The sequence below is a fragment of the Ostrinia nubilalis genome, chromosome 21 (assembly GCF_963855985.1).
Source record: "Ostrinia nubilalis chromosome 21, ilOstNubi1.1, whole genome shotgun sequence".
NCBI lineage: Eukaryota > Metazoa > Arthropoda > Insecta > Lepidoptera > Crambidae > Ostrinia > Ostrinia nubilalis.
In genome coordinates, this window is record NC_087108.1 from 8,335,367 (window position 1) to 9,488,799 (window position 1,153,433).

Consider the following 1,153,433-nt stretch of genomic DNA (forward strand, 5'->3'; position numbering starts at 1 on the left):
TTGCATTACTTACCATAAACACATTCAATTATTACAATGTAATTATTGGTAGGCACTATCCTGCACTCCTTTTGTGTACACCAAGCTTTATTATTGTGGCGCTTATTTTTGACAGAATCATTAATTCTTTAGTTGGCCACTGTTTTTACTGCTAATACATACTCATATTTCTATTTGTATGCTCTTTACCGCACTCGCTATATACAATCTACAGCAGATCACACATACATTTTTGATACAAAATAGTACTTATTATAACTGCATAACATGCTGCAGCTTGACATACTTACTGTCTTTACTTCACAGACTGTTATTTTGGGCAATCATTTATCGTTGAAGATGAAGTATTTTGCTATCGAAGGTTGGTTTTTAAATGGATGTTAAAAATGACTGTTTACTTTTAATGAAATTAAGTTAACAATGCCATTATTCACTTTTGGATTATTACTGAGGAGGTAAGCAAAGCAAGCGTTACCTCCCAGAACAAAGGACATTGTCAGAAACCGCCTTAGATTCCTGGGCACAGCAGTAAAGTATCAAAATTAATCTCTTACTTTTTGAATACTTAAATATTAATTAGATTGTAACGGACACTTGAGGATTAAAAAATGAAATAATAAAAGTATTTTATATGTATTCCATAATACTATGACGACATCCGGACATTTTAGGGCGTGGCCTGCTCCATATCCTATGAAGTTCCATAATTTGTGTCGATAAAATCTATGTAAAATCGGCACAAGGCAATGCCGTACTTCATTGTTAGGAATCCATGTAATAGTGATGTTGACTGCGGTCATCATAGACAATAAGATACCGATCTTGTAAATAAAATAAATCGTCCAAATTGCTACAGTATGACTAGATTTTAATTAAAAGTTAAAAATATATTGCACGATACTACAAGAAGTTATCTAATGTGTCCAACTGGTCGAAGGTCATGAATAAAATAAAAAGAATTGTGATCATAACACTGATATAGACAATGACAACAATATGGGATCATCTTTAATATATCTGTTACAGTTTCAAAATTCGATGAAAAATCCAATGCCGCTTAAAGTGAGAGAAATGTCTAAAGTTCTAATAGAATTGAAAGTTTTATTCGCTCAAAATGCTTATAACAATAATTGGTAATACATTTCAAATATTAAGTACCTTTATAATGTATCGATAGAACCAAAATGATATCCTCTCAGCTTGGAAAGGGAAAACCCAGGATTGGGGGAGCGCTCCAGGCAATTTTTAGAACATTTCATAGGTGGTAGTAAATAATATTTATTTTATTATTAAAATTGAATATTTTGATATTGATAAAATTGAATATATCTTTCGATTCAAATACCGAATATTTTTCAATCGATAAATAATTATCGAGAATTGTTAATAATATTCAATTAAAAGTTGTTCAATCCCTAGTCATGCATAGACTAAGACGGTAACCATGGAGATGGTTAGTTTGGTAAGTCACGTGTTAAATGTCAAGAGTGGAAAGTAAACATAGGATTCATGTTATTTATTTACGTGCAAAATGTAAGTAAGTAAATCATAAAAGTGGAACGCCGAGCTATTTCCAAAACCCGTCCAATATTATAATACAATTTGGCTGCGACAACTACAATACAGAACATCTCCCAAATCGATGTGCATAAAATAATATAATACAATACTAGTAAGTAAGAGGTTATGATAACAATATTGCTATCAATAAGTTTATAGAATTGGTCCGCCAGGAATAATTGTTCTTACATAAAGATTTGTGTCATTTAGAACCTAGAAAGTATTATTTCGGCACTGTTGATCTAACGGCGAACAATGTATGGAGAACGAACATTGTCCTTTGCATATGCGATAAAACAATACATTGTTGTAGGATGATTTAAACTGACTGATACTTTCATCTGTGATTAATATGTTTACAAGCTTTTTATTTATGACTGCTGACAGGTATTGAGCTGATAACGTACTAGTATTTTTGATAAAAAGAAACATAGGTAGTTTGTAACAAGTAAAGTTTTGGATTGATTGATTCATTTTGAAAATATACCTCATCAAAAGAAATTACTTTATTTCCGAATTTGGTATGTATTATACATATTGTACAAAGTTTCCATTAGTCCATATCGATCGAAAAAAGCTCTACCAAAAATGTAGTAGGCATTGTCTTACTAAATCTTAGGACTGAGAACAACTAAGTACCTAGCTGTCATATCAAAATTAATTTATTATCCTTTCAAAAATGCGGGGCCCAGCAAAAAGTTTAGTGTCCGCGTAACATAATCGTTCTTAATGACTGCCCAAAGAGGCGTAATGAATGGCTGTATCAGTACAGCGGACGTGTGTATTTGTCAGCCTTCGGAGGACCAGTGGCGCCGGTTGTCGGAGTGAAATGAGCTCATTTCTCCTAGGTAACTGACCATGCACCTAATGTTGGCTGAAGGTTCTGCTCACTTTTGTTTGATTAATTTAAAATGAAAGGTAGGTGCACTACTTACTGCATATGAAGTGAATGTAAAATATGTAGTACGTCCTGAGTTATTAGCACAGTAAAGTACAAATTATACTTATTGTTATTTATATGACCAACTGCGAAAAAAAAATGAAACATACAATAGTTCGTAGTTCGTGATAGACGGAACATTGCCACTGAAGAAAGGAATCATCATTCTGGCAACCAAAGAGTTGTGTAAAGTTCAAAATTATAGAATGTCCAACTCTATAACGGAGGGTGTCATACATAGAGGCATTATAATGTATGTACGCAATGTCTTCAGCAGTTAACATTACAAAAAATAGCATTAACTTATGTCATTAACTTTACAAACAATGTAAGTAACTAGAATAGCTCCAGTTTTATATAGTTTATACTAGTAAAACAGTAAGAAAAATACTTAGATAACAATCTTTCAGTATATACGACGTAGATAGAAATACTCGTATAATAAAGATATGACAACCTAATGTTACTATTTAGTTTAGTTACAAGGACTCTGCGATCGTAGGCTAAAATAGTATCACGCAGAGAGTGCGTGCTCGAATTAATTGTGAGTCCAATACTGTTTGTTTATTTCTTTGAAACCGAATGAAATAAAATGTCAGCAGTAGTGTACGACTCTACATAACGCATTTTCCAAAGAAAACATTAAATAGAAATACTTCACACGTTATTTAAGGTCCATCAATTACTCGTAGTTAGGTAGAGCCTACGTTGATAAAAACAAAACATACGAAGGCTACAAAACTAAGGTTATCTATAATAATACAAACTACTAGTAAGAAGTATTATTAAGTTTAATAAATTATTTAGGAAACGTGTTAGATAGGAGGCTAGGAGCATGTGTACCCTAGTTCTTTTTGAATCGTCGTGACAGCGCGTTATTCTCAAATTAATGATATGAATTAAATAATTTTATAGGAAATAAATTCATTCAATTCCGTATTGCACTATACACACCTAATTAATTTAATATTGTTTGTGTCTGAAAATAAGCTCGGTGAATAGACGCATGAAATCGATTGTCACGTTCTTTGTGAGTATAAATAATCGATTTATTTGGTGGTTTAGTTGAGTTGAAGTTAATAAGGGTTCTAGGTTACATAGACCTTAATTGCGCTTGAAATAATTACTCTTTGATAAACTACAGCCTGTTTCCCATTTTGATACTTAAGTATGTAGATTAAATAGGTAAATTAAACATCTATATGACAACCAATGAATAATCAATACATTAGTCCGATAGTTAATTACAACACTTGCAGATTAAGTAATAATTAGAATTATGCCGTTTCGTCATTTTCGCACTTGTTCTGCTGTGTTATCAAGGTATTTTTGTTCATAAATATTCAAATAATGCACAGCTAATCCTTATTGATTGTGCGGTAATGCGACCGGTGGGACTGAGTCAAAAACGAGAACAATATATCGTTATTCGTAATAGTATATTAACAGGTTATATTAAAGTGTTCCTAAAAGCGAAAAAACTGCTCCGGTTAGTAACCTTTGTCATAATCATTGTACTACATCTCGAAGTTACAGTCTGGGTTATCACTTGGTGAAGTACATTGCTGTTTTGCAATTTGTTTATGAGTTATGGTTGAGTGCTAAGCATGCAGTGTATAGGGAGTGCGGCGAGAATGGTGGCGTTGGTAAATGGACCCGAGGCAAGTGGTCGGGCACGACCTTGCGTACATTTTCCACTTGCATAGCTCGCTTCCGTTTCAAAGAGACACTTTTATTTTTATTTGAGACTCGTAAGGAATCTGGTAGGAATCGATCATTAAAGCACGCGAGAACGGAGTCAAAAGCTCATTAAAATAATGTTTCGGTATTATTAAATAGACCATTAATACAAATAGCTGACGATTAATAAAATAATATGAATTTCGCATAATCTCCCAAAATTAGGATTGCAAATAGTGTACATGTAAAGTTTTGCTTGTTTCCTTTAATTAAACAATTATTTGCTGTGGTTAGCTATTATTAAATTCAATCTAGTATTTCGATAAGAACATGTAAAGTAACATTATGTATTTTATTTTGATTCGTTTTTATTAAGTATTTCGTGTAATATGTTTGAAAAAGAATGCTAAGAATACGAATAAAAAGTATAACTAGCAATATAACTAGTCTATAATTATAAATACCTATTTTTAAAAACTTGATCGAAATCAGAAGAAGAAATGGAAAAAGTAGAGTTACGGTTGAAGTGTAAGGTGTAACACCAAGGTGTCTAGATTATTTTTCAATTTATATGACAGACATATCACGGATACTCGACACACGAGGCACAAAAGGCTAGAAAGCATAAAATTAATACCCAAAATGCTTTTATTGAATTAAAATTACAACAGATGGTGAATAAATGCATTGTTCAGAGTCACAGAAAACTATAATTTCTGTCATTCAATACATTACCGGGGGTGTTCCTACTGACTTATTTTACGTGCTGAAGGCGTTATGGCGAATAATATGGAAATGAGTATCGAATGCTGATAATGTCAGGGACGCCGTACTTCACGCCTTCTGTAGGTATGGGCGCGAGTGACATGCGTGCGATCTATATCTCTGCGGTTAACCTTAGGCCAGGACCACACGATTGGAAAATTAATTCGAATTATAATTGCTTTTATAAGAATAGGCTAGTTTCCTAAAAAAATTTTTTTAGTCCGTCATGTTTAATATCAAAAAATATTGGACACATATATTTTTATTTGTCAATCTAACAAATAATTACATAGTTATGGTGCATTGAAGTTCCGCACGACGTCACAACGTGCGGCACTTTTATGCACGCATTGACGTCAAGGGCATCTTCTTCTGAACTTTGGCGCGCTTTATCTCTTTCAATTTTCATTAGTTTGAAAAAGTGAAAAATACGTGTAGAGTATTTTTTGATAAGTTAACTGACGGACTAATTAAAACTCTTGCTTTTTGACCCAGGAAACATCCCTATTATAGCCCAGTACCAGCGAGGTACGAACCAGCGTTCTTCGGCTCTCTAGTCGGCCAGTCCGACGACACCTTCACTGTTTGGCTATTGTCGCTTCAAAGTTTAGGTGTAGTCGACAGCTCGAGGAAACGTTCTAGAAAGTAGGGGAAATCCTAACATAGGATCTTGGACCTACGACCTGGTGAAGGTGCCTGGATGCAGGCACTGTAGTATCGGTCATTATGGAAATTCTTATTTAGGAAGAACGTCCAGGGTGCTTGGGGAAGAATTCATTAAGTTAGCTAGACGTAGTAAGTGAAAAGTTGCATGCGATGTAAGCATGTGTGCCCTACTTGACGTGCGAAGGATCCAGGAAAAATAAAAATCTTCTTCAGTCTTTAATACATTTTGCCTCGAACTATAAACGCTTTTTATAAATATTTGACATGCTTGGAGTTAAGTAGGGAAAATTAAATGTCTCGATCGACGCCGGAAGGTCGCGAAGCTCGTAAGCTCGTTACATCTTTAACTTTGACACTGACAGCACAACATTGTTGCAAATTATACATATCGTGATTCGAGGAATTTATGAATAATGCATGGCTACACAATCGAGTACTTATAGTAGTCTATAACATAATATTGTAGAGCTATGGAAACTCATGAATTATAATCGATATCAATACTTAGTGCTCATAGTTGAATGGTCTAAATGCTGAAATTAAACTTTACAAAAATCTCAATTTATGCTTCAGTCAAATTAATTTGGGAATCTTCGTTTTCTGATAAGCACCTATCATAACGGCGTAACTTAGGCTGGGTTGCACCATCTTACTTTAACTTTGACAAACGTCAAAAATCTGTCAAACTCCATACAAAAAACACCGGTTATCGTCATAGTTACAGTCAAAGTTAGGTGGTGCAGTGCAACTCAGCTTTTAGACAATCATCAGCTATACGAAGCTATATTTCCCTGACAGACCGTTGTAATAATATTCTGCAAGTAACCCTTGAATGTACGGCTTGCCTAAGCAAGCAGGCTGCCTAAGTAAAGCAAGCCATGCGTAAACTTCATATCGTATGACGGCCCATATTGGTCTCATTTTAACAAGATCGCAGTGTATTCGTAAATCATTCAAGGTCTAACTAACCTGGTTATCTATCTTGGTATGCAATAAAATGCTTTTAAATTGTCTTCCATTACTTCTCATGGTCTACGATCATCACTCATAAAAAGGAAAAGTGGTGCATTAACCATAAATGGGTTTAAAAGGACATGACTACATAACCATTTACATAATAAGCCTTTTCATTTTAATTTATTTATTATATCTCTCTATATTTATGAAAGTGGCATTAAGGCTGAGTTGCAACATCTAACTTTAACCAGAACTATGTACGAGTAAAACAATAACTGATGTTTTTTGTATGGAGTTTGACAGACTTGACGTTCGTGAAAATTAAAATAAGATGGTGTAACCCAGCCTAAGAGTTACACTATAGATTATTATGGTTAAAAGAGAAAGTCACTTTATAATATTAACAAAGAAAGTCAAATTGTTCATAATTAAAGAGGTACGATACCACAAAGAGGCACCCTGTACACGTCATACTTATAATTAGCCTCCTATTAAAGTAATTAAATTGCATCAGTGCAATTTTATGCTTTTAGAATTAGAGCACTCTTAATGATATTAATTCTTGTCTAGTTACTTAATAAGTACTTGATGCACTTCGCTCGCTGCATAATCAAAACAAATGAACACTTAACATAGACATATTTATTTACGAGGAGCATTAGAGCTATGGAAATTACTTCTGACGGTAAAAGGAGAAGCATGAAATTGTGTCGATGAGATCACCCTTTCATTCATTGCATACGCAGATCTATGTTGGAATCACTCGAAACTGCAAGTAACGAAGGACCCTTTCTTAAGATATCTCATAAAGAAGGGTTAGTCACAGTTAGTCAGCATTTCAGCAATGCTGACTCAGTTCAGTATTATCGTGATTTTGTGTTCTTTTCAGAGGTTCAAAAAACCTTGATGTTTTACTAGAAAAGGTACTCGGTTAGTTTAGATTTGTATGTCAAGGATAAAATTATTGTATAGTACATAAGTGTAACTATTTCAAAAATATATTTTACGCTAGTATGTACCTAGTATCTACTGTGCATTCTATCAAAGAGCTTTCAGCTTCAGTTCAGTTACAGTATCAGATAGAGCAAGATCCGGCCAGTTTATAGCCATAGCTGCTGTCCATTATTTGCAAGTATTTCGAGTTTTCTTTATAACTTGAACAAATCACACATGTGAAACTAAGTCTTTCGACTTTGACTTTGAGAATATTTAGAAGAATTATCTAGTTAAATATTATTTCCGAATGACTTGCAGTAGGTAGTAGACATATTTCGTGTGGTCTCCACATAGTAGGTCCCCGCGCAGACCAGCGTGACTGGCGCAAGGTCGCCGGGTCAACTGTCACCGGTGACACACGGGAATGTAAATTGGCGGATCACGCGTCCATGCTAATCGGGATGTCGAGAACCAAGTTATGCGGAAACTGAAATTAGCTGCTAAGCTTTGTCTCTAATTTTTGCTAAGTGCTCAAATCTCCTTTAGTATAAATGCTATAAGTTTCGGTGATGTCATATCGGCTGTTTATACCTAATGTTTATACCTAGTCCAATTGCTATGTACGTTTATAACGGTCGCAACGTTGCTAAAGTCGAATCACTATAAACTGTTTTATCAAGTCAATTCTTGTTAACTTTTAACACGAGTGCCGTAAAGGTTTGATTTAACTTTTGGTTTAGATATTTTGGTATTCACTTAGCGTATGACAAAGTAATAAACATTTAGTCAAACCCAATAGTAGTAAAAGCATGCCCACGCGTGGGCAGCGACCGCTCGCAAGGCCGCAGCTCCCAGCTGCCTGCTTAGCAAACCGAACTGGTCTTGCAGCTTTGTGCATGAATATAATTACTTTATTGGGCATTGTCATTCACTTTCATATAAATTTTGATTGCAATGACAGAATAACGTTTTAGGAAGTTTATGACCACAAGCATTGCAGCTTGTCTGTTGGAGTAATTTGTTTTTAATAATCCGTGCACAAGCAGTGATATTTTATTTAATTATAATAATTTTATTGGGAGTGGCATCGATAACAAATTATTTTTTTAACATAGACTTAGATAACCTTATCTCGAATGCTTAATGGACTGGGACTAAATTAGGCAACCATCATCAATCATCAGGACGCGAATTGAATTGGATGATTTATTAATGCAATTTTTAAAAGTTATTCAGTTTCAGGGCAAGAATAAAGCGTTTTCAAAAGAAGCTGTGTCGTGTAATCATTATTGTTTATTGGTATCAAGATCAACTACCCTATGGTAATGGAACTATTCCCTCCTCTCGTTCCCACCGCTGCAACTCCTGTGTAGCAAGGATCTACAGCTTGACAGCCAATAAAAACCCAACCAGTGAAGGTCAAGTTTGTCTCGGAGGAAAGTTAAACTGTCATTGGACCTGCGACGAAATTAATCAGAAGAACACAACCCGTAACGATGTAACATTGCATTAGGTGCTACGTTCTAGAAGACACGTGAGCAATCGCGTGCGAGGCCGGTGCAGCTCAGATGGGACGGAAGTTGCGCGGGCGCACAGCAATTACACGTTTATATGTCTAGGCTTTGAAGTAAGCGTTAATGCATCGCTTCCTTTCCTTCTTCTATGAATACTTAGTTCCAGTAAGTGATAGAACAATAATTGCTGGTTGTTGCTTCTCATTAAAATAGTTTCGCGATACAAGCATTAGCTTAGTGCAAAGTATTTTAATTTTTGACTCGTTGTGCCGCCTGAAACACACTTCTTACAATCAGCCTCTTGTTTTGTCTTTGAACGAAAAGTGATGTTACAAGAACACCGAGTCAGGAGTCATCATCATTTTCTGAAGATAAGAAAAAAAAAACGCTTATACACCGCCCAGTATGATTTGAATCCTACTATGCTAAAGTCTAGAGATTAAGAGAGTATTAGCTTAGTTTTGCAATATTACCTAGTATATCTGATTAGCAGGCACGCTAATAGTATGATATATCTTCTTATCAGCTGGATCATTCAGTATGCTGTGTGCAGGTAAACATAGTTAGTGCATGATTTATGGGCGCATAATGTTGGCCTAAGCGTCGCCAGACGGGAAGTTGACCGACAAGTGCGGGAACTAGAATCCGTTGGGCCTGGACACACTACAAACTGTCTCAAAATCTTATATTATAGGTCTATAAACTATGAAATAGCAGTATAATTGTAGTGATTTCTGTTTTTTGAACAACTTAAAAAACACTCTAAACGGAAAGAGAAGTTCTTGGCCTGTACCTCACTTAGTGACCCTGATGGAAAATGATCATCAGGCTGAAGGTTGAAGCGAGCTTCACCCGTAATCCTCAACCACACAGATAGGTACCGGCTATCTTCCCTCCAACTTCCGAAACACAACAAATTGTTGTTAATATTGTTTGTCATGGCAAACTTAGGTAAGGCGTACCTACTTAGAACCAGCCCTATCACCAACCAAACTAAGCAGATACTTACTATGTAATGCCAAAAATCGTTGAATCGATACTTAGTTGCTAATTGGAGCTGGAAGATAAACGAGTAATTAAATTAGAAGTGTGTTTAGGCCCTATTAGTCTATTGACTGAAATCGGGTTTGGCGTTCGATAAGCGATTTCGTAGTGTGAATAATATTTTTGCATAAAATCTGTGGTGCGCAAGCGACGCGTGGGTGGGACCGTCTGCAAGGCTAACCGATTACATCAAAACATAATCCAGAGAGAAAAGCTAGTAATGTTTTATAATAAGCAAGTCATTGAGTCTCCACGGTAGGAGCAAGCCCTTTGTAATCAAGAAGAAAATCTACGAGTATAACTAAATATAGGTTAAAGATCTAACTTTAACTGTAACTTCTTCTTCTTCTTCATTTATTGATGGCGATGGTAACTGTAACTTCTACGCAACCTTAGAAGTATTGAGGGTAGTCATTTTAGATACAATGTGCTAATAAAATTATTGTGATTTAATGAAATCTGTATACCTACATAATGAAATCGGAGCAATTTAAGTACTTTTTTCCTGGCTGAAGCACATTTTTTCTACGTGTTTTCTTCTATAAGCAAGAGCTGGCTGTTTTCGTTGTATTGTGACTCAATCAAACGCCACTGGGAAGTGGCGGGATCGACCTAATGGGCACCTCGCCTTTAGCGACGGATTTGTGGTGCCTTGATTTTTATTGGTCTGAACTGGTCTGAAAGTAAACAGTATTTATGATATATATTCTAATAAAGATTGCATCACGAGATATTTTATAACCACTTTAGCACTGAATTAAAAACAAGTAGTCCTTTGGTCCTTTGTTTCAAGTTTTAAGTTGTGGAATGTTGCAGCTGCACGAAACTCTTGTAAATATTGAGATCATGATTTTGTGACTCTGAACATACCTACCTACTCTATAAAAAAAGGCTGAACAACCACATTGAGCGGATATAAAAATGGATTAATGTAGATCATGTCGCCAGTTGGCGTCCAAACGACAGATAACTTTTGAAAACAGTGGATATTAACTATAACTGTACACACTAACAAAACCGAAAGCCTTCTATCAACGCCTAGATGTATGACAGATTGACAGGTGATACCTACTTCTTAGTATTTTCCGCTGCTTTAAAGAATTACCCCTCGTTAGATGCGAATAGGTGGACGCAAACAGGCAACATTACCTTAATACGCAACTTGAACTTGATCGCCGCAAAGAATTATTGTGGAATGTCAATCGCCTTCTAAAAAGAGGCGAAAGGATATGCATTGAATTACATCGTGCGTCCGCGCACATATAAAACGCCCTTTTTAAATGTTTTGAGTAAAATAATAAGCATTTGACTTCAATATTTAATAATGTCTTACATTTACAGTATACTTATTTATATGTTACATACTTACAACTTAAAATATTGATAGATGTAGGTAGGAACCCACCGATAAGTGGAGTCTCGTTTTCGTAACTTTGTTTAGAATACATTAAAAAGCTATCTCGAAGCTTTTAATCGCGTTATTAAACATCCTGTGTGTTTAATAATGCCTATTAAAAACTGGTGGGTTCTTTGAAGTGGACAGAGGCAAATAATATTTTGGTCCAGTAACTTCCTCGATTAAAGTTGTGTAATTCAAAGAATCATAGCATTAATTTTGTGTAGTTACTTTAAAATAATTTTGATCTGTTCGGAAATAAAATTCATATCAATATTAGAGGTCGAATTTGATTATACACAATGGGCAAATCAAATTGCTGTAAATCCATAATTTAATCGCTGCTACTGGTCTAATAAAAAATGACTTGCCTTAGTTTTATCTATACCGAATGATTTATGACTAATAGAAAAATACAGCTACTTTGTTAGTTTACGCGCATTCCTGTACGATGTTAAGTTTTATTACTTGCTACTGTGCAACCTCTAACGAACATTGTCCACACCCAAGTGTGGATACTGAAAATAGATCTTACCACTGCACATAACAGAATGACACTTCGCGAGATTGATTGCTGATAAGACACCTAATTAAAAGTTTTATTTGCAAGTCTAGTATTTTTAAATTAGTTAATTATTGCTTTAAAGGCTATAGCGTATGTTAGTTCAATAAATATAAAGTGACAAGACTGTTGTGAAAAAGGAGACAGCTGTTTAGAGAGAAATTAATAATGTTTCGTTCATTGTTTGTAATTGAATTGTGGTATAAGTATTAGCCTAGGCGCAGACCATTGACTTTTAATTGGCCGATAGTTGGGGTCGGGCTGTTAATATCAGTATGGAGATGTATGAAAGTGCGCACGTTACACCGATTGTTTCTTCATACTAATTAGAATCGGGCCCAAGTATCGGCCGACTAAAAGTCGGTGGTCTGCGCCTAGGCTTAGCGTATTTAATGTATACTTACACTTACGGAATAATAATTCTAGGTCGATATTTAGGTAACGTCTCAACATAAAATGTAAATACTTAGTCTAACTAGGGTGACTCGTACATAGCCGGGGGCAATCTTTAGTCAAATTATAAGTCTGAATCTGGATTCAAATTACTCCATATTTACGATATCTTATCTTAATAAAACACGTTCAAATAAATACGTAGTTAAGTGGCTCCAATCCATTAATTGGCGCTATTATTAACAAAGAATTTCAACTGGCAATTGCTATCTCTTCCGTGTAACAAAAAGGCCATTTGATATGTATTCAATCATGTAAAAAAATAATGAACAAATTGAGTAGGAAGAGTGTTCATTAATCATGTTTTTAAATTTTTAAAGACATTGTGTTTTTTTCGTGTTTGATCTAGAAAATAGTTATTTCACCAGTTATCTGCAAGCATAGGCACGAATTGACGAATCTCTCCAATTGAACTTTATTTAAAAACTACGAGCGTTTTTTGCGCTGCTGATCACTGGCCTACTTGTAAATTAGTCCAGTCAATAAAGCATTGTAGATGGAAAACTGAAGAACACAATTTCTGACCTCGGGACTTTATTTAGCCTAGTTAGGTGGTGAACATAGCAAAAGTCCCCGCCCTTAGCCCTTGAGCCGGCGGGGAGAGGGGGGTTTAAAGGTGCCACTTTTCGGTTTTTCGCTTAATCCTCGGAAACTATGCGTCCTAGTGACATGACTACTTTGAACCAAAAAAAGCATATTCAATTTGCTACAGGTGAGATAGACAAGTTTTTCTATAAATTGTATAGTTTTCGCGGCATCTGCTCTAGAAGGTCTGTAATATTGGAAATTTTATTTTTGTCTTACATGTTCCCATCAGGAGAAAATCGACTAAATCAACATTGAGCAATCATTCTAGATATGCGGGAGCATGTTAAGCCTAGTTCCTGCGAGGGGACTACACCGTGCGTATATTTAGACGAATCACTTTGAGCCACTTTTGACTCCTCATCACTCAAAAACTACTGTGCATTAACACTTCAAATTTGGCTCATGTGTTGAGACTTGCAAGATATACATCAATTTCAAATTTCATAAATCGATGGCTCCTACGTATACTGGCGTAAGTGAAAAAAGTAAATTTTACAGGAGAGCCATTTTAGTGGCCAGAACCATATTTTTGGGTCATATCTTCTGACCTACTAAAACGAATTTAATGAAATTTCACATTTAGCCTTAACATGTAATGCTTTTGCTACTGCTGTTATCAATTTTTATATTTTTCTTATATATTTTGAGATTTTACGCATTGCCCTTTTACGTCGGCATATTTCTATAATTTCATGTATATTGTTCAACGTAAAAAGACTTAAATGACAACGTAAATATAATATTTTAAGCGATTACTCTCTTTATTTATGCATGTAATTATTTTAATTGTTATCATGTGCTATATCAATAATAAATCAGTTAGAAAAAGTCGTTTAATGTACCGTTTTACGTTTTAACGCAAATACGCCCATATACTGTGCTCGAGATTTAGTTAGGTCTTTTAACATAATGTGTCATATTTTAAAAAAACATAAATAACATGAAAAAATCGAATTGCCTAAGGCGGGAATTCAACCCACGATGCCTTAGGCAGTTCGATTTTTTCAAGTTATTTATAATTTTCAAATTAGTTTGAGATGCGACTCTTAACGCTAAAAATTAAATAACTATATCATGTGTCATAATTTATAAATAAAACAATTTGCTAAATATTTTCATGGCTTTATTTAAGATTTGGATTATAATAAATATATGTTTATGTAAGCAACTACTCGTATAGATTGACAAATCGTATGATTGGGCTTTATACGTGGCGTAGTTTTGCACATACGCCTATTTGCCTAAAATTTTATTTTGTATCTAATGGAAAAAAAATTTTTTTTCTTACTGATGTTATAGATTAGAGCAAAGTGAAATCATTGCTTAAATAATTGGAAAAAGGCGTAAGCGGCAGTTTCGCCCTTATACGTAGGAGCCATCGAAATATGCCTCAAACGGTTCTTTAGATATTGACGTCCAAAAATCTACATGTCTGACCTATAGACCAAATTCTAACCACTTCCAGATGACCTCGAAGGTTCAAATTTGGCATCCAGAAAGGTAGTTATGTAAATACAAAGGAACAAATAAAAAACCAGTAAATTTTAACATTTCACATGTGATAGATAGATTTTAGTGCTCTAAATATCGATTTTTGAACGTCAATACCTAAAAAACCGTTTGAGGCATATTTATGAAATTTGAAATTGATATATATCTTGCAAGTCTCAACACATGAGCCAAATTTGAAGTGTTAATGCACAGTAGTTTTTGAGTGATGAGGAGTCAAAAGTGGCTCAAAGTGATTCGTCTAAATATACGCACGGTGTAGTCCCCTCGCAGGAACTAGGCTTAACATACTCCCGCATGTCTAGAATGATTGCTTAATGTTGATTTAGTCGATTTTCTCCTGATGGGAACATGTAAGACAAAAATAAAATTTCCAATATTACAGACCTTCTAGAGCAGATGCCGCGAAAACTATACAATTTATAGAAAAACTTGTCTATCTCACCTGTAGCAAATTGAATATGCTTTTTTTGGTTCAAAGTAGTCATGTCACTAGGACGCATAGTTTCCGAGGATTAAGCGAAAAACCGAAAAGTGGCACCTTTAAACCCCCCTCTCCCCGCCGGCTCAAGGGCTAAGGGCGGGGACTTTTGCTATGTTCACCACCTAACTAGGCTAAATAAAGTCCCGAGGTCAGAAATTGTGTTCCACGGATTTCTCTCTACACCGTCGTTAAGGCATTAATTGATTGGACTAAATGTAAATATTGGGACGTGTAAAAGAACTTTTCAATTGTATTACATGGCATAACATGACTTTTACGGCTTTAAATTAAGGTTCAAAGTCATCCAGGGAGTCGTTTTGAGACAGTTCCGATGTGCTGGCGGTCGTACGGACAACAGCACATTAAGCTTAACACTGTGGCATCTTATGTAATTGTGATAGGGGCTATTTTGCAACGAAAAAGTAAAGGTTGATGTGCTGTCGTCCGTTCATTAATTTACACAGTACCAACTTAAGTCATGTCATCCTTATCCGAATAATATTTTCGCTCACTTTCGATAATTTTTACCAAGACCACCTTGAACTGTTTTTTACACAATGTTTAAATTATCATAATAATAGTTATAACAATTAAGTAATTACCCTGTTTAACTTGATTGTAGGGAGGAACATGATGTAAAAGTGATATAGTGACGTGAAATAATTACGTTTATATAATTTTGGCAGTTTAAAATAATTGATAGCCGTCTGGTTTGCCCTGGTGGTTTGTTATCGAGTGACTTTTTTATTGCGATTGCGGGTTCGATGCTTGCCGGGACATGAACGTTTCAGGTAGTTTTTCATCAAAGGAATTGACTAAGTACCTATTCGTCAAAGTCTAAAGTAACATCATATTTGTAATTTTGTAACTTACTGACTACTGTTTTGTAAAGAAACTACCTACTCTATACTGGGACCGTGACTTTTATGCAATATTTTTTTAAATAAATATGTAGTAGGATCATCTTCTTGCTCTTGTAGGCTCCTTTTTTCCTCAAATCTTAAATGTTTACTGCAAATTATATTGCCAACCTCATAAACACTCAAACCTTATTTAGTGTAAATTAATAATGCACATCAAAATGCTCATTAAACCGAAATCGGTCCATTTACATTCAAGATGTGACCTTCCGCCGAACCCCGCTTTGACGTTGGTTGCCGATAATTATATTTCGGTTTCCTTTATTCATTGGTATGTTGAAACACAACATCCTTCCTTTGCCCATAATTTGCACGCCTTTTATTATTTTAGACTAGATTTTCAGCGCGGTTACGCTTGCGTGTATGAAAAAAATAGTCCACTGAAAAACGATAAGTATTCAATTTATGATCCTTTACAATAAATTGATTCATTATTATTTGAGTCTCATTTATTTATACTTCAATGCCAAAATTTTAACATTAGGAGAACTTAATGCCATGAGGCATTTTTAAATATTGTTCTCGTATCTATCGCCTCTAATTATGAAACAACTACTGAAGCTAAGCACGGATTTAAGCTTTTGATTGACCGAGCTTAAATATTTAGACCAATCACTGCTGAACTTTGATGAAACTTCTTAAATGTTATAAAATTACATAATCTAGAATCTTTCTTCGTTCCAGTAAGTCGCAGGCAAGAGCTTAACTAAAAGGATTGATCTAAAAGCTACCTAAAGTATGAAAAGCTCGCTTTACGTCGTTTCAGTACAATTCTGGAGAAAGAATTATAAAACAAACAGACAATGGTGTATGAATGATTGCTTACTACATACTTGTACGTATAAACTACCAAATAATTATTGCGTCTTCAAATATTAGTCCAACATTTGATGGAAACAAATTACTCACAAGCATGCAATTAAATGCTGATTAAATTATGTCGTATGTAATAACATGTATTACAGATCATCGGATTTGTTCTGCGGATGGCAGTGCCGGCGGCGGCCCAGTAGCGAAGGTTAATAGTTTTACTAGCGTACGGAAGATATAGTACCCCAATAAATAAAAGTAGTAGTAATTATGGTTGTTTTAGCCACACGAGGCCGCGCCATTTAATTGATATTACTGAGTACTGTCATTATCTTTTGATTCATTGATACATTTCAATACGCAGTCATTTAGAGCAGCTATTAAAATAAAAAATAAAATTAAAATTCATAAAATTCATTTATTTTTGCAAATAGGCTTTAAAAAAGCGCTTTTACACGTCCCAATATTAACCCTACCACTGCTTCGGGACAATAAATGGGCCAGTGCTGAGAAGAAGCAGCGCAAGAAACTCAGTCACTATTGTCAGCCTCCTTTTCAAGGTTTTACAGTCTTTAAAATATCCAAATTATAGTTATAAGTATTAATGCGAGCTAGGTAGTTAAACATTCCAAACATTTTTATCCTTTATATAATCATCAACTTTATAGTAGCCCTTTTTCATTAAGGTGCTTTTGATATGTGCTTTAAATTTATGAATGGGCAATTCTACAACAGTTTGTGGTAATTTATTGAAAAGTTTAATACATTTCCCCATAAATGAATTACCAATTGATGTATTAGACCAGTTTTTATTAAGTAATTTTAATTTTAAAGTGGTTTGTTTTGTGGTGATACCTACATGAGTGGGTTGCATTTGCATTGGCCTTCTATAAATATGAAAAAGTACTGCAGTATCTGTCTGATGCTGAGTAATAATATGAGATAAAGTAAGTCCTGTGTTTCATAAAGAATGGATTATTCGGTATTAACTCGAGAGAGATCTTAATTTGCAAGATGTCGTAAAATACTGAGCTCCGGCGTGTATGCAAAGATTACCATACTTATTCATATCTATCCTTTAAGTGAAATAATTCTTAAAGAGTGTAATTTATATTAATAATCTTAAATTGTACTTTGCTATACTATAAATAAAGGTGGAATTTCGAGTCCCGTGCAGTTTTATTATTGCCCAAATAAGGTGCTGTCAGGGTTCTGTGCTTGCGCACGATTTCGGCCACAATGTACTACTGTGGTACTACATAATTGTAATTATGCACATTATGGAGATAACTTATCGTACCTACCTACTGAAAAAAAGTAATCTTTTAGAATATGCTGCAGTTTTCCTGAAAATTTTATTGCGTGTCTTTACGACTTTCATATCAACTTATGATAACTATAACAATGTATTCGAATTAATAGAACTGCTTTTCGAAAAGCAATACCTTACTTACATGGTATTCTAAAATCAATACAAACAGTGCAATCATAGACTGGACTTTTACAATATGATCGTGAAATTATGTTTTATCCAAAAGTAGAGCTCAAGAATCTTAAACCTGTCTAGAGATAGTTATTAAGTTAGTTATAAACTAATAACAATTTGGGTAAAAGAATGCAATCACGTGTTTTTGAATGGTCTAGTTGTTTTTTATCGTTTCCTGCCTACAAGTAGCGCAGTGTAAACATTTCTCAGTCGCTGTTAAAAGTTTAGTAAGTCTTTGTTAACTCATAGATATGTGTTGAAATTCATGTTAGGTTTGTAAGAAAATTGTATTCAAATTGTTCTCGCTTGAATTAGTGGTTAGTAGCCAATAGTTTTACCAATTGTTACCATTTTATAAATGTTACGAGTACCTATAAGTAGTCACTTAAGTTAGTAATAAGGTTCCAAAGTAAACTAAGGTTTATGTAAATTTTCATGAAAGTAAGCACTAAAGCACAAAAAATGTGTCAAGGATCTATTTCAACATCTCGCACACACAACCAAACTTCTGTGTTGTCATGTTTAGATCGTGACCGCCAATAAAACCCAACCAGTAGAATCTAAGAAGATAAACAAACACGCATTGGTGGTGTTCAGCTTAAAATGTTTAATTTTCCCTAAACGCATACGAATTTGCATAAATTGCGCAAATAAGTATTTGTCTAGAATTCAACAATTCATCTCTGGGCGCACAATGAAGCTAGTCCCCAAAAACCTTTTAAATTCCCTACATCAGCGAGCTGTCAGGTGGGCTAATGATTCGAAATGCTTACCGAACCTTATCTTATCATGAAATCGGCCTGGCACCGTGTCGGGTTTCATTCACAGGCATAATAATAAGTTAATAACATAGATTTACTGCTACTAATCCGATTTAAAGCTATTTATGCGATTGGCTGGCCCGACTCACGACTATGGTCTATTTGGGTGAATATCCCAAACACGTTTTTTACGCGGCGGAGCTGAGAATCGATGGGAGAAATGTAACTAGAGCGATGATTTTTTTTCTGTATATAGTTTATACAGCGTTTTACACGATAGCAAAATCTTCAGGACAAAAGGTAGTTATTTTATGTACTAAAAAAATTTTCAAAGACCCAAAATCTAATAGCGGTGGCGCGTCCTAACTCTATTTCTACTCATAAATTGTGTTATTCCTTCTTTCTCGGGGATTCTAGTAATTTAAAAATAGTATAGCCATAAAATACATTAAATAAGACTTCCAAATGATATGAAGGAAATGTGATATTTCATATTTTAAGTGTTTTAAATAGCCTTTCAAAACTGTCCCACGAAAAAAAGCAATTACAGTGGCTCAATTTCGACACTCTCTTACTTCTCCAAAGAAGCTTTGAGAGACGTAGAGTTCTTCTTCCCTGCATCACTCAACTGTGTCCTCCTGATCGGGCTATAAAGACTTGCGACTTGTGGTATTGTTTTTCCAGCAGACCCGTAAATATTTGTATCAGCGGCACAGGAATACAAAATTTTTCAATTTCGCTGGCAAGTGTATGAGTGAAAGCTACTTACTTAGATGCTAAACGATTCTTTAACATGATTAAAGTTTGATGTTTTGTTGTATCTGCATAGAGAAATTATTGATCAGAATTATAGTTTTCTTTATAATTTGAATTTTGTAACAGTTTTTCAATTCCGGTGGCGCAATTTCGGTGGCTCCGGTGGCGAATCTATTGCCGGAATTGGTCTTATTGGCTCTGGAGCATTGTACCTAGGTCTACTAAGGTCTCAGTCATAACTACAATATCGTCAGTGAATCGAAGTTGTGTGATGTACTCGCCGTATCTTGATACTGAGTTCGGTCTAGCTCAGAAGCTTGAAAACCTCTAAGTGGGAGGTAGTGAAGACTTTAAGAGATTATGGTGTCTCCAACTCTGAACCTTCGCAGCAATCAGATAAGTTTCGAGTTCTGATCTTGGGGGAGGGCTGATATGATGAAGTTTTCATACAAATACTTAAGAAGTTGCATGTATCGACAGTCAATTTGACGCCATTAAAGAGACTGTAGCACAGCCCAGGTCTTGACCGAATCGAAGAAGGTACAAAAAGGCCAATAATAATGACTGATTATAGTCCTCAGTCTTCTGCATAATTTGAAGCAGCATTAAATATGTACGTAGTATTACGAACGTTTTTTCGAAAATGAGGTTTTCTGGGAGACTGGATGTTGGATAGCGAGAGTGTCATGTTTCAGGAAAAAGCTGCCTCTCCTGACTCTGAACCATCGCCAACGTCCATTCCATTCCAGTCTCTAGCACCACCACCATGTCTTATTTTTTGGTTTATCGACCAATAAACATGGTGGTATTTAAGAGAACTTTAGTACTAGCATTCCATCTGATTTCATAAGCTCAGTTGTGATTTCATTATCTCCTGGTACATACCTTGTTGTTTTTAATAGGGCCGGAATAATCTCGATCTTCAGCCTAATTACTAGTAGTGCTTCTTAATCTCTCCTAGCAGCTTAGGCATTTACCAAAATGGTTCTGCTATCCTCGTTATTCATGTTGGTATATTCAATTTGGTCCTCGCAAATACATACTTTCGATTTATTACAAAAAATCGTCTCTATAATACACTTTGTATCAGCGTGAGGACTTGGATAGCTATTTATACATCGATACTTAGCAGAATCTTAAAAACAGATGTGAATAGTCCTGAAACAGCTAAAATTTCCCTAGTCTCGTAGGTTGCAATCTATTCTGCCACTCGAGATGAAAATTCGTGGGGCTTTGGAGCTGGATTGGCACTGGTCGTGGCTTAGGCTTCATCAGTCGACAGCTTTTGAGCATCTTTTATTCGGCATTCTTCTATTTCGGTGATGACTTCTTCTTCTTCCTCGGTCCCTCACTGATGAGGATCGCAACCGCAGATAGTGTTCCTTCATAGACTGCGGTCATAAGCTGTGTGGTGATCGGAGAATGCAAATGTGATTAAATTGCCTGTTCGTCTAAAAATGATTACTACATTTTGATTTTTGCAGTACTATTAGGGTGCAGCTCAGTACGCTTTTACAGTTCTGGCATCTTTTGCTAGGCCTTCTCTCTCTATGAGGCTGGCTGGATTTAGTCCTCCGTTTCTTAATTGTACTACTTTTATCTAGCTCATTGTCGCTAGGTTTGCATAGTTTTCCGTTAAATTACCCTGTCACAAATATGTAATGTGTTAGTTCAGTAGCTGGTATAGATCTAGAAATATCTTCATACTTAATCTCCAGTTCGCATGGTCTTTAGCGAATAATTAGTTGCGTAATTCTGAGTATAGGATAGGTATGATACCATCATGAAAACTTGGCTAGCCTGGACCAATATTTTTACTTATGGAAGATAAACCTAACACCAACCTGGGGCAGTTGGTCGCCCTCCCGGGACTAGAGTTGGTTTCTGGGTTTGAGGGTCATGTATGATGTCTTTGTGATGACTCTAGAATAACGGGGCTGTTGGCGGCTAGAGCCAGAAAGTTTTGGATTTGTTCTCTATGGAGGGATTTTGCCGTTATCACCATGCTTAGCAGGCTGGTTGGTAGTTCCAGTATGGTAGTATAATACCCGGAAAGATGCTGCAGCCCACCCTCCAGTATTTTGATTCCTTAGTCGGCTATTACGACTCACGTGGGAAGATTTGATGCTTTTTTAGGGTCACAACACAGGCCTGAATATTGTTTTTAATTATAAACATCTTTACTGGATAATAATACTTAATTGATTACAAATAAATAAGTAATTTGAGACAATCATCCGTAACCTTCCGAAGTCCGCTGTATAAATAAATTTCGGTGGATTGGTTCTTAATTCCGGTGGCTCAAATACAATTTCGGTGGCTCTTGATAATTTCAAATTGACATATCTCGAGAAGTATTAATAATATTTTGATCTCTACCATATCATTGAATAATACAAGTTATTTACTATTATTTCTGCCACAAAAAAGTTTTGGAAAGTGGAAATTAAAATTCGCCACCGGAATTAGGCAAAAAACGAGTTTGTTGATATTCACCCATTTAAATAACAATGGCCGAAAGAAATGTTGATTTTTGATCGCTGATCGAGATTGTTTTAATTCGCAGGTGATAATGTGGGTTAGCAGTCGACTGCAGACCGCAAACATTGATATTAACATGCAAAATTACATTATCACCTAGTAATATTTACTTGACGGCCTCTTTGACCCGGTGATTCGCATGCCGGGTTAGATATCTGAAAAATAACAATAAAATTTTAAAAATCTGGAAGAATATATTGCTGGTAAGCAGTTCTGTAATACCATAAATGGGTTTTGTCTTTACAGGATGAACGACTGACCCTATAAAGCCAGCATATCATTGGAATCATAAACAAATTACTATTGTAGGATTTGTGTCAAAATACTGTACTACTAATGCGAAACAATAGATTATGCCTGGTAATTATCAAGTTTAGTGTGTCATTAAGTTAATAAACAATGTCTAATAGGCTATGCCGCCCGCTGGGCTAGCACAATAATAGTCCGGGAGCTGGTGACCCCTTTTGGGGAAGGACTTGGTAAATGCTCAATAACATTCTTAAAATGGAATCCATCTTTTATATCTAGACCTTATCTACTTATATGACATATAATTAGTTTCGAAATCCTTATTTACCTTATTTACACTAAGTACTTACTTATTTGAATTAAGTCACTTCAGCGTTTCGTTTTTTGCTTTTGGTTGGTGCCTATGATTGATTTAGGTACTTGTAAATATCAATTTCCTGCGTCAGACACCAATCAAAAGCTAGCTGCAATACATAAACTATTCTATGGACTCAATACACGAGTACACATTATATGCAATGCATAGTTTTAAATACCTCTGACATTTCTACCGCCAGCTCCCCAACTACAGTTACAAGCGCTATTAACAAAACTATTAATTTTACGAACATTGCTTAATTACTGGCACCTGAGTTCGGGACCTGAATGGAGTATAAATTCCGATCTATCACTTTGATTGATGTAGAGCAAGATATCACGATAATTTGGTTATTAAATAGTAAAGGGAATACAGTTTTTTGTGTACCTACTTAACGGACCATGAAAGAACGAATCACAGACCATGTAGGATTTTATTTTTCTTTATTCAGAAGACCACAGCTCTTTATAATAATAATACAAACAGGTATTTTTGTCATAATATCTTGATATCAAACTGAACACGAGTGAAATCCAACATTGGGATTACAAAGAGAAAATGACGTTGATTCAAAATACCATCTAAATTATAGTTTTAGTTTTAGTAATTAACTATCAGATAAACCAATAAAAACGTTTTGCAATTTATTTTTACAAGGACTACCACAATCAAAATTTTGTTTATTTCATCGGATGGGCGGTGTTCTAGCTCGTGACGACACGACTTGGGCGGGAGTCGAACGCGCTACGAGACAACAGGGTAGACGGTCGTGCAAACCTCAAGGTTCTAAAAATGTAAGATATTAAATTACCTACTACTTTTCTCCGTTGCTCTGCTCGCCTGCGGGTCATTTGGAAAGTCAGTCACAAGTCCTTCGGGAATTGTTGGTGACTGAGTTTGTTCTGGCGTTTCTTCTCAGCACTTGCCTTTATGTTTGTCTCGAAGCGCTGTTACTTAGGGCCCGAAAGATAAGGAGACATGTAAAGTGTCCCTTGAGGGCTAACTTCTCTTTATTTATTAATATTTTCGACGTTCATAAGTGCCAGAATATTGTTTAAAATTGAATAAAATATTTCATATCAACTCGAGCGTAGTCGCGGGCATGGGTTTATGGTCTAATTCTATGCCGGAAATGGCAATATCACGCGCAAACTATAAACAAAAAAGTTATTGTACAATCCGAAAGAACACACGTGCATACCAACAACTTTTGTAACGGCATGTCAAGGTCAGTCCGGTAAGGTTTCTCGATAATTTGTCAGCTACGGTTCACTTGGCCACGTTTCGTTTGTTTTCTTTCCGCTCATTACACCCGAATGAGATGTGATTAGATCATTAGATGTTACAATAAGTAACTACTTATTTTTAAAATGACTTGAAAAAGTCGAACTGCCTAAGGTGGGGAATCGAACCTAACAACGGATCGAGAGGCGACTCGACTTCACGCCAAAAAAAAATTAATAACTACTTAAGTATCTGCTTATTCGTAATATTAAAAAAAAGTCTATAGACTATTGGCAAAAAGCAGAAAGCTTAAGAATATTTTTTTATGGTTGTTAATGCGGATTTACTGAGATTATTGGCTGTACCTACCTAATTATATCTTACTAACTACATGGATTTACTAACAACTGTACCATGAAATTGATAATATCTTAGTAAAAGAGGCAAGAAAGCAATGATTTGTAGGTATTACCACAGCTATTACCTCGTTTATTACTAACTGGAGGTATTCTGTTAATAACGATTGGCATGCACAGAAAAGTCATTTTTTACTGCAATTAAGTCAAAACCATTCAAAATAATGCTCTACATCGATGATTTAAGGAGCATTATGATTTTTACGATATTTGTATTAAGTAAAAGTTGATCGTAGCTATTCATAAGTACATTGCCTTCGAAAATGTTGCACCGTGTAGGTATTTCATTGTACATACTTTCAAACTATTAATGCGTGCTGTTGCTAGGAACAAAAATGAAGTGGAAGGAGTGGTGGCCATTTTAGTAGGTACTATATTATACTTAGTATGTATTAACTAGGATAGAACTGTGACCATGGGCACACAAAGCAACATTGACCTGCACCAATGTTGCATTCTTGACAAACGGCTTTTTGTTCTGCTTATCTTATATCTGCATTGATTTATACGATCAAGGAAGACCAGTTCTAAGAGTATCGTATTGAATGCAAGTTTTTAAGTGGGTATTCCATCGTAAAATTATTTAATAGGAATAAAGTTGTAATTTTCAAGTTACAACAGCTGTCCCGTTTTTGATTGTAAAACTGAAACACAAACTGAAATATAAGATTTTAAACTTTCGCGTTCCATTTCAATTAAAATAGTAAGACACGTCTTAACGTGAGTACTTACATAATGTAACGCATTAATTAACGTCGCGTTAAGACCCGTGTCTTACTATTTTAATACAAACTGAAATGTCTTCAAAGAATAAATGTTTCTATGCAAGATAACTGGACTAATTTCACAGCACTTTGAGAAAAAAATCATAGCTTTTCACTTGTTTTACAGGTGGTTTTCGTATTTTCAGTTCTTTCCTCTCGCTTATGCGTCGAGAGATGAGCGAAGAAGACGGGTAGTTCAAAATTACGGCATTCAGTAACAGAGTAACCTGTTACGTAGAGCGCCCACTTTATAAGTTTATTAATTTCCTTTGCTAAAGTTGCGTAAAAAAGCTTTTACTGGTTCACGGATGTGGTACTTATGATTACAAATTGCGGATATGCGGCCGAAGTCCTTGACACTCGTTGTGGGCTGTATGTCGTATAATAGATGTCAGTGCTTGGGGTCTATTCTACAAGAATCTTGATTATGATTTTCAGAGGACTTATTACAAAAAGCTTGGCTTTGATTGCAGTACTTATTATGTTGTATCTACGAGTATCGGTAATTCGGTATTCAGTTCCTTAATTGCGTTCGGAAAGTTAAGTAATAAAACCATAATTATATTCAAATTAAGTTTATTTTATACAAGTTATGATAGTACATAATTACATTTAATGGCAAGAATAAAAAAAATGGAAAGATACACATCACAAAAATTTTAGTAATAACTAATTCATTCACAATTTACAAGGTTTCGCATTCACAAATAAATAAGGCACCATTTATAAAACGATGTAAAATTATTTAAGTAAGAATTAACTAGATAGTACGACCTATTTATGTAAAATTAAGTATCTAAGTATTACACATCTAAATTACGTATACGACTTGTCATATAAAACTAAAATAGCAAAATACTTAGGTACAAGCACTACTTAGTCAAAACATGTGATTATGATCATGAGACAGGTAATTGCCTGGGCGCTTAGTTTAAATTCAAATGTTCATAGCCTGACTGCAAGAAACTGGCGTTTAATATCTATTTACGTTTAGATAGACATGTTACTACTGCGCACTATAATAATAACAAAAATATGAGTAATGTTAAACCACTAGCTACCTAACTTATGACTATTGATGGCTGACTATACCAAGATAGAAATTAATATTTTACAATAATAACATTTTACCATCATAAATAGTTAATTATTCAATAATTAGAAGGATATAATACAATGTAATAATAAAAAAAATATGTACAAAATAATAAAATTGTGACAATTTTAAATTATTTGTTCGGTGGAAAATCTAAAGTAGTGTACGAAGGTCTAGTTCTAGGCACCGGAGGCCTCCGAGGCCGAGGGTGTGTTTTACCTCCTTCAGCTGCCTTGCTCATACTAGGTTCCCCCTCTTCAGGAAGGTATGGGGCCCTAGGGCTTAACACCAATGCTTTGTATGAGGAGTGCGAGTCCGCTATGCTTCTTCCATCACCCTCGTCTCTCCGTGAAAGTTCAGAAAAAGGAGACACAGATCGCTTCTCTATGCCACTAGGTCCGGGAGTCTCGTCTTTCGGTTTCAATTCGTAAGCGTTCTCCTCCTTCCTCTTTGGTTCTGCGTCTTTCTTGAACTTTGTTTGTCGTTCAATTATTTCTGCAGTTGTCAAATCTGACCCTTGAACGTCAGTTTCCAAAGGCGGAGCAGATAGCCAAGGTCTTGAAGCGTTGTTGCCGCACCACCGTTCTTCTGTTTCACTGGTCTCCCCCAAAAGTCCTAGTTTCTCCAAATTTTGCAGGAGAAGATTCTCACTCGAGCTAGCCGCTCTCATTTCTGTCTTTGATTCTTCTGCTAAAAGTAGTTCAGCTAATGGTGGAGCGAGGCCTAAGCCGATATTTCTTTCGTGGTATACCTCTGATATGGTAGGGGTTAGTTCGCCACTCATGTGTCGTACTTGGGCCATGGAGTCGCGACTGCTGGTGCCCATTTTCGGTCGAGGTACGCGTTTAGATGTTGAGGGTTGGGCTAACGCTTGGTCGGTTTTTTCTTCTTCTGTCCTCCGTGGTTGCGCTGACGCTAAGTCGTAGAAAGCGTCTAAATACCTCGCGTGGGAGTGTTCTGGCCGCCTGCGTAATACGGTGTCATGTCCAGAGCTTTCCCAATCCGAGTCGTCAGATGGTGGTCTTCGGGTGTAAAGTGTCCTAATTTTAGTTTGATGGGCTAGAGCTAAGGACACGTCTCTAGGTGGCGCAGTGGAAGGTTGAGGGGCGGCTGGTGGGGAGGGTGTGAAAGCCGCGTCGCTTTCTCCCCTGTACCTTGGTGGAGGTGGAGCCGGGGGCGGGGCAGTCCTACCGTCAGGTTCTCCACGACCAACTTCCGTGGATGACGTTGATCCTCGTACGTACATTGTGAAGGCCCCACCGCAAGAGCCCAGTGGGAGCGGCGGAGGAGGAACTGATGAGACGCTTTCTTCTGAAAAAGAAACAACAATTGGAGATCTGATCTGATCAAGTTAGCTGGAATATGGACGTTCGTTAATCTTCCTATGGTTTTTAGACTTACGTCTGTGCTGCCTTGGTGGTGGTTCACCGTCTGAATGTGGTTCTAAGTCTCCATCGTCGATAGATGCCAGTGATTCCACGCTTGAGCTCGACTCTAAGCTGAGACTGCGTGGGGCTTCTTGCGTGTCTAAAATTAACAGAAGTTATAGTTAGGTACTTGTTACTTGAATGAAGTTATATAATACGTTGATGTTCAGATACGTACCAAATAAAGCTAGAAGAGCCTGTAGCACAAATTGTATGTGTCGTCGATTGGCTGCTTTCCCAGTACGTAGTGTCACCTCATCTTGGCCCACTTCAGCCAGATCGAATCCAAGAGATGCCAGCAGTTCGTGGCATCCATTTACGCGCCATAACCTAAAACAATATTGATGTTATTCACAAAAATATCTACATAAAACGTAAGTTTGATATTGTGAGCAATATGTACCTGACGTTTACAGCAACCTCAATGGTGTCTGTATCAGAGTTCTTTACGGAGAACTGGGAGATAACGGAACGGATAACCCCAATGATGTCATCGGCTACATCTCCATTCGAAATCAACTTCGACAGGGCTTGAAGTGTGGTTGGTGTCAACCCTGAAAGAAGAAATATTGTAAGAAAACATGATAAGGAAGATAAGATTGTGAAAAATCTGCATGATAGGTATTTGTCTTGGACTATCTTACCAAGTAGAGCCTGAAGACTAGCTGAGCACTGAGTAAGTCTCTCTTCTGGATCACTCTGAGGGAAGAACACGCTTGATGGAATACCATTAGCTGCTGGTTCGAATCTAAAAGGAAAAAACAAGTATTAAATCTTTTTTGCCCTACTTATCAGCCAGAAAGATTTGTCTTTGGTACAAAAAAAAGTAATTTACCTAAATCCAACGCTCATGAGAAGTTCTCTCCAGCCAGTTGCATTGCCAGCTTTGTTTTCTATGCTCTTCTGCGTCGTGTACATAGCGTTCTTCTGGCCACGTACTATCCTCTGGAGTGATTTTTCAACCAAGTGCAGGCATACTCGTAATGCATCCCTGTAACAAATACCGCATGAGTTAAGGATTTGTGTGCCAAAGACAATATTGCTTAAATTAACTATTATTTTGAATTAAAATAATAGTCTTTTCCTATAGAGTAGAATACGCTCATTCCCTCTCTTCTACTGGGTGTCGACGTAAGAGACGGCTCAGGGAGAAATATGTGAATATCAGGCCTCCCCAGGAAAACCAGTGCACCCAGTTGCGCGAAGTGCTTCGAGTGCCACCCGGTCTGGATCGCGTCTGGTTGTGACGTCACCGCGGTGACAGGACCACCCTCACACTTTTCATGTCGTAAGACACGGCTCAGGGAACATCATGCTTCTCCAGGAAAGCCTGTGTACCTAGTTGTGCGAAGTGCTTCGTGTGCCGTCCGCTGCAGCTGTGATGTTACGGACACGAGCACAGTCAGCATCTCCCCGGCACTTGTCGGGCGCGGCCAGCAGCTCGCAGAGCGCCTGCCCCATGAGCGCGAGGCCCGACCAGTGCGCCGGGTGCGCGAATTGCTTCGTGTGCCGCCCGCTGCAGCTGTGACGTCACCGGGCGCGACTTCTGCAGGAGTAGTGAAGTAGTGTCTCACCGGCACTTGTCGGGTGCGGCCAGCAGCTCGCACAGCGCCTGCCCCATGAGCGCCACCTTGTTGCTGAGGCGCACGTTGCCGCCCAGCAGCACGAGCCCCGACCAGTGCGCCGGATGCGCGAAGTGCTTCAAGTACCGCCCTGTGACGTCACGGGCGCGACCGCTGCAGGAGTAGTGTCTCACCGGCACTTGTCGGGCGCGGCCAGCAGCTCGCACAGCGCCTGCCCCATGAGCGCCACCTTGTTGCTGAGGCGCACGTTGCCACCCAGCAGCACGAGCCCCGACCAGTGCGCCGGGTGCGCGAAGTGCTTCGTGTGCCGCACCGTCTGCATCGCGTCGCCTAAGGCCCTGGGGATCAAACATTATAGAATAGAATAGAATAGAATAGAATAGAATAGAATAGAATAGAATAGAATAGAATAGAATATAATTTATTTATTGCTTTTATATTATAATACACTTTATGTACACGGGACTATTCCCACCTTTCGTTCCCAACGCTGCAACTCCTGTGTAGCCAGAAACTACAGCTTGACCGCCAATAAAAATCCAACCAGTGAAGGTCAAGTTTGTCCCGGGGGAAAGTTGAACTGTCATTGGACCCGCAACGAAATTAATCAGAGTGTATAACACTTTATGTACAGCAATAATCACAATTTTATCCAGATCTACTGAACATCTAATGATTTCTAGATTAATTTCTAGTTGGAAGCGTTCTGGATCCGGCGATTTTCTGCAATATTTTTAAGGTTCTCTGTCCACCTAATGGGTAGACATCACACGCTGCACAAACTACAGCGTAAATATTGATAAGTTTCAAAAAACGAACTAATATTTGACTTACTTCGCTACCCTGCTTCCTTGCAGCAACGCTGAATAGAGTGCCCTGTACAGTATCTTCGTGGCAGTGTCCTGAGGAGCAGGCCATAAGGTCAGCAGGATAGCCTGGGCTCCTGCGGTAAGCAGCGCCCGGCAGAGGCGGGATATGCCCTCTCCTGCTAAGTTCACGTCCTCGTTCTCTTCGGTGGTGGATCCTTGGAGGGCGGCGCTTGATGGAGCGCATGATATTACGACCTGGAGAACAGAGAAAATGATAAAAGTGGTCAGGAGGTCGATGATGGAAAGGAATGCCAAACATAAAATAATACAATGCTATACAAGTTGGAATGGAAATGGAATGGAAATCCTTGGGGGAGGCCTTTGTCCAGCAGTGGACGTCTTTCGGCTGAAACGAACGATACAAGTCGTTGCAATAACACTTTAAAGTAGGTACCTACTTTGAGATACTTCACAGGATAAAAAGACCGTTTTCATTGTTTGAACTTACCAATCGGGCAGTAATCTTCAGGTTCATGATCTCATTTGCGGTGAGCATAAACTCTGAAGCAGGTGGCAACTCTTCATTACTTTGGGGCATTTCAGCATCTATAAAAATATTCAAATTAATATTTTTGAAGGTGTGATACTTGTGATTATTGTATGTTGTGGACTTTAGTATTATACTTACTTTCTTCTTCATTTTCGGTTGAAACATCAGCTGTTCCGCTTCCAACACTGGTGTTCAAAAGCCGCTTGGCTTGAGAGTCCACCTGTAAATCGCGATATTATTAGATGATTTTTTTAAACATTTTCTTAACAAGATTTGCTATGGTAGTGGTTCTTACCACTTCTCCTGGGCTAAGAACGATGGCGGGCGTCTTCCAGCAGATGTGAGTGGCGAAGTGGATGCATTCCGCTTGAGTTAGCTGAGCGAGGACAGCTTCTTTTGACGCCTGAAAAATTAAATCGCTATTAGATATAATTCTTCCCGACAGTCAAGGTGTTGAGGCGAAACGATATAATTAATATTACGGGCCTTCAAATATTAAATCCCAAATGAAAAGATGTTCTCCATTTATGTTACGCTGCCTACCATGAGCCAGCGCATGATTGCTTCGAGCGCGCTGCTGCCGGCCGCTGCTGATAAGTGTAGTAGGACTCTAACCGTACCTGATAGTCCGTCAGAGGAGTGACTCGCAACATATCAGCGACCAGCTCGGCTTCCTTTAACTGTGCGTGCGCGCTGGCCCATCTCGAGCCGCCGACGCGCGCGCCGCCCACCACGAGGCAGCGCATGCCTGCTTCGGGCGCGCTGCTGCCGGCCGCTGCGGCTGCTGCGCTGCTGCCAGAGGCTGTCGCTGCTGTATAAGTATACTAGGGTTGTAACCGTACCTGGTAGTCCGTCAGAGGAGTGACCCGCAACATATCAGCGACCAGCTCGGCCTCCTTGAGCTGTGCGTGCGCGCTGGCCCATCTTGAGCCGCCGACGCGCGCGCCGCCCACCACGAGGCAGCGCATGCCCGCTTCGGGCGCGCTGCTGCCGGCCGCTGCGGCTGCTGCGCTGCTGCCGGCTGCTGTTGCGGCTGTAAAAGTATAGTGGGATTAAAATAGGATAATTACAACTACTTCAGTACATAATTTGAGAACGTCATGTATTTTTATGATGATGTAGGATAGTGGAAATCATTGGGAGAGGCATATGTTCAGCAGTGGACGTCCTATGGCTGAAATGATGATGTAGAACCACTGTTCTACCTCACTAGGTATGTATAAAAATATCTACACAAATGTTTGTTATGCGGCGATCGAACTTTCCTTGAAGCTGTTGAAGTCATCCATCAGTCATTCAATATGTCAATTTTATTTAATTATATTTTTTTAAAGATTATTAGCAATTTGTTTGCACAAATTACTAATAGTCCCGTTAGCCCCTCGTGTAAAGCTAAATAAGCTTGTGTTAAGAGTGGGCTCACTACAATAGTCGAGCGGGTGGTGGGATTCGAACGCGTTCCTCGGATCTCGAGTCGGCCAGTCCGACCCTTTCACCGTTCGGCTATCGTGGCACTGTCGGTTACTGTGACACGTACCGTGGTCGTGGTGCGGGCGCTGGCGGTGGCGCGCCCGCTGGTGGCGCAGCGCGGGCGCGGCCAGCAGCGCGTGCCGCTCGCACAGCGGCTCGCCGTCCGCTGGTCGCAGCGCGCCCCAGGGGCAAGCGAATGGCACGCCTTCCACCACCACCACTATCGCTACACACGTACCGTGGTCGTGGTGCGGGCGCTGGCGGTGGCGCGCCCGCTGGTGGCGCAGCGCGGGCGCGGCCAGCAGCGCGTGCCGCTCGCACAGCGGCTCGCCGTCCGCTGGTCGCAGCGCGCCCCAGGGGCAAGCGAATGGCACGCCTTCCACCACCACCACTATCGCTACACACGTACCGTGGTCGTGGTGCGGGCGCTGGTGGTGGCGCGCCCGCTGGTCTCAGCGCACCCCATGGGCAAGTGTAGAGCACGCCTTCCACCACCACTGTTACTGCACACGTACCGTGGTCGTGGTGCGGGCGCTGGCGGTGGCGCGCGCGCTGGTGGCGCAGCGCGGGCGCGGCCAGCAGCGCGTGCCGCTCGCACAGCGGCTCGCCGTCCGCTGGTCGCAGCGCGCCCCAGGGGCAAGCGAATGGCACGCCTTCCACCACCACCACTATCGCTACACACGTACCGTGGTCGTGGTGCGGGCGCTGGTGGTGGCGCGCCCGCTGGTCTCAGCGCACCCCATGGGCAAGTGTAGAGCACGCCTTCCACCACCACTGTTACTGCACACGTACCGTGGTCGTGGTGCGGGCGCTGGCGGTGGCGCGCGCGCTGGTGGCGCAGCGCGGGCGCGGCCAGCAGCGCGTACCGCTCGCACAGCGGCTCGCCGTCCGCTGGTCGCAGCGCGCCCCACGGGCAAGCGTAGAGGACGCCTTCCACCACGACTACGAGCTCACGCCGCCCGCCGCAACCGCGGCGACCGTGGGTAGCTGTAACAAATAAGCATAACATTTTCACCAAGTTCGTTTCTAGTTGTAGGTACATACTCGTTTTCACAAACACATTTACTCGTTTTCGCAAACGTACAAAATATGTAAGTAGGTAACAAAATTACTAGAAGGCTTCGTCACACTACCGTTTCTTGTCAAAGGTTTTTGAAGAGCAAGCGCTGCGTTTTATGTGATGATGCGCGATTATAACGGCACGCTAGCGCTGCCTAGGTTTAACTCTAGCGTAGCGTCATCATGTATGATCTGACATCTGAAAAGATAACTTATTTAGCGACTAGCATTTGCAAGGTAGGTCATGCATAGTTGTATTGTCGCTAGAGAAACTTAGTGAGGAGGACGAATGTGCATATTCTGATATCACTCAAACGGACCAGCTTAACGTGCTTAAGCATTAGTGATAGTGATGTGACGACAGATTGTATCTATTTATAATTTAATTAAACAACCCAGCTCAAACGTTTTTTTTTGCATTGTTTTTGCAATATTTACCGTGGTTGTTGTTGCAGGAGGCCGGCAGTAGATCTTCGAAGGGCGCCAGCAGCATCTGGTACAGGCCGGCGAGGCACGGCGGGCCCTGCCACGACGCCGCCTTCTTGCGCGGGCCGTGCACGCTGGACCTGAGCCAAGGAACACAATGGTAATGTAATAGAGTAGTAGACACCCTGGCCAATTGATATTCTTTTTTGAGCTGGCAAAACGCAACATCCCATAATATGGTCATTGGGACCATGAAATCTATTCAATTCAAAACTACTAAAAACTAACTAAGTCTGAGTCCGCACTACGGTTTTTTCCCGCAAGCGGTATACCGCTACACAGCCCGAAACGTATACGCGCGAAAAAGTTGCAGTGCGGACACTTGCATTAGTTTTACTTGTTAACTACTTGGTTATAAAATCACGCGGTTAAAAACCGCAGACGTTTAGCTGTAGTGTGGACTCGGCCTAAATCATTTTTGGGTGAGAAAGAAGTTTTGTCTTGGAATTATCTCTATCACCATCTCTTATTCAGCAGGGCGCACTGGTTGATTTTTTGAAGAAACTATCTTTTGTTTTTTAAATTCAAATTTCGAATTTTTTCTTTCTTTTTAAACCAATTTAGTAAACAAAATTAAATGAAATGTTTATCTTACCTCGTGGATCCTTGTAAGCTGGCCACTGAGCCAGCGACAGAACCACCGACGGAACCCACGCTGAATAGCGAGCTGAGTGAGTAGTTTGAAGAGTTTAGGAGGTGGTTGCGGGTAACCTAAAAACAAAAAAGATATAAATAATTTGAACTATTCCTTATCCTTGAATTATTAAACTAAATATGCATGATTTGGGGGTTGACTACAATAGTCCAGTGCCGGAGGGGTTTGAATGCGATCTTGAGTCGGCCACCTTCAGCGTTCGGCTATTGTCGCTTAAACCTTTAACCGTTGTAACCTTTCTATGTCAACTATGGTTATTTATTTATTTATTTATTTATTTATTTAATTAAAATGCAAGTGAGCTTACAGATTTATATCCAAAGCGCTCACATTGCCAATTTGAAATTTACTTTTTGAAAGTTATACAAAGTAGGCATAGAGAATATCAGAAAACTACTACATTTAGGGAAAAATGTGGTTACCATTCTGGTGAGTCCCGTAGGCCGCTCATCTGGTTCCCACTGGTCGTCTTCGCCGCGCCGTTCTGCGGTGCTCTTCAGCCAAGACGACCATTCGCTGATGAAGCGCTCCAGTTTGCCCACATCTGGTTAGGGACAAGTCAAGTCAAGTTAGTATTTTGTTCTAATCTTTCACGGGTTATTACAAAAGTTCCGTACAGAAGACAAACTTACTGTTAGTATTTTGAAGGTCATCAGGATTGATTTCAGGGAGACTGTTGTTGCTTTCTTCAGATTCTTCCAGAAGAGATACTTGGTGGAAGCGAAGGATACCTGGAAACACACATTAAGAATTATAAGAAACTTGGACAGTCGGCTCCAGCAAAAGTTGGCAATTTTGTAAATAAAACAGAGTAATAGAGATTGAACAGTAGCAGCGATCTTGAGATCGATGATTGCTAATATCGAGACTGTTTACCTTCAGATCATAAGTAGAAGTCAGAGTGTTGCTGTGTCAGCCTTATTTATTTCAGTCAGTCTTATTTATTTGCAATATTGCCAACACAATATTGGCACAGTAATCCTCCAATAATATAGGCATAGGAGGATTTGCAAAAAATTATGGTCTTCTTAGTAAATCAATTTGTTAATTGGCAGTAAAGATACCTTTATGCGGCTGAAGCAGCCAAGCATAGAGCCGGCCAGCAGCGAGACTGTAGTACAGAACCGGCGCCTTCTGCTTGTTCACCACCTCGAACACTTGCTCCACTGTCGACGGGCACCACGGCTCCGGGCGCTCTTTGCCTTGCTCTTCTGTGGCATTTCTACTGCAAGTGAAATAAAATATGGTAGGTATAGCTTCGACCATTGTTACCATTATTACTGAGAATACCAACTAAATAACTAAAGCATCTGCAATCTGCATAGTTTGGAATGGAAGGCATGTAAAAAGTTGGACCCGGCTAATTTATGAGTCAAGTCTAGTCAGGTGCCGTAGGGTGGTTCGATGTATTATTGCAGTACGCTCATTAGCTTGATTTCTTCACTTATGCCTGTGTTACCTTTGAGAAGTATGCAGTTCCAAATTGGTCTGGTTCACAGTGCCAGCAGGCTTTTCAGTGGCAGCGTCTAGTGCGCGGCAGCGACCTCGTTCGGCCACTACCAGTGCTTCAGGGTGCCGACCAAGCTCTGAAACAGTGACAACTTATGTTAATGGATTGAACATGTAATACATCACAATTTTATTGTGAACAATAAAATTAGTACAGGTCCCAATATTAAACCCTGGGGTACTCCAAATTTTTTTTTGGAATTGCTTACGAATACATGTTAAGTATTGTTGAAAAATAAGTCCTTTAGAAACTTGATTTTATACATCGGATATACATTAAATGAAAAATTCAATAAGGAGTGGTTTCTTTCACAAGACTGGACAGAAGTAATTTGATTATGCACTCACCAACTAGCACTCTCTGTAGTGCGTGGTGAGTAGACGTGTACAGTGCTGCTGTATTCCTGTCCCGGTGTTTGTCAGCCACAGTGTCGAGTGCTGTCAAGGCTGCTTGTAACTGTTCCTTCGCTTCTTCGAGTTCCCCTGACGCCCATAGCGCGAAGCCGAGGCGGTGGCGAACCCTTGCCTATGGGATAAAGAATGAGAATTAGTGAGTTATAAACAATCATATTTTTACATCATAGGATGATAATCATCTTTATCATCAGTTTCTAAGAAGACTGAAGGTCATAGGTTTCCCCCATCAAATGTCATAGCGAGTGACTCAAGGCTGTAAGCATCAAGTAGCTTCTCGCTATCCTGACTAATTTTGATCGCCTCATCGGTCCACTAGTTCCCAACTAGGGCCACCCACGCTGGGTTTTTGTCAGTGTCAGTATCTTATACAGTTCGTTATTGCTATAAGAAATATCTTCCATTAATGTGTTTCTGCAATTCTTGTATCGTCTTTCATTCAAATTAGCAATTCGAGAAGTTTTGTCAGTGACATCAATACTTTTGGGAATACTCATTGCAGCTTATTGTTTTTTTTTAAGTATTTTACCTCTTGGTCCACATCGGCCAGCCCCTCCGTGGCAGCGAGTGCCTGTCGCAGGTAAGACACAGCGCTGCCACAGGCTCCCATCGCTAGGTGCGCTCCACCGAGTTCTGCTAGGGCTTGTGCTCGGCCACGAGTGTCACCTAGAAAGAGATAATATTTGGAATTTCAACAGGCTGTAAGGGCCGTAACCTGAACTAGACATAACTCTCTTCTTATTTCGGTACTTATGTCGGACGTTTGTGGCAATGACTTCCAGTACACGACCGTACACGATAGAAAAATAAAAATGACCGGGCTTTGTTATCGCCTAGTTTGTGTTTATGATCTTACCAGAAGCAGTAGCGTGTCTTAGTCGAGACTCGTGCCAGCGCGCGGCTTCGGCGTGCGCGCCCATCGACGCGTGCGCAGCGCCCAGACCACCACAGGCCCGTGCCTGTAATGAACAATTGAGAGACAAATTAAGTAACATAAAGAAATCGAATAGGAATAAATGTGTGGTAAGGTAATTCTCGAGATGTCAGTCATCACCCATAAGCAACTTCAGAAGCCATATTTTACAAATTTAGATCGGATTCTCCCACAAATCTCCATTCAGTCCATAATCTCCAATTATTAGGTAAAGAGGCGAGTCCATGGGGATTAGTGGAGTAACCGTTTACTTTCGTCGGAAGCAGAAAATGGCATTACATTACATCTAATACAAAAGTTGGTAGGGAAATTCGCTTTTAGTGCACATCATTCGCAGGATAAAGGAAATCAATTAACTTTTGTGGTTACCTGTAGATGCGTAAGTCCTAATCGGTGCGCCAGTTCCAGCTCCGCTCGGTGGTGCCTGACAGCGGCGGCGTGCTCGCCCAACGCGTGTTGCGCCACGCCCAGGGAGTGGCACGCTTCTGCTTCCATGATTTGGTTGTTTAGTTCCCTGGAAGATAATAAGCAATTATTTTGCAATTTTCATATTATTGATCATTGTTATAGGGTGGATGGAACAGAATATGTTATTTATTTGGCACACATATTTCTTATGGTACAAGAAAAAGTGTACCAAAAGGTTCTCCAATATAGTAATAGTCGTAGCTGTTGCCACGATGCTGATGCAGAAGATGGTCTTTCGGGAACTGGTTGTGGCAAAACAAATCTTAAAACAAATGGAAGTGAAGATTTCTTTATTCAGATATTAATTTTCTCTGGTGGTTTCTCTCAGGTGCTAGATCTTTTTACTTACTTAGCAATGTTCTTCTGGTGATCCAAACAGAAGACAGCTTGCTCCAAATTGTTCAGGGCGATGTGCAAAGCGCCGAGTTCACCATACGCCTGTGCTTTAGCTTCGGGCACACCGAGCTCGTGTGATACCACCAAACGTTTTTCCAGGCAGACTAGTGCTTGCTGTAGATTTCCTATTGACCTGTAGCAGTAATTTAATATCATAATTTTGCGAAGAAGATTATTATTTTAGTATTTTTAAATTGTTTATTTTTGCCATGTAGTAGCATCTACTAAAGACTTACTTGTGACTAAGACCTAGTCCTCTATACGCTCTTTCTTGCTCTCTCTTATTATCGAGCTTCAATGCGGCAGCTAGATGCTGTTCATGGTACTTGACTGCTTCATCAGGATCTCCCAGGGCGTCGTAACAGTCTCCAAGAGACCCTAAGGCTCTTGCTTTGTCCAGTTGACACGTTGGGGTGTTCACTCTTTCTAATATCGCCAGTTGCTGGAAAAAAAAACATTAACATGATTTTCATGCCTTTCAACGGACATGCTAACGACTTGCGACTATGTGATTATTATGTACCTGTTCTAAATATCCAATAGCGTCCTCATAGTGTCCCATATTGAGTTTGGCAATACCTAAATTGCCATACGCTTGAGCTTCTAACGCGCAGTCTTGAAGTTCTTGCGCCCTTTCTAGTTGCTCCTAAAACAGAAAATATGAAATGATTGTGCGTCTTGTTATTATTGTCACTTTTCTTTCGATACAGATCTGAAAAATGCAAAGGAATTCAATTTTTATAGAATGGAAGATCCAACATACCCGATAACAACGGGCTGCATGTGAATAGTGGCCCAAGGCCATGTGGACAGCGCCAAGGTGGGAATGCGCTCGTGCCTCTCCCGCGGCATCGCCTGCTTCTTGGCGTAGTGTTAATTCCTGTAAATACATTATTTTTATTGTTATTTATTCTTTATTCTGTGTCCAAGTTGTTCTTTTCTTTATAAATATACAATGGGTTAACCTACCTGTGTATGATGCCCAAGAGCAGCATCCAATCTTCTTTGCAGTCGTCTTGCTAAGCCTAGGGCACCACAGGCAGCAGCTTCTAAGGAACGATCCCTAGCCTGCAATAAAACGAGTATGCAATTTATTTACCGAAACGCTTACACTTAGAAGTATCTATATTTTTTTAAATAATTCTTAGTACCTGTCTAGCGAATCCTAGTTGTCTCTGGTACATCTTAACAGCTTCTTCAACATCACCCATTTTGATCAAAACATCTCCAATATTTCCCAGAGCCCTGAATTTGCCCTGCAAGTGCTGCGTCATATGGGCTATCGCTAGGAAATACTTCTGGCATTCTAAAGCCGTGTCCAGGTTACCGAGTGCTAAGTGGGCAAGTCCGAGGTTGCAGTACGCTCGTCCCATGTTCATTTTGTCTTGAAGATCTTTGGCTAATGATAAATCTTGGTCATAATATCTGTAAAAAAAAATTTTTTGGTTTTTCTATGTGTTTTACCTCTTGGTCCTCTTGGTGATGATGATTCAGAACCTAGAATCAATTTAAAGTGATTGGAGCAACTACAAGAATGTTAATTCATAATGATTTTCTCACCTAACAGCTTCCCTGTAGTTGCCCAGGCAGTAGTGCGCATAGCCTAAAAAGTGGCAAGCCTTAGCTTCAGCAGTGACGTCACCTAGCTCTTGGGAGAGCATGAGATGTTGCTCATAATAAGGAACAGCTTGTGCGAATTCCCCTCGGGATGAGAGACAATTGCCTAAATTCAAGAGTGCACACGCTTCGCCTGCTGCATCTTTTAATTCTCGTGCAATCCCTGAAAGCCGAAAAATGTTAAGTTTTAATTTGATTTAACCAAAGACTGAGGCAACTCTCAGTCATCATCAAGAATAATTCGACATTCATTACCTAAATGAGCTCTATAATGAAACAACGCCATATCATGAGCTCCCAACGCCTGGTAAGCAACAGCCAGGTTTCCATGTGTGGAGGCTTCTGAGCTCCTATCGTGGACTTCTTTGGAGATTGTCAGCTCTTGCTTGTGGTACTTGATGGCTTGTTCGTAAAACCCCGCTGCAGAGTATGCGTTGCCAATGTTGCCGTATGCCCTGCCCATGCCGGCTTTATCCTAGAAAAAAAATGATTTTGAGTAACTGTGCTATAATTTCATTTTTTTTTTCAAGAAAATTATGTTTATAAGCGCATTTAATAATGTTACCTGCAGTTGTCTCGCTATTGAAAGATGTGCTTGATGTAATTTCAGTGCAGCATCATGTTCCCCCAATAATTGGTACACAATTCCTAAATTGGAACAAGCCCGGCCTTCGCCCACCTGAAACCCAATAGAAATAATATGACGTTCTACAATCTTTACAAAGTAAACTCGTCATACCAGTAAGTCCTGTTAGGTTATAAATAATTTACAACCCGTACCTTATCTCGGGCTGCTAACGCAACATCTAGTTGTCGCTCATGCCATTTCTTTGCTTGAGCATAATCGCCTGCGCATCTGGAAAATGGATTGCGTTTCCTTGTCATCAGTTCAATTACAAAGTACCTACGAAGCTCATCTCGACTAAGAACTTTAATTAGTTGAATAAATAATGCAATCTGTGGAAATGTTACCTGGCTGCATGTCCTAGGCCAGCGTACGCTCGGGCTTCTATAGCTCTATCGCCAAGGTTTTGAGCTATCCTTAGCACGTTTTCGTGGTATGCAATTGCTTGGGAGAAATTTCGTCTATAATGATATGAAGAACCTAAGTTGGAGTACGCTCTGGCTTCCTCGACCTGACGGGAAAAGGAATTCATGTTATAGTGTTTTCTTTAAGGTTAATAGGGATGTTTCCTGGGTCAAAAAGCAAGAGTTTTAATTAGTCCGTCAGTTAACTTATCAAAAAATACTCTACACGTATTTTTCACTTTTTCAAACTAATGAAAATTTAAAGAGATAAAGTGCGCCAAAGTTCATAAGAAGAGGCCCGTGACGTCAATGCGTGCATAAAAGTGCCGCACGTTGTGACATCGTGCGGAACTTCAACGCACCATAACTATGTAATTATTTGTTAGATTGACAAATAAAAATATACGTGTCCAATATTTTTGATATTAAACATGACGGACTAAAAAAATTTTTTTAGGAAACTAGCCTATTTGAAATATTTTGCCTTACAATTAAAGTCTGGTAACTTGTGATTTACCTGATCACCAAGTCTTCTGGCTAGCCTCAAATGCTGCGTGTGACAGTCGACGGCCGAGTCAAACTCTCCCATAGCGAGGTACACTGCCCCAACGTTCCCGATCTCCCTGGCCTCTTGCAGTCGGTCACCCATCTGCTTGACCAACTGAACACATTGCTTGTGACTGGCGAGTGCGTTAGGATAGTCGCCGATGGCTGTGTACACATGCCCTAATGATGTCAGGGCTGCGGCAGCTGCTTGAGTGTCCTGAAAAGATAAAGATCTCTTAAATGTTGTAACATATAAACCTTTATGATGATGGCGCTACCACGCTTCTTACTATCCATTTGCAACAATAATATGGGCTGTGCACCTAGTCTTCGTTTAAATTTTTCTCAACAACTACATAGTTTGACTATGATGTAAGACAGCCAGTTCATCATGGTGAAGCTCGGGTCCACGTATTAAGGTATCTTGATCGAAATTGTAAAAATAATGTTAGATACAATAAGAACATTTCTGAAGAGGAATGTCTACGTATTATAAGCAAACGTTGGAGATCTATACTCCCTTTCCCTGTATTTTCTGCCAGATATTTACGAGTATATGAATAATTAATATCCTCATGGAGGCACCCACCTTATAATTACTTCCGTGAATAGTCTCCTCGTTTACCGTGTTAGTGGATGGGGTCAAACATAATTAGAAAGATAGTACACGACAGAAAATCTGTTTGAAACTCTATAGCTAGTCTAAAGACTAAAGTATTAATCCAAGAAGTTAATAAAATGAAAGGCAAATGAGAAGCACTCGGTTAATTTGTGTTTCGCGGAGCGTTTACCACATTCTCGTGGTGCACCGTGACCTACAGATTAACTTCGTGACCTCAGCTCTAACTAAAACGTAGAAAAAACTAGGCCCTAATGTAAAGAAATAAGGTTGACTATCAAATAAAACAGTATCTCAAATTGTGGAAGCTCACCGCTTACTGCGGGACCAAAATTATTACGTCTAACTAAGTACTGGTTGTTAATGTTAGAGAAATTAGTCCGTGGAAATTGTGAAAGAGAGTTTGATGATTTCCATAATTAGCCGGTTAATGTCAACTTCGTGCAGAAACAGTTGGATTAGGGAAATTAACATCTTGTAATAAGACACAGATTAGATATAACAGTAAAATAATAAGTATTTAATAGGTAAATAAATTATAGAGACTGACGTAGGCGATCTTGAAATTTATTTACCAATTTATTTAGTCTAATAGGATTTAGGAGAAGGATTATTTATCTTTTACATGAACAGAAAGCGTTAATATTAAATTCAAGAGCTAACTGCAATTATAGAATTATCCCGTGCAATAAATCCTGTGAAGTGATAATTCTATAGTAAAAATGCAACATAATAGTTTAAAATATTATACTAACTGCAATTACCCATCCGAAAGCAAATGGATAGCAAGACACTCTACAAGTATAATTTACTAACTATAAACGTACAATCCAATAATAAGCAACAAACGCGAGTTGGTAAACCGGCTAATAATTCAAAAGCTGTTTATCTAACACACGACAGTGTGTGCTAGAATGGAAATGGCAAACAAATGCCGCTATGAACGAGAGCAGTAAACAGTATCAAATGACGCCACATTTCTAGTAGAATGCATACGACAAACAAAGCAAATAAAGGCATAGAATCCCGCGTCCTTTTCACCGAGGAAGTTGGGGACAAAAGGAAAAAATGCCCGAAGACAGCCCGCCTTTGTCTCGCGTAGGGATGGGAACGTTTTGACGATAGCGCGATTAGATAACGTTTTCTTATGATCGAAAAACTTAGTTCTAAAGTGAAAGTTGTGTTCTCAGAAGAAAATGCGGAAAATTTTCCTCGTTATAGATAACTTTTTAGCATATTTTATTGGAGATTATAGTAGGTATCTTTGAGTAGGTGTTACTATTACGTTCTACTTTTAATAATCTTTAATGTTCCGGTGTCTAAGCGCAATGGAACTGATAACTTATAAGCCAAAATCTTTTACAAATGTACGAGTACATTATATTAGTGCCAATCTTCACGATCCAGATAACAAACTTTGAAAGCTCTGAGCTTATTGAAAACTCGAATCGATGTCGACAAGTTCGATTCCCGCCCCGCACGGGCCGCGAAGTCGGACGAGCCGCAACAATCTAGCTAATTAAGTATGTGCAACATTATGCGATAGCGCGCTGATTTACGTACTGCCTCGATCCCCTTCTGTCGTCTTTCTAATGCCAGCCGTGGATGCACCCTAAAATACTTCAATCTTGGCCAACAAGTTACCGACATTTGAAGCTTCAAGTCGCTTTAACTTTAAATAAGGGTTCCTTGTCAGGACTACGGAACCATCGGATTGAGGCTTACATTTGGAATATTACTAAACTTGATATTAATTTCTTCAAAATAATGAAGGATAATAAAGTGATGTTTCTTTTGATAATAAAACAAGATGTAGATAAAATAATCGTAAATTTTACGGATTTCCTTAAAAGAGAGTAAGTAGGTAGTTACTATACGGATAATAATGGAAAATTTAGTCTTGGTGAAGTATGTAATTACTCCATGAAACAGGACTCAGGTCAGTCAGATTGAAGTTAGTTGGAAAGAAAATGGTCTACTTTAGATAAGGCCTTTATGCATTTCGATAAACCTATGGTCGGATACTTTCCGGACGAGTGAACGCCAACGAGCTGGCCGCGTGGTGGGAAAACCGCCTTTATAAATAATACTCGAATGAGACGTACGTTTATCAACCTTTATTATGTTCGCTTGTGAGCCTTGTTTCTCCAGATTATTATTCGTATACAATACGACGCTCATGTACGGCCATTATGCAGCACTAGTATTCAGGTTGCGCGGACCGCAATTTTGTTTCTTTTAACGATCATTCATTCCAATTTACTGTGGTGGAGCTGAGAAATTCTCTGTATTAATAAAATAATTCAAGTTTACCCGATGCTAATAAAGCTTAATAATAACCTCTGTCCACAAAACAAAGATAAAGCAAGCGGACGGGTGATAATCTGAAATGATGATCGACGTGACTATCGTATGTGTTAAATATAGAATCGTTTTTTCTCAAGTCAGATATTAAGTTTTATACCTTCCATTGCAAATACTGGTAACGGGCCCCGGCTGCTTGAAGCATAAATAAAATAAAAGTATAGACTAAGTTGATTTTTAGAGTTATCAATATACGATCGGTATTTATGTTAAAAACGAAATAACGATTGGCGAACATGAGAGCCGCTTAAAACTCCATGATGACTTTGAATTTGTTGGGAATTTGCAATTCATGAATATTCATTTTGGCCGAGCTCCCCGATCAGTCGTAATGCTCAGAATATAATCGCCGAGAGCATTCTTAACTTCGTGAATTAAGAACATTTATTGTATTTTCATGATTCCTAAAATCATATTTATTGAGCGTTCATTTATATTATGTTCTCATAAATTAGGAATCGAACATTTACGAGTTAACGTTACGTTTTTAATTTCGAATGTTAATAAGGTCTAAATTATATTTAATTCCCTTTAGTATCATGAGCGAATTTAAATAAGGTAGGTCATCCCTTTCGCCTATTAATCAACTTATTAAATTAACGTAAAATGTAGAAACAACATTTAATTAATAAACATTCCAAGATGGCGCCAACATAGGCTTAAGAATGCATAGATAACTAAAGTGCATTCAGCAAAGAGTTCGTAATACAGTGTGAGTCACGTTAAAGTGTACATATGAAGATATATGTAACTAGACCTATTTTTATCGATAAAAAAGAGGTCAAAATTTTTTTGAGATTTTTTTTTTAATTTTTATAGAATTTTTTTCTTCCAATGATCATAGCAAACGATCATAGCAAATGTTGTGATAGGGATAAAGACATGCGATTTTTAGTTTTACAAAAGTAATACGATAGAAAATAATAAAAAGTAATAAAAACCACCTATTATAGGGGAATTTTTTGGAGAAATTTATCAAATAACCAAAAAAATACGAATTTTTAAGCAGATTTTTTTCAAAAAGTATCATTTTTTATTATTTGTTGGCATTTTTTGTGTATTTTATGTATTGTTTTAGTATTGCCTGTTATTTAGCATTATTACTGTTTTTATTTTATCAGGATATACCGCTTAGTTTAAAAGTTATTACGTTTTCTTTACAATAAGTAATTGGAAGAAAAAAAATTCTATAAAAAATTTAAAAAAAATCTCAAAAAATTTTTGACCTATTTTTTGTCGATAAAAATAGGTCTAGTTTCATCTATTTTCATATGTACACTTTAACGTGACTCACACTGTATATGCGTAAGAACTGGTAGGGCAAAAAGCGCAGATCATAACAGGCCACGTGCGTGCCTAATCAGTAAGGGCCCGCGTAACAGCCCGCATCCTTCTCTCATAGACAAGTACGCACATCAAGCTAGACATAGCGTCTTATCTCTTTGTAATACGGGCTATTTTGCAATATGTATAGTATGATGTGCTGTCGTATGTATGAAAAGTGTTTGAGATATAAAAAGACGTGTCGAATGGTTAATTGTAATAGAAGAAATAAACACTATCTACCTAGATTATACAAAAACCCTTCACATTCTACTACTGAGCGAGTTGTATGCAGATGCACTTATGTAAGCATCGGTAGACTGGTTAACCTTTTTATTTTTATGCTAATACTACAAGTATTGCATTTCTTACAAGATACTATCTTACTAAGTACTCGCATTACCTAGATTTTTCAGGTTTTCCAAATTAGCTCTACCTCTAGGTACTTCAAGCTATATTTTGCCGTAATAAAACTATCTTTAGCAACTAAATTACGTTTTTTCTTTACTCTAGCTAGATTACATGTTACATTTATTATGGTAGGTTAAATAGACTGCAAAATGTTGACTCCAACTTGTGGAGTACTCAGAACTAAAGGACGCGGGCAATTTACAGCATGTTTTAAATACGATACTAAAAAGGCAACGAATGTCGTAAATGCGATAAACAAATAGCTCTTTTTTCTTAAACTCACGAGACGAGAAAAACCACTTTCATTTATGTGGGAAGGTAAGTCCTGTATTACATAATCTTTCGTCGATTTTCTTCTAGAAATACGTACAAGTTCCTATACAGAAGCGCTAAAACTGTTTAACTCTACGTACCGTGATGTTAAAATTTTTTTGAGATACAGGCTTAGGTATAGTAAGTACGATATTATTAGATTGATCGAAACAATGACTCTCTAGATTCTCTATCTTGGAAGAAATGGATCAAAATAAAAAAAAGACCACAAGGTAAAATATAATGTGATGATGATGATTTAACTCAGGCGATAATTTGAACCAATGTTCAATGGTACAGAAAATAACATGTTACATCATATTAAAACTCTATCTAAATTTATCTAGAGAAACAAAAAAAAAAAAACACTTGGCAACCGCAAGAACCGCCCATAAAAAGTGTACCATCTAAAATAGGCATCGTTTTAATTATTATCAGCTCGCGAGATAGTATGAATATAAATTGATAAATTCTCCGCAAATACGTTATGTCATACGCACTTCAATTATTCTTAATAAGGATGTATTGGCATATCATGAGAAGTCATAACTTGTTAGGCTCTATACAGACGATGCAACTTTAGTTAGACCATGTTAAACTAAGGCAAAGTGTTGTACTCGTACATATTTTTAAGAATATCAAGGAAAATGTAGAGTCGACAGATCTGTGTTTGTCAAATGAAGAGGATCAAGATACGAATGCGAAAAGTGAATTTAGCTGGCGAGTAGATCATTAGAAAAACTTTGCTTATACGTCATCGTCAATAATAACCAAAAGAAGGATTACATTCTGAATAAGAAACAACAACAAGTTGAATTTTGGACGTGTGCAACCCCTGAAAAGGGTCTCCACAAAATGTATGTAGTTAATAAAGAATATGAACCAACAAAAGAGCTAGTTCTGTTAAAGGCCTACCACGTTTGTTCAATTTCTTCAATACCACTAACATTAAAAATGTCAAGTGTTGCCAATTGTCAAGCCTCGGAGATCAAAATCGCTACGTCTGAACAGGGCTTTAGTGGTCTGTGAGACCCCGCACCTGCCTGGCATGGGCGGGCGCGGCGAACGGGTTATCCCGGCATCCGCTAATGAAGGCTGGCTAGACCCGCATGTTACTGTCGAATTATTCGCGCACTACGCTCCGGCGAAGGGTTGAAACATTACATACATCACTCAATGCTTTTTATTTCGCAACGAAGGAGTTAAGACGACAGCGCGACCTCGTTGTGAGCTTTCGCAATAGTAATGAAGCTTGCAAGAAATAGCTTCTTTTCAAATTAAACAAACAATCGCATCGCTTTGGAGGCGACATTTGAACGGGTTCATACAATTTCTAAACTACTGCTCCTATAAATATAACACTTTACTGTAAATATTTTAGAGCTACGTACCCGTTCTCGCTTTGTGAAAATGCGCAACAATTATGTCGTGACTTGCTAGCAATTTAACTGATGATGTATGAGCAGATATGTATGGATGACATAATACAAAAAGTAGCATAAAACAGATCACATCCGGAGTCTAGCGTTAATTAATTAGGCATTAGAAATGAGTTGTGTGCGGTTGCGGGGTCACTGGTCGTGGTCGCTATGCTTCACTGTACATGGTTATTAGTTTTAGGGGCCCGTCATTCTAGGGGTTAAAAAACCCTATTAAAGGTAAAGTTGTTGTAAAACAACATTTATTACATCCAACGTAAGGAGAGAAGAGAGAAGAAGGATCTTAATGTTTCGTCCGTAGATTATTAGGTCAAGCGTCAAGGTATGAATATCAATAAATTATTAGGTAGGATTTATAATGCGGGCGGACTGTCGATTAAAAATTCGTTGAGTCATTTGAAGTCGTACAAAGTTTTTGGCAAACGAACTCAAATCTGATTCTGAAGTCGGTGCTTTTTGCAGCAGAACCTTTCCCCTGCTTCGGCTGCCAGCTGTCCGTTTTTTCAACATCCGCGGGGTTGGTCGGGTTACTGGGAAACTAATTCCCGTCGTCGCGAACATTTCGCGGTTATTTTAAATCGAGCGAACTTTTTGTCGGCCGCCGGTCGCGTGGAACGTAAAGTTAATATTTTTTACGACTATTTGTTCGGATTGTTTCTCGGGTGCCGCCTCGTGATTGCGCGCTGTAATGAAACTGGACGATTTGTCGTGTCGGAATGTACTGCATATAAGACTATACATTTTTGTTTCAAATCAGCTCTTATTCCCACTACATAAGAGTCTGCAGTGCTTAGCTTGATGTCCTGTCGTCTGACTCTTGCGACTGAGATTAGTTCAGAAAATATTATACATAGACACAGTAGTCAGTACTGATCTTCAGAAATTTTAAGTACCTACGCAGCTACGTTCATATTTCATACGAGAAAAGTTTCAAGAATCATAGAGGTACTAAAAACTTAGAAGTACCTACCTAACTATAGTTTATTTTTATTACTACTTGTTAAAAGCTATCCAAACTAATCGGAAGCTGTAATAAAAAGCTGTAAGAGCCGATAAGTGTAGGAACAGTCGTTGACACGTCAGGGTATAATTTTTGTTGCATAATAGCACGTATTACAGCTAAATAAAAAGCTTAACTTTAGCTTGATGTGCCAGGGTAGCTTTTAAAGTAATAAACGACAAGCAATAGCGAAACAGGTGTAATTGAGTGGAACTAAGCCTGTATCAGTAATCCAATATGAGTGGGAAATTGCTATGTAAAGAAACTAAATGGTATAAACGCCAGGATTCAACCGTAAGGATTTTTATGATAAATAGGTAATTTAAAAACACTCCACAAGTGCCTGAGTTAATACTAATCAAACTGGTTTATAAATACAAAGTGCAACATTAAAAATCCAGATTCCAGTCTCATATTCAATTTAAATAATTCTTTTGCATTCGCTTCGTGGGTGGCTTATGATTTGTTAATGAAATTCATTCGAATTTCTATACTTCAAAGGTTTATAAGGAATACTTATCTAACATCTTTATATTTTAAACGTAGATGAGCTTTTATATCCTCTTAATGACTGTTATATGAATGTGATACAAATAACGAAACCATGCTGAAAGTAGGTACCAGTTTGCTTATCAGCTGTAATTAATTTTACGATTGTGTATGGCAGGGTATTTATAATTGTATAAAAAATCTCAGCTTAGCTACAAGACTAATTGGTCTGGGAGAAAATGGGAGGATCACTTGACACAGCGCAGGAGTTGAAGTTGGTGCGTTTACCGCGAATTAGCATTAGTGTGCGCGCGCCGGCGCCGATCAAAGGCCCCAATAAAAAGGGAACTTTACTATTTGTAATGTTTCTTTTAAAGCGTAATACAGATGCCCTGGCCTCCCGATAAAGCAGGCTGCTGAATGACCAGCTTATGGCGGTAAGCGCATTTAGCTTTTAATCGTGAGCATTCAATAATTCTGCTTTACGTCACTTTACTTTCTTTTAGATTCCTTTTTAGGCGCATTCCTAATGGATATATCTGTTGATGCGAATTCGCCTTTGTAGGGTGGAGTTTATGTGCGATCGGTTGAAAGATGTTTATTATGTAGAGTCAGGATTAAATAATGAAGATGGATAAGTAGTTTATTCTGTTTTAACCACAGTTTTAACTAAGTATCTGGTCTAATAAGATGCACGACATACTTAATTAACAAATTATGTAATCTTAGCTGTAACTATTATGATCAATATTGGTGACCACCGTTGAGATTACGTCGCCAATATTTATGCGACAAATATCTATTTCGCGTTCTTCAACAATCAAATCATCCAATATACAGTAAACTTAACAGATTATCCGGTTTAGTTGATACTTCTTCTTATTGGTCTCGCAAATCTCCACCTTGCTTAGTTATAAGTTATCGCAAATTTATATCCATTCAAGCCCCTGTACACAGATCGTGCTTCCTTCCGCTTTTTTCTGTTAGTTTTGAGTCCCTGATTCTTGCTCCGACAGTACATCTTAATTTAGACGTAAACAAGGATGACCACAATGCTGATATTAAATTTAGACAGATATTAGATGAGAACTGGCATGATTGGCATCATCTTTACTGCGATGCATCTAAACACTCACCAACGGGTCACGTTGGAGTTGGCGTATTCCATCAACAATACCGAATTTTACAACAAGTTAAACTTCCTCCTGAGTCGTCTGTTTTTACAGGGGAATGTTTTGGAATATTTAAATCCTTAGAGTATGCGCTTCTTATGAAATTAGACAAAACTATTATTTTTTCCGATTCTAAAAGTGCTTTGCAAGCATTATTAAAATTTCCGTTTAAGAGTAATACCAGTTATCCTGTTATCATGGAATGCAGACAATTATTATATAAATGTCATTTAAACGGTTATTCAATACATTTTGCGTGGATTCCTAGTCATAGTAACATTACAGGAAACGATAAAGCCGATAAACTAGCCAATGAAGCGATTGAATGTGGAGATATTTATCCTTATACTAATTATTGCCATGATTTAACAGCAGCCCTTCCCAAAACTTATCTCAGGTCTGCCTGGGAGGAGAATTGGGAAGTGACTAGTCAATCTAAGGGGAAGCATTATAAGCTTATTCAACCATCTATTCCTTTTAAGCCATGGTTTGCTAAAATGAATCTTTCAAAAAGGGTTACTACTACTTTGACAAGAATGAGACTTGGACATTTGTGCACTCCAGCACACTTGGCCAAAATTCATGTTATAGACAGTGATATGTGTTCCTGTGGGTCTGATGTGGGAGATATGAACCACATATTTTTTAATTGTTGCCTTTATGACCGTTCCTCTTTTATTAACTCACTTTTATCCATCCATGTTCCTTTCCCTACCTCTATCACTTGCCTCTTAAATTCTAATGATTGTAATATCTATAATATTCTAGCTGCATATATTACTCATAATAATATTAAGTTGTAAATAGTGTATATATTTTATTTTTTAATATGTAAATACTTGCTTTTGTTATCCTTATCTGCTATAAACAATGATCCTATCAAATAATCCTTTTGTTCCGTTTCCTTCCGTAATTTTTAATAATTCGTTTCCCTACCTTTTAACCTAATCCCACCCTGTCCAAACCCAATGTCCGCAAAACCAAACGCAAAACATACGCAAACGCAAAACTCAAGATCAAGAACCCTGTCGTGGCTAAACGCAATCCGCGAGAGCCAGAAAGAAGAAAAAAAAAAAAAAATATTGGTGATTTTGACATATTAGTCATTGAATATAGTATTCTAAAAAATTACTCGTGTATGTCTGAAAAAAAAATATTCCATGAATCATAGACTGTGCTTTGCAGCTTTGTGACAACCCCACGACCATTTACTACGTTTAAAAGCGAATCACCGTTTTATGCCCCTCTAAAACTTATTGTGGGGTCCTTTGTGACTATTAGGTTTGGTATGTGATAGTTACGATGTCTCTGCAAAACTTAAAAATACATATGACACGGAGTTTAATAAAAATATACTTTTTAAACTTATTTTTTAAAACAAAATCGTTGTAAAATCTACGCAGCGAATTGAGTGATTTTTCTTTTTAGATGCTGTTTAAAACCATGTTGAATATTAAAGAGGCACACGGAAATCTTTATCTGGTAATAAAATACGATACCTTTCATATAAACACTGTATCAACGCGTTTTTATTTCGCCTTCTCTCGAACGCATTAGTAAAAGAGAAACTAAAATATTGTTTTACTACCATTCTCCATGTAAATATTTCCATTGTAATATTATATTCTAGCTCAGTTTCGCACGAGGATTTGCTTTATATGGCATATATTATGTTTACCCGATAATTTACGGCGTTCCCAGGGCATCTGGACATGATTGAATGTGCCTCCATTTCTATGGCAAAGAAACAAAACGAGAGTAGAGGACGCTTACGAAAATAAACCGTCCAAGTTGAAAAAACCAAACACTCACAGTTGTTAAAAACTTGACGATTTAATTCTGCAGTTGAAGACGAAATTTCGACGAAATTGATGCAATAACTTTGTTGTTGCTTTATTGTGAGAAGCGGAAATTGTTATTTTTAATTACATTATTTCGTTCTTATAACATAATTTGCAGTGTTTTTGTGATGAAGTTCTTGTACCTACGTAGTTGGCATTTTAAAATTGGCGCAGAAAGTTCCTCAGTTAGGTAATGTTGTCGGTATGCAAAAAATGTTAATTAGGATTCAATTAATGTGCATAAGCTAATTACTGATGCTAGCTGCAGTCATTATTCGCTGAAAGTAGTTTTTATTATGATTTACTTTCTTGGCTAACAGCATAATTTTTCCGTGCTCAAAGCGTGTGTAACTAAGGAACTTTAGTTGATATCACGTTAATGACTCCGAACTTTCATTTCAGTAGCTACGTGCATCGCTTGCTCTGTAGCCAAGTTACTTGGCAACTGTTAAATCTTCCCGCATAATCGCCTTTAAAGTGCATTTACTGACTTTGTATTTGTAAGTACGACCCTTAGCTGAATAATATGCTACCATCTACAGGCCACAAGGTCGCCAAGTAACTTGGCCAGGTCGCCAAGTAAGTACATTCTAGCCTTATATGTCAAGTTAATTTAAATAAATGCATTACTTACTTTGCACTTCATGGCCAACACGAGTTGGTATCTGTGGGCGGTCAAGGCATCCTTGTAGGACCCTTGGCTGAAGTACGCAGCGCCAAGGTTGCCATGCGCGCGGCACTCGCCCGCCGTGTCGCCAAGGGACTTGGCGACGGCCAAGTCTTGCTGCATGTAGTTTATTGCAGCGTCCAGCTGGCTGAGCGCCCAGTGAGCGGATGATAGAGCGCTGAAGACCGAACCCCTGGGGACAAACAGGTTTTCTTTAATCATATTTGAAATCGAAAATCATAACCATAATGTAAGTATCTGATATTTCTGTATAACTATGTCTGTGTATTTAAAAACAATAATATTGTCAATTAATGTACACGAACTTTATATGCACGTATAGTTGTTGCATTTCACAAAGGCGAGTGAACTTTACATTTGGATAAGCACATATTTTAATTAACCATAGAAAAAAGCAATGTAAGAAACGCAGTCACTACTTGTTTTCTTCTTTTACTTCAAATATAATCGCTTAATGAAGCAATGATGAGGAAAATGCATCCGTATTACCACACACACACCAGCGTAGTACCTACATGTTATGCTTCCTTCTATACCGGCAAATAGTCCTAATGAATTCACAAAACAAAAAACAAGCACCGGGTACTTTTCCAACTCTCTCCGACTATTAAAAAGTCGTTTATATGCAACCTTCCCTACGTTTCATGTTTCCGACCTTTGTCGCGGCTACAAGTAAATAGTCGGTGTGAAATCGATTAAAATGATACGGGATAAATATTTTAATTCGTGCGGACGCTAATGAATCACTCGGACCGATGTAATTTGACATCCCACTTTACACCTCTGCTTCGGAATCCAAGATGGTCGATATTCTGATACACAAGGCACAAGATAAATAATTTGGGATTTATTTTACGAGCGCGCCCGAAATGTGCGTTGAAGAATAATGCGGAATATTTACCATAAATATTTTTAATATGATCTCTTTCAGATGAGTTGTGATAACTTGGACTTCTTAAATTATACATATTACGTTAGTCTTTATACGTAAGTGTATTTAATTAACAGTATTTATGGTCAAGTAAAAAATACTAAATACTCATTCTTTTATTGCATCCAATATGTACAGTTATTCAACAATTTAGGTAATATTTAAGATCGATACGTTATTTAATTTACGCATTTCTGTTCTGTCCAGGCCCGTAAAAAGCAACTACACCTGGAAGAGGCTTTTAAAAGTTATTGCATTCATAAAGCACATCCTCAATTCATTAGAAAGTACTTACTTCCAGATAATAAATCGTCCGTCACACAATCTAATCTGCGATGATCGCTGACATTCCGTTAATCGTTAAAATTCCGACTCGGAATAGGCCGGTATCGATACAGATTCGATCCATCAAAGCGAGATAACATCGCGGCGAGGTGTGGGTTTCGACGCGCGGCCCTCGCCTGACGCTGTAAAGGGCTGACACCTTTTTTCATCCGTGGAAACGTACGCGAAGGAAGCAAGTTGGTTTGTAGCAAAAACATTGTGCAATTAGTATTGTGGTGTGTAGCAGAGGAATAAATCTAGGTACTTGTTGACTAATAAAAAAGGTAAACCTATTTTAAAAACCTGCTGAGTTTTCCAGTATTAAATCTGTGTCTAATCTGTAAAGTGTACATTTAGTAGAGGAAGAAAATTGTTTTGTATGATTATGAAACTGTACCTACTTAAAATAGACATTTTGCTCTGTAATCTTTTACATAAAGTTTTTCAGCTCTCGTTCGACGTAATTATTACGACTAGTTAACAATGCAAGATTAGTTATTAACTAATTAATAAAATGTTGTTGCATCTAATAATAAACACATAATAATCAAGTAGTTAAAATCATGATAATTAAGTTTTTAAAATATGTATTCTAATTAAGCAAATAAAGCGCCAACCCTGCAACTCTCGAGTTGACAATTTTGGTATCGTGAGTTAGTAATGTGTTCGCGATGTTGCCCGATGAGGCTTATTTGATCAATGTCCGAGGGATTTAATGCACTCTTATAAGCTTATAAACGTCGCTTTTAAGATTAACCATACGTGTAGTGTGAATGGTCCTGTAAGAATTGCAACGTTAATCCAACTTGAATTGGTATTTGTCATGTGTAACTTACAATGTAAGTTTAAGTAGCGAATTTTATTATGAAGGCAAATATCTTTTGTTAATCCTTATTTCCGTGCTTAATGTTTTATAATACTTATCTGAAAGTATTAACTGTCTGTCTGTCACATTTTCAAGTTTAAACCATTGAACCAATTCAGATGAAAGAGAAAAACACAGGATGGTTTTTACCTTGGTTTTTGAACTTTTTGAAAGGTTGACAAGCGCTATAATGTCTAGTGGGGCGCAGGCAAAGTCTATGGAAAATATATTTCCTACTTGCAGATTAAAACGAATGTACAGCACACCAAGCTAGAAATCTCTAAATAATTTAGCCGCAAGATATACGCATGTGTTAAAATGAAATTCCCCAACGCAAATCTAATTCCAGGGCTTGTTATTCTATGTTTATTTCTTTGCTTTTCAGCTGTATCTCCTGCAATTTCGCAGCGTCTGCGTTAGACGAACGAGGCTTCCGCCAGGGCCCGGCAGGTGCTAAATAAGACCTTATCAAATGCCTAGCGAGCTGCTACAAATTGTTTCTACACGGCTGTAGCTGGACGAGAGCAGCCAAGTCATTTTTTGAAGTTGGGCGGACGAGAACACCGAAAATGGGACTGGGAAATTCCCTGAAAATATATTTTCATAAGAAAAAACTGATCCACTAAGAGAAAAATAAGGTTAAAAAAAGTTGGGCAAAGAATTTATACAAGCCAAGCAAGCAAGTGTGACTAATGCAAAAACATACTATAGATACTTCGACTGCAAAATTAGATGCGAGTAGGAAGCCGAACTGGCAGATGGATCTCCTGATAGTAAGTGTAGGATTCCTTTCGAAAATTTCCAACAAACCTGAACAAAATGGATTGCCCCACAGAAAAAGCTCTAAAACTGGACAAACCGCTGCTAATGTCTCCAGACAGTTGATTATCTCGTCAAAATAAACACATTAATTATGTATAAAATGGGCTGCTTGTTCTCCCCGTGCTATAGCCCTCTCGCCGCCTCGCTACACAGTACACACACGCACCCGAACAGTATCCTCGAACTTTATGCGCCTGCTGCAAGCCCCGTTAATGATCACATTCTTCAGGCCCTCTTTCTGTACTTTACATTTTTAAAACTACTAACCGACGATTTATATATCGATACCAAAAGATTTTATCGAGATGTTTTAGGATGAGAGTAAAGCGGCAGGAAATTGCGGCAGTTGGAGTTTGGAAGAAGGGAATAATTAAACGAAATCGGGGCTTAATGTCAAATAATTTGGCTCGGGAATCGCATTTACATTTCGATTGTTGGAGCTGGATACGATTATTGAATTTAAAACCAGTTAGCAACATAAAAATATTGTATCAATTCCGGAAGATCACTTAAAACACTATAATAATCCAATTCAATATCTTTATATTGGATCGTTTTAAGTGCTCCATATGGCTTATTTCATGGTCTGATAGCGTGGTGGGGCGGCGTATAGCCGTGAGCGCAAGGAGTCCCGGACTCGATTTCCGCTCGTGTTGATTTAGAAAATGATCTTGTCAGCATTGTCTCAGGTTAGTGCTGAAAGACGCTCCCGGCAAAAATCTGTTGCATATTGTGATTAAAAGATGTATGTACTGTAGGTAAAAAGTAAATATTTTTTAAACACAGCGAACTGAAAGAAGACCGTAGACGGCTGTTCTCGATTGAGTGGTAAGATCTAGAATTTCTAGTATTCTTAGGAGGAAACTTACTTCTAGAATCCCTAGGACAATTTGTGATTTCTAACAGATATTACATTTCTTATCTTTGTGTTCATTGTCCATAATGTAAGTTAATGTATTCGTGTTCGAATTACAGTTCCTGTAATAGATCGAAATAAAATGTAATGTTAGATCGGAGTAACTGTAATACCTAAATTAAGCTATAAAGGAAAACAAGAGGTACCGTTCAAAGTAATTTAATTTGTGCAACAGCTACCTACCCAAGGCGCAGCCTACTTGTTACATGTTAATGGGGAATTGGTATTAAACCGTATTCCGACTCACGAGCACAGATAGACTGCGCCTGGCACAGGTGGGCTATAATTTACCAAACGATTCCATCGGTAAAATTCTGAAATGTCAATTAGGGTACATTGGTGCTCTTATTAAACCCGCGGAGTATATCCCGGCGGAATTTATGAAGTCTTTATTTCCTCGACACTCGAACATTATAAATCAAAACGTCGAAATTCCGACAAAGATAACCGTTTCTTAAGTACGCACAACTTCTCAACCGGTCGGAATCCAGACCTTATTGCGATTTTAATAAAGATGTTACAGGATAGGAGTGCACGAGAGTAAATTATCCACTGTCAACTCGTTATATACGGCGGACGATTAAAAATAATAATGTTACGGCATTAATGAACGTGAAGATTCGCAGCGGAGTCATTTGTCTTCTTCTTATTAAGGCTGGGCTGAGCTTTATTGAAGGTGTGAAATTGTTGCTAAGGGATTTACTCCCATGAGCGGGGCCAAACGCCGATTTATGGCCTTTGAATTTTGCGATTAAACATCACAATAAAATGCAAGAAGATTGAGACGTGTCTGAGAGCAATCGCATTCGCACTTAGGTGCAGAAAAATTAATTGATCTGTAATTTAGTCGTAAAAATGAAAGAAACAAGAAGCTCACCAATATTATAATCGAGATAAGATTAATCGAATAAGCTCCAAATCAATCGATGCGATTGCTATCGATCCCTTTGCACTTCCAATTGGCTGGCAATTAGCGCAAGAAGAAAAATTTGTGTCTGGAATTTATCCGTTAAATGATCTACGGCACTAATCGGTTATATTAATTGGTAAAAGTGGTGTTTTCTCTCCTTTGGCGGCGCTTTATAGCTAATTTCTACCTAGGGCAGTACGAGCTGTGGAGAGGTTCGCCCTTCGAGCGGGCTTAACTTATAATTAGTGAGCCTGATATGGCGAAGTGCAGTCGGGAGAAGTGATATCTTTAATAAGTGCACGCCTGACCTAATTGTTAATGGATGTGTTTACAAACCACTGATCGTTGACACTTTTAAGTCAATAAAGAGGTCTTTGTCACCTTCATGCGAAAAGCTTTGCGCGAAGCTTAAGAGCGGAAGACGTGTTTTGTACAATATAAAAACTGAAAGCTCATGCACTGAAAAAATACTGATTGTTCCTAATCACTCTCTGCACTTAGTTCAAACGTAAGTATGGTCGTGTAGTTAGAGTGCGCTTATATGAGTAGTAAGATGCAAGCGTCAGTACAGGAAGATATCAAGTAAATAGAAGCCGAATACTGTAAGTATAAAGTTTAAAGTTTACGTCTAGGACTCAGGTCAACTTAGCTTGAGTCTGTGCTTTGTTTAAGGATTCTTACCTCAACTTCAAGGAGCACGAGCCAATCCTCAGTGCTGCTTCCAGGACCGTGACAGCGGCTTGGTACTGGCCGGCTGCTAGCAACTCTTGGCCCACCACCTGCACAAAAAGTTGATTTAGTAGGTATCTAGTAGATTATACGAGTAGTAAGTAACGTACATACCTACGAGACGGTTCATTTCGACACTTTTTAAAGTACCTACTGATTAACTTGATTCTATGTAATCATAACAGCAGCTTGTTGACACCTAAGCACCCATACTTAATGGAGATTAAGGCTAATCTTAGATTAAATAAAGTCATGTTATTCTTATTTAGAGCATCAAAAATCGTGCAGCTGTAGATTGCATGCCATCTGTTGAATCTCAGTAAAACTTGAGTCACAATACGTAGAGTGATTGGCATTTGGCACTCAACGTGAGTCACCTAATATTAGCAATTACCGAACCTTGGATTTAATGTCATTCCACTCCTTAATAATAAACTAATGTACAAAAATTGGAATTTGAGTATCATAACAGCAAAAAGCACGTCGAATTTTTAAGAGGCGATTAAAGTACGCCATTACGAATATAGCAGTAAAACATCGCAAACGACTCGAACTTATCTTGGTATGAAGAAATTACTGAGCTTTGGGAACACCCATGGAGCTTGTAATGTATTGTTTTAACAGAGTAACAAACTGGCTGTATGAAATTAAACCCTGTAGGTACGGTATCCTTCTTGAATAAATTAGATGATACATACCCCACGAAAAGCAATCAATTCGTTACAATGTAAAGTTTGAGTTATTGTGCCATGGATTCGACATGCGTTGGATTGAACAACCCGTGTGCTGTATGCAGACACAAAAAATATTTTTCAAAAGACAAAGAAGGGAGAGTTAACACCCACCAATTACGAGTAACATTATTTTTAAATCTAACTTAATGTATAATTTTACTACTCAATTAAGTGCTCAATCTTGGTTGCGGTGGATGACCTACGGCTTATAAAGTTTTAAGAAGTCTTCTTAGTTGGTTCGCAAAAATGTTTGCCTCAATAACCATTGTTACATTTGATTGATTGTCAAGCCTTTACAATTCCGTTTAACTCTTCAACACAAAGATCGATTGAGTATTTTTATCTGTACGGTTTACGGCTTATCCGTTTAATTTTAATAGCTGCCATTTTGTATGGTACGACGCCATTCCATGGTACGACTGCCGATCAACTGTCGCGCAGATTGTATGTAAATTCACGGGGGCCGTATTTATGGGGCCTGATCACTGGCCCATTGTTCGCGGTTAAATGCGCCGAAAAATGTTCAGATGTCGCCAGCCGGAGCGGAATGTATGCAAATGCAGCCTGTGTCGCCCGATGCCGGGTAGCGATGCACCGGATCGAGTCGGTAATTCGATTCGGACGAGTGAGAATCGAGGTGTCTGTAATTGATGCTGTTAATGACTCGAGCGATGATACGTTAATGTTTGATATGCGACTCCTTCTGGACCTATGTCAAACAGGTGGTATGACTTTTTCATAAGATTAGAACTATCTATGAGCGTGTAGTAGCGTAGCACGTAGAATTGTAGAGACTTCAAGTAGATTGCCTGAATAATCCTATAACCATAGATAACATAATACTATCGAGGCAGGACCTTTGTAGGTAGGCCTAAATGGTACAGTATCGTATAAATATCTACCTTGACGACATGCTTAAACTCGACTAATTCCCAAACCGACTCCGTATTCGATTTACTAACGAGTTCGACTCCATTAGCTCGGCACATCTCTACCTCGGTCTTGGATTGTTATTTTTGTTGGCCACCGCCTTCAGCCGGTCGTCCAGATTGACAGAGACATCTAATCTAGCGTAGACAGGACTCGTCTATTTGCTTATGCTAAGCACGACATGAAGGGCCATGGATGAAATCCGAGCCTAAATAAGCTTACCGTGGGACTGACTTAAGATATTTTGTGCCACTTAAATCGCATTGAGCGAGGAATATAGACTGATCCTAGTACATAATAAAGCTACCAGACATGTAGTTACCTATACAGAAGAAATAGCTGTAATATTATAGATTTAACAGTCACAAAATTTTAATGGTCCAAAATATACATACTAAGGCGACTCCGGACGTTTTTTGCAAGTGCAGTTGTCCTGTCTTTCATGTTGATGTTGACGCATGCAAAAACTGACCAAGTATTTAAGGACGCGTTAGGGTTCAACAAAAAATGAAACCATAAAAAAAGTATTATTTTTTAAATTACTTAGATTTCTAATTGTTCCTACTCAACTTGATTTCTGGGCTTTGTTTCAAACCGTGGACAAGATAATAATATTTGGAAATTAGCTTTAAAGTTTTATGTGACTCAATAACGTTTTTAAAAGTAAAAGTCTGAATACAAATAATAAAATCACAAAGACAGGCAAAGTTAATGAAGAGGTTATGAATGACCGCGAACAAAACCAGCAAAGGTAAAAACAGAATCCGAACTCGTGAGTGACAATCGGTATATTTCCCGTCGTACGTTAATGGTTGTCATTATTTTGGGAGCGTATGCCTTGTCCGTATCAGATGTCTTAAAACAGGACGCTCTGGACAGCATAAATAAGTTTAAATCCGATGCATCGACAGGGCTCACTGTTCACACAATATTTTATACCTGTTTACTGCCTATTTATGCTGCCTTTTTCGGTAAAATAACGACGGTTTGTTTTAAACAGTCGAATTGCTGGATAAAGTAACTCATTCTATTGATTCAGATGCGTGTAAGTATGTATAAATGCAAATTCCTGTTAAAACGGCCGGGAAATATGGGCAGATTGTAAGCAGGTGAGGGTATTTTACGTACTGATAATGGAGTATTTTATAAGATGCATTCCCCATTGACCAACGTAAGTTATTTGTCTAGTTATTCGTAATATTGTCGGAGGTTTCTTAGAATGTGAAGTAACAATGTCATGATCCTTGGATTGCAGTGAAAAAAGATTGAGAAACTACCAATAAGAACTTGAGACACATACGAGGATAAGCGGTAAACGAAATTGTAAAGCTAACTTTTCATAGAATCGTCGTTGTTCTTTGTGGATAGTGTCCGTTTCTCTATTTACAAAGTAAACTATGACTAAAAATGTTTTAGGTTCATTAAATAAATAATAATAAATAAATTTATTTCAACAACAAAGTGTGACTTACAGAATAGTCGTATACTTGTAAAGTAAGTAGGTAGTTATACAAAAAAGAAACTATAAATCTAAAATGCAATTTAAGTAATCTAAGTAATTAAAAATAATAAATACAGTCCTTTAAGATTAAAAACTATGATGGAATACATTAATAATATGTGGGTATACGGCTAAAATCCTTTACCTCCCGTACTAGTTAAAACTGTGTTACGGCAAGGTAGTGATTCTCGCTCCATACAGATAAGAACCATATTAGCGAGCGTGCGTGTTGACTCGGCCGAGAAACCGGTCGCTGCGTTGAGCATGATGACGTGAACTAGCGAAATACAGTATACGCGCGGAATACAGATAAATTTTATTTCGCTATTTAGATCATAATCTGTATGGCTAGAATGTATATAGTTCTGTTACTTGACATCAGACTTTTATTTAAAGATATGAATTAGTATGTAGATGTAGAAACATTTTTTTTTTTTATAAGTAAACAAATAACAATTATGTAAATCTAAAATACTGAGATCATGCCTTTTAAAAAGAGAAACATTAATTCAATATATTCAACCAGTGTATAATTATTTATTTAAAACATTAAAAATAAAGATAAATAAATTTAATAGATTAAAAAATATAAATATATGATAAAGTTCGAATTGTGTGTACGTATATTGTATTAATAGGAAAGATAATATAACATGCTTTGTAAATATAAATATAAAGTATAATTATAAATTCGGTAATGTTTAAACAACAATAGATAATATATTTTCAGTGTCATCGTAGTCCATTTTAAGAAGGAACTCTTCTACTGCCTTTCCACACAGGTATTTCGTTTTGTCATTCAGTGTAACTTCTTTGCCTAGACGATTGTATAGAAATGGCCCAAGATAGTGTGAAAAACATCGGGTAAAATTTGTATTACAAATGGGAACATTGTAAAGGACAATGGGCAAAATGGTACCCGGCTCCAATAGATATGTGTCTAGTATCGTTTGAAAGGTCTTACCAAGATGAACAACTTTTACTATGACCACCAGCCTCAGATCTGGTTGTGTACGAAGATACACATACTTTTTTGCAGAATGGTACCCAGCTCCAATAGTTATGTTTGTAGTGTTATTTGAAAGGTCTTACCAAGACGAACAACATTTACTATGGCCACCAACCTCAGATCTGGTTGCGTTCGAAGATAAAGATACTTTTTGTATAACCTAAGTATCATACAGTATGGAAGACAGACGCGCTCGGGGCAGGGCACCGACGAGATGGTCGGACGCGGTGAGGAAGACGGTGGGCGGGAGTTTGCATCGTGCGGTCCACACAGCTTATGACCGCAGTATGTGGAGGAACACTATCTGTGGTCGCGATCACCATCAGTGAGGGACCGAGGAAGAAGAAGAAGTATCATACGTGTCCATCGTATGGTCTTAGGTTATGCGAGGCAGGAAGGGTTTACTGCTCCAGCATCCTTCCTTAACTCTATAATTATTGATGGGGATAATTGTGAAATAAATATTTTTATTTAAAAAAGTACCTACTACCCCCTTATTAATAAAAAGTTACACCTAGGAAGAACCTTGGATTAAAATGACATTCCCATACCAAATGACAATTCAAGCCAGAGTTCAACTAGGGTGTAACTTTTATTAATAAAGGGGTTAAAGTTTTATTACTTCGTAAGGGTTTTATTATAAGTTGCTAAAGCGAATAAACCCACAAGACCCAATAAGTCCACCCACAAGATGGACCGACGACCTCATAAAGGTAGCGGGAAGGCGCTGGATGCAGGCCGCCACCAACCGGCCATTGTGGAAATCATTGGGGGAGGCCTATGTTCAACTGGACGTCCTATGGCTAAAATGATCATGATGATGATGATGAAAGCGAATAAAGGGCTAATAGCTTGGGTAGTTCATCGTACGTATAATCCTTTCCTTTTCAATGCTTCTTTTAGTTATATTAATAGATTGTATTCATAATACATACTCGTATACATGGATGATTGTGTTATACTTTCATTTTAATACTTAGTGGAATTATTGCTTTCAAAACGTGAATTAGAACTGGCCCCATAGCAGACATTTTCCTACATCTAAAGGCCTTTTAAAATATATATTGGTTATGGCTATTGGAGCGGGTACCACTTTCCATACATTTGTGCCCATCATCCTTTTGTGCGGTCTTCGTCGAGATATGTCAGTCGTGGTTGGAGTAGAGTGCTGTCTTGTGACAATATATTTTATAAAAATTTGCCTGACAGTTAGAACCAGCAACTCCCGATATAGATCTTTTGTGGGGTATCTAAATGGTTTGAAATTAGCCACTTTCAAAATAGAGCGCTGGGCACGCTCCAAATTTATTAAAATTGTTTTTTTGGCTCCTCCCCAAGCAGAAATACCATATGAAATTATAGACTGACATAAAGTAGTATAAACAAGTTTATTTGTTTTATCATCATTGAGATATCGTATCCTCTTGAAAATTGGCATGAGTCTACGTATACGGGTCTTAAGAGTATCAATGTGATGCTTCCAATTGAGGTTTTTGTCGATGATTATGCCAAGATACTTGATACTATCCGTGGCTGATAGAGTATAGCAGTCGCATGGAACGTCATGGCTTGAACATGTGTGAGCTTTTAGTGTGAAATCTGGACCTGGTTGTCTATTTTTATATATGGAAAATGTTACATACTTTGTTTTATTCAAATTGAGCGTGAGCAGGTTGTTTCTAAGCCAATCCATGACCACGCGCATACCATTCTCAGCTGAGAGGCGTGCATCCTCCCAAGATGAACCAGTGAATACGATAACAGTATCATCGGCAAAAGTTAAAATTTTGGCATTGGGTATATCAGTGTTACAGAGGCTGTTGATATATGTTAAAAATAATGTAGGTCCAAGGACGGAACCCTGGGGAACTCCAAAACTAACAGAGCGCTCTTCACTAAGTTCCTCACCCAATTCTACAACCTGAGATCTGTCACGCAGATAGTCTGTAAAAAGTTCTAGCGGCACACCTCGAACTCCCAAAGCCTCCAACTTACGTAATAACAGAGAGAGACATTCAGAGAACATAGTGATCCACAAACTCAACAAGCTCTGCCTAACCATTGCTCTATGTTTTCTAAAATCTGTAATGATTCTAGTAACTTACTGAGATTAGCACGAACGGTGATTGATCCAGCTTCATAGCCTCCAACTGCCTGAAGGTGGGCTCCAGGGTGGTCCGTAATGGAGACTTCAGCGAGGCTTCCACTAAGGCAGCCAGCAGTTGCCGGGATGAAGGCTCCACTCCTAGCCCGGAGCTGAACGCGGCTAGCGCCTCGCCGTGCCGCCCGAGACATTGTAGCGCTACACCTGGGGTGAGAGTTTGGATTTAGAGTAGAGTTTGCTAGACCTGTAGAGCTGGGATGTGCGCCACGATAATATGATGTTATCGAGATATAAACACATACAGGTGTGGTCTAAAATCGATATACATAAAACCACGATAAAATATTAACGTGGCGCACATGCTAGCTTGGATGGGGTACTGAAAAAAATGTTTCGTTACTGCTTACACAAATGAGTGACTAGCGAACTGAGTGTTAACCTACGAGTATAACCAAGCCAGATTTAGCTCACTACAAAAAAGTTTGTTTAATTAACACAAAATTTTGTTCCTTATAACCATAGTACCTAGTTAGTATAGTAACCTCCTGTTCGCTAGTCACTCATTTGTGTAAGCAGTAACCAAACATTTTTTTTTCAGTTTGTAAAAATTAATTCGCTACACCTGGTGTAAGAATAGGAATATAAAAACGAGTTCGCTACACCTGGGGTGATGCTCGTGACACTGAGCCTGAGCTTAACGTGGTCAGTGTCTCATTTGGTGTGGATATTTTAATTTAAAAACGAATTTGTTCAGCTGTTAATAGTTTACTTCTTTTCTTACTTTGTAAGGATTAAAAACTATTAAAAATAAGGACCTACCGGATCGAGAAACTAATAAAACCTAATGCTGATAAAGAGACTTGTTTACTTAACTGTACCGAATCATTATTTCTATTGGAGATTACGCGATATACCGATATTATCTCGGAGAGATTGTGCCTATTTAAACAGGCCCTAACTCACTTTGACGGGAACAGAAGCTGCATTCATACAAGTTTCATATTTCAATCTTTCTTTCATTAATCTTACCATATTTCCTAGTAAAATTACTATTTGTTAACATTCAAGATGAATGGCATCGATTACAAAGCTCTATCAAAATCATGGGTTCAGATCTCAGGTTGTCCTGTGAAACCTTAGAAGATTAAATGGATAGTAGAGAAATGTCTAATTTGAGCCTACGCTCGGTTTGAGGTTGCGTTTAAACCAGAACAGTGTTGTGGAGTGCAGATACAAGTGGGACAAGATATTATCGAAGTACGGAATGAGGTTGTTTAGCAAAGTTGTATTAGAAAGGTAGCATCTAGGAACACATCGTTTCCGTAACGAAGCTCGCCATTAGACGCTTATCTGAACAGAGAAAACTACTGAAACTGAAAATACGTTCGTTTTTCTTAGAAAATTTTCATGTATTAAAACAAGGACAGGTTTCATGTTGTTATTGGCAATTTATTCTAATTTACAATTAAGAGAGATCTTAGCATCTTTCGGCTGAAATTTAGAACGTCCCATAATACCGGGACACGTGGTAATAACACTAGTGCTGTATTCAACTTCTCCATCATCTGGTCCCTAACGATATTTATTAAACGTGAATTTAGACCTACACCAAATTACAAATTAGTGCACTGCACCAGCGTTCTATATTAAAAATTGGGACGCCCCACAGCATCGGGACACTTAGTAAACACAAGCTGGATTCCACCGGACGCATTTGTCTCCGTCTCGCGGCTAGCGGCCGTTCTCATACGTTACCGTAGTACCTGAATAGAAATGCGTAGGAATCAACATTGTTGATGTTTTTGCATTATTACGCGAAATTAATTAATCTTTTCTTATGTAACGGGCAGTTTAACGTGTTTTAAAATGACTCTTATTGCACTGTGTTTAGATTCATAAGCAGCTGTAAAATTAAACCAGGAGAGCGTTTAATATTATAACAGCTACGCTTCTACGGTAGAGAAGTTCTACCGGCATTATAATAACATTAAGTAATTTGCAATTTCCACCTGGAAAGTGCAAATACTGAAGTTTTTCGCAGTTTTTATTGTTTTGGTAGTATTTTTTTTATTCACATACTTAATTTCATCTCAAACGTCATGTCTATCCAGAAAAGACGCTTTTTGGCAAAAAGATGGTTTAAATTAAGCCTTTTCAATGTTGTATTCTTTTACTTTCAAGTTTTGTGTGGCGTGCAATAAAGAGTATCAATTTAATTTTCTGCTAATATTTACTGTAAAGACACCTAAAACCCGATATTAAGTAGTAACATACAAAGAGAAAGCTGAAGAGTTCTATTGATTCAATTAAAATAATTTCAATGGTAGCCCTATTATTATTTATTTAATAATTTCATTAAGCTCTCTGCCCACAGCCGCCAGTCACAAATAGTCTTGCCAATCATAATTATAACGCCAAGTATTACTTAAGTGAAAGTTAACTTTCATAAATACAATGGAAGAAACATGTGTACAGTTAAATGGGTAATATTAGAGCACTACTAGAGCTTATAGCTATAGTTGTAGAGATCAGAATCGTATGTTAATTTGTGGTCTAATTAATCACATTAGAATTGTTAATTGTGTGTATTGTACGTCGTCCATTTACAAAATGATTAGACAGGCGTAATGACAGTCTTCAGATGCTATATTTCAGTATTTTTTGTTGTTACAACCCACACAAAGTTTTTAGTTATTGTATTAATTAGGTAGTAATGTATCAATGTCATTCATTGTTATTTATTTACTTAGGTACACTGACTTTTAAAACTAGCGCTTTACTATCGATCAAGTTACGCTATAACACTTACCTATTAATAAATTTTCCATAGTTTTTTTAGTCTTAAAACCGCGAGTAATATCAAAATCTTAATATCAAAAATGTTCTTTAGAATAGATCCGAGTGTATTGGATATTTCACAGGTTGATGATGAGTGAGGTACAAGATTAAATAAGCAATCAATATTTGGCTTCTGCCTGCACAATGGTCCGACGATCTCAAGGTGACAGCTGCAGTGGATGAAAAAAGTGAGATCAAGCTTTGTGGCGTTCCTTGGAGGAGAGGCTTTAAGTCTAGCAGTGGACTGACATAGGCGCTTGTTTATTTTAAAGGCTAAAATGATGATGATGATGGACCAATAATAACAATAAATAAATAATAATATAAATAAATATCCTTGGATATTTTTACACTACGCTTTTAGTCCCAAACTAAGCAAAGCTTGTACTATGGGTACTAGACAACAGATATAAACATACTTGAATACTTTTTTTTGTAAATACATACATAGTAACACAAAGAGCCATCACAGAAATTAAAATTCATCATTTAAATTTCTGCCCGGCTGGGAATCGAACCCGGCGACCTCTCGGCATAGTAGTCCGTTCCGAACCACTACACCAAATGGCCGACAATAACAATACCTTAAAAAAAACTCATTAAAATCATTTATTTCTGTAAATAGGCTTTAAAAAGCACTTTTACCTTGTCTGTAGTACGCCTTTGGCCAGTTAGGGCACAGCTCCCTCGCCCGTGTTGCGTCTTGCAGCGCCGCCGCGAACTGCCCTTGTTTCAACCTTGCAGCCGACCTGCACGTCAAAAATAAATGGTTAAATAAGTAAAATGTTTTGCATGTCGCTGTCATCCTAATTTACGGTCTACAAGTGGCTTAAAAAGGTTTGCCTTGATACTAAATTAAATTAAAAGACGAGTTTCTAACGATAGGTAGATGATATTTTTCTCGTATAATTTATTTTCATCAAATAAAACGAGTGGAACTCAAAATCAAAGGAACATCTGATATTCATTGGATTATGGTCATCATGGTGTTATTAGCCCAACGCTGTATCCGCATATTCGTTCCATACAGTATACGATTGTTGCTGAGAGGATTTTTTTAAGGTTCAATGAAGACTTTGAATCGATACGACTTTTTAAAAAGCAGAAGGACAGTTTAATGTTTTCGTCGACTGCGGCGGTGGCGAAATCCCCGGCCAGGCGGCGTTGGATTCGCGCACCTGCTCCACGAAGAGTGCCCGCGACGCCGCGCCCAGAGACACCGAGCCTGTTGGCTCCGCTCTAGTTAAAATATGATAGTTCTATTCTCCCGTCTTACCGGTTGCTGTACAGTATATGGTTGGCGGGGTCCAAGGTGAGCGCATCGGTGTACAGAGCGACGGCGGTGGCGAAGTCCCCGGCCTGGCAGGCGGCGTTGGAGGCGCGCACCTTGTCCACGAAGAGAGCCCGTGACGCCGCCCTGAGCGACGCCAAACCTATTGGCTCCACTCTGGTCTGAGAATGATAGTTCTATTCTCCCATCTTACCGGTTGCTGTACAGTATATGGTTGGCAGGATCCAAGGTGAGCGCATCGGTGTACAGAGCGACGGCGTAACGAAGTCCCCGGCCTGACAAGCGGAGTTGAAAGCGCGCACCTTCTCCACGAAGAGAGCCCGCGACGCCGCTCCTAGCAACGCCAAGCCTATTGGCTCCACTGTGGTTAAGGTAAAATAGTTCTATTCTCCCGTCTCACCGGTTGCTGTACAGTATATGGTTGGCGGGATCCAAGGTAAGGGCATCGGTGTATAACGCGACGGCGGTGGCGAAGTCCCCGGCCAGGCAGGCGGCGTTGGATTCGCGCACCTTCTCCACGAAGAGAGCCCGCGACGCCGCTTCTAGCGACGCCGAGCCAGTCGGCTCCACTCTGGTTAAGGTAAAATATTTCTATTCTTCCGTCTTACCGGTTGCTATACAGTATATGGTTGGCGGGATCCAAGGTGAGCGCATCGGTGTACAGAGCGACGGCGGTGGCGAAGTCCCCGGCCTGGCAGGCGGCGTTGGAGGCGCGCACCTTCTCCACGAAGAGAGCCCGCGACGCCGCCCCGAGAGACGCCGAGCCTGTTGGCTCCACCTGAAATGGTAATGTTTGTTTAGAGAGGACAATGAGGACATACATAATGTAGCTTAAAGTCTTGATTTACTCCTACGCTGGCATCGTTCAAGTTCGTCAGGCAGGAGTACTATACACTACGTACACACGCACCACTATAGTCTGGTGTGATGTCAAATCTCTAAACACTTTTCTTAATAGAGTTAAACTTTCGGCTACATTTCAACCTACGTTTATGGCATACGTCTGCCGAGCGTATGAATAAACATTAACCTACGTTATATGATTGTGTATGCGAAAATCAAGCCTAAATTGTAACTCCGTTTAATAAAAATGCTTTAAATATTTGTGTAAGAAGTACCTACTCATTTATTGCCGACAAACTGCTAAGCAGTTTGGCAATGACTAATAATGTAATTACTAAGATAACACAATAAATCAATAAAAAAATACAATTTTGGTCGATTAAAACCTCATCCAAATTAGGGACTACCGCACAAAATGAGTTTTTCCCGCATTGTGTGCACCTCCTGGGCATTACACCCAGACCCTCCACGTCTCTCCTCAACTCTCTAATCACAGGAACACGTACCTGAGTCACGTACACTTGCCCAGAGTCGTTCAATTTAAGACCGGACAGGGTTGAGATTGCCTTACGTTTATTAGTTTTAATCTAGACTGAACATTAATTAAAAATTAAGCCTTAATCAAAAAAGCCCTTGCTCGTGTGATTCAAATTTTCACACAATGAAACATCCACGAAATTCTGGAAGCAATAAAATTTTGTTACTTGCATCGCACACTTGCAATGCGAGCGATTGTAATTTAAAACGTTAACCCTTGATTTGTTTCAACATTAATTTTTACAGCCGCAGCGTAATGGCGCTTTTTCGCGTTTCCCGCTTTCTCAGAGTTTATGGTTTCGTATAATTAAAAAAAGTTTCGAATGTTTTTTAAATTGTCTGTCAAAACTCAATATAACTTTTTTCGAAATTTAAAAGATGCAACCTCTTTCGACCAAAAGATTTTGATTTGAAAACTTTTTTCTGTTTTAATGAATTTATAAACCTCATTTTATGTTCCCTGAGGATTTAGTTAGTTTAGTACCCCCGCGAGTTAAGCAGCACTTTAAGATTTGTTTTTCTTTTTTCTGACCTTTCTCCGCAAGTGAATTGAAAAGTGTCGTAAGTAATGCCAATGCATCGGTCGGCCCACCCGACTGCCATAACTAACACACTCGTATCGTAATAAGAGATGCTATTATTAAAAGCAACAAAGACATAAAGGAGGCGACGATAACCCCCGACAGCTAACGACGTTAAATAATAAAAAAGACAAATTACAACCTGCTACTGGCTGAATTCCATAACCCTTTCCAAATAAAAAACGAAAAGCCGTAACTTTTTCTAAATAAAATGGTAGTTTCTGGAATTTCTTTGTGACAATGAAACTTTTTGTCGGTAGCCCAGCAGGCACAGTAGCGCTCGAGAGTTATTTACATTATGATGTTAATTAGGAACAGTTTAATTTTCATCGATCAGCTATAAAAATTTTCTTGAAAGCTGAAAACTCTGATTAAAATGATGATAGGCTTTAAAATATAATTTTGTAATGGATTTCGTGGCGATATTTTGGAAAAATGTAATTACGGCATTTACGCTACATAAAGTTTAAGGTCAAAAACTTATGAGTTTTTACGTCATTATGGGTTTGTTTTTGTGTTACCAAGAACTTCATATTGGTGATTTAGTATCCACGTGGAACTCAGTGGTAGGTATTAACACTACCCACTGTGATAGGAACTGAAAAAGCCAAGTAGGAAATACACTGTGGAAGCATTTAAAGTTCTAGCTGCCTGATGATACACTATAGGTGCAAGGAAGTTTGGAGTCTTACATCTTACTACGAGTCTTACTACGAGATATTAACGATTGACTTGCAGACATAGGTACATAAGTATAAATGATCAACAGATAAATTGAGTGAGATTTTCTACATGGACATTGTCTGATATATTTTCACCACTTTTGAACTTAACCATTGCCATCTAACGGAAAAGAATACTGAAAATTCAAAGTCCTATATTCTCCAAATAATGATATATTCCAAATCCGAAGTGGCGGCGTGAGACGTTCACCACCTGCGCTTATCTAGCCGAGCGCATCCGAAGCGAGAGTATTTTTTTCTCACGGACCGCATTCCCTGGCCGTACCGAGAAACAAACGACGACTCAACGTTTCCCTTTCATCGTGTACAATGACGGCGATCCTTCAACACACCCAGAAGAATCTAAACACCGCGCGCAATGTACCACTCCGAAAACAATAAATCCAAACAACTGACACCTCTGCCCAACTCAGTAAGTTCTCGTGGGCACGTCCTTTTACCTATGCCCCGATGGCCAGGTTACTTTGTAAACGAATATTGTTGAAACAAAGTCTTAAAAGGCTATTCGTTTATTTACAACCGCCATATTTGTACAGTATGTTTGTTTGGAGTTCTGTTTAAGTATACGGATGAAATGGCTTAGATAAACCGAGATTTTATAATTGGATATGAACAAAGGGTTACCTGTCAAGACTAATACAGGTTCGTTTGTTTTAACTTTCAAATACAGAAGGAAACTCACAAAAGAACTTTAATGACTAATATTATGTGAAAAAAAGCTCCAGTTATTCTGGCTAAAGTGATTTCAAATAATGATGACTCTACCAACTTTGTCATCCCAGAATATTAAAAACTTCATTGATTTTAAAACACTAGGTACATTATTAGAAGCCCATAAAAAGAACGGTCTTTTAATCTAATCTTTGTATCCTTTTATTATGGGACATAAAAGTTTTAGGGCTGTCAAGTTATTTATATTTTATATTTTTGTAATAAAACTTGTTTTGAAATGTGATATGATATTAATTGTGTGACTCTAGATATTATAATTTATGGGGATTTAACAGCATAAACAATATAAACTTTCCTTCAAGCTTTAAGATTCGCAAAAATTACCTTATTACAATATAACAACCCTAATCAAAAACGCCTCTCGTTCCTTTTGCTATAGTCGACCGAAAACAAGCACTTAGAAATAATATGAGGTGTAGCTATAAAAATTATCGCAGCACATCCCTGGAGTTTATCGTTAAATCAGGTTTTCGCAAAAAGTTGGTACCCCTGCATATTATAATCATCGATTGTTTCGGCCATCTTGAAAAATGACGGGCGTAATCGGCCGTTATGCGCTTTATTAAAATTTCGTTTAAGCAGGCGCCTGATAACCGCGCGCCCGACATATTGGGTAATTATTTTTTCTTTAAACGGCCTTTCATTTATCTTGAAATGTTACTTTTTAAAAAGAAATGCGCGCGGACCGCCCAGCCGCGCTACGGTGCGCCCGCGCACTTGCAGCCAACGTCATATCGGAGAATTTTAATTTTGCTGTTACATGTAGTTAATTAAATGATGCGTGCAGTATGTGGCTTGCTCCATCATTAATTACTCCGTAGCATTCCACTTTGCGGTAGATAAATGGTATTCTGTGATATTGAACTGCTTCTTTTGTTTTCTTCTACAATATCTAGTAAGCCTACAAAGTTTCAACATTATTTTATTTTGTTAAAGTTTTGTAAGAAAAAGAAAAACTGGATATTCAGTCAAAACAAAACAATATTATGCTTCATTTATTTATCCCTCTCACTTCTTTTTTAACAGGACTAGAGGCTAAACATACCAACACGTAAAGATAAAAAGGTTTAAAATTAAAAAAAGCTACGTAGCTGGCACCGAATACTAATATTGTTTAGAACCCTTTGATATCCAATTGAGATTAAAATGTGTTCTATGAAATCTATTGAAATGCATATCGTGGAGTGTTTTATCGCTTTGCCTTTATGATCATGCCCTTTCCGTTATGCGTGGTCACTTGTCCTCGCGTGTTTTCGAAAAACATTAAACCACGATTTATGTTATGACTGTAGTTTATTTTTATGTTAACGAAAACAATGACCTATCAAGCGTTTGTGTCGTTTGCCTTTGAATACCTTAATGTTATGTCAAAGCAATCAGGGAACGAAATAGATATTCATTGCTTGCCACATCACACATCTCCAAGATTTACAGACCACGTTTTAAATACTCATAAAAAACGAAACAAAATACCGTTCAAGATTTATAATAAAAGTCAATTCAAAAGCACGATACCGAGCGAGAGCTCCTTTTCAACATTCAATGAAGCCGTGGTTACGCATTAAGCGATGAACGAGATGAATTAAGAAATAAAGTGTTTTGAACTTGATCCAATCTGCGATATTTACTGGGCCTTAAAGGCAGAGCCCGCCCCCCTTCCACCGGCTAAAGATGCCCGGGTGGGTACGAGGATGTTGCGGGATAGGAAATTGCTCAAGGCGCTATTTCAGTGCTCAACAAAAAGACAAAAATCAAAAACACGTGAATGCTCATTAAGCCCCGAACCCGCGCAGGTAGAGATCCAAGGGTTAAGTAAAAAAATGGCGTCGTCGGCTGTCTTTTGTCTATTTTTTCCCGCCTATTTTCGTATTGTGAGCCTCTCAGATAATTACCAGATTCACCCGCCGAAATAAAACAATTAACGTGTGTGTGTGCCGAGACAAATCACACAATAATTTAGGACCGGATTTTAGTAATTTTTGATGGTTTAGTATAAATTTGTTTTTTACACACGCGCACGGATTTTATGGGAATCGATCTCGGACGTGCGTTCCGGTCGTAAACAAATTTGATTTGGACGTTAGTGAATTAATTTGAAAATAATGACGGGGTGAGTGTTTCATTGTTTGCTTAAAAAGAGGAGGTGGTATTTTTAAGGACACGTTCTCGCAGCTCGAGGCGACAGTTCATTATGCATCAAAAAATCTTCGCATGCATTCGACTTCCGCGCATCTGTTCGGAGTGCCCCGGAGGCGCGGGTCCCATCACGACTCCCATACTTATTTGTGTAACCCGGCGGAGTTGGGAGGAGGGTTGTATTTGAGGCTGGGCTGGAGTGAGCCAGCGCGGTATATTTGGCCGGGTTATTGTTGCGAAATCGCACACGAAAGCGGTGGAATCCTTGCATTCCTCGACAATTACCATTTCGTGAGTGACCCCTCACTCCCGTCCGGACTGGTCCCGCCGGCCGACACCTGACCTTTGACACCGCCCGTATTTAGTAGAATAAATTGATAAATCGGAAAACAAATAGTGAGGTTTAGGAATGTGTATTTGTTGACAAAATTTGGTAGAGTTTAATGTTCTGGATTATTTTTTTTTCCATAATATCGATATATGATTATATCGCTATGAATGCCAAAAGTACAGAACTACTTATTACTTGTACGCAACTTAGTCAAAAGATTTCACTACAATTTGGATCTTTTTCAACCCATATCAGAATTCATCATTTATCTTCTTTAATCTTAACTAAAGATACCCAATTGACATCTTCCTTCCCAAGACCCAGCACCTACAGTTAACTTTACGCCTATGTCAGAAAGAGCCCTAACCAGCTCATATAACTCCTAATTAACAAAGCCGTGTACTACCGCCTCAGTCTGCAACAAATCGTAATTACGATTCGTGTAGAATCTTTCACAATACGTGATAAGATCCCGCGACTGATACAGGCCTTAATGACATAGAAACATCTACACTGAGCTAGATTACTCCGCTGCAGATACGAGGATAGAGCTGGCATTAAAAATACAGGGTGGCTCGTAACTCTTGAAGATACATCTGAAATGAAATGCCCAAGAGCTAAATACATAATTCATGTTAGTTTGGCGTTTTAGATAGCGTTTGGAGAAGTTTAAAACCTTTGTGTTCGGGAGAAGTAAATGATACGAAGTACTCTTTTAAAACATGACATTTATGTACTTGTTAAACAATGAAATTGTGATTATAAAGAATTAGGTGGACGCGTGCGGTCGGGTGCCGGAGCGGCGGCGAATAGGCCGAAGCGACGGGCGGCGCGGCGCGTGCGGCGGTCGATGCTCCGCCTCCCGCGCCCCGCTCCCGCTGGATGACAGCGCGCCGTGTGCGCGCACATACTGCCCCCCCTTGAAAGCTAGCTTTCAAGATTTTCAGGAGAGGCATCATGAAGCAGACAGATGCGGTTGAGTGCGCGCCTGACGACTCCTCTTGAGGTGGCGATGTCAGCAACGCGAGGCACTCCATCTGAGCCTGGATGTAGCGTTGTGACTCGTCCCAGGCGCCACAATAGTGGGGGAAGGTTGTCCTCCTTCAGTATTACGAGGTCTCCCTGCTGTAGGTCCTTGCAACGTACTCTCCACTTTGAACGTTGCTGTAGTTCGGTGATGTACTCAGTTTGCCAACGCTGCCAAAAGTGCTGTCTGACTTGCTCAATTCGTCGAAATCGGTCCAGCCTTGTCGTGCTGACGTCTCGCAGGTCCGGAGCCGGAAGCGACATCAGTGGCCTGCCAAGGAGAAAGTGCCCTGGTGTGAGCGCTGCGTAGTCATTGGGAGATGAGGAGAGAGGGGAAATGGGACGACTGTTGAGGATGGCCTCGATTTGACAAAATAATGACGATAACTCTTCAAATGTCATATGTGTGTTCCCTAATATGCGCTTTATATGAAATTTTGCGGATTTAATGCCACTCTCTACATAGCCGTTAAAATTAGGAGCGTAAGCCGGTGAAAATTTAAATTGAATATCATGATCAGATGCAAATTCTTGTAAAGAGACTGCATGGTGCTTAAAAAAGTCATTAATTTCCTTGGCAGCTGCGACAAAGTTCCTGCCATTGTCACAATAAATCTCTCTAGGCTTACCCCTACGTGAAATGAAGCGGCGTAGAGACAATATAAAAGATTCTTTAGATAGTTCACTAACAGCTTCTAAGTGTACACATTTAAATCTGAGACAAATAAAAAGACACAAATAGCATTTTGTAATTTTACACCCACGTCCCCGCCGATCAGTTATGAGGAAAGGCCCAGCAAAATCAACAGATACAGAAGAAAATGGGAAATCAGTGGTTACCCGTGGGGAGGGTAAGTTGCCCATAATGTTAGTCATCGTCTTACCATAGTGACGAGTGCAAGTGACACATCTGCGAGCCGTGCGTCGCGCCAGGTCCCTACCACCAATGGGCCAAAACTGCTCGCGAACCGATGCCAACATAAGCTGTGGTCCCGCATGTAAGAGACGTAAGTGTTCATGTGTGAAGATTAATTTTGTAAGTGGATGTTTTGCGCACAAAAGTATAGGATGTCGTTTAGAGAAATCGTATGTAGATTTACCTAGCCTGCCCCCTACTCTCAGGATTCCCTGAGAGTCAATAAATGGTGCAAGTGAAGTCATATGTGATTTAGGACTTAATTTCTTATCATGATGCAATATATCTAACTCTTTAGCAAATGACTTCTGCTGTGAAAGTTTTACTAAAATGGTTAATGAATTTTCAAGCTCATTTACACTCAATGGTCCTGTTATGTTTTGCCTTTTACATCTAACGTTAATGAAACGATTTACATACGCAACAATACGTTTCAGTTTATTGAAGTTTGAGTATTTTTCAAAATCTATAATGGAATCAGATGAAGTGACGGAGTCTAATGTGTGAAGTGATGAGATCTGCTTGAGTTCAGGCACGTTCTTTATTTTTATGTCTTTGTTAAGAGTGGGCCAGCTCTCCTCTGGCTGCAACAAAAATGTGGGCCCGTGCCACCATAATTTTTCCGATTGAACGTGTTGCGGGTCTGTGCCTCGTGATGCGAGATCAGCTGGGTTCTGAGCTGTGGGGACATAACGCCATGAAGAGCTGTCAGTAAGCTCTTGAATAATTGCAACTCGATTTGCGACGTAAGTTTTTAGTTTGGATGGACAAGTGTTTATCCACGCTAGGGCTACACTTGAATCACTCCAATAAATACAGCGAGCTATGGGCTTTCGAAAGGCTGAGTTTACCGTTGCAGCGAGGCGAGTTCCCAGCATCGCTGCTGACAGCTCCAAGCGGGGTATGGTGGTGGACTTCGTGGGGGCGACACGTGACTTGGCACAAAGGAGATTTATGGTTTGTTCACCAAATAAAGAGATGGACTTGATGTAGATACAAGCGCCGTAAGCTGCTTGAGAAGCATCACTGAAACTGTGAAGTTCAATGTATGAAGTTTTATCATGAAAAATATTCCTAGGCACTATGAGATGTTTCAAACATTTTAAATTATCTATGAAGTGTGCCCAAGCACGTTGAATGTCAATGGGAACGGGCTCGTCCCAATCTAATTTATGTGCCCAAAGCTTTTGCAACAAGATTTTGGGCTTTACTGTACACAGAGTTAAAAGACCTAACGGATCGAAAATTTTAAAAGTTGCGGATAGAATTGAGCGTTTAGTTACAATGTCCGAGGCGCTATTATCATCTATATCAAAATGAAGTGTGTCTTGACTTGGATTCCATACTAAACCCAATGTATGAAGTGATTGACTCAAAGTTAAGTTACTATTGTCTATGTTCTGCGTTTCAGTTTCAATTATTGCTTGTGAATTAGATCTGTACTTTCTAAGATTGAAGCCACCTGCCATTAGGGATTTTGATACGGAGTTTTTTATAATTAATAAATCACTCTCTGTATCAGTCCCAGTAAGTAAGTCGTCACAGTAAAAATCATTTTCAATTATGGTTTTGATGTTGTTGTCGGCCGTCTCTTCGCCAAGTTGCCACAAACATCTGGCTGCAAGGAAGCTGGCACTGGAGAATCCATATGTTACTGTGTTTAATCTGAGAGTTTTAATAGGCAGGGACTCGTTTTCCCGCCAGAGAATTAACTGTAGATCACGATCTAATTCATTCATTACAACTTGCCTATATTGTTTTTCTATATCACCTGACAAGACAAATTGATAATGACGAAAGCGCAGTAAGATGTTGAACAAAGAGTCCTGAATGTTTGGGCCTACCATTTGTAGGTCGTTTATTGAAAAGCCGGAAGATGTGCGAGCCGATGCATCAAAGACAACACGCAATTTTGTCGACTCGCTGCTATCTTTAAACACGGCATGGTGTGGTAAAAAGTAGGAGACGTGAGGCTTCTCGACTATAGCCTCAGAAAGATGACCTAATTCGAGATATTCTTGTATGAAGGCAGAATACATTTGTTTCAAATTATGATTCTGATTAAGACGTTTTTCTAGACTAAGAAATCGCTTCTTTGCTGGGAAGTATGAATCGCCAAGGCAATCCGGAGTGTCTATAAGTGGCAACCTAACACAGAACCTACCATTATTTAATCGGAATGTGTTTTCAGTGAAATGCCTTTCACTATCTGATAAAAAAGGTTTTGCTTTAATGTGAGTTGGAAAGTCTTCATACTCCCAGAACTTAGTTAGTTGCGATTCTAATTCATTTTCATTAATAACAAAATTACAAGAAGTAATTTCAGTGGGTTTTGATCTCTGGTTACAGATGGGGCCCGCTATCAACCAGCCCAACTGTGAATTATGTAAGAAGGGTAAGTTATCCCCTAGAGGGCGCTGTTCTGAACCTATGAGTTCCCAAAAGACATCAGCCCCCAAAAGGACATCTATAGACGATGGCTTGTGAAAGGAAGGATCTGCTAATTCAATATATGATGGTACATTAAGATGATCAATTAAGATGCGTTTTTTAGGAAGTTTTTCAGTTATATGAGGAAGTACTAAGAAGTCAAGATTGCGAACGAATGTACCCTGCCTAGATCGTATGACCGCAGAGCAGCGTTCTGGAACGATATTAACGGATGTATCCCCAATGCCAAGTACATTAGTAGTATTAGATGATTGAGAAGTCAGTTGAAGACGTGATTTTAATCTATTTGTTATAAAAGAAGACTGACTTCCACTATCCAAAAGTGCGCGAACTGTTTCTACCTTGTTGCTTTGCGGATTAAAAATTTCAATTAAGGCAGTCGACAATAATATCTCTGAAGATAAAAGAGCTGACATGACGCTAGAAGAAGTGGAGGCTAGTTGCTCACAATTCTCAGTAACTGAGGACTCTTTATTTGACGAAGATTGTATAGAGGTATTTACTAATGGTGTGCCTTTCACATGATTAGTCCCTGAATGCGTGGGGTTTGTTGTGGTGTGTTTGTGTAAAATTGTATTGTGTCGTCTCTTACATACGCGACAACCTCCCAGTCGGCAGTGCGCCGCATCGTGATCAGGACGCAAACAGTTGTAGCAGAGCTTGTGTTTTGCAGTTTGGGCCCATTTCTCATCGGTTGACAGACTGTTGAAAACCTTGCAGTCGAATATGCGATGTTTACCCTGGCACACGACGCACGGCCGCTGACCATCCTTGTTAGCTGAAATTACGAAAGATTTGGTATTACTTTCACACTTAACCTGAGGTTTCGAATTTCTATCTCTCTTGGCTCTAAATAATGTTTCTAAAACATCTGCACGACTCTTTAGAAAGGCCTTGAAATCATTTAATGTAGGCAATGCCTTGAGATTGTTTCGATATTCTTCCCATTTTATACTCGAAATTTGATCTAACTTTGTTGTTACTAGATGAATGATGATCGTGTCCCACTGGTCGGTGGGTTGACCGAGCGTTTTTAATGCTCGTAAATTTTTGGTGACATGATCACTGAGATATCTCAATGATTTATCAGACTCTCGCTGTAAAGGTTCAATATTAAATAAACTGTTAAGATGGTTAGTAATTAATTGGCGTTCATTGTTATATCGCTCGCACAAGAGTTCCCAAGCTTGAGCATAGTTTTGATCTGACACCTCTAAGTTTGAAATTACGCGCGCGGCCTCACCTTCAAGATAGGAGCAAAGATAATGAAATTTATGAATGGGCTGAATACTCTCATTTTTATGAATAAGAGATTCATAAGTGTCACGAAACTCAAACCACTTAAAATAGGCTCCATCAAATTTATGAATTTGAATCATAGGCAATTTAAAACTCATTGAATTCTTACAATTGTGATTGTGAGTACAAGTTTGAGAACCCTGAGCAGCATCATGAAAACTTTCCTTAGGCTTCGAGGCTTCAATTAAATCTTGAGCTGTGGCAATGACAAGATGAAGACTTTCTTCTATACTGTCCCTCTCAGCAAGTTCATTCACGAGATCGGCACCATTCAGAACTTCTATACGAGATTGCATGATCTCAAACTTGTCTAAAATTCCCATAAATTTATCCAACTTCAGAGTTAACTCATTGACTTGAATTGAAGCTAATTGAAGTTTATCTAATGTTTTCAAACTATTGTGAAACTTGGTGATTTGACCTTTAATGGAACTGCGTTTAACCTTAAGTTCTGATAGTTCGTCTAAAGATGAAATAGGTCGCGGAGAAGCGGGCCGCGGAGAAAGTGTCGATTTAGAATCTGGATTCGACATTTTAAATTAAATTACTTGAACTTTGCACAAAATAATAGTCAATGAATTAACAAAATGAAAGATGTAAGAAGTCGGTCAAATGTTGAGGAAGTTAAATTGCAAATAATAAATTGCGAACGGCTTACGCTCCTTATTTTTCCTAATGATGCGGCCAGCTGCCAGCGACGCGCGGCAGCGGGTCCGGTTTGCAGGAACGGCACGCGAGACCGCGGCGTCCCGCAGGCCTGGGCGCGCTCGGTGCACGCGGCAGCCGCGTGGCGCGTGGCGCGTATGCGCTCGGGCCTGGGCGCAATCCCAAGGCCACTTTCACTGGAATTGTATGAAGAAAAATGTTTGCAGTGTGAACGTAAGCAAGCGGTGCAATAGATATGAAGAAGATTGATCGTGCAGACTGAAATTATAATTAATTTGATAGGAAAATGTAATGCAAATGCTTAATCGAAGGCAAAAATATGTACTGTGAATGACTTAGTTTGAGTGGCAGAAAGAAGTAGGCAAGAATTGAGGGCTTTGAATAAATATGCCTTGAAATTAAGAAGGTAATTAGCGCAAATTTTAGGTAAAATATTTAAGAAGTTGGGGGAATATGTAGTAAATGATGCTGTAATGCTGTAAAAAAGATGCAAATTATTAACACAATGATGTAGCTATCTGTAAGAAGGCGCTGCAATGAAAACACGTGGCAGTGTTAACCAGCAAAGAAGTCAGATAGCGGTTACGATGGTACAAAATAGAGGGATGCAATATTAACGATGGTGCAAAATGTACGATGATGCAAAATATTTTAATATCTTTACGACGTAAAAGACGATGTATGAATAAATTTACGATGGTTCAACAGGTACGAAGAATTTTCAAAGAAAAAACACTAAAATGAAGAGCTATTGCCTTTACGTTATCAAATCAAGAAGGAAAAAGAAGGAAATGATAAGGTAAGCTCACGGCACTCCCCTTGGAAAGCTGAAGCACGCTGCGCAGTGACCTTTGACCTCAATGGTGGCGGCGTGGCAACCGGTGTCTTCGTCTTGAGCGCCAGATTCTCGTAAATTCTCGATGCAGATGCGATAGATGATGCTTGCCCGATGAATTTCGCTGCGGCGTGGCGAGATGAAACTTCTTCAGGCGTGGCGTGATGTTCCGAGACCGCGTGGCGTGGACGTGACTCGACCGGTTTTGCGAAAGAGAGATGACACGCGCCCACCCGGGGGCGCCAAAATGTTCGGGAGAAGTAAATGATACGAAGTACTCTTTTAAAACATGACATTTATGTACTTGTTAAACAATGAAATTGTGATTATAAAGAATTAGGTGGACGCGTGCGGTCGGGTGCCGGAGCGGCGGCGAATAGGCCGAAGCGACGGGCGGCGCGGCGCGTGCGGCGGTCGATGCTCCGCCTCCCGCGCCCCGCTCCCGCTGGATGACAGCGCGCCGTGTGCGCGCACACTTTGTTTATAACAGGTTATTTAGTAGGGGTTTAATATAATGATAAATAATACACTTGTTCACACCAATTCTTTTTGATTTATATCTAGATATCCAGTAGTTAAAGTAGTAATTAATATAATTAAAAAATGAAAAATCAAGTTTCAGTAGAGCAGTGTACTAATAAGCTTCGTCCACGTCTATATTTGGGAGGGTATGTTAAGCTGACATTTCATTAGACTATTAGACGATTATAGAAGCTAAGAAGCTTTTAAATCTTGATTACTACGTCGTGTTTGTGGCCTTGAATATGAAAACAAATTGAATAAAATGTGTAAAGTTCATGCATAGATTAGAATTTGCTGCTCATATCTGACGGGCCACCCTGTGTAATAGGTGTGTGGCGATCGACTTCCGCGTAGCGATCCTAGATACTTTGCAACATGTATAATCCAGGCACCACTAACAAACCCGCGGGAAAAGTTGATCTGCAACATTCTCAATTAATTACTAACAAAAAATAAGCCCAAATTAAGCTTGTATAGCGACTCGATACCGGATCATACCAATTAATTAGTCTTGAAATGATTCAAGTATGTTTCAAGTAGGTGATAAAAATTCATAGTCAATTTTGTAGAGTCTATGCAAATATTATTGAGGGTTTTTGTTCTAAGGAAACTGATATTATGTAGGCATATTTCTAGAACACCTTTGGAATTCTGTAACGATCAGTAGTTTTAAATAAGCTGTCGAAATCGTTTATGTATATTTATTCTGGTGATAATAATATTATTTATGGCAAAGTTTGCAAACTACAGTAAAGAAATTAATGTAGTGTGCTTTAGTGGCTCAAATAAAACATGGATGTCACAGGAATGTCTATTTGTATAATGTTGCTTCCATTATATTTCATTTTGAAGTTGTGGTTTAGGTAGACGGATTATCCGTTAAAGAACTGACCACCCAAGCAACACACAATCTACCTGGGTTGTCCGCTAGGAATATTCTTTCCTTTTGACAACCCAAGGCGCGCTTTTACAAAAACATTAAGGCTTGGTATTTCTGCTAAAGTAGGTATTTCGCGCTGTCAAAATCTGCGCGCGCAATACTTCGCCGAAGACAGCGCGCCAAAGAGCTCTCGCGGCTACACAGTATAGAAATACGCAGTTTAGAAATACGCAGTTGGTTAGGTTAGGTTGACTTCCTTCCGTTCAAGCGTCACACTCACAGCACTTTCTAATACAAATCATATCCAAGTGATACAAATTAAAACAACTTTCAAAATTTTTGGGAATATATTTTAGAATCGAATAAATATAGAATATAACTGCCAAAGTAAACACGGTTCAAAGAGGCGTGGCGTCACCCGACCTTCCGGAAGTTCCGCGCCGGCTAAAAGAATTTCAAGATTACGTCACCCGACCTATCGGTAGATCCTCGGGAGCTTGAGCGATTGGAAAAACATTTTATGATCAGTTACTCGTAGTAGCGATTATTTAGAGCTTGGATAATAAATTATAGTTGTTGCAATTCACAAAGCTTTGCATGTAGTTAATTACATTAATCAGTACACGCATCAATTTTGTTCAGTCTTTTTGTTTATTAATAAATAAAAATATCATACTAAAATTGCATACATATTTGTTTGTATTGGTCTGGGTGTTTTCTTTCCATAATTTATGTATAACGTATGTACGGGGCTCTGTATCGAAAGTCACTATGAGCAATGAGCATCACACACGGTTACCTGGAGTGCATTACCGCAGCAAAATTTTTATAAATGTTGTGCTTTAGAGAGTCGAGAGTATAGCAGATAATTAGTCCATCGTGAGCAGAAATTCGTCCACTAATAGCAAAATTCGTTCAAATTATAGTTTTAAAGTTATTAGGAAAACACAGATTTTGCTGGGGTAACGTTTCAAACATTACCCTGGCAAAATTTTTTTTTTTAAAGTCGTTCTATCCCGGAACCAAATACATGGATAGATAGCTCTTGTTGCGTAGTAATTTGTCCACGAATAGCAAAATTTGTTCGTGTTCCGGTTCTCAAGTTATTTAGAATTTTGCTGGGGTAATGTTTTGTGATGTCCCAGATCTCGTAAATGGCTCGACGCAGAAATTTGAAAAAAATACCAATGATAGACCTTGATATGTCCAAATTAGTTCAAACATTAGTCATTGATTTGAATGATAAACACCAGGATTTCAGAAAATCAGATAAAACGGATTTGTGAGTAAACCAGTACTCTTACAATCGAATAAAAAGGTGTAACATGTACCCTTGGTACACCTTTATAACCACAGTATGTTTTTGGCTAAAAGATTCTTCTATCTTGCAGTTTAGACTTTTATTACAGACCTCAGACAGTATTTTTAGAAAACTTTTACGCATGGTGGAGGAAGGGACGCTCTAGAGACTCAAGTCTAGAAGGACTCACATGAACTCCAAGTTTTAAATCCGTTGACATCTGCTGCATCTGCCATCTTTTTGGCTAGAAGATTCTTCTATCTTGCAGCTTAGACCTTTAGCTATAGACCTTAGACAGTATTTTTGAAACATCTTACGCATGGTAGAGGAAGGGACGCTCTAGAGCAGTGGTTCTTAACCGGTGGTCCGCGGACCACTGGTGGTCCCTGGAGGCATTCCAAGTGGTCCACGATGTGCACTTGCACACCTTGGTCAAAACCACTTTTAACTGATTTTTGCAGTCAAACTGGTTTTGACCGATTATGAGGTGGTCCCTGACAAGACAGAACTTTGGTAAAATGGTCCCTCATGACTTAAAGGTTAAGAACCACTGCTCTAGAGACTCAAAACTACAAGGATACACATGAACTCCAGTTTTAAATCCGTTGATATCTGCTGCATCTGCCATGTTTTTGGCTATAAGATTCTTCTATCTTACGGCTTAGACCTTTAGCTACAGACCTTAGACAGTATTTTTGTGAAAATTCTTACGCATGGTGAAGGAAGGGACGCTCTAGACACTCAAGTCTACAAGGAGTCACATCAACTCCAGTTTTAAATCCGTTGACATCTGCTGCATCTGCCATCTTTTTGGTTAGAAGATTCTTCCATCTTGCAGCGTAGACCTTTAGCTACAGACCTTAGACAGTATTTTTGTGAAAATTCTTACGCATGGTGGAGGAAGGGACGCTCTCTAGACACTCAAGTCTACAAGGAGTCACATGAACTCCAGTTTTAAATCCGTTGACATCTGCTGCATCTGCCATCTTTTTGGCTAGAAGATTCTTCTATCTTGCAGCTAAGACCTTTAGCTACAGACCTTAGACAGTATTTTTTATTATTTATTTGTGTCAGTGTGCTCTTCTAAAGAGTGTAAGACGATTGTATGTAGGTACTATTAAAATGTAATTTTAACTCATTGGTTTTGTCTCATATTTGAGGAATGTACTATGTATCATGAGTAGAGTCTTCGTTTAAAAGGATGCGAACGATTTAAATTTCAATAGGTAGACAAAATTGATAATTCTTAATTATCAAAAATTTAAGCTTTCTCCAGTAACACTGATATTATTATACTGTGACTCATCAAAGACATCATTGTCAAAAATATTGACAAATCGCGAACTGTCACGGCCAAAAAACTGACACGCGTCCGTCCTCCGTAAGCGCCACCGCGCGACCACGGGGTGGAAACGCGATAGAGTTTGACAGCTCCATAGAGAGTGAATTTTTTTGACAGTTCCGAGAGGAAGTGACTTTTTTTATAGTTGTCTTCTGTATGCGACAGTGGTCTTTTGCATGTTAGAAACCTTAGAAACCTTTTCGAATTACAACTTCAACTTTTATTCATAAATTATTTTATTGAATCTATGTGATTTCTATAAATTAAATGGTTATTTAAAAGTATAATAATTCAAAGTCGTAATTTTCACTTTAATCACTTTAGTTCCGTCTCAAGTCTACAACTGTGACATTATTAAAAAAAATAAACGTCAAAAATTTTTCATAGAAAAAACGTGTTTTTCTACGATTTTTAATTGTATCTAATTTAAATCATAAGTCATTATTAATAAGAACTACATGTGCATGGATTGCCTGTTGGATTGATGTTTGTTTACGAATAAAATTCTCTCAAGTAAGTTAATAAGTAAGTTATTTCACTCGAGATAGGTTATTACTTGCAGCAACATCATGTTTTAAGTATTGAACCACACAAAGGATTAAATCTTCATTACAAAATCATTCATAACTCCATTTAAATCAATGGAAACCAAATATGGATAGTTTCATGGAGTAACAACATACTTTGGATTTTGGACATAAAATACAATACAAGTAGGTACATTGCAGGCATAGATTGCAGGATACAGTGAATGATACGTGTTTTATACAATGAATCTAAGTACCTATTTGTTTCAGGTTAATATCGAACTTCGAACTTATAAAGTGTTAAGCAGCAATTACAATAAAAGTGCTTGCTGTGGAATCACTGGTGCTGCTCATTATTGTCAACTGTTACTTAAAAAGGTCCAGATGAACCAACATATTCAATGAAGTTTAAAAGAGACCTATTTAAACAATAAAACAAGACCAAAAATGCTTAATTACAAATGATGAACTCATTTCATTTGCAGGTTATGCCATGCATTAAATTAGGAAGATTTGTGTTGGATGAATTACCCAGATAACAATTAAAACAACTTCTATTTATAAGAACATTCGGTAAGTACCTATAAAATTGAAAAGACCCTCAAAATCATTCTTACCCGTATCTTCTGACGCTTTTCATCTAGGATCAAATAGAAAGACCTAAAAGTTAATTATTTGATTACAGATTGGTGGAATCCAGATTCTGTGAATATATATTAAGTAATTGATTGACAAGTACACATTTCACAAGGTAAATTAATTTTCATTTAACAAAGTAGTATGAATCTAGTAGAGATGAGACGTATTTACTAGAACAGATCCACACACTAGGTATTTTACAGTACTAAGTGGCACCTATTCCAATTTTTAAAATACTTGATCCACCTAGTATTTTTTAAATTACACGATTTCCGACCCTACCATCAAAGTAATAGAGGTTATTATTGCATAATCCGTAGTCGTGTATTACGCGCACCGCGTATTTCTCGCTAAGTATTTTTTAATTTACACGATTTCCGACCCTACCATCAAAGTAATAGAGGTTATTATTGCATAATCCGTAGTCGTGTATTACGCGCACCGCGTATTTCTCGCTAAGCTTATGTGCGAACGTAGATATTCACTCCGTCTCTGTCTGACAAACAAATTTGAGCGCAGGCAGGTGTGAGATAGGAATAGGTGTTTGATGTATTACGTAATTTAAACTCTATTTGTACACAGGTAAGGTTTTGAATATTTTAATTTTTGTTCTCTCTCATCCAGCTCACTCCTTGTTGACTAGCCGGTAAAAAACCAGTTTTTATTCTTCCGACAGGTTTGTTTTGGTTTGTTGTCACGCGTCCGTGATAATTGCATAAATAAAAAATAGAAAAAATTATGTAAATATTTTTATGAAATTGATATCTTTTAAATACGCCAACTTTTAAGTTGACAGTCCTAAGCCTGTTGAAGTATGAAGGGAGGATATCAATCAATCAACAACCAGCAAAAACATTATTATTCAATTTCAAATTGCATTATTAATACTACGAGTGGATCTTTTCAAAGAAAATTGTATTTTAAAGTCATAATACGTGGATTAGTCCGCACTAGTCGCGTCAAGTATGATAAATTACTACGTACTAAGTGGAACAGGTATTTGGATCACGTATTAATAAATACTTGGAATAGGTGCACCTAGTATCAAATTTACCTAGTATAACCCATCTCTAGAATCTAGAAACAAAACAGACAGTAGGCATGGTAGATAGATAGATCGATCACTTGTTTATATTATTATGCTGTACTCTTTATAATATTAGTGTAGAATGTAGATGTAGAAGATTACAGACTTACGGTGACTTTTTGCTCTAAATTTACAAATATTTCATATATTTTACAGGTGGTGAGAAACATGTAGATCTGGCCTGCTTACAGTGGAGTGGACAGAACCAACGTGAGAGTGAACGTGTGAATTTATGGTGAACATTAAACTATTTTACTATAAGTCTTAACGCAACATATTTTATATGAGTTACATACAAATGTCAATCCGTGAGTACATAATGTAAAAACTAAAACAATGTACTGTTATCACAACAGTAACTGTAATCTTTTAAAATCCAGTAGTTTTATTGCTTATTGATTTTCGTAAACAAAATATTTCATGTTATATTTCATCAATAAAGTTTTATTTTATACTTCAATAGTTTTATTTTTAAACACATTACATGAAACGGAACGGATCATAAAAAAAGTATGACGGCCGAATACTGAAACACTACTCAAATCTTTCACTCAGCTGACGGGCTCCTAAATTTAAGTATCCTTCAATTTTAAATGGTATTCTCAAACGCTACTCAAAGGATTTGAAGCCGTGATCAGCTAAGCAGCTCTCAAATGTTTATATAATGGCAACATTTACCAAAAAAAGTATGTTTTCATTTACACAAATGATGACTTTACGTTTTTTATCCATTACACGCAGCATCGTTTGGTTATGTATTGTCTTTTATGGAAATATACTCAATCAACTTAACATAGAACAATTTATTTTTAGTTTCTATTATATCTAAATCTCGTTTTATTATATAAAAAAATTAATGCTTGCATTTTTATTTAATTAAAATAAATAATTTTAAAGGTGATACTTTTTATTGTTGAAATCTATTAAGTGGCGATCGTGGACCGAAACGTAACCACAATTGACATTTATCATTGTTGACAGAGCATCAAATTGACAAGACAAATCAACAACTCTTGGAAATGCTGCTATAGCTTAAATCCATTTGCGATGTCCCCATATTCCTCAGAAATAGGCATGTTTATGTAATGGTGCGTCCAGACTGGGCGAATTTGCTCGCGCGGCACGCTGGTCACTACACGATGCACAGTTGGCTGTTCGATGTGGAAGATATCACCTAGTACACGTTCATAACTTCCCGTTGCGTAGAACCGTAGGGTTATAATAAGTATTTGGTCCACTGGTTGCACAGATCACCCCTGACTGGTTGTATGGCGTTTGGTGAGGGGTTTCAAAGAGCTTCCAAATTATGAATCCAGAAACAACACCGTTTCTTTTGAGACGCGGAACCTCGCTCGGAATTGCATGTCATTATAATAATATTTTTCAATAGCGTTCAGCTTTATTGCGTTCCTGCGATTAGATCTAGGTATCTCCTCGAGGCTCGAAAGAAATGATAACGATGACACAGACATTATTTACCACTATTTAGGTCGATTTAGGTATAAGAATAGGATTTAAGATACCGCGCAAGCACTCTCAAATTTAACGGCTGCTCAAGACGATTTGACAGTTGTTTGAGTAATGCTTAGCGTTAAATGGCGTTTCAGTATGCGAAAATTCATTTGAGTGGCGTTTGAGTGCAACTTAATTTGAGAGGTGCTTATAAATTGAGAACTGCTCAGATATTGTTTTGAGTATGCGAAATGTAAGTTTAGGAGCTGCTTAACTATTTGAGAAGCCGTCAAATATTTAAATGGCGTTTCAGTATTCGGCCGTGAGAGGTATATATTTAATCTGTGGGCGGCAGACGCCATATTGTTTACAGCGCCACCTACTGGACAATCTAGCTCGGTACCAGTTTGTTTATCGTTCAACAAATACTAGGGCCGTTTCCTATCTGTCTTTAGACATACTCTCTAATCTGTGCGCGCGACTGATTGAGATTGTCCAAGCCGTCATGGACGATTTTGTCCACATTTTTTAACATAGTAACTAAATAAGACGCAATATAAAAATTTCATCCGTTAAAAGCCCTCAAGTTATTTCTGAACTTTAGTTTAGTAAAAGATTTAGAATCTCAAATCCCTTATTTTAAAAATAAAACCATAAATAGAAAACGAATAGAGGTAACTTTGGGAATTTATTCTATCGAGTCAACTTCATCAAATCGTGTTTCCATCCGTTAATAGCCCTAGAAAATATCCTCAACTATGCCCAATAAAAATCTTAGCCTTTAATTTTACTGTTTAGTACCTCAAAAATAAAAAATGAAAACCTCATTTTCGCCATTTTCTCTGCTACCCGGCCTTGTGCTTTAATTTTCAGTCTGAAATTATTCTAGCAACTACGGAATCCTGCACAAGAATGGCACAGCCTCTCATGACCGGTTTTTCCGTCCATAATGTACTACCAAACCCGCATTAACGTCACTGGCACCAAGTTAGCATATGAATAAATCTGATACCCGCAATTGCAATTGGTAATTGGATAGCTAGCGTGCTTTCTTAAACAGGCAACTCCAATGGCCGGCAATATAATAAAACCTATTAGAGCTAATTATAAATAATGCTGCAAAGAAATACGTTCTCTTTGTGTAGGAATAGCAGAATCTCTGTAATTCAACTCGAGGAGTTACTGCTCTATGGGTCTATTTAAGGGGCATGTCTTGCAAATTCTTCCTACCTTTTTATGCACTATTTTATTCCTTGTCTCAAAATTTTGACCAATGTCCAAAATTAGGTCCAACTCACATTCAAGATTAGTCACAAATATTTAGAAAAAAAAAGTGAGTTAAAAATATAGCGCACAAATCATAAAACCTGTCAAATGCTACCAAACGATTATTTTTGGAAGTGTTATTCCTCGTTCCAGATTCTATCATCATCATCATTTCAGCCATAGGACGTCCACTGCTGAACATAGGCCTTCCCCAATGCTTTCCATGTTGATTGATTGGTAGCGGCTCCAGAAGCATCTGGAGCCGCAATATAGCAATATTCCATCTTTATTTATTTGGAAAAAGGAGTTTCAAAAAACAGACTCGTTATTTAAGCTCTGTAGGACGTTTCAAAGTTCTACAAAGTATGGTCTTAACGAAATGGCCTCAGATAAGTATACGTAGTTGTCAGACGAGAAGACCTACGCATAGGAATACCCCATTGTTCTGTATTAGGTACTAAATATTTAAATACCTTCCCACTGTATTCACAAATGCCTAATAATAAAGTTAAGGATACATATTTGAATTCAGACCGGTATATTGTTGGACACAAAGGTTCCTATCAACAAGACGGTTTCAATTTGTTTCGCTCTGTCTCGTTCAATTACCCTCTAATGTTAACGTGTGTGAAAGAGGTGCAAGGGAATTCAGGAAAATTACAATTCTAACAAAACCTGAAAATTGGCTTTCGGTAGGGAATTTTTGCTAGTCCATAAAGAAAAAAAAACATTTAAAACATGATTTTTCTCTTGAAAATTCATGAAAATTAACTTAGGTGGGGCCATGAGACTTGTGCTCTCTCACACAGCCTCTTGGTTGCACGAGGACTAATCTGATATGGCATATTTCTTATGCAATTTTTTATGTGATAGGTGGCAGACGAGCTCCTATAATTAATTTGTTCTTGTATCTCGTGAGTAAACATTGTCAAAGTTATGATATTATGAAACTCTACATACTATAAATTCTTCTCGTAAAGAGCATTCTCATAGTAGATCGCGTGTGCGCAAATGGATTACTGGCGAGCACCTGGTCATCTAAGTATGCTGTATCTTTAATATCCCGAAGAAAATTACTTTCACAGCGTAGTTTTTGTTCCGGCACGCGTACAGTGAGTGGAATGCGCTCGTGACGATCGATTTCGCGCGCAATCGGGCGGCCATGTTGTTTTTACTGTCAAGTAATGACGTCTAGCTGCGATCCGTGTCTATGGTGCATTGTCGGGATGACAGGAATGTGCGTTGATAAAGAAATAAATTAGGATGGTATGTACAAGTTCAGACCACCTATACTCATATATGAGTGTTAAATTCTTGAAAAGAAACTTTGTATAGTCAAACGGATTTGGTTGAAGTTAAGCGTATAAATAGGCAATAACGTACATTCATCAAACCATAAAGAATAAATCCCAAAACACAGATCAAACGGATAGGGACACTTCGCTATTGACCGTCAATAATCACATTAAACTTTCATTAATTACCATATCGATAGCAATCAGAATTCTTGGATCGTCTCACTAAATATTTTAATTATAATTAAACCCATGTGCGCTCAACTAATAATTACCTCTGTAAAGTACCGACTAAAAGGCTGCATAGGCGCTCCTATTCCGACTAATTTGCCGTATAATGATTGCGGTCGCGGCGAATTTGTTCTTCCATTTCATTTTACTCGGGCTGTTATTACGGCGAACATTATCGCGGATTAAGGATCGTTTTTTATTTTTCAAGCCCTTGTGAACCGGGCATGGGCGTGGTGGACAACCTGTGTTTTATAGCTGGACAGACTTCCCGCTGCAGCCGCCACAGATATTCGATTCGCGACTGTCGTTGGCGACTCCTTCATTAAATCTGTGGAAAGATTTATCGCTATGCAAATAGTATTTGTATAGGGTAAGTGCTTTGGTCCTGGCTTCGGGTTACACACAGTTGGCATATTGGGGAAATAATCGGTGTTTAGTGAATCTAAACTTCTTACAGAGATGTCTATTGTTATCAAAAGGGATACTTAGTACACAAATATTTATGAGAAGCTAGAAGGCGCTTTCCTTGGTGGAATGATTAAATTATTTTATACTAGCTTTTGCTCGTGGCTTCACCCGCGTGTTTAGTGTCACAGATCGACATAAATTATAGCCTATATGTTAATCTGGGTTACAAACAATAAAACCGTAAAGTTTCAACAAAATCCGTTCAGCAGTTTTTGCGTGAAAGAGTAACAAACGTCCAGACATCCAAACTTTCGCATTTATAATATTAGTAGGATATTAGTAGAATTAGTAGGATCATGTAAAAATGTGTTTCCTGAAAAGGGTAACGCATGTTAATGATCTCAGTCTGAGCTAACACAGATGATACATTTGTTTATTGGCTGATATGTGCTCCAGTTACACAATTCACAATAGTTAAGTAACATAAATTGTAACATTCTGTCTCAAATAGCGTATCAGTGGCGTGTACATGACCCTCGCTTGCGCAGTTCTTGTTGTGAATTCCCCGAAAAAGGTTGTGAACTGTATCTTGCAGTCTCGATGCAGATTCATTTAGGTCTGTGGACGTGTAATTATTATATTGGGACACAGGCAATTTCTCAAAGAATCATAATACGTATGTTCCAATGCGAGATACGGTAAAAACAATTATGTAGTTTCGCATTCGTATCTTACAATTATATGAAAACAAGAAATATGAGATCAATTAATACCTTATTTGGCTCTTATGATATTGGTGTCTACTGCTGAATAAAACTGTATTTAAATTATGAGTTACCTACCAGCATAAACTTATTTTTGTTAAAGTAACTTAAATATTAACTTAGTATTAACCTAAGATTGAAAGAATTGGGAACCAGGCACATAAGATGGTAGGTAACACAATTTTTAATGGTCGAAACTTATCAACATTTCATCTCCAGTGCATTTTTTTCTAGCGTTTCCATTCAAGTAACTACTGCAGCGAAAACATGAAGAGCTCATCCTGTGGTGGGATCAAGCCTCAAAGCAAACAAAAGTGAAAGGTAGGAAATTGCAATCTTCCGAGTGAGCGCGTAATGGGCATAAAGTTATTATAACCGCGATGCGAGATTACTGGGACAAGGAAAGACATTACAAGCTGTAGGCAGGCCTTTGTTACATTGCCGCTATGGATGGTTCAGGTCTTGAATGTGGTTGTGGGTTCGATTCCTAAGAGGGGCAAACCTAGTTGCATAACACTGTTGTATCGACTCATTATTATACTATGGTTGTATTTAAGCTGTACATAGCTGCTTTGTAGCAAAATATTATCGTGTGCCGGAAGGAAGGCTAAAGCCTAAACACTTTACCCACTTAGTTGAACTCTGGCTTAAAATGACATTTTAATCCAAGGTTCATCCTAGGTGTAAATTTCTATTAATAAGGGGGAATAATACTCGTATAGAATAAAAAAACGAAGAAGAAACTTTTAGTTTTTTAATTAATGAATGACTCTGCGTTAAACAGAGTTCACTTTTTGCCGCTTTTTACTGCAACATGTCACTGTCTACTAGACAGTGTCTAGAGATTGTAGAGACGGCTAGGTATTGCATTGGTAAAATAGTTAACTTTCCAACATAGACGAGCTACTTTTAGATAAAATTATTATGTGAATTCTGAAATAAGTAAGTTCACTCAAATAAAATTAATCTGTGTTTATATTATAACCTGCTTTATAAAATAGTATCTAATTTTACATAATCTAAAATATTCCGAAGAAATACTTTCTTTCTAAATCCCATGATAATAGATACATTATGATTGGCTCAGAATTAACATAACGTATCCGGTGTCTTTACAGCCAGTGAGTTATCCTCGGCTGTTTTATGCCCGTCATTGAATTAATGGAAATTGCCATTTTTATTGCAAGTTTCTGGTGAATTGAACTATTCAGATAACTCAGCCTCGCTGAGGTTAAGCCGTAATTATTGTTATAGTCGCCGTGATTAAATTTTATTAGATCACATATACATTTGTCAATGGCTACGATGGTATCCAAAATCAATTTGTTTATTTCGTGAGAACTTCACAGGTTCGTAAATTCCGTGAAATTTTTGTTTATACCCCTAATATGATTTTATTAAAATAATTTATTGCGTTGAATAAAATGTGACACTTTTTATGATGTTTCGCGGCATTCGTACAAAAATGTTAAATGCCCTTGATTTTAGATAACAAAAGATTTTACGCAGTTTCATTTTAATTCAAAGTTTTCGTAGTTTATCGTATCAGGTTTTTTTCCACGATCCAATAACATTCGATAGGAAATCAAAAACAGAACAATTCGTAGCGATACGATGGAAGTGTAGGTAAGCAAACGTGTCGTAGCTTTTATGTGAAACTGAAAATATTGAATTTGAAATTCTCAGATTAATAATTTATTTAATTGTCCTAGCCTTTTTGATGAAATTATGAGTTTAGATGAGGATATTGTGGATGTGAAGCGCGTTTCATATGTGTTTAACTTTTCAAATAAGTAGGAGGTACTTTTCTATTCAGCAGATGTTTATCTAAATCAAGTGTAAATCTCCAATTTCCTCTGTTACAAGAAACGTAATTTTATCCTGAAATGTAACCTGTTAAGTCCCTGCGGTGGGAAGGGTGGGCTGTGAGCTTAATTACTTATTAGACGCGCAGGAATGCGCATGCGCGTCCGATGTTATCCACAAATTAGCCGGCCAAATTAACCCGATGTGCTAGGGTTGGCGGCCAGATTACGGATTTTTTCGGATACGTATCCGACTTGGACAGACACTATACTCTTTTAAATAAATAAATAAATAAAGTCCTTTATTGCTTCTACAACTTAAGTACTTAGCTAGTTACATAATTTTGATTGATTGACATAGTATAGGAAAGCTGTTGGAGGTGGCTCAGCTAATGCTGCCTGAGAATACTCAGTGATTTTCAGCCACTCCCATTTCTCTATAGGTCTTATGCGATAATTGGGTAATGAGGGCTAATAGTAAGTACATTTACAAGTGGCAACTTTTAATGCACTTTTTTATTTGATTGAAACAATTAAAACTCCTCACACTCTTTGGAAAAGTCATCATCTTCAGCTCAACCCGATCTTTTCTGATTTACCTACCATAGGAAATTGGAAGATTTGACGTACACTTCTCACGCGGGCCAGATGGGTTGGGGAGGCCTGCTGTTCGCATTTGGCCATTGGTCACCTTTTACGACCACTACGGGAATAATGGGAGTGAGCCTTGGACGAATCAAAGATCACTCTTTAGTAGAGGCTCACGCGTATTCTACTCTTCTAGAAATACATAAACGTATGGTAATAATTATTTGATTTTGGGTTTTTAAGTCTAGTTTTCAACAGAGGTCTAGAACCCTAGGCCTAGCTGTGTGTGATCGACTGTAGCTTAAGATCTATAGTTATGTAAGAAATACAGGACCTACGTTTGATGATAAGTTTACATAAATTTATCTCTATTTTAATATCATAAAGAGTGCTCGTAATTGAAGGGGTGAGTGGACAAAGGTCTTAACTAACAAAATGACTTATGAGTGTTTGAAAATGTTAATCTGCTCATACCACATTTGAATCCTGAAATGTATGAATGCTTGTCAGATAACACCTTTGTTAAGGTTTGACACGTAACAAAATTGCGTGTTTTGAGCTCATTAGTCGATTTTATCATCACTTAAAACCTATGTTCGTGCAAAAAAGTCGATTCTTCAGTTTTGTCAGATAAGTAACACCTTTGTCCACTCACTCCTTCAATATGACTGATGGAATTCCTGGGAGAGGCAATCGATGACTTCCTTTGCATTAATATTATTTTGAAAGATATAATCATCACGTCTTGAATTATTTCTACGCCTTTGATTCATCTTGACACCAGTTACAATAAAACTCAGGTAAGTAGCATCGGAAAAAAGTTTTAAAAATTTATAAAAAATCGTATAATTATAAATTCATGAATCCGGCTAGTTAGATCCAAAGATTAACTTATTTACATACTAAATTCTTTATAGGACGTGGTAGTGTCAATATGCCTTTAGTGGCTGTGGTTCACGTGGTCTTCTATTGGAATTTATGCGATGTATTTAATAACACTATTAGATTTGTATCTTTATACCAAAAATAAACTATGTAAAGACTAACTAGTTTATCCGAAAGTGATAATAAAGATAATGTATCAGATTGTTAGATAATAATCTCATCAGTTTCATCTAAACTTTATCAAATTAACTTTGATAAATTATGGTGCTAAAAGTATGAAACTAGAGTTAATGGAATGTCAATATTCAAGCTTCGTTATTTAGGCATTTTAGTTCAATTAATAACAGCATTGTTGTGTTCCGGCAGTTAGAGGTAAGATAGCCAGTTCCTCCGTGGTTGAGGATTCCGGGTGAAGCTCGCATCCACCTTCGGCCTGATCGTCACTTACCATCAGATGAGATACAGGCCAAGAGCTTCCTCGTAGTGGATAAAAAAATTTAGTAGTATTAAGTAAGTAATTTTAGAAACATCATGTTAAACGTTTTATTTAAAAAAATGGATCGTAGGGCCGAAGGTTGGGATGGTGCACCTGATTCCTTACAAGGAAGGAACTAGTTTACGTTTTAATTTGAATCGTGCGTACGCGCAACTTTGTATTCGACAGAGCTGACGGCTGGTGCTTGCAATCAAAATAAAATATAATGTAATTTAATTTTAATAAGATAATAAACTTTATTTCATTTAAAATTTACAGATACACCCACACGCAAAATGCCATAGTTACCTAATTACTACTACATAAATTATGTAGAGACAGGCAGTTTCTTGAATCAAATGGCGTTATATAATATTTTCAAAGATACTGATCTATAGAAATGCATTGCGGAAGACTAAAATTAAATAAGAATAAGCATAATCACTCGTAATGATAAGTGCAGAACTGCAGATGTAAAGGATGGTACATATTTTTACATTTCTTCCTTCATTAAGACAGATAATTATAAAAAATGGCTGGTTATAATATTGGTATTCATTTTGAAACATATCTCAGAACTGCCTGTAATATAAATGGAGAGTGCCGTTATTTCATAAATGGTAAATGTAATAAATTTCCACTACCTTCCCCAGGGATTTCGATATCGACCGATCCTGTGCTACACGCATCCAGGTACTCCCCTTGACCATCATCAGATCGAGAGTCCACCTCATGGGAGGCCTGTTCAAACTACCTCTTCTTGTCTGTGGTCGCCACCCGAAACTATTCTGCTCCAACTGCCATCAGCTCTACGAGCTATGTCGCCCTTTGCTAATTAAGTTTGGCAATTCTACGGGCTATGTCGGTTATTTTGGTTTCCCTGTGGATCTCCTCATTTCTGATTCGATCACGCAGGGAAACACATTATATTTTGGTAAAGATCAACGTGGAAAGCATTGGGGGAGGCCTATGTTCAGCAGTGGACGTCCTGAAAGATATTTTATTTTATACACTTTGTGATAAGAATTCCATATCTCACTAAAGGCAATAAGCATTCTTTTTTAATTTGGATTTTGAAGCAGATAAAACTCCATTTACAATTTAATCTAACGGATTGCTGCATCAAGTAGTATTTCCGTACAAAATCGCGGGCGGTCGCTAGTGGTGATGAAATAAATTCTTACGGGTACGTTTATACTCGTAAACGTGTTCGCGAGTGCAGATGCTCACTGCATCAAGCGAGAACGGTTTCACAGCCAGTTTGATACATGCCACAGTAAATAAGCAAGCAAGCAAACAGTATACCAACTCTGTGTTAGGACAAAAAAGAAAGAAGATTTTTTAAGCACTTCGATAACTCTTTTATAATGCGAACAGCTAGGGACTGGATTCTGCTGCCTGCTGCTGTCTTTCCTGAACACTATTCGGGATTTTTCAAGGCGAGAGTGAATAGGCACTACAGGACAATTATTGTACCACCCTAGATTGCATCTCACTTAACACCAGATGCGATTGCGGTCAAATACTTGCCTCGTTGTGCATAAAAAATGTTTCGATTAAAAGGAGAATAAAAAGGATTGCTATTCAAGAATGAATTTGAAGGAAAGTGTGTATATTCTATGAAGTATTTGACACATATGGGCGCCTTCTTGTTCGTGTTAGCATTAGGGTATAAACTGAATAATGTCTTTTTATATTTGATGAACAAGTAAGTAGATTACATTTACGTGTCCCTAACACTACACACTTGAGCACAGTTCAAACAAATAGCTAATATTTTTTATTTATTTATGATGTAAATTAAATAAGATATACTGTGCCCTTTTTGACATTTTCAAATTTTTCTTTTTCAAGAAAGCTATCATAAAGTTCATTTTCTCTTTGTATATTAACATTAAGTTACTCTCATATTTGTACTGTGGCCGCACATCCAGTTTGATACACTCAACCCTTGGATTGCAATGGAAAACTCACGTCAGACTTTCACGCACGATTGCGTGGCGCATGCGCGTGTTACTTCACAAGTGATCTTACGAGCACGCACTGCATTAGAACTGTTACTGTTTTCATGATATGTTATACTGAAATAGTAGGTACAGTAAAATATTATAAGATTTCGATATGTGAGCGCTGCCCTTTTTGGCTTCTTATATTTCGTTATAAATGTCTATCTTAATGCTTGACTTCTTAATAATAGAAACTGCGTAATTACCATAGGAAGAAGACATTACTCTATCAACTAAATAATTTATTTAGAAATGAACTTAATGCAATAAGGCATTATGTGCCAATAAACCTTCGGGGTAAAGAGCAAAAAAATCGAAATTTATTGACTAAAAAGAGTCCACTCACGCAGATTCATGTGGCACTAAAGTTGTAAGTTAAATAGACTATTAAAGTAATAATTAACCTCTACATAGTTTTATTTTGCTATTACACCACTTATAAATTAACCACTATCTCATTTTGAGTTCTATCTTCTACGTTGTAAGGTCAAATGTTAATCGGATTCATTACAACAAAGTAAATAAGTTGCCTTTAAGACATTAAATTAGATAACTACCGCCGTATTTTATCTGCGTGTGCCTCATTTGCGGTAAAATATTGAATGGAGAATGACGAAGTTGCAACTCTTAAATATTTACATGGTTATTACTAAGTCTGGACTCTGAGAGCTTAATAAAATTCTATGAAATATATTATCCGTAATAATAACTAATGCGACAAAAATCGTGGTTAATTGAAATTCATAAAGAATGGTTCCATTTAAATATGGGGTCTGGGAGAGAGCTTCTTTGTCATAATTTGGCAAGAATACAAAGACTTTTACGATAATTGAGGTTTAAGCGCTAGAGCTAGTTTATCGTATTTTAACAAACCGTTTAAACAATAATTGTTTGTAAAAAGCACATACACTGTTTATTTCAACAACTCTTTCCTTTTTCACTTTTCACTTATAAACTCTTTCTGATACAAACAATGTAACTATGAGGGCCAGCAAATTTGTTTAAGTATTGTTTCTAAAGTTATGGTATGACCGGGAATCGATCCCGGAGCCTTTGTCGGCGGCTTACCGCAGAGCGATCGACCGCAAAGCGCGAGTTTCTGTTATTAAAGCCGTCATTGTGGGTTTCTTTTAACGCCTAAACATTCGATTGCCTGCACTGAGATTCGAAAACATTTAGGCTGAAATGTACATTAGGTTAAAAAAAATGTAACAAAAAAGTTACATTGAGGAGTGTTTTGTTTTATTTTTTTGACATTGATGTCAAAATCGTAAAAAAAACTCTCGCTTATTAAATGCCGGATAGATGCTGATATTTTTGTGAACATAAGATTTGAGTTTTTTTTTTACATTGGTCACCAATGTATTTATTTCAGCAATTTCTGCTTTTTGCCTCGCTAGTTACTTTGGATATCCATGTTGACGTCTTTTTTTAGAGTTATTAAAAAAAAGAACATCGTTATATTCTGTTTTCAATATCGTTACTCAACTACAAGCAGGCCAGTTGTTAAACACTCATCGGGATAAATTAACATGGACAATCTTAATTCATACAAAGATTACCATAATCGTGTAGTACTAGCTCAAACGCGTCGCTTGGTGTCAGACTCACGGGCATGACACGACGTGGCATCGTGTAGCTTGCCACGATGTGACGTCGTGGCTTCTTTATGACGAAGGAATGATTATGGTACAGATTGAATCGAGCGTGTTCATGTAAAAATCTTTACTAACTGAATTACACTATTTGGGTGAGAATAAAACCTTCCAATAATGGCAAATAAGAAACGTTTTCATAATTCCGTAAAACTTGTAGAAATGACTATGGATACTTTTATGAACACGTTCTTAATAGTTTAAATGTAAGTCTGTAACCGAAACTTAGTTACACACTCGACACATAATCATTATTATGCAGTAGTTTCACTGAAAAAGTCATTCTTCTTCCGCATACAGTAAGGTCGGACTTGGTAGGTTGGGTATGTCAACGTGGTAACACAACACAGCCACAGTAAAGTTTAGCAAGAATGCAATAGATGTTTTACTTTTTGCAAGCTATTAATGAGTTTCACATGAGCCAAGCTGACTTGCAAGTACGCACTAAATCTCACAGCTGCTTAGCGGCAGCCGTTAAAAGCAATGATCTTAACGCAGAGCTTTTAACTGATAACCGCGTTTTAAAGCGAAGATTGGAAAATTCTGGAATTCCACACGTCTCGATAACGCCCCAAGTACCACCATTTATTTTTATGTTCCTAATAAAATAGAAAGTGTTTGAAAACACGTGGAATCAACATGAGTTATGTCTTGTTTTAGTAAAACGAACATGTTTGTTGAAACTGAGTGTTTTTGAGCTTGCTAAATTAATTTTAATTAGTTTTCTCCTATCAAATATGTTAATTATGGTGGACGGAAGGAAAGCGGTTACTACTTGTTGTTGGATAATACTAGTTTTGCGTTTGCTATCATTTTAACAAGAATGCGGACGTTAATTTGTTAGCCGTGTCGGGAATGTTTACGGCGACAAATTGCTATCTATAAATTTGTGGTGGAGTGTACTCTTTAGAACACAGCCTCCGCTGCCCCGAGCCTTGAATCTGCAGGCATACAGCTCCTATAGTGCTTATAGTGCTAGAATATTTAAAATTGACTACTTATTTGCGAACTCAGTTTGTAGTATGAGTTATTGCCTTAATCCAGTTGGTAATAGAAGTGTAACTCTTTGCAGTCCAGTTGTGATCAGGTTTTACATGATATTTCCCTTAAAGCATGCTAATCAATGGTATGACTCGTAGTGTAATATTTTACAAACTCAAGCCTAGAGCGTAAATAAAGGTTCAGTATCTATCTAAAAAACAAAACCAACGTTGGTTTGAGATAATAAGACCAAATATTTTTTTCTTTGTGCTTAATTGAAACCAACCAAAATAGAGTAGATGAAGCATTTCAGTTTTCAGGAAAATGGGTGACTCGCCATGCATGGTGTGGTTGCAACCCCTAATGAAATTAAACATACCTTCATCTTTTGAAACTTATGCACATAAAGTAATAAAGTAACGGGCGATTTCCGATATCAGTTATTAGCTATCATATTCTGTGCGATTGAATGCACTTGCGTGCCAAAGTAACGGCATATCTACAACTAACGATAGACGAGATAGTTCAACTATTTTCAATGCTCAAGTGCTAAAGTTTCGTATGGGTATGATAAATTCTTGGCTAATATCTTGACGATGACGCGAATAAGATTCCACGATAAATACATTTTAAATGTGCATGTTAGATAGTAGGTATGAGTACAGTCATGTAGTGTAATATACCTAATACCTAACGTAAAATATAACGATGGCGTGTGGTAACTTGGACTGTGGACCAAGCGGACAGTGGACCAAATCGCCAGAAGATTCCCACTAGAAAAGACTAAAGTATTTAGTATAATGTGTTCAAATTCAAAAATATTTTATTCAATTTAGACCACAAGTGGCTGTTAGTAGGTATATCACGGTTACCTAGCCTGTAAATGAATGTTCCTTCTTTTGAAACTCTCCCATTAGCCTAAGCGCAGACCACCAACTTTTAGTTGGCCGATAGTTGGGCCCGAATCTATTTTGTATGAAGAATCGGCCGATACCAAATCGGTGTAATGTGCGCGCTTCCATTTCCATACTGAAACTGCCCGACTAAACAATCGGCCAACTAAAAATCGGTGGTCTGCACCTAGGCTAAAGTAACAAGAATACGTTCTTACATTTTAGCATTCGTCACGAAGTCCTTAAAGGACACATAAGGAAGTGCCACCTCTCCCAGTGGATGCGACAAATTATTATGATGTGTGCTGCACAATCGGCACTAAACCCGGCACATCGACTAACGACCGGCTGAATGCTGGGCTAGTCATTATTTCGCTACGAACATTCTCATGTTGTTTACGCATGACATTTTGTACTTACTTTTTCAGGGACGAATAAGTATGTTGTCGCTGTGTAAAATTCTACGTATTTTTGTGATTACAGTGCCTTTCCATCGCTACAAAAAAGAGGGAAAGAAGAAGACCCTCACCTCAAGCCACCTAGAGGATACTTTAATGTCCAAAAGGACATTAAAGTATTGGGACTCCACGAACAAGACGTTCAAGATAGAATCAAACGGTGATGATTGGGAAAGCCCGCGTAACAGGATAAGGCAAGGCTGAAGAAGGAGATATTGTACATATTTATTTATTAGTAACACAAATGGATACATTAGTACAGCATAATATGCCATATAATATTTTATACTTGTATAAAGCAAATGCAGCCAGCATCTTCGCCTCTTTGGCTTAAGGATACGTCATAATTTCCAAGTACCAGTTTCCTACATGTATTTTTTGGAACTTTTCCATTGCGGTAAAAGCTTTGTAACCTCCTCAATCTAACCAAATGTAAAATACCTGAGGCTGCACTAAATTAAGGAAAAGCCACGTCATATTGTTTGAACCGGGTCTTTCGATAATAAAATGAAATTAAAAAATATTCACCGAAGTACACCGATATTCATGGCCCCGAAAAAGGTAAGGAACAACGTCGTTCTTTTTCGGAGTATCGGCAGCGTGTTCGCCGGAGGTGTACATCTAAATCCGAAGTCAATCGCGATTCGAATCCGGGACCCGTTGCTTTTGGCAAACCGTCGCCGTAAGAAAAGTATTAAAATGCCATATTCATTTCGTGATTAACGAAAAGACGTACACTTTAGCTAGAGTTAAGCTCAAATCAAGTCCGAAAAAGCTAAAAAGGGCAAGAGTTAGAATAGGACAACTTTCATGCTTATCTTTGATGTCTTGAAAGTCAACTACCTAAGAGACAATAACCTAATTTAGACCTAATCCAATTCTAACTCTAAAAGTGATCCCTCTTTCGTTCATGACGAGCCCTTTATGCCACAAATAAGGTAATTATTTATAGTTATGACCGAATTTCATCCTTACATTGCCTATGCCTTAAGTTGACCTTAAGTGATGCAGTGACCGCGCGCTCTCCGCCCTCTATCTCGAAAACGGTTCACAGTATAAAAAAAAATTTTAAACAAAATTTGTAGAGAATTTAGTATTCTACAATATTGATAATAAATACAAATAGCAAAAAACCCATAGGAAATGAGATATTTCTAAAAAAAACCGACACCGATTTTTGTGACCGTTGACCTTGAAATTTAATAGTTGCTTACACCCTACCATATGTAGGTTTTGAGACAACTTTTAGGGTGTCAATATACACGTATTTACAGACTTACAGCTGGGTATCTCGAATTCCGAGGTGAACTTACTATAATGACTGGACTAATCTTCACATAATGGCCCAAACAGGAACTTTAGTGAGAGTTATTAATCGCATAGCAAAGCCACGATCATTACCATAATTTCAGCCACGGCTGCACAGGACGTCCACTGTTGAATATTTGTATTTACTCTGTTGTAGACCTCCTCCAAACCTAGAATAACTTAAGAGGAGACATTCTTAGTAGCTGGCGACAGACTGTCGTCCCTCCATGTTCACTCCGTTACCCGACACAGCGAGGGTAGTTATTACTACCGCCTATTACGCGCACGCAATCTGCGGACGTGGCGCCCTCTTTATTATAACCGTAGTTAGCAAGTTTGAGGTTTGCAGTGGTTAAGATTGCATTAATGATAGAAGATGATGTTGTAAACTTATCGAAAGAGTTGACAGGGCCTTTCAGTCTACTAATTATAATAAATCTCTTTGAAAATGTGTTGCGAGGTTGCGACAATCGATGATAGGCAAAAGTTTCCGCTCGCTGACGCGTTTACTATTAATATTTTAGGAATGATAGAATAATTTTCTTGGAATACTACTAACTAAGGAAAAACATCTGATGTTTTTCTACAGCTATGTACTCCAAGGGAGCATCTGGTTTTAAAAACCCATTAGCAATTACAACTCTTGTCATACTTTAAGTGGCTGCGACTCTGTCACCACTGCACATTGTTTATTGCGCATCAGCCCCGTCCAGCCTACGCTCAGTAATAAGAAAGGAAGGGCCCTCGTCATGTGTTAAAATACGACATATTACGATGCGTGTCCCGAACAATCGGCACTAAAGCGACTAACGACGCGCAGAATCGGCCACTCGTTACTACCCGCGAGTGGTATTATAGCATTCGCACGACTTTATTACGTGCGCGCAATTTGGCGAACGCAGCACTGTGGCAGCACCCTCTGGTGAGAGGACCAGCATGCTCGCACGTACCACTTGAACCGCACAATGCTTACGATTATCATTCTATGTCCAGCTGTCGCTGAGACCCGTATATTTCCTTACTGTAATCGTAATTTATTACGACATTATAACGCGACTCCAACTTCTATTCATACACAGCTTGTACTACATGCATAATTGCATAATATCCAAGTTTACTATCCCATGTATTATTTTATATTACTTATAAAACATCAGCTTGAGTTAGGCAAGCCTTTTCTGTAGGTATCTACAATGTGTATAGCATATATTTCATAATAAACACGTCTTAATAAACGTGTATGTAAGGAAAAGCTTCTTATTTGTGGGGACGCAGGTGCAGTTTAGTTTTGGAATTAAATTTAATGTGTTTAAGATATTTAGAGCCGTTTTGATCTCGGGGTTAACGTGAATATGGACAATAAATCTATTGCACGCAACAATGGTGGGACACTATAGTGCCGTTAATCGACCATAAAGTCGTGTGAAGGCGACATACTCCCCGGGATAATTAGTGTCGCTGGGATCGTACCTAGAGGCAAATGAGAATTTAAAATGGTAAGTTCATTTAGATTTGCATGATTTAGCTGTAGAATTTGTAATTCACATTAGACGTCGGCGCGTTTCGCTACCATACGGCAGTGACAGTACATGCGGGCTTAAGCGATTCATTATGAAAAAGATAATTTAATAACACAGGGTGTGCAAGAAAATAGCAGCTCTGGAAAGTACCTAATTTCGTTGTTGTAAAGACTGGTTCGCTTAATTGTGAGCACACCCTTTATAATTCTAGGTACTTTTTTCAGATTTTAATAGATTTAATAACTTTATTTTAGAATTAAATTTAGTACCCAATTAGTACTATCCCACAGCTAGGGAAAGGACTGTCTAGACGTAATGAATATGTATATTATGACATTTTTAAATTTCTCACGATGACTTTGCTAATGATGATTTTATTTTAATCTGATTAGAATTAGATGGGATTCCCAGAGACGTCCCTAATGCAAAATTAGCAGCCTGCATGTACGAAATCCTGTTGATCCCAACTTATAACTGATCCAAGATAACTAAATGCCGCCCATCCCACCAACTGATTTTAATATAGGTGTAGTTTTAAATCATAACTTAAATTGCGAAAATTCTGATTCGTAAAACAAAGTAAAATCATCCCGAGTGACGTAGAGATATTCTAAATAATGACATTAAAATATAATTTATACATGTTTTCTTATTGCCATTAAAATTTATTATCACTTGAAATCTATTTAATTCTCATCATCAGCCTTTATGTAAATACCTAATCAAAAGTAGTTATTAAACATATCCCGTTACTTTGGTATACAGGGTGGCCAAAACAGTGAGGTCTAAAAGAAAAATTTAGATTCCTTACATCATGGTGTACCTAAATCACCCCCATGTGTATAATACGATTGTGCTTAGTTTAGGAGATAGAGTTAATTTTGTGATATTTTAAAATTTTATGACCTAGTAGGCTTTAAACATTTTTATCTTTTTTTTGGGTTGACTTTTTTCAAATTTCTTTTTTTCGACAGATTTGTTATTAATTGCAGATGTTTGAAAAAAATAATCATCTTCCTATCTTTGATTCAAGATACGAAAGTTTTGCTAGTAACATTAAAATTATGCTTTTATCAGAATACTATCAAATTTTCAACTTAAAAGTTTAAGTAAAAAAAAGAACTTCCATAGTTCCAAAACCATTTTAAAAACTGCGCTGTTTCCTGAACTTTCATAATAATACAAAAAAACATGTACTTAATGGGCCATTATTTCCAGTAATCGGTCCACTAAAGTGGTAAGTCGGTGATTCCGTTACATGTTTTTGACTTTCTTAGAGTGAATTAATATTGGGAATCCTCTAAGTTTACATTACGTAGAACAGATTTAGAGCTGTAACTGGACAGAACATGTTTTTATTCTCAACGAGGAAGCTCTTGCCCTTCATCACACCTGGTGGAAACTGATGATTAGGCTGAAGGTGGAAGGGAACTTCAACAACAAAGGAACTATGGCTTCTTACCTCCAAATTCCGGAACGCATTGTTATTTTAAGTAAGTTTTAATGAACATAAACCAAATATCCCTCCTTCTTCTTCTCACTGTAGTAGGTATTTCAAGGGTAATAGTAAAATGTAACAACAACTGCCTCTGTCTTCAAGTGGTAAGAGGTAAGCTTCAGAGGTCCCGGGTTTGATTCCCAGTGGAGGTGAAATTTTCTGCTCTTTTTGGTTGGTGGTAGGGTTTGATCTAAGTCTTCCTGGCTAGCAACTCTATTTTCTTAAGTCTGTCACTATAACAATAATGTTAATAGCATTACTGTATTCCGGCGTTTGGAGGTAGGAAGCCATAGTTCCTCTGTAGTTGAAGTTCCCTTCCACCTTCAGCCTAATCATCAGTTTCCACCAGGTGTGATGAAGGGCAAGAGCTTCCTCGTTGAGAATAAAAACATGTTCTGTCCAGTTACTGCTCTAAATCTGTTCTACGTAATGTAAACTTAGAGGATTCCCAATATTAATTCACTCTAAGAAAGTCAAAAACATGTAACGGCATCTCCGACTTACCACTTTAGTGGACCGATTACAGGAAATAGTGGCCCATTAAGTACATGCTTTTTTGCATTATTATGAATGTTCAGGAAACGGCGCAGTTTTTAAAATGGTTTTGGACCTACGGAAGTTCTTTTTTTTACTTAAACTTTTAAGTTGAAAATTTGATAGTGTTCTGATAAAAGCATAATTTTGATGTTTCTAGCAAAACTTTTGTATCTTGAATCAAAGATAGGAAGGTGATTATTTTTTTCAAACATCTGCAATTAATAACAAATCTGTCGAAAAAAAGAAATCTGAGAAAAGTCACCCCCAAAAAAAAGATAAAAATGTTTAAAGCCTACTAGGTCACAAAATTTTAAAATATCACAAAATTAACTCTATCTCCTAAACTAAGCAAAATCTTATTATACACATGGGGGTGATTTAGGTACACCTTGATGTAAGGAATCTAAATTTTTCTTTTAGACCTCACTGTTTTGGCCACCCTGTATAGTCCAGTCAATGAATGCCTTAACGACGGTGTAGAGAGAAATCCATGGAACACAATTTCTGACCTCGGGAATTTATTTAGCCTAGTTAGGTGGTGAACATAGCAAAAGTCCCCGCCCTTAGCCCTTGAGCCGGCGGGGAGAGGGGGGTTTAAAGGTACCACTTTTCGGTTTTTCGCTTAATCCTCGGAAACTATGCGTCCTAGTGACATGACTACTATGAACCAAAAAAAGCTTATTCAATTTGCTACAGGTGAGACAGTCAAGTTTTTCTATATCTTGTATAGTTTTTGCGGCATCTGCTCTAGAAGGTCTGTAAAATTGGAAATTTTATTGTTGTCTTACATGTTCCTTTCAGGAGAAAATCGACTAAATCAACATTGAGCAAACACTATAGACATGCGGAAGCATGTTAAGCCTAGTTCCATGGAGGGGACTGCACCGTGCGTATATTTAGACGAACCAATTAGAGCCACTTTTGACTCCTCGTCATTCAAAAACTACTGTGCATTAACACTTCAAATTTGGCTCATGTATTGAGACTTGCAAGATGTACATCAGCTTCAAATTTCATAAATATACCTCAAACGGTTATTTAGGTATTGACGTTCAAAAATCGATATTTAGAGCACTACTATCTATCTATCACATGTGAAATGTTAAAATTTACTGGTTTTTTATTTGTTCCTTTGTATTTACATAACTACCTTTCTGGATGCCAAATTTGAACCTTCGAGGTCATCTGGAAGTGGTTAGAATTTGGTCTATAGGTCAGACCATGTAGATTTTTGGACGTCAATATCTAAAGAACCGTTTGAGGCAGATTTATGAAATTTGAAACTGATGTATATCTTGTAAGTCTCAACACATGAGCCAAATTTGAAGTGTTAATGCACAGTAGTTTTTGAGTGATAAGGACTCAAAAGTGGCTCAAAGTGATTCGTCTAAATATACGCACGGTGTAGTCCCCTCGCTGGAACTAGGCTTAACATGCTCCCGCATGTCTAGAATGATTGCTCATTGTTGATTTAGTCGATTTTCTCCTGATGGGAACATGTAAGACAAAAATAAAATTTCCAATATTACAGACTTTCTAGAGCAGATGCCGCGAAAACTATACAATTTATAGAAAAACTTGTCTATCTTATCTGTAGCAGATTGAATATGCTTTTTTTGGTTCATAGTGGTCATGTCAGTAGGACGCATAGTTTCCGAGGATTAAGCGAAAAACCGAAAAGTGGCACCTTTAAACCCCCCTCTCCCCGCCGGCTCAAGGGCTAAGGGCGGGGACTTTTGCTATGTTCACCTCCTAACTAGTCTAAATAAAGTCCTGAAGTCAGAAATTGTGTTCTACAGTTTTCCATCTATAATGCTTTATTGACTGGACTAATAGTTTTGAATTCAATTGTTATACACTGGAAAAAATCTATGAGAAGTCGCGATCACAAGTAGTACCAAAATATAATTTCATTTAATCAATTGTTATTAATGTTAAGACCTTATTAACGAAAACCATTTCCACGTGAAGTCGCAAGCGCAGCTAGCATCAAAATATAACATAAGTAATACATTTTTAATCGCAAGCGAGTCCGTAATATTAAGTAGCGAGCTGCGCGGGCGGCGGACACTGGCCTAGTTATGAGCACCCTTAGGCACTTGAATTTACAGAAAACTGGTTAACTTACAAGATTTAAAATTAATGAAAGTGGCTATTACATAAACTCTTAACACTTAATGCGTCAGGTGACTCACGTGTTAAGTTGATTTCCAGGTATTTTTAGTACGTATGAGTATAAAACAGTATGTAGGTACTTACTAGTAACTCGCCTTTTATTTAATTACTGTTATAAAATTTTACAAGCGTGTTCTAGGGATGCCCTTTGTCATAAAGTACGAGCTTTTTAGTGTAGGTTATACCGTTATATGATAATTGTATGAAAAAGCGCCGTTCAAAGTTCATAAATTAGTGCCCAGCAAGGAAATGTAGGTGATATTGTTTCTACTTCTTTTTGCTCGCAAGCTACTAATGATAGAGTTCGCGAGGTTGACATTATACGTGATGAAAAAAACATTCGCAAAATGACAATATACCTACCTAATCTCTAAAAACTGGTTTATTTTTAAATGAATACCTACTCGTTTTTTAATTGCTCACAAATCGATTATTATTTTTAATTGAACTCAAAATTAATTGGAAACTGACGTCATTTAAAAATTTGCGTTCAAAATCTACGATGAAGCGTTCTGTTAGTTCATAATATTGACCTACTTCAATTTATAGATGGTGTCCAAAGATTTAAAGATATACCTACCTACATGTCTCTAAGTAATAAGATGTTGGTATACTACTACTCGTACACTATTTTTTTAAAGGATTTGAAAATCCTTAATCAGGTTTTTGCGCCTAATGTACTTCTTATCATTGAAATGTGTATCTTATACTTATGGCATTCAGTTCTTACGTTTGCTTGATGAGGATCCCTAATTGAGGAGTGGCCTGCATAAATCCGCGGCAAGCCTAACGCCCGTATTCATAAACGATGATTGCTTAAGTGAAGCAGCAAATCGAACATACAGCGCGGCAGCGTTTAATAGAGCTCTGTGATTGGTTCGCGTGTTCGTCCACGCGTACTTTGAAACCTCATAGTAATGTTTGTGAATACGGGCCTAATTGTATTAGCAAATCTAAACCTTTGTTAGCGGTGTCGCGTTGTTTACTATGTAATTCCTAGCCCAATTTGTTATTCTTAGGGCACTTGTCGTCGCCCGCGCACCTTTGATGTGCGCGCGAGTCGTGACTCGGCGCTGTCATCGCCGTTTATATGAACATACATTTGAGGGATCAGGGTTGCCACACTTTTTTCACGTAACTTCTCTCCATATTTGTATATTTATTGACCTGCCATAAAGTGCAAAATTATAAAAGATCTCCATATGCATGTTAAGTTTTTAAAGACACAAAGATTAATAAATCATTTAGAGATTACCTACAGAACTTTGCGGAGTGCACGCCACGTTAGTGCTAAAATCTGGGTGTAGTACCTATCTCTCAAGGTTTTGGTCAGCTATAAAGTAAGGTTTGGTAACTGTTGTGCATTGTAGTAGTGTAGTTTTAAATGTAATCCATGAATTACATACGGACAGTAAGTAAAGAAAGAGACTAACATAAAACTGTTTTGAGTTGACTCGAGCGGAAATCGAACTTAAGAGGACTTTAAGATTGATTAAGCGGCAACCCTACCGTTAAGTAACGTCGCGTCTCGCCACCGCACACACGGGCCCGTTTGTATATTTATGTATGAATATGGCCCTTAGACTTTACGGAATCCTAAATTACAAGGGCTAAGATTTCCCGGACCGCATGTGTTGCCAAGTATTTTTCATAGCATCTCAGCAACACGGTAACGAGTTTGCACAGCATTTTTAATGGATTCCGCGTTTACCGAGAAGAATTGTGGAATAAGGATAGAGGATAAAGCCTAAAGCTATCATAAGAAAAATCTCAGAAAACAAAATTTACAACTTGATCTGATCATGATCTGTCCTGTTTTGTATACGTAATAAAATAAATAAAATAAAATAAAATCAAGAAACACCTGGAGCAAAACATAAAAACTCTATCAGATCATTAAGTAATTTATTTATCTATAGTAATTTAAAAAATAAGGAAATATTATCAAACTCTTACCACATTCATCATTTCAGTCACAGGAAGTCAACTGTTGAACCAATAATTTCCAGATTTTGGAAGCGTCTAATAATAATATCAACATGAAAATTCTCGCTAGTGTAAAACAGTGGTATAAACGCATAATTTTGAACTCACTGTTATTATTTACATCCATTGAGGACATGTCAACGCAGCACCTTAAGTCCGCGGCAAGACTAACAAGTTAATCTCATTATTGTGATGTATCACCCGCCAGACCGCCGACAATTAACAGCCCCCTGTATCTCCAGGCCTTTATTAATAGATGTTAATTACTGATAGCAGGTATTTGAGAGATTGGTTTTGTTGGAATAATACATAATGTGGTCATCCACAGCGTTAAAGCCTCATGGCTTTGATGCAATAAGAGGCGAGAAAAACCTTTTAGGAATACTACGATGATCTTCATTTCATAAAGCTAGCTAGGTAAGGTAGGTTACTTTTGAAGAATCAGAAGATTTTCTAAGACCCGTTTTCTTTGTGGTCCGGTATACCTATTTATATTTAAAAACGATACTACTTTATCTGTCATATAAGGCCCAAGTTGTTGAAATACATTCATAGGTAATCATAGTTTATTCACATACAAGTACATTTGAATATTTTTGTTTAGGTTCTGGCTGTGTTCTATTTCATGATTGGCTGATAAATTCATATTTTATTTGGAATCAGGCTTTGACTTTCGTCTGAAACTTGAAATACTCGTAGTACCTACATACATTTCATGTTTTTCCTATGACTCTACAACCTGTTTACATAATAAAATATACTAAGCGGTACCAGCATTTACAGCTACAGTATCATTCGACGCCGGAAAACTCATGCGCACGTCCACACGCGTTTATCATCCGATTGACGGGTCACGGCAATTTGAAGCTAATTACCATGACGCAAAGAGTCACAGTCGCAGTCGGCGGAGTAATAACTTGCATTTTAAGGTGAGTACAGAATTTAGCATTTGTATGTAATGTAACGTTCTTACGAAGGGTATGATACAGGTAGAAGCTCAGTTTCCAAAGCATTTCATGACGTTCCTGCAAATACTCGGCGATCTGTTCGGCGTAATGCTCACAGAGAATGTGCAATTACCCGTAACACTTCGTACCTTTCGTTCACTCTTTGGGTGACTATAGACTAGAGCATTTCTATGTAATGCAACGTTCTTACGAAAGGTACGAATAGGTAACAGCTTAGTTTCCAAACCATTTTCATGTAATGTAACTTTCCAGCTAAAGCTCGGCGCTCTGTTCGGCTTAATGCTCGCAGCGAGTGTGAATTTACTCGTAACACTTCGAACTTTTCGTTCACTCTTGGTTGAAATGTGCATCGCCCGCACTCGAGCAAATGCTGGATAAAATGTTACACCTAAACGTTCGTTGGTTAGTACAATTATGTTCTAACAAAACGGCGACAACATCGAGCATGCTCCACATTTGGTTCGTGAAAGGATGATACACTAGAAAATATCATAAAGCTAGTCATTCTGTTACAAGTAAATACTCTAGTCTATACTCACCTTTACAGGAATAATTTGCATTGGATAAAACCGAGGAACTCGAATCAGTAAAATGTGGATGCAGAAGGTATTCTATGCGTTCCCATAATTTACTTAGCGCCATTGAAAGCTTGGGTTCCCATAAAATAAGGGGAAGAGAATAGCTGTATTAATTTAACTATCAATAAAGATTACTATTTGCATAGGAAAAAGAGAAACAAAGCTTAAATTGATTAATCGTGGGAAATGCGTGGCGAAATTAAGTACTTAAAAGCCTTGTTTGCTTTTAAAGGTTGCGTGTATTTACATAGCTTTACATAAATATGAATCTTATGCGTAATGTATATTATATTCTTAGTTAGGTACTTAATTTACTGACTTATGGTTTTATATTTTTCAAAATATTCTTGATAAATATATTGACCGGAAGTGAATGATTTTCCGAAACTTCCGGCCAATTCAACACAACTTATCCAACCGTGTGCCAAAAATTTTTGACATTAAGTAATTTAGTAGGTATAGTACATCGTTGTAATCGCAAAATCATTAATTAAAGTAGGATGTCTGTACAGCCCTAAATAAAATAAAAAACTTGCAAATACATCAATACGAGTGAAGTGGCCACCGAAGGAACATTAGCAGGAAACGGATGTTCTAATGGACATTCGACTGGCAACTGGATTCGCTGATTTCTTATCGCGACTTTATGATAAAATAAAATTTTATCTGTGGAATATTTAAAACTTAATTAGAGGACAATTGGAGTGATTAATTTTGTTTTTTGTCCACTTCATAAATGCGAATAAATATTGAACTTGTCGCGGGAAACGCGGGAAGAGGCCATTTTTATGGGCTGTTTTATGTAGGTTATTAAAAGAAATCCAATTAAATGTTATATATTGGCCATTCGTTTAAATTGACAGTAATGGATTGTTAATCAATGTATTTATTGAATTGTTTATCCAGACTATTCAAAACTAGAACAAAAAATCGTTTAACACAGAATTGAGTCATGTTTTACGACGAGTTTTTATTTCTTTAGGGTTTTTTATTCATGTGAAATGTTTACCGTTTTATTGACTACATTAATTCATTGATACAAATAAAGATCTTGTCCTTAAGTACATGGTCACCCTACCAGCCACTTGTTCAGGAGATGATTTTACTGCATCTCGGCCTCAATGCTTCCATAACTTTTTTATAGCGCAGTTTTTGCAATAATTATAAAAGCATAGTCCTGCCTTTATCCGTTTATGATTACTTGGTGACATCTCACTAATTGTTTTTTTAAAGTAAACGAGATATAAAAGAGCCTGTCCGTCGGAGGATATCATGAAATTAACTTCAGTACAATTTTCAATTTATTGAAACGAATGACTGCATAATGAAAGAATTAATGAAATATGATTGTTTATTTAAATCAATTTTATATTTTTGTAAAATAAATTACATAAAACGACTTTTGTTTACATATTTAACAGCTACGCATAATTAGAAGTATGTTTCTACCTCTGTTAAATAAACAATTTGAGTTGGTGTTTTGTTTAAAAAAGCTAATCTTTTCTTTAAGTAATCATAGAGCTTTTACTGTCATAATCTTTCCAAGGCTAAATAAATGCTATATTTATCAAAGACTACTTTTTATTTCATTCTTTCATTTAATAACGGACGTAAAACTATTTCACGGCTGCAAATAAATTCATTCTCATCAATCAACATTTAATTTATATCGAACTCTAATTTTAAATAAGAAGGAAAAAATATTTAATACTCCATCTGACTAGGGAAGAGTAAAATCTATACTTATAATAAATCTGTAGAGAGGTCAATTCTGTACATGAAATATATTTTCAAAATAACTATCAGGGGGTGATTAGTGATCGATACTGATGCCAAAAATGCAATCAGTAAAATTTTTGTCTGTCTGTCTGTCTGTCTGTCTGTCTGTCTGTCTGTCTGTCTGTATGTTCCATATAGAAACAAAAACCACTTGACGGATTTTAACGAAACTTGGTACAATTATTCTTCATACTCCTGGGCAGGTTATAGGATACTTAGGAATTCCCACGGGAACGGGAATTAGCGGGAAAATCCTTTTGTACGAAAAATCTAAACCGCTTAAGTTAGACGCTTGAAATTTGGCATGCAGGTACCTTAGTAAACTTAAAGCTTAGTTACAACAGGATATTGCAAAATTCCTATGGGAACGGGAGTTAGTGGGAAAAAACATTTGTATGAAAAAATCTTAACCGCGTAAGATAGACTCTTGAAATTTGGCATGCAGGTACCTCAGTAAACTTAAAGCTTAGTTGCAACAGGATATTGCAAAATTCCCTCGGGAACGGGAGTTAGCGGGAAAAAACATTTGTATGAAAAAATCTAAACCGCGTAAGATAGACTCTTGAAATTTGGCATGCGGGTACCTTAGTAAACTTAAAGCTTAGTTACAACAGGATATTGCAAAATTCTCACGGGAACGGGAGTTAGCGGGAAAAAACATTTGTATGAAAAAATCTGAACCGCGTAAGATAGATGAAGGGGGGGTAAAACGAGATCCACGCGCACGAAGTCGCGGGCGGCCGCTAGTCTATAATACAGTAACACCAATGTGACTAATGCCCGTATTCACAAACATTACTATGAGCTCTCACAGTGCGCGTGGACGCACAGGGTGACACACGAAACAATCACAGAGCTCTAATCAATGCTGTGCGTTCGATTTGCTGCTTCACTTAAGCAAGCATCGTTTGTGAATACGGATGGGACGCAGTACGCGTGCGTGTGGCCAAACACGATGTGTTTGACAACGGTTTTGGTGTTCATACTTCATATCTCTAACTGTAGGGGTTCTCTGTGGGACATAATGTATTGCGATGATATGTACGAGCCTTTAGCCTGAGTGTTTATCAAATGCAACGAAATCTTTTTACAAATCAAGTACAGTCAGTGTCAAATAGTTCGTAACACCAGGCCTGTTCATCTCCGCGAGTTTACATCGAAAACAAAACACGCACGATGGCCCACCTACAGGATACTATTCCACAAGGCCTCACATACGAGCGAACATTGACTCACGCACACGTATTCTTGTGTATGATGGAAGAAAATAAAGAAAATGGTGTACTAAATACTGTGCAGTATTTAACTGCCTAAATAATAATAAAAACACAGAATGTACTTGTTTAAGTTGCCTCAAGACACTAAAAGGTAAATAAGTAGTTAATATTATTCATGATAATTCATGCTAAATCATGCATTTCCTCCGCCATTTTCCGCAGTTTGGCACCTCACGTCACATCATTTTACCGAAGTCAGCCCTATAGCTTCGGCGCAGTGCCGATCACTGACGTTTGTCAACAAAATGGTGCTTGACTCTTGAGACAGGCTAAATTACACCATATTGTTAATGACATTGAGCATAAATTTTTTTAAATACCTTCGCGAAGTAAAACTTCTGTACGTAGTACCAGGCCTGTTCATCTCCGCGAGTTTACATCGAAAACAAAACACGCACGATGGCCCACCTACAGGATACTATTCGACAAGGCCTCACATACGAGCGAACATTGACTCACGCACGCGTATTCTTGTGTATGATGGAAGAAAATAAAGAAAATTGTGCAGTATTTAAATACTGTGCAGTATTTAACTGCCTAAATAATAATAAAAACACAGAATGTACTTTTTTAAGTTGCCTCAAGGCACTGAGAGTTAAATAAGTAGTTAATATTATTCATGTTAATTCATGCTAAATCATGTATTTCCTCCGCCATTTTCGGCAGTTTGGCACCTCACGTCACATCATTTTACCGAAGTCAGCCCTATAGCTTCGGCGCAGTGCCGATCACTGACGTTTGTCAACAAAATGGTGCTTGACTCTTGAGACAGGCTAAATTACACCATATTGTTAATGACATTGAGCATACATTTTTTTAAATACCTTCGCGAAGTAAAACTTCTGTACTACGTACTTATTATTATTCTGTGGTAGTACTTATTATTATTCTGTGGTAACACCCAAAGTGGCCAAAAAGTTGACAACAAAACCTTATTCCGATTGTAAATAAAGAAAGAAAGAAAGAAAAGTATTTATTCGATGCAAGTACAAAATAAAGATAGTATGTTGCGAACTTTTGACTACTTTGGGTGTCACGAACTGTGATTATAAAGTCATGAACTAAACGGTATGAACTAAATTGAACGGAATACCATCCGAGCGGATCTCCGGGCAAAACTAGTTTCGTAAATTATTTTGGATTGGTAATCGTGGGAGGTTGATTGGCATACCGCGTAGGTACTCAATACTCATACTTACCTAGGTCAATAATAAACTACGAACTAGAGGAAAACTTTTTTGTTTCAAGGCAGGAAGGGCCTTGTCTACGGAAACGCTACTCCGTCATAAGCTACTTAACATAATTTCACAGTCTAAAGTTGTGTATTGTCTGACGCCGTATTGTTTAGGCGCAGCACAACTGCAAGTCACGCGCAGGCGATCACACGTCGGTGCACTGCGCCCGCGCACCGTGGTAACATAAAAATGGTCAGAAAGGCCACCGCAATACTGAACCATTTTACGCCTTAAAAGTATTTTAGGTATTTTCTTTAAGTCTTCGTGGCATTTTAAGGTAATTAATGAATATATCGCCTACAATGTTACATAGAGTTATCCTCCTATTTTTAAATCAATATTCAATCTTTTTTTTATCCCAGAAAAATTCACATTAGACAAAATATGTCACATTTCTTAGCTAAAACGCTTTTAAGAGATTTTTGTGGCCATCATTTTCTGAAATTAATTGACCAAATGGTTTAGCTATCAAGACTAGTTATTATATAGGATCTTTCAGTGTCTTTTCATCAACTAATTTATTGATAAAAAAAGCTTTTAAAGCTTTAGCAGTAATTTCATACCACGCTCCGACATATTATTAAATTATTATTATAATATACCTAGATCGAACCTTCTACATGTTTTTGTTGTATGCCACAGCAGTAGATGTTAATGCACGATTGGTGCTGATGATGAAATCTTATTGAAAGAATACGAGTACTTGATCCCTTGCTGTATTCTATTAAAGAAGAATGAACGATATTGTTCTATAAATTGTTTTCTTATCTCTACTGGGCTTATGTTAAGACTTACCCAAACGTAACTACTCATATTTTCTGCAAGAATAGGTAGGGGACTGAAAGAAATAATGTCATGTGGAAGACGAGGTTAATATAAAGATTAATTTGATTTGATCAAATTAATGTTTCTAGAAGCATTTTAAATGTTTAGAAAATTCGTTTTTAAAACTAAAAACATACCTCTGAGAAGTCTCTCTGCGACATTTTGATTATTTTATCTTCTTCTTAAACGAACCTGAAAAGAGAAATTAACAAAATTAACACGTTTAATTTTAGTACTAACAAATTCGTGAATGTAATTAATCATTAGTCAAAATCAATGTAACTACATAGCTACCAAGCCGTCTTGATTGGTCCAATCATTAATCTCCATGTTTGCATACGAATTACTTTCAAATTAAAACGTACAGAACGACCTTGAATTAAATAACTCACATTCGCTAGCCTTGTCACAACAAAACCATTAGGCATTATTAGGTTAGATGAACTAAACTTTTCATCAGTGTTCGCTAGTTAACAGTCTGCGACTTCTTATGTAGTTTTTGTAATAGAGGTGAAGTACAAACAAAATTATATGTATAATGTTATGTGTTATTGTATAAGAAAAACAAATGACAAATAAAATACGTAAAGTTTGGTCACAAAAGCTTCAGCTTTGTAAGCTTCAAAAAGCTTACTAAAGTTTATGAAAATCTTAAGTTGAGTGTACATTTAATTGAGAATCATAGTAGGAATCCACTGAACAAATGAATTATTACGTTCAGGTGCTAAAAAGGGCTGAAACATTTTACAGCGGCGACTACAATGTGTCGTCGGTTTAATTTCCATTCGCTTCTTATGTTACAATGTATTAGTCAAAGAACGCTATTCCTAGAATATTATTGCTATGATTACAGCGACAATAAAAGTGGCAAGTAAAGCTCTCGCAATGTACTGCGAGTTTATGATAGTCGCCCAACCCTAGAAACATCCAGGGTGGCAATAGCTGGATACCACTAAATAATTGATATGCTTTAAGTGCTGTCAAAACGCTACATTACCATTGATTCTGATTCGGAGTTGATATCTACTTATTATTAAGAAAATAACTGTGTAAATGATTTAGAAGCATAAGCTTGAAAGTACAAAGTATTGGATATATTTTTAATTCTATTTTTAGACTGTAAACAACTTTTTGATTAACCAATGTTATTTTCGGGCATGATCAAACTGATGCTGAATACCTACCTCCCATCTTATAATTATTTTACCTTTATAATTTCGATAAGAACCCAAACTGTGATAAAAAAGAGAGATCACCTTCAAGAAATAAATTGATGTAAAACAAAAAATGCGTGTATAATTGCCCATAATGCTGGACTATGTTTTGGAAAAGTTTTTTGTCTGTATTCGTGTACTGAACAAAAACGTATGCCCCCTGGCCATTCTTATACAGTAGCCAGGTGCTTCGAAAATTCAAATTCTAACTCCGTATCCAGTACGCATCATTATATTCACGTCAGGTGGCGTGTGCTGAGCAATCAAAAGCAATTTGTGTTTCACAAAACAACTCCTGCGTATCTAAAACGACCCTTATGTTATAGCAATAACGTACGACAACATCCACGAATTAGTGTCGTCGATTGTACAAGATTGTATTGTGACCTCATACTTTGAGGTAGGTGCTTATTAAATTCTTATTATGATATATTTTTGTCATTTGTATCTAAAATTATAATGAGACACCTGGATGCTTGTGGCTGGAAGCAACTGTGGACAGGTGGCTGTAACTTTAATGTTACTACAATTACAAATACCATGCTCTACATCTTACGCAACACTCGGTAAATAAATCTTGGAGCAACTATAGCACTTAAATTATCGTCAAAACTTTATAAAAAGAACTAAAACCTGAAAAAAACCTTCGCAAAAAAAGAGTGAACAATATCACAGTAAATACTCTGCGGGTTCTTTAATTGATTTAAATAAAAGCTTAGCTTTTAAGCTTAATAAGTCTTGCGTTACAGACGATTATAAAGCGGAAAGATTTTATGATTCTTATACAGTGTGTCCGGGCATGTAGTGATCAAACTTTATGGGCCAAATCTAGGGACAATTTTATCGATAAAAATACTTCAAATTTGGGCTTGACCCATTTTTCGCAAAATTACAAGGATTTAAGTTTTTAATTTTTAGTTTTCACCTCTTCCTTCAAAAACAAGTGAAAGCGTGGGTAGCTTAACATTAATAAGCAAATATTTTATATCATGCGATAGCCAATAAAATTATCTATTAGCAAAAGTAGAAAACAGATACAAGTTTCATACATTTTAAGGGAGTAAGAATGGATTTAATTAGAAAAAAACATGACTTTTTTCACTTCTTTTTCAGTTCTTTTCCAACACAAGAAAAACCGGGTCGTTAAGGTATGTTTTATTTGCATTGTATTATTAGTATTTGAGCTATTCTACAAAACTAACGTAAATTTATTAGTCTACGTCTATTAGTTTCGACGTAATTGTTGAACAAAGATACCCCTTCCCAGCGGTTTCCATAGTAATCGGAATAGGTTGTGTGATTCTTTCAGGCAGTGCATTTTCGCATGTCGCGTGCGCTATGGAAACCGCTGGGATGGGGTATCTTTGTTCAACAATTACGTCGAAACTAATAAACGTAGACTAATAAATTTACATTCGTTTTGTAGAATAGCTCAAATATTAATAATACAATGCAAATAAAACATACCTTAACGACCTGGTTTTTCTTGTGTTGGAAAATAACTGAAAAAGAAGTGAAAAAAGTCATGTTTTTTTCTAATTAAATCCATTCTTACTCCCTAAAAATGTATGAAACTTGTATCTGTTTTCTACTTCTGCTAATAGATAATTTTATTGGCTATCGCATGATATAAAATTTTTGCTTATTAGTGTTAAGCTACCCACGCTTTCACTTGTTTTTGAAGGAAGAAGTGAAAACTAAACATTAAAAACTTAAATCCTCGTAATTTTGCGAGAAATGGGTCAAGCCCCAAATTTGAAGTATTTTCATCGATAAAATTGTCCATAGATTACGCCCTTAAAGTTTGATCACTACAAACCCGGACACACTGTATATTTAGATGCTGCATAAAAGTCGTTTTAAACCATAATCATTGCGTAACGATAAATAACAGTAGAGACAATTTATTCTCTATTTCCGATAGAACGGTAGTTAGCAGTGAGAAATTAAACATTGAAATAAGAATTTCTGGATTTTGATGAAGAAAAACCGGATAGCAATCACCAACACAGCAGTGACATTACCTTTAATGATGTGTGACTTATATTACAGCCTTCAAAGAATATTAAAAGAGGATGTTTCAATAAAAACTAAATTATACCCTCTAGGTACAAGATTCACGTTTTTCTACTGTAATAAATACTAATGTTAAGAGAAAATACTTGGACTTTATGTAAGTATTACTCGTGCGCTTCTATTTTGGACGTATCAATTACGTTTAATATGTGTAAATTATTACGAATTGGACGATGTATACATAATATATTACTTGATAATGCTAGACTTGTTATTTTGTGCAAAAATAGTATGATCTTGAGTGAAATTGTAATTACTGTGCGCACGAACGCCTGGTTGATAAAAACAATACTATTTTAAAAAAGAATTGACGCGTTGATGTCTTTTGTTAGCGAGGCAGATCTGCGCTCGCGCATTCAATGAACTATCAGTCAAAATCTACTCTTACAGAGCTTATTGTGAGTATTCTTTAATAGAAATCATTAACAATTCAGCCATGACTTTCGTTATTGAATAGGCAATTTGTTATTTGATATTGCAGAGTTGATATACAGGTCCATTTTCATCTAAAGCAAGTGCTTGATTGATATAGGTATAAATGCGGACTTTAAGCTTGAATCCACATAGTTACATCTACAAGCGCAAAGCTCTTATAGTACATTCACATAACCAACGCAGCCCATCAAAACAACTTTCTAGTCCGCGATCCAACGACTGTTATTCTCGACTCCTGAAATCGGAGTCTTTCCAATTAACCAGTTCAAATATAAATCGAGTTAAAAACCGAACGTCGGATTTATTTGAACTCGTAAAAACCGCATAAAGCATAAGGATAAGAAAGCATTTCTCTGGCGTACGCGCATGAGATCTCACGCACACAGAAAAGGTTTTATGTTCTTCAGTTCGGGTGGGAGCCCGGTGTAACTTACCATCGCTGCCTTTGATTTAGACCAATTATAAAACCATTTCTTGCTTCGGACCACGGTTATTACGTACACAGGCGGACAAACAAAAAATATCAATCGTACACCACTTTACATGCACATTTTGGAGGTTCTACTTTTGCATCACTGTCGCTGCTTCTATAAAGCACTATTATTTCACTGTTTTGGTTCACTGTGTGTTGTTTTTGAGGGATTTTAGTTGTTTGTTGTATGTAATCGTTTGGTTTGTGTGATGTCGCGTCGCGTTTCGTTCGCGACTTGCGCTTGCGCAGCTCCGAGCCGACTGACCGGCGGGCGCGGTGCTGCCAGTTTAGGCAACCTCTTATTCCCATGAAGCCTTATCGAGCCTCCAGAGCGAGCGCTTGGTAGAAAATACTGAGAGAACTTTGGTATTTTGTGATAATTTTGAGCAGGCATTTGTGGCATTAAGTCTAGGCTGTCGTATTACAAGAACAGAGTAACATTTTCTATATTTTATTTAGTTAAAACATAAACATTGTACCTAGTCCATTTCACATTTACAAAAAGTTTTATATTAGTTGAATATTGTAGAGTTTGCAATAAGTTTATTATTTAATTGGTTTCCATTGATAACGCAATATATACTTCTTACTTGGTTAATAAAATGAATGTTATTTACTTACATAGAACTTAGGTAGTAAGTAATGCTAATTTATTTCAATATGTATGTATGAGTAGGGGGAAATATGTTAAACAAAACTGAAACATTTCTTTCTAATTAGTAGGAGATTATTCTTTCTCATTAAATAGGTGTAGAAAGATGATAAGATAACTTAATTTATAACTAATAGCTACAGCACCGTTTTCAGTACCTACCTAGACCGAAAGATCTTTTGCAAGTACGAAATTGAAGTAACAATAAACTTCCAGAACTCTACAATCTACTAAAGTCTTCCAACAGCCTTAAAACTGGCAACACCATACTATATCCGCCATTTACGTTCAGTAGAGACAGAAGATATGATTTCGTCTCGCTCGCGCCGGAATGTGACCCGCTATCACGTTGAAGGCCGTACGGAGCTTACGGGCCCTCAATGAAGAGCTTAAAGCACTTTGGAAGCTGCATCGATACCTATTGAGCTTTCTAAGTGCTAAAAGAGCGCCTTTGGCGTGGTTGTTTTGCGAAAGCTATTAAAAGCTAATGTATATTTTACTTCCTAAGCTTTATTGCTGTAAAAATGTAGTTACGTAGTTAGTATTATGCAAACTATTTTTGCTTTACGGAATCTATCACCACATATGTATTTCTTTACTTGTTATCAAAGTAAAGTAGAGTAAAGTAAGCCTTTTCGCCGCAAAGGCCTTACCTACTCCTGTAAGTGTTTCTAATTCAAAAAGTTCTTAAGTTTTATTTTATTTTTTGTCTTTTTTTTTAGAATTATGGTTACCTTCACTCAGGTCCTAATATTTTATCACAAGGGCAATGTGCAGATTAGTGGAAATCTGCTCTACCTGTTACACTATCTACCTGTTCGGCGCTTTCATAAATTATTTGGACGAGCTTTTAGTTATGGGTTAAGAACGGTTTCACCTGTGTGCATCATACTGCATATTAATAATGAATCTGCTTGTGAAAAATTAAAAATAGCTTAGGATTTTAGTAAAAAATAACAAATTCATGCAATTTAATTCTCAGGTGTTAACGCCATCTACTGGAAAAGTAAAGGTTTAATTAAAGTAATTCTTAATGCTTAAAAAAGCAGTAATATAATGCCATCTAGCGGTAATATTATGCACTAAAAATGTTTTTTTTTAATTTCTAAATCATGACAGTGCTCAAGGCATTTAATTTTATAATTTAAAAAAGTTAAGTTTTTTAGAATAATTAATAAAGGTTTCATAAAAGATTTCTCGAAACGAAACGTGGTTGCCTAGCAACTGTCAGTTTGACGTATGTTTGTTGCTTTTCGCAAGTCAGTTTCACGCGACCGCGACGTTATTTCCAATTTAAATGCGTGACCGCGGCCCATAAAACTTATTTAGGAAATGAACTGAGCAAGACGTAATGTGTCTGACCTCGTATGTTTCAATTACCATTACCGACACCCACGGTTGGAGCGTTGGATAACCCGAGCAGTCTGTTTAGCAACGAGGAAGTCTAGGTGTATTGATCTCACAAGTGAGTCACTAAACTTTTGTTGAGTTTCTTGACCATCTTGTGTGTCACCTTTCGCAGGAAAGGTATTGTTCATTACTGTTCCAAAGTGCTTTGTTAAGTTAAGAACTTGGTATCTCTAACTGCAGTTGGTACCCAACTTTGAATCAGTATGTAGCATTCCTTAGTTTTACCAATTTAATATCAAACAGTGATTTTGTTAGATATTGCATAATGCATACTTCAATTTCAGTCTAAATGTTTCACAAAGTGTAAGTTTCTTATGGAAATTTATATTTTCAGAAAATGTCAAGACCAGTGGTTCGGCCACAGTGGCAGTTAGCTGCGTTGGCAGCTCAACGCCGTGATAACGAGCTCAGAAAGGCAGAGGAACTAAAAAAGGTGATTATTGTTTAATTAATGTAAATTAAAAAAAATATATCATCTGTAAGTGCATAAATAGTCGACAAGTGTTTGGGTTTTGACAGTGGTCATTTGTTTTATTTAACCTCTCCTATGCTTTGTCTCATATCTGTGCAACCTCTGTCAACTGCTTTGTCTCAGATCTAAGACAGACTACTTTGGTCATTTTGAAACATCATTTGAAAACCGTAGCAGTTGGGGGTGCAGTTTTGCGCGGCTCAATAGCACGCCAAAGGTTAATAGCAGGAGGAAGAATTAATACCATTTTTCATTCACACCTGGAATACCAGTTATAGTGTCTTCTTTTACCGATAATGTTAATTTACAGATTGCAAACTACTTTGAGGCCAATACAAACAAGTCTCGGCACCATGAGCAGTGGACGACAGAAGGGTACTATGAGAAAGCAAACAAAGAGGCAGTGGAACTGAGTGAAAGGAAAATACGAGCTGCGTAAGTTGATGACGTTTATTTTTTATTGATACCCTGTTGGGAGAAAAAAGTAGAGATGAAACGGATATCCGGTAACTATCCGGTAGGTCGGATATCCGGCCTAAATTTACTATCCGGCCGGATACCGGATAGTAACTCACTATCCGGCCGGATACCGGATATTAAAAAACTACGACAATTTCTTATAATAAAATGAAATCTGGGGGCACGGCAGTGCCCCCACCAAGTCGAGCAAAAAAGCGGCACGGCCGTACCATCCTTTTCTCGAAGCAATTCAGGCCATTTTCGACCGCCTGTAACTTCGTTGTGGATAAAACTAGAAGGCTGAATTTTCATTAGCTATGCAGGCATTGTAAAGACACGGTAAATTTAAAATTTCATTCAATTTGAACCAGTAGTTTAAGAATTATAACGGGTCAAAGTTGGTTAATTTTGTCACTCACTGACTCACTGACTCACTGACTCACTGACTCACCGATCATCAAAATTCTAAGGCACTTCTAGCAGACCTAGAAGCTTCAAATTTGGAATATAAGTAGTGTTTTGTGTATGAATCAAGGAAAAACTAAAATATTTGGGGGCACGGTAGTGCAACCGCCAAGTCGAGTGAAATTTTTCAATTTCGGTCCAGTTTTCTAGATACATAACTGCTGTCTACAAAATACAAAAAGAAATGAGATCCCATCAAAAACAATACTTGTCAAAAAAACCAAGTCTCGCAACTCAGTTGTTCTACGGTAAAAAGTTGTGAGATCCATGTAATACCAAGTCCAGGCCAGGAAATCTTTAAACGTTTTACATAAATATATTGACTTGGCCATCGCATGAAAACACGTGTAAATTAAATTATTTAGTGCGATGGCCAAGTCAATAATTTATGTAAAACGTTAAAGATTTCCTGGCCTGGACTTGGTATTACATGGATCTCACAACTTTTTACCGTAGAACAACTGAGTTGCGAGACTTGGTTTTTTTGACAAGTTAATACTAAATAAATAAATATCTGTTAATGTCGAAATATAGCCAATTAAATTAGGCGATCTTTTTTTCACTGATGGTCTGATGACATGATGCAGTTCAGTCAGATTACGCAGCAAGTAAACTAATTTAAATTTTCCCTATTCAACCACACACTCACGATGGCAACCGAAATCGCTCGAATTGATCTGCCCCCTAGACAAGTAGCAAAATCTGACATTCTATTCGGACGGATACCGATTTGATTTTCGAAAAGTGTGACTTGTCTACTAGACCCACTGATCGCGTTCGAAGCACCTGGCGGCGCTAAACTCGTCATGACATACAACGAGACAATGGGCCAACTATCCGGCCGCCGGATATCCGGCTATCCGGCCTAGCAGCTCGCCGGATATCCGGTATCCGGTATCCGGCCAAACCACTATCCGTTTCATCTCTAGAAAAAAGGAAACATTAATATTTTTTTTCTTATGCAGTCAATTAGAAGAACGTCGCAAAAAACTGGAGCTGATGTTGTTTCAAGAAAACATGCAGTATCAGCAAGAGTTGAAGACACTGGGTGCACAACCTAAATACTATAAAAATGGGTAAGTAAATAAGACATTCATAATTAATTATTTTCTTGTTAAACATGTTTATTTAACATATATTTTTATGGATTTGAAAAATTCAATAAGTAATGAAAGAAACATTTTGCCAGATTAACAAACATTTTAATGTGAGTATTTCGATACACTTAACGTTAGCATAACAGAAAACTAATACATAGGTTTTTGTTTTTCTGAAATCAGATTAAAAATGGCAATGCATTAGCTACAGTAAGCTTATAAAGATTATGCAACACATTCTATCATCAACTTCTATAACATTTCCAGTTCCTACCTCAACAAAGTACCCACCTCCACACTGCAAGAGATCAACCAAGGCATCATGGCGAAGGAAGAGCAGCTCAGAAGACACGAGGCTGAGCTGAGACTGCACCACGCGTGGCGATTGAGGCAACCGGAGCTGAGAGCTGCCAGCTCATACATCGCTGCTGGGAAGTGCAAGTCTGCATGGTGAGGTTTCACTGAATACTTACAGTTCCTACCTCAACAAAGTGCCCACCTCTACACTGCAAGAGATCAACCAAGGCATCATGGCGAAGGAAGAACAGCTCAGAAGACACGAGGCTGAGCTGAGACTGCACCACGCGTGGCGGCTGAGGCAACCGGAGCTGAGAGCTGCCAGCTCATATATCGCTGCTGGGAAGTGCAAGTCGGCATGGTGAGATTTCACTAAATATTTCCAGCTCCTACCTCAACAAAGTGCCCACATCTACTCTCCAAGAGATCAACCAAGGCATCATTGCTAAAGAAGAGAAGCTCAGAAGGCACGAGGCTGAGCTGAGACTGCACCACGTGTGGCGATTGAGGCAACCGGAGCTGAGAGCTGCCAGTTCATACATCGCTGCTGGGAAGTGCAAGTCTGCATGGTGAGGTTTCACTAAATATTTCCAGTTCCTACCTCAACAAAGTGCCCACCTCCACTCTCCAAGAGATCAACCAAGGCATCATGGCGAAGGAAGAGCAGCTCAGAAGACACGAGGCTGAGCTGAGACTGCACCACGCGTGGCGGCTGCGGCAACCGGAGCTGAGGGCTGCCAGTTCATACATCGCTGCTGGGAAGTGCAAGTCTGCATGGTGAGGTTTCACTAAATACTTCCAGCTCCTACTTCAACAAAGTGCCCACCTCCATACTGCAAGAGATCAACCAAGGCATCATGGCGAAGGAAGAGCAGCTCAGAAGACACGAGGCTGAGCTGAGACTGCACCACGCGTGGCGACTGAGGCAACCGGAGCTGAGGGCTGCCAGTTCATACATCGCTGCTGGAAAGTGCAAGTCTGCATGGTGAGATTTCATTAAATATTTTCAGTTCCTACCTCAGCAAATTACCAACCTCCACGCTTCAAGAGATCAACCAAGGCATCATGGCCAAGGAAGAGCAGCTCAGAAGACACGAGGCTGAGCTGAGACTGCACCACGCGTGGCGGCTGAGGCAACCGGAGCTGAGAGCTGCCAGTTCATACATCGCTGCCGGGAAGTGCAAGTCTGCATGGTAGGATTTAAAGAGCGATTTACTTATCTTTATTTTTTGTGCTATTTTTATGTACTTTTCTAAGATTGTATATCTTTTTTTATGTAAAACTCCATCAGAGAAATATTTAATGTTGTAAAATTGGCCAAAGCTACAAATTGCGTACTGAACTGCTACTAAAAGACATCAAAGAAGACATGGCATAAAAACTATTTATGCTGAAAAAAATTAAGTGAAAAGAATTAAAAATCATGTACCACCACTAATTTCTGGTAGAACCGAATGTTGACTCGAAGAGAATGCCATAAATGGCATTAAGTCCGACTTATAATAATAATAGAGTTTTAAAGAAAATAGGTATTATTTTGTTCTTAAATCTCAGTAGGTATAATGTTTGTAAGCAGTGCAATGCCTGCTCTAATTTAGTAAGGTCGGCGTTTGCAAGATTAACGAGCGCCCACGCTCACCTCGACGCCCACACGGTACCGTGGTCACTATAACTGTTCCGTGAACTTATAAAAAGGACACATCCTTTGTTATTAGGATTTTTGTATTAAAAGAGATGTATCTCACATAAATTTGATGAAACTTAAAAAAGTCGGTTGGCCCGGGTGGGAATTGAACTCAGGAACTTGCGCTTACTCCTTTTAATTACCATCTGAATTAATTGATTTTTTATAAGTTTATAAAATCTTTGTTTATGTTTTATTAACTTAAATCTGCAAAAAAAAATGTATTTTTACATGTAGCCAAATCTATCTTATCATTCAGTCCAGAAGACATAAGTATTATTCCAATTACAGTAATTATATTTCTTTTTGTTTGCAGGTTGGAGCAAATCGTAGAAAAAGAAATGGAAAAGAAAAAAGAAGAGGAAGAAAACATAAAGATTTTGCAAGAGAGAGACGAGGCGTTGCGCCGCCAGATACAGATAGAAGAAGAGAGGCTGAGGGACAAGGAGCGACAGATGAGGGTAAGGGAATGGGTTTATTAAAGGAATAAGGAAGTAGAAAACGCATGAGTCAAAACATATATCAAAGAATAAGATGATTATTGATGATTGTGGCGACATCTACGATACGCCACTACAAACGTGTACCAACAGATGGCGCTGTTACGACTGCACTATGGCACACTCCGCCGCTCATACAAACCTGCATCGCGGTGACGGAGTTTTCTACCCTGCCAAATACATATAGACAAACCAAGATGGTGTAAATCGGACCTTGGTCCCCGAGCACAACACCCGCTCGGAAGGAAGCACTAACACCTAGCTTCCTTATTGTGGTTGAGCATCATATCCCACAATGATGATGAACTAAAACTATGTTAAGAATATAAATTGATATAAATTGTGCGTGATCACGTCGGGATGTAATTTCGTAACATAGCTGGTGTCGTAGATGAACTATCAGGCACCTTCGCGCATCGATATAAAATAGGTAGTCCATACAAATACAAGCATTTTAATTTACATTAGTAAAATATGCAGACCGCTACCAACCGTGCGATATGTTCACTGGGGGAGGCCTATGTTCAGCATTGGACGTCTTGTGGCGGAAATGGAAATCGTTGGGGGAGGCCTATTTTCAGCAGTGGACGTCCTATGGCTGAAAGATGTTGATGAGTAAAATATCTCCTTGGTAATTTTGTTTTTAGTCATCTTAGTTGGTGTTCGAAATTTTCGGCATATTTGATCCTTAGTAAACGATGTAGATGAAGGTGGACAGACGACCTCACAAAAAGGTAGTAGGAAGGCGCCAACCGGTTCTTATACAAATCATGCCCTATGTTCAGTAATGACGAAGTAGTTTATAGAAATACATTTTATATTTTCCAGGAGCTTCGCGAAGGTCTCGAAGGGCAAATAGCTGAGTTTTCAGAAAAAGAGTCGATCGTTAATAAACTAAGAAAAGCAGAAGAGAGAGAGAAGATGATACTAGACGAGCTCCAGTTCATATCGAGTGAAAGAGAAAAAGAACACGCGAGACTGGTGGCGGAAAGGGACGCAAATATCGTGAATATGGGCTTGCACAAGTATAAGTTGAAGAGGAAGGTGATCTCTGTGCTGAAGGAGATAGAGTTGGATTTGGATATGCTGGCGAAGATAAGAAGAGCTGTTGTAAAGGTACTCTTTAGAATGATCTGGGCCTTATTACAAAATTGATATTTCCTTACTAAATGTCAATTTAAACTAGAGTTTAACTTTTTAGGGTTCCGTAGCCAAATGGCAAAAAACGGAACCCTTATAGATTCGTCATGTCTGTCTGTCCGTCCGTCCGTCCGTCTGTCTGTCCGTCCGTATGTCACAGCCATTTTTTTCCGAAACTGTAAGAGCTATACTGTTGAAACTTGGTAAGTAGATGTATTCTGTGAACCGCATTAAGATTTTGATGCAAAAATAAAAAAATAAAAAATATTGGGGGCTCCCCATACTTAAAACTGAAACTCAAAAATTTTTTTTTCATCAAACTCATACGTGTGGTGTATCTATGGATAGGTCTTCAAAAACGATATCGAGGTTTCTAAAATATTTTTTTTTCTAAACCGAATAGTTTGCGTGACAGACGCTTCCAAAGTGGAAAAAAGTTGGTCCCCCCCCCTCTAACTTCTAAAATAAGAAAATGAAAAATCTAAAAAAAACATAATGATGTACATTACTATAAAAACTACCAACGAAAATTGTTTTGAATGAGATCTAGTAAGTAGTTTTTTTTAATACCTCGTAAATCGTAAACCGCTTATTACCGCGTAATCTTTCATACAAATAACTTAAATTAAAAAAATAATAATTTTAATTTTATAAATCAATGGTACGGAACCCTTTGTGCGTGAGTCCGACACGCACTTGGCCGGTTTTTGTAATAAGGCCCAAGGTGGTCTAACAGTCATAATTTTATGATTTCATAACTAAAAGGAGACTCACATTTATGTTGTTGTTTTTTTTTATAAAATTTGCTGTCTTTTTCAGGATCTAGAAAAAGAACAAGAAAAATCGGCCAGCTACAAAAGAGTTCTCGACACAGCCCTACGCGAGCTAGAAGAGTACAAGGATAAGGAGAGACAAAGACAGAGGAACATCGAAGCTATGTACGACGGCGAAGCGAGGCAGATAAACGAAAAACAAGATAAGGTAAATTTTATTTGTATTCATTCTTCAGTTGTTGTGTGGTATAGAAACGGATGTCGAAATGTCTTTCACTACATTACCCATACCAGTTTAGGCTCTATTTATGATTGGTTGATCATTTGAACCTAGACATAACCTATCATCAACATGTACAGATAACTAATAAAAAGTGGGATCAATGTTGTATAACTTCAGAGGGCTATCGTTTTAGCGGTCACCAGTTAGCGCCACTGTAGAGTAAGGTCCTGTCACTTGCTAGTAGCGAAGACAGTGGCACCAACTGGTGAGCGCGAAAGTGGTAGGAGGACTATCGTATTTGCACTCATCAAGATGGCGCCACTGTAGAGTAAGGTCCTGTCAATCGCCAGGGGTGCCAACTGTTAAGTATAAAAACGATAGCTCTCATTGCTGGTAGCGGTGACGTCACATCGACGCTCTGATACGGACTAGGCGAATGCGGGGAGGTGTGCGGAGTGCGAGGGAGAGTTGCATTACAGCGAGGTGCGCAGTTAACTCGATCGGGTTGTAATAGTATTTAACTGCTGCATGAACTACAGTAGAAATTCGTAATGCTTTAACATTACAAGTTATTTATCATTATGGAAATGTTTTCTTAATAACCAGAAGTTAAATATGATATGTAATATGTGTTTACAGCTATGGACCAAAGAAAGAGAAGCTCGCTCGATGCTCATGAAGGAGGTGATATCGACTCTGAGAAGACAGCTGGAAGAGAAGATAGAAGCGAACCGACAGCAGCAGAAGGAGAACGTTCTGGAACGAGAGAAAATTCTCGAAGATATGGACGGCTTCCACCAGGAAGTGAGGTCTAGGGAAAGGGAGACTCAGGTTGGTATACCTTGTACTTGTAGTTCAATGATTTTCATAAATAGTAAACAATTTGTCAACATATTTCAATAACTTATCAATGGTCAAATCGAAACCAATTGATTATGTTCTACCAACCCTTACCCATGTGACATGCAATAAATAATTTGAATTTGAGGTCTAGGCTAGACAAAGCGAGAAACGTGACAGTTGTAATTTCCGTGAAGCGATTTCATAATAACTGCCACGTTTGTAACTGGGTCTTGAACCTCGCAAATCGCGAGCAAAAGCTGTTCGTTCGTTTCAGCCAAATGACATCCACTGCTGGACAAAGGCTTACCATAAGGTTTGCCACAATGAACGGTCCTGCGCTGCCCGCATTCAGGTTCTTTCCGCGACCTTTATCAGATCGTTGGTCCACCTAGTAGGCCTGCCCAAGCTACGTCTTCCAGCCCGTGGTCGCCACTCGAGAAAAGCTGTACGTATCTAAATAATTATATCTTTATTTCAGCTGAAGAACGCAACATACTCCACCATGGCATCTCTCCAGTCCCAGCTCAACAGCCTCCGAGTGCAGCAGCAGCAGGCCGCGGCGGCTAGCGACCGTGAGGCGGCGCGCAGGGAGGCGTGCGCGCGCGAGCGGCGCCTGCGACACGAGATAGCGCGCGCGCAGCGCACGCACAGCGCCGAGGCTTGGACGTAGCGGGCGCATAGCTGGACTAGAATGAGTGTATAGACGTGAGAATTCAGACTCTTAGCTACTATAGGCTGTATTACTATACGGTCATGGTTATGGTCATGGTCATGGTCATGGTCATGGTCATGGTCATGGTTATGGTCTTGGTCATGGTTATGGTCATGGTCATGGTCATGCTCACTTTGGCACCCTATCAAGTTGGCCACCTTTGTCAATTGGTCTACTAAGTATAACCAGGCCTCCGTCACTCGCCTATGCCGGCCGAGATAATTACCTACAGCGCGCGACAACTTCAAGTTGCAAATCAGTCCGGGCCGCCACGCGCCTGTTTGCACACGCGTATCTATACACGCTCGGTCGATCATAGTCGCAATCAAGGTTTATTGTTCCAACAGCACTGTTATTCTTCTTTTATTGAAAAATTGTAATATTTAGGAATAATAATTAACTGTAGTGATTTAAATAATAAAAAAAAACTACACTTTTTAAATAATAAATTATTTTGAAATACTTATGACAAAAAACTATAGCAAAAAAATTATTTTAGCTAATAAAAACATTAACTTTACTTCACCGTGTCTATTTTCCGACACTACACCTTTTAAAACTGTTTGTTTAATTTCGAATTATCGCAACACTGAAGTTTATTAATAGGTACTTTAGAGATGGTACGATTATACAAACTCCACTAGATTAAAGTTTTCTAATCGTAAATACAATAAATGCTTCTTAAAATTAAGTTTTTATTTATTTTACTTTGCTCATACAACCCTGACGCTTGAGCGGTGACGTAGATCAATTCTAAACACAAAAAAAATGCGCTCTTGTGAGCGTAGTAGTAAGGTGCGATTTCGAATGCACCATGTGCGTTGGATATTTTGCATTATTATTATTACCGTTAAAATGTCGGCATCTGATCCTACACAAAGGAGTGCAATTTCTGTTGCTACTATTATGTATTCTGTGGTATAACTCGAAACTGCCTAACCCGCATCACATCGAAAACGATACTCCTTTGAGAGAGAGACTGACAACGGAAACTCAAGACCGTATTAAGAAAAGACTCCTTAGTAAGTCTATCATACTTCACCATGGCGTCGCTCGTATAAGAAAAGAACGAGTAAATTCAAGAAACTCTCTAGCCCGCAGAACATCGCAAACGATACTCCTTTGAGAAAGAGAATGACCATGGATACTGAAGCCCGGATCAAGAAAAGACGCCCTAGTAAATCTGCCATTCATCATAGCGTCGCTCCAGTCTGCGCTCGGCAGCCTGCGCTAAATCTCGTATCAAGAAAAGACGACCTAGTGAATATGATACTCCACCATGGCGTCTCTCCAATCCCAGCTTAACAGCCTCCGAGTGCAGCAGCAGCAGGCTGCGGCGGCTAGCGAGCGTGAGGCGGCGCGCAGGGAGGCGTGCGCGCGCGAGCGGCGCCTGCGACACGAGATAGCGCGCGCGCAGCGCACGCACAGCGCCGAGGCTTGGACGTAGCGGGTAGTTGGATTCAGACTCTTAGCTACTATAGACCGGGATAATGTAGGTACACCGTATTACTATTAGGACATGGTTATGGTTATGGTCATGGTCATGGTCATGGTCAAGGTTATGGTCATGGTATCTTTGATACCTTAGCAAGTTGGCCACCTTTGTCAATTGGTCTACTATAGGCAAAACTGTATGTTTTTCAATATAGGATGATTTTACAATGAACTTTTTGATCTTAGATAAATTGTATGTATTTTTACATTCTGTGAATAAGAGAAGAACGAGTAGAATGTATCTAAACGCAAGAATTCGGTCTAGAAACAAAAAGCTCTTTATTGTTAATAACCATGGCCTGGTATTACAGACTGATAATTAAATTTGTAATTTTGGTAATTTTGAAATAATCTGTCAGAATGAAGTAATTCGTAAATTAAGGTTTAGTTATGGATTTTACGATTTACAATGATTGGGCTAGAATTGAGACGGGTATATAAACTGTGTTTATAGACATGCATGGTCGAACGCCATGCAAAATTTTGGGTTAGTAGTAGTTTCGCACATTCGTGCGAAGGAAAATCGTGCGAACTACTACTAACCCAAAAAAAAATTTATCCAGATATATCTCGTTCACATTCCACCTTTTCAAATAGGAAAAAATTGTACAACGTGCTAACATAGTTCAACAAAAAACATACATAAATGACATTTTGCAATGCTGGTATGAGATGCATGAACAAAATCGAATGAATGAATTATTTCCCTAAAATACTCGTAATTGCCTTTTGTTAAGCCAATATGGAATTAAATTATTTTAGATATAGGTGCCTTAAAAATAACTAATTGTCATCTAAGTAATATGAATTCCAAATATTTACAATGTTAAGGATGTATTATTCTATTTAAATAAAATAAATTTTGTAAGAAAATTAATACTAAGTAATAAAAAGTGTGTATTTTTTTGTATGGAACCATGTGTGCCGATTGTGTGTGATGAACAATAAAATAATTATTTTGTGATACCAAAAGTTTTGCGTTTATTTAATTAGGTAGAATAAAAGTTAAGAGTTTTATCCATATATTTATTTATTAATTTTTTTATCAACATGAGATACAGCAACAAACAATAAGAAATTAAACAAAAGGACTCTGCTCCCACAAGAAAGATAACCACAGTATACCAAAATAAAGAAAAACAAACGAATTACGGATTACTGTCATCTAGCGGAAGTGAGTAACATCAAATATTTGGTTTTGTGGTGCTTTTCTTGTCTTGCACACCTCGACAATAGATGGCGTACTCATACTTTGTATAATCGAGAGATTCGTCTTACTGTCGATAGGTGGCAGCATAATATTACCTTTTGCAATTTTGTGCAGTTGCAGCGGGCAAACCAACTGGTTTATTAGTTTGATAAAAAATATAATTTTCAATGATCTCTTGAGTTTTTAATTAACTAAAGGTTATAAATCTAAAATTAGTCAAATACACTCGACATCAAATAAATCGCACCTCCCGCGACAAGCATTTTCAAACGTATGCATCCCCACTTCCCACCAATATTGGCACCATTTAAAAGCCTAGTTCTAACCTTCATTTCATTAAAGGAAAGGTTTTTACCCCAAAAATGTGTCTTTAGAAGGATCCAGAGTCACTTCTTCAAAAAATAGGTAGTTACGCTAAAGCCAACTTTTATGGCTATAAAACTGTTAAGTTGGGATTAATCGCTATCCATCTGTTAAAGAGGACACGTGAGATCATTATTTGGTTTTATAACCATAAAAATTGGTCTAATTGATCCCATAGGTGGGCCCAAAGTGAGGTATTTTTTCAAGTCACATTTATGGTATATGTTAATCATTTATTAAGAAATTAAATGTGTTTTTCTTTAAGGATATTTATTGGGCTTTCAAATAACACCAATATTGTTGGGGCACCATGATTGTGTCAGAAGAAAATCGTTAAAGTTCGCGTCGCGGAAGGTGCGGTTTATTTGATGTTGAGTATATTTAAAAAATCTCTTCGTTTAATTTAATACGGCAAAAAAATTAAAACTTTTATTTTTCTTGAATTTTCAATTTACAATGAAGGTATTTTTAAATAATATTTTGTATAGCTGGTGTTTTTATAAGACAAGAATGATTTAATGATCATATTGTGTAGCAACTAGGAATAGGTAGGGTAGACCGGGGACAATGGTACCATTTTTTGGAAATTGTTCAATATTGAGAAATCTAATGAAATATAACTTATTCTGTTATGATGCTGTAAAAACTAGACTCTTAAGCTACATATTTAAGCATGCAGAGTTGAACTATTCTTTCGAATACTTAATGAAAAACGAATTTGAACTGTACGATGTCTCATGTTACAATTGACCCCTACAACGGGTCAATTGTACCAATAATATATGAGGCAATAAAAGTAGTTATGTTTATCTAATCATTACCTTTATTGGTATTCTGTACTCTTAATCTCCTACAATCATCAGTCCTTATTCATTGAGATCGAAAATATTTAGGAACAAGTATGAAAAATCAACACTTAAGTTTAAAAACAAAACAATAACTTTTCTTCCATAGAAACGAAAAAACTAACTGTTTCTACATAATGTGCCATCTATTTGGCTCGGATATTGCTTCTGAAACAACAATAAGCATAATAACAATGATAGAAATATCGAAACTGAAAAATCTATTTTTGTATGAGGGTACAATTGACCCCTGGTACAATTGACCCTGATTATTTATACCTACTACTGCTTCGACCTTTTAAGATTTTTTCATAAGCCTGTTCATTAAGGAATAGATCCGTTGATCCGCGATCCGTACTTTTGACTCTACGCCCGAAGCATCTAAAACAAAACGTTCAAATACTTACTGAATTAAGCTAAAATGTACATATTCAGAAGGGTTTTAGAAATTTATTTAAAAATATTTTAAGTAGGCATTTAGGTACTTATATCACCTTTTTATCGACATCTACTTACTTATTTAATAAAACACATTATGTATGTATTTAATTAATGCTTAATGCATGCAACTATGAATGAGCCTAGACTACCCCGTGAACGTGACCACGTGAATGTTTTATAATAACTTATTTTATTATGTATAGGTACTTTAAAACCAATTTAAAATATTATGTAGTAAGTATAAAATAAGGTTCCGGGGGCTAATTGTACCACGGGGTTGATTGTACCGCTACAATTGACCCCATTGAGACTGGTACAATTGTTCCAAGTAGGTAGTCAAGAGAACTTCACCTAAAATTCAGTCATTTTCACAGTGAATGCCAATAATTCGCTGTCGATATAAAGTTTAGAGCCTGGATAAACTATTGACAACAATACCTTGGTAACAAATAGCATATTAGACAACTTATGGGCTCATATATTTGACGTAAAAACTTACTGAGGCTGGGCAAAAAACAAAAATCCTTCCTGTACACCTTGGTTTCTCAGCGCAAGCGCCGCCGACTGGTGAGCGGATGGAAACACAAAAAGCGCATATTTTGACGCTATGCACACAAACTAACTTCGCTTGTATGAAGAAATATCGCCGATGGTACTATTGACCCGTGGTACTATTGTACCCGGTCTACCCTACCTACTCGTAGTTACCGACCTAGCTACTTATTGACTGACTCTATCATGCATGATGGTAGTTATATTGATAGCTCTAGAAGAGTATTCAACGCTAATTTGTTTTAGTTCGTTTCAGCCGAATGACGTCCACTGACATCCACTGCTGGACAAAGGCCTCCCCTATGGATTTCCACAACGACCGGTAATTGGTTTTAAAAGTTAGAAAATTCAAGTTCAAGAAAAGTCTCATTTTTGTAATCAAACTCACGTATCTGACTTATGAAATAAAAATCTGACTTAAGAATAAGATCACAGTTTAGTTTTTCTTAGTAGGTACGTGTAGTTATTTCGTATGACTACTTAAACTTCAATCACACCAACGCGTGCATGCAGAGTAAGTATAAAAAATACTTGGGACTTTTTTCAAGACCATGTAAGATAAGTTTCGAACCTTGGACCAGGTATAAGACTAGGCAACGCAGTCGTGTAGGAAGGTGCAAGGAAGAGGCGCAGCCACAGTATATAGCACAGAGTCGATCAAGAGAGTGCAAGGAAGAGGTGCAGCAACCGTAGTTAAGGACCGGCTGGGACGAACAAGGATAGGCAAATCTAACTCGTGAGGCTCGACAGGGATACGCTTGTTAAGGCGGCCCTTTTCAAGGTTTGGGAGTCTGTGGGTGACGAGCCATTGGACGTAGAGAGGGACATTGATTATGCGTATGTTTTCTACTTTGTCAAAGATAAGCACGAGAACTGTTTGTCCAAAATAATATGAATTTCGTCTTATTCAATGCAGGATTAAATGCCCTTCAACCGTCATGGAAATCAGTTTTCGATACTGCAAGTCCTTTACATGGTATAACCGTAAAACCGCAAAAAATCTTCTTTCGGGGGGCCCCACCACTTAAGCACAACTCCGTCGGTGTCGAAAACCTAGGATAGTCTTAATGAGCAACAAATGAACCCATTAAAACAATAAAACCTTTTGTAGGAATTATATCCGATTTGATTAATTTTCATGTCTTAGGTAACTATTCTACTGGCCTACTAGTTTTGGGAGCAATGTCGTGATAACGTATGTAACAACTTTTTGAGTTACTTTCATGCCTTTGTTGCAATCCCCTCCTATCTATGGTACCTATATCTAAAACTTGATTGTTCTTGTTCTTGATTGTAGTTCTTGATAGAATTGAATCTATACATAGAGCTCTTCAGAAATAGACGTTTATGTTAGCTGAAATATTGATTAACGTTAAGTAATTACTAGATACTAAACCTTTTTTGTAAGTTGCGAGCTAAAACACCACCATCTTTCTTTAACTTTGACAAACGTCAAAAATCTGTCAAACTCCATACAAAAAACACCGGTTATTGTTAAGGTTACGGTCAAAGTTAAGTGGTGAAACTCAGCCTTAGTTGGAAAAAGTTAGCTAATTTTGCACGTATTAACTGGTTGTTAAATATTGGTGAAAACTAGCACGCTAACGATGCCCGAGTGGCCTGGGCAGGTGTAATTACACTGATTATTATGCAAAAACAATAATTTACGAGACAACCGTAACAAAAAACAAATCGATCGATTATTATCTAGGGTTGTAGCTTATTCAATATGCTAATGGTCTTTGGGCAACTCCGCCTCTTTGTGAATCTTTTAAAATGCAGCGTTTCTAAAAAAAGCATTTTTCAAAAAGGTTTGGTCTTATTTTGATTTAATTCTGAAAATACGAGTCGCAAGTCTTTTCAATTACTGATTTTCAGTTTATCAATGTTACCTACAGAAGTCCGAAAAAATATTGAGAAATTTTAACTTGTGTCCGGGAAAAGTATAAGAATCGAACGAACGAACATTAAACATCTTCCTGAAAAAAGCTCATCAAAAGAAGGCGTTATTGTCAGATTCTACATTTTGTTGAAAATACCTGCCTTATGCATAAAAAAATGAAGTAAGTAGTTTAGTAGAATAAAGTTTTTTGTCCACAACGAGTAATCTCTCGGCCTTCATCTCACCTGATGGAAAGCAATGATCAGGCCGAAAATGGATGCGAGCTTTACCCGGCATCCTAAGTCAGAGGAACTGGCTATCTTACCTCTAACTAGAACGCAACAAAGGTGTTAACCTCCGTGTTAACTAACATTGTTGTCGCTGGCGACAGACTTAGATATATTTTTTGGTCTTTCCCTATTATAATAATATGTATTTACAGAACTCACCTAATGGCTGAAATCAAGTATTAAATAGTCAATCTGCATACTAGGTAGGTAGATATTTTTAGAAAGGCTTTCGTAGCTTGTTCATTTCGTAGACGTCTTATTTTAATAAATTTTGTTTAGCTACAATGTAAATCTGTGTGGTCTGTGATCTGTTAATGCTAACAGATATTAGATTGGCCCAGTCCAATGTTGACGAAATATTATGTCTACCTGTAAATAGTTTGTGGTTACCTCAAGACTTAAGTACTACCTGACACCACAGACAGGCTTGTTTGTAGATTATAGGTATACGGCTGTTTAATAAAATGACATTATAATAGGTATTTGATTAATTTATGTAGAGTCATTGCAGTTCAATATTGCACGCTTACTTAGTAGGTAAGGCAGTCAATCAGTCTGAATGGCGAATGGTTTATGTACCTACCAAATAAACAATTTTTTTTTCTTTCTTTCTAACGATTACGTGAACCACCGAGTTTGAATCCCATTGGGGATAAGTGTCAGTGAAATTCAGCTACTTTTATTAACCATCGCGAACATGAGTGTAGAGACGAATGGTGGTGACCTTTTTGAACACCATTGTGGTCTATTGGAATGATAGTGAAAAGTTATAGGTTATAAGCTGAGAGCTAAGAATTTCATTATTAACCTGAAAAAGAAAAACATGGTTCTGTGCTTCGCACGTTAAGAATTGAACCAAGTCGGATGACTACGGCGGTTTCTTAAGGTTGACCCTTGAGTTGCCACAACCAACATGTCATGGTAGAAGAAGTCTACTCTATGACTTCTACCTACAGTCATTATTGCAAAAACTAAGAAATAGCTATCTTTGATGTAATGGTGGTTACAGACCAAGAGCTAAGCTGCTAAGGCCCGATTCGACCAAATTTTTATCCGAGAATAACTCCTGGTATAACTGACACATTGACAGTTTCAATATGAGAAATATGTCAAAACTGACGAATACGATTTATTCTGAGAATAATAATTACTCTTGTTTAGTTAAATCCACCCCATTGAAGTAATATTACTACGTAGTACATTATAACTCAATGATCCACCCTAAGATAGTTTGGCATAGCTGACGCAGTTTTCCATAGTGTTTGCATAGTTTTCAGTCTGAAAAACTTATGGAAAACTTCGTCAGTTATGCGAGCTACGAGTAAATTACCTCAGCTTAGTTTTCGGTCATCAAAGCTGTTGTTCCTTGTGAACGAGGCGTATCATCGTTTTTAATTAATGATTTCAAGTTCTTAGTTGATGTTTGTGTTCAAAAGTTCTCATGCGTTGGTCACCGTTTTAGCCCGGGGCAAATATTTGTTTGGTATGTTAACACAGCAATCAATTTTATGCAGACTCGACGAATGTTTTTTATTATTTGGCTGTGTCGAAACAAAGGTCGCTAAATGAGGTAGGTGTCCTTATATAGCGACCATTATTATAATAAGGTCGGTACCCGCGACTTCGTACGCGTGAAAATGGTTTGAGTAATTTTCCAGTTTTTTTAACATTTTTCATTGATACTCCGCTCATATTTGGCCTTCCTCGATAAATGGACTATCTAACACAACAATATTTTTTTCAGCCAAACTTAGTTCCTGAATTGAGTGTCTTCAACGAAACATACAAACTCCTCAGCTTTTTTAGATTTGCACTTTCCTGAAAATACTTTTTTTAGTACTTATTACCCATGAATTAAATTCCTGTCTACTACCTAAACTATTTGAATACAAATATTAATTTAATCATAAATCACAAATATTTATTTGTAGAGATAATAACAGAGAATTCGTCGAAATTGTTGGATTTTGTTCTAATTAGTGTAAAATCTTTTCTTTCGAGACTCTACAATTTTGGAGATCTTTTATCCTGTGAAAAGAAAAACATTTCCTTTTTGCAAGTTAATGTTGAAGTTTTAATTAATGATTAAATAAATATTTGTATTCAATAAGTTTTTGCCAATGCCACATTCCATGTTGCCCGGTTGGTAGCGGCCTGCGTCCAGCGCCTTGCTGGACGTCCACGCTGCGTTTTCAGGTACGCAACCACCACTCCAGAACCTTGCTGCCGCATCGACCGTCAGTTTTGCGTACTAATGTGCCCTGCCCATTGCCACTTCAGCTTGCTAATCCGTTGGGCTATGTCAGCGACTTTAGTTCGTTTACGGATCTCATTTCTGATTCGTTAGGTTCGTCGTCTGTAATAAGTTTATGGAAGTATAATTAGATTTGAATATCTCGTACCTACGTCTCACTCGATTAGCATTCTAATCTTTAGTCTTGTTATGAGAAGTAGGTATTCGTAGTGCCTCTAATGGATGTGCGATTAGGTATATTATTTCATGATCATCATTTATGATAAAGATATAATATTGCTATTTACTCGTGCATAGAGTTTGTATATAATATTATTATAACTTAGCAACACTTAATTCGTCTTTGATGACTCTACATTTTCATGATCTGTCTATCGTGAGTTTTTGTGCTATTCCAAGAATTTCAGGCCTATTATGATACTACCTAAATAGGTAATTTAGGTAAATACGAATAGAAAAAAAGATAACATTTCAGTTTATATGGGATTAGTTTAACTTTTGGAAACCGAAATATTTATTAGGAAAAAAAACTATCATAATTCCATTTAAGTATTAGGCATTACCAAAACCAGTAGTTATCGTATAATAAGTAAGCAAACAAATGAAATTTGAGTTTCGTGTTGAATAAAACTTCTCTAGAAATTAATCATTAACGTATGACATATAAAATAACAACGTTGTGTGAAGATAAGCACGCCGAGATGATAAAACCGTTCCTGAGTTACTCATAAAAGTAATTATCTACCCACAAACGCAAGCAAATTCTAGCTCGGCAGTAGTACCGGAATTATCACGGCAATAAAGAAAACGAAAAGCCAAGAATAACGTACGTCTCGAAGGCGGGCAAGTGTCTACATAAACATAGCCTGCACACGCCCCCAGTCAAAACAGCCTCGCCGAGCCAAACCATAAAATAAGACACCCGGCCAAGCTAGAGACGCAACCGAAAAATCCAGGCTCTATAATTATGTTCAGCTACCACCCGATCTACCGGCAAGCCAATTTAAATTTACTGCGAACACCGCACGTGTCCCACAAAATGAAATCCCACTACCGCACAGAAACACGCACGAAAAAAGACGCAGAAAAAACAAGCGCTGGCGCCACCCCTCGGTCGCTAGTGGCTGCTCGGTAGAGCCACGCCCGATCGAGAGCGCTACCCTTTCCGTCTCGCTTGCGTTCTCGCTCTACATATATCTGCGTCTCTGTCATTCGCGTGGTGGCGTTTGAAAACTGCAGCTTTTTAGGCAGTACGCGTTTAGTCGTCGCGCGTGTAGGTGCGTTGTGCGGCGCGCGAGCCCGCGGTGTGTCTAGTGCAGTGCCGTGTAGAGGTGCCGAAGTGGCGGGTTTCCTTGCCTCAGGACGGGGGGCCCATGCCCCCTTCCACCAACACCACATTGGTAAAAGTTAGTGTCCTGTGATATCTGAGAGGACCATTTTCTGTCTATGGTTGCGTGGAACTGTGTATGTGCTTGACGATGCGGACATATGGAGGTTATTTATTGTTTTTGTTTATTGTTTTATGTGTATTTATGTATTCGAAAGCTATGTATATTGATCAAAAGATTTGGTTGACCAGTTGGGTTTATTTACCATTATAACTTTGTATGCCAACTGAAATCTCTATAAATTTTTCCATTCTATTCCTTTCCTTTGAAATTCTATAAAAGTTTTCAAGTGTATAACTATAATAACAATAGATACTAGGTAAACGATACAAGCAGGCACCTTAGCTCTACTAAAATATACTTATAACAGAATAACCATCAAAACATCAACTCTACATAACATTCAATGGTAATTTTCCCTGTAAAAAGTTACAGATTCTGGGTAGTTATCATTAATCACAACATGATTTCAGTAGATCTTCGCCTGGATAGTAATTTGAAAATAGGCCTAAAGTTATAATTAAGATTTTGTATAAAGACGGCGTTATATGAAAACCTCATGCATTTTCTAAAAAGTTATTTCATAATGCATAGAAAAATAGTACCATATACCACAACAACTAAGACATCGAGTTCTCCCTTGGCTTAATCTTTACAAGTATTATTACTAAAATAGTAAACGAAACAAACAGTATCTATCTACACACAAATAACGATTTAATGGTATAAGTTATGAAAGATACATGAGCTTAGTACCAACTTCAGAAATACATAAATACGAATATATCCATCCCTAATAAATAGGGCCCAAACTGTGATAAAAATAATTAAATAATCTATTACACAAACCAAATTTATCGATAGCTAAATTGCATTATTGTAAAGTTAATCTAGCCAGAAAGTAAGTACTGTAAAAAAGACCACCATAAAAGTAGAAAGCAAGGTGGTAAACCACAACAATAAAGAAAGAAGTAAGGTATTATAAAACAACAATACCTGTGACAAAAACCAGTGGGTCATACGTATTTTTTCTGAATTTTTCGTCTCTTTAATCTCAAAAAAAGTTGGGTGTTTGTTTTTTTTGTCTTTAATTCAATGGTTTGCGAAACAATGAATAACAAAAGAAAAAATGATTGGGCGCGTGCTTAAATTGGACGTGAAACATTAATCTATACAAATCAAATGAAATCATTTATTACAATTATTTCAATAATAATTACCTACAACTTGAATTAATTCGATGAGAGGAAAATAAAACAATAATTATCAGGTTAGTATGAGGTACTAACTATCATAAAAATACCTACTTAATTCTGAAAATCTTTTAAAATGTTTAACTTTCATTTCATTTCCTGAAATGTAGATACAAGCAAGAAGTACTTTTTATTTTAAAATTGTACAACTAACATAGCTAGTCAGTCTATGTGATTTATAAAGAAAGTGTAAGCACACAAAACACTATCACATAACACGAGTTAGGTTTACTTTGTGACTCTACCTATTAATTCATTTGAATATTTTTTTCCTACCGAAGATAATGTCATGTAGGCTCTTACGATATGTAAATTACCATTGATGCGACAGTTTTAACTATCAGAGGTGATAAAAAATCGGACAATGTTATAAAATAACACCTGTTTGTGATGGTCTAATAAGTAGAGCCTGCTTATTAGCGGGCCCGGATCCTAGGACGTGCGTGTAAATCGTTTTAGTGGTTTCACGTAAATTGAATGACAAAAGACTGTAGTTTTTGCGTTAAAATGTAATTTAATCACCGTAGTCAGACCGCACTATTTGAAACATGTGGGAAAATTGAAAATTAGTTTGTATTTTATTTGTATTCAAATGCATTTTACTAATGATACGATTTTATGTTAAAAATCAATAAAATAGCTTCAATTTTGACTCAAACAATCATTACTACTAAGTAAAAACTAAAGGTGTTAAAAAAAATTAACAATAATTGAAACATTGAACAAAAAAAGCTGAAACATTTTAAAATAATTAAATTAAAAGCCACTTATTAAGAATTCCATCAGTTTATATTTTTCCAGATTTTCATGACTATGTGCGTTTTTATTTCTATTATTGATGTAGAACTTTACTGTGCGGCGTCATATGGTTCTAAAGACTGAGACTACCTTTTTAAATTTTCTTCAATTGAATGTAGGTAATAACATTATAAATAATTTTATGACTTATATTGATGACATTATTATAACTTCTCAACACTTAAATACTCATGTGACAAATGTAAACATGAAATGGGATTGCCGAAGAACAACTTACTCTAATCCTGCTTAAGTCCGGCGAACGGATTATAGGTATTATAATATTAAGTGCAGCAACCACTACAAGGTGGCATTTAATCTCTTTTACGAAACACCTTTTTGATGATTAGACGTTTACAGTTATAAATATTTTTCCACTTCGTTGAATTTTGACAGTAGGCTTTTTTAAACATTGCCTTAGCATAGATACCTATTTCTACCTCTGCTTTTAGTAGTTTTAACGTTGAATGGTGATAGATGAAGGCACTCTATTGATAAAGTTTACCTGCTAGGTACAGATTTTTTAACCCGACTATTACGGAAATGCTAAAAGACCCTTATTTTAGCAATATTTTGCACCAACAAAGTTAGAAATTTAATTAATTTTGAAATGAAAATTTATTGACAAAAATATGAAACACAGGATATAATAGTGTTAATTGTACTTTGGAAATAAATTATTTGTTTAAAATATTAATAATTGTTGTACTTATCTTTGTGTAAACGTGAAATAGTATTTTTTTCTGTTGATAAACGTGCAATTTTTCTGAGTAATCTTTCAAATGTTTCAAACATTATTTATTGAATAAAATGGTTTGACTATCCACGTTCAATGTGAGTTATAACACTTAGATATAATTAATCACTTAGTTTACCGTCAATTTGTTACACTGTGACACAATTGAATTATCCTTGCGAATAAAATTAATGGCTATTGATATTAGTTCAGTGTGTCTTGGAAGCAATGAACTTGATGCGACGTGTCGTTTGCACACAATGTCTGATTTGCACCTAAATTGATGTTTACTTGAATTAAACCATATTTTAACAATCAACAGCTTTAACAGTTTACCCGGTCACCTTAAATTTTATAATGTTTTGCGAGGATTTTTTAGAGAATTGTCTGGTGTATGAATTTCTCGATGGGGTTTTGATTTTGATTTAAATCAATTTACTTATTTCAATTAGAAGCAAGATGTATAATTAAAAGATAAAGGAAACAGCAACTTAAATATCATTATTAGATAATGTAATATCAGATCATCTTTAGGTTCATGGTATAAAACAAATTCGCTCCCGTTGTCTGTTCGCTTAGATCTTTTAAACAACGCAACGGATTATGAAGAGATAGAGTGATTCAAGAGGAAGGTTTAATGTATATTACATTATACCCGTACGAAGCCGGGGCGGGTCGCTAGTGAGCTATAAATTAAGGCTGGGCTTAAATTGACGTGACAAATAAAAATAGTGACAATCAACGGCCATATTTAAAATTCCGCAAGAGCTGACTCAGTCTAAAAGAGATACCACTGTCAGCTCATTATTTTTATTTAAAAAATCCACAGCCCTAAACAGCGTGACAGCGGGCAACTTTTAAAAATCATACGCACCACTGCATGCCAACCGCAGTAAATCGTCGTCACAGCCCGATTTCTGAACGCAGGCTGAAATGGCGCGCGACCAATCGGACATTCAGATTTGAATATGGAATATTAAACTTAACCGCCGCGGCGACCTTCATAAATTTAGCCAATAAATGTCATAAGCTCAAAACGCGCGCGTCCAAAAAATGCATTCGGATTATTAGAAGGGTTTCAGTTGACATACGGTGTTTTTTTGAAAGCGCTTGTGAGGTGTCAAAATTTTTCGGCGAGCGTAAAATTGATGGATAAATAAATCTGACAATTAAAAATGTTATTGAGCGTTGCGTTTCTTCTGTGCATATTTTTTGGTCGATTTTTGAAGTTTATCTGTGCCATATGCGTCTGACCTTAAAATAAATATGTCAAGTCTTGTGATAACCATAGCTTTTGGACCACAAGTACGATAAATTAGTAGGGCTTTTATGTTTAGTTTTAATTTGATCATTTTGTCTTTACATAGATAAACATTTTGGAAAACGCTACGTTTATTTCACACACTCGTTACGCGTTGCCCGGTAATAACATATGCTAATAAAACTTTATTCAACCTTAGCTTTATCGATCGTAAAACTCAATCCCATTATGTTTTCTAGCTGTTCGTTGCTACCAGCTTTATGACGGACTGAAGTATTGTAGAGAACTAAGGCTTAGTTTGCAAGATTCATTCAAGTCTGAATCCTGAGTCTATTATTACCGAATACTCATTATTGTAGCTAATAACAGTTACATATATTTTAGTCTTTAAAGATGTATAAATAGAGCTGAGACTCGAGTGGTGCGTGGTTTTCTCAGTGCATTCTAGGCGCGGCCTAGACTTTACGATTGCGCATGAGCATGTAGGCAGTTTTGAACCTGTAACCTGAACTTGGTTTCAATATGGCGGACATCAAAACGTTAGTAAATAAATAACAGTTTATTAATATTTTGTTCTTTATAGGTGGAAGTAACGTTGGTGTATAACTTTGTTAAAGGATCTCATTCAACCTCTTTGAATATCTATGAATGTCTACTTTATGACATATAAATGTAAATCTCACTTCTTTAGACGCTTTACACTACGTGTGTGGACCGTACCTATGTTCGTTTCAGCCAAATGACGTCCACTGCTGGACAAAGGCCTCCTCCAAGGTTTTCCACAATGCACGGTCCTGCGCTGCCCGCATCCAGGCTCTTCCCGCGACCTTTACGAGATCGTCAGTCCACCTAGTAGGAGGCAGATTTTTACATTCAGCTGCCTTTTCAAATTACCTGTAGAGCACTAGGCCCCTTAAAAGTTTTTATGAGGTTCATGGTCGCATTTTTCCAATCAACCAGGGAAATCATTTTACAGTACAGAGTACCATAGGTAGGCTCCCAACACAAGGAACTCAAAAATATTCCTGTTTTTTTTTGGGCCTTCATTTGCGCCAGCTCGACCAGGTTTGATCTATTGTGGCAGCCCTTGTCTTTAGAGTTCACTGCTTAGTCCAAAGTTAGGGTAAGGCGATTATTACACTGCACCGCGCTCCGTCGCGTAGCGCGCCATCCGCAGTACAATGCTCCTCCACACGGTGATGCAGAACTGGGGGCGTTCGATGTCGACTGCGTAAAAGAGACATTAAATGTATGACTGATTGTACAGTGCCCCTAGCGGAAACTTTCAAGAACTAAAACCTTCGTATATTTTTTTTATGCGCTCGCTAGTAACGACGTTTGACTACTATAACGATAACCAGTGCTTTCTGTATAGAGTTTGACAGATTTTTGATGTTTGTCAAAGTTAAAGTAAGATGGTGCAGCCCAGCCTAAGCCCTCTAGGCCTGCTTATAGAAAACACGCGCGCGTTATCTGTCCCCCCACAGACAGCGGCGGAATGCGGTGCAGTTGGATAATCGCCTTAGGTTAGGATGTTTTTCATCCAAAAAGTCCTCAACCAATCCCTTCTTCACCAGGACGTGGCGAGGCAGGCGGCGCTATGGCGTGCGCCGGCTGCGAGAAGCCGATCCTGGACAAGTTCCTCCTCCACGTGCTGGAGCGCGCGTGGCACGCGGCGTGCGTCCGCTGCGCCGACTGCCGCGCGCCGCTGGCCGACAAGTGCTATTCTAGGGACAACAAATTGTTCTGTAGGAACGACTTCTTTAGGTAAGTGCTCACCTTGTTGCTTAGTGTAAGCCGATCCTGGACAGTTCCTTCTCCACGTGCTGGAGCGCGCGTGGCACGCGGCGTGCGTCCGCTGCGCCGACTGCCGCGCGCCGCTGGCCGACAAGTGCTATTCTAGGGACAACAAATTGTTCTGTAGGAACGACTTCTTTAGGTAAGTGCTCACCTTGTTGCTTAGTGTAAGCCGATCCTGGACAGTTCCTTCTCCACGTGCTGGAGCGCGCGTGGCACGCGGCGTGCGTCCGCTGCGCCGACTGCCGCGCGCCGCTGGCCGACAAGTGCTATTCTAGGGACAACAAATTGTTCTGTAGGAACGACTTCTTTAGGTAAGTGAGCGCATCTTGTTACTAAGTCTAAGCTGATCCTGGAGAAGTTCCTTCTCCACGTGCTGGAGCGCGCGTGGCACGCGGCGTGCGTCCGCTGCGCCGACTGACGCGCGCCACTGGCGGACAAATGCTATTCTAGGGACAACAAATTGTTCTATTGGAACGACTTCTTTAGGTAAGTGAGCTCTCTTTGTTGCTTAGTGTAAGCCGATCCTGGACAGTCCCTTCTCCACGTGCTGGAGCGCGCGTAGCACGCGGCGTGCGTCCGCTGCGCCGACTGCCGCGCGCCGCTGGCCGACAAGTGCTATTCTAGGGACAACAAATTGTTCTGTAGGAACGACTTCTTTAGGTAAGTGAGCTCACCTTGTTGCTTAGTGTAAGCCGATCCTGGACAAGTTCCTTCTCCACGTGCTAGAAGCTAAACTAACTTTGTATAGCTCTTGGTTTGCAACCCGCATGTTACTTAGAGTAGGGCGTAGTATATGTTTAAGATAGCTCTAAGGAACAAATAAATCAACAATCGACCATCCCAATGAACGCCATCGAGCCTAATATATCTCCCGCTTTAAGCAAGGTTCTCATAGGATACCAGACAATCGATATAACACACTTACATATTATGTACTATGTATATCGTACAGAGAAACAAATGAAGGATATATTTGGAGCATAAAGTTTTCTGGTCCGTTTAATACAGGGAGAGAAGTAAGCTGCAGAGGTGCACATAATAACACCTATCTTCGCTCTACTTATCGCAGCCAGTAAAGCACACAATATTTAAGTTCTTCGTTTCACACACTACCTTGATGATGAAATTTATGTTAAAGTCTATCTCTGGGTACTCGCTCAAAGATGTTGCTTGAGGCTACAAAATGATTCTGTAAACATTTTTATAAACTCTACATTTTTATACCTAAACTTATAACTCGTCTACTTATAACGCCTGTATTCACAAACATTACAATGAGGTCTCAAAGTGCGTATGGACACACAGGGTGACACACGAATCAATCACAGAGCTCCATTCAACGCTGTGCGTTCGATTTGCTGCTTCACTAAAGCAAACATCGTTTGTGAATACGGGTGTAACTCTCTTGAGCCACACAGCCTTCGGATGTCATGTGCTCATAGAGAATGACAATTTCATTGGATAAAACGGTTTTTTGCATGATCTTGTTAGTATTGGTTATGTAAACAAATCATAGGTTTTCAAACTGAATTAAAACTGATAGCTCGCTATTTTTCACACGTTGTTTTTCTCTTCCTCTTCATCTATTGTTATAAACTGCGATATACTCATTATGTGCCGGGTATTTGTTTTACGTGGCAATTGTTACTTTACTGTTTAGAACATAAAATACATTGTTTGTTGTCGCCGTAAAAGCTAGACGTCAGGGCGTTTGAAAGCTCATGAATTTTAAGCTCGCGATTCCTTGCACTCGTTATTTGCAAATAAACAAAATATTATTTGCAGGTTTAATCCTTTAATATTATTGTGAGACGCCATTGGCTTGAGAAAATTGCTTTCCCTGTTCTAGAAACCAGGAAGCTTTTTGTCGTCTTGTAGTCCTACAAATATTGTCTTTGAAACACATATTAATGACAAGATTTTGAAACTTTTGTCACGTACTTCCTAATCAGTATAATACAACACGATTATTATACTCATCAAGAAGATGAACGGACTTTGAGGCAATTAAGGTTTTGGAAATTCACAAAATCAAAGTTGCAAATTGCCTAGAATTCTAAGTGCATTGTAAAGTGACAGAAATAAATATTGGAAAAAAGGGACGGACATACTGCTAACTTATTGAATTTTAATCTTTTATTTTAGAAGATAATAATAGGTATAATAAGTGTAGGTCACATTGAAAAAATTAACTGCCGGAACTTACAAAAAAGGGCCACCACAAAGAAAGTTTAGATACCCTCAATTACCCACAATTTTCTCTATGGGCAACATCAAAAAGGCCATAATAATATTGTTAAATTATATGGCGCCAAAATTTTTATAAAAAATAAACAATTTTCTGTCGCAGGGCAGGCTTTAGCGGAAAACGGTTCACTTACGACTTCCGCAGGCTTAATGGTTCAATTTAGTTTACTTTTGGGGATCTATCACTTTTTTGTATAAATATTTACCGTTGGAACTCAAAAACAGCTGTTGCTAAGTGCTCATCCTGTTGGCACTACTGATACAGCGGATATGAGCAATGTACTAAGTTCTTTAAAAGTCATTGCATGAAAAGGGTTGGTTTCCAAAATCCAGAGACTGTTAGCTATGACGAACGTTACGAATGAAAAGTATCTAATCCAAATTCGCGTGTAAGGGTTATGGTAGAGACGCAGGTAGTGTTGCTATAAGTCCGAGAAATGCGGGATTTTCTCAGAATAGGGCATCTTTCTAGTGTCCAATAGTTAAATATACTATAATTTTGTACTTATGTACTGTGTTGTTTAAAATTATATGGCCTCTTATCATAATTACCAAGAAAGAGACAAATCGCTGTCATTTTTACAACTGAACAAATAAACGGCTGGTAAAAAAATATCAGAATTTTCGATGGTTTTTTTTACAACGCAATGTTTAAATAATTTTAAATACTGTTTCTTTTCATTTGCTTTTATAAAAATAACTACAATTCGATATCGGAAAGGAAAAAACGAAGCTAACCTTTAAAAGTTCCGGCAGAAATTCGATGAGTAGAGCGAGTGACATTTCGTGAGTGACGTCATTTCCGCTTGTCGTCGGCCGCCATTATGGCGTTAGTTTACGTTCCTAATTCAAATTGTTTTGATGAGTTTGTTTTTGTTGTTTATGAGTGTATATTTCCTACCAGTGTTTAGCAGTTAAGTGAAATTGAAAGGGAGTGAATTAAGATCTGATTTAACCAATAGATGGCTAAATTGAACGGTCAATTTCAGTAGTGGGTACCAAATAAATACTAAATTTTTATTAACAAACGTTGGCATAAACTCACTTATTTTTTATAGAATTAATTGGAAAACTTTGGCCAGTTACAATATGAACTTTTTACGAATAAAAGAATATTAACAATTTGTAAATACAAATATATTGCTAAATAAATTATCACTCTCTTTTGGAAAACTGAAAGAAAGATATAGGCATGCTCCAGCTTGCACAATGAAGAATTAGCATCAAGTTGTAAGTTATAAACTGTAGTTATAAAGGTCTGGGGTGTAATAAAATAAACAAACACTATTAATTGACTTTTCAAATCCGTTATGGAAGCCATGCCATCAATCAAGATTGAATGTCAAGTCGTCAACAATAATTCTTTCTATTAATTTATTTACTTTATTAATTAATGTTTATGTAAACAGGCTGTGTCTTAGGCAGTAGCTACACCTGTGTTTTAATGTAAGGTATATCTGATGACCTTAAAATTTACTAATGGCAATTATTTTCACGTTATTTTACTCGTGAAATAAGAATAAATTTTTGTTTAGTTATTTAAAACAACTCTATGCTAAATATCAAAATTAGTGTATAATATGTGTCACCCACTTTGGTGGGTACATAATTGAAAAACAAACTGCAAGTTATATTTCCTTATTTTTATTTCAGGAAAATTGCCTAAAAACCTTACATTGTTATTTTCAATATTATACTTCATTCTGTAAACTGTTTTAAGGAAATAATTAATAATCTATCAGTGCCTAACTCTTTAAGTAATTTGAGGAAAACTGCAACTTACCTTTTTTCCTCATTTTCATTTCCGGAAAATTTCCTCAACACACCTTCAATTTATTTTTTGATTGACTCTATCTTATAAACTGTTTTAGTGAAATAATTAATAACCCATCAGTGCCTAACTCTTACGTCAGCAGTTCGTCATAACTCAACGTATTGTCTTTAAGCAATTTGAGGAGCGGACCTGCCCTCAGGCTGGCGACCTCACTGCGCACATAAACCTTCCAGCCGACAGGGGAATAATTAAAAATACTTCAGTTTATTTTACAATAAACAGAGATAAGGAAATAAAATGGAAATTTTAAATGCGGGAGAAATTAGAAAATTGAAGGTGAAATTATTTTTATAAAGGACCTTCTTCTATGTACTGTCGACAGCACATAGAACTATGTATAGTCAGCCCCAATAAAACTTTGTAATTTTTCTAACATAAACTGTTTAGTTTATTTAAAAAAAAGTCGAATAACATCAAAACCGAGCTGTCTGTGCAACTAATCATTTGAGGAAACACATCTTTCATAGCAAAATGAAACTCTGTTTGAATCAATGTTTATCATAATATCATTTATTTATACTTACATTTACATTTTATTGGAGTGAACTAAAGGTTACTTTTTTGTTACAAAATACCTTTACTTAAGATGCCCTAGCTAGAGTTTAGCTTGATGTACTGTCTGTACCACCAAAACAACAAAGGCTCATTTTCATTTGTGCTCAAATGGAACTGAAAACGAATTGGAATAACGTTAAAAGATATCGAAAAATGAAGACAAAACAATAAATAACAGGTGGATGTCAAACGTGTGCGATTTATGCGAGTGTTTCATTGCATTTTAGAATAATTTCAAACTCTCGGTTTGCTTTGCCGACATGTTATTCTAACTAAATCCCATAAATCTCCTTTCACGCGTATTTTTTTATTTACTTTAATGTAGTAAGTTCACAAAAGAGACGTCGAGGTTTTGTGTAAGGCCTGCTATATTATTTTGATAAATAAGTACCTATTAAAGATGATACAAGTTAAAATAAACAAAAAAGTTCTTTAAACGCTTAATACTGACTGCTGTCTTGTGGTTACAGAAGACGATGTCTTCAATAATACCAACATAAGAGGAAAATAGAGTGAAAAAAAAACCTCACTTCATTCATCAATCAACATTCGCACATTTTACAAAAAATATAACTTTGTATTTGCGAAGAAAAAATCTATCGCACAATAATAAAATAAAATTAGCAATATTATACTCTCTAGATTTTTCCCATTTCCGGTGAATTTGAATTTCAATAGAACGAAATTGGCGCCAACAATCAGAAATCCAAGATGGCGAGTTGCCAGTGTCGTAGCCAAACCGAGTCATGTTTTATGCATGCGGCCTACATCGTTTATGCAAATTGTGGCTGTAATAATTCAATGCGATGATAAAATAATAAAAAACAGAAGATAAAGTACGTTGAAGGTTCTCAACAGAAATACTCAACTTACAACTTATAAACCCCACTTTTACACTTTAGATTTTTTGTCCAATGTCATTTTAACATTCTAATTAATATTATTTTGTGTTAAATTAAATTTTAACTAATTAATTTATTATTTACTAACTCAATAATGCTTAAAACTTAGCACTGTAGTTAACATTACAAAATGATCAAGTTAAGTCATTCTTCTCCGACATTATTTTGACGTTCTTGTGCCAAATATTTATATCAAGATATTTAAAGCTTTTTTTATTTCTATTTCAATAAGACAAGGAATCAATATAGGGAACATACCATTGCACCATTAGGTACTAACTTTGGATTGCCTATGCAAATAGAGCTTTACAGCCAGTTGCCAAAACGCTATCGATAATGATCAGAGAACACCTCTACAAAGGGGCTATCAATGTTGAGAACCACTGGCCTAGACCAAACCGCAGTACGTGGTACGTGCAAGTAACAAGGTATGTGTGTATTGCGGCGAGGAACAAATTGGAAACTATTCTGCACTATATCTATTGGGGCAATTTCACAACTTGTACTCTGGTCGGAGAACAAGCTGCGAAATTCTTTGAGGTTAGTTTGGATGCAGGTAATTCGTGTACAGTTTAATACTTTTACGTGTTGAAATGTAGGTGGTCTGCTATTATAAAGGTGCTTTAATAGTAGAGTATTTAATAGTAAGTAGATGCTACACTTTCGATAATTTTTTACATGATCATAGGGAAAAAGTCAGTGGGGCGTAGCGCGTAGCGTGCTTTAGTTAGACGGGCCCTGTATCAAAATTTGTTGGGGGGCTTATCTAAAAAAAGTCATTGCAAAACTACAGATCTTCCCTAGGCAGCTCTTGCTTACTCTGACTAATCTGAAAAAGTCCGGCCCTGGGGCTGTAAGCCGGGGCCCTGTATCATATCATAGATACGCCCTTGTAAAAATGTTGATGAGTACCTACCTATTTAGACATTTAAGGCAGATTCTTCTCCTAGCCACAGGTTACTAATAAGTAATAAGTAGTTCTAGGTTTCGTGTATCGTTATGCCAAAATTAATGAACATTGGTTCAGCAGCTAAAATCATAATACAGACGAAATTAGTAAATTCGCTAAATTAAATGCCTCGTTACTTTCCGTTATATGTTGAATTCAGCGACATAAAAATATTCAAAACAACATTAATCAGAAGAGAAAAACATTTAGACAGTTTAATATGATGTAGGTAGGCTAAGGCAAGTGATTCAGAAGCTTTAGTATAAACTAAGCTTTCACCCACATAAAATATAAATTAAACTTCAATTATTAATAATGTGATATTAAAGTGTTATTCAACAGATGTCCTCACAGCAAGCAGGTGCTACAATTTATTTATTATTAACTTATCAAATTGATATTTCTTCGGACCATCAGCAACTCCCGTGTATGGGCAAACTAATATTGTTATAGAATTTAATTACCCATTAATTACGAGTATCCCCTTTGTTGGTTGACAACTTTAGTGGGCTGTGAATAAGAGTGTAATTACTTTATTTCGCATTAAGTTTTATTGTGCATAATGTTAGCAGTTTAGACCTACTTTTACATAATTATCAATGTATATCTGTGGGATTTCACCTTGGGAAATCTACTACGAGAGTAAACTCAGTGTTGTTTACTCTATTTTAATTCTGTTTGATCCAATAAATTTTGTATCCAAAGTCCTTTTCCAAAGGCATTCAAACTGATGTGCATGTTGGAAAATTCTTGGAGTAGGTGGTTCAATTTGATTTTGATTTCGAGGAGAATCTGTCTGATACCAGGATTCAACTGTTACCACATAAATATTGATAAAGATCACTTTCAAACTGTCGCATCAGCGTGTGTTCTTCATCATCACCTTTTAGAAGTTTCGGGCTTTAGATGGTACTAGGTACCCAAGGTACCATTAAAATTACCATGGTAATGGTAAATTAAAATTACCATGTTAATTTTATTTAATCATAGATAACTATCATCATTATCCTCTTATCATTCTTTCTTCCATCTATTTCGAGACTAATAAACTTTAATACTAAGAAGTGGGGTTCTAACCCATGTCAAAGTCCTAGTTTTTGTAGTCAAAATAGCTCCGTATATGTAGCTATATTCATGGCGGCGTAACAAACAAGTTAAGCTGTAGCTGTACACCTTCTTGATTTAAGAGCCAATCTTGTCTTCATCAGTGCTTTGACTAGTGAAACTGCGGTCGGTAGGTAGCGATTAACCGGGTGATCAATATCGATAGAAATCGTTTCCATTGCCGGCCACGGGTGGCGCGGTGATTGACACTGACCTACAAACACGGCGATCGATCGTTAACGTTTAAAGTTGCCGAAATGTTCAAGAATCTGAATTCGGGAGATTAACATTAATATTGGACGCTACTGGTAGGTACTGGTATTAAATTTAGGGGCCCGTGATTGTTGGACACTTTATCGGTAGTAGATGACGGAATTTCCTTTCAAAGTTCAACATTCAAAGGATATTATTATAATACAAAATACTGTATCATAGGAAAACTCGACCTATTTCTTGAAAGGTTATACTAGAGTTCATTAGCAACAAATTAAGTCCAACCAGGGACCAAACCTGGATGGCTACCAAGTTGTAATGGTAATGTTTTAGAAATTTTCCAAAAACTATCACCTACTTACTTGTTCTGCGTAGATAGATAATTAAACAGTTATGAGATTTAACTATTTGAACAAGGTGAGGTTCTTGTGCATTTTGGCTAACTTAAAAGTAAAAAAATAGCTCTACGCATTTCTCTGTTTAAAATCAGCTCACGCTTGGCATTTACTCGGCTCAAACGCGTGTAATCAACTTTTTCGGGACATTTACACCGATCATTTGCATAAGATTCTCATGTCGTTCCGTTCTCATCATCCGAACATTGGTCAATTAGACCAACGTGAGCCAACGTTAATGCCAACATTGGCCGAACCGCTTGATGTGATTTTTAATCTGTGCACTGTTGAAAGTGATGAATGTTAATTATGATGAATGTCTCGGTGATAAATGGATGCGCACTGCTGTATGTCGATGCTAGACGGTTAGATGTATGTGTTTTTTATTTATGAGCATCAAAAACGCTGTTAGATTTTGTTTTGTTTTTGGTAGTGAATAAACACTCGTCTCGTTACACTACTTATATTTTTGTAAAAAAAATATGCGAATGAAACGAATAAGTATCACGGAACCACGTGATTCTAGAGTGATAAACTGCTTTTATTACCGTTTACCTACTGTAAATAATTTAGGTACAAACTTCGTTTGATGACAGTAAAATAGTGACACTACATTGGGTTTTAAAATAAATTAGGCTGGGTTGCACCGTCTTATTTTAACTTTGACAAACGTCAAAAATCTGTCAATCTCAAAAAAAAAAACACCGGTTATCGTTATAGTTACGGTCAAAGTTAAGTGGTGCAACTCAGCCTTATTGTGGCAAACCCGGGGTAAACATTTTCTTAATGAAATAATTTACAGCATTTTATACCCTGTTGTTCTCCTCACATCTCTTGTAAAATCTGAGTAGACATATTACATTCTAAAATGATTTCTCTCCACAGGCGATACGGCACAAAATGCAGCGGTTGCGGGCACGGCATATCTCCCTCCGACCTGGTCCGCAAAGCGCGGGAGAAGGTGTTCCACCTCAACTGCTTCACCTGTCTGGTCTGCAGGAAGCAGCTGTCGACCGGCGAAGAACTGTACGTGCTAGACGACAACAAGTTTATCTGCAAGGAGGATTATCTGGCGGGGAAGGCGCCAACGCATTGTGAGTTCTTTTTTTTAATGTTTTTTCCACCTCGACTTAGTGCTTTTGTTTTTCACATCAAATTCGAATTTCGAAAAGACTGACTGCTTTTGTTTTTCGTACATATCAAATTACAATTGCGGATTTTTTTCTTGGCAGTTGCCAGTATTTTTAAATTCACAAGAAATATAAAAAGTTTTAAAAGAAAAGCACCGCCAAATAGGTTGATTAATAAAATATCTAAGGTAAACTTTTCTTGTAAGTTAATAATACAATAATATTGTAAGTTATTGTTTATGTCCGGATTACAAACTTATTAAATTGTAAGAGTACATATTTTGAAAAATAACTCAAAAAGTCGTTACGAAATTACGTTCGTAGCTTTAATTTTCTCGTAGTTACTACGAAAATGCATATTGAATTTAGCACTCCATTCAATCATAATATGGACCTATGTATATTGGTTGTAAAACCATAAAAATTGGTTAACAAACCAATGAGATACGGTCACCGCCACAAAAGAGTCATTGATTCCAAGTAATTCAGTTACAAAATGAATTATAACAAAATTACAAATTAGAAAGGAAACAGATAGGAACATGTAACTAACAACAGGTCAATGTCGCCCAACCAGCAACTAGATTACATCGAAATTACCCATTCTTGTCCGCAAACATTATTTACGTAAGTTCAATCAAAGATCGATACACAATATACCGCATCACGTATACAATGCAATGTTGCTATATGAAAAAATAAATTAGGTCTTTTATTGCCCTCACCTCGCCCGCACCCAATCGAAAGCGAATAATTACTTCTCTAAAACACGACCACGTCTCCTTCAATTTCCGAACGTGACATGTGAGAATTGCATTCAGTTTAAAACGCGTTTTTTATTGTTTAAGAACGTATCGCGGCAACAATAAAACTTTTGAGCACCCATTTTGAAATCCGATTTTTCGATCAATACGAACCGTAACAGAATCCGAGTGAAAAAAAAGAAGAATAAGGCAAAGGCGTTGGACAAAAAGCCAACCGCATTACACATTAGCCACGTCTCCACGCGGTAGTGGCATAGACAACTTTTTTATTTCTTCTCGTGGCTTTGTAAACGGCAGTGCCTCGTGATATAAAAAAAGCGAGTGATTGTGAGATGGAGTCGTGAGTGATAGGAGTTCTTTTCAAAGCAGTAGTACAAATATTTTGATTAGGGGTTAGATATTACACCCCCTTATTATGATTTTTGAGAAAGGTTAGAGTGGGCGTAGCCCTTTCTCTTAATTTACTATGTAAAAACTTTTCAAACATTAGTATTAGGAGTCCTAATGTGTTTTTAACGTCATACCTGTGTTTGAAATTAGAATCGGGTCAGCACTAGCTGTTTTAACTATTTTTTAAAATAGAGCGCACAGATTTACAATATATTCCAAAGAGAATGTAATATTTTATTCATAGACAAACAGTTATAAAATATTTAACCCTGCAGTGTCCGCCGTACAAAAAAGACCAACGTCCAGACAAAAACAAGTATGAGCAAAACCAGACCATTGTAACTTTATGTCAATAAGTATTGAGTTCCGGTATATCTAGTTTTAGTGACTTGTACCATGTTAATGTATTCAGTTTGTGCTACTGTATCTTTTACGGCTTTGAATATCATTAAATAGATAAACAGCTTAACACAAGTTAACTGTGTACTCGCATTTGTATGGGAATGTTATGGAGACGTATATGGCGTGTCAGACACCTGGAGTAGACATACAAATAACTTAATGCATGTTTGAACTATATAAAACTAACTTAATTATAGCTTGATTAACAGTTAATATGTAAGTTGTAATGAATGGGACAACCTTTGCCTGGTGACATTTTTAGCTTACTTTGTAATATTTTTAAATTCAAATTGTGTTCACAGTATTTGTGGTTCGCTGGTTTGATGATTCGAAAATGTATCTGTGAGCATTAAGGTGATCTATTTAATCACGTAGTTCGTAAAATAAATTACAAATAAAATGTTAATATCGAGTAATAATATTCACTAATGAGAGCGATAAACCTGTTGAGAGAATTTGAAGTACAGTTCTGACATACTCGTACTTATGAACGATCAGGTTTATTTATGTTGTAGATATCATAATTATAGGTATCGTTAGCAATTATAATAATTTTATATCGATGATTTTATGTCAAATAAGCAAGCAATTGCGGTTTTATATCTTTCTGAGCATAAAACAGGCATTTTTTTTATCACAAACATCAAACTAAAAAAAAAACTTTAACCCTATTGCAAACCCATTCAAAAATACGACTCAAATTAAAACTGGGCACATAATATCAGATGTTTTTCAAATGCAAAAAAAACAACACCGCGGGTTGTGCAACATGTGCTCGCCCGCGGCGCCGCTCGTGTTTGCTCGTCGTAATTGTGTTTAGGCATTGTTAGTGTGGAATAACTTGGCCAAATAAACTTGCGGGGCTCAATCGACCGGAGTGTAGTGATCTTGTTTTGGAAATGAAATTCGTCTTGCATTGCGTAAGAGGAGTGTTAAATGTTAAATAGGATAAAATTATCTTATAATAGGACTAAAGGTGCCAAATTTTAACGAAAAAAAAGAATGCCCCAAACAGAAAATCATTTTTTTGTGCATTACGCTCACATATTTTTAAAGATAGACTCAGATTGAAATTACAATTTTAGCTACGTTTATTACAAAGTACTACGCTAAAAGCTACAAAAGCTTCATCATAATTTCATTGTCTGTGCCAAATTGTATTCGTTTCGCACAAACTCCCCACCCCACCAGTTGCCTAAAACACTAAATTTTTCCTAATCGGAAATTTCAAAAGCGATATATCTTTCACCCCCAAAAGCTCAGTGAGCGAAATGATACAGATATGGCAAACAAGGTATTGTTTCCACTAGCTGAGCTAAACCCCACGCACGGGTAGATTAGACCCGCCCGAACTCGGAGGGTTAAGAAGCTTACGCGGTTAATGCGGGATTGTGCAACTATTGCGTTCTACATATATTTTTTATGCTAAGTATCCTTTGATCCATCAAAGGCATCTGAACTTGCATAGTAAAAGAAAGCACAATGTTTTTTCCTTTTTTTTTCTACATTAAGGAACTATTAAATTCTTCATTAGTTATTACTAAATCTGTGATAAATCATAGGTTCTGAGATATCTACAGCAAAACTTATCAAATAATGCGCTGAAAAGTATTCTTCATTTAAAATGCTCATTATTTAAAAACAAAACTGAAACGATTCTCTTACTTTCAGTGCACCCCAAACGAAACAAACTTAGCAGAATTTACGGTTACTCTCCCAATATTTTGCGCCGTCAAATAAGAAATATTTTCCAGATACATTTCCTCCCCTTGCCGATAAGGTCCCGTTTCTGAGGTGGGGTGTTGTACCCCGGTCTCTGAGACCCCGGTCTGCGAGACCCCGGGCGATAAGGCTTATCAATCAAACGCACGCGGCACGCGCGGGGTTGACGCGATGAATTCGCGTTTATTCCTGCATTGAGAGGGTTATCGGCTGTTCGTGTCCGGTCATCTATTTTTATCTGACTGCAAAAAGGAGGCTTTTGTTTTGCCGATGGTTAATAGTATGGACTGTTAGTAGTCTCTAGTAAGGCTAACTGCAACTGCTGCTTTAAAATTGATTGATACACTTAATTACTAGTTTATGAGTAAACCTAGCTCTACATTTTCTTTGGTACACATTAACTAGATTTTATTTTGATACAGTGATTTGTACATGATGTACTGAGCTCTGTTTTCTACTGTAGTATTCGCATTTTTTCCTGTTTTAGGAAATAAAAAAATACGAAATCAGGGTCAAATTCATTGATGAAGTTCTATTTGACCCAAGTCCAAAACACGAATATTGTCTCTCAGTGTGCTTTCAGACGACCTTTATAATATTTTCCAAAGCCCTATTTATTGTGGCATTACGGGCCCCCTCCGCAAACACCGCTGTACCAACGCTGCAGGCTGTAGATACGCGATCTGTTGTTGTTGGGCCACGCTCTATCGCCCGCGAGATATGCCGCCCTGGTACTTTAAATAATTTGTAATTATTGAAAAACAAAAACAAAAAAGGAAATTTGTTTATTTAAAAATCTCAAAAATAACGTATTGAAGATGAGTTATCACGTTATGACGAATGGAAGCAGAGCATCAATGAAAAAAGTTGCGAAAACGGGAAAATCATTGAAGCAGTTTTCACGCATACGAAGAAAATATCTGTACGTACATCCTCTTTGCTTACCATTTTTCCTTCCTATAGCACGATATAGTTTGAAGTTTTCAAACATTTTGAAATAATGTTTTTACGTTTTCAATGCAAGTAATTTATTCAAATTCAAAAACTAAGCATAGTTAAAAGTTTATAAGTACATCTGTCCTTGGAAAACTTTGCGAACTCTACCATACGATGAGAATTTCAGGTCAATGAACTTTACAGATATGGGTTTTCTTGTTCATTAAAACCAACAAAATGAATGTCGGAATCACCATTTCATTATCAAGTTTGTCAACTTCACAGACAAAAATGTTTTATTACGAATTCAGTAAAAGTATAGAACTTTGAACTAACACGAGTGCCGACTGTAAAAACTGAACGGGGAAATTCAGACGTAAACAAAACTTGTTCTCGCATTGTAAATTGAACTTTACTGCGTGAACTCAAGAGTGGTATGTGAGTGGGAGAAAGTTGTAGGTATATAGAGTCACGTAGTACGAACGGCGTGGAATGGAGGAGACGGATAGAATTCCATTTCGTGCCCTCCCCGCGGTAGCCGGGTGGGGGGTGGGGGGAGGGCAGAACCCATTACGCAAGATTCTGCATCCGACGGGACGGGACGAAATGACGGAGTGATCGGCTGATATTAAAGACAGAGACACGAATATTGTTTAAACAGCGCGTCGAAAAAGGTCGAAGGTTCGCAAACGACTTGCCTTTCTCGTTTACGCAAATGAAGGGCAGACTTTAACTGAAAAATCTACAATAAAATTTTGTCAATGGCTGTTTTGCTATGCAATTTGTCAATCGTGTACCTACAGAATATTGAGTAACAAGTGCCACTGACGTGATTAAAGTTAACAACCAAAAGGTCAAGACGCGTCATCTCGCACGAACATGCGTGTTCAAATACGCTTGAGCTCGAATCGTTCGTAACTAATTGTAAAATGAAATACCGCACAATATTTATCTGTCTAACGTAACAGTTGCAAAAGCAAAAAACCGCGGCCCATCGCTCCGAGCAACGCACCTAACCCTCGAGTGCGCGCGGATTTACGCGAAATTTAATATCACTTGTTCGTTCTCGCTAGTTATAGCTTCTCACCTCGCCGAGCCACTGCAATTCCGTCCTATGTCTGTCCATTAATTTTTATTTATCGTTAAAAACGATCGATAGGTAGCGTGCTCGTAAAATGGCCGCAGTAAACGTTTATGTTTGAGTTTTATGATGTTTTAATGTAGCCTTTTTGAAAGCTCGCGAGTCCCGAGTTTCTATTTTATATGGACTCGTGGAATAGAATTATAGGTAGTAAAACATGCCGAGATGCACCATAACGGTTTTAGCTGTTCATTCGATATTATCGGCGCGAAAATTGCGTTTCGAGAAATCGTGCCTAAGGATTTAATGGTGTTGGTGACAATCAGACGTCTCAAAAGGACATTACAGTTTTTGTCGTGTCCCCAAGAAGTTATTTTCATATCTGTTTTCAGAATTAGTATTTGTATAAATAAATTAGATAACAGGTCAAACAGATGATGTAACGAATATCCGGCATGAAAGCGAAGATAAACCTATTTGTCCATATTATTATAATTTCTTAGGAGGGAACAGCAACTGGCTCAATTTGCATTAATTCGGACCGTATAATAGCGGAAGAGTAATTTCAGACGGACGCGAACAGCTGTAAATACGAGTAAAATTCCACCGATCACGTACCAACAAATAAAGACAATAAAAAACTAATCGGTCAACGATTTACAGCGTCAGGAGCGTACCCCGAGGGCAAATTATCGATAATCGACCGACTAACCAAATAGCCGGTGTCGATACAAGTTATCGACAGTAATCGTCATAATCGCTAGTGCCGCGCGATTGTTGCCGGTCGCCATTATGGGACGTGCGCGGCGTTTTAAAACGCAGCCATAATGATTGACCCATCATTTCGGGCGTTCGTCTAATGGTTTGTATCGCCTTCGATAGGCCACAGGGTTCCCGCTAAACTGGAGGTCTCGAAAACTTTTTGTACACGCTTATTATTGAAATTATTATTTATTAACTGTAATTGTCGTTGACGTTTCGAGGGTTAAGTTCGGCGTTTAGCGTAATTTGGTCGGTTTGCCTTTCCGAGGGCTTATTGGTAATTATTAGTTGTCAAACCGCCAACGTAATTCTTTTTATGACTATCAGGATAATGTTTCCTGTCGGCACTCTATGTGAACAAGAAGACAGAGGAAAATGACAAGACCGTTGAATTATTTTCACAATTATTTCGATGTTGTATGATAAGCAGCGCGCGTCTAGATTGTTTTTTAAATGGCCACACGGAATTTTCCCGCGCTGTCAAGATGTGCAAGGTTATCAAAATCGTTTTATGACTAAATAATCATTAACTGTGATTACAAGACCTTTTATAACACTGCATTGTTTTTGTTGTTTTTATTTGTAAGATTGTTGAGGCTGATGGAAAAGTTTATGCCAGAAAGTCAATAAAGGTTGTTTATTTTTGGTTATGTTACATCATTTCCTTTAATTGTTAATGGTTAGTCAATTTATTCTCAAAATAACTTCAAGGTTATAACGGGCTTTTCTAATAGTAAAGAAAGATGAAGAAGTCGCAAGTCTAAATTTAATCAGCATTACTAAAATTAATAGAAATATGGACGAAAAAATAAAAACCATAGACAACAAAGTATTTTATCGAGTTCAAAATGTCAACAAACGCGCGATTGTGTTTTTTTATTTTTCTTTTTGCGCGTGCATATTGTGCGCGGGTAAATGGCGTGAAATTGTCGGTGGCCAGTGTTTGCGGAACGTTTCTGCTTCGCATACGATATGACCAGTTATAGGCTGCCACAGAGTTAGTGGACCTCATTTCAAGCTGTGTTTACACGATAACCTGTGCACTCAATTAAAAGCTGCGTGATGTGAATTCTTTTGCCTTATGACTCAAAAGATTCAAACCTATTAGTACTTTTTTAAGAAAAAAATTCAACATTCCAAATAGAACATTTAAAATGGCTAGGTAGGCGGGAAACCGGTAACCTTCGATTGATGTTACGCGAGTTGTGTAACGTTTCTTTTATTTTTATTGGAAACCGTACACTGTAATTGACGACCTTCAAAGGTCTTGGTATAAAAACGACTTTCTACTAGATACCGAGCCAATAAGTTAATCAGCAGTTAAAATAAAAAATTCTTGCGGCTTTGATCAGCCGTTTTTTGATTTTGTCGAAGTTTGGTAAATCCCTATTTATTGACAGCTCATTAGTGATATTGCCTTGTTATGAGGCAGAAACAAATGTTTGTTCATAACTGCAGGGCGATAACACTGTCACCAAGTAATTTCTCGTTTTTTCATCGTATTTCTTTGGTATTATGTTTAAATGTCACGCATACAAGCATTATACACGCAACGTAGAGACTATTGGAACTTTAATAAATCTTATAAAATTATAATTAATAAACATTACAATCTGGCTGCGTTTCTATTTCTAAAATCGTTTAGTTGACCATTCATAAACATTGATGATTTCTTTACAGCAGCAGGTCTATTTTTTTAAGTCATATCAAAACTATCAGTAATGAAAATAAATTGAATAAAGGTTTAAAATATTTTTAGTTAAGTACAGTTTACTGTTTGCTAATGTTGCAGATAATCCTTGTGAGATCCCGAGTATAGCCAGTTTATTTATGAATACTCAATGCTTAAGCTTCGGCCAAACCAACGCGTGCAGATCGCGTCCGGATTGGCGATGGTGATGGCGATCAGTATCTTCTCAGCACTTGCCAAATGTTGGTCTCGAAGCGCTGGTAGGGTAAAAAGATTATGAGACATGTAGAGGCCCTTAAGAGCAAAATACTTGACGATTTGTAAGTAATATTTATTAGTCTATACCTACAAATAAATAAATTTTGACTTTGACTTTGCGCGTGATAGATCGCGCCGTGACAAATGACGGACGCATTGATGTGAACTCATTGCTACAAATTCATAAACGACATCTGATCGCCATCGCGCACGCATGAAATAAACATCCGATCATTTCTATTAAAAAAATGCATTTTCCTTTGAATATCAAAATGACACCTCTTATTGGATGCAGGCTGCACGCGTTAGTTTGGCTGGACCTTTGTTGATTCAAACTAGTTTTTCGCCTTTGTCTGTGCAGTCGCTCGTTTCTATTCACAATTTAAATTCCTTGTAAAATACATAAAATAAGGACTACTAGATACTAGCCTCGGCAATACCAGTAACATAATTGTAGAGTGATTTGTGTCAATCACTTTGCTAATGAAAATTACAATAAATATGAGGAAAAGTTTAATCTTTGAGATTGTTCTTTAATCAACAAATTAGCGGTACGATGTTATATAACATAATTGTCTTTGGAGTTTGCTTAGATATTGTTAATTTAATTTACATAATGTTCTTTTATGAGTACCTATCCCACTATCCTACGCGTAATAATATTATGAATGCGAAAGTTTGTGTAGTGTATTATCGTTACTCTTTCATCCAAAAACTACTGAACAGATTTTAATGAAACTTTACAGTATTATGGCTATAATTTATATTTGAAATTTCACACGGGCGAAGCCGTGGGCAAAAGCTAGTATCTCTAAAGTTACCATACGTAGTTTCTAACAATAACTGATAACTGTAGGATATGTAACGACACGATATCGTAATTCTGTTGCATTAAGCTAGATTTGTGATCTATTTATTGCAGGGTTCGAGGATATATATCAAGGGATATATATCAAGATATATATCGGATATATATCCGATATATATCAAGCCGGTTTTGATGATATATATCAACTTTTAAAATTTGTTACTATATTTGTACTTTTTGACATAAGATTTTTATTTTTTTAGTTGATTTTGCCGTATTTCAAAGATATTTTATGTTTTTGCTTTATTTGTCTGATTTTAAGTTTTAAAAACATTAAAAAAATGTTCATGTAACACATATGCAATAGTACTCATGAATAATACAATAAAATAATACTATGGCTTTCATACAAAATTGATATATATCAAAGTTGATATATATCGGATATATATCATAAATATCCGATATTTTGATATTTATAATAAATATCGGATATTTTCGAACCCTGATTTATTGCTTTTCTTAGCAAAAAACTTAAGCCTGGGCACCCTAAACAATATTCAATATAGCGTCAAACTTACGACTGCCAAAGAAAATAGCCGCCATACAAATCATGGTAACCTAGTTAACAGCTTCTCAAAATAATCAATAGTCAATGTATTTACAAGACGCTATATTTATACAACAAAAAGGCGGCAGGGAAGTCGGAGGAAATAATGTTGCCTTATCTTCCCTCTCAAGTCGTGTACAGACGACAGCACATCAGACTTTACATTTTCGTTGCAAAATAGACTGTATTACATTGAGATAAGAACCCAGACTGTTTCAGTAGATGTGGTTGGACTCCCGGGTCAAAGGTCGTTACGAGATGACATTTCATTTGAAAAAAGAACTGAAATGGAAACTGCGGTTCGTTTTTCCGATTGGCTGCCCTGTTCCTACGTTTTTGTGCGGTTGTCGTTATTGTTAAAATAAAAAGTGACGATCGATTGATGAGGAAAGTGTGGGAAAAGTTCTTTGTTTTTTAGTAGAGAGCATTTTCTAAGCATTTTTTTAGGTTTCCGTTGATTTAATAATGGATATTTAACCCACTTTGAAATAAATTGTATATCATCAGCATTAAGAAAGGTTTTCATAGAGCTTTCATTTAGAACTAACCTCAACACCGAGTCCCTTAATAAAAGAAACGAATAATTTAAAGTTACATAAATTAAACTCATGCTCACATTTATTTTTAAAATAAATTTAAAGCAAACATAAAGTCTCAAGGAAAACAATACGCTTGATTCAAAGGCATAAATTTCCAACCTTCCCTAAATCACCTTTAACCCTAAACCGCTGCATAAAAAGCTTTCATTAATCCTGGGCCGATTAGACCGGGCCAAGCCGGCGCAGCAAAGGCCTGGCCCGTCGGGGGGGCCATAGTTAATTGGGCCCCCTGCGCCAGTCGCGTTAAAGGACCAATGCGCGTTATTTATTGATCAATCGTTCATTATTACTTGTTTTTGTGATAAGTGGCCATTTCAATACACCTCGCGATGAAGGGTTAGGTTTTACGGTTGAGTGTCGTGCGCAGGCGACGTTTGATGGTACCGTTTGTGATCGAAATGAGAAAGGAATCACACAAAGTTACCTAAGTACCTACATTGAATTTCTTCATTTGTTCGTTTGTTTCAGTCAAATGACGTTCTTTACTGAAACTGAAAAATGTTTGAATTTTGTATAGAGTCAAATTCTGAAATTATGTGCAGAACTCGATTCAAAATCAAGTTTAGATTCAAGTGATTTATGGAAATCCCGGCAATCAGAGGCTTGAGATTTGAATGTTATTTCAGAATATCTGTTTCAAAACACTTCTGGTTAATTTAATAATACGGTCTGCTACCTACTCAATAAACACTTTTGATAATGTTACAGAAACTAGGTTTATTCAAATTATAAAAATATACCTATCTGATTCTGAAATGCATAAATGTTTAATTTGAACTTTAAAGTCATTTGGTAGCTTTTATTTGATGCAATCAATCCTTAGCTTCAGTAAACATTATGAGCGTCGCAATCACGCAGTTATAAAAGAGCCCATTCAAAACATTTCAATGACAAAAAACTACTGAAAAAAGGCAATTTCTCAGAAACGTAACAACGTTGAATGACACTCGACACCGTTTCAATGCACGTCAAAACGCGCCATTCATACAAAACATATGCGCACAAACCGACCGTGGCATTACTCAACCTTAACACTTTAATAGCCTGAATCGGGAATCGAACCCGCAACGCCTCATTTCATTCCGCTTCCTCACTACGCACTAAAACTTCATACACCTTATTCTCTAAGCTTTAAAGCTCAAAATCGTTTTTTCAAATTGCGAACATAATTGGCTCGTTCGAAATTCAAACAACGTATGAATAACAGTGTAAACAAACGAGTTTTAATCTTAAAATGTAAACATTAGAGTCAAATTTACAATGATGAATATTCGGATGCAAAATAATAGTCTCGTGTACACTCAGTAACATGAGTCCGAATGATTCGGTGATTGACGACCGAGAATGGAAACAATCGATTTTAACCGATTCATAGTTATCAGTCGAATGGTTTGCTCAACCATAAAAATAACAGGTGGAACTTAGTACTTTGAAGCAAAACTAACGACTCAAAATAATAGAGAAGTACGTAGTTGATAAAAGAGGACAATATTATAAAACTGTCTGAGACTAAATCAAAGATTGTGAGACATCTGAAACAAATTAAGTACTGAAGGTGTTACAAAACTTACAAACTTCATTTTTTGCCCATTAAAGATTTCCGCATTAACTATTTAATTTAAACTTAGGTTAGAGCACCTATACCAAAATATGCTGTGGAAAGCATAATCAGAAGAAAAAAGCAGATATTATCTTATGTGCAATGTTCTGCATAGATTTAAAATGACGGGATATTGGATATCCATAAAACCAGCTACCACCCTAAACCATAATTTTATCGATTTCTAAACTTTACTACCGCACTAAATCATGCTACTTCTGCGAAACGTCATCTCGAACTATACTCTTGTTTCTATTCTTTTTTTTAAACAGAACAACCGTTCAAACTGCTCCATCATCACCTTTCTCACATCGTGATCTTGAAATCTCATCCAACTTTTTGTGCTACATGTAAATAAATAGAAACAACAATAAAACGCCGCGGCAATATTAATAATGCGAAATAAAAACAAAAAAGTCTTTATTCAAAAATCGAACGGCGGGAACGAAACATCCATAGACAATAATGGAAAGGAACAAAGAAGTAAAAAAGCGGGAAGAAACCTGTCGACGCCATGTTGTGTGGCAGTCGGCCTTCACGCCTCGGCCGCCGAAGATTATCTTTCGAAAAAAGAACCGAACGGGTGACGCTGCAGTCGATCGCCTGAGATCTTATACGCATTGTTGTTCCGTGGGATTATAGTCCTATACTGCTACTGGTTAAGGATTAAAATTGTTTGAAATGGTGAGTGGAGTGATGGTAGTCTCCGCGAGGCGGGTGAAAGAGCCTCGTCACTGTGCGCCTGCGCCGTCGCTGATGACCTGTCAATTTCGTCGTGTACGTCGGCTGGCCGCTGAGAAAAAAGTGACATTAGAGTGGCCATCTATTATTTTGACTTTATGTGAGGAGATCGAGTCGAGATTGATCGTGTTTGGCTCGGCCCTTTTAATTACAGCGCATTCAGTTGAATAGCTTTGTGTGTTGTGTCTACTGTTCAGTAGGTAGATCACGTTGATGTTTTATGTATGCCACTTATGTATGATGTAGAGCTCTTATGTTTTTCAAGTAGGCTCAAATTGATAAGCACTTTTTGTATGTTTCTATGTCCTTGACTAGTAGTCTAATTCATTAACGTTTTCTTTAATATTCACAAACGTGAGCGGTTTTGTTTTTCAGACGTTTCATGACTCTTGTTTACTCTTGATGCATTTTATTACGCAATCGTTTAAGCTATAAAGATATGAAACTAAGTGTGTGTCTTTATGAGCAACATCATTGTGCTTAAATTATATGAGTACGACTGATTTGTTACCTAAAGACAGAATTTTCAGACCTAGCTGCTTTTCGGCTCGCGTTTTCCCAGGCTAGCGTTCTTTCGCCGCGCGTTTTTTCCCCGCTCGAGGACGCGCGTCTTGATTCGCGCCGGTGCATCGCATGCGCGCGCCGTTTCTTGCGCCGTCTCATTGTGCGATTTTGTATGCTCACCCGTCATTAGCGTCAAGTACGTTATTATGTGACAACTTGTTCTCGGTTCATTCGTTTTGTTTATTTGCAAATTGTTCAGTTTTTGCGCGGATTAGTTGCAGTCAATTTGCAGCACGGAATGCAGTGTTGTTTAAGCCGAAGTTACATCTTGGATTTTGTAAATTTCGTATCTAGCTTTACAAAATGACGCTGTTTGTAGAGTCCTTGAAGAATCAAAGGCTTTAAGTTCGCAGGAGAATGCAACTTTTTAGCGTTATTTATTTTGTATGGAATTACTTTTGTCTTCAAGCTGGCCCTACTAGAGTTGGTTTCGTTTCAAGAATATACACCTATTTACCCCTCTTACACATAGCTAATGTACTAATCCAAGAAATTGCACCGCGTCCGAAAATGCCGGTCAGATTGCGGCAATCATCCTCAATCCACACAGCAATACATAGGCAATGGAAATAAATAAATATGGCCACCGCACACGCACGGCGCAATCTGCGCGGGTCACGATCCGCGGTCACGCCGCGCACTCCCACTATTATAGGGCTGGTGCATGACCGTAATAGAGCTTTGATTTTTTTAGGAATAGAAATCTTTTTTTGCCAGGATTTTGGGCGCATATTCTCAAACAATATTTGAATTCGATTCAAAGTCGTATTAAGTGCATTCAAGGTTGTGGTTGATTGAATTTGAACATGTTGGTTCAGTCACAGGCTTCTTTCCATCTCTTCTTGAGTAGATATTTGCTAGTGTCGTTTCACAACACGGTTCTTGACGATCTACAGTTCTTTAAAAGCTTATATTTTTGTTGACTTATGAAAGTATACCACTACTTTCATAAGGCAGGTAATGTGGGCATTTTCACAATTTTAAATTTTCTAAAATAAAACAGTTATTATGTAAATAAAAACCTTTACTGTACAGTGTACACGTTTCTTAAAAAGCATCACACTGTTAGATAAATAAGAAAAAGACGTAGAGAAAATAACTAAACAAATAATTTTAGTTTGTAGAGACAGTTTTACATGTAACCTATAAAAATCGCTATCTAGAATCAGACGTCTTTTTTACTTAACTCTACCAGTCCTACAAAATATTTATAAGAAACAAAATATTAAGTGCTTAGTAGCAGCCCTACCGTAAGAGCCATTGCATTGATGCTATGTGTACCGACGTGCATTAATGTTACTACACTGCCTGCTTTTATGGCACATCTGAAATCTTAGTTTTAAAACGAACGGAATGTATTTTTAAATTATTTAGGTTTCATTTTTTTCCACGTATCTAATTGTTTCTTAAAATACGTCTTCAATATTTGGATACAAATTTTATAACACAAGTAGAGGAAACTCTCCTTTTCATTTTGTGTTGGTTAAACGGGAGAAAAATAAACTCTCCTCTCCATAATCCAACTTCAACTCATAAATACCTATCCAAAATCTAAAAATAGACTGCAATTGAAAACCAACTAGTGAAGGTAGAGTAGTAGAGAGTAAAGATATAGGTAGGTAGTGCATAACATTACGAATAATATTTGTTGGGTACTACTTGTTTGTACCCCATAGCCCATAGTAACTACCTATAAGGAAAAAAAAGATTATTGACTAGAAAATTTTGAATATAAATGGAGATTTTCTTGTATTTACCCGACTGCGCCAGAAGGAGGGTTGTGGTTTTTTTTAATGAGTTCATTGAATTGTATTCTTTAATTTAATTCATTTTTTATCTGTACAAAGCCCTACATGCAATTTAATTCTTTCTTCAGGTTAAACATAAACAATTTCAAAGAGTCCGTCATAAAAAGCGTTCCCATGCATTTTTACACGACTATAAAGTACGGAGATAAAATTAGTACTGTCCTGTGACTGTGTCTGTGACCACTAAAGAAAACTAAACGTCTCTAAAGTCGGCCATCTTGTCGTAAATTTTATTCATTACATGATATGACGACGTAAACCGCCTATTTAAAATTGTTTGTTGTAGAAAACTGTGCGGTTAACAATATTTAGTGCAGGATGGTTTAGCATTTCTGGGTGGATGACACTTATGGCACAATAGATATAGTGAAAGATGGAGGAGGTGGAGTGAAGCAGTAGGTTCGTTGTTTGAATGACATTCAGTCACTCGAGTGACTTGTGATTTTTACCTCAGGGTAGTGCTTGAAAACAAAAATATGATAGTGATTACGATACTTTCTTTAGAATCTCTTAACAATATTAGGCAAAATTAAAAACTGTAAGAAATAGTAATGGATCATTACATTAGGTTACGTTAGTTTCACAGCGAGTTTCGTTGATTACAACGTATTTCTGAATGATCTTCACGTAATTGGCATAACAATAGATTCCTATTGTTGATTTTTCCTTTCGTTGTCGATTGACCAGTTATTGTAGCCCAAGGAAGGCGCCTGAAAACCTATTTTTATTAAATATTTCATCTTGGAGAGAACCTACTGGGTTATGGTCTTACAGTTGACACACACTGAATAATGAATTTGAAATATTTCATACAGCACGTAGAAATATCCTATTCTAATACTGCAAAGGTCATTTTGCAACAATTTATAGCAAGATATTTATTCAATTTTCCGCATTGTGCAAGGTTGGATTTTTTCCTGGCGGCTTGGTGACTGGAATTGAACCGCCACCGGTGCAGACTGAGAAGATGGTGAATTGTCTGCACGTGAAAAAGAGGTTGTCCGGCTTGCAGAAATTTATATAAGTTACCGTTCCTTGTGTGAAATTAGAAAATGTAAATAAAACAGCTCCCTCTCAATTGACACAATTTATTTTTATCTCGTATGCTCGTATATAGTTAACAATTACGATATTATAATAACTACTGTAATAGTGCCAATCTCAAGGGATTCAGGGTCGCTAATTAGGTTCGGTTTGGTGAATATTATTGCCACTACAAACTTCTTAAAACTCAGCCTAAATATTAAAAGACTCTACTAGTTAAGATAACTGCGCGAGGTCAGGTCGGAAAGACTCCTACTTGAAGGATGGAAAAGTGGGTACCTTGGAAGCCATGCGGCTACAAGCCGTTACCCCGAACGTTCCTCTCTTCTTCCGGGGTCCAACGGGTCCCACACACTTTCAGGCTACAAGCAGCGTCCTCCACGGCCTCAAGCGCACAGTGCCAGATGAAGCTCTTCCATCTCCTCGACAGGTAAGCGTTCAAACTCTTGCAGAGACAGAGGTCTGATGACAAGGAGGAAATGCGAAGAGATCAGCAGCTTAGAAAGGACAAATATTTCATACGAAATGAAGAGAAATTAAAATGTATGAAATATCATCAAAATATTATGTTTTAATTATAAAATGTAAAATATGAAATTTGAAATTATGAAATATGAAATTGTTTAAACTACAAAATATTGTAAAATCTGAAATTATGAAATCTGAAATTTGAAATCCCGCATCTGAAACGAAAAATACGAGCGTCAGGATCACATGTGGAACGTGGCATTAGGTTATGAAAAAAACCAGCAATGGGAAACAAACACCTACGAAGACCGTTCGCCAATCTGAGCCTCACTCACAGTCTTCAGCATCCCAGCCCTCGTCCAACATAACGTTTAGGAAACCTCTGAAAGAAACGATCACATGAAATAGGTACCACGTACTGGAATACGAAAACCATCAATCACGAAAAAATAAATAAATTCTCCGACGGGAACTTACCTCATGTGTGTTTATTGTAAATTATATCAAGAAATTATCGTGGATGCATTCTGCAGCACACGATTTGCAACACGGGGGACTACATCCCCGAAAATAATAAAATTGCGGTTGCGCACGATCGACCAAAATTCCAAAGTGATTTGACAGCTCAACTGACAGCCTGCGAGTCATCGACATCGCAAGACGTTTCGTTTCGCCGCTTAGGTAAAAAGCAAATACTAATAAAAACCATGATGAAAACAATCTCCTGAACACTGAAAATATTCTATTAAAAAATAGAATAATCAAAACAAAAACATTAGGAAATGTTTCAATAAAATATATTTGAATTGATTGAGCAAAAAGCGCCATCTATTGCAAATTAATTCCAAATCACGCCAATAGATGTCGCTAGTGGTATCCTAAATCCAAATATCGAGTAAGAAAAACAATTTGTGAAAAACAGCCAAAACTGCAACGCTACAATTGTTAACAATTTGTATTTGAAGTTCGTTTCCCGAGAATTACAAGGAAGAAGACAATAGCAATTACCTATTATTCAATTCCACACCAACAACACCGTAGAGTTTAGAATAACGGAAAATATTTTTTTCATATTTTGAATGCCAATTTCAAGAGTTACGGTCAGATTCTGAAAATTATGTTGAAAATCAAATCACTCTATAGTTTTTCACTTTCATCCCTCTGATTGGCTAAATTTTAATATTTCGACCATTCAAAGAATTGAATTTAATGTTGATGCAGATTCGTCCCTAAGTAGTATTTGATAAGGGCCTTGGAAATGAATGATTTTCTTCGTCGTTGGCCACAGATTTAAATATTATAGAGTCATTAATTTTTTAAGAGCATCGCGGCCTCAGTAACAAAATGTCACATTTGATAAATTTATCGATAGTTTTATTGAACTTTAAACATATTTATGATTTCAAAACTAGTTTTAACCAGCATTTTATGAGATTTAAAAGAACACAGCATCGTTCAACGGGCATAATATTCAAGTTGTCATTGCCAGAGCTAATAGATACTTAAGTACTGTACGTTTTAAACCAGTGTATTCTTGCTGTCTTTAACTATCACTTCGTGTTAAAAAGAGATCGCTTATAATAGTGTGGGTGAAGAAGTATCTTTGGTCGCGATAAAATCCTTAAACAATAGGGCATTCGAAGAACAACTAAAGGCCTAAAGTTACTACATTTTCTTGTATCTCGTTTAAGTGCCTACTGAATATTCCTCAAGCGTTTAAAGGGAGACCAAAAGGAGTTAGGATGTATACTTAGAGGCAAAAGAGTGCATAGTATGCGGTATTACATGAGTCATTAGCAGTGCCCACGTGGCTAACTGCCTTTTATTTTATGATTCCTGTACTTATCGAGGAAAATGTTTGACAAAGTAGAAACCAAAAGCTCTGGTAGACACACTAATCATAATTTAAAATTTCATATTAAGTATCAAAATATTTCTCCACATGTACGCAAAATATAGCTTTAAAAATGCTTGTTTTAGAAACACCAACACAGAAGACCAAAATGTTCCTATCATGATCATTACAAAAACAAGCACCATCAATATCCCAATCACCAATACATCATAAACAATGCCAATATCCGTCCACGGCTGCTAACAAATTCAATAACAGTGGAAATGATGTACTACCAAAGGTCATGGCGTCATTAGGGGGGGCCATCAAGCTTCCTCACCTCCATAACAGAGGAGGCCCATAAATAACTGTGGCAGCACTCGAAAAAGCAATATGTCAGCGTCCGACGCCACCATTAGCTTGATAAAACTGATTCTAGGAGCGCGTGCGCATGGGATGTGCCTTCGACGGCTAATTCAGTTTTCATTTTTTAATATTTTTCAATTTGGATTTTAAAAAAATGAAACACTTTTTGAAATACATATTTCAAATACTTTGGGTAGACAAACACCTAGAGGTAGTATTCGTGGTCCTTACCTTACCTTAACTTAGTCTCTCATCCCCGTTTTCACCATCAATCCCTATTTTTAAGTGACCCCTATGAAAACAAAATGCCTGTTGTTTGTTACCATAGGGATTACTTAAAAATTAGGGATTAATGGTGAAAACGGGCATCAGTCTCTCATAGGGAGAATTCGTGGGTAATAAATAAAATAAGCATATCAGCAATAGCAATCAATGATAAAAATTTAATAACTATCATATTACATATTAATTGGAGTAAATAAACATGAAATTAAATTTCGAATTAATGATCACTACTTTTGCAAAATTAATAATGTCTGCCAAATAATTTAAACTAAACCCTGTGGATAACTCCCACTCATTGGTATAAAGGAGGCTCTACATTTAACAATTAAATTCTCTAGAACCTGATTGTTTTTCTTATAATACAGAAGGTTAACAACCACCCATGCTACACTGTGAATAATAGGTGTTAACCTATTTTTATACGGAATGAATTCTCTGACCCCGTAACGAGCTACGAATAAATTTTCAATTTCTCATTTTACGGTTGGTCTATGGGCAAATGAGTTGTTATTTATATGTGTAATAAATTACCTGGACTATACATTTTCCTTCTCTTGGATTTGAACTTCAGCTTAGTCAGGATTGAAAACTAGATGTGGAGAATTGACAATGTGATTGGTAGAGTCTCACAGCTAATTTGTACAAAATCTTTCTAACGAGTTTTCGTATTAAATTATACTACACCTCACATCAATTTTTACCGGCGCCTATGTATGGAAAAACGGTAAAAAAACTCATTAGTCATCCATACGACCGCCGCGTCGGCTGCGAATCACAACTGAGCAAAAACCCGACTCATGCTCTCGTAAGCATTTTAATTGTGCTCTGGCAACCCTCCCACCGCTACCTGGGGAAGTCACGACTGCTTTGTCGCCGACGGGTCAGGTCAACCAGCCTCCCCTGACCCCTGAAACCCATTGCCTCTTCTCAAACCCACAAAACGTAAGCCTAAGTCGAAGCTCTCACTAAACTGGCCGCCAAGATGAGAATTTCGGTAGGTGTGCCTATTCGTCCCGAGGATAGGTGTGTTGCATTTGACAGGGTTATTTCGAGGGTAATGAGATTGAGGGTTGCTCGTAATTTGTTTTACGTATAGTTCAATTATAGTTGTCTGTCATAGGGCTCTGACAAGACAAATAAGAAATTGATGAAAGAAATGAAATCATTACAAATGTTTGGATTTTGGGAACTCTACATTTATAAAAGTTATGGAAAATATTCAGAAATTGTACGTCAAGCTTTACATTCAATGTTGAAGATTAAAAGTACAAAATGAAAAAAGTAGATTTATAATAGTGACCAGATAAGGCTGGTATTATTTGAGATAACATCTCAACTGTTTTAATTACTCTATCAAGAAAATCAGATGAAAGCACAACAGCTCTACCATTGAAAAATGAATACCGAAATTTCTCACAGACCTGGGATGGGATGCCCTTTGAAAATGACATTTCAAAAACTGTTGTCTATGGATTTTACATATAGCGACGTTTCGCACGCACGCTCCCTGCGCAACGTCGATAAAAGAGGGCGTGACAATCGCGTGGACGGACCAATCGCGTGCCTCCGTGTGCGTGCCCGCCGACTGAAGCCGCACGTGTGTGCGAGCGAGACGCGCCGGTATATAGACGTAACTGTGAGCCGGTAGCCGGCACCACAAAAGAGTTCCCATATCTTTTATGTTCTTAGATTCTTATCTCGCGGATTCTTATTTTACATTCGAGATGGTGGTCTCGAATTGACGGTCGGCCCCATAAACACGCTATAACAAACTTTAATGTGCCCGTAATACGAAATAATCTGTGATTTTATAGCGCTAATAGGTTGTTATAGATTCCGAGATAGCACACACAATTTTTGGGTGAAAATTTTATTCATGAACGACGTTGATTGAATTGTTAATAGCTCCTAATTGTTGATTAACATGGCTTAACATTATTCAAATGATGGAAGTGCGTTTGTTGAGAATGCTTGAGAATTTTATATCGACTTATTACAGACAACTTTATCGTTAATCTCGTATTTCATGAATATACTTTACTTGTTTATACATAACCCACAATTTCAAATAATTGAGATGTTTTTGGGAAACGTAGAGTTGGACAGTAAAACTTTTTCATTTGGTCGATATTTTTGGGACTTTATGTAAATATTCCATAGCACAATCATTTTGTTTAATGCAGTTTTCATTTGGGGGTTTGTATTTTAAAAGTCACATTATGCGGTGAAATTAATAGGCAGCAAAAACTAGCTCTACCATGAAGTGTGCACTAACATTAAACGAAAAATTGTAGGTTTTCATACCCGAATAGTCCAGTCATTATAGTAAGTTCACCTCGGAATTCGAGATACCCAGCTGTAAGTCTGTAAATACGTGTATATTGACACCCTAAAAGTTGTCTCAAAACCTACATATGGTAGGGTGTAAGCAACTATAAAATTTCAAGGTCAACGGTCACAAAAATCGGTTTTTTGCGCTTTTTTTAGAAATATCTCATTTCCTGTGGGTTTTTTGCTATTTGTATTTATTATCAATATTGTAGAATACTAAATTCTCTACAAATTTTGTTTAAAAACTTTTTTTATACGGTGAACCGTTTTCGAGATAGAGGGCGGAGAGCGCGCGGTCACTGCATCACTTCAGGTCTACTTAAGCGGTTTAGATTTTTCATACAAAAGGATTTTCCCGCTAATTCCTGTGGGAATTTCGGGAATTCCTTGTTGTAACTAAGCTTTGAGTTTACTAAGGTACCTACATGCCAAATTTCAAGCGTCTAACTTCCGTTAAGCGTTTAGATTTTTCATACAAAAGGATTTTCCCGCTAATTCCTGTTCCCGTGGGAATTTCTAAGTATACTATAACCTGCCCAGGTGTATGAAGAATAATTGTACCAAGTTTCGTTAAAATCCGTCGAGTAGTTTTTGTTTCTATAAGGATCATACAGACGGACAGAATTCTATACATGAAATATATTTTCAAAATAACTATCAGGGGGTGATTAGTGATCGATACTGATGCCAAAAATGCAATCAGTAAAATTTTTGTCTGTCTGTCTGTCCGTCTGTATGTTCCTTATAGAAACAAAAACTACTCGACGGATTTTAACGAAACTTGGTACAATTATTCTTCATACACCTGGGCAGGTTATAGTTTACTTAGGAATTCCCACGGGAACAGGAATTAGCGGGAAAATCCTTTTGTATGAAAAATCTAAACGCTTAACGGAAGTTAGACGCTTGAAATTTGGCATGTAGGTACCTTAGTAAACTTAAAGCTTATTTACAACAAGTAATTACCGAAATTCCCACGGGAATTAGCGGGAAAATCCTTTTGTATGAAAAACCTAAACCGCTTAAGTTGACCTGAAGTGATGCAGTGACCGCGCGCTCTCCGCCCTCTATCTCGAAAACGGTTCACCGTATAAAAAAATTTTTTAAACAAAATTTGTAGAGAATTTAGTATTCTACAATATTGATAATAAATACAAATAGCAAAAAACCCATAGGAAATGAGATATTTCCAAAAAAAGCGCAAAAAACCGATTTTTGTGACCTTTGACCTTAAAATTTAATAGTTGCTTACACCCTACCATATGTAGGTTTTGAGACAACTTTTAGGGTGTCAATATACAAGTATTTACAGACTTACAGCTGGGTATCTCTAATTCCGAGATTCTTACCTAATTTAAGCTTAAATGACTGGACTAGAAGCCCTTATCCCGTTGCCACAACACTACGCACAACGATACCTACCAACGATACATCGTTCCAATTTCGAATAAAGAAGCCGCAAAATTTTGAATTTCCCCACATCAAAGAGAATGTGTTCCACGTTTGAAATTCGACGACAATAAAGGCTGGTTTTCCAGCCAGAATTCGATTAGGGCCGTTTGTCCCGGACAAAGAAGGTCGTTTATTTGGGGGGCGGTTTTAAAATTGATTTTAGAATTGGGGCGTGTGCTACGACGGGTGACAAGTAGGGATCTTCTGTTGAACTGGAATTGAATGCTATCAATGCACGCTTGAGCGCCTTCGAATTACTGAAATAGATGTCAATGTAGTCTTGAACAGCGATAAACAAAACACGAATGTAGAGCTTTATTCAGTGTTGCTACCCAAAATAAATAACACAGTAACGTAATAATATACCTATTCGTATCTCAACGACATTTTTTAACCAATTTAAACAAGGTATGAATAATTTAGAACCGTAGATCTACAAGGTAGATAGATAGACTTTATATAAAAGTAGCAGGAAGACGCTAGATGCAGGCCGCTACCAACCGTGCTGGAAATCATTGGGGGAGGACTATGTTGTTCGGCAGTGGACGTCGTGTGGCTGAAATAATGATGATGATGATGATGAAACATTATAGGTTGTTAGAAACTCTAACACAAATGTCAAAAGTCAGTTAAACTCCATACAAAAATACCAGTACCAGTTATGGTTATAGTTACTGTTAAAGAAACTTAGGCTAAGGTAAAAATCAATATAAAGCTTGTAAAAAAAACAGGTTCTGAAATTCATCATTAGATAGGTTTCTCGAGTTAAAAAATAATCTGAAACGTTCTCTTAGACAGCAAAGTTTGGACACTAGTAGGAAGTATTAAAAATTCAAAACCCAATAACACTTGAGCAAAGTGCATAAATGCAACATGTAATACAAGTGTGCACTTATCAAGGCAGAGGGCGCGAGCAGTCCACTCCGATCGCTTTAGCTCAAGTGTTTGTGTTCATTTGTTCGACAACTTTACTTTTAAGTATGAGAAATTAGTTCCGGAATATTTTTACACCTACTTCTATATTTATAGGGTTTGAAAATATGTAGATATTAATGACACGTGATGTTGCTTGTAAAACCTCTGTAAATCTAAAATCTTTTCTATTGTTTTTATATCATATGTAGTCAAGTTTTTGAGAAGACGATTTTGGATGTAAGATGGCTGTATATGGAATCTATCAAGGATGCTATTCATTATGAGAAAATCTTTTAAGGCTTCTTAGGAGATAGGTCACAGTCCGAATCCATTGAATTCAGAAGAAATAATTAAAAAATTACTAGTAGTAGTAAGGAAGTAGGAAGGAAGTTTCCTGTTCAATGAATCGAACGTGGGTCACATCTGAAGTAACATCTATGTACGAGTAGTTATAATAATAGAAGATGCAGTATATCTGCTGGTCTACACAATAAAAAACAATCATCTTATGCACTTCTTCTGCCAACCACTTTTATATCAAAAGACTCTCCCTCTCAGTCGCTTTGCTTCGAGTGTTTGTTCGTGGAATATTGGAGAGTGTGGGGTGAAATTGTGGGAAGTGAAATTTATCGTTGATCACATAAAATGACTAGGGTCAAATCTTCAAGTATTAGTAGGTAGAGGTGAGCGGCTATAAGTAGTTTTAAATTTGTTCACACTGCCTTATGTGGGTATATCCGATCCGTGGAATCCGTAGGAGAATTAGAGTGACTGACATAGCCCGCAGAATCGCTAAAATCAAGTGGCAGTGGGCGGGGCACATTGCTCGAAGAGCTGATGGCCGCTGGGGCAAGAAAGTTCTTGAGTGGCGACCACGAGCCGGAAGACGTAGCGTGGGCAGGCCTCCCACTAGGTGGACCGACGATCTGGTGAAGGTCGCGGGAGGTTCCTGGATGCGAGCGGCGCAGGACCGGTCTTTGTGGAAATCCTTGGGGGAGGCCTTTGTCCACAAGTGGACGTCTTTCGGCTGAAACAAACGAACGAACGAACGATGTGGATATAAATAGGTACTGTTTTGCATGTAGCAAAATCTATAGTCCGTTATACAGTCGACATTAAATACTGTTCACCTGAAAATTCAAGTGATGCATGCCACTGGTTTAAGCTAACTGTAGGTAAAGAAATTCCTCGAACATCAGGGTACATCGACATTACAAAAACAGAAACAATACACCGTCGTGCTCTAGAACCCCACAAAAAAGTTCTACACCATAACTTCCAAAATTACTTTAATAATTACCTCCAAATAAAGCCGCCGACTTGACTTATATTAATCGCAGCGACTTTTCCGGCAGCCGTGACTTGCGTTTCGTCGAGTGCAAGTCATTTTGAGGGAAAAAGTGTAGGGTCTTTTGATCAAAATACGTAGTACGAGATACCTTTTTGTAGCCTCGAAGGAAAATAAGAAGTCGTCAATATAAACCTTTTTTGTAATATGAAAGATTAGTAGATGTATAAAACAGAAAACGAATAGGTACAATTTAAAAAAACATATAAAACTTTGCATGAAAAAAATAAAAGCAAAACTGATATAAAGCTCTCTATACACTCGATACGCATCTCAATTACTGAATGTTTACGTTCGTGTAGTCACAGACGATCGTCCCGACAGATGTTGTGTTCATGCCCTAATAGACCCGCGGGCGCACAACGACGTTTTAACGAAGATTGGATATCAAAATAAAGTCGTAACGAAAGTGCAGACGTGTTTATTTTTCTATGTAATCGATTGATTTTTCTTATGCACTGAGTTTCTGCAAATATATTGGATGTTTTTTTTTGCATACTGTTAAGGTATTAGCTACGATTACTTTTCTTTATGTAAATTGTCCTATATTAAATAAATGTTGATAAAGTAACTCCTCAAGGCTAAATTTCATGTATCTTTAATGATATGGATAAGTAGGAAGGTAATTAATTAGAGTTGACAGAAAAACAGCAGAGAGCTTTAAGTTCAAAGTTTCAATTTTTAACTTCATTTGACATAATGTGACAATTACTATTCTTTTCTGTAGAGTCTTTCAATAGAGTACCTAAATACCGTAGTCCTATCAACCCTCTTAGTTTTTCCTTGTGCACAAAGTATCAATATTAACAATATCCACTTATTTCCAAACAACCACAATCGTTTTTCCATTATAAGTGGATGGTTCGTATCACTGGCACAACAACACGTCCTCCGGTCACAGCTCCCTCTGTTTGCGGAGCAAACTGTATGACCCTAGAGCAGGGATGGCGAACCTTTGTGGATCAACGAGTCAGTTTAAAAAAATAGAAGAATTCATTAATAGTAAAATAATAAAAGCAGGTACTTAATACTAGCCAATCAAAACACTTTATTTACTACAAAAAAAACTTTCGTTCATAATTTTTAATTCAACTGCCTCTGTCTCAGACATAGAGGTCCCGGGTTTGATACTCAGTGCAAAATATTCTGCTCAGTTTGGTTAGTGGTAGAACTCATTGGATTTCTGTCTAGCTGCTACCACTGTTTTACATAAGTTTGTCGCCATAACAGCATTAATGATTTTTAGCAGTTGGAGAAAATAGCCAAGTGGTGGAGAAAATAGTCTGTGGTTAAGGATGCTGGTTGAAGCCCGAATCCTAAAAAAATGTAAACCTGGGTCAAAACTCTGTCAAACTTCATACAAAAATATCGGTTATAGTTATAGGTACGTTTAAAGTTAAGGTGTTGCAACTGAGCCTAAGTATTTCGTAGTGAACTTTGAGATCAGTAGCGTATCCAAAATATTGTGGCAACACATATCATTGGTTCACCATCCCTGCCCTAGAGATTGTGATCAGATGTACGGTGTGCTTAAAAATTCATTACACGGTGCGGTGGTAACGCACGCAGATGGTACGGTGACGAGCGACTTTGTTTGGTTTTGTGCAAATAAATAAATATTAAAGTATCGTTGTTACTGACAGATCACCAGAAATATTTATGTTTACTTTTCTTACATTTTGTCCTTTACATACTTCACTATTCAGAAAACTATCTTTATCTAAGTAGGTATCATCAAAACCCTCAAACGATGTTATAGCGCCAATAGCCCCTAAATATCTTAATTCTTGGGTTGATTAGATCCACCTAACTAGATGTTCTCTTACCTAAATTTAGGTACATCTCAGATCCGAGAACTAACCCAAATACATCTGATATCTGAAGAATGAGGAAGTTATAATGATGGTATTAAATGACTTTTCTGGTAAAAAAAATTAACAAAAGCTTTCGAGATTTCGTGGAAAAGAAATAAACGAAGATGAGTATGGTTTCCCTGAAGTTTTCAAAACTCAAATATAAATCCTCAACACAATGGAAGAAAAAAATATTAGCTTTTAAATCTTTTGAATACGTTTGTAGCAACACCTCAAAGCACCGAGGACCAGGCCCAAGGTCCCTCTCCCTCCCTCAAAGTAATTGTTTTTGCGGCTAATTCCTCCTCAGGAGGGTCGGGAATTGCATTTTTATTTGGTTAAACCATCCGTGGGGTCGCGCGATTGCTTTTTGATAAGTCAATTTCGGTCTTTTTAAAGGGTTATTAAAGTTCCGATCACATTTGTTACTTTTTAAAGTAGTTTTTAATTTGATAGTATGGAAAAATTATACTGGCGGAATATGACGCGAATGTTAACTTCTTTGTACTTGGAAAAGATGTGATGATGATTTGGTTGACTTAAGTCTTTTCAATAGCTAACGAACTTTAAAAGTTCGTATGTATCTTAGCTACAAAAATTAATGAAACCTCTACAGTGCATAACTAGGTTCCTAAGGTAGAAAAACAGTGCATGATTCTGCTCTGTTACCTACGTTACATGTCACCCCTCCCACACTACTACCACAAGAACTTACTCAGTAACCACTACTTATACCTTAGCAACAATTATCATCATCATCATCATCATCTCAGCCATAGGACGTCCACTGCTGAACATAGGCCTCCCCCAATGCGCAATGTTTTCCATGTTACCCGGTTGGTAGCGGCCTGCATCCAGCGCTTTCCTGCTAACTTTATGATATCGTCGGAAGGTGTTAGCAACAAACACACAATAAAATAGTGCCTAACTAGGATCCATCAGTCTGTAGTGGAGCGGTGCGGGAGTGTGTTTTTATTACGTTAAAACGAGAGTTAAGATACGGTTCAAACATATACATGCCTTGAAAGCTCTCTTACGTTACGTGTACCTTATCTTTACTACTACAGGGACTTTTAGCAACAAACACTAAAACATAATTTCTTCCACAGCGGACTCCCTCCTCGGCTCAGGGTCGGACGAAGAAGAAGAAGACGAGTCCCGCGCAGCGAACAACTCGAGTAGTCCTGCGCACGCGCCGCACCCAGCGCTACACTCGGACATCACGCATAATGGCGACGCCAAGCCGCATGAGGACTCGGAGGACCAGGTTGGTAGATTATAGTTTTGTATGAGTCATCATCATCATTTGAGCCACTGATGAAACATAGGCCTCCGTGAAATGATTTGGAGGTTGGTAGATTTTGTACGAATCATCATCATCGTTATTTCAGCTAAAGACGTCCATTACTGCACATGGTCTATGATTTCCAGATTGGCCGGTTAGTTGCGACCTTTTACGAATGGACAAATGAAATTAGAAAGGTTTACCATGCACCACCACATTTATTTGACGATTTAGAATGATTATAAGGTCCAAAAGTAAAAAAAAAAACACTTTGAATTAAGACGTTCCTTCGACAACCATTTTCTTTCAAGTAAAGAAGATCCTTTGATTCTTGATGTGCTAATAAAAAGTCCTACTAAAGAATTATGAAGTTTGTAATAGTTTTTTTTTTTTTTCAAAATATGTAATGTATTATTTCATAAGAACCATAAAATTCTTTTTGTAAATTTAAATTTAAATTCAGCATTATTTTCATTTAAGAACAAAAACAAAATAATTTGCAAAGGTCTCCGAGTTTTTTTTTATTGAATGAATGCCATTTCTATTCCCAAAACCACTCTGAAACTACAATCCCAATCCCCCGGAACCGATGCCCGACCACATTGTCGCATTCAGTTGTTTTTCTTCCCCTCCCAGGGCTCGTTGGACGGAGACCCAGAGACCCGAGACTCGCAGGCCGAGAACAAGTCCCCTGATGATGGCAATGGAGGCTCCAAGCGGCGGGGACCGAGGACTACCATCAAGGCGAAGCAGCTGGAGATCCTGAAGTCGGCGTTCAGTCAGACGCCGAAGCCGACGAGGCATATACGCGAGCAGCTGGCCAAGGAAACTGGTCTGCCGATGAGGGTGATACAGGTTAGTGCCTTTTTACATTGTACAGTTGACAGCGCAACAGCCAGCCAGAAAATTACAAATTTTCCAATGCTACCAACCACGGTACTACAGGTACCACTATATTTTGAACTTCACTGTTTATTTTGAACAAAATATAGTAGGAAATTCCGTAATTTTGAGGTCGGGTGATTCTGTCTGCAATGTCTTGGGAAATTGTTAGTATGTGATCGAAAATTAAAACAATACCAAAACACATAACCATATCTCTTTTTGTTCCGTCACAGTATTTTAAGTTGTCTTCTAAACCGTAAAGTTAGTTGAGCTAAATTAACTTTCAGCATGAGATAAGCAAACTTTTTGAAGGAAATATCATTATTCTGTTGTTATTGATAGGGCTGTGTTTACTTATTATATTGAAATAAAGGTCACTGAAATTCCATAATTCACCCTCACAATAATGTGTCTGGAGTTATTATTGTTGTCGCTTTTCTTTCTATATTTAGACTATTGTAATTGTACTTATGATCCAATATTTGGTTCATTGAAGTTATGAATTTAGTAAGGCTTTCCCAATAACAGCAACAAATAGAAAATTCTAGACTAATTCCACGGTACTCAAATAGAGTCAATTTACTAAATTCAACATCTCGCTCACAGTTATTTCAATATTGATAGATATTTTCATGAAATGCCTATTTCTAACTAGGTCTTCTACACCAAATCGGAATTAGTCATCGAGATATTGCGTCAAGAACATTTTTATGTTTTTCTTACTCTGCCTTTTTTAATACGGGCTGAGTCTAGTCTAGAAAGATGCAATCACTTTCGCAGTGGCGTTTCGAAAGCAGTAACCTATAACATGATTTTGCGTAGTCTAGTGGTTAAAAAGTATGGTTCTCTTGAAATTATGGATTCGTAACGTCGGGGGGTTCTACCGGACGTTATTTCTAATTATTCCAGGATCTGTTTCTATTTTACTACGTATCGGCACTTTTGCGATGGAAAAATATGACATTGAGAGGGGCACAAAGAGGAAACGTTTTGTGTTTTTAGACATTGCAGGCTTGAATCAACTTATTATCAAAGATCATGATGACCATGTCAAATGTCGACCCATTCGCAATATTTGTTCAAAAGTTTAGCACAACAGTTTGCTTACCATGAGTTTACGTTAGGTGTGCTCGCTAGCGAGTACGTCAAAAAAATCTATGAAAATTTTATTTCTTGAAAGAAGAAGAATATGTCATACATTTAATGTAATTTTTTACGCAGTCGCTAGCGAGCACACCTAACGTAAGCTCATGGTAAGCACACAGTGTTTTTAATGCATGGAGCATTATACAAATGTTTGACTTTACTAATGTATCAAAAGCATGATCTTTGAATTAAAACAAGATAATACTTTCGATTGGCAGTTGTTAGTTTAAACTAGACTGAACTGGAAAGCGTGACTAGAGCCGAGACGACAGATTCCTAGAAACTCTGTAATCATTGCAAATACTTTTACTGAATTTGTGAAAAACCTGAAACTATTTTTCAGGCGCGCGTGAGTTGGCAATAATGTCGTAGGTAGTTTTTTTAGTAAGTTGGTATTATTGGTATTCGTTTTTCAAAAGAATTAAATCCAAATATGAAATTATGACCATCTTCCTGAATATTTTAAATTAATTACATTTCAATCGGAGTGATTTGGTTAGGTATATTTTATTCCTAAAACCAGCTCTCGGCTAATTGTAAAATAATTAGTACTGACTGGCAATAATAAATAATGGTTCAATCGGGTTTCAAACTTAATGGAGCGGTATTTTAATAAATCCTATATTTATCCATAAATACATACGAGAATCAATCCATGCCGTAAGTGGTATTATTGAGAGCCCACCATTAAAACTTAAACGGCGTAACACTGAAATCGTTACAAAAATTATACGTCCGCGTTCTCCACCACGCTCATAATTTTACCATAAAATTGATTTGAACAAAACCTCTATTCATCACACGCATAACCTTCGGTAACCGTTACAAATGGCGCATACTCCATCATGGCGGCGTTCGCAAATTGAATATTGCGCGCGCCGGTGAGCGGTGCCAACGTGACAAATATTCTAATTAAGGGATGTGACGTCTCTAACTGAACTGCTGACTGGTTTCGATATAGAGTAGAGTAAAAGTATTCGATTTGCTATAAAAGGAACATTGCCGTAAGTTTTTAGGATAAGTTCTCGCTATGTTAGTCGATGAAAAAGTGAAGTCAGATGTTTTAACAAGCAGATGTCGATTTTTTTACTACAAAAAATTTTAGTTGTAGGGAGGTATAATTAGCCAAGGTGACTGATCAGTTCCCGAAATCCTAACCCAATCTAACACATGGAATTACGTGATTCTCCACAGAGCCTCGCAACAGATGTCAGTCGGCCGTCCGTCGGTCCGTCACGCTTTTTGCGTTCCTTCCTTTGTTTCAGTTTTTATTGCACCCGGTTTCCGAACAAAAAATACCGCGTTTTTACCGCCACCTAGAGGAATATTTGTAAACGTAAGTTTCGTCACTGCTCCAAAGTGTGGTAATGGATTAATTAAAAATTTGACAGTCGAAAGAAAAAAGGTCAACATAGTTGTAAATGGGCTGTGGCGAATGACCAGAAACGAACGGTTTGTTTGGTTTTCATCCGCTAATTTTAATTGATCCATGAGGTGTTTGTTTTAGTAAAAACCAACAAGACGTTTTTTGGTGCGCAATTAAGTGTTCAAGGAAAAAAGAAGTCGAGATTATCTGCAAAATGCTTTTTTGTTTTAAGTGCAAATAACGCTTGCAAGAATTAGTGCGTGAAAACTTTCATAGTGACTAAGATCCACTTGTAAACCAAACAAATAGAAATGTTCGACATCTTCCACTAATTAACCACTTGAAAGGTCATTAATTAAATCAATGCAAGCGTCGCAGTGTTCTGTAACAATATTTTTCCCGTTGAAAAACAATGTCAAGTATGTTAAGTGGGTTCATAAACAACATTTTTTGTCATACTCCGGGAGATCGCGCGTGTCAAATGCCCAAGTGTTTGCCACCACATGTGGGTAACTGTAAAATGGGTTTTTGTTCAAATAATCCGGATTTGACTAGTTAACACCGGTTTGTGTGAACTTCTAGCCGACTGAAGAGGCCGCCAGTCGGTTCCTTTGAATTCATGAAGCGAATTTTTGAGCTTATGAATATTAATTGCCTAATCTGTTAACCGAAATGTCAGTTTCAGTAGGTGTAGCTAATTGGCATATTTTTGCACAGTACTCAACCAAAAATAACTTTTCAACCCATAAATTAGAGTAGTCTCATTGCAACTCAAAAATAAGGAAACGTTTTCACGTGCACGTTTGTCTCTACTATTTTCTACAATCTATAAATACTGATTGTTAATTAAAATCTATTACAAGAGTGTCAACCCGAGAACGCGAGGAAGTCATCGTAAATACCAAACGTCTCGATGTCACTGCACCTTAACGCCTTCGCCCAACCGAGAAACGAGAAAAGAAAAAATCGGGAACATTTTAATAAGTTCATATATCGCGCGTTATGTCCCCGTGACGCCTCGACGCCTTGTCACAGCTATATTGGCTCATATTTTATTTTGACAGTTTGAGTAGTAAGTTATTGTAACTGCGGTTAATAGTGAAGATGTTTCTGAACGAAGTCGAAGTTTATTTTTAACAGAAGTGCCAACATGAAAAAGAGAAAAAACCGGAAGGATTTTTGTTATTTATTTTGGCTTTGAATATCGCTAATATCATTTTATACATTGGCTCGTATTTTTGATTCACTTATGGTGAGAATTTAGAACTGTTAATTTTAATGGTAGAGTTCCTTAAGAGAAAAAATAAACACTGAAAAGTTAACCTTTTTTAATTTTATGTAGGTAACCTGACACGAACAGCAATTATTTGCCTCTTTGCAGAAACATTTATCACGAGTCATGATACGCTTACGTTAAATGCTAAAAATGCAAATTTTTGTACATTACTCAACCACCCACACTTAGGTATGCCGATAAAAAAGTATAATTATCTTGAAATTAATGTATTTTCCTCCAAAAAAATAGGCCTTAAAATAAAATTATAATAAATTAGGATACCTACATAAAAGCGATTTTACCCTTAAAATGCATGTAGAGTTCTAGAAAAATAAGTTTTTTAAATAAAATGAAAGCAGATGAGACTATCAGACCCTAAAAATTAACAGCAGAAAGCCACGAGCATTCGTGTCACTAACTGATGGGGATCATGATCATATTTTATACATGTAACAAAACGCAGAATAAGGTCGTGTTTCGTTTGTTCGTTCGTTTTTCGTATTGTTCTTTTTGACACTCTTTTTTTCAATCCTATACGTATTGGTACTTTTCTTCTATCGTGTCTATGTCACGGTACTGGAGTCAAACTATTGCCAATTTCTAGACGAACTATAAAGATCTACTATTTTTTAAATAGCAAAATTGCTGAACTTTACCTATTCATGTAACATTTAAGACGTGTTTTGCTGATGGCGTGTCAATAATTTACCACCATAATTTGCGTGACCACACTAACACTCAATATCACCATAACTCGATCAATTTGTCCACGTCACTCATTGTTCCCACTTAAGGGTTCATTCCCGTATAAATTATAGTAAACGATTATTTACCATCGCACAGTGTCATCAGTGTGTAGTTACGTTTTATAAATCACCTTATTACTCAAAAAATATTCAAGCGAGCGTCCCGAATTAGCATTTATAATTTCAGTACACGCACATTAATCATTATTAATTAATCAGGAAAACTATCTACACTTCAGTTTTTATCTTGGCTCTGAGTTAAATATCGTTTGTTACGTTTTCTGCTTCATTTATTACTTCGGTAGTGCTATTGACATTCCTTCGTTAAATTTATTTGTTATGGAAATGATTCAACAAAACATCAACTACCTGATAATGTATTCGAAAAGAACACAATTTCAAATTATTAGCATCAAATAGTAAACGTTTAGTCGGTTGTATTTATAATAGCGTTTAATATTTCTAAACACACCTTCAAATAGCTTATAATCTGGCATTACCATATTCCCACAATATCGTTATCATATTTATTTTAATCTTGTAATTCGTAGGCTTAGCCAAGGCGTACAGTTTAAACAGTCTCCCGCTGCCAAAACTTCAACGTTCCATTTCACGTATTACGAATTAACAAATACTTAGATGGAAAGTAATTCCCACACGGAAGCCCCCGTCGTCAGTTGATTGATAGCGCAGCGATAAAAACTGTTTGTCAGCGCGGTGCGAACATGCTATTATGTCACCGGCCGCTAGTCTCTGATTAATGTCTGTCATGTACGCCAGCCTTAATGCGCTCTTGTCTCTGGTCATTACGGTGGCACGTTGGCTGTGGTCAGTGAGGGGTGCGCTTAACATGACCATAGATTTTTTTTTGTTATGTTGGCTCTACTTTTACCGCTCAAATCACGTTCTTTAAAAAAAGTTTGGTTTCTTTTGAATTTCAAAAATAATGTTCGCTCCAGATTAAAGTTTAGTCTAGAATGAGAAAATGATCAATGAATTAAATAAAATAGACGTCTTCTCTAGAGAACTAAGTTTCGTTCGTGAAATGTGGTTCCGATGCTGACATTTTTATTGTTAACGTATTTCATGCATAAAGTGAAAATCATCTTAGCTTATACCCAAGTTCTGTTACAGCGCTAATTGATCATCAGTAATATAATTTATCTGCATTCGCCTAACGAACGTCTAGTAGAGCTCACGCAACCCGCCCGGCACCTAAATCATATTAGACTTTTTTATGCTTTATTAGCGGTTTCAACATAAACTCGGTCTGTCAATTAAGGCCCGCCTAAAATCTAAGGGATACTCAACTTGAATGAGCCATACGGTCGGTCGCACGACTATATCTCATCCGTTAATGTTCCGCGGCGACTTTGAAGTGGCCCAAATACTATACCTTCAACGAAATACGGCCTTAAAGGTAAAGCGACTATCGGGCAGGTTTACGACAAATTGTTCGGCGTTTAATTCGGTGTTCGGTGCGGCATTGTTTTGAGAAAGAGTTTTGTCACTTCAGTGAGTCTTCCCGCGACTTTGCGTCTTAGCATGGTCCACGGGCCAAGTTTCAAATATTTTTTCTTCCGGCAACTGGGCCCACTCTAAGATTCTAGAGTAGATTTTTATTGATTTCGGTATGTAACTTATTAGTGAAACATTAAAAGTAGGACTGCCTGCCGGAAGAAAAAATATTTAAAAATTCAAATCGGTGACTTGGCCCGTGGACCAAGCTAAAAGTGAGCCAAGTCGCTGGAATATACATATGTACTTCGGTGATGGTTGTTTTGAGTGTGGGTATCTACGTGGGTACTTTGGTAAAACCCTTTAACAAATATGTACAAAAATCAACATTTATAACTAGGTCTCTATGCTAATTTTAGAGCATCATTCTTTATGAAATTCAAAAAGAAAAAAATCTTTTTCTGCAGAACGTAGTTTGAGCGGAAAAAGTAGAGCCAACATAACAAAAAATATTTATCTATGGTCATGTTTAACGCACCCCTCACTGACCACAGCCAACGTACTACTTACTATAATAACTCTAGGACTCTTTTAAAAGTAGTGAATATGAGTAACTAGATCTCTTTGAAACTAATGTTACCAAAAAAAACTACTTTATTGCTTTTCAACGTAAGTAGGCAGGTTGTAATTAAAATACGTTTTTGGGTTGTATCTAAAAACAGAATCAGTCGAAGCGTCGTTTTTATTTAAAAATAATTTAAAAAATACATCATTTATCAGTCAGTCAACGCGAAGAAGTCATGCGATAAATAAAAATATATGTGACTTCAGTCCGACTGTTAATTTAAAAACTTGATAGGACTTTCAATTTTGATCATTGCATGCTCAAGTATTATTGAATATTTATTATCATAAACTAATAATAATCTTACCATTTCCATAGTAATTTATGTATTCAACTATATGTTAACTCTACATAGAGGCTTGGTACGAGCCACTATTGTTCAGTAATGCATGTTAATTATTTTATTTTAGTTCTTAGTACCCATTTCCATCGTAATTTATTAATTCAAACCCACGTCAATTTGTTAGTAAAGGTGTGAATTAATGACATTTCATTGCATTAAAAAATAAATGTTTTATTTATATACAACGAGAACATTCGTGTAAATCGGTTGAATAGTTTAGAATTTAGATTTGTATAATGCTACATGCATTATTATAATCAGTTATAAGACTTTCGATTTAATTAGTTAGAATGCAGAGACTTAGGCTGAGTTGCACCACCTAACTTTGACCGTAACTTTAACCATAACCGGTGTTTTTTTTTATGGAGTTTGACAGATTTCTGACATTTGTCAATGTTAAAGTAAGATGGTGCAACCCAGACTAAGATTGCTGGAGAGGCTAAAATATTTTGCCGAGATTTTTGCATTTAACTGAAGCCCAGTGTGTAGTGTTACGACACTAGACAAGAGTCAACTTTATTGTTTCGGTAGAGTAGAGCATTGAATGTGACTACCACTCTTTCTTAAATGTCGTAAAAGGCTACCTAAGCAAAAACAACCTTCCAACTAGAATAAAATATGTACGAGAGAGTCTAAGCTAAATACTTGTATTCTGTCGGCCTCGGGCAAATTTTCATGGTATTGACTCCTGAACTTTCTGAAGTGGTGAAATGAATGACCTAATGAAGTAAAAGTTTTTGTTCTTGAGGATATTGACAAAAATGGCAAGCCTAAATTTTTTCGTGCACCATACCTAACCACAGATTATACAGGGGGCTCCAATGAGGTTGGGTTGGTAGAGCTTTAACAATACAAAATTGTTTTCTGTGATAAAAGCCTTATATTTTTAAATATTTTAGGATTTGGATACGTTTAAAACAAATAATAATCACCAAAATGCAATAAGCTGAATTATGAACCTAAACCCGGTGCAATAAGACCCAATTTTCGAGCACTATCTTAAAATATGTTTTCACGGCAGATTCTGTTCATATGAGTAATGAGGGCACTTATGTCCCGCGCTTCTCTTTCGGCGCACAATGGGTCCTCCTGAACTCCGATAATAATCAGCATTGTGCTGTAATAATGCATTATTTAACCAAGTTACTGCGATGCAAGCGAGTTCGACGAAATCACCTAAGCGCCCATAAAAAGGCTCCCTCAAAAATTGCAGTCGTTCCCACCGTGTCATTGCTCGTGAAATGTATTCGGAGCGCGGATCAGGCCCATCGAAACCGAACTTTATCTAAAAACACTGACATTATTGCAATAAATTCGTAATTTTAATCGTGATTATTAAAACAACGGCTCCGTGCACGCATGAACGAATAATAAAATAGACGTTTTACAGCGCGTTTCGTGTCAATTCTCGTAAAAATGTCGGCCGTGCGCCGCGTAGCGGGATTTGCATGAAGAGATGACGTTTAATGTTCTTATTGTGCCGTAAACCCCATGAAATGCCGTGCCTTCGTCTTGCGGCGGCGTTATGCTCGATTGCGCCAGAAAATAACCTGTCTACCTTCACTTTTTTACGGAATTAAACTTAAACGCAGTCACTTTTTTTCAACAACTACCTACTATATGATGAGACATTATTTTTATTTTTAACCAACCGTATATTTTATTAGCGAATTATTATTTATGAACGACCACCATGCGAAAACAAGATGGAGATAATTTGTTAAGTACCTGAATAAGTTTATGTGAATATATTTTTTATAGGAAAGTAAATTGAAAATGCATTTTATAGCTCTACACTCCACACCTTTTAAATGCTTCGGACGTTGCTATAAGTAATAACTAATAATATAATATTTCGCGTGCCGTCATCGGCTGATCGCTTTAATTCCTTCATGATGAACTTCTGCACAAAGCGTTTTCTTCACACAAAATTATGGGTTATTATTACACATTTTCGCCACACCTCCTTTAATCAAATGTATTTTTGCCTTTTTTACGCTGCAACAAGCCGTGGATAGTTTTTACCGTAAAACAGAGACGTATGATTTATGAAGGAGACAGAAGCACCTTGCGTTAGAAGCAGGTGCGGCGTTACAAAGCTCGTCGAAAGCAATAAATTATTAATTATGACAAAAAGCCGCGTCATATTATTCTCGTGTACGTTCGCGAAAATTATCAGTGAAAAAACTGGAGAGCGGCGCCAAAAATCTTTTGTCTACGGGACGTCCCGCGGGCACACTGTGCGGCGGGACAAAGCGGGCAAAGTTGCCGCCGCGGCGCGCACACTGGGACAAAGAGCTCCCCGCGCGGACAAAAAATGACATCATTTATTTTATTGCCCCGGGTGAGAATAAGGTACATTAATATTGCGTAGGGCTTAATGTTTCGATCGCCCTGGGCTGGCCATCAGTCAATTTGGCTGCTGTCTTATAAATCCTACCTGTCCTGGTCATTCGATTGGAAAAGTTTCTATTGATGCTCTCTTGGATTATTGTTTTGGATTGATGTACCTGTTTGAGAATACGACAAAGCTTAGCCATTATAAACGTACTATGTTCTGCGTTCGTTTGTTTAGTTTATCTAATAACAAAACTTTTTTAAATGATTACCTGGCACTTCATCAAATTTTGTTAAGTTTGTTCCAAAGAAATTATGCGCTATGGTGGTGGAGCATGCGCACAATAATTAAAACTAATGGGGCACCTGTCAACGCTTTGCTTGTGTGAGTAAATATTTTAGCGTGTCGTTATGATCGCGGAATGAAAATTAAATTTAAATGTTTTTAAAAATAATTTCAGTTTTTGTCCCGAGAATGGTGGGACTGGAGCACTGGGCATAGTGATGTTAAAGTGGACTTAAGAAATATGGAAAGTGTAGGTACTTATTGGGACTCTTCATAGAACTATTCAAAATTCAGATAAATGACACTAAAATCGTAAAATGATAAATCATAATTTGTAATTTAACTGAGAACAAAAACGGATATCTTAATCAAGGCGTCAAATAATTTATTTATGAGTTATTTAAATGAATTTAAATTCACTCTATTGCATAGTTTACGTATATATCAGGCCTTTAATAATTCGGTATCAAAACATTGATCGTTCATAAATCGATCAATGATTAATTACTATCGACGATTTTCATAAAAATCAAATGTACATCTCAATTCGGCGCAAATTATAGGGTTGTCACTATTTGAAATTATTTAGTGAAAATATTTTAGAGAGCACATTAAGCTGAACATTGGCATCTTTCTGGAGTTGTAATAGGTCCTATTTTTAACCAAAAATGCATATGAATGCTAGCGTATACTCGTATGTAAATTCGTAGACAGTTATTGGACAAAATACTTTTTTTTTTTTTTTTTTTTATCCACAACGAGGAAGCTCTTGGCCTGTATCTCACCTGATGGTAAGTGACGATCAGGCCGAAGGTGGAAGCGAGCTTCACCCGGAATCCTCAACCACGGAGGAACTGGCTATCTTACCTCTAACTGCGGGAACACAACAATGCTGTTAACATTGTTGTTATGGCGACAGACTTAGGTAAGATGGTGGTAGCTAGCCAGGCGGACTTAGAATAAGCCCTACCACCAACCAAACCGAACAGAAAAATCTGCCCCCACTGGGAATCGAACCCGGTTTCAATACTACATTGAAACTGTCATTTTAATATTATTGTTCTTCTGTTAAGGAAAATGATAATCGCGTCTCTCCTTCAAACTGAATACCTATTTTATTTTCCTCATGGCCGCAAGTGATATCTTAGTAAATGTGACATTTCTGCTAATTTTAAATTTGTCACATTACGATTTACACAAATGAAATATTTTTCATCGTCCAGAATTTTCAGAACATACGATTTCATATTTTAAAGTCATTTAATTAAAATCCAATTCGTATAAATCTGTCAATTTAATCAAAGCCTTTTTGGCGACCCTAGCAGAAAGTTGCGCATACGCATGCAATCCATCATGGCTGCCCACGAGTCTGTGATTTATAGCCACGCCACCAGTTTCCTAGAGTAGCTGGTATTACGGCAAATTAATTACAATCGTGGTCTTACTCTGCGAATATATTCAGTTCAGACTCTTTCCGACTCTGTCTCTCGCTTTAGGATACTGGTACGAGTGAAAGAGACAAAACTATTCGAGCCTTATTTAAAACACTTTATTGACTTCTGTGACCCGAATCTGTTCCGATTGAAACCTGTATAAACAAAGTGTTGAATTTATCATTTATGGATCTAAATAAATCAATCTGCTTATTTGGATTAATTTTCATTACTGAAACATTATTTCAAACATGTCCGAATGCTAAGTTTCTTTTGACAGATTTCATTAAAATTTGCGACAAAATTGTGATAGAGCGTCGGAAACGTCAGAAAAGTAGGTTAATGTTTGTTTGATTGAATTTTATTTACTTTACCTTTTTTATTTGCATTTTTATTTACTTAAGTAGTAGGTTTTTTTTCATGTTTAAACTGCCTAGATTGTGGCATTATGATTTATTCAGTTTCTTGTGATTTATTTAGCGATTTCGTTATGTTATACCATAGATGGTCAGCAGGAACTTCTCCTATCCATTTGTCTTGAGACTAATCCATCAATTTAAAATGGCAAAATAGACTTTGCCAGTTTTTTTCGGCGTTACAGATTTTTGAGCAAAGGTCATCAACCTTTTGATGTTTCCCCGACATCTTTGTAAAGTTGAGCACGTAATAGTTGCGGTTCACGCTCCACGGGCCTAGTGACGTGACAATATCGATAGTAATGCGCTCGATTGATTGTCGATGTTGGTTTTTGCGGTGAGAAAATTGTTTTATTTCACTTTTTTATTCGTTTGTGGGAGCAGCGAATTGAAACCTTTTTGTTAGACGGTCTTAATTGTCAGGTCTGTCGGCAACACTGCATTTACATTGTAACTTAATTTTAAAAGTGCACGGCAAAATAAAGGGTTTAAAGGTAACTCAAAGTGACGTAATGGATAACATCTTGTAATAAGTGAAGTGTGTTCACTTCACTTATTAAGCACAAGCTAAGCTGTAAGTAACTTATCTAATAACACCAGCAGACTGTAGAAGCACGACCCTCTCTTATTTACCAGATGAGAAAGAGTAATGTGTGCTAGCCAAATCTTCCATTTACCAACCGATGTAAGAGAGAGTCTTCAAGATTATGCGAACCAAAGTACTTATCTCCAAAATAAGAACCTAAAATCGGAAACACCCATCTTATTGTAACACAGAAAAAGCCGCAGGAAGTATCGCACACGTTGCTTCCCAAACTTTTTGCGTTCGCCATCTTGTCAATTGTCCAACCTCCGTGTAGGAAGCCGATGAGGTCGGGACGAACGCGGAAGAGGGCCGGCCTCGCCGTCGACCGTGACGTTGACTGTTGACACCGTGCTAAATCACTTTCACAACGATTACTGGCCAGCAAAAAACGTTTAGGTACTACTCTTTAGAACGATTTTAAAAGTTGGATCATCGATTGTGCGAATGCTGGCCGAAAATAACTTTACAATTATTTAAAAAGAAGTTGGAATACGCCATCTTCGTCTTGCGTGGAAACTAGCCAAAGAGTTAGCTAGAAAAAGTTACCTAAAGAATAATAATGTAACTTGAAATATGTTTTCAGGAGTAGGAAAATGCCTACTTACAGTCTCTTAATAAGCTATGCTAACATTTGTTTTCAAGCTAGAAATAAAAAGGGTCAATTTAAATGTTGTTTCTCATAATTTGTTTTTGTATGTCTAGGTATTCCTCCTAAGTAACTATGTATCTTAATGTGAAAATCTTTAGTTCACTTTGTCATTGGTTAGCGTGCAAAACTTGTAGGTAAGCATTTTAATGGCTTTTTTGCTTGCTCTACCAGCGCTCCTGATTACGAGTGACCTCGGAATAACGATGCAATAGGTTCGTACCTATTTCAGCACGTCATTAAAAATTGAAGTGCATGCACTAAAACCAGTCGAGATAAATCCGCCATATTGAAAAGCGTGACCAATGGCCGTAGCGAGCGCTATCAGCTCACTGATAACGTTCGATTTTCGAACGCAACGCACCGATTGGCTGCCAGCACGGGTACTGGCATAAAACACCGTTATCACAAATTAAAAGCAGAATTCTTGTTAGTAGAATAAATGGGTCATGTTTTATGCACCTTTGTCCTGTTTTATACTTATTTTTATTGCATTTGTAAACCGTTGTTGTTACACAATCGTAGAACCTTAAATACATTTCTTATTAACTAGTACTATTATAATTTCCACGTTGAGCAAAGGATTTCAGCGAATCACTGAAAAATGAAAATAGACCACCAACCCACTCTGGTACTTACAAATTATAACTTTACACTCAACGTTAATGTTATTTATTCTAATGTTAAATCAAAAATAATTACACAATCACACAATTTATAGAAATAGACAAAAAACATCGTCGTGCGTTGAACATCTAATTACCAAACTAAAATAAGACGAGTCACAAATTGGAATCACCGAAACAGACTGCACGGTAAATTTAGCGCAGAACACATCGAGAACAGACTGATTAACTTTTTTAAATTTAGACAAATCTGCCGAGGCAGACGGGTTGGCGGGAAAGATGGACAGATATGAAGATTTATTTCAGAATTAAAACTTTTTTAGAAAATATTTTTTCTCTTTATGGCTGGTGTCACCACAGTGTCACCTTTGATGGTGGTGCCAAGTGCCAAGCCAGTACCAAGCTACTATATTATTTTGATAAAATAGGGATAGGGACTAGATTATGAAGATAGCTAATATAATTGCTTTATATTAAGGACTAGCTGACCCGGCGAACTCTGTTCCGCCTTAAGGCAATAAATAAGCAAATCTTTCCTTATTTGATCACCGTTTAGACCTACCCTGGACTACGACAAATATTTTAACACCAAAATCAGCTCAATCGGCCCAGCCGTTCTCGAGTTTTAATCAGACTAACGAACATCAATTCATTTTTATTTATATAGATAGATAGATAGATTGTTAACAATCTTAATTAGGTAAGTGTAATCCAATAGTTAAACACATCATTACTTAAATTCGCATCCATTATCATAAAAATGACAATTAAACTGCCAAAGTATTGTAAAATAGAGTTATCATGGAATCCTTAATGGCTCTAACCACGATTTTTGTTCGATAGAAAACATAAATTTTGCGCTTTTATAACCGTGAAAACGGCTAAGTGGGTTAATTCTTTACTTGAAATTTTTGCTTTTTGGGGCATGCCGTGCCACGCGTTTCATGTCACTCTTAACGAGGCAGCAAAATTTTTTTTGAGAAAATACAAGAAAAACAATAATTTTTAGTAACACAGTGGAACAGAGCGTGGTTAATGCTGATTAGTGTCATTATTATTTTTATGATACTTATGGTCACTTTTACGAGAAAAAGCACCATTCTGATCCTTATTCTATTAAGTTAATAGCTCTTTAACTGGGGAGAGTTTAACAAAAATAATATAAATAATAACTGCTGTACATTTTTTTAGTGTCATGTAGCTATTGCAATTTTGGAATATAAAATGTGCTGTAGGTAATACGTATAAGAAAATCCAAAGAAGTTTCAGTAATCAAGTAAAAAACCAAAAATGGTCTTGTACAATTTCGCGAGGCACAATTTACCAACGCCACGCCAATCGGCGGTAGATGGGGCATACGCGCGCGCCGTGTGGCCGCGTCCTCAGCGACGCCATCTTGCGATTTGTTCCTTTTTCAAAACTCCCAATCCCAACGTCTGCGCTCCTTTTTCTCCTGTCACACTTCCGACATTTGCCAAGAGAAAGAAAATTCTTTTTGTTGCCTGCCAGGAAGAAAACAGCTCGTCATTACACATTCTTGACATGCAACCTCGTTGTAACATTAAGCCTAGGCGCAAACCACCGACTTTTAGTTGGCCAATAGTTAGGTTGGGCTGTTAATCAGTTTGGATATGTATAAAAGTGCGCACATTACACCGATTTGGTATCGGTCAATTCTTCATACAAATTAGAATCGGGCCCAACTATTGGCCAACTAAAAGTTGGTGGTTGGTGGTCTGCCCCTAGGCTAACCCTGGGTTTCACTATCACTTTGACTATAATAAACGTCAAAAGTCTGTCAAACTTCATACAAAAACACAGGTTATTGTTATAGTCATGGTTAAAGTAAGTCAGTGTAACTCAGCCTAAGTAATATCATTACATTGATGACATGCTAAATCAATGGCATTACATAGGTTCTTATACGACAACACATCAAGCTTAACTGTAGTGTCATAGTTGTGATGAAATTTTGCAACAAAACATGTAGTCCGATGTGCTGTTGACTGTAAATTTATCAAAAATTACGGTAATACAATTATTGTTTGTAAAAGCCCATTAATTCTCAGCAAACGGCGAGGGTCCAGAATTCGCGGTTTCGTCCCATATGGTGCATGACACAATAAACTTTATGGTTCGGGAACGGATAAAAAAGGTACAACTGTTGTGAACCGTTCGTTACGTAGGTATATTGTGGAGGTCACCGCGGGGAGTCGAACCCCCGTCGTGCCTCTCTCAACGCTGGGCCAAATTACTAGTGCACCTTTATTCTGATTGTTGCGCTGTTCTAGGTATTTAGGGTTTTTGGAAGCGCTTTAAAGCTAATTTGGGAGTAGGCTATAAGTTATTTTTGCACTAATGTAAAAGACACTTTGATTAAAATACAGATATCTTTAACGCTGTACACGTTGCTTGCAGTACGTTCTACCTACTAAAGTTTAATCGGATCTGATGTAAAAGAAACTAGAGTGGTAATTTTTAATTGTTTTACTCCATCTTATCCAGGCAATTTAATTTCCCTGACGCATTCCGGATGACTCTAGTTATCCTTCAATAACCAAATTTATGACAATTGTAGAACTCTAAAGATCCAAAGGTTAACTTCGTTATGCAGCTTTTGAATCCAATATTCCTCTTTTTTCCGATAAATTATCTTTCTATATGTATCAGATACCGTAAAATGAGCGGTTGCGCTGTTCCAAACGAGCTTCATCGACGTAATAGACACTAATTTGTATTTAACCGAGCTATGTAAATGCAAATCTTGCTGAATTCTCGATTCTGTTATGTATATTGCTAATAATGCGCTAGTGCCCTCGAAGGTCGCATAGGAATGGCGGTTGATTTGAGGCACTCGCTATAGCGAACTCATAATGTGCGCACATTAGCTCTAGGGGGCGCCTGTGGAGCAGGTAGTCGATCGGCCATCATTTATACGAACCACAGACAATGTCCATAGACAACTCTTGTATCAATCATCCTTTATTCTAGCGTGCGATTCTCCCCGACAGAAAAAGCGTAACCTCATGTTATTACAACGCTAAATAGCTTTCATAACACAAAAACTACTCGTCAGACGTCGTAAAGCTTTTCATGATTATTAATAACACTCCGACTAATAACCGTAATAAGACAATGCTATACAGGCGCCAGCCGTTAAATATCTGTCTCTTTTAACTAAGCTCAAATCAAAATAATGGTGGGAAACGGATATGCGAGCGGGCAAATAAACGCTCGTAACTCGTTATGCCGGTCGTATAAGGCTCAGTTGACATAAACGTGGCTGGCTAGGTGTAATCCGCGATGTTTTCAGTAATCGTAAAATGAAAATTTGAAATATGACTCGTCGATGTATGTGTTGGTTTAGCGGGTAGTTACGATGGTGTTTTACGATTGTGTGAGGCGTCGGCGTTCCGGTAAGAGAATGGCCCTCGCCGCGGTATGAAATATAGTGTTTAACACCAGCCCGCTTGTAGCAGGGCGCCCCGCGGCGCGAGGCCCGCGGCGTCGTCAGTCGTCACCCTAACCTTGTACGATAATGTTTATAAATAGCACTTGATATGAGAAACACTTGCTTTCATGTTAAATACAATACTTTACATTTATAACGGACGGTAATGTATACGAAGTGTCAAGCGTCAAGCGATAAAGAAAGTAAAGAGTAAAGACTTCCATCGTTCGCTACTTCACAGTCCAAAAACGGTCGTGTTTGGTAAAATAGCATAAACAGCATGACATCACTAAGTTCAACGATCAGCCATTAATATTCAGTAGCAAAAAAGGTTTGAGCACGAGTCAATTATGACCTAACAAGGCGATATTTACCAAAAATTGACTGACATCGGGCACCCATTAAGTAATAAAAACGGTTTTTGGCCATAACGTGGTGGCTATTGATTGCCCAAGGCTGAATTCTGAACTACCGATACTATGCAATAATTGTTTTTGAATGTCAGAATGTCAAAGTTGGCGATAGTGGCTTGTTTTTTGCTGACCTTTTTTGTGCGCGATACAGTTTGTCTTTTGTTTAGCTTTGAATGTAGTGAACGAATTAAACAAAAGACTGTCGATAGCGATCACTGCCTGTCAATAGTAGTCAATAATAGACGTTAAAAAACTCTACACCTTTTTTAAAGCACTTCGATGCATGTAAGTTCCAAAACAAGAATACCAAAATGAAATAGATGGGTCTTATAATACGTTGATTTATCAGCTCCCTACATCAATCTGAAAATTGCTCTCGAATCAAAGCACATTATTCTTACAACACCGAGGCAATCTGCGCAGCCCTTTCGGAATTAATTACAAAACACAACGAGAACAGGACACAGGACCTTTCAATCAAAATCGGCAGTTAATCACTCGGCGAGAATTAGATCCAGTTTCGAGCAGCCCGTAAATGCGTTCTCTGTGCAAATGCGTGCGTGGGCGCTGCCGCGGCGCGTTCAAAGCGGGCTTTGCGGGGTGACCACGATGCACTAGATTTTGAACTGTAAGAATAATAAAATGGGGCAGACTATTGACTGACGATGGCAGATCTGAACTTGAATCTTAATATTAAACAACAGCATTAAGAAAAGATACAAACAAATAAGGAATAAACGCACTCGGCAAGTGATATAGCTCACCAGCCAGTTAGCCAATTGACTGTTATATCGGACTAAATTCTGGTCTCTAATAAATGGAGAAATCTCGGATATTTTAGTTACTAAATCAATAGAGTTGTGACAATACTCTATCCCTAATGGCCTGTATGTAAAATAACATCAAAAGTAGGACATAAGATATCATGTACCATATTGCTTCCATAAGTGCCTTCATTCAAACTTTGACAAAATTAAATGTCTACGGATCAATGGCATCAGAAAACCAGTTAGTTTTAAGTCTAAAGTCTCTATTGTTCCAAAATAGTTTTATTATGGTCCTAAATTATGGTGACCCTTCTCCCCGCGTGTACCCCGTGGCGGTACTTATTTGTGCGTACTCATCTTGTTCTTGCAATAATATGCTACTCTACAATTGAATTAAAACTTGCTGAAAACTAGTACTACCTATCTGCCTACTTACTTACTAAAAAGCACTGTGAAATGGAGTTGGTGTATTAAGGTAAAAACCTTTCAAAACACGATAAAAGAGACGCCATTGATTCTTCCGTCATCAGTTGTTAGTACCCCACTAAGCGGGTTGTGTGTTCAAATTCCAGTTAATTAAATTTTTCCAAAAGTAATCCAAACACGAATTCAACCATAATTTAAAACAAACGAGTTATAACAAATTTAATATAATTACACTGAACATATCAATGTTTGAAGGACCTCTACATTCAGTTTCATTCGCCACTAATTACTTATTACTGTTAAATCAGGCATCAAGCGTAAACTTACCGAAAACCTGAAAAAAGTTCTTAAAAACTTAACGCCATTAAGTTCACGCAAAAGAAATTATTTAGCAACAATTATTATTAGTTAAGTCATCATTAAATAGAGTCGTGATTAAACTAGTTGGTTTAATGTAATGTGTGGCGTGACTGACGGACAAATTGAATCGAAAGGAGGATGCGCACACTTGGATGACAACGCCCTTGAAAAGTAATCACTTTCAAAGTTGCAAGACCTACGTAATTTTAGGATTTAAATAATAGACACATGAGTGCCCGGAGTGCCCGAGCAACTGCACGCAGGAAGATTATTGAATGCTGCTGACAACGCCACTCTTGTAGCGGGGTTTTGGGCTGACACTGTGTAGGTTTGTTGTCGACACGATAAGAAGACGAAGAATAGATACATCACGATCAGGTAATTTTTGGTCTTCATTGGAGAATTCAGCGGAGGCTGAAGTATAAACCTCTCTTGTTTGCTATGTGGCTATACTAAGAATTTGGCTTACAATCCCCACTATATGGCCAGATGGGTTGGGGAGGCCTGACGCTCGCATATTTGACCCTTATTCGCTTCTTACAACATCCACGGGAAGAGTGAGGTGTGATCCTATTCCACTCTACCGTATAAGAACAAAATAAAGTCTGACAAATTCGAAAACGAAGGGTAATTCATAATTTTGGAACTGCACAATTTAGACTGGTCGCTTGATATCGTAGTACCTATTGTTTAATTTTCATCTACCTATTTACATAAGTTAGGTAAAGGAATATTTCCTTCAAACTTACTCAAGTTTTTAAATTATTAGTAATTATTAAAGCAATGGTTACAACAATTACTAGGCCTAGGTCGACATAGGTGGGTCATTGTCAATGTTGAAATCGTGGCAATCAAACACGTCATGTCATGTGCGTCAAAAGTCCGATAATGGGTGAAGCACACGAAACTATGGGGAGTTAGGGCTGGCGACGCATCTTTAATTAAAATGTTTGAAAAATTAACCAAAACCGCCTTGAACTTTTAATATAGGTAACATGAATCTTATTTTGAAGGATGTTTTTTATATTATTATTATTTTTATAATTACAATTAAGTTTTCAAAAACTTAGGCAACATATTACTTACTCGTATAATGTGAATGTAAATTATAAGTGAATACAGCTTTTACTCCCAGGATTGTGCGTCAAAAGTTTAATTGTTCCATTGAGAATTTGAGAAGTAAAAACAAATAATTCAGTCCCTTTTCTTCATCTTCTAATCTCTACAACATTTATTTATCCCTTTTGCTCATTAATTTTACACAAATATCAAGCAAAATTGCAAGAAAATCTCTCAAAAATCTATTTAATAACCCTCCTTCTGACGCAATTGGGAAATACCTACTTACACTTGTACATAATTATAATAAGATGACATTGCACGTAAATTACAAAAGCCTCCCAATTCACGCATCAAAACGTTTGAAGAGAACAAACAGGTGCGCGCGCGCAGCCCTCGCGCGATTAGTCGCGGCCGGCACGCGACGAATAATCGCTAAACGAGCGATAGTGATGCAAATCGAATCCATCGATATCGTACCGATCACCGATGTCTACGACTATTTGCTGAGCTTTAGCGTTGGTTGTTGCCTTGTTATGATTTAAAACGATACTTGGTTTGAGTCTTACATCAAATTTGAATGAGTCTTAGCTTTGATAGGAGTTATTGTGGTATACAGTAGTCGCAACGAAATGAGACCTAGGAATAGTTCACCTCTGAAAACGCATATTATTATTATGAAATGATCGAAATTGACGACTAGTCGATGACTATAGTCGGTATTTGAAGCCAGATTAGTTGACTAGTGAGCTAATCGCCAAAGTTAGTACATCTCTAGTAATAATCTGGCACTAATATCAAGTTATTGTCTCAACGTACACTTTCATAACCAACTGCTAATAGAATGCGACGGAACCAATGAATAAATGAATATTTATACAACTTTATTTACTTTTAATAAATGAGAAACACAATCGCGTTTTTGTCACCGCAATTTTCCTGCACACTCTGAAATTGATTTTCAAACCACTGGACTCAATAATAAAGTACCAAGCAAAAGTAGAGTTAATTCAATCAAGTTTTCCTAGAATTCTGCTTGTTTTTTAATTGTATTGTTTATTCTGACTATTATTTCTTGTCTGTACATTGACTTGGTGAAACCTTCGTTTGTTTTTAATTAGTTTGTGCCTATAGTTCTTATGGGATAGCTAATGCAATTCCGTAAAAATGGAAAAGACTGGCTTTTATTAATACCTGCGCTCAGGCCCTTAATTTAGTAGCAATAGGTGCGATTTTAATCCGAAGTGCTTTTGGTTCAATTTTTTAGGTCTATCTAATAAGCTTTCAGTTAGAAGAGGCATTTTATTGCAGTTTATCTTTTAATTACCATAATTTCTATTGAGCTTGGTTATAGCTTTAGGTACAATGATGAATATTGTAATAAAATGGGCCATCTTAATTAAGATTTTACAGCATGTCCTTCTTACAAGGTTCTGTCGTACACTATTAAAAGTACAAAAGAATAACTTTTCAGGAAAGTATTCTTTCAAATACAAACAATACGTTCTTACTTTATTTGCGACCGCAACGCCGCGGTTTTTGGCTATAAACATCATCGGTACAGCACCGACAAACGCGCAAACCGACAATGTACTAATGTATTTGCATTTTTGCTTTACTGCGACTGGAATGACATTTCTTTTTTTGGTATGTGGTGGCGGCGGCTGAGTTATGACAGTTGGTTTTGTAATGGTAATTTTCTTTCGGGCTTTGCCTTAGTTCTCAGCGAATAACTTTCGATATTTGACATAATGTTAATGGAGTAAGAGTATATTGACGCCGGAGGTGTCATCCGCTCGAATTTCGGTTAAAAGTAATGACATGTTTGAAAATTTTCTTGTAGATTGTGAAATTGTAGGTTGCCTGTCAATTTCTTCGTAGAATAATGTTGACTTTTTGTCATTTTTACTTAAAAAATCAGGCAATAGGTCATTCCTATTCTCTTAACTATGACAATTGGAAAATCGGTTGTAAGAGCACTACAATTACAAGATATCCTTGTAACTTGAGTTTTCAGCATAAACTTTACTTTAAACCACCAAAAAAAGCACTGATTTCCACTTACGTCTATCCATTATACTAAACCACCTTCTCTTTCCAGGTCTGGTTCCAAAACAAGCGTTCGAAAGAGCGCCGCCTGAAGCAGCTCACCTCAATGGGCAGGGGTCCATTCTTCGGGTCTTCCCGCAAGATGCGGGGGTTCCCCATGAACCTCTCCCCAGGAGGGTTAGAGGAGGGCCCCCCGGGGTTTCCGTACTTCGCGACGGCAGATGGCAAGTTCGAGTTTGGGTATGGCCCGCCGTTCCACCATGATGCGCCGTTCTTCCATCCACCGCCGGCAATGCCGTTCAACCAGCCAGGTTGGTAGACTTCTTATACTTTAGAGTAAAGAGGAAAGGGACATATTTCGTACGTTAATTAGTATTTGAAGTAACACAATCGACATAATTATGTAATACTTTAGTAGAACACTTTTCATAAACTAAATGTCTGAGGTTAATCGCTCCTTTTTCCCCATGAAATGGGCTGCATTGCATTTGCATTTATAATACATACTCCGTATCTATTTAAGCACTGAGCTAAACACTGGTTTAAAGCAGTTATCCTGCAAACGAAAGTCATGGGTTCAAGTCCCAATTAAGGCACTCGGTGATAAGTCTCAAATCATGTCACTGAAAATTTTTTGGACGTGTATGAACCAAATAATAACTGGAGCAGGTCGTTTCGCAGGCGGAATGGAGTCGCTGCCAGGCGGCGAGTTCCCCGAACAGTTCCCTCCGCCGGAGCACCTGGTCCTCCCGCGGCCATCCTCCCCCGAGTTCACCTTCGGAGACGCCCCGCCCCCCCTCCACCCCGAGGGTCTGGTCTGGTAGCTGAAGCCGGAGCCGCGGGACTTCCACGACTGAGGCGGCTCGACGGGCTACAAAGTGGACTATAATAGTGAGGTGTTCTTTTCAGTTGAGTGATTGGACAGCGAACCTTTGTGATAGTGTTTTGTTTAATCGCGATTTTTAGGCTGCGTCTCCACTAAGGTGAGTCTACGACGAGCCGAGCACGAGTGGAGCACGAGCTGAGTCTGAATTCGTGTAGTGTGGACCGACTTTCGAGCCTCGAACGAGCGCGCTTCGAGCATTTGGCTCGAATATTGTCGGTTTTTTGACGTACGTGGCTTTCTGATGGGTCTTGCATCGCGCTCTACTACTATCGAAGAGAGTGATTGTAATAGACTCGTTGTACTATGAGCCACACTTTCAGCTACCCAATTCGGGTCATGTCGTCTATCGCAAAGAATCGCCATTATTGATGAGAGCGAGAGAAAAAATGTAAATGGGCAGCTGGAACTGTGGCCCATTGTACGTCCACAGCTCTGTACGAGCTCGTGCTCGTATCGCTAGCATAGACCTACCTCTAGGTTGCTTTCGCGAATGGAGCACCGTGCGCGTAGTGTGAACTCTTCAATAGTATTAGACAATTCAATTTTTAGTTCCAATGGAAACGCAGCCTTAGTAGATATGAAAAACTTTCGTGCCGTCACGAATGATTGTGGATTTTCCTTTTGTCAAGAAATACTACTGTAAATCGTAGGTTTTAGTTTTTCGCTTGTATTATTATAAGTTTCTTCTCTGGTGCTAATAATTTTAATCTTTCTTTTCTTATTTCGAAAGTCTTGACAGAAATTTGATGTTTCAACTTCAGTTATGAAAACTTGTGTATTTTTCAACCTTTAGCAATATCGGATCTTTAATAACTTGTATTATCTTCAGTTTTTTATTTATTCTTAGGAAATGTGAATATGAAGTGTCTCTGTGAATAGTAATACTAAATGTAAATATGATAGAGTTTTATAATAACTATCCATAATTTATTAAGTTAAAATATTTATTTACAATGGGTTTACATAAAGTATAATAATTTTGGTTCCTATTTTAAGATAGATTCAGCAATTACAACGCATTTTATTTTGTATATTTATTATTAATTTGTGGCGACGCCACTACAAACTAGTGACCAACAGATGGCGCTGTCACTACTTCACTATGGCACACTCCGCCGCTCATACAAACCTGCATCGCGGTGACGGAGTTTTATATCCTGCCAAGTATATATAGGCAAACCAAGATGGTGTAAATTGGACCTTGGTCCCCGAGCATAACACCCGCTCGGAAGGAAGCACTAACATCTAGCTTCCTTATTGTGGATGAACATCATATCCCACATTGGTGACCCCGACGTGATTGGAACGTGACCTTCCATCACCACCATCTTTGGCATCAGCCTCCGCCATCCTCACCATCTCCGCCACTCCGTCATCAGCTCCAGTCTTCAACAAGCCAGCATCCAGCCTTCAGGGACCATCGCAGATCGCAACCGACCTTCCTGGTTCCTCGGCAGCAAGCAACCGTCACTTCACTGGTCACGAGTACAGCTCTGGCCCAGCTCCACGCCCGACCATCGAAGACGCCGCCGCTCACTATCCCGACTCACCGTGGATAGAGCACCGCAACCTGCTCGTCTCGACTCACCGCAGACTTGAGCACACTGGCACTTGTAAGCTCATCACGCACAGACTGCTGAGCTCATCCTGACGTCATCCACCTCCGGTACTTCCGGGGGGAGTGGTGTGGCGACGCCACTACAAACTAGTGACCAACAGATGGCGCTGTCACTACTTCACTATGGCACACTCCGCCGCTCATACAAACCTGCATCGCGGTGACGGAGTTTTATATCCTGCCAAGTATATATAGGCAAACCAAGATGGTGTAAATTGGACCTTGGTCCCCGAGCATAACACCCGCTCGGAAGGAAGCACTAACATCTAGCTTCCTTATTGTGGATGAACATCATATCCCACAAATTTTTAATTAATACTGTTAATTAAGTACAATGGAGTAGATAGATATAGCGTGCACTTAAAGGCAGGCATTATGTAAATAATAAGATGTATATAAAATTACTATGATCCTGTATATGTGTACTTATAAGTACTTTATGTAAGTAATGGTATATTAAGTATTCATGAAATTATCACTGTTCCATTTTGTATGACAACATTAAGGACAAAGGGTAAATGTAATTTCCATCTTTTTACATGTTTTTGTCACTTATTTCACGAATGACCTTTGTAAATAATCCCTTATTTCGAGGCAGTAGGGTACATGCAACCGTTGTCGTCCCTGGGTATCGTTTCACTCAAAAAATATTTATTTTTCATTGTTATCAATAAAATACTCCAACTAAATAAAAAATGACTTGTTCTAACTTATTTAAGATGTGTTTTAATTGTTTTTTTAACAACGTTTTTAATAAAAAAAAAATTTATCTGTGGTCACATGTACCCTTATCATTACGCCTCACGTTTTGAACATAACGCGCGAAAAGTCATTATCTTTTGAGTCGCGGAACAATTCGCTTCACTGAAAATGTAATTTAATGTACTACATATGGGCAACATTGAAACACCCTATCTGTGGGTAAACCGCGAGTAACTGTAAAACTTAATTGAAAATACAAAGTCAACGAGTAAGTACTGTACATTTTAAATTTTCTTCCTGACTTTTTGAGTAAACCTCTCAGTACTGCACAATACTCACACATTATTGAATATTCTTTTCATTTACTACTTGGTGTTAATTTATTTTGTGTTGTATATTTATTTTTTGTTTTAAATTATATCTATGGAAAATTTTATTAATTGTTTCTGCGTTTCAAAAGATACATTGACAATTTAAATAAAACAGGATTACCTAATATAAGTATGTACTTTAGATTAAGTGTTAATATCGGTACATACTGTTGTCATCTGTATTTTAGTATATAAAAGTATAATGGAATTGTCTGTAAGAATAAAATCTATTCGGAAATATTTTTTGGGATTTTATTTTGTAACTGCCGTGCTGCATACATTTGACCTTATCCTTAACAGTTCACATTTTTATTACTATGAAGCATAATACACGTTAAATACAGTATAGCTGGGATTAATAATGTCTCCTATAGTTTGATAGCTAATGATGATAATTATGTATGCAGATAATTTATAAAATATGAATTAAGCCTCTTAAAATATTTTCAAAATCTATTAGTTTATCGACAAAAAAGTCACAGGAATTCACTTGTTGTAGTAGGTATGTAATTTTGCTCAAACTCTTACATTGAGCGTAGACTAATTAATATCTTCTGAACTGAAGTAGTTTTAATATCATTAGAATTTAATTACAAAAAGACGATTTTCTCACTAAAAAAACTCGAGTTTACATCTTGACCAAACTGAAAGCTTCAATAAATACCAATAGTCGTACCTTAATAAAATTCAAACATTTACCTATCGTGTCTTCTCCTAATAAACATTACCACTTCCCACACAAATAAACGAAACGATTAGTCCACCACTAAAGTAAAAGTTAATCAACAGAGCATTGTTACTTACCACATTCCACATTTCACCCCACGACTGAGGGTTGCCATGTGCCACTTCCCACGCGGTATCCCTCATAATTGGAGAGCGTGATGTTTACCCACCTCTGTATAAATGTTGGGTTTGCAATTGAGGAGGTTACCTTATTGTAATTTCGAAAAGAAACATTCGTGTTTTAGCTGTATGTGTACGGGTGTACTTACCTACGAGTATGTTCTTCTTCTTCCTAGCAGTGGCGTAGTTAGGTAATCAAGGGCCCTGGGGCAAATAAAAAAATGGGGCCCCAGTGCAATCTAAACTGGTTAGGTTTTATCAAGTTTATTGTCATTAAGCTTACTTACCTACTCCTGATACAGCTTTCGAAATTATTTTGAAAATGGGAGAATATTTCAAAGTTCAGTTCAATTGAGATTTTTTGGTAAGGATTCGGGGGCCCAAAGGCACTGCCCAGCCTTGCCCCTTAGTAGCTACGTCCCTGCTTCCTAGTCGATACACTCTTGCCATCAATATGAATCACGATGAGTGATGATCTTTGTAATGCGAGGTATGTTAGTAACACTAGGTTAACTTATTTAGTTACGAACGAGTAAAAACGGTTTTTTGGCAAAATAATAGCGGCGTAAGTAAGAAAATGTATAATTTCAGTCAATGATAGTTTAACACTGGACGTTACTTGAAAGCTTTCCAAAGAAGCTTTTTCTGTTTTAGCAACCAATCACAGCCAACTATCTTCGAGAAATCGTCAGTCCATCACCCGAAGCAGCTGGACTATTGTGGAGATCCCAGATTGAGTTTAACACAAGGGGTTTTTCATTTTCATTTCCGAACCTTATTAATCGTGGCTCGAATCACGAAAAGGCGTAACTAACAAAATTGCGATTATTTTTTAAAAATATGCATTTTATAACATCACAAAAGATCGTGACAAAGAATTCAGTATCAAATTGACAGTTAAAAAGGGCCGAAATACACATTTTCCATACTTCAAATTTTCTTTAAAAATGTCGCTCCTGGAAAATTTATTAAAATCAGTTACGTCTTTTCATGATTCGATCCAGGTAAGATGACACCTAAAAATCAAGCTTCGTGCTTTTTGGAGGGAATATCACAAGGCCTATAAAACCCTACTAGAGAGAAAGACATTTCAATCAAGGTGTGGTGGTAGATACTAGACATTAATAGTGTTTAATAGTGACATTAACCCGATAATCATTAACTTGTAACTGAAATTAATGCGCAATTAACATTAAAATTTATATTTCACCATAGTATACACGATAGTTCATTCACTTAACTAATTAAATTGAGTAGAGAAATAATGTATTCCCCATAGAATAAAAAGATATGTCCATTTGAACATCTGCTTATGTCCTTCTCCTCAAGATTTCAACGAAAAATCTATCTATATAAATAAAAATGAATTGTTGTTCGTTAGTCTGATTAAAACTCGAGAACGGCTGGGCCGATTGAGCTGATTTTGGTTTTAAAATGTTTGTCATAGTCCAGGTAGGTCTAAACGGCGAGCAAATAAGGAAAAATTGCGATGGCTTATTTATTGCCTTTAAGGCGGAACAGAGTTCGCCGGGTCAGCTAGTATTAAATATAAATTGGTATAGCAGTTAAAGGAGAAGAAAAACTCCCGCAAAAGTAATTTCTAAATACACCTAAGATCCGTCCTATCATTAGATCTTTTAAACTGCACATCGAACTTTTTATCAGTAGATGTACGATTCAAGAGAAAGGTTTAGATAAAGGTATGATACATACCTACCTAACTCCCGTGTGAAGTCGGCGCAGGTCGCTAGTAAATATAATTCACAAAACGAAATTGCAAACAGTAATAAATTCTGAAACTGAAAAGCAATTGATGCGAAATGAATTTTCCACCAGCTCAGACCCACACTGCGTTAACGCCACGTAATTGGAAGCGTGACGTCGGACCACGTGACCGGCCTGTCTGTGTGATGAATTTACTGGTATGAAGCTTTATTTAGTTATTAAATTATACAGGACGTAAGGGACATACTGGAAAGATTAAACTTTGAGTTCAGTGGAATTTTTTTCCAGGGAAAATTCATGACGTTTCTACATTTTTTCATCAAAAACCTGTCTCCATTGCAGGTGCGAGGCCGTCTAATTTACCAGAGGCAAATGGAGAAAACGAATTTTCATTTTCCGGGAAAATTCCAAATGATATTTACTTAGTAGAAGAGGAAAAATGACTGAGTTAACTGTTTTTAAGTTTTCTCTGACATAGTTAAAGAGTGAAATGAATTCATAATTTTCATCAATCACGCTGACCTAAAAGGTCCTGTAACTGAATACAAGAACCTTATTATGTAATGACACTCAAACATGAATCATATAGGCTCAAGTAGATTTACTCCTTTTGCTCAAAGCTTTAATTTTATTATTTTTATTGTAGAATTCTCTTACACCGACAGCCCTATACAATAGAAACGCAGTTGCCGAGTGTGACCAATGCTGATTGATTGGGTATCGCCACTATCGAGTACTACACAAATGTAGACGGCACATCAAGCTAAATATTATGGATCTTATTGTAGCTGTAATAGATGCGATTTTGCGACAAAAATGTGGTGGTGTAGGTAAAGACCTTACTACCTTCAAACTCAAACTTGTGTACTACTGTCTATTTTGGTACCTATTCTTGGAGATGAGAATCGAAGCAACGCGGAAACTCTTAGGCTGGGTTGCGCCATCTTACCTTAACTTTGACAAACGTCAAAAATCTGTCAAACTCCATACAAAAAACACAGGTTTTCGTTATAGTTACTGTCAAAATTAGGTGGTACAACCCAGCCTTAATGTGCCAAGATTTGCATTATTAGGCTGTAGTGATATGTCATCTTTCAATTGTTAGATACTTAGAAACAAGCCTTAATATGCTTGCTTAGATCCTTGCCTAGAAAATATATTTAAAAGTCAAAGTCATTTCTTTATTTGTTTAGACTAATAAATAGTTCTTACAAATCGTCATTTTGCTCTTAAGGAGCCTCTACATATCTCATAATCTTTTTACCCTACCAGCGCTTCGAGACCAACATTTGGCAAGTGCTGAGAAGAAGCGCCGCAACAAACTCAGTCACCACTGTCTGCCGGTTAATATAAATAAATAGAAAGAATTAATATAAATAAATAAAGGTGAATGTACCTACTCGTAGTAAATAACCTAACCAATTTTATATTTTCAGTAAATAACCTAACCAATTTTATATTTTCAGTAAACAGTTGACTGGGAAAAAGTGATAAGGCATTTAGTTTTTAAACTCCTTTTCGAAACGTATCGTAATTTCGTCTAACCGTACATTCTATATGAGCATGGCAGACATTAAAAGAGCTAATTACATGCAATTATCTTATACGCAGATGCGAATACAATCAAATAAATCGTATTGTCATCAATAATTAGTTTCGTTTTCCAGCTAACATTCCCCCATTTCAGTGTTAACAGAATTTCTAATAATAAATTTAATGTTTGACAGATGTAGACACGCAATCGTAGGAGAAACGCTGATATTTACTTAGATAAAGCAATCGAAGTATTTTACATTCGTGAAAACATGTTATTACGTTTTGAAACCAAATGTATTGTAGGAGACAATCGTTAAGACATCCAGCTACCACAAAATTATTAATCGTCAATTTGTCTTTCGACAACACGCAAAAAGAAAATATTTTTGGGATAATGCGTCGTGGAAAACCATCAAACAAATATTTACAATGCCTAAGGTAAAAATGCTGAAATTAATTATGATTTTAAACTCTATCTAATAAGACCTAGGTTCAAATAATAGACCTTCAGACTAGAGACTCTCACTAGTATCTACTTTACATGGATTATACTTGTATATTTTTTATTTAAATCCGTTCAGCTTCAGCTTTTTATGCTAGACTAAACAGAAACTTTCGCGTACAGAAGATGATTCTACACGATAAAAACTTCATTTCTTTCAATATATCCGTTCTGTCTTTCATAACCTTTTAAAAAACAGATAACTACTGCCAGACAGACATGTAAACTGAAATTGAAAAAACTATAATTAAATCTGTATAACAAAAAAAGTAAAATAATGGTTTGAAAAATGTTTGAATGTTATTATTTTGCTCCGTAATCTGTGGATTCATCCAATGTAGCTTTTTACAAGCTTTTTTCAGCTTCATCTGAGCTTAATCCCGGTGTCTGTCTGTCCACTTAGCTTAACTTTTTGACTTCGAGTTATTGCATGCTTATTATGTACTAGGGATGTTATGGATATCCGAAATCGAAACATTCGGATATCCGAAATAAAAAAATATCCGAAACCGTAACCGTAAGCGATTCAAAAGTTTCGGATAGTTTCGGATGTAGGCAGTTTAAATTTTTTTTTGTATAGCATTATATGTAAAGGCATAACAGCCTGATTTACCTTTATAATTTACCATCTAACATCATTTTCTATTTTTTTTATTACTTTTTATTCGATGTAAAATGTGCGGCCATGAATGAACCGTGTTGGACAACTATTGCAAATTGCATTCTAAAGCACAGATATCCGTAACCGTAACCGAAACTTTCGAATATCCGGAATAAAAAAATATCTGTAACCGTAACCGAAACCGGTATAAATTCCTATATCCGTAACCGTATCCATAAACGAAACTACATATCCATAACATCCCTATTATGTACCCATTTTTGCATGACAGTAGCTAGAAAAGCCAGTAAAGAAAATATTTCTTTTGAAAGCTCTCGTCCACTGGTAAAGCCCTTTTTATAGAAATTTATAGGTGTAACATTAAATACAAGGATGGCACACAGGCACATCAAAGTAAAGATTGTGGCACTATAGTAAGCTATTATTTTACAAGAAAATTGTAAGTACAGTTGTAGTGTACTTGTATGTAGATACCTACTTCTCACAAAGACAGTAATGAATATTGCTATAGGCACAGCTAGATGATTTCTGCCTTTATGCAATTAAATCAGTTGCGATAGATGCTAAATAAAATTCTAAGTCCAACAATAATTTCCTGAAACCGAAACTTGTCAATACTCAAGTAACTACAAGTACCTACAGTTCCGAAGAGATACTTACTTACTACTTTAGACTAAAATAACTCTTAACTTCATTAACACCAATTAAACATACAACCAATAAAAATTAACGACACAACAGTACAAATAAACTGTACCAAGTATCAAATGCTCGAATATTCCTCATTTTGTCCATTAATTAGTACAATTGTTATTGGGCCGGGGAAAGTAACGTATATAGAACACGCAACACCACCTCATGAACCGTTTATGGCATCTGATAATATTTGATGGCATTGCGTAATGATATTGTGAATTAATATTTGTGACGTCATTTTCTTTTTGACGTTTGTCTTTCGCTTCGACGGACGATTTTATCAAGCTAAATATTGCCGCATTTTATGATATTTCTGTCATTTACTATAAGTTTATTAACTATATTAAGAATTTATCGGTAGTAACTTTAAAATCAAGACTAACATTTTATAGTTTAGGTTTAGTAAAAGGTTATTGTAAAATCAAGGTTCTATATTTTAGTACTGACTGAGGTAATGATTGTTGTTAGACGAATAATGTCTGGTCTAGTGTATTATTATATTTATAGCTTAATGATTGAAGTATTGCCCAGTATATTTTTATAGGTATTCAAGTCACCTTGTCAATTATTTTTTATGACCAAACTTTACAAAATGAGACAACTTGAGTCTAGCAGACTAGATACTTTTTATCGGCCGATAGTTTGGTCGGTTTCTAATCTGTATGAAGAACGACTGAAAAAAGTAGGTAGCCTGCGGGAGTCTTAATACTTGGTTCAATTTTATTTATTTGGGAGGTGTTATCATCTCTATAGAAGTTGTGAGTGGGAACACGTGCGTGGCTTGACATTTGCGTGCGCGCGCCCCATTGGTCAACGTGCGTGTGATCTGTAAGCGATGCACCCTGTCCCGGGTTCGACACCCGGTAGGGCCAATTGGGGATGATATTTTTATAACAATTTATTTGCCCCAAATCAATTGATGGTGAAGCAGGAAGTTATAATCTTACACTGAACAAAGCAGTATTAGTAGCAAAGTAATTATTACAGCAACGCTTTGTATTTCAGCAATTTATTTGTCAGTAAAAGTAGCTAACAAATAACTAAAATACCTACTACAAAAAATCTATTACTGGTAGGTACTTAGGTAGGCGTACCTAACGATGACTGACTTTGACATTACTTAAACTCAAGGATAGGTATGTACCTAGATCTTATTAATACGATTTATATTATTAATATAATTTGAACATCAAACCTTTTCTTGCTGAAATTGAACAACATTTTTCAGCAGCGAACCACAAATTTTTCAGCAGCGAATCTACTTATTTATTGAATTGACAAAAGAAGTAATGAAAAATAATATTATTTTATATCTTTTACGTCATTTTTACTTACGTGAGTGAATGGAACTACAAAAATTACATCAGCACTATTTCCTTCATAGATTTGTTTTTGTGGTTTTATATAAATTGTAAAATCTAGATTGTTCAACTTTAGCTGAAGTAATATTTCTAGACTGGTGAAAGTAGATTGCCTTGCCTACCTATTGGTTCCTGCCTAAACTGATAGCTAAAAGTGTTAACTACTGAAATATTAAAAAGTGCAATGGAATAAAATGGTTGAATAAAAAATTCAGATGCTGCTGGAGTACTGTCATTTTATGGTGAACGTGCTTTCTTTCACTTTCATCACTTTTTCCCGCCATTTTTAATTTTCAAATAGAAATGGATGGTCGGTAAAATCAGGGACAGGGGGCAGATTTTCGCGTTTTAAGGTTCGGTACTGGCTGAAATAGCCGATTTATAAGTTAAAATATGGTGTTACTTTGTTATATCAGTTAAAAATATGGATTTTCTCCCAAGTTTTGTGTATAGCTTTTTATACAAATAAACTTTAACACGGATAAGGATTGCAATATTTCATACTTCACACACATAGTTTCACCTGTCAAGAATTAAAAAAGTTCGGATAGATTAAAAATTACCATAAAAAATTCAAAAAGTTCCCGCCCCGAAAAATGCCACAGAGTAAAATTAATTATTGTTTTTTCTTGGACCCTTCAGGTCAGGACGTAGCAGAAATTATTTGGTGTTTAGCCGCCAGGGGGCGTGGTAACGTGTGATTAATATATTTCTTAGGAAAAACATTTTAATGACCGCTGGCCACTGATTTTTGTTTTGTGGATCGGCAGGAATGTGAATTGACTTCTTTAAGCTTAAGGTAAGTTTAAAGGATTAGGTAAGTAGCCGACACACACCATTAACCAATAATTCCAAATTAAATGTCCCTGAAAATCGAGCTACTTAGTTATAACTTCCAGTAAAATTATATACATATTTTGAAATTAACATTTAAAATCTGTGCGAGAGACACGTTTTGATAGCGATCTTCACGCGACTGTTTTGATCTTCGTATGAGTAGTACAATATAAGTATCATTTTCCTGATAGATTTTGCCTGCTAACTTTCTGCTTACTTTTTTCAAAACCAAAGTTAGCTAAAAAACTGAAGTATTTTCGTTTTGATTGATCAAATTTGGAAGTGCTGGTTGTCCATTCAAAACCCCAATTTTCCCTGCAATTATCTGTTATTACAATCTCGATGACGAATAAACATGTTTATTACAACTGTTATTTTGAGATACGGTTGTGAAGCGTTTTTTTTGCGGATCCGTCCGCCACGCCCACGGCTCTGGGAACAAAAATTAACAAAATTTGCATTCTCTACAATCTGTCATTGTCTGGTATATTACGAAGGTATTATACCTTCTGAGATGGTACGTGATTAGTGGATTAGGTTTCGTTTGTTTTTCTATCAATGATTGTGTCTTTTGCGTCTCGCATTCTTAGGGTTTTTCGGAACAACTTCACATATTTTTATTGAGTTTAAAGATAAAACAAATATGTTCTACTATTTTTTCATGAGGAATTGAGCAGCTTCTATAGATTAACGAGTTTTTTTTTTTTCACTAAAAGTCGAGTAGGTATACAATAATTAGTCTCCTGAAGATCCTGAATTTTTGGCAGCGATTGAAAACCAATTCAAATTCAAATAGTTTATTCAGTACATAGGCCCTTTCGAGGCCACATACACGTCCCAAATAATAGCTTGCCCTACCACCACTTCGGGACAACACATGGGCTGGTGCTGAGAATGGATTCGAAAGCATGGTGGAAACTGTTTGATTTCCTACCAACCAGTTTCTTAAACTCTGTTCAGTCAGTAGTACCTATACACTTTAGTTTAGTTCACTGTAGGTCCTTTAACCTGCCAGTTATTACATTAGACAATAATTATGTTGTAACGGCCGCTTTCTCACGGTGCACCTAAACCTTACAAAAAACCTTTTCCCTCATCTCGTTATCTCAATCTATTATCGAAAATATAGTTCGAATCGTTCCTAACAACCGTTTTACTAAAATCGAAGCGCATTTCACCTATAGTTGTCCTATTATTCCGGCGTAATAACTATAACTGGTCCTCGGAGGTCATAAATTTTAGTCATCCGTCAGTCGGATGAGCCGGCACCGTTAGCGGGCGCGCGTTTCCATTTGGACGCTTCCAATTTCAAATATTATTTTTCGGTAGTTCTCTGTGGTTAGTTTTCTTACGTTCCAAATTCAAATCTTCTCTAAAAATGTATGTGGCCAATAAGGAACTGCGGCTGTATGTCTCACGCCCTTGCCTTTGCAAGTGAAATAAAATAAAACATAGTACGGCAACTTTTGTTATGATGCTGCTACAAATTACAATTTTCTAAAATTACGTTGAATAAGAAAATGTTGCCAGTATCACATACATTTTAACATTTCACAAAGACGCCTTCAACAAGTGTTTTTGTGAATATGAATTCCTATAATAATGGCAAAATATTTTCAAAATCTAATGGAAACGTGCACTGAACGACGCAAAAAATCTTAATATTCATATTGCCACTTTGCCTGCGGCTTCGCGAAATTATAACAAAATAAAAACTAAACCTGACTCCGATTTATAATGAAAAAGGGATAAATATTCGTGAGGCCATTTTATGTTGACCCCTGTTCATTTATTGTTATCAAAGTGTTAAGTGTCAAGTAAGAATGGTTTTATGTGGAAAACAATGCTTTGGAGCGTCGTCTCAGGAATATTCGGGCTGCCATTAACATACGGACGGACAACCCGTAAACAAGATATGTAAATGATACCGCCTTTGTACTTACAAACATTTATGTTACTCTATATTAGTTTTAGTACGTATCAGACTTGAATTATTTGTGGAAGTTGTCGTCTTTCTGCTTTTATATGGAACAGTGTTTATGACGTTAATTTTTCACAGGTTTTAGGCTAAAACAATTTAATGACGTAAGAAAAGGTCAAAATTAAACCAACTTTATTGATATACTACTTTTCATTTTTCAGAGAAAAATAGTTTTCATAGCTTTCCTTCATACAAGCTGTACTTGTTACTGGCCATGCTTGTGTAAGCCACGGAGAAGAAAAAAATAAAACAAAAGCAGTTCTTCATTCAAAAATTAACCCAATATTTTTTCGTTCCCAACATGAAATCCGGCCAGCATCTTAACTCCACCTTCCATTTCCAAATGGTTATTTTTTACGTTCCATTTTCAAAATTCATAAAGGGCTGTAAGGTAGCGATGGCTAGCGGTGGTGGGCGGCCGGCTCCCATATAATATCAGAGCGTATTTTGCTTTAGGCTCATGTTTACGCCTTTGTAAAGCAACGGACTGGGTTTTAAAGAACCAATCTTTTGTTAGAATTTTGTACACGCCTTATTAATGTTTTATTTTTAACTAGCTGACCCGGCGAACTTTGTTCCGCCTTAATGGCAATAAATAAGCAGACTTTTTTTTAATTTCGAACGGGATAAAAAGTATCCTATGTCCTTCTCCTGGCTCTAAACTACCTCCCTGACAATTTTCAGCTAAATCGGTTCAGCCGTTCTTGAGTTATAAGTGGAGTAACTAACACGACTTTCTTTTATATATAGATAGATTTCAGTTACGAACGTTTTCGGAAGAAATAGGTTTGATACTTATGGAAGTGTTATTTTAATAAGCGATAGAGGCTTAATACTTAAACTGTCAACTGATGCCCGCATGGATGACCACGCCTCAACACAAGCATGCTTTGTTTGATATGCTGTCGTCTGTACATAGAGTCGACAATTCAGCAACTTCATTCTGCTTTAACACCGCGTTTCAATCATCAGCATCCTCACTGATTACTAATTGAACAAAGGTAAAGAAGAAGATTTAGTATACACTCCCCACGCTGGCCAGACGTTGATGAGGCCCGATTTTCGCGTATTTCTCCCTTAGATTTTTCAATGAAAGGGGAAGGTTTCCAAAAATAATTTCGGCGCAAGCGCATCTCGACTCACGACAGATGCTTGGGCGGCGCGAGTGCCCGCGGGCTAGCGAGAGCAGCGGGCGCGCTCCAACCCTTTAATGCTAGGTTATTATTAAAATTAACGCTGGTAGAACATCGTTATGTTTAATTTTCGTTAGTTTTAAGTTTACTTAGGCCGAGTTGCAGCATCTTACTTTAACATTGACAAATGTCAAAAATCTGTCAAATTCCATAGAAAAATACCGGTGGTTGTTTATGTTACGGTTAAAGTAAGTTGGTGCAGCTCAACCTTAGTATTTGATTTTTATTTATTTATTTATTAGGACAACCAACAAGACAAACACGCATACATGGAATTACTAAGATGGAACATGGAACTACTAACTAAAATATATTTTGACAATTTTGACTTAAAAAATCTAATAAAGTAAGCAGGTATATTGTACTTCTGTGATGTGACAGACCCAAATCCACGTTGGCGAAGCCGTAGGCAAGTTTTTGGTGTATTTACTTAATTTATTAAAAATAAACTGTATGAGGTATATGTATGATGGCATTCAATCTTTGCTTCATTCACTAGATAAGTGGATACATTCACTATAATTTTTATACTTTAAGCACACCTAAAAAGATATAATTTTCACTACTAGATTGTCATTCATCTTCCATTAATCGATGGTACTGGGTCCAGCTGCAAATTGTTTTCTCAAATCACAGTGCTCGTTGTCATTGATGTAGTTAGTGCCCATCAATGGCTACTGTATAAGAGCCTTGTGGACCCCGCGGGCTTTGTAATTATAACCAACCATACTCTGTTATTTTGTAACATAACATTATTGTGTATGATATGATAATAACAATTCAGTATTGTCAAACAATTATGAATAAAAGAACGTAAAAAAAGTCTAGATGACGTGAGTTACTTTTAGGTGGACGCATTCTTTCGCAATAAGTTAACGTCAAAATGCGAACTGTAAAATTAAAATATTTTTATGATTTTTATTTTTTTTATTTTTATGTGATAGGAGGCAAACGACTTAATATAGTGCATTATTTAATTCGTTCGTTCGTTTCAGCCTAATGACGTTAACTGCTGGACAAAAGCCTCCTCCAAAGATTTTCACATCGACCGGTCCTGCGCTGCCTGTATCCAGGTTCTTCCAGCAACATTCACCAGATCGCCAGTTCATCTACCAGCCCACGGTACATCTTCTGGCCCGTGGTCGCAAGTCGTCACTCGAGAAACTTTTCTGCCTCAACGGCCAGCATCTCTATGAGCTATGTGCCCCGCCCACTGCCACTTGATACTTTATTATTATTTCATACTGTATTATAAACGAGTAATCACACACAATATAAAATACAACCCAAAGAAAGTCACGCTAAGCAAAATCTAGAATAAACCTTACAAATAAACAAGTCAGTGCTCAACAAGCTAAATTACTACAACTTTATACCGCGCGTCAACGGCCGTACGTTACGATCGTCGGTCCATACTTCATCGGGCACTTCGTTAAATTCTGAAAAGAATATCGGTCATTACACAAGGCCTGCAGCGAGGCTACCTGATAAACGCCGTCCGCCCGCGGGTACTGAGGCCACACCTCCTGTAGGTGTATAGTTAATTTTGTCTTTAGCATAATTGTTTTAAGGTATTCAGTGCAGATAGTATATGAAACAGTTTTTTAGAAATGAGAAAAATCTGTCAATGTTCTATTTTACAAAATGCAATATTGCTACTACTATGCTACGCAATATTGCGCAATTGGCAGTGAAGGGTTAATATTCCTTATGATTATTTTAAATGTGGTGTTTTTTTGCATGAAGATACCAGACTTTGTAAGCCACCATACCAAACCACTGTCACACGAATAGCAGTGGTAGCTGGAATCTCTAGATTCTCCAAGCAAGAAAAATAAAGATAAATATCCGAAGACGATAATTTATCATTTTAAGTTGTTTCACGATATGTACAACTTCATAAACTTTAATATCTTCGAATATTTGGGAATCAAACCGCAGGACCGCGTACAAGTCGTTCGTAGAGTAGGTACGAAAGCATTTAAATTACTTTAACACGTTAAAGTAAGTAGGAAGGGTGATATAACTTGAGATAGAAAGTGACTCTACATCAACAATACATGTCAAAAGCATTTGAATTCTATCAAATACCTACCTACCATGTTAAGTGTGAAGAACTTCTTATATAAAACTTAATTAGTTTCTTTTAGCCTTTCAAAAAGCTTTAGAATAGAACCAGAAGCACTCAAACCTCAAACTTTCCATTCCATACACGACAAAGCATATAATACATAGACTACTATTTACTTGCGCCAACCTATATGGTTTCTTTTGGTTTTTTTCACTTGTCTATGCCTTTCTTTCCCACAGTCTCCGCCTAGAAAAAAATGCTTGATCATCATAGTGCCACAGTTCACTAAAGTAGAATCAGTAAATGAAGTCTAAAAGGGCGATTGCAATGAAGCAACTTTCAGGAGCCCTAATTTGAATAATAAAAATGGCTCATTCTAAGCAACATACATAGCTATAGTTGCTATTTTTATAATTTATTTTATGTATAATTTAGTTAATAGAGCATTTAATAAACATAATAATGTACCTAGGTAAGTTGAGTGAAGGCAAATTTTACTGTAAGTTTACTCTAAGAATTTGTGTTATTTTCATCTTTATTATAATTATTTTTCACTACACACGGGTATTAGAACTTTAGGAATAGTAATAGTAACAGTAAAATAACGCTTATTAGATCTAACACATAGATGTAACTTCAGTAGTCATAGTCCGCACGATAGAGACCTGTTTAATACAAAATAAACTACTGTTCAACTGCACTGTGATCCACGTTCTGAGCTTTCTTTTATACTTTTTTGCGTGAAATGAAATTTAATCACAGTTTAATCTACTACTCCAATAGGCGGAGAGGTTTTAATGTATTTGTTAATAGCAGCCTTTGTTATGTATTAGGACTTCTGTCTGCGCCACAGAAAATAAATGACTCGTTCACTTCTAAGAATTGAATAAATTTCATTAAGACTCTTTTATTTTTTTTATATTATTTTGGTTTAATAATACCTAGTATAAGATTTTAAACTTAAATGTCGCGTTAAGACCCGTGTCTTTCTATTTTACCTAGCTAGACTTACGCCCGTATTCACAAACATCACTATGAGGTCTCACAATGCGCGTGGACGCTCAGGGTGACACACGACCCAATCACAGAGCTCTATTCAAGGCATGCGTTCGATTTGCTGTTTCACTTATGCAAGCATCAAACGATGCACACTTAATGCAAGCATCAAACGATTCACAAACGTGAATACGGGCGTAAGTGTAGTCATATTTTCTAGACTAGTATACTGAAATGGACGCCTGAAACTCGTTTCAATCACAAATAGACTAAGTCATGATTGGTTTAAATTCAAAAGGACCAAATCGAGACCAAAAATTGTTTGATTTAAATAATATTATTCGATCTAGATTCAAAACACAAGATTTCTAAGTGCAAGTCAATAATTAAGTTCGGGACTATTCTCACCACTGAAACTCCCGTGTAGCCAGGATCTACAACTTGACCGTCAATAAAAACCCAACCAGTGAAGATCAAGTTTGTCCCGGGGAAAGTTAAAGTCATTGGACCCGCAACGAAATAAGTTATAAAACTCATAGGATTAAACGCGTCCAAACTAAAATATATAAAGTTCTCTCACAGAAATAAATAAAGCAAGACCAGACGGCCATAAATACATTTAAATTCATACAACCTGTATAAAAGGAGCGTATAGTCTATGGATCGTGTATGGGCGGCGCACGCGCTATTCTAATTACGAGGTAGCGGCTCCTTGCTCCTTCCTCGGATCTTGTCTATGGACGGTAGTGTCAGTAAGCAGTATGCTCTTCTGACTCGAGTGCAGTTGTTATTTTTAATTTTTATTAGTCGATTTATTTGGAGATTTTTATTGACTAAAAATTTTCCCACGTACTCGCAGGTTTAGGAGGAAATTAACAGACCTTCTCGAGGTTAAAACAATCTATGATAAGGAATAGAGAAAACATTTGTGAATGAGATTGATAGTTGAAAACCCAACTTAGTTGAAAAGAACTTATTATACGAGTATGACATACGAGTAAGTTTATGAACTTACTTATTATGTTTTATGAAACACATTATCTTTTTCACAAAAGTGTCCGAATTTCTTGCGCTAGTTTAGCTCTGGCCTACATTTCTAACTCAAAGTAGAGGTAAGCTCAATAAAATAGTTATGCAGCGACCTGTAAAAATAGTAAAAACTTAGGCTGGGTTGTACTTACCACCTTACTTTAACTTTATCATACGTCAAAAATCTATCAAACTTCATACAAAAAACGCCTGTTAATGTTATAGTTATAGTTAAAGTTAGATGGTGAAACTCAGCCTTAAAGTACTTGCATATTAGAATTTTAAAAATTTTTCGAGATTTCGTACTTACTGCGCACATCACTAGTCAGTGCCAGCGTTCAAGCGACGCGATGGCGTGAACTCTATGAATTATCTACAATAATCTACGTAAGATTGAAAGCCGACTATAAAATATAAAATTACTATGCCTTTATGGCCCACTAGATGTAGGAGATAGCTAGAACACTCACGTTACTAATATTGGCACCTCTGGTAGATTACTGCGAACCGTTTAAAAGTATTATGGCTAATTTTACGGAATAAACTTAAATATTAAATAAGAATTAAAGTTGGTTACTTTTTTGAGGGGAATTTCTTCTTTGGTTATTATGATAATGTACTGTACTTTTATATACCATAGAGTCCATTATAGCTTGAGTCTAGAAAGTTGAATATTTGCTTAGTTTTCTCATAGCGGTTTAGCAGGCAGGCTAATTAGTTACTTCAGGAAAACACTTGAACATTACTAATAAATCTTTTCTATTTAAGTACCTACTTATTTGCTAAAATAATTTGAACCCAAGATTTGACTGAAAAGCTCTAAAAAATTAGAACTCAAAATCACTTTATGATATCTATGAGTAATTTCAGGGCAATATTTTTTCTGATTTAAGGAAAATAACTCTAAAAAACTGCATAATTGGTCCCTTATCATTATTAAACAAAACTTGAGATAAATTATAAGATCCTGGAATCAAAGGACATCATCCACGTTTCATATATTTTTGGTCCAAAATCAAAAGTGCCGGCCAACAAAAAAAAGTGCTGTATTCTGACAGAATACGTCTGCCTTAGCATTTGTTACTATGGCACCAAAGCCATAGCACCACTGTGCGTCGAGTATTTGAAATCTAAAATTCATCGACGATTCATACATTTTTTGTTCAAAATCAAAAATGTCGGCCAATAAAAAAAAGTGCTGTATTCTGACAGAATACGTCCGCCTTAGCATTTGTTACTATGACACCAAAGCTGTAGCACCACTGTGCGTCGTAGTATTTGAGATCAAAGTCAGTCGTTTCATATATTTTTAGAACTCAAATACTACGATGCACAGTGGTGCTACAGCTTTGGTGCCATATTAATAAATGCTAAGGCGGACGTATTCTATCAGAATACAGCACTTTTATTTTTTGGCCGGCACTTTTGATTTTGGACCAAAATGGATGATGTCCATAAGCTTTGTCAGCCGTTGCTAATAAAATGAATACTTTTTTAATACTTTTTTTTCAGGCATATTAAAATACGTTTCTAGAGTCAATATTTTATTCATTTTAATTATTTTCTATTGTTATTTTCTTGATTATATCCGCATCCGTGTAGTTATTACCAACATGTTAAAATAATATACTGTGCGGTAGTATATTATTCCGACAACTAAGGCGATTTGCTATTGCATTTTCATACAAATGCTCAAAAAAAAACAATTCACTTTAGTGTTGAAACCCTTATTAGTATTGAAATAACTGTAATCTTGGTTGTAGTAGCATTTTTAATTTGACTATTATATTATAAGAGACTAGATTTCGGGTGTATGACACACCCCATCTAGTTCGCAAAATCAAGTAAAACATACTATTATGTTTAGAGCTGATAAACATTTTACAGCAAATTGAAAACTAATTCGCTGTTCAGGAAGTTTTGAAGAAAGAAAACATATTTATTTGAAGTGTTTTCAAAAAGTTATATCCTGGCTTTATGGGTATCCAACCGAGGTATCTGAAAAAAAAAAACATGGAACACAAGGGCTTTTGCTATAAAAGGCCTTTTGTTACATTTTCAGGGTTCGACCTGAATTCGCACTTTTCTTAGATGTTTGAGAAGCACAGGCACTGCGATGGTTGCCATTCAGGTTTTACTCCTCGGCCGTGGTAATCTACCCGCAAGGGTCAGCCGGTTTCCTAGATGATATCAGCTGAAAAGCATTAGATGTGTTGATTAAATAAAATAAAAACTATTTTAGCATTATTTTGCTTTATTACTGGTGAGTGAATAATAAAGAATTAGGTGATTTGCTTGGACTTGTCTTTTGACTAGGTAAACACAGGTTTTCTGAAGCTTACATAAACTTTTGAAAGCTTTTTACGTTACTGTATTTGTGATGGGGTAAATGAGCTTATGAGTCATATTTTTATCATTGCCATCGCCTATTGACATTGGCAGCACTATTTGAAAGCTTACATAGATGCGCTTATCTACACATAGGTACGATTCCGAAAATGTTCACAATGAGATTTAGGGTACAAAGACAAGTTCAAGTGACAAATTATAATGACAATGAAAACTGATGATGAGATTATGATAAAGTTGAGAACCACTGGCTAACAGTCCACACAGGTTTATAACGCACCAGCTCGGGTGGTGCCAATCTGAGCAGCAGCGGGGGCCAGTCCAGGTTATAATTATGAGGGGCGGAGCGCTTCCTGGCCGCCTAACGTATGGATTTGGCTTTTTTCTTCAGTATTAAATAGCTTTCTTGATACGGCCATTAGTGGAAGTAAATCTTGGAGATATGTGGTCGAATAAATCGGGGGGCGGTGTGTGAAGAAATGGTGGGTACTTCCTTTGTGGAAGCATAATGTTTGAACTGGAACAAAATCAAAACAAGCAATTTCACGTTTCAAACTGATATTTTTTCATTTTTACCCGTCTCAAAATCCTGAGTTACTAAACAATATTTTCTGAAACTTGCTTGAATATAGAAAATTAAAACAACTAGAAACACGATTATTAAAAGAATGAAGTCGGTTAAAAAGAGAAACAAATATGAAATGAAACACAAATATTTCCCAATTTTCCTTTAGAAAGAGAAACCAGCACTAATAATACCTCTTTTAAAAACTTAGGATGGGTTGCACCATCTTACTTTAGCTTTGACAAAAGTAAACAATCTGTCAAACTCCATACAAAAAACATCGGTTATAGTTATAGTTACGGTCAAAGTTAGGTGGTGCAACTCAGCCTTAAAGAATACTGCATTGTCATGACTCTTTTACGTAAAACCAAGATAGATCAACAACTTCAAACATGTTTAATTTAGCCACCAAAACAAAAACCTTCACACGACCTATCCGTAATTAAAATTGAAAAAAAAAGGCATCCATGAATGAATATTCCTGAGATAGGGCCTCATGTTTATTAAAATCTTAGTAGGGATCTCAGGTGCAATGATTTATGTGTTGGCTCCTCGCGCCGCCTCCATTCATTTTTTTTCTTGGCTCTCCTTTTTTGAACTCACTTGGGAACTAAGGCTTTTGTTTGTCCATTTTCAGATAGGCTTGATTAGTTTTTAGTTCGGATTAATCGATGTTTTCGGGTCGTGTTTGGGCGGAGATGCATCCGTGATTTGTGGAAGCAAAGGGTGCGGAGGCGGTGACTTTGGAAAGAAAGAAAGTTTAAGTACTTATGAGACACAGGTGGCACAAGTAAAATACAAGAAAAAAACTTGTAACGGTCTCGTCTTGTCCATTATAACAAGACCAGCATTTTATCATGACGTATAATAGTAGGTAATGTGGGCCGTGATGTATTAATTCTAGCAAAGACGGTAATTAGAAAGAATAAGAAAGTTTATTGTACCATAGGACATAGGACACACCATCGGCTTAAGTAAACCAAAGGAAAAAAGATAAAGCAATAGCGATGCCATCGTAATAAGGGCCTCACACAGCATACTATGGCGAACAATAATGTAAGATACTCGTATAGAGCGACTACTACTATTGCATACTTTCTGTAGGCACATAAACTAAGTAATATCACAATGGCATGTGGTCAAAAAGTCAAAAATAATAAATAATAATAATAAATATCCTTGAACATTTACACTGCGCTTCTAGTCCCAAACTAAGCAAAGCTTGTACTATGGGTACTAGACAACGGTAAATAAATTCACATCCCTCATTTTTTTAGGCCATCATAACGTCTGACACTTACTTTGATGAAAACATGAGTTTTCGTCCACTCACCCTCTAATTTTACTTCACCGGGGATTTTCAACTTCACTTTTGGTGATACCTACCTATGTATTTACTTATTCAATTCTCAGTGCCTCTACTTGACTTAACTTTATCGAATCGGTTCAGCGGCAAAACACAAACAAAGCGACTTTCGCATCTATCTTTTATACCTTTTACGCACAAAATTGCCTTTATTTTGCGCTCACAATATACAATTCCCACAAATATACATAACAATGACCCCTGACATGTCTGAGCGGCCTGCGGTCCACCACGACCGTCTCTGTCGGCCGGTCCAAGATTCATACCCCATAAACGTCACTTTTTAACGGCCGAAATAAGCTTTGCCGCTGAGAATAAAATACTCTAGGAACGGGATTTTTAATGTATATTGTCGTTGGGCAATAATTATGTAAATATTTGATAACTTGTGTTATAAGTTACCAATAGACAACAGATTGGAATCGCCAGAAATCGAACCCGGAACTACTGCGCCAATAATGGCATACGCCATATTGAGTTGTCAGTTGACAAATAATTTATTACTAGACATGTTTTTTTATTTCTTTAATTTACTTAATTAAAAGTAGGTATTAGGATGTATTACAACAAACACTTTTATGTGAATTAAAGTAGAGAACATTTGATATGTGTAGAGACGTACGACGTGGAGTACGTATGAGTAATAATGAGTATTCTTTGAACGTAACAGTTAAGAGTACATTGTAGTCACATTTAGTGCACTTAAGTCCAATTTTGCCACAAAAATAACGTAAATATTGGAGTATGGCGTAAAGCGTAGGCTTTATTCCTCTACCTACGGGCATGAAAAGAATCCTTGAAAACGAAAACGAACTATTTATTAAGAAGATAAAATATCAAATAAAATGATTAAAGCAGCGTGTAAAACAGCCGGAACGGATATTCTTAATGTTTTCACTCGTTGTATCTCGGAGGGCGTGTTTCCGAGTATATGGCGTCGCGGATTTATTAAAATTATACCAAAGGGAGGTGACAAACCGCCCGAAGATCCTAAATCGTACCGACCTATTACATTACTTCCCTCATTAGGTAAACTGTTAGAGCGATTAGTAGTGCCGCGTTTGCTACCGGGTGGTCCAATTTTTCACGAGCAGCAGTTTGGCTTCACCGCCGGGAAGTCTACTGCAGATGCAGTAATATCTGTTAGACAAAAAGTGACGTCCTCGGTGGCAAAGTACGTTGTAGGAATATTCCTCGATATTTCAGGTGCCTTCGACAATACTTGGTGGCCGATCCTGCTCTTAAAACTGAAAGTTCGTGGATGCTATAGTAATATATATTCACTACTGCACTCGTACTTTTGTAACGGTACGACTAAATTAAAACTCGGCCATCATGCTGAATCAAAGGTGCTCACGCGCGGCTGTCCCCAAGGATCGGTCCTAGGGCCCTACCTTTGGAATTTGGGTTTCGATGATTTTCTAGCATTACCATTACCCGAAGGCTGTTCGTTAACCGGGTACGCTGATGACGGTCTCCTTTTAATAGAGGCTGACACTAGATCAAAGCTTGAAAATCTAGCCGATACATGCTTGAATTTAATATCTCAATGGGGAGACAGGAATCGTTTGCAGTTTGCCCCTCACAAAACTTATCAGCTTCTATTAAAAGGTAATCTTAAAGTTTTGCCTCGCATTAAATTCAATGAAATAACTGTTAAAAAACGAGAATCTGTTTGCTATCTCGGACTAATTTTAGAGAAAAACTTTAGTTTTGTCGAGCACATTAAACAGATCGGTGAAAAAGCTAAAAAGAACTTTTATGCCTTAAGTCACATTTCAACCTCGACGTGGGGTCTAACGTTTAAAATCCTCCGAGTAATATATTCGGCCACTTATTTAAGCTCCATTTGCTATGGTGCACCAGTTTGGGCTGACAGAGCTACTATAGGAGCCGCTCGACGGAAACTACTCCAAAGTCAACGCCTTGCATTGATTTTTCTTTGCAAAGCTTACAGAACTGTGAGCACGGAGGCTCTGCCAGTCCTGGCTGGTGTACTGCCGGTCGACTTAGAGGTACAAAAGCGTGCGGCTATGTACTTCGCATCAAGGGAAAATATAACCTCCGATTTCTTAAATAGCTGCGATCGTTCTAAAATAAGTCGATTATTTGATTCCCGAGAAGTCGTTGAAGAAGATTTACTTAATGAATGGCAAAAAGATGGGATACGTCAGTCAAAGGACGTCACTTATATAAATTCTTCCCGAATGTACGCGAACGTCTAACTAGGCGATGGTTAGAAATCGACCATTGCTCGTCGCAGTTCCTCACGGGACATGGCAACTTTAAACATAAACTTCACGAATTCAAACTAGTTCCGTCTCCTTTTTGCGAGTGTTCCACTGATGATGTCAGTCATGAGCAGTCTGCCCATCATATCTTGTGGGAGTGTGATCTTTGGAAACATGAACGTGATATAATGCTTAATTCAATACAACATACATCTGTTTCCGCCATTTATTACACCGATCTTGTCGCGACAAGGAAAAATTTCCGTGCTTTTAAGCGATTTTGTGAAAAATATTATTGGCAGGTAGTTGCTTATTGCTCATAAGATAGGCCCCCTTAATTTAATTTATTGTCCGTGGTGCATAATCTTTTTCTTAAAGGTTTTAAACCTTTGTTTGTCACCTGTCATCCGCTTTGCAATGGAGGGAAGTCGAACCTTAATTTCGAACTCCTCCTATGTTCTTCTGATTAATTTCGTTGCGGGTCCAATGACAGTTTAACTTTCCCCAGGGACAAACTTGACCTTCATTGGTTGGGTTTTTGTGGCGGTCAAGCTGTAGATCCTGGCTACACAGGAGTTGCAGTGGTGGGAACGAGAGGTGGGAATAGTCCCGTTTTTTATCACTAGTCTTTTAAACCGCTGGCGTAACCCGGTGCTTATTTTAAAATTCACCCAAAACGGTGCTGTCATCTGTCATGTCCTGACGTCAGGCGCAGGCGCCCGCCGCCGATCACCGCCAATTTCGAAATTGGAACACTTACCCGCACCTATTTCCGAACTAACCTGAACTCTATTGTCTTTTATTATAAAATTCCAAATTTAAAAACGATTATTTTTTCTTTTCACAACCAAAACGTCGTATTGTAACAAAAACTCTTTAATCAATTTTGAGTCGTGAGCCAGATAGAAATACGGTGGATTTTATATTTTTTGCAGAATCTATTGTTTCGGTCTGGCTACTATAATGACATAATGGGTCGATCCGATGCAATTACTCGGCACACGATCGATTATTGTGATCAATACGGGGGTTAGCCGACGGTTCGCTGCCAATTTTACATCTTTTTTCATATAATTTGTTACAAACAATGCGGTCGAGATGCGATTATCGATAACTCTATTCCGCAGATGTCGGTGTTTGGTGGAATTGTTTTAGTTTATCGATTCGATCTTTCAAATTTTATTAATTTTTAACAGAAACCGATCGCCAGATAGAGCTACTTAGCTTCAAATTTAATAACAAAGCCAGGTGGTAGACCTTCCTTATTTTAGATGCGTCAAGTAAAAAGCACACGCCTTAATCGAAAATAAAAGTTGCAATTTGCTTAAATAAATATCGTGTGGTACAACTCATTACAAATTGACATGTCTTATCGATCAATCTACATCGAGCGCATCACTCAATCGAGCGGCGCAGGCGCAGTCGCCGACATGGATCGACAATTTCGTAAATTGTGGCCGATTAGCGGGCGATTACGACCATTACGATCGGACACCCGGGCCTGCCGATTATAATAATCGGTCACCACGGAACCGGTCAAATAATCACTTGACGGCTGGTTTGGTTTACGCGTATGACCTAATTCTAAGAAAGGTTGGCGAGGAAAATCCTAAATGCTTGATTAATATTAAAGCTTATGAGATTTAAGCTCACGATAAGTTGCGGTGGCGGTGCGACGCCGGAGCGGTGTTGCTGCGTTGTCTTACATAGAAATAGCTGGAGTGGACACATGCGCGTTATGGCGATATGTTTGCGGTCCGGCGCCGCAACGCATCGTGTGCTTTGGCTCTAAAGCTCCTTCAATGTACAGCCTGTGTCCAATCATGTAAGCAAAGACTTCTATGTACCAGCTATTTAGCGCTGAATTAAGATATTGCCCGCTAACGGGCAAAATTAATATCCTTAATAACTTTAGTCACTCATGGAGGCGATTGCTAGAGTGAAAAAAGTGATGTGTCACGAGGATCGCGAAAATTACTGTCGACAAACTTTGCAAGTTCCAGAAATCCGATTCAGAAATAAAATCAAGTGCCTTGAATGAGTCACGAACCCACGATATTGATGAGTCACTTGAAAATTCTGCCAAAACAGCTCAGTCGTTAGTGCAGTCTATCGCCGGTCAAGCGAACGGTTTAAAATCATGATTATGATAGATTTTTATTCAAAAATCTCAAAAAAGTTCTATTAGAATTTACATTCATCATTTTGCAGTTACAGGACATCTACTTAACATATTTTCAGATTAAACCACCTTAATCAATCTGAAAACTATACCTACTTTTTGTAACGGCGCGAGTCTTCCTTCGAAGTCTACAAAAAGCGCTATCGTAGATCTATAGATAAAAAGTTAACACGTCCGTGCGTGATTACGCACTATTATGTATGAACAATTTGAGAGACCGACGGCTGGTCACCCTGTTATTAGAACTAAACGATGCTTTATAAATGGGCAGTTCTATTTGATGGGTATTATTTTGGTCTATTCCACTTTGATCACCTGGATATGATCACCCAGGGGATCATAGTGGACTCCAGGCGACAATTTGGTGTCATTTGATCACCCATGTAAGATCACCTAGGTTACCAAAATAGACTTCTTATCCATGGGTGATCAAAGGACACATTAAATTTTGTAAAGAAAACAAAACATTTCCCAAGTAAGAGATACAAATTCTTATGATTTAGTAGGCACTTTTTGTAAAAAAAACTAAGAAGAGTGTGTCAGAATACTATAGATTTCAGGCCGTTAACTACCGTGTTTTCGATTGCTATCTGCGCAAAAGAGACATGAAATGAATCGTGGTGAAGCCTGCTAATGGGGTCGTAGTAAATAATTTCAAGAGAAGTGAGAAACAAAAATATTATACAATCTTTAGTTCCCTAGAAATTAAAGTGTTACTGGTCGTATGTCTACCGTCTTATTTTCTTACCACAGTCACATCCTATCAATTTAACCGTTCAACAGACGTCGCGGGTACATCAGACCCGTACGAGACGCTTTGTCGTGGCCACTGCGACTCCAAAGACACGTAGCCTATCCTAATTTAAACAGGGCTGTTTACGTCCCGGGGGCTCGCAGATACTAACGGGGTGGCACTGATAGAGTTTGGGTAGTTAGCTTTTTTGTCACGATGATTGTCATTCGGTGCTGTTTTTTATTTGATTTTATTATGTTTGATAAAATTGACGTATAAAAGGTTGTTTTTTAATTTACAAGACGACTCTTGGTTAAAAATATAATGAAGACGTAGGTTTTTAAATGAACTTAAAGTACTTATATTAAATAACCAATACTATTTCTTTAGCATTTAGAAGTCAGACTTCGGAATGCTTTTCGAGCTTTTAAGCTTCATCGGAACACTTCATAGTAATAAACTTAAATATGTTGTATGATTAGAATGCTATATACTACACCGCCTTCGTCAGTTGTAGCTTACAAATTAATTAAAAAGCTAATATTGCTATCACAGTCTATATTGAATACAATAGATTTTGCTATCAGTCCATATTGAATACAATACATTTTACACAATCATGTCATACCATTTGTCATCAAAAAATAAATAACGCATCTCAAAGTTTTCCCGGGTCTAAAAGACCCGCTAGCACTCGGTCCACGCCTCGAACTCATTTCAGGGTTGAGCGGGCACCCGCCTCGCCCCTACGGCGGTTGATACGATGGGCCACGAATCTGTCGCCTACGCTAAATACGCACGTGGGGGGTTAACATCGCAAAAAACATGCAAGATGCACGATAAAACATTGTTGCTTATCAGTTTTTAACGCGTTATCATTTTGACATTAAATATTGATACGAGTGTGTCAACGCATCATTTAATTTTGTAGATTGATGCAATGTTTGTGCTCGTGCGTGTACATAAGTCAACGAGTCCCATTTATTTTTAATACTAGCTGTGCCCGCGACTTCGTACGCGTGAAAACCCGTTTTCGCAACATTTTTCATTGTTGCTCTGCTCCTATTGATCGTAGCGTGATGTTGTATAGCCTATAGCCTTCCTCGATAAATTGACTACCTAACACTGAAATAATTTTTCAAATCGGACCAGTAGTTCCGGAGATTAGCGCGTTCAAGTAAACAAACAAACAAACTCTTCAGCTTTATATTAGTATAGATTTTTTAATCCAACTATTACGACTATTACCTTAAAGAATCGCCAAAGAAATGATAGAGTTGTAGGTATTTTTTTATTTTTTTATAAAATACTTTCATGATTTTAGTATTTGTCGGGCGGAATTTTCTATCTCTTCTCATTGGAAAACTTTCACCATCTTTTGTTAAATAAATACATGATATCTGACGATTAAAAAACTGGTAGTAAATCTACATTACTACTCAGAAAATTCATAATTCGGTTTTAGAAATAATAAAGACCATATAAGCCGCCTTTGATCAGGTTTGTACGAACTCTATGTAAAGCCTCAGTCCCTTCTCTGAAATTAGGTGTCGATGTAGATGCATTATAGTTATAGTACCTACATGTAGATAAGTATAAAATACGATACTCGGAAAAAATAACCACAAGTCTACAATGCTCTGCAAACGTATCAGCACCAATCTTGTACACTGACCTTTACTTCATTTTGCTAAAATGTTTTGGTTTGGTTTCATGTTATTGTTTCATAGTCATAGAATCAAATGAGTCTAAATAAATAAATAAACTTTTCAGTCACTCATTTTCAAAAATTTTCAAGAATATACACTCCTAAGACAACGTTTACCTTTGCTTCCAAATCCACTCGTCGCTAATCTCTTTATAGAAAAACTCACTGGTCTCAATTAAATGTAATAAAAATTATATTACAATACAACAAAAATCTCCAGTGATGCAATTTAATATTTAAAAAAATGACAAACAAGGTTAAAGTCGAAATAAATGCAACTTACTACTACAATGCAAATGGTCAAAGTTAACATTAATTGAACTAGCACAATGGTCAAAGTAGGTCAATAAGTACATTTAAAGACGTAGACCAAGATGATGAAGAAATATTATTGTGCACCTTATTCTACATTTATTTATTGAAACATAAATGATGAAGAAATATTTTTGTGCGCCTTACTCTAAATTTTGTGGCGGCCATCTTTCATAATACCTTCCTTCAGCAAACTGACCAGCACTGGAGCATTGATGTTTCTTTGTTACACCGCCGGACAATGGTTGCGGTCGCGAGAGCGCTCCGGCAGATTGAAGTGTGATTTTTATTATTACGATGTATTCACGCTGGTTGTGATTGAGATGGCTTGAATAAGACGGCGTATAAGGTTTACCGTCTTGTACTCGTATAGATATTGAAGAAATGTAGGTATTATGAAAAACTACAAAAGAAGTTAGCATTTGGATTAATTTATGTAGGCCGAGTTTTCCTTAAACCCATTTACTTAAAAGATGCGTTTGAAAATGGGTGCGCTTTGAGGAAAATAGTTCAGTAGATTAAGTTTAAATATTTATTTTTCATGTATATGAAAACATCAGTATCGTCATCATTTCAACTAAAGGACGTCCACTGCTGGAAAGAGCCCACATGGATTTCCAGGTGCTCGCATCCAGGTACTTCCCGTAACCTTCACTAGATCGTTAGTTCACCGAGTAGGAGGCTAGCCTACACTACGTCTGGTACTTGAAAGTGACTAACATTTCACAATTCGTATGTCAAACATTTCAAATTACTACGAAAACTGTAGTCCCGTAGTACTAAACAGGGAAAAATAATAACGAACAAAAGCACCAGTGAAAACAAGTTATAAAATGTAATATCTATACAAAACACCCTTTAAAAATACTCAAAAACTAACCCTCCAAAACTGTGTATTAAGGGTACTCAATTTCGCAACGTTTTGGACAAATTTGAACCGCGGGGCGCTATCACGCCTCCAGTTGAGCGGCACAATGGACCCCCGCCGCGGTGCACATGGCAGCGACAGGGTTAACGCGCATAGTATAGGGGAAAGAAGAATATTTTCTTACTACTACTATAATCTTTAGAGATGCGTATGTATGCGACTACTAGATGTAGCAAATTTCACAGTATATTTGTGGTCAGTAGGTCAGCTTATATCATTCATAATATTGTGGATATTCCTCCCACAAAATAGACCGCTATTCTTACCAGAGCGATACATAATACATAAATAGTAGTGAGAAAGAACTACGGTGGGCAAGCTGAAGAGAAGAGAAACGGTTGAGAAGAGAAGAGGAATGGTTTTTGACAAGAGGGAGTGTAATTTGATTGGAAAGTAGACCGCTTGCAACAGTTCGGAAGTCTATGAAAGGCAGATTAGAACACATCATGAATGATGATCAAGCAAACCGATTCTTCCGAATGAAAATAAGTACATAGATACAAGAAAATTCGAAGCGTGTGGTAGGTATGCACAGTCTAGAAATCTAGATCTATAGGTTAAGGAGATAAGATGGTAGTTTTGCTAGTTGTAGTAGCGCGTTTTTACATGAGTTTACACTATTACTGCTATTACGAAGATGCTCTACTATTCCCTTACACTGTGGTCAAAACTTGAAACTCATTTCGAGTTCACAACTCCGCGGCAATCGGATGTCACAGAAAGAAATTGCTTCACACCGCGCAAGAGAATGCTTAGTGAAATCAGGAGAGTTTTCTTGTAAGGGTTAAAGTACTGAAACTATGTAGAGTCCCTTTGTACAGACGATTGCATGTCAAGTTACATAGTGAGGCATCGTATATTGTTGTAATAGGGGTGATTTTGCTACAAAAATATAAAGTGTGATTTGCTGTCGTCTGTAGGTTACTAATTTTTTTTAGTCGACTATCTTCTCATCTATACTGTAATAGGTTTTTTCATTAAAACTTACAACCGTGCATTTGCAACCTTCTTTTACCTAGGTTTACTGTAATTTCAGAGCCATAGAAAGCCCGGATATAGGTTCCCTAAAAATATGAGTACAAAAGAAAATCTCTAATATAGAAATGTGAATGTGAAATGTGAAAACTCGAAGTGCTTGGCGTTTGCGACCACTAAATATTAGTTCTTCTGAAAGCAATGTGCTTATGACGTCGACAAAGTTTACTCTTCAGCCTTACGAGGATAAAGCGAAGTACCTATATACCTACCTTTACCAAAGAACAACGGTGAAATAAGATATTGAAAGTTAATTAAGCCGTGTAGCAAAACTTAGTAGTTCTCTCACCCTGAAAAGGTGGCCAGTTAATCATTTAATAATTCAGTATTTAACTTCGCCATAATCGAATGTTTATCTGGATGTAACATCTGAATGGTATTGTGTACACAATTTAGCCATTTACTGTAACCAATGTTATTACGGTGAATAATCGAAACGATCGAAAAACCAATGGGCCCTGACCATGCAGGTTGTATAATATCGCTAGAGCTGTCGAATGTGGGTCTCTTGCGCCGAATGTGAGCCTCGCTGGCCGAAAGTTTTCGGCCGAAACTTAATCAAAGGACAATGGTATTTATTGTTAAAACAGACTAATTTTCTTTTAAATAAATAATGCAAACAACATTTTAATTCATGCCAAAATGTTCCGTATGTCCAGTTATCTGACCACTGCTACATAATAATCTGGCTACATGCACCAGAAGAAAGGCCTAGTTATTATGACAAACAATGGAATGAGTTAGATTGATGATTAATGGATTAAGTAATGATGAATATAACCAAGTAACTCGTCATGTTTTTAGTAAGAGCAAGCAGATTTGATTAATTAACGAAAGGTTTCTCATTGTGAAGGTACTACTATTTGGCACTTGGTTCACATCACAATATTATAGAGTTTTAAAAACCACAATTTCATAAATAAGTTCATTGCGCCGAACTTTATGACCCAAAGCCGAACTTTACTGCCGAATCTCAACTTTGAAACATCCCTAATAATAACATAATTTGATCGATTATCATCGGACCGGAAGTCTGAGGAAGCGCAGTGGGCGGCGCGGGCGCATCGTAGCGAAATAGCGGTTCACGCAATTATTTTTTTCACAAAATTGATAGAATATTTTTATGGCCTCTAATAAGTATTAATGTAGTTTTACACACTCGCGTTTAGAACCGTTTTGTTGATGGTAAAACGTGAAATTTGTATGCGGTGTGAACATTTTTATATTATTTTATTAAGTGCTCGGGAACGATATTTGCTTATTTTAAACGCGTTGTAAAACCGCAAGCTTGGTAATGAAAATAATGTTAATTAGTGAATAGAAATACCAAAAGATGTGTGGGATTATTGTGCAAACTTTATTGGAAATAATGGATGTTATTCTATTTACAGAGCTTTTAATTATTTGTACGTTTATTTACCTCCAGTTTTCATTCCAAACTAACTTCTTCTTCTTCTCAGTCACTACAGTCCGTGATCGTTGTCGTCATGTTTTCTTTTTGTTTTGTATAATAATAATAATCTACCATTTTATTCTCTTTTCCTTGAAAAATTCTTATTAATAAAAAAACATTATGTCTAAAAATAATGCGCCCCAAACACCACGCAATTACATCCAAAGGTCGTGTACTAGCCCATAAGTTCCATAACTTACGCACGTGGTAACACCACAGTCACATTTTAGTAACACACAACACGACAGTGTTGTTACGCAATCGATAAATTAGATAGGGTATCGATGTAGAGTTCATACTTACTATGATTACAGAACTTTCCTACCTTATTAAAATTCTTACCTATTGTTACAAAAAATAATTAAAGCCATGACTCAGAAAGCGACATTACAGTTACTGCCTTTGATCATGCTCTAATAGAGTTCCTTATGTGAGTTCTCTCTTACGTAACTACACTGGAGCGTAAAGAAAAAGGGTCGGTTAGAAAATCTTCAATATCTTCCAAAATACCTGACATAACCTATAGCTAAAGCCCTAGCTTAAGATTTATGTGTAAAATAAATAAAATGTGTAATTTCTGCTAGGTTAGGTAGGTACTTTTGAAGAAATAGAAGATTTTGTAACCGATTCTCTTATTCCTTGCGATCCAGTATATTTCAAGTGAATAGCAGAATAGTTTCAGCTATTCTCTTTGAGTAGTTATTTTTCATAAAATATCGATAGACAAATATGTATTTATTTCGCCATCCCTTCCATAACACGTGATGCTGTCACATTTCATGCGCCATCTGTCCACCGGTGCGGAAGACTGCGCGCGATGGTGGAGAAATGGCGGGTATCAACAGATCGGGGAAACGATCCGCTTTCGGCAGTTTGTTGTTTTATTGGAAAAGTTGTAAAAAAAATATAGGCTTATTAACTTGCAGTAGTTTTTGATCGACTTAATTTTGATAGATTTAGGCTGAGTTGCACCATTTTACTTTAACTTTAACAAACGTTAAAAATCTGTCAAATCCCATACAAAAAACACCTGTTACGGTCAAAGTTAGGTTAGGTGCTACATCGTACTGTTGTCAAAACGTGTGTTCTTAGGTTGAAGTATTTTTTTTCAGACAAGACTGTCGCTTAAAATATTTGAGTTTGCAATCATTTTCATGAAAACGAAGGAATATCATGTGTCGTACTCACATAGGTAATCATTGGGGATTTATTCCTCAGAGATACTTTTTCCCAGGTTGAGACACTTTTAATAAAATTGGACTCAATATTTTAACTTTTTGGACGAAACCGCTGACAGTAGTTTATGTACTTGCATAATGTGTGCAACAAGTTTAAACTACATTCAATTAAATCTCTTAATTACATTTTACTAAATTTGGTTTATTTATTACGGATCTAACTCTACTTCTACCTCATCACCCATTACAAATTCCTTCAGTAGCGTTAAAATACTTCAATCAATTCCTACCGATTGGTTTTAACATAAGTCCCACTGTCTGTATCACCTCTATCGAATTTGATTACGAAAATTATTTCACGTATCATAAAACTCTAATTCCAACGGGCCGGTAGCCCGTATTAGAAACCAGGCTTTTCCCACCGACTATCTGAGAAACTGCATTTTGTGCTATCCATAACCAATTTCGTCCGATTTTTAATCAAGCTACTGCGAGGCGGGCAATATCACAAATTATAGTGTTCGCAGATTACGCTCGCTGGGAACTGGACGTGACGGATACGGGCCTAAGGTGCGGGCACATCGATGTATGTCGACGAAAGTTGACCATAAACAAAGACTTAGAAGACGATGATGAGGAGTGAGGACTCACCATAGACAAACGTTTTGAAGACGGTGTTGTGGAGTGAGGACACGATCTATGACTTGAGGAGTTCCTCAACGAGCTTTTAACGGAGCTTTATATCAACTGATGATGATGAAATAAAGCAGTGAACACAGAAAAGACTAACGCAGTTTTTCTTACAAATCTTAAAGCTATATACCTAGTTAATCTTAATTAATCTTATATCCCAGAAAACTAAAATCCACGACAGAATTCCAAAAACACCCATGATCGGCTTTCAAGAACCTCCAGGTCAAGAGTCCATCTCTCCTTATCCATTTATTTATTTATGAATAGAACTACCGTATTACTTTATCAAGAAATCTTTTGTAACTGCATCCGTCCACTCATGTACACCTCCCTTTACGGGTAGTCGGTACCACGGCGCGTCGCGATTCTCTCAAGCGCCTTCAGTAAGCGCTGCAGCGCTGCGCTGAATACCAAAACATTAAATAAAGTAATCCTCCATCATTTATTGATTTTAATAATACTCCGCTTAATGGCATCGCGTACTGACAATTTTCGGGCTTGAAATTAAGTTATCTCGAAAATTTTAGTTGGTAGAGTATTGATGGCCTCAGATAGGTTCAGACGCTACTCTAACTAATTTTTCACTGTTTGGATCAATTTGAAATGAAAATTCTGTTGTTGTTCTGTTTTGTGTAGTGATAAGATTTGCAGTGGCGCGGACGGGACGAACAAGAAGTGGAAAATGATGTAAATTATAATTTTGAGTTAGAAACTTAAAAGTTGTAAACTTTTGACAATGTTAACAAAAAGAAAACAACACATTGCTCGGGCACCTGACAAATTAATTTACCTACGACTTCTATTTCTTGATCGCCTCGCATCATTCTGTTAGTTACCTACTAGTTAAATAAAAAACAGTAGGTAAATGTTAACTACTCTTTCGAATCTAAATTGATAACGAATTCTACATCATCTGGTACTTGATAATGGATGGATCTATTTCGGCGCTGAATTTATTCAATCAGTGCCACCAATTAGTCGCGTGACTTCTTATCACCGATTCCTAAAAAGGCATTATCCATTGACATTCCAAGTGATGTCCGTAAAACAATTAGAACACGTGCAGGGAGTGGAGTTTACATACGAATAATTTAATAGTGCGGCCATAATCGCGGAGGGGAACAGAAAGTCAAGCCGGCGGTGATTTGTTTTGGAGTCAAGTTGTTTGTGGGGATGGTAAGGTTTTAAGCAACAATTTATTTAAATAGTTACAGAAATTGTTTATTTAACAAAGGATGATGGGCACAAATGTATGGAAAGTGGTACCCGCTCCAATAGCCATAACCAATATATATTTCAAAAGGCCTTTAGATGTAGGAAAATATCTGCTATGGGGCCAGTTCTAATTCACGTTTTGAAAGCAGTAATTCCACTAAGTATTATAAGAAAGTATAACACAATCATCCATGTATACGAGTATGTACTATGACTACAATCTATTAATATAACTAAAAGAAGCATTGAAAAGGAAAGGATTATACCTACGACGAACTACGCAAGCTATTAGCCCTTGATTCTCTTTCATCATCATCATCATGATCATTTTAGCCATAGCACGTCCAGTTGAACATAGGCCTCCCCCAGTGATTTCCACAATGGCCGGTAGGTTGCAGCCTGCATCCAGCGTATTCCCGTTACCTTTATGAGGTCGTCGGTTCATCTTGTGGGTGGACTTATTGGGTCTTGTGGGTTTATTCACTTTAGCAACCAATAATAAAATCCTTAAGAAGTAATAAAATTCTAACCCCTTTATTAACAAAATTAAGTTACACCCTAGTTGAACTCTTGCTTAAATTGTCATTTGGTATGGAAATGTCATTTTAATCCATGGTTCATCCTAAGTGTAACTTTTTATAAATAAGGGCTAGTAGTTCTTCAAATACAAATATTTATTTCACAATTATCCCTATAAATAATTATAGAGTTAAGGAAGAATGCTGGAGCAGTAAACCCTTCATGCCTCGCATAACCTAAGTACCATACCATGGACACGTGTGATACTTCTACTATACAAAAAGTATGTTTATCTTCGAACGCAACCAGATCTGAGGCTGGTGGCCATAGTAAATGTTGTTCGTCTTGGTAAGACCTTTCAAATGACACTACAAACATAACTATTGGAGCCGGGTACCATTCTGCAAAAAATTACGTTTAACTTCGAACACAACCAGATCTGAGGCTGGTGGTCATAGTAAAAGTTGTTCGTCTTGGTAAGACCTTTCAAATGACACTAGAAGCATATCTATTGGAACCGGGTACCATTTTGCCCATTGTCCTTTGACTTTAACAAACGCCAAAATTCTGTCAAAGTCCATACAAACAACACCGGTTATCGTAAGTTACTGTTAAAGTTAGGTGGTGCAGCTCAGCCTAAGAAACATTTATTAAAAAAAAAAACAGACAGCTGTGTGTTCGCAAGAAATCTTATTTTTAAGGTTTTTCCTTATAGGGTTTTCATGCGGTTTTCACTAATATTATGTATTGTGAAAACATTGAAAATTCCCGGTTTTTTAAAGAGAAACGCGTGCTATAAAATATTTCTCTGGCAGTGGTGGAAGTTGCGAACAAGCTAGTTCAAAATAAAATACACATTGTACCTTAATGCAAATTGTGCAAAAAGATTGCCCCAATCAGCATTTAGCAATTCGAGAAAAAGTTTGCTACGATGTTTTCAGCTGGATACAGGGGCTTGCTTTGATTACAGTTAGGAAAATCCTGTAAAATGGTTAACTTTAGCAAATCTTCAATAAAAGATTTTTCATTTATAAATATCAATTCATCAATAAAAAGTTTAACGCCATTAATGACGATGACGTATATTAAAATTCGTGTATTCCCACAATTTGTCACGACTCAAAAGTGCTAAACATAATTTAATATTTGTAAAACACACATCATTCATTTACTTGACCCCGGTCATCACGCGTATCATGAACGCTAACAAAAACTACAATAAAAAACAATTCGCCAAACTTTTGTTCAACCTTTTGGCGGAAAAGAAAAAAAAGTGTAATTTTGGCGCGCAACACGTCAAATATGATGTAGGATGACATTCGTGATCTGTGGATATGTCCGCGAGACGTCTCATTTTATTCTGTGGCTTGTCGTAAAAATATCGGTGGTTCGTCATTTTGTGACTGTTCGGAATAAAAAAGCGAATCTAGTATCCTTAAAAAGAGTTATCCGACAGTAAAAAAGAATTCTTGGTAACCTTACTAACTGCAAAAATACCTTTATTCTAGCATTTATTTATTGAAAGACACTATTGCCCACAATGTACAAACGGCGAACTTAATCATCCATTTCTAAAAATGGTCTCTGATATAATTTTAACAGCTATCTCTACCAATTTTAGAGTAGGTCATAATAAAGTATTTACATATTGTAAGAACAAAATTAATCAAAAATAAGTTAAATAGGATAGGGCATAAAAGTTTTCTTAACTTTTATAAACATAAGCCGATGATTTCTATGTTAAGTAGGTAGGTACTTATGGAGTGTTGGTACGATATTGGTATGTTTGGTAAAATTACTCGAACAACACATTTTAATAATGATTTAGATCTCACAACTTTCCTCGCAAGCGAAACCGCGGGCAGTCACTTGTAGAAATAAATAGCAAACTAAAAAGGCATTGCACATTCCCGTGGACACGACACTTCCCAATATCCAAGATTTCTACAAATTCAATTTAAATAACTCATGTGAACCTGTACGTAATTGGAGGAAACTCAATAGAAATCATAATCACGTTCAACCTTATTTGTCAATATCGACAAACATGATGCTATTAGAGCATTAAATTTTCTACTTCACTTGATCATTTGAGTATGCGATACAACTTACTAAGGTGCATACACATTTGTCTCACTCTATTTTGTTCAAACACGTCAAAAACGGAGAGGTAAATAGTCACAGCGTATTTTGTATCGCTTATGTTTATGTGGATCTACTCATAATCATCAACAGCCCTTTACAATCCACTGCTGGACTATGAGCCTGAGTTGAAGGGTTTTGCCATAATCCCCACGCTTGGCAGGCGGGTTGGAGATCACAGTTTAAAAGATTGATGTTTTTCAGAGAGCGCTGCTGCCCGTTCTGTGGATCTATTACATTTCATCAATAAATATGTAGTAAGAAAGAATACGGGACTTATTCCACTGTAACACCTGTAATGTTTAGTCCAGTACCAAGGTCTACACTGTAGACTCTACTTACAGCGGTTAGCTAATGAAACCCAACCAGTGATATTAATATTAGCCTATAGCTTTTGATCTTACTTACCATCAGGCATCAGGGAGGTATAAAATAAGAACATGAATATTATCTAAGTAAGTAAATAATACTTTATTAGTCATCTGTCGGTAGAGCATTAAAATTTATTGATCTTGACACACGACGTTGAGCGATAATGACGATATTAGTCTAACGTCGAGCAAATGTGTAAGCTCCTTTACTGACTTAGCAATGTTTGCCTAAGCGATACAGCCCCGCTGTGTGTGTGAGTACATTAGTGTTGACTTTCACACATTAACGCAGTATTAGCAAATATCCGATTATTTTTTATTTGTTCAGTGCATTATACCAGTTCGATTTTCACGCGATTAAAATATTTATATTTTTAATCATTTAGGGTCATTAGGAACATTTTAATCTTCACATTACCTAGTCATATTCATTGATATTCTTAGGCTGGGTTGCACCATCTTACTTTAACTTTAACAAACGTCAAAAATCGGTCAAACTCCCTACAAAATTAACTTTAACAAACGTCAAAAATCTGCCAAACTCCATACAAAAAACACCGGCAACTCAGCCTTCTTCATTTATTCACTTCACAATATTAGGCGGTGTTTCCACCAGAGAAGCGATAAATTAAATTAAGCGATTTTATTGGTTTTTTAAAAACATCCCTCGCTACGCATCCTTTCACATCTCTGGTGGAAACGCAGCCTTAGTCTGACGTTCAGTACAAATTCATTTAATATCTAATTAATTTAAGATGCCGAAAATACGGAAAGGGCGTAAAGTACAACAATAACTCTACATAATGTTGTCTAACGTGGCACATACAGAAACCATTACCTACCAAAGTTAACCGGTCCTAACATACTTTCATCATCTTTTAACCAGCAGTCTCCAACAATCTTTCCTTTATATCTAGCTTTAGTTTGCTTCCCTTTTTCTAATATTATAAAGTAACTTAATAGTAAAAAGAGCTTATTCCCTTATCAAACAGTTCTCATTACCATCAAGCTCCCCTACCGATTGATCCGCCACGTGATCGGCGCCCGCGCAACGCAAGACGGATCGCAGTTGAGTGCTAAACAAAGTCGGATTTATAAATATTTCTTTTTAGTGAACAGAATTTAAGGCTGAGTTGCACCACCTTATTTTAACCGTAACAATCATATCCGGTGCTTTTTGTATGGAGTTTGACAGATTTTTGACGTTCGTCAAAATTAAAGTAAGATGGTGCAATTCAACCTAGGACTCCAATGCGTGTTGCAAACCTAGAGCTTAGCTTACGTTGGTAGTTTAGCTTAGGTCGCATAGCTGACGCAATTTCCTATAGTTGTGTGCAAGCTGCAAACTACTACTTTTAGTATAATCTATACTAATATTATAAATGCGAAAGTAACTCTGTCTGTCTGTCTGTCTCGCTTTCACGCCTAAACCACTAAACCGATCTTGATGCAATTTGGCATAGAGATAGTTTGAGTCCCAGGAAAGGACATAGGATAGTTTTTATCCCGGTTTTTGAAACAGGGACGCGCGCGATAAAGTTTTTCTGTGACAGACAAAATTCCACGCGGGCGAAGCCGCGGGCGGAAAGCTAGTAGCTCATAAGTGGGTATTGAGTACTATCAACTAACTACCCAGGACCACTGGACCATTCTGGGGTGGGCACGGCCCATGCCCCCTTTATATGCGCATTTATAACATGATCCGTTGGAAAATGCAGCTTTCACTCCCAGAGTAAACCGGTCCTAATGTCCTAACATGCCCTCTTCTTTTTAATGACAGCAGACTCAAAAAATTCACTTTTCTTTTCTAACATTAATGATAAAAAGAGCTTATTTCCTTATCAAACCGTTCTCCCCTCGATTGATCCCGCACCACGTGACCGGCGCCCGCGCAACGCAAGACGGATCGCATTTTGAGTGCTAAATAATGTGCTTTTTGTAATCCCATTTGTAAACAGGATTTTGAGTTGTGTGTGAATGTTCACGCTGTTTTTTAAGCTGGAGGGATCTTTGTGTGAAGTTTATTTGTGGGTATTTTTGATTCTTTGGTAATAATTTGTGGAGATACCTATTTGTCGTAAATATACTTATTGAATGGGGATATTATACGACACTAACAATCACAAGAAAAATTAAAGTTTGTGGCTGTGTAAAAAATACGATGTTTATGGCGTTGTGGCCTTATTTTTAGGAAATTAAGATTTCTTTAGGAGTTATTTATACCTATTTTATAGGTTTTTAATGGTCTCTAAATATTAATGAAATTTTCACAACCGAATTATAAGTAGTCAATAGTATCTACCTGCACTCCATTTGTGCTGCACTCGTACCGGCTAAAAATGTCGGAGCACTTAAAACTGAAAAAAAGGAACAAAAAGTGTCTTTAACATGCATAATAATAATAATAATAATAATAAATCTTTATTTCATTACCAGAAGTTTGCTTATAATTAATAGTGATCGATGCCTCCTTTTAAGCTTAAAGAAGCCTGTGCCAGGAGACATCGCTCTTCCTTGGAATATTATATGTGCGTAAATACAGTTCAATAGGTACTTATACAAAAATAAAAGTAAGCACTAATACTACATAATATCAACTAGGTATACTAAGTATCATTTCTGTAGTAACAAAGTAAGGGGGATGGCGCGCGCGGAGTGAGTGAGTGTATGTGTGAGTGTGTGTGTGTGTGTGTGTGTGTGTGTGTGTGTGTGTGTGTGTGTGTGTGTGTGTGTGTGTGTGTGAGTGTGTGAGTGAGTGAGTGTTAGTGTGAATGTGTACATGTGTGTTTTATTTTTATTTATTATTTTATTAGTTTAGTTTAGCTTAAGATTGTCTCAATGTCGTCATAAGATTTTGGCTTCAGCCATTTCATTAAAAGTTTCTTGCACTCGAAGTAATTTTTGTCATAAATATTAATCTCCTTATTAAGTAAATTATAGAGATACACAGAACGCCTATCATATTGCTTTTTTGCAAAGAAGGTTTTAAATCTAGGAGCATGTGCAACAATATCTTTCCTCCTCCTATTGGTGAAGTCAGGGTTATAGGGCATGGATTTGTGCTTTCTCAAAACTGTGTGAAGCACATACAACTTCCTAACTGAAAGAAGGCCACTAATTTGATAAAGAATTTGTGTTGGAAATCTAATCTTTTTAAAATACATAACCTTAATTAGGCTACGTTGGGCCCGTTCTACATCAATGAAGCGGGTTTTAGCTGCACCACCCCATATTGGTACACAATATGTTAAGACAGACTGAACCAACGAAATATAGATCTCTGTGAAAAGATCTCTGTTTGAGCTCATTAGATCAACAGCCGTTCCAGGCACCACAAATCTCAAGGTCTTAAATATCCATGTCAGTTTCCTGACTCTTGAGATGACATGTTCTAGATGCGGATACCAAGACAGTCGCTGATCCACATAAACACCTAAGTATTTCGTCTGCTCGACCCTTTGAATTTTCGGGCAGCTGCAGTTCAGTCTATCAGCATCAACAGCATTGCAGTTGTGAATTTTTATGCTTAGATCGTCAGAAGGCTGTTTATTGCTGTAGATGCTATAACAGATATAGTTGGTTTTTGCGGTGTTTAATGTCAATAGATTATTACGTAACCACCTACTTATTAGTTCAAGTCCACTCTCAGCATTAGACTTAACAGCGTCCCAGGAATCAGCACTAAAAACCACGGCAGTGTCATCGGCGTATGAGAAGATATTGGCATGTTTTATGTTCATAGAGTTCATACAGCCTAGTGCGTATAGTTACATACGGATTTATTGTATAGGTATATTAAAAACAAAAGACTGACGACTCTGGCAGCACTTTCAGTAATCGCCTTAATCGTGTGACCTCGGCTTCAATAACCGCAGTCGTTTTAAATCGGTTTTCGCAAATTATCCCGTGAGATGTGCAGCGTCCCGCCGAAACGACGCGCCCCCAGTCATTAAGTTGTACCAGCCCAGCGCGCTAACTTGCACTTATGTGGCACAGAGTAGCATAAGCGCACGCGACTTTAAAATTGTAAGGAACAAAGTACGGAATAAGCGGACGCGATTATAAAATTGCTTACTGCAAGGAACAAGGTAAGGAACTGGAAATCTAGCAACGATAACCGAATTGATGAATGTTTTCTTCCCTTCCAAGTGAAGCGAGATTCCAGAATGATAGTAACGAAAAAAATCTTTGGGACTGACAAATGAACTTAACTTTGAGTATGCATCACTTTCGTTTGAATTCCTTAAATTCCTCGAATAAAATAGCAATAAAATACTCATAAGTACATTCTCTGAAATAGATTTTTTAAACTCTTTCTTATTAACTTTTAAAATATAAACGCTACAAGTTCCTACCTAGTCATATTAAAATGTACGGCTTGACATTAATTTATTTTTCTTTAAGAGACTAAATTCACTTCTAAGTTAAGCAAAATCAGCGTTCAAACTAATCTAACTAACTTCAAATAAGTAGTGCAAATCTTCAAAATTACAGACTCTACATTACTCGTATCTATAACTTCAAAATGTTGCGCAGAAATAAAAATTAGTTTTAGCTACTATTCAACTTTATTTTTCTAACTCTATCAATATTTTTTTTTAGATATTAAATTCAAGTTTAGTGACTTAACTTATAACTTGTACCAGCGGCTCACCCCTCCACTCGCCCGGTGTTGTTTCGTTGCGTGAAATTTAAATTTTTGCTATTCATTGCGGACTGGTGGCGTTTTTCTGACACCCAGCGCGGGTTCGCTTCTCCGTGGGGTCGGCGGACGGTCGCGGACAAAAGTGCTAACAATAACTAGTTGGACTAGTTTGGAAATTGAATAGTTTTGGATTTTTAGGGTGTATGGGATTGTTATTTTTTAATAGAACTTTGAAGTTGATACAAGGTAGAGTCTAGTAGCAGCTTTTAGGTTTCTGCTAAGCTTATCTTTAAGTTTAGAAAATTAAACCATCTTTGACCTGGTCATTAAAGATTTTCCATATAAAGATATAAATATACGATCTAAGGCAGTTTATTATTAAAGTTCCAGATTTCATTAGGTATTACAAAAGGGTGTTTTTACTTCAAAACTACTTTATCAATCAAACGATTCGTCGTAGTCGTAGACTTAAGATTCAAGCAGATATCGTCATAGGAACAGTTCTAAAATATATTCACCAATTCATCCACGGGACGTCCACTGCTGAATATATACTCAACATCAAATAAACCGCACCTTCCGCGACGCGAACTTTATAGATTTTTTTCTGACACAATCATGGTGCCCCAACAATATTGGTATTATTTGAAAGCCCAATAAATATCCTTAAAGAAAAACACATTTAATTTCTTAATAAACGATTAACATATACCATAAATGTGACTTGAAAAAAGACCTCACTTTGGGCTCACCTCTGGGATCAATTAGACCATTTTTTATGGTTATAAAACCAAATAATGATCTCACGTGTCCTCTTCAACATATGGATAGCGACTAATCCCAACTTAACAGTTTTATAGCCATAAAAGTTGGCTCAGGCGTAACTACCTATTTTTTGAAGAAGTGACTCTGTATCCTTCTAAAGACACATTTTTGAGGTAAAAACCTTTCCAATAATGAAATGAAGTTTAGAACTAGGCTTTTAAATGGTGCCAATATTGGTGGGAAGTGGGGATGCATACGTTTGAAAGTGCTTGTCGTGGAAGGTGCGATTTATTTGATGTCGAGTGTAGTATAGGCCTCCCCTAATGGTTTCCAGATTGGCCAGTAGCGGCCTGCAACCTGCAAACATGAAATTAAAATAAGATTACACTAAGATGATTTGGTGTGACGTCATGTTTATTTTCACCCGTATTTTTATATAAACTTTTTCACCCGCCAGTCTTCAAGCAGTGCACATGCCCCGGATTCTTGGCGATCCCCGTGTAATTGAGTCCTAGCCCGGGGCAGGGGTAGACAACCCTCAGCTAATAATAATTATTTGCTCTGCGACTCCGCAAACTACTTGTGACCCTGTATTGTTGGGTGTATTCAGTTCCGTGTACTTTGAATAAATATCATTTAGTTTTGTAGTGTTAATTGTCATTAGTACGAGATAAGTTGTACCTATGAAGATAATTTGTATATTTGTTAAGCATTAATTATGTCATGAAGTGTCATTAAAAAGCTATGAATAGTTTAGACTCTACATAAAAACATATTTTTAAATTGACTTGTGTTTTGGGTTGCTGAAACTTATTCTTATGGTGAATCCATTGTTGATGTAGGTAACTAAAGGAATACTTAGATAAAGTATGTCTGTAACTGTCAGTTATAACAAAATACAAAAAAAAACTGGAGAGACTGTCGTAGACAGTTTTATGTCTAGAACCTAAGCAATACTTATATTTAAGGAACCCCGGAGAAAATAAGTTAATTATGTTAAAAAGTAGAAATGGATGTCCATAAACTTACAGCCACTTGCGTAATTAATAGATATGTACAATGTAACCTGATAACGGACGCCGAGCGATCGGCGCTCCCGACCTAAAATATTTAATCCTTAATTCGAGAGCACAATGTAAACACGCGGACCAAATTTAATATAAATCAGTATTGCCAGAATTCGTGCGTATCATTTCCACCCCTACATAAGACCTGATAGGTGCTACTCAAGTAGGACACAACATTACCATACCTATTTTACCTATTAAATGCTAATTTTCATTACCTATAACTACTAGGTACTTTCATTATTTCACTTCGTCCACTCATAAAAGCTCATCTACTTATTTTTGCAAGTAGGCTTTTAAAAAGCACTTTTACACGTCCCAGTATTATTAATCCTACCACTGCTTCGGGACAATAAATGGGCCAGTTCTGATGAGAAGCAGTGCAAGAAACTCAGTCACTATTGTCAGCCTCTTTTTCAAGGGTTTACAGTCTTATTATACTATTATCCTTATGCCTCTAGGTAACAATATAATTACCATCATTTTATCCACAATAAATTATTGTTAATTAATGCCAATAATTGGTGCAATTACTTCGACTACTGTTCGTGTAAGCACAGAATAATGTATTGTAACAGCTGATGTCAGACTTCTTAGCCCTTAGACGGCGGTCTATTCCACTTTGATCATCTGGCTTTGATCACTCAGGTGATCAAAGTGGACTCCAAGCGACAATTTGGTGTCTTTTGATATCACCCATGGATCAAAGTGGACTCCTGTTAAATTATTATTTTAATTTCCTTCGATCACCTATGAATAAATCACACCTCTAAGTACACACACGTCCAATTGTTGTTCTTACAGTTACATATTTTGTTTTGTAACATTTTTGATATTTTCTAAAATCCTCAACAAACAAATTGGACATATATGAGACAATTCAGAGGTGTAATTTATTTAAAGGTGATCAAGGGAAACTAAAATAATAATTTCACTGGAGTCTACTTTGATCACCCAGGTAATCTTATCCATGGGTGATCCAAGCCAAGTGAACAAAGTGGAATAGACCTAGACGGCTTTATATCCTGTAATGAGCACTTACTATAATTAATTGGCTTTGTCGTTGTGCCCGTAAGCACGTAATTATTTAAAATCCACGTGAATACCACGCAAAGATTAGCACAGCTAATAAGTGTTGTATGTGTACGAGAAAGGCCATTGTATAATGTACATGCCTTTTTTACGCAAAATAGAGTCATTATGTATTAGAAAAAATATTGTAAGTTTGTATCTTTTCGCTACTTTTGTTTATTACGATCAGTCAACATGCAAGAAGCCTGTTATTCAAAATCAAAGCATTCCTGTTAAAATTACAAACACTTTATTTAAAGTGAACTGTTAATAGCGGACTCTACAATACAAGTCAAAGATATTGTGAGAAATATTTTAAAAAAATATGTTGAAAACTGTCCGCAATTTTATTTGGATTATTTCGGATATTAAAAATGCACTCTTTTTATTTTAATCTGTGATAAGTTGTAAATTTTGGAAAAAGACTTTTTTTAAAATTGTGGAATGAAATTATCAGAGTTTATAAGGAAAGACGATGAAATACCCAGAAAATACTGTATAACTCCTCTTTCCGTTTTTATCCAACAAACTAACTTCTAAGCAGGTGGATTTCCCGAATACCATGTCGATAATCGATTAGAAAAAGCCAATCGCGATCAAAATTACTGATATAAATAATTCCAATCTCCATTTTCGTCGAAGCTCATAATAAGCACCAAAAAATTGATCGTGGACCTGGATTCATATTAGCATTGCCACAAAAAGCCTTTCTGGCTAAACTAATCAAAGAGCAGTTAACCAATTTTGGGTATGAAGCAAAGAAACTATCCCATAGAAAGGCCACGCGACCGTTTTAGACACGCCTCTGCTTGACATCATAAAATGAGTATAAACTGCATCAATAGAGAAAATCCGCCGAGGTATTTTGACCCCTAATATGATGTTGCTTTGGGTTATATTAGAGTGTAGAATTTGATTCAAATTAGGGACCCAGTAAGAGAAATTTATAAGCATAAAAATAGATAAACAAGATTTGTGTGGGTGTGCAAAATTGGCCAAATGTATTGGCGGGGCGTGGACGACGCGTGCGCCTAGTTAGAGAAGTTTTCCCGTGACTACTGCAATTATGGTGTCCTATGACTAATATGGGATGTGGGATAATGTTATGGCTGTCGGTCTGAATTTGAAAAGTTAATTTGAAACAAATTGGCAGTGGCGAAAAGTTTGATAATTGTAGGGGTACTTTATTGTGATGGTTCATAAGTAAGAATAATGCTACACTTTATCACCAAAATAATTAATTATGTTGACTAAGATGTTGTATAGTATATACATTTCAGAAGGATAATAAATAATTTAAACTCATTTTAAGGAATCAATCTAAGAATATAGAAGCTTTTTGACGTACTTTACCTACCTTATTCCTCGAAATTCAACCATTTTCAAGAGCTGAATTTATTATGAATGTACCTACAGATTTTTATGACTACATCACTGCGTTTGCCAAAAAACTGCCCAATTGTGTAATTTTGCAACTTTATCGTACTCCCGAACTCTATTAATGAGAGCGATTTCGACCTAATAACTAAGGCCCGATTCGACCAAACTTTTATCCGAGAATAACTCCTGGTATAACTGACACATTGACAGTTTCGGTATGGGAAATATGACAAAACTGACGATTTATTCTGAGATTAATAAAACTCTTGTTTGATCGAATCCACCCTTAAAAGGTAAAAATAAGCGATACCTACAACAAGGATATCCATCTAACTAAATATCACAATAGCTACGTTCTATTTAAATGTATCTTATTGTAGGGACACAAGTCACGTTATCAACACAAGGAACATCGATCCCGTTATACGCTTTCAATACAACACTTTTTTACTAACATCCTACCTACATGCCAACGCACGCCGACTTTCCAAACCAACCGGTCACAATGCGGCGCTTTACGAACTAATTACGAACAGAAAAACTACAAAAAACCTCCAGAAATTAGTTCCCGATGACAGTCAAAAAATATATGTATATTTTTTTCGGGATCAACGTAAAAAATGGAGGTCCCAAGCGCCAGGGCCGACGCGCGGTCCTTTTTGACGCAGCGGGGCGCAACCCTCGACTACGATAGTAAATTTTGTCCGTGGCATATTTATTCATATCGCTCGACCTCGAGATTATTTTCTACTAGAGTTTTATGTTAATCGCAGTTTCTAAACGACTAATGAATTACCCGTGGTCAGAGTTAAAAGTGACAATTGTGTGTCCCGTTCGATGTAGAGACCTTTTTTCGATGTCGGAATGATGTTAACAGGATTGTGGAGTGTCGGGTCGGGGTGACGTTTATTTCTTTTTAATTTGTGATTAGATCGCTAAAGTGTCGTTCTCGTGTCGGGTTTTTTGTCACAAATGAATTCCCACTGAACTATTTTTCCTGTGGCGAGAACTGAGACACCGCTTCCGAATGCCGATGATTTTTCTGTGAAAACATCTTAATTTTTAATACATTATGTTATTTTAATCCGCTGGGAATTATGGTTACAATTTAAAGAAAAAACTATTTATTTATTGCAATTTGTTCTTGGAAAAATATTACACCTGAAAACGCTTTGGAAATAATATTTGATTTAATTTACCTTGTTTAATATGTAATGTATAGGTATGGCTATTTTAAACGCATATAATGTTATGTAGGTACCTATGTACTTATGTTTTCAGTAGCATAAGCAACTTTTGCGCAGCTTTACTATCGGATTTCCAATACATGTTGTACATATCGATTACTGTTTTCCAAAAACCCACGTCGATCGGGTCACAGCGACGGCCATCATTCACCAAAAAGTAATGTTGGGCGGAGGTCGCCCGACGCGCGGGCGCAATCAATCATCGGTGATGGATGCTCCTGCACTCGATAATTACCCATAATGAGGCCCTCTTTGTTGTACGACTATTAGTTCCTAAATTCTCATTATCCTGAGACATCTATGCCGAATACTGCATTTTTCGTATCCTCGACTATACCTGTCACTTTCGCACACGACGCGCGACGTGAGAGAAAGAAAAAGATACAGACAAGGTGACGCCGTCTTACAGAGTAGAGCCTCAGGTCCTGCTGACTTTGACAAGCATAGCGAACTGGCTGCATCATTTGTCAGGAAAAGAACACACGGCGCGATTTCGGCCACGAAATCAGTTAGGATTCGTTTTTTGAATTCGAATGTTTCGAATTTCTGAATACCTACTATTTTTATTTAAGGCGATTAGAGTCCTCAATCCGCGCCAAATGGGCATTTTGTAAAGCCTACTCCTCTTTTACTGCTGGATAGAAATAGTTTTATGTGCTGCATTATACTCGTAAATAGAGACAATATAGTTACCTTGTGAATTCTAATAATCTTAATAAATGAGTAACATTTTAAAGCTGCATTTTAATTAAATCTACCCCTTACTTTCAGGATGATGTTAAAAAGTATAAAATAATTCTTTTAGAATGTAGGATATTAGGATTTAAGTTAATTTCGTATTAACCAGGACATAAAATCTATACAGCTTATTCCCCCCAAAAATTCTACAAAGGATTAAAATTTCTGACTGTTTTATGCGTTTTTAAAACGGACAAATTATGACTTTCTTTAAGTTCTCCGCTTCTACATAAACGAACATTAAAATCCTAAATGATGACTCAAAAGTCGCGGATAGCTTACAAATGAAGAAATACGTTTCAAACGGACACAAATAATCGCTAATTAACTATACAAAGCTAAAATCCTTTGGGAAAAATCTCTTGTTTTGATGTTGGGTGCCCTACCACTGGTTCTTGAACCAGTTCTGAGGGAAGACGATCTAGTGGTAGTTTCACTCGACAAAATTTGAACCAGACCCTTACTAAATCAAGATCTTAAACCGAAAAGGGATGCTAGAGTAAGAGATTTCGTATCGAGAAGCACTTATTTATTTATTTATTTAGTTACTTATTTTATTTTGAATTTTGTATCATACCTACCTAATCCATTGTAAGTACTCGCACTTATTATTTCCAGAAACATTTGAAAAGGGACCTACTGGGAACTTAAAGAGCGAAGATTAAATCTTTCTGTAGTTCTTGTGTGTACACATGTACACATGCATATAACGATAGTGTAATGTCTATCAAAACTTTTGAAAAACGTACAGTAGCGAGCCACCACACATGTAAAGCTCACTCGCCTTAGTGAATTGCAAAAACTATACTTTAAAATTCAGGTAAATTTTTTGTCAGTTATAGGCTCTACAATCTACAAACTACTCACAATCTCTTCGTTCTCGAACTCCTAGTAAGAGCCAGCCAGCCCAAACATTGCCATACAAAAAAACACCATAAACTCCATAATTTATTCCCTCCGTGGACGTTTTAACGCGTGTAATACTTATAGCAGATCCCGGCTTTGCTCGCGCCGCTTCCTAGCCATTAAACTGGTCTAGATAGTAAAAGTCGTTGTAAACTAACTGCGTGGCCCGGTTTTGAACGAAATCGGTTTTTGAAGAGCGGCGTATTTAATGTCTTACCCAACGGTGAGATTTTGTTTTGCGGCATCTTATACCATAAGTAGTAGCTAATGATTTGATTTGATAGTTATTTTATTTAACTGGTGCATCGGGTATGTACCCGTTAAGTAAAATTGTGACATAATTTTTATTCTGAATATTAAGTAGATACGTAGAAAAATAGAAATCTTCATTTAGACATCGAGATTAGAGAAGCAATGAATGAATTAATTAATGAAATAGTTGTTGTTTTTATTTTAAGTAATTATATATACTATACATGTTAGGTTTTATTGTCAACTCTACATGCGACAACAGTTTCTGAATGATTAACTGGGAACGAAAACATAGGGATAACTAAACTTTAGGCTTAAAGACCACAAACTTACTATAATAATATTCATCCTGGCCATATTGTATAGGTAGGCTATAGATTCAGTTGTTTATGACCCTATAAATACATATCGTAAACTAGAGGTTAAAGTTTGCTGTAAATTCTAATCAAGAGATATTGATTATGCGGTCATATTATTATGTTGATAAAGTTTTGCATCATAAACTGTAGTAGATGAAATTATGCAACAAAAATTTTGTACGCTAATATGCTTTATACTTTATTAAGAGCCCAATGACTCCGAATCTAAGTATCATCATCATCATCTCAGCCATAGGACGTCCACTGCTAAACATAAGCCTCCCCCAATGCTTTCCATGCTGTCCGGTTGGTAGCGTCCAGCGCCTTCCTGCTACCTTTATGATGTCGTCGGTCCACATTTTGGGTGGACCAAGTATAAAATGCTTGTAAATTTGTCCCCAGCGAGAATGGAACCTGCAACCCAACAGCTGATGTGTTCGCGAACCACCAGGTCAGGCTGTCAGTAAAGAATGCAATTTTTTACTGCACACTTTGACAAGATATAATTTAGTGTTCTCTTTCAGAACCTATTTATTACTTCTAATTTTTTATGTATTCATTATTCCTTAATATTGACGCGTCAATTAGTCCCTTAAAGGTGTCAGTACAGCATGTACATTGTCATTAATATAATTACCCCTCTATTAAATTGTCAAAGTAGTACACGGTAAATGATGTCTTATGTGTAAAGGACATTGTCAGAAACCGCCTAAAAAACCGCCCAAAAACATTAACCCATCATAATTATTTTCTATTTTTTTTAATACATTAAGCACCCTTTCATTCTAATGGACACTTAAGCATTGAAAAATTAAATAAATAAGTCTTTTAACGTTTATTCTATAATACTATTACAACTTCCGGACGTTTTGGTGCGTGGCATGGTCTAAAACCTATCAAGTTCCATAATTTTTGCCGATAAAATCTGTACGAGGCATTACCGTACTTTATTGCTGGGAGTCCATGTATAGTGATGTTCCTGCGGCCATCATAGACAATAAAATATCGATTTTGAAAATAAAATAAATCGATTAAACTGCTTTGAAGACTAGATTTGCGTTAAAAGCTAAAAAGATATTGACAGTTTGACACTATTACAAGAAGATATCTAAAGTGTCCAACTGGTCGAAGGTCGTAAATAAAATAAAAATAATTAGGACCATAAACTGATATTCATGGTATCATAACTGTAAAAGTGTCAGAATCCGATGTTGAATCCAATGCCAGTTTTTTTTTTTTTTTTTTTTTTTTTTTTTTTTTGGCTCGCACGGCTTGTGCATTTGCCACGACAAAGGTAGGGAAACGAAATGTAGGAAATATCGGAATTTCGGAAATTAAAAAGGAATATAATATTGTAAGTTTGTGCATAAAAGGGTATTAATACAAGTGGGAAAAGGGACACGGAGGGTTAACAATGAGGACATAAAAAAGGAGCGATCATACTTCGGACAGGAAAACAGGATGTGATTAATATCACCTACTTCAGAGCCACAATCGCATAAATTACTATCAATGATTTTAAGTCTGGCTAAATGTGCTGGCGTGAAGTGTGAGAAACATATATATTTTTTTTTATGTGACAGGAGGCAAATGAGCAGACGGATCACCTGATATCAACCTAGTATAGTTGCCAGTCTCTCATAATCTATGCCAATGAGGGTTTTCGCGATTGAAAAATCCGCCAGATGGCAATACGTAGACGTGAGGTCCAAATGCTGCATGATTGGTTATTTTTGACATGACATTGACAGATATCCACCAATCATGCAGCATTTGGACCTCGCGTCTACGTATTGCCATCTCGCGGATTTTTCAATCGCGAAAACCCTCATTCATAGCACATGTATAATAATAGACCAAATGAACTTTTATAGATTGTGAAAGAGAAGATAAAGATTTTATTATTTTATTAAAATCTTGCCACGAGGTAGTTTTTCAGTAGAAACCAGGATTGGATAATCGCTACAGGCAAGTATCAGAACATTTTATAAATATTTTTAATCGATTATATCCATGTGAATCGTTTTAATAAATTGTCATTTTACTTTTTCAATTAAAACTTTTTCAATCCCTAGTCTTGTCAAACTGTCATAATGTCAACAAATTATAAATGTCACGTCAGTTGACTCAATTTCAGTCTTCTGTGCGTTTATTGTATTTTTATTTCAATGAAATAGTGCTAAAGGGTTAGTACTAAAACTGAAAGCCTTTTTTCAGAAAGAAAACCAATGTGGTGCCCTTATTATTCATGCTGTTTGAAAGTTACAAGTCAGTGATACAGAGTTGCCGACATTATAACTCCGTAGTGATACCATACCAAAGAAGAAGTTTTCCTAAACACTTGTGTTGTTTTTATATGTGATCGAATAAAAAGGATTAATTCTACTGCTCAAATGGAATAACTTATCCCAAGAGACCGAATATAAAAAAAACCTCTCCATAGAAATTATCACCATCACGAGGATGTGAATTTTTTTGAGAATTTGATATTGGTCCTGTAAGAAAAGTAGTTGTATTTCAGTAGTAGAATCAACCCTTCTTGTTTCATCAGCAAGAGTAACTATAAAAACGCCCTGTAGGTAGGTATTATTAAGCTGAAGAGTTTGTTTAGTGTCAAAGACTGTCACACAGTGTAACTTAAATTGGCATATTATGATAATGAACATAAAAACTTAAATAAATATTTATGTTAATATTTTTTCTATTTATTTATTTTCCCAAAGCTTCACAGTGACAGCTGAAACAGCAATACTGTTAACAAAACAGTAAAACTAAACTTGGAACAAACTGTTACAAATATGAGGGGTTTAATATTTTACAAATTAAAATAAAACCGCATGTTGCTTTACTTTCTCGTATAGGTAATAAATGTAATTAATGGCTAGATTATTAATGTTACTTTGTTACCCTCAATAGTGAGGAAATCTTATAAAATGGTAACCCTGATTTTTATTGTCATTCAAGTGCTCTTTCTTCGCATAGGCTTCTGTGATTTGGCCAAGGGCCACACACATTGCGATAACATTATGCGACATTGATTTGACAGCAGCAGAGTGAAGTCTTGCGACTATGCAAAATGATACCCTGTAATCGTAGCGCATACAGACATAGACGGGGCGGGGCACATAGCTCGTAGAGCTGATGGCCGCTGGGGCAGGAAAGTTCTTGAGTGGCGACCACGAGCCGAAAGACGTAGCGTGGGCAGGCCTCCCACTAGGTGGACCGACGATCTGGTGAAGGTCGCGGGAGGTGCCTGTATGCGAGCGGTGCAGGATCGGTCTTCGTGGAAATCCTTGGGGGAGGCCTTTGTCCAGCAGTGGATGTCTTTTCGGCTGAAACGAACGAACGAACGATACGTATTACCACTATTTACCAGACATTACTATTTATTGCATACTCGCCGGATTACACGTAGGAGCACGCGCGTAACAGCTTCGGCCTTGCATTATTATAAGATCTTGTTCCGCCCTTTTACGAACTTCCTCCGTGAGGATATCCCCGCCGAATTCTATGATGAACCTATCAAAAGTCATATTCTGCAATGTCAACCCACCACAAGGTGGACCGACGACCTGATAAAGGTAGCGGGAAGGCGCTGGATGCAGGCCGCTACCAACCGTGCGATGTGGAAGTCATTGGGGGAGGCCTATGTTCAGTAGTGGACGTCCTGTGGCTGAAATGATGATGATGATGAAGAAATGAATGAAAATGACAAATCTTCGAACGTGTATAATACCGTGCCAAAGTAATCATATAATTTTGGCACCTTAATAACTATTGCCGTTTTTGTTGTAAAGATCATGCAGCGCTACTTGCGGATATTATTGGAAAGAAAACTATGTGGGCTCTAGATCTGAAGCCGCTTTAACGAACACGAAGTGCTCATACAATGCGGCGTATTTTCTTCCAGTCTTTAGTCAGGACTTTAGTCGAATTAAAACCCCGGTTGAACGTGATATAGCCGCACTAGAATACGATGCTTTTTTGCATAATCGCAAGACTTCGTTCCGGTGTCGACCGAATGTTATCATGATGTATGTGGCCCAGGGGTTACCGTAGCCGCTAAGGTTTGAAACTTCTTGCTTAAAATATTGTAGTCTTTGGCATAGACTACGATGGTAGTCATGGAGATAGGAGTTTGTTATCTCGTGTCAGATGTAAATGGTGAAAAGAAAACTCATGATTCGTGGTATTTTTATGTAATATGTAGGTATTTTATAAAAGTGGAACCCCGAGTGATCTCCAAAACCCATTCTATTATTATATACGATTCGGCTTCGATATCTATAATACAATAGGAGTTTATTTCATGTGTCAGATGACAAGGGTGGAAACAACCTACGATTCATGATGTTTATTTACGTGCAATATGTGGGCATATTGTAAAAGTGGAATGCCGAGTTGTATTTCTAAAACTTGTTCTATTATTTTATACTATTTGGCTGCGACTCGGCGTGACGACAGTACAAAACATTTTTCGCGAATCGGTGATCATACATTCACACAATACATTAGACGCCATGTTGTCATAAACGACATATTATAAAATCGCTGTGATTTAATATTCTTAATCATTAATTTTATGGCAAGTGTCCATCAGGAATCATTGTTCTTACACACAGAATCGTATTATTTCGCTTTCGGGTAGTAATATGTCAAAATTGTTGGTTCTTTAGGCGAACAATGTATGGAGAACGAACATTGTCCTTTATTAATAATAGTACAATAAACCTCTTCACCTATCGCATTGACAGGGCTCGGGCAGTGGTTCTCAAACTAGAGAAACAGGGAACTAAAAATTTCTATCACTTACTAACTCAATTATGTTTAACTCATAGTAGTTTTGGGTATTTTATTAGACTGTTTGTCCCTTATGAGTAGCTAAATTGTTACAAAACTTTCTTTATAAGAGAAAGTAAAAAAAAATCAAAATCGGTTCACCTGTTCGGGAGCTATGATGCCACAAACAGACACATACACAGACACGTCAAACTTATACCTACATTTACACATCGTCGTTTTTTCATCAGGGTTTTTCATCGATGAAACATCTATTCACACTGTAATGGTTAGCGAAACGGCCAAGTCACATTTTTGATTAGGTGAGTATGGCGTTGAGTCTGTCAAGTTAGGGCTTGTAGAATTAAGACTATAATAAGAAATGTTCTACATGAGAGTTGATAACTTATTCACAGTGCGACTTATAAAATCTAGTTTGGATAACTTACATGGTAAAATACTCGTACATTAATTCTCTTTTTTTTTAGGGATAGCTAGCCTAATCTTGATAGATAGGTCTACTTTTAACACTCAATTAAAACATTTTCATTGGAATTTAAACCAAGGCGCTACCTCGTAAAAGTTTTCGGCCGACTGAATGCCTCGCACACAGAGGGATAGAAATATGATTTCTCAGTGCGAGGAAAGGGACAGGAATAGCGCGCGCGGCGCGGAATAAAATAACGTAAGCGACAAAAATCGGAAATCATGTATTTATTGAAAAACCAAACACTATTTAAAGAAAATAACTCGACCAGTACTTAGAATATGTTGTTACTTTACCAATATACAAAATTTGGTATTGAAATATTAGCCTATCTGCTTATAAAACGAAAAACCGAGTAATAGAAGGGTCATCTTTGGATTTTTTTTCTATCGAGAAAATTGTTTCCATTCATGTTTCGGCTTCGACCAGACACTAGATTTATTAGTCAACTATGACATATTTCAAAATAAGAACATAGGTAGTAAGAAAAGTACGATTAAAACTAATTCTGCGCTTCTTTAAAACGCCCAATATTCGCAAGGCATCACCTTAATACAGCAGAATAAACGAAGCCAAGAACTAAACAAAAGAAAATAAGAATCAAAAGGGTATCTTACATCGCCTAGAAGTTTGAGAAACAATGTCTTAGAGCATGAATAATTCTAAGTGCTTGCTAATTGGCAGTAATCGAGCTGCCCCGGGCGACCCTTGGGTACAATAGCATTAAATATTTATGCCTTAATGGCGGCGTGTTTGATAATATTACTTAAATAAACGGACTTTTCAAAAGACGAGGCTTCAAGCTAACAAGTACTAAATTATACTGATGACCGGCGAACAACGCGAACTGAATTTAAATAGTTACTGAGTGTGGAAGACAATGATGTGCAAAAAAGGCAAATGCCATGCACTTTTTAAACACATTAATTTATTAATCATTTTTCAAATGAAAAAATGGACTTTAAATTGTTTTTAAACTTTAGATTAATTCATAAAGCTGTTTAATGTTAACCTTTGACAATAGTGTTCATGAGTGATATTAAAAACTAGGATTTTTAAAAGTGGTGAGATTTGTAATATTCATAAGAAGTAGGCAATAGGTTTCATACATCAGACCGATTTTTTTTCATGTAAAAAACTCCCGGTAGTTAGTTAGTTACTAATAAACAGCTTATTGTGTACATAAACAGGAATGCTCCTTAAACTTAAACGTCAATGATATTAATCTATACAATTTTGTGACAAAAATTATCATCGTTGAAGTGACAATACCTCCCTCCTAATATTATTTTCAAAAATCGATTTTTTTGGAAAAAAATTAAGACCATCGCATTATAAAAGTTGATTTCTTAAAAAAAAAATTAAGTATTGTCACTTCAACGACGTTATGCCACAGTGTAAAACCTAATGTGCTAGTGTCGTAATATTATGTAAGCATTATTGCTATTAATTTGACACAAATAAGTTACTATTGTGAAGGCAAATTAATACTTATTTAACCTCCAGAGTCATTGTCATCGAATTATAGAATATTTATATTGTAAAATTCTAGACTTTATCGTTAAACCTAAACGAAATGTACATTTACGGTTCGCCTAATTTATAGTTTTGTTTATAACCTATTATTAAAATAATTCCACATAGCAAATTTATGAAGTAATAAAAAGTTTAATTTATCGTCCATAAAAAAGTGTATCCGTTTATTGAAATAAAAACGAAAAATTATTATTGATTATTGATTCACTAAATTCAAAATTTAATGTGTGGTACCTAGATGACGGAACTATCGCTGGCGATATTTCATCCGTTCTCTCAGACTTCCACACCATCATTGATAAATTCAAAAGTATCGGACTTGATCTCAATTATTCAAAATGCGAGCTATTTATCCCAGAATCAAAATTTTCACATGTTCAGTTACAAGACATTATTACAAAATTTTCGGCTTTAGCTCCCAATATCAAAATTCTCAATAATACGTCACTCCGTCTTCTAGGTTCCCCTATTTTTGACGAGGCTATTCCGATTTTTATTAATGAACAAATTTCCAAATTTCAGCAGTCCTCCGAAAATATGCTAAAGATAAACCCTCACATGGCTTTGTATTTAATCCGTTTTTGCGCATACGCCCCAAAATTTATATATTTTTTACGTAGTACCCATTTTTGGCTTTTTCCAGGACTACTGTCAACCATTGATAGTTCGCTCAGGGAGACACTCTCCAAAATTCTAAATTGTGCATTTAGCGATAACGCCTGGAAACAGGCCTCTCTCCCTGTGCGTTTCGGAGGACTAGGCACACGTCAGATATCGCATATTGCCCTTCCAGCTTTTCTGTCTTCTGCGTATGGTACAGCCGAACTCTTTAATAAATTACTAGCCCCTTCTTTAGGGGTAGTGGAGTTGGCTCACCTCGCAGAGGCCAGAAACGCTTGGACCAGGGCATGCCCGGGAGCCGATCCACCTACCTCTCTATCGTCTCAGAGGCAGTGGGACGAGCCGCTCTGTTTGCGTTTTCAGAGTGATCTATTGGCTTCCTCCGAAAATGCTGCAGAGCGTGCTCGCCTACTAGCGGTCTTTCAGACAGAGTCCGGTTATTGGCTACATGCTCTTCCTTCGGCCAATATCGGGACTCTGCTTGACAGGAGTACACTGTCCCTTGCCATTTCCCTTAGACTTGGCGTCAAGACAAACCATCCCCATCGCTGTCGTTGCGGTACTCGCGTCGGTGAGTTAGGACACCATGGCCTCTCATGCCAAATGAGCGCTGGTCGAGTCTCCCGACACGCCTGCATCAATGACGTCATCCGCAGAGCTCTTGTCGCCGTCAATGTGCCAGCAGTTTTAGAGCCTAACGGCATATTCCGTGACGACGGCAAGAGACCTGACGGCATGACGCTCATTCCCTGGAAGCAGGGACGTCCTCTTGTGTGGGACGCAACATGCGCGGATACGCTTGCTCCGTCTCATACAGGAGGTACCTCCCTTGCCGCAGGCGCGGCGGCGGCCTCGGCTGAGTGCTCCAAGCGGCGCAAATATGCAGCTCTCAATGAGAGTTATATATTTGTGCCGTTTGGGGTTGAGACTATGGGACCATGGGGTCCAAGCGCTCGTTCCTTTTATAAGGAACTGGCAAAGAGGCTCACCGAGGTGACCGGTGATCAAAAGGCTGGCAGCTATTTTGGTCAGAGAATTAGCCTGGCCATTCAACGTGGCAATGCTGCCAGCCTTTTGGGCACCATTCCTGACTGCGGCGCTGGGGGTGAAGTATTTTTTATTTTGTAAATAGTTTTTATAATTAGTAATTTTTAAAGGACAATGTTCGTTCTCCATACATTGTTCGCCTAAAGAACCAACAATTTTGACATATTACTACCCGAAAGCGAAATAATACGATTCTGTGTGTAAGAACAATGATTCCTGATGGACACTTGCCATAAAATTAATGATTAAGAATATTAAATCACAGCGATTTTATAATATGTCGTTTATGACAACATGGCGTCTAATGTATTGTGTGAATGTATGAACACCGATTCGCGAAAAATGTTTTGTATTGTCGTCACGCCGAGTCGCAGCCAAATAGTATAAAATAATAGAACAAGTTTTAGAAATACAACTCGGCATTCCACTTTTACAATATGCCCACATATTGCACGTAAATAAACAACATGAATCGTAGGTTGTTTCCACCCTTGTCATCTGACACATGAAATAAACTCCTATTGTATTATAGATATCGAAGCCGAATCGTATATAATAATAGAATGGGTTTTGGAGATCACTCGGGGTTCCACTTTTATAAAATACCTACATATTACATAAAAATACCACGAATCATGAGTTTTCTTTTCACCATTTACATCTGACACGAGATAACAAACTCCTATCTCCATGACTACCATCGTAGTCTATGCCAAAGACTACAATATTTTAAGCAAGAAGTTTCAAACCTTAGCGGCTACGGTAACCCCTGGGCCACATACATCATGATAACATTCGGTCGACACCGGAACGAAGTCTTGCGATTATGCAAAAAAGCATCGTATTCTAGTGCGGCTATATCACGTTCAACCGGGGTTTTAATTCGACTAAAGTCCTGACTAAAGACTGGAAGAAAATACGCCGCATTGTATGAGCACTTCGTGTTCGTTAAAGCGGCTTCAGATCTAGAGCCCACATAGTTTTCTTTCCAATAATATCCGCAAGTAGCGCTGCATGATCTTTACAACAAAAACGGCAATAGTTATTAAGGTGCCAAAATTATATGATTACTTTGGCACGGTATTATACACGTGCGAAGATTTGTCATTTTCATTCATTTCTTCATCATCATCATCATTTCAGCCACAGGACGTCCACTACTGAACATAGGCCTCCCCCAATGACTTCCACATCGCACGGTTGGTAGCGGCCTGCATCCAGCGCCTTCCCGCTACCTTTATCAGGTCGTCGGTCCACCTTGTGGTGGGTTGACATTGCAGAATATGACTTTTGATAGGTTCATCATAGAATTCGGCGGGGATATCCTCACGGAGGAAGTTCGTAAAAGGGCGGAACAAGATCTTATAATAATGCAAGGCCGAAGCTGTTACGCGCGTGCTCCTACGTGTAATCCGGCGAGTATGCAATAAATAGTAATGTCTGGTAAATAGTGGTAATACGTATCGTTCGTTCGTTCGTTTCAGCCGAAAAGACGTCCACTGCTGGACAAAGGCCTCCCCCAAGGATTTCCACGAAGACCGATCCTGCACCGCTCGCATACAGGCACCTCCCGCGACCTTCACCAGATCGTCGGTCCACCTAGTGGGAGGCCTGCCCACGCTACGTCTTTCGGCTCGTGGTCGCCACTCAAGAACTTTCCTGCCCCAGCGGCCATCAGCTCTACGAGCTATGTGCCCCGCCCAGTCTATGTCTGTATGCGCTACGATTACAGGGTATCATTTTGCATAGTCGCAAGACTTCACTCCGCTGCTGTCAAATCAATGTCGCATAATGTTATCGCAATGTGTGTGGCCCTTGGCCAAATCACAGAAGCCTATGCGAAGAAAGAGCACTTGAATGACAATAAAAATCAGGGTTACCATTTTATAAGATTTCCTCACTATTGAGGGTAACAAAGTAACATTAATAATCTAGCCATTAATTACATTTATTACCTATACGAGAAAGTAAAGCAACATGCGGTTTTATTTTAATTTGTAAAATATTAAACCCCTCATATTTGTAACAGTTTGTTCCAAGTTTAGTTTTACTGTTTTGTTAACAGTATTGCTGTTTCAGCTGTCACTGTGAAGCTTTGGGAAAATAAATAAATAGAAAAAATATTAACATAAATATTTATTTAAGTTTTTATGTTCATTATCATAATATGCCAATTTAAGTTACACTGTGTGACAGTCTTTGACACTAAACAAACTCTTCAGCTTAATAATACCTACCTACAGGGCGTTTTTATAGTTACTCTTGCTGATGAAACAAGAAGGGTTGATTCTACTACTGAAATACAACTACTTTTCTTACAAATAAGATATAAAGAAAATCTAAGTATATCTTACAGGACCAATATCAAATTCGGGATAAAGAAAATCTAAGTATATCTTACAGGACCAATATCAAATTCTCAAAAAAATTCACATCCTCGTGATGGTGATAATTTCTATGGAGAGGTTTTTTTTATATTCGGTCTCTTGGGATAAGTTATTCCATTTGAGCAGTAGAATTAATCCTTTTTATTCGATCACATATAAAAACAACACAAGTGTTTAGGAAAACTTCTTCTTTGGTATGGTATCACTACGGAGTTATAATGTCGGCAACTCTGTATCACTGACTTGTAACTTTCAAACAGCATGAATAATAAGGGCACCACATTGGTTTTCTTTCTGAAAAAAGGCTTTCAGTTTTAGTACTAACCCTTTAGCACTATTTCATTGAAATAAAAATACAATAAACGCACAGAAGACTGAAATTGAGTCAACTGACGTGACATTTATAATTTGTTGACATTATGACAGTTTGACAAGACTAGGGATTGAAAAAGTTTTAATTGAAAAAGTAAAATGACAATTTATTAAAACGATTCACATGGATATAATCGATTAAAAATATTTATAAAATGTTCTGATACTTGCCTGTAGCGATTATCCAATCCTGGTTTCTACTGAAAAACTACCTCGTGGCAAGATTTTAATAAAATAATAAAATCTTTATCTTCTCTTTCACAATCTATAAAAGTTCATTTGGTCTATTATTATACATGTGCTATGAATGAGGGTTTTCGCGATTGAAAAATCCGCGAGATGGCAATACGTAGACGCGAGGTCCAAATGCTGCATGATTGGTGGATATCTGTCAATGTCATGTCAAAAATAACCAATCATGCAGCATTTGGACCTCACGTCTACGTATTGCCATCTGGCGGATTTTTCAATCGCGAAAACCCTCATTGGCATAGATTATGAGAGACTGGCAACTATACTAGGTTGATATCAGGTGATCCGTCTGCTCATTTGCCTCCTGTCACATAAAAAAAAAATATATATGTTTCTCACACTTCAACTGGCATTGGATTCAACATCGGATTCTGACACTTTTACAGTTATGATACCATGAATATCAGTTTATGGTCCTAATTATTTTTATTTTATTTACGACCTTCGACCAGTTGGACACTTTAGATATCTTCTTGTAATAGTGTCAAACTGTCAATATCTTTTTAGCTTTTAACGCAAATCTAGTCTTCAAAGCAGTTTAATCGATTTATTTTATTTTCAAAATCGATATTTTATTGTCTATGATGGCCGCAGGAACATCACTATACATGGACTCCCAGCAATAAAGTACGGTAATGCCTCGTACAGATTTTATCGGCAAAAATTATGGAACTTGATAGGTTTTAGACCATGCCACGCACCAAAACGTCCGGAAGTTGTAATAGTATTATAGAATAAACGTTAAAAGACTTATTTATTTAATTTTTCAATGCTTAAGTGTCCATTAGAATGAAAGGGTGCTTAATGTATTAAAAAAAATAGAAAATAATTATGATGGGTTAATGTTTTTGGGCGGTTTTTTAGGCGGTTTCTGACAATGTCCTTTAGTTTTTAAGTCATTTTAAGTTAATGTAAGTATTATTATAAAATTTATTCTAGAAAGTCAATAAAAAGAAAAATTTTGTGTAACATAGATAGTGTAGACTTCGAAATAATTTACTACAAAAAATTGACAATTACCTACAATTAAATTGATTGATTAAAAATTATGCCTTTGCCTGTAATTTAAAAAAAGTAAATATGTAAATAGATTAGTAAATCTAAGGCACAATCAACCTTGCTAACTTGTATCAAGGTCGAAAACAGAATATCCAAATCCTGCATCACAATCCTCTACAGTAGTATGTTCTTCTCTACCTTAAAATCATCTGCTTCATTTTTCATATTCCTTTTTTTCCTTTTCTCCATTTTTAACAATTTTTCGGCCTGTCGGAGCTCCTCCTGGTGTTTTTTGTAATGTTTCTCGGGGTTCCAGTATTCGTCCTCGTCTGCCTCCCCTATGGGCATCCAGTGGTGTCCCTGGTACAAGTAGGACCTGCCTCCCCTGCCGCGGTAGCCGATGCAGGCCGCTGCGTCCTGGATCTTGGCTTTAGGGGGAATCTCGGTCCGTCTGACCAAGACGTATACTGTCTCTCTCTGAAAGGTCAACGTTTACTATTATACTGACGACTACGACTGAGGGCGTCCGATAAAAATCAGTGTAGTGACACGCGTGTGTCTCGATTTAATACTGATTTTACTATTTTTGTCTCGAAAATAAGTAGGTAAGTTAAAATTGATCTTTATTAGGTACTGTTTATTGCCCTTCTATTTTTATGTGTTAATTAAAGCTAGCTATTTCTATTATTTTCTATTAGAAAACCTTCGAAAATTCCTTATGAATTACGGGTAGGTTAGGTTAGGTAACATACAGGTAACTAATTTTGGACGATTGCGAAAAAAGACTATAACGTGTATTATGAGTATAATTCATTATCTTTTAAAATAACTTACCTTGCAATACATTAGGCCGATGTATTTATTATTGCTGGTCTGTTTGATTCGTATTTCTAAAGGTTCTACCTTGGTCTCTTTTTCCACTCCTGAAAATACAAGAGAAATTAAAAAGTTCAAATTGTTATTTATGAAAATAGTTGTAGCTTTTGGATCCATTGTGGACATGGGAAATACCTAAAGCATAGGGAAGTAACAGGGGTCCGTGGCCGAGTCCCCCAGTATTCGACGCACCCGTGGTTGAAGCCCCCGATTTAAATAAATTTAATATCATATTTTTTTCGGCTTTTGCACTAAGTACAGTCAACGAAAACCATGCATGTTTGACGCTATTTTAAATGATGTATTTATTTTTTTGTTAAAAATACTTAAAACTTTTATAATTAAAACTTTTATTTGTAGTTAGTTAAATGTAGAGAGAGTAGAGTTATTTTAAAGACTGATTGTTACAATTCTTTAGGTAAAACGATTTACATGTTATTATAGGTAAATAAAACCTATGATAAAATATGATAGGTTAAAATAAAACCTATTATATTTTTAGGTATCACTATGGTAAAATAATATTAAACATTTATTTGTACGATCAGTATAAATATTTATTCGTTTATAAATATTTTTGTGACTGACTGTACATTTGATTAAAAATTGCTTCTATCTGACCGGGGGCGTCGACCACGGGTGTGTCGAACACAGGGGGACTCCGCCACGGACCCAGTAACAGATAACGAAAAGAATAGGAAAATCATCATCATCAGAATCTCAGACTCTCAGATTGCTGAATATGGCCTCCCCCAATGGTCTCCAGTTTGACTTGTTGGAAGTGGATAGCAACAAATCCTTAGCAAAAGCATAGAACCAGTACTGTCCCTCGTCTCCTTTTTCCATCATCAGTAGAGACTCGGGACTGTCACGTGCTAGTCACTCATCAGCTCTCGCAAGGTCTCTTCTTTACATAAACAAGTAGCTCTTGCCGGTACGAAACTGATAGTAACATAGGAGGTACTTACCTCTAGCGAAAGGATAGAGCCAGTACTGTCCCCTGTTGCCATTCTCCACCAGCAGTAGAGACTCGCGCGTTCCCTGGTCCTCCATGACTACGAACCGCGCCGTTCAGTTCACAGGGACTGTCACGTGCTGGTCGCTCAGCAACTCTTGCAGGATCTCTCCGATATCATAAGCAACTGCTTCTGCCAGTAAGAAGAGAATAGTAACTTACCCCTGGCAAAAGGATAGAGCCAGTACTGTCCCCTGTCGCCATTCTCCACCAGCAGTAGAGACTCGCGCGTCCCCTGGTCTTCCATGACCACGAATCGCGCTGTCCAATTCACAGGGACTGTCACGTGCTGGTCACTCAGCAACTCTCGGAGGAAGGCTCTCTCCTATTGTAAATTAACAACACGACATCTCATCGTAAAAATGTCCCGGTAATATAACAAGAAAGCATGTCATGACTGTGATTCAAAAACTTGAACAATTATAATGATTTTTCTAATTAAATTATTATTTAAACTACACATAAAAGGTATATGTATAGGACCGTCAGCAAAGGATAGTTAATAAAAAAAACATAACATCTCAAAAAATACCAACGTCCCCAAATTCGACAGTAAAAATAACGGTGCCCAGAAAATCGTTATTTCAAAGTTTGTATGACACCAAAAATGTAAAGTTTTTTTTTTAATTTATTTAGGTAGGTAGTTACTTTGTGGTGTACCTACTTAACAACACATCAAATTGTTAAGGTTGATGTCCTGTTGACTTTTAGTGCATAATGTAAATTCATTCTAATGTATATTCCAATACTGGTCGCTTACTACAACAAAACATAGTACAAGATGGCACACGCTACTAGAATGAAAATAAATAACTAAAAAATCACACTTACTCTTGGTTTTGGGTACACGAACTTAAACTCTATTTTCCCCTCATGGGGGGCCCAGTAGTAGAAAGCCATCCACACATCTCCGAGCACCGAATACGGATTGAACCTCGCACTTTGGCCAAATTCTTCACACGTCATTGGTTTCTCTATCGACGCAGCAGGATGCATCACTCCTTCAATGAAACTCCTTGGCATGAACATTATTATGAGAACAATTATTATGTTGGCACGACCGAGCATGATGGCGCGTTCTTTAAAAGTTTGAATTTGGAATTTATTGTTTCTCAGTGGCTTATCTTTTTTTTCTGGTTTGCACAGATCTAACCAGTGCACAAGTAATAGCTTACTAAAAAAAGGTTTATTAATAATATTAAATGTAATATATCGAAACGAAAATATGAAAGAAGTCTGAAATAATGTCAAAATCTATAAAGTTTCACTGTCCAACTTTCTCGATTCCACTTTCGATCTAACTAAAACCTAATTACCAGAGCTGTTCTTATAATTGATTTGGGGGATGTTTGCGAATTATCTTTCATATTGTTGTCGTTTCTGAAAGGATGTGGGCCCAATAGTTTGTAATCTGAGGCAATTAATCAATGGAATGTGTTTGCTTACTTAATGAATCTGGAAAATAAGAAGGCGCAAATATGAGCAAACAATTTATGTAATAGACTTTATTAGTTAGTATCACGGCTTTAGTTAATATGGCAAAACAAACATGGCCGGCTAACATTGACAATTTTTTTCCATTCCTAGGAGTTAATAATGTAAATACACTTATCTTCGATTACTTCTCAGTGTTGTTGTATTGGCTTACAAAATTAGGGAAAAATTATAGCTTTGTAAAATTATAGATTGGTATGTATTCAATTTGTGTTAAAGAAACTCTTTAAATTAGTCAAATAGTTAAGTAATTTTGTTAAAAAAATTGAACTAGAATTAACGTTGCATTGAAAGCAGGTACATAATAATGTTTATTTGATATGTACGAGTAAGTAAGATCTATTGTGATCAACTAAGTTATGTGACATAGTGAATATACCACAAAAATCAATCTAATAACCAAAGTACCTATTATAGTTGTTGCAATTCACCAAGGCGAGTGAGCTTTACATGTGTGGTGTCCCGCTACTGTTCGTTTTTCAAAAGTTTTGATAGACATTACACACAAGTAAAGCTCACTCGCCTTCGCTTCGTGAGTTGCAAGAAATATACCTAGAGATCTCACTCTCGTTCGATTTCGAAGCCCGTGTCCAAAACTTTGATATATTTCGTTTCCTCCTCCTCATGTCGCTGTTCTATCTCACCCTTCTTCTTTATATCCTCCAGCTCCAAGTCCCTCGATACCGGGAAGCCGGTACCCTTGAAGTTGATGATAGTAGCCTCCTCCGTCTTCTCCTCATCAGTCAAAGGCCCAGAGTTGGTAGTGGCCATGATGACAGCGTAATACTCGTCGCAGAACATCATGGCTAGGTACGGATCTTCGATTTTGATTCGCATCGTGATGACCGGGAATTTGGTGTTGTTGTCAACTGAAATTAAAATTTGAAATTTGAAGATTGGTGATCAAGGTCGCGGGAAGTACCTGGATGTGGGCAGCGAATGACCGGTCATTGTTCGTTGCTTCTCCCTCTGGACCACATTGAACGGAGAGCAGCTCGAATCGTTGACTGCCAGGACATTTCGGATCGGCTTGACCCCTTGGCGCTGCGTAGAGATGTATCCTCACTGTGCATATTCTATCGCATGTATCACGGGGAGTGCTCCGAAGAATTATCCGGACTTATTCCTGCCGCCACTTTTCGCCACCGATCTACCCGACAGCACTTCCACCCCCATCACTTAGATGGTTGGCAGTCCACAACAGTACGTTTCTCTAGAAACTTCCTGCCCCGTACAACCAAACTGTGGAATGGACTGTCGTCTGCGGTGTTTCCGGACGGATACGACCTGCAAGCTTTCAAGAGGAGAGCGTATCTTTACCTTAAAGGCCGGCAACGCACCTGTAACGCCCCTGGGTCTGCGGGTGTCTATGGGCGACGGTAATCACTTACCATCAGGTGATCCGTCTGCTCGTTTGCCTCCTGTCACATAAAAAAAAAAGAAAATTGTGGAAATTCTTGGGGAGGCCTTTGTCCAGCAGTGGACGTCATTTGGTTATAACGAACGAAGCAACAAAGTATTCACTACAGATAATGGGATTTTAACCGCCGCTGTGGTCTAGTGGTAAGCCTACCTGCTTCAGACGCAGAGGTCTCGGGTTCGATTCCAGGTGGGGGAAGATTTTTCTGTTCGGTTTGGTTGGTGGTAGGGCTTGTTCCAAGTCTGCCTGGCTAGCTACCACCATCTTACCTAAGTCTGTCGCCATAACAACAATGTTAATAGCATTGTTGTGTTCCGGCAGTTAGAGGTAAGATAGCCAGTTCCTCCGTGGTTGAGGATTCCGGGTGAAGCTCGCTTCCATCTTCGGCCTGATCGTCACTTACCATCAGGTGAGATCTCAGATCATAGAAGGGAAGGTGAGATACAGGCCAAGAGCTTCCTCGTTGTGGATAAAAAAAACTTGCCACTGTTGGGCTATCGTGGCTTCAAATTGGGCCGTATCTTTTGTATATTTCTTACTTTTTCTTTTCTTCTGTGGTGTACAATAAAGTGTGTTCCATCTATCTATCTAGGTACTTACATTTAAAATTTGACGGAATTTTCAGCCTTGGGATTCCGTGGAACAGACCATTCCTGTCTGCAGCTATGAGCAGCAGCTCCATATCCTCCTTAAGCAGGAGCTTCGGGTTTTCCCAGTATACAGTCTTATTTATGTGGGGTCCGTAAGTCTGTCTGTACTCTCGAACCGTCTGGAATATCCGACATCTTTTTAATAGTCTTCCAAAAAGTATGTAAGGTAAAGCTAATATTAAGTTATGAAAGAAAATGCAAGAAATATTATTAACCTTGTAGAAATGCAGCCAGGACTTTAATAAATATCTGAACAAAGCACGACTTTATCAATCTGACCCAAATTGGTAATAGGAGGAGGTTACACAACGATATGGTTATTGGTTTCGGTGTCTATCTAGCCAATGATGATGATTATTATATTATGAAAGTATACAGAAGGTATTTTACTCACCTTTTTTGTAGGAAAGGAGAATCGATGAACAACTGAAACCACAAAGTGTCTAGTCGTCCAAACATAGAACGGAATCCAATCGAGGTCCACAATATCTTTCGGGTGAAATTTACGAGTCTTTCTCTCAAACTGGTCACACGTCGTCCAGTGGTCATATATCGGTGCTGTGTGAGGGTCCTTCAACAAACTGTAGGTGTGCGCGGAAAAATAGTTCCTTTTACGTACATCATTAGATTGAATTTCCTGGTCTGGTCCGTTCGCAGAATTCTCGTCAAAACGATCTGGCTTTGGAGTCCTTGCTGCTAGAGCTACAGCCGGCCTCGGAGTATTGAAGTTCCTCTCCAGGATGACTTCGAAGTTAAACCACTGCGGTCTGTCGTCGGTTTTATTGGGTGACGTAGTCACGCCTTCCCTAGCAATTTCTTCGGCTTGGTTAAGGTTGAAGCGCAAATATTTGTCTCGAGGGTTGGCGAATTCTATTGGATTATTATTAATTCTGATAATATTTTGCTTTGGTAATTTTTTTAGGTACTTATCTTGCTCATCTCGCGTTGGTATGAAAAGGTCCAGCTCTAACAGGTCTACTGGCTGCTTCAAGCCTGGCACTACATCTCCTATTCCATCTTTGAATATGTGGCCGAAAGGGACAGGCGACGGAAACGGCGCTGGGAACACGTCCAAATTGTCGATGACAGCGTCATCGGAAACCTTGGACTTCTTTTTACCCTCAGTGTAAACAAGGAAGAGCAAAGCAACTTGCAGTCGCATTTTACACAAAGAACGGTAGCGTTGTTATCACTTTGGTTTATATGTATGTAACAAGTGCATCGACAGTAGGGGTTCTAAACATTTTGTAAGACATATTTTTACGTTGATTGATCTTTCTCTTTACAATTTGAAAGGACAAAACCTTGTTGCACTACTGTAACGTTTGTACGAGTATAATTGATGGGTGGTAAGGCTAGTAATGCTAGTATGTTTTATGGTTTAATGGTGGAACGTCAATGAGATATGGTAAAAGCATCATACAATTTAAAAACCGAACTCATATTTTATAAAATATAAATTATGTAAATATAAATTTGTTTTTTTTTTGTTGATGATAAGAAATAAAAAGATCAATGGTTCTAAAATATTCAGGAAATGTTGGCAACCACTTGTCATACGATACGTGTAGTAACAGTTTTTCCGCTATAGCCTATTGTACCGACACCGAGAAGTTTTCTTGAAATGGGAATACTACAATACACATCTACTTAAAACATTGTTGATTATGCGAGAACTTTGTTGTAGAACATCAAAATGTTTATTAACTAATTAAAAAATGTTTTATACATAGCTATATGATTTGGAACCGGTTCTGCTCGCGATCCAGTTCAATCTGGATGTCATCTTCTGCATCGTCTATGTCTTCAAGAGGTGGAAGCGGCGCGGGATCCTCGAAGGACTTGCTCTTCATGAGGTATGAACGCCCGAATGGATTCCAGAAGCCCATCTTTTTTGCTGCTGCCTCCATCTAAGAAGATGAAATAAGGACAATAATCCTATTACAACTTTTTGACAATTAATAATATGCAATGATCAAAACTAACGGGAAACTTTCCAGGGAAACAACCCTATTATTTTGAACCAAATTACTGGACTACAAGTTTTGGTGGGAAAAAGAAGTTCAAATGTGAGGAAACGCAATTTGTTTTCTGCACTTGTCACACGTCATGGTAAAAATTGGTTATTTAATATTATGTTGTACCTCACTGTTCTCCCCTATTTTCTCTATCTAAAGTTGGACATTCACAGTCGGTTAATCTGACCTACATCCAAAAACTGACCATGTTTGTGAAATCTGAAATTGAAAACTGACCGTAAATGTCCAGCTTTTTATTTGTTTTTTCTTTATGCTAGTTTTTCTAAATCATACCCATTCATTAAGCAACAGTAATGACAGAACTTACGTCTTGTGGTTTCAGTTGGTTCAGCGACCTAATAGGAGCCAAGGCGTAGGCCTGCTTGTGCTTGCAGTTCATCATGCCCAGGAAACCGTCCACCATCTTCAGAGCGAAGAGCAGGTATGGCGCAGAGCGATCTGTAATTAATACAAATCGTTTATTGTTCTGTTTAACCAAATACTAGACCAGGGTTTCCCAATTTTTTTTTGCCAAGGAACCCTAATTGATTATACTTTTCCTAGCGGAACCCCCGTACTGCTCCGCCCGCACGCCCTGCCCCTCCCTTGTGCGTAAACAAGTCGGAGCGAGCGAACAACGTCGGTCACGAAACGTGGGATAATATTTTTTACGGAACCCTTGCGGCCTTTCCACGGAACCCCAGGGTTCCGCGGACCACCATTCGGGAACCGCTGTACTAGACCCTTCCATCGGAAATAAAGTAGCATTTGAGACAGAGTCAATTTCGCGATACCTTCTCGGAGCGAAGTAGCAACTACGGACTAAAAAGAGGTAGATGGTGAAGAATTTCTTTTTGTTGAATCCAACACTATTATTGTTGCAATTTGCTAAGAGTCGCAGTCTATTTTACAATCCAAGCAGGAAATTTTGAATATTTTGGAATTACTTCTTTTATTTAAATCTTACGACCTTAGGAAATGCGGTCTCTTCACAGTATACTTATTGCAATTATAGTAGAGAACCTTCTTATCTCGGACACATCTATAGATAATATTGTCATCTATTTAAATTATTATCTAAGCACGGTCTTGCCTACTTCACACAAAGCCTAACATTGTCTGATATAACGATACTTGTTTAAAATTCAAAGAATATCAACACTTACATCTGAAAGCCAAAGAAGGTATGAATCTGAACTTCCCCGGGGTCTCTGTCCTGATGAAGAGGCCACTGAGGTCTATGGAAGTCTCCACGAACAACTCAGACTCCGTCCAGTTAACACGAGGTTCAATCACGTCATTCAACTCTACCCGAAAACGGTCTACAAGCTACAAAGAAAAGTTTTAAGTAGAACATAGAACGAAATCAGCTTCTTCTAATTGATATTTTTACATACTTTTTCATCTGTCGAAACCATCAAACTAAAGACTAATAATTAAGGGACTTTGGGTAATTCACAGATTGCACATTTGACGTTAAATTTTATAGACTTTTAGCTGACTTAAATATTTTGTATATAGAGCTGCTTCATTCTATAAATGTTTAGCTTAATGTAGCTAAGCAACATTGCTGTAATCAAGTGGCAGTGGGCGGGCACATAGCTCGCAGAGCTGATGGCCGCTGGGACAGAAAAGTTCTCGAGTGGCGACCACGAGCCGGAAAAAGTAGTGTGGGCAGGCCTCCTACTAGGTGGACCAACTATCTGGTGAAGGTCGCGGGAGGTGCCTGGATACGGGCGGTGCAGGACCGGTCTTTGTGGATATACTTGGGGGAGGCCTTTGTCCAGCAGTAGACGTCATTCGGCTGAAGCGAACGAACGAATCTTGTAAAAAATAGAATAATGTAGACTTACCGGATTACTAATGTTTGGCCAAAAAACGTTTCCCAAATTATCACATCGCAAACAACGTTTCGCAAATTTTCATTTGGCAAATCCTCATTTGGCAAAGCAACTTATTGCAAACTTTTAATTCGCAAATGTTTTTTTTGGCATATTATTGTTTAGCAAATTATTGTTTGGCAAAGTATGGTTTGCCAAATGTTTCATTAGGCAAAAATATTTCACGATAAACTATTTACAAAATAATTTGATTGGTGCATAGAATGGTATACAAATTAGCTTGTGGTTATTATTTTATTTAGTGGGTAGTTAATATAAAATTTGTTCTACATTAATTTCCTTATTTCATTATTTGTATCGAAATTTCCAAATGATTCATTAACAATAGAGGTGATTCTAGCGCTCGGCGGCCGCTGCCGCGGCACGCTTCGCTCGCCTTCGCGCATTAAGGGTCACTGTTCTAACCTAACCTAACCTACTATTTTCTTCAATACCTACTTTTTGCAACCATACTATTTTCTGCAATGTTTTACATAAAATTATTGTGAAAACCATGATCATGTGCCTTATGCTTTGATTTGTGGGTAGGTAACGGTGGGTAAGTATGTGAAGTGTCAATTTGACCAAACAAATTATTTGGGATATAATATTTGGCAACATAAAACATTTGCTATATAAACATTTGCCAAGTAAAATTTGGCCAAATGATAATTTGACCAAATGAATTAGTTGCGAAAAGTACAGTTGCTAAAAGTTCATTTGGGAAATGAAACTTTGGCGATAAGTTGTTTGCGAAGTGAAATTTGGCGAAAAGTAATTTGGCCAAACGGAAGGATACCAGACTTACCACTTTGCTCGGAATACTGAACCGTATATGGTAACTTCTCTCAAAGTGCATGCTCCAGAAGTAGAATATAATCCAGTCGACATCAACTACGCTTATTTGGTCATAGGTAGCATTTTGAAGGAAGGTGTCACAAGTTGTCCAATTTTCCGTGCTGATATTTTGCTTATGGAGATCGTTTACCATGCCTTCAGATTCTTTTAGAGAGATAATTGACATCAGAATCACTATCAGCATCATTTCTGAATACCTACTGAGAAATTGTTAAAAGATGATCAGCAAGTTTTATCTTTTTCTTAGCTATCATTTACATTTGAGTCTATTTTATTACAAGAGTTCTACACTGTCTTTATTAACACTAAGAAACGTTGACGAAACAGTTTTATTTATAAAGAAATCAACTCTATTTATAAAGAAGTCAAGTTCGTATCGCTTGTTTGTATAATTTAAAAATTAAATGTTTATTTTCAAGTTCCCGTGTCAACAAATACCAATGCAAGAGTCATCGCTGAATTGATGACGATAAAGATAGAGGTGGTATCTTATTTTTGTAAGAAACGTAAGTTTTCAAGAACTTGACCATTGTTGTTAATCCAATGATTTCACATCATGATGACACGGTTAATAAATGCTTTCTGGCACATTGAAGTAATATTACTACGTAGTACATTATAACTCAATGTTCTGGCTACTTTTATGCGTCTCCTAAGTTGCATGAGTTTTAAGGATTCACAAAAAACATAATTAAAAAAAAAGAAAACCATCCTCCGCTCATATCACATTTATTTCACCAAAAACCGTTCGTCCTTGTTCTTATCGCTGACGCAGGATGGGAAGCCGTCTCCAAGATCTAGATGCGCAGTGGCAGCCAGGATCTCAGAACGGTACGGCGGATGGTCAGAACGCGCTGACAGCGATGACACTCCCATTTGACAGTCCATCATGATCAGGAACTTGCCGTTGCGGACGAGTTTGAGCTGGAATTTGAGGAGCGGCACTGCTGACCTGGTGGGTGATATGTCTGGAAGAGAAGGTAATATGAATTTAAAGGTAACTTACATCTTAGGTATTACGCAAAGGCTTTACCTACAACATCTTTATACTTCAAATAAGGATTGGAATTGGGAATTGGAAGAAGAACATAATTTTGGCAAAGCGTTAATCAATCCATGCGCTCCGTGGTAGAGTCTAAGGCATGACACCACTAATTTATAGTATCAAGAGTCCTGGCACGCTCACCCCATGGTCGGATTCTAGGCGTTAACTCAATTTCGTCTATAATTCGTACTGTCGTTTCAAAGCTAAAGGATTTTCACTGCTGGATAAAGGCCTTCCCCAAAGGTTTCTACCGAGCGATCCTGCGTGACGGCATCCAGGTGCTTCCTGTGACATTCACTAGGTCGTCGATCTATCACGGCTTTATCGCAGTAAGTAGTGCGTGGGCTCCCAGCAGGGCCCTACTCTGAAAACATCTAGATCTCGTGGCAATCCGGATCCATGGTAAGCCTTCAACATACTACTTACATGTTGAAGGCTTGAAAAACTCACACTATTATGGCCTTTATTGAGTATTACTTACTGCCATCTCGTATGACATTAGGCACAGCTGTGAAGCTTCCAGCAGGGCCCTGCTCCGCAAACATCAGGATCTCATGGCGCGCTCGCCCCATGGTGGCGTGCAAGGTCGCGGCGTCCCATGCTGGCTGCTGCTCCAAGTACTCGTACATGTCGTTCCAGATGCGCTGGATGATCTGGGAAAGAAGAAGATTTAGTAGTCTTCTGTATTTGATCTTCTAAGTTAAATTGACAGTTACAAACGAGTGTGTGCTTGGCGCTCAAAATTAGGCCCGGTTTCCACCAAAGCGGAGAAGAGAGGAGACGAGAGATGTGTGGTGAATCTGGCAGGTTATTTCTACCAAAGCGGAGAGGAAAGGAGACGAAAGAAGAGGAGATGTGAGCTGTGGGTAGCGGAGAGGTGAGCTTTCGGGTATGCGAGGCGTGTAAAGAAGACAGTGGTTACAGCATAAAAGACAAAACAAAAGAACGATGAATTCGCCCCGACACTACGAATAATCACAATTAGCCTAGGCGCAGACCACCGACTTTTAGTTGGCCGATAGTTGGATCCGATTTTAATTTGTATGAAGAATCAGCCGATACCAAATCGGTGTAATTTGCGCACCTAAATGATGTCCATCCTGATTAACAGCCTGACCCAAATATCGGCCGACAAAAAGTCTGTAGTCTGCGGCTAGGCTAAATGTATAAATACCCTTGGAGTAGCATTCTTGAAGACCATATCCAGGCACTTATTCTCCAGCTTCATGTTCCACGTATAGTAGATCCGCCAGGGTTTGCCCACGACCATTTCTGTCTCGAAATATGGATCGACGGCGAACTTCTTGCACATTTCGTTATGTCGGAGGATTGTCTCTGGTTTTAGACCATAAACAATAGATATAGAAAAGACCAATAAGGTCAGGAATAAATGATGATTCTCTATGACCGCCATTTTGCATCTGGACTGTGGGAACGATGTTACACCATTTTAAAGGCAGACAATGTGAACAGTTTACGTTGAAACCAATGTTTTGGATTCGTACATTAAATTTTCTCAGACAGAGTCGTACGGTTGAATGTTCTGTTAGACAATGTTTGGATTAGAATGTAAATGTTTTGATATTCTCATTACAAATTACATCATTTGACTGATCATATTAAGATCTACTTAATGTAGAGTTGGTTCACCGTAGTTTTTGCAGTGAGCCAATTTAAGTAGGTAAATAAATTATACTTATCCCGCTTAATAATTACGTATTAAATTTCATTCCGGTACAAGTTATAAATAGGAGGTTAATATTAGATATTATCTATAATTAAGCAATTTTGAGTCAACGCGAATAGTGAGAAAATAAACAGCATTACGGCACCATTATTGGTTTTCCACACTATTACACCTGCTTATAGTAGATGTTTAAAAATGATTTTGAAATTAATACATTACTATTCTGAGCTAACTAACACTAAAGTTGAGTGGGACTAGAAAAATACATTAAAATGCTTTTGTTCCTCTTTTTACAGACAACAAACATGGGCTAAACATTATAGGTAAGGTAACAAGAGCTATTTTGTAACAGAAATGTACCTCTACTTACTTAGGGTGGGTTGCACCAAAATAGCGGTTAAAGGTAAAGTTTAATGTGCAGTCAATAAGTACTATTTGTTACATTGCAGATAAGTTTTACTCATATAAATGTTAGTAACAACGTTCTGACGTAGCAGGTAAGTACAATTTTATATTATGCTATCAAAAATTTACGACTGTTTTTCTTCACTAAATAAATATCTAGGCTAGCCCCACCCTTATATTGCCTACCACACCTTTATTAACATTTACGTAGAAATTAATGTTGACAGAATGAAGCTTCAATTGTTTTTTCATTAGCCGTAATCGTCGTGCGATTACTGCTGAAGGACTTCGCTAGCGTCCCTTTATTTGCCAGTTCATGTGTTTTGCATTTTTGCTATATCGACATGAATGTTTGCAATAAAATTTCATTGGAGATTACTGCTGAATCGTTCGAAATTACTCGTACTTTCAGCATTACGAGCATAGTACTAAAAAGAGTATAGCTGACCTATTTTATGTATGTTGATTGTGATGATTATTGTTGTTGGGAATTAATTTTTTTTTTTTTTTTACAACCTAAATTTAATTTTATTTACAAAAAACAGAATTTTTTTTTAAAACTAAGGCAAACTTAACTCTAAACAAAATAAAAATATAAACTTATTTTACTCAAAAATAAAAGTGTGTCCGTGAGGCAAAGAGGCGAGAATGCTGGCTGCATTTCCTCGCTGAATGGCAATACTAAGCCTTTGTGCAAGGAAAGAGCCAGCATTTAGATTTTCCGAAATTTTAATTAATTTAGGGGAAATGGTCCGAAACAGTAATTTAGCATTCGGTCCCCAAGGTCCGAAGGTCTCGACACCAAAAGGCGCAAATATGTAGTCATTAGAAAGTGACTCATATTTGCGCCGTTTGGCTAACTCAGCCGACTCTGCTGCAGCCCCAGCTTTAGCAACTGATTCCCTGAGGTGGGAAGGGGCTAAAGTATCGACACATGTAGCGTCCCAAACTAAAGCCCGTCCCCGTTCCCAGGGAACCAGAGTGAGACCATCAGGTCTCTTGCCATCATCACGGACCAATCCACGTGGTTCTAACGTGGAAGGAACGTTGATGCTGGCAAGGGCTCTCCTGATGGCGTCGTTGAGAGCAGCGTGTCGGGCGAGACGACCAGCACTTTGCTGGCAACATAGACCGTGGTGACCGAATTGGTCCACCTCTTTGCCACAGGGACACGTGTGGGGTACACAGATTGGTTAAATTAATAAATTCGACCGCTAAGAGTGAGGACATGTTTAAAAGATAAAGGGGAAAACTATACCCAGCAATGGGAGTATGAGACATAAGTATTGAAAATATTAACCTCCTGAAAAGTAACTAAATCAAGGACTTTTTCCTATCCGGATTCTGCTCTTAAATTCAACAAGAGAAATACCCAATATTACCAAGTTATATCGGTGGATAAGTATCGTAGACCAATATTTGCAAGTAGGTACATAATTTCATAATATCTAGACAAGTGAATAAGAATAAGAAAGTCTTTATTCAGCACAATATGGTAGACACAGCAAGAGTAGATATAATTAACTAACAATAAGTATATTTCCACAATTTCTTGCGATTCAATAATCAGCCCCCAACAGTGGCATGCAGTCGCACCGGCCGCGGCCCATTTGTTGTGCCGTGGGCGTAGTCGAGCCGCCACCGATGCGTATCTTCGAATGGCAGAATCGGTGGGCGGAATATTATTACCAGCCGTTATGCGCAGTGACAGAATCGGCCCCGCCGTAATGGCTGCGCCGCCCAGCGGTGGCGGTGGAAATTAAAAAAGTAATCATCAAAAAATGCTTTCGAAGTTAGAACTCTTTTGTTTTATAATGTTTCGTTTTTTTTGTTTTGTGCCAGGTTGGCTGGGACGGGGCGTAATTTGTTTTCATTTAGGACTCTTTTCAGGAAGGTTCTGATAAACAATGTTATTGTTCCCATATCAGACTGTTAACTACTTCTTTACGGAACAAAACGTATTTTTGTCAATGGAGTGGTTTTCTTAGTACCTACCTACCAACTGTTTTAAAAATTCCTTACAACATGAAATCTGAAGAAAGACTGGGCTCAATGCATTCTCAGACCTAAACTCGACAAATCAGCATTCGCGAAATACTCCAACTATCATGTTTTTCCACATTCCCTACAGGTGCTTTCCAGGCTCAAATTAAATGCACCTTTTGTTTAATTTACAGCGATTATTATTTGTATGAAAATTTACAATGCATCGCTGTACCTACTTATAGCAATCACAATACAGCGCTAGAAGCGAGTTTCTTTCGAACCTGCAGTATTGTTTCGTTAATTAATCACTATACTCAGACATTACATCCTGCATCTTAATATCCAAGCAGCTACCAGTGTCCGTCTGTCCGTAAGTCGAACTCAGTAAGTCGCCTCTCGATTCATTTATAACGAGGAGCACTAATTTATATCCATTCTTTGCGAGGGCCCTCGATGCCGTCACAGCTCGATCGGCCTTCGACCGGTTTAGGGTTGGTATTTAAGATTTTTCATTATAATTATTAACACAGTGATAATTATACTCACATTTTCTTCACCTACAAATGACTCTAGGTACTGCTCAAATACCTAAACAAAAACCAACATCGAAATAGAGAACAGATACATTTTTACAGATTTTTATTAATATTAATTATTGTCTCATTAGCAGCTCTACTTAATTGTTTCTCCATGTTAATACTTACTGTAGGATTACTCAACTTATTTAATTAGGTATTTTCTCTCGTACTCAGTACTTAGTACTGGTGGAATCATCATGATGTATGGTTGTCCCTTACTCGTAAGTAGGTACTATATTAATGAAAGAGTTGGAAAGATCTGAAAATACGGACATCGTTGTAAAGACCCGCAATGACGTCATAGATAAGCATCTCAAACTGAGCGTGACCTTTTTGGCACATTTTCTAGCCTTTGCAAATGTCTTGATAGTGCTCGTGCTTTTGTGCCAAATGGAGGACATTCCTTTGTACATCGAGCAAAGTACATTATGTTACATAGATACAAACTAAGTATACATTTTTGCTACGAAATCGTGTTCATTACTATGTAACAAGGAGACTACCGTTACATTAATAGTACCTACAGTTCGTAGACTAGTTACCCTCTGTTTAGCAGACGACATCGCAGCGACGCATTGCTCTCTGTATTTACATGAAAAATCTTCAGACGAATTGTTGCTACTACGAATGGTATTTCATAGAGAAACATTGAAACCGATCTGAGGTGGAATTGTGCAAAGCAATCGTAATCATTTGACAGTTCATAACGTACGCTACAGTCAGTTAAACAAAGCGTTTCACAGAATAATCGTACGTTATGAACAGTCAAATGATTACGATTGCTTTACACAATTCCACCTCTTGTGAAGGTCACAGGAAGTACCTGGACAAGGGCAGCACAGGACCGGTCTTTGTGAAAATCTTTAGATGAGGTTTTTGTCCATCAATGGACGAGGTTTTTGACGATCATTTGCTAAAATGGAAATACGAAATACAACATCGAAAGTAGTTTTGAATGACAAGTCTTTTGCGGCTGCGTGTAAAATCATATTAAATTAAATAATTAATTGGCAACCCTCAGACGCGTCTGCGCGTGGCAGCCTGCTATCGCTCTGCTCACCTGATTGAGGGTAATACTCAGAGATCCTGGCCGGTGGTGAATGCACTTGTAATCTATATCATACCAATATTACATATATTATAAAAGGTAATGTTTGTGAGTCTATTTGTGCGAAGTAGTGTCTGGAACTACAGAAGCAATTTTGAAAATTCTTTCAGCAGTAAAACGCTACATTATTCTTAAATGAGACAGGCTAACTTCCTGGGCTTCTTAATTAACTTGGTTCCTGTAGGAGCTTTGGGTGACAGTTTTATATTAATACCAAGTAGAAGATGTGCTGTTGGTTGTAATAAAACTACATATCTAATTTAGTTCTAGTCCTTTTATACCTGAAGTGTTGTGCAATAAAGTTGAATGAATAAATAAATATGTGCATTGATTTGAATCAATAGCTCTCTATTTATACCCAACTGACATAGATACCTGCGTAACCAAGATTGAAATGGAGGAGGACAGTCCTCAATAATATGTCTGACATGACATGTCTGCATTTGATAGTTACGCTGTACTATCACTCCCATTTGCCAGATGACATTGAATATAATTAAATGAAAACGACCTATATTAATATTATCGTTGTAGATTTTAGAGTAAGTCACTACTTAAGGATGTTAATAAATAACTATGGAAGAGAGGTTACTTCCTAATACAGAATTTCCATACTTAGGTAAATGGAATGCTACGAGTACCAAAATAATAATATGAAGTAATGTAAACCTAGTATATTTATTTAATTAAGGATTTTCATTTACATTTTTTTTTTCACGTGTGGTACATGTTACGTTTACAATTTTTTGAAGATGTTTATAGTACAGATAATATACAGTTTCTGAAATTCATATCGTTCACCTCTTTTGAATCGTCAATACTCAGTTTAATAATTCCAAATTAATCTACCAAGATTTGCGACTATCTAAATCTCTCTAATTCTGAATCAGAATGTGCCCGATATGGGCCAAAACATTATCCAATCCATTTTCCCAAACTAAATCTGACCCACATTAATACATACCGAAAATCAAGCGCCGTACATCCCTTAAATGATTAACAAACTAGCTCAATGGACTTATCCACTAATAACTTAACAGAAAGTTGTCTAACCGACCAAGTTAACGTTAACACTCTCACTACTTTTCCTTTCGCTGGCAAATAAGTTGGGGAAAACATTTTGGAACCCTCCTATAATCCTCTACCTGAGATATACCGTACCTACTTACCCCGCACAGCCACTATCATATATACCTACTATCTTTGCCTTACTATCATTATCCACAAGACCAAAAAAGCTCCAGGCAAATCTAAACTTGAACTCAAAGAGTTACAGTTCAAATTTGAAAAATGTAGAGATGTACTTATAACGTTGTGTCGCGATTGGTCGTCCCCCCACCACTGGCCCTCGCGCCCTGCTTCATGCATTTAAATTGCTTCATTACAGCGCTAGACATTGCCCCGTAGGGTTGACAACGAATGTTTTCTACTTTCGCAAGTTTGTGATTGTTCGAGCTAGTTTCGACTTTTGTATTGCGAATTTGGAATTTTGCTGCGACCGGGGTTATCTCTAGTGGTTTTGATAGTACGTAGATATTTCTTTAAAAAATATTCTAGGAATGCTATCAGAGAATTTTGGATGAAAATATTAGATCGCTCGTGTAATGCCTTTCAAAACAACATAATGGACACTCTCGATATACATATCTCTATACAATTGTAGAGGTATGAAAAAGAATGAATTTTACATCTCTATTATGTACCTACATCTACAATGAATCTCTATGTAATTGATAATACTCATTATTTGGATAGCTATGATAATTGCCATACGAAAGCTTTTTAAAGACGTCTTATGGATGATACAGTAAGTATCAGCCCACGCAAAAAAATTAAATGGCTTGGCTTTATCCTGAATTTTCCATCCGCTTGAGAAAAAACTAAGGCTAAGTCCCTTTACTTTAACCGTAACTATAACCATAACCCGTGTTGTTTTATAGAGTTGGACTGACTATTGAAGTTTGTTTACTTAAGTTTATGTAGTGGTGCAACTCAGCCTTATTGTACCTACTCATTATTGAAAAATGTACATCACATGGATTGAAAATGAAAACGTTTCGAAAACAATTATTTGTTTGCCCAATTTGGCCACAAATGGAATGCTCGTGGAGCCTAATTAATCCCAATAAAGTTTTCAATTAACCGAACTTCACCTTGACGTAGACGGCTTTTAATTTTGTTAACAATTAATTAATTTTGAAGGCCCTTTTTGTTTGTAAATGGCAAGTTTGATTTTCCCATTTTGCCCAAAATGTAAATAATTTTATTGGTAATTGTTTCCTTATTTTTCCAGGGCACGTGTAAGAGAGGTAATTATTTTTGCTAAAATTATCCAGGGGTTAATATTAATCAATTCATTAAAATATATAACGTTTATGAAGCAATATTGCTTCCAAATTGTTTTAAAAAATCACACATTGTTCACGAATCCCTAATAATTAGACAATATTATTATGAGAAGTGTGATTATTTAATTGAAACCAATAAATTGACATATACCTAGTTCCTTTATTACCTGTCAAAATAAGAAATCGAAAAAATCTTTTTGCAGCCTTATAACGTCATTCAACTCTGTAATCATTGATTTGAAAACTAAATAAACCATTCTTGAGATTTACGAAGTTATGTTATCAACATCTCGTTCTTTGAACTTTTTGACCAATTCCAAACTTGAATCAATCTTTTTTTATTCAATAATGGCTTTTTGCGGTTTACACATAGCCAGTGTCAAGTATAAAGAATCCATCTTGAGAACAGTTTTTTTCTACTCTTGAGAGTAGATGCAATGATGCATACTCAGCATCGTTGTTAGGTTGGCAGCCCTGCGGGGGGATGGGAGGCGCTATCTGCGATCATTAGCGCGGTGCAAGTAGCCCGATGAGCCGCGACTTTCCCGGTTACCACCTAAAATCTTACGCAGAAGTGAAATTTTACACTTTTCTAAACTATATTATGCAAAATAACTAGCTGTGCCGGCCTGGCTACACAGGAGTTGCAGCGGTGGAACTAGAGGTGGGAATATTCCCGAAGCTGTACCGGCGACTTCGTACGGATGAAAAACCCTTATCACATAGGCGTATGAACAAATCCTATTCTCAGACCTACTGAATACCATAAGAATCGTTTAAGACGTTTCCTAAAGAATTTTGTAATAAACGCTGACACGAGAATTTCATATTTAAGATATATTAAGTAAATTATAAATAAATAAATAAACACTTAACAATGTAGACTTTTCCAGCTACTACATAAAGTCCTGCGCAAGAAAATTTTTACTGTTTAACTCATAAATGGTATCACAATGATGATGGAACAAAACCTTACAATAAAACAGGTACTTATACTGGTATAGGTAAGTAATATATTTTTCCCAATTAAAATGGGAAACCTACATGATTAACGTCTCCATTAAACCGTAATAAAACATCACTTTACGTAAACCATATTTGAGTTCCCCGCACTTTGAGAGTTGCCTAATTAAAACGCGAAATAGCCAATTAATAACTCATCAGTGTGACCGCCAGACGAATCCGTTTTTAATTATTCAGTAATGAATCATGCTGATGACAATCGATAAATTCGACGTAAGTCTGGGGCGGGCTTTCATTTGGTTTTGTGTTTGAGGACAGTAAAAATAATGTAGATTTTGGTTTTGAACAAATAAAGTAAATTGTTTAAATTCTCATATACTTAGTAATGCTTATTACTCTAAACTTAAGTTGCAATATCCATAAACGGGACTTTATGTTCAATCATGTACGATTAATGATTATGTACTAATTTTAGTCATCATAAATGAATTAAGTAGGTAATTTCATATCCTTAAACTTTGCAAAATTGTAGCCTCTGTCCTCCAAATCGGAATACTTAAAAAACCTCCTTTATCAAGTTCAAAGCAAATAATAAATTCAGACACTATAGCCTGACCAGCCCCCCTAGACAAAACGCACTTTTTGATCGAATCGAAAATCGAATCCGTCAAAACTCCATACAAAAAAGGGGCTTTTCGACCACTTTGCGACTGGTTTGCGATTATAATTTGCACTTTGTCTAGACCCACAGGAACATAAAAACCCTGGCGTAGAGGCGCGTCAATTGCATTTGATAGTGCAATACTGAGTACAGTCGTACCTGTGTTAAATTAATAGGCTAACTTTATGTATCAGGATTCAGGATTACGGGCTAATTTGATATTTTCATAAATTAACCAAAAAAGATGACATAGGTAACCTGGTTTAAATTAATTAAATGAAACCATCAATCGAGCTAGTAGGATTTATTTTATTATTCATCAATAATCAAATTCAGAACTTGAATATTCAACTGCAATGTCTGCTCATGAACACTTCAAACTCGGTACTTCTTTCCCAATTCCATAAAATTTAATACTTACAAAGTGACAAAAAACTTTAAAATAGGTAGTTAAAACAAACCACAGTTAATTTTCATAGTGGACTGTACTATACGATAAACATGTCAGTCAATTTGACAACCTTTGTCGGAAACATTATTCAATGAAAATATTGTCCGAACCCTTAGTATTTCTCTTCGACAAATACTTTAACACATTGTGAACCACTTTTCTTTCACGACTTTAAAAAGTTTTTAGCAATTTAATTCACAAAATCAATTGCACACATTTAAAATAAAGTTTGTTTACACTTTGACAGTTTAATTCTTGACATGCAAGGTGACATGTCAATGAAGTTTTCAGTTACTGTTGCCAGTAAAAGAAATTAGTACCATTAGTTTTCCGCAACATGGCGAGGGTTTTTATGTTCCTGGTCGGGCTATACCTACTTTTGTAATTTAATGGCTACTTAAAAAATCTAGATGTAGGTAGTAGGTACAAATTGTAATTTTTACATAAAAACAAAATCTAACGTTACCATGATATTTCATATCATTTTTAGCATGTCTACACTTCCTCTTATCATTTTCTAACGAAGAACAAAATCTTCGTTTATCTCTTAAAAAGATGGAATACAAAACAATTGCTCACCACAGGAGAGCCAGGTGTGAAAGAGAAGGGTCAGTTCCAAGAGCCTTGAAGATTGCGTCGGCTAAGGGATTAGGAGACCAGTCAGACAGAACTTCAGTACCCTTCGACAGATCACAATGGACACTGCTTGTGTGGTCTGCTAATGAATGGACATGAATGTTAAAACTACACAAAGGTACCTTTTTCATGGTAAAAGAAAGGACTCTACATTTTTTGCAGTCATTAGTAGGTACCTTTCACGTAAGTACTTATCTATGATTTTGATCGTTAGTCAAATCGTCTTTAAACGCGACAAAACTTACTAGGTAGGTTACATAGCTTGTTTCAATATATCTACTAAGTTTGGCACAAATTATATACTTAGTGCAATATCTATCACAAAACATATAAAGCAGACCCAACTTTGAATGCCAGCCAAATAATAAAATTATAACACAATACTAAATTCACATTATCATATTACAAATCTGCTCCTTTCTTACATACTGTCAGTCATCCATACATCCGATATATCCCGCCCATCCCATTTGACTACAAATTAACAAATTATCAAACTACAATAACTCCTGAACAGCTGTGTTGAAACGTCAAAATTTGCCAAACCCCGCCACAATAGGCCTATCAATGACTACTTATATTTTTTTTTGGGCTGTACTGTGACTGCTTATAAACCGAGGATCGGGCAAAGGTGTCACATTACTCTGCCTATTGTAACCTCGGAGGTCTGTTTACAAACAAAATAAGGGCTTGTCATAATCTTTTTTCGGATGCGTCGTCACTATTTTTCGGTCTGGCAACTTTGGGCGGATTGTTTTTTTTTGGGCGGCTTAGCGAAAACGCGCAAAGGTATGTATTTCAACGCCTTTATGTTGGTTTATCCGCAGATCGCATAAAGGTGTTTCACGGAAAGGGAAGGTAAATGTCATCTTTTTTGTATTGGGCAAGGGCTGATCTAAGAACAATTCGTGGTATCTTTTCGACGTTGACATTTTTGAAGGGGATCTACGTAAGCTCCCAGAGTTTTACTTTCAATAGTGCTTTTGAAATTGTGTTTTTATGAATATTGTTTACTTAACCAGTCAAAAGAGCCGACACTGATGCGCGTTGTTCTCTCAGTGGAAGTTATGTCGACCTCTAATGAGAATATTAGCACATAGTGTAGGTTTAAGTCAATTTGAACAGAATCTAGCTTATTTAGGTTCTAGTTATACAATTGGTTTCATACATTTATTCTTAATGCATCAATTACATGAAATGTTTACACTTATTTTGTTTTTCATTTATTTAAGCTTTCATTTAAATTCTTATCTTTACTCAAAGGAAAATAAGACCCATAACATCAAAAGGAAAAACTCACCAAAATTCTCACCTACCTCAATCAGTTGAGCAGAAACTTTGCAAAACAAACAATACCTTACAACAATTACATTACGCGAAACCTCAAGCGTCAAATGCGCTGATCTTTGCCTTTTTGCCGACGTGACAAACACAAAAACAACCCTATTCCCTTCGCTTCAGGTTCAAAATAAACGCTTGCTCTTAAAGAAAAAACTTTTTAAAAGGATCTCTGCCAATGTACTTGAAAAATGTCTGCATTTCATAAGCTCTCTTAAAGCTTACACAACACAGTTCAAATCCCAATACCTTAAATTTTACAAATAGCAAACGTGGCCAACATTGGTCCCAACACGCTGTGAAAAGCATACTGCCCCATAATTCCTTCGCTTAAAGACTGTATTCTCAGCTCAACTGCCTCACTGGCCGCAAATCCAAAATGGCCGCTAGTTAGAAGCGGCGAAGCGTGAACGCTTGCTCGTCGGAGGGGCCCGTGGGTTTATTTTTTCTGTAATCCTAACCCGGATTAGTGCGAAGCCAGTTTGATTGGCAGCCGTCGGCCGTCGGATGCAAGATTTTGCCCACGGCCTGGGGGATGCTGTTTTTGAAGCGTACGTGTTGCACGAAGAGATTGCAATCTATTTTCAAAGAACACATTGGGAGATGCGTCTTAGACATTGATATGCCGATGCTAGTTCGTAAGGGGGGGACTTTTTTGATGTTTTAAGGGCCGTAATATAGGACCTCTATTTCAAACTAGAGATTAACTAACGATGGAATTGGTACATTAACCTAAGTAAAATGCTACGAACATCGTGATTTGCTCAGAAGTACAGTCGACTTCATTATCGTTGCAAAATAGCTCATGTGCTATCTTACGCTGCTTCTCAGCACTGGCCCATTTATTGCCCCGAAGCAGTGGTAGGATTTTATACTGGGACATGTTAAAGAGCTTTTTAAAAGCCTGTTTGCAAAATAAATGAATTTGAATTTGTCCCTTTACAAACTGTATCAGCAAAACCGCGTTAATTCATCGCCAATTCCTAAGCATTGCATTGCTAGGTATATCTGCATGATGGGATTCCATAACGGGATTAAGTCTCCAATCACGGGGTTACGGACGGAGATCGAGGCTGCGAGGTGGCAATCGAATTACCGCACAGTTAAAACTGGAAATTACTGAAAACTCGGTTAGGACATAAGGTGCAAAAATAACACTGAGTTTCTCATATTACTTCTTACAAGCAACTTAATTGATGCATGGGTCTTTTTTTATCGTACATATTTGAAATCACACGACATTGGTGTCCGACTCTAGTGACGCATTTGTCTACACTAATATTATAAAGAGGAAAACTTTGTTTGTTTGTTTGTTTGTTTGTTTGTAATGAATAGGCTCATAAACTACTGGACCGTTTTTAAAAAATCTTTCACCATTCGAAAGCTACATTATCCACGAGTAACATAGGCTAAATTTTATTTTGGAAAAAATAGGGTTCCGTAAAATATGTAGATAATGTAGTCCACGCGCGCGAAGCCGCGGGCGGAAAGCTAGTACTCAATAAAATGTAGAGTCAATTCTGAAACCATTAGACCACATGGCTCAAGGTCAAGTTAAGGAAACAAAATGTCACAGTACAAATTCTGATTCTAACGGGATCTCTTCTAAAAGTTGAATGGTAAGTGACAATTAGCAATTTGCAATTAAAACATTACCCATTACTTCAGTTTCTAATCCTATTTACGTGACAATGGCCCTAGAACTTAAAGCTTAGTTATTACTACCAAATGAAATCTGTAAAAATACTAAGGAAAACTCTTCTTTTTTTACGAAAAATCCTGACAATTTATCGCGATTCCAGAGTTGAAGCTATATTAGTCCAGTTTGAGAACCCAAGAGCAGTATTAACAGCACTAGCCTGATCCACATGTCAAGTATTCGCGACCTTGCCTTAGCTTACGAGTTAGTCACGGCGCTCTCACGCGCACCCGTCTGGTAGCCTCGTCGGCGGGATTAAGCTCCTACGCACCAGGGCTGTCTCTCATCTCCCTAATTAATAGCCCCTAATATATCCTCAATGGATAGAGAAAAATGGCAAAAGATGGAGGAGGCTTTTACCCAAAAGGGATCCGTATAAATAACTTGAAATTGTAAAAATATAAATAAAAACATATTGTATGTAACTTGAAATATGGATAAATAAAAAGCTTTATTATTATTATAATATATCCTCACATCATTGGCGAAATATAGAATGGGAAAGGATTATGCAGTGAAGCAAGCGTACTTGGGACGACCAAGCGGTCGTCGACCGGTTGGTCATCCCAAATAGCACTGGGAAGACGAAGTCGCTGTGCGATCTCCACTCTAACTACTAACTAGCGAATAGTGGCGCAGAATAGACTGAAGAGGAGATTTTTATTTCCAAGACTCACTTTGGGTCATCTTCGTTTTTAACCAGTGCTTTGGCCTTCCGTATCCCGCAGAAAAACTGCCCCGGTCCGCTCGCCTTCATCCTTGCCGCCAGTAGGCCTAGTGCCACCAGAACTAGCAACACTTGGCTCCTCAAGACTTAGTGACCACCTCGATTTACTTCAAAATATCCCACTCAAATGTACATCAACTGTAAACCCTTCCCTTATATACCGCATCACTTCATTAATATTCAAATGTTGGCCTAAAATCCAGTGACGTCATTAAATGTCTACCATGATCATATGTGAATTTCTCACCTGAATAAATAATTCATGTTAACGAGGACATTAACATCTTCCTACTCATTTACTAAAATAACTCAGCCAACGCTTAAAATCGGTATAAAAAGGACAGGTTGTTACATTTTACCACATTACACATCAGCTCTCCAAGCCATATAACAACTTTATAACAAAATGAAGACCCAAATCTTCTTCGTTCTCGTCGTCGCCTGCTTCGTCTACGTGGCAGCGGACCCTCAGTTCTTCTGCGGAAGAAAGCTGGCGAATGCCCTGGCTGTTATGTGCCCGTACCAAGACTACCAGGGGACAAGCAAGAGGTCTGGCAACACTCTTGAAGACTACGAGGGATTCGGCCTGTCCTGGTTGCTGAACCAAGCGTCGAAGGCCGAGGCTCTGACCACGAAGGCCAAGAGAGGAGGAATTGTATCCGAGTGCTGCGAGAAGCCTTGCTCTATTGATGAGCTGCTCACATATTGCTAATCGCCTGGAGTTAAGGGATTTTGTATGGTATTTTAATAAATGATAGCAAATTATTTGTACAATTACTTAATTTCAACCCTCATAGTATTTAGTCAGTTGAAGATTTTACCAAGTTTTTTTGAGTTTGATTTTTAATGAGCTCATGGATGTCGCAAACGGGATTAGGGAATACGAACTTCGACTTCCCAATTTCATCTTTATTTGATAGATGATAAATCATTATTCTAATAGATAGAAGAGTAGATCTTCCAATAGGAATAGTTGTCAAAAGCTTAGGCTTTATGATTTTCTATAAGTGACACTGATTGGGCCAAAGTTTGTAAGAAATGCTTGACACTTTGTGTCACCCAGCTATGTGGTCAAACAGATACTTCGATAGAGTCTATAACTCTAGAGTACTCACTACAAAAATGGGATTGTTATTTATTTCAATATCAATATAAATGAAGCTTTTTCTGTAATAAATTCTGCACAACCCTGCCGCTAACTGTGGCTGTCTGACAGTGACAATTCATTCAGACTACCTGCGCGCGCGCCTAATCCGCGTGACACATGAAACGAGTACAGAGATCTGTTTTATTTGCCTTCAACTCAATGTTACCTTTCTTGCCTATTACATTTATACAACTCAGAGATAGTACTTACTTATAGAGAGAGAGTACTTACACAAATGAAATTTCGTGCGGAAAATGTCCATAACATAGGAATATAATAATTTAATTCTTGTGTCTCCCCCAATACTCTCATGTTGATCGATTGGTAGCGACATGCGTCCAGCGCTTCCCTGCTACCTTTATGATGTCGTCGGTCCACCTTGTGGGTGGACGTCCTCCTCCCCCAATGCTTTCCATGTTGATCGATTGGTAGCGACCTGCGTTCAGCGCTTCCCTGCTACCTTTATGATGTCGTCGGTCCATCTTGTGGGTGGACGTCCCGGTAACTAAATAAGATATGAATTGTGTCAAATAAATTAACAGTGGTAAAATCATAGTCTCTCTTTTTTGGTGAGCTTTTAAATGAAACATAAACATACCTTCAATTGGCCAGCGCTGCAGCGCATGGCGCCCAACTATGTATTATGTGCTACAGGGTCATTTCAATCGCCAGTGGTGCCAACTATTAAGTATAAAAAAGATAGCCCTAACGAAAATAAATAAAACAGATGACTTCTACACGCTTTACTCTATGACGCGTATACCGAAGCTGGCCCATTTGAAACATTTATTGGTATGTATTGATCTGTGAGTGGATCAGTTAAACAAATCCCCGCCCGATGTCTGCCACAATACGTGTCGGATTGTGCTTCTTTCTCACGGCGATAACATATTGATGTATTGACTGCTTGCAATTAGGAACCTCTTTTGTTTAATTTGTGAAAAAGGCTTTATAATAATACTTAGTACCTAAAGGTTTTATTGACCACAAAATGGGTAACATATCCTTTTTTTTATGTGACAGGAGGTAAACGAGCAGACGGATCACCTGATGGTAAGTGATTACCATCGCCCATAGACACCAGCAGACCCAGGAGCGTTACAAGTGCGTTGCCGGCCTTTAAGGTGAAGATACGCTCTCTTCTTGAAAGCTTGCAGGTGGTATCCATCCGGAAACACCGCAGACGACAGTCCATTCCACAGTACGGGGCAGCATTTCATGCAGACTCTGTAGTATTCTAGTCATAGATTATGTTCTGGATTGGTCTAAATCGAGTTTTGAACTTCCTTCTGCGTGTAAGCAACTAAATTGCAGTCTTGGTGTATAGTTAAATTCTGTTCAGGCTTGGTATAGCTATACTGAAAAAAAATGCTGTAGGTAGAGCTCAGATCTTCTATGTATTAAATTGACGTACTTTTAGAAACTGTAAAAACGAGACTAGATTTTGTAGGGCACAAGCCGATGACGTCATTATTTGCCAACGCAATTGACAAACGTTTTCCAATTAAAAATCTTAATACAGTTGATTTAAAAGTTTTCAAGACCAGAACGAACTGTGTTTTTATGAAAATTGTTCTTTGGAGTTATTGGTGAATGGTGTCAAAGACTTAATTTTGTACCTTTATAAACTTAAAATAAAGTTTGTTAAAGCAAAGGTTTCCATCCACTTTCCACCCCATTCACGATCCCTGGAGTCAAGCTACCTCAACAATGGGCTAAACCATGAATGAACCATGAAAGACCGGAAGTTTAACAATGGCGTTTCGTATAAAAATACAAAATTAGTGCAGTGATCAAAACTCTGGTGAGCAGATTAGAGCATGCTCGAAATGGACAATGATGCTGGTGGAAATATACGCACTGGGCGGGAGAAACGCTGCGTTTAACTAGCGTTTCCTTTCTATGATTGAAAAGTGATAACATCCTCACCCAATTAGCTATAGTAAAATAAGTGTAGCTCATAAGTCGTCGTCGTCGTCGTTTCAGCCAAATGACGTCCACTGCTGGACAAAGGCCTCCCCCAAGGTTTTCCATAATGAACGGTCCTGCGCTGCCCGCATCCAGGCTCTTCAGCTCATAAGTAATTTATTAATTAAAACTCACAAATGAAAACTCACACGAGTTTTGCAATTTAATTCACTTAATTGATATGGCATACTTACATAACCTGTACCAGATTACATGCTAGTAAAAGTACAATAACTGACGTGCAGTTATAGGCTTAGGCCATAGGGCGTTAACTGTAGTAGTATTGAAGTAATCCTTCCACATATCTTCAAACTTGTAGGAAAATATTCAAACCAGTCAAAAAACGCAGCTATTACTCCGCACAGTGCGTCCTAAAGATGCCAATCTGCATCGGACGCATCATATCGGCTTATATGTTCCGTCGTCACATAATCGCGTTTTTGTATTTAAATTCAGCCCATTTGAATACAATGTCCTGCTACCGAGATCGATCTGATGATGGGATAGGCAAGCCTTTAGCGTCAAATCATTTGCCTTGGGATTCCATACCTTATTGCTTAAAAATTAGGTCAGAAATCACATGGCAAGTAGGCCCTTAGGAAATGCAAAAAAGCAACTTTTCACACCATTGACGCTGGTGATTGTTCTCTTAAGTCAACAATGAGCTTGGGAAATAAAAATAGTGCATCGTTTGATGTGACAGGACCAAAGGTTTTTGGATTATGACGGATTGGGCATATTCCCGAAATATGTCATTTATCATAATTTTTAACATAGTTGGTAAAAAATGTAACCTCAATATTATGGAGGATGCAGTCTGCAATTCAGTAGGTTGTTAAATCTGACGTAGAGTACCGATTCGATTTGTTTTATTACTACCTTTGACAACGTAAATACTGTTATCTGTATTTTGGACAGCTTTCTTTCTTCCTTGACCCGGCTGGGAATCGAACCCAGGAGCCGGACTCTTTAACCACTAATCCACGGGGCGTCTCAGTTCCAACGGTAGCCTTTCGAAGCGAGCGGCTACCGTCTGTGACGCCGCGACAGAGCTACAAATAGATGTTGTATGCAAATGTATGAAATTCTAGGGAACGTCACTCGAATGCAGCGACACTGTCGCGGCGTTAGTGACGCGGTGTTGATGGCACTAGACCTAAGCTAAAGACGCTGCGTCTATGACGCTTAGTTCGAAAGGCTACCTTAATATTGAAAGACAAGCAAAGAAAGATCATCGCAATACTAGTTTAATGTCACGAATCCGTCTTGGAAATGAGACAGGACTAGTTCAGGGAAAAAGTAATTTGCAAACGGCAGCGACGTAGCATTAAAAATCAATTGCACTGTTTTTGCGGACCACACAAGAGGCTATCGCACATCTAGGTCTAAACTGACACAACTTAAAATTATACAATTTCTAGAACTGATGACGTTGCTATTTTCGATATTTAAGTCTTAATTGCACAAACACTATATGAAAAGACTGTACTTTCATTCCGTTCATGATAAAAGAAAACGTGAGCACCTACTTACATTGCTGTAAGAATCAGATCCCTAATTAGAATTTCATTAGAAATAAGCATTTTGTGTAAATACAGCAACTGAATTAAGTGCACATGTGCACCAAAAACATAGAGAATTTGTTGTAGTTGTTTGTTGAAATGTTATTTGATTGAAAGTTGTATTTTCTGAGTTGTCCCAATATCTAACTAGGTGTGCGGTGCAGGCAAGTTCTGTCTAGATAGTCGCAGACGCAGGGTGACGTTGATGGGTGTGCATACGAGGGGCTTGCAACAGTCGCAAGATTGACTTGACGTTTGTGAGAAAAAAGAAATCAGACTGAATTATGATGAAGGTCTAACTTTGAGTGCAAACAGTGACCTTTATTAAAACCTTTGAAACTTAGTGATAACTTCCAATTATCTAATTAAATTCTTCTGTGGTCTTATAATAAGTGTACCTACCTAAATAATTATAAACTTCCACACGATTAAATTAACGACAACTGTGGAAATTCTTGGGGGAAGGACTTTGTCCAGGTCCAGCTGTGGACGTCCATTTTTGGCTGAAACGATGACGAATTAGGTATAAAATATTAGAACAAACGAATTATAGTGTTACTATAATTCTAATAAGTTTTTTATTCTTTTTCTTAAATAAACAAACTATCAAAGAAATTTTATTTACCTACTTATCTTTTGTTTATTGTGACTCTTTTCATCTATTTTACTTTATAAACAAACCCTCAAGCGCCACATGCTGTTCGCTAGCGTAAAAAAGTATCAAGACTGTTTATCAACACAAAATTTACTTAATAATTCCGATGTCATTCACCCCGTCCTCAAAAAATGGGACAAAAACTATCGAAATACACTTAAAGCGACCACACCAGGGTGTTCCGAACGCAAAAAAATAATTTGAATTTTGAATTCAGTAGCGCAGGTGCTGGCTGACATTTTACTTTTTTCGAATCGAGGTGTCACAGATCTTTATCGGGCGACGGATTTAACGATCTCGTAACTCGCGTCCGTGTCAACTTATGGTTTTTTGTTTTGTCCTTTTTTCACGTCAAAGCCGTCACGTCGAATTACGTAAATCCCTTTAGCCTGGGAACTGATCCTTGGGTCTTGAGTTTGAGACGTGGTCTTTCGAGAATAATAATAATTTTGTTTTCGTTTTGTCCTCCTACCGTTCACTTTGAAGTAGTACAGGGTGAAGGACACTGGCGAAAACGTAAAACAGTTAATTCTTATTTCGAATAATGATAAGTATTTCTGCATGGGAATTATGTCAAAATGACACTTTTATTCTACAGATAAGATATAGGTATAGATGACTCACGCTGAACTGTCCCACCAAACTCAATGGCAGGGGGGCGCTACCATCGTTCAACTATACGGTTTCCATAGACATTGACGGTGGCGCCCCACTGTCAATGTCATCGACAGGACAGTCCAGTATTTTGGAACTATACGACGATTGAACGAACGTTTTTTATTTGACAGTTTTTATTTGGAACAATTTTAGTGCAGCCAACAGCACAACAATTCAGACTTTACAATTTTAATTGATTTGAACACATTTCTGTACGGAATGAGACTTTCTGTGACAGACCTAATTAAATTAACGCGAGCAAAAGAAGAAATAAAATGATAAAACTTTTTCCATATCTCTATTCTACCAAAACCGCTAGCCAAAACCATAGTGATGGATGCCGTTACCCGTAGTTATAGTGAAACTTTTATACATATTCATGTAGTACATGAGTACTTCTCAAAAAAAATGTACATTTTGAAAAAAAAAAGTGTGCTTTGAAACAGTTCAAAAGTTTTATATTTATAAATCATCACACAAAAAAAACACACACAATTTTGAAGGATGAATATTAATCTTTAAGATAACGAAGAATTATAGCTATAATCCTACTTATTACCAAATATTTAGATATTTTAAAAATAGTCCTTTTTTACCTTTCATACAAAAACCTGTTTGCCACCCTAGCTTTTTCATGTGTTTTTGTTTCATAAAATGCGATACGTAACTAAATTATTGTAAATTTCTTTGTATTATCGTTCTACAGTAATCGCAGTTTCTGTATCAAATTGATTTTCTATGGGGTGATATAATAATTAGCAATTTAAAGCAAAAAAACAAAATGAGTCGCTCTCATTTACTATTTCGTTATTTACTCTTTAGTTACGATTATTTCTACTTTCCCATGGTTTCTGAACAGTTCCATATTTTATTTTACACGGACAACAATAGCTGCACTCTGAATGGCTGTTGGCCTGACGTCTCCGCCATACATCTATCGCGAAAATCAGTGAAATCGTGTGTGTTTTGTGGGATTACTTTTTCGTAATAGGAAGTAAAATCAGCGATTTTATATAGAACGGTAAGTCTTCATTTAACCATTTTTTGTAATACGTGTGGTACGAACATTTAGTAAGCTTTTATATTTGCTGTAACAGCTTTTATCAAAAAAATACTTGTTTCTGATCTCATTTTGTCTAATATTTCGTTACGTTTTTTACGAATTTCGTTACGTTACGAAAAAGTACAACATAATGCTGAGTGTATACTGTTATTACCTGACTAAGCATAGTAATATTCACTACTTAATTTATTTCAAAAAATATAGAGCGTCAATTACAAAAGGATTGGATACTATCTGCTTTACAGAAGTGCCACCGGCAAAAAATAATCAAATCATTTAGATTACGTTTTTATGTTATTACTTCTTTTGTTTTTTTAGGAATGCCGCCAAAAACCAATGCCGAAAGGCAAAAAGCTTACAGAGAACGACTCAAAATGGATAAACATGATGGAACAAAAATAATTTTATTAAAATAGTATGAATGATTACTCCCTTATTTTATTTCTAACCCCTTAATATTACCCCGTATTTGGGTGCATACTTACAAATATTTCGAATTGAATAAATGAAGAGCATTCACAATATTTCGCCAATGTATAACAAGCCTTATGGCCTTACTATTTCGTTACTACCGTTTCGTTACGTACATTTTTTTTGAGAAATACTCACATACTTAATTTCGTAATCTTTCCATCTTCCCATTAACTACTTTAACCCTTCACAACCAAGACAATAATTATAAACTCTAAACATGTCCAAATCGATTCGCGATGACACAATTTGTCACGAGGGGGCGCTGTATTAAATGCGCCTTTTGTCAACTGACACTTGTAGGGTTCCGCGGGTAGATGTTAAATTGCTTGTTTACGTGGACAAATGTTCGAGCTGCCCGTCTGCCGTGATTAATTTATGCATTATAGAATTTGACTATGGGATTTATACGGCACGTCGAGATATACAATGTGGCATTTTTACTAGTTGTAATAGGGGTCATTTTGTAAGAAAAATGTGTGGGTCGATATGCTATTAAATGTCCATAGATCATTTAATTTTCGTGAATAGTGTCTCTATATAATACACCATTTATTTTGCTGTCAACTCGTACCATGTTTTGTGGGATTTTTTTTATCTAAGATGCTAAATATTAAAAATACATACTAGCTTTCCGCCCGCGGCTTCGCCCGCGTGGAATTTTGTCTATCACAGAAAAACTTTATCGCGCGCGTCCCTGTTTCAAAAACCGGGATAAAAACTATTCGATGTCCTTTCCCGGGACTCAAACTATCTCTCTGCCAAATTTCATCAAAATCGGTTCAGTGGTTTAGGCATGAAAGCGAGACAGACAGAGTTACTTTCGCATTTATAATATTAGTATAGATGATTGCTCAGATAAAGATCAACTTTAATTAATAATTTAAGTATCTTACACATTTTCACTAGGCCGATTTAAGTAGGTAATCATTAGACCCACTCTTGACTTACTTAAAACAGGTAAGAAGTACCTACTTAATGCTAAGACAAGCATTCGGATTCATTTGCTCTACATAAATCGCTTCTTAAAGGTATTTAAATAACCTAGTCATTTTCATTTACAAATAATGTATTTTTTTACCAAAACTAAAAAGTTCACAATGCTTTGCGTTACTCACATCTTTCCATTGCTCGACAGATTTCAAAGCAAACAAATAACACTATAAAAGTGTAAGTGGAAATTTATGACATAACGCAATTCATTGGGGTCCAAACGGCCCCCGCCCCAGCCGCGACCGGGCGCATCTGGGCATCAAACGCGCGTTTATAAAGTCGCCAGTGCAACTGGTGCCCGCGAGAGGGGTCCCGATATCTTTAAAGCGCACAAAAAGATAGATAGGTCTACAATTTCAAGAGATTCATCTCAGTAATTATCCATTTTACTTGGCTTATTTTGCAATAGAGAAAGAGAAATGTTTTTTTCAATTCAAAGCATTTTTCGATTGTTTTTTCTCGCATTAAATGAAGAGAACATGAAATTATTGGCCAGTGATAATTTAGAAATAAAAACAATACCGTATTGTAATTCCACTAGTACTATAATTTACATGGAAATTGCTTTGACATAAAAAATTGCCAATTTCAATTTTAAAAGGGAGCTAACCCTTCGAACTCGCGTTGTCGGTCTAAAAGACCGGACCCATCAAAGCTGTTGGTGTTAAAAAGACACCCCCATTGTGGCACAATGTATGGCTTCTTAACCCTAAGCTAAACACAATTTGGAAGCCCGAATTGTATTTATAATGGTTTTTTGTTGTCAATTGTATTGTTGTCACTTTTTGTACGTTTGGTATCAAATTGGCCCCTGATTGATCCTATTTCAATTCAAGGTTTCACTTGAAAGGAGGCTTTTGATGGATTCATATTTCAAGCGAAAATTGTACTAAAAAAGAAATTGGTATCTATCTACATAGTTATCGAATCTTTTACTCGTCGTCTCGTCGAAAGTTTTCATAATGCCTATTTATTAAAAAATACTAAGATGCGATGATGAAAATCTCGTCAAAAAAATGTCGAAGCGATATGAAATGATTTGAAAATAAGATTTTTCTTTGTCGTATTGAAAGTTTGTCGCTTGATATTTCAACAGCTACGAAAAAATCGTTTACCTTCGCTAGAATTATTTTGAGATTCAAGTAGATGCATAGATGTTTTTAGCAGCTGAAAAAAACAAACGGAACATGTAAAAAAATAAGCAAAGAAAAATGCAAAAATGGCAGCTCTACATTCCACTATCAAACTTTTTCGCGCGCAAAGGAATCCATTCAGGCTAATCTATTTACAATTACCACACATGGGTGCCAACATAACGCGCGTAATCCACAGATTCAAAACGTATCGATATCGCAACAGTTGTTCGACGCATTCGGACCTAACCGCCCTCCAGGGTGTGATCAGATGGAAGACCCGCCGTATGGCGGTTGTGGCGAGTTTGCGATTAATTTCAACAGTCTGTCAGATGGATTGTTTTCGAGAGCTCTCGTTGTAATTTATCTTCGTTTTCGGTATGAATTGTTTTTTTTTGCGAGCGAAATGCTGGAGGCTGTTATTGAATAAACGTTTTCTTATGATAACTAATTTGGGATTCAGAACCATTCGATTGTATTATGTCAGTCTTATATTATTCTATTGTAGTATCGTAGTTACGTTAATTGAGTTACGCAAGTATGGTAAAATTTTTGGGCTGCGTGCGAAATGTTATGGATTGAAATTACAATGCTTAGGGGAGTGTTTCATGAAATCTTCGTGTTTTTACTAAGTTTTAAACACTCGTAGCACAAATTAACGAATTATCACACTATTTAGCAGTTGTGTTGAAGCTATCTATTGTCTAGATATTGTCAATCATTTCAATCGCAACAAACAAAACTTTATACAATAGAGCAAACCGCTATGGTTTTCTAAATTTAAAATTTCGCACCCGATACACCCTCGCGATTGGTTGATAGATAACGCCTGTGGAGGGCGCTATTGTTGCAGAATCTGGCAGTATCGCGATAACGGCGGAAGGGTGCGGACGTCTGCAGCGCGCATAGATAAGCGGTAATGCGCGCGTCGAATGCCGAGAGGGTTTAAATTGACTTTACGATGCTGTAAATTGAGAAAGAGCCGTTCAAATTTGAATAATCCCGTCTATTTTCATTGAACAATCTCAATAGTCGATGTCCTTTTCAACCGACTTCAAAAAAGGAGGAGGTTCTCAATTCGACCCGTATGTTTTTTTTTTTTTTTTTTTTTTTTTTCTATGTTTGTTACGCGATAACTCCGCCAATTATGAACCGATTTGAACAAATCTTTTTTCGGCGTATAGGTAATACCTCAAGGGTGGTCCCATTTAAATTTAATAATAAAAAAAACAACCCCCAAGGGTGGAAAATTGGGGATGAACTTTTTTATACGCAATATCTCCGCCGATTATAAACCAATTTGAACGATTATTTTTTTGTTGAATAGGTATTATCAAAAGGGTGGTTTCATGCGAATTTGAAGAAAATATTTCACCCCCAAGGGTGGAAAATTGGGGATGAACTTTTTTATACGCAATATCTCCGCCGATTATGAACCAATTTTTTTTGGTCTCAGTGTACTGCCTACCTTCAGTGGTAACATCAAGGTAATAATTAGTTAACTAAAAAGCAAGAAATAAGTAAAATTTTATAAAAAAAAATAAAACCGACTCCAAAAAACCTACACTAAAACGTAGAAAAATAATTACTAATTACCTACTTATTTATTAGGACGAATTATTAATATTTATGTAGGTATACCATGATTGATACTTTTGGAGTCGGTGCAGGCAAACTTTACATGTTTCATAATCTTGGCACCGACTCCAGAAGTATCAATCATGGTATACCTACATAAATATTAATAATTCGTCCTAATAAATAAGTAGGTAATTAGTAATTATTTTTCTACGTTTTAGTGTAGGTTTTTTGGAGTCGGTTTTATTTTTTTTTATAAAATTTTATTATGCCCTGAGCTTTTTCATTATGCAACGCAAACAAAGTTACGAATATTTTATAAAATCCCTACTAATTTATAAATGCGTAACTTTTTCTTTTACGCCACAAGTTAGGCTTTCACGCCTAAACCACTTTTAGATGAAATTTGTTAATAAGATATTATGAGATATTATGAGTCCCGAGAAAGAACATAGGATAGTACATATTTATTCCAGTTTTTGCTAACGGACGGGCACGATAAAGTTTTTCTGTGACAAAAAAAATCTCGCGGACGAATTCGCGGGCAAAAGTTAAAAAAAAACAAGAATCTTCAATCGTAAAAACAAGAATCTGAAGAAGAAGTTTAACCCACTTAAGCTCTACATTAGTCATCTCGATTATCACAATAAATAAAACATAGTCACTTGCGACTCACTGTAAAACACAAAATAATACACAGCATAAACGTCTATCAAACGCTATTCTATTTTAGTTTGACGTTAAAATGAAGCGTTAATTTACCAACCTCGACCGTCAAGTGAAACTTGATTAACGTAGTGGACACTGGAAACTAATAACATTTTTCAAATGAAAAAACAAGCGCCACAGAGCGCAGCTCATTTACATCCTCTGTCTACTGTCAATCACGAGTATGTAACCGAATTGATTGATTGATTGATCGATCATCGTTCATTCTCGTTCATTCACCGGCTCTAAGCTTGTGACCTTATCGATTTGGTTACAGAAACGATTGGTTTGGGAACGTTTCTTGTTTAGAATAACGCTACCGTTGAGGGTTTAACTCATCTTCAAAGGAAGTTGCTGGAAGCTAAAATTATGTCAACTGACAATGTTCTTCTATCAACATCTTCGTAAATTCTAGAAGTTGCCATAATCTATCTCAATTTTTTTTAATGTTATTGATAGTGTGGGATATGCACCCACAAGGTGGACCGACGACCTTATGTGTAGACAGCAGCAGGCAGGCAGCAGTGGACGTCCTGTGGCTGAAATGATACCTAATGATGATGATGATGATGATGATAACTTTGATACTGTCGTTATCAATACAATCTATCTAGGTAGACTGGACCAAGTTGACTGTAGTCCTAATGATACCAATATACCATCTGGAAGTGAACAATAGAATACGTATACAAATTACCAAATAAATGTAAATTAGCTAGTGGCTCAGTAATAACCGCCTCTGTGGTCTAGTGGTAAGACCACCTGCTTCAGACGCAGAGGTCCCGGGTTCGATTCCCAGTGGGAGCAGATTTCTGTTCGGTTTGGTTGTTGGTAGGGCTTGTTCTAAGTCCGCATGGCTAGCTACCATCATCTTACCTATGTCTGTCGCCATAACAACAATGTTAACAGCATTGTTGTGTTCCGGTAGTTAGAGGTAAGATAGCCAGTTCCTCCGTGGTTGAGGATTCCGGGTGAAGCTCGCTTCCACCTTCGGCCTGATCATCACTTACCATCAGGTGAGATACAGGCCAAGAGCTTCCTCGTTGTGGATAAAAAAAAAAAAAAAAAACTACACATGCACCCGAAGCTACGTCTAAACAATAACACTTACTTGTAATGGGCATCATCAAACTCCCCATAAACGCAAACTAATCACATTTTTCTCCAAACTGCATTGGTAGCACACACGCATTTACAACTCATTACGTTGGTAATATTGTAGGTAATGCCAACCTAACTAAGGAGCAGGGGTGCCACCCTAAACCATTAATCTAGGACATTAAAAACCGGGCATTAGCAAAGGAATTGCCCTAAAATGCCTCAAACATGTGTCGGCCGGCGACCTGTCATCGGGGCTGCTCGAACAATGGCAGAAATTATATTTTTTGTAGCTCTACACGACAGACGCGCGCCGCGGGGCGCCGCCACGCCCCCCCTTGTTGCCGATTTGTTTTGTACACTCGCTATTCATTTATAGATGAGATTTTGCAGACTGGCAACCTCTTTGAGTTCTCTTTTTTTGAATATGGAACCTGGATGATGTTTAAAAAGTAGTTTTTTTTTGTGTGTGTGTGTGTAGGTACAATTGACAACCAGTGTGTACTGTTTTCAGGATCGATACTTAAAATCAGTCAAGAAAAACTTATGAAAAATCTAGCACACCATTCCATTGGTGGCTAAATGTGACATTCATTAGTTCACTATGATCACCTTAAATAACACTAAAATAAAAACATGAGTAGGTAAGTAGGTACTGTTATTTTGTCTTAGAGTTGCTGTGACAGTGTTGAATAAATTCAATCAAAAAGTCATCAGTATCAAAATATTTTCAAAATTTTCAACAATAAAAAAGTGTACCTACTCTCTCCATTAATTTACCGAACTACTCTTTGTTTGGTTTAACCCTTCTGTACTGCCTATTTGCTCTTTGCCCCGGTTCTAACTAGGCGTAGAATGCGCAGGGCTGCAGTTCAAGGGTTCATAATTAGCCGCTTTGCCCTGATGGTACGCGGTCATTTAGCGTTAGTAATAACAGTGTGGTTAAAATGGGTGCTAATTTGTGTTCGAATATTTACTTTTAGTTTTTATTAAAAGCACGACCACAGTACGCGGTAGAGAGAAGTTTGGCTGCCTTTAAGTTATTTGAGTTCAATTTTGTATATAAGATACAACTACATAGACTAAATAACTCGTAACGCGGACATCATTTGGCTGAAAGGAACGAAATAATCAATGACTCAAGAAAGTTGCATCATTATGTTAATTTGATAGAGTTTTAAAATATTCGATTATGCGAGTATAATAATTGGTAGAGTCATGATGACTTCTATAACACTTTCTGCCTGATCGTCTCTTACCATCAGGTAAGATACAGGCCAAAAGCTTCCTCTTTGTGGATAAAAAAAAGTAAAGACTATAGGGCCAAGCAAACTACCTACTAAAAGATGCCACCAAGATAATAATATGTTTGTAAAAGCACGTTTCACAAAAATATAGAGTTTAGCCGACTTCAGCCAATAGATCATTCTGCTAACAACTGCTATAAGTTTGAACAACGAAATCAGCTCAAAAAAATAAATTACTTGTGTGTTGTATAGATAATACACGAGAGATTATCTCGAAAATATTTACACATGTGTACAAAATCATACAACGCGATTATCCATTCTGGCCATCAATAACGGGGCACCATATGGGACTTTCGCTGACACAGGCTTACAGCAGGACCCTTGAGGGATGTACTGGTTAAATTAAATGGCTTTTTCTCCATCGGTGGTTGAGCATTGGTTGTTGCGGTAAATGCAATGTTTTAAAATGTTTTAGTCAGAATCCAGACTCTACAACAACTGCTCAATCAACAAATGCATAAACTTAAAATATAATTTGTACAAATCTTTTTCGGTTTTTTTTTGTGTTATGAACCTTAACTATAACGATCAGGGATGTTATGGATATCCGTTACCGTAACCGTTATTAACGATAGCCGATGTTTTGCATGGAGTTTGACAGATTTTTGACGTTTGATAAAGTTAAAAGTAAGATGGTGCAACCCGGCCTTAGTGTTATTTATTGTCCATTACGTTGAATAGACTCAGTAAGTAAGAGTGAACTGGAATTATCAATAGTATCTACTAAACCTATCTATCCTTAAAACTGTTTCAAAAAACTGCTCTACAATTTTATTTCAACACATCAAATAATGTTAGAAACACAAACTTCACCATATGCATTTTTAAACCATTCATTTACCCAGCAGGACACTCGCGAACTAAAGTGCCAAACTGCACCCTCGAGCATACCCCGGGGCCCAAACACTGTCGAGTACACTCGAGTAGAAAAGTGACGTCTGCCGATTAATTTTTATAATGCTCTTCAACGTAAGCACTTTGAAACGGTTTTGTATGGATTAAAGTACAAGTGGGTTAACTCGATTACTTGAGAAGTGTGTAACAGTTGTGCTGAGAAGTTTTGGATCAGAGCTTTTGTAGAAAAGCATCCCGTATTGACTTTTTTCTAAAGTAATAGAGAATCGAATACGTTTTAGCAAGCACCCTTGCTAGAAGAACACATACCCGTAGGTATTATTTATTTAATTATAAAGAATTTAATTAAGGCGAAAACTATGTATTTCAGTCAATTTTCGATGACGCCGCGACGACGTAATGAGGGCTATCGTTTTTATACTTAGCAGTTGGCACCCCTGGCGTTTGACAGGACCTTACTCTACAGTGGCGCCATCTTGATGAGTGCAAATGCGATAGTCCTCCTACCACTTTAGCGCTCACAAGTTGGCGCCACTGTCTTCGCTAATAGCAAGTGACAGGACCTTACTCTACAGTGGCGCTAACTGGTGAGCGCTAAAACGATAGCCCTCATTGTCCATTGTCTACCCGTGGTTTCGCCCTTCTGGCGCTATTTTTATATCAACTGTTTCTGATTATTTCTTAGGAATGACCTGCTATGTAAGTGCCCACCGTAAAGTTAGAGGTGTAAAACTAAAAATAAATCACAAATCGATCAGTCCTCTGTCGAATTCGAAATCCTCATAATCCCAACATTACAGACTCGTCGCGCCCGCGACCCCGTGTCAATATTTAACCTATCATATCAGAATTTGCTATTCAAATCCTCAGCAAATATCTGCCCTAGCAGATCTACCGTAGGGAGGACCTGAACTCCGAATCGATACTTTTTGCATAATAAATCAGCTTGTATAAAAATGTAAACAAGAAGTTTGTAAAACAAAATTGGGAAAATTTTTCAGTTCGTACATGTAGGTACTTATAAATACTTACATTCAAAAGTAAGATGTTTTGATCTGATTTGACCAGCTGAAGAATCGAATCTAGTTAAGGCCAAAGTAGGTAACTATATAATAATAACTATGCCACACTATCTAAAGTTTTGGTCAAAATACAGGTAAGTACGTATAAGTCTCGTGCTTGTGCATTATTTTGTGTGGGTAGGTAATAAATAAGTATGCAAGTGGGTATATGTTAACTATTTAAGTAGACAACCAGTAAGACTTATTTGATTAATTCTTTTAATCAAAAGCTTCAACCAAAATATGCAAACATATTCGTATAAAATCACTTTTAAACCATTTCATAAAATTTTAATGCAAACCAAACGTACATCCAAGCTGAAATTAAAAGCAAGGCAAGCAGAACGTGACACAATATCATACAGGTACAGTCGGTTACAAAAACATTTTGAATTTTAAAATATACTCAACATCAAATAAACCGCACCTTCCGCGACGCGAACTTTAACGATGTTCTTCTGACACAATCATGGTGCCCCAACAATATTGGTGTTATTTGAAAGCCCAATAAATATCCTTAAAGAAAAACACATTTAATTTCTTAATAAATGATTAACATATACCATAAATGTGACTTGAAAAAATACCTCACTTTGGGCCCACCTATGGGATCAATGAGACCAATTTTTATGGTTATAAAACCAAATAATGATCTCATGTGTCCTCTTTAACAGATGGATAGCGATTAATCCCAACTTAACAGTTTTATAGCCATAAAACTTGGCTCTAGCGTAACTACCTATTTTTTTGAAGAAGTGACTCTGTATCCTTCTAAAGACACATTTTTGGGGTAAAAACCTTTCCTTTAATGAAATGAAGGTTAGAACTAGGCTTTTAAATGGTGCCAATATTGGTGGGAAGTGGGGATGCATACGTTTGAAAATGCTTGTCGCGGGAGGTGCGATTTATTTGATGTCGAGTGTATTTTGATTAGTTCAATATTTTCTTTTTCATCATTTTCTTTAATATTGATAGATCCTACAACTATGTGCACAATAAATCCTACTATTACTTAACTTCTTTCCTTCCCCAACTGCATGCCATTCTCTCGCATGCAGTTGTACATTTGTACAAGTTTGAAAATAATGACTATTATGGAATGGAAAACTGAATGCTGTTTTATAGTAGCTATTACTTAACCTTATTATTCGCTTCTAATTATACTAGAAAATTATATTTATTTGACTTACGTACCTTTAGTGTATCCTCCGTTCTTTTCAACAAGGGTAAAACGGCGGGCATCGACGTTTAAAAAGGGGTCCTATGTGTTTCTGCAACTGACTATACTGCTTCGTACTAGTGGGCGCAAACGGACCGCCCCAATCATACTTAGATTATACTAATATCGTTTTCGCAAGTACCTACCCGTTGGAAACAAGTACTAAGAGAAATGGAGGTGGCATTATCTGTTCTTTAATAATAATCCGTCAATAAGTAGGTAATTAATTTTGGAACAGTGACAAAACATGCATTATTTCCACCGAAACACGTTAATTATCTGCAGTGTACGAATGGATGTTTAACAATCATTCTCAAAACTGAGGTAAATCAAGCTATCTTTACGTCGACGCGTGCTGGCTAAATTAGCTACATGAATGTGGCCATACAAAATAATTATTATTGATCCTTCGAGACGGATTTAGCCCAGATTCGCCAATCAATGCTTGGTGACATCATTACAGAAAAAATGAAAGGCATTTTTACTTACCAATTGTTGGTCTCCTCTACATCTTCCAAGCTCCAGGGCTCCAGGGATCGCCCTCCATGAATACGTGATCAGGTGGCGACCGTCACTCGGCGCTCCGGCGCGGCGGCGCGGGAAATACCATCATTTATATGCGAGGGTCAACTGTTTAATATTTGCGAAAATCTACCCACAATCATCGGAGAGCTTTGTTTTAATATAAATAAGTAGGGAGTACTTTGGATCTAGTTAAAAAAATCTTTCCTAATTCATCTTGTTATCATCGGAAAATAATGTTGTGTTCATTAATTTATCATAGCACTTAAAGAAAACAAAAGCATTAGCTAAATACAAATATGAATTCACAAATTCAGTCAACAAAACCTTATTATAATAACCTAATACTCTCGATTTGCATAAACTGATTATTGTACAAAAGCAAATTGGTACTTCCAACAAAACCCGCAATAACTAGCAAATCACTTTTACTTAATCCCCGACTTTATTACAACAATTCGACCACCCCCGGGAGAGGACAAAGCTAATAATTAGATGGCAACGTTTTTGGCAGATTTCACCAAAAACCACGCTTGCACAAAGGAAACTCGATACTGATGTCAAAAAATCACTATAATTTCGTCATCCGCCACGCCCCGGACCAGAAAACTCAATCAGGGCGTTGGGGCTTATATTTCTGTTTCCGATACGTTATACTATAGCATTTGAGTACAGATTATCCAATCAGTTAAGATAAAGGACACGGTTTTTTAAAGATCGCCATTTTGGTTATGTCTTTACCGCCAAAAGTTGACAGTTGGAGTTTGAGGTGTGGGTTTTGGCGGGAAAGTTGAGTTTGGGTTGGCATAGAGTATGCGAATAGCTTTTTTTTTAGAAATAGTCTCGGCATCGGGTTGTCGTGTGCAGGCGAGTCGCGTGGCGGGCGCGTGGTCGAGATTAGGACGGCATTCACGTCGCGAGCACAAAGCGTGGGGTTCGCGGGCGAAACGTCAATTGTGTGCGGATTGGGGGAGGAAATTCGCTAAGTTTGGTTGGATTTAAAATATAAATGCGAACACTAGAACTTCTATTTGCATATCCCACGAGCATTGTCGTTTTAAAGTAATTGAAGAAATTAATTTGTACGACACCGATATCAAATCAGGTTTTTATTAAATAAAAGTAAGTTACACCAAATAGTTTAAAATTGACGTAACTAAAGCAGTAATTTGTGTTGGACCAAACATAAAGTACTTTTAGCTGGTAAAAGGCACGTTTTGTCATTGAAGCCACCGTGAACGTAGAGTCACCTGATTCCGTAAAATTTTAGTTTCACGGCGATCGGTCTCAGTCAAATCTCAATCGATTAAAACCTACCGAAAATCTTATACCTATCAAACGGTCAATTCATTTAACCTGTCGTCTAGAGCTAGCCTTAAGTCATCGCTATGAAGGAAAAAAGCTAGCGGGCGCGGATTAGATATCGTAAGTGCCTCAATAAGTAGAAAGAATGCCTGAATTATTATATTATTTTAACATAATCTTTACTACAATTTATTGTTACTTATTTTCCGCAAATAAAATTTTGATTTGATTTGAAAATTTTCAACACCTGCTACCTACCTACATATTTATAAATGGAAGGCGTAGGAATATTGAAAATTTTGTGGCCTTTGTTTTAAATTAGTAACACATTTAAAAAGTTGTCGAATAAATAATTAAAGAGCACCCGTCGCACGCGGGTGTAAACAGAAGCGACATAGTTGGGGCAAACACGGCGGGTAAATAAATCAGGGACATCGCGCCGCGGCGATGTCCCCGGAGACAGGGCACAGAGGGACGAAGATGTGGATGTGGTAACTTGCAGAAGGCTCCATAACTCCATATAAGATGGGCTTATTTTCTAGGCTTTATATCCTATCTACATTTAGGTCTAGCATCTAGTTCTAGGCCCTAGATTCTATGGTATGCCACTCCTTCAGATGGGGTGAGCCCTGAAGACAACCTGCCCATCTTTTAAAACTTACCTACTCTTGTGAAAAAATTTGCGTGTTCGTTGTTCTTATACGGCGATACTACCTTTAGTGCACCCTACTTAAAATGTCACTACCGTGTTTGGCATAAGCTTTACTTCGACACTTGAACAAAACAAGTGCCTAAGTACTATTAACTACTATAGTAATAATGGCAGCTATAAAATTGTCTAGAAATTGTATCATGATTGTTTTTGTTAGGTATTTCACTGATATTGCCGCATACGATTTGACGATGCATTTATGGCTTCATGGTCCAAGGTCTCTCGGGGACAACGCATATTGCACTCATTTCATTATGTACATACGATTACAACGATCTGGGGACACTTCGTATGTGTACAGATGTCCCCATATTTGAGTTTTGGAGTGCGGTGACAATTGTTCAAAATCTGACCCTAAACAGGGTACTGTCGCCTGGAGGAAGATTAAGGTAGATTAGATTTTTCCATGATAACAACTACATGTACCTACCAATCAGTTGCTGTGGTAAACAGTTTGATACTTTACAGGTACTCCGCAGTACTCCTTAAGTCCAGTTGGAATTTGGTTTGTCACAACACAATAGAAGCACGAGTTTCACGACCACAAAAATACTATTTCAGTGTATTTTTTTTAAACAAACTTATTTATTATCCTCCATTGTTTTTCGCGGCAAAATTATTATGCCAAGATACATAAATAGGTTCAACCTGAAAACGTAATAAAAATAACTATTTTTTCTGATGACCTTATCGAGCAATCAAGTACCTAGTTAATAGGAATATAGGATGCATTGTCTTGTCCTCTATTTTGACAGAGGCAATCACCACGCCTGCCCCCTAAGCAACTTATGATGATGATGAACCGCCCCTGGTGGCGTATTCCCTAGCGACGGAGCCCTAGGGCGATTAATTTTGTCACGACCGCTGATTTATTGCGTTAAGAAGCGATATGGAATGCTAACTCGGTTACCCTTCCGAAATTAAGAGACACGTCTGTTAGAGCAAGTTGACAAGGTTAACTTATTGCTGAAGAGGCGAGATGTAATTTAAAAGATGCTGTCATTTGGTTTACCTAAGTCATTTTGGGACAATTCCTTCACTTGCTCCTGAAAAGTAGAATTGTTTCACTGATAAAAGTTGGCAGTTCATTGGATTCTGTGACCAAAACGCCACTGCAAAATCGCCAAATTCTTTTATTTGGTAAACATTATTTTTTTTTCGGTTTATTATGGATTAAAAACACAGATAGACGAAATGGGACAAATTCGGGATTATATTTTTTATCGGTTATTGGATTTTTTTTAGGTACATTCTCTCATGAACTTTCTGAGATCTATGGGATCACATCTTACTCTCCTTTTTGACGATGCAGCTATGGGCACCAGATAAAAACCCTGAAGCTATCCTATCAAGCTACTTTAGAATGTCATCCGACACCGTAAATCTTAAAGGTTGGATCCGACGTCACGGGAGCACCCTTTCTGGGCGGTTATGATAAGAATAATGTATTATTTACAGTGGGCCGCGAGGGCGAGGGCTTCGTTACCCGGTTCACTGGGCCATAATAACTTCGGGGAATACCCGGCCCGCAACTACTGACGCCCGGGTGTGATGTGCGTACGGGAGATTCGGGTGCGCTAATTAGTATCTGCTTTTTTTTCTCTGATGCATTAATTAATTATTATTTAACAAGTTTAGTTTGATAGAGTTAAAATTGTGCAAAAGTAACCCATGGGTTTCCTAGTATCATCAATGCAGCAATTATATTTTTCAAGTTTTAAGGTGTGTTTATGTCACTATCCACACATCCATTGCCACTCCCACTGAGTGTAAGCATAATGGTGAACTCGACAAGTGGAAGTGCGAATCGTTGTCATCATCATCATTTCAGTCTATTTGGACGTCCAATGCTGAACATAGGCCTCCATAAATAATTACTAGGTACTCGGTATCTGGAAGGCATATGAAGGAAAGCGGTCGTCGGTCCACCTTGTGGGTGGACGTCCACTGCGCTTTCCGGTACGAGGCCTCCACTCGAAACTGTGCAACTAAACTCTACATACTCATTACTGTAACTCTGTGACTATGGAAGTTCAATATCACTCTTGACTAGAAGGTTAAGTTAATTTCAGTAAGAATTATAATAGTTTTCTTGTTGCCAAAGGGTGCACGTCAATTCCGCAAGCGTTTTGTAATATCGTAAGCTTGTCGCTCCATGTACCCGAGACACACGCGCCGATTACAACTCGCTCGCCTCCGCTCCGTCATTCGCACAGTTCCAAGTTTTATTGCTATTAGTATGGTTTCTTTGATATGATCAGAGGTTACGTGGTCGTCCTTAGTTTAACTTTGGTCCTACCTTCTGAGGTCTGTGGTCTGCGAGTTGCTTCACATCAGCGATCAGGTAGAGACAATAATATGAATTCAATATTGAGTGGTTTACTCTCTACTACTTAAATGGTCACCTACTGAATGTAATGTTGAATGTTGTTAAATAAAACCACCATAGCTGGGCATTAACTCGTTAATCCGTTAATCGTTAATTAACGAAGTTAACATTTCTATTAACGGATTAACTTTTAAGTTAACTTTAAAAAATGTTAACGGACTCGTTAACTTCCGTTAAATTATCCTAAGTCCGTTAATCGTTAATCCAATACCTACTATTTACCAAAAAGATACAGCAGGCACGCTGAAAAACACTAGAAAAACGCGTTCTGACAAGTACTTTCGGGCTTCCAGAACTTCCAGAACCCAAAACAACAGTTTTTGTAACCAGAAAGAAACGATATAAAAAATGCTATTTTTTTTATTTATTTACAAGCTTATACAGGGTGGAATTTTTTAATGCCACCTGGAGGGAAAGTACTCTTAATACTGCAGATAGAAAATTTTACTGAAAGAAAACATTCCTTCATTTTTGAAAAGATTTCCTTTTATTTAATTTATCAAGTTTGTTAGACAGATTTCATCCTTATACTTGACCCTAACGATCGATGAAATAAAAATACAGGGTGTAATTTTTAACAGATTTTAGTTGGTTCGATTCCCGGGTGTGGCAAATATTTTTTGGAAACGTTTATTCCCGATGTCCCCCACTATTTGTCCACCGCTGGTGGACATCGAGAAAAAAAGTTGCATTGTCCACCAGTGGGGGACAGCGCTACTGAAATCTTCCCGTTGGGCTCTATGTGGGATAAATCTTGCAACTGAATCTCCTCAATCGATTGAGCTGCAATTTGGTATACTTATGTAAGTACGATGAAAATGCAATGTTGTGGTACCATTGAGTCTATTGATGGATTCAGGAGGCGGCCATAGGAACTCCTAAATGAAACGGCGGAATCGCATCGAATTTGGGTTTGTTGGATTTGTCTTTTCGAGCACATTGGTGCTAAATTGTATTGTAATTGAACCAAGGCTCTGAGATTGAGATACTATAGACTAAGAGCTGGTGAACGCCAGACCAACGTCATTTTATAAAAACTGAAAGTTTGTCAGCGTATGCTCCCAATATAGGTTAGTAGAATGTTGGCGGATTATGAAGTTTGGGTCATCGTGGCTTTGGCAGCTATCCTAAAAAAACTGTCTGGCAAGGAGTTGGAACTGTCAAAACTGTCTGACTAAAAAGTGGAAAAAATTCCATGCGCGATACAAGTTTTCTAAATTATTTGAACCTTGCATACAATAATTTTTTCGTTTTATTAAAATGTGTTAACGGATTAACGATTAACGTTAACTTGCGTTAAATCTTGCTAAATGTAACGTTTTAACGTTTAACGAAGTTAATTTTTTTATTAACGGTTTAACGATTAACGAAGTTAACTATTTGATTAACGGTGCCCAGCTATGAAAACCACCCTGACTTTTTGAGTCTTACCACGATTTTAAACTGTACATTTTGGTTTGGCAAATTATGAGATCCAACTTTACTTGATTGTAATCTATAGGTAGAGTAAGAGAATTATTATTGACTGTGACATTTTGCTAAGAGATACTGCGGCAAAATCGTTTAACCTACCTCTATAGTAGAGACCGGGTCAATTAATGCTATTTTCCAAATATTTATTTAACCATGTGTAGCATTAGGTTCTACGAAATATCCACGAAACTTGCCTACTCCTAGCAAATTGGCCGCGCCAGCAAATTGTAGCGGTAAGGCTGCGTGCACACCGCAGCGTCGCGTGCACGCCACTCACCTAGGGGGTACAGTCAGCAACAACATCCATGCACAGATTTATAAAAACATCTTAGACGTCTAAAAAATATTTTTTTAGTAAAAATATGTACCAGAAAAGATTAGACCAGACCGAACACTTGACTATCAGTGTCTAATATCCGACTTTAAAAAAGGAGAAGGTTCTCAATTAGTCCGATGTTTTAGATCGCAATGAGCAAAAATAAAACCATTAGCACATTCCCTTGAAAATACTTGAAATCAACATCATGAGGGTCATTTTTATATTTTTTATTAATTGTGGAAGGCTTCCACATTCCACCCACCTAAACATAGCATGAACCACTTCGTAGACAACACATCAGTTGGTTGTCATAAACCGTTCATCAAAGTGCATTTTACATACCTCTCAAATTCCATGTTGCGGGACAACTTTGTACTCAAACAGCTAAAAGTGGTCCCAAACCACTTTTGCGAGCGACAGTGCAACTAGCAGCTGCCGCCCGCCACCGCTGTCAGACGGCCGTCAGTTGTCAACGCGTGAATCAGCGGTTAGCGGCCGCGCTCGCGTGCGCCTGCTATCTACCCTCGACTCCTGCGATCTTAAAGGTTACTGCTAATAAGCCTAATCGCGAGCTTTCCTTGTTTTCTTTTGTAAGACGAATAGTTCGAAGGTGGAAATTCTTTTCAGGTTTTTCTGAAAAACAAACATGTTTTTCCTAAAACAAATGTGGTACGAAAAAATCTGCTAAAATATATTTGGTAGCCTAGGTAAGTACTTTTCTGTCTACCTACAATATTTTAACCTAATTTATTTTCATAGCTTTCGTACAAGTAATGCCTTACAGATAGATACAGTGGTTACAACTTTTATGTTTAAACAAAATAGAAGTCTCCATTACAGAAATGCTTGCGTTCCCCAAAAGAGGGGAATTATTTTTAACATAAAAAATAATGATTCCATTCCCTCCAAATTACATTTCAAGAGTCAAGTGTGGAGCAAGGAGTTTGCTTTCGGTTCATTTGAATTGAAGTCACAGCCTCCTGCGAAGAAAAAACACAAAAGTACTATTTGACAAATCCCCTCGAGGCGACGCAAACAGAAAAGGTCGTCTCTTTCACGCTTGAGCAGTTTACTATACTCTATCCCGTTTCTTTGAGGATCTTTAGGTTCTTTTTCGTAGACTACGCCGGGGCACGTTTATTTTTCATTTCTTGGGAGCGAAGAAAATAATTTTCTGTGAGCTTTGAACCGGCGGCGAGGGAAAAATGGGAAATTTGGAAAATGTAATTGGATTCTGGACTAATCTCGACGCCTCTCGTCGTATCTTACGGGGGGAGTGCGTGTTGAAATAGAATTAGATAGGTATTAAATGAGAGGAACATACTTCATAAAATATTATGATGGAAATGTAATATTTTTTTGTAGTTTTAAGTTATTTTTGAAAGAAGGTTCATGCTAGAGTAGGTAGATACTTCAAAAAATTACATTAAAATCACAGATACTAAATTACTAAGTAAATATTGTAAAATTGTAATGTAATTGATTGAAAAAAAAACAGCCTGCGCCGCAGTGGTGGAAAATTACTGTTACCGATTTAAATGGTGTTGTTACAGTGAAAAATACCAAGATAATGACAAATATGAGGGTTCATCGAAAAGATGTCAAAATTCAAACCCAAGGTCTTCAAGGTACGACGAAGAACAGGAATTTTGTCCCAGCTCGCTTCATCATAGAAAACAGGCGAAAAAAATACTATACATGACTACTTTCCGACACCCTGTATTGCTAACTGAAAATAGTGAAACATTATTTTACACGTAGCGCCATCTACTCTCAATACTTTGTACTTACTAAGATGTTATGATGCTGGAAATAGCAGTAAGGGGCCTCTTTATTAGCTGCAGCCGAGCAGAGACACAAAAGATGAAGGGTAGATGGCGTTACGAGAAGTAAAGGGGCTTCCCCGAGTATAGTCAACACAAACTTGTTTTGGTTGATATTTGTGTATTTGAAAAACACGTTATCGTTAGATGAAGATGGTAAACTAGGGAATAAAAGAGAAACTTCAATGTAAATATTTATTTCAAATACTATTAGAGCTTATGGTAACCAATGATACAATAATACGTCTTGTAAACGTGTCAAATTCACATTAATATCGCTACTTTGTAATCCTAGCCATTGGCTTTAATATCACCGTCCTGCCAACGACATGCCGGTACGCGAGCCCTTGTAAACTCCCGCCATACAGGCCACACTCGCGTATGGGCCTTACAAAAACCTATACAATATCTGTTACCTTACACTAACTAATACAATCAATAATCACTCATTCAGCTAATTCCGATAATCATTTTCTTCCAAGTGATTAATGATGATATTGTATTTTATTAATAAATTTTCATATATTTCAACTAACACTAATTTACTATACACTGAGGCACACGATTCTTAGAAACTAGCTCTTAATTGTAGAGCATACTCTTCCAAAAAATGTTCTCGATAACCACTTATCGTAATAATGTACAGTCCGCGTCGAAACTATGTGCGCACCCAGAGACATTCTTAAATATTTAAATCACAAACCAAAATAAGACTTGGGACATCCATTAAATGGCCTCTCCATTCACTCGTGTGCATTCCCGTACTCAAAAATACTGACGAGTATAATTCTTTATTCCTCGCTAATTACATTAATTTATTTGAAAACTGGTAAACAGTTCGTTAATATTGATAGAGACAACTTTTGAGTACAGGAACGACGTAGAATTATGTTGTAGGTGAGCACAAAGTTTGGCAATGTCTCATTCTTTCTACACTATGCTATAGGCGGCCCCGCGACCATGCTTACTGTGACGAGTCGGTTTACTTAACTAACAAGTTGTTCGTGCTTACAGGAGTACAGGAGCCTAGAAATGACAGATTTGTGCTTTGTACCATACATTTAACCCAGAGTTCGGCTTGGAAAATAACTAAAATTCTAAGTACACAACAGATTTTGAGAGTAAGTACTGATTCGGTAATAAATACTGAAATAAATACGAATCATAAATACTTGTTTTTAAACTTGCATTTTTAACAGGTGAAACAATTTTTAATGAGTAAGCCAAGAATATATTTATGATTTAATCTCATAAAATTTCAATATCAATAACTAACCATTAAAATAAATACTGTTCTCTAAAATTGTAAATATTTTGTATACCTGTTAAAAACTTTACTAAATTGCTAGGCACCTGTAACGTTTTATCATGTCTGTGTGTGCGTACTATATTATATTAATGTATAAAAAACTGTAAAAAGCCGGTGTACTCGTAAAGGTGCTTTGACACTGGGAGCGCCCACGTGTAATGTAACAATGGAATCTTTTACATTACATGCGAATGGTCCCAGTGAGGATGCACCTTAGTGTATAAAGCGCGAATTTGTATTTCTTTTGGTATTTATTTATTTATTTATTTTATAGAAACCAACAGTATATTGTAACACTCGTGTGATTCAACACGAACTATTTATTAGTACTATGTGAATATGACAGAAAATCAAACACTTATTTAATAGTGAATATTCAATAACAAATTAAATTCGAGTGCTTATTTCTGTAACTTATACGAAGAAACTTACAAATATAGGAAGTCTAGGAAGAAGTAGAATTTGACTAACAAAAAAGTTTTGAGTGCTCTTGTAATTTTTCATGTATCTTTTGACTAAAATGTATTCGATAGAAAGAAGGAAACACAAACTACATGTATTCTATTTACATAAGCCCAACACAGTCACAGTTAAAATATACCTAACTAACAACAATAACTTATAACTAAAAAAGCGACTAGAACTAAAAAATACAACCTAAGCAATTTAGAATTGTCATGAACTAAAATAGGTTTCATTGAACGGTGTGTGCAATAAATAATCGAATATTTACACAGTGATTTTTAAATAATGCTGAACTAAAATAAAGTATTAAAAATGCAACTTCGCTATAAAGCTGGTTTTACATTAACATTTATCATTAATTATTCAGAGACATAAAACATTTAAAATTGAGTAAGATGTATATCAAGATGTAAAACTATTGCTTATTTGGTTTAATATAAGTACTATCCTCCTAACATGACGACTATTGACGAAAATATGTTAAACATTCGAATACCTCAGCCTGAATTCGGATTCATCATTTCATAGTGAATTATAGATTTAATTAACTCTATTGATCATCTTGTCCTACCAATAACAAGATTAAAATTTTCAATTAGGTGATCGCACACCTGCCTGTACGGTACATGCCGAACATATTTATTTACTAATTTCCTACACTTTGAAAAATAACTATAAAAATTCAATTACTGCCGAGCAGACAGGTGCGAGTCCACCTTTACACATACAAACGCTTACGTCACGTATCGAGGGATTGCGTGCCGAACAATACTATTTAGAACTGAATTGGCGATACTGACTGGCACTTCGAAACTAGGCCAAGAACTCTCAACCGAACATTGCCAACTCCATCAACTGTTTTCACCCTATTGGTTGCATTCAGAGCAAATTAATTAATACACCATTCATTTATTTCGCGACAGATAACACGGACTATTTATAAGTATGTAAACTATTCTTTGGATCATAAACACACGGAAAGTTGCATTTGTAATTACATATCTTAGCTAGTTCTATTTGACACAAACTTTCTTATACATTCATATAATACAGGCATTTAGAATTTTCAGTCAATGATAAATGAAAGCCTCTCGCGGCCCAAATCAAGAAACATATAAAAACTAACAATAAAATATAATACCAATGCAACAGCATGCAATAAAATTAATACATATAACTTTTTTATATATTTATCATTGATTGTGCAGTATAAATCGTGCTGGCATATAGAAACTGATTGGCACTGAAATTATATTGCAAAAGACGATATAATGTGTCTGTTCAAGAGTAAAAGGAGTAAATTAATGACTATTACGTCACACTATAAAAACAATTAGAGAATGAGAAAACGAAACAAAAAACATTCCCGAAAACATTTGATCATTTGGTTTCGAAGTAAAATTGATATTTTTTGACTAATTCTTCAGTTCTCATGTGAACTGTCGTAATATTTACCCAAAAATCGTATCACTTCAACAATTATATCAGGATAAGCTTACTCAAGTCTTTGCTTCAATATCTACAAAGTGCGCGCTGACAAAGAAATGTAGACTTCTGTTTGATATGTTATTTAAAACATTATGACTTTTAAGGTAAATTTACAAAAAAACTACTGAAACGTAGTCCACTAGTAAAACTTAAATGAGTGAGACCATTGACAGTAACCATTCACAGTATACAAAATCACATTACAATAATCGTAACGATTTTCACTACAAAATGTGTAGAAACGCCTACCTAAAGTAGACTGAAACAAAACACCAACGGTATCACGCGATCACGTTGTAAATTGCACTGTTAACACACAAAGTCTACATTCCAATGAGTGCAATGAGCGCACGAGAACTCGATCCGAATTGTCCGAATGTTATTGTAAATTGCACTTTTTACCTTGTACACAGAGTCTATGTTTGCGCTTACGCAGACTCGGGAGCTGCGTCGAGCGCGGCGTCGGGCGTGATGTCGGGCGTGACGTCGGTCGTGACGTCAGACTCGACGTCGGGCACGGAGGCAGGCGCGGGTTCCGCTTCGGACGTCGGCGCCGCCCCCGTGGCCTGGCATCAGGTCTTCCTCAGCTCTACCAACTTGACGTCCTGCACGTGAAGGTTGTGCTTGGACTTGGCCGCGAACTTGATGACCGCCTGCGTGGACACCAGAGGCACGTGTCGGAGGTCCAGTCTGTGGATGAAAATGGTAAGTTTAATAATTTTCAATTAATTTTTCTTATCATATTCATTTCATTGCTAAAGATCGTCTCCGTGATCCAGTGTAAGAGAATGAGTCTTGCGACCCACTCAAGATCACGCGCGTTTTGTAACAAAATGGTCAGGACATGGCTGGCTGGTTGTACGGAAAGAGAAATACAGTTTCGTGCTTCGGAAGGCACTAAAAGCTGTCGCTCTGATTAAGCAATCTTAGTCACCTAATCTCAATCTCCTAATGATGGGATGGCCATCAAAACTTAGCGAAACCACGCACTAGGCAACCTAACTGCGCTGCAGGCCGTGGTGCGCCAGCTGCGTCTAGCTCGCACAGCTCGGGCCCGAGCTGTCTCTACACACGTCACAAGCCGAGCTCACCTGACGAGGTTGGGGCAGCGCGCCAGGTGGTCGAGCGCGGCCTCGGTGAGCAGGCGGCAGCCGGCCAGCGACAGCCGCTGCAGGCCGTGGTGCGCCAGCTGCGTCCAGCTCGCACAGCTTGGGCCCGAGCTGTCTCTACACACGTCACAAGCCGAGCTCACCTGACGAGGTTGGGGCAGCGCGCCAGGTGGTCGAGCGCGGCCTCGGTGAGCAGGCGGCAGCCGGCCAGCGACAGCCGCTGCAGGCCGTGGTGCGCCAGCTGCGTCCAGCTCGCACAGCTTGGGCCCGAGCTGTCTCTACACACGTCACAAGCCGAGCTCACCTGACGAGGTTGGGGCAGCGCGCCAGGTGGTCGAGCGCGGCCTCGGTGAGCAGGCGGCAGCCGGCCAGCGACAGCCGCTGCAGGCCGTGGTGCGCCAGCTGCGTCTAGCTCGCACAGCTTGGGCCCGAGCTGTCTCTACACACGTCACAAGCCGAGCTCACCTGACGAGGTTGGGGCAGCGCGCCAGGTGGTCGAGCGCGGCCTCGGTGAGCAGGCGGCAGCCGGCCAGCGACAGCCGCTGCAGGCCGTGGTGCGCCAGCTGCGTCTAGCTCGCACAGCTTGGGCCCGAGCTGTCTCTACACACGTCACAAGCCGAGCTCACCTGACGAGGTTGGGGCAGCGCGCCAGGTGGTCGAGCGCGGCCTCGGTGAGCAGGCGGCAGCCGGCCAGCGACAGCCGCTGCAGGCCGTGGTGCGCCAGCTGCGCCGCGCCCGCGTCCGTCAGCCGCGCGCAGGAAGACGCGTCTAGCTCGCACAGCTTGGGCAGGGCCTGGGGATAAAGGTTGTATTGTTAAAGTGAACATCTGTGTACATACGGTTATAGAAGGGAAAATAGATGATAGCTGATTCTGTAATGTATTCCAAGAGCCCTTCCTTCATACTAGCGTTTGTCTAGCGCAGGCGTTCGTTTAAGTATGCGCAGCACAAACACTTGACGCGTTATTGCGGCGTCGGCGTTGCAGCTAATTGAACGCTGCGCTAGCGCAAATGTCATACAATTTCGGCGAGGGTGGCGAGGAGAGTACATCACACCGCAGTAACGTGGCGCATACGTTCATCTAACGCCTACTCTGAATAAACGCTAGTGTGAAGAAGCTCTAAAAACAATAGTCTTTAATCATCATAAACGACCTTCCTAATGAAATGAAAACACACCAAAAGACAAGGATTAAAACAAGAACACTGACCTGCACAACGTATCTCATAGCAACATCAGTGATATCAGTCCCCGGCAGTCTCAGCACGCTAAGAGCCGCCAAGCGAGACGGTTCCGCGCCAGTCCTGGCTCCTCCACCAGGCCTGGAGTTCTCTGGCGGCGCCAGTATACCACGGAGTTTGGCGTCGTCGAGGCAGCGAGCGAAGGATAGGTTCAGAGATGTGAGAGGAGGGCAACTGGCCACCACACCAAAAGGCAATATTAACAAGACACTAACCTGCACAACGTATCTCATAGCAACATCAGTGATATCAGTCCCCGGCAGTCTCAGCACGCTAAGAGCTGCCAACCGAGACGGTTCCGCGCCAGTCCTGGCTCCTCCACCAGGCCTGGAGTTCTCAGGCGGCGCCAGAATGCCGCGCAGTTTGGCGTCGTCGAGGCAGCGAGCGAAGGATAAGTCCAGGGATGTGAGAGGAGGGCAACTGGACGAACGCAGCGCGAGCGCCGCTTCAGCTGGCGAGCCGGCCAGCGACAAGGAGCGGAGCGCTGGTAGACGCGCCAGGAGCCTGGAGACAAGCGATGTGGATTAATAATGGGCTGTCTGAATTTTGTCTGATGTAGAGCTGATGGCGGTTGGGTTCGATGAATTTTATGTTATGACTGCGTCTTGGCAAGATTAAGTAAAGGTTGAAAGAGAGTATAGCAGAATCGGACTCAATGGGAGATAGACAGAGGCAGATTGTTAATTTTAAAAGTTCGAATACTTTGTTGTTCAATCATCAAGTTGCTTTCAGATAATGTAACTTTAAAACTCGGTTAGGAGACTTGAGCTATGTGTAGTGGAGATGTGAGCTGCCATAATTCGAAGTGACGTTCTCGTCTCCTCTCCTCTTCGCTCTGGTGGCAACCGCACTTTAGGTGCTGCAAGACTGCCTTTGGAAATAAAGTTAAGATACTCAACTCTATATTGAGAGACCACGTTTCCGAGCCGTATATCATCACTGGTTGAAGACTTCAGTTTTTAGGCACTGAGATATTTTGGACGAAAAGATGTTGCGTAGTTTCCCGAACGCTGCCCTGCCGAGTTGTATTCGAAGATTTACCTCTTTCTCGAAATTGGATCTACCTAAAGCCCGGTCGCCGATTATATTATCGCTCGCGCGTAATTATGTTGCTGTCGCGCTCGCACGCTTACTGCGACCCCCCATCGCACAGTCGCGACAGCAATATAATTACACGCGAGCGATAAGTATGGGTAGCTTGGGGTCATTGGACAAAATTCTACGTGCTCACAGACCGGGCTTTAGGCCTCCAATGAATGAAACCCAACCAGTGAAGGTGTAGAAACGTAAACGTAGTGAAGTACAGGTCAAGTTATATTCAAGTCAAGATATTCAACTCACCACGCTAGCTGCCTTCGAGCCAGATGGCACCACTCGAGACCGAGCGACAGCGGCTGGCGGCGCGCGATACCGGCCAGCTGGGCGGCTGACACGCGGACTTGAACGAATGACATGCTGCGCCAGAGGGATGGATCCATCTGAAAATATTAAAAGAGCAATATAAGTACTGGGAATAGATTATGCGGATATTAAAAAGAGCCGTATCAGTACTGGGAATTGATGAGAGAAGATCTGAGTTTATTGGGAAGAGTCTGATCCGAGTTCACTTAGGGCTATATTTCACCGGGACACCATGGCGGCGCTATAGAGAGTTACTCACCTGGTGTCCGTTTGGTTGCGCAAAGCTGCATACATTTTGTTGGTAGCGGCGACTGGTTGCGCCGCCATGGTGTCCCGGTGAAATATAGCCCTTATGGTAACTATGTCATCCAGAAGGTCATTGCATTCTCCAGCAGTATAACAATAACAAATTACGCACGCGAAAGTTTGTAGCGTTGAGACCCGTGTTTCTCCATTTTAACAAATTACGAGTCAAAAGTGTATTAAGCATTTCCATAAAGTAAAACAGACAATGATGTGTGTGTGCATTGCTGCACCTGAGTGGCACAGTCGATGTCTTCTTTGTCAGGCACTTTCAACACGCAGCACCGACGCAGAATATTATGGATTGGCTAACAAATGCGCAAACGCATCGTATACCTCAGCACTTAAGAAGTAGAAGGGAACTAACGACGGGTTAGAGTTTGGATACCATCATACCAGTTCTAGAGGCTGAATGCTGGTCATCTAGTTCTAGATCGTTTTTGTGCTCAACAGTTGGCAAGTGCAAATGCTAATCCTCCTACACCGTTGAGCAGTATTTGACAATAGTCGCCTCAGAGGTATCGACAAAACCCTGGATGCCAGTTAAAGGCCTTGTATTTGTGTATACTCACGGAGTACTCGGCCCAGGCTTTACAGACGAGCGCACAGACGGCAAGCTCATGCGGCGTGAGCTTGGCGAAAACGCACAGCATGGCCTCGCGGTCCAGCCACGGCGACGAGCCCGGCGCGCCCGGCTGCTGGATGAAGCCCATCGGCCGGATCGGGTACAACGGCTTCTTGAGGGCCTGGAATAATTTTGAACATTAGAACAAAATTGTTATACCTTTATAATAAAATAACCCATCAATCCCCAAGTAGTCGCATATGATTGCGTAATAATTGATTATTATTTGTTGTGTCTCGATTCGCGACGCTTGAAGGGGTTCGATCGCCCGCAATTTGAAACGCCACTCTTGTGGCGGAGTTTTGGGCTGACACTGTGTAGGTTTGTTGTCGACACGAAAAGAAGAAGAATTTGAGACGAGGCGGAGGGTGCCCGCCGGCGCTCCATACACCCGCGTAAATCTAGCTACTGCCTTCTAAAGTCTGGTCGCTGAACAGATAGAATTTCGTACAATGACCCCATGCTACCCATCCTTACCACTTGCGCGTAATTTTATAGCTGTCGCGCTCGCACACTCACTGCGGCCGCCCGTCGCACAGTTGCGACAGCAATATAGTTACGCGCGAGCGATAAGGATGGGTAGCTTGGGGTCATTGTACGAAATTCTATCTGCTCGGCGACCGGACTTCACACACTTGTTACAAATTCGCACCTATTTAATCCACATGTTGGCAGTCCCGATGGAGCAGCAAGGTTCTAGAGTGGAGGTAACGTACTGGCAAGCAACCGGGCGATGTGGAAATCATTGGGGGAGACCATGTTCACAGTGGATATCCTGTGGCTGAAATGATAATGATCAAGATGCTAGTGTTTAGCTGGAGATCTATACCTTGCCGGTGTGGTGGGTGAGCTGCAGAGCGAGGTGTGCGCGAAGCGTGTGCTTTTTCGGCGCGTCATCCTCCTCGCTGGAGCGCCGCTTTTTGGCGCTGGGCTCCCAACCTTCACCGCCCTCGGCGCCTTCAGCCGCTTCCTCTTCGCGCTTTATTTCTAAAAGAAAGAAATACAATTTTACTTTCTTCTATCCCAACCATGGAGATCAAATATCGATCCACGATTATCCTACTAGAGATAGGTAGTGATTTGGTATTGTAGCAGCTTGACGTTTTTAAGTTTTGCATCCTGCGCTTCGGGACGTAATATGAGGCAGTTGTCTTCCACCACGCTTTGTCATCACTCTGCTCACGTACTTTATTTAAAATTGTAGCCCTAACAAGAAGCTCCATGCATCGATTGTAAAAGGGGATCAATTTTATTTAACAGCATGATTTTGTTGTGGACTTTTAAGAGACTGGACGGAAGAATTCTTTTAGTAAAATTGTTTTCAACTCACCCTCCTCAGTCTTCAGATGCGTCACATCGTTTTTGCCCTCGTTGTCTGAGCCTTCAGACTTGACAGCCGACGGCAGCGGGCCAGGCAGTTTGTGCTGTAATAAAAATTGAGTTTATCATAGAGTAATTAACCGTTTATGCAGAGTAAATCCGCGTTACTTTACTTTCTTTAAAGATAATATCATCAACTTTAAACTTACCCCAAACGAAGACTGGTAGTTGTGGTGACTCATTTGGCTGTTGGCATCTGAGCCCACGCTCATGCGGCGAAGATCAGAAGACTTTTGACGAGCGCGGAAATGACGGGGCTGCAAGTAATAACATTCTGTTATTTCAAGGAATATCGTTTCAGCCAAATGACGTCCACTGCTGGACAAAGGCCTCCCCCAAGGTTTTCCACAATGAACGGTCCTGCGCTGCCCGCATCCAGGCTCTTCCCGCGACCCTTACCAGATCGTCGGTCCACCTAGTAGGAGGCCTGCCCACGCTACGTTTTCCAGCCCGTGGTCGCCACTCGAGAACTTTCCTGCCCCAACGGCCATCGTCTCTACGAGCTATGTGCCCCGCCCACTGCCACTTGATTTTAGCAATTCTGCGAGCTATGTCGGTTACTTTGGTTCTCCTACGGATCTCCTCATTTCTGATTCGATCACGCAGGGAAACTCCGAGCATAGCCCGCTCCATCGCCCTTTGGGTGACCTTGAGCCTTCTTATGAGGCCCATAGTAAGCGACCACGTTTCGGATCCATATGTCAACACTGGCAACACACACTGCCCGAAGACTTTCGTCTTGAGACACTGCGGTATTTCGGACATGAGTATATGGCGAAGCTTCCCGAACGCTGCCCATCCGAGTTGGATTCGACGATTGACCTCTTTCTCGAAGTTGGACCTACCTAACTGGACTGTTTGTCCCAGGTATACATAATTGTCGACAACTTCGAGTGTAGAGTCTCCAACCTTCAGAGGAGTGGGTGCAACACGGACATTAGACATGATTTTTGTCTTGTCCATGTTCATTCTGAGGCCCACTTGTTGAGAGGCTCTACTGAGGCCATCGAGCATTGTGCCTAGATCCTCCAAGGTCTCAGCCATGACTACGATATCGTCCGCGAATCGAAGGTGGGTGATGTACTCGCCGTTGATATTTATGCCAAATCCGTTCCAGTCCAGAAGCTTGAAGACATCTTCCAGGGCGGTGGTAAACAGTTTTGGAGATATGACGTCTCCCTGTCTTACCCCTCGCTGCAACTGGATAGGTTTCGAATCCCGATCCTGGAGGCGGACCGACATTGTGGCGTTTTTGTACAAACCCCTCAACACTTCGATATATCGATAGTCAATTTGGCACCTTTGGAGAGACTGTAGCACTGCCCAGGTCTCGACCGAATCGAAGGCTTTCTCATAATCCACAAACGCCAGGCAAAGTGGTTGATTATACTCCTCGGTCTTCTGTATAATCTGCCTTAGCGTATGTATGTGGTCTATGGTACTAAAGCCTTTTCGGAAACCGGCTTGTTCGGGAGGCTGGAAGTCGTCGAGCCTGCGAGCGAGACGATTCGTAATGACTCTTGAAAACAGCTTGTAGACATGGCTCAGAAGTGAGATGGGTCTATAATTCTTCAATAAGGTTTTGTCACCTTTTTTGAAGAAGAGTACCACCACACTTCCGTGCCATGTCGTAGGCGTTTTTCCTTCGAGGATGACGGAATTGAACAGCTTCTGAAGAGCCCTCAGTACCGGCGTTCCGCCTGCCTTCAAAAGCTCAGCCGTGATTCCATCATCACCCGGTGCCTTGTTGTTCTTCAGCTGTTTGAGAGCCATTCTAATCTCGTACAGACTGACGTCCGGGATATCTTCGGTATAGTGTCGGGTCAGTCTAGCTCTTGGGTCTTCGGCTAGATTTGTGACAGGTGCACGTACACTCGTGTATAATTGTCCGTAGAACTTCTCGACCTCTTCCAATATCTCCGGCCCCGACGAAATGGCTCTGCCATCCTCTGTCTTCAGCTTGGTCAGTTGACTTTGGCCAACAGACAGATCTCTTGCGAACACTTTAGAGCCCTTTTTTCGCTCAATCGCCTCTTTAATACGGTCTGTATTAAATTGGCGTAGGTCGCGAGTCAAAGACTTGGAGATCTGTCTGTTAAGGCGCCGATACTGAGCAGCATCTTCAGAGGACTGCAGAACCAAGTTCCGTCTCTCTTCCATGAGTTGATTGGTGAGGTCAGAGATCTTTTTGGTTCCTTTTGAACGACGGGTTTTAAAGAACTTAGACCCAGTCGTTTGGACAATTTCCACGAACCTGTCATTGTATTTGTCCACATTTTCGCAGTCTCCTAGGCATTCGAAACGATTTTGCAACTCGAGCTGAAAGCTTTCGGGGTTTTGGAGTTGGATGGGCGCTGGGCGGAGCGTAGACTTCATCAGTCGACATCTCTCGAGCTTGGGTCTGATATTCAATGTGCCTCTTACCATTCGGTGATCGCTTCCTGTTTTGACCGAATTGATCACAGAGACATCATTGAATATATGCTTCTTCGTCGACAAGATGAAGTCTATCTCATTTTTTGTAGCGCCATTGGGATGCAGCCATGTCCACTTTCGCTGTTTTGGCTTTCTGAAGAAGGAGTTCATCATAAAGAGGCCCTCCCTCTCCATAAAGCCAGCCAGCAGTTGGCCACGTGCGTTCCTCTCTCCGTACCCAAATTGCCCCACTTTCGGCTCATTATCGCTTCGTTTACCTAGCTTCGCGTTGAAGTCCCCCATCACAACGGTAAAATGGGACCGGGAGCCATGTATGGCTCTGGAAATATCCTCATACATGGTCTCCACTTCGTCGTCGGGGTGTTCCGTGGTCGGTGCGTATACCTGTATGACCTTCAGCGAATACCGTTTGGTGATTCTGAGTATCAGGTACACTACCCTCGCCGAAACACTCTCGATCTGGACCACGTTGTTGACAAGGGACTTGTGGACGATAAACCCGACACCACCCTGGGACTGCTGGTCGCCCTCCCGGAAATAGAGCAGGTTTCCGGATTTAAGAATTATGGTGTCCTCCCCCTCTCTTCGGACTTCACATAATCCTACGATATCCCACCGTAACCTGCTCAACTCTTCCTCGAGTTCCATTAGCTTCACGTCTGCACGCAGTGTGCGAGCGTTATAGGTTGCCAGGGCCAGAGGTCGTCGGTGTTGGTAGCCTGGCATCCCCCGGGGATTCTTCGCACCCCTTGCCCCACCGTTACCGTGACCGCTACCGTGGTCCGGGATAGTGGGGCCGCCGGGGACTAGGGGCCGTTTTTTTGTTTTTACCACCATTTGGAGGGTTTTGCCCTAATCGCCACGCTTGGCAGGCGGGTTGGCGATCGCAGTTTTTTTTGATTGGTTTCGCACGCAGACGCTGCTGCCCGTCCGGTGCTACAGGAGTTTGTCGCCTCTTACGACACGCCTCCTGTTGGGGTGCGTGACAGTTTATATAAGTTTATATGATATAAATTCATTTCAATAACGTTCATATTGTATAATAAACGTATGTTATAATAACACTTGATATAATTTTTTAACATATAATGTTTACTTCATATAATAAATCATTTCTAATAATATCATTTCAGATACCAATCACAACGCATAAAGACATTTGATATAAACCTTACTTAATCTAAGACTCATTTGATGTAATTTTGTTTAATATAAATATTATTTCACATAACCATTACTTGTAATAAATATTATTTGTTATACTCTTTAATTGATATAATTTCTGATAGATATAACTTTAAGTATGTTCTTTTTTAGCTTGACTTATAAATGACTTTAGTGACAAAAACGAATTGCCGTAAAACCGACTCCACGTAGTCTTGTCTGCCCTACCCCTAGAGTGTAATTTAGAAGCGCGTAGGCACGGAGGGGCGAGGCGGCCCGCGGGCTGAGGAGCAGGTGGCTGGAAGCGAGGCGCCGCGGCTGAGGCTGGCCGGCGAAGCCGGCCAGCAAGCCGAAGACGCGGTGTCGAGCGAAAGCCATCTGCGACGATTAGCACGCGAGGGACCGCCAGAGCCCCGCAGTGCCGGAGCCGTGACAGAAGTCTCAAGTTTTTAGTCAAATTTGCATGCTGCATGCCTGCTTGCTTGCTTGCTTGCCTGCTTGCTTGCTTGCTTGCCTGCTTGCTTGCTTGCTTGCTTGCCTGCTTGCTTGCCTGCTTGCTTGCCTGCTTGCTTGCCTGCATGCTAGCTTGCTTGCTTGCTAGCTTGCTTGCTTGCTCGCTTGCTTGCTTGCTGCATGCAATGCTTATTATAACAAATGAACTTTATATAAAATTATTATTGTTATATGATTTAAGTTTTATAGGAAAAGAATTTTATCTCATTTGATTGTTCGACATTTTATTTTTATATGATTTGAATGTTATTTGTTTTAAATAGTATACATTGTAAGTTTTATAGAAAATATTCATTATATCAAACCATTTTATATCAGTTAATAGTTATTTGTCTTAAAATTATTCGTTTTAAAATTATATTATTCGTTTATTATAGTAAATAATTATTATATTAAACGATTTTATATAATTTGATGTTATATCATCTAAGTATTATATAATATGTAGTTATATCATACATTACACACCCCTCCTGTTGGCGGTGGGGAAAAGTATTCTTTTACGGCCGTCCCCACACAGCACATTCTTTTACGGCCGTCCCCACACAGCACAACATTTCAAGGAATATACGAACATGAATTATACTGCTTATACTCCCAGTTTTGGAAGTGTTACCTCTGATTAAGAAAATGTGCATTAGGGACGGTGCTACAGCGAGTGTCGTTGCATAGCAAGCGACGAGAAACGCCACGCTGACCATTTAGCACGCCTCAAGCTTGCTCTAAAGTTTTAGCGTAGGGCCATAAACATTTTGTATTGTGTGTATTGCAATAAGGCAATAAGGCCTTTACATTGTAAGTGACGTGTAGAGATGAGACGTATTTACTAGAACAGATCCACACACTAGGTATTTTACAGTACTAGGCGGCACCTATTCCAATTTTTTAAATACTTGATCCACCTAGTATTTTATAAATTACACGATTTCCGACCCTATCTTCAAAGTAATAGAGGTTATTATTGCGTAATCCGTAGTCGTGTATTACGCGCACCTAGTATTTCTCGCTAAGCTTATGTGCGAACGTAGAGATTCACTCAGTCTCTGTCTGACCAAACAAATTTGAGCGCGACGAAGCAAACGCACACAAACGTAGTCAAACCATATTCATGTAAATAAGAAAAAATATGTAAATATTTTTATGAAATTGATATCTTTTAAATACGCCAACTTTTAAGTTGACAGTCCTTAGCCTGTTGAAGTATGAAGGGAGGAATTATTATTCAATTTCAAATTGCATTATTCATACTACGGTTGTATCTTTAAAAAAAAAATGTATTTTAAAGTGATATTACGTGGATTAGTCCGCACTAGTCGCGTCAAGTATGCTAAATTTAGTGTCCGACCGAATGTTCGGTTTCGGTTTCGTTTTCGGTTGAGTTTCGGTAAAAACACGAGTTTCGGTTTAGTTTCGTTTTCGGCGGTAAACTTGCCGAAACTACGACCGAAACCGAATGTGCATTCGGGAGTTTCCGCGCTGTTATCGGTCATGTTCGGCGCGTTGAATGAGTGAATGAATCCGATCAGAGCCAATGTCGTGATTCGCTCGCTTGTTTGTTTGCTGTTAGTTTTGTTTTGTTTTGGTGGCGAGTTTTCGAGTGATTTATTTTGAATTTGGTAAGTTTTATTCAGTAGTAGAAAACATCAAAAAAAAATTCAATATGACTGATAAAAGTATAATCAAGTTTAATGTAACCCATAATTTTTTTTTTGTTCGCAAATGCTATACGTAAACAAACATTAGTTAGGTAGTTAGTAATGACTATAGTGCATTTCATGGTGATAATATTATGGATTCAGAGTTTCAAAGTTCATTTTAGTATTTATCACCAAGGTATCCAAGTGGCAAGTACAGTAGATACTAACTTACGTACTGCCAATTTTGTTTTGAGAAATTATTAAGGTAAAAGATCCGACTATGGGACGGGTTATGTAGATGTCCTGAATATTGCGAGTAATTAAAAAAAATCTAGACTATAAATCCTTCTTTTTCTTTTTTAATACATAATTTGATACCTTTTAGAGTAAAAAAGTGCTTTATAAGTTCAATTCTCTTTAAATAATGCAATTTAAAGAGAAAACAATAAAGACTGGCTGATTATAATAACGTTTTCTTTATTTTTCCCTTAAAACATGAGCCTTGTAAGGAAGTTTCGGTTTCGGTTTCGGTTTCGGCCGAAATAGACACCGTTGCCGAAATTCGTTTTCGGTTTCGGTTTCGGTCGTAAAACTAGTTTCGGTCGGACACTAGCTAAATTACTACGTACTAGGTGGAATAGGTATTTGGATCGAGTATTAATAAATACTAGGAATAGGTGCACCTAGTATCAAATTTACCTAGTATAACCCATCTCTAGTGACGTGTAACACAATGCCGTGCTACTCAAGTTCAGATAGATCTTTTTGCTAAGTATAGGATATTCAACTTGATGATCAGCTCGCCAATTTAGCTGTATCTCGTTAATGGTTATCCACTCACCTTGTAATCATGGTTGAGCCCCATGGTAGTGCAAGTGGAGCATTCCCAAGAGTTGGGCAGGTCCTCATTGATTTGCCCGCCAGGCGGCACGCAAGCCGGGTGCACGATGCTATAGCACACAGAACATTCACGCAGCGAAGACGGCCCGTTGCGTCCTAAAGAACGAATATAAACACCATTTATTTCATAGAACTACTCATATGTACAGACGACAGCTCAACAGAAACCTTTTACAGCAAAAGAGATAATAAAACTACATAAAGTATTGTCGTCCGTTTAAAGAACTAATAAAAAGCAAAACAAATTCTACAAATGATCCCAACACTAAAATGAAAGTAAGAAAATCAGAAGGAACATAAAGCAACGTGCAATTATCACAATATCTACACACTAAAAAGGAACAGTAAGACATCTTCATACTAACTCCTCAATATTACATCCACTACATAAATTCCCATAACTTTCGAACATCTTTGTAGAAATAAAAAACCTGACGTTATGGAATGTGGTTAAACATAAAAGTTAAGCAAACTAGCTATGTAATTACATAAGTCTAGCTTAAACTTAAAAGTTTAAAACTTATGCTTTTAATGTATGTAGAAAAAAAAATCGTGATTTTTTATTGTGCTGGAGTTTATTATTAACTGTGTCTACTGAATGAACGTCGACGTTGGACTGTACGGCTAAAGTCCGGTTGCCGAGCAGATGGAATTTCGTACAATGACCCCAAGCTACCCATCCTTATCGCTCGTGCGTAATTTTATTGCCGTCGCGCTCGCACACTCACTGTTTTCGCTTTGTCTCGCGCGGTCGGAGCGCGGTGGAAGGTCTAGTGTGGACGCAGCTTTTTACCCAGCTATTAATGTATGAAGATGTCCCACTATCCCCTTCTACATGTATCTACACGTAAGTATCGTGCAGTGTGGAGAGGTAGTTACCCGAGTTACCCTTAGCCTGCGGCGCGACCGGCGTCTGCATCCATCCGTCGAGGTGGCACACGGCACACGACGCTGTGACTGGGAGCATTGGCTGTGTGAAGAGAAAACATAGTTTTAGAATTAATACTGTTTTAAACTGCAAAACGCAACAGTTTGCATAATACTAGCTGACGCGTAAAATAGTAAGACACGGGTCTTAACGCGACGTTTATTAATGAGGTACATTATGTACTCACGGCTTGACGCGTGTTGCCATTTGGTTTCATCCAGTCACATTTATAGACGGGTTGTGACAGTCATTCATTCGAAGGTTTATTCGGCAAAATTGATATTGACGATTGACGGCTGATTCTTCAATCATCGAATAACTTTTAGCTGAAGAATAACAGGCTATTGGACTATTATTATAGCTATTTGGACTATTGACAGTTTCTGTATGGGAAATATGTCAAAATGACAATTATATTCTTGAAATAAGATATTATCTGACGGTTGAAAAATCAGTTCATACATAAATGGCACTACTACTCATCAAAGCCCACTTTAGTGAACTCCGTCAGTTCACCTACAATGCGTTGTCTTTTTCAATAGCCTAGCCTCTCTCTCGACAGGAAGGAAAGGTTGCCAATTTTTGCGAAGCGGTTAGCTTGTACCGAGCGGCAGTCCTCAGCCATATGCCTCCTTGGTGTCGTATAATGATTCCAAAAACTAGAATAAGATTAGGTTATGTACCTGCAAGCATTGGCGCATGACGCAGGTCTGCTTGGCGCGGCCGAGCCCGCCGAACTTGACCATGTCGTGGCAGAACACGCACTCGCCGCAGTCGGTACGCTGGCAAGCCTCGCACTTCTTGCATCTGGAATACAAAAATATAAGCTCGAGTGAACTTCCCAAGACACGCCAAACAATATTACTCTACTGATTTGATTTGTTTAGACATATGAGTTTTTCAAATCCCCATTATTAGCTTTTCTATTAGTTCTTTTAGCTTTTATAGCTATCGCCCAGATCACTTCTTTGAGCATTTTTATATTGGGCTAACTCTGCAGCTGGACTAATGGACATAATTAATTAACTGTAAGATATAACAGGACGTGATTTGCTGTTGGTGTACCAAATAAATCAAATTATGTCTACTTCAGATACTTTTTACACCACAAAAAGACATGAAGGATAACAGGCATATCTCACCTGGTGCGCCGGCGCCTGGGCGCGTTGCTGGCATGGTCGGGACGCGGGCGGGCGCCGCCGCGGGTGGAGCCGCCTCGGCCGCCGCGCCCGCTAGACTGACGACGCTCGCCCGACACCACTTCGTCGGGACCTGGACATAAATGTTATGATTAGGCAGAATTCTATGCTCCTACCAGGCAGAATTCTATGAGGGCTATGCTTGGTGTTTCTTTGCGAGATCGAATCAGAAATGAGGAGATCCGTAAACGAACCAAAGTCGCTGACATAGCCCGACGGATTAGCAAGCTGAAGTGGCAATGGGCAGGGCACATAGTACGCAGAACTGACGGCCGATGGGGCAGCAAGGTTCTGGAGTGGAGGCCGCGTACCGGAAAACGCAGCGTGGGACGTCCACCTACATAGTGGACCGACGACATCGTAAAGGTAGCAGGGAAGCGCTGGACGCAGGCCGCTACCAATCGATCAACATGGAAAGCATTGGGGGAGGCCTATGTTCAGCAGTGGACGTCCTATGGCTGAAATGATGATGATGATGATGAGGCAGAATTCGACACAATAATAATGTAAGGATTGAGTGCCAAAATACTACCGGCCAATGAATCGGTTGAACCATAAAAACTTTAAAGACTGCTTGTAAAAAATCACAGTGACGTAAATGAAATGAGTAAAGGTAGCCTTTCGAACTAAGCATCACAGACGCAGCGTCTTTGGTCTGAAAGGTAGCCTTTGGAAGCGAGTTAGTGACGCGGCGTTGGTGGCACAAGACCAAAGCTAAAGACGCTGCGTCTGTGACGCTTAGTTCGAAAGGCTACCTTATGTGAAAACAACGTAACGTAACGCTTTATTGCCTGTCGGTCGATGTACCCAGCTTCTGGCTAAAGGGATTGCGGGACGGGGATTCTTCTAGCCCAGTGGGGACAATCAGGATGTTTAAGCTAAGTCCCTCTCGCTTAGATAGGTACTTAAAGACGAAATTTAAGAGGGATGTTTAAGTTTTCAAGGTTAGTCAGCTATTCTCCCTGCCTCCAGTTGTTATAGCTACAAATGGTTCATACCTTTGAGCACCGGCACGCCAGTAATAGCCAAGTTCTGCTTATCGTGACGGTGTTGCTCCACCAGAGTGCGGACGTCCCGCACCAGCGCTATCGGGTCAGACAACAGCTCCGGGACAGACTTGCGCGCTGCGGGCAGCTGGTGTAGATACATCACTATGGCCTGAAATTGAGATATAATTGGTAAAGTATTCGTCAAATGAAACGTTTTTATAAAAGCAATGACCATTCGCAGTATCGAACAATTTTATACTGTGTTATGCGACCGATCAATTCTGTCCAAAAGTAGAAATCATTTGGCTGGAACGAACGAACGAATCAATCTATTGTATAATAATTGAGTGTTTAAAAAGGGCACATTTTGTGGGGTTATTCCGTATTCGACCCACGACAACTCAACCCACTCATTATTTTTTCCTTACTCAACCCAATTTTGTTCCTTACTCTACCCACAACAAATTTTTAATTTTATGTTCCTTATTCACCCCAAAAACATTCCTAGCTCAACCCATTTTAAAACCACTTAAAAATATAAGATTTTTATGTACGGTCAGAATAAAAATATATTTTTTAGAAATTTAAGCTCAGTTAACTTTTGTGTTAAGATCGTTACTATTAAATAAGACTGCATGAATTCTGATACAATAATACAGTGTGAGTCACGTTAATGTGTACATATGAAAATAGATGAAACTAGACCTATTTTTATCGACAAAAAAGAGGTCAAAAAATTTTTGAGATTCTCATATTCATCTATCATTTTTTCATGTAGGTGATGTTTTTTATTTTTTTTATTTAATTATAAATCAAAGTACATAATAGTACGTATTTCTCATTATTAAATTTCTGAAAAAAACAGTAAACGTTGTTTTGCTATCCATACTTATTTTTGGTATATTTACTTTGGGTTGAGTAAGGAATGCATTTGGGTAGAATAACGAAATTATGTAATGGGTTGAGCTAGGAATACTAATTTGGGATGAGTGAAGAAATGGGTTGAGTTGTCATGGGTCGAATACGGAATAACCCATTTTGTGCATTGTATGTAAATAATACGTATGAGTGAACGTGTATTCCCAAAAAATGATAGACTACGCTAAAACTCGTGAGGGTGCCAAAGCATAATAATAGTGACTCGTTACGTCACTATCTAGCAAAAAGTGTAGCATGGCGTGACGTCACGCGCAACTTCAAAGTAAGGGATGTACCTTCAAGCCATGTAGCTCGTGCTGCGTGAGATGCACGTGTTCTCGTGTGGCGGGCGCGGGCGCGCCGGGCTGCGTCTCGGGCGCGAGGTGCGAGCGGCCCAGCAGCGCGCTCACGTAGCGGTCCAGGACATACCACAGCATTTCCGTGAAGAACGGGTAGCGGAACTTTTGAGGGACCTGTAATACACACATTCAAGTCTTAGTAGTGCAATTCCATGCACCAATAGGTGCACACGATGAGTACCCGGCGCGAGCACCCGCTCTGTGTACCTGTGCAATTTTATCGTAGGCCCTTAATCGTAGCCCTTGCTCGCCTTCGTGAGTTGCAAGAACTATGTTATTTGTTGTTGTATTGGTTGTAATTTTTAAGTATTGCATGAGTAGAAATAGTGTAGTAATTAGCAGGAAACACAATGAATACTTAGGCTGGGTGGCGCCATCTTGTTGTAACTTTAACAATCTTCAAAAATCTGTCAAACTCCATACAAAAAACACCAGTTACTGCTATGGTAACGGTTGAAGTATGCTGGTGCAACTGAGCCTTAGAAATAAGGACGAGAACTATTGCCGTAATGCAGTTTGGCAAGTGTATCTTTATGTATTGATGTGTGTCCTTTTGTGAACAATAAAAATAAAAATAGGAAAATACTGTTTTTGCTACGTGCATTCCTGTCTCGTCGAGAAATTGCCGGATTAATCGCAAAATTGCGCGAGATGAGAGTTTTGCTATTCGATGTTGGTTATGTCCTAAAATCCTATATCACATTGCAAGACAGTGACGGCAACAAATTGATAGCAGATGTGATACCCTTCATAAAACTGTGAAATTGTTTGTGGCGTGAACTTTGTCGCTACCATAGTGTTCTAATGAGACAAGGTCCTTAGATATTTACATTCTGATCCATAAGAGTAACAAACCTTGGTCACGTCTTCAACCTGCGCGATCTTGAGCTGCTTCTCGATGCCGAACTGGTGCAGGAAGTTGCCGCCGAAGACCAGCGAGTCGCTGGGAGTATACACGGCGTGGATCCAGCCAGTCGGGATGAAGAATGTGTGGCCCGCTTGCAACTGCACAACAATAGTCCAATATCAACATGTTGTTGGCTTAAACTACACAACCTAGAAATAAATCTTAATAAAACAAAAATAATGCAATTCCGACCATATACAATAGCTCCCCTAAACATAAATATAATACTGGACAAAACACAATTAGAAACAGTAGATACTTTTAAATTGCTAGGACTACACATAGATACAAACATCAATTGGAAAACACATATCGATCAAATAAAAACTAAATTATCAAAGTTCACATACGCCCTTTTCGAAATCAAACACAGCACCAACACAGAAACAGCATTAACGACATACTACGCGTACGCATATTCCTGGCTGAAATATGGCATAATGCTATGGGGCAACAGCGTAAATGCCAATGACTTGTTTCTACTACAGAAAAAATGTGTAAGAATTATAGCCCAAATAGATAATACACAAAGCTGTAAACCATATTTCAAAAAATACAAATTAATGACTCTAACATCAATATACATACACGATTTATGTTCATTTGTTTATAAAAACATAAATTCATACCAAAAAATGCAAGACACCCATAACGTAAACACTCGTCATAAAGAAAAACTATGCCTACCATACTCGAGAATTAAAATGCTGAATAGCAGCCCATACTATATGGCCATCAAGCTATACAATAAATTACCACTGGAAATAAAAAACGAACAAAAGTACACAATTTTTAACAACAAGCTAAAACAATTCTTAATAAATAACTGCTACTACAAACTAGACGAATATTTAAATAACAAACCCTATAAAACAACATATAAATAATACAACAAACTAACTTTTTATACTTTTTAATTTTTTATTAAAATACCTCATTATGGCGCTCTGAGTATTTAGCAAATATATTATATATAACATAATATATTATATTCAATAGAATATTTGATTTAATATTAATGTAACACTCATACTTACTTACTTATTTATAAAAATAAATAATGTAGCCCTCCCATCAAACCTTTGCAATGCCTTAACTAGGTAACTAAGTAATAAGCACTCATGTATTAATGATAAGACCTTTAATGTACACTTAGTAGGCAAATAAACAATTTGAATTTGAATTTTGAATTTGAATATCCATTTTCATCTAATTTCACTTCGAGGGTTTCCTTTTAATTAAGCTCATCAGTTGGCGCCACTGGCGAGTGATAGGACCTTACTCGTGTACCTTACTCTGTAGTGGCGCCAACCTGGTAATTGCAAACGCGATAATCCTCCTGCTGCTTCAGCACTTCCCAGTTATCGCCAGTTATAGCTATAAGCAAGTGTCAGAACTTCACTCGCCAGTGGCGCCATTTGGCGATTCACAACACCAATTTAGTTTCATTTCATCGATTCGTGGTATTAAGTTAAATGTCAGTTAACTTTTAAACGCATATTTTGAGTTTTTTTTTTTTTGGAAATTAACAAAATATCATAACAGAAAATAATGAATTAGTTAATATGGATCTGTACTCACGTGAACTCTAATACATTTCTCCACAGTGTCTCCGAAGAAGACATCTGACTGTTTGCCAGAAAGCACCCACTTCTCGTAGAGCTGCAGATTCTTCTCAGTAGGCGGTATGAGCCAGAACACCTTTGCACCTGTAAAAAAATAATATTATTAATGTTGAATTATGAATGAAATCTGTTGTTTGTCAATAGGTGATAATAGTGTAACGTTTCTGAAACTTCAAGTGGCAAAAATCTGGACTATTAGATCTCTACCCAGTATTGAACCCCCAAGAAAAACGCAAACGTGGTCGCCTCCTACCAAACTTGGCGATGCACAGTAGCAAAAGAGGCGAAGAAAATCTGCAAGACTTGGAGCGAGATCGAATGCGATGGAGGACTTCTGTGGACGCCCTCTGACCCATCTACGAGTCATAAGACCATAAGTCAAGTCAGTTTTGATAGTAACTACTGTCAATGTCATATCTGGGACACTTCAAAGTTGTACAACTGTACCGACCATGCCAAACGTCAGATGTTTAGTCATTTTATTAGGATAAATTTTTTTGGATAAAGTAAATATAAATAAATATCAATTCTAGTTATTCCTCAGTATAATTATCTTACTGACCTACTGTGCTACTGTCCTGCAGTGATGCACATAGATGCTATTAACCTACTTCTCTATTTTTAAAAGTCAAGATAACAATTACTTGATTTTAGCTTCCAAAACAAAAGTATACCTACTTAATTTAAAGTAGACATTAGAGTTAGACTATACAATTATGTTGCAAAATATCCGCTATCACGGCTACATAAGATGCCAGTGTTTACCTGGATATGCCGTCATCTGTACGTGCAATCAAAGTAATTTGATTTTAATTTTTTCTCATCACGTCCATCATGAGGATATTTAGGGCAATGGTGATCATGAAGTATTTAAAAAAAACTAGATTTAGAACTTTAAGCCTGTAACGGGCATAACAAGTCATTTCTCATTATTTTTGGACCTCAAGACAAGGAAATAAAGTCCAATTTTTTTTATACCAGTGTTAATGCTAAGGTTGTACCGACATACGCTTCAGTTCATATGGTAACTAGTATATTCCCACTGCCTTATATAGGGTTAAACCCTGTCTGTCTAAAACTAAACTCCGTCTGTATGTCATGGGACATAGTTCTAAATCAGCTAAAAATACTCTTTAATAGTACAAATTACCTCTCAAAATGTGATACCACACAGAAGTGCCTCCGAAGTCGATGTGGAAGTCGGTGTAGCAGCCCTTGACCGACATCAGGCAGTATTTCTGCACTTTGGGGTACATCATGTCGTCGAGTGCGTTGGTCGACTCCGTCTGTAGAAAATAAGGTAAATTAGTCCACTAATTATGTAAAGAAAACATTGTGTCGAAATACATTTAATGAAAGAAAAAGATGTGTTAATATTGGGCTCTTTGCAATTCAAATATATTTATTTTTTGTTAATTTTCCCAGTCAAAAAAGTGTAAATAAAAAGCCTGACTGCAAAAAAATACGACTTCTTTATAACTTTAAAAAATGTCTTCATGGATATTATAGATAGAATAAAGTTTTTAAATGTCTGCAAATAAAGTGTTAAGAAACTAGTCATAAAAATGGAGTCGCAAAAATGTTCAGCAATAAAATGTACAGCTGTCTAACTAATATTCATTAAATATAACTTTTATTAAACGCATTGTATAGGTACGCGATGCGCTAATTAATACGAACTATTATTTTTGTACCAATTGAGCAACTGTGATATTACAATTTTATGCAACTGCCTATACAGTGTGAGTCACGTTAAAGTGTACATATGAAAATAGATGAAACTAGACCTATTTTTATCGACAAAAAAGAGGTCAAATTTTTTTTGAGATTTTTTTTTAATTTTTTATCGATTTTTTTTTCTTCCAATTACTTATTGTAAAGGAAAACGTAATAACTTTTAACCTAAGCGGTATATCCTGATAAAGTAAAAACAGTAATAATGCTAAATAACAGGCAATACTGAAAAAATACATAAACTACCCAGAAAATGCCAACAAATAATAAAAAATGAGACTTTTTGAAAAAAATCTGCTTAAAAATTCGTATTTTTTTGGTTATTTGATAAATTTCTCAAAAAAATGTCCCTATAACAGGTGGTTTTTATTACTTTGTATTATTCTCTATCGTATTATCTTTGTAAAACCAAAAATCGCATGTCTCAATCCCTATCACAACATTTGCTATGATCGTTTGAACAAAGGCCTGCCACAACATTATTCTCCGCTACAGGTAGAGACAATTTTAATTTTAACTAAAATGCTTATTTTACTTCGAAATCTTTTGTTTTTATTTGAAATCTAACTTGCCTTTATCAAAATTACAAATTTAGAGCCATTTTCAGTTTCGTTGTTAACGAAGCGTTGAATGGCGCGCCCGGAGAGGCATAGTTCAAACAATAATTGCAAACGTTGTGATAGGGATAGAGACATGCGATTTTTGGTTTTACGAAGGTAATACGACAGAGAATAATACAAAGTAATAAAAACCACCGGTTATAGGGGCATTTTTTGGAGAAATTTATCTTATTTGATAAATTAACAAAAAAACACGAATTTTTAAGCAGATTTTTTTCAAAAAGTATCATTTTTTATTATTTGTTGGCCTTTTTTGTGTATTTTATGTATTTTTTTAGTATTGCCTGTTATTTAGCATTATTATAGCCTGACCAGGAACATAAAAACGCGCGTCAATTGCATTTGATAGTGCAACACTGGGTACAGTCGTACCTGTATTAAATTAATAGGCTAACTTTATGTATCAGGATTCAGGATTATAGGCTAATTTGATATTTTCATAAATTAACAAAAAAATATTATATTATAGGTAAACTGGTTTAAATAAATTAAATGAAACCATCAATCGAGCAAGTAGGATTTTATTATTATTCATCAATAATCAAATTCTGAACTTGAATATTCAACTACAATGTCTGCTCATGAACGCTTCAAACTCGGTACTCATTTCCAAATTCCATAAAATTCAATACTTACAAAGTGACAAAAAACTTTAAAATAGGTAGTTGAAACAAACCACAGCTAATTTTCATAGTTGACTGTATTATACGATAAACATGTCAGTCAATTTGACAACCTTTGTCGGAAACATTATTCAATGAAAATATTGTCCGAACCCTTAGTATTTCTCTTCGACAAATACTTTAACACATTGTGAACCACTTTTCTTTCACGAATATAAAAAGATTTTAGCAATTTAATTCACAAAATCAATTGCGCACATTTAAAATAAAGTTTGTTTACACTTTGACAGCAATAGACTGACATGCAAGGTGACATGTCAATGAAGTTTTCAGTTACTGTTGCCATTAAAAGAAATTAGTACCATTAATTTTCCGCAACATGGCGAGGGTTTTTATGTTCCTGGTCAGGCTATACTGTTTTTATTTTATCAGGATATACCGCTTAGTTTAAAAGTTATTACGTTTTCTTTACAATAAGTAATTGGAAGAAAAAAAATTCGATAAAAATTTAAAAAAAAATCTCAAAAAATTTTTGACCTCTTTTTTGTCGATAAAAATAGGTCTAGTTTCATCTATTTTCATATGTACACTTTAACGTGACTCACACTGTATAAAACATGTTGTATAAGTGTATAATTATTGCACATTATCGAAATTATATCGATAGATCACAACATAATCGATAAGGTTTTCAGGGATAGAATTGTGTTCTTTTTAAGAAGTCGTGTATTAGAATCATTACTTTTGATGACAGAAGCTAGCTTACGCTTTACCTATCTGCTGGTCTTTAAGGTGTCTCGGCCAAACGGTGTCCACCTAGTCGATGTAAACCAGTTACTAATAAATTAACCAACCTGCTGGTAAGGTGTCTCAGCCAAACGGTGTCCACCCAGTCAATGAGGCACACTATGCGTGGCGTTTGGACGTAGTTCTCAAGGCAAGAGTGCGATTTGCCAGAGTCAAATGCCCAATGTTATACCAACCTGCTGGTCCTTAAGGTGTCTCGGCCAAACAGTGTCCACCCAGTCGATGAGGCGCACTATGCGTGGCGCTTGGACGTAGTTCTCGAGGCGGGTGTGAGAAAACTCCAGCGAGATGACATTGAGTAGACGCTCCTTGTTCGGGTCGTCGTAGTAACGTTGCCAGTCCTGAACAAGTAACGACGTAGCGATTTAGCACAACCTTTTTGGATAAATATACGGTAGGGATCACAAGATTGTTTAAGAATATGATCTGCATGTTTAATATTTGTTTTTGAGAATCGTTTTCAATACATATTTAATTTTCTTCAATTTAAGTGTCTCAATTCTCAAAGTATGTAAATTCTGGTTAACTTTGAGACCTTTAGCTATTTGGGATATTGAATCGTGTACCTAATCTATCACAATAATATTAATACAAGTGTCAAAAGTACTCAACACCTTTTTTATTTTTATTGTTAACTGTATTAGTACAAGAACTCTACATAACAAAGCACGGTCGAAGATTAGGGCCACTCAAAACATTCGGGCGTCATTATTTACAAAAATATGTCCAAATTAAATTAACCCTAATAATTACATGAAGGGGCTTTAAGTACTCAAGGACAACCAGAATGTTCAAGTGGTCACGTCCGAATCACAAACAAGGTGGCTTGTGACTAGGGCATGCAATTCGGATATCCGGATATCCATATTATTCGGATATTCGCCACATTTATTATTCGAATAGCATCTTTAGAATTATTCGGTCTTTTCGAACAATACGAATACGCCTTTCCTATTCAAAACTTGTAAAAATATCTGACCGCAAACTACTTAATAAAACTTAAAACTATTAAAACTGCAGGCAAGAAGTTAGCGGTAAGGTTAGATGAATGGACAAGTGCGCGCAATCGCAGATATCCATTCAAGTGCCAACCAATATTCGCGAAAAAGGTTAAAGTGCCAGGCATATGGTGGTAGTGTTATGGTGTAGTTATCTCCTGTTGTAATGAGATTTTTTGTTTGTAGTAAATCAGCAGGAGTCCAGTGACTCAGTTGCCCTCAGTGGTCATGGTCTCTCAACTATCCTGGAATCCACTGAGGAGACTCCTGACACTCTTTGCAGTCTGCTAAAAAGGAAGCCTTCAATGGTCATGAGTTGTTGGACTGATGAGTTTTTATGATTTGAAAGTATATCCTTGTAGCGGAGTGTGTGGCTCTTTATTTCCTCTCTGACTATGGGGGCAATGACAAGTCCTGATAGATGAGCCTGTTGCTGATATACCACGGGATTTGGTAAATCAAACGTATGGCTTTTATCTGGAAGCGCTCGATTATGTCGAGATTGGAATTGGCAGCTGTTCCCCACAGCTGTATCCCGTAGGTCCAGATAGGTTTGAGGATAGTTTTGTAGACCATCATTTTGCTACTGGTGTTCAGCTGTGGCTGGACTCCGCAGCCACATCATGTTTCTTAGTTTGGCATCAAGGTGTTTCTTCTTTGTCCATATATGCTTTCTCCAGGTTAGACTGCGGTCCAAGTGCAAGCCCAGATACCTAACGTCCTCAGCGGCTCAGCCTGAGGTATTTGGATACCATTAAGTTTAACCGGTGAGCAGGAGTTTCTTCTGAGAGTGAAGGTTACATGAACATGAACAGATTTTTCTCCGTTCGCTTTAATCCGCCATGAATGGTACCATTTCTCCATTTCCGTCAGGCTTTCCTGGAGATAGAGTGAGGCCGTGACTGGATCGTCGTGTGCCCACGTCGTCGTGTGTAACGTGTCGCCATTGTTACATTGTCGTCAGCAAAAATTCCTGTGAATATATTTGCAGTTGTTGGCAGGTCTGCGGTAAACAATAGGTATAGCACGGGCCCCAAGACACTACTCTGGGGTATACCGGACGTTATGTTGCATAGGGCAGAACAAGAGTCTCCAGATTTCACTTCAAAGCATCTGTCTTTCAAATACGACCTAAGTATGTCGTAGAACGGACATGGGAGGTTCTGTTTCAGTTTGTACAAGAGCCCTTTATGCCAGACCTTGTCGAAGGCTTGACTTATGACCAAGAACGCAGCTGAGCAGTATCGTTTCTTTTCTAGTGCTTCTAAGATGATGTTTATGGTTCTGTGGACCTGTTCAGTTGTGGAGTGTCTTTCCCGGAAACCAAATTGGTGTTCAGGTATCAGTTCACCGATGTGGGGCTTCATTCGTTTGAACCGTATTTTTTCGAAAACTTCTATAGCAGCGTTTTTTTTTTTCAAGTAGTTATTGAAGTTAGATGATTGTATTTAGCAAATTGATCCTTATTAAAATGATTATAGACAAAAAAGTGTTTTTTTTTTATTTACATTATATTGAAAATAGCAGTATTCGAAAAAATCGTTTTATTCGAAGTATTCGAATACCATAAATTTTAGTATTCGAAATATTCGAATACCAATATCGAACGAATAATGCATGCCCTACTTGTGACTCAATGAAACACTCAAAGTATGACGGCGCTAAAACTGTACATACACCGCAATTCAACAAAGAGTTTACTCTAAAAAGTTTCCACTTCTTTTTCCGAGTAGTTCGAGAGTTCATTCCAAAAAGTTCCAACTTCTTTTGCGGCTGGCAAGCAAACTTTCTACCCACCTTCATTGTCATCTCGATGTTTTTCTGCGTGTTGACATCCATGACGTCGAGCAAGCGGCGGGAGCCCACGCACATGCGCACATCGTTCACGGTAAAGTTGCTGGTCGGCACTCTGCAAAGGCGGGAAAAGATCGTAAGAACGATTTCGTTCAACGTCTACTTATGGTAGAGCAAAAAGATTAAAAGAAAAAGATATTTTAGAAAGATATTTTTATTTACTGACACGTGAAAACTATAATTTAAAGGCAAAACTAATATTCAATTTGACGATTTGTAAGTACTGGGAAAAGATCGTAAGGCCTCAGCCTCGAACTTAGCGGGCAGCGGCGCGGGAGCGGCGGCGGGGCGGGAGCGGCAGGATCTTATGCGTAAAATCAAATAGACCGGTTCTCGAAAACAGCGGCGCACGGTGGTCCCGATTTAATAAAACATGGACATTGATGCTAGAAGCACGAAATTTTTTTTGATGGTTACTGCTATGATAACTAATAAGGCAAAAAAATATTACAATCCTACGACGTCTATTTCGTAGTAAAAAAAAATATATAGATATTTTTTGTATGGAAGAAATTACGTTTCTGTAAATTTTTCGAAATTCTTTAACGATGTCAAGATGCCGATCACACATGTTATAAAACAAGTGATTCTGAGTATTTCATGCGAAGATACTTGTCACTTATCTCTGCGTACTTTTGAGTTATCGAGGGTTGAAAAATCGATTTTTTTATATTAAATATTTCCACGAAAAATTGCCAGAATTACAATATGGTGTATAAGGGACACTTTTGATGACACATAACAACGACTCGCACTCGCGCGCGCTCGTATGCATCAACTTTTACTAAAATAAAAAATAAAAATTAAGGGAAATACTTAATACAACGTTGTATGTATAGGTCCGCTGGCCGTCAAAAAGTAGCTTATACGAGAGGTTGCCCAATTTACAATATGTCCATCATTGATAACTCACACAAATATCGTCTCTCTCTGAAGGATAACAAGTTTTTTTTGTTTCCAGAAGCTCTTGATAGGATAGAAGCCCATAAATACTCTCTGAAGCGAGAATGAATCTCAAATTGCGATATTGCCATTTTGACAAATTACACGATGTAACTAGCGCTAACGTTTATCTTCAGGTAGACACAGTTTTAAGTTAAAAGATTGTCTACTATTTCACACTGTTCTTCGTTTTGGAACAGTTCTTTGATTATAAGTAGTCGCTAATTTCGTTTTGTTAGACTCTTTCAGTTTAGCACATAAAGCGTAAACTAATTCCTCCTCAGAATGATCTAAAAGTGTTAGAGAGCGCCTCTTCTTCTGCAGAAGAAGAATTTTGCATAAATCTTCAAAAGGTTTTTTATTTATACTAAAAGTCGATGGTTGCACATCTACTTCCGCAGTCTCATCAACTGGAGCGTCTTCCTCGGTGTTAACGTTGTCTATGCGTTGTGTTAACTCGGTAAAAAATATTTTTTAAATCTATATTTTTACATTTCGGCCAGACCATTTCAGACTAAAATGACGAACGTATTGGCATTGAATTGTCTTCCGAAGATTTGAGTAATTATCAAATCATTAAGTCGTAATTTTACAAGAAATATATCAAAGAAGATAAATGGTCTGCTTCCAGCAGAGCCCAAAAGACATTTTTGCACCAGAATTTGCATTGGCTAGACTCTGAAATTGTCTGGCCGAATTGTAAAAATATAGATTTAAACAATGTTTTTTTACCGAGTTAAAACAACGCATAGACAACGTTAATACTGAGGAAGACGCTCCAGTTGATGAGACTGCGGAAGTAGATGTGCAACCATCGACTTTTAGTATAAATAAAAAACCTTTTGAAGATTTATGCAAAATTCTTCTTCTGCAGAAGAAGAGGCGCTCTCTAACACTTTTAGATCATTCTGAGGAGGAATTAATTTACGCTTTATGTGCTAAACTGAAAGAGTCTAACAAAACGAAATTAGCGACTACCTATAATCAAAGAACTGTTCCAAAACGAAGAACAGTGTGAAATAGTAGACAATCTTTTAACTTAAAACTGTGTCTACCTGAAAATAAACGTTAGCGCTAGTTACATCATGTAATTTGTCAAAATGGCAATATCGCAATTTGAGATTCATTCTCGCTTCAGAGAGTATTTATGGGCTTCCATCCTATCAAGAGCTTCTGGAAACAAAAAAAACTTGTTATCCTTCAGAGAGAGACGATATTTGTGTGAGTTATCAATGATGGACATATTGTAAATTGGGCAACCTCTCGTATAAGCTACTTTTTGACGGCCAGCGGACCTATACATACAACGTTGTATTAAGTATTTCCCTTAATTTTTATTTTTTATTTTAGTAAAAGTTGATGCATACGAGCGCGCGCGAGTGCGAGTCGTTGTTATGTGTCATCAAAAGTGTCCCTTATACAACATATTGTAATTCTGGCAATTTTTCGTGGAAATATTTAATATAAAAAATTCGATTTTTCAGCCCTCGATAACTCAAAAGTACGCAGAGATAAGTGACAAGTATCTTCGCATGAAATACTCAGAATCACTTGTTTTATAACATGTGTGATCGGCATCTTGACATCGTTAAAGAATTTCGAAAAATTGACAGAAACGTAATTTCTTCCATACAAAAAAATATGTATATATTTTATTTTACTACGAAATAGACGTCGTAGGATTGTAATATTTTTTTGCCTTATTAGTTATCATAGCAGTAACCATCAAAAAAATTTTTGTGCCTCTAGCATCAATGTCCATGTTTTATTAAATCGGGACCACTGTGCGGCGCGGCAGCGGCGCCGGAGCGGACAACGAGCGGGCAGCGGCGAGGGAGCGGGCAACGAGCTGGCAGCGCACTCCTTCTTTTGCCCACAATAAATCGAGCGTAAGGAATAAATTTGAATCGAAATAAAATTGTCGCCGTTGTTCAGACATTTCGTTCGCGAATAAGAACAAATATCTCGACAACACAACCCCGAACACAACACTTCGCCGCTAAAGCGCCGCGCGAGCTGCCCGCTGGTTTCGAGAACGGGTCTGCGTTGCCCGCCCCGCTCCCGCGCCGCCGCCGCCGCCGCCCCGCTGCCCGCTAAGTTCGAGGCTGAGGCCTAAGAACGATTTCGTTCAACGTCCACTTATGGTAGAGCAAAAAGATTATGAAACATGGATATTTTAGGAAGATATTTTTATTTACTGACACGTGAAGACTAAAAAGGCAAAACTAATTTTCAATTCGACGATTTGTAAGTACTTTTATTTAACGTACAACAACATAACATCAGACTACACATTTTTGTTCCAAAATAGGAACTGTTACAACCACAATGTCGTCAGTTCATGTTTAGGTTCACAAGTTGACATACCGTCGTTTGTATTTCAAAAAGGACAAATAAAAGTCTTTTCTACTCAAGCATCTATCAAGGCAGTAATTGGATGAGTTACAATTTTTAGACCACTCTTGAGTACCTAAACTAATTATAAATTCATATTGAAACGTCGTTTCAGAATAAGGGTTCTGTATTGCGTAAGCAAACGCAAAGTTTATTCAGGAAAAGGGAAATCTTAAGTTTGTTTCAAATACAGACTGGATTCTTTTACTTCAAGGAACTTTATGTAGTCCAGTTTTTCAATAATTTATTTTTAACTTTTTAACATTGTGGGTGAGTTCTTATTGTGCTGCAAATGTCAAAGGGAGATTATGATTACATACTTGTAATTAATATGAAATTACCTATATTATCGTTGAGTCTAATACATAGCAAAGGATACGAAGACTCGGGAAAAGCTTGTGACTTCGATTTTATTCGGCATCAATTAAAATTTTACATTTCCAAAACCCAGTTTTTACAGATGCTTCCACGGGCTTTTACACCAATATGTATACTGATCCAGAAAATTATGTTTCAGTACAGGGTAAGCATAACCTTTAACTAAATCAGTCTGCACGATTTATTTATCTAATGATTGTTCTTCTTCTTAGTCGGGCACTCTTGTCAGAGTGGTCGTGGTTGCGCTGACGAGGTACATGGTGGGATGATGGTAGCTTTCCTGGCGATGTACTTCCATTTCTGACGGTTAGAGGCGTCGCGAGTACACTGGACCATGGTGGACTCAGTGGCCTTTGTGATGGCATCTATCCAGTGGATTGGCGATCGACCGCGTGCTCTCTTGCCTTCCACCTGGCCCTGAACTACCAGTCTCTCCATCAAGTGCTCATTTCTAGAGACGTGACCAAAGAACTTCAGTATTCGTAGTTGCACAGTTGACGATAGTCTGTCTTTAACACGAAGCTCTTGAATGATTGTTCATACAAACGTAAATAATAATCTGATATAGCCCAAAAATCATCGACATACATTCAGCATCAGCCTATAATTTCACGAAAAGTGCCGAACAAAATCCCAAACAAACGTAACTTCATAGAAGATTGCCTGGAGCAATAGCTACTCGGAAGTCCGCAAAGTTTTTAAAGCGATGAATAAGTACGCAAAATAGCAAATTGGCGCATAAAATCCGCGCATGCGCGCTTTATCCGCTCTGAAGATAGTCGTAGAAGAAGATACCCCTACTGTGGCGGGAACGCCCGGAGGCAACTTAGATCGGGTCTGATCGGGGTTTATTCGGGATTAGGGGCTCAGTTCCCGATGCTCTCTGACAGGAAACGCCGGTTTGCGGTTATCGAAGTCTCGAAACAAACAACGAAAGCGCTGAGCGCTTTGGACGACTTTACAAACGTCTCCTTTGTTCGATGCCTCACAGAAAATGTTCGTCGCAGCATATCAATACAGCATAACATTGATTTATCTTAGCATAATTTCAGATTCTGAATATACGGTTGACACACTTGTCGATTCCAGAAATGACGCGACAAATGCAACCATTTTGAATTTGTTTACAAGACTTTCACACAAGACACTATTGCACAATATTAGGAAGATAAATCTAGATTCTGTCTAGGATAGCCTAATAGCTCTATTACGTTTAAAAGATAATGATGTGATTTTACGAGGGCTTAGTATCATATTAGTACATTTCAGGAGATTCCATACAAATCCTATTGACCTAAATAGATAACTAGACGAAACAACAGTCCTAAAAGTGTCTTCCAAACTGCTGAAATTGAAAGATGCTGAAAGACATTTCTCTGTCGTATCGGATCCCTCTATTATAACATTACTGCAGCTTACGAAACAGTTTCCTTGAAATCAGATTTCAGTTTCAGTCCACCCAGTAACCGGCAAGCGAAGCCAGCCGGTGTTTTGCTTGATGCACCTCTGCCATTGGCCGACGCATATTTAGAAGGTAGCGGACGGGCATGCGCAGAACGGTGACGCCTAGCGCTAAAACTACTGCCAGTCGACGCCAAGACACGACGGGGAAACCTCGCACGCAATCGTATGCCGACTTTGATAGGAATCGAGTTCTGATACGTGGAATGCTTCTTTGTTGATGACACTCAAAAATCTTCCATAAAAAATGTAGAGACGCGTGTAAAAGAGGTCGAATGCGTGATTTGGGAATGTCTGAGCTGATAACATGCACTTTATTTATGTCGGGTGGGGTTTGCGAAATGACTGCCTATTTCGTAATGACTACAGGCAATATGGATGCGTAGAGGCTTTATGAAGCCGGTCGGCGGGCGTATGCAATTTCTGTGGGCGGGTTGTGCAGGGATGATGGATTTGCCAATTTTGTGTTCGGAAGATACTCAATTTCCTATGATAGATAGGCGTCCATTTTCATTGCAAATTAATTTTGGTTAAGGCTGACCTGAAGTATTAACATGGATGGTTCTGTTGGAAAATAAGGTTAAACTGAAGCAAACACTTTTTGTAAAAAAGAAATTGTGCCGATCTAAGCGAGCGAACCACTTCTTGTCGCGCAATCTAAAAATAGGTAAAACATAGCTGTTTTATTTGTATAGGTAAACCGGCAGATGCCTATACACCTGCGAAAGATGCCTTTGCTGACGTGTCTTTGTTCGATGACTGTGAGACACGCTAGGGAAAATTGTGGAAAATACTCCACATCCCTAATTTCATAATACATGAATCGACGTGGAAAAGCCATGTTGTTTACGGTAAAGCTACTGCGTGATACATGGAAAGAGTCAATATTTTACCTTTTGTGACGGCTAATATTTTCAACACAAATTTTTCAGTAAAATATCCATTTCCAGAAAATGCACTGCTTATGAATATCTGAACACCTAAGCGGCTTTGATTTATTGAAGGCATAAAAAATCAATCTGATTCTGAAACACGACTTTGATTGTAGAATGAATAATTTATATGGGCACGTTCAGCAATGTCCTTCATTTGACAGGAGATGCAGTTTCGCCTGTGCGGGGTTCCCGCTGAATAGGCAACCTAAGTCATGTAGTAGGGCGTTTCATCGCGCATAAAATTGATTTATCAGTTATTTATAGACTTCGTCGCACAAAGAAATGCATAAATACGAGTAGCTCATACATTTAAAAAATAATGCAGGGTCAAGGCGACAGTAATAACAGGGTCTTTTGTAGGGAAATGGCGGAAATTGAGTTTAATATTGGCTTTTGATTTCTTAGACAAAGAATTTAAATCATTCATTTCAACAAGTTTTCAAATAAATCGAACAGGCAGTGTAGTGTATTGAAGAATCTTTAGGATCACGCTTAGAAGCAATCAGAAGAAAACCTTTGTTGGGTTTTAAAAGCACCTTTTCTACCTGCATAATTATATTGCTAAGGAGATGAAAACATTGCGACATGTTATGTTAATTAGGGTGCGGTCGCAAACATATTGTTCTTCAGGATAAAATTAATCAATACATCCCCAACACCTTGAGCAATGTCACATTATTAATAGTAGCAAGTTGAATAATATCATCTTTCAGGATTCACCTTGACCATATTAAATTGTACCCACACACGAACTACGCAGAGTCGTGATTTGAGTGTTTTCAGCATTTCTTCATAGAATGTTATTTTGTGTCAATTTTGCAATCTTTGTTTTGTCCTATCAACGATAGGCAGCACAGTTTCAGCACTTTGATACTGTGGTTTCAGTATCGCTTGTGTTTTACCTTAGTTGATAAGTTTGGTTTCACAAATTACACAACTGATAGTAAGTTGGAAGATCTAAACTTTGCATTGTTTGACTTCATAGAAAAGATTATTGATAAACAGATTTGTTTGCACGCTATAAGTACAGTAGAATCTCGATTATCCGGATATACGATTATCAGAACTCATTCTTCACGGTTCTAATTACCGATTTAGTCTAGTGTACCCATCAAAAGGGCAAGGCGGCGCCACCGTAACACGATATGGACGTCGTCTTGGTTCATTGTTAAAAGAAATAGATTTATCCAATAGTCTAAAATATGATGTATTGAAAACCCTTTCTATTGTAAAAAGTTAATTATTGTATGATTTTACTTGAAATCGATTATCCGGATTTTCGATTATACGGAATACCTATTGATCCGGATAATCGGGATTCTACTGTAGTCACAATTTTATTTAACTGTCGTGAATTACATTCACAACTTAATTGCAATGACTCACTCTTCAACATAAAAAAGTGTGTCAAACTGTTAATTTCAACATTAATTATAATGAGATTTAAAGCGCGTGCTTTTGACCCTCACTCACGTTATTATTTATAAAATTTGATAATTTGAAACTCCTAGCGAAATTATGAGTTTTCACGTTTTCCACTTATCATGTGCATCTATCAGTCCTCAGGCAGAGCAAAAAAGAGCCATTTCTTTACTAAAATGTTTTCTTTATATTTTAATTTGAATCTTGTATTTTAATGTTTTGTAAAATTATATCTAAAACATTTAATTTTAAAAAACATTAGATAGGTATCACAAAATAGCAATTCATTGATAGCATGTGGTTAACGTAACCACATCATAATTGTAACTATGGATTTTACGTTTAATTAAATAATGAAAAGATAAAGTCATAAAAACTTGCTGTGACAAAATAAAACTTAAAACACCGAAAGTGCGAGTCATATCTGTGTCCAAGGGGTCCCGTACCTATATCTTTTGAACATTTTAATACATGATTTTGGCGTAAAAATTAAGGAATATTCCCTTTACTTTGTTTATCGCCAGGAATAGACAATACTGATAGACAATCACGTGAGTGATCATATTGGTTCCGAACTTCCGATTTCGAAAAGTTATTACAGAACCCTAAAACATGCAAGTAATTTAAAACTTCTACAATCATGTTACATGATTAATAAAACAACGTCTTCCGTATTGTAAACGTTGTGAAGTACATTTTTAATTTGATCAGGTTTTCGTTTCGAAACGATTTGGCACCTTCATTAACTAATTAAATGGCAGTGCTCGTAATGGCGCACACAGGGAAAGTCACATTACTGGTACTGCTTGTGTTGATTTTTTTAAATCGAAAACAAAGACAATGGGAGATCCATCTCTTCCATCAATGCATGTGGTTGACCAGGATTCAGGAAGGAATGAATGACAGGGAAGAATCAGAATATCTGGTCATTTGTCATTAGGTAATAATTAAGAGCTTTAATTTGACAAATATACAAGTTTTTTTATAATGAGCTTACTCTGCTCTAATATACATTTCCACTATAAACTAAAATACGATTTACGATATTTTTTGGAAAACCCTTGCGAATATTTTAAAAACATTTTTACCTGATCGAGATGTTAATGAAACCGGTCCTCGGCGCAAATTTTTACGCCAAATGTCCTACACGGCATTTTTTAAGTCTTGGGTGATAACTTATTGACCAGTAAAAAAAACGGAAAATTTATTTTACTATGCAACTCTATTATGTGAAGAAATAGTTTACTGTTTCGGAGTTTACTGTTGTACTTCCAAAAATTACGTAAATAAAATAAAAATAATATCATGTACTAAAAATAAACTTACAATAATTTGTGAATATCAAGTACTACAGTAAATGACTGACTGGCTGACTTAGATGTAACATGTAAAATTGAAAGGGAATTTGTTTAGGTATGGATATTGTTGAGATTACATAGTATGACTTGGCTATTGTTTAAAATTACAATAATGTAGATACAAAGGTACTGGCGACTGAACATACAGGGCCATTCAACTGCAGAATTACAAAATAATAAGTACTTTAAAAATATACCAAACGGTCAACATAGAAATCAATGTGGGAGGCCTATGTTCAGCAGTGGACGTCCTATGGCTGAAATGATGATGATGATGGACTTCAAAAATACCAACCTCAGCCCCAGTCCGGTCTTCTCTTTGAACAGCAACGGAGTGGTGAATCCGTTCTTCTGCAGGTAGGAAATGGTGATGTCCGTTCCATGCATCTCCAGTACAGCACCGGTGTGTTCAAAGCGGGGACTCTCCAGCTTGTCAGCAAGAGAGAAGCCCCGGCCACCTTCCACTTCATCGTCTCCGAGAGCCCACTCATCGGAATAAAGTTTACGTTGCTTGCGTTCACGCTGGCAAAAAAACAATTAACTTAGTGCCTTTGTTAGAAAATAAGTTTTTTTTTATTTTAAATTGAATTTACATTTTTAATCTGTTCCTGCTCATGATTACTTTATTGTGATGAAATAGTTAAAGTAGGTACTGGGCCATTATGGCCACAAATGGCTAGAAACAGAGAAGCATGGAGATCATTGGAGGAGGCCTATATCCAAGGACAAACTGGAGATGAGTGCAACTCTGTAAAATGAAATGTTAATGTTGTAAAATACCTTGTAATCCAGTAAATAAAGGCTTATATTATATTATTAGGTAGGCCTACTCAAATGTTACAGAGATGAGAGAGATGATAAGCTAGTAACTGTGTATGTAGAAGATATTATTTATGATCGTTTTTGATGAAAACAAAACATTTTTTACAAAAAAAATATTATTATTTCATTTTACATAGTAATTAAATTTTTTATGGATTCAGCCTATTAAATGTTACTGTAAATTGCTATGAGTTCTTTAAAAATGAGTAAAAAGCAGCAGATAAGTGTTTCATTTATATTTATCTAATCATGATAGTGCAACAGACAAAATAATCATAGTATTTTTGCTATTTGCCTATTTTGTCTAGTCAGAGCTGATTATTTGTTAAGAGTGAAAGAATTTTAGTCTGAATTACGAAAAACTTACAGATAGACTTTCTCTTTTCCGAGGTTTTGCTCTATCGTTTTTTACTAAAAATCAGCCTCTTTTTATTTTTCCTGTATCATTCATGACTATTGCAATTTTGTGTAGGTTATTATGACAAGGCCATTGAAATAGAAACATAAACTTAACAATAAAAATAAACTTCGGTTTATGAATGTTTTTAACGAGTAGAACAAAGGGAAGTAAGTATTTAAGTGTATGGAAGTGGAATTAGTGTGAAAAATTAGCAATCAATATGCCAATATGTTTTGTGCGATCTACTCTCGGCCGACATTGAGTAATTGTTCGGCGGGACGGAAGATTAGACGAGTAATAAAGTAGATTAGGAACGAGCCCGACGTGTGGTGGCACCGCGCAAGCTCGCGGCCGCCTGTCCGACACTCGGCCGCGGGAGGGATACGCCTTCGTCGCTTCCCTACCAGAAGCAGAAATCATGCCCTGCAAACATCGCAGCGCGCAACTCTACGGACTAAGTCCGAATTTCCAAAGTCGCTATAACACAATATTGCGATCTCTGTAACTATTATAGATTTTAACACCTCCTCGCATGCGCGACTGCATACGGCCGCCGCGTTTAAACTCGGTCGCGAGCAGCGTGATCGCAAAAAACCGAGTCCGATGACCCTCAATGATGATCATCACACCTGATATCATAGCCATCATAGGAACACCTAATTTAATCTCAAAAGTTTCGTAAATCGATACACGATGCAGCGATGCACCATTTCATGTTTACGTGATCCCAGATAAAGCCACCATGGCGTCACCCGGGACTAAATACGTAAAAAATTAACAATAAACACTCACCAGTTGCCTTGGAACTTGTTTTTTTGTATTCGGCAGTGTTTCCGACATGTTTACGATAGTCAGAAACACCGCACCACGAATTTAACACTATTTTACGTAAATATTTTACACAGAGCACAAGAAAAAGAAACGCAATCCACCATTTGCAACAGTCGACACTGCTGCCAACACTGCGGCGAGCAATCACTCCGGAAATTTACTTGATGTTGGTACTCCGTAAAGCGCCCTATTGGTTTATTTATGAAACACAATGGCGCGAGTGTTTAAAACATCGCAAAACCTATTTTGCCATTGATGAAAATTAATACATGATAATTTGATTAAGTTAAATGATAAATTGGGCTTGTACTGTCTAAAAATAAATAATTGTGATTCAAAGTAGTAATAAGACTTGGATAGATTATAATAATGATAACAACACGCAAACACGGTAGAGCGTCGTCATTGCATGGCATTTTCCGACAAAGGAAGTGTGAGGACATTTAAAACGGGATGGATATCACGGACTGATTTTTAATTCTGTTATTTATTTAGTTTTTTGTTTTGTATTTTATTATAAATGTTAATATTATACTGGGTGAAATTGACATTTTCGGTATCCTTTTAAAAGTAATACTCTACTCATGACCTACATTCCCTAACTAAAACTCAATCCAACGAGTTATGGTGGCCATACACGTTAGGGTTTGCATGATGGTTACGACCGTACATGCTTAACCGACAGGTATAACCGAGTTATCTATAGCACATACACGTTAGGGTTTGCATGCACAATCTAAATTTATTTAACTCAAAGGTGACTGACTGACTGACATAGTGATCTATCAACGCACAGCCCAAACCTAGCAGTAACATTAAGATTTCTTGCAACAGGGAGAACACATGAGTGTCTTCAATATTCACCACCTTTCACTGCCACAGACTATAGGAGACTGAGAGAAAACTGTGCATGCAAGCATGAGCGGGCGCACACACGCTCGGTTATGCATGTGCGCAAACATAACCGAGCGGCAAAAATATCTTTTTTGATATTCGTTAGGTTGCATGTACACGCACCAATAACTGTACAGTTTTATAACATACACGCTAGGGTTTGCATGTCGGTTAAGCATGTACGGTCAAAACCATCATGCAAACCCTAACGTGTATGGCCACCATTAGATGGCAAAATCGTAGGGCAAAATTAAACCTTGATAAATCGTTTAAACACTTGTTATGGACATACTAATACAAATAAATAAAAATGATTAATTGATTGATAAACGACTTATTTTTTTTGTCTGATGAATGCCCTAAATTGATGAGGAGAGTGGTGTGATGACTTTAATTTAACCTAGGACCATTATTAAAAAAAAAAACGTTTATCTAAAAAAAATTATGATCACCCTCAAAATTCTCTTAATAATAACTAATTAAGGGATATGCTTGGTCTATTTTGGTATCTTTGGCAGTGTTTAACAAAGCACAAAATATCAAAGCACAAAGGCTCTATCTTTCGACATAATGCAAATACCTGCATATTTAAAAAAACTTAGTTAGGTACCTAATACTACTTATAATTATTATTTTTTCTAAAAATGTATTCCTGGTAGGTAGGTACCTATCTTTTAAATCATCAATCACTTATTTGAATTATGATGTAATTATCCTTAAGTTAAATTAAGTTCAATACTACATCTAAGATCTTTTGCTCAGCATTTTGAGCAGGCGTTTTGAGTTATAAGAATGTTCGTTCTTTTGTTTTAAATGTTATTGTTTATGGAATAAATGACTATGAGCTATGAGTATGACAAAATTTTAATTATAATAAACTTTGAATTATATAGCTTGTCAGAAATCACTCTCCCAAACAAACTGTAACAGCTGATTGATTAGTTTAATACACTAGGTTATTAAAGGCATCAAGTAGATACTTTGATTTCTTAGACTGACTGGACTAGTAACCGAACCTGGAGATTTTTCAAGTTTATTGAAGCTGCCACTACGCCATTGGGTTTTCAATATCCAACATGTGTTACGATGGTCGAATACATTTTATCTCATACAAACCCTTAAAATTGGATCAAAGATGGCCCATCGACTGGTCTGGTGATCTCTGATGCTGCAGTTGCGGGATCGAATCTCGTCGAGAGCTATAATGTGTTAAGCACGAAATAGGTACATTGCTATTCATGTTTGTTTATCTAAATTGTGTAATTCCATTCCTTATCCAGTTACTACTAGCCCCTCAAAATTATTGATATGGATTTTTTTAAAGATATTTATAAGTTAAAATTATATTAAAGTATCTGTTTTGTTCATCATTTCGTATGGCAGTGCCCTCCTCATCCCTCATTCATCAAAAAGTGCTAAAGCAGGTTATACAAGAAAAAAACAAAGAACACAAATAATATTAATTTATAGCACACAATTTCTCGTTTAATTCTTATAAAAACCTACACAAAATTTACATAGAAGTGATAGGCAATTGTGTACAATAGTCTTATGCTTTAATTACGTTTTAAATAAACTTAATTTCCAATTCTTAACAGTAAAATAAAATCTGAAATGAGTAAAATTGATTTTATAAAATTTTAACATACCTACTTACTTAATTTTCTTATTTCTTATTATCACAAATGTAAATTATCCTTAGGTCCAAACTAATCACAATGTCTCAATGTAATCCTATAGTATTTCAAAACCGGATCTTCGATCAGGTATTCGCTGTCCACCACACCTTGTTCCTCCAAAAACTCAGTATGACCCCTCAACCAGTCCAAATACAGCCTTAGATATCTGTCCGCAGGGTCCAAATCTGTGTGTCCCAAGCAGAATATCCTATAGGCATCCTCTCCGTATTTCCCTATACCGCATAAGTCACTGGCCCGACGCCATCTTGACGAAACAAACTGATAACTAAGTTTCCAAATCATGTGACCTCTTTTCCTTAAGCCCAGATTTTCAAAAAACCGTTCCAAAGATGACGGAGTATCTTCTAACACGTGATAAGGAGTTGGATACTGTTCAAAGAAACTTATCATCAAGGGCCTAGCGCACTTTCCAGAAGTTTTGTTAAGGAATATGGTTGCCACTAACATTGCCCAAGGATTGGCCGAGAAGTCTTCTTCGATGACGTTATGTGGCGATTGGGGAATTTCTCTTGGGGTTATATTAAAAAATGGTTGCACTTGAATTGGTTTGTGGTCTTCTATTGACAGCTGGGATAGACTTAAATCCGAATCGGAGTCTATGGAACACTGGCTGAGATCTTGTGATGAATCCAAATTTTCCGTTGTCGAGGGAATTTTCAAGGGGCTCCTTGATGACAAGATTGAAGTAGCTGGCTGGAAAAAACGACTGATGCAGTTTTCTGTCTCTGCCATTTGTTCTGAAAAAGTAAAACTTCATGTTAATGATTCTATGTATTTTGTTTTGAGTATGTATAGATTTTCATTTTGGAGTTTTTTTTTTATATTAAAGTTAGTCCTATATCTGCCTACGCACCTTTACTTTACAGCTGAATAAATAGCAAAAAAATGCTTTTAAAATATTATTTATGTTAATATAGGCGACTGATTAATAAATGTGGTCGTAATGCAAATAGAAATACAATTTTCTATTAATGATGATGTAATAGAAAGAATCGTATGAGATCTCAAACATTCGCAATGCCTGTGTGTATCACTTCATAGATAGCCTGGGAAGCAAAAACTAAATTATTTAAAAGCGATATTATATCCATATTTATTTAGCTACAGTACAAAAAGCGAACATAATACTGGCATTCTCTACCAGCTAACCGTTATTATCTACTAAATAATAGATAAGAGGATAATACAAGGCTGCTAATTAGCACCATTGCATCGTTCTTTTTAATCTTGGGATTTTGTAACAGGTAGAGTTTTGAATAACGTTTGAGTAACGTTACTTCCATCATGTTACAATAACGATAATAACAAAGGTAATGTTACATTGATGTCTGTCAGTAACTTAACCTTATCAGTAGTTATCGGTGATATTCAGCACATATTTAGTCAGGGGCGTCTCTACTGCCGATTAGCCGTATAAATAATTCGGGGCCCCTAGGGCCGAATTAACCATTAAGCAGAGTAAGCAACTGCCTAGGGGCTACGCATAGGTCTTATTCACGGAGCCCTTTCTATTCAAAAAAAATTGGAAATAATAATAATGATCTACATCAAGATTACCTGGTGTATTTAGCTAAATTCTCGAGCATTTCTACTTGACAAGCGATGTTCAACTGTCACGACACGACATGTGACCACCTCCATTCCAAATGCAGGCAAACTAGGTGGTCTGCTAGGTCGCTCTTGAGGCCTCTGCGTCAACTGCGGGATAAGACATTAATTTATTTAATTAATTAAGGCACATCAACAGATCACAAATCATGGTTTAAACATGCGTATGATAAGAATATTTTATTTTATAAGTTGTGTTAAAATGTTTTATACGAGCTGTTTCGAAAATGGGAAAATTTATGTAGGTAAGTCTAAGTACGTTTACAGACAGAGCCCACAACTTCGTGGAAATGAAATAGGTCGTATTCCGTTCTAAAAACAAGACCTCTCAAAGCTAATTTTCAGGACCTACCTTGTTTAACTTATTTAGGTTACAAGTAAGGTAAAGTTAGATATTTTTGTATAGTGGACGATCAGTGGTGGACTGTCCTTGATGATTATAGATAAATATGATAATATAACACAGGTATAATGAGGATACTAGATGCATTATTACAAGCTATCATTCACGTAAGCCATGTCAAGGAAAAAATTGATACGTAGGTAAGCATAATAAAAAGCTAATAACTACTTAACTAAGATAATAGATGATTTTCGGGTTTTACTAAACTAAGTAGTCTTGGATTTTACAAACAGACGCTCATTTATAGGCAATAGATAAGTTTTTGCCGAACAAAAATTAACAGCTAGGACGTACCTAACACCCAAATATAAGATGGAAATAAGGTATTATTCGGAATTAATGTTAATAGCAGCAAAAACAAGTCCGATAAACATAATATTACTGAGAATAGTTTCGTGATGGACGCCCACTATTCTGCCCACGCTTTGATTATCGCCAATTATAGCTTTTGGAAAAACAAAATAAGTATAAGTGTTGAATCGGGAAGCAAAGTTCAATACTTCAGTACCTATTTATAATTACGTTAACGGTGAGCAGATTAAAATCGAACTCTATTTTGGACAATAGGTTAGTTTCCTAAAAAATTTTTTGTAGTCCGTCAATTTTAATATAAAAAAATATTGGACATGTATATTTTTAATTGTCAATCAAACAAATAATTACAGAGTTATAGTGCGTTGAAGTTCCGCGCGACGTCACAAAGTGCTGTACTTTTACGCACTCACTGACGTCACGGGCCTTTTTTTAGAACTTTGGCACGCTTTATTTTTTTACATTTTCATTAGTTTTAAAAAGTGAAAAATACGTGTCGAGTAGTTTTTGACAAGCTAACTGACGGACTAATTAAAACTCTTGCTTTTTTACCCAGGAAACATCCTTATTTGAATGATGTTTTCATCAATACTATTTGTTGAGCTATGTTTTATTAAACTATGAAAACTATTGATGTTCCGGTGGATCCGGCGGTTGCCTCCTAGAGAAAGAAGTCTTTTTCGCTTCTGTGAGACAAGAGAAGTTCTGTGGGGCAGGAAAGTTCTTGAGTGGCGACCACGAGCCGGAAGACGTAGCGTGGGCAGGCCTCCCACTAGGTGGACCGACGATTTGGTGAGGGTCGCGGGAGGTGCCTGGATGCGAGGCGGCGCAGGACTGGTCTTTGTGGAAATCCTTGGGGGAGGCCTTTGTCCAGCAGTGGACGTCTTTCGGCTGAAACGAACGAACGAACGAGACAATGAGAGTACCTTTTTATTATTATTAGGCCTTTGTAACTTTGTCTAGGAGAGCTATCAATTAAATTCTTTGTGAGTTCCTAAGCTAGGTCTCCGATGGGATTACTCTAACCTCACCAGTAGTTTCATTGGCGACCTACAGCATCTGGCAATGCAGGAGTTGTAGTATATTGGGAAAGAGAGTTGGAAATTGGACTCCTTTTCACGGGACTTTTTCCTGTTTATATTTTCATTTAGTTTTATATTATTTCCGAGACAAAAGCTTAATAATATACAGTGTTTATTTATCCTTACTACGTAGTAAAAATGTTATTATTACTGTTATGACCGGCGAATCTTAGCAAAAAAACCAGTTCCACGAAACGCATACGATTAAGGAGTAAACTTTAAATTCTTAGTAGTCGATAGAGACTTGATAAACATAGCAAAAAATATCATAACAATAACTTCATTACGTCAGATCAAGCAGCGTAATAATTAGACGAAACTTCATTATACAAAATAAATGACAACAATGTTAAGGTTTCAACAAAAGCCGAGTTTTAGATGTAATGATTAAGCTGGTATTTATACACACGTAATACTTATACAGCTATTGTCTTTTTATGGGTCATTCCACAAAAATGTGTCAACTCTTAGTCCCCGCCACATTTCACTTGGTATATTAAATAATATTGTATTCCAAAATTGTTAAGTAACAGCTCGAAATGTGTTTTATTCATTAACCATATATATTTTAAGAACTATTTTTATAACATCTTAAATCCCTTAAAAATTACCCAAAACGTCATTCCCTAGGCATGTCCGTACTCCGAAAGTTTGTGTTTCGGCACCCATATTTTTAGAAACATCTACTTAATCCTTTGTTTTAATTGAGGAACTATCTATTTAATCGTACGTTACACCAATTCTATTAATATTTTGCGGTTTCAATAAACAATAAATTGATTTTCTTAAGTTTAAAAAATGTCCACAATTTTTATCGTCATTCCCTCGTCACGCACTGATTTTATAATTTTGCGCTTTAATATGTATGTAGAGTGAATGACATTTAGTTGAGTTTAAAGTACGATACGAAGTTATCCTCAGACCATACTGGCTTTGCGGTAGCCGATTTTTGAATTAGTGCAAACGCGCCAGTTGTTGCCGAAACATAATGTTGATCCAGTCACTACGTCAGTCCCTAGTTGAGTAGCTTTATTGATTATAATAGGAAATTGTATATAATTTAATAGTATTTATGTGTGGTTTTTCGGTCATTTTCGGCACATCGTATTAAACATCTTATAATATAAAGTTAATCTGCATTTGTGTTGAGTTTTACTCCAAATCGTCAGTCCCTAGTCATCAGGCCCTAGCTTTTAATGGTGCAAGGGACAAACGTATACAGGGTGTCCCAAAAACAATGGATAACCCTGTAACCATCGATAGGCCTCGCCATGGTCTCCTTAACGTCCAATTTTGACCCCAGTAAAAATATCACCGTTTTCAAGATTTTTAAGTTTTTGTGCATTTTTAGAAAATTGCCACTTGCGATTACTTTTTCTCATGCCATTTCTACAAATGAGGATACTTTTCAATCTAGTTTTTTTCTTATCACAAGGGATAGTTGTGCTATCAAAAGAAAAGATTAAAGTTCAACAAACTAGTTTAAAGGTAAGGAAATTTTAAGAAATTGCAGAGAAGAAGGAAACATTAATTCGTTGTCTTGCACTTTTGATCAGCCATCGTGTAAAAAAAATGTAGGAAGACCATCGTGCCCATTACCTTAAAAACTTCCTTGGTTAATTGAAATTCTAAAAAGGTATCACAAGCTTATGTATTCTGTATTATTTTTATCTTATGGCTACTTGAATAGCAACTAGTATGAAAACTGCAAAAATGAGTTTTTCTCGTAATAGTTAAACTAGGACTGCATAGTGGCATTAAATACAAATGGATAATTTTTAGCGTAGGAATTTAAATAAAGCAACATTTTATCATCATCATCATCATCATTTCAGCCATAGGACGTCCTCTGCTGAACATAGGCCTGTACCCCAATGATTTTTATAATGACCGCTTGGTAGCGGCCTGCATCCAGCACCTTCCTGCTTCTCTTTATGAGGTCGTCGGTCCACTTTGTAGGTGGACGTCCTACGATGGGCTTTTCGGTACGTAGCCTCCACTTGAACCTGTTGCCCCATTGGCCGTCAGTTCTGCGTTTTTGTAATTACTTAATTTTTGTTTTAAACCTTATAATAGACAGATACCCGTGATAATACACAGCTCGGAAACGTGGATTTTTCGCACAGAGTGCTATGGAAGGGACTATGCTCGGGTTTCTTTATGAAACCGTATCAGAAATTAGGAGATCCGTAAACGAACTAAAGTCGCTGACATAGCCCGACGGATCAGCAAGCTGAAGTGGCAATGGGCAGAGCACAGTAGTTCGCAGAACTGAGGCAGCAGGGTTCAAGTGGAGGCTACGTACAAGAAAGCGCATCGTAGGACATCCACCTACAAAGTGGACCGACGACCTCATAAAGGGAAGCAGGAAGGTGCTGGATGCAGGCCGCTAAAAAGCGGTTATTATGAAAATCATTGGGGTACAGGCCTATGTTCAGCAGTGGACGTCCTATGGCTGAAATGATGATGATGATGATGATAAAATGTTGCTTTATTTAAATTCCTACGCTAAAAATTATCCATTTGTATTTAATGCCACTATGCAGTCCTAGTTTAACTAAGGTAAACGGCTACTAGTTCGTGATAGTACGTAAGTTTTTTTTCTAGCTCAAATAATAAGCAAATGGAATATAATTTATAAAAATTCTTCATTACTACAAAAACTCTATTATTTAAGCTATCTAAAAAACCAAGTACCAACATTGTGACGCCAAAAATGAGAGCAATACGAAGCTTCAAACTCTCAGAGAGCCAAAAACATCCGTGCGGCTTGCAAAGGTCGCTCTCACCGTAAGGTTAGCGCTCCAACTTCTTAAGCTTATAAAAAGGCGAAGGAACGTCCATTTAAATAAAACTTGTAATAGTGGTTTCATGTGTTCCTTGACAATTGATTTGGCTTAGAAAAAAGTTATATGAAAACGTAACATTCCTTTAAAATTGCGATTAATTGACTCACGAAATAGCGTACATATTATTTTTCGGGTGTCCCCTATTTCGTGACACTACCGATTCAAGGATATTATGGATAACATTTTGATGCCTGGTTTTTAAATAATTATTTATGATAATTTAAATGTAAGTTATGAAACAAATAATGCATTTATTTAAGTTTCTCATGATCTAAATTCGGTGTATGTTTCGTTCACTAGAATTTATATGACACGAGTTTGAAGTTCACATAAATGACCAATTTTAGGATAAATTAGCATAAGTAGTACCAGCATAATTTTGGTTTTATTTCGATTTGTTTTATTTATCTTTGTTTATTTGTATTGTATATGGGATAGATAATAGTTAATTGACACATTTTGACAATAATCCATGAATTTTACTTGGGGAATATGGAATAATCAGTATCACGAAACAAGGAACCGTATTATTGTTACTTTTTTCCAAGTTCGTGATATATAAATGTATGGTGTTAGGTACTTTTATGACACATACCATCAAAGAAATCGACATATTTTTTAGTTTTTAATGCTTACCTACCTAAGAAATTAATTACTTACTTTTTATTATGAGTCATTGGCGTATCTGGGGCTATTTTCAGGGGGGGGGGCTACCCTCACTTGAAACAGCTCCAGGGGTGGGATTATGGGGAGAAGGGGGGTATCCCCCCCCCCCCTCCTCATAATCCCACCCCTAGCATCTAATGGCTTGTGTTAATATTTTCACATACTTATCGTTACAAATAACAAATCAAAATTTTATGGGTACGAAGGGGGGGAGGGTAAGTTCCCCCCCCCACATTACTAATGGTCATATAATTGCGCGATATTTTCACATATCGCTAGAAATAACAAATCAAAATTTTATGGGTACGAAGGGAGGGTGGGGGGGGGTGTAAAGTTTACCCCACCCCCTCCCTTCGTACCCATAAAATTTACATACGTACCCTACATTTCTAATGGTTATATAAATATTTTTACATATTGTTAGAATTAACAAATCAGCTAGACTCACATTATTTCTTATGAATATTTCAGGTAAGTAATATTGTCAATTTCACACAATTATTTTATTCTAAATTTATATTAACGTTTTTAAATTTATTAAACCCTTAATCATTATTAAAATATCCTAACTGGATGCATAAAACCTTATCCCGAAATAGGGGACATGAGTTCACGAACTTAGAAACAGAGCAAAATTTTGTCACGAAACAGGATCCAAACAAGAGGTCCGCAGAACAATTAATATAAAAAAAAGTTCAAACTATATAACTATAAATTATGTATTAACTTACTGTCAAAAGACCAAAGTTTAGCATACAAAAGCTTTCATACTGATATCATGCTTGGTTATTTTTAAATAAAATGTTAAAGTCTTAAGAGCCTTAATATACCGAAGTAGGGGGCACTTACCTTATTACGAGCAAAACTCATTTTTGCAGTTTTCATACTAGTTGCTATTTAAGTAGCCATAAGATAAAAATAAGGGTGCGTGACAGTTTATATAAGTTTATATGATATAAATTCATTTCAATAACGTTCATATTGTATAATAAACGTATGTTATAATAACACTTGATATAATTTTTTAACATATAATGTTTACTTCATATAATAAATCATTTCTAATAATATCATTTCAGATACCAATCACAACGCATAAAGACATTTGATAATATAAACCTTACTTAATCTAAGACTCATTTGATGTAATTTTGTTTAATATAAATATTATTTCACATAACCATTACTTGTAATAAATATTATTTGTTATACTCTTTAATTGATATAATTTCTGATAGATATAACTTTAAGTATGTTCTTCTTTAGCTTGACTTATAAATGACTTTAGTGACAAAAACGAATCGCCGTAAAACCGACTCCACGTAGTCTTGTCTGCCCTACCCCTAGAGTGTAATTTAGAAGCGCGTAGGCACGGAGGGGCGAGGCGGCCCGCGGGCTGAGGAGCAGATGCCTGCATGCCTGCTTGCTTGCTTGCTTGACTGCTTGCTTGCTTGCTTGCTTGCTTGCCTGCTTGCTTGCTTGCTTGCTTGCTTGTCTGTTTGCTAGCTTGCTTGCCTGCATGCTAGCTTGCTTGCTAGCTTGCTTGCTTGCTGCATGCAATGCTTATTATAACAAATGAACTTTATATAAAATTATTATTGTTATATGAGTTAAGTTTTATAGGATAAGAATTTTATCTCATTTGATTGTTCGACATTTTATTTTTATATGATTTGAATGTTATTTGTTTTAAATAGTATACATTGTAAGTTTTATAGAAAATATTCATTATATCAAACCATTTTATATCAGTTAATAGTTATTTGTCTTAAAATTATTCGTTTTAAAATTATATTATTCGTTTATTATAGTAAATAATTATTATATTAAACGATTTTATATAATTTGATGTTATATCCTCTAAGTATTATATGATATGTAGTTATATCATACATTACACACCCTAAAAATAATACAGAATACATAGGCTTGTGATACCTTTTTAGAATCTCAATTAACCAAGAAAGTTTTTAAGGTAATGGGCACGATGGTCTTCCTACATTTTCTTTACACGATGGCTGATCAAAAGTGCAAGATAACGAATTAATGTTTCCTTCTTCTCTGCAATTTCTTAAAATATCCATACCTTTAAACTAGTTTGTTGAACTGTAATCTTTTCTTTTGATAGCCCAACTATCCCTTGTGATAAGGAAAAAAACTAGATTGAAAAGTATCCTCATTTGTAGAAATGGCATGAGAAAAAGTAATCGCAAGTGGCAATTTTCTAAAAATGCACAAAAACTTAAAAATCTTGAAAACGGTGATATTATTACTGGGGTCAAAATTGGACGTTAGGGAGACCATGGCGAGGCCTATCGATGGTTACAGGGTTATCCATTGTTTTTGGGACACCCTGTATAGTAGGGAATGACGTTTATTATAAAGTAATAATAACAAAACAACTATAACATGTTATATTAACTTATATATAAATGTTAAGGTTATAAGTTTTATACTTTATTAAAAGTCATAAAGGAGTAATGTACTATGAAGAAATAGAAAATTATGATTTCTCCTAAAATAAAGCATAAAGTGACTGGCCCTGATATTAAATAATTAATAAATAAACTATAATTTAGACTAATAAAGTATTCAAAAGCATCTTAAAAAAGTTTGGGACAAAATGACGTCGAAAATATACAGATTTTTGTGGAATGACCCTTATAGAGACCCAAGGAGTAACTAAATAAATTGCAAAATACTTTATTAGTGCTATTAAACCTACCTACGAGTAGATACCATGAAGTGACTGACAAGTCAAATCAAAGGACCATTATTAGATTTATGAAGGAGAAAAATAGGCTTTCTAAACTTATTTAATGAGCAGAATAACTCTACATTCATTAAAAATAATTGATCAATTATATTTTATATCTTGTTTTTACAATTGAACTTGTAGAACAAAACGAGGAAAATTTTCTAATAAGGCCTTTATTAAAGTGCTACACCAAAGAATAACAAACAGTTTCTTCTATGTAAGTAAGTAGGTACTACCTACTTGGAGCTAACGTACAAGAATCCTCGGACTTAGGGTTGCTAAATTGGTCTGATACATGGATGTCATCTGATTGGGTCGGGCAAGCAAAAGGTTTGTCTATTTCTTTTTCCAAAATATTCAACAATCCTCGTAATATTTCAACAAAACCTTATAACATAATCTTGGATGACTCTCTATGTTTATTGATGAAAACATGACAGCCCTACATAAGACGCTGAAGTGTTCAACTAAGGAGCTATACTTAGGTACTTGTAAGTTTGTAACGTATGAAGGCTGCGCACTTTGAACTATGATTTGGCAAGATCAAGTTATCTTTAGTCCTATCTTTTTTGTAATAAAACTAGTTTCCGTGTTTTGTAGCATACACTTTGAACCAGACAGTAGGTAGATGGTTTTGCATTGTTTATTTAGTACTTTGTTGGTGAAGAGTTACAACTTACATAAATTCTTATCTTTGCTGATACATTAAACAATTTTGCCGTATGGGACCGTATCGGTTTACATTGCCGCTGATTCAAATAAAGAATTAAAAATACAAAACCTTTTTTTTCCTTCCAAAAATAATGTTGTCTAACTTGTCTATAACTTTAAAAAAATTGGCATGAGATTCCAAAAACACTACATACTCGTATCTCTTAACTAAGTAGCAAGCCAAAATGAAATTTGTAAATAGAAAAACAAATTTATTTTAAAGGACACCTAAAATTATTAAGACGACACTCAAGCAGAAAAATTCGTGCCTTTCCATTGATGTAGAGTCAAAGTCAAGTGTATGTTGCTTCAAGTAACTTATAAATATTACAAAATATTGATATTCCACTCATCCATGATTGAACTTGGAAGGAGTTTTGAGTGATGTTTCATAGATATGGCCTTAGATCTTGCGGCCATGCTAAAATTGTAAGCCTCGGGCATTTTCAGTTACCAAGAGTACTATGAAACATCTGCTGCAGCTGCAATAGAAAACACCTACCTAAGTACTTACAAACGACAGCACATCTTGCTAAACACTGTAGCATCTTATGTAGACGAAATAGGAGCTAATTTGCAACAAAATGTATGTATAGTCTGATTTGCTGTCGTCTGTATCTGTATCAGACGTTAATTTTAGTCCACTATTGTCCATTGTTCCGATCTTCCGCGTTTATAAGCGTTCGATTAATCGATTCGATCGCGTGCTAAACTCTAGATGCTTTACATCTCTCGTAGATGTCGCGGCGATTTCAGTGATGTAAGTGTTGCCGATTTTCCGATATAATTTCCGGTTTTAAATATAGTAGAAATTAAAAAAAGCACGCTTTACAGACTTGCAGTATGGTTTTGTCTCTACCTGGTTTAAAAATTCTGCGAATTACGATTTTCCGAGCTCTTTACAGCCACACTGTTTTAAATGCTTTACATCTCTCGTAGATGTCGCGGCGATGTTAGTGATTTAAGTGTTGCCGATTTTCCGATATAATTTCCGGTTTTGAATATAGTAGAAATTAAAAAAAAGCACGCTTTACAGACTTGCAGCATGGTTTTGTCTCTACCTGGTTTAAAAATTCTGCGAATTACGATTTTCCGAGCTTTTTACAGCCACTTTCAAGTTGACAGTGCCAACTGCTGTGAGAAAATATTCACCAGCATTACTTAGCAGGTCTTTTGAGAAACTATGAAACAAATAATTGACAAAGAGTAGAATTTTGTCACTGGGTTCAAACAGAAAATGGTTCTCTATTATCCGTCATTCGTTCCATAAATCTTCCGGTATACTACTGCCGATTTTGGAAGACGATTGTACCGGTATCTTGACCTCACTTTCGCAACACTAGCTGCTAGTTTGCAAGTTTATTGCCACCGGCCGCTCCGAGGCGGCAGCACGCACGTCCCGCGCGTCGAAAATCGAGAAATAAAACGCACCGTGTCGATCGACTCGATTTAAACATTCGATTCACTGGCACCGGTCGAGTTTTGAAAGAAAACACTGTTTACAAAACGTTTCCATGGTTGTGTGACGATATCCAGTTGCTTGCTCGTGTAAGTGAACTTGATTCTTCGGTTTCTGGAAGGCCAAGGAATACTTGTGGTGCATGCTGTACCGGATGCACTGAGCTATGCAGTGTGCCGGCTTTCACGGTGAGTTTATTACGTGTAACTCATAATAAATTTTAGATCTAGGTACTGGAACTTTCTTTAATGGGGTTTGGTTCGAACTACATTCAACTGAAATGTATGAAAATTGTATGAGCTTCGGATTGTTTACACGTAAAATCATTGGTTTGCAAATGCATTTGGTTGCATTTTGAGTTACATAGCTACGTATTGCGAGTCTGAGCATAGCAACAGTTATCAACTCCAAAAGCCCTGCCATATACTTGATTCTGAGAGTGAATTTATACTGATTAGCAAATTGGAATGGCCTTTGTAACCTAATGTTAAGGTTCTAAAGAAAGATTCTCAAATGGATCTCTCCAAAAGGGTTAGAAAAGTTATTAAATCGAGTCGTGACCAAATAATATTCAAAATAACTTTACACAAACTATACTTCTTTCGACACAATGTTACATTGATTAGCGAACCTTCAGACAAAATACACTATTCACAACCATAAAAAAGCTTCTCGGAAAATAGTCATGAAGATTTTCACGACAATTAAGCCACGTAATTGGCATACCTATTTTCAGACCGACTGTGACGTTCATATACCTTAACATGCCACTATAACATGTAAAATATTCTATACTCGTAGTTAAATGAAACATAACTTTACTTACATGCTAACTTGAGGAAAATTTCAAATAAGTCGCTTGGTTATTCCCAACTTAGCATTCCTGTGTAGCCAGCAGGATCTATGCACCCTTATGATTTTAAATAGACCCCACATCAATTTGATCTTTATGCTGTGAAGATACGGCTGAAAACCGATGAAAATTTTCCTAAGCCCAGCTCAGAGCTGGTTTCCACCTGTGTATCCAGGATCTTTAGCTTGAGAACACCATTGAATGTTGTGTAAGTTCTGTGGCAAATCTGCTTTGGTACCCGCAACGGACAAATCGGAAAAATACGAGGAATTTGACGTCCAGGATCTAACAAACTAGAAATTTTAATCGATTCCAAAACAACTCTATTTAATCGCATCGCTCCGAGTCATATTTCATTCACAACTTGATCTGGCTATGTTTAAATAAAATTATGTAAATATATAGTTGGAAGTCATAATAACAGAATGTTATTAATACGCGGCATTCGTACGTCTTGACGTATTCATAAAGTTTACGGATTTAGAAGTCTAATTATTATAATAACTAACTACTATTTATTCTCAGATTATTTCATACTGAGAAAACAACCGACTATTCAATAAACCCAGAGTATTATTTTGAGCTCTAGTCTTTGTGCCTTTAGAGCCTAAGAATGCTATTAATAAACTATGCAAAGCTTGTTTTGCTACTAGATAACGGATAGGCATACTTATACACTATAGGGGAATATAACCTGTTACAGTCGTTACAAATATGGCCAGACACGCTAATAAACCTTAAAAATATTTTTTTTATTACCTACTTCCTAGATCCTACGCAAACACTACTAATCTACTATCTAACCTAACCTAAAAACATAATAAATGATGATGGTGATTACATCTTTCCTCGTTCGTTGTTAGGAAAATTATTAAAAAGAGACAAAACATTACCTGAAATTACTGACTAGATAAGGATGCGTTCAGTGCTTATTTTGAACCATTAAAGTAATTGTTGTGATATTATAATACGTGCATAACCTTGCGACCATTCAATGTCTGTATACCTCTCTACTTCCGCGATTCCGTAAGCTCTACATAGGAACGGATTAAATTATATCTAAATAATAAAGTTTTAAAACTATGGAAAAAAAATAGTACCTTGCGAAACACCTAAATTTCAAACAGGATCAAACGCAATGCAAGAATCATTGAAGCTCTATTACATTTTATAACAAGCTTCAACTTCAACGAACAAGTTCACTGTTCGCAGAACTCATGGAACGAACGAGTCACACACAATGTTCTTTATAAGGTACTGTCAGAGGTATCTGTACATCATCAAATTAATGCCTTCGGTTTTTGCGCTAAATAAAACGACGACTGCAAAAAACCTGAATCGTGCCTCGTGCAAAAACGATGAGTGCGTGTGCACAGCGCAAAAAAGGCAAAATTACGGGGAAATTTAGAGGCTCTGACAAGGCACCTTTGAGCAGTACAAAAAATTCGGTACGATTGTTGTGTAGTACACAATCAAAATGTACATAAAAGAAAACTATTTCAGTTAGCCATGCTCGTTAGGAACTCTTTCCGGGAAATGTATACTACAAGGTGTATTTTCCTTATCAGTACAAACATTTTGTCTAAACAATAATTTTCATTTATAATTCCAAACCGCATATAAATAACTCTACGAGACAAATAAAAAATAATATGACGTCATAGAATACATACATACTTTTTTATCTTGATCATAAATCTATCACCAGAGAGATAGGAGGAATGTAAATCTATTAAAAATGTAGAGTTCAAAGTCTGTAAACTCGAGTCATGTGGCAAATGAAATTTTAAAAGGTCAAGATCTTTTTTGCTTGCCTTATTTCGAGTTCGAAAAGAATTAAATATACCGGTTAGATTAAAAGTGTATCTCCAAATACCGGTCTTTAGTCTATTGCAAGCTTGATGATATTTTTTTTATGTTTAGACTTACTTTAAAAGGGTAATTTTACTTTAAATTTAAAAATATTTTTGGTAGAGTCATGCCCGTTTTCACCATCAATCCCTAATTTTTAAGTGACCCCTATGGTAACACATAACAGGAATTTAGTTTTCATAGGGGTCACTTAAAAAATAAGGGATTGATGGTGAAATCGGGCATCAGTGGAAGGGGTTTACATTTGTTTATCTACGAGCCAGATTAATTTATATATAAGATACGAGAAAACAGCATGGATTTCCTACCTTCCTAATAAGGATGGGAAGGCCTGCAAGTTTTCGTAGGGCATACTTAAACCTAAAGATAAAGTGCAGTACAAAGTGCTTCTACAGTCATCGTATTGTCTTTTAGTAATAAGAGTCTGCGTCTTCGCTCTAGGTTAGTAGATATCGTAGTTTAGTTTATTCTTACCAAAAACATATCAAACTTATCAAAAATCTTTTGTAGTGATTAGATTTAGAAATGATAATCTTTGGTCGCCAATTTCAATTACATACTTAGCTTAGCGACCGAACGGTCGTTTATGCTTTACGCTTTTCCTAGGTCTCTAACCAAAATGGTTCGGTGATTTAGGTGTGAAAAAAACAGTTTTCACTAGAAGAAAATAAGATGCATGGATATTTCAATTTCAACCATCATATTTTATTGATTAAAAACCAATTTTCATGTTAAAAAAAATGTTCATCATCAAATTAACGATCTGTGTACCAAAGGAATTCTTCGGAAATCGAATCTGCATATTAGTAATCAATATGAATTATTTCATTGAATAATAAATTTATTGCAGCTCGTTCATTACGGTTGAAATAATTGACTAGTCACGTGGTTCACGAGAGCACACCAGACTATTCATTTTGGTTGCAAACTCAACCCTATAACAAGTAGTTAAGACCCTAAGAGTTTAACTTGACGTGCTGGCGTCTGTCCATCTCCCTCGCTTGACATCACGTGTAGAACGATGAATGATGTTTTTATTTAATACTCTATTCATCTGGTATCCGGGGTTTGCTTTGGAAAAGAGTATAAATATTGAATACCTACTTTGTCATTGTTATAATAGGCAACCAGACAGACTTTTTAACACTTCATTAAGCGTCATGCTTGGATTCAAGATGCGCACTTTGTCTACAATGTTAGAATGATGTAAGATAGAATTTTCCCGGCTTATTTAGAGTTTTTTCAGCAGATTTTCAAGGTTTGAGAATTGATTTGGAATTTCTGTTACATAATTCCCGTTTTCTCTATCAATATCCCTAATTATTAAGTAAAGGGGTCTCAAGGGGAATGGTAAAACGTAACAGGAATTTTGTTTTCATAGGGGTCACCACTTAAAGATTAGGAATTAACGGTGAAAACGGGCATAACTCTCTTTTAATTTAATAGTTAAAGAATTCTTATTGGTTGTTGACAAATTGGAGTTTGTCTCAATAATACGATCTGTTTGAAAAATATTCCCATTAAATTGCTACATTTTCAGTGGGATATCCAACTTTTCTCGTGCCTAGCCTAGTCCTCAAAACTCATAAAAATTATATTGCTTTTTAATATGTTTGAATTTAAGACTGTATTTGAGTCATAGTCGATCTCAAGCTCACCTAAAATAAAGGTAAGGAGGATCTAAGATGGAGCGCGCTAAATATCTAAATACTAAATAAGTACTTACTTAGTCTTAAAGATTATAATCAAGAGTCTCGGAAGAATTTTGCTTTCTAAGGAGAGATTAATAAATAATATTTATGAAGCTGTAAAAATTCAAATGTATTTTTGGCGAAAGGTTAAAGTGAAGCTGTATAATTTTCATATACACCCACTACCTAAAGGAGAAAGGTCATGCGAGGCAGGAAGCAAAACATAATAGGTAGTAAAGTTAAATGTTATTCTTCTGAACATCAAGTAAGAGGGAAATCCCCATCCATATAACAAAAAAATAATGGGGAATAAATAAAAACCGTTGTGTATAATGTGTTTTGTTAGCAGCTTAACAATTTCGGCTTAAGTTTGGCAGCAAAAAGTGATGACATCATGTGAACCGTAGAGTTGAATCTTGAACGTGTGGGAACACATTTCACAAGATATTAACTTCAAGATCATTCCGAAGTAGCTACTAAACACGATTACTATTGATAATGTTAATGTTAAGTTGCAAATGTAATCATCCAAGTTCTTGTATTGGCACAACTGTTTTAATTTTTAATGGTTAAAAGAGATTGTGAATTAAGTATGAATTATAAATAATTATAAAATTAAGTTATAAACTTATCTAAAATAAAACGTTTATTTATGAATTTATGTGGTGAGTAGTTAAAAACATCCAAGGTTTGTCTTTGTTTTTTTAGAAGTACTTACCTACCTAAAGAACAAAGAAGACAAAATTATTAAAACACAGCCTTAATAATTTGACAATTATTTATTGGTTTTAAGAATTCAACAGCAATGTTATCAGAGCAGTTATTATTGGACTGGATTGTGAAGTTTCAGCTCCTCTGTAAACTAGACGAACAAAAGACAAAACATTAAAAAATTGAACATAGCTTATCAGCCAATAAATTTTTGTTGCACAACCACACTTATGACGACGAATTAAGACACCACAATGTGTAGCTCGACGTGCTGTCTCAAGCTAAACGTCAAGCCAATGACCTGCAACACCTTGAAAACTGGTATCTTGTGTGCGTTACAGAGGTCAATCCACAGATCACATAACATCTTGTCAATTTTAATTGTCAACAACATACCTACAACAACAAAATATTTATTGTAGGTACTAAGAGTGCCCGTGTCGCAAAAAGGGGCATCTTAAATTTTGTAAAAAACAAAAGCAAAAATATTATACTAAATACCTATTATTACGTTTGAACTTTGAATGGAGCTGTTTGACTGATGGATTCAGTTCACTGTTAATTTTATTCTGATATAATTTATGCTACATTAGTGTTAAGCTTTTAAAATATCAATATTTGTTTTACAGTCGACAGTACACAATTTTATTACAAAAAAAAACACATAAGTATGTAACTATTACAAATGAATAAACTGCAAGCAACATTACTTTAGTTCCGGATTAACTATTGGGAATTTATGTTCCGTGAATGCGATTTACATAAATTGGAAACTAGTTTTACTTGGAACTTTGTATAGTTAGGCCTAGTTCAAGTATTTAAGTTTAGTTGCTGTATATTTACATTATTAATTGAATTGTTCCATGTATTTGTAATTATTACGATTTGAGAGATAACAATTAGGTATTTTTCTCAATAGAAACAATGAAACCGTGCTACGAGTAGATACATGATAATATATCAATGCAACGTTTTATTGGGCCAATGAATGAGTTCTTTGTGACTTTCAACCAAATGTTGTTTTTGCTGAGATGAAAAGAGACAATACAATATTTTATTTTTAAAACGGATGACTTAACCCTACATTTTAACCTTTTTATTTTAATATCGCAAGCATTTAATATGCGGTTGCAAGAATAAACAAATTAAGAGAAGGATGTTGCAGGCAGTGCAAAAAACTATGAAATTGAATTGATTGCAAATAGTCAGTAATCAAGAATTAGATACAGTTACCTATAAAATGAAAAAAATAACTTTTTGTAACAAATGCACCATTAAACCGCAAGACAAGCACTTTTAAGAATTCTCACGAGATTAAACAAAATAAGTGATGATGTTACACATAGATAGGAAAAAATTGCAAATCCGCAAACAATCACGAAAGGTAGGAGTAACGTATAGTAGGTACAAATAGAAGCTAGTATACAAGCTGTCCCAAAAAATAAGAGTCAAAGAGAATCCCAGAGGTAGAGAGTCACTAACGCCCATGCATGTTCCGCGATTTTTGATAGTTTTCGAGTTATGTCTTTTTTCCTTTTTTTTTCTGTACAACTTAGTAATAAATTAAATAACTGTCAAAATGAGATTAAGATCAAACGCAAACCTAATAAGAAATATTAAGTAGAACTAATAATATTATAACCGCGTCAAAATATCATTTTGTAACGAATTGAATCCGTTTTGTTTAGAGAAAATATTTTCAATGGACGTGAATAACACAATGACATCTGACTATTGAGTAAACCTTGGCGACACGTCCTGTTCACAGAGTAAGAATACAAAAGATATAATTAACGGAGGTAATATTGGAAAAGTCTATAACTGATGCTATTGGTAAGAATATACATTTCCTTATGGCCTATTGAATTCGTGATTTACAAGCTTTTGTTACGTAGTTTATAGGTTGTCGTATGTTAAAACCTTCAAGTATTTTATGTTTATGAGGTGCCACACACGCGGGTAAGTCTAAGCATTCGCAAAAATAAATGAATGATTGATGATTTGTCGTTTAATATGGACACACTTTGATAGGTACTTGACGTTAATACAAAATAACTAAATCTACATTATTGAAAATACAAACACGAACATCTGAAAAATTCAAGTGTACAAATAATTTATGCGTAATGAAATGGGAATGCTAATTACTGATGAGTCATCGGTAAAATTAATAATTCAATTGAATCTCTTTGATAAGCAATACTCGGTAATAGAATACAGTCAGACGAAAATAAGTAAACAAATGAAAATCAGTAAATAAACATTGAGAAAAACAAGCGAGAATCGGAATAATAACAAATGAATAGCGAAAAAACAAGTGCGTCGTCGGTTCGTTTGGAATTTTCTCATCTATTATTCTGAGGTTTTCTACAAATATTTTTGTACAAAAAGAAATGCACACGGTCATGTTACAAAAATTACCTAAGTTAGTTTGAATAGTGATATCTGTTAATAATTTAAATAAAGGCTGCTGCGAAACATGTGGCGAATGATAATGATATGTCAATACAAATGTCAAAACATCTGCTACTTTCAGTCTACTTCATATTATTGCAACTTGAAATTACATTGTCTAATGATTAAATAATAGCATTTAATTAACAGTAATCCTTTTGTAAAGCTTTTGAAACACTCAATCTTCAGGCTCTATCTTTATAAAAATATCTGTTTCTAACAAACAAGACTAAAAAGTCGTGGAATAAAAATTCCACGTGATCCTTACAAAAGGTGATAGACAATAAGCAATAAATTAAGCAGCTCACTCACTCTTATGTGCTTGTGGCATATTAATAATTAACTTTTAAAAAAATAAAACCGACTTCAAATGCGTGAACACAAAAAAAACTAAAAATTAAAAATATTGCGTATAAAAAAGTTCATCCCCAATTTTCCACCCTTGGGGGTGAAATATTTTCTTCAAATTCGCATGAAACCACCCTTTTGATAATACCTATTCAACAAAAAAATAATCGTTCAAATTGATTTATAATCGGCGGAGATATTGTGTATAAAAAAGTTCATCCCCAATTTTCCACCCTTGGGGGTTGTTTTTTCTATTATTAAATTTAAATGGGACCACCCTTGAGGTTACCATTACCTATACGCCGAAAAAAGATTTGTTCAAATCGGTTCATAATTGGCGGAGTAATCGCGTAACAAACATAGAAAAAAAAAACATACGGGTCGAATTGAGAACCTCCTCCTTTTTTGAAGTCGGTTGAAAATGGGTGAACTTGAACTTCTCGTTACTAATGTCAGTTTGACATTGGACCTGTCACTTTCTACGATTCTTGTCTTCTTGAGTACCTAGTTAGCTGAATTATATCCATCATTTTTCCACTCTATTATTTATTTAAAAACTTTATTGCACAAACATAAAAAAATAAGCGGTACAAAAAGGCAAGCTTAATGCTATGTAGATCTATTGGTAGATTTTCATCTAAATTGTAACACCCCAAAGGAAAGAATTGTTTTATCCAGTGTAAAATAAAATAACAATATACAGAATTAAGAGAGTAGAACTTGTGGGCGCTGGGGCAGAAAAGTTCTCGAGTAACAACCATGAGCCGGAAGACGTAGTGTGGGCCCGCCCTCCCACTAGGTGGACCGACGATCTGGTAAAAGTCCTGAATACGGGCAGCGCAGGACCGGTCGTTGTGAAAATCCTTGGGAGACACCTTAGACCAGCAGTGGACGTCATTTAGCTGAAAGGAACGACGAACGAAAGAATATGATGTGAGGCGTTTCTAACATCTCATGATGACACTTAAAAAATTCTTGAGATATAGGGTGCACCTCTATATTTTTATTCTCTAACTAAAGTGCCATGTTACGAAAAAGGAATTAAAAATGGTATTATAAAAATCTAATTATCTAAAAAAATAAAACAAAACGTAAGTATGCCACTGGCCATCAAGAAATTATTCTTTCTAAGCCCACCAAGGCAAAGAGAAAACTTTTATACGACGGATACAAAGTAGTAAAATCGCTATCCTTTTACAGCAGGTTGTCTGTCTGGTTCACAGCCGTTATGTCCGTTGGGGCAGCAATAAAAATGGCGGGCCGAAGATTTAATTAGACGTGATTTTTTTACTAACGGCATAGGTAGAGTTTTATAGGTCGTGGACTTTAGGATTCTAGATTGAGGGCAAAAATTAATTTAACTTGTATAGCTTTATAGTTTCCAAGTTTGTAACGTGAAATTGTTTGTGAATAACACTATAAATAAAGTTTATAATAAGACACACTATTTACCCCACACATCTCAGTTATATGTATAATATTTTTTTGGATTTAGAGTTCCTTAATGTAAAAATGTAGCTCTTATGGAGCCTTTTATCATTATTTTTTTGCCCCACCAGTCTTTATTGTTTTGCTAAGTCCATCTGTCAGTCCGCGGTTTCACTAATATTCTTGGTACCAAAATGGAATTATGTAAAAAAAAGTTACTTGGTAATGCAATCACAATAAGAATTATGTAATACCATGCACGGTATTCTTAACTTTAATATACCTACCACTAAGGATTTTATACATTAAAATCTATTGGTACAGAAGCCGGCACATCGCTAATCACCGCAAGTTGTTATAGGGGCGATTTTGTACCAAAAATGTAGAGCTGATGACTGTATCTACACCAGTACAGAATGCAAACGCGTGACTTGATCCAACTACATTAAAATTATCGTCATTAACCACCAAGATCATGGTCATTTCGTCGTGATATAATCAATTTATTGTGCATCGGTATGGAATCACGCCTTGCATTATTAATATTTTATGGTCAATGTAAAGATCTTATCCGTTGCAAAAGCAAGTGTGAATGAGGAAATAATGCTGCTGTACATATTGTTTATTTATAATCACGTTACTACAGTATCAGTACGACATTTGAAAAAAAAAAACAATTAATGATCCATTGTAAACTCGACATTCAGCTTTGAAATCAATATTTCTTCATAGTTCCCACTGCCATGCAAAATCAATGGGAGAGTCGCGTTTTGGCAGCTCCACTACCTTATTGTAATGGTTTTTATGATAGGAAAACTATAGAAAATTCACGAGAAATACAGGAAAATTATAGTCTAACGGAGCCTCGGACAGAAGTTAATAGGTAATAAATACCAATGTTGGATTAATTAGGTACATCTTGGCATAGAGATGATTATTCTTCATTACCAACGAGTTGTTGATTGATTGTTCTCATTTAGATCTAGTGCAATAGCACAAATTATTGTGGTCTAGGATAGTTTATGTTATAGCTTGACTTTCAAATCAACGTTTCTTCAAAGTATGTAGAGTCGATTGTAATATTTTTTTCATCATAGGTAGGTCCTACGTAGTGAAGTTATTATTATTCTATAAGAAGAACGGTCATCTGTGACCCAGGCCCGACAGAAACGAGACATACCTCAGTTTTTTTGTCATGTCTTAATTAGTTAAATTATATATTTTTTATATTCGAAATCTATGTATAACACCAAAAAAAAAATTACCCTTTGTTTTTGTTCAGGCGCTATACAAAAACTAATACAAAATGCCTATTTATCACCAAAATTGGTAAATGTATGTACCTAAATGTCTATTACAGCTGCTATGGAATGTATCTAGGTGACCTGGAGATACAGCCGGATTATACAGGGTGGAAACGAGAAGTTACAAAATCCAAAAATTCAATGTTACCAGCTTCCATAATCTGTAACCTATTATTGGTACCATTTGAAAGAGCTCGTGAAGCACTTTCAGAATCAGTAACTATTTTTTCGATATCTTGTATAGTTTAGAAATAATCGAGTGAGAACACTTATCGTTCCATATGTATAATAACCACCCTGTATAATCCGGCTGTATCTCCAGGTCACCTAGATACATTCCATAGCAGCTGTAATAGACATTTAGGTACATACATTTACCAATTTTGGTGATAAATAGGCATTTTGTATTAGTTTTTGTATAGCGCCTGAACAAAAACAAAGGGTAATATTATGGTGTTATACATAGATTTCGAATATAAAAAATATATAATTTAACTAATTAAGACATGACAAAAAAACTGAGATATGTCTCGTTTCTGTCGGGTCTGGGTTTTTTTTGTATGGGGCGTGACCGTTCTTCTTTAGGAGTTGCACGTATATGTACTAGGCAGTGTTGGCACTAATCAATTAATTTTTTAATCAATTAATTAATTTGATTAATTTTAATCATGATTAAATTAATCCTGATTAAAATAATCATGATTAAAAAAGTAATCATAAATCATGATTAATTTGTTAATCATTAATCAATAATCATTAATTTGATTAACTTGATTAACTTCTTAAATGTTCTATCGAAAACAATGTTAAAACATTGAATTCTAATATTAGATGTTTGGTTTTAGCCTACAATTCTATGACAGGTCATACGTAGATAAATATAAGGTAACCAAGAGTGCCCCCCGCCCCCTTCCCTCGCTGAAACTTCCGGTGCAGTCTTCCGACCTCCCGTAGGAGGATATCAGTCCACTTCCCCTACCGTTCCAGCACTTACTTGCAACCCCACACTCCCACCACCTGCCCCCCACCCCTGGCCTCCCCTGAAACTTCTGGTACGAAGTCTCCTGCACCTCCCCAACACGCAAAACCTTCTAGTTTAGCAACCCCACCCTTCTATTGAATTGCCCACGCGTGGCCCTCCCCCGAAACTTCTGGTACGAAGTCTCCTGCACCTCCCCAACACGCAAAACCTCCTAGTTTAGCAACCCCACCCTTCTATTGAATTGCCCACGCGTGGCCCTCCCCCGAAACTTCTGGTACGAAGTCTCCTGCACCTCCCCAACACGCAAAACTTCCTAGTTTAGCAACCCCACCCTTCTATTGAATTGCCCACGCGTGGCCCTCCCCCGAAACTTCTGGTACGAAGTCTCCTGCACCTCCCCAACACGCAAAACCTCCTAGTTTAGCAACTCCACCCTTCTATTGAATTGCCCACGCGTGGCCCTCCCCCGAAACTTCTGGTACGAAGTCTCCTGCACCTCCCCAACACGCAAAACCTCCTAGTTTAGCAACCCCACCCTTCTATTGAATTGCCCACGCGTGGCCCTCCCCCGAAACTTCTGGTACGAAGTCTCCTCCACCTCCCCAACACGCAAAACCTCCTAGTTTAGCAACCCCACCCTTCTATTGAATTGCCCACGCGTGGCCCACCCCCCGAAACTTCTGGTACGAACTCTCCTGCACCTCCCTAACACGCAAAACCTCCTATTTTAGCAACCCCACCTTTCTGTTGAATGCCCACGCTTGCCCCTGCCTTGGGGGGGGGGGGGGGGGGGAGGGACTTCTCCTCCGGAAGAATAGAAGGAATTGTGAGAAACAAAACTAGTGCGATAAGTGTTTTGAGTAGTGAAAATTGACGCAGTTTTTTGGGAAAACGACAGTACAACTCCAGATCCCCCCTTTGCTAGACATTTTATAAGTCGCGGGTACCTTTTCATACGCCCCCAACCCTTTTCTTATGAAAATAGTAGATAGTTAATCAAATAATCAAATTAACGATTAATGATTATGATTAATTAATCTTAATCAAAATTTTTGATTAATGATTAATTAATCATAATCAAATAAAATTGATTATGATTTTAATCATTAATTTTTAATCATTAATCAGATTAACTTTTTGCCAACACTGGTACTAGGGTTACAATCACCTCTATAGCCTGACCAGGAACATAAAAACCCTCGCCATGTTGCGGAAAACTAATGGTACTAATTTCTTTTAATGGCAACAGCATGGACCAACAGTAACTGAAAACTTCATTGACATGTCACCTTGCATGTCAGTCTATTGCTGTCAAAGTGTAAACAAACTTTATTTTAAATGTGCGCAATTGATTTTGTGGATTAAATTGCTAAAATCTTTTTATAGTCGTGAAAGAAAAGTGGTTCACAATGTGTTAAAGTATTTGTCGAAGAGAAATACTAAGGGTTCGGACTATATTTTCATTGAATAATGTTTCTGACAAAGGTTGTCAAATTGACTGACATGTTTATCGTATAGTACAGTCCACTACGAAAATTAGCTGTGGTTTATTTCAACTACCTATTTAAAAAATTTTTGTCACTTTCTAATTGTTGAATTTTATGGAATTGGAAAAGAAGTACCGAGTTTGAAGCGTTCATGAGCAGACATTGCAGTTGAATATTCAAGTTCTGAATTTGATTATTGATGAATAATAAAATAAATCCTACTAGCACGATTGATGGTTTCATTTAATTTATTTAAACCAGGTTACCTATAACAATATTTTTTCGTTAATTTATGAAAATATCAAATTAGCCCGTAATCCTGAATCCTGATACATAAAGTTAGCCTATTAATTTAACACAGGTACGACTGTACTCAGTGTTGCACTATCAAATGCAATTGACGCGCCTCTATGCCAGGGTTTTTATGTTCCTGGTCAGGCTATAAACAGGATCACCTAAACATTTGTAGATGGTGTATGCTTTGCTTACTTATTTTCAAAGAGATTAATTGACGTTTAGCCCTACTCTTCTCTTGCGTACCTAACTGCGCAGTTCCGCACACGAGAATTTGATTCAAACAAACCTAACTATTAAATACTGTTCAACGACTCAGTATTCAGATTAATAGCTACGACCTGACAATTATACAAACGTTATCCAACCACGAATCAGTGCGCATGCGGCGACGGAAGCGCACTGTCATCGTATTCGTATTCGTTCGCGAACTTCACTATTCTGTTAGGTCTCTGCCAAACGGGACTATTCCCACCTCTCGTTCCCACCGCTGCAACTCCTGTGTAGCCAGGATCTACAGCTTGACCGCCAATAAAAACCCAACCAGTGAAAAGCAAGTTTATCCCGGGGGAAAGTTAACTGTCATTAGACCCGCACCGAAATTGATCAGAAGAACATAGGAGGAGTTCTCTTGCAAACGGCGGGCACTTGCCCATGACCATGACGCTGGCCATTTGCCTCAAAAATCAGGCATATTCTAAAAGAATGATGATTTGCCCAAATGAACGGGCATTCGACTGGGACGAGAAAAATATACATAATACACTTTTACAAGCATTCAAAAGATTTTCCTAGCTTTTGACGTTATGTGGAAAATGCACTTGTCTTCATTTTCAACCGACTTCAAAAAAGGAGGAGGTTCTCAATTCGACCCGTATGTTTTTTTTTTTTTTTTTTTCTATGTTTGTTACGCGATAACTCCGCCAATTATGAACCGATTTGAACAAATCTTTTTTCGGCGTATAGGTAATACCTCAAGGGTGGTCCCATTTAAATTTAATAATAAAAAAAACAACCCCCAAGGGTGGAAAATTGGGGATGAACTTTTTTATACACAATATCTCCGCCGATTATAAACCAATTTGAACGATTATTTTTTTGTTGAATAGGTATTATCAAAAGGGTGGTTTCATGCGAATTTGAAGAAAATATTTCACCCCCAAGGGTGGAAAATTGGGGATGAACTTTTTTATACGCAATATCTCCGCCGATTATGAACCAATTTTTTTTGGTCTCAGTGTACTGCCTACCTTCAGTGGTAACATCAAGGTAATAATTAGTTAACTAAAAAGCAAGAAATAAGTAAAATTTTATAAAAAAAAATAAAACCGACTCCAAAAAACCTACACTAAAACGTAGAAAAATAATTACTAATTACCTACTTATTTATTAGGACGAATTATTAATATTTATGTAGGTATACCATGATTGATACTTTTGGAGTCGGTGCAGGCAAACTTTACATGTTTCATAATCTTGGCACCGACTCCAGAAGTATCAATCATGGTATACCTACATAAATATTAATAATTCGTCCTAATAAATAAGTAGGTAATTAGTAATTATTTTTCTACGTTTTAGTGTAGGTTTTTTGGAGTCGGTTTTATTTTTTTTTATAAAATTTTACTTATTCAGTTCTGTGGTCTATATTATTTTTCATGCAGTTTAATTTCGTCGTATAGGGTATAATTCTGTTTAAGAATATGACACGTTAAATAGCGACCTCGCTTGTGAGTTTCCCGATGCACAAAGAAGAAAATGAGATACTGACTTTTTTCCATATAAATAATAAGCATTTATTTCTTTCTTTCACAATCCATTATTACAGTGAAACACAAATTGCTATGTACTAATTGAACAGGGTAAGATTGTGAGAGAACTGGAGTCTGAACTAGGCGAGAAGCCTGTAGGGGAGACTGGGTACGGTTGAAACAAAGGACGATTGAAACAGAGCAAATATCTCGTAAACGGTTCCGCGGGGAGTGAGGGGTCCTAGGGGAAAAAGAAGCGGAAGACAGGTCCGATCACGAATTTAGTGCCTAATAACTTCTTAACGCGTTGACGTTGTGTATAAAACACCATTTTGTTTTTTACTACCCAAAGTAAGTATTTTTCTTCAGACATTAACGCTTATACTACCTGTTCTTTTTATGTGAATGTATCGAGTGTGCGTTTGCGATCATAATGAAGCTTGTAGAATAAGGGACAGTAACTATTTTTAATGTGTGATTATTAGTGTCGAAACTATAAAGTATATTTTACCAAAAGTGAGGTTGGGGACGGTTGAAACATTTTTTTTGGGTACGGTTGAAACAGAAAATGTATTAATGTTTATTTTTTGTAAATGCCGAGAGTTTGAGTAAGGAAGATTTCCAGGGAGGAAATTGACTTGGTAAAGCATAAGAGGAGGTAAAAGCTGGAGATTCACTGCAGAAAGCGACGGAAAAGTATGGTTTGAAAAAAAAATAGATTTTCGTTAACTTTACTCAGAATGTTAATATTATTTTATTATTAATGTTTATTAGATTTGGAAATATCATTTATTTTATCATATTTCTGTTAATTTTTAAAATTTTTACTACTTATCAAAGGCTAATTAATGTTTTAGAAATATTAAATACTTAGACTGATTAATGTCGTCATGTGGTACCATAATTTTAATATTCGTAGTATTAATGATACATAACACACGTTTTATTAGTAATTATTGTATTATTTGTATGTATTTCAACAGACCCCAATCGCTGTTTCAACCGCCCCTGGCATGGGGACGGTTGAAACAAAATTTCTTTTTTTTTAAATTTCGTATATTTCCAAAAATAGTAACCCGGGAACTATAATGATACAGCCATATCATAGCTAAAACTTCAAATTTCAATTTCACGTATCGTAATCGTCACTTGGTTATTAAACAACAAAATTATAGACAATAAAAGCAAAATTGTTTCAACCGTACCCAGTCTCCCCTACTACAGAGCGCCAGTACTCTCCTCTCTCGATAATGGCCGGAGCACATAGAATTTATTAAAGTTATTTTAAAACTAGACAAAAACTAGACGAGTATTGAAAGATAGTGTGTAAAAGGTGTAGTGTAAGTGATGTGAGAGTGAGTGTAATGAGAGTGAGAGTTTATGTGAGTGTAGGTGTATGTAAGTGTGAGTGTATGTGAGTGTAGGTGTATGTGAGTGAGTGTGCGTGTGTGTTAGTAATGAACCATCTGCCCGTATTAAAGTTACCTAATTGGTTGAAGCAGGTTTTCCGTTTCAGCATACGTCAAGGATTGCAAGTAATTTGAGACCTTGTACTTACAATGAAATTTGGGCATATAAAGCCGTGACACAACCGTTCAAATCGTCATTTCCCAGACCAGAAACCTCGTTCATGTGTAAAATGCCTTAAATGCCTAATAATGGAAACACATAACTCGGCCTGTCGTCCGTAATCATACTACACGTGCACGTGCGTGTGACCGAGAGAACGAGAGGCGAGTATTGCACCCCGCGCATGCAAAAGTCGGCGAGATAAGTGTCAAACAGAAAACTAGCCTGTGCCTGAAGTTGCGCACCAGTTGATTTTTAAGTTGTCTTTTGCCTGAAGTTGCGCACGAGTCGATTTTTAAGTTGCGCATGTGTTGGTTTTCTTACAGATTAATAACTTAAGTAATAATATAAGGTCACGGGGCAAAAAAAACATTACAATGTACAATGCAGCAATTAACAAACTCATGCATGACATAAGTGATGATTTGCTCATAAAAACTACGAAAAAACATGTAAAAATCTGAATCACAGCCTAAATAACAATAATTCTTGAATGCCATTACACCAACGTAATAAATTACTAATGGAACCTTTTACAAAATCCGTGTAGTCATGTCATAATATCTTAAAACATAATAATATACCGTTTAATAAAAGAAACATATTTAAGTATTTATTGATGTGTCGTCGTGTATTAATAAAAATGCATTTTGTTCTATTTTTAGAACAAAATTAAATTGACTTTGTAAGTGATGAATAACATGTAGGTATGACGTCTTTTTTTATGGCCAGTTGGTGTTAATTATAACTGCAGGCAGAGCGAATAAGTGAGATGACAATAAATTGGGGAAAAGTCATAGCAGAATTCGCAATTTTTTATTTTTCATAGGTCATAGAACATCAAGTTATGAACTTAAGACTTGCATGCTATAAGGAAGTAAACACGGGAATTAACGCGACTGGTTTAGGTAATAACTTAAGTAAGTGTTTTTATTATCCTACTTACTTACAAAAATACTTTGTGGATCTAAAGCCAAGGTCAATTAATTAAAGCTAACTAGGTAATTTAGTTACAATGACTCTACTTTGACTTTGTTGTAAACTTTTAGCTAAAATTAGAGTATTTTATCAAGTAGAGAGACTAAATTTTGCTACTGCTGTCTACAGTTAAGTCAGTGACTCTACTTTTGGCGTCCACACTCCACAATAAAGAATAGACACCACTTTCGTTCTATTCATAAACGTTTTTCAAGATTTTTGTTAGGTCATTTTGCAAGTAATTGGATCTTAATCAAAGTTATTCGATATTATTTCCTTCTCCTCAGCGAACACTTAAGTAAAGGCTGGTTGGTAGAGTCAAGTGCATGCGTAAGCGTACATACAATAAATTGGTTTTACGACACTTTCACTTTGATAACTTGCGCACGAGATTTGTTTTACCTACATCATTTATGATTTTATTATATTCAATTAAATTAAACAATATAAAATAAGTAAGAACTAACCCCCAATCCTGTACTTACAGTTGAAAAATGCACGCTCGTTAGTCCAAAAATGTTATTTTCCCAAAGACTCACGATTTCAACAGCTGGCTCATGGGAACAGATCAAGAAACTAGTAAACAACTCTCTTAAGAACTACCATTTTTTTTGAGACGGAGGAAATGCTTTGCTCACCGTCACCACTACCAGTGCCGTATTATCCATAAGGCACTTTAGGCCAGTGCCTAGGGGCCCACTATGACCAGGGGCCCAGCCCTCCCGATTAAAAAAAAGAAAAAATATACAACGTGTCCCAAAATTCAAGGATAAGCCGGCGCCGCAGGATGGACATAGTCATGACTACTTTAGGAAAAATAAGGAAAAAAATATATCTCAATTATTTTTTAAGTTACACAATAAATTACGAAATTCTTCGAAAATTGACACCCCTTATGATATTTTACATTACCACGACTACCATTTTTCAAATATTTCTGTTTTTTTGTTTGTATCGGCAACTTAAGTAGTGCTGCTGTCCACCCCAACACTCAAAACCCCCAGAATCCTTGCAGTTTTTACACAAAAGTTAATCAAAATATGTTATTTCCTTAAAATTTTGAACGATTTTTACTTTCACTCCACTTTGACTCATCGTTTTGTAAAAAAAAAAGTATGAACACTACTGCGGCAAGTTTTTTATAAAGTTGACGCAACTATCCAAGATTCCAAAATGGTATAATATTCTAAGAAACCTAGTCGCAAAAAAGATATGCGTATCATTTTTACAAGCACTTCGCTTGTTAGTTAGTATGGGTTAAATCTTGCAACTGAATTTAAAACCAGTTCTCCTCAACCGATTGAGCTGAAATTTGGTATACTTATGTAAGTACGATGAAAATGCAATATTATGGTACCATTGAGCTGAATGGAGACTGGAGGTGGCCATAGGAACTTCTAAACGAAACGGCGGAATTGCATCTAGTTTGGGTTCATTGGACTTGTCTTTTCGAGCACTTTAGTGCTAGATGATGTCCAGGGTCCTGATGATGAAGTCAGTTATAATTTTTAAACGAAGTCAAGCTTGTTTTTAAAAAAAGTTTTTTTTTTATTACAACTTTATTTTAAACTTTTCAGTTGTTTCTCCATCTCATGGCCCAAGTTCTCGGGAAGACAAATCCAACGAATCCAAACTCGATAAGCTTCCGACGTTTCGTTTAGGAGTTCCTATGGCCAGCTTCTGCCACCTCTTGACTTCATTATCAGGACCCTGGACATCATCTAGCACTAACGTGCTCTAAAAGACAAGTCCAACGAACCCAAACTAGATGCAATTCCGCCGTTTCGTTAAGAGTTCCTATGGCTACCTCCAGACTCCATCCAGCTCAATGGTACCATAATATTGCATTGTCATCGTACTTACACAAGTATACCAAATTTTAGCTCAATTGGTTAAGGAGAACTGGTTTTAAATTCAGTTGCAAGATTTATCCCATACTAACTAACAAGCGAAGTGCTTGTAAAAATGGTACGCATATCTTTTTTGCGACTAGGTTTCTTAGAGTATTATACCATTTTGGAATCTTGGATAGTTGCGTCAACTTTATAAAAAACTTGCCGCAGTAGTGTTCATACTTTTTTTTTTACAAAACGATGAAACAAAGTGGAGTGAATGTAAAAATCGTATAAAATTTTAAGGAAATAACATATTTTGATTAACTTTTGTGTAAAAACTGCAAGGATTCTGGGGGTTTTAAGAGTTGGGGTGAACAGCAGCACTACTTAAGTTGTCGATATAAACAGAAAAACAGGAATATTTGAAAAATTGTGGTCGTGGTAATGTAAAATATCATAAGGGGTGTCAATTTTCGTCGAATTTCATAATTTATTGTGTAAGTAAAAAAATAATTGGGATAGATTTTTTTCCTTATTTTTCCTAAAGTAGTCATGACTATGTCCGTCCTGTGGCGTTGGCTTATCCTTGAATTTTGGGACACGTTGTATATGTTAAAGATTATTTTTGTGCAACAAAACTCAAACCTCCTCAAAACTTCGCCTTATTTTGGTTTACACATTCAATCGTCATTTTTCGATATTGTGGAAGTTAATTCATTTTCGTAACGTTTAGGACTTTAGGCCAAAGAATTAGATTTTAAATCGGAAATAATTCCTACAAAAGATTTTATTGTTTTAATGGCTTCATTTGTTGCTTATTAATACTATCCTAGGTTTTCGACTTCGGCGGAGTTGTGCTTAAGTGGTGGGGCCCCTCAAAAGGGCCATTTTTGCGGTTTTACTGTTATACCGCGTAAAGGACTTACTGTATCGAAAACTGATCTTCATGACGGTTGAAGGACATTCAATCCTGCATTGAATAAGACCAAATTCAATGTTTTGGACAAAATGTTCTCGTGCTTATCTTCGACAAAGTAGAAAATATACCCGCAGGGTCCGAAACCTTGAAAAGGGCCGCCTTAACCAGCGTATCCCTGTCAAGCCTGACGAGTTGGATTTACCTATCCTTGTTCCTCCTTCATCCTTAACTACGGTTGCTGCACCTCTTCTCTGCACTCTCCTGAACGACTCTGTGTTATCTACTATGGCTGCCCCTCTTCCTTGCACCCTACTGCATGACTGCGTTGCCTAGCCGTACGCCTGGTCTAAGGTTCGACGCCACAAATCAACTTCATAAGCGTGAAAATAGTTTGAATACTATTTCCCATGCTTGCAACATTTTTCTTTACTGCTTCGTCCCTATTAGTCGTAACGTAATGGTATATGACCTATAGCCTTTCTCAATTTACGAGCTAGAACACACAAAAATAATTATTTAAATCAAACCACTAGTTTCTGAGATTAGCGCGTTCAAACAAACTAACAAACAAACTCTTCAGCGTTATAATTTGAACCTGTTGTTGTTGATTTTTGGAGTCGGGCCTTGGACCAGCTGTAAGACTTGGCAACGCAGTCGTGAAGGAGGGTGCAAGGAAGAGGGGCAGCCACAGTAGATAACACTAGAGTCGTTCAAGAGAGTGCAAGGAAGAGGAGCAGAAACCGTAGTAAAGGAACGGCTGCACTGGGATGAATAAGGTTAGACGAATCCAACTCGCGTGGCTTGACAGGAATATGCTGGTTAAGGTGGCCCTTTTCAAGGCTTTGGAGCTTGCGGGTGACGAGCCATTGGACGAGAGAGGGTTATTAATTAAACGTATATTTTCTACTTTGTCGAAGATAGGCACGAGAACGGTTTGTCTAAAATATACGAATTTGGTCTTATTCAATGCAGGATTAAATGCCCTTCAATCATCATGAAGATCAGTTTTCGATACTGCAAGACCTTTACACGGTATAACCGTAAAACCGCAAAAATGCCCCTTTCGGGGGGCTACACCACCTAAGCACAACTCCGTCGAAGTCGAAAACCTAGAATAGTCTTAAAGAGCAACAAATGAAACCATTCTACTAATATTATAAATGCGAAAGTTTGGATGTCTGGATGTTTGTTACTCTTCCATGTAAAAACTACTGAACGGATTTTTATGAAACTGCAGTATTATTGTTTATAACCCGGAATAAAACATATAGGCTATAATTTTTGACGATCTGTGACAAACGAAATTTCACGCGGGTGAAGCCCCGGGCAAAAGCTAGTTAAAACAAGAAAACCTTTTGTAGGAATTATTTCCGATTTGATTGATTTTCATGTCTTATTCTACTGGCCTATTTGGCTATACTGCTTTGGTTTACATGACTTTATGTACATTTTTATTTTTTAATGTTTATGTTAGTTTTATAAAAAGATTATGCAAGATTTTCCTTACTAAATGACTCCGATACTTTGTGCTGTACTAGATAGTGGCGAAAGTCTTTTCACTTGAAGGAAGGCGTATACCTTTGCAATGTGATGACTGAAGTCTGTTGTTGATGATGATGCATGATGGTACCTTAATTCTATTTCGTAATGTAGACAGTAGAGATGGGTTATACTAGGTAAATTTGATACTAGGTGCACCTATTCCAAGTATTTATTAATACTCGATCCAAATACCTGTTCCACCTAGTACGTAGTAATTTAGCATACTTGACGCGACTAGTGCGGAGACTAATCCAAGTAATATGACTTTAAAATACAATTTTCTTTGAAAAGATACAACCGTAGTATGAATAATGCAATTTGAAATTGAATAATATTTCTCCCTCCCTTCATACTTCAACAGGCTTTGGACTGTCAACTTAAAAGTTGGCGTATTTAAAAGATATCAATTTCATAAAAATATTTACATACTTTTTTCTTATTTACATGAATATGGTTTGACTACGTTTGTGTGCGTTTGCTTCGTCGCGCTCAAATTTGTTTGGTCAGACAGAGACGGAGTGAATCTCTACGTTCGCACATAAGCTTAGCGAGAAATACTAGGTGCGCGTAATACACGACTACGGATTACGCAATAATAACCTCTATTACTTTCAGGGTAGGGTCGGAAATCGTGTAATTTATAAAATACTAGGTAGATCAAGTATTTTAAAAAATGGAATAGGTGCCGCCTAGTACTGTAAAATACCTAGTGTGTGGATCTGTTCTAGTAAATACGTCTCATCTCTAGTAGACAGTAACATTTTCCAAATTGCGGTTTTGTGGGGGGGCCCAAAACGAGCTGTGCCTAGGGGCCCCGAGATGGTTAATCCGGCCCTGACCACTACCGGGCGACAGGGTGGTGTGTGTAAATCCCGGCGCCCTAAGAAGGGCGCTGCTCCGTCCTGAAAGGTTCCTTCTTATAAAGGTTTATACCCACTAAATCCTCCGCGGCGTTCCGTCATCACCCGAGTGGGGGTGTCGCGAGTATCCGGCCGTAACCTTAGACTTCCTACCAGCTACATGTGTGCTTAAGTCAAAAATTATTACTATTTGAAATTACAGCCATATTACATCATAAATTATATGGCAACATAAAAATAAATAATAAATGTGAAGATTGTTAACAATAATGGTATTCCATTGAAGCATTCAACGTGCTTCTGATTACTAGCCAGGATAGTTATTATCAGACCCGCATACCTAAGATTGTTTTCTGTGGTCAGGCAATATTACAAGTAATACCTGTTTTGCGATAGATATACATTTTATTTAACAACAATATTATACCTACTCCAGATTTACATAAAAGCCTGTTTAAGAATAATGAAGATGATACAAGGAAAGAACGAACAGACAGACTCCGGCTCGAAGGACTAAAGAATGTTGGATGCGGAAAATGTGATACCCTGCCGACTAATTAAGGAGGACTCACCGGACCTTCGAAGGACAGTTTGAAGTAAATGTTGACAATAAAATAAATATCATTTACAGTTTTTACAGGATTGAAATACTATTTTAGCTTTTCAGGCTGGATAAGGTTGTTGGTGGAGTCATTATTAATTAAACAAAGTTTAATAAATGTTTGATGATTTTCTGGTAAATGGCGTTTAAACTGTAAGTTCTGGTCTGGCTACATCTTGGCTGCTTACTTGAAGAGATGAGCAAGAGGTAGTAGGACACGTCACTCAACATCTACTAGTTCAACTTCTATCACGAAAAATATTTATAAAATATGATCAGTCAAGTTATTTGAAGAATTTTATTGTTATTGTGTGTGAATGTTGGTTTAAGGTATTAAAGTAAACTATGCTTTGTATTTTCCAACGCACGTGTCGACTTGTGACATTACTGGTAGCCTCACATTGTATAATGAATTATGGCAACACCAGGAAGACGTCTTTAATTATCATCGTGCCGCTAAATGTGACAGTTTGTAGATAAATCTGTTATAAGTCCGTCACCTGCTAACCTCTAAATACCAGACTCGGGAAAAATCTATTTTAATAAGTCTTTAGGTACCAGGCCAGTGGGCAGGGAGGCAGATAGCTCATAGAGCTGATGGCCGTTGGGGGAGAAAAGTTCTCGAATGACGACCACGAGCCGGGAAGACATAGTCTTTCGGTCTCCCTTTAGGCATCCCACTAGGACCTAGTGACCAGGTGGACTGACCAGTGAAGTTCGCGGGAAGAACCTAAATGCGGCGAAGGTGCGTTGTTTGAATTCTTGGAGGAGGCCTTTGTCCAGCCAGTAGTGGACTTCATTTGGCTGAAACGAACGAATGAATCCAAACTTGATGAGTTACTATAGTTTTGTAGACAATTTTTGAGGCAAGTTAACAACAATTGACGCATTTCTACTTACACAGGTGACTGAATTTCAGTCGACAACATTTACGTATGGCTCATTAAATCCTGTTAAACACAACCTGCATCGGAACATGTTGATTGGCGGTCGTTACATGAAACGACAACATAATGCATGCGTTGTCACAGCTGCATTGTGTCCGCTAGCTGCAAAATGGAGAACAGATTGCGTGTGTACACAATATAATTAATATCATCTCCGAAAGATGGAAACGCTTATTGACATAGCGAGTCTATTTTAAAATGAAATGGAATTTAAAATCTTTAATAGATTTCGATCAGAAGGCACTGAATATCAAATTAATAAGACAAAGGGAGGGACCTTATCTTTTGAGGTAACAATATTTTAAAGTCATATTATGAGAATGTAATTTATTGCTCTTATTGAAAACCTAGTTCGTTACCTAGGTGTTCCGACCACAACAAGACCTTGGCCGTCGCCATAAAAATAGTATTGCTGCAATTACGCTTTTAAAACCCCTCACATCTCCCGACACTATACTTAACCCTTCTAGTGTAAGCAAACAATAAATCAACTTTCAATATAACAGATACAAATACCATTACAGTCAGCACCAAATAGTTTGTGACACCCAGAAGCCAAAAAGTTGTTAACTTTATTCCAATCATAACAAAAACGTGTTGCGAACTTTTTGGCTACTTTGGAGTTTGGAAGTCACGAACTCTTTGACGCTGACTGTACCTACCTTGGGTTCTAAATTCAGTGAGACCTAATGATGTCACTAATATGCATTGCCGACTTTGCCTGTATACTTGTGCATAATTTCATGTCCAATGTCTTTGAACTGGGTCAGCATGTGCTCGTGTGCCTCCTTACAAAATCGCTTCATTAACACAGGATTCTTATGATGGACATAAGAGAGGTAAGATTTCTTTCATTAAAGTTTCAGTGGGGTCACTAACGGGACTATTCCCACCTCTCGTTCCCACCACTGCAACTCCTGTGTAGCCAGGATCTACACCTTGACCGCCACAAAAACCCAACCAATGAAGGTCAAGTTTGTCCCGGGGGAAAGTTAAACTGTCATTGGACCCGCAACGAAATTAATCAGAAGAACATAGCAGGAGTTCACTATCTTGGGGGTATATTATTGGGGTCACTATCTTTCGTAAAAGTATTTCTATCTTTTCTTTTCTTGTCTTGTGGTGTACAATAAAGTGTGATCCATATACGGCCTGAGTTCTGCCTTCTTCTGGAGACAAACTTCGATCTGCGAAGAATAGGCAATACCAATTAAAAGCTTGCTTATACATGGAAGGCTCAGTTGCAGTTGGAAAAAGAGAGCTCTAATGCTCGGAAACATAAGAAGAGCTTTGGTGAGAGACGAAATCAAAGATTGTGAGCCATTAATTATTTTAAACAAACTTTGGTACGTTTAGGACTATACAATCAATGTTAGAACACAGTATTGTTCATAGCCACAAAACAAAATCCTCGTGTTAATGCAAAGTTACGGAGACAGAGCACGATGTGCCAATAGGGTCAAAAGACGAACGCCCTTTTCAAAATTGCGACAGACCGAAGATCGTTCTTGAGTTCGATTCTTGCCGTGGAGACACTTAGAAAGTGGCGCAGGGCCGCTTTCGTTACCGTGTAGGCTTACCTATGTGGTCAGGTGTTATGTTATTCTATATGTTAACGCCCTAGTGACGCCAGTAATCCGAAACATTGAATCTCTTCATTGATTCTCTTTTGTCTCCGCGTACTTTTTGTCTTAAAGGTTTATTTATAGGACCTTAGCCTAGGCGCAGACCACCGACTTTTAGTTAGCCGATAGTTGGGCCCGATTTTAATTTGTATGAAGAATCGGCCGATACCAAATCGGTGTAATGTGCGCATTTTCATACATGTCCATCATACTGATTAACAGCCCGAACCAACTACCGGCCAACTAAAAGTCGGTGGTCTGCGCCTAGGCTTAGTCACCTACTGGTCCTTCGTTTTGTTGAGCTCCTTCTTTCTCTGAATTAATATTCGCGAGTCTGATTCACTTCATTGCAATTCCGATGAGTTTAATTCGATGTCACTAGAGGTACCTGTGTAGTTAGGATTTATTTTGGCCTATGTTCAGTTCTGAAATGATGATGATAATTATTACTTTAAGGGTCCATTCCATATACCATAATTAAGTTGCTGTGGCGAAAACCAGAGGTAAGAATAGTCTCAGGAAATAGAGGCCATCAAAATAAATTATAGTTTACTTGCAAGTTACTAAAGGGCCATTTCAAGGCGAAAGTGAATAGGCACTTACAGGGCAGATATGTACCATCCTACACTGCATCTCACTTAACAGGTGTGATTGCGGTCAAATACCTGCCTTGTCTTGCATAAAAAAAATTGTGGCATAATATTATAAGTATTAAGGTATTCTTGATATTAAAAGTTTCTTACAACATTTTAAGATTCCTTGCCTTCGCAAACATTAGTACTGTCAGTACTACAAATACAAATATATTTTATTTAAACAAACACACCATTTGCACATATACCTACATTAAAAATTCAATTTAAAAAAATGTGGTAACTTTATTTAGTAAACAAACATTACTAAAGTTAGGATTGGCATGATTAATCTATAATTACACATTTTTCCTTAATGTGTTACATCATCAGGTCAATTAACTTCCACTGCAGGAGCATGACATGTGCTTGCAATAGGAACCTACTTAGGTACTTCTTATCCATTCATTCAATCACTTACACCAGGTAAAAGGGATTTATAGCAATTCCTTCTGCTGACGAGACAAGGATCAAGATACCTCATTTTCAAGGCTTAATGTGTTGACAAAGATTGCCAAGTTGCAGAACTCATTAAAAAAAACAATTACTTTTAAAACAGCAACAAAGTAAAAGGAAGTAATTCCACTCACTGTTAAAACTCATCAATCATCATCAGTTTAGATTAGACACAGGATATATAGGTACTACTGTACGCCTAACTCCCCTGAACTCCCCCAATGATTTCCAGATTGGACAGTAAACATCATTGCTATAGTAACACTATCCAGTAGCGGCGTAAGGGGGGGGGGGGGGCGGTCCGCCCCGGGTGCCAGGCATCAGGGGGTGACAAAAGTCGCGCAGATTAGTACTCACTGGCGCATCTGCGTCGGTAACCCAAAAATCCTGGGGGGCACCAGACCTGACCATTCTGGGGTGCCATAGCCCCGAGCTATATATGGAGGGGGGGGGGGGGGGGGGGGGATGACCGCCCCGGGTGCCAAGCCATGCTACGCCGCCACTGACACTATCTACGTGTATTGAATGAAGATGATACTAATTAATCATGAGACATCTATGTCTCGGCCCCCTTTGCTACATCCTAACTCTAGCCACATTAAATAAAACTCTAAAATATAGACAGAAATGAGGATAAATTAAGAAATGTTTAGAAGGTATTTAAGTTATGGAAATACATCATGCAGTTATTCATACAAATAACATATAAATCATGCTTTGTAAATTGTACTTACAAAAATCCTGAACCGGTAAATTATCTTAAAGCTTTGTAGTCTTTTTCTTCACCCCAAACCCCAAATCCACCCACAACAAAAACATCAACAAACGAGTCAGATGTTTTACGTCAATGTCAAACCACAGACGTGTCAAACTTTACATACTGCCAACATAAAAATCTTAAGTTGTCAAAAGTCTTCCGTTCCGTTTCACGCTTTTACTTTACGGCGCGCTCACAAATACCTCGTAACGTTATTCATATAACGCTATCATTATTGTACAAAGATGTCTACAAATAAAAAACCGGTTCTCTTTGAGGAAAATGAAGAGGCTTTTCTTAATCATTGTTGAGTGAATCAATGAGTTGATACCTAAAGTATTAAAAAAACAAACCAATAAAAATCTCATGTTTTTGACTTCTCAGCCAGCTAGGTATTCCCCCATTGATTGCATGCACGATTTATCCCATGGTTATCAAATTCAATCAATGTTTATTGGGACATCCGCAAGTAGACTATGAAATGTCGACTAATGCATACAAAAAGTACCTACCTACGGCTACACAACAATAAAAACAAAAGCACGGTAATAATACAAAAGGCTGCTTTTATATTGCAGGATGGAAGCTTAAAATCAGTTCCGGGCGGTTTTGTTCAAAAACTGTTAAGTCAGTTATTTCTGTATTCTTATTAAGACTGATAGGGCTTTTAACATAAACAGGAGTCAGTGTCCTGATCCTGAACAAGAGATGAGAATGGTGATTTTAATGTTTGTATTTTTTTCTTTTTCAGTCAACAACATGGTTTTGAAGATTCGATAACATCAATTCATCCAACATGCTAGAAGTACCAGACAATGTGAGTATCATTTTAAATAATTATCTTGCTACTGATACTTACTTAACTATTGTTAGGTAAGTTAGTAGAGCCAGCATTATTATTTATGATTATTGGAGTCGATACCATCCACCCCGGTCGTCGCGCCCGCCCCGTTAACGGGTCAGTTGGGAAAAATGTTTCATCGACCCCGGTACCCGGACCCCGTCCTTTAACGGGGTGGGTGGCACTAAGTATGTCTAAATGCCACTGATGATGCATAAAAGGTACACTCACATAGGTTAATACAAGATAAACGTGTCGCGCAGCTCGCGCTGGTTTGTTTTCTCCGCAAAGACTGCAAAGAGCCATAAGTTTTTTATGTGCGTATGCGCAGGCCTTATCACACAGTCACGCAGCCTCACGCACATAGCACGCTCGTTCTATCTGGAAATATGAATACACCTTTAGCTAACCAATTATACCTTTCGATTGATAAATGATTAGAACGCTACCAAACGGCCAGTAAAACAAAACTGTCCATACTAATTAATTATAACGTCTACGACGATTGCCAGGCCAAACCTCACCTTAGGGCCAGTGCCATAAATCTTAAATTGCGTCCAAATATGTATTTCAACGCAACCAATCCATTTAGATAATAATAGTAACATTAGTGACTTGACTTTGGTGATTGGAGACCATCCAAAGCGTTAGTCCTCACCGTCCCTCTGTGCGATTAAATTGCGATTTTAAAAACATCTGCCCTTATTATTAAGGTAAATAATCGTGTGGTTGATTAATGTATCATTATTAACAATTTTGTGCGTGTTTTAGTGTTACTGTAAAATACAATGGCCACAGTCACCAAGAAAATTTGTAAGCAACAAATCTATTGTGAGGTTAGTGAAAATTACCTACTGTTTTGTTTATTTAGTAACTTTTATAAAACTAAAAAAAACAAACCAATTAGAGCGACTGATATAACGTTAAAACTTACTAATAGGTATATTAATTTATTTATCTTAATTAAAAAAAACTCGAAAAACTTATCCCGCTTAGGTAGAGTCACTAACACGTCACATAGAATTGATTAAATTGCAAAAAATCAAATTACCTAGCTTTCACAAAGTAAACAAACGAAAAGCCGTTGTGACGTAGTAGGTAGGCATTTACACAGATATACAGGGTGTTTGGTGTGGCATTTATCGATATACTTTTATCATTTACAAAATAGTTAATGAAACAAATTCACATTAAATTTGGCAATCGATTAATTTATTTTAATAAAAATGGATTACACATGTATGTACACATATTGAAATACCTAATGAGTAATGATGACCATTTGCACAGCCATTTGATAGTAGTCGTTTATAAGTTACATTTCATAAACAAATTACTTAGGTAGGTATACCGATTTATAGAAAACCTGTTAAATATTTCAAATTTTTTGGTAGTTTTGCAATTTTGTTTTGTCGGCCCCGTGATTCTTCTAGATTTCGGTGGTCGCCAAGTTCGAATCGGTCTTAACAGTTTACCTGACTGTTAGAAAGTTATTCAAATGAAATATCTTATGTTTGACCCTACAAACAGAGGTCTTATAAATTAATCAGGACTTCCTTATGATTAGGACGATTGACGCTATCCGTCGACTGGTAGGTAAGTAAGTACTTACCTGACAGCACACTCATCCATCATGGCGTCTGACATGACTGTTACGAAGGGCTTACCCTTCAAAACATAGAATCATACTTAGGCTGACATGCACTACCTAACTTTGACCGTAACTATAACGATAACGGTGTCTTTTGTATGGAGTTTGACAGATTTTTGACGTTTGTCAAAGTTAAAGTAAAATGGTGAAACCTTGGACGAATTAACCACGTCCAAGGGTGAAACCCAGACTTAATGGTTGACTCTATCTGGGAACAACAAGAGATTATACAATTTGTTTTTCTTACTTGAAAATCAAACCCAGGACAGCTGGAATAAGAAAGTCGAAGGCTCTAAATAAAAAAAATCAAAATCAAAAATATTTATTCAGTTTAAACCACAAGTGGCACTTATGAACGTCAAAATATAGTAAATAATAAAAAAAGAAAACCGAAACTCTAACCGAAAGACTGCAATCTTAGTGTACGGGCACAGAATACAAATTAGGGCATTGTGTCAGAAGGACATCATTTTTGGTCCATCTTACGTTTAGTAGAACCTTTCAGTAGGTACACCGACCTAATATTAGATTGATATCGAAGTTGTATTACCGAACAACAAAGTAGTAAATGTGTCATCATTGATAAGAGTCTTCCGTAAACATTTAAGTAGGTCACGTAGAGCAATTAAGATGAAAAATTCGGTTTGCTCAAAAACTGTGTCGCACCTGTCTGCACCGCACACAACTGTACCTACCTACAATGCTATCTGAACTCAAATATTTACATGGTACATTGGTTCCGACGTTCCACCCAGGGTTGACAGAGAAAATTGCAGTCACGTGAAGCTGACATATTTCCCTGTTTTCAAATATATTTTTATCGTTTGCTGTGGAAACACTTAGCTCTAAATGGTACCTACGGTCTGGCGAAAGAGAAGTCTGTGACCGTTCAATTTTCAAACCTATGTGTAGTGCACATAAAGTAAGAAAGTGCTAGTAATACTAGGCCTAGAAAGAATGAAAGCAGGAAAAAATATTTACTTTCACAAAAAGTAAGGAATTTACAACAATAATGTGTATCCCACCGTGTAAAAAGGCTTATCTTTTATCACAGAGGCTTTTATCATGATAAGTAGCATGTCAAGAAAAGGTTAATTAAATACTTATGTAGAGATCTCTAGACCGCTAGACGACGTTGTAATCTCCCAAATTGTATTGCTTAATTAAGTAGAACCTGTAGAACTCCTAACTCCTTCCAACGGACTTGTCTTATCAGATAAGGCCTGAAAATGCTACAGATTCTGTAACTATCTGTCACTCATGCGAGCACTTTCAAAATGTATGTGGCATTGATCTTAATTCCTTGTTCAAATGTTTCTACCCAAAATACAGGATGGACTTAGTTTCATTTTGGCTGCTATAATTTGGAATCGTGTCGATATATCATTAATGGGTATCGCTCTTCATAGACTTCGCAAAATCCGTTAATTTCAGCCGAATGACGTCCACTGCTGGACAATGGCCTCCCCCAAGGATTTCCACAAACGCGCGGTCCTGCGCCGCCCGTTTCCAGGCACCTCCCGCGACCTTCACCAAATCGTCGGTCCTAGTGGGAAGCCTGCCGACATCAGGCGCGGATCCAGCCCTCAAAAAAGGTTGTGGGCACAGCCACCAAAAATTTAGCAAAGTGAGAGTTGGATTGGAGTAGGAACTCACTCACTGTGCGTGAGTGAGTTCGTACTCATCACGCTCGATTTTTTAAAGGCTCATCAGTCAGCCGTTTTTATCATCAGCCTATCAATCTTATCAATAGATCATAATTAAAACAAACAAATTAGGGTTGTGGGCATGCCCACAGTGCCCACAATGGTGGATCCGTGCTTGCGACATTGCGTCTTCCGGCTCGGAAATTGTAATCTGAAAAAATCTAAACAATCTAAAATAAAATTATTAAGAATCACAAGTTTAAATAAATGAAGAACCTTTAAGGGCAGCCCTACGATCCTCAAATATTCGCTACCGTATATTAGGTCCAATGTTAATTAGCTTTAGTTTCATAAACAACGCAGTCAGAGTAGGTAGGTGTTGAAGGTGTAGAGTGCATTCGGAAAATTCCAGTGAAATGGAGTGAGGGTAAGCGCAGAATTTTTATTCAATTTAACTGAAAATCAGTATCCTATAAGACAAATTAATTAATATCCAAGTGGTAATTTTTTGAAAACCATTAAATTGATTTTAAATAAACAGCTAAGAATTTCAGAATAATAGATTAAAATTCAACAGACAGAAAAAATATTTTTTGTCTTTTCTAGATGCATTGTGTAAAATTATAGAAGTTTATGAAACTGTAACTGAAACATTGTTGCTTCCGCCGAGTCTATTTTCACTTGGGAATGAGTATAGTTTATGCAACGTTTTGTTATGGTTCAGTAAACCGCCATTTAAATGTTTGTTTATAAAAAAAGTAAGACATTATGTTTAAAAAAATATGACAAAATTTATCCATTCAAGTTGCCTCACTTTTTTTAACGCGTACCTACTATATCTTTTTTAAGTTTAGTACCAATTAACCTCCTCATTAAGCGTAACTAAGAAACAGAACTAATTTTATCACGAAGTATTAACTATTTTTCATTTAATGTGCTAGAACAAAACGTTATTAACCCGAACGAAATCAAGGAATTTCAAACACAGTTTATAATATAAGTACAGGATAAGAAAGCAATTAAATTCAAGCTAGATCCACCCTGTATAACGAAGGACCTGCTACAAAACAATGTGCAAAAAATCAAGTTGGTAAGTTAAGCTCAACATTGATTATTTTATTAATTACTTTAATTAACTTTCATAAAAACAGCAAGGAACCTACTGGTTTTCCCAAAGGTGATCTAGAAACCAATTTTAGATGAACAAAAAAACATTCGGTAAAAATTGAGCTTCGACCCGGCTACAAAGTCCACATTATGACTGTTACAAAACGGGTAACGATTTGCCGTAAGCATAGAAGATAGAAGTCAAAGCGCGATCTTTTATACGGTCGAACGTGTAATGCCGCATCAGTCGCCATTTTCCGGTTGCGGCGGTAGAGCGCGTCGAGTGATGTCCACAACTTTCCCGCCAAATTTTCGCGCGGTAAATTCTAGGACAGAATCTATGGTTTCGAAGTTTTATTTTTTTATCAAGTTATTTCATGCCAGTGTGGAGTGTTAATAAAATTGAAAAAAGTAAAATTGTGTTGAGTGATTACTTTTATTTATATTTTTGAAATAAATAAAACTATGACTTGAATGTGAATGTTTGCTGAATAACTTAAAATGATAGAGGTGGGTTTGGCAAGGCATTGGTCAAAATACATTGAGTTTGGTTTTTGAATGTACCTAATGGTGATGGGTTCCTATAACAGTGAGTTTGTATCGGAAGTTTAAAACTCAAGTGACATTATATTAGTTAAGTATCTAAGTAGGTACCTACTTAGTAATTAAGAAACACCTTACGATAAAAAAAAGTTTAGAAGTTGTTTAAAGCTTTATCTGTAAATTCTAACAATACCTGTTCTTAAGTTTCTGAATCTATCTTGTAAATATTATCTTAACATTTAAAAAAAACTTCCGAAATTTAAAACCTGGTTATCGTTACTGATTCTAGGAAAGAAGGTCCATAAAAAAATAAACGAATTCGAAAAACCTGTAGTTACATTTAGAATAGAGTTGCCGCGAATAGTGGTTATAGCGAATAGTCGAATACCGATTAATCGCCATTCACTTTGGCGAATAGTCGAATAACTCGACATTACTATTCGACATAAAAACATTAAAATTATTTCTTATTTCTTCTAAGGTTGTGAGAAAAGAAAACAATAAAGTTAAAGAAATCTGTTTCATGTTATACATACCTACATAGTATGTAGTAAATTTTAGGCATGTTTTGAAGAATCATCTACAGGGTGGAAACAATAAGTGATCTCACTTGATTATCAATTTTGGATTAAACTTAATGACTTTTATACATATTGACAATTTGACATTATTTTATTGTTTCTATTTTGATTTTATTTGACTGATTATTAATTTACTACTTTATTATGACATTATTTTCATAATTTACTTGTAATTTGAAATTTAATTGTTCTATTGACATTCGGTAATTTGATTTAAATGTATTGTTTTATTTAATTGACTTGATTATTATTAAATTGACATTGAATTAACTATTATTATATTGACATGCATAATGATAACAATGTACAATTAGTCTTATAAGCGCTTTGGAATATATTCTGTTAGCTTGTAAGATGATTGAATAATAAATAAAAAAATAAATAAAAATAAATAAATAAATTATTTCTAAACTACACAAGATATCGAAAAACTGGTTACTGATTCTAAATTTGCTTCACGAGCTCTTTCGAACAGTACCAATAAAAGGTTACAAAATAAACTGGAACTATCCGAAAATTCAATGTTTCCAGCTTCCATAATAAATGTATGCCAACCACACAATATTAGAAATGTTTTTTCTTTTAATTAAATAATAAACTTAAAATAAACTCATAATTATGCATTCTTATCTAGAATTAGTTATGGCAAACATTAGTTTTAATCCTTACTTGCTATAATATTATCAAGAGATGAGTGCCTTGATTGTGGTAGTACTAAATTTATGGAAGATGGAAACATAGATTTTTTGGATAGATCCAGTTTATTCTGTAACCTATTGTTAGTACCGTTGGATAGAGCTCATGAAGCACTTTTAGGATCTGTAACCAGGTTTACGATATCTTGTGTAGTTTTTAATATTACGTGGCTTAACCAAATGTATGGAACCTAACAATATACAATGTATCCATTATGTGCAATAAATGAATTTTCGGATAGATCCAGTTTATTCTGTAACCTACAATCGATACCGTTTGATAGATCTCATGAAGCACTTTCAGGATCAATAACTAGTTTTTTTATATCTGGTATAATTTAGAAATAATCGAATGAGATCACTTATCGTTTCCACCCTGTATAGAGGTTACACTACATCGCATTAGCAAAGGCTGACAGAAAAATAAACCCATATGAATGGTGGACTTTGAGTACCAATAAGAATAGATTTCCTTTATTAAGTAAGCTTGCTAAACGATACTTAATCACACCAGCAAGCTCTGTTTATTCAGAAAGACTATTTTCCGAGGCAGGTTTATTTACGAGGAAAAACGAAACCGACTTGCTCCCGAACGTGCAGAAAAAAATGTTTTTTTGCACCACAATCTGCCTCTGTTGGATTTAAAATATTAATTAAAAAGCCTAACTAATTTAATTTCATGAATATGATAGGCACAGGTACATTGTTTTATTAGGGAAATAATAAAAATATGATTGTTTTTAACTCATTAGTTTTTTTGTTCACTAAAAGTTTATTTTAGACGACTATTCGCCGAATGCCGAATAATACTAGCTATTATTCGGTATTCGACGAATATCAAAAAAATGTCGAGTAATGCCGAATACCGAATAATAGCGAGTATTCGCGGCAACTGTAATTTAGAAATAGAAAACGAACTAATGGTACACTATTAGAGCGAAAAAACCGGTAATCAATTTTTTGGTTAGCTATTTTTACATGTGTTTTTTCTTCTATCGCGTCTTTTTTAGCTCAACAAGATGAACATAAAAACTTGACAATGGCAACAGTAATTTTTCACCCATTACTAAGAGTAATTTTCTGTCCAGTAAAAAATAAGATGACTATGAGAGAATTTTCTATGATCGCTTAGCGATAAAAGCTATAAATTGTGCGGTTTCAGTTAAATTTCACTTTAACTTGTCGTTTTACTGACAGTCCACCGGACAGGTGGATTTACCGGACTATACCAATAAATAAATAGGTGCGAGTCCAGTCGTGTCGAGATGAGGTTCGAATCTCGCTGAGGGCAAGTCATGCGTATGGGCATATTTTAAGCGCAAAATCTTGATCGTTTACTAACAGTATAGTCACAAAGTAAGAAATACTTAGTAACGTTTATTCTTTTCTACTGAATAAGTTGTTTAAATTTTTTTCTATAATTTAATTTCATGAAATCTTACAGTCACTTGAAAACAACACCTAATTTCTCTGTTACTTAATACATAAACGCGATATGCACGTGCATTATGCACATTATTATGTCTTAGGGAAGTTAACCATAATCTTATAACCATTTTTGTTTAATGCGGTTTTCCTATGATATGGCAAAACTGGTTGGCAAGGTGAGAGCTTATTGTAGAAGTTTATCATTTCACCATAACTTTATGATGTAGCCGTTTAATATAAACTTTAATTTCCGCTTATCTAAGAATTATTACAGATTAGCCTACTTCCACTTGGAAACACATTAACTATGATGTTATGTGTGATTGAATCTCTATCCGTTCGAAAAGTAAACAATACATGCAGAACCTATCTGTCAACTTTTATTAAACACAATTGACAAATAATAGAAATACAAGTTAGAAACAGCACAACTTAGGCTGCATTATCACCAAGAAGCAATCTCTTCCAGACATAGGATAGTATAGAGACATAGATATTTCCATCTTCGATGATCCATAAAATACCATCCATAAAGTACCTACCTACAATACACAATAGATAATTCTGCGTTTCATAAGTTGCATTCTTCGCTCCAGTCTCGTTATCAATCGTCAAGTGTCCAATACCACACCACTTCCTTGCCAAACAAAGTGTCAAACATGCGTTTTTTCGTATAGTGTTCGTAATGTAAGTGTGTCTACAACACGCAAAATTTTCAAAATTTCTGTAACTAGGTACTTATTTGTGAAAAAAATCCCTCCAAGTTGTTCTGTTTCAATGCTTTTCAAAGTCCAGTTTAAAGTCTGCTTGAAATTGCTGAAATATTTAAATCTCTAGCTATGCATAAAGCAATGGATAAGATAAAAACTAGTTAAGTCTAGCTAGGCTTTATTTAAACGGTAATATAAACCAGTTAATAACTGTGGCGATAAATACTGGAAATGTAAAGTATCAATTAATTCGGTGAGACTAAACCAGTTAATAGACAGATGAGACCGATACCAACAGGTTCCCACTATGTGACTAGCTGAATACGAAAATAACTGCAATGAATAATCTTGGCCCATAGATAACTCGCGAATGAATTAATGTAAAACGATGTTTAAATATTTATTCGGGTATCCTTCCGTTTGGCCAAATTACTTTTCGCCAAATTTCACTTCGCAAACAACTTATCGCCAAAGTTTCATTTCCCAAATGAACTTTTAGCAACTGTACTTTTCGCAACTAATTCATTTGGTCAAATTATCATTTGGCAAAATTTTACTTGGCAAATGTTTATATAGCAAATGTTTTATTTTGCCAAATATTATATCCCAAATAATTTGTTTGGTCAAATTGACACTTCACATACTTACCCACCGTTACCCACAAATCAAAGCATAAGGCAGATAGATGATCATGGTTTTCATAAGAATTTTATGTAAAACAAAGAGATTGCAGAAAATAGTATGGTTGCAGAAAGTAGGTATCGCAGAAAATAGTAGGTTAGGTTAGGTTAGAACAGTGACCCTTAACGCGCGAAGGCGAGCGAAGCGTGCCGCGGCAGCGGCCGCCGAGCGCTAGAATCACCTCTATTGTTTAATGAATCATTTGGAAATTTCGATAAAAAGAATGAAATATGAAAATTAATTTAGAACAAATTTTATATTATCTACCCACTAAAGAAAATAATAACCACAAGCTAATTTGTAGTCCATTCTATGCGACAATCAAATTATTTTGTAAATAGTTTATCGTGAAATATTTTTGCCAAATGAAACATTTGGCAAAACATATTTTGCCAAACAATAATTTGCTAAACAATAATATGCCAAAAACGACATTTGCGAATTAAAAGTTTGCAATAAGTTGTTTTGCCAAATGAGAATTTGCCAAATGAAAATTTGGGAAACGTTGTTTGCGATGTGATAATTTGGGAAACATTTTTTGGCCAAACATTAGTAATCCATTTATTCGTTTCATTATCGCTGTTTGACAGCAGCCTCCGCTAGTCACGTGACTTCCATCTAAACAAAAGATGAACGCATTTTTTAATTACGACAAAGGGTCAAAGGGTTCGATTTTTTTTTTCAGAACTAATTAGGCACAGCAGTATGTTTTTACTGTGTTTAGTAATGTAATCTGATAAAAATACTTTAACAATCACAAATATTTGAACTGTGCAAACAATAGGTACTTTCCGAGAATTTGTTAGTTTCTGTGGTACATTTTAAGTATTTGTATTTTCACAACAATTTCAGGCTTTAATCAAACAGACTACATTTTAATTATTTTTTTCAGGACTAATTCTTCATTTTAAGCGCACAGAAATAAATAAGTACATAGGTGTACAATATTCTGTGCAAGTTTTAAAAAAGGTAAAAGGTTCAGTCAGAGCGTCTAGTAATGACGTAAATTTTTTCGCGGCATTAATAATTATTATTTTCTGAAGCGTTTATGAAAACGAAGTGGTTTCTGAAGAATCGGAGTGAGTAATCTGCAATATTCTTGCAAAGTACTTACGGAAAATTACTTTAGACAATTGTTCGAGATGATTGCGAAGTGGATGGTGTTTAATTTAGAAGTACTCAAATAAACGTTTGAGGTTGCATTATTTACCTATTTACACGAGCACCTTGTGATGTACCTACTAGTTGTAGTTAACGCAAACTTACTACAGTTTAAATATCATAAAAGTAAATACGTTAACTAAATTAATAAAACATTGTGTTGTGAGCGTGACAACTGGCAGTTGTTGGTGTGTAATCATCCGAAAAAGGCGCGTATTGTAGTAAACTCGTGTAATTTTTTTATGTGATACCTAGATGGCAGACGAGCAGACGGATTGTAATATTTGACGTTTCGCGTAGTTTACATGACAGATCGCATCGCTAATCAATTGACTTCTTCTGTGCGCACTGCAGCTTCGTATAAGCGCGGAAAAGTGCAAATATTTTTCCAGTGAAACTTTCAGGTAGGCCTTCATTTACCTGCGTGCTAGTTCTGTGTTATTTGGCTATATTAAAATTAAATATTTTTGTTTTGACTGTGGACTGGGTTTACTAATGTAATCTGATAAAAATTACTCATAACAACTACAAATATTTGAACTGTCGGAACAATACCTTCCGAGAATTTAATAGTTTCTGTGGTATTTGTATTTTCACAACAATTTCAGGCTTTAATCAAACAACTTTTATAATACGACTGCGCAACGTAAAAAAATATTTTGTAATTAGGTAATTTAATAGTTAACTATTATGATGATAACAAGGAAATAACAATAAAATATGTGAAATAGTTATTGTAAAATTTTGTAAGGTTAACTGACTAGATATTGTTGGGTTTTTAAGCAAATGATAGTTTTGACCTAAGCACGTTAGGTAAGTTTATTTTGTCAGAAAAATAACTACAACCTTCTACGCTATGTACCTACCTACCTAACTAGGTATAATGTAATGAATCTACCTAACAAAGTAGTCATTCTCAAACCTAAGGTGTTAATTGCAATTTATGTGTAAAACACTAAGTTCTTTCAAAATGCTTAATTAGACACGTATAGCGATTCCGTGATTCCATTCCTTTAGCAGTGACACATAATGTTTCTATGGGATTTTTTTCCAAAAAAGCTAATATAAAAATAACATAATTTTAAGTAGGTACACACGGTCACAGTGTTAACTATCCATTTCCGTTTTTGCTCTCGCTGTCATCAAATGGTGATTTTTTGCGATAGTAGGGAGACGACATGACTAGCAATGGGTAGTTAACACTGTTGCCGATAGTAGGTACATACTAACATTTACATATCTTTTCGTTTTATAATTAACTTTCGTCGCCCATTTAAAGTTTTTTCAACGGAATGGTCAATGGAAGGCTCAGCCACAGCTCAGTGGCGCAGTCGGCCGGCAAGCTAAGAGTCGGAGGTTCATCAATTCCCATTTCCCACTTGAAGCAATATTTTTGCAAACTGTAAATGATGTCTGAGATTTATATTAAATGCAAAATCCTAACAACAATGACAATAAGGTTGTGTGTGAATAATGTTCGCATTTAGTAGAAGATTACATTCAGTAATCGCTATAACAAATATACAGAGTGACTGTGAAGTGATTCATAATATCAAATAGGTGTTTGTTATTTAAATAGTTTACTGTTCTACTATAATAATACGCATGTACAGTCAGCGTCAAATAGTTCGTAATCGTAACGCCCAAAGTAGCCAAAAAGTTCGCAACACGTCTTTGTTACAATTGGAATAAAGTTGTGCGAACATTTTGGCCACTTTGGGTGTCACGAATTATTTGACGCTGACTATACCTACTAGACATAATAAAAACTTGTTGAGTAGTTAGTCATGTCACAATTTAAGTTAAAAACTTGAGTTTTTTGTAAAGTACTCAATAATATTTGTTTAAAACGTAGGAGCGTTTTAAACAAATATTCGATCATCGCACGTGACTGGAAAAATCCATTCATAAACATTATTGGTACTAGGATTAAGATTGATGGAAAGGACATAGGTAGTCGAAGACAAGAAGCTGGGTTCTATTCTCCGTCCAATCCAAATTAAAAGGGGTGTTTGTTTTTATTGTGTGAGATTAGGAAGACCAGAAAGGCTAAAACAGTGGATCTAATATCTACGATACAACGAAAATATGTACTTAAGTAGGTACCTACTTAATGTCTTCTTTATTCTTACAAAAAGCTGTAATTAGAGATTTTTAAACAAATCTGCAGAAAATAATTAATTTTAACAAAAGACAACGAATTTTTTAATTTTATTGTCATTTAACGGCACTTGAGTACGTTAAACTTAGCAAGATACGTACTCTGTACCTAGATTGTGGTGTGTGTAGTTGTTTCTCGTAAAAAGTGCAGTCAACTGGATAATAACCAGTCTACACATGTCCGTTATGATTTATCCATAACGTATGATTACTGATAAGCCATCAGTCATGACGGTGGCCAATGTCAATGATGCCTCAATCAGTTAAATTGCCGCTGTTGGTGTATTTCCCACGCTCGCTTTGACAATGTCATGGGCGAGAGTTCATACTATTTATTGCCATATTTTAGTAAAATATTTATTAACTGGACATAGTTATTTAATTTTAGCGTTAAGAGTTGCATCTCAAACTCAAAACACTGGTCTCTCAGTTAGAAGAGCAGTCGCCCGGCAAGCGGAAGGGCGTGGGTTCAATTCCCGCCTTAGGCAGTTCGATTTTTTCAAAATATCTAACTGGACAGACTAACGGTCATAAGCATTCCCAATTAGCTGAGGCGGATACCTATTGAATGGCGTTAACTAATTTCGGTAAGACGCGTTTTGCAACAAAAGATCTTCTAACAAGTTTTATTAAGTAAATAAATAAATATCCATGCACATTTACACTGCCCCAAACTTAAGGAAAGCTTGTGTTGTGTACCTGGTAAATAAACAGATACAGTGTTCATTGAATATGGTTAGGGTATAGCAAAGGGGGTCCGAGACATAGCCGAATTTTCGAGCGTAATTTGTATGGCGCCGACACTTAGAAAAATTTCGACGGCTTTAGTATGGAGTTTAGACTTAGCCGAATTTTTGATCGTGTTTTGTATGGAGCTGGGACTTGTAATATTTTTCGCTTTCACTTAGTGTAGCAAGGGGGGTCTGAGAACATAGCCGAATTTTCAAAGGCATTTTGTATGGAGCCGAGACTAGTAAAATTTTCGCAAATTTATGTCCGACTCACACTTGACCGTTTTTTGAGGTCGGAATATTATGGGCCTAGGTGCCGGACGGGGCTCTTAAGAGGGTTCAAAATTCCATTATTTTTTCGATCCGACGCACCGTTACTGAGATATTTGCAGTTTTCTAGTCTATTAATCTATGTATGAAAGACCATTATCCAATTGCGTTTACCCCGACTCGCCGTGGTCCTTTGGCCGTGGTACTTATCTGCCCGATACTAGAGTGTAATTCCAAAGCCGGAGGCGCGGAGGGTGAGCAGCCTCCGCCCACTGTAACAAGGCGTAGTCACCCGTGCGAGCTGGAGCGGCTGAGGCTGGTCGCCGGAGGCGACCAGCAAGCCGAAGCTGCGGAGGCGAGCGTGGGTGATTACGCCTTGTTACGTAAGGGCGAAGAGGCTGCTCATCCCGCAGCGCCGGAGACGAGGAAATCCGAATTAAGCCATCGCATTACGACGCGCGGCGTAAACAATTTGCGAAAATTTTTACAAGTCTCGGCTCCATACAAAATGCCTTCGAAAATTCGGCTATGTTCTCAGACCCCCCTTGCTACACTAAGTGAAAAGCGAAAAATATTACAAGTCCCAGCTCCATACAAATTACGCTCGAAAATTCGGCTATGTCTAAACTCCATACTAAAGTCGTCAAAATTTTTCTAAGTGTCAGAAAACCTAATTTTTTTTCAAAATTTTTTAAAAATCAGTCTATCTTTTTTTGATCACTATGTTATTTGCTATTTTCGAAAAAAAAAAATTAAGTGTTATTTTAATGGACCCCCTTTGGTACTCCCGGACCTTGAATATCAAAAACGTGCAGCAAAATATTTGTTTTACCTGCGTTTGTTTACCAGGTAAATCAATGCGCGTATTGTGGAAGTGTAGGTATATTTGCCCACAACTGGAATCTGGCGCCTTAGATCTGAGATGCTTAGGCTATTGCAGAAAGGAAGTTAAGAAAGAAACTTTACTCACACACAGAGCCTTCTGTCTAGTTCCAAACCACGCGAAGCTTATAACTTTAAGGCATCATCAAATCATCAGTCATTTAGTGCTATCGAAGCATATTATCATAGCCCTCTCTAATTTACCACCTTGGCTACGAGTAGAAAGAAGCCTGATTATGTTCGCATACTGGTGCTTTAGTCTTCTTTTACGATAAACAGGGAAAAAGTGGAGGTGCATGGTCCCATTCTACTCTTCCCGAACCACACAACTACCACTATAGTAGGTACATGAGTACCTACAACTAGGAGGTACAACTACATACATAGCTTATGTAATTCTTTTTCTTTCCAGATATCCGAGGCGAGCTTCGTGACAAGCGTGGAAGAGTCGAACCGGGTGGACCAATGCACACAGACGCCACCTAGCGGGAAGGGCAAGCCTCGCACGCTGCAGAGGTACCATACCTCCGAACACCTCTACGAGAGGTCCCATAGAACTCGCTTTAAGCACGATACGAGACCCAAGAGCTTGGGGCTGAGTGACACGTACCCTCTCTTCGCCAAGCCACCGAGTTATGAAAGCCACCCAAAGTAAGGCTAGCTGTAAGCAACTTTTTTGTTTTCTTACAAAAGTATAAACTTGGCTTTGTTTTTACCCCACGTCCGATAAAGCGGGTCCTATACGACCTCTCGAAGAGGTATCACACCTCCGAACACCTCTACGAGAGGTCCCATAGAACCCGCTTTAAGCACGATACGAGACCCAAGAGCTTGGGGCTGAGTGACACGTACCCTCTCTTCGCCAAGCCACCGAGTTATGAAAGCCACCCAAAGTAAGGCTAGCTGTAAGCAACTTTTTTGTTTTCTTACAAAAGTATAAACTTGGCTTTGTTTTTACCCCACGTCCGATAAAGCGGGTCCTATACGACCTCTCGAAGAGGCATCACACCTCCGAACACCTCTACGAGAAGTCCCATAGAACCCGCTTTAAGCACGATACGAGACCCAAGAGCTTGGGGCTGAGTGACACGTACCCTCTCTTCGCCAAGCCACCGAGTTATGAAAGCCACCCAAAGTAAGGCTAAGCTGTAAGCAACTTTTTTGTTTCCTTACAAAAGAATCAACTTGGCTTATGTTTGTACTCCATGTCCTAAACTAGTACAGCACTCGGGGCGTAGAGTGAGATTAAGTACGTCAAACGCATTCCTTCGTTAAAAATATGTCGATTTTAGTTCTTGAAAGTTTCCGTTAGTCGCGCTGTATAATCCGTTGTTAATTAAACTCAAAAACAAAATGTTTCACAGAGAAACTAAATAAGTTTTATCGTTAAATACGAACTTATCACATTGCATAGGGAGTCAGTTCATTGTTTTAAGACACCTAAAAATATAAAGTATTTTTCTTACAACTTCACACAATGGATTTTATATACATCTTTGACACAATGTTAGTAGTTAGGTACCTAATGTTATCTTTATATAATTTATTCTTTGTTACTGCAAGCCACAAAGTTATATACCTAAATATTTAAAAATGTTGTCAATCAACCATCACTCAAAATTTTGCATTTATTAATTTAAAGTTGACAACTTTTAAACAAATCTACAATAAAAATATAAATCTATAGAATTGACGGTAGAAAACAAACACTATGCGTAAACAATTACCGTCAGTCAAATAAGGTCATAGCTACATAGTAAGAAAATTTCTCGTTGTAATAGAACGTAAACAATGTGTTTTATGAAACAAAGTCTGTTATAAATAAAGCAGTGTTACGTCAAGTGAACAAGGTTCTGGTTTTGCTTAGTTCTGTTTTACTACAATCGTTATAAAAATAATAGAAAGTAAGTGTTACTGCATGATTACAAAAACAATAGGACTTATAAAAATCTAAATTCAAGTGTATCAATATTTCATGGAAGATTAATTCACGAGAATTTCGGTCTTCGGTCAACGTCTTGTAATTGTGGTCTTCCGTATGTGTCCACTTAACCAACATAACTTACATAGCATTAATTAACTGGTATGAGGTACTTTTATATTAAAAGCTGCTTCCCCCGGGACAAACTTGACCTTCACTGGTTGGTTTTTTTTTATTGGCGGTCAAGCTGTAGATCCTGGCTAGACAGGAGTTGCAGCGGTGGGAAGTTGGGAACAAGAAGTGGGAATAGTCCCGTTATAAGCTGCTTGCCGTCATTAAAGTATACCAGACTGTAGGCTGCAGTAGCAGCTATAGATTTAAAAAAATCAGTTTCCATTGTACCTACTTAATTGTTTTTTTTATGCATAACAAGGCAGGTATTTGACCACAATCGCACCTGATGTTAAGTGGGATGCAGTCTATGCAGATTTTTTTATTTATGATAAAATAATGGTGATAAGGTACCTACTTACCTAAGTACCTATTCATGAATATGTAATTATTTATTACCTACTTAAGCTTACGCTATGGTTAGTTGCGGGATCACACCCCATTAGGGGAAATTAAAAAAGTAATGATAATGGGATATTTCTAGCCATCACAAAAATCTGAAAAAAATAGGTAGATAGGTAGCTTAATTCTTCACTAGAAACTGGTTATAATGCCAAATGCCCTCAACAGTATTTGAAGCTCACTGGTTTCGCCAATAACGTTTGAAGACTGTGATGTTTGAGCCATAACCTTCTGTCCCCAGGTTCAAAGTGAACGTGACTGACAGCCCAACGATCTCAATCACACCGCCCCACAGCCTAGACTACGCCCCCAAAGCGGGGTGGGGCAGCCCCAACGGCAGCGCGACCCCCAACGGAATGGTCTCCAGCCGGTCGGGGGCCACCACCGTCCTCCTGAGCCCTGGCTACCTGCAGGGCCCTTGCCAATGTAACGCGTCTATTAAGGTACGTGACTGACAGCCCCATCTCAATCACACCGCCCCACAGTTTGGACTACGCCCCCAAAGCTGGGTGGGGCAGCCCCAACGGCAGCGCGACCCCCAACGGGATGGTCTCTAGCCGGTCGGGGGCCACCACCGTCCTCCTGAGCCCTGGCTACCTGCAGGGCCCTTGCCAATGTAACGCGTCTATAAAGGTACGTACTTCGTACCTATTGTACCTTACGTTCCTTAGGTTGGCTACGCTGTAAACACCGTAGATATAAAATACCGATTTTCGATGTCAGCGACCTCTGTGTTCTTTATGAAAGAGGTTAGAATCAAGTAAATCTTTTGTTAGCCCAAAACAATTACCTACTCACGGTATACCTTAATGTAATTTACTAATTTATGAATTTGAATATTGCACACATCACAAAAGGAGCGGTTATCATACGGGTGCGCCAAAGTTCACCTAAATTTTCAACTCCGAAAATTGGAAGTCCGAAAATGTTCTTCCTAAAATTTTTCATCCTAACAATCACAATTCCTAACTACTCTGTCTCTAATGTTCATAATTCCGAATCATTCAACTTCATAATGTCATTAGCAATAAACATCTATTACACTTTTATTTGTTCTCCTAGATTTTCTAAACATAACCATATTTTACACTATTATTCAAAGTCATATCTTTTTTGTTTAGATTTCTTTCTTTAACGATATATTAAAGTTCAAGTTTGTTGGCATTAGCACGTATACTTGAGTCCCGCTCCAGTCATTCAGTCAAGTTCCAGAAACGAATCGGTCCTATTCATAATTATTGGTTTAGGTTAGGTTAGAACTGTGACCACAACGCACCAGCCGAGCGAGCGAAGCCAGAGCCCCGCTCCAGTCATTCAGTCAAGTTCCAGAAACGAATCGGTCCTATTCATAATTATTGGTTTAGGTTAGGTTAGAACTGTGACCACAACGCACGAGCCGAGCGAGCGAAGCCAGAGTCCCGCTCCAGTCATTCAGTCAAGTTCCAGAAACGAATCGGTCCTATTCATAATTATTGGTTTAGGTTAGGTTAGAACTGTGACCACAACGCACCAGCCGAGCGAGCGAAGCCAGAGTCCCGCTCCAGTCATTCAGTCAAGTTCCAGAAACGAATCGGTCCTATTCATAATTATTGGTTTAGGTTAGGTTAGAACTGTGACCACAACGCACGAGCCGAGCGAGCGAAGCCAGAGTCCCGCTCCAGTTATTCAGTCAAGTTCCAGAAACGAATCGGTCCTATTTATAATTATTGGTTTAGGTTAGGTTAGAACAGTGACCACAACGCACCAGCCGAGCGAGCGAAGCCAGAGTCCCGCTCCAGTCATTAAGTCAAGTTCCAGAAACGAATCGGTCTATTCATTATTATTGGTTTAGGTTAGGTTAGAACTGTGGCCTTACGTTTTATTCGCGAAGAACGTACTTCTGTACGTAGTATTTATTATTATTCTATGGTATGAGTGAAAATATTATGGTAATGTTTAGGGATAAAAGTGTTATGATAAAAAACAGTAGGAGTTTAAATATATTTACATAAATGATATTATTAATTAAAATTTTCGGAAACATGAGTGTTATGAACATCGCCGGTAGCACTACAAATAGTATGAATGAAAACTTTAGGATGAAAAATTTTAGGAAGAGTGATCATTCGGATTTAAAATCGTTAGGAAGAACAATTTCGGGTAAATAACTTTAGGTGAGCCAATATGGACCCTTATCATACACGTGCGACTTTTATACAAGTCCTTAAGTCCATAGTTCTCTTCAAACCCTGTCTCATCATTCCATTTGGACAACTCGATTTGCTAATTTGCTCTCCCTCTCCAGAAAAGACAGGAACTGAATGTTGAGATGTTCCTCGTAAAATCCATTGTTAAGTCATCTATAAGCACATGGGTATATGTAACGCCAAATGTGACATACCTATATTTCTTTATTGCAGAGCGTAAGTGAAGTAGCGTTAGCCATGCCAGTGTCAGCAGGGTGGACCGACGAGTCGCCGGCGACGGGCCCATCCGATGGCCTGTCGTGGAGGCGGCTGCACATGTCGCGAGCCAAGCTGAAAGCTACGGCCACCACCTCCGAACTGCTATCAGGTGAACCATCTTTCATTTCTTTAGGAATTTAAATGAAATATGATAGGTCTGATAGATACTGGATGCGGGAGACATTTTCTTTGTCCTGTAGTGAACGTCATTTGGCTGAAAAGAACGAAATTTGATGTGTGTTGATTGCCATCACAGATACACTTGGTCTGCTTACCATACATCAAGGTCCTTCCAAATGTATCTCAAAACTTGATTCAATCAAACTAATACATAGTTCCAGTTTGTTCAAATTGTCGTGAGCGTGACTCAAATGGAATGAAAATATCGTCCAATATGTAAATCATCACATAGATTTAGCAAAGATGCTTTAGCACTGCCTTACAACACAGCAGTTGTTCATGTTAAAAAGATTCGACTGTTGACCTTCATGACTCATTTTACTAATAGCTGAAGTCATTTCCGTAGATTTTAGAATTTTTTGTTGACTCTTCAACGTCTAATCACTGGAATCGCCCTAATACATGTCTATTATATCAACTATTGGAGCCTTTGCATCTAACTTATTTGACAATTTAATACATTTCATAATCCATGTTAAAACTCCATCGAGCAAGACTAATTGGACTTCTTCATACGAAATACCGGTTTTGCTTCTCTAACCTGTGATTTCCACTGAAAACCAGTGTCCCCAAGATTTCGAAACATTATTTTCGTCTTATAAATAGTTTTATATAAGTTAATTTGTTGATGTAGCCAATTTCCGATAATTTCAAAGGTATCAATAACATTTATTTTTGTCTATTTCTCACAGGCTTCGCCATGGTAGCAATGGTGGAACTCCAAATCAACGAGCCGACGAACGTGCCAGAATGGCTCTTCGTAATGTTCGCTGTCTGCACCACTGTGCTGGTCGCAGTCCATATCTTTGCACTCATGATCTCCACCTACCTCCTGCCGAATATCGACGCGGTGAGCAAGATGGAGACTCCTGGGGGCCCGGCGAGAGCCCTGAGGGACTCCCCTCACGAACGCATGAGAGGCTTCATAGAGCTCGCGTGGGCATTTAGTACAGTTCTTGGTAAGTATTCGTATGTAGATTTTAAATCCAGTATCTAGGTAATGTAGCTAGCCTATGTCCATAGCTGGGCATTAACTCGTTAATCCGTTAATCGTTAATTAACGAAGTTAACATTTCTATTAACGGATTAACTTTTAAGTTAACTTTAAAAAATGTTAACGGACTCGTTAACTTCCGTTAAATTATCCTAAGTCCGTTAATCGTTAATCCAGTACCTACTATTTACCAAAAAGATACAGCATGCACGTTGAAAAACACTAGAAAACCGCGTGGCGTGGAGCTGTATGCTCAATGTCATTAACTATATGGTGTAATCTGGGGGCACGGCAGTGCCCCCACCAAGTCGAGCAAAAAAGCGGCACGGCCGTACCATCCTTTTCTCAAAGCAATTCAGGCCATTTTTGACCGCCTGTAACTTCGTTGTGGATAAAACTAGAAGGCTGAATTTTCATTAGCTATGCAGGCATTGTAAAGACACGGTATATTTCAAATTTCATTCAATTTGAACCAGTAGTTTAAGAATTATAACGGGTCAAAGTTTCTTAATTTTGTCACTCACTGACTGACTGACTGACTCACCGATCATCAAAATTCTAAGGCACTTCTAGCAGACCTAGAAGCTTCAAATTTGGAATATAAGTAGTGTTTGGTGTATGAATCAAGGAAAAACTAAAATATTTGGGGGCACGGTAGTGCAACCGCCAAGTCGAGTAAAATGTTTCAATTTCGGTCCAGTTTTCTAGATACATAACTGCTGTCTACAAAATACAAAAAGAAATGAAATCCCATCAAAAACAATACTTGTCAAAAAAACCAAGTCTCGCAATTCAGTTGTTCTACGGTAAAAAGTTGTGAGATCCATGTAATACCAAGTCCAGGCCAGGAAATCTTTAACGTTATACATAAATATATTGACTTGGCCATCGCATGAAAACACGTGTAAATTAAATTATTTAGTGCGATGGCCAAGTCAATAATATATGTAAAACGTTAAAGATTTCCTGGCCTGGACTTGGTATTACATGGATCTCACAACTTTTTACTGAATTGCGAGACTTGGTTTTTTTGACAAGTATTGTTTTTGATGGGATTTAGCTTGTCTTGTCAAGAGTCAAGCACACACACAGGCTGACTTCGGCAGTGGCGGATTTACAAATTTGCCGCTAGTAGGCCATTCAATTTTTGCTGCCCCTACCTACTGACTTTTGAAATTCAATACGTTAGTTTAATCCCGTTATTAGTATGATTGTGAACTTAATGATATTTCTGTCAGTTACTAGATTATTATTGCAACCCGCTATGTACTGAAGAGTTTAATGTTGACCTAAAACAGCAGCATGTACTAATCTTATGGTGGGGAAAGGCATGACTTAAAAATACCTACACTATATGAACACAGACAAAATAATGTGTGGTCAGTAAACATTGTTTCTGTTAAATATTTTTTATTGCACTTAACAGTTTAAAAACAATACAAACAATTTCTATTAAAATTAACATGTTAACAATCCAGTTAATGGTGACAGACAATGAGATCAAATAAGTTTTACATTATTTTCTTGCGAGATTTTAAATTTGCAAAATCATTAATTATATCGTCATATGAAATCTTTTTCATAAGTTCTGACTCTATGCACAAAAGAGATAAAGCATTAAGCTTTTCTTGACTTAAAGTAGATCGTAGATAGTTTTTAACCCGTTTTAAGCAAGACAAGCTTCTCTCACCTGAACAATTTGTCACCGGTGTGCACAGAGCCATGCGAAGTGCTCCATCCAGTATAATTAGCTAAGAACTACTTAAAGGTAAACAGAAAGACCAAGGCTTGGTAATACAGCCACAGGGTGGCCCAGAAGAAAATTCACTTTTGAAAATTCAAGGAAACGAAAACTAACGTTAAAGTTCTATATATAAAAATGTAACTAAAACGTAGGTCATTTTTATGTATAGAACTTTAACTATTGCAATTTAAAGAAAATTTAATGCAATTTATTTTTAAATTTACCTTTATTAAATTACATCGCCCAGGAGATTTCCTTGACGCTTACAACATTCGACCGACATACATCAAAATCTTGGAATGCGTTTGTCAGAATCACCTCGAAACCTATTTTCAATTTTTTGCCGAATGCTCAGCTTCAGGTGCTGCATGGTTGTTGGATTATAAAAGTATACTCTATTCTTAATGTAACACTACAAAAAATAATTTTCTGGTGTGAGATCAGGGCTTCCTGGTGGCCAGGAGATGTCACCCCTGCCTGAAATTATTTTTTTGTGGGAACATGTCTCTTACCATCTAAATGCTCTCAGTTGAAGTGTGATACGCAGCCCCATCTTTGAAATCAAAAAGCTTTTCAGCCTACCAGTATAGCGCTCTCAAAAATTAATCATCCTTTCAATGCAACAAACCAATTAAGCAGGGGTGAAATCTCACTGCCTCTAAGAAGCGCTAATCTCATTCCAGCAGACTTATTTTTGTGGGGTCACCTTATGAGCAGAGTATACTCTAATAATCCAAAAACTCTGCAGCATTCATCCATCCTGAATCCATTTTGAGGTAACTCTAAGGGCTCCTGCACACGACGCCGCCACCGCGCCGCCGCCGCGCCTTCGCCGCGCCGCTACACTGTTCATACGCACCGAGTAAAACCGCCACCGCGCCGCCACCGCGCCGTCAAAGCATAATTTCGCGCGCAGCGCGGCAGCGGTGTTCACGCGGCGCGTATAAACAGTGCAAAGGCGCGGCGGCGGCGCGGTTGCGGCGTCGTGTGCAGGAGCGCTTACGAAAGTTTTCCAAAATTTTAATGTATGTTCACCGAGTGTTGTAAACGTCAAGGGAATCACATGTACGATAAAATTTATAAAAGATAGTAAATTTTAAATTAAATTGCACTAAATTTCCTTTAAATTGCAATAGCTAAAGTTCTACAAAAATTTTCAGTTTTCATTTCCTTGAATTTTCAAAAGTGAATTTTCTTCTGGGCCACCCTATAAAAAAAATTTACACGAAGTTGTGGAGAGATGGTGCTCGTGCTAGGCTCCGAAGATCCTGTGTTACGAGTTTTTTATTTTATTTTTATTGAATTGCTATTGGAATATTTTAAAATTCATGATCACATAAGAACCTAAGTATATATTACAGTGCGTTTATTAATCGTTTATTTATATATGGATTGTGTATTATAATTTTTATTCCTGTAAAAAAAAATTGCTAAATTTGCCGCCCCTCTAAATCTGCCGCCCTAGGCACTGGCCTACTTGGCCTATTGGTAAATCCGCCACTGGACTTCGGTAAAATAATGTGTGACGTGAGGTGCCAAACTGTAGAAAATGGCGGTGGAAATACATGACTAAGCATGAATTATCATGAATAATATTAACCACTTATTTACCTCTCAGTGTCTTCAGGCAACTTAAAAAAGTACATTTTGTGTTTTTATTATTATTTAGACAGTTAAATACTGCACAGTATTTAGTACACCATTTTCTTTATTTTTTTTATTTTTTTCCATCATACACAAGAATACGCGTGCGTGATTCAATGCTTGCTCGTATGTGAGGCCTTGTCGAATAGTAATCCTGTAGGGTGCCATCGTGCTTTTTTTGTTTTCGAAGTAAACTCGCGGAGATGAACAGGCCTGCTTATATTGACTTCAATTGTTAGTATGTGTGGGACAAATCTTGCAATTGAATTTAAGACCAGTTCCCCTCAACCGATTGAGCTGCAATTTGGTATACTTATGTAAGTACTATGAAAATGCAATGTTGTGGTACTATTGAGCTGGTCTAATGATGGAGTCAGGTGGCGGCCATAGGAACTCCTAAATGAAACGGCGGAATCGCATCGAATTTGGGTTAGTTGGATTTGTCTTTTCGAGCACTTTAGTACTAGATGATGTCCAGGGTCCTGATGATGGAGTCAGGAGGTGGCCATAGGAATTTCTAAGCGAAACGGTGAAAACTTATCGAGTTTGGGTTTGTTGGATTTGTCTTTTCGAGCACATTGGTGCTAAATTGTATTGTAATTGAACCAAGGCTCTGAGATTGAAATACTATAGACTAAGAGGTGGTGAACGCCAGACCAACGTCATTTTATAAAAGCTGAAAGTTTGTCAGCGTATGCTTCCAATATAGGTTAGAATGTTGGTGGATTATGAAGTTTGGGTCATCGTGGCTTTGGCAGCTATCCTAAAAAAACTGTCTGGCAAGGAGTTGGAACTGTCAAAACTGTCTGGCTAAAAAGAAGAATAAATTCGCGATACAAGCTTTCGAAATTATTTGAACCTTGCATACAATTATTTTTTTTCGTTTTATTATAATGGGTTAACGGATTAACGATTAACGTTAACTTGCGTTAAATCTTGCCAAATGTAACGTTTTAACGTTTAACGAAGTTAATTTTTTTATTAACGGTTGAACGATTAACGAAGTTAACTATTTGATTAACGGTGCCCAGCTATGCCTATGTCCGTGACTCTAACTTGTCATGGGGCAAACTGACAGAACGTCGTCATAGCCTTCGTCACCATGGGTAACGATATTGCTGAGTGAGGTCCTATATTGCAATGGACATTGTCCCTGATCAAATTCCTTTTTTTTTCATCTTTCTTTGTGTTTTCTTGGGATATATTTATTTTGTGACTAATCTAAGAAAAGGAAAGAGGTAATGGCACTGTCCTCCGGTTCAATTCCTGGTCAGATCATAGTTTTCCATTGAAATTATTCTCTTATCAGAAAGATATTTAAGCAAACGGAAGGCGTGGGTTCAATTCCCGCCTTAGGCAGTTCGATTTTATCAAGTTATTTATAATTTTCAAAAAAAAATATTCTTGTTTCTTTACTTTGAGTGTTACCATCTTGGTGTTCTGCCTGGTTCATACTCATATTTCTTTTAAGTTCTCATGCATACTTAACTTTATTATAGTTCAGGGAATGTCTTCATAAGTTGTTGGTAGATAAGGCATATTATTCGATTAGCGAATTCCTCCTGGACAGTTTCATGTGTTTGTAATGTATGTAGTCCAAATCTAATACTTTTGACATACCAAGTACAATGTAGTTGACATTATGTAGGTAATTTTAGTATTTTTAATTTATTATTTTTGAATTGACATTAATGTAATTAATTATTGACCCTGAGTTGTCTGACATTAGTTTTTATAAATGTGAATTATATTTTGTTAATGAATGTAAATGACAATTACAGTAATAATTTTGCATGCCTAAAGGTGGAAGATGGAGATACCTACTTGAAAAATTGTAACACCTACTGATGTAAACCCATTTTCGCAAAATAAATGATTTGATTTGATTATTCATGTTGTTTCCAGGTCTATTCCTGTTCCTGGTGGAGATTGCGATCTTGTGCTGGGTGAAGTTCTGGGACTACTCATTCGCGGCCGCTACGGCTGCCACCGTCATCGTTATACCAGGTATTTATCGTTACAACCATGTTCAATCGTTATCGCATTCTTCTCCAGCTGAGAAACCAACCGATTACCATGATAAATCACCAGGCCAGGAAGTCCATTTGCTCCCCTTTTTAAAAAAAATATGGTGATGAAGATGATGCCTCCGATCTGTAAATTTTATTTAGATTTAAGTACCTTTAAACCATCTTGTCATTGGTTTAGATCGTTTCATGCACGAAGACGCGCCCCACCAATTTTTGGTCGAGGGAAGCATGGGGTGCGGGGAGTTTGATCCGAGCGTCACTCATGGATAAAAATTAGCGTGTACCGATAACACTCAAACATTAGCGGAAGAATGGTGGGGCGCGTCTTCGTGGATGAAACGATCTATATTTGGTACTTGTTATGAATATTCCTTGTTTCACTGGATCCAACTGATATTATATTTCTGTATCTTCTTTTCAGTGCTAATCGTCTTCGTAGCTTTCGCGATACATTTCTACCACTCACTCGTAGTGCAGAAATGCGAGACGTCAGTCCAGGACATCGAACAGCTGGAAAGCATGAAGCGAGACCTGGACACGGCTACCGTTAAGGTCAACATGTTTTAGGACTTATTACCTAGGACATAAGGACGTATCTGTGGCGAAAACAAAACCTTGTGGAGACACTGAAACCTGTAGGATCTAAACAGTTGGTCAGGAATTGTAGCCTACAGTTCGAAGGCAAAACAAAAACCTAACGCAACAGTGGCACAGATGATATAAAATTACAAATAAAAAAATCTCAAGAGTAACACTCAAAATTTAAAGTGTCACGAATATTTTGTAATCTAAATTAAGACGATGGATCTAAAAATCACAACGACTCGAATCGAATTAAATAAAATGGATTTCAAATCCGTTATTGATATTTTAGTTGGTAAGTAAAGCACCCTTTGTTGGGTCTAGTTTCAAAGATATTGAATACCTTAACAGTGCATCTGGGGTATTCAATATTGTTGCTACTTTTACTGTTTCTTCCATGGAAAGTGATATTGTGATTCATTTTAGGTATAATTAGGCATTACTGCAGGCAGCTAGTTAGTAAATCGTAATTTTGTTAGTCTCAAAGATGTGTTAATTAATTTATGTAAATAAAATAATATTGTTATCTTTTAGTAAAACTTATGTAAAAGACAAACGAATAACTCAAAAATATCATGGACACTGAATTGATATGTCACATTATAATTTTTTTATAATTATCTTATTCTGAAAATGTAAGAGATTTTATACTTTGTACAACGATCATGTGGTTGACTAGACTACGGATTTTTGCTAATTTAAACAATTGCCTTATGGTTAATTTTATTGTTTAACATGGAATTGAAATTAGATTAAATATTAATTTATGTACTTAGATATTGTGAACGTTTATGTACTCAGTATTTATTATTATTTAAAACAATTTCAAAATGGTGCAAAATTTCTTAGACGTAAGTTATATAGGGTGCTATAAAACACAAAAAATAGTACAATAAAAACAGAATAAAATTGAAAAAGTGGATCTGAAAATGTGTAAAATTCCAGGTCACCAAAGAGTCTTCCAAAATATTGACTTTTTCCATATTAAAAGACTGCGTTAGGGCTTTTAATTTCAGTTCTAGTTTCTTTTAAGAAAATAAATTAATACAATAAACTTAAATTAGGTAATTCATAATGTGCTTACCTAAATGGTGTAGCGATTTATTCTGCTATTCTACGACGAAGTGAGGTGAGATCACTGCGTACGCGCACGCTTTTCGGAACCAAAATTCGCTTAAGAAAAGTAAGAAATAGTACACGCAAGTCAATTATACCTTCTTTACCAGATTTTGCGGTAAAGACAAGATTTGACGTCACTAGTTCGCGAATCGCGAAATTTTTGTCTTATTTCTATTGATGATTAATTGTGTCAACTACCACCCCGCGGGTAGATGGCGATGGAGTGTAAAATAACTCTTATGAAGGACTAAACAAGATCGATATTGTGATATTTTGGAAACATGATATTTTAAAATGTGAGTAAAATAAGTTTAATTCTACAGAAGTTATCGCTAGCGGCGATGATGACAATGTATTAATTTATATCATAGTATGTATACCTAGTTAGTTATTCTGACCCATGTGTTGTAATAGTTAAATAAAAGATGATAATGTAATTTGTTAATAAAGTAAAATTTATAATATTCCATCTCAATTCTTTTTTTACCTTTATAACTCATCCTAATTAAAAATAGATCCTTGTAAAGTATGACCTATCTACTAGATAATTTTATATTGAAATCCCGAGAATCCGAGAGAATGACGATTTAGATCAGAGAAAAACCAAAATTTAATCTCCTTTTCACAATTTTATTTCATTTTTCAAGTCAAATATTACAAAAACGATCAGCCTTACAGATTTAATTTAAAAAATACCAGCAAACTTATTACTAGTAAAATAAAGTTGCACCTAAATCAATATTAGGACTATAAGCAGAATATTAATTATGTTAATGAAATAGAAATGGCTTAAAATGCACAAAAACTATTTGTTCTGAAGAAACTACACATTTAAATCTACTAATATCAATGCCTAAGTAGTTTCGGCAAGGGAGAATACATACATTTTAGGGCTTATAAAATAAAATATTTACAATAACAGTAACTTTATGCCAATAAATTGGTGTTAACTAAAACCAATGACTAATTCTTGCACCTTGAAATTTTAATAAGAGCATAATTTTATACAGCTCCCTAAAAACAATATAAACAAAAAGGTGGGAGAGCTAAGTTTATTAGGTACAAGATTTATATTCAGGGATTTGAAACTGGATTAAGTAGATTTATTGTCATCTATAAATTAATCTGAACTTGTAATCCTACAAACAAATGTGCGTTTTGAGAGTCACATGAAACGAGGGGAAGTCTAAGTTCCTAAGAACATAATTATATTTTGTAAACTTTTTTCAGAATAACTATTTAGCTAAAATAAAACTGAACATCTTTTCTTATCACTGTACTCCACACATAAAACCAAATTCAGATGTTATAACAGAAAAAAGTGGGTCTCAATAGCTATTATCCAAATTCTAAGTTAGTCATAAAGGTGTAAAACTAGTGATATTAAAATTGGGGTCTCAATACTTACATAATTAGATGTATCATAAGTTCTTAACCTAATAATTATGAGGATTATATGTATACTGCTGGAAACAACACCTACTACTTCATGAATTGATGAAACATTCAATTGAATGTGTGCGGAAACTTACGAGTTACAGAGATTGTGAATGTTATTTAAATTATGAATTTTCTTAGTGATTATGACAATATTCTGATTAATCAATATTTTTAGATGCAAGAGGACTTACGAGTACCTTAAGATTAAAACATTACAATCGTACACTTACAAGATCACATTTCTATGTCCATGCCACTGGAATCTACTAACACACCGTTTCTTCGTTTAGTCTCTACCTCCTCCGATTCCGATTTCTTTTCCTTTTCTTCATCCACTACTTTTAGTTTTGATAGTATGTCTTCTCTGGGCTTCCATACTACTAGAGACATCTGGGGCTTTTCTAACCTGTAAATGAAGTTTAGAAAGATTACAGTTTGAATCTTATTGGCTAAAGCTAAAAGTCAAAAGTTAAGGTTTAGTTAACCCAAAAAGGTTTATAAGATTCCATGCTACTGAAGGCAAGTTAATCTGTTGGCCTAAAGCCATTTCAGATGCTTAGGGGGATCATGATATCTGACACCAAGTTGTGACAAGCTGTTATTGGCAGTCCACATGATACAAGAAAGAAGTGAGTAAAATGTTACAATAGTGAGAGAATAGGAAAATCTATTTAAATAGAATTGCCAATAGTAAGCACAGAGCTGCGGCAGCATGCATTGCTGCCAGATAATAAAATTTTATAAAAAAAAAAAAAACCGACTCCAAAAAACCTACACTAATAAGTAGAAAAATAATTACTAATTATCTACTTATTTATTAGGACGAATTATTAATATTTATGTAGGTATACCATGATTGATACTTCTGGAGTCGGTGCCAAGATTATGAAACATGTAAAGTTTGCCTGCACCGACTCCAAAAGTATCAATCATGGTATACCTACATAAATATTAATAATTCGTCCTAATAAATAAGTAGATAATTAGTAATTATTTTTCTACTTTTTAGTGTAGGTTTTTTGGAGTCGGTTTTATTTTTTTTTATAAAATTTTACTTATTTCTTGCTTTTTAGTTAACTAATTATTACCTTGATGTTACCACTGAAGGTAGGCAGTACATTGAGACCATATTCTTCATGTCTAGTGTAAAATAATATTCTCTACAAAATACAGGTTACCATATAGGAAACCTAAAAAGACCTTAAACCGTCAGCCCACCTTAAAAACATGAAAGAATACAACTGTTGGTCTATTTGTACTTATAATATTTAAAGAATTATCCTACAACTCCTAAGCATTAAGGAGTTGTACCTACCATGACCAGTTTTTCTTCAAATTCGCATGAGACCACCCTTTTGATAATACCTATTCAACAAAAAAATAATCGTTCAAATTGGTTCATAATCGGCGGAGATATTGCGTATAAAAAAGTTCATCCCCAATTTTCCACCCTTGGGAGTGAAATATTTTCTTCAAATTCGCATGAAACCACCCTTTTGATAATACCTATTCAACAAAAAAATAATCGTTCAAATTGGTTTATAATCGGCGGAGATATTGCGTATAAAAAAGTTCATCCCCAATTTTCCACCCGTGGGGGTTGTTTTTTTATTATTAAATTTAAATGGGACCACCCTTGAGGTATTACCTACACGCCGAAAAAAGATTTGTTCAAATCGGTTCATAATTGGCGGAGTTATCGCGTAACAAACATAGAAAAAAAAAAAAAAAACATACGGGTCGAATTGAGAACCTCCTCCTTTTTTGAAGTCGGTTGAAAACAGGAAGTGGAACACAATGAGATAGATGAAAAAAACATAATTCTACCCTTTTTGTAATAATAATAATAATATAAGCCTTTATTCAGACATACAGAGTTTAAAATTGATTGAGTTTAATATTATTCTAATTGACACTTGTCTGTGTGCCTTTTTGTTTACCCTTTTTGTAGAAACTGAAAATATCTAATTACCTTTCAATAAGTGCTGCAGGTAATAAAGGCTGTTCTTGGATCTTCTTCAGTTCCTCTGACAGAACAATTTTGTGTCCCTTTAATTTGTCACTCAGGCCGGATGTGGAAGGAGCATCCATGTTGATATCCATGAACTCTTCAGCCGCCAGGGAGTGTGGGGTGTACTCGGATGAAATATGAAGGCCATTTAAGTGGGCTGCCATTTTTTCTTCCGTGATCAACTGTTTGGCTGGACTGAAATTTTATAACTTTTTATTAGTTTTTGAGAGTATGGGTTAGGAATTGTCATAATGGAAAACAATAAGAGGGTAAAAATTGTGATGAGATTTTACTTGGATCTTTTGATGTATTCAATTGAATATAAAATGAGCAAACACATTGACTTCATTAGGATGTCGTATCGTAGAAATAGCGAAATAATTGTTAGGACAACATTGCAAGTGCTCAAAGTGAAAGTTGTCTTCTCCATACAAGATTATACAAATATAGTAGTTTATTGATATGAAATTTGCTCCAGACACTAATAATAGTAAGAATATCACTTACATCACGGGTTCCACGTCCAAACTCTTCCTTTTGCAATGTATAACAGGTGACATTTTGGGTTCGATCGGAAGAGGCTGCGCTGTGAACTGCACAAGGTGAGGAGGCGAAGACAAGCCCCACGGTAAACCCTGAACGTTCCACGGAGCTCCAGAGGGCGCAGGCATTACATGAGGCCCAGGGTTCTGCTGATTGTACGGAAGAGACGAGGCCAGGGCCTGCTGCGCAAACATCTGCTTAGCAAGCTCATCTGACTGGTTATACGGGTACGCTGAATATCCATAAATGTCCATATTTGTTCACTTTTGTAAGAAAACAAAAAAATAAAGGAAAAAACCGGGGAAAGTCGGAATATTTAACACAAATCGCACTTGAAACGCACAACGAGACAATAACAAATAGCAACTGACAGATTCGATTTTTTATTGGGCTAAGGAATGTTCTTGAACATTCGGTGAATAGCGATTTACTGAAAGAATTATTAACGGTTAATAATTAAAAACTACATTTTTTCAAAGGAAAATGAAATAATTAGCTAAATCCAAAGAATTGTGCATGTATTTAATATTATGTAGGATTTTTTAAAATTTAATTTATGAATTGGAGCGTGCGTGCGTAAATTGACAGTGACAGAAAACAGCTGTTCTGTAGTTCTGTATTATTTTCCAATCTTATTAATTTTGTACAAATTCCATCTAATTAGATAAGATATCAGACCAAATTTTGAATTACATTACCTTATTTATTAAGCGTGAAATGTTTCCAGCAGTGCATCGACTTATTTTACCTCACTTTACATCGTGTAAAAGACAAATTGTTTACGTGCCCAAACATAAACCTCCTGAACAAAAAGACTTCGAAAAGCTAAAAGATTTCTTGATAGCAAACGAAAAGATTTTGGTCCTCACTGGCGCTGGAATCTCCACAGAATCTGGTAAATGTTTTGATTGTAAACACATTCAAAAAAGCTCGAATTTTCCTCCCAAATTATTGAATGTCATTCTATGAATACTACGCAGTTAATTTTTGTTGGAATGAGGATGCTTAACATAATTTTGTGATTTGCTCAGGTATTCCAGACTACAGATCTGAAGAAGTTGGTCTATACGCGCGCAGTAACCATAAGCCAATACAGTACCAAGAATTCATAAAATATCCCAAAGTAAGGCAAAGGTATTGGGCTAGGAACTTCGTTGGATGGCCACGGTTCAGCAAGATAGAACCAAATGCCACACATCTTGCTATTACTAATCTACAAAAGGTTAGTTCATGACAAATGATGTGTAAAAAAGCTAATAGGAACATTATTTTACTAAGATCATTGTATGTCTATGCAAGTTTAGTATAGAGCCGTTCTTATTCCATTTATATCCTGCTTAACAGTTTTGTGTCGTCATAGCATCACTGTGTACATCTTTAGATGTTAATCATTCCATCTCTAAATCAATTTTAACTTACATAAGGCAATTCTAAACTTGCAGATAGGCAAAGTTACAGCTATTGTAACACAAAACGTAGACAGACTCCATCACAAAGCAGGTTCTCATAATGTTGTAGAACTTCATGGCACTGGCTACATAGTCAAATGTCTGAAGTGCCCGTATGAAATTGACCGAGAGGAACTGCAGAAAGAGCTATTGAAGAACAACCCTGATATGAGAAGTTCCTTCTCCATGATCAGGCCTGATGGTGATGTGGAATTAACACAGGTACAAAACTCATGAATACTTTCCATTTTGATTAGCCAACTGGTTCTTTCTTTGCATATTTATTTATTCTAATACCTACATTTATTTTTCAGGAACAAGTGGACAAATTTAGGACACCTTTATGCCCCAAATGTGAAGGGCCTTTAAAACCAGACATAGTGTTTTTTGGTGACAATGTACCAAAACACAGAGTTGAAAAAGTGAGACATGAAGTTAATTCAAGTGATGCTGTTTTTGTACTGGGATCCAGTTTGACTGTGTATTCCAGTTACAGGATAATTTTACAAGCAAAAGAAGAGAATAAGAATGTGGCCATACTAAACATAGGTCCCACAAGAGCTGATGATCTTGTCCATTTAAAAATATCCACAAAATGTGGTGACATTTTACCTGATCTATGCAAGTCTGCATAGCTGAAAGTTCAATTATTTGTGTTGGGACAAAGTGCAATCACACCTACCTCTATAATACACTCGACATCAAATAAATCGCACCTCCCGCTACGAGCATTTTCAAACGTATGCATCCCCACTTCCCACCAATATTGGCACCATTTTAAAGCCTAGTTCTAAACTTCATTTCATTAAAGGAAAGGTTTTTACCCCAAAAATGTGTCTTCAGAAGGATCCAGAGCCAATTCTTCAAAAAATAGGTAGTTACGCTTGAGCCAACTTTTATGGCTATAAAACTGTTAAGTTGGGTTTAATTGCTATCCATCTGTTAAAGAGGACACGTGAGATCATAATTTGGTTTTATAACCATAAAAATTGGTCTAATTGATCCCAGAGGTGAGCCCAAAGTGAGGTCTTTTTTCAAGTCACATTTATGGTATTTGTTAATCATTTATTAAGAAATTAAATGTGTTTTTCTTTAAGGATATTTATAGGGCTTTCAAATAACACCAATATTGTTAGGGTAATTCAAATTCAAATTCAAATTTTTTATTGCATATTAAGTGTTTACAATTGGGTCTTAATCTAAACAATGAGCTTATAACTTAATAACCCGTTAATGGGTATTGCAATATTAGTGGTGAGAGAGGACTAGTCTAAACTTAGGTCTAGCAACTTACATTATGAGATGCTTTATCTTAAAAGAGTTTGTTTACTATTAAAGAATTCATCTAATGTATAAAAGCAGTTGGTAATTAAATATTTTTTTAATTGGTTCTTGAAAATTTTGAATTTAGTTTGGTTTTTTATCTCTATAGGTATTTTATTATAAATTTTTACTGACATAAATAGTGGGCTGCAGTAAAGTTTTTTAATTCTAGATTGTGGCAGAAAGAGTTTATCTTTATGTCGGGTGTTTAAATTATGAGTGTCTTTCCTCTTTAAGAAGAAGTGCATATTTTTAAAGACGAATGTGCATATTTCCAGAATGTACATCGATGTGAGCGTGAGGATATTAAATTTTTTTAAAAATGGTCTGCAACTTTGGGTATTTTTAATTTGGGCCATAATTCGTATACATTTCTTTTGTTGTAAGAACAGATCATTAACATTGACGCTATTCCCCCATAGGATTATGCCATATTTGAGCCATGAGAAAGCATACGCGTAATAAGCTGAAAGGGCTGTCTTCATATTGGTACTTTGGTTAATTTGGAAAAGGGCATAAGTAAAACGAGATAGCTTGGTTTGAATTTTCTCTATGTGAGATTTCCAATTTAAGTGACTGTCAATATTTATTCCTAGTAGATTTAACGTGTCTACGGTTTCTATTTTTTCATTGTGGTATTTGATAGATATGTTTAATGGTGATTTATTATAAGATCGATATTCCATTATTTTAGTTTTTTTTAAGTTTATTCTGAGATTGTGGTTTTCAAGCCATGCAATTACGTTTTTTAATGTATCGTTAATTAGGGTTTCATGGTTGGTTTTATCATCAGATTTAATAAGTATTGATATATCGTCTGCGAACAGTACCGGTAGTGTTAATTCTTTGTTTAAGCATTTCGGGAGGTCGTTAATGTACAGAAGAAAAAGTACGCAGCCTAACACGCTTCCTTGAGGGATAGATCCATTTAGGTGTTTCACCGCTGACTGTACTTTTTCTAGCTCGTTGGTTTCTCTATTGTAATAATCGATCTGAACAATTTGTTTTCGGTTGTGTAAATATGATTTAAACCAGCTGTATGCTGGGCCGCGTATGCCCGAGCCCTTTAGTTTCTGGAGTAGACGGTCATACGGTACTCGATCGTATGCCTTGCTCATATCGAGCAGAAGACCTATAGCATGTTTTTTGTCATTAATGAGTTGAAGGGCTGTTTGAGTGTATTTGAATACTGCAAGGGTAGTAGATCTGGATTTTCTAAAGCCGTTTTGACTGTCATCTAGAATGTTGTATTTTTCTAAAAAGGAGTAAAGTCTTACACACATAGCTTTTTCAAAGATTTTCGAGAAGGTGGGTAATAGTGCTGTAATACCATGGTTGTGTCAGAAGAAAATGTTTAAAGTTCGCGTCGCGGAAGGTGCGGTTTATTTGATGTTGAGTATAGTAATATTTGTGTACAGTGTTATCAATAAACTAAAAATAAAATACTGTTGGCATTTCATTTCAATTATTATTGTATAAAAAAAGAAAGGGATACAAAAGTTTTCTTTAGACCATGACTAAGAATGTAATCATCATTTTCTTATAATTTTCACAAAAATATTTTCAATCAATGGAATTCATAAAGGATAGTTCTCGTACATGAAACAATGAATAAGAGATGGGTTAAACTTCAAGCAATTCAATATAATAGACTAAGAGCTAGTGAACGCCAGACCTACGTCATTTTATAAAAGCTGAAAGTTTGTCAGCGTATGCTCCCAATATAGGATATAATGTTGGTAAATTATGGAGTTTGGGTCGTGGTGGCTTTGGGAGCTACCCTAAAAAAACTGTCTGGCAAGGAGTTGGAACTGTCAAAACTGTCTGGCTGTTGGGGAAAATACTTCTAATTATTGCCCAAATATTATACATAAAAATCAGATTTAATGGTATAACATTGGTAGAATTACAGTCTATTGAATATACAGAAAAAGCCACCGTAAAAGTTAGATTTACGTTACACTATAAAATCTGATTTTTATGTATAATACTTGGGCAATTACTAGAAATATTTTTACCAACAGCCAGACAGTTTTGACTGTTCCAACTCCTTGTCAGACAGTTTTTTTAGGGTAGCTCCCAAAGCCACCACGACCCAAACTCCATAATTTACCAACATTATATCCTATATTGGGAGCATACGCTGACAAACTTTCAGCTTTTATAAAATGACGTAGGTCTGGCGTTCACTAGCTCTTAGTCTATAACCAACGGTGAAACTTGATACAATCATATAAACCATCTAAGTTCGCAACATGAATAATATTATAGCATTTTTAATGTATCTAAAAACCAGTCATGAAAATCAACAGTTTATGTTCCATGGATAAGGAATCAGTTTTTCTCAAAACTTTTTTGTTTGAATTGACTAACAAGTAATACTATGTTGTCATTAAAGCACAAAACGGTTCAATAATGGTTAAAAAATCTAGTTTGCACTTATTTCTAATAATTTTATCAAAGGCATGTTGAGGCTACCAATCAACTTCTTTTTATGACTTGTCAGTAAAAGTTTCTTCAAACTTATGGCTATACTTGGTGTAGACACTTGTGTACTAATACTCTTTCACTAAATCTTATTACTGCTAATGTCGTAGCTAGGTACTCAAAACTCAATTATCATCATAAGTAATATTAACTGTATGGTGCTAATTCATTAAAAATGTCATCACTTATTTTGTCAAAATATGAATGAACAGTAGATTTACTTATCAACTAAGAATGGTTTTCTGCAAAATTCAAGACTTTTATTTCTAAGATCCTAATGATGCGACTACAAGTATAGAATTATGTTCCACTTTCTTTGGTCAAAATATAGTTACAGGGATCAATATGTTTAGTAAGTTTATACAAAAAACTGCATTTTGTCATAATGACATAATATCGCACCATTATGTAATAAATTTAAACTATTTATTGGCAAAAACAAAGCACTAAGGCTATATACATCTTTCTGCTGATTTATCTTAGTCGTTTCCGAAGTCTAGACATTTCGATATTGACATCATTTAAATACTTATTTCACTATTTAGACAGATTAGCAGAATTTTACTGATTGAGCGAGCATATCACCATAATGTTAACAATCCAAGTCGGTTATATTTTGAGGACTTCCGTTTTAAACATCTAATTCTATAAAACAATGTCAATCAATGTTCCATTTGATATATTTGTCAGCTTTATAAGTAATAATAATTTATTTATGAGCAACATTGTTAATTAACAATGGCTCCTGAACACTTGATATTTGTAATTTCTTATATTTAAATAGTGGTATAGAAGACTGTATGATCAAACATTCAAACGGAACTTAAATGACAAAAACGCTAACCTTTTCACCTTCCATAAAACACAAAAAGGCATTTTAAAAACCTGTCAGTTAATATTATGTACAGTATAATTAGGGCAGTGTTAAAACATGTGGTATTTAGTTAATTATTTAAATATTTGCTACTGAAAAAGATCTATCCTATTCATTGCTCATTTGCCTAAATATATCCGAGTTAACTTCGATTTTAACATCTTACTAATAACTTATAACCAGTTATTAGCACTTAAATTAATTAATCAATGATTTAGTTCATACATTATTCGACTATCAGTGCAGTGATTTTTAAAAATCTTGAGTAGACTTCATGTAAGTCGATGGCAAATCAAGCTATACACTGTAAAGTCCGCTCGCTGAGTAGATAGAATTTCGTCCAATGATCCCAAGCTACCCATCCTTATCGCTCGTGCGTAATTATATTGCTATCGCGCTCACACACTCACTGCGGCCGCCCGTCGCACAGTCGCGACAGCAGTAAAATTACGCACGAGCGATAAGGATGGGTAGTCATTGGACAAAATTCTATCTGCTCGGCGACCGGACTTTAGCATCTTAAGTGCTTGTAATAGGTACTGTTATGCAACAATAATGCATAGAACGATATGCTGTCGACAGTAAATAATTTAAAGTATGAACTAAACCACTGAGGTATTGAAAACTACGAGGCATTTAAGTTATCGACAATATCACTTAACAAACACATGTACAAACGGATTACGCTCTACATTTTAGTAGCTTGACTTAGGCTAGAAAAACTATCATACTGAAACTTTAAAGGTTGTTCAACAATACAAGGAAGAAAGCCATTACATAATATTTCAACATATTGAGATTTTGTTATTTGTTTCAAATTAAAATTACATTGCAAAGGATTTGGGAGTTATTTGTACAAGAAAATCAATCCCAAAATGGCAAAGGTCACATGGTCATTATTCTGCTGATTACTAACTATAATACTTGATTGATGCAATCAAATTATTAATTATATCTTCAATGCTAATTAAACATAATTATGTGCACTTATCGGGAAAGGGTAGTAATTAATCCTAACCTACTGCTAACCTCAGCCAAGCGATAGATGATCAGAACTTTGTTTGTACATAAAAAACAGCATAAGTTACTGCAAATATGTATGTTACAAAGTTCCAATAGTAACAATATTTGATTCTGAAATGGGGCATTTGGTTCGATTATCTGGCTATTATTTATAAAATGTAAGTCATGAATTAGGCCAGATTCCTATAACAAATAAAAAGTATCCGTATGAAGATTTGACATATCTATGAGAGCGAATGTTCTATCAAATGAGACCAGCATCAAAAGTGTCATCAAATTATGCGATCTGTGCATTTTCCTCCAAAAATATGGCACATATTGAAATAATAATTATACAGGATGTGGTTTTGTAAAACAACCCCCATCTCAGGGGTGGTAGTACACATGAAAGTAATTACAAGAAAAATATAAATAAAATTTTAACTATTACTTTAATACCAAAAAACCTTGTTCAAACGTTTCCTAAAACTTTCGGGACGGCGCTTGTTACCGCCCGCACCACCCCCGCGTGCCCCGCTACACCACCGAGCACATGCTGCCGCCGCCCCGAGAGAGCGGGGGGACTGACCGATAGCTCGCCCGCGATAATACCATTTTCCTTATTTCATGGATTTTCTATGAACATTTAAAGTCTTTTTTTGGCATCAGTGTCGTGTATACATGTATACTACCACCTATGAGATGGGCGTTGTTGTACAAAACCATTCCCTGTATTTCATCTTCGAAGATCATACTATTGGAACTTTGTGTCGTACACACTCAAACGCATTCCTCGTTACACTTAGCAGTCTTAAAATCACAATAAAAATATTTCCACATTGAAATGTTTTGTCACTACAATAACCGTAATACTTTAGCCGGCCGCGCGGGGGGCTTCCACACAGAAAAAAGGGCGATTGTACACAGCCCACTGGCGAACAAGGGCGCTTTTACACCACCTAGTGCGTGTGAGAGCGTTTTTACACAGCGCAATGTGGTGCGAAAGCGCTTTCAATAAAGCGCCCAGTAGGACGCGAGAACGCTTGTACACACCTTGGGGCGCACAGGGCGCTTATAAACAGCTCAACAGAGCACGAAGGCGCTTTTACACAGCCGAGCCGTGCGCGTAGTCGCTTTTACACAGCACATGCCCGTCGCACAGTCGCGACAGCAATATAATTACGCGCGAGCGATAAGGATAGGTAGCTTGGGGTCATTCAAAATTCTACGTGCTCACAGACCGGGCTTTAGTCACAAAACGCAGCCTAATGGGACCCGATAACGGTTTTAGATAGACCCGGCCGCGGCCCAGAAGGGCCCGAGGGCGCTCTTAGATAGCCCAGTGGGACGCGAGGGCTCTTGTACACAACTCAGGAGAAGCAATGAGGACACATACACAACCCAAGAAAGCGAAGAAAGTTGAACACAGTCCCAAGGGAATGGGAGTTGTATTATTCCTAACTAAGCCACAGGTTGTACAATATTAAAATGATTCTATGCAAGTTTAGTGAGAATGTGTCTTCTATTGATTTCAAATTTTTATTGATTTAAACGAATTTTGGTCCACTTGCCGCCACTTTAACCTTATCAATCAACTTTTAGGCTATGTCAGGGTGAATTAGCCCTTATAACCATAGCAGGAGTAGCACACTATTTAACTTTCGATCCACACCAATCACTACCACCAGCAGCAGTTTGGGAGTTGTCACTAGATTTGAAGGTTGGCAATTCGTAAATGTTTTGGCGCGAATGATATGGGCTTGAACACTGAGGTTAAACCTCACAGTTTCGCTTCTGCCCGCGGCCGGCTGGCTACGGTCGGATCGTCTATTGTACGGAACATTATAAGAAGTAATCGGCCTGCGGTTTCTTGGAAGGCACGCCTCGCGACTCCTGCGGCGCGGCCTCGAATATCGTGAACTCGCGTTGGAGGTTTTCGTTCAGTTCTAATATCGCAGCTACGTTGCCGCATCTGTAATGAGAAAATGCAATTAAAACCTGTTCTTATTGTGGATGGGATAACGATAAATTGACTGTACGATATCACTAGTTTTCAAGCTGTAGATCCTGGATACACAAGAGTTGGAGCGGTGGTAACGAGAGGTGGAAATAGTCCCGTAGTTTACTTAAGTCTTAAGTTAGATAAAGCCTAATGCAATGGCATTTGCCATATTCCCACAAACCTGTAGCAGTAGTTTGGGGCAGACCACACAGTGAGGACGGTCTCGTTGAAGTGCCACTTGTAGCCCTCCATAACTAAAGTCCGGTCGCCGAGTAGATAGAATTTCGTCCAATGACCACAAGCACTAGCTACCCATCCTTATCACTTGCACGTAATTATATTGCTGTCGCGACTGTGCGACGGGCGGCCGCAGTGAGTGTGCGAGCGCAATAGCAATATAATTTAGACGCGAGCGATAAGGATGGGTAGCTTGGGGTCATTGGACGAAATTCTAACTGCTCGGCGACCGGACTTTAGCTGGTGGGCCCGGCAGATTATCTCAATGTCGTTGGACATGCTAAACAGCGCTTAAAGTAAAAGCATTAAGTGTCAGTTTCCTACGTACCTGTAGCAATAGTTGGAGCAGACCACACAGTGAGGACGGTCTCGTTGAAGTGCCACTTGTAGCCCTCCATAACTAGCTGGTGGGCCCGGCATATCAAGTCTATTTCCTTGGACCCGCTAAACAGTGCTTAAAGTAAAAGCATTAAGTGTCAGTTATCCACGTACCTGTAGCAATAGTTGGGGGCAGGCCACACAGTGAGGACGGTCTCGTTGAAGTGCCACTTGTAGCCCTCCATAACTAGCTGATGGGCCCAGCAGATCATGTCGATGTCGTTGGACACGCTAAACTGAGCCTAATGCAACGGTATTAAGTGTTAGTTTTCCACGTACCTGTAGCAATAGTTGGGGGCAGACCACACAGTGAGGACAGTCTCGTTGAAGTGCCACTTGTAGCCCTCCATAACAAGCTGATGGGCCCAGCAGTAGGGTGTCCCGAAATATCTTTTTTTATATTTTCGCTACACAAGACCCCTCAAAAGTTGCGTCATAAGATGTAGATAACCGTAAAAATAATTAAAAAAATATAAAATAATGTCTCAAGGGCTCTACCGGCATTTTTATGTCTCAAAAAATCACTTAATCAGCCCTTCACTGTTGGTCATCTATTATATTTTTTTCACAATTATTTCATTTTATTTTGTAATAACAGTGGCAGTGGAACCCTAAGATATGATTTGCAGGCAATGACAGACTGTTTCCAGTGAGGAATAGGTTTGGTTCGAACCAGCAGAATTCATATTTTGACTTGTTTTTCTCAAATTTTCTACTTCTTCGGCGAGGCTGTTGGTATTATTTCTGTTGAGGTTTTATTGCTGTAAGGTATCGCACCGTACTTTTTTGTTATAATATTACATACTTTTAGCATAAATTTAACAAAAAATTAGCAATATATGGTAGTAATATACTTTTTGATTTTTTTCAGGTAAAAACTACCTAGCCAAAAATCTTTATAATATTATATTTAAACAGAATACTAATTGACATGTTAAATAGTTTTAGCATACTATTAAATATAAATAACATTTATGTACGTTACATACACTTACTAGCTGAAGTTTTTGTTGTCTACGCAGTTTTTTATCAATGGTGAACTTCAACGGAAGTAAAAATATATTTTTAGTTATGAAACGCATACATGTTATATATCAAATTAAAGACAATTTAATACACTTCTTTGGCTCGTGTAAAACTTTTAGTAGAGTATAAGACATTTTGTAAAAAAATGATTTAAAAAGTAGTATCACAACAATGTAAAAAATTTCAATTTTCCTTTAATTACTAACTAAAGGTTGATTTAATCGATACAATTTATACCACAAAATATCAAGCGCACACGTAGAGCTATCATTTAAATAAAAAAGTAATGAAATCGGACAAATGGTTTTCAAGTTATGGTTGATTTTCTAAAATTGACTGCCATTTTTGTTAGCTTCCACTTAGAGATGCCAATCATTGTTTTATAATAGCGTAGTAAAATTATTAACCTGCTGTGAGAAGGGAATTGAGTATCCTCGAATTAAATCGATATCTTGGCTGACCCATGGATTAATTAGGAATACATAAAAATCGCGCGCGTAAATGCCTAATTCTGGTCAAAAAGCCAATTCTGTTTTGAAAGTATTTATGGATTTATTGGTTTTTAAACTATTTTAAACCTTGCTGTGACTCATTGTGTACCCTCAAATTTCATAAAAACGCTATTTTTGTATTATTAATAGTTTATGTTAGGAACCCCTAAAATAGCAATTTAATTTTTTTTTAAGGACAGGTAGAGGCCTCAAGATGACAGATATCTCAATAAATTTAATGCTTATCGTAATCTATATATCAAAACGCAACTTTTGATACCTCTTGCGTATCCGTAGCTCAAAAAAATTTTTTTCCCATACAACGACGGGACACCCTACCCAGCAGATCATGTCGATGTTGTTGGACACGCTAAACTGAGCCTAATGCAACGGTATTAAGTGTTAGTTTTCCACGTACCTGTAGCAATAGTTGGGGGCAGACCACACAGTGAGGACAGTCTCGTTGAAGTGCCACTTGTAGCCCTCCATAACTAGCTGATGGGCCCGGCATATCAAGTCTATGTCCTTGGACACTCTAAATAGAGCTTAAAGTAAAAACATTAAGTGTCAGTTTTCCACGTACCTGTAGCAATAGTTGGGGGCAGGCCACACAGTGAGGACGGTCTCGTTGAAGTGCCACTTGTAGCCCTCCATAACTAGCTGATGGGCCCAGCAGATCATGTCGATGTCGTTGGACACGCTAAACTGAGCCTAATGCAACGGTATTAAGTGTCAGTTTTCCACGTACCTGTAGCAATAGTTGGAGCAGACCACACAGTGAGGACGGTCTCGTTGAAGTGCCACTTGTAGCCCTCCATAACTAGCTGATGGGCCCAGCAGATCATGTCGATGTCGTTGGACACGCTAAACTGAGCCTAATGCAACGGTATTAAGTGTCAGTTTTCCACGTACCTGTAGCAATAGTTGGGGGCAGACCACACAGTGAGGACAGTCTCGTTGAAGTGCCACTTGTAGCCCTCCATAACTAGCTGATGGGCCCGGCATATCAAGTCTATGTCCTTGGACACTCTAAATAGAGCTTAAAGTAAAAACATTAAGTGTCAGTTTTCCACGTACCTGTAGCAATAGTTGGGGGCAGACCACACAGTGAGGACAGTCTCGTTGAAGTGCCACTTGTAGCCTTCCATAACTAGCTGATGGGCCCGGCAGATCATGTCGATGTCGTTGGACACGTTGAATTGGGCTACCACGTCGGATCCGAATAAGTAGCCCGCACCTCTGGGGGACACGCCCCAGCCTTGTGTGTCTGGAAAATTGTTATAGATATTTAGGCTGAGTTGCACCATCTTACTTTAACTTTGACAAACGTCAAAAATCTGTCAAACTCCATACAAAAAAGCACCGGTTATTGTTAATGTTACAGTTAAAATGAGGTGGTCCAACTCAGCCTTAGAGTACAGGTCAGCTGTAACTATCGTGATTACTAACTGGCACAACAATCCCTGAGTGTATTTCTTTTGAAGTAAATTATCATGATAGATTTGATCTGTCACAAAATCATTATCGCGCGTCTTGCGATTAACGTAGTCGTCACAACTAGGGTTGCCAGGTCCAAAAACACAAAAGCCGGACTCCTTCATTTGGCCGGACAACCTTTAGTGTCATAGCTCATCATCGGTCGTCCAACATCCTGATGCGTGCGCTTCGTAGCTTCGTATTATTCTGTCAGCCAAATAAAAAGCCTAACAAAAGCCGGACAGGCCGGACAACACAATATTTGGCTGGACAATACCGTAAAAAGCAACCCTAGTCACAACTAATTATTTTAGATAGATCATTCAATTCATCTCTAATTAAATTTTGATAAAGATTGACAAAGGGGTTCAGACATCAATTTCAAAGCACAACTAGGTATTGACGTCAAGTCTATTTTAAATAAAGAATGAAATTATTCATACCTTCAGGGTCACTCCAAAGCAGGTCGCACATAGGCCCGTCGTGTGGCACCTCCTGTTTGCGGTCGATGGTGCGGATCTGGTCTAGCGTCTGTATCGAGGGGCTGAGCCCCCCATGCACGCAGAATATCCGCCCGTCAATGATCGCAGACAAGGACAGATAGTCAAATATTTCTGTGCAGTACCTGGGTAAATAATTTTGTTGATTATGGAAATCACTTTGATAGTTTTGTTCCATATTTCGACCTAATGCTTCAACTACACCGACGCGTGCAGATCGCCATTGCGCGACCTGTCATTGACCTATGATCGCGCCAGCGATGGCGATTTGAACACGTTGGTGTGGTTGAATCTTAAACATTGGGCATCTTATATGGTTGAATTAGGCACCAGTTTGTAAGAAAAATATTGATATAGCTAGATTTGACAGATTGAATAAAAATAAAATTGTAATGTACAAAACTGTTAAAATCGTAAACTTTATGCTCTTCCAGCTCCAACAATTAGAAGCGATGATGTGTTTGATCGTCTCTTAAACAGAGTAGTTGTGGTTGCATTCGGGCTTGACAGTTAACAAAAGGTTAACTTATGTTAGCCAAGATTTTAAATAGCATCAAGTTGTAAAGTTGACATTGAAAAACATAGTACATTAGCCTTCAGCAGTTTAGCCAACAATGTTGCATCAATGAACAATAATTGGCGTGTGCAGTTTTATTATTTTCTTATCAATCTGATAATGAATGTATGGCATTCGTCTTTATGTGCATCCGAGGTTGTGAGTCTGGTTGACTAACAATTATCAATTTCTATGCAAGTTTGGCAATTTAGGTAAATAAACTTCTAAATTCTACATCAAAATGTTTTTACTGATATTTTAAAATAAGTCTTAGTGATTTTAAGGAAACTCACCTCCAAACTGTGATTGATCCATATTTTCTGAGACATTCATCGTAAAAACCATAAACTTGTGTAATTTGTCTTGATTCGTGATTGCCACGGATTAATGTGATTCTGTCTGGATAACGTACCTACAAATACCAAGAAATAAACATTATTAAATGGTTTAAATATTTATAAAAGATAATAATCATACTGAAGTAAGGATACCCAACCTATAACTTTCTACTTTGTGTATAATAAAATGGTTCTATATTGGCTCACATAAAATTCTAAATCCTATTCTTTGTCTTACTACCGATTTGTGTTCATAATAATCTCTCTTCATAATTTTATTTTTCATACTTTTTTTATTCATACATTTTTATTACTACTATCGGAGCTCATAACAGTTAGTAATCATAATTTTTTTATCAATACTGTTACTACCAAGAACCATTTAAAATACATAATTTTTATTTTCAGATCTTTTTTCTTCATAACATTCATTGATCATATTGTATTAATTAATAATGTTGTTACTAAGAACATACTTCAACTTATAATGTTGTTGTTCAGAATAATTTACTTTATAATAGACATACTCGTATCTTTAAAAAAATCATACATAATTTAATAGAGTAGATAAGCATGCAGAGCATGCAGCATGCATTGGTATCTCCTCGTCTCCGGCGCTGCGGGATGTGCAGCCCTTCCGCCCTTGCGTAACGAGGCTCAGGCACCCACGCTTGCTTCCGCAGCTTCGGCTTTTTGGATCGCCATCGGCGCCTTCGGCGCCTCGGCGACCAGCCTCAGCCGCTCCAGCTCACCCGGGCGCCTGAGCCTCGTTACAGCGGGCGAGGGCTGCCCTCCCTCCGCGCCTCCGGCTTTTAAATTACACTCTAGGGGTAGGGCAGACAAGACTACGTGGAGTCGGTTTTGCAGCGATTCGTTTCTGTCACGTTAGTTTTGTGGCACAAAATATTGCCTGTTTTGGACTATATCAAATTAATTTAATGTTAAAATACGATTTAATACGAATATAGGCATCATGATTTTCAATAATATGGATAAATACACTTATGAGTAATAAATTTATGAAAACAAATATTAGGATACATCACATTTATGAATATTATAGTTATTTATTCGAATGATTATGAGTTTCGATCATTAGTATAGAAAAATATATGAAAACAAATATTAGTAAAAACTAAGTGTATGATTAGTGATATTATGAATATCAATGATTATGTTTTTAAATATGTAGGTTTTAAATTTTTTATGAAGAATGATCATTATGGTATCGAATTGTATGAGAAATCTTTTCGGACCTCCAATGATAGGAATTGAAAAGTTATGTAAGAAAATGCGCTACCTAATAAAATATGTGCCAAATAGGAAACAGTCACTTGGCAAAAATATGATGATAAGCCAACACTGTTATAAAACAGAGTCTAATAACAAATTTATAAATTCTACTAACTTTCAATGCCAATAATAGTAAGAAAGTCTCCACAGAATAGAAGCCTCGGTCTACAAAGTCTCCCATAAATAAGTAATTGGTTTCAGGAACATCTCCGCCAACTTTAAACAGTTCTTTCAAGTCGTAGAACTGGCCATGAATGTCACCGCACACCTAAAAATAACAGAAATACGTTCAGAAATAGGCACTGGTACATTTATTGTCCCGAAGCAGTGGTAGGGTTAATACTGGGATGTGTAAGTGTTTTTTTTTTAAGTTACATTTGCGAAAACAAATGAGTTCTATGAGTTTTTTTAAATAGCCATCATTTGTGAGAAACCAGTCTTGGAGATGCTGTTTTGCAGTAAGTTGTCCGAGCTTGGAATGTTAATGTATAAATCATTGATCAAAGTTAATCAAATGACAAACCAAAACATTGCTTGACCCTTATTACCTAACCTTTTTAGTAACTAACAACATAGATGGTGTAATTATGATGTTATTGGCTTGAACAAACAAGGAAATTAGCAAAATTCACCAGCTGTTATCGTAATTACCGTCACAGGGGAATCCACGCGCTGAACATTGCTTTCTTCGACGAGAATTTCACGAGCCTTTGCACATAAAGCCTTAACCTCGGCTTCCATTATAATCTCACATCTCTTCAGCTGCTCAATTTGACGATCCAGATCACTTGTGTCCGACATTCTGCTACTTAGTTCAAACGGTAAATCTGCAAACACATCAAAATAGTGGGTAACAAGCTCAGCATCCCAATTAATCATTCATGCCTTCGTAGCAATTCTGTGACTAATAGACGACTGCCGTGACACACTGATGTTGTAACTTGAAGTGCAATTAATGTTACTTACAATTATCTAACTTTTGAGCTCCTGTGTATGATCGTCAAGCATCAGCAACTTGAATTATTTCATCAAACAATCACAATCAATCCGCCATTTACAACCACCACAACGTGAATTCAAAAGGCGCGTTCACACACAGTGTAGCACAGAAAAGATATCAAATAATCTTACCATAGACAATTTATTAATAATGGAAATAAAAACTAGATGGCGTTATATGCAAACTGCGATTCACACGTAACAACATTTAAGGGCTGATTTTTCAATCGTCGGATAACTTTTAACTGAAGAATAAGTTTGGCACATGACAGTTTCAGTATGGGAAATATGTCAATATGACAAGTTTATTCTTCAGATAAAAGATAACTGACTTCAGCGGGACAGTCCATCCCAAAAAAAAAAAAAAAAAAAGATAACTGACGATTGAAAAATCAGCCCTAAATGAAAAACCAAATTCGTAGGCAGTAGCACGGTAATAATATCATACAGTATTGTAACTTCATATAAACAGACGAAACGAGAACTTTCTTTCGAAATTCAAATCTCGGTATGCGCTCGGTATGCAAAAGTCGGGGGTGTCGCGAATGAGTGCGAATGCAAATGGACGTCGGCGTCGGTGGCCAAGTGTTAAAAATGACAAAACTGATTGAATTTGACTGACCGTCATTTACGGTCAAATTGGCCAAAAACTAGTCAAATTGTAATTTTCGCCCGCCCGAAATTAAAGTAACAGATTATTATGATTATTAAAGTTTCGAAATTATTTAAGTAGTTTTTACTAAATTAAATCTACTAATCACAAAACAACACACATTTTTAACCTATTCCATTCACAAAGTATTTTGTTTGTCTAACTAAATAAAAAAATACAATCACAAAACTAGATAGAAATTCTAAGTAGGCAGATGTAATTAAACTGCGTACTGTAGGTGGGCACTGCCCACGGCTGCCCACTGGGCAGCCCTACCGCATGTTGTCATACTGTGACGTACCGCGTGACTGTTGACATTTATTTCAAAAATATGGCCGAGTTGGAATACTGTATAGATAGTATTACCGTGGCAGTAGCGGCGTAAGGGGGGGGGAGTAGGGGTAAGATTGTGAAGAAGCACAAAAATGTGATCTAAGTAAAACTAAACTCTGAGCTTTATTCTATATGAAACACAGAGATAACTTTAGACCTTTAAAAGTTTTTGTAACACAGCCCCATGACGTCCACTGCTGGACAAATTCCCGCTTTTATTCATTTTGCTCTTTTAGGGTTATTTTGATCATTTTGCTCGTTCATAATATTTTTTCCAAATTAGCGACATCTCTTGGAGGGTAGAGGAACTGCAAAGTTTTTTTTTCTAACTCTGCGTGCCAAGTGTAGATAGTTTAGCCTCAGCCCCCCTAGACAAAACGCACTTTTTGATCGAATCGAAAATCGAATCCGTCAAAACTCCATACAAAAAAGGGGCTTTTCGACCACTTATCGACCAGTTTGCGATTATAATTTGCACTTTGTCTAGACCCACTGGTTTAGCCAAGCTTGGCGTTCTTTATTTTTATGGTGAAGTGACAGCTGGAAGAATCATCGCTCATTGGTTTATCAGTTGTCAGTCAGAAATCATAGACGCCTTTTTAGCCAATAGGAGTAGCGTATATTTGTTTATCTTCTCGCTCATTGGATGACTAAAAGCTAATATTAGTATTTTTTCCTTGCGAGATAGACACTTGTTTTGTAAAGGCGCCTTCTGCAAATGAGTGTTTGTATTAGAATTGGGGTGTATTAATTATTGATTTATAAATATTAAAATACCAATATTTAGTGAATCTATTGTGTTGTGTATTGTGCTGCAAGATCCAACAATGGGCAATATCCACACCGTCGGCCCTAACGAGGCACTGATAGTTTCAGGTAAGCTAGAGATAAAATCGATTATTTTCCTCATATTTTATGTGTTACTCTTAGTTACTGTAGAAAAACAGGATATAAACCTATTAAAAACGTATTATACCTACTGTTAGGTGTAGTGGAATGTGTTTAGTTGTAACCTGTTGTTTCTAATACGAAAGACAAGGTTATAAGATTTTTTGTTTACATCAGTCTACCAGGTAGATTTAAATCCAAGGACATTGTAAAATTGCGTTTAATTTAGGATAAATTATCAGCTCTAGAGCTTGAATGAGTTGTGACGAATATAGTACTAAGGCTGTTACCAACCAGTTTATTGTTTAAGAATATTTTAAATTGAACTTAAATAAAATAATCTGTTATTCATTCAGATCCTACTTTTATTATTTAAACTAAAAATCTTACCAGGAAACATACCTACTATTAGCAATAATTTAGACTGATGTAGTGGCACTCAATATGTGATTCATGTTCCCTACGATAGATGATTCACATAATGTGGTGCAATGAAGTAGAACATTCAAGGGATTGCTATTAAAGATAAGATTGTTCGTTATGTTGTGGCGCATGCTGAAATTTTGATAACCTATTGATAAGCCTTACAGAGACGAGCATCCAAAGATAATAAAATAATCATTATGAAAAAAAAAAGTATTTGAAGATGCCTTACTTTATTTTCTAAACTCTGCATTTATCTGTATGGAAAATATTCAAGTAAGACATTTTCAAAGAATCCTATAGACATTTTTAAAGAATCTAATTATCTTATCTCAATCTAAACTCATATGGTGCAGGAAATAAAAGAAAAACATTTTACTTAATAAAAACTTAGTGTAAGTAGGTACCAAACATATTCATTATAATTTTTCTTCATAACTTTCAATAAAGGTCCACAGAAATAAAATTCTGTTTTAAAATTAATTTAATTTGTAAGGTCTGCCATAAAGATTTCTCTCCTACTCAACTTTTTAGTCAAAAAATTAACGAAAGTAGGGATTATCTATTCAGTATGTTACTTTCAGTTTGTAATAATATCATTCTAGCAATTTTGAACGCTGAATGAAAATTTCATATTTATTTTAAGTCGGTCCATATTCAAGATATCCAAATATTCATTTTCTTTTTTTTGTCTTGTGTTAACTTGAAACCAATTTGAAATTGAAATTTTACTTATTATTATTATTTATATTTTTAAATAATAAAAAAAACAACAGTTTTAGGGGGCGTCCATAAATTACGTGAGGCTTTTAGGGGGGGGAGGGGGTCAAAAAAAACCTCACCAAATCTCACGTGGGGGAGAGGGGGGGTCTCGGAAAATATCACGTATTTTTTTCCACAAGAAATAGAGAAATAGAGTTTGCCAGAAAACTGGGTTAAATCTTAAGTAAAAAAATTGGCCAAGTGCGTGTCGTGCCACGCGCAGTGTAGGGTTCCTTAGTTGTCCGTCGTTATCACAATATATTTCAGAAGTAAACAATTACTTCATCTAAAGTCACTTTTAATATTTTTTTCTAAGGAATTTTTATTAGGTATGAAATTTTATAATACACTAGCTTTCCGCCCGCGGCTTCGCCCGCGTGGAATTTTGTCTGTCACAGAAAAACTTTATCGCGCGCGTCCCTGTTTCAAAAACCGGGATAAAAACTATCCTATGTTCTTTCCCGGGACTCAAACTATCTCTATGCCAAATTTCATCAAAATCGGTTGCGAGGTTTAAGCGGGAAAGCGTAACAGACAGACAGACAGACAGACAGACAGACAGACAGACAGAGTTACTTTCGCAAAGTAAAAAAATTGGCCAAGTGCGTGTCGTGCCACGCGCAGTGTAGGGTTCCTTAGTTGTCCGTCGTTATCACAATATATTTCAGAAGTAAACAATTACTTCATCTAAAGTCACTTTTAATATTTTTTTCTAAGGAATTTTTATTAGGTATGAAATTTTATAATACATGAGTAAAACGACTATTACTCTTGAACTAACTAATCTATCTTAACCGCTATAGTTTTCCTTGAAAGTTCATAAAAAGCACTATAATCTTGAATTTTTCCAGATTTATCAAGCCAACAGTTTAGTTTTTAGCGAGGGGGAACGCCCTACTCGGACAAAAATTGGCACTTTAAACTTTAACATTTTGCAAACGGATCCCTAAATCGAAAAATGGTCTTAGAAACCCCAAAGCCATTTTAAAAGACCTATCCAACGATACCCACACGATGGGGTAGAAGACGAAAAAAAAATCATCCCCACTTTACATGTAGGGGAGCTACCCTAAAAAATTTTTTTTTTCAAAATTTTATTCTACCGTTTTGTCGGCGTGATTATTATACATAACCTCTACAAAATTACAGCTCCCTAGTGCCAATAGTTTCCAAGCAAAACCTCGGACAGACAGACAGCCAGACATATCGAAACCTTGTCAGGACTAAAAAATGATATTTGTATGATGATAATGTCATTTTATGCTTCCGTCTGCATGTGTGAATACTAAAATGCAGAAAATGACGAAATTAAGAAAATTATAAAACAAGTTCTTTTTTTATCAAAATCGATTTTGCTAGATTATTAGTGATTTTGTAGAAAGGAACAATTAGACTAGGTACTTCTGTAAAAAAACAATGTGACCCTAGTACTAACCGCTGTCACTACACGTGTTTTTCTGGATCTATTCGTAATCAGTGGGCTTAGTGCGACTTTACACAATCGGCATCCGCTAGCGACTGCGTAAAAAATGACATACATTAAATGTATGATGATTATTATTAGTACAGCGTCCCTAGCAGATACTTTCAAGAACTAAAATCTTTAACTTTATAGATCTTTTTGATGCACTCGTTAGCGACTACGTTAAAGCACACAAAAAAAATGATTCTCAGTTATACCTATTACTCCAAAACTATAAAATTTCGGATTTTTTTTAATATCACGTGAGATTTGGGGGTGGGGGAGGGGGTCAGGCAAAATCTCACCAAATCTCACCAAGGGGGGCGGGGGGGTTGAAAAATAGCCAAAATTGTCTCACGTAATTTATGGACGCCCCCTAATATGTGCTTATTTATCTGTCAATAATGTATAATGAATATTTGCAATTTTTTATTTCAATGACGTCATGGTGTATCAATACTAATATCTCGTCGCTCAGTCGTCCCATTCCCGTCGGAATGAGGTCAACTGGCGGATCAAATGTGATTAGACTAATTTAAAAATAGGTGCGGCCATATTGCTTTTGTTTTTGCCACTTAGTAAATTGCACTTAATTGCCGCCAGTCGTGGACTAGACCGTATTTTCTCAGTAAATTATTAAGTTCCCATCCATTGTTCCCATCTATGAAAACAACATTATATTTATTCATTATTAAAGTTACAAACTATTGCCTGAGGCTTCCCTGTGCGGCGTATACGCACTCCCGTAAAATCTTTATCATATTTTTATTTCACTTCAAACTCCGAAAACAAACTAGTTCTATAAAGTTTAATATAAATGAATAACGCATCCTCTATCCTCTATTTCCCTTTTTCTTTGCAATGAGGGTTTTCGCGTATGAAAGATCCGCCAGATGGCAATACGTAGACGCGAGGTCCAAATGCTGCATGATTGGTTATTTTTGACATGACACCAATCCACCAATCATGCAGCAGACAAACCCCACATCCACGTCCCGGCATCTAGCGGATCTTTCATACACGAAAACCCTCATTAAGTCTTGTCCTTTTCTTTCGTGTATGATTTTTTTAAGACATGGCGATATCTCGCTATTCAGTTAGTGTGTGATCTAATCATTTATAATTTACCTTTTATCGAACTTATTTTATCAGTTCCTAAGCTATTAGCTCAGATAGTTTAAACACTATTTATTTTGTTTGATAGAGATAGGTAACTAGGTAGTATTATAATCACCTGTTTATCGAGTGTCAATGAAATACATAGCTACATAGTGATTTGCTTATCGATTTTCAAGATAGTATTTCATACATTCCGATTCCGATGTAAATATTTCTTTACGTTGCGTTGAAACGTTGAAAGGCGTCATCTTATCTTATCGCAAGAAATGTCTATTTTGAGCCTTACTTACACAAAAGTGGCAATACAACTGAAAATGATTCCGCGCTGACAAATTAGGGAATCGCCCTATTAGACAGACAATAAAACATCGGTCAGACTATCCTACGAGTAGGCACCTATAACCGATACCAATTCCATTGCCCTAATATTTTGGAAATTAAAGAAAAACGCTTAATTCTTGTTACTTTATGTGACAGTAATCGACAAATATCCAAACTAAACGTGCATAAACCTAACTGACTGAAGGCTATATGCTAATATTATATTGTTTTAGGAAAATAACCCATTCCATCACTAACATAATCAATATTCATAAACTATCGTATGGAGTAGATACAGACCGTGTCCTAGCTGACGTATAGCGGTGGTTGACTTGTGAAATACAAGTTGTGCCAATGTGCGAAATATTTTACGGGCGCGGCGCTAAAAAACTTTTGGTAGCGGCCTGCGTCCAGCGCCTTCCTGCTACCTTTACGATGTCGTCGGTCCACCCAAGGTAGCAGGAAAGCGCTGGACGCAGGCCGCTACCAACCGGGCAGCATGGAAAGCATTGGGGGAGGCCTATGTTCAGCAGTGGACGTCCTATGGTTGAGATGATGATGATGATGATGAAAAATCTTTTATGAAAGTAGGTAGGTACTATGAAATTCTGAAAAATGCCATTACGGTAAAATAATTGAATTGTAACAAGCGGCGAAATACCTATTTCTAGTCGATATAAATTTTCTAAGCTAATTGGACTCTACAATATGCCACGGAATAAACCTATTTCTATGCTCCTTGTTTGTATTGAAAGGAAACTACGAGCAACCATTATTTATTTAAGAACTACACGTAGTTAATACAATAAAACTATACAAGTTACATACCGTTGTGAACTATAATGATCGTTGCTTTTGTTACAATGACTATGGAGGCCACAGATTGACTGACTCCACGTAGAGACCACAGAACATCAGACTATACATTTTTGTTGCAAAATTAACCCTAATACAACTGTATAAGATGCCACTGTGTTAAGCTTGATGTTCTCGTCTGAACATGCAGATTAATAACATTATTAATACTTACTTCGTTTTTTCAGGTATGATGGTCCACCAAGGATGTGAATTTATCATCATTGTGTAGGTAATGTAACATACAAATTTTGAAATTAGAGCCTGTGTTACGTCAAATTCACAAAACTCTTAGGCCTGGTTTCCTCCAAAACAGAGGAGAGTCAGGCGGACTAATTTCTCTATAGAATTTGAAAGGAGCGGAGCTGTGCGGAGCGGAGACGAGAAGTGGAAATAATGAAATCTGAGGTGGAATTGTGTAAAGCAATCGTAATCATTTGACAGTTCATAACGTACGATAAAGTCAGTTAAACAAAGCGTTTGACAGAATAATCGTACGTTATGAACTGTCAAATGATAACGATTGCTTTACACAATTCCACCTCTGATTGGTTATTCAAAACACTTCTCCGCTCCGCTGGGCGCCCGAAACCGGGCCTTATAATTACTAATTAAAAATCTTTTTTTTTTGTTCATTTAATTTATGTTATTATATTACAGTAGATTTATGTTTCAACTGTTTTTTACATGTTTGTTTTCACCCACAGCTCCTGATCCCACCCAAGATCCTGTTGTCACCAATCCCTCAACTCCCCGAATTAAACCTTGTGATAAAAACATTGTTAGTTCTTTTTCTTTACGTCATCTACTTGTATAGTATACATATGGGCCGATTTTTCAATCAAATGTGAAATAAAACCGTTTAATGATCTTTACTGAAAATAAAATTTTAACCCTGTGCTGGTTGCTGAGTGCTGAATACTAAGGTTCAAAAATTACAATCATTTTCTCTTGGTTCTGGTTAAAGTGTTACTAGTACTCATAATTATACTATAGTGTTACCGCAAAACCTGTAATAAATTGGTTTAACTTAATGTACAGATTAAGTAACCGAACTTGGCTTGACACGCGATTGAAAAATCGGCCCTACCTAACTTACCTGAGTAAAAACAAACCATTTAACGTAATGTATTGTAATCAAAATAAAGTCTCACTGTATTTTCATCATCAGCATATTTTTTTTAGTACACAAATCGTTAGCCACAGTAGTCTCCTCACCACGTCACATAGCAAATTAGTTCTATTTTGATAACTTCTATAAAGTAAATAACACTTGGTGACTAAATAGGTATAATGTATGGTAATGCGTTATCGCTTAGTTATTTATAATGTAGTGTGTTAAAACCACAATTCTTTGCTCAAGTCTTGTTAGTTTTTGTAAGAAAAGGTTGTTCTAACTATCATGCGTTAATAAACCATTCAATATGAACAAATAATCTAATATTACGACACCCAAATGTTATTTTAAAATACATTCACATATTAAGGTTTACCCACCTAAAACTAAGGTTTTGTGTTTGTTTTTCTAAACTTGTTTACACTGTTTTTCTAAACCTATAGACAAGCAGATTCATATCTGTTGTACACAAAAATATAATGCAACTGTGACTTCTTTCACAATAGTTCTAGTTGTTTCAGAAACGTTTACGCAAGCACATCATAGCTATAATAAGTCTTGCTTGCCGAAAAAACAAGTAGAGGCCGGTTTTGGACGCATTCCAAAGTGCCTGAATCGACCCTGACTTTCCTTTGATAAATTACTCCATCAAATAGAGTATATTACGTAATCGTAGCAATCAATCATGTCTTTATATGACAGTTGGAAAGTTCGACAAAAGATATAAAGATACTGTTCACTTATCAGTCTAAGGTTTAAATAGTCCCCAAGTACTTTTAATCATATCAGCAGCTTTTTCACCGATCATAACCGCAGGTGCATGGGTATGGGCCGAAATAGTACGCGGTATGACGCTTGAGTCGACCACTCGAAGGTTGTTGACTCCGTGAACTCGCAATTCTGGGTCCACCACAGCGCGAGGATCCCCAACGGCCCCCATACGACAAGTAGCTATCTGGTGATGTAAAGTCGCAGTGAAAGTCCTTACAGCACACTCCCAGTACTCGTCAGAATCAAAAGCCAAACCGCGACATTTAGGGTATTGCGCCCTATGTATCTGAGCACCAAACTTTTGAAACGGTTCCGTCGCAGCCATCGCTTGAAGATGACGTATCGACGCTACGAAAGTAGCTACATCCCTCGCATCAGTCAAGTAGTTGCCATACATTTTAGGGTGACTGAAAGGATTTGTGTCTCTTAGCTCTAAGTGACCCACAGATTTCGGGTGCAGCAGCATGGGGAACGCGCTCCAGGTTTCCGAATTGTCTATGGCTCCCAAAGCTTCATTGAATACTGCTTCGGAAATTCTCATGCCCTTACGAACTGCTCGACTGCCCCCAGGTCCACCGTCCACCACTATAGACCCACCGATACTGATCAACTCAATATCAGGAACGGGTTCGGGATCATCAGAAACAGGTGTTTTGATATAACCTATCCCTTCCACGCCGCCTGGTGACGATAGATCATTGTCGCCGTCTCGCAACCAATCAACCAAATTCTTTATCGACAAAGCTCTATTTTCGTTGAAGCTAACGTTCGTTGTGTTTAGACTGAATATCGCTGCGGGGAAGCAGATGTGGTCGTAAAGTTCACGACCGACTGGTAAATCCCTGAAGACTGATATTCCTAGTGAAGATAAATGATGTCTTGGACCTACTCCTGATAGCATCAGTAGTTGGGGAGATGCAATAGGTCCAGCAGAGAGAATGACTTCCTTGCGTACTCGAGCTGTATACCTAATATTCTTGTTTATAAACTCGACTCCATAGGCGGTGTTTGTCTGCGGATCTATGAGGACTTTAGTCGCCGTTGTTTCAGGCATTATGTGCAGGTTTCGCCTCTTCTTGTGTCTGTGAAGAAACACTTTAGCAGCGCTGTGACGGTGTCCTCTGCTGGTCGTTGTTTGAACGTACCCGAAGCCTAATTCATGCGGCAAGTTGTAATCTACCGTAGGATGTCCAAGAATTCTTCCTGCTTCTAGGAAAGCCTTTATCAATTTTGTCCTGAAAAAAAAACACGCAAAGATTATAGGTTAACTATAGGCATAAAATGTGTGTAACAAACACTATTTATGAGGTTTTTAAAAAATAAATACCTTTTTGGTACGAATTCCACCGGCATGACTCCGTCCTTGTTTCTGTACGGGTTATTCTCCAAGCCGTCTAAACTGGCCTTTTCCGATTTCTTGTAATACTCCAAAACTTCGTTGTAGGACCTGAAATGTAAATTAAATATTGATTATGACTCTTGGTATTCAGCATTATCTATCTTATACAAAATGTTAGTAATTATTGTTGTTGTATATTATTTCATTTGAAATGATCTAAGAAGATTGAGTATAATGAATATTAATTAATTTACATCTTGCCAGAGATGGTCCAAGACGGGTAGTAATTTATCTAAGTATGCCAAATTAATGGGTTTGTTGGATAGTCAAGTATTCTTGAAATGTAATGTTTTTATCATTCCTATCAGTTTTACCGACCTTGTGCCGTACTGGATTTAATACATCTTGTCATCGTATGATGAGTTGACCATGAACATGACCTTTTTGGTATGAATTTTATTTGAAGCGTCGTGAGCTGAATGACGATGCATTCATTGTTTGGAATCAATAAGCCAGTAAACATTCTTGCATTGTGAATTAGATTTTATCGAGTACAAAACTCTATCCACTTGTGTGTTTGGTTGGAGTTACGCCAAAACGTTTTCATTTGTTATTTAGATGTACGTTATTTTCTCATCATCTGTTCATACAACTATTCGTAGATTTAATGAATTTTTAGACGTTTTAAAATTTTAATGCTATTTTCGCGAACGTAGCCCCGTGAGCAACAGCTACACCAGGGCGGTCGACAGTAACTGCTGGCGATTACTGCTTCCCCGTTAGTTAAGTAGGTACACTGGTTTAAGCGGCCCTTAATCTGTAGTTTCTTCCAACTGCGATCCGGTCCGTATGAAGTTGACCCCACTGTCTTACGGCAGTTCAGACATAGAGAGCTGACTGTGCCTCCTCTAAGGCGCGGTTGAAATCAAAGTGGTGAGGAGAGCAGATTTATTTATTTATTTTATTGGGCTATCAACATGAGATACAGTATTAAACACAATTAAAAAATTAAGCCAAAGGTCTCTAGCCAACTGCTCCCACACAAACGATAACCACAGCATGCATAATATTATAATGTAAGCAACCCACAGATTAAGCACATATGTGTTAGAATAACCGGCCCCGGGTGTAGATCATTTTGTTGAGCACGCTGATGCCCCCTCACTGACTTACGTACGGCCGCCCAGTCACAGCGGGCTGTGGCGCTGTGCCTCCTGTAATAGTGTTGTTCAAGTTGTCCTTCTTACCATCCGTAGTTGCCGTCTGCCGCGATCCGGTCCCAGTCCTGTGGTCTTCCTCTTGTGTAGATCATGTAGTTGATCACGCTTGTGCCCCCCACAGCTTTGCCGCGTGGCCAGAAGCACCGCTCGTTCTCCATACCTGCAATTAGGTATTACGGCAATTTATTCAGTTGCATGATAAAAATGATGACTGAAAGGCTTTTATAAAATTTAAATAATTTTTTACTACATTCTATTAATTTTCTGATATTTGTTTAGTTCACTTCACTAGATGAAATCGTGAACTAGTGTTGTTTTTAAGACCTTCGCAGAAGGTCAAATTAAAAAAGGTATTTATTCTCTATTGGACTCATGAATTGGTTTGACTATAGCACAGAATAAGCTAATAGCTATAGCTACCGATTCGAAACGGTGTTGTCTCTACAAATTCCAATCTAAAAATCTTTATAAAGCACTAGCGGCCGCCCGCGACTTCGTACGCGTGGATCCCGTTTTATCCCCTTTAAATTTTTCGTGAATTTTCTTTGCTATAAACCTCACGGAGCCCGAGACCTTTCCAATGAATGCAAAACCGTGGAAATCGGTTCGTGCGTTCTGGAGTTATAGCGTCAGGGAGGAAAACCCGACTTATTTTTATATAGTAGATAGGTAAAATAGTGACATGTTCAATGGTATCACTACGTTTCGCTCAAGGAGCTAAGAGGTGGGAATCGAACCCACGACCTTTTGCATGCCGTGCGACTGCTCTCACCATCTGAGCTACTTAGACATTGAAAACCCGTCGAAAAGACAATGCCGGAAATTGGCGTCTTTTTTTTTTCGCGCGGCCATCGACCAAACCTTGTTTTTTGATTACAAAATAGTGTAATAAACCAAACTTACTATGACATGTATACCCCTAAACTCAGTCTGAACTGAGTTACGAGCATTAGAAGTTTGATGATTTTACATACTAGATTTTCTTTTTGCCCGCAAGTTTTGTAAGAAATTGCAACAAAATAGTGACATTGTATGTGAAAACAAACAATACCATCCATTAAAGGCTCCAGACATCAGTATGCAGCAGAATCAGCGCAATAAAAAAATAGCGCAAAATTTTGTTGCAATTTCTTACAAAACTTGCGCGGAAAAAGCAAATCTAGTATGAAAATCATCAAACTTCTAATGCTCGTAACTCAGTTCAGACTGAGTTTAGAGGTATATATGCCATAGTAAGTTTGGTTTATTACACTATTTTGTAATCAAAAAACAAAGTTTGGTCGATGGCCGCGCGAAAAAAAAAAGACGCCACCTTCCATACAAAATCTGGCATTGCCATTTTCGAGTTATTTAAAAATTTTGATGTTTACCCATGCAAACTCCAGGTTGCGGCTCCATATAGTACTGCCAGGTGTAGTCCGTGGCCTGGAAGTAGGGAGCCATGGCTGGTATATCGGTCAGCAGCATCTCAGGTTTGCCGGCTTCGATCAGCAGCACCGTCACTTTCTTGTTTTCGGTCAGCCGGCTAGCGAGCGCGCTGCCAGCCGAACCGGCGCCTACGATTATGAAGTCGTACTCGGGCAACGGCGAGGTTAGGCCTGAAATTGTTTATGGATATTATGTATTTTTGTTTTCACCCCTTGACAGGGATGTTATTCTAAATCTTATTTTCTGTACGTGCAATCTTCAATTTATTAAACCCGTTAGAATTCCGAAGAGATCTCTCTCACTCCTTGATCAACAAGGAAAGTTTGTAAGTTTATTTTGCTGTTTCTGTGCCTTATTAAAACGAATTGAAGAGAATGAAAATAAAACCAAATAGGTATGTAACTCCTCCAAACCTTGAAAATCAACTTACTCTATTAAAATTTTTAAATTATAATTTTAACTTATTTTATTTTGAGGCCTTTTATTTTTTGCTTACTCAAAATAAATCTTGTAGTAAATACTGCAAAGGGAAAACGTGTTCTCACATAATTGTTTTATTGTGCAACTTGCAATGTGAAAAAACTTGAACTTGAAGTTGGTACAGCAATAAAACAGCCAGATGACCGGACTTCAAACCGGTCAGCCTGCGAAATTGTGAGGCCCTTTGACACATTACTATCAATTTTGGATTCCGATGTAGGTATTCTAATTGGGAATATATCGAGTATACCGTTGTTCATGGCCCGTATGACAGCTACCTATCTTTTTTTTTTCGGATAACGGATCACGGATTTGGCGTAGAGTGCCTTGACCTCACCTCTAAACTTTAGATGATAATATTTAATTTGTAAATTATTTTGAAAAATTACTTCTATGTAACAGACGCAGGCACATAATATTAAGTCTAGCGATCTGAGTAATTTCCTTTTGCCTTATTTAATATTGTAAGTATTTGGTTCTGAGCTGTCCTTGGCTACAATTTTTCTGATTGATTCACGTACCTTTAGGTACTAGACTTATTTTTCGTGTTATAAAGAAAAGGACAAGTGTCGATCGTTGAGGTTAAGGTCAAGTTAAATAAATACGGCACGTGCAAGCTTTAATTTAAAAACTTGATCTACTGAAAGCGATTTCTTCCAAACAACCTACAGGTTTAAGATAGTTTGTTAAAATACCAAAAAAAAATAATTTTTTAATTAATTCAAAATGAAAAGCGAAAGAAAAGTGTTCTATATTTTAATTGGGGTAGATAATTTTAATTAATGTTTCCAATATGTATAATATTCTATGTCTTCACTTACCATTGGGTAACGGATATGAGTCCCGTATGAAGTTGAAGAAGTCCCCGTTTCCTTTGTAAGCGAAGTGGTTTCCACTCGACTTCAGTACCAAATCTAGCATGGGATGGTACGACCACAACAGTCTACCACCCCTGCCTTCGCTACCTCCTGCATATCCCAATATTTCTTCATAGCTATCTTCATCACTCACTTCCTCGTCACATGTCAAATTCCCAATTAAAAGAAACAAAAGAATGTGAACCGTTCTTAACATGATAAAATAATTCTTAATACGAACACTTTAATAATTATTTTGATTGGCAGCGGTTCTTCCGCTTTATGCTATGGCCTACAACTGTATGAGTCAGGATCATGCCAGTGCCCTGAACTCGGAACAAGTTCAAAAATCCACGGGTGGAGGGGACATTTTGTGTTTCTACCGGTCTGGCTGTAATTTCAACATTTTAATTTGAATTGTTAATAAAGCACATCTTACATTGTGATTTTCATAATCTTGTTTGCGTCATTAAACGTAAGTATTATGAATATAAGAGCCTAAGTTTGATCTCTGCATTTAAATTAAAATATATTATTAATATTAATATATCAAAGCACGTAAAGTAATTCTTATTTTTGAAAAGTAAACGCTAGTGAATTTTCACACCAATGAAAAATAGGTACAATAAGGACTTAGTAGGGATTAATTATTTTAACACATTTACTTACAAATACCTATATTTAACTAACCTTACCAAAGATATAACAAAATAACAACTCTAATAAGTATTTACAAAAACTTTGACATAAACTATTTGTACAAAATCCCATACTGGATTATTTACTTACTAAAACTTTACATTAAACCTTACCAGAAATAAAACAAAATAACAACAAACTAAATTATTATTTTGTAAAGCTAGTCCCATGTCCCTTTAATCATGTCTGCCGCTTTTTCGCCGATCATGATTGCAGGCGCGTTTGTATGCAGCGACAATGTGCGCGGGAGCACGCTGGAATCCACCACGCGAAGCCGGCTAACCCCATACACTCGTAGTTCAGGGTCCACGACCGCTAAAGGATCGGTTTTCGGCCCCATACGACATGTACTAATCTGATGGTGTAAAGTCGCTGTCAAAGTCCGTAAAGCGCATTCCCAATACTCATCTGTATCGAACACTAGCCCCGGGCAAGTCGTGTAGTTCGCTGGGTATATACGAGCCCCCAATTTCTGGAACGGCTCAGTCTCAGTCAAGGCCTGGATAAACCGAATTGATGCTATGAACGTCGCTACATCGCTTGGATCCGTCAAATAGTTTCCGTACATCCGAGGATGACTAAACGGGTTGTTATCTTTCAACTCCAAATATCCCACCGACTTCGGATGCAGTAACATAGGAAAAGCAGTCCATGTATCGGTAGCGTCGACAGGACCAAATGTCGCATCGAATAAATCCTCCCTTATGAACATACCTCTTCTTACAGCTTTACTGCCTCCAGAACCACCATCTGATACTATGGAACCCCCTATGCTTATCAATTCTATGTCTGGGATTGGGTCAGGATCGTCTGATACAGGAGTTTTTATATACCCGATGCCTTCAGCTGCGCCAGTTGTAGTGACTGGACCGTCTCCATATTGAATCCATTGAATAACGTTGCTGAAAGTGGTCTCACGCGTTTCGATAAGACTTACATTCGTGACGTTGAGGGTAAACACTATACCAGGGAATGTTATGTGATCGTAAAGAGTTTGACCAACGGGCAGATCTTGTATTAATGGGATGCCATGACGGCTTAACTGATTTTTTGGCCCGATTCCAGACAACATTAAGAGTTGAGGAGATGCGATGGGTCCAGCTGATAGAATTACTTCTCTTCTCGCTCGAACTTCAAATTGTAAGCGATTTCGTACATATTGTACACCATAGGTAGCTCTGGTCATAGGATTGATTAGAACTTTTGATACAACGGCCATGGGCAAAATGTGGAGGTTAGGTCTTTCTTTGTTTTTGTGTAAGAATGCTTTGGCGGCACTAGTTCTTTTGCCATTGTGTATAGTTGCTTGTAGGTATCCAAAGCCTAACTGTTCAGGGGAGTTGTAGTCTACAGTAGGGTATCCTAGCATTCTTCCGGCTTCCAGAAAAGTGTCAATGAGTGGTGTTCTGAAAATAAAAGAACAAATTAATCCAGTATATATAAAAATAACATTAAGTACCTACATACTACGTGAAGGCTAACACTGTGATAATTTATTTAGGTAACATCTAATGAGTGCGATTATGTATCAATACATTGAAATCTTACCTAAAAGGCACAGTTTCCACGTTAAGTTCTCCAGAAGTCCCATGATACGGAGAATTTGGTATGCCAACCAGATTGGCTCGTTCCGATTTCATGTAATACTGTAGGACGTCACTATACGACCTGAAAAAATATCACCTTTTAGTATGTTCGTTCGTTTCAGCCAAATGACGTCCACTGCTGGACAAAGGTTTTCCAAGGATTTCCTCCTCGATCATCGGTCCACCTAGTGAGGGGCCTGCCCACGCTACGGCCCGTGGTCGCTAGAGAACTTTTTTACCCCATCGGCCATCAGCTCTACGAACTATGTTATGTGGCCCACTGCCACTTTATTTCAGGAATTCTGCGGGCGATGTCGGTCACTTTGGTTTTCCTGCGTTTAAGTATTTTACGTTTTGGTTATCATGAAAAAAAAAAAAACTTTAAGCCTTTAAACTCGTGGTGGCAGAATTGACGCCTTCATACATTTTGAACTTTATTGAGATAAGATAAGGTTGAATGATGAATTTATTACCATCCGTAGTTGCCAGCCGCCTCGATGCGGTCCCACTCCTCAGGGCGGCCTCGGGTGTATATCATGTAGTTTATGACACTAGTGCCTCCCACCGCGCGCCCTCGGGGCCAGTAACACCTCTGATTGACCATTCCTGTCGAAGATGCCATAATAATGCATTAAGATGTCATTGTCGCATCAGTGACAGTGTTATTAAATGGCTAATGATCATATCTGCCAAAAAAACATTCAATAAGTCTGTTGTAAATTACAACTTGTAATTGATTACTTTTCCGTCTAATGCTATAGTGCCACAAAAACTCAGCGTGTGAAGTAAAAATAGCAACTCAATAAAAAAATATTAGGTATTGCTCAGTGCCTTTGTCATTTCCGTAATGTTGGAGTTAAAAAAAAGCTTTTCCCATATTTTTCAGAAAAATAACACCCAAAGTAGCTAACTCAACTTTTTGGTCAAGTTTTGGGTATCACGAACTATTTGACGCTGACTGAACCTACTCATAAGTATGTTTTCGAAGACAGACATCCCGTATCGCTAGTATTTTGATCAGAAATTTTTTTACAGTTTTTTTTTGCATTACTAAACTCTACAGTGAAAAAAAGCGTGTTTTTCTACTTACCACGGCATACTCCTTGCTGGGGCTCCATAAAATACGGCCAGCTGTATTCCGTCCTCTGAAAGAAGGGCGCTATGGCTGGTATATCTGTCAGCATGTTCTCTGGTTTGCCAGCTTCCAGCACCAGAACTGTCACGCTCGGGTCCTCAGAGAGACGAGCAGCAAGCACGCTGCCCGCAGACCCTGCCCCGACTATGATGTAATCGTACTCGGTGAACGGTGATTGAAGTCCTGGAAATTTAATGTAGAACACTTGAAGTAAAGAAAATACTTTTTCAATGTAGCATAAAGCAGGTTATATTCTACTATCATCCTACCTGTCTTGTAAGTAGGGATTTTTTAAGGAAACTAGCAAATGTCAAGTAACAGATAAATGTTGAAAAACCTACGTTTCAACAAGAAATTAAGTGATGTTACGTTACGATGTATCAAATTAATTTAATATTATCTATAAATCATAGCATAAGTATAGTAATAATATTTTTTGCATCATCAGAAGATGAGCGAACGGAATGTATGGAACCCTCTGCACGCGTAATTAATTCGCAATCAGCCGGTTATAAAATCTTAATTAAGGTCTCAATCTGATATTTAATGCCCACATGTTGTTGTTTTTTTTCACGAATCAAGACAATCTTGCTAATGTGCGCTTAGATGACACAAATTCCACAATGTAACTTCCCTTGAAAACGTTTCCGGCTCTGCGAACTTATTACACGCTTATCTAGTTAACTTTTATGGTCTGCCGGTCTTTAAAGTGTAGATTACTAGATGTCAAGGCGATAAGCCTTCATATTTGATTCGATGCAATTAACGCGTGGATGCAACAAAATTACTTAATCGAGTTGCGAATTATTTGTGTGATGCAAACTTTATGGAGCATGTGAAAGGTAGTATAAATTAAGAGTTGTGTGATTGATTAACACCCGTATTCACAAAAATTACTATGAGGTCTTACAACTCTTACTTATGCGTGGACGCACAGGGTCCCAAAAACGTATTACGTAGACAATATTGAGTGGCAGAGTGACACACACAAACCAATCACAGTCTATTCAACGCTATGCGGACATAAATTAATATTTCTACCCAAATGTCTAGAGCATGACCATGTCTAGAGAGATAGAGAAATGTCCTTTTCAGAGAGTGCTAGCTTCTAGTTTTAAAACCCGCTATTTACGAATACTTTATCGGCTGTCTATGGAAAAAATGCCTTAGGCCCAGAACAGACGGTGAAACGAAACTGCAACTATCTGAAGATTCTGATGAATGAAACTGAAACTGAAAGTTGCTAACTGGTCGCGTCATGTGTGGTCTCTCAACGGACGCTATGGCAGAAACTTAGATGGAACTCAAAAGTAACTAGCAGTTGCAGTTTCGTTGCAATTGCGTTTCACCGTCTGTTCTGGGCCTTAGTTGTCCATTGAAACTTGAGGTTTCCTGGGTTCTAGGTCTATGTGTAGACAAATTAATTAAATGAAACTGGTTTTATTTTCTTGGTCAAATTTAATTAATGGTAATCTTGTAACCTGAAGGTTGTCAATGGTGTATAATAACTATAATCGAGTTAAGGGACACACCATGTCCTAGGCTGACGGGCACATAGTAAAATTATTATAATTAATTAAACACAATTTTACCTATCAGTGCTGTGCGTAGTGTTGTGCGTGAAATGCTACCTTATTTACGAGTAAATTTTTACGTTGTGCAACTGGTAAAAGTAGTTTAAATTTCTTACACAAAAAGCCGAAAAAGTGCTGTTTATTTGTCTTGGTACAGCATGTCCGACGTAACATATTGACCCTGCAGATCGTCCTTATTTCTACGGTATAAGAGCGGCTTTTGCAATGCAATTGGTACGGTTATTTTGTCAACGTGTGAAATTACTGCTCACTGAAAAAGCTTAGCGAGTTCTTATCGATAACGATCGATATTCTTATCGTCATCATAATAGAGTAATAAATGTTGATAAAGTTAAACGGGATATTTATGTTTATTTTCCTAAATTTCAAGTACAAATGGGAACCTATTACCCACTAAAGTCTGCTTCGTTCCCTTTGACAGATTAACAAATGAGGAGCGTGTTTAAAAAATATGTCATCATCATCATCATCATGTCAGCCATAGGACGTCTACTGCTGAACATAGGCCTCCCCTAATGCTTTCCACGTTGATCGATTGGTAGCGGCCTGCGTCCAGCGTTTCCCTGCTACCTTTACGATGTCGTCGGTCCACCTTGTAGGTGGACGTCCCACGCGAAAAAATATGTAACGCTAAATATTGAATGGTGTCAAATCTACAGAATTAGCACCTTATCAAAATAATAATAATTAATTAACTTACCACTAGGCAATGGGTATCTGTCCCTCAATATGTCAAAAATATCTCCAGGGTTCCGTGGAACGAAGTTGGGTGCCATAGTCTGCATCAGAAGGTCCATAATAGGGCTTTGGGGGAACGATTGGTCATTTTTTTGCCTTCTGCTTTTAGTCCTTTTGTTCCCATTCCCAAAGATGTTCTGTCCATTTAATACTGATGCAAGTAAACTTAAAAATACGTAAATACATAGTGTGCTACGATTCATTGTCACTGATTTTTCTGGAAGAGAAAAAAAATGTTATAATAATAGGTTATTACCGCACCCTACCCAAAAATAAAAACAAATTAGTTTCGGGATATAAGTGACCCATAATATTGTAATCTATACTAATATTATAAAGCTGAAGAGTTTGTTTGTTTGTTTACTTGAACTCGCTAATCTCAGGAACTACCGGTCCGATTTGAAAAAATCTTTCAGTGTTAGATAGCCCATTTATCGAGGAAGGCTATTGGCTATGTACCATCACGCTACGAGTAAGGGGCCATCCATAAAGTACGTCACACGAATTTCATGATTTTTTGACCCCCCCTCCGTCCTTGTCACAGGTGGTCACATTTCTGAGACCCCCCCCTCCCTAGTGTGACGTCACATGTTTTGCAATTTCAAATCGAAAAATTAATAAATTAACAGCAATTATTAGTTTTACATATTTCCATTTAAATTAAGTATTTACTTTTTTTATGAAATCAACATTATATCAAATATTTGAAACAATTGAAATGTGATGTCACAAAACTTTGGACCCCTCCCACCCCTTGTCACACTATGTCACACTTTGTCAACCCCCTCCCCCCCTCTTTACGTGTGACGTACTTTATGGATGACCCCTAATAGGTGCAGAGCAAAAATGATTTTCACGCGTACGAAGTCGCGGGCACTGCTAGTATTAATCATAATAGGTACTTTTATTGGAATGAAATATTCAAATTATTTTTTAATGTTAGTTTCACACGTCTGTTTTAGAACCAAAAAGTTCCACACAAATTACGTGAACTCTAGAAACTTCATTTTAACACTGAAAAGTGTAATATAGTTTATTCAGTTATTGAGATTCTAAATTAATTGAGGAAAGTGACAAGACACTCCTGCGCATAGAAGGCAATTTGTAGCATAACCTTTCCATGAAATAGATTTTTAATTTATGTAAGCTTTTATCGCAAAATATAAGTTTTATGTTATTTGCTTAGCCAAAGGTTAATACTAAGGTTTTAGACTTATTTTATTATTTATTTTATACAACACATCTCCGAGTAGTATTTTCTACTTAGTTGTTGTCTTGTAACATGACATTAAACTGAAATGTCAAAATGATGCATTCCCGCCTAAATTGATTTGAAGTTCACATCATGCCATTTTACTTTTCTAAAACATTTCTATAAGTGCTAATAAAAGTAAAAGAAACATATATTATTTAGACTTTTATTAATATTAATTAATTCTAAAGGTTTTGATGTAAGAGTTAATTGAATTTACGCAAATTTTATGTGATTGAATACTCTAATGTCTGTCTATTTTTGGGTCAGGTGAAGAGATAAATTCAGCGTTAATGTTAATTAAATTATAGTACTTACCCAATCATTAATGGCAGATGCACTCACAGCCCAATGTTTATAAATGACATTAAAACAAAAAACAAAAATCATGACGCCCACGATTCCACAAATAGATTGTTTTCATCACCAATTGTTTGTGTCAAATAACTTGTTTTAATGCCGTTTATTGAATTAAAAAAAATACTAAAAAGTTTCATAAAGGAGGTAACACACAGCTGGGTAGTCGAGAGCTGACTGCATCGCTCCTGCGTCGGCCATGCTCGTAATGCGGTTCTGAGCATTTCATAATAGTTGTTTATTTCCATCGGCATGCGTGCTTTAATTGCAAAGCTTTGTGAAATTTCGGGAGTTTTGTATGTAGTAAACATGCGAAAGTAGTGCAAATTGTTTAAAACGAAGTATGTACTCGATTTTTTGATAAGGTAGATAAAGAACTTATTATAAAGTTATTTCATGTAACCTATACTGAGGGCTCAAAGCTAAGAACAAGGCTCTTATCATCTTATAATTTGAACTCTAACATGCCGATTACTTACTGTCCATTAACAAAAGGTATTTAGGTCCCTATTTTGGAGTATTTGGCCATAGAATCTGCCCATTGAAGTGTAGTAAAAAGACACCATGGAACAGTAGGTCGTTTTTTGAAAATTATCTAAAGAGGTGCGGCTATGGTGCCTATGCGCAATTCCGCTAGGCAAGAAGATAGTCAATTAACCAGTTAGACTGCTCTCTTAGGTAATGGTTTTTCACTGATAAAAGCTGCTCTATGTATGTATGTTAGAGTCACAAAGACTACTTTTATTGAAATCTGCCTGAAAATGGGGGTTGGGGGGGTGAAATGGAATCCAAATCGGAAAAAAAAATTTTTATGCATAACAAGGCAGATATTTGACCACAATCGCACCTGATGTTAAGTGGGATGCAGTCTAGGATGGTACATATCTGCCCTGTAAGTGCCTATTCACTCTTGCCTTGAAACCGCCCGGATTATAGTCTTCGGGAAAGACAAAATATAGCCATATTGCCAATACTCTACTTCTAAGACAATAACTATTTACTTAAGTGTTCAATTATTGTCATCGTGTACTTAGTGATTGTTGGTCGCAAGCTTTTTACTCTAAGAAGGGTCGATGGAATCACGTAATACGTTTCTCAATCCCTGCTCCAGTCCATTTCAAGGCTTGAAGTTTAAAATCCAGGGCAACGAGCAACATGGGTGTGTAATTTCAACAACTTAGTTACTATATCATATAAGCGAAAGTGAACGATATTCAGTTTCGTATCGAGTAACAAGTTTAGGTTCAATATTCGTAAAGGCCTTCGTCACGGTAATATTACTTCGTGTGAATGAATGAATGAGCGATTCATGAATTACACACATATTCATATTCATTTATTCACTGTTCATTTTAGGCTATTAATAAAAGTTTCAAATTAGATGTCCTTCACTCAGTTTAATGATTTGATAATATACTGATGATTTATAAAAAGGTGATTTATTAGTAATTAAAAGTAGACAGCATTATTTTGAAAATTGTAACCCTCGTTTGGACAACGGGGTTTCTACAAATATAGCTTTGCCACAGGTTTAGCTCGACATGAGTAAGATATGTACTAACGATACGATAAGTATTAACTAACTAATGCTTAGGCAGAGATAAATGTAAACTTACACTTTTTACTACATGCCTTTGGAGGCTGTAATATCTTATAGGTAATCTATTTATCTAATTTTCAAACGTTTCAAAATCATTCCGTGAGTTTTTGAAGCCACGAAGTTGATTTCTCTTGATATAGTCGAGGTTGTAGAATGTATTTTCATAACAAATAAGCTGATGTTATGTGGGTCAACTAACTACCTATTTAACATTGCTGTCTATTTTAGTCAAATAATGATATGTCCATTATGCAAGCGTTCTACTTGGCATTGAATTTGGCCTCCTAAACCACCTGTTAGTTTTATTTTTAAAAACCTTTCTCCGTTCAACATAATTAATGCAGCGGATTATACTTATTATGATTTGGAACACATCAGACATGTTACTTTTGCGACTGTATCGATGCAGCACCGCGATTGCGCGACTTCATATTATGTGCTCGGAGTTCGGACGCGGTATATTCGGAATCACTCGTTTTCAGCGACTCTATTCGTATTGATGCAGCTTCGCGATTTCGCGACTTCATGCGTTCAGACGTGGTATTGGAAGCGTTGAGCTTCCGAAAAGCGATTCAATCGTCGCGTTTGGAATGTGTGGACGCTGCATTCAGCTTCTAAAAAGCTGCTGAATCGCCGATTGCCGATGCTAAAAGAATTTTGCCTGCTTCGACCCATAAGTGTTTAACGAACGCAGGATACAGGATGTCACTTATTAATTTCAAAAATAAATATAATAGGTAGCCCATAAGGGGCTCCTAAATATGTAATATTTAATTTCCAAACGTTCATAATCGTTTTTCCTGTTGACAAAAAAATGTAGCTAACCAGCACACTGACTTTAATGACTGAAAATACTATTTTTACGAGTAGATTATGCCAAGTCAAAAAGCTCGCAAAGTGCAACGATACTAACGAACTCCATTGATAAAATCATAGATAAAATGAATAAGTCCTACATAGAGCTATGAAACAACGATAATTGGCGAGATATTTAAAAAATAGAAATTCATATTCTTTTTCTTTATCACTTTTTTGTAGTAGGTTCTACATATTTTGATAGGTACACCTTGATAGATAGATAGATAGATAGATAAAACGTTTATTTGCATAACAGAAACACACATTACAAACAGAAAGTACCAAAAGTAGGACAAAATAGTACCCTCAGGACAATATGACATGGTATGGTAAGACAGAAATAAAAAGAAAAAAAAAAATCATTATGACATACAATATAGGTACACACTTTATACAGAAATGTGTGTCGCAGCAATGCAAAACGGCAATAGCTCAGTAATTGGTTTACTTAAAAGCAAACCACTGATTTTCAGCTATAGCCTAAGGACGAAAGAACGCGCGTAACACGTCAACGTGACGGTTGGGGTGTGGTGAGTTTAAGTACATAAATATAACTAAATAGATTAAGATATTTATGATAAAGAGGAAAGGAGAAAATACACTGATAAAAATAATATAAAAATAAAAATTATGCAAATTATGCCAGGGTTCAACAAAACAACCACGCATGAAACCACTGGACCAGATCAGAAACCACTACCAAGGCGCAATCAGGTTACAGGTTTTTGCGACTCCAATAATGCAGATTTAAGCAGAGTCTTAAATGCATGCTTTGATTTGGCCGCTCTTATTGGAGGTGGTATATTGTTCCAACACTTAGTAGCCTTGCAGCAATCGAATCTGAAATGTTAGTACATGCGTACATCTTAACTATTCTTATTAAGTTCTCACAATTAATAATGTAACGCGCTGTTAAGTATTATGCTGAAATGTTTGTTGCCGAAATTGTTAATAGTTTATTTACATATTTTAATTGTTTGCCCAATATCCACCCACACACCTTGCACCAATGTCATTAACCGACTTCAAAAAAGGAGGAGGTTATATGTTCGACTGTATGTATGTTTTTTTTTTTCTATGTATGTTCACCGATTACTCCGTCAATTGTGGACCGATTTTCAAAATTCTTTTTTTGTTCGATAGGGTACACTTCTGAGGTGGTCCCATTGTCATCAAGTCAGGATCTGATGATGGGATCCTAGGGAAATCGACTGCAACCCTCAAATTTTATAGGCACGTATATCGTTTTTCAAACATTTTCTTAAGTTATTCAAGTATTTGCTCATGGAAATCATCATCTCAAATTCATGAGCTGATGATAGAAAGTAAAACTCCTTAATGCTTAGGAGTTGGAGGATAATTCTTTTAATTTATAGATAAGTATAGTTTCTAAAGTTATTCAAGTGTTTGCATCAGATAGCCATCATCTCATCACGATGAACTGGTCATGGTAGGTACAACTCCTTAACGCTTAGGAGTTGGAGGATAATTCTTTAAATATTATAGGTACAAATAGCCTAAGAAAGAATACAACATTCTTTCATGTTTTTAAGGTGGGCTGACGGTTTAAGGTCTTTTTAGGTTGCCGATATGGTAACCTGTATTTTGTAGGGAATATTATTTTACACTTGACATTAAGAATATACTGCCTACCTTCAGTCGTAACACCAAGGTAATAATTAGTTAACTAATAAAAAAAATAAAACCGACTCCAAAAAACATACACTAAAAAGTAGAAAAATAATCACTAATTACTTATTTATTAGGACGAATTAATATTTATGTATACCATGATTGATATTTTTGGAGTCGGTGCCAAGATTACGAAACGTGTGAAGTTTGCCTGCACCGACTCCAAAAGTATCAATCATGGTATACATAAATATTAATTCGTCCTAATAAATAAGTAATTAGTGATTATTTTTCTACTTTTTAGTGTATGTTTTTTGGAGTCGGTTTTTTTTAATTTATATTTACCGATAGACTCAGAACAGGTCTGGCTAGTACCTAAAGCTGCTAATCGCCAACAGCGGTTTCAAGTTCAAATCCCGCTGGGGTCCTTAGGGAAAAAGTTTGTGTGAAGAGATTGTACATTTACTTATATTTACTCTGTTTTATATTAGATTTGCTTTTTTATAATTAAGACTAGTTTCAGTTCTTCAAGGAATGTTTCAGTGTTTGTATTCATAAACTAAAAAGCAGCATCCAACGCACCCCTTGCACTATAAAGTGAAATCATCATCATCATTTCAGCCATAGGACGTCCGCTGCTAAACATAGGTAGCCCAATGATTTCTGTAATGGAATTTCAATAAAATAACAGCCAAGATTATTTTTGTCACATAATCATTATCATGATTAAATACCTTATTAACGGAGTGATTATTGTGTATAGGTGTACCAGAATCTCATGGCAAATAAAAATATTGGAAAAGTGTGTTTTTCATATGGCAATTGTCTATGGCTTTATTGTCACCTGTCAAAGTAAATCAAGAGATCTGTCAACCGCTGCAGAAATTTTGTAATCTCTTCATGCCTATTTGTTATTTTTGTGAAAAAGTCGAAAAAGCTCAAGCAAATCATATTGTTTTCAATGTGTATTGTAAAATAAGGCATAATTCAAAGTCAACCTTTGATTTTAAAGCGCGTCGTTGAGTTGACAGTAAGTTGGAGTGAAATGTTTTGATACATTTAGTTAATTACCTAACTGTGTCAGAAAGAGGGTTATATTTATTTTTATATTATTCTTACCTAATAGCTGCTTTATCGGGGTTATCAGGTGTATTTCATACATTGGTGCAGAGGAATAGTGAAAAAGTTATGACCATGTAAAGAAAATTTAATTTAAAAATTCATCAAGCAAGTTTGAGTAATTGCAATGCTGAAAGAGCGATTTATATTATACAAGGTGGAATTTTGTAATGGCACCTGGAGGGAAAGTTCTCTTAATATTGTAGATAGAAATTTTTTCTCAATGAAAACATTCCTTTATTTTTTAAAAGAAATAGAACTGCTTTCAAATATTTCAAAAAATTTGCTTGCCACACCCGGGAATCGAACCAACTAAAGTCTGTTAAAAATTACATCCTGTATAAATACCTCTTTAACTTGATCATCTATTGAAGAAGAATCAAGAATTGCAAGTGGAGTTCCTAGAAAACGTCTAGTTCTGAATGAAGTGATAAGTTATAAGTATGATACATAATAAAATTATTTACAGTAATTACGGTTTACTTATTTTTCAAGACATGTTTCTATGTTAAAAACCCGATGTATAACAACATTCTTCATACACAACCTAAAATGTATAGGTAGTACTTCATGTTCATTAATATTAAAGTCATAAATAAAAAATTAAACAGTATCAAGATCGTTTAATCCAATTTCCCCAGTATTGCACTCAACAAAGTTTATTTTCCCTATTTGCCATGAGATTCTGGTACACCTATAGATACGAAAGCAATGTGCGTTTTATCGAATTCTTTATTACTTACGGCCGAATACTGAAACACTACTCAAATCTGTCACTCAGCTGACGGGCTCCTAAATTTAAGTATCCTTCAATTTTAAATGGTATTCTCAAACGCTACTCAACGGATTTGAAACCGTGATCAGCTAAGCAGCTCTCAAATGTTTACATAATGGCAACATTTACCAAAAAAAGTATGTTTTCATTTACACAAATGATGACTTTACGTTTTTTATCTATTACACGCAGCATCGTTTGGTTATGTATTGTCTTTTATGGAAATATACTCAATCAACTTAACATAGAACAGTTTATTTTTAGTTTCTATTATATATAAATATCGTTTTATCATATAAAAAAATTAATGCTTGCATTTTTATTTAATTAAAAGAATAATTTTAAAGGTGATACTTTTTATTGTTGAAATCTATTAAGTGGCGATCGTGGACCGAAACGTAACCTCAATTGACATTTATCATTGTTGACAGAGCATCAAATTGACAAATCAACAACTCTTGCGGCCGAATACTGAAACACTACTCAAATCTGTCACTCAGCTGACGGGCTCCTAAATTCATAACTTCCCGTTGCGTAGAACAGTAGGGTTATAATAAGTATTTGGTCCACTGGTTGTATGGCGTTTGGTGCGGGGTTTCAAAGAGCTTCCAAATTATGAATCCAGACACAACACCGTTTCTTTAGAGATGCGGAACCTCGCTCGGAATTGCATGTCATTATAATAATATTTTTCAATAGCGTTCAGCATTATTGCGTTCCTGCGATTAGATCTAGGTATTTCCTCGAGCCTCGAAAGAAATGATAACGATGACACACATTATTTACCACTATTTAGGTCGATTTAGGTATAAGAATAGGATTTAAGATACCGCGCAAGCACTCTCAAATTTAACAGCTGCTTATGACGATTTGACAGTTGTTTGAGTAATGCTTAGCGTTGAATGGCGTTTCAGTATGCGAAAATTCATTTAAGTGGCGTTTGAGTGCAACTTAATTTGAGAGGTGCTTAAAAATTGAGAACTGCTCAGATATTGTTTTGAGTATGCGAAATGTAAGTTTAGGAGCTGCTTAACTATTTGAGAAGCCGTCAAATATTTAAATGGCGTTTCAGTATTCGGCCGTTAGTGTACCGTACCTAATATGATGGATTTTTGTTTCGAGATAATTTTTCTTGCTTGTACATTGAAGAGTCATTAGTCATTTACTTCTGCAGAATGTTCAATAATGCCTACAGTTTCGAAGATAAGGTTTTCAAAGGCAGACAGAATGATAGACGAACTCTTTGGGGGACTTTGATTTATAATGTAATTGATAAGAAATGCTGAAATGTGAAGTAAGTAGCTTATGTAGGCGATAGCACTAAAGCGCCTTGTCATTTTCATTTTCTAGTGCCTACAGCTTATGCACATAGATATTCCACGACTGGTAACTTTGCTGGTAATATTTTGCACGGATTTCATGTCTGATACTGTGAAATTTGAAATACCTTTTACTTGAATAACGGCTCAATTAAACAACGGCTATACGTAAGCGTATTTACTTACTTATTTTGTCAATTTATCATTTCAGTATGGGTATGTTAAACCGTGTATATTTTCAAGTTAACAATACTTAAACAAGTAGGTAGGTATCTGTAATAAATATTATTGCCTGAATTTCGACTTTCGATTGAACGTAATGCAATCAAACATTAAAATTAATATTTTTTGGAGTTTTGTTTTGATATTAAATTACTGTAATTAATACGTAGTAGTTATAAATAACATATTATTATTAAGATCTTACCAATTTAACTCCCGTGTAATGCAGCTCGCCTCGTTCTACTAGTAAATAATCACAAACAATGTTCTACGAACATGTTACTTTGTAAGAATAAAATTATCAGGCGTTTTATTTGTAAACAATATTTTTTACGGAAATAATGTACTAAATTAATTAATACAAATGTAGAAATAAAGTTCAAACGCACAGATTACGTTTATTTTTATTATTATTGTAAAATTTAGCGATTAGCTGATAAAAAGTCCCCTACTCTTCCGCGGGTGTCGTAAGAGGCGACTCTAGTCCACATCAAACAGAGAACGGGCAGCAGCGCTCTCTGAAAAACATCAATCTTTTAAACTGCGATCTCCAACCCGCCTGCCAAGCGTGGAGATTATGGCAAAACCCTCCACTATAGCGGAGGAGGCTCATAGTCCAGCAGTGAACTGTAAAGGACTGTTGATGATGATGATAAAAAATTATAATAAAAAAAACGTTCAGGATAAAGCTTGTTTTTAAAAAAGTTTCTTTTTTTAATAATTTTATTTTACATTTTTTAGTTGTAAATATCTCAATATCTGGGCCTGATCATCATTTAGCATAAAAGTGCTCGGGAAGTCGAATCCAACGAACCCAAACTCGATACTAAGTTTCCGCCGTTTCGTTTAGGAGTTCCTATGGCCAGATGGCCACCTCCTGACTCCATCATCAGACCAGCTCAATGGTACCATAATATTGTATTGTCATCGTACTTACATAAGTTTACCAAATTTCAGCTCAATCGGTTGAGGAGAACTGGTCTTAAATTCAGTTGCAAGATTTGTCCCCAACATACTAACAAGTGAAGTCAATATAAAGCTTGTAAAAAGTTGTCGCTTTCGTGACCGACTGTAAAATATTTTGGTTGCTAAGTACAGGTAGGTATTGAAAACAAAGTCCGTGTTGAAACTTGAAGACTCTCTTAAAAAGCATCGAAATATTTATGTCATCCTGCCACATCCTTGCTTTTTGAGGTTCACCCAGCAGGGAGCGTCCTACTCGACGTTTACTCAGTCTCAATTATTAGAGAATACTTACTATACTTTTCATCGGTACCTACTGCGACAGATTTAGCCAATCCACTGCCAGTTATGTTTGCTATATTTTTGGACTAGGTATGTCTATTTTTTAGTCTTTTGTCCAATTCTTCTCCCCATGGAATAATAATTAAAATATTCTTGAAAAAAAAAACAATGAGCCTAATCTATACAACTTCAGAGGTAGATGTCGTGTTTTAGGATATTTTCATATATCTCATTGCAAGATTGCTTACGTACTCTGATGGCTCAGCGACCCAAAGCGTGTCGTACCTCCGATAGATGTCGCTAATCGCTATTTATTTTTCGGTCATAAGCGGTTGCACGCCTGTCGTCTGTTTCAAGTTCGCGAAGTTCCGCGAAAATTGCTAAAGCCTATTTAATTAGCGTGGCTGAATTTCAGCATGGATAAGGGAAAATTGAGGTCATAATTTTCAGACCCGTGTTTAGCAACATATGGCTAGAGGCTTAAAATGAAACCATGAACATTGTTTATGTAATTATGTATTTATTCTTTGTCTTTTACAAAATATTGTATTGCACTATTATATCAGTTATATAATAGTTTGTGCTATGAGTATTAAGAAGTTGCTAACCAGCTGTAAGATTCGTACTCTAACGTTTAAATAATGTAAGGTAGACTTTCAAAATATGGCATTATGTAATAAATTAAAACTTAGAGTAACCAAAGAGTACTTGACAGATATTAGGTAACTAAGTAGTATAGTAACTTTCATTTAGGCTTGAATTCTTAATTTTTCTTACTCATTGTTAAGAAAATATCAGATATCATCTAAGTAGCTGGGTTTCTTATATTTTGTGTTGTCTTTTGTAAACATGACACATTTTTCGCAATTGTATTGCTCAGGGAAATTGCTACATTTAATAAATATAAGGACTTTCTCTATTTTGACATAATTATTAATTTACGTATTCTACATTTATTTGCTACATAATGCTAAATCACATCACAGATAGGGTATTATCATATCATAAATATTAAATAAGTTAAAGCTTAATTACTGTTATAATTTTCCCCAATCCTGTTTAATCATATCCGATCCCTTCTCTGCTATCATGTAAACTGGGGCATTTGTATGTGCTGATACGATTTCAGGCATTATACTAGCATCTATCACCCGGAGTTTACCAATCCCGTGAACTCGTAATCGAGAATCCACCACCGAAGATGGATCATTTTCTACCCCCATTTTACATGTCCCACTCTGGTGGTAAATCGTGAAGGTAAACATCTGAGCGTGACATGCAAAGTACTCATCACTACCAAAAGGACCATATTCTAAACAATCTGCTATCGGTACATCATACAGCTTTGCACCAAGTTTTCTCATTGATGGCTGTCTAGCAATGTCTATAGCTACTTTCATGCCTTCTACGATCTTCTGCAAATCTTCCTTATACTCAAAATAATTCGGTATAAGTGTCGGGTGGACTTTGGGATTCCTACTTTGTAACAACACTCTCCCTTTAGATTTAGGACGCATCAACATCGGGAACACCATGAAAGACTCAGTTTTGCCCATGGGACCGAATGTTTCTGCGTAAATGCGTTCGTCAAAGCCAAAGTTATATTGCAGCATAGGATCTCCGTTTAGACCTGAACCAATGAAAAGTAATTCCATGTCTGGCCACGCCGTTTTGTTAAACTTGTCCTTCAAGTCCATAAATACAAGCGCCTCGCAGCCGCCCGGTACTGAGAGCGGCCCTTTATGCGTATTCATCCATTTGAATACTATATCCAAGTGATTGAGAATGTATTCAGTGTTCAAGCTGAAATTCTGTGGTCTAACTACGAACTGGAGTCCACCTGCTGCGATGTGGTCCATCAAATTATATCCCACGGGCAAGTCTTTCACCACTTTGATTTTCATAGACTCCAAATGACTTCTTGGACCTATTCCCGAAAGCATGAGCAATTGAGGAGTATTTATAGCTCCTGCTGATAATATAACTTCATTAGTTGCTAATATTTTGTATTTTCTACTATGTTTTTCTAATTCTACACCTATTACTTTAGTTTTGGTTTCATCAAAAATTAGCTTAGTTACCATACTAGCTTTGGTTATATGGAGGTTTTTTCGTCCATTGATTGGGTATAAATAAGCTCTATTTGAGCTATGTCTAGTGCCATTTTTCATGGAAAGTTGTAAAAAGGACGCGCCTGATGGATTCTCACCATTATAGTCGTTATATTTGAAACCTAGTTCTTGAGCTCCTTTGATCCATGCTTTGCCTTTGGAAGTACGGTAAGGAGCGTGTTCCACATTCAAGTAACCGTTGTGACCGTGATATTTAGGGTCATCATGGGCGGGGATGTTGAAGTTTTCTATTTTCTTGAAATACGGTAATACTTCGTCCCATCCCCATCCATCGTTGCCCATATTTCTCCAGCCGTCATAGTCTTGCTGACTTCCTCTAGTGTAGATCATGTAGTTCAAGACACTTGATCCTCCCATGACTTTTCCTCGTGGCCAGTTGCATTGTTTGTTTTCGAACCCGGCGCAGTACTTGTTGGATGGCTTCGTTTTATATTTCCAGTTAGCTTGCGTGAATTGTAGGTAGTTGGCAAGGACAGGGATGTCCATGATGAAGTTTTCGTTGACACCAGCTTCGACCAGTAGCACTTTCCAGTCTGGTATCTCTGATAGTCTGTTCGCTATGACGCAGCCGGCCGTGCCAGCGCCCACGATGATGAAGTCGTATTCGGAGAGCAGATTGGGCTGATCTGGCGGTTCCCTATTCAGCTGATCTGTGCCCTCATGTAAGAAGTTCAGCAATGATCCTATGGGGTTGACGTTCTGCGTGCCGCTGGGCAGAAGCACGGTGAACAGCACCCATAGCGCGGTGAACACTGAAGGCGTACCGTAACGACGACTCATCTGAAATCGAGAAGAGAACAGTTTAAAGACCTTTGTAGTACGATTGGACATATTGCATGTACATTCAAAGTGTAATCGAGGCCGAGTTTACTACGAACAAAGATATCCTTGGTATTTATTCATAAGAAGGCATGCCTATGAATTTTAATATACACAGACAGCGTGATCCTAGACTGGATATAAAATATGAATGCGCTGTGAAATGTAGTACGTAAAGAAATATTAGGTATTATTTTCCTATCAAATACAATTTATTCAGTTTTTAACATTGGTGACCTAATTCCATATTCGTTCGTTAGCCCTTTCATTATAAATTCAGTTAGTGCACTAGATAAACCGAATTGACCTCCTTTAGCTCCAAATTATCGCTGAAGCTATGTATTGTGTGTTCGTGGAACCATAAAATGTTTACTATTCGCTGAAAGAACAATGTCGATAGTAGTATATTTTGTAAATCACTGTAATTTGCACCTATGGGTATATTTTTGACTGTTCTTATACTCGTAGATAAATAGGTAAATAAATCGATGATGTCTATTGTAAGAGTAGGCGCACACCGTTGATTTTTAGTTGGCCGATAGTTGTGCCCGATTTCAAACTGTATGAAGAATCGGCCAAATCGAATCGGCGTAGTGTGCGCACTCCCATACATGCCCATACTGATCAACAGCCCGACTAAACTATCGGCCGACGAAAAATCAACGGTGTGCGCCTACTCTAAACCAGACAAAACTTAAGTTTATGACATCTTAAAATTGACATATGAATTAATCGCGAAAGTAGACATCGATTGTTTATAACGTAACATACTGACAGAGGTCAATTATTATGTTGTTAAGACTAGCAACTGAATCTACGTCATACGATGAAATTTCAAGTTACTTCAGGAAGCGTTTATGTAAAATAGCATAGTAGGTTTACAATTAGCCTTTCAATGACACAGATCAGTTTCAGCATTGCCTTGAAACTCCTTTATTATCAAACACGTATTTAACGATTCAACAGTTTCGAGAACAATACTGGGGTATGATTGCAGATGATTGGCAGGTGTACTACAACTGGCAGCTAATCTTCTTTCTCGAGAAATAATTAGTGGAATAACGTGATAACTGGATAATTGCTCGATGACTTTGTTGCACGAGTGATTGTTGTAGTCGGTAACAAATGCGTATAAGGCAATATTATGTAGAATAAATTGTTCCTAGCCGCTATAGCTGGCAAGAAGAATCAGGTAGATAGATATAAAAGGATTTATTCGTTTACTCAGCAGTATTACTGCTGCTGTGATTCTTCCAATGTGGTATTCATTGTGTATAAACGCGATTTTTGATGCTGATCCGATTGCGGTCGAATCCAGAAAGATGAGTTTAAGTAAATGTTTTTTTTTCTAAATACCATAAATTAATATAAGAAAAAAATGGACTTACATGCACCGGAGTATGGTGACATTTCTGTTAAGTTAACCAAAGTTGGCTATTTATCACATAGAGCCGTTACGAAAATTTCACCAACTGTTATCTATTGGTATCAGTAGTGAGAAATGCAATTACTTAGCAAATACCTGCATTTATATGCAACAGTTCCAATGTAATGAAGATAAAAAGGTTATTTATCACCTAGTAATATAGTTTCGTTAGTTACTTTTTGATAATATTAGTTTTTTTAATTATAAATTATTATAATGGTTGTTTTTATCAAGTTACTGAGATTGCGACTAGCTTTATAGTCCAGTCAATAAAGCATTATAGATGGAAAACTGTAGAACACAATTTCTGACCTCGGGACTTTATTTAGCCTAGTTAGGAGGTGAACATAGCAAAAGTCCCCGCCCTTAGTCCTTGAGCCGGCGGGGAGAGGGGGGTTTAAAGGTACCACTTTTCGGTTTTTCGCTTAATCCTCGGAAACTATGCGTCCTAGTGACATGACTACTATGAACCAAATAAAGCTTATTCAATTTGCTACAGGCGAGACCGTCAAGTTTTTCTATATCTTGTATAGTTTTTGCGGCATCTGCTCTAGAAGGTCTGTAAAATTGGAAATTTTATTTTTGTCTTATATGTTCCTATCAGGAGAAAATCAACTAAATCAACATTGAGCAAACACTATAGACATGCGGGAGCATGTTAAGCCTAGTTCCAGGGAGGGGACTGCACCGTGCGTATATTTAGACGAACCCATTGTAGCCACTTTTGACTCCTCATAATTCAAAAACTACTGTGCATTAACACTTCAAATTTGGCTCATATGTTGAAACTTGCAAGATATACATCAGCTTCAAATTTCATAAATATGCCTTAAACGGTTCTTTAGGTATTGACGTCCAAAAATCTACATGTCTGACCTATAGACCAAATTCTAACCACTTCCAGATGACCTCGAAGGTTCAAATTTTGCATCCAGAAAGGTAGTTATGTAAATACAAAGGAACAAATAAAAAACCAGTAAATTTTAACATTTCACAGGTGATAGATAGATTTTAGTGTTCTAAATGTCGATTTTTGAACGTCAATACCTAAATAACCATTTGAGGTATGTTTATGAAATTTGAAGCTGATGTATATCTTGCAAGTCTCAATACATGAGCCAAATTTGAAGTGTTAATGCACAGTAGTTTTTGAATGATGAGGAGTCAAAAGTGGCTAAAATTGGTTCGTCTAAATATACGCACGGTGCAGTCCCCTCCCTGGAACTAGGCTTAACATGCTCCCGCATGTCTATAGTGTTTGCTCAATGTTGATTTAGTTGATTTTCTCCTGATAGGAACATATAAGACAAAAATAAAATTTCCAATTTTACAGACCTTCTAGAGCAGATGCCGCAAAAACTATACAAGATATAGAAAAACTTGACGGTCTCGCCTGTAGCAAATTGAATAAGCTTTATTTGGTTCATAGTAGTCATGTCACTAGGACGCATAGTTTCCGAGGATTAAGCGAAAAACCGAAAAGTGGTACCTTTAAACCCCCCTCTCCCCGCCGGCTCAAGGGCTAAGGGCGGGGACTTTTGCTATGTTCACCTCCTAACTAGGCTAAATAAAGTCCCGAGGTCAGAAATTGTGTTCCACGGATTTCTCTCTACACCGTCGTTAAGGCATTCATTGACTGGACTATTAAGTATTTTGTTTCTGTTTTTTTGTTGAGTTACTTATGTCAATTTTGTGTGGCTGGTAACCAAATCTTAGAGCCTTTTTCAACACTTGCCCATAAGTCCCAGATAGGAACTTATCTCGTATTTCTGCAATGTCCTTATCGAATTGAAAACATACATAAATGTGAATAATAAGATATATCTACTTAAACATAAAACGATTATAATTATAATTGTTTGTTATGTCTGGAAATTGAATCCAAGACACATTTGACTCGGTGACGGTAGAATTAACACGAGTCTGCGGAGACCCTATAAAATTTTTCAAATGATTTCCATGGTCGGACCCGGGTCTTATCAATGTAATCAGTGTATCCAGCTGCAGTGGATCCAGGATCTACAGCTTAACAGTGAAGACCAAGTTTGTCCCAGGGAATGTTAATCAGTCACCCGGCTAAAGAAATGTCGCAGATTTAAGACCCACATAATGCATTCTAGCTCTTATTTACCTTTGTTTTGCATCAATAACAGTGACGTCAGACGCGGCAGTCACGCAACGTTATAAGTAGCTTTGTTAACTTGTTGCGTTGTGACGTATCAGTTTCCTTGGGCGGGCAGCGGTTTTCCCGCCGTAATTAAATTGAATGAGTCATCCAGTTATATCGAGTTTGAAATCAGTATGTTGCGATTGATCTTGGTGCTTTTCTTCTTCTTTATTCTGACTGGCAACACATGACTGTAGTCAACGACAACAAACTTGATTTTTATTACTAAACCACAACTAACCTAACTTATTAAAATGTATGGAACTTTAGTCTGCGGGATGTCTGGTTTTTTCCACAACCAGGAAGCTCTTGGCCTGCATCTCACCTGGTTGAAAGGGATGACCAGGCCGAATGTGGGAGCTAGTATCACTCGAAAATCTCGGAATCCTCTCACAGAGGAACTGGCCTACTAAGTATCTTACCTCCAACTTTACTTTAAATGTAACTTCAGTTTTTTCGAAACGAAATCAATTTGACATTGGCTTTTTGGCATTGGCACTGTTCGAACGCAAATAGTATATTTTATGTAAAAAAATCTTTTCAAATGGCCTTAAATATGACTTTTTTTTTCATTTTTGTTTCAATGTAGGTAAATGTATGAAATTTGAATTATGTCAGGGTGAGTTTTAAACTTTAGAAGTAGGTATGTATGTACCTTTATAGTCTTTTTCTCCTAAGATGATCCGTATGACGTTTCGAGTTTGAAAGATTTAGAGATGTCACAACTAAACCATAGCGATTTATCTATCGATTTTTTTCGAAGAGTTAGTAAAACCTACTTTTAGAGAAATATTTTGTATAGGTGTTATTTGACAAAAAACGTTTTTTTAATTACAAATATTATTGTAACAATTTTTTATTGATAATATTCAAATTCCATGGACTTCGTGTTCCTAAAAAGTACTGGTTCTATTTCTTTAAATTAAAAACTATTAATTTATTTTCAATGCGTTTATTAAAGTCAACAATCGAAAAATATAGTTGATTTTTGTGATGTTTTTAATAACTAAGTATTCACTTCAATCGATTAATATACCGCGGTAATAATCGATTTTGTTATACAACAAATACCCCAGCACTAAATCTATTCCGTTTCACACATTGCGTACATTAAATAAAAAATATTTTTACATCGTATTTAATTAAAATATTATCAATAGACTCAGATTTTACTATATATTTCAAGACAAGTAGTTATTTTTTTTTTATTATATTGCTAATAAAATACAGATATTTTTTCAAAAATATTCTGCATGTAGTATGCGTAATATGGATAACCTTGAAGTGTCATACGGATCATCTTACGTGAAAAAGACTATAGTCACTTTTAATTGGGTATTTGCCACCACTCCCCAATAATTCTAAAGCACAACTTTTTTAAAAAGGCACTTCATTCTGGTCTTCCTTAAAAACTTAATTCATTTTAAATTACCGGTAAATTAAGATTTTTGGTTGCATTGTAATTGAAAAAAGTAGTTTAATTGAGTGACGAAAATAGTGACGTCACTGGTTAGTATTGCCAATTACAGAATTGAAGAGTCTTGTTTTGACAGTTTTAAAAAGTTCGTCAATTGATTCGTGGTGGTGGCAAATCTGCGATATGACTTTTAACAACTGAGGTGTGAGGTGTTATGCTAAAGGCGTGAAAAAACTAGGATCAAAAGGCTAACTGTGCCCTCTGGTTAACATTTCTTTACAAAAATCCATTGATTCGAGCCTCTATGTAATATGATACTACGTAATAAATGCAAAAATTATACAGTGCTTTTCCGCACTTGTCACTCGACTTGAACTCGTTTTTGTACTCGATAGAAATCTGTCTCTCTTTGTGATAAAGAAGTAAACCTTGAAAAGAAGCATGAATTAAATAACAATCATACGGGAAATACAATTATTGTTTAACACATAACATTATCTATGTGTAATGTTAACATAATGGGCTTATTAATTCCTTGATAACTTCATATTAAAATGTTGTATTTCTTACAAAACAAAGGTAGTACAAACCGAAATGCTTTTTCCAGCCATATGTCTTCAACCATGCCCATTGGGCCAAGCAGGTTAATTTATCTATAGAAAATCAAAACAAAAAGGGTCTCCGTGATCGCCCTTGTAGTGAAATGGGGAAATGTCAAATAACACTGCATTCAAAAATTCCCGATTCTATTCTCAGAATGATGATTAATTCAGTCGTTAAGTATGTGTATTTGTGGCCAGTATGTTTAGTACAATAAAAAAAGCTTGTGTAGCTACTTAAAAAAAACAGTTGATATCAGAGGGCTGAGTGTGAGTTTACTTCAAACTTCCTCACTAGTGAGCGCGTAAAAAATGTCATTAAAATGTATGACGGATTGTTCAGCGCCCCTAGCGGAAACATTCAAGAACTAAAATTTTCATACATTTTTCTAACGCGCTCACTAGTGAGGACGTTTGATGTAAACTCACACTGGGCCCTCAGATCACGACATTTCACGTCACGTAAACTTTTCAAAGTTTACTTCATTCTGATCGTGATGAATCTTGAATTGAGGTCAGTGACCCTCACATGAAGTGCTGTTTTATTGCTGAAATCATGAGTTAATCACAGAATCACAGACAGGGTCGGATAATAAACATATTTGTTTATGACATGCTAGCCGTGAAGAATTTTGGATGGCCCAGCTGGATGGTGTCAATCGAAACGTATTAATTGAGATATTTTTGCATGAAGAAAATTAATTAATGCCTTGGTTAGGAATTACGGTGTTCTTTTTTAAGAAGAAGGCAAATGGGTAACTAGGGCAAATGGGTAATATTACGAATAAGGCAAATGGGTAATATTACGAATTACTACTTTAGAATGCTAAAGTAGACTATAATAAATCAAAGAACCAAAACAAATCGACCATGCTTTCAAGAACAATTTAATACTAATTAATACTTCTCTAAAATTACCTGATTTTGTCAGTTTTTGCATAGGATAATTGTTTTAAAATCCTTAATCTTCAATGACAGGATAATTCGCGATTGAAAATTAGATTATCCAACCTTTTATCATCATCATTTCACGGTCATGCGTGCGCGCAGGTTGGAAGTCGCGAACTTGACTTCAACGAAAGGCCGTAAATCATTAGTAATTGATGTTATCTAATAAATTTTGAGTTTTGTTTATATTATTTCGCATATATTAACAAATAGCTATCGTTAAAAGTTGATAGTTTATGTTAATTTACTTATTATGTGAAGTTTTTTCGAATTTATAATAATAATGAGTTTTTTATGCTCTATCATCAAATTATTATCCTTACCTAATAAAATTTTGGTTTTGCAGACCGTGTAGACACTTATTGTTATTAATTCACGCTCACTGTATAAAATTCAAGATCATACATTTTTCTGAAAATTACTAGAGATTTATCGGTTATGAAGAAAATGGCAATAAAAGTTAATGGGCGATTATGTATGGTTTTTGTTTGATTTATGTATGATTTTACAATTATGTAGAGTTAATATCCTGATGGTAAATATTTATTTATTATATACCCAGTTTGATTTATAGATTTGTCATCACTCGTAGTGTAATGAGAAGAGATCGTTAGGTTAATTGTAATCACCTGCTGTAATTAGTTTGATGACGTGAATTAACTAAATGCGAGAATTTCTTAATACATCGATAGAAACTACTCAATTACTAGATAGATAGTACTGCATAATTTCGAAATAATATAAGTAGCCCTATTATTAATCTGTCCAAAAATCACTGTTTTTATTATTTTTTGTTTACCTTTTAGCTTCTATAACAGTTGTTTTGATGATCATGGATCTTACCATTACTTGTTTAAAAAGTGATATTTTAATAAATTTCACAATCACCACGTGTACCTTTCTTTATATTCAAACTTCCATATCACTTCCCGGATTTGTCCTGAAAAATCCTTTAATTTTTCGCTATTAAAACCTATCGAATTTTTATTTTTAAACCACAGATATTTCATCACATCACTAATACTTACATTGTTAACGTATTTCCAAAACCAAAAGGCACATCACAACACGCACTCCGCACTCGCGCGCAGGACACGCTAGCGCCACTGTTGTCGCGTCCTCGCCGCGGGCGGTTATATCGACTCGGTCTAATCGCCCGAACTTGAGAGTTCAAGGCGAAGGGCTTGAACTCCAGGGCGGGTTTAGGTGCTTTCAGGTTGATGAGTATTTGATACAATTTACCAATAAATCTAAGGCACAACTCTACTAAAAGAACTTATAACTTGAAGTCTATTATTTTTTTTGTAAACTGTAATATCGTCTAATGGCTCTTGAACTTGACAGTTCATCAAGGGGAAAGGCTTGAACTCTAAAGGGCGGATTTAGATGCTTTCAGGCTGATGGGTATTTGATACCATTTACCAATAATTCTTAGGCACAACTCTACCAACAGAACACATCATTCTAGTTTTGATACTCAACTATTTTCTGTTATATCGTCTAATCGCTCGTGAACTTGAGCGGTCAAGGCGAAGGACTCTTAAGGCGTTCTTAGGAGGGCTGGAGTGTGCTTTCAGACTATAATTAAATTGAATATTTAGGCTGGGTTGCACCATCTTACTTTAACTTCGACAAACGTCAAAAATCTGTCAAACTCCATACAAAAAACATCGTTTGTTACTTGAACTCAGCGTTAGTTCATTTGTTACTTTTTTAGCAGTAATGACATATTTTAAAGCAAATCAGCTTTTATAAATCTGGACTATATAATAAGGTTATACTTACTACATTGCAGTGCAACAATTTTATAGTTGTTTCCTTTTGCAAAATGTCATTTGTATGCAGTTTTTTTACACGGAAACGGACAATCTATGACTGTCCCCTTTTCCCCTTTGTCTTTCCTTCGTGAATCGTGCAAGGTAATCGTTTATTTATCGATCGCCATATTATGGATCCATAATGTATTTTGCATGAAAAAAGTTAGTCAAAAAACTTGTTATTCCCATAGGTAAAAAGCCGACTTTATTGTTCCTTTAAACACAATCCTGTGATATAAAAAGTATGTACTCACTCAGGACAAGAATGCAATCTCAAAAGGTATATTTACAAGATACCTACAATGAATCTGCGACATTTTATAAAAAAAAGTTTGAAAAGAGAATCATTATGGTAATGAGATTTTATAATTTATTATGAAGCTAAACCGATTTGAATTTATGGGGGAAACCCAAAATTCATGCAGATAATGTCGAACTGGAAGTTGGTAAACTAAAGCGAATTCACACTGCGAGCCGGATTTAAGGTGGACTATACATTGACGCAGAAGTTTCTGCGTACGCGCAAATCACTGGCATCGTGGTCGCAACTAATTCACTGACCACACGATGGTGAATAAATTAATCCCATCTAACTTGTAACGGCAAAAAAGGAAAAATGTAAAACTTTCCATAGGTAAACAAGGTATTAAATCGACCGAAGGCTACCTTTTTGCGAGCTTGTGATGTTTTTGCGGTGGTATGAATGATCAAATTATTTAATCTGTAATCTAATCTCATGTATTTAGACTTTAGTTAGTGACGTGATTGGCAATACATATAATATCTAAAACCGTTTATGCTTCTCCTAGAAAGGATTATAAGGTTAAGAGCTTTAAAAAAGAGTTTGACAAACTATCTACAAAAAACCCAAAATGATTGCCTCGGAGAGACGATCGTAAACATATAATAACATAGGAAGGCTAAATTGGGAATGTGTTTAAAAAAACTGGTGTTATGGAGTTATAAAAAAAATGTTAAGTTCGAATAGTGGGTGGCCTAATAATAATCGCTTATCCTTTAATAGTATACCTAGATGCGGTAGTATAATCGCTTATCTTTTAGCATCCTAGATGCGATAGTTCTATGTTGTTTATAAAGTTCAAATATTGAAGCCAGTTTTGCTGATTTCGTAAAGCAGCAGTTGGCATATACGAGTAAATGCCCAAACCCTTAGCATGAGATTCTTAGAAAGTTCTGACATGATTTAGTTACCTTTTTTAGTTTATGTAATGTTTTCAGTTGCTTTTTTCATATTGGAATTAGTGCGTTTTGCTCTACATAAATGACCCAAAGTTTTCAAGTTCTTGGAAACAACCTAAGGTCACACAAGATCACGCAATTTGAGGCAATCGGCTTTTACAGTTTACATTGAATAATATCGATTCACTTGACATTGCTCTACAAAATTTTATAAAAATGGGACGTGAGAAGAAGGAAAATTATCCAAGAATAATTCCTAATATGAGAAAAAAGAACTCGCTGTCTTCTATGAAACACGAAACGAGGGGAGAAATAAAACATAATTATTCAGTAACATTGTTGCCAATTTAATCACTTGTTTAAATAAAATGAATCTGGTTTACATAACATAACATTAATGATAACTTTTATAACGTAATGGGACTATTCCCACCTCTCGTTTCCACCGCTGCAACTCCTGTGTATCCAGGATCTACAGCTTGACCGCCAATAAAAACCCAACCAGTGAAGGTCAAGTTTATAACGTGATGTTAAATTTCACTTCAGCAAACATATTCAGCCTACTCTAAAACTAGTTACAATAAATATGGTACTTACTGGGTAATTAACGTATCACTAACAAATATAATTTCACCTATAAATCGGTACTCCCCAATCTTCCTTGATCAAATCGGCTGCTTTCTCAGCCACCATCATAGTCGGTGCATTTGTATGAGCAGCTGGTACATGGGGCATGATGCTAGCGTCCACCACCCTCAGACCACTTACCCCATACACCCTTAGTCGAGGGTCTACCACTGCTTCAGGGTCATTCGACGGCCCCATTTTGCTCGTACAACAATGATGGTATATCGTATTCGTTATAGTTTTCATTGCACAAAACCAGTACTCGTCCGAATTGAAGCCATGATGAGCACAGTTGGGCAAAGGCACATCATGTAATCTACTTCCAAATTTTTGGAAAGCCTTGGTTTTAGACAGCTGGATTGCTTTCCTGATCCCATGTAATATCACTCTCTGGTCGTGCCCATCGTCTGAGAAATAATTTGCGTGTATCACGGGCTTTGTGTAAGGGTTCTTATTCTTTAGTAAAATTCGTCCCCTTGATTTTGGCAGTAGAATCATAGGGAACACCATCCACGTATCTTTATGACTTATCGAACCATACACGTTATCATACACATCGTCGTCAATAGCAAAAGCTTGCTTGTAAGCTGGTTGAGACACCAATGACCCACCTACAAAGAGTAATTCAAGATCTGGGTAGCCATCGTCGTCATGAGGATTCTTTGTGTCAATAAAAGCTAAAGCTTCAGTGCCACTAGGAGCTGATAGGGGACCAGTGTGATGACTGAAGTACTCTATAATATTTTGCAATGTAGCTACCCGTTCGATTCTAATCGAATCGGTTGTGTTAATGACAAAAGTCAGACCTCCTAATGCCCAATGATCTTGCAAATTGTATCCCACTGGTAAATCGACTATTGTTTTTATGTTCTTTTCTTTCAAATGGTCTTTAGGACCTATTCCGCTGATCATTAGTAATTGCGGAGAGTTGATTGCTCCAGCTGATAAAATAACTTCTCTTTTGGCACGGACAATAAATTGCTTACCGTCTTTTTTGAATTTAACGCCGTATGCTCTTTTAGTCTTTGGATCTATGAGTATTTTGGTTACCATAGCTCGTTTGGTGATGTGGAAATTCGTTCTGTACTTGATGGGATGTAAAAATGCTCGACTGGTGCTCATTCTGGTGCCGTTGTTCATTGTGAACTGTATAATTGAGTAGCCAATTTGTTTCTCCCCGTTGTAGTCGACTACTTTTCCCCCAGTTTCGATGCCGGCTTCCAGGAATGCATCGGAAAGGCGCGTCCTCCAGTTAGGGTGCTGCAGGGTCATCTCGCCTCTGGTGGAGTGATGCCTTTTATCTCTTGCTAGATCAGGTATCTGTATGTTTTCTGACCTCTTGAAGTACTTGAGAATCGATTTGTAATCCCAACCTGTAAGGTAAACAGAGATTTGTTGTAGGTGATACACTAGGGATACAAGCTTCATTTGATTTTTTAATTTTAGTTTATTATTTCATTACTTGCACTATGATGATCGGAGATCTAAATATAGGAATAAAATACGCAGTATCTAATACCTTTAATGGATAATATATGATAATGTATTTCTTGTGACTAGTTCTTATTAGTGGTTTGTAGAAAAAAAATCACTTCGTCATACAAAAAGTTGTTGGTCTATTTTTAAGTTATGCTTAGTCAGGTTTTTTACCTGGGTTGCCGTTAGCAGCCCACCGGTCGTAGTCCCTCTTGTTGCCCCTAGTATGCATCATGGAGTGAAGCACGGAGGAGCCTCCGACGACCCTCCCCCTGGGCCAGGCACACCGCCCGGCGCGCATACCTCGGCAGCCGGCTCTCTGAGAAATAATTGACATGTTTTAAGCAGTGTTTAAAGTGGTTATATGCCCTAAATCCACCCTGATGAATCACAAAGCCTAATTTAGAAGTGTTTAGTGAGAATTTAGTTCATTAAGTACATTCATGTACATGAAAGTTAGTTTAGTTTTAAGTTTAAGTATAAATCCATGTGTTTTGATTGACGCTAGATGGTATCGGTCTCCGATAGGTACCCTATATAAATCATACGAGTAACCTTATTTTGAGAAGTCAGTTAAAAGGCGAGAGAAAATTGGTAACAACTCCATGTTTATATTTTTTTATAAATGTTAATTGAACGATTTATTTAAGTTTACGCTTTATTAATATTGTAAATGACAATTTATTAACGATTTGTTTGATGTCAATGCGTCATTTACTTCGACGTTATTCTGTTATTCACACTATGTCACGTGTTGTTGGTATTGAGTGTTAAGTATCGCAAATTACTGTACTAGAAAGGTTGAATGAATTCGTGAATAAAAATATGACCTGTTATTACAGTTTTGACACAATACAAATTGCAATGGCTGATTGTGGAGATATCGACGCCCAAGAGAAATGTTAAGGTTAAGAGGGCTCAGACTGAGAAGTGAAATAAAAATTAAGGGAGTTCAACATGTATGTAGGACAGACGACAGATTAACAAGTTTAAAACACTGTGGCTTATTATAATTATGTAAAAATAATAGGTGTGGTTTTCCGAGGAAAATGTTTAATATGTGTGATGCTATGGCGATTTTACATTAGTTTATAAATAACAAATCACCGCTTATTAACTATTCGGTAACTGTCAATTCAATAGTGAGACAAAAAGCTTTTTTGCACGCTTATGAGATCAAGGAAGTCTAATTTAAATTTAGAACTCGATTTTGTACTGGTAGGCGGTTAATCTTATTTTAATTTTAAATCGAATATGGTATTTATAAACATATGCGTAGGCGCAGCCAGTATCGTCTCTCAAAGTTTATAATTAAAAACGCGTATACTTATTTCAATAAAGTATGTATGTATAATATGTAGCGATTTTTAGTAAGGTCTGAAGATCCGGCAAGAATGTAACCTTGCTTTTCACTGTTAAGGGCAAGGACAAGTAAGTGAACGTAATGCTGGGAATCCATAGTAGAAATGACTACACTCGACGGTTACCTACAGTTGCACTGCAAAGATCGCTTTTGTCTCGTATGGTATAATGGCTGTCTGGTCTAGCTGGACGAGCAAGCAACCTTTATAATTAAACTAGCTCTTGTCCGCAGCTTCACACGTGTTCGCACAGTCACTCTTCCTGAGACAAATCGCGAGAAGCTATAGATCCCCACAGTTTTCATCCTGTAATTCACGTTCTTCAAGATTTATTTGCGCTAAACTAAGTTGCAATACCCTAGCAGGGTCCATGCCATGGTATGGGTCTATGTCTATATTATGTAAGAACCTCTGTATACCAACATTGGAGCACTAAAGAATTTGAATTTGAATTTTCCCTACGTCCTTTTCCAATAGGTATTTTACCTACATTTTATACCAAAATCCATCAAGGCTCTTGAAAATACAGAGACAAGAGGACTTCGTATTTATAATGATAATTAGTATAAGACAAAATGATAGTAAACCGAAAGCTTCCTACACAGTTAGACGAGTATTATTCGTTTTATATTTTAAAACTTTGCGCATTAAAGCCATTATTAGTTTCAAACTAATTTATTATGTTTGTATTATGTTAAAAAGTTATTTTTAAACTTCATATTTATCGTCATTAACAACAGTATGACGTATTTTAATATGGTTAAAATAATTCGATTAATGACTTTTCATTATCATAAACTGACTTAACCAAACAACACTTTGTACTTTAGTATGCAAAAAGGTTATTTTTAAACTTCATATTTATCGTCATCAACAACAGTAATGACGTAGTTTAATATAGCTAAAAAATAATTCAATTAATGACATTTCATTATCATACACTGACTTAACCAAACAACACTTTGTACTTTATTATGTAAAAAAAGTTATTTTTAAACTTCATATTTAACGTCATCAACAACAGTAATGAAGTATTTTAATATAGCTAATAATAATTCAATTAATGACGTTTCATTTATCATAAACTGACGTTACCAAACAACTTTTTGAACCTTATGATTTCCGGATCTTTTTTACTCAATTTGTTTAAGTATGGAAAGTCAATCAGTTTTTTATAATTCTTCGCAAAACACATTCCATGTACAGTCGACAGCACATCCGACTACATATTTTTGTTGAAAAATCGTTCTTATAACAATTGTATAAGATATCACAGTGTTAGTTTATGCTGTCATCCGTTCACTGGCAAAACCCAGCAGATTACTCGCCGGTCTTGAATAAAAACTACGTCGTAATGCTACATTGATTTAATATCTGCAAGGCGCGAGCGGCATACGAGATGCGACTCTAGAATCTGGCTAATCCACTAAAAAAGTCGAAAAAAAAAATCGAAATCGAATAGATAAAACAATAGAACATTTAAATCTTTCCTACTCACTATCTATCTCGATTTAGTCAACTAATCCATAGGGTCCACTGTCCAGTCGACTAAAAAGCGGGGTCTGTCCGAGCTTTTTCTCTATGTGCTTGGGCCTATACTATACCTACATGACGTTATGTCGCAGGCCCTTTACAAACATACCTAGTTACCCCCTAGCATAGAAATAAGCAACTTCTCTATGTATATTATGATTAACTCATTCATATAAAATATCTTATTTATCCTAAAACAAACCGTCGTTAACTTGTTTAATGTAATTTATTAATCCAATAAAGTTTTTTCCATCAAACTGTCATCGAGTCGTAATTAGTTATGAGCCATCAAACAAACAATAGCCTAAATTAGGAAGTTTCCAAGTTCATGTTATTATAAACTATTAATTGTAGTATTCATTACACTATTCTAGCACTTAATTATACCCAAACAGAGAATATCTTTAAAATTAAATAATTTGCAGACCATTAAACTCATATCTATTCATAAAATAAAATTATGCAAATAGGCACTTACTAGCTTTTGCCCGCGGCTTCACCCGCGTGAAATTTATTTTGTCACAGATCGTCATAAATTGTAGTCTATACCTATGTTATACTTGGTTATGAAAAATAATACTGTGAAGTTTCATCGAAATCCGTTCAGTAGTTTTTGCGAGAAAGAGTGACAAACATGTAGACATCCAGACAGTCGCACACATACACACACACGCACGAATAAACCTAACCTCACCTATACCTACTTGTAATTTCAATAGTGTACTTAAGATTAAGTTTCATTTTTATAGTAATAAAAAACACTTCTATTCTGTAATACCTACTTATTCACGCAATATTGCAATATTTACTGTATTGTAAACATAGCTTCGCCATTAATTTTAGATTAAGCCAACAGCTCTTAACTTGTACCACAAGCAATACTTTTTTACCCGGGCGAAGTAGCTGCTGCCATACATTATGTAAGTTTTTGCATACTACCCGCATAATATTTTTAATACTTTTCGAGTCGAATTTTTTTTTTTTCTACCTTAGAAAATTCTCATACTTTTATAATTGTTATTTTCTTAAATGTTAATAAAATATTAATCTATTTATTTATAACATAGACCATTGTATGGGGTGGAGGGTTGGTAACCTGAGACACAGGAATCTTCCTAGTTCAGGTATCAACCCACCAACATTCTTACTTTGTTTTCACTGATTGTTTGTTATCATAATATTATCTGTTATGTTGGTGAGAAATAAACATTACTTTACTTTACTTTACTATAACGGTAGTATTGATATAGACTTAGTCCGATTCCGAAATTATCACTAGATTATTTGATTGATTTATTCAATGAATAAATTTAAACGCCAAAGTAACCCCCCCCCCCCCTCTAATAGTTCTACTTATTTTTTTTACTCGAATGAAAGTTCACAGAAAACTATTTTTCACTTGGCTGCTTAAACCATGACTTCGTCCGCATATGTAGATTAGTAGTTATTACAGCTTAAGGATTAGCAAAATTCTGTCCATTAGCTACAATAATATTTACAGAGATTCGCTTCAAAAGCGACTGAAAGTAAGTGGCTTTTAAAATAAGTAAGTTATAAACAATGCAAACAAAAATGACCGCGAAAAAAGGACTGACCGTTACTCATAACAGTTTAAAGAGTATCGGAATCGGTCGCTTGTGTTGTTTATTCTGTGATCATACAACGAAGACAATTTAAAGAGTCATGCAAGCGGTATGCAAGCGTAATGGATGTAATGGCTTTGACGTATCCATCTGGCATGACAATGACGTCTGAATCGAAGGCTGGTGGAACTAGATATTCTAATTGATACGGCTTAACATTGACACGCTGCTAATTATTAGTGGTTTGTTTACATTTTTCCCGGTAAAATAAAACAAGAAAGGTGACAGGGTAGTAAGCTGCACAATATTGCTGCAAGTTATTAAATTATGTATTTTAATAGCGGAGGCGAAAATGATGCTGGTACCTACAATCCTACATAAAATTTGTCACCGGTTTATGAAAAGAAAACTTATTGTAACTTGTAACATAATTTGTAAAGATCAATAATTACAAACTACGCTACTACTAATATTATCACACTGCGCCGCGCTCCGCGGCGGAGCGCAGCGCATTGTGATAACCGCCTAAAACATGCATAACACGTAAATCAGGTTTGGATTAAAATATTTAAAATAAAGAACTAAAAGAGATGATAAAAAATGCAAAAACATTAAACCTTTCGCCCAAAACGTTGCTAAAAGTTCCTTGACTTCTGACTCTGAGGCAAGATAACGGATTGATTGGCCATTGGTCCCTTCAAACTGGCTATATTATAATGATACCAATTAATAAGGTATGTTGTCTAATATTATTATTAATCAGAAAAACACATAAAGCGTATCTTCATTCACGAAGATTATTAGTTCGTTACTTTAGCTTTTATTTATCAGACTTTTCTTAGCGCAGCTTTGCTTCAGAATTAAATACAGTGTTTAGATTGTAAAATCGTTTTTAAGTCACACAATCAATTGTTATGCAGGGAAATAAATATCTTAGAAAAATAAGATAATAAATAGGGCTGTCAAATTCTTCTAATGACTTTTTTGTTACTTTATAAAAAAAAATATGATTAAATATGGCTTTCAAACAAAAAATAGCAGATCCTTGAAAAACACGGAAGTTTGTTTTTTGAGAAGCTTCTATTTGAGTTTCACAATACATAATGTAAAAAAAATATTAACGAACTTAAAGTTGATTTGCTTAGTAGTTACGATATGGCTCTTGCACGTAAAGGATCCGATTTCTGATCGAGTTCGTTTAGAAAATTGTCCAACTATGTATGCTGCTATGTGCCACCACCACAATCTTGTAGTATGGCATTTCGCAAGACAATTTATTTTTCATACTTTGAGACCTTGACAATTTGTGTATTTTCTAGAGTTCATTGTTTTGCTAATTAAACGTAGCGTACGAGTATTTTTAAACTGAAATGTTTTCTACTGTGTAAAATAAAAAGAAAGATCATGTACGTCAATATTTGTCCTTATCGTTGTTTTCATCATAATGTATGCAGTAACTTGAGTAAATTATTTTTAACTGCGCTTCTTAAAATATGGTTATTCAACAAGCTAGTAAATTGAGACACTGAAACATATCTGCTGATTATGTGGTTTTACACAGCCTTGCATATTTAAAATTTTATGGGTTTTAATAATATGCCAACGGGGCATACTCGTGTAATTGGGTAAAATGATTCATACGATGACCAGACACAAAAGGTATGATGGCAGTAAGCTTTCTTAACTTTTTCTCAGTCACAAAGCATTAAAGTAAAGTACTTGGTCTATTTTCACCCATTTTCTCATGATAAAAGGCCAGAAATTCCAAGAAACACAATTGTTATTAAAGACCATCAACGCGTTATTAATGAGTGTCTAAAAGAGTCCAAGGAAAATGTTCTATTGACTTCTCTCTAAACAAAACTTAACAAACTTTTTAAATTACTTGTTTGTAGACTCTAAAATTTAGAGCCGTCTAATAGCGGGCCCTTTTTAACTTATTACTTGTGATTCACGGTAAAACTTCACTAAATTCTCTGCGAAAACACGTTTTATTTATTATACAAGAGCCGTGTTCTCAGATCAGCCTATGAGAGCTGCATAAAAATGGCGACATTAGGCCTTTTATCAATCTTCTTGAGAGTCGACACAATGCTCTATTGTTTGTTGGCTCGCCGTGGCATAGATTATCCCTAAAAGGATCTACAATGTTAAATCATACCAATAAAAGGTTTACTTTATGATGCCCTGGGGCAGGTGAAAAATTATGAACTCTAACAACTTTTTAACTAATGAATAATAATCATTATGCAAAAAAAAAAATTCTGCGTTCCGGTTTGCAAACGATTAAAGGTTCAAGGTTTTAACACCCTCTGAATAATTGATCACGTGTTTTATAATAATTATGATGTAACAATACAGGTGAATTTTTAAGTGTGCGTGGATAGCCAGACTAGCCACGGGCTTTTGCTCGCGTAAAATACAATCGGTCATAGAAAGATACTTAAGGATTTGGCACACTGGAAGCTGTCTGCGGTCAGGTCAAAGTGAATGCAGCCCGCATAATGTAAGATTATTTTGACCTGACCGCAGACCGCATTCAGTGTGGCAAATCCTTTAAACAATTGCGCACACGCTACGATGCCATTGTTATGGTACTGTCATAATCTTACTTTGATGTAGTTTAGTCAGACCACAGATCACAGAAACTAAAGGGATGTGACAAGTGGGCGGGGCCGGTGTCGCAGCAATATGCCCAAAAACTGAACACATTGCTCGTTACAGCAATGGTAACAAAAGCGACGTCATATTGTAAACAGTTTACATTGCTTGCGTAGTACTAAAGATTATTCGAACGTTGAGTACTGATACCGCAGTGGATAATGAGCACATATTTTGATTACTTTGTGTGTGTGAATTTCTAATGCGACACTCAGTTTCGAACTTGAAAGCGACCCCTTGCTGGCAGTGGCCCAGAACAGAGGACGTCTAGGACCCAGACAGTAGGAGGTTTGATGAAAGACGTTTCTTCATCTATGTTCATAGTATTAGAGACAAATATTTATAAGTATAAGCAATATTCAGTAAAAGACTAATCAAAAGCTACACATGCGTTGGACAGTAGTTTAATAAAATGATATTTCCATACTAAACGTCACTTATAAGTGGTCAACGCGTGTAAGTTTTATTAGTAAAGGCTATGGTAAAGGTTAACCAAAGTCTTAGATTTTGGTTTCTGGTCACGCCTAATGCTCAAAGAGTACTGATTTTTTAATTCACGTTTGGCTTTACAATGCAATACCTATGCATTTCATTAGAAAGCAAATGTGCCAAGGGCATGTAGCTAGATGTTTTATTATTGGACTTAAATGCCTATAGTCGCAGGTCAGGCATTTTTAGCTCCTGTACCGTATGCTGACTACGTAGTATTGCGAAGCTGATCACCAGGGTTAGTCTGAAGTAAGGTCAAAGACATACTTAATGCTTAGATAAAGCTAATAAGTTACTCTAGTCATATACGAACACTAATTTATTGCTGGTCCATTGATAAACTTCGTAAAATTATTGCTACTACCCAAGGAGATGCATTGTATAAAATCAAAATGACGTAGTAAATTCCATAACTCCATCGAAAAACAGTTTAAACATTTCATAAACAGTGCTGGCCGATTCTCTGTTAATTACTGTCTGAAAACAATTGACCATTCATTTATACCTTTCAATAACCTGTGCCCGCGACTTCGTACGCGTGAAAATAGTTTGAATAATATTTCCCGTTTTTGCAACATTTTTCTTTACGGCTCCGCCCAATATAACCTGGGGCCTTCCTAGATAACTGGCTACCCAAACCAAAAATATTTTTTCAAATCAGACTATTAGAGATTAGATTGAACGCATCAAGCAAACAAAATCTTCAGCTTTATAATTTATTATTTATTTATTTATTTTCCATATAAATACACACAGTAAACATTAATATTTTCTGCCAAACTGTGACACAGTTTGTCGGCAGCAGTTCTCACAATACTGTTATTACATAGCCTCTAAATTACATTATACGTATAGGTACAGACGACGGCACGCCAAGTAAAACACTTAAGTTGAATTGCACCACCCCACCCCAATCGCGACCACAACAACCGGTGCCTTCTATATGGAGTTTGACAGACCCTTGACGTTTGTTAAAGTTAAAGTAAGATGGTACAACCCACCCCAAGGCCTCTTTTCTTACTGATAAAATGGTGACCGCCGCTGACTTTTTACACTAAATAAATCTTAATGTTAATCCCAAACATAAAACCAATGTTCAAACTAAAACATTTTGTAAACACGCACTCACACTCGCATACACATACACACATACACATAGGTACACATACACACATATTACATGGTAGAAACATAACACTTAGCTTTTTAACAATATCTATTAGTATTCTGTGGTATTACACACAACATAGGTAACCGTCTGAGGACAATAATACTCGCAAGGTCATGGACACAACGATAAATAGTGCTTTCGCAGAGTTCTCTTAAGGTGGTTTTTACTTATTATGTTTTCAAGGAGGTCGTAGGGCAATTCATTTAACAGAGTAGGTACTAGCCACCTTCTTTCTCTCTTTCCATAATAGTTTTTAATCTTAGGCACAACTAGCTTTGGTTTTTTAGATTGACGGGTTGCATATGTATATTCCCTCTCCTGCTTAAATTCGTTTTTATCATATTGTTCAGTCAGAATTGTTACTTTTACTTTAGATTCTATTGGTAGTATTTTACACATTTTAAAAAGCTGTTCATAGTTTCCCTTTAGCGCGATTTTTTCCTTGGTTGATATTAAAAGCTTTAGTAATCTTATTTGCAATGATCTCACTTTATTAATGTGTACAGGAAAAGTAAGGCCATAGGCATTTAATCCGTATGATATTACAGCCTCCACTAGCGCATGATAGAGAATATACATAATGCTCCTGGTAACCGCATATTTTATATTATGTAATTTACCCAAAATTGTTCTTAATTTGTTACAAACCAAGTTAGCATGCAAGTTCCAACCGAAGTGTCTATCTACTGTCAATCCAAGGTACTTATACGATATTACAGGTTCAAGTTCTACACAGGTACAGTTATTTTTTTTATTATGCAAGCAGTCATAGCTATGGCCCTTGATACTAATATTAATATTTTTATCTTTAGTATAAGGAGATATTATACACATCGACTTAGTCTTATTAATATTTATAATAATTCCATTATCATGTGCCCAACGAACTATACCGTCGAAGTCCTCTTGCATTACTTTTTGTATATTTGTTTTGTTTTTACCGCTATATATGATACATGTGTCGTCCGCATACATATAAGATCTGCAGTTCTTCAAGACATTTGGCATGCTGTTTACATGCATAATGTAGCCAACAGGTCCATAAACCGAGCCAGTAGGAACCCCAAACATGATAGTCCCCTCCCTGCTTTCCCTTCCACATACACTCACTCTAAGCTTCCTCTCTCTTAAATACTCCTTGAACCACAGATTGATTGGCCCCCTGATCCCACACTCCTCCATGGACTGCAATAACTCACCGTGGCCGAGCGTATCGAAAGCTTTTTTAAAGTCAATGAATATAGCAAATACAATTTCTTGTTTATTTAATGAGTTGTTAACGTCATCTGCAAATTTAGCTAAAACCGTTGCCGTACTCCTTTGCGGGCGGAAGCCGTGCTGAGTATCATTAATGATTTTGTGCTCTTCCAGATATGCTGATATTTGCCCTACAATTATCTTTTCGACAATTTTATTCAATACATTTAAAATGGCTATCGGTCTATAGTTTGTGAATTCGTTAAGACAGCCCTGTTTAAATATTGGCCTAATGATTGCCATTTTTAGTTCTTGGGGATATAATCCCTTTTGTATACTTAAGTTAATGAAATGAGCAATCAAAGGAGAAATTAGTTATTAGTTTAGAAATTAGTTTACTATATTAGTAATAGATGTATCCTGTTTTGACCAGACGAGTTTATCGTCCATTTGTTTCCTTGCGTGCCCTGACTGCCAAGTCTCAATTGACCCTAGCGTCACGTGCGGTTTTGAATCCCAATCGGGCTGTCCACGGTTCGATTCCTTTGACATTGATAGCATAGATCACCGGACATGCACGTTTTACCGGGAGGAAATTGTAAGGATTTTGTAACTACAGGGTGTCCCAAAAAAAATGGATAACCCTGTAACCATCGATAGGCCTCTTTTTTTACACGATGGCTGATCAAAAGTGCAAGACAATGAATTAATTTTTCCTTCTTCTCTGCAATTTTTTAAAATTTTCGTACTTTTAAACTAGTTTGTTGAACTTTAATCTTTTCTTTTGATAGCCCAACTATCCCTTGTGATAAGGAAAAAAACTAGATTGAAAAGTATCCCCATTTGTAGAAATGGCATGAGAAAAAGTAATCGCAGGTAGCAATTTTCTAAAAAAGCACAAAAATTTAAAAATCTTGAAAACGGTGATATTTTTACTGGGGTCAAAATTGGACGTTAGGGAGACCATGGCGAGGCCTATCGATGGTTACAGGGTTATCCATTGTCTTTAGGACACCCTGTATATTGTGATCAAATAACGCTGGTAGAGTAGAAATTAGGAAAGAACTGAGTATAAATAATTTACTGACTCTAAACCAATCAAATTATCAATAACTTCAGATTTTTAGAAAAGTTAAAGAAACTTAACCTATTCCTAACATTATGCCTTGATTGGCTTATGACGAAAGGTCTCATGTTTATTTACTTGTTCACGAAAAATTACACAGTAGTAAAGATGAATGAGATGGATGAATAATGTTGACACAATGACTATCCAGTGTCTAGTAGTAGTAAAAACCGTAGTAGTAAAAACCAAATCTGTCCGACATAATCCGTGTTTGCAGTACTAATCAGCGTCTTTTTGGGGCCATACCTCGGCCCTGATCTTTGCGATTCTCGTAAAATTGTATTGGATTTGTGAATTAACTTGTATCGGACTTGTGAGTAACGTTGCATTACTACTACTGCCATATTTGGATCATGAATGGTTTTTGCCGAATTGTTTTACCTGTATCCCCAATGTTATAAAACGATGGTATGACGTCAAAAGCTGCCATTGAACATAATCGTTACCTACCTACTTTAAAATCAAAATAAACCTTAATGCGACGTTCTTGGAATTTTGAATTAGCCCAACACTCGCGCGCAGTCCGAATTCGAATATTAAAAAGACGAACAAAACTATTATCGTACCAATGTCGTCTCTTAATCGATTTTCGTAGAGCTGGCACATGCGATACTCGTCACGTATGCATCGATTTTAATCATCGTTTCGTGATTTATTATAATCTGTGATCTAGAAACAATGGGGTTTATTACAAAAAGTTAAACGCACGTTGGACACTAGTTTTAATTGTCATTTAGTATGGAAATAATTTTAAACAACTGTTCAATGTGTTTTTAACTTTTTTTTATATTAAGGTCCAATGATTAAGCGTTTTTCACAATCGTAATAATCTGTGGATCGATTGGAAGTGATAGAAATTAAATACCTGTTTGCATTTTTGAAATGAATACACTTGTCTTTACCTTCACTAGTTCAACAAGGAAAAATAGAGCTTAAAAACAAATATCAGTAAAAGTGTCGTGCTTGGGTTTATGTAGATGTATTTTTTTTGTTCTTTAATTCAGAAAACTGGTTCATTGCCCCTACACTTTCGTATTTATATTCATTATGCAAAAATATTGTATTTTAAATAATATCATTTGGAATGCTATAAGACATTTCGTTTACAATTCAGGTCTCCTTGATCGAGTAAATTAAAATATCATCAAAATATACTTTGTTTGCAAACGAGATGCATTATGATGAATAAAATAAAACACTTAACCTTTAATATAAGTACCAAATACCCAATGGTAATTTTCAGTCGCATTACAGAACGCCTTGTGCTTTGGGCTTTATGAGTGACAAGACAGTTTCATTTCGCTTCTCTATAGAATTTATGTCGGAATATCGGATAAAGTAACAATTATGACTTTCTTTACATCCCAGTGTATGTAAAAAATAGCATAGATCGTGTCTTGCACGAAGACGCGCCCCACTATTCTTCCGCTAATGTTTGGGTGTTATCGGTACACGCTAAATTATCCATGAGTGCACACGCAGCACACTACAATAATGACGCTCGGATTGCACGGATCAAACTCCCCGCACCCCGCGCTTTCCTCGACCAAAAAATGGCGGGGCGCGTCTTCGTGGATGACACGATCTATAGGTTATGTATTTATCCAATAGAAATCACCATCGATTTTTCTAGACACCCAGAGCTTCTAAGTCTTAACGAGTGGCTTCCTAAGTTGACTTACCTGGGGTTCGGTGAAGTAGCTCCAGTTGGCGTCTGTGAACTGCAGCATGGTGGCCATCACTGGGATGTCCATGTACATCTGCTCGCTGTCGCCTGCCTCTATCAGGAGCACCTGGATAATAATGAACAGCATGTTTATCCAAAACTCCTTTTTGTCCTGGTATAGTTCTTGCAACTCACGAAGGCGAGTGAGTTTTACTTGTGCGTGTACGTGTACATGCACATACCGATAGTGTAATGTCTGTCAAAACTTTTGAAAAACGAACAGTGAATTGCAACAACTACTTATAGTTATATCATTATCACATTATTTATTCTTCACTGCAGGAGCACGAATCTCTCTAAAAATCGGGATTGGGCCAGTTTGGCCTAGATTGGCTGGCCATACAGTTGGGTTTACTCGTACATTGGAGAAATTGAGATGGTAAAGAATGGTGGATGTGTCTTTTTAATAATTTAATATGTAGGTTCTGCCAGCGATTTCTGCAAATGGCAACCTCATAATAATCTCAAGAATAGTCGATTTTAAGTATATTTCAATTGAACCACAGAAACCAGGTACAATTAATTATGTCAGTTAATTTCGGAAAAGAGTGACATTATATCTAAGTATTTCCATATATTCTATGGAAGTATCACTTTAACAGGTCATAAAGTCAATTGACCAATGTCCGGCTAGAAATGTCACTTGTTCCCAACGAATCACATTCAAACGAGTCAGTATGACTGGATGGGACTTTTTTCCCAACGAGTCATAGTGTCTATGAATGAATCACCATCAGTAATCGCATTCAATCTAGATCACAGATTCAAGCTCTTGATCGGTTAAAATTCAACATTTTGACTAATGCCTAAATTAGATTTAGGCTGAGTTGCACGATCATACTTTAACTTTGACAAACGTCAAACTCTGTCAAACTCCATACAAAAAATACCGTTTATCGTCATAGTTACCGTTAAAGTTAGATGGTGCAACTCGGCCTATGTTTTGGTTGTTGTTTCGTAAGGTGGCCTAAGTTTATAATACAAAATCATATGTGTACCTACTTTTACGATTGCCGTTTGACACGCCTTTTAAAATCACCTAATTTACCGTACCAATGAGTCATAGCACTTAATGCGTAGTTATTGCTATTTCCGTAATCATAATTATCTATTATAATATTATAACGTTACTCAATTTAGGCTTGGAATCAATTCACATATTTTGATTCCACGATGACTTGCAAGTAAATTATTAAGTGAAACATGCTCTAATGCTGCCAGAATTCGCATCCTCACCGAAGTCACTAACGTCCGTATTCACAAACATTACTATGAGGTCTTACAGTGCGCGTGGACGCACAGGGTGACACGAACCAATCACTGAGCTCTGTTCAACGTTGTGCGTTCGATTTGCTGCTTCATTTAAGCAAGCATCGTTTGTGAATACGGGCGTAAATTATCTAAATAACTATCAAAATTCTCACCTTAAACTCCTTAACCTCTGTGAGCCGGTTACTCAGCACACATCCAGCTGTGCCAGCACCGATGATGACGAAGTCATACTCCGGGAGGATATGCGATGCGTCCGATGGCTCCCCTGTGAGGACCCGATCGGTGTCGCCTAGGAACCCGGAGATGGCTTCGAAAAAGGTGCCCCGATGTGCGAGAGACGGTGTGAGGATGCATAGGCTGAAAGGGTTAGTAAAGTAACGAATTATTTACTATCACAGTGCGTTTAAAAAAAATGTGCACAATAAAATAATTTCTAACAGAACTTTTTAGATGTCGTTCGCGCGGGAAAGACCGAGAGAAAAACAATTGAAGATCGAAGTTTTTCGTGTGAAAAAATAAATTTCTTGCTGGCCAGGTTCACGATCAAGGAGTTTAGTTTACAACATTTTGCGAATCCTATGGTCTCTTCCATAGACTAGCAGAAAACGGACGCAATCCCATGGGTGTGATTATATTATGTACCTACTTTTGATTTATTTATGTAAACAATACTTGTTGTATTAATATGCATTTGAAGGTCGTGTTTATAACACGTTCAGTTATGCACTAGAGATGCAATTAATAACCATGCAGATCTAAAAATAGCTCTGTTATGGAAGTCCACAATCTTTGATCTAACTTTGTAATTACAGATAACATAAACATTGTTATAATCTTAAAATTGCAAAATGAGTTATTTTGCAACAAAAACCCATAGTCAGTTGTACAGTTAACAATAAGTGTCTCAACATATTTTTGTGTTGTTATATTTTTGTACAAAATAGTCACGGTAATACTTGATATTATTACCGTGAAATAGTCTTTATAATAGACATATTATCTATTTAATTTTGCAATAAGTTTACAAGAAATATTATAAAATTGAATTGAGATAGACACATTATAAAATTACTAAGATTTTATAATGTCTATCGCAATATTACATGGGGTCAAAATTGAAATAAACCCTGTCTAACAAGTTATAATATTTTTTGTTTTTCAGTTTAAAATAGGTATTATTCAATACATTACGAATCTTCCTAACGTCGTACCTACCTACTACGTCCGTCAACAAAATTGTCATTTCTGCATATTTTATTTCACAACAGGAACTGTCAAGTACTGTCAATATGACAATGTTGACGTTAAGCTATTGTTATCTAAGTTATCTTATTATAAGGGATGTCATTTATTGTCAATTTTGTGTTAAATCGAACACATAAATTTACTTCCCGGTTTATACACTATCCGCGTCGTAGTCTGCATTAATTAATTTATCTTACAATATGTACTTGTTTACGTAAATACATATTTTCTGGACAGCATGAAATGCGCGCGTGTAACGCCGCGGGAAAAACCTTATACAAAAAAAGCTGAGAGTAAACAGACCTTATTTCTTATTTTAGAAACAAAAGAGCCCAAAAAATATAACAATACACGGCTAATGCAGTCTTGATAGTCTTTTTTATCATTTTCCATACTAAATTAGGCTTTTTATAGGTTTAAAGTACGTCATAGGTGACCTCTAAGGTGGTTCAATATTTTAAATTAGGTTTTACCATAACGATCCGACTTTCGACTCCCTACATTTCCAAATTGTTTGTTGACGTCATCAAAAAGATTTGAATTCGCAGACGTCAGTATAATCTGTTCGGCGGAATGTATTATTTTTTGTTGTTTTTTTAGGGATACGATACCTGTGCTGGGTAATTCTAGAACATTAAAATTTTATTATTTAAAAAAATACTGAAAAGTATGTACCTACTCGCAGGTTATTTAAATGTTTTCACAGAGAAGTTTTGTATTTACGAACGTTCATAATTTAGTTTTATGATATTTATAACTCATTTGCGGTTATTGATTACATGCGCATGTACTGTAAAATTATAATCGTTTTACAATAAATTATAATAATTGTATAAAATGCACGATATGTTTAGTTATTAGATAAACTCACTCAATTATTTTTATAACTCTATCATATTAGTACCTACTTCACCTCAATTATTATTAAACATTTAAGTAATTATTACAGTTAATTAATACTACTCGCATAATAATAAGAAAGTAAATATTTACCTTATAAATATATTTACAAATAAACACATTTTTTGTTATCACTTTGGATAGCGTACTATTGTACACTTATTAATTACAACACTGACTGTCACATTTGTTACACTTGTCACCGTCATGACTGTTCTAAATGCATTAAATACCTGTCCATTTTATTTCTTATAGACGTCACTAGATCATCATTAACTAACTTCATCATTAGAAACATTTTACCCATTTTGGGGCCAAACCAACCGCTAGTAATTAATTAATTGATTAAAATAAATATCTATATTTATTCCAATGGTTGGGAATAGATCAGCTTTTTAGGGTTCCGTAGCCAAATGGCACAAAACGGAACCCTTATAGATTCGTCATGTCTGTCTGTCTGTCTGTCCGTCCGTCCGTCCGTCTGTCCGTCCGTATGTCACAGCCATTTTTTTCCGAAACTATAAGAGCTATACTGTTGAAACTTGGTAAGTAGATGTATTCTGTGAACCGCATTAAGATTTTGAAGCAAAAATAAAAAAATAATAATAAATATTGGGGGCTCCCCATACTTAGAACTGAAACTCAAAATTTTTTTTTCGTCAAACACATACGTGTGGGGTATCTATGGATAGGTCTTCAAAAATGATATCGAGGTTTCTAAAATACTTTTTTTCTAAACCGAATAGTTTGCGTGACAGACGCTTCCAAAGTGGAAAAAAGTTGGTCCCCCTCCCCTCTAACTTCTAAAATAAGAAAATGAAAAATCTAAAAAAACATATGATGTACATTACTATAAAAACTACCAACGAAAATTGTTTTGAACGAGATCTAGTAAGTAGTTTTTTTTAATACCTCGTAAATCCTAAACCGCTTATTACCGCGTAATCTTTCATACTAATAACCTAAATTAAAAAATAATAATTTTAATTTCATAAATCAATGGTACGGAACCCTCGGTGCGCGAGTCCGACTCGCACTTGGCCGGTTTTTTTTCTTTATTAGTTTACCAACAACTTATGTATTAATATTAAAAAGTATAACATCCGTAACTTAAGACTGAGTACCTGCATATTTTATTAAAAGTAAATAAATAACAAGGCAAGAGTAGAAAACAATCTTATTATATTTTTATATAATCTCCATTATTTGATAATTTTCAAATGAGAATAACCCAATTTGCAATGTTATTACATAAGCCACAAAATAATAAATATATCTTACTCACATTTTTTTATTTCCCATTCGTTTCTTGTCTTTACATCTTTAAACTAATTATAGCTTTAATTTTGCATTTTCACAACGCTTTGCATTAATTAAAAATCACGTTTTTATTTAAAAATAGATATCGATTCATATGCCTACAGTTTATAACCTACGCACAACATTCCTTGTTATGCTAATTTACACCGATGTTACACAATAAAATGAAATAAAAAAAATAGTTAATTAATTGCTTTTGCTATGTACCGCTTTAGTGGCCGTGAATTATTTAAAAAAAAATGTGACTCGAACTCCAATCTTCTTGTTGTATATTTCACTGAAATATTTGTGACATTGGTGAAATTACTTCAAAAAACAATCTGTTCGTAAAGTTGGGTCTTTTTAATAAACCAAGAATGACCCAGCGTTTGATGATTTCCACAATGATCAAGTCAAGAGCAACATATTGACAGGATGTTTTAATTTAAAAAATTTGAACAATAAGATCGTCTATATGTATTTTAACCGACTTCATAAAGGAGGAGGTTCTCTTCGGAAGGTTTTTTTTATATTGTAATAACTTTTGTTCTTGTAACCGTAACCTTCAAGTTCAATAACAAACATTTACATTCTTTGGGAGTGGGAGATGTAGGTAGTTGTATGGCCAACCCCATAGATGTTTTAGGTTGTTTAAAATTCAGAATTCCAATGTCCACCTGTCCACTGGTATTATTACTTGTATTGTTAGTAGAGTATAGAGTTTCGACTCTCTTAAGACCGGGACTCCACCAAAACGGAGAAGAATATTCTCGGAAGTGTTTAAATGGAGAAGAAAATTTAAGAGGATAAGAGAAAAGAAATGTCTTTTATTCAGTTTAGACCAAGATTTAGTACGAACGTCAACAATAAATATTTTACAAATAAAAAGGTTTATTTGTCTTACGCCCGTATTCATAGACATTACCTACTATGAGCTCTCACAGTGCGTGTGGACGCCTGTGCGACACACGAACCAATCACAGAGCTCTATTCAACGCTGTGCGTTCGATTTGCTGCTTCACTTAAGCAAGCATCGTTTGTGAATACGGGCGTTATTATCTTTTAGGCCCTAACAGCGCTTCGAGCCAAAAAAAAATATGGCAAGAGGAGATAGCACCAATTTATGCCAATTTTGTAAAAACAAAAGAAGAACCTACACAGGCTAAACAAAAAAACAACGATCTTCTCGCTCACGCTGTGTGGCACTGATTGCTATTGGCGAGGCACCATCTTTCTTTGTTCTTCATATTTATCTGCTCAACCGCATCCTCTGAAGCTAAACGGATAATAAAATTAATAATAATAATAAAAAAACAAATGTAAAAAGCGAGGTTATATTAGTTTTGTTTTACAGCTTCTGCTCTCTACTCTTGCCGTTGCTTTGGTGGATTCCGAGCCTAAAACCGGCCGTGTAAGTTAAATATTATTTGCATTATTTATCAATATTTCTCTCCAAACTATCGTCACCTTTGAAACCATAATTTTGAAGTATTAAAGGTTAGTAATAATACTTACCTAATCTCTACATTCTTTCATAAATGACGTGTCCTAGCTACCTACTTAATCATTATTCAAGTTTTGTTGCCAACTGGCAAACTGGCAATATAAGCTGCTTTAACGGGTTAATCATTAGATTATAATATATTAGAAAAGAAGAATTTTTCTGTATTACTATTGATCCTCAGGGAAAAAGTGGATATATCTGTCTCTATCTGTCTTTAAGGCTCAGTTGCACCACCTACTTAACGGTAACTATTACGATAACCGGTGCTTTTTGTATGGAGATTGACAGATTTTTGACGTTTGTCAAAGTTAAAGTAAAAGATGGTGCCACCCAGCCTAAATTGTGCGAAAAACCAACTCTTAAATGGATCTCATCGCTCAGTAATTGGGGGATAACAACTTCTCCGTTTCAATACTCAATCGCATATTGTTTATATTTATGGTTTGTTGGTAGTAGAGCTTATTGTACGTCCTCTGGGATAATTACGACCATACTTAGTTACCATAAGTCTGTCACGACATCATCTCAGTATCCCCGTTGTGGTAGAAGCTTCTTCAGTGCACATTTATTCTGCACAATACTTTACTTACTGCAGGCAACCCTATCTTGAGAACGCAGACGAATGCTTGAGGCAAAACGCCAATAGTGATGTCCCGCGTTCCCGACTCATATGGCTACCGAGGGCAACGTCAGGTTTTTTGTGGGTAGGCCCTGCCCTTCTGGCAGGGGGAACCCCACATAACCCACTAACTGCCCCCGCGGCTGCATGGTGGGTATACAAATTAATGTATTTTCCTGACGAAAAAAAAGGCAACCCTATCTTTTTGTTCAAAGTGTCTTCTAACGACATCCTTGTCAGTTCCGTCCGGAGAAACCCTCAATTAAAGATGAACGACCTCATCCTGCAAAAATATTCCATTTCAAGTATTGAGGAAATCTCATTGATACCTAAACTTCTGACTGACGCAATACTACATTGTTTAATGAGTTTTTATTTGTTTGGTAATTAGGATTTTTTGTAGTTCCATTCTGATTTGTTTCCATTCTTCCTTTCTACCTCAGATCCTGGGTGACCTTCCTGTTGGGTGGTTGACACCATTAACCAGTAATTCTAAGGCACAGTTTCTTTACGATTCTAAAAAAAACTTAAAATTCGTGTATCTTGCCCTTTGAAATCAATAAATTAGTCCATTGAGTTCATAAACTACTGATGTCATAGGCTCCTTTGCTATATCAAAATAGAAAACTCGCGTTTTGGAAGCTCACAAAAAGTAAAGTAAATTCTATCACCACATAAGTCATTTTAGCAACTTTTCAGGAGATTGGACTAAAGGACGCGTCTTTCGATTCTCTAGCGCAGTGTTTTTGAACCTTTTTCATGACACGACCAGTATGAAAAAATATTTTGCGACCCCCCGACCGTTCACTTTCTTTTTCATGCATTTTATAATGTTACAAATATGTTTTAGGGACCGAATACCAGGTAGTTTTTACGACCTCTCGCGATCCCCTTATAAAGGCTCGAAAAACACAATCTAGCAAATGGCATCAAAATGTTAAAACCGCCAAAAAATGACTTGGTGATAGAACTTAACCGACGTTATGTCAATTGCCAACTACTCTATCTCTACCTTAGACCCGATTCGACCAAACTTTTATCCGAGAATAACTCTTGGTATAACTGGCACATTGACAGTTTCAGTATGGGAAATAATTGTTAAAAATGCCAAATAATTGACGATTTATTCGGAGATTAATATTAGTCGAATCCACCCTTAGATGTGTATTTGTATCTTGACGAGTATTTTTTTCAAGTCACTCTAATTTATCTAATAATTGAGTTTCTAGGTCCAGTATGATATGACTCACCTGGGCTCTCGAACTCAGGACCTCTAAGTCGGAGTGCACTATGCAACCTCCAATCCCTGCACTAAGGAGTCATATTCGACGCTTACTAAGGCTGGGTTGCACCATCTTACTTTAACTTTGACAAACGTCAAAAATCTGTCAAACTCCATACAAAAAACACCGGTTATCGTTATAGTTACTGTCAAAGTTAGGTGGTGCAATTCAGCCTAAATTTAGTAAATAAGGTTAATGCCCGTTTTCACCATCAATCCCTAATTTTTAAGTGACCACTACGAAAACAAAATTCATGTTATGTTTTACCATAAGGGTCACATAAAAATTTGGGATTGATGGTGAAAACGGGCATAAGTCAAATAAATAACAGAAACTCAAATCTATAAAATATGTATTTGGCGCAAAAACAAAAGGTACAAACGTGTCATAATAACAAACTAAACTATACTATTATGATTAAAATTACATTTTCTGATTAAACATAAATTATCACAATTATAAAATTTTGTGATTATTTGTGAAAACGCATATTGAAGGACAGTCGTTAAAATTTATTAATAAAGTAAATTGTAGGTATAGTTGAAAGCATTACTAAAAGAACATTATAACCTCCTCCTTTTTTGAAGTCGGTTAATAATAATAAATCTACCATTTTTAAATGATGAATTTGCCCAATGGCTTTTGTACTTTATGCAATTAATATAAAGTTCAAAATCAGCTGAGGAAATTTTTCATTTTGACTGTCCTCAATGTCGAAAAATATCACGAATTTGTAGGTAACATGTCAATTTTTCAACTAAAAATCAACCAAATCAACAATGTAACAACATGTAATTTGGTATCGTCGGGTAACAAATAATAAAATATAGTACATACATACACATCAGCACATCCGGCCTTTTAGACAAAGTAACATTCGTGATAGATTTTATTTCGAAATCGCTTCGAAATTAAAACTTTCACGAACGAGTAATTTTCCATGGGCAGGTGTAAAATAAACATTGATATCGCCCTTATTCCCGTGAAATAAGAGTGACTCTATAGTACAAACGTGACACTTGTGGTGCCTTGCTTGTAGTACCCAGTACAAAAAAGTAAAACGTGTAGCAAATAAACAAGTGAACTAATAGTATTTATGGCACTTAAATTAGCCCTAAGTATAGTAACAACATTTTAAATACACAATTTTAACCTTTAAAGTTGTAAAACACCGTAAATAGTAATCATAAAGAATCTTGATACTTATTTCAATAAAAACGGTAACAAATCAATTTGATTTTCAGTGAAATTTTAAAGAGTGCTGCTACTGATTGATTTTTATTTGTCTTTTCTTATAATATTCAGATAACCATTGTATGAAAAGCTATTTAAGAAATTTGATCTCACGAAGGCATCTATTAGTCAAGAATAGATGCAACCTTAAAATACTTTTAGGTTTTTAAAAAGTGCGAAAGTGGCGTCGCCCTGGTGGCTATTCTGGACTTTTTTTAATGCATTATTATTCTAATCGTATTCTTTTTGTAGCACCATCTTTATTTAACAATTCATAATAACTAAAACGTGTATAAATTGCAACCATAATTCAAACCTTAAATATCTTAGATAGTGACTTTAACCTAATTTTTGTGAAGTCCGAGGCAAGTATAACAATCGTTCTGAATAAATTAAATCGTTTCATTAAAATAAAATGTATGATAATGACAAATGAGTTCTAGATAATAAGAAGCTTGTGATTACTAGATTTAAATGAAAGGATACTTTTTAAAGATACTACGACCAATTAGGTACTTTATACCTATGTGCATGCAAAAAATGGCCTAGACTTATAATTAAATTAAGTTAAGGACATTATTTACAAATTTTACAATATTTACAAGCTCTAGACTAGAACTTAAATAGTACCTACTTATAGAACAATAGATTTTCCATCGTAAAATGAACTAGGTATCCGCTAAAATATTAACTCAGAAGTAAGTACCTAATATTGTTTAATCGGAAGTCCAAAGAAAATTACTTCCCATCACACAAGATTCCGTATTCCACATTATGGTGACTTACTTCCTTTATTTTTCCCATAATTATGTACAAATCAAGTCTAATTTGCTACGACGTTTTGTTGTAATAAAACCACAGTTAGTTTATTGTGATGTGTGCGTGACACTACGAGATGAACATGAAATTGTGTACTACATAAAGTACACAATGACATATTCGTTCATAATGACATAACTTGTGTAAATAACAAACAAAAATGTCCTGTCGCATACTAAGCGATTGGCAATTTTGGTGTTTTGGTAACTAAAATTAATTAGGTACATTTAAAGTACGTACTATAACTATATTTTAAAGCTACAATTTGATTCGAATTTCTTACTATAATTGACTTAATTCACTGTCATCGCATTCCGTTTAACCAATCTTGTTTGATCATGTCCGCACCCTTTTCACCGATCATAATCACCGCAGCGTTCGTGTTGCCACTCACTATTGTAGGCATTATACTAGCGTCTATCACTCTCAGACCTTCTACACCGTACACTTTCAGCCTAGGATCAACCACGGCTTCTTTGTCCCACACTGGCCCCATCTTTGCTGTCCCACACTGATGGTAAATCGTCATCGAAATAGTCCTCACTTGACACTCAATGTATTCGTCAGACATGAATTTGTATTGCCTACAGTTTGGCAATGGCTTCATGTAGAGCCGCGACCCGAACTGTTTGAAAGGCGACGCGTTCGCCACTTGCAAAGCTATTTTGATACCGTCGACGAGTCGCGCCACGTCCAAAGCGTCTTCGTGGTAACGAGGATTCATCACTGGGTAATGGAACGGGTTGGAGCTCCTCAGTCTGACGTAACCTCTCGTGTTCGGACGCAACAATAGCGGCATTATAGTCCAAGCGTCTTTATTAGCGATCGGTTTGTAAACCGTGTCGTACAATTCGTCTGTAAGACCTAGAATCTTTCTAACAACTTGTCCATTGTCTGAAGAGAATGAAGCTGGGGCCATATGAAATTGAACGTCAGGCCATAAGCCAGAAGTATTCGCGTATTTCGTATTTACAAATGCTACTCCTTCCAATCCTCCCAGTGTTGTCATTGGACCGCGTTCGTTCACGACGTAGTTCATAGTAACTGGGAAAGCTTGGAAACGATTTTGAACGATCGCTACTGGCTTATCGACCAAGAATGTCAATCCACCCACGCCGACATGATCTTGCAAATTTTCTCCCACGGGCAAGTCTTTTAAAACTCTAATACCGACTTCCCTTAAATGATCCTTAGGGCCAATTCCTGATAACATCAGAAGCTGTGGGCTGTTTATAGCACCTGCCGATAAAATGACTTCCTTTTTGGCATATACGACTCGTTTAACTCCATGTTTCACATACTCAACCCCATAAGCTTTCATCGTCATAGGATTTATAAGTACTTTTGTGACTTGTGTGTGAAGTGAGATGTCCAAATTTTTCCGTGTTCGTACTGGCCTCAAGAAAGCTTTAGCCGTGCTGCATCTAGATCCTCTTCTAATCGTTCCTTGGGCTATCATAAAACCTGTTTGTATTGCACCATTGATGTCCCTGTTATCGTAACCTATTTCAACACCAGCTTCAACAAACGCAGCTACAAGAGGCGTCCTCCAGGGTGCCTCCTGCACTGTCAAGTACCCTCCCTTGCCGTGGTACTGGCTATTCGCTAAGTAAGGATTTCTGTTGTCTTCGGATTTGATAAAGTACTTCAGGACTTCTCGGTAGCCCCAGCCAGGATTCCCGAAGGATTCCCACTGGTCATAGTCGAATCGGTTCCCTCGTACGTATATCATGTAGTTCAGTACACTCGAGCCGCCAAGGACCTGAAAATTTTGAGAACGACATGTTAGAAAGTCATGAAACCGTGAATATCAACATAATATGAGTAAATAAAAGAGTAAATGAAATGTACGCAGTGCATCTGAATTTTCAGCAGTTTATGAACAACAATATTTTCTGGACACTCAGTTGGTATCAAATCAGCCTTAAGATAGCAGACTTATCAACTCGGAAAGGGATCAACACCGTATCGCTGTCAACCGCGAGGCGAGACGTTTACGTTACTTACGGTGCAGACAAGTGTGCGTTGTAGTAGGTTCATACAAATAACACTGACCGCCTCGAGTTGATACGGTTACAATCCCTTTGCGGGTTGATAAGTGTGCTACGTCCTTAACATTCCTTTGAACACTTTCCGCTCGAAAACGCATCTCAGTATAATGTATTACTGGTATGGACGTTTTTGTAAGTGGTTGAAAGAGGGCCAAGCGGAATATTAGGTATTTGTTGATTACCTTCCCTCTCGGCCAGCTGCACCGCCTCTTCTTGAAGCCCAGGCAGGCGTAAGAAGTGGGCTCGGTCTTGTACTGCCAGTCCAGCTTCGTTAGCTGCAGGTAGCCCGCTAGCGAAGGGACGTCTGTGATCTCGTTCTCGTCTGGGCCTGGAACGTTATGGAGATGATTCTATTACTATGCATCCACAAGTCACCTTGCTAAACTTAACTGCTATACGATTTTGATTGATAAAACCTCTTTGAACGTTTAGTGCGTTCATCGAACTCACAAAAAGTTTAAAATTTTATTCTACTTCCTTCAGAAAATTCCTAATCAAATATTGTCGTAGGTACTTGCTTGTGACAAAGACATGCCAGACACATAGGTCAGACATTAGTAATTCAATGAAATAACTGTTTCTTTCGTTACTTTAAATTACATTTAGGCCGCGTATCGGAAAATGCAGCGTGGACCGACAGCATTATAAAGATAGCAAGAAGGCTAGCATGCAGGCCGCTATCAACCGGTCAATATGGAAGTCATTTGGGGAGGACTAAGTTCAGCAGTGGACGTCCGGCTGAAATGATGATGATGATGATGACATTTAGGGAAGGAATAGAAAATATAATCATCTTACCGCTTTCCAAAAGCAGCACATTCCAATTCTTGATCTCCGTCAACCGGTTCGCCACGACGGCCCCCGCCGATCCTCCGCCGACCACTATGAAGTCATACTCCCTCTTCGGCTCCTTATCCAGCACCCTCGCTTCAGGGTCATACGAGTTGTAATTGTGATACGTCAGCGCCCCCAGCAAGAGAGGTATCAACCACAGTCCAGTCACACTGATCGTCTTCAGCGCTGTCGACGCTAGAAGCACGTGGACACCCATTTTTTATTCCTTTTTCTTTATCACAGTTTTCTATTTGTCCGTCCTATCACAGCATCATTGTTCTCCCTTTGACTAGTGTGTGTTAGCGTTTTTCCTTGTCAGGAGGCTTGCTTCTTCGAGTCGGCTTGCTGGTCGCTGGTGGTAGCTCAGGCGACATGTTAGGCCGCATCGCATCCGCTGGTGATTGTATATTTTCGTGTTGCTCGAATCTGAAATGTTACGAAAAGTTTGGTTAATAAGATACAATCATAAAAGATTAGAAATCTTTATTTTACTCATGTGTTACTTAGGTATCCAACTTCACGTATAGTTCTTGCAACTCACGAAGGCGAGTGAGCTTTACTTGTGTACACGTACACACGTGTACATGCAAAAAACGACAGTGTAATGTCTATCAAAACTTTTGAAAAACGAATAGTAGCGAGCCACCATACATGTAAAGCTCACTTCGTGAATTCGCCTTCGTGAATTTCAACAACTATAATTTAGTTTTTAAGACTAAATTAATGCAGTTGCGTTCATAAAGAAATTATTTACATTATTTTCTATTGGTGTCGACTACCCAATTGATCATTTTCTTTTAAACTAATTTTATGTTCTCTTTTGCAGGTATGTCTCTACATAACAGTTTCAAAGCACATAGTCATAAAGTTGTAAGTAGAATCTATTATAATAATAAATTGTTTGATCATTTTGAACTGCCTAGAGAAAGCCTACAGTGTTTTTATGTAACATCGTATGCCTAATAATATTGGTCCAGTAATTTAGAAAGAGGTAGTCTTACGTAAGTCATCTGTTGTGTGAGGGGGACGGAGTTTATTTCCTAGTCTGTGCGGAAGATATGATCTAATTTCTAGACATTACCTAGTCCCAGGCGTTTCTGTGAAAGTTATAGGCGATAGTTATCGGTAACACTGTATTTTGTTACTTAGCAATAGCGGTTGCATGAGGAGTTATACAATTAACTAGACTCATAACGAATATGTAGTAAAAGTTCGATTCCCCTGTAGTAAGTTCCCCTTTACTAAGAAAAAATATTTTAGGTAGGCATTTGTCCCCTTGCGGCCTTGGTTGGTCAGTCAAATGATGTCCACTGCTGGACAAAGGCTTACCCCAAGAATTTCCAAAACAGTGCGAGTTTATAATATCTATTTATTCAGAGGAGTTTTTCTCTGAACAAATATGTCAATTATTTTCCTGCATTCTTAAACTAAGACATTTTTAAATAATTCAACGATATAATCATACTTGGCCTATTTTCTCTTTCAAAATGACCGGAATAAACAAGTTTACAAACGTAAATTACACAAACAAAACCGAGCGCCAAACTGAGAAAATGGACTTAAAAGCATTTTCTCGTTACGTAAACAACTCGTAGGCAAATGGTGGGAATCGTTTGTCTGACAAACAAGGCAATAGACAAGGATGGGTAACTTGCGTTAACTCAATAGCTAAGGCGCAGTTTCCTGTACCTTAACTGTAAGTCCTCATGGCTATCGATTTTTTGAGTTGGCACCACTGTGCACTGGCGAATGACAGAACCTAACAGGGTGGAAAAACATCATGTTTTTTTTTTTTATTTTGATCAAAAAATTCTTTTTTACAGTAGCGCCAAGTGGAGAGCGCTATAACGATAATTCTTACGTTGCTTTAATTTTAAAAGCCTAACAGGCTGTCAAAAATCAAAATCATCTCACCAAGTTTTTACATAAACGACTTTGCAGTTCTAAAACATTTTATTTCCTTTCTCTACATCATAAAGCACCAAGTAGATATTTTTCTCTCCGCGAAAGCTTCGACAATCTCCTTGAATCATTCGAGTCATTGTATTTATCTTATTCAGCTAGTGCTTGACACTTGACATGGTCATAAAACAATACTAATCGATGCTTACGTTATAAATAATACCACCACGTTCCTTGTTGGTTAAACATTTACTATTGACCAATCACGTCGGACAAAGCGTTGAGGCGATAATGTTATTTACGGCCATTCAATATTTTATAACAGCGCCATTGTCTAATATTATGTTACATTGTAACATTGGTAACTTGTAACTTCCTAGTTGTGTAGGGTGACCATGATATCGCATTTTTTCAGGCTTTTCCGACTTCCGGCATGTATAAGACGTGCGTGAGGTCTTTTAAAAATTAAATTAAAAATTGAAAACCTTATCTTGAAACATTATACCCTTGAAATATCTTTTAAAAAAGAGCTAATCATATCCAAAGAGATGTTGCAGATATTCCTAAATTCAAGATAACGGTATAATTCGAACAAAAAAAATCTGCTACGTTCTTTCATTTGAGGATTAAGACGACAGCCGGACGTGGAAATAAAATATACATTGTTTATTATTACCCGACTGCGCCAGAAGGAGGGAATGTTTTGTTTTATGGCATTCTTTCAAAATGGTTTAAAATCCAACGACACTTTCTAATTCAGTATATTTTCAGATTTTTCTGCAATGTTCGACTTTTTATAGGGATTTTCCAATGCATGGTGACCCTAGTAGTGAGTGAGTGCCTTTCTTCGACGTTACGATGTCGTCCGTCTTTCTAGAAGGCGAGTGATGTCATGCCGACGATTATAGTCGCGTAAATAAATACAGGTAAAGTGGTTGGGTTACTTGGGTTGTTATGTATAGTCTACATAATATACCTGTACAGTGACTTATGCATAAGTCGTGGGTCTATTTTCGTATTAAGTAAGAGTGTGGCAGGTCACCAATGCGCTGGACCGACCAAGTGAAATCAGCAGTGGGAGACGGCGTATGTGACTGCACCAGACAGTCTGCCAATAGAGAGAGATGGAGATCGTGCGGAGAGTTGTATCCGCCTCTACAACCGATGTGAACAACGCCTCAACGTGAGGACGACCGCTCTGCCAAGAGCGTAACGAATAAGAAGAAGAAGAGTGTGTCTACTTTATAAAAATTAAATGCATTTGATCTTATTCCAACCTCGCTGAAAAGACGTAGGCCATCTATACTGTGACGAGCTTGCACGCGGGTTTGCTAAAAGCTTCGTTCGTTCGTTCGTTTCAGCCAAATGACGTCCACTGCTGGACAAAGGCCTCCTCCAAGGTTTTCCACAATGCACGGTCCTGCGCTGCCCGCATCCAGGCTCTTCCCGCGATCTTACCAGATCGTCGGCCCACCTAGTAGGATGCCTGCCCGCGCTATGTCTTCCAGCCCTTGGTCGCCACTCGAGAACTTTTCTGCCAAAAGCTTATCTATGTTTTATTTTAAATATTCCTAATTTTTATAAAATGGGTTCTGTATTTTTGCTATTGGTTTTCGTTTTATTATCAGGTGTTATTCCTTTTGTTATCTGAGGAGTTGTTTTTGAAACTGGACCTGTGATAAATCTGATGTAATGAATTTCACAAATTTTATTAATGCCGACGCAGTGCAATTTCTACTTTTTGTTTAACTAAGGCTATCGTAACTGTACTCTTCCGTGAAATCGACCTGTAATCGATTAATTTTAGCTGTAATCGACAATTATTAGTTTAGATAATCATCGAAAAGTTACATTATGAAGGGCTGGATCGAACGGAAGTGATACAATGAGGGAGGCATGCAGCATTTGGACCTCACGTCTACGTATTGCCATCTGGCGGATGATTTTTCAATCGCGAAAACCCTCATTTAATAAAATCAATCAAATAAATCAATATTAAAATTTAGTTTCTTTTTTTTGTTCTTATTAGAAACTGTTTATTATTTTGTCTTGGCCACTAAACAGTAAATTGTAAATATTTTTGACGTTCCAAATTCAAATCAAATACCTAATCCAAGATATTCTTACAACACTCATACGCAGCTAAAACTGTCAAATTTTCTTTTTTTTACTTGTGTAAGTAGCCAGTGGGGCATTTCACGCGAAGCGGACAGCGAAAATCAAGTCAGGTATTGGATTTGGTTCATATTTGGATTAAATGTACTGCTATATGACCTGAATGGATGTGCATCATTATAATTTTTTTATGAAGCTTAGTTTATTTTTTATGAGCGTTCAAAAAATTGGTAAAATTTTAGGAACAGATTTTTCAGAAGCTATTACTGCTATTATTACATTTGATTAAAAATAAACTAACTATTGGAATTTTGAGAATAAATAACTGTGTTTCTTACTATTTACTACAAATTTGAAATTTCTTTTTTGTTCACATAGAAAACCGGAAGTAAAGTTTTAAAATCAAATTTTACAAAACTTCGGTATTTTTAAAATTTTTAATTTTTATTTTAAATTATACCTAGTAGTCTATAAATAACGTGTGTAAAGTTGTAGAATGGAGTCTGTATTGGTTTTTGATTTAGACGCAGTACAGTGCGAGCGCGCCGCAGTGAGCGTCATACTGGCTATCGACATTTGGCTACTGTATAAAAATTATTTGTTCGAAAATAACTGAAACGTTAATATTGTTGCATGCATACTCTTAAACAATTATAATTTTGACTCGGCGAACTTTGTACCGCCTAAAAAAATGATTGTTGGCATTGAGATGGTATTACGTCGCAGACCACCCACAACTTATTGGATAATACTCTTAAAACATTACCCTTCTTTTTGGGTAGTCGGGATATGTTAGTCGAGGGTGCCAGCTATCTCCATGCCAAATTTCATTAAAATCTGTTCAGCCGTTCTTTGTTTTATACATAAAACAAAGTCGTGTTAGTTACACGATTTATAAGTCAAGAACGGCTGGACAGATTTTGATGAAATTTGATATGGAGGTAGCTAACCAACTACCTAAAAAAGAAGAATAATGTTTTTAGTGTATTATTCAATAAGATGTGGGTAGTCCGCGACGTAATACGCACCATCTCAATGCCAACAATCATTGTCTGTTAGACGGTACGAAGTTCGCCGAGTCAAAATTATAATTGTTTAAGAGTATGCATGCAACAATATTAACGTTTCAGTTATTTTCGAACAAATAATTTTTATACAGTAGCCAAATGTCGATAGCCAGTATGAAGCTCACTGCGGCGCGCTCGCACTGTACTGCGTCTAAATCAAAAACCAATACAGACTCCATTCTACAACTTTACACACGTTATTTATAGACTACTAGGTATAATTTAAAATAAAAATTAAAAATTTTAAAAATACCGAAGTTTTGTAAAATTTGATTTTAAAACTTTACTTCCGGTTTTCTATGTGAACAAAAAAGAAATTTCAAATTTGTAGTAAATAGTAAGAAACACAGTTATTTATTCTCAAAAGTCCAATAGTTAGTTTATTTTTAATCAAATGTAATAATAGCAGTAATAGCTTCTGAAAAATCTGTTCCTAAAATTTTACCAATTTTTTGAACGCTCATAAAAAATAAACTAAGCTTCATAAAAAAATTATAATGATGCACATCCATTCAGGTCATATAGCGGTACATTTAATCCAAATATGAACAAAATCCAAAACCTGACTTGATTTTCGCTGTCCGCTTCGCGTGAAATGCCCCCAGTGTCAAATTAATGTAAATTCCTTTCATTTGAATGGGTAGTTAGTTTCCGACTGCAGTTAAACAAAAACCTCCACGTTCACTGTACGTGATTTAAATTCGGCCATTAGATGCTATTTTACAGCTCTTAAAAAAATGTTAAACTACCAAAGACATCTTGATTGAGTTTTTGTGATTAGTTAAACAAAAAATTAACCCTGAACTTACTGAACAGTGTCTTTTGGATCCCAAGACCTTTAAAATCTTTACGATATTTGGAACATGAAAAGTAAGACATACCTGCATCAGTTGTAGAATAAAATTAACTGATATTTGGGATTACATACGTAGAGTTATGTCGTCAAGAGATGAAAATAAAATCAAAAATCTTTACATAATATTACTGGTTCTGGGTCTTAAAGACTTACCATATTTTAAGGGTTAGATTTGGCGACAAACCCAAAAAACTATTTAGTCATTATTTGTTAACGTTTCGCCCCCTGCCTTGCGTAAAGAACGTGACAATCTTCTACTATTTCAGACAAGAAAAATAGTTTTAGTGTTTTCTTATTTCACAAACACACAAATATTTACACTACACTGAATCTAAACTAATGAAAGAAGGGGAAAAAACTTTATTTATGAACCACAAAAGCACACATTTACATTTATCTATTGATTCTAGAGTCTCGTTTTGGAATACGGGCCTTATTTCGAAAAATGACATCGAAATATTTCTACATAGCAACCGCCACAAACAAACAACTGCAATACGTTATCGCGTTGCGTATCACAACATATACTAGGTATTTCGTGGCGGCAAATTAATAAACAAATGTTATGTAACGGACCTGTTCCGATACAGAAATCACTGGTATCGGGTGAAGGCCGGCTTGCGAACTTTCGATTGCATCGGCGATAGGGCTGCCACTTGCTTAACGGTTGAGATAGGTAAGTTAATTGAAATACACATGTAGAGTCATAGACTCATAAAATTGACTCATAGAATACGTAAAAATACTTTACCATTTTATAAACTAATTTTCTCATGGTTTCTCCGTTATTTGCTTGGCACTTGCAAGAGGCCTAGCAAACTCATTCTTACTGAAAGTCATCAAGTGGTAGAAATGTTTTCGGTGAAATTAAAACTGCACAACACAATCCTCAATCTCGACAACCCACAGGATAAGTCGGAATGAGGTTATTAATATGTTGGACTGGGACAACAGTTCAACTAGAACATAAATTCACTGACGATTCTATGTCCGTCTATGCAATTATCATCAGTTAATTTGTTTATATTTTATTGCAAAAGAATTTTGTAGCGATGTGGCTTTCATAGTGCGAATTGGTTAATTCTTGCTTTGCGCCTTGCGAAATGTTTTCTTTTGCTTTTCCACTTTTGTGTTTGCTTAGATTTGTCAATAGATTGTATCCGCCATTTACAATATTTTAAATTTATTGCCTTGTTTTTAGGTAAAACTAAATTTTACTTGTATCTGCCATTTACAATATTTTAAATTTATTTCCTTGTTTTTAGGTAAAACTAAATTTTACTCGCTCTGCTGTTTAATTTAAGTAGGATTAAGGAATTAGAACAACTTACCCTTATTTTTATGTTGCGTTAAATTAAAAAAACTTGGCGTTTATCTCACAGCTCTCTCTGGGATTAAAAAAAACTGGGAAAGTAAGATTTTACAACCCTACAAAGAACTATAAATTGTGTTTGATTATGAGAGTTTAGTGACTTCGTGCATTACAACAGTGACCATTTAGCACCTATTCGTATGTGGCAAGACAATGCATTACTGACTCCACTGTAAACTGTTAGTCATCGTGAGTCACTTTAAACGTTTAGGCCCATTATCAAGAAAAGTGCTGTTTGTAGCAAATTGTAGCATTATAAATTATGTCGACTTCTGTTCAATGTAGAGTGGTTTCATTAACCTTTTTTCTTTATTGAGTGAGAAACAGACAACTTTTTTCTCTATCGAGACATGCTGTCGTTTATTAAATTATGGATATGCATTTCACGTGGGGTACGTTCTTCTTACCCTTCATTTAAAACGCAATCCTATAGTACTTATTTCGGTTCCTAAGTTTACGTAAGTAAACCCTTTACCTGTGAGTCTCTATCCTATATTGTCTGTACTACCATAATTTGAATTTACTCGTGATAAGATCAAAAACCAATTAAAATTTTCAGTTTTGTACCCTGGAGAGTTTTGAGCTAAGCAGGCCATCCAGCTGAGCTATTATGCCCACCATAATAAAAACTTATCGATGATTTTAGTCGACAAATGTATGGACTTATCGTGCACCATCGATAAAATGCTCCAATAAAAGTTTATCGTGCCCCCGCATCCAGAGCCTACTAGACCGTGAAGATAATGATCGCGGCCCTTTCTTCACCCGAAAATTGCTCAAAAGTCCACCATTAATTTCCTAATCAGTGTATTCGATCACTATGGGTGCACTCTCGCAACCGATTCGGGTGAAGGCCGCGCCGAATCACTCTCTCTCTTGCGCAAGAGTGCCGCCACGGACGCGTCACGTACGCGACCTTGGCGATTCGGACTGGGTCATTATCGAGTCGAGTCTGCCCACATTATACAATAATCGAGTGGAAGAAAGTGCTGTCCTAATACACTGATCCGAGATTTGACCTTGAAGTCAGGCTATTGGATGTCTTTGCCCAGGTTATACAATAATCCAGAGGTGGAAGAAAGTTTCGTTCTGATACATTAATCCTAGATTTTACCTTCTTTTTCTTCTTGTCGTGTACACCAGCGTCAGCCCAAAACTCCGCCACAAGAGTGGCGTTGTCAGTAGCCTTCATTAAATCTTCCTGCGTGCAGTTATTTGGGCACGCAGGGCACGACATCATGTGATTTGACCTTAAAGTCAGGTTATGGGGTTGGGATGTTTTATTTCTTCGTTAGCACCATTTTAGCTCATGTATGTAGAACTACAGTAACTTCAATTTGAAGGAAGACACCGACTTTAAAGTCTCTGCGGTCTGGTTAATGGAGAAAAATCAGATTTCAAGACATTCAATCATCGATTTGGAATCAAAATCCCGAATTCCCGAGAAAGTTTAAATCAACCTTGGTTATCACATTGTCGAAATCCCAACTAATATTATAAATGCGAAAGTAACTCTGTCTCTCTGTCTGTCTGTCTGTCTGTCTGTCTGTCTGTTACGCTTTCCCGCTTAAACCTCGCAACCGATTTTGATGAAATTTGGCATAGAGATAGTTTGAGTCCCGGGAAAGAACATAGGATAGTTTTTATCCCGGTTTTTGAAACAGGGACGCGCGCGATAAAGTTTTTCTGTGACAGACAAAATTCCACGCGGGCGAAGCCGCGGGCGGAAAGCTAGTAAAAACATAAAGTCTCACCTAGTATTCCTACTATGATGAGGAGATTGAAAACGGTGCAATTTGATGTAAAGGATACACAAATCCTGAAGGAAACAGAGAATATCTTTCTTTTAAAAAAACTTTGCGCAAGTTAATACAAGTTTGGTATAATTTATAACCTACCACATGGCGATAAATTCCGTACTGCAAAGCATGCAGATGGTAAATGCCTCATTGACTCCGATTGCAACACAAGGGCCATCTGGTGGCATTATTATCAGCTTTCTCTTTCCCGAAGCATATGCGCGAGCGCATTCCAATTATCCGACCTTAAGCTATCGGGAGCAGGTCATTACCGAGTTATGTGATAAAACCATTGGGGCAGGTCATTATCAGAGGCACCCAGACGTAATAATGATGATGATTATACATCTGGGCCATGGTCGGGTTTAAAAATTTAAACCCCATAATCAGGATTGAATTATTTGATATCTAATTTCTGCTTCATCTGATTTTTTTTCTAACTTAACGACTTAACTTAACTTTTTCTATAATGTGCAGTCAGCGACAAATAGTTCGTGTCACCCAAAGTAGCCAAAGAATTCGCAACTCGTCTTTGTTACGATTAGAATAAGGCTGTGTTATCAACTTTTTGGCCACTTTGCGTGTCACGATCTATTCGACGCTGACTGTATCTACTCGAACTCGTAGTTTGGATAATTATGTTATGAAGTCTCATCAAATTCTAATACTTACTTAGGCTGAGTTGCACTTGCACCAACTTACTTTAACTTTAACAAACGTCAAAAATATAAAAATCCATACAAAAAGCACCGGTTATTGTTACAGTTACCTTTAAAGTTAGGTGGTGCAACTCAGCCATGTTCCCAACATTATGGTTTACATTACCATCTAGTAGCTTTCGCACATTCTTCACAATAATTATCATTACTGCAAGTATACAGGAAATTACTTGAAGAACTGGTACATGCTTTATGTGTTTTACAGTAAAAACTTATTTCCTCAGTTTGATGACGATTTTCTTTGTGACTACACACATTGACATAAAAATAAGGGGTTCATGTGAAATATTTGAAGAGTTACATCAGACATCATCAGGTTTTCTTTAGCGTCATCCTTCTGACTTGGTTAACTCACATAACTTAACCTGCCTACGAAGGGTAGGTCTACCTATGTAAGAAAAAAGCATCAATTTATCAAACGTATGGCCCTCTCTAACTTACCAGAAGCAAATGGAGACTTTGAAGAGTTATTTATTGCTATAACACTGTTTTATTTAGTTAATAAACACTGTCTGCTTTTGTCTGTATCATTATTCATGTTTAACTTACAAGATTGCTAGCCCTAGAATAATGCATCGCTGTAACCAGTTTCATTGTAAGCAAAATTAATAGAGACATTTGCATCCTTTTTGCATGTATCCGCCATTAAAAACCCATTGAATGCTTTCCGGAATGCTCAGTAATGACTCCGTTTGTCTTCGATCATTACTTTGGCTCATTCCCATTTTTAGGGTTCCGCACCCAAAGAGTAAAAACGGGACCCTCTTACTGAGACTTCGCTGTCGGTCCGTTGCCGCTACCAACAAATACAAAAATAAATAAAGTAAATATTTAGGGGGCTCTCATATAAATAAAAGTTTTTTATTGTATACCTACTCATACAATATTTAGTTGTATTTTCACTTTAAAAATAAACAATGAAATTAAAATAAAATAATTATTATAAGAAATTGGGAAGGCCTATGTTTAGCAGTGGACGTCCTATGACTAAAATGATGATGATGATGAAAGGGGGCTTCATACAACAACAAAGTCGTACAGAACCCTTCGCGCGCGAGTCCGACTCGCACTTGGCCTTTTGTTTGGTCGCCGCGTAATGCCCACGCGCAGGTATTTCGTTACATAACCCTTTGTTCTACATAAAGCGGCGCTTTGAACTAGTCTCGTGAATGTGACAGATTTTAATAATGAAGATTTTTGAAGCAAATTAAGTATTGTTGTTCGATAGCTTTTTGTCAGAAATGATCGATTTCCATTTAAAAAGGTGAATGCCGGAAAGTGTGTATGTAGGTCGGTTTTTAATAAAATTTTAAATGAATAAAGGCGTAACTTAAAATGCAGTGACAACTTAAGCTACTTGTCGTATGTCTCGTTTCTTCTAGCAAGTAAGTAAATCGTTTGAAAACTAGTATTACTGCATATTTTGAAACCTGAATACATTATTCAATTCAGAATTACTGACTTATTAGTTTGTACTCATTTCAAATGTTTATAACCAATCCTAATTATCAACGATATAAACAAAACTAGGCCATTTTACTCCAAATGCCACTATCAACTAGCTCACTTCCTGATTTTTAATTGGGCATATATCATCGCGATTCGTGGCCTAGTTTTCTATGACCCGATAATGTTCCGAAAATGCAGGGAAGCATGAACAGCACAGCACATGAAACTATAAATTTTTGTTGAAAAATAGCGCCTATTGTAAGTAAATAAGATGCTACATGTTAAGCTTGAATTGCTTGTCTGGGCAACAATATAAACATTTCAATTGCAGTAGGGCCGTGGCGTAACGGTTATGTCATCGCAACCTAAGCAGACGCGTGGCGTACCTACATGCGCGAGTGCCGTTTAGGAAACCACGTTTGTTTGTTAGCATATTTCACGAGAGGTGACTGAACTTGTATGCAAAAACAATACTTGACAACAGAAAATAGAAATATTTAGCAATGATCCAGGTTTTTATGTATCTTCACAATGGCATTCCCAATTCTTAATGGCTTTAAAGAGCGCTATGATGCCCCAACATAACTTTTCAATATCAACCCGACACCTCAGTGGATTAAAATTTGAGTAAACTTATCCTGAAAAGAAGTTATCCAGAAATATTGACATCGTGACATGGGAATAATTATTATTAATTCGAAATTGCATTATTACAAATTGCATTATTGAAGATCAAAATTAAGTGGAGTGGACGTGAAGGAAGAATTATCATCACTCTGCCTACTGGTATGGACGATACGATCTAATCCTGACATTTCATCGAGTAAGAATATAATATTTGACATTTGGCGTCTGAAATTGATAGAACACCGCGACATGATTATATCGTCTCTATAGCAAGTAGCAACCCAACGAACCAGCTCAAAATCGTGCTCGTTGAATTCTTTTCATTTTGTACGAGTATTAAGTGCTAAACATTTTTTTATTATTCACTACAAATAGCCTAGTCACTCCAAATAGGCTGTTTATTTGCCCAACCAAGCAATTTACGAGTTGCGCCTTTTTTCAAATTGTCCAAATTGATAGGAATCTTGGAACGTGCGGCAATAGCTTGGCCTCATTGATTTTACGTCACTTTATTTACATAGAGTTATGCTCATTGTGAAATTGGTAATTCCTTTGTGCGGTTTGCTGCGCAAGAGTCGAAATGACGTTTGAGGCGTTTGTATGGGCTTTGTTTTAAGACTTAAGACTGTGGCATAAACCGGGTATGTGCGTTCAATTTGACAGTTATGAGTGAGTGAGAGTGATGCGGCACTATGCAGCGGATTACAGCTTGAAAAGGTCACGATGCATTTACAAGAATTGTATGGTAGAGTCTAAAGCATCTGTCTGCCAAAAGTTGGTAATATGAACTGAGCTCAACTGACCTTTGAAAATTTTGAAACCTTTCATCTTACCAGCTGCAGATTGCATGTTTACTCTTAAATAAAATACACTCAACATCAAATAAACCGCACCTTCCGCGACGCGAACTTTAAAGATTTTCTTCTGACACAATTATGGTACCCCAACAATATTGGTGTTATTTGAAAGCCCAATAAATATCCTTAAAGAAAAATACATTTTATTTCTAAATAAATGATTAACATATACCATAAATGTGACTTGAAAATAGACCTCACTTTGGGCTCACCTCTGGGATCAATTAGACCAATTTTTATGGTTACAAAACCAAATAAAGATCTCACGTGTCCTCTTTAACAGATGGATAGCGATTAATCCCAACTTAACAGTTTTATAGTCATAAAAAATGGCTATAGCGTAACTACCTATTTTTTGAAGAAGTGACTCTGGATCCTTGTAAAGACACATTTTTGGGGTAAAAACCTTTCCTTTAATGAAATGAAGTTTAGAACTAGGCTTTCAAATGGTACCAATGTTGGTGGGAAGTGGGGATGCATACGTTTGATAAGTGCTTGTCGCGGGAGGTGCGATTTATTTGATGCCGAGTGTATGAACAAAAAGTTGGTAATATGAACTGAGCTCAACTGACCTATTGAAAATTTTGAAACCTTTCATCTTACCAGCTGCAGATTGCATGTTTACTCTTAAATAAAATATTATTGATACTGGTATAAATATTTTTGTTTCCTGGCGAATACGTTTTCGAAAAAACTTCCATAAATGTGATGTAAAAAGCATTTTTAATTTTTTGACTTCCGTAATTTGTATTAACATAATGGAGTCTTGCCAAAACCGCGTATCTACATTTCGGCTAATTTACATTTTAAAGTCAATTGCCATCCAAAAACCGGATGCTACTGGTATTACCGTTCACAATCGCACTAATGCTAGTTAATCTGCACTCAAATTACATAAGGTAATTTAAGACTGTGCCAATGCATCATGCCATGCTTCCCGCCTTGCATTCGTAGTGATGTGTGACTCATTCGATTTTTTATTCGTTTTACGAGTTCGATCGAGAGGTGACCTTGTTACATAAGTCTTGAGAGGCCTTAAATTGATGTCAAGTTGAAATTATGCATTTATTAACTAAGCTCTTGACATGCACCTTTCTAGAATTAGTAAATTAGACTTTCCTGTTTTTTTTCTATTGACTATTTTAACATGAACGTTTTATTCTTTCGATGTTTATTCTGTTTGATTACTTAAACATTTTACTGGTTTAAGTAGGTCAATGTTGATATTACTTAATTGTTAATAAAAACTGCAAGCAAAATATTATTTTAAATTTTATAATAATCAACATCAAGTAAATCAAACAAGCAATTAGTGATATAATCCGCATTTAACCAGTCTATACTATTTCACAACACTAGTTTGTATTATCATCATAAAGCCGTTTGTTTACCTTATTACCACACTTTAAAAACAGACATTAATTAAAAATCAATTGCATTAGCACATCACTAGCCGGCAGTGCATTCTGTGCAACGCTTACATAACTGACAGTTGGTGTGGCAATGTTGGCTGCCTTGCGAGGAGTCGCGGTCGGGGCCGCGCGCGCCTTTTTCGCCCGGCCACAGCCCGGCACAGATTATGCTAAACGTCAGTCATTCATTCCAATCGATTTAAATGGCATCATCGACTTTTTTGTGCAATTTTATAGCAACACAAATTTGGTTTTTATTGCATCCGTAAAAGCTTCATTCGTAATAAAATATGATTATTAAAAGAAGTAATGAAGCATGTATATGTAATTAATTTAAAAATATATTTACATGTGTAATAAAAACTAATAAAACTTATTTAACACATAAATTATACTTCTTAAAGTGAAATAGAAAAAAGAAGGCTCGCTCAGCAGACACATTGTGACAATGCAATTCATGAACTCATCGCTAGTCGCACATTATAAGCTATTGTGCATCTTAAAGCCTCAATAGAGGGCGTGGCATGATCGTTATGACTTTTTTTTACACATGACAGCTGTCACTTCCTTCGCAGAGCTCTGGGCAATGCATCAGCCCATCGACAATTACGTCAGCTCAGCCATTGAAATGAAAAGCGAATGAAATCGAAAACAACTGACATCGCTTAACCCAGTAACCCGCGGCCGAGACACTGCGCGGGCGCCGCTAAGTGGCGCAACGCGCAAGTGTGTAAAGTCTACGTCGATATCGTAGGAATCAATTGCGTTTGACTGAAAAAGTCAACTTTGAAGAAGATAAAAATTATGTCCTTGTTATATTATAAGCCGTAAAACTACTGTGTTAGAACTTCACACGTCAAAAATTTTGTAAAAATGCTAGGAAATGGTTAAAGTAAACTTACAATTCGCTATTTATTTATACGTTATTTCTAAGTTAAGTATGAAGAAAAAACCATATCCATTTCAGTAGATTGATTAATACTTCATACTCAAAATCTTTATTGCTAACAATATCTTTACTAATTTACAAGATAGCAACATATTATTGGTGCTGACTGTATACAATTGCATCTCACTGCGGCAATAAAGATTGACAAAATATTTTCGACAGAACCGGCTACCTGTCATTTATTATGTGTCATCGTAGCTTAACTTTCAACCTTCTTTTTGTGAAGATACGATAGTTTTGCAAAATTAATTTTAGCTCTTAATTTTAACCCTTTTCTTGGCATTGTGCATTTAAAGATACGTTGACCATAACAAAAATATGGGGGAGAAACCAAAAACTGTTTTTTAATGTTTTTTTAATATAACGTTAGCCCAAATACTACAGATTGTGTTACACGGTATAGAATGGCTACAGGCTGCACAGATTTAACAGTAATATGCAAAATGTCAGACCGTTGACAGGAGTCTACGCACCGGCTAATAATTTTTATTATTTTCGGTGTTTTTTTAAAGAATAATATTGGTGATTATTTGTAGTAATATGGATAGTAAATAAAGGTTTCTTGATGATAGTGCTGTTTTTTCATCCCAAAACTTGTACAATTATTCTTGTACGATGCGGATTGTCCGAATGTATCTCTAAATGCACACTGTCAGATACCTAATAATTTACTTTCAATTTTGAATGTATCTTTAAAGACACATTGCCAGGTTCTCGTTGACATTATATTATGAATTTTTTCATAGATTTTATCGCATAAAAGAGGGATCAAATTATTAGTTAGTAATATTTAAAGCTGTAAATTATATGCTGATGTGAGTTTTAATTCATGTAATAAAGAATGTTGTTTTTTGGACAACTTTGTGCTGCAGCAACAAAATCAGGCGCGCAAAATGATGGTTCTGGTTCCAAAATCTGGAACCAAGTCGAAAGTTAGTGGCGGTGACACTTCAGCTGATGAATTAGAAGCCGCACTTAGCCTCCTGATTCTCTTGGGTGTTATCTTCCTACTCCAAACAACCCAGATCACCCCCAAAAAGCGAGCAGCCTGTCCAGGCTGCTGCATGCTTGCTTCTGGTTATAAAGCTAGTGATTGAAGAATTTCAGCCAGTTCGACTGCTGCATAGTTTCCCAGAGAGTTCCACAGATCCATTTTCGCTATCTTGCGTTTCCACTGTAAGTTGGGTATCAAATTATCTTCAATCGAAGACGTGAACACAGTTCGGTACCAGTTGGAGTCAATACCCCTCGTATTTTTTTAATGGTCTTGCAGAATTCCTATGTGTCCTATCTGCATTTGCTTCTCCTGGATGGTAAGAGGGGTGTGAGGTACAGGAGGTACTCCAACTACGCTGATGGAGTGGTTCTCATACATCCAAATGCAGCTATACTTGCAAGGCGTTACAGACTTTGAAGTGGGTTTTTTACTTTGTTTTCAGTTTTTTGTAAAAGATACTTATTTTTTATTTCTCAAATAAGAAATAGCTTATGGTTTTGTAGTAATTTTCACTTAAATAACTATTTTTTACTAACAAATAAACCATGTTTTAATTTACTACAAAGCTGGCAATGTGCACTTAAAGATACATACTATATTTCCAAAACTACATACCTAAGATTTTTTTTCGTATTTTTTACATGATTTTTACTCGTCCTAAATCCAATATTTATAGTGTAAATCACAAATATTAACCAAAACCGTCTTTGCCAAGTATAGGGTTAAGAGATTAATTCCATATAAACAACTAAATTGTAAGTTGCAACTTGTATTTACATGCAATTTAGGGCTGATGTTTCAATCGCTTGATAATATCTTATAACTGAAGAATAAACTTTTCATTTTGACATATTTCCCATACTGAAACTGCCAATGTGCCAAACTTATCTTTCAGTTAAAAGTTACCCGACGCGACGATTGAAAAATCAGCCCTTATTCACTTAAAATTTAATTACCTACTTAACTACTTAATACGTGTAAATCAGCCTTTATACAACCAAAGACGTATTTTAATTGAAATTGACAATACATAAATCAATTAATAAATAATTTCTTTATCAATAAAAAACTTAACTAGAATGCAAACTGCGGAACTAATTTGAAAGCGGTAAACTCAAAAGGTACAATATTATTATTTCGTGACTTTGGGAAATAATTCTTCGCCCTACTTGTGGGCGCTAGCACTTTTCGACAATATTTCTCAATATTTATGAACGTGTTAGTAAATAGTAGGTACTTATTCATATTGTTACATGGATTGCGATATTTGTATCACATATCGACCAATGTGTGCTGTGCTCTACCTAGGCCAGGGGTTTCTTAGGCTACGTTTTATTTAGCCTCTAAGAATTCATTTTTGTATGACTTTTGTAGTCAACTGTAGCTTTTCAATGCCATTCATTGAAAGCTAAAATCCAGGCCATAGCCCCCAAAAGCATTATTGTTAGTATCATTTTTCGTAGTCAGCTACATGTCTTAAAAATACCACTGAACGGCAAATGAAAGCTAAAATCCAGGTCATAATAACCCTATAACTGCATCATTCCTACATGGCGATAATTCGCGGTTTAAATAATTTCGCGGTGTAAAAAATTATCGATTCAAACACACATTTCAAACTGTTTCACTTTGTAAAGATAACTTTAATAAATGGTCTACAGGCATTTACATGTCAAACTTTGCAACATTGCCGTTTTCTACTGGCGCGGAATAATACCCTAATAAAAGGCTTTATATCTGCTGCTAATGTTTCGTAACACTGCCAAAAGAATGACGGCTGGTTTTACGCTGTTTTGTAAAAACTAGATGTCATTGAGATATCATTGTTCTAAGACAAGATGCTATCTCTATATTTCGACTGTTGTGAACGATTTAATCTGATATTACTATTATAAGTATGCTCTTGAAGATCTTAACATTGTTAGTTTTGAAATGTGAGCTTCTTTGACCTTTTTATCGTATCTATTACTGAGTGATGTGACAAATTCTTAACAATGGACAAATTGCAATAACAAATTGGAAAACTGTATTGACTGCAAATGCTTTATTAGCACTTTTTTTGTGAACCTTGAGTGTTATTTCTTTTTATTTCAGTTTTTTTCTCGACTACTTAAACGTTGTCTAAATTATTGTTAGTCTGTGTAAATATTACTTATGTACTCTGAAAGTAATACATAATACTCACTTAAATGCTATTCTTCAATGATTTACAACGTTAAGTGTGTTTTTATTGCAGACAAATAACATATTTGGAAAATATAATTACGATGTTTGCTAATTGATTTCAGATTACGTCAATTGCTAACTTTCAAAAAATCAAAAGTAGTAAGTTCACAGAACTCCGCAAAGTTACCTAGTTTTGCAACTTGTTTTGATTGTTGAGATGAGCAGTTTGATTTTATTGACATGTTACGTTTCGCACATAGGGTTACCAGTCGTTCGAATCTGACAGGACACATAAAAACCTACGGCTTTAGTCTTCGATTTTGTCAGGCTTTTTCCAAATCTAGTAGTCATGATTTCGAGAAGGACTCTAAAAATGTCCAGGAATTATGTTTTGTAGCAAAGGCCACACATAAATTACCTATTTCTTCTTGATAGAAATGTTATCGATTAAAGTAGGTACAGCAGATTAAGGTTTATGAAAAATCTATCGGCGACGCTAACTAAGAGGCTTCCCTAACTAATACACCAACGGGATGAGAGGTCCAATTCAAAAATTGCATTAGGTCGACTCATAGAGCGTTATAAGTTGACCAAAGCCTCCTAACTAATTAGAGCGCTCATTCTAATCTTCTTACATACTTAGGTACTTATTTTTCTGGACTTTTTGTAGTTTCCGGTTTTTTTTTTCAGGACATTAGTTTCGACATGGTCAATTGGTCACCCTATTCGCAAAGAGGACCGAGACGAAATGAATGTTTTATTCACGTATTTTAATTGCGCCCACCTTTTACCTTCGACTCCAAAAGAAGTAGCAACTTGTTAGAAGTTGCAGTGATTAAAATCATACGTAACATTGGTCAATGATCTGTAACATGATTGTTGTGGGCTTGTAAAAAAATTAATATTTATTTATCGTACTAGTAAGTATTTTAAAGCCCGGTCTGTGTAGTATGTAGGTACGAGTAATTGTAGGTAATCTTAACTCGTGTTCATCCAAAATGTGGTTGAGGATTCCGGGTGAAGCTCGCTTCCACCTTCGGCCTTATCGTCACTTACCATCAGGTGAGATACAGGCCAAGAGCTTCCTCGTTGTGGATAAAAAAAAATGTATCGAAACAATAAGATAGGTCCAATGAGGTATCAAGAAATAAAAGTTATAAGTACTAACAGTTTTCAGTTCTTACTAACAAATCGATTCTACCTACCTAGTTATATTCATAATTCTCATGATTTTAATATTTTGATAAAATACTATTAAGTAGGTACCATACCGTAAGTAAAAGAAAGGCAATCATGATTTGCCTGGGTATAACTAAAGAGGCGTGGATATAAAAATATAACTATTTTTTATATTCCAACTATTGATCTTTGATATCTGACAGCATGTTTTGCGATGGTTTTTGTAGTAATCGTCGCGTCTCCGTTACGTCACCCCATCAGCCACGCTTTCCTCGGGTCAGGGGACATTTGCATGGTGTTGTGTGTAATTAGTAATTAAACCACGGTTAAGAATTTAATTTAACCGACCTTAGATGATTGAATGAGTGTAAAGTAAAAAGTATTGCTGGTATTTTAGCGATGCTGCTGCATGCCGCGTTGAACTTAGAGATTGGAATATTAAAATGTCATCGATATAACGATTGATGTCTTTAAAATGCTAAATAAAAAATAAATTAAGTGATTGTTTAAATACAAACAAAAACATGAATGTATGCTCTAGTTTCAAGCATTACTTTTAAATCCCACCAAAACATTTTCATGTAAACAACAAGAAACCGTATGACTCGCATAGTGAAAAATTATCATATAGAGCCAAGCTTCTTAACTCTACACACCCTAATTATGTAAAAATATGTGCTATGGCCGTACACAATAATATTATTATATATCAACATAATTCATGAAAACTGACTGACTGACTGAAATTTTCATAACTTCATGAAAAACTAAAACAGTCCCTTATGTTTTAAACGTTGATTTGTCTCTTCTATTCATTTTTTATGAATAACAATTTTTGATCAGACGCTATTAAACATGCACGTTTTGTAACGTAATGATTTTACTAGGTTCAGTTTACTTAGTCTAATTTGTCGAGAGCACAACGCGCTAAGTAATACATTGTCACTGCAAAACCACTCTTATTATAACTGCATACAACACCACAATTTTTAGCTTGACGCGTCGTCTATACTACGACAAATCGTAGTTTCCGTTGGTCTGTGCAAACCATGACTTTAAATTTTTTACAGTTGCATAACCTTTCACACCTTCGCGCCAATATCTTAGCGACGGTTTTTTGTCATTATTTTACATAGAGGCGGCTTATAAAAACTGAAAGGTCATGCTGTTACATTGGCAAATATCGTGGAATCCAATTCCTTTCGCAGTCATGATGACAAAAAGTCGAACACGCTTGAGCATTATGAAATATTTGCAGCTTGACTAAATTCACTCGTCGGCCAAAAATCGGAAATCTTTGACATTTTTATAAACAAAAACTCACGTCACAGCCTCATTAATAAATTATAATGTGTCACTGCAACGATGATCAATGTTCATGACTGTATTAAAAATTTAAATAGGGATACACCCATTTAACTCCAACTGAGTTCACCTAAACTCTTGTTTATCCAATATCTAGCAAAATGAATGCTACGTAATCATCAGTTTTTCGTTTGTGCGGCTTAATAGTTTTACCACCACAACTATACCACCACAAGACATGAAGAACTTCAAATGCATACTTCAAATCGTACAAATTGCTCCGAAAGATACACCACTTTTGAAGCTGTTGCTAGAAGTGAAATATAAGCGTGCGATACCGAACTAACTTATGCAGAATCGTGGTAAATAATTTAGTACTCAACAACTGGTAATCTACTTGCAAAATAATATGTATTAAGTTATGCAAACACCATAAATTTCCCCGTCGAACCGGCACCAGTTATGTAAGTAATGAAACAAAATTATTTGACATCCTGGAGTATGAGTGAACAGCAGTTATGGCGCGAACGTAAAGTTTTCATCGTAAGAGAGTTACAAGAAGTAGGTTCAATACACACCACACGCATTGTACCGGATATGTACGTACAAAGTGGTCAGAATTTTTAGAAAAAAAGATACATACGAACATAAGAACCTCTTCCTTTTTTAAAGTCTGTTAAAAATGGACAGCATTCCTCTTTCTTTTACCTTTTTTCGTCATTATTTTATGTTGCCAGGCTCTTATTACACTATCCATAGTGAATTTGGTCTATAAAATAGTTTTGTGCGTCGGTAGAGAATAAGGTACAATAAATCTTGATAAAATTAATCAAAAAAACCTCTTAGCACTGAAATGGTGACTTGTGGATTAAAAAAAATTAAAAACATACTACATTTGTTTATGTTGTGTTATGAATATTATATTTAGGTCTTGCTACTGAGTTCCGCGCTTAAAATTTTACAGCATCGTTAACTTTTATCTTATTATGATTATATTTCCTTTAATATTTGCCATTTTAGTGTTTGCATATTTTGTTTCTTAAATGCTGATATAATCCATGTTTAATAGTTTTTGATTGGGAAGTTTATATGATATAGATTTATGATGATTGATGAAATATGCTTTAGAGTGCATGGAATAAATCATCTCTATCTACAAGAAGCTGGGAAGCAAACAATATTTCAGACTGATCCTGAAAATAATTTCACTGGACTGGCTTAATTATTGCTCTAGCTTTCTTAATTTTTCTATAATAATGTATGTTACATTGTGCTATGTAACATTCCTGATATCAGACTTTATCAGTCGCCATACGAGTCAGACTCAGTTGAGCTTTGTAAGTCTAATAATTTTGAAACATCTGCTTAAAAGTTAAAACATTTATTTTACGTAACAGATTACCCAGCCTAGTTCCTCATTAGCCGAAGCTCAGTATTTGAGGCATCTGCATATATTCGCACTTAGAATACGATAGCAAGTATTAGGCAATACCCACACCACATATCTAAGAAGTAAGAATACGTACGATGTTACGCGGAGCGCTTCCTTATTAAAATCACACTATTACATTCTTGTCGCGGTTAACAGTGCGTGAAAATGATTGTATTCACAATTGCTGGTGGCTGCGCTGGACAAAAGGACTCGGTAATTCTATTAAAGGAAAAAGTACAAAGCCATGAAAAATGATTTAGAATTTATAATTATTCAGATACGTGCATAGACAGCTTTTGTGGTTTGTGGTTCTGAATTTGTTCACACCAGTTTACCCATAGTCCTTCTTTTTAGTAGTTTGTCACCGTTACTTTAATAAAAGGGGATAAAGTGGTTTTTATGGCGGTCAAGCTGTAGATCCTGGTTACACAGGAGTTGCAGTGGTGGGAACGAGAGGTGGGAATAGTCCCGTTTTTAATAAAAGGGGTTGAAACAAAAAGCTATGTCAAGAGTACGTTCTATCCCAATGATCGAAATACCTACTTAATCGATAGCACGGTATTTTTTTTATGCATAACAAGGCAGGTATTAGACCACAATCGCACCTGATGTTAAGTGGGATGCAGTCTAGGATGGTACATACCTGCCCTGTAAGTGCCTATTCACTCTCGCCTTGAAGAGGCCCGGATTATAGTTTTCGGGAAAGACAGCAGCAGGCAACGAATTCCAGTCCCTAGCTGTTCGCATTATAAAAGAGATTGGTTTATTTTTAAAAACTTATCCTGACTTCTAAGCCAGCTAATCTATCTACAGGGTGGAAACGATAAGTGATCTCACTCGATTATTTCTAAACTATACAAGATATCAATAAACTAGTTACTGATCCTGAAAGTGCTTCATGAGCTCTATCAAACGGTATTAATAATAGGTTACAGAATAAACTGGATCTATCCGAAAATTCAATGTTTCCAGCTTCCATACATTTGGTAAAGTCACATTATTTTAAAAACTACACATGATATCGTAAAACTGATTACTGATTCTAAAAGTTCTTCACAAGCTCTATCCAATGGTATCATTAATAGGTTACAGAATAAACTGGATCTATCCAAAAATTAAATGTTTCCTTCTTCCATACATTTAGTACTACCACAGTAATGACACCCATCTCTTGACAATATTATAGCAAGTAAAGCCTAAAACCAATGTTTTCCATGAATAATTTTAAATAAGAATACAATTTACGAGTTTATTTTAAGAGTTTATTTTTAAATAAAAAAAAATACACTTCTAATATTGTGTGATTTGTGTGTCTGGCATACATTTAGTATGGAAGCTGGAAACATTGAATTTTCAGATAGATCCAGTTTATTCTGTAACCTATTATTGGTACCATTTGAAAGAGCTCATGAAGCACTTTCAGGATCAGTAACCAGTTTTTGAATATCTTGTATAGTTTAGAAATAATCGAGTGAGATCACTTAACGTTTCCACCCTGTATATATATAAAAATGAAACCCGTTTTCCGTTGTCACGACATAACATGAAAACGGCTTGACCGATTTGGCTGATTTTTTTTTTGTAGTTTTCTAATACTCTGTACAAGGTTTTTACGGAAAAAAATATAAAGAAAATCTCTACGCTAAGGCGGTACGAAGTTCGCCGGGTCAGCTAGTAGTCTCTAAACAACATTATAGATAGCATTATACTATAATATGTTGCAAATGTTTACCAACACAAAGTTTAGCGAGTCGCCGCCGGCGCAAGCTGTGCTAGTTCCAAATTGTTTAACAATGTGTTGCGCATAATGTGTGCTAGATGCGTCATTATAACACATTAATTAAGCTTTATTAGATCATAAATCATATCGATGCAATCACTTACTGCTCCATCATCACCTTAGTAAGAACGGCCCACTCTTTAGAAAATAGGAAAGAAAAGAATTTATAACAACAAGAATAATATAGCTTGTATTTCTCATGCAGTTAGTAAAAAATCCACACGTTACAGATAATAAATCTGCGGGTTGTGGCCAATGTGCCATGGTTCATGCCTGGAATCTGACTGACAGATGTCAATCCTAGATGGAACGTCAAAATACATCATTTGGCGGGAAATTTTAGTGATTTTGGTTTTGAATGTAAGCTTTAATTTGTACACGCGTTATTATGATCTTTTGCATTATATCACCAACTTCATTTTTTACTGTTTTGACCCATTTTTTCAAAATCTGTATTCTATTACTATGTACAATGTACAGGATGTTGATATTGATCTTTAACATGCTTGCCTTCTGTTTACAGCAACATAGGTAACTAATAAATTAAAATAAAATGAAAAAAAAAAAGAAGACAAATTTATAAACACCATAATGTATGTATGAGACACTTTTCGTGTTTATTTTTATTTATCATCTGTCAAAATATTTTAAGTGGTCTATTCGTTTTAAAGGGTGTGCGTGTAAGTATGTTGATGGTAATTTGACGTAATGGTAGTTAGACATGATTTTAAAAACACTTTATGCCGTCGAGGAGATAGCCCTAATGGGAACATTAACCTTGAGCCACACTTAACACTCCAAATCACAGTTTAACTAATTATTTTTTTGTTTTTTCTTTCATCATCATCATTTCAGCCATAGGACGTCCACTACTGTCCACTTTTAAAACTAACTTAACTTAACTTTTTTTAAACTAAAAAATCTATAAACATTCGAACCAAAAAAAGCTTTCAAAGCACAAAATTTGTATTAACAGCCAGCTTATCAGTCTAATCAACTATCACAGTATTTTGCTCTATCCATTCTCACTAGCTCCGTGATCCACGCATAAAAGTGCAAAAAATCTTACGTGCACTGACGCAATAAGATCGTATCGACTTAGATTTTGCATAATCTAGTAGCGCCGCTCGGCGCCTGCGCCACTTACTGAAATAAAACCGACTGTATTATGAAAGTATTTGAGATTAAAACAGCGTAAAAAGGTTCTCAATACTATTGTTTATAGATAATGTATCTCAATTAAAGAAACTTGTTTGCCCTATTAGAATAGAATAAGAATAGAATAGAATAATTGTTTATTTGCATAAAACATGGTATACAGTTGTTACAGCTATAAAATAAGTCCACATGTTTTGCTACATCAAGAAGCATGCAAGTTTGAATATTAATACATAAAAAAGAAACAATGTCATTATAATTATATCAATTTGCAACAGTACAGTACAGTTTTACAATAATAAATGTCCAATAAATTATTAATTATGTCAGCTATGTCAAAAATTACATTTATACATATTTGAATGTCAAGAAACCCTTTATTTCATAAAAACTATGGTTCATAAGCCACCTGTGTAGTCTATTTTTAAACATATTTATATTAAGATCTTTTATTTCTTTAGGGATTTTGTTATAAATACGGATCCCCATGCAAAGACAGCTATTTCCGTATTTAGTGGATCTCGGTATGTCTTTATGTATTAGTCTTTGAGGACATCTTAATCGGAGATTACCAGATTTTTTAAAAAGTTCTGTATTTTTGTGGACAAAAACGGCAACTTCGTATATGTAGAGTGATGGAAGTGGCAGAAGTTGGAGTTCTTTGAAAAGTGGCCTACATGACTCATCAGGACGAATTCCACATATAGCCCTGATGCATTTTTTCTGAGCAATAAATGCTCTTTTTGTGTCGGTACTATTGCCCCATATAATAATTCCATAGCGCAGAATGGATTCTACATAAGCATGATAAGACATTATGGCGGTTTTCCGGTTCGTTACATTTTTTATTTGTCTAAGAGCATGAACGAATTTATTAATTCTGTTGCAGATATTGTCTAGATGAAGTTTCCAATTAAGATCTTCGTCTATAATTAGCCCTAAAAATCTCAAATGTGTTATTTTATTTATTTTAGCAATGTTCATTGTGAAATTGTATTTTTCATGTTTAGATTTATTAAATTGAATATAGTTACATTTGTCAAGATTAATTCTTAGATTATTTTGATGAAGCCATTTAATTATTTTGTCAATTGTATTGTTAATGTCAGTTTCATGATTGAGTATATTAGTCTTATCATTGGAAGTCACAATTATGGATATGTCATCAGCAAATAAAGTGCATTTATGATTTGTTGCTTGAGTTATGTCGTTAATGTAAATGAGGAACAGGATCGGTCCTAGTACGCTACCTTGGGGGACACCATACCAGTTTTCTCTTAAATCAGATGACACAGACCTTATCTCATTCCCTACCATATTTTTAATACTAACGCATTGTTGCCGGCAATTAAGGTAAGATTCTATCCATTGTAATGCAAGTCCTCTAATTCCTATTCTTTCTAATTTTTCCAATAAAAGTTTGTGCTGTACAAAATCAAAGGCCTTTGATAAGTCAAAGAAGAGACCAGTCGTCAAAAGATTTTTGTTAAGACTAGTTAAGACAGTGTCCACTAAATTAAACATAGCTAGTGTGGTAGACTTCTCTTTTTGAAATCCGTATTGTTCTTCTCTGATAATTTTATGTTTGGAACAGAAATCTCTAAGCCTTTTTAACATACATTTCTCGAATATCTTCGAGAGGATTGGTATGAGTGTGATAGGACGATAATTTTGAATATCTTCTGGATCCCCTATATCTTCTGGATCTATTATGATTATTATTTATTTGTTTCGAATAAATAAATTTAATTAAAGCCTTTCCAGTATGTAATTGTGCAATGAGGGCTATCGTTTTAGCGCTCACCAGTTTGCGCCACTGTAGAGTAAGGTCCTGTCACTTGCTAGTAGCGAAGACAGTGGCACCAACTGGTGAGTGCTAAAGTGGTAGGAGGACTATCGCATTTGCACTCATCAAGATGGCGCCACTGTAGAGTAAGGTCCTGTCAATCGCCAGGGGTGCCAACTGTTAAGTATAAAAACGATAGCCCTCATTGAGAAACGAGTTCTCTAGCTTCTTCTCCAGATCTAAGTTAATGATTTATCAAAACAACTACTCACTAAAAAATACACATGTCACTGACATATACTGCTTTGGCGTTTTAACAGCCATGGAGTAACAGCAAAGATTTCGATACCAAATGCAATACCTATCCGAGTTTAAGAAATTACGAGTGATGATGCCACAATAGCGATTTGGCCGAATATTGGGTGTTTCGGTTACGGTCTCGACCGAAGCGCCGAATACTCGGCATTTCGTGAGTGACACAAGACTGACTGATTACAACCTGTCTCATTATAGCGCGTGTGGTAGCGACGCCTCAGGCCTATAAGTAGATTTATTTCTTTTACGAGTACCTCTTTCGTTAATGTCATGAAATGCAGCATTCTTTATTGCAATATCGAATGTATTACAAAAAATATAACAATTTGTGATTTAAATACAACACAATATCTCTCGTGGTTATCCTCAGGTGAATTATTTAAAATTTTTATGACATTCGGCATTCAACCGAATAGTAGGGAATATTTCAGCTAGTGTTGAAAAAGGCTGAATCGATCGCTAAAAGGTCCAGTACCGTTTAGTAGCCGAAGATATGTGACATCACTAGAAAATCTCATTTGAATTCGGGTTTCCAAAAGAGGCATTTGTAATAACCACTTAAAAAGGTGCCATTGGCCTCACGATCATTATCAAACTGCAGTCGTCTTAGGCAACTAATTTGTGCATTAATTTTTGTAACCTAATACTTATTATGTTATTGGCCTTGGCCCCCATTTGATGGAGTTTGGTAGAGATATTATTGCTCTATTATGGATAATAAGTATAATTAGTAACGCAATGCACTATACTTATAGAAGGTCGATGTTCTGACTGTAATCGGTATATTTTGTATGTAGTGAGGTGTTTACACTTAACACAAGGTTCTTGTAACATTTTTTTTTGTCGTTTTGGACTGTTTCCCTTCACCAACTGAAAGTTAAATTAAAATAAACACAGTTAACGTATCCTTGCTTTTATTTTTACTCTTGCTCACCTTACTAAACAGTTTGCGGATAAAGTTGCTTTTTAAATTGACTTGGTTGGTGAACTTGATTAAAGTACCTATTCGAAAGATGAATTGAAGATTGGTCTAAATACTAAAATACTCTTGAATCCATGAAATAAAGAAATACTCGTATTAGGTATGAAGCATGAACAGAAGATGGTAGAGTTTAGCTAATTTATTAAAATAAAAAGTGCAACATTGTTTTCCCTTAATTTTTCAGATATTATTATATTAATAGTTATAATAGCATAACCACTTACTTTCATTGCTGATGAATATAATGTACTCCGACTAACAAATCTTGCCGAGAAGGCGTTCCCGCCTTCCACTAGAAAAATCACTCAAATTCTTCAAACTTCATGCACTCACTAAATGGGCTCCATTACACTGTCATTGCAACGAGATGGAAAGTCACTCAAGAGGTTAATTAACCTGTTAAACACTGTATTGTCTGCAGCCTCTCACGGATTCTCACTGGTGCCGATGCACTATGACCTTGGAACGAATGCTTTTTGAGTTACACCGTAATTATGGTAGTTACGAGTAAGTAAGTTAAGTTAATTGTCAACCCAACGTAACTTTTGTTCTGAGTCTATGACCTGAGCAATTAATTGTTAAATACCTTGGAAAGGTTTCAACGCTGATGTTAAGTTTACAACCTAAAGAAAAGGTACTAAATTGTACATAAAATTGACACAGGGCTTATGTCACAACGGTATGTGATGCTCAGTCGGGGGCCTAAGACTGAATGCTGGTAAATCGGTCTTCACTCTACCTTCACTGCGTATCAAATGACTAATATACCGGTCATAAAGTAAGGCGCCAAACCATATCCAGGCATATAACCGCCTATGAAACTAGTCATTTAAGTATTAGGGCAAATTAACCTAAAGCCATGGTTCAGAAATCTTTGGCGGTTCATAATGTCTGACACCAGACTTGTGAAGCCAGTAGTAGTAACATGGAAGAACCACGCAAGTATGCGCTTCACGGTTGATCAGTCCAGACCATAGACAACACCAACCTTCGCGTGCAAATCGATTAAGGGTTTCAGTTTAGGGTACCGTACAAGTTATTGTGAAAAAATACCACTCTTTTTATTGGTAAAAAAAACCGATGTTTTCCGGAAAAAAGTAACTTAACGACAGTGATTAATACCATGAAATTAAGTTATATCATTTGCGTTGAACAAGCCGCGAGTCTACGGTTATGTTCTATGTTTACCTTACGTCAGTTAGTACAGACATCAGACTTCATTTTTGTGGCAAAATCGCTCTTAATACAACTGCACAAGATGCAGGGTTTAGCTTGAAGTGCTGTACTAATCGGTTAGGTAACCACGTGACTTATTGAAAGCGATGATTGGCGCCATTAATGAGATTGTATGACACGACCAATTGCATGGCTCTAAGGTGTTATGTATTGAGTAGTGTTAACTCTACAAACTTACATTACGAACAAACTTAACAACAAGCTGTAATGAAGTATGTATTTCTTTATGTTAAGTAGAGTCATTTAGAGCATTTACTTCAGTTGTCACAAATTACTACATAAAGCACGTTACTACAATTTGAAATAAATTGCAGGGCATGTACTTTAGCTGTCAGAACCTACTTAATAGAATAGAATAATCATACAGTGTGAACACAATTTTCGCTAAACGAAATATTCATATCGTTGGTTAAACCTGGTTATCTTTTAGTAGTCAGTTAGTAGTGTCGGTCTGAAAGAAATACAGAAATATTTTTAGTAAAAAAAATATAGATTTTTTTAAAACTTGAATTAACGTATTAACATTGCGAATATCTGTATTTAAGGAATGATGTAATTAACACTGAGTTTAATAGTGTTGGGTAAACGTAACCGCGGAAACAATTCTTTTCGTAATTTCTGCGTAGCCTTGTTGACCTTAGTTATACGTGCAGGGTCACTACTACCAATAATGACGGAAGTCTAGATTGGTTCCAGTATTTTAGTAAATGTCACCTTTCAAATCCATCTTAATTTATAGATCGTATAAAAAATAAAGCATTATTATGTTAAAGGATGTGTAGTAACTTCAAATATTTAACTTAAATTAGTTATTGTACTTGTTATATGGTCTTTAGAATCACATGGTTTTCATATTTTTAATTATTTTAATAAGAAGGAAGTAATTACGGCTAAAACGATAGGTCAAACGATAGTACTGTAAACAGGCTGTGTAATAGGCGCCTTGAGCACAGATAAAATAACGAAAGTAAAGTTCCGGAGTCTATGGTTCTTGACAGATTGACATAATACTCTTTAGTCATGTTTTGTGATTAAACGCAGCTTAATTATTATCAATGATTTACGAAAATTTGACTGCAATTTTATTGCCAAGAGATTATGATATATTGCCAAAGGTCATGTTTTTCTAGAATTGCGTAATTTATGTTGATTGTCTGTCTTTCCTAACGAATGGTGATAACGTCCTTGACATTTCAAGATTTAGGTAAGAGTTTATGGTTTTTATTTATAGAAGCTCCGGTATGTTAATCTATGGTGATTTACATAATTTTAAGTTTTTCTGAATAAAATTATTGAATGATCGAATGTTAAAGTTGTCCTTGAACTGAGTGTGAAAATAAAAGTTTTTATATTTGACATTGATCTTTGATCAGTGTATCGCGAATTTTCCTCTACGTAAGATTTTGATTTAATTAATTTAGATAATTAGTGATTTAATGAAGTTACCATTTCAAGTTCAAGTTTTATTTTAAACAAAGTTTAATCTGAGATAAATCGCACGGCTCTACTTTTTTGTGCCACTTTTTGGGCAAAATATTTTCAAGTTTTCTGAAATGTGGTTCAAATTCAAGCTTAACCTAGTTAAACTTCAATATTCAGACCAATCTTTTTTGATCTAGTGTGGTCTCGACTCACTTAATTCATACTTGAGTGTTGTTTCGTAATACGAGCGCAAAGTAACAATGCCTTTGCCACGACCGCGAGCCATAGAAGGTTTTTTTACACTTTTGCTTTCAATTGAAAGGAAGCAGAGGACTTCAGAGATCTATCCAGGAAAAAAAAGTTTGATGTTACATTAGCAGATATTGAATAAGACTTTTCATATGATTTGCCAAAACCGCGAAACCGTGTTACTTATATGCACTACGAGTGCAAGGGTGCACCTGAATTTATGTAATGCAACTGGCCTATCAAGTTACGTTGGGTTAGGTAAGGCCCTATTACACCACTAAGCAGCTACGATAACTGGATATTGATATAATCGCTGAAACTGCAGTCACGATTTTAATTATCCTTCGTTATCCAATATTGTAGCTGGCACTTGAGAAAAAAAAAACAAAAAAAATTAACCTTCGCGCGCGAAAAAAAGCAAACTGACAGTTAATGTTGTTAGGTTTTCGAAATCACTGACAGTTGTTATGGTTAGGTTGCCGGCTTGCCGCTCGGTTCGCGGCAACTGCGCTAGACGCGGCCGCGTGGTGAACTGGCGCGCGCGCAGGCCTCGCCGCCCCACGCGGCGTTCGCGGGATTACAGAAAATTCGGTTATGTATGTTACGAAGCGACTAATGTGGACTTGTAGGTCGACATTTTGATGGTCCGTTTTCCATATTGTTCCACGGGCATGATGAAACGCTGTTGCATCGCCGGGTGCGACATAATTCGCAGTTTTATAGGCATTGATCTTGTATTGGGAATATTGGGATGACATTCTCTGATAATCTCTGCATATGAAGCAGAGAGCCTTTAGCAACGACTGAAAATTATTTTTCCGATGATAACTGATAGATCTGAAGCAGTCGTATTAGAAACGATAGTTTTTCTGAATGTTACGTGACCCATATTAAAATTTGCATACCTTTCTTTCGGTTTTTATGAATATTCATGAGTAATTTCTCTTCCTTTACACATTTCGAATATTTTTGTTAAAGAATAAAGAAATTGCACACATCCGAGTAGCGAAGGAAATGTTCATACGCAAATACGTATTCATACGTAATTTTTTAGATGTTTCTGTTGCAAAAACTAAAACAAAGTTTTAGATAATGAATTCAAGCTTTTTTTTAATTGTAACCTTGGACTGGGTGAGACTAACTGATCAGCTTGGGTTGGGTGATCTTAGATCTTCTTTAGATCCAGTCTTAGGTGCTAAATTAGTAGTTTAGTACATACCTGTCCAGAAAATGCCTGCCCACTCTTTCTTCCCTTGAAGATGCTTGATTGTGTTCAAGTATTTTTATGAGTAAGAGTAGGCGCAGCACACCGTTGATTTTTGGTTGGCCGATAGTTGTGCCCGATTTTAATTTGTATGAAGAATCGGCCAAATCGAATCGGCGTAGTGTGCGCACTCCCATACATGCCCATACTGATCAACTGCCCAACTAAACTATCGGCCGACGAAAAATCAACGGTGTGCGCCTACTCTAAAAAACATCGGATCTTAGTTACAATAGGTATTTCTGTCATGAAGGACTTTAGATATGGAAAATCCCTCCTTTCTTTAACTCAGACGCAATCTGGCAGGAAACCTTATTATACATAACTATACAGGTAGGTAGATATACCATATATATATGTAGAGCGCCAAAGTACCTAGTTCTAGTTTATACATTTTCGTCATTTATTTCATAGTTCTAGTTTCAAATTGCAAAATATCACCGGACGCCTACTCGATATTGAATCGATTAGTAATCGAGTGCCCTAAATCCTGCGATTGTGAAAGATGCATCGATTACAGGTGATGACACAAACCGCTTTCCTGATACGTGACTTGGGAAATAATGTGATCTTCTACTGTTGGGATCATTTCAAAGTTTTTTTTTACTTGCAACGGAGTTGGTTTTTGATTTTTCTTCATTATAATCATCATCATTTCAACCACAGGACGTTCACTGCTGAACATAGGACTCCCCCAGTGATTTCCACATTGGCCGTTTGGTGGCGGTCTGCATCCAGCGCCTTCTTGCTACCTTTATGAGGTCGTCGGTCCACCTTCATTTTTCTAAAATAAAATGTAATTTGTGTTGCAAAATGTAATAGTCCTGCTAACCCCTCATGTGCCACAGGACGTCCACTGCTGAAAATAGGCTTCTAATTAATTCGATATTTAATTTGACATTTATAAAACAAATATTTTTAAAACAGTCTTATAATATGCTGAATAGTATTCTTATTCTTAAAACGTTCGTACTTTTAAGATCGGTTTATAAATATGCGCATAGAGAGAAGTGTAACATAATATGCAACTATGCCACTGGTTTTCGGGCACAGACATAATTGTGGTCATATAATTTTGGTTTTCAGTTTTTTATGTCTTTATTAGCATATTTTATATTATATTTTATGTAAAAGGCAGCTTAATTCCTGCGGAAGTTAGAAATATTTCTAAAAAAAAATAAGCACAAAATCCACGCACATTAACGCGCCGAAACTTAAGTAAGCATGTTTTCGGCTAGTAGGGCACGTTTGCTAAACTTCAAAAGTGACGTTTTCCCAAAAATTTTGTGACAGTGACAGCACTTACCGCTACTGTGTAACCCACTTAATTTTAAGCTGCATGTATCAAACAAGGCTGTATGTTTCTTTAAAGATAAACAAAAATAAATAAATGAATAAAAGGACGCCATTTTACTTATTTTACTAACGCTAGCTAGCGCTATTTTCCGCCCCCATTGCAAATGGGATGTTCGTCTGAATGTTAATATTAAAACGTGTATACTAACTAAAGGGAATTCTACAAAAGGGGATGTCTCCATGGGACCCTTATGTGCTTTACTTGAAGTATTCTTTTATTAAAATATTGACTCAACTTGTTACGTAAACTCATTTTCATCCAGACATGGAAAGCGACTGAATCATAGGGGCTTACGTCACTTGGCCATAGTCCTTTAGCAAAGCTTCCGGGGTTCAGTGAACAAAGCTAGTATGTTAGCTTTACGGCCTTCCTCGTTGCATTTTTGAGGCCTGGTTTAATTTTTAACCGACTTCAACAAAATTAGGAGATGTTTTTAATAAAGCAAAGCAATGTCATCAAAAAAGGTTTTGGAAAAGTTAGGTTTTTGAAAAGTCATGGAGTTTGGAGTTAGATTTTCTATTTAGGTTAGGGTTAGGTTTTCGAGTCAGGTTTTTAAGATAGGTTATCGGAGTTAGGTTTTCGAGTTAGGTCAAGGCTGCTCAACCTTTTGAAGCGTCCAAAGGTGGATTCAGTCGTTAACGACGGGCCACTTTTATTTTTTTCTACATAATTAAGATCTGAAAAACCTTTTCACATACATAATTATGTCGATCCAAAACTACTTAAAACTGTAACGCCAGGTCAGTTGTTGCTAGAAATTCTCTTTTTGGTAACAATTTAAAAAAAAAAATGGTGCGTACTTTCAAACCATACTTGCGCGGGGCACTTAAAATTATTTGAAACAGTGTGGCCCGCGGGCCTAGGGCTGAGCAGCCTTGCCCTATGCTAACTGACCAGCAGGTTTCCATAACACTCCAGGCCTTTTATGTATGAATCGTTAATTTGACACTTAGGCTGGGTTGCACCATCTTACTTAAACTTTAACAAACGTCAAAAATCTGTCAAACGGCATACAAAAAACATCGGTCATTGTTATAGTTACGGTTTAATAAAGTTTGTGCAACTCAGCCTTAAACTCTCGCATTCTGCCAATTTGACATATGAACTCTCTTTTCATCCTTCAAGTGACATTTACGATCGAGAATATTGACAGTTGACAGCACGGCGTGCCAAGGACGCAATCTCGATGGAAAGTGGACCGCAAACAAAGGAAATAGAGCCATCCAAGCACACATTGTGTAACTACCCGCCATGCGACGCGGTTGGCGAGCACGTACCGGGTTACATTTAATTGATTATCTAATAAAACTCATAATGTAATACTAGTCTGGCGAAGCGGGTAGTAGACAGAATATCCCTAAAACATATTATTATTTTACTCAAATGTTTTTATTCGAGAGACTCGAACCTGCGACAGTCTGAGATGATGATCAAGTGTGCGATCTCTAGTGTCCGACCGAATGTTCGGTTTCGGTTTCGTTTTCGGTCGAGTTTCGGTATAAACACGAGTTTCGGTTTAGTTTCGTTTTCGGTGGCAAACTTGCCGAAACTACGACCGAAACCGAATGTGCATTCGGGAGTTTCCGCGCTGTTATCGGTCATGTTCGGCGCGTTGAATGAGGAATGAATCCGATCCCGATCAGAGCCAATGTCGTGATTCGCTCGCTTGTTTGTTTGCTGTTAGTTTTGTTTTGTTGTGGTGTCATTTTCGTGTGATTTATTTTGAATTTGGTAAGTTTTATCTCGTTTTATGTCGTTACAACAAGAGCGGGTAGTAAACATTAAAAAAAATTCAATATGACTGATAAAAGTATAATCAAGTTTAATCTAACCTTTAAATTTTTTTTTGGTTCGCAAATGCTATACGTAAACCAACATTAGATAGGTAGTTAGTTATGACTAGGTAGTGCATTTCATGGTGATAAAATTATGGATTCAGAGTTTCAAAGTTCATTTTAGTACTTATTTATCACCAAGATATCCAAGTGGCAAGTACAGTAGATACTAACTTACGTACTACCAATTTTGTATTGAGAAATTATTAAGGTAAAAGACCCGACCATGGGACGGGCTATGTAGATGTCCTGAATATTGCGAGTAATTAAAAAAAACTAGACTATTTATAAATCCTTCTTTTTCTTTTTTAATAGGTACATAATTTGATACCTTTTAGAGTAAAAAGGCGCTTTCGTTCGTTTCAGCCGAAAGACGTCCACTGCTGGACAAAGGCCTCTCCCAAGGATTTCCACGAAGACCGATCCTGCGCCGCTCGCATCCAGGCACCTCCCGTGACCTTCACCAGATCGTCGGTCCACCTAGTGGAAGAACTTTCCTGCCCCAGCGGCCATCAGCTCTACGAGCTATGTGCCCCGCCCACTGTCACTTTATTTTAGCGATTCGAAAAGGCGCTTTATAAGTTCAATTTTAATGCAATTGAGATTGAAAAGAGAAAACTAAATACTGACTGATTCTAATAACGTTTTCTTTATTTTTCCCACAAAATATGAGCCTTGTAAGGAAGTTTCGGTTTCGGCCGAAACAGACACCGTTGTCGAAATTCGTTTTCGGTTTCGGTTTCGGTCGTAAAACTAGTTTCGGTCGGACACTAGCGATCTCTATGCCAAGAAGTCTTCTTAACCAGATTTTTAATACCTTCTCACTAACCAAATCATGATCATATTATGTTTCATATAAAATACTGCCAAGACGAGAGCATGACTCTGTCAGAAAAAAATATCAGTTGTCAATGTTGTCCTGTAGAGCCAAACTTCTAATTCTACACGCCCTACCTTTACAAACTCTACACCGTCAAAAGTGGCTTGGCCGTTTCGTTAATGGCTCTTATGCCCGTTTTTACCATCAATCCCTATTTTTTAAGTAACAGGATAACACGAATTTTGTTTTCATAGCGAAATTAGGGATTGATGGTGAAAACAGGCATAAGACATCTAAATACACATAGAATTTAAAGTAATGTACAGTCAACAGCACCTCAAGCTATACATTTTCATTGCAAAGTCGCCCCTATCGCAACTACGTAAGATACCACGTGTTTACCAAGTGTTTACGTTGACGTGCTGTCGACTACCTATGTCTAATGGTTCGAAGGCTATAAATCCTTTTTTTTTTAATTTTACACCAAATATCGAAATCTTAAACCATCTGACAGCTCCCATTGAGCTCTTGCAAAATGTCAATTGCGGCCCTTAATGGGTTTTTTCGAAAATTCGCAATATCACGCGATAACTGCGTAAAGGTGGTGTCAAATGACGGAACACTGTTATATAACAAGGCCTACGTGCGTCTGCGCACCCGACCTGCGTGCAGACAAAAGCACGCCATTTTAAACCCTAAGAAAATATGCTTAAGGTTGAGAATAATAACCGTTTCGCCTGCGTGAACCTGCGCTCACGCAAGCCAGTGCGCATTGAATGCTAATGCCGAATTAATTCGTTGACCTAATTTATTTGCAACTAACTTTTTTGGTGAATCCTTTTCTAATTACAGTTAACAAGATAATGGTAGGTAATTGTTTATTTCAGAGCCGCTGTCGGCGTAGACTTTGATTTTGTAGATTTAGCATACAAGTGGTCAAAGTGTGGGTCAAAATGCCACCTCCCGTAAAAGGTCTTTCAGTGCTTAACTTAATCAACCTAACAACTGAACCCGGTTAACTTAAAAATCATGACTGCGAAGATAAGACCAAATGCTCGAGGACCTACGTAAAATGTAGATAGAGCCTCTTCTTCCAGGGTGTTGATTAGATTTAAAATACATCATAATCGAGATCATTTTTACTAGACATCTTAACGAGAACGAGGTACAGTCAACGTCAAATAGTTCATGACATACAGACATACAAAGTAGCCAAAAAGTTCACAATCACAACATGTCTTATAAGGTTGTCAACTTTTTGGACATTTATCGAGCGTCACCAACTATTTGAGGCTAAGAGTAGGGCCTACTCAGTAGGCGCACACCGTTGATTTTTCGTCGGCCGATAGTTTAGTCGGGCTGTTGATCAGTATGGGCAAGTATGGGAGTGCGCACACTACGCCGATTCGATTTGGCCGATTATTCATACAATTTGAAATCGGGCACAACTGTCGGCCAACTAAAAATCAACAGTGTGCGCCTACTCTAACTGAACGAAAATACCTATCGCATTCAGCAATGTAAAAATACCTTTACTTTATCATTGTTTCTTATTAGTAACAATCGAAGTTAAAATTATTTCGTATTATTCATAATATGTCATGTTTACATGTAATTAAATATCAATTAAAAGCAAATGTTTGCGTGCATACAAACATAGAGTTATTAATGCTCGTAATGGTAGGAAATGAAGATCGATAGGTAAGTGTGTTGTTACTTGTTAATCATCCGTTCGAAATAAGACTTTATAGTTAATTATACTGCTATGGTAGGTATCGTACGCTAACACCCGTATTCACTAACGATACTTGCTGCTGATGAAGCAGCAAATTGAACGCACAGCGTTGTATAGACCTCTGTGATTGGTTCCTGTCACCCTATGCGTCCAAGCGCGCTGTGAGACCTAATAGTAATGTTTGTGAATACGGGCGTAAAATACCATAAGTATCTTTTAAACACTTTAATTATTTAGCTTGGCTATGGATCATCCATAACAATAATATTCAACTAAGTTATAAAGTTTTTTATTCAGTACTTAGGGCCTTTCCAGGGCGCTATACACAGCCATAACCGATTTGTACGAATAGTGGAGATAAAGTGCTGTAGAAATCTTCTAAATATAATTATCTCAAAGGTGACTGACTGGCATAGTGATCTATCAACGCACAGCCCAAACCACTGGACGGATCGGGCTGAAATTTGGCATGCAGGTAGATGTTATGACGTAGGCATCGGCTAAGAAAGGATTTTACAAAACTCTACCCCTAAGGGGGTAAAACGGGATCCACGCGTACGAAGTCGCGGGCGGCCGCTAGTTAAATAATAAGTAGGTACTAAATTAGATTATTGTCTGAATATTTTTTACGAGAATCGGCCTGATAACTATGTAGGTTATATTGTATTACTTCGGTATTTAATATTATGAAATAAAACCAGTATATTGCATGTTTCTGATAAATAAATAAATATACGTCTAATGATAATAAATTGCTGCATTCGTGTTTATAATAAAGAAAGATTGATACTGTACCTATAATAAATGCAAATAATTTTCAAACAATTGTTACTAGGTTATTTGTATTTTTTTTTAGAACATTTTTGTTTATAATTATTGAAGTTCTAAATGTTACAGCAAGTAGATTATTGATTTATTGTATTTGATTGTTAATTTTTTATTTATTTTTAAACTATAAAACTTGAAGTCATCTGAATTTCAATAAAGCGACATCTACACAGGATATGTTGTACTATTTACCAAGACTAAGCTTGCTTATTTTAGCGTGCTATATTAAGCAAGCATCAAATTTTAACAGAGTGGCTACTCGTCAATAGATGGCGTTACAAAATTTGGACTGCTACTCCACACTAGATGGCGCTGCCCGACTTAATTTGTACTGTAGGCTAAATATTATTAACACTAGAGTACACGCGCGGCCTACTAGAGTAGACCAGGGTAACATTTTACGCTATAACTTTTTAAAAACTCGCGCCAGAGAGCTGGCATTCCAGGAAAGCCTCGTTTACTAAATTTGTCAACAAGCCAGTAAAGCTTGGATAGCTAGCGTCTGCGCACTTCTCTAAAATTGGCCGTCAAAACTGCGGGTCTACTCAAAAGCCCGAAATCACTCAGCAAAAAAATATGGAAACCTTGCAAAAAATGGGTTTACCCCGTGTTCCATGCAGTAGAAAGTGTTAAATAATATGACAGATTAAAAACAAATCATATTTTTTCAGTAATTTTGTTTTTGCTAATATGGATCTCAGAGTGCAATTTTGGTCCAAAAAATTATCAAATTTTTAATCTGTTTATAATGTTTTATCCCAAGTAGTTATATAAAGAAATTTTGATTATAAAAGAACTTTAATAAACACTTTTATCATTTACATAGTAATTTTATTCATAAATTGCTTACAAACTCATTTAGAGTGATATTAAATTGGCTTACCAGAGTAGGCCACGCGTGTATTGGTGTAAAAAAAAGGGGCGCGTGTACTGTAGTGTTAAGCTTTGCTCAAGAAGTAGACCCAAAATAATGTATGTAATTTTAACTCCTGGATCTTCTTCTGACTGAATGGGATTGTGTCAAAATTGGTTATTTCACTTTCCCATCGTTAAAATAAATTAATTAGACAAGGAAGTTCTTTCTTATTTAGGCAATCGAAAGCAATAACTAACGATTCAGTAGGTAGGTACATAGGCACTTCACTGATTTTATGATCATAGTAAGTATATTTTCAATTAGATTTATTTCCTTTGTGAATAAGTCAAGTATTAAATTAAAACTAATAATAAAATAAAACATCATTTTCAATGTAACGCTGCATTTTATTAAAGCACTAATAATAATATTACATACAATTAGAATGCTAGCTAAGACTTGAAACTTATGTTTATGAACAATGCTATTAAGTTTTATTGTTATACACTTTATTTACAAAAAATATAACATCAACTAAAGTAAGTTCTCCAAAGTAGCTTTCTCTGCAGCTCACAAACCTAAAAGAAATAACACTAATAAATATTCTTAATATTATATTTGTTCAAGTCTTTTACATTAAATAAAACAACACCAAATTTATGAATTCACTTTTCAGTTCTTATTATGTAATATACTGTCTGTTCAAAATAGTATTCCTTGCGAGTACAAAAAGGAACACAGACGCACTTACACAGTCTAATATCACCGCATCTAGTTATTATTTTGTAAAATTTCCCAAAGTGTAGGTATTAGTTAATTTCCAAATTTATTATTCTCATTCGTTAATGCTATAAATATGAAACACTGTCATAACACAAGCCAATCCTCTTTGATCATGTCCGAAGCCTTTTCCGCGATCATGATGACCGGAGCGTTGGGATTCCCACTGATGATGGTGGGCATGATGCTTGCGTCCACAACCCTGAGGTTTGCCACACCATGCACCCGCAGTCTTGGGTCTACTACTGCATCCTGATCATGCTTGGGGCCCATCTTGCAAGTTCCCGTCGGGTGGTAAATGGTAAAAGTGAAGTGCTTCAAACTGCACTCCCAGTACTCATCGCTGAACAGTGGCAGGTGTTGGCAACCCGGCATCGGAAGGTTGTGAGGCCTGGACCCGTACCTTTGAAAAGCAGTCGTGTTCGATATCGCCATCGCTATTTTTATGCCCTCGGTCAGAACCTTCAAGTCCTCTTTATACGCGAAGTAATTCGGCTCTATCGATGGCGCGTGGAACGGATTCCGGCTTCGCAGCTTCACCCAACCAGAACTCTTAGGCCGCAGCAGCAAGGGCAGGATAGTCCATGTTTCGGCGTTTTCTATTGGCTGGTACACGGAGTTGTAAACTCGGTCTCGGAGGTTCAAAATCTTCCTGATCTGCTCACCACCGTCCGAGTTGACTGAACTGGGCGCAAAATGAAACTGGATGTCGGGCCAGTTGCCTGATGGTGGAGCGTATTTCGTATTTACAAAAGCCAGACCTTCTACGCCTTGAGTTGTCATGGGCCCCTTTTCGTATAAAATGTAGTTCATTGCAACGGCGAACGTTTGAAAGCGGTCTTTTTTAAACGTGACCGGTTTGTTTACAACGAAAGTGAGACCGCCCAGGCCGACGTGGTCCTGCAAGTTGTGGCCCACTTTTAAATTCGCGACTACAGGAATTCCGTGTTCCCTCAAATGGTCCGCTGGGCCTATTCCACTCAGCATCATGATCTTCGGACTAGCCAAAGCCCCGGCTGACATGATCACCTCCCTTTTAATCCGGACCTTTTGTTTTTGTCCGTTTCTCACAAATTCAACGCCGTAAGCTTGTTTCTTTACCGGGTTTATTAATATCCTGGTTACTTGAGCTCCAAGCGCGATGTGAAGGTTTTCCCTTTGCCGGACAGGTCTAAGGAAGGCCTTGGCAGTGCTGCACCGGCTGCCGCGTCGCATCGTCGCCTGCGTCAGCATGAAACCGGTCTGTTTCGCTCCATTTATGTCGCGGTTCTCGTAGCCGAGTTCCATGCCGGCTTTAATGAAGGCGACCGACAGCGGGGTCCGCCAGGGAGCTTCTTGGACGGTTAGATATCCTCCAGCGCTGTGGTACGGGGTGTTGACCAGATACGGGTTTCGGTTGTCTTCGGACTTGAGGAAGTAGGGTAGTACTTGGTCGTACGCCCAGCCGGGGTTTCCTAGTGCCTCCCATAGATCGTAGTCGTTCCGGTTGCCTCTGACGTAGACCATGGCGTTGAGGACGCTGCACCCGCCGAGGACCTTGCCTCTGGGCCAGTTGCAGCGGTCTCCGTTCATGGCGAGGCAGTAGGAGCGGTTGTTGGACGGCGTGGTCTGGTACTGCCAGTCCATCTCTGAGAGCTGTGTGTAGCCGGCCAGCGCGGGGATGTCGGAGATCTCGTTCTCGTCCTGGCCGGCCTCCAGCAGCAGCACTGTCCAGTTACCGATCTCCGAGAGCCGCGACGCGACCACCGCGCCGGCCGAGCCGCCGCCGACGACAACAAAATCGTAGATCGGCATTATCTGAAAAGAGGATAAGTTTGTATCAGTTAAAGTACCTATACATATTGCCAAACGGTATTGTAATTAAATCAGGAAATCGATTAAAAGCAAATGTGACGAGTGAAATGTTTGACCATAATAGTTTCATTAATATGGATATATGAAAGTCTTTATTGTCGGCATCCACTATGAAACATTTATCAGTTTTGTAATGGGCACTGCAGTCATAATAACTGTTACTTTATTATTTTTACGTAAGGATGAAACATTAATGATACTTACAGCATTGACATCCGATATGTAAGACTCCGGATCGTATTGCTGGTATCTGAAATACGTAATTCCTAGTGCCAGGAGTGGTATCAGACCCAGCACGGTGATGGGCGACGGAGCCAAGCTCGCCAGCGCGCCAGCCGCCTCCATTTTCGCCCTTTACACTCATCTACTGCTAAACTAATATTTACAACCTATCCTACTAGTCTTATTATCGTTATATCCAATCTTTTTTTCTTTGATCCTCCTCCGTCAGGATTTTGGGCGTGTAATTCCTGATGCCCGCCTTTTTGGGGGCTGGGGCTTTCAGTTGCGCCTTTTCTGTATCACTTAAGTAACTTTTGAGTCGAGCGCTTTTTAGCTCATCCTTTTCTATGTCTAGGAGCTGCAGCTTGTATCTTTTATCTTTGATCTTGACGGGTTTGTATAGTTCTTTGTTGATGTCTTTGTAGTGGTCGTTTTTGTAGAGCGAGGTGCAGTAATAGTCGCTCTTGGAGGATCTGTTGGATTGGCACTCGTAGGCGCTGGAGCTGCTTCTGTAGCCGCTGCTCTCTGTTGAGGAGATGTCGCTCTTGAAGCTTTCAGCGCTGCGGCGGGCCTTGTGTCGCTTGTAGTCGTCGTAGGCGAGGTCTGTAGGCGGCCGGTAGTCGGGGTAGCGTTCGCGGTAGCTTGCGCTAGCGGCGCCGGCGTACGACTGCTCTTGGCCCATGGTGGGGGGCGCGGGCGCGCAGTCTTGACAGTTTTCTGGAATGACAGAAAGGAGTCGTGTTAGCCGAGATAAAAAATGTTGTGTTATCTGTCTATAGCCTATATTCATCAGGGATGATATAGGATTTTAAGGGCGCTTTCAATTCAGACGTTTCGTGTCGGACGTTTGCCGTGCGTTTGCAAGATCGCGCCCTAACTAACTTTACTTTGCCTCGGTAAATGAAGCGATTCGCAGCCTAACTATTATTGGTAATTGTCAATTTTATTCCGACGCAGTTGTCATACAATTTACCGTGTGCGGTCCTGCAAACGCACGACATAAACGTCTAAATTGAAAGCGACCTTATGGTGAAAGAATTTTTAAAATAGATCCAGTAGTTTCATGCCTATTCAATACAAAAAACAATAAATTCTTTTCTCTTTATCATATTAGTGTAGATTTACTAGCTCAAAACACAATATATAAATTACAATTATTGAGGGTTACATTTACATTACATTAAGCACACTAAACCTAATTTTGCTTAAAATTAATTACCTAAGCCTGTTCATTTTTTTTCATTAATGAATCTATTGCGCTATTGGCAGAACAAAATCTAGCAACTCATAAATTAACCAATAATTTATTTTTTCTTTGCTTTCAGGTAATCAGCAGTGAAGTGTGATAATAACAATTAACGTAAGTACTAAGTACGGCTTGCCGTATCAAGACACAACGTGAACGCCCGTATTCACAAACATTACTAATGAGGTCTCACAGTGCGCGTGGACGCACAGGAAACCAACACGAACCAATCACAAAGCTCTATTCAACGCTGTGCGTTCGATTTGCTGCTTCACCTAAGCAAGCATCGTTTGTGAATACGGGCGTAAGTATTGCTAGTAGGTATTGCAAATGCGCGCCAACATGTTGGATATTATGCTAAAAATAGATCGTCACATTTTAACAACTTTCCTCACGAAATCTAAAGACCAGTTACAAAACTACATAGAGAAACTTATTATATCTTGATAATAATATATGGTTTAATTAATTGAGTCATGGATCATGATGTTAATTACTCATACTCGTAAATCGTCATTATCATTTAATTAAATAGAGTTTAAAAAGTGGCCAAAAAAACAGCGTCAGTTCTTCGACTAACGGGTCTGCGATAGTTGACCCGAAAGCGAGCGGAGTGGAATCATGAAATTCATATCCGAATTCATCATCCGCTGTTCAGTCGAGTCAGTTAAGACCCTTCTGATGGCACCGAGTCAAAGTTTTGCCGGAGACTATAAAGTCCGGAAAAAATCAAATGAAATCGCGATGTAAAGTACACACCACGCCATCTGTTGACGCGGCGCGGAAACACAATCACCGTTGCTGTGGGCACACTGGGCAATGACCTTGTCCTTGATACCGTTACGATACAAGCTGAACGTACAAGCGATAATGATAAGTGTGTGAAATTACACTAAACCGCTTTATAATCGCTGATCGTGTCAGTAGAGCGGCCACCGAACCCGAAAGGGGGAAAAATATACAAATTATTACAAATTGCTTTGTCTAACGTTATTTTAGCTTCAGTCTCGTCCATAGATTAATAAAGCCTAGATGGATAGTCTTCATGCAAACGGTTCGTCAAAAGTGAGTCATAAATGTTATGTCATTACTGTCAAAACGTTGTTAAAAACGTTTAAAATATGGCGATTTTTTCGAAAGTAAGAGATTTTCATCCACATATTTTATCGTAATAAAATGTTATTATTTGTTATCCATGTTTGTTATTTTTAAAATTATTTAACAAGACATTTAAATAAAACAAAAAAAGTTTCAAGTTTCAAGTAGACCAGAAGGTGATTTTTTTAAAATTTATTTTACTAAAAGTCGTCTCACTTTTCGTGCGCTTACTATCTTAGGCTTTATTAATCTATGGTCTCGCCAAATAATTTTAGAGATCTTAACAGCCTACAGCGTTTTCTTTTAAAATTCGCCCGTGTTTTGAACTGGGTACCGCTAGCGAGGCAATTGCGGTTGAACAGCCAATAACATTTCTAGCGCGTCGACAATATACTTTCACTGACAAACTTACCCTAATTGAAATCTGTACAACAGTTTTCTCTGTGGCATCATAGTTTTGAACATAAGATAAGTTAACCACAAAGTATTGCGGCTCGTGGAAGTTATGGAAGATAATTGTTTCCGAAGTAGAGATTTCACTCTCAGATGTAATAGGGTACTTGTTAGGCGTTAATTTGTCAGGCAAACCTTAGTTTACTGTCACTTTTACCGTCAACTTGAATACTGTCATTCTGTTAGCAACCAGAGAGCCATAAAAATCATATACGTGTTAATAATATTCGTTAAATTAATATGAAAAATAAATTGTTATATTTTGTGGTTTAAATTGTGACCTAGAAATAGTATTAGTAGGTATGTACAAATTTTAGTTGAATGGTTGACATTTTTTTTAAAGATAAACGTTGTTATGCTAAAATGTCAAAAATGCAAAATGACAAATTCGCAAACGTCTGAATAGTCAGGTGGCGTAAAATGACAGATTCGCAGAATCACAGATTCACAACACAAACCATATTCAAACAAAATCTAAATTATTATACGTAGTAAATGTGCAGCCGAGCACTTCACTCAATAAATTTTCATCATAATATGTAATTAATCCTGTTTAAATTATTATTTCTTCATACTAGTAATAATTATACAGGTTGAAAATATTACATGAATGTTTACCTAATAATGTAGATATAATAAAAAAATTGGATTGAGTAATCTTATATCATTGATAGACGTAAAATAATGCGGTAGGTAAGTAGGTACCTACTTAAAAAAAATAAGCAATTAAACGCATCGAAAACAATTGCGTAAAGTGAAAGTTGGACCAACCAGATGTCTAGAATCTAGAAATCACATCAAATTAGAGACTAAACTGTATGTATCTTATAGTGAAAAACATCTTTGGTGCACACGACACGATACTGTCCATAAAAAAAAATTAATAATTTTTTTTATTGCTTTTAATAACTTAATTATTTTGTATTGAATAAGTATTATCTGTATAATCAGGTATAATAAATTTTTAATAAATATCATTTTAAAATATTAACCTGTTCACTCTCATCGTCTTACTATCGTATAAAATAACATTAAAATCAATTAGTTTGTTTTATTATTTTCTTGGTATCATCTTATCAGATCTTTGCATTAACCTTTTCTAAATTTAAACTTTTTAACCTTGTACAGTCAATTACCTAGATATTGAACATCCACAGGCCAAGGACATCTTCGAATCTTCGCAGACTTGCGACATATTTTCGCAATGTCAGCACGAGAATGTGTCTTGATCTTTACTTGTCGGTTGGGCGTTTAGTAAGACCACAGAATAATAATGTACTACGGTAAGACCACATATTTAGACGTCATTCCAGACGTCTCATTATAGGCCTGGCTCGTACACAGTTACAAAAGACGTAATGACATTTGTTTGACATTATTTAACCTTTCAGACCTTTGAAAAGCGTGGTAAAAAAAATTAAAAGTACTCTATTGCAGGGGAAACCTTTAATGTTAGAGGCATGATTGTTAATGAAATATTTTTTCTACTAAATGCGTCTGTTGTAACAACTACACCAGTCGTGCAACTTGGCAACGTGTTAAATATGACGGCACTGCATTTTTTTTGCAAATTCGCTCTTATTGCCTCTACTTAAAAGTATATTTAACTTGATCTTCCGTCATCTGTACATTACATTGAGCGTTGTCCACCATGTTAATCGTGATTTAAAACTGTCTCTAGAAAGTACAGCTTTATGTGCCTATAGATATCGTCATTGACCAACAAACAAAGACAATGTATCCATAAGTGCTCAATCACTGTCATTGTCGATATTTTCCCACAATCATCAAAATTGGCCATTGCACATTCCATTCAAAGGCTACCTTTCATGGCAATTACTGTGCCAAAGATGCCATGTAAACCTACAAACCATGAAGAAGTTGTTCGAACACAAATAACTTGAACAGCTGTGGATAAAAGCATTCTTAGTTCTTTTGTTTTAGACACAAAATAGAAACAAAACAATGCATCCCGCGTTTGTAGGTACAAAAGTGAGAATTAGATTTTAACTGGTCTAACAATTAAGAAAATTCGGGCGCCTAATTCAAAGTATGCCTTTTTTTAAGCGGTTTTTGTTATGTTTTTCCCAAGGCATAATATGAGTATTGTTTTAGAGCTCAATCAACTGAAATGTTAGTCTTTGTTAACAAATTTTATTTCGATTTATTAACTTGTTTTAATTGTTCACCACCTAAATTAAGCAATTACAAAAAACGCAACAAGCTGGAACGGTATAACCTAGAATAAGGACAGTTGTTTGAAATAAATATAATTAATTAAAAGTATTTTTTTATAGCGTGATTATTTAAGGAAAAGGTTTTTTCTTTTTTTTTTTAGTTTTGTTGTCGTGTATGACTGAAATAGTTTCAGTTTTATTTACAAGAGACAATTTATTCTTCAATAAATATTATTGTGTTCTCTACATCAATTTTTATTTTAAATATTTAACTTTCACAGCTCAGCGATTCTGTTATTGTTTCGTCTTAAAGTTCAATGTTGACTCGCTCTTTACGCCAAAAGTAAAACAAATATTTACTACAGTGAGAAAGCCTTTAATTTCTTTAAGCCCCTTTAAACACTTTAGCAGCTGTTTGCGCAGGCCTTAAACAACCTTTGGCACAGATCCAGTGACAGGACTTTGTTCGTCAGTGGCGCCAACTGGTGAGCGAAAATAAGAAGTTATTGCCTTAAGTGCTAATCAGTTGGCGCCACTGTCCAAGCCTCTAGAGAGCGACAGGATTTTAGAGTCCAGTGGTGCTAACTGGGAAGGCATAATCTCTTTTAGTATATTTTTTGTATTTAAATATTATTATGTATACCTGTAAATCTCCTAAGTGTTATAAGTCGCCGACCCAATATGTAATAAATAATTACAGGTGTAATACACAGACCGCCCATGCTTACATAATGCAATTAAGGCAGATGGGTTAGTGTGACTGCATCTCATTGTCTCAGCCGCTCTACATTTATCAGAGCGAGACGGCTGCTTATCCGATTTAGGCATCTCACACAACTTCAAGTAGAAGTGTTTGGTTTATGCCTTTGCTGTATTTTTTCTCCCAAAAAAATAAAGTTCTAATGTCACTTTTTTTCGTAAAAAAATATACCAAAGAGGCTTAATGACCTCCAGTCTTCGAATAAAAATGATACTAAAAAAAATTACCATTGGTAGCCTAAAAAGTAACCTTTTTAGGACGGCTTGACTTTTTTTTCTTTGACCATACAAATACAAATATTTCTTTGACCATGCATAACCATTAGTGATGGGCCGACTATGGTCTTTGCCGACTAACCGACTAGCCGACTAATCGGTTTTCAAATTGCCGATTAGTCGGCCGACTAATCGGCAATGCCGATCATTCTAATATCTACTTATCCGAAGAATAATATCTAGATTTGCTCAAAGAAATATGAATATCTAGATTTCTAAAGAGATAAATATAACTTCTTGAGAAATGATTTTTTTTAATATGAGAAAAAATAAAAAGCAACCTTACAATCACCTAACAGTACCTAAGGTAGATGTCATAATTTTCGACGGCGGAGGGGTCAGAGGAGGTGACAATATGATCACCTCCTGCTGGGCTAGGATGCGCACCGTGATATTATTCTTACTTATCGACGTCAAAATGTAAGGGCAAGCGCTTATCGCGGCACGCATCCTAGGCCCACTGATTCCTCTCCACCCTCCACGGTGATGGTCAGCGAGCGTAGGGTTTCCCCGCCTGCATAGCACGGACTAACACCACCGTCGGATAGGCAGGGCCGGCCACACAGGTGGGCAATAAATTGCCGGGACGGACTGTGATAGTACTGATAGTTGATGGCTTTGTCCGGATTCCCATAGTTCTTCACACTAAGGCGATCTCAGGGGTTATTTATGTGGGTATTCCTCATCCTTCCGATGAGAGGAGCCCCACATAATCTACCACTTCCCCGCAGGATAGGTATTAGAGATGCACCGAATGTTCGGTTGAATATTCGTATTCGGTACATTCGGCATATTTTTTCATGTTCGTATTCGGCCGAATGTTCGGTTGAATTGCCGAATAATTACCAAATATTAAAAGTATTGTTAACAATTAAAAAAATAATATTTAATTAAACAGTTTGGTTAACTAATTACTAAATAAGTGTGGTTTATTGCGAAAGTATTTTATAGTTTTTGAAAATGAAACAGACACTACTTGTGCCAATTATTTATTGTGAAATAAAAAGATTAACAATCAATAAATAATTATTTTATCAAAGAAACTGCTGTTTTACAGACGATCAATTAAATTTTTATGAAATTGAAAATTTTAAGGACACTGCTTTGAGTAACAAGCAACTAAGTAGGTATTTTCAGAAAACTTTTTTTCGAATAGTTATAATGTAATAACTACTATCTTAAGGAACCAACACAAGTATTCAAATATGTATGTTTATAAAATCAAATAAGTTTTTTTAAATAAATAATATCTATCTACGTATGTAGGTATGCTAGTGAATGGTGGTGGTGGTGAACTAGGAATTGTTATAACTATTTGTAGTTTTCATTCAATGTAAGTCAAACAAAATTATTTAAAATCAACAATAAACACTTTAGTCGGTAATTTAAGTTTTAATCAAATTTGAACCGAATGATTCGGCCCAATATTCGGTTCGGTACATTTTGAACCGAATCTTCGGCCGAACATTCGTATTCGGTTCAATCTACATTCGGTGCATCTCTAATAGGTATGCAATTCCATGCATTTTTCCCCGAAAAAAAAGTGTCATAATTTTTATATGGACAAATTAAAAATAAACAAGAAAGAGAAATATTTATTACGATGAACATCACTTAGAGAACAAAGAAATTATACGGAGAAAAAACAGAAGTAGCACATAAATATTACAAAGAAATAAAAAAATGAACTGAGCAGTTCCACCCTGTTATAACAGCGATGCCCATCGCAATGGGACTCCACTCAGCATATGCCGCCCGTGCCCCACGGTGGGGAAGGCCACGACGCTGGTTTTATTTTTTTTAATTTAGACTGATTGCCAAAATTTTAAATCAGGTGAAAGTATTTTTACTGATTTTTTGCAGTCAAAAGTGGTTTATATAAATGCCCTTGGTCTACCTCATAATTCTTGGTGATTATGAGTTTATTTCATTCACATATTTAATTTTGTAATGCGCCGATTATAATCGGCATATTTTGCCGAATAGTCGTCACTAGTCGGCCGACTACAAATGATGCCGAATAGTCGGCTTTCCCGACTAGTCGGCGACTAGTCGGCCCATCTCTAATAACCATCAACCAGTTTTTGGCCAATTTTAAGATAGCATTCGGATCAAGACGACCGCGACGCGAGACCGCGACTCGAGACCGCGACCGGCGACCGGTCGCAGGTCGCAGGGCGACAGCTACTTACGAATCTTCGCGACACGAGTCGTGCGACCCATACGAAACTCAGTATGTTTGCAGTTAAAGTAAAATAGTACCTATCTGTAAACAATAAAAATAAGTACCTTTTCTAATAAAAATATGTATCATTTGAACTTACTTGTTTTTTTTAATGCTTTTCCAATTTTTTTCCAAATATTGTCTCTCACAGTATTATCTTTATAAGCTTGAAGTCTCGTATCGAATACAGGTGCGTTTTTACTTACTAATTCTATTAAAATTTCGTCTTTGTGCGAAGAAAACACGGCCATTTTGCATCTGTCGCGCCACGGCACTGCCTAGTGAGCGACCGAGTCGCGCGACGCAAGTAGCCGGCAGGCCACGCCCACACGTCGCGCGACTCGGTCGCTTGCATCCGTCAGCACTTCCTATTAATTCATATAAAGCAGTGGGTCGCGGTTGCCGGTCGCGGTCTCGAGTCGCGGTCTCGCGTCGCGGTCGTCTTGATCCGAATGCTACCTTTAGTTGTCAGTCGTCCTGATCTGGATCCAATGTATTGGTATGTGGGTTGTTGTTAATGTTCGTATCGGATCAGAAACTGCCTCCAATACGAAATAAAATATACGAATACATACCAAGTGGATATTAAAATTTGTTTTTTTTTTATTTATAGGAAGGAAAAAACATTGATAAAAAACGGAAAGTTGTTAACCTCAGCCACGAACTGAATCATGTCCAAAGTCAATACATTATAATTTACTATGTAGAAGTAATTTTCATGTCGATTTTAATATGTGACTCTTATGAACAGTCAGCGTCAGATAGTTTGGTCTGAGGTTCAATATTTAATATAAATGTAACAAGTCAAAATAAGCATATTGTTTGAGGCACCCAAAGTAGTCAATATCAACACTGTTTATTTGTTTATATGAGCTGTCAGGATGTTCAATAATATCTAAAATAAATATAAAAAACAAATCTTTTTGATTCCCACAACCACATTTTTAATAATACTTTGTTTTTTCGTTTTTAGAGCACCAGTGTACGTACTTACAGGTTTGAATGCATTTTTTTTATCTTCGGTGAACTTAATAAGCTGTGCCAAAAAGGTTTCACCAAATTAACCAGTTTCGTTTTGAGAGCTGGCAATGACCTGTCCTTTCAAAATGGTGGTTGTTCCCAAAATCATGCCAAAATGGTGTAAGTGTAACGAGTTGCTCTTTTAGTTGTCAAAAGAAGCGTAAGCACATAAAGCTTGACACTGTAGCAGCTTTTTTAGATGCAATAAATGCTCTTTTGCAAAAAAAATGCACAGTTTTACGTGCTGTTTTTGATATTGTACGTGTACACTGTACAGTCAACGTAAAATAGTTCGCAACACGCCTTTGTTACAATTGGAATAAGTTTAGTGTTGTCCACGCAAAAAATCGCACATAGGTAAAAAACAAAATACAAGTAGATAGGTACGGTACTTTTATCGAAATTAAAATCTGTAAAGGCGTATTGCACGTCATTTTACTTGCATGAGCATCATGTACATTTGCTTGTTTGATGCAAGCTTATCTTATAAGGCGAATCCACTTAGACTGGATTGCTCAACGCCTCAGAACCTAAAATGCAATATACGTATTTAAAATAACTTCTCTACAGAATCAGAGATCAGTATTCAAATTTGAATTTGAATACTGATATACCTAACCATCCATTAGAGAACACTATAAACTTCTATTACCTATTCCGAGTACAATTTATGTAGATACTTCGGCCTGATCATCACTTTTCATCAGATGAGACAAGCAAAGAGATTCCCCGTTGCAACTACATACAAAATAGTCAGGTTTAGGTATTTTTGTACCCAATGCAACGCGGCAACGAAGTGAATCTGCAAGCGCACCTGGTGCTTTAGACCTATGTGAAATACAATCCCAGCTGTCAATCATTCTTATTAAGTTGAATGTTTGTATATTAACTTGCCAATCAACATCCGTGCAAGTTATCTCACCGTAACTAAGCTAGGAAACTAGTAACTATTCACTAGTTATTACAAGTTCAATATAACCGCTTGCAAGTTCGCTAATAACACATCTTAGATAAATTTCCAATACAAAATAACGTTTATTACCGAGAAGCAGGTTACAGAATTTACTATAACATTTACGCTAACTAGTACGCTCGCGGCGCCGATCGTGTTAATTAAAATACAGGGTGTAAACGACCTTCGGTTTCTACTTGTTATGTAACTATCTCGGAACCAAACACTTGTACTTCTCTACAAGTTGTTTAGAGTAAAAATTGTGTTACAGGGGCCACAGGGCGTGTACACCGGTTTAATAGAACGACTTTAGATCAAGTAAACGAAATGCCTACATATAAAATCATCGATCTTATTGAACGTTAAGGTTGTTAGTTTCTCTACTATATCAATAACATTCGTATAACCTGAAAAGGATTCTTACTAAGTGATAAATTGGAGATGATGAGAGATCTAAGGCTAGCTACCATGCTATGTATGTTATCGTAAAAACATAGCACGGTGAGGTCGCAGAATGGAAATGGATTGATGAATGAATTTTTAATGGTGATTCTTCCTTGTGGTCTAATGGGTCGTGGGACAAAACGAAATACTGACCTACCCAGAGAAATAAGGTTCATATGGGGATCTCTTATTATTATTCTTCACACTCACACACATGACCAATTTTTGTGAAAGAATTTTAAATAAAGAATTTTTGTGACAGCCCGTATACCATGCAGGTGAAAATGCTAGCAAGAGTATAAATAAAAGTAAAAACAAACCAAACTATCTACAAAATAAACATAGGTTTGTTACGACATGTCAAACCCGAACTCCGAGGTAGCTCGCCGGCACCCATATTTGCGTGCCCACTAAATCAGCGGTGGTCAGACTACTAAATACTTAGCGAGTTGACTTCCAAATGTTATGTCATTAATGCTTCGATTGCATAAAAAGTTGACCTAAGGTGTACTGGGCAGTCCATGTCAGAAAATTCCGGTGAGGTCAGATATTCTCTTGTTTTGTCACTTTGATACCATTTTTAATGGCATACTGAGCGGTCCATGTCAGATTCCGATGAGGTGGGATATTCTTTAGTTTTAATACTTTTTTACCATTTCATGGCATACTGGCCAGAGTCACGTCAGAAATTCTGGTGAGGTCAGATATTCTTTCGTTTTGCCACTTTGATACCATTTCTTCAATGGATTTAAATCAATGGGCTTGTCCAGAAGAATGTGGCTCTAACCAGTAGTTAAATTCTTTCAGCTACACAAATTACTATGGCTCTACATAGCTATGTACTTCGTTCGTTTCAGCTATGTACTTAAACATACTCGATAAATGATGTGGCCAGGATCACTCCGACAATAATATCATACATTTTTTACAAGCCGGTGTTCATGGCCTACATTTTCGAAGTTGGGCTAAAAATTCAAAAGAGGCATTCGAACCGAAGGCCAGTAATTTGAAAATGGCAAATTCCTTTGCATTGAATGGCATTTCAGGGCAAAAGATAATGACCACCATCGAAAATATTCGAAAATTTCCCCGTCTACATACATTATTTGCATTGCGTGACTGCCAACGAAAATTAAATGTCAAGGGAAGCAGCCGGCCTCTCACTATGATTACACCGCATGCAATTAACACTTTACATGACACGGTGCTACAAGTTGGCGGCAAAAACACCCCCTTGTGCATTCATGTAAAATGATTAACCTTGTGCGCTTGTTTTAAAGTTTACATTTCTGTACGCACAGCAGACAACTTCGAAAATTATGATACCGTGCTTCGGAGGGTTTGATGTTTGAGGTGATACAAAGTTTGACCAACCAGGTTATTGACCACTGTTGTTACAACCTACACGACAGAAAAAGAAAAAGAAGCAGACTTAAGCAAATCGCTTGAACCTGATCGTGCAAAAAAAGTTTAAACCGAAAGGTGCAATATTAAGTTACATTCCGATGCGCATGGTTGATCATTTTTATAAGCAAAAAATAAAAATAAAAAGAACGTCAGAAATCAACAACATAACTGTTGTTTACTACAAAATTCTCGTTTTTTACTAATGTTTGTCCAGTCGAAATCTTGAGCCACAGATTGCTTTATTTGAGCATTGAATAATAAATACATTCCCACTAACATATCGTAATTATTTGAACCTTGTACTGATTTTGAAGAGAATGGAATTTCTCAAGATGCGAAGAAGACGAATGACGATCGAGGATTTTATTCATTGCTTGTTCCAAAAAGTTCAGCTACTTTTTATTTTTAATTAAGAATTATTTATGAAAATGGCAACGCACATGCCGTGCAAAGCCAACTACGGAAAAAATAAAATAATTATTTCATTTTGAATTTAGAATTAAATTTTTTTTTCGCTTGCGTATGTGACCATAGTCTGCCAGTGTCAAAAAAAATACTACAACGCAATATTTTCGATTTTACGAATTCTATGATGGTCATTGTATGTAGAGTTTTTTATTCTTTCGTAACCGTACTTTTCTATTTTCTTTTAACCAAACACTTCTTCGATTCTTGTTGGAAACCGCACATTCTACATAATGCATACTGGTTTAAAATCACTTGGCAGTCACCTCCTCAATAGACTTCGTAACTGCCGGTAGCACTGACGAGCGTGGCATGGCATATGAATAAAGTTACGCAGTCACCGTTACTATGGCGAGAAAAGATTTCAGATCGGCTTTTGATTAAACCAATGGAACTGTTAATAACTTAGTGCGAAGGACCAAAGAGAAAACATCTCTATCTACTCGTCAAGTTCCATATGCGGTACAATGCTATTGATTTCATATACCTACTAGAAATTACAAATTAACACGCGAAAGAATAAAAAAATCTGCAGAACAAAGAACGCTCTCATTTATTGAAGTCGGTTAAAAAAATAAGAATCTTCATGATCGTTTTTTTTTCGTCTTTTCTTCATGTTTTTCGTCTAAATTTCTGATCCAATTTTGATGATTTTTTGTTGGCCTAGTAATACTTTTCTCTGCGAAAGTGAACATAATATTTTGCCAAAAAGTAACGGAAACCTGAGAAATTATCATAATTCGTGAGATTATACTCGCGAATATAACTGTGAAGATTATAATATAATTTCTATTTGAACGATTCGCCAACTTTAACATTAATAGCTCTTTACAAAAGTGCGCTTCTATATATATAAAAATGAAACCCGTTTCGCGTTGTCACGGCATCACGTGTGAACGGCTGAACCGATTTCGATAATTCTTTTTTTTAAATGTTTGTGGAAGTCCAAGGATGGTTCTTACGGAAAAAAATATTAAGAAAATCTCTACGCTAAGGCGGTACGAAGTTCGCCGGGTCAGCTAGTATTTGATAACAATGTGATGACATTGTTGTTTTCTCAAAAAATGTTCTCAACTTTAATCGAGATTCAAGAACGATATAAAAGAATCGAGGACAATATACCGTAGAGGTGACCACCTCTTTTACGGACGAAAATAATGAATAATTTATACCAAATGGACAGTGGCCTCGAATTGCCAAGTCGACGCTTGGTCTTTTGCTAGCTTCTACATTTTACGTAACTACATAGTACTTTACTTAATGACTACTAACTACAGTAAGAACTAAATACCTGTGAGCAAAATTAAAGCTTGATTTATGCTGCCTATTGAAAACTACAGTAACGTCCAAATAGCATACCATAAGAGCTACTATTTGTTGCAAAAAGCACAATTAACAAAAGTAAACTATAATTAGTGAAGATAATAAAAATCCCATTTATGAATTAAAACCTTTGTATAATCAGCGTCAAATAGTTCGTGACACCCGAAGTAGCCAAAAAGATCGCAACATGACTTTTTACAATGAGGGCTATCGTTTTAGCGCTCACCAGTTGGCGCCACTGTAGAGTAAGGTCCTGTCACTTGCTAGTAGCGAAGACAGTGGCGCCAACTTGTGAGCGCTAAAGTGGTAGGAGGACTATCGCATTTGCACTCATCAGGATGGCGCCACTGTAGAGTAAGGTCCTGTCAATCGCCAGGGGTGCCAACTGTTAGGTATAAAAACGATAGCCCTCATTGGAATAAGGTTGTGTTGTCAACTTTTTGGCCACTTTGGGTGTTACGAACTATTTGACCACTAGGTTTTTTACTTCGGTGACATTTTGTGATTAGCTCTAGGACCCTGGCTGGCTAGACTGTTACATTTCATCATAACCGCTTCAAGGTAGTTATAGATGGTCATTTGACTTAATGGCAGCCACGGATGGCTGACCAAGACAACATGTATTGGATAATAATGCCTAGGTAGATCATCTAGGTACACTAAACGTGTGATTTGGCTGCAGTTTTGCCAAATAATGACAGAACTTGCCTTGCAAGTGTGTATTTTCATAGCTGTTTCCACTTTGGGCAATCTCCTGAGGCTTGCGGTGCAATAATGGGGTTCCTTTCTGGCAAATAATTGACTGAACTTTGCAAAAAATTGCAAATTACTCAAATTAGGATCTTGCCAAATGTTGGTCTCGAAGCGCTGGTAGGGTAAAAAGATTATGAGACATGTAGAGGCTCCTTAAGAGCAAAATGACGATTTGTAAGAACTATTTATTAGTCTAAACAAATAAAGAAATTTTGACTTTGACTTTGACTTTGAAGAGAAAATAGAGTTCAACGCTAAGGATTGCTATTTTTCATTGCAGAACTAATAACGAGTTATTCGTCATCTCGCACCTCTAAAGATGCGAGTTGGCACCTTCTGTTTTTTAATGTAACTTTGAAGAAAAAGTTTTGCCTTTCATAAGAATGACTAAATTCTGAGACGAGATTATGGGGTACTGAATACCGATGGATCATACAGGGTTTCCCAAAACTATTACCATCACCAGTGTCAGTGAGACGTGCTAATTTTGGGACACCTTCTATAATAATATTAGAATCACATAAACATTGGTTGGTAAGCCTTATTGCATATAAAATAAGAGTCACGTTGACCTCTACGTGAAGCCTGCTAACGACTCAATTAATTCTTCACCGGTTTCGATGCTTATTTGGGACACCCCTCTAAGTGGGACGAGCCTACGTGAGCACTCATTGACCCCTATTGCAATGTTGTAGAGTCCATTATCAAACTGGTTTCGAAGTAGGAAACAATGTCTCAGGTAGGGTTGGCAGAGTTTCGTAACTGTAACGTATTCGGCATCTTTATGTGATTGTTATGTCATTTGTACGTCATTAAACCTAATATTGATTCAGCTACCACATTCATGTTTTGCAACCTTGAATTTTGGAAGTAATTGCGCTGTGAAATAAAAATTGTGCAAAAATTTGACCAAGGTAATTTAGAATCAACTAGGCAATGAAAGTTAGCTCTTTTGCCTACTATACTGGCTGTAACAGCCCTGATGTCTAACTTTACGAGCCGCTAAAATGTTTAATAGCTAGTATTTAAGTAATTAAATGTACAAGAGAGATCACTAAAGATAGCTAACGGCATTAAATATTTATGTTCACAACTGGAGACCTAGACTTCGACACAGCGTCCTGTCATCGGTTTGATCTTAGCGTGATAACTGTCTGGTGCTGTCAAAACAGTTTTTTTAATTAACACCATTTGAAGTTTCTTGATAAGTGGAACTATTGCCAATGTTGTTGACTCTTTATGCAACGTGTTTTATGTCTTATTTATTGCTTCTAAATATTACCAGTTTTGTAAGAGCAAATCTTCCGTGCTTTTATCTTACCTTAAAAAGAATCCCCCTAGACTCTAGTTTAGATGACAGATGCTCTTAACGTGAGGGTAGAGGGTTCTCCTACAACGTGGTCCTAAGTTTCTAATACCGGTAGGTGCTATCCCTTTCACGCAAAGAGAGTTGCCAGCATAAGTGACAGTGACAGATGAACCCGAAATAAAAGGTGTTAGGGAGTCGACAGCCCTGTGCCAGTTGACGTAAGTGATAGATTCGCAGTGTCCACCTACGACGGAGAAAGCTGGAGATCGCGTTTGCTCAGCAGTTAGCGGCGCGCGCGCACGTAACACCCGAATTATCGACACTCTCCATTTCTATGCCCATGGTCATAGACACATTGGCTCTATACCCATGCCCATTTGTACCCATGGACAGGTAGGCTTGCCCAATGTTGTGGACAAATGAAAAGGAATAGATTATGACACTGAAAATTAACTGGTATGACGTGCAAGTCTGTGGTTAAAGGATACGAGGGTTAAGACTCTCAGTTCTGGCACAAACAGATTGAAACCTCTTGTGTGATGGTTCCTAGTAGAGGCTGTAAAACCTGAAGAGTTTGAAGAGATTCCATGCTTCAAAGGGCTTATGACACATTGTATCAAACAAAATAATAAATTAAAGGAAATAAATAAATATTTTTTACTCAGAGCGCTACATAACAACTTTTTTGCTAACATGCAAATCAGTTCAGTCGTGCGTTATTCAGGATTAAGTAACAGGCAAGCAAACACATTGTCTAGCATATATCATCGCCGTTGAACATTACCTACCGTTCCTGAAGCTCGTCGTAACGTACCTATTAATTTATTTCAACTAGTTCTTCTTCCATCATGTGTAATCTATGTGATGTCTGGTGTGAGGCTTAATGAGCCGCGATAGAGCGTTGGCTCAATCAGAGTAATGCAATGGCTTAACGTGCCCTCCGAAACCCGGAATCATAATATTATCTCATTCCGCACAATCTTCATTTAAGTCTGCAATGTCCTGATCAAAATGGGAACCGAACACGGTGTGTCCGTTTCATAAATATCAATAACAAGACAAGGCAACAGAAGAATATTCTCGAGACTTTTTCTTCTGAGAAAATAGGACAACAGTTTGTCTTAAGCGGGATTCGAAACCGCAACTGTCGGTACCGGTACGCAAACCACCAGGCAGACATTTAAATGTAGACATTCAAAGTAGCTTAAAGACTAACGGTACTTTGCGTTTAACTAAAAACAATAGTGCAACCTTGAAAATTAGTAAAATACCGGCCTATTGTAACGGTGGCATCCATGAAACAAACGTAATGAGATTAACTAATTCAAAAATATGTATTTATGTAGATGCGCGTGTAGAAATTGACAATGAGTATGTAAAGTGTAATTGTTTAAGTTATTTACATAGTATGTTTGTTTTAAACAATGTGAAAATAAAGCAAATTATACAGCAGAGTTTTGCCTAGAATAGAGTTATTTTAGAATGTTACTCTGCAGCTCTCCGATATTGAAAATGTTATATTTTTTATTATATTTCTCTCATTGAAACATCTTTTTGTTACAGGTAAGTTCCAGAAAAATCTTCTAACGATGACTGGGAGAGATTATTATTCTCGTAAGTTATATTCTTTACAAAAGATGCGAAGAAAATTTAAATGATTAAAACAAGATGTCTCTACAATTTTTGAAAATTTGGAGGGAAAAATGGGAAAATTGAGTAGGTATTTTATTTTGAATCCTACTTGAGAGATCAATCAACACAACAAAATCCAAAATCAAAATCCAATCCAAATTCTCTATGACACCAAACTACTATTTTTATGAAGTTTCAAGTTTACCCCCTTTTCTTTAATTAGTAACTGAGGAACTTACTTGTGAAGTTGTGACAGACCTCTAAGGGTTTCGTAATTTTGTATGAACCAAGCAATAAATAATAAAACTAAATAAATAAATTAATAGAAATGTTGACACGACTAATGAACATGACAGGAAGCAGGTTTCCGAATGCATCGATGCGTGCCCTACAATAATATACCGGGTTGATTACTGCTACTACCTAAACATCGCGTGGAATTAATTCAATTAAAAAAATCGCCAACTCAACTAAGGCTTGCATTATGTAGTGCACAAATTAATATGTGTATTCCCGTTAACACCTCCAGTGCCCCGATTGCGCTAAATATTTTCAACTGCAATGCGACTGGACGACGAACGAACATCAGCTGTTTTGACAAATCGGTATCGCGGTGTCGTTTTGACAGCTAGTTCAAAAGAAGCTGTAACGTAAACGGAACGCAACGCGCCTTTGATTAAAAGCTGACAGAAAGCTTCTTTTTCTCACACGCAAGTAAAACACTTCACGAATATTTGCTGTGTTTTAGTTTAAAAATAAGGTGTCATATAAAATATCTGTTTTTCAATAATCAAGCTAGTCTTCTAACCGAATATGAACGCGATGACAACTAATAAATCCTATTAATTACTTAATTGAAGAGCGACCTACAATACAAGTTTATTGTTTTACATAAAACAAAGAAATTTTCCGCCATATTAGTGCAAATGCTCGAAAGTTGTATAAAAAAATTGTTTTGAAGGTGTTATGTATAATCGGGAAGTTATGATACAATGTTGGGTTGTTATTTTTCAATTAAAACAATTCGTCAAACTAATGAATCGATTACTGATCGGAACACTTTTTTTTTGTTATTGCTGAAACATTTTATGTTTTAGCACTAGAATTATCCCCTTTCCAGTCTGCAAAATCGGGATAAATTTGCTGCTTATTCTAAGTAATTGCATTATTTGCATTTAATGTGACTCAAAAACGTGTTTTCCGAAGAACATAACTAACAGTGCACTTTTTGAAGCTCGTATTTTGAGTCGGAGCTCAATATTCGATTCAAAACTATAAATCATATGTGATAAATTGAAAAAAAAAAAAAAGTAAAAGCAAATCACTGGACCGACCGAAGGCTTCTTGAGCTTCTATCCGAAATTGAGCGTCAAAAACTTGATAAAATATTATCTTCTTTAATATAATGTTGTATGGCAAAATTAAGCGTGTATGGGATATGAATGGGTGATGCTTACTCGATAGAGATCTTGCTCAGTCGGTCAGTGTGTCACATCGCTGACCATCCGCGTTTATTGTATTAGTTGCGGTCATTATTGTCTTACAATAGATGAAATCGTTTGTTGATTTTAGAGATTATAAGTTGCTTAGCTGTATTACGCGGCAGCTATGTTGAGTTTTTTCTTGGTAGACTTCGGTCCAGTATATGAATAAAGATTTCTAGCTTGAACGTGCTCAACTCCTATTCAAGGATGACTTTAATATGAATAGTTCAAACTTGATTATGAGCAAGCTCAAGCCAAAAATGTCAATTCAGAAACCGGACCTTTATCAGCCAAAATATTAGTGGAAAATTTTCTAATTAAATTTTGGCGTCAGTGTCAGTGTCTACTGGCTAAAAAAAACTGTTAATTTAGGTACCTACTGAATTTCGAAACATCATCATCAAACAGTAGGTCATATTTAAATTATCTCATTTGATGGCATGGTATAAAAATATACCAACTGAATTGAGAACCTCCTCCTTTTTGAAGTCGGTTAGCAATAGATAAAAGATAGAGGTAAAAAACTAATAATTCAATTTGTATGATCGCGTGTCGACACGAGCGCGAATACCTGTTCGCATCTAACGACAACGACCCTGCGATCAGATGATGAGGTAATTAATTAATTATCCCTTGAATTACTTAATTCGTTAATAAGTAACAGAACGTCTTTGGAATTAATCAGTATTTCGCTGAAAATAATTCATTATTAATTTGTTATACAGTCGAGCAAGAAGGAAACAAAATTATCTTCCGAGAAATGAACTTCAATAATAATAACATAACATTGAGTTTGAAAAATAAACAAAAAAGAATCACCGGTACGCTCTTCTTTTGAAAAAAGAACCATCAGTCACTGGCCGGCAACACTTTTCCGCCGCGTCATAATCTCAATCTGTACGTGATATTGATGCGGCCAGCAACATTAAGTTTTTTTTGTAAAGAGGTTTTCGGCTATGGACTGAGTTCTTCCGGCCAACATTAAGTTTAATTATTATTGTTTTTTCCAAGACTTTTTTATTTCGACTATGTACATTGTGCATAGAAAGAGGTTTTAAGATAAAGAAAGAACACACCGGTAAAAGTGGTCGTTATAGGACGAGTGCGGAATCTCGCCCGACCGGTGGGTCAGGAAGCGTCATCTCTCTCACGTCCAGGATAGTAGAAATTGACTTTCTATTTGTTTTGAACCTTATGCCTACGAGCTATGAGCAACAAGTTTAAGGTTAAGATTACTCTGATAGTTACGTGTGATTTTTAAAGCCTTTTAAAGGTCCATTAAGGCTTGAAAGCTCCTGGTGAGGTGTCAAATGTTGAACTTTAAAATGTATGAAGTGTTTATGTATATTATCAGAAAAAACCTTTTAAAGTCCATCATAATCGGAAGTGAATGGAGTGGTAATGGCCGTAAAAAATCGAGACTATGTAATTAAAGGTTTCCGACTTTATCGCGGTTGTTGTTTTTATTGACGTACAAATATTAAGGTTATTATTTCAGTGGCACCCATAGCAACGAGACCGTACATAATTGTAAGATGTGCAATTACCTTGGACCCATTGTTACTTCCGCAGCATCCAACATGGAAATAAAACTAATCCACTGTATACTTTTCTCACATAAAACACTTGTTAGTATGCCATGCACTCCAAATGCTCACTTTCGTTGCCGTTATGTTTTGCACTTTTTAAATTTCTGACAGTTCTGTTTTTTAATCTCAAATGTCACTGTTCCGATTACGTGTTTGTAAGTGGCGTTCTTTTTTTAAATCCGTTCGGAATTTGAAATGTTGGTTGATAGAAAGCAGTGCTGTTGGCGACTTTCGAACGCGTGCGGCAGCGCGCTATGGCTTGGAGCGAGTGAGCAGCCGTGTCGGCCATTGATACCAGTTCAAACTGGCCTAGACGATTTAATTGGTTTTTTCTCGATTTTATTTTTAAACGTCTTCGTTTTTCCGGTGTGCAGATGAAAAATGTGGTGGCCAACCGGCCAATGTTGGTCTAGAGGGGCCTAAACAAGTTGATCTAATTGGGTTAGTGAGGTGACACAGAGGTGACCAGCTGTCTACGTGAGGGACCTCACATTTGTTTACAGTGCAAGCAACTCTCACCTCTGATAGAAGTGCGAGAATCTAATGCTCTCATAATGAGAAATCGAAATATTTTGGATTATAGAGCTAGTTTTTGTCAGCTTCTAGGTAATTTTTTCTTTGTCTGCATATATTTGGTTAGTTTGCATGTTGTTATTAAATTAGTGGTCTAAACATTATTTGATTACAAGGACTAAAAGTAAGATCGTGCATGATCAGATCGAAAATCTCGTGAATTCATAATCCACGCGTAATTGCCCTTTAACTAGTGTAGGTATGAAGTGAAGTTTATCTTGAAATCTGATGTCACAATTTGTATGAGAAGCTTCCTACTTCCTAACTAGTTTGTGTGAACCTTTTGCATTCGCAATTCCTTGCTATGATTGGATTCACGACAAATTCCATCATTTGACGGGAATCGATCTAGCGACCCGCGAATCTACAGTCTTACGACCCGTTGGGCTTTTGTCGCCATTTTTGTATAGCTCTTTCTGAGCCGTCTTTAGCCTTTCTTGACTCATCTGGTTGACCTGTGAAGTGTCACATCCTGCATTTGCATCTACACTGAAAATAATGTTTGGTTATAGCTTACACAGCAAAAGTGACCATCGAAAACTTTGGTTATGAGGAACAAAATGTTGTGTAAATTAAACAAATAATTCTGTAGTGAGCTAGACTTAGTTTGGTTATAGTTAACACTTAGTTCTGTGGTCACTTTTGTTGTGTAAGCAGTCACCAAACATTTTTTCAGTGTAGTTAAACAGGGTTGTGCTCCTGTAGTGGAGACTACATGACCTATGACGATGTAGCCCTAAGCTGCAAAAGCACTTTCGTTTGTTGATGACCATGCTCTATGCAATAATGCATTCAACAACATAGGATAGCCTTTCACAAGTTCACAACGCAACCTTTGAGCAGTCTTCCTCTTTCTAACTCGCCGGGTTTGCGGAAGACCGAAAGAGAAAGGCGATCGGTGAAAATCACGCGATTTTGTCCAGAGACAGTTTAATGGAGATATATACCTAATATCCGTGAATTTATTATGATAGCTGGCGTCAGATAGAGCAAGTGCGATTAAGACTGAGTTGCTCCAACTAACTTTGACCGTAACTTTAACGATAACCGGTGTTTTTTGTATGGAGTTTGACAGATTTTTTGTCGAAGTTAAAGTAAGATGTGCAACCCAGCCTAAGAGTAAAAAGTTTGACTTTTTGTACGCACAGAATGAGCAACTACAAAAAACCTACAGGAAAGGCATGCAAGTTCAAGACGGCCTATCGCTAGAAAGCGATCTGTCCCTGAATACCCAGTATTACCCCAGGGATATGATTGTATAAAATATACAAATCATTTTGATCTAGATTTAAATGCTTCCTCTGATCAAATCTGCTCGTTTGCCTCTTGTCACATAAAAAAATCGCCACTGAGTGGAGGCCACGTACCGGAAAGCGCAGCGTAGGACGTCCACCCACAAGGTGGACCGACGACCTCATAAATCGGGATGGCGCTGGATGCAGGCAGGCCGCCAACAACCGCGGCCATTGTGGAAATCATTGGGGGAGGCCTATGTTCAGCAGTGGACGTCCATGGTGGAATGCTGATGATCAAATCGACTTGGCTCCCAAGGGATTCGTACCGCTACTTCAGCTGACTTTTTATGCAGTCCGGTCCGGTATACGAACCACAAAGCTATTACTTTATTATGACGTAATATTATATAATTATAAAAAATAATGGTTATAAGTATATTATTACAGTACTTAATTAATTATTATCCGGTAATAATACCTACATTTCTTCTATTTTGAACTAATGATATTGCTTAAGTAAACCTACCTACATAATCTTTTTAACAACCATTAAATAAACTTAAAAAACAATTAAATAAAAGTAGTTAAACTCAATCCTAAACTTTTAACTTAGTTTTCCAATAATTACGAGTAATTTGGGGTTATTCCGTATTCGACCCATGACTACTCAACCCATTTCTTAACTCATCCCAAATTAGTATTCCTAGCTCAACCCATTACATAATTTCGTTATTCTACCCAAATGCATTCCTTACTCAACCCAAAGTAAATATACCAAAAATAAGTATGGATAGCAAAACAACGTTTACTGTTTTTTTAGGAAATTTAATAATGATAAATGCATACTATAGTCTATCCAATATAGCTTGATTAGAATGACAGCTGCCATCAAAAGTAACGACTTAACTTTGTAGTAGCGATTAATCAGAGCTAAATATTGGCGGACGTGAAATAATTCACGTCTGACCTACAAACAATATTTTCGACGACATTGCTTCCAATAAAAATGTTAATTTCGTGTAAATGCAGCGTTAAATTATACCAATAAGTTCGAAAATAATAAATTCGAAATCATAAAAATCAAGCTAGATTATTAACGACGTCTCTACAAGGTTAACTCGAGTTACAAAAATGTTAGTGATGGGACATATCGACAAATGTCATGTTAAAATTAAAACTATTTTTTTAACATATTTACCAAATTTTTTTTCTAACTAATTTTTTAACATATTTAAGTCAAGTTAAACGTTTTTCTGACGTTTTTTTTTTCTGAGCGGCCCAGGAGCGGTCTTTGTGGAAATCCTTGGGGGAGGCCTTTGTCCAGCAGTGGACGTCTTCCGGCTGAAACGAACGAACGAACGATACGTTTATCTAAATGTTCACTATTAAAAACCAAAAACATTTCATTCTTAAATAATCAAACATCGGAAATCACCAGTAATTTTTTGGATATTCATAGCACCGTTGCTCTAGAAGAGATGCCCACCGCCCTCTAGCGAGAGGAAAAAACCACTGAAGAACACTGATGATGATGACTACGACTTAGGTTGTACACCCTTGACATAAAATTTAAATTTTACTTTATTTAAATATAAATTTTAATTGTCATTTTTATGAATAAAGATATGAAGAAAAATTGGGTGTATTTATTTATATCATTTTTTCGAAAACTTATCGATACATCTATGTAAACCGTACGAAACATACCCAGCACTAGTCACATTCGTTTGACAACTGTCATTCTAATCAAGCTATATTGGATAGACTATAGTATGTACATTGATTTATAATTAAATAAAAAAAATAAAAAACATCACCTACATGAAAAAATGATAAGATATGAATATGTTGATTAACTAAAATATATCAAAGATTTTATTTTATTTTAAGGTAAATACATAAACAAATTTAGAGGCTGAAAACTTTTACCGCGGGATTAGCTGTCCACATGAATACTTTTATTATTTTTCTTTTGTCATCTCATACCACTTGAAAAAAAAAGATGAAATACGTTGTATTATTTGAAATATTTGTACATTCATGAACAAGTGTCTAGGGAAAAAATTATACGTGCCATCGCTTGGTTATACTGATTTAATAAAAAATCACAGTCGTTTGATTTATAGTAGATTTATAGTGGATTTATTTATAGTAGATTCTATTTAGTCATTATTTGATTTGTGTCCTTTTGTGAAAAAGTTTTTCAAATACATTATTGTATCAGAATTCCTGCAGTTTTATTTAATAGAACGATCTTAACACAAAAGTTAATTGAGCTTAAATTTCTAAAAAATATATTTTTATTCTGACCGTACATAAAAATCTTATATTTTTTAGTGGTTTTAAAATGGGTTGAGCTAGGAAAGTTTTTGGGGTGAATAAGGAACATAAAATTAAAAATTTGTTGTGGGTAGAGTAAGGAACAAAATTGGGTTGAGTAAGGAAAAAATAATGAGTGGGTTGAGTTGTCGTGGGTCGAATACGGAATAACCCGTAATTTGATATTATTTTATTACGACAATCAAAAACACAGTTTAGTATTTTGTCTTTCAGCTTTACTTACTCAAGAGTCAAGTTGTTGTTTTCTTGCCAAAATCCATTGAGTTTGTATAATCATTATTTTATTGGGTTGAATAACATGACAAATTCAAAAACAAGTAAATCCGTTATTCGCGAGACCATTTTTTGATATCTAATCCCGTTATAGGTTGTTATGATTCCGCAATTTGCCACCTACATAATTCCTCTTCGATTTGAGAATTTCGTTACAACAATTTCTTTGGGCTGAGTGTGAGTTTACATCAAACGTGCTCACTAGTGAGCGCGTTTAAAAATGTATGAAAATTTTAGTTTTTGATAGTTTCCCGCTAGGGGCGCTGTACAATCCGTCATACATTGAATGTCATTTTTTGACGCACTCACTAGTGAGCGCGTTTGAAAAAAAACTCACACTCAGCCCTCGGATCGTTTGACATTTTTACGAAAATAATTTTTTTTGGGAAAACTTACATTGTTTTACAATTTCCGTGCATAGCGCGATAGCGCTATCTAGTATGCCTTAAAGAACTAGTTTGTAGTGTTAAATTCTACAAGTGCCATCTAGCGGCGAGTAGTAGCATTATCTTGAGTGTGATTTTTACGCTTGCCGATAGAGGGCGTAAAATATGTAAAACAAAAAGTAAATAAAATATTATTGACTGATTATAAATGCCTGTGGGTCTAGACTAAGTGCAAATTATAATCGCAAACCAGTCGAAAAGTGGTCGAAAAGCCCCTTTTTTGTATGGAGTTTTGACGGATTCGATTTTCGATTCGATCAAAAAGTGCGTTTTGTCTAAGGGGGCTGAATAATTTTAGAATATGACATTTATGAAACATTTGTCAAACATTTATCATACTGGCTATTAAAGAATTAGAATTTAAACTCCAGAAGGAGGAGGCTGTATGTCTGTACAAATTCATGACCATAAGGTAACGTTGAGTTACTTAAGTAGTTTTAAAAAGATATTTTAAAAGAGAGCCTTTGTACAAAATCTAACTTAATACCTCCTATAGCCCGACCAGGAACATAAAAACCCTCGCCATGTTGCGGAAAACTAATGGTACTAATTTCTTTTAATGGCAACAGTAACTGAAAACTTCATTGACATGTCACCTTGCATGTCAGTCTATTGCTGTCAAAGTGTAAACAAACTTTATTTTAAATGTGCGCAATTGATTTTGTGAATTAAATTGCTAAAATCTTTTTATAGTCGTGAAAGAAAAGTGGTTCGCAATGTGTTAAAGTATTTGTCGAAGAGAAATACTAAGGGTTCGGACAATATTTTCATTGAATAATGTTTCCGACAAAGGTTGTCAAATTGATTGACATGTTTATCGTATAGTACAGTCCACTATGAAAATTTGCTGTGGTTTGTTTCAACTACCTATTTTAAAGTTTTTTGTCACTTTCTAAGTGTTGAATTTTATGGAATTGGGAAAGAAGTACCGAGTTTGAAGCGTTCATGAGCAGACATTGCAGTTGAATATTCAAGTTCTGAATTTGATTATTGATGAATAATAAAATAAATCCTACTAGCTCGATTGATGGTTTCATTTAATTTATTTAAACCAGGTTACCTATAATAATATTTTTTCGTTAATTTATGAAAATAACAAATTAGCCCGTAATCCTGAATCCTGATACATAAAGTTAGCCTATTAATTTAACACAGGTACGACTGTACTCAGTGTTGCACTATCAAATGCAATTGACGCGCCTCTATGCCAGGGTTTTTATGTTCCTGGTCAGGCTATACATATTATTTTTAAATACTGCACTGTCAGTCACTATGTGTGTGCATTTTCTCATCGCATCCAATGTCACTTCACATGGCCTGTGTCGAACAAATTCGTTAAAAGAAAACGTTTACCAAATGCGTCTAATATCAGTGGCAAAAACTTTGTGTCTTTTTGCTAGTTTCTGCTTTTACGTGCGTAATCGAGAAATCGTTAGGAGAAAGACCGATGCTCTCCGTACGCCTATTTGGTTACGCAAGCCGTGGTGTAATGGCAAATTGTCGTGCAATTATTCCATGCCATAATATTAATCTCGTTTAGGTGATTTAATTAATTGATATTATTATTTATGGGGATCGTTAAAATTTATTGAATCATTTTGGATTTTCCACCAATTTGAGTAGACTCTGTCTGGGTAAGTAAGTGGGTTCCTTTTTACATGAGACTAATACCCGTTTTCACCATCAATCCCTAATTTTTAAGTGACCCTTATGGTAACAAATAACAGGAATTTTGTTGGAAAACGGGCATTACTCACTAACTTATAAGGTGTAGAGATTGAGATTTGCAAAATTCAGCCGCAATCTTGAGAAGAATTCCAAAATCCTGAAATCTCAGAACAAATCCTGAGATATGGTAATCCTAAAAAGGGGTGTTTTTGCAATCAAAGTGTTAAGTCTGCGTTGTGAAAACTAATTATGTGATTTGTTAATTACACCGGTTTTTATAATTGGAGATATTTATCTAACTTTTTACTTGCCCTACCTCTCAAAAAAGTGGGTAAGTCGGCTGCAGATGGTGCATGATAAGCAGAAATCATGATGCATGGTATACTTTATTTACCTCCATTCATCTTACACGTCGTATCAAAGAACGCAAAATTTCAACTTCTCAAATTATTTTGATTTTACTGGACAAATTAAGAACCAGTTTCAAACGTAAAAAATATTAAGCTACAGGCTTGTTACGTACTTACTTTCTTCAAAAATTACACTTTCGTTAACAGATACATTGTTGAATAAAGTTAAAATACATAAATTTGTGAAACTTACTCACTCAAAAACATGTAAGCTATAGGTATAGCAAGGAGAAATAAATGAATATGCAAGAAAGAGCTAACGTTAAAAGACAATGTCAATTTTTATTATGTCGATACTCTTGATCTTGGCCTTTCTGTGTCATTTGGAATTGGAATAATGTTGCCTTCACATATTATAATATCGGTGACATTTCAAATTTTTAAATAGCAAGACTTTGCTATTTTATTGAGTTCCTACTATTTTAAAAGACGCATGACATATAATAATACTAGCTTTCCGCCCGCGCGGCTTCGCCCTCATGGAAATTTGTCTGTCACAGAATAACTTTATCGCGCGCGTCCCTGCTTCAAAAACCGGGATAAAAACTACCCTATGTCATTTCTCGGGACTCAAACTATCTCCATGCCAAATTTTATCAAAATCGGTTTAGTGGTTTAGCCGTGAAAGCAAGACAGACAGAGTTACTTTCGCATTTATAATATTAGTATAGATATTATAGATTATTGTAGAATCATCTAGCAAATGTGATAAAACTTCCAATTGCATACTAGATCTCAAGTAGATCGATGGTAGAACTGGATCACCCAGTTAGCAGCCCAGCAGACCGATTACGACAACTGTTGTTTCAATACGCAATTATCTCTGTCTGTATTTAACATAGATCGTTGATTACTTTGTTTGCATGTAGTTATTGTCCGTAGAGTCGGAAGCTCCGCTTTGCAATGGAGAGAAGTCGAACCTTAACTTCGAACTTCTCCTATGTTCTTCTGATTAATTTCGTTGCGTGTCCAGTGTCATTTTAACTTTCCCCCGGGACAAACTTGACCTTCACTGGTTGGGTTTTTATTGGCGGCCAAGCTGTAGATACTGGCTACACAGGAGTTGCAATGGTGGGAACGAGAGGTGGGCATAGCCCCGTGTAGAGTCCAATCCCTCTGCTCATTCCATTCCCTCAGTCCATTCCCTCTTTTGTCCATACTCAAGTTTGATAATGCTACTGAACTCTACAGAATCTGCTAAGGCTGCGGCTTCATTAGAGACAATTCCCGATTTTAATAAAGTTCCCATAAGCTACATTAAACACAAAAATAAAATAATATCAGAACAGGAATCCAAAAAACTCTACTCTACACCAGATAATTGCGCGTACACTAAATCCTGGCTCCCTTCGTATGAAAATCTTATCGAGTTCATATCACATATCAAACCCTCCTTTTCTATTACTCAGTTACTCACAAACCACGGATACCATAAAGAATACCTCCACAGATTCAAGATTACTGACAATGACACATGTCCCTGTGATAATATAACCACCCAATCAATGTTGCATCTCGTTCAGGACTGCCCAAGATTTCAATCAACAAGACTTAGCCATAATATAGTTTGCCAAATTTACAACATCGACCCATTCAATTTCCAACAAATTATAACCAAGCAAGATTCCATAACAACATTTACCACCCACATTGAAAACATAGTTAGCAACCTAAAATCTTTCAACAATTAAAATTCTAAATCACGTAGGAGAGAGCAACGCGTAAACCGATAGCGCTGCGCTCTCTCTGAAATTAAAAATGCCCAAATTAAAAAAAAAAAAAAAAAAAAAATCTATGAAAACTAGTAGATCATTTCCCTTATTAATAAAAAGTTACTCGCATGTTGAACACTAGTTTAAAATTACATTTCCATAGTTACACTACCGTTCAACGCGCGTTAGATTAGTTAATAAATAATAAATAAATATCCTTGGACATTTTACACTGCCCTATGGCGCAGTAAATAAAGAAATCGCCTTTTAGTCCAGTCAATAAAGCATTATAGATGGAAAACCGTGGAACACAATTTTTGACTTCGGGACTTTATTTAGACTAGTTAGGAGGTGAACATAGCAAAAGTCCCCGCCCTTAGCCCTTGAGCCGGCGGGGAGCAAATTGAATAAGCATTTTTTGGTTCATAGTAGTCATGTCACTAGGACACATAGTTTCCGAGGATTAAGCGAAAAACCGAAAAGTGGTACCTTTAAACCCCCCTCACCCCGCCGGCTCAAGGGCTAAGGGCGGGGACTTTTGCTATGTTCACCTCCTAACTAGTCTAAATAAAGTCCCGAGGTCAGAAATTGTGTTCCACGGATTTCTTTCTACACCGTCGTTAAAGCATTCATTGACTGGACTATTTGTGTTTGGAGCGGAGGCACAGAATAATAATAAGTACTACGTACAGAAGTTTTACTTCGCGAAGGTATTTAAAAAAAATGTATGCTCAATGTCATTAACAATATGGTGTAATTTGGCCTGTCTCAAGAGTCAAGCACCATTTTGTTGACAAACGTCAGTTATCGGCACTGCGCCGAAGCTATAGGGCTGACTTCGGTAAAATGATGTGACGTGAGGTGCCAAACTGCGGAAAATGGCGGAGGAAATACATGATTTAGCATGAATTATCATGAATAATATTAACTACTTATTTACCTCTCAGTGTCTTGAGGCAACTTAAAAAAGTACATTCTGTGTTTTCATTATTATTTAGGCAGTTAAATAAATACTGCACAGTATTTAGTACACCATTTTCTTAATTTTCTTCCATCATACACAAGAATACGCGTGCGTGAGTCAATGTTCGCTCGTATGTGAGGCCTTGTCGAATAGTATCCTGTAGGTGGGCCATCGTGCGTGTTTTGTTTTCGATGTAAACTCGCGGAGATGAACAGGCCTGGCGGAGGTTACAATATGGTACACATAATTACTTGCAGTTAGTTGTTGTATTGTACACATTCTAATTAATTGTTTTAGCATACAAGTTGAGCAAGTAATGAATATGAGCAAACGTCATTTAATAAACTTAACGCAATTTAATATACAGGGTGAAAAAATCGTCGGAATCCTTTTAAAATAAGACTCGACCATTACATTTACATACATTACATGATACATGGTCCATTCTGCAAATATGGATATGGATCGACTTGGTATTAGTATGGGCCTTGTTAACATAAAACAAAGGTTGGCCAGTTACCTTAACGATACCTCTTCACCAATACACACTGGGCTTGCGTATGGTATTGGAGTATGGATGGCCCAAGTCTCTCCACAGTTTGGCCCACCTTTTCTCTGTGAGGCTACTACAAATTTATGGGAAGTTTCTAAATTCTAATATATTTCACTTACGCGACACCCGTAGACCCGATTTGACCCGAAGATACATAAACTACGTTAGGGGGAGGGTAGTCTGTAGTAGTGGACGTACAAGCATATGTATTACCTACTACATTTTACGCCAAGAAGAAAATGAGTCTAACTCTATAGTATTTTTCTGTCTAACATAAATCCATAAAGTTTACGACTCGGCCTAGCTTCAGACATTTAATACTTTGACACACTTAGGAGCGTGACTCGCCTCCATGTGGGTATATACAGGGTGTACCTTAAAGAGCGTGCCAAACTTAAGGAAATGGATAATAGACCATCTATAAATTTTATTTCAATTATCACCATTTCAGATACGATTTTTCTTTCATGTTTTTTAAATCCTCAATTTTGAGCCTTTCACTTGTTGCTGTATGTACAAATGAGCAGATATTTCTCTTATTCATCTTGAAAAATATTTGCCCATTTATGCACAGAGCCACAAAATTGGGGATTTTAAAAAACATAAAAAAATGATCTCTGAAATGGTGGTAATACTTTTACTAAGGCATTTTTTTCGTATAGAATATAGATAGATGGACATCTATTTGTCTATCATCTTAAGTTTGGCACGCTCTTTACGGCACACCCTGTATAAATAAACACTAAATTATGAAATACACATAAACAAATAATGAGCACATGTCGTAATACTTCCGTCGGTTGCTCAACACGTTTTGTATGGAGCTTCAAAGCCTATTATAATGTATGACTGTGTAATTCTTTCTTGAGTCCGGTATTTTGTGAATGTTCAAGGTTTTGGTTTGAACTTGAAAGTTACAATTTTCTTGACCTGATTTTATAAATACTTTTTGATAAGTAAATAAAAAATAAATATAAAAGGTAAGGGACTATTGCCACCTCTCGTTCGCATCGCTGCAACTCCTGTGTAGCCAGGTTCTACAGCTTGACCTCCAATAAAAACCTAACCAGTCAGTAAAGGTCAAGTTTGTCACGGGGGAAAGTTTAACTGTCATTGGACCCGAGGAAATTAATCAAAAGAACATAGGAGGAGTTCGAAGTTAAGGTTCGATTTCCCTTCAGTGCAAACCGGATGGCAGGTGACAACACAAAGGTTATTTAAACCTTTAACCACATGTAGAAATAAGTCAGCTAAAACCCACTTGATATTGTAAGTGCACTAACACTGCAGGACGAGATTAACTCTCAGTTGAAGTTAAACCATTATTCTATCTTTACTTATCTACTTGAAGCAGGCACTTAGACTGCGCAAATATGAAAGTTAGTTATTCTGACCAACTGTTGAACAGATTTTAAGTTATAGTTGGATACTTGCTGTCTTTTTTATCCTTCTTGTCACAAATTTAAATGAAAAAGGGCTACTATAAAGTTGATGATTATACGAAAGATAAAAATGTTTGGAATGTTTAACTGCCTAGCTCGCATCGTCGCATCAATACTTATTATGACTATAATTTGTATATTTTAAAAACTGTAAACCCTTGAAATGGAGGCTGACAATAGTGACTGAGTTTCTTGCGCTGCTTCTTCTCAGCACTGGATCATTTATTGTCCCGAAGCAGTGGTAGGGTTAATACTGGGACGTGTAAAGTGCTTAGCCCTATGTGCAAAAATAAATGAGTTTTATGAGTTTTTTTTATTAAATCGATTTCTGGAGTGATTTTTGAACTCGAGAGCATACTCATCTTTAAAATGCCAGAATATTGTAGATTATAATGCTTGCTATCCTATCCTACTAATATTATAAATGCGAAAGTTTGGATGTCTGGATGTTTGTTACTCTTTCACGCAAAAAATACAGAACGGATTTTGATGAAACTTTACAGTATTATTGTTTCTAACCCAGAATAACATTATAGGCTATTTATGACGATCTGTGACAAACGAAATTTCACGCGGGTTATAAATAAAGCTAGTCTTCTACGTAACTTGGGATGATCTCGAATCAAATTGAAGTCGAATGTTGAATTGTTGGAAAATATCGATGCATTATTGAAGTTTTAGATCTGTCACATTGCATTTTTGATTGGATTTAGCGTGATTGCGATTTGTGGACGAAAAGCATGACTCACATTAATTTTTGCTTTCATAAGCTGACACTACAATCAGAGTTTTAGAATTAGGCCATTGATTTTACTGTACTACTTGTCACTCAGTTTTAACGTAAACTTCTATTAGCCGACGTGATTCGAAGAATTCCAGCAAAAACACGGATGCGGCCCGAGAAGAAATTCAGTGCAAATTAAGAAATCGATTTTATTTACTAATTTGCTTTGACGTGTGTGCAATTCTTTTATAGTTATGTTATTTATTTATTTACACATATGAGAGACTAATTAATCTCGTTAAAATCAGCATCGCAGTGAAAGTTAGCACAATTATACTTACATTACTTTTGTTTGATGTTATTGTGTTAATTACTCTTAAGCCGCCGACGTAAGGTGTATAACAGCTTGTACTTGTCGATGTACAGAAGTTGTAGTTATTAAAAATGTACGTAATATTGTATAATGAGTGGACTATCAATTTTAGTTGCCACGCTCTTTGAGTTTCAGCTCTTTGTGACAGTAGCGAAATAATCGGGATTAAATGTAATGTAGGTACCTAAGTAATCGTTTGTTTTAATGTTCAGACCATGAAATAGGTAAACGAAGTTTTAAATATCAAAATTATAATGCATCTTTTGTAGATCTTACCTGACATTTACCTAAAATTTGTGTCGCGTATTCAAAATCCAAAAAAAAAATCAAAATCAAAATCATTTATTCAGTTTAGACTAGAGATGAAACGGATATCCGGTAACTATCCGGTAGGCCGGATATCCGGCTTAAATTTACTATCCGGCCGAATACCGGATAGTAACTCACTATCCGGCCGGATACCGGATATTAAAAAACTACGACAATTTCCTATTAATAAAATGAAATACATTATTCTTTGAGGTAAATATCAATAAAATGGCTTATAATAATGACGGCTTTTATTTTAAGTTCAAAAAGTTACACAAAAGCCATTATTAAGGCCTTTCAAAAAACTAATTTCTTTTTCTGGGATATTCACTCTAATGACGAATACATAAATAGTAAATATCTGTTAATGTCGAAATATTGCCAAATAAAAAAGGCGATCTTTTTTTCACTGATTGTCTGATGACATGATGCACGCAGTTCAGTCAGATTACGCAGCAAGTAAAGTAATTTAATTTTCGCTATTCAATCACAATCACACACTCACGATAGCAACCGAAATCACCCGAATTGATCTGCCCCCTAGACAAGTGGCAAAATCTGACATTCTATTCGGACAGATCCGATTTTAGAAAAGTGGGACTAGTCTAGTCTACTAATAGACTCACTAATCGCGTTCGAAACACCTGTGCGGCGCTAAACTCGTCACGACATGCAACGAGACAATGGGCCAACTATCCGGCCGCCGGATATCCGGCTATCCGGCCTAGCAGCTGGCCGGATATCCGGTATCCGGTATCCGGCCAAACAACTATCCGTTTCATCTCTAGTTTAGACCACAAGTGGCACTTATTGCTCATTTACATAATATTGTTCAATGACTTATCCAAATAATAATACAAACTCAAAGGTGACTGACTGACTGGCATAGTGATCTATCAACGCACAGCCCTAACCACTGGACAGATCGGGCTGTAGGCATCCGCTAAGAAAGGATTTTACGAAACTCCACCCCTAAGGGGGTAAAACGGAATCCACGCGTACGAAGTCGCGGGCGGCCGCTAGTTTACATTATATTATTAAATGACTTATGTGTCCATAAAGAAATAGAGTCACGGTCTAGTTGTTAAAACTTTGCTGTCTCAAAAGTAATATTGCAACTCTATATTGTCGTTTGCAAAGATAAATCGACCAGATTGTGATCTTTACGCAAAATTATTTAGATTCATGACTAATTCATGTCCAAAATACAACCTTGATCTTTCTAGTGTGAAATGCTTTTGCATAGAAACCAGTTAATTTGCTTAAAAGATGATGATAATCTATTTTTCGTTTGTGTGCATTTTTATTGCATTAAATTGGTGTTATGACTCAATCAATATAAAATACTGCCCCTGATAGTTGAAAAGGAGCATCTAACACTTTTTTCGAATATGAGTTAAACTCAAGGACAGCTGAAGAATTACCCATTTAAATTATTTGAAACTTTATCTCCGTTTTGATTTGGTGTTAGATGCGCCCTATCAGGGGCAGAATCATATAAATATATCACATCATCTCACTATAACCACCTTATTTTAACCGTACAATAACAATAACCGGTGCTTTTTGTATGGAATTTGACAGATTTTTGACGTTTGTCAAAGTTAAAGTAAGATGGTGCAACTCAGCCTTAAAACAGTAAAAAATGCAACATGAAAGTTCCAAATATTATAAAATAGTATATCATAGTACCCAAGCGGGCACATCGTGCTAAATTATATGGCGACTTATGTATGTTGTAATAAGTAGGTACAGTTTTTTCAACAAAACTGTATAAACTGATGCGCTGGCACTTGCACCCATTTCGGAAACGCAATAAAGCATTTAATTTTGTTTTATTACTTCAAATTGGTATATCAATTTAATTATGTTATTTACTGCTTTTTTTAATCCGATCATACACTGCAATTAATATAAATTACAAGTGAAATATATTTCATCACTAATATTATAAAGAGGAAAGATTTGATTGCTTGTTTGTATTGTATAGGCTCCAAACAACTGGACCGATTTGAATAATTCTTTCATCCTTAGCATCTTACATTAAATGCGAAAGTGTGCATGTCTTGTCCGTTACTTCTTCACGCTTAAACAGCTGAACCGATTTAGATGAAATTTGAAGAGAGAGATAGAGGTTCAAGTCCTGAGAAAAGACATAAGGATAGGTTATATCCCAGGTGACAGACGGACAGAGCAGTGCGCAAAAACTAGTATACAAATTCTGTTTTTGTTTTTGGTAATTCCAAAAGTCGGCTTGACAAAACTTTCCCTGACGTCTCAACTATAACTCATCAGCTACGTAATTCGGATTATTGAATGTTGCGAAATTTTTCGAGTTTATTATCCTTTTAACTCGAAATTGTTACGCACATGCTGCTTTATGAAGTGTATGTGTAATATGGCTTTTTGTTAACCTACAGCCTTAATATTATAAATGCGAAAGTTTGGATGTCTGGATGTTTGTTACTCTTTCACGCAAAAACTACTGAACGAATTTTGTTGAAACTTTACAGTATTATTGTTTGTAACCTAGATTAACATATAAGCTATAATTTATGCCGATTTGTGACACTAAATTTCACGCGGGTGAAGCCGCGGGCAAAAGCTAGTAACATTAATAAACCTTCTCCTCAAACCTGTATGGTCCGCGTGAAGAGAGTAGCCAAAATCCTCCATTTGCTTAATTTTGGTAAATAAGAGAAGGTCGTGCTCTTGTAGTGGAGACTGAATGACCTGATGATGAACTAATAAACAGCTAGTAAAAGTCAACAGTCCCTTCTTTATATCACGTAGACTGCAAGATTTGAAGTCTGTGTGTTCTGAACTGTGTCAACTTCTTTATGAACTGCATAATAAATACAATATCTTCATTTTTATTGGCAAACTAGCGGCCGCCCGCGACTTCGTACGCGTGGATCCCGTTTTATCCCCCTTAGGGGTGGAGTTTCATAAAATCCTTTCTTAGCGGATGCCTACGTCATAACATCTACCTGCATGCCAAATTTCAGCCCGATCCGTCCAGTGGTTTGGGCTGTGCATTGATAGATCACTATGTCAGTCAGTCAGTCACTATATTTAGATATAAAAATTGTAGACTCATGTACCTCTATTTAGATCGTAATTTGCTCCTTATGTTGTTTTATATTACTATAGCTACCTACTTTGTTGCAATACCTTCAATGTAACTAATTAAGCTCCTGCATGTAATACCTAAAGGTGTTTAATTACACCATTACAAATTGTCACTAGGATATAAAGAATTTGAATAGGGTATTCATAGTATCCTTGTTTGTTACAAAAAAGTACAACATAAGTAGGTACAAGTACAGTCAGCAACAAATAGTGACACCCAAAGTGGCCAAAAGTTGACAACTATATAGATAAATAAATAAATAAACACAACCTTATTCGAATTGTAACAAAGACGTGTTGCGAACTTTTTGGCCACTTTGGATGTCACGAACTATTTGACGCTGACTGTACCTAATTTTTGTGAATAATACTTTTTGGAAAAGTGAGGAGAAAATAAAGGAAGTATATTTTAAGGGTCTTACGTAAGTTATATCACCCGCCCTTTGTCGGAACTATAAGAATAATTGGTGCAGAATAATGACGAATTACCAGTGCTATAGGGCCATATAATGATGTTATGAGATGTTTGATAACATTAATGCTGTAACACGAATTTGGGCTTTGTTAATTTGCAAGAATGAAGCGCTAGGCTGCGAAAATATTGTTTATTTATTAATCATCATCATTTCAGCCATAGAACATCCACTGCTGAACATAGGCCTTATCCAATGATTTCCATATGAACCGCTTAGTAGTGGCCTGCATCCAGCGCCTTCTTGATACTTATCGAAGTCGTTGGTCCTCATTTCAAATTCAGTTTTTATAAAATTGTGTTATATTTCATAAATATGTAACCTTAATTAGGTATATAGGGAGTCAAATACTACTAAGCAGAAATCTATTTATTTTGGTATGTAGTAACATTGTAAACCATCTACATTGTTATTAAATCCGGGGCTCCCCAAACTTATTCTGAAGATGTCACTCTTGGGAATTAAACATTTTCTTTGCGATCCCCAGTTTGGGATGATCTGTCATAATATTATGTTTATTTACGAATTTAAAATTGTCAAGGGGCATTTCGTTATCCATTAACGAAGTTACTTTATCTAGAGCATAGAATTATAACGCCTAGAAACCTAGTAAGAGCTAGAAAAGTGAGGCACTTCAAATTAGACCACTCTGGCTTCATTTTTCCCATACATTCTGACAGTTGACAAAGTGAAAAGTTATGTAAGATGACATTGGATGTTCCCAAACTGCGTCGCGACGATCAGGGCTTCGCGACGCATATTTTGGAAAGCCCTGGTCTAGAAGAACAAGTTCGTAACTAGGAAACGGTTGTAGCGCCTACAAATCGATTTTATCAATAGCATTTTCACTTGCAAATGTTATTAATAGTCCTTTATCATGTACAAACTAGACCAGTTTCTAAGATACTTACCAGTGAAAGCGGATCTAGATTAGTTGAATAGACCAAGCGGGAGGCTGTAAAGCAATTTTGAAACGGTGGCGTAATATAGCGATTAAAACGGAATTATTGGTCATATTAAAAATCATACCGAGGTACATAATACTTTAGTGAAATAATTTAGATTTGTGCTGCTGAACATATTTAAGTCTCTCCCCAATAATTTCCAGAATGGCCGGCTGGCAGCCGCCTGTATAGCGAACTATATCTAGGGTCAACTCCTGTGATACATAATAATAATTCAGAATTTTTACACGTAGAATAAAATTCTTGATTCTAGACGCATTATATATGTCACCGTAAGATTACAAACATCGTTCGATTACAATCTATCTCGTGAGATTGTAAACTGTCGAAAAATTGTGAACCGTAACATATGATTGCAATTTAACGCATTATTTTTCGCTTTATTGTAATCTATCGAAGTGAAACTGTAAAATTACAATCTGTCCCGCGTCAAATTGTCAACTGTCCGAAAGCTCTTCCTGATTGGTCGGTCTTATTGTAAGAGCGACCAATCACGACCAGCCGTTCTTTGTCCCCACAGAGTTAGAAGTGAAATAGAGGTGTTAGTTAAACAAAATAAATACACTTTAAAAATTCTTCAAGTATTTATTTATTATTTAGTAGGTAACAATTATTTTGTCTTTAAACATAAAATAAAATGGGAAATATTAAAAAAACACTTTTTTAAAAAATATTTTGTCGTGTAACAAAAAATAAAATTAAACACAAAAACGGTTATTTTGTCCTCAAACACGAACTGAAATTGGGAAATTATAAAAAAAAAACTTATAAAAAATCAATCATTTTGTCCTGTAACACAAATTAAAATACCTTGAGGTTTAATTATGCTGTACTCATCTAACAATTTTATTATACTTTGTATTCTTTGATTTGTCCATTCTAATTTTTTACTATTTTCATTATGCCCACTGTAATATTTTTGTAACTCTATGGTAAATTCGTTTGGATTAACAATACCTGTTTTTTCAGAGGTATTTTGTTGACCAGGCTCAATATCCGACATGGCAAATAGTATTCAATGAGATCACTTAAGTTCACACGCATACAAATATTAAAACACGAAAAATTTATGTAATTTACGTTATGTTCGGAAACTAGCACTAATTCGTTAGTTTATCACAGATTTTTTTACGTCCACAATAATTTTACATAACTAATTCTATAGATTTGTTATTTTTAACACGAATTATTTTTAACACGAAATTAATTTATAATCACAAAAACAATAGTTTACATTTAACAACAAACCAAATAACAAACAAATATGGCGAGTGCCGGGATGGCGGGGGGCACATAACGTTCAACCAATCAGCGCCTGAGATCACAATTTGACCGCTTCCCATCGATAGATTACAATAAAGCGAAAAATAATGCGTTAAATTGCAATCATATGTTACGGTTCACAATTTTTCGACAGTTTACAATCTCACGAGATAGATTGTAATCAAACGATGTTTATAATCTTACGGTGACATATATACTAAATGCAAGTTACGTACTTTTTTTTAAATAGTAGGTACAAAGACGCATAAGTTTGGTATATAGATCTATTTAATTCATTAATTCAATCAATGTTCTTAATCTCGTAATTGATACTATTATGCTTAATTGCTAGCAGTGGTTGGATTTTAAAGAACTTACGTTACTTGCGGATATCAATGGAATCTGACAATCTAGTGAATTGTTTGGGTAAATGAGGGGTAAATGAAGCCCCCCTTTGTTTTTGAAGTCGGTTAAAAATAGAATGTTCACAGAATTAGGAACATACACAATTTGGTTTCACCGTCTAGTATGTTTACGTTAACGTAGCAATATTTGGTTGACTATATTCTTTGGATAGATCTTGTACGTCAAAGTTCAAATTATTTATTTTAGTCTAAAATCTTTCAGGACACTTAAAAACGCCTGAAACTAACTGGCACCACTTTGGGGCACTTTTCGACGAAAGTCAAAATTAAAAAAATGTAACATACCTGATATAATATACACATGCGCTGAATTGTTATAAAACAATACATATAAATGCAGACAATATATTATTATGACGACTGTCGATAAAATAGAGAAATCAAAGCGTTTGAAATTCCAAGAATATTAGCTTATTTACTTCAATGCAACGCGATTATAGTGAATTTTTTACTTCATAAAATGCTTGCGTAACTTAAAACTACAGTTTTGATTTATGTCAGTGACAGTATCTGTGCTAGACACAATTATGTGGTGTGCTAATTGACATTGTCTATGATATATGTTAGCGCTCGTTAGTGAAAGATAGTTCGCGTATACATAATTGCATTGTCTTCATTTGAAGTTGCTTTTGTGGTTTTCAATTTACTGTCATATTGTATGCTTTATGCATTGTTCGAAGCTTAGGACTGTCGCAAACGTAGAAACTCTTTTTAAGATTAAGGCTGAGTTGCACCATCTAACTTTGACCGTAACTATGACAATAACCGGTGTTTTTAGGGTTCCGTACCTCAAAAGGAAAAAACGGAACCCTTATAGGATCACTTTGTTGTCCGTCTGTCCGTCCGTCTGTCAAGACCCTTTTTCTCAGGAACGCGTGGAGGTATGAAGCTGAAATTTATATCAATTACTCAGGTCTACTGTCCCTTGAAGCTGTGAAAAAATCAAACTTCTAAGCCAACGCAATCAAAAGATACAGCCGTTTATGCCGCAAATTTTCGACACTTGCAAGGGAATCAAAACCTACAGGGTGCTTCCCGTGAACTCAGAATCTTGAAATTTGGTACGAAGCAACGTCTTATAGCATAGATAAAGGAAAAATTACGAAAACCATAAATTTTTAGTTACATCACATAATATACAGGGTGTTAGGTAAATGGGTATATGAGCCGACACTAGCCCATGTTAACATGGGCATATAAATGGTACGGTGAAGTCAAAAATTTGATATTATCATTTTAATTTTTTTTATTTTCATACAAAATATTTTTTATAAAATCCGATTTGTATGAAAATTAAAATAATTAAAATTAAGATATCAATTTTCTGACTTCACCATACCATTTATATGACCATGTTAACATGGGCTAGTGTCGGCTCATATACCCATTTACCTAACACCCTGTATATTTTTTTAATAATTTTAAACTTACTACCCATTTCCTCATAAACGCGTAGAGGTATTAAATTGAAATTCATACCAAATACTCAGGTCTATAATACCTTTAAGCTGTAACAAAATCAAACTTCTATGTCAACGCAATCAAAAGAAACAGCAATTTCAGCTGCATATTTTGAAACTCGCAAGTACTCGCAAGGGAATCAAAACCTAAAGGGTACTTCCAGTCGACCTAGAATCTTGAAATTTGGCATGAAGCAACGTTTTATAGCACACATAAAGGAAAAATTCCGAAAACCTTAAATTTTTAGTTACATTACAAAATATATATTTTTTAATAAATATAAACTTATTACTTTTTTCCTCATGAACGCGTAGAGCTATCAAGTTGAAATTCATATCAAATACTTAGATCTAATTGCCTTTAACCCGTGAAAAAAAAAAACATAGTTATGACTCGATTGTCGTAATGAACGAACTTTGTAAACCTTGCAGGTTTGTACGGAACCCTCGGTGCGCGAGTCCGACTCGCACTTGGCCGGTTTTTTGTATGGAGTTTCAGAGATTTTTGAGTTTGTCAAAGTTAAAGTAAGATGATGCAACCCAGCCTTGGTTGTGGATGCTTAGGTACACTAAAACAAACCTTATAGGATTTAAGACACTACAAATAAAAAATATAACAGAAAAATAAATGTTTTAATAAAATTTTATACCTAACCGTAGTTGCTGTTCTTGATATTGATAAGAAGCACCTCAACATACAATGGTTGCTTCTTTGTTTTTAACATCCATCTTTCTTTGTCTAAAATCTGGTTGCAACTTTGTGGTTGTCTGTCAGTGTGTCACATGTTTACAAACTGGACACAAATTGTATAGAGAAAATAATCAAAAACACGTGACAAGTCTCTACATTTGAGCAGTACCTGAAACTTTGAACTTAGTTGATCCTTAACTTAGAGCTAAGTCATATTTTCATACTATCCACAAAGTATGAAGCCCACAAGGGAATCATTCTATCGTATGGATCATAACAAGTTCGGTAACAGAGTTTGTAGCTTTTCGTCCCTATTTCTTGACGAGGCACGCCCAAGTAGCATTCGGGGTTCTATATAGTATGTCTAGTCGTTCACATGTACTCCACAAGCTGTGTATGTCAGCTGTATACGAGCTGTATAGCTTGCTATAATGCTTTTATAGAACCAGTTTGGGCACAAATTAGACAGCCTTAAGTTCACTATGGCTGTACATTAGCAGTATAATAGCATTATAATAGCAGTTTAAGTAGTAACATCGGACTTAAGGCTGACTTACGGCACTATATGGGACGCAGTGTGAACCATACAACGTACGTGAGTGTAATAAAGAGTAACAAGTGGCTAAATGCACAGCTTTCAAAGTTATAAAGTCCGACAAAAGTACTCCAATGCTACATAAAGTTCACGTGTGTCCTAAATTATTTCCACATTTTAATATTAGTTTGGTATTTGTACGTGAGTGCCAAGAGGGAAACAACTCGGGCGGATAATCATTTATGCAAATAATAACACGGGTTTTAAATACTTAATAATGTTAATGCCATTGGGAATGCAACTTTATCGTGAAATGTATACATATTTACAGCTAAAATATTTACGCGCCTCTGTAAAAACGCGATATTCATTTTGAAATATTTAAAACTGGCTGAGAGGAAATCTACAATTTTCAGTTTTTGATATTATAATTATATTACGGTAATTAATTATAACATGAAACCAAAACTCAATCGCTCTATCTGCGAATTTTGTGATAAATCTGCATTAATTTTGGAGATTTATTTGGTAAATATTTTAGGTTATGTAGAACAAAATGGTGGAAATGAAATACGGCTATGTGAACTGTTATAACTCCAATTTAATGCGGTGAGCGTATATTAGGTTCACATATTGTGTTCTGTTAGAATGCTGTTATCTATATGAAGTTCCACATTTGTACCACTGCAGCGCTAATGTCTATAAATTTATTCTAATGTGAACTTATGTACAGCTTTAAGATGTACCTAGTTCAGGTCAATTGTGTATCTTTAATTCTTTCAAATACTGAAATTTTAGAGATCCGCAATAAAAAATATTTATTAATGTCCGTTAAATCGCCTAGCTCAGGTACTAATAGTCAAGTATGAATACCTAAAGCATCAGACGGTAGTGTTCCCGGTTTAAATTCGTTTATTATGCCTGACAATTTATTCAAAGTGGAATGAGAAATACGATTTTCAATAGCCCATGTTCTTATTTTTTTGCGAAAGGTTAAATAATTCTCCAAATCAAAATGGTATTCACTATCACTAGAACTGCAATCATCACACTGATATCTGTATATTTTGAAGGGAAATTTCAGGTTCAGGCATAAAATTTTCTTCTGCATCATGTACAGAACCACCATGAACAACTAAAAACAGGCTTGGGGAAATGTGTAATAGAATATCACATTCACATTCATGTTCAGCTTAAAGCAAATAAGTGTAGTACTCGTGGACAAATAAACTGCTATTGATGTTAATGGACAACACATATAGTCCTTTTAACAGCCTACAGTGCACATGCGAACCATTGAAACACTTTTGTACAGATAGTAAAAAAGGTTATTTTAATTATCACAAACAAGTCCTACTACAGCTACTAGCTGTATAACAGTCTAAAACAAGTAAACATAACTGCGTTTGGCTTTATAAATGACCACGTGTGTTCTATTAAAATGCTAGCTCTATAACATCGTACAAGTAGGCCGTTAAACAGCGATTGCCGTATCTCTACCCTCCTATAATGCTCTTAGTCAGACGGCTGACTAAAGGATAGTTGTTAGAGTATTATAACACCAACAATCGTATAAAAGTATAACTCTACACTAGTCTACACTCCTATAAGTCCCTTAGACAGGTATAGGTGTAATTAATTGCAATAATACAGCTTATACATCACGAGTGAACTGTACTAATGCTTTAAGTACACATTGGAACTAAATGTGAACTCTTATATGGAGTAAAATGCTACTTGGGCGTATTTTGACAGTATTCGCATCCCAATATCGCATACGACATGTCATATGTCGTAAACAAATGAGAGCTCAAAGATGCATCTCCTGGCCTTGGTCAAGGACGTTCGAATCAGAATCACTTGGATTGTCAATGGATTAGTCGTATTTTTGAAGTATACTTTTATTCTTTTCAGCAACATTATATTATTATGTTCTTTTTCGTATCTAGTAGGTACTAAAAGTTGACATAAAATCATCATACTCATAGGTTTTGGATTTCTATAATCGCATACTCTACCAACTAGCAAAACACTAACATTTAAATATACGACTGTGAAAACGAAATGTAACATCGCAGACTGTCTCTACGGAATATGTTCAATTTAATTAGCATAATCATCCCTTAAAATTAATGCACTAATTAATACTGTATGTATAATTAGCTCAGCTATTCGCCACATAAAGTGATAAAAATTAGAAACTGGACGAAGCATCAGAGCAGCACTTAAACGTTACACAAATGTTATTAACTCACTTAAAAACGAAAGTGCAATGTATCGCTGTGTTTTCTAAAATGATTTTTATACTGAAATTCAACTACTACTAACGTATAACGTACACACGTAACTGTCAAAGTAATAAAACGATTAAAAGGGCTATTACGTTTCTAATTCAGTTCAATTCTCAACATTTTATCTGCATATAGGCTAATTATTTATTTAATCTTTACTATCACTTGTCATAAGGCCAACTTAACGCTATAAGGCCTTCTTTGCCTGCTAACCTTCGGGCTAAGCAGAAAAAAGTGGCGAATTTATTCAACAAATAGCGCAAAGCTTTTGATGTCCAAAACTACAATACACTTTGAATTCGTTACTCTTGAAAGACTCATTACTTCTCACTCACATATTTTAACTTATGAAAGTAATTTACGGTACATTATACTGATTAATTAAACAAACTTACCGAAAAAAGGAAAATAAATCCGTGTGAGGTCCGATCCGGTATGGCGTTTAGTTTAGCCTATGAAATCCACATTATCACAACGGATCACAGCGAGAGTGACGCGCTCGCGTGCTTATGCGCCACTGCGCGTGCACCGCGGCGGCTCCATCGCCTACCACGCGCCAAAAACAAGCTAAAAGAGAACAGCCACTACAGGTGCCTGATAAAGTGTCAGATAAATTATCTTACAGATAAAAAGTTTAGGTATACAGCGCGGCGGTGACTCTGTTGCCTATCATACACCGAATATTATTATAAGCATGACGAGAACGGCTAGGTGCTTGATAAAGTCCCAGATAAAAAATAACTAATAGAGAGTGTCGTATAAAGTTGAAGTATATCCTACAGGCAAGTTCTTGTTCAAGTGGACTCATCATCATCTGGTCATTTATATTCCACTGCTGGAGCATGATTCTTTTTTGCCAGAGGCAAATGGAGGATATTATACCTTCACTCTCCCGTTTGGAATTTCGACCTGGTATGGCGTTTAGACAGGAGTACGATTCTTCCTAATTTACCAGAGACAAATAGAGGATTTGGTTGACACCACTACCAAATCTTGTCTTTTTCTACTCTGCCGAAACGGTTCGGTGTCACTTGCAATACGTTTTACTTACTTGAACTTACGTCATTGATTTCTTTTTGGATTGGCTGGCTGTACTCCTCAAGCTACGCCACCACCAGGCAGATCAACTATTGTGTGATCTTGTTCATTACCGTTCAAGTGTTATGTATACAGATTACGTTTGTTAACATGGTGAGTACCGCCGTTTTGTTGATGAGTTGTACAACTACAACTGCAAGGAAAAGCTTTAAACAATAGAAAATCTGTTTAGAAATTGAAAACTAAGGCTGGGTTGCACCATCTTACTTCAACTTTGACAAACGTCAAAAATCTGTCAAATTCCATACAAAAAACACCCGTTATCGTCATAGTTACAGTTAAAGTAAGGTGGTACAACTCAGCCAAAATGTCAACGATTCTGCAATGGAAAGACAAGTTACTGACAGCTTTTACATTGTCTTTAACATTACGAGTAAAAATAAATGTATAATAAATAATGTAAGCATGGCTGCCTCTGGCTGTTGAACAAGCAACTTTGTTTACTTCTAGCTCTGTTACATCCAGTTTTATTTTTAACCCCTGACGTAAAAAGAGAGGGGTGTTATTTAAATATTACAATAGTACACCACTGGTTAACACCCGGACCCGTATTCACGAACAATGCTTGCTTAAGTGAAGCAGCAAATCAAACGCACAGCGTTGAATAGAGCTCTGTGATTGGTTTATGCGTTACCCTGTGCGACAAGGCGCACTGTGAGCTCCATAGTAATGTTTGTGAATAAATTGATGGATTTTAGATGAACTTGCAGTTCTTGAGCTTATGCTTGAATACCTATATACACTGAATTTCATTAATTAACGTTAATTAATTTTCGGTCAGCGAATTTTCCTTGTCAAACTTGATTCTATTTGTTTTACGTAAAGATAAAACGTTTTTGGATATAAATTATAGTGTAAGTTATTAGTTAGCTACAATAATTGGGTTATATGTATAAAAAAGTTGACTCATAACTCTGTCTGTCAATACTATAATAGTATTTAGGCCGGTAAATCTAAAACTTTTCCTAATACTCAATTTAAACTCGACTTCTATGATTTGTTTAAATTTTAAAATTTGTAATTCTATGCACTCTTATCATTTAAATAAATATTTTTAGTTTTATCTTCTTTTTTCATAACAGTCCATCACTAATGGTACTTTTTAGTACCATCACTTTAAGGATATAGCATCCATATCTCTTCTTTTTTCATAACAGTCCATCACCAAATGGTACTTTCTAGCACCATCACTTCAAGGATATAGCATCCATATCTCCACATTTCAAAGTTAAACTTTGTATTTCCAAGTAGTTTGCAACGTACGTGCACTTTCACCAATGATGGATTGGGACTCCTCTCACCCCATACTATGTGGCACTATGTATGGCTTCCTCATTGCCATGTTATTCCACGATTTCCTAGGACACTTCCTACCAGGAGTCCAGTAGAAAGCGTGCAATGATCTTGATCTGAGTCTACATAAAACAGATTATATCTAGGCAGACTTGCGTGAGAATAGGCCTGTCTTCGCGCACGTTAACTTATTGAAACTATGTTACAATCCAATCTAGATACAAATTGGAGTCTTAAGTTAACGTCCATAAAGAAGAAAATGAATTGATAACCTTGATTGTTGAATTTTGTTGGAGTGGAAATCATAGCACTTCTTTATGGTAGCTTTCATTTATAATTAGTTTATAGGTCGAGATGAATAATTTATATCAATTAAGCAAAGGTTCCGATGTTCATAATCATGGCTACTTATCCCCCATTTCGTCACAAAAAGGTTTTATGGTGTAAGGTAATTTTACACCTCAAGAGATGCGATTTTGCGATAGATAAGTAGGACTAACGAGCTATCTGGCCTGACCAGACGTAATATTATTTGATAGTACTCGTACATGTTATTATTTATCTTGTAACATACTGACAGTTGCAACTGTTTATGCCATGATGTAAATGCAATTTAACTGAAGAAGGTTTTTTTTTTCACCATTTATATTTAAAATCTTTGAAAGTAGGTAAAGCAATTTCCACTCCTCCCTAAACTCTACTAACACTTTCAGCTTGTACGTTCTGGCATTTACTTTTTTTCACTATTACTGCATCATGACTTCTTGCTGGCCTTTTTTCCTATTCTATCTTGCTTTTTATCTTCGTTCCCCTTCTGTTTTTCAACAAGCATCTCTTTTCCTTGATCATAAATCTAATAGATACAAGGGGTATTTTGTCGTCGTCGTGTCGTATAAACTTAAAAAAAAAGGTATTACTGAAAATAACATAAATTGTGGTTAGCATCGCTGACACTGGAACGCACATCTTAGCTATAAATTATAGTATTTAGCTCTAACATCATAAATTTATTGACATAAATAATATTTTGTCGTATAACATATTGCGTAATCATATTTATCTGTAGCAAAATATTTATTATTTATGGGTATTTGAGGTTTTAATAGAGCTATAGTCATATTAATGATTAGTTTAACCTACATTATTGACGGAACTTTTTATTTTAATATAAATGACACGCACTTAAAATATTATACAATCAATCAACCAAACAAATATGAGGAAAAACAAAAAAAAAAACTTGATATTGGCAAAAGTGCAAGCCGCGCGAGCCATGAAAAAAAAATATGAGGAAAATTGTTAAACTTATAAAAAAGTGTTTGAGGAAAGAAGAGATTTAGTTTTTTATCATGAATCTAATTCGAAAAAAGAAATGGTCCATAACTATGTGTTATGTATGTATTATTTTTGTTTTGTCTAATATCTTATAACAAAAACAAAAAGTAATTATTGGCTACTGATTAATATTTTTTACTATTAAAGGAAGCAATCGTATTGAGTATTGAGTTATATGAACGCATACAGTACCATTGACCGCATAATTTGTGATTTTTATTTTTTGGGAGATTTTTTCCTTCCTCATAATTTTTCTGAAAACGTATTCCAGTTGGAAAACGTAAGATTTTTGCCTATAACTGAAAGATAACGGTTAGTCGCTGTCTCTAATGAAGTAAAAACTAGTTATGTATAACCACAGATAATATAATACGTATAACTTAACCAAATAACGGTATTATTGTGTCATACTTTCCCTTCGCTATTAAGAATGAGGACAATGAGCCGATCTGACCAGTCGGTCAACAACTAGTGTCATTACGTCATAAAAATAGCACAATGACCGAAATGATGTATTATTATACAATTTATGTAACTCCCAGGTTTATAATGGATTTTCTAGAACGTACAGTATACAGCTGCTTGTTTTAACCTAGTTACCGCTTGGGGTTTAAAGAAAAGTTCTCGAGTGGCGACCACGGGCCGGATGTCGTAGTATGGGCAGGCCCCCAACTAGGTGAACCGACGATCAGGTGAAGGTCGCGGGAAGAACCTGAATGGGCAGCGCAGGACCGGTTGTTATGGAAATCCTTGGGGAGTAGGGTTGTCAGGCGTCCGGCTTTTTACGGTCTTGTCCGGCCTGTCCGGCTTTTGTTAGGCTTTTTATTGGCCTGCTGCGCCAGGCGAAAGTTGAGCCACAGAATAATATGAAGCTCACGCATCAGGATGTTATGTTGGGCAACCGATGATACGATGACAGTACTCACTCGTGAGCTATGACACTAATTGCACGGCCGATTAAAATGCCGGCCAAACGAAGACTAGAGTCCGGCTTTTTTGATTTTGGACCTGGCAACCCTATGGGGGAGGCCTTTGTCCAGCAGTGGATGTCATTTGGCTGGAACGAACGATATGAAATGTTATTCCTGTTAGTTCTCCAGTACTAGACATTGAGTTGACCTCTTTCCTGCTACGAAAAGAATATCATGGAACGTCTTTTATTAGGCTTCTTACGTTATATGGTTTATACAACTTATATTTTCAGAATGCATTTTTACTAGCTTAGAGTGCCTAGTTTATTCACACATTTTTCGTTCTTTAAAAATACGCATAGGTTACTGTTTGGGTAAATAAATAGTTAATTCAGCGGAACATCAAACTAAACAATGTGGCATCTTGTACAATGGTAATAGGTTCTATTTTGCATAAAAATGTGTGTTCTATTGTAGTACTGTGTCATTTTTAAGAACACAATTACATCATCAAAATAGAGCACAACAAACAAAATAATACACTCGTAGACTCGTACGCATACGCGCGGGCTCGGATGAGTTATTTAATCTGTGTCAGAATGGAACTTTTAAGCAAGACGAACATGAATTCGTTGATATGGCGAATAGTTTATTTTTTTTATAATTATTTGTAACTGTTAACTGATTAACTATGGTAAGAGCCAATCGACATTGACTGTCAATTTTGTATTGGCCAATAGGAATGTTTCATAAAACGCTAGAAAAATCTTCTTTATTGGTATTATTATTGGTTATTTAGGTAGTTTCCCTAATATTAAATGCATAATATGGTTCATCGTATCAAGTTATACGATACATGTTTAGTTTAATTTTATCCGTTGATGATTTTTATTCGTGTTTTTGTCATTTACCTTCGGGAAATGAATTATCCAAAATCACCCCAAAAACCCCTTTTAAAATAGTAATATTTTATTGTACCATTTCAATTAATATGCATATTTCTTTACAGGTAAAGTACGAAGTGCTCATCACATATGGAACACCCCATATAACAGTAAAAGCAGTTGCACTTTATGATGTCATTTCAGTAAGTAACGATAAAGTTAACTGACTCTACTTAGAAATTAATACGGACCTTTGACGTAACTGTTCAAGATGTCAATTGACTTTTAATTATGTTTTTTTTTATCCACAACGAGGAAGCTCTTGGCCTGTATCTCACCTGATGGTAAGTGATGATCAGGCCAAAGGTGGAAGCGAGCTTCACCCGGAATCCTCAACCACGTAGTAAGATGGTGGTAGCTAGCTAGGCGGACTTAAAACAAGCCCTACCACCACCCAAATCGAACAGAAAAATCTGCCCCCACTGGGAATCGAACCCGGGACCTCTGCGTCTGAAGCAGGTGGTCTTACCTCTAGACCACAGAGGTGGTACTACAATATTCGTCGTTATGAGACGGCACGTCCAGACGCCATATCAAGCTTAACACTGTGGCATCTTATTTAGTTGTAATAAGGTCGGTTTTCCAACAAGAATGTATAGTCTAATAAGGTCGGTTTTCCAACAAGAATGTATAGTCTAATGTGCCGTCATACGTGCCCACAAGCAGCTAGCCTCAGTGAAAGTAAATCTCGAGCATTACTTGTTCTCAGTAATACTAATACCAAATACTAACTTAGGATGTGACTGCAGATATATTGTTCGAATGCAATACGACTTCTAATGCTGATTTTCGATTCAATTTATTTCTCACCGCATACCTAACCTAGTCTGCTTTGTATCTAATAAAATACCTCTGAGAAAACTTCCGGTGATGTAGCAACTACAAGCAGCTACAGTAGTTACATTATAATACGAGTATTTGGGTTCCATTCATCATCATGATTTCAGCCATAGGACGTCCACTGCTGAACATAGGCCTCTCCCAATGATTTATAGCTTGACCGGGAGATACGGCATTAAGCGCCTTTTTTGCAACCTTCATGAGATCATTTGTCCACCTTGTGAGTGCAGTATACGTCCAGGAGTTCCATTATAAGAATTCAAATTCTTCGTTTGTCTCTGTTAAATTGGAGAGGATCTTGTGCCTGCAGTGGAGACAAAATAATCAGATGATGATGACATTTGTCGAGATATCCTCTGTAAAGGCATTCTCTAGCAAGCGCTGAAAATTAGTGTACTGCCCTTTTTAGGGCAGTGTTTACACCACAGATCACAGAAACTAAAGGGAGATGTGATAAGGGGGTGGGGCCGGTGTCGCAGCAATATGCCTAAAAACAGAACACATTGCTCGTGACAGCAATGATGACAGCAGCGACGTCATTATGTAAACAGTTTACATTGCTTGCGTAGTACTAAAGATTATTCGAACGTAGAGCACATATTTTGATTATTTTATGTGTTTGAATTTCTCATGCGACACTGAGTTTCGAACTCAGCGCATTAGTTGGCATCTGTCTATATCTCTATGATTTACAATGAGCTCTTTGCTTATGTATTTTTCTGGATTTGCTGGTCTCCTGATGTTTTCTTTTACTTTTAATTGTGTGTGTTAAGTGTTTGCAAATAAATGATTTATCTATCTATCTAATCTTTCTGGAAGTAATCTCTCACAGCTTGCTATATCTACTACATACAAGAAGCTATATTATGAAGCGTCGACCGAGAGAGATCATGGCGTTTATTACTTCCCTGTGCTCTTGCTTATTAGATTTCACGTCAGCATCAGCATGGTGTGTTCACCGACAGCGGAACTGTTATTATGGAAAAGTTGGAAGATGTGAATGTATCTGTAGAACCAACTATCTAATGCACTGTCGGCATCAAATCGTTCGTGACACCCAAAGTAGCCCGCCCATAAGTTCGCAATGTTACAATTGGATTAAGGTTGTGTTGAAAAATTTTTGGCACTTTGAGTGTCAGGAACTATTTGACTCTGACTATACTGTTCATAATAACCTCATACGCCAGAGCAAAGTAGCTGAATCGGCCTGCATCTGTTTCAGACAATAACAACCTTTACTATGCTACAATAGTAAAATAAAATAAGATAAATAACACCGCCAATTCAATTGATAACCTACTCTATACGAGGTGTGTTAAAGGAGGCAACTCTTTCACAGAATTTAGGAAATTTAGCAACATAAATGTTAATGATTGTGGTTATGTATCTAGATATAGATCCTTACCTGAATACTAAGTAATTACGCATCTACGCAATTTTCCCCCATAAACATCTGTTAACAATTTACATAATCTAGGTGCAATAATGTAATGCAGCACTAGTGCATACTGACTATGTTACGTTACCAACTCTGTAACGGTGACTTTTTGCTGCAATTACGTTGTTGTACATAACGTGATAATGTTTACAAATAGATAAAAGTGTTTACTATTAAATACTTCTAAATTTTAGTAGTTTTCATTCAATAGAACCGAGAACTTTATCTGAATCTCTTTTGATAGGATTGAATTTTTTCACGTTTCTGAATGGCATGGTACAGCATTTTCTCACAGTCACACTATGAGCCAATAGATGTAGGTCGGATTAGCTCCTCTAGCTGAGCTAAGTCAATTTTTTTCTGTTTACTACATCACTCAATAATATTCCCCAAAAATAATCTCCATGAAAATAACCAATACATTTCGTAGTTAGGACCATTTTATCATCATCATCATCAACATAATTTCAGCCACAGGACGTCCATTGCTGAACATAGGCCTTCCCTAATGATTTTCAAATTGCCCCGTTGGTAGAGCCATTTATTCTTTAGTATTGTAGGTAGTACAACAGGCGTCTAAAGTTTCTTATTCATGAGTAATATCTGACTGAAGTATTATTAATTAATTAATTAATCTTGTAACATAATCTGAAGCAACTGCATCAAGTGTCATCTCCGTATTGTCTTCCCATAAACGGTGGTGACCTTTCCGAAGTGGGCCGCGGGACCCACTTACTTCCGAGGGACTGATGTATGATGCAAAATCATTGTTGATTGTTTCCGCTTCAGCTTTAATATTAAAATGCAGTACGACTCGGTGAACTGCGAACTTAGGTGGTACTTTACCTTAGTAAGAGAGGAATCCCCCAACCAACTGTCAATAATTTTCATTCATAAGAAAATTACTACTAGAAGGACTGCTTAATTATGCTTAATCCAAAACTTTGATCTTTTTGATATCATAAGAAAACTACTATTTGAAAGACTTCGTTCAGGCCAAAAGTGGGTCGTAAAAAATTACACCTAATTTATGTCTGTAGCAGCAAAAACGAAATGAATGGAGCAGTAGGTAGAAAAAAGGTCTCTAACAGAAGCTAGATATTATGACAAGCTAAAGACAGAGTAAAATGACACGTAGACCTCCATCAATGGACTGCTATAAGCTGATGATGATGATGTTGGTTGGTTTCATTTTTATATGGACGTTCAGTGCTTTGGTTAAATTTAATACAGATATTTAATTTCCTTTATGCGAAGTTATTGAGCTGATCTGCTCGACTTCAAAGTCTACATAGCCGAACTTGCTCACCGAACGCCTAAATAAGTACTCAACTCATACGAACCGTTGCATAACCCGGTGGTAAGCCGATGACTCCGCAGAATCGCCTGTTCCCGCTTGACACATTAGGTAACAGCTTTCGATGGTCAATTTAGGTCATAATGATTGAGATTATCGATCGTATAATATTATATATCCTGATAAGAACTGACGGATACGTTATTGTTCCTTCGTCCACAGCAGCATTTTGTTAGGAGTTCATTCTTTTTGTTGCAAATGTGATTGCTCTATTGCCTTATAAGCCGCATTGGTGGCATTTCTTAATCCACTGACGGAGTGACGGGTCGTCAGAGATAGTTACCTATGTATATCAGAAGAAAGATGTAACCCCTAGGATAAGATAATCCATGCAACGTGACGCTCTGTTGGTGGCGTCAAAATATATTCCTGGAATCCCTAATCGTTAGAGAATAGAGTTTGCGTATTACATTACCGGGTAAGTGATAATCGGCAAAATTTTATCGTCTGCATATACTGCCATCTACCTGTATTACAATACACTTCTAAACTAACAAGTCAGTTCAATGTTCCTACAAATATTGTACATGACTAGTTGCTTTGGCACCTCTACCAAAGATGGCGCTGTAAGATTTTCCAGTGAAAACTGTGGTTAAACGAAAACCGAGAAAGTTTTATAAAAATGAATTCACCATTAGATGTCTGTATTTGAGTAATAATTTTAGGTTGTACGAAATAATTTAAGCCATTACTTATGTATGAATGAATTCGCTTTAGACCACAATGATTCTACATAATTGATACTAAAATAGGCGAGGTTAAAAAAACTGGAGATGCAATATTTAATGATTTTATTTTTCCATAATATTTACACACATCCACACACATATTAAAATACTAGTATTGAAAACGCTATTAGACGCCTTCGTCAAGGATTATTTACATTATTTCAACAAGTACGCACTAATACACAACAGTATTTGGAAAGTTTTTCTTAAGTACACTTACAAATTAATCTAATAACGAAATTCAATCTTATTCATAACACAACCTGTTTAAAATTATTTATACATTTGATTAAAGCGTTCAATTATTATAGTCACCGGTACAAAAGTCGATCAGAAGTATATTATACCTAACATAGTAGGGAATTTAGTGCAATGATTTGTATGGAGACCCCTCCACTTTGGTATAGAAGGCTCATTTTTGCAACAGTTGTTCTTTGGGTGCTCCTGAGTAGATTTCCGTCGGTAGACATCGGGAGCCCCCCCTGTGGTAGCAGGGGGAGGGGGGGCAAGTTTCCTTCTGCCGCGCTTCAGTTTAAGACCCATATCTTCAAAACTATGGGTATTAGGGCAAGTGTGGTGTCATTTTCAGATAATTAAAGGATGGCGAATTCATTTCTAGAACAAACTTTTTGCCTTTTCATACAAAAAAATAGAAATATTGAGCAAAATTCACAAAAGCCAAAAAGTTTTTTTTTAAAAAAACTTCGTTTACCTTTAAACCACTGGAGATAATCTAATAAAAAAAATATATCCTGAAAGCTACATTTATCAGGATTATAAATATATACCATTGTATGGTACTTTTTTCGAAAAAAGTAGGTGAAAAAAATTTTTTCTTCAGGACACAGCGGGCGAAATTTACTGCGCGTCGGAAAAAAATATTTATTTTATGCATGAATTCATACTATTTGGTTCATAAGCAAGTAAAGATTATTATTTTAGAATTTATTTAGAGTTCCTGGCACATCAATCTACCATGATTTGTATTTTTTCTTCAATTAATTTTGAACTCTATGTGTTAGACATAAGGTTGAAAATAGCTTAAATACATTTTAATGTTGAAAATATCATAAGAAGAAAGCACTAAATAAAGAACTTGTATTTGTCTAAACGTCTAATGATTATTATTATTTTAATTAACACTTATTTCTACATACTATTGTACCAGTGATTTAACGGAAAGGTAAGTGTGAAGAATGTGAGGATTGATAATCATAGTACGGGAGATTATTTTTAGCACAAAAGCTACGGCTGTGACCATTAAAGTTGTTTTTTTAGACAGCACCAGCTTCTGCACTACTTCTTGCACTTACATCTCACCATTTCCAGGCAAGCTTCAGCAGCTACGGGCAAATCGGTCCATGTAGGCTCCATGTTGCTATCGACTCTGGTCCACCCCCAACCAGTCGGGTAAAGGGAAGACTGAGTCGGTTGCTTGCAACTGACCCTATGTATACGCGAACCCCTTGAACCTACTAAATCTTAAATAACTTGAAAAAATCATAAGGACATGATTACTGCCCTTGATATACTTCCCGTAGCCAATTCTGATACAAAACTGCCTAGGTTGGTGGGCACTTACAGCACTCGTTCATAGTCAAGCATGTAGTAAGTAATAGTAGGAGGTACTTGATCTAAAACAATACCAATGGATTAATATGATAAGTGGGAAAAAAAAAACAGTGGATTGAGCTAATAAGTGGATAGATTTTGAACAAGGGACGACTAGAAAAGAGGACCAAAATCCCAACAGAACAGCCTAATCTGTTTTACTGACAGCTCCAAGCCAAGATGGCCTTGGGAACGGGAGCGGGCGTCTACTGTAAACACTACGAACACAGTGAACGTTTAAGGTTTGCTACAGTATTTCAAGCTGAATTCTACGATATAATTATGTGTGCACTAAAAAACAGGGGTGTAAAAAACGCAATATCTACATCCTGAGCCACAGCCAGGCAGCACTCAAACAAAGCCATCGCCTCAGTGAAGGTTGAGTCTAGAATTATTCTAGATGCAATCTTAAAGATGAACAAACTCGGAAGGCATGACAGTGTCCCTGATGTGGGATACCTGGACATACAAGGATCGAATGTAATGAGAGAGCCGACAGTCTAGCGAGACAAGGGTCAGAGACGATATCTATTGGGTCAGTACTGATAGTTCTTTATCAAAAAGCATATCCAAGAAGCACATGGCTGAATGGGAAAGCTCCAACGATATAAGCCTCTCCAAATCATTCCTAAAGGGAAATACAGGGTCATGGAGAAAACTCATCAAAGTTAAGCCCAAGCAATTACAGGTACGCAAACTGGGCATTATGGAACGAACCACATGTCCCACAAAATGGACCTAACAACAGAAGCTCTCGAGCATGTGGAATAATGTGTGGGGTCCATGAAACACTTAATACTGTAAGGATGGGTCTGCTTGGGTCAGCATATCCGGCGTCAGAAGACTACTAGGTGGCTTTCATTCAGACGCTTAATTCACCTAACTCATTGAAAGGATTTTTTTAGATGATAGGGAATAAAAAAGGAGAATAAAGATCCTAATGGGTCGCTGTGGACTACGCTTAGGTGTGGCCCTACATAAGATAACCCAGACAGCTTTGTATCAGCATTGGCTACTGGCAGTATATCAAGGGTTTCGTGTATAGGATCAGTTGCAAGCAACCGACTCAGTCTTCCCTTTACCCGACTGGTTGGGGGTGGACCAGAGTCGATAGCAACATGGAGCCTACATGGACCGATTTGCCCGTAGCTGCTGAAGCTTGCCTGGAAATGGTGAGATGTAAGTGCAAGAAGTAGTGCAGAAGCTGGTGCTGTCTAAAAAAACAACTTTAATGGTCACAGCCGTAGCTTTTGTGCTAAAAATAATCTCCCGTACTATGATTATCAATCCTCACTTTCTTCACACTTACCTTTCCGTTAAATCACTGGTACAATAGTATGTAGAAATAAGTGTTAATTAAAATAATAATAATCATTAGACGTTTAGACAAATACAAGTTCTTTATTTAGTGCTTTCTTCTTATGATATTTTCAACATTAAAATGTATTTAAGCTATTATCAACCTTATGTCTAACACATAGAGTTAAAAATTAATTGAAGAAAAAATACAAATCATGGTAGATTGATGTGCCAGGAACTCTAAATAAATTCTAAAATAATCTTTACTTGCTTATGAACCAAATAGTATGAATTCATGCATAAAATAAATATTTTTTTCCGACGCGCAGTAAATTTCGCCCGCTGTGTCCTGAAGAAAAAATTTTTTTCACCTACTTTTTTCGAAAAAAGTACCATACAATGGTATATATTTATAATCCTGATAAATGTAGCTTTCAGGATATATTTTTTTTATTAGATTATCTCCAGTGGTTTAAAGTTAAACGACGTTTATTTAAAAAAAAACTTTTTGGCTTTTGTGAATTTTGCTCAATATTTCTATTTTTTTGTATGAAAAGGCAAAAAGTTTGTTCTAGAAATGAATTCGCCATCCTTTAATTATCTGAAAATGACACCACACTTGCCCTAATACCCATAGTTTTGAAGATATGGGTCTTAAACTGAAGCGCGGCAGAAGGAAACTTGCCCCCCCTCCCCCTGCTACCACAGGGGGGGCTCCCGATGTCTACCGACGGAAATCTACTCAGGAGCACCCAAAGAACAACTGGTGCAAAAATGAGCCTTCTATACCAAAGTGGAGGGGTTCTTGCACTAAATTCCCTACTAACAATACAATGTTAAGAAAGCTTACATCAATATTATCTACTATTGTTGAATTTTTGTGATGCAACGACTAGATTTGTATCTTTATTTGCAAACATATTGAATAAAACCCGTCAGTCCGCAGCTAAAAGTATTTTGTAATTTGCTGACAGCCTAACGAGTCTTTTTAAATTAATATGGCCTAGGAAAAGCTACCTACTTCATTTGATGCGTCAGCTTCCCCTACTGCATAAATTATCTCCTCTTTGTTCTAAGCCTAGTTGCTCTAATTTAGTACAGTTTATAGATCTCGTACCTCTTTTGTCTAGCCAAGCTTCTTTGATCATATCTGCACCTTTTTCAGCCACCATCATGACTGGTGCGTTAATATTACCATTGGTAATAGTAGGCATCATGCTAGCATCTATAACTCTAAGACCTTCGACACCATGGACACGTAGCTGTGAATCCAAAACAGCCATGGGATCAGTTGAAGGACCCATTTTTGCAGTACCAGAAAGATGGTATATCGTCATAGTGTACTGTCTTATCAAACAGTCCCAATATTCGTCCGTGTATAGAGGTAAATGTTTGCAATTCGGTAGAGGCTTATCATAAAATCTGGCTCCGAAACGCTTCATAGCTTGTGTTTGTCCGACAGCCACAGCAGCCTTAACACCCTCTCTTAAAACGCCCACATCATCTGGATGTGTGAGGTAGTTGTGAACCATTATTGGGTATTCCAAAGGATTTTTGGACCGTAATTTAATGAAACCTCTACTCTTTGGACGAAGCATCATAGGGAATATACCGAATACATCTTGGTTGTTGATTTCAGCGAAAACTTCATTGTAGAAGTCATCTGTGAGACTGTGCGCCCTCTTCACTTGAGTCCCTCCATCAGACGGTGTGGAACATGACGTCATCATAAACTCGATGTCTGGCCAATCGTCTGTGGCGTTTGCATATTTTGTATTTATGAAAGCAACCACTTCTAACCCAATGCTTGATGTGAGAGGGCCGTCTTCAGTGACAGCATACCGTAAAGCTGAATTAATATTTACAAGCCTATTCATCACCAAACTAACAGGATAGTCAACTCTGAAAACGAGTCCACCAACAGCAATGTGATCCTGCAAATTTTTCCCAACACCGGGAGAATTGTGGATCACATCAACGCCGACTTCTTTCAAATGATCTTCTGGGCCTACTCCAGATAGTAGGAGTAGTTGAGGAGAACCGATCGCTCCAGCTGATAGAATAACTTCCTTAGTAGCATACACGACTTGCTTGGTTCCATCTCTGATGAATTCCACTCCGTATGCTCTTTTGGTGTCTTTGTCTATTAAGACCTTTGTGGCATGTGAGAATAATGCTATGTGAAGATTTTGTCGTAGCCTAACTGGTCGCAGAAAAGCTTTAGCAGCTGAACACCTCGTTCCTCTTCTGATGGTGAACTGGTACCAGCCGAATCCAGTTTGTTGTGCTCCGTTGACGTCCAGTATATCGTAGCCCATTTCTTCTCCAGCTTGCAGCATGCCTGCACCCAGTGGTGTGTTGTAAGGAGAGTCTTGCACTGTCAAGTAGCCACCTGGAAAGGTAATAATTATTTGTTACGAGAAGTAGTTATTCGTACGTATTCGTTGAAGCAGATTTAAGACACTAAAATACTAAACTGACAGTCATTGAAAAGGATATAATTATCTACCTCCTATTTTTGTCAGTAAATTTCTGATTAAATACCAAGTGATGATAGGTAATGGTATACCTGTCGAATGGTGCCGCTTATCCCTAGCGAGGTAAGGATTCCTCTGGTCCTCCGACTTCTTGAAGTACGGAAGTATATCTTCGTACCCCCATCCAGGGTTCCCGAAGGACTCCCACTGGTCGAAGTCTCGCTTGTTCCCTCGGATGTAAAGCATCGTGTTCAGGACTGAAGATCCTCCCAGGACCTTGCCTTTGGTCCAGCTGCAGCGCTTGTCGATCATAGCCTGGCATGCCGTGTCTTGTGGTTGAGTGCTGGAAAATTAGGAAAAAATACATGTGAATTTATTTAGAAAAATGCTTTATTAAGTCTGTCTTCATTACATTTTTATGTTGCGAAATAGCACTCATTACATTACAGCTACATAAAAATTGATCACCCGTTTTCCCTTCTTTATTTTTACTATTATTTTCATTATAGATTTTGATATTAATAATACCTAATGCATAGAAGTGACCAAACGAGACATTCACTTCCAGTTTTTTTCTTAATTTCTCGTCTTTAGGTTGAAAAGTTTCTAAATATACCTACACCAAATAGTTTTTTACACATAATGACTTACCGGTATTTCCAGTCCAGTTTACTCTTATGAAGATACAGTGACAGCAGCGGTACATCACTTATATCCGTTTCATGACCACCTGCCTCCAGCAGCAGGACATTCCATCCTTCTATCTCTGTCAACCTATTTGCCAGCACTGACCCTGCCGATCCTCCTCCAACAATAACAAAGTCATATTTCTCGTTCAGGAGTTTCTGGTTAAAAGGCCTGTTTTCAGGATCTAAAAGGTCATAGTTGAAGTATGCCATGGTAGCGAGCATGATTGGGATGAAGGTGAGCTTGCTGAGACCACCTATCGCTAGGGCCGCCTTGGCAGCAGTCGCTGCCACACTGAGGACTCCCATGGTGGATCAGCTTTGCATTCTTTGGTCCTGGAATAGGGAAAAAGTTCTTGTATTACATAATCGAGTATCATCAAGTGTGCATTTTGTTAGTGAAAGGAAAATCTGTAGAATGTAAACATCTGAGTTACAGCGATGAATTTTTAGCTTTTCTTAATATTATAGGCGTATGAACTGTTGTCTAGTTCGCTCATTAATCAACAAACCTTTTTACAGCAGACATTACTTATCTTAACAATTTTATGTAAAAAAACTAGACCCATATCTTAAAACACGACGGAACTATGAGGCTTCAAACTAGGTATTTCCTTCTTCGACAACTCACCCTACTTATCTCCGTTAAGATTACTTAGCACATAGAAATTATCTCATACATACTTATTATCTATCTTTATTCCCAATACTGTTACCAGGGTTGGCTAGAAAAAATGTGTTTATAGAGATTTATGTTCATCAATTCTTTGACTCTATCATGTTTATTATTACTGTTTTCTTTCATAAAGTGATTAATAACGATCCCTTGACTTTAGCATTTTGAATAACACACACAAGTCAATTTAGCATTTATGGTGATAGTAATAAGTAATAACCCGTATCCTCGTTACCTCAATTCGATAATTACTATAACTACATGTATAATAAACCTTAAACAGGTATGTTATGTCATTCTCTTGGAGCCGAATTTCCGAAAGTGAAATGCATATTTTTGCAACTCAAAATTCCCAAAGTGGTTTCGTAATATCCAGGTGGGTACTTTTTCATAACACATTATGAAGTCAATAAAATTCCGGAAATTAATTTAGAGAAAGTTCTTTAAGCAGTCGTGGGTATTGGGGGAGGCGTTTATCCAGCAGTGGTCGTCTTTCGGCTGAAACGAACGGTATACGAGTAGGTACTTTTTACTTACTATCATTCAATCTTACTAGAAATTGTGTTACCACTGTTATAATACAAGTAGTTAGGATTTTCTATGTTGATTTCCTTTTAAATACAGATTGTTAACATTCATGTTTTCTTTTATTTCATGACTTTCTGACGGTACTAAAACTCATTATGTTAAAGAAGAAATTCAACGGTACGAATCCAGAACGAAAAATATATATATTTTTGAATTCAGTGGACGAACCTGTTGTGGGACGAATCACTGAACTAGCCTTTATTTGTAGGTGCTCAAGGGATAGGTAGGTACTATAATAATAATTTAATTGGAGTTCACTTTGATCACCTACGTGATCTTATCCATTCATTATACATCAATGTGCCACCTATGATCTTAGGTGATCTTATCCAGACGATCAAAGTTGAATAGACCATTATCTGTATGATGCTTGATAGGGCAATTGACACCCTATTTTTAAAGACTAGTTGTTCTCGGTTATTACGGCCTTAAGTATACCATAAGATCCGTAGCCTATGGTATGGCACGTCACGTAGCCCGCCGCGCAACTCTTGCGCAAACCCTTATGACACTGCGGTTACAGTATACGTATATTCAGAAAGTGTATTAAAAGTGCTAATGCCTAATAAAGTTTCGAAAAAATATCGAAATGTTCTTTTATAATGCCTAATGCAGGTTACGTACAATGACGTCCTTGGTCATAACGTCACTTGGTTGTAGGAAAACGGCACATTAAGCTAAACGCAAAAATATTTGGAATCAGTATACGACTGCTTACAAAAATAGCAACAATATGTTTTGTTCGATCAATAGAAATTTTCTGAAATTAATTTTCATTTTACCAAGAGCATAATGTTTTTTGCTGTTGAGAGTTACAGATCAAACTAAATTTTTAATTATTACATGTAGATAGAATGTGCAGTAGTAGTTAATTGTGTGAACATATAATTAGTAAACCTACTGTATATTGTTACACTGTGCGCGGGCGGTTCGAATGCGCGCGCGCGGCTCGTCTGTGCAAAACTCTTTGTTTTATACGCATCGTAAGTGACAACGTTTTGTAATCTGTGGTCGCGGTTGTAGATGAGCATGGAATACTGGTTCTGGTGATGTATGAACAAGAAAAATGGTTTGTTAAAGAAATATTCCGTATCATGTAGCAAAAATAAAATTTAAAAATATGTAGTTTTTTTCTTTTTTATCCTCTTCCTTCTTACTCATTTTGTGAGCTATAATGTTACAAAAATTACTTTTTTTGTTAGATAGATATTAAAGTACTATTATTGTGCACTTAGTTCTAAGTTATTGTTATCAAATTTTTTGTAAGCATTGGTGTAACAATTATTGGTAAACCAAATAAAAAAAAAAAAAAAAAGGTTTTTTTAGTTCCCTGTTGTTATAGTAAAGAGGATTTAATTTACGGTACTAAATTGCCAAAGGAGCAACCTCGAAATGTTACAAATTGTTTTTTTTTTTATTAAAATAACTCCAATTTTACATCGTGGCATAGTGGGAATATTACTTTGAGGTAATATGAATGTGTTACATTTCCTTATTCTCATGTGGGAATAGGGTCGTATTCGCCTTGACTTTTTGCGTTCGCTGTCGTTCCCATATCGCGGGCACAGGCTTTGTTGAACTGCCCTAGTATTAGAGCAAATACTAATTTGATTAATTAAAGTAGATTGCTTATGACATGTAGGTCCTTTCCGACAAAAAAGGAGGAAATGAAAGACCTAAATAACAATAATTTTGACTTTGAATCGAGTTTTGAGCTTTGACTAATTTCGGTGACTTAGACTTGGCACGTACAATATCTCGTTAAATGAGCTCCCTAGTTAATAAATAATGCTTACAAAATATACGTTTCCTACCAAAATTACTACAAAGAATTCGAATAAAGCGAAACCGAGGACTGATTACTTTGGCCATCTTTCGCTCTGGAATGCCTAGACCTAGCTCTATCTAACTGACGCGAGTTCACAGTATTGTATTAGATAACCTCTCTTAGAATACCTACCCACTTGACTTCGTAACCGACACTGTTATATTTTCAAAGGAAATGTACAGAGCATTATCACGTTTCTTCACAGTCAATTAAATTTTTTACCAGTAAAATTACATGTTACATCCTAAGTTAATAACTCCACGACATCATACTTGGAATTATCACGAGAAATGTATGATCTTGTATTATTTCAGTTCCTGTAAAATTAACTGTTATTAAATTATAGAACATACGTGCTTTGAATTCAAATATTTTTAGCAAACCTGACAGTTCTATCGTATAGTAGACTGTTGGTTGTAACAAATGACGAGGTGGCATTATGTTACATATTTGTTCTTGATACTGGCTACCTATAAGTGCAAGTGCAAACCGCACGAAGCTAAATAAAAAAAAAACTCGTGTCAAACTTTATGTCTAATCAGTGGGCTGAGTGTGAATTTGGATCAAACGCGCGAGCGCGTTTAAAAAATGTATGAAAATGTTAGTTGTTGAGCGTTTCCCGCTAGGGGCCCTGTACCTACCACTATTGAGCGCGTTTGATGTAACTCACACTAGGCCCTCAGATGACTTGATTGTCTGTATGCATGGCGTACCTATGCCTCTTTTCCTAATAAAAGGAAAAAAATGAAAAATAATCTGATGGTGGTGGACAGGTATGGATGGATGCTTGATTTTAATTCGGTAAAAAAAAAAGTCGCAGAAAATATTTTTACAGTTTGTGTGTCCTATTTGTGAATTGAATCCAACAAGACCGAACTCAAGAATAAATTAATTACTATAATTATCTGGTTCAAGTCTATACTTAACACAAAGCATAAAGATAATATCTAAACCTTAGCCTTAACTGTAAACCAGTAATTACTCAAACTACGTAACTTGTCCGCTAATGGCTTCAACGTCACAAAACAATTAAAAATACGCGATGCAACATTACTTTGGTCAATCCTAATTATGAGTCACTGCAGTTGAAGTTAATAAATATGTTTAACAAGCTTAAGGCTTGGTATTTCTGCTAAAGTAGGTATTTCGCGCTGTCAAAATCTGCGCGCGCAATACTTCGCCGAAGACAGCGCGCCAAAGAGCTCTCGCGGCTACACAGTATAGAAATACGCAGTTTAGAAATACGCAGTTGGTTAGGTTAGGTTGACTTCCTTCCTTTCAAGCGTCACACTCACAGCACTTTCTAATACAAATCATATCCAAGTGATACAAATTAAAACAACTTTCAAAATTTTTGGGAATATATTTTAGAATCGAATAAATATAGAATATAACTGCCAAAGTAAACACGGTTCAAAGAGGCGTGGCGTCACCCGACCTTCCGGAAGTTCCGCGCCGGCTAAAAGAATTTCAAGATTACGTCACCCGACCTATCGGTAGATCCTCGGGAGCTTGAGCGATTGGAAAAACATTTTATGATCAGTTACTCGTAGTAGCGATTATTTAGAGCTTGGATAATAAATTATAGTTGTTGCAATTCACAAAGATTTGCATGTGGTTAATTACATTAATCAGTACAAGCATCAATTTTGTTCAGTCTTTTTGTTTATTAATAAATAAAAATATCATACTAAAATTGCATACATATTTGTTTGTATTGGTCTGGGTGTTTTCTTTTTATAATTTATGTATAACGTATGTACGGGGCTCTGTATCGAAAATCACTATTAGCAATGAGCATCACACACTGTTACCTGGAGTGCATTACCGCAGCAAAATTTTTATAAATGTTGTGCTTTAGAGAGTCGAGAGTATAGCAGATAATTAGTTTAAATAGTAGAAATTTGTCCACTAATAGCAAAATTCGTTCAAATTATAGTTTTAAAGTTATTGGCTAGAAGATTCTTTTATCTTGCAGCTTAGACCTTTAGCTACAGACCTTAGACAGTATTTTTGAAACATTCTTACGCATGGTGGAGGAAGGGACGCTCTAGAGCAGTGGTTCTTAACCGGTGGTCCGCGGACCACTGGTGGTCCCTGGAGGCATTCCAAGTGGTCCACGATGTGCACTTGCACACCTTGGTCAAAACCATTCTTAACTGATTTTTGCAGTCAAACTGGTTTTGACCGATTATGAGGTGGTCCCTGACAAGACAGAAATTTGGTAAAATGGTCCCTCATGACTTAAAGGTTAAGAACCATGCTCTAGAGACTCAAAACTACAAGGATACACATGAACTCCAGTTTTAAATCCGTTGACATCTGCTGCATCTGCCATCTTTTTGGGTAGAAGAGTCTTCCATCTTGCAGCGTAGACCTTTAGCTACAGACCTTAGACAGTATTTTTTTGAAAATTCTTACGCATGGTGGAGGAAGGGACGCTCTAGACACTCAAGTCTACAAGGAGTCATATGAACTCCAGTTTTCAATCCGTTGACATCTGCTGCATCTGCCATCTTTTTGGGTAGAAGATTCTTCCATCTTGCAGCTTAGACCTTTAGCTACAGACCTTAGACAGTATTTTTGTGAAAATTCTTACGCATGGTGGAGGAAGGGACGCTCTAGACACTCAAGTCTACAAGGAGTCACATCAACTCCAGTTTTAAATCCGTTGACATCTGCTGCATCTGCCATCTTTTTGGGTAGAAGATTCTTCCATCTTGCAGCTTAGACCTTTAGCTACAGACCTTAGACAGTATTTTTGAAACATTCTTACGCATGGTGGAGGAAGGGACGCTCTAGAGACTCAAGTCTACAAGGAGTCATATGAACTCCAGTTTTAAATCCGTTAACATCTGCTGCATCTGCCATCTTTTTGGCTAGAAGATTCTTCTATCTTACAGCTTAGACCTTTAGCTACAGACCTTAGACAGTATTTTTTATTATTTATTTGTGTCAGTGTGCTCTTCTAAAGAGTGTAAGACGATTGTATGTAGGTACTATTAAAATGTAATTTTAACTCATTGGTTTTGTCTCATATTTGAGGAATGTACTATGTATCATGAGTAGAGTCTTCGTTTAAAAGGATGCGAACGATTTAAATTTCAATAGGTAGACAAAATTGATAATTCTTAATTATCAAAAATTTAAGCTTTCTCCAGTAACACTGATATTATTATACTGTGACTCATCAAAGTCATTATTGTCAAAAATATTGACAAATCGCGAACTGTCACGGCCAAAAAACTGACACGCGTCCGTCCTCCTTAAGCGCCACCGCGCGACTGATTGAGATTGTCCAAGCCGTCATGGACGATTTTTTCCACATTTTTTAACATAGTAACTAAATAAGACGCAATATAAAAATTTCATCCGTTAAAAGCCCTCAAGTTATTTCTGAACTTTAGTTTAGTAAAAGATTTAGAATCTCAAATCGCTTATTTTAAAAATAAAACCATAAATAGAAAACGAATAGAGGTAACTTTGGGAATTTATTCTATCGAGTCAACTTCATCAAATCGTGTTTCCATCCGTTAATAGCCCTAGAAAATATCCTCAACTATGCCCAATAAAAATCTTAGCCTTTAATTTTACTGTTTAGTACCTCAAAAATGAAAAATGAAAACCTCATTTTCGCCATTTTCTCTGCTACCCGGCCTTAAATAAATAAAACGTACCTAAGCTAACATAGCGTAAAAATGTTGCTATTTGTTCCTAATTAAGACATGACCTAATCATAATATATTATTGTATCTGACAGCTATACAATATTTGCAGTGATATTAAAAAATCTTGTTTTTCTCGCGTTTTTCGTCTTTTCTTTTCCCATTCATACCAAATGCCAAACTCCGTGTTAACCTAAAATGGCGTGCATGAACTGTTAGTAATTCATTACCATTATTATTAATTGTTACAAGCTTTAATTTTATTTTATACTTAGTAAGTTGTCAAAAATAAGGCCAACAAAACTGCCCAAACTCAATTTAATTTAACCCACCTAGACGGTTCTTTTCCATTTTCTATTTTTTTTTATATTAGTTTAACTTTCCCTACCACCACTTTACATTTTGGCTTGTGCTGAGAAGAAGTGGCGAAAGAAACCCAGTCACCTTTGTACACATAAAGTTCATTAATCTCACAAAAGTGACACAATACAGCACACTAAAAAGTGTATGCAGCCTAATCTGTGAAATTAAGATACAAAATGTCATCCCAACTATAATATTATAAATGCGAAAGTAACTCTGTCTGTCTGTCTGTCTGTCTGTCTGTCTGTCTGTTACGCTTTCCCGCTTAAACCTCGCAACCGATTTTGATGAAATTTGGCATAGAGATAGTTTGAGTCCCGGGAAAGAACATAGGATAGTTTTTATCCCGGTTTTTGAAACAGGGACGCGCGCGATAAAGTTTTTCTGTGACAGACAAAATTCCACGCGGGCGAAGCCGCGGGCGGAAAGCTAGTTCTAATCATAAATAAGTATTCATGTTCCAAAATCAAAATGGTCAAGGTGAGAGATAGCTTCGAATGTGTAAGCGTTCAAGGTCGAGTTAGGTAATGCGTTTGGCGCTTGTGGGTTTAACTGTTACCTCACATTTAACCTATGGGTCACTATGGGTGTCGTTTTGGGTGGAAAGGTAAAATGCGTATGTTTGACGTATTTGTTGGGCAAAAAAACCTGGTACGTACCAATAGTACACAGCTTTGCTTAGTTTCGGACTAGATAGCACGTCTGTGTAAAAAATATATTTGAGTCTTCCAGGGACGGCTAAGGCCAAGTCGCTGGATTGAATTTTTATTTTCTTCCGGCAACTGGGCCCACTAGATGGTAGAATAGATTTTTGTTGATTTGGTGTTTAATTAATAAAATGCACATTGAAGATTGGCCAAGTAGAAAGACTCGATATTTAAATCTACTCTTGAACGTTCAGGTATGAAGTTGATGAATGATGATGATGAGAAATGTGTGTGTAATGTTGGAAGAGCTAATTCAATTTACTTATTTCTTTATAGGTGTTTGACCTTTCTCGACTGTAACACAATTGGACTGTATACTTCATGAATTATTACATACTCGTACAGTAAGAAGATTGTACAATAGTAACTATTTTTAGTCAGTTAAAAGTTACTCTAATCTTACCGGTTTTGTTACAGGTAATATGCAGTTAGCAAGTCGCCGTTTTGTGTCTATTTAGACATGCATACTAATCGGTGAGTATAATCAATATAAGATTGTTCAGTATAACATAGTACTCCGAACAAGCTCGAAAAATAAGTTGCCGCTAAAACAAAACTAATGCTACTGTCCAGTAATAATTTTGAGAAATAAAAAATAAAACGACACAAAATAGTTTAAAATTTTAAGGACTGGCCAGTTGACGCGTAGCTTTGAAATTAAGTCACCATAAAAAAATCGAATAGAACAGTCCTGTCATAATGTGAAAAACAAAAACAAATCGAAAATTCAAAATTTGTTCTAAAGAAAATATTATAAAGACTGGACAGTTCTTTTCTACAGCTCTATCTTCTTTTGATAAATGTCTTTGCCTCTGGCCAGTGTTATAGCCCAGTAGAATTAGATTTTAAATCGGAAATAATTCCTACAAAAGATTTTATTGTTTTAATGGCTTCATTGGTTGCCCATTAAGACTCTCCTAGGTTTTCGACTTCGACGGAGTTGTGCTTAAGTGGTGGGGGCCCCCGAAAGGGGCGCTTTTTAGGTTTTCCGGTTATACCGCGCAAAGGACTTACCCTATCGAAAAGTGGTCTTTCTGACGGTTGAAGGGCATTTAATCCTGCATTAAATAAGACCAAATTCATATGTTTTGGACAAACCGTTCTCGTGCAAATGTTCGGCAAAGTAGAAAATATGTGTATAATTAATAACCCTCTCCACGTCCAATAGCTCGTCACCCGCAGGCTCCCAAGCCTTGTAAAGGGTCGCCTTAACCAGCGTATCCCTGTCAAGGCTCACGAGTTGGATTCGCTTATCCTTGTTCGTCCCAGCCGTTCCTTAACTGCGGTTGCTGCACCTCTTCCTGGCACTCTCCTGAACGACTCTGTGTTACCTAATGTGGCTGCCCCTCTTCCTTGTATCCTCCTGTACGATTGCATTGCTTAGCCATATGCCTGGTCCAAGGTTCGACGTCACAAAATCAACTTCGTACGCGTAAAAGTAGTTTAAATACTATTTTCCGTGCTTGCAACATATTTCTTTACTGCCTCGCGTCTATTAGTCGTAGAGTGATTGTATATATCCTATAGCCTTCTTCAATTTATGAGCTATTCAACACAAAAATAATTATTTCAATCAAACTAGTAATTCTTGGGATTAGCGTGTTCAAACAAACAAACAAAAAACTCTTCGACGTTTTAATATAAACTTGTTGTTGTTGATTTTTTTCGTCGAACCTTAGACCAGCCATACGGCTAGGCAATGTAGTCGTGCAGGAGGATACAAGGAAGAGGGGCAGCCACAGTAGGTAACACAGAGTCGTTCAGGTGAGTGCCAGGAAGAGGTGCAGCAACCGCAGTTAAGGAACGGCTGGGACGAACAAGGATAGGCGCATCCAGCTCGTAAGCCTTGATAGGGTTACACTGCTTGAGGCGCTCCTTTTTAAGACTTGGAAGCCTGCGGGTAACGAGCCATTGGACGTGGAGAGGGTCATTAATTATACACATATTTTCTATTTTGCCGAACATTTGCACGAGAACGGTTTGTTCAAAACATATGAACTTGGTCTTATTTAATGCAGGATTAAATGCCCTTTAACCGTCAGGAAGACCACTTTTCGATAGGGTAAGTCCTTTACGCGGTATAACCGGAAAACCGAAAAAGCGCCCCTTTCGGGGGCCCCCACCACTTAAGCACAACTCCGTCGAAGTCGAAAACCTAGGAGAGTCTTTATGGGCAACTAATGAAGCCATTAAAGCACTAAAATCTTTTGTAGGAATTATTTCCGATTTAATCCATTTTTGTGTTTAATTCTACTGGCCTATTAACGTGTTTTATAACTCTTGCGAGACAATTTTGAAATGCTAATATCGAGAAGCTCTTTGTCAAAAGTTCTGCAACAGCGACTAATAAATATGTTACTTGCATAGTTTGGGATTGTAAGGTCAACTGGCGGTTACGTTAGATTAGGTTAACGTAAGAATCTAAGAAATATTTTGGAAAAAAATTGGGTTTATTTAAATTAGTAGAGTTAGATCTCTTCTTGAAACAGTTTTTTTATACGATCACATTATAAACTTCCCAAACCTACAATTTTACCATTTTGAAGCGTAAAAGGGTTAAACTTTAAAGATAAACTATGTAAAGTGCAAATTGAACACATGCTCTACACAACAAGCAAATTGACTTAATCCAAACAACAAAATAATTTCCAATTAATTTGCGAACGGTAAAGGTAATGAGACGAATTAACTAATTAACGTTATAATTACCGACGAAATTGATTATGAAATCCAACTTGCGTATGGACGAACACGCACAATAATATAAAACGCATTCACGGCTATAACTTTGGCTACGCATCTTTGTTATTCGGTTAAGGATTTGTTACTCTGGTTGTGTTCTGCGGTCTGCGGTCAGGCCAAAGTGAACGCAGCCCGTATCATGTATGAACAACATTCGGTCAACGGTTCGGGCAAAACAACCTATCAGCGGTCTTGACAAGGCAATCTGTCAACGGTGCAATTTGCGTTCTTTGCTCGTGCCTGCACAGTTAGATGATAGATCCAATCAATACGAAATGAAGAAAGTTGTTTATACATGATGCGTTTACTTTGACCTGACCGCAGCCCGCAGAACGCATGAAGTGGACAAATTCTTTATAAAGAAGAGAAGAGAAAGAGAAAAGTAAGTCAAGTTCACATTTCATATAACAAGCACCATTGAAACACAAAAATTATAGAATAGCATTAGGCAATTAACCTTCTTATTCTAATGGTATTAAGCACTACATGCTCTGCATAAGGATGTCTTGCGCAAACGCACATTCACAGGTCGTAGAGCACACTTTAAGTTGTCATTAGTCACCTTAGTATACAAGCTCTGCTAAGTGTAGAGTCGTGTAATTGATGTGACAGTTGTCTAAATATTAGTTTTGCAAAAAATTATAGTATTAATTAAATTATTTTCTGGCTGTGTGGATCCGGCTGATAAGAATACCTTTACTTTTCCCGGGGATATCTTTAAAGACGACTGAGAGACAAATATGCGAACTTGCTTCCCCAACCCTTCTGGCCAGTATGGGGAGTGTACGAGTAGGTCATGTCAAATTCTGCATTTGCCTCTAATAAATTAGAGAGGGTCGTGTAATGATGACTACATGACCTAATGGTGATATGTTATTTGTAAATAAAATTGACCTTGACCCCAATGCAGATGCTTAGGCATAGAGTACATAGCTTAGAAATAAACTGTATGCAATTTTATTGTCAAGAAGCTGTGCATTAAGTGGTGGTAACTTTAATCACAACTTACACGAACGCGCTCAATTTGATCGAATTTGCAAATGCTAATGGTGCTAAATATAATGATGAATATGACAGGTACGAGTAGGTACATAATACCTATGTTTTTTGACCTAAATGCGATTGAACTTTAAAGTTGTTTTTAGAAGTTTAAGATACCACCTTCACATAAAAAATAATGTTGTCGAAACCCTGCCCGCGATTATGTTTTTTTTTGCTTGCATGCATTGACTAATCACACGTTAGAATTGAAAGTCTATCAGGTTTCTCACGTGGCCTTTCGAATTTAAGCTTAGAACCTAGTTCACCTCATTAAGCTTTACTTTTAATCCTAACTTATGACACACACAAATATAACTTACAATCACAGTGAAGCTGTAAATCTCGTCACATCACAAAACAAATGCAGATCACACGTGTGCACTGACAGTTAACACAAATCACTGTTGAGTGTTGACAGTAACACTGTACAAGCGATGCAGCGCTGGCTGCGCACGAGTGACTGAGAACCAGGCAGGCTTCGCGCGATGGCATTTCGCAAGGCGGTGAGCGGTCAATGTTAGTAGGCGATGTATTGGGGACACTGTATCCTGATAATCCTTATTTCCTTAACCTTTGGTTCTAATTCCTACCGTTTACCTTTCGATTTTCTTTCAATCTGAAACATTTCTCTAAACAACTGTAAACTGGAAGTATTTGATTCCTTGTGATCGTATGTAGACTGTGTAGTAAACACGTCTGTGTTAGTTGGTGAACTAGATTTGGGGACACCGTATCCTGATCTTTATTTCCTATAGATTAACTTTTGATTTTCTTGGATTCTAAGACATTTCTCTAAACAACTCTCCTCATTGGAAGTATTGTATCCTTTTCATCGTATGTAGTAGAGAGGTCAATATTTATATTTCCTACGACAAGACCCTTTGCTTTTCCTTGAATTCTGAACATTGTCGGATTGTTAAGACGATTTTCCTGTACGAAACGCACGCATACTTAAATGTACTTCAAAATGCGTTTCTAGTTCATCAAACTACATTTATAAGTTCATGCTTTATAGCCTGACCAGGAACATAAAAACCCTCGCCATGTTGCGGAAATCTAATGGTACTAATTTCTTTTAATGGCAACAATAACTAAAAACTTCATTGACATGTCACCTTGCATGTCAGTCTATTGCTGTCAAAGTGTAAACAAACTTTATTTTAAATGTGCGCAATTGATTTTGTGAATTAAATTGCTAAAATCTTTTTATAGTCGTGAAAGAAAAGTGGTTCACAATGTGTTAAAGTATTTGTCGAAGAGAAATACCAAGGGTTCGGACAATATTTTTATTGAATAATGTTTCCAACAAAGGTTGTCATATTGACTGACATGTTTATCGTATAGTACAGTCCACTATGAAAATTAGCTGTGGTTTGTTTCAACTACCTATTTTAAAGTTTTTTGTCACTTTCTAAGTGTTGAATTTTATGGAATTGGGAAAGAAGTACCGAGTTTGAAGCGTTCATGAGCAGACATTGCAGTTGAATATTCAAGTTCTGAATTTGATTATTGATGAATAATAAAATAAATCCTACTAGCTCGATTGATGGTTTCATTTAATTTATTTAAACCAAGTTACCTATAATAATATGTTTTCGTTAATTTATGAAAATATTAAATTAGCCCGTAATCCTGAATCCTGATACATAAAGTTAGCCTATTAATTTAACACAGGTACGACTGTACTCAGTGTTGCACTATCAAATGCAATTGATGCGCCTCTATGCCAGGGTTTTTATGTTCCTGGTCAGGCTATAATAAAAATAAACGACTCTCCCGATTAAAAGTTTAGATATATTTTGATTGTTAAAGAGACAAAACTATGATCGCCGACACTCATCGTTTGGCACAAAGCGATTGTCGGTATGTCGTAATAATAAAAGTACTAAATTATGGATGTACTTACTCGTATTATGTACATTTTACAGTACATCACACTACATACATCGTACCTATTAGAACTACATAGATGCCTCAATATCAATCTCAATGTGCATTCGTCTGTTCCACATTGCATTCAGTTATGAAATCGCCATGATGTTCTAGCGAGAGATGCTCGCACGTTTGTCATAGCGTCCCAGTATGGGTTCCACTTGACACAAAGGCTGTTGCAACAATCAGTTTACCGTCATAATGTGGATACTTGAACCACTTGAACTCAATGTTCTGATGTTTAACTAGCGGTCCGCTCCGGCTTCGCACGGGTAGATAATAATATTAATAATTGTCTTGTAAATTACCTATGTATAACAGAAATAAGACGAAAAAGATCGGAATTCCAATGGTGAAAGAATTTTCCGAAAAGATCCAGTAGTTTTTGAGTTTATTCGTTACAAAACATACAAAAATACGAATCTTTCCTCTATAAAATTAGATATGAATTCAGTTGGAAAGCAAACTCTACATTAGCATACCGTATAAGAATAATGTATTGACTATCATCTAATTTGAATATTTCTTTAGTCATAATACTACTACTGTCATTAAGGTATGGTTCAAGGTAGATAATAAAAGTAAAACTACTAAGTGCATTGTATGCAGTTTCCCACGAAGTGTACCTACTGTACATAAGCCTCATTCATAAAAAATATTGACTCTTCAAAACATCTCAAAAGAACTCTCTTTAGGTAGGCTTTTCTTCACTTATTGTCTCAAATTATGAATGAACTTTAATTTTCAATAACTTGAGGTATTTACACCATTAATACTTTAATAATAAATAAAAAATCGTAACGAACTTAAACGAAAAAAGTTCTAAAGAGAATACTATTATGCATTCTGTGATAGTACGTATGTTATACTCAAAAAAACTCATTTATTTCTGCAAATAGGCTTTAGAAAAGCACTTTTACACGTCCTAGTATTAACCCTACCACTGCTTCAGGACAATAAATGGGCCAGTGCTGAGAAGAAGCTGCGCAAGAAACTCAGTCACTATAGTCAGCCACTTATAGTGTTTCTAGCCTTAGATCTTCGCTTTGTAGCAAGTCTTACCAAAATTAAAATATGGGCATAAATGAGTCTCCGACGTGTGAATTCACAACATCATTGTTAACTTTGTTTACTTTTGTTTAAACTACAGCCGTATTAGGGCTCGCTTTTGCAACATCGTCGCGAACTAAAGTCGGGTAAAATAGCAAAAAGTGTGTACTTTTCTTAATAACTTCCTGCGGCATTATGTAAATGTGTCGCATGCAATAACTCTGGTAACTTCAAGAGGTTTGTAAAATATGCACCGTCATGATTCACTTTTGATAGATAAATATTGGTTGGTCTACTAACTGAAAGTTGTGTATCGATAGTAATAATTTTCCCTTCTTCGTCTTGAGTAGTTCGCATATTGGACTACTAATATTACTATGTCAGAAGTCTCAGGTTCGATCCTCGCATAGTACAAAAAATATGTAATAAGAAAAAAGTACATTGGTATGTTTATCTGTTGTCTGGCACCCTTAGCACAAAACTGCTTATTTGGTGTCTAAATAGCGCAGTGTAATATTTATTCATTTATTCATTCCAATCTTAGTAGGTTCCAATCTCTAGGTAGTAGTTTTGTCAACTGCTCTTGAATATTATCTATTTTACTGACTGAATAAGGTTTATCTTACCACAGATAGAGGCTGTGTGAACATATTGATTTAGATTTCACGATAGGCCCCGAAACAATTGAATGTATAATTCTATCAATGCGTGCGACAATGGAATAGCTATAATAAGGACATGTGCACTTGCCAACCGTATATCATATAGCTGAAGGGCAACTCCTTTAAGGTGAGGATCGCGTAACATTCCGTGCGAACCGAACCGCAATAAGCAACCGTGATTTGGTTCGCAATGTTCGAACACAGACCCTATTAACTCCGAAAATACCTCTTTTATTCCTTCCACTTCCAATGATTATGGCATTTTTATCTTTATTGGATCCGAACACGGCAGCTGCAGATTTTCTGGCAATTTCAACGCGTGCCACTATTATTATTATATGCCATTAACGTGGTTCTTTCATCTGGGACCCGTATTATCTTTCCACCTACTAAATAAGTTGAATACCTTTAGCCTAGCTGCAGACTTTTTGTCGGCCGATAGTTGGGTCGGGCTGTTAATCAGTATGGACAAAGTCAAAGTAAAAATTTCTTTATTTGTTTAGACTAATAAATAGTTCTTACAAATCGTCATTTTGCTCTTAAGGAGCCTCTACATGTGTCATAATCTTTTTACCCTACCAGCGCTTCGAGACCAACATTTGGCAAGTGCTGAGAAGAAGCGCCGCAACAAACTCAGTCACCACTGTCTGCCGGTTAATATAAATAAATGTATGAAAGTGCGCAAATTGGTATCGGCCGATTCTTCATACAAATTAGAATCGGGCCCAACTATCGGCCGAGTCTGCGGGGAGTTTTAGGCAGTTTTAGGCACAGTCATTTGTCTCCCGTTTTGCAACGGAGGGAAATCGATAGTATATTTCGAACTCTTTCTCTAATCTTCTGATTACATTCGTTGAAAGTTCCAAGACAGATAATCCCCTGGACTACTCAAACATAACTGGTTTGGTTGTGTTTCATTGAAGGCCAATTGGTAGATCCTGGCTATACAGGAGTTGCGGTAATGGAAAACTGTGGTGGGGTATGTCCTACCAAAATCTGCTGCGGATATGGTGAAATAAGCCATAAAAAACTCTAAAGTTGGGTTGAGTAATGTATAATGTAAATAACATTAATTTTTAACGAATTAATGAACTAACAATGTTAATAATACAGTTACAATGAAGTTTTTAATGACCTAAAAACGGAAGTTACTTGCTATCTATTATTAAGTTCCTTACTTACACAATGCAGGACACAAAGTACAATTAAAATCGATTAGGCAGGAAAAGTAAACATTCAACCATCCTTGTAATAACTTAGATCAATTAGATTGTATGTTGGCAAGGGATTTGGCGTAATTTTAATTTATAAATGCAATAGTGATTTTAGTCATAATCATCATCACTTCAGCCATAGGACGTCCACTGCTGAACATAGGCCTCCCCCAATGCTTTCCATGTTTTTAGTAGTAGAGTTAATTAAAGTGTTACGATTCCATGCTTACAAACAACACCTTAGGTATATTTACTGACACATTTTACCTTGAAGAATGATATAGACAGAATAGTAAAATAATATTTGAATTTTTAAAACTATAACAGAATGTTAACATTTCGGTTTGAAGATTGAAATATTGAACTACTAGTTCCTGGTGTAGAACTGGTGCACCTACCTTAAAATGTTATTATTGATTTGGTATTTGTCTCTATTTTTCTGTTTGTATTAATCTATGAACATAATTATGACTTTAGGAAGAGGTTATGAAGCTCATTATCATCTTCTTCCTCATCAACCAACGAAATTATTCTCACTTCTCCACAGCGCCTCAACTGCTGCGTGGCCAGGAATGACAGGATCTAGCTCAGTGGTTCTTAACCGGTGGTCCGCGGACCACTGGTGGTCCCTGGAGGCATTCCAGGTGGTCCACGAAGACATCGTAATAAACAAGTGATGTGACGTCATTAGTCGAATCAACACAACGCAAACGGCGTACTGTGAGCGAAAAATCTACCTCCCCTTTCATAGGATTTTGAAAAAAAAAGTGGTCCCTGACAAGACAAAAATTTGATAAAATGGTCCCTCGTGACTTAAAGGTTAAGGAACCACTGATCTAGCTAGACCGGCAGTACAATTCCAACTAATGAAGGTTCTATTAAGTTTGTCCCGGGGAAGGTTAAACTGTCATTGGACCCACAACGAAAATAATTAGAAAAACATACAAGAAATTCGAAATTTTAAAGATTAAATTGTTGGATCTTCTTTATCAGTCAAAATACTAGGGTCGTCAGTCCCTCTTGGATTTTGACCCCTTTACACAGTCTTCAGGTACCTACGTGCGCCGGATCGTGTACCAATCTTTCGGACGATCGTTTTGCGAAATGATAGCTTTAGCAATAAACGCATACGTAATCTCCTATGAATGATGCGAAACTTTATTTCCGAAACACGTTGTTAATTTTAGCATTCGTACAAAGTATTGCCGTTGGATTGTCATATAATGGTCGTTGGACAAGTAAATAACTATTGACAGCTACGAGTAATTAAGTAAATAATTGTTCTATAGTTTTGTATAAAATCAAACGACTAAAGATGAAGTAATTTTAGTATCTATCCTCAAAATCAAAGGACTAAACGTGAAGCAATCTTGACTTTAAGAACACCAGACAATAGGCGTTTTCTGGGTAACTCATGCCCGTCTACACAAACTTTTCTATGAGGTCCCATAGTGCTCGCGGACGCACAGACACACACGAACCAATCACAGAGCTCTATTCAACGTTGTGCGTTCGATTTGCTGCTTCACTTAAGAAAAGCATCGTTCCACCATATTTTTTTTAACTAAGTACATCCTTAGAGATTGAACGAAAGCAACTACGCTAAAGTGTCTTTTAATTTGGTTCATTAGCCCCAAAAGCTCTACTTTGCAACTTTATTAAGTAACTTTCGAGACAAGTTATCGAACGTGTTAAAAGTTCAGTGACCGTAATATTATTATGGGCAGGGCTTCGCATAAAAGTATACGAGTACTTTTACTTAGCATACATGTAAGATGTCCACAATAATATTGTCTTTTCTCCAAATTATTTAAAGTAGGTTATATTTATTAAATCTTGATAAAATTGATAGTAAACAAGCGTCTTATAAAATTATTATTATTAAATTATTATCAAAGCAGATTTTTCAGCTGAAAAACGTGCCTCAGGCAGGATTTCAAAAGTTAAAGTAACACACATTTTACGCTATGAGCCTAGGTTCTTATTTCTATCAAGCAAGACATTATGAAGAGTATTCCCGCACATACTCTAATGTGTGTGTGGATTATTTCAAAGTAAAATATCATGTTGTAAACAGTCTCTACTCTCTTCATACACGAAAAGAACATAAAAATAAGTGTACTCGTCTCGAGTCCACGTATTACAAAAGCGCTGAAGATTGTACCCTGCGCCCGCGCACACGGCATCGCAACAGTTGCCAAATGTTGCGTTATTACATAAGAATTGATTTACCACTTTCACTATCAGTTTCAAAAGAACATAATTAAATTCAGTCTTTTTGTGAAAAAGGTATGTTACATATTATTAAACTGACAGACGACTACTAGTTTTATGGCTACAAGCCTAAAAGCAAGCGCTCTTATTAATTGAATTTAACTTTAAAAACTCCCATTCTGGGCCAAAATAAATTCAAAATGAACATAAAAATGTAGTTTTTGATCGAAGTGTACCTACCTACTTTGATCTTTTGTCTAATTTATCAACATTTTTGAAAGAATTCACAATATGAACACAATAATCAGCTTGAATTAATTTATTAACGTCATTATTTAATGAGTCTTGTCGCATCCATTTTAGTAATAAGTAATTTTATTTAAGTAATAGTATAAAAATACTTAACCCACCAATGCCAGTGGCTCTTACCTTTTATGCTGAGTCCTTTATAAATCTTGAGCCAAACACCACACTTCTTAGTTACACTAATATAATATACTGTGTATATTAAAAACAAAGCTATTTGTAGCTAAACCATAGTTACATTTTACATCACCTTTGTTTGTCTAAATTGCCACATGAGTAAATCATCTCCATTTATAATATTTTGGACGGTTCATTTCAATTTGTATGTATTACAATATTGTTTAAATTAGCTAACATGCGATACCTAGAGAGGTTTGGAGAAGCAGTTGTTTGAAATAATAATAAACTTTGAACTTTGGTGTCAAAAGTAACGTGAAAATGCAACAAAAACCCATCAAGTGCGAGTCGGGACAGTATCAGTCAGGTTCCGTACCTCGTTGTACGATGGAACACCATGCACTTTTCCTCCAAAAACACAATTCTTTAGGGGACCATCTTTAATAAGAAGCTGAGTTGCACCACCTAACTTTGACGGTAACTTTATCGATAACCGATGTTTTTGTATGGAGTTTGACAGATTTTTGACGTTTGTTAAAGTGAGATGCTGCAACCCAGCCGTAGACAGATTATGATACATTTTATACATATTTAATGCACATTACACAAAACTTCCAACTTTTAGTATAATACCAAAACCGTCAATTTTAAATAAAAAAGTACTTACATGATAGAAATACATAAATAATAATGTGAAAATCACAACTGTCACCGATGAACTCGTTGGCTTGGCCCCCACAGGTACTTACGGAACCCTGAATACGTCTAAACTCTCAGATTTAACTTCTGACCCGTTTACTAATTATATTTATTTATATCTTACTCATACTTTAATGTCGTAATTAACAAAACAATGTCAACAAAAAAATTAAAACTAACAATTTTATTGCGAAAATATATGCTCTTTCTTATACATAGTATTTACTAGTCTTCACTAAAATCACAGAAAAACACAGTTGAAACTTCTTGATAAGTGAGCAGTGCATGTTGGGCTTTGTTTACCTTTAAAAATACATTTAGTATTCAGATATTTATTTATTTTTGGTAGAGCTAATAGAAGCTTATAGAGTCAAACTATCACTATTTGCTATGTTACACCTGTACCACCTTCTCAAGATTACAAGAAAATAGCAGTACAATACAAGGTCGGCCCTTGTCTCAAGTTACTCTTGCAATTTGACACTTTACGGCCACTTGCGTGTCATGACACCAATGCCTGTTTGACCTGACTTCACGAAGTGGCCTGAAGGACATTCTTTAGTTCAGATTGCGAAGCGCTTAGTAATATCTAATTACTTTGTATTAATCAATAAGTATTATGTATAAGATGTAGAAAGTGGTAATTTGACTTACAACTCATCCCGAAATTCGTACTGCTTTTTAATCATGTCGAAAGCTTTTTCTGCTACCATCAATGTTGGCGCCATGGTATTACCACTTGTTATGCTCGGCATAATACTAGCATCTACCACTCTCAGATTCTTCAATCCATGAACTAAAAGACGTTCATTTACCACTGATGTGGTGTCATCTTTCGGACCCATTTTGGCCGTGCCTACAGGATGAAATATTGTTACTGCCATGTGACGAATGTAACATGTCCAATATTCTTCGGAATCTAACTCGAAACCAGCACAACCTGATAGTTTTAGAGGGACCAGTTCTATTTCGAATTTCTTAAGTGTTTCTGTTTGTTGTAATTTCCTTGCTTCTTTTATAGCTCTGAGAAAAGTTTCTATGTCATCAGGGTCATGAAAGTAGTTTGAATTAATCTCAGGCGCTGTTCCAGGATATGAGTTAGTTAATTTTATCTCACCTTTAGATTTCGGATGCAATAATGTAGGATACACTCCAAAGATATCACTGTTCTTGTTGATAGCAGTTATTGCATTGATAACTTCTCCGTTATATCCAAAACCGGCTAAATTAGTTCTTAATGTTTCGTCGCTTTTTGTAAAATACATGTGAAAATATTGTATATCTGGAGTATCATTTTTATGATTAGTATTGATGAAACCCATATAATCTACAAGTCCTATGTTAGACAAAAACCCGGTCTTTGTGAACATGTATTCTAATAACATAGATATCTTCATTTCAGGTGTGATAATGGTATGTTGGTTTGTTTTAAAAACTAAAGGAACAAGTACATGATCTTGTAAATTTTGTCCTACTGGTAAGTCAAATAAAGTTTGTATTCCTTTTTCTTTCAAATGCTGTTTAGGGCCTATACCTGACAAAAAAAGTATTTGAGGGGTTGCTATGGATCCAGCTGATAGTATGATTTCTTTGGTTGTTTTGATTTGCATAACAATTCCGTTTCGATGTCTAAGTTCAACGCCTGTAGCCATATTATTCTTGAGATTTAATATAACCTTTTGTACCATCGTGTTCTTCATAACGTATAAATTGTCTCTTTCCTTTAAATAGATTTTTGCCGTATTCAGTCTTTTGCCAATACTTATTAGTAGTTTTGTTATCCTAGTCCCAATCTGGCTTTCATTTTTCTCTACTCGACTTTTAGTTAAACCCAGTTCCTTATACGCTTCATCTAAAATGCCGTACCATGGAAAATCGTTATATTTGTATGACGATAAGTTTAGTTTGTGCTCTATAGCTTCGAAATATTTATAAATTTCTTCATACGACCATCCAGGGTTTCCAGATTTTTCCCAATTTCGGAAATCATTTGGGTGTCCTCGGACATATAGCATGGCGTTGATGGAACTTGAACCACCCATGGCTTTCCCTTTGCTCCATAAACATTGCTGATTTATAGATCCCAAACAGTTCTTGTTGTCTGCTTTCGTTTTATATCCCCAGTTGATGTCTTGGTTGTACAAGAGAAACGCTGGGACCTGTAACGAATACAAACTATGTGTACAAATCAATGAATATAGCAAATATTGAAGTACGAGTATGTATTTGCTTAGTCATGCCAGGCCTGGCTCACTCCGCGCGGTACATCCGATAATTACCTACAGCGAAGCGCCCCGCCGGCGGGTATTATATCAGTCGAGTGTCAGGCGCGCGCCCGTCAGGACGCTGGCGTGCGTTGTAGTACCTAATTCTATAATCGAAGTATTATTTAAAATTGGACATAAAGAGAAAGAAATATTGTGCGGCGTTCGGGTGTTTAAATTCGAAAATAAATCTACCGGATTTATCTTTTTATTCGCTTCTCAAAGATGCTGAAACTTTCAGCCTGAAAGGTATGTTGGCCATGTAGGTAATCAATAATTCTTAGGATAGTATAGGAACCTAACCTACCATGACTACTGCTCAGAATGCGTTCGTTCGTTTCAGCCAAATGACGTCCACTACTGGACAAAGGCCTCTCCCAAGGTTTTCCATAATGAATGCGTACTTACCTACATACGTACCTCATTACAAATAAGTAGATTAATTATTTTTTCACTAGACAGCAACCCTAACAGCGTAAGAAGAGTTCAGAGGCACGCGATAGAAAGAGACAAAACTTGTAGGTGAATAAAATTGTAGGTACGTAGTGCTGTGCGAGCTGAATTCCACTGTATCGCGTCGTAGCAAGACTCGCATTTATTTAAATCGTCTTGCGGAGTAATCCTTCTGTACCTGTACTATTACTTATTCTGTGGTCATGCGCGTTTTCATTTGTAAAAACATTTGTTTCCAAACAATACCTAATTAGTAACCAAATATTAATACTTAACAATATTTTCCAACTCAAACTATTAGACTTAGAAGTAGGGTATTTTTTTATTTCAAAAGTATTTTAATTTGCATACTAATATTATAAACAATGTTTGTAAGGACTAAGGATGAATGTTTGTTACACCATCACGTATAAACTGCTGAACTGATTTTAGTGTAACTTTACAATGTTAAATCAGCATAACACATAATTTACTTAACTACCTTTTGTCAAATTCCAAATTCTGTGTAGTGGTGGGAACAGCTAGTTACTATGTAGTAATAAGCTCCTCACCTCACTATTCAATCCAGGGTCGTCACCGGCTTCAACCAGGAGAATTGACCAGGAGGGGTAGGACTCCGCCAAAAGCCCGGCCAGCGCTGACCCGGCGGTCCCTGCTCCCACCACTATGATGTCGAAAGATGTTGGTCCTGAAAAGTAGGGGCAAATCTCTTTGAGAACAGTATAATTATTTTAAGAACTTGTTTTTTAGGGTTTTTTTTTTTTTTTTTTTTATGTGATAGGAGGCAAACGAGCAGACGGAAATTCCGTAGCCAAATGGCAAAAAACGGAACCCTTATAGATTCGGCATGTTTTATTTTTGTCGTCTACGTTGTTGCTATAAGACAATACGACTAAATAGGCACACAGTAAATATTAATTACTTTAGTGTGTGTCTGTGAATTATTACTGAAAACAAATTGTTAGTATGAGATGCGTCACATTACACAACTCCCTACGACTTACGTGATGTAAATAGTAAATACCTATGATTTAGGCGAGTTTATTTGAAAGATTTGAACTAAGCACTATACGAGTGTTACAAGTCTTTAAATCAATTGAAGAAATCTGTAATTTAGTGGTAGGTTGATTTACATACCATTTTGAATGATCTCTTCAGCTCTGTCCCTCGGCCATCGGTAGCCATCGAACATGGTGCAATGAGCAGCTACCACAGTCGCCACTGCGGCTGCAAACAGCTGGCCTGTTGCGCCGTGGAACGCCGAAGGACATGTCGCTGTGATGTTGGCTTGCAAACCTTCCATTAATTTTCACTAAAATGGTTTCAGTAATCGTAGTTATAAACGCCGTTTGTCGTAAAATTGGATTTTTTATGACAATTGTTTTATCAATAACAATTAACACAATTCTAGCTAGATTCTCGCAAAAACTGGTATCCTCAAATTATGAGTTCTGTGCCTAAAACAGTACTGCGTTCACATTTATTAGTATGCTAATATTCATCAGACCAAAATTTATATGTTGAAAAGAAGACACAATAACTTTGATAACACTAGAAACAGCCAATGACATATCATATAAAACAGCACTATAGTAAGATATTACATAACATTTTCAAATGAATAATGTTAAATGTATCTACACATACAACGTGTTACTCACAATAGTTACAGAGAAGTGACTCCAGAAATCCAGACGTCCTTCTCAGTGTATTGTTCCTGAACTTATGCTCTGAGGTTGAGATATAATCACGTTGCAGAGCAACAATAACCCTGCGTCACGGTTTATAACAATGCTCTGTCTTACAGGACACAAAAAGAAACGAAACGGGATCAAATATGTACATTTATTCAGTCTTAAAATAGTTACCAGCACCACGATTTACAATTCAATTTACAATTCGGTATGTCCTTGTAACCAAGTTTGTTTTATCATGTCAGCGCATTTTTCCCCTATCATTATTGTCGGTGCATTCGTATTACCTCTAACAATATTTGGCATTATACTAGCATCTGCTACCCTTAACCTCTCTATATTTTTCACCCTAAGTTCAGGGTCTACCACCGTAGAGGACTCGTGTAAAGGTCCCATTTTAGCTGTACCACTTGGGTGGTATAAAGAAAACGTCATCTGTTTGGAGTAACACTCTACAAAATCATCTGAATCTTTTGCATATTTTCGACATTCATCTAACTCTAAAACATTCGATTTAATCCCCATATTTTTGAAAACTTGAGTGTCACCAAATCTTAAAATATGATCTTTGATTCCTCTCATTACCGTCTGCAAATCTTGTTGTTTCTCGAAATAGTTTGCGTAAATCAATGGGTGTTCATATGGGTCATTGCTCTTAAGCAAAATTTTACCTTTCGACTCAGGTCTCAATAACACTGCATAAATGATCATCACGAAATTATCTTCGTTTATCTTTCGATATTGCTTTTGAATTTCATCGCTTATTTTATGTTTGGCGAGTACGTCAACTATCTTGAATAAACCTGGGGGAAACACGAGAAAATGGAATTGTACATCAGGGATGGTGGAACTTGCATCTGCAGTATTATAAAAAGCAATAATTCTATGTGGGCTGATGTTAGAAAAGGCTCCTTTTTGTTCGGTAATATAACTGATAAATTGCTTCGCTACATTTTCTATAGAGGTCAAATTTTTGGGTCCTGGAAACGAAAAATAAAACGGAACGAAAACGTGGTCTTGTAAATTTTCTCCAACAGGTAAATCTGCTTTGACGTTAATATTTAATTCTTGTAAATGTTTAGATGGTCCGATTCCAGATAACATCAGTAATTGAGGCGTATTTATAGCACCCGCTGAAAGAATTACTTCCTTTTTAGCATTTACGGTTATTTCTTTTCCGTTTTTATGAATAACTATTCCACTTGCAATGTTTGTGTTGGGTTTGAACAAAACTTTGGTAGCTAATGCATTTTTGATAACATGAAAGTTTTTCCTATCTTTGATTGGGCTAAGAAATGCACGTGCTGTACTTTGTCGAACCCCATTTTTGATTGTACAAAATGCTTTAGCAACTCCAATTTGTGAGTCACCGTTGACGTCTGATAATGTCTTGAAACCGAGTTCATTGTTAGCTTTTAGTATAGCTTCTTCAAATATATGAATATTTGGATCATTTTCTACGCTTAAGTAGCCGCCAGTGCCGTGATATTCTTTTATATCTTCAGTTAGTTCGCTGGTGAAGTTTTGACTTTTCTTGAAGTATTTAAAGACTTCTTCGTAGCTCCACCCTAGGTTGCCTGCTGCTGCCCATTCGTCGTAGTCAGCTTTGTTGCCTCGTACGTAGAACATTCCATTGATACTGCTGCAGCCTCCTAGAACCTTTCCCCTAGGCCAGGCGCATCTGTTTTCTTTATAACCTCTACAAACTCCTTGAGACTGAATTCGGTACCCCCAATCTTCTGGGCTATCCAAATTGTTGTAGAACAACAATGGAGCCTGAAATGAGAAAATTAGCATATTTGAAATTATCCACCTCAGAGGTGCAACTGTGTAAAGCAATCGTATTCACATATCAAAACGTACGCTATATTCTGTCAAACTTGTTATACAGAATTTATCGTACGTTTTAAACTGTCAAATGAATACGATTGCTTTACACAATTCCACCTCTGTTCTTTTGCCTCATGAATATTAGTCGTTTCGCGAATAAGTCACTCCTAGACTAATTCATTTCTTTCCTGTATTATTTTTCTATGCATAACAAGGCAGGTATTTGACAGCAATCGCACCTGGTGTTAAGTGAGATGCAGTGCTGGATGGTACGTATCTGCCCTGTAAGTGCCTATTCATTCTCGCCTTGAAAAGGCCTGGATTATAGTGTTCGGGAAAGACAGCGGCAGGCAGTAAATTTATTTACCTCAGTGGTGATAGTGGGATTTCCACCAGCCTCCACGAGCAGCACCTTCCACCCTGTCACCTCGCTTAGCCGATTTGCCACCACCGAGCCTGCTGACCCCGAGCCAACCACTATGAAGTCGTATTCAGGATCTGAAATGAATTTAAAGAAAAAGGTTGTGTTGAAAAGAATATTTTATGTATGCGTGTAATGTCATGTAATGGCATGTATAGCTTAAGACCCACCGTGTTCTTTATACATATAGAGATGATTTTTGCAAAGAAAAAAAAATATTCTTATGTGCAGTGCCTTATGTGAAGGTCAAGTTTGTCTGTAAATGAGCTTGTAAGACAGCTGATGACGAGAAATCACCTTTTTAACACCAAAACCAATCAATGTGTTTTGCGCAAACACGTCGCTAGCAAACATAGCGCTATTACATTTAAGAAGGCGCTTCATTTCACTATTAATGGCCTGTCTTTACATACAGGACTGATAATAAAATTGTTAAACTATCCTGTTTTGTATCAATCATTTTCTAGACAAGCACGCTGATGAAAAGATTGGCATTATCTTCCAACCAATTTATAAACAAGGATAATATGAGGAATACAAACGCATTAATTTCATTCTCTCGTAAAGTACGATTGCATTTAGCCTTTAACCATGTTTTAATCTGGGTAAACAATAAATACAACTTGCATTTATAATCATTCGAGTTAAATAACTTCTTTACGGTCATGTTCATTCACTGTTTAATTACGCTAAGTAATTATTATTAACAGCACTAAAACATTACTACACTGATAGGTCTAATAAAGTGAATAAATAATTATCATGTATTCTATTATTCTAGCAGCAAGTATTCCTTATTTACTCTTTAATGTCGTCTTATTATGTATTAATCTTTATTATTATATTTATAGTATAAGTACGTGTTTTTTATTCTTTTGAGAGTATCCTTAATCCGGTTGTTATTAAAAATTACAGGCTTTTCTTAAGCTTCCATCATTGGGATAAAGTATAAATTGATAGAAGATAGTAGATGTTGTTTCATTCAAAAACTATTAGAAGATATCTCATTAGATAGGGCAATAATAATTTAGTTAGGCGTTATTAGAGCTATTAGTGCTCATGCTATTTGGGCGGGTGCTCAATACTCAATACTTTATTGCATTTCACAGTGTAGATAAAAGTGGAATATGTCACTTTACACTTGTTTTGGACCAAATAAACATTTTTCTTTCTTTCTTTCTTTCTTTCCTTCCTTCTTTCTTTCTTTCTTTCTTTCTTTCTTTAATATACACGAACGAAGTCTAGTGCTGAAGCTAGAGATACGAATTTTAACAAAGATTAACAAGTTAACTTTTTGTTTAGTTTTGTTTAGTCTAAGTAAAAAAAATCTAGTTGTCTTAAGAGTTTAATAACTGTTAATTGCCATGTACCGTGTGTCCTCACTATATTTTATCAACATTGTTAACCTGTGTTACTTAAGGCTGCCGCGACACAAGCACAGCTTCGTGCAGCAGCCGCTAGATAAACAGACTGTAAATTTTTTGTTGGCAAATAAAATACTTTTACTTACTTTACTTTAACTAAGAAAGTATAATTATTGTTTACCCTGAAAACCGAGCTAGTTTTCAGTTTTTTGTAAAATCCGACATTAATCGCAGCTACTAGATCATCGCTTGAGTTGAGTCGGGAGTCTTCAGTCAAGAGTTATTACAGTCTATTAATTTCGAAAACTACCAAGTAACGATATTAAGTTCCCTTTGCCTTAAAAAATCTATAGGATAGTGTAGTTTTGACAACTTACTCGTAGCTATAGTCAATTTACAAACTTTTTATAAGTCACCAGAACTATCCACTATACTCGTATATTTGTGCACATTTTAATGTCAAGTTAAATATTGATTGAAATTAGCTTAATTTGATTGCCATTAAACAAAAGAAGAAGAAGAAGACTACAGGGTGTTAGGTAAATGGGTATATGAGCCGACACTAGCCCATGTTAACATGGGCATATAAATGGTATGGTGAAGTCAGAAATTTGATATCATCATTTTTTTATTTTTTATTTTCATACAAAATAAATTGTATAAAATCCGATTTGTATGAAAATTAAAATAGTTAAAATGAAGATATCAATTTTCTGACTTCACCATACCATTTATATGCCCATGTTAACATGGGCTAGTGTCGGCTCATATACCCATTTACCTAACACCCTGTATAGCTATCAACACTCTAGTCTACACAAACCTTGTATCACTGCGTCCGTAGCGTCAGGTGGCCACAAGTGGTCGCCTGTCAGCGCACACTGAGCTGCCAGGAAGGTCTGTACACTCTGCACGAACATTGGACCGACGCCCTGGAAGCTGTCCAGTACGGTGGAGGTGATCGCTGGATCGCATGCCCACGACATCTTGAGTTTTTCCTGGAATTTGATAAGCTACTGTTTAATGAGTGCTGCTGAAGAGAGCTGGGATCTTTCTTGGCACCATTTATTAGACTTGGACTTCTTTCGATTTTCACCCAAATGCTTATATTGCTGGACAAATGCCTCTCTCAAGGATTTTCTCAACGATCAGTCCTAGGTTCCACTAGGACAGACATTTTGGTGAAGGACGTGAGAAGTACTTGGATGCGGGCAGGACCGGTCTTTTGTTTACTAGTACTGAAATATTTTGTGCGCCAAATTAACAATTTCTAACAGCTTGGTTACAATCCGCTTTGCAACGGAGGGTAGTCGAACCTTAACTTCGAACTCCTATGTTCTTCTTATTAATTTCGTTGGGTCCAATGGCAGTTTAACTTTCCGTCGGGACAAACTTGACCTTCACTGGTTGGGTTTTCATTGGAGACCCAACTGCAGATACTGCCAATACAAGATTTGCAGTGGTGAGAACGAGAGGTGGTAACATTATTTTGAATGGCTTTCATTTTGACTTTGTTCTGACTTTGTGTACAACAATAATTGTCGTGTTTTGAAAAAGTTTGTGTGTACCCCTGAGTATCTATCTAGTCAAGCGTCTACCTAGCGGTGTTTTATTAGTGCAAATTGTAATTTGCAAATTATATAGTCTCGTATCTCCCTTCCTATAATTATCTCTTGTAGTATCACAGTTTATAGTTAACTACGCAGCTTCGTAAGTCATCAATCAAAATTATCAACGAGAAACACAAATACGTTTCTTGTATGTAATTAAGTTATCAAGAATAACTTTATCAAGAATAACTTTCATCTTGGTTTGTTTATACAACTCATGTAAAGATCTCTGTTTTAAGTTAGTTCTAGATAAATAAGATCATAGCAATGTGAATATCATATAGATATACATACTAACATACTGCTACGGGAAACAGCTGGTGTAAAATTTATTGAATACTTAGGCTGAGTTGCACCACCTAACTTTGACCGTAACTATAACAATAACCGGTGTTTTTGTATTTTTTTTTTTTTTTTTTTTGGGATGGACTGTCCCGCTGAAGCGCGCAGGGCGCCACGCAGTGATTCTGCCAATGTCAAGTAGTTAGAGAGATACACGTGACTTTTGATTATTGGCCGGTATTTATTGAGTGGGTATTTATTTATCTCGAGAACTTAATTGTTTAGAGTCTTTAACATAAAACTCGCCACCTAAAACAAAACAACACATTGCAAACGTACACGTACATCACAAACAAAGTTATTGGGAAAGGGGAAGTTAAAATTTAATGTTATACACAGAACAATATTTACTTATATATGGAGTTTGACATATTTTTGACGTTTGTCAAAGTTAAAGTAAGATGGTGCAACCCAGCCTTAGGGTTTTATAAAGTAGTCGATTCCGTGGAGGGTAGTTGAACTGGAAGCATGGTCGATCTGTTTTAATGGTTTCAATTTATTATTTAATGGACTTTAGTGTACAAAGGACATCATCCATTTTGGTCCAAAATCAAAAGTGCCGGCCAAAAAATAAAAGTGCTGTATTCTGATAGAATACGTCCGCCTTAGCATTTATTACTATGGCACCAAAGCTGTAGCACCACTGTGCATCGTAGTATTTGAGTTCTAAAAATATATGAAACGACTGACTTTGATCTCAAATACTACGACGTACAGTGGTGCTACAGCTTTGGTGTCATAGTAACAAATGCTAAGGCGGACGTATTCTGTCAGAATACAGCACTATTTTTTTTATTGGCCGACATTTTTGATTTTGAACAAAAAATGTATGAATAGTCGATGAATTTTAGATCTCAAATACTCGACGCACAGTGGTGCTACAGCTTTGGTGCCATAGTAACAAATGCTAAGGCGGACGTATTCTGTCAGAAGACAGCACTTTTTTTTATTGGCCGACACTTTTGATTTTGAACAAAAAATGTATGAATCGTCGATGAATTTTACATCTCAAATACTCGACGCATAGTGGTGCTACAGCTTTGGTGCCATAGTAACAAATGCTAAGGCGGACGTATTCTGTCAGAATACAGCACTTTTTTTTTTATTGGCCGACACTTTTGATTTTGAACAAAAAATGTATGAATAGTCGATGACTTTTAGATCTCAAATACTCGACGCACAGTGGAGCTACGGCTTTGGTGCCATAGTAACAAATGCTAAGGCAGACGTATTCTGTCAGAATACAGCACTTTTTTTTGTTGGCCGGCACTTTTGATTTTGGACCAAAAATATATGAAACGTGGATGATGTCCTTTGGTGTTATTTTGTGTTCTAAAGTGCAGTGAAGTGATAAATTATAAAAAACATTGAAATACTTCGAATTTGAGCGCGCATCGAGTGTCGAGTGGGTTGTCATATGAACAACCAGCTTTGGACCCGGTGGCGTCTTGAAACCTGCTTACGGGCATACTTTTAACTCCACGGAATCCATGAAAAATCAATAGAACTGAAACACCCACGTTCTATTGATAACTATGTCAATTTTCACTCGACATTGGCAGAAATAAACCTCCCAGAGAGGTTTGGTTGCCATAAAAAAAAATAAAGTAGTCATAGTCATAAATGTTTATTGCATCATGTAATTTCCATTAATGTCAGTTTTACCTGATCTAACTTGGAACATAGTTACAATACAAAGTGATTTGCACTATTTGTCGCACCTGGAAAAACTAGGAGTATCTGAATCTAATGAGTTTCTTTGTGGAGGATTCCGTCAACTGGGACCGCAATTAACTGGGACCGAGGTCCCAGTCGCCGGATGCGTAAAAATTAAATAATTTTCTTCCGGCGACTGGGACCACTCATGGATTTTAGTACTGTACCAATTTTGGATTGAATAATATTTTCTTTTAAGTTATCTATGAGTGGTCCCAGTCGCCGGAAGAAAATTATTATTTTTTTATGGATCCGGCGACTGGGACCGCGGTCCTAGTTAATTGCGGTCCCAGTCGCCGGAAGCCTCAGTTTGTGATCGTACCTTTGGTGGTGTCAAGGGAATAAAGGAGGTATGAATACTAATAGCCCTCGATTTAAAAGTACCCTAGACCATAAATAAATCCTACCTAATACAAAGTTCCTACATACAGTGCTTATGCAGTATGCAGAAACATTTAGCAAATCACTTGCAAAACCACTTTACCGGCTCAAGTGTAAGTGTGTGTCAAGGTATACTTCCTTAGGAATTACCTAGATTGGTTTTCCTTTAATGTTTGCGTAGATTTTGTTAGAAACGTACTTACTTCTATCTTTACAGCAACCTTATATCAAGTGTATAAATACAAGTAAGTTAGTTTTTTATAGACACAGAAGAGGATAACAATTATAAAAAACTTCAGTTAAGGATAAAAACAAAAACCGGTGGTCTACTGGAAACATGCCAATTGCAGGTTAGGGAGGCGGATCACGGATTTGGTCATCGACCACGATGCAAATCACATAATTATACCTGTCTAGAGCAGTGTTCCGCAAAATTTGTGTGTTCAAGGCACATCTAGGAAAACGAAATTTTTTGGAGGTACACACCACAAATGAAAAATCAATTTGTTAGTCTTATTATTATGACCCTTACCACAGAATAATAATAAGTACTACGTACAGAAGTTTTACTTCGCGAAGGTATTTAAAAAAATGTATGCTCAATGTCATTAACAATATGGTGTAATTTAGCCTGTCTCAAGAGTCAAGCACCATTTTGTTGACAAACGTCAGTGATCGGCACTGCGCCGAAGCTATAGGGCTGACTTCGGTAAAATGATGTGACGTGAGGTGCCAAACAGCGGAAAATGGCGGAGGAAATACATGATTTAGCATGAAGCATCATGAATAATATTAACTACTTATTTACCTCTCAGTGTCTTGAGGCAACTTAAAAAAGTACATTCTGTGTTTTTATTATTATTTAGGCAGTTAAATACTGCACAGTATTTAGTACACCATTTTCTTCCACCATACACAAGAATACTCGTGCGTGAGTCAATGTTCGCTCGTATGTGAGGCCTTGTCGAATCGTATCCTGTAGGTGGGCCATCGTGCATGTTTTGTTTTCGATGTAAACTCGCGGAGATGAACAGGCCTGCCCTTACTTACTTATATAGTAAAAATAAGTTTTATAAGATAACCTTATCTTTCAGAGGCACACCATCTAATGATCACGGTGCACCAGTGTGCCGCGGTACACCCTTTGCGGAACACTGGTCTAGAGGAATCTATTTTTCTAGAAAATAAGTAACAGAAAATACCACTTTAGTACGAATTCTAGAAAGGACTCAAAACTACCATAGTAAATCATTGATCAACGCTTCTTTATCTTCATAATCGATTCAAACACGCCGAGAAGCCCCTGGCGAACATATTTATAAGTAATTTTATGTAGGTATGGTCTTGACAAATACTTACGTCAATTTTGTGTGTGCATTTTTTAATTTAATTTGTTTTTAATCAGTCTGACGTTCAAAGTCGTTAAACCAATTTACCTCTTTTAAGACCTAATAAATTCCATTTGTTTAAAAGTGTTGAACCGATATTTTTATAAAAAAGAATAGTGTTAATTTGTATTGAATAAATTATACAGCACTTAATTATACATTAAAGTAAAACTCAATAACTCCAATTAGATTTCGCCATTACAGTGATAAGTATAGACAGCACATCAAGCTAAATACTTGAACTCTTTTAAACTGGTAATAAGAGCGAATTTGCAATAAAAATGTCTAATATACTCTCGCTGTACAGTTAAACTCACCCGTTTACTAATAGCTGCGCGTACGCACCAGAATGCGGCGGTAACTGCGCGCGCTGACAGTGAACTGACAACCGGTCCACTGCACGTAATTTATGCACTGATTGCGTACTGATAGGAACATAAAATGAACTGAATTTCGCACTTATTGCGTTGGGAATAAGGAAGGCGCAAGAAACTTGTGTTGTGGACTATACGTGGTGAATGAACTTAATTTTTGCGAATTTCTTCCGATGGATACAAACACTGCACCTTCTATCCTTTTTTCTCGTGCTAAAAGTTATGTTCTATGTGTAATATGTGTATGGATTGATATCACTGTGCATCTGATACTATTTTGTTTAACAAATGTGTAGGTACTTACCTAGATTGACATGCTGTCGTCGTACTTTGCTTACATTAGATTTTTTTAAACGACAAAAAAATTATTCAACTTTATTTTAAGAAACATTCACAAAAATCTGTAATTTTGCAATTTATACGTAATAGTTTTTTCTGTCTTATTAAAAAATCTTGCTCTTAATGTTAAATAAAAACAAGAATAATCTTGTACTGTCGGTCGGTATAGGTTCTTAATTAAAGTTGATTTATTTTATCAGTAGAAAAATATTATAATAATAAGTAATCGACGTTATAGTATAACATAACGTATAATTATATCTTGACTCTTTATCTTCAATAACATTCAGAAGCATATAATAAGCCTACTCGTAAGTCAAAATACTGCAATACTTAAATTATTTTACTTTATATTAAACCAAAACTACTCGTATTTAAAAATTACATGAACTAATGTACTAGTTAGTACTAATTACAACATATATTTTTGTCCATCGTAGTACAACCATACTCGACATTTTCTTTCACCGCTCGGCGTTACTATTTCATCAGTTTCATAGTACACAGGTTTATCTTCTACGTTATTGTATAAAGTGGGGCCAAGATTGTTGCTGCTTCTTAAATACGGTTTGAATTTAATTTGAGGCGGTTTTTTGAATATATCTTTTAAGTTATTGTTGAAATTGAACAAACTGCTACGACCAGTTGTACCAGAATCCGGGTTTAAAAAACTGCTACGGCCAGTCGTACCAGAATCAGGGTTTAAAAAACTGCTACGGCCAGTCGTACCAGAATCAGGGTTTAACAAACTGCTACGGCCAGTCGTACCAGAATTAGAGCTGCTCTTGGCTGAAGAATTTGGCCTGCTTAAGGTTGGTTTCGGCCTGTCTGTGTCTTGGTTAACACCCCAGTAAGGGTACGGCTGATCTGCTCTTGGAGGTATTACCAATTGTGGATTTATAATTTGATAGAAATTACCATACATTTTGCCCTCGTCTCTATTGTCATTTGCGTATGGATTTCTTTCGATCTTTGGTGTTCCAAAATATTCTTTAACATCATCTTCCTCAGAAGTACGAGCTTTGTTTACGTTTGTACGTTCAGTTGTTTTTGTTTTTGCGGTATTTGTGTGGATATCGTGTAGAGGGAGGTTGGGGAAGAGACTAGTTGTTTCACTAAAGAGATCAGGTGGTGCTTTTGGAGAATCTTTGCCAGGAGTTTCTTCTTCCTCAGCTTGTTTGTATGCTGAGTATGAAGCAGTACTGTAAGTCCTCGAACAACTAGCATCATCTACGTTTGCTTCACTCCAGTCTTCTTTGATCATGTCCGAGGCTTTCTCCGCAATCATGATGATGGGGGCGTTGGTGTTGCCATTGACGATGTTGGGCATTATGCTTCCGTCGACAACTCGCAGACTTTTGACGCCATATACCTGTAAAAATAACAATTGATTCTAGGAAAGTCTAATATGTACTTTTTAATTGATGCAGCAATTTGGTCATTGAAAATGATGCGGTTAATTTAGCTAACGTAATTATCGTTGCGTAATTTGAGTTTGGTAAATTATAGTGTGGACTAAATGACCTGACAATGATGACGATACAAAGAAAAATTATCTTACTTTTAAAGCTGAATAGTGGGGTTTTTACGGCACTTTTCCCATATCTCGTTCCCACCGCTACAACGCCTGTGTAGCCAAGACCTAGCTTGACCGTCAATAATAACCCACCATCCAGTGAAGGTCAAGTGGCCAGAGAAGGTCAGTAATAGTGAGCTTGATTAAATTTTAATCAGGAATACTCACTCGCAGTCTCGGGTCGACCACAGCTTGCGGGTCGTTCGCCGGGCCCATAGCGCAGGTCCCCACCGGGTGGTATATGGTCAGCGAGTGGTGTCTCGCCTGGCACTCCAGGTGCTCGTGGGACATGAGGTCATGGTGCCTGCAGCCAGGGTTGCGGTTCGGGTTTGGTCGTGTGTTCAGCGCCCGAAGAGCTGGCTGCTCTGACAACCGCTGGACAATGCGGGCGCCCTCTACCTGGAAATATTTGGATAAAAAATAATAAAATGCCTTCAGTACAAAAAATAGGATATAAGCATGAGACTTATCTATAACTACTAGGTAGAAGGCAAAGACGGCCTTTCTTTTAAGGAGATCCCTACAAAGTTTCAGCCATGCCCAATTTAAATAATTATGTTACCGTGAGAACATGATTATCTCCTTTGTTTAATACGCAAATCAAGTTATAAAATTATCGAATCGTTCTGATATAAAATAAATAAACTTTGATTAAAAGTTGACAATAAACTTACCATAACATTCACGTCTTGGGGATCAGAATAATAATTCGGGTAAATGCGTGGGGGAGAGAACGGATTGCCATCACGAAGCTTTAGATACCCACGACTTCTCGGCCTGAGAAGCAGCGGCACCACTGAGAATGAGGGTTCAAACAAAATATCTTCATACAACTCGGCGTATGTCTCATCTGATAATCCGTTGGCTCTCTTCCCAAAGAACCCACCATCCATATTGTCAGCTGTGGGCGCTATAAACAACTGTATATCAGGATAATCTTCCGCAGGGTCTTGATATTTGGTGTTAATGAACGCCATCGCTTCTGCTTCCATCATACTGTATAAATACCCCTCTTTATGTATCGCAAAATCAATAAGAGTTCCAACGTTTAAAGCTGACATTATATTGAAACAATACTCCGTCCCATTCTTGTATGGGTTATCGAATAGGAACGAATGCCCACCCATTGCTATGTGGTCTTGCAGATTCTTGCCCACTCCCGATAGATCCACTAGTGGGTAGATTCCTACGTCTTTAAGGTGTGCTGCCTCACCTATTCCTGATAACATAAGCAATTGTGGAGACTGTATCGAGCCAGCTGATAAAATAACTTCTTTGCTGGCTTTGATCACTCGCTGTTGCTTATTTTTTACAAATCTCACACCATACGCCTTTAAATTGTCATCAATGAGCACTTTTTCCACTAATGAGTGAACACTTACATGGAGATTCGGCCTTTTCGAGGCTGGCCTTAAGTATGCTTTTGCAGCACTACATCGAAGACCTTCTCGAACTGTAGCATGAGATCGTGTGAATCCCGTTTGATAGGGTCCATTGACGTCACGTATATTGTATCCAAGTTGCTCCCCTGCTTCCAGGATCTTCTGTGTTATAGGTTGTTCATACCGAAAATACTCCACTGTTAAAGGGCCACCAGTGGAATGATACGGATCATTTTGATATTGAGGTATCCTCATGTCTTCGGCTTTTAGAAAATATGGGAACACATCTTTGAAAGACCAGCCTGTATTGCCCATCCGTTCCCAATTGTCGTAATCGCGTTTATTTCCCCGAATATACAGCATGGCGTTTAAAACACTGGATCCACCTAGCACCTTACCGCGAGGCCACTTACACCTTTTGTCAACCATGCCCAAACAATAACTGTCACTGGGTTCCGTCGCAAACTGCCAGTCTATTGAGGACATCTGCAGTATTGGGAAGACAACAGGAACCTCAGATAAAACGTTTTCATCTTGGCCAGCTTCTAATAACAGGACCGTCCAATCAGGGTTTTCTGATAGTCTGCTGGCCAGAACAGACCCTGCGGAACCGCCACCGACGATAATGAAGTCGTAGCAATCGTACAGCTGATCGAATGGATGGTCTCTCACTCTGTATTCCGCGTCTTCTATGTCTGGCCTGTAGAGATGTATGGCCATGCGCAGGACTATTAAGGTTCCAAGTCCTGGAAGAAGTCCGAACAAGATCCTTGTTCCCGAGAAGATCGGCCTGAAGGAGGCCGGGCTCGAAGACATGTCGATGTGCGCACACGCCGCGCTTGCTTACAACTGGCATGGGATGGAGTTGAATGACAACTAACTCAGCAGAAACTTCGTTGCACCTAACATTGTGTTGCTTTTTTGTACAGAGTAGGTACATACAGGTAAAACAGAATATACATTTTCTGTGAATGAATACTAATCTGAACAACTTCATTGGCAGAAGCAAGACGAGTAATTCGTGGTGAACGCGTGTACAATAAAAAAGTGTTTTGCGTAGACGAACCTTCTAATTATTTTCTCATCATCAGTCATGTTTTTTTTATCTGTTACCGGGGAGTTTTAAAGCCTACAATGAATTTAAAATGAAAATAGTCCTTATCTAATTTACTTCTACGAAACATAGGTAGCTATAATTTTCGTCTAGTAGAATAAAAAAATGTTATCAGGCAGGACAACTAAACCATAACCTTTATTGATTTAAATTATATCTACTGTAAGTGTAACTCTCTGCGTTAAATTAATCTGTGCATTATTATGTATTATTTAAAAAGATGCTTTCATCAGCAAATCTACTTTTGTTCATTATGTTACGTTCATTGTCACTTATTGTGACCTCGTTTTGTATACTTTAACCTTTGATAACGAAATTATTATCTTCTAAATGATATCTTTTTAAATTACAGAACTAAATAATATTTATTAATAATATAATCTTGTACATTTATTGCGTTTGCTTTACCTCTTATTGTTGGTTATCTAGAATCAAATTCCTACGCTTAAAACTGTTACAGTTTATAATAATAATGGTTCTTAAAGTTATACTAGTTCTTATTGAAGTGCAAATAAGGCCTACTACTGTAAATAGAAATGGTATTCTGTGGTTTATCTTCATTTCAGTTTCAATCAAATTAAACTTTACAAATTACTGTATTGTATTTAACCGAAGTACCCATCTACTTGTAATTGTTTCAGTTATCGGAAATAAGGGTTTGCGATTGTTGTAATACAATCAACAGAGATAAAGAACGAATTAAACGCAATATGCCCTCTGAAGTGCTTAGTTATTGTTCATGAATTGTGTATGTATTGTAGTTAACAAATCATTTATTGGGAACGTATAAAAATAATAAATAAGTTACCTATTGGACCCGATATTATTTTGATTACAATGTAGGAAAAATAAAACCCAATACTTTGTATTTAATTTAATTTATTCAACAGGAATCAAAGTAAGGTAGATTTATGAGAAACAATAAGATACCTTATGTCATCATCATAATGTCATCATCAGTAATAAACTTTGTAAAGTCCAGGTTTTAAATGCTATCGACACGTGTAATTACGCTACAACTTATTTATAGAATAACAACAAACATAAATAAATAAATTACAATACAACGCTATTTACAGAAGGCGAGCCACATAATACTGATTAATACCTAATAAGTTTTGTACGTGACCATCAGGCGTAGTATCTTCTTGACACCCTCCGTTTGAGCCAGAACTCCTTGATCATGTCACTGCCTTTCTCCCCGATCATTATGATGGGGGCGTTGGTGTTCCCACTGACAAGGTTGGGCATTATACTGCCGTCTATAACCCTAAGTCCTTTTACACCGTACACCCTCAACTCATTGTCCACAACCGCATCTGGGTCCCAATACGGACCCATTTTCGCAGTCCCGACAGGATGGTATATCGTACAAGTATACTGCCTGATCATGCATTCCCAGTACGCGTCGGTATACCTCTGTATGCTAGCACAAGCAGGGAACACGTGCTTGTTCAATACCGAGCCGTACCTCTGAAAGGCCTTCGTCCTTGAAACTGCCACGGCAATTTTCACGCCTTCCACCAAAGTTTTGACATCCATCTCATCAGTCAAGTAATTCGGGTATATGTATGGGTAATCGTAAGGATTTGCGCTACGTAACTGAATAAACCCCTTGCTTCTAGGACGTAGAAGCATTGGGATGATACTCCACACATCCATGTTGTTGATCGGTCGGAATACAGCGTCATAGAAAGTTTCTGATAATCCATGTACTTTTCTCAGTTGCTCGCCTCCATCTGAATTCGTTGATCCTGATATGAAATGAAATTCAATATCTGGGAAGTCGTCTGTCGCGTTCATGTACTTTGTATTGACAAATGCAAGACCTTCCACTCCTCCCATTATAGTCAAAGGCCCTTCCCCTAGCACAGCATATTCCATCAGTGTGCTCACTGTATGTAGTCGATGCTCTACGATTGATACTTTTTTATTTACCATAAAAGCTAAACCGCCCAAACCGATGTGATCCTGCAGGTTTCTTCCTGCTTTAAGATTTTGTATAACTGGTATTCGATGTTTTGTTAGTTCTTCAGCAGGTCCGATTCCTGACAGCATCAGTAACTGTGCCGAATTGACCGTGCCTGCTGACAGAATTACTTCCTTTCGAGCTCGGATTCGATATATCATTTTATTGCGAACGAATTCTACGCCAAAAGCTATTTTCGTCCGCGGATCTATCATGACCTTTGTTACATGAGAATGCATTGCTATATGCAAGTTCTTGCGGTCTTTTGCAGGTCGTAGAAATGCCTTCGAAGTAGAGCAGCGACTACCTCGTCGTAAGGTTCCTTGTGCCACCATAAACCCTGTTTGATTTTCCCCATTGATATCTCTGTTCATGTACCCCAACTCCATGCCAGCTTCGATGAAACTCGTAACCAACGGAGTGTGGTACGGAGCCTCAGATATGGTTAGATATCCACCCTTACTGTGGTATGGCGTTTGCGCCAAAGAAGGGTTTTGGTTATCTTCGGACTTCTTGAAGTAGTACAAAACGTCTTTGTACCCCCAGCCTTTGTTGCCTAACGCCTCCCACCCGTCGTAGTCCTTTTTGTTTCCTCGCAAATACAACATGTAGTTCAGGACTGAACTACCGCCGAGGACTTTGCCACGTGGCCAGTTACAGCGACCTCCTTCCATGGCTGAAAAAAAAAAACAATTATGAATTTTATTTGAATATCAACCAGTATCTACATACGTAATGACCGAATGATGCGACCAGACCAGGCCAGTCCGACCCCTTCGACGTTATTGTTAAGTATCTAACTATTCTTAAAAAACCTTATTGCATTACCTAAACAGCTTGTTCCTTGAGGCTCAGTCTTATACTTCCAGTCCAGCTTGCTAAGCTGCAGGTATCCCGCTAGGAGAGGCACGTCAGATATTTCTGTCTCATCTCCACCGGCTTCTAATAGTAGAACTTTCCAATGCCCAATCTCTGAGAGGCGATTGGCTACTACTGCACCTGAAACATTAAAGAAAACCTTCTTAGAATCAAAATCAACTTCTCTTAATGTATATTTATTCAATTATAGAATAAATTCTCAATTTAATGATACATGAAGTCTGAAAGGCGTTTCAATTTGTATCACTTGATGTGATTTGTATTAGAAAGTGTTGTGACGCTTGAAGGGTTAAGAAAGACAAACTAAAATTAAATAATGCCTTCTTAAATATTGTTCGCGCGCGTTATGAACTTTGCTACATAAACTCTATCAGGCGTTATACGATAACTTGTTATACTCACTGACCAGCGGAACCCGCGCCCACTACGATAAAGTCGTACTCTGGCAGCATGAGTGTGTCTGGCACATCTGCAGGACGACCTTCAGGGTCTGTCTGGTCGAACTGGTAGTATGCGATGGCGGCTACCAACATAGGTATGAACCAGGTCACCTGGAATTTGAAATAATTTCAAATCATTAAAATATCATTGGCGTCAAATTATGGGCTGTCTGGGGAGACAATCAAATTGTGTCTGTAATGTGTCCATTATTTTCTCTTAGTGCATCAATGTCCACTTTAGCCAGGCTGAATCTATCTAGGTATCTATATCCGAATGTACATGAACGTAATATGTTAATGTCACACCAGTTTCTTACAATGAACATACCTATAGAATAATTACCAAACTTTAGAACTGATTGTAAGAGACAATTACCCTAAATAGGGTACAGCGTCAGTAGCGCTGAATGTTTCGTTTATCTTATGAATGAAATGCAATATAAAATAAATAAGCAAGTAAGTGATGAATCTTGCTTACCACGAAGCTTGGTACCATACATTAATAGTCGCTTTACAGTAAGATTCGCTGTATCCACCTCTAGGTCTCTAGTAATTCGTGTTCGTGGCTACGCTATCTTTCTCCATCAACATCTTTATGAGCAAGGTTCCACTCTACTGAAATTTATTGCTTGTAGAAATTAATCAGATATATGCAAATATAGTTAGTTACCTGAGTACTTGCGGCTGCGATCGCCGTGCCCGATATGACGTCGGCGGCCGCGTTCACTATCGAGCTCATCTTTGCACCTGGAACGATAGGACAAATGATTATTAAGTTATTATGGTGATTGCTATGTAATGACAGCAGCAGTGGGCACATTTCTCTTCATAGCACTAGGTAGTAGGGGGTAGGTGAGGATTTTGCCTTCATTTTGGGCTTGTCGCTTTAGGATTTGATGAACTGTAAATATAATTAAAACAGTCAAAACCTAGACAATCTGTAAAATGAAATAAGCAGGTAATTCACGTGAACGTGTAAAAAAATAATTACATATCCAATGAGCCAAAAGTAATTCCAAGTCAGGTGTTACACTAGTGACGCGTGCGACACCGTTATGAAGCAGGCATGCGCGGACGCACGTCGACTTTAACGGTCGACTCGTATTGACACACTTCGCGTCGTGAAGCGCGTGACAACTTCCCTGTGCAAATGCTTCCTTTACAAAAGAAGTGGTTTTGTGTTCCGTGACAAATCTGGGAAAATGGAACACTGGTCGTAAACAGCAGACGTCTTTTGTTTCGCTTGACATACTCAATTTTCAAGTGTAATACGCTGTTACGGCCAGCGTTTGTTTATTTATTTATTTAAACTTTTAGCACACATACAAACAATGCACTGTGGCGGACTTAATGCCGGATGGCATTCTCTGCCAGTCAACCACGGGTCATGCAGAAAGAGTAATTATAGTAAAGCATTGTTTCATCAATGTTGGGTATACCTACCCTTAAACATCTAACAGAAATATTGTTGCAAATATTTAACTGTCAGTTAAGATAAAACAGCTCTTTTACATAGTTATTTAAGAGATGCGACTCTTATAGCCAAAAAATTAAATAACTATGACATACTCAATGTTATCGTTGAACGATTCTGAAATGTCAAGTGGCAAAATAACCAGAAGTAATTCCAGTATTGATAGTACCTGGCGTCCTACTGTAAATTACATTTCAGTGTTTTCCAACGTGGCAAAAATCGGAACTAATAAAATTAACCCAGTATTGATAGTGGCGCCCTCCTAACAATGTCAGGTCTGGGACGATTCAGTGTCGGACAACTGTAACTCTGTTTATGTTCAGAAAATTAAAAATTAAGATCCATATTATCAAAACAGATATGGCTCTTACATTAGCTTTCATGTATATTAATTAAGCCTCTACCAAAGTTTTACTATTTCAAATTTTATTAAGAATCAATCGTTAAATTTTGTAAGGAAATGAATGTCATACAATAATCGTAAGTAAACAGCAAGTTTGTGATCTTATATTACATCATGGTAAAAAATAATATGGCATCTTAAGTAATTGTGATAGATGCTATTATGCCTCAACAATGTATGTATCTGATATGCTTCCCACTCTAACAGTACATTTCTTTTTGTAGTCTATTCAATTCCGCGCATCTCACCTTAATTGAGTTTTCATGTTTAGGTATTTCCTTACGATTGCAAGGCACGCGATTGTTTTAAAATATCAACTGGTAGTATCTCTGAAGTGTCGTTTGCGAGTCAACAATTACCACTTTACGATCCAAATAATACTATTTTCTGATCAAGACGAATTGATTGTAGCAACTGTCAACGACCGTGTTTATTAGCCTTTATGTTCATATGTCTTACTTTAAGCCTAAGCGCAGACTACCGAGTTTTAGTTGGCCCATAGTTGGGTCGGGCTGTTAATCAGTATAGAGATGTATGGAAGTGCGCACATTACACCGATTTGGTATTGGTCATTCTTCATACAAATTAGAGTCGGGCCCAACTATCGGCCAACTAAAAGTCGGTGGTCTGCGTCTAGGCTTAAGGGCACTTAAAAAGATCAAGTCACACGGCAAATAAAGCCAAACACTCAAGCATCTTATGTACTAGATACTACTTAGCAAAAAAATCTAGAAATGTTGTATGTGTCCAGTGAGCAGTCGGCTGTAGGTACTTCTACGGTATAGTTGACTTATACTCCTGGGACGTCCAGGTCTGGGAGAGAGAGTTAGTCTCTCTAGCCATTGCCATGGGACCTTCACTGTACATTATTTCCCGTAAATAATTATATTCTGACAATATTGTTTACCGACATAGTTTGAATCATTCCTTATCAAAAACTAGCTTTTTTGCCGGCAGCTTCGCCCGAAAAAACGAAATTCACCTTTTTTCACAGAAAGTTCATTTTACGGGTGACACTCAAATAAAGTGGCTTTCTATTGGTAAAATCATTTTCAAAATCGGTTCAGTAGTCCAGAGATTACCCGCTACAACCTCACGAACTTTGCCTCTTTATAATGAAAGTATAAGGCTGAGTTGCACCATCTTACTTTAACTTTGACAAACGTCAAAAAGTCTTGTCAAACTCTTGTTAAAGTTAGGTGGTGCAACTCAGCCTTAGTATTGACTATCATAATTAATTGTCAGTGTCACAAGTGTGCAGTGAATAGTATTCATCTTTTGGCTGGACCAAAGATCCAATTCAGATCAATGCGCAGCCCATTCAGATTCCGTAGAAAGCGATTCCGATCCACTCATGCGCAGCACATGCCTCGCAGCACGTGTTGTACAACACTAGCATCCAGAATGCTAAGCGGTTCCGGTGAAAATAACTAGTGTTGTGTAATCAGACGCAATTAATGGTGTCCATTATAGCATTTTGATTAGGGCAACCATAGGTAACTATGATGAAAGTAGGCTGTCAAAGTGAAAAATCGTTTAACGTCATTTATATCAAAATACGTTTATCGTACAAAACCTAGAAGCTTCTGTTCAATCATAATTACCGTCTATGACTATTTCTGCGTGTTATTTGATTTAATTGAATAAACTGTTAATTGAACTGCTAAAAAAGTCATGAAGAATCACAAAATAATGCATAGTATCACTAAAATTCGTGTACGAAAATGTACATTATGAATTACTGTAAAGTTGATTGACCAAATAAATTAAAGGTTATGTTTGAGATTAAGTTTTGCCTGATAATATTCGAACTTATAAGTGTGTCTTAATAGTAGATTTGTTCTACATTTTCTTTGCAATCCAGACGAGTTTAAAATGTTTATATCAATGTCGGCCGTTTGGTGTAGTGGTTCAGAACGGACTACTATGCCGAGAGGTCCCGGGTTCGATTCCCGGCCGGACAGAAATTGAAATGATGAATTTTAATTTCTGTGACGGGTCTGGGTGTTACTATGTATAATATGTACCTATGTATTTAAAAAAAAAAAAAGTATATAAGTAGTATATCCGTTAAGCTAGCACCCATAACACAAGCATATTAATTGCTTACTTTGGGGCTAGATGGCGCTGTGTGAGATTGTCCAAAGATATTTATTTGTCCAAAGATATTTAATGTAACGCTATGAATGGTATTAAATGATTCAATACACAAAATTCTAATCATGTAAGTAACAACTGTCTGAGAGTCCCCCACCTGGACATGAGCTCCCCTGGCTTACCTGGAAGTCTTTAAATAGACTTCGGACGCACGTTGGCCGTAGTAAGGACAATCTCGTCAGGTGGGGATTCTTGGATGGCTTAAACATGGAGTGCAGGTGCGGTTTTGTTCCCCAGTCGATGAAGCACCTGATCTCGTGCCCTGAGTGCCCAAGCAACTGCTCTCAGGAGGATTTGATGAGTGCTGCTGACAACGCCACTCTTGTGGCGGAGTTTTGGGTTGACACTGTGTAGGTTTGTTGTCGACACGAAAAGAAGAAGAAGTAACAACTTAATGAAATAAATAACATCACTTAAACTTGATTTAACTTTCTAGGAAAGTTACTTTCTGCGTCATGAGTTGCACTTATCTTAAATGGATGGAGGAACTGTTATGGGTTATCGTCTTTATAAGTTTAAGTATTCTTGCAAGTATAATCAGACTAAATTACTTTTTGTTCCAAAATAACCCCTATTAAAACGTTCATATGATGCCACAGTGTTAAAATAAATAAATAAATAAACACTTGATGTGCCGTCGCCTGTACCTATAGGAGCTTCATCTTGGCACCTGTGAAGTGCTAAGTTGAAAAACAGTTTGAACGTAACCTATCCCGAGAAGCTGGGAGAAACATTTGTACACAACATAATTTTGTTCCAAAATGGGAGATTTACATCTAAAAAAGATGCCACAGTATTAGCCCGATGTACCGTGGGTCTGTCCCATTATTCAGATTATGCCTTGTTAGATACAGAAGTTCGTTAGTTGTTATGAATGGTTTAGTTACAAAACTAAACTTTAGTTATGTGTTGCCAGCCGGCTAAATAAACCCGTAGTATGCTTTCTGAACTGAACGACTGTCGACTATCCAGTCAGACCTTAGAATTTCGTGAACATTGAACATTGTATTTACTGCAATAATTTAATTTACAGTAACAATGTCAACAACACAAATCAAAACAAAAGAGGACGATTATTGTCACTGCTAATTAATTTGTGGCTATTGCTGTTTTATGATCATAATAGCTAAATAAGTTCACACGTTTTGCTAGCACAAAACGGGTTACTATGTTCATTAACACTTGTGTTCTTAAACAAAATTGATATGTGTCTAATTTTCGCGTTTAGTGTTTAGACACTAGACAGACTGGCAAAAGACAAGTTACAAAATTGATTTATGTGTCTAATGTTCGCGTCTAGTGTCTAACGATTAGACAGACTGGCAAAAGACAAGTTTCGGTCAGGTTAACGTCCGACTGAAGTGATTGTAAATTCATCTATATCACTAAAGGAGAAACTCACCTTAAAGTTTTCACAGACACAAACAATAACATCCGTGGAGACACAATTTCACTGTCACAAAATGTCTGCGAGCACAAATTTGTGATCACTTTCGCTGTCCATTGTAGGGTTTTGTCCCTTCGTTTTCGTATACTTGGATGATGTTATGCTTTTTTTATTCAGTTACCGGTTTGGAGTAACGGGTACGTTCGTCGATCGTCGGCGTTCAACTCCTGCGCACGATAGCCGGCAAGTGAAATGGTGGGAGGGTCTGAACATTCTATGTGAGCTATGACTCAATTTGTCCTGCTTTGTTTTCTTTTTGGGACCTGTTGGTCGAGCCGGTCAGTGAAATTGGGCAGTTGATGCGCGTGGAATAATGCTGCGTCAAAACGTGACGATACACGTTAAAAACGTTGTTTACCAGCTTTTGAGAGATTTTACAATTCTACAGTATGTTACCTCTATACCATTCAAAAATCTATTCTGCTATAGAAGGTATAGCTGATATACGCTGCATGCTGTTATGCAACGTCGGTGAAAATGTTGAGGGTCACTTTATTTAAATTTAAATAGAAATTATTGCCTTGTGGAATCACAGCTCTAATGTAAAGTAACTACCTACTTTATTATGGGTCTATGTTATTCGTTGTAGTTTATATGTATTTTTCCATGAATGTTTCGTTTTATCATAAAATTCCAATGATCAGGATATGGCCGCAATTAAGTAAGTTTACAACCGATTGCCTAAAATAGTGAAAGAAGCGGTATCACTCCATTCTTTCAAATTTCAATTAAAAAAGTGGTTGATCGAGCAGGCGTTCTATAAAATTGACGAACTGTTTGGAATTTAATTATTATTGACACTGTTACCCACTATTTATTTTGACATTTAATTGACATTAATTCTATTTGTATTATTAATTTATTTGGACATGATGTGTATTTCTTTCTTATTAATACTGCAATAATTGTTTATTATTAATAAGAAAATATATTGAAAATTTGACATGTAATGAACATTATGAATACATTTCTTATTCTTATTCTTATTCTTATAACGAACTTTCTTCTGATTCATCTTCTTAGGAAATTACATACAAGGCGCGTAAAATAAGTTTCAAGATGCATGTTTATTGCATACCTTTGATAACTGACTTCATATAAAAATTAATTGTGAAATCCAACTTAATACTTAGCCCATTGTGTCCCATAATCTGACACTGGTGATACAGTTCCACCGTCTTATATTCGTAATTCTTCAGACAACCTGACTCAAACCTACAATGTTGCAACAATTCGTCGTCGTTTCAGCCGAAAGACGTCCACTGCTGGACAAAGGCCTCCCCCAAGTATTTCCACAAAGACCGGTCCTGCGCCGCTCGCATCCAGGCACCTCCCGCGACCAGATCGTCCACCTAGTGGGAGGCCTGCCCACGCTACGTCTTCCGGCTCGTGGTCGCCACTCAAGAACTTTCCTGCCCCAGCGGCCATCAGCTCTTCGAACAAGTGAATTTTCAATTTTATGCGTCCTCTCTGGAAATCGAATTCAGGACTCCAATTGAGAGAAATCCAACTCTCTAACTACTATCAGACGAAATAGGTTAAATAAAACTTGATGTAGAGTCTAGACGGATCCCATTGTACAGGAATACGTGCGTGAAAACGGCTCAAATCTACGATATTTACGTTTGTTCTGTCACGGAGAAAGTTCAACATCCACGACATCTTTATTGTCGTCAAGTTTGTTTACCCGTATTATGTCTTTATACCACTTTCTACGTAATTCGTCGCAATCAACTTACAAAACGGTTGTTAGCTCTTTTGTAATTGTTGTGTAATGTGATCAATCTACATTGTCATTTAGGCAATAAATCTTTGCGTGAATCTTTTTGTGGAATAATCTATTCGTTCACACTTTGTTATAATGTCGCTTTTCATTCACATTTGGTAATAAAGTTGCACGGTCGTCCGCGACTTTGTAAGGTCTGTCAACATTTTGAAGCAGGTATTTGACCACAATAGTACCTTCTAGGATGGTAACATATATCTGCCCTGTAAGTGCCTATTCACTCTCGCCTTGAAAAGACCCGGATTATAGTCTTCGGGAAAGACAGCAGCAGGCAGCGAATTCCAGTCCCTAGCTGTTCGCGTTATTTGATCCCTATTTTTCCGCGTAGTCTGATAGTTTGTATTTTTTTTATTAATATTAGTAATTTGTACCTACTGGCCAGATTACTAATATCCTGTTAACCCCTCGTAAGTACACATAACTTAAGAAATAAATTTAAACTCAAAACAATAACGCCAAGGACCAATTACGGAACAAAAACTGTACTGTTTGAGGGAGCACAGCTATTCAACAGTTTGCCTGACGACTTGAAGGATTGTGAAAGTTTACATATTTTTAAAAAGAAACTTAAGATACCATAGCAAGCTAGCAGCTATACTAGTACCAGTGGCTAATTTGTAACTTATTTATTAAATATTTTAGTATCTCATTATAAGTGAAATGTAAATTTCTTATGAGAATAAAGTTCTTTAAACCTAAGTACCCATGCTTATGTCACGAACGAGTGTTCACGACAAATAGTCTAGCGTACGGCATTGATCGGATTCTCGTTTCAGCAGTACGACGCCGACACCGTAAATGTACTCATATAAATGGTAAAGATAAAGATAAGTTGAACCTAAACTTATTTATTTTAATCCCAAGAATGAACATTCCCCAAAGAATGAGCGATATAATCAACTCAAGCGGGTCCACGTGCAAGACGCTAATAGAGAAAGTGGAATTACTTGGCGAAATTACATTACGGGATCCATAGCACTATAACTACTTACTTAATCATATTATCACCTAACTTTTTCACAGTATTATATTTACCAGACTATATTTTTTGTGGCAGAATCGCTCCAATTTCGACTACATACTCGTAACATGCTATTTAGCATAAGTGCCGTCGTTCGTTCATTTATCAGTAAAAGATATAAAAAGCGATAGTCATACTTTTTCTTTCCAATGTTTCACCCGAATCACTTGGATAATGAGACGGTACAGTCAGCGTCAAATAGTTCGTGACACCCAAAGTAACCAATAAGTTCACAACACGGTTTTGTTCCGGTTGTGTTGTCAACTTTTTGGCCACTTTGGGTGTCACGAATTATTCGACGCTGACTGTACCTCTCACGGTAAATTCCCAAGGAAAGTGCCTACATAACCGCCACCATAATTTAATAAACTTTAGAAAGTGTCAATATAACTAACCACATAATCCTAAGTTAATAGAAAATACGAAATTTATGTAGCTATGATTTCAAGCGTAGTAAATGTGTTAAAAGCTCTGAAAAATATTAACGTTTTCTTTGGCACTGGTGGGTAAATTTTTTTTGTCTTGTTGCAACTACATTGCCTAATCTGTGTTTAACTACATAAAATTACCAAAATCCAGTCAAATGAAGTAGCGTGAAGGAAGAATAAATTACAACTTCGATCGATCCTCAGCAAGTTTTGAATTCTTGAAATTGGTCGTTAAGCTAGTACAGAATAACCTAGATCTTGAAGCTACTGGATCGAAAATAATGATTAAAAATGTCGTGAAAAATTGCTTAATTGGCATAGATTTTAGTTTTCCAATAACTCGCTAGTTTAATGATCCGACATGGAACATTAGTATTATCTTTATCTTAATTACATTTTTTTTGCAAATAATGATTTGAAGTTGGACAGCTAGTGCCTACTCAGAGCCATCTTTATTTTATATCTTTTTAAAAGTGTGTGTGCGTTGCCAAATCCCGTTATAGTAATAATTTAATTTAATCATTGTACTTGCAAGTTATTCGTTAATTTGCCTTATCACCTCCGCACAAACCACTAAGGGCACTAACCTTAGGGAGATGCAACCGGTTTGAACAAGCAGTCTAGCTGTTACGTGAGCAATAGGTGGTACTATTCCACTCTCGATTCCTGTCGCTTTCTAAGGAAGTCAGGCAGTTCCGCTGCCCAGTGGAACTATCTAGAAGTATGAGTACTTTGTAGGTTGTACGGTTAGCAAAAGAGACTCCTAAACTACTGGACCGATTAGAAAAATAATTTCACCATTATGGTCAGCACACAGAGGCGGGAAAGTAGAAAAACATTTTTTTATTAAGACAAATACCATGATTAATATTTTTGGAATCGATGCCGGTAAATTTTGTACTACGTTTCTTAAGCTTAGGCACTAGATGGGCTGCCACCGACTCCAAAAATATCAATCATGGTATTTTTCCAAAAAATGTTTTTGTAATTTTAGTGAACTTTTTTTTATTAAAATTATACAATTTTACATTGTTTATCATTGTTCAGGCGGTACAAAATTCGCCAGGTCATCTAGTCGGGAATAAAACTATGGGAAGAAATTGAAATGATCAATGGTACTAACTAATATGTTTTTGTTCCAGGTGGCTGTTGTGGGTCCACTCAGAAGCGGACCATCGTCGGCGGGTGGGCATGGGCCTGGTGGCTCGTGACTGACGTCCAGAGGATTTCCCTCGAGGTTTGTATTCTTTTCTTATTTTTAATGTTAATTTTTAACATGATTGTTTTTTTAATCCACAACAAGGAAGTTCTTGGCCTGCGTCTCACTTGATGGAGAGTTGATTAGGCCGAAGGTGGAAGCAAGCTTCACCCGGACCTAATCTAAGATCTATCACAACCTAGTAAACAAGTATTTACATGATCTAAGACCGATCCCATTACCTAGCTAAACCATAAGATCGGTGTAGTGCTGCATTAAAAAAGTAAAAAAAAAGTATTAATTACTAAAGGATGATGCAAGGGTGGGATCCTTTTCAACTTGACAAATCAGTTAGATCCAAAATGTGTATAAAGCTGTGATAATACATTGCATATAAATAAGACAATAAGGCTGCGTTTCCACCGAGGAAGTCTAGCTGTGCTGTGAAAATGTGTGGAGGTTTCCATCAAAGCTGTGCGGGGAAAATGTGTCGTACAAACATATGTAGCGGAGCTGTGAAAATTAGTGTCTGGCGCGAGGATGCGTTGCCACTTCCAACATAGTACAATATGCGCAAACCTCGCAACACATTCCTCGCACACATCCCTCGCTTGTTTTAAAATCTAACTCCACTGAGCCGTTTCCATCAAAGCTGTGCTGGCCGAGGCGTAAATGAATCGATTCTATTGGTTCTTTACAAACACAAACGCTTCGCATCCTCGCACATCACTAGTGGAAACGCAGCCTATGACAGGTGGAGGACAAATAGTTGAAGTGGAAATGGACAATGCTCTTTTAAATAACACTATCATCTTCTCAGGTTATGACCCTTAACCCGATGTGCGAGATGGTGGAGACAGCACAAGGCGTGCCGCTCACGGTGACTGGAGTCGCGCAGTGCAAGATCATGAACGAAGACGAGCTCCTCACCACCGCTTGCGAGCAGTTCCTTGGCAAAAACGTGAAGGAGATCAAGATGACTATCCTGCAAACGCTGGAGGGGCATTTGCGAGCTATCCTGGGTAAGTTTTAGAATTATTTTGGTAATAACAGCATAATTGATCCTTCTTTAATAAAGTGGTTTAGTCAAATAATCAGTCATCTACCAAGAACTCCTAGACGTCCCTAATTTTCCTTTCTAGGACGCGTCCTAAAATTAGGGCCTCATGAAATGGAATACACTTGAAAGCTAATTTTATCGCTGTCTTGAAAAATTTAAGACTTTTTCAGCCCTGAAGAATGGAAAAAAGCAGCACTTTTTTTTAAAACTTACAGGAAACATTTTTATCTCTAAATCGCCACTACATCATTGACAAATAAAATAACGAATAAGGTCTCTACGTGAATTTACTCCATACATGAAAGAAATAAGGATAATCTAATAAACAGCATAACTAATCCCAATACAATTCGTTCTGTAACGCCATCTGGTTTGTTTTGCAAAGTTAACGTTCAGTAAGAAGACGTGCTTTCACTTAAGTTAGTAGTTTGCTTAGGGTACATGTTAATATCACACTGTTCCAATAGATGGCACTTTTAGAGTTACATCGATCGAGATCTGAAAAGTTAAAACCACCTTTACTATCCTGAAAAAGCATGAATATTTTTTTAATGTTTTGGATAAACTTGCTCCCAAAAATTATCTGCAATATTTCAGTTTCATGCAACCTTATTTGCTAATTTTCTTTATCAAAAGCGAAATCCTTGTTTTAAGCTTATCGTTAATTACTTGGTAATTTGTTCAAGGTGTAGGTCAACAGCTAATTATGTACCTGTATCAGTGCTGTAATGTTCTGTAATAAACCTTTTACCTATTTTCCGCTCAATTTTATCACTTTTTACGGTCTTTATAGATTTTTTTCTGCTATTACATTGCGATACAAATCTTTCAGGCCCATATCGGCTGAACATTTTTGATAGTTAAGTAAAATTTAACAGGTGCGATGGCGAACAAATACCTGCCTTGTTATGTATAAAAAAAGTATCACAGTTATCATAAATGAAGTAGCTTTGTAATAAGTAGAGCTATAGATTTTATCTTACAACACCATCTTAAAATACATCCTTAAATATAATGCTGTATTAAAAAAACTCCAGTCGCCTTAACCCTAAACTGATAGCATCAGTATAAACTCTTCCTTCATAAAACTACGTATCCGGAAGTCCGGAAGTAAATTTGGGCTTGTCATCTCGAAGGCCAATGTTTATCAGTCGACACACGACGCCAAACTGTCGGATGAAGGAAGTGAGTGTGATGATACGGGTTGACAAGGGTTCTGACATGAATGCAACGTAACCCAATTACCGAGTTTTGTAAGGATTTGGTTTTAGGGAGTTGGAGACGTGATCGTTTTGTGCAAAAATCTGCTCAATATGTAGAGTATACTCGTAATGTTTCGAAAATAGATAGCAATACGGATGCGGGATTGCTCCGCATGCGTGAAACACCCGCAAGTGTCCCTTTCATACAAGTATTTGCACGGAGAACTACTACCGATCGAGACATGCCTGTAGTCCTGTAAGGTATTCAGTCATCATAGAAACGAAAAAGGCGACTAGGTGTCAACGGGACTATTCCCACCTCTCGTTCCCACCACTGCAACTCCTGTGTAGCCAGGATCTACAGCTTGACCGCCGCAAAAACCCAACCAATGAAGGTCAAATTTGTCCCGGGGGAAACTTAAACTGTCATTGGACCCGCAACGAAATTAATCAGAAGAACATAGGAGTAGTTCGAAATTAAAGTTCGACCTCCCTCCATTGCAAAGCGGATGACAGGTGACAAACAAAGGTTTAAAACCTTTAAGAAAAGATTATGCACCACGGACAATAAATATCAATTATGGGAGCCTATCTTATGAGCAATTAGCTGAAAGACTAGGTGTCAGTGTCGGATTGTCGATTCGAGGATCAATAGTCGGAACCCCGTCGTTCGCTGGACTATTGTGGTGAAGAATCCACTCTTAACACAAGCATAGCTTAGCTCGAAGGGTTAATGAGATTATTAGTAATTTTTATTAATATTATAGGTTGTTTTTTGCGCTTACAGTTTAAAGTAGAGGTAATGACAAACATTCATATCTCCAAATTACGCTAGACTAAGAATTTATTAATTCGATTTGAATGTAGTAAGTATGACTAATTGGTGATATTAATAAATTCTCAAAGTTCAATAAACTGACTTAAACCCAACTTTTCCGGCTGAACCATGATGTAGGTCATATGGAGATAGGAATAAGGTCGTTAATCATCGAACAAACCGGTTTGCGGTTAAACTTGACCTCGGTCGTGCGCGTGCGTCCTTGGTCCGATAAGGGAATTCATTAATAACTTTCGTTTTGAATACAGTCGACAGCATAACAGACGAGTTTTTATAGCAAAATAGCACTTATTACGACTAAATAAAATACTATTATGTACTATACCGTCTGTACATAATTCGAGTGGACTGACCGGGACAGTTTAGCCTTTATGGAAGGCATACAATAGGCCTAAAGGGAATTGACACCTTCTTTCACTCACGCATTATCTGTCAAAATTGTGGTAATCAGCAAATTAATGAAAATAACAAACATGACTGTGACCTTACCATAAAATAATGCTCGTGCTCATCAAAACATTGCTCTTACTCCCAGCGGGATTCGAACCCGCGACTGTAGACACGACACTGCACCACTCTTGAAACTTACTCGTACATAGATTTTTTACTACTACTACCTACTCAGGATCGGTCGTTATGGGAATCCTTGGGGAAGGCCTTTGTCAGGCAGTGGACGTCATTTGGCTGAAACGATACGAGTAAAACGAACTACTTATAGATGCAGATCTCTCTCTTTTTCTCTCTCTCTCTATCTACATGAGAAATAAAGGTTCCCCAAATATCCATCTCTTATGTTAATCTTTCAAGTTTTTTTGGATAAGATACATTACATTTATCGTACATCCCTCTTCAAGGTACAACATCCATTACAATCTGTCTGTAATACATTAAATTGCTTTAACAATTTATAAAACCGACTGACAACTCTTTTTTTATATTTTTTATTCAGGAAATAAAGCACAAACTTCGTTGTGCAATAGTGGTTACCTTTCACAACCTTTTATTGAGTAAGGCCCAGAACAGACGGTGAAACGCAACTGCAACGAAACTGCAACTGCTAGTTACTTTTGAGTTGCATCTAAGTTTCTGCCATAGCGTCCATCGAGAGACCACACATGACGCAACCAGTTTGAAGCTTTCAGTTTCAGTTTCATTCATCAGAATCATCAGAAAGTTGCAGTTTCGTTGCAGTTGCGTTTCACCGTCTGTTCTGGGCCTAAGTTGAATGATATTCTAATTCTATTGTAGTCTAACTAACAGTTAAGAAAGGAGGCTGTGTTATCTTAACTACCCGAAGGTTTTTCATGATTTCCTGCAGTAGCTATAGAGTTCCGTTACACGCCCTCTATGAGTGGACATAGTACATAGTATGTAGAGGTACAATCAGAAAGGAATAAATATTTCGATTTATAAGCACGGTTGTTGAACGCGAAATTTGATTAGATGTCTGAATCACAGTAATCTATATAAATAAAAATGAATTGCTGTTCGTTAGTCTGATTAAAACTCGAGAACGGCTGGGCCGATTGAGCTGATTTTGGTTTTAAAATGATTGTTGTAGTCCAGGGTAGGTCTAAACGGTCAAAATTTGCTTATTTACTGCCTTTAAGGCAGAACAGAGTTCGCCGGGTCAGCTAGTAAAAAATAAAAGCTAGTCATTCAATTAACTTTCCGATCTAACTACTTGGCCGCGTGATCTCTTTTCTCAACAACTGAGACCCAACTCAGTTACATTCATGTATAGGCAAATGCATATTTCTATTTAGCTGTTCTCTCAATAATCTGAGATGAGAACAATCGATGAAATAATGTCGTACCCTGAATTCCCGAGCAACTGCACGCAGGAGGGTTTAATGAATGCTGCTGACAACGCCACTCTTGTAGCGGAGTTTTAGGCTGACACTGTATAGGTTTGTTGTCGACACGATAAAAAGAAGAACATCTGAGACTCCAGCTACTCTCCACAGACAAATGCACATTTCTGCGCTTGACTGTCAGCATGAAACAAAGACCTTCGTAGTACAGACATTTCTGTTCACAATACAAGACTTCCTGACGGAAATGTGTCGCCTTTCAAACGGCAGATAATAAGCACTTTTTTACGTAAGAACTCTGTATTAGGAGTAGGAAGACATATTAAATTGCGCCTTACACGAAGGGTTTCAATCACGATCCAATTTGAATACATTTTAGTCCGAACAGGATCACTTTTGCAGGAATACCAAAATTCTTACTACTCTAGTATCACATCCGGACCCTTACCATGAGTTTACATTATACGTCATCGCTAGCGAGTGCGTCAAAAATCTTTAGTTCTTGAAAGTTGCCGCTAAGGGCTGTCATACATTTCATGTCATTTTTTACACAGTCGCTAGTGAGCACATCTAATTAAACTCACGGTAATTACACCGGGTAAGATATCGACTCTGCTGAGAAGAATTGGCGAAAGAAACTCAGTCAATTTTGGTATCATCTTACAAAGTTACAAGTCTAATAAGAATAAATATCCCAATTTTTAAAACCTTATAAGTAGGGCTGAAGAAAGACACAAAAGAGCCCAATGGACAGAAGTGCTTCATACATGGCCCCTACACGATAAGATAAGGAAGCATACATTCTTCCCGAGAGCCTTAAATAAACTTATTATCCCCGGAGGATATTCACAGAAATAAGCTAAATTTAGATAAAAGGCAACTGTTTGACCCTTCTGATATCCTCGCACTCAAATTGTAGTATAGAATATAGAATTTTATTTATTGGTTAGATAACTTTTATTTTCAAAACTTGTGACGATCCATACAAGGAACGAACCTGAAAACACGTTACAGAGATAAGTCTAACTCTGATAAAATTAAGAAGAAAACGAATATTAAATTCATAATTGGTATTGTGTACAAATGACTAATAGTCTAAAACCCCTCTCACTAAGCTAATTATGCTTGTGTCACGATACAACAGTGGCTCTACCACAATATAGTCGAGTAGTTGAGTAGGCGGCGGGATTCGATCTAGCTTTCCTCGGGTCTCGAGTTGACCAATCCGACACCTTTACCGTTCGGCTATTGTCGCCAATGTGTAAATAAATGATTGATTTAGGAGTGAAAACAAAAAATAGCTTTTCCATCTTTCTATAACAATTTCGTTTACCAATTTCGACGCGCGTGTGTCACACCTGCGCCCCACGCCTAAATGCCCCAATCAACATGGATGGACACATTATTCATGTATCAGCAAATTCATTTCGCTTCAAATTGCTTTGCAGGTGCTTCACACTTATGAGGGGATTTTTTATGGATTGAAATGGGTGAAAAAGGATTGGCAGGTCGTTATTTAGGTTTATTTTACCACCCATTAGAATTTATCCTCTCTGCACGTGTAGATTTTGTTTTGACACAAATATAGGTACGAGTAACAGCTGGAAAATTATTAATAGGTTCTAGTATTCGCATAAATAGGCAAATAAACATTTTAAGTACCGTGCTGTTGGGTCTAGAAAGTGAAGTGTAAATAATGACAATATTATTAAAATAATATTAGAACTAATGAGAACCAGTCACACGATAAAGAAATATTTCAATTAAATAATTACACGGAAAATATTTACACAAAACGTCATTTCAGCAAACAGGTATATTGAACCTTTAGGTAATTGCTTTGCACATAATTTGAGTTTCATATTTAATGATCGAAAGCCATGACCGAATCGTTAAAAAGCCGTGATCCATAATATGCATATTATGCTAAGCTCTTTATTAAATAACACTGTGGAACAATACACCGCTTCTGATTAATTTGAAGCCGATAAATGTTTGTGACAAATCTGACCTTTCGGCGAGTACAAAGCCCCCTTTTTGTATTCTGATTTGTACCTGTTTATTGTTATGGTACGCCTGTTTGAAAGCACGTCCCATTTCATGCGCCCTTTAGGGCCGCCATAACTGAAATCACCGTAACTGGAAGAAGGCTTTTTTGACACCTTTTAAAGCCTTTCAGTGAAAGCGGAAACGTGGATAAAGTACTGATGATCATTATGAGTGCCAAGTGTAATCAAGTCTTATGCTAATATTTTCAAACCTTCTTGGTCCCTTCAACGTTTTCGAACTAAGAAAAGTCCGAGGAAACCCAAGTGACAGCCCTAACCTTAACTGGGAAGGTATTTATGTCGTCACTTGTAGACTTCGTGTTTTAGATGAAGGCCCTGATAATCGTGACGCGTCGTGATGACGCATGTCAAGCGCCCTCGTACCCAAATTGTGTACTATTGAGGGTCTACTCTGGAAACCATTCGATAACGCTCTAACTCTCTCACACAAGTGAGCATGCTAAGACGAACAAGAGAGACGAATAGAACGGAATATGTAGAGATAATATTGTGTTGGCCTTTTGGGGTCTCTTAAAATTTCTTAATAAGTACTATAACGCTTTCGTTACGTCGATGTTTCTAGAAAGCAAAAATGTTGTTGCATGTCAAAGAAATGGGAACGACACGTGCTGTGGAGTATTGCTATCGTTCATGGCTTGTTATTTTCATGTTTTGTGATGTTAATTTTTGTTACGTTTGTAGGTATAACTCGTGAAGACTTACTTCCGAGATAATTAATTAAATGGCTGAAAGTAGGTATGTCTTTCCATTGCACCTCGAAGTACGAGTAATATTGACGACTTGAAAAGGTTTTATTATCTGTTCTTGTCCAATTTTTAATTTATTCATCTTAAATATTAAGTAGTCTTTAATCAGTTCCAGATTCTTCATTTCATAATAACTCTACATCTAGCAGCTGGAAAATGCCGAAGTTCAAACAACGAACATTGCTCTGATTGTACTAAACAGCATTTCTGCCATACAAAACTTAATTAATTAAGTAAGAATTAGTACAAGAAGATGCCAGATTTCAGCTTGATATGCCGCCGTTCGCAAACCTAAAGAAAGCAAAGATCGATTCCATCTAAAACTCGTTTTTAGGTAAAGTCCAAACCGCACCGTCAGCTGTGATGCCAATGTGGGTTCCAAGTTGGCGTGAGTGAGTCACTGCCGGCGGGGTAGCCCGGTGAATGTTATGTTACTCTTTTTTTAACGCACTCTGTGTACGGTCAACAGAAAAATGTGTTTCCTGACCGTACATTTTTGTGCGTTGTATAGGTGTTTATTTAAAACTGATATGCACATTAAAAGCAGTAAGGCAAACTTAATGCCTTTTGGTATTCTCCTCCAGTTAACCTTAGGAATAAACTGAGAATACATAGAGTAGACACCACAAAAAGAAAACATTTTAATATTGTTTTAGTTTAATCTAGTTTTACTTTTAACAGATAATAATATTATTACTGTAAATCCGTGGAAGCCACGAAACTAGCTTGACTCTCTCTATAAAATCAAATCTTGTTTGTGTCGTTCCGGATTTGAATATGTTTTATCGTTTAAGTAAAAAAAATATGCAATCAACCTCCTATTATTACTTTCCACAGTTCTTTTAATATTAAACAGCTTTAATTATTCGATAACAAGTGCAGGTGACGCCCAATAAACTCTCGCGAAAAAGGCAAATTCGCAACATTTCGCCATAATTACGCAGCCTTTTTTCTGTCGGTACTATCACTGGTGCAACGTGCTTCAAGTCACGTAGGCCACTACCACTGTGGGCCACATCGGGACACGTGGCAAAAACCATCATCATTGTTATAAACCATGTCACTAAGCGGATCCTCACTACCTGCCTACGTAAACTAAATATTATTGTAAAGTGTTATTATTTAAACAATATTTTTTTGTTCAGTCTGTACCACTGTGCAGTAGTGTGCAGTTGCTCTTAGGGCTTTTTGAATGTTCAATAGCGAATAAACATGTTCTATTCTATATGTATACTAAAGTTATTATAATGCATCACGATCTTAATATTTTTCTGCACTTTATAACAGGATTAAAATCTGTAGAAAAGTGATCTAAACAGAACGTTTCAAACAGAGCTATAAAATTAAACATCGATGAAAAAACTAGTTCCTCGACGAAGATTACTATAAATTGATTTTATTAACGTTAATGATTTTAGTAAATTTTGACGACAAACTCGATTTTCCAGCCTTATTTAAATCTGCAAGTATACGCGTAAGTATAGCGTGTTTTAAGAAATTTTACCAAAGAAATCATGAAAACCTAATCGAATAACCAGTGTAGAGCAAGTTTTGCACTTTAGTTCCTGGAAAAAAATGGGCTGGGCGTACAGTCGACGGTAAATAAAACCAAATATTTTGGCAACAACAGTCTGAAACAGTCTGACTTCCATTTTTTCCAGGAACTAAAGTACAAAACTTGCTCTACACTGGTTATTCGATTAGGCTTATATAGCTACTTATTTTCCTATCAAAATCGATTACAATCTCAAATAACCGGGGAAGCGTTCTCGATACACCTGAGCAAACCAATCATAATATTATGGAGGTGTTTCCGCTGGAACCCAAACAACTTTGCTTTCATTGGAATTAGGTCAAGACGCTGTCCTTATGATGTCAAGAGCTGTTGCGTCACGCAATGGCCGAATTTTCCAAGGCACGATTAGAAACTTTTCCGTTCAATACCGATTTAAATGGTAATATTAGTGACTAATTCCGTCGCCATTTGGTTCCAGCCAAGTAGAATAAGATCGTTTTTCCCGTGGATGTTGTAGAAGGCGACTAAGAGACATTTAAGCAAACATCAGACCTCTAAACGGTCTGGCCAGCATGGGAAGGCTAAACCAAATCCTCCTCTTGCCTCCAGTAAAAAAGTCCGTCCTCAGTGCTGCAGTTGAGATTAAATAAAGTGACAATGATGATGATGGATTTCCATGGGGGAGGCTTTTGTCCGATGATGATGACTTTGATGATTGACTAAACCCACCCCAATTTTTTGGCAATCTCAATCGTATTACATGTTATTAAACGGCTGTACTTTTTTCAGGTTCAAACTTTTTAGTTAAATTGTAATATTTTTTTACAAAGAGTTCTGTATTCTGCACCACTGTGTAGAGCTTTGTCTCAACACCGCAGCTTCTTTGCTTATTATTTCTTATTATCCCCACCTGTTCAAACGAAAGCAATTTGCACAGTGAACTTCAAAGCAACCTCAGCAAACATGAAATAATTTTTCATCTTACAACCATTATAACGTGGGTAAAAAAGTACACAAAAACAAGACGCAAACTGTGTTCCTAGGGTTATTTTTTATTTATTTGTACCTACCACAGGCACAAACCTACATCCAACCAGCTTACTGAATCTATCGTTATGTTTGTATTTTGTGATTGCCTTTTAATATTATGTAGTTAGATTTGTTGTTACAAAATCAATTATTAATAATTTATTATTAAGTTTATTTTGTTTTTTGGCACTCGCAGGCGCATTAACGTACTCGTGATATTGATGCGCGAAATTAGCACGCGTGGAAGCTCATATATAAAAAAAACTAGTCATTTGAAACAGTAGTAACTTTTACTTTTTTTAAAAGTGTGTAATAATAATACCTACGAGTCTTTCATGACGATACTAATAACTTTAAAAACCTATCCAACATACTGTTTTCTACTTGTGTGGCTTAATTCAGGATCCTCTACTCATTTATACCTCTCAAAAGCAAAAATAGAAGTTATTTGAACTCTACATAAATATAAAAAATATCGTTAGTTTCCTAAATAATGTAACAGTCAACGGAGCCCTGAAATATTAAAGAACTAGCGGCCGCCCGCGACTTCGTACGCGTGAATCTCGTTTCCCCCCCCCCCCCCCCCCCCCCTTCATCTATCTTACGCGGTTCAGATTTTGTCATACAAATATTTTTTTCCACTAACTCCCGTTCCCGTGGGAATTTTGCAATATCCTGTTGTAACTAACCTTTAAGTTTACTAATGTACCTGCATGCCAAATTTCAAGAGTCTATCTTACGCGGTTTAGATTTTTTCATACAAATGTTTTTTCCCACTAACTCCCGTTCCCGTGGGAATTTTGCAATATCCTGTTGTAACTAAGCTTTAAGTTTACTAAGATACCTGCATGCCAAATTTCAAGAGTCTATCTTATGCGATTTAGATTTTTCATACAAATGTTTTTTCCCGCTAACTCCCGTTCCCGTGGGAATTTTGCAATATCCTGTTGTAACTAAGCTTTAAGTTTACTAAGGTACCTGCATGCCAAATTTCAAGGGTCTAGCTTAAGCGGTTTAGATTTTTCATACAAAAGGATTTTCCCGCTAATTCCCGTTCCCGTGGGAATTCCTAGGTATCCTATAACCTGCCCAGGAGTATGAAGAATAATTGTACCAAGTTTCGTTAAAATCCGTCGAGTAGTTTTTGTTTCTATAAGGAACATACAGACAGACAGACAGACAGACAGACAGACAGACAGACAGACAGACAGACAAAAATTTTACTGATTGCATTTTTGGTATCAGTATCGATCACTAATCACCCCCTGATAGTTATTTTGAAAATATATTTCATGTACAGAATTGACCTCTCTACAGATTTATTATAAGTATAGATATAGATAGATGAATAATAACTCGTTTTCGATAAGACGGTTGATACCCAAACTGATCTATATCGACCTCCACGGGTCGATCGCGACCTCCTACAGGTCAAGATGAGGGAAAAATAAATCATCGGGATCACAGACCTCGATGAATCGAAATTGCTTCTGAATCCAGCTTTGATGGGAAAAGACTTAGTCAGCAAGAAATATGTCATGTAGTATTGTAGTCCACGGGACGTAATGCGGTGGACAAGGGGTTAGACTAAAAATAAATTAGGTTTTATATTACAATGAATAATGAAATTGGGCAAACATGAGATAGTTATAATATTACCATACCTAGTTCTATATTTAGGAGCTTAAAGTAGATGTCTTTTATGCCGGAATCAAAGTTATCTTGCCAACGAAAGATTAATAATAATTACAGAGTTATTACTGTGCCTAGGCCCTAGGCACGCAATGATTGTCCGTGTACAAATTGTGTACGTTCAAAAATCAGATATCAGGATCTGAACGCCACAATACCCATTGTTTTAAGAGCAACTTTGCAAACTTTTTATTCTGCCGGTATTTAACGACTTTCTGCAGCAATTCTCGGTATTTGAGCTCAATAACTACCTTATTCCCGCTACGGACCCCACGTCACGTGTGGAATTTTCTCCGTTATTAGTATTTGCGATATTTTCCTTCGCAATTCAGTTTATAAAGGCCTGTTCCCACGGAGATATCCCGTTTTTTGCAGGAACTGTCTTTTGCAGGATCCACTTTATTAGTGTGGTATAAGTAAGTACGTGTTCTAATACGTTCACAAGAACATCCCGTTAGCAGTATCCCGGAAAAAAAAACCTATCCGTTCGAATTTCAATTGTGATTTGACACAGTGTGAAGTGTTCACATAACAGTACAGTTTTGCAGATCCAGTAATGCAAAGATCCCGCAACTGGATTGCCATGGGAACAAGCCCTAACCTTGCTGTTCCAGACTCAAATGTTTTCCATTTGTAGGATTTTCTTTTATAAAATTGGCCGTTACGTGAAAATGGTTCGTTGAGTTACATTACATTATCAAAATACCTGAAAGCAAAAAGTTCGGTCTATCTTTAGATTGCCCTTTTACGTTGCTTTTACCATTCATTCTCAATACAAAAAGTTTAATTACAAATAAAATGAACCTCAACCTTTAATGAAACAGATTTTCCATCCTGATATGATAGGGATGGGGTAACATTTTATTTATTCAATACTGTTAATTTAAATTAAGTATGCTGAAAACGTTTGATCCTCAATAATAACTCTTATTGGGTAGGTACTATTCCGAAATCAAATTTTTGAAATAGTGAAACATTTTTTTATAGTGACTTACAACCTTTTTTGACCTTATTTCTAAGTCAAGAACAGATTTAGAATTTCCTAAACGTGTACTGTATACAATACTTAAAGGAAAAACTTCGGCCACGCGTACATTGAAGGAAATTATTTACATCGTCGTTCTAGAATACGTTTGAGTTATTGCTTCAAGAACAAAGGTCATTGACTCTCATTGATGCAAAAACTGTCTGTTAGTAAAACTGGTTTTGTATATTCGTATTATTTTATCAATAATAGAATTTAACGATGTCATTAGAATTAATTAGATCGGGGCTTTCCAGTAAGTACCAGTGGGATTTATCTGGCTGGTTTTTTAACTAAACTATTGATTAGTAAAATAATGATTTCAGGGAAAACTTTTAGTTAAAATATGATAGTGTGAATTGTGAATAACAGATATTCTGTTCAATGTCAATCGTTATGGGACTTGTTGATCAATAATATTTTGTTGGTGGACAGGCTATTAGAATTTTAAGCATATGAGTTATTTTGTAACATGCTGAAAATTTTAGAAAGTAATTACATTTCAGTTACTTAAAACATTTTATTGTTTAGGAAAGTTACTTTATATTGTTTATGAAGTTCTTTTAATACTAACAAAAAAAAGCTTTTTCAAAAACATCAATCAAAATAGAAGCAGAAGTCTCGCCACGGCTGAATTTCAAACCTTTCACGTTTAGCACACAAGGGCCAAGATCCTCTTTAAAGTTAAAAATAAACCCCATTACAACAATGGCTATTCCCGATTGCAGCGAAATTGCATCATTAAAACAAGAAAATAACGTTCAGTTTTACGACACAGCGGTGCGGGGGGAACCTTCCAGTTTATATTGTAAAGGACGGAGCGACCACGCCACTCGTTCGCTAACATTCATACACGGTGCTCTAGGATTGTCTTTTTAAAATTCGAATCCAATTACGCGTGACAACTTTTCGAGAAAAAAAGTATACTGTCAAAGCTTTCCCGCTAGAAACCTCTTTGCTTTTACACAGATTAAAAACTTTTTCCCGCGTTTTTTGTCATACGAATCTGTGTTCCGTTTGACGGAAAGATAATTTTGTGTATCGAACTAACGGGATGAACTGTTCGCTTCCCTAGTGCAGTGCAGTGCCCTCTACGTTCCGTTCCTCCAAACTGAAGCCAGGAAGGCTGTAAACATGTCTTTGCTATGGATGGGCGCGTTTAATCTTGGGTTAACTGTTGGAGCTACGTATGCGGTGGTTAAAAGGTACGACTCACTTGCATTAAATATTTATATTTTTACTCTTTCTATTTTAACCTTTTTTGTTAATATTTCATTTATTAATCTTTTTTATACTTAGGTACATATAGTACCGTTAAAGAACAATACAAAAGTTAAAGCAGCATAGCTGACCACGCAGAAATGTTTCGTACTCGTAAGTTTTCATAATTAAGAAATATTTGTAGTAAGTAGGTATCTCATTGATTTATAAGCAACAAAAAGTTTAAAATAAAATATTTCCAAATGGAGCCTTTAATTAACATTTTGGCTTCATCGTAAAACTTTATGCATCACAATTTTGCAAGCAAATATTATCTTATGAATACCACGTGGTCTAACTTTTATAAAAGTTTCTGACAACTTGAAGACATAAAATAAAATTGCGTGCGAATTATTTTGAAACCAGTTCAGTGACTAAGAGCAATAAATTACAACCCCGGTCTACACGACCCTCGCTGAAGTTTGAAAGTTCACTTAGAAGCACTAACCTTGACCTGCATCTGTCAAATGCACCGTCTTATTCACAGACTAAAACAGTTTTTTAACTCAAACTGGGTTTTACAAGATGCAAAGTGACTTTGAGATTGACGGCATTTTGTGTCTTTTGCCTTGTGACGTGTTGTAGGATGTTTAGAAAACTTCCTCAATGATTGACTCATTTCTTCTTAAGTAGAGTATAGGAAAATGGCCTTGACCTTGTAAATATAAAAATCACTTAACTAATTTTAATAGTACGAGATCTATGTACAGAATACTTACAGAAATCAACTGAATAAAGCTACTTTCTTGTTACAAATGAACCTTTCTAAATTACGATGTTAGGACCGCAACGTAAGCATGCGCAGTACCTTTCAAAAACCGTTTAGCAAATTTTTGCACCCTTAGTCTTCTTCAAAAAGGTAGTGGTTCTATTTATGTCTTTATTTATAACAAAAGTGTTGATAAGGCAACGGCATTTTCATTTCAACCGTAGAAACCGTCAAAACTAAGAGATACGCGATGTCCTCTCTGACGCAAGTAGACCTGCGGGCGATAGTTTTAAAATTAACTTATTTATATAAGGTAAAAACAGCATTCATGGAATGCCACAGACAAGTTTGGTTGTACGCGAATGGATGTTAATGAACTTTACCTAATAAGTACATTCCGTAATGTTTATTTTAATTTTCTATAGTTATTGATCCAAAAATAATAATATCAAGTCGGCCATTAAGAATGAATTATCATTATATCCGGCCTAAATTTACTATCCGGCCGGATACCGGATAGTAGCTCACTATCCGGCCGGATACCGGATATTAAAAAACTACGAAAAGGACAGTGCCAATCCATGTATGGAAGTTGGACCAAGTGCTGCCCAGAATGAAACGATAGTGCATTTTGTTCCTCAGGCCAATACTAATTTGTAAACCGAAGCGCACTGAAATCTATCCCTGGAGTTAGGAGAAAAAAAGATTTTTGTTTTGAATTATTTACATACAAAATATCATCGATGTATACGTACTACGCATAAGATTTCGCAATTGTGGCATTCAATAACATTTGCTACGTTGAACTTAACCATACTGCATCCGTACACCTTAGTACGACTTCGACATTCTTTATAAGCGATCAAGCGCTGTTGCAGTAGTTTGGTTACTTGACAAAAATTAATTATTTCCAAAATGGAGCAAGAAGTTTTAGCTTACAATAACTTCAAAAATCGATTGTAATACACCAATAAATTGATTTTTTGCAAGTATAGAAAACTAAAACTTCTTGCTTCATTTTGGAAATAATGAATTTTTTCAACTTACCAAACAATTAAAACAGCGCTAGATCGTTTATAAAGAATATCTAAATCGCACTAAAGTAACGTGTACGGATGCATTATGGTTAAGTTCAACATAGCGAGTGTTATTTAATGCCATAATCGCGAAATCTAATGCGTAGTACGTATACATCGATGATATATTGTATGTAAATAATTCAAAACAAAACTCTTTTTTTCTCTTAACTGAAGTTATCTATCCCTGAAGGGATAGAATTCAGTGCGCTTCAGTTTACACATTAGTATAGGCCTGAGGAACAAAATGCACTATAGGTTGATTCTGGGCAACACTTGGTCCAGACCCTGGCACTATCCTTTCCTATAATAAAATGAAACACGTTGATCTTTGAGTTAAATATCAATTAAATGGCTTATAATAATGACGGTTTTTATCTAAAGTCCAAAAAGTTACAAAAAAGCCATATTAAGGCCTTTCAAAATTTCCTTTCTGGGCTATTCACTCTAATGACGAATACATAAATAGTAAATAATATATTTTATTGTCGAAATATTGCCAAATAAAATAGGCGATCTTTTTTTCACTGATGGTCTGATCACATACAGGGTGACTTTGAAATTGTTGGCATCCTTTTAATAAAGACTACTCATAATACATAGTGCATTCCCCAAATATGAGACAAATCCAATGAGATTTTTTGCCATTATTTTAACTATGTATTTGTATTAGTGTGCTCTTGAAAAGAGTTTAAAACTATTGTTCAGTCAACAGCACATCATCCTATACATTTGGTTGCAAAATAACGCTTCATTATTTCAGCCATAGGACGTCCACTGCTGAACATAGGCCTCCCCCAATGCTTTCCATGTTGATCGATTGGTAGCGGCCTGCGTCCAGCGCTTCCCTGCTACCTTTACGATGTCGTCGGTCCACCTTGCAGGTGGACGTCCCACGCTGCGTTTTCCGGTACGCGGCCTCCATTCCAGAACCTTTCTGCCCCATCGGCCGTCAGTTCTGCGTACTATGTGCCCTGCCCATTGCCACTTCAGCTTGCTAATCCGTCGGGCTATGTCGGCGACTTTGGTTCGTTTACGGATCTCCTCATTTCTGTAGCACTTAATACATTGAAACAAGATGCCACAGTAATGCAGTATGAAGATTGATGTGCTGTCTGTACAAGATTTCAAATATTGTAATTTTAATTCATTTGATATGACTCATATTTGGGGAATCATGAGTAAAGTCTTATTTTAAAAAGAATGCCAACGATTTCAAAGTCACCCTGTATAATGCAGTTCAGTCAGATTATACAGCAAGTAAACTAATTGAATTTTCGCTATTCAATCACATACTCACGATGGCAACCGAAATCGCCCGAATTGATCTGCCCCTTAGACTAGTGGCAAAATCTGACATTCTATTCGAACGAATTCGATTTTCGAAAAGTGTGACTTGTCTCTAGTAGACATACTAGACCCACTGATCGCGTTAGAAGCACCTGTGCGGCGCTAAACTCGTTACGACATGCAACATGACAATGGGACAACTATCCGGCCGCCGGATATCCGGCTATCCGGCCTAGCAGCTCGCCGGATATCCGGTATCCGGTATCCGGCCAAACAACTATCCGTTTCATCTCTAATAATTACTTTTATATTACGATACAGACTTCGTATCGTACAATATAATTACCTTTACCATCATCATTACCTTCATGGTATCGACCCCCATGGTAAATAACTCCCACTCACAGAGTAATAATAAGTAATCACAATAACTACTTATACAATAGTGGCTAGTTTTATCGAATATAATCTGTTTCAGATGGACAGAACCCATAAAAATGTTAAAACATTTTTTGAACATTTTTATGTGTCTTCTTTCCCCCAAATCAAATAAATCAGTATGCATACTTACAAATCACATTCATACTTTTTTTGTAATAAAAAAGTCAGCACAGAACAAATGCATGAACAACGAATGTTTGTATCTAACCTATGTTGTCGGAAATCAAATCCGCGTCCTCTGGCTGAGTAACCGAGTTCTCAACTACAGCGACAAAGCCGCAAATTAGTACTTATAAAGTTTTTCCAACCTTCTCTTACACCTTATTATATCTTGCACTATTTTATTCAGACTGAATTCAGTCACGAAAAATAAATGGTTCTTCCTTCAAACAAAAATAAAAAGGTTTTCCCCGATTGAGCGAGATTCGTTGTTTCCGTATTCATTACGATCGTTAATTATTTCCCTTGAAAATCTCTGATTTCCTTTTGCTCTTGCATTTTATACGGGTAGACATAAATCACTCGCTACCATAAAACATAATCTATGGTCCTTGATATGAGCTCTTCTATTTATTTATGAGTTAAACTAAGACAGATATTTTACAAGTAGATTACAAAGAACTAACTCTTTAACTAGTTTTGAAACTCGTGCTAACAACTTTTATGAAATAAATACGAATGTAGTTATGAATATTATAAATGCGAAAAGTAACTGTCCATTTGTTGTACTTTATAGGAAATTTTGATATACTCGTAGTAATAAATTACACCTAAGTAGGTACCTATGTTAAACAATAGACAAGTTGTCTGTTGTTTAAGTTGTCTATTACAATTTAAAACTTATCGCTTAAAAATACCAAAAGACACCTCCTTTGAATTTATTACTTTGGGTGAAAGGTTATATCAAGTTATAGGATACCTATAAAAAGTTACATTTTTATGTTTCTGGTCATAAATACTATGTATAAAAATGTTTCTTCAAATAATTTGTAAAGCAATAGAGTCGTCTTGTAACGTTTTTTTATATCGTAATCATAGGATTTTTCTACGTTTTTCATAACATTTCAATCAAGAATGTGGTATAAAATTTATTTATATTTGAATTTCTATAACGTCTCGCTAACCAAATATTCAACCTTGAAAAATGGACAAATATTATTCCTGGCGGGCACACACTTCAAATACCTGTCTGTTCAAAACATATTTGTTTTTTATATTTAATCAACGTATTTGCTGATGTACAGTTTGCGTGCGAGTGCCAATTCCCATTAGGGTACCGGGTATTTGGAAATTTATTCTATTTGCGCCCACAATGTTACCAAAATAAGGCTCATTGGGTTAGCATTGTCACTTGAAATTAGCTGCACGCACAAAGGGCTTCATTCCCGGGGGTGTTCATTCTTGTTTTAAATTAAATGGATAAGCTGAGTTTTTTCAGCCTTTAAGCCTGCTTTTGGCACATTTCATGAAAGACCTTGAAATTTAATCCGTCTCTATTTAAACAATACCTACGCGAAGAATTTTTTTGTGTTTTGCGCCCGTCATTTTTCATTGAAACTATCTGGATAATGTTGTATCACTAAAGTGCATTTTAACCGTTTTCATAATTGGATCAGTACTTCTAGCAACTAACCCTCAAAATGCTGGTACAAAAACATTACTTCCTATATCAGTGGTACTTCTTTCAAAAAATTTTAACCGCTGAGCTTCAAAGATTTAAAGCTGTATCAAGCTCTATTTAATTCCCTCGACTTCATCAGAAATCTTTTAGACGACTGCACTTTGAGTGGTGGAGATAGCAGTTAAATACACATCAGTACGGAGAAGTCGCCTCTATTGACTTTAAAACCGAGGTCGCTTCGTTCCCGGGGGATTATCAGGATAGAACGGTGGTTGACTTTTATCGTTAGAGAGCTTAAATCGAACTCATAATAGCCGGATGGATAGTATTTTGTTGCGTTTATACGCTATCACTTTATTAGCTTGTATTGTAAGTAGGTAGTATAAAAAGGTTACTTTTAATCAAGTGACGTCCACTGTCCGAAGATCTCCCCCAAGGATTTCCACGAAGATAAGACCATGCGCTGCTCGCATCCAGGTATTTCCCGCGACCTTCACTAGATCGTTAGTCCACCAAATGGAAGCAAGTATACATTTTTTACTATACGTCTAGTGAATGCGATCGCAGTTTGAAACAAACTTGAAAACTCTATAAATGACACTCATTTAAATAATACTTCATCATTAAAATAGTGTAATATTCGACCTAACTAATTTACGTGGCAACAAAATGGGATAGTTCCATTCTACGCCACCATAAACAACAGTTTATATGCAGCGCCTTTGTACTGCCAGACTCAAAGGCATAATGCGTTTATTTGTGTTACCGATTGGCAGCCAATGATTATTTTCTACAGGCTAATCCGTGAAAATGAAACTCGAACAATCTCGACTCTATGTCTGTAGGAACATATTTACCAAACCCTGCATCGTTAAATCAGGCAAGAAATTAAAATTTTGAATACAAGGTAATAATGTCAAAAAAATGCGGTTATTACCACATGTGGTACCATTGACTAGTTGGGGGTTAAAATTAGGGTATAAGCACACTTTATTACGTATCGTTTTCTTACATTAATCAGTACCCAGTTAGAAAAAAAGAGAGATAGGCAAGCGAATGCTTAACTTTGAGGGAGCACAGTTGTTTAATAAACTACCCGCATCAATAAAAAGCATTGACTCCCTAAATATTTTTAAAAAGAAACTTGCCCTACATATTCATGACGTTGTAGAATGAGCCTTACTTATTAAATTTAATGTCTAAAACTAATATTTACAATTTAGAAAATTATATTTAATTTTGTTTTGAACCTATATTATACTGATTTACTTTTTATCGCCAATCAGATGGTATGATTTGCTAAAGCCAATGCTTTTTATAAAACATATCAGTGCGAACGATTCAAATGTAAATTATACTTAGTTTAATTTTGTTCTCAAGTAAGTGACAATTATGTTTTTATTGAGAAATAAAGAATCTTTAAACCTTATAGGCAACTGCAGAATCGAAAAAATATTCATTTCCCACATCACTGTCACAGCGAAGTGAAAAAGTTTAAATTGGATTTATGAAAAAGTGATAACGCTTTCCTTAAACATTTTCTTCTCCGTTTTGTAGGTAGGTAGGTAGACCTCAAGAATCTCTCCCGGGGGGTGCAGAGGAGATCTATAGCAGCGAGCTTACTTGCTTCAGAAAATGCCTTTCACTTAACTTACTTAATTTTTGTATCTTAACTATATGCTGGAGGAATTAGTTGATATGCTACGAAAAAAATATTTCAGTGTGCTTTGTCAAAATGATCTCAAATTAAAAGTTCACGACTTCGAACACCTTCAGCCTTCACGCTTTCTATTCCTAATAGGGATTTCTCATTAAAAGTAACACGCCAAGGTGTGTAACAAATAGAGGTCTTAATCAGAATTTACGTGTTCAAACTGTCTCTACCTTCTTTCCGTTTCATAACAATAAACACTATAGAGAACGAGGTGAAGCCGGAAAACTCCTACATTTTCCACCTGTAAAGAAAAAACAAGAATAGTTTGTGAAACCATTGACGTCAGTACCTCTAGTAGGAAAAACTTTCGAGTTCGTTTCGTTGCGTATTCAAAGTGTCATCGAAAAATTTTGTATGAAAAATTAAACAGCGCCCCCTAGGGCGGCTATAATATAGGGGGCGCTGTTTAATTTTTCATACAAAATTTTTCGATGACACTTTGAATACGCAACGAAACGAACTCGAAAGTTTTTCCTACTAGAGGTACAGATCTATTCAGCTGTGTCTGCTTAAAAAGTTAAATAAGGAAGTATTTTACCGCTTTAAAGTAACTAGTTTTTTTTACCCAATGACGAGTATTTGGCTAAATTCATGTGTTTGTTTAGACAGCTCTGTAAACTAAACAAACCGAGTTAAAAAGTAAAGGCACAAAATTCGACCAATATGTGCCTTACAAAAATAATATCCCACTGTCAGATGATTCAAGCTATAGTAACGTCCTAACCAAACTACTAACAAGTTATTAAAACGCTTTATTTTAACATAATGATGTTATGTTTCGTTAATTAATAAAACTGGTCTACTACTCGTAATTAGTTCGTTGTTTTCTAAATATTGAAAAATAATTTATTACCTTTTCAATAAAGTAATGAACTGATCATTAGGTTCAAATGTAATTACTTACGTCATTCATTAACAAATTCCCTGAACTTGACTTGTGTGTCCAACCTTGTTGGTATTAATCACTCCAATGTCAAGTGCACCAACTGCCAGATGACGGCTGCATACATTTTCGTCACATACCGGTTCCAACTGACCTACTAACCCGATATTTGGCCAAGAGTAAGGCATGTTGGCCAAATGAAAGGCCAAGTTCAAACGCAGTATTGGCCCAACCCACCTACGAGTATAGTTCGCTGTTATGTTAATGCTGGCCCAATAGTACCTAATAATGGTGATGCAATAAACCAAGCTTAGATTAGAAGAGAGAGACTATTGAATTACGAAATATCAAACCGCCATATAGGTAACTAGGAATATTGCATTAAAATATCGATTTATGATACACGTGATTTGCACATTTGTGAGGTTCTGGCTCTTTTCGTTATATATTATTGGTATCGTAAACTATCGTAGAAATAAGTAAATTATAACGTCCCAATGCAATGCTAAAACTGTCGTTACTGATATGCCATTCCAAAATTACTGATTTAATTTAATTAAAAATTAATTATTTTTGCAACATAGGTCTAATAATAGCCAACGCTTATCATCGGGTATTTTTGGTGATATTAACATTTATTTATATCATTGGGTATTTTTGTTTATACTTTGAAGCATCTTATTTAGTTTAACATAAGGTACCTACACGTTATCAAGCCAATTTAATTTTAAACATTTGAATATGGAGATGGAGAGATGTCAGCAAAGACATAAATAGGTACCCGTATTGTCAACTAAGATAACCTATCCACGCCACCACGGGGCTATTTACGTACGTAGGTTGTAGGTATTGGTTCTCGCTTCCAAATAAATACTAAGCTTCATACACTTTTTTTTCATAAAATAGCTAAAAATTAAAAACATTCAGCCGTGTACATTGTCTGTGTTTCCAGCCAGTGCGCGTTCAGTCAATCCATCACGTGATAGGTATGTCGGTCCTCTTTGGCCACAAATGAAGTCGGTTGAAAAGGGTCGGCGGTACAGATTCGCATTCGGGCCGTTTGGTAAGCTTCATTATGGCGGACTACCTCTCTGAAATATTTTATACGAAGCCACAATTCCCAAACGCGTAACACCGAAATCTGCACGTGAACCTTTTTTCGAATGCTGAAAGAAAATTAAAAACATACACCTGTGTGTATGTTTCTAGCCAGTGCGATTTGCAATCAGTCAATCCATGTCGATATTCTCTGACTGAGTGGCTGCAAAAAGGGTCGGTCCAGTTTTGCAAACCGAATCGTGCGGGCTACCTTTCTGGAATGTGAAGCCACAGATCATGTAGCATCTAAATTCGGACACATTTTTTGTAAAATGGACAAAATAAAAACTCATAGTCAGTTCGCATTCAGTGTAAAAATATCGTTTTACATTTCCCTTTTCCCAACATTTACAAAACACGCCTCATAAAATCTAGCAACATTTCATTTTACTTACATAACACAATCGTATTGATACCAATCGAAAACCTTTTGGAATTGAGTGTTCCCACAGAGCATGGAATCCTCTCGGCGCGCGACGATTCCATGCTCTGTGAGTGTTCCGAACCACACTGTAGTACATTACAGATGTATATTTTGCTTAATTGCCAAATCTAAGTTAAGACTAATGGGACCGTACCCACAAAATATTTTCAGAAGCCATGCTATGTGTATTAGGTATTCACAAAGTTTCAACTTGGAGTATTGCTAACACCTGTGCATAGATGGACAAACTCGGGAATTCGAAAACGGAATGTTTGACGATGGAATGTTTGTCAATGGTATGTTCCCCGCAACAAAAAAGTTGTCATTTTATTTTAAGGCCGGATTCACACATTAGCCCCAACGTTGGTCCCAACGCCGCACATGTGTGTGGAACTGTGGATCTAGTAAATAGCTTGTCCCAACGTTGGTACCAATCCAATACTATTTTCTAGATTCACATGGACAACTGGCGTTGGGACCAAACATTGGGACATACAAGAATACGTTACGGTATACGTAAGTTACGGTTTTCAACACACCACTAACTCATATGTGTTACGAGAAAACACCGAATGGGCCGTGGTGATTGTGCTTATGTGACTCAAATGCCCGTTTTCTCCCTGTTCCATAAAAATGTTACTGTCATATAAATTAACCAATAAAGCAATTTTATTTTCTCACTAAATATTGGCTAGAAGTGATTGCACCGAACTTTGAACTTTAAAGCTCACAACAAAGTGCAGAATTTAATTTTAGCTCAGGTAGACGTTTTATTATGAGAGTCTTATCTTGAAACTTCAGCGGGATCTGTTGTCGTGAAATACTGAAGTGTTTTTGGTATTTATGAATAACAAAATTTATTTCATGAACGGTTTAAACATGACTAACGAACAAGGACTAACGGGACTATTAAAAAAATAAGTGTCAGATAATTTAACCCTTTACTTTGGACACCAGTTGTATTTAGTACCGTCAAATGTATTTGAAAAATAAGTTATAAAGATAATTAAAGAAAAAATCAATAAAAAGAAAAAAAGATAATAATAAAAAGAAATGTAGAACTAAATTATTTTCATTATTAGTATCTTCACATTTTATGACTTACATATTGTTCATTTCAAATTTTATGATAAAAATACACATTTTTATGATAAGAATCCTTAACACTGCGCCTTATCCAGGATTTTTCCTAGACAGAGGACCCTCAATTCATTTTGAACGTGATTACGTGACGTGCCACTTTTTCAACGTCATTTCTTTTGAGTTAAGACACAAGATGGCTGAACAGCACATTTTACGTGCCTATCCTCGCAGGATCCTTACATAAAGTTTATCTTCCGTACTGTAATAAACATTTGAATGAAAAGTTCATCATTTTCAGCTCGAGAGGCTTAACGATATCTAGGTAGGTTCTTCTTTGCGTTAATCCTGGGTCATGACATTCACAACTCTCATGATAATTTTAATAGATTTCTAGTCTACACTTTTCTTACTATTCCCAATTATTATACACTTAGTATGCGCACACCGTTGATTTTTAGTTGGCCGATAGTTGTGCCCGATTTTAATTTGTATGAAGAATCGGCCAAATTGAATCGGCGTAGTGTGCGCACTCCCATACATGCCCATACTGATCAACTGCCCGACTAAACTATCGGCCGACGAAAAATCAACGGTGTGCGCCTACTCTTAGTTATCATTTATGCAACCATTGCAAAAAATACTTTTTACTTTATGAACACTTGCTTCAGTCCAATGAATCTTATCTCAATTTAAACAGCATAAGTACTGAATTATTTGGTTCCTTGAGAAAACCTCGATGTAACCTAGTACCTTTTACTCTACATAAATCTTATGCATACGCACGATGCCATGGATTTCCCAAATATCCATTTTATGCTTCGTGTAAGTTTATAAACAGCCCCTCATCTATTGTATCCGCAATTCGCATACATAATACCTGGGATGCGCTTTGTGAAACGCTTTTACAAATATTTTCCCCGCTGTCCACTAGTGCGTAATAGGAACAAACGTAACACAATGACATGGAACCGTTCGCCAATAACTGGGTCACAGCGATGAGTGGAAAATGTGCCTACCTATACGCAGAACTCGTAAAGGTTTGTGGGAAAATACCGAGATACCTATTTAACCTTTAATTTGTTAGATTTTCCTTAAATGAATAAGGATTACAGATGCAAAACTTGTTTTTCTGAGTCACGTAAAGAAACTAAATTGATGAAATAAAAAATTATTTATTATTTTATTTACAATTAATTTCATTTTATTGGGTTTGTTTCGGTTAAAGCCATGTCTTGTAGTAAAAAAAGTTTTTGTCATAATAAGTACTACTCACATAAAGAGCTTAAGTAGGTATTTACAGTAGTTGGTTTTCTCAAATAAAAATTCCCTTTTGGTCGTCGTAAACACCACCACGTAAATACAGATCTTAAGCCAAATTAATGGTAGGTAACAGTTGGGCTATTAAATGTTTATTTAATTGGACCCTGCATTTTATTGCGCACTGAAACAACGAGCACTTAACTAAAACACCTACAATTAATATCTACGGCTTAAACGAACATTCTAGGTACCATTTACATCTAAATAGACAATTGTTTTCGTAAATTAAGAGTACTTAAGACTTCAATTCAGTTTTATTTCAGTCTGGATTTTGACCTTGATTGCATCCGCCATTCATATCATAAATGAACTCGGACTGACTTTATTTGTTTGTTTTTCACAAAATTATAGTATAGCTAGTACCAGGATATGAACTAATTCGAGGTACTTCAATATACGTTCATAAAGTGGACCTATAAATACACGTGAAGATTAAGTAGATTTTTTGCATCTTCATTGTTTGGGACCTAGAAGTTTCATCCAAGCGAGGGTCTACCATAATTGAAGGCGCAAATTCAAACCAAAAAAGGCATTAAGTACGTGTAATACCTATAATAAGAAAATCTGTTATTTACGACTACAGTTTCCTTTTCATTCCTTAGGAAGATTGTAACGAACAAAGGTTCCCGTTGTAACGGACCCGCAATATTAACGATAGGAACGAGGTATAAATCGTTGTTATTCCCGCCGTTGAGCCGGCAGTCCCGCCGCGGACACGCGCGCGGCGGGTCGTTGCGCTGCGACCTGCGCGACCGGCCCGCGGGGCGTTAGACGCGGGGAGTTCGCGCGTTGTAAGGGTTAACAAATAGTTATTGGAAATAACTGAATTTTGATTAACAGATTTCTGATTTATTCGCCGATTTTCTCAGATAAACTGAATAAATAGTGAAGTATTTGAATAACAATCATTTTTATTAATTTATATGAATGAAAATAAATTTCTGATTTTAGAAACGTTAATGTCTAAAGTTAAGTACGATTGGATAAACTGATTTTTTAAATTTTCTTTGAAAATCAAGAAAGAAAATTACCCGCTGAAATGTAAAATCCCTTCTTTTTTCGTCTAATTATTTGACAGATCATTGCCTCTATTGAACCAGCTAGACAATAGAAATCTATTACTCCAAAATAAATTCACGACTAAATAATTAAATAAGTACATGACAGTTAGGAGAGCGTTGGAAATTATCCTAAAAATGTAATTTAAGTTTAATTTAAGTTTCTTTACTTTGACTTTCTCAGAGCACATTCCAATTACATACATAATGTGTATCTTTAACGTAGGAACTAATAGCCAAACTTCCCCCAGCGACTTTGATATAGGAACTACATAATAAGTAAAGCCCCTTATCGCCCTCGTACGTGTGTTGATAAATGACTACCATCGCGAACTTAATACAAGTTTGTAATGAACTTTTCGTGTGAGAATAGTTACGGGCACGTTAAGCTAAACACTGACGTCTTATGTCATTGTAATAGGTGTTATTTTGCAACAAAAATGTATTGTTTAAAGTGCATGAGTCGTGAATTGACCGCAAGTTTGCGAAATGCTGAGCGGGCTAAAATAGCAAGCGAACTATGCTGACGTATCGAATTTTTAACTAATGAGTATTGGTAGCTTGTAAAGAATTCAATATTAGTTCCCTTTGAGCGGCAGTAACGTATTTCTTAAATGCTAAGTATTTCTCTTTGCATCGTGTTCTTACACGATTTTAATACATACCTATCTTTATAATGAAAATTTCAGTGAATCTTCAAGACGATATTTAGATCTTAAAATAGCTTTTCATCTTTTTAATAACGTCTCTACTAGAAATCCGATTCCGAAAATCCTATACAAATAGAAATCTAATGTAAAACATTTTAATCAGAAAAAGCTCAAGAAAAATCTTCTGATCTATGTCTGGGACTATCCGATCCTGAAATTATTTTATTTTCTCAACCCATCTCAAGATTGAATTAAAAATTTGACTCAAGCAAGCGTCCATTACAAGTTCGATATGGTATAGGCTACTCGCCTTAATTAAATCACAGCACCGAAAACAATAACAATCTCCAAGGAACAATATAATATTAATTGTAGTAGAGCGAAGAACCACAACTACGTAGTTTGTGTACTTAACACTGTTATTTATTCTGTAGTAGCATCACAGTTAAGCAAACATAGTAACAACAATCCATGTTTCAGGCGTTACTATAAAATAAACAACAGACTTGACGTAGACCTACAGAAAACAACTCTTGACGTAGAGCCTTAGTACTACGTCATCATCTATATGTAAACAAAGCTGTCCGGGTGTCTGTTTGTACATGGTTCTGCTTCTGCTACAGTTCCTACGCAACGTTTTGTGACAACAGAGATTTACTTACATAAAATAATAATAAAAAAAGAATCTTGTATTTAGAAAATTACCAATACTAGTTAACGCTTTCCATGATAGTGAACTGCTATAGCAGTCATAACAATTAACCTTCTATTGTGTCTGGGTTACTGTAAAGTTTTAAACCCTCGTGGTAAGCTAAAATGCTTGTGTTACGAGCATTCGTGGCGACGTTTATGAACCCGCAATCCTCGGATCACGAGTCGGCAAGTCCGATACCTTCATCGGCTAGATCATTTAGGTTTTCTGAAAGTTTCAAGTCGTTCAGGATCCTATTCCGCTCAAAATTCAGTTCAATCTCAATTATATGTCCTGTGATTAATGTAAATGCGGTCAAATATCTGCCTAATCTTGTATTAAAAAAACTAATTGAAGTTCAACCAATCAAAAGTCTCAATCTACGGTATGCTTGAGTTTAAACCAACTTTAGAGCTTCTTTCCGTAACACGGACTTAAGAATCATTGCGAAGCATTGGGTCCCTAATGTAGAGTATTTCAAAGGATGTGTCAACTAAACGGTATTTATTACACGAAAGAGCTAAGCGAGCGGAATCCAGACAAGCTGCAGACAGCAAAACCGTGATGAATGTATTTCTTAGAAATGTCACTGAATTACTGCCACTGTAATGCTTCTAAGTGATTGATTTACAGCCACGCTTTTGTAGTCTTCAAGCGACAACATTATAACATTTATTATCGGTTTATAAACCGATTTTGTTTACGAATGTTTTGAATTGCCAGCGTGTATTTCATTCACGGTGACTGGTCGCACGACAGGTGTATTTAACTTAAGTGAGTGCTATTACCTCTACATTTCAGGCAGGAGTTTACGCTGCATATAAGCACTAAAGCAGCTACCTGGCTTACTTATTGATGGTTTGAAATTTTGTACTTAAACATACCTACCTTGTTTGCGTTAAATAAAATTTGGAAGTTTTCCATACCAATAAATAAAATCAACTACCTACTACATAGAATTTCTGAAATAAATTGAGTAAACGTCTAATACCTAATTGATTGCAAGCGCAACAATATTGACATCATTAGATCAATTCAGTCCCAGTTTCAGTCGATTTTCATCATCGTAACTACAAATTCTATTGGCGTGGACTATTCGATTGACTTCTTACAAATGATTCGAGTTATTATCTCGATTTCTCTATGGATCACGCCGCAGGGCTTAAGGGAGATAGAATTCACTTCCAGAAATTGGTCGAGTAGTGGAAATAATATTTTCTATACTAGAGTGTCTGAATACAACCTAACTAGAACTAAGCAAGAGGGAGAACTGCTGGAATTTTTTCAGGGCAAAAGCACTTAATTTGATGATAATCAAACAAAATACTAGGTAAAAAAAATGCTATGCATAAATTTTAGAGATAAAATAGTAAAAAACTAAAGAACCATGAATAAAAAGATATTGCTTTTGTTTGAAATTGCCTAAGTCTTCTTTGAATAAAATATTCGCAAAACTTTTTTCAGACATCGTTTGTAAAAACAAACTTGTCCCATCGTTAATAGTTAGCAGAAGGGAAGTTGTAGCTAAACGCAGAATAATTGATCGACTTTGTTAAAAAGTTACGACGCTTGTGTACAGATGATTGGCAGGCCTTTGAGCGAATTGATGGGTTTAACAAAAAATTTGGAATATTTTAGCTAACTAGAGTCATAAAATTTGGTTCAACGCGAACAAAAACGGTACAAATGAATGAATAAACATTCCATTTCTCAATTCTTTCCTACCACTACGACTAACATTTGAAAAATAACACCCATAATTAATTTTCTAAAGTATAAAGTTTGATTTGCCGTCCGTCAACGTAAATACAAAATTTTCCGTTTATAAAATTTTATTTCGGTAATTATTCGGAGGCTTACGTTAACGCAGGCCTACCTGTTGGGAAAATTACCCTCCATTTTGTGCTGTATTTACCATTACGCACGTATGCTTTAGCGGTTTTGCGGCTTCTCTACGAAAGCCGATAATTAATTTAATTTAATAATACCTACTTAGGAACATTTTCATTGACGTACAGTCGCGGAATGAAAAGGTTCGTCACCTTAGTGTCGGTTTTCGCTTGCACTAGGTACTGTAAGAGTCAAACCTGCCAACATGACCGTGCAAGAAACAGTGCTGCTAACATATAAATAAATATGACGTTTGCTAACGAATAAGGTTTTGCTTGTTTATTTTTTTATTCCCTCAGTGCAATATTACAAAATGTTTTTTTTTTATTTAAAAGATAATGGCAGGTTGAACCAACAAGAAGGTTTTAGTATATCAATCATAATAATCTTCTTGACAAGTTAAATAGTCAAACAACTTTGATCTGAATAATTTTGAACTTTACTGGCGAACAGTCAAAGATTATTTTCTCTGACTCGAGATTATTCTGTAACATAGTTTCAAAAGGTAATATGTGCTCGCGATTCGTTGAAGGAATCAATTTGAAAACTGACGAACCTTTTCATTCCGTGACTGTACATTCGACACCAAAATTAAATCTCACATTTCTAAGTCTGTGTAACTTATTATTCGTATATAGGATGGAAATGGTAAGTGATCTCACTCGATTATTTCTAAACTCTACAAGATATAGAAAAACTGGTTACTGATCCTGAAAGTTCTTCACTAGCTATATTAGCTACAAAATAAACTAGATATATCCGAAAATTCAATGTTTTAAAATTAAATCATTTTTATTGATACCGTTTGATAGAGCTAGTGCGTGAAGCACTTTCAGGATCAGTAACAACCAGTTTTTCGATATCTTGTATAGTTTAGAAATAATCGAGTGAGATCACTTATACTTATCATCTCCACCCTGTAGATATAAAAGTTATTATAGACATAATCTAAAGTGTACCACTTTTAATGGTGACCGTACTCATAACGTAGATTTAACCTTTTCATTGTCAACGCTCGCAATAAATGAACCGTTCATAATATCCATTACGCTTGAAGACGTAGATGAACGATGTTTTCTTGTAACCCTTTTGCTCTTGAACATAGAGTTCACATTCGACAAGGAAGTGTGTGGGTAGCGAATGTGGTACTTAACGTGTTCAATTGCATTTGCTAAGGAAGGAGCTATGTCAAGGACGAAGCAAATGAGGAATTTCAATCTCTATTCGCTATAAGTAGTAGAATGTATGAGTTCCTGAACTCTACTTAAGGAAGTGATAGATGATGATAGACGACTGACGAAAATTGAAGGTCTTAATTTAAACTTTACTAACTCTACTACTGACTGACTGGATGGATATCTACTCGTAAAAAACGGATTGGATCTAGAGTGCGTGCTTTAAACTAATATGAAATGCTAAAGTCTGTAACATTATCGCGATTCAATAGCTGAACCAATTTTGATACATTTTGGTATCTAAACGGGAACTACTGTATTAGTTGTTAATATTCGATGGCAAATATTTTGTTCTACTTGTATGATTTGGGCACAAAGGGCCATAAGATTTCCATTCCATCAAAAAAGGCTTCTAAACGAAGATGAAAGGATTTGAAATATGGTATGTTACATAAAGTAATTTAACAAAGTAATCTCATTATTATTCCTGAAATAAGTGTTTTTAGCAGTTCTGCCAACCAATTTGTGCAAATCCGATTTCGAATTACGCCTTGTCTGGTTTATATCGCAGTGATATTTCGTACAACCCTTGCCATTAGCAATAAGACCTTTTCATCGATAAATGTCACAACAACGCCTCTTGTTGTTTCTTATGTCCGCCAATTTCCCTTTGTCTATGCCACGTTCCGAGACATCAGTCACTTGTGGGTCTAGTGGCCGTAGTTTTTTAATTTGTTTATGCCTCCCGTTAGGGTTGTCTGGGAATTAAACAGGACGGATGTACGTAGGCTTTTAGCCCGTGGAACCCCAAGCGGTCGCATGAGACTGCGGTAACAATTGATTTCTAATGTGCCTCGATTCTCTAGTAGAATCTTGAAGTGTTAGAACGCCCACTAAATTCCTAAAATTTTCAGTTTTCCAATTTCAAAATAGCCTTAATTAAATTGAAAAAAAAAAAACAGATTTGAGACTTTTCTTCACATTGGTTACGCAATATACAGAAGCAATAAGAACCACCATAAAGGTGTCGCCCAGTAACCTGAATAACTCAAGACAGTGACTGACGGTGTCAAGAGCAAACCAATTAATTTTGGGTGTGCTACTTAACAGCTGACGACGACCCATTTAGCTATCTATTGTTAATAGTATAGGTAGGAACGAGATAGCGATATTTTCTTTTGTTAAAAAATGCTGTAACAACTCCATGAATGATTCTTTAGTCAACCCATAAATACGCATGCAATAATTATTATATTAAGAAATGGCATAAATTCATTTGTAGTGCCTGATCTACCCTAGGTTACTAGACATTAGGAAGAAATAAATGTGAAAAAGAAAATGTAAACCATAAAAAGAAAATGAAGATGGAAAAATTGATATCAAAATATTCTACCTTAGATATTTCTAGAGTTCATGATATTAAAATTGATTTGATTTGTTAAAGAGACACAAAATTTTGCTTTAAAATATTATGTTAATTAACATTGCAAAAAATGTTTAAGTACCTACCTACTGTAAATAAGGACGCTACATTACCTGATGGATAATCTTTACTTACGCAAATGTCAACGGTATTACATTGATAGCCGCAATCACACCGCATTCTTATCATTATCATATTTATATCATTCGTTTAGTAAATAGAGATAAATAGATCGCTCGTTGATGCGATAATAGGCCTTAGGTAGATGTAATAAGGATGTAATTCCTGGATGGTGTATGGCTTCCGAACAGTTTCTAGGTTTGCAGACTTTGCAGTACTCCGCCGCATCTGCGTTGTAGGAAACGTCTGGGCGGCGGACAGTGATATATTAAAAACGGACACCTAAAATTTTTCCACTTTTTTTCTAAGTTGCCAGTGCATATTTTTCTATTAACATGTGACGTTTGTTTTTTTAATGCGTCTACTATCTTGTAGTAAATAATGTTTCTCTGAACTACCTACTTACTAAAAGTGCTTTTTTTGCATTTAGAATAAAACCTTGAAGTTTTAACATTGCGTTCATTTGTAATAAAAAATTGCATTCGTAAATAATGCAACTTTTGTACTTGATTTGATCCAAGTACAGTGTCGGGAAATACCTAAGTTTTTTTATTGAAACCGGTAGTAGGAACTTAACTGAAATTATGCTATTTATTTTCAATTATAAAATCCCAAATGCCGTAGAAAAATTACATACATTACAAATAATATAAGTCCGGGAGCTCTACTTGCAAAGTACTTACAATTATTATGATTACCAGATGACTAGTTCCGCGATTAATTTATGCAAAACATGTAATGCAATGCGAGTATCGATTTATCTAAGTAGATAGATGTTGATAGAACATTCTTACTTTTAACGGATATATTTTTCCAATCATTGTTAGCTGCAATAAATACTGGGAATTTTTTATCAGTTAACATCGATTTTGGATGTTAGCTGATAAGAATTCCCAGTATTTATATCAGCTTTCAATTACAGTCGATACATATTTTCCCTAAATTACAGTTTGTTGGTACGTTACAATACAATTTTCCCAAAGAGGCAGACGATATTAAACTAAATATTGTGTTAAATATACGAAACTAAAACATTAAAATCGTCACAAAGTAAAAAAAAAAAGTTTTAATTTTGTTTTTGTGATAGTTACGTGAAAGTGCTTAATAAATCAACGTTATCAGAACTGATAAGATCATATCGTGAATTTGACAATATTGTGACCAAATTAGTCTTCCATGCCAAAGAAAACCAAAGAAAAAAGTGTGAAATTGTTGGAAAGTGCTCTCTAGTGTCTGATAGTCCAGTGTGTGATAGTATAGTGTGATAGTACAAAATGGATTTAGTAAAGTTGGCGCTGGTCCCCATAACTTTGACCATTGGACTCACGTTGCTGAACGTTAAAAAGTAAGTTTAGTCTTTGTAAGATAGTGAGCTTTATTTAACGCTTAGTTAAAGTATTTTATAATAATTTTTGAGTTATTTTTGAGGTATTTTTTAGTACTATTGTGCGGACACTGGACTCTTTAAGCTATAGTTTGTTGGTAACTGTAGTACCTATTATTATAAAACAACGCTCCCATTCAATCTCAATAAAAGATTCTGTATCATTTGGTCCAGTTACATATTGTACAACCAGAAGGCCCCAATCTACATATATTTGAAGTTCATTCGAATTTTAAACTTCGTTCTCTAATACAGACCTTTATAAAACAAATGATTCAAATCCAATGAGGGCTATCGTTTTTATACTTAAACAGTTGGCACCCCTGGCGATTGACAGGACCTTACTCTACAGTGGCGCCATCTTGATGAGTGCAAATGCGATAGTCCTCCTACCACTTTCGCGCTCACCAGTTGGTGCCACTGTCTTCGCTACTAGCAAGTGACAAGACCTTACTCTACAGTGGCGCTAACTGGTGAGCGCTAAAACGATAGCCCTCTTATGTTATCACATTCCTACTTTAGTTTTCACGTCCCATTCGCCAAAAGCATAGTCAAAAATTCAGTTTTCCTTTGACTTCGACAAATACGTCTGAATCACAAACAGAACTTTCAAATATTAACTCAAATATTGAATACCTGTACAAACTGAATTCAATCTTTCGACTCGTGCAGTATTTCCGACTTTATTTAAGGTACAGTTATATTTCCTTTCCTTCGATATGTATAGGTAGGTAGGTAGTACTTGTGTATTTTAATTAGCTGAGTTTGGGACTGCTATCGGAATGGTATTTTTTTAATGAGTGCTATTGAAATGCACCTGCAAATGGTATTGCAATATGTAGTTCTGAAATTTTTGTATTTCATTTCATTTGTATTTAAGGTTTATATAGCCTGACCAGGAACATAAAAACCCTGGCATAGAAGCGCGTCAATTGCATTTGATAGTGCAACACTGGGTACAGTCGTACCTGTATTAAATTAATAGGCTAACTTTATGTATCAGGTTTCAGGATTATAGGCTAATTTAATATTTTCATAAATTAACAAAAAAATATTATATTATAGGTAAACTGGTTTAAATAAATTAAATGAAACCATCAATCGAGCAAGTAGGATTTTATTATTATTCATCAATAATCAAATTCTGAACTTGAATATTCAACTACAATGTCTGCTCATGAACGCTTCAAACTCGGTACTTCTTTCCCAATTCCATAAAATTCAATACTTACAAAGTGACAAAAAAACTTTAAAATAGGTAGTTGAAACAAACCACAGCTAATTTTCATAGTTGACTGTACTATATGATAAACATGTCAGTCAATTTGACAACCTTTGTCGGAAACATTATTCAATGAAAATATTGTCCGAACCCTTAGTATTTCTCTTCGACAAATACTTTAACACATTGTGAACCACTTTTCTTTCACGACTATAAAAAGATTTTAGCAATTTAATTCACAAAATCAATTGCGCACATTTAAAATAAAGTTTGTTTAAACTTTGACAGCAATAGACTGACATGCAAGGTGACATGTCAATGAAGTTTTCAGTTACTGTTGCCATTAAAAGAAATTAGTACCATTAATTTTCCGCAACATGGCGAGGGTTTTTATGTTCCTGGTCAGGCTATAACTCGTAACAGGTATTTACTTGTATAATTTTCAACCGACTTCAAAAAAGGAGGAGGTTCTCAATTCGACCCGTATGTTTTTTTTTTTTTTTCTATGTTTGTTACGCGATAACTCCGCCAATTATGAACCGATTTGAACAAATCTTTTTTCGGCGTATAGGTAATACCTCAAGGGTGGTCCCATTTAAATTTAATAATAGAAAAAACAACCCCCAAGGGTGGAAAATTGGGGATGAACTTTTTTATACGCAATATCTCCGCCGATTATAAGTCAATTTGAACGATTATTTTTTTGTTGAATAGGTATTATCAAAAGGGTGGTTTCATGCGAATTTGAAGAAAATATTTCATTTCACCCCCAAGGGTGGAAAATTGGGGATGAACTTTTTTATACGCAATATTTTTAGTTTTTTTTTGTGTTCACGCATTTGAAGTCGGTTTTATTTTTTTTAAAAGTTAATATTATTTCATAATATTTTCCTGTATTTACCTAGGGTTGGTTTTACACACATTGACCCAAGTAACATATAACTATTTATTATGTTTCAACTCCATAATATCCTTCCTTCTTGAGAATAGCGCCATTATCTGTAACCTTTGTACAGACTGGGGTCGACGCAATTTGGTCCAATTTAACCCTACAAAGACACAAGTTTGCGCGTTCACCGCCAAAAAGTTGCCGTTTGTCGTATCCCGCTGTTTCGAGAGCACTCCCCTAACTGCCTCAGCCAATATCGGAATCCTTGGTGTCGACATATCGAGCGAAGTCCAGTTCCGTGGTCATTTAGAGGGTAAGGCTAAATTAGCCTCGAAGAAGCTTGGTGTGCTCAATAGATCGAGACGGTATTTCACTCCAGCCCATCGTCTGCAACTTTACAAGGCGCAGGTTCGGCCTCATATGGAATACTGTTCTCATCTTTGGGCAGGTGCGCCCCAGTACCAGCTTCTCCCTCTGGACCGCATTGAACGGAGAGCAGCTCGAATCGTTGACTGCCAGGACATTTCGGATCGGCTTGACCCCTTGGCGCTGCGTAGAGATGTATCCTCACTGTGCATCTTCTATCGCATGTATCACGGGGAGTGCTCCGAAGAATTATCAGGACTTATTCCTGCCGCCACTTTTCGCCACCGATCTACCCGACAGCACTTCCACCCCCATCACTTAGATGGTTGGCAGTCCACAACAGTACGTTTCTCTAGAAACTTCCTGCCCCGTACAACCAAACTGTGGAATGGACTGTCGTCTGCGGTGTTTCCGGACGGATACGACCTGCAAGCTTTCAAGAGGAGAGCGTATCTTTACCTTAAAGGCCGGCAACGCACCTGTAACGCCCCTGGGTCTGCGGGTGTCTATGGGCGACGGTAATCACTTACCATCAGGTGATCCGTCTGCTCGTTTGCCTCCTATCACATAAAAAAAAAAAAAAAAAAAAAAAAAAAAAAGTATAGGTACATATTTTATATCGTAATTATAGTGAACATGCATGCAATGCTGCAATCGACCCTTATGATTACTTTATGGAATTGAACAAATTTCCATCAGTTTGCTGTTTCAGTTATTCAATGAGGTTTCCTTTGCTATTTTTAGATACGCAAACGTAGTCGTTTCAATTCCATTAAATTTACCTGGCATTTGCTCATGTTTGCACGTTTCAGTAGACGATGCTCGTTAAAATACTGTCAAATCTAGATGTTGGAAAAATTTCGCTTGTTTCAGGTGTTTTCTTCTACATACCTAGTTGTAGTAACATACCATCTCAATTTATCCGTAAAAGTTTGTACACATCATAAAACCAGTTATTTTAAAATCTGTCAACACGTCATGATACATTACTTTCGGTATACCGAAAGTATGCAGCACACTCGCATTTTCCCATGTCTCAAATATTGACTTTTGTTACCTACATAATTTTACAAGAGGTACACGTTGACAGCTGTACTAGTATGAACTGTGTCACAGCTGCCAGCGCCTTCCACCCTGTGTTATACAAATTAGGTTTAAATACCTTTACACAGGAAACTCACAAAAAATCCAACCATTTACACATACTGAAGGGTGCTTTTTTGTCCAACAGGAACGCTTACAGTCGAAGAGGTGTACAAGGACCGCGATCAGTTCGCGGGTCTGGTGCGCGAGGTGGCGGCGCCCGACGTCGGTCGGATGGGCATCGAGATCCTGTCGTTCACGATCAAGGACGTGTACGATGACGTGCAGTACCTGGCCAGCTTGGGGAAGGCGCAGACGGCGGTCGTCAAGCGCGACGCCGACGTGGGAGTCGCACAGGCCAACCGGGACGCTGGGATACGAGTATGTAGCCCTTCATTCTCCTGCTTTTAAGCTTTGGCAAAAGGTTACAGCTGAGAAAGTCACCTGAGTCACGAAGATGGTAAGTATGCTAGACTTAGGCTGTGTTCTGAAGAGTATCGACTACCGTTCTTACATAATGCAGCTTCCTCACTTTTCCGAAGACCAGACCAAGAAACGTACATAATAATCAGTCACCAAGCTACAAATAAGGATTGCCGCACCCACGGATTTCTAGTACCCTGGAAATTGATGAAACCCTTGCTCTTCGAAGAGTTCACTGTTGTCTTCTGCGCTACGTAAGATAGTGAACATCTTGGTCAGGACCTTCGTTCACGATCAAGGACGTGTACGATGACGTGCAGTACCTGGCCAGCTTGGGGAAGGCGCAGACGGCGGTCGTGAAGCGCGACGCCGACGTGGGAGTCGCACAGGCATCTTAAAAAAAAATTGCTCTACCACCAATATTTTTTATGCAGCAAAAGGCAGGTATTTGACCACAATCACACCTAATACTATGTGAGATGCAGTCTAGAGTGGTACACATCTGCCCAGTAAATGTCCAACTAATGATTCTGCCCTTGAAGAGGCCCGATTCTATATTGCGCGAGTGACTGATGACTTCGCGACCGCGACCCCCCAGGGGTTTGCGACCCACATGTTGAAAAACACTGGCCTAATTGAACAACCTATTCTTCTACTTATTATTCTACGTATTGTTGTAGGAAGCGGAGTGCGAGAAGAGTGCGATGGACGTGAAGTACTCCATGGACACCAGGATCGAGGACAACACCAGAATGTTCAAGCTGCAGAAGGCGCAGTTCGACCAGGAAGTCAATACAGCTGTGAGTACATTCTTCGATGTTTGATTCTTACGCCCGTATTCACAAACGTTACTATGAGATCTCACAGTGCGCGTGGACGCACAGGGTGACACACAAACCAATCACAGAACTCTTTTCAACGCGTTTATTTATTTGTTAAATGAGAAATTATACTTGATTTAAAACATAGCAGTAAAGGCAACTTCCATTTCCGTTGCATACTGAAAAAATAAATTGTAACCAACTTCCTGTCTATCTTAGCACTTTGTATCGGTCGTTTGAGGTTTTACACTACTTTAATTTATCAGCCAAAAAAAACTTTTTGAGAATCAGATTACTTACATTGAACTGCACTGCAGCAACTAACTGTACTTTATTTGCAATCCGGATATCTTTTTCATTTAAAATCCTCATTTCCAGAAAGCTGAGGCGGCGTTAGCTTACGAATTGCAGGCCGCTAAGATTAAGCAGAAGATCCGAAACGAGGAGATCCAGATCGAGGTGGTGGAGCGACGCAAGCAGATTGAGGTAAGGCTGAGTGCAGATTAAAAAGTCTTCATAGACTCTTGAGAAATAGCTTAGTCAATATTACAGCGATTTAGCACGACTCTATTTGGGTTTAAAGGATATTGGGCTGCCCATAAGTTCTTATTTGACTGCGTTTTCTTTGATATGTAGGTGTATCGAGTTAATAAATAAAGTTAATCCAAACATACACAGTGGGGATTGTAAATTGATCGTATCACTGTACACGCTACAGCGAGCAAGCGATCAGGTGAAGCTGCTACTTTAATTGAAAATTGATTACATTTTCATTTGACAGCACGAGTGAAGAAAAATATGAGTCGTAGCTTGAAAACGGTCCTACACAAAGAATCAGAAAACAGTAGCTACGCAGTAAAAAATATACTAATGGTACATAGTAACCGAATTTAGGAAATTAAAGAAGATAAGGCGCCTTTTTAACAAAATGGGAGTTCCTATATTTTTCTGCCATTATCTAATTCCGTCAATTTACTCGTATGTAAATTACATCACGTCGACTTCCATCGTGTAAAACTTATTTAACCCTTTACAGCAGTGGGAATATAGTTCCCATCATATTTTGAACTTTATTCCCTTTTCGTGAGATCCAAAAACAATGAAAAATTTATATTTACCTGCCGTATAAAGGGTTATTTTTTTAAAATAATCTGACTAGCTTAACTATTTTTTGTGTCATCAGTTCTAGTTCTAGTGCTATTTGCGATATTTCTATCATCTTTCTAACTTATAGAATTTCCTTTTCAGGTAGAGCAACAAGAGATCTTGCGTCGCGAAGAGGAGCTGGTTTCCACCGTTCGCCTGCCGGCCGAGGCGGAGGCCTACCGTCTTCAGGCCATTGCTGAGGGCAAACGGTAACTATACTTCATATACGATCATCGTCATCATCCAACCAGTCACAGGACGTCCACTGTTGATATAATATTAGTTTATTTTTAATCTACTGCCTCTTCGTCCTAGCGAGAAAAGGTAAACCATTCCAAATTGGGTTTCCCGTTTAGGTTTCCCACTAAAAATGTGTCCAGACATTTTAGATTTTATTTAGTCTCAGCTTCGTTTGTTGTATTAAAGTTTTTATCTATTCTTTTTCCGCAGCACCCAAACGATAGAAGCCGCGAAGGCCGACGCCGAACGTATCAAAGTCCTGGGTCTGGCTGAAGCCACGGCCATTGGTGACGTAGGCAAGGCTGATGCTGAGCGCATGCTGGCCAAGGCCAAGGTCTACAAGCAGTATGGAGACGCTGCTATCATGGCGCTGGTGCTTGAAGCTCTGCCTAAGGTAGGAACACTTCATTGAACTGTGGAGAAGGTCTTTAATGAAGCAGGTTAGCCACCGCAGAAAAGATTCTGGTCAAGGCCAAAGTCTATATGTAAAGCTGTATGGAGATTGGAGATGCTGCTATTGCTCGAAGCTCTGCCTAAGGTAGGAATACCTACATAGATAGTATGAACGGAGATCTTTCTCAAAGCAGGGAGAGCCAACGCTGAGTAGTTATTAAGACTCACTCATACGATAATTGTTCCAAGATTCTGTTATTCGTTCTCAGATCTCAGCAGAGTAGTTGGTACCGATTGTAAAAGAACTTGTGCTTTACTTTGTGACTTCTACGCTTAGTTTGTTCGAAAGTTCCTTTAATTTCTCGCAAATGGCAACGGAGGTGACGGCGTTGCTAGAACGTGCACGCACGACATCATATTTTTGGGTTTAAAGTTATAGTGACTCCTAAACTACGCTCGTTATTGTGATGTGTGATCGTTGTTCAAATGTTTTGTTGATCCCTTGCAGATCGCGGCCGAAGTATCGGCTCCTCTAGCCCGTACAGACGAGATAGTCCTGGTAGGCGACTCGGGCGCCACGGGCGAGGTCGCGCGGCTGGCGGGAGGCATCCCGCCCGCGCTCAAGACGCTCACCGGCCTCGACCTCACGCAGGTTCTGAAGCGGCTCCACCCCTCCGGTGAGAAAGACAAATAAGTATGTGCGGGTTGCTTTGTTTATTTTTGTTTTCTTTATTTTGCGCCTTATAGCTGCCTTATGAACATGCGCGAATACATATTATAGCGGGGGGGTGACACGGCCTCCCCAGACTACTAATTTGAAGATGATACTCAATATGATGATGATTTAAATTTGAATTTTTTAAGCTACAGAATAGACAGTTTGACACCATACCCCAATAATTCGAAACCACAACTGTTTTAAAAAGACTTCATTCTGCTCTTAAAAACCTAATTTATTTTAAATTACCTGTAAATTTCGATTTTTGTTCGAATTGTAATTGAAAAAAGTAGTTTAATTGGGTTGACAAAATAGTGACGTCACTTGCTTGTAGTGCCATACAAAATCTATGGGAGAGTTTCGTTTTGACAGTTTTAAAAAGTACGTCAATTGACTGTGGTGTCAACATGTCTATTTCAACTGTTCACCAGTAAAAGTTTCAGTTTTGTAATTATTTATTTCTTTTTTTTTGTTATAAAAATAAGGATTCAAAATATCAATTTCTGAAGTTAAAGTAGGTAAACAATTATTATGATGATTGAAAGACTAAACTAGTTGAAAGCGCTAAAATTATTATTTTCAACTGTACTCCTAACACTTATTAATTTAACCCCCTATTAACGGGCGTAGTATGTTTCAATATTTAATTGTTTTTGGACAACACGAGGAAATAAGATTCAAAATGGGAACCATAATAATATTCCCATTGCCGTATTAAGTGTTAAGAATTCCTTACTATCAGATGTTTTCAAGTCGAATTTTTTTTTCATTAGTCTTTTTTCAGTCCTTTTGAACTCCAACAAAAACTTCTTTTTTTTTCAGAAGAGTCTCCTCTGGCAGCAACCACGAGCAAGAAGAAGGAAGTTACAGCTTGCTAATCACCTGTCCCCCTCCCACGTAAGCGCTTTGTGCCATATACCTGTCTCGCTTCTCCAGAATATCCCAGAACGGTGTAGTTAATATGAACGATGTTTTTGTCGAGATCCAAATGGATGACTTTTTTATTTTGTGGCATCTCTGTTTTTATGAGTTTTTTATTTCTAATTTCGATACACTATGTTTTAGCGCCTATAAACTGATTATTATGAAGTGTACATCAAGTATGAAGTATCGAAGCACAACTAAAATGTCACATTTATTTTTGAGATTATGTGTCACGACTGAACACGATTGAAACAGCCAATTTATTCGAATTCGAATCGATATCGATTGTCACTTTATCTAGACTAATACAGCTAGATAAATCCAAAATTACTAATAGTGCTGCAGCTTAACACTTTATTAGCAGCTCATCTAACATTTTCTCTCAAGTCCCCCGTATTTAATGTAGTTTCCTTATTTCTTTTGCTTTTTTCTTTCCTTACTAAATGCACAGCAATATTCAGTTTTAGTATCGTTAAGAACAAAAGCGTCGACTCAAATTACTTTTACGTAAACTTAATTAAATACATAATATTATATTTCAGTACAAACTAGCTTTATAGTTTGCTGCATTTCATTGCATTGCTAGGATTCACTATTAATTTACAAAGTAATTAATATAAACGTGATAATAAATGTAATGTATTAATATAATACGTATTTTGAATTATTTATGACATGTGTATTTAGAGAAATAGTTTAATAGTTTTTGAAAGTTCAATAAATAGTAGATTACTTTTCATTCTTCGTTATATTAGTAACTTGGAAGTCTGTAATCAACTCAATATTCTTTAGTTAATATATAAATATACACCACTAAATTTTTATCACCGAAAAAATTTTTAACAGGTTATGTAGAAACGTGTGGAATATTGAAAGCAAAAGAAAAAGAAATGGTTTTCATGAAGTTAATTTTTTTATTAAATTTTCGTTAGTCCGTATTTTACGCGTCACAGCTGGGTCACTCCGCTGCTCGCTAGAGTAATCGTACGCGCTCGCACGTTGCATCGATCTGTCTGTCTCGCTCACGCCTCGACCACGCTTCCAGTGTTATTATTACATACTTAGCTAACTTAGACCATTTTTAATTTTAATAAGTGTTACATTATTGTACATAATTAGTGCTAGCGACGCGTGTGTCAATAAATTACTAATTTTAGGAGGATATTTTGAGTCACTTTATTTTACTCTTTTTTTTGCACAAATGGGATCAGTATCAATAACTCATTACCTAGAATTTTTTTTTTTCGGTGATTAAAATTTAGTGGTGTATACTTAAAAATCCTTTTTGTAATGAAAATGTAATTGACTATTTGAAGGTACTTTATCTATTCTCTATACAAGCGTAGGGTGTTGATATTTTTCAGTGGATATATTAAAGTACAACTGTGCTAGCGTAATTTAGATTTTGTACAACTGTTAGATCTATCCTAGACAAATTCGATGTGTTCTCTGTCAAGGCACTGCCTTTTTGATGTAGATTGTTTGTGGGTTAGTTTTTCGTGTGTCGTACAATCCAGTTGTGAAATATCGTAACCGTATATTTATTCAAACTACACAATTTTTTCATCTGTAAGTGATCTACTTGTACAGTCGCTAACACATTCAACTATCTCAAAAAGTAACCTCTACAAAAAAATTAAAATCCTTCTGCTGACGACAGTACATGATTTTTCTATCTACTGGTAACAAGTTAGATATTCTCACTGTGATTGTACTTGTGTGAATTAGAGTGCTCGTTGTATTTTTTTACCAAAAAATGTATTTCGGTAATAATATCGATTGAAAATTGTTTCTTTGTACTAAAATTGTTTCTTCCTTTTAAATTCTTTATTATTTGAATACCATTTGACATCTAATAATTGCATTATGTAATCCAATTCTTATGATTGTTTTGTAATCTTTTGTTATTTGATAAGTGTGCATAAATGAAAATAAATGTTTATTTTTGAAATAATCACGTCTTTAATTCCGTTAAATATCAGACTAAAACTACGAGTATTTATTACATACATAAAATATAGCTACAAATTATGTAAGTAATAGTCTTTATTGTGTATGAACAAAGGTTACAAGGGTTCTTATAAATAGGTTACAGGCATCTGTTAGTTCTACCTTTTCAGGCGTATACACTATACATTATAACATTACAATTTATTTTGCAAATATTCATGTAGGTACATTATGTAGGTAGGTACCTACATAAAGTTAAGAACCATTTTTTTGATGGTTGGGATTATAAAGTTCTCCTCGTATGTTAGTTTTCATCATCTGAAAAAGAACAAAAAATATATTACTTAGAAAACATAATTATAATTTTAATATTAATAACATAATTATTAAGCGAGTAAAAATTTTTAATTGTTTTAGGACCTTCAGACAAGGGGATAATGTTAAAAATTTGGTGGGAACTATATTCCCACTGCCTTATTAAGGGTTAACTTTCGTACTACGTTTTTACAAAGTACTTAAGAACGATATTAAAAAAAAGACCGTCATTAAAAAAAGTCTTACCTCGACTTTCTGTTCATAGCTGAGTTCAGTTTTGGAGAGCACATAGCAGAGCTTGGCCCACACAGCTTCAGAAGTCATGTCGAAAGCTGGGACCACGCCACATTCTATCAGCAGCTGCAAAGTTAAAAATACTTTGTCAAAGGTTCACTACATCATCTATGGGTTTGGCGATTAACGCAGTTAATGCCTAGGGTGTGGAGCGGCACGGGAGGGTGTTTTTGAGACGTCAAACTTCAGATTAGTGACTCAAAATCACCAAGGTTGCGAATTTCAAAATCGGTTTTATGACAAAAAAAATTGCAAGCTATAATGATGACTATTAGTTTATACTGTTGCTTAATTTGTATATTTTTAAACCTTGACAGGGCAGCGCACAGAATTCTTTATTTTTTTAGTAATATTGCTTAGTAGTAAATATCTTGCAGAAAACCATCAATTCGGGAACGTTTTCCTAAGTTTCATAAAACCCGAAAAAACCAAACAAAGCGCATAATTTGAGCTTTGTTTAAAACATGGGTATATTATGTATCTATTTTGAATAAGCAATAATGAAATCAATACATTCAAAATTTTCTACAAGCAAAATACGTCAAAAAAATAAAGAAGTTGCTATTATTCCGCATACAATTTGAGAAATTTCATAATATTTAAAACTCTTTTAATCGAATTAACGTAATATGTACAGAACAAAAGTTCTGTAATGTAATAAATATATACATAATATTGAAATACCTCCATTTATGCGTATTTTATTCAAATATTGTAATGTTCCCGAAAATGATCAACCGTTCCCGGAATGACAAAAATGTTCTGTATATTGATATAATTAGGTAGAAATAAAGAAATATTTAAATTATAAACAACGATTTAAATAGCTAAGTTATTTATTTATATTGCCATATTGTTCACAGTTAAGAAAAACTACTCTTACTGTGCACGACGGACGGCCTCCGAATCGTACCGTAAAATAGTTGTAAATAATTGTTTCGTTTTTGTTTCATAGTTATTTCGTTTTATAAAGTTTGTATAGTTTAAATTTCGATAATTTCGTGATACAGTCCACTTTCTCTTAGTTGGTTCTCAATTAGTAATGTGTCGAGTCCTTAATTACTGATTAATAGGCGTATGTGGGACGTTGGAGATGTATAAATCATAGTTTATTTTAGAAAAACATAGAAATGTATAATTTGATAGCCCTTTGTTTTATGTATATCGATTAAACCTGTAATTTCGTCTAGTTATGTATGTCGAGTCATATTTATAATATGTAAATTAGATAGATAATTATGTGTAGATCTTTATAGTTATTTACTTTTAATTGGTGATAATCTTAATTAGCCATAAAGGCAATTAATGTAAAATAGTGTGGCCAAATGAGCCCTAATTTTTGTACAAATGATTTATTTGTAATTAACCCTGTACCTGTGTACCTTTATTTACCTACCGAATAGTAAGAAGTAATTTGTCTGAAAATAAATAACATAGATTCCAAAGAATAGTGGAAGAGCTAATTAGAATCCGATAAGAATTAGGTCAAGGTCATAGTTAAAAAATAGGTCACCGAATAGATAAAAAACAGGCTCTCTATACGGTATTGCCGCCCAGGGGGGGTCTAAATTAGAGAGAGAGGGCAATAGATTTGCTGTTTCATTAGAGCGAGAGGCAGCTAGGTTTTCTCACTCTAATGAAAGTAAATAAATATCGGGGTGCCATCCGGACCCAGTCAGTTCCGCGTTTTCTCCTCAACAAGCTACAACACCAAGCTCTCGCCACTGCTCCGAGGAACCGGTCACAGTCTCAACCACAACCGAGTTATTATTTCTGCGCTCCCCGCCCCCTTCGTCTCGCTTTCCCGCTCGCGCTGCACCCCGCATCGCGCCGTGTCGGCGTACGGTATTCAGGGTCCGCACAGGGTTGCTACCCCATACCGTCCGGCACATTGGTCCATTCGGAGCCGGATTGGACACTTCGGCAGCAAAAGCGAGTGGGAAATTTCATCGGCTTCATAACCGGAAGCAAGGGGAGCGTAGCAAAATGCCGGTGACTCGGAGTAGAGGCAGACCCGCGGAGCCGATCGAGGCACAGGAGCGCCCTGAGGAGAGCGCTCCCGCGACCGCGTCACAGTCAGTGGCGGCCCCGAGGCCGTCAGCGCCGGAACCGGTGCGGCATATCGAGCCGCCCGGCTCCCCGTCGGAGGCGCCACCACCACCGCCAGCACCGTCGTCGCAACAGCAGCACGACGACGCAGCAAGAGCGTCGTCGACGAAATCAGACCGTGCGCGAAGGATCGCGCGCGCTAAACAGAAGATAGCCAGACTCAAGCTGGAGCTGGAAGAGGCCAGGCTTGCCGTCCTGGAGGAGGACAGCCAGGACGGCGAGTCGGTCGCATCGGGTGAATCGCTGGGCCAGGCGCGAGTGGCCGAGTGGCTGAATACAGTGCCGCCGCCACCGCCCGCCGCGCCGCTCAGTGCACCGCAACAGTCTACAGGCGTAGCACCGCCGCCCGGCGTGCCACATGCACCGCCGCCCGGCGTGTCACACGCACCACCGCCGCCACCCGGCGCGCCACACGCGCTGCCGACCGGCGTATCGATCGCACAGCAGCTCGCCGCGCCGCTATCGGGCGTGGCGCCGCCGCACAGCGTACAGTTGAAGCAATCGTCGTCATCGAAGCCGCCGCCAGCAGCAACGGGGTATCATCGGTCCGAGGGACAATTCGACCTTAACGAGCTGGCGGCCGCCATCGCGCAGGCCGCGCGCCCACATGGGGCCACGCCGCGATTCATCGGAGAACTGATGCCCTTCGGGGGCTCGCATCTCGACTGGCTCGCCTTCAGAGCGGGCTATCAAGAAACAGAGAGATACTTCACAGAAATCGAGAATACAGCCCGCCTGCGACGGGCTTTGAAAGGAAAAGCCAAGGAAGCGGTTAGCAGTTTACTCATAGTAAACACTAGCCCGGCGGAAATAATCGGCGAACTCGAGACAAGATTCGGCAGACCGGAGACGATTGCGCTCGCCGAGATCGAACGACTTCGCAACGTACAGAAGCCTACAGATGCGCCACGGGACATAATACAGTTCGCGAGTCGAATAAAAAACAGCGTCGCTACACTCCGCGCACTCCAGCAGCCGCAGTACATGTACAATCCGGAAGTGGTCAAGCAAGTGACAGAGAAGCTGACGCCGTCGCTGCGGTACCGGTGGTTCGACTTCAGCCGGGACCAGCCGCCAGAGGAGCCGGACCTCGTGCGCCTTCACCGCTTCGTGACCAGGGAGGCGGAGGCGTGCGGGAAGTACGCAGACCCCGAGCTCGTCGGCGGCGCCGAGGAGCAGCAGCAGCGCGCGGCGCCACGCAACCGGCCGCAGCGCGCCTACAACAGTCGGAGTGACAGCGAAAAGTGCGACAACAGAAGCGAAAAGTGTCCAGTGTGCAGTTTACCGAACCATAGCGCCGACAAGTGTAGAAAATTTGTGCGTGCGAACAACAGTGAACGATGGAGCATAGCGAAAGCGGATCGACTATGTTTCCGTTGCCTGAACCCCAGGAGAGGGGGGCATAAGTGTGAAGACCGTCAGTGTGGAGAGGACGGCTGTGAGAGGACCCACCACCCATTACTGCACTTCAAGAGACCCGAAGTGCCAGCCAACCGGAGTGAAACAGTGACAGCAGCAAACTCATCTGGAAAGTCAACCGTAAGTTTCCTCAAAATTCTACCAGTGACAGTGGTGGGCCCCAAGGCCAATATAGACACATTCGCACTATTAGACGACGGCTCGACAGTCACACTCATAGACGAAGACCTGGCTAAGCGCGCGGGCGCTACAGGACCCATAGACCCATTGAGCATAGAAGCTATAGCGGGGGCCCGAGTCACGCGTACCGACTCGCGACGAGTGAAACTTGTGCTACGAGGGCAAGATGAAGAGCACTCCCTGCGAGGCCGCACTATCAAGAACTTACGACTGGCGGCCCAGCACATTGACCGAGACTTGTCAAAATATCAACATCTTCAAGATATCGAAACGCGAGTGCGGTATGCGGAGGCGCGGCCCACTATCCTGATCGGGCAGGACAATTGGGAACTCCTACTGGCCAACGAGGTACGACGTGGCGCCGCAACAGAACCGGTGGCGTCCCGCACACCCCTGGGGTGGGTGCTCCACGGCTCAAGCAGCCGGAGCCTGGGGCACACAGTCCACCACGTATACAGGCTCAATGAAGAGAGCGACAATAGAATAGAAGAAATGATCAAGAAGCATTTCGCAATCGAATCGTTGGGCGTGACGCCCAAGAAAACGCGCGCCGACCCCGAAGAGCGGGCGCTTCGCATCCTGGAGAGTGAAACCATCAAGCTGCCGACAGCGGGCTACGAAACGGGCCTACTTTGGGCCACCGACCACCCCGAGCTGCCCAACAATTACGACCAAGCCTTGACGCGCCTACACAGCACAGAGCGCAAGCTGGACAAGCAGCCGGAGCTCGGGGCGGCGTACGAGCGGCAGATGACACAGCTGATAGAAAAAGGATACGCAGAGGAAGCCGCCACCGCACCATCGACCACCGGGCGCATCTGGTACCTGCCTCACTTCCCGGTGCTCCATCCAGCCAAGCCCGGGAAGGTGAGGCCAGTCTTCGACGCCGCCGCTCGCACGAAGGGTACGTGCCTGAACGACCACCTGCTGTCGGGTCCGGACCTCCTGCAGTCGCTGCCGGGGGTGCTGATGCGCTTTCGCCAGCACGCCGTCGCCGTCGCCGCGGACATACAAGAGATGTTCCTGCGAATACAAGTGCACGAGAAAGATAGAGATGCGCTGCGTTTCTTGTGGCGCTCACACCGGCGGGAGGGACCGCCCACAGAGTACCGGATGAAGTCGGTCATCTTCGGAGCAGCCTGCTCACCGTGCACGGCGTTGTTTGTCAAGAATCACAACGCCGAGCGTCATCGGGCCGACCATCCGGACGCAGCCGAAGCCATCGTGCGTCATCACTACATGGATGATTATCTCCAGAGTTTTGAAACAGTTGAAGAAGCAGTTAGAGTGAGCACCGACGTGCGCACAGTGCACGCGGATGCCAATTTTCATTTGGCCAAGTGGGCCTCGAATCGCTCCGAAGTACTAGAAGTCCATCGGGCGGAAGCTGCCGCCACCCGGGACGTCACACTTGAAGACATCGAAGAGAAGGTCCTGGGCCTCACCTGGAGGCCGACCTGCGACACCTTGGGATTTAATCTGAACTTCGCCCGGGTGCCTGACGTCGACAGCGGGCAAACTCCGACGAAGAGGGAGGCTCTGCGGACAGTGATGTCACTGTTCGACCCGCTGGGCCTCGCCTCCCCCATCACCATCGTAGCGAAACAGCTGCTACAAGAGGCGTGGCGCGTAGGCGTCGATTGGGACGTCCGCCTACCACCGCCGCTGTCGACGGGCTGGAGCGAGTGGGTGCGGCAGCTGGCCGCGCTCCGAGACGTCAACCTGCCAAGATGTCACCCTGGCTACAGCCGGGCGACCCGACGCGAGCTGCACACCTTCGTGGACGCCAGCGAGAAGGCCTACGCCGCTGCTGTCTACTGGCGCACCGAAGACGAAGACGGTAGAGTGCACGTGACGCTTGCCGCCGCCAGGGCGCGCGTGGCGCCCCTCAAGCTGACGTCCATCCCAAGGCTCGAGCTGCAGGCCGCCGTGCTGGGCTGCCGCCTGGCCCGCACCGCCGCCGACGAATACCAGCTGAAGGCAGACAGAAGAGTCTTTTGGAGCGACTCGAAAACCGTACTCGCGTGGCTGAGGGCGGGACCCCGCTCTTTCAAGCCTTTCGTCGCACACAGAGTGGCAGAAATAGAGGAAGACACACAGGCGAAGGAGTGGCGGTGGGTGCCGACCCAACAGAATGTGGCTGATGACGCCACCAGAGGAGCGCCGGTCAACTTTACGCAGCATCATCGGTGGTTCACGGGACCGAAGTTCCTGTATGAGCCTGCTGACAGCTGGCCGGCCGAGAAAATAGAACAGGCGGCCCCAACCGGAGAAGAGAGGACCCACTCCGTCGCATCAAGCATCGTCGAGCCCAGAGTCTCCGATGCATTACCGTCACCACACAGATTCTCGTCGTGGCTGCGCCTGATACGCGCCACGGCGAGAGTCCTCCAGGCGATACACCGCTTCCGTGCCCCGCTGCGCCGGGCGCGCCCGCAGAGCGCCAACGTCAACAGTTACAAGCGGACAACTCGAAACACCGAAGCCGACCCGACGTGGCGCCGTGTCGCCAAGCCGACCGCGCCGCCCACGCCGCGCCGAGCCGTCCTTACAGAAGACGTCATACCGCCGTTGGCCGCCGAGCACATCGTGTGGGCGGAGGAGCTGTGGGTGCGCGCCGTGCAGCAGGAAGCGTTCGGCGCCGAATTAGAAGCTTTAAAGAAGACAGAAGCAGTGTCCAATGACAGCCGGCTGCGCTCACTCGCGCTGGCCTTCGATCCGTGCGAGCCGGTGATTAAGCTGAAATCGAGAATCACGGCCGCAGAAAACATCACAGAAGAACAGAAGCATCCGATTGTGCTGGATGGAAACCACCAGTACACCAAACTCTACGTGGCATGGACGCACCAGAAATTACACCATGGCGGCGTGGAGACAGTCCTGAACGAAATCCGACAACGCTTCTGGGTGATCCGAGCTCGTCCCATCGTGCGCAGCGTGATCAAAAGTTGTCAGCAGTGCAGAATTCGGCGTGCGGTGGCCGCAGTACCACCGACAGGCGACCACCCGACGGGACGCCTCGCTCACCATCAGCGGCCCTTCACCTACACCGGCCTCGATTATTTCGGGCCGCTCTCAGTCACCGTGGGCCGACAACACCAGAAGCGGTATGTGGCGCTGTTCACATGCCTCACCACCCGGGCCGTGCACCTGGAGGTCGCGGCCTCACTCTCCACCGACTCCGCCGTCCTCGCGCTGCGCCGCATGATGGCGCGCCGAGGACAACCATCAGAGATCTGGTCGGACAACGGCACCAACCTGCGTGGCGCCGACGTCGAGCTCCAGCGGGCCGCCCTCCAGGCGAGCCGGCAGGAGGCCGCCAACCACCTCATCAGATGGCGCTACATACCGCCGAGCGCACCGTTCATGGGCGGGGCGTGGGAACGCCTCGTCCGGTCCGTCAAGGACGCCCTCAGTACCGTCCTGCGCGAGCGTCACCCCCACGAAGAGACGCTCGCCACTCTGCTTTGCGAGGCAGAATACACAGTCAACAGCAGACCACTGACCCACGTGTCAGTGGACCCCGACGACGCCGAAGCCTTGACCCCCAACCACTTCCTACTCGGGGGGTCGGGCCGCATCCAACAGCCGGGGACGTTCACCGAAGCAGACGTCGCCAGCCGCCACCACTGGAGGCGAGCTCAGCGGCTAGCCGACGAGTTCTGGGACCGCTGGGTCCGAGAGTACCTGCCGGAGCTCCAACACCGGCGGGAGCCGCACGGGAGCGGAGCACCGCTCAACATCGGCGACCTCGTGCTCATCGCCGACTCCAACCTGCCACGCAACGTGTGGCCCCGGGGGCGCGTCGTCCAAGTCTACCCTGGGCGCGATGGCATCGTGCGCGCCGCCGACGTCGCCACCCGCACCGGAGTCCTGCGCCGCCCCACCAAGAAGCTCGTCGTGCTGCCCACATCGACCGTCGTGACACCGAGTGAGGTGTAGCGCCGAGTCAACCAGCGCTACACGGCGGGAGAATGTGCACGACGGACGGCCTCCGAATCGTACCGTAAAATAGTTGTAAATAATTGTTTCGTTTTTGTTTCATAGTTATTTCGTTTTATAAAGTTTGTATAGTTTAAATTTCGATAATTTCGTGATACAGTCCACTTTCTCTTAGTTGGTTCTCAATTAGTAATGTGTCGAGTCCTTAATTACTGATTAATAGGCGTATGTGGGACGTTGGAGATGTATAAATCATAGTTTATTTTAGAAAAACATAGAAATGTATAATTTGATAGCCCTTTGTTTTATGTATATCGATTAAACCTGTAATTTCGTCTAGTTATGTATGTCGAGTCATATTTATAATATGTAAATTAGATAGATAATTATGTGTAGATCTTTATAGTTATTTACTTTTAATTGGTGATAATCTTAATTAGCCATAAAGGCAATTAATGTAAAATAGTGTGGCCAAATGAGCCCTAATTTTTGTACAAATGATTTATTTGTAATTAACCCTGTACCTGTGTACCTTTATTTACCTACCGAATAGTAAGAAGTAATTTGTCTGAAAATAAATAACATAGATTCCAAAGAATAGTGGAAGAGCTAATTAGAATCCGATAAGAATTAGGTCAAGGTCATAGTTAAAAAATAGGTCACCGAATAGATAAAAAACAGGCTCTCTATACGGTATTGCCGCCCAGGGGGGGTCTAAATTAGAGAGAGAGGGCAATAGATTTGCTGTTTCATTAGAGCGAGAGGCAGCTAGGTTTTCTCACTCTAATGAAAGTAAATAAATATCGGGGTGCCATCCGGACCCAGTCAGTTCCGCGTTTTCTCCTCAACAAGCTACAACACCAAGCTCTCGCCACTGCTCCGAGGAACCGGTCACAGTCTCAACCACAACCGAGTTATTATTTCTGCGCTCCCCGCCCCCTTCGTCTCGCTTTCCCGCTCGCGCTGCACCCCGCATCGCGCCGTGTCGGCGTACGGTATTCAGGGTCCGCACAGGGTTGCTACCCCATACCGTCCGGCACACTTACTATTAATAAATTATTATTATAATTCAGTGTTAACATTTTCATAACTCAGTCTAGTTAAACTTCTGTACTCATATTATATTTTTTATTAGTTTTAATCAGTTATTACAATTTCAGTCTTTTGACCTTAAATCACAGTCTACTTCACTAAACTTCTGTATATAATACAAAAAAAATATATAAGAAACGTAAGAAAATCAACAATATATTCTGTCACGAACAACAAGTTAACTAAAAAAATATTAAAATTACAAAACAAAACTTTTTATTTTTCGAATAATACTGATTGATTATTTGCTCAAAATCAATTTATCCTTAGGTTCCAGCTTAAAGTTTCTAATATTGTTACGCACAGATCTCAAAAAGGTTACTAAGATTTCTCCATCATCATCTTCGACACATGTCGATGATGATGATGATGGATGATGTCCTTCCTGCCCCAGCGGCCATCAGCTCTCCGAGCTATGTGCCCCGCCCACTGCCACTTGATTTGAGCGATTGTGCGGGCTATGTCAGTCACTCTGGTTCTCCTGCGGATCTCCTCATTTCTGATTCGATCACACAGGGAAACTCCGAGCATAGCACGCTCCATCGCTCTTTGGGTGACCTTGAGCCTTCTTATGAGGCCCATAGTAAGCGACCACGTCTCAGATCCGTATACCATCACTGGCAACACGCATTGGTCGAATACTTTTGACTTGAGGCACTGCGGTATTTCGGACGTGAGAATATCGCGACTCGCATTAATAAATTTGAATAACTTGGATTGACCAGTCCCCGAAAGCAGCGCCTGTTCACAGACATGACGAGTGAACCAGCCATCGCTTCACTGGACCATATTAGAGGGAATGTAACGACCCGCCTCACTACGCCACCACCCCAGAGACATTTTAGTGAGAATGACAATTCCAAGTTATCTCTTAAAAAAAGGACAAAAAGGTATCTTTTCAGTAGGAATTTTAACAAGCAAGAATGTTACAGGATATACGAGATTTGGATATTTTCTTTGCCATAAGACGTATTTGCTTCAACATCAATCTGTTTAACTTTTATCTGCTGAATTCGAGATATTGTCTCTAAATCTTCATTGTCCGAGGAAGATGAACAGTATACAGATTTATAAATAGCTCTATTTTTCTATAATATTCTCTGTCCTTAGCCCGTTTAATTTCTTACTGCTTTTCAGTCATTTTATCCAAAAACTTTATTTTTCTAGCAATCGCCTCTACCCTTTGGCGCAAATAAGCTGCAATATCCTTTTTAAGCTTTTTTTGAGATATTTTTTAATTTTTTTCTTTATCAGGAGTTTCCATTTTGCTGTAATTATAAAAACACAAAATTTTATAATAAATGTATTAAATATTGTAAATGATTCGCCCTTACAAATAATAATCATCATTCCGAGAACGCAACAGTCATTTCGGGAACGTGCCATCATGTCCGGGATCGTTTCCGAAATGACCGTTCACGAAATGACGATTTCAAATAAGCGCGCACTTTAATTAGACGGCAGCCATATTAAATGCGATCTGGGTTTGTCAATAGGAAAATATTTAAGATTACTTTGTTATTTCGTGTAATAAAAAAGAATTTCATCAATAATTAAATGTAATAATTACGTTCACGAAATGACGGATTATTGATGTACGCTTTACGAATAATGAATTGAAAGGTACTTACCATTTAGATTTATTTTATTTAACGATAAATACTCTGACAGCCCGTTTTGTTATTGTTTTTTTCCTCGACTAACGTTAGACACCGAATGGCTGCGTTAACTTAAAATATTTTTTGATCGATTATCGATACGTTCACTGAAATGACTTGTGCGGCATCGGACAAACTATATTGGACATTTTTATAGTTAAAAATAAATATTTTTTTAGTATCCTTTCTAAAACTAAATTTTGTATAAAAAATACGGTGTATTAAGTAATGACATGTGTAAATTACCTTAACTTTTTATGTAAAATTTTGGACTTGTTGCTGAAGATTGTACATTAGGACGCGTTCCCGAAATGATTATCCATGCATGTATATTGATTTTATTTAAAATTTGCTTTATTAATTAGTTATATTGTTTGATGTACACACAAAACAAGTTAGTTGAAGTAATTTATTATTATTATTTTCTCAAACAAGTCAAGATTTAAGACATTAAATTGCTAGCAAAGCCAATTCTGCACCTTGGTGATTTTGAGCCTAGTATGCTCTGTCACCTGCCCTGGAATAATCGCTTCTTACCGAGCCGGTCTCATAAAGCGGCTTCCATAGCACGGTCCCGGTGTTGCACTGCGTCACGTTCACCATCGAGACTTTGTTCTTCACCGCTCTCGCTATCTCCTGGTAGATCTCCTTTCGCTTGATGAGGATGATCATGATGATAATTAATGATGATGATGAATACTAAAGTCTCTACTATAATGGTTTTTACCAAGCCGGTCTCATAGAGCGGCTTCCCGAGCACGGTCCCGTTGATGCACTGGGTCACGTTCACCACCAAGACTTGGTTCTTCACCGCTCTCGCTATCTCCTGGTAGATCTCCTTTCGCTTGATGGGGATGTTGCCGTTGCCATATGTCTCAAGAACCAAACCTATAACAATAATATTGTCTTAAAACTTGTTTACGTGAAACTTTTTAGAATATTCTTGTATTTGTTAAAATATGAGTGTTAAAAATGTTATTGAAGTTGATGAAAACATAATCATAAAGTTAATATATGGGGTTATTAGCGTTTAATAAATTATGAATTTTTATTAAAAAAATGTGAATTCCTTTAACGTGCAAGTCCAAATATTTCATTGTTTTTGTACCTTAAGGCAAGGGAATAAAGTTCAAAATATGGTGGGAACTATACTCCCACTGCCGTATAAAGTATTAAATAGGTGGGAATTTATTCAAGACTGGGCTGACATTCCATCCCGTGTGCAGCAGCCCTGATGACCTCCGGAGTGATAGTAGGAGCCACTTTCAGCACATACACCTTCCTTGACAGACGGTCGTGTATCCGGCACTCGTCCGGCACCGAACCGGGCGCATGCAGCAGCATCAGAGGCCTACCTCTAACGTCGCCTTGCACCAAGATCCATGTGGCATCTATAATGGAAGTGTAAAAAATAGATGACTGACCTTCCATTCCGTCAGCAGCAGCCCTGATGACCTCCGGAGTGATAGTAGGAGCCACTTTCAGCACATACACCTTCCTTGACAACCCATCGTGTATCCGGCACTCGTCCGGCACCGAACCGGGCGCGTGTATCAACATCAGAGGGCCTACCTCTAGCGTCGCCTTGCACTCAAGATCCATGTGGCATCTATAATAGAAGTATATTAAATAGGTGACTGAGACTGACCTTCCATTCCGTCAGCAACAGCCCTGATGACCTCCGGCGTAATAGTGGGGGCTACTTTCAGAACATACACCTTCCTCGACAGCCGGTCGTGTATACGGCACTCGTCCGGCACCGAACCGGGCGCGTGTATCAACATCTTAGGGTCCACCTCAAGGGTCGTCTTGCACTCAGATCCGTGTGTCATCTATAAATGGAAGTATAAAAAATAGGTGACTGACCTTCCATCCCGTTTGCAGCAGCTCTGATGACCTCCGGAGTGATAGTAGGAGCCACTTTCAGCACGTACACCTTCCTCGAGAGCCGATCGTGTATCCGGCACTCGTCCGGCACCGAACCACCTGCATGCAGCAACATCAGAGGGTCCTCGAGGGCAGTGACCATAGTAAGAGTATATTAGATAGATGACTGACCTTCCATCCCATGTGCAGCAGCCCTGATGACCTCCGGCGTGATAGTGGGGGCCACTTTCAGCACGTACACCTTCCTCGACAGCCGATCGTGTATCCGGCACTCATCCGGCACCGAAGCCGGGCGCGTGTATTAACATCAGAGCGGCTACCTCTAGCGTCGCCTTGCACCAAGATCCGTGTGGCATCTATAATGGAAGTGTAAAAAATAGGTGACTGACCTTCCATTCCATCAGCAGCAGCCCTAATGACCTCCGGCGTGATAGTTGGAGCCACTTTTAGCACATAACCTTTCTCGACAGTACAGAACCTGGCACGTGTAGCAGCATCAGAGGGCCCACCTCTAGGATCGTCTTGCATTTATTATGACCCGATCCTCCCATAGTTTGTATATTTAATAGGTGACTGACCTTCCATTCCGTCAGCAGCAGCCCTAATGACCTCCGGCGTGATAGTGGGGGCCACTTTCAGCACGTACACCTTCCTTGACAGCCGGTCGTGTATCCGGCACTCGTCCGGCACCGAACCGGGCGCGTGTATCAACATCTTAGGGTCCACCTCAAGGGTCGTCTTGGCTTCCAGCAACGGAGGGTAGTTGGGCGTGTCGAAAGCGTATATCTTTGTGTTGGACACTTTCTTTACTCTGTAACAACAAAGTTTAACCCTTATTTGGAAGCGAGGCCCGGTAGACAAGTGGCAAAAGTTGACAGTTGTAGTTGGCGTTTTTTGTAACTGTCACGTTTTGCCACTTGCCTATGGGGGCACATCGAGACATGTAAGTATCTACTTCGAACCTGTAATAAAACATTTGGATATTTACATTTTGCTTAGCTTTAAACTTTTCACAGTCACAAAGCAGCTAAGAACTAGTAAGGCCCGCCATACACGGACAGCTTGAACCAGCTAGTATCCGACAGCTTTAAGCTGCGACTGCACAGCAAACTACAGACACTACGTACACACATACACGGAACCGCTCGAGCAGTTACAACTGTTTCCGTAGTTTGCTATGCAGTCGCAGCTTGAAGCTGCCGACACTAACTGCTTCAAGCTGTCCGTGTATAGCAGGCCTAACAGATTTTTTAAATTACTACTATTATTACATAGAAATCCTTGGGGAAGGCCTTTGTCCAGCAGTGGACATCATTTGGCTAAAACGAAAGAACTTCTATTATTTTGTCTAGACTAGACTAACCGTGTCCCTCTGAACAGCTTGCAGCCGAAGAAGACGGTGACCTCCGGGATGTGCTGTATTGCTGCGATGAGAAGGGCACAGAGGAAATTGTTGTTCCCGTCGCTGCGAGGCTGGAAGATTGGCACCTGGGGGAAGCATATAAGTACATAGATCCCGGTAAGAAGTATAAAGTTGTTGATTTTATTTTATTTATTTATTATAGGTTATAGGTACAACCATCAAAACACACGCATACAAGAAAATGAATTTTCTTCAAATGGGCGTTTTTAAAGCGCTTTTACACCTTCAAATACACTCGCGAGCAAAAGTATGGAATCACTTACATGAAGTTGTTTCCACGCGATCTTGTGTACTAACGAATTTGTTAGTAACAAAAAAAGTAACACCATTTTAAAGATTAAACTTTTAACTTTAAATTGATACCAAATTCATTTAAATCACACCGGTATTTAAAAAGATATCCCGGCTGATGTGAAGAAGTAAGAAAAAAGACATGTACCAACTGTTTGATACGTCGCGAGTTGCGGCCTATTTACCCCCTATAAAAGCACGTGTTTTAGGATTTTTGCGTTCACACGTTGATCCATACACATCTAGGCTTCTTTTGACACTTTACCTGGGATTCTACACCTACAGATGCAGCACAAATCGTTGCACTGTTGCAAGAAGGGCTCAGCCAGCGGGCTGTCGCACGTCAGCTCCACATAAGCCAGTCCTGGGTTTCGAAAGTTTTAAGACGCTTTTTGGAGACTGGTGGCTTTATCCCGAGACCAAGTTCTCAACAGCACCGGTGCACATCGCAGAGGGATGACCGTTTTTTCATATCAACCTCTCTATGAAATCGTCATTTGACTGGTATCGACGTCCAGCAAGAGCTCAGAAATGTTCGTAGGATAGCTGTTAACGAGTGGACAGTTCGTCTAAGATATGAGCAATAAAATTTGACTCCAAATAGGCCTGCCACAGGCTGGAAACTGACGGCAGGTCACCGACAAGCACGCTTTCAATTAGCTCGCACTCGGAAGGCGAGTAATGGAGGCGAGTTTTGTTCTCCGATGAATGCAGACTGTTTTTGCAGTGCAGCAGTCGAAGAGGTCGGGTCTATAGACGGCCTGGGGAGCGATTTGTGCAGTGCTGGTTCGCTAAAACATTGGCTTATGGGGGTGGCTTGCTCGACTTCCCATCGAGATGTGTAGGAGCAAATTGAAAGCGTGCTTATCGGTGACCTGCCGTCAGTTTCAAGCCTGTGGCAGGCCTTTTTGGAGTCAAATTCTATTGTTTAGTTCTTAGACGAACTGTCCACTTGCTAACAGCTATCCTACGAACATTTCTGAGCTCTTGCTGGACGTTGATACCAGTCAAATGACGATTTCGTAGAAAAGTTGACATGAAAAAACGGTTTTCCCTCTGCGATGTGCACCGGCAATGTTCAGAACTTGGTCTCGGGATAAAGCCAGCGGTATCCCGAAAGCGTCTTAAAACTTTCGAAACCCAGGACTGGCTTATGTGGAGCTGACGTGCGACAGCCCGCTGGCTGAGCCCTTCTTGCAATAGTGCAACGATTTATGCTGCTTCTGAAGGTGTAGAATCTCAGATAAAGTGTCAAAAGAAGCGGAGATGTGTATGGATCAACGTGTGAAAGCAAAAATCCGAAAACACTTGCTTTTATGGGGGGTAAATAGGCCGCAACTCGCGACGTATCAAACAGTTGATACATGCCTTTTTCCTTACTTTTTCACATCAGCCGGGATATCTTTTTAAATACTGGTGTGATTTAAATGAATTTGGTATCAATTTAAAGTTAAAAGTTTAATCTTTAAAATGGTGCTACTTTTTTTGTTACTAACAAATTGGTTAGTACACAAGATCGCGTGGAAACAACTTCATGTAAGTGATTCCATACTTTTGCTCGCAAGTGTATAACTTAAACCCTAACCCTTCGGGATAAAGAAGTGGGCCAATGCTGGGAAGAAGCAATCTCAGTCAGCTTCAGTGGTTTACAATTGGTTTACATTATTATTTTGATATATTAATGCGACCTTTTATTGAGAGTTTCGTTTCCACAGCACACACCAAAGAGACTGTTAAGCATACGCTATCGCTTAAATATTTTTGAAATACGTGACGCATAAAAGTATACTACCGATTTTTAATAAGCTTGAATTGTTGCAGCTTACTCGTATAAGCTAAAACCATATGGTATGTTAATTTCAAAAACTTAATTACTTTAAAATAAACCATCTTATTGTACCTAAATATACATAAGTACATGAGGCTGGGTGTATATAATATGTGTAGGTTTATTTGTGCAATCTAGACTGAGGTCTAGACCCTGTTGTTGGGTTTTCCAGAGCTGGTAATGTTATCATTGGGTTTTGCCGCCATCTATTTACTGCTGCTCTTAACGCGCAATGATGTTACATTGACCCGATAGTTCTGTCTCTCAGATTAGACCTATAGGTATCTTTAAAATGGAATTGATTTTATGCATACGGTAACTTTACCAACAAACGCTGATATTAGGTAGATTGATAGAACACACTTTATTGTGCACCGCGCAAGACAATAAAAAAAAAATAGATCTACAAAATTACAGCTCTCTAGTGAAAATAGTTTCCAAGCAAAACCTCGGACAGACAGACATATCGAAACTATAAGGGTTCCTTTTGTCAGGACGAGGGAACCCTAAAAATGAAAAAAATGTACAAAAGATACGACACAAATATATTTTGTGAGAATCCGTAGTGGCAATAGTGGCGTAATAGAAGCAGGTTTCTAGTAAGTACAGGATAACAGGAGTCTCTACCAATCAATGTATGGTAAAAATAGTCCTATGCTCTCCTTACGTGTTTAGATGTAACAGGTGTAAAATGCCAACTAACTTTCTTTGTGAGCGTTTTAGATAAGCGTATAACGTGTTATTTTACGTCTGTAAATTCCGCCCACCTAAAGTTACAAATGTAACAGTTGCTGAAATCGTGTACGTATCGATCTCAAAATCAAAACTTTGACGAATGCTACTTTGTCTAGGGATGTCACCCAACCTGAAAAGTGAGATCCTACCTGAGCACCAGTGAGCACCACAGTCTTGCCAACGGTCTCCATCATGAAGGACAGCAGCGAAGCGCCATAAGCCGTAGTATCGGTCCCATGAAGGACTACGAACCCGTCGTAGTCGTGGTAGTATTTCTGTAACATAACCATTTAATCAAAATACGTTTTTCCACAAAAGTACCTCTAAAAAGTTTTAAAAAATTACTTTTCCCCAATTTGTTTTCTAAGGGCAAATTTTTCAATTGTCTAATTTTGAAATCAAATCAAATTTCTTTATTTGCGTATTTCTTTATTTTAACTGAAGAATAAGTTTGGCACATTGACATTTCAGTATGGGAATTAAATTTAAATATGTGAAAATGATTCAGTTAAAAGTTATCCGACGATTGGAAAATCAGCCCTTGGTCTACTGTTAAAAATCAAAAAAATTGCTTAATAGCTAACTTTTTCTTTACACACTTTACCTTTATATCGCGCGCCATTTTTATCCAGTCGTCCAGAGTAAAATCGGATGAGTCCTTCAGTTCTTCATATTCGAGAATTTTGTACAACACCTTCAGATCTGTGTCCTTGCCATCTAAAAAGCCAAATATTTTTTAGAGTTCCTTACAAAATATGGTACATAACAAGGAAGTATGTTGGACTTGGAAAGTTGGAACTACGTCGCAGATTTGTAACCACATGTTCTGCCAATATCAAGTGCATTAGGAGATACCTATATTTTACTTTACACTTTGAAATTCTCTAAAATATTATTTCCTTTTACTTGGATTTACCTTTACCTAAGCCCTTATAGTCCAGTCAATAAAGCATTATAGATGGAAAACTGTAGAACACAATTTCTGACTTTAGGACTTTATTTAGACTAGTTAGGAGGTGAACATAGCAAAAGTCCCCGCCCTTAGCCCTTGAGCCGGCGGGGAGAGGGGGGTTTAAAGGTGCCACTTTTCGGTTTTTCGCTTAATCCTCGGAAACTATAGGTCCTAGTGACATGACTACTTTGAACCAAAAAAAGCATATTCAATTTGCTACAGGTGAGATAGACAAGTTTTTCTATAAATTGTATAGTTTTCGCGGCATCTGCTCTAGAAGGTCTGTAATATTGGAAATTTTATTTTTGTCTTACATGTTTCCATCAGGAGAAAATCGACTAAATCAACATTGAGCAATCATTCTAGACATGCGGGAGCGTGTTAAGCCTAGTTCCAGCGAGGGGACTACACCGTGCGTATATTTAGACGAATTACTTTGAGCCACTTTTGACTCCTCATCACTCAAAAACTACTGTGCATTAACACTTCAAATTTGGCTCATGTGTTGAGACTTGCAAGATATACATCAGTTTCAAATTTCATAAATATGCCTCAAACGGTTCTTTAGATATTGACGTCCAAAAATCTACATGTCTGACCTATAGACCAAATTCTAACCACTTCCAGATGACCTCGAAGGTTCAAATTTGGCATCCAGAAAGGTAGTTATGTAAATACAAAGGAACAAATAAAAAACCAGTAAATTTTAACATTTCACATGTGATAGATAGATTTTAGTGCTCTAAATATCGATTTTTGAACGTCAATACCTAAATAACCGTTTGAGGTATATTTATGAAATTTGAAGCTGATGTATATCTTGCAAGTCTCAATACATGAGCCAAATTTGAAGTGTTAATGCACAGTAGTTTTTGAATGATGAGGAGTCAAAAGTAGCTCTAATTGGTTCGTCTAAATATACGCACGGTGCAGTCCCCTCCATGGAACTAGGCTTAACATGCTCCCGCATGTCTATAGTGTTTGCTCAATGTTGATTTAGTCGATTTTCTCCTGAAAGGAACATGTAAGACAACAATAAAATTTCCAATTTTACAGACCTTCTAGAGCAGATGCCGCAAAAACTATACAAGATATAGAAAAATTTGACGGTCTCACCTGTAGCAAATTGAATAAGCTTTTTTTGGTTCATAGTAGTCATGTCACTAGGACGCATAGTTTCCGAGGATTAAGCGAAAAACCGAAAAGTGGTACCTTTAAACCCCCCTCTCCCCGCCGGCTCAAGGGCCAAGGGCGGGGACTTTTGCTATGTTCACCACCTAACTAGGCTAAATAAAGTCCCGAGGTCAGAAATTGTGTTCCACGGATTTCTCTCTACACCGTCGTTAAGGCATTCATTGACTGGACTATTAATAGATAGTTAAAAACTGTCATGATTTTACTTTGTGGCGGTCGCTACATACACTACAAGACATCTACCTACAATGTCTTGAACATATTTTTCAGTGACGCTCATAGAAATTGAAAATTTTCTATTAAATACAATTCACTAACCTGGCAAAACTAAATATTCTTTATGCTCAGTCCCTTTGAGCTTAGTGCCCCAATAGTCGTTGTCGTGGAGCTGAGGAAGTCGCCTGATCACCTGCTCGATGTTCTTTGAGGCACCAACACTGTTACAGAAATAAAAGTAAATTAAGGACGATACGTTTAGCACTTACCACCTTGCTTTTTACTTGACACTCAAACTTATACACCACCAGGGTCTTATGCGACCACCTAAGTAGTCAGAGTTGAAAGGGTTTTTTTTCTTAGTTTCAATTTAAATTTTATTTTATTTTATTAACCCTCAGGACTCTGTCCCATAAATGGTCTCCATAGTTGGATTATTAGGTCGAATTCGAAAAGCAATGACATTTTTTTAATGTATGCACTAGTTTTTTAACCCAGATACTCCTGAAACTTTTTATACTTGTCAATTTTTATAAATTTTTAGTATGTTTCTAAATAGAGGTCAAGTGTCCACAGAAAAATATTAGAAAAATTCTTGGTCAACTGGAAAAGCCGGAAAATGGGTGGTGTTTTAACACCTGGTCGGAGAATGGACTACTACTACGAGAAAAAAATATACTATGATTTTGTTAGGTTCAAGAGTTAAAAACGAGTTGTAAGTTATACTCATTTATTAAAAAAATACCAAAATCTTATTCAGAGGAGGTAGGAGGATGGTAGAGACATAAATCATAGCCTAGGATGCTTTAGTACGTGGCGCATATTTTACACCAAATTGATTTATTCTTGCGAATTTTACATGTCAGTTGCGTGTAGTACTCGTAAGTAAAGTAGTACATAGGGATGTAAGCTCCGTGGACCCTGGTTGTGGCGCCATTCTTCATAAATATTGTTTCGGAGTATGACTTTGGCACGGAACTTTCACAGAAGGTACTTGCACTATATTGCATTGTTGTAATTGTGATTGCGGTAGGTACTTTCATGGCAGAAGAACTAACTGCATTGGTGACATCATTAGATTCATTTCGTCTTACTTTAAAAAAATCAGAGATCGGACTGTTATCATCTTTATCCGAAGAAGACTTGTCGTACTGTACTTCTGCCTCGGCTCTAAGTTGATAACCTGGAGTTCAGGAAAAATAGCAATAGAAAACTTACAAGCTATAAGTAGTAATGCAGAAGCAACGGATGAATATTCTGGTGAAGAAGACCAAGTTACCTTACAAAATCTTCCAGGTTATAGTTAGATAAACGGAGCCAGGCTTACCTGGAAGATTTTGTAAGGTAACGTGGTCTTCTTCACCAGAACATTCATCCGTTGGTTCTGTATTAGCATTTTCTGGTGATAAAATTGATATGTAATTCGGTATCTGAGCATCGTCGTCAATGTTTTCTAATACGTCTACAATTCGTGAAGTCTCAGCGGTCTTTTATATCGTGGCCTAAACTTTTAATAAATATACAGGTTAGACGTCGATTATGCGACCAGGTGTTAAAACACCGATTGTAATTGTGTCATAAAAAGTCTCAAAAATGTAAAGCTTTTCAAAAACATATGTTTATAGTTTTATAGCTAACAGTAGTACATAAAATAATAACTAGTACAATCTGAGGTATTACTAGCAAGTTTATGAAATATCTTACCTTTTATTAGACGTTTTTGCACAAAACTAAACAACAGAATTCAAAATATTAAAAAACTAACAAAATAAAGCAAATATGCGATATTGAACATACTCAATTACGGCTTGATTCGTAATGAAGAGAAAATACAAGGAACAGTAAACAAATTCTCGATATTTTTGTAATTTATCTGAGGATATTCCGAACTACTTTTTAGCGGTGTTATAACGCCTGGTAGGAGTAAGTGGGTTAAAGCTCGGTTTTTCTAAATCTCTGAGTTACTTTCTAAGGATAAATAAATTTATCAAAAATCAAATCATACGGTTTTAATTTTTACCTTTTTTTTTACAATTTCCATATTTCTATTATGAAGGCACTAAAATCATGCGTTTTTAACAGTTTTCTGTTTTCTTTCCGTAGCGTTAGACACACGTTACTTATTAGATACTCGATGCCAAATAATATTCCTATCACTTAAGTCAACTTTTAAAAATACGTTTACGAAATATAAGCAATTTTAAGTAAAAGAATCACTGACCTCCTTTTTCATTTTTCAGCATACCAAAAGTTCCTCCGGTGTAAATTGCGAGCACTTTTTTAGTTACAACCATATTGTTAATTTATTAATAATTAATATAAATCTCAAAACACTTGATGCTGCGAAGATCTGTTCCACTCTAACGACAAATGAGATTGCATCACTTGTTTATAAACGTTTAAATTTGATATCGCAATTACGTTATCAGTTCTTGTGTTTCTATAAGATCTAAAATGTTTGTTCGTTTGTAGAAAATAAATAAAATTTTTCTATCTTTCGGGATAATTTATCGAGTTAAATTCAATCTGGGATTTTGCTAATTGTTAATGAAAATTATACTGTTCTTTACACCCTAAGGGGGATTATTGCAAAAAGTTAACCCGGTATGAACATTGGTCTAAAATGACATTTCCATACTAAATGTTAATGTAAACTAGAGTAACCAACTAGACTTTTTGTAATAATGCGGTAAGAGTCGGTCCCTTCCCTGGGAATAAAAGAAAAAGAGCTTTCACTTAGTTTTATAAATAGGTCTCAATTAATATGAGTTTAGTTTTTTTAACTAATCGTAATTGAAGCAGTGGAACCGAGGGAAAACACTAGTGTTACACCGTGTGCCACCCGCTTGCACACGAGATTTGCGCCATGCCATGTGCCGTGTGAATTGACAAAAAACTAGTTGATACTAGCTAGCTACACTTATCTGATTGGAGATAAAATCTATAAATATAATGTGAATAAGGCTACCGTAAAAACGTAATCTACCGGGATTTAATTCCTAACCGCACTAAATAAAAGTTTTAAGTCATGAATAGTGTTAATTAGTGCTCAAATTATAATTAATACTTGAAAATTTAAGAAACATGTCTATGTATTGTAAAACAACATATGCAGTAGACTCAAGATATTTTTATTAGAAAATCTTTTAAATCACTTTCAATATCACTTCAGGTAAGGGAGCAACTTTAGGACCTGGACTCGCTTGAAGAGATCTATTTTTAATAAGTACTCTATCTATCAGATTTATTTTTAGGAGTATGGAATATGGATGTTTAAAATGAAATCTTATTTTTACCCGACTGGGACAGGAGCATTATGTTTTTACTCTATAGTCTCATTATATTACATCGGATATGGAAAAGAATCAAACTATAGTAAAGGAAAACTTAATATCTTTTGATTAGAAAAATCTTTAATAACTTTAAATTAGCTAAATAAGAAAGTATTTCTTTATAGCTACGTAATTTCCTCGTATTTATTAAGAATTTCATGTATATTTATAGGGTAATTTAATAAGTAATTAATAAAATGAATCAGTAATTATTATATTTATTTGAAACTTAGGCATTAAACTATGTAATACTCGTATCTATAGCTATATCTTATTGTTCTTAAACCTTATCTTTTGGCCTCGCCGGCTTATTGGTCTTATTGGATCTTGATAACGTCTGTTGCGACATATACAATAATATTACGTGTAGGTATATGTATATTATGTACTGTATATCCAGACCATTTTGTTCCCAATGAGTCACACTGAAGCATCAAATCACACCATTAAGTACTCGTTAAGACATTATTTTGTTTTATCTATCTTCCCAACCGGTCACACTGTAACCTGTATTTTCTGTCAGTAAGCTTTACATTACCTAAGTATTTGATGTTTAATGTAGTATTTTGTACATTGTTTCTTAATGTGTGACCCATTGGTAAGACAGGTAAATAAATGACCTAACTAATAACGGAGTAACGGTGTAACTTGAAGGGTTTTTTCCCAACGAGTAACAGTGTTACTCGTTTTGGTGTGACTTGTTGGGAACAATCAATCCACACGTATCCTATCTAGATTTCAAAATGAAAAATACATATGCTTGTTAAATGTACTGTGGTATGCAAATGATAATTTTATTGTAGATAGATATAAATAAAATCATAATAGAGGAATAAATACATAAGGAAGAAATTTATCTGTCTGCATTTATTTTAAGACAATAATATACTTATTAATATTTACATATTTGAACCGTAATAATGTTCGTATTATTTCAAAAGGAAATACATAATTTTCATATTATTTTAATTTTTATTATTGTCTTCATAATACAATGCGCTACCTAAATTGAAAATATGTAAATAGTATTCTACTCACGAGCCTTTGGTATCTAAGTATTAAACTACAAACAAATAGGTACTTAGTCACGCTTAATTTCTAATTACGTAAAAATTTGCGTTACAAAAGTGTGAAATAATTACATTTTTTTTTTTTATGTGATAGGAGGCAAACGAGCAAACGGATCACCTGATGGTAAGTGATTACCGTCGCCCATAGACACCCGCAGACCCAGGGGCGTTACAGGTGCGTTGCCGGCCTTTAAGGTAAAGATACGCTCTCCTCTTGAAAGCTTGCAGGTCGTATCCGTCCGGAAACACCGCAGACGACAGTCCATTCCACAGTTTGGTTGTACGGGGCAGAAAGTTTCTAGAGAAACGTACTGTTGTGGACTGCCAACCATCTAAGTGATGGGGGTGGAAGTGCTGTCGGGTAGATCGGTGGCGAAAAGTGGCGGCAGGAATAAGTCCGGATAATTCTTCGGAGCACTCCCCGTGATACATGCGATAGAATATGCACAGTGAGGATACATCTCTACGCAGCGCCAAGGGGTCAAGCCGATCCGAAATGTCCTGGCAGTCAACGATTCGAGCTGCTCTCCGTTCAATGCGGTCCAGAGGGAGAAGCTGGTACTGGGGCGCACCTGCCCAAAGATGAGAACAGTATTCCATATGAGGCCGAACCTGCGCCTTGTAAAGTTGCAGACGATGGGCTGGAGTGAAATACCGTCTCGATCTATTGAGCACACCAAGCTTCTTCGAGGCTAATTTAGCCTTACCCTCTAAATGACCACGGAACTGGACTTCGCTCGATATGTCGACACCAAGGATTCCGATATTGGCTGAGGCAGTTAGGGGAGTGCTCTCGAAACAGCGGGATACGACAAACGGCAACTTTTTGGTGGTGAACGCGCAAACTTGTGTCTTTGTAGGGTTAAATTGGACCAAATTGCGTCGACCCCAGTCTGAGACCTCCTTCAAGGAGGTTTCAATGTCGGACACAAGTTTGTTACGGCTCTCAATGACGTTCTCCCGAGAGATATTTGCGCGGCCGGTATAAGCGGCATCAACCGTGCTGTCGTCCGCATAGCAATGAATGCCGCTAATTTGCAGCATATCATTGATATGCAGAAGGAAGAGCGTAGGCGATAGCACACAGCCTTGGGGGACACCAGCATTCACAGACATAGAGTCTGAGCATTTACTGTCGACAACGACCTTAATGCTTCTGTCTGCTAAAAAGCTGGCGACCCATCCGCATAATTTCTCGGGAAGCCCATAGGAAGGGAGCTTCGAAAGAAGCGCTTTGTGCCAAACCCGATCGAAGGCCTTCGCCATATCCAAACTGACCGCCAATGCTTCCCCCTTAGTCTCGATCGCCTGTGCCCAACAATGTGTCAAGTAGACCAGAAGATCACCAGCCGAGCGACCTCCACGGAAACCGTACTGTCGGTCACTTAGCAACTGGTGGGCCTCTAGGTACCGAAGGAGCTGGCTGTTGATAATGGATTCCATTATCTTCGAGAACAAGGAGGTGATTGCTATCGGCCTATAGTTGGACGGATTTGAGCGGTCACCTTTTTTAGGGATCGGGTGCACCAAAGCTGTCCTCCATGAGGTCGGGACTATGCCAGAGAGGTAGGAGAGCCGAAAAAGGCGCGTTAAAACCGGTGCTAACTCTGGAGCGCACATTCCATCGGGCCCACTCGACTTATGGATATCCAGGGAAAATAGAGCCAGGCGTACTGAGCTTTGGTGGAACCGGATATCCGGCATACAGCTCTCACACCTTGGTATAATCGGTGGCTCATGTCCCCCGTCATCCAGTGTCGAGTTGGACGCAAAGAGTTTGCCCAGAAGATCGGCTTTCTCCTTTGCATCGTGGGCCAACGAACCGTTTCCCGTGTGCAGGGGTGGAAATGATGGCGTGCAGAAATTTCCTTGGATAGCTTTGGCAAGAGACCAGAACGCACGAGTTCCAGAAGGAAGACGCTCTAGCTTCCCACCAATTCTACCAATGTGCTCCGACTTCGCCCTTGCAATGACTCTTTTGAAAGACCTAGAGGCAAAGTTAAACTCCTTTTTTAATGCGCTGGTGTTTTCATCCCGTAGCCTCGCTGCATTTGCCCAGGCTTGGTAGGATTCCTGCTTCCGGCGTAAAACCTTTTTGCAGGATTGACTAAACCAAGGCTGAGATTTGCCACCAATGGGAACAACAGAAGACGGTATGAAAAGTTCCATACCCTGCAGCACCACATCAGCAACAAGATCAGCAACGACGCTGGGATCATCCTGCGTGAAGCAAACCTGCCTCCAGGGGTAAGATGCGAAGAAGGACCGCATCTCATCCCAGTCTGCTGACCTGTAGTGCCACACGCGGCGACTGCATGCAACTCGTGGTCGCGGCGAGCACGTGAGTGGCACCGTACTCCGGATAAGGCAATGGTCCGAGGAGCCCAGAGGGGCGCCAACGGATAGCTGATAGCCATCCGGATGGGAAGTCAGCAGAAGGTCTAACAGTGAAGGTTCTTGGCTCTCTACATCTGGGATTCGCGTGGGCGTAGTAACCAGTTGTGTCAAGCCATATGCGAAGGCGAAGTCGTGAACAGATCTCCCTGCATGATCGGTTTTGCTCGATCCGAGCCATTCGGTGTGATGGGCGTTGAAATCGCCAAGTATCACGATCTCTGCAGAGGGGATCTGCTGCTGCACTGATTCTGCAGCCATTTGGACGTGCTCAATGAGTCGGTCAGTTTCGGCATCACCGCTATGGGACCTATAGAGGCAGGCGTAGACGCGGGGGTGGTCATCGCTGTCTACGCGGAGCCATAAGGTGGAGAGGTCCCTGCTTTCGAGGTGGCTGAGGCGTCGAGAACTGATATTGCCCCCTACGTACACGCACACCCCGGCCCTAGGCACAAAGGCATGTTCCAGTTTATACCCAGGGTAGGAGAGATAAGATGTGTCCGCAGGAGACGATATCTGAGTCTCGGTTAAGAAAAGCAAGGCCGGCTTTGCTGTCTCAAGGTGGTGGTGAACAGCATTGAGGTTAGAGTGTAAGCCCCTGATATTGCAAAAGTCCACGGCCAGCGTGGCAGGGGGTGCCATGGTAAATTTGCTCTTGCCCCAGGTGTTGAGCGCGGTTTTGCCCTCCCCAGAGTACGAGGGGCGGCCTGGGCATCCACGCTCAGGTGTGTTGTGTCCTGAGCATGGATGTCCAGGGAGGGATTCTCCAACGCTAACGCAGCTGGTACCCTCCTGGGGTAAAATAGTTTTTAACTGCGCTATCATTAGGAGGTGGGGAGGGGGGGGGGGGGGTTGGGCCTCCGGTACCCTCACTCACTCGGCGAAACACAACACAAGTGCTGCTTCACGCCGGTTTTCTGTGAGGCCGTGGTATCACTCCGGTCGAGCCGGCCCATTCGTGCCGAAGCATGGCTCTCCCACGGTAAGAAACATAGAACCTAAGCTACATTATTTACCAATTGATTGTCTACCTACTAATTAATAAATGTCTAAAATATAAAAACTACAATTTCACTTACATTTGTCTATTAACATTTAATAATTCACTAATTTACTATCAAACACGCTAACCCAGTTAACAAAATCAAAATGCTGAATTCGCGCACGTTCGCCGAATCTGAACCACCTGCATCTGGCTCGGTTGTATCTGGCTCGCTTGTAACTGGCTCGCTTGTAACTGGCTCGCTTGTATCTGGCTCGCTTGCTTCGGTCTCGCTTTCTACCTCTAGCAATGGCGGGTCTGCGTCGAGTCCATCCGTCAAGAAATACCTTCCCCAAACCGCAAAAGAATATAACTCCGCTTCTCTATTAATCAAATCCATGGAATACACAGTAATTTCGCCTCTATTATCTTCGGTGTAGGAGTAGTATTCTGACTCTAATGGCATGATGGACACGTCTAAAGAGACTGGGAAGTAAGCAGAGTCTCTGGAGGTGACGTTTTGAACTACCACCGGAGTAGGGACCGAAGCGACGATGCTGAGCTCTTCGAATATGGCTGTGGTATTAGCGTTGTAAGCGGGGAATCTGTGAGCAAAAGATGATATTAATATCTAGTTGGTACGAAGGATAGTCTAAGATAAGCAGTTTTTGCGCATTTAAATCCTAATAAATTAAAAAAACATTTTTAAAACCCTTAACATTTTCTGATACTGGACAAACCATTTTGTGTTATCTTTCTTTGGATGACATCCGCCTTTATTGGCCTAGCCAATTGGCGATAAAAGACTTCGTACAGTCAGCGTCAAATAGTTCGTGACACCCAAAATGGCCAAAAAGTTAAAAGTTTTTAGCTACTTTGGGTGTCATGAGCTGTTTAACGCTGACTGTTGTTTATTTATTTATTTATTTTAGGAATTACAAACAAATGTGTTACAGAAATTAACTTATCTACTAGACTTATGTATTATTTATGTGGTAACACATCCCACTACGTAATCCACATATTGATTGTTGGTTCACGACTATCCAATGCAATTTGATAATTGCAGGAACTTAGAGGATGATTCCTCTAAGTTATGTCTAAGTAGTCTATTGTATTAATTAGCCAATATTAACCTCCTAGCGCAAGTGTCCATAGTCTCGCCAGTGCAGGCCACCACGGAGCAGATCCTTGTCCCTCCGGTGGCCACGCCGCTGTAACTGCGGACTCCTGAAAATGCTGCAGCCCTATACCTGTAAGTCTGAATAATAACATTATTATTAATATTTTGTCATTATGCCATTGCCTTTTTTGTACAGCATCCGTTTAGGACTCCTAGCAAGAGTCTCCTAGCCGCAGATCACCGACTTTTAGTTGGTCGATAGTTGGGTCGGGCTGTTAATCAGTATGGACGGACATGTATGAAAGTGCGCACATTTGTATCGGCCGATTCTTCATACAAATTAGAATCGGGGGCAACTATCGGCCCACTAAAAGTCGGTAATCTGTAGTCTGTAATCGTATTAAAATTCATTTTTTACTGAAATGGAAAAACAACTTTGCAATGCAACAAACTCATTGAATTTAACTCTGTGTAGCGTTTTTAAACGTGTACTAATGCAACGAAACTTACTTCAACGCCACTGGCGGGCGTATTCTCCGTCATGTTAATCCTGAAGACGCAAGAGACTTCCCTGTCCACCAGGGTAAACTCCTGGAAGCCTGGTACCAGTCGCCTGGTCACGTGGGACGGGAATGAAGGGTCGCTAATAAGGACCAGGCTATCGTGGTCTTCTGCGGGGTCGTATATGGGTCCAGGGACTTGGAAAGTGACCTGTAAAGAAAAGGGATGTAAAAGATAGTGTTATTATCTACTTACGTAGCATTAAGTTCACCTTTTGTACCCTGTATAATGTGAAAATAAAAGAAATTAGTAAAGATTCAAAGAAAATATCTCCAGTTACAGTTATCAATGAGTGTGAGTCACAGTCCAATTATTCAATTGTCCTGTTCTCCAACCAAGGACTTCGGAGGTCAGACGGTAATTTTCTCTGGTGTATTTACTTTCCGATACGTTGTCATCCATCTACGACCTTTTTATCCTGTTTAGTTTTACAGCGAAAAATACAGGGTTACTTTTAAGGCATAATCATATTATAAAATAATAATATTAATAGTTACCTGGCCAGGTACTTTGGGGACTCTAGATATAAGCATCCTAGTGGTTAGAAGACCAGGCATCGTGCTGACCAGAGCACCTGCCTTTCCGGAGTATATGCCTGAACCTGGCGGCGAAACAAACATTAGTACATCATGAAGATTCATGAAAAGGTGTGTCATCAAAAGCCACTCGGAACTCTGAATCAAGTTTTTAGAGTTTAAAGGTTGATAAGATCCAGTTGGTTGATGGAACTAGGTATTAAGTATAGTTCCATCATTGGAAAAACGTAATTAATTGCAGTAAAGAATAAATACTAACGCCTATGTCTCACAGTGCGCGGAGACGCACAGGGTGACACACGAACCAATTACAAAGCTATATTTAACGCTATGCGTTCGATTTGCTGCTTCACTTAAACAAGCATCATTTGTGAATACGGGAGTAATTAAGTGTCAATTTATATGGATACTAAGCTAATCATGCTTACCAGCACTTCCAACCCGGACATTGTTTGCTCCAGATCCAAGAAAGTTGACATCCATGGCGTACGCATATGCCTCCTGGATCTGAACGGCTGAAATCAAAATAACGAAAATACAAACATCTACTATGATAATTTCTGCAATATTTAGATTCACAAAAAAGTGCTGGTACCGTGAAGACTCTGAAGCCTTCAATGCGACAAGCTATTGGTCTTATTAACCCCAATATTTTAATGGAAATCAGAGTTACAGGAGCAACGTTCACGAAAAAACGAAGAAGTATCAAAAACCAGTAATGTACTTACCAGTCAAGTACGGCAACTCCGAGAACCACATAGTGGGGAAGATGACGTCAGTAATGTTTAACTTCTCAACCAGCTGCAAGGCTGGTACCTGGAACTGCAGGTCGAAGCAGATGTAGTGGCCGAACGTCACGCCGAAGTCTGTCTCGAACACTCCCAAGTCTGGACCCAGAGCCGGCGTACGAGTGCGCTCGCCGAACAAATTAATTTTGCGATATCTGAAAGATCAAAAAGACGTTAATTTAATGCATTTCAGGTAATAGTAGGATGACAAAAGAGAGGCTTTAGTTACTTAAACTTTTTGGAACTCGAAAAGAGACTGGACCAAATCAATTATGATCGAACTGACTACTGAGTAACTTTTTCTTGCGATGACGAATCAGAATCACGAATCACCTTATCACGTTTTGGCGACTCTCTACGTTCGACTGCAGTATCGGAATCGCGCGTTTTAACGACTTAATCGATGTAGCATCGCGATTTCGCGACTTCATGCGCTCGGACGCGTTTTAGCGACTGCTCTGAGAGATAGAACGTGTACAGAGTTGAACCATTTACCTATCAATAACAGTTCCGTTCCTGTCGAAGACCACGTTGGTGTTGAACAAATAAATCTTCTCTTCAGGACAGACCTCGCCGGTGGCGTTGCCGGTACAATTCACAATCTCCTCCACATTAATCACCACGTAGATGGCGTTCTCCCGCGCAGCCGCCGATATGTTTACGAGGATCTGAAAATTGTAAACCAGGGTCGGGTATTCTTTTGTTTTCCATTTTGTTTATTAAGAAATGAGATGCAGGCCAAAAGCTCCTCGTTGTGGATAAAAAAATATAAAAAAACGTTTCGTCATACAGACACAATGATGTTGAATTTTGAATCTTGTATAGCGAAGTAATATCATTTTACATAAAAAAATAGATAATTTTGTTCGCATCATTATGCTTTGCTGACTGCCATGCAAAATTGATTTTTACGTTGATTCTTTTGAAAGATTTTAGGGAAAAAGGCACCTGTTTAATCTATCTGATTTCTCAAGTTTTATAGTTTTAAGAAACTACGTATGTACCTATAATACGAATTTGTGCAGTTAAAAGTAATGTACAATCAATTAATCACCTCATGATATAGATCGGGGTACAGAGCTGGTATGGGGTATTCCTTCAGGCGGCCTCCAAAAGGAACCTCCACGGAATCCTGTCTGTCTAAGGTCAGCTCTGGGAACACGATGATATCGGCATCCTGTAATATTAATTACGTTTTCTCATCTTAAAATTAAAATAAAGTAACTAATTTTAATAATAATAGCGTGTCTTTTGTAGAATTAATAATTATTAAAATTAAAATGCTTCTATGAAAGTACAAAACCAAGGAGCAATATTGTAATTCGCCAATAAGTTTTTATTTATTTAAACTTTCGCACACAAAAGTATGTACAGTGTAAAGTCTGCACAGTGGCGGACTTAAGGCGATTAGAGTCCTCAATGACCTTGGGCGTTTGACCTTCACGCCGCGCGAAACACCCGCGCACCCCGCACGAAAACTCCGATTTGACACCGATCAAAATTACACGGGCATAGGTAGATACAGAATAGAAGCTCTTTTTTCATGACATTACTGCCTATTACTTTAAACTTGAATTGATGAACCTTGATGTCGGTGTCATTTAACTCAGGCGTAAAGGTATTTAATAAAAATAACACAATCCATGAACATTTTGTACGGGATATTATTTTTTTTATTTTTTCGTAAATTTTCTAATGTTTTTGTCGGTTCAGCCGTTCTCGAAATTTGAACATGTAATATATAGGTAACTTCGGGTGGAATCTTGCAAGCTGAATTTGCTAGACCAACTTCCTGACGACAACTGTAGGTGTTGGAACACATAGTAGTATTGTCTATGGTTTAAAAAAGCAAATGTTTCTTCTTTTGTCTATTGTCATTCTCTTTGTGTCACTTATGAAGAATAAACTGAAAATGTGTTTAATCTCGTCTTTTTATTAGAAATCCTTCAACAACTGATTGAGTTAAAATTTTGAATATACATGTAATTCGGATGACAATGCAATATTGTAATGACATGGAGTCGATCTGATGATAGAGCTGGAATGCCAGTGGCCCCATAGCAACTCCGGGATTAAACGATTCCATCGAGTTTAGGCTCGTTTGATTTGTATTTGTTTATTTATATAAATATAAGTAAGTAATATTATGTAAGAAAGCTACTTTAAAAATCACGAGTACCTACCTACTTCAATTCTCAAAGGCAAACAGGGTCTGATGATGGAGCTGGAATGTGGCCGTAGGAATAGGTTAGTTTCTTAAAAAAACACTTTTAGTCCGTCAATTACACTATCAAAAAATATTGAACACGGGATATTTTTATTTGTCAACAAACAAGTAATTACGAAGTTATGATGCGATGTAATTCCGCGTGACGTCACAAATCGCAACAATTTTAAGGACGCTTTAACGTCATGGGCCTCTTCTGAACTTTGGCGCGCTTTATCTCTTTAAATTTTCATAAGTTTATAAAAGTGAAAAATACATTTTAGTATTTTTTTGGTAAGTTGACCGACGGACTAATTCAAACTCTTGCTTTACCCAGGAAACATCCCTATTCTTCGAAATTATTACGAGCTACATAACGAAAAATCTTTGCTAGGTACTACGCCGCAGCAAATTCCGCATCATAAATAAAAAAAATAATTAAAAGAAAAAACCTTTTTTTTAAAACAAGTTTTTGTATGCTAATAATTTTAGTTTCATGACATGCTCCCAAAATTCATCATCTTATAAGAGGATTTCAGTTTTTATCGACGAAACTTTTTAATTATTGTAGCCTATATAGGTACGTTTCATGGTTAGGTAATTTAGGGAAGTTTATTATATAGCACTTAACATGAAAAATATGGTGTCAATGTACTGTGTACCTTCAGTGGCAACAACAAGGTCTATTGACCTATAGTCTACTAAAGGCATGAAATAAATTAATTTTCACCAAAAATTAAAACCAACTCCAAAACGAATCACCAAAAGGTAGGCTGTCACCGACTCCGAAAATATCTATCATGATATACGGGTATTTGTAATCAGTATCCACATTTTTTAATAAGCTCTATAGAACAATTTATCAATACCACTTTATCTTATTTTTTTTAACTGTGGTATTGTCGCGAAGAAACATATTGAAAATCTAATTCTAAATGGCCCATTTGCGCCGAGCCTAAGTATGAAAAATATAAATTGTTTTCTTCACGTAAATCGGTTAAGTTACTGATTCTGACTCGCTCCTAATTTGGATACTGATTGCAAAGGCCTAGTAAATAAATAACGGAATATATTTTCAACTTTTACTTATCTAGTGCCGTTTTTTTTGGAGTCGATTTTTTTACACTAATAGATTCTATTTAGGTAGATAATAGCGTCCGAGCATGCCTTAATTCAATCGTATCGTCTGACTGAACGTGCTCTATGAACAACTCTGACATAAAAACTATTGTCAAACAAAGACTAGGTTGCACCATCTTATTTTAAATTTGACAAAAGTCAAAAATCTGTCAAACTCCATACAAAAAAACACCGGTTATCGCCAAAGCTACGGTCAAAGTTAGGTCACGTCGGGTGGTGCAACTCAGCCAAGGAAAAAATTTATTTTGATCGCTAATGTCAGTTTGCAGCGAGTGACACAACCTCCCCGTCTGAAGGCCAGCGGCCGACTGCCGCCCGCACCCCGCGAAGGCCCCCTCAACAGCAAAACGTTCGGAATTTATCAAAAGTAAAATTTATGAATGAAAGTAATGTTCGATTGAAAAACGCAACGTGTCATTTAAAGATTAAAGAATTCCTTATCTATTCGTGCAAAAATCTTTTAAATTAACATAGCCGTTTTGGAGGAGTAGGGAATTTAAGTAAAAAATCGATGTACCGTATTTATTTTTTTAATCCAAAACAAAGAGACGTAGCGAAAATTCAAACGTCACAAATGTAGTCCTTGAACTGTTGTATAACATATATTTTTTTCAACTATTTCTGTCCAGCAGTAAAAGAGGAGTAGGCTTTACAAAATGCCCATTTGACGCGGATTGAGGACTCTAATCGCCTTAATGCCGGATGGCATCGTCTACCATTGACTGGTACGGTCAAGCAGAGAAACTAAGGCGGTGCAAAAAATTATCAGTTTTTGACTTTTCCATACATAATTTACTAATCATCTGAGTTATTTTTACAATTTAACTTTGCTCTTATGTAAATTGGATCGTCTTATCGCGACATAATCGCCGACATATCAATTCAATCGCCAGGTCATCATCATCAGGTCATTTAACCGTGATTTATGTGCATAAAAGTTTTAAATAAATAAATTAGTCTCCACTACAAGAGCACGACCTTCACTAACGTGTTTAACACAATGCTTTTTTTTCTTTCTGCTTCACCATACCATGTCATATAAAATTGTCCTGTGGGTACTATTGCAATCCTACTTTTGGTACTTTCTGTTTGTAATGAGTGTGTTCCTGTATGCAAATAAACGTTTTATCTAAATCAAATCAAATCAAATCATTTATTTCGCTTGAAAGTGGTACATGTAAGTGATGGTAAAGTAGATTAGAGTAGTATCACACATTTCGCCAGAGTATGGCATGCAAAAATATAAAATTTAAACAATGTCATTTTAAGTAATTATGTCAACAATAAAGTTATAAGTCTATCTAACCTTTTCCAAGCTGGCCATACGAGATACGAGCTGGGACAAAAAAGAATATTCACCTGCAGTGCTGCGTCCTGAATGAACTGCTCGTAGCGGGCCAGGTTGGCGGCTGTCGTGAAGGCGGGCTGGTACTCCAGGACCGCTGCCACGTAGCTGTCGTCCGCAGGAGTAGACCGCTGAAATATGGTCCATAAATTAACTAAGAAAGGTCCATTACGGGCTACCGTTTTAACGCTCAGCAGACTGTACGCCACTAACGCCACTGGAGAGCAAGTAGTTACTTAGGAACTCCTATCATTCACCAGTAAACGAGCGCTACCGCTGTATTAGCTAATAAGAGCTGTATAAAAGGTGCCACGGGACTATTCCCACCTCTCGTTCCCACCACTGCAACTCCTGTGTAGCCAGGATCTACAGCTTGACCGCCATAAAAACCCAACCTATGAAGGTTAAGTTTGTCCCGGGGGAAAGAAACTGTCATTGGACCCGCAACGAAATTAATCAGAAGAACATAGGAGGAGTTTGAAATGAAGGTTCGACTTCCCTCCATTGCAAAGCGGATGACAGGTATTAAGATGCTAATAATTTAGGCCCGGTTTCCACAAAAGAAGAGAGTAGACGATAGATGATGTGTTATGAATAACCAATCATAAGAACCAAAGCTGAGCGGAGAGGAAATGTGGAAATAACGAGATCTCTATCCTCATCTTCTCATTGATAAAAACCGGGGCTTAGATTGATATTTTTTTATTGATATTTTAATTTTACAGACATTAAAATATGCACTACCAATTCTGAAAAGTTCTTAATGAATCCGACTCTACTGGATTTCTCTCGATAGAAAAATAAAAACCGTTTAGCATAACGTGTTTTTCTCAGTCACTGAGTAAACTAAACGTACCTGTGTCGAAATCCCCAGTAAACACGCTATGACAACCAGGTGCGACACTGGAGCCATCTTGGAGACGTCTGCTCGACTCCTCGCCTCGTGCGCTTGTGAGTTTCATTCGAGTATTTATTAGTACGAGAGTAGATAAATCCGTCTGTATCAGATTGTCATACGATGTTTGTGCCACTGGGAGTATTATATTTTTGCTAAGTGGATAAGTTTCTAGGTACCTAGATAAGAATGTAGGAACGAAAACTCACGTCTTTAACATGTTAAGTAATAAAAATAAAACAGTGTAGTTCACTGTTTTAACTATTTAATAGTTAATAGTGGCGGTCAAGCTGTAGATCCTGGCTACACAGGAGTTGCAGTGGTGGGAACGAGAGGTGGGAATAGTCCCGTTATTTAATAGTTACTTTGTAACACGAAAGAGTCACAATTCAGTGTGCTGTTTGATAAGACAATTTCAATGTGTATGTATGAATAAATTCGGGTTAATGTTCGTCATTGTGTGCATTTTTACTTATTTTTATTTCAGTTGGACACTAAAACCACAGCTAAAACCTAATTAACTGGAATAAGCCTATTGGAGATGCTTTAAAAACTACAAGATTTTAATGCACGCTTTTGCGAAAAACACCCACACCACAAGTTTGAAAACTCTACAATGTTTTACGACATAACATGCAGTCGTGAGACTGAGACATTGTAGAACACGATTAGTTTATCACATTTTCGTAATAATAGCACGAGCTGTACCCCAAATACTAAGATAGACAGAATTTAAGGCAATGGGCAAAAAAGCTAGTTGTACTATGTAACTGTGACTACGTAACTACTAAGTACTTATTATTATTCTGTGCTGTGACTACCAAATTTTTAAGTAGGTATATGAAGGTTTAACGAGTACCTAAACGAGTTAAAGTACCATTTCTTACAAATATCGCTACAAGTTCTTCTTAAAATTAGTTTACCTACCGATTCTTCGATCACAGTTAACAAGTCTATCTGCAGAATAAATTAATTTCAGTTACCTGTAGGTATTAAAAAAACATATGATATGGAAGCTCCTTAAAAATAATCTTCCTCGTGCAGTCTTCATAAATTGTCTGTAGATAAAAATTTAAAGACATTAATCTGCAACATAATAATGCAAATAAAACGTGTATGGCGGAATTATGCCAACACCTTATCATCGAATAACAACAATGAAATTGCGGCTTGATAACGTTTACAAACCATTATCTTGCAACAAGATAGACTACACTAATCCCCATTTTTGTTCCTGGACTTTTCTCTAATTATCTCCCAAATTAGAAGACCTAAGCTTTCAAGGAGAACATCGATAAGCTTTTCATGAAAAATGCAATCAAATGATGAAAAATTAAAAAAAATATAATGTTTTGGGAAACGATTATTTAGATAACGTTGTCAATTAAAACAATGATAACGATTCCACGCCACTCATCGGCGAAGGTACAAATTGAGTTACAGTAATTTAGATAAAAATCGGTGTGTAAAAATAAATCCTTCATATCAGTCTATTGAAAAATCTGAAAGCTGTAATCCCCAATGTTCCTGGAGATTTCGTTGAAAATCTCGAAATCTGAAAGAATTATCTCTGAATTATGAGAGCCGATAAGCTTTTGACGAATTTTCCTGTAGGACTTTGTAGCATGACTGTTGACTTTTAGAAAAAATAATCAATTATGACGTCATATGGATCTGATATCACGTAGTTACACTTCAGTTCATCTGATAGCATTTATTAGATAGCTGTAAGTAAACGATCAAAGGCTGGTCTTTACGATTTTTATTATTTTGTTGGCTGATAGTGCTAAATATTATTTATAATTATTTAATCGAAGCTGAGTCATTGATATTATTCTACACTAGCTTTTGACCTCGGCTTCACCCGCGTGAAATTTAGTTTGTCACACATCGTCATAAATTATAGCCTATATGTTATTCTGGGTTGTAAACAATAGTACTGTAAAGTTTCATCAAAATCTGTTCAGTAGTTTTTGCGTGAAAGAGTAACAAACATCCAGACATTCAAATTTATAATATTAAGTAGGATACTCGTAGATAGGTTCCTCTATTCTAAGCCTATGCTTTCGTAAAGTTTATTTATTTATACCTTTTTTTAGCCTTGATGCTCTTTTTCACTTGTTGACTCATCTAAAGAAAAAATATATATTTACATATAACTTTCTATAAAAATCGCAATCAGAACTACACTCGGCATCAAATAAATCGCACCTCCCGCGACAAGCACTTATCAAACGTATGCATCCCCACTTCCCACCAACATTGGTACCATTTGAAAGCCTAGTTCTAAACTTCATTTCATTAAAGGAAAGGTTTTTACCCCAAAAATGTGTCTTTACAAGGATCCAGAGTCACTTCTTCAAAAAATAGGTAGTTACGCTATAGCAATTTTTTATGACTATAAAACTGTTAAGTTGGGATTAATCGCTATCCATCTGTTAAAGATGATTATTTGGTGCGCACGCAGCCTGTGATAACTTATAAGGATGATAAAATACGATCTTATGTTTTTCACTTACCCCTAAGATTGAAAATGTAAAACTTGTTAATTAGAATTTCCATTTAACTTCAATTTTCTTTGTTTCAAAAAGCATTGATGTTTATTTATTCATATTAATTGTGACCTTTTATAAGTAAACTTAAAGTTAATTTGGTTATGAACTTAATAAATAGTAGGTAATATAATTTCGTAAAATAGAAAAAAGTAAAGAATCTGAGTTAACTAAACTATAAAACTTTTTATATGTAGAGCTGTGTGTCAGTATGACTTCACTGCCAGCCAGGGCTTCCCCTCGACTATAAACCACTTTGTTCAGTTGCGAATTGCGAATGTAAAGTTTTTATAAATAACAAAACTAATGCTCGGAAAGATATTTACAGAAAACATTGTGCATGTTATCTGTGATACAATTAAGAGCTTGTACGAATAGAAAGACAGATCCTTATAATGTAGAGCACACAAAATACGTATGCAATTACAGAAAATAAATAAATAAAGTAAATATTCTACCTGCACTGTCAATATGGGCGGGTTAGTAGCCGATTCGCATGAAATTCGTAAAATAACTTAGGGAAGGGTGTTTTAAAGGTCTGTACGAGCACAGATAATATGTACGAGTATTGTTGCAGTGTCACCTGCCCCTACATAATTGAAAAAGCAAATCAAAACATCTCACGTTTTTAAGCGCCAACTCTACATTATCATTACTACGTCGCAAATGTCGCAATGCAGTAAATAAAAACATCTGAAATGTACATGAGAGTAAAAATAAACTCACCTTGCCTAATAACCCAAAACAAAGGCATTAACTACGTTATAAAATAACGATAGATGTGCCTTTTTGCGATTCAATAAGCTTTTAATTATAGGTCCATACCACTCCTTCATCATCATCTCATTTAAAAAAAATTAACCACAAATGTTCAGTTAGGTAAATTAACTATATAACTAGCGTTAGGTACAATAAAAACAATATGTAAACAAGTACATAAATCCACTGCGTGGTGTAGCTTTGAACATACTTAGATGACAAAATTATGATAAATGTTATTTATCTGGCACTGTTTTTCTTTTGTTTCAATTTGTATAGAATTTTATAGACTTTGGACCAAGTTTTCGCGAAACATAAGCGTAATATCTTTACTAAGTATTTGTATGAAATGGATAGTGCGTCCAAACGACAACAACAACATTGATCGATCACTCAGTATCGTCTGAGCATCCGAACGCGATGGTCTAGTCAACTTCTACGCATTTATTTATATTCCTTTGTTTACTTACATAAACATTTACGTTTATTGACTATTTAAAACAAAAACAAGCGTCTTAAAATGAGATATGTGATAGTGTTTTGTGTGTCCCTGTGTTTTGTTTCTGTATCGCATCAGGTGAGTGATAAGGAAAACAGCTGATGCATCAGCATCACCTTAGCATCAGCTAAGGTCGACGAACCTTGCGAATTTGTATCTTAATTTAGCTTAATCAAATGTCAAAAGATTAACCTTTCAAATACTTCCTTTGTTTACGTTTTTGTTACCGATTCCCTAATTAATTAGGTAACCTATAGTAGGTTATGTATAAATGTATTTTATACCGGTGATAGATTAGTACCTAGATAAAGATCACACAACTATTGTGCAAAGAATTAATATTTACTTGGGTACTCAACATTATGATACAAATACCTACACACTGCTTACCTACTTACGTTTTTCCTGTTACTAACCAAGTGACCCTCTGTCTATACATTATTATTATTGCTCTTTGTTTCGCGGTGAAAGGGAATTAGTCTCATTTGAAACCTGCATGTCAGAAATTAAACAACACCTCAGTTAACAGAAATGTAAAATATATTTTGGGATAGTTACTTGCATAATATGAAAACATTTATGTAGTAACATCGTGTCGCGCCTGATCTAATAAAAGAAGCAAAGTTACTTTACGTTTACGAGAAAACATTTTGCTAACTTCGATTAAACCAGTTTGTGTAGTTTACCTTTACTCATTATTATATTATTAAACTTAATTCAAAGAAAATTTATGTTCTTTCATAATTTCATATACAAATAATTTATTGCCTATTCGGCAGAAATCTACGCCTGAAGATGACAGCTATGTGGCGGCCATACTGGAGTACCAGTTCACGAGGAACACCACCCAGAACCTGCACAACTACCTGGACTACATACGGCAGGCTGCAGAAAAAGTAAGTAAATCAACTCTAGCAGCTGCAGGATGTTACCACTGAGGAAATACTGTAAACCTGTGTGTAGTATACCTTTATACTTCCAAAGAGTAAAATACCTTCTTACTCACAAACTTTCTAAATAATACGATAGCTGTGCCCGCGACGTCGGACGCGTGAAAATAGTTTGAATAATATTTCCCGTTTTTGCAACATTTTTCTTTACTGCTCCGCCCCTAATGTGTTGATTAGTAGGATTAGGATGCAGATGACCGGCACTTGAGATAATTTGTTAATTTTCCAGAATGCCGACGTCCTAGTTTTTCCCGAAATGACGCTGACAAGAGGAGACAAAATCAAAGTGCCCATACACGGTCTACTAAAGCAATACCCTATACCAGCGCTCCGGCCAGATTTATACAATGAGGTAATAAAACCTTACAGACCTTACTTCACCATCTTCAGGCTTATGTATTCCTTCCTGCCGCGTTAGTCACTCTTACCACATAACTACACCATTACGACTGGAAATGAAGTCAGATGATGTGTCTGGCCTAACTATATGCCCTCTACCATCGCACTAGGCCATGTGTTTAGGGAAGCACTGCTCTCCCTGCTCAGTCAGGGTGGGGGCTATAACAGGCTACATACCGCAGTGTACACACGCACACGTGTTCTATAGACTTGTAGCGAGCAGGTAGGGCTCAAGCTTTTGGCTGGTTTTAGTGTCACGCGAACTGTCAGTGCGGATCGCTCCGCACAGCCGATCTGTATGAACTGCTAGGGAGCGAGCGGTTCCTCCGGACCGCATTACTCTAAAACGCTCCCTAGAAGTTCATACAGATTGGCCGCGTGACACTAAAATCAGCCATTCTGGTGTAAATATTTCATATTTAAATAGCCATATAACTAGCGCAGCATAGTACGAGTAACTACTACAGGCATTTCTGGTCGCCGCGTCGATCTGATTTGTGCCAAATTCTAATGTTTCCTTCTATACACACACTACAATATTATTAAAAAGTCCTATCGCGACTTTCAGATCCTCGTATCGCTGTCTGCAGCAGCCAGGCAGCACGAGATATACGTTCTGGTCAACTTGCAAGAGGAGATGGACTGCCGCGACGCTCCCGGGGAGTACTGTCCTGAAGAGAAGACGTATGTGTTCAACACTAATGTGGTGTTTGACAGGACCGGAGCCATTATTGACAGGTATATCTATAAGTTATTAAGTTTTAGTAAACCCTAAAATACTCAAACTTATTTGCTTATTCCTTGTAGGATTCAAAATCCAGGGTCAGTTTTACTGGATGTCCGGACGGACCTAATGCAATTTTTTTAACACATTTAATCCATCGATTCTATATTCATAGATTTGAATTCAAGAAATAAAAACAAACTTCAGGGTGTCACTTGCCTCTCCCTCTCTTTTTTCACATGTTACCCTAGACCCCTATCTTTTACTTCATACATTCTTCCACAGCGTTCTCACATACTCTATCAGTTAGTCTATCTGAAAGTGTTAATCTGTAAGACAAAAGAGTGGTAAGTAACACTTTTTAGATCGTCAGAGAGAAGGTCATCTACCAACTTACAAATCTAGTGAACAGAGGAAAAACATCTTTATTACAGATACAGAAAGATCAACTTATTCGGCGAGTACACCCGGCACCCCGCGCTGCGGCCGGAGCTGGGCCTGTTCTCCACAGACTTCGGCGTCACCTTCGGCCACTTCATCTGCTTCGACATCATGTTCCAAGTACCGGCCACGCAGGTGGTCCAGAAACACAACCTCACTGACGTGCTTTACAGCACCATGTGGTTCTCTGAAATGCCGTTTCTGACCGGTAAGCAGACTAACTAACTAACTTTAGGTAACTTTTTATCTAAGACTAGCTGTGCCCGCGACTTCGTTCGCGTGAAAACCCGTTTTTGCATCATTTTTCATTGTTGCTCTGCTCCTATTACTCGTTTCGTGATGGTATATAGCTCGATAAATGAGCTTTCTAACACTGAAATAATTTTTCAAATCGGACCAGTAGTTCCTGAGATTAGCGCGTTCAAGTAAACAAACAAACAAACTCTTCAGCTTTATAATATTAGTATAGATAAACTTTACAAACACTGCAGATTTTGTGCTTCTTGAACACCTATGGTGGCGTGGCATAGTCCATATTTTCACCAGCGTTTCTTAACTTTGTTTGCCCACGGACCCCTTAGGAAATCGAGCACAATTTTAAGAACCCCTTAAAAAAGCAGCAATAAATTTCGATTACGAGACTTGATGGCATTTATTAGATTTCTTACAGCAAAGTGGTATTTAGCTAAAATTGGGATACAAACTTACGAAAGAGCCGATGATTAGTTGCAATGTTTTTCAGAAAACGTAGAAAACCTTTTTCTACTCTTTGAAGTTAATCAATCAGTGTTAATGGAGGCCGCGTACCGGAAAACGCAGCGTGGGACCTCTACCTACAAGGTGGACCGACGACATCGTAAAGATCTAAGCAGGGCGCTGGACGCAGGCCGCTATCAATCGATCAACATGGAAAGCATTGGGGGAGGCCTATGTTTAGCAGTGGACGTCCTAAAGCTGAAATGATGAGTCAGTGTTAAACTGTTGTAGAGTATTTTGAAATTGATATATATATTTATTTATTTTTACAGCTGTCCAAACGCAACAAGAATATGCCTACACAATGAACATCAACCTCATCGGTGCCAATGCCAATAACGTAAAAGTGGCAACTGCAGGTAAGCTCCTAATAAGCATACCTAAGTATTATAGTTTTTCTAAACAGTCAAAGAAAATGTACCTACCACTCGTATTCGATGATGACGACTGATAATCCCGTTAACCCCTCGTGGTAAGCTAATATGCTTGTGTTACGAGTGGGTTCACCACATAGTCGAACGGCGGCGGGGTTCGAACCCGCGTTCCTCTGATCACGAGTCGGGCAGTCCGACCTCTTAACCATTCGGCTATCGGTGGCTTCTTTAGATCTCTGAATCTAAAAGATATCTCTTAATGTGATCTCTCTTGGAATTTTTTCAGGCTCGGGCATTTATTCAGGGAACGCCGGCGCCTTAGTTAGCGTCATGCCGGGTGTTCCATCTTCCCACCTACTTGTGGCCAGGGTGCCTAAAAAGCCAGGACAGGTACCTAAGCTATAAATTATTATTACTCATAAAAAAAACTCATAAAACTCATTTAATTTCAAAAAGTACTTTTACACGTCCCAGTAGGTATTAACCCTACCACTGCTTCGGGACAATAAATGGGCCAGTGCTGAGAAGAAGCAGCGCAAGAAACTCAGTCACTATTTACGTCAGTAATCGTTACGATTTCAGTGACAGTTAAACTTTTCCCCTACCAACTTTTACTGGTGGATAACTTTTTTTTTCTTTACAGGTGACGTACAAATATCATGGTCCAATCTTCGATGACCCAAAGAACAACCAACTGTTTCTGAATAAAGATTTAACGTTGCCAGCTGAAATCTCTCGAGAGTTGACACCTGGTTTCCAAGAATTCACGCTAGCAGACAAAGGGGTGAGCTGCAGGTTCAGGGTTAAGACTAGGGTCAATGCCCCTGAAGGTTCTCAAACGGTGCGTATTAACTATTAATTAAAAGTTTAAGCTCTTTTTAGTTCTATAATGTATAAGCTTGGTTGGATGGTTTCAGTTTTTATCCTACGTATCGGGTCTGAAAGTATTGCTGATGCTTTTTGCCTGTACCTATACAGGGTGGAATTTTTTAATGCCACCTGGAGGGAAAGTACTCTTAATATTGTAGATGGAAAATTTTTCTCAAAGAAAACATTCCTTTATTTTTGAAAAGAAATAGAACTGCAATCAAAGATTTGCAATAATTTGCTTGCCACACCCGGGAATCGAACCAACTAAAATCTGCAAAAATTTACACCCTGTATTTTTATTACATCGATCGTTAGGGTTAAGTATAAGGATGAAATCTCTCTAACAAACTTGATAAATCAAATGAAAGGAAAACCGTGAAATCTTAAATTAGGTACTTTAAATATGTACAGGAAATTGTATGGTATGGTAGAGAATTTTCGAAAAAATTTCGAAAATCTTTGAATGCAGTTTTCTTTCTTTTCAAAAATAAAGGAATGTTTTCTTTCAGTAAAATTTTCTATCTACATTATTATTTAGAGTAACTACCTACTTTCCCTCCAGGTGGCATTAAAAAATTCCACCCTGTATATTGTTTTGCTGTGATTATAATCAACTTCAAAAAGCTTCACTTTTGACGGTGGGTGTAGTAGTTAGAAGACCCACCCAATTCCCAGATTTCGAATAACCTGTAATTTTCGTAAATGGTGAAATTATTGTTTACAAAGAGGTGGCAATCTTTTGAAATGGCTTGCTCATTCATTACAGATTCCGAAGTACCGAGCCTTTGTAAAAGACGGCGCTAACACTTACGCCAAGCGCCATATTGGTGTGGTCTACTGCGCGATCGTAGCCTGCAAGGACGACACCGCTACCAGCTGTCCTTACAAGTAAGTTTCCTGCTTTAGGTAATTCTATTAAGATTAAATTTTTGATAAGTTAGTCTACCTACATTTTAGAGACAGTTAAAACAAAACTCTTAAATCACATTCGGCCTGATCATTACTTTCTATCACGTGAGATGCAGGTGAAAAGCTTCCTCGTTGTGGATAAAAAAAAACTATTATCCATTCAGCAAACTTTGATACCTAATCGATAATGATAAGAAAATTCATAAAAATATTGGACAAAGAAAACGCATATTTAATAACGTCATATAAACAAATCACATCGCCTATCAATTACGTTATATGTACTGTTTCGCCAGGTTCAGCAAGGACGAGATGTTCACAGAGTTTGAAGAGCTAGAGATAAGCATGACGACCTATAGTTACCAACATAACTCCACTTTGGACTGCGACAACGTGGTTTACTACCCAACATCGTTGAGGAACAACAAATTCCCGCTGCAACCACTCAACTATACCTTTACCAAGTCACAAAATGGCGCCGAACGACTTGACGTTTGCTCACAAAATGGCGTCAACACAAATGGCGGGAATTTATACAACGATGTTCTGGAAAACAGCAAACTGGAAGACCTCTCTTACAAATTGAACTCGGCACAAAATGAAATAGTTTCTTTTGGCATTTGGGGCAGGTTGTATAATAGAGACGTAAACCCAGTGGAAAACGTATCAGAGGAAGACGTAAATAATTACATTGAAATTGAAAATGTAATTTTTAATGCAGCAGACAAATACAGTACTGATTAAGATCTCCTTTCTTTACTTATGTAGGTAATAAATTACAGATGTATCCGAACAAATTATCATTACTTCGCTTATTGCTATTATGTTAAGGTCTAGGTAACAGTTAGACCATGCCATGTTCGCATAGTACCCTTATTCAATGACTAATTATCTAGGTGACATTTATTTTAATACTCATTAAACTCATTAAATTACTACAGCATTATTATTTAAGGAATAAAATAAATGGAATATCCAAATTAGGAACCTTTTTCATTTTATGAAGTTTCTACTCGTAACCTCCACTTATGCCTCCACTAAACTCCTTCCTTTAAATACTACAACTACCTACTTTCCAAAATGTAGAGCATCATCTTTCTTTTTTCTATTGGTTCGGGTGTGTAAGAAATACTCGCAGCAACGAATATTACATACATCTCGTCTATGCTCAACATAGTCAGCATCAGTGGAATCGGATTAGAGCTCCTCTCCGCTTAGGTTGAAAAAGGCCATTTATCACGTGCTGCGACCCGCATTAGAAATAAAACTTCACATTGCATGAAAACTATAATTAATTATGTCCCTCGGGGCTGTCATCATAAGCCTGCCTTGTGTGCAGCATATGACTCCTCAGACCCTGGCTGTTGAGTTTCTCCCGCCGCAACGCCTGCGACCGCGCCCGCCGGCGGCCCACCGCAGACCGCAGCTGCCCGCCGCCTCGTCGACGGCCCACACCTTTGAATAAATTATTATTTACCTGGTCACTCAGGGGATCCACCCAAAATCGATAAATGTAGCTGACACACTTGCCAAAATGCTGGATCACTATCCATTTATATTACCCCTTCAAAAAATAATACTTATCCCTTCATTCAGAATCAAATAATCCTGCACACGAGAACTCTGCTCGAAACATCCACAAATTGAAAAACGAAACGTGGAAAATCGTCCAGAGTCCGGTCAAACTCCAGACCCAGCAGAAGGTAAAAAAGCCAGCAATTTAAGAGTGACTGAATTCTCAAGGAAGCATTCAATCAATAATAATAAAACAATTGTGTTATGACTGCCGAATCGATAATAATAATACATAAGTGACTAATTACGTAACGGCTATTGTTTTAATACTCCAGGCCAACACAATATTTACTATTGCATTTCCGTAATAATTGCAATAGTTTTCGACACACGTTTAATATTATGTTAGGTGTATTCAGAATTAGGTGTGTTAGTAATTTATCAAGAAGCTCATTTATAACGTAATGCTTTACCTATCTATACTCGTAGTAGGTACCGCAGTCCGCAACCACCAAATGTTTAAGTAATATTAGTAGGTAAACTTTTTTGGTGCATGTAAAAATAAGACCAACCTCCTTGGAAAAATTTAAAATTATCTTCCCCAACTATCCGTCTCAGCCGGGTGTCATCCTCATCAGGCAGTTCCTTGGACTCGTGGATGACCCGCATCATCTCCTGGTACATGTCCTGGTGGTGCCGGTGGCTGTGGACGTCGTCTAAGGTCCTCTTGCCGCCAGAATTCTGATTTTTTGTAATATCCGCTTTGTTGATCTAAAACGTGAAGTGGGGCATCAGTTTTGGGGTGAAAATGCACTAGATGCAATCTTCAGAGCTTGATTTTTATTGTTTTTTTTTAATTAATTCAGTTTATTTTAGACTATTTGTAGGCATCAAGCCATAGGGTGCCCATGGCTTGAAGCTCGCGATATAAACTAGGAGTTGCATAGGAGATCCTGCCATGGCTAAGTACTTAGGTATTGCAGTACTTAGTAGGAACGAAAACGCGAAATGTGGTAGAGTCAGAACCTACTTACCTACTACGTAGTAAGGGAGGGTACACAAAAAGGGATGTAGGAATTAAAAATGTGTTGCTATGAAACTAAGGCTAAAATACCACTATAAAACACTGAACAGCTAATTTTGCAAAGGGCTAACTAAATAAAGTTACTACTATACTTATAGCAAATATGGTTTAAACTAATTAAGTACAAGTAAGCAAGTGCACATACCACAAAAAGTTAGAAGACATTGAAATTTATGTTCAAGTTAAAATACGTGCAGTGGCTTAAACCGAAGTTACACCATATGGGAAATGAGAACGTCCTGTTGTAGGGCGACGATACCTCTAGCAGAGAGATTATTAACAACACCACTAATAAACGGTATGCCATTACAGCATCACTTCCGTCGATTGTTTCGTACGAGTTGAAGACGCCGCGAACTGGACGCGAATGCGAAGTTTCGGATGATCGGCCGATGACACGTTGAACAATGATGTTGTAGTAAGGAGCACATGCTATTGTTTCGGCTACAAGCAATCGTAAGCACATGAGCACGCTTAGCGGTGTACTATGACTGGATTTGTTATAATAACAAGAGTGACACGCGCTAATCTTAGGGAAAACAATTGTTTTAACGCGGATCAATTAGTTACTTTCAAAATACATATTAGTCATTTTCGCAACTTTTTTGTGTGCCTGGGGCACCAAAAAGTCTCATGAATGGATTGTGAATATACCAAGTTCACTTAAAAGCTATAAGCAGCTCGGAACGTTTATTCCCGATGTCCCCCACTATTTGTCCACCACTGGTGGACATCGAGAAAAAAAGTTGCAATGTCCACCAGTGGGGGACAGCGCTACTGAAGTCTTCCCGTTGGGCCCTACTGGTGGACACTGAGAAGAAATGAGTTGCTCTGTCCTTCAGTGGTGGACATCAAAACCAAAAAAGTTCCGTTGTCCCCCACTATTTGTTTTGTTTTCGTGATTATTAAAAAATATTTTTTTTAATTCGTATCAAATATAATTCTCAGTTTTTTAACATCCCACCTTTCCTATTTATGTAAACTTTTTCAATTTGTCGTGAACTAGATCCTGCAATTTCCGACATTATTACAGATAATAAGTGCAAAATAGTAACATTACCGACACAATAATTTCTGATAACATGAACATTGTGGGTACTTGGAAACTTAAAAATGACAAAACCGTTCCGATTAACGCACACTTCCTAGGGGCGTCAGTATAAATTAAGGATTGTTTTAAACTATAATAAAAATGCTTTAAAATATATGTATTATAATTATTAGTATAAGATTTACTTAAAATGTTTGTATTCATGAACACAAATATAATAGTGGAGGACAACGGAACTTTTTTGGTTTCGATGTCCAGACCACCACTGAGGGACAGAGCAACTCATTTCTTCTCAGTGTCCACCAGTAGGGCCCAACGGGAAGATTTCAGTAGCGCTGTCCCCCACTGGTGGACATTGCAACTTTTTTTCGCGATGTCCACCAGTGGTGGACAAATAGTGGGGGGCATCGGGAATAAACGGCTCGGAAGTGCTGTACCATCATGCTCTTCCAAAGGAAATATTTTTAGGATTCTCTTTTTGAGCCAGAATTTCACCAGAATAAGGTTTTTAAAATTATGGTGCTACAACACTGCAGGCAGAAGCTAACTAAAGAGTCCCCAAAGGAACCATATGGATAATATCATGGATAAATCTAAGCTAGGGCCCCGAGGGCCGAGGGCGTAATTGACCCTACACTCGACACGAAAATCTTTAATTTCAAAACATAACGCAATTTAGACTTGATCATTAAAACGCTTACTTATATGGGAATATAATAAAAGGTGAAAGGTCTCGAGACGACACGATACTAACTCTGGAGCTTTTTTTTTAAATAAATGATCTCATATCGTCTAACGACACCCAATATCGGCATCATTCGTAAATACCTACGTAATGTAAGCAATAACAATATTTCATTTATTTATCACTCCACAATAATGACTCGGAGTAATTATACAAACATACATCAACAACCAGATCATACTGGTTTTCTCAGAGAGAACTTATTTACTTGACATGACAGCATGATAGGGCATTCGCATAATGTTGGCGTGTCTTCCAGGTCAACGTTTGTTAGTAACACCTAAGATGACGTATGTACTTGTAAATAGCTCTATGTAAGTACCAATCTGGGTCTTCATGGTTGACTTTTTACTAGCGGTCAAGCTGTAGGTATATCCTAGGCTATAAAGGAGTCGCAGCATGAATCGAGTCCGTCACTTTTTATTAATAATCTGCAATAGTCTGGGGTGTGACTATACGTAAGCCACCCACAGTCCGATAAGGCTGAATCAGTTCATCTTGGTGTGATGTAATCTTCTAAAGGATGGACTCATCTTTCATAATATTCACTAACATAGATATAGCGTAAACTTTTACTGTGGTTGCTTAGATTATTAATCTAAGTGTGGTTGTAACGGCCATCATACCTACATGACCTACATCATACATGAATAATCCAACTCTCTAAGCATGACTGACTTAACGTATAAGTACGAGTAACCTGCATGTGGTAGGACATTTTAAAAGTGGACTGCTTTCATCATCTAAGCATTACCATCATTGCGTGATTATTACATTGAATACGGGTAGCCTAACACTGAACATACAGTTAACATTAAAATCGTCATTTAAAGCTTTCCATAACTCAGTTGTCGCTATCTATCGCGAACCAACGCAAAAAAATATGATCGTTTTATTTTCAATCAACAACCTAACTTTTCCTAATCCTTTGCAACCTTTTTTTTCCGTTCTCCATTTTTACTTTCCTATACGTTTCCCTACCTTTACTTTACCTTACCTCGTCGTGGCTGACGCACAAGCCGTGCATGCCTTCATAGAAAAAAAACCTAAATGTGCTAAATATATTTTCACAATATTATAATAATGCGTAAAATATCTCGAAGAAACATTTACACACACAAACACAGGCGGTCGAACGATTTCGTCTAAAGCTATCGCTGTTTTCTTGACCCCAAATGGTTCGTCTTCAAACCAATTTAAACTGGTTCGGGGCCTGCTTTTGCCTTATCACTTGAAGCAAATTGTCGAATATGAATAACCCTTGCAAAATTAGTTATACCTACATAAAGTAAGTAAGGTACTTTTAATAGTTTTGGAAGTTGCGTTCGGTACATTGTACCTACTTATTTGTGATTTTATATTATTAGGGACTTTATTACCTATTTATTATCAAAAATCAATACCTACCAAAAGACCAAAAGAAAAGAAAGAACGATTTCTTAAAGGAATGAAAAACCAACAACAAAGTTTTTTAGAACACCCGCCAAAAGAAACGTCATCAAATGAACTTGCTCAAGGGCATTTCAAATATTCTACTTGTATTATCTAAATAACTTACAAATCATAGTTTATCCTGAATTTTTACCAGTTTGAGTCTTATTTCCTTTTTTTTATTTTTACTATTACTTCGGAAATTTTCGTCCAAAAAACAATCAATAAAAATGCGCGCGTGAAACGAAAATTTTCAAAATGACACACATGTCAATATGACAGTATTTTTGGCGCCAGAAAAAACACTTCCACTTTCATCAAAACAACAATGGTTTAGCGTTAAATATCTTCAAGATAAGTGATGTCAAGGCTGGGGTCTTTGTAAATCGACTTCTTTATATAATAGCGGGGACTGGATAGAATCCAGTTAGTCAAACTGCGCTCTGCCCGCAGTGCAGAGGAGCCATTTGACGATCTAATTTATTTCTTGTCTATAAATAATTTAACAAAATGCCACCTGTTTCAATATCAGAAGACGTAAGTAATTTTCTTTAATTTTCACCTCATAAATTACTTCTTGAATAACCATAAAAACAGTCATAAACTCATAACCAACATTATAATATTTTTTTCTTCAAAGTAATATTGTATTCTTACCTGTGTATTATCATTATCAGAGGCCCAAACAGAAGCTCCGTGTGGCTATCATAGGCCAAAGCACCTTTGCCGCAGAAGTGTTCAAACTACTGGTAAAAGATGGACATGAGATTGCCGGTGTGTTCACAGTTCTGGACAAAGGCAACCGAGAAGACCCGTTAGGTAAGTTTTATTATTATTTCTTGGTAGAAGTAAGTTTTATTATTAGAAATTATTTTATTTACACTGGGATAATATTATTACGCCTTTGAAAGTTCTGTATGCTGTACATACTCTAATAAATTAACTAATTATAATTAAAAATATTATTATTTTGAAACGAAATAATAAGATGATGTACATTTATCAAGGTAATCCTAATTAAATAAAACTCAGAAGTCTTTATGTAAAATCTCACTAACCAGTAATAAATTTTAATATAATTAAATATTAATAAACAGAACATCCAGTCATTATGCGACATAAAATGTGTGAAATTTAAATTCCTTAGTAAAGGAAAAAAATTAAAGCAGTTTGTACCTGTATGTGATATTACTTATGTTATGTATGTATACTTAAGTAAGTATTAAATTATTTACAGCTACTATTGCTGCACAAAACGGTGTACCAGTTTACAAATACAAGTCATGGCGTATCAAAGGGAAAATCATACCAGAAGTTTACAAAGAATACAAATCCGTAAGTACCATTTACGTTCAATAAAAATTGCATTTAATTTACGTTCAATAAATATTCACATCTAAAAAAATTATCTAAAAAATTTGAGCAATGTTTCGTATTCATCACTGCTCATCATCAAAGATTTAAGAAGAAATGCTATCTTCATGACAAAGATTTTAACAATATTTGTAAAAATACTTACCTATACCTTGTTTAAAAAATGATGGGACTAAATACTAAAACTTTAGAGATCAAGTGCAGAAAGTTTTTAAAAAAAAAATAACAAATACTTGATTTATTTGATTCATTAAAAACCTCATTGATGCTTCACAACACTAATTAACTGTATAATTTTTAACAATAACAATTTTGAGATAAGCGTTAACCTGCGGTTGAACTTTAAGTAGCGAACATCTGACTATACATCCTAACGTTTATAAAATACATCTAACACTTCCGTGAAGCGTGATTTCTATCAGTCATTTTGAGGACAGCACCCGACTGCACTTGTGACCTCAGATATCTATTTTATTACCCCAGAGCACGTTATAATATCATTTAGTTTAGTTATAATGGGAAGCTATAATGATAAAATCAGTTCCCTACTTATGTGTTGATATTTTTATACAGGGTGTTGATTTCAATACTCGCCATATTTATTTAGGTGATATATTATGACTTACATAAACGCATTATCCACCAAAAAATAAATTACAAACGAAAGTGGATTTTTTAGCGAATATTTTCCGTGCAACATCAACTGTACTATGGCTCGCAATAATGCAATAGCTACGTTTACTGTGGCACGGGCACCCATCGAGCTACGCGGATCGCTCGCTTATCATGTTGGATAGTCTACTGAAGGATACGTAAAGTTGGTAGTGTAAATAGGTATTTTTCTTTGACTAACTAAAGTTAAAGTTCGTTTTAAATTAGTTTGCTGTTTCCTATGTGTGTGTGAGTGTATTGGAGCGCTTTCCGCCACTACCTACCGCGACGGCGGGAGTATTTTCTACACAAAATTACCAGATTATTCACTTCCTACATTAAAAAGGAATGTCCTTTAAGTTTAGAGCTAGGTACTTACCGATGCGACTTCAGATGCGTTTCCAGTGGAAACGTGAAAAGCTTGCTTTTCACGTGGAAACTTTCCACGTGCCCTCCCGTAACAGTAAACCATGTTTACGTATCTACTCACGAGCACTGTACGTATGGTTAGGCATATTCCTAACACTCACTCACTATTACCTACCACACTCACTATCACACGTTCACACACTAACTACTCAAAACCGCACGAGAAAACAATCAAAAATCGCAAATTTGCAATTAGAAAAGCACATTCGATGACCGAAGATCTTTGTTAACTAAAGATCCGTCCTATCATAATTAATGCTCTTATAGCAAGCTTCCAAAATACTCAAATGCAAATGATTTGTAGTAGCTCAATCGTTATTATTAAAACGATAAGAATATCAATACATTTTGATAGTTATTTCGTGTAAGTAATGAAATTAAGTTCATTTAAAATAATCACGAACATGATGATGAATTATTTTATGTAAGTTATGAAGAATGGAAGTTTAACCTGAACCTAACTAACAGCCTAACAGTCGTTCAGGGAATTTAAATTAAACGCCGATAGAAATTAAATTACGTTATTATTTTAAAATATATAAAAATGAAACCCGTTTCGCGTTGTCACGGCATCACGTGTGAACGGCTGAACCGATTTCGATAATTCTTTTTTTTAAATGTTTGTGGAAGTCCAAGGATGGTTCTTACGGAAAAAAATATTAAGAAAATCTCTACGCTAAGGCGGTACGAAGTTCGCCGGGTCAGCTAGTTTTAAAATAAATTTTTACAGAGATAGAACACGGTAACGGTAGTAAGAAATTTATGTACTAGAAAACATTTATCAAGCAGAGAGGAAGAGAAAAGTTGATGTTACAAGGCAAGAAATAAAGAAATAGCGATTGAGTACTAGGAATATTCTAAATACGAGCTAGATTTCGCGGAGCGTGCGCGCAGCCTCTCTACGTGGGAAGCAAAATCGGACTGATGAATGGAGAAAATCGATGATCCACGATTGAGCGCCGATGACGCCCGAAACACGAAGATGAACGAAGTATGTATTGTATCAGTGCGACTGTGCGAGCCCGATATCCGTGCGGCGGTATTATTGTATTTAAATGAAAGAAGTGCTAAATGATAGAAATTTTGTTTAGATACTGAAATCAATCGAGTTTAAAAACAAAATCTTGTCTTATCTCCTATCGAAAGTGAAGGAACAAGAGTTTGCCAGTGTGTTATTTCTAGGTGTTCAGTTTGCGGTAAGTTAAGTTTTATTTTAATAATTACTATCGTAAAGACGTAAAAGTTATTAAGGTAGAGAGCTAGAAATGTAAGGAATAACGAACCTGTATGAAAGAGCATTATTGTCATCTGTTTACAGTACTTTTGAATGTTAAGTAGGTACAAGCTTATCACACACATAAAAGCATGGTTTAATTTTAAAAAAAAATGTAGGTTCTGTAAAAAAAATTATTTTGCGGAAGGAAGCAAATTCGTGTAAAAGGTTTTTTTATTAAAGACCTACTTAATTAATTAGTTTTTAGAACAAAAAATAAACTCGTAACGTGATAAGGTGTAAGTAACTAATTTACTCATTACATTTTTAGGGTAGATTTGGATTAAGCTCCGTCCAGTAGTCGTCGTTGAACTCACAGCTGATTGTGGCTGATAGTTGACTGACTCATGGGCGAGCGCGGGTAGTGGGGCGCGGGACGGGGGGCGCAGCGCTTGCCCGGGTCACCGGGTGAGCGCCGCGCGCCGTTTGCTTTGGGGGACTATTCTGCACTGTAGTGGTCGATTATGGAAATCGTAGATATTTAAAATATAATTTAAAAAAAAATTGAAGTCAGTTTTTTTGCTGATTCGTGATCAGAATAAGCTACTTAATCAACTCCCTAAATATGGCGGGTATTGAAATCAACACCCTGTATAAAAAAAATTCTATAAGAATTTAAAAAAAATCGCAAAAAAAATTTGACCTCTATTTTGTCGATAAAAATAGGTCTAGTTTTATCTATTTTCATATGTACACTTTAACGTGACTCACACTGTATAGCTTACCTACTGGTACTTTTCCTATCTTATGGTACCTTAACTCAGTATCAGTACCATGTACCGGTAATTTAAATTAGATACTAAGTACACTAAATTATTACCCCAGAATGCAACTTTCGCAACAAGTCCCTAGTGAAAAGTTGTCGCTGATCGAACTAGTTCGATCGGGTTTCGCGCCAAGAGTTGAGTTGAGCTTGATAGGTACTTGATAGAGCAACGTCCTTGATATGGACATATTGCGTGATTAATTATAACTAGTACTAACTGTTTAGCATCGATTTGAATGAATCTAATTTAAATATAAATTAATATCTCGCTTGTTTACCGCTAGACCAAAGATTGTATTGCCCATCTGTTATTTAGTCGTAAAAATCGAAATCTCACATCGCACTTACAGTGCAAAATCGTACATAATCTTCCTAGTTTGGTTTGGACATGCGGGCTTGAATCAAAATTCCGATGGTCCGAAAATAAAATTCGATAGGTACCTACTTCAGAGTAATAATCACTCACTATCGCTCTTTTACACTTAAAAAAAATCGTGACAATTTTTTTATTACCATGACGACTGCAAACGACCTGTAATCTAAAAGAATAGGCACTTCTCCACGCCTGATAACGTGCTAACAAATAATATACCCATCCGTGTTACTAATTGGCAAATAGCGGACTATCGTCCGTCAATTTGCCACATTTTTATGTAAATAAGTGTCTGAAAAATCCAAGTCTATTCGCAAACGTAACTGTCTTGGAATGAGTATTATTTTTAGCATCAGTCTGAAAAAAACAATGCGCAGTCTGAAATATATTTTGGACCGCTCTTTTGCAGCTAAATAACTAAAATTAGTCAGATGTGGAAGTTCGAATGATGCTACATTAGTTTTATAAAGAGCTTAAGTGCGCCCGATTAAAAAATAAGTGCGCAATTTTTTGTTATTGCGTCTCCCTGACAAGATGAGAGATCACAATCGGCGCTATTGAACAGCTGCCCGTCCTGCCCGATAACCCATAGTTCACTATTATATTATCCATGAAAGAAACGGAGCTCTCTGTAAAAACAGTAATTAATAAATTCTTTTGGATCACCTAGGCCGGTAAGTTTTCAGAATTGATGCTTCCTCAATTGAGACTCGAGTATGAGACTGTTCTAATATTTAATTGAATCAGTCTCAAAACCGTATTAATTATTTCGAACGCATCAAGTCAACCACCCCCAAATGATCAATGGCTACAATTGATTATGAACAAAGTTTTCTTAAAAAGATTAAAAATGAAAGAATTTTTGAACCTATTTAAATGCTACATGTACGATTATTTTTATATTCTAGCTAGCTCAAACTTCTCGAAAGAAGTCACGAGAAAACCAGAGTCACATATAAAGCAATTGTTTGGTTTTCTTCAGGTAAATGCCGACATCAACGTCCTGCCATTCTGCACACAATTCATCCCCATGGAGGTGATCACATACCCCAAGTACGAGAGCATTTGCTACCACCCCAGCGTACTGCCAAGGCACAGAGGCGCCTCCTCCATCAACTGGTAAGTTAAATCCAACTATCCTACTAATAATGCGAAAGTTTATGTATTATTTATTGTATGCATATGGATGAATTGATGGGTGTTTAAGATTTTAAACTTTCGCGTTCCATTTCAATTAAAATAGTAAGACACGGGTCTTAACGCGACGTTTATTCGGCTGCAGTATCGCAGCCGAAACGTCAAGCCATGAGTACATGTAACTCATTAATAAACGTCGCGTTAAGACCCGTGTCTTACTATTTTAATTGATGGGTGTTTGTTATATTCTTTTACGAAAAAGCTACTGAAAAACTTTACAGTATCATATTTATACATCAGATATCCTATACCTAATTCAAAACGATCTGTGACAAACTGAAATCCACGCCGGCGAAGTCGCGGGTAAAAGCTATGTAATAACTAGCTTTTGCCCGCGGCTTCACCCGCGTGAAATTTAGTTTGTCACAGATCGTCATAAATTATAGCCTATGTTATTCTGGGTTATAAACAATAATACTGTAAAGTTTCATCAAAATCCGTTCGGTAGTTTTTGCGTGAAAGAGTAACAAACATGTTCACATCCAGACATCCATACAAACTTTGGCATTTATTATATTAGTAGGATTACCTATATTGTTAAAAACTGGTGACGCAGGCTATAGAACAATAAAATTATGCACTCTGTCTACGTAGGTACGTCTATAATTATATCGACGCGTTTGATTTTCGTAATTCATTTTGTAAGCACAGCTGTATTCCTAACAGCTGCAATTTGCACACGTCCGATTCCGACGCACAGCGAAATATGCTAGTCCCTGGAAACAACTGTTTATAATAACATACATATTAAAATATTTGCCGGAAAACTACCGTTATTATACTGTTGGAATGCGTATTTTTTCCTCTAGATATTGATTTATCTTTGTCAGCGCAAATTAAAATAATACACATACAATCATACATAGATCCATAGTAGAGATTTGTAAAAACCAAATGTTTTTATTGAACTTACACAACCTTAATTTTTATCATAATATGGCGTAAATATAATGATATGATTATAAATATTAAGTAACTGCGTCAAATTGCCATGAAGAGATAACTATAGATATTTAACTGCAATATTTAGTTTATCACACATTGTTTAAATATCTTCTTATTGCATATTGCTTAAATTCAGAATACAATATAGCTCGTGCACTTTTAGTTGGTTACGACAAAATGTTTTAACTTCGTATCTCTTAAATGCTTTATGTGAATATTAATACCTATTATGATACAAACGTAACTTTTGCGTCTTATCACCTAAAAAAATACGCACATTCAACGAAGTGCCATACTAGTTACTACATAGTTTATTACATGCTACATAGTTTATAGATCTTAAAAAATATGTTTATCGTATCGTAATTTAAGAAGAGAATTCAGTTAAAGGCGAACATCTCCAACAAATCTCTCTCTTCTTTCCTAAGATGGATAAAAACCAAAAAACTATCTCAAACAAAGTTTCAATGCAAACAGATATGTGAAATCGTGTTAGCCAAGCCGCAGACCACTAATTTTTTGTCAGCCAATAGTTGGGTCGAGCTGTTAATCAGTATGGAGATGTATGAAAGAGCGCACATTACACCGATTTGGTATCGACGGATTCTACATACAATTAGAATCGGGCCCAACTATTGGCTAACTAAAAGTCGGTGGTCTGCGCCTAAGCTTACAGCACTAACTCAAACCACTCAAACCTACAACAATAGTTTGCGCCAATAGAGGTGCAGACGTGTATGTATAGTCTGGTCTGTGAGCACGTAGAATTTTGTCCAATGACCCCAAGCTACCCATCCTTATCGCTCGCGCGTAATTATATTGCTGTCGCGACTGTGCGACGGGCGCCCGCAGTGAGTGTGCGAGCGCGACAGCAACATAATTACGAGCGAGCGATAAGGATGGGTAGCTTGGTTGGGGTCATTAGACAAAATTCTACGTGCTCACAGACCGGGCTTTAGTCGCCATTGAAAGAACGCTGCTTAAATTCGAAAATATTTTTATACTAAAGACTATTTTTTCCCAGGACTCTCATCGAAGGCGACACGACATGCGGCTTGTCGATATTCTGGGCGGACGACGGGCTCGACACCGGCCCAATCCTCATGCAGAAGGTCTTCCCCGTCACTATTGATGACACAGTCGACTCTATTTACAACAAATACTTGTATCCTGAAGGTATGTTCCGTGTGTACTTAATTAATGTATTGTACAATGTACTTAAGGAAGCAATAAACATATTGAGTATTGAGTAATGTACTTCTTCTTCTTTTCTCTTTCCCACTATTTGGGATCGGCTCTTCTTGTTCTGAGGCGCCAGGACAGTTTGTCCTGGGTTATCGAAGTATTTGTCTGTACACGCTTTAAGTCCTTGGCCACCGTGGACTTAATTAATTTACACACAAGCTCGATTTAGACAATCAATCGTTCGTTTCAGCCGAATCAATCAACATGTATGATTATGATGCTAGGTGACATTACTGGGTTAATGGGACAGTACTGTCCGTACTTTTGGTAAAACACCCTATTTTATATTTCTGCCTATTTCTAATTTTTGAAACATTTGTTTTTCAGGTATAAAGGCGCTAGCAGAATCCGTCAATATGGTCGCAAATGGCAACGCCCCGAAAATCACACAGACCGAGGAGGGCGCCACGTATGACCCCGCTCTATTCAAACCAGAAACACACCAGGTAAATCACCATTTTGATCCTCTCGTCTTAGTCTATGCTTTCTACTATAGTAGACAAATTATTTTACATGTGTTTAATACAATACATAAACTCACAAACCAGCTTACTTGGCTAAGATCTTTTGCATTGAAGTAAGACAGTCGCCAACACATTACAATGCATTTTAGTTGCATAATATTATCTAATACAACCACACACTGCCACGGTTTTTTATGTGTTATCGTCTGCTTTGAACTTGGGAAGTAGATACAGCTCACCTCCAAATAAGACTAAACAAATATGCCCCAGTTGTGTTCCAATATGAATGAAAAAGAATCTTAACGCACATTTTTTTCTTAGATCGACTTCACAAAAGGGGGCGTGGCTCTCCACAACTTCATTCGAGGTTTAGACTCCTCCCCCGGCGCGACCGCCTTCATCCAACCACAGACTAAAGATGGCGTCACGGAGGGCAGTGACGCGACCGTCGAAGTCAAATTCTTCGGCTCTAGTCTATGGCAGGGTGACGTTGAAACTGACGGGGAAAGGCTGGTGATACCGGGACTGAAGGAAGCCGCCATTATTCATGAGGCTGGACTGCTGATTACTGCTAATGATGGTGTTAAGGTACGTGATCTAACATTATTGAATTCTACTTACTATTGAATTAAGTCTTCAACTAAGTATGTTAAAAACCCAAGCATCAGTAATACTGCTCATATCATTTTTCATACAAACTCCGAGTACTAGAATATGAAAATTATAAATAACTTGAAAAAATCGAACTGCCTATGGCCGGAATTGAACCCCCGTAACAGCGTATTACACTTGAAAATTTCGACGGGTTCATCCAGTGTCTAAGTAGCTCAGTTGGAAGAGCAGTCGCCCGGCAAGCGGAAGGTCGTGGGTTCAATTCCCGCCTTATGCAGTTCGATTTTTTCAAGTTATTTATAATATTCAAATTTGTTTGAGAACAACTCTTAACGCTATAATTAAATTACTAGAATATGCTCTTAAGCCTTGGCGCAGACCACCGACTTTTAGTTGGCCAATAGTTGGGTCGGGCTGTTAATCAGTATGGGCATGTATGTATGAAAGTGCGCACAATTAGAATCGGGCCCAACTATATCGGTCAACTAAAAGTTGGTGGTGTGTGCCTAGGCTAAATGATTGCCGTTTATTACGGATATCTTATACCTTCTTCATCTGTGGTAGTTTTAGAAGAGTCGGATCTCACCTTAATATTTTTTTTAGGTCAACGTCCAAAGACTAAAAGTAAACGGCAAGATGATAAACGCACAGAACTTCTACAAGGCAAACGAGAACAAAGTGACATTAGAACTTACAGCAGAAGAGAAACAATTCGTCGAAAGTTTCCGAGACGTTTGGAAAGCCATCCTTAGAGTGGACATCGAAGACGGCACAGATTTCTTCGACTGCGGCGCCGGGTCTATGGACGTAGTCCGATTAGTAGAAGAAGTGAAAGACTTAGCCAGTATAGAACTTCAAAACGAAGACGTATACATGAATACGACCTTCAAAGAGTTCTATACGGTAGCAATTCTCAAATCGAGAGGCGGTTCGGGTGCCCAAGAAATAGTGTACGACGGTGTGGAGTTAGAAGTGAACAAAAGGAAGGTTAAATTCCCTACGCAGTTGTTTATAAACGGTGAATTTGTGAATTCAGACAGCGGGAAGACTTTGTCGATAGTGAACCCGACGGATGAGAGTGAGATTTGCAAAGTGCAGTGCGCGTCTGCCAAGGATGTGGACCGCGCGGTCAAGGCGGCCAAGAAAGCTTTTGACGAGGGAGAATGGGCCAAAATCAGCGCGAGGGAGCGAGGACAGTTATTATTCAAGTGGGTATCTTTTATTTCTAAATAATTCTATTTCGCCCATAATAAGGAAGACACAATATAATATCAATTATAACACCTTGGCTACATAGCCAACCCATATGGTCAAAACATACTTGAAACATGCACCATATTGCCCGCAACATGTGGATGGATTGTTTGCTTTTGTAACTCTTTAGATTTTTGATGTCTCAATTTATGCGCACTTTAGTGCTTTCATAAAAACTAGCAGAAATACAAACATTTATGCTATCTATAACTGAGTTTAAACAACCTTAAACTTTTAGATATATTTTCTAATGGTGGGTTTAACGATGGATGCAATGGATGATGATGATATGAGTTATAGATTTCTCTTTTCTAAACTTCTAGATTAGCCGACCTAATGGAGCAACACAAAGAGGAGCTAGCGACCATAGAGTCAATAGACTCGGGCGCTGTATACACTTTAGCTCTCAAGACCCACGTGGGCATGTCCATCGACACGTGGCGCTACTTCGCGGGCTGGTGCGACAAGATCCAGGGCGCCACGATACCCATCAACCACGCGCGGCCTAACAGGAACCTCACCATCACGAAGAAGGTTCGATGCTTGTCATATTTAATTTTTATGAACAAATTCATCACCTAGGATGCGATAAGCCTATACATTTTTTTTCTTCTAAAATCATCGATAAGATTTTCACTTACCCCCTTACCAATAAAAGTTATTTGCTCGTTAAACACTTGATTAAATTGACGTTTAGTATGGAAATGTCACTTTAAACTACTACTACTACTACTGTTCAACGAGTGTGTAACTTTTTATTAGTAAGGGGTTAGTGTTTACTGTTGGAGCACCACCCTCTCATTTACCAGAGGCTAATGGAGGATTTGGTCTACTCTCTCCGCCCTAGTCAAAAGGTTTGGTAAGGCACCATCATCCCATAGTAAAAGTTGTTCATTATCAGGAGTGAAAACTTTTTAAAAATTTGGCAACTATCAAACAACTGTATTGGGGAAAATCGCTCTTATTACGACTGCACAAGATGCAGAATGAAGAAAGTCTATTTTTTCTCTCGCTCTCATCAAAATAATGGTGATTCTTTGCGATAGAACGAGACGATATGACCGAAAATGGGTGGCTAGAATTGTGGTCCTTAGTACGTAACTACGTACTATGACGTCACCCTAATAACAAAGATATAAATAGATGTATAGTATTTGTTTGTTACTCGCAGGAACCGATCGGCGTGTGCGCGCTCATCACACCGTGGAACTACCCGCTCATGATGCTGTCGTGGAAAATGGCCGCTTGCCTCGCGGCCGGCAACACTGTCGTCATGAAGCCGGCGGCTGTAAGTTATCTCCTTATACTATGTAAAAGCAGTAATACTTGACAGTTCTTTGGAGAATATGTAGCTATGGAAACAGTCCCGTATATAATAGGGATGTTTCCTGGGTCAAAAATCAAGAGTTTTAATTAGTCCGTCAGTTAACTTATCAAAAAATACTCTACACGTATTTTTCACTTTTTCAAACTAATGAAAATTTAAAGAGATAAAGCGCGCCAAAGTTCATAAGAAGAGGCCCGTGACGTCAACGCGTGCATAAAAGTGCACGTGCGGAACTTCAACGCACCATAACTATGTAATTATTTGTTAGATTGACAAATAAAAATATACGTGTCCAATATTTTTTGATATTAAACATGACGGACTAAAAAAATTTTTTTAGGAAACTAGCCTATTGGATGTAATTATCATCAGGACGTTTAATATTCACTGTAGTAACGCTGCCACGCTATTTACCAGAGGTGAATGGAGGATTTGGCCTACATTTTTGACGCTGGCTATATGGGTTGAAAAGGCCTGATATTCTCATCTTTACCCAGTCAATTGACATAGTTTTTATGGGCTGTCAAAGCACAATAGATCTTTTAGGGTAACGAGAAGTAAGACGTCATCTGGTTGTGACCTCGAAAGTTGGTGATTTATTTATTGATTCCACTACTAGAATTCAAATTAAACAGCCAATTGAAAACTTACCCTTGGTCTTTAGGATTTGAATGAAATGTTAAGAAGTTGTGTCTTTTTATTGGATAATAAAGTCAACTAGTGGTGTCAGCTACCCTAATTCTGGTAACAATGCCTACAGGTATGCCCACTAACAGCTCTGAAGTTCGCCGAGCTAGCAGCGCGAGCGGGAATTCCGCGTGGCGTCATCAACATCCTGCCCGGCAGCGGCGGCGTGGCCGGACAGGCGATGGCCGACCACCCACTGGTCAGGAAACTAGGATTTACTGGGAGCACGCCTATCGGTAAGTAAAGCCCTTAGATTTATAATATTTTTCTTATCCACAACAAAGGGACTCTGACCTGCATCTCACCTAACGGAAAGTAATGATCAGGCCTAAAATGGAAGCAAGCTGCACCCGGAATCCTCCACTACAAGGAAACCTGGCTACCAATAATGCCACCTTATTAGCTAACGCCCGTATTCACAAACGATGCTTGTTTAAGTGAAGCAGAAAATCAAACGCACAGCGTTGAATAGAGCTCTGTGATTGGTTCGTGTGTCACCCTGTGCGTCCACGCGCACTGTGAAACCTCATAGTAATGTTTGTGAATTCGGGCGTTACTCTAATTGCCGGAACACAACAATGCTGTTAACATTGTTATGGCGACACACTTAGGTAAGATACTTTCGCCAACGGCACTAAAGTTCGCCGAGCTAGCAGCGCGAGCGGGCATTCCGCGAGGCGTCATCAACATCCTGCCCGGCAGCGGCGGCGTGGCCGGACAGGCGATGGCCGACCATCCGCTAGTGAGGAAGTTAGGATTCACTGGCAGCACGCCTATCGGTATGTACTGTGATCCAAGAAATCTTTCATTAACTTGCGATAACGGCGCTAAGGGCCTACACTAAAACTCGCGAGGTGTCTTTATCGGGAAATAGTATGAGCAGCGCAGTGTGGTGCAGATGCGAGATACGGTTTCTATTGTTTCCAACATGCGCAGCGGATGCCCGGTGTGCATTCACCGGTAGCACGCCTATCGGTAAGTGATGTGACCAGAGAGATCATTCATTGAGATTACTTGCGCGAACGGCACTAAAGTTAGCAGCGCGAGCGGGCATCCCGCACGGCGTCATCAACATCCTGCCCGGCAGCGGCGGCGTGGCCGGACAGGCGATGGCCGATCATCCACTGGTCAGGAAGCTGGGCTTTACTGGGAGCACGCCTATCGGTAAGTAAAGCCCTTAGATTTATAATATTTTTCTTATCCACAACAAAGGGACTGACCTGCATCTCACCTAATGGAAAGTAATCAGTCCGATGTTACTGACCACAGTGCGGTACTGTTTTGTCTGAAGTCTGGTATTGCTCCTGAATCTAAATTATCTGAATCAAATACAGTTCTTAAACTAAATGTGGCAAATCTGACCTTAGATATGAGAAATACAGATTTTAGTTTTATTTACGACATCCATGATCCCAACCTTGCTGTTAATCGATTAATTGAGCTTATATCTAATCTACACCTGAAAAACACTACAACCTGCAAAATCGTTAATAATAAAAGAATTCTGAAGGCGTGGATGACACCAGGTTTACTCCGTTGTGTAAAAAATAGAGACAGTCTTTTTAGAAAAGCTAAGCAAAATCCAAATAATGAAATCATCCAAACAACTTACAAGAGATACAAGTGCTTTTGCAATAATCTACTTAAAAACACAAAAAGGCAATATGAACGAGATCTAATATCTAGTGCTGGAAAGGATAAAAAGAAACTCTGGAATGTACTAAAAAATATAACTTTCACTAAAAAACCCAAATCATGTCCAAACGAACTGCTATTATCCCACAACTCACCCGATTTAGCCGTGGATCACATAAATAATTATTTTATTCATATCGGAAAGTCTTTAGCCGAAAAAATTCAAACAGTCGATCGCCTTTCCAACTCTTGTAATGAAACAACTGCTCCCCTAAATTCTTTCGTTATTATAAACACTGATGAAGCTGAAATTGAATCCCTCATTATGAGTCTTAAAAATGAGTGTTCTATCGGTTGGGATAACATTTCAAACGGTTTTCTTAAAACACACAAGGATGTGCTTGTTCCGATACTCACTCATATTTTCAACAGGTGTTTGGATACTGGTGTATTTCCAGATGCTCTCAAAAAATCGATAGTAATACCAATACACAAGGGAGGGGACAGGGACCGAGTCAACAACTACAGACCAATTGCCATTCTTCCCGCTTTATCCAAGTTATTGGAAAAAATTATTAATAAACGCCTCATTAGTTTTTTGGACTCTAATAATTTACTGGCGCAAAATCAATTCGGCTTTAGACCAGGAAAAAATACAGAAGGTGCAATACAAGAAGTTATTAAATTTATAACGCAGAATTTGGACTCTGGCAGAAGATGTTTAGCAATTTTCTTGGATTTAGCGAAAGCTTTTGACACGGTCTCTGTCCCAATCCTAATGAATAAACTTGAAAAACTTGGAATACGCGGAAAACAACTAAGCCTATTTAGGAGCTACATGCAAAACAGATTACAGGCGGTCAAAATCGGAAATCATAAAAGCACTTATTTACCTGTCCACTATGGTGTGCCGCAAGGCAGTATTTTGGGTCCCACATTGTTTACAATTTTCATAAATGATCTCTGTAAGATGAATTTGCTTTCAGGAAGGTCTATCTGTTATGCAGATGACACAGTGCTTCTTTTTGAGGAAAGCGATTGGGAAAAAACTTTTCAAGTGGCACAACAGTCTTTCAATCTTGTGCAAAACTGGTTACGCAACAATAAATTAACTTTAAATGCGGATAAGACTAAGTACCTCACATTTTCAATACGTAACACAACGCAACCAATTGACACATACAAAATTATTGCCCATAATTGTTATCGATCGTTGACCACCAATCTTTCTTCACTTTGCCAGTGCCCAAATGTGGAGAGGGTTGGAGTTATTCGGTATCTGGGAGTATTGGTAGACAAAAATCTAAGTTTTAAACTTCATTTGCAGCTTTTAACTGGACGTGTGCGAAAACTAATTTATGTCTTTAAAAACTTAAGAAATGTAGCTCAACGAGGTCTACTACTACAGGTCTATCAAGCCCTGTGTGAGTCTCTTATAAGTTATTGCATATCCTGTTGGGGAGGTGCTCCCAAATCTAACATGATAACTTTAGAGAGGGCCCAAAGAGCTGTGTTAAAAGTTTGCACTTTTAGACCTTTTTCCTATTCCACGACATTTTTATATAAAGATTGTCAAGTACTTACAGTTCGTCAGCTGTTTATTCTTTGTACTATTAAAAGACAACATCAGTTATTGAATTTTGAGCCAGAGAGGATAAAAACCAAGCGTCGTAAAGACATTGTTATCGAATCTAGAGTAATTTCAAAAACAAAATTTAGTAAAAAATTTTTTTCTTCCATTGGACCATTTTTGTATAATAAAATAAATAGACATCTTAAAATTTATCCATTGAGTAGGTATGAATGTAGCACAGCTCTTAAGGCGTGGCTTCAACAGAAAACATACGATGAGACTGAAGAGTTATTGACTGTGATTGAATAGTCAATACTTCTTATTAACTTTAAGTCAAATCATTACTATTTTCTTCTACTTCTGTAATTTATAGTCCTGATTACAAATGCCCTTTATCATTACACTCAAGGGAAATATGCTTTATAATGCATTGTAATGTGAATAGATTTTAATTTTGTTAAACTTGTTATAACACGTTTTGTTTCGAGATACCTACCAGTGTCAAAAATTACATTTACCTAGTTAGCTATAAAATGTATCTTTTTGCGAATTTTCGCTATGGGAAGAGCGCTTGCTTATCCTAAAATACAGGGCTCTGCCCTAACTTAGGAAGCAAAGCTCAATGTTTTTAGAATCATAATATTTTGTAAGATACATTAATGTCTGTACTTAAACATTTGTTGCTTGTTTTTATATGCATGTACTTACTTTTTGAATAAATAGATTTGTATTTGTATTTGTAATGATCAGGCCTAAAATGGAAGCAAGCTGCACCCGGAATCCTCCACTACAAGGAAACCTGGCTACCAATAATGCCACCTTATTAGCTAACGCCCGTATTTACAAACGATGCTTGTTTAAGTGAAGCAGAAAATCAAACGCACAGCGTTGAATAGAGCTCTGTTATTGGTTCGTGTGTCACCCTGTGCGTCCACGCGCACTATGAAACCTCATAGTAATGTTTGTGAATTCTATTTTAATTTTTCAATTTTGTAAAATGTCCAAGGATATTTATTATTATTAATGTTTGTGAATTCGGGCGTTAGGTACTCTAATTACCGGAACACAACAATGCTGTTAACATTGTTATGGCGACACACTCAGGTAAGATACTTTCGCCAACGGCACTAATGTTCGCCGAGCTAGCAGCGCGAGCGGGCATCCCGCGAGGCGTCATCAACATCCTGCCCGGCAGGCGGCGTGGCCGGACAGGCGATGGCCGACCATCCACTGGTCAGGAAGCTGGGATTCACTGGCAGCACGCCTATCGGTACGTACTGTGGTCCAAGAAATCTTTCATTAACTTGCGATAATGGCGCTAAGGGCCTACACTAAAACTCGCGAGGTGTCTTTATCGGGAAATAGTATGAGCAGCGCAGTGTGGTGCAGACGCGAGATACGGTTTCCAACATGCGCAGCGGATGCCCGGTGTGCATTCACCGGTAGCACGCCTATCGGTAAGTGATGTGACCAGAGAGATCATTCATTGAGATTACTTGCGCGAACGGCACTAAAGTTAGCAGCGCGAGCGGGCATCCCGCACGGCGTCATCAACATCCTGCCCGGCAGCGGCGGCGTGGCCGGACAGGCGATGGCCGACCACCCACTGGTCAGGAAGTTAGGATTCACTGGGAGCACACCTATCGGTACGTACTGTGATCCAAGAAATCTTTCATTAACTTGCGATAACGGCGCTAAGGGCCTACACTAAAACTCGCGAGGTGTCTTTATCGGGAAATAGTATGAGCAGCGCAGTGTGGTGCAGACGCGAGATACGGTTTCCAACATGCGCAGCGGATGCCCGGTGTACATTCATTGGTAGCACGCCTATCGGTAAGTGATGTGACCAGAGAGATCATTCATTGAGATTACTTGCGCGAACGGCACTAAAGTTCGCAGCGCGAGCGGGCATCCCGCGAGGCGTCATCAACATCCTGCCCGGCAGCGGCGGCGTGGCCGGACAGGCTATGGCCGACCATCCACTGGTCAGGAAGCTGGGATTCACTGGGAGCACACCTATCGGTACGTGGTGACCAAAGAAAGCCCTTAGATTTATAATATTTTTCTTATCCACAACGAAGGGACTCTGACCTGCATCTCACCTAATGGAAAGTAATGATCAGGCCTAAAATGGAAGCAAGCTGCACCCGGAATCCTCCACTACAAGGAAACCTGGCTACCAATAATGCCACCTTATTAGCTAACGCCCGTATTCACAAACGATGCTTGTTTAAGTGAAGCAGAAATAGAGCTCTGTGATTGGTTCGTGTGTCACCCTGTGCGTCCACGCGCACTGTGAAACCTCATAGTAATGTTTGTGAATTCGGGCGTTACTCTAATTACCGGAACACAACAATGCTGTTAACATTGTTATGGCGACAAACTTGGGTAAGATTACTTGCGCTAACGGCACTGAAGTTCGCCGAGCTAGCAGCGCGAGCGGGAATTCCGCGTGGCGTCATCAACATCCTGCCCGGTAGTGGCGGCGTGGCCGGACAGGCGATGGCCGACCATCCACTGGTCAGGAAGCTGGGATTCACTGGCAGCACGCCTATTGGTACGTACTGTGATCCAAGAAATCTTTCATTAACTTGCGATAACGGCGCTAAGGGCCTACACTAAAACTCGCGAGGTGTCTTTATCGGGAAATAGTATGAGCAGCGCAGTGTGGTGCAGACGCGAGATACGGTTTCTATTGTTTCCAACACGCGCAGCGAATGCCCGGTGTGCATTCATTGGTAGCACGCCTATCGGTAAGTGATGTGACCAGAGAGATCATTCATTGAGATTACTTGCGCGAACGGCACTAAAGTTAGCGGCGCGAGCGGGCATCCTGCACGGCGTCATCAACATCCTGCCCGGCAGGCGGCGTGGCCGGACAGGCGATGGCCGACCATCCGCTGGTCAGGAAGCTTGGATTTACTGGCAGCACACCTATCGGTACGTACATGATTAGACAAAGCCCTTAGATAACTTTCATTTAAAAATTACCTGCGTTAAAACTTGCTTGCACAAATGTTAGCACCGAAAAATTGTATGAGCACCGTAGTATGCAATATTACTTCTTAGGAAGTGTCCTTCAGGAACCATTGTTCTCACATACAGAGTCGTATCGTTTCGAACCTATTAAGTATGTTTTGCACAGTTGGTTCTTAGGCGAACAATGTATGGGCGAAACATAACGCTTAACTTTCCCGTCAAGAAGTCAGTGCCAGGATGCCTTGAGCCCAAGCATTGGCGTATCTAGGGTCATTTTTCAGGTATGTCGTATCATAGCTCATGAGTGACTAAAGTCTGGTCGCCGAGCACGTAGAATTTTCGCTCGCACACTCACTGCGGCCGCCCGTCGCCCAGTCGCGACAGCAATATAATTACGCGCGAGCGATAAGGATAGGTAGCTTGGGGTCATTGGACAAAATTCTACGTGCTCGGCGACCAGACTATACTACATAACTGTCATCTTTGAATCGGTAGCCCAAAATCCTAGGGCACCACTAAACCAATCTGGGGTGAGCCCAAGTTTTAATTGGTTGTTTATGAATTGATTTCTTGATGCAGGCCAGCAGATAATGTCGTCGTGCGCGGCGTCCAACATGAAGAAAGTGTCTCTAGAGTTGGGCGGCAAGTCGCCTCTCGTCATCTTCGAGGATTGCGACTTGGACAAGGCCGTTAGAAATGTGAGTTATTTATATTTAGTCGCCACTGCAGGAGTACGGTCCTCTCTAGATTACCAGATACGCAGATTTGGATTTGGCCTTGGCTGGCTGGCCAACCGAGTGAGAACTAAAGTTCTCCTACTTCTTCTATAATGTCCTCTTATAGAATCCACGGAAACCTGCCGGAACTGTACAGATACAGCCAGTTTAGTTATTATAGCCCCATTATAAGTTTATTTATTTTATTTATTTAGTTTATTCAGTAACTCAACAGCTATATTACATTTATTAGAATATTTAAGCTAAAAGTTAATTATTTATTACAGCTTACTTAACATTAAATGTACCTAAACAATGTTGTTATGCAGTTTTAAGTAATATCACAGAATAATAATAAGTATGGTAATATGCAGCTGTTTGGCAATGATTTCCTCTTATTTTCTCCTAGTTATTTTTTATTTTTTTATTTTATTAAGTACACAGGCACTTCCAGGGCACTTATACACGTCCCAAATATACACAGCTTGCCCTACCACCACTTCGGGACAACATATGGGCTGGTGCTGAGAAGAAGTGGCGGAAGAAACTCAGTCACCTTTGTTAGTCTCTGTTTAAAAACTTGTCAGTTATTCATAAACCTCTTCTAACTTCCCAGGGCATGGCGTCAGTATTTTTCAACAAAGGCGAGAACTGCATCGCAGCCGGCCGCCTGTTCGTGGAGGAGACGATCCACGACGAGTTCGTACGACGCGTCGTGGCCGAGACGCGCAAGATCGTGATCGGAGACCCGCTGCATAGGGGCACCGCGCACGGACCGCAGAATCATGAGGCGCATCTTAATAAACTTGTGGAGGTATGCAAGTCTACACTAATATTATAAAGAAGAAAACTTTGTTTGTTTGGTTGTTTGGTTGTAATGAATATGCTCAAAAACTACTGGACCGTTTTTAAAAATTCTTTCACCATTCGAAAACTACATTATCCACGAGTAACATAGGCTACATTTTATTTTGGAAAAAAATAGGGTTTCGTAAAATATATAATATAAATATAATGCAGATTACTGCATCTTAGCAGGATTCATGGAAGATGTACGTACACGACATTATTTACATTAATAGGTGGCGTGCACGAAAATAAACGTATTTATTTATTTATTCATTTGGATTAACATATTCAGCACATTTTGATGACGCGTGACTTTACTGAATGGACCATCAAGTATTGAAAACGTGTCTTTAAAATTAAGTGGAATTAGTTTCGAGTGAGACTTATAGTTTTGTGAGGGAGAGCAGAAATTAGAAGAATAGTTTACGACACCGACCTTAAAATCAATATAAAACGACCTTAACTAGGTCAGTACTCTAGATTTATTTAATTGTTTTATTTAAAGACTTTATTGCACACACATAAAAATGATCAGTACATCCCCAGCTGACCTTGGGCAAAACATAGAATAATAAAATTACTCTTACCGCTGCGTGGTTAGCCGTTGACTTTCCCAACAGTTGTTTATGCCTGCATTTTACCTTACTTTAACCATTCATATGGCTTCTGATATGATATGATATAATGAATCAGATCATAATATTCTAATAATCTATTCGTTTATTTCAGTTCTGCGAGCGCGGCGTGAAAGAGGGCGCGACATTAGTGCTGGGCGGCAAGCGCGTGGAGCGTAAGGGCTACTTCTTCGCGCCTACCGTGTTCACAGGCGTGGCCGACCACATGTACATCGCCAAAGAGGAGTCGTTTGGCCCCATCATGATAATCAGCAAGTTTAGCAGCAAGTGAGTGCCTGCCAGTACAACTTACGGTTTACATTTCTTTATTTCTCATTATTTATATTAGGATTATTATAAATTGCTTATAACATGATAAAAACAATTGTTTTACATTAAAATTAATTGAATTGGCGAGCGTGAAAAGACTTAAACCAACACTGTACACAAAACTTTTAACAAAAATATTTTGTGGTCAGTTAGGTTTATTTGCCAAAGTATATTAACTACATTCTAGAATAACGTTTTTAGGGCTAGACTGAAATATTTTTTTAAGAACAAAGCAATTATAGCCACCTGTAAGTTTTTTCTTTTTCAAAAAGCTCTAGAAATACCCAAGTTGCAGATATCATATTGTCGTTTTATAATTTTAAAATCACGTGACGTCACTACTCGTTGAAACAACAAGCAGCGTTCCAATAGCTACTATGGGCGCGTGTTGTGTGACGTCACGATGAGCTGATCCCATAGAACGTTAAAAAAACTCGTATCTTTTTTATTTGTAGTTCGATTCCGGTACTTAAAAATAGAATACCTAAGCTATAAATAAATATTTTAAAAATGCACATTCCCTAACCAGCTATACTTGTTTGTTCCCAGAAACCTAGACGACGTGATCCGTCGGGCGAACGCCACAGAGTACGGGCTAGCGAGCGGCGTGTTCACGAGAGACGTGTCCCGCGCGTTACAGTTCGCAGAGCGGATCGACGCCGGCACCGTGTTCGTCAATACCTACAACAAGACGGACGTCGCCGCGCCTTTCGGAGGCTTCAAGCAGTCCGGATTTGGAAAGGATTTAGGTAAGACTACATTTATGAGATGAATGCCCGTTTCCACCATCAATCCCTAATTTTTAAGTGACCCCTATGAAAACAAAATTCTTATGCCCGTTTTCAACTTCAATCCCTAATTTTTAAATGACCCCTTATGGTAACAAATAACAGGAACTTTTTTTACATAGGGGACACTTAATAATTAGGGATTAATGGTGAAAACGGGCAATAATCACTTAAAAATTAGGGATTGGTGGTGGAAACGGGCATAAGGCTATTTGGCCAGAGGCGCGTTAATGAACTTGGGTAATGCTATTTGGCCAAAGGCGTGTTCTCGCGCGGACCAGGTTCCTCCACTTTATTCACCTGAGTGATATGAGGTGACCAAAATTCCACATTTTTCACACAGGTGATAATATCACCCGGGTGAACAAAGTGGAAAAATCCGCGGACCAGACCGCTTCAATAAGCGATGGTCAATACCAGAGAATGCTCACGCGTGACATATCCCACGCGGCACAGTTTCCCTAGATATGTTTTGTGTGACGAATACTGTGATTAAATACTAAACTGACCTGATAATAGTTCTTGACTAGTTTATTATATTGTGCAACTTTACTAATAATAATTGTTTTGTTTCAGGTCAAGAAGCATTGAACGAATACCTCAAAACCAAATGTGTTACCATTGAATACTGATGTGATAAAATTATTTCTTTAGTTAATTAACTGTATAGATATTATCTTAGGCCGTATGTGTAAATGCCAAATGTTATATCACAATATTTTTATACAAATGTATACAAAATCTTTTAATTTGATATGATTGTATCAAATATTTTGCCATTATTATCAATACTTGTTTATACTCGTATTCGTTTGTAATTAATTTAATCTTGACTTGTTCAAAATATTTTATTTATGTAATAAATAAGTAGGTAAGTATGTATTATTGTTGTATTATAAAATTAAAATAAAAAGCGAATTCATGAAACTGATTTTTATTGTTACTGACATATTGTAATCAAATAAAAATTATATTAAATATTAACAAACGTTTTTATAAGTCACTGAATCTCTATTTTATTCTTACTGCATACATTTCTTATTTTTATTATCGCTTATCGACTGTTTCAAAGTTTATGATAAGATGCTATTTTTCAACCATCTTTTCTGGTTGGTCTTCGATGTGCGTATCCATCTTTCGAACACGTCTTCTCTGCAAAATAAAAGTAAAAGCATCAAAATAATTATCTATTTTAGATTTTTTATAACCCCTACGCCACACACATAACGATAACCCGAAGATTCGCGCTATGGCGAAGCGAAGTATGTTGCTAAGTATTTGCGCGAGCTACTGTAAATGTTATGTACCCTTTATGCACAATAAATTTTATATTTCGGTGCTTTTTTACATAGTCGCAAGAATTCACTCCGTTATCCCCTGCCTGAATGATATGTGGATGTGGTTACTTTAGTGCAGAACTCCTGTTGAAACTTTAATAGCAAATACGACGTAAGGTTACCTTATTTTTTGATGAGGAATTCTTGGCAGTCTGGGATCTCCAGCGAGAGTCGGCACCGACACCCTCACTCCGGAAGGTCGCAGGGTCGACAGCATATCGGTCTCAAAGTTGCTAAGCAAAAATATTTGAACGATTAACGAGATACAAAAAGAGTTAAGTTCAATGCACTTACAAATTACTAGGTATACCTTGTGTCTTTATAATAAGTTCACGAAAATCATTATTAGTCGAAAAAAACTTAACTATAAACGGATGGTGTGTCGCCCTACCTGACAATTAAACTAAGAAGATGACTACCACCACTACCTCGCCTCGCTCGATATCTCTTTCTACGTTGACTAAGTTTAGTCGGGCTGTTGATCAGTATGGGCATGTATGGGAGTGCGCACACTACGCCGATTCGATTTGGCCGATTCTTCATACAATACGGGCACAACTATCGGCCAACTAAAAATCAACGGTGTGCGCCTACTCTAATACAAACTACCAATAAAAGGGGAAGATGCTACATCTAGCTAAATAGACAGCATTAAGAATAAATTCAGTAAACCTACAATTCATCCTTGATTGGAATCTTGGGCTGTACGAAGTTCTTAAAGGTCCTCATAATCATGAACTTGTACTGGTAGAAAAATAGCATATTATGTTAGTAATTTTAATATGTTACTTAAATTAACATGAATTTAATAGTCAGCAGCTTTTCATTTCTACTTCTACTAAAAACATGCCTAGAAGTTGATATCATGCATTCATCAGTAAACGAACAATAGAGGAAGTACGCAATGCATGAACATTTTAGATGCTACCCTACAGTTATGCTCGCTCTCTAATCATATAAGCTATGAAGATTATCAGAAACCTTTGGAAATATTCATGATTATTTAGAACTAAAGAACTTACGAAGCATTTTCTTAGAATAAGGTTTGCTTTTGATGAATGCATTTTTATCCTCAATGTTGATAAATAATGCTGAAAAATGGCTGAAAAATATCACACGAGAATTTTAATAAATATTTTTGAAAAGCTGGATTTTCTGAGTCAAAAAATTCTGAAATGATTAGATGAATGAAGTTTACAAAATAAGTTTTGCCATAAATATTCAATACAGCGTGTAGGTGTAGAGTAATTTTCTTTGCTGCTTTAAAAACTTAAAATGTCAATGTGACAGACAGACTGTTTTTGACAGAAGAATTGATTTTTCCAAATCCTAGCACAACTTGTGTTTATTTGGTGTTTTTTAGATCTTCAGTCTAATAAGAACTTGTCTACGAAAATGAGCAAAGGAAAGATCCCATTACGCGACATATCTCCTGCCTTGCAAGCCCTAAGGAATTTCCTATTAGGCGTAAGTTCCCATTTTATACTTGACATTATGTAACTTTAAGTTCTCTTTATTTCTATTCATTTAATTTTAACCTTTTAGAGGAAACACAACAATGCCCTGCGTTTTGCGCCGTTATTAGCGGCTAGGACGCAACCTCCCCCGGAAATTCCTGATGGAGTCTCGCACAAGTGAGTTCAATAACATAACCTATACGTCAATATCAGCTGGTCGAAATTTTACAAGTAGAAGTACATACTATCCTTCCTCCAATCATAATTTTGATTACACTGGTCAACACATGCTTTTTTTCCTTCAATTTTTTTTCTGTTGTTGGGTATTTCTATGGCCCTGATTATGAAAAAAATACTGGGAGATCGCCAACAGCTTTACTTTTTAAAATATAGAGTTCTATTATTTTGACAAAAAAATAAGAAAAATTATACATTGTGCTAATTAAATTTCTATTGAACACTAGCAAATGATCTTTTATATGATTTCCTTGAATAGGCAAGTTTGAGTAGATCTCGTTGCAAACTCCAGCAATGGTCTGCCATTCATATATGAGCACCACGCCCCTGATAACCTTCTCCCATTGTCAGAAAATTCCAATGAAAACTTTTATCCTGCTCCACACTAAAATCACCAACATTTTGTGGAAATCGATGTTAATGCGAGTACATGGAGTGTATTTTTATGCCCATGTTGCACCCTAGCTCTTGCAAGTTGGATAGCATGCTCTCAACAATCTCTTTTTGCTTAGGAAATTACTTATAACCAAAAAAAAATCATTTTAAGCTTAGGACTGGACTTCACTCATTGATTTCTTAAAATTACGATCATTCACCAGTTGCCTAATGCGAGTCTCATCAAAAATTACCAGCTTTTAAGTTTTCTGTGCTTAATCCTGAAAAATTTCGTGAAAGAAAATTAAAACATTCGTCAATTTTGTCAAGCGCCTTCACAAACTGTTTCAAGATGCCGAGCTTAATATAAAGTGGTGGAAGTACGGTGATACGGTCTTGGCTAACTAAAGGCACGTTTATAAAATTGTTTGTATCAACTTTAGCTGAAGAGCTAAAAGTTGTGTGTGCGGGAAGCCGCACTGGTCAAATTTTTTGTAACCAATGCTATTGTTTGTTACGACTATTCCAGATACACATGGAACGGGAATTTTGTGTAGCCCCCTTGTTGGCCTAAAAGATGTCACATATTCTCAGAACACAAATGACTCATTTGTGGTCTTGATTACTTAATTTCAAATATTTATATTACAGTGTCGATGTTACGCAGTTTTCATCAAGTCCGATAGAGGTTTTCGATGTTTTTCAAATATTATATTTACCAAAAACATAGCAGAAGCCATCTGGATTAAGCACACAACATCTTTATAACGAAGCAATATCGAAAACACCAACAAAATATATTTTTTTGTCCAATTAAATCAAAAATCTAAGTAAAAATATTACATGAGGGTAGATAGCTATAACTTAAAAACAAAAGCTGTTAGAGAAAAACTGTTGCCATATTTAAAAAATATGCGTCAATTTGAGATAGAAACAGAAAAAAAATCACAGGAAACAAACAATTTTATTTTTTTTGTTGACCAGTGTTATTCTTCAGTATTATGAAATGAATGCCGAGTAAGATGGCTTGTAGTTTTCAGAGCATGTTTGTTAAGAATATAAAATTTTGTGTTCTTTTCAGACACGCTCACAACTACTATTACACTCGAGATGCTCGTCGTGAAGTTGCTCCCCCATCTGATGTCACCACGTTGCTACTTGAAGCCAGTTCCGACAAAGGGTAATCTTTATATTCATGTTATAAATCAATTAGAAACAATTTAACTAACAAATTGTTAGAAACACAAATACGAACATATTATTCAGAAATTAAAAGTTATTGTATCTTTACAGGGCTCCCAAACAAGCAGCTAATGTAAGGCCAACCCCAGGACCACTGTACGCCTGGGACAAACACTATGAATAAATGGGCAACAAATATGGGAAGATGCTAGCAAACTTATGTTTTTAATAACTTAATATAGACCTATCACACCGTGACATAGTTTTATTATTGCTTATTGAATTGATAGACATTATGTATTAGTTGAAAATAGTAGTTTATAGGATCTTATGTTATGCATAAAATAAACAACCTGTAAGTAATTAGATATTTCTTTTTATTAAAAAAACAAGCTTGAATTTAATACAATTAAACAAATAATAACAAGGACCTACACTAATACACTGGTCAGAACAAAACCTAAGTTTTAATAATTCATCAATTATTATATTCTAGACAATAATGTAAAATGCCTTATTTATTATTTTTAACAATTTTGAAGCTTGCTAAGAATGTTTATAATATTATTATTGGCCCAGCCAACATGATTTATAGTGTAAAACAAATAATACAATAATTGTTAAGCAAAATTAAGGCAACATAAATTAAAAATAAACACCAAGAAATTAAACAATGTGCAAAACAAGATGATATTTCAAATAATATTGTTAGGTCACTAACTGTCTTCATAATTGAAATAAGTAGAAATGTATTATGGCTATATCTATTACAATCCCCAGAAAACATTTGGACCTTACAATACCTACTTACTGGTGGTAAGTATAATTTATACTTTATACTAGTTTTTAAGTGCAAGTGAGAGATTAACATTCATGTCTTGATTTCACTGAATCTATGGTCTTAATAGCTGGAGTTATAATAACGATTATACAGACAACATTAAAACATTATATTAATATGTTGTAACATTCTAGGATTACATCCATTAATTTTATTTAACACAACTACATAGTAAGTTTGGTTGAATAATCATAACTCTTTGCTTTGCCATAGCCAGGTAAACTTAGAACTAAATACCCACAATTTATTAATTTAAGTAGTTATTTTATAAGCAGATTCTATTATTTTTAAGTTTATTAGTATTATTCTACATGTAATTAATTATATTATATTCATCATAATTTCAACATACAACAAGAAATTGTAACTCCTCTTCAGAGGTGGAATTGTGTAAAGCAATCGTAATCATTTGACAGTTCATAACGTACGATAAAGTCAGTTAAACAAAGCGTTTGACAGAATAATCGTACGTTATGAACTGTCAAATGATAACGATTGCTTTACACAATTCCACCTCTGATCTCTTTGCATGCAAACTTGTACAACCTTAATCAATCTTAGTGTGATATCAATACATTCAATAGCTATTTGCTGCCTGTGAGAACTTATCTCTAACGTCTATTCTACGACCTCTTGGTCATCTTCATCAATGTTTTAACCATCTGTACAGCCCTACGCACTACCTACCACTACACGCAGTTCAGGTTTCACATTCAAACATCTATACTGTACTGGGCCGGTATTTCACCGCAATCACTGCACCACAATCTAATCACTGGAATCGGTGGTCTCCGGCGTCCTGATGTTCGACAGCGAGAAATTCCCGAAGCTGAAAGTCTTACGCGACCGCCGCGGCCGGTCCCTAAACCTTTGTCATTTCTCTCCGTCGACCTGCTTCCGGAACTGCATGGCGTCGCCGAACGCCTTTTTGACGGCTTTCCGTTCGGTCGGCTTTCTGGATTCGACCAGTTTTGCCTGGTCGACGGCTTTGTCGGCGCCCAGGAGTTCGAGTTTGTTCGGCGGCAGCCACTGCCAGGTTCGTTTGACATCGAAGAATAGAACGAGATAAAGGACCGGTTCGTGCGAGTGGTTCTTCTTGAGATTGAGAACGTCTTGTGGCGGGACGGGCAGCGGCACGCCGTTGTAGATGAAGCCTTTCGGGATCTTCGGGTCGATTATCAGCGCTGGGTACCACGGGTAGCCTCTGTTGAAAACAATAGTAAATTAAACACAACAAAAACATTGTACCAGCTGAATGTATCCAACTGGTAATATACTCATATTTTCATATCTCAAGTTTATCCAGCTACGGTATTCCTAAATACGAAAAATCTCCTATAATTTGTGCGCGGTGGAATGCAGACATTTTAGGAACATTTTGCTTCAGGCGTACTGCATTTAATCGCGCGGAGTACTACCCGTTCGCGCTAAGTTTGCCGGTCCGTGGAATGCGCATCCCCTCTCCCAACCGCGATTAAACGCAATTAGTTAGTAATGAAACGCAATTAATGTGTCTTATTTTACGCAAATACACATTTTTTATCAATAATAATAAATAAAAAATATTTAAAATATAGTTTGTTAAAGTTATAGACGCTTCATTTCGAGTAACGTAATATCGCCAGCGGCAAACTTAAAGCGAACGGATAGTACATCCCGGTGTGAAGCAAACCCTCTATACCTAACATATAAATACAAATTCCTATGCAATTTATGCTAATACGCATGCGAATATGAACCTAAACGCTTCAGTAATAGATAGCAAGTTGGTACAGCACACGACTCACCGGCACTTGGCCCACACCAGCTGCAGCGGCTCGAGCGGCGCGCCGGCGCTCTTGACGGGTGTCTTGGACGCCGACGACCGCGTGCCGCGCCCCTACAGAGGGTTATAAGTATTTAAATACTCTTAGGCCCTTTTCACACGTCCCGGTTGCCGGCTAACCGGCGCCGGGTATCCGGTGGTGAAGTGTATGGGCATGGTACATAGCTTTCACATGTTCCGGCGTAATTATTCCGGCATGCCCATACACTTCACCACCGGGTACGGAACATGTGAAAAGGGCCTTACACTACAGGTCAGACAAAAACCTAAGTTTTTTAGTTAATGAAACATGCGTCGGCGCTCTCGATGGGTGTCTTAGGGCGTCGACAACCGCTTGCCGCGGTTGAAAGTATTTTAAAAAATAATCGAATACTTCTCTTCTACCTGTTACACTAATACACTGGTCAGACAAAAACCTAACTTTTGCTAATACATCAAACATGCGGCGGCGCTCTTGACGGGCATCTTGGACGCCGACGACCGCGTGCCGCGCCCCTATAGAGGGTTAAAGTATTTTTTAAATACTCTTAATACTTCTAATAAGTTGTCTATAACTTGATGAGCTAAACCGTTTAATTTTTCTAATATTTCTAGATCTACGTCGTGCAACGTAGCGCTTGGTACTCATTACCTAAATAATATGAACGAACTTATTTAAGCTGCTAGTAAACTCTTTAATGAGGGTTTTCGCGTATGAAAAATCCGCCAGATGGCAATACGTAGACGCGAGATCCAAATGCTGCATGATTGGTTATTTTTGACATGACATTGACAGATATGTCAAAATCCACCAATCACGCAGCAGTCAGACCCCACATCCACGTCCCGCCATCTAGCGGATCTTTCATACGCGAAAACCCTCATTGCTTAGATTTAATGCTCCTCAAACTAACACGAAAATTGTAAAATAAGCTGTTGAGTTTCTAAATACATAAATATTTGTTGAGATTTTGGAAATGATTGAAACTCTAGTAACTTATCGACATTTATGGAGACGCTTATTGAAGGGATATGCACTGGAAAGATTAGTAAGTCTGTTTCTTTTACACCTTTATAAAGAGAAAAATAGAGACATACTCTCACGGTGACAAAAGTCACCTATTCGCGTGCGCCATTATTTATCAGAAATTGCTTATTCTATTGTTGTAGATTGTAAATTTACAATCGTAGCTGCCACATGCGCCAAACATGTCTCACTTAGACCTATAGTATATTATCTATATACAGGGTGTCCCGTAATGTAACGTCAAGCCGGAACTGGGTGTTGAGGCAAGTTGTGCTGGTTATCAGAAAAATATAAAAAAAAATCTATGTGGCATATTTTCAAAATAATAGGCATTTAAAAAAAATCTAAAAAATCTACTCCAGGTGACGGTCTTTTTACTCGTGTTGCCACAAATCTTCACTTTTTCCAAATTTTTTTTTTGTTATGTAACCCTGAATAATGCTTCTCTAAATTGTTATCAAAATTACAAAACCAGCTGCTCCAGCTTGGATGAAAAAAATAAATTATTCCCAAAAAAAATTTCAAAATAAAAATTTTGCCTAGTTTAAACTAACTGTACTGAAAAAAAAATGTACTACGCGAGTGTGGCAAGTGACGTCATAATTTGGCGCATTTAGTAAGGATTCCAAAATGGTATAACACTTGGTAAATTTTTGCTGTAATTGTCGACAATTTTTGGTTTTTTGGAAATAGTCCCGTTTCTAACTTTATCTACCTTGGTTAAAAATTATTATTCTAATGTGCCCAAAATTCAAGTTTCTGTGACTGACTACCGTACAGTCAGTCACAGAAACTTTTGTCACCATGACAGTAATTAGTAGTTGACATACTGTGACAAAAGTCACCCGTGCGCGCGCGCCTTTACTACCTGCTCTGCCTGCACTTGTACTTGGTAACAGGGATAATAAGGATATGAAGTTTCGGTTATGGATACGGTTACGGATATTAGAATAATATTATACCGGTTTCGGTTACGGTCACGGATATGAAATCATTTCAGATTATCCGAAAGTTCAGGTTACGGAATTATTAGAATTTCAAAAATGTAGGTATAATACAAATAGCAAGATGCTGCGTGAGCGTGACCCACATAGCTACTTTATGTACCAACTAAGACGACACCTATGGATAAAGGTAAAACAGGCTGGCATATTAGATGGTGCCAGCGAATGCCAGACAAGTTGGTAACAAATATTAAGGTACAATTCCAAGACGGGCCGCAGACCGCAAACTGGGCGCGGCATTGCAGCTGCGGCGTGTATACTGCATATTTCATAAGAGTTTTGCAGTTTGGAATTGTACCCTTAGACTCCACCTTTATCCGAAACTATCCGTAACTTTTGAATCAGTTTCGGTTACGGTTATGGATATTTTTTTATTTCGGATATCCGGTAGTTTCGGTTACGGTTACGGATATCCATAACATCCCATGCTTGGTAAGATGGCCCTCTCCGTCCCGCTCATACCTATTAACATGGCTTCTCCACCTCACTTAAGCCAGAAACTTGAATTTTGGGCACATTAGAATAATATTTTTAACCAAGGTAGATAAAGTTAAAAACGGGATTATTTCCAATAAACAAAAATTGTCGACAATTACAGCAAGATTTTACAAAGTGTTATACCATTTTGGAATCCTTACTAAATGCGCCAAATTATGACGTCACTTGCCACACTTGCGTAGTACAATTTTTTTTCAGTACAGTCAGTTTAAACTAGGCAAAATTTTTATTTTGATATTTTTTTGGGAATAATGTATTTTTTTCATCCAAGTTGGAGCAGCTGGTTTTGTAATTTTGATAACAATTTAGAGAAACATTATTCAGGGTTAGATAACAAAAAAAAAATTTGGAAAAAGTGAAGATTTGTGGCAACACGAGTAAAAAGACCGTCACAGGGAGTAGAATTTTTTGTGTTTTTTTAAATGCCTATTATTTTGACAAAATGCCACATAGATTTTTTTTTATATTTTTCTGATAACCAGCACAACTTGCCTCAACACCCAGTTCCGGCTTGACGTTACATTACGGGACACCCTGTATATAAAAGAAAGTCGTGTTAGTTACTCCACTTATAACTCAAGAACGGCTGAACCGATTTAGCTGAAAATTGTCAGGGAGGTAGTTTAGAGCCAGGAGAAGGACATAGGATACTTTTTATCCCGTTCGAAATTATTTTATTAAGGCGGAACAAAGTTCGCCGGGTCAGCTAGTAAAGTATATAAGATTGTTTTGTGTATTTATGAGTTACCTTGACAGGAGTAGAGGGTTCCGGGTCGGAGGCGTCGGCGCGGCGCGTGCGGCGACGGCCCGTGCGCTCCGGGCCGCTTGACCTGCAACGGACCACAACATTTACACCAGTCTTTCCCAAAGTGGGCGATAACGCCCCCTTGTGGGCGCTGCAGGCTTAAAGGGGGGCGGTAAGAGACCCAGAAAAAAAATCGGGACGTTGTGTAGAGGCTTGGGAGGCGTCATCTACTAGGAGGACTCTTAGACAACGACTGAGCTCGATTCTTGACTACAAAAATGGGGGGCGCTAAAAAATAATTTATTCTCAAAGTGGGAAGTAGACTAAATAAGTTTGGGAACCACTGATTTACACTAACTTTACTTTAACTAAACATTGTGACATCTTATACATCAACTATTTTGCATCAATAGTCTGATGTGCTGTCGCTGTACCACCCAAAACTGCATCTACCCTTTAAAGTTTAAAATTACGTAAAATTTCAGTCAGACAACTCACGTTGTAGTTGTAGTCAAAATCGGTAGGTATATTAAAATCTAAACAAGTGAACTCACGCGTCGGAGGAGCTGAGGTCGCAGGAGTGCGTGGAGGCGTTGTCGTCGTCGTAGTGCGTGCACGACGAGCACGACTGCGACCACGCCGAGCTACTGCTCGACGACCTGGAGGAGACAAGATAAAAATACTTACTACACATCCAAAAGTATTTAAGTATGTTTATATCCGTTGTCTAGTACCCATGGTATTTGCTTAGTTTGGGACTAGCAGCGCAGTGTAAAATGTCCAAGGATATTTATTGATTTATTTCCGTTTTTGCTCTCGCTCTCATCAAATGGTGATTCTTTGCGAACGAGAGGACATGACCGGCAATGGGCAGTTAATATTATTGCCGATAGTACAATAGAGGTTATATAGCCATATGAATAACAAAAGTGGAGTTGGTTGCGACACTGCATATTCTCGTTCTAAGAAACAATAAAAATAATACTTTTTACCTCGGAATTTACACCTAACCTAGGACTTGATTAGACTTTTGAGGCCACAATTTTTGGACTAGCTCCCGCTAAGGGAATGGGAATACAGTTACAGTCCTCTCAACTTAAGCTGAGAATTGCATTTGTGTGAGTGCACACCGATAGTGTAGAGTGGCAAGCGGCCTGAGGCGCGGCGCGTCCGCCACGCGTCACTTCCCTGCCGCTCACATACTTCACTTCACCCCCGGTACTGGTAGCAGATAGACGTGTAATTTTATGTAATTGTGTTCCAAATATTAGTGAAATGGCTCCTACTGTAAGTAAATTTCCTGTACGAAAACCATTAAGCAGGCAAGTGAAAGAAATTTTATGCTAATTGAATACGTATTTTAAAGGTGTGAACGAAAAGTTTTTAGTCTGTTTTTATTTAGTAATTTTATAAATTTGTTTGTCTTTTTGTTGTATTTTGTAAGGCTGGCTGGACGCCCTCTCTATAAACGGTGCTCGCAGAATATCAGCGTCGAGGTACTACGTGCCTTGGCAATTGGCATATGCTGAGCGAGGACCTGTTTTTATTTATTTATTTATTTAAAAGGATGTGTCAAGTGTTGTTACATCGGCCCAATTCCGATAGGCCCAGTAGCTAGTGTTTTATTTATTTTATTTTTATTTTATTTTATTTGTTTAATAAAATAAAATAAAAGTTTTATGGAGTTTCTTTTAATAAAACATTAATTTTATTTGTATGTGTTTTACTAACTGTACTTTTGGCGATCACTCACACGAATGCAATTCTCAGCTTAAGTTGATAGGACTGTACTGTCATATTTTTGACTGTCTTTGTCTTAAATTGAAACCAATTAAAAAATGTAACTTGTTAAGCCTAGGCGCAGACCACCGACTTTTAGTTGGCCGGTAGTTGGGCCCGATCCTAATTTGTATGAAGAATCGGCCGATACCAAATCGGTGTAATGTGCGCACTTTCATACATCTCCATACTGATCAACAGCTCGACCCAACTATCGGCCAACTAAAAATCGGTGGTCTGCGCCTAGGCTTAGGGTTGATTTCCCGTTACCTGGAGAGCGCCAGGTCGCTGTCGGAGCCGACCTCGCCAGGCGGCCCGCGGTACTGCAGGAAGGCCGCCGCCACCGGCGCCGCCGGCGGCTTGCCCGACCCGCTCTGCATCGATCTGCAAATGAGTATTCATAAATGGAAGACTATTTCCGAAAACACACCAATATTTATTTTTAAAGGTAAACAAAAATAAGGTTTTTCAAACGGGCAAAATCTAGCTTATAGTAGTCCCAGATATGACACTGACAGGAGGGCGCCACTGTAAATATTGGGTTATTAGTTCCGACTTTTGCCACTTGAGGTTGCAGAATCGTTGGACGTTTCCATTGTAGGAGCTGACCCCATCTAATTTAGCATCAAAACGAAAAGAGGTTTTGGCCACTAGTAAGTCAAGAAGTTCGCATATTTCATATACTCACCCTTACTCGTCTCTTATAACATCAACGGTACCTAATAGTGATGGTGATGGTACTATTGTACTCTGAAGTAACCCCACACATATCTAAAGTCCGGTCGCCGAGCAGATACAATTTCGTCCAATGACCCCAAGCTACTCGATAAGGATGGGTAGCTAGGGGTCATTGGACGAAATTCTATGTGTTCGGCGACCGGACTTTAAAACTACACAATACCTGAACAGGTCAGGAGACGCGTTCCTCTGCTTCTTGTCGGCCTTGCGCGGGCGGCCGCGGCCCTTCTTCTTGGGCGACGCCGACGCCGCGCGGCCCAGGCTGCCCGACAGAGTGGGCAGGGTTGCTAAGGAAATATGTCTCAGGTTAATAAAGTACACACACATGTACATCGTTTTATCCACGAAGACGCGCCTCACCAATTTTGGGCCGAGGGAAGCGCGGGGTGCGGGGAGTTTGATCCGAGCGTCATTATTGTAGTGTGCGTGTGCACTCATGGATAATTTTGCGTGTACCGATAACACTCAAACATTAGCAGAAGAATGGTGAGACGCGACTTCGTGGATGTTACGATCTATAATAGCATTGATCCCATAGAGTTACGAAGGATAAGGAAGCTATCGTAAGCAAAATTCTTGCTCTATTTTAGAAATGATTGAAACTAAAGTTCGCTGCAGCTGCTGCATTAATTCTGTCGTCTTTGTTAAAACTAGTACCAGCACTCCATTATCCTAATGTCACTAGTTAGAATGATAGCAATAAGTAATATAATAATAATAGAATGTCTAACCAAACTTATGTAGAATCTCAATACATTTCAGTTGAACAAAGCGAGTGTTCGGATCGCGAAATCTAGTGCGTTACATTGTATATCGTCATATCGTTGACTGACCCACTTATTGTCCCGAAGCAGCGGTAAGGACGAATAAAAACTTAAGCTTAGCTTTATAGCTAAAATCAATGTAGGTATAAACATCAGTTCGCGAGCGAGACCGAGACAGAAGACAGATACCTAAGTCAAGTAACATTTGAAATAAATACTAGTAAAATAAAATTACATCGACACCAAATTACATACATGTATTTCTATCTAATCGTCTACATATTTACCTTTCTTCGCCTCTAGCGGTGCGTGAAAAAACAAGACTCACTAAAGTTTTATTGTAATCAAGTGAATGATTCGTGGTGATGGTGAGGCTATTGACGTATGAATGATTTAGCAAGTTGTAGCTGTATTTTAACGATTGTTTGACAAAGAACACGTGAGAAAAATAAGTTATAGTTAGTGCGAACTCACCATCAGATCCGAAACTCTTTGGTGGCGCTGAGCCCGTAGACGGAGGCAGAAGTAATGTTGGTTTCCGAAGTCCACCCAAAAGACCTAAACCTGAACAAATAATAAAATTTAATTAGGTTTATTATAGTGACACAGTTTTCATTCTTAACAGGTTTTTTAAACGCTTGCTGCCTGTTGCAGCAGTTAATACTGCAACTAAAAACAATAGGGCTTAAAAGAGTAGAAGGGCAACGCTAAAATTGGCGAAAACGTGTGAGACAGGTTTCCAGTTTTCCACACTCGCGACCTTCGGGCTTATATTAACGGTGCAACTAATAGGCGGGCATCGTTCCGTACACCTGTAGGCCCTAAGAAGAAAAAAGATTAAAAGAAATACCAGTAACTTACTGGGTGTTGAGTCAGATTGTTTTATGGGCGACTTCTCCGGCGTGACCAGCTTGTGAGTTCGCTCCACACTCTTCCGGGGCGGAATGGGCGTCTCCGAACCCGAGGTCGGCGTTTCTGGAAAACGGGTGCGTGACAGTTTATATAAGTTTATATGATATAAATTCATTTCAATAACGTTCATATTGTATAATAAACGTATGTTATAATAACACTTGATATAATTTTTTAACATATAATGTTTACTTCATATAATAAATCATTTCTAATAATGTCATTTCAGATACCAATCAAAACGCATAAAGACATTTGATATAAACCTTACTTAATCTAAGACTCATTTGATGTAATTTTGTTTGATATAAATAATATTTCATATAACCATTACATAAAATAAATATTATTTGTTATAACGACTATTTGGTATAAGTACTCTTTAATTGATATAATTTCTGATAGATATAACTTTTAGTATGTTCTTCTTTAGCTTGACTTATAAATGACTTTAGTGACAAAAACGAATCGCTGTAAAACCGACTCCACGTAGTCTTGTCTGCCCTACCCCTAGAGTGTAATTTAGAAGCGCGTAGGCACGGAGGGGCGAGGCGGCCCGCGGGCTGAGGAGCAGGTGGCTGGAAGCGAGGCGCCGCGGCTGAGGCTGGCCGGCGAAGCCGGCCAGCAAGCCGAAGACGCGGTGTCGAGCGAAAGCCATCTGCGACGATTAGCACGCGAGGGACCGCCAGAGCCCCGCAGTGCCGGAGCCGTGACAGAAGTCTCAAGTTTTTAGTCAAATTTGCATGCTGCATGCCTGCTTGCTTGCTTGCCTGCTTGCTTGCTTGCTTGCCTGCTTGCTTGCTTGCCTGCTTGCTTGCTTGCTTGCTTGCTTGCTTGCCTGCTTGCTTGCCTGCTTGCTTGCTTGCTTGCTAGCTTGCTTGCCTGCTTGCTTGCCTGCATGCTAGCTTGCTTGCTCGCTTGCTTGCTTGCTCGTTTGCTTGCTTGCTTGCTGCATGCAATGCTTATTATAACAATTGAACTTTATATAAAATTTATTATTGTTATATGATTTAAGTTTTATAGGAAAAGAATTTTATCTCATTTGATTGTTCGACACTTTATTTTTATATGATTTGAATGTTATTTGTTTTAAATTTTATACATTGTAAGTTTTATAGAAAATATTCATTATATCAAACCATTTTATATCAGTTAAAAGTTATTTGTCTTAAAATTATTCGTTTTAAAATTATATTATTCGTTTATTATAGTAAATAATTATTATATTAAATGATTTTATATAATTTGATGTTATATCCTCTAAGTATTATATGATATGTAGTTATATCATACATTACACACCCATGGAAAACATATTTCAAAATAACTCACCCGCAGATAGTTTAAATCACAGATATGGATGGTTTGAACGTTCTGAATTTTTTCTATGGCATGATAGTGGGTTAGGAGTCCTACTAATCGATAGACAATAGACATGTGTATCGTTTAGCGTTTTAAAGATTTTAATTTTTTATTCAACAACTAAGGTCCCAACCCCAGTGTCAGCCGTTGTGTTGTCATAGGCTGACATATTTATTTTTATTACGACCCACCGTGCGCGCCGGGGATGACTCGCGCTATAGCAACTAACACCTAGACTCGCTGTGAATAAGAACCATTATTGCTCACCATTGTCCAGCAGCGGACGCGCGGCGTGCAGCGCGGGCGACGACTTGCGCTGTAGGAACTAGCACCTAGACCAGCTTGGAATAAGAACCATTATCGCTCACCATTGTCCAGCAGCGGTCGCGCGGCGTGCAGCGGCGGCGACGACTCGCGCTGTAGGAACTAACATCTAGACGAGCTGTGAATAAGAACCATTATTGCTCACCATTGTCCAGCAGCGGGCGCGCGGCGTGTAGCCGGCCGCGCGCGCCGGCGATGACTCGCGCTATAGGAACTAACACCTACATTAGCTGTGAATAAGGACCATTATTGCTCACCATTGTCCAGCAGCGGTCGCGCGGCGTGTAGCGGGGGCGACGACTCGCGCTGTAGGAACTAACACCTAGATCATCTTGGAACAAGGACCATTATTGCTCACCATTGTCCAGCAGCGGGCGCGCGGTGTGTAGCGGAGGCGACGACTCGCGCTGTAGGAACTAACACCTACACTAGCTGTGAATAAGGACCATTATTGCTCACCATTGTCCAGCAGCGGTCGCGCGGCGTGTAGCGGGGAGCGGCCGCGCGCGCTGGCGACGACTCGCGCTATAGCAACTAACACCTAGACTAGCTCGGAATAAGAACCATTATTGCTCACCATTGTCACAGAATAAGTAATAGTACAGGTACAGAAGGATTACTCCGCAAGACGATTTAAATAAATGCGAGTCTTGCTACGACGCGATACAGTGGAATTCAGCTCGCACAGCACTACGTACCTACAATTTTATTCACCTACAAGTTTTGTCTCTTTCTATCGCGTGCCTCTAAACTTTTCTTACGCTGTTAGGGTTGCTGTCTAGTGAAAAAATATTAATCTACTTATTTGTAATGAGGTACGTATGTAGGTAAGTATGCATTCATTATGGAAAACCTTGGGAGAGGCCTTTGTCCAGCAGTGACGCATTCTGAGCAGTAGTCATAGTAGGTTAGGTTCCTATACTATCCTAGTAATTATTGATTACCCACTTGGCCAACATACCTTTCAGCATCTTTGGGAAGCGAAAAAAAAGATGAATCCGGTAGATTACTTTTCGAATTTAAACACCCGAACGCCGCACAATATTTCTTTCTCTTTATGTTCATTTTTAAATAATACTTCGATCATAGAATTATAATCATACTACAACGCACGCCAGCGTCCTGACGAGCGCGCGCGTGACACTCGACTGATATAATACCCGCCGGCGGGGCGCTTCGCTGTAGGTAATTATCGGATGTACCGCGCGGAGTGAGCCAGGCCTGCCATTGTCCAGCAGCGGTCGCGCGGTGTGCAGCGGGGGCGACGACTCGCGCTATAGGAACTAGCACCTAGACTCGCTGTGAATAAGAACTATTATTGCTCACCATTGTCCAGCAGCGGTCGCGCGGCGTGTAGCGGCGGCCGGCCGCGGCCCCTGCGCCCGCGCCCGCTGGCAACGACTCGCGTTGTAGCAACTAACACCTAGACGAGCTGTGAATAAGAACCATTATTGCTCACCATTGTCCAGCAGCGGTCGCGCGGCGTGCAGCGGGGGCGACGACTCGCGCTGTAGCAACTAGCACCTAGACCAGCTTGGAATAAGAATCATTATTGCTCACTGTGCCATGTTGGGGGACCGTATGAATGAGCATACCGGCACACTCACCATTGTCCAGCAGCGGGCGCGCGGCGTGTAGCCGGCCGCGCACGCCGGCGACGACTCGCGCTATAGGAACTAGCACCTAGACTAGCTTGGAATAAGGACCATTACTGCTCACCATTGTCCAGCAGCGGGCGCGCGGCGTGTAGCGGGGGTGACGACTCGCGCTATAGGAACTATAGTCTATCCAATATAGCTTGATTAGAATGACAGCTGCCATCAAAAGTAACGACATAACTTTGTAGTAGCGATCAATGAGAGCTAAATATTGGCGGACAAGAAATAATTCACGTCTGACCTACCTACAAACAATATTTTCGACGACAGTGCTTCCAATAAAAATGTTAATTTCGTGTAAATGCAGCGTTAAATTACACCAATAAGTAGTAATTCGAAATTATAAAAATCAAGCTAAAGTATTAACGACGTCTCTACAAGGTTATCTCGAGTTACAAAAATGTTAGTGATGGGACATATCGACAAATGTCATATTAAATTAAAACTAATTTTTTAACATATTTAATTAATTTTTTTCTAACTAATTTTTTAACATATTTAGGTCAAGTTATACGGTTTTCTAAATGTTCACTATTAAAAACCAAAAAACATTTCATTCTTAAATAACCAAACATTGGAAATCAATCACCGGTATTTTTTTGGGTATTCATAGCACCGTTGCTCTAGAAGAGATGCCCATCGCCCTCTAGCGAGAGGAAAAAACCGTTAAGAACCATTATTGCTCACCATTGTCCAGTAGCGGTCGCGCGGCGTGTAGCGGCGGCCGGCCGCGGCCCCTGCGCCCGCGCCGGCCGCCACGCTGGCGATGACTCGCGCTATAGCAACTAGCACCTAGACTCGCTGTGAAATTGTGAATAAGAACCATTATCGCTCACCATTGTCCAGCAGCGGTCGCGCGGCGTGCAGCGGTGGTCGGCCGCGGCCCCTGCGCCCGCGCCGGCCGCGCACGCCCCGGCCGCGCCCGCGCCAGCGGCCCCGCGGGCGACCCACCGTGCGCGCCGAGGATGACTCGCGCTATAGGAACTACGAGGGTGGTCTGAAAAGTTTCCGACCTAACATAGATACAAGATTTTTTTTCTTAAAATTTATTTTTATTTTTCTACATAGTCTCATCTACAGTAATTAGTCGGCGCCAAAACTCGGATTTATTGCGCCTAAACTGCGCCAACAGAGCATTGGAAATGTTCATTCGTACACGTCGTTGGTCTGACGTTAGCAAACGCGGCACCCAACGCGCGGACAGCTTTCTCATGCCTAAATCTTGATTTAATATGTGACAAACACGTTCTTTGGACATTTTCATTGCCTCTGCTATCTCTCTCACTTTAATTCGGCGGTCGTCTAACACCATTTGGTGAACTTTAGCGATGTTATCGTCAGTAGTTACAGTTTTTGGACGTCCCGAACGTTCATCATCTCCCAAGCTCTTACGGCCACGTTTAAATTCGGCTGCCCAAAATTTTACTGTGGTAAATGACGGTGAAGAGTCCCCGTACACAGAATCTAACTCATTCCTCAGGGTATTCCCTTTCAAAAACAAATATTTTATGACAGCTCGATACTCGATTTTTTCCATTTTCACAAAAATACTCACATCGACTCACTCAAACGACTTTCAAATAAAAACCGCGCGTCAAAAATGGCTGAAACTTTGAAGTGTTGCTGTTAAAAGATGCACAATTACATTCCCTGACTTTAATTGATGTGTGTTGCCATCTTCACGTTGAGGTCGGAAACTTTTCAGACCACCCTCGTAGCACCTAGGCGAGCTGTGAATAAGGACCATTATTGCTCACCATTGTCCAGCAGCGGGCGCGCGGCGTGTAGCGGGGGGCGGCCGCGGCCCCTGCGCCCGCGCCGGCCGCGTACGCTGGCGACGACTCGTGCTGTAGGAACTAGCACTAGAGTAAATACAAATGAGTAGGTCATCTTCATAGAAACGCACGGGCGCGGTTTGTATGTGAGCGCGCCAACACGTATGCGGCACGCACGCACAAACTGACAAAATTTAGCGGGGAGCCAGTCGTGGTTGCGCCGAATTTTGTCAGTGTGTGCGTGCGCGCCGCATACGTATATTGGCGCGCTCACATACAAACCGCGCTCGGTGCGTTTCTATAAAGATGACCTACTCATTTGTATTTACTCTGCTAGCACCTAGACTCGCTGTGAGTAAGGACCATTATTGCTCACCATTGTCCAGCAGCGGGCGCGCGGCGTGTAGCGGCGGCCTGCCGCGGCCCCTGCGCCCGCGCCGGCGACGACTCGCGCTGTAGGAACTAACACCTAGGCGAGCTGTGAATAAGAACCATTATCGCTCACCATTGTCCAGCAGCGGTCGCGCGGCGTGTAGCGGTGGGCGGCCGCGGCCCCTGCGCCCGCGCCGCCTGCCACGCTGGCGACGACTCGCGCTATAGGAACTAACACCTACATTAGCTGTGAATAAGAACCATTATTGCTCACCATTGTCCAGCAGCGGTCGCGCAGAGTGTAGCGGGGGCGACGACTCGTGCTATAGCAACTAGCACCTAGACGAGCTGTGAATAAGAACCATTATTGCTCACCATTTTCCAGCAGCGGGCGCGCGGCGTGCAGGCCCCTGCGCCCGCGCCGGCCGCGCACGCTGGCGACGACTCGCGCTGTAGGAACTAGCACTAGAGTAAATACAAATGAGTAGGTCATCTTCATAGAAACGCACGGGCGCGGTTTGTATGTGAGCGCGCCAACACGTATGCGGCACGCACGCACACACTGAAAAAATTTAGCGGGGAGCCAGTCGTGGTTGCGCCGAATTTTGTCAGTGTGTGCGTGCGCGCCGTATACGTATATTGGCGCGCTCGGTGCGTTTCTATGAAGATGACCTACTCATTTGTATTCACTCTGCTAGCACCTAGACTCGCTGTGAGTAAGGACCATTGTTGCTCACCATTGTCCAGCAGCGGGCGCGCGGCGTGCAGCGGCGGCCTGCCGCGGCCCCTGCGCCCGCGCCGGCCGCGCGCGCTGAGGATGACTCGCGCTGTAGCAACTAGCACCTAGACTCGCTGTGAATAAGAACCATTATCGCTTACCATTGTCCAGTAGCGGTCGCGCGGCGTGCAGGCCCCTGCGCCCGCGCCGGCCGCGCACGCTGGCGACGACTCGCGCTGTAGGAACTAGCACCTAGACCAGCTTGGAATAAGGACCATTATCGCTTACCATTGTCCAGCAGCGGTCGCGCGGCGTGTAGCGGTGGTCGGCCGCGGCCCCTGCGCCCGCGCCGGCCGCGCACGCCCCGCCCGCGCCCGCGCCAGCGACGACTCGTGCTGTAGCAACTAGCACCTAAACTAGCTGTGAATAAGAACCATTATTGCTTACCATTGTCCAGCAGCGGGCGCGCGGCGTGTAGCGGCGGCCTGCCGCGGCCTCTGCGCCCGCGCCGTCCGCGCACGCCCCGCCCGCGCCCGCGCCAGCGACGACTCGTGCTGTAGCAACTAGCACCTAAACTAGCTGTGAATAAGAACCATTATTGCTTACCATTGTCCAGCAGCGGGCGCGCGGCGTGTAGCGGCGGCCTGCCGCGGCCTCTGCGCCCGCGCCGTCCGCGCACGCCCCGCCCGCGCCCGCGCCAGCGACGACTCGTGCTGTAGCAACTAGCACCTAAACTAGCTGTGAATAAGAACCATTATTGCTTACCATTGTCCAGCAGCGGGCGCGCGGCGTGTAGCGGCGGCCTGCCGCGGCCTCTGCGCCCGCGCCGTCCGCGCACGCCCCGCCCGCGCCCGCGCCAGCGACGACTCGTGCTGTAGCAACTAGCACCTAAACTAGCTGTGAATAAGAACCATTATTGCTTACCATTGTCCAGCAGCGGGCGCGCGGCGTGTAGCGGCGGCCTGCCGCGGCCCCTGCGCCCGCGCCGGCCGCGCACGCCCCGGCCGCGCCCGCGCCAGCGGCCCCGCGGACGACCCACCGTGCGAGCTGGCGATGACTCGCGCTGCAGATATAGTGAGTGAGATGAGGGATAGCACCAATGAGGTTTTTCGCGAATGAAAGATCCGCTAGATGGCGGGACGTGGATGTGGGGTCTGACAGCTGCGTGATTGGTGGATTTTGACATATCTGTCAATGTCATCTCAGAGGGTAGTTGTGTGCGGTTACGAGTCCGCTTTATTTGGTGTCCCCTCTGGAGTACCTCAAGGATCCCATTTGGGCCCTATTTTCTTTTTAGTGTTTATCAACGACTTGACAGAAGTTATTCTAAATTCCAAATTTCTCCTTTTTGCAGATGATTTAAAATTATACAAAACGGTCAAAAATGCTAATGACTCACTATTATTGCAAAAGGATCTTGATAATATTGTTGTGTGGTCTCAGACCAATATGCTTCATTTTAATTCGGATAAATGCAAGCATATAAAGTTTACTCGAAAACGTTTACCTCTAAATACTTCGTATGTCATGAACTCCATAACTCTGGAAGAGGTTCCTTTAATGCGCGACTTAGGGATCATCTTAGATAGTAAGCTGTCTTTCACATTTCACTTCGACAATATTGTATCTAAAAGTCTTAAGCTCCTGGGTTTTATTTGGCGAAACTGTAAATCGTTCAGGAATGCTGAACCTTTAAAAAGTACCTATTGTGCATTAGTACGAAGCTCACTGGAATATTGTTCTAGTATCTGGAATCCTATGTACAAATGTCACATCGATCGATTGGAAAAAGTACAAAAAAAGTTCTTGTATTTCTTGTCAATACATCAGGGTAAAAAGTACAAATTACTGAGCTACCATGACAGGCTAAAATTTTTCAAATTTTCTTCTCTCAAGAATCGTCGTTGGGTCACTGATCAGGTTCTCCTGTACAAAATTATCAGAGACCGTATTGATTGTCCCCACCTTTTGAGTGAAATCAAGTTTAAAATACCTCGAAAAAGTGCGAGAATCTCGAACTATAAGCCCTTTTATGTCAAGCGGTATAGGACAAATCTGGGAGCACAAAATATCGTTAATAGACTCTGCGTTGAATATAACAGGTTCTACGGGGCCACTGGTGCCACTGAAAGTGATCTCCTGCACTACTCCCAAACACAGTATAAAAGGAAACTATACTCCTTTGTGGCGTCTTAACTGTTTGTGTCAGATTGAGCTATGGTAACCGTTTTTTGTTTCTTTTTTTTTTTTTTTTAGTAAATGAAACTTATTTTGCATTTGTAGTAAGTAAGTAGGTACCTACTTATAAGATAAGTCATGTCTAAATCAAAATTCTACTATTATTGATACGATTAAGTGTTTTTTTTGTGTGCATGGAACGGTTCGGAACAAACTGCATTGAATCTATATTGCATGTTGTGTCAGCCTATAATTGTTGTTGCATTGTAACTTTGTTCATAATTGTAATTTTTAAGTGTACATGTTGTAATGTAACAATGTTGGTAGACCTAATAAATAAAAATAAAAAAAATAAAAAAAAAAAAAAAATAAAAAAAAAAAATAACCAATCATGCAGCATTTGGACGTCGCGTCTACGTATTGCCATCTGGCGGATTTTTCATTCGCGAAAACCCTCATTAATAGGAGATCGGGATCAGACTTATTGAGGTATTTTTAGGAGGCGTTAGAACGACGTTTTTCCACGAAGTTTCCATCGAAATATCCACGTTTGACATTAGTTTTGCTTTTCAAAGGCAAAATAATCAATCAAACGAAAAATAGACAACATTTCATACATATTTTACAATTAATTAAAAAAATATTTTGAAATAATTTAAAATGGATGAAAGAAAAACAATACCGTATTGTTGTCATCGTCAGAATCCCTGCAAGGACTGGGCCGTCTCCTTTCGCTGCGGGCCTGGGAAACGCTCCGTTCGCTTCGTGTGTCTAAAAAGGAATCAGATGGTTTAATCATGTCTGTTATTCTCGATCAAATTATACATAGTTTTGTTCATTTATTCAGCAATCGAAATTTTTCAAAGTGCCTATCAAGCATTATAAGTAAGAATAAAGTGTTATAAAAGTTGAAATGACTGTTCTGCTTAGCCTAGGCACAGACCACCGATTTTTCGTCGGCCGATAGTTTAGTCAGGCAGTTAATCAGTATGGGCAATGGGCATGTATGGAAGTGCGCACATTACACCGATTTGATATCGGCCGATTCTTCATACAAATTAAAATCGAGTCCAACTATCGGCCAACTAAAAGTTGATGGCAGACCATCAACCTAGGCTCAACCTAGGCTTAAAATTGTCATAAAAATCATATAAAAAGCTACGTACCAGCGGTATGGTCGCTGTCACTGGCCAAGGCACGGCTCACGGGCCGGCCCCTCTTCTGTCTCGCGAGGCTGGGGCGGCGCCCGGGCCTGCCTCGCTCGGGGCTCCTGCGGCGGCTCCTCCCGCGCTCGGGGCTGCGGCGCCGGCTTGCCCTCTCCCGCTCAGCACTCCGCCTAGTAGTCCTCTCTCGCTCTTCACTAAGCCGACGACTGGTTCTCTCCCTTTCTGGACTACCCCGACGACTCAACCTATCTCGCTCGGAACTGCCTCGTCGGCTCATTCGGTCGCGTTCGGGACTTCCCCGCCGAACGCTCCTGCCTCGTTCAGGACTGCGTGCCCGACTAGCTCTATCTCTCTCTAGACTGCCGCGGCGACTGATCGGACTCCCGCGGCGACTGGTTGTGCTACCGCGGCGGCTCATCCTGTCTCTTTCTGGACTGCCCCGGCGGCTCGTCCTATCTCTTTCTGGACTGCCCCGACGACTAGTTCTATCTCTTTCTAAGCTGCCTCGACGGCTAGTGCGATCTCTCTCTACACTGCCTCGTCGACTGGTTCGATCTAGCTCTGGACTGCCCCGGCGGCTAACTCGGCCTCGTTCCGGGCTGCGACGGCTGATTCTATCCCGCTCGGAGCTAGCCCGGCGGCTGATCCTGTCTCTGTCTGCACTGAGGCGGCGGCTCGTTCTGTCTCGCTCGGGGCTGACGTCGGCTAAACCCGGCCCGGAGCCGGCCAGTTCGGGCAGGCCGGCCGCTCGCACGTCGCGCCGCGCTTGGCGGAAGATCGGTAAGCATTGCTCTCGCATTTTCACACCGGCCCTAGATAGAAATAATAAACAAATTCTAAAAGCTCGCAGCTCGAAATATGCTTACATTTAAGTCTAGACTAGATATCCCAGAAGGGGGAGAGGCTACACAAGGAACAAAGAAAAATATTTGTAAGGAGTCAAGAAGACTGCAATCTGCCCAAGACAGTAGCATTTTTACGCCGCATCTCTAGCATTTCAACCAATATAACCACGAGGTTAGTCCTCACGCTAATATTGACTTCTGAACGTGTCGTCTCACCAACGACGTGGACTGCGATACTTATCCGAAAAAAAAAACATTGGCGCCGTGCGAAGGCGACGGCAGCGGTACGTAGCGCTGGCAAGAAGACGACGTTCGAAAGGCGCTATAGTGTGGGGGGGGGGGCCCTAAATTCGCAACAAACAATTTGAATAGGTGCGTATAATACAGAAAAATTACAAAAAGGAAAGTATAAATATACGAGATACGAGTATCTGGTGGGTCATATTAGGCGGTGTACTAACTTGTAAAAGACGGTGTCCTTATTGTTGTAGGCGAGGCAGTTGTCGATCATGAGGCGGAAGTCTGCCTCCACGTCGTCGACGGAGGCGTAGGCGCCGCGCTCCAGCTTCTTGCCCATCGTGCTCAGGTCCATCGGGTGCTTCACGATGCTGCTGTAGTCCGGCACCTGGGGTAAATATGTAATAATTAAATAAATAAATGTATTCCGTAGCCCTTCAAGTACCAGCGAATCGGGACATAATAGAAATCATTTTTATTGTTACCACGTCCGCTTAGGGTTAAGGTATGCTTTTTAAACACAACGCCTTTACGCTTACCAGTTGGCGCCATTGACTAGCCCGCTCACCAGTTGGCGCCGCTAACGAATCCGCTCACCAGTTGGCGCCGCTAACGAATCCGCTCACCAGTTGGCGCCGCTAACGAATCCGCTCACCAGTTGGCGCCGCTAACGAATCCGCTCACCAGTTGGCGCCGCTAACGAATCCGCTCACCAGTTGGCGCCGCTAACGAGTCCGCTCACCAGTTGGCGCCGCTAACGAATCCGCTCACCAGTTGGCGCCGCTAACGAATCCGCTCACCAGTTGGCGCCGCTAACGAATCCGCTCACCAGTTGGCGCCGTAAACAATTCCGCTCACCAATTGGTGCCAGTAATTATTCCGCTCACCAGTTGGCGGCAGTAACGAGTAGTTAGACCACAACGCCCACTGACCTCGTTCAAGTCCACGGGCTCGGTGAAGATGTCGCTGGCGTCGCGCTGCCGCAGCAGCCGCAGCAGCTTGTGCAGCACGGCGCGCTCGGGCCGCAGCGAGTGCAGCACGCAGCGCTCCCACACTCGCGAGCTAGTTCACACTGACCTCGTTCAAGTCCACGGGCTCGGTGAAGATGTCGCTGGCGTCGCGCTGCCGCAGCAGCCGCAGCAGCTTGTGCAGCACGGCGCGCTCGGGCCGCAGCGAGTGCAGCACGCAGCGCTCCCACACTCGCGAGCTAGTTCACACTGACCTCGTTCAAGTCCACGGGCTCGGTGAAGATGTCGCTGGCGTCGCGCTGCCGCAGCAGCCGCAGCAGCTTGTGCAGCACGGCGCGCTCGGGCCGCAGCGAGTGCAGCACGCAGCGCTCCCACACTCGCGAGCTAGTTCACACTGACCTCGTTCAAGTCCACGGGCTCGGTGAAGATGTCGCTGGCGTCGCGCTGCCGCAGCAGCCGCAGCAGCTTGTGCAGCACGGCGCGCTCGGGCCGCAGCGAGTGCAGCACGCAGCGCTCCCACACTCGCGAGCTAGTTCACACTGACCTCGTTCAAGTCCACGGGCTCGGTGAAGATGTCGCTGGCGTCGCGCTGCCGCAGCAGCCGCAGCAGCTTGTGCAGCACGGCGCGCTCGGGCCGCAGCGAGTGCAGCACGCAGCGCTCCCACACTCGCGAGCTAGTTCACACTGACCTCGTTCAAGTCCACGGGCTCGGTGAAGATGTCGCTGGCGTCGCGCTGCCGCAGCAGCCGCAGCAGCTTGTGCAGCACGGCGCGCTCGGGCCGCAGCGAGTGCAGCACGCAGCGCTCCCACACTCGCGAGCTAGTTCACACTGACCTCGTTCAAGTCCACGGGCTCGGTGAAGATGTCGCTGGCGTCGCGCTGCCGCAGCAGCCGCAGCAGCTTGTGCAGCACGGCGCGCTCGGGCCGCAGCGAGTGCAGCACGCAGCGCTCCCACACTCGCGAGCTAGTTCACACTGACCTCGTTCAAGTCCACGGGCTCGGTGAAGATGTCGCTGGCGTCGCGCTGCCGCAGCAGCTTGTGCAGCACGGCGCGCTCGGGCCGCAGCGATTGCAGCACGCAGCGCTCCCACACTCGCGAGCTAGTTCACACTGACCTCGTTCAAGTCCACGGGCTCGGTGAAGATGTCGCTGGCGTCGCGCTGCCGCAGCAGCCGCAGCAGCTTGTGCAGCACGGCGCGCTCGGGCCGCAGCGATTGCAGCACGCAGCGCTCCCACACTCGCGAGCTAGTTCACACTGACCTCGTTCAAGTCCACGGGCTCGGTGAAGATGTCGCTGGCGTCGCGCTGCCGCAGCAGCCGCAGCAGCTTGTGCAGCACGGCGCGCTCGGGCCGCAGCGATTGCAGCACGCAGCGCTCCCACACTCGCGAGCTAGTTCACACTGACCTCGTTCAAGTCCACGGGCTCGGTGAAGATGTCGCTGGCGTCGCGCTGCCGCAGCAGCCGCAGCAGCTTGTGCAGCACGGCGCGCTCGGGCCGCAGCGATTGCAGCACGCAGCGCTCCCACACTCGCGAGCTAGTTCACACTGACCTCGTTCAAGTCCACGGGCTCGGTGAAGATGTCGCTGGCGTCGCGCTGCCGCAGCAGCCGCAGCAGCTTGTGCAGCACGGCGCGCTCGGGCCGCAGCGAGTGCAGCACGCAGCGCTCCCACACTCGCGAGCTAGTTCACACTGACCTCGTTCAAGTCCACGGGCTCGGTGAAGATGTCGCTGGCGTCGCGCTGCCGCAGCAGCCGCAGCAGCTTGTGCAGCACGGCGCGCTCGGGCCGCAGCGAGTGCAGCACGCAGCGCTCCCACACTCGCGAGCTAGTTCACACTGACCTCGTTCAAGTCCACGGGCTCGGTGAAGATGTCGCTGGCGTCGCGCTGCCGCAGCAGCCGCAGCAGCTTGTGCAGCACGGCGCGCTCGGGCCGCAGCGAGTGCAGCACGCAGCGCTCCCACACTCGCGAGCTAGTTCACACTGACCTCGTTCAAGTCCACGGGCTCGGTGAAGATGTCGCTGGCGTCGCGCTGCCGCAGCAGCCGCAGCAGCTTGTGCAGCACGGCGCGCTCGGGCCGCAGCGAGTGCAGCACGCAGCGCTCCCACACTCGCGAGCTAGTTCACACTGACCTCGTTCAAGTCCACGGGCTCGGTGAAGATGTCGCTGGCGTCGCGCTGCCGCAGCAGCCGCAGCAGCTTGTGCAGCACGGCGCGCTCGGGCCGCAGCGAGTGCAGCACGCAGCGCTCCCACACTCGCGAGCTAGTTCACACTGACCTCGTTCAAGTCCACGGGCTCGGTGAAGATGTCGCTGGCGTCGCGCTGCCGCAGCAGCCGCAGCAGCTTGTGCAGCACGGCGCGCTCGGGCCGCAGCGAGTGCAGCACGCAGCGCTCCCACACTCGCGAGCTAGTTCACACTGACCTCGTTCAAGTCCACGGGCTCGGTGAAGATGTCGCTGGCGTCGCGCTGCCGCAGCAGCCGCAGCAGCTTGTGCAGCACGGCGCGCTCGGGCCGCAGCGAGTGCAGCACGCAGCGCTCCCACACTCGCGAGCTAGTTCACACTGACCTCGTTCAAGTCCACGGGCTCGGTGAAGATGTCGCTGGCGTCGCGCTGCCGCAGCAGCCGCAGCAGCTTGTGCAGCACGGCGCGCTCGGGCCGCAGCGAGTGCAGCACGCAGCGCTCCCACACGCGTGTGTACTCCGCCTTAAGGCGCTCGCGCTTGCGAACCAGCTCGCATAGTAACCTGGCAACCATTAATATAATTTTTAGTTGTAATTTTTACTGGAATCACAACTATATTAGATTCCCAAGTAATAAGTAGAACATTGTGCGCATCTCAAGTCAAGATGCTAGAAGATAAAATGTAGCAAGCTACTTACCTAGCTCGTTCCAAATCCTGGCGTATTCTCTGCCAGTATTTCAGCTGGTTACAAAGTTCCCTCACATTGACGGTGCCATCTTGGATTCCTCTAGTACCTACAAAAAACAGAAAAAGAAACACTTTAAATTACTGGTTACCTGAAACTAGTTTTATTAATCATCAGTGGCGTCAACTGACATTAGTCCAGTCAAAATAGACATGAACCCTGCAATAATTCGCATACAGCTGAAAATTGGTACGAATGTTCGGAGCACCATTATGAATTAACTGTGAAAAGTCCCCATCGATCCGACATGTGCTAAAAAAAAAATTCAAGGTCAAACTAAAAAAATACGGGTTTTTGAGATTTTCAGCCAAACGGTAAGTTTTATCACAAAAATTTGTATGACAAGGTTTAAGACCATACAATTATCTATCAAAATTGTCTATACACTTTCTCCTAAGAGTCAGCGTTTCTGAGATTCGATGATCCGAAGAGTCAAAAAAGTGTTATTTTCATAACGGTCTTACACTTAAATCCAATGTGATATCGCCTCGTGGCACGACTCAGCATTGTATCATGATATGTTGTCGACGTCGAATATAAAATGATCAACCTCAATGTCGTTTGTCATCTTTAATTGTCGAAAAATGTTTGCAACTTAGACAAAGGATTGCACCGTGAGTTTCTAAGATACAAAGTTTTCGTGTCTATTATGTTTAAGAGCTCTTATATGCACACGTCACTACTCTACTTGTAACTCTATGGTCACTCTTTTAGCCCGGTCAAGTCAGAAAATCCAGGGTATAATAATTCGCATAGAGTTCAAAATTTGTGTGAATGTTGAGAACACCATCCTAAATGAAATGTCAAAAGTCCCCAACGTTCCGTCATTTGAAAAAAAAAATTACGAAGTCCAAGTTTTTTGCATTTTTCCGCCAAACAGTAAACTTATCATAAGAAATGATAAGAAATAGTAGTAGATCATAAAATTATCTATTAATATTGTCTTTGCCCCTTTTTCCTAAGAGTCACCGTGTATGTGGTAACGATGCAAAAAGTTGCAGAATTCGCATTCTGTTAAGTACTCCACAAGTCCACAACTTCAACTCTATTAAAATAGTTTTGAATTTAACAGGATAACAAATACATCTTAAAAAAGGCCTACTGGGGAAACCTGGTAAAAAAAATGCGCCAAATAACCCTCATAGGTGTTGTGGAAACATGTGCGTATAACGAGAACATCTTAACTAACTTTTTGAATCGTTCTACCTCATAACCGGTGACTCTTAGGAAAAAGGGTTAAAGACAATTTTAATAGATAATTTTATGAGCTACTATTATTTCTTATCTATTTTTATGATAAGTTTACTACTTGGCCAAAAAATGCAATAAACTTGGGACTTCGTAAACTTTTTTTTTTAATGACGGATCGTCGGGGACTTTTGACATTTCATTTAGGATGGTGTTCTCAACATTCACACAAATTTTCAGCTCTATGCGAATTATTATAATCTGGACTGTCTAACTTGGTTGGGCTAAAAGAGTGACCATAGAGTTATAAATGGTATAGTGACGTGTGCATATAAGAGCTTTTAAACATAATCGACACGAAAACTTCGTATCTTAGAAACTCACGGTGCAGTCCTTCGTCAAAGTTGTACCCATTTTTCGATAATTATAGATGACAGACGACATTGAGGTTGATCATTTTATATTCGACGTCGACAACACATCATGATACAATGCTAAGTCGTGGCACGAGGCGATATCACATTGGATTTAAGTGTAAGACCGTTATGAAAATAACACTTTTTTGACTCTTCGGATCATCGAATCTCAGAAACGCTGACTCTTAGGAGAAAGTGTATAGACAATTTTGATAGATAATTGTATGGTCTTAAACCTTGTCATACATATTTTTGTGATAAAACTTACCGTTTGGCTGAAAATCTCAAAAACCCATATTTTTTAAGTTTGACCTTGAATATTTTTTTTAGCACATGTCATATCGATGGGGACTTTTCACAGTTAATTCATAATGGTGCTCCGAACATTCGTACCAATTTTCAGCTGTATGCGAATTATTGCAGGGGTCAAGTCTAATTTGACTGGACTACATACCCATGGTGGTTTCTCATCAGTAGCGCCAACTGATATATTGTAGTAGTTACTTGTAAGTGGCGCCAACTGGCATACTTTAGTGGTTTCACGTAAATGGCGCCAACTAACATACCGTGGTGGTTACCCGTCCGTCAGTGGCGCCAACTGGCATAATATGATTTTTCTAGTTAGTGGTGCCAACTGACTAGCCGTTCCGGTTGTGTCGCTTGAGCGTCCAGTAGGCGAGCAGGCGCTTCATGAGCTGCGCGCGGCGATATACTAGTCACTGGCGCCAACTAGCATATGGTAATGGTTACTATACTAGTCAGTGGCGCCAACTAACATATTATGGTAATGGTTACCCGTCAGTGGCGCCAACTGGCTTACCGTGATGACTAGTAAGGCTCTGTAGACGGCGCAGCAGCGGCACTCCATTCCGGTTGTGTCGCTTGAGCGTCCAGTAGGCGAGCAGGCGCTTCATGAGTTGTGCGCGCGCGGCGGGCGGCCCGCGCGCCAGTGCTGCCACCTCCGACACGCGCTCGGCGGGTAAAGTCGGAACTAACACCACTGGAGCCCAAGTACGCTTCATCGCTAGCACTCGACGCGCCTGAAGAGCATCAATAGACATTATGTGAATGACAAATTCAGGAATCTTGCACCTTATGCAGTTGTAAGGCACGATTTAGTAATAAAAGTAGCTGCGTTGGCACTAACACCACAGGAGCCTATGGCGGGTTTTAGAATCGCACTGACCGCTCGCTGATCGTCGGCACTGACAGATCCATATGTACGTAATTGAAGGGAACGTTCCTGAGTGACGCTGATCGCTCGGCGCCGACGCTTCATACATTTCGGCTGTCAGCGCTGATGGTCAGCGTGCGTCAGCGTGACTCTAAAACCAGCCTATGTGCGCTTCATTGATAGCACGCGCCAACTGTGAACCCTTGAAAAGGAGGCTGACAATAGGGACTGAGTTTCTTGCGCTGCTTCTTCTCAGCACTGGCCCATTTATTGTCCCGAAGCAGTGGTAGGGTTAATTGAATTCTGGGACGTGTAAAAGTGCTTTTTAAAAGCCTATTTGTGCAAAAATAAATGAGTTTTATGAATTTTAGTTTTTTAACACGAAAACGTAATACCACAGAATAATAATAAGTACTACGTACAGAAGTTTTTCTTCGCGAAGGTATTCAAAAAAATGTATGCTCAATGTCATCAACAATATGGTGTAATTTAGCTTGTCTTAAGAGTCGAGCACCGTTTTGTTGACATACGTCAGTGATCGGTACTGTCTTGATGCCATAGGGCTGACTGCTACAAGAAGCTACTGTGTCGCCATCTAGCGCACCACACTTGCATTCACTGCTCTTCGCGGCAACGCGCAGCTACATGCGGCAGCGGCCGCCAGTTATATAGTGTAAGAGCTAGCACCTAAATATTTTATAACACACATAACTGTGACAATTTATTTCACGTGGGCGAAGCCAAAAAGCTAGTAAGAAATAAAAATTCAATTCAGTAGGTATTTCAAACCAAATTTTATTACATAAACAAACATTATACTAATTTCATTATGGGCCCTTAGTATGTGAAAACTGCAATTGACGATATTTCGCACTGTTTTCAATATTATGTATTACAGAACGTATGTGTGATGGGATGATATTTTCGAAAACACGATTAGAAAAAATTTTTCTCGAAAAAAAACATTTACCTCTGGATTTTTTTATAAAAGTTTAATATGACCGTGTTTTACAATAAAATTCCTATAAAATCACAAAGGTATCATGTTTGCCTCTTTGATTTCCTGGCTGTTTTAGATTTCAAAAACCTAAATATATTAATTTATTAACTTTCTGATAAAAATGTGAATGGCTCTTACGATGTCCCCCCCTTAAATCAAAATGTCTTTATTTGGTCTATATGCCCATCATCACTACGTAATAATTATAAAAAAAAGTCGCTTTCCCGTCTGTCTGTCCCTATGTATGCTTAGATCTTTAAAACTATGCAACAGATTTTGATACGGTATTTAGGGTTCCGTAGCCAAATGGCAAAAACGGAACCCTTATAGATTCGTCATATAGTCTGTCTGAACATAGAACGTTTTTGTGCACTTTTTAAAATGAGTTAACCAAGTATATGGCTATTAGACTTGCACACGTCCGTCCGTTTTTTGTAGGATTAATATAATTAATCAATTATGTAAACCCTGGTCTTCCTAATATAAATAAATAAATAAATAAATAAATAAATAAGTAACATTTATTTTTTGCATTCGGCTCTTGGTCTAACCCAAACGAAACACGAACAACTAATGAACTAACAATGAACAAAGTTGATAAATTAGTAATATGTAAATAATGAATTTGTTTTACGAGCTGTCCCGGCGTACTTCGTACCGCAAATTAATATAAAGTTGTTTAAGTGATTTATAAAATCGCAATATTAATTTTTGAAAGTAGGGTCATTGTGCTGGTTTTCTATCTAACTTCGGTTTTCGTCCATTTCACTGAGCTGCCATAAACACATGCGTAAAATTTGAATACAAAGTATTGTATTCACAGAAGGCAGTAGCCATCCCGCGCTAGTTTTGTTGCAATCTATAATGCCTAAGCAACAGTTCTACCTAAATGAAAATGTAATTTAAAAAGTAGTGAGTTCCAAAAAATTACGTAAATGCGCGGCCATACACCGGTCACCGGTACATTGCAGAAATCATCGCGCTAGAAAAAAAAACGTGCTGACAGGAAAAGTTTTTGGCACGTATGTCTAATTGATAGCATTATAAACACAATTTTAAGTGTTTATTAAACTTCTTCATACAAAATTAAATCTTAGATGACTAAGGGTCATTTTTTTAAAGCATAGCTCAGGTCATATAACAGGCAAATCAACTCGGAAAGGGATCAACAACGTATCGCCTTTTGTGGCATGGAGGTAATAGTGGAGAGGAAATATAGATCTATACAAAAATTCGACAAATTAATGACAAACAGCTGTTTATCTCTTTCTAACTTACCCCTGGTGATGTATAAAAAAAAAGAAATAGATAATGTTTGGTCAGTACTCATTCTGGCAACATTTTCATGTGACGTCACTAACTACCTGACTTGTGCCGAGTAGGTACCTACATACAAGATTTAAGAAAACAACATATTTATAGGCAATCAGCTGACAACTACACGCACACACACACACACACAAATACCTGTCAGCTGATTGCCTATATTGCGGCCATGTTGTTTTCTTAAATCGTGTATGTATTTATAATGCGTGTAAATGTGTGCGTAATGTACCGAGTACGTTTATTTTAAAGTTACGCCAAGTCCATGAGACATTGATATACGTCAGTGTTTTGCGAGCTGTCATTGCCCTTCGCGCACTGTCATCGGCGAGGCAAGGCGTTTACGTTACGGTGCGGATTGTGTGTGCGTTGCAGTATGGACTTTAGTTGACTGCCTTTATGAGCACTCGAACGAATAAAATAATATGATACATTTATGTAAGGGTATTTTAAGATCACAAAGTTGGCGACTCCGATAGTTGGACGAAAACCAGCGCAAAGACCCTATCCTGTTTGACACCTATAATAATTGACAATAGCTGGCTCGGCGAACTTCGGCAAACTAATGTGTGACGTGAAGTGCCAAATCGCGGAAAATGTCGGAAGAAATACATGAATTTGCATGAATTATCATGAATAACAATAACCACTTATTTACCTCTCAGTGTCTTCAGGCAACTTAAAAAAAGTACATTGTGTGTTTTTATTATTATTTAGGCAGTTAAATACTGCACAGTATTTTTTACACAGTATTTTTTTATTTTTTTCCATAATACAAGAGTACGCGTGCGTGTGTCAATGCTCGCTCGTATCTCGTATGTGACGCCTTGTCGAATCGCCTCCTGTAGGTGGGCTATCGTGCGTGTTTTGTTTTCGATGTGAACTCGCGGAGATGAACAGGCCTGGTAATACGTACTACAAACGTACGAACTTATTCAAGTTCAAATCCCAACTATCCCAACTAATATTATAAATGCGAAAGTAACTCTGTCTGTCTGTCTGTCTGTCTGTCTGTCTGTTACGCTTTCCCGCTTAAACCTCGCAACCGATTTTGATGAAATTTGGCATAGAGATAGTTTGAGTCCCGGGAAAGAACATAGGATAGTTTTTATCCCGGTTTTTGAAACAGGGACGCGCGCGATAAAGTTTTTCTGTGACAGACAAAATTCCACGCGGGCGAAGCCGCGGGCGGAAAGCTAGTATGAAATAAGCGTAATGTTGTGGGTTCCTGAATGCAAATATTCTCAACTCGTTCGCCTCAATTCTCGCGCGACCTGTAAATAAAGCATTTAGGTCTAGGAATAGCTTACCTGGATTATTTTCTCTCTTCCTTTTTGTCTAATGGCAGTCAAATCTGTTGATTTTGAATCTCCTTCAGACTCCTGCGCTCTTCTTTCCTGTAAAACGCCACTAATATAGATGACACATTTTGAATAGAAGTTTAGTAGATTTCTATTAAAAAAGCCCTGTAAATATGACCCTTATGTCCACTACTGTAAGGCATAAATACCTGTAGCACGTGAGCGGGCGTGTGCGCGTCGCAGTAGGCCATCTTGGCCACCTGCACGGGCTGCGAAGGGTCGCGGCCCGCGCCCGCCGCCTCCATCTTCATGTATAACCTGCAACATGGTTATTTAGATTATTTTCTTTCTCAGCCAGTTTGCTTCTACCCACTTTTGAGCTAAAGTCGTGTTTGTGGGCGGATGAGTTACTTGGCCCCGCCCCCTTCGAAAGACCTACTGGGCACATTAAAAGCATAGCACCGCAGGTAATGAATTGCTGGTTTTTATGATGTGCTATGCTCCCCTATCCTTTGCAGTCGACTTTACGAAAGTATCAGTTGGCTATGAGTCCTGCAGTTAGGCCTCAGGTGGCGCTAATGAGGGTATCAGCCAAAGAAGGCACAGCGATGAATGTGAGTTCCTGTACGTTGTGCATTAGTTCTGGAAAGGAGTCAGCTTCTCCTGAGAAGCCTCTGCTAGCCAGCCAGGGCTTAGCCTGTTTGCACTGCTATCAAGCTCCAATCAGGGGAGTGACTAGAACGAATATTTATGGTCTCAGCCTGGGGTGCTAGCAGCCAGCAGGATCTCTCGTGCTCTCATTGTGAACTTTTTATTTGTTTCTGTTTATTGCCTTGGCCTAAGGCTTTGTAGCAACAGGATCCCTCGAGCTGTCGTTCTAAACGACATATTTTCGATTCATCTGTTTATAGCTATGTATACCCGGCTTGCTGCGCGCAGGTGACGTGGAAGGCGGAGTAGCAGTTGCTGCGGTGGCACTGGATGCAGGCGCCGGCGCCGCGCTGCTTGCACACCATGCACTGGAGTTTCCAACGGGCCGCCGGGATCATCTCGATCGAATCTGTATAGCGGAACATTTTGATTTAGACTGAGAAGTGATGGGCCAGAAAGTTTACTCTCCATTACAAGCTCAGATACTAGTAGGTAGTACTTATTCTTATCTATGGCTCAGATTAGGGATCCCCCACTCGTCTTCCGAGCATCATCGTCTCGTCAGCGCCCGCGCAGCGTCGATGCGGCGCTCACGTGTTTCAGACAAGTGAAACGTTACATTAGCGCCGTGCGGACTAGATTATTGCGCATAAATTTTAAAGTACTTATTAGTACTTATCACACCATATCTAGTAAGGCTGTGGGCTCCTATAAACGCCGTAGGCCGCGTCACAATGCTTACTATAGAAATGTACTGTTGTGGTCTCTTTCAGATTTTGATAAGCGTATAGCGTTTAATAGACCATAGCATATGAACAGCATCAAAGTAATGACACAAAGGAAAGTAAATATTTTCCTTCTACAAACAATCAGTTTGAAAATAAATCAATCTTCAAAAATCTGCGTATTATATGCTATACCTAACAGCTGAAATTCCATTTTTTTCATTACACTTCACTTATAAAATCCAATATTACTCAATCATCCAATAATACATTTTACTTACTTAAGTTTACTTACCTATTGGCTCCAAGAATACTGTATTGGCGAAGCGGACCTCTGGTATCCAGAGGGCACATACAACATGAGCCCATGTTCCTTGATCAGTTTGCTTGAATGCACCTGTAAACAAACTTAACTTTTAGTACTCTATGGTTTAGCCAAGAAATATTACAAAGTATTTCTGTAAGATGTGTAGTATCACCTCCGGTGTTTGGGCAAAGCACACAGTTGACAAGGCGTGAAGGCGACTGCAGACAGCGGCGACATAGCCACTGGCCTTCTGGAATGTATGGAACCTGGAAAAAATGGGATTTCTTTACAATGAGAACTTACAAAAAATAAATTGTTGTATTCTTCCATCAGTTTGATAGATGTTTAGAAAATATATTACCAATTGGTACAGTCAGCATCAAATAGTTTGAACACCCAAAGCAGCCAAAAAATTCACAACACATTAGAAATAAGGTTGTGTTGTCAACTTCTTGGCTTCTTTGAGGCTGACTGTCTGTCTGTACCTACATAGTTGGTTTAGGAAATGAAAAGCTAAGTGATATTTGATTCTGTGAACTTATGACTTTGTTTCATACAGGAGCATAACTTTTTTCTCTGAGCTTTCAAAATTATTGATCAAATATGCTTACTCCATAACAGTCTTGGTGCACAGCCAAGTTGCACATGTCACAGAACAGAATGACGTTGGTGTTCTGACATTCTCCGTCCATGCAGATGCAGCAAACTGCATCCTCATCCACTGCTGCTGCTGTCTGTTGCCCACTTTGAGTTGCCTATTTAAATAATGGTAATATTAAAACATTTTATTAGGGTCTCCTCCACCAATAACCCTGACAATAAATAGAACCAAAAATGTATGCTGTTTTGATAAAATACTTTATTGTTCACCACACAAAACAAGAAGAGAAAGGAATACACAAAAGACATGTCTAAAAAAGAACTCAGTGAGAAGGGTGTTTAAAAACCTAAATTTATTTATGGTAGAACAAGGTCATTCATGAACTAGATGATCAGTCTGTCTGGTAATAGCATTAACATTTCACAAACTTACCTGAAAGTATGATTCCTTCTCCAATCTATCCATCAGCAGCTCCAACGTGTCCACAGACACCGGAGGCAGGTTCTGCTTCACTCGCATCTTGTTGATGATCGCCAGCCACGCTGTATCTTCCTCGTCCACATCATACTCCACCTCTCCGTCCAGTTCCTCTGCTGACTTCTCGATAAAACGGATGTAGGCATTGGGCCGAGGTGGAGCATCAACCACTCTCTCATTGTAGTCTGGTATAAGCTGGTGTACAATGAAAGAAGCTGTTAATCTCATTGTTTCTTTTACAATATAAATCATAATAAGCTGGAATATTGTTCAACAGTACTTAACAGTAATTGACACAAAAATACAGTAACATAAACAATTACAAACCTTGAAACTAGCTTCTGGTAATTTGACATGAGGCTCAACTGGGGGCTCCACATAAGGCAGTGGTTTATCAAGCTCAGCATTCTTCTTCTCCCACTCTTCCAAAGACATGATAGGCAGTGGTTGGTCAATGGGAATTCTACTAATTTTGCCATCTACCTCAAACTGCACCACTTTCTGAGCTTCAGCGAAAGTCAAGGCTTCTTTGGGCGGGCTCTGGAGTGCAATATCTCCAGTGGCGACTGGAGTCTTAAACGCGCCTCTCTTCTTGCGATTGTGAGCAACAGTCGGGGTCGCCGGTGTAGGATTGTCATGGTCGTAGTGCACCAAATGATACTGCAGCCCACAGAGACTCTTGTAAACCTTGTCACATTTCTCCAGTGGACACTGGTACGGCGGCGGACGGTTTTGACGCAATTTCTTACAAAACTCTAAAACGTCGAAGTCCAAACCCATGTTTACAACTTGCAATCATGAGCCTATGATTGGGCCACACGTAGTACAGAATCACACACTCCAAATCGTCGTATACGCGGCTAAACGATTTAAAAATTAATTGCAACCAAACAATTATGAATTGTTCAAGAAAACTAATTCAATTTTATAAAAAAAACATCCCAAAAACGAGCAGCCAAGCTTCGTCAATTTTTTGACAGCTGTTGGCGCGTTCCGAATCGATACTCACACACACGCTATCGTAGCGCAGCTGCAGCAGAGCCTGGCTGTATAGTAAAATATCTTTTGCTAGTGAAAAAAATAGTTAAAAAAAAGTTCGGTCATCTATCAGCTGACATGTGTCATTTCTTGTCTTGTTGTGGGTTTATTTGTTTGGGATATTTTTGTTAAATTTATGTAAAAAATAGGCTTATTAATTCATCGTAAATATGTCTGACGATAGTGCTAAAAAGCCTAAACCTGGAGAAGCAGCATTAAAAAATATGAAGCTGTTAAAAAATGAGAGCAGCGTATTTAAAGTTCCCAAAGTGCCTAAAAAGAAACCCAGTACAAAGAAAGCTAAAGTCTTGGAAGAGGAAGTGTATGTAGAGGTAAATACTTGTTAAAATATGTTTTAGTATTAAAGTCAAGTAACACACTAAAAATTTTTAACCCTAAAATATTCATACAAATATACTTTTATTTATATACTGCTGATTTCCTAACTACCATGCAATCTGTACTAACTCATTAATCTAAGACTAACTCACAATTAACATTTACTATTTGTGAAAGAAAGTATTTATTCACACATTTCATAAGAAAGGCATAGCAGATAACTGAGGAGGTTCCTGTGGTAGTGGTGGGACGGTAAGGCAGCTATGATTTGGATTCATCAAATCCTGCGAGATTTCAGACAACTATTCAGTTCCAGAAAATACTGCAAGAACCTTCAGTTATGTGCTATGCCTGTTAGTACTGATCTACTTTTAATGCCTTTGCTGGAACATCTTTAAACAATAAAAAAGCCACCTTTATATAAAAACAATGTTTTCTTTCAGGGTATAGCAAAGATTATTCAAAGAGATTTTTTTCCTGACTTAGAAAAATTAAAAGCACAAAATGAGTTTTTAGAAGCTACAGAAAACAAAGACTACTCCAGACTCCGAGAGATCACACAAAAATACAGCGGCAGCAGACCTCCCACTGAGCCTTGTAAGCATTAATCTTATTAACTTTTTAACCGACTTCAAAAAAGAAGGAGGTTATATGTTCGACTGTATGTATTTTTTTTTTTCTATGTATGTTCACCGATTACTCCGTCAATTGTGGACCGATTTTCAAAATTCTTTTTTTGTTCGATAGGGTATACTTCTGAGGTGGTCCCATTGTCACCAAGTCAGGATCTGATGATGGGATCCTAGGGAAATCGAGGGCAATCCTCAAATTTTATAGGCACGTATATCGTTTTTCAAACTTTTTCTTAAGTTATTCAAGTTATTGCTCCTGGAAATCATCATCTCATATTGATGAGCTGATGATAGAAGGTAAAACTCCTTAATGCTTAGGAGTTGGAGGATAATTATTTTAATTTTATAGATAAGTATAGTTTCTAAAGTTATTCAAGTGTTTACATCAGATATTCATCATCTCATCATGATGAACTGGTCATGGTAGGTACAACTCCTTAATGCTTAGGAGTCGGAGGATAATTCTTTAAATATTATAAGTACAAATAGACCAACAGTTGTATTCTTTCATGTTTTTAAGGTGGGCTGACGGTTTAAGGTCTTTTTAGGTTTCCTTTATGGTAACCTGTATTTTGTAGGGAATATTATTTTACACTAGACATGAAGAATATGGTCTCAATGTACTGCCTATCTTCAGTGGTAACATCAAGGTAATAATTAATTAACTAAAAAGCAAGAAATAAGTAAAATTTTATTTAAAAAAAACCGACTCCAAAAAACCTACACTAAAAAGTAGAAAAATAATTACTAATTACCTACTTATTTATTAGGACGAATTAATATTTATGTAGGTATACCATGATTGATACTTTTGGAGTCGGTGCAGGCAAACTTTACATGTTTCATAATCTTGGCACCGACTCCAGAAGTATCAATCATGGTATACCTACATAAATATTAATTCGTCCTAATAAATAAGTAGGTAATTAGTAATTATTTTTCTACTTTTTAGTGTAGGTTTTTTGGAGTCGGTTTTATTTTTTTAAATAATTTATATTGTATTTTACAAGGGAAGAGTTTTATGCATAGGTAGGAGGTAAAGTAAAGCACGACAGAAAAGTTTCACAATCACATAAAACCTTGTTTCAGATAATTCCCCTGCCACTTTCGACACTCCAGGCCCTGACCGGCCTTATTCACCATCAGCCCCCACAGTAAGAGAGCACAGATCTGACCTGGATGACGTTGGCGCCATTGACAAACCTAAAGATATCACAGATGACCACACTTTGGGTAAGAAAGAGTTGTTAAATTACATTGTATCAAAGTATTAGGATATTTCTGTGCAAGATATTGATTTGATGATTATCTGGCATGATTTCTCTAAACCTCAAAACTGTTTTTGTAACAATCAGGGTGGACTTCTCTTGATTAGAGAACCTACATGCCGAAAGGTGATTATGTGTATGGCTTATTTGCTCATGATCTTAACTTTCACATCCTAGTGTACTTTTTTAAATGGCATGCAGGCAGACATAGGCGCACCTTGCTATTCGGTGCCTAGCTAGACCATTCCTGTCGCTGGCCAGCTCTAATAATTAATATTACATATTGTTTTGTACCTTTGTGTTTTTATAGCTCCTTTATATTTTCACCCTAAATAACCTATTCAAAATGCTATTTTCATCCTTTCAGATTCATACTTATCAACACATACGAGCGAAGACAACGCCAGCTACGACAAAGTGATAGCGCTGGAAGACAAGAAGAGGGCTACCAAACTGGCGGTACAACTTAACGCGGAGGTGTCGTCGGCTGAGCTCGCTGATAAGGCGCTCGCCTTGCCCTCCATAGAGGAGCAGGCGGACCAGACTGAGAGGCCACATGAGGTAATGAAAGATTGTTTTATGCGGGACTTATCTGTATCCTTGTGAGAAATCTATTTTTTTTATTACGAAAACCAACAGCAATATAAATACAAATAATGAAACTTAAAATTTTTTGTTTAGTTGAATTACAATCTTTGATTGAGAATAAACAAAGCTCGTTTAGTTAAACAATTCACTGTCTGCCTTGCCTAAAAAAATGCCTTTACCTAAATGTTATTTTTGACTACATAAATATACCTTTATCTTAACATATTCGTATTTTCCACCCCCCAGCTGGACACATGGCGGTACAAAGCTAAGAACTACATAATGTATGTGCCGGACGGAGCACCGTCGCAGCCGCCGCCGCGCAAGCCCGACTTATTACGTCACAACACGCGCCTGCGCGCGGAACCCTTCGACCACGTCAAGAACAAAGAGGCCATCACCGCCATCGCTAGGACGCAGGTCAGTAACACAAACAATAAAGAACGTTATGTACGTGACGGACAGTGCATAGTCACAGCCGCCGCCGCGCAAGCCGGACTTATTACGTCACAACACGCGCCTGCGCGCGGAACCCTTCGACCACGTCAAGAACAAAGAGGCCATCACCGCCATCGCTAGGACGCAGGTCAGTAACACAAACAATAAAGAACGTTATGTACGTGACGGACAGTGCATAGTCACAGCCGCCGCCGCGCAAGCCGGACTTATTACGTCACAACACGCGCCTGCGCGCGGAACCCTTCGACCACGTCAAGAACAAGGAGGCCATCACCGCCATCGCTAGGACGCAGGTTGGTAACATGATAAATGATAAAGAACCTTATGTAAGTTATGGAAGGTGCATAGTCGCAGCCGCCGCCGCGCAAGCTGAACTTATTACGTCACAACACGCGCCTGCGCGCGGAACCCTTCGACCACGTCAAGAACAAAGAGGCCATCACCGCCATCGCTGGGACGCAGGTCAGTGACATATAAAGAATAAAGAACCTTATGTACGTGACGGACAGTGCATAGTCAGTCACACATCGATTTTACGCGATAAACAAACGTACGTTTGTCGCCTAAAATCATCGATAAATAATTTATCACGGCGCGCATCCAAGCCCGGCAGAATATGCATTTTTATTGCAACTACTGCATAACTTTTACTTTGACGTCAAAACTCAAACAGAAAGCATCGATTTTATCGACAAAGTTAGGTGGTACAACTCAGCCTTAATTTTAGCTTAAAATAAACCAATGTTTTCTACATGCATTTAAATAATATAACGTTCCAATCCACAGGACGCGACAGCGACAGGCAAGATAGGCGTGGACGGAGTAAGCATATCAAGCGAGAAGGCGGGTTACGAGTACCTCGCCACGCCGTCGCCGCGGCCGGGCGACGGGCCCGACCAGTCGCCGCTCATGACCTGGGGACACATCGAGGGCACGCCCTTCCGCCTCGACGGCGGGGACACGCCCTTACCAGCGTGAGTTGTCTATACTAATATTATAAATGCGAAAGTATTATTATTATTATTGGTTTTTGGGCCTTTACTTGCGCCAACTCGACCAGGTTTGATCTATTGTGGCAGCCCTTGTCTGAGTTCACTGCTTAGTCCCGTTGAGTCTATAAATTTCCAGATTCTTTGGAGCGTGATATCTGCTATCTCATCCGAAAATAACTCATCTCATCCGAAAATAATTCATGCGAAAGTAGCTCTGTCTGTCTGTCTTGCTTTCACGCCTAAACCACTGATTTTGATGAAAGGACAATGACCAAAAGTGGTCCAAATGTCCACCACCAATGAGACCTATATTGGCTTATAGTCCATTAAATAGAGATTAACTTTCAGTATGGGACGAAAAAAAAATAAGCTGTCAGTAAAAAGTTATGACTGTATGAAAAATTGTAGTTGTTTACGCGCTAATCTCAGGAACTACTGGTCCGATTTGAAAAATTCTTTTTGCTATGGATAGCCCATTTATCAAGGATGGGTTAAGGTTATATAACATCACCCTACAACAAATAGGGGCGGAGCAGTAAAGACAAATGTTGTAAAAATGGGAAATATTATTCAAACTATTTTCACGCGTACAAAGTCGTAGGCACAGCTAGTATAATATTATACTATAATTCATCTATAATCAACATTAAACCAGTTGGAAATAAGACTATTTTTACCCCTTTCGCATTATTCCAAGTATTCCAATATTGTTGTCTTTCTTCTGAGCTTATTTTTTTTTCTTTAAGCGAGAAACACGGCACACTAAGCGACATGACATAACATGCATAGATTAGTCCTAAATGTGCGATGGATAGAATGATATCAAGAACATTTTTCGAATAAAAAGGTGAAAAACATGACTTTTCATTCAGTCATAACTTTTTACTGACAGCATAATAATATTTTTGATTGCGGTTTGGTTATAATGAATCAGTATTTAGTAGACTATTTTACTACATAGGTCTCGTTAGTGGTGGACATTTGGACCACACTCCATACATTTTTGGTCATTGTCCTTTGGCATTTTGGTTTGAGTCCCGGGAAAGGACATATGATAGTTTTTATCCCGGTTTTTGAAACAGGGACGCGCGCGATATAGTTTTTCTGTGACAGATAAAATTCCACGCGAACGAAGCCGCGGGCGGAAAGCTAGTTGATTTATAAATAATAGAAGATTTCAAAGTAGTGATTGAATGAGAGTCACATAGTTTTGTAGACTTATTTGAAGTCACCAGCAAGGTTTCACAAATCCATATGAGAGGATTAAGAAATGGGGGGTGTAACAGGTGAAAGAAAGGACGAGGAATTATGTTACTAATGCGTGAGAGCTATAACGCATGCCTCTCATTAAATTGTATTATTCTAAGGCTGAGTTGCACCGTAACCGAACTTTAACCGTAACTATAACGATAACGGGTACTTTTTGTATGGAGTTTGACAGAGTTTTGACGTTTATTAAAGTAAGATGGTGCAACCAGCCTAAAAGTCAAATATTTAGTTAAGTTACCATACAAAACAGGAAAGACGAATATTCAGATATCACGCTCCACGTGTTTTTACTAAGACGCAGGATTTTTTGCCAACTAAAGCCTGGTCCGTGAGCACGTAGAATTTTGTCCAATGACCCCAATCTACCCATCCTTATCGCTCGCGCGTAATTATATTGCTGTCGCGACTGTGCGACGGGCGCCCGCAGTGAGTGTGCGAGCTTGGGGTCATTGGACAAAATTGTACGTGCTCACGGACCAGGCTTTAGTACATAAGCACTAAGCTAGTTTTGAGCTAGAGCTACTTCAAATAACATTGAAACTGGCTGGACGCAATAAAGATGTATAATTATGTTGCAGCGTGGGCGCGGGCGCGGCCTACCGCATGCTGGAGGGCGGCGCGCGCGAGCGCATCGCGCTGCAGCTGTGCGAGCGCGCCGCGCGCCGCCGCCGCCCCACCACGCCGCGCGCCGCCACAGACTCCTTCACGCCACTGTGAGTCGCCTAACGTCTTTTGTTTCATTCCTCCCAGAAATTACTAATTCCATTACTAGTAAAATTTCCACGCGCGTTGAAATGTAAAAACATGAAATATACACAATTTTTGTAATTGTGGTCATCCATTATTTTGAAAAATATAAATAAATAACTTGAAAATATCGAACTGCCTAAGGCGGGAATTGAACCCACGACCTTCCGCTTGCCGGGCGACTGCTCTTCCAACTGAGCTACTTACTTAGTTTGAGATGCGACTCTTAACGCTAAACTTTAAATAACTGGTCAACCATTAGTCTATCATCTCCATAAGTTTGGCACGCTCTTTACGGGACACCATGTATAAGTGCCCCTAGCACTAAACAGAGCTAAAGCAAAGGGGAAGCCCCACATAATTTACTAGCTTTTCCCACAGCTGGAAAGGCATTGTAATTTTATGCATTTTCCTTCCAAAATTACCTTAATATCTAACAAATATTATGAATATTTGTTTTTTCACATGTGAAAGGCATCAAACTGTTTTCAGTAAATTAATGTAAGATTTTACTGCAACTATAGATCGTTTCATCCACGAAGACGCGCCCCACCAATTTTTGGCCGAGGTAAGCGCGGGGTGCGGGGAGTTTGATCCGAGCGTCATTATTGTAGTGTGTGTGTGTGCACTCATCGATAATTAATTTTGCATGTACCGATAACACTCAAACATTAGCGGAAGAATGGTGGGGCGCGTCTTAGTGGATGAACCAATCTATAGTGTGCGCGCCTATAGCATTTTTTATTTATTTTTACCAGTTTCAAAAGTAATTTGCGTAATCTCACTTAACACTAGGTGCGATTGCGGTCAAATACCTGCCTTGTCTTGCATAAAAAAATAATTAATAATCATTCTAACCAAGCTACATCATCAGTTTCAGAACAAACACAGAGCGCCTCGCCAGCATGTCTCCAGCGGCGCGGAAGCTGGCCACCAAGCACCTGCTCTCCCCGCGCCTCAAGCTCACCCCCCACGACGTCGGCATCCACGCGCGAACCCCTACTCCGCGCCGTCCGCTCGTGGCCACGCCCACGCACCACAACGCCACGCCCACTCGCGGCAGTGCCACGCCCAACATGCCCAGCACACACGGCTCCACAGAAAACAACATCACAGATAACCTCCTGCAGATCAACGTGGCTAAACGGACGAGGTTAAAAGCGCAGGACTTCTTCCAATAGCAGATAATAAACGTATTTAAAACAGTTGCTGTTTTCTTTACAACACGTGTCTGAGTGGCCCTTCCCAAATCGAGCCTATGACTGGCAGTCATAAACTGCCGTCATTTTGTCTATGATAACTCCCACACAAAACTTCAATCTAACACGGTTTTCAAGAAAACTAGCTTTGAAACTACAAAAAGCGAAAAACAGGCAGTAACATCGAAAAATTCAGTTGATGTGATGTATAAATACAGGGTGTAAAATAAAAAGTAATGTACTAAAAATTCAAATACTATATTTAGCCCAATCCCAATTTCATTAACAAATTATCAACAATACATTCGTACGTATAGTCATGAATGATTAGCAATTAATAACTTATTCCATTTACAATAATAAAAACGAAATATAAAAAGCTATAAATTTAATTCGATTGTTTTATATTTAAATAATTATGATAAAACAAATTTTTAAATGTCATGTATGAAAATCTCATGAATTAATAATAAATTAAAACTCTTAGATAAAAATAATATAAATATTACCGTAATTTTTTACGTATAATAAGCTGTTAGTTTAAATTATTTTTCTGAAAAGCTATACATAGTATGGGTAATTCGGCAAGTACAGAACAGCGCATGTAAAATACACTACATAGTCAGGTCACTTTAATTAAAGAAATAAAAAATATATTTAAATCGAACCAACCTGGTTTGATCTAAACTTTTATTTCAATCGAGTTTAGAGCTTGAGTAAGAATATTATCCATAGAGTACTTAAGTGTCGTTATACGGACCTTAAATTGAGTTCATATCGCAATGTCTCTATAAATTGATTACAAGAAAATAATAAAATTAAAAAAGAAGTATAGAATTAACTTTTGCAATATAAAAATAAAACATCTAACTTTTGCTCTATCGTATCTTTACATTTTTTAATTTAATTATTGTTTCTCAAAAGTTCACTGGCCTATCAATACAAAATTATTGTTCTTTTTGACCAATAATTTCTACGATCCTTTTTATTATTATAACAAATTGTTATTAACAATCTATTTTAAAGTAGCGTATGTTACATTAAAACGTTAAAATATTTTTATTGCTACATTTCATTTTTAACAATTACCGTTTGCTTGTGGCTGTCTTTTATCTTAAAATAGAACAATACTTCGGAAATATAATAATATAGTATTTCTTACCTAGTGACACGACGTTGAAGTTAATCTAAATTACATAAACTTAACACCACTAATTGGTCCATAGAATACAACATAAATAATATCTTAACATTGTACTTACTACTATAGTTTGATTTTAATTTGAACAGCGGAAGGCCACTTGATCTAATAATTTACTAATGCATAATTCTAAATTCCTTAGCTCTCTATTCATGACCATGTCATCTATTTATCTAAATATTGTGCATTGCTTGTCATTCAATAAAATTACGTGATTAATGATAAAAACATCAAAAATCTATGTGCTTATAGCAAATAAGATTCAACAGCTTGCAAGCGCAAAACTACCTTATGCCTAAGCAAACAAGATTCGATAGGCTCCAATTCCTTTGGCACGCCTTCCTAAGCTCGAAATTGTTTTACAGTATAATCTGAACTTGTGATACTCTTATTAGCAAGAATACCTGGTAGAGTTACTACGAAATGAACACTAGTACACTGGAATTATGTCTCATTTTCGAATGAAATTATCAATAAAGGTAAATAAATTAATGCCATAATAATATGGCAAGGTTCTTTACGTAACGTATTACATTATTTTACGCAATAAATGCTACTTGTAAAGTGACCATTATAATGGTCAGATATTACTGAAGCCACATTGTCAAATAAACAACATGCAAGTTATAAAAAAAATTACCACCAAATAATGGACCATAGAATCTTGTACCAGGGCTCGTCAACTTTTTTCTTGTTGTAATATTCCGCGTTCGGTATCAAGCTAGTGTCATCAGTCGGGTCCTCCTCGAATATGTTTATCAGAGATGCTTTGATTCCGAATCTGAAGAACGCAAGATATGGAAAGTACTTCATGAGGAATAGACTGTACAAGAAATTCCAGTTGAAGTAAAGTCTGCCTAGATACGTCGTGTATAACACCGCCGCTATGAAGTTGAAGGCTAGTTTGTATTTGCCTCTGAAGCTGAGCCTTTTGAAATGTGGGGCGGAGTCGAGGGAATCGTAGTCCTGGACGTATAAGAGTCTGGGTGGAAGGTCAGGCAGCCCGTCGACGCCTGGTTTTGACATCAACAGCTTAGAATCCACACCTGAAACAAAACAAGTCTTGTAAAATACGTTGTATTCTTTGGTCTATGTCGTCGACGTATTTCGAGTTTGAACGTTTCCAAAGTAGTCGTGGCAATTGCGATTCGCTCACTTAAATCATGGATATCATGTCCATAGGTATACCTAACTTCAGGGGGGCATGCAATTTCCACCATGAAACGACCTTAACATCATCAATTTTAAAAAACTAGTGTTCAGAGTAATAAACATTGAAACCTATTGTAGTTCCGCTGTATACTATAATTAGCAATTATGTTTTGAATAGACGCGCTATTTAGTAATTATTAATTATTATAATTATTATTAATTACTATACAGCGCGTCTATTCAAAACAATAAAACTCAGAAGTTTTTGTCAATTTTAGATGAACTCGTTTAAATTCTGATTTTACTTACCGGTATCAGGCTGCTTTCCTTTCAAATGTTTCTTCAATTTATCCTGTAGCTTTACACGTTCGTCCTCAGTATAAATGTATCCGGGCACATCAGCCAAGTACCGGCAGAAGTACAAGGTAGCCTCTTCGTCCACCGTAGGGTTGACCGACCACATGCCGTCAAGCATGACTCGCGCCGCGTGCTCGAAGTATTCCGGAACGTTCTCTAAGCACGGCGTGTAGACACGGTCGAGTAACAGCTGGCACACCTCGCGGGTTTCATCAAATGTCTTGCGGCAAATGTTGTATCTGTAAGTGAGAGGCACAGTTTAGAAAAATGAAACTATGTTGCAGAATCTTTTATTTTAGTTTTTTCTTTTAAAGCACTGAGGACAATACAAGAAGGAAAGGTTGCTCATCTGTAAAGCTGATGAGGACATTCATCATCATCAGATCATTGTTCTCCACTGCAGGAGAACGACTCTAAATAACCCGAGGTAAATGTAAGATGAAATGTCCAACATTACTGATCAGAATGTTACTGATCTAAATGCTAATTATTGATATCTTTAAGGAGATTTTATGCTTAGTGAAAAAGACAAACGTAACTCATCTATGTAGGGTTGTTAAGGCAGGCGACTATGACATCATAAATAAAAATACTCTTTTGAGTTACCCGCAGTTCCATCCAAGTGATCCATGTTTATCGCGCAATGAGGACTATCTTTTTACACTCGGCAGTTGGCCCCACTGTAGAGCAGGATCTCTTACTAGTGGTGCCAACTGTAACTGTTGAGCATAAATAGTCCTCACTAAATGTCACTCACCTATCTTCCAGCCCGATCATATACCCGATGACGTGCCAGAAGTAGTTGTAGGCCTCCCAGTCGCCCTCCCTTAACTGTCGGATGCCGAGCTTGTCTGGTTTCAGCACGGAGAAGCCGATGAACCCGAACTGCGTGAGCGCCACGTCACGCTGCGACACCACGCCCAGGCCTTTGAGCTTGGCCGCCATGCCCGCGCGCACGTGTCGCGAACGCACCGCGTATAGGGACTTCCATGACCTACAGAATTTACAGAAACAGATTGCTTGGACAAGGTAAAATTATGAACAGTTTTAATTCTAAAATCGATTTTTGGGACGAAGTTGGTTCAAAAGGACGTTCACCACTGGACACTCCCCCACCGATTTCCACAGTGACAGGCTCCATGCTTCCCGCATAGGAGCGGTAACTACATACTAAACGCCTTGATTTTGATTTGATTCCATTTATGGGAAATACAACCCCAATAAGTAACCCCCATGCAAAATTTGAGACTCATAGCACTTGTAATTTCTGAGATTTCGTGTGAGTCAGTCAGTGACCTTTCGAGATAAATTGAATTTGAAATTTTTGCTTTATGGATCAATTCTATAAATGAGTATGTATTTGCTATCTTAAATGACCGAGATAAATAGGCGCCATCGCGTGCGCTTTATTTATACAGTTACATAATAGTGAGTCGGTTAATTTATTGATAAATAAATAATTTTCATGGATAGGTATATTATTAACTTATCATAACAATTACGTAATTTACCTACCTTCGTTCCTAGAGTAACAGCATTGAGGAAACCATCATACAATGTCAATATATCAATATGAATGGAATGTTTTTTTGCTGTTTGACCACTGAGCTATAAAGAACCATCCACCAGTAGTAGCTGCTGTAATCCGAGTAGAAGTGACGACAATCGTGGACATAAGCTAGTAGTCAATATTTCCAGTCTACTCACCTAGATCCTGGCTTCAGGTCGTGCTCGAACCACGTGATGGTATGCAGCAGCGTGGACAGGTACCGCTTGTAGGCGGTGTATGTGGAGTTGGAGCGGCGCGTGCTGACCAGGATCTTCAGGATGGAAGGCACCGCGAACACCGCCACAAGTCCCAACAGCATTGATGTGGAGAACGAGTAGCTGTGGTCCCAGTAGAAGCGGCGGCCTCTGGTGACAGTTGTAGAATCTTTTATAGTTTGGCCCAGAACACACCGGTTTGAAACCGGTTTGAAATGGTCGCGTCATGTGTGGTCTCTCAACGGAATCTATGGCAGAAACTTAGATGCAACTCAAAAGTAACTAGAAGTTGCAGTTTCGTTGCGATTGCGTTTCACCGTGTGTTCTGGGCCTTAGTTGTCAACTAGGAAAAAAGTTACATGTCAAAGTGCTGATTATTCACTAAACACATCTCCTCTAGTATCGTCTCCCCTCCGATTTGGTGGAAACTGGGACTTAAGAGAGCTTTCAGGCAAAGCGGAGACGAGGTGTTATTTGAGAGCGAGATTCTGTCGAATCGAGGGTTCTGGGTTCGATTTGACACCATTAAATAGGGTGGCAGGGCTAGCAAAGTGCCAAGGGCCCCCGACACGACGGGGCCCCGGCCCCCCTCCCGCTATTTCAGGGCGATGGTCCCGGGGCCCCCCTGAAAAAAAACCCTAGAATTTTCCACGGGCCTCGGATGGTAGTTACGCCAGTGGATGACACGTACCTACCTAACTACTTAGTGTTAAATAACTCTGTATTTGTTCTCAGTTTACAGTTTGGTAAGTAGCGAACTTTGATTGCGCAGGGTTATAATCTCAGTTGTTATCACTTTTATACTAGGGACCCAAAACGTAGAACTTCAGCTGGTTTATTAATTGTTAAAATTTCTTTTCGTTGAGTTATTTTGTGAAATATAAATAACCTCGTATGTGTCACCTAAAACATCTAAATTAAAAAGTTTAAAGGACTTTCATCGGGCACGTGCACTGGTGCATACCTACTTAGATAAAATCAACCCCCCTCAATCTTAATCTACACCGGCCTAAATAAAATACAGGGTGTTTGGCGCATCGTGTGCCAAAATGATTTGGCGGATAGAATGGGTCATTTCCTATATTTTCAGCCCCCATAACACGTTCCATGTCAGGCGGCTACTTTTATATTAAGTTTTTTAGTAATTTCACCAAAATACCCAAATCGCATCATTTAATTTCGATTTAAAAAAAAACTACTAAGCGTAGCCTCAAAGTAAATATTTTGTTTTGACGTGCATTGATATAGGGTTGCATCAAATCTAAAGTTACTGGCAAATATCATCTAGTTTTTTTTTAATTCAGCTTTGAACTTTTCCGAAAAGTTAAAAATGGACTGAACATTTAAGTTTACATGGCTATAAATTTTTTTTAAAAGAGATAGCGATCTTCGGATTTTATCAAAACTTCTCTAGTCTATCCCCATTCAAACGGTATACTAATCTTGTTTAAATAATAACAACAACTTCACAAATTCCCTAAATTAGTGCATTGATTCTATTCGGACTGATTTGCGAAATTTGTGTTTATAGCCCCTTTTTGTGTGAATAACACGTTAAATACCTACAGGTAAAAAATATTTATCTTATGCAATGTAAAAAACTTTTTCTCTATCGTTTTTCAATGTGGATTTCTTGAAATTAAAGACGAAAATAATTATTTTGATCGTTTATTAATTATTACAAATTTTGTTCAAAATGTCCGCCTCGGCAACGTATACACTAAGTAACGACATCTTCTTCTAATTTAGACTGGCCCTATACAGTGGCCTGCACGTTCCCCAGACCTAACTCCGTTAGATTTTTACGTCTGGGGACGAGGTAATGAACTGGTGTACGTAACGGAAGTTCAAACATTAGAAGAACTACAACAACGAATAGAAAACGCCTTTATAGTAATAAAAAGAGAAATGAGGCTGCATACGACAACAGTCGAAGATGTCGTGAGTGTATACGTTGCCGAGGCGGACATTTTGAACAAAATTTGTAATAATTAATAAACGATCAAAATAATTATTTTCGTCTTTAATTTCAAGAAATCCACGTTGAAAAACGATAGGGAAAAAGTTTTTACATTGCATAAGATAAATATTTTTACCTGTAGGTATTTAACGTGTTATTCACACAAAAAGGGGCTATAAACACAAATTTCGCAAATCAGTCCGAATAGAGTCAATGCACTAATTTAGGGAATTTGTGAAGTTGTTGTTATTATTTAAACAAGATTAGTATACCGTTTGAATGGGGATAGACTAGAGAAGTTTTGATAAAATCCGAAGATCGCTATCTCTTTTAAAAAATTTTTTATAGCCATGTAAACTTAAATGTTCAGTCCATTTTTAACTTTTCGGAAAAGTTCAAAGCTGAATTAAAATAAAAATAGATGATATTTGCCAGTAAATTTAGATTTGATGCAACCCTATATCAATGCACGTCAAAACAAAATATTTACTTTGAGGCTACGCTTAGTATTTTTTTTAAATCGAAATTAAATGATGCGATTTGGGTATTTTGGTGAAATTACTAAAAAACTTAATATAAAAGTAGCCGCCTGACATGGAACGTGTTATGGGGGCTGAAAATATAGGAAATGACCCATTCTATCCGCCAAATCATTTTGGCACACGATGCGCCAAACACCCTGTATTACATATTTTTAGTGTTGTGGATGACATGCATGTTTTTCTATGCCTAATATCACAGTTATGTGATAATTACTTGCGTCATGTTGAGATTAGTTATTACTGCGTCGCGATATGCCGGTACCATAGTGTGGCATACCTAACAAGCCTCTATCATGAGATATTTTAGAGGCTACCGTTTCAAAATCTCTTATTTAACATGTAAGCCGCGGCAAAGCCTCTCTGCATACTTTGCATAACGACATTAAAAACAAAGCACAAATTCCCTGGTGTATAAGCTTTGCTAATCGCAAACGTGAGGTAAATTTTTTAGAAGCTTGGGAAAGTTGTAACGCATAATTTTCATTAAGTTTAACCCATCTTAGCGTGAAGTAACTGCTATACATACCTATAAATGGTCTTACGGGTTAATCTTATCATGTTGACATTAGAGTTACTACTTTTGTTATCTTTGAAGCAAATATTTATTTTCATGCAAGTCATACATATTTTCTCTAAGACATTAAACACAAATAATTATGTTTCAACCTTACATCTGAGCTTACCTGTTGAATTTTTCCGCATCAAAGTCATCTGGCAACTTCATTTCTAATTCTTCAGGTTTCACATTGTCCGAAGGTTTTTCCAACGCTTCTTCTGTCAATAACTGATTCACGAACTCTTCCGCTAGAACAAAATTAACAATTTAATTAGTAAATAAATATCACCGCGGACTGCTGCGGAAACTCGACACGATGTTGTCAGATTTTTTTTATATGAAAATCCTAGGCTTAAGCCGTCAGTTTCTTTCTTTTCAGTTACACTGAAACACCTGTAGATTTTTTTACATCCAAAGGTAACACAATGGGCTAGAACAATCGCCATCAGTCTATCGTTATCGCAATGTTTGAAAACAATTTGCGAAACAAGAGCAGGTTTTCCAAAATTCTTTAGACGCCGAAGCGGTGACACGGGGCTAGGATGTATCGTGGAAGGATTGTTCTTTCATTCGTTACATTTATATTTCATTTAGTATCATGTGATTGGGTAAGAAAAAAATATTTTGATCATTTACGAGACTATATCAACTTAGTGCATCAGTGCTTCTTTGGCTTATTTTGCTGCAAGAACCGGTTTGAGTTATTGCTTTTGCTATTAACCTAGATATTTGCGACAGCTAAATAAATAATTATTACTACTAAATCAAAACAATTAAATTAGGCCAGTTCTAACCATAAAGTTAATAAGTATACCTAGTACTGTCTAATTGATTTACTGTTTTTAATTTAATTAGGCCGCCGAATGGATGGCTCCGGTGCAAGAGCAACTGTAAGTCTTATAATGAAATAATAACAACCTAAATAATGATTGTTTTGTAAATAAATCTAACTTAAAATACCAATTACAGTAAAGAAAATCCATCTCGAAGGATCAACGACTATGGAGGAGTCTTATTCGACGATGAAACTTTACACATGGTACAGGTAGAAGAATCGACCGAGCATTTGCAGAGTCAAATGATGAAAAAATATGTAACTTCGAATCCAACAAACACAGAGTTAACTACGTCCAGTCTGAAGATCAAACTGGAGAACACACTGATCAATGCCAGAAAGTTGGCAGACACGCTGAAAGCGCAAATCAAAGAAGTCTCTGAGCGGGAGGAAATGCTGAAGGATGCTATAGTTAACGGCAGGTAAGTCCAGCTACCGGGGGTGTCAAGTGTAAGGGAAAACGCGGCGTGAGACGTCCACCCACAAGGTGGACCGACGACATCATAAAGGCGCTGGACGCAGGCCGCTACCAACCGGGCAACATGGAAATGGAGGAGGCCTATGTTCAGCAGTGGATGTCCTATGGCTGAGATGATGATGATGATGATGATAAAGTCCAGCTAATCAAGTGCTTCTTCGCACATTCGTGATTTAGCATAAAACTAGAGAACTTAGGTCCGGTTTCCACCAAAGCCCAGACGACACAAGATGTGCTAATTTTTCCGCTTTCTGAGAGGTGCCGATCTCTCCTCCGTTTTGCTCAACCGTTTCCACAGAAACTGAGCTGAGGCAAAACGTGTAACTAAAGAAAATATACGGTGGTGAGTATCATCCTTCGCAATCGACAGACATTATCTTGAATCTGTTGTTTTTTCTGAAACGGCAGATCTGGGGTGTCAAGCGTGGTGGTGTCCACATTGGACCGGGCGCCACGCGCGTACGTCATCCAGGACGGAGTGTGGACCTTCTGCCGGGGCTCGGTGCGCCCGCAGCGGTCTGCCATGGCCTTCGAGGACTTCTCTTCTGTCCCCAAGTGCTTCGGACAAGAGGTAAACCGGCAGTTTAGCACATCAAGCATGGTGGTGTCTACATTGGACCGGGCGACGCACGCGTACGTCATCCAGGATGGCGTGTGGACCGTTCTTGGGCGCAAGAACCCAGTCGCGCTCTACCATGGCCTCCGAGGACTTCTCTGCTGTCCCCAAGAGGTTTGTTTTGCTTTGGCTATTGAAGAATAGTCTGCTTTCTTTGTGTCTAATGTGTCGAGCAACAGATCAAAGTTAGCAAAACTTCAATAAACTTACGCTACGTCTCATAAAAACTTTGAATAACGATTACAAGAAGTGTAGGTCATTTTTCACCTCTAGGGTCTAGAGTCCATACACACATATCACATTCCTATAAACCGGTTGTACAGGTGTCCAACAACTTTGAATGGAATAAGATATTTTGTTTTCAAATCACATCGTTTACGTAGGTCCTGGCCCCTGCCAATCAAAAACATTATTGACTTGTAACAAAAACTAAAATACTGAAATATGTAACGGAATTAAGCTTATTGCCACTTGGCTATAAATAACCAGCCGGGGCCCCTACTGGCAGCCATGTGCCCTCGTTATTACTGTAAGTAGGCGACATATCGGAAGTTTCCTTTGTAGAGAGTAAATAATCAAAATGATTTCACCAAAATCCTATTTACTTCAGCACTATGAATTATCATGTCATGCGGCACAAGCACGCAAAAAACTCTGATAGAATTAGTAACAAAAACATTCAAAAAGTAAGGTCATAATATCCAGTTTCTATGTAGGCAAGGCAAGTAGGTAATTATGAAAAAACATTTTGTTGCAATCTTGCTGGAATGTAAGATAATGGGTTCGACGTGCAAACAAAAAACAGACCCATATTATGTAGTTGAACAATGTTAAGTCGCAAAATACATGGTAATAATAATTATGCAACATTATTACTGGTGTGTCTATTAAAATGACACGTCATGCTCCTAAATTATTATAAGTTTTTGAGAAAAACACTATTGTCGAGGATTTAGGACAAGTTTCATATCTATAACCAACGTACGAAACGTGATCGAAGAGGAGTTTCCATCTTTAATGTAATCATATCATGTAGGTTCTTCATTTATGAAAATTGAAAATCAAAAAGGTAGTAGGTTTAAATAAAAGCTTTTCATGTTTGACGTGGAAATGCAAACACTCATCTTTAGCTTAGGTCTTCTGTATTGATTTACTCTTCCCCTTATTCATTTCATCATGTTTGGAAAACCTGCACAGACACAGAATAAATACTAGTACAGACTGGAAGTACAATCTGTATTTTGGCTATTTGTTATTATGACTCACGAAAGCCGATGCCCTAGGATACGATAGAGCTTGTTTGTTTGAACCCGCTAATCTCAAGAAATGGTTCGACTAGTTTTTTTTAAAGTAGGTATGTAGAATTGAAGATGTAACAACACGTATTGTTACTTCTCTTCATTAATTATTTTATATACATTATTTTAAAATTATATTCGTCACTGAGTTGTCTTTGGCTGTGACAGATGCCAAAGACAACTTTACTTTATTAATTCTCGGAAAAGTCGCAACTACTGCAATAGTATTTTTTCAAATAATAACTTGGCAACACTTACCGTGGACTTACTAATCTGTGCTTGGCCGGTCGGCCATCATTCGAGAACGAGCCGTCGTGCGGACAGGTACGTGAGTAAGATCTTATACTAATTGTACTTTATTTATTGTAATTTATGTGACGGTGATTAAATAAAACGGGTAACATCGCAATATTTGTTTAAATTGATGACCTTCCTTCTGAGGTGTTTTACATCTCAGAAGTGGGATCATACAGAACAAACTGTTTTGTAATACCACCCCACAAACTCAACGGTTAGTAAAATATTTGAAACTTAGTTTTCCGAAATATGCATTGAGGAGGCGAAAATACATAATAGTTAGTGCATTCATGTTGTGTTACCCACATTTTGAACAGAGATTCAACCGATATAAATGGATATTTTTTTTGTAATCAAAAATATATAGATTTTGCTCGAAATATGCATTGAGGAGGCGAAAATACTTATCAATTAGTGCACCCATGCTGTGTTACCCACATTTTGTACAGAGATTCAGCCGATGAAAATCGATATTCTTTGTGATTTTTTTTCAAACATAAGTTTTACTCAAAATATGCCAAGACGTGACAAAAATACTTAATAATTAATATACTCATGTTGTGTTACTATCATTTTGAATAGGGATTCATCCGATGTAAATGGATATTCTTTTTATTCCTTTCTCTCAAATTTTGTATCTTATTTATTTTACTTAATTGAAACCGCAATCTGCAACGGAAATATTTTTGATATTAGTTCTACCTCAATGGTCTTACCCATATTTCGTTGTTTCTCGATATAATTAAACAACCATTAATGCGATGTTAACAGATTAGAAACTAATGAAATTTGAAATATATTTTTAAGATAATAAGAAGACACTGAACTGATATACTACCTCATGTGTGTTGTAAATTGATCTAATTATAGAACTGTGTCTGTTTTTAAATATTCAATCCAGTATTTTCGCCGATGCAAACGGATTGATTGTTACATTGATTTAAGTCATTATAATATGGCAACGTTTACCATGCCTTCTTGTTTTATAACGGTATATATAAAACAAACTGTTTTGAGTTTCAGAAAATGAATTCTGAATGCAAGAAAAGGATACATCGTTCTAGTGCAATACGAAATCGTAGTCGGGAGCGTGTGAGCGTCAGGCGGAGTTGTAGTCGGGATACGCGTGCGAGCGTCAGGCGAAGTCGCAGTCACAGCCGACGGGAAGATGACCGCCAAAGTCGGAGTAAGAGTAGAAGTCCTATCTTGCCAAGGCGACGCGAAAGACGTGTGCGTACCCCACCGAGGAACACATCTAGACCAAGCCGTATTGACGGAGAAACATACCCACCTCGAATATGTAGGGCACACCGTAGCCGAAGTCCTGTGAGGGGATTTAGTGATGCCGAGGATGGTATGGATATGGCCAGAAGTGCTCCTAGACAATATGCCACTGATGACAGGAACTATCAGCGTAATCGAAGCCGGGACCGAAGTCAGCTGAGACGTCAACGTGAGCAGAGTGAAGAGTGTGAAGCCCTGAAAAGACGACTTGCAGCCTTGGAAAGTCAGTTGGGAAGGGAACGAGTGATCAATCAACGCAGAAGGAATGAGAATCGAGTGTCAGAGCCACGAAATAGCCCGGAGCCTAAGGATTCAAGGTATGACTCAGCATCTTTATTTTTTAATGAGTTTGCAAAGTTCTTTAAAAATAAGCCTGGTGACCGTGAACACTTCCCATCGCACATGAATAATGTTATCCCTGAGTTTGACCCCCTTCTTAAGCAACAAACGATCCAAGTTTGGTTAGACAAGGTAGATGAATGCGCCGAGATTTATGAATGGTCCGATAAACAGATAGTACATTACGCTCTTCCAAAACTGATAGGACATGCAAAGCTTTGGTATCAAGGCCTACCATCCCTAAAACGTACTTGGATGGAATGGAAACAGTTGTTAAAGGAGTCGTTTCCATCCACCGAAAATTATGCAGATTTGCTGACAGAAATGTTAGGGAAACGAGCACGATTTGGCGATAACTTTGAATTATATTATTATAACAAAATAAATTTGCTTAATCGCTGCAAAATTTTCGGTCCACAAGCTGTAGATTGCCTGATTCACGGCGTAGACGATCGTGGTGTAAGAGTAGGGGCTCAAGCAGCCAAGTTTAAAAAACCGGAAGATGTCTTGGAGTTTTTCAAATCTGTCCGGGACAATAATTTAAGACGTGATCGACAAACTATGAACTCCAACATGTTTTCACGGCCTAAAGTTAGCGAACAACCTGGAACTTCAAAACAGTTAATTTCCTCACAGCCAATTGTTTGTTTTAATTGCAAGCAGAAGGGTCATCCCAGCTTTAAGTGCCCTAAGCCCTTGGTTAAGTGTTCTTTGTGTCAATTAATAGGCCATACAGCGGTAGAATGTCGTAAAAAGAATAATCCAGAGTCTGACAATAAGGATAAAACTGTTTTGAAGGTCCTGAAGGATCATCATGAAACAGAGGTTCAACTATCGAACTCAATCAGCACCGAGAAGGATTTAGCTGCTAAAAATAAATACAATGTTCCAATACAAATCAATGATCAAACTGTAGTAGGACTTGTAGATTTAGGTAGTGAGGCAACCTTATTACGTCAATCAGACGCTTTGCGATTAAAATTAACATGGGAACCAGTTGATGGTCCGTACCTACGAGGGCTTGGTAACATTCCATATCTACCAGAGGGTAGAACGTTTGCGACAGTGACGGTACAAGGCGTAGTAGAAAAAGACGTAGAGATATTTATTGTAACTGATCAATTAATTAATTACCCAATCCTCCTAGGGCACAGTTTTTCAGAACGTCCCAATTTACGCATAACAAAAACCGCTACAGAATTGATTTTTGATCGAGTCCCACTTACGGATACGGAGTGTCCATCTAAGGTTCCGTTGAGGGCAACTTGTGACGTCTTGATTCCTGCAAATGGCTTTAAGACTGTTCATGTTAAGTCCAGTGATGTCGTTAGTTTTAGAATATACGTACCTGGATCGGTAAGGGGCTGTTCTAATAGAGAGTATTATCTCCTACCAGGTGAATACCAGATCGTAAATGGAGAATGTCATTTGTTGGTTCATAATTTGTGTTCAAATGACATTCACTTACCTAAGGACACTCTTATAACTCGTGCCATTGCTTTGACCCGCGAATTAAGAATAAACTTGACGGAATACGATTGCAGTCCAGCTTGTTCAATTAATTATGGTTCACAACTTTCGACCGAACATAAACACAAGTTGGACACGCTGTTGACTGAATTCAAAGATTGTTTTTCTTCTGGCATGCACGATTTGGGATTTACAACGGAAACAGAGATGGTGATTCAACTTAAGGACTCTGATCCGGTTGTCTACCGCCCGTATAGATTGTCGTTTAGTGAACGGAGGAAGGTACAGGATATGATTGACGAAATGGTAGATTGCGGGATAGTTCGCCATTCAAGTTCCCCATATGCCAGTCCAATAGTTTTAATTAAAAAGAAAACTGGGGACTTGAGGCTTTGTGTGGACTATCGTGCCCTTAATAGTAAGACGAAGAGAGATCACTATCCTCTTCCAAGGATAGATGATCTACTTGACCAACTTTCAGGACAAACTATTTTTACTACCCTTGACCTAGCCTCAGGGTATCATCAGATTCCGATAGCTAATGAGTCTATAGAAAGGACTGCGTTCGTAACGCCGGATGGTCAATACGAGTATACTCGTATGCCATTCGGCCTTGCGAACGCACCCGCTGTCTTTCAGCGACTCATTCATAAGGTCTTAGGAAAAGCCGGAATAAAGCATACCATCGTTTATATGGATGATATACTCATTCCGTCTAAATCTATCGATGAAGGCTTAGACCGTCTAAAAGATGTCCTTAAGGCACTTAGAGACAGTGGGTTAACGTTAAAATTAGAAAAATGCCACTTCTTTAAAGAATCTATTGATTTCCTTGGCTTTGAAATTAGCAAAGGTGAGATAAGACCCGGAGCTAAAAAAACCCTAGCAGTTGCTCAATTTGCACCTCCACAAAATCAACATGATCTGAGGAGGTTTCTAGGCTTAGCTAGTTTTTTCAGACGCTTTGTAAAGGACTTCGCCTCGATTGCTAGACCTCTCACAGACCTTTTAAGGAAAAATACCCCTTGGCGGTGGTCACAAAATGAAGAGGGTGCCTTTATTAAGCTGAAAGATAATTTGACAAAACGACCAATTTTGGCTCTGTATAATCATGCTGCAGAGACTCAGTTACATACTGATGCGAGCCAAATTGGTGTGGCAGGCATATTGTTGCAGAGATTAAATGACGAGCCATTTAGACCTGTAGCTTATTTCAGCCGTCGTACTACCGCTGACGAACAGAAACTGCATTCCTTTGAGTTGGAGACGTTAGCGGTGGTATCTTCACTCAATAAGTTCAGGGTCTATTTACTGGGCATAAAATTCACGATCTTTACTGACTGTCACGCTTTGCGCACTACATTTACAAAAAGAGACCTCATTCCCCGCATTTCACGGTGGTGGATCCAATTTTTGGAATATGACTGTAGTATAGAATATCGACCGGGTGATAGGATGGCCCATGTAGATTGTTTAAGTCGAAGTCCCGTAGAAACCGAAGAAAGTGACGTACATAACTTAGACGTATTGAGGGTAGACGCCGTCGATTGGATCACTACCGTGCAATCGGGAGATTCAGAGATCACTCGTATTAAAGAAATTTTGGAAGATCCGGAAACCGCAAAAATTGCTTCGATTAGAAAGGATTACAAAATCAAAAATGGGCGGGTCTTTCGCATTATTGATGACACAACTGATAGATGGGTTGTACCTAGAGCCGTACGTTGGCAGCTTTTACGGGCAAATCACGACGATGTGGGCCATTTTGGCTTTGAGAAAACTTTAGAAAGGGTGCGAGCTTCTTATTGGTTCCCAAAAATGAGGAAGTTTGTGAAGAAGTATGTCTCGGCATGCTTAGGCTGTGCTCATCACAAAATTCCTTCCGGGGCCAAAGAAGGGGAACTTCACCCTATTCCCAAAGTCGAAATACCCTTCCACACCGTTCATGCCGATCATCTCGGGCCCTTCGTTCGTAGCAAAAAGAGAAACGTGCATTTACTAGTCATAGTAGATGCGTTTACCAAATATGTAAATTTGACCCCCGTTCGTAGCACCAAGTCTAAGGCTAGTATTAAAGTATTCCGTCACTATTTCAGCTTGTTTGGTATTCCAACTCGCCTCATTACAGACAGAGGTACTAGCTTCACGAGCCGTAAATTCAAATCCTTTGTAGATGGCCACGGTATAAAACATATTATGAATTCCGTAGCCACTCCACGTGCGAACGGCCAGGTAGAACGGTATAACCGGACTATCCTTTCTGCCTTAGGAGCTATGACCCACGACAAAGGTGCTGAAACATGGGATGAATACATCCCAGATATTCAAATCGGGATTAATACGTCTGTTCATGCGGTTACAAAAAAGACTCCCACTGAGTTATTGTTTGGGCGAAACGTTTCGCACGCTTCTCAGGGAGTCTTAAATGATGTGGCTTTGCAAGCAGATAATACATCGGAAAAGACGTTAGACGAAGTAAGGGCTGAGGCGAGTAGTCGTATTGCTAAAAATCAAGAAATCAACAAAAGTCGATATGATCTACGTAGGAAAAGGGCTACTAATTATAAAGAGGGTGATTTGGTCAGGATAATTAAAGCTGTACCATCGGGCACCGGACAGTCAAAGAAATTAGAGCCCAAATGTCAAGGTCCATACAAAATTAAAAAGATCTTACCTAATGATAGATTTGTAGTAGTAGACACCCCGCTGACTAGAAAAGGTAGACCATACGAGGGTGTAATATCCATTGACAAAATGTTCCCCTGGCTAAGCTTTAGCGCGAATTATACGTCTAGTGAAGAGAGTGGAGAAGAATAGGTCCCTAAACTAACGAAAAAGGGGTATTGTGTGACGGTCACTGGCAGCTTGTTATGTTACTTAATCAGAATTTAAATTTAATTTTAGTTTATTAATCGACTTTTATTTCTTAATCAATGCTGAGTTGTAAATTGTTTATTTTTGATGGATTGATACTGATGAAATGATTAAGATGGAAATATTTGATGTCATTTGAGATGACAGAAAATAGGTGTCATTTGAGATGACAGAAAATGGGTGTCATTTGAGATGACCAAACTGAGTGTCATTTGAGATGACCAAACTGGGTGTCATTTGAGATGACCAAACTGGGTGTCATTTGAGATGACCAAACTGGGTGTCATTTGAGATGACCAAACTGGGTGTCATTTGAGATGACCAAACTGGGTGTCATTTGAGATGACCAAAATGGATGCCATTTGAGATGGCTAAAATAGGTGTCATTTGAGATGACCCTAACGATTGTAATGAATTAAGCGAAATAATGTCATTTGAGATTACCCTAATGAACATAATGAAATTGTGAAATACGATTAATTGTTTTGTTTATGAACATGATGACTTATGATGAAGTATTAATTTCCAGTTAATTATTAATTTTTTTAGGTTGATTACATTTAGTTCTAAATATTTTATTTTATACAATTTTACTGTTTTTTAATAATTTATATTTTATAGTAAATTTTTGGATCGCTTGTGTGTTAGGTTTTATTAATGAAAATGATGATAATATTATGATGAAGTATTTAGTTAAATATTTTGCCTTTGTTAATTACATCTAGTTGTAAATATTTTGTTTTATACAATTTTACCTTTATTTTTAAATAGTTTATATTTAATATTTGTTTGTTCGCTTGAGTGTAGCATCTCTCAAATTAAACAAATTCAGCCAGACCTGAATCATTATATTATATACAATATTTAGAATAGTAATGAATTAATAGTCGAAATGCAAATTATTTTCATACTAGAAATTTTTCCTTGGTTACAAAACGAAATCAAATTGTAAAATTAATTAATGTCAGGAATGTAATATTATTATAATGGTTAATAACATTGCGTAATCTTGTTGGTTATTGTAAAAAGATAATTATTATTCATATCATTTTGAATATGATAGGCGAACAAAGGGACTTGTTCGAGAAGGATGGCCGATTGTAACAACACGTATTGTTACTTCTCTTCATTAATTATTTTATATACATTATTTTAAAATTATATTCGTCACTGAGTTGTCTTTGGCTGTGACAGATGCCAAAGACAACTTTACTTTATTAATTCTCGGAAAAGTCGCAACTACTGCAATAGTATTTTTTCAAATAATAACTTGGCAACACTTACCGTGGACTTACTAATCTGTGCTTGGCCGGTCGGCCATCATTCGAGAACGAGCCGTCGTGCGGACAGGTACGTGAGTAAGATCTTATACTAATTGTACTTTATTTATTGTAATTTATGTGACGGTGATTAAATAAAACGGGTAACATCGCAATATTTGTTTAAATTGATGACCTTCCTTCTGAGGTGTTTTACAAAGATTTCTATTTCTAAGATTTTCTGGGGTAGGTACCTACTAGCTAGACCATTCTGGGGTGGGCACGATAATAAACACGAAACTAGAGCCTGCCCAATGACTAACAAATTCTAAACTGCTATTTGCAATCCAACAATTACAGATGTCATCGCAACAAGACCCTTGCGTCTTCAACTCCATCATTAAGTACGAGACAATGCCGACTGTGCGCCGGCTCGAGTACTCCGAAGACGACTTCCTTTGTCTGAAGAAGACCTTCAACAACACCCTCGAGAGGTACCTGAGCGTGCCGAGGCAAATCATCAACAAAACCTGCCAAAATGGTAAGTAACACTAGCTAAACGTGAAGTAATCCATACAAGAATCTAGACGTAGTTGTAACCCCCTTGGGTTACATTTTACAGCCCTCCTAATCATCACTTCCTTAAGTAACCAGTCCTTCTGAAACGAACGATAGCTAGAATGAAAGACTCGATGTTTCATCCTGTCCAGCCCAGCTGTATTTTCAGGGCCGATTCAAATGAATCGATGATAATAATTGAATCTGTCACAAGCAACATGTTGAACAGCGCGATGAATGTTGCGAACTTAGACCTTCAGCTATAAAACCCTTGTGATTATATTCCCTTACTTATACTTTCTTACAGGAACGGTCAGAAGTCTAGAAGAAAACACTGAGAAGTGCGGCCTAAGAGTGATGTCGGAGTACACATATTACCCGTCGAGAAATTCGCCTTTACGACTGCCTTTGGAGTACTGCGCCGAACCCGACGGCTCATGCAAGCTGATCATGGCCTGGCACGTCTCTAACTCTACCATAGAAAACTTCGAATTCCTCAAAAATGAACAAGGATTTAAAAAATATTTTATTAAGTCTGGAAGTTACGTAGAACACGTAATGTAGACCAATCGTTTTTAGTGTGTTATTAAAGATATATTACATTGTATTAATATAGTTTTTATTATACTTAGATAAGATGGGTCACTGCAGCCGGTTTACCGATACCGATAAAGACTGCATAAAATGTAAATGTGCAGTATGGCAGGGAGGTACACGCCATTACTGCCTTCCCTAAGAAAATAATTATCTTTAACTTACTTTTCGTCATATATCTTTATGGATTTCTTTATTTTATTACATCGTAGGTACCTACTTATCATTTCATGCAGTCACATCCTGCCAAAGTTGTTAATTTGTTGTGACGCGCGTCTAGTTTTCGGTTTTTACGAAGTACTTTCTAGGTGGGCCGATGTATTGTTTGCTTTCGCTTTAAAAGCGTAAGTTGAATATGCAAGGAAAAATGCAAATGTTCAGAATAGTCAACTTGATTTCTTCATAATTTGCCATGCCAAGCCAGATCTGATCTTGAATGTAGAGTCCGAAAATAAGGAAAATCTTTCCAGTGAACACATAATTTTGATTATTATCATATTACTTATGTAGCTTGTACAGAGTCCCATATATGAGAGCTTGTGGAAAATTGCAAAACTTACTATGTAGTAATAGTATAGTCCTGAGGCCCTATACTATTCATTTAAATAAATGCAAGGCATAGTTATTAAGCATAAGCAGTTACTATTATATCAGGTGACCTTGATAATGTTACATTATCACCAAAAGGATTAATTATTTAATTTAAAATAACCACATTATCATTATAATCATCCTCCAAGTTGAAGAAAGATAGAATAAACAATGATTTGGCACATTACAAAAACTTAGATGATAATGAAGTGATCAGATTCAGCAGTCCTTTTTCATCAAAAATAATCTACCATTTAATTTTATTGTTCCTTGAAAATTATTTTACCACAAATTCCAGGAGATCTGGCCTTTTCAGCTTGGAGCATGACTAAATGATAATGTAGTTGTTTTAAAATTAAATAATTATTGCTTCTGTTGATAAGGTAATATTATTATGTATTTTTTATGCCAGAGCAGCTAGTTAAGTGGAAATGATTCATTTTAGGACTCAATTAGTGTACAAATCAGATAGTTAACAGAATGATAATAAGACACAATGTTAAATGCACACTAAACATGAACATGGTTAAATAACTGACAGCACCACCACCTGCTCTTGAAAGAGTGGCAGAACAATGAGCTCTAATTCTCTAATTTCCAGCACCATAACTGGAACCTTGTAGTAGAGACAGGCTGCTTGCTTCTTGGGATGACATGGGTTGTGGTAGTAAGGGTAAGAATAAAATCACAAGTCACAAACAACAGCCCAATCAGGAGGTGGAGAAAGCTTGGAAAACCCAGATAAACTTACCAAAATCCAACAAATGAATCAAGTTCATAAAGCTCTCCACAAATTACTGAATCTAGTGGTTTTATAAATAAGAACAATGCTAAAGACATATATACCAGCCATACATCTATGCTATAAGTTATTTTGCCGTTTATGTTGGAAATAGAAAGTTTAAGTATAATGGCAAACATAATATGTTTAATATAAGGGCAACCTATACTAATAGAAAATAATAATAGAGCAACTACAAAATAGATTAAAAAGACGCTGTAGTCAAGTCTATCAACAATTAAATCTACAGGCATTCAGGCAAACAGAAAGTATCAGTAAATAGATTGTGAAAAGAAATACAATGGGTAGAAAAAAGAGCAGTAAACTCATCTTGTTATATAGATCAAAATACTTATTTATTAGAGATGTAAAGAAAATCATCGACTGCCCAATAAATAAATTATTTCCTATTCATAAAACTAAACTTTAAACTCAAGATATGAATTTCTTACCAGATAGTGCCATTGTTTGTGCTGCAGATGATTACTGTAGGTCACAATATGGAATTAGGACGTTTCTCCAAACTTTCACGTATGAGTTTATTGACCTACATTAACAATCTTCCACACATGACTGCTAAAAGTAAACTAAAATAGTAAAATCGCTTGCTCTTCAAATTCGAAACTCTACTTCGCAACGAAACGTCAAAGTTGTCATATCAAACGTCAAATCTTTTTTTTTTACTAGAAGAAGTTTTACGGCTTTGGAGCGAATGTGAAATCTTCGATAATACTACCATTGACCTCTAAACTCAGTGTTGCCAGTCGGGTCTTGTCAGAAATTACCAGAAATATAATAAAATGTAACCTTTTTGAATAAAAAGTAACCTTCATACGGCGGGGGGGGGGGGGGGGGGGGGGGAGATTGTGTAAGGTTGTTCATGGATGGAAAATGAATACAATGAGGATCATTTCGATTTTTAACTGTGAATGCAGATTTATAGGGCTAAGAAATCCTTAATACACAGTCCAAAAATTTTTGTTCTACGACAAAAATTGACGAAGTTATGGCCAAATTACTAAAAAAGTTCACTGACCGCCCGGCGCGGGGACGATGACGTCATTATATCCGATCCGAACGCTGCCGGCGTACTGCGTGCATAGAAAATATTTTTTTCTAGCCAAACTATCAGTTTTAGAGAAAAACTTGTAATGACATTTATTCATCAGAATAAAGTAAGCTATCGATAGGTAATTTTTAAAAATAGAAATTGTGAAAAATATCGCAAAAAATCCATACGCTCATACGATTCAATGGAACGCAGAGACGCGATTGGGGTCTCCGCGGTGGTATATTTGGCGATTTATTCAAATAAAGTGTTCATAAGTGTTGTTAGAGTCATAAAATATCTTCTTCCAAGTAAAATATAAAAATGTATAGGTATTAATTTATTTCCTTCTAACAATAAGGTATAGCTGAGGCAGATACACTCTGCCTAGGCTACAAGACATTGCTATGAAGATCATTTCGATGTACACGCAATACCTACCTGTTATTTAGTTTTTCTGAGTTAAACCTACGTACCTACCTATCTATTCGCCGTTCCCATGGGCGGGCCAGCGGCTGCAGGAAAGGACAGCTGCACCTTCCTGGAAATCTATTTAATCTTAGCCTAGAAGCTGGGTATGACTCCCCCGCCCCCCTCCTTTCCCCAGGTCATAAGCTGGGCATGACTTCCCCCTCAGCCATTAGTTGCGTATGATTTACCCCCCCCCCCCCCCCCAGGCCCGAAACTGGGTATGACTTGACACCCCCCCCCCCCCCCCCCCCCCTCCCCCAGGCCAGAAGCTGGGTAAGGCTATCCCCTTCCCCCAGTCCATAAGCATAAGCTAGGTATGACTCCCCCTCGGCCAGAAGCTGGGTATGACTTACCCCCCCCCCCCCCCCCCCCCAGGCCAGAAACTGGGTAAGGCTTGCCCCTCCCCCCAGGCTATAAGCTAGGTATGACTTATCCCCCCCGTAGGCCAGAAACTGGGTATTAGCATCATATTATGTACTAGCGGCCGCCCGCGACTTCGTACGCGTGGATCTCGTTTTACCCCCCCTTCATCTATCTTACGCGGTTCAGATTCTTTCATACAATTTTTTTTCCGCTAACTCCCGTTCCCGTGAGAATTTTGCAATATCCTGTTGTAACTAAGCTTTAAGTTTACTAAAGTACCTGCATGCTAAATTTCAAGCGTCTATCTTACGCGGTTTAGATTTTTTCATACAAATGTTTTTTCCCGCTAACTCCTGTTTCCGTGGGAATTTTGCAATATCCTGTTGTAACTAAGCTTTAAGTTTACTAAGGTACCTGCATGCCAAATTTCAAGAGTCTATCTTACGCAGTTTAGATTTTTTCATACAAATGTTTTTTCCCGCTAACTCCCGTTCCCGTGGGAATTTTGCAATATCCTGTTGTAACTAAGCTTTAAGTTTACTAAGATACCTGCATGCCAAATTTCAAGAGTCTATCTTACGCGGTTTAGATTTTTACATACAAATGTTTTTTCCCGCTAACTCCCGTTCCCGTGGGAATTTTGCAATATCCTGTTGTAACTAAGCTTTAAGTTTACTAAGTTTACCTGCATGCCAAATTTCAAGCGTCTAACTTAAGCGGTTTAGATTTTTCATACAAAAGGATTTTCCCGCTAATTTCCGTTCCCGTGGGAATTCCTAAGTATCCTATAACCTGCCCAGGAGTATGAAGAATAATTGTACCAAGTTTCGTTAAAATCCGTCGAGTAGTTTTTGTTTCTATAAGGAACATACAGACAGACAGACAGACAGACAAAAATTTTACTGATTGCATTTTTGGCATCAGTATCGATCACTATAGTCTATCCAATATAGCTTGATTAGAATGACGGCTGTCAAACGAATTTGACTAGTGATGGGTATGTTTCGTACGGTTCACATAGATGTATCGATAAGTTTTCGAAAAAATGATATAAAAAAATGCACCCAATTTTTCTTCATATCTTTATTCATAAAAATGACAATTATGATTTAAATTTAAAGACAGTAAAATTTAAAATTCATGTCAAGGGTGTACAACCTAAGTCGTAGTCATTATCATCAGTGTTCTTCAGTGGTTTTTTCCTCTCGCTAGAGGGCGGTGGGCATCTCTTCTAGAGCAACGGTGCTATGAATACCCAAAAAATTACCGGTGATTAATTTCCGATGTTTGATTATTTAAGAATGACATGTTTTTTGGTTTTTAATAGTGAACATTTAGAAAAACGTATAACTTGACTTAAATATGTTAAAAAATTTGTTACAAAAAAAATTTGTTAAATATGTTAAAAAAATAGTTTTAATTTAATATGACATTTGTCGATATGTCCCAACACTAACATTTTTGTAACTCAAGATAACCTTGTAGAGACGTCATTAATATTCTAGCTTGATTTTTATAATTTCGAATTACTACTTATTGGTGTAATTTTAACGCTGCATTTATACGAAATTATCATTTTTATTAGAAGCACTGTCGTCGAAAATATTGTTTGTAGGTCAGACGTGAATTATTTCTTGTCCGCCAATATTTAGCTCTCATTGATCGCTACTACAAAGTTATGTCGTTACTTTTGATGGCAGCTGTCATTCTAATCAAGCTATATTGGATAGACTATAATCACCCCCTGATAGTTATTTTGAAAATATATTTCATGTACAGAATTGACCTCTCTACAGATTTATTATAAGTATAGATTATTATGTTCAATACAAACAATCATTAAGTTACACTCACGGTCACTCACCCCAACCGCGTCTCCGCATTCCATCGAATCCTATGAAAATGTGTTTTTTGGACATAGCGATACTTATTTTTCACAATTTTTATTTTTAAAAATTACTGGTCGATGGGTTACTTTATTTTGATGAATAAATGTTATTAAAAGTTTTTTTCTAAAACTGATAGTTTAGCTGGAAAAAAATATTTTCCATCCCAATAGTACGCCGGCTGCGCTCGATTCGGATATAATGACGTCACGCGGCCCTGCGTACGTTGACTTTTAGCGGCAAAAACGGCCTATGTTTATTACTTAATATCTTCGTAAGTAATGGTCCGATTTGGATAATTCAAAAAGATATATATTTCTTATGTCTTAAAGATTAACGTAGATACTAGTTTTATTGAATTTTCTACAACAGTACTGATCCTCATTGATCATCAACCGTTTACCTAAATTCGAAATTTTGAGTATTCCATGAAGACCGAAAAGTGACCGGTCGTATAAAAACGTTTCATGGATTTGCGTTTCACTATCGAAAAACATTCGCTAAAACTCATTTTTTTAACAAATAATAAATCAAATTCATGTTTAAATGCAGTTTATGACATAATTTTTAAATTTTCACTATTAATATTTTTTACTGAATAACCTGTAAAAGTTAATTCTACAATTTCTGAAAAATCACCTAAAAGTAACCTTTTCATTAGTGTAACCTAAAAGTAACCAATGCAGTTCAAAAGTAACCTAAAAGGTTACAAAAGTAACCTTCTGGCAACACTGTCTAAACTATGGACCGGCCAAAACAATATATTTTTTCTACTTTTTTTTAATCTTCATCTCATTACATCTTTGTCATGAAGCTAAAGATAAAAATGGAGGGCAGAGTTGGAACAAAAACTTGAGTCAAATACCTACTTATATCTATCTCGCTCTCTGCGGCCCTACCTCTCTTTTTAGTGTGAACTGTAGTATTGCTATCTTCTGATTTAAATCTCCTTGTAAATTCTTCGAAACCAAATCAGAAGTTAAACAAATAAATAATTAATATTTGAAACTAAGATTACCTAGTTAAATAAAAAATCACAAAATTGTCGGCCATTTAGGCTTAATGTGTTGGCGAATCAGGGAATTACAATCCCGATTCCTGGGTAATCGGTACCATGTGGCAACATCGGCCCAATCCGGCCCATCATGGCGGTTGTTTACTATTTTGTTTATTAAGCAGTTAATTTCGTTTGAGATTGTTTACAGGAAATAATCATTGTTTTATCACAAGAATTGGTGCAAAATTTTGTAGTGCGTGGTTGCGGTAGTACGTGGTGTCCTGGAAGTGACATAAGATTCCACGCGTAAGTGTTTATTTCGTGATTTCCGACATTGGATCATTGTAAACATTTTTCACATTTTTTACAGTAATTTCTTCCTAAAACGTTTTACCAGTAATTACACTTGTCATTTTTAATGATACCTATGTCAAGAAATAAAGATTTTACATTGGTTTCATTGAATTTGAGCAATTTTATATTTTTTGTTTATTTAGAAAGAGCGAGTCTGCCCACAGAGAGCGAGATAGTGATACTTAGTTTGTGCTTCAAGTAGGTATTCGGAGTGTGGCCTCCATTTTTATCTGTAGCTTCATGATCTTTGTCTATCTAGTTGTTATAGTTCCAAAATACTGGACTGTCCTGTCGATGACATTGACAGTGGGGCGCCACCGTCAATACCGGATCGCTGGTTCAGATTTTTGCCATGTTTGGAAACCATATAGTTGAACGATGGTAGCGCCCCCCTGTCATTGAGTTTGGTGGGACAGTTCAGCGTGGGTCATCTATAAATTATTATGAGGTAAAATGTCACCAAATGTCACCCTTGAATTCGGGGCGTTTGGCTGAAAATAGCATTGGTAGCACTAGTAAGAAAAATGACGTCCTTTTAGCAGTAAGTGTTATCACTGCTGAAAAAATCTATTATGAAACGTTCGTTTTGAAGTTAGCAAACGTGTTCCTCACTGAAAACATGCTAAAATTTTCGGCGGTTGCCTTGGCGATTGCCATTTTGCTAACAATTTTTATTTTCGGCCAAACGCGCCTATTTATTGTCAGTTTGACAGACATCTGACATTGACAGTAATTTGTTTTGGGGTACGACGACGGGATAGTTTTTTCTTCTTTCTGGAGAATTTCCTGAATTTCTTCGTGAAAATTACGAATTTTTTTAAGGACACATTTTGAAATAGTTTTAACATAATTCATAAAATGATACATTTACACTGAGATTCAAAAGCCAATCAAAATGAAATGTCATGTACCTGGCGCGAACGTTAAAGGTTTTGATTTTCCCTTTTATTTATTACTGTTTCCATGCGTGTTTTTAACTAACGATTACTATTGACTTAGTTTTAGGAAGGACTGTGCATGCCTTAGCCAGATTTGGAGATGAGTTGTACCTCGAGTCACTTCCAGATTGTATACTTTTGAGAACACTAAATGCAGCAGAATCAGCTTACGCGATGGTGAAGTTCAATAAAAATTTCTTTTCCTACTTCAATTATAATTACTACTCCACTGAAGATAACGAAGGGTTGAAGTGTAAAATCTCAATGAAATCTGCTTTGAATACATTCAAGTCTCCAACACATATGGACAAACAAGTTGAGAATTTGGAAATAAAACTTGACCCAGAGTCATGTAAACTTATATTTCAGTTGAAATGTAAGCATGGCATAGTCAAGACACATTATATATCAATACTAGACTGCAAAGCAATGCAAGCTGTTTACACAAAGGACTTGGTACCGAATAGGTAAGTATAGTAACTACCTACTTGCTGATACTTAACCATTTTATATTTGTCATTAATTGGTAATTAATTTTTCAGAATAACATCACCCCAGAGAATATTGTCAGAAGCATTGGGCAACTTCCAGAGTTCCGATGACCAGGTTACTCTTGAGGCTACTGCACAATCACTAGTGCTACGGAACTATCTGGATACAAACATAGACTTGCTGAAGATCATCAGAACCCAGATAAGTCTCAAACCAGCAGAGTTTGATAGTTACACCATAGGGGAAGAGACTACTATTACTTTTACACTAAAAGAGTTCAAGGCATTACTGGCTTTTGCTGAAGCATTAAATTTACCTCTACAACTTCATTTCGAAACTACTGGACGGCCAGCTGTCTTCATTGTACATAATGGAACAACATTTGAAGCACATTTTGTGTTAGCTACGTCAAAGGCAGATAATGCTACTCAAGCAACATCAACACAGAACACAACGAAAACAGAACGGACTAAACGTAAAGATGCTAGTGCTCAGGATTCAGCTAGGAAAAAGGCTCATCTTGACACAGATATTTCTAAATGCTTAGAAGAGGACTCACATTTATTTAATTTTATTGATATACCCGACGAAAATGTTTTGACTGCCAATAAAGGAGCCAGCAATAGCAGCATAAATGGTGGTAATGCAAATCATATAGAAAATAGTCGCCTAAATGATATTATGGACTGTGACAATATACCAGGGTCTCCAACATCGAAAACAATGATAAAATCAGTGTTCAAAAGGTGTTTTGAAAGTACATTTGATCCAAGAGCCATACAAGGTGTAGTTTTGGCTGAAAACTCAGATAGTGAATGAATCATTTTATGTAATGGTTACATACCTATTTAATTTATTGAATGTTATGAAGTTTTAAGTGCCTAATAAAGTTGTAAGAAAAATTATTATTTAATCATGTGTATGTATAATTACTAATATTTCAACAATGGTTGCTACATAAATGAAAAAATATCGAATTTTTTAAATTTATTTAAATTAAAATCATAGCTTAATATAAATGCTATATTATGTTATAGACTAATTTCCGAAAACAAAAGGAATTTCAAGAGGAATGCAAATGAAATAGCATTATCACTGCATTATAATTTTATAGCAAAAAATATACATACACAGTAAAAATATACACACGTCACAAATTATTATTGTTCGATGATATAAATGTGATCTGGGGTTCGATATTCATGTCATTAAATTTGCAAACGGTAACAATTATTATACCTCTATGTCATTTGACCGATTCTATGATCGATCATGACAAGACTAACAAAGACAATAAGGCATGTCTCATTAACATTATTGTATTTATAACAAAATTGCACTATTGAAGGAGAGAAAAGATTAAAATATTTCAACAAAATGCAAACAATCCAAGATTTGAATCATATACAATAATTACTTTTAAGTAGCTCTCACATAAACTCATCGAACTTTAGCAAGAATCATAATGGACAAGGTATATTCGATACAATGTTAAGTTACAAAATTTTATTTTAATTCAGTAAAAATTATAATTATTTAGGTATTAAATTTACTACTAAAATTAGCACTAGAATAAAAATTGTGTCAGAGAAGCGACCAATGTGTACATATCCATCGCGTTGTTTCGGTAACTAACATTTCACACATGCAGACATTTTTTTTTAAGATCTTTTACAATTTTTCATTTATTGTGTTTCATAAATTGCATGTTGTAAACAATATACAAATTGAGAAATGTAATAAATAATAATTGCTGATATCATATGCAACTTCAGATTTGGTTTCTACTATACAGAGATCAAACTTTACCGTAATAAGAGGAAAAATTAACAAATGCAGATTTGTTTCTCATTAAAAAAATTACCATACACATTTCATTATTATAACAATAGCTAGCTAACACGTCTTAAAAAAGATGAAAAAGACCTTGAATTCTATTTTTAATTTATTATTTATAAAATACGGCAGCGATACCATTTAATTACAATAAGTATTTATTTTTAAATCAATTTCAATATTGTCTCTGGCCCAGATGGAGGGGCTTGCACTAGGATCACGCTGGGGCCTGCTCTCAACGTCCTAACTGAATCACCAAACACTCACTATCCAACTAAATTAATGAAAAAGGGCACTGTTATTTAAGAACAATCCTCTTGGCTCTTTCTCACACACTGTGCTACTTTTCTTTTAAACTCCGAATATGATTCTCTCCATTCTTTCTGCAAAAAGAAACAGAATGAGCACACTCGTACAAGTGATATGCGTATATCGGTGTCTGAGACCGGCGGGCTGCGGACCTAGTACCCAATGGTCTCAACGTGGTGTGTATGATTGTGGTGTCATGAGGCCCTTTTCCAACAATAAATCTGATCTAAGTCCCCCTCAATCTCCTAAAAGCAATCTTCTTGACTTTTCCTAACACATCTGGCAACTTTCTTTTTGAAATCCGAATATCGTTCCCTCCATTCTTTCTGTGGATACAAACAACAATAAAGTCAGATAAGTACAAAAACTATACATCGAAAAGGAGAAAACACATGCAACAAATAATAAAACATTTAAACAAAATTATATTGGGTAGATTCCATTCCACAATGAAGCATTATAATACTACATAATTAAATTAATAAAAAAGGAAATCCACCAAAGACAGACACTGACTTGGAGAAAATACAAGGCACCTCAAAAAGCAGGACCTTGATAATTCAAACCAAAGCTGATTTAAATGTTAGTTTATGGTGTTATGTATTGCATACTTCAATTATATTTACTTTATCCACAACCTTATTAAAATTATTATAATGAAAAGTATAGTCAGGACACCCATTTTTTCTAGTGTCCCATCTTTTTTTTTAGTGTTATTACATAATATGTTTTAACTTTTCAATATTACAAAAATACAATTTATAAACAAATAAATATATTGTTAGATCAAAACCTATTAAATGACCCTAAATTGACGAGTTAATTAAAATGAAACCAATGTGTAATAAATCTGGAATTATTATTTTATAAAAGAACAAATTGGAATTTCAGAATATCACAACAAAACTTACACTTGTGTGTGCAGTGTGCACATAAGCTTAAAATATCTTTCTTCATTAACTTTTGTATCATATAAAAACAGCTTTTTGGAAAACTGTTTTTTAAGATTATGTTAGAATTATCATGGCCCAACAGAGTTCATTATGCTATCAAAGTGGTAGTATAAAGCTTGTGCAGTGTGAAAAATTGTGTTACTACATAGGACATGCAAATAAAAATATTAGTATACTAACCGCAGCATCAACATTGGCAGGACTTTCATCATTAGGATCAGCCAGCATGGAGATTACACTTATGAGAATGGTCTCCACAGTGTGCACTGGTAACCACCGCTCTGATGCCTTCTCGTAGCCCCATTTGTCATCTCCAGGTTCGTGCAATATTGATATGCACACATCACCATTCTTTTCAACTGGAAAATGGGGAATGGCACTATTAAATATTAGGTTTAATACAACATTATTGACCAAGTTGAATATACTATTGGACTAAAAACATGTTCATACAGTATTCTTGAAAAAACTAGCTCTTTGTCTAGTTTTTTACTAGTCTTTTTATCTAATTTTTATAGGCTTGTCTTAATATCTACTGATAGTGAAGATAGTTTTGATTTCTTAGAGAATATATTTGACTTGGTAAAATTAATGTTCACATAACTACTCACTATTTGGGTGCCATATCTCAGTAACAAATTTCATCCGCGGTGGCCTCAGAGGATACTCCTTTGGAAAATGTAAGTGTGCCTTGAAGAACCCACCCTCACTGTAAAACAAATGATTAAATCAATTATTGGTCTAGTTTTTTGTAGTCGTTAATCTTTATCATCAGTGTCATTAGGATAAATTTGTCAAGAGTGAAAAATAGCATGCATATTTATAAAACTACTATAAATACTGGAATTTGATGAATTATACAATACTTGTTACTCACTATAATGTATCCGGAGGACCAATGATGAGCACTTCCCATCTATAAATATCATTGTCGTCTATCAACCCAGCAGAAAAGCCTTCCACTGGATTTTTGTTCAGTTCTGAAAAACGCCATTGTAACACATAAGTTTCAAGCACATTTTAATAACCTCCCTTTCCATTGATTTCTGCGTAAGATCCTAAATACAAGAAACGTGAATCATTGCCAAGTATGAACCGTAAATACACTTTGAAAATAGTATTCTACTCTCTGGCTTTGGCAACGAGTAGCTGTCATCGTGAGCACTATTGATTTTACTCCTTCCAGCCCGAGTCCAATAAAATTACATCAATTAAAAATTGGGCTAAACGAACGAAGAAAGATTTTACCTTACATTATCATCCAAATCACAAAGATGCCCAAAATTCGACCCACTAAGGTCAATGATTCCACGACAAGTCATTTGACGCTCGGTGCGAGTGACTCGACAAATTATTTTTGAACGCACTAAACACATACCTGCTAGCTGCTTTTTTAATAAAAGCGAAGACTGTGGCTCTGACATTAATTACAAATGTGAAATTTACCCTGACGACACGAAACAAATGATTTTTACACAAAAGATGGCTGGCTGAGTTTTGGGCAGGTTGTGAAACATATGAGTTGCAGCTTGTTTCCGGTACGGTGTTGCCAGTTAGCAAAAAAAATGTTATGGCTGTTCTTTATAGCAGCTCATAGCTCACTTGGTTATTCGATTTAAAATAAATATCCCCATCACTACTTCTACTTTTTTAAATATTTACCGATAAAGCAAGGACATCGAAACCTACGCGATACAGCTATTATGGAACTAATTTAATATTTCTCATTTGCAAAGAAAGACGTTTAAATATAATTAAACATATTAATATACATAAAAAATAGGAGCGAATCTAAAAAAATTGAATTGTAAGGCGTTTAGCAACTATTTATTTAACTTTATGTTGCTGTTTCCTTTTTTAGCCTCGATGAACTTAGCTTTGTATTTATTAAGTGCAAAATGCAACCAACAGATGGCGCTGTACTGTGTCTAGCTCGCACAAGTATTATTTGTCCATACATTATGTCGGGGACTACAGTCTATTTTTGAACATTAATACACGTCTTGTCTTAGTACAATACTATTGTCGTTTTATTTAACTATAATATAGTAAGGTTCAGAATACAGAAAGTTCAGTGTATAATGAGTAAATATAATATGTGATATAAGAAATGGGGATGGACGGGTAAAAAATAAAATATTAATGTAAGTGACTATTATTTATTTCAAGTTCAAGTCTGGGTCTTAAAAGGTAATCAACTTATACTATGTAACATTAATCTGCATCACATTCCTCAGAATCAGTTTTAACTTTTTTCGTTTTAGGTTCACTGTGTCCATTTACTTTTTCTATTTTGCGCTTATTTTTCTTTTTCTTTTTTTTACCCTGCTGTTTTTGAACACCATTATGATTGTGTTGATCTTGGTTCAACTTGACCTTAACTGCTGTGCCTTTACAGGAACTTACTATGTCAAACAGTGAATCAAAGTTAATTTCGCTGTTAATATTTGTACTTTCGTGAAACGATTTAATTATGTTTATCAATTTCTTTAAAGCAATAAAGAAATTATTTTTTATGTCAAATAACGTTTTTCCTTTTAATTTAATGGTTAAAGTATTTTCAAAATTCTTCTCTAACTCAGACAATTTGCTTAGGACTTGTTCCGATGTCGGTTTGTTTCGTTTCAGTGACCTATAAAATCCTGCCAATAATTCTATGCCTTCATTACGACGGAATTGCCTAACTTCGCTGTTGAAAATATTTTCTGTTATGATTGGCACAATCTCAAAATTTCCCTCCCAATCCATTTGCAATATATTGTGGAAAAATATGATAGGAAGTAAACAACTCCGATTCTGGAAATAATTCTGCATAGCTTCCTTTAAGATCTCTACTAAAGGCGACGGTGCTTTTTTCTTTTTAGGAGATTTAGGATTCTTAACACCAATTTTTTGGGAACAATTAATAATAAATGTAGCAAAAAATGTGATTACATCACCAACAGCTTGGAACATAAAATGAGACCTGTCGCCTTTATCTATCGTTGCCTTTAAATACTCGCATAAGATATCCATGTTGATCCCTTCAGAAGATGAGAATTTCCGGACCTTAGTCAGAGTTTTGATAGTTTTCCGAACCCTGTTTTCCAGTTCACTGAACTGATTATCCTGTATACAAAATTCCAAGCACCTGGTCAGGGGCGCAATCATAGACAAACAAATGTCCATAGATGGATCTTTTTCCAAGTAAATATTCAAAAGATCAAGAACCCTAATTCTAAAGTCAGACAGGGCCTTTTTATCTTTTCGTTCTTTCTTGTTTTTCTTTCCTTTGCCTTGGCCAAACTGTTTGAACGCTTCAGCTAGAGCTTCGTCAAGTTGTTTGCCTTCCTCCTCGTCTATCATGTCGGCGTCAACGCTTTCAGCGTCGCTTTCGTTGGCGGCACCGCCCAGTGCTTTCTGCACTGCCATTCTGAGTTGATCAGGTATAGTCATTTCGTCATCCTCCTCTTCTTCTGAATCGCTCTCGCCACTTTCTTCATTACTTTTCTTTTTAGCTTCATCATCGTCATCATCACTTTCTTCATCATCGTCACCTTCCTTGTCTGAATCGCCCTCTTCGTCCTCATCGTCGGAGTCCACACCATTGGCCAGTGGGTTTGACTCACTTTCCGGATCTAGAACCGATACAATTTGCCCGATTGTCGTCGGAGTTAGGAATTCCCAAAGCAGTCTGAATACACATTGTACAATAGACCGTAAAACACTTGATTCCACAGATAAAATGGATAAGAGAACTTCTACCAATACTTCTAACCATTCTGGTTCATCAGGCACTTCATTTTCTTTTAATTTCTGAGGTTTCTTTTTTTTGTCTTTAGTATAATGTTCATAGCAACTTTTCAATTCTTTTATTGAACTCCTGGCAGCTTTCATGTGAGCAGGTTCAGAGAACAAAAACAAGCCAAGTTGATATAACAAAATGAGGAAAACTTTATCTACTTTAGATTTTTGATCTTTTTTTTCTATATTCTGGCAGATATTAATAACCATTTCCCAACACTCCATACTTTCTTTTGGGAATTGTTTTTCTAACTTTGCACGGATCTGTTCTTTTTGTAAACTTGAGATTATAAAACTACACAGTGAAGACAGTACGTATAGCAGATCATCGACATTTGTAAAACGCGATCCAAAACATCGGTAGAAAGATATCTTGATTGCACCTGAAATGAAAGAAAAATATTATAAATTATTATTAAATGAAATCAAATATACAATGTGTGATATAGTTACAAAAGCAAAAGATATTTTACCTGAAAGTTCAGAACTGATAGCAACATTTTCATCTCCACCAATTTTGAAAAAGCCGAAACACATTAATAACTTCATGTAAGTTAGTTTGAATTCTACATCATCTTTTACAGAGTCCTGGGTAACCAAATAGGACAATAACTCAGCTGCCTTCTGCCTTTCGTTATTGTACCAGTTTCTTTCAACACCCTCCTTTACAGTTTTTTTTGTAGTGTTTAATAGGACACCTTTGAATGATTTTGCTAGTTTTTTAGTTCCATCTTTTTCTAAATCTGAAATTATGGCTTTGACAAGGCTTGTGCCAGTAGCTTCTGTAAAGTTCATCTCTCCTGGGTTAAATAAAAGTTTCTTTAGGGTTTCTACTCTTATTTGATCTGTAATCTTTTCAGATTTCATACACTTTGCTAAAGTTTGAAGCACTTCCTTTTCTTTTTTTATCATGATCTTGTGATCATCTTCATCATCTCTCTTGAACCTTATTTTGCTGGCTGTTTGAAGTCCTTTGAACCAATCCATGAATAATTTGAAAAAGTTGATGCTGATGAGGTCTGGTATGACTTCTACATTATCTGTCAGATTGTGAAGTATATCATTAAGAATGTTTAAAGCAACCAATTCTCTGTTCCGATTGTGTTTTGTGAGTTGACCGTCAATGCCTGAAGCCCAGAACAGTTTCAAATGGGGCGAATTAGATATTTGTACACCAATTTCATGATAAATTGGATGGGTAACAGTGTTGTAATCAATTTTGGCCTGAAAGCACAAAAATACAATAGTAAAAATGACATTACATAACAGTTACACAATAAACAGAGAGAATAAAGATAAGACTGACACTGAATCTTACCATAAGTTTTTCACAAATATCAGGAATAGTGTCCTCACATAGCAGTTCTGGCACTCCTAAAAGTTTTCTCAACTTCACTTTATTTGGGAACTTCTTGCTGACGACTAAGAGGAAGTACAGGGAATCCAATGTATGATCTTTTATATCTTTTTTTAAGTCAACTTTAAGACTTGACCATACAACTGATGAGAACTGTTCTTCAGACAGCTGGAAAAAATACATGCATTTAATCAATAACTTTATTAGTGATGTTTTCAGATAAATAAAGGAAATAAGTTTAAGGAAACATTTAATTATGGCTAAAATAAAAGATAACTTACATTTTTCACAAAGTCTAGTAGCATCAGGTAGGCAATTGTGCCAAGGTATGACTTCTTTTGGCTGGCCGTCAGGAGCAGGGTAATCACCTCCTTCTGCTCATCTTCTGAGGTGCTCATCATGAGACCAGACCGAAATATAGCTCCACAGACTAAGATCTGACCAAGCGCTACATCTCCAACTTCCTGCAATATAATTAACAGATATCATTAAAAATAAATTATGCACTACAGTATAAACACACCAACATTCAAATCTTTAAATATTTAACAAACTATATGGCTAGTTATCATGTCCATATAAAGTACTTACACTTTTAGATGCATTCCCAGCATGCAACTCCTTCTTAACTAGTTGCAACAGTTCAGAAACAGTTACATTATCAATTTTAGATAAAAGTGTGACTAGTGTTGCAAAGTATCCTGTTCGCATAGCTGGCACGTTAGCTCCTAAGCTCCGCACCAAACGTTTCAACACATAACGAAAGTCTTTGTCATCCTAGAAAAACGGAATGAAAAATGTTACTTTGGGGTTAAAATTAATTCAAATAAAATGTTTTACTCCTCTCTCACAATGAACGAATCATTTAGAGCATACAAATAAAGATATAATAGGTAGAAGCGCAGTCTTGGAAAAAAATAACTTTTTATAACATAATGATTTGGCTATAATGTAGCACTGTGCACATAACTTAGTGCTTCCTAATCGTTTCGATTTTCTCTAAAAAACAGACAAACAAAATAATGATAAATACAATTTAGAGGTTATAAATTACAAGCATAATCTAAGATCCTTTAAAGCATTAATAACCAAAAGTAATGCATTAATCTACGAAATTAGCTACACACCTCATTGCTATATAGCTGTGTTATTATTCTTGCACCACCAGTAAGTTTTAGTTCAACTCTTTCTGCTCTTAGTAAATCAAAAGCATCCAAGACCGACGAAGTCACTTTTAAGTTCTTGTGATGGTTCTCCTCAGCAGGAGCAGGATCCTCTTCTACCATTTTTATCTCCATAATGTTTACACAATTCTACTTATAGCAATTTCACATAACTTTCAAAAGAATTCAAAAATTCCCATGTGTGAGTCCACCAAATCACCACGTTTATTTGACAGCTTGCTTCTTGACAGCTTGATGACAGTTATAGTGTATGGCAGTTTTTTTTTATTTTCTTGCAAAGCTATTGATTTTTTTACTTATGGCAACACTTTCTTAAGTACCATGGAGGTAGTGATGTCTCGGATAGCCCATATTTTGAGCTCAAAGTTAATTTAATTAAATAAATCTTTTCATAAAGGTCTATCGTGCTTTAGGTCATTCAAACCTTTTGGTAATACCAACTAAGTGGGTAATGTTTAGCAATTTGAAGCTATTATCCGTCTTCCAACTATTTAATCAAAAAGACGACAGGTTAAACACAATCGAATATCGATAAAATTTGATATAGACTACAGAAATCCCGCGTCAGTAGCATCACTAGTCTCCAAACATGGCAGGACGTAGTGGTTTTGACGATGGTAATCCCAGGTATTTATTGTAAAATATTATTTTAAACGTTAATTCTATGGTTTTAAATAACATATAAAGTGATAACCATAAGAGTACTATGTGGTTCTTTAACATTGGTATGCCATCAATCACTCATTTATGTTGTTTTGCGGATGCCTTAACATTTATTAAAAGTGCGATTTTTACTAAGGTTTCAGTAATATTATTGGTTTAAAATATAAATAGGCAGTGTTTAGTGACGAAAGTGTTCATTAATAAACCCAGGTAAGTTAAGATTGTTAGTTTTTAGGTTATAAAATTTCATGGTTGTGGTTATGCGTACAGGGATTTCGGTGGCGGCAGGAGGACACTCGGTGGCCGCCAGCTCCCTTCCGAGCCCCCATACAAGGCTTATGTCGGAAACTTGCCCTCGGGTATTATCCAGGGTGACATCAACAGAATTTTCCCTGTAAGTGAAAGTTATTTTTTTTCTACTTATTCCCTTGAATCATGAAGCTTTATTTAGATTCAAATGAAAGAGGAACATTGTTTACTGATGATAGATTGGCCATAATTCTCACATAAATGCTGAATGACGAAAAGAGTACATAACTTTTCTAAACATAATTAACACTGATGTTGTATGTTCTTATTTCTGATAGACTACAAATATCATTAGCAAATTATTTTCGTGATAACAACACCATTATAAGCTTCTATTTTTGTTCTGAGTTTAATATTAATTTATGTAACACACTGGCAATAATTCTATTTGCCTCAAATAATGAGTTTTGAATGGTATTTTTCAGGACCTAGCAATAAAAAATGTGAGGTTGGTTATGGATAGAGAAACAGACAAATTTAAAGGCTTCTGCTATGTGGAGTTTGAATACCTCGAGGACTTGGTCAAAGCGATTGAGATGAATGGAGCTCTAAATGTAGATGGTAATTTTATCAAAATTGATGTCGCTGAAGAAAAAAGAAACGACCGGTGAGTATCTATTACCTTTTGAAATTATTCTACTAAACTGTGTTGATTATATTTTTAAAATGGTTAATATTATCAAGTATGTTACATGTTTGCAACATTTTGAAGAGAACACATGCATAGCAATGGCCAGTACTAAATTAGTACTGATTTAGGTGCATGATACATTAATTTGAAAAACAACTGAATTTTAACCATTTTACAAAGCTACATGATTCTGTTGCTACATTTAGTATATTTTATCTTGCATGTAATCAGTAACCAAAACTGATAAGTTAGATAATTTAATAATTTATAAGATGCATGAACTATGTTATAATTTATTCGGTTGGGAATTCCCCTAACCCTTATCAACATCCTCAAGAAAGCCAAACAAATTTACAAAGCTTCAAATTAAGTTTAAGTAGAACTGGATTAAATTAAAGCAATTAAGAGCTGATTTTCAACCGACTTCAAAAAAAGGAGGAGGTTCTCAATTCAACCCGTATGTTTTTTTTTTTCTATGTTTGTTACGCGATAACTCCGCCAATTATGAACCGATTTGAACAAATCTTTTTTCGGCGTATAGGTAATACCTCAAGGGTGGTCCCCTGATTAAATGTTATAATAAAAAAAACAACCCCCAAGGGTGGAAAATTGGGGATGAACTTTTTTATACGCAATATCTCCGCCGATTATGAACCAATTTGAACGATTATTTTTTTGTTGAATAGGTATTATTTGTGTTCACGCATTTGAAGTCGGTTTTTTTTTTTTTTAAGTTATAATTATGTTATTCAGTCATCGGTTAACTTTTATCGGAAAAAACATTGGAATAAACCGCTAGTGTTATTAACAGAGCTTCTTCCACCATTTCTTCTTAGCACCAGCACATGTTGTCCCCAAGTGGCTGTATTTGGGATGTATAGTATAAGCTCCCTGGAAAGGGCTCAGTGTGAGTTTACATCAAACACATTTGCTAGCAAATGTGTAAAAAAATGACATTATGTATGACTGTACAGCGTCCCTAGCGGATACTTTCAAGAACTAAAACACAGTAGATAAATCAAACAGTACGGAAGCTTCATACAAACGCTCGAAATCAGACTCACGCACACAGACGCACGCTTTACACGAGCTCTAAGCGAACCTCGCAGTCCATCCGTCGCGAGTGTCGCGCGCGTTGTGTTTTTAATAATAATTTTATTGCATGCACGTTCCGCTGTATTTTTAAAAAACATGCCACGAGTGTATTGCGTAGTATACGGCTGCTTGAACTCGGCATCTTCAAAACCAGAACTTTCATTTTTTAAACTTCGTAATAATTCTGAATTGTAAAAATGATTAATATTACTTTTTAAATAAAGTGCTTACATCTGATTTTGTAATAGTTCTTTTTAAATTACGTAATTACGCTTTTTAATAATTAATGTGTTCTATTTGATAAAGTAATTTGCTCCGCGCGCTTTTGTACTAAGTGATGAACTGTATTTAAAATGAGGCAATAGCTATGTGAAAGTAAGTATCCGGTATTTTATTTTTGAGATTAGAATATCTTCTACCGGCCTCTAATAGCACTTAATCAATTTATTCGATTATGTATTCGATCATTATAGAACCTAATTAACGTTTTATTATTTTGTTAACTACTTGGTCAATTAATTTATTCCATTAGGTATTTGATAATTAAAAAACCTAAATAAACGTTTTAATAAATAAGTAAGTCAGAACCTTATTAATTGTATAAAGATTAAGAGTGCCAACCCTAACACTCAGTTGAAGTGTAGGTATTTAACTCGCCGAAAGGGCTAAGTTTCCGTACTGCTTTAGCTCATATATCTACTGTGACTAAAATCTTCATAATTTTTTTTTAGCAAGCGGTGACGTTCAATCCAAACTAGCACTTAAATAAACTTCGTTTACAACAGATTTTGGGAACCTTCCATTTCAGTATAAAAATACCTGTAGTAGGAGGTTACCGGAGTTGAATTAAAGCTTTGACATTAACTACCATTGTACTTGTCGGCCGTTTGGTGTAGTGGTTCGAAACGGACAACTATTCCGGAGGTAGCGGGTTCGATTCCCGCACAGTACAAACATTTGTGTGCATGAACATATTTGTTTGTATTGGACTGGGTGTTTTCTATGTATAATAAGTATGTATTTACAAAAAAAAAAAGTATTCAAGTATGTTTATATCCGTTGTCTAGTACCCATAGAACAAGCTTTGCTTAGTTTGGGACTAGAAGCGCAGTGTAAAATGTCCAAGGATATTATTATTATTATATTGCAGAGGGGGCGGTTTCGCCGGCGGGCGGCGGGACGGCGGCCGTGACGGAGGCCGTGACGGCGGGCGCGGCGGCGGCGGCGGCGGGTTCCGGCGCGACGGCGGCGGCCGCGGTATGTACGACCACTTCGAAGTCGCCGACCGCCGCGCGCCACGACAGGCAGGAGGGTTCACACATGGTAACACCGCGCCACTAACAAGCTTCACGCTTGGTTTACATTATTAGATGTCACACATTACTGGAGCGAATATTGAGCTATGATAAGACATGACAAGATGATACATAACTGTTGGTGAACCAAATAAATAGGCATGTTTAAATAACATGGTACATTGTCCTATGACTACAATTTAACTTTAAAGTTTAAATAAACAGTCAGTAATATTTTTTGTAATTATATAAATTTTATTAAGCATTGGCTGTATGTATCTGTCTGGTCAGATAATGAAATGTTTTAACTTTTATCTTGCCATAAAATGCTTTAGTCATTCACTAAAGCTATTATTTTTTAGAAGTTATTTGGCATAAAGTCTGAAATTATTTTGCATAACTGTATATCAGATTCTCCCAGCTATGATGATTCTGGCCAAATGTGATCTTGAATGTAAGCTCAAAAATAACTTCTTCAATTAAGGGCTGAAAAAATTATTAGATTTTATATTAAAGAAAAGAAAATTAACCAGAAAATATCAGAATATTTTACTTAAAAACATTTAATAATGTAAACCAAGTGAAAACTGATCAATTTCTTTTATTTATGATAGCACTCAACCGAGTTCTATATTTTACAATATTCACTCAAATATTTTAATTTTATTTATGAAACTTGATCAGTTTTATCCATTATTTCATATTCATAAGCTTAATCATTTCCTGAAGGCCTCTTAAGAGAATGTTTCATTCAAAATTGAACCAAAGTGAGATAACAGATAAGTTTAGAATTTCATTGTGGATTTTAAGTTGACTCTGACATGCGATAATTTTTGTCGCTTTTGCATGTCGTCAGTATCGGAAACAAACATGGTTACTTTTGTTGATAATCCCTATAATCATATAAACAATCTGTACGGCTAGCATGAAAAACTTTCGAGTTCGAATCGTTTTGCGTATGCGAATCACCATCAAAAGATTTAGTACGAAAACTACAACAGCGCCCTTGTGAACGTGTCGTTAAGTGAACTTTGTATGAGAGATGGTTGCACAAAACTTATTTTGAGAATCAAAATTGTCACGTTATCGTTTAATTCAAAGGTTGAATCGTATCGGAATTTTCTCGAATACGCAAACGGTTCGAAGACGAAAGTAGTTCATGCTAGAGGTCCTGTACAAATCAATTCAATACATAATTTTGAATGGAACAGAAATCTTTTTCATAGAAGGCCTATGCTAATTTTGTGCTGTGTGCTTGGTGTAAAAAAAATATAACTTCTGGAATTTGTGTTGGTGTGATCATCAATTAATCCATCATCAAAATCATACTAATTGACTCACTTGGGTAGGAATAACCTAATTGGTATTTTGGTTGACTAAAAATATTTTTTTATAAATCAAAAGAAATATAATATATTGCTTGATGCTACCTGTTGAACACTTGGTGAAACAATGTTTTATAATCCTTTTAAATTCGTACTAATTTAAACTAATTATAATGCCGACGAAACTAATTTACTTGTAACCAGATTAAGCTTTTCACGAGAGTTAAAAACTGCAAGGGGTGTGGTGTTTGATTTCTGTATATTAGTTAGTATTATGTAGTAATTAACCAGTTACTATATTATGATATGGACTGAACAGTAAATTATTAAAATCATTTTGTATTTTTTTTTCATGAAGTGTGTAAAATATCAAAGACTACTTTTTTGTGTTATTTGTTGCTTCTTCATATTTCCAGTCCACTAACACATTCATCTATTTTCATTAATTACCCGATTGTTCAGCCACATAGTTTCAACACCATGACTGACTTGATGATCACCACATTCAAAATTGGATATTTTATGAAAAGCGAAAAGGTATTGATTTATTTTTCTTTATGCTGATCGTGTATACTCAGTTTATTATATTATTGTTAAGGAATATTATATAGCCATATAAAATCGATTCGCGTTGTGTATAAAAACGATATAAGTACCTATACTTGTAATAAAAATGGCTGACAACTATGAAAAGACTCATACTTTCTTGTAAGATTTCACTTGGAATATTTGTAGTAAATCGATTCGGTCATTATTGAAGGTCACGTATTTCAACTCGAATGATCCTATTTTATCGCGTCCAAAAATTGCTCAAGGATGATGTAATTGTGAGTTTATTTGTGTCATAGTAAAAAAAAGCATTCAACTAATATGCGCATTTATTTACTCGTATTGTTGAGAGCACACATATTATTATTTATTTACTAAAATAAGACTCGATTTCCTTTTATGCGGGGCATTCGAATATACGTTACGAGAGGTATTTTGCGATGCAAACGTTAGCGGCGCCTTTTTAGTGTGAATTAAAAACTTGTCATACAAAGTATTTTCTTTTTTTGTTTTGATGATATTCGAAAATTGTTATACGGAGTTGAAGTTTAACAGTATATTTATGCAGATATAACAGTTACAAAATTATTGATCGCGCAGAACGCGAGCGAGGGGCCGGCGGCGGCGGCGGCGGCGGCGGCGGCGCGGGCGGCGAGCGGTGGGCCGAGGGCGGGCGCGGCTCGCGCGGCGGGTCGGAGGAGCCCCGCGGCGGCGGCGAGTGGGGCCGCATGGGCCGCTCCGGAGGCGGCGGCGGCGGGGGCGGGGGCGCCGCTCCGCCCGCGCAGCGCCCGCCGCGCCGCAACTTCGATGACATGCCCCCGGCACGTCCAGGTAGCCGATGGTTTCCGTTTCATATTTGAAGACCACACGGGAAAAACAAAGAATGTCAAAAAACTACATTAAGAGAAAAACAGTTTTAAAGGTAGTTTGAAAATCTATATTTCTTTCATTTTAGACTCTTTTATGTGAGGTATTGAAACAACTTATTACTGTGTTAACATATGCTTTGCCTGTACTTCTAAAACTCGATTTGTTTAAATAAGTTTTAAGTTATGGTCCATAATATAACCGTTTCTTGCCATGGACAAACAAACACAAATTGAACTATTACAGTTGACCACGACGATTTTACCCAATGAGGATCATTTCGATTTTTAGCTGTGAATGCAGATTTATAGGGCTAAGAAATCCTTAATACACAGTCCAAAAATTTTTGTTCTACGACAAAAATTGACGCAGTTATGGCAGGCCTGGCTCACTCCGCGCGGTACATCCGATAATTACCTACAGCGAAGCGCCCCGCCGGCGGGTATTATATCAGTCGAGTGTCACGCGCGCGCCCGTCAGGACGCTGGCGTGCGTTGTAGTATACGTACCTAATTCTATGATCGAAGTATTATTTAAAAATGGACATAAAGAGAAATAAATATTGTGCGGGGTTCGGGTGTTTAAATTCGAAAAGAAATCTACACCGGATTTATCTTTTTTTTCGCTTCCCAAAGATGCTGAAAGGTATGTTGGTCATGTAGGTAATCAATAATTCTTAGGATAGTATAGGAACCTAACCTACCATGACTACTGCTCAGAATGCGTTCGTTCGTTTCAGCTTACCTACATACGTACCTCATTACATATAAGTAGATTAATTAATTTTTCACTAGACAGCAACCCTAACAACGTAAGAAGAGTTCAGAGGCACGCGATAGAAAGAGACAAAACTTGTAGGTGAATAAAATTGTAGGTACGTAGTGCTGTGCGAGCTGAATTCCACTGTATCGCGTCGTAGCAAGACTTGCATTTATTTAAATCGTCTTGCGGAGTAATCCTTCTGTACCTATACTATTACTTATTCTGTGGTTATGGCCAAATTACTAAAAAAGTTCACTGACCGCCCGGCGCGGGGACGATGACGTCACTATATCCGATCCGAACGCTGCCGGCGTACTGCGTAGATAGAAAATATTTTTTTCTAGCCAAACTATCAGTCTTAGAGAAAAACTTGTAATGACATTTATTCATCAGAATAAAGTAAGCTATCAATAGGTAATTTTTAAAAATAGAAATTGTGAAAAATAACGCAAAAAATCCAAACGCTCATACGATTCAATGGAACGCAGAGACGCGATTGGGGTCTCCGCGGTGGTATATTTGGCGATTTATTCAAATAAAGTGTTCATAAGTGTTGTTAGAGTCATATCTTCTTCCAAGTAAAATATAAAAATGTAGGTATAAGCATACTTATTATTATTCTGTGGTATAAGTATTAATTTATTTACTTCTAACAATAAGGTATAGCTGAGGCAGATACACTCTGCCTAGGCTACAAGACATTGTATGAAGATCATTTCGATGTACACGCAATAAATACCTGTTATTTAGTTTTTCTGAGTTAAACCTACGTACCTACCTATCTATTCGCCGTTCCCATGGGCGGGCCAGCTGCTGCAGGAAAGGACAGCTGCTCCCTCCTGGAAATCTATTTAATCTTAGCCTAGAAGCTGGGTATGACTCCCCGCCCCCCTCCTCTCCCCAGGTCATAAGCTGGGCATGACTTCCCCCTCGGCCAGAAGTTGGGTATGATTTCCCCCCCCCCCCCCCCCCCCCAGGCCCGAAAATGGGTATGACTTGACCCCTCCCCCTCCCCCCAGGCCAGAAGCTGGGTAAAGCTTGCCCCTCCCCCAGGCCATAAGCATAAGCTGGATATGACACCCCCCCATGCCAGAAATGCCAGAAACTGGGTATGACTTGACCCCAAGACCAGAAGCTGGGTAAGGCTAGCCCCTCCCCCCAGGCCATAAGCATAAGCTGGATATGACACCCCCCCATGCCAGAAATGCCAGAAACTGGGTTTGACTTGACCCCCCCCCCCCCCTCCCCCAGGCCAGAAGCTGGGTAAGGCTAGCCCCTCCCCCCAGGCCAGAAGCTGGGTAAGGCTAGCCCCTCCCCCCAGCCCATAAGCATAAGCTGGGTATGACTCCCCCCAGGCCAGAAACTGGGTATGAAATTACTGGTCGATAGGTAACTTTATTTTGATGAATAAATGTTATTAAAAGTTTTTTTCTAAAACTGATAGTTTAGCTGGAAAAAAATATTTTCCATCCCAATAGTAGGTACGCCGGCTGCGCTCGATTCGGATATAGTGACGTCACGCGGCCCTGCGTACGTTGACTTTTAGCGGCAAAAACGGCCTATGTTTATTACTTAAGAGCCATTTTACATTTTCGTGCGAATTTCTAAGATTTTGGAAGCATGAATTACTATCTTAAGCAACACCCAGAGATTATTTAATAACTGCGAAAGATAGGTCGATCCTTGGTGTTGACCATTAATGAAACGGATTTACTAAAACTCTTTTGCTTAATTCTCAGTGCCCCGTCTCCCACAACCATTTTACGGAAAAATTGCCGCAGACTCTATTTCAAAGTCCTGTATCTATTATTTATGCTCATATAATAAGCTTAAAAATATATAGTAATCATCAAACATATATTCTTGTAGTACATTAATGAAATAGATTCTTGAATTTCATTACCATTATTGAGTAAAATCTAAAAATAATTTGGTAAATTTGAAGATTAACGTCACATTTTGATCGTGGTTTTTAGTTTAAAAACACAGCAATAACTGCAATAAAAGTATCCCAAAATGAAGAATATTCATTGTAGTATTGATTTCTACAGTTATTGTTTTAATATTAGTAACCACTTTGTCAAAATATTGATGTGAATATCAGTATAAATTACAATGCACAAGCCGACATCGATTAGTATGGCGCGAGCGCCCGTCAAGGCAGGACCTGTGTCACTTTTCCCGCCATGACGTTTACGTGCGTTCGTGTCGTGAAGCGGTGATTTATACGGCGACCAAATACATTTGATACTATGCCGAGTGGTCCCTGTTTCGAGTCGGCCGTTTGGTGGAGTGGTTTGAAACGGACTAATTTGTTTGTTTGGAGGCAATAGGCTCCGAAAAAAAATTATTTCACGATTAGAATTCAAAATGTTTTCGTATTTTATGTAGGCTATAAAATTTTTTGATAACATATTATTTTTTTTTGTTTCCAGTACGATTTTAGTACTAGTTTTTCAGAAATTCTATGATTTAACTAAAGTTTTTATATTTTATGCATATTTATTAACTTCTAAAATATATTATATTCTATTGATAGATGACGTGCTTCGTATTTTATTAAAATTATTATAGCCTGACCAGGAACATAAAAACCCTGGCATAGAGGCGCTTCAATTGCATTTGATAGTGCAACACTGAGTACAGTCGTACATGTATTAAATTAATAGGCTAAATTTATGTATCAGGATTCAGGATTACGGGCTAATTTGATATTTTCATAAATTAACGAAAAATATTATTAAAGGTAACCTGGTTTAAATAAATTAAATCATCCAAAACTCCGCCACTCTTGTGGCGGAGTTTTGGGCTGACACTGTGTAGGTTTGTTGTCGACACGACAAGAAGAAGAATAAATTAAATGAAACCATCAATCGAGTTAGTAGGATTTATTTTATTATTCATCAATAATCAAATTCAGAACTTGAATATTCAACTGCAATGTCTGCTCATGAACCCTTCAAACTCGGTACTTCTTTCCCAATTCCATAAAATTCAAAACTTAGAAAGTGACAAAAAACATTAAAATAAGTAGTTGAAACAGACTACACTACAGCTAATTTTCATAGTGGACTGTACTATACGATAAACATGTCAGTCAATTTAACAACCTTTGTCGGAAACATTATTCAATGAAAATATTGTCCGAACCCTTAGTATTTCTCTTCGACAAATACATTAACACATCGTGAACCACTTTTCTTTCACGACTATAAAAATATTTTAGCAATTTAATTCACAAAATCAATTGCAAACATTTAAAATAAAGTTTGTTTACACTTTGACAACAATAGACTGACATGCAAGGTGACATGTCAATGAAGTTTTCAGTTACTGTTGCCATTAAAAGAAATTAGTACCATTAGTTTTCCGCAACATGGCGAGGGTTTTTATGTTCCTGGTCAGGCTATACCTGACTGTTCTATAGGTGTAGAATGTTATTTTGGAGATAACTTGCTTCCATAGAGATATTTTATAGAGAGATGCTTAGTAATGCGCTGAGTTCGAAACTCAGTGTCGCATTAGGAATTCACACACACAAAGTCAAAATATGTGCTCATTATCCACTGCGGTATTAGTATTTAATGTTCGAATAATCTTTAGTACTATGCAAGCAATGTAAACTGTTTACATTATGTCGTCGCTGCTGTCATTATTGCTTTCACAAGCAATATATTCTGTTTTTGGGCATATTGTTGCGACACCGGCTCCGCCCCCTTGTCACATCTCCCTTTAGTTTCTGTAATCTGTGCTTGCATCGAGGTTGATATCAATTAAAATTAAATATTCCTTAGTGCTTTTGATTTAAATTATTTTTTTATTTTGACACGTGTTTGAAAAATCAAGGTCAGATCGCAATAAAATAACAAGTGAAAACGTAACATTGATGAGTTAATTCCATTAAAAAGTAGGTATGTATTCATTATTAGGATTCCCCTAACACCATCAAATTCAAGAGAATTCAAGGGAGTGCAGTTTCCCATCTCATGCTTAGGGGCCACGGTTTAAAATAGCGTGGTTGCATAGAGCAACTACGTGCGCTGCTCATACTAATTATCGATACAAAAGCAAGTGTTGGCGCCCTCACGAGTTTTAGCGGAGTGCCATATGGTAGCGGGAGTAGACTTAAGGGAAATCTATGCTTCTCCGACAGCCAGTTGTATGTAGCATGCTCCAGAGTATGCGCACAATTCTGGTCGATGCTAGGGATGGATAAGCGTCGCTGTCGCTGGCGACAGGGTCTTCTGGTTCAGGATTCATGGCGTAGGTCTCAGGCAAAATTAAATCCACTCGTAGAGAATAATAGGCTAGATGTCAAAATTTCAATTATTTGTCCGTCAGACAGTTATTTAGAAAATATTACTCATATTTTTTATTTTCTTTCATAATGAAATAATAACAGTGCTACATCGAGTTGAAATGGCGCGATACGTCACGTTTGAGTAGAATTTTTACTCAAAAGTGACGTCACGCGACATTTCAACTCAATACAATACTGTAATTACTCGTTTATGAAAAAAATTAAAAAATATATTGTCTCCAAAATTTTTTTATTATCTCTTTGACGGACTAAACAGAATTTCGATTTCATTACCCAGTCATCATCCCTATTACACACAGCACTAGGGTCGTATCGGAACTGAGTGAACCAACGGTTTTGCGATAGGAACGTCCGACCCGAGTGATAGTACTGCTGTACTGTAAAGTTTCATCAAAATCTGTTCAGTAGTTTTTCCGTGAAAGAGTAACAAACATCCAGACATCCACACAAACGTTCGTATTTATAATATTAGTAAGACTAGTAAGATTTAAGATAGTTAGATGAATTATTTTAGTTATTTGTTTAATAATAATAATATTTATTTATTTATTTATTTCTTAGCTCTGTCTGATAATGGATCTGGAGGAGTTGCAATGGCTACCTCCATTGCAACTCCGTAACAAAACAATAGAACCCTATGGAGTTTGGGCTTGTGTGATTTGCTTTGACGAATACTTCGTCCCTAAATGATATCCAGGGTCCGATGATGGAGCTGTAAGGGGGCAAATTTTTTTTCACTATGTCACTGTCTTTATTTTTTACTTATAGCCCGACCAGGAACATAAAAACCCTGGCATAGAGGCGCGTTAATTGCATTTGATAGTGCAACACTGAGTACAGTCGTCGTACCTGTGTTAAATTAATAGGCTAATTTTATGTATCAGGATTCAGGATTACGGGCTAATTTGATATTTTCATAAATTAACGAAAAAAGATTATATAGGTAACTTAGTCTAAATAAATTAAATGAAACCATCAATCGAGCTAGTAGGATTTATTTTATTATTCATCAATAATCAAATTCAGAACTTGAATATTGAACTGCAATGTCTGCTCATGAACGCTTCAAACTCGGTACTTCTTTCCCAATTCCATAAAATTCAACACTTTCAAAGTGACAAAAATCTTTAAAATAGGTAGTTGAAACAAACCACAGCTAATTTTCATAGTGGATTTTTCTATACTATACGATAAACATGTCAGTCAATTTGACAACCTTTGTCGGAAACATTATTCAATGAAAATATTGTCCGAACCCTTAGTACTTCTCTTAGACAAATAATTTAACACATTGTGAACCAGTTTTCTTTCACGACTATAAAAAGTTTTTAGCAATTTAATTCCCAAATCCATTGCACACATTTAAAATAAAGTTTGTTTACACTTTGACAGCAATAGACAGTTTATTATTGACGTGCAAGGTGACATGTCAATGAAGTTTTCAGTTACTGTTGCCATTAAAAGAAATTAGTACCATTAGTTTTCCGCAACATGGCGAGGCTTTTTATGTTCCTGGTCGGGCTATAATATATATTTTACATATTATACCTATACGTGTTTCATTTATTAATCGAAATATAAAAATCTTTGAAAGACTAAATACCTAAACTCTATTAAAATTTTAAATTAATTATTCATGTTTTAATACCTTATTCTACCTAAAAATTAATAACTTATATCAAGTCTTAATACGGTCACGGCTCAAGATTTTTTTGTCCATTTCGGCGTTCTTTTTACTCTTTTGTCTTTGCGTTGACAGTTTGTAGCTAAATTCGCGCGGAACATTTTTGTGAAATGGCTCTTAATATCTTCGTAAGTAATGGTCCGATTTGGATAATTCAAAAAGATATATCTTTCTTATGTCTTAAAGATTAACGTAGATACTAGTTTTATTGAATTTTCTACAACAGTACTGATCCTCATTCTGATTTTTGAAATAGAATGTTTCTCTAAAAAGCTAACAGATGGCATTAAAAAGTAAGTTTCACAAAAAAGGTGACATTCATTGTTTTTCCCGTGTGGTCTTCATTTTCACTGAAAGAAATACAATATTTTCCGTTTGGCAGTTTATCGCTCACGCTGAAGACTCGTTTGCCTCGTTGCAGATACCTCAGGCAGACCAAAGCTGAAGCTGGAGCCGCGAACGGTGAAGGAGCCGGTGAACTCGCTGGCGTCGACCAGCCAGGCGTCGTCGATATTCGGCGGCGCGCGGCCGCGGGAAGAGCGGCTGAAGGAGCTGGCGGGCGAGTAAGCGCCGCGTCCCAGTGCCCGACGATGATCCCTTATGTGTGCCCCGTTATTTAATGTGCAGACTAAAATTGTATATGAACTCGAAGGATTTTTGTTAGGTTATGAGGTTGTAAATCATTTTTATCGTATATTTTGTTAGCATTATTATGTGTCGATGAGCTTACCGTTTCGCCGCGGCCGCAGCCCGCGCTGCGCCCGCGCGCGACGCTCCGTTACTCTCAGTGTAAATTGCTAGCGGACGTTTACCGTTAAACTCTCTGAGCTTGTGTGTTAGATATCGGCTTGCATAATATTTATGTCTCAGAAAATATTTTTTCGTTTGTGATCATATTTGCTGATACGTCTTAGTACAGCGAAGCGATTAATTTTATTTTTACCGTCTGTGGCGATTTAGAGCTTCGTAACTGATTCTCTGTTGTAATTGTTTATCATTTTATCGATTGTTTAGTTTTATAGGTCGCGAAAATTAATCATTGATTGAGTAATTATGATACATAATTTAAGAGTTGATAATATGGTGATGTAATAATTACGGTGTCATTAATAAAATTAACTTCCACGTACTTGGATTTCTACTTTATTAGATATTGTGTAATGTAATGAGTTACGTGGCAAAGAAATTGAAAAAAAAAATCGCAAAATTGTAACAGAACATAGCAAAAAAATAAATAAAAAGTGAACACTTTATAATTGAGGGTTTGTTTGATACACCTTGACTCTCAAGTCTTCCATTCCTAAACCACTTACTAAATACACTCGCGAGCAAAACTATGGAATCACTTACATGAAGTTGTTTCCACGCGATCTTGTGTACTAACGAATTTGTTAGTAACAAAACAAGTGGCACCATTTTAAAGATTAAACTTTTAACTTTAAATTGATACCAATTTAAATCACATCAGTATTTAAAAAGATATCCCGGTTAATGTGACGAAGTAAGGAAAAAGACATGTATCTACTCTTTGATACGTTGCGAGTTGCGGCCTATTTACCCCCTATAAAAGCACGTGTTTTCGGATTTTGCTTTTACACGTTGATCCTTACACATCTCCGCTTCTTTTGACACTTTACCTGGGATTCTACACCTTCAGAAGCAGCACAAATCATTGCACTATTGCAAGAAGAGCTCAGCCAGCGGGCTGTCGCACGTCAGCTCCACATAAGCCAGTCTTGGGTTTCGAAAGTTTTAAGACGCTTTCGGGAGACTGGTGGCTTTATCCCGAGACCAAGTTCTGAACAGCACCGGTGCACATCGCAGAGGGATGACCGTTTTTTCATGTCAACCTCTCTATAAAATCGTCATTTGACTGGTATCGACGTCCAGCAAGAGCTCAGAAATGTTCGTAGGATAGCTGTTAGCAAGTGGACAGTTCGTCTAAGATATAAGCAATAGAATTTGACTCCAAAAAGGCCTGCCACGGGCTCGAAACTGACGGCAGGTCACCGATAAGCACGCTTTCAATTTGCTCGTACACATCTCGATGGGAAGTCGAGCAAGCCACCCCTATATGCCACTGTTTCAGCGAATCAGCACTGCACAAATCTCTCCCCAGGCCGCCTGTAGACCCGACCTCTTCGACTGCTGCACTGCAAACACAGTCTGCATTCATCGGAGAACAAAACTCGCCTCCATTACTCGCCTTCCCATCAAAATAAGTGCGAGCTAATTGAAAGCGTGCTAGTCGGTGACTTGCCGTCAGTTTCGAGCCTGTAGCAGACCTTTTTGGAGTCAAATTCTATTGCTCATATCTTAGACGAACTGTCTACTCGCTAACAGCTATCCTACAAACATTTCTGGGCTCTTGCTGGACGTCGATATCAGTCAAATAACGATTTCATAGAGAGTTTGACATGAAAAAACAGTCATCCCTCTGCGATGTGCACCGGCGCTGTTCAGAACTTGGTCTCGGGATAAAGCCAGCAGTCTCCTGAAAGCGTCTTAAAACTTTAGAAACCCAAGACTGGCTTATGTGGAGCTGACGTGCGACAGCCCGCTGGCTGAGCCCTTCTTGCAATACTGCAACGATTTGTGCTGCTTCTGAAGGTGTAGAAACCCAGGTAAAGTGTCAAAAGAAGCGGAGATGTGTAAGGATCAACGTGTGAAAGCAAAAATCCGAAAACACGTGCTTTTATAGGGGGTAAATAGGCTGCAACTCGCGACGTATCAAACAGTTGATACATGTCTTTTTCCTTACTTCTTTACATCAGCCGGGATATCTTTTTAAATACTGGTGTGATTTAAATGAATTTGGTATCAATTTAAAGTTAAAAGTTTAATGTTTAAAATGGTGCCACTTTTTTTGTTACTAACAAATTCGTTAGTTCACAAGATCACGTGGAAACAACTTCATGTAAGTGATTCCATACTTTTGCTCGCAAGTGTAGTTCATCTTGATACGAAATATGTTAATAGGTACATACCTACTTATTATCCTAATAGGAAGATAAAAAAAACACTCAATTATGTGTTGGGAAAACAATAAGTACTTTACATTACATATTCAAAGAAGGTCTTTTTACATAGTCACTTGACCATATTAGCTGAAAATTGATTTTCATCAGAAATATTTCCTGATGAATCAAGATGATAGTTGCACAAAATTTTACATAGGTGTACCTACTTTCTCTTTACAAAATCATTAAATGGTTTCACTTTCTTGATTGACACCCAGGAAGTTCAAGTTACTTTCTATAAAAAAAATAAATAATTAAAAGGTACAATTACATAATGTCTGAAATTTGGGTAGCTATTTTAACTAATAATGGGGTTCAAACAGTATGGTGTCATAAAATAAATTGTTTAAATAGTTGGAATAAGTATTTTATTCATATATCTAGATCTTCATCTGGATCTTCCTCATCCCAGTCATCTACTGCATCAGGCTCATAGAAGATCTTGCCTTGCCCTTCATTTATCTTGCTCATGTAAGGCAACTGTAACTTGTACTTTTCTAGTTTTTCAGTTTGGTCTACTTCTATTTTGAATGTAGTTAGGTTCACTGGTGAAGGTTTCTCTGGTTCATCTTCTGCTTTTATATTCTTTACTATCGGGATTGATTTCAAGGTGGATGTCCTCACATCATAGGACAATGTCTCAGAGCTTTTAACTACTTTGCCACTCTTTTTCAAAAGAATGTGCACATTATTATTTGATCCATCATCATATGACACAATTGCACTAGCTATATGATTCAATTGTATTCTTAACTTGGATCCGAATGACGAGCAATCTGTATGGTAAACTAGAATGAGTTTGTTGACGTTGGGACTTGCCCTAAGTTTGTTTATTACTTTCAAACACTCATTCCAACCTAAGCAAAGAGACATTTGATTCACCGAATCGATTATCACAGAACACTTTTCGCTTACATATTTATTGAGTGAATCTTTATCTAATTCTTCATGGTATGCAACATTTCGTACTCCTTTGAATACATTTTTCCAGTGAAATATTGGTTGTTCGTAGCAGAAGAATTGTGTTGAGCAAGCGTCCGTCGGAGTTATTTCTAGTAATAATGGGACAATATTTTTATTAAGATTATCTTCTATCAATATAAATGGAGCAGATTTTAACCTCAATAAAGACATTATATTAAATTGAGAAGGGTTTAAATTAAAATTAATTAAGAACTTTGAGGTTATGTGATGAATGTGTCATTGACACTGACAGACAGCTGACAAGTGACAGCAAAACTACCAAAATGTTGCCACTGGCCACATGTAAATCATGAAGCTAAAGATAAAAATGGAGGGCAAAGTTGGAACAAAAACTTGAGTCAAATACCTACTTATATCTATCTCGCTCTCTGTGGCCCTACCTCTCTTTTTAGAGTGAACTGTAGTATTGCTATCTTCTTATTTAAATCTCCTTGTAAATTCTTCGAAATAGCCAATTCACTAACCAAATCAGAAGTTAAACAAATAAATAATTAATATTTGAAACTAAGATTACCTAGTTAAATAAAAAATCACAAAATTGTCGGCCATTTAGGCTTAATGTGTTTGCGAATCAGGGAATTACAATCCCAATTCCTGGGTAATCGGTACCATGTGGCAACATCGGCCCAATCCGGCCCATCATGGCGGTTGTTTACTATTTTGTTTATTAAGCAGTTAATTTCGTTTGAGATTGTTTACAGGAAATAATCATTGTTTTATCACAAGAATTGGTGCAAAATTTTGTAGTGCGTGGTTGCGGTAGTACGTGGTGTCCTGGAAGTGACATAAGATTCCACGCGTAAGTGTTTATTTCGTGATTTCCGACATTTGATCATTGTAAACATTTTTCACATTTTTTTCAGTAATTTCTTCCTAAAACGTTTTACCAGTAATTACACTTATCATTTTTAATGATACCTATGTCAAGAAATAAAGATTTTGGAAAAAAGCGCGGGAAACGTTAAACTCGGCGGGTGTCTTTTTTAACTTTCCGATTTTATTTATAAATTTTCGCGTAATTGTGATCAGGGAAGTAGTTTTAGTGTAAATATTTATTAGTGTGTACGTATATTTTGTGTAGATAGTGTTATTTGAGCTGTTATTAGGTAAGTTTTTTCTCAATTTCGTCTCTCACCATGAACGATCCTCCTGACCCAGGGGGATCAGTTCCCCCTGTTTTTGATGAGTCTATCAGCTCTCCTGGACAGTCTTCTCCTTCAGTAGGATTTTATGTGACGGTAACAAACGATACAGATTCCGAAAATTCATTTACTGCTCCCCCCGCTCTCAAACGTAGTCACAAGAAATGAAAACTTCATGGACAGGAAAAGAAAAAGGTTGATGGTCGTATGAGTAAGACTGATGACAAAACTACAGTAGATCCTCCTACTCCCACTCCTATTGACCAGGATTTGCCAAATTCGGGCTCTGCTCCCGTCACTATTGGACGCAAGTTCTACAATAACTCTGATACGGCTCCATACGTTGTCCACGTTCAGCGTAATCAATCGTCTCCCAGTGACGGCGTTTATTTGCATCCGGTAACTTTTGGGAACTTTCTAAAGAGACATAATTTTCACAACATTATTGATGGAAGCGTCAAGAGAATCGGACGAAACAAATGTTCAGTCTCATTTTCAGACTTCTCTCAGGCTAACTCATTTATGAGTCATCCTAAACTGGACTCTAATGATTTCAAGGCTTTTATCCCTACATTCAACGTCACTAGAATGGGACTTGTTCGTGGTGTTCCTGCTGAATGGTCCCCCGAAGAAGTCATAGAAAACATGTCAGTTCCAGTAGGATGTGGGAAAATAATAAAAGTGCGCAGACTGAATTTTAAATCTTTTAATAATGGTTCAGTTTCTTGGAAACCCTCTCAATCAGTTGTTGTAACATTTGACGGACAAACCTTACCAAAAAGAGTATTTATTTGCTACAATGCTTTACCAGTTGAATTGTATATCTTTCCTACAGTACAATGTTTTAATTGTTGCCGATTTGGTCATACAAAGGCCCAATGTAGGTCCCAGCCTCGCTGTTTTAAGTGTGGGCAGGCCCACATGGGAGATTCGTGCTCTGTTTATGAAGACCAAGCTTCCTGTTGTCTTTGCTCCGGTTTCCACTTTGCAACTAGCAAGTCATGCCCAGAATTCATCCGTCAGAAAAAAATTAAGTCTTATATGGCTGAAAATTCCATCTCATATGCAGAGGCTTCCAAGATTCACCCTCCAGCCTCAAAGTCCTATGCAGACGTATTGTCCTCTAACCCTGAAAAACAAAGCTCTTTTAGTAAAAATATTCCTTATTATAACCCTAATTCTGGTCCTCCAAAAGCATCATCTTACAAAAAGACAGTCTTCATGACACCCCGTCCTTCTCCTTCACATTCTAAGGGTTATGATAAAGTGGCTCATAATAATTTAATACGTGACTATTCTTTCCCATCCCCAAGGGATGGATGTGCTATTAATAACCAACCTAAAGAAGATTCAGCAACAAATTTATCTAGTCTTATTATAACTTTGATTAATGTTTTTTCTCAATGTAATATCAAATCACCGTCCAACGTCGCCCCTTTACTAGAAAGTTTAATTCGATTCCTTCAAAATGGCTGCGAAGGCAATGCAGTGGAACTGCCGGAGTATCATCAGCAAAAAGAGTGACTTTTTTCACATGATTAATAAGTTTGAGCCTTTCGTTTTTGCTCTGGCAGAAACTTGGCTTAAACCTAACCAAAAGTTGAAAGTTAATGGCTATAATTCTATCAGGGAAGACCGGGTTGATGGATATGGTGGGGTAGCCATATTTATCAACAAGTCTGTCCCTTTTAATACAATTTCTATCCCTAACCACAGTATTGATTTGTCTATTGTAGCAATAAGTATTTATAATTTTTGTTTAGTGTCTATATACATTCCTCATCCCTGTTCTTCTATCTTATCTGAAATTGATCAAATAATATCATCTCTACCTAAACCTTTGATTATTCTAGGAGATTTCAACTGTCACCATCGAGCATGGGGCAGTTCTATTTCAAATAACTAACTATGGTGAAATGTTACTTGACATCATTGATAATCATAACTTGTGTACATTAAATACAGGATCTCCTACTCGTTTGACCAGTCCAGGCCAAAGTCAAAGTGCTGTTGATCTGTCAATATGTTCCCCTAGCCTAGCTTCACTGTTATCTTGGCAAACACTCCCTTCATCATATGGCAGTGACCACTACCCCATTTTAATTACCTTTCCATTTAATAGTCCTTTAACTTCTAAATATGTTCCACAACTGAAACATAGACTTCCAGATAGGACCAGCAATGCGTGGAATACATTTAAAGAAGGTGTTGAGAACAATCTCCCCTCTCTTCCAATTGTTTCATCTGGTAATGAATCCACTTGCGCTACATCCTTTACCAATCTATTAGTAGATTCCGCAAATAAAGCTTTTCCTTTAAAAAAACTTAATCATAAGCTGCCCCCGCAACCATGGTGGGACAGTGATTGTACAGAGGCCATAAAAAAAAGAAAGTCTGCCGAGCGTAAATATAAAGCTAATATGACCAATGAAAATTTTTCAGAATTAAGTAAGGTAACAGAAGAATCTCGTGAACTTTTTAAAAAGAAAAAATTCGAGAGTTGGAGAAAGTTCTGCTTATCAATTTCCCCTGAAACCCCATCTTCAATAGTATGGCAAAACATTCGCCGATTTAAATCTGGCATGACAGAGTCTTCTCGCCCTTCTATCCCACTAGAAATCGCTGGTGCTTTCGTTGACAAACTAGCTCCACCATGGGTCCCTCAAAAACTGTACCTAACTTCGCCAGTCCCAGACCCTGTGTCTGCCATTGACCGGCCATTTTCACTGTTTGAACTTAAGGGAATCATACAAAACGTATCTGATTCGTCTCCAGGTGCAGATGGTATCCCGTATTCCTTCTTTCATAACTTAGATGATCAAGTACTCTCATATTATTTGGAAATCATCAATTCAATTGCGATGACAGGTAGTGACGTCCCTCTGTCATGGAAGTTTCAAAAAGTGTTGCCAATCCCTAAACCAAATAAGTCCCCGTCAGACCCATCTTCGTATCGCCCAATAGTTCTTTCCTCAGTATTAATAAAACTAGCTGAACACTTAATTAAAAATCGACTCGAATGGTTTCTTGAATGTAATGATTTGCTTGCCGATAGTCAATTTGGTTTTAGAAAGGGAAAAAGTACCATGGATAGTATCAGTATACTCATTACAGATATCCGGCTTGCTTTTTCTGATAATCAATCGGTTGTAGCAGCTTTTCTAGATGTAAACACAGCATATGATAACGTCCTAATCCCGATATTGCTTAATAAACTTTATTCTCTAAATGTCCCTACAATGTTATGTAATTTTATTATAAATATTTTATATGAAAGGTGTCTAGATCTGTCACAAGATGACTCTACGTTCAATCGCACTTGCTGGAAAGGCCTTCCACAAGGTTCTGTCCTTAGTCCTTTGCTGTATAATGTTTACACTCATGATCTAGCATCATCAATCTCTAATAATTGCAATATAAAAATTCTCCAATATGCTGATGACTTGTTGTTGTATAATATTAATAAAAAAATAGATGAAGCTGCGACAACTTTGAAATTCTCATTATCAAATTTAAAATCTTGGCTTGATAAAAATGGTTTAAACTTAACCGCAAACAAAAGTGCCATAGTAGTTTTTTCCAGATCTAAAAACCCTCCACCTGTTCAAATTTCATATGATAATGATGTTATCCCTGTTAAACCTTTTCACAAATTTCTGGGAATAATTCTTGATTCGAAACTGACTGGACGCCAGCATTGTGAGTATATAGTAGAAAAATGTGAAAAAAGGGTAAATCTGCTTAGATGCCTATCTGGTGTATGGTGGGGAGCTCACCCTTATTCAATGAAACTTATTTACAATGCTCTCATTAGAAGTGTTTTAGATTACGGTACATTCCTTCTAGAGCCAGGTAACAAATCAGCTTTTAGAAAACTAGATCTTATTCAATCAAAAGCCCTTAGAATTGTAACAGGAGCAATGAAAAGTAGTCCAGTAAATGCACTTCAAGTTGAATGTTGTGATCCCCCTCTCAAATTTAGAAGGCAGTTCCTATGTGACAAATTTCTATTTCGTATATTCTATTTTTCTAATCATCAGCTTTTACCAAAACTGCAATGTTTGTCTGAAAAAGTTGTCGTTTCAAACTATTGGAAACATAAAACTGTTCCTTATCTTTTACAGAGTTACAGTAAATTAAAGTCTCTCTCCTCCCCTATTCACCGATCAAAATACTTACCACTGTTTCATTGCAACATTGAGTCTCTTTTAACCCCTATCAACATCTCTTTTCTTCCTATTGATAAGCAAGACATAAATATTGTTACTAAATTTCATGAAATTTTAGACACACAGTTTACTGGTTTTCATCATATTTATACAGATGCTTCCAAACATTCCTGTACTGAAACTACTGGAGTGGGAATTTTCCACACACAGTATAAAATTGTCCAAAAAGTCAAATTTCCTCCTGAAACCTCCGTCTTTACGGGGGAATGCTATGGCCTTTTGAGAGCAATAGAATATGTCAAATTGTATAAACTTGATAATACTGTAATTTTCACTGATTCCATGAGTGCACTTCATGCTTTAAAGCATTTTCCATTCAAATCCAGAACCCAATTCCCTGTTATATATGATATTAGAAAAGAATTTCATGAGTGTACTTTACTTGGTCTGAATGTTTGTTTCGTTTGGATTCCTGGTCACAGCGGGATTAGAGGCAACGAAATTGCTGATCGTCTTGCAAATGAGGCGGTAACCTGTGGAGATAGGTATCCGTATCAGAATTATTGTCATGATCTGTTGTCTTTGCCTAAACTATCTCTTATATCTTCTTGGCAAGCGGATTGGGAAGATAGTAGTAAATCGAAAGGTTATCTTTTTTCACTCCTTCAACCACAAATTCCTGTAAAACCTTGGTTTTTTAAATTAAAATTTGACAAATGTGTAACCTCTATTATCATACGTCTGAGATTGGGTCACACATGTGCACCCTCTCACCTTGCCAGGTTGCACATCATTAATGATGATCTGTGCGAGTGCGGTTATGATTCAGGCACCATCAATCATATTTTCTTTTCTTGTCCCAATTATGATCGATCTGATTTCATCCAAAAACTTACCTCTTTGCATATTCCCTTCCCGACTTCCATAATGTCTCTCCTGTTTCACAAAGATGTTCATGTATATAATTGTATAGCCTCTTTTATTTCTGTAAATAGTTTAAAGTTATGATGTTTATAAACTTAATTTTTATTTATGTGTATAATAATGTTTATTTTCCCTGTTTTATATCCTTATTTTCCTGATCCAAATCCTTTCCAAATTCCGATATTAGGCAATTTTCCTCAATTCCCGTTTCCCCGTTTTTAACTCGACACTGGCAAAAGGCATAGCGTAGCCATATAAAAAAAAATAAAAAAAAAAAAAATAAAAAAAAATAAAGATTTTACATTGAGTTTCACTGAATTTGAGCAATTTTATATTTTTTGTTTATTTAGAAAGAGCGAGTCTGCCCACAGAGAGCGAGATAGTGATACATAGTTTGTGCTTCAAGTAGGTATTCGGAGTGTGGCCTCCATTTTTATCTGTAGCTTCATGATGTAAATACTGGTTAATCTAGTTTTTTTTTTGAAACATTCAGGCAAAGGAGATTTTTTGGTTGGAATGTCCTCCACAGATTACTTCACATTATACGGACGTGACGTCACGCTTTCTCTCGCTGCGAATTTAGAATGCCAAAGTTCCAACTGATTAAAGTTGCGGGTTTGCGTGCGAGTTTTATTTTTTGTAATACAATAATAATCCCGTACATTTAGAATTTTAATTTTTTGTGTTTTAATTAGTTTAAGTTTTTGCATCTAACGTTTCTTCATTAACTTGATGAAAACTCCCTTGATCTTTAACTTGAATTCGAGTAGGACTAGGTATGAAATAAAAGTCAGTATTATTCCGCCTAATTTATTATAATAATTTACTACCTACTTAGACTTATTTCTATTTTTCTTTAAGATATACTCCTTGATGTAGAAGTCTGAGAACAGGAAGAGAATGAAGATGTTGTGCGGCAGGAACATGAAGGAGATCCACTTGGGGTACTCGCACGACGGCTCGAACAGCACGTGGCCGAAGTGAAGGATCAGCAACAGGAACTGCAGCTGGAAACACATTTACAATTTGAATTTAATTGATTTATTTCTAGAGTAAAAATAAATCAATTCCACCTCTGACTAGTTATAACAAGATGGGAAGAACGTTAGCGAAAATATAATGGTGAACTTTAGATTTCTGCCTGTCCCTAGCCCAGCTACGGAAAAAATCCATATATTGCTTAGCCAGTCTTTTATTTTTCATATTAAATGTGACAATAACTTAAACATGTTTCTTTTTTAAATACCAGCCAGGGTGATCTACAATCAATGCTTTGTTTTATATTTTTGGTTTGTTTTAAAAGTTATGTTTATAACTTTTTTAACATTGTAATTTTTTTTTCATCCACAACGAGGGAGCTCTTGGCCTGTATCTCACCTGATGGTAAGTGATGATCAGGCCGAAGGTGGAAGCGAGCTTCACCCGGAATCCTCAACCACAGAGGAACTGGCTATCTTACCTCTAACTGCTGGAACACAACAATGCTGTTAACATTGTTGTTATGGCGACAGACTTAGATAAGATGGTGGTAGCTAGCCAGGCGGACTTAGAACAAGCCCTACCACCAACCAAAATGTTGTAAAAAGACCAATTGACTTACAATCTGCAGCTGTGTGATGTACTTCTTCCACCAGTGGCGCACCCAGTGCGCGCGCACGATCGAGATCAGGTAGTAGCTGTACATGACCGCGTGCACCATGGAGTTGATGAAGCCCAGCATGATGCCGTGACCACCTGTGGGACGGAAATGTTCAGTGAAACTCGATACTGGCCATCGATACTTTGGCAACACTAGACGTTACTGAAAACAACAAATAAGGACCGCGTGTTTTAAAAACGCCAATCATACTCGTAGGAGGTACCATACGCAAGAATCAGATCAGAGAATCAGAGATTCAAGCGTATATCGCAAATAATACTAATGGTACTCCTGTAGTAAGACTAGTTGTGCGTCTATACTACAAAGTATCTTATTGCAGGGTTTGAGTTTGAATCGAACTATAGGGTGTCTTTTCATAAGGATTTTCGTCAGGATTATGCTTTTCAGAAAAGCCTTGGTTTTTCCTTTTGGAAACTGTCTGTCAGGTCAGTCTGTTCAGGAAAAGGAGAGCAGTAAACAGACAGTGAGCCTTTGCATTTGTAACTAATGATAGGATCACACCGACTAGTAAGTCTATGACATTTCATTTCACTGTTGTTAAGTAGTCAATGACGGTCAGCGGTGTAAACTCGTGTTGCTTAAAGGTATACCGGTTCTTTCATAAGAACGAAGCAATACGATAAATAGCGTAGTCTTTTACTAAATACATGATACAAGCACTTAAGTTGGTTGCCATAATACCTAACCATTAAAGGCGGTAATCTTCATAATATATCTATTTAACTGAGACCCCGTCCAGTGGTTTCGCTTACAACTCGAGCTTTCTCCATCGGCAAAGTTAATTGTAGAAATGCAACCACCATGATTATTGGATTTTACTAGGCCTAGTTCTGACATAGATTTATTTCGACCCAGATATGAGGCGCGTGAGTGAAAGAGTTGTGCAACTATGTAATAAGTTTGTTGTAGTGTAGTCAAAGCATTGAAAGTTTTTCTTTAGGAAAGTATACAATAGTACCTACTTTGCAACTTAACTTTTTACATACCTGGTACATATTTAGTTCCAATGAATCCCAGCATACACATGCCTAAGTGATGGTATACATGAAGGAATGATATTTGTGAGTATTTCTTCCGTAATACGAAAAATACCTGGAACAGAAAATAAAACGATGATTTAATTGAACTGAATCAATGCATAAAATAATTGTATAATGAGGATGAAGCGAATCAATCTCTTGAGATGATTCCTGTCGACAGTCTCGGCTTCAGAGCGAGAGGTCTTCCCACGATATAATATTCCGTGACCTCATAACTAAATAGATAAATAAACACTTGCATCAAGTGCAGCGCGCTGCAACTTGCAAGCGATGACCTAGACAGGATTGATGCCCGAACCACTGGAGCGGGACCGATGGCATGCGTGCCCTGGTTTTTATTATAAAATATGTAGGCTATTCTACGAATAGATGTACGTTTTCCCTCAAGAAATTGTCGTAATAACATGATAATTATTTTTATACTCATATTCTCTTAACATACGTGCACAACACAACTTACGGGTTCTGTAATTAATCCTTTTAACACTACAATCTATGAGCTATTGAAGTGGTTGATTAATTCAATTAATAACATCGTTCCTTGGGCATAGGTACATACGATACTTCTACCTCTAATTAAGGAAAATCTACGAAATATGTCTTTGGCAACACCATCTAAAATGTGCGTGCTAAACAAAAAGTGAATTAAGGCATTTCCCGACGGACGGCACTGCGTACAATTTTTCCGATCGGACGTCCGCCGCGATTTCCCGCGGTCACGTTTTGAAACAGGCTTGTTGGCACATTATTAATGTAGGTAATTAGGACTTATTAGGACCTTTTGCATTTTACTTAAACTCTGTTTTAAGCAGTTCTTGATCGCTCCTTGATTTATTGATGAAATTCATAATCGTTTTTTATTAATTACTTGAAACGCGTTTAGAAAATATGTTTTTAGGTGTTTCGGAAATCATAATGCCGCTATTCATCATCCAATGCGCTGAGTATACCGGACGCAATCCTTCTTATAAGACCATTTATTTTTTTCGCCAGACATAATAAATAAGACTAGTAAGACCAAGTACTACACACCAGAGTACTCTAGAGTCTAGCGTACTAGTAAACAAAGTTAGAATTTATAGAAACACAAATATTCCAATCCCTACACAAATTCAATTTTCGTGAGTTTTCCAAGAGTAATCTGATAAAATCGAAAATAAATCTGAATAAAAAAATTGACTGTGACCGTTACATTTTGGCTTATTTTGTCCCTCGTTATTCGTTCATTCGTTCGTTCGTTTCAGCCAAATGACGTCCACTGCTGGACAAAGGCCTCCTCCAAGGTTTTCCACAATGCACGGTCCTGCGCTGCCCGCATCCAGGCTCTTCCCGCGACCTTTACCAGATCGTCGGTCCACCTAGTAGGAGGCCTGCCCACGCTACGTCTTCCAGCCCGTGGTCGCCACTCGAGAACTTTTCCGCCCCAACGGCCATCGTCTCTACGAGCTATAATATGTGCCCCGCCCACTGCCACTTGATTTTAGCAATTCTGCGAGCTATGTCGGTCACTTTGGTTCTCCTGCGGATCTCCTCATTTCTGATTCGATCACGCAGGGATTATTCCTCGTTATTAATACCTTTTATCAGTAGGTACATGGTACACACCGTGTCTAGTAGATCGATGATCTTGATGATGTAGTAGAGCCAGACTCGGCTGACGACCACGCGCTCCAGAGGCGTGTCCTCGTAGATGATCTTCTGGCACCACAGGCTGTAGTAGCCGGGCATGTACAGCCTGGTCAGACACTGGAACCAAGGAAACCAAGCTCAGGAGAAATCAATCTAAAACACTAGCAGCAGTATAGTGAGAGTGCGCCATATTGAAGCAGAAATCCGTGGAAACATGGACTAAATTAAGTCAATTAATTTAGTCCATGTTTCCTCGGATGCTGTTTAAATGAAAAATCGTTTGAGGAAGTAAGACATTTAGGTATGTTAACATTTTAAAACATACAAACACAAAAGAGAAATTAAAGTTTTTTTGTAGTCGAATGTCGATAGTGCCAGCTGCTGCAGCCTGTAGTTCTACAAATGAGTGTGCAATTGGTGGCGAAAAATACATCTAAAAGTAGACATGCGTATTGAAAGGGTTTCGCTTTCATGGGATTTCAGGATAGGTTGGAAGGTGTGCTACCGACGCAAATGCTATTTGTACCTAAAAATAATTTCGCTTTAGTGATTGTAGATACCTGTTTAAAAATAAAATAAGTCTACTACTGTGGTCTACTTTAATATTGAACTTCACGACCTTAACACCTCGATAGTTTAAATTATAATTTTTAATGAGTAAGTGTAAACAACTGATTTACAACTATGTTCCACGACTTTAGGACGTGATAGTAAGTGGGTTAATAATTTAATTTTGCACACTTTCATAATTCTAAAACCTCTCGTATTTTTTTCGTACAGAGATATACCCTGGATAAAGTAACAATTTTGGCAGTTTAATGGTGGTTTTTCGTTAACTTTTGTCTAATAGTGATGGTCCAAATTCACAGGACACCCTGTATGACATATACCAGTAACTGAAGTGCTAATCGGTTTGATTTCAAGACCTTTGTGTTAATCGCCGGTAGAGCGCGCGTTCAGTTGTAACACCGAACTTACGTAAAGGAAGCCGTTTTCAGCCGCCCCGCAAACTGGTTACTGTTGTAATTCCATGCGGTCTTGAAACAGTTTTCATGAATATCAGTTCCGTCGTAAAATTATCACTTCATAAGTAGTTAGTGCACTGTTAGTGCCAAAAATACCTACAAAATGTAAAATTGAATCATAAAAGGACACTCGTGGTCTCGTGAATAATCGTGATGTGAAAACACACAAAACGACGTATTGTCCAATCTCCTTTTTTAACTTTACCAAGATGAAATTGCTACAGGTTGTCGTTATGAGAGACAACAAGAGTTTATAAGAAAAATAGAAGGGTACTTCTCATTTACACTCAAATTTGATGGTCACACAATAATAGTCCATAAACGGTATAAGTTAGAACAATAACTTTGAAATCAGATGATAAAATATCTATTTAGCTACATACAAAATAATTTTTATCGTAGTTAATAGAAGCAAAAATAATACGAAAAAATCACATGAAACGATAAAAAACGGGGTCATTTTTCGCGTTCTCATCGTGTCACACCTTCGGTTACAATGAAACATTTGGTTACTGCATTCACAATTTTCATTCAATTTGTGTGTAGCATATACTAAAATCATCGTTATTAAATATACTTTCCACACATTAAATATACTTTCCACACAATAGTCAAAAAAATATCTTCTTATAATTATTTTGAATTGAGAAAGCGAAATACGTTTGTCACACGATTTTAGGTACCTAAAATTTTGAGTAATAATACAAGATTGCCGTTAAACCGAACACCAGCAACCAATCACAGCGTTCTATTCGGTTAACGTCAGTCGCGCTTCGACCATTGGGGAGGTGAGACTGATAGGTCGATCGTCGCTCCGCGAAAAAAATACGTAACTTTTTGTGATTATCCATAGACATACCGTCGCTTGCTTGAACAATATTTTCTACCTCTAAAATTTAAACAATTTAATTGAAACTTTGCCATTGAAAACTTAACATGTTAGACTTATTTGTGTAGTATTCAACTTGAACCGTTAAATTCAAATTTAAGGACAATTCATAAAAATCTAAAATTTTCGTCACCTTCGTGGCATCACCTTCGTGGTGTTTTATACACGAAGGTGATTTTAGGCCACGAAAGTGATTTCATGCTTTGGTTTATTTTAAAATATAGTGTGAGTGTTTATGTTTTTACAATATTTTAATAACTAATAAATTATACGTGGTAAGTAGAGATCAGTACATCAATAAATAAATAAGGGCCTCGTATTTTTGTTGTCTGTCTGTATAACTGTATGTATGTCTGTATATGTGACTGTGTATCTGTTTGTAAGATAAATTTAATCTGAAGTTTGAGTTAAAAGTTGTACAACAAAAATACGAGGCCCTCTGGCCTAAATAAAAAATATATTTTTGTTGAGGGACTGATAATCATTTAGAGTTCTTTTTTATTGAGGTACTGATAATCCGTTTTTTGCTTCTTTAGCATTTCAGAATGCCACCAGTGTCACCCTTAAAACCAATTGCGTAGAATCTTGTAACTTAGTAGGTGACGTAATCGGTAAAATTTTATCTTGTATTTAAGTAGGTACCTATTTATATTATGTTATTGCTATTTATCTATGAAAATAAGACAAAATATATGTTTTATAAATACTTAAGAGTCATTTACAGTAGTAAAGTTTGAAAAAATTATTGCTGTGAAGTACAGAATCACTTTCGTGGCATCAAAAAATTCAAAACGTTAAAGCTTCCAAACGAGACTCACTATTTGACTGATTTACTGAGAATACAATCTTCACATCCAGCGCTACAATTTTTGTTTACAAAAAGTTGAAATAAGTTAGAAATAAAATTCGCCACGAAGGTGACGATGAGAACCGTGGCGATGAGAAATACCCAGAAACTAGGAGTGAAAAAGAGGAATTCTTAAGATGTTTGCTGCAATTAGGTACCCGCTGTATAGTATAGCGATTCGTAAAATAATTTCCAACAAACGCTTACCTGCATAGCTAAGTATATCGACAGGAATATCTGTATGACGTTGTAGGCGATGATGACCTTCTTCAGGTTGTAGGGCGGGCGGTTGGCCATGAAGGCGGGCCCCCACGAGCGCACGAAGCGGTGGTACACGTACATGATGGTCATGATGGGCAGCGGGCTGGAGACCAGCGGGAAGTTGTTCGTTCGGGGGTCTAACAACAATACATCGTCATTTAAAGGTCTCCACTGCAGGAGCACAACCCTCTCTAATTTACCAGAGGCAAGAAGATTTGACCTACACTCCCCAGAGATAGCATTTTTTTATTATAGTCATTGTACTTTACTTACTTTAGTCATTTATTTACACGTGATTACAAAGTCCCATAACCCCTCGTGACAAGCTTAATATGCATTTAAAAAGTGTTACGAGTGGGATCGCCACAATAGGCCGGCACGGGGTTCGAACCCGCGTTCCTCAGATTCGATTCGGCCAGTCCAACACCGACACCATTGCGGTTTGTCGCTTCCTCTATGCAAACAGATTTTTGACACTAAGTATGGGCTATTTTTCTGACAATGCTTATTATTAGGGGTGTAAGATAGCTTTGTGTAAATTTTTCATTTCAGTTTTAAAATTCAGTGTTTTTAACTCACCCGCCAGGTCATCGTTGACGTAGTGATAGTACTGAGTGATGTTTTCCACAAGCGTCCCCATTTCGGTCGTGGTTCTGCAAAAACAATTAAGATTAATAACATGAAAACGTACACCAACCTACATACTTATATGGCTCGTTGATGGGACTTCGGAAAAATGGGATTCTAAAATGGGAGTGGTTCTGGCATGTTTTATGGATCAGAGGAATCAAACCTGGATGGAAATTAGGTGAACTCAGAAAAGCTTTATGACAATTTGGATAAACATTCTCAGATTTACCAGATTTTATTGGGTTCATAGATGTTTAGAGAGAAATTTTACTCATCATAACTAGTGTAGTTAATAATTCCAAGTGTAAACTAGTTAAATCAATGACTGTGTGTTTGTCAGTGTTCTTATCACGCCAAAACCACTACCACATTTGATAAGTTAGATACATTGGAAATCCTCCGCGATAATGTCTAAAAAACTAGGGTTAGTAGTAGTTTCGCACGATTTTCCTTCGCACGAATGTGCGAAACATCCCCTTTCAATAATTTTTTTTTTCAGGCGTTTCGCCGGGATGTACCTATCAAAAGTATTAAAAAAGGGGACGTTTCGCACATTCGTGCGAAACTACTACTAACCCAAAAACGGGTTTTTGTTTTTATAACCATTTATAATTGTTGATTTTTTTACAATAGTGGACCAAGTAAGAGTGGAGTTGGATATAATGTTTTACTTTCTTCCTGCCATATCGGGACACTTAAAATTTGTCCTATTTACTTCGGAATGATTCTGTACTTAAGCAGTATGATGACAAAGCGATTTCATGAAAATTACAGGACAGAATATTGAACATTAACGGAAGGCCGATCCATATTCATGTTGTTACTCCGTAATTAATTCTGGGGCAATGACTTGACTAATGTCATCAAGGGAATGGGTTAAATTGCTTTGTTATCTATCTTCTATCTATATAAATAAAAATGAATTGATGTTCGTTAGTCTGATTAAAACTCGAGAACGGCTGGGTCGATTGAGCTGATTTTGGTTTTAAAATGTTTGTCGTAGTCCAGGGTAGGTCTAAACGGTGAACAAATACGCGCGCGATATTGTTTTTCTGTGACACAAAATTCCACGCGGGCGAAGCCGCGGGCGGAAAGCTAGTTTACAATAAAAGTGGAATCAAATTCTAATTCTTGCTTAGTTTCTGTCCCAAATAGCTTGCTCTATAACCACGAACTACGGGAAAACATATCGGCTGGTGTTGACAAGAAGTGGCAGAAAAACTCGGTCATTTTTTGGTCGTCCGATTAGTTTGACAACCTGCGAGGTCTGGAAATTAAGCCTGAACTGTATTGACCTTTGACCCGGAAGTGCGTTAAAATGGATTTAATGTCACGCACGGACGACGGAATATAAACTGAAGGGAAATACTTTACTCGTAAGACTGTAGATAAAAAAAATTAGTAAAAAAAAAAGAAAAATAAACTGCATTCAAAGATTTCCACAAATTCGCTTGCCACCCCCGGGAATCGAACCGACTAAAATTTGTTAAAATTACATCGATCGTTAGGGTCTTAGGGTCAATTACATATAAGGAGGAAAGATATTATGTCTCTAACAAACTTGATAAATTAAAAAAAAGGACCATGAAATCTTAAATTATTTCCAAAAATTTATAAACTACCTGACTAATTAGGTCTATTCCACTTCGATCAGCCGGATTTGATCACCCAGGTGATCAAAGTGGACTCCAGGTGTCCTTTGTTCACCCATGGATAAGTAAGATCATAGGATTCAAAGTGGACTTCTATCCATGGGTGATCAAAGGACTTACCAAAATGCCGCAAAGTGGAATAGACTAATTAGTTGCCCGAAAATGGACTCCATTTTCAAAGACGAATGGGCTTTTAAGAATTTCTTTGAAATAGGTACTTATTTAACAAACATACCTAAGTAGGTACTTACATAATATTATTATTATATCTGTGACTGAGGTTAGTAAAACCATCAAAGGAGGTACTAGGAGCCTAACCACAAAAACTGATGGAATACTAATTGCAAACCAAAACTATTCTGTTGTCCTTGTCCAAATTACCCACGAAGCGAAAGGTCTTGGGTTCAATTCCCACTTGAAGCAATTTTTTGAAGTTTAAAAATTGTTAACATCAAAAGTTTTCAGTTTATTCGTGGCGTATCAACGGACATTGCATTGCCAGGGTCGCGGGTTCGATTCCCGCTCTGTAAAAACATTTTTGTGCATGGACATAATTTAATTGTTTGTATTGGTTTAGGTGTTTTCCATCTTTATTAAGTACTAGCGGCCGCCCGCGACTTCGTACGCGTGGATCCCGTTTTACCCCCTTAGGGGTGGAGTTTCGTAAAATCCTTTCTTAACGGATGCCTACGTCGCATAACATCTACCTGCATGCCAAATTTCAGCCCGAACCGTCAGTGGTTTGGGCTGTGCGTTGATAGATCACTATGTCAGTCAGTCAGTCAGTCAGTCACCTTTGAGTTAATATTTATTTCAAAAGAAAAGTATCATTTGTCTAGTCTAGCACCCATAGTACAAGCTTGGGACTAGAGGCGCAGTGTAAAATGTCCAAGGACATTTTTTTATTTATTTATCAACCTCTTACCGCACACACAAGTCACACAACCAATTGCAGTATATTAATGTTCGGTGATTAAAGTAAAAATATTTTTCAGAGGTAAATTATAAACGTATTCAACCAAAATATTAAGGGAAAAAGGCGAGTGTTTATAAAATTATTTTATTATTATGATTAAATTAAAAATAGCTCTCATTTGATAAGTAAATATGAATTAAAAACTCTACCGGCTACTGTCATACGCATATTAGTTTTAAGTTTAATTATCTGTGTGTGTTTATGTAAGCACCTAGATCTAAAAGATCTAAAATCCATCTTTCCGCCATTTTATTTTTATCCTACCGCATTTACTTAATTCACATGTTTTTAATTAGGTTCTTCTCCCATTGAGTTATTGTTACGTGTTATTGTTCTTATTTGCAAGTCAAAACACAGTATTTAAATGAACGAAAACAATAAAAACGAAATTGCAAATATATTAAGTTTGACGTCATGATGGATCAGTGCATGGCTACCTATATATATAGTGTGGTTATTTCAAGGTTCGAACTCCCGGATAGGCGGTGTGTGCTCCAGACTTTATTTATTCAGTTAGTTACCGACTTATATGTTAATGTAATAGGTATTACATTATCATACAGAAGGAAGATCATTTTTGACATGACCAATTTGGACTTTTTAAACACTGAAAAGAAACCTTGGTCGGTTGAAACAGTTCTAGCTACCTAAGTATTTCCGTTTTTTATCTTGCTCTCATAAAATTGTGATTCTTTGCGATAGATCAAGACGACATCATGACCGGAAATGGGTAGCTGGAACTCTGGCCCACAATACCTACTCACTTATTGTATGTAAAGTTTCATCAAGTTATACAATTTGCTCATCGAGGTTATGTTCCTTGGAGTTGGAAATCAAAGTTGTCATTGTATTTTAATCAAACAACGCGTTTAGTTTAATTTCACGAAAAACGAATATATTAAGTACACTTTACTTACTTATATCTTACGAAGTAGGTAGAGGTATGTTACTTACGTTCAAAGTTGTGTCTGATTTTTAATTTAATATTATTATTAATGTGTCTACTTTATTAATTAATCACAATTTAGTACTTATCAATATTAATCATACAATTAACTTCACTATAGGGCGACCGATATTTTGAAATCACACTGCACGCGCACGGTAGCCGCTTCACTTGTAAGTTCAACATCGTAACGCGATTAATTTATTAGCAATGATATTTATTATTTATGAAGTCACTTGAACTGGCTTCTTTATGTTCACAAAGTATTAAATAAATAAATAAAATGTGTACCTTTCGAACGTGCTCGCAGCGCCGCGCTAACCGCAAGATTGAAGCGGGTTGCTTCACCTGACAAACACAAAATCCTTTGGCCAACAATCGTGAATGGTTTAATGAATTCAATTAGTTGTTAAACCGCTTTACCTGGACGCTGTACCCGTTGAAATAGCAAGTAATTATACAAAAATTAGGACTTTGTATTCAAATATTGGTGTTAACGCGCAAGAATATAAAGTTCTACTTACGAAAGTTTCTTCCTTGAATAGGACTCTACAATACTTAAAGTTAAATAACCATAAGAAAGAACCATCGTTATGGCTTAGTGGTACAGTTGCTTTTAATCGTGGTCCTGGGTTTGTTTCACAGATATTATGAAGCTGTACCTCTACTTAAGCCGTGTGGTGACGGCAGAGTAGAATACATTTGTCACCAACCCCTACTCTTCCCACGGGTGTCGTAAGACGCGACTTAGGGACTACACATGGCTATCAAACAGAGAACGGGCAGCAGCGCTCTCTGAAAAACATCAATCTTTTAAACTGCGATCTCCAACCCGCCTGCCAAGAGCGTGGGGATTATGGCAAAACCCTCCACTATAGTGGAGAAGGCTCTTAGTCCAGCAGTGGACTGTAAAGGGCTGTTGATGATGATGATGATGACCTGAAATTTTTCCTTTACGTACTGAAGCCATAGAGCTTTTTTTCCCGATATATTTAATTTATTATTTCTGTAGTGAATGTTTTTTCTATTGATAGTAATTTACACATTGATCGGCGGACCTTGTTCTATGTTTCGTAATTACATTGAGTTAGTTGGTGCAATATTTAATAATAGTCCAAAATTACGTTCTGTTGACCTTAGGATCTTGGATGCACTTTAGTTGCGACACAATTCAATGCAAATATGGAATAAAGATTCATTTGCAAAGTGTCTCTTTTTATTTCTAATATTGTTAAGTTTTGTCTCCAAAGTCTTTATTTTTGGTAGGAAGTTAAGTTAGTTTTCTCGTAAAATAAGTAGGCATCATTTTACTTTTTCAAACTTACTTAGATTTCACATTTGTTGCAGGTGGTTTTTGGAAAGCCAACGACTGGTATTAAAAACCGATTATTTATTTTATGGAAATAGATGAAACCTTAAACATTGAATTATGGTAAGTTCGAATCAAAGTGTCTCGAAGTAATTATTCTAAGAAGTTGGGAGCACGAGGGCACCCACTGGCTTGAATTTGTAATACAATGTAAGCGCGTCATTTTGTGCCATCATCGTGAGTGCGTAGTATCAAAAGTAACATGCGTACGAACGATACGTAAGAACGTACGTAAATGTAGAGCAAAAAAAAACTTCAATCAATGTAGTAGATATTCAGGAATCAGGAACATACAATAATGCAAGTTTTTCATAAACTTAAAACCAGTCAGATCTTACGCAGACCTCGTACCATGGCTAGCATCTACCTACTTTCGTAAAAGAACATTGAGATAAGAAAGGAGAGACGTCTTTCTCAGCGAACACAGCAAAAGTATAGCCTGACCAGGAACATAAAAACCCTGGCATAGAGGCGCGTCAATTGCATTTGATAGTGCAACACTGAGTACAGTCGTACCTGTGTTAAATTAATAGGCTAAATTTATGTATCAGGATTCAGGATTACGGGCTAATTTGATATTTTCATAAATTAACGAAAAAATATTATTAAAGGTAACCTGGTTTAAATAAATTAAATGAAACCATCAATCGAGCTAGTAGGATTTATTTTATTATTCATCAATAATCAAATTCAGAACTTGAATATTCAACTGCAATGTCTGCTCATGAACGCTTCAAACTCGGTACTTCTTTCCCAATTCCATAAATTTCAAAACTTAGAAAGTGACAAAAAACTTTAAAATAGGTAGTTGAAACAAACTACAGCTAATTTTCATAGTGGACTGTACTATACGATAAACATTTCAGAGCATGTCAGTCAATTTGTCAACCTTTGTCGGAAACATTATTCAATGAAAATATTGTCCGAACCCTTGGTATTTCTCTTCGACAAATACATTAACACATTGTGAACCACTTTTCTTTCACGACTATAAAAATATTTTAGCAATTTATTTCACAAAATCAATTGCACACATTTAAAATAAAGTTTGTTTACACTTTGACAGCAATAGACTGACATGCAAGGTGACATGTCAATGAAGTTTTCAGTTACTGTTGCCATTAAAAGAAATTAGTACCATTAGTTTTCCGCAACATGGCGAGGGTTTTTATGTTCCTGGTCAGGCTATACAAACAATTTACTGAGAACTTATTTTTGTGTAGAAATCACAATGAATTGTGCGCGCGGCGCGAGAAGCGAAGTCAAGTCATGAATTTGCTATGTTGTCAGTCAGTATGTGACATCCTGTGACACCCATCATATTTAGAAAATCAAAATTCGTAGCGAAATGGTCTTCCAATATGAATAGAATTAATAAACGGACATGGAATGGAGACTGTCGAGAGCACTGCTCGTTCCGTGTGCCTCACTCCTGAAACACCTGCCCGCGTTCCTGACAGTCTCCCGCCCTGCCGTCACCTTGTCTTACAAAATAATTGGGGATAGTGAAATGGACGTTGATGATGAGGCGCCTCCTTTCTTTTTGCTTCACGGCTTGTTGGGGTGTAAGAGACACTGGGAGGGCTTGGGGAAGACGCTGCTGAATATGACGAAGCGGTCGGTGGTGGTGGTGGACCAGCGGAACCACGGAGACAGTCCTCATAGCAGCTCGCACAGGTACGAGGAGATGGCGGAAGATGTGGTGAAATTGCTGGACAAGCTGGCGGTGGACCGCGCCTGCTTCGTGGGGCACAGTATGGGCGGCAGGACGTGCATGTGCATGTCTCTGATAGCTGTGAGTTCATATTCAATTTAGTTTTTAATTTAAAATTAAATAAATTTAATTGTAATTCATCATTGTTGACCGGAAAAATATTAACCGAACCTCGACAGCAATTTAATTTTACATTTTATGCCAATGACTGGATATGACCGAATTAAATATTTTATTTATATGTGATTTAAATTCAACATTTTCCTTGCGGGATAATAACAAATCAATTAATGCACATTGCTAAATGACTTCATTTAATAAACTTACGATTGCAGCCTGAAAAAGTAGCCGCTCTCCTGGTAGTGGACATATCACCCATATCGTCTCCCCCACATCTCACGGAATACTTGCCGAAAGTGCTAAATGCAATGAAGGCCGTGGAATTCAAGCGGCCAAAGACCGTCAACAAAGCGAGGAAGATGGCCAAAAGACAGCTGAAGAAGGTCATCACTGACGACATGATCATGAGGGCTGTTTTATCAAACATTAATATCAAGTCAGACAGCACGATAGGCTGGACTTGTAATTTGGACGCGTTGATCGAAAATTTTGAACACATCGCATCTTTTCCAGCACAGATGAAAGGGAAAAAGTACCGCGGCCCGACGCTGTTCGTCGGAGGGCAGCTATCGGATTTCATTCCGTAAGTACGTAAAGTCGACACTTTACGGTAGGAACTTAATAAGTAAAGACGTAGTAATTTAAAGCAATCACGAAATTGAATCTGTCCGGTCACCAATATTACAATGTAACTACCCGACTTTCTTGTAGGCCTAAATTTCAGCTTGCAATTTCCTACAAAGGAACTTTACCTCGACCCTCAATTATCAAGCAATAACCGCCAGGTCGAGGAATTCAATTCACCAACCATTATAAACCACGATAATAATCAAAGCCTACTTAGCCATTGATTGGTAATGAATTTTCCAGTCCGGATGACCTCACGAAGATCCGGGGCTTCTTCCCGCAAGCAGTGGTCCACTACGTGCCCAAGACCGGTCACAATGTGCACGTGGAGGACTCCCGCGCGTTCCTAGAGTTCGTTCTGGCCTTCTTCAAGAATATTAAGTGATGTTTTGTTTAGTAAATTATTTATTGCAGTTTACTGTTTTATTTCATAAACTTTAAGTTTACTGTTCTTATAAACATAATACGATGTTGGTACATACAACGTGTCCCAAAATTCAAGGATAAGCCGGCGCCGCAGGATGGACATAGTCATGATTACTTTAGGAAAAATAAAGAAAAAAATCTATCTCAATTATTTTTTAAGTTACACAATAAATTATGAAAATCTTCGAAAATTGACACCCCTTATGATATTTTACATTACCACGACCACCATTTTTCAAATATTTCCGTCCGACGTTCCGACTTCATCATCAGGACCCTGGACATCATCTAGCACTAAAGTGCTCGAAAAGACAAGTCCAACGAACCCAAACTAGATGCAATTCCGCCGTTTCGTTAAGAGTTCCTATGGCCACCTCCAGACTCCATCCAGCTCAATGGTACCATAATATTGCATTGTCATCGTACTTACACAGTATACCAAAGGACAATGTTCATTTCTGGCCTGGCGTGGACAAGCTGCTAATGAAAATATGAATTTGCCAAAAATTTTTAATTAATTTTTAAAGTATTCACTTATTGTAACTTTGTATCAATTTGCCTTTATAAAAATCCAATTTAAATAGTACTTTATGTGATAATTACAACTTCCTGTCTTTAACACTCATTTCAGTGTTGCCAAAATGAATCTTATCGGTAAGAATCGATTCATATCGATTGTTGTTTGACTATGACAATTATTATTTTTTTAAATACGTATTCATTAAAATGACATTTATAAAACCTTCTTAATATTCTAATAACACTACCAAAAATATTTAAATAACTAAATAAAACCTTATTTCACACACACCTTATTATACACCTTATTTCGAGTCATCAAAAATACAATCGATTTTTATATCGATTATTTTTATTCATCACCACATTATTAGCATGGCAACACTGAAAATATTGTCACAGCTGTTATCTGTCATTCGCTTTGTTTTGTATTTTTCATCGTGAGTGTTGTTTAGTTCTCAAAACCAAGTTTTTGCCAAAATAAAAGCAGAAGAGTGTTGTATAAGTTTCCCTTTTGACGTCTTTATTTTTTTGACCATGGTCCTCGATGCTTCCCTTCCCGATGACCCTGGCATACTCTCGAACTACGAATCTCACTCAACCAATGACCAATGGCTCACTTTCGGCCATCGAACCTTGCCTAAACGCCGACCACGGCTTACGTATGGACTCCGACCCGAGCCCCAATGTTAACCCCAGCCCGATTTTGGATAATGCAACTAGCAATTCCTCAACCTCATGAGGAACCTATGATAATGTATCAATTGTATAGCTGACATGATGCAGAGGAGGCGACATAGCCTAGAGCTTATTAAGTTCAGTTGGTTATAATGTCAGTGGATGACTCCTCAGCTGGTAAGTTATTGAATGAGCGTGTGGACTTGTTGAATACCTTTTACAATGTATTTGATCAACTACCTTTACCGTAGATTACCATAATCCTAATAAAACTTTTTTTTTAGATTGGTAACAGCAGTGTATGTTGTCACTCATGTTGGACCGTGACCACGGTGTGGCTCTGCACCAATCAAGGACAAATAATATTTCAAATGAAGAAGCAACCTCTAGCACTGGTCACTGTTAATGTGGATTGTCTTTGTTACAAATACGTTTCATAGACTGCATATTAACACGGAAAGAGAATCACATATTCGAAAATAATGTAATAATGGAACAGATTTCACCTCGTCAAGTAAGTTTTTTTATTATTATTTTCATTATATTTTATTAAAGACATTGGCTTGATATATTTGAACAAAGTGTATATTTTTTTCTATACAAATACTTCTTACTGATAGATAAAAATTGACATCACATCTCAATATCTTAAAGAATGAATTTTGAATGATACCATAATTAATTTCTTTGTTTCAGCTGCGGGGATCTGACCAAATATGTCATCCTTAAGTGGCAGTGAGCTGATTGAGCTGCTACACATGCTGTGGAGCCCCAACAAACACATGATGGGACGAGGATTCATTTGCCCTGATATTGGCCGAATAACAGTAGGTTGCTGTGCTCATGTTATGACAATTTTGTGGTTTTTGAGCTGGGCAAGGTATCAGGAACATGTATTTCCACCTGCCTAGTTCCTAGACAATATTTTATTGACCCATGAGTCAGATTAAAATAATAATAATAAAAAAAAATGGTGTTTTATTTTGCTTCTAACCTTTCTAGTCTTAAGCAAAAAAAAATTTTTTTAAGGACTTGGATACAAAATGATATTTATATTCTGTTTCTTACTGGTATAGACTATTTAATAAATAACAAATTACATGCTGTAATGTCTGTCCACCTCAGGCCAAAGGTCCCATACTAAGTGGGCATAACCCTTTCAGCTCAAATGGTTAAGGAGAACTGGTTTCAAATTCAGTTGCAAGATTTATCCCATACTAATTAACAAGCGAAGTGCTTGTAAAAATGGTACGCATATCTTTTTTGCGACTAGGTTTCTTAGAGTGTTATACCATTTTTGAATCTTGGATAGTTGCGTCAACTTTATAAAAAACTTGCCGCAGTAGTGTTCATACTTTTTTTTTACAAAACGATGACTCAAAGTGGAGTGAAAGTAAAAATCGTTCAAAATTTTCAGGAAATAACATAATATTTTGATTAACTTTTGTGTAAAAACTGCAAGGATTCTAGGGGTTTTAAGAGTTGGGGTGAACAGCAGCACTACTTAAGTTGCCGATATAAACAGAAAAACAGGAATATTTGAAAAATTGTGGTTGTGGTAATGTAAAATATCATAAGGGGTGTCAATTTTCGTCGAATTTCATAATTTATTGTGTAAGTTAAAAAATAATTGAGATAGATTTTTTTCCATGGACCTATAAAAAAAGTCGGACGGATTCTCATCAACAAAATACTGTGACATTAGGATATACCAGCTCGCCTGTACGTACAGGCCGGCACGCACACATTCATACCCTGATACACCACTTCGAGTGCAAACTTCACACAGTTGACACATTTACGCGGCGAAAAAAAAACACAAATACGACATGTCTTGCGTGGTGAAATTGTGTAAAAACCGTTCTGATCGAACGAACAAAAATCAAGGAATCACATTTCACAGGTAAACTAATAATCTAATCACTTATTTCCCCGATTTTATAAACATTAAAATATTAAAATCAAACGTCAATCACCCGACAAAATAATACGTCAAAAGCCAGTGTTCTCAGTTATTTACGTGGGAAAATTACCCGAAAAGTGGGAAATCTATAATTTTAAGACTTTTTAGGTGTTTATTACGCATACTATTGAAATAAAATAATGTATCATAATAACTGTGTTTTAATGGGATAATATATATTTTCGTAGGCAGATTTGATCCTTCCCAAGGGCGTGGAACTACGAAATTCAAATTTTCTTATATTTTTGCAAGTCAGTGTCAGGTTGTATGTTAAAATCTATCAGAGATAATAATATTGATGATACATAAGAATATGATTACGTAGGTACACAAGATTGATAATTTGTAACTGCGTGAATCGTACCTGACACTGACTTGCAAACAAAGTAAGAAAATTTGAAAATTTCGCGTCTATTCATCTTTCATCCTTTTCAAATGGCACGATATAATTTCGTCTACATTTCCAAGTAACATATCTGCCCATCTATGTTTTTCTTAAGATAAATGGGTAAAATGTTTTGGCTAACATGGCATCCCTAAATTCACTCACACAATAGACAAACGCCAAAATTTTGCGTCACAGTTTTGTTGTATCGAGTTCCGTCCGCCTTTTTTTATAGGTCCATGTTTTTTTCCTTATTTTTCCTAAAGTAGTCATAACTATGTCCATCCTGTGGCGTCGGCTTATCCTTGAATTTTGGGACACGTTGTATACCGATCTATGAAATGTATTTTCTTGTGTAAAGGCTGGTTTTAGTAGTTACTGATCACTATATGTATGGGATAGGGATAGCTCATCAAACTATAGTCATTCTAAAGTATAGGATGATGGAAGAGTGAGAAACAGGTGAATTTATTTAAGTTATGGAGACGTTATTTGGTTGATTGTGCGCTATGATCGTGTGGCATCTTAGAATCGGGCCCCACTTGTTCCTTTGAGCACAGCTTTGAGTTCTATTTTTACTTTCACACATCACATTAAAAACGTCACTTGATTTTTCGCGGCAAAATCAATGGAACATAGGTGTCACTCAAAGGGACAACACAAGTCACAAAATAATTTCAATTAATTTCAAAATTAGGCATGGAATGGAGATAACACTTCGAACTTTGCGTTACACAGGTTTCTTGCTCAATCATGTGAAAGGGGTATATTTTAACAGAAGGTCCGCAGTCAATTTGGCTTACAAACTGCACGGGAAATGCTCCGACAGTGCCACCCCAGTGATTGTTTTGCATGGTTTGCTGGGCTCAAAGAGGAACTGGGACAGCATGTCCAAGAGCATAGCATCGAAGATGAATACGTGTGTGATTGCCGCGGATCTGCGGAACCACGGCGAGAGTCCGCATGACAGCTCGCACGCGTACGTAGACTTAGCCGAGGACGTTGGCCAACTGATAGAAACCATTCCTGTGAATAAGGCCACTATAATAGGCCACAGCATGGGCGGGAGAACTGGCATGGTGTTTGCTTTAACTAAGGTACACATGAAAGAAAATAATTGTAGTTGTGCTTATCGTTGCGATGGTTGTTGCTGTAGCTTAACTGACATAAATGTAGTTATACTTAGCTATAGTTAATTATCCATTAAAACCCGCGGGCACATTAACTTGTTTAAATCATGTTATTGCATATTATTCATACCTAATCAGTAGTAATAGTAATAATATTTACCTACATGTTCTACAAACACCCATTTAAAGTCTCGATGCACTGTCTTGAGATGTTAAATTGCACAGATATTATTAGCATAGATAACATTACGTTCAACGTTGCACACTATTTGCTGGTACTAATCTCTTAGAAACCTCGAATTATCTCGTATTTTTGCGGTTTGCTTTGTAATTCAATCCAATCGTTAGCATCATCATCATCTTAAAATTATATGGCGTGCCTACGGTGTGTTTCAGCCGGATAAAGTAGCAAGTTTAGTAGTTGTCGATATATCGCCCGTGTCCACCGCTGGGATCCTCAACAACTTCTTCCCTCGACTCATTGACGCCATGAAGTCGGTCAGTTTCGAGGGCTTGAACAACGTGACCGCGGCCCGAAATGCGGCCAAAGAGAAAATCTTAGCCTCTGGCGTCGTCAGCAACATGGAAGGCATGCATTTCATCCTCATGAACATAACTACAAGGCCAGACAAAACTGTGGGCTGGGCGTGTAATTTAGACGCCTTGAAAAATTCATTTAATTCAATAGCGTCATTTCCCAATAACGAAATGGAAAACAAAACGTATAATGGACCGACTTTATTCATTGGCGGAAAGAATTCAAATTATATCCCGTAAGTTTTACATTTTACCTAACTGCGCAAATTAGTTATTTCCTTTTATACACATAATATTAAGCAAATATTCGTCGAGTTGAAATGTATTGCAGACTTACGAATCTCTCGTGCTCGGGAAAATAGGTAAAAGATGTCCAAAACGAAATCAAACCCGGAACCTACGAGTGTTTCGACTAGTGCGCTTCTGGCCCGCTATCACAGAGTACTTCTTACTATAGTACCCGCTATGATGAATAAATTAACGTCGAATTCTCATCTTTAAAATAATTACATTTTCATTTACTAAATTCGATAATGTTTTTCAGGCCAAATGATATTACAGGTATCAAGCAATATTTTCCTAAAGCAGATCTTAAATACATCCCTGGAGTTGGACATAATGTGCATGCTGAAGATCCATCTAGTTTCCTTAGAATGGTCACAGAATTTCTAGCTAAAAAATAAAGCATCGTGTTACCTACTAAGATTCCATTACTTTCCTAAGCCGTCTCCTTCAAAACCCAATACATATGTACTCAAAACTAAGTGGCAGGTATGGCTAAAGCATTGTGATAAAAACCGTAAAATTTGGTAAAAAAGTAAAACGTCATTTGGACAGATGGCAGAAGAAGAAATGTCAAACAAAATAAAAAATATGCGGTGTCAAACAACCTTCTAAATTTTTTTTGTTAAAAAATCTAAAACACGATGTTACTCACAAGACTAGGCCCCAGAAATGTGTTCAATTCATTTAAGATCTGTTTAGGTACCTATCCAAGATATTTGACATCAAATATAGAGCCTTCTGATACAGTAGAACTGGCATACGCATCGTACGAGAGCACAGCTGATTCTGTGGGTTCCTCACGGCCTCCTTTAGTAATTTTGCATGGTCTTCTGGGGTCTAAGAATAACTGGAACAGTATGAGCAAGGCTATCCACAGGACAACAGGAAGAAAAGTAATCAGTATAGATGCCAGAAACCATGGTGATAGTAGGCACTCTTCGCAACACACATACGTTCACATGGCGCACGATATTATGAAATTACTAAAAAAGCTGGACCTGTCCAAGGTGTCGCTGCTCGGGCACAGTATGGGCGGCCGCACCGCCATGGTGCTGTCTCTACTCTGTGTAAGTTGTACGTAGTTTTACTTATTTATCATACAGCAGACACAATCTATCCTGGAGTTGAATGATAACTAATAAAATTTTCTTTCTTTCCAGTCTGATTTAGTGTCGAGCCTAATAGTTGTTGATATCTCACCAGTTAAAACGAGCCCACAGATATTTTCGATGGCAAATTTGTTTGATGCTATGTCCTCTGTGACTATCAGGCCGGGCATTGCCATGTCGAAGGCTAGAAAGCTGGCCGACGAGCAGTTGAAAGGCATCACTCCTGATGTGAACCTGAGGAACTTCCTAATTACGAACTTGGTGCAGACCAACACTGGATCGTACACCTGGAGAGTGAACATACCTGCTCTGAAGGACAACTTCCAGTCACACATTTCATGTTTTCCATCCAACTTGAGAGGCTTGCAGTATTGTGGTCCTACTCTATTTGTAGGTGGTTCTCTATCTGATTACATTGGGTGAGTTCAATTCTAAAAATTAAGAAAAAATACATTAGCAAAATATTAAGTAACTAAAAATATACTTTTAATTATGTCCATTATTTGTTTTTTTTTTTCTATGAGCAAGTGGTGTTAGATATTATTTGAACTCAATTTTGTTTTCTTATTACAGAAAGAATGACCTCCGAGAGATACAGGAATACTTCCCACTTGCTGATTTAGTGTTCATCGAAGGTGCCGGCCACTGGGTTCACAGTCAGAAACCTGAAAAGTTTCTAGAGACAGTGTGCAAATTTCTGTCTGAAAAATAGCTTATATTTGTAATAAATAAGTAGTACAATTGCATGTGATCCTCAAATATCAATTAGTTTCTGTGATTTGAATTTTATTTTAGTGTTGAGTTATTTACCTATTGTTAACAGTGTTACTGAATAAATTTTATGGTTATGATAACATTGTTTTTTCACACCACTGATAGTTTTATCTGTAATGTGGTTAGGAGCGTGAGACCAGCTATACCTACATTGTCAATGACTTGATGGAAAAGATGGTTTGATTAGAAATGAACATTATTAAAACACATTAAAAAGGTAACATTAAAAGTTCACAATAGTGAGCTTACAATAACTATAGCACACCTAATATAGTTTAGGTAAACAATAAACATTAATAATTTCCAACAATACTAGCAAAACGAGTAGGTAAATAGAGACGCATCTTACAAGTACAACGATTTGGCGCCTTGTCGGTCTTACTTCATTAGATATTTAAAAAGTAGATTTTCTATTAGATTTAGCCTAGGTGCAAACCAATTTGTATGAAGAATCGGCCGATACCAAATCGGTGTAATGTGCGCACTTACATACCATGTCCATCCCCTATACAGCTCGACCCAACTATTAGTCAACTGAAAGTCGGTGTTCTGCGCCTAGGCTAAATACATACTTTATCATATTCTCAATCAAAAGGCTAGTTCGAAATGTAAATTGATTAAGTAGGTACCATTAGCATACGACAATAGGCGATTATAATTAAGTTAAGATTGTTGTAACTTAAATAAAATTAACTATCTTTAAAAAGAAAGTTCGAATCGGTTCAATGCCCCTCCCGGTTTAATATTCAAGTATACCACTAGCACATCGTAGACACAGCCACTCTACATTATAGGTGAACAGCTTAGAAATAAATGAAATAATCATTCGATAAATAATGAATTCCAGTAGGTAGTCTACCTACTTACGCGCCTAAACTTCTGACCCGCCAGAATTTCATTGTCTGCTTAATTTGTAGTTGAGGGACTTTTCCATTCTCCAGCTGTCTCGAGCCCTACAGTAAAGATCTTACCAACGCTTGGCAAAACTGGTGATAAGAATACAATGTGAAAACGCATCATTACATTGTGGACAAGATCGGTCGTCAAGTTTTTATTTTGTATGTAAGCTGTATTTACCCATAAAGACACATCTTTTGGTCTTGTCATCATTGCATGCATTACTTGTTTATGTAAAGTTGTGTTGTTGGTAGATCTTTGTCAATAAATAAATAAATAAGATAATGATTGTGGTTTTTTGCGCTCCGCACTGCTCTTCCAACTGGTAGCCAGTATAAAAGATCCCCCTCAGCATACAATAAGCACATTCCCTCTTCACAGTTTCTGTGAAGGGAACAAAACTAGAATACTTTTTTAGTTAGTAAAGTTTTTTCAAAATGGCGGACGTTGTGAAAAGCTTCGAGCTTCTGTTTGATCGGCCCAACGAGCCGCTGATCACTCCGAAGGGCGACAACAACGCTCTGTTCCAGCTTACTGAACAACTCCTGGTAAGTCATCTTATTCTGTTTGCCATTTTTTTTATTGGTTTTACTGTACTTTATTTCACCTTTAGTCCGTTGTACGAGTCGCGAACGACATCCAAAGCTCTGGGGACTCTGGGTTCGATTCTTGGTGAACTTAGTACCATAAGCAATCCACACCTGTGTGATGTATAGGATTGAGGACCAATGCCTTATGATGCGTTAAATCGCATTTTAATTTAGCGAGCGTCAGGTTTGATTCCTGCTCGGATCCATTTAAAAACCATAATATTTTAGTTGATTTACGCTTACGTATCGCGATACCCTAGATAAAATCCGTTACCAAATAAAGATGTAAGTAGCCAAGTCGGTACTTAGTAGTTTTATAGTTGTTAATGGATCGAAACTCTGTTACTCTGTCAATATTCGACTTCATTTAACTTCGTAGAGTAGTGGTTAGAGTTCTATGCTCAGTTCTTAGGTTCGATTCCCAGGTGAGATCGAGACTAAAGCGATATAAAACCCTCTTTCGTGATGTAGTTTTACGTCTACATATTATGCATTCCAGACATTCAACCTGTATTTTATGCAATTATGCCGGTGGGGGGGCGACTGGGAATAACCGGCTCCGATCAGGCATGTTCGTCACCACAGATTTCTCGCACTTTCAGCCAGAAGATTACAAGAACAATGGCATCGAATTAAACGACCGTTTCGGTGACGATGCCGGCGAGAGAATCCCGCTGCAGAACTTGAGCCAGGTGCCGCAGTTCAGGGTCGCGTCACAGCTGCCAACTGACGCCGACTTCTCCTTATTCCTGCCGCGACACCAGGAGATGGCCACTGAAGTCATCGACGTCCTCATGAGTAAAGAATTTTGTTTATTATACAGTGTTTGCCTCTTACGTGAATTTCGGAATAACTTTACCTTAACGGAAATGCGTTAACGTACGAAAACTCGATTTTCGATCACGGGTGTTATCTTAATATTGTAGAATTTCAAAGCCTATATTAGTTAATATAATAAGTTTATTAGATAATATGAACATGAAATAATTTTGTAAATATTTTTATTTCTGCACAGGGTTTAATAAAAGCCTTTAAAATTATTTAAAATATTATAATTATATTAATAATCCAAATTAAATTAATCCAAAGCCTTGTAAGTAGCATTACAGGTACATAATATTCCATAGTTATTGCAACTTTAAGTAATGTTCAAAGTAGTTTATGAGATGTGTTATTTTCCAGATGTTCCTGAGAACCAACTGCAAGAGCTGCTGTCCACTTGTGTGTTTGCAAGGACCAACCTTAATCCCCAGCTTTTCAACTACTGTTATTCTGTTGCCATAATGCACAGGTAAACATTGTACTTGCATATTATTTCAGTAGAATAATTTGCCTAGATTAAATTCTAAGATAAATATGGTTCCATTTTGTTTGTATTAAAATATGTGTTAAATACCTAATTTATTATTTCATTTATAGGCGTGACACAAGAAATGTCAAGATACCGAGTTTCGCGGAGACATTCCCTTCCAAGTTTTTAGACTCTCAAGTGTTCTCTCAGGCCAGGGAGATGGCTGCTGTGGTGCCACAAAACATCCCAGTAAGTATCGCTTTACTTGCCTTTCCCATTACAACAATTATCACACTTTTTATTTGTCCCAGAACATAACACAGGCTTGTAATTAGGTGTCCAGGGCCCCAAACTGTCATTAGAATAGAAATCCATTGGGTATGTGCCTTCTTCAGTCAACCACTTACTGTTTCCTAGAGACACAGAGAATTCATAAGGTGTAAGCAAAGGCCGTGGAAACGCTGTCCCCCAGTCTATAGATAATCTTGGACAAGCCACTTGCACAAATGCATCTAAATGAAATAATGCTAATTTGCTAGGAAATATTTCAGATAAAAGTATTTTTACATACTTTTTATCAGAATTTCTAATTTGTTTCTCTAAATTGGACAAAACTTTTGGACTTCCTTGCCTTCCTAAGGTCCCAAGTATCAGCCCAAAATTGCCTGCCTCCTCAGCAGTTTTAATTTGATTTTTTCTATTGGCCTGCATGACTTGGTGTTCATACTGTTCTGATGTAAATTTTTTGTCGTAAGGATCATATTTGTATGCTGGAATACTTGGGTTGGCAATCATAATGGATTCTAAGTGAAACCTGCCATCACCAAGGTATACTATGACATCGGCAGTCAGCTTAGGAGCCGTGCACCCGAGTATCTCACCGGGAGATAGGGGCTTACATTGGGGCACGGTCACAACATACTCATCAGTACGGAGATTCTTTGCAACTGAATGTAAAGTTGTAACAAATTGTATTGTGCTAACTAATGCTAGATGTGTGCCTTTCGGGAAGTTGTGTTTGATAGTGTCTACGAAGTGTGATGGGTCTATTTTGATATCAACAAATATGTAGAGTACTTTGACGTCGGTGGTCTGGTCGATGGGGATGAGGCAGGAGTGGCCGTAGTGCACGAGCAGGTCGACGCCGAGCGCTAGCGCAGTGAAGTCGTCGATGCAGCATGCTCCGTAGGTCACGTCACCCATTATCACTGTATCAGCTTCCGTAAACGTCTCAATAATGTCGCATAGGGTCGTGGCGAACATCGTCAATCCTGGCGACAAAGAGATACGACGCAATATTAACATCAGTCACAATAATTAGTGATCAATTTAGATCTATGTGACTATTTAGAACTTACCTTCTGGTAACTGTAATGCAACTCTTTTGGCGTGCAGAGATCGTATTCTCCATATCGTCTTGTGAACCTCAAAGTTATAGTTCTGTGGCAAGGACTCGCATGCTCTGTTCAGAAGAGGATCATTCAACAATTCGTCTGGTATTTTATTCAAAGAACGCACATTAGGTTTAAAAGTTTTCCTCTGTCCTTCAGGTTTTGCTCGGACGACAACCACACCCGGAGTTTGAATAATGTCTTCCATTTGTAATCACTAAATAACCATTACTAATCAATTGTAAAATAATTATTAATTTAAAGTTTGCGCTAGGTTATTCAACAACACAAAACAATAACACGCGCGAATATTTTGTACGACAGGGCCTACGTGACTTTTGCAAGATTTTGCGTTTCGTATTACGAAACATCATTTTCAACAAACGCATAAATAATGTATAAACCTATGATGACGTAGCTATTCTAATTAAATTCCATTAATATTTATTTTGCTTGTCTCATAATAAATTTGAAAATACAAATATATTAAAAATATAAAAACAAAGATATTTGTTAATTTTAAAAGTAATTAATATTTTACATACATTAACTTTTGCGTAATGGAACGTTATTAATGTGTCAATGTCACATCGTTTAAGTAACGTTCCGTTGTACACATAGAACAATTTATGTTTATTGAAAAAAATAAACTTAACACTTGAATCGCGTGAATAGGAATACATCGACTGTACGGATTTTGATGAAAATTGAAAACTGATTAACGTTAAAATAAATGATTTTCTTACAAGCAATACGTATTATGAACATAAAATTATTATTTTCAGCGTATTCCTATCATTATCCCGAGAGACTTCACTGCCTCCGATTTAGAGTCTGAACATCGTTTGGCGTACTTTAGAGAAGATATTGGAGTCAACCTTCACCACTGGCATTGGCATCTCGTCTATCCGTTTACCGCTTCTGACAGATCCATTGTTGCCAAGGATCGTCGCGGTGAACTGTTCTTCTATATGCACCAGCAGATTATTGCCCGGTAAAGTATAATACCTTTATAATAGTTAGGTGCGTCTGACCTAATATTTACATCGATATTTTGTTTGCTATAACCTAATACTCATCTCTCCTTAGATACAACTGTGAGCGTCTTAACAACAACTTGAAGAGAGTAGAGAAGTTCAGCAACTGGAGGGAACCAGTCCCAGAAGCGTACTTCCCCAAGTTGGACAGCTTGACGTCGTCCCGAGGCTGGCCACCACGGCAGTCCAACATGACGTGGCGGGACTTGGATCGTCCTGTCGACGGCCTCAAGATCGGAGTTAGAGACATGGAGCAATGGAGAACTAACATTGAGGAGGCGATCGCTACCGGCATGGCCAGGCTTGTGAGTGCTCACTATCTTTAAGTTTAAGAGAAAAACATTATTTATAATAACAATCGTATAAGTAAGCTCGGAAACTCCTTACGTTAATATCATAGCAACGTTTTACATAACACTGGTTTTTCGCTTTTTGCGGATTTTTGCTGACGAAATCAACAAAATCAACAAAGTAACTTTCTCTTAAGAAATAACCAAAATATTTTAAGAACCATCTAACAACAAACTATCAGAATGTTGACAAAGCAACTCATGTACGAACCATTGTCAATGTCTCAGCCCAACGGCAGCACCGTGGACCTGAACATCGACCTCCTCGGCAACATGATGGAGGCCAGCATCCTGTCGCCCAACCGCGACCTGTACGGCAGCCTGCACAACAACGGGCACAGCTTCACCGCCTACATGCACGACCCCAACCACCGCTACCTTGTAAGTTAACGTATTAGACTCATACTCCTCGACAAATATGCGTGTAATGGTCTGTGGTGCCCTCCCCAGGATGTTGGGCTACCGATTTGAAGGTGATAGTTAATAGTAATAACTCATGAGCTATGACGGTACTAATCGCACCTTGTAACAAGACATGTCAGGGGTCAGGCCCCCCTGGAAAAGAACCATCATAACGGAGGGATAGCTGGTGCGAGCATCGGCCCTTCAAATTCAGGGGACCCTCGCACCTTGACCAGCAAAGTTTAAAAATCTTCCACCTTCGATAATAAACGACTCGCTTGGTGTACCTACTGGGACATCAGACAACGCATTTTTTCTTCTAAGTACTTTTCTTTATTTTATGACGTGAGTAGTTCTCGTATGATAAAATGGTATGGCTTAATTTCTACAGGAATCGTTCGGCGTGATGGCCGACGAAGCGACGACCATGCGCGACCCGTTCTTCTACCGCTGGCACGCGTTCATCGACGACATCTTCCAGAAGCACAAGGAATCTACCTTCGTCCGTCCTTACAGCAATTCGGAGGTACACTTTAAATTCAATTCTTTGTCTAAAAAAACAACCATCTAACTAAAATTTCAAGTCTTATTTCATTTCCATCCATCAGGTAATATTTGATCAAAAATTGTCGTCATATTCACGCAACTTCAACTGACTGAAGCTAACCTACGAGTATTTTGACTTAGATTTACTAAACCCAATTTGAAGAAAAATACTTAATTCCATCAGTTTTGCTGACTCTCATCAAGGAAAATGCAACTCTAATGTAGGATTTATTGTCTCAAAAAAGTAGCAATTTGTATATCAACAGTGCTGCAGTTAACAAAATTTTGAACGATTATCATTCGACTAACACGATGTATCGAATCACAGTTGGGCAACCCTGGCGTGCGAGTGATGTCGGCCTCCATCGAGACGCAGGGCGGCAACCAGAACGAGCTCAGCACCTTCTGGATGAGCAGCGACGTCGACCTCTCGCGCGGGCTGGACTTCTCCAACCGGGGGCCGGTCTACGCGCGCTTCACGCATCTGAACCACAGACCCTTCCAATACGTGTGAGTTTCTGGTCAAGCCTGGGAAGATTTATTTTAGCAGAGTTACAGTCGACACAGTATCTACATGATGAGATTAATAAAGTTTTAAAAAATCACCCCTATAGCAACTACTTAAGATGCCACAGTGTTTACATTGATATGCTGTCGTCCGTACCAAGTGTTGTGGTCCCCAATCACGTGTCGTTCTCGTTTAAACTAAAGACGTCCACTGCCGGACAAAGGTCTCCCTTAAGGATTAATTCAAAAGGCCAACTGCATGAGATACAAGCCTTTTCTTTTCATATAACTAAGTACGATGTCACAGGAAAAAAGACGTCGCGGGTTGATTCGGGATTTCGGGAAGCTCTTCTTCTTAAGGTTTAAGTTTGACATTATATACACGGAACAGCAAGATACAGCTACCTAATAGTAAAGTAATATTTCCAGAATCAATGTGAACAACACTGGCAACGCGAGGCGCACCACCGTCCGCATCTTCATCAGCCCGAAGGTCGACGAGCGCAACCAGCCCTGGATACTGTCCGACCAGCGCAAGATGTTCATCGAAATGGACCGATTTGTCACACCATGTAAGTAATCAATTAAATTCAAAATTGTATAAAAAGTTCGAGACAGCGGGGCTACTCCCGAAAATTATTTCAGTATCTTTTGTAACGTTCGTAATCTGTTCGTAATGAATCAAAGTTACAAATAGATTAAGATACGTTAGGACTGACGGTAAATTAAGTAACTACGCGGTGAATCGTCTACGTCCAGATAGAAGCCCGCAGACAGTAATCGGCTCGATTCAATAAATTTAAATTTTATGCCATACCGAAACATAAGGAAAACTTATTAGCATAAGGTATTATTGTTAGACTTCATTGCATTTGTTTATGTGTCCCTTACACCCTAAGCCTAATAAACAAAGCAGTTAATAAAATCTGTCCTTCCACAGTGAACGCGGGCCAGAACCGAATCGTCCGTCAGTCCACGGAGTCCACCTTCACGATCCCGTTCGAGCAGACGTTCCGCGACCTGTCAGTACAGGGCGAGGACCCGCGGCAGGTGGACCTGGCCGCCTTCAACTTCTGCGGCTGCGGCTGGCCACAGCACATGCTCGTACCCAAGGGATCGGAGGCCGGCTCGCCTTACGTGCTCTTCGTCATGCTGTCCAACTACGAGTTCGATGCGGTTAGTATTGTACAGACGACTTCATACGCTACTATCTACTGTTAGTTCTGTTTCTCCAGCATCTTCATCATCATTATTTCAGCCATAGGACGTCCACTGCTGAACATAGGCCTCCCCCAATGCTTTCCACGTTGATTGATTGGTAGCGGCCTGGGTCCAGCGCTTCCCTGCTACCTTTGCGATGTCGTCGGTCCACCTTGTAGGTGGACGTCCCACGCTGCGTTTTCCGGTACGCGGCCTCCATTCCAGAACCATGCTGCCCCATCGGCCGTCAGTATTGCGTATATGTGCCCTGCCCATTGCAACTTCAGCTTGCTAATCCGTCGGGCTATGTTAGCGACTCCAGAATCTTATTTAAGTACTTGTAAAAGCTGCTATTTAGATTTTAGTCTGATTTCTTTGTTATGATATGATATGACTGTACTTGTCTTGCCTATTTCTAACTGGTTGGTCTACTTCTATAATAACTAACCACAGCATAATATTACAACAAGATTACGACGGCGACGTAATATAAGTATTTCTTAGTCATACTATTTATTAGATCAGAGAATATCAAAATGATCACTGTGACATATTGTATCTTCTAATCTTACTTAAACTTTATCTCTTCATATCAAGTTAGCTACTGTAATTATTATCGTGAACTAAAGAGATAAGAGACCTTGATAAACCTCAGACATTTAATTTTGACCACTATATTTTTCCCAGGTTGAAAGGACCGACGGCAGGCAAGCCACGTGCAAGGAGGCGTCTAGCTTCTGCGGCATCCGAGACAGCCTGTATCCTGACAAGCGCGCCATGGGCTTCCCCTTCGACCGGCCCTCCAACACTGCGACGAGCATCGAGGACTTCATCCAGCCTAATATGTTCCTGCAGGACATCAACATCCGGCTGCAGAGCACACCTATTGTGCCAAACCCCAGGAACCCCACTCAGTAAATTTCCGATCAGGAATCAATCAATCGTATCTAATACTGGACCTAATTTCAATGAAATGAAGATGTTTGATCACTGGGAGTATGGATATTGAATGAGTGTATCATGCAGACAGACAGGAGGGTACATTTATAAGAATCTAAACAGGCTAGTGTGATATCAGTGGAAGAGATAATGAGAATAAGTCAAGTGTGGAAACAGCTTGACAGGATTGAGCACAACTTTGTAAATCGACATGTGATGGTGATAAGAATTATTCATTGCTCACTGTGATAACATGATTCAGTTTAGATTTTGTACAAGCATTAACTTTGATAAAGATTTGATATGATTGACTTGAATTGACACAAATGATTAATGATGACTAAAGATAATAATAATATTGTAAAATAATCTAATAAAATGAAAGGCTGATAGTATAAGTTTTAGGAATCAATAAGTACTGTAAATATTTATAGAGAAAATTAATAATGACCCATTGACTTTTAGGATTTTAATGAAATAAAAATATTAGATAGCAATAAATCTTTTTTATTTAAATCAACCTTAATAATACAAACAAAAAATACTATAGCATATGAAACTAATCTTTAAATTATTTCTCACGATTATGAATGACAGTTTACCTGAAAACAAAGAAATTTGTGTTAATAGGATTCTTTCCAGCCACTAAAACACTGATTAAACTATCACATCAGACCTATCATTAAATATCATGTTGTTATCAAGGTAACACATATTTGGCTCGTGTTGATTATCATCATAAGAAATATTGGTTTGTGAAGTTAACAACAATGAGTACAATGATCTTACCTTATATTGCACATCAGATCCCCAAATTTCTGAAAAAAGAAATAGATTACAATTAGAATAAAATAAAAGCTGTATCAAAATAAGTAATTTGGGCAATTAGTTCAGCCCTATCATTTGATATCATGTGTTGATCATACAAACACATTTCGGCTCGTGTTATTGTCATCATAAGTCATATTATGGCCCCAAGACGAGCAGAATATAGGTATTACGTTAAAATATTACTTTGCTAGTTACAGAATGAAATCTATTAGGTATAAGTTGTATCTGAATGATATCTTACCTACTTACTCTGTTAGTGATTCTCAACTGCTACCTGGAAAAGGACAACATACAACATTTAAAACAGTAGATATATGCGCGAATTACTCATCAAGGAGCATGGAAAATCAGCCCTATCATTTGATATCACGTGTTGATCATACAAACACATTTCGGCTCGTGTTATTGTCATCACATAGTAGTCAAAATCTAAAAATAAATTAGGTAGATAGTTTAATCTTGAAGACTTGAACATAAACATGCCCTTCAAATGTGTAGTCGTTTCGTAAAAAATGTGAGGATTCGGTGGCAATGTGTCCTAACCAAACAATCTTATCTTTCAGGGCAAACCGCAAAGCGGAAAAAATACTGTATTCCTTATCAATATCTTATCGATTTAGTCATGTCGATTTAACACCTAAACAAATTAATTGTGGGAAAATTTGACTAGCACGTGGGAAAATTTTGAGAGCACATGGCTAAATAATAAATCTAAAATTAAATTAGTGAATACAAAAAACTATAATTCAAACGTTTCCACATTATTAAAATTGAGAAGAATTTTAAATAATTGATGTCCTAATTACATTCTTACAAATATAAAGTAGAAATTAAAAAAATCTTACCCTCTTGGCAGCATCAACGATCTCGTGCAAAATGACAGCTGTTGCCGCGATGACAGCAGCACAGCTGCCATAATTGACATTGACATTTAAACTTTTTAATGTAACTTTAGGTCTAAGGAAACCGATTTTAATATGCCAGCCGCTACAAAATCGTTGGAAAAGGTCTTATGAAAGGCCTATGTTCAGCAGTTTCTTCACTGTGGCTGCCCATTTAATAGCACTTATTGGTATGTGGTTTGTTGTTCAACCGCATTGGCGTATCAAGGGTTATTTTTTAGGGGGGGCCTGGCCCCTGACATCATGTCATGGGGGAAGGGGGATCATGAAATGATGCTATTAATATCATTATATCATCATTTTTTGAATCAGTAGCGGCTACTGCTACTGAGTAGCCCAACATCCTTGCAGACTATTCTGCCGTGAGCCGTGCCCATTGGCCCCTCGGTATACAAAATGGAAAACGGCGCGTAACACTAGTAGTGTTCGCGCTGCTACATCAGCGCCACCACCGGCGACGCTAGCGCCCCCTATCATAATCAAGCATGCTCCATAGAAAGAAGTCTATGGAGCCGAGAGAATTTTTGTCTATGCGACGACCATAGAGAAAAGTAATACATAGGAAATAGAGAACCCTCTCTGTCAAATTTTTGAGCCTACTAATTGACAGCCTGGTGTTAAATTCGCTGTACTTAACCTACGTACGTAACGCTCACATACACACATAGTACACGCACACATACATACATAAAGTCCACGCACACATACACACAGTTCACGCACACATAGGCCCTCATAACCTTCAAAGAATAATAATTATTGTTTTTATGATGTACAATGTAGAATTTTTTCAAATCCATTATTTTGAAAATATTTATCTTTATGGTGTACGTATTGTATTATTTTCAAAACAATGGATTTGGAAAAATTCTACATTGCACATGGAAATGCAAATAAGTAAACAAAAACTTTTGAATTTAATAATTTTACTTTATTTATGAACACACATAATATTATACACCAAAAGCGTCTTTTCGCAAAGTTTTCAACAACACTAAAAAAGCATTTGCACATTGATAAAACTCAGATCACTTGTGAACATAACAGAAAGTTTCTTAGCGATTCACGAAGGAACGAACAAAACTCCGATGAACCAGAACAGCAGCAGGTACGAAGGAATGAACTTGAATTTGACTCGACGACTCTTCAATACTTTAATAGGACCACAGAAAACTTAAATGATGGATAAGAAAACAAGAATGCATTTAACATAACAAAAACAACACCGGCCATTTTGGAGGAAAAACAAAGTTGCCATATGTTAAATAGTAATTTCTACTACTCTATTATGTAAATTATAACAAAAATGTCAATGTTCAGTTTTAAATTAAAACAAATTAATTTCATTTAAAAAAAGTTTTCACATTGTAATTAACAATATTCTCAAATATATTTTAATTAAGAAAAAAAATGAAAATATGAAGAAGACACGAGCAGCGACATCTAGACCGTTTTAGAGTAGTTAAAAAGTATTTGAATTTATTCACCGATGTCGCTGTTTGGAAGCAAGTTTCACTTCGATGACCGTTGTATGGAAGTTTCCATACCCTGGCGACGACCGCCAACCGAAGCGTCGCTTCCATTTTTTTACCGCCAACGAGAAAGGCTTTATTTTTCTGTAATGTACCTATAATATTGTTTAAACCGAAGTAAAACCCAATGTTCACCGAAGAATGGCTTATTATTGAAAAGGCCCCTAATTTCAAGATCCTACAAAACTACAATCTATAAACCTAAGCTCCAACATGGTTTTTGGCGACCGTGACAGGACGAACACGAAGAAAACTGCTGAAAAACGATGATTCCGATGAAGAACCGATGCTAAACCCAAATCCAGGCCTCCATCCAAGATTCCAAGCACCTATAACCTATTGCACGATTGTAATGCGCATGGAGTGTCGTAAAGTGTTTCATCCAAAGTTTTCATGTTAACTCGCTAAGTATATTTCAAATTCTCCAAGCAACAGGTGGGTTCTTTTCTTGTCGCTCTTCACTGTCTTCCTGTTTGTGCCTTCGCTATTAGCTTTGCACGCATTAAACACCACACGCCGAACTGTTTCAGTCTAATCGGGCCTACAACGTGAGGGTGCCTATCGCGCGTGCTAACCTCTGAGCTGCCGATCTCCGCTTCTGCTGCGGGCGGCGTCAGGGCAGTTGTAAAGCTTCGGGGCAACGGGCTGAGGTTGCGACGCGCACGAGTTGCGCAAAGGACCGCTATACAAGTTTGACCTGCACATTTTATTTGCTTATTTCATTGTTTGTGCGCCAATATGTCTGAGAGTGATGACTATAACGAGAGTTCCGCCAAATTGGACCTCACTAAATTGTATAGGCAACGTAGTTCTATCAAGGGCCGTCTAACTTCAATTAAAAACTACTTGCAAACTATTAAATTGATCAACCCGAGTGACCTTAAAGGTGCAAAACTTAAGGAGCTCACTATTCGGTTGGAAAAATGTCAAGAACTATTTTCATCCTTCGATAAATTGCAAACTTTAATAGAAAATAATTCTGACAATTTAGATATTCAATTACAAGAGAGAGAATCAATAGAAAGTGACATGTACTCTGCCTTGTCTAGCTTCCAAGAAATAATTGAGTCTGCTACTCCAAATTCCAATTCAAAGTTTTGTGATGCATGTAGTGTTTCCAACGGCAGTCACTCGCAAGAATTCAATAATATCAAGTTGCCAACTATAAAATTGCCTACATTTGATGGAAATTACCTAAAATGGCTAGAGTTTCATGACACTTTTGATTCATTAATTAATTCCAATGATTCTATTCCGGCAATAAACAAATTTCATTATCTCAGATCATCATTAGAGGGAAGTGCTCTTGTTGTTATAAAATCTATTGAATTTACATCCAAAAATTACCTTGTTGCTTGGGAATTGTTATGCGAGAGATACAACAACAAAAATATTTTGATTAATAATCACCTAAAGTCATTGTTTTCAATTGAGCTAATTAACAAAGAGTCTTATAAGGCATTACGCTATTTAATTGATAATGTCACTAAAAACTTGAGATCTCTAAATACTTTGGGTCTGCCCACCGATAGTTGGGATGCCTTGATAATATATTTAGTATCTTCTAAATTAGATACTTCTACCAATTGTAAGTGGGAAGAGCATAAGAGTACCTTACCAAGCTTGCCCACACTAGATAATTTCTTTCAATTTTTGCGAAATAGGGCTGCTATTTTAGAAACTACCTCTATAAATAAGGTGGAGAAGCCCGTCTATCAATATAAAAGTTTTCAAAAGTCTAACAATAATACAACCAAGTCTTTTTCAGTGTCATTGGAAGACAATAGTGATGCAATTGCCACATCCTATACCCCTACATGTGTCATTTGTAGTCAATCTCATCCAACTTACCGATGTCCAACTTTCAAAAAGTTGTCTGTTGAAGACAGACTCAATGAAGTTACTCGACTAAAGTTATGTAATACTTGCCTTCGTAAGGGCCATATTTCTTCTCAGTGTAGACTGAAAGGATCATGTCGTATGTGCAAGTCTAGGCACAATACTTTGTTACATTTTGACAAACCCAATATTAAGGAAGCCGATAACATTACTGTTCCTTCCTTGCCTATATCTCTCTCAGCTGTTTCAGTTGGCCAAGTCCTCCTATGTACTGCTATGGTTGAGATTGAATCCAATAACAAATTGTACCAAGCGCGTGCTCTGCTAGACACGGGCAGCCAATCGTCTTTTGTGACTGATGCATTTATACAAAAATTAAGTTTGCTTACCGAGGACATCAACTCGATGAGTGTGTCTGGGATCAACAATGTCGCGTTTTCTATAACAGAACGTTGTAAGTTAACTCTAAAATCCAAAGTTAGTTCATTCAAGAAGCAGGTGCAGTGCTTAGTTGTGCCTGAGATAACTGGACTATTACCATCTATGAATGTCAATATTGAGCATCTTAACTTGCCTACCGATCTTGAGCTTGCAGATCCTCTATTTTACTGTCCCTCCACTGTCGATATACTTTTGGGGGCAGACGTTTTCTGGGATATTGTAGGTTCAAAGCGAATTAAGTTAGGATCCAACAAACCTATTTTGCAACAATCCCACTTAGGGTGGCTAATTTCTGGGCCTATAAGTAATACCCAGCCTAATAAAGTAAACTAATTTCTGGGCCTATATGTGGTATCCAGCCTAATAAAGATTAATTTCTGGGCCTATATGTGGTATCCAGCCTAATAAAGATTAATTTCTGGGCCTATAAGTAAACCCAGCCTATAAATGTAAACTATTTTCTGGGACTATTTAATACCCAGTCTAATTTATACTAATTTCTGGGCCTATAAGTCATACCCAGCCTATTCTACAATCAAATTCTAATGTTCATTGTTATTTCAGTAAGGAAATACATGATTCACTAAAGTTATTTTGGGAAATTGATTAATTTCACCCCCATATGTTAAAGTTAAAAGTTACCTAATTTTAAACAAAAAGACAAGATATTTTAGGGGTAAGTTAGTCTCCTAAACTAGATTAATTGCATTTCAATTGATATCGATTCAAATTTTCCAATTACTAAACTATTTATGATTATTCTATTTTATGCATGACATGTAAAATCTTTGACCCACTGGGACTATTATCTGCATGCACTATTAAAGCCAAAATTATGCTACAAAAACTTTGGAGCCTAAAATTGGACTGGGATGATCCAGTGCCGCCTAACTTATCCAAAGATTGGTCTATAATTGCCAACAATCTAAATAAACTATCTTCATTATACATACCTCGCCATGTTGTTTGTAATGAACCTATATCAATTGAGTTGCATTGTTTTGTGGACGCATCACAAGATGCCTATGGCACCTGTATCTATCTGCGCTCAATTGACAATAATAACAATGTTTCAGTCAAGTTATTATGCGCCAAGGTTCGAGTCGCGCCTATCAAACCTACAACTATTCCGCGACTGGAGCTCTGTGGTGGCCTCTTGGGAGCTCGCCTATGTTCTAAATTGATATAATCTCTAAAATTGGATTTTAAACAAGTAGTATTTTGGACTGACTCTACAATTTTATTAAGTTGGATCAAAACACCTCAAAAATTACTAAAAGCCTTTGTTTCTAACAGAATTCAAGAAATTAACGAGCTCACAAGCGGTCACACTTGGCGACACGTTCCTACGGATATCAATCCGGCTGATTTGGCCTCTCGAGGAGTCGAACCCCAAGACCTAGAACCCACTAGTATATGGTGGTCAGGGCCTCCTTACCTAGCACACGATTATGTAGAGTGGCCACAGCAACTTATTAATTTTTCTGTTGAAGTTCCTGAATTAAAAGTTCATTTAAATATTGAAAAACCTACATTTATTGATTTTGACAAATATTCGTCCTATAGTAAATTAAAAAGAATATTTGCCTATGTATTGCGATTTGCCAACAATGTTAATAAAAACAAGGCTAAGATTACGGGCTCACTACAAGTTGAAGAGTTGAATAAATCTCAAACATTGTTAATTAAATTCTGTCAATTTGAATCTTTTCATACAGAAATTAATACTATTTCAAAGAGCCAACCATTGCATCATAAGTCTAAACTTTTACCTCTAAATCCATTCCTCGACGCAGATGGCGTCCTACGAGTAGGAGGAAGGCTAAAATTATCTAATCACGAGTTCGATAAAAAACATCCTATAATTATAGATAAACATCGATTAACTAGATTGATTTTAATTGATGAACATTTACGTCTTTTTCACGCAGGGCCTCAGCTCCTGCTAGCTTCCATCAGGGACACCTTCTGGCCCCTGGCTGGCAGGGCGCTTGCTCGCAGCGTCACGAAGGCCTGCGTCACTTGTGTCCGTTGGCGCGGCAAGACTATGCAGCCCCTTATGGGCCACTTGCCGGTCAACCGCACTAATGTGTCATTCCCATTTTATTATTGTGGCGCCGATTTTGCCGGGCCATTTCAAATATCCAGTCGTAAAGGACGTGGCAATCGCATCACCAAATGTTATCTATGTATATTTGTATGTCTTACAACCAAGGCTGTCCACCTTGAGGTGGTCAGTGACCTAAGTACTGAAGCTTTTATTTTATGTCTTCGACGTTTTGTATCTCGCCGCGGCAAACCCATACGATCCATTGCGACAACGGCACTAACTTCGTTGGGGCAAACAATGAACTAAGTAGAATGTTGCGGTCAAGTCGTCAGCCCGTATGCAATTTCACTAGTAGCGAAGGCATAACCATGAAGTTTATACCGGCATACTCCCCCAATTTCGGCGGTTTATGGGAGGCCGGCGTTAAATCGTCAAAATATCATTTAAAACGGGTCGCGGGCAATAGTTCGTTAACATTTGAAAAACTTACTACGCTCTTCGCGCAAATAGAGTCAATCCTCAATTCCCGCCCCCTGTCACCTCTGTCTTCCGATCCTCTTGACCTGACTCCTATCACTCCTGGCCACTTCCTCATCGGTCGTCCACTCATGTCGGTGCCATCTCATCCGCCTGAAGAACTGAAGTCTACCAATCGCTACCACATCATAGAGAGACTCCGGCAGTAATTTTGGGACAGATGGAGGACGGAGTACCTATCAGAGCTCCAGGTCCGAACGAAGTGGAGGACAATGCAGCATCAAGCCAAGGAAGGCGACCTGGTCCTACTCAAAGAAGACCACGCCCCACCTATGAAATGGCGCCTAGGACGGATTGTCAAACTCTACCCCGGACCCGACAATATCACCAGAGTTGTGGATGTCAACACGGCCAAAGGAATTGTCCGCCGTGCTCTCAACAAGCTCGTCGCACTGCCGCCCTCGAATGAAGTTGAAACCCAGTCACCTGCTTTCAACGGGCCCCAGTATGTTCGCGCTGCTACATCAGCGCCACCACCGGCGACGCTAGCGCCCCCTATCATAATCAAGCATGCTCCATAGAAAGAAGTCTATGGAGCCGAGAGAATTTTTGTCTATGCGACGACCGCCAACCGAAGCGTCGCTTCCATTTTTTTACCGCCAACGAGAAAGGCTTTATTTTTCTGTAATGTACCTATAATATTGTTTAAACCGAAGTAAAACCCAATGTTCACCGAAGAATGGCTTATTATTGAAAAGGCCCCTAATTTCAAGATCCTACAAAACTACAATCTATAAACCTAAGCTCCAACAAGTAGAGTTAGTGGCTCACAAAATTTGAACCTTATGATTGTGACGATAGAGTTGCAAATGTTTTTGAAATTTTCGTCAATAGTTTAAACTTCGTGTTATTACTTTTTAAACTTAGATTTTGAAATGTGACGTCACGATATTTAGGACCCCTCCTACCCCCTTGTCTTGTTTGTCACACAAAAATGTCGACCCCCTTCTCCCCTAAAACGTACGATTCTTGCTCTGAGCGTACGGATGGCCCCTTAGGTTATGAATAGAGAAATAACAACAAATCAATTGCATAATGTTATTATTAATTAAATTGTATGCTACCGTTATTTACAAAAGGGTCATTTAATAAAGATATCTCTATAAATAAATTACTAATGTACATTATAAATTTACAATTCAAAAGACTGGTCTTCTAAAACACAAAAGCGGAACACTTCAGCTAAGCACAAAGGTGGTAAAGCTGATTACAACATGGAATAAATATTCCATTCCATGTTTAAATAAAGGGGATCACTGTTGCCTCGGGTTCCGCGGGTTCTGTTCGGTGACGTCACTGAAGCGGATGGTGACGTCCTGCACGAACATGTTGCGGGTTAGGAAGTCGTCGATGTGGTCGGCGGTGGTGGAGGGCCGGTCGAAGGGGAATCCCATCGCGCGCTTGTCCGGGTACAGGCGGTCTCTCAGGCCGCAGAAGCTTGACGCCTCTTTGCAGGTCAACTCGCGATGTACGTTAGCTTGCGCCACCTGTAACAAAAATTGAGGTTTAGTAGGATAAAGAATAGGGATGATGAAAAGTCAATACCACCTAATACGAGTAGCTTATGATGATGCCGGCAGAATAAGATCACTATACCATTTCTGCCATGGATGTCGTAGGCTAGGGGACAAACTAAACATCAGGCCTCCCCATCCTCGCGTCTCGCCAGAGCATGAGGAGTGTAAGCCAAATCCTCCATTTGATTTGTCTCTTGTAAATTAGAGGCTTGTGCTCACGTAGTAATGGACACTGAATGACCTGACTGACAATATAACAAGACGTCATATTATAATTATAAATAAGTTAAGATGTTAAGGCCTATCAGTAGAAAAAATCTCAGTAATCTTACCCTATCCCCTTCATAGTTGGACAGCATGACGAAGAGCACGTATTTGGCGCCGGCCGCCGTACCCTTCGGCAGCAGCATGTGCTGGGGCCAGCCGCAGCCGCAGTAGTTGAACTCCAGGTTGTTCGGGTCGCCAGGGTCGGTGCCCGTACGCGACAGGTCACGGAACGTCTGCTCGAAGGGAATCGTCACGGAAGACTCGGTGGACTGACGAATGATCTGGTTGTTACCAGGTCGTACTAAAAAAAGATTCTCGGATCAGATGTAGGTAAATTCGGCATATTGTTCATTATACTATGCTACGTATGGCCGCAACCTTTTAACACTCATTGCTTCAAAAATTGTTTTAACGGTCATAAAACCATCGCTAAAGAGACGCAAATAGAAGATTGGAGATTTACTCCAATCAGATTATAAGCAAAAAAGCAATAGACTTAAGGATATGATGCCAGCAATATTCCAAGAAACAAAATGAACTCACAGTCGTGAACAAACTTGTCCATCTCGATGAACATCTTGCGCTGGTCGGAGAGAAGCCAGGCACGGCCGCCCTCGTCGAACTTAGGCGCGAGGAAGATGCGCACCGTGGTGCGACGCGCCCGCCCTGAGTTGTTCACGTTGATTCTGTGGGCAACGTTGTCTTTTCATAAGTTGGCTAAAACATTTCTATAAGTTTACAACAAATCAAGAAGTTTGTCAACAAAACATTAGATTATTACGAAAAATCAAGATAAATAGTATAACATCATCATCGCCACTATAAGTAAACAATCGTTATAATTCCTTTCGAACAGGTTTCGAAACTCTATTTTTTACTCGAAAGTGTTTATTGCATATTACACTCATTTGATTTTTTTTCCATTTCGAGATTTTTTTATAAGGATCGGAAAACGTAGTGTGGTGTGGGCAGGCTACGATTTAGTGAAACTCGTGGGAAACACCTGGATAATTATGAGCAGCGCAGGACCGGGCGTTGTGGAAATCCTTTGTAGATGCCTTTGTTCAGTAGTTGACTCCTTTTTGTTTTCAGACACGAATGACGAACGATTGTAGAGAATCGACCCTCACAAAAACGCCTGGGACTGGACCAGACCCAATACAGACAGACTGCTTGTAACTGTAACGTTAATCTAAATGTCTTTTTAGCTATAGGACTTACACGTATCTGAAAGACCTGTGGTTCAGATGGGTGAACCGTACGTAGACATTCCCGCGGTCAGAGAAGTCGAGCCCGCGCGACAAGTCCACGTCGCTGGTCATCCAGAAGGTGTTGAGCTCGTTGCTCCTGGCTCCCGGTGTGTTCGACTCGACGCTTACGCTACGGACCTCAACGCCAGGATAATCCAACTAAGGACCATAAAAAAAGCTGTTTAAAGTAACCAATAACTTTTGTTGTGTTTGTGAGCAAGGTTTTCGTTCTACGCTGCAACTTCCGTGTAGCCAGGATCTGCAGCTTGACCGCCATAAAAACCCAACCAATGAAGGTCATGTTTGTCCAGGGGGAAAGTTAAACTGTCATTGGACCCGCAACGAAATTAATCAGAAGAACATAGGAGGAGTTCGAAATTAAGGTTCGACTTCCCTCCATTGCAAAACGGAATTAAGCAAGTCGTTTATCCTCACCTCAGACCTCTGGTACTTGCGAACGTGTGGCGACTCCTTGTGCTTCTGGAAGAGGTCGTCAATGAACGCGTGCCAGCGGTAGAAGTACGGGTCCCGCATGGTGGTCGCCTCGTCCGCCATTACACTGTGCGACTCCTGTAACACAAGACTATTTTTAAGATAAATATATTTGGACAACATAACATAACTACATAGTAACACCCAGACCCGTCACAGAATCAAAATTCATCATTTCAATTTTTGCCTAGCCGGGAATCGAACCCGGGACCTCTTGCGTGGTATTCCGGCATGTTGACCTTTATACCATTCTCATAATCTCTTCACCCTTACGACAATGACTTATGAAAACACATTTGAGACCACGTTTGCGAATGTTACGTGAGCGTAATATGTGCACGTGTGATAAAGAGTCGTCCTGATGATGTAATCACCAAGTAGTGGTGGTTGGGGTCGTGGATGTAGGCGGTGAAGCTGTGCCCGTTGTAGTGCAGGCTGCCGTAGCGCTCGAGGTTGGGCGTCATGTTGCTGGCCTCGATCATGTCGCAAGGAGGTCGCAACGGTTGTAGCGCGTGTACTCACGAGGTAGCGGTGGGTGGGGTCGTGGATGTAGGCGGTGAAGCTGTGCCCGTTGTAGTGCAGGCTGCCGTAGCGCTCGAGGTTGGGCGTCATGTTGCTGGCCTCGATCATGTCGCAAGGAGGTCGCAACGGTTGTAGCGCGTGTACTCACGAGGTAGCGGTGGGTGGGGTCGTGGATGTAGGCGGTGAAGCTGTGCCCGTTGTAGTGCAGGCTGCCGTAGCGCTCGGGGTTGGGCGTCAAGATGCTGGCCTCCATCATGTTGCAAGGAGGTCGCAACGGTTATAGCGCGTGTACTCACGAGGTAGCGGTGGGTGGGGTCGTGGATGTAGGTGGTGAAGCTGTGCCCGTTGTAGTGCAGGCTGCCGTAGCGCTCGGGGTTGGGCGTCAAGATGCTGGCCTCCATCATGTTGCAAGGAGGTCGCAACGGTTATAGCGCGTGTACTCACGAGGTAGCGGTGGGTGGGGTCGTGGATGTAGGCGGTGAAGCTGTGCCCGTTGTTGTGCAGGCTGCCGTAGCGCTCGAGGTTGGGCGTCAGGATGCTGGCCTCCATCATGTTGCAAGGAGGTCGCAACGGTTATAGCGCGCGTACTCACGAGGTAGCGGTGGTTGGGGTCGTGGATGTAGGCGGTAAAGCTGTGCCCGTTGTTGTGCAGGCTGCCGTAGCGCTCGGGATTGGGCGACAGGATGCTGGATTCGATCATGTTGCCCAGCATGTCGATGGTGAGCGTCTGCGTCGAGTTGTCCGGCTGGTGAAGAACGTTTAGAAGCATTAAGTAAGTACTGCTACGTTAGGTTTAGGTACAGTAAGATCTAACGTAAAAAAGATCATAAATATTAATAGCTTAGCCTTCCTCTCTATAGCTAGCAGTATAGCTTAGTCTTCCTCTCTATAGCTACAGACAAAAGGCAAAAGTGTCTAGTGACTTAGACTCTAGTCGGTCAGGTTTTTTGTCTAGTCTACTAAACTTATTAAGTTATTAATTACGCCGCTTTTGTTGAACAAAACCAGCAGTTGCTGATTCGAATCTGGCAGGAGTTGATATTGTGCTTATCACGAATAATGTTAAATTTACGTATTCCATACATTAAGAAGTCTTAACTATGGGTGCTAGAATAGTGTAGTAGGTACCTTATGCTTTAGATAACAAAACAAACCGTGACAAGTACCTACGCGCTACGCTACGACAGGTCTCTCGATTCCCTTATTACCATTATGAAACTGAAAAAGTAATATCTAATCTAAACTCACCAAGACAACGAGCCCAGTTGCTATAGCCTCCTGTACATTGTTCCGCCACCTCTCCATATCGGAGACGCGAACGTTGACGCCGTTCACCGGCCGGTTCAGGTCCTGCCACTTCATGTTGGCCTGCCGCGGCGGCCACCCGCGCGATGACGTCAGACTGTCCAGCTTGGGGTAGTAAGCCTCGGGGATCTCCTCGCGGAAGTCGCTGAACTTCTTAACGCGCTTCAAAGAGTTGTTTAGGCGCTCGTTGTTGTATCTGATCGAGGACAATAATCAGTAGCGATTTTTAAGTTTAGTGTGGTCTTGATAACAATCTCACCCGGGTGGTACAGATGGATCTTTGATACAGGTTAACACGCTCAGAAAGTGTCTGTTAAATCGTTCGGGACATAAAAGGCCTACTTTTAGAGTTTATAGAAACACAGATCCAGCAGCCAGCAGCTGGCTCAATCTACCTAAGTCGGTATCATTATTAGTATTTGGCATGTAGGATTAACTAATCAGTCCAAAGAAATCCAGGTAGATAATCCAGGTCTAGGGAGACAGTTAAAGTACGTGTGCTGCATAATTTTCGACTCAATTCCTTAAAAAATCTTATAGAATCTATAGGTACCTGGCAATGATCTGCTGGTGCATATAGAAGAACAGCTCCCCTCGGCGGTCCTTGTCGACGATCGTCCGGTTGCCGTGCGTGGCGCGGAACGGGTAAATCAAATGCCAGTGCCAGTGGTGCAAGTTGATGCCCAAGTCCTCACGGAAGTACGCTAGGCGATGCTCGTCCTCCAAGTTCGATGCCGTGAAGTCCCGAGGAATAGTTATGATCGGCCGCTAAAAATAATTTAAAAGTTTAATGGAACACTATGCCCGTTTTCACCATCAATCCCGCCCAATGTTTATTTTTATTATTATTTTATTTTTTTATTTTATTTATTTATTTCCAAGCTTAAGCCTATTTTTATGTAAAAACGGTAAGTAAGCAGTTGGCAAACAGTAGGCAAATGTTAGAGAGAGCTCTGCAACCAGAAGAAGATTACGTACACATAAGGTACTGTAAGTGGTCTTGTTGTCGTAACTAAGTGGTAAATCTTACATTCAGTCCTTTAGGAATTACAGAAGTAGTGGTTCGTGCCTCCCCGACCACTGTGGACGTTAAGAATTTGGACGGGAAAGTCTCTGCAAAGTTCGGGATCTTAACCGCCTTCGTGTCATGTCTGAAACAAAAAAGTATTTTACTAAAATGGAATCGACCCAATTTAGACGGTCCTATCACTATGCATATATGCAGCGATCTCTTCCAGACAACAAATATGAAGAAGAAAACTGAGAGCGTGAGAGCTCCAGAGAGCGAGCGAGAGAACGTATCGAAGTATAGTTAACTAACATACCTGTGGAGGAAAGCTACAGCTGCACAGTAATGGAACAACTGCGGGTTAAGCCGTCCTCTGGCGTACACGCAAGTTGACAGCAACTCTTCCATGTGGTTTCTAGGCACCGCTGTAAGAATAAAAACGACTGGAGAAAGAGGCAAATTATTGTTAAATACGATGCAGGACGCTTTTAACCGGCCTGGATCTGGAAATCATTGTGGGAGGCATAATTCGAATAAGCACGGTAAGTAGGACGTACAATTTTGGTGGTTTATTATTGTCGATTACTCCTCTACCCTACAGTAGGTACCTACTTACCTACATAGTGGACGTCCTGTGGCTGAAATGATGATGATAAATTAGTTACTTGTTTAAACTTTATTGCCAAATGAAGTCCGGGACAATTTGCGGACTACCAATCCTCCTCGAGAATTTTGTGTTACTAGATAAACTCACAGGTAAAGCATTTACGAGTAACTTATTACTTACCTATCATTGATTAATTTCATTCTTTTATGAATATCACTATTGTAAATTAAACAAAAGCAATAACTGTTACCTAAAATAACGTCGATGACCTCATCAGCCATCTCCTGGTGCCTCGGCAGGAAGAGCGAGAAGTCTTCATCGCGAGGCAGCTGCGAGGCGCGTCTGAACCGAGGGGGGTTCGCCAGCGGCTTCAGCTCGATCGTCTGCACCCCAGGCTCCTCGCCGAAGCGGTTGTTCAGGACGATGCCGTTGTCCTCGTAGCCCGGGGGCTGGAGTAAGTTAATTTGAAATGAGTTACAGTCATCTTTGGTGGCTTGAAAGCCCATTTTTAGTTACATAGTTGGAGCCCCTGATTTTAAGAGACGCCAAAGCGTTAGATTCAGCCTTTGTACGAATGATTTTCCCATAGGCACCTGTTTCGAAAATAGAGTCCTGTGTAGATCTTCATGCACTGACCCAAGAACTGGACACAATTCGAATCGTCCCCGTCAAAATACATTGAGTGAGTCATAATATCACCATCTGTAGGCTGTACCGACCAGCATTAACAATTTAATCGTTTTGGTTTGAATATCAACCCCCTTACTAATAAAACTTACACGCTCGTTGAACAGTGTTTTACAGTGACGTTTAGTATGGAAGTGTAACTTTTTATTAGTAAGGGGGTAAAAGTTAACACTTACCAACAATTCCTCATTAAGTTTGAACAGGACTTGTTCCTCGCCTTTCGGTGTGATCAGCGGCTCGTTAGGCCTGTCGAACAGGAGCTCCAGACCTCTGACCACGGAAGTCGTCATCTTCCACCAACAGTGTATTCAAGCTCCTACCAAAATACTGCACTTCACAGGGACTGTGAAGTGAATGCGTTTAACATTTCAACACTGGATTTTTATAGTTTGCAATTTCAGTAAAATTGCCTCGGGTGCAAAACCACAAAAAACCCTATTGATATAGTTCAGTGAAATTCGGCAATTATGACTTTTACCTACCTACTAATAACCACACTGCCTGCTGATTAATAAGAACCACAGAAAAACTGTTGTTTATTTCAATTACAATTTTAATCAACGCTGAAATAGGTATTTAGTTATCTCATATTTAGGAACAGTAGGTACACAGTACCTACAATACAGTCCTTCGTCCTTCGTCGTCGCTGGGGAAAACATAAGGAGGTGGGAACTGGGAAGGGCATGATGGTGTAAAAAGAAGTGCCAGACGTTCTCTTCGATCGGGAAAAGAGTAACTTACCTACCTTCTTGAAGCCTAGGGACTTGTGGGAGACCTTTTTTGTTATTCCGTTATTATATAATATTTTGAACCAATCTGTAGGTATTGTTATTTTTGCGTCAAATAAATTCTTATCAATATTCATAGCTTAATAACTTATCAAAGCCTAAGCCTGATTGAATTCCACCTATTACTAAAACTGCCTTAATAAGTAGTAGCTAGGTATTATCTAGGCACCTTATGTTATGGCCCAGTGCACAGTGCTCCAGTTGTTTATTTGGGAATGATTCCCTACTTACTTAGGTGCTTGTTTTTTCTGTTTTTTTCCAAAATGAAAGTAGTTACTATAGTATAAGTACGTAGGTAATCCAGTGGTACCACGGTAAGCCGTTATTCCCATCCACCCACTTCAAGCTTGCCACCGGGGTGGTGGATGGGAATTAGGTAGGTACTCGTTACATAAAACTTAGGTAGTTACTCGTACTTACATGGGTACTTATGCAGAACTGTTACCATCAGCTACGTAGTATTGTCAAGGCCTGCTAATATTCGATTGAAAAGTTAAACAATATGTACCTACCTAGTACCTACCATAAAAGTCCTATCATTAACAGGTTTCCTAGTAGGTACGAATCTCGTTCCTCTCTAACTCGTGGCTCCAAGCAAGGGTGGATCGATGGTAGGTATAACTTTCCTAGTATCGATCGGTCGCGCCAGTAAGCTTATGTAGAGGATAGGTACTTACATACTAGTATGTCTGTAGGGTAGATACTTAGATATATAAATAGGTACTCCCATTCTTAATAAAGCCAGTAACAAAGCGCCTGATAAAATTTCTTAGGCACTTATCTCCTTACCTCGAATAAGTAACTGTGAGTAGGCGTTTTTTTTTAAGCGAACATGCTTGGGCTGTGCCCCGGCTCTGTATAAGCCTATCTAGTATATACGTAGGTACATAGGTATACAAGGTTGGTTATCTTCGGTTTTATACGTAATGTATATGCAGTTATATCTGTTTGAATATTACGTAAGCGAATAAATGTATGGACCTATCTACTTCTTGCGACTTATGTCGTATCTACGCCCGGACGTTAGGTAGTCTTCTATTGAATTTTTTTGTGACGTAATTTCGTCAGCGACTGTAGCGGGAGCGAACCGGTCAACGGCCAGGTACCTACTTTGGGCAAGGGGCCCGCGACATGCGGCGTGGCGTCCTTGGCGAGCTGGCAACAGCTTCTCCATAGCTTTTCGGGTTTTTTTATGTGCTGAAAGTCCTACATATTTAGGCTACATAAATGGATGGAATTTATCAGAATCTTATTAAAAATGTTGCAGAAAGGAATTTAATGTCCTTATTGGTTATGCTGGTGGTGCATTAATGATAAAAAGGAGATACGAATATAAACTAATACTTATTTATAAAGAGATTAGTTTTTACATACCTAATTAATTATGAATTCAAATATCTGCAAATAGGTATCTAAATACCTACTTCAAACGAAAATACTTATTGGCCCAACTTTTACAAAAATAGAACGCTGCGCGTGTACCGTTATACCGTTACTATTGTGTAGTGCACCACCTGCAGTTTTTTTGGTAATTGGAAGAAGGGAGAGTACATCTGCCATGGCCCATGCAGTTTTATGAAGATCCAAATCATCAAACTTTATTTTACAAGAAGAGACAACCATGAAATAAAAAACAGAATTAGTTACAATGGTCTTTTTTATTAAATAAAAAAAATACATCATTTTCAGTTCTATAAGTACATTTAACAATTTAGTAAACTTTTACCAAATCAACATTCCAGTCTGTTGACCTGAGATCAGAATAAATAAGACCGATGTGATATTGAATAGCAATTTCGTAGGAAACTGTCTGCGGGATTGGGAGAGGTTTTTAGTTTTAGAAATGGTTGTCAATTAAACAATCTTAAATTAAATTAAAGTCTACGATTAACTTAATTCCTTAAGTAATCTATAATAATCATGATTTATTATACATTCATAATGGAAAGTCTCTACCTAAATTATATTTTTACAATAATCCTGAAACAGTTGACCAACTATATTTAAATTAAAAAATAGGCAAACAATAATTATCGACTTTAGATTACAATCATGATTAGCGCTTCCGCAAATAAATAACATCACTCGAGTTTATGAAGAAGAGTTGGTGTTACCTGCGCATTCATGCACTAGCCTTGCACGCTATAACTAACACAGTGAGGGTACAGATCTTTAGATTAGTAATATTTTGTGACCATCGGGCGCCACGGCCGCGAGTCGCAAGTACGCAGTGGAATAGACAATCCTACTTTGTAACTCACAAAATACAATTTGTTGCATATCTATATTGTAATTTTATACACTGAATTTACATCTTAAGTTAGACTGTAATTTGTTTTTTATTATTATTAAAAATAACATTCACACTTACTTTTTACTAAATTGTCACTATATCTCCAGTATTCCCAACATCAATATTTTAAATAAGAATGTTATAGCTTAGATTTATTTACACAATACTGCTCAAGTCGCGGAAGTGCGTTACTGGTGAAGCAGCCTGGATACCGTCGCGCACGCACTCGCCCTCGACGTTAACGTTATTTGCCTTTCGCTGTGATCGTGAGAGACGATTTCGCAGGTTGTGGTATTATGGTTATTTCGTCGCTAATCTTCAGCGGCTTAAGCAGTGGATCGGAATCCAAAGGCTTGGATGGCGTCGAGGACTTGCTCTTATCCATCACACGTTTCGCCACCACACTGTGGGCCGAATACACGTGGTTTTCGAATTGCTTGTACATACCGAAAGTGGCGGTGCACACCGTACATTTGTAGGAGAGGTGCGCCGGTTTGAGAGTCATGTTGTGGTCTCGGGAAACGTGGTTCAGCAGTTTCCACTGATAGACCCTTCCGCACACAGGGCACCTTCCTGCGTCCTTTCCTTTGTTCGCCGCTTCCTGCATAGAGCTGGTTACGAGCCCATGGGAACCCAAAAGGTGTCTTTCGAGACCTTGATCAGTGAAGAATCTAAACTGGCATTTTTGACAGTTGAGTGGAGGCCTATTGTAGATCATCTTAGGATGAATCTTCACCTTGTGAATCCATTGCATATGATTCCGGAGTTGCTCCAAATCTTTAATGTATCCATCGCAGATTTCGCATATCACGAAAGTGGCCTTGGAATTCTGAGACGACTGCGACGACGACGGCTGCGGAGCGCGGGGGAGCGGAGTGATGGAGATTTTTGGTGTGGCATTATTGGCTTGGTTATTCTGGACCATGGGGTAGTTGGAAATGGTGGTGCCCACCGGGGGCGTGTTGTGCATGATCATGAGGCCGCTGCGGATGATGGGCACGCCGGAGACGGTGGCGGGGCGCGCGGGCGCCAGCGGCGGGCGGCCGCGCGGCCGGCCCAGCACGGGCAGCCCCGACATCACCGACGACACGTTGAGCGGCGGCCGCCCGAGGTTGTTCATGCCGACGTGAGCCCGGTTGAAGTTGCTGGGGTAGGGCCCCACCATGTTGTTCCTCGCCCTGGTCAGCTTTGGTATCTTCGCCGGGGGTTCCCATTCGAGGGGCGGGCCGAGATTGAACTCGGGCTTGAACTTTTTGGCGCATGCGATGAGATGTCGTGCCAATTTAGTTTTACTGTTGTCCTCGAAATGACAGTTGGCACACTGCTGATACGCAGGTGCCCTCTCCAACCTGCCCCTGATGTTGTGCTCGGCCTCCATGTGAAACAATATATCGTGAGGACTGCGAATTTCGAATGCGCAGGTGTTGCATTTGTAAATATTGTTCCTCATGTGAGGTGCTTCTAAGTGATGAGCCATGACTAACATGGACTCGGTTTTAAAACTACAAAAATCACATCTTTTTTGTTTTAGGGCATACGGAGCATTGGTTCTCTTACTGAAGTCCAAGTTTTGCGTGAGAGAGACGATTGCAGCTTCCGTGGCACGGGTGCTGCGTCCAGACTTCTTTTCCTTATATAACTTACGGTTTTGTTGTTTTAACAGGTCACTTTGCACAAATTCTTGTACTAAATTTAAGCCTATATTAATAAAAAACTGTCCTAAGGAACAATCAAAATAACTGTCTGATTTACCTGATAGACCCTTGGCAATCAAGCTGATGGGATCTTTGATCTCCTCAATCGTATCATCCTTTTCCTTAATAACTACGGTGTCGTCATCACTGATGACGTCTTCATCAGAGTCAGAGCTTGACTCACCATCCCAGGAATCGTCATCTTCTTCAGTGCGACGCTTGCGTTTTTTCTTATCCTCTCTTTTTGATTTGCCTGATTCTTCATCAGTAACTTTAGACTCTTCCTCTTTCTTCTCAACGTCATCATCAGGCACCAGTTCACCTCTCTCAATTCTTTCCTGTCTTTCTTTTTCTTTTCTTTCTTTCTCAGCCTTTTCCTTTTCTAATTTCTCTTGATCTTCTTTTATTTTCAGTTCCTCAAGCTCCTTGCCCAATTTGTCCACAAATTCTCTAAAAGGTTTCACTGAAGGTTTTTCATACACATAAGGGACTATAAATGATGGAGCTTCAACAACAAACATGTCATCTGTCAAAGATGGTAGAATATTTGGTTGGGGCTGAGGCGTTTGGGTACTGTTCTGCGTTATATTATTTTGGACACTCTTGCTGCTAACTGGAGTGATTGTAGTACCACGCGCTGCTATACTCTGACATAGGTTTTGTGCATCAATTGCACTGGTTGATGCATTATGTTTAGATGTGGCTGGAGAGGAGTTTTTGCCTGACAAGATAGAGTTAGTATCTATTATTACCACTGTCGGTTCCTTCTGATCCCCATTGGTCTTGGCCTGCTTGGACGCCAGCTCGGCCAAACCTTTAGTATCGCTCACAACTATTGGCTTGCTTTTGTTTTGAGATTGATTCAATGGATCTTCCATGGAAACTTCTTCAATATCAGACTCATCATCACCATTTTCGAGTTGATCTTCCAATTTTTTCTCCTCAATTGCTTTATGGCTCTGTTGTGAGCCTTCGGAGCTGTCATTGCTGTCTGTGCTGGAATTTGATGAGTCATCATCATCGTTGGACACACCTCCGTCTTCGTCATCGTCACTAGTGATCTCATGCACTTCAGGGCTAGGGCTGCCGCCGTTTTGGTTCTGAGGTTCATGTTCAATTTCATTCTCATTCTCATTTTCATTTTCAGACTCACTACTGTCTTCCTTTGGCTGGCTTCCTTGTGATGTGTCATCATCACCTTCGGTCCGCTCATCTGTGAAGCCAATAGTGGTGTTGTCTGAGAAAACCAATCATAAAGTCAAAATGAACATAATAAGAATAACAGTAACAAATTGTTTTAGTATTTACGCGCATTTTTTATAATAGCCTACGTATTTAGAGGGTATGGATTGAATTAGATGATGAAGGGTCAAGTGGAGTTGCCCGCGAAGAGCGTCCTCTACGCGAGAGGACGCCAGATAATCCAGAAAAAACGAAATAATCAAAGTAACCTAAATGCGGTACAGTGTTACTTTCAACCGATTAGTTTGCCTAACAAACGGCATATTTGTAAATGGATTATGCAAAAATAAATTTTTAATTTATCAAATAGCGTCATTATATCATGTGGTGTGTGGACCGCCATATGGGATTCCATAGCATTTCTCCGAAAACCTTACTTGATCAGGTTTGATGGTAAACACATGATTTCACATAGAAACTTTTATAAATAAACATGCGTTAACACTAAAGGCTTACCTGTAGCAGTGGAAATCGACATTATCTTGCGATTTTAATACCAAAAACCAAAAAATAGCACAATAGCACAGTAGCGGAAACCAAACCAAATCAAGCTGTCATTTAAAAGGTTCTTTACATGTCACTTTTCAACAGCGTAATGGAGTCCGTTACTTATTTTGCGAATAAAAATTAAATAACCATGGAAATATTACTCCAACATTTTGCTATTTACTATCATTTTAAACGAAATGTTTTAATGGTAATTATAATAAAGGTAAGCTTTTTTTCCTAAAAGGGTCAAATTAGATGTTGTGTAACCCAAAATTGACATTGTAAAGGACCTTTACTTAAAAATGGTAGGAATGGGAGGGAACTCGGAGGGGGAAGGACGCGGTATTCCATATTGGAAAGATTGGAATAAAAAAGCGGTAAATTTAAAAAATATTCCAGAATCATTATTTCGCATTTTTTTAAATTAATTGAATAAAAAAATTATTGTATATAAAATAATTAATATAATTTGCAAAATTAAATAAGTATAATAATTATTTGATAAATATTATACACGATTCTTTTTTCAGAACTTTATTTTACTAAATAGGTATTTCAATTTTTGATAATTATACATCCCAACTAATATTATAAATGCGAAAGTAACTCTGTCTGTCTGTCTGTCTGTCTGTCTGTCTGTCTGTCTGTCTGTCTGTTACGCTTTCCCGCTTAAACCTCGCAACCGATTTTGATGAAATTTGGCATAGAGATAGTTTGAGTCCCGGGAAAGAACATAGGATAGTTTTTATCCCGGTTTTTGAAACAGGGACGCGCGCGATAAAGTTTTTCTGTGACAGACAAAATTCCACGCGGGCGAAGCCGCGGGCGGAAAGCTAGTACAATATGAATTAGAGATAATTATGAAATAAAATAAAAAACAATTAAATAATCTTTAGTTTTCTATCTTTGCATGGTATCTAGATTTGTAGAATTATATTAAACTTTAAGTAGGTAAGTATATTTAAATAGAAAAAAATATGGGAATAATTAAACATTTATGTGCGTTTAATTATTATAAAACAAAATTTTACTATACTTATTTATTTATTAAGTAGGTTTGTTATAAAAATTATCCCATCCAGCAACTTTCTTCTCACGGAGGTTGTCTGGAAGAGATCGCTCCGTAGTGATAAGGCCGCCTACTTAACTTATTTTATGAATTACTTGATGATAAGCTTAAATTAATTATTGCAAAGTTATAATGCAAATATGTAAATAAATACATAATAAAATTTAACTATAACCTGACCAGGAACATAAAAACCCTGGCATAGAGGCGCGTCAATTGCATTTGATAGTGCAACACTGAGTACAGTCGTACCTGTGTTAAATTAATAGGCTAACTTTATGTATCAGGATTCAGGATTACGGGCTAATTTGATATTTTCATAAATTAACGAAAAAATATTATTATAGGTAACCTGATTTTAATAAATTAAATGAAACCATCAATCGAGCTAGTAGATTTATTTTATTATTCATCAATAATCAAATTCAGAACTTGAATATTCAACTGCAATGTCTGCTCATGAACGCTTCACTTTCCCAATCCTATAAAATTCAACACTTAGAAAGTGACAATAGGTAGTTGAAACAAACCACAGCTAATTTTCATAGTGGACTGTACTATACGATAAACATGTCAGTCAATTTGACAACCTTTGTCGGAAACATTATTCAATGAAAATATTGTCCGAACCCTTGGTATTTCTCTTCGACAAATACTTTAACACATTGTGAACCACTTTTCTTTCACGACTATAAAAATATTTTAGCAATTCAATTCATAAAACCAATTGCGCACATTTAAAATAAAGTTTGTTTACACTTTGACAGCAATAGACTGACATGCAAGGTGACATGTCAATGAAGTTTTCAGTTACTGTTGCCATTAAAAGAAATTAGTACCATTAGTTTTCCGCAACATGGCGAGGGTTTTTATGTTCCTGGTCAGGCTATACCTATTATTCACGCTATTGACTGCTGTAAATTCATAATTCTTTAAAAAATATGTCGTACCTCTTTAGACATACTCTCTCATGTGTGCTGTACCTATAATTACGTTTCGCTGCGTCGGGATAATGAATAATAAAAGTAGAGATTATTAGCATAATCAATCTATAGCCTGACCAGGAACATAAAAACCCTGGCATAGAGGCGCGTCAATTGCACTTGATAGTGCAACACTGAGTACAGTCGTACATGTGTTAAATTAATAGGCTAACTTTATGTATCAGGATTCAGGATTACGGGCTAATTTGATATTTTCATGAATTAACGAAAATATATTATTATAGGTAACCTGGTTTAAATAAATTAAATGAAAACATCAATCGAGCTAGTAGGATTTATTTTATTATTCATCTATAATCAAATTCAGAACTTGAATATTCAACTGCAATGTCTGCTCATGAACGCTTCAAACTCGGTACTTCTTTCCCAATTCCATAAAATTCAACACTTAGAAAGTGACAAAAAACATTAAAATAGGGAGTTGAAACAAACCACAGCTAATTTTCATAGTGGACTGTACTATACGATAAACATGTCAGTCAATTTGACACCCTTGTCGGAAAAATTATTTAATGAAAATATTGTCCGAACCCTTAGTATTTCTCTTCGACAAATACTTTAACACATTGTGAACCACTTTTCTTTCACGACTATAAAAAGATTTCAGCAATTTAATTCACAAAATCAATTGCGCACATTTAAAATAAAGTTTGTTTACACTTTGACAGCAATAGACTGACATGCAAGGTGACATGTCAATGAAGTTTTCAGTTACTGTTGCCATTAAAAGAAATTAGTACCATTAGTTTTCCGCAACATGGCGAGGGTTTTTATGTTCCTGGTCAGGCTATAGTTTCTTAATATTAAAAGTAAAACAGTCGAGGTGTGCATAGAGAAAAGTAATACATAGGAAATAGAGAACCAGTGGGTAGACACTTCTCATACAAAAACTAGTCTCTATATGTAGCAATTGATATACAACCTTATCCCTTAAGCAATAAAGTGCATTTTGGATTGATTTTACTATAGCAGGGGAACCCGCGGATCAATACCACCATACTAAAAATAATTGTTAGTGTCCTTATGTTGGTAGTATTGTTAGTTTGACAAATGAAAAAAAATGTCTGTCAATTGAGTTTGAGTTTTTAACCGGCGAATTGATTCGTGTGAAGTTATTTTCTCAGATTTGGTGCAATATTACTGTAAATAAACTTTTCTGTCGTTTACGTTGAGTTGATTAAGTTCCTCCGTATAGGGCGTGATAAAGTTTGCTGTTCAGTGTTATGTTTTTTGTGAGATAGAGACTCTTTTAAATAAGCTGTGTTTCAACTTCTACAGAAGTTTAAAATCTTATTTACTTTTCTGTTTAATGGGTATGTTATCTACTTACTTGAAATATTACATCTATTACAAATCTATTTTTCATTAAAAACAACCCTATGTGATGAAAATGTAAATGTACTTTCAAAACTGGTAAATGCATGAACCAGGGCATTGACACTGGTTGGAGAGAAATTATAGGCTTTGTTTAATTAATACCTATTTCATTTTAGGCTTCTACTGATAATGGAGAGTAGAAACAACAAGAAGTGCGTTATTTGTAATAAGAGGCGAAGTCGTGGTGGATCACCCTTACTTTTGAGTAGGTTTCCTCTGGATTCTGACCGGTGAGTTTCTAATAACACTCATTTATTACAAGATAATTTTACTGATTGTGTAAACTTAAAGGCTGGGATTAATATTTTTAATCATACAGTAAATAACCATAACCAATTTTTAATTTCAGTATTTTGTTTCGTACTCTGCAAATGAATTGCATAACAATACTAAAAGAAATTAGTTGATGAATAAATTTCAGTTTGTTATTCTTTTTCTTTTCTAATAGGTATTTCTTATTTCAGTTGTCGAATGTGGGTTAAAAATGCTGGCTTAGAAGACTTAGCATATGTACCTATTGAAAAGTTACACCAACTGAAGTTTGTTTGTGGTGGGCACTTCACTCCTGAATCCTTCAATGCCAAAGGAACTCGGCTGAAGAACTCAGCTATTCCAACACTGGAATTGAGCAATCCCATCTTGCCAGATGAAGTTTTGACAGAGTTTCCTCTTCATGTAAAAGACTCCAATAAAGAAAACCTCAAGACAGGTATGATGATGACTTCAATTATTTTTTTTAAATTTAATTTACTATCTATCAATTTTTCTGAATTATTTAGATGTCTTAATTAATTTTCTTTGGTTTCCAAAACAAACCAACCGAATGCAATTTAACAAGGTTCTTTCTTTGTAACCACAAACATGTGTTGTATGCTTATCAATAAATAATATATAATTTAATTATTAATTATATCTATACTTTGTTACAGTTCTTTATGATCATTCATATTGCATTCCAAAGAAGTCAAATCCAGTTGAACGAGGTATGTTTATCTAAAATTATACTAATAATATAAAAAGGAAATATTTAATTGTTTGTTTGTATTTGATCGGCTCCGTAACTCGAGCCAAGATAGCCTAAAGTGCGGGTTAGAACCCCACAGCTTGAATATTGTAGTAAACCCACTCGTAACACAATTTAGCTTAGAATGTGTGTTGAGTTAGAGGGACTTTAGTAATTTGTGTAATACAAATTCTTCAAAAAAAGTACCGGACCAATTTGAAAAATTTTAGGCAATCTACATTAATTAGCCAGGTCAGCTAGTTTAATAATATTTATAAGCTAGTAATTTTTAATGTGAGCAAGACATGTACTAGACTGATTGTACCCTAAAGTTGGGTAAGAACATGACATTTTATTACCCAATTCACATTTCATTATCTGCTTTCAGTTCCCCTTACAACTACAACCAAACAACTAAATTCAACATGTTTGGGAGCTGTGGATATACCAGATTCTGGTATTTCTGCGAAAACAACTTTTGAACCTCTTCCTTCTACTTCCAATGCACCAGAACATATGACCTATAAACCCATTACTCATGGTAAGTGTACAAACTAATTATTTACCTTCTAAAATATGCCTTCCCTCAAACTAAAGAATGCCACCCTGGATGCGTTCTGCAGTCTGCAGTCAGGTCAAAATGAACTTATATGTACAACATTCTAGGTTTCTGTACATTTTATATTAATGCGATTTGACCGTGCGGATACGAACAAAGAACGCAAAGCACACGTCACTGATTGCCTTATCACGACCACTTACAGATTGTCTTGACATACCCGCAGACCGCATCCAGAATGCAGAACATTAAAACCTCTAAATGCCTTTAATTTAATATTATGTCATTGTTATTGAAGGTGGGCCCACGCTTCATATTTTATGAGAAGAGCTATCATTATCCTGTCTTTGCATTTTTTTAAAACTTGATAATGATTGATTGATTTGGAAATAATATGTTTCATAAAACAACAAAATAAATTTTAAACTAATTTGCATATTTATAATATTTCAGATGATAAAAAGATTTGCCATCAAGATGCACAGGCAGAAATATTAGTCCACAGTTATAAAAGACCTAAGAAAAACATTGAAATGAAAGGTAAGATAAAACATACCTAATTTAAAAAACTAAGTAAAATTGCTGATTAATAAACCAATATTCAATTCAATTTGCTTTAATGTTGTTTTTTTTTACTAATGGAAATGTTTTTATTACAGACACTTCATCAACATTTACAATTAAGAGAAGAGGCTTTGGCGACAGTTACAAAATGCAAAAAAAAACAATAAGGAATATAGCGAAGGTAGTTGCAGAAGAACACAACAGAAATTTTTTAAATATTAAAAAACTGAATAGTACCATTGTAAATCCAACATTCAAAACTAAGATGAGGGTGAAGTATGCTGCGCATGCTCTGAGTAATACCGTGGCAGCTATTTTAAAAATGATGGCATGGAAAGAAGTTTCTGATTGCAATGATACAGCATTTGTGATTGAACAGTTAGATAAACTATTTGATTGTACAAATGGTCCATCATCTTTAAATGACGTAAAGAAAGGGATCCGGGAAAATGTTTCCACATCAAGTAATCACATTGAGTCTTGGACCTTTTATACTGATAAGTTAAAAACCATAAAATTTATAACAGCAGAAAACACGATACTAAAAAATGTTAAATGCGTAAAGGGATATCAAATATCTATCAAATCCTTAAACGATATTTGGGAAAAGTTAAAGAATGAAGGGTTTAAATATATGAACCTTAGACAGTTTAACCAAGACTCTCTGGAAAACTTATTTGGAATCATTAGGCAACACAGTGTAACCAATAGAAATCCCACTATCACGCACTTTACTGCAGCGCTTAAAACAAGCATGGTTACTGGGCTGAAAGTGCCTCATAGCAGAAGTGCTAATTGTGAAGCAGACAACAATAAACATATGCTGGAATATAAAGACATTTTAAAAACTAATTTAAAAACAACAGAAATAAAAATTAATGTTCAAGATTCCACAGACACTGAATTTTATCCTGTGTTGTCTATCCCGGACCCTGAAAACTTAGAACAGCCCATTGAAAATTTGTGTAGCCTTGAAAACCAACCAGTAGTATATGTAAGCGGGTATTTAGCTGCCAAACTATTACAGAACAGTTCTTGTTTAATTTGTGAAGAGTGTTTGAGCGTGAAAACTCCTGTTGACAATGATTTGTATGCATATATATCTCTTCGCGAATGGTGGCATGATAAAAAAAGTCTCGTTTATCCAACAATTCAATTATGTACCACCGTAAATGAAGCTAAACAATTTTATCATGACCATATTGCCGACCAGATATATATGGAAAATGTTGGAAAATTCATTTTCTTAATGTTGAGTACAAATTGTAATTTTAGTTGGTTTAAATGTCAACAACATAATAAATAAATTTATGATAAGATGTTTAAAATATTAAGTTACCTTTTTCTAAGAAAAAGTTGTAAAATCATTAATGACAGCCTCATAAAAAGTGAAAACAATTTTGCTGACAAAAGTAAAAAAGCACAGCAACAAAGCATTGAAAAGTAATCTTAGGGCTGAGGTTCGATCAGCTGATAAGAAAATTAAAGATGTTTATAAATAAAAATCCTATTTTTTCTTAGAAAAAGTTGTGAAAATAAAAGTTTACAAAATTATCATTTCTGTACTTTGTTATAATTTTCAATAATTCCGCATGCCTACAACTGCTATGTCATGTTCAATACTTATTGTAATATACCTATTTTATTTCGAAATAAATAATTTACGTTACAAAACTTCGTTTTACTTACACATAGTATAAAATAAAAATAGTAATCATTAAAATATTGAAGGTTCCTATACTAGATATCGATATGCAATTACAACCCTAGCAAAGTATCGATAATCGATAAGTTATTACGAACGTCACTAATACTGTCAGAAAATAAGGCATTATGTTGGTAGCTCCGCCTGTAGTTTGTGCGGTTGGTAAAGATTTGCGGGTCGTTCTCTAAAATGCATATGTGTGCGTGAGCTCAAAAAATATCTATGGAGTGCCGTCTCTTACTCTTTTATGCTCTTTGTAGAGAACCCTCTCTGTCAAATTTTTGAGCCTACTAATTGACAGCCTGGTGTTAAATTCCCTGTACTTAACCTACGTACGTAACGCTCACATACATACATAGTACACGCACACATACATACATAAAGTCCACGCACACATACACACAGTTCACGCACACATAGGCCCTCATAACCTTCAAAGAATTATTGTTTTTTTGATGTACAATGTAGAATTTTTTCAAATCCATTATTTTGAAAATATTTATCTTTATGGTGTACGTATTGTATTATTTTCAAAACAATGGATTTGGAAAAATTCTACATTGCACATGGAAATGCAAATAAACAAAAACTTTTCAATTTAATAATTTTACTTTATTTATGAACACACATAATATTATACACCAAAAGCGTCTTTTCACAAAGTTTTCAACAACACTAAAAAAGCATTTTTGCACTTTGAGAAAACTCAGATCACTTGTGAACATAACAGAAAGTTTCTTCGCGATTCACGAAGGAACGAACAAAACTCCGATGAACCAGAACAGCAGCAGGTACGAAGGAATAAACTTGAATTTGACTCGACGACTCTTCAATACTTTAATAGGGCCACAGAAAACTTAAATGATGGCTAAGAAAACAAGAATGCATTTAACATAAAAAAACAACACCGGCCATTTTGGAGGAAAAACAATGTTGCCATATGTTAAATAGTAATTTCTACTACTCTATTATGTAAATTATAACAAAAATGTCAATGTTCAGTTTTTAATTAAAACAAATTAATTTCATTTAAAAAAAGTTTTCACATTGTAATTAACAATATTCTCAAATATATTTTAATTAAGAAAAAAATGAAAATTTGAAGGAAACAGGAGCAGCGACATCTAGAGCGTTTTAGGGTAGTTAAAAAGTATTTGAATTTATTCACCGATGTCGCTGTTTGGAAGCAAGTTTCACTTCGATGACCGTTGTATGGAAGTTTCCACACCCTGGAGGTGTGTATGTACTCATACAAACAGTCAGTGATTAGGTAAATAAATAAAAACCAAAAATTAAAAACATAATAAAGTTTATTGAATTTCGTTTAAGTAAGTACATAAATAGTATGAAGGTACCATCATCATGATCCATAAATGATATACTGGACAATTGAACACAATTTACTTATACTCTAAATATTAATGTATTTTAGTTTTGTAACAACAAATAGGTATGTTATTCTAAATAATTACTTATGCTGCATCCTCCTCATTAATTTCCTCAACTTCAGCTTCTCTAAATGGGTCAAGCAAAGCCTCTTCTATCTTGCTGGGGTCAGGCTTCCTTATGACTCCCATCTCTTCAGCTGCATCAAGGCATTTCTGGGCATTTTCCTTAGTCTTGTCATACTCAGGGCCATCAAGTTTTGTCAATGCCATCAATATTTCCATAACATCAGTTTCAAATATCTTTGCTGAAATATCTTTGTCATCTTTGATAATATTATACAGCATGTATGTCCCCCTGAATTGTATTTCCTGGTCTGGGTTGGCTAACAAACATCTCAAAGTTTCCAACCAAGGCTGCACATCCAACAGCCTTCTACAGCACACTTTGCTGACAGATGTTAATATGCACAGGGCCCCTGCAGCAGCTTTTGCAGTGTCTACATCTTCTTCTTGACACAGAAGATACAGATACTTGGTCTTGTCATTGTTGCTTTCATAAGTTTTGATAACTTCCTCAGACTGGACCAAATTGCAAACACATTGTGTGGCTGCTCTCTGAAGCATCATGTGGTCTTCATACAGGTAATGTTCAATCTTGGACAGTCCTCCTTCTTTGAGTATCCTATTTCTGGTGGTTTCATTCATTCCAGCTAGGTTACAAAGTGCCATCAGGGCTTCGAAATTTTCCAATGCTGTGCATTCTGGATGTAGCAGAGCTATTAAAGGTCTGACTACTTCTAGGTTCCTCTGACCTGGGAAAGCTACTTCTGGATTGATTGTTATTCCTATTCTGGCTAAAGCTTGTGCTGCTTGTTTCTTGCCTTTATCAGTACCTTCTAAGGACATAGGTAAAAGAACTTTAGCACCACCTTGCTGGACTACAATACCTCTTAGTTCAGGTAAAGCACAAATAGCATTAAAAACTCTTGCAATCAGTTCTCGTGAATTGTGACTCTCAGTTTTCGCCAAGGCAACTAAACCAGATGTTACTCCAGCTTTGGCCAAGACAGTAATCCTTTTATTGATAAAATCAGGATCATCTAATTCATGTGTTTCAGGTACATGGTGTTTAGCAAACTTTGCAAGCTCCAGCATCTCAGGCAGCACTTCTTGCTTTTCATATGCATTGCATAAATTGACCAAAGTGGTTACAACACCATACAGACATGACTGATCTCCACTTTTTGCTAATTCAATGAGGGACTGAATGGCAGCTTTGTCCTCCACTAGCTTTTCTTTGACATCAGCATCCAATGTTAGGTAGGAGAGGCCCTCTGCAGCCCATTTCCTCACATCATTTTCTTTAGCAGGATTCACTAAGAATTTTCTGCATGCTTCAGCCAGCTTCTTTGTTGAGCCATCAGCAAAAGGTCTGATGGAAGCATCATCACCTCCAAAACTTCCAACTTTACAGAGACCTACTAAGGCTCTTACTCTCACAGCGTCATTTTTGCATGTATACAGCTTCTTCAGTATATCAACTCCCTTATTGACTATGGATCTTGCTTTGTCTTTCTTAGATGCTGCAGCCACTAGACACTCGCAAGCAACTTTTTGTTGAAGAGAATCTTCAGTTTGAGCCATTACCAGGATCATTTCCAAAATACCTTCTTTTGAAATGACATAATTTCCAACATCAAGGGGACCTCTGAGCAGTGATGTGATTGCCACCGTCACCCTGACCTTTGACTCAAGATCAGGTGACATGAGTTTATCCTTCACATACTCATCAACTTGACTGTTGAAGCGTTCTCTAGCTTCATCATAGTACATATTTTCATAAATCCTTGCTAAACAAGCTGCAGCAATAGTTCTTGAGGATGGTGTAATGTTCATCGCTGATTCATATTTATATTCTTCAAGCTCACTGCACACAGCTAACAGTCGCTGCAGTCCCTTGATTTCAACGAACCGTGAAGCCCAGTTGAGAGTGTTGTAGTGGCAGTTTCTCATAATTAATTCCATGATAGCATCCCTGGCCAGACCACTGATGACTGCATTTGTGATGGAGTATGTCAAGCAAGTCAAAAGTACATCAATTTCACTTTTATTTTCTTCACATAAGTTTGGGTCAGGCTTACTGTCTTTTTTGTTATCCATGCCTGAAAAGGTGTTAAGTATTACTTGCAAACAATACTGTGCTGCATTTACTGTCTCCTCATTAGTGCTGTCGATGACTTCCAGGAACCAAGGAATACCAACAATTTTGATGATACTTCTAGTTCTCTCAATGCTCCTCTTACACAATTGACTGATGGTGCGTACAGCATTGATGTATATCTCATTATTCTTCTCCACTTTGAGTAATTGTTGTATTTTATGAACAACTCCATTTTTCAGCATGATATCTGCACCTGCATTTTCCTTGGCAAGCACTAAGAGGTTAGACATGGCTTTCTCTCGTTTTTCTGTGTTTTCACCAATGTTGAATGCCAATTTAAACATCTGCTCGACCTTACTACTGGTTTGAGCATTTTGCCGAGCTCGTTCCTGCACGACGGCGTGAAGTCGAGACAAAACTGGTTGCACTGCCTTGTTGGAGGGGTCCACTGTGAATATGGTCTTAGCATCCCTGTAGGCTTCTTCAAACCTCCCTAAGCTCTCCAAAGCTTGCGATCGACGGAACAGCGCTTTAGGGTCTTCAGCGACTATTTTTAGGGCTTCATCGCAATCTTTTATAACCTTTTCGTACTCATTCGTTTTTAGATATGCAGCAGCCCGATTCTTCAAGTAGGTAGATAAATCCCGGCTATCTTTCTCCGCAACATTGATGGCTTTGGTATACAGAGCTATCGCCTCATCGTATTTCTCCGACTTGAAAGCTTCGTTGCCTTTATTTTTGTAAGTTTCTCCTTCTTCGTTTTGAACTCCCATTTTTATAACTTTTTAGAAATAAACTCGGGTAAAACTTGGCGGCTGCGCTTTTATAGTACACTCGAAGTTCTGGTAAGTTCCCGTGTGTTCTTGATGTGGCTACATCTCAAATTTACAGTCTAAAATAGAACTTTATTTTTGTTCACCTTATGAGGATACGTACGTACAATAGTATAGGTATTGAGTGACAGTGACACTGACATTTAGGTGAACAATCAGAAATAAGAATTTTATTTTTTAGCCAACATTTTAGGGTTAAATATGTTTTTTTTATTTCATTTTATTTGTTATTTTATTGATAATTTTTTTTAGTTTTCTATACAAAATAATTCAATTCAAGCCCCGATTACGGTAACTTTTAACGTCAACAATCCAGACACGCTTCTCGATTCTGCGATACGATTGGTCGTTCAACAGCGTACGTCAGCTGTTTTGACCAATCGTATCGCAGAATCGAGAAGCGTGTCTGGATTGTTGACGTTAAAAGTTACCGTAATCGGGGCTCTGACCATTCTGAGGTGGGCACGGAACACCCGGCCCCCCGTTATAAACGCGCGTGATCGTTAAGTTGTTTGATAACTTAAAATATTTGTCACATTGCATTTATTGTGGCCATGTTCCTTTCCCATATAAATCAATCGTGTCGTGTGTATGGTACGCACGTATATTTTATAAAATGCCCGGTCCATAGTTTGTACGTCAATGGTAAATAAGCAATGATGTTCCTTTCAGAAAGTTGATAAGTGTGCGTCGACCTTTATAGCTCAAATACAATCGAAAATCGAGACTTCCGCCTGAAAAAAGTAATGAAATGTCTATGGAATAAAACTTGTTTCTGTCAAACTGAAACTGTCAAAAAACTTCTGTCTGTCTTCTATATTGTCTATGCCTCCTACACCTCGTGCACTGGAGATTCATCTATTTCATTAGTATTATTTTGAAATAAATCAAGAAATGTCTGCTATAAGTTTGTTAAATCCTAAAGCTGAGTTTGCGCGGGCATCTCAAGCATTAGCAGTAAACATTTCTGCTGCAAAAGGTATTCAAGATGTGATGAGAACTAACCTCGGTCCTAAAGGCACAATGAAAATGTAAGTTTTTGTGTCGATTAAGCTTTATATTACTGAGAATAAACTTCAGAACGTTTATTTTCACCCGTTACATTCTGATTATACGAAAACTGTGTGTATACTCTTGATAATTTGTCTGAAAATTGAATGTGAAAAGTCATATGATCGTCGTTTCATTAGGTTGGTGTCGGGGGCGGGTGACATCAAGATCACGAAAGACGGCAATGTGTTGCTCCACGAGATGCAGATCCAACACCCGACGGCTTCGTTGATCGCGCGCGCGTCCACGGCGCAGGACGACGCCACCGGTGACGGCACCACGTCCACTGTATTACTCATCGGCGAACTCCTGAAGCAAGCTGACATTTACATCAGTGAAGGTATACAAACTTACAATTTCTATGTTACTACAGTATACAATAATAAAATTTCTGATGATTATGATAAAAAAAGGTTCTGCCATTATCCTCGTAGCGCCCACGGATTTTTTGGATCCTCTTTAACTACGACCCGACCGTCCTTCTTATAGGACATATAGTTATAGTCCTATCAGCCCAAGATTTTGAGTTGAAATTCGTATGTGTTAGAGTTACCGGTTTGAAGTGAAACTTTCAGGGTATAATTATGATTATATTAGCATGTGTTTTTAAATTCAATTATTTGTCTACCTTTTGTTCTTTACAAAGGCCATCGGGCCACAAATACTAGATTAAAAGGAAGTATTAAGTGATGTAAAATTAAATAATACAAAAAATTAGTAGTGTAAAGAGTATTAAATTAATAATAATAATAAATATAATAAATATTTTTGAACAATTTAACACATAACGCTATCTAGCCCCATAGTAAGCAATTAATATGCTTGTGTTATGGGTGCTCGCTTAACGGATATACTACATTATATACGTTTTAAATACATACATATTATACTAGTAACACCCAGATCCGTCACAGAAATTAAAATTCATCATTTCAATTTCTGCCCGGCTGGGAATCGAACCCGGGACCTCTCGGCATAGTAGTCCCTTTTAGAACTACTACACCAAACGGCCGACAAATAATTAATTAATTAAATTAATTATTAGTGAAAGATAAGTTGCATTTTTATATTCCTAATATTCCATAAACCAATATAACACAAAGCCACAAACTAAAAATATTATGATATTTTTAGTACTAGCTTCGACCCAACCGCCTTCACAAAGTACATATTATTTCAAACCAAGATTTCGCAGAATTTCTGCCCTAAAAATGCAAAGTAATTATCTCTATTTAAGTAATACCTATTCGTTAGCAACTTTTTGCATAAAAACATACTCGACAACCACGGATTATCATAAAAAAATGCGATTTACTAACTACGTGTTAGTGAGCCGTCCATACCGCCGGCCATTTTTCAAAAAATCTCATCTGTCAATTGTGACAGCCAATGGTAGCATACCGGAAACTGTTCCCTAATATTTCGTTCAGAAATCGAATTAAATTATTTCTTTAAGCCGCGAAATTTCAAAAATCTAGACAGAGTTTAATAATATGGCCTTCTGAAAGGCGCATGGGCGGTAATTGAAAGTTAGTTGAAAAAAGTTCTGGGCTGTAGTCGCCATGTTTATTTTGGGTTATCAAAAGGCGCGTGGGCGCTACGAGATTATCATTCATTAGTCATAAATGGATGCAAGATACTATTAACGATTTCCTGCATATTCTATCTTATAAATCAATTATTTTTAATTGCTGAATGTTCATTTCAAAGATTTTGTCATATTTTATCATATTTTAATTTTTTATTTATCTAGGTTTGCACCCAAGGATTGTCACTGAAGGATTTGACCTGGCTCGTACCAAAGCCCATGAAGTGCTGGAATCCATGAAGATCCCAATTGAAGTCACCAGGGAAAGCTTGCTTGATATTACAAGGACCTCTTTGAAGACAAAGGTGAATATATTTTATTTTATTTATCTCATACATAAGTAAACCAACCAACCAAGTGTACATAAAGTGAATTAAACCCTTAGATAGACAAATACAAATCCTCAACAAGGGAGTGTATAATGTCTGCTAATCAAACCAAACAACATTACTTGGCCTTTTTATACCTATTACCTACTATTGAGAAAGTGACTGAAACTTAACTAGAATAATTAAATGTTCTTTTCACTAGCACAGATTACTGATGCAGTCTTTGTGTATTTATGTGTTTTGTTGCGAATAAAAACTTAAAAAACATTTAATATTCAAGAAAGAAATTGATCTAAACTCGCTGTGAAATTTATTTCCTACACCAGAAAACACCCTGTATTCACTATAGACCTAGACATCTTTGAATTTGCAAAAAAAAAGATTGTTTGTTTTCACATAGGTTCACCCCAGCCTAGCAGACGTGCTGACCGACGCGTGCGTGGACGCCGTGCTGGCCATCCGCACGCCCGGCAAGCCCGTCGACCTCCACATGGTGGAGCTGATGGAGATGAAGCACAAGACTGCCACTGAGACTACCCTCGTTAGAGGTATGATTGGTTGATAACTGTTTGATGATTAAAATCACTTTACAACGTCCCAGGATGTTTGTAATTTGCAATAATATACTAGTCAAAAAACTCTTTTTCGTAGTCTCTGTTACCCCTTGGTTTCAAACTATTTTAGTAGTGTCTCAGACCTCACTTAAACTAGAGGCAATCTTACAATACCTACTTATTTTATAAGCAAATGCATAACTCATCAACTAATTTACTATGAGTTATTGTAGTCTGAAAATATTTTGTGACAATATTATAACTTCATAAATTCAGGTCACTAATTAATTTTTGTTTTTCTATTTCAGGTCTAGTATTGGACCACGGCGCGCGTCACCCAGACATGCCCAAACGCGTCGAGAATGCATACATTCTCACTTGCAATGTCTCACTGGAATATGAGAAAACTGAAGTCAATTCAGGTTTCTTCTACAAATCCGCTGAAGACAGGGAGAAGCTGGTTGCTGCTGAGAGGGACTTCATTGACCAGAGAGTCAAGAAGGTATGAAAAATGACTAATGAACTTTGAATTATTATTTTTACAGTTCTATGTTTAATGATCTCTGAATCCAGGAAAACATCTCATGGTTATTGTACTATTATTTTCAGATTATCGCTCTAAAGAAGAAAATCTGTGATGGCACTGACAAGAGCTTTGTAGTTATCAACCAGAAGGGTGTTGATCCTCTATCTTTGGACGCTTTGGCGAAGGAAGGCATTGTGGCTCTCCGCCGCGCCAAGAGGCGCAACATGGAGCGCTTGGCTCTGGCTTGCGGCGGCACCGCCATGAACTCCGTCGACGACCTCACCGAAGAGTGTCTGGGTTACGCGGGACTGGTCTATGAACACGTTCTTGGAGAGGACAAATTTACGTTCGTTGAACAATGCAAGAACCCCATGTCCGTCACAATCCTCATCAAGGGCCCCAACAAGCACACACTGACGCAAATCAAGGACGCCGTCCGTGACGGTCTCAGAGCCATCAACAACGCTATCGAAGACAAATGCGTCATCGCGGGCGCAGGCGCCTTCGAAATTAAGGCTAATATGGAGTTGCAGAAGTATAAGGATACCGTGAAGGGCAAGTCCCGTCTTGGCATCCAAGCTTATGCTGAAGCCTTGCTGATCATCCCCAAGACTCTAGCTATCAACTCCGGTTACGACGCGCAAGACACGATTGTCAAGCTCCAGGAGGAATCGCGCCTCAGCCCCGACCCGATCGGCTTGGACTTGAGTTCCGGGGAAGCTGTGAAGCCCGCAGACATGGGTGTTTACGACAACTACATTGTCAAGAAACAAATACTCAACTCCTGCTCGGTCATCGCGAGCAACCTCCTCCTCGTGGACGAAATCATGAGAGCGGGAATGAGCAGCCTAAAAGGATAATAACAATGAGAACATTTATTTTAAAACTTCGACTAAATTTCGCTCACAAAATGTGCTTTATGTTTAGTATTACTACCACAGCATTTTATGTTTGCATTACATACATTTTCTTCATTTATTATAAATGCTAAAAATGTGCTATGAGTATAGCATGCACTAATATTAACTATTTTACTAAATAAATGCCTTAATATAGTAATGTCTTCTTTATTTAATGTGTTTGAAATGAAAGAAACACTGACTTTAAAAGTAATTTATTACCATTAAACACAATCACATAGATCAACATAATTATAAATATTTATTTCTAGGTACATATTTAAAAATAGAGGCCATGACACTTCACAAGATGTTAGTCACTTATCCTTATTGTATTTGATTGTTCTTTCAAATTCTTTGGAAATACTTAAACACTAACAACAGAGTAATCCCCAACTATTATTCCAACACAACATACAATAATTGAACAGTTCCAAGTCTAGTTGGTCACCTATCAAGTCCTATGTAAACACAACTTACTATGAGGAAGCTAAGATTTTTTTTTTAGTTAATTTATTCGAGTATTACACATTCCTTTACCCATACCTCGTATTTCGTGTAGAAAGTGTCTCAGAAAGTAGACTATTGCTGAGATATAGTCACTATAATGACCGATATATTTTATGACTTCTAGTTTTCTTAAAATACTATTGTTCTTTGATTCAAAACTTCTGAATGTTATGTTTTCTGAGTCACCCTATATTATAAAATTTCAATCCCTCTTCAATATAAACTATAATAATACTTATTATTGCATTAATTAAATTTAAAATAACAATAACAACACCAATCACTAAACACCGACTACGTAATATCTTAGATATAGTATAAATAAATACATACATAAAATATACAACAAATAATAAGCGACTGGTAACAAATCACATACAACAGTGGTAAAAAATTTAAAAAATCTATGATTTTTTTAAACACAATGGTTAACTTAAATGCAAGTAGATTTATATCTTGGAATAAGGCTGTAATACTTTATGCTTTAGCACAATTTGTACAAAAATAATAATATTTGGCCACTATAATAATGGTAGATCTTGCTAATCTTCAGTTCAACAACCGCATGCTTGGTAAAATAAAGGCGCATCATTTTGTAAAGTTACCCACTAGTGCCTTTGTTGTACCAAACATGTCTGATTATTTAGATATCCCCAGTCCTTGTCAAATCTTAATGTGATGTAATATCAGTTATAACTTCAAAACAATGTATCGGCTTTATTATCCATCTTTCTTACTCATGCTAGCACCCCGAAGTGACAGTTATTTAGAGCCAAATATAACGAAATAATTTGTGGAATAAGATCACTGGGGTAAATTGGAAGTCTGGGTAATATCTGCAGCAGAGATATCATCGAGGTTTGTTAAATCCCTTAATTGGTTTGTTTGGCAGCGATTTCAGCTCGCTCATTGACGTCGATTGTGGCCAGGTTCAGGGAAGCGACGCCCATGTGCAGTATCGTGATGCCAGTCTTGACGACGGCGACAGGCATGCTCACGAGCGCAATCAGCTTAAACAGCCCCATGCCCAACACTGAAATAGAAAGAAACGTAAATATTATACCATGTATAATATAAAGCTTATGTTTATAAAAATACTGATTATTGAGAGTATGAGAGTATGTATCGCTAGTGCGGCTTAAGTAACACATCACGTAGATACATTGCTGGTGTCGGCAACCGAAAAATGTGTGAAACATCTGCAGTTTTTATGGACAAGTGCTGCGGCAGCGGCGGCACTAAAGACAGATTACTGAATAGTTACTACTGCTTTATGCAGCATCATTACACCAGGACCTAGGACTCTACAATATTTTTTACTTGATTATAATATTGTTTAATTACCTGTGGGTCCAGTATAGAAGTACATCACATACAGAGCCGCATAAAATGCTTCATTTCCGGCGCACATGCAGAACAGAACGGTTTTGTTCATGTAGTAGAGGCGCATGATAGGGTTTCCCGACATGTCTATGAACTTGTGGGACGTCTTCCCCTGCAGGGTTGTGGTGTGGAGATACAGCCAGTGGCCGGTGATGTCTATGGCCATGGACAGTTGGAACCAGAAGGTGTACTGCGGGTAGAAGGTCGCGAGGGTCATCATGAGGCAGCTTGTGCCGGCGCGGTCCGTAAGCTGGTCCAACATAGCACCGAATTTTGTACCTGAAATCACAGAGTAAATTGTATTGAATAAAAGGTATGTTTAATTAAAATGTGTAGCATATTTTATGTGGTGGGTATGGATACTTGGGCATTCTGTAAGGCAGGATTCACATTGACCGGCGCAAGTCGGCGCGCAGTGCAGCGTCCGTTCGGCCAAAATGCGCGCGTCTGCGCGCTTATCCGCTGGAATACGCTCGGAGCCGACCGGCTTCCGACGCATGCTCGCGCATCCGTCCGGATTGAAATGTCAGTTAATCAGTTAAGAACTGTTAATAAAATACTATTTTCTTTACGGCCATGTAAGTGCGCTCCGACGCGCGCCGGTCAATGGTTATCCTCCCTAAGTTTAACATATTGACACTCTTTATTTCACTGATTCATACATGCATGTCAGTTTGTTTGTTTATCTCTCCATAACTACTGAAAACATAAAAAATGAATGAGATTAGTATTTTGTGTTTTAATTTTCAAAAGTTAGTGCTGCAACTTTTATTCTTAAAACAATTTGGCGGAGAACAATTTTTCTATTATTCATTTGTTAAAAGTTATAAAATTATCTGTGTTACATCCTAATATTTTTTATGGTATACAAAAAGTTAGGCTTAAGATAAGAATTTTATAGATAACTTTTTCTTCAGACGGGTAAAATATCACAATGTCAACAGGACTAATATTTTTTATCTGATTAGAAATGCTTGTAGTTTACGTTGGTAACAAAAGTAATACAGTGGAATCTCTATAACTCGAATCTCAAGGGAAATGCAAAAAAAATCGAGTTAGTGAGTTTTCGACTTAACAAGAACTTCGAGATACAAGGACTTAACTGCTGAAATTTCGACTTGTAGAGGACGGACAAGCTCCGCTATAAGTAATCGTGTCCTGTGGCGACAAGGACAAACATCACGTTCACAGCTGTGTTACTTAGAAAGTTTCATTGATGTATTCTTTCATTGCACGTGTACAAGACAAAAACAATAGATTAGAAGCCCCGAACCCGAACATTCATTTTGGATTTTATTGCTATTATTTCGGGGAATTCCAAGTAAGACGTTATTATATTTTACTAACTACGACTTACGGAGTCCCCTTTTTTTTTTCGAGTTATAGAGTATAAATATGTATCATCAATACTTCGTAGGGAAATAACATTTTGTTCGAGTTACAAAGTCTAAATAATTCGAGATACCGCGTATTTAGGTGCTCAGCGGAAGGGAATGGCAATTTTTTTCGACTTACTGAGGATTTTGACGTAACGAGGTTCGAGTTATAGAGATTCCACTGTATGATCATAAACTTAAGTATCTATTCAGTAGGGCTTCGATAACCCTCACGCCCAAGTTTTATATACCCTGTAACATTATTTATGTCTAACAAATTCCTATGTGATATTTTGATGTATGAGATAGAACTAAGTTCCAGCCAATAACAAAATATAGGAATAAAGTTGTAGGCAAAAGTTTGAATAAATAAGTTTTAGCACAGTGCTTCATTTCTTATAGATAAAGCAATGCCCTTACTTTTAACTATATGCACATAATTTTGGCAATGTCAATTAGTCGTGAGTACAATAGGTCATCTTCAAAACTCATTTACATATTTTGTAAGGTTAATTGAATTTTAAGTCATGTATAGCTGAACTTATATCTTTTAAACTTTTAAATAATTCAAAACAAAATAAACTGAATGATGTTTAAATTTAACAATACAACCATGCATGTACTATAACATTTCTAATTCAATTAAAAGATACCTTACAACCAAGGGCAACAGACACAATACTTACTTTGATTGAAGAGTCTGGCTGCATGACCATCAAAGGCATCAAGTAATGCAGAAGTAACGTAGCAAGTACAAGCTACAATGCAGTGTGTCGGCATATAATACAGCGATATAATAAGAAGAATAACCCTGGCGAACCCTGAAACAATAAATTTGGACCATTAAAGTAAACAATGAGCTAAAACTATGATACAGTCTTATTTGAGTAATAATATCTTACCAATAATGTTGGGAACAAATAAGAAAATGTTTTCCTTTGTTTCAGTCATTTTCGTAGAGAGTTTTTAATCCGTAAATTATTATTTTCGCAAAACAGGAATCTGCGCTGCGGTTCTCCTTTTGGAAAATCAATAAATGTTTATTTTTTTAATTTCGCTTCGATGACATTTCACTAGGTAGGGCTTGACGATATGTCTTAATCGAATTATGAAAAGAATGAGCTACCAAAAATTACGGAAAAGCATTTTTCAACCCTACGCATAGCTCAGCTCTCATTCAGTGTTGCCATGTTCATGACTAATTATCTACAAACGTAATTATGAATGTGGTGAAAATTGGAACCTTCAAAAACTACATGTATTTGACAGATTTACTTGCAAGTAGCGCCATCATTCGTGTAAACAAGATATTTGTTCATTGTTTTATCCTTGCTTTGCCAGAGGGCGTTTGTGTAGTCGTTAAAAATGTTAGTCGGAAGCTGTCGAAAATGATGAATTCGGTTTTGCAAATTTTAAGAACTTTAGATATGTTGTAGAAAAATACTAAATCATGATGATTTAATAGCTAGGTTGTGTAAAATTATATTAAAAACGGGGTAGAGAGTGATTTGGTGTGTAAAAGTCATAAGACTTGTGTCATCTGACTGCTCTTCCTTCAAGATGGCTCCTCCGCCGGAATATGATAAGGAACCGAAAGCCCCGGATAAAAGTGCCGTAACAATAGCTAATGATGACTCCAAACTTCTTCACAACATCGTGAATGACCAGCAAACCAATTCGGATCACAAACCTTCAAATACGGCTGCCAACACTGAAGTTGAGGTGAGCGGGTTTAATGTCTTTTTTAATTTGAGATTTTATTTGTTTGTTCTATCTAAATCCTGTCCATCATTTTACTGTAGCGATAATATGCTATTATTCGTGTATTTTGTATGATTATAAACGTGCGGAAACCGCAATTATGCAGGTAAAAATGGCGAAAGACGTCAAAAATAATGCATTTGTGTGTACCAATTACCAAATGGTAACACGGGCATGCGATTTAGACGTACACAGTGAAGAAACTACGATGATGATTGTTATTAAAAATTGTTACACAGCGACACATTTTCACTCAAAATAATATTGTAGAATGGCCAAAAACTCAGAAGTTGTTCATTGTATCCAAAATGTAGTGTAAAAAAGTGGAGAAAAATAGATAGTGACTATTTGTAACTCGTGTCCATGAACTTTTTTAATTCCTATTATATTTTACTGTAGATTACTGCCCAATTATGATTTTTAGTTACTCTATTTACCTTATTCAGTCAAACTTGCTAAATAGAAATCAATAAACTTTATTGTGATCACTACACACAAACAAGTTTTTATTGTGGACTTCATGAACATAAGTACTGTAGGTAGGTAATATTTAAGTACATGAACGTAAATATTGTTCCTATCACGGACAGGGAGCTTTAGAAAATTATATTGTACGCATAAAAAAAAATCGAAAATGGCCTGAATTGCTTCGAGAAAAGGATGGTACGGCCAGCGTTGCCAGTTTTTTTTTTTTCGCCAAGTCGGGACTTTGGTACTTTTTGAGTGAAAATAGCGGGATTCTTCCGTCAGAAGCGAGACATAGTAAAAAAACGTATATAATCAAAGGTTTTCAAATATTTATCCTTTTATTTGACTTAAAATTACGTTTACGTGACAATAGATAGCAAAAGTAGCCATAGAAAATGTATTTTAACAAAACAATAATATTTTAAATCAGATTTACTCTATCGTTAAATTCGTCTTTAGAATAAAAAAAGAAAAATCGAAATAAAAAAATTATTCTTTAGAATAATATGGAGTTTCAAACAATAGTCTGATGAAGTGAGTGTGGCCAAAATCGGGACGTCTGGCAACGCTGGGTACGGCCGTGCCGCTTTTTTGCTCGACTTGGTGGGGGCACTGCCGTGCCCCCAGATTAAATATTTTTACTTTCTGGTTTTTGTTTCTTTAATTTGACTGTATTAAGACATGCTCCAGTGAAAATTCCTACTGAATTACTCCTAATTTTATTACTATTTACCCTACTTTATTGATTTCATTGTATTGTACTGAATCTTATTGCCAACAAATAGTTTAAACTTACAACAATACGGTCTTACAATTTTAATTATGTAGATATCACATTTTTATCATACAATTTAAGTTTTTTAGACATTCAATATTGTGTGGAATACTTCTTCTATTGATCATTTACAATCAATTTTTCAATCAAGCCTATTATCTGTAGAACTACTTCCTCTCTCCTAAAATGCAGTGCCCGACAGGGTCCATAATTGTATCTTACCTTACCAATAACACCTTTTGTAAACATTATGGAAGCAATAAACTATTGAGTATTGAGTATTGAGTATTGAACAAGTTTGAAATATTGCCAGTTTTTTTTATGGAAAATATAAATGGTTGTTATTTTTAATTTCTAAAAAAAAAGCTATCAATAAAAGTATGAAATTAATTAAATATAGTAATTGATTACATTTATCATCATGACGTAAACTAAAATTGTGTGATACTATCACACAGTTTCCAACCAGGTATTATTAGCAATAACAATTTAAAGTAACTAAAATCTACCCATTTATTTAAATAAAAGAGCATTGAGTTTAACTGATGCTGTGTAGGTTTTTTATGTCGGCCCTTTGGTGTAGTTGTTCTAAAACAGACTACTATGCCGATAGGTCCCGGGTACGATTCCCGGCCAGGCAGAAATTGAAATGATGAATTTTAATTTCTATGGCGGGTCTGGGAGTTACTATATGTATTTAAAAAGTATATTTATGTAGTATTATCCGTTAAGCTAGCACCCATAACACAAGCATATTAATTGCTTACTTTGGGGCTAGATAGCGCTGTGTGAAATTGTCCAAAGATATTTATTTATTTACCATAGAAATCATATTCTTGCTTCGACTTATTTGTCATAAATTATTTACTGATTTATAATGCAGTTTCCTCAAGGATCAGCTGAATATTAATTATAATCAGTAATGAATAAACCTGAATATTGTGTCCTTGATTCCTTTGACAAGTATGCTTAATGTTGTTTATTAGGTATCAACTTTATCAAGTGATGCAATCCTGAAAAACCTGAATAAATAATATAATTATAATTCCATATTAAGTTTTTACAGCTCATCTGGCCAGTATGCGGAGTGCAGGCTAATTCCTCTATTTGCCTCTGTCTAAGGGAGGTCCATGCTTTGTGCAGTGTAAACTAGATAAATTATTAGTATGATGATAGTTTTAAGAAATGATTAGATAAAATCTTTTTTTTATTTTTTTTTTTATTAAGGAAACAAACAGCATGAATTGATACATGATTTAGTTAGACATCCTTTTATACATGAAAGTAGACAAGTTCTACTATATTTTTACCAAGCATATTATTGATTGCCTGCTGATGAAATGCTTTTTCTCATAAAGCAACTGACGGTAATTTAAAAGCAATTAGTCAGGTACATATGAAATCTTTGGACATTCCATTGTACATTTATTTGTAAACAAACAAAAGCTAGCCAGTTAGGTTGACACAAGTAGGTTTTTGGACACATGTCCAGATCCAGAAGCCTCTAATTTCACATTATTAATATGTTATTTTAAATTATATCTCTGGTGCATTAGCCAACGGATCTTAGATCCATTAGAATAAAATAATAAAAATCCATCTTCAGCTTCCATTGCTTCTAGTAGGAAATAGGAATACCTGTTGGTTTATCCCATCCATGTTATACTTAAAAGCTTAAGACTATTAAGAAAGCAAAAGGGTAGAAAACAATAATTATTTATAACTGGTATACATAGCATCCACAGATAACAGCTTCTACAAAATTGTTTTTTTCAGTGCTTTGTGGAATACTCATATACTAGTATCCTATCCAGTGAAGAGAGGCTACGAGGAGTTATGTAGTGTGCTTTCCCCGATTTTGTAACTGGTGTGGTCAGTGATCAACTCTCTAAAATATACGATGTCTTCAGGTGCCATTGGTGCGACGAGGTTTCGCTTTAGATCTCGATTTCCATTGTCTTAAGCTTTTAAACTTGAAAAGCGTTTAAAATGTAAATAGTACGAGTTACGAAGGAGTCACTCCTTCCCCCACTAGCCCACCAGCAAACTACTTGCGCGAAAATTTACGCTGTGGCACTGGCTTCATTGATGGACGATTGACCTGTACATGTATGTACCAATAACGACCACGGACTTTTTATAAGTCAACCTCAGAGGACAAAAAGAACCCGCTTCTCCTGTCCCTCTTATCTTGAGCTTCCTTTCGTCTACGAGAAGTCTTACGAGACCCACGACGCCTATACAGTGGAGTAGAAAGAAATCACCCACCCACCCCCCTTCCTATGTCAGAGATCTCCTTTTTTACGTCGGGAAATGCTTTGCGAATATCCGACTGGGCTCACTGGCCGATACGGGCGGATTAGTGGATTATCAGTGGAACTCCCCGCCAGAAGGGCCTCCTAAGGTGACCTGATCGGACCACAGGCTCACTTTGTCTTGCCATTTTGAGCTGACCTTAATCTGTACTAAAATTCCGTAGCACTTACATTTACGCATTTTGATACAAAGCTTGTTTATAGCGTCCAACAATTGCGTTTATAACATTAAGTTTCCTCAGTGAACGTTGGTAATTAAAACATGCAATTCACTCGAAATGTACCGTTGTGTAAAATATAATGAGAAAAGATACGTGTGTGTTTCTTACTTTGAGTTAGTAAGTATCATTGTAGCATATAAATTTAGCGGCGATACAATTGAAACGGTTTACTTGTTTTGTTAGCACCAGATCAATTGGTTCTACGAAAGAGATGAGCATTTATTTTTCCATTGCGCTAAATTTCTTGTCTGAAAAATGACGTAATATCCTTAGTTTTTGCTGCCCACTGTTGGAACTGCATTGCAGACAGTATGCAGTCGAAAATTTTATTAGAAAATCGGAAAAGTAGCGGTGTTGAGTTGATGGTAAATTTTTATTGTCTTAAATTGCGCTCTATTGAATTCTATTATCCTTTGACCTTTATACATATTTAATTTATCATAAAAGCTTGTAAGCTTTACAAACTTGGAAGTCTACATTATTTTAGAAAAGTATTATGTTGATGTTGTATTGAAGACATTGAAGTACGTACATATCTATTTATTCTGTGGTAATACGTAAAACAAGTCACATAATAACTTTAATATAAATGAACAAAACACAAATTCCTGTTAACTAGGCAGGAAGATATTCCCTGGATAATAAGGTTTGGTTGGTAATGTCGACGTAGATCGAATACTCAATACTCAATACTCATCTATTTACTTACTATATTTACCTTTATTCGATTACTATTAAATTCATATCCTTCACAAACATTTACAAATAATCTAACCTTGTTATAATATTTATTGTCATAGTATTAATAACAGATAGGGAAAAACAACATTACAATATTATTATATCAATTTTTTACTAGGTTTGTCGTGTAGAACGGAACAGATGGCTCGCTGAAAATAGCAAGGCATCCATACAACAGCCTCATCAATTTTTTGTCGCAGATTGACGAGCTCGAAACTAGTAGGTAACTTCTCATTTCGGGATTACAATACAATAGTGCAAAATGACGACTCCGGCTTCGGCGTCAACAAAAAATATAAAACCGCGACTCGCGATTGAAATTAGAGAAATAATCCAAGTTTAAAATGCACTCCATGGTAAAACATGCAAGTTTATTGCGTTTTAATGATTTATTATGTACCTTCAAGGCTGTAAGAGTTCTGTGTTTTTATAATTCGCATCAATCTCCATTTATTATTGAAAACCTGTGGATACTTTTTTTAAAAGAACCTTTTGTAAAATTATATGGCACGCGGCGGGTAGCAATAAAATAACACTTCTTACATAGCCCGGGATGGTTACTAAATCTACCGCATGAAATGCAGTCTCAAATAAATTTATACCGCAAGCGAAAAATGTTCTACGATCACGCTAAAGTTCATTATTATTCTGGTTTAATTGGACATTCCAGTAGTTATTTTTCCGTGAAAGCGGTAATACAACTAATGTCGTTAATGGTGTACGTACCTACAATTTGTTTTGCAATAATTTAATATCCTACTAAGTAGGCGGTCGCAGACAGTTATTGTGCTAGTTAGGCAGACAATGTCATATAGTAAAGTGTATTAGTTGCTAAGGTTACGAATTATTTTCACGTAAGTTACTATTTTTTAATATTCGGTAATGGATTGTACGCTTTAGTGCTCATATTCATTTTAATCACATATTAATATAGAGTTATAATAAACTTATTACAGTAATTGATTTGTGTCTTACATTTTGGCTGTATGCATCTGATACAGTTAGCGTTAAGCGGTCATCTTGACCTGGTTTTATATTTCGTTGGGTTTAGAATGGCCGCGTCGGGCCTAGACGGTTAACAATGGACGTGTCCTGTTTTCGTTATCATATATTTTACCTGTTTATCCCCATCTCGACCCTTGCGCTTGTTAACAGAGGATTCATACTTGTTACCTGTACAATCTTTACCGGGAACTGTTCATCATATTTCTATACCACTTCTTTTTGTCTAGCAACAATGTTATCAAAATCTGTTATTTTAGGAAACCGTGCTCATTACGTTCCCTAAAACTTTTTTTTTTCTGTAATCTCCCCTGTGTATCGATAAGTGATAGATTATCTCGGCGGAAAAGTGAACTTATTTCCTGTTAACTTTTGGGTTTAGTTTTCAAGAGTTCGTCAAAAGTTTTGTATAAGCGGCCGTCACCTAACTTTTTGTTGTTTTGCATAATATGTAAATCTAGTCACACAACGATAAAGTTTTTTAAACTACTGTTACTGTACAAATGTGTTACCAAAACGAAGTCGGTTTAATTGAAACGAATTGTTGTGCCCTGTACCGTTTGCACGCTTGGCTGCCGCGAAAGCGCTTCCAAAGCAGAGCGTAGGTATAGCGGCCGGGCTGGCGACAACAGCGGCATAGCGGCGACGGTGTAGACTTACGCGCGTAACGGAAGCTCCCGGAGCCTTTGTGCGGGAGCGCCGTCACGCTCCGCGTACTACTTTATCATAAACGGGCTTAGGCTTTGGCTCTCCGAAATTATGATTTTAAACATTAATTAGTTTTTTAAGGGGCCGCACATTAAATCCATAAGACCACCACTCATCGTCATATTTTTATTAGTAACGTAATTATTATAAGAATATGTTTTCTATGGAGATGATATGCACACAAAATACTATTATCTTGATTTTCAAAGAGCTACCAACTAAGATATCAACGCGTGTGCGTTGAATATTTTTATTTTATTTTCATGTCCTCCATATAAAGTTACGGTAAATCGTAAACTTCAGTCGTATGTGCGCAAATTGAAAATAATAGGCATTTGAAATGTGTGTTTAATATTACATAATGTGACGAAGAGTAAGCATTTGCTATCTATTCCTTGTTTTGTCAGTATTTGTGTCGGTCTTCAAAGATTATCAGTTGCCGAAATCTCCACTTAACCTGAAAATACGGAACTGGCATTGTTCCAGGCGGGAACACACCACGGCCCAGAATTGGCACACGTATGGGGTAGTTTGTTCTGCCTTTGAACTTAATGCTTAGCTTAATGAGCCAACTCTACAGATTTGGAAACTTTGCCGAGAAACATTAAACAATTTTATATTCTAGTCGAGTAATTCGATTTGTGTATTATCTTGATACCATTAGCAGTAACTATTAGGTAATCTGTGTTATTAGTAACAGCTACATACAAACATTCATTATTTAATCGCTGTAAATACTTCAATTCAGAAATTGCCATATCTATCCATTATGTTTGTAAAATAAATCTATTTTGGTTCACCTTCTAACTATTGTTCCAAAAAACGTAAACTTATACAGTGAAACTTGGTTAAGTGGGACCTGGATAAGTGAGAAACCTCCATAACTGGAACTCATGCTGAGGTCCCAACACTTTGGCACTGAATTACCTCTGTTAGTGGGACGAGGTAAGCCTCTATATCTGGGATTTGTTCTTTCGATTTATCATCATAGTTACCTCTATAACTAAGACAGCGAGTAAATTTTATAGGCATAAACCTCTGTAACTGAGATAACATTGTTTGTTTACTCATTCTTATTCTACCCACAAATTCCACACGTAATTCCAAGTACGTAAGTACAAATTTTGAGCTTCAATTACCTTCAGTTTTAGTTTCGCTTTACTATCATACAGATGTTTATTTGAAAAATGCCAAAACGAGAGCTACAATCGTTATCATTACGTGAAAAACTGAAGTTAATATCCGTTTATGAAAGTGGGAAGACACGCGAAGAAGTTTGTGCCGAATTTAATGTGCCAAAATCTACTCTTTGTAGAATAATTTAATGATCGCACCTGTATAACTGAAATAACCTGTATTCTCACCTCTATTAATGAAACCCTCTGTAAATGAGACAGATATTTATTTATACCTGTATATCTGAGACACTGGGTAAATGGAATACCTCTATAAGTGAAACGACATTGCAGGTCCCTTGATGTCTCACTTAACCAGGTTTCACTGTAATACCGACCTAACTAAGAACTAAAAAAAGATGTTAATTTCGTTGAATACAAAAGAAAAATCAAAGTAAAAAGATAATGAATACCATAAAAAATTCAAAATGCTACCTAACGTAAATTGTACCTTAGTCTACCTCATTTCAATTAGTCGAAACTTTTCTGGTCTCGACCCTCGTCCTCGAAATTAGGCTCAGATTCTCAGAAACAGTCGTGCATTTTAATGAAGCTATCATTCTAAGACTGTGCTGTGATAATGATGGACACGAAGACAAAAGTTCGCGTGTCGCCTGTCTTTGAAATTCCTGTAAACAATATTTTAGTTCGAGGTTAGAAAAAGGTGGCACACAGCAATAAATTACCAAAATTCGAAGGCGTAATAGTTGGTTTTGGTGCTCTTTAGCAAATTAATCATTAATTTATTATAGTAATTGACACTTTGACAAGGAGTTTTTAGTTCAAACATGAAATCAATCGGCCATTATTTATCTATGAAGCGATAGAAAGTCAGTTCCACAAGTTTCAGTTATCAGTGTTATTTACCAGCGGTTTGGTCAGACGGTCACATGCTAATTATTTCTCTTTGTGGTTTCGTTAATGACACGCAGCCCAGTTAAGACCGCAGCTCGCAGCGGCGTCGTTTACGATCATTATCTCACAACTGATAAATGTTGTAGGCACCCACTATAATCACAATGGAGCTAGGTCAACGTTAATTTCTAAATAAAACTTTTTGAATACAGACGATCGACATCACATCCGTGTTATTTTTTTAATCAGCATCTATTACTACAACCACAATAACATAGTTTGATACGTAGTCAGAACGCAAATATTTTTCTACTACATATCGCATTTTATAAGTTGTTCTATCGTATTTACTTTAATACAGTCACTCGCCGTTTAAATTGTTTAATTACATCAGAAATTAACAAAAACCTGTTGCAAGGTTGCACTGCTATTTCGCTGAACTGGAACTGTAGGTAATCGGATTAATTCCAAAATCAAGGTAGATATCATTAAGTAGATATTTTAAATTCGTCCGTGTTTTGGTTACATTCGAACTTTCACTATCATTCTGTTTTGATACGTCACTAAGCGTGTAATAGTAGACCTAAATAGAAAAGCAATTAATTAATAACATAGGCCGAGATTGAAAATGAATAAAAGAACCTTTATTAATTCCTTCTAAGTTTCGTTTTACAAAAAACCCTATAATATTGTCAAATATCGATTTCACTCAAATGAAACGAGAAATTAAGACGGCCTTTTAACAACAACAATAACAACAATTGATTATTGTTCAACTTGATGCTTGAAAGAAAAGAAACCATAATTCGTGGAAAAGTAACTTTGGCAATAACGATTATTCCCGTAAAAGCTCAAGCGGAGAAGGTAAATGAAAACGGAAGCACCTCTCGGTGCGTTTTAATGGGCACAAGGGCGGGCCATCGATCCCGCTCCTGGCACGACCGTGACCCCGGGCCCCGGAGGTCCCGCCGAGGGCCGCACGGACCCGTGACGTCAAACCTCCCGATAATACTCGATACGAGCCGAGGACGCATAAAATTCATACGGCGGCAACAATCGTCAGCCTAAGCCAGACCTTGAGCTGCAATACAATCAGTAGGAATATTTTGCTCGTCATGCCTTATCAGCATTATGCATGAGATCCAATAAAGAGATAATGCATTTGAAACTCGGGTATCTTATGATGTTCTTTCATTCATCTTGTGTGATCCTGATATCACAAAACCTTAGTGAAGTAGTCAAAATGTAGCATGAGGCCTGACGTCACGGTCGTTTAAAATCTAAAATGATATCGTAATGCAAGTCTTATCTCCATTATCAGTCAAAAGATAAAATATTACAGTGCGATAACGAAGTCACTAAACTCATGCTGATGGTGGGCATTACTACTGACAAGTAAACAAAACATAATAACGCTGGCGGGAGTCGGCCATTATCTGTCCAATACCGCATAATTATAATTAACGTGTTACTAAGGTCTCTCGCTTGGGCCAGGCCAATGTTATTTATGTTAACATGACCTCTGTGTCATTTTTTGTGCCAGTAATATATTTCAGCTGATTATTTCGATACTAATTGAAATGTAATAACACCGTTTTTTTTGTTGACTAGCCTCCAGACTTTGCTCATGTAACTACATATTATTTGACATAAAAATACTATCTCATTATTTATTTAAAAGTCTATCCCCTAGCCCTATAGGATAATAAGCCTGTCCCAAAATAATATTCTGTTTATGAAATCCGGGACTTTGGACGTTTGGACAAGTACGCAGAAATAGTATAAAACGAAAGTAACTATTTGTGAAAATAACTATCTTAGTTTCCGGGATTAACGTATACAGACAGACAACATTTAAAACGCGTCGGGGGATTTATATGATAATGTTGATAGCTTTTATTGTGTGGTGTGTGCGCTTAACGATTTTGAATAAATCTTTGCAAGCCAGTTTCTGTTTGCCTAGAGTTGATCCAAATTATTTGGGTTCAACTGTTATCTACACGCGCAGATTCTAATTATTTTAAGGTTACTGATACGTAGACCTAATTCATAAGTAATTTGTTTGTCATTTCAAATAGGTTTTTTAATCTCGTCTTGCTTGCCCACAAACTGCGCAGTTTATTCTTATGTAAGTTCGTAAGGTGTGATATCATGTAAAACGCTGTTATTGTTATTCGACTGGTCAACTTTGTTCAAAATGTTAATTTTATATCTGACAGAATTAAAGGAAAATTCGCGAAAGACGACAGACCATTACTTCTTGAACAAACTATATACCTACAAGAATAAAGCCATGATATTCATAAGTCATAACTATAACATTTACTTCTATCTGTTTATGCCATAATATTTTCTCCTCCAACCTTCCCTGGAACTACAAATAATTTGATAAACTAAAAACCTTGCTATGCGATCATCGCTTTATCCCAACTAATATTATAAATGCGAAAGTAACTCTGTCTGTCTGTCTGTCTGTTACGCTTTCCCGCTTAAACCTCGCAACCGATTTTGATGAAATTTGGCATAGAGATAGTTTGAGTCCCGGGAAAGAACATAGGATAGTTTTTATCCCGGTTTTTGAAACAGGGACGCGCGCGATAAAGTTTTTCTGTGACAGACAAAATTCCACGCGGGCGAAGCCGCGGGCGGAAAGCTAGTCATGTCATATTTTCAGCATTTTCAACCCTTTTGCTGACAGTAACATCGTATAACTGAAATGAGCAGATAAAATCGTTATTGTATTTTTTCCCTACAACCTTCCTTCAGCTCATAAAATTCACCGCCTAGTGTTTCCGGGATAGGCACTTCAAAGACCTCTCTCCCTTCATCCACGTTCGTGCTTCCGGTAGCTCTTTCTTTTCAATTTACCCAGCAAGATTAAGGAACCTATTCCCACAGTCCCAAAAAGTTTTGGCTTATAGAAAAATAAATTGTTGCCAATTCCAATAAAATTGTAATTAGTCTCATAAATGTTGTAGCCATTTATTTTTCATCATTATAAATTATGCGGTTTTCCAACTGTACGATTTTTTAGGAAGTTTAACTGTTGCGTCCGAATCAATATGTATCGTTTTAATCGTAATGTTTTATTACTAATTCATTTGTGTTTCTAAAAATAGACTGAGTTGCCTTTTTCAAACGCCTCAAAGTTGGCAGTACATGTAACATTTTTATATGTTTAGATGTCATTTAAACTTATTATAATTAGTAAATGGTACATAATTAACATAATCTGACATTAGAAAAAAGACAATGAGCATTGAATACACAGTCGATAACATTTCTCTGTAAGCTGATACTTATCTAAAAGCTAACATCATGCGCGGTACTTGTTAACTTAAATCAATATATTTTTTCTGTTTGGTTTGTATGTTTTATTATCTAGCGGTATATCTGTTCTACTCGTATTGATTGATTAAACCGACGTTATTTGAAGCTGCTCTTACATCTGATTAAATTTCGCTTGCATTGCTACGTGGTATTCTGTATTTATTCAGAATGCAGGGGTGAAACATGTTTGTAATTAGTTGGGTCTCGAACGATCAATTGTTTGTTTTTTTTTATTAATAAAGTACAACGTCGTCGTAACTCAGTATAAGGAAGCCTGTGTCAAAATGGATTTATTGCTAATATAAAAAAGAATGTAGTTTCACGCTTGACCAAGTTTTTGCACTCTAAAGTAAATGCAAACCTGTCGCTACCAAATGCTACACTCAGCTCCACGTATTTTTACGCAATGTCACTTACGTAAATAACATTTGACTTAATTGAAAAGACCGACTCAAGGTACAACTACGTCATGTTTTATTTTTAAAGCCCTATATACAAGGCTCAAGCTAGTTCATCAAATAATTGTGCTTTTGCAATGCGCCGGCTATATGCAATGTTACTTGTTAGTATACTGATTGTAATTACTCATTAACTAATCGTTGTTTAAATAATAGCAAATTGCTACAATCAGAATTCTTCGTTTTTACTGTTTTCCCTGAATTTTTACGAACTTTAATTTTCTTGTCACCTGTGCTGTGTCGTGGTAAGTCTGCGACTTTTAAGTAAGGTTTACCTCTACCAAACTGATTGAGCTGAAATTTTGGCTTATGTAAATTGGATGATATTGAAACCAAATTACATATTGTTGAGCAGATCTATTTTAACTTTGTTATTTCTTTCTAAAAGTAGGGAATAGGCTGAAAAAGATGATTTCTGTTGTACATTTACGTCTATGTCTTCATGACAGCCCTCGAAACAAAGATGCGCCCTGATTTCCCGAACAACACAACATGCACTAGACCGGCTTTTGTCGAAAACAATACCGAAACATAAACAAAAACCGTATAGAGTTACGTACACACCTGGCTGTGGTGCACTGCACCTATACTCGGGAGCACTGATTCATATTGCCCAGAATAAGATTTTACTTTCGTGATTTATCAGGCTACGTGTGAATATGTTTATATCTGCGAGACAGTGTGTCTCGTTTTCGTCAGCAGCTTGGCATGCGTCCACGCATCCCACTTTTGACATAGCGGCGCTGTGACGCGTCGCGTTATCAGTGCCACCATCACCGCTAATTACATAGGCCGTTTACGTCGTCACTTCATCATTGAAGTTGCGTTTAGATACCAAAATTAAATAATGATCATAAGGAAGTGATTAAGATGTAATGAATGTGGAAGTGTGTTAGTTGAGCAATCGCGTATTTGGATTCAACATTTGAAAGGATTTTCATTTTTCAAACTTAGTTTAAACTGTTGTAATAAAAGTTACAGTATTTTTTTAACTATCCAATCCATTTTTTTAAAATTGTAACTATTTGTAACAAAGTAACTCTACAATAATCATTGTTCTTAAATGCCCTAAAAGGCAAGGCAATTACCAAATTAACTCCAATTTAAACTAGCCTGTTTGCCATGAGCCAATCCTTAAATCGATATGGCATATTACCAGGTTAAGTACCTATGTTTACTTCATGAGGACGCGGACGTGCTAATGTAACTTGAAAACGCACGCAATTGACGCTTCAGTAATAATATTCAGCAGTCTATTCTCGGAAACTTAATCATCCCTCCCACTCGCATCCCTTCCCGCCCCCACTTTACCTTCGTCTTAGTATTTACATTCTCGTTACTATGGAGTTTATCTCCTTGTTTTCCATAAAAATAACATGAAATGAAAAATCTATTGTCTAAACAATTGGGTCAGTAGGCCTCCGCGCTCCTGTTGTTGTGAACAACGATGACTCGCTTGTTCGTCATTCGACGTGTATTGACAACTTTTCATATTTTCGTCTGGCGATGACGTAACAAAATTGCTGTTGCTTTCGAAGAATCGCTCGTAATGAGTCTGATTAAATTAGATTAGCGGAGTTTAACGACTTTCGGCCGACGTCTAATGTTACATTATTACTTTGTACTTTCCTGTCAAGTTAGTTTGCTTTTATTTTGGCGAGAGGCAGAAAGTGTACGTATCAGTAGATTGTGTGATCTTACAATTTAATATTGACTCATTGTGGCAATTTGCGATGCAATCTGGTGTTTTATTGTGAAGTTCGGATCCGTTCGGAGTGGCGTGCGTGTCGTGGCTCGCCGCCAGTGACGCAGGCTACCTGCGCAGGCTTACAAAGCGACCTCCGCAGCGCGCCGCGAGCCGCTCAGCATCCAACCTGTTGGAAGTTCCGAGCGAAACCTACACGGATACAAAGTGTCAGCAATGAAAACAATCGTTTATCTAGTTTAAACTGTTTCAAACAATTTCAATTATCAAAATCTCGCAAACCGTTCGTACCTGATGGTGAACTATGCCCATTAAACAGGTCAGATTGCAAACAAAACCAGTGCATCTACACTGCACAATCGCAGTAAAGTTATTTGGTTTTCCCCAATTCGCTGTCGAAGCCCTATATGGTTTTTCCAGTGATGCCCATTAGGATCGATAGTAATTTACCTTGTTTACCTAAAACAAGCTTTGTTTTTCCATGGACGTTGGATGGATTGTGTTTAAAAAAAGTTTTATTGATTCAAATATCGGCTAATAATAATAGTGTTGTTGTGACACACCGTTTGCTTTGAAGCAGCTTTCATGTAAGATTATTGGTAAATAATTGTAATAGCCTGTGCTAAAAATAGTCCGTGGTAGTCGTATGGTTACTCATTGTGATTAAACATTGAAAAAACAGTAGCTGATACAATATTTTCCTATCTGTAAGTGTTACGGAACTTATCCGGAACCTTGCATTAATTATCACTTTTAGTTGGCAAGGTATGATAATGTTTTGTGTTAATTCGCACATCATCGATGATTACTGTATGTATTTTGTTTATTGTACAATGTACATTATGAATTTTTATTATCTTCTATAGTAACTCAATAATTGCCGTTTGTTAGCACGTATACATAAGATCTTGTAAATCTATCATAAAATTCAAAGTTAATAGTCTCAAAAACTTGTTACCGTCCGCACTTAAAAATATAACTGTGTTTACTTTTCTTCACAATCCGATTGATATGGAAGTCGCACTGTTGTTCTCTTGTTGTTATAACTATCGCGTATAGTCGATCATAAAGCTATTAACAAGCAATAGGTATAGGCTGGTAGGGCAAAAAAAGAATGAGACATGTATAGGCTCCTTAAGAGCATTTGACGATTTGCAAGAACTAATTTAATTAGTCTAAACAAATAAAGATAATTTTGATTTTGATTTTGAATATCACTTATCGTTACGACACTCGATGCGGTAACTAGGAGTAGAGCAGCGCCATCTTCGGCCAGAGGTCCGCCGATAAGAGAGGCCGGCAATCGGACTTTCTAGCCTTGACATTAATGCGTCGATACACGGCCGCCGCTCGTATGGACATTATTTCCTTTTTGCGTATATTTACGCCCATTTTAGCAGCCGTTACTGCTGCACTATCAACAGGTCTTGTTTTAAAACAGATTCGGTGCGTTTTGCTACCAAACTGGAGTCATTTTGCATGCATAAACAATCACTTCAATTCTTTTTTTTATCCTAAACAAAACAGTACAATCTAAATCAATTTATGGAAATCTATTTGGTAATACTTGTATGTGTTTTTTACTCGTTTTTTTTATTGTTTCAGAACAACAAACAAGTGGTGAACCTGGACGATGGACAGCTCCGCGCGCTCCTGGATGAGGCTATGAATTATAAATGTCCCAAAGATCTTGAAGGCAAAAGCAACCTTTTCAAGGTGTGTTATATTATATTACATACATTTCAATGTAAATTAATTAGGCAATCCAGTGTGGTATCAATTAGTTCAATTAGCCCGAGAAAGCAAAGTTAATAGTCAATAGTATTCTATACATTTGAGCTGGATCAGCAAATTGTGTTAGTGCTGGTTCAATGGTTATGGTTAATTTGCACATAACTTATAGGTGTCGTTGGAATAGGTATGCATTGGAATTTAATCGTGTACTTCTCACGTTACTGCAAGCTAATGTTATTGTAGTTCATCCATTTATGAAGCTCAGTTCCTCAGTGCCCTTTGCAGATAATGTTATGACTAGCTGTTGTTTCTCATTAAATTTTCAAATGAATCCTTCATTTTAAAACAGCTAAGGTGGGGCTTACAAAAAATATTCGTGTTTATACACGTATCTTCTCTGATTCTAAATACCAATATTTTTGTGCTAAAACGACAGACATACTACAAAATTTAAGTTAAAACTGGTTTTAGCTAATTACAAATTAATTACTTTACAAACTAAATTCATGTACCAAGCTAGTCTCAGTAGAGTGTACTATATGTATTTACTGTCAGTCAGGAAAAACTGGGCATTAACATCATGGCCTCATTGCAGGAGTTACTGGAGGAGGTGGAGCAGCAAGACGACCAGGCGAGCGAGGCGGCGGCGCGGGGGGTGGGCGCGGCTCGGGCTCCGCGGCGGTCGGCGGGCGGCGGCGCGCGCTCCCGTCACGCGCTACACTCCAACTCTCTACAAGACCTGGTGGCGGCCCTGGCGGCGGAGTCGGCGCCGCGTCGCCCGAGACACCACGCGCCGGCGCCCGCGCCGGTCTCCACGCGAGCCATACAAGGCGGCAGCCTGCCTTCCGGCGTCGACACCTGTAAGTCCTATTCGTAGCTAGATACTTGCGTGCTCCCGTCACGCGCTACACTCCAACTCTCTACAAGACCTGGTGGCGGCCCTGGCGGCGGAGTCGGCGCCGCGTCGCCCGAGACACCACGCGCCGGCGCCCGCGCCGGTCTCCACGCGAGCCATACAAGGCGGCAGCCTGCCTTCCGGCGTCGACACCTGTAAGTCCTATTCGTAGCTAGATACTTGCGTGCTCCCGTCACGCGCTACACTCCAACTCTCTACAAGACCTGGTGGCGGCCCTGGCGGCGGAGTCGGCGCCGCGTCGCCCGAGACACCACGCGCCGGCGCCCGCGCCGGTCTCCACGCGAGCCATACAAGGCGGCAGCCTGCCTTCCGGCGTCGACACCTGTAAGTCCTATTCGTAGCTAGATACTTGCGTGCTCCCGTCACGCGCTACACTCCAACTCTCTACAAGACCTGGTGGCGGCCCTGGCGGCGGAGTCGGCGCCGCGTCGCCCGAGACACCACGCGCCGGCGCCCGCGCCGGTCTCCACGCGAGCCATACAAGGCGGCAGCCTGCCTTCCGGCGTCGACACCTGTAAGTCCTATTCGTAGCTAGATACTTGCGTGCTCCCGTCACGCGCTACACTCCAACTCTCTACAAGACCTGGTGGCGGCCCTGGCGGCGGAGTCGGCGCCGCGTCGCCCGAGACACCACGCGCCGGCGCCCGCGCCGGTCTCCACGCGAGCCATACAAGGCGGCAGTCTGCCTTCCGGCGTCGACACCTGTAAGTTGTATTCTTAACGCGTTCGCACTACGCGCTTAAACAAAACCTAGTAGCGGCGAAGTCGGCGCCCACGCCAGTGTCCACGCGTGCTATAGGGCGGGCAGCCTGCCTTCCGGCGTCGACACCTGTAAGTGCTTCTCTTAGCTAGATACCCGTGCGTTTGGGACACGCACTACACTCCAACTCTCTACAAGACCTGGTGGCGGCCCTGGCGGCGGAGTCGGCGCCGCGTCGCCCGAGACACCACGCGCCGGCGCCCGCGCCGGTTTCCACGCGAGCCATACAAGGCGGCAGTCTGCCTTCCGGCGTCGACACCTGTAAGTCACATTCTCAGCTAGATAAAAGCACGCTCGCGGCACGTGCTACACTCCAACTCTCTACAAGACCTGGTGGCGGCCCTGGCGGCGGAGTCGGCGCCGCGTCGCCCGAGACACCACGCGCCGGCGCCTGCGCCTGTTTCCACGCGAGCCATACAAGGCGGCAGTCTGCCTTCCGGCGTCGATACCTGTAAGTTATATTCATAGATCGATACCAGCGCGCTCGCACTGCACTCCAACTCTCTACAAGACCTGGTGGCGGCCCTGGCGGCGGAGTCGGCGCCGCGTCGCCCGAGACACCACGCGCCGGCGCCCGCGCCGGTTTCCACGCGAGCCATACAAGGCGGCAGCCTGCCTTCCGGCGTCGACACCTGTGAGTCACATTCTCAGCTAGATAATAGCACGCTCGTGGCACCTGCTGCATTCCAACTCTCTACAAGACCTGGTTGGCAGCCCTGGCGGCGCCGACGACACCGTGCGCCGGCGCCCGCGCCGGTTTCCACGCGAGCCATACAGGGCGGCAGTCTGCCTTCCGGCGTCGACACCTGTAAGTTATATTCTTAACGCGTTCGCGCTACGCGCTCAAACTCACCACAAAACCTAGTAGCGGCGAAGTCGGCGCCCATGCCAGTTTCCACGCGTGCTATAGGGCGGGCAGCCTGCCTTCCGGCGTCGACACCTGTAAGTGCTTCTCTTAGCTATATACCCGTGCGTTTGGGACACGCACTACACTCCAACTCTCTACAAGACCTGGCGGCGGAGTCGGCGCCGCGACGCCCGAGATACCACGCGCCGGCGCCCGCGTCGGTCTCCACGCGAGCCATACAGGGCGGCAGTAGGGCATGAATATCGGAATCTCGGAATCTCGTAATATCGGAATCTCGGACTGCGAGATCCGATATTTCAATTCCGATATTGAGCGACCCAATATCGTAATATCGGAATCAGATAAAAGTTTTAATTGAGGTTTTAAACAAAGCGTTTAAACTCGCCACAACCTGCCACAAAGCCCAAAGTACATGATTGGCGAAGACCAATGATTTTCTCATGTCTCTCACCATCACTTTTTGTTCCACTGCAAATATTTTAATATCTTTACTATTTATGGTTAATTTAACTAGTTCCAAATCAATTTTAGCATTTGCCATAGGTACGTGGTCAACAAAGAACGACATCTCAACTCCCTTTCAAACATTAATTTTACTGGACTATGGACCGTCAATTCTGCGTACTATGTGTCCTGCCCATTGCCACTTCAGCTTGCTAATCCGTCTGGCTATGTCAGCGACCTTAGTTTACGGAGCTCCTTATTTCTGATTAGATCTCGTAAAGAAACACCAAGCTTATCCCTGTCCATAGCACGTTGTGCCCTATATTCAAAGGCCACGTTTTCGAGCCGTATATCATCACTGGTAACACACACTAATTGAAGAGTTTCGTCTTCGTATTCGACGATTTACCTCTTTTTCGAAATTGCATCTAACTTACCTAGCTGATCGTTTGTCCGAGATAGACATACTTACTTGTCAACAATCTCGAGAATCGAGCTCCTAACCGAAACTGGGTAAGGAGCAACATGGACATTCGACATAAGCTTCGTTTTTTCCATATTCATTCAAAAGCCTACCTGTTGGGAAACTCGATTAAGGTCTTCGAGCATTGTGATAGGGTCTTCCAACGGTTCTGCCTTAATACGAAAAACAGACGGACGATGAGGCAGCAAGGTTCTGAAGTGGAGGCCACGTACCGGAAAGCGCAGCGTAGGACTCATAACCACAAGGTGGACCGACGACCTCATAAAGGTAGCAGGAAGGCGCTGGATACAGGCCGCAACCAACCGGCAATTGTGGAAATCAGCATCGGAGCCTGTGTTCAGCAGTGGACGTCCTATGGCTGACATATGGCTGGCTAGTGGTTTTGTGAGTTGTACATCGATAATCAAAGGAACAAATTACAAGCATATTCAAGTTTTTTACCACGCTCTACAATTTTTGTAACACGTGATTTGAATGACTCTAAAATTCGTTTCACCAACATAAAACAGGGTAATATAATGAAGGAGTAAAAGTTTGTTTGATACCTGTGATTTTACAAAAACACTTTAATTATTTGCTAGTCCATATAGGCTCATTATCAGTAACCATTCATTATCAGGTGATCCGTCTGCTCGTTTGCCTCTTGTCACATAAAAAACCAAATGCAATGGATACCCATAACGTAAAAATGGTTTTAAAATACTTCAATTTTATGAAGTGTTGTTTTGTACCAAATTAAAGATTTTGACTAAAATCATTATTTTATTGTAAACAATCCAGAATTCTTACGAATATAACCAAATATTAATTTTATATCACATGAACTCAATTCCGATATTAATATCGGAATTCCGATATTGAGATCTAATATCGGAATCCAATATCGGAATTGAAACAGGGTGTCCACATTCTGGAAAGTCAGGGAAAAGTCAGGGAAGCTCATAGCAGTCAGGGAAAGTCAGTGAAATAGAGGGGTCACCTGGAAAGTCAGGGAAACATTGAGATTTTGTCTACCAAAACACTGTTTGTCTCCCGAAATTTACCAGTGATTGTAAAATGAGGGATTTAATTAATATAAGCCTTAGTTTTTTAAGTGAAACCTTAAATTCAAGAAAGGATTATTTTTTAATTTGTGAAAATGCTCTCCATCCTTAGTGGGAATGTTTCAATGTTGGCAACACTTCCGAAATGTCAAAATTCCGTCGAATTAAAAATCAGAGTTTAGATTACTCCTTTTTGTTTTAATAGTTGTACTTTTTTGTTTCAGTAAATGATATATTTTCTATTGTCGATGTGAAAGTGCAACTTATAACTTATGTTTATTTATATTTTTTTTATAATTATTTATTGATTTGATTATTGAGTGCAGACTAGTGAGCAGTTCACTGTGAGTGCTATTAATACAGGGTGGAAACGATAAGTGATCTCATTCGATTATTTCTAAACTACACAAGATATCGAAAAACTGCTTACTGATCTTGAAAGTGCTTCACGAGCTCTTTCAAACGATATCAGTAATAGGTTACAGAATTAACTGGATCTATCTGAAAAGTCAACGTGTCCCCAAATTCAAGGATAAGCCGGCGCCGCAGGATGGACATAGTCATGACTATTGATGTGCCGTTCCCGAGAACGCTCTCTCAACTGAGAATATTCTCGGGAGCGTTCCCGGGAGCGTTCTCCTAAGTGAGAAAGGTTGAGAATCATGTTTATCAAATGGAAATAAACAAACTTTCTTAAGTAAAATAGTATTAAATTAAGTCAACAGATAAGTGTATATTAAACAATACACTCTACTATATTCTCAGTGTTCCCGAGAATATTCTCGGGAACTTTCTCGGCAATATTCTTGGCAACTGCACCTTTATTATATTTTATTTTTTCGTCGTGAAATGTCGTTTTAATGATATGTAAGATGACAGAAATGTCTTTTTACACGTAATTAAATAATGTAATTGTCCATTTTTTTCGTTTTTAATACGCTCTTATTAGGTCGTCGTGTATGTAACTAACTATGTAATGGAATCTTAGAATCTGAATTACACGCACTTCTAAGTATTGTATCATCATGAAACTTGGCAATTATAATGTAGATTAGAAATGACAATACAATATTGTGGTACCAGCTAGTCTGATGAAGGTGGCCAAAAGAACTCCTAAACGAAACGGCGGAATCACATCGAGTTTGGGTTCATTGGATGTCTTTTCGAGATCTTTAAGTGCTAGAAATAATGTTCAGGGTCCTAATGATGGAGTCAGGAGGTAGCCATAGGAACTCCTAAACGAAACGGCGGAAAGTCATCGAGTTTGGGTTCGTTGGATTTGTCTTTTCGAGCACTTTAATGCTAGATGATGTCCAGGGTCCTGATGATTATTGGATTTTTAGTGCTGTTATTATGTTAATGTCAAATAATATTAGTTTTTTAAACTATTATTATTTGACATTAAGGTCGGTCTATGGGCGACGGTAATCACTTACCATCAGGTGATCCGTCTGCTCGTTTGCCTCCTGTCACATAAAAAAGGGCATATTTCACAATCGCTTAGTACGGGCCGGTTTCACCACTTTTGGATAAGTTGTGGATAGCCTGTCTGACGGATCATTTGACACATTTTTATAGAAAATAAGTGCTAGCTAGATTGATCCGACACTTAGAAGAATGGTACTCCTCTTCAAAAAAAGTGACAAAACCTTGTTGAAGAATTATAGACCCATTTCGCTTCTGAGCCATGTCTACAAGCTGTTTTCGATAGTCATTACGAATTGTCACGCTAGCAGGCTCGACAACTTTCAGCCCCCCGAACAAGCCAGTTTCCGAAAAGGCTTTAGTAACTACCATATACCATAATAATATACGCAACGGCAGATTATACGGAAGATCAAGGAGTATAAACAGCCACTTTGCGTTTGTGAACTATGAGAAAGCCTTCGATTCGTTTGAAACATGGGCAGTGCTTCAGTCTCTTCAACTGTGCCAAATTGACTATTGATACATTAAACAGTTGAAAGGCTTGTACAAACACGCCACAGTGACAGTCCGTTTTAAGATCAGGACCCGAAACCTATCCAGTTGAGACAGGGAGACGTCATCACCACTGCCCTGGAAGATGTTTTCAAGCTTCTGGGTTGGAGCGGATTCAGCATAAATATCAACGGCGAGTACATCACCCAGACATCACACGATATCGTAGTCATGGCTGAGATCGTGGAAGATCTAGGCACAATGCTCGATGGCCTCAACAGAGTCTCTCAACAAGTGGGTCTCAAAATGAACATGGACAAGATTTAAAAATCATGTCTAAAGACCGTGTTGCACCCACTCCTCTGTAAGTTGGAGAGTCTAGACTCGAGGTTGTTGACAATAATGTATACCTGGGACAAACAGTCGCCGCATAGGCGCCTGCTTAGAGTTGTCCTGTGGTAATAATAAGGTGGGTCCGCACAGCGGATTAACTGAGCATATGTGGAACTCGGGTTAAGGTTCGCTACACCGGCAACTCCCCTATGCTCAGAAAGAAGGACACTGGTGGATTTTTAGTGGGTAGGCCCCTCCCGTCTGGAGGGGAGAGCCCCACATAACCCGTCGCCTGACCACAGTGGCGGGTATGCAGCTCAATGCATTTTTACCACATAAAAAAAAAATAGGTCCAACTTCGAAAAAAAAGTCAATCATCGAATCCAGCTCGGCTGGGCAGCCTTTGGGAAGCTTTACGACATTTTCACGCGGCTTCTCCGTCGCGTCGCCACTCCGCTTTAAATCCACTTTGAATCCGCTAGCAATCCGCTTGCAATCCGCTTGCAATCCGCTTGCAATCCGCCAGGGTGGCAAGGGCCTTAAAACTCAGAGGCACACTGATGTTCAAATACCGTAGCCGAGTCCTAAAGCCGCGGTACGCGTCCGCCACGAAAAGAGTGAGCAAGACAGCAATATCTCACTCACACGTTTCATGCCTTGTTTATAACGACTAGTCTTAACGCCCAGTTATAGCCTGACCAGGAACATAAAAACCCTCGCCATGTTGCGGAAAACTAATGGTACTAATTTCTTTTAATGGCAACAGTAACTGAAAACTTCATTGTCATGTCACCTTGCATGTCAGTCTATTGCTGTCAAAGTGTAAACAAACTTTATTTTAAATGTGCGCAATTGATTTTGTGAATTAAATTGCTAAAATCTTTTTATAGTCGTGAAAGAAAAGTGGTTTACAATGTGTTAAAGTATTTGTCGAAGAGAAATACTAAGGGTTCGGACAATATTTTCATTGAATAATGTTTCCGACAAAGGTTGTCAAATTGACTGACATGTTTATCGCATAGTACAGTCCACTATGAAAATTAGCTGTGGTTTGTTTCAACTACCTATTTTAAAATTTTTTGTCACTTTCTAAGTGTTGAATTTTATGGAATTGGGAAAGAAGTACCGAGTTTGAAGCGTTCATGAGCAAACATTGCAGTTGAATATTCAAGTTCTGAATTTGATTATTGATGAATAATAAAATAAATCCTACTAGCTCGATTGATGGTTTCATTTAATTTATTTAAACCAGGTTACCTATAATAATATTTTTTCGTTAATTTATGAAAATATCAAATTAGCCCGTAATCCTGAATCCTGATACATAAAGTTAGCCTATTAATTTAACATAGGTACGACTGTACTCAGTGTTGCACTATCAAATGCAATTGACGCGCCTCTATGCCAGGGTTTTTATGTTCCTGCCCCCCTAGACAAAACGCACTTTTTGATCGAATCGAAAATCGAATCCGTCAAAACTCCATACAAAAAGGGGGCTTTTCGACCACTTTTCGACTGGTTTGCGATTATAATTTGCACTTTGTCTAGACCCACTGGTCAGGCTATAATAAAACATCGAAACATTACAGATAATATCACATATAAACAACAAAATTAAAATTAAAACTAAATGCATTCTGTCGAGAACACTGAGAATATTCCCGGGAGCGTTCTCGGTTCTCGAGAATATTCTCACTGGGAATATTGCCGGGAACGAGAACTTTCTCAGCGGCACATCTCTAGTCATGACTACTTTAGGAAAAATAAGGAAAAAAATCTATCTCAATTATTTTTTAAGTTACACAATAAATTACGAAATTCTTCGAATATTGACACCCCTTATGATATTTTACATTACCACGACCACCATTTTTCAAATATTTCTGTTTTTTTGTTTGTATCGGCAACTTAAGTAGCGTTGCTGTCCACCCCAACTCTTAAAACCCCCAGAATCCTTGCAGTTTTTACACAAAAGTTAATCAAAATATTTTATATCCTTAAAATTTTGAACGATTTTTACTTTCACTCCACTTTTACTCATTGAATCGTTTTGTAAAAAAAAAGTATGAACACTACTGCGGCAAGTTTTTTATAAAGTTGACGCAACTATCCAAGATTCCAAAATGGTATAATACTCTAAGAAGTCTAGCCGCAAAAAAGATATGCGTACCATTTTTACAAGCACTTCGCTTGTTAGTTAGTATGGGATAAATCTTGCAACTGAATTTAAAACCAGTTCTCCTCAACCGATTGAGCTGAAATTTAGTATACTTATGTAAGTACGATGAAAATGCAATATTATGGTACCATTGAGCTGAAACTGGAGGTGGCCACAGGAACTTCTAAACGAAACGGCGGAATTGCATCTAGTTTGGGTTCGTTGGATTTGTCTTTTAGAGCACTTTAGTGCTAGATGATGTCCAGGGTCCTGATGATGAAGTCAATTATAATTTTCAAACAAAGTCAAGCTTGTTTTTAAAAAAGTTTTTTTTTTTATTACAACTTTATTTTAAACTTTTTAGTTGTTTCTCAATCTCATGGCCTAAGTGCTCGGGAAGACAAATCCAACGAACCCAAACTTGATAAGCTTCCGCCGTTTCGTTTAGGACTTCCTATGGCCAGCTCCTGCCACCTCTTGATTTCATCATCAGGACCCTGGACATCATCTAGCACTAAAGTGCTCGAAAAGACAAGTCCAACGAACCCAAACTAGATGCAATTCCGCCGTTTCGTTAAGAGTTCCTATCTCAATGTCTCTCTGACTCTGACTCCATCCAGCTCAATGGTATAATATTGCATTGTCATCGTACTTACACAAGTATACCAAATTTCAGCTCAATTGATTAAGGAGAACTGGTTTTAAATTCAGTTGTAAGATTTATCCCATACTAACTAACAAGCGAAGTGCTTGTAAAAATGGTACGCATATCTTTTTTGCGACTAGGTTTCTTAGAGTACCATTTTGGAATCTTGGATAGTTGCGTCAACTTTAAAAAAACTTGCCGCAGTATTGTTCATTCTTTTTTTTTACAAAACGATGAGTCAAAGTGGTGTGAAAGTAAAAAAATCGTTCAAAATTTTAAGGAAATAAAATATTTTGATTAATTTTTGTGTAAAAACTGCAAGGATTCTGGGGGTTTTAAGAGTTGGGGTGAACAGCAGCACTACTTAAGTTGCCGATATAAACAGAAAACCAGGAATAATTGAAAAATTGTGGTCGTGGTAATGTAAAATATCATAAGGGGTGTCAATTTTCGTTGAATTTCATAATTTATTGTGTAAGTTAAAAAATAATTGAGATAGATTTTTTTCCTTATTTTTCCTAAAGTAATCATGACTATGTCCATCCTGTGGCGTCGGCTTATCCTTGAATTTTGGGACACGTTGTATACATAGTTGGTCAGGGAATTTTGAGAAAATTGTCAGGGAAAGTCAGGGAAAAGTCAGGGAATTTTTTCGAACATTTGCAGTGGACACCCTGTGAAAACCTTCCGATATTACATGCCCTAGGCGGCAGCCTGCCTTCCGGCGTCGATACCTGTAAGTTAAATTCGTAGCTCGATACCTGCGCGCTTGCGCTGCACTCCAACTCTCTACAACACGTGGTGGCGGCCCTGGCGGCGGAGTCGGCGCCGCGTCGCCCGAGACACCACGCGCCGGCGCTCGCGCCGGTCTTCACGCGAGCCATACAGGGCGGCAGTCTGCCTTCCGGCGTGGACACCTGTGAGTCCTACTCTTAGCTAGATACCTGCGCGCTCGCGCTACACTCCAACTCTCTACAAGACCTGGTGGCGGCCCTGGCGGCGGAGTCGGCGCCGCGTCGCCCGAGACACCAAGCGCCGGCGCCCGCGCCGGTTTCCACGCGAGCCATACAGGGCGGCAGTCTGCCTTCCGGCGTCGACATCTGTAAGTGTTACCCTTAGCTAGATCGCTAGATCCCAGGGCACTCGCGTGCTCTCCAACTCTCTGCAAGACCTGAGTCGGCGCCACCTGCGATAGCAGCCTGCCTTCCGTTGTTGACACCTGGCTCTCGCTTCAAACCTAGACTTGGTGGTGGGAGCCTTCCTTCTATTGAATACTGAAAACTTGACTGAACGTCCTACTGTTAGTTTGTATAAGACTTTAAAGCTTCTCACAGAGGTTGCACTTGCATCCAACATAACTTGGGGAAACTGAATTTCGGGTAGCTCCTTTTTGTTCGTGGTTCGTTGTCAAAAGACGAATTTGGGTATGTAAACTAGTATCAGAGTACTAAAAGCATACTTGTTGTATTGCAGCGTTCCTCCTGGGCGAGGAGGGCGGCGGCGCGCGCTACCTGGCGACGGTGCGCTGCGTCAACCCGCCGCCGCTGGGCGAGCGCCGCGTGTCGGCCAGCGACGCCAACGGGCCCGACCTCGACCCGCCTGCCGCCAGGTAACCCTCGTCCAGGCTTTGGCGTTCTATCATTTCTTTTCAGCCAAATGACGTCCACTGCTGGACAAAGGCCTCCCCCAAGGTTTTCCACAATGAACGGTCCTGCGCTGCCCGCATCCAGGCTCTTCCCGCGACCTTTACCAGATCGTCGGTCCACCTAGTAGGAGGCCTGCCCACAGCTTTGGCGTATCTAGGGACATTTACAGGGGGCCTGGCCATTGACATGCCATGATAGTGTCAACTGTCATATTCGAATTAGTAGCTCAACATTCTGGAGGGACAAGATCATTCTGGGGTGACCACCCGGCCCCCTCGCTATACAGGGTGGAATTTTGTATTGCCACCTGGAGGGAAAGTACTCTTAATGCTGTAGATAGAAAAGTTTACTCAGAGAAAACATTTCTTTATTTTTAAAAAGAAATAAAACTGCATTGAAAGATTTCCAAAAAATTGCTTGGTACGCCCCGGAATTGAACCAACTAAAATCTGTTAAAAAATACACCCTGTATTTTTATTGCATCGATCGTTAGGGTTAAGTATAAGAATAAAAACTCTCTAACAAACTTAATGAATCAAATGAAAGGAAAACCATAAGTTCTTAAATTATTTTAATTATTTACAGAAAATTGTATGGTATGGTAATAATAATGGTAGTGAATTTTCGAAAAAAATTCGGAAAACTTTGAATGCAGTTCTATTTTATTTTTTCAAAAATAAAGGAATGTTTTCTTTTGAGTCAAATTTTCTATCTACAGTATTAAGAGTACTTTCCCTTCAGGTGGCATTACAAAATTCCATCCTGTATACGCGCATGCATTCAGCATGTATACAACGTGTCCCAAAATTCAACGATAAGCCGGCGCCACAGGGCGGACATAGTCATGGGTACTTTAGGAAAAATAAGAAAAAAAATCTATCTCAATTATTTTTTAAGTTACACGATAAATAATGAAATTCGTCGAAAATTGACACCCCTTATGATATTTTACATTACCACGGCCACAATTTTTCAAATACTTCTGTATTTTTGTTTGTATCGGCAACCTAAGTAGTGCTGCTGTCCACCCCAATCCTTAAAATCCCCAGAATCCTTGCAATTTTTACACAAAAGTTAATCAAAATATGATATTTCTTTAAAATTTTGAACGATTTTTACTTTCACTCAACTTTGACTCGTCGTTTTGTAAAAAAAAAGTATGAACACTACTGCGGCAAGTTTTTTATAAAGTTGACGCAACTATCCAAGATTTCAAAATGGTATAATACTCTAAGAAAACTAGTCGCAAAAAAGATATGCGTACCATTTTTACAAGCACTTCGCTTGTTAGTTAGTATAGGATAAATCTTGCAACTGAATTTAAAACCAGTTCTCCTCAACTAATTGAGCTGAAATTTGGTATACTTATGTAAGTACGATGACAATGCAATATTATGGTATCATTGAGCTGGATGGAGACTGGAGGTGGCCATAGGAACTTCTAAACGAAACGGCGGAATTGCATCTAGTTTAGGTTCGTTGGATTTGTCTTTTCGTACACTTTAGTGCTAGATGATGTCCAGAGTGCTGATGATGAAGCCAAGAGGTGGCCAGGAGCTGGCCATAGGAACTCCTAAACGAAACAGCGGAAGCTTATCGAATTTGGGTTCGTTGGATTTGTCTTCCCGGGCACTTGGGCCATGAGATTGAGAAACAACTAAAAAGTTTAAAATAAAGTTATAATCGCGCATGGAATTTATTCCTCTTTTTTTCTGTTTGCGCTACAAGCTTTCGAAATTATTTGAATCTTGCATACAATTATTTTTCTTAAAATTTCGCATTAATGCTTGTTTTAAAAAAAGTTTTTTTTTTATTATAACTTTATTTTACACTTTTTAGTTGTTTCTCAATCTTATGGTCCAAGTGCTCGGGAAGTCAAATCCAACGAACCCAAATTCGATAAGCTTCCGCCATTTCGTTTAGGAGTTCCTTTGGCCAGCTCCTGGCCACCTCTTGACTCATTATCAGGATCCTGGATATCATCTAGCACTAAAGTGCTCGAAAAGACAAATCCAACGAACCCAAACTAGATGCGATTCCGCCGTTTCGTTTAGAAGTTCCTATGGTCACCTCCAGACTCCATCCAGCTCAATGGTACCATAATAATGCATCGTCATCGTACTTACATAATGAAACCAAATTTCAGCACAATCGGTTGAGGAAAACTGATCTTAAATTCAGTTGCAAGATTTGTCCCACACTAACTAACAAGCGAAGTGCTTGTAAAAATGGTACGCATATCTTTTTTGCGACTAGTTTTCTTAGAGTATTATACCATTTTGGAATCTTGGATAGTTGCGTCAACTTTATAAAAAACTTGCCGCAGTAGTGTTCATACTTTTTTTTTACAAAACGACGAGTCAAAGTGGAGTGAAAGTAAAAATCGTTCAAAATTTTAAAGAAATATCATATTTTGATTAACTTTTGTGTAAAAACTGCAAAGATTCTAGGGGTTTTAAGAATTGGAGTGGACAGCAGCACTATTTAAGTTGCCGATACAAACAAAAAAACAGAAATATTTAAAAAATAGTGGTCGTGGTAATGTAAAATATCATAAGGGGTGTCAATTTTCGAAGAATTTCATAATTTATTGTGTAACTTAAAAAATAATTAAGTTAGATTTTTTTTCTTATTTTTCCTAAAGTAGTCATGACTATGTCCATCCTGCGGCGCCGGCTTATCCTTGAATTTTGGGACACGTTGTATGTTGACCGCCGGAAGAACGCAAAGGCCTGCCGGTGGTGCAGGTGGAAATTTTTTAAAGGAAAATCAAGATGCCAGTTACCGTTTTGACAGCCTTGGCGGATCGATGCAGAAATAGTACTTTAACAATAGTCTAGAAATGTGTTAAATATTTTTACTTTATTGAGCGGCTGGTCAGCTATATCGAGAAACATAATATTAATGTCCAGCTAGTTTTATTTTTTGATATTTTTTCAATTCTTACTTTTAGATTATAATTTGAGCATCTTGTCACAAACTTATTCTCAGTAATTTGAAGAGTAAACAATTCTTACTTACAAAAATGTAGGTGTTATATTGAGTTCGATTATTTAATGACAAATATTTAGCTTTACTTGGAACCCACTGCTGCTTGCATCCTCATATATTGCAGAAAAGAGTAAGTATCAAAGGTACCTATTACAAAGTGTGATGAATGATAGATGGAAGAAGATATAAATACAGCAATAAAATAGTAATCATGAGAACGCAGATTCGTATTTATAAATATTTCGCAATATCAGAAGAGTATTGCACAACATTATTTATTACATTATTGATATTATTTATTATTCCCTTTCAAATTGTTTATTAGTTTAGAACAAAGGAAGTTCTTCTTTATTGGGTTTTTATCATATTTTGATTAATATCTAAATGTGATTTTCTGCCCACAGTTTATTCATCTCATGTTCTAGAAGATTTTTTCATTTAGGACCACTTATTTGGCGACAGAGTGATAAAAATACAGCTAAAACGACACATCTTAAATTCAGAAGCGTTTATTAATCAAAATTATGGCCATAACAATATATTTGCTTAATAAATCTGAGGGATAAAAGGACGTAAATTGTGGCGTTTTTACATTAATTAATACCCCTACATTTCATCAAAAATATTTATGAATAAATATTTCATGAGCTTGCAAATCTATATCTATTATCGAAACCCGCGGCAAAATAAGATATCGCCCTTCCAAATGAAACAAAACGCGAATCGTTTCGCGAGCGCTGACGTCACAATCGCGGATTGTTCGCAGAAGGAGTAAGCCGGTGTTCCCGATGACGTACACGGCGCGCGCGACTCTCGAAATCGGCAGCGGCAGCGTCTGCTCGGGCCGCGCGGTCACCACCACCACCGCCTCCAACCAGGTGCGTACACCCCGCCCCGCCCGCCCCGCCCCGCCGCCCGCCCCGGCGAGGCACATCGACGCGAACCCCAAACCGAACCCCGACCAGAAGAGACTCATGAACGCACTTAACCCGAAATACGAAAGAAACGAATCTAACCCTCCCGCTGAAGGTAAGACACGCAAACCGCGCGGCCCGAGTATGAAATGCAACCCGAGCGAGGACCCGCCCCAGCGACGACCGACCGAAGGCTACGCCTCGTGGGACTCGCCGAGATATCGCCAGTATACCAGCCCCGTTTCCGAACAGTGGTCCAGTGGGGTGGACAGGTGGTACGAGGGTCTGGCAGCTTATCATGACACGTTCCAACAGATGGCCAGAGGCGCCGCACAGCAACGAAATAAAAGTCATATCGCTTACAAAAAGGACGGTCCTGAAGTCAGTGCGCGTACACATCCACCTGAAGTGACAGAAATCCAAACGAAATATCGTCCGAACTCAACGAATACAGGCCCCAATATTCCAGAAAATATTGCTACGGGCAAAAGTGTTAATGAAAAATCTAAATATAATATTAATAGCTCAAGAAGAAATACAGTGCCAATTCTCGATGCTAGTTCTATCAAATATGTTTCCAAAGCAAGAATCGCCAAGCAAGTCACGGAAGAATCTCAAAATAAAACTAATAATGTGATCGACGAGAGTTCAGAATTATACAGGGTAGAGAAAAAAGCAAGTGATACTGCGAAAAGTGATATTAGATATAAAAATGAGTACAGAGAGAAAGTAGGTTATAGTTTAAAACCATTAAAATTTGTAGCAAATCCAAAAAATATTAGAAATATGACAATAGGTTCGGCGTCTGTTACAAACATTGGTGAACCTCGTCAAAGCTCGGATGTGATACAAACTACTAGTGATAGAAAAAATATAAATGTAGGAAGCAATGATAATAATGATGTTATAAAGTGTGAGAGTAAAGAAGAAAATATCGTTGAGATGAATGAAAATTGCAACAATTCAGATTTTTGTAATGGTACTGAGAGTTCCAATAACGAAAAAGAAATAATAAAGGATGTGGAGATGATCAAAATTACTGCAAATAAACATGATAATCTCGAATGCAATCCTCCTGTCATTGGTAAAAACAAAGACATTGAAATGATAGCTATTGATCATACTCCGATTAAATTGGAAAAAGAAAATAATAACGACATTGAATTAACAGACTTCGTTACGACAAGTCGGCATAAGAGCGACGTTGATTCTTTTTCACAATATTGTGTTACCCAGGAAAAATTGTTACAAGCTCTAGAAAATTCCGATGCAAATGAACAATGCCATATTGAAGAAATCCAAAACGACGAGAAGAAAACTTCAAACAGTGAAATAGTAGAAGATCTAGAAAAATCTCACAAAGAGGAAGTCATCGAAGAACCGACTAGGGAAATTGTGGCGGAAGAAACAGGGCCTAGTGCCGAATCGAATGAACTGGTCATTCAGTTGAATAAACCCCAAGAAAAGGTGTTAAACGATCAATACATTTTAGCGGAACTATCTAATAACGCTTATGTTTTCCTAACACTGCCTAAACGCTTACTCATACCTCTACATAACAAAGATCAACAACCATCCCTGCAGATACACGAAGTGCTAAATAACACCGCCCAAGCTAACATCCCCGATGATAATACGGTAGCGAAGGTATCTAACAAAAAGAAAAAAGAGAGAGTGGTTGGAGTCAGCGATGACACCAAGAGGAAAGATGCTATTAACAAAACCGCACTTAGAGTTCTCCTGTTTGAGAATTTAAAAAGAGATGTGTCAGTAAAACCCGGGGCGTCTACCTCCGCCGGTGAAGAGGTAGGAAGCTTTTCCGTTAATGAGATGTTTTGTAATATTACGTTGTGTAAATTCGAGGTGTACTGATTGTGTTTTGTTTTCGCAGGGTGATTCCGCCATACCGTTTAGTTGCATCACAACACCAGAGGTTGTGGCCAGTTGCAACACGACGTCCTCCACGCCCCAGTCGGCCGTCGCTGTGGATCCCAAGGTAACCACATATTCCTGAGCTTGCGCGATGTGTGCCTTAATTGTGAACGCCTGAACACCATTTGCATACTTTTTGATTGCATTATAAAGTAAAACTTTCTATAACTACCTGTCAATGTTAATAGATTGACGGGTGTTGTTGCAAATACTATATTCATTGTTAATCCGAATTTATTTCCCTCACATTCTCATGAAAGCACGCTTTACTCGTTCTGAAATGGCGAATGACGAAGGTGTTTGATCAGATCAACGATGGAATGTTAGTTGTGTTAAATTGTGGTGTTTTTTTTGTTTGGGTTGTGGTTATTACTAAATCAATTCAGTCTAGACACGGTCCGGGTGTGACTTACTGTCGGATTCAGCTCGATGCGCTTGGTTAACTTCTAAAGAAATAATTACAACAGATTCAAGAAAAAAATGAGTTACTGCAGACTAAGATTTGATAAGTAAACAAATTATAACATTGAACGGAGGTTGGATCGATCTGAACCCAGTCACCCCGATACACTAACACGTATACGTTCGATTTACGGTACTTTTGTTTTTAACCCATTAACCGCCGCAGTCGCGTATGACCGACAACAGAATTTGGGGGCACTAGCGCCGGAGTCGGGCATAGCCGACTGAATTTTTGCCGTTCTATTCTAAGGGAATGAGACGATCCATGAGAAAGATAATAATAAAAAATCCAATACTTTGAACACATTGTTTTAATTCATGAATTCGGACTTCATTGCACCTATTAAACGTGACATATTTAAAAAAAAACTAACACCATAATTTCACATCGCATAAAGCAATATTATTTTAGGACCTCAGCGCCGCAGTCGTTAATAAAAGACCATAGTGTTGTAGTAAAATCTTCCCATCATTTTAATGAAATGGAAATAAATTATGTTGAAAATGTATAAATTCGTTTTAGTTTATGTAGATTTAAATACAGAAAGACAAGTACAACGTTATGAATTAAACAGACAAATTATTTAAATTGTAATACGATGTAAATTTTAAATAAACGATGATAGAAAAACGCAAAGATATGGAAACTTGCACAACACTAGCAGTGCGGAGTATTCAACGTTTTCTTAACATGCTCCAGCGCCGGAGTCGGGAATACACGACCGCTTATGACGTCATAGACGCACGGAAGTTTGGAATAGTGAGGGTAAGTTGATAATTTTATCGTATGATGAATATTAACTTACAAGTGGGTAGTTCGTGACTAATTGCTAGTGCAAAATAACGCAAAATAACAAACCGATACTTTGTAGAATAACTAATATAATGAAACTAATAAAAAAATTAACTGACTTAAAAAATACTGTTTTTTTTTCTGATAGGTTGCAAATAAATGTCCATCCATGCAAAACTGAAACGGGCTGATAATAAATAAATAAAATCAAAATCTTACTTACTCGGTTACGTTCTACGTATGAGCTTACAAAATGCAGGTAGCGAGTAAAATTGTACAGTAGTGGAACCAGTGTAGCCAGTACTTTTAGCCGCATTTGATTATTTCGTGTCCATGAACTTCTTAAATAGTTATATAATAAAGAAAAAATATATAACATTAGTTAAATAATAAAGAAAAAATACTATTTTAAAGCTAATTTTATTAATTAAATCAATAAATAAATTATGCTGTGGTTGGAATTTATTCGTTAAAATTCATCAATTTATCGACATCCATTTGATCGAGTTACCTCGTCACTAAAACTAATAAAAATAACGCCTATTACTGCGCCGGGGTCGTCTATACGCGACGTACTGCTTTGTCAAGGTTAAATAGGGATTGAAAATATCGATATTCTGCTGAATTAAAAAAAAGTTTCGTTTTTTCTCCACCTGTTTTTTATTGATTAAGCTACGAAATAATTCTCTATTTATTGAAACTATTCTTTTTTTAAATATTTATTTTACAAATATACAAATAAATACATACATATTACACGTTTTTTTACACCAAAACGCATCTTGAAATAAAACTATCGCAAAGCAGATTCCCCATCACTAACGTCAAAGAGTTGAAAAAGAGTTGCGGCGCCAGTGGCATGTTTTGATAAAAGTGGTCCCGGCGGCTAAAAGGTTAACTAAAATGTGGAACATAAAAACAAGTCGGATTCGCGCAGATGCACAGGTAACATTAGCAAGACTGGGCAGTCGTGATCGCAACGCATAGCAAAAACGGGCCAATTAATTATTTTTTTAAGTAAAACTGTACATATTATTATGATTATAAAACGTATGGTTGGTATCGTATGATTTTACGAATGGACATACTGCCTACTGTATTGATCAGTAACAGGCATCAATCACATCAATATTACCCTCTGTGCTCTTGTGGTGTTTTACATTCACTCTACTACACCGTATTAAAAAATAAATGGTTCTTTGATGAGGAGTCTTCACAATGGGAAACTGAATTTGCAAAGTACATCAAAAATCGTATTAATGAATAAAGCAGCCTTGTCGTTGCGTTGCGTTGCTAACGACTATGTGCGTTACCGAGTAAGCTTCGGCTCAGCGTGCCTACTCCGCTACGATTTACGTATTTTCGGCTCTGTCTATCATCTTAAGAATTCTGTCAATAGAAGAAGAATAGAGCCGAAAACACGGAATTCGTCCCGCGGAGTGGGCGAAGTTCGGTGACTAGTGATGGGACTCGAATCAAAAAAATTATCCGAATCGATTCAAATTAACCGATTTTTCGAATCAACATGATGATTCGAATCAATGTGCTGATTCGAATTAAATCTGAAATAAAATTAAATGTAATTTTTCTGCAGAGGATAATGAAGTCAGAGTTTTTAAATTAGCTTGAACGAAAATAAGAAAATTTTAAAAATAATAATAATTGCCTTCTCTGTAAGTCAAAATTACAAGAAATTGAAAGAAACTGCTTTAAATCAGCCAGCGAAATCGAATCAGATGTTGATTCGAATAAATCCTCATTCGAATCGAGCTTGCATTATCATTCGGGTGGCATCACTACCGGTGACTGTTGCGTGCAGCCTTTGCAACTGGGCTCGGGCTACCGCGCCGTGGCCAGCCTGACGGGCGCCGCGCCGCCGCCCGCCGCGCAGCAGCTCCAGGTATTCGTCCCGAGGCTCGCTCTGCAGGTACGCGCCACGACACGCCGCGCCCGGTTTGTCGCAGCCATCGACTAAAGCGCGGTCTGTGAGCACGTAGAATTTTGTCCAATGACCCCAAGCTACCCATCCTTATCGCTCGCGCGTAATTATGTTCCTGTCGCGCTCGCACACTCACTGCGGGCGCCCGTCGCACAGTCGCGACGGCAATATAATTACGCGCGAGCGATAAGGATGGGTAGCTTGGGGTCATTGGACAAAATTCTACGTGCTCACAGATCAGACTATAGTCGTTTCAACCTTAACTTCGAACTCCCTATGTTCTTCTGATTAATTTCGTTGCGGGTCCAATGACAGTTTAACTTTCCCCCGGGACAAAATTGACCTTCGCTGGTTGGGTTTTTATTGGCAACAACCCAACAGAATAGTCCCGTTTTATAGTCACTTCACTAGTCATGGACACACATTGTTATAAGGGTCCGTCTTATGAAATGACGTTCCAAAATAATCCAAACTCTTGCCAAACTCGGGATTTCGATAGTCTTGTGGTTCTTCGATACCCAATAGGGTAATTGACGCCACCAGTCAAATAAAATAGAAAAATATTTTTGACACGTACAAGATATTTCCTTTATTTTCCATACTTTTTGCGAGCTGTCAAAACGATATAACGTCACTCTTTCTTTCACCAAGTAAATTGACTAATTTTTATTGTTTTTGAAGATATAGCCTGACCAGGAACATAAAAACCCTGGCATAGAGGCGCGTCAATTGCATTTGATAGTGCAACACTGAGTACAGTCGTACCTGTGTTAAATTAATAGGCTAACTTTATGTATCAGGATTCAGGATTATACGGGCTAATTTGATATTTTCATAAATTAACGAAAAAATATTATTATAGGTAACCTGGTTTAAATAAATTAAATGAAACCATCAATCGAGCTAGTGGGATTTATTTTATTATTCATCAATAATCAAATTCAGAACTTGAATATTCAACTGCGATGTTTGCTCATAAACGCTTCAAACTCGGTACTTCTTTCCCAATTCCATAAAATTCAACACTTAGAAAGTGACAAAATTTTTTAAAATAGGTAGTTGAAACAAACCACAGCTAATTTTCATAGTGGACTGTACTATGCGATAAACATGTCAGTCAATTTGACAACCTTTGTCGGAAACATAATTCAATGAAAATATTATCCGAACCCTTAGTATTTCTCTTCGACAAATACTTTAACACATTGTGAACCACTTTTCTTTCACGACTATTAAAAGATTTTAGCAATTTAATTCACAAAATCAATTGCGCACATTTAAAATAAAGTTTGTTTACACTTTGACAGCAATAGATTGACATGCAAGGTGACATGTCAATGAAGTTTTCAGTTACTGTTGCCATTAAAAGAAATTAGTACCATTAGTTTTCCGCAACATGGCGAGGGTTTTTATGTTCCTGGTCGGGCTATACTAAAATAATTTTTTGTTCTTTTGGGAAAGTTTTTCTTAAAACTGGCAAATATCAAGCTGGATTATATGACTGAGTTTGAAGTGTGTAAGCGTTGATTTACAATATGGGTCTTAAAAGTTAATTGATATTATTAAGTACCTTGCGTAGGACGAGCCTTACGATATTTGTATGAGACTGTGCCAGCAACGCTTACTTTTACGCTCTTTTTTAATGCATCACAAAGTCTACCTATTTAAAAGTTTTTCTCATGGAATAAGTACCTACTTTTGCATGTTCTTTTGCATTCACTTTTGTAAATATCTATCATCATTTTTCATTATTCTTGATTTTTCCTAATTAATTACATAAGTATTTCATTTTACTTGGAACATGTGGAATGGCGTTTTTGAAATAACGGTGGCTGCGACAAATACGGCGAGGATACTGCGCACTTGACATGGCGACAGCTTTTGTCTTTGCGAACACGAATTACATAAACACATCATTGCAATAACTACTACAACTCAACACAATATCTTTTAATTTAAATAGTACCTTTTACATTTCTGTTACCGATAATTTGTACTTTCGGAATGTGAGCAATGATGTGTAACATGTAGAATATCAACCTCACACGAACATTATTTAGTTCAGAATGGAAACTTTTGGTTTTCTATTAAAATATTTTGTTTGATTTTCATGCTTTGAATTTTACATTTTTTAACTATTGAGTATTCAGTAAATATAACAATTTGTGTTGATTTGATTTATCATTTTTAAATACATATTGCATAACCTGTTCTGTCACTAAATATTTGTAACAAAATCAAAAAGTTTGTAAATGGTGTATTTTGAATGAAGGCATTTCATATAATGTCGTTGTGTTCAGTTTTTTCTACTTGATTTAATAAGAGTTAAATATCATAAATTATACTTTTATATGGGCGATTATTGAACCTGACGAAGACAAATAAATTAAAAACTGAACACATTCATATGAAGACTTATATGATTACTAGTGGACGCTCATCACTTAGTGCGTTTAAATTAGAAAGAATTATAAAGATACGTGTATTTTTATTTAAAACCATTATAAAGTTTCTTTTTAGTACAAAATCTAGGCCCCCTTTTATTGCCATTAATTCGGCTCTTCCAAAATCTACTCTCGGCTGACGCCTATTTGTCGAATTTCAGCTTCAAAGGTCAAGTAGTTTTTGATATTGAATGAATTAATGACCTTTCGCTTTTACGTATTATTAATTATTATAAAGATACTCCTCTCATCAGCAGTAAAATAATAGCTGAAGAAAACAATAGGGTTTAATCGTTAAGTAGTATGAAGTTGGCGTGTGTTACAAAGTGTAATGTTTATTTGCGCAGCCTCGTAGTGTGATCTCGAGCAGCTTCAACGGGCTGCCGCTGTCGCGGCCGTGCGGCGCCGCGCCCTCCGACCAGCAGGCACGTGTCGCCTCACTAACGTTGCTTGGGCGACCCGCCCGTCGCTCGCTCGCTCGCGCCATTCGATGTGTTCTAATGCGTGTCGTTTTTCCTCCCTATTCAGGTGCCTATATTCACTGTGCACTACCGTTTACAGAAATCGCTAGACGAAAACGGGAACGCGGTGCAAGGGTTCAGTTCGCCCGTCTCGGGCTCCGGCCAGCACAAGAAGCCGCGCAGGAAAAAGTCGTCCAAGAACGAGACCGTGATCAAGTCGCACCAGATCGACGGCTACCAGGGAAACAAGGACCTGAACGAGGTGCTGCGCTTCATCGAGTCGCACGCCGAGCGGCCGAAGCACGACAAGCACAAGAAGCGCTCCGCCGAGCGGCGCAAGGACAAGGACAAGCCGCCGCGCGCCTCCTCGCTCGAGGAGCTGTCGCGCACCACGCTCGAGGAGCTGACGGCGCCCGCGCCCGCGCCGCCGCCCGAGCCGGAGCCCGCGCCGCCCGAGCCCGAGCCCGCCGACTTCCAGACCGTCACCAAGCGCCGCGCCAAGCGCCGCCCGCGCCCGCCCGCGCCCGGCTCCAACGACTCCAACGACGACCTGGACCCGGCCGGCTCGCCGCCCGCCGCGCCGCCGCCGCCGCCGCCCGCCGCCTCCTACGCCGACATCGCGCGCACGCGCCACAACATCCCCGACCTCATCGAGTCGTGCAACTTCTACGCCGAGGGCGAGGCGCCGCCGCCCGAGCCGCCGCGCGCCGACGACTACCCGGCGCTGGGCCCGCGCGCGCGCCACAAGCCGCCGCCGCGCGCGCCGCGCACCGACCGCGCGCCGCCGCCCGCGCCGCAGCCCGCGCCCGCGCCCGACGTGGTCTGTATACGTTTGTTGTTAATTTATTGTAGCTTTTGAAAACAGGTTTACATGCAGAGTTTCCATTTGGAAATAAAACTAAAGACATGTCTGGAACTTCAAGCAAATAATGTCAAAGGTGTTTGTCACCAGTTTTCTATCTCTATAAAGTTTAAATTTTGTCTTTACTCTTGAGTTTTGTTGCTAGTTTCTTTACTTAACTTTTCCTTCGGTTTTGGTGACATAATTTTGAGTTTCTAATTTACACAAATGTAGTGTAGACTGTGTTGGGCTTCTACCTCTCTGATATTCCCTTTGAACAGTGTTGTGACGTTATCCCTTGTGCAGGTGGGCGAGCGGCGGCCGGCGGTGATCCTGCTGGCGGCGGGCGGGCGCGCGCGCGAGCTGGACGGCGTGACGTTCGGCTTCGACGTCAACGAGACGCTGCTGGCCGCGCCCGCGCGCCGCCCGCGCTGCGACCTCGTGCGCGACGCGCTGGAGGTAACACCGACAACATTCCAGCTCCCAACTCCACACTGCGGTCTAAAAAAAGTTCCTTTTCGAGCAGAACACCAGTCCAAATCGTCCAGTGCTCTTTGAAGAGTTAAAATACCTAAACTACAAATACTTGCAATCTCATAATGACACTATATACGTTGAAATACGAGTAATAAGCAGCGTTCTACGTAGGCGCATGTTACGTGTGTGACATAACGCTTATTTACGCAATTTTGAATGCTTGTAAATATCTTTTTATTGCTATTTCGATGTTAATAATTCATAGATCAAATAAGTTATATCACTGTGTGATAATTATAATATTACTAGCGGCCGCCCGCGACTTCGTACGCGGTTTAGATTTTTTCATACAAATGTTTTTTCCCGCTAACTCCCGTTCCCGTGGGAATTTTGCTATATCCTGTTGTAACTAAGCTTTAAGTTTACAAAGGTACTTGTATGCCAAATTTCAAGCGTCCAACTTAAGCGGTTTAGATTTTTCATACAAAATGATTTTCCCACTAATTCCCGTTCCCGTGGGAATTTTGGGAATTCCTTTCTTAGTGCACCTCTACGGTACCTAAGCTACGTCCCTTCCAAATTTCAAGTGCCTACGTTAAGCCGTTTAGGCTGTGCGTTGATCTGTCAGTCAGTCAGTCAGTTTCTCCTTTTATATATTTAGATAGATTCTTTAAAAATTCTGCTTATCGTGTCTAGGAAAGTTCGAACAATACAATATTTTTTTCTTTTAAAAGCAAAACAATAATTCGCGTCTTTCCAGCTGGACGTGAAGACACCAACGGCCGTAACGGCGGTGCCGGCGCCGCCGACGGCGGTCCCGGCGGGCGGCGCGGTCCCGGCGCGCGGCGTGGCGGTCGGCGTGGGGTCGTGCGCGCTGCGCTACGTGGCGCCCGCGCCGCCGCCGGACACCCGCGTGTTGCATCAGCTAGTTGACTACGTCGGCTCCGGTTAGTTCAACATCTAATTTATTTATTTATAGGTAAAGTCCGGTCGCCGAGCACATAGAAGTTCGTACAATGACCCCAAGCTAGGTAGCTCGCGTGTAATTATATTGCTGTCACGCTCGCACACTCACCGCAGTGATAAGAATGGGGAGATTGGGGTCATAGGAATTCTATCAGCTCGGCGACCGGACTTTAACAGCGGGATTACTCAGAAAAACGTTGTCCAAAGTTTCTAATGTTGTCATCCCTCTCACGCAAACCGTGTTGCCAGCATGAGCTATGGTGACAGATAGACCCGAAACTTTGTATCCAGCGTCCGTTTCGGAGTAGCCTGCACCTGCACAGAACATTACTTACTTTAACATCTGACTTGCAATAAATCTGAATCGAATGTCTTGAACTACTTCATGAGTTTGTGGTTGGATAGTCAAACTGGAGGAGATGGAACACGCATTGAAAAATCACTTTTATCGTTAGTAAATTACAAGCTAGAATCCACTTCTTCAAAAATAAATATGTGGTTGTACGCGAATACAATATTATTTGTACATCTTATTTCATGAATTACTTGGACCGACTAGCCAACTATACACTTTATTATTAATTAATGAATCTTCTTCACTTAACATGCTAATAACATAAAAACAAAACTGTCAATTTAATATTATGTTCTTTCTATTTCCAGCGTGGGAGGACGTGGTGAGGTGCGGCGCCGGCAAGGTGCGCTACTTCAGCGAGTAGCCGACAGACGTTTCTCTCTAGTTAAGGATTGTCACGAACCAAAAACGCGTGTGAACAGTGCGACCGAGTGCAGTGTAAATATGTCGTTGCCCCACAGTCGGGCCGCTAGCTTGCGCAGGCTCCGGCGAGCGACCGCTTACGAGTGGGTGATGTGAAAGAGCTAAGATTGAGCATTTAATGAATAAAATTGCGCTTGAAATCCAAAAAATATTGTTATCGGTCCGTCGCTGCGGCGACGCGACCCGGCCGGCCCGGTGCCGAGTGAGTTAGCCAAGTGTTGTGTCTTACGCGTAACGCCGAAAGTGATCGCGTAGATAATGACGAGGAAGTGTTCGCGGCGTGTCGACAATGAAGCATAGTTGCGCATCATTTCGTCAATAAAGTAAGGTGTTCGCGTCTACTTGGCGCATCGTATCTGAATGTTATTGTCGACAATGAAACAGTGTTCGTATCTTGTCGACAGTGAAGCATAGTGTTCGCATGTTGTCGACAGTGAAGCATGGTGTCCGCGTCTTGCGGCAAGAAAGCATTGTGTTTGAATCTTCTTGTCGACATTCATGCATGGTTTCCGAGTCTCATGATGACAGGAAGCGTTGTGTCCAAATCTTCCTGTCGACAACTAAGCATAGAGCGTGTTGTCGACAGATAGCTGTGTGTCTTCTTGTCAAGCATGGCTCGCAAGTCGCGCCGGCCCGCGCCGGTTTTTGTTTCGAGTCCGAGGAGGCATGTAATTATTTGTTTCTGTTGATGTTTATTGTGCTTGAATTTTGTTATGTAATCACAAATATTTGGTAGATTTTTCTCTAACTAGCCACTCATATCTATTTTGTTATGTATTTTTAAGTTTTACCATTTTGAAATGTAAATATAAAGATCTTTTAAGGTGTAACTGGCCACGGTGGCGCGCCTCATTTGGTCACGTCCTCATTGCGGCAGTAGTAGGTGAGGCTTCATTATAATACTCTACTCTCTAAACGCTTAGAGTGAAATTGTGATTTATTCAAACTCCTAAAAACTAGCAAAATTGATTAGTTGTTGATTTACAATTTTACTTCAGGTTTTTAAGATTTACGTGGGACCTAATTTACACGCTATTTGTTGTAATCATCGATTATAATTTAACAATAGAATTAAATTACGTGTGTGCGATCAAATCCGAAATACGAAAAAGATATGATTTTAGTATGAGCACTTGACGAAATGAGGTGGTGTGTTTGAAGCTAATAATAAATAATCCTAATAATGTTAAGTGTAATGTGCGCCAGCCGCCGCCCGGCGCGCTGAGACACATTGATATGAACTTTTGAGTCATCCCGAAGGTTCATAGACCAATGTAAACGTTTGTGTATTGTACATAGTCTGTGAGTACTGTGCTGTTCACGTACGCAGCTCGCGCTAAGCCGCATTTACGTAACTTCTCTGTAGGATCGTATACTTTGCTACTGTGAACTAGAAGTGTCTGTAGATGGAGCCCAAAAATGATGATTGAGATTTCACGAATAAATACGGTATAAATCAAAGTGATACGTAACTGTTTATACCGCCTAAGAATTTCCAATTAATACTGACGATCCCCCTGTCTTCCGCACTTCATACAATAACCTGATAGTATTAAATTAATGTAATCTCAAAAAATGGCTGTTGTATGAGAAGTGTTTTGCTACATGCTAGTTGTTTGGTTGCTCATTCTATGTCCTGTCTTGTTTGCTGTTTAATTGCTTTTCTTTCTCTAGCTGTAAAAAATTGCATTGGAAAGCAATTTAAGAAATAAAGCTCCATCTACAGGGTGTTAGGTAAATGGGTATATGAGCCGACACTAGCCCATGTTAACATAGGCAAATAAATGGTATGGTGAAGTCAGAAATTTGATATTATCATTTATTTTTTTTAAATTTTCATACAAAATATTTTTTACTAGCTTTCCGCCCGCGGCTTCGCCCGCGTGGAATTTTGTCTGTCACAGAAAAACTTTATCGCGCGCGTCCCTGTTTCAAAAACCGGGATAAAAACTATCCTATGTTCTTTCCCGGGACTCAAACTATCTCTATGCCAAATTTCATCAAAATCGGTTGCGAGGTTTAAGCGGGAAAGCGTAACAGACAGACAGACAGACAGACAGAGTTACTTTCGCATTTATAATATTAGTTGGGATAAAATCCGATTTGTATGAAAATTAAAATAATTAAAATTAAGATATCAATTTTCTGACTTCACCATACCATTTATATCACCATTAGGGTTTCTGCTCGAGCTTTCTCGAACTCGAGAAAACTCGAGAAATTTGGCTTCATTCGAGACGAGAAAAAAATTACCGGAGCTCGAGAATTCTCGAGTTTCGATTTTGAAGCTTTAATATTCTTGAAAGCCTATTTTCTTAGACAAAAGTAAGTTTTTAATTATTTAATAGGTTAACGTTGCTTTTAGACTGGCCTAGTCTTTCCTTTTTTAGCTGATTTGATTTGATCTCAATCGAAACTGAGTATAAAGTGGTAATAATGTTCACCAACGAGTATGCTATATTTATTAAGTATATTTAACGCTGACTGATTTAAAGACTAAAAAATGTATCTGTCTGTTAGGTTAGGTACTCGTGCCTCCTGGTAAAGTTTATTCAAGTCGTTATCTTTAAGAGATTTAAAAATTTATTTAAAATATTTTTTTGTTTAAAAAAAAAAACTATTTATCGTAATTTTGCTATTTGGACTGGTGTTCTTTAGAAAACAAGTGATTCAATTGTAGCTCCAGATTTTTATTGTTATTTATCCTTAAAGTACCCGCGACTTTATGACTTTTGTTATGATTATTAGTTAATATTAATTAGGAAAGAAGATTTTATTTTTTGTTTCTTTCCTTACCAAAATAAGTGGTACTAAATTCTAATATTTATTGTTGTGCAATAAAAGTAGGTATATTAGATAAAAAAAACCTGTGTTTTCATTAAATTTCAACCAATTTCAACAGTTTTCATTAAAAGACTCGAGACCCGAGAAAACTCGAGACTTTGGCCTCGAGAATTCCCGAAACTCGAGAAAAAAAATAGGTCGAGAAATCAGAAACCCTAATCACCATGTTAACATGGGCTAGTGTCGGCTCATATACCCATTTACCTAACACCCTGTATATTTATTTCTACATTTGTCTTACTATAAATTGTCCATACATTCATTCTTAAGAACTATTGTCTCAATGTTGCATAAATATCAACAATATTGTTAGATGCAATGCTAGTCGAACGAGTGTAAAAAAACAATAAAAAAAACATAACCTGCTTTGAGATACAGTGTTACATGTGATGATAATATTGAAATTTAGTTTTTAATAGTTCATAGTTGCTGATCATTAAGTAAGAGTTGTGGTCTATTTGTGTGATTAGCTCGTAGTAAACGTAATATTTGAATCTTTATGCTGAGAACTATGTGGACATTAATTAAATAACATATTATATTTTTAATAAAGAGGACTTTGGGTAAGTTACCAGTCAATGGTATTGGTATAATTAAAATATTGTCTTAAAATAATTCAGTGTATATGAATGTTCAATGAATATAGGAAAAATCATTGTCTCCTTCCTAAGGATTACATTTAATTTAAATAATATGTCCTGTCCCAAATACTTTCAAAATTATAAGTGAAACTTCTTGACCACAGCTGATTTTGTAAATATGATGTACATTAATTTCATTTTATTTCAATGGAAATTTAGCATTGTTTGTTGAGATTGATATCTATGTACTGAAAGGACGCTCATATCAAAGGTATAGAAATATTATTTATTATTTCTTTCCCTTGTAAAATATGTAAATAGACGTGCAGAAATTTGATTGATTTTTTAAATCATTCTTAGTGCATTCTAGGCGTTGTAGATGAAAGATCTCTTGGTTTGGATGTTGAGACAACCTGCCTTCAAGGGCAGCCAGTCAAATTCGTAAGTCACCCTTTTGACAGACGTGCTCTGTACGGTTAGCACGAAAAACTTTCGAGTTCGAATCGTTTGCTTATTCGAATCGCCATCAAAAGATTTAGTACGAAAACTACAACAGCGCCCTTGTGAATGTGTCGTAAAGTGAACTTAGTATGAGAAAAGTAGTATAAGGTTGCACGAAACTTATTTGAGAATCAAAATTGTCAAAGGTTGAATATCGTATTTTGTCGAATACGCAAACGATTCGAAAACGAAAGTTGTTCATGCTAGAGGTACCGAATACGAGACAAAGCCAGCGTACTCGTGTCCACGGAAAATAAGCTACAGCTGTTTGGTAGTTCAATTAAAGTTTTTTGGGCCAACTTTGGATAAAAACTACAAAATTATTTTGACAATGTTAAAAAAATCATCTCTTAGTACGCAAAATTGGTGAATATTTGTTTTAATTATTAAATCGATATGATGAATCCATACTCTATTGGTTATTTAGTTTTTATACTTACCTATATTTATAAAAAAACTGGTGTTCAGTCATTACTAATTAATTACTCATAAATGTATGTCATAAAAACTTCACCAAATTAAGAAACAACTCAAAGAAAACCAACTGTTTTTTAATTAATTTTATTTCAAGTGCTAACTGAATAAATTATGCTAAAATGCCTCGAGATCTTATTAAAATTATTTACTTATGACTTGCTAAATTCATTATCGAGCGAAATATGAATGTAATTATTTTGTTTAGAAGAGTGATGCTGTTTAGAGAAACTTTTCGGCAAAAGCAAAGTGTAAATGTATAAATATAAAATTAATGCTGAATTATAAGTTTTGATTGTCTCATTATCTGAGTAAGTCAAACACAAACTTCCAAATATAATAGATTGATTTAAAATTATTTATGTAGATGGTCATATTATAAAATAGATATTACTTAGTTGCTTTCGCATTTCAATTTTTATTCAGGAAATGAGATAATTGCCCTGTATAATAATATGTATATCAATACGAAGAATTATTTATCTGCTTTACATCTAACTGTTTGTGCTACATTTTACTCTGTTCCTATTTTTTAGCATTTCCACGACAGTATTTTATAGTGATTTTTAAACAAACTGGTCACAATATTTTTAGGTTAAAAACAACATTCAAATAATCTTTATTTCTCGAGTAAATTAATTTTAGATTACATAATACATTTCAACTCATCTCCAAAATGTTTTTCATTTAGGTAACAAATAAAAGTCGATAATTTTGTTGCCCTAGAAACACATTTCACGACTCATCTTTAGTAAGATTAAGATTTTTTTTTATTCACTTTCATTAATTTTATTTTAGGCCATAAAAAATAGAAGTTACTGTATTGAAAGAATAATATAATTTATTACAAAAATTTTAACTATAGGGACAGAGTATAAACGTAGTGAACATTTTAACTGTAAAAGATTTGTTTATATAAACAATATTATAACCAACTGATGTACTTTTTCACTGTTTCCGTTTTCTTAATAAAAATGTTGAAAATATTATTCCCGTCGCTTTTTCTTTGATTTTACTGTGTAGGTATTTGATTTCACTTAGGTAGGGTTTAAATATGAATGAAAAGAAAACTTAAATTTAGACATTATATTTTATTTTCATAATAATTAACATGATACAGATGTTATGGCTTTGTATTCAAATATCATTCTATTATTTATTATAATAAAAATATTAACAAATTATCTTACATCCACTTGAAAATGTACAATTTGTAATAGATCTTACAAAATATCCTAGAGCGCCGCGAGTCGACGGCGGGAGCGAATCAGTCTACCCTCACAGCGGCCAACGACACACGACGAACAACGCGTCGCTCCGTCGTCGGCTCGCGCGCGACGCTCACAGTATAGTTCCAAAATACTGAACTGTCCTATGCATGACATTGACAGTGGGGCGCCACCGTCAATACCGGATCGCTGGTTCCGATTTGTGCCATGTTGGAAACCATATAGTTGAACGATGGTAGCGCCCCCCTGTCATTGAGTTTGGTGGGACAGTTCAGCGTGGGTCAACTATACGCGAGTCATCGTCCTACAGCGGCGAGCGAAGCGCGGCAAAGCGGCCCAGCGCGCTAGAAGATGTTGGGGCACGCGGCCCAGTCCTGGCGCTGCTTGCACTCCCAGTAGCGCCGGTTGTACAGGTGCCGCAGCGGGTCGCCCGGCGCCGCCGCCGGCTCGCGCGTGAACCACAGCGGCTTCGGCGCCGGCGGCGCGGGCAGCCCGCGAGCCGCCGCCGCTGAGGAACAAATATGCCCATTATCACACCGATTACCATACAAAATAATTAACTGTCCAAGTAACGTTTCATCGCTTCATGTGAAGAATCGGTAAAATAAAATAAAACTAAAGCTGCATAAAGGCCTATTCAGACCTAAGCGGTATTCGCTACCGTCTGCGGCAGAGAAAACCCAGTGGGTATGCGGTATAGTTCCAAAATACTGAACTGTCCTATGCATGACATTGACAGTAGGGCGCCACCGTCAATACCGGATCGCTGGTTCCGATTTTTGCCATGTTGGAAACCATATTGGCTCTGTGCACGATTACAGCGCCAACTAGCGTCTACAACTTTGTGGGCTCTGTCACATTGACATTTAGGTCGTATATTTGTGAAAAAATAACAAATATTTTCAACTAATAAATTGTTGTGATACCACGATTTGGGTGGAAAAAAGGTTTTGAAATAATTTTGGTCATTCAAATCAAATGAGGTAAGTCCAAAAAGTGTGTTTAATTTTGATTGTGTCAGGGTTTGTTTACTTTATTTATAGTTGTAATTTTACAGTAAAACAAAAAGAAAAAGCTACTTTATCGGTTTCATTATATAACAGTAAATATATTTAAATGTTCCTGTATCACTAGTAATAAATTAAATATCGTTTTCAGATCGAAATGAGTATTGTTTTGAAGACCGGGTTTGTGAGTTTTACAATATCAAATTCCAACCACAAACCGTATTTAAAGGAAAGTTGTTGGTATTGGCTGGACAAGTCCGAGATGTAGAAGAATTAAGAACAAAACAAGGGCAGAGTTCAATAATTCACGCTCTCATCATAAGGCAAACATCTGTGCACAACAACTACTGTGACTCATTTTTGTACTACCACGTTGTATAGTCTAGTTATTTCCAAATAGTAAACGGCTATTAAACCAGCCCTATCGAAAAACAGTCCACTCTTTTATTTAAGTTCCCAGTAGGGCCCTATTCATGCGATTAATTAATGATATTAAAATGTATTATGTAGAATCGCTTTGCCATTGACAGATACATCTGATGACAGAGCTTACATTATTTCTACTTTTGACCACCATGAGCGCTGCGATCGATTATGTTACCCCCACCTAGTACTTCGCACCCAGCGAATAATTGAACGATGGCAGCGCCCCCCTATCATTGAGTTTGGTGGGACAGTTCAGCGTGGGTCATCTATAATAATACTGTTCAGACCTAAGCGGTATTCGCTACCGTCTGCGGCAGAGAAAACCCAGTGGGTATGCGGTAATAGTACTCTAGCAGCGGTACTTGATACTAAATACCTGAGCGAAACCCGCGTGGTATGTACCTCTTACCCACAGCGGCAGCGAATATCGCTCAGGTTTGAATAGGCCTTTATGCTTAAAAAATACGTTTCCTGTTCTATCATGGATGATGGATAGATGAATTGACATGTGCATGCCTTCTAAATTGTATACTAACGCTGGCAGTGGTGGCCTATGTAACGAATGCACAACAAAGTAAAACAGATCATGTAGTTGTAATTTTCCAACAAGCAGTGGTGTGTTACCTTCGGCGGCCTGTTCGAGCTCGCGGCGCGCGGCTCGCTGCTTCTCCTCGAGGCGCAGCTTCTCTGCGTTGGCGTCGTCCCACAGCCCCTCCTCCATGAGGCGCTGGTCGGGCCGCCGCCGCGAGTCAGTGGGCGCCACGCCCGCTTCCGCCTCGTTCAGCTGCGCGGCTAGCAGCGTGAAGTTATACCACCTGCCGGGACAGTACACAGTTGAGAGCTATTTCACATGAGACAGATTTTATCTGTAATTTAAAAGTAATGTTAGGCCTCCGCCCGCACACTTGTCTGTATCGAAAAATAAACTCAACATCAAATAAACCGCACCTTCCGCGACGCGAACTTTGACGATTTTTTTCTGACACAATCATGGTACCCCAACCATATTGGTGTTATTTGAAAGCCCAATAAATATCCTTAAAGAAAAACACATTTAATTTCTTAATAAATGATTAACATATACCATAAATGTGACTTGAAAAAATACCTCACTTTGGGCCCACCTATGGGATCAATTAGACCAATTTTTATGATTATAAAACCAAATAATGATTTCACGTGTCCTCTTTAACAGATGGATAGCAATTAAACCCAACTTAACAGTTTTATAGCCATAAAAGTTGGCTCTAGCGTAACTACCTATTTTTTGAAGAAGTGACTGGATCCTTCTAAAGACACATTTTTGGGGTAAAAACCATTCCTTTAATGAAATGAAGGTTAGAACTAGGCTTTTAAATGATACCAATATTGGTGGGAAGTGGGGATGCATACGTTTGAAAATGCTTGTCGCGGGAGGTTTATTTGACGTCGAGTGTAGTATGAACAGCGTAGTGTGGCGCGCATGTGTGTGACGATTCCATATAGCTCTGTGTACCTGAACAAGTTTCCCCTTAGGTAAAACGAACCTATGTGCCAAGAAGTACGTATTCATGTAAAGTTATTCTTCTTGTAGCCTAAAAATGTAACATGTGATGCAGTCTGAGATTTCTTAGTTGATATAGACGGGAAGGTTTTTACATGTAATGTACTACCTAATAATATGTGAGTTACAACAGGTCAATGCTAGTTCAATGAAGAGATTATAGATGAGTCTGAAAATATACAGTACCCGGCAATAAATATTGCACATCGACCTTTGGAAAGAGAATCGGTTAATTTCGGCTCGTAGAGCGTTATCTCTGTCGCATACTACCTATACGATTGACAAAACGTCATTGACAAAACATTATTCAATGAAAATATTGTCCGAACCCTTAGTATTTCTCTTCGACAAATACTTTAACACATTGTGAACCACTTTTCTTTCACGACTATAAAAAGTTTTTAGCAATTTAATTCGCAAAATCAATTGCACACATTTAAAATAAAGTTTGTTTACACTTTGACAAAACGTCATTGTCAGTCGTTGTTCAAGTGCGACAGTGATAACGCTCTACGAAACCGAAATTAGCCGATTGTCTCTTTCTAAAGGTCGATGTGCAATATTTATCGCCGGGTATTGTAGTGTCTGTGTACTGACTTGTCAGAGTCTGGCGGCGCTGCGACGCGCTCCCAGGCGACGGTGAACTTGCCGGTCTTGCAGACCGTGTTGTCGGGCGACGCCGACGTCACCGGCGCGACCTCCACGCGGCTGTCCCAGTGCCCTTGCAGCACGTAGCGCGGCTGCATGCAACACACACGTTACTAAACTATGTACCACTTTTGAAGAAGTGGCCTTTGTACAGCAGTAAAGAAGACAAATAAACAATTTAGTTTAAAGGCTAGACGCTATAATGTTAAATTAGCCGTCATCATGGGAGTCACCTCCACGCGGCTGTCCCAGTGCCCTTGCAGCACGTAGCGCGGCTGCATGCAACACACACGCTGTTACTAAACTACCACTTTTGGAAAGAAGGAGTGGCCTTTGTACAGCAGTAAAGAAGATAATTGTTTTACAAATAAACAATTTAGTTCAAAGGCTAGACGCTATAATGTTAAATTAGCCGCCATCATGGGAGCCACCTCCACGCGGCTGTCCCAGTGCCCTTGCAGCACGTAGCGCGGCTGCATGCAACACACACGTTACTAAACTACCACTTTTGGAAAGAAGGAGTGGCCTTTGTACAGCAGTAAAGAAGATAATTGTTTTACAAATAAACAATTTAGTTCAAAGGCTAGACGCTATAATGTAAAATTAGCCGTCATCGTGGGAGCCACCTCCACGCGGCTGTCCCAGTGGCCTTGCAGCACGTAGCGCGGCTGCATGCAACACACACGTTACTAAACTACCACTTTTGGAAAGAAGGAGTGGCCTTTGTACAGCAGTAAAGAAGATAATTGTTTTACAAATAAACAATTTAGTTCAAAGGCTAGACGCTATAATGTTAAATTAGCCGTCATCATGGGAGCCACCTCCACGCGGCTGTCCCAGTGCCCTTGCAGCACGTAGCGCGGCTGCATGCAACACACACGTTACTAAACTACCACTTTTGGAAAGAAGAAGTGGCCTTTGTACAGCAGTAAAGAAGACAAATAAACAATTTAGTTTAAAGGCTAGACGCTATAATGTTAAATTAGCCGTCATCGTGGGAGCCACCTCCACGCGGCTGTCCCAGTGCCCTTGCAGCACGTAGCGCGGCTGCATGCAACACACACTGGTTACGCAGATGCACGCATAACTTTACTTTGATTTTAAATTCCCAAATAGTTTGTCTGCAGGTAGAAAACTGTTTGGTTTCCACATCTCTGTGGTCATTCTTGGCGTTTCTGAACGTCAAGCTTTGACACACTTCACCGTAAGAACTTAAACGCATCGCACATCTTCGCCGTCTCGCGAGTGAAAAAACCGCACTTTTATCTCCCGCAAATCGCATCATAACGCACAACGCATCTACGCAAATCACCTCCGCGTTAAAAGCCCAAATTGCTCGTGACCCGAACCCCCTGCAGGGGAAGTGAAGCCGATCCATCTTCATCCCGGAGTGTCCCGGTGCCTAGCAGTGGTCGAGCTGACGGAAGGGGACCCGAGATTGGCTCAGAGGTTAGTGGGACCAACTATTTCTCCTCTGCAGGCAAAATCATTTGGGAAACGTAATTTGGACTTCCGATTAAGATCCCGCCTGGTGTGGCTATTTACACGCCACACCATAGTTTTTGTGGTCCTTCAGCTTGGATAGCATCAGTAATTTTCGCATAATTTTTTCATATAATTTACGTAATTTTGGTAAACTTCTAGAAAATTCCAAATTTTGACATCTGTCTGACATCTTTGGAAAATTTTTCAAATTACGATTTATTTTATCGAAATAATTTTCGGGATTATTGCATTATTGTTACGCATTATAATTTCAATAGGTACGGTTAAGGAACCTGAGGTTATTCTGGGTACAATTTTGGACCGAACGTTCGCAACTTCGCATATTCGCAATTTCGTATATTATTCGCAATTAATTTTAATATTTTTATTTTTTGTTACGCACTTTTATAATACGCAAAATGGAGGATTTTCAACGCAAATTGAAAATTCTTCACGCAAAAAAAGACGCGATATTTCAGAAAGTGAATAGCATTTACGAGCTTTCTTTAAAAGTGACATCATTTGTGGATACTCGGTCAAACGAACACTTCATGATCGAGTCGGAATCTATTGACGCATTACATTCCAAATTTGAGGCTATTGTGGACAGCATAAACGAATTTAGCTTGTTAGAAAACGCATCGGCTGTGCCTGACTATAGCCCAATGATAGCTTTTGAGGATTTATACACTCGCATCAAAAGAATGAGGAACAAGATGAGTGCCTCTTCAGCCGCGCCATCGAGGCCGGTTGAAACGCATATGCATATCAAATTACCACCGATTGACATTCCGTCATTTGATGGTAGCATGGAAAAATGGCCGGTTTTTTATGAATCCTTCAAGGCTAATATACATCATAATCCCCAGCTGACTGACTCGCAGCGTGTGCAATATCTGGTAGGGAAACTTACGCATAATGCCCTGAAAATTACAGCAGGCATAATTCCGACTGGTGATACCTATCGCGTAATTTGGGACAGTCTGGAAAAGAAATATCAGGACAAGCGTCGATTAGGCATCCATTACTTAAGCAACATCTTAGATTCCAAAACTTGTACATCATCTGCGGGAAGTTTGGATAATTTCATACAACGATATGCCTCTTCGGTCGCAGCTCTAAAACAGTTAGGTATAGAGGATTTGACTGATTTTATATTGCTCCATTGTGCCCTACGCAAGGTTGATGGGCAAACAGCTCACGCCTTTGAATTTTCAGTTAGAGATAAGGAGTTGCCCACCTCAGATGATTTTATAAAGTTCATGCAAGATCAAACTAAGATTTTGACACTTTCTAATAATTTCAATAGTTCGAATTCGCAGTCGAACACACGCGGCTCGAACAAACCAGCTGCGACTTCTTATAAATCTTTTATGTCAAACGCAAATAATAATAACAGTAACAGCTCTTGTTTATATTGTAACGAGGGCAACCATAGAATTTACAACTGCAATCAATTCAAAGGTTTAAGTTCTCCGCAAGCGAAGTTTGGTTTTATTAAATCCAAAAATAGTTGTGTCAACTGTCTTAGCGCATTGCACACGTTAACTAATTGCAGATCCACGTCAGTTTGCAAGCAGTGCGGTAAGAAGCATAATACACTTTTGCATTTTGAGACGAGTAATGATGATATTCGCAAAAATACGCATACGCATGCTGTGCACATGAGCACGTCCGCACCGGTTCATTCCGCCGCAATGGGCTCGAACCCGGAATTGAGCGCAGTGAGTCGCGAACCCGTGCAGCTTACCCATACTGCGGGGAGCGCAGCTTCGAATGAGAAGCCACCGCAAGGCGGTTCTTCGCTGTCTTTTAGCGCTAATTTAAAGCCTACCTCTACAATTTTACTTTCAACCGCGCAAGTGTATGCCATGCAGCCTAATGCTAACAATTATAAACGCATTATTCGATGTTTGATAGATAATGGCTCTCAGAATAATTTAATTACAATCGATTGTTGCAAATCTCTGAATTTAGTTGTCATTCCACTTACGAATTCATACGTAAAGGGTGTTGGTTCATCATCGAGACCAATACGTGGATACGTGGACATGGAGATTCAGTCGCGCATTGATTTGAACAATAAATACCGGATACAAGCATTAGTGGTAGATTCTATAACTGATCAACTGCCTTCGCACTTTATTGAGAATTGTAACATGGAGTATTTGAATGATTTGCCGTTAGCAGATCTTACCTGGAATGTGCCTGGTAATATAGACCTAGTTCTAGGAGCGCAACTATTTCCGTATATTTATCTGGGAAATCGAGTGGATTCTGGCTCACAAGCTCCGCCAGCTTTATCTACTGCTTTTGGTTACGTGCTCATGGGAGGTAGTCAAGGTGTTAATAATATGGCAACTTCATTCTCAGCATTGGCGCTAGATGAAATGGTACATAAGTTTTGGCAATTAGAGGAGTTACCGGTCAAAGGTTATTTGAGCCAGGAAGATACGATCTGCGAGAATTTATTCGCATCGTCTGTCTCGCGAGATGACACCGGTAGATATTGCGTATCTTTGCCTTTCTCCAAAGATCCTAGTAACTTAGGCAATTCTCGCACTCCCGCCCAGCGACGATTTATGGCCCTGGAAAGGAAGTTTAAACAGGATCCTTCGTTGCAAGAGCAATATGATAAGGTGATCCAAGATTATATTGATAACGATTACCTGTCTGAGGTTACTTCAGATAACGCTGATGAGGGATACTATATTTCGCACCACGCCGTCGTGCGACCTGACAAACCCATGCCGCGCATAGTATTAGATGGGAGCGCGAAGACGCACACTGGTGTGTCCTTGAATGACGTTCTTCACGTCGGTCCTAATTTACAGGCCGATCTGTTTCTTTTATTACTTGATTTTAGACTTTTTCCGATAGCCATTACGGCTGATATTAAACAAATGTATTTGCAGATTGGTGTTATTGATGACCATCGCAAATATTCAAAGATATTGTATCGCTTTCATGGCAATGAGCCTATCCGCACATTTCAATTCAACCGCGTCCCATTTGGGCTTAAATCAAGTCCGTTCCTAGCTATGCGCACTGTGCGACAGCTAGCGTCTGACTTGAGCGCAGAATATCCTGTCGCAGCTAGTATTGCTGAGACTAAGTTTTATATGGACGATCTCGTTCATTCTGTTCCTGATGAGAAGACTGCCGCTTGTTTGGCGCAAGAATTGATCTCGCTATTCAAGTCCGGTGCATTTGACTTGGTCAAATGGTGTAGTAACTCTCGTACTTTATTGGAGAATCTCCCTGAGTCACACCGGAGTCCTATAAACTTTTCAGAAGGAAACAATGTATCTTCTAAGATCCTTGGTCTTTCATGGGATCCAGTAAATGATTCCTTCCATTTTAAGGCATCTCAGATGATTGAGAAATGCACAAAACGGAATATTCTTTCGGTTGTGGCCCGCCTGTTCGATGTGCTCGGTTTGATAGCTCCGGTTATATTATACGCCAAGTTACTTATTGAAGAGCTCTGGCTTAGTAACGCAGGCTGGGACGATACACCTTCCGAGACAATAGTACAACGTTTTTCTGCATTAATCCAAGAGTTACCCTTGGTTTCCACTGTGAAAATTCCACGTCATATTGGGGTTTCTGCGACGCAAGTATGAACGGTTACGGTTGTGTTGTTTACTTGCAGACGATAGATCAGACAAATATAACGGTCAGATTATTATGTGCCAAATCAAAGGTCTCGCCTACAAAAATTCAAACGCTCGCGCGTCTCGAGTTGTGCGCAGCGCTTTTAATGTCCAAGTTAGTAAAACTTGTGGCTGATACTTACCGCAAACGCATTCCTATCGCAAATATATACGCATTTTCTGATTCTACGATCGCATTGTCGTGGATACGCTCGTCACCGCATCGATGGTCGGTGTTCGTGAGCAATAGAGTCGCGCAAATACAGGAGAATATATCTCCAGATAATTTTCATCATGTCAGAGGAGAAGAGAATCCGAGTGATTGTCTCTCTAGAGGCTTATTGCCTTCTCACCTTGTTGATAATGATTTATGGTGGCAAGGACCCACATGGATGCAATCACTACCATCGGAGTGGCCTCTCGCATCTTTTTCTCTTACTGAATCTACGGATTTACCTGAACATAAGGCTAACGCATTTAATTAGCATTTAACATTTCTGAGGTGTACCCTGGTACAGATGGTGTCACTCGCGTAGCGATGGTTAGGACCAAATATGGTAACCTTAAACGTCCTGTCGTGAAGTTGTACCCAGTACCTACGCAATAATATATTTTATTTTAACGCATTTAATTGTTTATTGTTAAGTTATTAGACTCGAGGTCTGAGTTCTTTTGATTTATTTATTTTTTCTTTGAATTTACACTGTTGCATTGCAAGGATTGCAACGTATTAAGTTCACATTATTAAGTTTTTTGAAAGTTTCTGCGAACTTTCAAGGCGGGGAGTATGGTTACGCAGATGCACGCATAACTTTACTTTGATTTTAAATTCCCAAATAGTTTGTCTGCAGGTAGAAAACTGTTTGGTTTCCACATCTCTGTGGTCATTCTTGGCGTTTCTGAACGTCAAGCTTTGACACACTTCACCGTAAGAACTTAAACGCATCGCACATCTTCGCCGTCTCGCGAGTGAAAAAACCGCACTTTTATCTCCCGCAAATCGCATCATAACGCACAACGCATCTACGCAAATCACCTCCGCGTTAAAAGCCCAAATTGCTCGTGACCCGAACCCCCTGCAGGGGAAGTGAAGCCGATCCATCTTCATCCCGGAGTGTCCCGGTGCCTAGCAGTGGTCGAGCTGACGGAAGGGGACCCGAGATTGGCTCAGAGGTTAGTGGGACCAACTATTTCTCCTCTGCAGGCAAAATCATTTGGGAAACGTAATTTGGACTTCCGATTAAGATCCCGCCTGGTGTGGCTATTTACACGCCACACCACACACGTTACTAAACTACCACTTTTGGAAAGAAGAAGTGGCCTTTCTACAGCAGTAAAGAAGACAAATAAACAATTTAGTTCAAAGGCTAGACGCTATAATGTTAAATTAGCCGTCATCATGGGAGCCACCTCCACGCGGCTGTCCCAGTGCCCTTGCAGCACGTAGCGCGGCTGCATGCAACACACACGTTACTAAACTACCACTTTTGGAAAGAAGAAGTGGCCTTTGTACAGCAGTAAAGAAGACAAATAAACAATTTAGTTTAAAGGCTAGACGCTATAATGTAAAATTAGCCGTCATCATGGGAGTCACCTCCACGCGGCTGTCCCAGTGCCCTTGCAGCACGTAGCGCGGCTGCATGCAACACACATGTTACTAAACTACCACTTTTGGAAAGCAGGAGTGGCCTTTGTACAGCAGTAAAGAAGATAATTGTTTTACAAATAAACAATTTAGTTCAAAGGCTAGACGCTATAATGTTAAATTAGCCGTCATCATGGGAGCCACCTCCACGCGGCTGTCCCAGTGCCCTTGCAGCACGTAGCGCGGCTGCATGCAACACACACGTTACTAAACTACCACTTTTGGAAAGAAGAAGTGGCCTTTGTACAGCAGTAAAGAAGATAATTGTTTAGTTTTTTAGATTTAGTTCAAAGGCTAGACGCTATAATGTTAAATTAGCCGTCATCATGGGAGCCACCTCCACGCGGCTGTCCCAGTGCCCTTGTAGCACGTAGCGCGGCTGCATGCAACACACACGTTACTAAACTACCACTTTTGGAAAGAAGAAGTGGCCTTTGTACAGCAGTAAAGAAGTTAATTGTTTAGTTTTTTAGATTTAGTTCAAAGGCTAGACGCTATAATGTTAAATTAGCCGTCATCATGGGAGCCACCTCCACGCGGCTGTCCCAGTGCCCTTGCAGCACGTAGCGCGGCTGCATGCAACACACACGTTACTAAACTACCACTTTTGGAAAGAAGAAGTGGCCTTTGTACAGCAGTAAAGAAGATAATTGTTTAGTTTTTTAGATTTAGTTCAAAGGCTAGACGCTATAATGTTAAATTAGCCGTCATCATGGGAGCCACCTCCACGCGGCTGTCCCAGTGCCCTTGTAGCACGTAGCGCGGCTGCATGCAACACACACGTTACTAAACTACCACTTTTGGAAAGAAGAAGTGGCCTTTGTACAGCAGTAAAGAAGATAATTGTTTAGTTTTTTAGATTTAGTTCAAAGGCTAGACGCTATAATGTTAAATTAGCCGTCATCATGGGAGCCACCTCCACGCGGCTGTCCCAGTGCCCTTGCAGCACGTAGCGCGGCTGCATGCAACACACACGTTACTAAACTACCACTTTTGGAAAGAAGAAGTGGCCTTTGTACAGCAGTAAAGAAGATAATTGTTTAGTTTTTTAGATTTAGTTCAAAGGCTAGACGCTATAATGTTAAATTAGCCGTCATCATGGGAGTCACCTCCACGCGGCTGTCCCAGTGCCCTTGCAGCACGTAGCGCGGCTGCATGCAACACACACGTTACTAAACTACCACTTTTGGAAAGAAGAAGTGGCCTTTGTACAGCAGTAAAGAAGATAATTGTTTAGTTTTTTAGATTTAGTTCAAAGGCTAGACGCTATAATGTTAAATTAGCCGTCATCATGGGAGTCACCTCCACGCGGCTGTCCCAGTGCCCTTGTAGCACGTAATGCGGCTGCATGCAACACACACGTTACTAAACTACCACTTTTGGAAAGAAGATCAAAAACTGTACAGCAGTAAAAGCTTGTTGAACAAGAAAACAAAAATATAAGCGTTAACTTTACGGCATCAGCTAAGCATGACGTCTCTTTATTTACACGCGCTCAATCAATCTTTATGGCAAGCTCCGTGTATTTTTAATGTATTAAGTGACGTCACGAAATTTCAATTATCTGTATCTCAATATACAGATTTTTGAAAGACAAAAGAAAGGAAGGAAATTAAAACATGCATACTCCCTGTCCATAAGTCCATAGACTGAAAAACGTATTGTAGGCAGGCCGCCCACTGGATGGACCAAAAATCTGGTGAAGGAAGCACTTGGATGCGGGCAGCGCAGGACCGATCTTTGTGGAAGTTTTTTGGGGGAGGACTTTGTCCAGCAGTAGATAGACTATTGACAGGCTTCTTGTACACGCTAAGAAATTACACGTTGTCTGCCGCAAATAAGACAAGAATTTCGTCGGATCTAGCTCTGAAAATTTGTCACAGTGCGTGTCGTATCTAGCGCATACAATAATTATATCTTGGTCAGCGCCGGAGCAATGTACAGTCAGCGTCAAATAGTTTGTGACACCCAAAGTGTCTAAATAAGTTAATAACACAACTTTATTGCAAATGTCACAAAGACGTGTTGCGAACTTATTGGCTACTTTAGGTGTCTTTTTGACGCTGACTGTACAATTCGTGTGTAGAAACGACACGAATTCTTGCGTAGACCCGGCGACATTTCTTAGCGTGTAGCGGCCTTATAGTTGTCTATGTCAAGTGTGGTGTGGTACTCACGACGCCCTGCGGGTCTTTGATAACGCCGGTGACCTTGCGCTGCGTGTCCTTGCTGAAGTAGCCGTAGGGCAGGTACTTGAGGTGCGCCACGTAGCCGGCGGCGGCGCCCGCCTCGCCCACGATGTCCATGTCGCCGTGGTTGTCCACCCACAGCTTGCCCACGATTATGTTGTGCACCGTCGTTGTCACCTGCAAGCCATTCAACTTGTATACGATGCCCTTTTGTTTGTTGTAAGGACAGTGACAGTTTTCCTTGTTACTCCGAAAAACGTTATCCGAAGTTTTGAATGTTGCCAATGAATGACCGACGGTGACAGATAGATTCGAAACTACGTTAACAGCGTTTTGGAGTGGCCCTGCTGTGGTTTGCTTGGTTACACCGTCGATTCCCGATGTCCAGCAATGGGGGACAAAATATGGGGGCAACGGAAATCGACGGGTTTTACTATTAGAACCACACAAGCAATATTTTTAATTAACTTACTTAGTTTACTAGCCCTTAGTTCTACAAGAACAACTAACAGAGCCACGGGAAAAAAACATGATATAAATATCAAATGGTTTTTGGTCTTAGTTCTTAAAATTTAGATTTTTCAATTACCATATATGAATAATGTATTTTTTATTACTAAGTATTAGTATACTTTTAATATACATTTATGCTAATTAACCATGACAATACACGACCAAACAATGTTCAACATCGATAACTACACATCTATTCTGACTGATGCTGAAATTATTTTACCGATTCTATAAACTACAGCAATGATATCGACAACAACAATTTCGAAATCTACCAACGATAACTAACAACAGAACTACGACGACCAATCGCCTGCGTAGAGCGGTACCTTGCTCCAGCGATACTGGTTGCCTCCCCGACGAAATAACACGAATGCTTCAGCGAAGGGTGAGATGCTGATGAATTGTCCTCGGAAGCGGCTCTTGACGGCGAAGTCCTGCCACGACGTCCAGCCGCTCGCGCCCTCGCAGTAGATCGACGCCGTCGGCGGGTGGTGGATCACCTGCGCAGCGCTATCGTAGGACCACTTGCTAGCACCAGACTGATGGTCTGCTAACCCTAACTGGACTTCGATCGATAAACGTCGAGAAAGGTTTTCGAATGGATTTATTTCCACCTCCTGCCTGCGAATTTGTAGTGTAGAAACACATACGAGAAGTAGGTACGTTTATTGTTACGTACCGACAAAATCATCAATGGTCTCGTGAATACTCAGCTTGAAGTATAGACTACCTATTTTCTGATCTACGTCTAGTCGTAGGACCATTTTTTATGACAATGCCATGACACTAGACGAACTACTCTATCCATACAAAAAACTGTCTAACCACTTCGTCTTAACGAGTGTTTGCTACTCAATTTTCTAATTTTGCAAACCTTATTTATTACTATTTACCGACAGTCTTCTAATTTCCACAGCGACGCGACAATCTGCCTCACACCACCTAAAGCTTTAGATACACTACTAGAGGACCAGGACAACTCAACAACTTCATGTAATGGCAAGAGATGAAGAGACAAGAAGCAAGAGAAATCTTAAAGAAAGAATACTACATTGAAACAAAAAATCAATATCGCAACGCACGCAGACTTTCGGAACGAGAGTAAGCAAAATTGCAAGAACACTGGGTAACGTTGCAGCATCATGGACCACGTCAGCACATTTCGAGATATACAGAGAGTACATAATATTATAATCCGATGGTCATCAAAGCCCAAGCCGCCCAAGAACACTACATGGAATACACGTTCAGAAAAACAATATAGCACGCACGCTTTCTTTCAGAACTGGAGTATTGTAAGCACACTGGGCGTGTTTGCCGCATCTCGCGTCATAGAGTACATTTTGACATACACGGAGCATATGCCAGTATAACAAGCTCCCCCAAGCCGCACGTACCTTCCTCCACGTGTACTTGTTGCCGGAGGCGGGGAACATGGCGGAGGCGCCGCCCAGCGGGATGACCTGCAGGTACTTGCCGCGGAACTTGGTGGTCATCGTGAACTCCTGCCAGCACTGCCAGCCCGCCTGCCCCTCGCAGAACTCAGAAGGCAAATGGACCACTCATCAACTTTTAAAGACAAGAAGCAAGTGTGCTCTCAAATCAAGAGTCTCTTCCAGCGACAGTGACAAGACAATCCACCTCAAATCGTACCTAAAGCCTTGAAAACCCTTGAGGGAAAATAGGCCATTCATCAACTTTTTATAGACAAGGAGCAAGTGTGCTCTCAAAGCAAGAATACTACATTGAATATGTACAGAAAAACAATATCGCGCGCACGCTAACTCTCAAAAAAACTCCCGGTATTGTTAAGATACTGGGCAACATTGCAGCGTCATAAGAGTACATTTTGTGACACGCACGGAGCATATGCCAGTATAACAAGCTCCCCCAAGCCGCACGTACCTTCCTCCACGTGTACTTGTTGCCGGAGGCGGGGAACATGGCGGAGGCGCCGCCCAGCGGGATGACCTGCAGGTACTTGCCGCGGAACTTGGTGGTCATCGTGAACTCCTGCCAGCACTGCCAGCCCGCCTGCCCCTCGCAGAACTGCGCCACCATCGGCGGGTGTGCGACACTTAGCGACATAACTACCACACCATCCTACCGAATGATTTCTACTAAAATTCCTAACCATATTTACTGACAATCGTCCTTCCTCAGCATCAATCATCAAGACAGTGTGTTCAAATCAAGAATATCTTCCACAGCAACAAGACAATCCACCCCAAATCGTACCTAAAACCTTGGAAACCTAGAGGATTAATGGGCCACTCATCAACTTTTAAAGACAAGAAGCAAATGTGCTCTCAAATCAAGAGTATCTATCATCCACAGTGACAAGACAATTCACCTCAAATCATACCTAAAGTCTTGGAAACCTAGAGGACTAATGGGCCACTCATCAACGCTTTATAGACAAGAACAAGTGTGCTCTCAAAACAAGAACACTACATGGAATACTCGTTCAGAAAAACAATATAGCGCGCACGCTTACTTTCAGAACTGGAGTATTGTAAGCACACTGGGCAAGTTTGCAGCGTCTCGCGTCATAGAGTACATTTTGACACACACGGAGCATATGCCTGTATAGCAAGCTCCCCCAAGCCGCACGTACCTTCCTCCACGTGTACTTGTTGCCGGAGGCGGGGAACATGGCGGAGGCGCCGCCCAGCGGGATGACCTGCAGGTACTTGCCGCGGAACTTGGTGGTCATCGTGAACTCCTGCCAGCACTGCCAGCCCGCCTGCCCCTCGCAGAACTGCGCCACCATCGGCGGGTGTGCGACGCCTAGCGACATAACTACTACCATCCTACCAAATGATGTCTTCTAAAGTTCCTATCCATATTTACCCAACTATTTATTGACAATCTTCTTTCCACAGCATCAGTCATAAAGACAGTGTGTTCAAATCAAGAATATCTAACACAGCGCCAAGACAATCCACCTCAAACCGTACCTCTAAAGCCTTGAAAACCCTAGAAGGAAAATGGACCACTCATCAACTTTTAAAGACAAGAATCAAGTGTGCTCTCAAATCAAGAGTATCTTCCACAGCGCCAAGACAATCCACCTGATCCAAAATCGTACCTAAAGCCTTGGAACCCTAGCTAGAGGACTAATAGGCCACTCATCAACTCTATAGACAAGGAGCAAGTGTGCTCTCATAACAAGAACACTACATGGATCATGGAATACACGCGTACAGAAAAACACACAGTATCGCGCGCACGTTTACTCTCGGAACGGGAGTATTGTAAGGACACTGAGCAAGTTTGCCGCATCTCGCGTCATAAGAGTACAGTTTGTGACACACACAGAGCATATGCCTGTATAGCAAGCTCAACCCCAAGCCGCACGTACCTTCCTCCACGTGTACTTGTTGCCGGAGGCGGGGAACATGGCGGAGGCGCCGCCCAGCGGGATGACCTGCAGGTACTTGCCGCGGAACTTGGTGGTCATCGTGAACTCCTGCCAGCACTGCCAGCCCGCCTGCCCCTCGCAGAACTGTGCCACCATCGGCGGGTGGTGCGACACCTAGGAGGGGCAATTTTGAGATACGGCCGAAAGGTTTGGTGGTGCGATCATTGTGGTGTGCAGGTGAGTTACGTCTGTTTTTATTTTTTTTTATAAATGACCATTTATTTATTATTCCAAAAATCTTAAAAGCTAACAGAATACAAGTTCCAAAGTGCTTATAAGATTTAGTTATTTGGGAGGCAACCAACGAATCTTACACAAATACAAAGATTTTACACCACTAAACACAAACAAAGTGTTGATCAATTACAGGCTGCCACGACATGCAAATGCGACTATAATATGTTTTTTTTATTCGGATGCGTAAAATGCGTATGTTTAAAACATAAAAATAATAAAATAAACTCGGGAGAAAATAATAACATTAGATATCTCCAAGATGTGACAACTATGATGATGTCAAATAGCAAATATTCGACAAGTTTAAAAGTTTACTTAGGCATTACAACAACTTACATCGTGATAAGTTCTGAGTCTGAGTAAAGCTCCTTAATACAAGGCTACTTTTCAAGCTATTCAGTAAGACCTAATTTTATTATGTAACATAGAACAATACAATACATTACTAAAATTGTAAAGTAACCCATTTATTTCCCTACACACCAGTATGATCAGAAATTCATCAGAGGATAGCAGGTATGGGATAGGCGAGTGCTGGGAGGATTGTATTGGAAACAGGCAGGAGGAGGAAAACATAGGATTTTTGAAGGTAGGGACATCGGGAACACAATATAACATCCAGTATACAACTATATCACAAATAACAATAAAAAAAGTGCCAAGGGGTCATCCATAAACTAAGGCGTGCTTTTGTTAGGGTTTTAATAGTTATCTATAGGCCACGGTAGTCACTCACCATCGAATTAATTGTGTGCCTGTGTTTGCTTCTTCAAACAACAAAAAAGAAACTAGCTGATATGTCTTATGGATTATGGATAACCTCCTCACAAAAAAATATCAAAACTTGTAGCTCTCAGTTTAAAGTCGATCTAAGGATTTAATACTGGGCGACTCAAGGCGACTCAAGGCGATCAAGGTATGATAGATGGCCAACATGAGCCATTTTATAGGAATTTTACTTGACTAAATTAAGAAACTGTTATAGAGATAAGACATAGCAGGATTAAAATACATAATCCTAATGTCACTACAATACACGAGTCAAGTATCAAATATTTTTTCCTTGATGGTAAATAATAACTTTTAAAAAAAATAAAACCGACTTCAAATGCGTGAACACAAAAAAAAACTAAAAATTAAAAATATTGCGTATAAAAAAGTTCATCCCCAATTTTCCACCCTTGGGGGTGAAATATTTTCTTTAAATTCGCATGAAACCACCCTTTTGATAATACCTATTCAACAAAAAAATAATCGTTCAAATTGATTTATAATCGGCGGAGATATTGCGTATAAAAAAGTTCATCCCCAATTTTCCACCCTAAGGGGTTGTTTTTTCTATTATTAAATTTAAATGGGACCACCCTTGAGGTATTACCTATACGCCGAAAAAAGATTTGTTCAAATCGGTTCATAATTGGCGGAGTTATCGCGTAACAAACATAGAAAAAAAACATACGGGTCGAATTGAGAACCTCCTCCTTTTTTGAAGTCGGTTGAAAATGGTCTTATTTTTATAGAAATTTTTTGTTATTCTATGGAATCTTGATAGAATAAAAGAATACAATGTGTAACCATTCATTCGTTAAATACAGTTTTGCAGCAAAAACATGTTTTGTTCAGGTAGATTTGTGTCTCAAAAAATGATTGGATAGTAAAAAAGAATATTGTTACTTGCCTGTTCCGATATAGACCGCCACCCGAGGTCCGACATCCGATCACATTCGAATGTCTCACCAAGGAGAGGATTAAATGGTTTATTCGTTCTGAAACAATTACATATTAAATGTTTATAACGTGGGCAGTTAAATTGTTTTTGTGAGGTGAACTTGAAGTTAAACGAGGTAAAAATTAATAAAATCGCAGCTTCTCTTCACAAGTTGCAAGTCATGTAGCGTGCTCTCCGCCTAGCAACGCGTATGGAAAAACACAATCCGCTACCTAGCTTTGCGTCTATGGACAGTCATAGAACGCAACTAAAGCCTGGTCCGTGAGCACATAGAATCCCGTCCATAAAGTTAATATATCTAGCGGAATAGAGCAACAAAGAACTGAGCGAGCGAGATGTCACTAGCAGCAACACTGTGTTATAAAGGATGAGTGATGCCTTCGCCGTCACGTCAAACAGAACCGTTTTCTGCAATTATTTGACAGTTTTAAGTTTACGTGAGTGACATAGTGGATATTTGAGAAGTAAGGCTTCAGAAACGTTCAGTGATTATTTGTACAAAACATTGAAATAATCCTGACACAAGTGTCATCCAAAATAGACAGTTTGACACCATACCCCAATAATTCGAAACCACAACTGTTTTAAAAAGACTCTTCATTCTGCTCTTAAAAACCTAATTTATTTTAAATTACCTGTAAATTTCGATTTTTGTTCGAATTGTAATTGAAAAAAGTAGTTTAATTGGGTTGAGAAAATAGTGACGTCACTTGCTTGTAGTGCCATACAAAATCTATGGGAGAGTTTCGTTTTGACAGTTTTAAAAAGTACGTTAATTGACTGTGGTGTCAACATGTCTATTGGTTTCGTTGACAGCACGTGGTTGTTGCTCTATTCCGAAGGGATATTAACTTTATGGTAGCCTAAGAACCGGCTAGTTGAGGAAACAGTCTCAAAAGCCTAAGCAAGATAGCATTTATTTTATTTTATTTTATCCACAACGAGGAAGCTCTTGCCGTGTATCTCACCTGATGGTAAGTGATGATCAGGCCGAAGGTAGAAGCGAGCTTCACCCGGAATCCTCAACCACGGAGGAACTGGCTATCTTACCTCTAACTGCCGGAACACAACAATGCTGTTAACATTGTTGTTATGGCGACAGACTTAGGTAAGATGGTGGTAGCTAGCAAGGCGGACTTAGAACAAGCCCTACCACCAACCAAACCGAACAGAAAAATCTGCCCCCGCTGGGAATCGAACCCGGGACCTCTGCGTCTGAAGAAGGTGGTCATACCACTAGACCAAAGAGGCGGTTAAATACCTGTTGGAGGTGGTCGCGTAGGAGGAGACGGTGAAGGCGGCCACGTAGGCCAGCTGGTGCGCGGGGTCACTGAACTGCGTGGCCTGGTCCAGGATGTTGGAGTACTCGTAGTCCTCCGTCAGCCGCTGCAGCATGGACAGCGGCTCGCTGAAGTTCACCGGGATCGGGATCTTGGACAGCTCCTTGCCTGGAGAGTATTAGTAGAGTAAATACAAATGGGTAGGTCATCTTTATAGAAACGCACCGAGCGCGGTTTGTATGTGAGCGCGCCAATACGTATGCGGCGCGCACGCACACACTGACAAAATTCGGCGCAACTCCCCGCTAATCCACGCTAATTTGGCGCATGCTCACATACAAACCGCGCACGGTGCATTCTATGAAGATGACTTACTCATTTGTATTTACTCTGGTATTAGAAATAAACATTTAAGGTCTATTCAAACCTGAGCAATATTCGCTGCCGCTGTGGGTAGAGGTACATACCACGCGGGTTTCGCTCAGGTATTTAGTATCGCCGCAGACGGTAGCGAATACCGCTTAGGTATGAACAGTAATATTACCGCATACCCACTGGGTTTTCTCTGCCGCAGACGGTAGCGAATACCGCTTAGGTCTGATTAGGCCTTTATTGCAATGGACATCACAGACAAAAGATCAAAACACATAAAAAATAAAAAAAGACAGAGATAACACACCCTGTCGAACAGCGATGTCCATCGCAATGGGACCCCACTCAGCATATTATGCCGTGGCCTACGATGAGGAAGGCCACGACGCTGGTTTTCAGTGTGCCCCACGTGGAAGTACGTTAACTCAGGCGATTATATCGTTCCACTTCCACAGTTTCCAGTTTATATTCGGGACGTGTATAAGCGCCCTGGAATGGGCCTAAGTACTGAATAAATTATTTGGATTTGACGAATTCTAATGCTATACAAAATAGCACATTTCAACCAGACCTATTAACTATGGAAGGACTAGCAGATTGTAGGAATACAGGATTACTCCCCTCCATAATGTGGTTTCCGTATTACTTATTTTCGGATCTATTTCGGTCGTATGTCGCTGTTGCTCATATCAATATTAACATCGTATGCTCATTCATCATCCGACTAATTTCATGTTCGGCAACAAAATACATGGTTACATGGGGCTCTATATTGAGACCATTAAACTTCGTTTACATAACTATATCGCAATTTTCAGTAATACAATGAAAAAACAAAGAACAACGCCCACAATTTGCCCTGAGAAACGAGTGCCAATGTTAAAATTTGTAAGTAACTTTTCTTATCAATGTCATTCTCAATAAACAATGCGTAACGTTTACGAGACGACGCGATAAGTCGGAATAACTTGGCGTCCGTCGGCGTCGCGCGATATTGCACGTGCAGTCGCGATATCGCACACTTTTAGCTTGTCTGAGTTTTAATAAAGATTACACGAGTTATACGAAAAGTATTGCGGTCTTTGACCGATATAAATCGAAATGACATTATAATAACATCTATTAGTCACAGAAAAAAATACGCAAGTAAATGAGTAAGTAAGAAGCTTTTTTAAGGACAGGAAATCGTAGTCAAAAATGTTCGTGTAACCGCAAAGTGTGAACGCACTGTTATCAGTTTTTCTCAAATGCAGTATCAGTATTGACTCAATAAAACCACAAGTGTGAACATACGGGTACGTCAATTAATGTAATTGTAGCAAAAAACATGAGTAAATAATGCTGAGCAATACAATATCAATTGTAATCTCTCTAGATGATTGCAACGACCGATAGTTGATCTCGACTCAACCTCCCATTGGATGACAGAGCAACGATTTTAATTATAATTAATATGACTTTCGATTTATTGAAGTCAGGAGGCAATTGACCTCGACGTAACATATTTCTCTGGCTGAGAAATGACAGTTATTTTCTTACAGTGTCACTTCTATTAAAGTAGCGAATATAATTATGTAGAAAACAAACACGATGAGACATAATTATGTATTTCGTGCAGAATGTAAGTATAAACAGAAGCAATAGTTAGTTTCATTTTTATTTTGAACATTTCTGTTTACTACTAATCAGGGTTCGAGGATATACAACGTGTCCCAAAATTCAAGGATAAGCCGGCGCCGCAGGATGGACATAGTCATGACTACTTTAGGAAAAATAAGAAAAAAAATCTATCTCAATTATTTTTTAAGTTACACAATAAATTATGAAATTCGTCGAAAATTGACACCCCTTATGATATTTTACATTACCACGACCACAATTTTTCAAATACTTCTGTTTTTTTGTTTGTATTGGCAACTTAAGTAGTGTTGCTGTCCACTCTAATTCTTAAAACCCCCAGAATCCTTGCAGTTTTTACACAAAAGTTAATCAAAATATGATATTTCCTTAAAATTTTGAACGATTTTTACTTTCACTCCACTTTGACTCGTCGTTTTGTAAAAAAACAGTATGAACACTACTGCGGCAAGTTTATTATAAAGTTGACGCAACTAACCAAGATTCCAAAATGGTATAATACTCTAAGAAAACTAGTCGCAAAAAAGATATGCGTACCATTTTTACAAGCACTTCGCTTATTAATAGTAAGGGATAAATCTTGCAACTAAATTTAAAACCAGTTCTCCTCAACCAGTTGAGCTGAAATTTGGTATACTTACGTAAGTACGATAACAATGCAATATTATGGTATCATTGAGCTGGATGGAGTCTGGAGGTGGCCATAGGAACTTCTAAATGAAATGGAGGAATTGCATCTAGTTTAGGTTCGTTAGATTTGTCTTTTCAAGCACTTTGGTGCTAGATGATGTCCAGGATCCTGATGATGAAGTCAAGAGGTGGCCAGGAACTGGCCATAGGAACTCCTAAACGAAATAGTGGAAGCTTATCGAGTTTGGGTTCGTTGGATTTGTCTTCTCGGGCACTTGGGCCATGAGATTGAGAAACAACTAAAAAGTTTAAAATAAAGTTATAATCGCGCATGGAATTTATTCCTCTTTTTTTCTGTTTGCGCTACAAACTTTCGAAATTATTTGAACCTTGCATACAATTATTTTTATCATTAAATTCTTTCGTAAAATTTCGCATTAATGCTTGTTTTTAAAAAAGTTTTTTTTTTATTATAACTTTATTTTACACTTTTTAGTTGTTTCTCAATCTCATGGTCCAAGTGCTCGGGAAGTCAAATCCAACGAACCCAAACTCGATAATCTTCCGCCATTTCGATTAGGAGTTCCTTTGGCCAGCTCCTGGCCACCTCTTGACTTCATCATCAGGACCCTGGACATCATCTAGCACTAAAGTGCTCGAAAAGATATCCAACGAACCCAAACTAGATGCGATTCTGCCGTTTCGTTTAGAAGTTCCTATGGCCACCTCCAGACTCCATCCAGCTCAATGATACCATAATATTGCAATGTCATCGTACTTACATAAGTATACCAAATTTCAGCTCAATTGGTTGAGGAGAACTGGTTTTAAATTTAATTGCAAGATTTATCCCATACTAACTAACAAGCGAAGTGCTTGTAAAAATGGTACGCATATCTTTTTTGCGACTAGTTTTCTTAGAGTATTATACCATTTTGGAATCTTGGATAGTTGCGTCAACTTAATAAAAAACTTGCCGCAGTAGTGTTCATACTGTTTTTTTACAAAACGACGAGTCAAAGTGGAGTGAAAGTAAAATTCGTTCAAAATTTTAAGGAAATATCAAATTTTGATTAACTTTTGTGTAAAAATTGCAAGGATTCTGAGGGTTTTAAGAATTGGAGTAGACAGCAGCACTACTTAAGTTGCCAATACAAACAAAAAAACAGAAGTATTTGAAAAATTGTTGTCGTGGTAATGTAAAATATCATAAGGGGTGTCAATTTTCGACGAATTTCATAATTTATTGTGTAACTTAAAAAATAATTGAGATAGATTTTTTTTCTTATTTTTTCTAAAGTAGTCATGACTATGTCCACCCTGCGGCGCCGGCTTATCCTTGAATTTTGGGACACGTTGTATATCAAGATATATATCGGATATATATCCGATATATATCAAGCCGGTTTTGATGATATATATCAACTTTTAAAATTTGTTACTGTATTTGTACTTTTTGACATAAGATTTTTATTTGTTTAGTTGATTTTGCCGTATTTCAAAGATAATTTATGTTTTTGCTTTATTTGTCTGATTTTAAGTTTTAAAAACATTAAAAACATGTTCATGTAACACATATGCAATAGTACTCATGAATCCCAACTAATATTATAAATGCGAAAGTAACTCTGTCTGTCTGTCTGTCTGTTACGCTTTCCCGCTTAAACCTCGCAACCGATTTCGATGAAATTTGGCAGGGACATAGTTTGAGTCCCGGGAATGGACATAGGATAGTTTTTATCCCGGTTTTTGAAACAGGGACGCGCGCGATAAAGTTTTTCTGTGACAGACAAAATTCCACGCGGGCGAAGCCGCGGGCAGAAAGCTAGTAATACAATAAAATAATACTATGGCTTTCATACAAAATTGATATATATCAAAGTTGATATATATCGGATATATATCATAAATATCCGATATTTTGATATTTATAATAAATATCGGATATTTTCGAACCCTGCTACTAATTACCCAATACTAACAGATAAATAGATAACATAACTCATAGTTTAAATACGTCTAACTGAACTATCTTCGGTAGACACTATTTAAGCAGGCACCATATTGTTTTTAATATCCCTTGCATACATTCTTGGATAGTAACGTTTTAAATCTAAATATCACACATTTCTCTGCATGAAAACTCCATCAACTACAGCTTGTACTTGTCTCTCCAGATCTATCCTCTATGTTTTGAAGGATTTGGAGGCAAACGAGCAGACGGATCACCTGATGGTAAGTGATTACCGTCGCCCATAGACACCCGCAGACCCAGGGGCGTTACAGGTGCGTTGCCGGCCTTTAAGGTGAAGATACGCTCTCCTCTTAAAATTAAACCTGTTATGTGAAGTAGATCTGCACTCACCTATACAGTTCTTCATGATGGACCACAGGCTAAGCGGGTAGTTGGGCTTGTCGGGCACACGCGTACGCCGCGGGTGTCCGTCCACCGTGCTCGTTAGCTCCGACACGTGCGGCTGAACAAAAATGTTTGTTATTCGTAAATCATAAGGTTTATAATTCTCAGACACCATGGTCGAATGGAAAATGACTCTTCATAAAAATAAACTAAGATGACAATGGCCCAACAGTTCGAACCCCAAAAGCATTATATTTTGCTTACTTGAAGAGGTCACCTCATAAAAATATTCTTTAAACCATCATATTTACAACACTCAAACTTTTCTTATCAACAATATTGTACTAGTCCATGCATGTTCCTTAGTAAATAACAGTGTTATAAACATGAACCAGATACATGACTCAGAAGTTAATATACAAAGTTCCACAGACATACAAAGTTATACAGTACTTACTCCGTTGTCTAGTACCCATAGTACAAGCATTGCTTAGTTTGGGACTAGAGGTGCAGTGTAAAAATGTCCAAGGATATTATTTATGTACTTACCCAAACTTTGACATCCTGTTTCTCGCTGTCGGGCGCCTTGCTCGCAGTCGCGTTGGCTTCTGCGCCGCCCATCGCACTTTCTGCTCTTTCCTTGTCTTCCACAAATATCACCTTTAAAAAAATAAGCATATATATCAACATGGATTGAAAGCAATAAATTCAAATATTGCTTTAATAATAACTTTTTTCATCAGACAGGTGAACTTCAGTAATTATAAAACAAAGTATTTTATATTTATCATTATTCTTTTTAAAGTTCTCATTTGTAAAGACTATAATAAAGATTGAAAAGCTAAGATTATGATAGGAAAAGTCCGCAATAGTACAATTAAGGTACAAGAAAGGTGTCATCTATTTTGATATACGGATACAATAAATATAAACATTCTAAACACAATACAACGTAATTATTCTCGTATTTACTAACCTGTTGTGTTTCCGTTACAGTCTCGCCCTCAGATTCATCTGAGCTTTCCCCGCTCTTTACTTTGTTTTTCCTATTGACCTGTAAATGACACGTGATATGAATTATGAGCGATGTCGCGTCACGTCACGGTCCGATGCCTCTAAACTAAACTCAGCAATTTCTGTATTGCATTTAGACGCTACGAAAGTGGAGACCTTGGTATTATCATTGGCCGTAATATAATAGACAATGTATAATGACCTTGGACGTTAATGAGCTATCCAATAATACCCATCTATTAAATAATGAGATAATAATGTGTAACTTTGTCAGCAAACAGTTGATTTCAATGAAACAATGGACAGGAACATACAATGAATTAATTAAGAAACCAGTTTGTAAAAAATATTATCTTTAGTGAAGTAATTTTGCTGGTCTTTTTTTAAAGGCTGAAAGTAATCAGTGTCAACTTTATACAAGGTTTTGTTCTTTGTTATAATATAAATGCCTATGTTTGTGACATAGATAAGTAAATAGTCTTCAAATGCATTAACACTCAACAGAGGACCGATTGAGTAATGTTAACATTCAAATAAGAATTTTCAGTTTCAAAATTGCCTTTTCATGAACACATGACTAGTAGGTATATTAGTTTTAACGATTCACACATCAAGAGACACTATCAAACTGACTAAAATTGCTACGTCACTTCCTTCTGAGGCGTGCTATTAGGAAAGTAAATAGATGTCCAACAAAGTAACACTTACGGGCACTTTAATCACAAAGGAAGTCTTATCCTCCATGGCAGAAGACACACCCTCCTCCACTGCATCGAAGAATTCATGATCTTCATCCTCTGTCTCGTTCCCCTGCCCCGAACCGTTTCCACCTATGTCAATAATAAATGAATTTATACTAAAAATAAATAACAAACTTCCAGAATAGTTGAAAAATAAATCAAATTAATAATACAAATCAGAAACTTTTCTTTTCCAATGTTGGTTATTTTTCACCTCACTATTACATACATAACACTATTTCAAATTCTTGTATTAAACAAAGTAATCAAGTTAGTCACAGTGGCAAAGCCTTGATAGAAATGGTCACTGTTAATATAATCTCTCTTGATTTCATTTGTATGAGTCATATACAATTATCAACTAGCTGGAAAATGGGTAATTATTTACAAACATACTCAATCCACAAGCATAATGTAGACATCAAATTGAGACTAGAACTACATGCTTTGATAACGAATTGTGGGCCATTAAACTAAATGAGCTGACCATTCTTTTCTCTATTTTACTGGGCTAATGCTGTGAAATCAATTACAAAGCATGAACTTTACTGATATCTACTATGTGATTGGACTAGTAACATGAATTCCTTTTACTGTAGCGAACTGCTGAGTAAACAACCGAATAAGCTAAATTAAACAAGAATAACGTCACTTTGATCATTCCTTGGTGGGCTCAGTATATTGAAAAAATAATTTATGCACCACTGTAATGCACTATTCATTTCCCTTTAGCAAAAGCCAAAATATAATGTATACCTATAACGAAAAAACAAAGTAAAATAAGTTAATTGAATGCTAATTAATTGTGACGTGAAAGCGTAACCTATTCAGCACTTTTAGCCAGTCATACATTTCTATGCCTTATCATGGTTGCCTTAGTAACAAGCCATTTGTGGTGAATGCTTTCATCACTGCTCAGCGACATGTTGGTGGAAGTGATAATTTAAACAATAGGGTATGGATGTTCAACCACTTTCGTGGATGCGGCCCAGGTGCCAACTAGATGAACGCAAGCCATTCAAACAGGCCGAATGCATTCTCGACAACCGAGTCTTCACTTACCGCCCATGACGTATTGCATGTGATGATGTATCATTCAATTTGTCATAGCAAATAACCTAAACAGAGCGATGTTATCGCAAAACTAGCGCTACACAAGGCCAAGATCACAACAAACGCGACGGTAAACCAATAGTCGAACTAGGGCACTGCCCAAAGGTAACACTTCGACGCGGCAGACGATAATTAAATAAACGAATGCGTAATGCTCTACCAATTACGACTGCATTGCTTTGTAGAGTAAAACAACCTTGAGATCGTCAAAAAACTGCAATCTACCAAAGGAGAATCAATGATTACATTTTGGAATAAGACTGTCTTACGTACCAAAGCCAAATTTTAAATGTTAAACATTATTTTAACACTGTATCACTTTCTACAAATTTAAAAACACGATAAACCTTTTTTTTTGTTTAATTTTTAATCCAACATTCGCCAATAAAATTTACTTTCGTTCGATTTTTACGTCCGTCAAAGCTATGATGCGTTCCGTTCCACGTAGAATTTGTTGCGCGACAAACATTGGAAGCGTTCAATGATTCTTTTTTTTAGAAGTAGAAAAAAGGGTATTCGTCGCAAATTCCTCGTCGGTAGATAGTGAGTGGTAGATATGTCGCAGTCAGATTGTATAATCCGCCGTTTTACATTACAGCTAGGCATTTTGCATTACAGCTCTGTTTTGTAATACGGCGGATTAGCGTTTAGCCGGATTGAATACGGCTGAATGAAAATCCGCCGGAATGTATTCGGCGCCAAACGTTCTTCAATACGGCTAGCCGTAATGTAAAACAGCGTGTCATTACCCGCCGCTTTGACAGTTTTTAGTTCCTATTTTCAATACCGTGGCGCTGCCGGACAAAGTGGCTATGGATTCTGGTCTTCGGCGGAATCCTACACAATAATATTAGTGTAAAAATATGAAATCATGGCTTTGGCCGGTGAAGATAATTTTATCTTAAAGAAAAATAACCCAGAAAAAATGACTAAAACTTTATTGTTTTGAGTTACCTGTTCCCTTTGATCATTTTTAATGTCTAAAAAAGACTAAAGCCAAATATCTAATTAATTCTTAAAATGTTTAGAAAAGTCTAATTGTTTTGAGTTACTTTTTTTTAGATGGCTATCCCTTGTGATTTATAAATAAGTAAAAAAAAATACTGAAGCCAAATATATTATTTATACAGTAACGAAGGTAATAATTCTTAAAATCTGTCTTATTAAAATTTAGTTTCATTTAACATTGTTTTATTTTGTAAGTATGGTCACCCTACAATCTATAGTAGTACGATGCGGCTTAACGTGGGCCGCCGTATTGAAGAACGTATCGCAATGACAATCCGCCTAAAGCCTAAACGTTGAACCGCCGTATTACAAAACAGAGCTGTAATGTAAAATGCCTAGTGGTAATGTAAAACGGCGGATTATACAATCCGACTGCGACAGATAGACACCTACCTACATCTTTTTATATCATTAAAAAGATTGAACTAACTTATCTCTAGTTAGGACAAGATAGTAAAATTATTTATTTATTTACTAATCTATTGATATCTTTTCAATTTAGTAAATTCTGACGATGATACACGGATACACGACCTGTGTGACCTGGGTCAAAAGAACAAGTGATGGAACTTTTAACCAACTTCCACAACCATATTATACTTATAAAGCGATAAAAAACGTATTTACTTTTTTCTGGAACAATACAGCAGTAACATTCTCTCTTTCCAGCAGTAACTCTTGTTCTTTCTGGCCCTCTAGCTGGTATTCTTTTTTTAACTATCTCGCTTACTCACCTGCATACGGGGTGCTACGATCAATGATAATTTCTACAGTAGTGTTGTCTCGCGAGTTGCTCTACTACTTCTGGAAGGCGCATCATCTACTATGTCGCATACGACTTGTTCACTCACCCGAGTCGTGCTGTATCACTACACGAGTTGCTTTACTACGATTTGGAGCAGTATCTTCTCTTCTTGTGCTCTATTTCATGCTGTATAGGTGTCTCGCTCACTCACCCGTGTGCGGCGTGCTACGCGCGGTGACCGTCTTCTCCAGCGAGTCGTGTCGTCTCGCGAGCTGCTCTACTACTTCTTGGAGGCGCATCTTGTGCTGTCTCATGTTGTAATGCAGGTGTCTCGCTCACTCACCCGTGTGCGGCGTGCTACGCGCGGTGACCGTCTTCTCCAGCGAGTCGTGCTGTCTCGCGAGCTGCTCTACTACTTCTTGGAGGCGCGTCTTGTGCTGTCTCATGTTGTAATGCAGGTGTCTCGCTCACTCACCCGTGTGCGGCGTGCTACGCGCGGTGACCGTCTTCTCCAGCGAGTCGTGCTGTCTCGCGAGCTGCTCTACTACTTCTTGGAGGCGCATCTTCTGGTCTCTCTCGTGCTGCAACGCGCGGCTCATTCGAGCGCTAGATGCAGCTGCCGCACTCATGAATTCTGAACACGCCTGATGTAAACAAGTTAAGATTAAGAAAATTAATTTTTAAACAACTAACATCATGATTACATGCATTAAATGCACCTATGTAAATCAGTCTATACTTTCTTTCTACTCGCTTTCTGTGATCATTTGTTACGTACTGATATAACGGGTATGTAAATTCAAGACAAGACTAGACTTCTGGGCACCAGTGATGTAACCGTTACCTCATGAGATTCCATACAAAAAATTCAACATCCAAAACACTATTTGTGCGTTCACAACCCAATTACTTAAAGTTTTTAATAGAAACACGAAACTTGGCAAAGTATTTAAAATTTCATCGGTGGCTTGCCAAAAACACTTACATTCATCATTGCGTTGCAGGATATCCTAAAGAGAGTCGCGCGCTCCGACACTTGTTTCGTGGTGTCGGTGGGCGGAGTCTCGAGGTCTACCAGGGAGCGCTGCAAGGCCGCCCCGTGCCTGGCGACGAGCTCGGAGCAGGTGCGAAGGTCGTGGAAGCGCGCGGCCAGCTCCCGGGCTATGCCACCCGCGTCCTCGCTCTCGCCCTCGCCGCTGCCTACAGCTACTGGACCAGATGACATCTGGTCCTCGTCATCGTCAGATTCTTGTGCGCGACTGAAATGTTAACAGCTTATCGCTACATAGCCTTTTTAGACAAAAACTATTGTTTTATATTGAAGACAGTCTTATAAATTCTATGGTTATTCTTCTTCAACTTACTAATTATTATTATAACCTTGAGCATAAATATATACACATAAATATAACACATGCCAAATGAGTTCTTATAAGAATCTTATTAGAGGTTTCTAATTCATAGAATATTTTATTAACTTTCAACTTATTTACATACTAATGGGTCACTGCAGGTTCAAAGTACACACAAGAGCTACATCAGAGTTTTAAAGCCAAGGTTCACGGCGATAATCTCGCGTGAGTTCAGTATAATTAAAATAAATTAATATTAAATCATTATTCACAACAGCTGGGTAATGTTTAAGTCTGCTCTTTCATTTGACCCTTACTTTTATTAAAATACCACATTCAATTGTGGAATGTAGGTGGATGAATTAAGGTTCAACCAGTGAAATACATTTTTTTCATTTCAAGATGATATCTACTACTGCCACAACAATGTTATTGTATGTTAGTTTTATAATTTGTGAGATTATTATTCTGCCTACTTTGTCAATTTCAAGATTATTTGACAAGACTTGTATTAATAATACAAAAACTTTAACTCAAAAAAGAAATAATGTAAATCAGTATGTAGGTAGTTTTTAGTGTGTTATCAGCATTCAGAGGGTTAAGGCGTTATACATTTCCAGCACCGCCACCTTAGACCCAGTAATGACTGGCAACCGACTAACACTAACATCGCTTTCGCCTTTGCCAGCTCGAGTGCAGTCACCCAGCTTTGTCGTTCAACTTCGTCGTGGGCTCGGATGTGAAACGTCTGTGTTCCTCCATTGCTGATGACAAACGTGCAGGAATCCGCCGTGTGGATCAGAGCACCGAGTAAAGAGATGGTCCCACGACATGTGTGAGCCATCTCGGCTTGATTCCTATAAAAAATATAAAAGTTAATAATAAAGACAAAAAACATTGATTGATATTGAAATAAATAAATACAGCACGAATTATGAGATAACATTATCATATATTAGTTCAAAACTGTCTCATGGTCAAGTCTGATGAGACATTGATATTGGTGGTTGTTTTCAGGAATGGCTCAATAAATGTTCTACGAGACATATATTATTGCATATTATATTAGGCATAAACATACTTTTAGGGTTTGTAAATTGTTTGAATTAACTACTCCAAATATACAGCCATCAACATAGTACATAATTAGTTTCTACAATATGTTTATTTAACAATGTTACAGTTATTATACGAATCATGCCAGTAAGTTGTTGAACTTATATTGTAAGAAATAACTACTAAAAATAGGAAAACCTAGCACTGCGTCATACTGCGAAAAATCACAGTGAACATCGTTCGTGACCAGATGTGATGGTATGTGTATGTATATCTCACTAAAGACAGAATTTAATCTGCAAATAAAACTGTGAAATTGTGTTGATGTACCGACTTTTTATAACTTTTTATTTATTTACCTGTAATACGACAATAATCCGTTCGACAACACGAACCATCTCCGCTGATAACCCTTGAGGTAATTTGTCCACTTAAAAAGCCAGCCTTTCTTTTCTGGATCACCAGGGATAGGCTGACCCTTAGGCACAATTACGTCAGACATTTTTGTAATGTTAAACACTGCTCAGACATGGAAATTCACGAAAAACATAATACAAAATTCCATCAGCCACGTCCGTCTTCTTCCATCACACAGCATAGATTAAAAATTTGTAACTGTCAAATCTATCATTGATGTTGATTATGATGACGTAGATACCAATGAAAGAAAAACATGGAGTAGGTAGGCATGAAGATAGCGCTCCATTCTTAATTTAACTTCTAAATTAAGTGAATAAAATGCTATTCAATTAATATAATGATCCTCACACGGGGTGGAAACGCCATAGAGTTTGACAGCTCCATAGAGAGTGAATTTTTTTGACAGTTCCGAGAGGAAGTGACTTTTTTTATAGTTGTCCTTTATGCGACAATGGCAATGGTCTTTTGCGTGTCTGGAATCAAGTTAGTAAACATTTTCGAATTACAACTTCAACTTTTATTTATAAATTATTTTATTGAATCTATTTGCATTCTATAAATGAAATGTTTATTTAAAAGTATATTAATTCAAAGTCGTAATTTTCACTTTAATCAATTTAGTTCCGTCTCAAGTCTACAACTGTGACATTATTAAAAAAAAAAACGTCAAAAATTTTCATCGAAAAAACGTGTTTTTCTTTAAACAAATTTTATCTAAAATCAATAATTTCTCAATCAATATTAATAAGAACTACATGTGCATGGATTGCCAGTTGGATTGATGTTTGTTTTAAGAAGAAATTTCTCTCAAGTAAGATATCCACTCGAGAAAGGTTATTGCAGCTTGCAGCAACATCATGTTTTATCAAGTATTGAACCACACAAAGGATTAAATCTTCATTACAATATCATTCATAACTCCATTTAAATCAATGGAAACTAAATATGGATCGTTTCATGGAGTAACAACATACTTTGGAGTTTGGAGTTTGGACCCAAAATACAATACACGTAGGTACATTGCAGGCATAGATTGCAGGACACAGTGAATGATGATACGTGTTTTATACAGTGAATCTAAGTACCTATTTGTTTCAGGTTAATATCGAACTTATAAGGTGTTAAGCTGCAATTACAATAAAAGTGCTTGCTATGGAATCACCGGTGCTGATCATTATTGTCAACTGTTACTTAAAATCCAGATGAACCAACCTTTACTTCCTATTCAAATAAGTTTAGAAGAAACCTATATAAGCAATAAAACCAGACCAAGAATGCTTGATTACAAACGATGAACTCATTTCATTTGCAAGTTATGCCATGACATAAATGCATTAAATTAGGAAGATTTGTATTAGATGAATATTAACTTCTGTTGATAAGAACATTTGGTAAGTACCTTTAAAATTTAAAACACCCTCAAAATGATTCTAACACTATCCTCTGACGCTTTTCGACTAGGATCAAATAAAAGTTAATTATTTAATTACAGATTGGTGGAATCCAGATTCTGTGAATGTACATGTAATTGATTGACAAGTACACATTTGACAAGGTAAATTAATTTTATTTAACAAAGTAGTGCAAATCTAGAAACAAAACAGACAGTAAGATAGGTATGGTAGATAAGACAGATCACTTGTTCATCTGCTGTACTCTTTATAATATTAGTGTAGAATGTAGATGATGTAGGAGATTACAGTCTTACGGTGACATGCGCATCTTTTTGCTCTTAATTTACAAATATTTCATATATTTTACAGGTGGTGAGAAACGTGTAGATCTGGCCTGCTTACAGTAGCTATTGGATTGGACAGAACCAAAGTGAGAGTGAACGTGTGAATTTATGGAGAACATTAAAAACTATTTTACTATAAGTCATAACGCAACTTATTTTGTATGAGTTACATTCAAATGTCAAGCCGTGAGTACATTATGTAAAAACTAAAACAATGTACCTACTGTAATCACAACAGTAACTGTAATCTTTTAAAATCCAATAGTTTTAATGCTTATTGATTTTCGTAAACAAAATATTTCATGTTATATTTCATCAATAAAGTTTCATTTGATACTTCAATAGTTTTATTTTTAACCGCAATACATGAAAAGGAACGGATCATAAAAAAGTATGACAGGTATATTTAATCTGTGGGCGGCAGACGCCATATTGTATTCAGCGCCACCTACTGGACAATCTAGCTCGGTACCAGTTTGTTTATCGTTTAACCAATACTAGGGCCGTTTCCTATCTGTCTTTAGACATACTCTCTTTAGACATACTCTCTAATCTGTGGATCCTCATTATTATATTAAAACACATCAAAATCAAAAATAATGAAATATGGCATGAAAAAACGCTTAAATTCTTACTTGAATCGGACGACTTGTAAATCTCAGCTCATTGCTGGAAATGCTGGAATCCAAAGACGTAAACATAAAAAAAATATGTTTGTCATATGCTTATGTCAAGCTGACAGCCAGCTGTTTTCCATTTGCCGTCAATTTTGACAGCAGAAGTATGCTTTTGCCTTTGAGTTTGAATGCGATTAGTATCAAAACCAGTGTTTTATTAGTCGGCAGGGTTGCAAAAGAATTATTGTATCAAGGTAAAGCCTTTCCCTTTTGTTGTGACTGAATGCAAAAAGCCTTTTAACTATATCTTAAAATTTGGATGTCTCTAGATCACGATACAGGGTGTAACCTTAATTTAAATATTATATTTTAGGTTCGCATAACAAGAACATAATGGGTAGCTCATTCTCAAGATCATATTCTCCAAACTGCAGCAGTAAGGGAGTCCCGGAAAGAGGTAAGAAAGTGCTTACGTATTATTTCTGAAAGTCTAATTCAAATCATTTTAAATTCCCTACCTTCACTTTATTATTCAGGTGAATAATAGAGTAAATATTTTTGTATGGTACTTGGGTGACACAGATGTTTGTGTTTCTTGCTATTGTATTTAAAATTAACTCAACCAATTACATTTTAAAGCTGGCATTGATGTTACCTTGGAGGTAAAATAGCCATGAAACTTGTTAAAAAAATCTGTGTTTACCTTACATCATTTTTTCGTGTTTTCTCAACAACTGGCTACAGTTGTATTGATAGCCAAAAATTTAAGTACTGTTGTATCATATACCTACTAAAGATAAGATATACAAAATTAGTATCCAACACAGGTCTAGTACTTACAGTAGCTTACTTAGAAATAATAAGGCTTATCAGACATCTTTGGTTAAAACTTGAATTAAGCAAAATAACTTTAAAAAGAAGAATGGACCAATTTCTATGGAGTGTTCCAATTTTCCATTCTGTGGTTCCAATACCAACACTTTAACAACCTGTAAAATGTAGTCAAATATTTCTTGTTGCTCTATAATAGTCTATAACATAAGTAGCAGTAGGCACCTTAAGTAATGTCAAGAAAAATATCTTTTAATTTGTTTTAAAAGTTAAAGTGGGAAAAAAAGAGAAAGTTATTCCTACAGTACTATAATAATTCACGAACCGGAAGGCGTGGCGTGGGCAGGCCTCCCACTAGGTGGACCGACGATCTGGTGAAGATCGCGGGAGGTGCCTGGATGCGAGCGGCGCAGGACCGGTCTTTGTGGAAATCTTTGGGGGAGGCCTTTGTCCAGTAGTGGCTGAAACGAACGAATTATAATAATTATAATTAACATCAACTTATTTCCTAAATTATTATGAAATGTCATGTATCTTTGTGGGAAAGCAATTAAAATAGAAACAAATCCCACTTACACTTGTACCTACACCTATTTTTCCTTTTTAGTTTTGCTATTGTTTTTTTAAATTTCTAATACACTTATCTTCTATTATTATATTACTCGTGATGCATGCGGTGTTTATTTGCCCACCACTTCTATAAGTCTTATTTTCTTTTCAGTCTATTGTGCTATGGCAATGTTTAGATTCAAACACATTATTTAAGAATAAGTAAATACTTTTCCTTCTAGCTTTCCTCTCAGTAGGTAGGATATAGGCAGTAGGAAAACCGTCGTGACTTCAGGCAAACCAGTGAAAAGAAAAAAACAGTAGCTTAGCAGTAGACAGTAATTCTACAAGTTTTTGGAGAGGCATCTTTTCTATTCTTATGCTGCGCGCTGTTCCTGTATTCTCCCACGAGTCGTGGTGTTTGTTCTCTCTTATTCCTGGGAGCCGCATCTCCTGGTACAATTTATGAATTACTAGCTTTCCGCCCGCGGCTTCGCCCGCGTGGAATTTTGTCTGTCACAGAAAAACTTTATCGCGCGCGTCCCTGTTTCAAAAACCGGGATAAAAACTATCCTATGTTCTTTCCCGGGACTCAAACTATCTCTATGCCAAATTTCATCAAAATCGGTTGCGAGGTTTAAGCGGGAAAGCGTAACAGACAGACAGACAGACAGAGTTACTTTCGCATTTATAATATTAGTTGGGATGGGATGATTTAAAAGTATTGAGTTATTCAGACAGCTATGTAGTAATAGTAAGCTAATAAACACGAAAATTTAACACTTGTTTCAGGAAGTGGGACCATCTCTCGCATGGAATCAAGTAGCCACTACGTCGAATCAGTTGTATGCAACGAGAATGCCCTCAAAGAAAATGAAATGAAAGTTTTTGAAATTGGAGAAGAGGGAAGAGTGCTGCTTGTAAAACAAAAGGGTGAATTTAGCGCCGTTGGTACCAAATGCACCCACTACGGAGCACCTTTGGTGTCCGGTGCGTTGGGAGATGGTAGAGTGAGGTGTCCCTGGCATGGAGCGTGCTTCAACATCAAGACTGGTGACATCGAAGACTTCCCTGGCTTTGATTCCCTCCCGTGTTACCAAGTAACAGTCACGGAAAAAGGCGAAGTAAAGGTATGTAGTTATCTTTACTTACACACATCATAAGAGATTATGCAGCGAAGTTAGCGATTTTCTATTTAGAAAGTACTAATACCGTTAATATTGCGGTAATCACATTTTGCCGTAAAAATTATAAATAAAAAGAAATCATTAGAGGAAACTCATCAAACAAACATAACTTTGAGTATTTCTTGGTGAATATTTTTATTTATTTCCTATTCGTTTAAAAACAATGCGGAAAATGTAAACTACTATGCAAAGTAGGTTCAATTGCTCTCATATCAGTAATAACTGTGTCTATTTATGTTTCCTTATACCTACCTACACAATTTATTGAGAACTCCAAAATACGTGGTATGTAGGTAAGATCCTATGTATTATGGTGGACATGAGATGATAATGCCAGTAACTTTTTTGTATGATCAACAATTAAAATAAATCAATAAGTAAGTATATTTTACTAATATTGCCAAAGCAAAAGGTTACTGTTGTATGTCTTCTGACTGACAGAAGTTATATAAAACGCCTCTTTAAATTACTCATCCACAATAATCTCTGCCCTTTAATATCACCCTATATTAATCGATAATCCTTTTGACCTTCATCAGTTAGTAGGTACGACCACAGAATAATAATAAGTACCTACCTACTACGTACGACGTAGGGTTTGATGAAGCTTATGGATTTTGCCGTTTGTTGTGTTCTAAAATACTTATCTCTTGACTCTTCTGATAGTTTTACTGCACGTAAATTTTGTACAAATGTTAGGGAAAGGTGACTCAACTTTACGTCTCTCATATTATAAAGCATGATACAAAATAAACAGACTTGGGGAATGATGTCATAGACGCGATCATCATGCCGTGTGCATCTGGAAGCAATGCTATATACCTAACTAAAAGATTTCTGGTAATTTCTAGTAATGTACTACCTAGGTATTTTATTTATTTATCTTACACAAAAGTTTAAACTGATAAATTATGTTTTGTTATACCCACCTACTTACATAGTTTGCCCCTCCACAATACAAGCAGCAATGCTTAGTTTGAAACTAGATCGCGCAGTTATAAATCTTCAAGGTTTTTAAAATTAACATTATACAAAAATGATAACAAGATAACATAACAATTGGTTGCATTATGTAATGTCTGTTACATAACAATTTTTTAGGGTTTGTTAGGTTGCATGTCAGGGCAGTCTTCGAGAACGAGTGCGAGCTAAGAAAAAAGCTGACGGCCTTGAGTCGCCTTGACCGTATATTAGTTACTTAAATCGCGCAATTGCTCACCGATGCGATGACTCAATGTTCTTAGTCGTAAAAATATTCTTGAGACACAATAACAACGATAATGAGGCTATAATTTCGGTAGAACCACAGAATAATACTGTAGGAGAACTTAGAATAGGATGTAGAGTAGGTAATCTAAAAATCCTACCGTTATTGAAAGATCCGATACTAAGGTACCTACTATTACTATACGACCAGGATCTCGAGGATTTTTAGATTGTATCTTGCTTACCTAATGGGTCCTGCAGCCTGCTACACGTAAAAGAGACCTAATCTTGACTTGATATTAGATTTTTATATTATTTTCATGCATAATTACGTATTAAATAACGTACCTAAGCAATAAATGAAGGTCAGAGTTCTTGCTGGAAATCTCACTATCCTTGAAAAATATTTTCCTTAACGGAGAAAGTTACATGAATAATTAATTTAGAATATAGGTAATCACGTTAAAAGCTTTCCGCCTCAGAATCATGAATGGAATATAATTTATAGACTGGTATAATTAAAATTTCAGGTGCGGGCAAAGATAAGCGATTTGAAGTCTAACAAGCGTATCAAAGACATGGGCGTAGCCCCAACCTGCGACGGGGCAGTCGTAGTCATCGTCGGCGGAGGCCCCTCGGGCGCCACCTGCGCCGAGACGCTCCGCAGCGAGGGCTTCCAAGGCCGCATCACCCTCGTTGCCAAAGAACCGTATCTGCCGTACGACAGAATCAAAGTATCCAAAATAGGCAGTGTACCCAGCATCGAGTCACTCCAAGCAAGATCACAAGAATACTATCAAAACGCCAACATCGAAATCTTAAAGAATACGGAAGCCACTAAAGTGGAGCCACAAGACCGACTGGTGCACTTGAGCGACGGAACCAAACTTCGATACAGCGCTTTGTATCTTGCTACTGGCTCCGCGCCCCGGAAGCCTGATATACCTGGCATTAATCTACAAAACGTTTTCACGGTTAGGAACTTTGCTGATGCATCCAACATTCTGAATTCGTTAGGGTCGAACAAAGACAAAGATGTAGTCGTTCTCGGTCTGAGTTTCATCGGCTTGGAAGCGGCGTCTTCTTGCAACGAAAAGGCCAAGTCCATGACTGTAGTTGGAAAAGATTTTGCTCCTTTAGGACAAATTTTCGGCAAAGAAATTGGAGAGGGGTTGAAAAAGCTCTTTGAAGATAAAGGTGTAAAGTTCCATTTCGGAACTACAGTCGCCAAATGTAACGGTGAGAACGGAGCTATAACATCAGTGGAACTCGATAATGGAACAACTCTGCCAGCTGATTTACTCATTTTGGGCGTGGGAACTACATTCTACACAGACTTCCTAAAAGATAGTGGTATCACCCTTTTACCCAATGGTGCGGTTAATGTTAACGACAAGCTGGAAACAAACATGAAAAATATTTTCGCTGGCGGAGATATAGCCTATGCACCCGTATTCGCACGTGGCAATAAGCAAATGAGTATCGGCCACGTGGGCTTGGCGCAGTACCACGGGCGTGTGGCTGCGTTGAACATATTGAAGAAGGAAACTCCGCTGAAGACTGTTCCATATTTCTGGACCATGCTTTTCGGAAAATCAATCCGCTATGCTGGTTGTGGAAAAGCAGCTAGCACTTTGGTAGATGGAGATATGGAAGCTCTTAAGTTTGTAATTTTCTTCTTTGATGAGACAGACAAGGTTATTGCCGCGGCGTCTTGTATGAGAGACCCGGTCGTCTCGCAGTTTGCCGAGTTGCTGTATCAGGGTAAAAGTCTTTATAAAAAAGATCTTAAAGACGACCTCTTTGGTTGGTCCAAAAATATTAATGGTTAAATGGAAACAACTCATTGTCTCGAATAACAGAAAAGATCAAATATATTTATGATCTGATTAGTGTATACCTAATAATAACACAAATATTTATAGGCAATATTGTGTTAATGAAAATTATATAAAGTGAACTACATAATAAGATTATTGTATTGATATTATATTTTGTATATTTATATTGTACTTAGAACAACAATTTCACTTTTAGCGTGCACAACGTGCACCTTTAGCTTCAAGATCTTTATTAACAATTAAGTTTTTTTGTGACGCAACTCTGCTACTGAGTTTCAATACTTGGGTCTAAGGCTTGGGTACTAAAATTTAGTCTAGCCCTTGATTGTATCGTTGCTCAGGGCACTTAGAATTTTCGCACTGCTCGATATATTATTTATACTGTGTTTATAAGCCAACCAGACTGGTGTTAATCCAGACAGTACTTAATTAATGGTTAATAACTTGATATTAAAACGATATTATAATGTATATTTTGTCTACAATATTTATCTAAATTATTATTTTAATAAAAATAAGAAAGTTACTATTTTTGCCATATAAGAATAATAATAATATGTGCCTCTATCAAGTGAATAATATCTAAAACAAGATCTAGGAGCTTTCGTCTTATTTTCTGTTTTAATCATATTGTTTTTTGAATTTTTTAGATTTAATTGGCGATATTGTTAGATAATTAATTATTAGCATCACAGAGAATTTAATATTTTAATATTGTTAACAAAATCGTCCCCTGGAGAGACTTGGAATTTGACACCCTGTATTTTTTATTGTGTGTAGGTATATTCTTGCACAAAAATTAGTAAGTAATGGATGGTAATGGAAGTAAAAATTATTTAGAAAAAAAGCAACCCTATTTTTAGTGTAACTAACTAATGCATAATTGAGTATTCCAGTCACAATACAGCTGTGATGTCATTTGTAATAGTATTTTATAATGATTTTATTACTATTTGCATGTAATAATACATTTATTACAGTACAACTTAAAGTATTATAATAGCCTTAGTAATTATATTATTGTTGGAGAACTGAAGAATAATGGCTATTTAAGAAAATGTTTACTTACACCATGGAACTGACCAAAAACATTAAACGTCATTGAGTTCGGATCTTTTGAAAATAATATTTTGATGAAATTTTTGTACACATTCAATAATCCAGTGATTTAAAAAAGCATTTATGAAACCTCAAAGCAGTCCTGACATTTTTATTTTTGGCTCAGTTCAAGTTCTCAGTAATTTTCTTAGTATTAGTGCATATTTTATTGACTTGTGTCTTAAGCAGAATATTGTATGAGAGAATGTTATGTTGCAAAGCATACAATTTTGATTTTATGGATATTGAAAATGATGAGATCTTGTGTTACTTTTTAAATAAATGATCTAGAAATACAATTATCTTTATTAATATTACTACTAACAAAGTATTAGACAAAAATAACATAGGTAAATACTTTACAAATAACTTTATTATTCACTAATAATTTACACTATCATTAATAATTTTGTCAATACCGCAAAATGTTCACTCCCATCCTTCTGTAACTCTTAGGTGTCCTAGCCTTTCGTAAAGTGTGACGTCTTGTTTGAAAATCCGTCTAGATTCTTCGACAAAAGCTTGCATCCTTTTTTCAGGTTTACCAAGTGCTTTTGAGTGTCCGGAAGACTCTGCCTGTAAAATCGATAAAACAATTTTAAAATACACAGATTCGATAGTGAAGATGTTTTGATATAAGTAAATAAATAAATGTTAAGCACTTATTTAATATAACCTACCTCCGTAAGGTATGGAAAACGTAAATAAAACATGTTTTGCTCTTCAACAGCAAAGTCACTTCTGAGCTTTCTCAGGTCTTTCGATTGCACCGGCTTTACAAGTCGGTCTTTGCCTCTAAATAGATGACCATTTGGTAGACGGTTTCGTCGAAAAAGAACTTGACACAGCTTCATTATTTAATTTTAATTAATTAGATAAGTCGAATTTAACCAATGCACTTTTAGGTTAAGCCGCCTGACAAGTGCTGTCAGTTGTGACTGTCAAAAATCAGAGTCAAAATGTTTTTTTAATTATGGCATGCACGGCTTGTGCGTTAGCAGTGTTAGCCACTAATAAATAGACGTCATGTTTCATTCAAATGTCCTTATGATCAAATAGTGCCACTTACAGCAAGGGTCCCAGCACTTCCAGCAAGGTCCCAGCCGGTCCCAGCTCAGCTACTCTCTAATCAGTCTGTGGCTCATCTTTCGACTAAATTATGGAATCTTTGTTCATGGTCATGTAGTATAGTCATATGCTCTCTCCATTGCTAAAATATCTATCTGGGCAGAACTGTTTTGGCATAAAAATATCTATGGTTTTTCTCTCTATTAGTCTATGACAGTATGGCTGTCGATTGAGCGTAGGATTGTAGTGTTTTCTGGTAAATAAATTAGTAAAAATCAATTAAATTCAATGTAAGCTAACTGTAAATAGTGATACTTTTTACTTCTAAGTATGGAATCATCGGACTGACAAATATATGCCGTTTGGAGCATTCCTCAATATTGGTATGTGTTGTTATTTGCTTCGGTGCCCACTACAAGTTTTGAAAGACCTAATAAAATGCATTTATTATTATTTTCATCAAATATTTTATAATTTAGACTACAAATATTGTGGTTGGATAAATTTGACGACCTGCAAATCGTTTCCGCAAATGTTAACCATCTCACAATGGTGTTGGTTTCGGTACCCTTTCACTTTATTGTCTACATTATTTTCGTGCTCTACTTATTTCGAACCTGAATTTAGTTAACTATTGTAGTTCGTTTCTGCCGGTTCATTTACAGTTATATGATTGTTCTCATTAAAAATGTATATTTTATTGAATGTTGACATTTTTGTTGTGATTACTTCCTTACTTCCAAACTTTTTACCATTGAAATTATCTGTGTGAATGGCTAGTTTATTATAATGTAATTTCTTTGATACACTCCACACATTATTTTGTGTACCACATAATAATAAAATAAGCAGAGACCGCTATTAAAAATTGTACTTTTGTGACATTTTTTGGAAATAAATACATTTTAGGTACTTTCACTTTGTAAAGGCTACAATGTAGTTTTTTTATTGTTACTGTTATATTCACACAGAAAAATATGTTATTAAGTTAGTTATTGCACCCATTTACAAATATTCTTTCTTCTTTCATTAAATCTATTTTAGAGAACATTAGAATTAGGTGTTTTTAAACTAATTAAAGGAATGTAGGTAATCTAATTTGTTATGGTGTGTCACTCTGTATAAAAAATACATGAAAAGTATTTTTTTTTTTTTCTTGTTTCTTGCATTATGCCTTATTAGTTTCATTTATAGGGCCACAAATTCAAATTTTAAAAAAGGTTCAAAAAGTATTACTTTGATATTTAAAACTTAAGTTTGTATAGATATTTGTGCAAAATGTTTCTAATTGAATCTATATGTTTAACTAGCTTTTGCCCGCGGTTTCACCTGCGTGAAATTTTGTTTGTCATAAATTATAGCCTATATGTTATTCTGGGTCATAAACAATAATACTGTTAAGTTTCATCAAAATCCGTTCACTAGTTTTTCCGTGAAAGAGTAACAAACATGTTAACATCCATACAAACTTTCACATTTATAATATTAGTAGGATATTAGTAGGACTATCATAATTTACAGAAGAAGACAAAAAAATAAAATTAATGTTGCAACTAATCAAAATATCATTCATGTTAATAATAGTCTTAACAAGCAAAGTTAATAATAAATTAATCATGCTGTATGTCAAAGTTTTCAAATGTTAGTTATAAATGCAATTTTTTCAAAGTATTTCTTAATTAAATAAAAACATTCAATTAATGCGACTTTGAGTATTTACTTATAAAAAGGCATTTAAAAATTATCAATTTCCATTTAAATTAATGTTGTTATCTTTCATTTGCATTTTTTATGTTACTTTATAGTCTTTGTAGTCTATTTGTCACTATGAACTTTTTATTGCTATCCTTTGTTCCAATGCTATCTCACACATACATATTTTTGCTAGTTGCGAGTATTTAATTGCTTATGTTATCAATTAGCTTCTAATTCAATGCATGAGATTATAGGGTCACAAGTTGAAAACATTGTGATCTTATGATCTTATCAAAGCAAACATTCTTGTTTTGAGTACCGTCTGAAACTTCACAAGCCTTGATGAATCCCACAGTTGCCACTAATCAATGTTATTATACTATATTGAGTTTCAAACTTGTTATGATTTCAATGGTACTGTTGTTGTAAGCCTCACATATCGGCAGTGATTAAATATCATCTGCTTGATTGCCAATCATCATTTATCAGCTCTTGTGTGCAGTGGCTGTTACACACTAAATTACTCTCAAAAATATTAGTTCAAATGTTCTAAAATGTGTTGTGAAGTATTGGAATGGATTTTAATGAAGAATAAATTTCAAGTGTTTCACTATTATACACAGACTATTCTATTTTTTGTAAGTTTGGTTGTGTACTGAATTTAAAGTGTGTTTCTTATCATAAAGAAAAATAAAGAGAGTATTAGGTTGTGGTATTTATTTTAAAGATTCTTACAATACATTTAACAATTTTATTGATGTGTCATTTTGAAAAATGAAAAAAACTAAAACAAATTTATAGGGTTGCCACCAAAAGGTTGTAATTTTTTTTATCATGTGAATTAATTTGATTTTTGAGATTTTTTTATATCTCTTAATGATACTATAGTATAGTGAAAAATAATTGTTGTTTCTTTCTTTCATTGTTTTCTTTCACAAACTCCTCATTCAATATCTGGTCTACTTCCAGAGCGCCCCAGACGTGACCCAGGGTCGTGCGAGCACTGACCGCCTGGTCTGCTGAGCAGCCGCCGCGATGGCACAGGTCGGAGCCAACATGGAGTACCAGGAATACAAATGGGCGTACTCAATTATGGACTCTTCCAAGTATGTGATAAAGTACCTTTTTCTGTACAGTAAGATTTTTTCATGCTAGTTTTGTTTTGGAAAGAAGCGACAATAGGCAATAGCCGACCGGGAAAGTCTGACTGGCCGGTGGTCGACTCGCGATCCGAGGAACGCGGATTCGATTCCCGCTACCGCTTGACGACTTGATTGTGATTAATCTTTTGTAACAAGCGTATTGAGCTTATTACGAGGGGTTAACGGCTATTAGTGCAATACAAATGACAAAATAAACCGGCCAAGTGCGTGTCGGACTCACGCACAAAGGGTTCATTGATTTATGAAATTAATTTTTTTTTTTAATTCAAGTTATTTGTATGAAAGATTACGCGGTAATAAGCGGTTTACGATTTACGAGGTATTAAAAAAACTACTTACTAGATCTCGTTCAAAACAATTTTCGTTGGTAGTTTTTATAGTAATGTACATCATATGTTTTATTTAGATTTTTCATTTTCTTATTTTAGAAGTTAGAGGGGGGGGGGGGGGGGGTGACCAACTTTTTTCCACTTTGGAAGCGTCTGTCACGCAAAATATTTTAGAAACCTCGATATCATTTTTGAAGACCTATCCATAGATACCCCACACGTATGTGTTTGAGGAAAAAAAAAATTTTGAGTTTCAGTTCTAAGTATGGGGTGCCCCCAATATTTATTATTATTTTTTTATTTTTGCATCAAAATCTTAATGCGGTTCACAGAATACATCTACTTACCAAGTTTCAACAGTATAGCTCTTATAGTTTCGGAAAAAAATGGCTGTGACATACGGACGGACGGACAGACAGACATGACGAATCTATAAGGGTTCCGTTTTTTGCCATTTGGCTACGGAACCCTAAAAATATCCATATATTTTGTACTATAGATGAAAGTTTTCATCAGAATCGATTTCCCTCGCGCATTAACTCTTGCCTCTGGTAAATTATAATTAAATTATACACCCATTAGAAACTGCATGTAGTCTTAGAATGAAAGTGAACTGCCATTGAAGTATCATTTAGCTTTCTAGATTTCATTTAATTACCTTATCAAAGTGCAAATACTGTAAATAAAAGGTGATGATGGGTGAAACTTTCCAAGCTAATAAATAATCTGGATTCTGGTCTAAAATGATGTTTTGTCTTAGATTGTTTTGTATCCAATTCTTATCATCCAAAGTTTTAAAAAGAATTAAAATAAATAACACAATTTATTGTCTGTCCCAAAAGTAAGATATAAAAGTACATGCTGAAGATAAACAAAGTAGGTCAATATACTTTGCTTCACGTTCCCATTTTTATACGGTCTATATTTATGTCCGATATTATTTAGGTTGTTTGATTATTTTAATCGAACTGTCCTTCTTTCGTATAAAAAAATATAAATGTATTTTTTTTTCTGTTGGACGGCGGGAAATCTGTTGAGTTGGTATCTATCAGTATTTATCTATGAACTATGACTTCCCATTCTTTATCTATATTTGAATATTTTCAACATAACTATTTTAGTAAAGTTTTCGTCGCCAAATACTTAATAATCTAATTGTTTCTAAAAATGATAGTTGCATCATTAGCAATAGCAATTAAAAACTATTTTTATCGTCAAAATGTTATACATACAGTTGCTGAGAATTCGCATTCCTCACGATCGAATCTCGAGCTCAAATTAAGGCTGAAAATAGTATTGTTTTTTCCTCAAATGTTAATTAAGTAGTCTTAATAACGTATTGTTTTTCCTGTATTAATGGGGATGTTGCCTGGGTCAAAAAGCAAGAGTTTTAATTAGTCCGTCAGTTAACTTATCAAAAAATACTCTACTCGTATTTTTCACTTTTTCAAACTAATGAAAATTTAAAGAGATAAAGCGCCCCAAAGTTCATAAGAAGAGGCCCGTGACGTCAACGCTTGCTTAAATATGCCGCACGTTGTGACGTCGTGCGCAACTTCAACGCACCATAACTATGTAATTATTTGTTAGATTGACAAATAAAATTATACGTGTCCAATATTTTTTGATATTAAACATTACGGACTAAAAAAATTTTTTTAGGCAACTAGCCTATTGCTGACGCCTAACAAATATACCAAAGGAGTGGGAATTGATAAAGTGGGCCCGATAGATTAGGATCCGTGCACTCTTGCGGCCGTGGCGCCGACGAGTTGCCGCTGCTAATTGGAGGGGCCTTAGGACGGTATTAATAAAGTTGCTATCGAGAGATAAAATAAGAACTTCAATAATGTCTTGTTAGACGTCTTTATCTTTATTTACGGTGTTCCGTATTTATAAGAATCTAAGCATGGTTCTACTACCTTCGGCCTGATCATCACATTACGGTCCTTATTACAGAACGAAGATAAAAACTTGCAGGACAATCTATGCCCGAGATTGAGTCGAGTTTTGACCGTTATTTTGTAATACGGACCTACATCGAGTGAGATGCCGGCCGCAAGACCAGAGTAGTGTTAAAAAAAAGTATTATAATTGAACTTATTTATTTTTTTCATTCCGTTATACATATTTTAGATTTTGCTTACTTCTTATTCGTTTCGCTCTTGGAAGACAGTTGCTTACTTCTAATTATTACTTTATTCAGTCACAAGAGTTATTGATCTATGCAAATCATCGAGTTAAAAATACAAATACGAGACATTCCCAACCTACTGTGGGTGTCATAGAGTCTATGTAACTTGGTAAATGAAGATTTATTTTTGAGTTCAAATACCACAGTTGACTAAGACGATCTATTTGACGAAGACGCTACCGCTAGACAAGACCGGGAGGGCGCGTGTCACCGGAGGCGCCTGCTTAATTACCGCAGGTCAAGGGACACACTACTCCTTTGGTTATTAGTAGTTCGGGGTCAAGGAGCAAGAAGGCAGCGAAAAACATGCTCTATTTAAATACAACATAGAACAAGAAGTCTTGTAAAAGGATATTTAGAAGGGTACAAATGATCGCTTCAAAGTTGTAAGTCATAAAAAACTTATCGGCATTTGACATCCCTAAATTTTAAGGACAATGTGAAAGAAAGATCGAGGCCCTCCCTCGAAATTAATCTATCTAACAAGAATGATGATTAGGTAGTTAACACATCATCATTCAGTCAATTAAAGTACTTTTGACGTCCAAAATTACATGATTCCCCCATAGATATCGAATAGAAAATTATATTAGAGAACTTGTACTTTACATTAATGGGTTATGGTGGTCAAGTACCCAATTTAAAAGAGCTGGCACACACATTAGGGCCTGGCTACTGTGTACGGGACGCACCTAATTACCGGCATGGGTCAACAAGCGACACTTCGCGCCTCCAATGACTTATTGATTGGTTTTTTACAAACGAATTCGTGGGACGTGTCGTGTCGTACTCTCGACTACAATAGGATACGGTACTAGCCGAGACGTTAACTGAAAACGGTTATTGCATTGGGAATTTCACTTTACTTTTGAGCAGTTCACAGAACTTTCTCGCGCGCCACCTGTTCTCTGTGTAATGAATGTTCGTTAAAATTCCAGAACACTAAATAATATAATATGAAACGAGTTTTCTCTTGATAACATTTTACTCTAATTGATGTTTCGAGACTGTAATGTCAATTTGTTTAAATTCTGCACGCACCCTACAATTGTGTTGTTGCTGAGATGAAACAATTAGTAGAGTTGAGATGATTAAATGATTATTCTATGACAAATTCAAATGTTAATAAATCCCCATTACGTTAAAAATAAAATAAATAAATAAGCTCCAATTAGTCCAGTCATTTAAGCTTAAATTAGGTAAGAATCTCGGAATTAGAGATACCCAGCTGTAAGTCTGTAAATACTTGTATATTGACACCCTAAAAGTTGTCTCAAAACCTACATATGGTAGGGTGTAAGCAACTATTAAATTTTAAGGTCAAAGGTCACAAAAATCGGTTTTTTGCGCTTTTTTTGGAAATATCTCATTTCCTATGGGTTTTTTGCTATTTGTATTTATTATCAATATTGTAGAATACTAAATTCTCTACAAATTTTGTTTAAAAAATTTTTTTATACGGTGAACCGTTTTCGAGATAGAGGGCGGAGAGCGCGCGGTCACTGCATCACTTCAGGTCAACTTAAGCGGTTTAGGTTTTTCATACAAAAGGATTTTCCCGTTAATTCCCGTGGGAATTTCGGTAATTACTTGTTGTAAATAAGCTTTAAGTTTACTAAGGTACCTACATGCCAAATTTCAAGCGTCTAACTTCCGTTAAGCGTTTAGATTTTTCATACAAAAGGATTTTCCCGCTAATTCCTGTTCCCGTGGGAATTCCTAAGTAAACTATAACCTGCCCAGGTGTATGAAGAATAATTGTACCAAGTTTCGTTAAAATCCGTCGAGTTGTTTTTGTTTCTATAAGGAACATACAGACGGACAGACAGACAGACAAAAATTTTACTGATTGCATTTTTGGCATCAGTATCGATCACTAATCACCCCCTGATAGTTATTTTGAAAATATATTTCATGTATAGAATTCTGTCCGTCTGTATGATCCTTATAGAAACAAAAACTACTCGACGGATTTTAACGAAACTTGGTACAATTATTCTTCATACACCTGGGCAGGTTATAGTATACTTAGGAATTCCCACGGGAACAGGAATTAGCGGGAAAATCCTTTTGTATGAAAAATCTAAACGCTTAACGGAAGTTAGACGCTTGAAATTTGGCATGTAGGTACCTTAGTAAACTCAAAGCTTAGTTACAACAAGGAATTCCCGAAATTCCCACAGGAATTAGCGGGAAAATCCTTTTGTATGAAAAATCTAAACCGCTTAAGTAGACCTGAAGTGATGCAGTGACCGCGCGCTCTCCGCCCTCTATCTCGAAAACGGTTCACCGTATAAAAAAAGTTTTTAAACAAAATTTGTAGAGAATTTAGTATTCTACAATATTGATAATAAATACAAATAGCAAAAAACCCACAGGAAATGAGATATTTCTAAAAAAAGCGCAAAAAACCGATTTTTGTGACCGTTGACCTTGAAATTTAATAGTTGCTTACACCCTACCATATGTAGGTTTTGAGACAACTTTTAGGGTGTCAATATACACGTATTTACAGACTTACAGCTGGGTATCTCGAATTCCGAGGTGAACTTACTATAATGACTGGACTAAATTGGCAACGGGGAATAGTGGAATTTTATTCGTGCTGGTTTCTGTCTATCACAGAAATGCGTTAGTTACTTAGCGTTAATACTGATGATGATAAGTTAATTAATACCCTATGCTATATCAAAATTAATTTATTATACCTACATTAGCGGAAAACATAAAAAGTACAGGCAGACGAAAGTTAGATAGTTTCACATTTATTTACCTCTACCACGAGTTGCCATCGAAAACATGTATTTATGTATAGTCGATAGCGTATAAACGTGGATCGATCTCTGTCTGTACCTGAGAAGAATCTCATAACACTGATATTTTAATATGAGTAATTAAATAATTTTCATTTCTTCTTGTTCTTATGTTCCACTACTATTGACTGACCTTGTGCTTAAATATTCATAGATTTGTATATTTCGTCAATCAAGAAACCTTCAAGTGTACTCATAGTAAGTGCTGGCATATTATTATTGAATTAAATGCCTTTATGTGGCAACAAAACAACACTTATTTATTTAAACGAAGTGTTAGCACAGTTGCCGTGTCAAACGCAGTATGAATTTATGCATATTAACAATAATATTATTAAGTAAAGACCATGTCACTGCGGTAATTCGCCATGACATAATTGCGTTGTAGTAAGTGTAAATTTTACAACTGGCTTGACTAGGATACCTAACAGTTACTTCTTGACCTGTCTCACTACATTAGCTTCTTTCAACATACAAAACTGTGCCTCTGCCTGAATTTGGGATAAGATGAAAATAAATATTTTAAATATTTTGATTGACGATTTTTGGTTTGGTTAAATCTGATGATAAATTTATTCATTTAGAAACAAATTAGTACTAAACGTGCTCTGCCTACAAATTGTTGGCGCGCGAGTTATATGCAGATAAGATAGGGAGACTTTGTTTCTAGCAAACCACATTCAACTCGCTCTTAGAGCATATATTTTTGTTACAAAATCGCACTTATGACAACTGCATAAGCTGCCATAATGTTGCTTGACGTGCTGTCGTCCAAATGAACATACTTTTTATTTCAAAAATATAATAATTTTAGTAGCGGAAATGTAGCTTGACCACTCTATGGCATATAGATAGATACATACTAATTTGAGATATCAAGGTTGAACAGATAACTGATTTGAAAAGAATTTCCCACGCCTACGAAATTGCGAGAACAGCATGTTTATTTACAAACCAATTTATGCTCTATTACATTGTACACAGGGTGAAATATAATATTTCCTCTTCATATATTAGTAACACATTGCAATTTACGCTCTATTACCTTGTCCACAGGGTATCTGCTTGCCTGATCTCAATGCTGCTCATCGTGTACGGCAGCTTCCGCTCCCTCAACATGGAGAGAGAGGCGCGCGAGCGAGCCGAGAAGGAGCGAGAGGCCTCGCTGCTCGGAGGCAAGCCCACTACCACGTCATCCTCGAATAACAGTGAGATGATTGGATTTGATCAAGCTTTTTGGTCCACCTGCTGGTATAAAACGCGATACTTCTTATCGTCAAATGACAAATGTATGGGCTTATCGTCTGACATCGATAAGATTATATCGTGACGCGCAACCTAGGCTAGTTGGATAGCGCGCGAGTGAGCCGAGAAAGAGAGAGGCCTCGCTGCTCGGAGGCAAGCCCACTACCACGTCATCCTCGAATAACAGTTAGATGATTGGATTAGTTCAAGATTTTTAGTGCAGCTCTCTAGGAAGCGCGTCCAGGTATAATCGTATCGTCGATAATAGGACTTCCAAAACGCTGCGAGTACGCTGGTCATACTAATTTTCGATATAGAAACGCGTGCGGGCACCATTACGAGTTTTGGCGGAGGCCCTTAGACGACAAAAACAACATGTATTCTGTATGTATTCTGATCGTCTGAAATCGATAAAATGCCTCGATAATCTCGTGGCGCGCATTCAAGCTAGCTTGATATAGTTCACACCACATATTATCTCGAACCTAACTGGCCTTAAGTTGACAAAGGCTGCTCTCTTATAACCAACACCAAGTGCCAACCGGCGCTAAAAATTGTCGACCAAATAAAGGAGACTTATTTTGTTTCTCTGACTTATATTGAAAGGTCCAAAGATTTGTTACCTGCGGAAGTATTGTAAAAGATTACTTTTATAACACACCCAATCATCGTGGCTCTCACATTCGTCGCCTTACTTATTTTCTATTTTATTTTCATTTGTGGATGAACCTAGCTATGTCATTGTGTTCCCCAGACATCCAAACCCTGAACACGATGCAAGCGCTGTGCTTCCCGCTGGGCTCGTCGGTGGCGCTGCTCATCATGTTCTTCTTCTTCGACTCCATGCAGACGCTCGTCGCTATATGCACAGCCAGTAAGTTTACAACTATTTCTTTATTTACAGTGTTGTGTATATCAAATGTTTTCAGGTCAATTTCACCGGTTTTTAATGATTATTAATTTCCAAGAAGGTTTGACAGTATTCACGTTGCACGCCAAATTTTTTAACCTTGTCAGCGAACATTCGCCTTCGCCGTTTAACCACAGAATAATAACAAGAACTTCTTCGAAAAGGTTTTTGAAAAATATCTACTCAATATCGTCAACTTGCCTCAACAACATTTAGCTTGTCTCAGAGTTGAGCACCGTTTCGTTAACATACTAAAGAAATCCATTGTAAGTAAATTCCACTTTTATTACTTGAGAAAACGATTCAAAATACATTAAAACTATCCAGTGATAGGACTGATAGGTCACTGCTCGCCTGTGAATTCCTTGCGGATTAGCAATGACGGAATGGCCGCCGCGCGTGTTTTGTTTTCGATACCTACTCGGGGAGATAAACGGGCCTGGTTTAACTAAATCCCGGTCTCCGAGCACGTAGAATTTTGTCGCGACTGTGCGACGGGCGCCCGCAGTTAGTGTGCAAGCGCGAGAGCAACATAATTACGCGCGAGCGATAAAGCTATCCAGCTTGGGGTCATTGGACGAAATTCTACGTGCTCGGCGACCAGACTATAATAAAGAGAGGTTTTTCAGTGTGTGACGTGTTCAATGTTTTCAGTAATCGCGTGCGCGGCGCTGGCGTTCCTTCTAACGCCTCTGTGCCAGTACGTGGCCGGTAGTGCAGGGTTCGGCGCTCGCGGCGCCGTCTGCGGCCGCTACTCGGCGCCGGAGCTGGCCGCCGCCTTGCTCGCCGCCGCCATCGTGGCGGTCTGGGTGCTCACCGGCCACTGGCTGCTCATGGACGGTGAGCTAACTCACTTGTACAGGCGACAGTTAAGCAAAGACAACTGTGGTGTCTTATCTCGTAATACAAGATGTTTTCCAATAAAAATGTGTATAGTTTGATGAACTTTGATGTACTGTCGACTGTACAACTCTAGGCACCCGTTAGTTGATTGAAAAAGCATCAAAATCAAAATCAAAAATATTTTACTCAATTTAGACCACCGGTGGCAAATATAGTAAATAAAAAAAAAGATAGCCCTTATGGAGCACTTTACATGTCTCCTTATCTTTTGGGCCCTACTTGTCATTTTGTGCAATACTACGGGACTATTCCCTCCTAGTACAACACTAGGCGGCCGCCACTTGATTGGGAAAGTATCATGGAGCGTGAGCTCAATCAGTTGTACAACTAGGGACTGCTACTTGATTGAGAATATATCATGGAACATGGGCTCACTCAGTTGTTGTAATACTAAGTTCCCGCCACTTACAACCCGGTCGAGTTAACTGCGTCACATCGACTCTGATACAGACGAGGCGAATGCGGGGAGGTATGCGGGTTAGTGGAAGGGAGAGTCGCATTCCAGCGAGGTTATATCGTTCATTTTTCAGGCTACGTGGACAGCTCGCAATTTTAAAGTGTTCTTGAATAGACTGTTTCAATCTATAGAGAAAATCAAAAAGGAGATTGGCGACCTAAATGGGTTATCATCACCATTCGACCTTCCCCCCTTAAAGCAGTCAAGACTTTCATCATTGCTCTATGTAACTTCACTGACACGCCTTTCCTTCCAGCGATGGGCATGGGTCTGTGCGTGACGTTCATCGCGCTGATCCGGCTGCCGTCGCTGAAGGTGTCGACGCTGCTGCTGACGGGGCTGCTGCTGTACGACGTGTTCTGGGTGTTCTGCTCCTCCTACATCTTCACCACCAACGTCATGGTCAAGGTGGCCACCAGGTCAGTTAGAGACAACACTGATTGAACTCAGCATGCTGAAAAACATTGATTTTCGACCTTATGAAGAATTACATAAGGTTCAAGTTGTAGTGACTACATTTGTGCTCTATTTGCACTTTCCATAAAAAGTCCGACCTTATTTTTGAAACTAAAATTACCAAAACACAAAAAATGTTCGTAATACGTTTGACTTGTGCGTTTGAGAAATATTAGCATTCTGTCAGCTTTTACGTTAAAGCGCAGTTGCGACACAGAATAAGTAATAGTACAGGTACAGAAGGATTACTCCGCAAGACGATTTAAATAAATGCGAGTCTTGCTTCGACGCGATACAGTGGAATTCAGCTCGCACAGCACTACGTACCTACAATTTTATTCACCTACAAGTTTTGTCTCTTTCTATCGCGTGCCTCTGAACTCTTCTTACACTGTTAGGGTTGCTGTCTAGTGAAAAAATAATTAATCTACTTATTTGTAATGAGGTACGTATGTAGGTAAGTACCTATGCATTCATTATGGAAAACCTTGGGAGAGGCCTTTGTCCAGCAGTGGACGTCATTTGGCTGAAACGAACGAACGAATTCTGAGCAGTAGTCATGGTAGGTTAGGTTCCTATACTATCCTAAGAATTATTGATTACCTACATGGCCAACATACCTTTCAGCATCTTTGGGAAGCGAAAAAAAAAGATAAATCCGGTAGATTTCTTTTCGAATTTTAACACCCGAACGCCGCACAATATTTCTTTCTCTTTATGTCCATTTTTAAATAATACTTCGATCATAGAATTATAATCATACTACAACGCACGCCAGCGTCCTGACGAGCGCGCGCGTGACACTCGACTGATATAATACCCGCCGGCGGGGCGCTTCGCTGTAGGTAATTATCGGATGTACCGCGCGGAGTGAGCCAGGCCTGGTTGCGATCCGTTTACGTTTAAACTTCCTTTGAACAATCGGTCAAAACGATACCGCGATACGGATTACGGATTTGTCAAAAAGCTGATTTTGGTTCGTCGAATCGTGTTTCAGCTGAAAATTTTTGCCGCAATCGGGGCCCTGTTTCTTCCACTTGACATTATGCAACGACTTCTACGTGCCGTATTAGTAACGTCAGCGGCCGCTACTCCGCGCCCGAGCTTAGTCGTTTCAGATTTAAAACTAAATTCTATCGAACCCTTTTAATTAAGTTGTGTAATTTTCTCAGGCCTGCGGAGAACCCTATGAACGTAGTGGCGCGCCGCCTTCAACTGGGTGGAGCGATGCGGGACGCGCCCAAGCTGTCGCTGCCCGCCAAGCTCGTGTTCCCGTCCATGCACCACCAGGGACACTTCTCCATGCTCGGTGAGACACAATAGTTCCACAAGTGGGCGTTATACTGCTGGACTTCTGTCTTTACCCCACGAAACTCGTATACTCCCAGAGACAAATCTCTCGTCCCTCCTTACCCCCAAACCTATTTTTAAACTGGCAGATAGTGGTGACTGAGTTTTTTGCTGTGCTTCTTCTCAACAATTCCCAAATGTTTGTTTCGAAGCGCTGGTAGGTCAAAAAAATCATGAGACATGTTCCTAAAAGCATTTGACTAATCATTTGAACATTTTGTTGAATCTGGGGCGGGGACCCCATTTGAGTCATTGATAATTTTGACACGCGCCTGCGCATAGAGATTAGACTATTTATCCCGCTGCCTGTTGGTAGTATTCTGGATTACGTGCGATAACACGAAGAAGAGTATCCATCAACAATAAACATGTCTTATTTTTTGGCAGCGGAATATGTCAATGTTTTTTCTTTATTGTGTAAAAAGTACCACCAATATATTCTGTGTTCGTGGTCAGGGCTGGGCGACATCGTGATGCCGGGGCTGCTGCTGTGCTTCGTGCTGCGCTACGACGCCTACAAGAAGGCCACGCTCGTCTGCCAGATGGGGCAGGTGCCCGGCCCGCGCTCCATGGTAATCTATACTAATACACTCGACATCAAATAAATCGCACCTCCCGCGACAAGCATTTTCAAACGTATGCATCCCCACTTACTACCAATATTGGCACCATTTAAAAGCCTAGTTTTAACCTTCATTTCATTAAAGGAAAGGTTTTTACCCCAAAAATGTGTCTAGGGAAGGATCCAGAGTCACTTCTTCAAAAAATAGGTAGTTACGCTAAAGCCAACTTTGATGGCTATAAAACTGTTAAATTGGGATTAATCGCTATCCATCTGTTAAAGAGGACACGAGAGATCATTATTTGGTTTTATAACCATAAAAATTGGTCTAATTGATCCCATAGGTGGGCCCAAAGTGAGGTATTTTTTCAAGTCACATTTATGGTATATGTTAATCATTTATTAAGAAATTAAATGTGTTTTTCTTTAAGGATATTTATTGGGCTTTCAAATAACACCAATATTGTTGGGGCACCATGATTGTGTCAGAAGAAAATCGTTAACACTAGAGTACACGCGTGGCCTACTATAGTAGACCAGGGTAACATTTTACGCTATAACTTTTTTAAAACTTGCGCCAAAGAGCTGGCATTTCAGGAAAGCCTCGTTTACTAAATTTGTCAATAAGCCAGTAAAGCTTGGGTTGCTAGCGCCTGCGCACTTTTCTAAAATTGGCCGTCAAAACTGCGGGTCTAGTCAAAAGCCCGAAATCACTCATCAAAAAAATTATGGAAGACTTGCAACTAATGGATTAACCACGTGTACCAGGCAGTAGAAAGTGTTGAATACTATGACAGATAAAAAATAAGTCATATTTTTCCAGTAAAATTTGTTTTTGTTAACATGGATCTCAGAGTGCAATTTTGGCCCAAAAAATTTACGACTTTTAAATCTGTTTATAATGTTTGATCCCAAATAGTTATTTAGAGAAACTTTGATTATAAAATAACTATAATAAATACTTTTATTATTTACATACTAATTTTATTCATAAATCGCTTACAAACTGATTAACAGTGATTTTAAATTGGCTTACCAGAGTAGGCCGCGCGTGTATTGGTGTAAAAAAAGGGGCGCGTGTACTGTAGTGTTAAAGTTCCCGTAGCGGAAGGTGCGGTTTATTTGATGTTGAGTATATTATAAAGCTGAAGAGTTTGTTTGTTTATTTGAACGCACTAATCTCCGGAACTGCTGGTCCGATTTGAAAAATTCTTTCAGTGTTAGATAGCCCATTTATCGAGGAAGGCTACGATGGCTCCTACGTATAAAGGCGAAACTGCCGCTTACGCCTTTTTCCAATTATTTAAGCAATGATTTCATTTTGCTCTAATCTATAACGTCAGTAAGAAAAAAAAAATTTTTTTCCATTAGATACAAAATAAAATTTTAGGCAAATAGGCGTATGTGCAAAACTACGCCACGTATATAGCCCAATCATACGATTCGTCAATCTATACGAGTAGTTGCTTACATAAATACATATTTTTTATAATCCAAATCTTAAATAAAGCCATGGAAATATTTAGCAAATTGTTTTATTTATAAATTATGACACATTATACAGGGTGTTTGGTAGGGGGTTGGACATAGGTGAACAGCGGATAGAAGGGATCATTTACAACTTACTCAGCAATATTTTAAAATTATTGACCCACAAATTTTTTTTTTACAATTTTTTTTGTATTTTCTACAAAAATAGTCAAAATTTACCACATAAACTTAATAAACAGTGCCAGTTTGCTAAAAACTGCTAATGTTATGGATTTTATTTAATTGTTATTGTCAAGGTGTTCCAATTAAATTAATATTTAGTGTAAGTAATAAGGGGGAAAAAAATTGTGAGCTCTTAAAGTTAATTAACGAGGAAAAAAAAATTTTTAAAGGCATATTTGTATTAGATTTAAAAAAAAAACTACGAGCATTAAATTGATTCTACTTTCACAAAAACAACTGCGGCTTGTGCTCTTTCCAACGGTATAAAAAATACGTTAATAACCTTTTCTTATCTGGAGTTATTCACTCCTTTCGATAACCGGTCGCTTTTTGCAAAATGGCTCTACCAACAATAAACCTTATTTTGGAAAGCCACAAGCATTTAAAAATAATGTTTTAGTTTGGCACAGGTAAATTAAATTCGAGCTTTAGTTCATAAAATTCAAGTAGAACAAACAAAGTGGCCAATTTATGGATACATACAAATTTCCAAGGAAATTATCTACAATGATATCAAATGAAACAAAGTATTTATTTGTAAATGAAAATTTATTTAAATAAGGTGTTCAAATTGATGCCCACTTGTCTGTAAACACGCACGGCACCTTTTTCTTATTTCGACGGTCACCGTGCGAAGTAGCATTTCTTGCCTCATTGTTGCAAATGCAGCATTGATTTTTTCAATTAAAATTTCTTTTGTACTAATTTCATCGAAGTAAACCAATTCCTTGGCCCTTCCCCACACGTAAAAGTCCAGGGGAGTGAGATCTGGAGACCTTGGAGGCCAAGGAATTGGACCGCCTCTGCCAATCCAAGAGTTGGGGAATGAATTATTTAGAAATTCTCTCACCAGCAAACTCCAATGAGCCGGACATCCATCATGTTGAAACACAATTGGTCGATCTTCGTCAAAAACATCTTCCAACATCCTGGGCAGCTCGTTTTCTAGGAAACTTAAATAATTGTCTCCGTTTAGATTGTCTGGCAGGAAATGAGGTCCAATTAATTGGTTGCCAATGACGCCTGCCCAAACATTCACAGAAAATCTTCTTTGAAATGCTCTGTGCCTTTTCAATTTTGGATTCTGGTCTTTCGGTGCCCAGCTATGTAAATTATGATAGTTCACAATCCCCTCTCGATCAAACTTGGACTCATCTGTCCATAATATGCTCCTCAAAAAATTCACATCTTCCACGTCGGTATGAAGTAGATGACGACAAAACTGCATTCTTTGTGTGTAGTCATTTTCTTCCAATCCTAAAACAAAATAAAATCATTTTAATTATTTACTCGGAAAACTTTAGGTATTACAGAGCACTAATTTAAAGTTTTATTGAGTAAAAGTGTAAAAGGAAAAGGTAAGTCGGACTATGAGTTTGTACAGTAATGACAATTATAAGTTTTTTGGTTTCTGCACACGCCGTGTAAAATTAAAAAAGAAAACAATCACAATTACTTTTAAAATAACAGCTTTAAATTTATTTACGAATGTAAAAATGAATTACCTTGTACAGGTGTGTAGCTTGCAGAACAGACCACACTTTCCATACGCTTACTTCAAGCCTTGCAGCTACGACTCTAATACTTGTAGTAGGGTCGTCTGTAAACTGTTCCAGTATTTGTTCCTCAATGGCCCGATTCGGATTGAAACGGTTGACACTCGGCTCACGCAAATTTAAGTTCCCAGTCTCTCGTAAGCGTCGGTAAGTATTGCCAAATGTTTGGTGGCTGGGTACTCGTCGGTTGGGATAGAGCGCTGCATAAATCCTCTGAGCTTCACGGCCGTTGGAATTGGCTCTTCCATACGCTAACATCATGTCTGCGTATTCCCGGCTGGTAAATTCAGCCATTGCAACAACAACAAAAGTTCCAATAACAAACAAAACTTAACAATCACGAATTTGAAACTACAAATGTACTTAACAAAAGTGAGTGCGTATTGCGTAATAGCGTTAGCAGAGGCGGTTGAGTCTCGACTGGCGCCATCTTAGGTAGGGTCTAGCGGGGTAACGTCAGCGCGGGGAAGGGGACAATTTTTACCTGCTTGTTTGCATTACAAAGTGTGTGGCGCTGTGAACAATAGACCTTTCATTGTTGTTAGAGCCGTTTTGCAAAAAGCGACCGGTTATCGAAATGAGTGAATAACTCCAGATAAGAAAAGGTTATCGACGTATTTGTTATACCGTTGGAAAGAGCATAAGCCGTAGATGTTTTTGTGAAATTGGAATCAATCTAATGCTCGTAGTTTTTTTATAAATCTAATACAAATGTGCCCTTAAATATTTTTTTTTCCTCGTTAATTAACTTTAAGAGCTCACAATTTTTTTTCCCCTTATTACTTGCACAAAATATTAATTTAATTGGAACATCTTGACAATACCAATTAAATAAAATCCACAACATTAGCAGTTTTTAGCAAACTGGCACTGTTTATTAAGTTTATGTGGTAAATTTTGACTATTTTTGTTGAAAATACAAAAAAATTTGTAAAAAAAAAATTTGTAAGTCAATAAATTTAAAATATTGCTGAGTAAGTTGTAAATGATCCCTTCTATCCGCTGTTCACCTATGTCCAACCCCCTACCAAACACCCTGTATAGTTATTTAATTTTTAGCGTTAAGAGTCGCATCTCAAACTAATTTGAAAATTATAAATAACTTGAAAAAATCGAACTGCCTAAGGCATCGTGGGTTCAATTCCCGCTTAGGCAGTTCGATTTTTTCAAGTTATTTATAATTTTTAAAAATATGACACATTATGTTAAAAGACCTAACTAAATCTCGAGCACAGTATATGGGCGTATTTGCGTTAAAACGTAATAACGATACATTAAACAACTTTTTCTAACTGATTTATTATTGATATAGCACATGATAACAATTAAAATAATTACATGCATAAATAAAGAGAGTAATCGCTTAAAATATTATATTTATGTTGTCATTTAAGTCTCTTTACGTTGAACAATATACATGAAATTATAGAAATGTGACGACGTAAAAGGGCAATGCGTAAAATCTCAAAATATATAAGAAAAATATAAAAATTGATAACAGCAGTAGCAAAAGCATTACATGTTAAGGCTAAATGTGAAATTTCATTAAATTCGTTTTAGTAGGTCAGAAGATATGACCCAAAAATATGGTTCTGGCCACTAAAATGGCTCTCCTGTAAAATTTACTTTTTTCACTTACGCCAGTATACGTAGGAGCCATCGCTATAGGCTATACAACATCACGCTACGATCAATAGGAGCAGAGCAACATTGAAAAATGTTGCGAAAACGGGTTCTCACGCGTACGAAGTCGCAGGCACAGCTAGTAAATATAATAATAAACTTCGCGAAATTACAAATTATGAAACGATACGGGTGAAGCAATTGGAAGTGGCTCAGCTAGTGCTAATAAGGACTACCCAAATCCTAGACAGCGCTGATTTGCAGTCACTCCCATTTCTCTTAACCCTCCGTGTACGAGGTGACTAAAAGTTACGTCCCGTACCAGGTGGGGTATGACACACCCCAATATACAAAGTGATAAAATTTTCATTCAACATTTTTTTAGGTGGAATTTAATATTTAATATTGATTATTTACGTATGCTAATTAGGTTTAAGAAATGCTCTGAGCTGAAAATATGTATTATAACATTTTATCATAAAAAAACAAAAAGACACAATTTCCGTTGTTCTTGTAATTTAGGAATCAGTTTCCTATGTATAATTTTTAATTAGTGCCTTTAATTATGACAACCGTTTTTATTTAACAAAGTACAAGTATTTACTTATAATTTAAAAGTAAATTAAAAACTGGAAGGGTATAAATTTGTTTTGATCATCGGTTTTCAATTTACCACAATTCTATTGAAAGAAAATGAGTATGCTCAATGCATAAAATGGGAGCGTAACAATTTTATTTATTTATAAAATATGTTATTCCATTTCAGTAGCCCATAAATTGTATCACCAAGTATAAATTGTAGCCCATAAGTGTATGTTCACATACATCTTCGGATCTCAGTACTAAACTTCCAGATTCGCACTAAAAGTCATCTCATTTGACTAAAAGTGCTTGAAAATTTCAGATACCGTAAAAATCACGAAAAATAATGTTTGTATTGAATTTTATTCAATTGACAAAGCTAAAAATATATAAATTACACCAAAACTGTTATAATTTTTTTAAAACTTTTTAACAACGTCCCGTACCAGGTGGGGTGTGTGACACCCACACGCACTTTAAAGGCATGTAACTCAGTTGGTAGTCACCGCTGGACTGATTTTGCAACGCTGATCGAAGCAGCAGTGTCATAATTCCAGCTACTGAGAATTTCAAATTCAGCACTTGCAAATTTTTTAAATTGTGGCTATTTTTAAAGGACTGGGGTGTGTCACACCCCACCTCGTACAGCGAGGGTTAAAAGCGTTTACGCCGTTTGGCGCAAAAACAGTACTTTTTCAACTCGTTACAATCATTAACCAGTAATACTACAAATATGTTATAGGCATAAATAGTTAGGCAATTTCGTCGTCTAAATAGTTAATTGAGAAAATATTGCGATTAGTTTACCATTTAAGAATTCTATCAAGATAAGTCCACACAGGTTTTGTAAATTTCCACTTTAGCGTCAGTTTACAAGCTGAATTTTTTATAAAAATACTGTGAAAACGATTTAACAAACATTTATATCCTATAGCATAGATCCTTGGGCAAATAGTTATCTGAGAAAATTTTTAGATTTAAGTATTTTACAATAAGAAATCACAAATTAAAAGAACGTGAAATACCCAAAAATCAAAGTGATTTTTTCACCAATATTCTTCCTTTATTCAACACAAAAATAGCTTAATATAATAGAAGAATATCTTATCTAAAATATTTACTTTGAAATTTAAAATAATTCATTGTAATTTCTTTTCTATGAGTATTTGAAAAGTACTATAAAACGCCGCGCACGAATCGTCAGTGTTGTTCTTGATACGGCAATTGCCGTAATATACGGCATTTAGGCATCTTAGGCACCATAAATACGGTATACGGCAGCTCTTCCATTACCGTATCAAAATATACGGCAATTCATTAAGGTAGAGTTTTATGAGTTTTTCATGAGTTTTAGTAAACAAAAAAAATATTTCATGTAATGGAACGCACTGACGGCTGAACCATTTAAGAACCTAGTAAGAGCAGCGGAGTAAATTTTACAGGAGCGCGAAAAAACACATTTTCGTTTACCATACTGGTATACTCAAACTTTTGAAAACTTTTTGATATTTATTTTGAAGCTTAATAATTTAACTATATATTTTACAATAAATTAATTAATTAACTTTTAAATAGCAAGTTTTATGGCCCTTACTAACACTCAAATGGTTTTCTTTTTTTTTTTACTTCGAAAAAACCAGAATCCAAACCTAGTATGAGCGTACTTACTAGGTTTTAAAATGGTTATTGGGGTCAGGGTCCATTTCAATCTTACCATAGGTCGGTCAAAACAGGAAGTGATCACCGAATGGTAAGAGGCACATTGAATATCAGACCCAAGCTGGAGAGGCGTCGACTGATGAAGTCTACGCTCCACCCAGCGCCCATCCAACTCCAAAACCCCGAAACCTTTCAGCTCGAGTTGCAAAATTGTTTCGAATGCCTAGGAGACTGTGAAAATGTGGACGGATACAATGACCGGTTCGTGGAAATTGTCCAAACGACTGGGTTTAAGTTCTTTAAAACCCGTCGTTCATAAGGAACCAAAAAGATCTCTGACCTCACCAATAAACTTATGGAAGAGAGACGGAACTTGGTTCTGCAATCCTCTGAAGATGCTGCTCAGTATCGGCATCTTAACAGACAGATCTCCAAGTCTTTGACTCACGACCTACGCCAATTTAATACAGATCGTATTAAAGAGGCGATTGAGCGTACCAAATTACCAGGCTCTAAAGTGTTCGCAAGGGATCTGTCTGTTGGCCAAAGCCAACTGACCAAGCTGAAGACCGAGGATGGCAGAGACATCTCGTTGTGGCCTGAGTTATTGGAAGAGGTTGAGAAGTTCTACGGACAACTACGATTGTATGTACACCTGTCACAAATCTAGCCGGAGAGCCAAGAGCTAGATTGACCCGACACTACATCGAAGATATCCCGGACATCAGTCTGTACGAGATTAGAATGGCTCTCAAACAGCTGAAAAACAACAAGGCACCGGGTGATGATGGAATCACGGCTGAGCTTCTGAAAGCAGGCGGAACGCCGGTAAAAGGATAGAGCTCGAGGGAAAAACGCCTATGGCATGGCACAGAAGTGTGGTGATACTCTTCTTCAAAAAAGACGACAAAATCTTGAAAAACTATCTCACTTCTGAGCCATGTCTACGTCCGAAACTATTCACCACCGCCCTGGAAGATGTTTTCAAGCTTCTGGACTGGAGCGGATTCGGCATAAATATCACCCACCTTCGTTTCGCGGAGGATATCGTAGTCATGGCTGAGACCGTATAGGATCTAAGCACAATGCTCGATGGCCTCAGTAGAGCCTCTCAACAAGTGGGTCTTAAAATGAACATGGACAAGATAAAAATCATGTCAAATGCCCGTGTTGTACCCACTCCTCTGAAGGTTGGAGACACTATACTCGAAGTTGTTGACAATTATGTATAGCTGGCACAAACAGTCCAGTTAGGTAGGTCCAACTTCGAGAAAGAGGTCAATCGTCGAATCCAACTCGGCTGGGCAGCGTTCGGGAAGCTTCGCGATATTCTCACGTCCGAAATACCGCAGTGTCTCAAGACAAAAGTCTTTGATCAGTGTGTGTTGCCAGTGATGCTAGGTTTGTGATGGTCGGTAGGGGGGTGGACACGTATTTTCATTTCCCAGTAAGGCACATTGACCATTATAAAACCTAGTATGTTCATGCACTTACTAGGTTTCGAAATGGTTTATGTTACTTACTGGTTTTTTAAAATGGTCAAATTGGGTTTGTGGTGTAGTTACTAGGTTTGGAGTCCCTTGCCTTTTAGGCTTCTAGTTGTTTGATCGCAATTTCTGTCTTTGTATTCGGTAGGTACCTTAATATTATGTAGCTTTATGATAAAAAACGAAAATCTGAAAACATGTCCCTTACTAGGTTCTTAAATGGTTCAGCAATTGTAAACCATATAAAAGAAACGTCAACAGAATTCAATCAAATGCAACCTTATCTCCGAGATATTAATGTCTAAAATGGTTAGTTCCTCATTTTGGTAGATTCTTCACTTTTATTCGGGTAGGTTCTAGGACTAAACTATTCAAAACCTTTAAAAGTGAAGAATAAAATAAGTAAGTTGAAAAGTAGTATACGCATCGCATAGTTACATAATACATCACTTGTATTTTTTTAATTTAAACCTTCCAAATAAACATTTTGTACAATACGGCAATTTTTCTTAGTTTTCCTTAAAAATACGGCAATTTTAGAATTAGAATACGGCAACCCTAAATTTGTCAGGAACAACACTGCGAATCGTTCAAATTCAGTCCGCCTCGAGGCGTTCCAGAGTGAGGTCACGTCGCTCGGTGCTCTGCTGACATGTGTCACGCGTACGTTGATCTTTGACAGGTAGCTGGACTTTTATAGTGTATCCGCAAAATCTTGGTGGTAGATTTTGCGATCACGTAGTAATTAAAATATTTTATTGTTATTTTTCATTACAGTCAATTTTTACAACAAATTCTATTTCAGACGTAATGAAAAATAAAATTTAAGTTATTTTTAGCGATGAAACGAATGACGAAAATTTGGAACAGCAAGTTATGTATGTATATTGTATACCTACTAATATTAAAAAGAGGAATAATACTAATAATTTATTTGCCATAAATAGGTGGTTACAGAATAGTTAATAGGAATTCTCTGCCAGCAGGGTCCCACCTAGTTGTAGGGGGAACATACACAACATATTACAGTCGGAAAATCTTTGCGGTAGGTACCTCGGATTGTAGTTAGTTGGACAGTGGTCATTTGACGGCCACTTGAATCGTCTCACCCCTAAGCTTTTGGCTACCGCCGGCGCACTAAGCCGGTTGATGCCTAATCTCGGAGGCCCGGCTGCACTGAGTCGCTGACTATATTTTGCGTCGCGCGTTATATGGTCCTATATGGGGCTCGAGTATGGCACAGTGCTGTGTAGTCGTGGAGCATCCTACAGTTTAAAAAAGCGCAACGCATGATATCACTGAGGCACAGGCTGAGGTAATTCGTGGATACCGCATAGTATCCGCAGTCCGTCTATTCCCGGTTGTGGACACTATGTCCCTACTGAGGATAAATGGGAAAAAAAATATTGTCATTAGCGGCGGCGTATAACAATCCTACTAATATTATAAATGCGAAAGTTTGGATGTCTGGATGTTTGTTACTCTTTCACCCAAAAAGTACTGAACGGATTTTGTTGAAACTTTACAGTATTATTGTTTATAAACCAGAGGTGGAATTGTGTAAAGCAATCGTTATCATTTGACAGTTCATAACGTACGATTATTCTGTCAAACGCTTTGTTTAACTGACTTTATCGTACGTTATGAACTGTCAAATGATTAAGATTGCTTTACACAATTCCACCTCTGATTAACATAATTATAGGCTATAATTTATGACGATATGTGACAAATAAATTTCAATAAATAAATAAGACGTGTCTAAAAAGGGCAATCTATCGTCATTGGTTAAAATCTACAGCGCTGGACAAACTACTGTTTTTGACGTTCGTAAATATTCATGCGGGTGAAGCCGTGAAACGCCATCTATCAACATGATATCAAACAACAGATTTTACGAACTAAGGAGTAAAACGAGGTCCACGCGTACGAATTATTAACAAAATTAATCATATTTGTATTCATCTGGTCTTACTTGACTTTTACTTTAAGTATGTCATGCACGATGACATTTGCGTCAATATTTGTGTACGTCCCCACTAGGCATAATTGGGATGTATTTTTCTAATTTGTCATAAGCTGTGAGAAAGCCTGTAGCTACAACTGGGAAAGTATGTGTCACCACTGGTGACAATCGATATTATTTATGCCATTTATCCTCAGTGGCGACAAAGCTAGTGTCGACAACCGAGAATAGACGCCAGTTGCGAGGTGACCATAGGTCCCAAGGGGAAATGTACGTGTACGTGCACCACGAGAGATGGAAACCAAAAGGTAGAGGCTTGAGGATCTAGGCCCTAGAGTGCTGAAGGGTACGCCTGGCCGGCAGCCAAATTTTACGTCGCACCATAGAGGCAGTTCTGCCTGTATTAGAGGAGTGGGTGCGACGGCATGATCGCCTCACACAAAGGGCGACCCAGGTTCTACCGGGCCATGGGTGCTTCGGGCCATTCCTCCACCGTATAGGCCGAGAGCCTGTAGATGGTTGTCAGTTAACAATGCAGTCTTGGCACGTGAGTCACCGCAGCAGACTGACACGCTCCAACAGTGCCCAGCCTAAGCGAACGAGCAGCGGTTGGAAATGACCTCTCCCTACCAATCGGGAAGAGGCGTGAGATAGATAGATAAATTGTTTATTTTTTGTTGTAACACACTTTTTTTTAATGCTTTTAACACACACATTATGTATAGTTGTTATTGAAATTCAATTCAATATTGAAATAAAGTTAGTTAGTCAAGAAACACACTAGGTGACACCACTGGTATTTTGTTACACAGGTTAGTAATAATTTCAACAGTTGCAACATAACAAAAGTGACAAAACAACATAAGATAAAGATGACTAGCGTTTCAAATAGTTCCCTGCATCAGAGTGATGTGTGCCGCAGCGATGCAAAAAGCAAAGAGCTCAGTATAGCAGAACACTGATTTTCAGCTTTTGCTAGAGAACGCATGAAGCGTACAGGTACGGTATGAACCCGCTCGCTTTCGGAAACAATATCTACATTAGTATAAAATATATGATGAGACAAATAATCTTATGGTATAGTGTGCTTACTTTCTGTGAAAGTGTTCTTTCACAGAAAGAAGCAGTGGAAAGGGGGAGCGAGAGGCCTCAGCCGACACTCCGGTTATCCGCCGCCGACACCCTGGGCGCAAGAGGACAGCTTATGGTCTCCAACTGTCCCTTCCTAACAGGCCTCGGTCGCTAGACATGGAGGTGTCTGGTGGCGGCTAAGGACGAATGCTACAGGCAACAGCCAATGGCGATGTCCCGCGTTCCATCATATCACTCATATGGATCATGGCAGAAACAGTCAGGTTTTTAGTGGGTGTAGGGGCTACCCACCTTCTGGTAGGAAGAACCCCACATAACCCACTAGCTGCCCCCGCAGCTGGTGGGTATGAAATGTTATGCATTTTCCGGATAAAAAAAGAATAGTAAACAGGAAAAGTTTGTTTTGAATAGAACCGATTTGAAAAAATCTCTCACCATTAAAATTCAAATTTTTTTCTGCTGAACATAACGTAAGTGCGCCTATTAACGACCCCCCAAAATTTGTATTCTATTACCGCCCTATTTTTCTTTCTTTCATAAAATACATAATAACAGGTTCCAGAAAACACGTTACCTAAAAAATATCTAGATATGTTTATTGACTATCAAAACGATTAAAGTTTGTGTTCGTAAATAACCAGTAAACGGAGTTATTTGACATAAAATGGGACGCGCCCGCAACAGACGCACTTTTCATACAGACGCGCTTCCAACTACTTAAGATGCACCTTGTTATTAATTAGCGATTTTAACACATTTAAAATGAGTATACCAACATGTTTTTGCATAACAATATTAATTCGTACTTTAGTTTCCTTAATAAACCCTCAATATAGCCCTCTCGCTGTATTTTTGTGGCTTAAATACAATTTTAAATAAGGGCGGTAATAGAAACACTTTTCATAATTTGGTTCCTAATAACGACCCATGGCGTTGTTAGAATTTTGATAAAGTTTTTTATTTTAGTATTTATATCTTTAACCACGCATTTAACCTCCATTTTGTTGTCTTGATCGATTCATAAGAATATTTCACATAATTAAATCAATTAACGCCATACGTTAATTGTCATAGGTTTGGCATAAAACTACAATGAACATTAAAGAATATCTCTAATAATGTATGACAATAGATTTTATAAAAACCTGTTAAATTCTAATTAGTACCTATTTGATATAAAATAAAACCTAATAAAAATGATACTTCACTGATCACGTCTTCATTAAAGTAGATATTTTAGCTGGTTACTGTTTTCTTTTTACGGTCGCTAATAGAATAAAGTAATGTTCATACTTAATTCTATTACCGCCTCATAACTATAACGCCACCTGCGAAGACTTATAAGCCTGTATTTTGTATATAACTAACATTTATGACATGACACCAAACCAATCATGCGTTACTACAACTACTATGTAACTTTTTAAGATATTTTGAATAATAAAAAAATATTTAAAATAATTATACAGACCGTGTCCATTGTCCATAGTTTAAATTAAAATACACAATTACACACAATTAAAATAAAAAACATATGAAAATGATAGTCAAATTAAAAATAAAATATTAAATGAATATTTAATTTTATTAAAACTCAAATATAGTTTAAATAATGACCCCCACTACTCACTAGAACACCGGGTACCGCGTAATCAAGTATAATAGAGGAATTTATTATTCTACTATTTTTGCTTGATTTATTTATTTATTTTCGAGAAGCGTGTCTTTTCTCTTTTAATAATAAAAAAAAATTGACTTAAAAAAAAACAAATTTAATTAAAACTAAAAGCAAAACAAATTTAACGTCAAAAAATCAAGTGGTTCCCGAGCCTCTGAGCGGGAATCGAACCCGTGCCTCTTGGAATATACCCAATTGAAGAGCAATATTCTTAGCGGTCGGTAATAGAAACAGAAAAAACGTTAATAGAAACACACCTCGTCTATAGGTCGGAAATAGAAACAACTGCTTTTTCAGATTAAATTGCTATTTATTAACCCTCGCTGTACGAGGTGGGGTGTGACCTCAGATCATAGAAAGAGAATAGATATGAAGTCGCGCGTAACTACAACGAGAACCAGTGTCCCCACATTTCCCCCACCACAGCTCCCACACACACATTCAACTGTGTAAAAACAAAGCGACTGAGAGTCTACGACAACATGTGCAACCGGCTTAAAAGTGCTGTGATTGGCCAGAAGGCGTGCCTTATGGCCAATCAATGGCCGCGTGACGTGACGCACACTTTGAAAAAAGCAATTAGAGAGAAGAAAGATAAAATGGAGTCGATAAGATATCGATACTTTAAATCCTGGGGGCAAGGCTCGAAATTGGTTTAAAAAATGCTTGTATGAAAACCTTTTTATTATTATACGTTATTATTATGTTCTTTAACGATTTTTGCATAAAGGAGTCAGTTCCATTTTGTATGGACAAAAAACTCAGAATCAATTATTGGGACTAAATGAAGTTACCTTATATTAATTTACCCCAACCAAAGCTCAATGTCGTTATCGATGGAGTATAGAAGTTATAGACTGACAAATTTTGTATGAAAAGTCATAGGTTAAGTAGGTACTTGCGATTTTTACCAGTATTTACAATATTGGTAATATATTATTATTAACTTTAATAATAATAACAGGATCACTGTAATTATTATTAACTACTATCGCGCATTAACTTTTTAATTATGGCGAAATTCGTACCGCCTATGTTTATCAAAAATAATGCCTATATTAGGCTTTCAACTAGCTCTTATAGTAATTACATAGTTGACAGTTACTAATCCCTTCTACTATTGTTATTGTTTTTGTAAAAACTTAAAAATCGCAAGCAACTCATGATTTTTTCATTCAAAATTAGAAAATAGAAAATAATAATTTACTTCTATTTATCGATAATAGGAAACCGTATTAGAACACGAGCCCTGCACTATGTTACGACCGGCACATGCGGCCGTACTGTGTATTTTCACGCGTCAGTGGATATCGGAAGAAATAAAATACATTGCGCAGTAGTTACGCATGACATAAAGTGGTTGCTAACTAAATCGTCAATGTACAACGTGTTTGAATTTTTATCACCACTAATTTCGATATCGCAGTAAATGTCACGGCACTGAATTCGTTCGTAAAAATGTTTAGTTTTTTTATTTATAAGCAAAATACCAATGGATTTGCAATACTTACATGTGGTAAATGACTTCATTGTTCCTGTAGTTCTTCGTTTCACTTATGTTATTGCACGTTACGACGCATTATCCAACAATATCGGAGAACATTTCCTCAGTACGACTGAATCGCGACTAACCTGGCGTCGCGGGCGATGTTCGTTTCTGGGCATATCGCGGAGACACGCGCCACGCCCCCGTTTCACATCTATTCCCTTCTATGATCTGAGGGTGTGACACACCCCAGTCCTTTAAAAATAGCCACAATTTAAAAAATTTGCAAGTGCTGCATTTGAAATTCTCAGTAGCTGGAATTATGACACTGCTGCTTCGATCAGCGTTGGAAAATCAGTCCAGCGGTGACTACCAACTGAGTTACATGCCTTTAAAGTGCGTGTGGGTGTCACACACCCCACCTGGTACGGGACGTTGTTAAAAAGTTTAAAAAAAAATCTAACCCTTCCAGTTTTTAATTTACTTTTAAATTATAAGTAAATACTTGTACTTTGTTAAATAAAAACGGTTGTCATAATTAAAGGCACTAATTTAAAATTATACATAGGAAACTGATTCCTAAATTACAAGAACAACGGAAAATGTGTCTTTTTGTTTTTTTATGATAAAAATGTTATAATACATATTTTCAGCTCAGAACATTTCTTAAACCTAATTAGCATACGTAAATAATCAATATTAAATATTAAATTCCACCTAAAAAAATGTTGAATGAAAATTTTATCACTTTGTATATTGGGGTGTGTCATACCCCACCTGGTACGGGACGTAACTTTTAGTCACCTCGTACACGGAGGGTTAATTATTGTGTGATTGAATACTAATTTTTACTACTTGAATTCAAAGATTACTTCATCATTGTTATAAATAAATTAAAGTGTCTTTTCTATCACCACGTCTTATATCTAATTTTCTAACGTTTATCCGAAGTGAGCTTAAACTGGCGGTAATAGGCGCATTTACGTTAGGCTGTATAAAATATTCTCAAAATAGTAAAAAAAACTTTGATCAACTACTATTTGATAAAGAATTTACGTATTTATTATTGATTAGGACTAATGTATACCATTATTTATAATTATGGAGTCGGTGTTGGAAGATTTGAAGATTTTATAGTTTCCTTGAGCTGTCACTTGACAGCCTGGCACACTTTTACGATGGTGGATCAAAGTATTTTGGTTTGACTATAGAGCGTGAGAACACGCACACAGTCATCATTATTTTAGTGTGAATAAAACTAGCATCGAAATTACCTAAACTTGACATGCCACGCTAGACGTAAACGCTCTTAATGAGTTAATTGTGAAATGGCTGTAGCCTTTAAATACTTGACAAGCTCTTTAGCGACTAAGAATCTGCTAAATGCGAGTCTAATTAAACACTATGAAACGGAACAATTATTAAGTAAATTTTTGGATTATTGAAATACATCATGGCTCATAATATGCTAGCCGAATCGTACAAATAAGGAACCCTATCGTATCTAAAGAAGTTAACTTTCTTGTCTAGTCTAGTCAGTTGTTCTTAGCAATGAGTTACATTGTATGTCTCTTTTCTGCGTAGCAGTGGCTCATTATTTCCTTAGAGCGGCTCCACACGTTGGCCCCAACTTCGCCCAACGATTAATCTAAAAAGTAGTATTGGCAGCAATATTGGACGAGTGACGTTGGGACCAACGTTGGAGCCAACTTGCGGAACCTTAATGTGTTTGCCCCTCTTTTTGAACTAGGCATTCTGTCTCGTGTGTCATTATGAATAGTGTTCAAAGTTGATTGTCACACAGAGCTCGATCGCTGATGTAAAAAGGCTCTCCTTAAGGTGTTTGCCATTCTGTTTGAACTAGATATTCTGTCCTGTGTCATTAAGAATAGAGTTGAAAGTTGTATTGTCTGGGCTTGATAGCTGATATAAAAAGGCTCTTATTGTTATGTTATGTAGAGGTGACATTCGCTTGCAGGGCTCGTAGAGTTGAAAGTTGTATTGTCACCGGGCTCGATCGCTGATGTAAAAAGGCTCTTATTGTTATGATAATATAGAGTTGACATTCGCTTGCAGTGCTCGTAGAGTTGAAAGTTGTATTGTCACCGGGCTCGATAGCTGGTATAAAAAGGCTCTTATTGTTATGATATATACTGACAGTAGCTTCACAGTTCATTTATGAAAACCTTTTATATGTTCGCAAAAATATAGAGCAATTTACTAGAAAGAGTGATTTACACAAGTTCAATACAAGAAACAAAAATAAACTTGCCGTTCCAAATTTCAGACTGCACAAGATTGGTAATTCATTTATGGGGAAATGTATTAAACTTTTCAATAAATTACCACAAACTGTTGTAGAATTGCCCATTCATAAATTTAAAGCACATATCAAAAGCACCTTAATGAAAAAGGGCTACTATAAAGTTGATGATTATAATATAAAAGATAAAAATGTTTGGAATGTTTAACTACCTAGCTCGCATCAATACTTATGACTATAATTTGTATATTTTAAAGACTGTAAAACCTTGAAAAGGAGGCTGACAATAGTGACTGAGTTTCTTGCGCTGCTTCTTCTCAGCACTGGCCCATTTATTGTCCCGAAGCAGTGGTAGGGTTAATATTTGGACGTGTAAAAGCGCTTTTTAAAAGCCTATTTGCAAAAAAATAAATGAATTTTATGAATTTTATTGTTATGATATATAGAGGTGACATTCGCTCGCAGGGCTCGCGGCTGACGTACTTCCACTGCTCGCTGCTGGGCTACTTCCTGGGGCTGCTGACGGCCACGGTGTCGGCCGAGGTGTTCAAGGCGGCGCAGCCCGCGCTGCTCTACCTCGTGCCCTTCACGCTGCTGCCGCTGCTCACCATGGCCTACGTCAAGGTGGGGAACTCAAGTACTCGTACACACTTCCAGACTACAATGGACTTTCAGTAAAAAAAAACTCAGTAAAACTCATTTATTTCTGTAAGTAGGCTTTAAAAAAGCACATTTACACGTCCCAGTATTAACCTTACCACTGCTTCAGGACAATAAATGGGCCTAATGTCCTTTAAAATAAGGTCGAAAATCAATTGAGCCACTTTTTATCTTTAATTGGGATAACACCCTCATACCTCGTGCCCTTCACGCTGCTGCCGCTGCTCACCATGGCCTACGTCAAGGTGGGCTCCATTTTATGGCTTTGGTATAAGGTCGAAAATCAATGAGGGTTTTCGCGATTGAAGGATCCGCCAGATGGCGATACGTGGACGCGGGGTCCAAATGCTGCATGATTGATTATTTTTGACATGACATTGACAGATATGTCAAAATCCACCAATCATGCAGCATTTGGACCTCCCGTCTACGTATTGCCATCTGGCGGATCCTTCAAATGCATGATTGATTATTTTTGACATGACATTGACAGATAAATGTCAAAATCCACCAATCATGCAGCATTTGGACCTCCCGTCTACGTATTGCCATCTGGCGGATTTTTCAATCGCGAAAACCCTCATTGGGATAACACCCTCATACCTCGTGCCCTTCACGCCGCTGCCGCTACTCACCATGGCCTACGTCAAGGTGGGCTCAGTTTTATGGCTTTGGTATAAGGTCGAAAATCAATGAGGGTTTTCGCGATTGAAAAATCCGCCAGATGGCAATACGTAAACGAAAGGTCCAAATGCTGCATGATTGGTTATTTTTGACATGACATTGACAGATATGTCAAAATCCACCAATCATGCAGCATTTGGACCTCCCGTCTACGTATTGCCATCTGGCGGATTTTTCAATCGCGAAAACCCTCATTGGGATAACACCCTCATACCACGTGCCCTTCACGCCGCTGCCGCTGCTCACCATGCCCTACGTCAAGGTGGGGAACTCAAGTACTCGTACACAGTTCCAGACTACAATGGACTTTGAACTTAATGTTCTTTAAAATAAGGTCGAAAATCAATTGAGCCACTTTTTATCTTTAATTGGGATAACACCCTCATACCTCGTGCCCTTCACGCCGCTGCCGCTGCTCACCATGGCCTACGTCAAGGTGGGGAACTCAAGTACTCGTACACAGTTCCAGACTACAATGGACCTTGAACTTAATGTCTTTTAAAATAAGGTCGAAAATCAATTGAGCCACTTTTTATCTTTAATTGGGATAACACCCTCATACCTCGTGTCCTTCACGCTGCTGCCGCTGCTCACCATGGCCTACGTCAAGGTGGGTTCAATTTTATGGCTTTGGTATAAGGTCGAAAATCAATTGAAGCACTTTCATAACATGGTAACAGTCCGCTACTCGAGACATGCGGTTGACAATGACATTGTTCACTTGCAAATTGGATATAGATGACCTACTGAACACTGAACTGTCCCACCAAACTCATTGACAGGGGGGCGCCACCATCGTTCAACTAACGCGTTTAACACGTTGATGTACACAAGAGTGCAGGACCCGATAAAATACCACCGTTATTCCTAAAAAGGTGCGCATCAGTGATGGCCTATCCGCTGACTGAAATCTTCAATAAATCCTTATCTACTGGCATATTTCCCGAGGAATGGAAAAAGGCACGCATTGTCCCTATCTTCAAGAGTGGCGAGCGTGAAAATGTTAAAAACTATAGGCCTATTTCCATCTTGTCCGCTATGTCTAAACTCTTCGAATCCCTAATATGCCCAATTCTTACTAACTATACAAAAAACATGATAAGCGATCAACAGCACGGCTTCCGGGAAAAAAAATCTGTTACTAGCAATCTTTTCTCCTACACCAACTCACTGATTGGGGAAATTGATTCGGGTGGACAGGTGGACTCAATATATACGGATTTTAGCAGTGCGTTTGATAAAGTAGACCACTTGACATTATTGAGTAAGTTGGAAAAGTCGTATGGTATAGCGGATCCTTTCTTGTCATGGTTTGAATCATACCTTGCTGGCCGTACCCAGTCTGTAGTCGTGAGCGGGCATGAGTCGTATAGCTATAAGGCAACTTCTGGAGTTCCCCAGGGTTCCCACCTAGATCCTGTACTGTTCGTAATTTTTGTGAATGACGTAAAATGATCTTAAACGTGGCAAAATGTCACCATATAACTTTCACTAAAAAAAGAATCCCTCTTCAGACCTCTTACTCAATAAATGGTTCTCAGGTTGGCAGGGTTGATGAGATAAGAGATTTGGGTGTCATCCTGGATAAAAAGTTATCATTCATATCGCACTATAATAACATCGTCAACCGGGCTTCCCGTATGCTTGGCTTCCTCAAACGTGCCACAAAAGATTTTCGTCGAATTGACGCCAAAATAGCTCTCTATAATTCCCTTGTTGGGTCTATTCTCGAATTCAGCAGCATAGTATGGAATCCTTTTTTCAACACACACATCAACAGAATAGAAAGAATAAACCGCTCTTTCACGCGACATCGAGCGTTTGTCAGTCGCGGTCAGATTACCGTGCACAACAGCTATGAAGAACGACGTCTTGATTTCTTCAAAATGCAGAAACTATGCGACCGTCGCAAGACGCTAGACTTACTTTTCTTATACAAACTTCTCAACGGCATGGTAGTTTCCCAAGACTCACTTGAAAAAATTCGTTTTCGTGTTCCAAGGCAAAGTTCTCGCCATCTCTGTAGAGACCTCTTTCACATCCCCTTGTGCAAAACTAAGTTAGGCCAACACTCGCCACTTAACAGGTTGTGTGCAACGTATAATAAAGCGGTGGCTGGCAACCCAGACACAGACACCGGTCTTGACGTTTTCGGTGACAGCCTCCCTAAATTTAAGTCAAAACTCAAGCCTGTATTCGGAACGACTTAGGCACCGAACAAAATGAACAATTACTAAGTCCTTTATATTGTTCGGTGCTTAAACTCTAGACTCTATTAAATTGATTTTTGTTTTTACTAGTGTATAATTACCCTAACATTGCAAAAAGAAATGCTGTGTATACCTGTAATTGAGGTCATATACGTATCATGTGTTAAACCATGTTAAAATGTATGAACTGTATTGTGTATGTGACTTTGTTGGTGTACCTAATAAATAAATAAATAAACTATAGTTTCTAACATGGCAAAAATCGAAACCAGCGATCCGGTATTGACGGTGGCGCCCCCCTGTCAATGTCACGGGACAGTTCAGTGTATTAGGTCAATACCGATCCCTCAGCGAAATGAGTGTCAATTTTTTTTTTTAATTCGGCTTGTGATAAATCTCTCGCGTTACTCTTCAACTTCAGTTCCAACTTAACAATGTGTTTTAGGTCCGGTTTCCACCAAGGCGGAGTGGAGCGGAAAATGTTTTGAATAACCAATCAGATTTTCTGGTTTCTTGTATAATTAAATCCGATTGGTTATTCAAAACACTTCTCCACTCTACCTTGGTGGAAACCGAGCCTTAAAGTATCTCGCCATAGATCTTGGATAGTACAACAGAAAAGATAGATAAAGAACAAATAGCTTCTCCATTTACAAAAAAGATGTACTTTTCAAGCCAGTATCAATTTCCCAGGGCGACCTAAGAAGAATGTGGAGCGAGCCGTTCATAGCGCCGCCCAACGGCAAGCCCGGCGCCGAGTTCGACGTGTGACTGCCCTCCGGCACGCCCACCGCACGACTGCGCAGGCTAAACTGAACCCTACGCGCATTGGAGAACGTTCATTTTGCAAGCTCGACTCGCTCTCGCGAGGTATGGATACGGTTGATAATAATAATTATTTCTCGACTATGCCACTTATAGCTGCGACTGTTAAACCTTTATAGGCACTGGCTCTGTTAGCAACATGGTATCGCCTTACCTTAAAGTCGAATAGCAAAAATGCTCTGCCGTGCTCTTTAAAGGATTAATACCCGCATGTCGATATCGAAGTAGGTTTTCCAACGCCGTGTCCGCAAAGAAAACCTAAATGTGGTTAACATAAATGCATATAAAAAGTTCATTTATAATGTTACGAAAACTTGGCATGGCCAAGATATTGCAATATTTAACTTTATGTGATCCCTAATGCATGTTATTACTTTAGACTTTTTTGGCAAAGGCTTATTCGATAAGAGTTGGCTCAAGCGGAAAGTACAAGATTATTGACATTGTATCTGCGCCATTGTCATCGCTATAAAATGGCTTCTATTTCTTGTTATATTACAAAATGTTTACACTCAACTTATTAACTTTAGCAGACTATTTATGTATCCCCACCGCCTTAAAAATCATTTTCGCATCTCACACGTTTTTGTATTTTCAATGATATTATTCAAAGGAAAACCTTCTGCTGTACTTATATTTTCAGTCAAATCAATCAAAACAATTAACATTTAATTTAAATACGTAAATACCTATGTGTGCATGGCAAATAGAAACTGTTTTGTAAACATGTTTATATTATTGTATTTATATTTGTTAAATGAGTCTATTGTAAGTTGTGCAGCAAGTTTATTATAAAACTTACGGCAAATATTATGTTGACCTTCGCATGCAGTTAAAGTCAAGTTGAGAATGTACTGTTTTCATATTTGAAGTTAAATTGTTTCTTAGTTCGATCCTGTGCATTCTAATGGTAGTTAAGGCCACGATGAGCGAGTCTGTGCTCTCCTCGCACGAGAATTGATACGTTCTACTCTAAGACGTAAGTGTATGTTTAGGTTAGTTGATACGCTTTTGTTTCTATAAGAGCAATTCTATCAGACAGAAAGTTACATCACAGGGTAACTTTAAGAACTCTATTAGCTAAGTAACAGGACCACTGCACAGAACTCGCGCCCACTTTAGCCACAAGTCACAAAGACGTGTCTCTTATGTATTTTAAAAGATTTATAAACACCAAATGATGTTTATCTGATCCAATATCAGGGACTTGTGGTGTAATTGGACCTTAAACTCTAGTATAATCTACGACAGTGATATTGTAGCTATCGTATAAATACTCATTTTGTAGCATTTTCGTATCTTGTCCATTTTGTACTATTTCTTTGTTTTGTGTGAAGTTGAAATATGTTTTGAATTGAACAACCGTAATTGAAAACTCAAATAGTGCCAAATGTGGTACGAAACTAATAATAATAATATTGGCGTTCAAAATATCAGAATATATTTCAGCATTCAGTCCTTTGGTGTGCCTACGAGGTTACGACTTCATCTCGTAGGAAGCTTACATGAGTCTCCCTAGAGCAAATGAACAATTGCAAATTATGATGTAGGTTAGATCTTTCTATGAATCTCATTTGCGTGTAAAACGAATATTTGATATTTTTATAACCTAATATCAGAGAATAGGTATGTTATCCACATTTGTTTTGGGCTTTAACATACACCATTTTGTTCTATACAGTAATACTTTGTTGTCACTGCCTTAGACTGATGTTTTCAATGAAGATTTTTTCTATATGTTAAATGGAGTATTATAGACAAATATTAGTCTAAAGACCTAGGGTAAGTTAAGTACTAACTATTGTTGTTATTATTATAACAACTGGATTGTTGTTGTAAATTATTTGATTGAATTTAATAAAACAAGTTTAAGACACTACATCGTAAGACATAGCTGTACTTGGTATGTGTGATTTGATTTTTCTAAACTACTTTTTATAACAATTTTTGATTTATTTTTAATTAGCTTATTATTTTTGTACTAAGCGATTGTTACAACTAAGTTTGTTTTTAATATGTGTAAGTTACATATGAGTAATAGTGTTGAGCAGTATTTCTAAAATCAAGTGATATAATTTTATTGAGGCTTAATGTTCGATTGTAACAACTAGTATGCATTGTGAAACTATGTGAATTTGAAAAGTACTTTAAAATCGCAATTTTCTGTCAGTAAGCATTGAATGTTGTATTCGTCTACAATTTGAAGAGTGTAATTTAAATACTTTTCGGTGTATTTTTTAGATATTTATATTCAATCACAGACCGGTGTTTCCATGAAGTGATGTACATACATACATAAAGAGTAATGATGTTATAGTGTAAGTTACATCACCCATTTCGAAAATATGTAAATATTGCCCACACATGATCACCTATCTACAAAATTGGGAAAATGCATTTAATATTTTTATGTGTATTTATGAGAGTGTATTGCTAGCAATACTTAATAAAAATATTAAATGAAATTATTAAAATTGTATTATTTGTTTACACCTTAGATATAAAATGCAAGTAAATATACAGTAAAAGTGAGTGATTGAAAGTTCAACATAAGATTCCATAAAAACAAGTTCTGTAATAAATAAAACAATAGGTTAAATAATAAAATTAATTATTTATTTGCTTCCACTTCCTTGTTAGTGTCTCTTTTTTGGATAAATCTTAATTGTTTCTTCTTCATCCTCTTCAGTTTTGCTGTGTTTGTAATCACTTGCACCACTTCAGACTTGCGTTTATTTTCTTCTGCTTTTTGTATGTTTAGTCGTCTCCGCTCCTTTCGCTCGGCCTCCTTAGTTTTTAACTGTTCAATCACTTGCTTGGATAACTCTTTTGTTCGTTTAAGCTCTAAACGTAGTGATGTCTTCTTTTGGAAGTCTTGTCGGAGACCTTTAGTTTTGTTTATTGAAGAAAATCTGAAAACAATACCATTATTCACTTTAACGTTAAAGACTTATTATTTATCATCATTTCAGCCATAGGACGTCCCCTACTGAACATAAGCCTCCCCCAATGCTTACCATATTGGTCGATTGATAGATTATTGTGGTTATAGTAACATTCTTGATTAGCAACAGTAATATAGCTATAATAACATACTTCTCTTTTTTGGACTTCCAGAATCTACCAGACTTTGGTTTTCCACGGATTTCATTAGTATTGGTCTTATCCGACGACATAACCTCATTGTCTTCAGGAGAAACTTCATTTTCTTGACCTTTTTTAATGTTTGATATGATAGACGTTACATCAACACTTGCTTCGTTAGCCATATTTAAATCTTTGCTAAGAAATGGAAAAGCAATTGGTGTTTATTTGTAAAAAATTACACGTTTCGCATGTATCGACGATTTATTTATCTGTCAAAACTCAAATGACATTTTCAGTCAAACAAAAAAGTCAAAATCACATGGGCCATGGCATTTCATGGCAATGGCATAAACAGCCACAGACTTTATAGATGCGTGTGGAATAAAATAAGCACACCGGTTATGCGTTAGCCTATAATTTAAACAATCTAAAAAATAATATTGTCAATGTCAAATAGTGCTACCGAATAATCGATTTTAAATTCAATAAATCAATATGTCCACGACGTACTAATTCGATTGAATGGATATCCACAGTCCACATAGCTAATTTATAGTATCTTTCTGTGCTCTTTGACCACTGATACACCCACGTGAATAATTTTGCAAAAAACTTGAAAAAAAAAAAGCCATTCATGATACAATACTTATATTCGCAAGTAATCACAATTACAAATACCTAAATAGCCATTGCAAAATAATCTCCAATCCATCCAACACAAGTAACAGTCTCAAATATTTGAAAAGTCCGATTGCAAATCGAAATTAATAATAATTAAATTAAACACAATCGATTGTCCAGCAACACTAATAATGTCAAAGTGGCATTGACATTTCGTGAAGTCTGTGAGTCATTTTCGATTTATTTCGCTTTTTCGGTAATTTTGTTAAATTAGTTGCATAAAATATTATTGTAAAATAACCAAACTAGAGCATTAAAACTATACAATTGAAAATGAGAATTTGTTCTATACAAATATATAGCTAATGATAACAAAATCTCTTGATTCTAGGTGACGAAAAACCTGACGGAAATTCTATTAGTAAATACGAGGAAAATAAGTTTATAACAATGCCGGTTAGTCATACAAGTATTTATTTGTCTATATTATATCTTCCTGACACGATGAGTTCCGAAAATTTTACTTGGGAAGTAAAATTTGACGAATTACGTGGATCTTCATTTCCGCAGGCTTATCACTCCACATTGACCGACTACACCCAATCTGTGGGCAATTTGGCGTTGTTGCCTGTCCGCACTACCTTCAGGGGCCCAGCCCCAATCAACCCGAAGATAGAATTGGACATTGTTGATGAAGCTCTTAATTATTTCAAAGCAAATGTGTTCTTCAGATTTTATGAAATAAAGGTAACTTTTCATAATACTTTGTTCTTATTATAATGTCTTGGAAATAATGAAAATACAAGTATTCTGTGGTTACTTGAGAAACACTAACTTGAAAAAATCAAATTCCCTAAGGTCACCAATCAAAAACCAATTATTAGCAAGTTCCCAACTATTGTTTGAATTTAATATTTTGTTCTCAGTCACCAGTGACTGATAAGGCCCCGATAAGAAGTCTTTATTGTCCACTAATGATTAACATGGCATCTCACCTGTTAAAAAGCTAATATTCATTGAATACATTTGAATTCCAGTCAGATGCAGACCGTGTCCTCATTTACCTGACGCTGTATGTGTCTGAGTGCCTCAAGAGACTCCAGAAGTGCCCCAACAAGAACCAGGGCCAGCAGGAGATGTACATGCTGGCTATATCCAAGTTCGACATTCCCGGAGAGCCGGGCTTCCCGCTCAACTCCGTCTATGCCAAACCTTCAAGTCCGCAGGAAGCTGGTAATTATATTCATTATTACTTCGTTTCTTTCAGCCAAATGACGTCCACTGCTGGACAAAGGCCATTCCCCAGGATTTCCACAATGACTGGTCTTACGCCGCCCGCATCCAGGTACCGCGCCGCGGGCGAAATTATGCTTTGATGGCGCGGCGGCGGTTTTACTCGGTGCGTATGAACAGTGCAAAGTTGCGGCGACCACAGATTAGAGTGGCGGCGACAGCGCGGTGGCGGCGCGGTAGCGGCGTCGTGTGCAGGAGCGCTAAAAGTATTAAAGTGTATTTCTGTTGTCATCATTCTCATCTGTTTCAAATAAGCACTGCATGCATTTTAAGATTTGGGTTGCTAGACTCTCTAAAATATAAATATAAAAAATGCATTTTGTATAAACATTTCATTTAACAAAACTTAAAAAATTTACATTTACAAAATTTTTCAGACAAAATATTAATTAAACATTATTTTGAACTCAAGTAGTAGGTTAAGTTGGTACAATGCATGATAATTAGCTAGTTGTGGTTGCAATTCATAATGAGATGCATAATATGAACATTCAACCCTGTCACCTCTGAATATTCATGAACTAATGTTTCTTCTGTGTATCCATCTGTCTGTTACCAGTTACGATTTAGGTTTTTTTAAAAGAATATTAGCAATTTGTAAATACAAATTATGAATAATCTCGTGAACCCCTCATGATAAGCTAATTAATATGCTCTTATTACAAGTTGGGTTCACCATGGCGGGGATCGAACCCGCGTCGAGTCGGCCAGTCCAAAACCTTCACAGTTCGGCAATCGTCTGTTCTTTTTATTAGATAATTTATGCTTGCTGTGTTGTCAAGAAAAGGAGTTAACATTAACTATTTATATTCCACAGATTTAATGAGACAATATCTACAACAACTAAGACATGAAACAGGAAACAGAGTCTGTGAAAAGGTAAATATTCATGGTTACATTTTAATTCATAAGTGCCACTTGTGGTCTAAACTGAATAAATATTTTTGATTTTATCTTATCTTATCTTATCTTATTTAGGGCCGCGCATGGGCGCAGTGCACGTCGACCCATTGGGATCTTTTGTGCTTCCCTATACCTTTATCCCCCCTCATCCGCAAAGATCCTATCCATATAGTGGATCAAGAGCTTGGGTGAGAAGGACCTATATTCTTCTGGTGTCGGATAAGCCGACCCCAGGAGACCCATTCTAGTTCTAGCTAGCGCGTCACATTCGCAGAGTAGGTGTTTCATGGACTCCGCATGTTCTCCACATGCTCGACAGCTGTCATCCGTAGTTAGGCCCATTTTGTGGAGCATGTGGTTTGTAGTGTAGTGTCCTGTTAGCGCACCCGTGATCACTCGGGCTTGCCTTCTGTTTCCATTGAGTATGAGCTTTTCCCATGATCTTGTGTTTCCAACTAGGAATAGTTTGGAGTGGCTCATACCGTTGGAGCTTTCCCATTCAGCTCTGTGCTTCCTGGATATATATTGCCTCATGGCCATGTGTAAAGTGCTCATAGATAAGGGCACTATCGGCTCTGGCCCAATAGGTGCCGTCTCTGACCCTTGTCTCGCTAGACTGTCGGCTCTCTCATTGCCTTCGATCCCAGTATGTCCAGGTACCCACATGAGGGTCACCCTGTTGTGCCTTCCAAGCTTATTCAGTGCCAAGATTGCCTCCAGAACGAGTCTGGATCCAACCCTCACTGAGGCAATGGCTTTGAGTGCTGCCTGACTGTCACTTAATATGTAAATGTCACGCTTTTTATGCGCCTGTTCTATATTCCTTACTGCGCACATGATTATAGCATAGGTTTCAGCTTGAAACACTGTTGCAAACCTCCCTAAGCTTTCACTGTGCTCAGATTGTTTGGAGTAGACGCCCGCTCCTGTTCCTGAGTTCATCTTGGAGCCGTCAGTATACCAGATCAGGCTGTCTTGTTGACGTTTTGGTCCTCTTTTCCAGTCTTCCCTTGTTGGTATAGACACTTTAAAATCCTTGCTAAACATGTACCTAGGCTGCATTGTATCACAACCCATGTCCATTATTGCATCTAATTGAGGATCGCTCCCCATCCTTGTGTGCTTGGTGCAAGGTTTGGATGTACTCCAAAGTCCCGCCCCCTTCAGTCTGTGCAGCGCCTTCCTTGCATCTACTTCTAGCACCAAGTGCAGTGGGGGCAATCCCAGAATAATCTCCAATGCTGCAGTTGGCGTAGTTCTAAACGCACTCGTTATTGCTAGGCATGCAGTTCTTTGCAATTTGCCCAGTGCCGTTCTGCACGTCTGTAACCTAATTCTAGGCCACCAGACAATGCTGCCATAAAGTATTATTGGTCTCACCATAGTTATATAGATCCACCTCATCACTCTGGGACTAAGTCCCCATGTCTTCCCGTATGCACCACGACACATTCCCAGCACTCTCATAGCCTTAGCTATGACCGTATCTTGGTGTTTACGCCATGTAAGTTCTTTATCTAGGATTACCCCTAGATATTTCACTTCATTGGTCCAGGTTATTTGCTTACCATAAAGGTAGAGATGTCCTAGCCCTGTTGTATTTCTCATTTTTGTAAATGCAATAGCATTCGTTTTTCCCGGATTCACCGAGAGGTGGTTTTCGTCACACCACTCTTCCAGTGTGTTGAGGGCTCTTTGCATGATGTCTGTCACAATAGTTGGGAACTTGCCCCTTACCATAATCACCAAATCATCTGCATATCCAACCGTGTAGAGTGGTCCTTTGTTAAGTTTCACAAGTAGTGAGTCCACGACCAGGCTCCATAGCAAGGGTGAGAGTACCCCCCCTTGCGGGCAGCCCTTGACAGTCCTTACACTCATGCACTCTCCTTGCAGTTCTGATTGAATAATCCTGCCTTTAAGCATACAGTCTATCCACCGGCATAGAGGTAGTGGTACCCCGTGGTCAGAAGCAGCAGCTCCTATAGAGACGAAGGTAGTGCGGTCAAATGCCCCCTCTATGTCGACAAATGTCCCAACAGCAACCTCCCTACTCTCAAGAGCCGCCTCCGCCCTGCCGGTTACATAGTGTAGCGCAGTTTCTGTAGATTTCCCTGCCTGGTATGCACATTGAAGCTCATGTAGAGGAAATATTTTTAGTGGTCCTTGTCTTATGTACTTATCTACAAGTTTTTCAAGCGATTTGAGAAGAAAAGATTGTAGACTTATTGGCCTATATGCCTTAGGGTCGTTGTAATCCGGTCTACCTGGTTTAGGTATAAAGATCACTTTGACTTCCCTCCATACCTTAGGTATGTATCCAAATGCTATGCAGGCTTTGTATAACCTGCATAGATGAGGAGTCAGAATCGAGATTCCTTGCTGCAAGAGAATTGGGTAGATCGAATCTGGGCCTGGTGCCTTGTATGGTTCAAAGCTCCCGATTGCCCATCTCACCTTAGTCTCATCCACTACTCTTTTAGCCGTAACCCAGTCGAGCTTGTTTGTTGTTCTATTTTGTTCCTCCACGCTGATTGGATCTTGATCATCGTTTAGGACCTGTGATTCAGGAAAGTGCGTTGCTATCATTGTTTTCAACGTATCTTTGCCTGCTTCCGTATATCCCCCCCTCTCACTCCATACTGTAGTGAGTGGGTTCGCTTTGGTTGTTGACATGGCCTTTGTCAGTCTCATGCCCTCGGGAACTGAGTTGATCATCTCACAATGATCCCTCCATGCCTTCCTCTTTGCCTTTCGCACCGCTTTGCTATACTCCGTCAGTGCTCTTCTATACTCTGTAAAGTCATTCCTAGCTCTTGCTATATTGAATGCCTTTCTTGTCTCCCTTCGTAAGAGGCCTATTTCCTTGGTCCACCATGGAAGTTTCTTCGATCCCGCCTCGCGTTCCGGGCAGTTATCCCTCCAGGCAGTCTTCAAGGCATTGGTAATTCGATCAGCGTCAAACTCTATTTCAAGCACAGAATTGAGTTTGCATTTTGGTTCACTAAGTTCCGTCCTTAGGTCCAGTTTGAAGTCCTCCCAATTAGTGTTCCTGGGATTCCTTCTTTTTATTGCGTCTTTTCTTATAGGAGCATTATACCTAAAGCATATATAGTTATGGTCAGACAATGATATCTCGTCCGAAACATACCAGTTAGTGATTTTCCGGACTGCCTTCTTACATGCAAGCGTCAGGTCAATCACCTCTGCCCTCCGGGCATTGAAGAATGTAGGTTTGTTACCCTTGTTAATAATATGTGTTTCAACACTCACCAGAAAATCCAGTAACCTCTCCCCTCTGGCGTTGTTGTTTGAGCTGCCCCACACAACATGATGAGCATTCGCATCGCAGCCAATGATGGTTTCCAGATCTTCTTGGTTGCCGTGTTGTATCAGATCCTGCATTTGCCTTGACACAGGATCTGCCTTTTCATATGGGAGATATGCCGATGCCACTATCACTCCTCGCAAATCCCCCTCCCTTTGGATCTTCACTGCTGTGAGATCCCTGTAAGAAAACCTGGATAGAGGAATCGCACTTATCCCATTTCTGACATAAATGCAAGTCCTCGTATCATTAGTAGAACAATTATATATTAATATTCCACCTGTGCCGCCGAGTCCTTTCACCTCACCTTTGTACAGGTAGGGCTCTTGGATTAAGGCGATATCATATCTTTTGACCTTGAGCTCTCGTGCCATGATGGCAGTCGCCGCTTTGCAGTGATGCAGATTAATTTGAACGCACCTTAAACCCCCGAAGAGAGCTGCAGACGTCAAATTCTGTCCCCGAGCTCGGTCTCCTCATCCGCGGAGATATCATACTCCAGCGGCGAGGACCGTCCCAGGAACCGAGCCTATGGATGCGGGAGACGGAGCGGCAGCAGGTTCATCTACCACCAGCTCCTCCCCCCCATCCCCAGTCCCTCCGGATAGCCCTTCACCCGCACTAGGTCCCGCTATCGGTTCCAAGGCCTGCTCCTCTGTCCGCGGGCAGTCTTCCGGCACCGCCACCGCATCCCCTCTCTGTTCAGCCGTCACACTGGCACTGACCGGTGCATCCCCACGCCTCACATCGTACTCGAGGAGCTTGAAGATGCTCCGGTCAATCCCAGTGTTCAGGATGTACTGGCGGGCTTTGATGTACGCCGCAGAGGCCTCGTCCATCAGGACGATTCTCCTGACCGTCATCCCCTCTACAGTGGAGCCAACAATGCTCCAGTTCGAGGTCTTCAGGCTCGGATGCAACCTCTGCAGCAACCTCATGACCCGCCCTGTGTCCTGCCTCGTGACATTCCTGGATTTCCAGGCCATCTTCACCGGCTTTGGGAGGTTCTTAGCCTCCACCACCCTAAGCTCCACACCATTGACGGCAGTACCATCAAGTGAGCGAAGCCACTTCATAGAGCTCTCCCCCTCACACCTGAAGAGAATTGCCCCTGACTTCAGGTTTCCCATGCTGACGACGGGGATGGGATCCGGCGTGATCTCCAGTTTATCAAAAATGATACCCTGAAGCGCCAGATACTCCTCCTCGCCTAGCCAGGTCCCTGGAAAGTCCTTAGCGGTGATCGCCATCTTATGGATGTTCAGAGCCGCGGCATAGGACTGAGTTTCCTCAGTCTTAGCACGCTTGGCGCTGACCAGCACTTGGCTCTCACCGCTGATTTCTCTCGCCCTTTTAGATCGGTCTGCCGTTGAGGTGGCGTCCTCAGCCTGTTGCCTCCGCAACTCAGCCTTCACCCTCCTCTGGCATCCCGATCGCTTTTTGCGCCTCCTTCTCCCCTGCAGATCGCCGCCCTCCGCTGCATTAAGCGCAGTGCCACTGGTGTTACCCTGCGGCCCTAGCGCCTCACGCACATCAGGCAGTCGCTGCTCGGGTGGTGCACTGTGTGGAGCCACACTGCCAGAGCCGCCCCCCTGGTTCAGGCCGCCCTCGCTTCGCACGAGACCCCGTGGGTTCTCAGCGCTCCGCTTAGGTGCCCGCCCCATGTGGGGAGCATTCCCCGACGGTGCCACCCCACTCCCTGCACCTGGTGCGCCCTCCACTTCACCTTTCGGTGCCTTTATCCCTTTCGGGACCTTTGGCCCTCCCAATTTGGTCTGGCCCCTGCTGCCTCCTGCAGCTCCTCCAACACGCAATTGCTTGCCCCCCCCAGAATACGTAGGGCAGCCTGAGCGATGCTCAGGGAGGGATTCTCCAGCCTTGCTGGTACCCTCCTGGGGTAAATCACTTTTTGCTTTTGCGCTCATGTTGGTTGTTGGGGATATTTTTGAAGCCCGTGATGCCTCCCCTAGCACCACTGCCACACTTTTTGCTCAGATTTTCCATCGCATGGCTTGTGGTAGCCGGTTGTGGTTATACCGCCACTGTTCGGTTGGGTCCTTTCTGTGTCCATCCAAGGCCGCCCGCGCCTCCTCAACCTCTGGTTGGTTAATGGTTATACCGCCATTGATTCGGTAGCTTAGGACTTTTGTTTCAGCAGCGGTCCCTATAAAAGTTCGCTGCTATGACTCATCTATCATCAGGTTACAGCGCTTTTTCTTGGGGGGTATACCACGCCATTGGCTCCCCAGCACCCTTCAAGATGAGCTGCCCGATTTCTGCATCCCGGTGGCATCAAGCCTGCCCCCTGAGAATGGACCCTCAGGTGTGACCTAGGTGCAGGAGGTCATTCTACCATCTACCATCGTATTTTTGATGATAGACACGCAAGGACATGACCTCGACATCCCGGCGGTACTCCGACAGAAGGTTTCCGTTACGTCTATTTCATAAGGAATTAGACCAATAGCAGGGCGGCAACCACGTGCAGGACAATCCTTCAGTCTTGCCTTGAGGATCTTCACGACCGTTGCGCTCTCCCTCAAGACCATTCGCCTCCTCACCCGCAGTGATGCGGATAAGGAAGGCCAGCATCTATACTAGACAAGCAGCAAAGCAGAAGCAAAGTGCAAGTTAGGCAACGCAACTATTAAAGCATAGACAGTGACCCGCCCCAAAATTTTTGATTTTGAATTGTTTATGATGAGTATACAGGCTGACTTTGCAATCAGTATCCGAATTTTTAGGAGCGACTGAGAATCAGTAACTTAATCGATTTACGTAAAGAAAACTTTTTTTTTCATATTTAATTATTTTAAAGAATGTAAAAATAGCCTTAACCTTGAAAACTTAAAATAACGGCATCCGCTAGCGAATTAGGTTTTCAATATATATTTTTTGCAAAAAATACCACAATTAAAAATAATAAAAATCAAGTAGCATTGTTTAATTGTAGAACTTATTAAAAAAAATTGCAAAATCACCCTGCTATATATTTTATGAAAATGATAGAGATATTTATTTCACTGTGTTAAATGACTACTTATGAGCAGTAGGCCTAAGATGTGCGCCGTGATAAGTTTTATCGACGTCAAAATGTATGGGGAAAATCGATAAAGTGGCGTGATAACCGCTTATCGCGGCGCGCATCTTAGGCCTACAGGATGAGTTTGCTTTCCTCAAGTGTAATTTTCTCTACATTTATTTTCCATCGCCTCACGACGCCCCAGGAGGGCCTCGTGACACATCATACACTCAACATCAAATAAATCGCACCTTCCGCGACGCGAACTTTAAAGATTTTCTTCTGACACAATCATGGTGCCCCAAAAATATTGGTGTCAAAGTCAAAGTCAAAGTCAAAATTTCTTTATTTGTTTGGACTAATAAATAGTTCTTACAAATCGTCATTTTGCTCTTAAGGAGCCTCTACATGTCTCATAATCTTTTTACCCTACCAGCGCTTCGAGACCAACATTTGGCAAGTGCTGAGAAGAAGCGCCGCAACAAACTCAGTCACCACTGTCTGCCGGTTAATATAAATAAATAGAAATAGTAGTAGTAGGTACATTCGATTCAGGAGCAGTTCACTGAATTTACCATGCATTCTTGTATGGTGTATCTTATAAGAATGGGTATACAAGATTGCGTGGTATATTAAACAAGGTAGTGACGTGCTAATATCTAGACTTACATATTAAGATACTAGTAGAAATGACTCGCATACATAAATTTGAATAATAAAGGTGTTATTTGAAATCCCAATAAATATCCTTAAAGAAAAACACATTTAATTTCTTAATAAATGATTAACATATACCATAAGTGCTCCTTATACATGAAGTTTAGTTTACCTAATAAAATGAAGTTTAGAACTAGGCTTTTAAATGGTGCCAATATTGGTGGGAAGTGGGGATGCATACGTTTGAAAGTGCCTGTCGCGGGAGGTGCGATTTATTTGATGTTGAGTGTAGTTTGGGAACTAGGGTGTGTGGTGTAGTGACTGTACCCAACTATCTTCTAAATTCTGATAATACTTATTTAATGATTATTTGTTTCAGGTATTCGCAACGGAAGACGGCAAACCTAGCAAATGGTGGCTGTGCTTTGCGAAAAGGAAATTCATGGACAAGTCCCTATCTGGCCCGGGACAGTAATGTTATGTTAGCCAAAATGTATTAATTCTAAGTAAAGACTTATTTGATGGCATTTTTATGTTATGTTTCTAATCATAATTCTAAATTTTTTATGAACAAAGCCTGTATTCAGCCTCCAAATATTTATAACTTAATAAATTTTATCAGCAGTACTTACATATTGTTTATGTTTCTTATAACAATAAATCATGCAAGAAGTTCTTTTCTAAGATCGAGACCAGCTAGACTAGACAAAGTCCGCAATTTTCAATGACCCTTGACTTTAAATCCTACCTACCTACTTGTATTACATACCATTGTTCTTGCTGATGGATCCAGCAGTGTTAATGCAAATTCATTAATAATGAATTACAAGGTCAGTCAGGATAACAACAATTTAAGATGTACCATAAAGGTAGCAGGAAGGCGCGGCCGTTGAACCTTTATGAACCCACGTGCCATTTTTCTAAAACAATGTTTGGTCACAGAATTATAAGTAATTAATAGTACCAAGGTTTGGTGTTACATATAGGTACGTGCCATCAAATAGCACTTTAATGCTATTAATTTTGTTTACTTCAATGAGGGGTATCGTACTAGAGGCGCTAACTGGCGAATTCTACAAAAGTCGAAATACATTATTTACTATTTTATTTCATAGTGAATTTTATTGATGCGTGCCCTAAATATTGTAGCGCGTGACATTGGTTCGCGTTCGCCATCCCAGCGTTGGATGCAGCCCGCTATCAACCGGCCAATCTGGAAATCATTGGGAGAGGCATTTGTTCAGCAGTGGATGACCTATGGGTGATATGATAATAATGATGATTTAAGGCCATATAAATTGGTACAAAATGCTTTATAAGGTAGGTATTTTCCGCCAGTTAACTTTCGGGATAAATAGATTATGTTTGTAGAGAAAACAAAGTTACATTGGGAAATTAATTTATTTACAGTGTAAAACATTCTTAGAAAATAAGACAGTCCAATGTTATAAAACTAGGTATACCTATCTCCTAGACATGCATAAAATACTTTATAAAATTCATCAATATTTCGATTTAACTTAATAATTAATATTTGACACTGAAATTAGATTTTGAATACGTATTTGTAGCAAAAATTATTCTTAGAACACAGTTTGTAATGTAATTCAGTTAAGGCCATATTCTTTAACTAGCTGTCCGAATATGACTAATTTTTGTATTTCTGATGTGCCTTCATATATTTCTGTGATCCTCGCGTCCCGGTAGTGACGCTCCGCCGGCATATCCGAAACATATCCCATGCCACCTAAAATCTAAAAAAAGAACAATATGTTAATTTTTTGTTAAAAACATATGTAAGTACTGTTTTTGACTAAATGCTTTAAATATGTAATTTAAATTAATTGACACTGTGTAGGTTTGTTGTAAACACGAAAAGAAGAAGAATGCTTTAAATAGATATTTAAATATGTATGACCCTAAGACCCGTGCTCAGGGCTTCCTAAACTGTGCGTCGCGGCATTATCTCAAGGGCGTCGACGCTACGTAAGGCGATCGAAAAGAAATGAGGGCGGAAATTTACAGTCTTGAGCCCTTCAAATTAGAAGCATGAAGAAGCACTGCAGTGACAGTACTGTTACTGAGGCAAATTAATAGTTTTGATCCAATTTCTAGAAGCGCAGTTGCAGCACCACTACCAAAGAAAGAAAATCTTTGAAAACTAGTAGTGGCACGTCACAGTGCGTCACTACAGCGCTTCCTCACGCGTCTAATTGGAAGGCGACCTAAGGACATCCTTCTTTCTTCTTTCAACAAAGTAAATTAAATAAATGTTTTTACTTTCATTCTTATGTTTTGTTTGGCTAGAACTAGTAACTAGTGTATGTAGTTGTTTTTTATTGTAGGCAGTTTTTGATCAGTGACACAGTAAAAAAGTTTAGGAGACCCTGTTAACTTATGTGCCTAGATTAATTTAATTCTAGCTCTTACCTGAATGCACTGATGAGCTGTGAATGTAGCTGCTTCTGAAGCAGCTAGCTTCGCCATAGCTGCTTCTTTGGTGTATGGCTTCTTATTGTCTTTCAAATAAGCTGCGCGCCATGTGAGCAGCCGAGCTGACTCCAGCTGTAAAGCCATTTCAGCCAGCTTATTCTGGATGGTCTGAAGCTTCATTATAGGCTTGCCAAACGCCATGCGTTTTGAGGCATATTCTGCAGCTACATCCAGGGATGCCTGTTGAAAATGGACACATTTAGAAATTTCAGTGAAGAACAGTTACATGTGTTTGAGAATTAATTATACATAGTCCCATTCCAGCTATCACTGAAGCTGTCAAGTAGTTTAATTTTTTTTCCAATCCAATCTTTTAGAAAATATGAAAGCAACCACTAAAAAATAAAGAAAAAAAAACAAGGAAATTACCTGTGCAATGCCCAGTGCCTGGGATGCAATGCCAATTCTACCAGCATCTAGGGTCATCATGGCTATTTTGAAACCAGCTCCAGGCTCACCTAATATGTTTTCTTTGGGGATTTCACAGTCCTCATACATTAGAGAGCAGGTGGATGATGCTCTTATGCCTAACTTGTCTTCCTTCTTACCTAATTCTAAACCTTTAATAGGTTTTGGTACAATAAATGCTGAGATACCTTTGTGCTTCATACTCTTGTCTGTGGTCGCAAATACCACAGCTGCCTTACTTTCGTAACCATTGGTTATCCAACATTTTGTGCCATTGATAATCCACTTATCCCCACCATCTTTGGCGGTGGTGGAAGCTGCACCCGCATCTGATCCATTGCCAGGCTCAGAGAGAGCAAAACATCCAATTGGATCTCCTGAAAAGTAAAATATCGAGTAGTTGTTGGACTTTTTGGAAGAACTTTACATTATTATTACTGGCTATAGTTCACCCACCAGTGCAAAAAGGAGTAACATATTCTTGCTTCTGCTTATCTGTGCCCCAGTGGGTGACAGGGCCGAGGTAAAGGGAGTTGTTGACGGACATAATGACACCAGCAGAGGCGCACCCGCGAGATATTTCCTCCAAGGCGATGGCGTACGCCAGGTAGTCCAGGCCGGTGCCGCCGAGCTCCTCGGGCACCGCGATGCCCATGAGGCCCAGCTCCCCCATCTTTTTGATGGCATCTCCGGGGAATAGATGGTCACGGTCGTATTTTGCTGCGTTAGGTTTAAGCTCAGACTCCGCGAAATCTCGACACGTTTTGTAAAGCATTTGGTAAGTTTCGGGCAGAGAAGAAAGCGAAGCGATACATCTTGATTGCCGTACAACTGCTGGTGCTGAAATTATTTAATAAATTGTAGTACATTTTCTATTATCCTATTACTATCGACGAAATACTATTATAGAGACGAACTTACTGAATATTTGAATAGTTTTTGAAAATACACAAAGCATAGTGAAAATATAAAAGAAAATAATAAAAATAAAAAATAGAAACAAAACAGCACTTTGAACTTTACGCGACCAATGATTTATCCACAGAGCACGTAATAAAGATGTATAAAAATACGATCGATTTTATATGGTCAATCGTTTTAGCATATTTATTAAAATTTAGACCTTATCTTCTTCGAAATACGGATTCAAATTTAAAAAAAATTGTGTCAGACAGATGATAATGACAACATCACAACAAATTGTATGTCAACGTCAAGTTGGCAGTTGTCAAAAATCATACGTTCTGCCCCCCTAGACAAAACGCACTTTTTGATCGAATCGAAAATCGAATCCGTCAAAACTCCATACAAAAAAAAAAAAAACCGACTCCAAAAAACCTACACTAAAAAGTAGAAAAATAATTAGGTACTAATTACCTACTTATTTATTAGGACGAATTATTAATATTTATGTGGGTATACCATGATTGATACTTCTGGAGTCGGTGCCAAGATTATGAAACATGTAAAGTTTGCTTGCACCGACTCCAAAAGTATCAATCATGGTATACCCACATAAATATTAATAATTCGTCCTAATAAATAAGTAGGTAATTAGTACCTAATTATTTTTCTACTTTTTAGTGTAGGTTTTTTGGAGTCGGTTTTATTTTTTTTTATAAAATTTTACTTATTTCTTGCTTTTTAGTTAACTAATTATTACCTTGATGTTACCACTGAAGGTAGGCAGTACATTGAGAAAATATTGTTAATGTCTAGTGTAAAATAATATTCCCTACAAAATACAGGTTACCATATAGGAAACCTAAAAAGACCTTAAACCGTCAGCCCACCTTAAAAACATGAAAGAATACAACTGTTGGTCTATTTGTACTTATAATATTTAAAGAATTATCCTACAACTCCTAAGCATTAAGGAGTTGTACCTACCATGACCAGTTTTTCTTCAAATTCGCATGAAACCACCCTTTTGATAATACCTATTCAACAAAAAAATAATCGTTCAAATTGGTTCATAATCGGCGGAGATATTGCGTATAAAAAAGTTCATCCCCAAATTTCCACCCTTGGGGGTGAAATATTTTCTTCAAATTCGCATGAAACGACCCTTTTGATAATACCTATTCAACAAAAAAATAATCGTTCAAATTGGTTTATAATCGGCGGAGATATTGCGTATAAAAAAGTTCATCCCCAATTTTCCACCCTTGGGGGTAGTTTTTTTTATTATTAAATTTAAATGGGACCACCCTTGAGATATTACCTATACGCTGAAAAAAGATTTGTTCAAATCGGTTCATAATTGGCGGAGTTATCGCGTAACAAACATAGAAAAAAAAAAAAAAAAAAAAAAAAACATACGGGTCGAATTGAGAACCTCCTCCTTTTTTTGAAGTCGGTTGAAAAAGGGGCTTTTCGACCACTTTTCGACTGGTTTGCGATCATAATTTGCACTTTGTCTAGACCCACTGAAATCGGCACAAATTGTCCGTATTGGACGCGCAATGAGAGTTGGTTGAAGCCATCGACACAAGGGCTTATTCTACTATTCCCCATGGGGAATAATGAACTGAAAAGTTCATTAATCCCCATTACGTTAAAAATAAAATCCTAATATAACGGGGATTAATGAACTTTTTAGTTCATTATTAACGACATCAGTGGGACTCCTAGACAAAGAGCACATTTTAACAGTCGAAAAATTGTCGAAAAGCCTTTTTTTATGTAGTTTTGACCATAAGTTTTGACGGATTCGATTTTCGATCCGATCAAAAAGTGCAACTTGTCTAGGCAGTACTAAAACTAACACCTGTCCATCTCCATAATGCTCTAAGCCTTCTCTGAATTTTACAAATCTATCAGCCGTATGGATATCTATATCCAAAGCCGTAAAACTTCTATTAAGAAAAATCAATCTGTCATAAACTGTCATTTCTATCATTCTTGAACTGTCAAACAAAATTATTACGATAATAGGAAAAAAATACAATCAAACAATGATAAAATGGAGATATTCTTAAGATTTGTACCATTAAGACCAATAAGATTAACTGCTTCTAGAGTGCTAGTATCTCAAGTCGCTCATTACACTAGGTAAGTTTAAAAATATGATGAATATTCTGTTCTGTTACGTACATAACCTATTCGTTTTTAAAACTGTATAATTTCAGATTGGCTGAAGTAGGTAAATTAGAAGCACCAAAGTCTTCTGGAAAATATGACACTGGGCAGTTGATTTTGCACAAAGTGTTTGGATATAGAGGTGTGATTCTGTTTCCTTGGTTAGCGAGAGTGTACGACCGAGATGCAACCAATAAGAAAGAGAACACTGAACCAGCCAGTACTACCGACACGTCTGGAGATTCCCTGTCCAACGTGGGCAAAGAGGTCAAAGGCAGGACCCACACATTCTACCAAGTCCTGATTGACACAAGAGATGCGCCTTACATAGTAAGTATCTTTGCTGTTATTGCTTTTATATCAAAACTATCTACAGTAGTAGCAGGTTGTTGATATTTATTTATTTCTGCGATATTTGGAACTAAAATAATTTGAATTGTTACTCTATTCATCAAAAGTTAGTATTCTCATAAGCTAAATATTAATGTGGTAACTAAAGTTTATAAATATTGCACTTGCATGGCCCAGTGCAACAAAATAACACTTTATTATGTAAAATCACCTTTAAAATAACTTTTTATTAAAAAAACATCCCATTATACAGCGTTGTTGTAAACTTGGATATTAAATGAAATAATATATTTTTGACTGTGCAAACAAACATCGATATGCGACCTGAATGGAAGAGAAAGGTATAATAACTGAATTTATTTGATGTTTGTGGATGTGAAAAATATTAATAATTAAAAATTGCTTGTATCTAAAACCATTTAATACCTAACACTTTATTTCTAATAGTCACTTCATTAGACATAGAGAATATTTGAAACAATCAAATAATTCACTTATTATTTGTGTCTTCTAATGAGAGGATTTCATTTCAAAATAGCACTTTGTTAGTAATCATAATTCATTGTATGTTAAAGAAGAAAAAGGCTTATGCTTTGTGTTTTTGTGTGTAGTGCTGTTAAAAATAATATTAAGCATATAGACATTCACAAAATTCTGTTTTATGACAAAGAAAATAATGTTGAATGTTGAAATAATAAATTAATAAATATGCATGTAGAAGTCTGTAAGTAGGTAAACATGTAAATAACAGAGGTTTAAAATGGTACAGTGCAGTCATATTGAACGTAGAATAAAATTTTTACTAAGAAATATATGAATGGAGTGCACCAATAGGTAATATACAGAACATTGCTTTATTAAATAAAAAAATATGCAATGTACTCAATATATTTAATAAAATATAAACATTAAACTTTTACTATTTTACCCTTAGATTAAGTTAGATTACATCTAAATGTTAAACATGTAATAAACTCACTAATAATTAAGTATTCTATTTGAACCCTATTGTACCGCGCACTTGGCGGTAGTCGTATTCCGCTAGCCGACTGCCTTTCTGAAACCGCGGCAGTTATGTGCAGAGGCGTATTAATTTATAAAAAAAAAGGTTGGGGTTTACGGCCAAGGGTACAGCGGTTAAAATTTATTTTCCACTGTACCATCAAGGGAACAGTCAAGGGTACACAGGAAAACTAGATTTTAATCACACCTTTTCCAATATAGAAATGTTATAGGTACCCGAAGAAAGCCACTTTCAGACTAGGCTAAAATGGCGCGTACTGTAAGTCTATGTCCAGCAGTGGACAGACTGGTATGACGTTAAATCGGAAGCGCACCGTGAAACCGTTTGTCCGCAGCGCGCGCAAACAGAGGCGGTGACGTTCCTGGGAAACCAGGAGTCCAGTCGCAGCCTCTACGCCATCCCGGGGCTGGACTACGTGGCGCACGACGACATCATACCCTACACGTCGGTGGAGAGGGTCCCGCTGCAGCACGAGCTGTTTGACAAGTTCCTTATGCACAATCCTGATAAAGGTATTTGATGGGTATAGAATCGTTCGTTCGTTTCAGCCGAAAGACGTTCACTGCTAGACAAAGGCCTCCCCTAAGGTTTTCCACAAAGACCGGTCCTGCGCCGCTCGCATCCAGGCGCCTCCCGCGACCTTCACCAGATCGTCGGTCCACCTAGTGGGAGGCCTGCCCACGCTACGTCTTAAGGCTCGTAGTCGCCACTCAAGAATATAGAATACTTGATAGTAAAGTGCTTCGCTTTGTAAACGCAAACATCTTCCTATTGGTTGTCATTGTGTTACTCTCGGTCCTACAGTCCAAATGGGAAACTTCAATATGAAATTCGCTCACTTCTTTAGACATTTTGTCAGGAAACCATGACCATATAAAGCTGGCTCCTAATTAATATGCAATACAAACTATAGTTCCATCTTGTGTTCCTGTGGTCTGGTCCATTGTCAAATATCCAGTACTTATGGTCTTCTCAGTTAAAGATCGATAGACACTGTATGTATCCACCATGAAAGCATATACGGTTCACAGATCCACCATTCATAGCTCAAGAGACGCTTCGGGCCTGGCAGAAGAAGAACCATCCGTGGCTCGAACTCAGTGACGTACACCGCGAGACGACCGAGGGTGTGCGTGTCACCGTCATCCCCTTCTACATGGGCAGCCGCGAGTCGCAGAACTCCGCCGTCTACTGGGTAAGCGACTTCAAGCTAAACTAGCTCTGTAAGTCCGGCATCAGCATAGACCAGTCACAAGTTTCATAGCGCAAGAGACGCTTCGGGTCTGGCAGAAGAAGAACCATCCGTGGCTCGAACTCAGTGACGTACACCGCGAGACGACCGAGGGCGTACGCGTCACCGTCATCCCCTTCTACATGGGCAGCCGCGAGTCGCAGAACTCTGCCGTCTACTGGGTAAGCATCTGTCATTAACGTTATCAGGCAGCCTACAGCCGTGTTAATGATACGGGGTCCTTAGGGCCGGATTAAGGACCTGTTTTGTAGACGAAAAGGGCCTCTTTGATCCTTAATGACTTTTAACAGTTATTTGTACCTACTATTGCCTTGATTGTTATCTGTTGTTTGTGTTGAGTGTATGCCTAAAATAAATTTTGGTTTCACCAACATCAACAGTCTCTACTGCAGGAAGACTACTCTTTCTAATTTGCTAGAGGCAAATAGACGTCTATACTTCCCATGCTGGCAACACGGGTTAGGGGCCTACTAACCCATATTGCCACGGTATAGATAAAGCCTCCCTAGGCTTTATCTGCGCATATTCTTGTACGACAACTACGGGAAGAGTGGGTGGGATAAAATAGACACACGTCGCGTGAGATTTGATCGCATTACGTTGCGTCGTATCGCTCACTTAGGTCATGGGGTTAGTGACTTGGCTTGTAACTCTGTTTATAGTCTGGTCTGTGAGCACGTAGAATTTTGTCCAATGACCCCAAGCTACCCATCCTTATCGCTCGCGAGTAATTATATTGCTGTCGCGACTGTGCGACGGGCGCACGCAGTGAGTGTCCGAGCGCGACAGCAACATACGCGCGAGCGATAAGGATGGGTAGCTTGGGATCATTGGACAAAATTCTACGTGCTCACAGACCGGGCTTTATAGTATTTGTTTCTTGCAGTGGCGGTACTGCATCCGTCTGGAGAACCTGGGCGCGCAGGCGGTGCAACTGCGGGAACGACACTGGCGCATCTTCTCGCTGAGCGGCACGCTGGAGACGGTGCGCGGGCGCGGCGTGGTGGGGCAGGAGCCCGTGCTGGCGCGCCACTCGCCCGCCTTCCAGTACAGCAGCCACGTCAGCCTGCAGGCGCCTAGCGGACACATGTGGTGCGTGGTAGATAGCGGACGTGTTTGGGTTATGGTGGACGTGTTTGGCTGACGTTTATGGTGGGGCAGGAGCCCGTGCTGGCGCGCCACTCGCCCGCCTTCCAGTACAGCAGCCACGTCAGCCTGCAGGCGCCTAGTGGCCACATGTGGTGCGTGGCAGATAGTGGACGTGTTTGGGTTATGGTGGACGTGTTTAGATCATAGCGGACGTTTCTGGCTGACGTTTGTGGTGGGGCAGGAGCCCGTGCTGGCGCGCCACTCGCCCGCCTTCCAGTACAGCAGCCACGTCAGCCTGCAGGCGCCTAGTGGCCACATGTGGTGCGTGGCAGATAGTGGACGTGTTTGGGTTATGGTGGACGTGTTTAGATCATAGCGGACGTTTCTGGCTGACGTTTGTGGTGGGGCAGGAGCCCGTGCTGGCGCGCCACTCGCCCGCCTTCCAGTACAGCAGCCACGTCAGCCTGCAGGCGCCCAGCGGGCACATGTGGTGCGTGGTAGATAGCGGACGTGTTTGGCGGACGAGTTTGGCTTACAGCGGACGTGTTTGGCTCACAGCGGACGTGTTTGGCTCACAGAGGACGTGTTTGGCTCACAGCGGACGAGTTTGGCTCACAGAGGATATGTTTGGCTCACAGCGGACGAGTTTGGCTCACGGCGGATGAGTTTGGCTCACAGCGGACGTGTTTAGCTCATAATGGACGTGTCTGGCTGACGTTTGTGGTGGGCAGGAGCCCGTGCTGGCGCGCCACTCGCCCGCCTTCCAGTACAGCAGCCACGTCAGCCTGCAGGCGCCCAGCGGACACATGTGGTGCGTGGTAGATAGTGGACGTGTTTGGCTCATAGGGGACGTGTTTGGGTCATAGAGGACGTGTTTGGCTGGCTCACAGCGGATGTCTTTGGCTCACAGCGGACGTGAATGGCTCACGACAGATGCTTCTTTGTAACAGATGCATGTTTCTTGCACTGGGTACAACGTGTGGCTCTTTGCTGACCCATGTGCCTTATAGCGATCTATAGTCCTATCCGCGGGCATATGACGTGCCTTTTAGCGAGCCTTATAGGATGCAGCTGCGGGAACGGCACTGGCGCATCTTCTCGCTGAGCGGCACGCTGGAGACGGTGCGCGGGCGCGGCGTGGTGGGGCAGGAGCCCGTGCTGGCGCGCCACTCGCCCGCCTTCCAGTACAGCAGCCACGTCAGCCTGCAGGCGCCTAGTGGCCACATGTGGTGCGTGGTAGATAGTGGATGCGTTTGGCTTATAGCGGACGTGTTTGGCTCACAGCCGACGTGTTTGGCTCATAGCGGACGTGTTTGGCTGACGTTTATGGTGGGGCAGGAGCCCGTGCTGGCGCGCCACTCGCCCGCCTTCCAGTACAGCAGCCACGTCAGCCTGCAGGCGCCTAGCGGACACATGTGGTGCGTGGTAGATAGTGGACGTGTTTGGCTCATAGGGGACGTGTTTGGTTCATAGCTGACGTGTTTGGTTCATAGCAGACGTGTTTGGCTCACAGCGGATGTCTTTGGCTCACAGCGGATGTGAATGGCTCACCAGAATGTCAATGGCCCATCACATATTACAGATGATTTTTTTGTAACAGATGTATGCGGGATACAACGTGTGGCACTTTGCTGACCCATGTGCCTTATAGCGGATCTATGAGTCATATCCGCGGGCATATGACGTGCCTTTTAGTGAGCCTTTTAGGGTACAGCTACGGGAGCGGCACTGGCGCATCTTCTCGCTGAGCGGCACGCTGGAGACGGTGCGCGGGCGCGGCGTGGTGGGGCAGGAGCCCGTGCTGGCGCGCCACTCGCCCGCCTTCCAGTACAGCAGCCACGTCAGCCTGCAGGCGCCCAGCGGGCACATGTGGTGCGTGGTAGATAGTGGACGTGTTTAGCTCATATCGGACGTGTTTGGCTAACGTTTGTGGTGGGGCAGGAGCCCGTGCTGGCGCGCCACTCGCCCGCCTTCCAGTACAGCAGCCACGTCAGCCTGCAGGCGCCCAGCGGGCACATGTGGTGCGTGGTAGATAGTGGACGTGTTTAGCTCATAACGGACGTGTTTGGCTAACGTTTGTGGTGGGGCAGGAGCCCGTGCTGGCGCGCCACTCGCCCGCCTTCCAGTACAGCAGCCACGTCAGCCTGCAGGCGCCCAGCGGGCACATGTGGTGCGTGGTAGATAGTGGACGTGTTTAGCTCATAACGGACGTGTTTGGCTAACGTTTGTGGTAGGGCAGGAGCCCGTGCTGGCGCGCCACTCGCCCGCCTTCCAGTACAGCAGCCACGTCAGCCTGCAGGCGCCCAGCGGGCACATGTGGTGCGTGGTAGATAGTGGACGTGTTTGGGTTATGGTGGACGTGTTTGGCTCATAGCGGACGTGTTTGGCTGACGTTTGTGGTGGGGCAGGCGCCCGTGCTGGCGCGCCACTCGCCCGCCTTCCAGTACAGCAGCCACGTCAGCCTGCAGGCGCCTAGCGGGCACATGTGGTGCGTGGTAGATAGTGGACGTGTTTGGGTTATGGTGGACGTGTTTGGCTCATAGCGGACGTGTTTGGCTGACGTTTGTGGTGGGGCAGGAGCCCGTGCTGGCGCGCCACTCGCCCGCCTTCCAGTACAGCAGCCACGTCAGCCTGCAGGCGCCTAGCGGGCACATGTGGTGCGTGGTAGATAGTGGACGTGTTTGGGTTATGGTGGACGTGTTTGGCTCATAGCGGACGTGTTTGGCTGAAATTTGTGGTGGGGCAGGAGCCCGTGCTGGCGCGCCACTCGCCCGCCTTCCAGTACAGCAGCCACGTCAGCCTGCAGGCGCCCAGCGGACACATGTGGTGCGTGGTAGATAGTGGACGTGTTTGGGTTATAGTGGACGTGTTTGGCTGACGTTTGTGGTGGGGCAGGAGCCCGTGCTGGCGCGCCACTCGCCCGCCTTCCAGTACAGCAGCCACGTCAGCCTGCAGGCGCCTAGCGGGCACATGTGGTGCGTGGTAGATAGTGGACGTGTTTGGGTTATGGTGGACGTGTTTGGCTCATAGCGGACGTGTTTGGCTGACGTTTGTGGTGGGGCAGGAGCCCGTGCTGGCGCGCCACTCGCCCGCCTTCCAGTACAGCAGCCACGTCAGCCTGCAGGCGCCCAGCGGACACATGTGGTGCGTGGTAGATAGTGGACGTGTTTGGGTTATAGTGGACGTGTTTGGCTGACGTTTGTGGTGGGGCAGGAGCCCGTGCTGGCGCGCCACTCGCCCGCCTTCCAGTACAGCAGCCACGTCAGCCTGCAGGCGCCTAGTGGGCACATGTGGTGCGTGGTAGATAGTGGACGCGTTTGGGTCATAGCGGACGTGTTTGGGTTCGGGTCATAGCGGACGTGTTTGGCTCATAGAGGACGTGTTTGGCTCACAGCAGACGTGAATGGCTGGCTCACCAGAATGTCAATGGCTCACTACAGATGCGATTTTGTAAGCAAGTCTTGCACGGGGTACAACTTGTGGTTTCTCTTTGCTGACTTACGTGCCATATAGCGGATCTATGAGCCCTATCTGCGGGCATATGACGTGCCTTTTAGCGAACACAGATGTCTTGTAGAGAACCCAACCCTTGATTAACAATCGATGAAATGACAAGGTCCTATTATTAATAATAGCTTCTCTCTTCCACAGGGGAACGTTCCGCATGGAGCGCGAAGACGGCTACACATTCGACTGTCGCATCCCGCCTTTCTCGCTCGAAAGCAAGCCTGACGAGGGCGTCACGCCGGCGCCGACGCCTGCCGCGTGACCGCCGCCCCTTACTGCAGTGGGACCGCCCCTTCTAGCCACGTGACAGACCTTCCAGACACGTGACTGCCCCTCCCAGTCATGTGACCGAAACCGCCCCTCTTCTGATTCATTCGCCCGCAAGTTAAGCCCCGCGCCCACTGGCTGGATAAGGGATTTTTAGCATTCAACGTAATAATGGTTTGGGAAAAAAAATGAAAAATCCCTAGTCGTGCCGTCCTGTCAGTGAGCGTCGGGCCTTACATGACTCCGCCCACATCTCGCTACCGCGTGACGCCTGCGCACTATAGTTCATATCATAGAAATCTATAAATATGGACAGATTCATTGCAGTCATTAGAGATATTATAAACTTATCGGACGGGAAATTTTACTGGATTTGGCAAGGGGTAGTTTGGTGTAGGAGTAGGAGTTGAATATAATCCTCGGACGTCATTTCGCTGTCAGTTGGATCAGTCACGTGTTGGATATGTGTGTCACTCGTGGAAAATATGAAATAGACTATAGTGACGATGATTTGGGCGTTCTCAAGATCAGTAAAATATTAATGGTTTTGGCTTGACAGTTCGCTTCCTCGGTGATCTAAGTTATTCATATTCTTGAGTTTGTCGTAACTATAACGCGAGGCTTCGTCTTCGCATCTCATATTGAGACGGATCTGCATCCAGTGACGTATTGTAGAACTTATAATTTTAATTTTTACATCGACAAAATCAGTTAAGATTTTTTATAAAAGTGCCGAATAAGTAATGCATCCAGTTTTTTTTAAATAAAATAGCCTCAGTTTATAGTTACGCATATACTGCTAGGATAAATGCAAGATTATGCAGCAGAATAAGTTAAATACTATCCTACTTAGTTTGCTAGTTCTGCGAACGAAATAAAAAAAAATATGGAAGGAAGTATTCCTGCCTTTTTGTTTCATATTTTCAGGGCAAGTCTGGCATTGTTATAATTCGTTGAACATTAGTTATAAAGCTAAATTCCAAATCGCGATCAATCACATCGGTTCTGTTACAAATCGATAAAGCAAGATAAAATAAATTGACTGCAAAATTGTGAAATATTTTGTTATTTTACCTGGCTCATGATAGAAATATCTTTCATATTCATGACCATTTTTTCGAAGCTCTTGCTTGATGTTTGTAGCATAGCCTTATGGTCTTAGAAATGTTGACAAAATTAAAATGATCTATAAGAAAAAAAACGAAACACATGACACTGGAACAGATATATTTCTTGTGATATTTGTTAGCCAATTTTTAGGAGACCTCGATATTGAAATAATTGCAATGTAAGTTTTATTTATTACACGAGATACTGATGTGAAACTAGATAGAACTAAATATCCACTTGTTATGTACCAACAAATTACTTAGTCATTTTTAATTTTAATGATTAGATCTGTAATAAATTACAGTATTCTGTTACATTTCCGACTTTTATTTGATTTTAGATTTAATACGGGAAATAAAAGACAATATTTTTTGACATGTTTAATGATTCATTAATTAATGGAAGCTAAATTTTGGAATTGCACTATACACACACTAAGCTGTACAACATGTTTATCATTTGTTCAATATTAAATAATTTCAAATAAATCGACGAACTATACAACTAGACTACGAAATGTACAATATCCCCTAACTTCCTTTTATTCAATACTTATTGCGTGACACCCATAACCCTTTTCTATTGCTATAAAAACAACTCTTGTATATCTATCTAGGAAACAATGAATAGCATACTAAAACAATAATATGTAATTCGTATAAATATAAATTACTTCTACAAAAATATCACTGCTACGGAACACTTTCTTGCTAGTTGCGCAAATGTCTAATGGTGACGGTTTTTCAAATTATTTCAAAACATGCGATAGCAAATATTGCGTTCTGATTGTAGCCGCTAAATTATTGTATGAAAGTATTAACTTTCATATTCATCCCATTATTTAGTATGCTATTCATTGCTTTCTTCTTACTGTTACATTCTCTTTCCAGTTTCCGTACGAACCATAAAATTATTCGTGCAATTATATAAAGGCACTTTTGCTGATAAATCTTTGGTAAATAAACATACAACATAACAATATACTTGTTTATCACAATATGCATGCAATTGGAAGTAAGGTGTAACTAAATACTGATACATTACCCTTTTTAAATAAATTAATAAGTACCGAAGTATTAACCAATTCACAACATTTAAAAACGTAAGTTAGACGCAAAATTAAAATAAAAGTTATAATAATATTAGCTGAAAATGTTACTTTTCATAATGAAATTAACTTTCCCATGTTAAGGGCTGACCACACGGGTCTGTGGCCGTGGGCAAAGACAACACTCGTGTGGGTGAGAAGCCACGCCCACTTCTCTATGGTTTGTGATATTTTATCTGTATTTGTCTCTGGTTTTACTCGATGCACCACACGAGTGTTTGATTGTCTTTTGTGGACCCGTGTAGCAAGCACTTTGTCGAAATTCGTAATCGAAATAAAATATACACCTACAGGAAGGTCGATACTCTTTTAAATTACTTTGAACTTCGCCTCAGTCTATTTGTATGAAGTATATCGTAACATGGGGACCTAAGTAAAGCGAATACTTCAAAGTTTTAATAGGATACTGAAATGATGTTAGCTGATTTTTTTATTAGTGGAGATTTAGGGAACACTAGGTCATGCCTTGGACTTTGATGAGTTTTTTTTTTATTATTGCACAATTAATGTTTTCATTTATATTATTATCTGGTCAAAACACGGGACGTGAATAATTCATAATATAAAAAACGGTAAAAGTAAGCGACTAAAAGCTTAAGCAGTCTGATAAGCGCGTCACTGTCAAGCGTTTGACGCCAAGATTGACGCGTGATTGTCATTTTATGACTCCATTTCCTTTGGTTTGAATTCACGTCAATTTCTTCGGTGTGTTTAGAATACAAGTCTCAAGGCATGTTCCGTCTACGAGCGAGGCGCGGCGAGTTACCGAGCGAGCTGGATGATGAGCGCTGCACACATCTCGAAGAACTCCATAGTGTGGTGACCTGGAAATGAAATAAGAAGTTAGTCACCCCATTAAAACTTGTAATAATTAACCAACCATGTTGTAGATGAACTTCAACTCACTAAAACGAACACATTTTTTGCAATCTGCTAAAAGGTAAGTAGGTATTTTGTCTTTATGAGTATGATCACCCAGAAATCAATGATTCAATGAATCTTTCTTCTTTTAATGTATAGGCAGGGCTAGTATGCCGAATAATCGATAATAAGTATCGATTCGATTAATTGAAAGTTCAAATGGCATTCAAAATAATAACTAATCGTTTATTAATCGATATAATCCATAGTATTGATTGATTTGATGACCGAAAGTTTAGATTAGGTGGTGGTGTTTAGGTCCTAAACAAAATAGATTTTTTTTATCCTGTATCTCTTGGCCTGTATCTCACCTGATGGTAAGTGATGATTAAGTAAAACTCAGAGACTCAGACCCATGTACCGATTTTATAGATACTGAAAGGTACCTGAGTTTCTTCCGTCGCATCTTCTCAGCAGCAGCCTACATGATTTGACTCTTAACTAAGAATATATTATTTGGGGGAGGGGCCATAATCGATTACTCCCAACCCGACCTTGCGGCGTGGTGGGCGAGGCGGGCTCGTCGTCGCTGTCCTCGCGCTCGCTACAGCGACTTGAGTCCAGCAGGTAGCACTTGTAGTCCACCTGGTCGCTAGCCTGCTATAGTCTACAGACTGACCTTGCGGCGTGGTGGGCGTGGCGGGCGGCGGCGGCGCCATGGGCGAGGCGGGCTCGTCGTCGCTGTCCTCGCGCTCGCTACAGCGACTTGAGTCCAGCAGGTAGCACTTGTAGTCCACCTGGTCGCTAGCCTGCTATAGTCTACAGACTGACCTTGCGGCGTGGTGGGCGTGGCGGGCGGCGGCGGCGCCATGGGCGAGGCGGGCTCGTCGTCGCTGTCCTCGCGCTCGCTACAGCGACTTGAGTCCAGCAGGTAGCACTTGTAGTCCACCTGGTCGCTAGCCTGCTATAGTCTACAGACTGACCTTGCGGCGTGGTGGGCGTGGCGGGCGGCGGCGGCGCCATGGGCGAGGCGGGCTCGTCGTCGCTGTCCTCGCGCTCGCTACAGCGACTTGAGTCCAGCAGGTAGCACTTGTAGTCCACCTGGTCGCTAGCCTGCTATAGTCTACAGACTGACCTTGCGGCGTGGTGGGCGTGGCGGGCGGCGGCGGCGCCATGGGCGAGGCGGGCTCGTCGTCGCTGTCCTCGCGCTCGCTACAGCGACTTGAGTCCAGCAGGTAGCACTTGTAGTCCACCTGGTCGCTAGCCTGCTATAGTCTACAGACTGACCTTGCGGCGTGGTGGGCGTGGCGGGCGGCGGCGGCGCCATGGGCGAGGCGGGCTCGTCGTCGCTGTCCTCGCGCTCGCTACAGCGACTTGAGTCCAGCAGGTAGCACTTGTAGTCCACCTGGTCGCTAGCCTGCTATAGTCTACAGACTGACCTTGCGGCGTGGTGGGCGTGGCGGGCGGCGGCGGCGCCATGGGCGAGGCGGGCTCGTCGTCGCTGTCCTCGCGCTCGCTACAGCGACTTGAGTCCAGCAGGTAGCACTTGTAGTCCACCTGGTCGCTAGCCTGCTATAGTCTACAGACTGACCTTGCGGCGTGGTGGGCGTGGCGGGCGGCGGCGGCGCCATGGGCGAGGCGGGCTCGTCGTCGCTGTCCTCGCGCTCGCCGGACAGCGACTTGAAGTCCAGCAGGTAGGACTTGTAGTCCACCTGGTACAGCTGAAGCGACATCTTCACGAACTTGTCCGTCATTTTGTTTAGTGTCCGCACCCTGTGGAATGTTTTAATAATAAATAGTTGATCAGCACATCGAAAATAGCATCACCGTGATGCACACATTATCTATGGTGGCGTATCTAGAGTTCTTTTTTTGCAACGGGGGGGATTAGTATCATAGCTCTTGAATTAGTACCTACTATCAACTACCGTCTTCGAATTGGTAACCCAATATCTTAATTTAAGTACATTCTTACCTTACCTGAACACATGCATAAAAATCGCTGAACTGGCCAATAAATTACGTCACAAGTCACGTGACCTCACCAAGTCCATAAAATATTTTAGTGCTCACCTCACGTGGTAGGGGTTGATGACCTTCCACTCGTAGTCGAGCGCCTTCATGGCGCGGAACACCTCCAGCATGATGTCGTTGGGCTTGCTTTGAGAGCGGATGCCCAGGTGCCACTTCGCTCTGTAACGATGATGAAGACTCGTGTAAAGTTAAACAACAGATTTTGCCACCAGGGCGGCGCCACTTTAGCGACTACGGGGAAGCAAAAGGAAGCATTTTTTTACGGTTACGGGGACTGTAGGTAGCCTACTATCCCAAATAATGACACCAAATGAGCAAAGAAAACAACATTGGGTCTTTTGATAGGAGCTCAAAACACCGTGCAAGTGTTTTGTGTGATTTTAGACTTGATTGTTTGAAAAATTATAAATATCATATTTGCTACTGTTGTTGTGACGATGCATTACCGCAGCCATGTGCGTTACTCTGAATGAAGAGACCTTAGCATGAGTAGAATAGAGAATATCTCTTAGCTTCCTATAGAACATTGGTTCCCAAACTTTATTTGAGACGCTCCCCCTTTCGACCATACAAAAAATTCCGCACCCCCCTCTTCCAGTCAAGATTATTTATTGGTCATATCGAGCAGTCTGGAATGCATTCTCTCAGCGGTCGCAGGTTTTTTATACTTAAGTACACAGATGGCCCGCGCTCCCCTTTAAAGGTCTTTGCGCCTCCCCTGGGGGGCGCGCCCCACACTGGGAACCAACGCTATAGAATGTTTGACTTATCTGCCGTCTTTTTCGCAACTGTCCTAAATGAAAGTTCAAAGTTTAAATCTAGATTCAAAGATGAATTCTCAATCTCAATGAGATGTCACTGACCTCTTAACAGGTGTTCCCTTCTTGTCCGCCTGGGGAAGCGCGGCGGGCGCGGGCTTGTCCCGCAGGGGAGCAACGCGCTCAGGGAAAAATATTATTAAGGATCAAAATTCGATAGTTCCTCAGCTTCCTATACACTGTTCGTCGACTCATCTTCCGTGTTTTTCGCAACTGCCCCTAAAGGAACCTTAATGATATAGATTTAAAGACGTATTTGGACTGACCTCTTGACGGGCGTTCCCTTCTTGTCCGCCTGGGGAAGCGCGGCGGGCGCGGGCTTGTCACGGAGCGGTGCGATACGTTCGGGGTAGATAATAATTGGGGACTAGGTAGTATCATAATAAATCCTCTGTTTCCGATACAATGTTTGACTCGTGAACCTTAGTGCTCTAGATTTAAAGACGAATTCCCAATATTAATGAATCATCACTGACCTCTTGACGGGCGTTCCCTTCTTGTCCGCCTGGGGAAGCGCGGCGGGCGCGGGCTTGTCACGGAGCGGTGCGATACGTTCGGGGTAGATAATAATTAGGGACTAGGTAGTATCATAATAAATCCTCTGTTTCCGATACAATGTTTGACTCGTGAACCTTAGTGCTCTAGATTTAAAGACGAATTCCCAATATTACTGGATCATCACTGACCTCTTAACAGGTGTTCCCTTCTTGTCCGCCTGGGGAAGCGCGGCGGGCGCGGGCTTGTCCCGCAGCGGTGCGATACGTTCGGGGTAGATAATAATTAGGGACTAGGTAGTATCATAATAAATCCTCTGTTTCCGATACAATGTTTGACTCGTGAACCTTAGTGCTCTAGATTTAAAGACGAATTCCCAATATTAATGAATCATCACTGACCTCTTAACAGGTGTTCCCTTCTTGTCCGCCTGGGGAAGCGCGGCGGGCGCGGGCTTGTCCCGCAGCGGTGCGATACGTTCGGGGTAGATAATAATTAGGGACTAGGTAGTATCATAATAAATCCTCTGTTTCCGATACAATGTTTGACTCGTGAACCTTAGTGCTCTAGATTTAAAGACGAATTCCCAATATTACTGGATCATCACTGACCTCTTAACAGGTGTTCCCTTCTTGTCCGCCTGGGGAAGCGCGGCGGGCGCGGGCTTGTCCCGCAGCGGTGCGATACGTTCGGGGTAGATAATAATTAGGGACTAGGTAGTATCATAATAAATCCTCTGTTTCCGATACAATGTTTGACTCGTGAACCTTAGTGCTCTAGATTTAAAGACGAATTCCCAATATTAATGAATCATCACTGACCTCTTAACAGGTGTTCCCTTCTTGTCCGCCTGGGGAAGCGCGGCGGGCGCGGGCTTGTCCCGCAGCGGAGCGATACGTTCGGGGTAGATAATAATTGGGGACTAGGTAGTATCATAATAAATCCTCTGTTTCCGATACAATGTTTGACTCGTGAACCTTAGTGCTCTAGATTTAAAGACGAATTCCCAATATTAATGAATCATCACTGACCTCTTGACGGGCGTTCCCTTCTTGTCCGCCTGGGGAAGCGCGGCGGGCGCGGGCTTGTCCCGCAGCGGAGCGATACGTTCGGGGTAGATAATAATTAGGGACTAGGTAGTATCATAATAAATCCTCTGTTTCCGATACAATGTTTGACTCGTGAACCTTAGTGCTCTAGATTTAAAGACGAATTCCCAATATTACTGGATCATCACTGACCTCTTAACAGGTGTTCCCTTCTTGTCCGCCTGGGGAAGCGCGGCGGGCGCGGGCTTGTCCCGCAGCGGAGCGATACGTTCGGGGTAGATAATAATTAGGGACTAGGTAGTATCATAATAAATCCTCTGTTTCCGATACAATGTTTGACTCGTGAACCTTAGTGCTCTAGATTTAAAGACGAATTCCCAATATTACTGGATCATCACTGACCTCTTAACAGGTGTTCCCTTCTTGTCCGCCTGGGGAAGCGCGGCGGGCGCGGGCTTGTCCCGCAGCGGTGCGATACGTTCGGGGTAGATAATAATTAGGGACTAGGTAGTATCATAATAAATCCTCTGTTTCCGATACAATGTTTGACTCGTGAACCTTAGTGCTCTAGATTTAAAGACGAATTCCCAATATTAATGAATCATCACTGACCTCTTAACAGGTGTTCCCTTCTTGTCCGCCTGGGGAAGCGCGGCGGGCGCGGGCTTGTCCCGCAGCGGTGCGATACGTTCGGGGTAGATAATAATTAGGGACTAGGTAGTATCATAATAAATCCTCTGTTTCCGATACAATGTTTGACTCGTGAACCTTAGTGCTCTAGATTTAAAGACGAATTCCCAATATTAATGAATCATCACTGACCTCTTAACAGGTGTTCCCTTCTTGTCCGCCTGGGGAAGCGCGGCGGGCGCGGGCTTGTCCCGCAGCGGTGCGATACGTTCGGGGTAGATAATAATTGGGGACTAGGTAGTATCATAATAAATCCTCTGTTTCCGATACAATGTTTGACTCGTGAACCTTAGTGCTCTAGATTTAAAGACGAATTCCCAATATTAATGAATCATCACTGACCTCTTAACAGGTGTTCCCTTCTTGTCCGCCTGGGGAAGCGCGGCGGGCGCGGGCTTGTCCCGCAGCGGCGCAATACGCTCGGGGTGCGGCCGGGAACTCTCGCTCGTGGCCGGCGGGGAATTATCTGTAAACAATCACACAAGAACTAAGACACAGATAGTTTTTTTTTAATTTTCATCAGTCAGAAGACTATGAACAGATTTGTGTAAACAGTTTGCACCACTGGCGAGTTACAGGACCTTATTCTACGGTCCTACAGTGGCTGTTTACGTAACATTGGCGAAATCGTGGTTGCCAAATAAAAGAAGAATAATATTTCAATGGTAAAGGTAATAAAACGACCGTAGCAAACTTTGTAGGGTAGTCGAATATCGAAACTGTTAGTTAGGCCATTGTGGTCTTAATATCAATAAATCATTCGGACAAGTGAAATGTTAATGTGTTTGGAAGTGTGCTACATAGTTTTTTAAAGTCCATTTCAGATTTTATACCCCTTATTACAAAAAGTTAGACTCAGTTTGAACCCTGGTTTAAATTGACATTTAGTATGGAAATGTCATTTTAAACCAGAGTTCGTCCTGGGTTAAACTTTTTTGTAATGAGGCCCTATAAGTTTAGAACATTAAGATATTAAGGTTTACTCACTAGCTACATAAAAGTCCTTGATTTCAGCCTTAGCGGCTTCGTCAGCAATACGTTTATTGTCTATAATTAGGTGGTAAGCGATAGCCAGTTGGTCGTGCGGGTCTCCGCTCAACAAAGCATTATGTACTTCGTGCTCTTTAACTCCAAACTTCTCGCACACTTCTGCTATAGCTTCCGTGTCAATTACACTGCTGTCCTGTAAGTAAACACACGAATTAGGAAAGTTGTCAGAAAACGTGACATTTGTGTTTTGTTGATTTGGGGGATGTTGGGCAATGAAATATGCACTTTAAATAGATAGACATAAGATGTGATTACATGTGGTGTGTGTGTTGTGAGCAGTGTAAAAAAGATAATCTGAGTACATACTAATACCTGTTCTACAGGGGATGGGAACAGATACCCCGGTAGATCCTTTTGGAACCAGTCATGTTTCTTCACGTCCTCAATACTGGCCCGTTTCATTGGGTCCACTTGAAGCATCATGCATAACAGACTCACAACACTCTTGTTTAAGTACTCAGGTATCGGGAATATGCCCGATTTGATCTTCCGGAAGAGAGTCGGAACATGTTCATCATCGAAAGGCAATGTACCACATAGCAAAGCGTAAAGAATGACGCCACAAGACCATACGTCTACTTCTGGACCTGCATACAACTTCCCTGAAATAACCTGTAATTAAAATTATTATTTTTAATATTTTTTGTGGCTCAGTGGCTGGTAAAAGTATCAAGAGATTTAGATTTTTTAATGTTTTACCTCAGGAGCTGCATAATTTGGAGACCCACACGAAGTCCGTAAAAATTCTCCGTCCATCATCATGTTAGACAGACCAAAGTCTGCAATCTTGACGTGCATATTATGGTCTAATAGGAGGTTCTCTGGCTTTAAGTCCCGGTGCACAATCATATGTCGGTGGCAGTAGTCGACTCCGGAGATGATCTGTTGGAAAAACCGCCGTGCCTCGTGTTCCTGCAGTTTTCCACGCTTTACGATGTAGTCAAAGAGCTCCCCGCCAGACACATATTCCATAATCATGAAGATGTCAGTTGGTGTGGATATCACCTGGAAAGGTTTAGGTAAATAGGCATTGTTTTTTCATACTTATCAATACAAATTATCAAATAGAATATTATGTCATTCATGTTCAAGCTAGGACCTGAGGTGGAATTGTATTAAGCAATCGTAATCATTTGACAGTTCATATTGTACAATAAAATCTCAGATGGAACACGATTCCACCTCAGATGAAATAATTTATGAATTGCAAATATGTACCAGAACAGAATCTGATAAAGATATTTGCTTTATCAAGAATCTTTAATGACTTGATCCAAATGAATGGTAATAACACAAAGTTATCTATTGTCCTGCATTGTAAACACATTAATGCTCAAGGTCAACACAATTAAAACCTGTCATTTACCTGGTACAGTTTTATAATATGTGGGTGCCTGAACAGCTTGAGGTTCTGTATCTCTCGTCTGATCTTTCCAACCACGTCTAGGGACTTTATTTTCTGTCTATTGAGGATCTTCACAGCCACTTTGTGCTTCGTCAGTTGGTGCTCGCCTATCTTTACCTTGCCGAAGGTGCCCACCCCAAGAGTGGCCCCCAGCGTGTAGTGCCCAATCTTCACGATGGGCTGGTTGCCACTCGCAGCCACGGGTTTCTCAGACATATTTACTAGGTTAACAATAACTTGAAAACAAGGCAATAACACCTAAACAAAACTACATCAAAACACCAAAAAAAATGGGCACTATCTTAGTTTCACTAATTATTTCATTATGTACAGTTCATGGTTACGTTGAAGAAGAGTAATTTAACCAAAAATACTAATTAAAAAAATCTAATTTTTTACGGAAAAACACGAGATGAAGAAAGTAAGAAACGTCAATTAAAGTTTTTTTTTTTACGACACTATTTGTCAAAATTAAGTTTGGTTTATTCACTTACGATGATTGTAATTGTGACTTGTAGGCCTTTATTTACTCATTTATATTTTTTGAAATGAAGCGAATTAATTTTAAATTAATTGCATCCTCCATCTTTTTATTTTACTTTCAAAAACATTTCAGTAAAAAATATTTTTGTCTATGTTTTTGACATAGATTGCCTATGGTTCCGCTTGCCCCGCCCTGCACTCCCCTCCCCTTACCCCGCCTGTCTTTTTGGAGCTGTCTGTTCGCGAAGTGCGAAAAATATTTTTTTGTGGATTTTTATGTGCTATTTACTTAAATATTGTGATTTTTTGTTTATTTACAATGGATAAATGTGGGATTTGTGATAAACCTGCAGTTGTAAGTATCTTAACGCTCCCTTTACGCTTTCTTTTGTGTAATCGTCGACTATTATTTTTTGTTTTCTTTAGATTGTTATAAAAATAACGCGTCTGAAAGAATTTCGTTTATGTACGACTAGTAAAATGGTTATTACTTGATATCATGACATTCCTTTAAGTGTATTGAATGGTTTACAACGTTTTAAATTGCAGTACATGATAAAAATGTGCATCCGAAACCTGCCCGCGTTTTTTTGTTTCTTGGCCGTCGGTATGTTTTTTTTTGTCTGGTTCTGCTAAGTGCCCTGTAAAAAACAAGTGACTTTGTTTTTTCTCGGTTGTGACCACTGTGTATCGTAAAGAGGGAACCTTGAAAAGTTTACACAAAACCAACTGATTGGGTCACAGTTGTACAAAAAGCATGATGGGTTTTATGTTGTTTCACAATGCACACTGAAGTTTGCATACTTGCACAAGTTTGAAAATTAGCTCATTTGTACGTAAATTCCTCCCTACCTCTAATATTCCGGCCCAAGACATTTATACTATCCAGTCAAAATTCTTATAAAATGTGATTGTGATTGTGTTTTATTAAAATTATTTGAGCTGACAATGTTATTATTATACTATTTCTTTTGTTTCCAATTTTTTTACTTTGATACCACTATTTATCTTTATTGAGTTGAGCAGTATGGGGTCAAAGAAAAGTTTGTTTACTTTAATTTTGTTTAACAAAACTAATTGATAAGTCAGATTAAAGAAACTGAAGAAAGTATGATTATGAAAGTATACTTTAGTTGAAACTAATGAGCATTCATAAATGAATGTTTTGGTTGTAATAAAATGTTTATTTTGTTTTAATTTCAGCAACTGTTTGAGACAGGCAACGATGGTGTGTACGCTTGCTTCAAATGCCAGCCGCTGGTGCCTGAAGTGACCATCGATGACAGCGCCACCGATCCACCCGATCCTTCCGAGTCACAGAACTCCAACACTGATGAGGTTTCTATTTTGTGAATTATTATTAACATTAAAAAAGTTATTATCGTGTCAATTCCTTGTCAATTCCTTGGAACTTATTATTGGTCTACTCCTCCCTACAAACTTATAAAAATCACTGTAGACTGCAGTATCAAAACTATATTGAATCTTCTTATTATTCCCTCTTTCTCTTAATCTCATACATAGCATTGCCTCATTTTTATTTCGCATTCCCAAAGCTAAAGGTTCCACACAAGTTTTTTCGGCGCCTTAAACGTGCGTCTTACGATCGCTGCTTAAAGGTACATTGATTGCGATAATATCGCGTAAACAGCGCGTATCGATCGCATGAAACGCGCGTTGACGACGTCTGAAAACGTGATGTGCATTGGCCTTTAGGAGTGGGGTCATTCCATCGTTTCGGGTGTTACGTTCGTACACACATATTCAACAATTTCATGTATTTTGAAATAGTATTTTAATAATGTTAGTGCCTTAATCTGTCCGTTTTTAGTTGTTTTATCTAAATAATAAAGTTTGTGCAGCTTAGAATGTAGGATAACGAAAATATGAGTCGAAAAGTGTGCGTTTCGGGCGTTACGAGATTTTGCCTCTATGTTCTGACTGTTGCTGCATTTACTCGAAATTTAGCGAATTTTCTTAAGGAATCATACCTAAAACTTACAGGACTTCTAAAGTATGAAATTTACAAACCATGTAATATACAATCACTGTTACATAAAACGTTTTACTATTTTTTTATAATTTTTTTCTTTGTTTCGGGTGTTACAATGGTTCTGTTTCGGGTGTTACGAGTACGAAAATTCAACGCTTTTTATCGATAAAATCGGTGTTTTATTAGTCTCTAGGTACTACAAAATAAGGAGTACAACTAATAAACACAAATAGAGCAAATTCTGGTTTGAAATTACGAAGCACCTTTTTTTAAAAAATATACAAAGTTCAAGTTTAATTTTTCCTCAAAATATAGCTTTTTCTATTGTTTTTGGCTTGAAATAGCATTACTTTAATTATTAATTACGATATTTATTGGAAATGTCGAACATCGAGACTTTTTAGCAATACCTTAATTTTAGTGTTAAGTCAACATTTCAAAAAAGTATTAAATAGATAAATATGACTCGTTTTCCGATGCCAGCGCTAGAGGGAGGTGGAAGGACCCTCACAGTAATACTTTTTGACTTCTCCAAGCAATATACACACATTATCGACATTAAATAAAAATGTGATACCCGAAACGTTTCGGGTGTTACAGTTTTTAATCAAGAAAAAAACACACTTAATTAGTATCATGCTCAGATATTAGTTAGTATTTGAAATCATTACTACCATGACCTTACTTTTACCAAATATTGTTATCCTAATCCATGTGTAAGGTACAATAATAAAGCAAATACCTGTTTTTTTGTTTCGGGTGTTACATCGCCGAAGTAACAAGAAAACACACTTAAAACTTGATGATTATCAATTTTTTTGGGACTATGACGCTATCTACCAATACTATGATAAATATCCTCAAATCATATAGTGGCAAAACGGTTCACAGATTGATAGTTTTTTTTAAATCGAATTACTAATAATTAGAGAGAAAATGATCATTCAGACAGTTGACTTAAGTATAGGCTTTGAAGATTAATAACTTAAAAATTACTTGTTTTTTTCAGATTTTTTTTGTTGCACATTATAATTTGGAATGTTTACTTTCAAAATTCATCAGATTTAATGCGAAAAGTACATATTTAGTTTTTCAGCCTCGGTAACATTTGTCATGGAATGACTCAGTGGGCAAACTTCAAAAAGAGAGAAAGAATGACAATGACAATAAAGACAATTTAAGACTTGATGCGCGCCTCAAAACGTGTCACATGACCTTTCCGTCCATTAGAACGTCAGTGTATAAGAAACTTGAATGTAGCATAATAATTTGCAGGAGAGCAATGATAAATCCCTTTACTGTGGCATCTGCCACAAGTCGTTCCAGAAGAGCATGCAGCTGCAGAACCATATGCGCAACCACCGTGCGGAGAGGCGGTTTGTTTGTACTTATTGCAATAAAGGTTAGTGCTAATATCCTATGAAATATCTAAAAGTATTTATCGCATGTTTATTCGCCAGAGAACCAAAGTTGTCGAAGTCTTAGGGCCTACGTTAAAACTTGTGCGGGTGCCCGCTCCCGTTCCAGCGGGGCTACACCAAAAACGTTACCCGAAGTTTCGACTTTCGAATGTTGCCATCCCTCTCACGCAAAGCGAGCTGCCAGCTCATGCGAAGGTGACAGAATCGACTCGAAACTACGTAAGTAGCGTTTCAGAGTATTAGCCCTGCAAACGTCCGCGTCAGTCCGAAATTCGTCGTACGCGTTCGCGCCACACTGCGCTGCTCATACTATTTTTCGATACAGACAGTGAAGGCGCCCTCGCGAATTCTAGCGGAGGCCCCTAAAGAAGAGACTGAATCTTAAGTTTTATGAGTTGTTATGTGTATTCCAAAACACTCGGCACGAGCTCTTTAGAATATAGCAAATTCGCGTTATTGATTAGACATTAGACGGACTGCGTTCAATATTTACCGCCTAAAACATGTCTTGTACGTAGGTTAGGTAGCAGAGCATAGTTAAACTGCAAAAAGAACCGAAAATGCTATATTATTACGTTTTTTGCGCAGCAGAAAACTCTCTTTTAACAGCGTAATAATGGTTCTCAAATTTATGCCTAGATTGCCTACGATAAAGTCGACAGACTTGTAATTTATTTATGTATTTTTCTGCAGCATTTTCTCAGTCCAACAACCTTAGGGCGCACCTGCGTATCCACACCAACGAGCGGCCTTTCAAATGCACCGAATGTGGGAAAGCATTTACTCAGGTATGATTCATTTTGTTATGTCCCCCTAGACAAAGTTACAGTTGAAACAGATAGTTTGAATGTCGAAATCACGTCGCTCCGACGTTTTTTTGTATGTAGTTTGCTTAGTGTAGCGAAATTAAAACTCAATGGGAGGGCTGAGTTCCACTGTTACAGTTGGAAAATGCAAATAAAGACAATTTTGTCTATGGCACATAAAGGTAGTCAGTCAGATTTTAGATGATGGGCCCATTGAGACAAGCTATAAATAACACCATAACCAACGACACACTGATAGTAAAAAATCCAATTTGATCTTTATCACAGAGCGCAGTTATTTTAATCGAAAAATTAAAAATGTCAAAATCTCATAAACTATGTACTAAGCGTATTATGTAGCCGTTATACAGATACTATTATGTCCCTGGAAGATCTTTAATTTTTTTTACACAGGTCACGAACCTGAACAACCATGTTCGACTGCACACCGGAGAGCGGCCATTTGTGTGCCCGGAACCCGGCTGCAACAAGGCTTATGCGCAGGTATGTGTAACCCTTAAGAAAAATCGCAATTTTCATTCTTTTGGACATTATCACAAGGTGTTAAAGTTCAAAATAATTTAACAGGTTGACCATTGATTGGTTGAAGTTATTGTACAGTTGAACTTGACAGCACATTTTACTTTACAAGTTTATTGCAAATTAGCCTAATTTTTAGATTGTTTTGCTTGATGTGCCTAAACAACTTTATAGTATTAAGAGATCTGGAATAAGGCTTGATTTGGAATATAAGAGTCACAGCATAGAGAAATAAATGTTTATACAGGATACTTAAAGAATGTAAACT

General features: G+C 37.9%; 58 protein-coding genes and 8 long non-coding RNA genes across 86 annotated transcripts in view; 29 read left to right on the forward strand and 37 right to left on the reverse strand.

Annotated features, from left to right (window-relative positions):
- Positions 1-25,943: 25,943 nt before the first annotated feature.
- Positions 25,944-123,642, reverse strand: LOC135082465 (tetratricopeptide repeat protein 28). The gene is made up of 45 exons (XM_063977260.1): positions 123,350-123,642; positions 119,328-119,382; positions 69,558-69,727; positions 68,304-68,407; positions 64,822-65,024; positions 58,495-58,592; positions 52,992-53,217; positions 41,359-41,604; positions 40,785-40,948; positions 40,593-40,668; positions 40,378-40,491; positions 40,068-40,287; positions 39,756-39,975; positions 39,347-39,620; positions 39,165-39,263; positions 38,959-39,075; positions 38,719-38,841; positions 38,432-38,637; positions 38,149-38,328; positions 37,701-37,845; positions 37,254-37,356; positions 36,927-37,063; positions 36,332-36,509; positions 35,934-36,060; positions 35,539-35,699; positions 35,107-35,205; positions 34,897-35,018; positions 34,415-34,530; positions 33,772-33,899; positions 33,067-33,261; positions 32,790-32,948; positions 32,342-32,671; positions 31,642-31,837; positions 31,425-31,593; positions 31,100-31,207; positions 30,943-31,024; positions 30,763-30,860; positions 30,280-30,509; positions 29,619-29,783; positions 28,698-28,853; positions 28,507-28,610; positions 28,266-28,416; positions 28,041-28,192; positions 27,837-27,962; positions 25,944-27,746 (listed from the first exon to the last, which is right to left on the reverse strand). The coding sequence occupies exons 2-45, from the start codon at positions 119,349-119,351 to the stop codon at positions 26,569-26,571; spliced, it is 7,779 nt and encodes a 2,592-aa protein (XP_063833330.1). The 5' UTR covers positions 119,352-119,382; positions 123,350-123,642; the 3' UTR covers positions 25,944-26,568.
- Positions 86,537-88,796, forward strand: LOC135082312 (uncharacterized). Of its 5 annotated transcripts, none has more exons than XR_010259384.1 (5): positions 86,537-86,575; positions 86,652-86,994; positions 87,102-87,189; positions 87,302-87,367; positions 88,499-88,796. It is a non-coding gene; the product is annotated as an uncharacterized LOC135082312 (long non-coding RNA). The 5 variants fall into 5 exon arrangements; XR_010259387.1 differs by lacking the exon at positions 86,537-86,575 and adding an exon at positions 86,590-86,614 and having other exon boundaries at positions 86,887-86,994; XR_010259386.1 differs by lacking the exon at positions 86,537-86,575 and adding an exon at positions 86,590-86,602 and having other exon boundaries at positions 86,887-86,994.
- A 1,611-nt stretch (positions 123,643-125,253) lies between the features above and the next one.
- Positions 125,254-134,082, forward strand: LOC135082044 (trichoplein keratin filament-binding protein-like). 3 transcript variants are annotated; one of them, XM_063976794.1, is made up of 10 exons: positions 125,254-125,566; positions 125,784-125,882; positions 126,232-126,356; positions 127,811-127,921; positions 128,210-128,392; positions 130,240-130,384; positions 131,252-131,539; positions 132,383-132,544; positions 133,199-133,390; positions 133,881-134,082. In XM_063976794.1, the coding sequence occupies exons 2-10, from the start codon at positions 125,787-125,789 to the stop codon at positions 134,070-134,072; spliced, it is 1,494 nt and encodes a 497-aa protein (XP_063832864.1). In that variant the 5' UTR covers positions 125,254-125,566; positions 125,784-125,786; the 3' UTR covers positions 134,073-134,082. The 3 variants fall into 3 exon arrangements, with proteins under 3 accessions (XP_063832864.1, XP_063832865.1, XP_063832866.1); XM_063976795.1 differs by having other exon boundaries at positions 125,254-125,504; XM_063976796.1 differs by having other exon boundaries at positions 125,561-125,650.
- Positions 134,083-150,481: 16,399 nt separating this feature from the next.
- Positions 150,482-520,020, forward strand: LOC135082466 (LIM/homeobox protein Lhx5). Its single transcript, XM_063977261.1, has 9 exons — positions 150,482-150,648; positions 150,693-150,801; positions 151,244-151,341; positions 159,766-159,974; positions 187,751-187,908; positions 188,563-188,781; positions 210,679-210,937; positions 211,296-212,559; positions 520,009-520,020. Exons 1-8 carry the CDS (start codon positions 150,482-150,484, stop codon positions 211,448-211,450), a joined length of 1,374 nt encoding a protein of 457 aa, XP_063833331.1. The 3' UTR covers positions 211,451-212,559; positions 520,009-520,020.
- Positions 275,547-278,475, reverse strand: LOC135082306 (uncharacterized). The gene is made up of 4 exons (XM_063977097.1): positions 278,211-278,475; positions 277,542-277,704; positions 276,323-276,411; positions 275,547-275,965 (listed from the first exon to the last, which is right to left on the reverse strand). Exons 1-4 carry the CDS (start codon positions 278,445-278,447, stop codon positions 275,663-275,665), a joined length of 792 nt encoding a protein of 263 aa, XP_063833167.1. The 5' UTR covers positions 278,448-278,475; the 3' UTR covers positions 275,547-275,662.
- On the reverse strand, positions 278,909-282,143 carry LOC135082304 (uncharacterized). Its single transcript, XM_063977092.1, has 3 exons — positions 281,338-282,143; positions 280,894-281,062; positions 278,909-279,742 (listed from the first exon to the last, which is right to left on the reverse strand). The coding sequence occupies exons 1-3, from the start codon at positions 282,103-282,105 to the stop codon at positions 279,435-279,437; spliced, it is 1,245 nt and encodes a 414-aa protein (XP_063833162.1). The 5' UTR covers positions 282,106-282,143; the 3' UTR covers positions 278,909-279,434.
- Positions 282,644-286,120, reverse strand: LOC135082045 (uncharacterized). Its single transcript, XM_063976797.1, has 4 exons — positions 285,650-286,120; positions 284,128-284,290; positions 283,290-283,420; positions 282,644-282,853 (listed from the first exon to the last, which is right to left on the reverse strand). Exons 1-4 carry the CDS (start codon positions 285,884-285,886, stop codon positions 282,677-282,679), a joined length of 708 nt encoding a protein of 235 aa, XP_063832867.1. The 5' UTR covers positions 285,887-286,120; the 3' UTR covers positions 282,644-282,676.
- LOC135082309 (uncharacterized) lies at positions 286,412-288,566 on the reverse strand. The gene is made up of 3 exons (XM_063977100.1): positions 287,919-288,566; positions 287,226-287,397; positions 286,412-286,667 (listed from the first exon to the last, which is right to left on the reverse strand). The coding sequence occupies exons 1-3, from the start codon at positions 288,156-288,158 to the stop codon at positions 286,429-286,431; spliced, it is 651 nt and encodes a 216-aa protein (XP_063833170.1). The 5' UTR covers positions 288,159-288,566; the 3' UTR covers positions 286,412-286,428.
- Positions 301,709-302,096, forward strand: LOC135082354 (bombyxin A-3 homolog). The gene has a single exon (XM_063977143.1). It carries the CDS (start codon positions 301,738-301,740, stop codon positions 302,041-302,043), a length of 306 nt encoding a protein of 101 aa, XP_063833213.1. The 5' UTR covers positions 301,709-301,737; the 3' UTR covers positions 302,044-302,096.
- On the reverse strand, positions 327,534-367,941 carry LOC135082311 (jmjC domain-containing histone demethylation protein 1). The gene is made up of 21 exons (XM_063977103.1): positions 367,790-367,941; positions 366,071-366,297; positions 356,829-356,940; positions 354,210-354,374; positions 351,400-351,535; positions 350,206-350,333; positions 348,573-348,722; positions 347,655-347,831; positions 346,450-346,609; positions 345,395-345,524; positions 344,936-345,059; positions 344,204-344,294; positions 343,266-343,420; positions 336,824-336,931; positions 336,625-336,718; positions 336,124-336,281; positions 335,242-335,415; positions 334,307-334,443; positions 332,935-333,469; positions 332,350-332,516; positions 327,534-331,304 (listed from the first exon to the last, which is right to left on the reverse strand). The coding sequence occupies exons 1-21, from the start codon at positions 367,835-367,837 to the stop codon at positions 331,187-331,189; spliced, it is 3,294 nt and encodes a 1,097-aa protein (XP_063833173.1). The 5' UTR covers positions 367,838-367,941; the 3' UTR covers positions 327,534-331,186.
- Positions 411,729-428,202, forward strand: LOC135082467 (uncharacterized). The gene is made up of 3 exons (XM_063977262.1): positions 411,729-411,843; positions 425,666-425,769; positions 427,989-428,202. The coding sequence occupies exons 1-3, from the start codon at positions 411,796-411,798 to the stop codon at positions 428,200-428,202; spliced, it is 366 nt and encodes a 121-aa protein (XP_063833332.1). The 5' UTR covers positions 411,729-411,795.
- On the forward strand, positions 428,243-438,953 carry LOC135082307 (calcium release-activated calcium channel protein 1-like). The gene is made up of 5 exons (XM_063977098.1): positions 428,243-428,380; positions 430,147-430,300; positions 431,064-431,330; positions 436,659-436,760; positions 437,205-438,953. The coding sequence occupies exons 1-5, from the start codon at positions 428,294-428,296 to the stop codon at positions 437,348-437,350; spliced, it is 756 nt and encodes a 251-aa protein (XP_063833168.1). The 5' UTR covers positions 428,243-428,293; the 3' UTR covers positions 437,351-438,953.
- LOC135082308 (uncharacterized) lies at positions 439,094-442,852 on the reverse strand. Its single transcript, XM_063977099.1, has 3 exons — positions 442,443-442,852; positions 441,897-442,130; positions 439,094-440,330 (listed from the first exon to the last, which is right to left on the reverse strand). The coding sequence occupies exons 1-3, from the start codon at positions 442,730-442,732 to the stop codon at positions 440,159-440,161; spliced, it is 696 nt and encodes a 231-aa protein (XP_063833169.1). The 5' UTR covers positions 442,733-442,852; the 3' UTR covers positions 439,094-440,158.
- Positions 443,079-444,625, forward strand: LOC135082050 (NAD-dependent protein deacylase Sirt4). Its single transcript, XM_063976801.1, has 4 exons — positions 443,079-443,373; positions 443,510-443,700; positions 443,921-444,148; positions 444,241-444,625. Exons 1-4 carry the CDS (start codon positions 443,196-443,198, stop codon positions 444,559-444,561), a joined length of 918 nt encoding a protein of 305 aa, XP_063832871.1. The 5' UTR covers positions 443,079-443,195; the 3' UTR covers positions 444,562-444,625.
- Positions 448,067-458,996, reverse strand: LOC135082294 (serine/threonine-protein phosphatase 4 catalytic subunit). The gene is made up of 7 exons (XM_063977075.1): positions 458,876-458,996; positions 458,561-458,736; positions 458,025-458,177; positions 456,572-456,690; positions 455,666-455,847; positions 454,824-455,013; positions 448,067-451,584 (listed from the first exon to the last, which is right to left on the reverse strand). The coding sequence occupies exons 2-7, from the start codon at positions 458,708-458,710 to the stop codon at positions 451,455-451,457; spliced, it is 924 nt and encodes a 307-aa protein (XP_063833145.1). The 5' UTR covers positions 458,711-458,736; positions 458,876-458,996; the 3' UTR covers positions 448,067-451,454.
- Positions 460,553-728,901, forward strand: LOC135082302 (flotillin-2). 5 transcript variants are annotated; one of them, XM_063977088.1, is made up of 10 exons: positions 460,553-460,769; positions 684,367-684,461; positions 685,243-685,444; positions 722,431-722,663; positions 723,386-723,505; positions 723,905-724,012; positions 724,775-724,881; positions 725,123-725,306; positions 725,814-725,999; positions 726,846-728,901. In XM_063977088.1, exons 1-9 carry the CDS (start codon positions 460,721-460,723, stop codon positions 725,997-725,999), a joined length of 1,284 nt encoding a protein of 427 aa, XP_063833158.1. In that variant the 5' UTR covers positions 460,553-460,720; the 3' UTR covers positions 726,846-728,901. The 5 variants fall into 5 exon arrangements, with proteins under 5 accessions (XP_063833158.1, XP_063833157.1, XP_063833159.1 ...); XM_063977087.1 differs by having other exon boundaries at positions 725,814-725,982; XM_063977091.1 differs by lacking the exons at positions 460,553-460,769; positions 684,367-684,461; positions 685,243-685,444 and adding exons at positions 717,583-717,653; positions 718,426-718,683 and having other exon boundaries at positions 725,814-725,982.
- On the reverse strand, positions 466,023-473,244 carry LOC135082295 (glucose dehydrogenase [FAD, quinone]-like). 2 transcript variants are annotated; one of them, XM_063977077.1, is made up of 5 exons: positions 472,900-473,244; positions 471,541-471,726; positions 470,198-470,330; positions 468,939-469,058; positions 466,023-468,846 (listed from the first exon to the last, which is right to left on the reverse strand). In XM_063977077.1, exons 1-5 carry the CDS (start codon positions 473,150-473,152, stop codon positions 467,589-467,591), a joined length of 1,950 nt encoding a protein of 649 aa, XP_063833147.1. In that variant the 5' UTR covers positions 473,153-473,244; the 3' UTR covers positions 466,023-467,588. The 2 variants fall into 2 exon arrangements, with proteins under 2 accessions (XP_063833147.1, XP_063833146.1); XM_063977076.1 differs by having other exon boundaries at positions 471,541-471,768.
- Positions 473,675-480,465, reverse strand: LOC135082296 (glucose dehydrogenase [FAD, quinone]-like). Its single transcript, XM_063977078.1, has 6 exons — positions 480,259-480,465; positions 478,651-478,905; positions 476,311-476,538; positions 475,694-475,826; positions 475,183-475,302; positions 473,675-475,040 (listed from the first exon to the last, which is right to left on the reverse strand). The coding sequence occupies exons 2-6, from the start codon at positions 478,889-478,891 to the stop codon at positions 473,795-473,797; spliced, it is 1,968 nt and encodes a 655-aa protein (XP_063833148.1). The 5' UTR covers positions 478,892-478,905; positions 480,259-480,465; the 3' UTR covers positions 473,675-473,794.
- Positions 489,592-499,679, reverse strand: LOC135082051 (glucose dehydrogenase [FAD, quinone]-like). Its single transcript, XM_063976802.1, has 2 exons — positions 499,604-499,679; positions 489,592-491,979 (listed from the first exon to the last, which is right to left on the reverse strand). Exon 2 carries the CDS (start codon positions 491,977-491,979, stop codon positions 490,105-490,107), a length of 1,875 nt encoding a protein of 624 aa, XP_063832872.1. The 5' UTR covers positions 499,604-499,679; the 3' UTR covers positions 489,592-490,104.
- Positions 501,979-559,257, reverse strand: LOC135082310 (uncharacterized). Its single transcript, XM_063977102.1, is given in 8 exon segments — positions 501,979-503,592; positions 503,870-504,014; positions 516,499-516,609; positions 517,967-518,171; positions 527,019-528,478; positions 528,950-529,095; positions 529,566-530,027; positions 558,050-559,257. Coding segments are annotated over 7 exon segments (3,690 nt in total). The 5' UTR covers positions 529,819-530,027; positions 558,050-559,257; the 3' UTR covers positions 501,979-502,222.
- Positions 570,109-617,658, reverse strand: LOC135082300 (glucose dehydrogenase [FAD, quinone]-like). Of its 2 annotated transcripts, none has more exons than XM_063977085.1 (3): positions 617,547-617,658; positions 572,266-573,000; positions 570,109-572,004 (listed from the first exon to the last, which is right to left on the reverse strand). In XM_063977085.1, the coding sequence occupies exons 2-3, from the start codon at positions 572,404-572,406 to the stop codon at positions 570,295-570,297; spliced, it is 1,851 nt and encodes a 616-aa protein (XP_063833155.1). In that variant the 5' UTR covers positions 572,407-573,000; positions 617,547-617,658; the 3' UTR covers positions 570,109-570,294. The 2 variants fall into 2 exon arrangements, with proteins under 2 accessions (XP_063833155.1, XP_063833154.1); XM_063977084.1 differs by lacking the exon at positions 617,547-617,658 and adding an exon at positions 592,853-593,172.
- On the reverse strand, positions 630,830-653,023 carry LOC135082298 (glucose dehydrogenase [FAD, quinone]). 2 transcript variants are annotated; one of them, XM_063977082.1, is made up of 4 exons: positions 652,280-653,023; positions 633,134-633,504; positions 632,575-632,825; positions 630,830-632,397 (listed from the first exon to the last, which is right to left on the reverse strand). In XM_063977082.1, exons 2-4 carry the CDS (start codon positions 633,475-633,477, stop codon positions 631,040-631,042), a joined length of 1,953 nt encoding a protein of 650 aa, XP_063833152.1. In that variant the 5' UTR covers positions 633,478-633,504; positions 652,280-653,023; the 3' UTR covers positions 630,830-631,039. The 2 variants fall into 2 exon arrangements, with proteins under 2 accessions (XP_063833152.1, XP_063833151.1); XM_063977081.1 differs by lacking the exon at positions 652,280-653,023 and adding an exon at positions 645,099-645,244.
- Positions 653,130-657,431, reverse strand: LOC135082301 (glucose dehydrogenase [FAD, quinone]-like). Its single transcript, XM_063977086.1, has 4 exons — positions 657,351-657,431; positions 656,827-657,001; positions 656,241-656,377; positions 653,130-655,131 (listed from the first exon to the last, which is right to left on the reverse strand). The coding sequence occupies exons 2-4, from the start codon at positions 656,990-656,992 to the stop codon at positions 653,623-653,625; spliced, it is 1,812 nt and encodes a 603-aa protein (XP_063833156.1). The 5' UTR covers positions 656,993-657,001; positions 657,351-657,431; the 3' UTR covers positions 653,130-653,622.
- On the reverse strand, positions 657,521-666,816 carry LOC135082299 (glucose dehydrogenase [FAD, quinone]-like). The gene is made up of 4 exons (XM_063977083.1): positions 666,753-666,816; positions 661,822-661,996; positions 659,581-659,711; positions 657,521-659,159 (listed from the first exon to the last, which is right to left on the reverse strand). The coding sequence occupies exons 2-4, from the start codon at positions 661,982-661,984 to the stop codon at positions 657,582-657,584; spliced, it is 1,872 nt and encodes a 623-aa protein (XP_063833153.1). The 5' UTR covers positions 661,985-661,996; positions 666,753-666,816; the 3' UTR covers positions 657,521-657,581.
- LOC135082063 (glucose dehydrogenase [FAD, quinone]-like) lies at positions 667,517-670,954 on the reverse strand. The gene is made up of 3 exons (XM_063976815.1): positions 669,399-670,954; positions 668,893-669,123; positions 667,517-668,520 (listed from the first exon to the last, which is right to left on the reverse strand). Exons 1-3 carry the CDS (start codon positions 670,920-670,922, stop codon positions 667,561-667,563), a joined length of 2,715 nt encoding a protein of 904 aa, XP_063832885.1. The 5' UTR covers positions 670,923-670,954; the 3' UTR covers positions 667,517-667,560.
- On the reverse strand, positions 672,099-680,166 carry LOC135082052 (glucose dehydrogenase [FAD, quinone]). Its single transcript, XM_063976804.1, has 5 exons — positions 679,945-680,166; positions 675,179-675,255; positions 674,475-674,619; positions 674,018-674,188; positions 672,099-673,865 (listed from the first exon to the last, which is right to left on the reverse strand). The coding sequence occupies exons 2-5, from the start codon at positions 675,245-675,247 to the stop codon at positions 672,352-672,354; spliced, it is 1,899 nt and encodes a 632-aa protein (XP_063832874.1). The 5' UTR covers positions 675,248-675,255; positions 679,945-680,166; the 3' UTR covers positions 672,099-672,351.
- On the reverse strand, positions 728,886-750,760 carry LOC135082305 (L-asparaginase-like). 3 transcript variants are annotated; one of them, XM_063977095.1, is made up of 10 exons: positions 750,654-750,760; positions 748,535-748,653; positions 746,675-746,787; positions 746,220-746,345; positions 743,157-743,281; positions 742,403-742,604; positions 741,331-741,361; positions 740,634-740,794; positions 729,459-729,572; positions 728,886-729,215 (listed from the first exon to the last, which is right to left on the reverse strand). In XM_063977095.1, the coding sequence occupies exons 3-10, from the start codon at positions 746,690-746,692 to the stop codon at positions 729,153-729,155; spliced, it is 840 nt and encodes a 279-aa protein (XP_063833165.1). In that variant the 5' UTR covers positions 746,693-746,787; positions 748,535-748,653; positions 750,654-750,760; the 3' UTR covers positions 728,886-729,152. The 3 variants fall into 3 exon arrangements, with proteins under 3 accessions (XP_063833165.1, XP_063833164.1, XP_063833166.1); XM_063977094.1 differs by lacking the exon at positions 741,331-741,361 and having other exon boundaries at positions 742,372-742,604; XM_063977096.1 differs by lacking the exon at positions 741,331-741,361 and having other exon boundaries at positions 742,372-742,604; positions 750,678-750,744.
- A 5,537-nt stretch (positions 750,761-756,297) lies between these two features.
- On the reverse strand, positions 756,298-764,877 carry LOC135082297 (vanin-like protein 1). Its single transcript, XM_063977079.1, has 10 exons — positions 764,766-764,877; positions 763,924-764,040; positions 760,273-760,395; positions 759,714-759,886; positions 759,159-759,373; positions 758,859-758,945; positions 758,392-758,495; positions 757,844-758,044; positions 757,347-757,471; positions 756,298-756,815 (listed from the first exon to the last, which is right to left on the reverse strand). The coding sequence occupies exons 1-10, from the start codon at positions 764,820-764,822 to the stop codon at positions 756,335-756,337; spliced, it is 1,683 nt and encodes a 560-aa protein (XP_063833149.1). The 5' UTR covers positions 764,823-764,877; the 3' UTR covers positions 756,298-756,334.
- A 3,627-nt stretch (positions 764,878-768,504) lies between these two features.
- LOC135082314 (vanin-like protein 2) lies at positions 768,505-775,020 on the forward strand. The gene is made up of 10 exons (XM_063977106.1): positions 768,505-768,692; positions 769,394-769,510; positions 769,794-769,916; positions 770,532-770,701; positions 771,122-771,336; positions 772,157-772,243; positions 772,545-772,648; positions 772,902-773,099; positions 773,895-774,016; positions 774,334-775,020. Exons 1-10 carry the CDS (start codon positions 768,636-768,638, stop codon positions 774,779-774,781), a joined length of 1,641 nt encoding a protein of 546 aa, XP_063833176.1. The 5' UTR covers positions 768,505-768,635; the 3' UTR covers positions 774,782-775,020.
- On the reverse strand, positions 774,902-777,167 carry LOC135082317 (uncharacterized). Its single transcript, XR_010259388.1, has 3 exons — positions 776,782-777,167; positions 776,125-776,323; positions 774,902-775,492 (listed from the first exon to the last, which is right to left on the reverse strand). It is a non-coding gene; the product is annotated as an uncharacterized LOC135082317 (long non-coding RNA).
- A 2,975-nt stretch (positions 777,168-780,142) lies between these two features.
- Positions 780,143-802,871, forward strand: LOC135082316 (cytosolic 10-formyltetrahydrofolate dehydrogenase). Its single transcript, XM_063977107.1, has 16 exons — positions 780,143-780,400; positions 780,541-780,682; positions 781,101-781,198; positions 785,712-785,848; positions 787,896-788,047; positions 788,444-788,562; positions 788,902-789,168; positions 789,796-790,400; positions 790,770-790,980; positions 791,618-791,734; positions 792,534-792,696; positions 799,227-799,345; positions 799,980-800,177; positions 800,942-801,114; positions 801,706-801,905; positions 802,521-802,871. The coding sequence occupies exons 1-16, from the start codon at positions 780,374-780,376 to the stop codon at positions 802,574-802,576; spliced, it is 2,784 nt and encodes a 927-aa protein (XP_063833177.1). The 5' UTR covers positions 780,143-780,373; the 3' UTR covers positions 802,577-802,871.
- A 1,697-nt stretch (positions 802,872-804,568) lies between these two features.
- Positions 804,569-806,790, forward strand: LOC135082318 (NADH dehydrogenase [ubiquinone] 1 alpha subcomplex subunit 7-like). The gene is made up of 4 exons (XM_063977108.1): positions 804,569-804,748; positions 804,827-804,915; positions 806,432-806,530; positions 806,644-806,790. The coding sequence occupies exons 1-4, from the start codon at positions 804,677-804,679 to the stop codon at positions 806,714-806,716; spliced, it is 333 nt and encodes a 110-aa protein (XP_063833178.1). The 5' UTR covers positions 804,569-804,676; the 3' UTR covers positions 806,717-806,790.
- A 211-nt stretch (positions 806,791-807,001) lies between these two features.
- On the reverse strand, positions 807,002-841,341 carry LOC135082468 (peregrin-like). Its single transcript, XM_063977264.1, has 25 exons — positions 840,665-841,341; positions 840,293-840,532; positions 839,871-840,014; positions 839,432-839,525; positions 839,248-839,349; positions 838,498-838,636; positions 837,786-837,894; positions 837,586-837,672; positions 833,599-833,818; positions 831,127-831,223; positions 830,813-830,990; positions 827,504-827,667; positions 826,198-827,009; positions 825,714-825,802; positions 823,778-823,916; positions 822,873-822,987; positions 819,657-819,721; positions 816,594-816,707; positions 816,207-816,296; positions 815,132-815,255; positions 814,501-814,614; positions 813,006-813,110; positions 812,455-812,536; positions 809,161-809,252; positions 807,002-808,577 (listed from the first exon to the last, which is right to left on the reverse strand). Exons 1-25 carry the CDS (start codon positions 841,115-841,117, stop codon positions 808,247-808,249), a joined length of 4,299 nt encoding a protein of 1,432 aa, XP_063833334.1. The 5' UTR covers positions 841,118-841,341; the 3' UTR covers positions 807,002-808,246.
- A 58-nt stretch (positions 841,342-841,399) lies between these two features.
- On the forward strand, positions 841,400-848,874 carry LOC135082469 (splicing factor ESS-2 homolog). Its single transcript, XM_063977265.1, has 9 exons — positions 841,400-841,707; positions 842,158-842,311; positions 843,436-843,579; positions 843,982-844,175; positions 844,449-844,775; positions 844,841-844,954; positions 845,448-845,635; positions 847,501-847,635; positions 848,544-848,874. The coding sequence occupies exons 1-9, from the start codon at positions 841,546-841,548 to the stop codon at positions 848,848-848,850; spliced, it is 1,725 nt and encodes a 574-aa protein (XP_063833335.1). The 5' UTR covers positions 841,400-841,545; the 3' UTR covers positions 848,851-848,874.
- A 236-nt stretch (positions 848,875-849,110) lies between these two features.
- LOC135082319 (uncharacterized) lies at positions 849,111-870,335 on the reverse strand. The gene is made up of 6 exons (XM_063977110.1): positions 870,127-870,335; positions 856,528-856,648; positions 853,286-853,492; positions 852,336-852,572; positions 851,531-851,817; positions 849,111-851,115 (listed from the first exon to the last, which is right to left on the reverse strand). The coding sequence occupies exons 1-6, from the start codon at positions 870,137-870,139 to the stop codon at positions 850,706-850,708; spliced, it is 1,275 nt and encodes a 424-aa protein (XP_063833180.1). The 5' UTR covers positions 870,140-870,335; the 3' UTR covers positions 849,111-850,705.
- Positions 856,689-868,315, forward strand: LOC135082320 (uncharacterized). Its single transcript, XM_063977111.1, has 6 exons — positions 856,689-857,008; positions 857,256-857,290; positions 857,370-857,657; positions 858,122-858,284; positions 867,511-867,691; positions 868,016-868,315. The coding sequence occupies exons 1-6, from the start codon at positions 856,943-856,945 to the stop codon at positions 868,270-868,272; spliced, it is 990 nt and encodes a 329-aa protein (XP_063833181.1). The 5' UTR covers positions 856,689-856,942; the 3' UTR covers positions 868,273-868,315.
- Positions 870,336-875,509: 5,174 nt separating the features above from the next.
- Positions 875,510-876,363, forward strand: LOC135082322 (uncharacterized). The gene is made up of 3 exons (XR_010259390.1): positions 875,510-875,722; positions 875,793-876,198; positions 876,274-876,363. It is a non-coding gene; the product is annotated as an uncharacterized LOC135082322 (long non-coding RNA).
- Positions 876,364-877,312: 949 nt separating this feature from the next.
- On the reverse strand, positions 877,313-880,856 carry LOC135082321 (ubiquitin-conjugating enzyme E2 G1). 2 transcript variants are annotated; one of them, XM_063977113.1, is made up of 5 exons: positions 880,700-880,856; positions 880,199-880,301; positions 879,933-880,030; positions 879,502-879,680; positions 877,313-878,442 (listed from the first exon to the last, which is right to left on the reverse strand). In XM_063977113.1, the coding sequence occupies exons 1-5, from the start codon at positions 880,743-880,745 to the stop codon at positions 878,362-878,364; spliced, it is 507 nt and encodes a 168-aa protein (XP_063833183.1). In that variant the 5' UTR covers positions 880,746-880,856; the 3' UTR covers positions 877,313-878,361. The 2 variants fall into 2 exon arrangements, with proteins under 2 accessions (XP_063833183.1, XP_063833182.1); XM_063977112.1 differs by having other exon boundaries at positions 877,313-878,694; positions 880,700-880,855.
- A 610-nt stretch (positions 880,857-881,466) lies between these two features.
- Positions 881,467-885,865, reverse strand: LOC135082323 (myb-binding protein 1A-like protein). The gene is made up of 6 exons (XM_063977114.1): positions 885,589-885,865; positions 885,053-885,238; positions 884,743-884,925; positions 884,423-884,629; positions 883,578-884,328; positions 881,467-883,487 (listed from the first exon to the last, which is right to left on the reverse strand). Exons 1-6 carry the CDS (start codon positions 885,757-885,759, stop codon positions 881,536-881,538), a joined length of 3,450 nt encoding a protein of 1,149 aa, XP_063833184.1. The 5' UTR covers positions 885,760-885,865; the 3' UTR covers positions 881,467-881,535.
- A 330-nt stretch (positions 885,866-886,195) lies between these two features.
- On the forward strand, positions 886,196-900,402 carry LOC135082324 (eukaryotic translation initiation factor 4H). Its single transcript, XM_063977115.1, has 6 exons — positions 886,196-886,272; positions 886,579-886,702; positions 887,043-887,224; positions 889,494-889,600; positions 892,113-892,343; positions 899,568-900,402. Exons 1-6 carry the CDS (start codon positions 886,235-886,237, stop codon positions 899,711-899,713), a joined length of 828 nt encoding a protein of 275 aa, XP_063833185.1. The 5' UTR covers positions 886,196-886,234; the 3' UTR covers positions 899,714-900,402.
- Positions 900,403-904,983: 4,581 nt separating this feature from the next.
- Positions 904,984-909,633, reverse strand: LOC135082326 (uncharacterized). The gene is made up of 3 exons (XR_010259391.1): positions 909,358-909,633; positions 908,904-908,994; positions 904,984-905,421 (listed from the first exon to the last, which is right to left on the reverse strand). It is a non-coding gene; the product is annotated as an uncharacterized LOC135082326 (long non-coding RNA).
- A 548-nt stretch (positions 909,634-910,181) lies between these two features.
- On the reverse strand, positions 910,182-921,307 carry LOC135082330 (very long chain fatty acid elongase AAEL008004-like). Of its 2 annotated transcripts, none has more exons than XM_063977119.1 (7): positions 921,232-921,307; positions 917,316-917,389; positions 916,683-916,873; positions 913,691-913,831; positions 912,032-912,137; positions 910,986-911,119; positions 910,182-910,392 (listed from the first exon to the last, which is right to left on the reverse strand). In XM_063977119.1, the coding sequence occupies exons 2-7, from the start codon at positions 917,374-917,376 to the stop codon at positions 910,216-910,218; spliced, it is 810 nt and encodes a 269-aa protein (XP_063833189.1). In that variant the 5' UTR covers positions 917,377-917,389; positions 921,232-921,307; the 3' UTR covers positions 910,182-910,215. The 2 variants fall into 2 exon arrangements, with proteins under 2 accessions (XP_063833189.1, XP_063833190.1); XM_063977120.1 differs by lacking the exon at positions 921,232-921,307 and adding an exon at positions 920,949-921,087.
- A 987-nt stretch (positions 921,308-922,294) lies between these two features.
- LOC135082470 (uncharacterized) lies at positions 922,295-931,209 on the forward strand. Its single transcript, XM_063977266.1, has 7 exons — positions 922,295-922,372; positions 923,533-924,104; positions 924,359-924,726; positions 925,014-925,153; positions 929,381-929,838; positions 930,268-930,644; positions 930,953-931,209. The coding sequence occupies exons 2-7, from the start codon at positions 923,694-923,696 to the stop codon at positions 931,089-931,091; spliced, it is 1,893 nt and encodes a 630-aa protein (XP_063833336.1). The 5' UTR covers positions 922,295-922,372; positions 923,533-923,693; the 3' UTR covers positions 931,092-931,209.
- On the forward strand, positions 925,634-927,550 carry LOC135082332 (uncharacterized). Its single transcript, XR_010259394.1, has 3 exons — positions 925,634-926,570; positions 926,678-926,907; positions 927,090-927,550. It is a non-coding gene; the product is annotated as an uncharacterized LOC135082332 (long non-coding RNA).
- A 37-nt stretch (positions 931,210-931,246) lies between the features above and the next one.
- On the forward strand, positions 931,247-932,656 carry LOC135082329 (sn-1-specific diacylglycerol lipase ABHD11-like). The gene is made up of 3 exons (XM_063977118.1): positions 931,247-931,760; positions 931,854-932,221; positions 932,376-932,656. Exons 1-3 carry the CDS (start codon positions 931,335-931,337, stop codon positions 932,512-932,514), a joined length of 933 nt encoding a protein of 310 aa, XP_063833188.1. The 5' UTR covers positions 931,247-931,334; the 3' UTR covers positions 932,515-932,656.
- A 1,105-nt stretch (positions 932,657-933,761) lies between these two features.
- On the forward strand, positions 933,762-942,227 carry LOC135082327 (phenoloxidase subunit 2-like). Its single transcript, XM_063977116.1, has 12 exons — positions 933,762-934,021; positions 934,666-934,861; positions 935,246-935,354; positions 935,483-935,603; positions 937,531-937,739; positions 937,835-938,087; positions 938,361-938,513; positions 938,926-939,060; positions 939,409-939,590; positions 940,017-940,159; positions 940,528-940,763; positions 941,475-942,227. Exons 1-12 carry the CDS (start codon positions 933,911-933,913, stop codon positions 941,703-941,705), a joined length of 2,079 nt encoding a protein of 692 aa, XP_063833186.1. The 5' UTR covers positions 933,762-933,910; the 3' UTR covers positions 941,706-942,227.
- Positions 935,597-937,068, reverse strand: LOC135082328 (2-(3-amino-3-carboxypropyl)histidine synthase subunit 1). Its single transcript, XM_063977117.1, has 2 exons — positions 936,713-937,068; positions 935,597-936,625 (listed from the first exon to the last, which is right to left on the reverse strand). The coding sequence occupies exons 1-2, from the start codon at positions 936,951-936,953 to the stop codon at positions 935,616-935,618; spliced, it is 1,251 nt and encodes a 416-aa protein (XP_063833187.1). The 5' UTR covers positions 936,954-937,068; the 3' UTR covers positions 935,597-935,615.
- LOC135082331 (uncharacterized) lies at positions 942,218-943,460 on the reverse strand. The gene is made up of 4 exons (XR_010259393.1): positions 943,403-943,460; positions 942,799-942,831; positions 942,516-942,544; positions 942,218-942,328 (listed from the first exon to the last, which is right to left on the reverse strand). It is a non-coding gene; the product is annotated as an uncharacterized LOC135082331 (long non-coding RNA).
- A 7,422-nt stretch (positions 943,461-950,882) lies between these two features.
- LOC135082333 (phenoloxidase subunit 2-like) lies at positions 950,883-957,852 on the reverse strand. The gene is made up of 12 exons (XM_063977121.1): positions 957,691-957,852; positions 957,078-957,276; positions 956,537-956,645; positions 956,242-956,362; positions 955,765-955,979; positions 955,155-955,407; positions 954,499-954,651; positions 953,328-953,462; positions 952,864-953,051; positions 952,186-952,328; positions 951,708-951,943; positions 950,883-951,345 (listed from the first exon to the last, which is right to left on the reverse strand). The coding sequence occupies exons 1-12, from the start codon at positions 957,802-957,804 to the stop codon at positions 951,112-951,114; spliced, it is 2,100 nt and encodes a 699-aa protein (XP_063833191.1). The 5' UTR covers positions 957,805-957,852; the 3' UTR covers positions 950,883-951,111.
- Positions 957,853-959,941: 2,089 nt separating this feature from the next.
- LOC135082334 (MOG interacting and ectopic P-granules protein 1-like) lies at positions 959,942-964,080 on the reverse strand. 2 transcript variants are annotated; one of them, XM_063977123.1, is made up of 2 exons: positions 963,988-964,080; positions 959,942-963,502 (listed from the first exon to the last, which is right to left on the reverse strand). In XM_063977123.1, exons 1-2 carry the CDS (start codon positions 964,007-964,009, stop codon positions 960,840-960,842), a joined length of 2,685 nt encoding a protein of 894 aa, XP_063833193.1. In that variant the 5' UTR covers positions 964,010-964,080; the 3' UTR covers positions 959,942-960,839. The 2 variants fall into 2 exon arrangements, with proteins under 2 accessions (XP_063833193.1, XP_063833192.1); XM_063977122.1 differs by having other exon boundaries at positions 959,942-963,526.
- Positions 964,081-967,270: 3,190 nt separating this feature from the next.
- On the forward strand, positions 967,271-969,750 carry LOC135082053 (THAP domain-containing protein 5-like). The gene is made up of 5 exons (XM_063976805.1): positions 967,271-967,700; positions 967,935-968,179; positions 968,400-968,453; positions 968,862-969,014; positions 969,486-969,750. The coding sequence occupies exons 1-5, from the start codon at positions 967,600-967,602 to the stop codon at positions 969,590-969,592; spliced, it is 660 nt and encodes a 219-aa protein (XP_063832875.1). The 5' UTR covers positions 967,271-967,599; the 3' UTR covers positions 969,593-969,750.
- Positions 969,751-972,593: 2,843 nt separating this feature from the next.
- On the reverse strand, positions 972,594-975,807 carry LOC135082335 (protein unc-45 homolog B). Its single transcript, XM_063977124.1, has one exon. The coding sequence runs from the start codon at positions 975,621-975,623 to the stop codon at positions 972,774-972,776; it is 2,850 nt and encodes a 949-aa protein (XP_063833194.1). The 5' UTR covers positions 975,624-975,807; the 3' UTR covers positions 972,594-972,773.
- Positions 975,808-976,484: 677 nt separating this feature from the next.
- On the forward strand, positions 976,485-980,789 carry LOC135082337 (T-complex protein 1 subunit zeta). Its single transcript, XM_063977125.1, has 6 exons — positions 976,485-976,714; positions 976,874-977,073; positions 978,487-978,626; positions 979,051-979,198; positions 979,513-979,706; positions 979,814-980,789. Exons 1-6 carry the CDS (start codon positions 976,578-976,580, stop codon positions 980,588-980,590), a joined length of 1,596 nt encoding a protein of 531 aa, XP_063833195.1. The 5' UTR covers positions 976,485-976,577; the 3' UTR covers positions 980,591-980,789.
- Positions 980,790-980,828: 39 nt separating this feature from the next.
- On the reverse strand, positions 980,829-984,947 carry LOC135082338 (CDP-diacylglycerol--inositol 3-phosphatidyltransferase). The gene is made up of 4 exons (XM_063977126.1): positions 984,801-984,947; positions 984,585-984,719; positions 982,484-982,801; positions 980,829-982,172 (listed from the first exon to the last, which is right to left on the reverse strand). Exons 1-4 carry the CDS (start codon positions 984,847-984,849, stop codon positions 982,012-982,014), a joined length of 663 nt encoding a protein of 220 aa, XP_063833196.1. The 5' UTR covers positions 984,850-984,947; the 3' UTR covers positions 980,829-982,011.
- Positions 984,948-985,236: 289 nt separating this feature from the next.
- LOC135082393 (caskin-1-like) lies at positions 985,237-1,025,230 on the forward strand. Its single transcript, XM_063977188.1, has 15 exons — positions 985,237-985,620; positions 1,001,018-1,001,128; positions 1,001,742-1,002,006; positions 1,002,074-1,002,196; positions 1,002,264-1,002,386; positions 1,002,454-1,002,576; positions 1,002,644-1,002,714; positions 1,002,915-1,003,083; positions 1,012,192-1,012,327; positions 1,016,122-1,016,233; positions 1,018,161-1,018,265; positions 1,021,276-1,021,383; positions 1,024,187-1,024,264; positions 1,024,368-1,025,124; positions 1,025,166-1,025,230. Exons 1-15 carry the CDS (start codon positions 985,459-985,461, stop codon positions 1,025,228-1,025,230), a joined length of 2,508 nt encoding a protein of 835 aa, XP_063833258.1. The 5' UTR covers positions 985,237-985,458.
- Positions 1,025,231-1,032,833: 7,603 nt separating this feature from the next.
- On the reverse strand, positions 1,032,834-1,065,413 carry LOC135082344 (oxysterol-binding protein 1). The gene is given in 15 exon segments (XM_063977134.1): positions 1,032,834-1,033,499; positions 1,035,049-1,035,239; positions 1,036,565-1,036,707; positions 1,045,579-1,045,767; positions 1,049,471-1,049,644; positions 1,051,446-1,051,533; positions 1,052,758-1,052,944; positions 1,057,782-1,057,893; positions 1,058,325-1,058,435; positions 1,058,752-1,058,829; positions 1,059,498-1,059,619; positions 1,062,739-1,063,039; positions 1,063,381-1,063,654; positions 1,064,416-1,064,604; positions 1,065,163-1,065,413. Coding segments are annotated over 15 exon segments (2,466 nt in total). The 5' UTR covers positions 1,065,306-1,065,413; the 3' UTR covers positions 1,032,834-1,033,335.
- LOC135082347 (uncharacterized) lies at positions 1,033,560-1,034,432 on the forward strand. The gene is made up of 2 exons (XR_010259398.1): positions 1,033,560-1,033,974; positions 1,034,150-1,034,432. It is a non-coding gene; the product is annotated as an uncharacterized LOC135082347 (long non-coding RNA).
- A 498-nt stretch (positions 1,065,414-1,065,911) lies between the features above and the next one.
- Positions 1,065,912-1,067,303, forward strand: LOC135082345 (uncharacterized). Its single transcript, XR_010259397.1, has 4 exons — positions 1,065,912-1,066,234; positions 1,066,322-1,066,614; positions 1,066,716-1,066,778; positions 1,066,987-1,067,303. It is a non-coding gene; the product is annotated as an uncharacterized LOC135082345 (long non-coding RNA).
- A 405-nt stretch (positions 1,067,304-1,067,708) lies between these two features.
- On the forward strand, positions 1,067,709-1,074,589 carry LOC135082339 (apoptosis-inducing factor 3-like). 2 transcript variants are annotated; one of them, XR_010259396.1, is made up of 5 exons: positions 1,067,709-1,067,832; positions 1,067,952-1,068,035; positions 1,069,751-1,070,088; positions 1,071,882-1,073,276; positions 1,073,308-1,074,589. XR_010259396.1 is itself a non-coding variant. In XM_063977127.1 (4 exons), the coding sequence occupies exons 1-4, from the start codon at positions 1,067,745-1,067,747 to the stop codon at positions 1,073,181-1,073,183; spliced, it is 1,812 nt and encodes a 603-aa protein (XP_063833197.1). In that variant the 5' UTR covers positions 1,067,709-1,067,744; the 3' UTR covers positions 1,073,184-1,074,589. The 2 variants fall into 2 exon arrangements, 1 of the variants encoding a protein (XP_063833197.1); XM_063977127.1 differs by having other exon boundaries at positions 1,071,882-1,074,589.
- Positions 1,074,590-1,075,335: 746 nt separating this feature from the next.
- On the forward strand, positions 1,075,336-1,113,398 carry LOC135082341 (signal peptide peptidase-like 3). Its single transcript, XM_063977130.1, has 10 exons — positions 1,075,336-1,075,741; positions 1,078,023-1,078,159; positions 1,084,609-1,084,760; positions 1,085,552-1,085,671; positions 1,086,362-1,086,547; positions 1,087,324-1,087,486; positions 1,088,696-1,088,832; positions 1,089,330-1,089,445; positions 1,107,006-1,107,164; positions 1,110,788-1,113,398. The coding sequence occupies exons 2-10, from the start codon at positions 1,078,089-1,078,091 to the stop codon at positions 1,110,863-1,110,865; spliced, it is 1,182 nt and encodes a 393-aa protein (XP_063833200.1). The 5' UTR covers positions 1,075,336-1,075,741; positions 1,078,023-1,078,088; the 3' UTR covers positions 1,110,866-1,113,398.
- A 115-nt stretch (positions 1,113,399-1,113,513) lies between these two features.
- On the reverse strand, positions 1,113,514-1,114,308 carry LOC135082343 (coiled-coil domain-containing protein 86). The gene is made up of 2 exons (XM_063977133.1): positions 1,114,016-1,114,308; positions 1,113,514-1,113,831 (listed from the first exon to the last, which is right to left on the reverse strand). Exons 1-2 carry the CDS (start codon positions 1,114,186-1,114,188, stop codon positions 1,113,531-1,113,533), a joined length of 474 nt encoding a protein of 157 aa, XP_063833203.1. The 5' UTR covers positions 1,114,189-1,114,308; the 3' UTR covers positions 1,113,514-1,113,530.
- A 502-nt stretch (positions 1,114,309-1,114,810) lies between these two features.
- Positions 1,114,811-1,124,457, forward strand: LOC135082342 (actin-related protein 2/3 complex subunit 3). 2 transcript variants are annotated; one of them, XM_063977132.1, is made up of 6 exons: positions 1,114,811-1,114,851; positions 1,115,019-1,115,083; positions 1,115,198-1,115,374; positions 1,115,665-1,115,860; positions 1,116,738-1,116,799; positions 1,124,210-1,124,457. In XM_063977132.1, the coding sequence occupies exons 2-6, from the start codon at positions 1,115,078-1,115,080 to the stop codon at positions 1,124,303-1,124,305; spliced, it is 537 nt and encodes a 178-aa protein (XP_063833202.1). In that variant the 5' UTR covers positions 1,114,811-1,114,851; positions 1,115,019-1,115,077; the 3' UTR covers positions 1,124,306-1,124,457. The 2 variants fall into 2 exon arrangements, with proteins under 2 accessions (XP_063833202.1, XP_063833201.1); XM_063977131.1 differs by having other exon boundaries at positions 1,114,833-1,114,883.
- Positions 1,124,458-1,125,212: 755 nt separating this feature from the next.
- On the reverse strand, positions 1,125,213-1,127,805 carry LOC135082340 (short-chain specific acyl-CoA dehydrogenase, mitochondrial). The gene is made up of 5 exons (XM_063977129.1): positions 1,127,653-1,127,805; positions 1,127,188-1,127,571; positions 1,126,693-1,127,108; positions 1,126,261-1,126,503; positions 1,125,213-1,125,584 (listed from the first exon to the last, which is right to left on the reverse strand). The coding sequence occupies exons 1-5, from the start codon at positions 1,127,687-1,127,689 to the stop codon at positions 1,125,438-1,125,440; spliced, it is 1,227 nt and encodes a 408-aa protein (XP_063833199.1). The 5' UTR covers positions 1,127,690-1,127,805; the 3' UTR covers positions 1,125,213-1,125,437.
- Positions 1,127,806-1,129,623: 1,818 nt separating this feature from the next.
- LOC135082348 (polymerase delta-interacting protein 2) lies at positions 1,129,624-1,137,456 on the forward strand. Its single transcript, XM_063977135.1, has 6 exons — positions 1,129,624-1,129,785; positions 1,129,863-1,130,142; positions 1,131,522-1,131,699; positions 1,132,219-1,132,382; positions 1,133,326-1,133,531; positions 1,137,180-1,137,456. The coding sequence occupies exons 1-6, from the start codon at positions 1,129,697-1,129,699 to the stop codon at positions 1,137,295-1,137,297; spliced, it is 1,035 nt and encodes a 344-aa protein (XP_063833205.1). The 5' UTR covers positions 1,129,624-1,129,696; the 3' UTR covers positions 1,137,298-1,137,456.
- A 1,002-nt stretch (positions 1,137,457-1,138,458) lies between these two features.
- Positions 1,138,459-1,148,365, reverse strand: LOC135082349 (5'-AMP-activated protein kinase catalytic subunit alpha-2). The gene is made up of 8 exons (XM_063977136.1): positions 1,147,884-1,148,365; positions 1,147,217-1,147,522; positions 1,146,830-1,147,129; positions 1,146,455-1,146,650; positions 1,145,810-1,145,933; positions 1,142,455-1,142,574; positions 1,141,973-1,142,154; positions 1,138,459-1,140,344 (listed from the first exon to the last, which is right to left on the reverse strand). The coding sequence occupies exons 1-8, from the start codon at positions 1,148,136-1,148,138 to the stop codon at positions 1,140,283-1,140,285; spliced, it is 1,545 nt and encodes a 514-aa protein (XP_063833206.1). The 5' UTR covers positions 1,148,139-1,148,365; the 3' UTR covers positions 1,138,459-1,140,282.
- A 359-nt stretch (positions 1,148,366-1,148,724) lies between these two features.
- The window catches only part of LOC135082471 (gastrula zinc finger protein XlCGF7.1-like), a 6,449-nt gene continuing 1,740 nt past the window's right edge, over positions 1,148,725-1,153,433 (forward strand). The window contains exons 1-5 of the mRNA XM_063977267.1: positions 1,148,725-1,148,760; positions 1,149,609-1,149,743; positions 1,151,674-1,151,800; positions 1,152,513-1,152,607; positions 1,153,040-1,153,129. Of these exons, the coding sequence (XP_063833337.1) occupies positions 1,148,725-1,148,760; positions 1,149,609-1,149,743; positions 1,151,674-1,151,800; positions 1,152,513-1,152,607; positions 1,153,040-1,153,129 (483 nt within the window). The remainder of the gene's footprint in view (positions 1,148,761-1,149,608; positions 1,149,744-1,151,673; positions 1,151,801-1,152,512; positions 1,152,608-1,153,039; positions 1,153,130-1,153,433) is intronic.

What these genes read in the sequence shown, in the direction of transcription:
- LOC135082465 (XM_063977260.1), bottom strand. Translation starts at nt 119,351, where the DNA reads ATGTCGCAGAGAGACTTCTCAGAG. An exon ending in GAACTGCATACTTCTCAAAG is followed by an intron (nt 35,700 to 35,933) that starts GTAACACAGGCA and finishes TTTCACTTGCAG; the next exon opens with TAGAAATGCCACAGAAGAGC. An exon ending in CTGACGGACTACCAGGTACG is followed by an intron (nt 31,594 to 31,641) that starts GTTACAACCCTA and finishes CTCTGGCAGCAG; the next exon opens with CGCAGCAGCCGCAGCGGCCG.
- LOC135082044 (XM_063976794.1), top strand. Translation starts at nt 125,787, where the DNA reads ATGTCAAGACCAGTGGTTCGGCCACAGTGGCAGTTAGCTGCGTTGGCA. An exon ending in GGGAAGTGCAAGTCTGCATG is followed by an intron (nt 128,393 to 130,239) that starts GTGAGGTTTCAC and finishes TTTTGTTTGCAG; the next exon opens with GTTGGAGCAAATCGTAGAAA. An exon ending in ACAAGGAGCGACAGATGAGG is followed by an intron (nt 130,385 to 131,251) that starts GTAAGGGAATGG and finishes TATATTTTCCAG; the next exon opens with GAGCTTCGCGAAGGTCTCGA.
- LOC135082466 (XM_063977261.1), top strand. Translation starts at nt 150,482, where the DNA reads ATGGCGTGCGCCGGCTGCGAGAAGCCGATCCTGGACAAGTTCCTCCTC. An exon ending in TGTAGGAACGACTTCTTTAG is followed by an intron (nt 150,649 to 150,692) that starts GTAAGTGCTCAC and finishes GATCCTGGACAG; the next exon opens with TTCCTTCTCCACGTGCTGGA. An exon ending in AATGCCGTTCAACCAGCCAG is followed by an intron (nt 210,938 to 211,295) that starts GTTGGTAGACTT and finishes TAACTGGAGCAG; the next exon opens with GTCGTTTCGCAGGCGGAATG.
- LOC135082306 (XM_063977097.1), bottom strand. Translation starts at nt 278,447, where the DNA reads ATGCTCGGTCGTGCCAACATAATAATTGTTCTCATAATAATGTTCATG. An exon ending in TCGTGTACCCAAAACCAAGA is followed by an intron (nt 277,705 to 278,210) that starts GTAAGTGTGATT and finishes AATTTACAATAG; the next exon opens with GAGAGAGCCTTCCTCCGAGA. An exon ending in TCGGCCTAATGTATTGCAAG is followed by an intron (nt 275,966 to 276,322) that starts GTAAGTTATTTT and finishes TTGACCTTTCAG; the next exon opens with AGAGAGACAGTATACGTCTT.
- LOC135082304 (XM_063977092.1), bottom strand. Translation starts at nt 282,105, where the DNA reads ATGCGACTGCAAGTTGCTTTGCTCTTCCTTGTTTACACTGAGGGTAAA. An exon ending in TCTCCTTTCCTACAAAAAAG is followed by an intron (nt 281,063 to 281,337) that starts GTGAGTAAAATA and finishes CGGATATTCCAG; the next exon opens with ACGGTTCGAGAGTACAGACA. An exon ending in AATTCCGTCAAATTTTAAAT is followed by an intron (nt 279,743 to 280,893) that starts GTAAGTACCTAG and finishes TTTTAATTTCAG; the next exon opens with TTGACAACAACACCAAATTC.
- LOC135082045 (XM_063976797.1), bottom strand. Translation starts at nt 285,886, where the DNA reads ATGATGCTGATAGTGATTCTGATGTCAATTATCTCTCTAAAAGAATCT. An exon ending in TCAGTATTCCGAGCAAAGTG is followed by an intron (nt 284,291 to 285,649) that starts GTAAGTCTGGTA and finishes TTTTCTTTGTAG; the next exon opens with CTTGTAGACCGTTTTCGGGT. An exon ending in ACCAACTGAAACCACAAGAC is followed by an intron (nt 282,854 to 283,289) that starts GTAAGTTCTGTC and finishes TCATCTTCTTAG; the next exon opens with ATGGAGGCAGCAGCAAAAAA.
- LOC135082309 (XM_063977100.1), bottom strand. Translation starts at nt 288,158, where the DNA reads ATGGCGGTCATAGAGAATCATCATTTATTCCTGACCTTATTGGTCTTT. An exon ending in TCAAGAATGCTACTCCAAGG is followed by an intron (nt 287,398 to 287,918) that starts GTATTTATACAT and finishes CTTCTTTCCCAG; the next exon opens with ATCATCCAGCGCATCTGGAA. An exon ending in TAATGTCATACGAGATGGCA is followed by an intron (nt 286,668 to 287,225) that starts GTAAGTAATACT and finishes CTTCTCTTCCAG; the next exon opens with ACATATCACCCACCAGGTCA.
- LOC135082354 (XM_063977143.1), top strand. Translation starts at nt 301,738, where the DNA reads ATGAAGACCCAAATCTTCTTCGTTCTCGTCGTCGCCTGCTTCGTCTAC.
- LOC135082311 (XM_063977103.1), bottom strand. Translation starts at nt 367,837, where the DNA reads ATGTCGGAAACACTGCCGAATACAAAAAAACAAGTTCCAAGGCAACTG. An exon ending in GTGGTATCACATTTTGAGAG is followed by an intron (nt 350,334 to 351,399) that starts GTAATTTGTACT and finishes ATTTTTTTACAG; the next exon opens with GTGCAAAGGTGTTCTGGCTC. An exon ending in GCAGGCTAAGGGTAACTCGG is followed by an intron (nt 343,421 to 344,203) that starts GTAACTACCTCT and finishes TTCGTTCTTTAG; the next exon opens with GACGCAACGGGCCGTCTTCG.
- LOC135082467 (XM_063977262.1), top strand. Translation starts at nt 411,796, where the DNA reads ATGGCCACAGTCACCAAGAAAATTTGTAAGCAACAAATCTATTGTGAG. An exon ending in AGCAACAAATCTATTGTGAG is followed by an intron (nt 411,844 to 425,665) that starts GTTAGTGAAAAT and finishes TTTTCTTTCCAG; the next exon opens with ATATCCGAGGCGAGCTTCGT. An exon ending in AAGCCTCGCACGCTGCAGAG is followed by an intron (nt 425,770 to 427,988) that starts GTACCATACCTC and finishes TTCTGTCCCCAG; the next exon opens with GTTCAAAGTGAACGTGACTG.
- LOC135082307 (XM_063977098.1), top strand. Translation starts at nt 428,294, where the DNA reads ATGGTCTCTAGCCGGTCGGGGGCCACCACCGTCCTCCTGAGCCCTGGC. An exon ending in CACCTCCGAACTGCTATCAG is followed by an intron (nt 430,301 to 431,063) that starts GTGAACCATCTT and finishes TATTTCTCACAG; the next exon opens with GCTTCGCCATGGTAGCAATG. An exon ending in CACCGTCATCGTTATACCAG is followed by an intron (nt 436,761 to 437,204) that starts GTATTTATCGTT and finishes TCTTCTTTTCAG; the next exon opens with TGCTAATCGTCTTCGTAGCT.
- LOC135082308 (XM_063977099.1), bottom strand. Translation starts at nt 442,732, where the DNA reads ATGGACATTTATGGATATTCAGCGTACCCGTATAACCAGTCAGATGAG. An exon ending in TTGGACGTGGAACCCGTGAT is followed by an intron (nt 442,131 to 442,442) that starts GTAAGTGATATT and finishes ATAAAATTTCAG; the next exon opens with TCCAGCCAAACAGTTGATCA. An exon ending in CCTGCAGCACTTATTGAAAG is followed by an intron (nt 440,331 to 441,896) that starts GTAATTAGATAT and finishes CTTCATTTACAG; the next exon opens with GTTAGAAAAGCCCCAGATGT.
- LOC135082050 (XM_063976801.1), top strand. Translation starts at nt 443,196, where the DNA reads ATGTTTCCAGCAGTGCATCGACTTATTTTACCTCACTTTACATCGTGT. An exon ending in TGGAATCTCCACAGAATCTG is followed by an intron (nt 443,374 to 443,509) that starts GTAAATGTTTTG and finishes TGATTTGCTCAG; the next exon opens with GTATTCCAGACTACAGATCT. An exon ending in CTATTACTAATCTACAAAAG is followed by an intron (nt 443,701 to 443,920) that starts GTTAGTTCATGA and finishes CTAAACTTGCAG; the next exon opens with ATAGGCAAAGTTACAGCTAT.
- LOC135082294 (XM_063977075.1), bottom strand. Translation starts at nt 458,710, where the DNA reads ATGTCGGACACAAGTGATCTGGATCGTCAAATTGAGCAGCTGAAGAGA. An exon ending in TACTATTATTGGCATTGAAA is followed by an intron (nt 456,691 to 458,024) that starts GTTAGTAGAATT and finishes TGGTATTTGTAG; the next exon opens with GTACGTTATCCAGACAGAAT. An exon ending in GCCCCCAACTATTGCTACAG is followed by an intron (nt 451,585 to 454,823) that starts GTACGTGGAAAA and finishes TTCTCATTACAG; the next exon opens with ATGCGGCAACGTAGCTGCGA.
- LOC135082302 (XM_063977087.1), top strand. Translation starts at nt 460,721, where the DNA reads ATGGGCAATATCCACACCGTCGGCCCTAACGAGGCACTGATAGTTTCA. An exon ending in GCATTTGCGAGCTATCCTGG is followed by an intron (nt 685,445 to 722,430) that starts GTAAGTTTTAGA and finishes TTTGTCCAACAG; the next exon opens with GAACGCTTACAGTCGAAGAG. An exon ending in TGCTTGAAGCTCTGCCTAAG is followed by an intron (nt 725,307 to 725,813) that starts GTAGGAACACTT and finishes GATCCCTTGCAG; the next exon opens with ATCGCGGCCGAAGTATCGGC.
- LOC135082295 (XM_063977076.1), bottom strand. Translation starts at nt 473,152, where the DNA reads ATGTTAAGAACGGTTCACATTCTTTTGTTTCTTTTAATTGGGAATTTG. An exon ending in CTCATATCCGTTACCCAATG is followed by an intron (nt 471,769 to 472,899) that starts GTAAGTGAAGAC and finishes AAACAATTTCAG; the next exon opens with GCCTAACCTCGCCGTTGCCC. An exon ending in GTGGAATTCGTACCAAAAAG is followed by an intron (nt 468,847 to 468,938) that starts GTATTTATTTTT and finishes TTTTTTTTTCAG; the next exon opens with GACAAAATTGATAAAGGCTT.
- LOC135082296 (XM_063977078.1), bottom strand. Translation starts at nt 478,891, where the DNA reads ATGAATCGTAGCACACTATGTATTTACGTATTTTTAAGTTTACTTGCA. An exon ending in CCAGCAAGGAGTATGCCGTG is followed by an intron (nt 475,827 to 476,310) that starts GTAAGTAGAAAA and finishes CATCTTCGACAG; the next exon opens with GAATGGTCAATCAGAGGTGT. An exon ending in GTGGAAACTGTGCCTTTTAG is followed by an intron (nt 475,041 to 475,182) that starts GTAAGATTTCAA and finishes TTTTATTTTCAG; the next exon opens with AACACCACTCATTGACACTT.
- LOC135082051 (XM_063976802.1), bottom strand. Translation starts at nt 491,979, where the DNA reads ATGAGTCGTCGTTACGGTACGCCTTCAGTGTTCACCGCGCTATGGGTG.
- LOC135082300 (XM_063977085.1), bottom strand. Translation starts at nt 572,406, where the DNA reads ATGGAGGCGGCTGGCGCGCTGGCGAGCTTGGCTCCGTCGCCCATCACC. An exon ending in ACATATCGGATGTCAATGCT is followed by an intron (nt 572,005 to 572,265) that starts GTAAGTATCATT and finishes TCCTCTTTTCAG; the next exon opens with ATAATGCCGATCTACGATTT.
- LOC135082298 (XM_063977082.1), bottom strand. Translation starts at nt 633,477, where the DNA reads ATGGGAGTCCTCAGTGTGGCAGCGACTGCTGCCAAGGCGGCCCTAGCG. An exon ending in AAACTGGACTGGAAATACCG is followed by an intron (nt 632,826 to 633,133) that starts GTAAGTCATTAT and finishes CTAATTTTCCAG; the next exon opens with CACTCAACCACAAGACACGG. An exon ending in TAAGCGGCACCATTCGACAG is followed by an intron (nt 632,398 to 632,574) that starts GTATACCATTAC and finishes TTACCTTTCCAG; the next exon opens with GTGGCTACTTGACAGTGCAA.
- LOC135082301 (XM_063977086.1), bottom strand. Translation starts at nt 656,992, where the DNA reads ATGGAAGGTTTGCAAGCCAACATCACAGCGACATGTCCTTCGGCGTTC. An exon ending in TGAAGAGATCATTCAAAATG is followed by an intron (nt 656,378 to 656,826) that starts GTATGTAAATCA and finishes CCTACTTTTCAG; the next exon opens with GACCAACATCTTTCGACATC. An exon ending in ACCCTGGATTGAATAGTGAG is followed by an intron (nt 655,132 to 656,240) that starts GTGAGGAGCTTA and finishes TATTCGTTACAG; the next exon opens with GTCCCAGCGTTTCTCTTGTA.
- LOC135082299 (XM_063977083.1), bottom strand. Translation starts at nt 661,984, where the DNA reads ATGTCGTGGGCATGCGATCCAGCGATCACCTCCACCGTACTGGACAGC. An exon ending in TACGGACGCAGTGATACAAG is followed by an intron (nt 659,712 to 661,821) that starts GTTTGTGTAGAC and finishes AATTCATTTCAG; the next exon opens with ATCCTGAATACGACTTCATA. An exon ending in ATCCCACTATCACCACTGAG is followed by an intron (nt 659,160 to 659,580) that starts GTAAATAAATTT and finishes TTCTCATTTCAG; the next exon opens with GCTCCATTGTTGTTCTACAA.
- LOC135082063 (XM_063976815.1), bottom strand. Translation starts at nt 670,922, where the DNA reads ATGTCTTCGAGCCCGGCCTCCTTCAGGCCGATCTTCTCGGGAACAAGG. An exon ending in CCCAAGACGTGAATGTTATG is followed by an intron (nt 669,124 to 669,398) that starts GTAAGTTTATTG and finishes AAATATTTCCAG; the next exon opens with GTAGAGGGCGCCCGCATTGT. An exon ending in TGGTCGACCCGAGACTGCGA is followed by an intron (nt 668,521 to 668,892) that starts GTGAGTATTCCT and finishes TTATTTTTACAG; the next exon opens with GTATATGGCGTCAAAAGTCT.
- LOC135082052 (XM_063976804.1), bottom strand. Translation starts at nt 675,247, where the DNA reads ATGAGCTCGATAGTGAACGCGGCCGCCGACGTCATATCGGGCACGGCG. An exon ending in TCGCAGCCGCAAGTACTCAG is followed by an intron (nt 674,620 to 675,178) that starts GTAACTAACTAT and finishes TTCAAATTCCAG; the next exon opens with GTGACCTGGTTCATACCTAT. An exon ending in TCAAGGAACAAGCTGTTTAG is followed by an intron (nt 673,866 to 674,017) that starts GTAATGCAATAA and finishes TTTTTTTTTCAG; the next exon opens with CCATGGAAGGAGGTCGCTGT.
- LOC135082305 (XM_063977095.1), bottom strand. An exon ending in TGGTGCTCACTGGTGCTCAG is followed by an intron (nt 743,282 to 746,219) that starts GTAGGATCTCAC and finishes TGCTTCCCCCAG; the next exon opens with GTGCCAATCTTCCAGCCTCG. An exon ending in CGCTCTATGAGACCGGCTTG is followed by an intron (nt 729,573 to 740,633) that starts GTAAAAACCATT and finishes TTAACTTTGCAG; the next exon opens with CTGCTGATAGAATGTGGCGT.
- LOC135082297 (XM_063977079.1), bottom strand. Translation starts at nt 764,822, where the DNA reads ATGGCTCCAGTGTCGCACCTGGTTGTCATAGCGTGTTTACTGGGGATT. An exon ending in TTCAGGACGCAGCACTGCAG is followed by an intron (nt 760,396 to 763,923) that starts GTGAATATTCTT and finishes TTAATATTACAG; the next exon opens with GATGCCGATATCATCGTGTT. An exon ending in AACGGAACTGTTATTGATAG is followed by an intron (nt 759,374 to 759,713) that starts GTAAATGGTTCA and finishes TTGATCTTTCAG; the next exon opens with ATATCGCAAAATTAATTTGT.
- LOC135082314 (XM_063977106.1), top strand. Translation starts at nt 768,636, where the DNA reads ATGAGATATGTGATAGTGTTTTGTGTGTCCCTGTGTTTTGTTTCTGTA. An exon ending in CGTAAAAGTGGCAACTGCAG is followed by an intron (nt 772,244 to 772,544) that starts GTAAGCTCCTAA and finishes GAATTTTTTCAG; the next exon opens with GCTCGGGCATTTATTCAGGG. An exon ending in CCCCTGAAGGTTCTCAAACG is followed by an intron (nt 773,100 to 773,894) that starts GTGCGTATTAAC and finishes CATTCATTACAG; the next exon opens with ATTCCGAAGTACCGAGCCTT.
- LOC135082316 (XM_063977107.1), top strand. Translation starts at nt 780,374, where the DNA reads ATGCCACCTGTTTCAATATCAGAAGAC. An exon ending in TTTACAAAGAATACAAATCC is followed by an intron (nt 781,199 to 785,711) that starts GTAAGTACCATT and finishes GGTTTTCTTCAG; the next exon opens with GTAAATGCCGACATCAACGT. An exon ending in ATCTTAATAAACTTGTGGAG is followed by an intron (nt 800,178 to 800,941) that starts GTATGCAAGTCT and finishes CGTTTATTTCAG; the next exon opens with TTCTGCGAGCGCGGCGTGAA.
- LOC135082318 (XM_063977108.1), top strand. Translation starts at nt 804,677, where the DNA reads ATGAGCAAAGGAAAGATCCCATTACGCGACATATCTCCTGCCTTGCAA. An exon ending in TAAGGAATTTCCTATTAGGC is followed by an intron (nt 804,749 to 804,826) that starts GTAAGTTCCCAT and finishes TTAACCTTTTAG; the next exon opens with AGGAAACACAACAATGCCCT. An exon ending in GAAGCCAGTTCCGACAAAGG is followed by an intron (nt 806,531 to 806,643) that starts GTAATCTTTATA and finishes GTATCTTTACAG; the next exon opens with GGCTCCCAAACAAGCAGCTA.
- LOC135082468 (XM_063977264.1), bottom strand. Translation starts at nt 841,117, where the DNA reads ATGGGTTTGGACTTCGACGTTTTAGAGTTTTGTAAGAAATTGCGTCAA. An exon ending in AAGGACACCGTCTTTTACAA is followed by an intron (nt 827,010 to 827,503) that starts GTTAGTACACCG and finishes ATTTCTATCTAG; the next exon opens with GGCCGGTGTGAAAATGCGAG. An exon ending in AACCCTCTACTCCTGTCAAG is followed by an intron (nt 809,253 to 812,454) that starts GTAACTCATAAA and finishes AACCCTCTGTAG; the next exon opens with GGGCGCGGCACGCGGTCGTC.
- LOC135082469 (XM_063977265.1), top strand. Translation starts at nt 841,546, where the DNA reads ATGTCTGACGATAGTGCTAAAAAGCCTAAACCTGGAGAAGCAGCATTA. An exon ending in CAGACCTCCCACTGAGCCTT is followed by an intron (nt 842,312 to 843,435) that starts GTAAGCATTAAT and finishes ACCTTGTTTCAG; the next exon opens with ATAATTCCCCTGCCACTTTC. An exon ending in CCGCCATCGCTAGGACGCAG is followed by an intron (nt 844,955 to 845,447) that starts GTTGGTAACATG and finishes TCCAATCCACAG; the next exon opens with GACGCGACAGCGACAGGCAA.
- LOC135082320 (XM_063977111.1), top strand. Translation starts at nt 856,943, where the DNA reads ATGTATCGTGGAAGGATTGTTCTTTCATTCGTTACATTTATATTTCAT. An exon ending in CCAAGTGCTTCGGACAAGAG is followed by an intron (nt 858,285 to 867,510) that starts GTAAACCGGCAG and finishes CAACAATTACAG; the next exon opens with ATGTCATCGCAACAAGACCC. An exon ending in CAACAAAACCTGCCAAAATG is followed by an intron (nt 867,692 to 868,015) that starts GTAAGTAACACT and finishes ACTTTCTTACAG; the next exon opens with GAACGGTCAGAAGTCTAGAA.
- LOC135082319 (XM_063977110.1), bottom strand. An exon ending in GATGCGGAAAAATTCAACAG is followed by an intron (nt 853,493 to 856,527) that starts GTAAGCTCAGAT and finishes AACTGTCACCAG; the next exon opens with AGGCCGCCGCTTCTACTGGG. An exon ending in ATGATCGGGCTGGAAGATAG is followed by an intron (nt 851,818 to 852,335) that starts GTGAGTGACATT and finishes TCTCACTTACAG; the next exon opens with ATACAACATTTGCCGCAAGA.
- LOC135082321 (XM_063977113.1), bottom strand. Translation starts at nt 880,745, where the DNA reads ATGTCAGAGCCACAGTCTTCGCTTTTATTAAAAAAGCAGCTAGCAG. An exon ending in GGTCCTCCGGATACATTATA is followed by an intron (nt 880,031 to 880,198) that starts GTGAGTAACAAG and finishes TTTGTTTTACAG; the next exon opens with TGAGGGTGGGTTCTTCAAGG. An exon ending in TGAGATATGGCACCCAAATA is followed by an intron (nt 879,681 to 879,932) that starts GTGAGTAGTTAT and finishes CCCATTTTCCAG; the next exon opens with TTGAAAAGAATGGTGATGTG.
- LOC135082323 (XM_063977114.1), bottom strand. Translation starts at nt 885,759, where the DNA reads ATGGAGATAAAAATGGTAGAAGAGGATCCTGCTCCTGCTGAGGAGAAC. An exon ending in CACAGCTATATAGCAATGAG is followed by an intron (nt 885,239 to 885,588) that starts GTGTGTAGCTAA and finishes CCGTTTTTCTAG; the next exon opens with GATGACAAAGACTTTCGTTA. An exon ending in CTGGGAATGCATCTAAAAGT is followed by an intron (nt 884,926 to 885,052) that starts GTAAGTACTTTA and finishes ATTATATTGCAG; the next exon opens with GAAGTTGGAGATGTAGCGCT.
- LOC135082324 (XM_063977115.1), top strand. Translation starts at nt 886,235, where the DNA reads ATGGCAGGACGTAGTGGTTTTGACGATGGTAATCCCAG. An exon ending in TTTGACGATGGTAATCCCAG is followed by an intron (nt 886,273 to 886,578) that starts GTATTTATTGTA and finishes TTATGCGTACAG; the next exon opens with GGATTTCGGTGGCGGCAGGA. An exon ending in ACATCAACAGAATTTTCCCT is followed by an intron (nt 886,703 to 887,042) that starts GTAAGTGAAAGT and finishes GGTATTTTTCAG; the next exon opens with GACCTAGCAATAAAAAATGT.
- LOC135082330 (XM_063977119.1), bottom strand. Translation starts at nt 917,376, where the DNA reads ATGGGGACGCTTGTGGAAAACATCACTCAGTACTATCACTACGTCAAC. An exon ending in TCATCGATCTACTAGACACG is followed by an intron (nt 912,138 to 913,690) that starts GTGTGTACCATG and finishes TTTCTGTTCCAG; the next exon opens with GTATTTTTCGTATTACGGAA. An exon ending in TGGAACTAAATATGTACCAG is followed by an intron (nt 911,120 to 912,031) that starts GTATGTAAAAAG and finishes TCCGTCCCACAG; the next exon opens with GTGGTCACGGCATCATGCTG.
- LOC135082470 (XM_063977266.1), top strand. Translation starts at nt 923,694, where the DNA reads ATGGAATGGAGACTGTCGAGAGCACTGCTCGTTCCGTGTGCCTCACTC. An exon ending in TGGTGTTTGCTTTAACTAAG is followed by an intron (nt 929,839 to 930,267) that starts GTACACATGAAA and finishes GGTGTGTTTCAG; the next exon opens with CCGGATAAAGTAGCAAGTTT. An exon ending in AAGAATTCAAATTATATCCC is followed by an intron (nt 930,645 to 930,952) that starts GTAAGTTTTACA and finishes AATGTTTTTCAG; the next exon opens with GCCAAATGATATTACAGGTA.
- LOC135082329 (XM_063977118.1), top strand. Translation starts at nt 931,335, where the DNA reads ATGTTACTCACAAGACTAGGCCCCAGAAATGTGTTCAATTCATTTAAG. An exon ending in TGGTGCTGTCTCTACTCTGT is followed by an intron (nt 931,761 to 931,853) that starts GTAAGTTGTACG and finishes CTTTCTTTCCAG; the next exon opens with TCTGATTTAGTGTCGAGCCT. An exon ending in TCTCTATCTGATTACATTGG is followed by an intron (nt 932,222 to 932,375) that starts GTGAGTTCAATT and finishes TTCTTATTACAG; the next exon opens with AAAGAATGACCTCCGAGAGA.
- LOC135082327 (XM_063977116.1), top strand. Translation starts at nt 933,911, where the DNA reads ATGGCGGACGTTGTGAAAAGCTTCGAGCTTCTGTTTGATCGGCCCAAC. An exon ending in TGGTGCCACAAAACATCCCA is followed by an intron (nt 935,604 to 937,530) that starts GTAAGTATCGCT and finishes TATTATTTTCAG; the next exon opens with CGTATTCCTATCATTATCCC. An exon ending in GTCCTTACAGCAATTCGGAG is followed by an intron (nt 939,061 to 939,408) that starts GTACACTTTAAA and finishes ATCGAATCACAG; the next exon opens with TTGGGCAACCCTGGCGTGCG.
- LOC135082328 (XM_063977117.1), bottom strand. Translation starts at nt 936,953, where the DNA reads ATGGAAGACATTATTCAAACTCCGGGTGTGGTTGTCGTCCGAGCAAAA. An exon ending in TGCATTACAGTTACCAGAAG is followed by an intron (nt 936,626 to 936,712) that starts GTAAGTTCTAAA and finishes CTTTGTCGCCAG; the next exon opens with GATTGACGATGTTCGCCACG.
- LOC135082333 (XM_063977121.1), bottom strand. Translation starts at nt 957,804, where the DNA reads ATGACGACTTCCGTGGTCAGAGGTCTGGAGCTCCTGTTCGACAGGCCT. An exon ending in ACCCCAACCACCGCTACCTC is followed by an intron (nt 953,463 to 954,498) that starts GTGAGTACGCGC and finishes CTTGTGTTACAG; the next exon opens with GAGTCGCACAGTGTAATGGC. An exon ending in CCAACTATGAAGGGGATAGG is followed by an intron (nt 951,346 to 951,707) that starts GTAAGATTACTG and finishes TTTTTGTTACAG; the next exon opens with GTGGCGCAAGCTAACGTACA.
- LOC135082334 (XM_063977122.1), bottom strand. Translation starts at nt 964,009, where the DNA reads ATGTCGATTTCCACTGCTACAG. An exon ending in GTCGATTTCCACTGCTACAG is followed by an intron (nt 963,527 to 963,987) that starts GTAAGCCTTTAG and finishes TGGTTTTCTCAG; the next exon opens with ACAACACCACTATTGGCTTC.
- LOC135082053 (XM_063976805.1), top strand. Translation starts at nt 967,600, where the DNA reads ATGGAGAGTAGAAACAACAAGAAGTGCGTTATTTGTAATAAGAGGCGA. An exon ending in TTTCCTCTGGATTCTGACCG is followed by an intron (nt 967,701 to 967,934) that starts GTGAGTTTCTAA and finishes TTCTTATTTCAG; the next exon opens with TTGTCGAATGTGGGTTAAAA. An exon ending in TAAAGAAAACCTCAAGACAG is followed by an intron (nt 968,180 to 968,399) that starts GTATGATGATGA and finishes ACTTTGTTACAG; the next exon opens with TTCTTTATGATCATTCATAT.
- LOC135082335 (XM_063977124.1), bottom strand. Translation starts at nt 975,623, where the DNA reads ATGGGAGTTCAAAACGAAGAAGGAGAAACTTACAAAAATAAAGGCAAC.
- LOC135082337 (XM_063977125.1), top strand. Translation starts at nt 976,578, where the DNA reads ATGTCTGCTATAAGTTTGTTAAATCCTAAAGCTGAGTTTGCGCGGGCA. An exon ending in CCTAAAGGCACAATGAAAAT is followed by an intron (nt 976,715 to 976,873) that starts GTAAGTTTTTGT and finishes TCGTTTCATTAG; the next exon opens with GTTGGTGTCGGGGGCGGGTG. An exon ending in TGAGACTACCCTCGTTAGAG is followed by an intron (nt 979,199 to 979,512) that starts GTATGATTGGTT and finishes TTTCTATTTCAG; the next exon opens with GTCTAGTATTGGACCACGGC.
- LOC135082338 (XM_063977126.1), bottom strand. Translation starts at nt 984,849, where the DNA reads ATGACTGAAACAAAGGAAAACATTTTCTTATTTGTTCCCAACATTATT. An exon ending in ATTTGTTCCCAACATTATTG is followed by an intron (nt 984,720 to 984,800) that starts GTAAGATATTAT and finishes TTATTGTTTCAG; the next exon opens with GGTTCGCCAGGGTTATTCTT. An exon ending in CTTCTATACTGGACCCACAG is followed by an intron (nt 982,173 to 982,483) that starts GTAATTAAACAA and finishes TTTCTATTTCAG; the next exon opens with TGTTGGGCATGGGGCTGTTT.
- LOC135082393 (XM_063977188.1), top strand. Translation starts at nt 985,459, where the DNA reads ATGGCTCCTCCGCCGGAATATGATAAGGAACCGAAAGCCCCGGATAAA. An exon ending in GCCTTCCGGCGTCGACACCT is followed by an intron (nt 1,002,007 to 1,002,073) that starts GTAAGTCCTATT and finishes ACTCTCTACAAG; the next exon opens with ACCTGGTGGCGGCCCTGGCG. An exon ending in GCCCGCGCCCGACGTGGTCT is followed by an intron (nt 1,025,125 to 1,025,165) that starts GTATACGTTTGT and finishes TTTTGAAAACAG; the next exon opens with GTTTACATGCAGAGTTTCCA.
- LOC135082339 (XM_063977127.1), top strand. Translation starts at nt 1,067,745, where the DNA reads ATGCTTTTGCCTTTGAGTTTGAATGCGATTAGTATCAAAACCAGTGTT. An exon ending in TAAGGGAGTCCCGGAAAGAG is followed by an intron (nt 1,068,036 to 1,069,750) that starts GTAAGAAAGTGC and finishes CACTTGTTTCAG; the next exon opens with GAAGTGGGACCATCTCTCGC. An exon ending in CGGAAAAAGGCGAAGTAAAG is followed by an intron (nt 1,070,089 to 1,071,881) that starts GTATGTAGTTAT and finishes TTAAAATTTCAG; the next exon opens with GTGCGGGCAAAGATAAGCGA.
- LOC135082341 (XM_063977130.1), top strand. Translation starts at nt 1,078,089, where the DNA reads ATGGCACAGGTCGGAGCCAACATGGAGTACCAGGAATACAAATGGGCG. An exon ending in CACGTCATCCTCGAATAACA is followed by an intron (nt 1,084,761 to 1,085,551) that starts GTGAGATGATTG and finishes TGTGTTCCCCAG; the next exon opens with ACATCCAAACCCTGAACACG. An exon ending in ATGGTCAAGGTGGCCACCAG is followed by an intron (nt 1,087,487 to 1,088,695) that starts GTCAGTTAGAGA and finishes TAATTTTCTCAG; the next exon opens with GCCTGCGGAGAACCCTATGA.
- LOC135082343 (XM_063977133.1), bottom strand. Translation starts at nt 1,114,188, where the DNA reads ATGGCTAACGAAGCAAGTGTTGATGTAACGTCTATCATATCAAACATT. An exon ending in TGGAAGTCCAAAAAAGAGAA is followed by an intron (nt 1,113,832 to 1,114,015) that starts GTATGTTATTAT and finishes TATTGTTTTCAG; the next exon opens with ATTTTCTTCAATAAACAAAA.
- LOC135082342 (XM_063977132.1), top strand. An exon ending in TTCAAGTCCGCAGGAAGCTG is followed by an intron (nt 1,115,861 to 1,116,737) that starts GTAATTATATTC and finishes TATATTCCACAG; the next exon opens with ATTTAATGAGACAATATCTA. An exon ending in GAAACAGAGTCTGTGAAAAG is followed by an intron (nt 1,116,800 to 1,124,209) that starts GTAAATATTCAT and finishes TATTTGTTTCAG; the next exon opens with GTATTCGCAACGGAAGACGG.
- LOC135082340 (XM_063977129.1), bottom strand. Translation starts at nt 1,127,689, where the DNA reads ATGCTTTGTGTATTTTCAAAAACTATTCAAATATTCA. An exon ending in AAAAACTATTCAAATATTCA is followed by an intron (nt 1,127,572 to 1,127,652) that starts GTAAGTTCGTCT and finishes AAATAATTTCAG; the next exon opens with CACCAGCAGTTGTACGGCAA. An exon ending in CAGCTCATCAGTGCATTCAG is followed by an intron (nt 1,125,585 to 1,126,260) that starts GTAAGAGCTAGA and finishes TTCTTTTTTTAG; the next exon opens with ATTTTAGGTGGCATGGGATA.
- LOC135082348 (XM_063977135.1), top strand. Translation starts at nt 1,129,697, where the DNA reads ATGGAGATATTCTTAAGATTTGTACCATTAAGACCAATAAGATTAACT. An exon ending in CAAGAGATGCGCCTTACATA is followed by an intron (nt 1,130,143 to 1,131,521) that starts GTAAGTATCTTT and finishes GTTTGTCCGCAG; the next exon opens with CGCGCGCAAACAGAGGCGGT. An exon ending in AGAACTCCGCCGTCTACTGG is followed by an intron (nt 1,132,383 to 1,133,325) that starts GTAAGCGACTTC and finishes TGTTTCTTGCAG; the next exon opens with TGGCGGTACTGCATCCGTCT.
- LOC135082349 (XM_063977136.1), bottom strand. Translation starts at nt 1,148,138, where the DNA reads ATGTCTGAGAAACCCGTGGCTGCGAGTGGCAACCAGCCCATCGTGAAG. An exon ending in TCCCATCCCCTGTAGAACAG is followed by an intron (nt 1,146,651 to 1,146,829) that starts GTATTAGTATGT and finishes GTTTACTTACAG; the next exon opens with GACAGCAGTGTAATTGACAC. An exon ending in CACGCCCACCACGCCGCAAG is followed by an intron (nt 1,140,345 to 1,141,972) that starts GTCAGTCTGTAG and finishes TTTCATTTCCAG; the next exon opens with GTCACCACACTATGGAGTTC.